At 45.2% G+C, this 963,931-nt stretch overlaps 5 protein-coding genes, 8 long non-coding RNA genes and 3 pseudogenes across 46 annotated transcripts, besides 103 other annotated features; 8 read left to right on the forward strand and 8 right to left on the reverse strand.

The window, feature by feature from the left end:
- The first annotated feature begins 12,615 nt into the window (after positions 1–12,615).
- Positions 12,616–116,224, forward strand: LINC01169 (long intergenic non-protein coding RNA 1169). Its single transcript, NR_110372.1, has 5 exons — positions 12,616–12,674; positions 94,788–94,878; positions 98,767–98,880; positions 114,425–114,468; positions 115,696–116,224. It is a non-coding gene; the product is annotated as a long intergenic non-protein coding RNA 1169 (long non-coding RNA).
- Positions 24,387–24,888: an enhancer, noted in NCBI's record as "H3K4me1 hESC enhancer chr15:66886299-66886800 (GRCh37/hg19 assembly coordinates)". NCBI's record gives its function as "activates a minimal SCP1, AML or CMV promoter by ChIP-STARR-seq in primed H9 embryonic stem cells {active_cell/tissue: H9 hESC(primed)}" and the evidence as "EXISTENCE:reporter gene assay evidence [ECO:0000049][PMID:30033119]".
- Positions 24,889–25,388: an enhancer, noted in NCBI's record as "H3K4me1 hESC enhancer chr15:66886801-66887300 (GRCh37/hg19 assembly coordinates)". NCBI's record gives its function as "activates a minimal SCP1, AML or CMV promoter by ChIP-STARR-seq in primed H9 embryonic stem cells {active_cell/tissue: H9 hESC(primed)}" and the evidence as "EXISTENCE:reporter gene assay evidence [ECO:0000049][PMID:30033119]".
- Positions 47,532–48,110: an enhancer, noted in NCBI's record as "H3K4me1 hESC enhancer chr15:66909444-66910022 (GRCh37/hg19 assembly coordinates)". NCBI's record gives its function as "activates a minimal SCP1, AML or CMV promoter by ChIP-STARR-seq in naive H9 embryonic stem cells {active_cell/tissue: H9 hESC(naive)}" and the evidence as "EXISTENCE:reporter gene assay evidence [ECO:0000049][PMID:30033119]".
- Positions 48,111–48,689: an enhancer, noted in NCBI's record as "H3K4me1 hESC enhancer chr15:66910023-66910601 (GRCh37/hg19 assembly coordinates)". NCBI's record gives its function as "activates a minimal SCP1, AML or CMV promoter by ChIP-STARR-seq in naive H9 embryonic stem cells {active_cell/tissue: H9 hESC(naive)}" and the evidence as "EXISTENCE:reporter gene assay evidence [ECO:0000049][PMID:30033119]".
- Positions 52,397–52,925: an enhancer, noted in NCBI's record as "H3K27ac-H3K4me1 hESC enhancer chr15:66914309-66914837 (GRCh37/hg19 assembly coordinates)". NCBI's record gives its function as "activates a minimal SCP1, AML or CMV promoter by ChIP-STARR-seq in naive H9 embryonic stem cells {active_cell/tissue: H9 hESC(naive)}" and the evidence as "EXISTENCE:reporter gene assay evidence [ECO:0000049][PMID:30033119]".
- Positions 52,926–53,453: an enhancer, noted in NCBI's record as "NANOG-H3K27ac-H3K4me1 hESC enhancer chr15:66914838-66915365 (GRCh37/hg19 assembly coordinates)". NCBI's record gives its function as "activates a minimal SCP1, AML or CMV promoter by ChIP-STARR-seq in naive H9 embryonic stem cells {active_cell/tissue: H9 hESC(naive)}" and the evidence as "EXISTENCE:reporter gene assay evidence [ECO:0000049][PMID:30033119]".
- Positions 78,197–78,491: a silencer, noted in NCBI's record as "tiled region #14643; HepG2 Repressive non-DNase unmatched - State 22:ReprW, and K562 Repressive non-DNase unmatched - State 14:Gen5'". NCBI's record gives its function as "represses a minimal TATA promoter and a strong SV40 promoter by Sharpr-MPRA in HepG2 and K562 cells {active_cell/tissue: HepG2 | K562}" and the evidence as "EXISTENCE:reporter gene assay evidence [ECO:0000049][PMID:27701403]".
- Positions 103,319–103,877: an enhancer, noted in NCBI's record as "H3K27ac-H3K4me1 hESC enhancer chr15:66965231-66965789 (GRCh37/hg19 assembly coordinates)". NCBI's record gives its function as "activates a minimal SCP1, AML or CMV promoter by ChIP-STARR-seq in naive H9 embryonic stem cells {active_cell/tissue: H9 hESC(naive)}" and the evidence as "EXISTENCE:reporter gene assay evidence [ECO:0000049][PMID:30033119]".
- Positions 103,878–104,435: an enhancer, noted in NCBI's record as "H3K27ac-H3K4me1 hESC enhancer chr15:66965790-66966347 (GRCh37/hg19 assembly coordinates)". NCBI's record gives its function as "activates a minimal SCP1, AML or CMV promoter by ChIP-STARR-seq in naive H9 embryonic stem cells {active_cell/tissue: H9 hESC(naive)}" and the evidence as "EXISTENCE:reporter gene assay evidence [ECO:0000049][PMID:30033119]".
- Positions 107,860–108,360: an enhancer, noted in NCBI's record as "H3K27ac hESC enhancer chr15:66969772-66970272 (GRCh37/hg19 assembly coordinates)". NCBI's record gives its function as "activates a minimal SCP1, AML or CMV promoter by ChIP-STARR-seq in primed H9 embryonic stem cells {active_cell/tissue: H9 hESC(primed)}" and the evidence as "EXISTENCE:reporter gene assay evidence [ECO:0000049][PMID:30033119]".
- Positions 110,157–110,451: an enhancer, noted in NCBI's record as "tiled region #4382; K562 Activating DNase matched - State 5:Enh". NCBI's record gives its function as "activates a minimal TATA promoter and a strong SV40 promoter by Sharpr-MPRA in K562 cells {active_cell/tissue: K562}" and the evidence as "EXISTENCE:reporter gene assay evidence [ECO:0000049][PMID:27701403]".
- Positions 130,796–131,296: an enhancer, noted in NCBI's record as "H3K27ac hESC enhancer chr15:66992708-66993208 (GRCh37/hg19 assembly coordinates)". NCBI's record gives its function as "activates a minimal SCP1, AML or CMV promoter by ChIP-STARR-seq in naive H9 embryonic stem cells {active_cell/tissue: H9 hESC(naive)}" and the evidence as "EXISTENCE:reporter gene assay evidence [ECO:0000049][PMID:30033119]".
- Positions 131,249–131,728: a silencer, noted in NCBI's record as "silent region_6566". NCBI's record gives its function as "represses an Ori minimal core promoter by ATAC-STARR-seq in GM12878 lymphoblastoid cells {active_cell/tissue: GM12878}" and the evidence as "EXISTENCE:reporter gene assay evidence [ECO:0000049][PMID:35858748]".
- Positions 131,341–131,527: a silencer, noted in NCBI's record as "fragment chr15:66993253-66993439 (GRCh37/hg19 assembly coordinates)". NCBI's record gives its function as "represses an EF-1alpha promoter that drives an FKBP-Casp9 reporter gene in an ReSE screen in K562 erythroleukemia cells {active_cell/tissue: K562}" and the evidence as "EXISTENCE:reporter gene assay evidence [ECO:0000049][PMID:32094911]".
- Positions 131,859–131,938: a silencer, noted in NCBI's record as "silent region_6567". NCBI's record gives its function as "represses an Ori minimal core promoter by ATAC-STARR-seq in GM12878 lymphoblastoid cells {active_cell/tissue: GM12878}" and the evidence as "EXISTENCE:reporter gene assay evidence [ECO:0000049][PMID:35858748]".
- Positions 132,389–132,568: a silencer, noted in NCBI's record as "silent region_6568". NCBI's record gives its function as "represses an Ori minimal core promoter by ATAC-STARR-seq in GM12878 lymphoblastoid cells {active_cell/tissue: GM12878}" and the evidence as "EXISTENCE:reporter gene assay evidence [ECO:0000049][PMID:35858748]".
- SMAD6 (SMAD family member 6) lies at positions 132,662–213,275 on the forward strand. 4 transcript variants are annotated; one of them, NR_027654.2, is made up of 5 exons: positions 132,662–134,501; positions 142,094–142,150; positions 146,847–146,924; positions 147,435–147,566; positions 211,423–213,275. NR_027654.2 is itself a non-coding variant. In NM_005585.5 (4 exons), the coding sequence occupies exons 1-4, from the start codon at positions 133,685–133,687 to the stop codon at positions 211,959–211,961; spliced, it is 1,491 nt and encodes a 496-aa protein (NP_005576.3). In that variant the 5' UTR covers positions 132,662–133,684; the 3' UTR covers positions 211,962–213,275. The 4 variants fall into 4 exon arrangements, 2 of the variants coding, with proteins under 2 accessions (NP_005576.3, XP_011519863.1); XR_931827.3 differs by lacking the exons at positions 147,435–147,566; positions 211,423–213,275 and adding an exon at positions 140,821–140,899 and having other exon boundaries at positions 146,847–146,882; NM_005585.5 differs by lacking the exon at positions 147,435–147,566.
- Positions 137,053–137,572: an enhancer, noted in NCBI's record as "H3K27ac-H3K4me1 hESC enhancer chr15:66998965-66999484 (GRCh37/hg19 assembly coordinates)". NCBI's record gives its function as "activates a minimal SCP1, AML or CMV promoter by ChIP-STARR-seq in naive H9 embryonic stem cells {active_cell/tissue: H9 hESC(naive)}" and the evidence as "EXISTENCE:reporter gene assay evidence [ECO:0000049][PMID:30033119]".
- Positions 142,197–142,696: an enhancer, noted in NCBI's record as "H3K4me1 hESC enhancer chr15:67004109-67004608 (GRCh37/hg19 assembly coordinates)". NCBI's record gives its function as "activates a minimal SCP1, AML or CMV promoter by ChIP-STARR-seq in naive H9 embryonic stem cells {active_cell/tissue: H9 hESC(naive)}" and the evidence as "EXISTENCE:reporter gene assay evidence [ECO:0000049][PMID:30033119]".
- Positions 152,744–153,244: an enhancer, noted in NCBI's record as "H3K4me1 hESC enhancer chr15:67014656-67015156 (GRCh37/hg19 assembly coordinates)". NCBI's record gives its function as "activates a minimal SCP1, AML or CMV promoter by ChIP-STARR-seq in primed H9 embryonic stem cells {active_cell/tissue: H9 hESC(primed)}" and the evidence as "EXISTENCE:reporter gene assay evidence [ECO:0000049][PMID:30033119]".
- Positions 164,519–165,019: an enhancer, noted in NCBI's record as "H3K4me1 hESC enhancer chr15:67026431-67026931 (GRCh37/hg19 assembly coordinates)". NCBI's record gives its function as "activates a minimal SCP1, AML or CMV promoter by ChIP-STARR-seq in primed H9 embryonic stem cells {active_cell/tissue: H9 hESC(primed)}" and the evidence as "EXISTENCE:reporter gene assay evidence [ECO:0000049][PMID:30033119]".
- Positions 172,987–173,487: an enhancer, noted in NCBI's record as "H3K27ac hESC enhancer chr15:67034899-67035399 (GRCh37/hg19 assembly coordinates)". NCBI's record gives its function as "activates a minimal SCP1, AML or CMV promoter by ChIP-STARR-seq in primed H9 embryonic stem cells {active_cell/tissue: H9 hESC(primed)}" and the evidence as "EXISTENCE:reporter gene assay evidence [ECO:0000049][PMID:30033119]".
- Positions 174,947–175,572: an enhancer, noted in NCBI's record as "H3K27ac-H3K4me1 hESC enhancer chr15:67036859-67037484 (GRCh37/hg19 assembly coordinates)". NCBI's record gives its function as "activates a minimal SCP1, AML or CMV promoter by ChIP-STARR-seq in naive H9 embryonic stem cells {active_cell/tissue: H9 hESC(naive)}" and the evidence as "EXISTENCE:reporter gene assay evidence [ECO:0000049][PMID:30033119]".
- Positions 176,657–176,951: a silencer, noted in NCBI's record as "tiled region #14210; K562 Repressive non-DNase unmatched - State 10:DNaseD". NCBI's record gives its function as "represses a minimal TATA promoter and a strong SV40 promoter by Sharpr-MPRA in K562 cells {active_cell/tissue: K562}" and the evidence as "EXISTENCE:reporter gene assay evidence [ECO:0000049][PMID:27701403]".
- Positions 188,109–188,667: an enhancer, noted in NCBI's record as "H3K4me1 hESC enhancer chr15:67050021-67050579 (GRCh37/hg19 assembly coordinates)". NCBI's record gives its function as "activates a minimal SCP1, AML or CMV promoter by ChIP-STARR-seq in naive H9 embryonic stem cells {active_cell/tissue: H9 hESC(naive)}" and the evidence as "EXISTENCE:reporter gene assay evidence [ECO:0000049][PMID:30033119]".
- Positions 193,379–194,108: an enhancer, noted in NCBI's record as "H3K4me1 hESC enhancer chr15:67055291-67056020 (GRCh37/hg19 assembly coordinates)". NCBI's record gives its function as "activates a minimal SCP1, AML or CMV promoter by ChIP-STARR-seq in primed H9 embryonic stem cells {active_cell/tissue: H9 hESC(primed)}" and the evidence as "EXISTENCE:reporter gene assay evidence [ECO:0000049][PMID:30033119]".
- Positions 195,995–196,564: an enhancer, noted in NCBI's record as "H3K27ac-H3K4me1 hESC enhancer chr15:67057907-67058476 (GRCh37/hg19 assembly coordinates)". NCBI's record gives its function as "activates a minimal SCP1, AML or CMV promoter by ChIP-STARR-seq in primed H9 embryonic stem cells {active_cell/tissue: H9 hESC(primed)}" and the evidence as "EXISTENCE:reporter gene assay evidence [ECO:0000049][PMID:30033119]".
- Positions 196,565–197,133: an enhancer, noted in NCBI's record as "H3K27ac-H3K4me1 hESC enhancer chr15:67058477-67059045 (GRCh37/hg19 assembly coordinates)". NCBI's record gives its function as "activates a minimal SCP1, AML or CMV promoter by ChIP-STARR-seq in primed H9 embryonic stem cells {active_cell/tissue: H9 hESC(primed)}" and the evidence as "EXISTENCE:reporter gene assay evidence [ECO:0000049][PMID:30033119]".
- Positions 200,195–200,756: an enhancer, noted in NCBI's record as "H3K4me1 hESC enhancer chr15:67062107-67062668 (GRCh37/hg19 assembly coordinates)". NCBI's record gives its function as "activates a minimal SCP1, AML or CMV promoter by ChIP-STARR-seq in primed H9 embryonic stem cells {active_cell/tissue: H9 hESC(primed)}" and the evidence as "EXISTENCE:reporter gene assay evidence [ECO:0000049][PMID:30033119]".
- Positions 201,000–201,144: an enhancer, noted in NCBI's record as "145 bp enhancer 143 fragment used in the MPRA reporter construct; PK_construct_1673". NCBI's record gives its function as "activates an SV40 promoter by MPRA in HepG2 cells {active_cell/tissue: HepG2}" and the evidence as "EXISTENCE:reporter gene assay evidence [ECO:0000049][PMID:23512712]".
- Positions 201,066–201,079: a transcriptional cis regulatory region, noted in NCBI's record as "HNF4 motif; enhancer activity is reduced when this motif is scrambled". NCBI's record gives its function as "necessary for full MPRA enhancer 143 activity {active_cell/tissue: HepG2}" and the evidence as "EXISTENCE:site-directed mutagenesis evidence [ECO:0005528][PMID:23512712]".
- Positions 204,841–204,890: an enhancer, noted in NCBI's record as "active region_9617". NCBI's record gives its function as "activates an Ori minimal core promoter by ATAC-STARR-seq in GM12878 lymphoblastoid cells {active_cell/tissue: GM12878}" and the evidence as "EXISTENCE:reporter gene assay evidence [ECO:0000049][PMID:35858748]".
- Positions 232,383–232,928: an enhancer, noted in NCBI's record as "H3K27ac-H3K4me1 hESC enhancer chr15:67094295-67094840 (GRCh37/hg19 assembly coordinates)". NCBI's record gives its function as "activates a minimal SCP1, AML or CMV promoter by ChIP-STARR-seq in primed H9 embryonic stem cells {active_cell/tissue: H9 hESC(primed)}" and the evidence as "EXISTENCE:reporter gene assay evidence [ECO:0000049][PMID:30033119]".
- Positions 238,993–241,095, forward strand: LETM1P1 (leucine zipper and EF-hand containing transmembrane protein 1 pseudogene 1; annotated as a pseudogene).
- Positions 258,151–258,927: an enhancer, noted in NCBI's record as "NANOG-H3K27ac-H3K4me1 hESC enhancer chr15:67120063-67120839 (GRCh37/hg19 assembly coordinates)". NCBI's record gives its function as "activates a minimal SCP1, AML or CMV promoter by ChIP-STARR-seq in naive H9 embryonic stem cells {active_cell/tissue: H9 hESC(naive)}" and the evidence as "EXISTENCE:reporter gene assay evidence [ECO:0000049][PMID:30033119]".
- Positions 264,973–265,715: an enhancer, noted in NCBI's record as "OCT4-NANOG-H3K27ac-H3K4me1 hESC enhancer chr15:67126885-67127627 (GRCh37/hg19 assembly coordinates)". NCBI's record gives its function as "activates a minimal SCP1, AML or CMV promoter by ChIP-STARR-seq in naive and primed H9 embryonic stem cells {active_cell/tissue: H9 hESC(naive and primed)}" and the evidence as "EXISTENCE:reporter gene assay evidence [ECO:0000049][PMID:30033119]".
- Positions 265,716–266,457: an enhancer, noted in NCBI's record as "OCT4-NANOG-H3K27ac-H3K4me1 hESC enhancer chr15:67127628-67128369 (GRCh37/hg19 assembly coordinates)". NCBI's record gives its function as "activates a minimal SCP1, AML or CMV promoter by ChIP-STARR-seq in primed H9 embryonic stem cells {active_cell/tissue: H9 hESC(primed)}" and the evidence as "EXISTENCE:reporter gene assay evidence [ECO:0000049][PMID:30033119]".
- Positions 266,009–266,058: a silencer, noted in NCBI's record as "silent region_6569". NCBI's record gives its function as "represses an Ori minimal core promoter by ATAC-STARR-seq in GM12878 lymphoblastoid cells {active_cell/tissue: GM12878}" and the evidence as "EXISTENCE:reporter gene assay evidence [ECO:0000049][PMID:35858748]".
- Positions 271,726–272,895, reverse strand: LOC105370869 (uncharacterized). Its single transcript, XR_932380.3, has 2 exons — positions 272,844–272,895; positions 271,726–272,658 (listed from the first exon to the last, which is right to left on the reverse strand). It is a non-coding gene; the product is annotated as an uncharacterized LOC105370869 (long non-coding RNA).
- A 400-nt stretch (positions 272,896–273,295) lies between these two features.
- Positions 273,296–302,678, forward strand: LOC105376718 (uncharacterized). The gene is made up of 2 exons (XR_932381.3): positions 273,296–289,097; positions 294,295–302,678. It is a non-coding gene; the product is annotated as an uncharacterized LOC105376718 (long non-coding RNA).
- Positions 281,789–281,868: a silencer, noted in NCBI's record as "silent region_6570". NCBI's record gives its function as "represses an Ori minimal core promoter by ATAC-STARR-seq in GM12878 lymphoblastoid cells {active_cell/tissue: GM12878}" and the evidence as "EXISTENCE:reporter gene assay evidence [ECO:0000049][PMID:35858748]".
- Positions 296,629–297,128: an enhancer, noted in NCBI's record as "H3K4me1 hESC enhancer chr15:67158541-67159040 (GRCh37/hg19 assembly coordinates)". NCBI's record gives its function as "activates a minimal SCP1, AML or CMV promoter by ChIP-STARR-seq in naive H9 embryonic stem cells {active_cell/tissue: H9 hESC(naive)}" and the evidence as "EXISTENCE:reporter gene assay evidence [ECO:0000049][PMID:30033119]".
- Positions 297,715–297,884: an enhancer, noted in NCBI's record as "experimental_40570 CRE fragment used in MPRA reporter constructs". NCBI's record gives its function as "activates a minimal promoter by MPRAs in K562 erythroleukemia cells, with activity observed for the non-introgressed 15:67159712 variant allele {active_cell/tissue: K562}" and the evidence as "EXISTENCE:reporter gene assay evidence [ECO:0000049][PMID:34662402]".
- Positions 307,955–308,927: an enhancer, noted in NCBI's record as "H3K4me1 hESC enhancer chr15:67169867-67170839 (GRCh37/hg19 assembly coordinates)". NCBI's record gives its function as "activates a minimal SCP1, AML or CMV promoter by ChIP-STARR-seq in primed H9 embryonic stem cells {active_cell/tissue: H9 hESC(primed)}" and the evidence as "EXISTENCE:reporter gene assay evidence [ECO:0000049][PMID:30033119]".
- Positions 313,677–314,192: an enhancer, noted in NCBI's record as "H3K27ac-H3K4me1 hESC enhancer chr15:67175589-67176104 (GRCh37/hg19 assembly coordinates)". NCBI's record gives its function as "activates a minimal SCP1, AML or CMV promoter by ChIP-STARR-seq in naive H9 embryonic stem cells {active_cell/tissue: H9 hESC(naive)}" and the evidence as "EXISTENCE:reporter gene assay evidence [ECO:0000049][PMID:30033119]".
- Positions 317,943–319,142: an enhancer, noted in NCBI's record as "CDK7 strongly-dependent group 2 enhancer chr15:67179855-67181054 (GRCh37/hg19 assembly coordinates)". NCBI's record gives its function as "activates an origin of replication core promoter dependent on BRD2, BRD4, P300/CBP, MED14 and CDK7 cofactors, with strong dependence on CDK7, by STARR-seq in HCT116 cells {active_cell/tissue: HCT116}" and the evidence as "EXISTENCE:reporter gene assay evidence [ECO:0000049][PMID:35650434]".
- Positions 330,900–332,099: an enhancer, noted in NCBI's record as "MED14-independent group 3 enhancer chr15:67192812-67194011 (GRCh37/hg19 assembly coordinates)". NCBI's record gives its function as "activates an origin of replication core promoter dependent on BRD2, BRD4, P300/CBP and CDK7 cofactors, and independent of MED14, by STARR-seq in HCT116 cells {active_cell/tissue: HCT116}" and the evidence as "EXISTENCE:reporter gene assay evidence [ECO:0000049][PMID:35650434]".
- Positions 334,342–334,391: a silencer, noted in NCBI's record as "silent region_6571". NCBI's record gives its function as "represses an Ori minimal core promoter by ATAC-STARR-seq in GM12878 lymphoblastoid cells {active_cell/tissue: GM12878}" and the evidence as "EXISTENCE:reporter gene assay evidence [ECO:0000049][PMID:35858748]".
- Positions 337,062–338,222: an enhancer, noted in NCBI's record as "VISTA enhancer hs660". NCBI's record gives its function as "enhancer in: neural tube[3/9] | forebrain[5/9]" and the evidence as "EXISTENCE:transgenic organism evidence [ECO:0001131][PMID:17130149]".
- Positions 338,657–338,726: a silencer, noted in NCBI's record as "silent region_6572". NCBI's record gives its function as "represses an Ori minimal core promoter by ATAC-STARR-seq in GM12878 lymphoblastoid cells {active_cell/tissue: GM12878}" and the evidence as "EXISTENCE:reporter gene assay evidence [ECO:0000049][PMID:35858748]".
- Positions 361,963–386,941, reverse strand: SMASR (SMAD3 associated long non-coding RNA). The gene is made up of 3 exons (NR_135687.1): positions 386,766–386,941; positions 372,326–372,577; positions 361,963–362,250 (listed from the first exon to the last, which is right to left on the reverse strand). It is a non-coding gene; the product is annotated as an SMAD3 associated long non-coding RNA (long non-coding RNA).
- Positions 378,577–378,871: a silencer, noted in NCBI's record as "tiled region #9309; K562 Repressive non-DNase unmatched - State 7:EnhWF". NCBI's record gives its function as "represses a minimal TATA promoter and a strong SV40 promoter by Sharpr-MPRA in K562 cells {active_cell/tissue: K562}" and the evidence as "EXISTENCE:reporter gene assay evidence [ECO:0000049][PMID:27701403]".
- Positions 386,372–387,571: an enhancer, noted in NCBI's record as "CDK7 strongly-dependent group 2 enhancer chr15:67248284-67249483 (GRCh37/hg19 assembly coordinates)". NCBI's record gives its function as "activates an origin of replication core promoter dependent on BRD2, BRD4, P300/CBP, MED14 and CDK7 cofactors, with strong dependence on CDK7, by STARR-seq in HCT116 cells {active_cell/tissue: HCT116}" and the evidence as "EXISTENCE:reporter gene assay evidence [ECO:0000049][PMID:35650434]".
- On the reverse strand, positions 414,633–494,608 carry SMAD3-DT (SMAD3 divergent transcript). The gene is made up of 6 exons (NR_135686.1): positions 493,542–494,608; positions 489,566–489,638; positions 417,584–418,073; positions 416,794–416,923; positions 415,868–415,909; positions 414,633–414,660 (listed from the first exon to the last, which is right to left on the reverse strand). It is a non-coding gene; the product is annotated as an SMAD3 divergent transcript (long non-coding RNA).
- Positions 425,737–425,955: a silencer, noted in NCBI's record as "fragment chr15:67287649-67287867 (GRCh37/hg19 assembly coordinates)". NCBI's record gives its function as "represses an EF-1alpha promoter that drives an FKBP-Casp9 reporter gene in an ReSE screen in HepG2 liver carcinoma cells {active_cell/tissue: HepG2}" and the evidence as "EXISTENCE:reporter gene assay evidence [ECO:0000049][PMID:32094911]".
- Positions 431,042–431,623, reverse strand: HMGN2P47 (high mobility group nucleosomal binding domain 2 pseudogene 47; annotated as a pseudogene).
- Positions 439,046–439,224: a silencer, noted in NCBI's record as "fragment chr15:67300958-67301136 (GRCh37/hg19 assembly coordinates)". NCBI's record gives its function as "represses an EF-1alpha promoter that drives an FKBP-Casp9 reporter gene in an ReSE screen in K562 erythroleukemia cells {active_cell/tissue: K562}" and the evidence as "EXISTENCE:reporter gene assay evidence [ECO:0000049][PMID:32094911]".
- Positions 449,622–449,791: an enhancer, noted in NCBI's record as "experimental_40591 CRE fragment used in MPRA reporter constructs". NCBI's record gives its function as "activates a minimal promoter by MPRAs in K562 erythroleukemia cells, with activity observed for the introgressed 15:67311619 variant allele {active_cell/tissue: K562}" and the evidence as "EXISTENCE:reporter gene assay evidence [ECO:0000049][PMID:34662402]".
- Positions 456,097–456,391: an enhancer, noted in NCBI's record as "tiled region #4683; HepG2 Activating non-DNase unmatched - State 19:H4K20". NCBI's record gives its function as "activates a minimal TATA promoter and a strong SV40 promoter by Sharpr-MPRA in HepG2 cells {active_cell/tissue: HepG2}" and the evidence as "EXISTENCE:reporter gene assay evidence [ECO:0000049][PMID:27701403]".
- Positions 460,601–461,257: an enhancer, noted in NCBI's record as "OCT4-NANOG-H3K27ac-H3K4me1 hESC enhancer chr15:67322513-67323169 (GRCh37/hg19 assembly coordinates)". NCBI's record gives its function as "activates a minimal SCP1, AML or CMV promoter by ChIP-STARR-seq in primed H9 embryonic stem cells {active_cell/tissue: H9 hESC(primed)}" and the evidence as "EXISTENCE:reporter gene assay evidence [ECO:0000049][PMID:30033119]".
- Positions 463,421–464,028: an enhancer, noted in NCBI's record as "H3K27ac-H3K4me1 hESC enhancer chr15:67325333-67325940 (GRCh37/hg19 assembly coordinates)". NCBI's record gives its function as "activates a minimal SCP1, AML or CMV promoter by ChIP-STARR-seq in naive H9 embryonic stem cells {active_cell/tissue: H9 hESC(naive)}" and the evidence as "EXISTENCE:reporter gene assay evidence [ECO:0000049][PMID:30033119]".
- Positions 464,029–464,636: an enhancer, noted in NCBI's record as "H3K27ac-H3K4me1 hESC enhancer chr15:67325941-67326548 (GRCh37/hg19 assembly coordinates)". NCBI's record gives its function as "activates a minimal SCP1, AML or CMV promoter by ChIP-STARR-seq in naive H9 embryonic stem cells {active_cell/tissue: H9 hESC(naive)}" and the evidence as "EXISTENCE:reporter gene assay evidence [ECO:0000049][PMID:30033119]".
- Positions 492,974–493,118: an enhancer, noted in NCBI's record as "145 bp enhancer 189 fragment used in the MPRA reporter construct; PK_construct_1843". NCBI's record gives its function as "activates an SV40 promoter by MPRA in HepG2 cells {active_cell/tissue: HepG2}" and the evidence as "EXISTENCE:reporter gene assay evidence [ECO:0000049][PMID:23512712]".
- Positions 493,039–493,052: a transcriptional cis regulatory region, noted in NCBI's record as "HNF4 motif; enhancer activity is reduced when this motif is scrambled". NCBI's record gives its function as "necessary for full MPRA enhancer 189 activity {active_cell/tissue: HepG2}" and the evidence as "EXISTENCE:site-directed mutagenesis evidence [ECO:0005528][PMID:23512712]".
- Positions 494,276–495,046: an enhancer, noted in NCBI's record as "NANOG-H3K27ac hESC enhancer chr15:67356188-67356958 (GRCh37/hg19 assembly coordinates)". NCBI's record gives its function as "activates a minimal SCP1, AML or CMV promoter by ChIP-STARR-seq in naive H9 embryonic stem cells {active_cell/tissue: H9 hESC(naive)}" and the evidence as "EXISTENCE:reporter gene assay evidence [ECO:0000049][PMID:30033119]".
- Positions 495,805–496,294: a silencer, noted in NCBI's record as "silent region_6573". NCBI's record gives its function as "represses an Ori minimal core promoter by ATAC-STARR-seq in GM12878 lymphoblastoid cells {active_cell/tissue: GM12878}" and the evidence as "EXISTENCE:reporter gene assay evidence [ECO:0000049][PMID:35858748]".
- SMAD3 (SMAD family member 3) lies at positions 496,028–625,595 on the forward strand. 11 transcript variants are annotated; one of them, NM_001407011.1, is made up of 10 exons: positions 496,028–496,786; positions 595,321–595,514; positions 595,679–595,810; positions 597,205–597,279; positions 600,980–601,030; positions 611,667–611,879; positions 615,153–615,290; positions 617,446–617,556; positions 617,791–617,935; positions 620,839–625,595. In NM_001407011.1, the coding sequence occupies exons 1-10, from the start codon at positions 496,581–496,583 to the stop codon at positions 620,960–620,962; spliced, it is 1,389 nt and encodes a 462-aa protein (NP_001393940.1). In that variant the 5' UTR covers positions 496,028–496,580; the 3' UTR covers positions 620,963–625,595. The 11 variants fall into 11 exon arrangements, with proteins under 11 accessions (NP_001393940.1, NP_005893.1, NP_001393942.1 ...); NM_005902.4 differs by lacking the exon at positions 617,446–617,556; NM_001407014.1 differs by lacking the exons at positions 496,028–496,786; positions 617,446–617,556 and adding an exon at positions 529,105–529,450.
- Positions 496,465–496,624: a silencer, noted in NCBI's record as "silent region_6574". NCBI's record gives its function as "represses an Ori minimal core promoter by ATAC-STARR-seq in GM12878 lymphoblastoid cells {active_cell/tissue: GM12878}" and the evidence as "EXISTENCE:reporter gene assay evidence [ECO:0000049][PMID:35858748]".
- Positions 496,586–497,354: an enhancer, noted in NCBI's record as "H3K27ac hESC enhancer chr15:67358498-67359266 (GRCh37/hg19 assembly coordinates)". NCBI's record gives its function as "activates a minimal SCP1, AML or CMV promoter by ChIP-STARR-seq in naive H9 embryonic stem cells {active_cell/tissue: H9 hESC(naive)}" and the evidence as "EXISTENCE:reporter gene assay evidence [ECO:0000049][PMID:30033119]".
- Positions 496,775–496,824: a silencer, noted in NCBI's record as "silent region_6575". NCBI's record gives its function as "represses an Ori minimal core promoter by ATAC-STARR-seq in GM12878 lymphoblastoid cells {active_cell/tissue: GM12878}" and the evidence as "EXISTENCE:reporter gene assay evidence [ECO:0000049][PMID:35858748]".
- Positions 497,075–497,134: a silencer, noted in NCBI's record as "silent region_6576". NCBI's record gives its function as "represses an Ori minimal core promoter by ATAC-STARR-seq in GM12878 lymphoblastoid cells {active_cell/tissue: GM12878}" and the evidence as "EXISTENCE:reporter gene assay evidence [ECO:0000049][PMID:35858748]".
- Positions 497,155–497,244: a silencer, noted in NCBI's record as "silent region_6577". NCBI's record gives its function as "represses an Ori minimal core promoter by ATAC-STARR-seq in GM12878 lymphoblastoid cells {active_cell/tissue: GM12878}" and the evidence as "EXISTENCE:reporter gene assay evidence [ECO:0000049][PMID:35858748]".
- Positions 512,629–512,768: an enhancer, noted in NCBI's record as "active region_9618". NCBI's record gives its function as "activates an Ori minimal core promoter by ATAC-STARR-seq in GM12878 lymphoblastoid cells {active_cell/tissue: GM12878}" and the evidence as "EXISTENCE:reporter gene assay evidence [ECO:0000049][PMID:35858748]".
- Positions 513,526–513,645: an enhancer, noted in NCBI's record as "active region_9619". NCBI's record gives its function as "activates an Ori minimal core promoter by ATAC-STARR-seq in GM12878 lymphoblastoid cells {active_cell/tissue: GM12878}" and the evidence as "EXISTENCE:reporter gene assay evidence [ECO:0000049][PMID:35858748]".
- Positions 514,116–514,195: an enhancer, noted in NCBI's record as "active region_9620". NCBI's record gives its function as "activates an Ori minimal core promoter by ATAC-STARR-seq in GM12878 lymphoblastoid cells {active_cell/tissue: GM12878}" and the evidence as "EXISTENCE:reporter gene assay evidence [ECO:0000049][PMID:35858748]".
- Positions 519,914–520,431: an enhancer, noted in NCBI's record as "H3K27ac-H3K4me1 hESC enhancer chr15:67381826-67382343 (GRCh37/hg19 assembly coordinates)". NCBI's record gives its function as "activates a minimal SCP1, AML or CMV promoter by ChIP-STARR-seq in primed H9 embryonic stem cells {active_cell/tissue: H9 hESC(primed)}" and the evidence as "EXISTENCE:reporter gene assay evidence [ECO:0000049][PMID:30033119]".
- Positions 520,432–520,948: an enhancer, noted in NCBI's record as "H3K27ac-H3K4me1 hESC enhancer chr15:67382344-67382860 (GRCh37/hg19 assembly coordinates)". NCBI's record gives its function as "activates a minimal SCP1, AML or CMV promoter by ChIP-STARR-seq in primed H9 embryonic stem cells {active_cell/tissue: H9 hESC(primed)}" and the evidence as "EXISTENCE:reporter gene assay evidence [ECO:0000049][PMID:30033119]".
- Positions 521,515–521,604: an enhancer, noted in NCBI's record as "active region_9621". NCBI's record gives its function as "activates an Ori minimal core promoter by ATAC-STARR-seq in GM12878 lymphoblastoid cells {active_cell/tissue: GM12878}" and the evidence as "EXISTENCE:reporter gene assay evidence [ECO:0000049][PMID:35858748]".
- Positions 524,310–525,080: an enhancer, noted in NCBI's record as "H3K27ac-H3K4me1 hESC enhancer chr15:67386222-67386992 (GRCh37/hg19 assembly coordinates)". NCBI's record gives its function as "activates a minimal SCP1, AML or CMV promoter by ChIP-STARR-seq in naive H9 embryonic stem cells {active_cell/tissue: H9 hESC(naive)}" and the evidence as "EXISTENCE:reporter gene assay evidence [ECO:0000049][PMID:30033119]".
- Positions 527,396–527,445: an enhancer, noted in NCBI's record as "active region_9622". NCBI's record gives its function as "activates an Ori minimal core promoter by ATAC-STARR-seq in GM12878 lymphoblastoid cells {active_cell/tissue: GM12878}" and the evidence as "EXISTENCE:reporter gene assay evidence [ECO:0000049][PMID:35858748]".
- Positions 528,659–529,160: an enhancer, noted in NCBI's record as "H3K4me1 hESC enhancer chr15:67390571-67391072 (GRCh37/hg19 assembly coordinates)". NCBI's record gives its function as "activates a minimal SCP1, AML or CMV promoter by ChIP-STARR-seq in primed H9 embryonic stem cells {active_cell/tissue: H9 hESC(primed)}" and the evidence as "EXISTENCE:reporter gene assay evidence [ECO:0000049][PMID:30033119]".
- Positions 531,392–531,541: an enhancer, noted in NCBI's record as "active region_9623". NCBI's record gives its function as "activates an Ori minimal core promoter by ATAC-STARR-seq in GM12878 lymphoblastoid cells {active_cell/tissue: GM12878}" and the evidence as "EXISTENCE:reporter gene assay evidence [ECO:0000049][PMID:35858748]".
- Positions 536,263–536,962: an enhancer, noted in NCBI's record as "H3K27ac-H3K4me1 hESC enhancer chr15:67398175-67398874 (GRCh37/hg19 assembly coordinates)". NCBI's record gives its function as "activates a minimal SCP1, AML or CMV promoter by ChIP-STARR-seq in naive H9 embryonic stem cells {active_cell/tissue: H9 hESC(naive)}" and the evidence as "EXISTENCE:reporter gene assay evidence [ECO:0000049][PMID:30033119]".
- Positions 537,215–538,414: an enhancer, noted in NCBI's record as "P300/CBP strongly-dependent group 1 enhancer chr15:67399127-67400326 (GRCh37/hg19 assembly coordinates)". NCBI's record gives its function as "activates an origin of replication core promoter dependent on BRD2, BRD4, P300/CBP, MED14 and CDK7 cofactors, with strong dependence on P300/CBP, by STARR-seq in HCT116 cells {active_cell/tissue: HCT116}" and the evidence as "EXISTENCE:reporter gene assay evidence [ECO:0000049][PMID:35650434]".
- Positions 537,317–537,611: a silencer, noted in NCBI's record as "tiled region #14539; HepG2 Repressive non-DNase unmatched - State 14:Gen5', and K562 Repressive non-DNase unmatched - State 8:EnhW". NCBI's record gives its function as "represses a minimal TATA promoter and a strong SV40 promoter by Sharpr-MPRA in HepG2 and K562 cells {active_cell/tissue: HepG2 | K562}" and the evidence as "EXISTENCE:reporter gene assay evidence [ECO:0000049][PMID:27701403]".
- Positions 550,525–551,382: an enhancer, noted in NCBI's record as "H3K27ac-H3K4me1 hESC enhancer chr15:67412437-67413294 (GRCh37/hg19 assembly coordinates)". NCBI's record gives its function as "activates a minimal SCP1, AML or CMV promoter by ChIP-STARR-seq in primed H9 embryonic stem cells {active_cell/tissue: H9 hESC(primed)}" and the evidence as "EXISTENCE:reporter gene assay evidence [ECO:0000049][PMID:30033119]".
- Positions 551,361–551,800: an enhancer, noted in NCBI's record as "active region_9624". NCBI's record gives its function as "activates an Ori minimal core promoter by ATAC-STARR-seq in GM12878 lymphoblastoid cells {active_cell/tissue: GM12878}" and the evidence as "EXISTENCE:reporter gene assay evidence [ECO:0000049][PMID:35858748]".
- Positions 566,007–566,151: an enhancer, noted in NCBI's record as "145 bp enhancer 105 fragment used in the MPRA reporter construct; PK_construct_853". NCBI's record gives its function as "activates an SV40 promoter by MPRA in HepG2 cells {active_cell/tissue: HepG2}" and the evidence as "EXISTENCE:reporter gene assay evidence [ECO:0000049][PMID:23512712]".
- Positions 566,074–566,085: a transcriptional cis regulatory region, noted in NCBI's record as "FOXA motif; enhancer activity is reduced when this motif is scrambled". NCBI's record gives its function as "necessary for full MPRA enhancer 105 activity {active_cell/tissue: HepG2}" and the evidence as "EXISTENCE:site-directed mutagenesis evidence [ECO:0005528][PMID:23512712]".
- Positions 573,160–577,365, reverse strand: SMAD3-AS1 (SMAD3 antisense RNA 1). The gene is made up of 3 exons (NR_186224.1): positions 577,338–577,365; positions 576,477–576,567; positions 573,160–573,512 (listed from the first exon to the last, which is right to left on the reverse strand). It is a non-coding gene; the product is annotated as an SMAD3 antisense RNA 1 (long non-coding RNA).
- Positions 576,509–577,444: an enhancer, noted in NCBI's record as "H3K27ac-H3K4me1 hESC enhancer chr15:67438421-67439356 (GRCh37/hg19 assembly coordinates)". NCBI's record gives its function as "activates a minimal SCP1, AML or CMV promoter by ChIP-STARR-seq in primed H9 embryonic stem cells {active_cell/tissue: H9 hESC(primed)}" and the evidence as "EXISTENCE:reporter gene assay evidence [ECO:0000049][PMID:30033119]".
- Positions 577,445–578,379: an enhancer, noted in NCBI's record as "H3K27ac-H3K4me1 hESC enhancer chr15:67439357-67440291 (GRCh37/hg19 assembly coordinates)". NCBI's record gives its function as "activates a minimal SCP1, AML or CMV promoter by ChIP-STARR-seq in primed H9 embryonic stem cells {active_cell/tissue: H9 hESC(primed)}" and the evidence as "EXISTENCE:reporter gene assay evidence [ECO:0000049][PMID:30033119]".
- Positions 577,457–577,751: an enhancer, noted in NCBI's record as "tiled region #2708; HepG2 Activating DNase matched - State 5:Enh". NCBI's record gives its function as "activates a minimal TATA promoter and a strong SV40 promoter by Sharpr-MPRA in HepG2 cells {active_cell/tissue: HepG2}" and the evidence as "EXISTENCE:reporter gene assay evidence [ECO:0000049][PMID:27701403]".
- Positions 578,758–579,565: an enhancer, noted in NCBI's record as "NANOG-H3K27ac-H3K4me1 hESC enhancer chr15:67440670-67441477 (GRCh37/hg19 assembly coordinates)". NCBI's record gives its function as "activates a minimal SCP1, AML or CMV promoter by ChIP-STARR-seq in naive H9 embryonic stem cells {active_cell/tissue: H9 hESC(naive)}" and the evidence as "EXISTENCE:reporter gene assay evidence [ECO:0000049][PMID:30033119]".
- Positions 580,373–581,180: an enhancer, noted in NCBI's record as "NANOG-H3K27ac hESC enhancer chr15:67442285-67443092 (GRCh37/hg19 assembly coordinates)". NCBI's record gives its function as "activates a minimal SCP1, AML or CMV promoter by ChIP-STARR-seq in primed H9 embryonic stem cells {active_cell/tissue: H9 hESC(primed)}" and the evidence as "EXISTENCE:reporter gene assay evidence [ECO:0000049][PMID:30033119]".
- Positions 583,704–583,873: an enhancer, noted in NCBI's record as "experimental_40599 CRE fragment used in MPRA reporter constructs". NCBI's record gives its function as "activates a minimal promoter by MPRAs in K562 erythroleukemia cells, with activity observed for the non-introgressed 15:67445701 variant allele {active_cell/tissue: K562}" and the evidence as "EXISTENCE:reporter gene assay evidence [ECO:0000049][PMID:34662402]".
- Positions 584,876–585,045: an enhancer, noted in NCBI's record as "experimental_40600 CRE fragment used in MPRA reporter constructs". NCBI's record gives its function as "activates a minimal promoter by MPRAs in K562 erythroleukemia cells, with activity observed for both the introgressed and non-introgressed 15:67446873 variant alleles {active_cell/tissue: K562}" and the evidence as "EXISTENCE:reporter gene assay evidence [ECO:0000049][PMID:34662402]".
- Positions 597,279–597,948: an enhancer, noted in NCBI's record as "H3K27ac-H3K4me1 hESC enhancer chr15:67459191-67459860 (GRCh37/hg19 assembly coordinates)". NCBI's record gives its function as "activates a minimal SCP1, AML or CMV promoter by ChIP-STARR-seq in naive H9 embryonic stem cells {active_cell/tissue: H9 hESC(naive)}" and the evidence as "EXISTENCE:reporter gene assay evidence [ECO:0000049][PMID:30033119]".
- Positions 597,949–598,620: an enhancer, noted in NCBI's record as "H3K27ac-H3K4me1 hESC enhancer chr15:67459861-67460532 (GRCh37/hg19 assembly coordinates)". NCBI's record gives its function as "activates a minimal SCP1, AML or CMV promoter by ChIP-STARR-seq in naive H9 embryonic stem cells {active_cell/tissue: H9 hESC(naive)}" and the evidence as "EXISTENCE:reporter gene assay evidence [ECO:0000049][PMID:30033119]".
- Positions 598,621–599,290: an enhancer, noted in NCBI's record as "H3K4me1 hESC enhancer chr15:67460533-67461202 (GRCh37/hg19 assembly coordinates)". NCBI's record gives its function as "activates a minimal SCP1, AML or CMV promoter by ChIP-STARR-seq in naive H9 embryonic stem cells {active_cell/tissue: H9 hESC(naive)}" and the evidence as "EXISTENCE:reporter gene assay evidence [ECO:0000049][PMID:30033119]".
- Positions 606,479–606,528: an enhancer, noted in NCBI's record as "active region_9625". NCBI's record gives its function as "activates an Ori minimal core promoter by ATAC-STARR-seq in GM12878 lymphoblastoid cells {active_cell/tissue: GM12878}" and the evidence as "EXISTENCE:reporter gene assay evidence [ECO:0000049][PMID:35858748]".
- Positions 629,112–629,241: an enhancer, noted in NCBI's record as "active region_9626". NCBI's record gives its function as "activates an Ori minimal core promoter by ATAC-STARR-seq in GM12878 lymphoblastoid cells {active_cell/tissue: GM12878}" and the evidence as "EXISTENCE:reporter gene assay evidence [ECO:0000049][PMID:35858748]".
- AAGAB (alpha and gamma adaptin binding protein) lies at positions 631,093–685,624 on the reverse strand. Of its 6 annotated transcripts, none has more exons than NM_001271885.2 (10): positions 685,563–685,624; positions 667,056–667,246; positions 666,834–666,930; positions 666,405–666,494; positions 662,240–662,323; positions 639,888–639,970; positions 638,988–639,084; positions 634,470–634,574; positions 633,974–634,023; positions 631,093–633,324 (listed from the first exon to the last, which is right to left on the reverse strand). In NM_001271885.2, the coding sequence occupies exons 3-10, from the start codon at positions 666,865–666,867 to the stop codon at positions 633,247–633,249; spliced, it is 621 nt and encodes a 206-aa protein (NP_001258814.1). In that variant the 5' UTR covers positions 666,868–666,930; positions 667,056–667,246; positions 685,563–685,624; the 3' UTR covers positions 631,093–633,246. The 6 variants fall into 6 exon arrangements, 5 of the variants coding, with proteins under 5 accessions (NP_001258814.1, NP_078942.3, NP_001258815.1 ...); NM_024666.5 differs by lacking the exon at positions 685,563–685,624 and adding an exon at positions 684,985–685,087; NM_001271886.2 differs by lacking the exon at positions 685,563–685,624 and adding an exon at positions 684,840–685,087.
- RPS24P16 (ribosomal protein S24 pseudogene 16) lies at positions 662,833–663,335 on the forward strand (annotated as a pseudogene).
- Positions 671,306–671,395: an enhancer, noted in NCBI's record as "active region_9627". NCBI's record gives its function as "activates an Ori minimal core promoter by ATAC-STARR-seq in GM12878 lymphoblastoid cells {active_cell/tissue: GM12878}" and the evidence as "EXISTENCE:reporter gene assay evidence [ECO:0000049][PMID:35858748]".
- Positions 684,828–685,147: an enhancer, noted in NCBI's record as "active region_9628". NCBI's record gives its function as "activates an Ori minimal core promoter by ATAC-STARR-seq in GM12878 lymphoblastoid cells {active_cell/tissue: GM12878}" and the evidence as "EXISTENCE:reporter gene assay evidence [ECO:0000049][PMID:35858748]".
- Positions 685,212–932,230, forward strand: IQCH (IQ motif containing H). Of its 12 annotated transcripts, NM_001031715.3 has the most exons (21): positions 685,212–685,373; positions 691,698–691,820; positions 693,548–693,642; positions 709,821–709,938; positions 767,401–767,521; positions 774,489–774,617; positions 787,771–787,847; positions 790,273–790,311; positions 802,537–803,088; positions 803,793–803,859; positions 815,362–815,445; positions 819,257–819,432; positions 825,717–825,989; positions 830,540–830,731; positions 847,357–847,477; positions 851,717–852,003; positions 895,553–895,723; positions 906,122–906,244; positions 920,429–920,490; positions 924,684–924,792; positions 931,059–932,230. In NM_001031715.3, the coding sequence occupies exons 1-21, from the start codon at positions 685,323–685,325 to the stop codon at positions 931,170–931,172; spliced, it is 3,084 nt and encodes a 1,027-aa protein (NP_001026885.2). In that variant the 5' UTR covers positions 685,212–685,322; the 3' UTR covers positions 931,173–932,230. The 12 variants fall into 12 exon arrangements, 11 of the variants coding, with proteins under 11 accessions (NP_001026885.2, NP_001309404.2, NP_001271277.2 ...); NR_147832.2 differs by lacking the exons at positions 693,548–693,642; positions 709,821–709,938; positions 767,401–767,521; positions 825,717–825,989 and adding an exon at positions 909,491–909,561; NM_001322475.2 differs by lacking the exons at positions 693,548–693,642; positions 767,401–767,521; positions 825,717–825,989.
- Positions 707,861–708,021: a silencer, noted in NCBI's record as "fragment chr15:67569773-67569933 (GRCh37/hg19 assembly coordinates)". NCBI's record gives its function as "represses an EF-1alpha promoter that drives an FKBP-Casp9 reporter gene in an ReSE screen in K562 erythroleukemia cells {active_cell/tissue: K562}" and the evidence as "EXISTENCE:reporter gene assay evidence [ECO:0000049][PMID:32094911]".
- Positions 803,252–803,773: an enhancer, noted in NCBI's record as "VISTA enhancer hs358". NCBI's record gives its function as "enhancer in: branchial arch[3/11]" and the evidence as "EXISTENCE:transgenic organism evidence [ECO:0001131][PMID:17130149]".
- On the reverse strand, positions 834,037–952,270 carry IQCH-AS1 (IQCH antisense RNA 1). 5 transcript variants are annotated; one of them, NR_040051.1, is made up of 6 exons: positions 951,972–952,270; positions 949,426–949,528; positions 896,920–897,164; positions 890,118–890,401; positions 851,761–851,924; positions 834,037–838,901 (listed from the first exon to the last, which is right to left on the reverse strand). It is a non-coding gene; the product is annotated as an IQCH antisense RNA 1 (long non-coding RNA). The 5 variants fall into 5 exon arrangements; NR_040052.1 differs by lacking the exon at positions 890,118–890,401 and adding an exon at positions 860,747–860,826 and having other exon boundaries at positions 896,920–897,137; positions 951,945–952,270; NR_040054.1 differs by lacking the exons at positions 834,037–838,901; positions 851,761–851,924; positions 890,118–890,401; positions 896,920–897,164 and adding an exon at positions 945,346–945,686 and having other exon boundaries at positions 951,920–952,270.
- Positions 844,557–844,851: an enhancer, noted in NCBI's record as "tiled region #12968; HepG2 Activating non-DNase unmatched - State 10:DNaseD". NCBI's record gives its function as "activates a minimal TATA promoter and a strong SV40 promoter by Sharpr-MPRA in HepG2 cells {active_cell/tissue: HepG2}" and the evidence as "EXISTENCE:reporter gene assay evidence [ECO:0000049][PMID:27701403]".
- Positions 887,377–887,671: an enhancer, noted in NCBI's record as "tiled region #13361; K562 Activating DNase matched - State 12:CtcfO". NCBI's record gives its function as "activates a minimal TATA promoter and a strong SV40 promoter by Sharpr-MPRA in K562 cells {active_cell/tissue: K562}" and the evidence as "EXISTENCE:reporter gene assay evidence [ECO:0000049][PMID:27701403]".
- Positions 924,471–925,853, reverse strand: LOC124903511 (uncharacterized). The gene is made up of 2 exons (XR_007064686.1): positions 925,319–925,853; positions 924,471–925,071 (listed from the first exon to the last, which is right to left on the reverse strand). It is a non-coding gene; the product is annotated as an uncharacterized LOC124903511 (long non-coding RNA).
- Positions 932,321–932,495: a silencer, noted in NCBI's record as "fragment chr15:67794233-67794407 (GRCh37/hg19 assembly coordinates)". NCBI's record gives its function as "represses an EF-1alpha promoter that drives an FKBP-Casp9 reporter gene in an ReSE screen in phorbol 12-myristate 13-acetate-treated (for megakaryocytic differentiation) K562 erythroleukemia cells {active_cell/tissue: K562(+PMA)}" and the evidence as "EXISTENCE:reporter gene assay evidence [ECO:0000049][PMID:32094911]".
- Positions 951,144–951,223: an enhancer, noted in NCBI's record as "active region_9629". NCBI's record gives its function as "activates an Ori minimal core promoter by ATAC-STARR-seq in GM12878 lymphoblastoid cells {active_cell/tissue: GM12878}" and the evidence as "EXISTENCE:reporter gene assay evidence [ECO:0000049][PMID:35858748]".
- Positions 951,404–951,753: a silencer, noted in NCBI's record as "silent region_6578". NCBI's record gives its function as "represses an Ori minimal core promoter by ATAC-STARR-seq in GM12878 lymphoblastoid cells {active_cell/tissue: GM12878}" and the evidence as "EXISTENCE:reporter gene assay evidence [ECO:0000049][PMID:35858748]".
- Positions 951,557–960,572, forward strand: C15orf61 (chromosome 15 open reading frame 61). Its single transcript, NM_001143936.2, has 2 exons — positions 951,557–952,020; positions 956,844–960,572. Exons 1-2 carry the CDS (start codon positions 951,675–951,677, stop codon positions 956,969–956,971), a joined length of 474 nt encoding a protein of 157 aa, NP_001137408.1. The 5' UTR covers positions 951,557–951,674; the 3' UTR covers positions 956,972–960,572.
- Positions 951,864–951,983: an enhancer, noted in NCBI's record as "active region_9630". NCBI's record gives its function as "activates an Ori minimal core promoter by ATAC-STARR-seq in GM12878 lymphoblastoid cells {active_cell/tissue: GM12878}" and the evidence as "EXISTENCE:reporter gene assay evidence [ECO:0000049][PMID:35858748]".
- Positions 960,573–963,931: the final 3,359 nt, after the last annotated feature.

A 963,931-nucleotide genomic window follows, 5' to 3' on the forward strand; every position in this document is an offset into this window, starting at 1 on the left:
CTGGAATGAGGATGGATAAGCCCCTGCGCTGCTCTGAATGTGTCCCCGAATTTCATATGTTGAAACTTAATCACCGATGTGATAGTATTAAGAGTTGGGGCCTTCATGGACAGGATTAGTGACCTCATAAAAGGGCTGGAGGGAACCTGCCGGGCCCCTTTCATCCTTCTGTCCCTTCCCCCATGTGAGGACACAGTGTTCGTCCACTCGGAGGGCTCAGCCACAGGGCACCACCTTGGAAGCAGAGAGCAGACCCTACCAGACGCAAACCTGCTGGTGTCCTCATCTTGGACTTCCAGACTCTGGAACTGTGAGAATTACGTTTCTGTTGGTTTGTAAATGACCCAGTCTGAGATATTTTGTTATAGCAGCACAAGTAGACTAAGCCATCCCCGCCTTCCCCTCCTCCATACATGCTCTGCAGAAGCTGCCTAGGCCCTGTCTGAGGCCTGGGCTCCCAGTGCTTGGCCAGGGTGAGACCTTTCCCTCAGCAGTGGGGCTGAAGTCCCTGAGGCCAGGCCTTAAGTGGCTCTTGGGCCTCTGTAACTTCCTTTTCTTCCCTCCCTGCAAGGGGCTGCAGAGGTGGGGGCCCAGGCCATAGCCAGAGCCCTGTGACTTTTAGAGACAGGCTTTGTAAAGGCAAAGGGTCTGGTCCTCAGTTCTGGGAGCACAGAGAGGGTGAATGCTGCAGAAGGTCCCAGCCTGCTCTGTGCCTCAGGATCATTAGGAGCAAATTGAGGGGTGGTAGTGAGAGGACACTGGAGAGTCAGAAAAACTGAGTCCCACCTCCATCTTGCCAGGAACTGGCTGTGGGATCAGTGCCAGGCACTTCCTCTCTATGGGCCTGAGGCTCCCATCGATAAAGTGAGAGCCTGTCTTTCGGGATCATCCCAGTAGACACTGTTGGGCCCAGCTTCAGCAATTCTCTCCTCTGGCCCTAGGAGCTGGTCCTTCTCCAGGGGGTCTCTCGGTCCCCCACCCCCAACCTCCCCAGTCTTCACACCACCAGCCCTGCAGCCCAATTCAGCCCTGCCCAGCCCTGAGCTAAGGGAGCAAGCCCCAGGGTCAGAATAAGGGGCAGGAGACAAGGTTCAGTTCTGCCTGCTGGGTGACATTGGACCTGCCATTGTCCCATGCTGGGTCTTCATTTCCTCCTCAGTAATGAAGAGGAGGCTGGCTACAGATGTCTGAAGTCTTTCTTAGCTCTGGGATTCTAGTAAAGAGGTGATAGGCTTTTTTCAGGGTTTTGATTTTGTGGTAGGCAGGGAATCTGGTAGGGGCAGCCCTGAAAATGCTGGGATGGATGAAGCGGGTTTGCAGGGATGAGAGTGGGGCTGGCTTGACCCAACAGGAGGTCATGGTGTGTGTGCATGCATGCTTGACTACATGTGTACCTGTGTGTGCATGTGTGTGGGTCCAGGGAGTGTTGGGGAAAGGACCCCCGCCCCCAGGGTGCAGAGCTGTCTTGAAGAGCCTAGAGTTGGGTGAGTCGAGGGGATTAGGGGTTTCTAGGAGTACTTTGGGCCTGATATGGTTATGCTTTGTGTCCCCACCCAAATCTCATTGTGAATTGTAATCCCCATAATCCCCATGTGTCGAGCAAGAGACCTGGTGGGAGGTGATTGGATCATCGGGGCAGTGTCTCCCATGCTGTTCTCATGATAGTGAGGGAGTTCCCACAAGATCTGATGGTTTTATACATGTCTGACTGTTCCTCTTGCTGCTGCCCATGTAAGACTTACCTTGCTTCCCCTTCCACTATGATTGTAAGTTTCCTGGGGACTCTCCAGCCATGTGGAATTGTGAGTCCAATAAACCTCTTTTCTTTATAAATTACCAAGTCTTGGGCAGTTCTTTTTTTTTTTTTTTTTTTTGAAATGGAGTCTGGCTCTGTCGCCCAGGCTGGAGTGTAGTGGCGCAGTCTCGGCTCACTGGCTCACTGCAAGCTCCGCCTCCCGGGTTCACGCCATTCTCCTGCCTCAGCCTCCCGAGTAGCTGGGACTACAGGCGCCCACCACTACGCCCGGCTAATTTTTTGTATTTTTAGTAGAGACGGGGTTTCACCATGTTAGCCAGGATGGTCTCGATCTCCTGACCTTGTGATCTGCCCGCCTCGGCTTCCCAAAGTGCTGGGATTACAGGCATGAGCCACTGCGCCCGGCCTAGTCTTGGGCAGTTCTTTATAGCAGTGTGAGAATGAGCTAATACAGGGCTTAAGCTTAGAATTTCTACTGAGCTTTCTTCTGAGGGTGGAGCAGAGACGAATTGTCTGGACAGGCCTCTGAAGGTGAGGGTGGTGAGGAGGAAAGGGGAAGGAACAAGAGAGGGCAGCAGGTGGAGTGGAAGAGAGCAGTGGTTAGGGTCAAGGACTCGAGCCAAATAAGACACTGAATCCCAGCTCAGCATTTGCCAGTTGAGTGGTTACAAACAAGTTACTGCCCTTCTTTGGGCCCTGTTTTTAATGTATAAAAGAGGATGATGATAGTATCTCCTACACAGGGTCATTTGAATGTTAAATGACATGACAGATGTAATACAGAGTGCCTGGCACAGAGGAAAGCCCCCATAAAGGATCCCTCATCCACACCATCACACTGTCCAGGCTGAAGTCTAGTGCTGCCACTTGCAAGGGCGTTATGTCTGGGGCGCAGAGCCTCAAGGGCAGACGCTCCCTGATGGCCTGGCACAGGACTTCTATGGTCTGAGAGCTTTGACTGGGCGACACCAAAACCCTGGGAGGCTGTGGCTCTGTGGGGAGCCAGGCCTCTCTGCTTCTGCTCTGCTAAAGCCACAGCTCTGCACCTCTGAGCCCATCACTGCCTGTGGGAAACATGCTGGGGTTCAGCCAGTTTTGAGGCCTGCTGCCAGCTCTGACTCTGTGGACAAAACTCACAACTTTTAGTCTTCTGGGTGTGGATGATAACTCCCAAAGCCCACTTAATTTCTCAGAGCCCTCAACTTTTTATTATGAAATATCCAAACATACAGAAACATTGAAAGAATTGTGGCTGGATGCGGTGGCTCATGCTTGTAATCCTAGCACTTTGGGAGGCTGAGGTGGGTGGATCACCTGAGGTCAGGAGTTCGAGACCAGCCTGGCCAACATGGTGAAACCCTGTCTCTACTTAAAAAATACAAAAATTAGCCGGGGGTGGTGGCACGCACCTGTAGTTCCAGCTACTTGGAAGGCCAAGGATGGAGGATTGCTTGAACCAGGGAGGCAGAGGTTGCAGTGAGCTGAGATCATGCCACTGCACTCCAGCCTGGATGACAAAGTGAGACCCTGTCTCAAAAAAAAAAAAAAAAAAAAAGTAAAAAAAAAGAGGCTGGGTGTGGTGGCTCACGCCTATAATCCCAGCACTTTGGGAGGCCGAGGCAGGCAGATCACAAGGTCAGGAGATCAAGACCATCCTGGCTAACACAGTGAAACCCTGTCTCTACTAAAAATACAAAAAATTAGCCGGGCCTGGTAGCAGGTGCCTGTAGTCCCAGCTACTTGGGAGGCTGAGGCAGGAGAATGGCGTGAACCTGGGAGGCGGAGCTCGCAGTGAACCGAGATCACCACTGCACTCCAGCCTGGGCAACAGAGTGAGACTCCGTCACACACACACACACACAACAAAAACAAAAACAAAAACAAAAAAAAATCACACAGACACTGGCCCTGGCTCCATGGGAAGGGGACATTTTTCAGAGATGACATCAGCTCTTTTTTTTTTATTTTTGAGATGGAGTTTTGCTCTGGTCGCCCAGGCTGCAGTGCGTTGGCATGATCTTGGCTCACTGTAACCTCTGCCCCCCGGGTTCAAGCAATTCTGCCTCAGCCTCCCAAGTAGCTGGGATTAGAGACGAGTGCCACCACGCTCAGCTAATTTTCTGTATTTTTAGTAGAGACAGGGTTTCACCATGTTGCCCAGGCTGTTGTCAAACTCCTGACCTCAGGTGATCCACCCGCCTCGCCTCCCAGAGTGCTGGGGTTACAGGCATGAGCCACCGCACCTGGCCGAGATTCTACCTGTTACTGTATTTGCTTCATAACATGCCACATGTCCCTTATCAGGTCACTTCAGCCCTAAACACTTCAGTAGCAGCATCATGAACTGTATTTGTTTATGGTTCTTTTCTTTTTGAGGTAACATTTGCTTACAGTGAAAGGCACAAGTCTTAAGTGTGCTATTCTGTGAGTTTTTTCAAACGCAGTCACTCATGTCACCAAACCACTGTTAAGATATGGAAAGTGAATCTGTTCCCCTCTAAACTTGCATTGCGCCACCTCTCCTTTCTGAGGACTTTTGGGGGAAATTCCCAAAGTTCTCAAGAACTGAAATCTGTATCATCTTATTTCCCTCTTAGCTCTGGATACTTGGAAATTCTGAGATGCATTTGTGGCCAGTCTCCAGCATGCACACAGGACTTGGATTATGCATTTGTGTGTGACGTCTTACTCTCCCTCCCAGCTGCTCCTTTTGTCTATTATTCTAAGACCTGTCTGAGGTATGCATACACTTCTGCAAGCTGGTTCTCAAATCCTTCTTTTTTTTGGAACAAAACTGAAGGAGTACTGCACAAAGAAATAATCATATTGGAATTTTCTGGACATTTTCATGGTTTGTGGTGTCCAACTATGTGGAATTGAGTTTGTTCCAGTAAATCTGGAATGAATTGACATCCTATCCACAGAGTATGGACTTACGTGTATAACACGCATGTGTACACACACACACACACACACACACACGTGCACACGAATTCCTGTCTTGGTGCAGACACTGGCATTGGCAGTAAAACATCAATTCCAAACTGAAAGATCTCACATGGCAGTGGCCTTGCTGCCTGGGACCCCTGCAGGGCGGAGGTGTGGGGAGGGACAGAGATTTGGATATGGGCCTTGGAGGGCTGGAGGCTGGTGCTGGGAACAAGCGATGATAATGATGGTGACAGGTCTGGAACTGGCCCAGCCAGCACCTCCCACCAGGGCTCTTTGGCCTGAGCTCATCTCCTAGAAATTTTCAGGATCGTGCCTTGCATTTTTCTCCCCCCATTTCCACCTGTGGGGAACCCCATGGCTGGCTGCTGAAGATGCCAGCCAAGTCCTCTGCTTCCAGTTTCTGAAGGGTGAAAGGAGGAGGCTGTGGGGTAGGGAGAGAGGAGAGTCTCTGTGAAGATGGGAAGAAGCGCCTCAGCTTGTCTCCCTCAGGACATTCTCTGGAGCCTGTCTTCTAGAGCATCCATCACAGGCCTCGTTTCACTTTTATTTAGGAGGCTGTTTGGTAAGAGTCCATCTCCTCATAGCTTCTAACCTTGTCTGTTTTTATTCTCCATTGAATCCCATGGTTTTGCCTATGGTACTGCTGTTTGCTTAAGGATGAATGAATGAATGAAGAGTTTTTCCCTTCATCCCTGCAGAGGCCGTGAGAACAAGCTCAAAGGATCACCCCTGGGCAGAAGCAGGCTGGGTTTTGGAGTGAGGGCTTCAGTGCACCTCCTCTGGGAAGAGGCGCCATCTTGGAAGGAGGGAGCCTGGGTCCTTCTTCAGAGAGGGATGATGGGGGTGGCTCCTTCCTAAGGAAGAAGTGCCCACGAGGGCCCAGCGATGACCATAGAAGTGTTCCGAAATACTAACCGGGGACCCAACATTTTAGAGACAATGAATGCTTCTAAGGCTCGTAGAGCTCCTTGTGTTTGCTATGGTTGTCTCTGAAGCTGGTTCTGTTGAGTGATGAGCAGTAAGGCCTTGTAACAGAGTTGACCTATGAGCTTGTGTTTGGGGCAGGAGGGGAAGATGAGTCCTGAGGAAACTGCCACTCACATCAGAGCCGAGCCTGGCCTGGGGTTGGTGCGGGTGGAGGGAGAGACAGAAGGAGAACCCAGAGGGTGGAGCTGTCACTCATCCGCCTGGGAGAGGACAGCTAGAGCAGTCCGTGTACCCAGTGGGGAAACTGAGGTCCAGAAAGGGCAAGGGTCACAGGCAGTCAGAACTAGAATCCATTTCTCAAGGTAAAGTGGTATTACTTCTTTACTTATTTTTGGAGACAGGGTCTTGCTCCACTGCCCAGGCTGGAGTGCAGTGGCAGGATCATAGCTCACTGCAGCCTCAAACTCCCGGGCTCGAGCAATCCCCCGACCTCAGCCTCTCAAGTAGCTCCACAAGCACCCTCCACCATGCTCAGCTTTTTTTAAATTTTATTTTTTACTTTTTGTAGTGATGAAGTCTCATGTATATTGTCTAGGCTGGTCTTGGACTCCTGGGCTCAAGCCATCCTCCCGCCTCGGCCTCCCAAAGTACTGGGATTCCAGGCGTGAGCCATTGCGCCCGGCCACCTCGCTCTTTTTAAGGGCTTCACAGCACTCCCTGGCCTGGATGTTCCATGACTGATCTAGCCAGCCCCCTGTGGATGGACACTTTTTTCTTGACAATGTTTTGTTCTCCCTGTATATCCCTGTGTCCTTATGTACACCTGTGAGTGTGTATTTATTCCTAAAAGTGAATTTGTGATTTTTGTTTTATTTTATTTTTGAGACAGAGTCTCACTCTGTTGCCCAGGCTGGAGTGCAGTGGCATGATCTCAGTTCACTGCATCTCTGCCTCCTGGGTTCAAATGATTCTCCTGCCTCAGCCTACCGAGTAGCTGGGATTACAGGTGTGCACTGCCACACCCAGCTAATCTTTGTGTTTTTAGTAGAGATGAAGTTTCACCTTGTTGGCCAGGCTTGTCTCAAACTCTTGGCCTCAAGCGATCTGCCTGCCTTGGGCTCCCAAAGTGCTGAGATTCCAGGCATGAGCCACCGTGCCTGGCTGAAATTGTGATTTTGGTGGATGTTGCCACGTTGTCTTTCATTAGAGGTAACCTCATCCTTTTGAACCAAAGCATGTTCAACTTAAACATTTAACCAACGTACCTAGTTAGAGGTGAGCATGGAACTATGGTTCAGGACGTGGGAGCCAGCAAGGCCTGCTGCCCAGTGGCTGGGGGAGGGCTGACTCCTGCTGAGAGCTCAGAGGCAATACTGAGGTATATTTGCTCCGGTTAACTCCTGAAGAAAACATCACCGGTCCAGAGCTTTACAGCGTACTGAGTATATTTCTACTTCTGTGCACAATCAATCCCATTTAACCCCATGTGATATTACTTATCTTTTTTTTTTTTTTTGAGACAGAATCTCGCTCTTGTTGCCCAGGCTGGAGTGCAGTGGTACAGTCTTGGCTCACTGTAACCTCCACCTCACAGGTTCAAGTGATTCTCCTGCCTCAGCCTCCTGAGTAGCTAGGCCTACAGTGTGCGCCACCACGCCTGGCTAATTTTGTATTTTTAGTAGAGATGGGGTTTCACATGTTGGCCAGGCTGGTCTCGAACTCCTGACCTCAAGTGATCTGCCCACCTCAGCCTCCCAAAGTGCTGAGATCACAGGTGTGAGCCACCACACCTGGCAATATTACTTATCTTTATCCCATTCTGTGGATAAGGAAACTGAGGTCTGAATGAGGCCCACGTTCATGTAACTGGCAGGCCCAAGGTCTGAGACTGCAACTTTGAGGTGCTTTCCACCATGCCAGCTACTTTCCCTTTCCTGGGCCACCTCGTCTACACCAAATCAACAGTGATTCTGAGGATCCAACTCTATTGGAGCCACCCACTCAGCTCCAACAAACCCAGGAATATGCAATAAGGTCAGAGGTGGTTAGGATGTGTCTCCCATGCATCCTCTGAGGCTGTCTCAACATGGGAACTTACAGGTTCTTACTGCTTAGACAGGCTCCAGCACGGAAAGCAGGGGCTGGATTCCTTCCTACCCAGCCCCTTGGCTCTATATAGAAAAGCAAGAAACCTAATTTACAAAGATGCTTTATCATCCAGACCCTGTTAGCGTTTTTTTGTTTGCTTGTTTTTTTGTTTGTTTGTTTGTTTGTTTTTTCTGAGACAGAGTCTTGCTCTGTCGCCCAGGCTGGAGTGCAGTGGCACGATCTTGGCTCACTGTAACCTCCGCCTCCTGGGTTCAAATGTTTCTCCTGCCTCAGCCTCCCAAGTAGCTGGGACTACAGGCGTGCGCCACCATGCCCAGCTAATTTTTGTATTTTTAGTAGAGACGGGGTTTCACCATCTTGACCAGGATGGTCTCGATCTATTGACCTCATGATCTGCCTGCCTCGGCCTCCCAAAGTGCTAGGATTATAGGCATGAGCCATCACACCCAGCCTCCTGTTTGCTTTTTAGATGTGGATAGGTGTTCTGTTTTGGTTTTTCCTCTTCAGGTATTTTAGTATTTGTTTATTTTAAGTTCCAGGGTATATGTGCAGGATGTGCAGGTTTGTTCCATAGGTAAATGTATGCTATGGTGATTTGCTGCAGCTATCAACCCGTCACCTAAGAATTCAGCCCAGCACGCGTTAGCTATTTTTCCTGATGCTTTCCCTGCCGCTGCTCCCCCACTCCACACAGGTGTTTCTAACAAATTTCTTCCCATCTTTTCCCCTATTGTATTGTTAAGTCAGATGTGATCACCCTGTGTTAGCAGTTTTGCATCCTGTTGTCTTCATTTAACTTAAGGTCATAGGCCAGACATGGTGGCTCATGCCTGTCATCCCAGCACTCTGGGAGGCTGAGGTAGGAGGATTGCTTGAGTCCAGGAGTTCGAGACCAGCCTGGGCAGCATAGGGAGACCTGGTCTCTACAAAAAATAATGATTAAAAAAATTAGCCGGCTGTGGTGGCATGCATCTGTGGTCCTAGCTACTTGGGAGACTGAGGTAGGAGGATCGCTTGAGCCCCGGTAGTCGAGGCTATAGTGAGCTGTAATCACACCATCGCACTCTAGATCCTGTCTCAAAAAAAAAAAAAAAAAAGGTCACATACATCACATGGTAGTTAGCCTCTAAGAAAGCCCCCACTTCCTGGTATTCATGCCCTGTGTAATCCTCTCCCTTTGAATGTGGCTAGACCTAGTGACTCACTTCCGAGGAACAGAAGTGAGCAAAAATGAAGGGTTGTCACTTCCAAGATCCGGTTACAAAGGACTGGGTGCCTTCCACGTTGCTTGCTCCCTCTTGCTGTCTTGCTCGTCCTGAAGAAAACCAGCTGCCACGTTGTGAGCTGCCCCGTGGAGGGGCCCACATACTGAGGAACTGATGTCTCCAGCCCAGAGCCAAGGACCTGGGCCACAGACTTGTGAGTGAGCTTGGAAGTGGACCTTCTTCTAGTCAAGCTTTGAGATGGTCACAGCCCCAGTAGAGACCTGGATTGCAGCCTTGTGACAGGCCCTGAGCCAGAGGCACCCAGTTAAGGCATGCTGGTGTTCCTGCCCTATGGGAACTATGAGATAGTAGGTGTTTGCTATTTAAGGCAGTAAGTTTGAGGGTAACTTGTTACTCAGCAGCAGGTAGCTAATACACATTCCATGGGTACCTTTTCCTATGGCTGGACATCAGGGCTGTTTACCTTTCCATTATTACAAAATTCAACTTTTTAAAAAATTTTTTTATTTTGAGACAGGGTCTCACTCTTGTCTCCCAGGCTGGAGTGCAGTGGTGTGATCATGGCTCACCACAGCCTCAACCTCCCAGGCTCAAGCCATCCTCCCACCTCAGCCTCTAGAGTTGATGGGACTACAGGTCTTACCATGTTGCCCAGGCTGGTCTTAAACTCCTGAACTCAAGCAGTCCTCCAGCCTCAGCCTCCCAAAGTGTTGGGATTACAGGCATGAGCCACCACACCCAGTTCAAAATTCACTTTAGAGTACATCTTCTTTGTCTAAAAAGCTTTTTCTGAATTTAGGATTATTATCCAAGGGTGACTTCAGCAGGGAGAAGATTGAAGCCAACACTCTAACATGTATGATTTTTAATAAATATCTCCAAATTGCTGTCCTCCAAGGAAGGGAACTTGACCAAGGTGGGCCACCAGAAGCATATGGGTCCCCATTTCTGGGCACTATTGGCCAGCACCTTTCTTTTCTTTCTTTTTCTTTTTTTTTTTTTTTGAGATGGAGTCTCACTCTTGTTGCCCAAGCTAGAGGTGCAATGGGGTGATCTGAGCTCACTGCAACCTCTGCCTCCCGGGTTCAAGCGATTCTCCTGCCTCGGCCTCCCGACTAGCTGGGATTACAGGCGTGCACCACCACGCCTAGTAAATTTTTTGTATTTTTAGTAGAGACGGGGTTTCACCATGTTGGCCAGGCTGGTCTCAAACTCCTCACCTCAGGTGATCCGCCCACCTCAGCCTCCCAAAGTGCTGGGATTACAGGCGTGAGCCACTGTGCCTGGCCTGGCCAGCACCTTTCTTAGGCTCTCTGTTCATTGATGTTTCCCATAGCAATCAGGTAATGATAGTGCTTTTCCTGCTCACCTCTCAGTGTTATTGTCAGACCCGGAATCAGAACTATGTAAATGAAGTCTCTTGGAGGCCTCACAGTGCTCTGTAGGACTGGGAGGGGTTAAGGGTTTTCTCACAGTCTCAGAGCTCAGCCTATGCCAGCCCCTTCCCATTTCATAGGACAGAAAGCAGAGGCTAAGAGATGCCAGGGGCTTACCCAGGGTAAGAGAGTCATTCATGGTAGGGCAGGCACAAAATACTCAGGGAGGCAAAGGACCTGGGCTAGAGTTCTTCCCCTTGACCCACACAGCCTCCCAGCTTATCTGCTTTGCCTGAACCAAAGCAGAACCTCAGGCCTCTTCTTCAACCCCTGAGGACTCAGAAAATCATGTGTTATATGTCAAGAAATCTCAGCTGGATGCGGTTGCTCACACCTGTAATCTCAGCACTTTGGGAGGCTGAGGCAGGAAGATCACTCGAGCTCAGGAGTTCAAGACCAGCCTGAGTAACATGGCAAAACTCTGTCTCTACAAAAAATTAGCCAGGTGTGTTGGCGAGCACCTGTGGTCCCAGCTACTTGGGAGGCTGAGGCAGGAGGATCACCTGAGCCTGGGAGTTTGAGGTTGCCGTGAGCCGAGATGTCACCACTGTACTCCAGCCTGGGTGAGTGAAAGAGACGCTGTCTCAAAAAGAGAAAAAGAAAAGAAAGAAAGCTAGCTTCAAATTCTTCCTCTCTTTTTCCCTTTGTTGTTGACCTGGCCACCAAACAAACCACACTTGTCTCCATTCTTTGAGGCCAGAAAACTGCCATCTGTGGCTCTACCCCGTTCATTCCTCCTGCCTCTCTCCAGGCCCCTCTGTTAGGCCATGAACCCCAGCCTGGGCTGTTTCCATCACCCTGCCACTGTGGCCAAGAAAACAGGAAGCATCTGAGTCACCCATTGTCCCCCTGGGCTTTGGCTGCCTGGGCTCAAGTTCTGGAGTCAGGGAAGGACAAGGAGAGAAGAGGTTGGCTCCGCAGAAGCCAGGACTGTCCTGTGGGGCTCTGTCTTCCCACAATGTGGGACTCCAGACACTCAGTGATCCAAGAACCTCTCCCCCATTCTTCACACTGCCTTAAGATTTGGAATTCTCGAGTAGACTCTGCTCCCCACTGGCTGTGGGCCTGGGATTGACTGGTGGGTCTTGATTTTGGCTGTAAATTAACATCACCTGGGGGTGCTTTAAAAACTACTGACACCTGGGTTCCACGCACGGTGCTTCAAATTAAATGTTTAAAGCTTCCCCAGGTGATTTCAAACTGCAGCCAAGCTTGAGAACGACTGGGCTGGTCGTTCTCCCTAAGTCCAAGTCTCTCCCTGCCAAAGGGGGCTAATGATGCCTACTTTCCACAGTTGCTGGAAACAATGGAGATCCTGGTGTGTTCAGGCACATCGAAACATGTAAATGGTAATGTAATAAATCTTATGTCCACCCATGGGAGGGCTTGAGCAGAAGTGGGGTACCCTCAGGCTTTCCTCAGCCAGTAGAGCCCAGGTCAAGATGCCAGCGGCAGACATTGAGCAGCGTGCTGATGGGCATGAGCAAGCCTGTATACTGCCCCCACTGTGGCCATCCTCCAAAGTGCCCCGCACTGAGCGGGAAATTCAAGGTGAGAACAGCAGATCACCCCAGGCTCAGCCCCCTTGGGCGGAGCTGCCCAAGACCATGGGAACCCACCTCTTGCATCACTGTGACCTGAATGTGAGACTTTGAGTCAAAGGAGATAATTTTGGAGCTTTAAAATTTGACTGCCCTGCTGGATCTCAGACTTGCCTGGGCCCTGTAACCGCTTTGTTTTGGCCAATTTCACCCATTTGGAATGGCTGTATTTACCCAATGCCTGTCCCGCCTCCATATCTAGGAAGTAACTAGCTTGCTTTCGATTTTACAGGCTCATAGATGGAAGGGACTTGCCTTGTCTCAGATGAGACTTTGAATTGTGGACTTCTGGGTTAATGCTGAAATGAATTCAGACTTTGGGGGACTGTTGGGAAGGCATGATTGGTTTTGAAATGTGAAGACATAGATTTGGAGGGGCCAGGGGGGAATGATATGGTTTGGCTGTGTCCCCATTCAAATCTCAACTTGAATTGTATCTCCCAGAATTCCCACGTGTTGTGGGAGGGACCCAGGAGGAGGTAATTGAATTATGGGAGCTGGTCTTTCCCGTGCTATTCTCGGGATAGTGAATAAGTCTCACAATATCTGATGGGTTTATCAGGGGTTTCCGCTTTTGCTGCTTCCTCATTCTGTCTTGCTGCCGCCATGTAAGAAGTGCGTTTCACCCTCTGCCATGATTATGAAACCTCCCCAGCCATGTGGAACTGTAAGTCCAATTAAGCCTCCTTTTCTTCTCAGTCTCGGGTATGCCTTTATCAGCAGCATGAAAACAGACTCATAGAGTGTGAGCTGTGAATGGAGGAGAGGGGTCAGGCAAGAGGCCAACGTCCAGGGGCCAGCACTCTCTTCCAGTGCCTTTCCCTTGAGTAAACATAACAGCACATACTGTATGATTCCATTTATGAAAAATAACAAGCATGTTTGTTTTATAGTGTAATATGAGTTTCTCATGGGTCTGTTTTTTATATCTATTGTGTCAGCTGGCCCTTCGTTATATTGTCTTGTCACCTTGTGTGCCTAGTTATCTTTTTTTTTTTTTTTTTTTTTTTTTCCTGAGATAGGATCTCACTCTGTTTCCCAGGCTGGAGTACAGTGGCATGATTATGGCTCACTGCAGCCTCGACCTCTAGGGCTCAAGCAATCCTTCCACCTCAGCTTTCTGAATAGCTGGGACTACAGGCACATGGGAACATGCCTGGCTAATTTTTGTATTTTTTGTAAAGATGGGGTTTCACCATGTTGCCCAGGCTGGTCTTGAACTCCTGAGCTCAGGTGATCTGCCTGCCTTGCCCTCCCTAAGTGCTGGAATTACAGGCATAAGGTGCCACACCTGGCCTGGTTATATTGATGTAGGATGGACATTTGTTTCAGACATTATCTTAGAAATTACTTTAGGCCTAAATGATGTCACGTTCCTTCATTTAGGACTTTAGTTAGCTTCTGCCAGGTATGTGGCGGCACTAGTAATCCAAGGTCACCTTAATCAGTTTTCAAGGATTAAGACTTTCTGACCTACCCTGGTAATTCAAAGCCAGAGCATAGTACTTGCAAGGGCCAGTTTGCTTCTGGTCACCCTTACTATTTTTTTTTTTTTTTTTTTTGAGACAGAGTCTTGCTCTGTCCCCCAGGCTGGAGTGCAGTGGCACAATCTCGGCTCACTGCAAGCTCTGCCTCCCAGGTTCACGCCATTCTCCTGCCTCAGCCTCCCGAGTAACTGGGACTACAGGTGCCTGCCACCACACCCGGCTAAGTTTTTGTATTTTTAGCAGAGATGGGATTTCACCGTGTTAGCCAGGATGGTCTCGATCTCCTGACCTCGTGATCCGCCCACCTCAGCCTCCCAAAGTGCTGGGATTACAGGTGTGAGCCACCGCGCCCGGCCCACCCTTACTCTTAAAATTTAAGTCCTTTGGGTTTCCCAGCCCCAAGTGTGGGGTAATTTCCCCACTGCAAGTTCTGTTCCTTCATGCCCCCAAGACTCTCATAGGCTCTGCTCAGCTTCTCAAGGTTGGCAAACTCTACCATGGCCAAAGTGGCTTCCAATGCTGGGCTCACTGGCCAGGCAATTTCTTCATATCTTCTTAGATCTTTGATGCTTTTAAGATGATTTTAAATATTTTGGCAAGTTTTAAAAGTTGCTTTCTGTAGGAAGATTGGTCTGAATAACCTAAACCTGCTTCTACTGAAAATGGAGTTTCTCTCCAACTTAGTTCTAACATTAAACTTAGGTTTTTTTTTTTTTTTTTTTTTCCTTGAGGTGGAGTCTCACTCTGCTGCCCAGGCTGCAGTGCAGTGGCACAATCTCAGCTCACTGCAACCTGTGCCTCCCAGGTTCAAGCAATTCTCCTGCCTCAGCCTCCTAAGTCCTGGGACTACAGGAGCCCACCACCACACCTGGCTCATTTTTGTATTTTTAAGTAGAGACAGGGCTTCACCACATTGGCCAGGCTAGTCTCGAATCCCTGGCCTCAAGTGATCCACCCGCCTTGGCCTCCCAAAGTGCTGACATCACAGGCACGAGCCACTGCACCTGGCCCTAACATTGAACTTAGTTCTAACATTACAGTGTTCCTACTTATTTTTTTGATCCTATAATTGTACATCTTTTTTTAAAACTGAAAATATTGCTATCTAACAAAATACACATATTTGCTTTTTCTAACAGTATGAAAGCAAAGTTTCCAAATAACACTGCTATGGTTTGAATGTGTCCCCCAAAGTTTGTGTGTTGGAAACTTAATCCCCAATACAGCAACGTGGAGAGGGGAGACCTTTAAAAGTTAATCAGGTCATGAAGACCGTGCCCTCATGAGTGGATTGATGATGTTATTTCAAGAGTAGGTTTGTTATAAAAGTGAATTCAGCTGCTTCTTGTTCTCTCTTGTGCGTGTGCTTGCTTTCTGTTGTGTGCACACATGGTCTTTCACTCTTCCGCCTTCCCCTATGTGATGAGGCAGCACAGAGGGCTAAGTCAAGGTCTCACTAGATGCCAGCCCCTTGATCTAGGACTTGCCAGCCTCCAGAACCATGTGAAATAAATTCATTTGTTATAAATTACCTATTCTCAGATATTCTGTTATAGCAACACACAGCAGACTAAGACATATACCAATATGAGCAAGAAAAAACACAGCAAGCGGTATCCACCCAGCATCAATCCTGATGTTATCTGTCCCGGGTCTATGCAGTTCCTTGGGATCTTACTGTGGTCTTTCCTCAGGCTGCTGTGGATACCCCAGGGCAAGACCCTTCCCCTCTAGGCTCAAGCTACCAGAGCAAATAAAAGTAAGGGTTGGCCAGGCACGTTGGCTCACACCTGTAATCCCAGCACTTTGGGAGGCCAAGGCGGGCAGATCACCTGAGGTCAGGAGTCCGAGACCAGCCTCACCAACATGGTGAAACCCTGTCTCTACTAAAAATACAAAAATTAGCTGGGTGTGGTGGGTGCACGCATGTAGTCCCAGCCACATGGGAGGCTGAGGCAGGAGAATTGCCTGAACCCTGGAGGTGGAGGTTGCAGTGAGCCAAGACTGCACTCCAGCCTGGGTGACAGAGTGAGATACTGTCTCAAAAAAAAAAAAGTAAGGGTTAGCTTCTAGATTTTCAAATTCAGCTTGCAAATCTTATTATTCTATTTATGTATGGCAATTTTTTTTTTTAGACGGAGTCTCACTCTGTTGCCCAGGCTGGGGTGCAGTGGCGCTGTCTCAGCTCACTGCAACCTCTATCTCCCGGGTTTAAGAAATTCTCTGCCTCAGCCTCCAGAATAGCTGGGATTACAGGCATGTGCCACCAAGCCCAGCTAATTTTTTTTGTATTTTTAGTAGAGACGAGGGTTCAGCATATTGGCCAGGCTGGTCTTGAACTCCTGACCTCATGATCCACCCGCCTCAGCCTCCCAAAGTGCTGGGATTATAAGCGTGAGCCACCGCGCCTGTCCGTATAGCAAATTTTAAGTCTCCTTTAAGAGGTCTTCAAATATCTTTGGTTCGGTTTATAAATTTAGATAATCAAACATCTTACAATATTTTAAACTGTATTTAAAAGTTAGACATATTTGAGTATTCCAGTTTTTAACTTGACTAACAAAACTTTCCTTCCTGAGTATTGAATAATCTCTATGAAATTTTTATAAGTTAAATTTATAAAAAGTAAAAATCTAAATATGGAAAATTAAAATAAGATGAATTTAAAGTTCTCTTAAGTCTTCTAATATTGCGCATAAACTTAGTAAGATTTCAACTTAAAACCCTCAGCTTATTCCATTTACTTTTGGTTTTTAGTGATAAGGTTATAACTTGAAAAGACCAATTGTCTTATACAACTATTACAGACTACCAAACACACACAGATTACCTAACACCCTCTTAACACCAAAATATGAGTGTCACAGCCAAGTAGCCCACCTGTAGCAGCTCAAGGGGTTCAACTTGCCCACTACCTAGACAGAGCTGATTTATCAAGATGGGGAATTGCAATAGAGAAAGAGTAATGCATGCAGAGCTGGCTGTGCGGGAGACCACAGCCTCCAAAGTAGCTGGGATTACAGGCATGTGCCACCTTGCCTGGCTTATTTTTATAGAGATGGAGTTTCACCATGTTGCCCAGGCTGGTCTTAAACTTCTGACCTCAAGTGATCCACCTGCCTCGGTCTCCCAAAGCGCTGGGATTACAGGTGTGAGCCACCGTGACTGTCCCCCTCATTCATTCTTCAAACAGCTCCTGTAACACCATGTCGAGGGCCATGGCGGTGAATGAGACTGAGTCTCCACCCTCACAGAGCTCCCACGCAGGGAGAGCCACAGATGGCAGCCATGCTGTGCTGCAGTAAAAGCAGTGACAGACAGCTGTGCAGAGTACGCCTCCAGCACCGAGGGGAGACGGTGGGACGGAGTGGGAGGTCAGGAAGGGGCTTGGAACACACAGACTGACAAGTCCTGGGATATTTGTGCGGACAGAACAACAGACTGTTTAAAACATGGCATGGCCAGCCTGGAAAACACAGAACGAATGGTTGCCATGCCTGAGGGCCCTTGGTGGGGCGGCAGAGAGACCCCAGGTGGGGCTGGTGGGGATCACATCGGAGCCTGGTCTGTCGGTCAGCGTGGACTCAGGCAGGCTGGGGTCCAGCCTCAACCATGTCTAGTGACCTCAGTTTCTTCATCTGAACAATATCATTCACACTAGAACCTTCCTCCCCATAGGGAGGCAGAGGAGTGCAGGGAGAGCAGGCTATGTCCAGGAAGCTGACCTCAGCAGGTCAGCTGGGCTCCAGCCAGTGCAGCCACTGTGCGGCTGAGCCCACTCACCTTCAAGGAAATCTCCTTCCCAATCCCCACTTTCCTTTTTTCTTCCTCTTCTTTCTTCTCCTCCTCCTCCTTTCTCCTTCTCCCCCACTCCTCCTTCTCCCCCACTCTTCCTCCTTCTCCTCCTCCTCCTCCCCCTCCCCACTTCCCTTCCCCCTTCTCCCCCTCCCCTTCCCCCCTTCTCCCCCTCCCCATTCTCCCCCTCCTCTTCCTCCTCCTCCTTCTCCCCTTCCTCTTCCTCCTTCTCCCCTTCCTCTTCCTTCTCCCCTTCCTCCTCCCCCTCCTCTTCCTCCTCCTCCTTCTCCTCCTCCTCTTTCTTCCTCTTCTTCTTCCCCTCCTCCTCCTGCTTCTCCTTCTCTTTCTTCCTCTTCTCCTCTTCCTTCTCCTCCTCCTTCTCTTCCTCCTTATCTTCCTCCCCCTCCTTCTCTTCCTCCCCCTCCTCCTCCTTCTCTTCTCTCTCTTCTTTTTTTTTTTTTAGACAGGGTCTTGTTCTGTCACCCAGGCTGGAGTGCAGAGGTGTGCACTGTAGCCTTGACCTTCTGAGCTCAAGTGATCTGCCCACTTTGGCATTCCAAAGTGCTGGGATTGCAGGTGTGAGCCACTGTGCCTGGCCACCTGCTTCCCTTCTTATATGAAGTATTGTCGGTGCCTCTTTACCATTCTGAAATGAATGGTATAACCATTCATTTCAGTATAACCAACCCACAGACGTAATTAAATATATATTTTCATAATTGTCATATGAAGGAGAAATAAAAAGAAAGCAATTGATAATGAATAAAATGAAATGTATTTCAGTCTGTAAATATTTTGAGCATCACTGCATTAGGAAAACTTTGTAATGTTTAATTACTCCCAGCTTTTAGCTATAAACAGAGGCACTGAGAAGGTGACAAGTGATATGCAGGTGAATACAAGGTGTTATTCTGGTAAGTCAACTACCTGAGATGGTTTTCTGAGAGAGGAATATTTCTTGATAAAATTCTACACTAAACAAAGTATAAACATGTAAACGACATTTACATAGTAGTTACATTCCCGGCAGCGCAGCTCCACCTCTTCCTCTGCCCATTCAAACTTGGCTCCCTTCCCTTCACAGGAGTTGATCCCAAGGGCTCTTTTTAAGAAAGCCCTACAGCCTAAACTGCATGGCAGAGCCTGCTTTCCAGAGAACTCCGTCCGTGACACATGGCATTGGACAGCATAGGTTACTCATGTGACTGAAGTCCTGGGAAGGGGAGCTCATTCCTGCTGGGGGCATTTGGGAGGAATGGGGCTGACTTGAAGGATAGGTAGGGCTTTAACAGTCTGAGACAGGAGGAGAAGGTCATTGTAGCTGGCCATTATCGTTGTCACTGTAAGGATGTGGCTTTGCAGTAGCACTTTATTCACACATTTCACAGGGGCCAGGGAATGGTGAGTCCTGGGGAATGGTGAGGTCCTGGGGCTGTGATGGAAGAGGAGGCTAGACTGGGGTAAAATGCACTTTATTTACAGGGCAATGGAGAGTCAGTGGGAAGAGATATGACAGGTAGGCATTTTCAGAAAAGTCTCTGGTACAAATCCATGCTGTATTAAGAGAGTTTGTACCATTGCTGACTTCTGGGTGAGATACCATGAGGCCTGTCCAGAGCGGGGACCATGGGAATGCAGATGTGAGAGATTCAGGAGTGGAAGGCGCTGAACAAGGTGATGGTTGGGTATGGGAGTGGGACACAGGGAAGGGCCAGAGATGGTCCCAAGCCAGCCCCAGCCCAGATCCAAGCATGCAGAGGGTAGCCACTGAGCAGGCATGGGTGGCTGCAGGGGCCATGGTTTTCCTCCTTCCTTGAGTGAGGAGGTAGTTTTGTCCAGGGTCCGCTTGGGGGCGCAGGTCAGCCTGTGGGGCACATCAGGCCTGGGGATTCCAGCCTCTCTCAGCGGTCTGTCTGAGGAGAGGGGCCCTGAGAGGAAGGGCTGATATATTAGGGTAACAGTAGCTAAGGTAACACGGAACTCCCCCCAGCACACACACCCATTTCAATGGCTTAATCCATTAACAGTCTGATTTTCACTCCTGAAACGGTCCCATGCAGGTGTTCCTGGCTGGCCGGCAGCTCTCTTCATGGTGATTCAGGGTTCTGGGCTCCTTCTAGCCTGTAGTTCTGTGAGCCTCTAAAGGCCTTGGTGTTCTGCACGTTCCATGGATAGATGGGGAAAGAGGGACACATTCCCTTCTTACCTGCCTTGACCAGGAAGTAACACCCATTACTTCTCACATCCCATTGCTGAGAACCAGTCATGGGGCCACACCCAGATGCAAGGCAGCCTGGGAAATGTGGTCCTTGGTCAGGCGGCCCATCCCAATGACAGTGCCACACCCGCGAAGGGAGCACAGTGTTTGGTAGACAGGTAGCCGTCTCTACCACAGCTGGTGCCAGCCAGCAGGAAATGCCCTTAGTCCCCGGCGGGCTTCCATAAACAGGTGGACACCTGGAAGTGTTGAGGGGACCTGGAGGTGCCTTGAGGCTGAGATCTGCCCGCAATAGACAAGGGGCTGTAGCGCGTGTGGAGCGTGAGCCATGCATGTACCTTCATATGTGATGTGGCACTTGTATGCTCTGTATTATACACAACCCTTTCGTTTCAAGAAAAGAAAACTGGCTCAAAGGAGTCTGAGTTCTGTGAGGCTTGCAGGCCCAAACAGCCATGAGTGTGGGACTTCAGTCATGGCCTCCTCCCTGTACCCATGCCTGGGGACAACTGTTTAAAGGCATTTTGTTCCTGAGAGCTGCCTCACCCATTATCTTCATTTTCCTAGAATTTGTCATACAAAGAACAATGTGGCTGGGCACGGTGGCTCGAGCCTGTCATCCCAGCACTTTGGGAGGCCGAGGTGGGCGGATCACCTGAGGTCAGGAGCTTGAGACCAGCCTGACCAACATGGAGAAACCTGGTCTCTACTAAAAATACAAAATTAGCCGGGCATGGTGGTGCCTGCCTGTAATCCCAGCTACTTGGGAGGCTGAGGGAGGAGAATCGCTTGAACCTGGGAGGCAGAGGTTGCAGTGAGCCAAGATCGCACCATTGCACTTCAGCCTGGACAACAAGAGTGAAACTCTGTCTCAAAAAAGAAAAAAAGAACAAGGTATAGACAATCAATAGCTTATGTCATTTTATGTAAATTACTGGTAAACAATTCAGGAACTACCTCTTCTTTTTTCCTTTAAAACCCACTTGTTTTGACCAGGCAGGGTGATGCATGCCTGTAATCCCAGCACATTGGGAAGCTGAAGTGGGAGGATTGCTTGAGCTTAGCAGTTTGAGGCCAGGGTGGGCAACATGGCAAAACCCCACCTCTACAAAAAATACAAAGATTAGCTGGGTGTGGTGGTGCAGCACCTGTAGTCCCAGCTACTCAAGAGGCTGAGGTGGGAGGATGGCTTGAGCCTGGGAGGTTGAGGCTGCAGTGAGCTTCGATCGCGCCATTGCACTCCAGCCTGGGTGACGGAGTGAGACCCCGTTTCAAAACAAAACAAAATACCCACTTGTAACCACTGCTAATTGGAGTGTATATTCAGGTCAACTTGAATCTATGCTTCCAGGTAGCCACTCTCAAATTTGGTCCAAATAAACTGTCTACTTACATTAATTCCGCCTCAGCTTCTTCCTTTTAGGTTGACAGTTTTCTGTTCCTTCTTTGTCTTTTTCTTTTTTATTGTTTGGCCCGTCCCCCTCAGTTTTCTTTTCCAGCATAACAAATTACCACATATTTAGCAGCCTAAAATAACATCCATTGATTAGCTCACAGTTCTGTGGGTCAGAGTCCAGGTGAGAATGACTGGATTCTCTGCTTAGGGTTTCAGAGGGCTGAAATCAAGATGTTGGCTGGGCTGGGCTCTTATCTGAAGGTTATCTGCTTCCAATCTCCTTCAGGTTGTTGGCAGAATTTAGCTCCTTCAATTGTAGGACTGAAGTCTCTGTTTTCTTGCTGGGTCAGCTAGGGCTTGCTCTCAGCAACTGGCAGCCACTCTGTATTATGTGTGGCCCCTCCATCTTCAAGGCCAGCAATGGTGCATTGAGTTCTTCAGATGCTTCGAATCTCTGACTTCTCCAGCTCTCGGTACCTGAAGTTCATGTTTATTTACTTCTTTTCTGTCTCTGTTTCCTGGAATATAAACTCTGCAAGAGCAGAAATCTTGTGTTTTGTTTAATACTGCACCCAGCAACTAGATTGCTGCCTAACACATAGTAGGCATTCAACACGTTTCTCGAATGAATAAAGGGATGGATATCGAATAAATGAATCACAGGATATGGCATGTGGCAGGAGTTTGGTAACCTTCCTCAAGGTGGCCGTAGTAAAAGATTTGGGCACTTTCCCAGGGCAAGGAGGTCAGCATATCTGGGTACCCCCTTTCCCCAAAGGGGAGGAGAACTCAGGAAGCAGCTGTTGAATGATGAAGGGGTAGGGCAGCACTGGATTGGGACTCCAAAGACCTAGGTTTGAGTCCTGTCTGTCCTATCACTAGCCATTGGACACAGATGCTTCTGGCTCCCATCCCTTCCTGGTTGCTCTCTGAGAGGTCTGGTACCTGGCTGGAACTGGGCCACTTAGGTCAAGGACCCATGGTAGGTTCTGCTCCTCACTGTCAGGGGCATTAGCCTTTTGATACTAATTTTCTTTTCTGCAAAGTAGGCATAATCATATTACAAAAGGATATTGTGAGAATTAAGTATGAATTAATATACTCAACAAATATTTGTCAGGCACCTACTCCATGCCAGCCACAGTTCTGGGCCCTGGGGATATCGCAGCAAAGATAACAGCAAAGATGACATGTGCTTGCAGGGTCCTAGCGGAACATCAGGCATATAGCCTGTGCTTGGGAGGTAGTCAGAGTCACTGGCTTTAGACAGACATTTAAGGCCCTCATGCTGAGGCCCTGTTTCTTCCTCTAAGTCTCTGTGCTTTCGCCATCCCTCTTCCTGCTGCTGCCTGGCGCAGGCAGCCTCCTGCACCTTCCCCCATGCCCAAGAGCAGACATCTCCCCTTTCTCACTGGGAGGATACTGCTGCCTCCCCTGAGCTCAGGTGGGCAAAGTGATGGCAGCATCGGTGTCTTCGCCATCAGCTCCATCCAAGTATTCAGGGAATTTGTCCTTAGATGTCTCCTGGGACATTTAAAGCAATTAAGGGATGAGGTGGATCATACCTGTAATCCCAGCACTTTGGGAGGCTGAAACAGGAGGATCTCTTGAGCCCAGGAATTCAAGACCAGCCTGGCCAACATGGCAAACCCTGTCTCTACAAAAAGTTAAAAAGTTAGATAGGTGTGAGCTGGGCGCGGTGGCTCACGCCTATAATCCCAGCACTTTGGGAGGCTGAGGCGGGTGGATCACAAGGTCAGGGGTTGGAGACCAGCCTGACCAACATGGTGAAACCCCGTCTCTACTAAAAATACAAAAAAATTAGCTGGGCGTGGTGGCAGGCACCTGTAATCTCATCTACTCAGGAGGCTGAGGCAGGAGAATTGCTTGAACCCGGGAGGTGGAGGTTGCAGTGAGCCGAGATCGCGCCACTGCACTCCAGCCTGGGCGACAGAGAAAGACTGTGTCTCAAAAAAAAAAAAAAAAAAAAAAAAAAAGTGTGATCCTGTCATCCCAGCTACTTGGGAGGCTGAGGTAGGAGGATCATGGGAGCCCAGGAGTCCAAGGAAGCAATGAGCCGTGATCGCGCCACTGAACTCCAGCCTGAGTGACACAGCAGACTGTGTCTCAAAGCAATTAAGACAAATATTTATTGATGTTCAGCAATGTGCTGTGTCCAATTCCTCCAGGTAGCCTTCCCAGACTGCCCACAGCAGGGCATGATCCGTCTGAGCAGCCAGTCTGGCCTGCCTTGTCTCCTGTAGCACTTTGCGCCCCACCCCACTGGGAGTCCTTATCTTATCTCCATTCCTGCTCCCTGGCTGGGAGGGCTGCTAGGGTAAGTTGCCTGAGGAAGCAATTGATTGAAGTCTTGCAAATTCCAGCTTTGACCCCTGCAACTCTTCACACTTGAGAAAATCGAGGCCAAAATAGAGTCTTCTGTTTTGCAGTTGCCATTCTAAGGCTCTAACCTCTTCCCTTTCTCTTCCTGCTACTCCAAATGACTCCTTTATCCACATCTTTAATTCCAGTCCTATTCCACTGCCTACTGCCACCCCAACTCACATATCCTCTCCAGTTCCCCAGTGTTAAGAAACCGTCCTTCCACCCTGCCCTACAGATGCCTGATGAGTGAATAGATGATGCTGGCAGGTGAGCATGGTGGGAAGAGGCGCGCTGGGATCCCGGCCTCTGCCGTGCCTCGCTGTGTGACTGAGGGGGAGACCTATAGTCACTCAGAGCCCAGGCTCCCTATGGGTTAAATTGGGATGGTTACCTCATTGTCGTGGGGGCCCTAGTATGATGCAGCCTGGTTGGAGTGCAGAGAGCTATAGAGGAGGACATGGGGAGGCCATCTGTCTGTGGGTCAGAAAAGGCTCTGGATAGGAGTCACTCTCAGGAAGAGAGGCAGGCCCAGGAGGTGGCCCAGGACAAAGTTGGCTCTCAGAGGGGAGGGGTCACCTGGGCACAACAGGGAGCCTTGGTTGTCAAGGGAGAGGGGACTTGATTCCAGCCAAGGGAGAAGAACATTTTTTAACAGTGGAATAAATTCATGTTTATGAGCTGTTCTTTCCTGTTACATAAGAGTCTTTATGAGATACGCTTTGGGAATCTCCAGACATACTTAGGGAAACTTGGCAGAGGACTGGCCAGGTGGCCTTGGCAGGAAGGGACCACAGCCTGGGAAACATGATGGTTCATACACACATCGAAGCTCTGAATGACACAGTGTCACCAGTGCCACTAACCAATGCCTCCTTCCCTCCTGAGAGTAGGGGCTGCTGCTTCTGCCTGTTTGTGGGTCCTGTAAGGTCCACCTAAGCAGCTACCCCATAGTAGACACTCATGGTTGCAGATTAAAGGGGATATCTGCACAGGCGTGCCACGCATGCGTGCTGATCCTCCCTCTGGGGACCATCTTGGCTGCCATTCCTTCAGCCCAGGTAGTAGAGAGCTGACCTGGTAGAAAGGATCATGGAGAACCTGGTGCCTGTCTACTGAGAGCAGGAGGCTGCAGACCTCAGGGAAGAGGAATTCAGGCCGTCTGAAAGCAGAGTGAGGATGGAAGAAGGGGAAAAGGCCGCATTCTATCTTAGCACAGAGTAACCAGGCATGAACACACGCATGTGTGAATGTACATGTGTGTGTGCTTGCTTTTGCACATATGTGTGAAGCAGGAACCCAGGAGACTGACATTTCAATGGCTGAGCACCAAGTCAACTTCCAAGAAATTTCTAAATCAAAAGACATTTTGTCTTGCCTCCTGCTGTATCCCTCGTATCCTCAGAAATGACTAGCAGGCCGGCTGGCTGGCTGGATTTCAGGTACTGAGGCAAGGTCACTGGTGCTCACAGCCAGGGGTCCTGTTTGGAGGGTCCCTGCCAGGCACCCCATCCCCCCAGCCCTGCCCCTTTGCCCAGAGGCCCCCTAAGCTCCTACTTTGCTGCTCTGCCATTGTCAACGCCCCGCCTCCGTCTTGAGGTCTGAGGTGGCTGTTTGTCAGGTCCCGGCCCGTGGGAAGGGTAGAAGCAGGAGCGGAGGTGTGCGCATCCCCTTTTAGGGCACAGCCCGGAAGTTGCCTCTGTCCCAAGTGCTCCTGCCCACGATGATGGAGCTCAGTCACATGGTGCCACCTAGCTGTGAAGCAGGCTGGAAAAGGTGAGCTTTAGCTAGTGGCCATGGACCCAGCCAAAACACAGGGTTCTGTGGCTAACGGAAGGAGAAAATGGGTATTGGAGGACAGTTAGCAGTTTTGTCCACAAAGTGAGAGAGAGTGAATGTGGAGGCCGGGACACCAGGCAAGAGGCCACTGCGATATTCCAGGTGAGAGATTATGGTGGTCCAGACTAGGAGGTGGCAGCCAGATGAAACAACTGGGAAGATTCTGGAAATACGGAGAAGGTAGGATCCACAGGATTTGGTATTAAATACTGAGGACGAAGGAGAAGGCGGAATCAGGGACAACATCTGTGTATCTGGCATGAACGTTTGGCACACTTATTTAGCACACATTTATCAAGTCCATCCCACTTAGCAGGCACCAGGCCCCAGTCCTACTGCAGACATGTGGCACCATCTCTGTCCTCGAGGGCATTGGAGGGGAAAGTGTAAGCCCAGGAAACATGGGGAGAGCTGCTAGATGGTTGGAAATCAGTTAGGACTGACTGTGGGTGGACAGGATTCCAGGGGAAGCAGAGATTGTCTCAAACATAGGGACCATTTGGTAGGGCTGCACACTCCTAGGGAAGAAGGCAGGCAGGTAAGCAGGAGGACTCAAGACTTGAAGGTGGCCTAAGTTATCAGAAAAACCTTTCTGGTGCCGGCAGTGATGGCCATGGTGCAGCAGCAGGAGATCTGGCTTTGCAACCAGATGGTTCTTAATTCAAATCCTGGCTCTGTTCTCATGCATTGCTGGTGAAATTGTAAATTGGATCAGCCTCTATGGTAGACTATTTGGCATTATTAATCAAAACTACAAACACACATACCTCTGTAGGAATTTATTCTACAGATATACTCACTTATGTGTGAAGCAACAAATACACAAGGCTATTCACTGCAGCATTAATTTTGTAAATGCAAAAGATTGGAAACAGCCCAAATGTCCACCAGTAGGGGACTAGGTAAATAGGATATACAGTTGATCCTTGGGTAACATGAGTTTGAACTGTGAAGTCCACCTATACATGGATTCTTTTCAATGAATATATTGAAACTTTTATTGGAGTTTTGCCACAATTTGAAAAAACTCACAGATGAATTGTATGTGTAGCCTAGAAATATTGAAAAAAAATTAAGAAAAAGGTATGTCATGAATGCCTAAAATATATGTAGATACTAGTGTATTTTATCATTTACTACCATAAAATGTACACATATCCATTATGAGAAGTTAAAATTTATCAAAACTTACACATATACTTAAGATCATATATGGCACCATTCACAGTTAAGAGAAATGTAAACAGATGTAAAGATGCAGTATTAAATCATAACTGCATAAAATTAACTCTGGTATGCACACTACTACTGTAATAATTTCATAGCGACCTCCTGTTGCTATTGCAGGGAGCTCAACTATTGCACGTATCTGCTTAGATCACTGAATGACGCTAATCATCTCTGCATGAGCAGTTGTGTCTCCAGTAAATTGCATGTGGCAGACAAAGCGATCTCTCACAGCTCTGGTGTGTTTTCAATTGCGTTTAGTGCAATACCATAAACCTTGAATCACATAATGGGACCCACATGAAGTGCCACTAGTGATGCTGGAGGTGCTCCCAAGAAGCAGAGAAAAGTCATGACATTACAAGGAAAAGCTGAATTGCTTGATATGTACTGCAGATTGAGGTCTGCAGCTGCAGTTGCTGCCATGATTCAAATAGATGATTCATCTTGTAAACAGACATCGCAAACTTATGGTATTCATATTGATAAATACAGTTCAGTACTGTCAATGCATTTTCTCTTTTCTTTCGTTTTTTTTTTTGTTTTTTTTTCTTTTTTTTTAGACAGTGTCTCATTCTGTTGCCCAGGCTGGAGTGCTATGGCACGATCTTGGCTCACTGCAGCCTCTGCCTCCCAGGCTCAAGTGATCCTTCCGCCTCAACCTCCCAAGTAGCTGGGACTACAGGCGTGCACCACCACATCCAGCTAATTTTTGTATTTTTAGTAGAGAGGGGGTCTTGTCACGTTGGCCAGGCTGGTCTCGAACTCCTGGCTTCAAATGATCCACCCGTCTTGGCTTCCCAAAGTGCTGGGATTACGGGTATGAGCCACTGCACCTGGCCTCCTTAGGATTTTCTTTTTTCTTTTCTTTTTCTTTTTTTTTTTTTTTCAGATGGAATTTCACTCTTCTTGCCCAGGCTGGAGTGCAATGGTGCAGTCTCGGCTCACCACAACCTCTGCCTCCCGGGTTCAAGTGATTCTCCTGCCTCAGCCTCCTAAGTAGCTGGAATTAAAGGCGTCTGCCACCAGGCCCGGCTCAGGGTTTCTCCATGTTGGTCAGGCTGGTCTTGAACTCCTGACCTCAGGTGATCTGCCCACCTCAGCCTCTCAAAGTGCTGGCATAACAGGTGTGAGCCACCACGCTCGGCCAGGATTTTCTTAATAATATTTTATTTTCTTTAGGTTACTTTATTGTGAGAAGACAGTATATAATACATATACTAAATATGTGTCAATTGGCTATGTTATTGCTAGGTTTCTAGTAGATTATTAGTAGTTAAGTTTTGGGGTAGTCAAAAGTTATACATGGATTTTTGACTGTGCAGGGGATCAGCACCCCAACCCCCAGGTTGTTCAAGAGTCATCTGTATTTATGCAATGGAATACTATGTGAAAAAGCATGAAGTGGCCAGGCGCGGTGGCTCACACCTATGATCCCAGCACTTTGGGAGGCCAAGGCAGGTGGATCACCTGAGGTCAGGAGTTCGAGACCAGCCTGGCTAACATGGTGAAACCCCGTTTTCTGGTTGTGGCCAGCCGGAGCTTTCAGCAGGATGTAATCAGGGCCAGGAGCTTGAAACCAGCCTGGCCAACATGGTAAAACCCTGTCTCTACTAAAAATACAAAAATTAGCCGGGCATGGTGCTGCATGCCTGTAATCCCAGCTACTCAGGAGGCTGAGACAGGAGAATCACTTGAACCCGGGAGATGGAGGTTGCAGTGAGCCGAGATCAGGTCACTGCACTCCAGACAGAGTCTCGCTCTGTCACAGGGGGAAAAAAAAAAGTGAAACTGTTCTTAGCTCACATTTGTTCTTAGTTGTACAAAAATAGGCAGTGTGGCCTTGTGGCCTTCGATCCATAGTTTGTGGACAAGTCCCCTATCCCCTCAAATTCTCTGATAGGCAGAAAAGGCACCTCTCGCACAAATGACTTCATCTGTCTGGATCTTTGCCTCCCGCAGGCCAGTGGCCATGATGCTAACACCTGTCCCCACTGCCTGGGTGCCTATTTCCAGAATAAAGGAGGAAGGGGTGGACCCCTGGGCTCTGTTCCCTGATAAGTCCAAGACCTTTGAAGATCCGGCTCCTTCTAAATTAGAAGCAGGTCTTCTCAAGAGCCTGACCCTCCTAAGTTGGGCCAGGAACTGGGGTCATCTTGGGGTAGGAAGAGGGGCAAAGTTTTGCCCCAAGGCTGCCGCTCTTCCTCTCTGTCCTCCACGCGTTTCAAGCCTGCCTCTGGGCCAGCCTCTGACACAGGCAGCTGAGGTGGCGTCAGGGGCGCTGGGCTCAGAGAGGGATGAGGAGGCTGACATATACCTGGGCCTGCCTTCCTGTGGTAGGAATGGGGTTGGGAGATTTTCTTGAAAGCCTGAGGGTGGAAGGCTCCGATGAGGTAGACTGTGCTGACCACTTCCTTCCAAGATAGCGTCTCTGATCTCCTCTCTGTTCTTTAGTTTTGGCTGATCTCCTCTTCCCTACCCTCTTTTCTTCCTCCACTCTCTGAACCTGTCTCTGTTTCCTTCCTCTCTAGTCCCCCAGCACGCCCACTCTGCTGCCTCTGAACTTTTGCTCAGATAGCTCTCTCTGCCTGCCATTCCTGTCTCCCTTTCCCACCGGAAGTTACCATCTTTCTGATCCCATCTCTTCGCTCCAGTGGGCCGGCCTGGGAGCTGTCTTCCAGATGATGAGCACATGGAGCTGGCCTGATGAGAACCACACCCCAGTTCTGTGGCCCCCAATCGCCCGGAGGGCACCTCCAGACCCCTCAGCCTGGCATTCAAGGCCTCTCATGGTCTGTCTCTGGCTGCCTTCCCATCCAACTGCCGCTTACTGCCCTCAGAGTGCTGGGAGGGGAGGGAATAGTGTAACCTAGGGCTGGCCAATAGAAATATAATGCGAGCCACATGTGGAATTTTTAGTAGCCATATTTATTTATTTTTTTTTGAGACAGAGTCTCACTCTGTCACCCAGGCTGGGGTGCAATGGCATGATCTCGGCTCACTGCAACCTCCTCCTCCCAGGTTTGAGTGATTCTCCTGCCTCAGCCTCCTGAGTAGCTGGGACTACAGGTGCCCACCACCATGCCTGGCTAATTTTTTATTTTTAGTAGAGATGGGGTTTCACCATGTTGGCCAGGCTGGTCTTGAACTCCTGACCTCAAGTGGATCTGCCCACCTAGGCCTCCCAGAGTGCTGGGATTACAGGCGTGAGCCACTGCGCCTGGCCTGCCACATTTAAAAAGTAAAAATAGGATTAATTTTAATAATATACATCGTGGAACCCATTATATTTCAAATGTTATTTCAACATGTAATTGATATAACATCATTAATGAGATATTTCATGCTTTTTTCTACCAAGTCTTTGAGATCTGGTGTGTGGTTTATGCTCACAGCACATTGCCATTTGCGGGAGCCAACCTCAGGTTCCCAGAAGCCACACATGGCAGGTGGCCCCTGTACTGCAACAGCTCAGGCCCTGCCTAACCCTAACCCCCAACCCTTCACCCCCAAAAAGGTAGGTGTAATAGAAGGTCCTGTGGGGATTAAACTTGCGAGGGTTTTCTTTTCTTTTTGCTTTCCCAGGGTAGACGTGAAGGGAGATTATACCTGTTAGAAGCTTGGTGTATGCTCACAGTCCTGGGCATACAGGACTCAACGAAGTCTTGTCCAGGAACCGGGGAATGGGCAGCTCTTTGTGTACAAGGGTTATAAAAGGAGAGGTTTTGACATGGGTCCTTAGAAGAGAACCAGGTGTCTGCATCAGGCATGTGTGTGTGTGTGTGTGTGTGCGTGCATGCACGTGCGTTGCAGGCAGCTCATTACCCTGGAGGACAGGGGAGTGGGCTCTTGTCAGCACAGCTTGGAACAGGAAAGCTATGCTCTGGAACCCTGTGGAGTCCTGGCTAGGGGCGGCCCCTTCCCGTTATGGGCAGCAGGAAAGTTTCTAGGAGGGGGACCTGGGAGTCCTATCTTTTCCTTTCAGCACCTCCTTCCATCCCTCCCTTTTTCATGCCCCCTTTCTCTCCTTGCCCCAGAACAAGGTGAGCGCCGCAGGTGCAAAGGCCCATATCTACCTGCTTCTCCTTGGAATGCCCGGGCTCTGAGTGGCTCTGAGGAGAGTCCTGGGAGAAGGGGCTGCAGAGGCCGGATTCCATCCACTTGGAGGCCTGACTTCCAGGCAGGGAGCCCCTCATACACTTGCACATTGCGACTGGGCAGGCAACCCGGTTAACCTGTGGCTTCAGACACTAGCACCCTCCCCTCAGTCACTTATAAAATGTGTGTGGGTGTGGGAAGGGGATCCCAGACTGAGGGAGGTGCAGGGGGCTGTCTGGGGCACTGGGCTGATGGCTGGGGTCTCTAGGAAAGGCCTGGTATAAAGGGTCATTCATTGTGACAGGTGTGCAGTGGGTACTGGCCTGGTCATGGCCAGCTGGAGCTTTCAGCAGGATGTAGTCAGGGCTGAGGTGCAGCCCTCCCTCCTGAGCTCGAGCTGTGCTCTTGGCAGAAGTCACTGTTTCAGACTGGAACACTGTGTTGGTAACAGAAGGGCAGCCTGGCCTGGCCAACTAACCATACAGCTAGAAGGTGACCTCGGTGACCAGCTGGTGCAGCCTCCCATGGTACAGATGGGCAAATGGAGGCCACTGGTGGAGGGAGAAACTGAAGACGGACTCAGGGTGAGGGAGTGCGCCACACTGTATCTGAACCAGCCCATTCACAGCTCTCCGAGGTGGGGCTCGTTCTTCCTATTTTACAGATGGGAAGAGCCAGGTTCAGAGGCGTTGTGAGCTTGGTAGACACTTGTGGCTGGCAAGTGGAAGAGCCATGTTCCAACCCCATGACAGTGATGCACCTGCACCTCCTGATGGGAGCTCATCTTTCCTTCAGTGTCTCTCCCCTTCCTCCAGAACCTTGTATCTCAGAGTTTGGGAACAGGGAGGGAGAATTTCAGGGAGTGAGCCTGGCAAAGTAGCAGGAGCATCAGCCCACTGACTTAGGTGAGTGAGAACTAGAACTTTATTTTTCTATCATTTTACTTAGTGTCAGTTCAAGCCCTCTTGGAGGATGGGAAGCAGAAGAGGGAAATGGCACAAACTCAATCTCAGGTGGTTTGAATTACTCCCCTTTGCCCCAAGAAGTGGTCTCAGTTAAACCAGGTGGCTCTCTCCTGACTATATATAGTGCCATTTCTAGGGACCCCAGAGTCATTCTGCTGCTTGGGCATTGGTGGCACCCAGACACTTCTGTGAAGTGTTCATAGCCCTGTCTAGACATGTGCCCACCCAACCCCATCCCCACCAATTCTCCCTCAAGATCTCCTGCTGTCCTAGGGGGTTCACTTTGGGTGCAGCTCTCCTTGGTTCCTGGACCCTTGGGTTCAGCAGCTTCCCAGGACATCTCAGATTTCATATTGATGGTTTCCATGATCTCCCCTCCCTGCAGCCTGAGGGATGATGGGTCAGCAAGGAAAGTGGGGAGGTTTTCCTCTGGACTTCTAGGGACAGACCACTGGCATGGGAAGAGCACCCACTCTGGTCCCTGGCTGCTCTGCTGATGGGGTGGGGGTGGGGGCACTGTTCTGAGGGTCTCTTAGCATGCAGGTGGTTTCCATTCTCTTTCTTGTGGACAGTTCACATATTGCTCTGACATCATTAGTCAGCCTCAATCTCCCAGGGCCATGGGGGTCTGTGCCCCACCAGGCTCTGGAAGCCTTCACTTTTTGTATAGAGCACCTTGGCATAAGTGACTCCATCTTAGAAAAGGACTCCACCTTACATTTCAAAAGGCATCAAACCAACAGGGTCCAGATATTTGCCTAATCAGTAGAGATAACACCCAAACAGATAAGGGCATCACCCTTTACTATCAATCCTCAACAGAGGACTCAAGGACCATAAAATGAGCAAGATTTCATCACCTAGACCCTGCCGTCTTGACAGACCCTGTCTTGCTGTCACTTGGGATCAGCACCCAGCATCTGCCGCTGAAGGCTCTGCCCAAATCAAAGACTCTTCCTTGCAAGATGTTAATGACTATCCGGATTAGACCAGGACTGATTCATTAACCCTTTTTCCTCTCTCCTTTTCTTTTCTTTTTTTTCTTTTTTTCTTTTTTTTTTTTTTTTTTTTTTGAGATGAAGTCTTGCTCTGTCACCCAGGCTGGAGTGCAGTGGTACCATCTCGGCTCACTGCAACCTCTGCCTCTTGGGTTCAAGCAATTCTTGTGCCTCAACTTCCCAAGTAGCTGGGATTACAGGCGCACCCACCACGCCCAGCTAATTTTTGCTTTTTTAGTAGAGACGGTGTTTCGCCATGTTGGCTAGGCTGGTCTCGAAATCCTGACCTCAGATCATCTGCCCGCCTCAGCCTCCCAAAGTGCTGGGATTACAGGTGTGAGACACCACGCCCGACATCTTTTTTTTTTTTTTTTTGAGATAGAGTCTCGCTCTGTCGCCCAGGCTGGAGTGCAGAGACATGATGTTGGCTCACTGCAGCATCTACCTCCCAGGTTCAAACGATTCTCGTGCCCCAGCCTCCCAAGTAGCTGGGATTACAGGCAACCGCCACCACACTAGGCTAATTTTTGTATTTTTAGCAAAGACAGGGTTTCACCGTGTTGGTCAGGGTGGTCTCAAACTCCTGACCTCATGATCTGCCTGCCTTGGCCTCCCAAAGTGCTGGGATTACAGGTGTAAGCTACCGTGCCTAGCCTCTCCCCTTTTCTTTTGATGTTCAATGTTACTGTTCGGTGTGAAATTTTAATCTATAACATTTATATGTGAAATATACTACAGTGTATAGTTTTCAGTATGGACTGACTTGTTGAATGGCTTGAGCCTGTGTGCACATGGCTCTACCAAGTGAACCGAGAGTGCTAAGAATTGCCTCCTTGGGAACTCCATGGTGCTCGTGGCTTTTATGATTGAAACAACATCAGTAAAAGTCTGACCTTGTGGAAAGACAATGTGTGTGGACCTGGTTATGTCTGAGCTTATGCCGCTCATGACACTTTCACCAGTCAACGCAGGGAGAAGGGGCAGGCTGGTTTGCCCAGGACTGGAGTGGGGTGGTTCCTGGGAAGATGAACTTTCAGTCCTAAAACAGACATAGCCCGGGCAAGGGGGCTCACCTCTATAATCCCAGCACTCTGGGAGGCCAAGGCAGAAGATTGCTTGAGCCCAGGAGATCAAGATCAGCCTGGGCAACATGAAAAAACCCATCTCTGTAAAAAATACAAAAATTAGCCAGGCTTGGTGGCATGCATCTTTGGTCCCAGCTACTTGGAAGGCTGAGGTGGGAGGTTTGCTTAAGCCAGGGAGGTCAAGGCTGCAGGGAGCCGAGATCATGCCACTGCACTGCAGCCTCAGTGACAAGCAAGACCCTGTCTCAACATAAAATAAAATAAAATAAAACAAAAAAAATAAAACTGGGACATCCTGGGTGAACTGGGATTCGCTGGTTTTCTTACCTCTCTCCTTCCTTCTCTCTCTCCCTCCCCCAGCCTGGTATGGCTGGCCTGTAAGGGGAGGACAGGGTCAACGGCCCTTCGTCTTTGTGCTTGGGACAGGGTGCTAGGCAGACCAGGCCTTGGGAGTTGGTTTTGGGGGATGAGACTCCTCCATGAGACCAGCTTCAACCCTCCACACTGTTCCCACCTCCAGGGTTTCTCCTAACGTTTGGGCCAGAGTTTGCATTGTAACAGCCATCTGTGGCCATTTTAACTTAATATTTTAAATGACATCTTTTCTTGTCCAAATGTTGGCCTCGAGTTTAACTCTGGGGGTGGGGTGGGGATGGGTTGGGTATAGTGTTTCCTGGGACATGTGGACAAGCCGCCCCCAGGGGGCGCTCACAGCCCGTCTGGGCAGCACCATGTTGCCAGCGATGCCTCCTGGGATGCAGTCTGCAGACCCCTCAATGAGTGGTTCCCAGGAGGGGCAGGAGAGACTCTCAGGGCAGGGTGGCGGTGGGGATTGGTGTGCTGACCTTTCAACTCCACAGTGTGATTCCTCCTCCCATTAGGAGACGGTCCCCCAGAAGGTCTAGTCCTGCCCAGAGTGGGGCAAGGATGGGCTTCAGGGAATTTGTATGCAAAGTGGTGTGAGGGAGACATGTAGAATATTTCTAGGGAAAGGGCTCATGGTTTTAATTAAGCATCACAAAAAGGGTTGGTACCCGCTTCACAGTTAGGGACCCTGCTCTGGGTACCAGAATCCCCAGACGGGAAATAGCTCGTGCACCATGGCTGACTGGTCATTCTGGCAGCCCCCAGGCAAGGTGGGCAGGTCAAACTTCTCTGAACACCCTGAGAAAAAGCCAACAGAGACCGCCATTCTCTTCTCCAAAAGGAGACAGAAAATGCCCCCTATTTCCTCTTGCCCCCGAGCTCTGCTCTGCCTGAGCAGGGCCCAGGACCCCCTGTCTGAGGAAGCAGAAGGCCTAGTCCTGCTACTTACTTGCCCAATGTTGCTGGGCCTTCATTTCCTTGCTTGTAAAGTGGGGATGTGAGTACCTGGTGTGTAGGGTGGTTCTGAGAATCAAAGGAGATGATCCTCATGGGCAGGGGTCTGTAATTCCCATAGAGCTGGGCACAGGGAGCCCTTGCTGCCTATTCTTGGCTGATGCCCCTCCTCCAGGGTCGAGGCCCTCTCTCCTGCAGGGCAGAGACATGGGCAGTGTCCATGTGCTGACCAGGGCTTCCTGGCTGCAGCGGGACAGCGTGTCTCCTTTAGAAAGGTAACAGGTAGGTCATGTAATTAAGTTAGAATGTGAGTTCCACAAGAGTAGGAGTTGTGTCTGTTTTGTTCATTCCTGTATCATCAGGGCCTAGAACAGAACCTGGCATGTAGTAGGTGCTCAAGAAATATCTGTCGAGGCCGGGCATGGTGGCTTATGCCTTTAATCCCAGCACTTTGGGAGGCCAAGGCAAGTGGATCACTTGAGGCCAGGACAGCCCTGGCCAATATGGCGAAATCCTGTCTCTACAAATTACAAAAATTAGCTGGGCGTGGTGGTGCACACCTGTAATCCCAGCTACTTGGGAGGCTGAGGCACGATAATTATTTGAACCTGGGAGGCAGATGTTGCAGTGAGCCGAGATCGCACCACTGCACTCTAGCCTGGGAGATGGAGTGAGACTCTGTCTCAAAAACAACAGCAACAAAAAAAGAACAAAAATATCTGTTGGATAACAAATGGGGCACTGGGGAAGGGGAGGCGCAGCCAGACATATCTAGTAAGGTGTAGGGAATGGGTGGGGAGGGGCTGTGTGACATTTTCCCAAAGACCCGGTTTTAGTTCTGCCATAAACTCTCTGGATGACCTTGGGTGAGTTCCTTCTCCTCTCTGGGCCTGTTTTCCCAACTATAAAATGAGAGGATTGGCTGAGGAGGTCTTTGTCTCAGCCCGGCTCCGACGCCCTGTGCCTCCATGGGAAGCATGCCCCACACTGTCTAGAGAAGAGTGTCTGATGGGGGAGGAGGGAGGGACACGAGAAGCCCAAGAGGTCTGACAGGGACCAAGAGGAGCTGCCGTGGCATGGGAGCATGGCAGGTGGGCACTCATCCTATAGTGAGACCCAGACCCATCCTCTGGCAGCTGGTGACTGCGGCAACTTTCTGCTGCCACCCACAGGAACAAGCATCTCTCCTCCCATCCCCAGCCCTTCTGCCTTCACCTGTAGAAGGAGGCGCTGCAGGTGTGTGCTCCTTCTCAGTTTGCAAACTGAGCAAATGATAAGACTTCTAGGATACAATGTCATCTGGGTCCAAGCAGAACCGCTGGTTGAAGCTTTGGGGAAAAGACATTCCATCTCTAGTTGAGGCTCTGCTGCACCCCTTGGACCTGGGTTGAAACCTTCACAGCCCCCTGAACCTCGGGGTGATAGCGAGGTGACATGGTGGGGCTTTCATGTAGCTCCATGATATTATAAGCCATTAAATACTAAACTTAACACCACTGCCCTTTCTTTGGTCTCTTGTCCTAATTTTCTTCTGAGAGTAAGCTGACAATTACTTTCATTCTATAGCCTGATATAAAGACATATTGGCCAGACACAGTGGCTCATGCTTGTAATCCCAGCACTTTGGGAGGCCAAGGCGGGAGAATCACTTGAACCCAGGAGTTCGAGACTAGCCTGGGTAATATAGTGAGACTGTGTCTCTACTGAAAATTAGAAAAAAAAATTTAGCCAGGTGTGATGATGCTATCTGTGGTCCCAGCTACTTGGCAGGCTGAGGTGGGAGGATCACTTGAGCTGGGGAGGTCAGGGCTGCAGTAAGTGGTGATTGCAGAACTGCACTTCTAGCCTGGGAGACAGAGTGAGACCCTGTCTCAAAAAAAAAAAAAAAAATCCAGGCATGGTGGCCCACACCTGTAACACTTTGGGAGGCTGAGGCAGGTACATGGCTTGAGCCCAGGAGTTTAAGACCAGCCTGGGCAATGTGGCAAAAACTCATCTCTACAAAAAATTAGCTGGGTGTGGTGGCGTGGGCCTGTAGTCCTAGCTACTCAGGAGATTGAGGTGGGAGAATCACCTGAGCCCAGGGAGGTCGAGGCTGCAGTGAGCCTTGTTTGTGCCACTGCACTCCAGCCTGAGCAATAGAGTAAGATAAATAAATAAAATAAAATAAATGAGACTCTTATGTGTTCTTCTGAGAAAGTTCTAGCATGTTGCCCACCACCCACAAAAAAACCTAGCACTGTCTCCAGCAACCAGTGAAACCATACTAACTAAAACCCAATTGGATTAAAAATGACTTACAACAAAAGTAGAATGTGCTTTTGTGTGAACATTGCAGAATTATATGAGGTTTTTTTTTTTTTTTTTTTTTGAGACAGAGTTTTGCTCTTGTTGCCCAGGCTAGAGTGCAATGGTGTGATCTCAGCTCACTGCAACTTCTGCCTCCTGGGTTCAAGCGATTCTCCTGCCTCAGCTTCCCGAGTAGCTGGGATTACAGGCGCCTGCCACCATGCCCAGCTAATTTTTTGTATTTTTACTAGAGACGGGGTTTCACCATGTTGACCCAGCTGGTCTCGAACTCCTGATCTCAGGTGATTCACCTGCCTTGGCCTCCCAAAGTGCTGGGATTACAGGTGTGAGCCACTGCGCCCAGCCAAGATTTTTTTAAGTGAAAACTCTCACTTCCCCTCCATCTCATTGTCTAATATGAATATTTTGGTGCATCATTCCAGACATTTCTATGCATATATGGACTCTGCACACACAAACATTTATATGCTTTTTTCTACAAATAAGATCAGAATCTACATACTATACTGCAGTATATATATTCTTCCAAGTCAGCACTGTGGTCACTCTTTGACCACATTAATGCACATTTGATTTATTTCCAGTTTTCTATTATTGCAAAGATTGTTGATATGGCCTTTTGTACCTAATTTTTGTGCAGTTGTGTGAGTTTATCTGCAAGGTAACTTTCTAGAAGTGGCATTACTGAATCAAAGCATATACATATTTAAAACGTTTATAGATATCATCAAACTACCAAGCTCAAATTTTTGTACATTTACATGTTCACCAACTGCAATTTGCTTATTTCCCCATACCATTACCTGACCATTTAAAAAATCTTTATCCTGTAGGTGAGGGTTGTATTACATTTCTTCAAATGTAAGTGAAGTTGAACACCTCTTGTATTTATGAACCTTTTATATTTTTTCCTACTCTTTAGTTGTCTGTTTCGTTTCTTTTCTTTTTTTTTTTTTTTTGAGACAGGATCTCTCCCTGTCACCCAGGTCGGAGTGCAATGGTGAGATCGCAGCTCACTGCAGCCTCAAACTCCTTGGCTCAAGCTATCCTCCCACCTCAGCCCCCTGTACTGAGTAGTTGGGACTACAGGTGTGCACCACCATGCTCAGCTTATTTTTTAATTTTTTGTAGAGATGAGGTCTCACTGTTTTGCCAAGGCTGGTCTTGAACTCCTGGCCTCAAGTGATCCTCCCGCCGCGGCCTCTCAAAGTGCTGGCACTATAGGTGTGAGCCACCATGCCCAGCTATTTTTTTTTTTTTCATTTTTAAAATCCACATGGTAACAATGATTACTATTCCCTTTATGGAGTCCTGGTTCCTTGCCTAGCTGCATTTTTAATACTACAGCCCTGGCAACTATGAAGGTCCTTAGTCCACATATTGAGATTCAAGGGAGAAAGGTTTTTTTTGCCAACTGCAGCTGAAGAGCAAGAGATACAGAGGGCCTGTCCTTTGCCAGGTCTAGAATCTGATCCCTGCAGGGAGAAAAGGTACAACTGAGAGAGGGAAGGTAAGCTGGAGAGAAGTCTTAGATTTTAGTGCCCCTGGTAGCTGTCCTATCTCCCCTTGACTCCAGTTTCTCTAAATGCAAAATATGATTGAATCAACTGAAGTAACGCCAAAGTGACATCCTGTTTTAACATTTGCTGATGCAGCCATAAAAAAAAAAAATCATGTCCTTTGCAGCAACATGAATGCAGCTGGAGGCCATTATCCTAAGCGAATTAATGCAGGAACAGAAAACCAAATACCGCATGTTCTCACTTATAAATGGGAGTTAAACATTGGATACTCATGGACATAAAGATGGGAACAAAAGAAACTGGAGACTACTAGAGTGGGGAGGGAGGAGGGAAGGCAAGGGTTAAAAACTAACTATTGGGTACTATGCTCAGTACCTGTGGGATGGGATCATTGGTAATCCAAACCTCAGCAGCATGCAATATAGCCAGGTAACAAACCTGCACGTGTACCCTGGAATCTAAAATAAAAGTTGAAAACATAATTAAATAAAACTCCCAGGCCAGCTGAGGTGGCTCACGCCTGTAATCCCAGCACTTCGGGAGGCGAGGCAGGTGGATCACCTGAGGTCAGGAGTTTGAGACCAGCCTGTCCAAGATGGTGAAACCCCATCTCTACTAAAAATATAAAAATTAGCTGGGTGTGGTGATACACGCCTGTAGTCCCAGCTACTTGGGAGGCTGAGACAGGAGAATCATTTGAACCCAGGAGGTGGAGGTTGCAGTGAGCCAAGATCACACTACTGTACTCTAGCCTGGGCAACAGAGCGAGACTGTATCTCAAAAGAAAAAAAAAGAAAAAAACCCCTCCCATTCATTGAACAAATGAATGATACTAGGCCCACAGCAGTTAAATGGCTTATCAAAAGATACACAGCTGGTTTGTGATGGGTGGAGAGGCCTGGGAACCAAAGAGAGAGCTGTGTTTGGAGTTTTCTACCCCATCACCTGGCCTGTGGCACCAGCCCGCAGGTGGCTATAGAAGTTTGTGTCAGTTTCTTGTACTATTTCTGCCATATGTGATGGGTGATTTAAATTAATAACACCCATTTTATTCAGAATAATTCCTAAAAATGCTTTTTTTGGTATAATTTTTTAAAATAAATAATTCACTCTTGGCCAGGCACAGACGCTCATGCCTGTAATCACAACATTTTGGGAGGCCAAGGCAGGGAGATCACTTGAGCCCAGGAGTTTGAGACCAGCCTGGGCAATATAGTGAGATTCCTGTCTCTATTTTTTAAAGGTAACAATAATAAAAATAAATAATAATTCCCTCTCATAGTTTACAATAAAAATTGTGAAAATACTCTATGCCACCCTGTCACTCACTCAGCCACCCAGTTCACTTCCCCACAGGCTACCTGTGTTATTAGATTCTTGTGTAGCTTTGTAAATGTATTTTATGAATGTGCAAGAAAATAAATTTTATATATTCCTTAAAAAAAAGTTTGATGAGTTTATTCCTACATGATGTGACCTCAGACCTATTTCTCTTCCTCTATAAAAGGAGGAGGTAAAATAGTGAAAAGTCAGTCCTTTCCAGCACTGCAGACTCGCGATGCCATAGCAGAACTTCCCAACCTTCGCTGTGCATCGGAGGTCAAGGAGCAGTCAAGAATGCTGATGCTCCGGCCATACTCTGGGACAATTAAATTAGGAGCTCTGGGGATGAGGCCTCAATCACTTTTAATGCTCCCAGCTATTCTGATGCTTGCTATGTCCGGAGTGCAGCCTGAGATTCTGCATTTCCAGCAAGCTGCAGGTGAGGCTGATGCTGCATGCTCGGGACCACACTCTGAGAAGCCAGGGTGGCCACATCGGCATCACTGGGAGCTCCTTAGATATGCAGACCCTCAGGCCCCACCCCAGTCCTCCTCGACCTACATGTCAGCAGTTCAGCAAGAGCCCTGTGAATCAATCTTGTTGACAAGACTCATTCGGGTGCCCAAATCTGGCAGGACAGTGATGCCCAGGGACCTCTTTCCCAGGCAGAGCAGCCCAGCCTGATCCCCCAGTCTGGCTTCCCCAAGTGCCTCTGTGCTGCTCAGGGGAACACATTCATTTTCAAAAGCAGCACCTTTGAAGCAGAGGTTACACCGTTGTATTCACTTTTTGAGAATTCATTGAGCTGAATACTTATGATCTTGCCAACGAAAAAGGGACAGGACCAGGTTATCCCATCCCAAACTCCAAAAAGGTTGAGTAGCCCTGACTCAGCTGTACTTTGCAGGACAGGTTAGACACACAGGGATAATATTTGCGAGTCAAAAGGGTAGTAGGCGTCTGCTTTCTTTCTAACATGGAAGGAAGGAAGGGGTGAAGGGGTCTGTGTCAGCTATTAAACAGTACCTGGGTCTGTTGACAATTGAAATGGATCTTGAGTGAACCTCAGTTTTCTCATCTGTATGAGGTGGCTAGTGATGCCTCTTTCTCTAGGTTTTTCTTTTCTTTCTTTTTTTTTTTTTAAGATGGAGTCTCACTCTGTTGCCCAGGCTGGAGTGCAGTGGTGCGATCTTGGCTCACTGCAACCTCTGCCTCCCGGGTTCAAGTGATTCTCCTGCCTCCGCCTCCCAAGCAGCTGGTATTACAGGCGGGCACCACCATGCCCAGGTAATTTTTTTGTATTTTTAATAGAAACGGGGTTTCACCATGTTGGCCAGGCTGGTCTCAAACTCCTGACCTCAAGTGATCCGCCTGCCTCGGCCTCCCAGAGTGCTGGGATTACAAGAGAGAACCACTGTGCCCGGCCAGGTTTTTCAGTTTAAGGTTAAACAATATTCAAGCAAAGTAGCTAGCCTGGCACATAGTAGGTGCTCAAATCTATCCAATGCAGCCTTGTTGGGGGCTTCCCATGAAATGGGTTATGGTCAGGTCTTGGTGCCATGGTTAGTGGCGTCAGACAGACCTGGCCTGCCCCTCACTAGTTGCAGGACCTTAGATTAGTCATCTTGTCTCCCTGCACCTCAGTTTACTTGTCTGTTGAATCACATGGTAGAACCACCTTGGCAGAGTTGTCATAAGGATTAAATGAGGTCGAGAGTGTGAGGCTTGGTGGCTGGTGCCAGGCCCAGAGCCGCGGCTCTGTCGGCCTGAGTTCAGGCTGTGGGTAGCCAGCTGTGGGAGACCTGGCTTCAGAGAACAGAGTCCCCTTTGACTCTGCCGGCCACTGTAGTCATTACTCCACAATCGCTGAGCCCTGGAGAGCAAATATCCCCACAGGCCAGCTTTTTTCTTGGCTGCAGCCCCTTCAGCCAGCCAGGTTTGGGTTGGCAGGCAGAGCGAGAGGTGTGGCTGTGACGTGAGCACGAGTCCCCATGTGTGCTGAAGCTACGCAGGTGGGGGTGGGGGCTCCCAGCCTGTCTCAGTGGCTCAGGGCAGCGCCTACTCTTAGCTTCCAGAGCCTGGCAGGGCCCTGCTGCTTTGGGCCAGTGGAGGGAGAGCACCTTGGCCTCAGTGGGGCTCAGGCCATCCCTAAGGCATGGGTGTGATTGTTATTCTCATTTTATAGTTGGGGAAACTGAGGTCCCCAACTCTGGTGACCACCAGAGTGTACAGGAAGGCAGAGGCCCTTTCTGATTTGGTCCTGCTGTGGGTCTGAAGGTCCAACCCATTCCCTGGGAAAGGCTTTGTCTCCAGAAGTCATTCATTCATTCATTCATTCATTCATTCATTTCACAGGGACTTGCTCTGTTGCCCAGGCTGGAATGCAGTGGTGCGATCTTGGCTCACTGCAGCCTTTGCCTCCCGGGTTCAAGCAATTCTCCTGCCTCAGCCTCCTGAGTAGCTAGGATTACAGGCACCCACCACCATGCCCAGCTAATTTTGTATTTTTAGTAGAGATGGGGTTTTACCATGTTGGCCAGGCTGGTCTGGAACTCCTGACCTCAAATGATCCACCTGCCTTGGCCTCCCAAAGTGCTGGGATTACAGGGGTGAGCCACTATGCCCGGGCTCAGAAGACCTCCATTTAAATGGCCTCATCAGGCCAAGTGTGGTGGCTCATGCCTGTAATCCCAGCACTTTGGGAGACTGAGGCAGGTGGATCACCTGAAGTCAGGAGTTTGAGACCAGCCTGGCCAAGATGGTGAAACCCCGTCTCTACTAAAAATACAAAAATTAGCTGGATGTGGTGGGGGTGTCTGTAATCCCAGCTACTTGGGAGGCTGCGGCAGGAGAATTGCTTGAACCCAGGAGGTGGAGGTTGCAGTGAGCTGAGATTGTGCCATCACACTCCAGCCTGGGCAACAGAGCAAAAACTCCATCTCAAATCAAAAAAAAGGCTAGGCGCAGTGGCTCAGGCCTGTAATCCCAGCACTTTGGGAGGCTGAGGCAGGCGGATCAGGAGGTCAGGAGTTTGAGACCAATCTGGCCAATATGGTGAAACCCTGTGTCTACTAAAAATACAAAAAAGTTAGCTGGGCATGGTGGCGCATGCCTGTAGTCTCAGCTACTTGAGAGACTGAGGCAGGAGAATTGCTTGAACCTGGGAGGTGGAGGTTGCAGTGAGCTGAGATCGCACCACTGCACTCCAGCTTGGGCCACAGAGCGAGACTTCATCTCAAACAAACAAACAAAAAATAATTAAAAAAGGCCTCATCAGACCTCAGAAGGGCTAACTCATGCCCACAAAGGCTTATTGGGCATCTGATTTGTGCCTGCCCCTGTGCCCATGCCAAGGAAGCAGGGAAAAGGGAGTCAGACACAGTCCTGCCAAGGCATGGGTTCAAATCCCAGCTCTGCCACTGGCTAGCTATGGGGGCAAGGCAAGTATCCACTCTGGGCATCACTTTCCTCATCTCTAAAATAGTTGTAGGGAATGAAATAAGAAATATTGTGTGTGGTTTTTAATGCAGTCCTGGTTAATGTGAGAGATTATTAATACTCCTGAGCTAAAACTCAAGTATCTGTCACCAAAGCAGAAAAAGCACAGGAGAGAAGGGTTGGGGGGCTGCAGGCAGTTGCACAAGTAGGTGTATGGGGTGGGTTTGTTGGGGGAGGAAGATGTACCTCTAGACAGAAGGCTGGAAGGGGCAGAAGGCTGGTCTAGCCTTTGCTGTTCATGTTTGAGAGAGAAAGAGACCCAGAGAGGGTTTTGCCTAAAGACTGTGGCTAAAACAGGAGCCACAGTCTAGACTTCTGGGAGGGAAAAATGCTTTAACCACTCTGAACCTCAGTCCCCCGCAATCCCCATTGGTCACACAGGGGCTGCTGGGAGTGCTCTGTCTCTGGAGCAGGTGTGTATCTTTTGTACAATGTGATCCCCATGTCTTATGGGTGACCAAGGGTCCGTGATGGTGTTCTGGCAGCCCTTGACGTGCCAGAGCATGGTCCACTGAGGAATGAGACTTCATCCTTTTCCAAGTGGGGTTGGTCTGACCTCGGGGCCAGGCTTAGGCCGAGCCAGACTGATGGGAAAGGGGTCAAATTGTGGAGAGCCCCGGTGGGGTTCCAGGGACCCTTAAGAGAGGAGGTAGACTTTGGAGAGAACAGCAGCTTTGTCTCCTCTGACTGTGCTGTGGACAAGATGGTCCTGGGTCCTGGGGAGGTGAGAATTCCCAGGCTGATCCACAGGCACTCTAATCCCAGGGTGGGACCTGAGGCAGGGAGAGAAGCCAGCCCAGGGTTCTGGGCCTGGGGGTCTGAGTGGAGGAGGAGGAGGGAGAAGAGGAGGCAGAAAACTGTTGTCAGCCAGGAAATGTCTGCCGGAAGCACTTGAGCTAGTGTGCTTCCGGTAGGCGGTGCATACAGGCCCAGTGAACTCACCCCTCAGCCATTCCAGGATAGCCCCTCATTCCATGTAGACCATCCCATTGTCCCCTAGAACAGCAACCTCTTTGCATCCAACCAACATCCATTCATTCAACAATGTTTACCAAGCACCCACTTTGTGTGGGTACTGCACCAGGCACTAGCATTCAGGGACAAACTTTGGGGCTCAGTGGCTAATGGGTCTACATTTTCCAGCCAGCTCCCTGCACCTGGAGCTGGTGCAAATCTCCTTGCCTGCTGCTTTGGTTGGGACACTGAGGTCATCACTGACGAAGAACAGTCCCTAGAATGGGAACACCCCAGGGGTGGGGATGGCCTACAAACATTGATTTGGGCCCACTCATGACAAGTGCTACATTGGGGGTCTCCATCTGTTGTCTCATGAAGTTTCCCAACAACCAGTGGAGTGTCTCCTCCTCACTTACAGAGATGTACACATGAGTCTCAGGGGAGCTGGTGCCACGTCACACAGTTCATAAGAGTCTGCGCCAGGATTCAGACCCAGGTCTTTCCTGGACACCAAGACTTCAGAACTTGTACAACTCAGAACTTGAAGCTAGTACAAGTGAGCCTCTGATCTTGATTTGAATCCTTGGCTTAAAACCGCGTCCTAGTCTAGTGGTTTGGGGAGGGTTACCTAGCTCCTCTGAGCCTCATTTTTCTCATCTGTAAAATGGGGCACATGGAGATAGTTCAGAGGAGGGCTATGAAGGTTAAGTGGGACAGTGATGTAAAAGTCCCTGCCCACTGGCTGAAGCAAGAAGCTTCAGGAGAACTCTTTCAGGGAATTTTATCTCCAGAATTCTCTGGCTAGAGAGGACCTGGAGGAGTCACTGAGTCCCCTCCCCTGCCCCTACGCCTAATCACTTTAGGTTATTGCAAGAACTGATAGACTGCACACCATTTTACTAGGCTTAATGAGCAGGGACAGATGGGGAGGAATGAGAGGGGAGGAAGGTACAGATGAATAACAGGAAGTAGCATCCCCTCTCACCCTTCCTCTCCTCTCTCAATACTTTAGAATATTGGGGATAAAGAAGAGCCATCCTGTGTGAAGCAATGAGACCAGTGTAGGCCACCACAATGATCATCTCTTTACTTACACTTCCCCTTATTAAGATAGCTCATGTCTTATTTCACCCCCGACACAGCTCTGTCAATTGCTAATATTATCCCCATTTTATAGAGGAGCAGATAAGGACACTGATTATTGGACAGATTTACCTAAGGCCCCCAGGCTAGTAAATGGGTGAGAGTTAAGCCTCTGTTGGTAACCCCAGTTCCTCTAGGGGAGGCTTCCGGAGCCAGGCAGAGGAGGGGGCAGGTTCCTATTAGAGAAAACGAGAAGGACTTTTCAGCTGTACAGAGCTTTTGCAAAAGGCTTGAGGCAGATAAAATATAAACTACTGGATTAAAAAAGCCCTTCAGATGTTTGTCCCTCTCCTGCCCCTCCTTTACAAGAGACTCCTGCATCACATCTGTCTTTCTGGCTGCAGATGCCATGCCTCTCCCCTGTCCAGCCCTCGATGGTCGGCACAGTGGCACCCCCTGGATGGACAGGCAGATGATGGAAGGCCTCCATAGCCTCCCCTGAGAGCAGCCAAACAGCTCTCCCAGATGCTGGAGCCGGAGTCTTCCAGCCCCATGGGTTCTGCTCATTTCTGTCCGACAGGTAGTTATTTATCCAGAGAGTGATTCTCTTTCGGAGACTGGGATTTTAAAACTTCTCTGAAGACACTCTGTTGAAAGCAAGGCATTTGTTCCCCAAGGGCAGCTCCACTGCATTTCTGGTGTGTACATGTATGCATGTGAGCACGTGTACGTGTGAACACTCACACAGGCATTCTGCCTGGCTGAGCCTGGGATGACAGTCTTGGGGCTTCTACCATTCTGCCCAGGTGTCCCTGGCTATCAGTCTGGCTTTTCCATGGAACTCCTGCATCAAACCTAGGGACCCCAAATCCAAGACTGTCCAGATACAGCTGGGGGCCTGGTGAGGGTCTTGGCTGCCATCACCAGCTCTGTGAGGCATTGCAATCTCTCGAGGCCTCAGTCTTGGCTTCTGTTAAATGGGAATAACAACAACAAAGTGATGGGAAAATTACACTGAGCATGGCCTGGAACAGCTGGTACTACAAGCTTCTGGGTTTGACTTCCATTCTGCCTTCCCCCAGGAAGCATAGCTTTCTCTCTTTTCCTTCTGCTTAAAGATGGCATCAGATAAGGGGAGGCAATTTTGCTACATGTGAAAATCCTGGACATCAACTACAGAGAGCTGAGCTCCAAACTGGACTCTCCCTTGTGCCAACTGTGTGGTCCTGATCAAGTGAGCCACTTCTTTTTTTTATTCTTTCTGAGACAGAGTCTCGCTCTGTTGCCCAGGCTGGAGTGCAGTGGCACGATCTCGGCTCACTGCAACCTCCACCTCCCAGATTCAAGCAAATCTCTGCTTCCTGAGTAACTAGGACTACAGGTGCCTGCCACCATGCCGGGCTAATTTTTGTATTTTTAGTAGAGACAGGGTTTCACCATGTTGGCCAGGCTGGTCTTGAACTCCTGATCTTGTGATCCACATGCCTCGGCCTCCCAAAGTGCTGGGATTACAGGTGTGAGCCACCGCGCCTGGCCTGTGAGTCACTTCTTTGAGCCAGTTTTCTCATTTGTAAAATGGGCGTATAATGCCATCCCCTCAGACTGAACTCCCTTCGTTCAGCTGGGTTACTTCCCACCAGAAAGGAGATTTCGTGATCAGATGGATGATTCTGTGGAGAGGGCAATGTGTGGCCAGAGGAATGCCTCAATGCTGGAGACATCTCGGAGCAGTGGGGAAGATGTTGCAGGGTGAAGTTGGGGGAGGGGTTCTAGTAGTTCCTAAAATCGAATTACCTACATTGTTAGTTACTCAGATGGAAACCTGGGTTGAGATATTCATAGAGGGAAACCATGTTGTTTCAAGAGAGGACATGACTTAGGCCACAGGGTGCCAAATTAGATTGGCCACAGAGCCCCAGAAAGGGAAATGGATTGGAAGCTGGGCTGCCCTAGTGTAACCAGGTCAATGCAACATAAACTTTTTGAGCTTCTGCTACATGCAGTCACCATACTAGGCACTTTGTATGATCAGGTAGATCTGGAATCAGACATTAATTCTGCCCTTAAGAAGCTCATAGTTGAATGAAAAAAATTAATTAGGTAATATGAATAAGATATCTACCTTCATGCCCCCCTGCTTCACAGTCACTTTGCACAGAGCCTGGTATGCAGTGGGTGCTCAGTACATGTTTACTGAATGTAACCAAACTATGAACTACAGTAGGGAGCAGACCCAGAGCAGTGGGATGGTGTCCCAGAGGAGGGGTCATTTATACTGGGCTTTGATGGCTGCTTAGGAGTCCTCTGCTCCTTCCATTTGTCCACTAATCCTCCACCAGGATTGATGAAGGCCACAGCAGGGCAAGGCCCTAGCTTCTCCCCTCCTGCCCACCCAGCCCTCATTCAAACTTTGAGGAGTCTCCGGATGTGAAGAGGAAGTGGCCGGGCTGCGGAAGGCAGGCTCATTTCCAGTGTGGGGCCTGGGCCGCCAGCCCCAGGTCCTGTTTACACAGCAAGGCGGACAGGCCGACAGAACTTGGCGGCAAATGAGCTTCTGCCTCTGAGAACAGAAGGGGCTGGCAAAGCCCAGCTAGGCCAGGCGTGGGGAGGCTTGTGCCAAGGGGAAAGTCGAATCTAAAGAGTGTTTCCTCCTGGCCAGGCGGCCCCAGACTTTTGTCTCCAGTCTGTGAGCAGTTCCTCCAGTGATTCATAGTCAGCGGGAACTTATAAATAAACCCCACCTCAGCCTCTCACCACAGCCTGGCCGGGACCTGGGCAGGGGTGTGGTAGGGGACTAGGAAATGGGAAGACTGAGGAGAGGCCCTGAGGAGCCATGGGGGACCCAGGTGACGCTGGCTGCAGGGCAGGAGCACCTCTGGCTTTCCATGGGGGATTGCAGGGCGGTTGCCAACTGTCACGGGGGCTGGGCCACCAGTCTAGAGCAAAGAACTCTCAGAGGCCTGGATTTCCACTGGCTCACCAGGAGTGTGGTAGAGGAAACTAGGTAGAATTTGGAAATGGCTGGGCTTTAAAACACTTTTGATATAATTTCAAAATAATAGAATAGAGACTTTGCATATACCCTGTAGCCAGAATCATCCATTGTTGACGTTTTGTTCAATTACGCTTCATTTTCTCTCCTCTTTATTTTTATTTTATTTATTTATTTATTTTTGAGATGGATTTTCACTCTTGTCGCCCAGGCTGGAGTGCAGTGGCACAATCTCGGCTCACTGCAACCTCTGCCTCCCAGGTTCAAGCGATTCTCCTGCCTCAGCCTCCCAAGTACCTGGGATTACAGGCACGCGCCACCCTGCCTGGCTAATTTTTTGTATTTTTAGTAGAGATGGGGTTTCACCATGTTGCCCAGGCTGGTCTTGAACTCCTGACCTCAGGTGATTCACCTGCCTCGGCCTCCCATAGTGCTGGGATTATAGGCATGAGCCACTGCGCCTGGCCTCCTTGTTATTTTCTCTGAACCATCTGAAAGTGGGCCTCCGGCATCGGACCTCTATGGCCCTTCAGTGTGCACCTCCTGAAACAGCTAGTGTTTGCATTTCTGAGTGACCATTTACTGAATGTATTCCAGGGCATGCTATTCAAGCTAAGTCCTCTGCGTGTCCCGTCTGTGAAATGGTACTAAGAAGGTCCCTCACCATGGTGAGCATGAGAGAAGTAACAATGAAAAGCATTTGCTGTAATCCTAATGATAAGTACAGCTCATTATCATGTCCAAGGCAACATGCACACATTGTTATTTGATCTTCACAACGGTCCTCCTTTTCTAATAAAGAAACTGAGGCTCAGAGACGGTGTGTAATTTGCACAGGGTCCCACAGCAGGTGAGCTGAGATGCCAGGCTTTGCTGCACACACCTGGGGCCTGTCCTCTTCCCTGTTTGTTGTGTGATCTCTGTTGAGGGCTGGCCTTCCTAAGGCCTCAGTCTCCCCATCACTGTGTGGGCAGAGGGATCTCTGGGGTGGGACGCGAGCTGCCTTCACAGCAGCTCAGCACTTGAGACCCCTAGAGACTGGACAGAAAGGAGCTCTTCTTGCATCAGCGCTGGAGTAGAAGTTGCTCCAGCAGCCAAACCCAGCTTCTTATGAATTATTCTGGCTGCCACAGGATCCGGGTTCAAAACTTGCAGATTGTTTCTGGAAACTCCAGGAAATCTGACCAGAAAACTCTGGGCCTCCTGGCCTTGGGAGCTCCTGTAGTGATGGGGCTCGGCCACCAGATGGCCCCACGCCGGCCACTGGACTCAAGGAAGCAGAGTCACAGTTTTTCAGGGCTGTGGCTCACCTCTGAGTGTATCCACACCACCATCCCTTTAGCCTCGGGTCACAGCCAGGGAAACCCAGCCCCGGAGGCGCAGCAACCTGCACCCGTTTCGAGGCCCGCACTTTGCGCTTCCCAGGGGTTGTTACCCTGGTCGAGCAAGGTCCCTGGTGAGATTCTGGCCTCGCCTCTGGGGCCAGTCACAGAGTTGCCAGAATCCTTAGGACCTGAGTTTCCACATTTACAGAAAGAGGAGAATCACTTCTGCCTGGCTTTCTTCATGGGGTCTGGGTGTCACGTCAAACACGGGGCCTCAGTTTCCCCATCTGTGAAACTGGTATAAAGGTAGGGGCTGACTGGTGATGTTGTGAGGATGAAAAGCAGCCAACATCCAAATGTGATTTGAGGCATGAAGCCTGCAGGCCAAAGTCTGGCCACCTACAGAGTCACCTTCTGCTTCCAGAACAGCCTCTGAACAGCAGCCTAGGACCTCAGGGTGGGAGGAGACGGCAGAGCGGATTCCACCTGCACCTTCCATTCCTCACATGGAGGAAAGTGAGGTCCAGACAGGACCAGGGACTTGCCCAAGGTCTCACAGCCCCGTCTGACTACACCAGAACCCAGAGGCATTCACTCTGAGGACAGTTGTCATTAGCTTTCCTCTAACTTCTGCAGGGAGGCCCAGCAAAGAAGCCCATGTCGGGAAGGGCTATGCAGCTGGGGCCGGAATGGGCACAGAGGGGCCACTGCGAGCTGGACCGCCACACTGCAGGGGGGCCCAGCTCGGAGCCTAAGGAACCTTCCTCCCTGAGGGACAACCAGTTCCCCCAACCAAGGTCTCCCCCTGGAAAAGCCCCTCGGGGCTCACCTGCCCAGACCCTGGGGGGAATATTTTTAAAAGTTTAAACACTCTCCAGGGAACATGCTGCATTTCTGTTCATACAGTGTATCTATGCTTTTATTTACGAAATAAAAAGGCTTCTGTTCTGTTAATTAGTGGGCTCATATAAACCCTCTCCCTCAGTTCAGGATGTGGGGGCAGGGGGAATAAACCAACAAAAATATAAAAATTTTGAATTCCAGATACGCTGAGCATGACCAGCCTTTCTGCCTGGGGAGGAGGAGGGGCATATAACCCCAAACCAGTAACTGCCCAGAATCTCCGGCTGATAACATGCATATTTTGAGAAGATCATGCTGGCAACTTGAATGTATTCATATTCATATTCGACTGGAATGGAGTGGCTTTTCTAAGAGTACATCTGAATGGGGGAGAAGGAGGGAGCAGATCCCTGAGAGCCTGGGGAGGGGGTATGTGCACAGAGAGGGGAAGCTGAGGACCCCAGAGGCTGAGGGTATTGCCCATGTGCCAGAAGGAAATGGGGGGGTTGCTATTGTTTCTAGGAGAGGCCTGGGGTGTAGGGGGCACAGAAAACTCAGTTTCCATGAGTCAGTGCTGGTAACCTGGAGAAGAAGGGGGCATTCTTATAACCCAGAATTTCCCCCAGGGGGATGGGCTGGCCTGTGGGCCTAGCTCCACATCCATCTCTCTGCAGACCCCACAGCTGCCCTGGGAAGGAGACACTGTCTTCATCCCCATTTCTCTCCCCGTAGACGGAGGCCCTGAGAGAGGGAGCAACTTACCCAAGAGCAGCCACACTGAGGCAGCGCCGGGATTCCTGGAACTAAGGTCTCTTGATGAGTTGCTTTGTACTCACATTCTGCCTGAATCTGGAGCTAGGCCTACCTGATTTCTGGCTTTGTGACCCTGAACAAGTTACTGAGCTCGGTTTGCCTCATCTGTACAATGGGTGTGATAGTGGCTGTCTCCTGAGGTTGCTGACAGGAAGGGTCTGGCACACAGCAGGCATGCAAGCAGTGGGAGCTGAATCACAGAGGAGTCAAATCTTACATAGAACACGGTTCTCAAAGCAGCTTAATGAAAAGAAAAACTTCCTGGAAAATCCTTTCTGGAAGGAGCCATAAAGAGTGAAGTCCTTGGGGACGGGTGGGGTGAAGGGAAGGCGTCTATGGGAGAAAGAGTACGGCTTTAGAATTGTCCAGAAGGTCAAAAAGTGAATGAGGCCTTGAGGCGGGCAAGCTGTGTGCAGTGGAAGAGGGGCTGGCCCCCTCATCCCCGTGCAGGTGCAGGAGGAGAACAGTGCCAGGACAGGCTTTGAATGCGAGCTGGAGAGGTCAGGCCCCGCGCCCTGTTGGAGATGCCTGGTCTTGGCAGTGGGGTGATCACAGGGGGCTCCCTCCGTGTGTGCCTGGATTTCCGGAACCCCACCCCAGAGCTGTTTCTCCGAGGAGAGCTGGGGCCGGTGGACGGCTCCTGGCTGCCCCTGTCAGGCCTCTCCCCCAGTCCTCCGCCTCCCTCCCTGTCTGGCAGCCAACTGAATTTTATGTGGGGAATTTGAAGAATTTGAAAAGGCAGAATGCAAATGCCAGTCTTAGAGATTTCCTTGTCAGCCGCTGAAGGGGAAAAGCCCCTCTTTGTGGGGCAGTGGAGAGAGAAGTGGAGTGTGGAGTTCTGCACTCGGGTCCCCACCGATGCTGGCGGCCAGGTGGCCAGGGACAGTCCCTTCGCCCCCCAGGGCGTCAACTCCCCGTCTGCGGAAAGGGCAGCTTTGTCCCCATCGCGCCCCTCGAGGCCTGGCTGAGAGGAACCGGGTGACCGAGAGGTCCGGGCGCAGGCCGTGTGCGAGGAAGGAGGTCACTGACGATTCTTCCAGGCCCTCGTTTCACAGAGGAGGGGACTGCAGCCAAAGAGACGGCTGCTGCGGGGGTCGCCGGGGCAGCCCCGCGTGGTCCCTGCGCCCTCCCGGCCGTGGGCTTCCCTCAGCCCTCGCCGCCCCCGGGCTGCCGGCTGGGCCAGGGCGCCTCTATCTCCCGCGGCCGCGGCGTCTCCGAGTCTCGGCCGCCCGAGCCCTGGGCGTTATCTGCGCTAGCCCGGCCGGGCCCCTTCCCGCCTTCCCGCCTTCCCGCCTTCCCGCCGGGCCAGGGCCGCCGTGGCGACGGGCCGCTCCCGCCTTATCGGCCGCCCCTGCGAGCCCGCGGCCGACCCCGCCTGGCCCTCCCCGGGCTGCCCCTCCCAGGTGCCCCCTCCCCCGGCAGCCCCCCGCCCTAAGATGCCCCCTCCCTGGGCTGCCCACGCCCCCTAGATGCCCCCGCGCCAGGGCGGCCCCCTCCCTGGCCAAGGGGCGCCACATCAGAAAAGGGTTTTCCTCAGATTTGTTCTTTCTTTAAAAGACAAGCCTAGCTATGCTTCGTTCCATTTCAGCCACATTTTAAACGATTTCACAAGAAAGGCAAACTTCTGCAAAATAACACAAAAAACAAAAGCACCCAACCCAGAAACCCACCAGGCATCAAGGCTGTCAGGGAAGCCAGAGCCCTTTATTCACCAGCTCTTTCTAAAATGCTCCTGCTGGGACTTAATGTGTTAGATGTGGCAGGCCTTGGAACTTCGGTTTCCCCACCTTAGTGTCTGAATCTGTAGGGCATGATACTCCCCGTGGTGCTGGTGGCAGAGAACATGGGTGCAGCCCTTTGTCATAACAATTTGGCAATATAGATGGAAAGCCATAAAATATTCATGCCCTTTGACTCAGTAATCTCACTCCGGGAATGCATCCCAAGGAAATAGTTCAGCAGCAGCAAAAGAAATAAAAAAGTATGGGTTCATCAATGTGTTATTTGTAAAGTTGGTGAGCATATCTTTCAGTGAAAAACTAGAATACATGAGTGGCATGGGACTGGGTTTGAAACCAGCACAGCCACCTATGGACCCTGGGAGAGGGGCTTAACATGGCTGATTTTCTGTTTCCCTATCTGGAAAGTAGCTGGCTCCAGCACTCAGAGGACATTGGTGAGAATGCCAGGAGACAACCCAGAAAGGCAGCTAGTACAGGGTCTGGGATAGAAGAGGAGCCTAGCAAATGTTTATTTGCCTGGTCTCCATCCTTACAGAAATGAAAGTATGGAATATTTCAAGTTACATTTGTAAATATCAGAGAAAGTATACATGGTGGTCAAGAGCTCGGAATTTTTGAGTCCTTGCACCTTGGACTGGGTCAGAATCCTAGCTGCACCATATGTGTGATCTTGACAAGGTGTACTTCCTCACTTACAAAAAAGGATAATAGAACCTGCTTGGTAGTATTGTGAGGGTTAAATGAGCTGATATGTGCAACGTGTTTAGGTCCGTGCCTGGTAGGTAAGAGACACTCAATAATCTGTTGGTGTTATTAAATAGTATTTAAAACTACACCAGCCTGGCCAACATAGTGAAACCTCGTCTCTACTAAAAATACAAAAAATTAGCCGGGCATGGTGACACGTGCCTGTAGTCCCAGCTACTTGGGAGGCTGAGGCAGGAGAATCCCTTGAACCCGGGAGGCAGAGGTTGTGGTGAGCTGAGATTGCGCCACTGCACTCCGGCCTGGGCAACAGAGTGAGACTTTGTCTAAAAAACAAAACAAAACAAAACAAAAACTACAAACAACTTCAATATCCCAAAATACTCCAAGTTAAATAGGTAACTTTCAGTGGAATATGATGCAATATTGAAAAAGAATGGGACAATCCATATAAGCTAATGAGGAAGGAAGTACATGAAGAGTTAAGAAGCAAGTTGCATCCATCTGGACAAATTTTCAGAGGCGTTTGAACCAGAGTGACTCCATCTTGAATATGGGGCTGTGTAAAATAAGGCTGAGACCTACTGGGCTGCATTCCCAGGAGGTTAGGCATTCTAAGTCACGGGGTAAGATAGAAGGTCAGCGTAAGATACAGGTCATAAAGACTTTACTGATGAAACAGTTTGCAGTAAAGAAGCTGGCCACAACCCACCAAAACCAAGATGGTGATGGGAGTGACCTCTGGTCGTCCTCATGGCTTCTTATACACTAATTATAATACATTAGTGTGCTAGAAGACACTCCCACTACCTCCATGGCAGTTTACAAATACCATGGCAACACCGAGAAGTGACCCTATGTTGTCTAAAAAGGGGAGGATCCCTCAGTTCTGGGAATTGCTCATCCCTTTTCCAGAACACTCATGAATAATCCATCCCTTGTTTAGCATATCATCAAGAAATAACCATAAAAAAGGGCAACCAGCAGCCCTTGGGGCTGCTCTGCCTACGGAGTAGCCATTTTTTTATTCCTTTACTTTCTTAGTAAACTTGCTTTCACTTTTACTCTATGGATTTCCTTCGAATTCTTACTTGTGCAAGATCCAAGAACCCTCTCTTGGGGTCTGTATGGGGACCGCTTTCCAGTAGCAAAATGACCTAAATATATAAAATTAGACAGTAAAAGTATAAGAAAAATATTCAGTAAAATTCTTGTATCAGTGTATAGTCTTGGATGTAGGAAGGATCTCCTCAAACAAACCAGGAACGCAGGACCATATAGGGAAAGATGGATAGATTATAAAATGTTTAAATGTCTACCTACATGGGTTTTTTTTGTTTGTTTTTTGTTTTTGAAACAAGGTCTCACTTTGTCGCCCAGCCTGGAGAGCAGTGGCGCGATAATGGCTCACTGCAGCCTTGATCTTCTGGCATGCACGACCATGCCTGGCTAATTTTTTGCATATATATATATATATATATTTTTTTTGTAGAGATGGGTTTCGCCATGTTGCCCAGGTTGGTCTTGAACTTCTGGGCTCAAGCAATCTGCCTGCCTCAGCCTCCCAAAGTGTTGGGATTACAGGCATGAGACACAACAGCCTGGGCTTACCTACATGTTAAGAGATTCCATGAGGCTGGGCACGGTGGGTCACGCCTGTAATCCCAACACTTTGGGAGGCCGAGGTGGGCGGATCACCTGAGGTTGGGGGTTCGAGACCAGCCTGACCAACATGGAGAAACCTTGTCTCTACTAAAAATACAAAATTTGCTAGGCATGGTGGCACGTGCCTGTAATCCCAGCTAGTTGGGGAGGCTGAGGCAGGAGAATCACTTAAACCCAGGAGGCGGAGATTGCGGTGAGCCTAGATCGTGCCATTGCACTTCAGCCTGGGCAACGAGAGCGAAAATCTGTCTCAAAAAAAAAAAAAAAAAAAAAATAGAAAGACTCCATAAACAAGTCCAGACACAATAGTAGATGGGAAAAAAATATTTGTTATAGAGATAGATAAAGCATTCATATCTTTTATATACAAAACCCCTACAAAATAATTGGGAAAAGTTAAACAATAGAAAAACAAGCAAAACCATGTCAAAGAAGAGGAAATGCAAATACAAGCATAAACATGAGAAAGGCATTCAACTTCCCCAGTTGTTGGAGAAATGCAAATTAAAAATATAAGCAAAATGCCATTGTTCTCCAAATACTAACTATTCAAATAGAAATGGACATGTTCTTTGCCCCAGCAAGCCCACATTGGAGACTCTGTTCATAAAATCTAGCCCCCCCTCTGCTTTTTTTTTAACCGCAGTGTCCATAGTGACAATCTCAGTGTCTACCTCTAACAGTATGAGGGGATAAATTTGGTTGTATCCATTCCAGGGAGGGAATATGTTGGAACTACTGAGAATGAGCTCATTGAATTTATATGCAGTGACTTGTGGGGTTGTCTGCGATATTCTATTAGGTTAAGAAAAGGCAGCTATGCAGGTGAGGTAAGGTGTGTGTAACGTATGATCCCTTTTTGTGCTTTAACAAAGTGTGTGTGTGTAAGACGTGGGAGGCAAGGCTTCACCAGGGTAAATACAATCATGTGTTATGCCATGACATTTTGGTCAATGACAAATTGCTTATACAGAGTGGTTCTATAAGATTATAATGGAGCTGAAAAATTCCTATCGCCCAGTGACATCATAGCCATAGTAAGGTAGTGCAATGCATTACTCACGTATTTATGGCAGACTGGTGTAAACAAACCTACTGTGCTGCCAGTCATATAAAAGTGTTTCACAGCACTTTGGGAGGCTGAGGCTGGAGGATTGCTTGAGCCCAAGAATTCAAGACCAGTCTGGGTAACACAGGGAGACCCCGTCTCTACAAATTAAAAATAAAAAATACAATAATTTGGGTGTAGTGGCGTGTGTCTATTGTCCCAGCTACTCAGGAGGCTGAGGTGGGAGGATCACTTCAGGCAGGAGGTCGAGGCTGCAGTGAGCCGTAATCACACCATTGCACACTAGTCTGGGCAACCGAGTGAGATTCTGTCACAAAAACAAAAATTTTTTTAAAGTATATTACATACAATTACTTATAATACATAATATTTGATAATAATAAATGACTATGTTACTGGTTTATGTATTTATTGTACTATAATTAATACATCAATATTTTAGTGTTACTCTTTCTACTTATAAAAAAAGGGTTTTTTTTTAAATTTGTTTTTTAATGAAACAGTCTCAGACAGGTCCTTCAGGAGGTGTTCTAGTAAAAGACTCTGTGGCTGGGCGTGACGGCTCACGCCTGTAATCCCAGCACTTTGGGAGGCCGAGGCGGGTGGATCATTTGAGGTCAGAAACCCCGTCTCTACTAAAAACACAAAAATTAGCAGGGCATGGTGGTAGGCGCCTGTAATCCCAGCTACTGGGAAGATTGAGGCAGGAGAACTGCTTGAGCCCGGGAGGCGGAGGTTGCAGTAAGCAGAGATCACGCCACTGCACTCCAGCCTGGCGACAGAGCAAGACTCCATCTCAGGAAAAGAAAAAAAGAAAAAGACACTGTTATCATAGGAGAGGACAGCTCTATGCCTGTTATTACTCCTGAAGACCTTCCAGTGGGACAAGACGTGGAGGTGGAAGACAGTGATGCTGATGATACTGACCCTGTGTAGGCCTAGGCTAATGTGTGTATCTGTGTCTTAGTTTTTAACAAAAAAATTTCAAAAGGAAAAAAGTTAAAAACGGAAAAAAGCTTATAGTATAAGGATATAAAGAAATAAAACTTTTTTACAGTTGTACAATGTTGTTTGTGTTTTACAAAAGTCAGAAAGTTAAAAAAATTAAAAAGTTTGTGAAGTAAGAGTTACGATAATACAGTAAGCTAAGGTTAATTTATTGAAGAAAGAAAAATATGTTTTCATAAATTACATTTTATAAATGTAGCCTATGGGTATAGTACTTAGTGAGCCTACAGTGTATAGTAATGTCCTAGGTCTTCACGTTCACTCACCACTTACTCACTGGCTCACCCAGAGCAACTTCCAGTCCTGAAAGCTCCATTTGTGGTAAGGGCCCTGTACAGGTATATTATTTTAGATCCCGGCTCACTGCAACCTCCGCCTCCTGGGTTCAAGCAATTCTCCTGCCTCAGCCTCCCAAGTAGCTGGGATTACAGGCATGCACCACCACGCCCAGTTAATTTTGTGTTTTTAGTAGAGACAGGGTTTCTCCATGTTGGTCAGGCTGGTCTCGAACTCTCGACCTCAGGTGATCCTCCTGCCTTGGCCTCCCAAAGTGCTGGAATTACAGGCATGGGCCACTGAGCTCGGCCTTTAAATCTTTTATACCATATTTTTACTGTATCTTTTCTATGTTGAGATACACACATACTTAGCATTGTGTTACAGTTGCCTACAGCATTCGGCACAGTACCATGCTGTACATGTTTGTAGCCTGGGAGCAGTAGGCCAGACCACACAGCCTAGGTGTGTAGTAGACTCTACTGTCTAGGTTCGTGTAAGTACACTCTGAAGTTTGCACAATGACAAAACTGTCTAATGACACATTTCTCAGAACATATCCTTGTCATTAAATGACACATGACTGTATGTTGGTTATGTTTGTATGAGCCTAAAGAAAGGTAGGTGCATATATATAATGAAAGAAAGCAGCAAGTGTTTTTGCTCATCTTTTAATTATTTGACTTTTTCTATGTAATTTGTAAGAGTTCTGGACCTGGCTAGGCGTGGTGGCTCACACCTGTAATCCCAGCACTTTGGGAAGCTGAGGCAGGTGGATCACTTGAGGCCAGGAGTTTGAGACCAGCCTGGCCAACGTGGTGAAACCCCATCGCTACAAAGAATACAAAAATTAGCCAGGCATGGTGGCGAGTGCCTGTAATCCCGGCTACTCAGGAGGCTGAAGCAGGAGAATTGCTGAAACCTACGAGATGTAGGTTGCAGTAAGCTGAGATCATGCCTCTGCACTTCAGTCCGGGCAACAGAGGGAGAGTCCGTCTCAAACAAACAAACAAACAAATAAAAAAAGAGTACTGCATATGAGGGATATACATCCTTCCCTGCCTGAGGAAAGATTCCTGCCAGCCTCTTCTTGATGGTTCCGTGGATCTCCAGGAGGTAGGAAAGACAGGCATGGCCTTTTTTGGTCCCCATTACCCTGTGACATCTGGCTTGTTGCAATAGCATGTATTGTTATGGTAGATTGAGAGAAAAAAATGCAGTTAAATAAATTTGAATACAAGAATGGAAAAGAAGAAGTTGCAAGGCAATATGTACCCTGGGTTTCAGATTTTGTGAAAAAGAACAGCCTGTGTTTATAAATATGCAGAAGGGCTGGGAGAGGACACAGCCAACTACGGGAGGTCACTTCTGAGCAGTGGGGTTTGCTGAAGGGGATTTTAACTTTTACACACCTCTATTGTTTGGATTTTTTACAATGGACATTTTTACTTTTGTAATAACAAAACAATAGAGTATTTTTTCCCTTGAAGTATAAGGTGCTGTTTGTGTATTGTGATTGCAAGGAGAGGGGGATGTGGACAAGAATGGAGATTGGGTTAGGATAGCGGACAGCTCCCCAGTATTTGAATGTGGTAGATTGCCATCAGGTAAATTCTGAACTGGTGTCTCTGCATGGCAGGATAAGCAGACCCAGGGGAAGGAGGAGGGAGCCCCACCTTGGGAAGCTCCAGTAGCACAGACTGCATGAATGACACTGTCGGCCCACCCAGCCCTCCGGAGGAGTGTGACAACTCTCTGTGAGTCTGAGGGGCAGGAAAGCCTCAAAGAGTGTTGGATTTCACCATGTTGTGAGGAAGGGCATCCTGGAAAGATGGAACAGCCAACAATTAGCATTTGCTGTGTGTCAGGATTGTTCTAAGCAGTTTATAGTGTGTGTGTGTGTGCGCACACACACACGACTATATATATAAATTCATTTAATCCAGCAACACGTCTATGAGATAGGTACTATTATTATTATTATTCCCACTTTACAGATGAGGAAAGTGAGACTCAGAGAAGTTAGATAACCTATCCAAGGATACACAGCTAGAATGAGGAGGGGCTGAGTCAGGAATGACGTTCATGACTCCAAGTTGGAGAGAAGGCTGTGTGTGCAGGCGAGTTTTGCTTTGTTTTTAGCAGGAGGGGGTTCTTTGGTGAAGGGGCAGCTACCCAGAGCTCTAGGCCTTCAGGAGCTAGGTCACTAATCCTCTCTAAGCTGTGCCTGTGAAATGAGGACAATGATTTTTGCTCCCCTAATTTCCCTTTCAGAGCTGGTCCCCTGTGCTGACAGCAGAGAGTATTCTCAACTGTGCAGCAAAGCACCGGGGCATGGGGGTGGTGGAGCTGCTCCGGGGTGGGGGACACTCCAGAGGCTCAGTGCTAAAGCTAGGTGTTTCCTCAGGCTCCAGTCAGCCCAGAGGGATGTGGGAGCCTCAGGGCTTCTTCCTGCACAGCTCTCCCTCTGCAGGAGCCAGTTCAGGTCAGCATGGAAGGCCCTGGAACAGCTGTGCCCCCTGAGGGTCCTGGGCAAAGCAGCTGGAATCCTGGCTGCACCCCTGCTGACTGTGTGACCTTGGGCAAGTGCCTTACCTCCCCAGAGCCTTTGTCTGCTTCATTGGGTTGTTGTGAAGATTAAATGAATTGATCTGTTTAGGGTGCTCAGAATGGTGCCTGGCCTGGAGTAATTGCTACATAAGCAGGACTGTTGTGTTTATGCTTCAGTAAATACTTATGAAGCCTCTAGGTGCCAGGCACCATGCTAGGTGCTGGGGACACTGGGATGGATGAGGCAGGCCTCTTCCCTGCCCTCTAGGATCTCTGTGTCTAGTCGGATGACCAACTATCCTGGTTTACCTGGGCCTGATGGCTTTCCTGGGACATGGGCCAATCACTGCCCAAACTGGGAAAGTCATTGGCAAAAGGACAAATTGGCTTCCCTACATCTAGTAGGGGCACAGATAATTGGACAGGTCTTCCCAAGAAGACACAGTAAAGAAGTTCGGGCTGTCATGGAAGCATTGGACAGGGCAAGACTGAAGCCTGGGCACCGGGGAGGGCTCCCAGGGAAGAAGCATTTGAACTGAGACCTAAGGATAAAAAGGGGGTTGAGCAAAGGAGGAAGGTGGGTGAGAGAAAGGGGCGTGGAGGAGAGTGTCCTGGGCAGAGGGATGGCATGTGGGCAGAGCTGGAGGCCAGTGAGAAGGTGGCACATGTGAACTCAGGTGTGCCCAGAGACCCGGGCCCGTGCACCGAGACATGCTTGTACAAGTGCTGAGAGGAGGATGCAAGGGGCAGTGTGGCAGGGAGATATATACACATGGATATGTACATGCTGGTATAGCCGCAGATCGCCTCTCACGACAGTGGTTGCCTCTGCGGAGGAGTACTGGGGAGGGGGTGCTGGAGAGGTGGGACAGAAGCCCTGTGGAGCATTGTTAAGTCGTGAGAATGTAATACCTACTCCAAAAGATAAAATAATCTAAAGCCACAGCCTCGCATGCCTGGGCTCACTCCCACGCCTAGCTCATTCCGGCAACGGGGCCTGGAGACAGTGGCTGGAGGGGCCCCTAGCAGGGGCTGGCCCAGCCTCAGGGGCACCAAGCTGGCCTAGGAAGGGGAAGAGGCCACAGCCACACTGTCTGCCGCCCCAGCCGAGCTCCGGCCTCCCCCAGGCCTGCGGCAGACAGAACTAAACAGGCTGGCTTATCAGCTGTCGCCACTGTGTCCCACCCGGCTGAGCTGGGCTCCGGCCGCCAGGAAGGTGGCCCCCAGCTTTTTGCCAGGGATAGTATTGGCCCAGGGTGGGGAACCTGTGGAGGTGTTTTCCCAGGGTCAGTCTGGGGTGGGTGGGGGTGTCTGGTAGGTGTGTAGCGGCAGTGGTCAGGGGGCAGGGGGACTGGGGCCCAGGGGATGCTCTGGGCCCCAGATTTGCTGTGGAGTTTTAAAGGATTAATTTTTGGTATTATTTTAAATAATTTGGAATTATTTTAAAATAATTCAATAATTCATTATCTTTTAAAAAAAATCAGGCTATTCTTTAGCGTGCGAGTTGTGAATTCTTCCTCTGGAAACAGGCCTGTGGGGTGCTGGGTCTGCTGTACTGTGTCATGTACATGTCCTCATTCAGTCCTCAGGGCTCCAGGAGGTGGGCACTGTCATACTTATTTTACAGATGAGCAAACCAAGGCTCAGCCCAGCGAAGGTTTGTTCCCCAGGCCCCAGGGCAGGGATGTGGCAGAGCTGGTTTCACGCCACCTTCCCATCCTCTTCCAGGGGCCCCCAGTACCTCCTCATTGAGAGGTGGGGGCACGGAGGTCAGAGGGGGAATGTGACTGGGCAGGCATCCTCTGGCCTCCCTGGTCCTCAGTGTCCTCCTCTGAGCAATGGGTCAGACATTCTGGCCCTGCTCCCTGTTCGGGGAAGTTGTGAGGATGGGCCAGGGACTGTGTGTCTCTGTGCAGAGGAAGGAAGGGATGGGGCACTCCTTGTGTGTTTACCTCTCTTCCTTGGATCCCAGGAGCCCCAGTGGGGGTGGGGGATTGCCCCTAACTACCGCATTTGTCATACAAGGCCTGTCAACCCCCAGGGGTTTAGTCCCCAGAAACAGCAGGCCTGGCCTCCCTCAGCTGCCCCCTGGCTTCCTGCCCAGGGAGACCAGACTGCGCCTGGCTGGGCCAAACCAGAGCTCTGAGGGTGGAGAGCGGCATGGGAAGGGGGAAGGAGAGAAGGAGGAGGGAACTTCAAAGCCCCCATAGCTGTGAGACAGTTTGGGCAGAGACTGCTGGAGGCTGGGGGTGGGAGACTGGGGGCTGAGGGACAGAGTGAAGGCAGAGGGTGGACCCACGACTGTGAGGGGTCCCACAGGCACCCCCACTCAGCTGGTCTGACATCAAACTCACTGCCTTTCTCCAGACCTGCCCCAGCTCTTGGGAGTACACCATCCACCTAGAAATCTGGGTGTCCTGCAGTCCCCTCCCTTCCCGGGGACAACCAGTCACCAAGTCCTGATTCTCCTGTTTCCCCAGTATGGCCCCAGCCTGGGCCAGCTCTCCATCCCCTGAGGAGTTCGGGCCTCTCCTCCTCTTATCAGGACCCTGACCACTGTTCCCCAACAGGCCTCTTCTGCCCCCAGTTTCTTCTTCACCACCCCCTACACACACACACACACACACACACACACACACACACACACACACACACATGCAAATGTGCACTTCTCCCCAGAATCCCCTAAGTTCTAGCTCCAACATACAATCGGACACCCTCTCACCCTGGTTTAAACCATTTAATAGCGCTGCACTGCTAGAGGGAGTGTCTGAGCTCCTAGCATGGCCTGTGAGGAACCCTCCCCCAACACCCCCATCTATTTTGTCAGCTCTGCCCCCTTGCCGCTCCCTGCCCCACCCCGGGAAAAGCCTCCCTATGCTGTAACTCAGGGTGTCTTTGCTAGCCCCAGACCTTCGCTCTGCCCTGGCTGTCTCCTCCCTAGAAGGCCCTCTTTGCCACCCACTCTTGACTCCTTCCCCAGGCACTACCCTCCTTCCCCCAACACCGCTCCTACATGGCTTAGAAGGGGGTCCACACGCGGGTGCATACATCGCAAGGCAGTGTGGGAAGGGTTCCGACAGATGAGTGCCTGTCTGTCTCCTTCTTGGGACTGAGTATTCCTTGAGGGCAGGGCTGGGCCTTTCATCTCCTTGGGAAATGGCCAGGAACTCAGTAAGAGTTTGTCAAATGGGTAATAAGAATAGGATGAGCCTGGTGCTGAGTGCAGGGACGTCAGGGACATCAGGGTTCCCCCTTCGGGAGCCCCTGCATGATGTGGGCCTGAGGCATTCCATTCTGGTGGCAGACACCCTCCTGGAGTGGCCTTGGCCGACCCCAGCCCAGAGCATCTCTCAAGGCAGGTCCAGCCTGGCAGAACTTCCTCTTAGTGGGGGCACCCCAGCCCACACAGCCGGTCCCTGCGGCATCATCATCTTCCCGAAGATGTTCCCCAATACTCCCACGGCGTCCCTCCCTGGCTCGTACCCCCCCAGCAGGAAGTCCCCACTCCTCGGCCGCCCTATGCCTCCCCAGGCTCTCCTCTCCACAGCCCAGGCTCCCGCCAACACCAACAAACAGAAAACAGCCTGCTGCTCCCTGTGTGCCCTCTTGTTCTCACCCCAGAGCCTTTGCCTTCGCTGTAAATGCTGCCTATAGCTTCTCCCCAGTCTTTTCCTTGGTCCAAAGCCTGCCCCTCCCTCAGGCCTGGCTGAAATGCAGCCTCCTAGGGGTCCCTCCCCAGATCCCCTTGTTGGCCAGCACTAAGCTTCCTCTGCCGTCTGCTGGAGTTATTTATTCTGGGCTGATGTCCCTGTGAGCCTGGAATGGAGCTTCCTGAGTCTCAGTCCTGTCACTGGAGGTGCTTTTTCTGTAGATTGGTGCATGGGGATTTGCCATGCCTCACAGACAGGCAGGCTCAGGCTCAGGTCTTTGAAGCCAGCCTCCCGCCTCCTGGCTATAAGGCCTTGAACAACTGACTTAGCCTCTCCGAGCCTCAGTTTTCCCTCCTGTGAAATGGAGATAATGATCGAATCCCCCTCTAGTAGTGCCTCAGATCTGACAAATGCTTCATCTGGACAAGCCCCTCATGGAGCAGGTAGCCTGCTGGGCCAAGGGGACATGCCACCCACAGCCTATACCCCCCTGGCTCCCAACCACACTCCAGCCCCAGGCACCCCACAATTCCCTCCCCATGGCCCTGAATAGCCCAGGGCCACCCATTTGTAGGCGGTGTGGGCAGAGCTGGAGGTAGAAAGGGAAGCGGGGAGGCTGGGAGGGTCCAGTTTTGCCCATGCCACCCATCCTGGTGAGGAACTCTGAGGTCTTCAAGAAATTTAAATTTGAGCCTGACCTTCCCAGTCATTCTGAAAGCACATTAGCTACATTTGTCAAGGCAGGAAGATGGTTTGGTTTACAGCTTTTAAATATTTAGACATGCAGTAGGTGGGCCCTGGGTCCTGCCAATGTTAGGGGAGGCTGGACACCTTGCAGGGGCTTTGTGTGGATTAAACAGGATGGCCCCTGTGCAGTGGTTAGGTTGCAGGTTGCCCAGAACACAGAAGCACAGGTGGTGCTAGTCACTATCACCAAGATACAAAAGGCTGAGGACAGGAATCGGGGTGAGTGTGGCTGCCCCGGGAGGAGTTGAGGAGCAGGAGGAGGAGGAGAGCTGCTTGAATTCCCTACCCGGTAGGGTGCACACCGGCACAGACTCTTCTGCCGCTGCTGGTGTGCAAATGCTGGTGGTATGGCCTCCCTTCTCCTCTATGGGCACTCATCCCCACAGGGTCATCAGGTAGGGCCTCACTGAGGAGGTGTTGCTGTGCTGGCCAGGGAGGGGTCTCACCATGTCACAGGGAGGCTGTTTATTAAAGGAAGAAAGCTGTTAGGCCCTGGGACAAGAATCAAAGCTAGTACTTCTGTTCGTTTTATAATTTTGGAAACTTACTATTATTGTTATTTTACTATATAACAATGTATAGTCAGACCATTGTCAAAATGTTAACACATAGAGATAAGCCAAGGGAAAAAAAGCCACTGGCATTCCCCTTGCTGGGGACAAAGCCATCACGAACATTATATTGGGGTTTCCTTACACTCCAAGGGCTGAACCTAGAATTCTTTTTGGATGAGGCTTTGGAAAAGAATTCTAGGTTCAGCCCTCGGGCTGTAAGGAAACCCCAATCTCTGTGGGTTTGAAACTCTAGGATGAAAAAATTTAATTCTAGAAATGTCTCCCTGGTCCTGTCGTCTCCCTGCCCATCCCGTATCTCCTCCCTTCTGGGTCTGCTCAGCCCTTCCTACCCAGCCTCCGCCTACCCCTGAATTGCCTGGCTCAGTCCAGCCCCCAAACCTTTGCTCAGGATACGAATCAAGACAAGCTACTGGCCAGGCCAAGAGCTCATCTGAGCTGACCGCTTTGTTTTACTTGGTGGGAAAGGGGGGACACAGAGCGATGTGGTGGCACTGCTGGGACAAAGGCTCAAGCCTTCTGACTCCCAGTCCGGTGCTCTTCCCTGTAACCTATAACTGCTTGCCCTCTGTCTGTCTGATTCCTCTCCATCCATCAAACCTCCTGCCTCCTCCAGGGAGCATTCCTGACTGCCATATGAGAAGCCTCTCCCTCCCGCAGCTCACTGATAATGATAAATAACATACTGAACACTCAGGCACAATTCTAAAAACCACAGAATAACCCTATTATCCCCATTTTATAGATAATGAATCTGAGGCTTTGAGACACAAAGTAAATTGCCGAAGATAACCCGGAGTTGACAGTGGCAGACCAAGCCCTTCACAGCCCCTGCCCTTCTTGACCCTGCCTTCTCCTGGGCGGTTAAGTCCTGACCTTGAGGTCCTTCCAGGCAGCTAGGGTACAGCAGAAAGAGCACTGGACTTGGAGTCCAATCACTTGGCTGCAAGAGCCAGCTGTGCTGCCACTGCCCAGCTGTGGGAGCTTGGGGGAGCCTCAGCACCTCTTTTGGCCTCTGTTTCCTCCTCTGTAAAATGGGATCACCCTGTCTGCCCTGCCCACTTCAGAGGCCTATTTGAGAATTACTGAGGAAGGGTACTGCTTGGACTCACAGCAGAGTGTGTTCTCCGAATGTAAGATACCCCAAACTCCTGACAGCTCTCAACAGTAAGTTTACACAGAAAATAATACAGGGGCAGGGGCTCTGTTTGCTGAGGCACTTGTTTGAGGACTGGGCTGGGGAAGAGCTGGGCGGCCCGCCTGGCTCCCTGAAGAGTACATGGGCCTCTGTCCCCTCCTGGCTTCCAGGGGAGGACTGTCTGGCCCTGACTAGCTCTGTCCCCTCTGGTCTAGGTTCTGAGTGCAGCCTGAGGCTGCTGAGGTCTGCTCCTTCCCATGGGCCCATTCCTCCCACATGTAGGTCTTAGACGTTGGCCCGGAACTCAGGGGCCTGTGGGTTTGAAACTCTGGGATGAAAAAATTTAATTCTAGAAATGTCTCCCTGGTCCTGTCCTCTCCCTGCCCATCCCGTATCTCCTCCCTTCTGGGTCTGCTCAGCCCTTCCTACCCAGCCTCCGCCTACCCCTGAATTGCCTGGCTCAGTCCAGCTCCCAAACCTTTGCTCAGGGTACGAATCAAGACAAGCAATTTGGGCCCTGCCCCCCAAAGAGGGTTTCTGTGTGGTTTGGGAAGGACAAAGAATGTCTTTTGCCAACAGGGCAGAAATGACATGGTGGGTATTCCTGGCAGGAGCATAGGAGTGGGACACTAGCCTTCAGTCTGACATGGGCGCCACCGAGCCATGGAAATGCACTTTTAATTACAGCGTGGATGTAGCCGGCTGGACCCGAGTGTTATATTTTATTTATTTATTTATTTGAGATGGAGTCTTACTCTGTCATCCAGGCTAGAGTGCAGTGGCGCCATCTCAGCTCACTGCAATCTCTATCTCCCAGGTTCAAGTGATTCTCCTGCCTCAGCCTCCCGAGTAGCTGGGATTACAGGTGTCCGCCACCACGCCTGGCTAATTTTTGTATTTCAGTAGAGATAGGGTTTCGCCATGTTGGTCAGGCTGGTCTCAAACTCCTGACCTCAGGTGATCCGCCCGCTTCGGCCTTCCAAAGTGCTGGGATTACAGGTGTGAGCCACCGCTCCCAGCTGACCTGAGTGTTTTATAGGATCCAAGTGGGACGAACATTAACCAATTCCTCCCACAGGGGTTGGGGGATGGACTCAGAGATGCTGAGGCCAGATTTGAGGGAAGGGCAGGGAGGAGGGCAAGGCTGTCTCCAGAAGAGTCAGGTGTGATGGGTGATGGGTGGAGGAGACAGGAGAGGTGGGAGGGAGCAGCCTTGGGAGAGAGAGGGTGCCCTGATGTGGCAGTCAGACCGGCCTGAGATGGAATCCAGGCTGGTGACTTCCTGGCTGGGCAGCCCTGGGCAAGTTGCTCAGCCTCACAGCCTCAGAGCCTCAGCTTCTGTTTCTCTAAAATGGACATAATAGTTGCTTTGTTGCCAGGATATTATGAAGACTATAGATAATGTGTATAACGTGCTGAGCATAGAGCCTTTACATAGAGGTGTAAAGAAAGAAAAACTTTATTTCCCCAGGGTAAGAGTCAAATCTTGGATTTCCATGAATTTTATAATTTTGAAAAATTATTTTTCTTACTGTAAAGCAATATATGGTCATTGACAAAATATTAGCCTACAGAGATTTTAAAAAGCCATAGATAGTCCCTTTGCCAATTATTATTTATGATTATTTATTTATTTGAGACAGAGTCATCTGTCGCCCAGGCTAGAGTGCTGTGGTGTGATCTTGGCTCACTGCAACCTCCGCCTCCCAGGTTCAAGCAATCCTCCTGCCTCAGCCTCCCAAGTAGCTGGGATTACAGGCACGCAGCACCACACCTGGCTAATTTTTATACTTGATGAGATAGGGTTTTGCCATGTTGTCCAGTCTGATCTTGAACCCCCTGGGGCTCAAGTGATCTCCCACTTTGGCCTCCCAAAGTGCTGGGATTACCAGCATGAGCCACAGCATCTGGCCATTGTTTATTAAGTGTTACTGGTGGGATGTAAGGCGTGAGAAATGTCTGATGGCCTAAATATTCTCAGAGTCCCTGAAATTATTCTGCTTTGACTGACCCTCATTTCGCCAATGTTTAAGCAGCCAAGTGAGGGTGAGGGCCTCATGGAGGTGGCAGGCCTTTGATTTGGTTACATTGGAAGCTGGTTCCACTCCTGGAGAACACCAGCCTCCCTGTGAAAGAGGGTCCTGCCCAGCCATCTCCCAGACCAGCAGGTTTTTCCATGAAATGCTACAGAAAAGGGCAAATAATTCAAGTTTTGGAGCCACATAGGCCTGGGTTCCAAGCTGACTCGGACCTTCAGATGCTTTGTCAGTTTTATTATTTTGGTAGAAATGATGCATGTGATTGTTTTAAGAAAGTGTAAAGAGGAAACCACAAACCCTACCACCGGAGGTTATGAAGCATCCTTCTAGTCATGTCTCTATGCAGAGAGGGGTGTGCACAGTGTGTCTTGGCACTCGCCTAATTTAGCTCTCGAAGCCTCACAGAGGTGAGCAAGGTGGAGCATCAAGGCCGGGGCGTGGTGGGGGTAACAATGGGATGCTGGTCCTTTATGAGATAGAGTTCATATTTATAATGTGTTGCCTGTATTCATAATGTGTGTCCCAGTCAGGGGTGGTGAAAAGCCCTGTGTGTGCAGGGAGAGAAGGAGCTATAAGAAAGCATGCCAGGCCAGGTGTGGTGACGTACGCCTGTAGTCTCAGCACTTTGGGAGGCTGAGGTGGGCGGATCACTTGAGGTCAAGAGTTTGAGAACAGCCTGGCCAACATGATGAAATCCTGTCTCTACTAAAAATAATTAGTTGGGCATGGTGGTGCACACCTGTAGTCCCAGCTACTCAGGAGCCTGAGGCAGAAGAATAGCTTGAATCCAGGAGGCAAAGGTTGCAGTGAGCTGAGATCAGGCTACTGCACCCCAGCCTGAGTGACAGAGTAAGACTCTGTCTCAAAAAAAAAAAAAAAAAAAAAAAAGAAGGCATGCCAATGCCACCTAGGACAGGGCCCTCCAAGGGTCTCTCATCTATCCTGCACCATTTTCCAGGAAGCCAGTATGACACTGTGGCTTAAGACAGTGAACATGGGGTGCCTGGCTGCCTGGATTCAAAGCCAAGCTCTGCCACTTGCTAGCTGCCTGACCTGGGGCATGTTTCTTGATTTCCTCATGCCTCAATTTCCTCATTTGAAAGTTGGGGGTCAATAATAGAACCTCTGTCATAGGGTTCCCTGAAGTTTAAATGAGTGAATTCAAATAAAGCACTTACCATTTCTGGCACAAGGTGAGTGATTCATAAGTGTTCGTTGTTATTAATGTTATTATTGTTATTCTATGGCCACATTGCTCACGCTATGGAACCAGCAGGACAGCTCCAGAGGATCGGGGGCCAAACGGGTCTGGAGTCGGCTGCTCTGGGCTTCCAGATGGCCCTGCCTCTCCCTCCCTGAAACTCTCTGTCTCTGGATCTTGCTCACCAATAGCACCCACCTTTTATCAAGGTTTGGGGAGGCAGCAATCACATTGGATATCTGGGAACACAGGGTGTAATTTGTAAAGCCCTGGCTTATATAAGCCCCCTGATATTCTTAGCTACTTCTGATCTTCCATCCCCCAGATCAGAAGAGCCAGAGAAACAGTTGTTATTGTGGTGGTTGTTTTTTAAAAACTGGCCTTTCAGGACTTCTGAATTGATCTCCCATTTTATATAGAGGAAACCCTAGGCCCAGGGAAGTGAAGTATTGTCACCCACCGTGAAGTGGCTCTGCTGGGCTTCCAAGTGCAAATTAGGAGCTCCTTTCCAGACCCTGGGCAGTGACCTGGCTCTGTGTCCACGCTGCAGGCTCTGAGAGCTGTGGTGCTGCTGATGTTTTGCTTGAGTCTTTCAGCGTAGCTCCATGCTCAATTAATGCTGTTCTGGAAGAACCACAGAAGCACATCTTTCACCCTCTTGTACACAGGAAGAAACAGAGGCTCAGAGAGGAGGACTGGCTGCTCTGAGTCACACGGTGACCAGGACAGGGAGCTAGAGCCCAAGGTTCCTGGTGTCTGGGCCAGTGCTGTGCCCACTCCTCTCCCCGCCTTTCTATTTAGTGCACTTGCTGAGCCCTCCACGAAGGAACAGAGCCACTGTGGGGAGTGCTGTTGGCACCAAGAAGATGGCGGGAGAAGGTGGAATCCTGGCTCTTGGGGCCAGGCCTGAGGCGTAGGACAGAATGGCATGTGGCTCGGCCCAAGACTATATTTCCATGAGGGGGTTTCTTTATCCATCTTAGATCCATCCTTTCATGAAGGTTGGAGAGGGAGGAGGCCAGGCTTGTTCTATCCTGCAGTTAGGGAAACTGAGGCAGAAAGCTTCAGAGCAACATAATGATTCATTTAGGGCCAAAAGAGGCCATGTCAGTGCCTTCTGCTCTCAGCTCTCCAACTTCCAAAGCTCTGGCCCAGATATCCCCAGCCCTTGAGGGTACCCTCAGACTGAAGGGATCTAGAGGCAGAGGGTAAGGCCCACTCAGCCTCTCACTTGCTGGATGACTTTGGGACAAGTCGTAGCTCTTCTCTTGCCTCAGTTTCCTCATATGTATAATACGTTGATGGTAATTCCTGGCCTCACTCATCCCCTGAGGACAGATACAGTCACAAATGGATGTGACTTTTCTTTGAAAATTATAAAATGGGCTGGGCATGGTGGCTCATACCTATTATCCTAGCATTTTGGTAGGCCCAGGAGGGCAGACTGCTTGAGCCCAGGAGACCAGCCTGGGCAACAGGGCGAAACCCTGTCTCTAGGAAAAAAAAAAAAAAAAATTAGCTGGGCATGGTGGTGCATGCTTGTGGTCCCAGCTACTCAGGAGGCTGAGGTAGGAGGATCACCTGAGCCCAGGAGGTTGAGGCTGCAATGAGCCATGCATTCCAGCCTGGGTGACAGAGCATGGCCCTGTCTCAAAAAAAGGAAAGAAAGAAAATATAAAGTGAAGAGCAAGTGTGTGAAGTAAAGAGAGCTCAGATAGCAGGCACAGCTGTTGGGGGAAGAGGCTACTATGGGAGGTATGCATACTCTGTGTGGACATTGTGTTTTCATTATTACTCCATTTTTCATGTTTTCTTATATAATTAATTTGTCTTTTTATTGTCCCTGAAATTAACTTTAATACAAGGGTAAGGAAATACAGAGAAGCAGAGAGAGAGAGAAAGAAGGAAAGAAAGAAAATCCATAGTCCCAACTCCCAGGACCCCACCTTGGACCCCGCCAGGGGAACCACTGTGAACGTTTTGGTGGAGTTCCTTCCAGGCCTTTTTCCATGCATTTGTATCAAAATAGCAGTATGTATATATGTATTGAATACCATAGAATAATATTTTATTGATTGTTTTGTGAAGTTTTCTTTTTTCCATTGGCAATATTTCAACAACATTTCACTCTGTCAACACATGTTCTTTGATGGTATTCTTTATTCATGGTGGGGAGCGTTCTGTGGAGGGCCTACGGTGGTTTGGTGCACCAGCCACTATAGATCCAAGCTGTTTAAGTGACACAGAAACTGTCTTCAGTTTCTGTGTCAGTTTCTGTCTTCAGTTTCTGCCCCAGGGGATGAGGCTGGGAGTGGAGTGGGGGCTTAGGAGGCCTTTGGGACATGAGGCCCACTGTCTGACAACTTAGGCTGGGGTGGGACTCAAGTGGGGTGGCTTGGAAGAGGGAGAAAGACCAGCTCCCCATGGGCAGGCACAGATCTGTCTGCACCCAAGCCCTCCTCCACTTGTTCTCAGGGCCTCCTGCAGGGCTTGGGATGGCTTTTCTCCTCTGCTGACCTCTGGCCAGGGCCACCCTGGTGTGGGCAAACCAGTGGTGGAGGACATCCAGAGACAATGTGGCCTGGAGTTTGCCTTGTTCCCTGCTCAGCCCTCCAGGCCCTAAGCCCTGAGGAGGGGACTTTGTTCCATGACATTGAGGCCAAAGGCTGCTCTTCTAGACTTGGGGAAGGCCTTGAGGAGCAAGGAAGAGGGAAGGCGGTGGTTCGTCTTGGGCTCAAGGGTCATCTGATCTTACCTGTCATATGACAGGTGGGAACACTGAAGCCCAGACATGGGAGGACTTTTGCCCAAGGTCCCACAGCAAGTGGTAGAAGTGTCAGGCCTGGTGACCCGCCTAGGGCTCCTTCTGTGACACCTCACTGTATGGGAAAGCATTGCCACTGAGGACACTGTCCCTACAGCCAGAATCCTGGTGCTGCTACATACACTCATTGTCAGATGTATGACAATGGCCAAGTTGCTTCACTTCTTGGTGCCTCAGTTTCCCCCTCTCCAAAATGGTTATAAGAATTGTCACATATGTATTTCATAGGGTTGTTGTGGAGCTTAAACAAGTTAATTCTTGTAAAGTGCTTTGAACAGTGCTTAGCACACAGTAGGCACTCCTAAATGTTACTGGTTGGAGTTTTCTCTCCAGCTGTCCAGAAAAAGTGAAGGCCAACTTGTGCCCCTGCCCTTCCCTCACCGAATCTGCAATCCCAAAACTTGCTGAGCTGGCAGAACACACAGAACATGAGGACATCACCTTTCAGATATGCTCAGCTGAGGGACTCAAGTTTGTCCTCTTTGGACTGTGTTTTCCCTGGATGTGCTAACAGGAGCCTGGACTTTCTGGATATTTTTATTTGCTGCATCACGTGGGATAAATTACTTCCCCTCTCTTGGAAACAAGGGTTGGACTTCAGGACGGTTATAGCTCCTTCCAGTGCCAAAGCAGGTTTGGGATGCAGCCTGGAATGGGGGGGACTTGACAGTTGGGGACTTAGCAGGTGTTATGGGCTGAACTGTGTCCCCCAAGAATTCATATGTTGAAGTCCTAACCCCCAGTGCCTCAAGATGTTATGGTATTTGGTGACAGGGCTTTTGAAGTAAAGAGATGAATAAGGTAAAATGAAGCCATCAGGGTGGGCCCTAATCCAAATCTGCCTAGTGTCCTTATCAGAAAAGGAAATCTGCACGAAGACATGTAGAGTTGGCCCTCCCTGTCTGTGGGCTCCTCATCCATGGATTCAACCAACTCTGGATTGAAAATATTTGAAGAAAAAAAAGGATGTTTGTATCTGTACTGAATATGTATGAACTTTTTTTCTCATCATGATTCCTGAAACAATACAGTATAACAATGATTTACATAGCATTTGCATTGTATTAGGTATTATAAATAATCTGGAGATGATTTAAAGTATAGTGGAGGATGTGCATAGTTTATATGCAAATACTGTGCTATTTTATATAAGGGACTTGAGCATCTGTGGATTTCAGTATCCGAGGTGGGGTCCTGGTACCAGTTCTCCATGGATACCGAGGGAGGCCTGTACAGAGGGAGACCTTGTAGAGACACAGGAAGAAGATGGCCATCAGTAAGCTAAGGAGAGGGGTCTCAGAAGAAATCAACCCTGCCTTTTTTATTTTTTTATTTTTATTTTTTTGGAGATGGAGTCTCGCTCTGTCGCCTAGGCTGGGAGTGAAATGGTGCGACCTCGGCTCACTGCAACCTCTGCCTCCCAGGTTCAGGCAATTCTCCTGCCTCAGCCTCCCGAGTAGCTGGGATTACAGGCCCGTGCCACCACTCCCAGCTAATTTTTGTATTTTTAGTAGAGATGGGGTTTCACCATGTTGGCCAGGCTGGTCTTGAACTCCTGACCTCAGGTGATCTGCCTGCCTTGGCCTCCCAAAGTGCTGGGATGACAGGCGTGAGCCACCGCGCCCAGCCATCCCTGCTGACACCTTGATCTCAGGCTTCTAACCTCCAGAACTATGAAAAAAATAACTTGCTGTCGTTTAAGCCACTCAGTCTGTGTGCCTTGTTATGGCAGCCCAAGCAGACGGATACAGTGGGGTATAGGTTGTTCATCTGGTTCCATAAGGACGGCTTTGGATTCACCAGGTTGCCAGGATCTGTTGAGGGCAAGGATGTGTGTTCCTGGTGCTTCTGAGAGTCCTTCAGCATTGGGTCTGTGGCCCCTGGGGTCTCTGGGATGACAGAAACCAGGGCTGAGCATGTAGAGAATGGTGGATCATTCTAGCCCCACTGTGTGCCAGCCCTGCGCGTTCTTTGTCTCCCTTAGTCCTCCCAACACTTCAGGGAAGATATTCTTAACGACATTTTTCGGAGGGGGAAACAGTGGCTTAGAGAGCCACCTGCCCAAGGATTCCAGCTGTTTTCTGCCTGACCCCAGACACATGCTCTTTCCTGCATACCCCGTGCCCCTCCAAAAAGGCCTCCCACATTGTCCTGGCTGGCCTGTGCCCCTGTCACTGTGTGGCGGTGTAGACCCTGGCACCCTGTACCCCAGAGGCAAGGGAGAGCCAGGAAGGGCCCAGGCTCCAAAGCAGGAATGTACCCCCCCGCCGACCCCCCACCCCCAGCTTTCCTCAGCTCTTTTTCTGTTGTTTCTTTGGTCAGCCGGGCCCTGTTATCTTCCTCTGAGCCTGACGCCTTGTTCTTCCTGTTTAAAATTCAGACTCTGGACTTTTCCTTTGGGGGCGGTTATATGTTTGTTTTGTGTTTTGGATTCTCCTCCAGCCCCTGTCTCTGGCCCTTTAGGTCACCCAGGCTTAGCACTAAACCCGTTTTGAATACCCCAGTGACTGAGTAGGGGGTCCTCTCTGCCCAATTCCCTGGCAGGGGAAGAGGGAGGATTCTGCCGCTCTTTCTCTGGCTGTCACATCCAGGCTCCACCAGCCCTGTTCCGCTGCCCCCTGTTCACCCCACGGCTCCCCTTCCAGTCCCATCCCACGCTGAGGGGCTCCAGGCTCCCTGCAGCACTCTGTTTTGAGCCCAGCACACCCCAGGAAGGAGATTCAGCCATAGAAGAAGAAAAAAGCTCAACTGTGAGTCACCCCGATGGGCTGCATTTTTGATAGTGGAGACAAGACCTTAAAATAGCTGGCATTGCTGCCTAAGGGGAGAGGGCACGGAACTGGGAGTGAGGAGACCTGGGCTCCCATCTTGGCTGTGCACTCTGTGCTGTGTGAGCTTGGGCATGTCATGTCCCTCTCTGGACCTCAGTTTTGCCACAGAAGGGTGGCTGGGAGTTGGGCCAGCCACCCCTGAGGTCCTCCCAACCTGATAAGCTGTGAGTTCAGGTCATCGTGAGATGCTCTTGAGGACTCCGGGTGGGGTAACTGTGGGGAGACCCAGGGGATAGAGCACAAGCACGGGGTGAAGTGTGGAAGTGTGCTCAGCTTTGCAGTGCAGACCCAGCCCCACCTCCTCCAGGCAGCCTTCTCTGGCCTCCTGGGCCATCCTCTGAGCCAGGATTCCACCCTCACCAGGAACACTGGGAAGGCCTTAGGCTTGGAATGAAATGTTGGGAAGATTTTTTTTTTTTTTTTTTTTTTTAAGACAGAGTCTTACTCTGTCGCCCACTCTGGAGTGCAGTGGCGCAATCTCGGCTCACCGCAATCTCCGCCTCCCAGGTTCAAGCAATTCTCCTGCCTCAGCCTCCCAAGTAGCTGGGATTACAGGCACCTGCCACCACACTTGGCTAATTTTTATATTTTTAGTAGAGATGGGATTTTGCTATGTTGACCAGGGTGGTCTCAAACTCCTGAACCTCATGTGATCTGCCTTGGCCTCCCAAAGTGCTGGGATTACAGGCGTGAGCCACCGCACCTGACGTTGATTTTTAACCTCTCTGAGCCTCAGTGTGTTTCTTCGTCAAATGGAAATAATATCTATCTTGCAGGCCTGTTGGGAAGACTGGAGATGGTGTGGGGCCTAGCACAGAATGGTGGGCCTGATGGTCATTATCTCCCAGTAGGAGAATGTATGTGAGGGCTTCTCCCTGGCTGTGAGCTCCTAGAGAGCAGGTGTCTGGTCACACCTATCCTTGGGTGCCCCTAGCCCAGGGACCATTGACTGAAAAGGGAGCTGCCTCAGTGAGATGTGGTGTCAGGCATCCCTTGACCCTCCCTCACATCCACTGCTTACCTTTGTACTCCAGCTCTTGCTAGGGCAGCTAGCTCTGTGCAGGTGTCAACTGATAGCACCTGGCCTTGCAGCCCAGCTTAGTGCTTGCTTCCTGCCCCAGGTGACAAGAACCAGTGGGTGATGTTTTCCTTCCAAATTGCAGGGGACCAATTCTGAGCCACATCCTACCCATTCCTCAGAGGGTCCCCAAAATTATGGGACCCCAGGACCCCACAGCAGTGCTAGCTCGCTAACGCCCCACAGGCTGGCTTTTATTCCTTGCCTGTTTCACTCATCCCAGGTCCTCATTGCTGACTCTGGAGGGCATCTGGGAGAGTCCCGAGACTTTGAGGAAGGTCCCCTGGGATAGTGGTCAGTGCGTGGGCTGCAGCCGGCATGCCTGGAAACCTCAGGCTGAAGCCAGCTGGGTGGGGCAGGAGCCTGGTGATGGGGCACAGCCCTATGCAAGGCCTTTGCCCAGATTCTCTCTGCTCTGCTCAGCGGCGCAGAGGTGGGGGGGCTCATTGTCCCATCTTGTGGGCGGAGCTGCAGATGAAAGTAGCAGAGCTGGATATGGAAGCCCCCCTGCAGATTGCTAGTCCACCCAGGCCTCATTCATCCCGCTGGCTCCCTGAGGAAGGGCCGGAGCCGAGTTCTGCTCCACTCCTTTCTCCTTTCATTTGCAGGTTTTGGAATATCTTTTCTGTTTACTAATTTTGGAAAAAGTCTAGCTGTTTTTTGCCATCTCTCAACTCTTCCCCTTTGAACCCTCAGGGAAGGCCCTGTAGCTCAGGGGCAAAGGTCTGAGGGGCTTCCTGCACCCACCCCAGGGCCCTGTAGCCTCCCCCAGACAGGGAAAGCTGGCTGCCCTAGAGCACCTTGCAAAGGTCCAGCTGTTAGGAGCCTTAGTTTCCACATCTGTAAAGTGGGCCCAATAACATAGCTGACCTTATAGGGCCCTTGTGAAGATTGGTTCAGATAACACAGAAGATGACCCATGGTGAGCTGGCTCTATTTTATTTCTTGTTCTGAGTGGTTTCCTGCCTCCTCAGGCAGCAGAATCAGGTTCTGGCAGACTTGGGTGAGGTATGGGATGGAAGAGCACCTAAAGTTTGGAACCAGAGAACCAGGTCCCAGCCTGGCTTTGCTGCTAACTGGCTGTGGAACTTTGGCCCCCTGCACAGTGCCGAAGACACCACCTGTACGTGGGTACATTGTGAGGAGGCTCCAGTGAGGGGTAGGGCTGGTATGCTGGGGCTTGTCCCTGCTGGCCTGTTCTCAGTCCCCACCCCAGCCAGCCTCGGCACAAGGACAGGCGGGCACAGTGATCCCCACGTAGCTGGCTCCCAGCATCCTGCCGCCAGCTCCCCAGGCTGCCCGTCTGCAAGCCCTGCCCAGCCCTGCCCGGCCCGCCAGAGTGGCTGAGGGCCTGGAGCCGATGGAATCAGCGTGCCCTTCCCTTCTTTGTCTGCTGGTGCTTCCTTCCCTTCACAGCGTGCTTTCTTTTTTCTGGTTTATCAGGTCCTGGGGAAAGCCTGGGCCAGCCAGGCTCCCAGCCGAGCACCCTTGGGAGGCCGCCAGCCGGGAGCAGACATCCCCATCTCAGTCTCCGGGCCGGCAGCTCAGCAGTCCCCTCCCTCCACCTGATCCCAGCAGTTCCAGCCTGGCGGCCAGGGCCCAGGGACCCAGGCCCAATCCTAGCATGGAGGTGGTGGGGGTCCCCAGTGTCCTGAGACCTGAGAACTTCTCTTTCATAGGGTGGAAGCCTGAGGAGTCCTTTGGATACATTGAGACCCACCCCCCTCCTCACTTTAGGAGGGAGGAAACCGAGGTCTACAGACAGGCAGTGCCTGGAGGAGCCGGACCCTGGCTCAGGGCTCCTTCTCAACCAGCTGCAGCTTCCTCTTCTCTTCCGCAACACAGCGGGCAAGTCCAGGGGTCTGTGGTCTGAAAATTCCAGCTATGTATCGTGACCCCATCACTCACTAGCTGGGCAAGTTAACAAACATCTATTCTTCAGTTTACAAATCTATACAATGAAGATAATGATGCCTGCCTCACTGGCTGTTCTGAAGGTTAGAGGAGCCAGTGTAGATGACTGCCCACCCCAGGATGGGCATTCTCAATGGGAGTGATATTGCCCTCAAGGGAGCAAAACTTGGTTCAGGAAGGGGGTTAGAAAAAGTCTTCAATTATGAATATACATAGAGTGCAGAGCAGATATTCAGTATCTCTGTACTGTTAGAATTTTGTAGTGGGGAACGATTAGAAAAAAACTTATAAAGATTCTTTGGGGGGTAGGAGTCCTTATGAACAAAAAGGTGAGAAACATCACTCTAGCGTTAGAGCTCAGTTACTTCATCCCTCTACATACCCCTTTCCTCTCTTCCCTGGCTGCCCCCACCCAGCACAGGCTGTGCAGTAAGGTCAGGAATCAGGTTATGCCCGTCTTCTCAAAAACTCCTGAGAGGGGGTGGTGGGATCACCCACGTTTTGACATCAGAAAAGCTCACTCATTTGTTCATTCATTCATTTGACATTGCCCAAAGTCACAAAGCTACCTTTCAGAATAGTGCGCAAGTTGGGCAGTGATGGCCCTGATCCCAGCTCTCAATGAATAACCAGGACAAACAGCCAGGAAATGTAATACACCTGTACTAGAGGTGCGACCAAAGCCGGGTGGGCAGGCTAGGTGGGATGGCAGGCTCATCAGAGAAAAAGGGACATATGAGGGGGGCTTTGATGGATGGGTAGGAGTTCTCAGAATAAGGCAGAAGGAAGTGCCAGGTTAGGGGCATAACCTGAGCAAAGATACACAGGTATGCCTGAGGCCTGATGTGGGATTGGAGCTCTGGCAAGGAGTGGGTGAACAGGAGACCATCACACCTAGGGAGTGACTTCACTGGGTAGCCTTGTTCATCATTTCTCTTTGGTCCAATTTCTCCCCTGTAATGTCATTTTTTTTTTTTATAGACAAAGTCCAGTGGTGCAATCTCAGCTCACTGCAGCCTCCGGCCTCCGCCTCCCAGGTGCAAGCAATTCTCCTGCCTTAGCCTCCCAAGTCGCTAGGACTACAGATGCGCACCACCATGCCCCGTTAATTTTTGTATTTTTAGTAGAGACAGGGTTTCACCATGTTGGCCAGGCTGGTCTCAAGCTCCTGACCTCAAGTCATCCACCCGCCTCAGCCTCCTAAATTGCTGGAATTACCAGCATGAGCCACTGCCCCGATCAAATGTCCTTTGATATCCAAGTCATGTGTGTTCTTTGTAGGAAGGTTGGGAAGCCTTAAGAAACAAACAGAAGCCCCAGTCTTCCACGTTGGAGGGAGTTTTTGCAGAGGTTTCTGTGCTTTGTGTCTCCTCCTCCTGTCTCTGATGAGCTGGCCCTTGCTTTCCGGGCTGCTCACAACTCTGCTCACAGGAGACAGCTCTGCCCCGACGGTGGGGCAGACGAGGGAGCTCCGAGCTGGGAGGAAGCTGGGTCCTGAAGGGGCTTTTTCTCTGGCCTTAGCTCCTGTGCCTGACCTGGTTCACTTTCAGGAGGTTCTTAGTCACATGTACCCTAACGCTCTCTTGCTGAAGAAGCATATTATTTCTTGCTTTCTGTGCTACCTGCAAGCAGTGGGTAGCAAAGAACTCTGGGTTCCTGCATGTTTATTAGATAACTAACCAATCAAATAAAACAAACACACCAACAATTCCTTGCAGGCCTGTTGGGCAGAGCTAGGCTTTGCTTGGGACACCTGTCTTCAGTTGCCCTTGAATCTGAAGGCTTTAGACAGAGTAAACCTGATGACTTACATTATCTGTGAGGAAACTGTCAGACTTCTCCTTCTGCAAGAGCAATGCCAGCCACACCTGGGCTCTGCCCAGGCCTCAGTCTCCCCATCTGTTACATGAGGGGACTGGACAAGTTGATCTCTTTAGCCTTTTCCAGTGCTCACCCTGTAGTTTCAATGATTACACTGTCATACCTCCTTGCTTTGGCTCCTGCAGTGCCCTCTGCCAGGGATACCCTGCCTCTTGTTTCTGCCTGGCCCACTCCTCCTCACCTTTCAAGACCTGCTTCAAAGGCCACTGCTTCTGGGAAATCTTCCCCAATCTTTTCAACTAGAAGAGTTCATGCCTTATTCTGGAATCTTACCTCATAGTGCTCGTATCTTGGCAGTGCACTGAGAAGTATGTCCTGGCCCACCCAGGAGCAACCTGAAATCAGGGGCTGTTTTGCTCAACACTGAATCCCAGCACTAGCACAATGCCTGACATTTAGAGGGTGCTCTGTGAATTTGTGGAATGAATGAGTAAATTAATGAGGGAGTCAATGGCTGGATGACCCTAAAGGTCAGTGGCTTGGGAGGCCTCCCCCACTAACCATGTCTCAGCATCTTGGTAAAACTGGCCGGTAGTTGGTATTTGATGCGGCTCAGCTGGGAGGGCTGGGTGAAGTGCATGTACCCATTTATTTGGTTTGGCTGGTCTGTTGCCTTGTACAATACAGCCTTAGTCTGGGGAAGCTCATGGGAGCCATGGGGAAGTGGGACAGGGAGGGCCCACAATGGTCTGAAGATTCTGGCTGCCTGGGTCACCAGCCATCTGGGCCAGCCTCCTGGCCGTCTGACTCATCTCCGGCGGCCAGGGCACAGAGATGACCCAGCCAGTGCCAGAGGTCACCAGGCCTGGCCAGCAGACAGAAATGACTCCTGAGAGCCACTGCTCCAGCCCTGGACCTAGAATACAGACAGGGAAACTGAGGCCTGGAGAAAGAAAGCCCCTGCCCCAGGACTCATCATCGATGTGTGGAATCATAAAAGCTGAGTGGGGTGGGAACTCAAAGGTTACTCTGGTCTAATTCTATATTTATCTTTTTTTTTTTTTTTTTGAGACGGAGTCTCACTCTGCCCCCAGGCTGGAGTGCAGTGGCATGATCTCGGCTCACTGAAACCTCCGCCTCTCGGGTTCAAGTGATTCTCCTGCCTCAGCCTCCCCAGTAGCTGGGACTACAGGTGCGCACTGCCACACCCGGCTAAGTTTTGTATTTTTAGTAGAAATGGGGTTTCACTATGTTGGCCAGGCTGGTCTCAAACTCCTGCCCTCAAGTGATCTGCCTGCCTTGGCCTCCCAAAATGCTAGGATTACAGGCATGAGCCACCACGCCTGGCCTCTACATTTATCTTGAAAAATGGGGGTGCCACACACCAAGTGAGTGTCACCATGACTGCCTTTTGTCTTGTGGTTGTTGCATGTCAGACATGAGGCTAAGCACTCCACTCTAGATTAGTGTTCATTTTATAAATGAGGAAACTGTTTCAGAGAAGTTAAGCAACGTGTTAAAGATCACACAGCTGCTAAGTGGTATAACTAGGACTGAACTCTGTGCTAGGCTGACGTTTGTGCTTATACTTCTGACTGCTTGGCAATACTGCCTCTTTGTTGCCAGATGTGGACTTGTGGATAAATTATATTCTTTGATTTTTTATCAAAATTTCTGCATTTTCTAATTTTTCTTCAATAACTATGGAATACTTGTAAAATAAAATCAGCTACAGCCTTGGCAATATGGCGAGACCCCATCTCTACAAAAAATACAAAAATTAGCTGGGCGTGGTAGTACTTGCCTATGGTCCCAGCTACTTGGGAGGCTGAGGCAGGAGGATTGCTTGAGCCTGGGAAATCGAGGTTGCAGTGAGCCATGATCATGCCACTGCACTCCAGAGTGAGACCTGGTCTCAAAAAAAAAAAAAAAATCAGCTAAATGAAAATAGCAGTTGTGTATGAGTTTGTATGCATGTGTTTTAGCGATTTTTTCCAGTAGTGATACATTTATGCAGCCCTAAGTATCTCTAGGCATCTCTTTATACCCTCTCCCAAACCAGCTGTCTTCAAAACCAACCCCCTTCAAAAATTATCAAAGAGAGACCCCTCAGCCTTCCCCACAACTTAACTGACTGCAAGGTCACCAGTACCTTTTGCAAACACAGACCCAGCATGGTCAGAATGTTTCTGCGCCCAGGTGCTGAGGCAGCAGGGAAAACATTGGCCTGGGAACCTGTGATCTGCGGTCTGGCCTGTTGCCTGCTCTGGAGCTCTGAGAAAGTCACTGCCCCTCTCTGGGCCTCAGTTTCCCCATCTGTCAATGAGTTAGACCAGGAGAGCTCTGAGGACCCCTCCTGACCTCGTGGTCCTGTTTGCAGAGTGTTCTGTAAACCTCAAGGTAAGATAAAGGCACCTCAGGTTATCTCACATCTCTATGGCAGTAGGAATTTCAAATAACTTTCCCCCCACCAAGTAACTGGCAGGCCAGCCACTCTGGGGAACAGCCCTGTAGGCAATCCTGCCAATGTGTGTTTGTGAACAGAGTTCATCGAGGTCTTGCTTTGTGTAAATAGTGTGGAAACACAGATACCCTCCCACGCTATAGCCCTGGCTGCCCACCAGGTGATTGGGTTTGGATGCTGTATCTTGGGGGTTGACCTTTAAGGAGGCAGGCAAGAAGTCACTGTTCAGCATGTGCATCTCTTCTTGGAGGATCTGTAGTTTATCAGGACTCTGGGGAGGACAATGCTTATGAGAAAGGAGTGGAGGTCTGAGGGGGTACTTCCAGGATAAAGGATGGGCAAAGAGTAGTGTTTTCCTGAGGCCTCCCAAAGCACTTCCATGTGGACCAGTCTGGTTGGCATGAAGAATCTGGGCCAATGGGGATGTCCTCATCTATAAGCAAGCTCCCCCTGTGATCATCCTGCTGTTCCAGCCTGGCACTGTGCTACTCTCTGTTTGTCCCTGATGTCCTGTTTCTGTGGCTATGACTCCCTGGAAACAGGTCTGTTAGGCCAGACGTTTTCCTCCACAGTGGCCCTGACCATATAGAAAGGGCACAATCTTGGCTCTCCCATCCACCACCAACACCAAGTTGGAGAAAGACAGGGAGCAAGTGGAGCCAGGAGTCTGGGGAGGCTTCCTGGAGGAGGTGGTCTCTGACTAGACAAAAGAAACAGGAGACCAGGACTTGGTTCTGAGGATGATGGGGAACCAGAGAACCAGGCCAGAGAGGAGGACGGAAGACAGATTTGTGTTTCAGAAAAGCAGTGTCTGTGGGGAGGGGGAGGAACTCACGAACTTGAGATATGAAGGCAGACTGGTGGGATCGGGTGTGGGTGAGAGAGGCAGTGGGAGGGGTCAGGGATGCTCCTAAGTTTCTGCCTGGGGGAAGGGGCAGGGGAATCTCAACATGTCCTTTTAGGGCAGGTTGCTTTCAAGGAGGCCAGGGAGAGCCAGGCGGAGTGTCCAGTGTGCAGCTAGATGAAGGCATTTGATGTTTTTGAGTCAGTTGTGTCCAGGTGGTAGTTGAATCTGTGAGCAAGGGTGAATCTTGAGACAGTGGGAAGAGGGAGCCTGAAGCTGGGGTGTCCCAGTGTTAGAGGCAGGGTGATCAGAGGGGGAGGGGGACCTGGCGATCACGAGCCCTAGGACACACAGACAAAGGCAGTTCAGAGAGGGAGCATCCCGCAGGGCCCAACTGCACACAAGGTTGTGTGGATTTGGCCACAGGGAGGCCACTGATGGGCCTGTCGAGGGCAGGTCAGTGGAGGGTGAAGCAGAGGCCAGATGGACCCACTGAGCCCGAGGCCCTGGCATCTCTCTCGGGGGGCCCTGCCACAGCCTCCCAGTTGGTGTCCCTGCTTCTGTCCTCACCCTCCAGTCCATTCACCACACAATGGCCAGAGGACTCTGAAAAACACACCCGGGTCATGGCACTCCCCGCCTCCGACCCTCTCTCTACCTCCTCGCCACCACCCCTGACGTGGACCACTGAGGCCCATGCCTTCTGGCTTCTGCCCTCTCCTTTCACGTCTTGGGCCCCTGCTCTGAACAAGGGGCCTGTTTTTCGCTCTCAGATCTGTGGGGGTCTCCTCTGGCTTCAGCACCTCCACCCAGAAGACCCTCACGGCCCACACTCTCACCCTTCACCTGGGTCAACCCGCCCTCAGATCTGAGCAATCAGTGTCTCCCAAGGGAAGCCTCCCCGAACACCCGCTCCCTGCGCCCACATAGTTCAGGTTCTCTAGTTTTATACGTGCTGTGCCACATACAAAACACTCCTCACAGGCCTACCTAAGTTTTTAATCACGTGCCTTATCTGCCTTTCTCATTCGAACGTGAACTATTGAGAGGGACCGGGGCCAGTTCTGCTGTGTCCTCCATAAACTGCAACCAGGCATGGCACCTGGCATGGAGTGGGTGCCCAGTACATGGGAATGAATTAGTGCTAATGAATGAGGACAAGGATACAAAGGGATTAAAGAGAGTATATAGGACAAATGTTGTCACTGAGACACTTGCATGAGAAGCTGGAAAAGGACAGTGTGATTCTTGGAGGGGGCAGGGGGTTTAACCACCTGGTGCCAGCCTCCGTCAGGCTTCCTGTCTATATTAAAAAGGTAACGATCATAATCGTTGGGCACACAGTGTGTGGTCAGTAGATGCTGGTAAACAGCCTCGCACCTGCTTCCGAGGTCTTACAGCGCAGTTCAGGCTGGGCTGAGGGTGCGGTCTCATCCACCATCCTGTCAGGACGGTGAATCTCCCCGACCCCCAGCAGGACCAGCTCAGGGCTGGGCTCTCCCACAGTCCAGGAGAGCCCACGGTGCTGCGGGGTCGTAGGACCTTGGCGTCAGGCCACTCCATTCCCAAGTTCCCAGGGACCCCTGCCCTCCCCAAACTGGAGCACCAGGCGCGGGACAAAGGAGGGGGCGCCCGGCATCCCTGGCCTGTCTGAGTAGGTCGACTACTGCCCCCAGCCTCTCTCTGGGGCGGGGCAGGGCCCTACCAGGGTGAACCCGGGGAGGGCATCCCGGCTCTGAGTGGGGCGCATCAGGGTCGCCCCCACCCCCTCCCGCGGCCCGCCCCTCCCGCGCCGCCGGATGTTTGAGTTTGGTTTTTGTGATCGAGCGGAGCTGGGAGGGGCCGCCCGGGAGCCGCCGCCTTATCGGGCTGTCCCCGCGCTGTCTCCCGCTGCCCCGGCCTCCCAGGCTGGCGGCCTCTCCCCCCACCCGGCTCCCGGCCCGGCTCCGCGCTGGCGGGCCGGTCCCTCTGGGCTCCTGGAGGGCAAAGCTGGGGGTGGTGGGGTCCTGCAGAGCGGGGCCGAGCCCGCCCGCAGCGCCTGGGGCCTGGGGAGTGGGTGGTAGGGTAGGACTGGTGTCACGAAGACGCCCCGAGGGCAGGAGGCCCTAACCACTCCCTTGGCAGTGGATGTGGGGAGTGGGAGGAACTGGAGGGCTTTTTTTTTTTTTTTTTTTTTTTGGAGATTGCCCCATCCCTTTTTTGTTTTGTTTTGTTTTTTTGTTTTTTTGAGAGACTGGTCTTACTATGTTGCTGAGGCTGTTTTCAAACTCCTGAGCTCAAGCGATCCTCCTGTCTGCCTTCCAAAGTGTTGGGATTACAGGTGGGAACCACCGCGACTGGCCCCCATCCCCATTTTATGGAAGAATACCCAGAGCTCAAAAAAGGACACCAACCGGCTAAAGCCACCCCCAGGCGCCATCAAGATCCTCCCCAGCCCCGGCCTGGAACGGCTTTCCTCTCCCGGGGCCCGTTGCCCGTGGCAAAGAGGCGAGGTCTGCTGAGCCCCGGAACATGCTAACCTCCAGTGAGGCCTGTGGGGGCCCAGGCCCCAACACAGTGAAAAATGATTGGGTTCCTCTCTCTGCTCCCAGCCACACTGGCCTCCTTTCGCTCTGGCTGGTCCCTCAGCCTAGAATGCTCTCTTCATCTCGGCTTACAGAAATCCTGTCTCTCCAGGGCACCACCCGAGACTACCTTCATTCAGCCCCTAGAGGATGGAGGACTAGAACCTCACCTATGAAAAAGAGCAAATACCACCAGAGGACAATCGAGTGAGGGTTCTGAAGCTTGGGGTTCCCTTCGTGAAGTGGGGAGCTGAGATGGCAGAAGACACCTCTCCGCCTCCTGAAGCAGCCCAGGAGGTTTCAGGTGAAGACACCTGAGATGGGAGGAGGTGGTGTAACCTGACATCCAGGATCTAAGGGTGTGGTCAGCCCTGCAGGGCCCATACCCAAAGGTGAATCTGAGCCCAGATTTCATGCAGCCACTCAGCAGTCCCCACAGTGGTATCCAGTGGCTGTGTGTCAGAGGGTGGGGCTGCTGAGCAGGGAGGGTAAGATTGGAGCAGGCATTGTGGAGTCCTGGGGGAGGAGGGAAGTCAGGGACCATCCAGGAGGGAAACTTTCAGCTGCTCTGGAGTGGTTAAAAAGAAGAAGGTAGGAACAGGAAGGTAGATTCTGGCACAGGCAAAGGTCTGGGGGCCCACGAGAGGAATTTGGGGGCAGGGCTTTAGAAAGATGGAGGGATGGCTGGTGTCGGTGGAGATGTCAGGGTAAGCTGGGGCCCACTGGGGAGACTCTTTGTCGTTGTTGTTGTTGTTGTTGTTGTTGAGACGGAGTCTCACTCTGTCGCCCCGGCTGGAGTGCAGGGGTGCGATCTCGGCTCACTGCAACCTCTGCTGCCTGGGCCCAAGCGATTCTCCTGCCTCAGCCTCCTGAGTAGCTGGGATTACAGGTGTGTGCCACCACGCCCAGATAATCTTTGTGGGTTTTAGTAGAGACGGGGTTTCACCATCTTGGCCAGGCTGGTTTTGAACTCGTGACCTCGTGATCCACCCGCCTCTGCCTCCCCAAGTGCCGGGATTATAGGCATGAGCCACCGTGCCTGGCCGGGGAGACTCTTAACCCCAAGGCAACGACAGAGGAACCTGTCTCACATTACTCAACTGACTCCCACATTCATGAAATGGTAAATCATAGGTGTTATGCCCATTTTATAGTCAAGCAAACTATGGCCCAGGGAAATGACTTGGCCAAGACTATGTCAGTAACTAGGAGAATTGGAATTTGAGCCCAGATCATCCTGTCACAAGGGCCCAGGCTGCTGCCTCCCTGCTACCGCCTCTGGGGAGTGGCCTGGGGAGAGGCCTTTGGGTTAATTTACTCCAACCTCCTCCACTCTGTTTTTGTGGATGAGGACACAGAGGGCCTGAGAGGAGCCAGGCTTAGCCCCACTGTCCTTCTTCCTAATGTGACACCATCTGACATCCTCCCAGGGTTCCCAGGCCAGGAGCTGGTTAATAACACAGATTTCCCTCCCCTCCGTGCAGCCTCCTGCTCTCCCATTTAGTGGGTCCTGGGTGGGGCCTGGGAATCTGTATTTTTGGCAAGCTTCTTGGTGGTTCTGTGTCAGCTGCTTGCCCTCAGGCATTTGGGGCCCATAAACTTTTCCCTCCAGCCTCTCACTGAGCCCCATCTCCGCTGGCTTCCTCCCTTCCCCCTCAGCTTACTCCCCAAGGGCACACATTCCCCCCATTCCCCTCCACTTCTGTGCACCCCAGGCCCTTCCTCTTCAGGCTCCCCCTCTCTCAGAAAAGTGAAAACACATGGTTTCCTAGGCAACCACATCCCTCCTCCTAGCTTGCCCTGAGACCTCCCAGCGTCTCTCCCCCGTTCAGAGGAATATTTCAAATACCAGCCTTGCCAGCCTCACTGTCAGCTGGGGCTGACAAAGGCTGAGTCCCCGCAAACTCTTCTCTCTGCAGGACAATAGCCCTGTTCCCCTCCAACCTAGAGTCCTGGGATCTCAGGAACAAGTTCCAGGCCATCACCTTAGTTACCCCTGAGGCCCACTCCGCTCACTGTCTCTCAGCAGAGAGGCCTGGTGCTATTTGGCCTTAGAGATTTGTTTGGATGGGGATACTAGAGCCCAGAGAGGGAAGGGACTCACCCAGGTCACACAGCAAAACTGTGGCGTGACCAAGGGACTCCAGGAAACAGAAGGGAGGATCGGTTGAGCACCTACTGCCTGCCAGGCACCGTGCTGAATGTTCTGGAAACAGAACTTGTTATCCCTCCCCATAACCCTGTTAGGTCAGTTTTTATTCTCATTTTATTGTTGAGAAAACCAAGGCTCAGAGAGGTGAAGTGCCTTGCCCTGGGCCACCCAACAAGTGAATGGCAGAGCCAAGTTTTAGAAAGTTGGGTTTGTCTCTCCACCAAGGCCACAGTCTTTCCAGTGGCCCCTGCTGTTCCCAAGGCTGGGCAGGGGTTGGGGGAATTACGGGGCTCTGCGGATTCCTTCCTGCCTATTATTTTTACATTTCCTCATTAGGAGATTTTGGCTGAAGTTCTTTGGGGGCCGGGCTCCAGATGAGTTCCTCTCTCCCGCGGCCTCTCCCCATCTCTCAGCCCCAGATTCCCTGGCCAGTATTTCCCATCCCAAGACATCTTGAACCAGATGGGTAAGGTTAGAGAGCTGCCTCTTTTTTTTTTTTTTTTTTTTTTTGGAGACTGAGTTTGGCTCTTGTCGCCCAGGCTGGAGTGCAATGGCGTGATCTCAGCTCGCTGTAACCTCTGCCTCCCAGGTTCAAGCAATTCTCCTGCCTCAGCCTCCCGAGTAGCTGGGATTACAGACACCCACCACCACACTCAGCTAATTTTTGTATTTTTAATAGAGACAGGGTTTCACTACGTTGCCCAGGATGGTCTTGAACTCCTGACCTCAAAGTGCTGGGATTATAGGCGTGAGCCACCACGCCCGGCCGAGAGCTGCCATTTTTGCAAGTCACGACTTCTCTCTGGGCCTCAGTTTCCCCACTGGTAATATAAGGAAGGTTGGAATAGAAGACTTTGAAGACCCATCCTAGCTCAGACATTCTTGAATTTTCACATCAAGTGTATGTGTGTGAATGTGTGTGATTGCGTGTGAAATTATAGAGGATTAGGGGTGTGTATGTGTGATTACTGAGCAACTGTAATTAGAAGTGTGTGACTGTATGTGGGGAATGGTGTGTAAGTGGGTGTAATTGTATGTGTTAGGGTGTGTGTGTGTGTGTGCATTATATGTGGATGACAGACTAGGTGTGGATGGTTGGGAATGTAGGTGTGATTGTGTGACTATATATGTGTATGGGAAGGGTGACTGAATGTCTATATGTGTGTATTGGGGGTGAGCATGAGTGTATGTACATGTGTGGGTGATTGTGGTATGTGGATCTGTGTGCAATTCGGACTGTCTAGGAGTATGTTATTGTGTATAATTGTGTGCACATGTGAGTGTGTGTGTGTGACTGCATGGGTGATTTGGAGTGACTGTGTCCGTGTGTGTTGTGTGTGTTGGAGGGCAATGAAGCTTCATCTCAGCCTGGACCTGATTCAGGACCTGGATGGGGACCGAACCCTCTTCCTTGACCTACTGATGGGTATGTCTGGGCTGGGGCAGAGCAGGGGACCCTGTGGGTACCCAGGATGCCAGCAGGCCAGCGGAGTGTGTTCCCCCTGGTAATTAGCTCCAGACATGGCAGCATGGCCTCTCCCTGACAGGGAGCCTGGAAGATGCTGGAAACGTGTTCAGGCCCCAGCCAGGTCTCTTTGGGGGAAAAAAAATTAAAGGAGGAGAAAAAAAAGAAACCCAAAAGACAAATCTTTATTGAAACATTTTGTGACACTCACACCAAGTAATTGATTTCCTTATTAGTAGCAGATTTTTCTCCCCGCCTCTTCTCTTGCCTGAACTTATAAAAGCAAAAGAGGTGGAAAACCAGTCTAGTACAGACCCTGGACTGAGTCCTGTCCCTCTGCCCTTCCTAGAGTAGGTCAGCAAGGGTGCAACATTTGCTTTTTCAGGTCTAACTATAGATAGAAGGGCAACGATCACCTGGGGGACCAGGTTTCAAAAGCCTGGGGAAAGCCCTCTGTCCATCCCTCAATTTCCTCTTCTTCACCTCCAGCTGCTATGAAATCTGACCATTAGTGAGTCATTCCATTTTCTTTCTTTTCTCTCTCTCTCTTCCTTCCTTCCTTCCTTTTCTCCCCTCCCCTCCCCTCCCCTCCCCTCCCCTTCCCTTCCCTCCCCTTCCCTTTCCTTTCTTCCCCACCCCGCTCTCTCTCTTTCTTTTTTCAGACAGGGTCTCACTCTGTTGCCCAGGCTGAAGTGCAGTAGCATGATCATGGCTCACTGCAGCTTCAAACTCCCTGGCTCAGGCGATCCTCCCACCTCAGCCCCTGGAGAAGCTGGGACTACAGGTGTGCACCATCATGCCTGGCTAATTTATATATATATATATGTATTTATATATATATTTTGAGACAGAGTCTTGCTCTGTCACCCAGGCTGGAGTGCAGTGGCGCGATCTCAGCTCACTGCAAGCTCTGCCTCCCAGGTGCAGGCCATTCTCCAGTCTCAGTCTCCCAAGTAGCTGGGACTACAGGTGCCCACCACCGCACCCAGCTAATTTTTTGTATTTTTTAGTAGAGACGAGGTTTCACCGTGTCAGCCAGGATGGTCTCGATCTCCTGACCTCGTGATCTGCCCACCTCTGCCTCCCAAAGTGCTGGGATTACAGGCGTGAGCCACCGCGCCCGGCCAATTTTTGTATTTTTTGTGGAGATGGGATTTCGCCATGTTGGCCAGGCTGTTCTTGAACTCCTGGGCCCAAGTAATCTGCCTGCCTCGGCCTCCCAAAGTGTTGGGATTACAGGCGTGAGCCACCACGCCCAGCCATTCCATTTACTTTGGGCTTTCCTTCACATCAGAATGCACGTGTGGGCAGCTCCCTAAGCACCCACCCCTTAGTCGTTTACACAGAGCTCATGCAGTGGACTCTGGGAGCCTCCTTTCCGCCTGTAAAATGGAGGGTTCCGTTGTCAATGTCACAGGGTGGCTGTGGAGACTAATTGAGATCATCTGTGTGACTCCCGAAGCCCGCTGTAAATGTAGCTGTTCCCATTATGTGACAGTGACCTTCTCACGTGTGGCACAGCCACCAATGGCACAGTTGAAGGCCTGGGAGTTCTCAAGGGGACTAGGCCTTGCACTGAGCAGAGCAAGCAGGGCATGCTTCAGGAGAGGTGGTTAAGGTCCCTCTTGGGAGACCATTCCCCTCCAACTAGAAAGCGAAAGCTACCTCTCAGTCTGGGCCTGTGGCAGGTTGTGGCTCACTCTAAGAGTTCGTGGAACAGGAGGGGAAGACACTTTACCCAAACATTCCAACAGATGCGTTAGGTGTGTTGTTATCCCCATTTGTCAGAGGAGGAAACTGAGGCACGAGGGGGTATACAAGTATACCAAAGAGCACCCAGCTATGAAAGGGGAGGCAGGGATTTGAACCTATATGCCATTTATTTAGGTAAAAGCAAGGGCAGCCCCTTCTGTGGAGATGCACAAACCTACGTGTGTGAATATCTGATCCAGTGCTCCCTCCTCCAGTGCCGTGGCTGCCTGGCTCCTTCCCCAGGCCCCAGCCCTCCCCACATCCAGAAATCATAAAGGCACAACAGGGGCATCCAGGACCCTGCTATGATGGTGGATGAAGGCCTAGACCAGGAGCCCAAGGCCGGGCTGGTGTCCCTTGCTGTGATCTTGTGACTGCCTTCTCACATGGGGTGGGGGACAGCGGCTGGGAGCCGGAGTCCAGGCTGGGGAGGCAGGCCTGCCGTTTGACACGTCCCCGTCCATTCCATGCGGACTTCCTGGGAATGACCAGAGGCCTCTATGCAGTTCCTGTTCCCAGCGGCTCACAGTCGCCAGGCCCAGGGAGACAAAACGTCCCTGAATGCGGTGGGGCAGGGAACAATATGGGGCGGGCGGAGGAGGGCCACAGGAAGTGTGTTAGGGACAGCCGGAGAGCTGGCGTGGGGCTGGGGGTGACTCAGGGACTTGTGACTTGATAAGGTACGATGACTCTGAAGGAAAACAGCCGGAGTCCAGGGAGGGCGCCGAAATGGTGGACAGGACGGGGTTTCTGGCGCCTGTGCGGACCTGAGTTCTTGAGTCCCCATAGGTCTCCCTGCAGCAAAGAACCTTAAACAATATCCAACCAACCACGTTACAGTCCCTGGCTCTCTCAGGTAGGGATGATGATCCTGACCTCACTAAAGAGGGGACTGAGGGTCAGAGAAGTGAGATGACATTCACCATTCCAAGATCACACAGGAATGTGCAATGGTGCCAGGATACACAGCAGGCCAGTCTCATTCCAGGGCATGTGTACCCAGCTAGGCTTCCTGGCACTCAACCCTGACCCTTGTGGTCCCCCAAAACTAGACACTCCTGTATTTGAGCCCAAAGCCTCTTACTGGGTCTTCACATCCTTGCTTGCAAAGCCAGAGCCCCCATCATACCCCACCAAAGACCCCCAACGAACAGGACCATTTTGCCATTAGAATTTAGAGTTTAAGAAAATGTTTGAAACTGGGGAAAAGAACACCTCTTAGCTCCCAAATATAACAAGAAAACTGCAAGTTAAATTAATCATCACAGTTAAATCACATTCACGATGGGATCTGTGGGTTTAATATGCCTGATATGGAGTGGGGATCTCAAAACTAAGAGCGCCAGGGTGGAGGAGAGACTCCCAACAGCCCTGGCCAGGCCTGGCCCTGCAGCCTGAGCGTTAACACCAGCAGTAGTGTGCTAGGACTGGGAGGCTCCACCAGCTATTATCCAATCAAGTCACTTCTCAGAGCCTCAGTTTCTTTATTAGTCAAATGGGACCATAGTTAGCTAATACTGGGTTAATGGGAGGGTTAAATACAATAATGTGTGCAGGGAGCCAGGCCCCATAGTCAGAGCTCAGCTATTGTTCTTGCCTCCTCAGGCGGCCCTGCCCAATTTCAGGAAGTCCTTTTTGGCTGGAAGCTTCTCAGGATGAAAGAATGTTGGAGAGAGAAGGCCGTTAGAAAGAAAGCAGAGCCCACCTCTCACATGGGAGGGTGACTTCTGAAACTCAGGAGGCCCCAGGCCTTCAGCTCTGTCCCCGCCACCATTCTCTGCCTACACTTTGCCTTTCCAGCTTCACTTTTCCAGCCTCAGGCTTTGATTGAGTGCACGGCCTTCCCACCACCCCCACCTCCGCACCCCGACCCCACCAGAGTGCTGGCAGCAGAGTCCAGGTCAGGTCTATCTCTGTATTTCTTTTTTTCATTAAAAACAAAAACAAAAACAAAAACCAGCTCTGTTGAGGTGTGGTTGGCATACAGTAAACTCCACATACTTAAAGTGCGCAATGTGATAAGTTCTGACACATGTTTACACTCATGAAACCATCGTTATAATCAAGAAAATGATCATGCCCATTGCTGCCAAAAGTCTCCTTGTGCCACTTTATAATCCTTGCCTCCCTTTCTGCAAACTCATCCCCACTCCAACCCAGTCTCCAGGTGACCACTGATCTGCGTTACATTACTATACATTCGCTGGTTTTTTAAAAATTATTTTTTTGAGACAGGGTCTTCTGTGTCCAGGCTGGAGTGCAGTGGAACAATCATGGCTCACTGCAGCTTTCACCTCCTAGGCTCAAGCAGTCCTCCCACATCAGCCTCCCAAGTAGCTGAAGCTGCTGGTGATTTTGTGTGTGTGTGTGTGTGTGTGTGTGTGTGTGTGTGTGTGTGTGTGTGTGTGTAGACAGTGTTTCACCATGTTGCCCAGCCTGGTCCCAAACTCCTGGGATCAAGTGATCTACCTGCCTCGGCCTCTCAAAATGTTGGGATTACAGGCATGAGCCATTGCACCTGGCCTGTGTATGAGTCTTTATATGAACATAAGCAGCTTTCATTTCTCCTGGGTAAATACCTAGGAACTGATGGCTGGATCATAGAGTTGATATGCTTTAACTTTCCAAAGAAACTGCTAAGCTGTTTGACAATTTTGTTGTACCATTTTCATTCCAACCAGCAGTGTGATAGAATCCCAGTTGCTCCATAGCCTCACCAGCACTTAGTATGATCAGTTCTTTTGGTTTTAGGCATTCTAATAGGTATGTAGTGATATCTCATTGTGGTTTTAATTTACATTTCCCTAATGATTAATGATATTGAGCATCTTTGTATTTGCTTACCTCGTACTTCTTTGGTGAAGTGTCTGTTCAAATTTTTTGCCTTTAAAAATAACCGGGGCCAGGCACGGTGGCTCACACCTGTAATCCCAGCACTTTGGGAGGCCGAGGCGGGTGGATCACCTAAGGTCAGGAGTTCAAGGCCAGCCTGGCCAACTTGGTGAAACCCTGTTGCTACTAAAAATACAAAAATCAGCCGGGTGCGGTGGCAGGTGCTTGTAATCTCAGCTACTTGGGAGGCTGAGGCAGGAGAATTGCTTGAATGGAGGCAGAGGTTGCAGTGAGCCGATACTGTGCCACTGCACTCTAGCCTGTGTGACAGAGCGAGACTCTGTCTCAAAAAAAAAATTATTTTTTAATTTTTATCTTATTTTTATTTTTTGTACAGGTGGGGTCTCCCTATGTTGCCCAGGCTGAACTCCAACTCCTGGGCTCAAGCAATGCTCCCATCTCAGTCTCCCAAAGTGCTGAGATTACAGGTATGAGCCACTGTGCCCGGCCTTATTTGTTTTATTATTATTGTGTTTTAAGAGTTCTTTATATGTTCTGGGTATAAGTTATCAAATATCTGATTTGCCAGCATTTTCTCCTAGTCTGTGGCTTGTCTTTTTATTTTCTTAACTATGTCTTTCAAAGAGCAGAAGTTCCACATTGCTAAAATCCAACTTATCATTTGTTGTCTTGTATTGACTGTGCTTGTGTTGTGTATCTGAGAAATCTTTGCCTAATCTGAAGTTACAAAGATTTTCTCTTATTTTTTCTTCTAAATTTTATGGTATTAGGTTTTACATTTGGGTGTATTATCTATTTTGAGTTAAATTTTATATATGGTGCAAGGTACTTCAGGTGGTGTTTTGTTTTTTTTTTTGCATATGGATATCCAATTATTCAGTACCCCACCACCCCCATTTTTTTGTGGGACAGGGTTTTGCTCTACTGCCCAGGCTGGAGTGCGGTGGTGCTATCATAGCTCATTGCAGCTTCCAACTCCTGGGCTCAAGTGTTCCTTCCACCTCTGCCTTCTGAATAGCTGGGACTACAGGTGCACACTACCGTACCTGGATAATTTTCTCCTTCTTCTCCTTCTTCTTCATTTTTTTCATTAAGAGGGAGTCTGACTATGTTGCCCAGGCTGGTCTCAAACTTGGGTTCAAGTGATCCTCTTGCCTTGGCCTCCCAAAGTCCTGGAATTACAGGTGTGAACCACCATGCCTGGCCAGCACTATTTATTGAAAAGACTATCCTTTCCCCATTGAATTATCTTGGAAACTTTGTTAAAAATCAATTGGCCATTTATGTGTAGATCAATTTCTGGACTCTGTGCTCTGCTTCATTGGTCTACTTGTCTATCTTGAGGGCAATGCCGCACTGTTTTGATTATTATAGCTTTATAATAAGTCAGACTTGTTTTGGCTATTTTAGACTATGCATTTCCATATGGATTATATAATTAGCTTGTCAATTTCAAGAAAAAAATGCCTGCTGAGATTTTGATTGGGATTGCATTGAATCTATGTGTCAATTTGAAAATAATTGGCATTTTAGTAATATTGAGTCTTCTGATACATGAAGACGGTATATCTCTCCATTTATTTATTTATGATTATATATGCTTTAATTTTCTATTCACAGAGTTTTTTAGATTTCACTATATAGGCCTTGCACACCTTTTGTCAGATTTATCTGTTTTTAACATTTTAAATGCTATTGTAAATAGTACTGTTTTTGTTATACATTTAGATTTCTGATTATTGACAGTTTCGGGTAACAGGAACTGGATTTACCCTGTCACCTGAAACAACTGAAAAAACAGACAAGGGCTGGGTGTGGTGGCTCACACCTGTAATCCCAGAACTTTGGGAGGCCAAGGCGGGCGGATCATGAGGTCAGGAGTTCGAGACTAGCCTGACCACCATGGTGAAACACCATCTCTACTAAAAATACAAAAATTAGCCAGGTGTGGTGGTGGGTGCCTGTAATCCCAGCTACTCAGGAGGCTGAGGCAGGAGAATTGCTTGAACCTGAGAGGCGGAGGTTGCAGTGAGCTGAGATTGCACCACTGCACTCCAGCCTGGGCAATAGAGTGAGACTCTGCCTCAAAAAAAAAAAAAAAAAAAACACCTGACAAAATAAAAGAAACAAGGATTCTAAAAACACTGTATGTCAGGCAATGGAGGATATGATACCTGAATGATAGAAAAAAGATGAGATGAGCTACCATTACCCCAGCTTACTGCCGGGAGAGCATTTGCAGGCCACAGCAAAGGGACGGTGAACCCAGGCAGAGCCCAGCGGTTGCTTTGAGTTGAGGAGATGGAACTGAAAGTCCAAGGAAGTCAAGGTAGCTAGGATTCACAGAGAAGGGTCCTGGAGAGAAGAGACGGAGAGCACTATATAGGAAGGGAAAGTCACAGTCTCTTCTAGTATTCAGCTGAGTAATGACCAGCAAATGCATGTGAGAAAACTACTTGAGGCCAGGAAAGAACTCTAAAAGATTAGAAGGAGCAGTGCTTGGAGCTCTCATAAGACTCAGAATAGTGCCTGTTCCCAACAGCCAGAATGTAAAATAGCATAACTCATGGGACATCAGTTACAGCCCCACAAAAGGTCTCATCTCAGTAGTAGGGAAACAACCCTAGACTAAATGCTACTCTTGTCCTGCCTAATAAAGCTTAAAATCAAGACCTAAAAGGATCAAACTCTTTCCAAGTGACTTAACCACATCTCATAATTAATCTTAAAATAATTTTAGGCCGGGTGTGGTGGCTCATGTCTGTAATCCCAGCACTTTGGGAGGCCGAGGCAGGTGGATCACGTGGTCAGGAGTTTGAGAGCAGCCTGGCCAACATGGTGAAACCTCGTCTCTGCTAAAAATACAAAAATTAGCTGAGCGTGGTGGCATGCACCTGTAATCCCAGCTACTTGGGAGGCTGAGGCAAGAGACTGGCTTGAACCCAGGAGGCAGAGGTTGCAGTGAGCTGAGATCGTGCCACTATACTCCAGCCTGGGTGACAAGCAAGACTCCGTCTCAAAAAATAAAATAAAATAAAAATTTAGAAAATAAAATAATTTCACTTAACAAGGTAATATCCATAATGCCTGGAATCTAATCAAAATTATCAGGCATTCAAAGGAGAAGGAAAATAAGGCACACAATGAAAAGAGGGTCATTAATACATAATAAATAAAAGGCATTAAAACAGCTTTTATAACTGGATCCCATAAATTCAGGAAGCTAAAGGAACGACTGAACATGTTAAAGTGGAGATATAGAAAACATTAAAAAATTCAAAGGAAACTTCTAGAGATGAAAACTACAATATCTGAGATTAAAAATATACTGAATAAATGACGGATAACCTATGCTTGAGGAAAAGTTACAGTGAGGAAGCTGGGTCATTTATCTGACGTCCAGGACCCTGCCCAGCTGGGTGGTGCAAATACCTCACTGTGAGAAGCAGGGTGGCAGGAGAATGAGTGTATAATTCAGAGCATGTGTATGTAGGCTACATGTGAGACATTGGGCAAGCAACCCCACCCATCCAAAACTCACTTTCCTGCATTTTAAAGTGGGGGTGAGAACCTCTCCATGACCTTGCGCTCAGGATGAGTGGGATGTTGGTAATGGGTGAAAATGCTCTGAGGGGTCACTTTCTTCTTGCCAAATGGTCAACTGCAAGTCCTTGGCCGGCCCCATGTGCTGTCCTCCTGGAGGGCTGAGAGGGACTTCTCTGACGGAGGCATGTTCCTCCTATCTGCCCCAACACTGGAGACTTTGAGGAAACTGAGGCCCAGGCTGTCCCACTGTGCAAGTTTGAGGCTGTTCCAGTGATTTCACAGACATTTAGGGATGCGGAGGTTTAAGTAACACTTGTGGGGTGGTCAGAATAATGCCCCTGCAACTGGTCCACATCCTAATCCCTGGAACCTATGGAACCATTCAGTTACATGGAAATAGAGAATTAAGGTTGTGGATGGAATTAAGGTTGCTAATCAGTAGACCTTAGATTGGAAAGATTATTCTGAATTATCTGGGTGGACCCAATGTAATCACACAGATCCTGAAAAATGGAAGAGGGGGGCAGAAGAAGAGTCAGAGAAAGGGATAGGATAAGGGAAGCAGAGTCTGGGTGAATGCCACGTGAGAGGGCTTGGTTCCCTATCACTGACTTTGAAGATGGAGGAAGGGCCCACGAGCCAAGGAAAGCAGGCAGTCTCTAGCAGCTGGAAAAGACAAGGAAATGGATTCTCCCCTACAGCGCCCAGAAGATATAGAAGCTTACTGACACCTTGGTGTTAGAGAATCATGTCAGACTTCTTCTTTTTTTTTTTTTTTTTTTTTTTTTTTTTTTTTTTTTTTGAGACAGTCTCGCTCTGTTGCCCAGTCTGGAGTACAGGTATGATCTTGGCTTACTGCAAGCTCCGCCTCCCAGGTTCAAGCAATTCTTCTGCCTCAGTCTCCCAAGCAGCTGGGATTATAGGTATGTACCACCACACCTGGCTAGTTTTTGTATTTTTAGTAGAGATGGGGTTTCACCATGTTGACCAGGCTGGCCTTGAACTCCTGACCTCAGATGATCCACCTGCCTTGGCCTCCCAAAGTGTTGGGATTACAGGCGTAAACCACAGCCCCCAGCCAGACTTCTGACCTATAGAACTGTAAGATGATACTTGCGTTATTTTAAGCCACTAAGTTTGGGGCAATTTGGTAGGGCAGCGATAGCAAACTAACATATTCCAGAAGTTACCGCCCTGCCAGCTCTCTCCCTGTGCTGGAAGCCCCAGAAGATTTGGGGATTTCATGGGCTTGGGTTCCATAGGCTTTCATCCAGTTGTCAGGCTTCAGGTCCACTGATGCTCCATCTGGGCATGCTGGCTGTGAGGCCCTGCAGGACTGTGTGTGATCAGAAAGAGTTGCTGGCCAGCCCATCAGGAGGCCAGACTTGTTCCAGGCCTCAATTCCACCCATGGGCCCATTTGGGAGCAGACCTGCCAGTGGCTGCATGGAGGAAAGAACACTGGCTTTGGAGTCTCAAGGGCCTGAATCTAAGTTTTGGATTTGCCCTCTACCACGTGTGTGACCAAGGGTGAGTTACGTAACTTCTCTGTGCCTCAGTGTCCTTGGCTGCAAAATGGGGATAATGGTACTCACCTCACAAAGTTGTTAGAAAGAGTAAATGAGTTCATACATGTAAAATGTTCAGAACAGGGCCTGAGACTTTTTTTTTTTTTTTTTTTTTTTGAGACGGAGTCTTGGTCTGTTGCTCAGGCTGGAGTGCAATGGCGTGATCTCGGCTCACTGCAACCTCTGCCTCCTGGGTTCAGGCGATTCTCCCGCCTCAGCCTCCCGAGTAGCTGGGACTATAGGCGTGCACCACTATGCCTGGCTAATTTTTTTTTGTATTTTTGGTAAAGAGGGGTTTCACCAGGTTGGTCAGGCTGGTGAGACTTAGTGAATGCCTAAAAAGTGTACATTGTAACTGGTATTATCTGTATTAAGATGACCACATCATAGTTGCTGTCTTTAGGTGGTGAACCATCTAGCCGGGAGTCATAGTTGTGTGGGGAAATAAGTGCAGAGGCGGGACGGGGAGCATACCGTGGGAGACAAGGATCATTCCTCTTGAAGTTGGGGATTCAGGAAAGGCTATAGATCCAGTGAGGCTTAAGCTGAGCCTTGGGAGGTGAGCACATCTCTGCTGGACAGGTTGCGGGGTGGTGTTGGGGGTGGTGTAGGAGCACTCCTGGCAGAGAATGCATCTTGGACTAAGCTCAGGGCAGGTGAGAAATCGCCTGGTCTGCTGGCAGCACGGTATTGCTGGAAGTTGCGGTGTGTAGGGGGGATGCAGAGGCTTGCAGGAGAAAAGTGAGAAGAAGGGCTGGAGCCGGCTCATCACGCGGCTAGTAGGCCCACTGAGGAGTGTGGACTTTATCATGGCAGTAGTGGGACCCTCTGAAAGTCCCCTCTGAATATGGAGTGGGCGGTGGGTTGGAGAGAATGTGCAGGCTGGAGGCAAGCGTGTCCGTGAGAAGGCCAAGGCTGTGCCCTGGGATTGGAGGATGGGCCCTGGGTCTGGGGATTGGGGATGGGGAATGGGACAGACTCAAGGCTACTTAGGAAGCAGTCTCAGTCGGCCTTGGTGGCTCCCTGAATGTGGGAGAGGAGGGGCAGGGAGGGCTCTGAGTGGCTCCTGGTAGCCAGTGGCCGGCTGATTGCCTGGCCTTCCTCTTGCCGTAGCAATGGAGGCCATATTTGGTTCTGTCAAAACCTCTCTAAGCTGAAATCATCTGATCTTCTTCCCAGCTTCCAGCCCCACACCCTCCCCACCACGTCTGGCTATGAAGCCAGCCTCCCCATCTCACGCCCACATTCCTATTCCTTTAGTCAGTCGCTCAACAAACCTTCACCGAGTCCCTACTATGTGCCAGGTGCTGTGCTGGAACCTAAGGGATACAGCTATGAACAAGACAGTCCTGCCTTTATGGAGCTCACAATCTGAAGAACAATCCGGATAACAGTGACCAACAAAGACGTGCAAAATGTCAGAGGGCCACAAACTGCAGAGGGTAAGGGGTGGTGGGAGGCAGGCGGGAGAGCATTGCATACATTTTACATGACATGGTCATCTTAATACAGACCCAGTCACAACTTACACTTTTTAGGCATTCATTAAGTCTCAGGCACTGTTCTAAGCATTTTACACGTGTGATCTCATTTTGCACTGCCACTGGAATGAGGGAAAAGTGGAATTCCAGAGTTTCATATCCCAGCTCTGCCACTACCATGAGGTCTTGTGCAAATTGCTTCTCTCTGTGCCTCCGTTTGCTCATCTGCACAGTAGGCATAGTGATTGTTTCTACCTGCAGGGTTGTGAAATGCGTGAGTGTATGTGAAGCGCTGAGACAGTGCCTGGCACATTAGTAAGTGCTGGACGTGTTTGCTCCTTCTAGGTCTACATTTTTAGCAGAGGGAATAGCAAGGGCAAAGGCCCTGAGGTGGGAAACACGTTCCAGGAATGGGAAGAAGGTTAGGACGACACAAGGGGAGTGTGGCGAGGGCCGAAGTTAGGGAGGCAGGGCCTGGGCAGGTTGTGGCTTCCCCTCCCCTGAGTCCTTTTCCTGACTCAGGTGTGTCTGCCCCTCCTCTGCCCCGCCCCCCTCTGCCCCACCCCTCCTCTACCCCGCCCCTCTCTGCCCCGCCCCTCCTCTATCCCACCCCTCCTCTACCCCGCCCTTCCTCTGCCCCGCCCCTCTCCTCTGCTCTGCTCCTCCCACAGCTTCCCGCTACCTGCCCCAGCCACTCCCGCCTCCTGGCTTGGTTTTCCAGGATGTCCACTGTGCAGCTGCTCCTCCTCTGTTCTCCAGCCTGAGGTGCCCGCCTCCCACCGCACCGCCTGCTGTGATCAGCCGGAGCCTTCCATCTTCCCCCAGAATTGCTTGGCGTCTGCTCATCCAGACCCTTCCTTTCACAAGGGAGCCTGGAGCCCAGAGAGGGTTGTGACTAAACCAGGGCCACACAGCGGTTCAGAGGCCAAGACTGGAGCCCGGATTTTCAGGACTCTGTGCACCATGGCTTCTAGTTTCCTAGGTCAGACACTTCCACCGATGTTGCTGTATCACAAATGTAACTTGAGTTGAGGAAGGCGGGAAGAGGCAGGGAACGAGGAAGGCACAATCCACCAACTAGAAATCACTTCTGTGAGCACATTGGTGTCCGAGCCTTTTTAATGCTAAGCACACTGTTCCTCAGAGAGAAACGGTGTGTGAGGCTGGGACACAGAGCGAGTAGGTGCTGTCCATTCGCCTTTGCTGTGTCCCTCCATTCCTACCCTGGGAGAGCCGGGGATCCCCATCCACTAAAGGCATGTCATGCAGGCCCCAGGGTCACACAAGGGAGTGATGGCACAGCCTGCCTCCGCGGCCCCAGGAGGAGTGAGACTGAGAAAGGGGAGGCAGAGAACTCAGGAGAAACATGATGAACTTCTAGGAAATCTGTATCTGGCCAAGCATGGTGGCTTACGCCTGTAATCCCAGCACTTTGGGAGGCCAAAGCAGGTGGATCACCTGAGGTCAGGGGTTCGAGACCAGCTTAGCCAACATGGTGAGACCCCCGTCTTTATAAAAATACAAAAAAATTTAGCCGGACATGATGGTGGGTGCCTGTAATTCCAGCTATTTGGGAGGCTGACGTGGGAGAATCGCTTGAATCCAGGAGGCGGAGGTTGCAGTGAGCCAGGATCACGCCACTGTACTCCAGCCTGGGCGACAGAGCAAGACTCCGTCTCAAAAAAAAAAAAAAAAAAGAAAAAAGAAAAAATCTGTATTCGTTTGCCAGGGCTGCCATAACAAAACCACAGACTGGGGGCTTAACCAGAGGTAATTTCCTCACAGTGCTGGAGGCTGGAAGTCCAAGATCAAGGCACCAGCAGGGGTGGTTTCCTCCGATGCGTTTCTCCCTGGCTCACAGATGGCCACTCTCTTGCTGCCTCTTCACAGGGTCACCCCTTTGTGGGTGCACAGCCCTGGTGTTTTCTGTGAATTCAAATTTCCCCTTCTTATGAGGGACACTAGCCAGATTGGCTAATGGCCTCACTTTAACTCATTTGAACCCCTTAAAAGCTCTACCTCCAAATATAGTCACACTCTGAGGTACTGGGGGTTGGGGCTTCAACGTATGAATTTTGGGAGGGTATAATTCAGCCCATAATGAAATCAAACACCAATCTATCAATGCTTATCCCTGGGCAGGAGTGCAAAGACTCAGGACTCCTAGCAGGGAGGCACCCTCAAGGGTAGAAACATTCTGGGAATATTTCCTGGAAGAGAGAAACTTGAAGCTTTGGTCAAAAGGGGATTAGAAGGAAGGACATTCCAGGCCAAGGGAACAGCATTAACAAGCGTCTAGAAACACATGCAGGGTGTGCTTTGGGGAACACAATGATGTAGTTGTCTAGAGGAGTCACTGGGGCTAATTCTTCTGGGGGTGGAGTAGAATGGGCGTTAAGTTGTGAAAGGCCTTGGATGTCAGGACAACTTGGGCTTGATTCCATGGCACTAGGGAGCCATTGATGGTATTTGAGCACAAGAAATATAAGAGTCTTGCTTTAGGCCAGAATTACGGAAATGACATGTTAGAGCAGTGGTTCTCCAGCTTGAGCATGCGTTGGAATCCTGGGGGTGGCTGGCTAAATCAGACGGCAGGACCTTATTTCCAGAGTTCCTGACTCAGTGGGTCTGAGGTAAGGCTGAGAGTTTTCATTTCTAACAAGTTCTCAGGGGCTGCTGTTGCTGCTGCTCTGTGTAATGTGAAAATCACCGGAAGTTTTGCTGGAAGGCAGGAGCAGGGGTGGGAGGTGAGAGGTATGGTTCCTCTCTGAGGCCTCTGAGGCACTAGCAGTGGAAAGGCCCCTCACTCCCATATTTTAGACAGCGAACTGAAGCTCGGAAGGCGACGTCCACAGTTGGGGTCGCTTCCAGGCCTTGAGCCTAGATTCTTGGGTCTAGGTTGCCATGGCACCAGGAGCCTGGAAAAGAAAGGCTCCTCAGGCACCCGCTCTGGGGTCCATCCGGCCCATGCTCTTGCAAGGGCACTGCGGTTTTTGCTTGGGAAACGGGTAGCAAACAGCTAAGACTCCCAGAACGTGGGAAGGAAAACGAGGCCCAGCAGAAGAGCAGGAGGGCGGCGCTTTCCGGTCGGGCCCCGGATTTAACTGTCTTCACCTACAGAGGCCCCACCCCACCCCCCCAACCCAGCCCCAACCCTGACCCAACCCTGCCCCAAGCCCGCCCCATCTCAGACTCAGCCCAATATAGCCACGCCCCCTGCGCCAGCCCCGCCTTCCCGGTTAAGAGTGCAGTGCCTGAATCCCAGCTCTCCATCCTACTGACTGGGTGACCTTGGGCCAGATACTCAACTTCTCTGTACTTCATTCTCTTCATCAGTAATTTGGGAACCGCCTATCTCATAGGGTTGTCATGAGGATTAAAAGAGTGTATATTTGTAAAGTCCTAGGAATACTGCCTATTAAGCACTGTTACTAAGTGCATAAGCTTCATCATTAGTGGTAATTGTTATCTTTGCCCTGTTGGAGCTTTGATTCACTTAGTAACAGTGCTATTAATTTTATTATTAAATTTTTAAATTTATTTTATTAATTTTTAAATTATGATCTATTTCAGACATTAAAAAAGAACATAAAAAATATAAAAACTGTGTCCCCATCACCCAGTTCAAGAACGAAAGCATATAAATGTTTTCTCGACCTGGCGCAGTGGCTCACGTCTATAATCCCAGCACTTTGGGAGGCCTAGGCAGGCGAATCACTTGAAGTCAGGAGTTCGAGACCAGCCTGGCCAACATAGTGAAACCCCACTTCTACTAAAAATACAAAAAATAGCCCGGCATGATGGTGTGTGCCTGTAATCCCAGCTACTCGGGTGTCTGAGGCAGGAGAATTGCTTGAACCCAAGAGGTGGAGGATGTAGTGAGCTGAGATGGTACCACTGCACTCCAGCTTAGGCGACAGAATGAATGAATGAATGAATAAATAAATAAATAAATGCTTTATCTCTACTCAACTTTAGTCAGAATCTTCTGCCTCCAACCCATCCCCTGCACTGCTCACCAGCTGTGAGAGATCCAGAGAAAATATAAGTAGAATCCTGCCACAACCCTGCTTGAAAATCCCCACCTATAAGATAAAGTCAGACATATCCCTTGACATCCAGGCCCTTCACACCTGACCTGTGCTGAACCTTCTGTTTGGTCTCTGCCACCCAAGACTAAAGTCCCCCTTAACATTTCTTAAGCATCCCCAGCTCTTTGCATATGTTGACCCCTCTGCCTGGGGTCTTGTATATCCTTTCTTCTCTCTCTTTTACTCACTTGAGGGGAGCACCCATTCTTTGGTCCCCCAAGGCTCCCTAGCCTGCCCACGGGGAATTTATTGTGTTTGCGTGCCCCTCCCCTAGACCGTAAGCACCTGGCAGCAGGCCCATGGCAACTCTTGATCTGCTCCTGGGGCAGGGAAGGCACTCATTACACCACACAGTTGTAGCTGAGTGTGTTTGGGGTACTGTTCTGGGATGTGGAGGGGGTGGTCATCTGCCAATTAATGCCCCATTCTTTTCATGGGGAACTTGCAGTCTGTCAGCTGTAAAAGTGCCGAGGAAGAAAATAAGAGTAGGCTGGGTGTGGTGGCTCACACCTGTAATCCCAGCACTTTGGGAGGCAGAGGCAGGTGGATCATGAGGTCAGGAGTTCGAGACTAGCCTGACCAACATGGTGAAACCCCGTCTCTACTAAAAATACAAAAATTAGCCAGGTGTGGTGGTGGGTGCCTGTAATCCCAGCTACTCGGGAGGCTGAGGCAGGAGAATTGCTTGAACCTGGGAGGCGGGGGTTGCAGTGAGCCGAGATCATGCCACTGCACTCCAGCCTGGGCGACAGAGCAGACTCTGTGTCAAAAAAAAAAAAAAAGAAAAAAAAGAAAAAAGAAAATAGAAGTAATTCAATAGGGTCCTCATTTTAAAGAAACTCCAGAAAGTGTGATTTCCTCTAAAGTGCCCGGTTTCCCCCTCTGAAACCACTTCCTGCTTCTTCCCCCTTCTTCCTTGGTCCCTATCTCCTCCCTCTGAGGACAGTGGGTTCCTCATGATCAGTGGATCTTCCCCAGGGACTTCTACATGGGACATGCAGCAGCCATGTCCTGGATCCAAAAGGCTTGTGGTTTTGGAGAAACCAAATGGATGCCAAGCCTGGCCCCAGACAGCCTGGGTACTAGGAGCAAAGAGGATGTGCTTCCAGACCAGAGGCTCCTGGCCTGTTTTCATTCTGTCAAATGTATTTGCAAAGCAGAATCTCTTTGAAGAGAGAAGAGAGCCTAGGTCTTCATTTAGGTAAAGGAGAAATAAATTGGTGAGTGCACTCAGACCCTCTGGTGGGAGCCGGGTGCTGGGGTGGAGTGGGGAGGGACACTTGCCTCTAAGGACATTTTGAAATTTGTTCTGTGTTCACATCTGACCTATTTTTAAAAAATGAACACAAATTGGAGCATAATCAGAAAAGCCAATTTCCAGTTTTGCACATACCAATGACCAGCCTGTTCACCTTGGTCTCTCAGAGACTCACTTTAATCACCACCCAGTTCTTAGGCTCCAAGAGTAGACACAAGAGGGACCTCTGTAAACTAGATGGAGCTGGGCACACTTAATTATTATTTACTCTTCATTCAGTCCCTCTCAGGAGACAATAGCTGAGGCCTTCACTATTGGCCACAGTGTGAGGGTCTCTTTGTGCGAGTCTGGGTGTGTATGTCTGGACATGAGTGTGTGAGTCCAGGATGTGTGTGTGTCTCTGTGTGTGTCTAGACATGTTTGGGTGGGGTGTGTGTTGGCTATGAAGTTGACCATTACAGGGTCTCTGCCCCAAGGAGCTCCTGGTGAAGCAGGATAGGAGGCCAAGTGAAAAACTTCCTTCAACCCTCTTGAACTCTGACAAGTGCCAAATAAAGGGCTGACAAATGTGAATGCACAGAGAAGGGAACACACCAACTCAAACAGGGGCCTTTGCACCGGCTCTTCCCTCTGCTTGAAATGCTCTTCCCCCAGGACCCTCAATGCCTACTCTTGCCTCCTCTAACTCTTTGAGCAAATGGCACCTTCTCACAAGGCCTACTTGGTCACCTCATTTAAATAGCAACTTTCAGGCTGGGTGCTGTGGCTCATGCTGTAATCCCAGCACTTTGGGAGGACGAGGCAGGAGAATCACTTGAGCCCAGGAGTTTGAGACCAGCCTGGGCAACATGGTGAAGCCCCATCTCTACAAAAAATATAAAAAGCAGCTGGGCATGGTGGTGCGTGCCTGTGGTCCCAGCTACTTGGGAGGCTGAGGTGGGAGGATCACTGGAGCCCAAGGAGGTCAAGGCTGCAGTGAGCAGTGATCGTGCCACTCTACTCCAGCCTGGGCAACAGAGTGAGACCCTGTCTCTAAATGAATAAATAAATAGCAACTTCATCCTGCACTCCCTGAGCCCACTCCTGCTTTATTTATATATTTATAGCCAATTATAGTCAATGCATTTCTTTTCCTTTTTTTTTTTTTTTTTTTTTTTTTTTTTGACAGTGTCTTGCTCTGTTGTTCAGGCTGGACTGCAGTGGCATGATCATGGCTCACTGTAGTCTTGACCTCCCAGGCTCAAGTGATCCTTCCACCTCAGCCTTCCTAGTAACTGGGACCACAGGCACATGCCACCATGCCCAGCTAAATTTTTAATTTTTTTTGTAGTGAAGAGGTCTCGCTGTGTTGCCCAGGCTGGTCTCAAACTCCTGAACTCAAGCAATTAGGATTACAAATGTGAGCCACTATACCCCACTGCATTTATTTTCAAAGAGAGCAAAGTTACCTATACTCAACTAACTTAAAATGCTATATGTTTTACTCACTTATTTTGTTTTATTATCTGTTTTCCTCATTTCCTACATTAGAATGAAAACTCCATGAGGGATGCTACAATGTTTGCTTTGTTCACAGCTGTGTCTCTAGTGCCTGCAACAGTACCTGGCACATAGTAGGCATGCAGGAGGTATTTGTGGCTATGGTGATAATAGGGTGGGTGTTTGGGGTAGATGGTAGCAAGGCCACAGACATACCTCTCTATTCTGGAGGGGTGGCTGGAGGTCTGAGGTGGCAGCCGTGGACTGAAGGGGCACCTGTGATGTGGGTCTGCTGTGGAATCTGATGCAGATGAAGTGGTGGAGGCAGAAAGAGTCCAACAGGCACAGGGAAGAAGATGTGGCCTGAGAAAACCTGAGACATTTTGGAGGCCATTCTGCATGCCCCAAATTCTAACTCAGTGCCCATCTCCTCCCTCTGCCAGAGCCTATTGATACCAGGGAGGGAATAGTCAGGGGACACATTTGGAGGTTGGGGGAGGTGCTGGTGGACCCATTTGTGAGAACCGAAGGCCACTTGAGGGTGTCTTGGCTAGGGGAAAGTACCTGGCTGGGTAGAGGGCATTTAGAAGGGAGGAGGCAAAGGAAAGCCTGCAGTGGTGGCTGGATTGTAGGGTTGGTGAGAACAGACATGTTTCTCTGAGCGTTGGAGAATGTGAGCAAGGCCCAGGACCAGAGAGTGCTCACTGGACCAGGGGCCACAGAAGAGGCCTGGCTGGAAAGGGCTTCAAAGGCCAGGCCAGGGAGTCAGGATAGAATCCCAGGGGCCCCCAGGAGCCCCTGACGATCTGGAGCCAAGCGTAGGAGGTGGCAATGAAAGGAAGTTGTATTCAGGAAGAACTGCCACTCAGGGGTCTTTCCCAATGCCAGCTGCCCAAAGAGGAGGAGGAGACATGCTCTCTAAGCCTTCTTATAGACAGAGAAGGGGGATAGAGAGGCTCTTTCCCTTTGGCAGTTCATTCATTCGCTCTGTCACTCATTCGCTTTATTAAGCACGTAATGTGTGCTGGATTCTATTCTGGAATCGGGGGATGCCACCAGAAATTAGCCCTGAATTTTGACCCCATGCAAGGCAGAGGGTGCCCCAGAAGAGGTGTGCCAGCTCTGAGGAGGCTGTGGTTGTGCCCAGCTGGAAGACCAGAGAGGGCTTCCTGGAAGGGGAAGCATCTGAGCTGGGCCCTCCATGATGGTCAGCGTTTGAAAGTCAGTTGTTCAGGAGGAGAGGATGGTTATACTCCAGAGCTCTTCACCAGGAGGTTTTACCATATATCGCTTCATTTAATTCACCTAGCAAACTCGGAGATGGCGAAGGCAGAGGAAGTGACTTATTTTACAACATGAGGAAATAAGGATCTTGGGACCAAGCCCAGACAGGGTAACTGTTCAGCCCCAGGTCACCAGACTGAGCAGCCGAGTTGGGACTAGAACCCAGAGCTGTTGGACTCCCGGCCAAGTGCTCATCCTGTGGGTTCACAGAAGTCACTGGTTGTTTTCCAAGGTGCTGTGGAGAAGCTGTCAGCAGATTTCTAACACGAAGGATCTTGTCTGTCCCCTCCCTGACTCCAGAGAGGGCCCAAGACAGGGACCAGTGACTTACTCCAGGCTCCTCACTGGTTGGTCAACAGTAGACAGTACCCAGAATAGGAGAAAAAAAAAAAAAAAAAAAAGGAAAGAAAGAAAGCATCAGACTTTGAGTTTGAGGACTTGGGGCTGATCCCAGCTGGTCCCATGTCCTGGCTGTACAGCCTTGGGCAAAGCACTTCATCTCTCTGGGCCCTTCAGTTTCCTGCTCTGTCAAATAGGGACAATGCTCACTCCAGTACTCCCCACCTCCAGGGAGTTGAGAAACTGAAGCCGTAATGGACATGACCCACATAAACATTAGCTACTATTATTTATAAGAAACTGGGGGTTGGCCATACCACTAGGATGATGACGAGGACACTAGGACACTGCTCCTACTGCAAGCTAACTTAAACTGAGCCCTGGCCAGGCCCAGTGGGAAGTGCTTTACATACATTAATTTATCCAGTAAAACGAGGACTTGAAAACATTGGCAGTAAAAGCATCATCAATATGTAAAGATAATGATGATGATAAAGGTATCTTGCAAAGCAATGTAATTAACAGATTCACAAGTTTTTAGGAGCAATTGGGGGCCATGAAGACTGTGTCCCCTGGCCCCTTGACACAACTCTGGGCCTTTGCTTCCTTCATCCTCGGGGTACAGGCAGCCAGCCCCTCACTCTCAGCCCCCTAGCCCCTGGAGGTTGTTCAGGCCTCAAGCCAGGCCAGCCTGAAGATTCCTATTCCCAGGCAGCTGGGCTGTGGCCCCAGGAGGGCGGCCAACAAGGGGCCTAGTGGCTTATCGCTCTGCAGCGACTCCCCAGCAGGCAGACTGGCTCCGCTGCTGCAGAGCAAAGCTGATAAAGAGGACAGAGCCTGGTGTTTACTGGAGCCGAGTCTGGGGAGAGTTGGGCCTCCCAGGGGCGGCCCTGTCTCCTCTGGGAACAGACTGTCTGTTTGCGGAGATACCATCACATTCCTGCAGCCTTGGCCACCCCAGGATGGATTGGGGGAGGGAGTGGCGGAGATTGGTGGGGAGGAGGCGATATGACAGCTGCGGTCCTCTGTTTCCCTGGGGCCAATGCTGAGGAGGCCTGAACTGGGTCCTCCAGGGGGATTCAGGTTTCCCAGCCTGATTACCAAGTACTTTAGATCATTAATAGCCAACATGGGTGCAGTACTCTACAAAGTATTTTCTCAACATTTACCTTTGTGGGTCTTCCAGATAGCCTTCCATTCACATAGTCTGGGGTAATGTTTCCCAGAAGGGAAATGCCCAGCAAGACTGGGGCAGGGGACCTGAGTGACCCACAGCTGACCAGGCCAACTCATATTCATAGCTAACACTTTTGAGTACTTACCATGTGGCATGACTGCAGAGGCACTTAAGGTATATTAACTCATTTAATCTTTGCAACAGCCCTTATGAGGTAGGTGCTATCATTACATTCATTTTCCAGACGAGGAAATTGAGTCAGACATAGGCTAAGTAGCTTGCCTAAAGTCACACAAACAGAAAATGGGAGTGCTGGGATTTGAACCCCAGCAGCATGGCTCCAGAATCCCCACTGTAACCAATGTGCTACACAACCATCTTGAAGCAAGCTTGTGATGTATTTCTATTCTGTGTGCAAAGGCTGTGGGCATTTGCAGCTGCAGGAGGTGGCCTAGCTGGCTTTGGAATTAGACCTGTGTGCTACTCCCAGCACTGACACTAATGAATGCTGCTGTGGCAGAATCAGAACTCTGTGAGTCTCAGTTTTCTCACCTGGAAAGTGAAAACAGCACCTGCCTTAGCAGAGAGTGTGAGATGTTGTATGTGAAAGATCTGGTACATAAGAGATTTTCATTAAAGAAGTACTATGACTACTTTGACAGAGGCACTGGGGAGGTGGCCTGTCAAAAATGGAAGCTTCAGAAGAGTATCTCTTAAAAGAGAGGCCCAGTTACTCAGTTATGGGAGCACAGAGGAGGGGTGACTTCTAATAGAAGGGATCAGGGTGTCCTCAAAGCAGGCAGCATGAGCAAGTGGTTGGGACTCTGGCCTTCAGAGTTGGGCAGACTCGAGTTCAAATTCCTATATCCAGCCCTTACTCACTGTGTGACCTTGGGGAGTTACTTCTTTGAATACATAAAATGAGAACGCTAAAAAAAACCCTCTCCATAGGGTTGTGAGGAATGGATGAGATCATTCAAAGGTCAAAGAGACCTTCTGGGAAGAAGCTCTGGGCACAATGGCAGGCACCTAGTAAGTGCTCAATAAATGCTTCTGCCATTATTGTTTACAGGGGGGTAAGGGGGTGGGAGTGAGGTAGGGTGGTGGGCAGAGTAACGGCCCCCTAGAGATGTCATGCCCTAATCCCTGGAACCTGTGGATGTGTTAGGTTACATGGCAAAGGGGAATTAAGGTTGCAGGCGGAATTAAGGTTGCTAATGAGCTGACTTTGAGATGGGGGAAATTGTCTTGGGTTATCTGATGGGACCCTGCCTAATTGCAAGAGTCCTTACAAGTGGCAAAGAGAGGCAGAAGAGGCAGTGTCAGAGTGATATGAGTTTTCAAGAAAGGCTCTACCAGCCATTCATATCTTTGAATTGGAGGAAGGGGCCACAAGCCAAGGAATGCAGGCTGCCCATGGAAGCTGGTCAAGGCAAGAAAACGGATTCTCTCCTAGAGCCTCCTGAAAGGCATGAAGCCCTGCCAATGCTCTGATTTTAACCTGATGACACCCATTTTGGACTTCAGACTCCCAGAACTGTAGGAAAGATAATAAATATGTGTTGTTTGAAACCACTAAGTTCATAGTAATTTGTTACAGGAGAAAAAGAAAAGTGATACAGAGTGTGAATTGGTCCTTGAAGACTGGCAGAATGGTCACAGGCCAAGGTGGGGCAGGACAGCACAGGAGGAGGAAACTGAGCCTTCAAAGGCCTGTGGATGGCCGGTTGCAGAGGCTTATGCCTGTAATCCCAGCATTTTGGGAGGCCAAGGCGGGTGGATCACCTGAGGTCAGGAGTTCGAGACCAGCCTGGGCAACATGGTGAAACCCCATCTCTACTAAAAATACAAAAATTAGTTGGGCATGGTGGCGGGTGCCTGTAATCCCAGCTACTCAGGAGGCTGAGGCAGGAGAATCTCTTGAACCCAGGAGGTGGAGGTTGCAGTGAGCCGAGATCACGCCATTGCACTCTAGCCTGGGTGACAGTGTGAGACTCAGTCTCAAAAGAAAAAAAAAAAAGGCCTGTGGGCTTGAAAGCACAGGCATTTCAGGGGAACACTTGGGAAAGCTCATGTGGTTCTTTGCAAAAATGGACATAATTCTCCATGCCTGCCAGTACCTATTTTGCAATGTAACTTGGTAACTGTTCCCATCAAGAGATAGAGTCTATTTCTCCACATCTTGAATCTGGGTTTGGCCCTATGACTTGCCTTGGCTAACTATATGCAAATTCCAAGCTTGGGCCTCAGGAGACTGTACACTTTTGCATTCACTCTTGCTGTTCTTAGGTGGAACATTGCCACCACCTAAGATCAAGCCCAGTGTGACCAGCAGCCTTGAAAATGGCTCCTGGCATGAACGCCCTGTGTGATCCTCTCCCATTGAGTATGGGCTGCACCTAGTGACTCGCTTCTCACCAACAGAATATTGCTAAAGCGATGGGTTGGCTCTTCTGATATTGGGTTTTAAAAGGCTGTGTGACATCCATCTTGTGGTCCCTTTTTTGTTCCCTTGCTGAGGGGGGTCACTGTTCCCTTGCCAAGGGGGTCCACTGCCATGTTGTGAGCTGCCCTATGGAGAAGCCCAAATGGCAAGGAAATGATGTCTGTCCCCAACAGCCAGTGAGGACCTGAGAGCAACCAAAGGCACATAAGTGAACTTGGAAACAGACCCTCCCCATCTGATACCTTGACTGTAGCCTTGTGAGAGAGGCTAAGCCATAGTATGCAACTCAGCAGCACTTGAATTCCTGACCCACAGAAACTGTGAGAAAATAAATGTGTATTGTTTTTAGCTGTCCAATTTGTTACACAGCAACAGATAACGAATACATCTCTAGGCTAGTCTGCTGGATGATGAGTGACATATGGCCTACTCACTTCCTTTCACCCAGCCAACACCCAGACAACCACCAGGCAAGTGAGTGAGACATCCTAGACCAGTCTGCTGTCAGCTGCTTGCAGACATGTAAGTGAGCCAAGCCTGGCCCTGATCAGCAGAACTGGGCAATAACAGAAGTTGTTGTTTTAAGCCACTGAGTTTTGGGGGTGATTATTTTACCCAGAAATAGCTGACCTTTATAGCCAGAGGGTTATGCGTGTAGCAGGAACTGAAACCAGGAAACTGGGTAGGGGGCTAAACATGGAGGGCTTTGATGATGGATTAAGGCATTTGGAATGGGGGCAGGTTTTTGAGCAGGAGAATAACATCAGGATCAGAGCTGTGGTTAAGGAAGTTTCTTGAGCAGCAGGGAGTGGCATGAATCGCAGGCAGGGGAATCATTTAGAAGGCTGCTGTCATGAGGCAGATGAGCAGTGTTGGAGGCCTGAAATTGAGTAGAGGGTTGAAGTGTGGAGAGAGTTAGAAGTGGAACCTATAGATCCTATTCTGTGTGGAATGGGGGACAGGGCAGTGGGAGAGTGGAAGTTGACACCCAGGTTTTGACCCTGGGATACTGAGTGGTTGGAGGTGCTATTGACAGAGATGGGGAAGTCAAGATGGGGGATAGGGAGATGCATGCTATTTGGTGGACTGAGGGTTAAGTGCCAAAGAGACCTTCTGGGAAGAGGCCCAAGAAACAGTGATTCAAGACTCCAAAGGGAGCTCTGTCCCAGCCCCGTGTATTGATCAGGTTTGAGGAAGGATAGAGGATAGCACCTTCTGGCTGGGTAACTGAGGGAGCTGGGCAAAGGATTATTTGCAAGAGTGTGGGAAGGGTTTGAGAATTGCATTAAGGGATGTTGAAGTATCCTGGGGCTGGCAATGATGGGGAGCTTGCTTCTTCTTCTAGGCCCGAGAAGGCAAGGGAGGGAGCAGGAACCAGAACCAGAGGAGGTAAGAGTATGGAGAGTGCTGCCTGATGGAAGCTGTGGCCTTTGGTCAAAGATACAGCAGACTTATGGCAACCCAGCAAGGAGGGCACCAGGAGAACAAACACTTTGACCTCTCCCTCTTCCCATTCTTTAAGGACTTCTTTGGTATTCCTCATTAGCTAAGTCCACCCTGAAGACAGACAGCAAGGTTGCCTGTAGATGTGGCCCACACATCAGCCTTGCAGGTCAGAATGGGTGGAGAAGGGGAGGGCCACACAGAAGATACCTAGCCACCTAACACATGAAATTCCTTTAGCCTGTGTCAGCTGATGACCCTATTCTGGGAAATGAGATTTGAGGAGAAAGCTGGTAGGGAGTTTCTGGGTAAAAGTTTTTTACTCTTAGGAAGAAGACAGCAGGAGAGATGTTCTTCAGGGTGTCTGATGTGATGCCTGGAACTGCAGCAGCCATTTTGCAACTGTGAGGGAAGCCAGTGGAGTCAAAACTGACCTACTGTGGATGGAAATACAAATAGACAGAAAGAATTAGGTTCTTGATAACTTCATGGAGCTTCTCTAAGAGCCTGTCCTACATCCAGGTTTTTTTTTTAATGAAATAATAAAGATTCTTGTTGTTTGAACCACTTTCAGTTGGATTTCCAGTTACTTGCAGCCCAAAGCCTTCTTTTTAAATTTTTTACCCAAAGGCACCAAAACATTCTAATGGACACAGCTGCCATCTACCATGTTCAAGCCCCTGTGCAAGCTCTCTTAGCTTCCACTGAGTGCAGGTCAAGCCTTCCTGTTTCTTCTGCTGACCACAGATTTGCACTAACTGCATCAGATTCAGTGAGAATTTCAAATCCTTTTTCAATCTATGAGAAAATAAACAGACAGAAATAGGTCATGGGGGTGTTCTTCCCTTAACTTAGGAGAAACTGAGGAGAAATCCAGCTAAAGGCAGTGGAGATAGTGGGGGCATTAATCTGAGTCTCTGGGATGGTCAGGAGAGAGAGCAAAGGTAAGAGACTGGTTCCCATTACCCACCTCCCTGAGAGGTGTGGTGCATTCACAGAGACCCAGGTTCTGAGCCTTCATTTCCCTGTCCATCAGCTAAAGGGTAAAGTGGGCCCCACCCAATCTGGACATGCATCATTAACACAGACTCCCCACGTGGGTCAGGTGAGTAGGCCCCTATTTTTCAGCATGGACTCCCCAGCTTCAGTACTGTTGTATCTTCCCCCATCCAGGTTTTGCAGGACTTGCCTATATCCAGGCGTCAGAGTGAGCCCAGGGAAGGTTGGCCATGATTTGGGGTCTTCAGAGAGAGCCAGATGGAAATAGGAGAGGAAGCTGCTGTCACAGGGGTCACACTTGGCTCACCAGAGAAAGTCGCTTGGCATCAGCAGCTGGTATGATGGATTTACCATGCCTGCCTTGCCCACAATGGAGTCCCAAAAGGTGGCCATCATCAAATGACTGCACCCATAGTCTTCTGTGCTTCACCCTCTTCTGTGGGCTTCCCTGGCCTAGCATGCTCCCTACACCGCTGGACTCTTCTCCATCTAAGTCATGTCATGGAAACCCCTCCAGAGCTGCAGACAGACAGATCTGGCTCTGAGTCTCTCTACTATCCCTTCTTAGATGTGGGGCAGGAAACTAGCCTCTGAGATTCTTTTTTTTTTTTTTTAACCTGTAAAGGAGGCTCTTACACTAATTACCTGAACAAATTTATTGTGAGTTTCACATGAGATAATGACTAATATTTTCAAAGCATAACCATATAGCGTCCCATTCTTTCAATATCCTTCTCTCCACTAGAGGTCAGCGGGGCAGGAAATCTGACAAAATCATCCATTTATGAGGCATAAAGATAATAATAGTGTTAATAGCTAAAATTCAGTGGACGTATACTGTGTGCCAGGTACCATTCTAAGCACCTTATTTATATTGGCTCAAAGAGACTCAAGTATTATCTCCATTTTACAGATGAGGAAACCGAGGTTAATTTGCCTACAGTAATACAGGTATGAGAGGGCAGAGCTGGGCTTTGACCCCAGGCAGTCTGGCTCCAGAGCCTGTGCATTTACCCGCTGTGCTGCCTCAGAGCTACCAATGGTGTTTGAGGATGGTACCGACCCCAGTCGAGAGGCTTCTGTAGAGGCAGGTAGTATAGGGTAGTCAGGGGGCAAAGGCCTGGCAAGTTGTCAGAACTGGCTTCAAGTCCAGGGCTACTTCTTCCTAACTGTGTAACATTGGGCAAGTTAGTTAACCTCTCTGAGCATTGGTTTACTCACTAGAAGTGGTAAGGTTTGAATTAAATTAAAAAACAAAAAAACCCAACCCTGACACAAATCCTGGTCCTAAGAGGCTGTCCTCAAAGGACTCCACTCCACCCCCTCTTCCCCCATTCATGGCTGGGTGGTTGAGGGGGGCTGGGAAGGGTCCACAAGGATCCATAAGGGAAGACCATCCAATCAGAGGAGGCATGTGAGCTCCCTGAGAGCAGGGGCTTGACTTGCCATCTAGAAGGCTCCTCGCATGCCTCTGACATATGAATGTGTGAAAGAGTGAAATAATACATGGAAAAAAGAATGAGTAGGAGGGCTAGAAAGAGAGGGAAATTTCACCCACAGAAAAAAACCCGAAGGAGGGTTTTGTACAATTCCAGTGATCAATACCCAGGATGCAAGATGACAGGTCAGTCAGGATAAGCTAGGTAATGCTGTGGTAACAAACTCCAGTCCCAGCGGATTTCCAACAAACATGTTTATTTCTTGTTTATGCACTATAAGGCAGGTTACCAGGGTGTTCTGTTCTTCCAAGTTACTCGAAGATCCAGCTGAAGGAAGCTCCACGTTGACATACTTTTATAATGGCAGCGGCAGAAAAAAGAGGATGTGACAAACCCCACACTGGTTCTGAAATTTCTGCCCAGAAATGTCTTACATCCCTTCTGCTCATCCTTTCTGCTCATATTTCATTGGTCAAAACAAGTTATATGGTCACACTTCAAGTGGATGGAGAAAAGTTCAAGTGGATGGAGAAGTACAGTCCTTACAGAAATGACAGGACTGGCTGTTTTCTTTATTATTATTATTATTTTTTGAGATGGAGTCTCACTCTGTTGCCAGGCTGGAGTACGGTGGTGCGATCTCGGCTCACTACAACCTCCACCTCCCGAGTTCAAGTGATTCTCCTGCCTCGGCCTCCCGAGTAGCTGGGAGTACAGGTGTGCACCACCATGCCCAGCTAGTTTTTGTATTTTTAGTAGAGACAGGGTTTCACCATGTTGGCCAGGATGGTCTCAATGTCTTGACTCGTGATCTGCCCACCTTGGCCTCCCAAAGTGCTGGGATTACAGGCGTGAGCCACCGCGCCCGGGGAAGGACTGGCTGTTTTTTGTTTGTTTGTTTGCTTTTTGTGTTTTGTTTGTTTGTTTGTTTCAGATGGACTCTCGCTCTGTCGCCCAGGCTGGAGCGCAGTGGTGCGGTCTCTGCTCACTGGAAGCTCCGCCTCCCGGGTTCACGCCATTCTCCTGCCTCTGCCTCCTGAGTAGCTGGGACTACAGGCGCCTGCCACCACGCCTGGCTAATTTTTGTATTATTAGTAGAGACGGGCTTTCAAGGGTGGTCTTGATCTCCTGACCTCGTGATCCACCTGCCTCGGCCTCCCAAAGTGCTGGGATTACAGGTGTGAGCCACCACGCCAGACCCAGGGCTGGCTGTTTATAACAGGCCTAATCACCACCATTCGTGGTATAGGCCAGAGGGCCACTTGGGCTGAATGCAGCTCACAGACATGGTTTGTTTGGCCTGGTCAGTATTTTAAATATTTTTATGTGGTTTCTAACATTTATGACATCATAGTATGTCACATTCAAATCTGTATACCTGACTAGGTTTGAAATTTGGACTATTAGGTGACAGTGAGTATCTTAGTCCATTCAGGTTGCTATAATAAAATACCATAGACGAGGTGGTTTATAAACAGCAGAAATTTATTTCTCACAGATCTGGGAAGTCCAAGATCAAGGCACTAGCAGATTCAGTGTCTGGTGAGGTCCTTCCTGGTTCACAGATGGCTGTCTTTTTGCTGTGTCCTTACTTGACAGAAGGTGGAGGGAGGTCTCTGGAGCTTCCTTTATAAGGTCACTAATCCCATTCAAGAGGGCTCTACCCTCGTGTCCTAATCACCTCCCAATGCCCCACCTCCTAATATCATCACATTGGTGATTAGGTTTCAGCATGTGAGTTTTGCAGGGACACAAACATTCAGTCCATTGCAGTGAGCCCAGTTACTTTGACATGGATTAAGTTGGGCCAATTATAACAGAAAAACTCAAAATAGCAATAGCTTAAATGAGATGGATGCTTCTTTCTCATATAAAAGAAGTCAGAAGATTTCAGAAGATTAATAGACAGCTCAGGCCTGGCATGGGAGACTCAAAAAGCCATCAGGGACTTATGCTCCTCTCTCTTTCTGTTCTTCCATCCTCAGCGTATGGCTTCCTTTTTTTTTTTTTTTTTTGAGATGGAGTCTCACTGTGTCACCCAGGCATGATCTCGGCTCACTGCAACCTCCACCTCCCGGGTTCAAGCAATTCTCCTGTCTCAGCCTCCTGAGTAGCTGGGATTACAGGCATGTGCCACCACACCCAGCTAATTTTTGCATTTTTAGTCGAGATGGGGTTTCGCCATGTTGCCTAGGATGGTCTCGAACTCCTGATCTCAGGTAATCCACCCGCCTTGGCCTCCCAAAGTGCTGGGATTACAGGCGTGAGCCACCGTGCCTGGTCCAGTGTATGACTTTTCTCTGCAAAGGTTGCTTCATGTTCCATGATGACTTCCAGGGCTCCAGCCATCACATCTATAACCTAGGCCAAAGAAGGAAAGGTTGAAGTCAAAAAAAAGGTGCTTCTCGGCTGACTCAGCAGCCTTTATGCAGTCTTTCCAGAAGTCTCACACGATGCTTCTATTTACATCTTATTGGCCAGAAATAGTCACATGGCTACACTGAGTGCAAGGGAGGGAGTAGGGGTAGTCATGTGACTGTGCTCAGGCCAGGGTAGTCTTTTTTTTCCAGGACAAAATTTGCCCAGTTAAAAATAATTTAAATAAGAATAATCATTCTGCTATTAAGAAGAAAGGGGAGAATTGAGGTTGTCAATTGAGGTTGTCTCTGCTTTGGGCCTGAAGTTCTGATTGTGGAGAAGCAGATGCTTCACTAACACTGGGTCTGAGCTCACCAAGTTGCCACAGACCCCACCATGGTTTAATACCTTTCTTTTTCTTTTTTTTTTTTTCTTTGAGACAGAGTCTCGCTGTGTCGGCCAGGCCGAAGTGCAGTGGCGCGATCTCGGCTCACTGCAAGCTCCGCCTCCCAGGTTCACGCCATTCTTCTGCCTCAGCCTCCTGAGTAACTGGGACTACAGGCGCCTGCCACCGCGCCCTGCTAATTTTTTGTATTTTTTTTAGTAGTGACGGTGTTTCACCATGCTAGCCAGGATGGTCTCGATCTCCTGACCTCGTGATCCGCCCACCTCAGTCTCCCAAAGTGCTGGGATTACAGGCGTGAGCCACTGCGCCCAGCTGGCTTAATACATTTCTAGTACTCAGTGTCAGTTACGATTCATCTTTGGGCTTATGTTGGCTTTTTTTTTTTTTTAAGTGAAACTAAGGAGAAAGAATTATTTCCTATTCTTATGTCTCTGTTAAAAATCAAAAGAGCAAAAGATATACCAAGAGAGTCATATATTTCAGGAAAAGCAAAAAAGGAAGCCTATTTCTTTGGGGAAGGGAAAAATATTCCTAGCTGTGTAACATACAAACAAGGTGCATTGAAAATATGCAACTTATCACATTATCATGAAACGGCTGACTTGCTTTACTGACCACTCTGGCCTGGCAGGCACTTTACTGGGTGGGTAGCTCCCTGGAAAGACAGGGGGCCTCAGCCTCCCTGGCTCTGCACAGTGCATCCCTCTTCCTGGGAGGAGGACAGCCCTGTTTTGTCTAACCCCTCTTACCCCTCATTTGGAATTATCTCACCCTTCTTTGTATTCAGGGCTTATTTTGAGCAAGTTCAAAACTGCCTTGCAAAGTTCAAGATCATTATGGCAGGCAAAAATGCAGTGAAATAGCACACCACTGTCAGTTAATTACTAAAAATCCTTTAATAGCTGACATTATTATAAATTATATACCCATGATGACAGGGACAATTGGGCTCTCTGTTTCTCTTGCCCTGCATTGGAACCCCAAACAATGCTGTCTTGTTGGGGAGAATGACCTGGATGCACTTGCAGGCAAGTTGGGAGTTTACATAGGCTACCTTTGCTGACCACACAGGCCCTGGTCCTCTGAGGACACCCTGCTCCTGGGTAGGGATGAGGCAGCTGCCTGACAAGGCCTTAGAACCAACTCTCCCTCCATTTCCACCCCCTTTCTCCACTGCTATTGCTACAAGAGTCTCTTCTTCTTGGACCTCCCAACTCCCTCTGTTCTGCTGCCTGCTTTTCTGCCCATCTAGGCCCAGCTCAAAGAGCCCCTCTTCCAGGCAGCCTCCCCTGATTCTCCTTCCCAAAGCTGCAGACTCATGGTAGGTAGATTCTCTTTTGTCTTTTGAGTCAGGTGTGTAAAGCATACATCTTAAGTGTAAACCTTGATGATTTTTTACGTATGTATATACCATTTAACCTTTTTCCAGATCGAAATGTACATCCTTTCCTAACTCAAAAATGTTACTGTGTGTAGAGGATGTGGAGAAATAGGAATACTTTTACACTGTTGGTGGGACTGTAAACTAGTTCAACCACCGTGGAAGACAGTGTGGCGATTCCTCAAGGATCCAGAACTAGAAATACCATTTGACCCAGCCATCCCATTACTGGGTATATACCCAAAGGATTATAAATCACGCTGCTATAAAGACACATGCACACGTATGTTTACTGCGGCACTATTCACAATAGCAAAGACTTGGAACCAACCCAAGTGTCCATCAGTGATAGACTGGATTAAGAAAATGTGGCACAAATACACCATGGAATACTATACAGCCATAAAAAAGGATGAGTTCATGTCTTTTGTAGGGACATGGGTGAAGCTGGAAACCATCATTCTCAGCAGCAAACTATCGCAGGACAAAAAACCAAACACTGCATGTTCTCCTAGGTGGGAATTGAACAATGAGAACACTTGGACACAGGAAAGGGAACATCACACACCGGGGCCTGTCGTGGGGTCAGGGGAGGAGGAGGGATAGCATTAGGAGATATACCTAACGTAAATGATGAGTTAATGGGTGCAGCACACCAACATGGCACATGTATACATATGTAACAAACCTGCATGTTGTGCACATGTACCCTAGAACTTAAAGTATAAACAACAACAAAAAAAAGTTTAAGAAAATACATAATAAAGGCCCAAGTAAGCAAATAGAAAAAAAAAAATGTTACTGTGTGTAAGAATCCCTTCAGGAGAGGGTAAAAAATGCAGCCTCTGGCCTAACCCAGAGATGCTGATTCGGTGGGCCTGGGATGGCCTAGGAGTCTACAGGTTAGCTACACCCAGGCCTTCAGGTAGAGGGGCCTGCGGTCCACCCTTGCAGAAACCACCCAGTGCTTCCTGGGATAAGTCCTGTGTCTTCTTAGTTACTCCCCTGTTGGTGGGGGGGTGGGGCATGCTCTGGTCCCTTTTATCTGGGGGCCCAGAAAGGTTTTGGGTTGAAAGCAGCACCTGCAGGGGTGGATCCAGGCTGGATGCAGCCTGAAGCTACAATTTGGGAAGCTGTCTTTGAGAAAAGAACACTTTGTTGGGTACAGGGTCCTGTAAGGGCCTCCTACAACTGATGTTTTCCCACTTTCAATCCACCCAGGCAGCCAGCAAGAATTCACAGTCTTAGAAGTTGTTGAGGTGAGAAGTTGTTTGCTAGACAAGACAGATCACTCCCCAGCTGACCCCTTCCATCCACAGGTATAGCCATGGAGATCTTGGGCCCTGCCCCATACTAGAATCACCTCAGGGAGCTAAAAAAGCAAAAATAACCAACACACTTGGGCCCCACACCAAATATTCTGATTAAATTGGTTTGGGGTGGGGATTGGGCTTTAGCGGTTTTTTAAAACTCCCAGGTGACTCTAATACACAGCCAAAGCTGAGACCCGCTGAGCAGAGACTTGATTCTGGATTTTAATCTTTCCTTATCTGCTCCAGACTTACACTAAGAGAATGTCAAGCGAATGCACCTCCCACCACTACCTTCCGCCTCTCCCTCTGAAGGGGCTGGGACTCCTGGCTGTGGTCAGTGTTCTCAATGCCAACCATGTACCTGGCCCACCTCCAGTGCACCCCTTCCATTTTGGGGACAAATCAACCAGTAGTAATGGGCGTTTATTAAGCATCATACATTATTTCCAATCCTCAGGGCAGCCCTGTGTTTTAGCAGGGAGGACACTGAGCTCAAGAAGCCTTAGTGATTGCTTTACAGTGGTCTAGTGGGTAAGTGCTGGAGCTGGGATCAAATCCAGGTCTTCACGGCTCCAAAGCCAATGTGTCTTTCCCTGAGCCAGGTTGCTCCTAGAAGCAGTGCCTGTTTACTGAATAGCAGTCATGCCCGAGGTACAGGCCCAGGGCTGACTTATCCATTAGGTACAGCAAGTCCAGGGCCTAGGGCCCATGATATTTCAGGGGGCCTACAAAATGTTTCAATTTCAATTTTCTTTAAAGCAATAATAATAATTGTAATAATAAATATATAACAACAAATCCAGCCTGGATTTCATTTGTCTTGATGCCAATACACTTGTAAAATATACTTTTAAAAAATGGTATGGGAGAAGGGGCCTGTGAAGGCAGTGTCTAAGGCCCATGAAAGTCATAATACCCTGGAGGGCACTGGTGACTGTGTCCTTCAGCCCCTTCCAGAGCATGGCTCAGGCTAGTAGGAATTAAGCAAGGAATGTTTATTACACACTTTCTGTACGCCTCACTCTGGGAAGTAAATAAGAGCATAAAGCCTGTCCTGGTCTGCCTAGGAAGAGGAGATGTACACACAGGAAACTAAAAGCAAGACAAGACAGGATGCACGCTCTGACTGTCGGCAGTTCTTACTTAGATCTCTTCTTGTTTTTGTCGTTTCATTTGTCATTTAGTCAGTGTTCTGCTTTGCAGGTTACTGAACTGTTTCATGTACTTAATGATTTAATCAACAATTCTTTTGTTGATTTCTTCCTTCCTTCAACAAATATTTACTATTTTAATAATATATTTATTATTTTAAAATACTTGAGTGTGTGTGCGTGTGTGTGTGTGAGACAGGATCTCACTATGTTGCCAGGCTGGAGTGCAGTGGTTATTCACAGGCATGATCAGAGCACATTTTGGCCTCAAACTCCTGGCTTTAAGCAATCCTCATGCCTCAGCCTCCCGAGTAGCAGGGATTACCACTGTACCTGGCCCTGATATAATAGTTTTTGAATGGATAATTCAGCTCATGGTGCAAAAATTCAGGAGGTACTGTAGGATATACACAAAGAAGGCTGAGGGCAGGAGAGAGAGAGAGAGGCCTCTTTTGTACTGAATCTTTGGTACTGCTTATATTTTGTACCAAGCTCAAGTATTACCTATTTATTAGAATAAAAATAACCAAGCAAACAAAAAACCAGATGGGTATGGGTTGAAGAGTTTATTCACCCAGCTTTCTAGCCTTCTGGTTTCCTTCCCCAGAAGCAACCATTTATACCAGCTTATCATGTATCTTTCCAACATTTACGTGTCTACAAGCATATAGGCTTTTAAAAATTTCATGCAAATTGTAGCACACTGTACACATTGTTGTTAGCTAATGCCTTGATTTTTTTTTTTTTTTTTTTTGAGATGGAGTTTCACTCTTGTCACCCAGGATGGAGTACAATGGTGTGATCTTGGCTCACTGCAACCTCCGCCTCCTGGGTTCAAGCGATTCTCCTGCCCCAGCCTCCCGAGTAGCTGGGATTACAGGCATGCGCCACCATGCCCAGCTAATTTTTGTATTTTTGGTAGAGATGGGGTTTCACCATGTTGGCCAGGCTGGTCTTGAACTCCTGACCTCAGGTGATCTGCCCACCTCAGCCTCCCACAGTGCTGGGATTACAGGCGTGAGCTACCACGCCCGGCCTGTGTTGAACTTTTTATACAGGAGGCCCCCTCCTTCATCTTCAACAGCTGGATGATATACCTTAATTTCTTTAACTACTGCTAATTTCTTTATCTTGTATCGATAAAGTTAAGGTTGTTTCCAATCTCTTTCTTTTTGCTATAAAGTAACCTTATGGAGCCTAACTCCCCCCTTTCAGTTATACAATACACGACCATATACATGTGTCGTTTCACTCATATGCAAGTACATCTGTATGGTGTATGTATAAACTGGAATTGCAGGGTCAACGTATGGGCATTGCTGCAGGGAGGGGAAATTGGCACAATTTCTCTGGGGTACCCAGTTTGGCTATATCTATCAAAAGTTAAGATCTGTCTCCTCTCCCTAAAAGAGAGCACCTCCTGGGTGCTGGGTTAGGGGTGCAGAGATGAGGAGGGCTCAGGCTTTGCTCTTGAGGGTCTCTCCAATGTGGACAAATCATCTCCAGCCCTAGGAAGTAGGAATGTAAAATGCCAGGGCAGTGCAAGGAAGATAGCCTTGGGGAGAAAGGGGGAAAAAATTTGCCCAGAGGAAAAGGAGTAAGGACATTCCAGGCAGATGGACCAGCAAGTGCAAAATTTGGGATATTAGAAAGCAGGTGGGGCACTTTGGGGTGTTCCAGAGAGCAGCCCTCTCTTGTTCAGGATTCATGTAGTGGAGCGGTGGGGAGATGAAGTGGGACCTGCTCCTAACAGGGCTGGGAGGTTACTCTTTAGCTTGTTAGCCACGGGGATCCACTAAAGTGTTCTCAATCAGGAAATCTGATAGTCAGAGAGGACTGCTAGAAGGCTCTCTCTGGCCATGTTATAAAAGAGTGATTGAATACAGACATTTCTTTAAATAAACTCCTAGTACCTGAAGGGCAGGGCTCCCTGCACTAAATGCCTTTGGCCCATAGTAAGTGCCCAGTAGAAATGCTCTGTTGAATTTTAGCCAGGCACCAAAATGTGACACATCTCTGGTTATCATTTCTCAACTGAGGGCTTCTACAATCCCCTAAAGGTTAGAAGAGTGAACCTCCTCCAGGAGGGCCGAGGTCAGGTCTGTGATCAGTCTGGGGTCAGGGTCTGATGCTGCTTACAGTGACCGTGACACGCTTTAGAAGTCTTCCATCTCTGTTCAGAACTCATGAGAATTGTGCATTCTATTCCCTGATATATCTGGGTTAGCTTGAATATTAAAGATCAAATATACTACAAATGTAATACAAAAATAAATTTTCAGGCGGGGCGTGGTGGCTCACGCCTGTAATCCCAGCACTTTGGAAGGCCAAGGCCAGTGGTTCACCTGACATCAGGAGTTCGAGACCAGCCTGGCCAACATGGTAAAACCCCGTCTCTAGTAAAAATACAAAAAATTAGCTGGGCATGGTGGGGGCACCTGTAATCCCAGCTACTCAAGAGGCTGAGGTGGGAGAATCACTTGAACCCAGGAGGTGGATGCTGCAGTGAGCTGAGATCATGCCATTGCACTCCAGCCTGGGCGACAAGAGCAAAACTCCGTCTCAAAAATAAAATAAAACAAAACAAAATAAAATAAATAAATAAATTCCCCCAACATCTGTGAATGAAATAAGCTCTGCAGAAAAATCCCTTGATTCCAAAAGTCCCCACATTAGCCCAGTTTGAGGAGGATGGATTTAGGTAATGCAGGCTCACAGTCCTCACCCTGGCCTCTGTACAACTGCCTCCATCCCTTTTAACAACCATGAAACTCACTGCACTTTGCTCACTCATGTTTCCATTCATTCATTCATTCATTCATCCATGCAATATTTTTGAAGGCTGATAATGTCCAGGGCATTGCCCTCCCCTATGGGTACACAAGGAGCAGAATAACAGTGGCAGCTCTAAATGCTTTGCACGTATTATCTCAGTCAACTCTCACAATGACCATATGAGATAGGTACCGAAGCTTAGTAACTTTATTAATCAGATTATTGAGCTGCTGAGTCCTATAGTGTGCCAGAACTTTATTCATTTAACTCCCACCTTGGTCCAGTTGGTCCACTTTACAGGCGAGGGAAGTGAGGGTCACAGAGGTTAAATAGTTTGCAGGGTTGCTGTTAGTTCAGTGGCTTAACTTGAAAATGACTGACTCCATGCTCATTTCACTAATAAAAACTACTTTTGATTGAGCCCTTACTAGATGCCAGACACTGCGCTAAGCATTTTGATCTTCAAAACAACCTCCTAATATTATTATTACTATTACCAGCAAAAGATTAAGCATCAATGACATGAGTATACTGTTCAGATGTTCTTTTATACTTTCAAAGATGTGACAGCAAATCATGCTGGCTCTATCTTTAGGATATATAAAATGTCCAGGATCCAACTTCTGCTCCCCCACGTCCACTGCTCTCACCCTGGTCCAAGCCACCATGGCCTCTGGCCTGGACCACTGCCACAGCCTCCTACCAGGTCCTGCTCCCACCCCACCATTGCAGTCAGTTCACAAGGCAGTTCAAGGGAGCCTCTTGAAACAGAAGGGAGATCCTGTTCCTTTTCTGCTCAGAACCTCCAGGGGCTCCCAAGTCACTCAGATGACTAGCCAAAGACCCAACAATAGCCTATACGAACTTACAATCTGCCCCCAATATTACTCCGATCTCATCACTTTTTTGATGGTCCTGGAACGTGCCAGGTCTGCTCCTATTTCAGGGCCCTTGCACTTGCTGTTCTCTGTGGCTGTGACATTCTTCCCCTAGATAGCATCATAGCTAATTTCCTCCCCACTCTATCCCCACCAGCAAGACCTAGCTCAAATGTCACCTTCTCAGGGAAGCCTTCCCTGATCACTTCCTTTAAACCACAACCTGCCGTCTCCCAACATTCCTTTCTCTTCTTCTCTGCTTTATTTTTGACCTTGGCACCTTTACCTTCAATACACTGGCTACCAGGTTATTTTGCTATGATTTCCCCCTTAGACTCCTTGAGCTAGGAATTTTTGTGTTTTGCTTACTGCAGGATGGCCAGCATCTATAGGAGGGCCTAGCACCTATAGGAGGGCCTGGCACCCAGTAGGAGCTCCGTAATTTGTGTTAAATGAATGAACACAAAGTTCCATTCATTCACATATGCATTTTCCAAGGTAGAGAGGGTCTAGAGCATTCATCAGAGCTTCAAAAGGGTTGTTTACCACTGCCCAAGGGTGCCCAACTCTCCCATTTGGGGCAATGTTGACCAAGCAGATTTACCCTCCAAAGGGGGAGACAATACCACTTAGCCACTTGGGCCTACAGATAGTCTAAAAAATTTGGGCCATAAGAGTTAATAAGTGGGACCCTGGTTTATCCATCAGTCTCTTATGAAGTGGGTCATGATGACTCAGTCTCCCTGCCAATCCACCTGCCTATAGCGAGAGGTGGCCCAGATCCCCTCTGTGATGTCTCTGTTCATAAGCGGTAGCCCGTAAATACTGCTCCTTTTCCACCACCCAGAAGCAACCTTTCCCTTGCATGATTTCTACTGTTTCATGCCTTGTGCCTTCCCAGTAGTGTGAGACATTTCCCAGGGGCAAGGGACTGGTTTTCTTTTCTAGGACTAGGTGTTAAGAAGATGCACACACATCTCACGCAGCTCTGGGTTCAACTCTCAACTCTGCTACCTACTTGGTGTGTGATCTGTAACAAATTACTTAACCTCTCTGTTTCCTCCTCTAAAAATATGGGTCTAGGAAGAATAAAACCTTCTTCACTGTGTTGTTGGGGGGATATGATGAAATACTGATGTGCTTGGCACAGGGATAAGTATGGAGTTCAGTTAAGTGGGGGATTTTATTTCAACCACTCTACAAATATTTATTGAGTGCCCACTATGTGACAGGCATTGAATTAGGGACCAGGAAGAAGAAATGGGGCAAGTGCTGTCTTATGTGATTTAGCTTTTCAATGGCACAGGCAGAATGGCATCAAATGGCCTGTTTCTGACTCCACTGCCTCCACGCTGCTGTGGGTGGCCTGGGCCTGCTACTTTCACCATCTCATCCCTTGTGGAGCTTACATCCCAAAGGTAGAGGGGAACAGATAAAAGATTGTACGGTTTTGAATTGGGACAAGCCCAGTAAAGAGGAAGCATAGAGTGCTTTGGGGAAAATACTGGAATAAGAGAGTGGGGACACATTTGAATCTGAGGGGGTCAGAGTTACTTGTGAGTTACTTTGTGAGTAACTCGGGTGCAGAGACCTGTGGATAAGCATCAGGGACCCCACCTTCTTCCTTTCCTCTCTTTTCTCTACATCCCTAGGGATTTGGAGCTTGCTCTCCAGTCTGGCAGCCTCGAGGGAGGGTGTACTTAGGTCATAGCATAGCCCTGCCCTGCTGGGCCCCGCCATACACACCCTCTAGTGGCCACAGCGCATGCCAGGCACTAGGCTGGATGGGCCCTAGGAATCCAAGGACAGCAGGACTGTCACTGCTCTTCCCATCCTGACATTATCTCCACTCAGATGCAGTGGCCCTGTAAGGAGGGCTGCTTCTAGGTCCTCTTGTCACTTAATTTTGTCAGCCACCTCCAGCATGATTCTTATTTCCACTGCACAGATGAGAATCCCAAGGCTCATAAAGTTGAGGGAGGTAAGTAGGGTCAGTACTGAATTTAGGCCCACTGGACTCTGGTTTCAGTGAGCTTCAGGTGGCATCGTTCCTGAGCACATCAGGAACGATGCCACATCTCCCAGTGAGCAAGAGATGATGCCAGATTTTGCCATTACTGCCCAGCAAAGAAGGCAGATCCCCCCAGAAAGGTCACTGCTTCAATCTCTCCTTGGTCTGAGGCTGTTGGGGCATCTCTCAGGGCACTTCCCCAGGAACTCTGCAGATTGGGATGCCATGGTACCTCAGAGAGGCATGGGGGTGGAAGTGGGAAGAAGGGAGCCCCTAGGGGTACGTGCTGAGCATCTGTAGAAGCACACACATCCCTGCCCTCAGGAGGTCCTGCAGGTTACCTGCTGGTAATCCTTCCTGCCCGGCCCATTTCCTTTGCTTCCCATTACACAAGCATACCCCTTCTTCAGCCAAACTGGCTGGGTTTTAATCCGGCATCGGCTACTAATTATAAGCTTGTGCAAGTTACTTTTGGCAAGCCTTTGTGCCTCAGTGTCTTTATCTATAAAATGGTGATAATAGGCCGGACGTGGTGGCTCACACCTATAATCCCAACACTTTGGGAGGCTAGGGCCGGCAGATCTCTTCAGGCAGGTCAGGAGTTCGAGACCAGCCTGGTCAACATGGTAAAGCCCCGTCTCTACTAAAAATACAAAAATTTGCTGGGCATGGTGGCGCATGCCTGTAGTTCCAGCTACTTGGCGGGGCTGAGGCAGGAGAATCACTTGAACCCGGGAGGTGGAGGTTGCAGTGAGCCAAGATCGCACCACTGCACTCCAGGCTGGGGATAGAGTGAGACTCCGTCTCAAAAAATAAGCAAAAAATGGTGGTAACAGGCCGGGCGTGGTGGCTCACGCTTATAATCCCAACACTTTGGGAGGCCGAGGCAGGCGGATCACTTCAGGCAGGTCAGGAGTTCGAGACCAGCCTGGCCAACATGGTGAAACCACGTCTCTACTAAAAATACAAAAATTAGCCGGGCATAGTGGTGCATGCCTATAGTTCCAGCTATTTGGGAGGCTGAGGCACGAGAATCACTTGAGTGCAGAGCTGAGATCCCACCACTGCACTCCAGTCTGGGGACAGAGCAAGGCTCTGTCTCAAAAAAATAAATACATTAAATAAAAAATAAAAATAAAATGGTGTTAACAACCACAGCTATCCCCAAAACGTTGTATTCTGGGGCCTCAACCCCTGACACTTTGATTCAGCAGGTGGACCTTTGAACCACATTTTGGAAATCCCTGCCTAAAGAGTATAGTCTGGCATCACAGACCTACACACCACTTCCAGCCAGAGGATGAGCAGGCGTGCTGGTTCATGCCTCTCTGGTTTTAGCATGTTAGCATTGTCAATGTCATCCTCGTTTTAGTGGCAAGTTACATGAGTGAGCTCCTGTGCCTCAGTTTTCCTCATCTGTAACTGGAGATAATAATAGTAACTATGTTAAGTCCTTATATATTAATAATAATAGTACCTATGTTAAGTGTTGTGAGCGTTAACTAAGTCCTGGAACATTGCCTTGCCCATAGTAACGACTCAATACGCACGAACTATTATTATTGTAATACACAGTCAAAGATAATCCACAAAGAGCATACACGGGGATAAAAGAAAATACACTGAGTTTCTGTTTGTATTTTAAGATGTATTAATTTCCCCATGGGCGAAAAGTGACTGAAAGGGGCCACAAGACAGGCTTCTGGGGTGCAGGTCAGGTTGCTTTTTGGGTGCTGGTGACATCATGTGTGTTTGTTCACGTGTGAAAATTCATCCTGCTGTTCGCTTGCGATTTGTGCATTTAACGTGCACTATCTCCAGGGACCTTCGTGGTTCTGTGAAGCACGAAGGGCAAGCATCCTCATCCGCGGTTTCAAACAAGAAACTGAGGCTAGGACCGCTACTTTAATTTGGCCAAAGTAGTAGGGGATGGGTGTGAGGAAGTGTCTCAGTCCGATCTTTCTTTCGGGGAGCAACGGCCACTCTCAGAGAGCGCAGCGCGAACAGTACCTGGTTCCAGGTAAAGCTCAGCAAAGGGTTCTGAATCCTCCTTGCAAATGCCACCCTTCCCCCAGCGCACACAGACTCTGGGCACGGCCGGGGGTTCGCACCGCCGCGCACTCCCCAGGCTAGCTCCACGCGTGGTCACTCTCCAGGGAGACCCGCCCGCCGGCGCCCCGCGGTCACCGCGGGGGAATGGCGCCCAGCCCCGGGCCAATGAGAGTAGCGGAATTTCTTTCATTCAGCGCGGGGCCAGGCTCCTGCCCGGAAAGGGGCGGGGCGCCGCGCCGGGGGTGGGGCCGCCGCGCGCGGGGGGAGAGGGCGGGGCCGGCCCCTCTGCCTGGCCAATCGGCGCCGCGCCCGGGGGGGGAGGGGGGCCCAGGCCTTTTTTCCCCTCCGCGCGGGACCAATCCCGACTTTACAAGCTTGAACTTTTGCCACCCTCGGACTAGCGAGCGCGCCCGAGGAGGTACCCCGCCGCGCCGGCTCCAGGGGCAGGAGCGGCCTTAACCCTTCCCGCGCCGGGCGTCAGGCTGCTGCCGCCGCGCCCCCGATCCCGCCCCCAACCCACCCCCATTTTCGCGTGGAAACCTCTCTAGGGAAAGCGTGATCCCTCACCTACAGCCCTCTCCGAGGTGCGGAGAGTAAACTTGAGAAGGGAGAGGAAGCACCCGGCCTGGAGGGGGCCCGGCCGGCCGGCGGCCCGCCTCGCTCCAAGGGAGGGCCGTGGCGACCGAGAGGAGCCAGCGAGTAGACACTCCCCGCCTCTACCCCACCCTCTCCATCTCCCCACTCCGGGCGAGCCTGGAGCCACCGTACGCAAAGCGTCCTGAGCTCCCTGTTTGGCCCGGCAGAGCGACCCCCGACTTTGTGCAAGGAGCGTAGAGCCCCTAGTGCAGTCACGGAAGATCCGCTACCCCAACATATCCGCCGCCCCCTGCTCCTCAGAGGCTCAACCCTGGAAGGCACACATGCACACCCATTTTTATTAGCCTACCCTAGGATGGGGGTTTGGAACAACTTTAAAGTGCAAAGTGTGTTTGTAAGTTTGTGCACAAGCCAGGGAGAGGCAAAGCGCCCCGTTTGCGTCCGAGTCTCAGTGGGTCCGCCGAGCCTTGCGCGCCTGCTCGTGGCTCGTGTAACCCTGTGTGTGTGTGTGTGTGTGTCCGCGCGCGCGTGTGTGCTCGCTCGCATCCGTGCTCTGGGCGCAACGCGAGGCAGAAAGCGGGCCGCGGGCGCTGTCAGGCCCTGGGCGGGGGTGCCGGGGTGGTGTGGGGCGGGGGCCCGAGCTCGGCCCGCCCCGGGAGCCGGCCCCTTGGAGCCTCCGGCCCTGCAATGGGACGTGTTCTCCTTTAAGAGTTAAGAAACTTGAAACCTTGTTTGCGCAACAATCAGCGCCGCGGAGCCGCCAAAGTGTCTAGACTGGCATATGATGGGAGGCAGCCAATGACTCCGCGGCGCTCCTCCGGGGGCCCTCAGTGTGCGTTTGAGGAGAACAAAAAAGAGAGAGAGAGCCGAGCGGGGGAGCGATCGAGGGAGCTGAGCCGAGAGAAAGAGCCGCCGGGCGCTGCCTCGCCAGACCTCGCTGGGACCCCGGGGCCACCGGGAGGCACTTTTGTGGAGGGGGGAGGGGGGGCGACCTCGGCAGCCTCGGCGCACGAAGCGTCCGAGGGCAGCGTGGGGCGGGCTGCGACCTCTGCATCGGTGGACTGCATTTTTAATTAAGGATTCCCAGCAGCTCTTTGGGATTTTTACAGCTTCCACTCATGTGTTGACACCCGCGTCCAGGAGAAACTCGCTCCAAGTGCATCTAGCGCCTGGGACCTGAGACGGCGTTGGCCTTTCGTGCATGCAAATCCAGGGATTTAGGTTTTGTTTGGGATTTCCTTTTCTTTCTTTCCTTTTTTTTTTCTTTTTGCAGGGAGTAAGAAGGGAGCTGGGGGTATCAACAAGCCTGCCTTTCGGATCCTGCGGGAAAAGCCCATGTAGTTAAGCGCTTTGGTTTAAAAAAAAGGCAAGGTAAAGGCAGGGCTTTCCAGACACATTTAGGGGTTCGCGCGAGCGCTTTGTGCTCATGGACCAGCCGCACAACTTTTGAAGGCTCGCCGGCCCATGTGGGGTCTTTCTGGCGGCGCGCCGCCTGCAGCCCCCCTAAAGCGCGGGGGCTGGAGTTGTTGAGCAGCCCCGCCGCTGTGGTCCATGTAGCCGCTGGCCGCGCGCGGACTGCGGCTCGGCGTGCGCGTGTTCCCGGCCGTCCCGCCTCGGCGAGCTCCCTCATGTTGTCGCCCTGCGGCGCCCCTTCGACGACAGGCTGTGCGCGGTCTGCACGGCGCTCCGCGGCGGAGCTTCATGTGGGGCTGCGACCCGCGCAGCCGGCGCCTCGCTGAGGGAACGGACCCCCGGTAACCGGAGACCGCCTCCCCCCCACCCCTGGCGCCAAAGGATATCGTATGTTCAGGTCCAAACGCTCGGGGCTGGTGCGGCGACTTTGGCGAAGTCGTGTGGTCCCCGACCGGGAGGAAGGCGGCAGCGGCGGCGGCGGTGGCGGCGACGAGGATGGGAGCTTGGGCAGCCGAGCTGAGCCGGCCCCGCGGGCAAGAGAGGGCGGAGGCTGCGGCCGCTCCGAAGTCCGCCCGGTAGCCCCGCGGCGGCCCCGGGACGCAGTGGGACAGCGAGGCGCCCAGGGCGCGGGGAGGCGCCGGCGCGCAGGGGGCCCCCCGAGGCCCATGTCGGAGCCAGGGGCCGGCGCTGGGAGCTCCCTGCTGGACGTGGCGGAGCCGGGAGGCCCGGGCTGGCTGCCCGAGAGTGACTGCGAGACGGTGACCTGCTGTCTCTTTTCGGAGCGGGACGCCGCCGGCGCGCCCCGGGACGCCAGCGACCCCCTGGCCGGGGCGGCCCTGGAGCCGGCGGGCGGCGGGCGGAGTCGCGAAGCGCGCTCGCGGCTGCTGCTGCTGGAGCAGGAACTCAAAACCGTCACGTACTCGCTGCTGAAGCGGCTCAAGGAGCGCTCGCTGGACACGCTGCTGGAGGCGGTGGAGTCCCGCGGCGGCGTGCCGGGCGGCTGCGTGCTGGTGCCGCGCGCCGACCTCCGCCTGGGCGGCCAGCCCGCGCCGCCGCAGCTGCTGCTCGGCCGCCTCTTTCGCTGGCCCGACCTGCAGCACGCCGTGGAGCTGAAGCCCCTGTGCGGCTGCCACAGCTTCGCCGCCGCCGCCGACGGCCCTACCGTGTGCTGCAACCCCTACCACTTCAGCCGGCTCTGCGGGCCCGGTGAGCGCGCTGCGCCGGCCGGGGGGGCCCCGGGTCCCCGTCCCCATCCCCTTCCGTGCCCTTCTCTCTGTGACACTGCGGGTCGGCGCAGCTGCGGGTGCTCCCCCGGGTGCCCTTGGAGCGTGGGAGCCACCAGGGGAGGCGCCTCAGACCGGCCGAGGGGAGTGGGTGTCCCAGCACACACATCAAGTGGCAACTTTATCTCAAGGCTCCGGTAAACTTAAAAGGGTACATGTCGTAGTTTTCTCTGTGCAGTTTCAGGGACATGATGTAGGCTCCAACTTCATAGGCAGTGAAAGGGGAGGGCAGGCCAAGGAGAGACCAAAGAAGTAGGTGCTATTTCCTCCTACCTCAATTCCGGAATCTACCCCAGTCTGTGCCCAGGCTTCTAGCATTTGTATGCACGTGCCCTTACCCACACTGTGCTTTTCTATGTCCAAGTAGCTGTAAGTTGTGAAATTGGGTGTACACAAATCATAGCTAGAATCAAAAGTGTTCGTCAAATGTCCAATTTGTGCCTTTGCATACTTTCGACAAAGCTTTGCAGGGTAACCCCTCTCTGGAGTAAAGAGCACCCTCTTTATTCCCCACATAATATCATTCCCCACATCCCTTGGGTGTCAAGTGCCAGGGTCTTCCATAGTCCTTCTCAAGTTTTGTGTTCAGCTTTTGTATAGAGTTTAGGGTCTTGGAGGCATCCGTGAGTAGATGAAGAAGCCAGATACTGGATTACCTCTGAGAACTGCCCCCCTTCTTTGTTCTCCTCTTGGGATTTCCTGCACACGCCCCACCCTCAGCCTTGCTTACCTGGCCAGGCCCTGGTGCTCAGGTGCAGACAGGCAGAGGCCCCAGCAGGTCAGGAGGCTCCAGCAGGCCAGGAGCTTGCAGCTGCCTTGCTCTGACCTCTGTCTTGTGGGGAACACACACTTTAGCCTGTAGCTAGCCTCTGAGGGATGTATGGGAATCCATTAGCTGGCACTGGGGTTTTGCAGGGGTGGGACTGGCAGGGAGTCACAGGCTCTTGAGCCTGGGAGGGCTCTGAATCCCTCCATTCTGGCTTCCCTGGGGAGAGTCAGCACCCAGGCTGGGAGCACAGAGAGGGTCAGGTTGTAGGTCTCCTGACTCTGTGTGGAAGGGGAAAGTGGGTCTAGGATGGTGCATTTGTCCTAGGTGTTTTGTTTGAGTGTGGAGTAGTGTCTGGAGAGGAAAGGAAGTTTCCCCTCAGTGATGATTCCTGCATAGAGGGCATTGATGGGGGCAGGTGGGGAGGGGAAGTGTTGATGAGGCACCCTACTCCCCTCATGGTCACTCCAGTCCCAATTTAGGAGCTATGAGCAGCCCCTGATCTGTGGCTCATGCCAGGCTTTCTATGTACTCTTTTCCCCTTACTGACAGCTTTCCCTGGAAGTGACTTTCTCCCCTCTGCCAACTGACTCCCCACTGCCTCTGGGGAAGGAGACCAGTATTTATGGTTGTCTTGTTCCTGGTGATTTTTTTTTTTTTAAAGTAGGTCCCTTCCACTCTCGTAGAAGCCCCTGGCAGGTGTATTCTCTTTCGCCACTTCAGTGTGCAGCAGATGTTTGTTGAGCAATTACTTTGGGCCAGGCACTGTGCTGGGTGCTGTGGCTAACAGAGTGGAAATATGAGTAGGATCTATGCCCTCAAGAAACATAATCCCACCAGGGATTTATGGGGGAGAGATGGGGGAAGAAGGGAAGTGTGCAGGGCCAGGTCATTGGGTGTGAACTACCAGAAGGCTGTGGGTGTGTATGTAATAGGATGGCATGCAGGAGCTCCACAGCTCCAACCTGGAGCCGGACCTTGGAGGATGGGTCAGAGGAGAGGGAGCCAGCCGGGTCAGAGGAGAGGGAGCCAGCCAGCTCAGAGTCAAGGTGCCAGGCACGTTCAGGTGGTTGGGCAGGGAGGGGAGGAGTGAAAAAGTTGGAGACGATGGACAGGACCACTCCTGCTACTACTCCTGGGACTAGGAGTTGGCTTGGGTGTTGGTTTGCATTTGGTAGGTTTGGAGAGGTACAGGTCAAGAGATACCTGGCAAGCTGCAGTAGAACAGTTCTTGACCATGGACCTGGTCCCAGGCTCTGCCCAGCTAGTAACGTGCAGCTTGACTTTGGATGAGTTACCTCCCTTCTCAGCCACCGTGCTGGTCAGTGGGGGTGGCTCTAGGAATATTCTCCCCATCTAAATCTGGACTAAGCCTTGGGACTTGATTCCCCTCCTTCTCCCAGAAGGAGGCGCTGTTGCCAGGGCTGCAGCACCCCAAGTCTCCTCCCTTTTCTTTGCTAGCTGCTAGCCTGTGGGGCCCCCATTCAGCCACCCTGGGGACAGCTGGGAGGACCGATGGTCCGGGAAGAGTTTCCAGTATGTGCCAGGTTGATCCTCTTGCCCCTGGCCTGAGAGCTGGGGGAGCCCTGGGCTGCCCACCCGCCTCCACCGCTTGGCCGCCAGCTTGGCTCCCGTAACTGGGCGGGCGCATAGCTGGGGCTCAGCGGTGCGCGTCCTGATAAGGAGACTGCGCCTTCCAGGGCTCTGGGAAGAGGGCCGGGGCACCGGGCAGACAGATGCGCGCACACACATAGCGCAGGCACACCGCTAGCGAGCAAAGTACACTGGAACACCGGCACTGAGGGACTCCCACCTGGCAGCAGTCACCTCCGCACCTTCACCGACCACTGCAGGGAGCCCCGGTGACAGAAGACCCCTTCCTGGGCAGTGTGGACCCCTGCTGTTCAGAGCCCACTCTCCATCAACTTGAGTTGTGGCCTTGGGGCTAGTTTCCTCTTTGGGCTTCTTTTCCTATATCTAAAGTAAAGGGTTGGAGGGAATCTGCACAATCTGAGGGCTGATGTGCAGATTCCAGGCCACACAGGCCTCCGTCCCCTCCCCCACTCTGCCCCAGGCTTGTCTCGGAAACTGGGGTCCTCAGGAGGGGACCCACCTCTTCTGGGCATGGGCTAGGGGCCTCCTGGCCTCCCAGCCCGTGGGAGTCAGGCCCAACTCTGCCTCCCCCTTGGGTGTCTTTCTGTCCCAGGAAAAGCCAGTTCGCTGAGCTCGGTGGGTGCCTATGTGGACGGAAATGTGGAGAAATACTTTAATCACAGCTCTAACCTGTGTTTATAGAGCTCCTTTCTCCTGAAAGTATCCATTAACTTCGGAATAAATCTCCTGCTCTTTGCTTCCCCACTTTTTTTTTTTCTGTAATTATATTCAGTAAATTACTATTATCCAAATTGCGCCCGGGGAAGAGAGACAGAGCGAGAGAGAGAGAACTTCTAAACGACTGGAGGAGGCCGCCTAGGAAAACACAGGGTTCCCAGGCCAGGACTATAGGAATTAGAATGGGCTAGAAAGTTTTCCTTTTATTTGGCCTGGCATTATCCCTTTGAAATGAGATCAATTTCAAGTTGGGCTTCCAAGCCCCCGCCCTGCCCGGCTCAGCGGCCCCTAGCCCTGCTTGTCTGCTCCTCCTAGCTCCTCCTGGAGGTGAGGAAGGGGTGATAATGTGCAGTTTGCCTCTTGCTGGCGCCAGCCGGCCGCGCTGTTTATCTGGCTGCCAGGGGAATCTGGGCAATTAGGCTCAGGCGGCCTTAAAGTGCCAGGAGCTCCTTTTCTGCGTCTCCCATCATGGGGCTTAGGGTTGAGTCTTCAGGTTCTGGGGGCAGGAAGGACGGGCACTCAGGAGGCCCCCTCCCCATCCACAGCCCCTCTTTGGGAGGGGGGAAACTTGGCAACCCGGGAGGCATGTGGATCTTTTCCTAAGCAAGATGCTGAGCTGGAAAGATGGGGGTGTAAGGTAATGTCCCAAACTGAAACTTTGCCAGGCACTGGGAGAGGCTGTGAACTCTTTTCTGGCTTTAGAATTTAGGTCTAGATCCCAAAAGGCTAAGTACCCCCTGGGGGCTAACCAGAGGCATGCCTGGGCTGAGCTGAACCTTCTGGTGCACTGGCCCCTGGCTGACTGCTCTTCTGCAGGAAGTTGGAGGAGATTCCTGAAGTTGATTCCTCAGGCTGGATGTCCAAGGGGGTTGGAGTTTCTGATGTCTTTCTGTCTCCCTCTCTTTTCTTTCTCTCCCTACCAGGTCCACTTCTTTCAGAGGGGCCTGCGGTGCTCTAAAAGTTCTCCTGTTAAAGTTTAGAGCAAATTGGTTATTATTTTAAAATCAATAAAACTTTTAAAAGTACTAAGACAACTTCTAAGAGGGGAGTGGACAGAGGGCCTGGTGGCAGCTCACAGTTTCTTTTCTGACCTTTGGTCTCACCCACCAAGTGTCCCACCTGAGTGCCCACCTTGCCCACCTGAGGTAATGCCCTGGGGCTCCACCAGTCCAGATCCACAGGGCGCAGCCATGTGGGAGTGGCGGCTGATTGTTACCCAGTAGTGTTGATAGCACATTATTCATAACAGCCAAAGAGAGGAAGCAACCCAAATGTCCATTAGCTGATAAATGGATAAATGAAATATGGTACGTCCGAAGAATGGAATATCATTCACCCATGAAAAAGAACGAAGTCCAGCACCAAAACGTGCTACAACATGGATGAACTTCGATGACTTTGTGCCACATGAAAGAAGAAGCCAGCCACAAAAGGCCATATATTGTATGAAATGAAATGTCCAGAATGGGCAAACCCATAGAGACACAAAGTAAGTTAGTGGTTGCCCAGGGTTTTGGGGTTGGGGTCTAGAAAGTGACTGCCAATGGGGATGGTGTTTCTTTTTGCGATAAAAAAAATGTCTTGTGTTTAGATGGTGGTTGATGGTTGCACAACACTGTGAATATACTCAAAAACCACTGAATGGTATATTTTTAAAAAGGATGAATCTTAGGGTATGTGAATTATATCTCAATTTTTGGAAAGGGTCACCTGATATTGGTCTGTAACTGGCCTCCCCTGTAACACCTGCAGCTACCTTCATGTGTGGCCTTGGGCAGGTCCTTCAGCAAGTGGGACCTTAGTTTCATATCAGTGAAAAGAAGGAATTGAGTTGGGTGAACCCCAAGGCCTCTTCTGTCTTTGACACTCTAAATCCTTGTGTTGTGGGGTGGAGTCTAAAGCCTTCATACTTTTTTAGTTGCCTACAATGGAATTTAGTGATTAGCTTTCAGTCCCTGCAGTTGTTAAACAGTTGTGTGCATACTATTTTGCCAGAGCTAATGGGAGCCTGGTGAGGTCCCTCCTGAACGGTTTGTAGTGCTCCACTAGCTGGCATGTCTCATGGTTCAGGTTCATAGATTTTCTTTCTATCTCACAACATTGGAACTCCCAACTCAGCTATGGCCATGGGTAGCAGGTGTCACAACTCAAGGCCCAGGTAGCTCTTCCAGGTGGGACTTCATGAGCCTTTCCTGCCTTCCACCTTTTGAGTCCCAGGTAAGCAGCCCCTGGAAGAGATGCTGGCATTGGTTACAGAGGCTTGACTCCAGCCACTACTGCCCATAGTTGTCAAGATTCACCTTTGGGGACAAATCTTGGGGGCAGATGTTCAGAGCTCCATGCCATGTGTGGCCTAGACCTCAGCCAGTCAGATTTTTGCAAAAGTAACCCTAAGGAATTGCAGGCTTTCTGATAAGTTCATGGGGGTGGTGGAAAGGGCATGGAGGTCAGAGACCTGGCTTTGGTTCTGGCTCGATACCTAGCTCCTGAGGGAGTCACTTCCACTCACCAGGCCACAGTCTCCTTCTCTGTACAGTGGAAACACTGGCCTCAATTCTCTTTTCCTGTGGAACTCCAGCCCTTCCTATGCCCTGCCTCTTATCCTGAGAGGCTGGTCCTCACTCAAGGCTGGCCTCTAGGCCTGAGAGCCCCCTAGATCCTCTTTCTGCACATCTTTGGCCACAGATGCATTCAACTTTACCATTATCCTCATCCCAGTTGTCTGTGTCCACATTTAGTGAGCGCGTTCTGTGCAGGTGGTGTCCCAGACCCAGCGGGGATGAAGGGGTGTAAGACAGGGCATCTCTTGATTCCACCTTATTGGGTGGCAGAGCAGAGTCAGGCCTGGACTGGAATCCCAGCTCCACCATGACTGGCTCGGGGAACATGCGCAAGTCAGTTTTCTCATCTGTAAAATGGGGATAATAATGTCATCTCATTTAATTTTTGTATTTTGAGAAAGGATTAAATAAAAATAGGTGCCTGATGAGCATAATTAACTACTCTGTACCTGAGGTCTAAAATAGTAAAATTGAAAGTGATTGGCATGGAGTGAGACACAACGTAGACACCGAGCAAATGTTCGCGTCTCTCTCAGTGGCTACTCTGTGATTCACTTTTCCTTCTCCCTAATTTCTGTCCACAGAAAGTCTCTGTTTCTAAACCTCAGAGCTTTGACTTTGTTGGAAGTAACTTTGAGCTGGAAAAGCCGGGGTGGGGAAGAGGTGAGGCCTCATTGGGTGTATGGAGCAAAACAAATGCTCCTGTAACTAATTGTGGCTTATTACAATTGTGAAAAACACTTATTACCCCTTGTGTCATTACTGATACCCGCTTAATAATAGTTATTACCACTGAGAGTTTGTTTTAGTTTGCGATTTGATTGTGTTTAGTTTCATTTACCGAAAATGAAGGGTCATTTCATTCATGCAAATTGTTACTTAGTTTAGCAAATTGTTACTTCCCATAAAGCAAGAAGCTAAGGAATTCTTCTGAAAGCAAAGTATATGTTTTTAAGGAGAAGTATTTTAGGCAAATGAAACCCAAAGAAAAATATCATAGACAATAAGGAATCATAGCATCTGAGCTGTAGAGAGCTTGTGTTCCACCCCTGTCCTTTACAAAAGGGGAGACTGAGGCCAACAGCTGGAAGTGACTGGCTTAAGGCCTATTGAGATAGCTGGGTTTGGCCTTTTGGGTCCTAACCCTTTCTACTGTCCTCCCCTGCACCTAGGAATGCTAGCTCTAATGCAGCTTGTTTGGACACGAGTTTCTGTGTCTGGGCCTTTGCACTCACACTAGGCTTGCCAAATTTAGCAAATAAAATGCAGGATGCCCAGTTAAATTCGAGTATCAGATAAACAACACACCATATTTTAGTATAAGTACACCCCCAATATTGAAAGGGACACACTTATACTACAAAATGATGCCATGTTTATCCAAAACTCAAATGTAACTGAGCATCCGGTATTTTATCCAGCAACCCTGGCTCTGACTTTCCCTGCACTCACGTTTCTCTTGTTAAAGTAGTAACAGTTACTGTTTATGGAGGTGTTTTTGGACAGGGCCAAGAGCTGCACTAAGCATTTTACATACATTATCCCAGCAAACCTGGGAGGTCTAGATGATTATTATCCTCATTTTAGAGCTGAGGAAACAGGCTCAGAGAGGTGAAGTAAGTTGCTTGAGGTCACACAGCCAAAGGTGGCAGAGCTGGGATTGAGCCCATATCTGTCTGTGCCCCAAGCCTGCGGCTTTAACTGTTGAGGGGATTTGGGCAGCAGAGGAGGTGGGACAAAGGGAGGGCTTCCTGGAGGCTGAGTTTATTATTTGGGAAACCAGTAATTAAAAGCATGTAGAACCTGAGGTGTGAGCTCCCCAACCCTGGCAGTGACATGCTGTCTCCTGTCTTCCAGAATCTCCGCCACCTCCCTACTCTCGGCTGTCTCCTCGCGACGAGTACAAGCCACTGGGTAAGTGTGCCCTCCTTCCTACCCTTGCAGAGGTGTGTCCCGAACTGGGTCCTCTTCAGCCCAGTGTCTGTCCAGCCTCAGGGCTGGAGGGCTGGAGGGCTGGAGGGGAGGGGTGAAAGCCGGACTGGTTGCTGTGAAATGGGGTGAAGTTGTACAAACACTCCCACAGTTGGGCCAAAGCAGACCCAGCTTCTGCAGCAGGCTATTTACATCTCGAAATTCCGCGGCTCATCATTAACCTCTCTGTGACCTTTTTAAACATGGGCCTGTCGAAGATGAATGGGTTTTGACTTATGCATCTCACCGGAGGTGGGTTGGCATTTCTGTGTCTCTTTCCTCTCTCTTGGGCCCCCCAGCCTTGGGTTATTCTCCTTTAGAGTGTATTAATTAGTAGTATGACAAATAGGTTGGGCATGAAGTCTTTGTTGAGAGGAGCTGTACATTTTCCCCCTTTTTAAGCCAAGATGTTCACTTGAGCAGAAACAACAATTGGAGTGTTAAAAAGGAATGTATATTGGTACACAAAGCCCCTGGCATGGACTGTCCCCTAGGTGAGCTTAGTGGAGTTGGTAATTTTAGACAACTCCCATTCAGAGGCAGAACATGTTTTCTGTAAAACCTTGAGCCTAGATGATCAGCCCATATTCTGGGGTAGATGTAAGTGGTTTCAAAAGTAGAGATTGTTGGCTCACGCCTGTAATCCCAGCACTTTGGGAGGCCAAGGAGGACAGATCACTTGAGGTTAGGAGGTTGAGATCAGCCTAGCCAACATGGTGAAACCCTGTCTCTACTAAAAATACAAAAATTAGCCGGGTGTTGTGGTACACATGCTCCCGAGTAGCTATAATTCCAGCTACTCAGGAGGCTGAGGCAGGAGAATTGCTTGAACCTGGGAGGTTGCAGTGAGCTGAGGTCACGCCACTGCACTCCAGCCTGGGCGACAGAGTGAGTGAAATTCTGTCTCAAAAAAAAAAAAAAAAAAAAAAAGAGTAGAGGTTGTGGTTGGGAACGATGGCTCATGCCTATAATCCCAGCATTTTAGGAGGCTAAGGTGGGAGGATTGCTTGAAGCCAGAAGTTCCAGACCAGCCTGGGCAACATAGCAAGACCCCATCTCTATAAAAAATATGAAAATTAGCTGGGTGTGGTGGCTCAGGCCTGTAATCCTAGCTACTTAGGAGGCTGAGGTGGGAGGATCCCTTAAGCCCAGGAGTTAGAGGCTGCAGTGAGGTATGATTGTGCCACTACACTCCAGTCTGGGGGACAGAACAAGACCCCATCTCTAAAACAAAATAAAAGTGGAGATTGCTTGGATCTCTGTTTCCTCTAGTGGGGTTTCAGAGCATGGGTTCTAAGGCAGAGAAGTGATGGAATCTGTGGGATCCTGATTGTGGCACAAGTTAGTTTGGCCCTGACAGTACCAGGAGAGCAACTTTGTGACCCAAGCAGTTCCCGTGGGACTCAAGCTTTAAAAGTCAGATGGCGTGGCAACGATGCTGCAACATTCCACCAAGTGACCACAAAAAGTGGGTTTTGTTTGGTTTTTGGTAAAGGCCTCCTCCCAGTAGTGTGTGTCAGCATCATCTGGGAGGTCACTTCTTTTTTTCTTTGTTTGAGATGGAGTCTCGCTCTGTCACCCAGGCTGGAGTGCAGTGGCGTGAATTCGGCCCACTGCAACCTCCGCATCCCGGGTTCAAGCGATTCTTCTGCCTCAGCCTCCCAAGTAGCTGGGACTGCAGGCACGCGCCACCACGCCTGGCTAATTTTTGTATTTTTAGTAGAGATGGAGTTTTACCATATTGGCCAGGCTGGTCTCGATCTCCTGACCTTGTGATCTGCCCTCCTTGGCCTCCCAAAGTGCTGGGATTACAGGCGTGAGCCACTGCGCCTGGCTGGGCAAGTCACTTCTTAGTGTCGTAGACACTCAGGCATATCCACCCCAGTTTTCTTTCCAGACCCCTCTCCTGCTGTGAAGTCAGAAGTGCCCACCAGGTCCCTTCAGGAGTGTGACCTTCTCAGGCTGGGTGGGCAGAGGCTGTTCCACGAGGGTGTGGGAGTCAGCCACCAAACCATGGTGGCCACCCTATTGTTGTTCCAGAAGTAGGATTGTCCCATGAATGGGGGAGCCTTAGTTCTCTCGGAAACTGGAGAGATCATGTGGTGGAAGCTTGTCACTTAAGAGATGAAGAATCAAACTGAGTGAGGGCGAGGAGCTTCCCAGCTAATGAGCTGCAGGGTTGAGGTACAAACTCAGAGCAGCCCCCACTCAGGTGGGTGGCTCACTGTCCTTCCCTCGGAGGCCTGTCTCAGCATTTCCTAAGTCAGCATAATTGCACTAGTTGCTTGTAGGACCCCTAGTTCCATTAGAGAAAAAAACCCTCAAAAGTTCTTAGTGAAAGTTCTTAGCACCTCAGTTTGAATGTCAAGGATCATCGCCCTGAGGTTTTGTCAGTTAGCCTGTGATAAAGCAGCAAAAATCAGGACACTGCCCAGCCCTGCAGAGTGACCATGTGGAAACCAACAGTTGTCCCCATGGTTTTACAAATGAGATGACTGAGGCCCAGAAAGAGGAAGTGACACTTGCCGGTGGTCAAATAGCTCAGCCCACCACCTGTTTTTATATGGTTTGCAAGCTACGAATGGCCTTTATTTTTGAAGTGGTTAAAAAAAAAATCCAAAGAAGCATAATATTTTGTGACACCTGAAAATTACGTGAAATTCAGATTTTGGTGTCCGGAAGTGGAGTTTTACTTGGAACACAGCCAGGCTTGTCCATTTCCATTTTGTCCATGGCTGAGGCAGAGTTGAGTAGTTGCAGCAGAGGCCGTATAGTTCACAAAGCTGAAAATATTAACCTCTGGCCCTTTATAGAAAAAGCTGGTGAGCCCTGATGTTGCTTGACTCATAGTGGAGGCGGGACCTGAACCTGGAGCTCCAACTTGCAGATGGAGTTCTTCCTCCTTGAGGCTTGAGCAGTGATGGAGGCTGGGAACATTCTTTTGCACAGCAGCCATTGAGACACTGTCCAGGGCCTCACTAGAAACACTAGATGTGAGGGTTTGGCAAGGGCGTGATAGGGACTTACTAGCTGTGAAAGGTGGAAACCGCTTGTCGTTTCCACTCTTCTGGAAACCTCACAATGCTGTCTGTGTTGGCTGTAAGGCAGTTCACTAAGAAATAGGACTCGGCTTGTGATGTTGCTACTTCAGATGAGAAGTGGCAGCAGGGCTCTGGGCACTGAGCACTTTGGGAACATTAGGTATTAAAAGCAAAACCCTTTTAAGAACTTCCCACTTGAGCACTGAGCTTTTTTTTTTTTTTTTTTTAAAGATTTTTCTGTGTGTACTTATTTTTCTCCTAACATATTTTTCCAGCAGATAACTTTTTCATTCCCTGATAAATAGTCCCGCGTTATTTTTTGGTATTATTTTCTCTTCCTTGCATTGTTGCTTTTTCATAAACAAAAAGCCAGTTCACTTCTAAGCCTCTGTGATCACATGAGACCAAAAAACAAAATAAAACCTAGAACACTCAGTCAGCATCTGGCAAGTGGAAAACGAGAGAGGAAAAAAAAAAAAAAGGCCAAATTGGTTAATGTTTTATCTTCCTGCTCCCCAAGCCATGTGGTAAAAGGATAAAAAGTTCCTGCAGGATCAAATGGAATTCTAGCTAGTGAGGGCCTGGGCAAACGGTTTTATCCCAGGAATCCTTTGCCTGGAGTAGCTGTGCTGGGCCGGCTGGGGCCAGGTGGAGCCACCCGAGCCAGTCCTGGATTGTGCCAGGTGAGAAGATGTGTGTGCTGCAGGCCTTCCAACTCCTGGACAGGCCTGTCCCTTAACGGGGACAACACCCATTGCTGGTAGCAGAGGCACAGGCCCAGGAAAAATTTTCCAAGTCGGCCTGTCCCAAAAGGCATCGGCTTGTCAAACTAGCAGCTCAGTGTTCTATAGAAAATGTGCAAAAGAATTTCTCTTTCTCATCTAACTGCTCGGCAGACAGAAGAAAACCAATAATGTACATATGAAGTACTTAAAACTACTTAAAAAAAAAAAAAAAAAGAACGCCTTAAAAAAAAACAGTCCAGGCATTAAAAGTTGCTCTTGTGAGCAGGTTTGGATGTTAGGGAGTGGGGGAGGGGAGAGAAAAAACAAAGTTAATCTGGGAGCAAATGCTTGAGCCCTTAATTAGAGGGGTGTAAGCGGGACAGAGTGAGGACGGCTGGTGACTTGTTAAAACAGTTTCCCCAGCCCTAGCGGGAGGGAGGAAGGAAGGAAGGAAGAAAGGAAGGAAGGAAGCAAGAAGGAACAACTTCAAGAATTTTAATGGTTGTAATTAAGTACAGCAACTATGAATTGTTTAGGGGCTTAATTTAACCTTACCCACGGAGGCTCCAAGTTGCTACTTGCTCGGTCCCCTGAACTTGGGTTATTTCTGTGGTCAGGGCAATGGCAGCGTTTTCAGGTACCAGCTTCACCACAGTCAGCACTTTCCAGAAGAGTTCCTGGGCTGGCTGGTCTGGTCTGGGGTGATCCTGAGATGGGGTTACAGGGTGACATCAGAAAGTTGGGAGGGACATGCTGCCCTTTGCAAGCACACACATCCACACACGTGCACATGTACAGAGATGCATGAGAAAGAAGAAAAAAGAGAGCGCTGCCCCACGGCCAACTAAGTTCTCTTTTTCTTTCCTCCCACAGATCTGTCCGATTCCACATTGTCTTACACTGAAACGGAGGCTACCAACTCCCTCATCACTGCTCCGGGTGAATTCTCAGGTCAGCATTTTTTCTTGTGCATTGCTGTTGTGTTGAAATTTATCGAAGGGGACAGCTGCGGAGGGGGCTTGGTGGAAGACTTTTTGACTTCCCCTCTTCTTTTTGTTTCCCTTTTCCTCCAATCCTTGGATGGGAAGGTTGCCAATGTTTCAGTCCCTGGTGTTTTTGGGGTTAAGAACAGTCTGTATGAGTGAAACCTGAAGATAACTTTTAAAGCACCTGTCTACCACGTTTTAACCAGTTGTCTCTCTCTTGTCTCACTTGGAAATGATAAAAGCTCAGCACAGCTCTCCCTTTCGTGTTTAGAAAGAGATCCTCTTCCCCCAGCTGCGAGAGGCAGCAAAGTGGATGTGGTATACATTTGTCTTCCTCCTGTCCTCACTCCAGGGGAGGGACCAATGTGAAGGGTCAGAAGATTGGGGGAATTGGAGCCGGTTGAATGAGCTTGCAGGGAGGATCTGGCAAGTGAGGAGTTTGGCAAAGCCAGTGGTTTCTGTGTCTCTCCCTGAGCAGCAGATGCTGGGATAGGAAGCCGAGGGAACCGTGGTTTGGAGTCCTCTGTCCCCTGCAGTTAGAAGCTGGTCATAGGGACCCCTACATCCGGAGGAATACCTGAATCAAACTTTCCTTGAGAAATGAGAGGTTGGTGTTGGACTGGGGACATCGAGGGCCAGGACCAAGGTCTGTGGGGCCCTTTGGGAGCATGGCTGGTGGCATGGTGGCCTGGTGGCATGCTGGCTGGGACTGACAGCCCCTCAGGCTGGGGCTGCATACCTTGTGGGCATGTCTGGATGGCTGTGTGTCTCCATCTGAGACATTCTTCCCTCACCCCACATCCATGCCATGGTAGCAGTCGCCAAAATCATAGCCATTTATTGAGTGTATGCTATGGCCGGCACTCCACTTGGCCGCTTTATATGCATTCTCTTGGGACAGCCATGGGCTGTTTGTCTCCAGGGTTTGTGCTCTTCATCACTGTTTTGTCCCCCACTTTTCTGCAAGGGCCAAATGTACCTTCAATAAATGTATTTCCCCTAAAGTCCTGTCGTTCTTGATGTAGTCTCTCTGCAACTCTAAGGATAATGCAGCACTGGCTGCTCATGGCTGCCTGGCCATTTCCCCAGCCCAGAGCCTTTGCCTATCCATTCCCTTCTCACCAAGGCATGGGAGCTTACAAGAGTATGACTGTTGCAGAGATGGGGAGGCTAGAAGCGGAAGCAGGAATGTGACTTGCCATACAGGGTCCCACAATGGGCAACCTGGTCCTGGGCTGCGGTGGTCCTGGGGTCCAGGTCTTCTGGGTCCTATTCCTGAGTGCCTTCTGGTCTTTGGTGGCTCCCTTCGTTAGGGTACTTCCTTCTCTAATAATTTATTTCCCTCAAAGGCCCAACCAGATGAACGCAAGTTAAAATTTCAATCCTTTCTTTTTTCCTCTGCACCTACATGAGTGAAAGCCACATATAATTTTGAAGCAAGGGGCTTAAAAGTATTTCTGAATTTGCGATTTTGTGTCACTGCCAGCCCTCAGATGGATTCCATTGGCGTTGGTTGTCTGGACAGATGGGTAATTTTTTGGCATCCTCTTTCTCCCTATTGTTAATGATGGAAAGTCCGTGTGTGTGTGTGTGTGTGTGTGTGTGTGTGTGTGTGTGTCTGTGCATGTGCATACCTTACAGTTTTAAGGTGTTTGCAGATGTAATCTCATTTGATCCCAGCCATTCCAGAGGGGGCCTGGTGTGGCTCAGGCTGAAAGGACCAGACCCCCAAGCACTGTCAGGAGGCCTCTCCCTCAATCCAGAGGCTGGGAAGTCTCAGGAGATCCCAAGGCCATTAGTTTTGTTGCCTTTGGGCCTCACTGGGCCTGTGTCTGAGATTTCCGACCGGATATCCCAGAGCAGTCTTTGGTACTGGGTGGTGAGAAGGTCCCTGCTACTCATGACTGTGCAAAAGGACTGTGTTGGAAAATGTGTCCAATGCTTTAGAATTCTAAGGAGCGGAAGGATTTGGGGAGGAAATTGGGGATTTCCTATGCCAAGGACATTGAGTGAGGTCTTGAAGGACTTTGGTGTGAGTTCTGGGTGGCCTCAGTAGGTGAATGGAGTGTTTCCCTTTGTGTCATCCTGGTCCCTTCCAGGGATGCCATGCGTGGAATGTTCCCCGCTGAGGGCCCACTGTTAGCTTTTCCAGCTTGCTCTGTGCTGTAGGGATCTGAGGTCCTGTGGGTTAAGCTGCCCGCCTGCCTACTGGGAGCCCAAAGACATGGGGCTGTGCTGGCTGTCACACTGGAGGACATATTCAGGGAGGGAAATGGCCTAGGGGGTGACAGGTCTTGGTGGATGGTGAAGGCACGAGTCATTCTGCAAGATGGAATGCAAGGTTGTGTGGGAGGGCAGGACTGGAGGTGAAGTCAGAAAGGTGAGGGGCAGAGGTGGGCACAATGTGTTGGGCCAGGCCGGGGCATTTGATGTCTAAGGACAAATAATGATGATGGTGCTGATGATGACAGCAGTTGACATTTATCGACACTCACTACATGTCAGGCACTTTGCTAAGCGCCAGCATTCTCCATTTCATTGACTCCTTACCACAACCCTGTGAGACAGGTGTGATTCTCCCCATTTCATAGAGGAGGAAACTGAGGCTCATTGCTGGGCCAACTGCCCATAATGTAAGTGGAAGGCTTGGAACATGAGCCTGGACAGTGTGACTGCCTAGCTCACACCCTGAGGGCCCTGCCCAGTGTTCTACAACAAGTATCCCTGTTCCCTTCCCCAAGCCAGACCCTGGCAGGAGCAAAGTAAAATGATCCAAAGGAGCCTGGTGGGCACCTGTCCTGATTTAAGTACCGGGGAAGGGGATGAGGGGCTAGCGAGGGTGCAGGGCGGCTCCGTGCCCTTCCAGGCCACTACTGGACAAACCTTGGGGACCACCCAGAGATCACACCACTCGCTGGCCTGGCCTTCCATCTCCCGGAGTTCTGGGGGTCTGCCGATCCCGAGAGCCTTGTTACCCTCAGTGTCCTGGGATGTACGTCATCCCCAAACAGGGTGTCTGCAGCCCCAGGATGGAGACTGCCCTAGTTTGTCTCGCACAATGACAATCCCAGCGCTGGGCCTGGGACTCTTATCTGTTTTATCCAGCTCCATGGTCTCTGCTTTACTTCCCTGTCCTGTTGTTGAGGCCACTTGGGGGAAGGATGGGCCTCTTGAGGCTTAGTCCCAGGCCCAGGCAGGCAAGGAGGCATGAGTGGGCAGGGCGAGGGGCCGCAGGAAAGGAGACGCAGTTGCTTCAGCTCTCTGCCGAGTAGTTGTTGGAAAACCTTCATTTGATCTCTACATCAGCTCCCAATTTGGATACGTGATTCCCACTAAACAGTGTAGAGGGGGCAAGTGGCTTCACCAAGGTCACTGGGGAGGGGGGTGGTGGAGGGAGGCTAGAATGCAGAGCTTTAAGCAGATCTGGAGACCTTACACCTGGAGTCTTTGATGGGATTTGGGAAGAATGGAAAGCCTAGAACTTTTGGGGTACCTTCAGAACTTTGGCACTCTGGTTTCCTCGCCTAATTCAGGGCGTGGGGTGCTGTCACCTGACTGTCCAAGGCCCCTGTCAGGCTGTCCTCTTCTCTGCTGTATTTCCTTTCCTCTTCCATTTGCTTGATTTCAGTTTAGTTTGGGGAGGAAAGGAAGAGAAGCTAGTTAAATAAATTCATACTAAGGTGTGAGTGGCTGGTAGGCAAACTTTTTTTTTTTTTTCAACTTTAAAGTAGAACATGCCATAATTCTCAGAATTGCAGGATGAAGAAATGGCAGTTCCGAGAAAGGCTGGTGGCAGAGGGCAGGGTTCTCTCAGCATCTCTGACTCCAGCCTAGAAAAACAATGAACATGTCATAAGGAGCTTTAAGCCCTGGGTGAGGGAAGGAGCCCTGGCCAGGCCGGGCTGGGTGAGCTCTGAGTCACTTAGCGGGAGCCTGAAGTGGCAGGGCTGCTTAAGCACCCGGGCCTGCCTGACTCCATGCTGTGGGGCTGGAGGCGGCACACTGGGCAAGCTTCTTTAGGACCAGTAGCTCCCCTCTGCTGTCTTATTCTAGTGCCTGTAAGATAACCATTCAAGTGCTTTATTAAGCATCCTGTCCCTCCATTTTCTCACTTGTAAAATGAGGATGATAATAACAACAAACATATCCTTAATGGTGAGGGTTAAATGAGATACTTTACCCCTGCCAGGGTCTAGCACGGGGAAGGGGATGGGGACGCTTGTTATGGAACACTGGGCAGGGCCCTCAGGGTGGGAGCTGGGCAGTCACTGTCCAGCTATGTGTAAGGCATGGTCTAAGCTGCCCATCACTGGGATCGCGCAGTCCTTGCTGGAACCTTGGCCCTCTGTGCCTGGTATCTCAGTCCTCACAGCATGTGGGTTTCTTTAGAGCTGTGTTAGTGAGAGCAGGCCCTTCAGTTTAGAAAGGAGGATGCCAGGGGAAGGAAGGGAGCAACAGTAGGCTACATGGAGAGTTGGGGGCTGAGCTGGATGTGGGTATCTTTCCTCCACCAACCAGACTGTAAGCTCCTTGAGGGCGCAGATCATTTTGTAGATTGTTGCATTGTGTAAGTTGGCAGAGTTTGGGAACAGAGGCTCAGGGAGGTTGGGAGACTGGCTCAGAGCCATACAGCAAGCAGAGCAGCGTGGACCCACCTAGGGTTGCAACCCAAGGTGGATCCACACTGCTTACCCACCTGCCACTCGGTAGCACCTGTGCCTGCCGTTTGCCCATTTCCGGGGTCCGTTGGGGTTGGTGCTGTCTGGTGTTATCGTCAGTGCCTACTGAAGCTGGGAGAGGAGTGTGTGTGTGTGGTGTCATTTCCTGCTGTTTTCTTGATTACAGGGACCAAGTGTGTTCTCGTCCAACAACACCCTCATCTAACAGACTCTGAGAGTTCCGTGTTCCAGGGTGTGTGGTTCAGTCCATTCAGTGTGTTCTGAGTCCCTGTAGCTGTGGTGGGCTGAAGAGCATGGGCTCTGCACCAGTGGGCCCTGCAATCAAGCCCTGAGTCGGCCATCTATTAGTTGTGTGACCTTGGGAGAGCCACTCAGCTGCTTTGTCCCTCAGTTTTCTCACTTGTAAAATGGGGTTGATAATAACAACATATCCCTAGTGGTGAGGGTTAAATGAGATGATGCCTGTGAGTCAGCCAAGGCCTGTCACACTGCATGTGGTGGGTGTGGCCATCACAGTGTTCCAGGCACTGTGCATAGGGCTAGGGGCACAGAGATAAAAGTTACATTGTTTCTGCCCTCAAGGTATTCACAGATAGGTAAAGACACAAACAATAACAAGAGGCGGTCCAGAGGAAGAAGGGATTAGTGATCAACTCTCAACTCTTGGCGTGGTAGGGAGGTAGCTGGGGAAGGCTTCCTGGAAGAGGCGATGTCTTTTAAAAAATGAATGGAAGTCAGAAAGACAGGATTTGGAGCATTCCAGGTATAGCAGATGCAAAGACCTGGAGGTGTGAAAAGAACTTGATGTTGAGAAACCAAAGGAGTTTCGAGGGACTGGGAAGCAAAGCTCCAGATGTTGGTGGGAGAAAAGATGGGCAGAGACCAGGACCTGGGAAAGATTTTTTTAAAAAACTTCTATCCAAACATGCCGAGTGGACATATAAGTGCCAGCTCCGTGAATTTTCACAGACTGATCACACCTGACCAATAGCAGGGCCTGCGGAAAGTTGCTATCACATGACGATGCTCAAGCCTGTCACGTGAGAGTGCTCATTGCCTGTGGGTCTGGGGTGCTGTATGCAGAGTGGTTTCAAAGGGAAAGCAGGAGGGCAGGGGATATGTTTTAGCTGAAAAGAACATTTCATTGAGTTTTGGAGAGCAGGAAGGGCATTTCATCTGGGTGAATGGTGCTCTGAAACAATCAGACTTGAACCTAGCCCGGTCCCTTTGGGTTTAAGAGGTGGCCCTCAGGCATGACCCATGCCCACTCTGCCTATCCCCAGGGGTCAGGCTCCAGCCTAGAGGCAGTGGACAGGTTGCCAGACTGATACCAATTGTGGCCAGCACCACCCTGCCATTTCCAACTCAGAAATGGGTGGGGGAGAAGGAGCATTCAGCTCCAGTTCCAAACGGATGGTATTTACTACTCACATCAATCCCTCGCCATGTGTCTTTTTAGCTTTGACCAACCAAAGGGAAAAGAAATGCCTTCCTTTCCTAACACCTCCTGAGTATCTTACAGAAGGACCCATTCTTCCTGGGCTGGGTAGAGGTGTGAGGGGGGGTCGGCAGGAGTGATGGGGGTGACTAGAGCAGTCCTGGGGGAACAGACAGCTGAAGGAGGGCCCAGCCAACCTGTGTCTGCCAAGAAGCAATGCGGGATGGTGGGCAGTGTGCCAGAGTGGTTTCTAGGCTCAGCTGTGCCCTTTTCCTGCCATGTGACCACAGGCAAATTCCTCACCTCTCTAGTCTCAGTTTGCTCAGCTGTATATTGGGTCCACTGGGTCACTGATCTCAGGGGCTCCTTGGTGCTAATGTGTTCCAGGCTGTAAGTACCAGCTCCCAGGCCTTGGGGTGGGGAGTAGTCAAAGAGCTAGGGCTTCTCTCCTGGGGCATCTTAGCTTCTCCCGTCGTTGGCCAAAAGCAAAACTGTGGCATGGAACAAAGTCATGAGGAGGGAGGGGATGGGTGTCTTGGACCTCCACCCCTCCATCCCAAGGCACTAAAGCTTGGGGGCTGCAGTGGGGATATACTTGCAAAGTCCAGAGAGGGCAACTGACTCATCAGAGGTAACAGAGCTTTTAGACTCCCCATGGCCTCAGACAAAGGACTTCAGGGCTATTGTGTTTCCTGAGTGTGGGCTTTTGAATGACAAGTCAATGTACTGAACATTTATTATTCAGAACTTACTGCAGCTGGGTGTGGTGGCTTGTGCCTGTAATCCCAGGCTGAGGCAGGAGGATTGCTTGAACCTGGGAGTTTGAGACCAGCCGGGGGCAACATAGCAAGACCCCTACCTCTTAAAAAAATTTAAAAATTGGCTGGCCATGGTGGCACACACCTGTAGTCCCAGCCACTGAGGTAGGAGGATCACTTGAGCTCAGGAGTTGGAGGCTATAGTGAGCTGTGATCGCACCACTGCACTCTGATCCAACCTGAGCAACAGAACAAGACCCTGTCTCTAAAAAAGTAAGAAACATAAAAATTAAAAACAAAGAAGAATTTATTATAAAAAGGGGGAAAAAAGAATCTACTACATGCCAGTGGCAGATGATAGAAAATGGAGAAAGACTGGACCTTCCCCTCTAGGAGCTGCTGGTCTAGAGGAGAGGCAGACAGCAAACAGACAGTGGTGACTGATCATGCTGAGTGCTGCCCTAGAGATGTGCTCAAAGCAGGGAACTCTGTTGGGGTGGGGATGGAGTATTCAGGGGGCATTCACCTTCACAGAGAAGGTGATTCTGAGTTGGGTTTTGTAGGATGACTAAGAGTTCACCAAGAGGACAACAGGCTATAGATAACCTTTCAAGTAGGAGGAACAGCTTGTGCAAAAGCAAGGAGGCATGCAGTTAATACCATATGTTCTAAGAGTTTGTGGCTAGAAAGTAAATAAGCGAGAGATGGAGGAATGGGGAAAGATGAATCCAGAGAGGCTGTCCTGAACACTAGAGGAATGAGCTGAAACAGCTGATCATGGTCATGGATACCAGGGAACCCTGGGATATACTTGGTCCTGAAGGACCTCATCTGGCTTCTAATACTGGGCCTAGCTCACAGCCAGGGAGTCATTGTGGAATGAATGAATGAATGAATGAATGAAAATGAATGAATGAATTTTTGCCTGGGGTAAAGAGATCCAGAGAGAGCCCTTAAAGACAGAAAGATCATCACACATATTTAATGATCACAGCTAACACAGAGTACCTGTGCCAGGTACTCTCTAAGTGCCATAAATATATTTATTCATGGGCTACTCCCAACCACTCTGAGGTAGCCACTTTTATTAGCCATATTAAAGGAAGAAGTAACAGGCTCAGAGAGGTTAAGTAACTTGCCCAAGGTCACCCAGCAAGAAAGCAATAGAGCTGAGATTGGAACCCAGGCAGTCTGTTGGGTTCCTCAGTGTCTGATAAGGCACCCTTGCTGGCCCTGGAAGATTCAGGACACAAACATGATTCTTGAGCTTCTGGGGCTTCTGTGTCCCTGGGTACCTGAGACTCAGCATGAACAATGATCACCCCAAGCCCCCCAGTGGCTCTGCTCATTGGGTGGTTGCTGAGTGGATAAATGAATGACGAGTGAGATGGCAGGTGGGTGGGTTTCTGAGGGGAGGCTGCTGGCGAGGCAGGGTGTCGGGTGCCTGTCCAGGGCTGGCTGCAGATGGCCCCTACCCCTCACTATACATTGGCGGCCTGCATCATCAGGGGAACCGGCAGGTTGTCTGAGGAGACCTTAAATTCCAGAAAATGTACTTGGTTGCGTCCAGCCTAATCACAACCATCTGCCTGCCGGGCTCTAGGGTCCCCCTCCTCCTATCCCCACTGGCATGCTTTCCCTGGGCGTCTGTAACAATCGGGAACTGCGCTCGAAAGTTTCCTTGTCAGGGTAGAGTGGCTGTTGCCAAGAGCTACTTCTTTGATGCAGAAAATATATCCTGAAGGCACTTTGTCAGATGTTTTTATATTAAACATTTTTCCTCCATGGCCCTTGGCTGCCAAGGGAAGCAGAGATGCATTGCTTTCCCAGTTGTCCTTTGTGGAAGGAATTCCTGATATTCATGGCCCGTTTCCCCATGCCCCCCAGTCAGGACCTGGCACCCCCTGCCAGAAAGGGTAAGACCTCGGGGCTGGCATCTCTGCAAAGCAGGAGCTGCTCTGGCCCCAGGGAGGGACCCTACCCTCACCATTTGGTAGCAGTTTCTAGATTTGGAAAAACAGAGGTCTCATGTCTGGAGCGGACATCAAAGCCACCATCCAGACTGCAAGGTGAATCATTGCCAAGACTTTAATTGATCTTTAAAAGGAGAGATGGGAGCTCACAGATAGGGATCTGGAAGTCATTTTGATCTCTTTGAGTTGTCCAGGGTAGTGCCAGTGCTGGACAGAGCAGGGAGAAGCTGGGCTGGGAGGCCTTCCATGCCAGGTGGGGAAGAAGGAGGGGAGGCCAGCTCTGTCACATGGGCTGAAATTGGGAGGGGCAGGGCACCATTTGGCTCCTCAGCAGCCATGGGAGACAGCTAAGGTGAGGGGCTTTGCTGGGCAGATGTCATCAGTGGGGAGCATTGGGAGAGGGGTTGGAGTGGGTACAGCTGTCTGACTCCAGCTTCCTTGGAGAAATGAGGTGAAATGGGGCACCCAGCAGGCACCGCTGCAGAACAGGTGGCCATGCTAGCCCCTCAGGGCCTGTGTCCTCCGAGTGTCCCAGGACTGGTTCTCCCCCACCTGCCACCCCTTCACTTACCTTCCTCAGTCCTCCTGCCCACTGCCTTATGTATGACATTCAGGGGAAATGTCCCTGGCCCTGCCACCCAGTGGCTGTGTGGTCTGCAAACCACACATCCACTCTGGACCTCAGGTTTGGCCCCTGAGGAGGCTACTGGGCCCGAGGGATGTGCAGGGTCACTCCCAGGCCCCTTCTCTGCACCTGCCCCCCACCCTGGGATCACTGGGGAGGAGGAGACACTGTTTCCAAAGTGAGGACTCTAGGCTGCTCCCTGAGGGCAGATGTTGGGAATGAGGCTTGGGGGACTTGGCTCTGAGGGCAGAGTCTGGTGTGTAGTAGGCGTTGGGGTTATGTTTGTGATTCACAGAGGGGTCCACTGCCCCTTCCCTCTGAGGGTTCAAAATAAAACAGGACAGACTGCACAGAGAGGCCAAGGCATCTCCACACCACCAGACTCTCTCAGCTGGGATTGTCTGTCTCAGGCCCAGGGAGACTCTGACTGGGGTTGGGGGGCTAGGTGATGAAATCTCTGGGGCTTCCTGTGCTGTTTGACTGAGAGGGAAGCCGAGGAGGGTGGAGAGAGGGCCCAGGCTCTTAAGTAGGCAGACCCTGTCTCCTGCTACCTGGCTGCCCAGCTGTCTTAGCTGCATTCTCCCTCACAGGGCGAAGGCCAGAGAGAGCTCAGAGGTTTCCTCTGAGTCTAAAGGTAGCACCACCCCTACCTGGGGGCCAGGAGGCCCAGCTCCTAGTCCTGACTCTGTTCCCTGTTTCTTGGTGGCCTCAAACTACTTCCACTTGGGCTTGTTCATGTATAAATGGGTCAGTTGGTCCAAATCATTGGTTCTCCACCCTCTTTGCACATCAATCCTGTGAAGAGTTTTGGAAAAGCTTAGACCCCATTCCAAAAATGGTTGGGGCTAGACTGGGCATTGGGATTTTTTTTTTTTTAAATTCCCCAGGTGACTCTAATGCGCAGCCTGGGCTAAGAACCCAAATCTAGATGGACCTGGAAGGATCGCAGAGCCCCCAGACTGTCTCCCACTCAAGGCAGGAGTCCTTTCTGTATCAGAGCCCCTGGCCGGTGCCTGATTACTTCTGGGCATAAGCATACATGGGATAAACAGCCTGTTCTTTTGTGAACTGTGCTGGCTCTTTTTTCTTCTTCTTCTTTTTTTTTTTTTTGAGACAGAGTCTCACTCACCATGTCACCCAGGCTGGAGTGCAGTGGCATGATCTCGGCTCACTGCAACCTCTGCCTGCCAGGTTCAAGTGATTCTCCTCTCTCAGCCTCCCGAGTAGCTGGGACTACAAGCGTGCGCCACCATGCCCGGCTAACTTTTGTATTTTTAGTAGAGATGGGGTTTCACCATGTTGGCCAGGCTGGTCTCGAACTCCTGGCCTCAAGTGATCCGCCTGGCTTGGCCTCCCAAAATGCTGAGATTACAGGTGTGAGCCACTGTGCCCAGCCATAAATGCTGTTTCTCCAATAAGTAGTGTGCCAGGGCGGCTGCCAGGGAGGCTGGGGTCAGAGCTGGGTTTGAAGGTGCAAGGTTTCACCAGGCTTAAGCAGGGAAAGGGCATCCCAGCTTAGGAAACTGTTGGGCAAAGGCAGGAAGATGTGAGGACACTTGTTCTGGGAATGGGGAGTGATTCTGGCAGGGCAGTAAGGAATGAGCCCCACAGGGAGAGGGCCTTGAATGCCACTTCAGGGAGGGCTGGACTTCTATCTGGTAGGTTAGGGATGGGCATCCCAGAAATCCTTTTAATTGATACACGGATGACTGTGGGCTTAGCGAATGGATTTATATGGCCCCAAAGTGTAGAGTTTTTTTGTTTGTTTAATGTAAACTTTTTACCAATACATAATACATGCAGAAAAGTGCAGATGTCACATGTGAACAATTTTCACAAAGTGAGCATTCTTTTTTTTTTTTAGAGATAGAGTGTTGCTCTTGTTGCCCAGGCTGGAGTGCAATGGCGCGATCTCCGCTCGCGGTAACCTCCGCCTCCTGGGTTCAAGCAATTCTCCTGCCTCAGCCTCCCCAAGTAGCTGGGATTACAGGCATGCACCACCACGCCCAGCTAATTTTGTATTTTTAGTAGAGATGGGGTTTCTCCATGTTGGTCAGGCTGGTCTTAAACTCCCGAACTCAGGTGATCCACCTGCCTTGGCCTCCCAAAGTGCTGGGATTACTGGCGTGAGCCACACCACGCCTGGCCAAAGTGAGCTTTCTTGTGTCACTATAGCCCAGATGAAGCAACAGACCATGACCTCAAAAGCCCCCTCTCATGTCCCCTTTCAGCCACTCCTCACTCCCCAAGTGTACCTCAGCTCTATCCTGACTTCTAACCCCATCGTGTAGTTTTCTGGTTTTTGAACCCGATGCACACAGAGGCATACCTTGTTGGCTTTTTGGAATATAGCTTCTTTAACTCAACAGAATATTCGTGGGATTCATCCTTTTGTTTTTTTTTTGTTTTTTGTTTTTTGAGGTGGAGTCTGGTTCTGTCGCCCAGGCTGGAATGCAGTGATGTGATCTCGGCTCACTGCAACCTCTGCCTCCCAGGTTCAAGCGATTCTCCTGCCTCAGCCTCCTGAGTAGCTGAGATTACAGGAGCATGCCACCACACCCAGCTAATTTTTGTATTTTTAGTAGAGATGGGGTTTCCCCATGTTGGTCAGGCTGGTCTCGAACTCCTGACCTCGTGATCTGCCCGCCTCGGCCTCGCAAAGCGCTGGGATTACAGGTGTGAGCCACTACACCTGGCCTCATCCATATTGTTGTTGTGTATTGCCGATTGCTCATTCTCACTGCCAGATAATATTCTGTGGGAATGGACTGTGATTCTACTAGTCTAACATATCCATTCTATTACTGATGGTTTCCAGTTATTGATAGTGCCCAGCTTTTGGTTTCTACCCATGATGTTACAATCAATACCTTATACCAGCCTTTTTGAGGACACAAGGTCATACTTCTCTTGGGTACATACCTGGGAGTGGAATTGCTGAGCTCTACATTATATGTGTGGTCAGCCTTATTAGATACTGTGCCAGACTGTTTTCCAAGACCACAGCGTTTTAGTCAGAAGCCCCTCTAGAGGGGATTTGGTTCATTTACCCTCTTACAGATGGGGCCCTGAGAGGGGCAGTGCCTGTGCTTGGTCCCCAGTTCCCAAGTGGCAGAGCTCGGCCTAGAGCAGGATCTCCCCTCTCTGCGTCCAGGACCTCTGCCCACACGGAGGTGGTGGCCATCCTGCTACTCAGACAAAACTGAGTCCTGTCCCCCTGCGTCTCCCTGCATCTCCCTGCATCCCCCGGCACCCCTGAGGCCGGATTTTAAGCTCCATAATGTCCTTTCCTAAGGCCCTGGGCAGTGCACTCTGGGAAAAACAAAAAGGAGAAAAGAGTGAAAGGAAACTAAACATTGGAAAAGAAGTGTGTTTCCAATAAACTGGGCCTTTCACCGGTAGCCAAAACATTACATTCCTGTACCCCGGGAGCAGCCGGCCGGGTCTGCCTCTCTGGGCTGTAAATCTTGCTGGGAGTTGGGTCAAGATTGTCCCCAGGACACACAGACGGGCAGTGTCCTTTGGGGCTTTGGATCCTTGGATTTCAGGGTGACAGCGTGGTGTTTTCAGCCGGTTGGCTGGGCCCCAGGCGAGGGGGCGCCGGGCCCCTCTGACAGCGTGGACTCCCAGGCCCTTCTGAGGGAGCACTGTGTGAGTTACCGTAAGGGATTTTCTTCCCTGGCCCGCCCCCTCCCTTTCTTGGGTGCTTTGATGGGTTTGAGGTGTTTATAGGCTTGATTCACGACCGAGTTACCAGGGTTTTCCACGGAAATAACTTATTAAAGGGGCCGTGCACACAGCGACATTGAAGTCTGGAGAGTGGTGTGCATCAAAGGCGGCACCGCGGCCGGGCCAGTCAGCATTTCGCTGAGCCCTCTGCTCCAGACGAGGGCCTGGGCCCGCAGAAGGGGCGGGGAGGGGGTGGGCCTGGGCTGCAGGAAAAACACTTGGGCTTAAGAAAACACTCGCCAGACAAACTCAAATTCAGGTCCATGGAAAAAGAAGGTGGGGAGGGAGTTAAAGCCCGAGATCCCAGACCAGCCCTCCGTCAGACCCTCTTGCCCAGATGCGGGGACACATGTGGGTGCCCCGCTGATGCATGGTGTGCGGATTCTCTGTTTTCACTCCTGCACCTCTCCTTGGTGCAGGGCTGTTCCTTGGAAGGAAATGCCAAGGATGCGGATTGCCCACTGTCTTTTGACAGGGATGGATGGAGGGATAGGCTGGGTCATTGGGGAGAAGTTGGGGTAGAGGGATTTGCTGGTTCCTCTCTTTCTGACAGCTTCTTTTCTTTGATTTTGTTACATCTGATTTGTCGGTAAGGTTCATGAAAAGCCTTCCTTCTCCAGGAAGCCTTCAGGGATTGCACAGCCCACAGTGGCCTCTCTCTTCTGAACCTTCAGTGGCTTTCATCTCTATACTGCTCCCTTGTAGTGCATTGAATTTGCATTGAGTTTATCTGCTGGCCCAGTCAGACTGTGAGTGACTTTTGGGCAGGACCTTGGTCTGCATTTGTGTCTTGAGGTTGTAACCAGGAAACTGGTGGCCCTGGCGCCTAGCATGGCCCACCTCATGCAGGAGGACATGGTGTGGAGTCATTACCCATGAGTCAGTCCTGGCTTTTTCATAGTAATAATGACAACAGCAGTAGGAGTAGTAATAACAGTGGCTAAAAGATGAGTACAAAACAGATGGCAGACACTGTGCTGTTTCTTGTTCCTTAAGCTTATTTAGTCCTACCAACAAGACGAGTTCTATTGTAACTTATCTCCACTTGATAGATGAAAAAACTGAGGCTCAGAGGGGAGAGGTAATTTGCCCAGTGGCACCAAGCTGGTAAATACAGAGCTGGGGTTTGAACCCAGGCCTGCCTGCCTCCAGAGCTTGTGTCCTTGGATGAGTCACTTTATTTTCTGGGCCAGAATGGTTGTCACATTCTATCAGTGAGCTCAGAGACTGGGTGGAGAAATGAGAAGCCCTCATGAGGCTGTGTAGAGCTTGTTGTTTTTGTTTTGGTTTATTAAGATAAAATCAACATACAGTAAAATTTTGTGGAAGTGTATTATTATATGAATTTTTATAATTATGTAACCATTATTGCACAATCAAGATAGAGAACATTTCTATTACCCTTAAAAGTTCCTTGGTGAGGCCGGGCGCGGTGGCTCATGCCTGTTATCCCAGCACTTTGGGAGGCCGAGGCGGGCGGATCACGAGGTCAGGAGATCGAGACCACCCCGGCTAAAACGGTGAAACCCCGTCTCTACTAAAAATACAAAAAATTAGCCGGGCGTAGTGGCGGGCGCCTGTAGTCCCAGCTACTTGGGAGGCTGAGGCAGGAGAATGGCGTGAACCCGGGAGGCGGAGCTTGCAGTGAGCCGAGATCCCGCCACTGCACTCCAGCCTGGGCAACAGAGCGAGACTCCGTCTCAAAAAAAAAAAAAAAAAGTTCCTTGGTGAGTCTTTGTAGTCAGCCCAACCCCAACCCTGAGCTGCTGGCATTCAGCCATCTGATTTCTGTCTCTATAGTTTTGCTTTTTCCAGACCATCTTCCAAATGTAATTATATAGCAAATAGCCCTTTGTACCTTTTTTAAAACTAGTATACTGCTTTGAGATTCATCCATGTTGTTTCTTGGATGGACATTTGGGTTATTTCCAGTTTTTTTGGCTACAAAGGTTTGTGTTCAGATTTTTGTGTGAACATGGATTTCAGTTCACTTGAGTAAACGCCTAGGAGTAGGATTGCTGGGTATATGGTTGAAAGTACATATAACTTTACAACAGGCACTGCTTTCCGAAGTGGTTGTACCATTTTGCAATCCCAACAGCAGTATATGAGAATTCTAGTTACTCCATATCCTCCCCAGCACTTGATATGATCAGTTTGTTTTTATTTGAGTTATTCTAATCATAAGCGGTAGTATCTCATTGTGACTTTTTTTTTTTTTTTTTTGAGACAGAGTCTCGTGCCATCACCCAGGCTAGAGTGCAGTGGTGTGATCTTGGCTCACTGTAACCTCTGCCTCCCGGGTTCAAGTGATTCTTGTGTCTCAGCCTCTCGAGTAGCTGGGACTGCAGGCATGCGCCACCACACCCAGCTAATTTTTTGTATTTTTTGTAGAGGTGGGGTTTTACCATGTTGGCCAGGCTGGTCTTGAACTCTTGGTTTCAAGCGATCTGCCCACCTCAGCCAAAGTGCTGGGATTACAGACATGAGCCACCATGCCTGGCCTTGTGGTTTTAAATCACCTTCCTAATGATGAATGATGTTGGACATGTTTTCATGTGCTAACTTGCCATCTGTATATCTTCTTTGGTGAAGTGTCTGTTCAAATCTTTGCACTTCCCCTCCTCCCCCAAAGAAACAGCGTCTCACTCTGTCACCCAGGCTGGAGTACAGTGGTACAGCCATGGCTCACTGTAACCCTGAACTCCTGGCTCAAGTGATCCTCATGTCTCAGCCTCCCAAGTAGATGTGACTACAGCTGTGTCCCACTGTATCTGGCCAAGTTTTATTTTATTTTATATATTTTTCTAGAGACAGAGTCTTGCTATGTTGCCGAGGCTGGTCTCGAACTCCTGGCCTCAGATGATCCTCCTGTCTTGGCCTCCCATGGTGCTGGGATTGCAGGTGTGAGCCATCTCACCTGGCCAATTTTTAAATATTGGGTTGTTTGTTTTCTTATTATTGAATTTTGAGGGTTCTTTACATATTCTAGTTAGCAGCCATTTAAAATATATGTGTTTTGCAAGTATTTCCTCTCAGTCTGTGTCTTGTCTTTTTTTAAATGAAGTCTTTTGAAGGTTTTAATTTTGCTGAAATTCAATTTATCAGTTGTTTCTTTTCATGCTTTTTATGTCAGTTATATGAATAATTCTGCCAAACCCAAGGACAGAAATTTTTTTTTTATGTTTTCTTCTAGAAGTTTTATAGTTTTAGGTTTTACATTTAGGTTTATAATCCATGTTGAGTTAATTTTTTATAAGGTATAAATATGAGTCTAGGTTCTTTTTTTTCATATAGAGGTTGTTCTATTATTGTATCATTTGTTGAAACGACTACTCTTTTCTTTTTGAATTAACTTTGTCTAAAATAGTTGATATATATGTGTGGTTCTCTTTCTGGATTCTTAACTTTGTCCCATGGTCTACGTGTCTATCCTTTTACCAATACTGCACTGTCTTGGTTGCTGTAGCTTATTATAGTAAGTTTTGAAATCAGGTCATGTGAGTCTTTTGTCTTTTTCAAAGTTGTTTTGGCTAGTCTAGGCATTTGCATATGTATATAAATTTTAGAATTAGCTGTTGATTTCTACAAAAAAGGCCTGCTAGGGTTTTGATTGGGATTGCATTGAATCTGTTGATGAATTTGAGCATCATTGTCATTTTGACAATATTGGTTCTTATAGTCAATGAACATAATATATCTCTCCATATATTTAGGTCTTTGATTTTTCTCATCAATGATTTGTAGTTTTCAACACACAGATCTTGCACATTATTGTTAAACTTGTACTTAGGTAATTCATGTTTCTTGGTGTTATTGTAAATGTTACTTTTAAACATTCTCCAGTTATTTATTGCTAGTGTATAGAAATATAATTGATTTTTATATACTGACCATATATGCATAGGACTTTCATGGCTTGGATGCTTGGTGTTGAGTGTGTTTTTTCAGGGGAAGAGTTGTAAAGTGAAGAATTTATTTATTTCTTCTGGATTCCCAGAAACAAATGTGACACTTTGGGCAAGTTGCCTCAGCCTTTGGGTGTGAGTTTCTTGTCTGTAAAATGGAAGGCAATGGAGAAAACTGGATTCAAAGACCTGGTGAGGTCCCATCCCGCTTGGGCACTGATGTTCACATAAACTGCAGGATGGGAGATTTGGAGGAGAGCCGAGTCCTTGTCATGGGGAATCCTTTCCTCATTTTACAGAACTGACAGGGCAGGGCACTTGGCCTGCAGTTGCACAGAGGCTGATGAAAGGACAGGTCTCCTGTGCCCGAGCTGGGGTCCTGCACCCTGATTTGGACTGGGAAAGGCAACCCAGCATGGTGACTGGGAGGCGACTCCACAGCCGGGAGGGAGGGAGAGGCCGGAGAGGCGGCCATCAGTGCTTGCAGCCAGGAGGCCCAAGGCTCTTCCGGGAGCTCTGACCCTCAGGAGTGGCCAGTTCACATTTGGCTGTTTTCAGAGTAGAAAAGCACTGTGCTTGGAAATTCGGGTTTTGGCTGACCTCACCCCGCGGTACTGAGTGTGGAGTTTAAAGGCCTTTGTAACTCTTTGGTTTGGAACTGGGTTCTGGGCATGGCAAGGGGAAAACACTGGAACGCATTAATGCTCATTCCATTCGCCCTGCCTCTGGGAGAGGGAAGCAACCTCCTCTCCCTTGGTCACTGCAGACAGCTCGGGAAACTGAAGGGGGAACAGAGCAGGGAGCGGAGGTCGAGGGAGGGGAAGAGCCTTTTTAGTCGGAGAGGCCCTAGCCTGGCATTTATTTAACAGTGCCAGGAGCTGCTCTAAGTACTTGGCACTACCCTTTAGCTTTGACTTTTATGACACCCTATAAGTTATTTCATTTTACAGATAAAGAAACTGAGGCTCAGAGAGGTTTCACTTACTTACCAGAGTCACACAGATAGCAAGTGAAAGAGCTGCGATGAGAACCCAATTTTTCCCCAAACTCAAAAGCTGGTGTGATGGGAAGTGACTGTTTATTAGGTAGACGGCTTCCATTTAGGATGATGAAAAAGCTCTGGAACTAGATAGGGTGGTGGTTGTACAACATTGTGAATGTACTTAATGCCACTGAACTATGCACATTAAAACTATGTATGTTAAGTTGGTAAGTTTTATGTTATGTGTATTTTACCATATTTTTAAATAAAAGCTGTTGTGCCTTCCATGCTGCCTCCTGCCGTAGCAGGTTCCATGGCATGGTAGAGTGTGGACCCTCATGGCTGTGTCTCCCAGCAGGTAGGACCGCCCAGGGTCCCAGCAGAAGGGTGTGCGGGGGCTGTGGCCAGCAGAATAGCCACGGCCAGCTCGGCCTTTTCATGCCATCCCCTGCTTTTAGGATACAGAGAAACTCAGGCCCTGGCAGCGTCATGATGAGGATGCCAGGACACCATCCCAGAGCTCTTGGTCCACACAAAAGAGGTGGGACCTGAGGTGACCATGGCCTGCTGGCCACCAAAGCCACACCATAGTCCAGGGCTGGGTGGGAGCCAGAGTGGATGGCCGGGTGCCTGCCTATTTGGCCTCTGGTCTCTGTCCCTTGGCACTGTTGGGAGTTATGACTCTTTCCCCAACAAGAGCCTTCTCCTTTGGGAGGGCAATCAGGGAAGGAAGTCAAAACTTAACTGCCTGTATTTTTTTAGAGATGCATCATGAAGGATGTAGGGGGAAATGATGTGAGGTCCTTCAGCCAAAACAAACAAGCCAAACACCAAATAAAAGGGGCTAGATGAAGCAAGTGTGGCAAAAATCTTGATAACTGTTGAATCTGGGTGAGAGGTAGTTTAGGTTGGGTTCTTAGAAGCACAGCCTGAGATGGGATTCAGATGCACAAAGTTTATTGGGGGGCGTGTTCTCAGAAGAAAGGAATGAGGGGAGCATGATGGGGCAGCAAGAATGTGGTCTCCACTGGAGTCCAGCTCAGCCTGATCCCTGGGGACGTGGAGAGGGAACTGCTCCTCTGAATGGTCACACTTTGAGGTGTGGGGCCCAGCCCTTTGTTCCATGTCAGTTGGTCATTGGCTGTAGGCAGACAAGCAGGCACGTGTGCATGCACACACACATACACACACCCCACATTGGAGGGAGGCATCATTGCCTGACCCAGGACAATTCTCCCGATAAAGGGACATCTGTGAGCCATTGCCCCAAAACTCCCAGTAGCTAGAGGCGAAGAGGACCTGGACAGGGTGTGTCACGGTATCCGCGACATGGGTGTATGGGGGTTTATTGTTACTATTCTTTCACTTTTGGTGATGCTTGAAATTTTTCCTAAAAAATAAAAAACCTCTACTAGAACAAAGTTCTGAGGAGGATGGAAGCAAAGCCACCCACGGAGTGCTGGCCGTATGCCAAGCATCTTGCTGCCTTCTTCCATCTCGGTGATTTCACCGATACCAATGGGGAAATTAAACTCAGGAAAGTTAAAGGACCAGCTCTAGGTGTAGGGTTGCCAGATTTAGCAAAAACAAACAAAAAACAGGATGCCCATTTATATTTGAATTTCAGAATACAATGAAAAAAGTTTCACATGAGTTGTAGCGTGATGTGTCCCATCCAATACTGGGGACATACGCATACTAAAAAGTGATTTGCTGTTTATCAGAAACTCAGATTTTAACTGGGCGTCCTATATTTTGTCTGATAACACTACCTAGGTTACACATCTTGTAAATGGTGGAGCTAAGATTCGTAGTGAGGTGGGGCTGACCCCGAAGCTTATGTTTTTCACCCCTGATGGGTACAGCACTAACAAAAGGTTTTTGGAGGCATTCTCTCACCAGGGCCTCATGAGGGTGCTGCCTGACAGCAGAGCCTATTAGGATCATTCGGACAGCTTTGAAAAAATATTGATGCCTGGGCTCCACCCCAGACCAGTTACATCAGAGTCCCTGTTAGACACTCTCCCCTTCCCCCTCAGTTCCTTCTCTTTTTTTTTTTTGAGATGGAATCTCGCTCTGGCACCAGAGCGGAGTGTAGTGGTGTGATCTTGGCTCACTGCAACCTCTGCCCCACCCTGGGTTCAAGTGATTCTCCTGCCTCAGCCTCCTGAGTAGTTGGGATTACAGGCATCCGCCACCACGCCCAGCTAATTTTTGTATTTTTAGTAGAGACGGGGTTTCACCATGTTGGCCAGGATGGTCTCAATCTCTCGACCTCATGATCCACCCACCTCGGCCTCCCAAAGTGCTGGGATTACAGGCATGAGCCGCTGCACCTGGCTCCCTCAGTTCCTTTTTAAAGCTCTGCAGGTGAATCTAACATGCACCCAGGGCCAAGGATCATCGGCCTGGGCCTCCAGCTCTCATTGTTCATGAATTTGGGAAGGAATAAACCAAGGGGGAAGGCAGAGAGCACAGGTCTCCGGAGGAGCTGGCATCACTTCTCTTTTCAGCATCCTCCCCGGGTCCCTGCCTCCAGCAGGCCCAGGGTCAGCCTGGCACACAGGCTCTGCCCCAAACTGCCTGCATGCTAGGCTTCTTCACAGCCTTTGCCAGTCCCTCTACTTGGAATGCCCTGCCAGGCTGGTTTTACCCATCTGGCTGGCTCCTCCTGTTCCTTCTGAAGGTCCCACACATATCACCTCTCTCTGGAGCCTGACCCCACAGCAGAGCTGGCCACCCCATCCTTCATTGACTCATGGCACAGGCTTCAGGAGTAGCACTCTGCTAGCAGAAGTGAGCGCGGGTCGGCTCACCCACTTTGCTGCTAGCTCAGTACTTCTCCACCTCCGACGGTAGTGCCTGGCATGGTGTAGGCACTTGGCACATGGGTGTTGAATTGGAGGAAGGAGGAAGGGTTTTGTTGGGTGAGTGGGGTCCCGTCTTTCCTCCTCACCCCATTGGCCCTGGAGAGATCCCCCTTTCCCACCACTTCCTCCTTGGCATATAAGTTCTGTTTGCCTGGAGCCTAGGCCCTTTGCAGCCCAAAGGTAAACAGGTTTATAACGACTTTAGAGAAAAAGGAAAAAAAAAAAAGCAAGTGAGCCAGGAAGTCATGCAATTCCAGCTTCAGGCCTGGGGAGGTGGAAAAAGGCCCGTGTGGCAAACCCAGAGCCTGGGACCCAAGCCCCAGTGACGCGGAGCTGAGCCTCCACTTCCCAGAACTTCACTCTGGATAAACATGGAAGTGAGGAGTGCCGCCTCCTCCCTTCTGAAATAGGGTTGGGAGGAGGAGAAGGGTGAGGACCCTGGTTAGGAGAGGGAACCCTGGGGTACCTGCTCTATGGTAATAATAAAAAGGCTGATACAATTGACTCTCTGGACTATTTTTGAGTGTTCAGTTCAGTGGCGTCAAGGACATTTACATTGCTATGCTACCATCACCACCATCTATCCACAGAACTCTTTGAATCTTGCAAAGGGAGAATGGCTTTGTAAAGCCTCATATTTTATCCTGTGGAAAATGTACACTGAGAGGCTATTTTTATACCAATAGCTGGGGACACAGATGAAGAAAACAGCCCCCTGCCCGTGGGAAGCTCCTACGCTTGTGGGCCAGGCAATCCCAGGACAGACAGGCCCATGGAGCCAGGGAAGGCTGCTCGAGGGAGGATGGTGAAGCACAGCTGGAGGTGTGCAGCGGGTGCATACTCCAGGCTTAGCTCCGAACAGGACACTGGGGCTGTGCACACGTGCCACTCTCATACACGAATCTGTTCGTGTCACTGTGGACATGGCAGGGGGTTGTGAGAGGAGTGTCAACGATCCTCCAGGAAGTTTGGAAAATAGAAAAATATTGCCTGTTCCACAACCGCCATGCCCAGTTTCCTTTCTGTCCTTCAATTTCTTGTCTCATGCACATATTTCCACTTGATCACAGCCCAGTGGCAGAGAAGATAACATTTTCCTCTCTGCCCTCCTCACCTTACGTCACATTAAACACTTTTCCATGTTGCACCCAGGCTTCCAAATGTCTACGAATAACCCTGCTTTGTCCAGGGAGCGTGTCTGCCATGAATTCCCCTCCAAGCGACAGGGTGGGTGTGGGAGTGGCTGTGTCGGGGGCCAGAGAGCGGGTTCTGATGGGTGGGCTGAAATGGAGGAGGGATGCTTTGGCAGTTTGAGGGCATCTATCTGGAGCAAGGTCATGGATGGTGGAGGCCGAGACTGTGTAGGTGGTATCTTTGAGTCACTGCAGTGCATTCACAGGCGTCCTTCTCTGGGTCCTGTATCACCTGAGAGTAGCTAAGGCCCTCATCTGGCTGCAAATGGGACCCGGGTGTGGATCGTGCTGTCCTGCAGCCTTTTGGACACTAGAGGTGACCAGTGAATGTTTAGCATTATGTGTCCATCTTCCCAGGGCTCTAAGAGAGGAACCTTACCCAGGCCTTCTTTTTCTTCTTCTTTTTTTTTTTTTTTTATTGAGACGGAGTCTTGCCCTGTCACCCAGGCTGGAGTGCAATAGTGCAGTCTCGGCTCACTGCAACCTCCGCCTCCCAGGTTCAAGTGATTCTCCTGCCTCAGCCTCCCAAGTAGCTAGGATTACAGGCACCTGCCATCACGCCTGGCTAATTTTTGTATTTTTAGTAGAGACGGGGTTTTACCATGTTGGCCAGGCTGATCTAGAACTCCTGACCTCGTGATCTGCCCACCTTGGCCTCCCAAAGTGCTGGGATTACAGATGTGAGCCACCGTGCCTGGCCTTACCCAGGCCTTCTAACTGCCAACACAGAGCCCCTTCTGTCCCACATGGAGCACGGGTGGGCAGGCAGGCCGTCAAGAGCCACTCAGGGACTGCAGGTGTGCATTGTTAAGAGCCCTTGGTGAGGGGTGCAGAAGGTGTTGGCGGAGGGGAGGGGGCACGGGGCTGGCAGTGGCATCTTTGTGGTTTGCTTTAAATATACCTATTTGCTCTTGTTTTGCAAAGAAGCATGTGGCATATTAGGGAAAACTTGTACCTATTTGCTCTTGTTTTGCAAAGAAGCATGTGGCATATTAGGGAAAACTTGGAAAGCTGAGAAAAGTGCAAAGAGATGCGGGGAGGGAAATCCCATAATCTGACTGTCCAGAGATAACCACTGTTAACATTTTGCTGTATTCTGTTTAAATTAAAAGAAAAATTTTAATTAGTTTTTTTAAGAGATGGGCCTCGCTTTGTTGCCCAGGGTAGCCTCGAACTATGAGGCTCCAGCGCTCCTCCCACCTCAGCCTTCCGAGTAGCTGGGACCACAGGAACGCACCACTGCACCTGGCTGTTATGTTAAAAAATACAGTTTTGCGTCCTGCCTTTTCTCCTCAGCATTACGTAAATATTTTCCTGTGTCATTAACATTCTTCATAAACATTGTTTTTGATGGCTGCGTTCTATTCTGGTCTATGGATCTACTAGGGCTGAGTTCTTAGCTTGTGAGTTGGACACCTGGTCTCCCAGGTGGGAGAAAGAGCCCCAGCTGGGAGGTGGGGTCTGCCCACATGGCAGGCCGTGGCACTCACCCTGGCAGTCCTCCCCTGTGCATTCCTGGCTATGCTACATCCTGCCCAGTCCTGTGGACATCCAGCATTATCCATTCCCCTCTTTGAGCTTCTGCAGCCCTGGGCATGAATTGAAGGCTCTTTCAGGAAGCCTTCTCTAGTCACCCAGCTTGGTGTGGCCAGTGGGTATTTGCCATCCTCTCTGAACTCCCGAGAAGGAGACACATCTGATCCTTAGTACATGCTGGCGAGATGGCATGGTGGGATCGATCCTGCCATGTTTGGCCTCTTTTTCTTGATTTCTTTGCAGAGCCTGGCTTTAGAGTAACACTTTGCCATTCACTAGCTGTGTGACCTTGGGCAAATTCTTCAACCTCTCTGAGTCTTGGTGTTTCTTCTGTAAAATAAGGGTTGTAAAATAGTGGACCGTTTGCCTGGTTCTTGTGAAAACCAAGAGATTATATGCCAGGTGCTGAGTACTGTGCTAGGGACATGTTGGGTGCTTGATAAGGGATGGGGGTTATTCTGAGTGTCAGCGGTGGGACTGTTTTATCCTGCCATCTCCCCTTTCACCCACAGGAATGAGCAGCCCAGTGGGTAAAGGTTGGCCAGAACTATAGTTGACTCAACTACAGTTGAGTGAATGATCTTTGCTTGCTTTTCTTCCTCCCACACTTTGGTTGGGGAAACTGAGGCCACCCTGAAGTTCCCACCTACACCTCATGACTTTCTGAGATCCCTGGAGGGTGGCTTAGGAAATGTCTTTGGAGATTTGGGAACACACTGGATACATCAGTTGGTGAGCCAGGGAAATTAGCAGGAACGAGCTCATTTCGATAGCAATGAGCTGAGTCTCCCTCCAGCTGCCAGACATTTACGAGGCTGGCTGGGTGCCGGCGGCCGGAGGCCTCCAATGGCCCTCATCCCTCTGCCTTCCGGCTGGAAATAATTCGTGTTTAAAAAATAACAATAATAAAAAAAAAATCTCCATCTTCTCTGGCCTTCTGGTTTCTTTGGGCCCAGGTGGGGAGATGGTGGATGCCTTTGCCCTGTAAGCAGCTCTCTGTTCAGGGCAACCAGACAAGAAAGGCCATCCCTGGCCCTCCCCAACCCTCCCTCATCTGCCAGAAGATTGGGCTACTATACCCCATTTGAGGTGGTTTGCCTCAAACCCCACCCTCAAATCCATCACGTTTGAGGTGGATTGCCGAGGGGCTTCGCCTCTGTAGCAGACCCTGCTCTTAGGTGGGGAAGGTTTGTGTTTCATTAGGCTCCTACAGGAACTTTGGGTCCTTTTCCTGCTCCTGGCCTCAGTTTCTCCATCTGTAAAATGAGGAGGAGGTGGGTGGGAGGACATATAACTTGTAGACCCAATGTTATATGGAAACTAGGGTCCTGGGATTGAGAGTTTTTAACCCTGACTGGGAACCATCATCCCTGCAGCATGTGTTAAATGCAGGTTCCTGGGCTCAGGCTCACTAATCAGAGAATCTCTAGGGTAGGGCCTCTGAGTGTACATTTTTGGGGCAATTTAGAAAAGGGAGATTAAATGCACAGAACTCCATTTTGAAGTACACAGTTCAGTGGTTTTTAGTATATTTGCAACATTCTGCAGCTGTCACCACTCCCTCACTCAAATGCCCCGAGAGATTCCAATTGCTGCCGGTCCCTCCGGGCAGCCCTACAGGTGCATGTCCTGAGGCATTGACTTGGACCCTTATGTACAGAGGCTACTGAGGCTGCAAGGCCGCTCTCCTGGTTGGGGTTCCCTGCTGACAGCATCAGGTTTTCAGGCCCTTTATGAGTGAAGATGAGAACTTTCTGAGAGGAGGAAGCCAGACTGGGGGAGAGATTGCCCTGTTTCCCTGCAACTTTCCAGGGCAGCGGAGGTCTTGCTGCCTTTCCCTGTCCCCAGTGCCCCACACACTGTGAGCAGGCGGGTAGTCACTTACTCAGAGCTAGTGACCTTTTAAGCCTCAGCATATGGAATTCTTGTGGCAATTTGAGCATCTTACAGCCACGACACAGGTACAGTGGTGGCTCCGCACCCTGGAGAAGCCCCTCTCCCCTTTCTCAGCCTACTTCTCATGGGAGTCAGCATCCCCTCACCGCCCTGAGCGCGTGCCCTCTGGTCCTTATAATCCCACCAATGTCTGGTTTCCCTCAGAGCAACTTGGGGTACCTGGAAGCTTCACCCCTAACAGACAGGCCTCTGTGAGGGTCACAGTCTTAGGGCGCGGGAACAAGTTACTTTCATTCCACCTTGTCAATGAAAGGGATGGGCTTCTTCCCAGTGCGCCTGCCCTGGCTGAGGGTGTGTCTGGTGGTCTTGGCCAGGACACTCACCCTTGGGTCTCCCTGGCAGTGAGACCCTGTACAAGATCCTCTGCAGCCTCAATGTTTGTGGTCTTGAGGCCCCATGAGGTCTAGCCAGCCCCTCTGGACCGTAATTGGTCGCTCTGAAAATGGGATTCAGCCACAATTGACCCCATTTTTGGGAAGGAGTAGCTGATTGGCTACGTACTCCCTCATAATGAAGCTCATGGCTCTCAGGGTCACCACCAGCATTTCTGACCCTGTCCACAATCAGCACCCATTCCCAGGCCCCGAGCTGTCCTTAAGGAAGCCAGGGAGGTTGGTGGACGTTGCCTTTGCTTAGACTGCCCGCTGCGCTCCCTGGCCTGAGGCCTGGCTTTGTTTCTGGGCTTGGGTGCTCTTACTGGGTTCTTCCCTTAATCTTCAGCCCCAAAATCTTCTCCCTAGAGTCCCCCACCTGGAGTCCAGCATTCCAGAACAGCTGCCCTTCCACAGTTAGCATGTGGTGGTGGTCCGTGCCCTGACCGTGTGACCGTTCCCTCTGTGGGCCTCAGTTTCCCCCTCTGTCAAATAACAGGTCCTTTATAGCCCCGCCCTGCCATGTGTCACCCTGCCCTTGATGTGGCAGCTGCCCAGGGAAGGTGTAGTGAATGGATGGATGCTCCCACCAGCCAGAGACCCCTCCGGTACCTTTTTCCTCGTGGGATCCTGAGAGCTCCCTGCAGTTTGCAGTGAGAGTGGCAGCTGAGTTTTCTTTCTAAGAAGAAGGGTGGCTCTGGGCTGGGTAGTTATCTCCCAGGGCACCCCCCAATAAGCCAGTCTCACAAGGCTGACTCGGACTGCATTCTCTTGGAGTAGCTGAGCTTGAATGGTGAGGAGGGCCCTCTGGGCTGGCATGGAGTCGGTTTCTGCATCTGTAAAATGGGTACATACCTGAAAAAGCTTTTGTGAGTGTAAAATGAGATCACGTATGCCCATACCTCGTCACTGATGCCCTCATTATATAGAAAAGAGGCTCTCAGAGATATTAAATGGCTTGTTCATCCAGCCAGTTAGTGAAGGAGCTGGGCCCAAGCCCTACCTCAATAGCATTTCCTCTTTCCTTTTTTTTTTTAAAAAGCAGTACGTGATTCATGTGGATCATTTAGAAAACAAGAAAAGCACAAAGGAAAAACAAATTACCCTTAATGCTACCACCCTAAAAGAAAATAATTATATTATTCTTCTTAAAATTATTTGGATGTTATTTTTCCTGTCATCCTTTTTCTTTGCAAAATATGGGAAGTAGAAATGGTCTCTATGCAGCCAAATGAAAAAGTTCATATAGCTGTTTTGTAGCTCTTTTCTCTTAGCAATACTGAAAACATTGTCTTCAATTCAACACATAGTCTGTGATTTTTGATGGCTGCTTAGTATTCCATGCCATATTTACTTAACCAATCCCCCAGGGCTGGATATTTAGGTTGTTGCAGTGACTTTTTTTTTTTAAAAGAAACTATCATAAAACATTGCCGCTTGGTGAGCATCTTATGTCTTTGTGCACATCATTGGTGACTTCCTTAGGATATGTTCCTAGAAGTGGGATTGCCAGGTCAAAGGCCACACACATTTAAGGTCAGAGTGCCCTCCGGAAAGGCTGTATCCGTTTTCTCTCTCAGCTGCCCTGGAGGAGAGGGCCGGGATCCTGTAACTCACAACCCTTTGCTATTTCCAAACCACGAGCCCAGAAAGAGTCGAAAAAACAAAAACCGCGGCTCTGGGAGCGACTTCCTGCCAGAGGAAGGGAGGCATTTGGTAAATAGTCCACTCCCAGTTTTTGAGTGAATGCTGTGTGGCCTGCCTCGGGCCAGGCCATCTGGGAATGCACTAAAGAGTAGAGACCAGGTCTGTGTCCTCAGGCGGCTTCCATGTGCCTCAAGGGGGAAGATAACACGTGTCAGGACACCTGGCAAACACCTGGAAGGCCACCGGATCCCAAGTCCAGGCTGAGGGTGGGGCCATGGCCACCACTTCCACTCCATCCACCTCCGTCTCTGGCACCTGCTCAGGGCCACGTGGACTAGACGTGCAGTGAATATTTGTTGAACAACAAAAAGCAGTGTGTTACCCACAGAAGCTGATTGTGAACTCCTTAAAGTAAGGTTTGAGTCTTGTTCATGGCTGGCTACACCCCCTAAGCCTAGAGCCGTGTTGTCATAAATACTTGGCCAAATGAACAAAGGCTCTGTGGGACCAATGAATCCAAGAACGTTGGTAGAGTGGTCTAGATCCCAGCAGGAAAGTGGGATAAGCCAGTGTGCTGCCCACAGCCCTCATCGCCAGTCCCTCTAGTGGGTGCTAGGAAGAACTGGGTGGGGAGTCTGGGCTGATTTCCTGTCCCCAGCTCCTATGGGACCTGGGCAATTGCCTGACTGAGCCTCAGTTTTCTTAAGGGACTAGACTTTGTTCTTGGGGGCTCCTTTCTGGTTCTTGCCAAGAATCTGGGTGCCTGTGGTCAAGATGGGGACTGGGAGAGGGTCAATTGCCAAGAATTTAGCCCTATGGGTCCAACAAGCCTGCCCCCCACCAGGTGACCTCTGGCCAGAGGGTGGCTGCTTTCCAGCCCAGGACCCTGCCCTCCCCAAAACCTCTTAGCAGGACCCTCCAAGGTGGCTGGTGGCACCCCCAGGGGGTATGGAAATAAGGTGATCCAACTCTTCCCTGGCTGCCCCTCTGTTTTGAATAAGGTTGTGGATTGTTTATTTGAAAGAAGAGAGGCCCCAGCCACACATCCTGCTTTTAAAATCCGGAGTTCTAGCTGAGCCCTCTAGGCCCTGAGCCCCCTACCCGCACTCCTACCCCAGGTCCCTCTTTCACAGCACCCCCACCCCAGCTGGCATGTCTTCTGCCTGGCAGCTCCAGATGCCCCTCCCCCAAGAGAGGACTCTCCTCACCCCGACCTGGCTTCCTGGGCCCCACTTTTAAACAGCTCTCAGTGGTCTTCTCGCTCCTGTTCTCTTCTACTCCTTTCCCTAAACTCCCCTTCCCCACGGGTCAAGGGGAAAAGGGCTTCCTACTCCAGGAGGACACTTTTACATTGGCACAAACACCCATCTTAGATGTTCTTTGTATTTTGGTGATCAGACTACTGAATCTATTTTGTTGATGAGGACACCAAGTGTTAGAAAAGTGATGCTGCTTGTGCAGGGTACGTGGCACAGCAGTGGCCTGGCATAAGACCCAGAGTCAGGCTCCCCCCCAAGCTCTGCCTCCGGCTTGCTGTGTGACCTTGGACAAGTCCCTTTCCCTCTCCGGGCCTCAGCTTGCTCACCCACAGAGTGAATGGGTGGGTGGTAGATGCTCTTTGAGTTCTTTCCACCTCTGTTTCTCTTTCTAGATAAGAACCACATGGTGTGAAGTGAGGAGGACCTTTCAATTCCTCTGTTTTCCCCTGAAGTCCTGTGGTACCCCCTCCCTCCCTTGTCCCCACTTCCCACAGCCAGTTCAGAGCCAGAGACAAAGGCCTGTTGCAGGCAGGTGTGGCCATTAGGGATGTGTACTAGTGCCTCGCTGGTGGGCCCGGATAAGAGGCCGAGGCTCCCCAAGCATCAGCCAGAGGGTGCTGGGGTTGGGGGAGATGGAGCAGGCTGGCACTGGGCTCACCAGCCTCTGCCCACCCCTTCTGGAGCTTCCCCAAGCCCTCCGATACAGGTGAGGGAAGGTTTCGTGATAAATGCTAGACTTGCTGAAAGGGACATGGCAGCTGTGCAACTTCGGTGACTCCTGTCCTATTAATCCTTTGTGAAGCGGGAGTTTTCTGGCCCCAGCAAAGCTGGAACCCTCAAAAGGCTGCATGACCCATAGGCTCTCCTCCTCCCTCCTGTGGGGCATGTGGGACGTGTGGGCTGGGACGTGTGGTTTAAAGGTCTGGAAGTTAAAGGTCTCCCTCCCTGGCGAGCCAGCTCTTTGTTCCACATCCTCAAGGACCCTGACTTCAGCCTATTGTTCCCCCTGCTGACACAGAGGCTCCAAGTTCCTCTCTGGATTTGCTCTAGGGGGGTGGGGGGTCCTGGTGTTGGCCGTGGAGGCTGGGGATTTGTGCATACCTGCTTATTAAAAGTCACTCACTCATTCAGAGAAAAATGCTGTTTTGAGACACCCTCTTGCATGTGGGAGGCTGAGACAGTGACTGCTGAGGTTTTTGTATCCTGAGTTTTGTCAAGCTGAGGCCTGGACACTTTTGGCTGTGGCTGATTTTGTGTCCCTGGTGGGCACGATAATCAAACTGCTCAGGTGACCAGGTAGGGTGAGGTTTGATTTGACAGCAGCTGGCAGAGGTAGTGCAGAGGGCTCGCTTCTGGACTTGAAGTTACAGTGACCCACAAGTGAATCCAGCAAGTCTCCCAGCTTCATGTGATTCACAGACCCTTCAAATCAGAGTTGACCATGGGGGAATAATTGAATCCCCCAGAGTTGGGGGCATGATCCAGGGCTCCAAAGGGTTAATCTTGTTTTGAAGTATTAATAAGGGAAGAGTATGTTTGAGTGACTTTCTGGGATATTGTGCTTTTGGACATTTAGTATGTCAGTTCTTGCTAGAATAGCACTAATACATAAATTTCTTCTGGCTTGATTTTCATTTTACAAAAATAATCCAACTAATCTAATTGATCCAGTTGATCTTCCCTGAGAGGATCCAGCCAGGAGGACAGAAATTCTTATCTCCACATGGCAAGTGGGGAAAATGAGGCTTGGCCAGAGGTTGCGTGGTTTGCTGTGTTTGCATGGCCAGGCCAGCGGGATATGGATGGGCCATGGGCCTCTGGCTGCCAAGGCCTGGCCTTCCCACCACACCTGCCCTTCCCCATGAGCGCCTTACCTGCCGGTGCTAAGGAGCCTGGCTTTGATTTGGACTGCCTCCGTCAGCAGGAGGCTCTGGCCAGACTCTGCTTCCCCGTGGGGAACTAAGCCTGCTCCTCCCGGCTGGTCTTTGTGGGCCCTGGCCCCCTTCTCTTCTGGGTGTTCCCTCAGGGCGTTCAGGGGCTTCATGGTCAGGAGGCTGGGAGATGCTGATTGCAGAGCCCGCCTGGCATTGGCACCACCCCATCTGCCTACTGGCATTGCTGCTTCTCACCTGAAGCTAATTCCCAGGTAGTTTTTAAGACTAGGTTAGCCTTCCTCGGACACTGACTCCACGGTTTCCCCCTTAGTCATACCTACCTAGGATAATTGGAAAATGAGGAGTGTAAATTTGATAGAGGTTGAACGAAACACCTGCCTTAGAATGCAGGGCCAATGCAAATGACTTGGGGATCACTGGACATCAGGGATTGTCTGTGGTGGTTACTTATGCTCTGGCCACCATTTCGTCAGGACTGACAGCAGCCATCTGTCCCTCGTAGGAACCCTTAATCCTTCCCATTCTCACCCCTGCAGAGATGGCCTAAAGTCTTCCCTGAGAGCCCTTTGCACCCCACTTCTCTTTCTCCGGCATGAGGCAGTGGCTGGGGGCGCACACAGCCACCCCCACGCCCTAACTTGCCCCATTGTAGCCAGACCACTCCTTCCAATCATGAGCCTCCCTGGGCTCCATAAATCATCCTAAGAGCACATTCCTTGGGGGATTTGTAAAATAATCAAAATATTTGGGGAAAAGACCTTAAGATTACTTATGGCTATTAGTGGGATCCATATATTTTGGCACCAAGCATGGCTTAATTGAAAAAATATGTGTGCTTGGTGATTTCTTCCCATTTTTTTTTTTTTTTAAATAAGGAGTAGCCCCAGAGAGAAGAGTGGTTAGGCAAAAAAATAGGGAGGAATTAAATATCAGAAGAGTTTGTGTGGAGGAGCTGTTTACAGAATTGTGGAAAATATAATGCTAAATGGAAAGTAAGCCGTGCCTGTATAGTCCGGGATTATTAATAGAGCCTAGTTACCACGCACATAATGAACCTTTTAAGAGACCTGGGACAACTTTCCCCTTTGCAAAACAAGTTTCCTTCAAATAGCACCATTCACGCAGCTAAGGGCATTGGGTTACAACAATAAATAAAAATGAACAGTGCCCTGAGAAATTCAAGGAATGCACAAACGTTTCAGTGATTTAGTATGAGAAAACACTATTTAAACATTTAATTGAATTGCATACTTTCATCTTTAAAACGTTAGCGTTTGAACTGCCACCTGAATCTCCCTCTCTTCACTTCATTAGATTGCAAGGCCCTTTCAGGGGAGGGAGTTCCTACTCTCCTGCCCTTCCCCAGGCTTTTCCCCTTCCCTGCTGTTCCCTAACTTGCTTTTGCCCAAGACTATCAGGAAAAGGAGACTCGACGGGAGTTTCCTTTTAAAGCTATAGGGAGAGACTTGGATGAGATGTGCTCTTCCAAATATTTTATTTGCCAGGACTTGATATGAGCTGTAGATTCCTGGATCAATCACCACCCCTGGGGACTCAGTTTCTCCTCAGTTAAATCAGGAATTCAGATTAGAGAACTTTGTCATAATACACATGCCCGGTGCCCAGTCTAATTCAATTGGTTCCCCAGGTGCTTCTGTTGTGCCTTCTTGGTTCAAAATTACCAGAGTGGGCTGGGTGTGGTGGTTCATGCCTGTAATCTCAGCACTTTGGGGAGACTGAGATGGGCAGATTGCTTGAGCACAGGAGTTCAAGACTAGCCTGGGCAACATGGCAAAACCCCGTCTCTACAAAAAATACAAAAACTGGCCAGGTGCAGTGGCTCAGGCCTGTAATCCTAGCACTTTTGGAGACCAAGGCAGGCGGATCATGAGGTCAGGAGTTTGAGACCAGCCTGGCCAACATGGTGAAACTCTGTCTCTACTAAAAATACAAAAATTAGCCAGGCATGGTGGTGGGTGCCTGTAATCCTAGCTACTTGGGAGGGTAAGGCAAGAGAATCGATTGAACCTTGCTGGCAGAGGTTGCAGTGAGCTGAGATCACGCCATTGCACTCCAGCCTGGACAACAAGAGCAAAACTCCATCTCAAAAGAAACAAACAAACAAAAATTAGGCAGGCGTCGTGGCATGCACCTACCCAGGAGGCTGAGATGGGAGCAAAGTTGAGCCCGGAAGGTTGGAGGCTGCAGTGAGACATGATAGCTCCACTGTACTCCAGCCTGGGTAACAGAGATCCTACCTCAAAAAAACAAAAAAATTTAATGGAGTGGAAGCTCCAGAGGGCCCTTGCAGGTCTAGGAAACTAGGGGGCAGAGACACAGCGATCATTGGGCACTTCCTGTGTCCAGTGAGCTCAATGCATGGTGGAAGGTGCCTGGTTGAATCCTCCTGGGTCCAGGGACTCTGTGATTCTAATCTCGGCTGATACCTACCCAAGGAGGACTGACCCCAGGTGGCACCCCCTTTTGTGTGCCAGAATCGAGTCTTTGGGCATGGACAGTTGTTCAGAGTTGCTGGGACAGTGGAGCCTGCTGCAGATTGGATTTGGCTCTGAAGAGAGAAAGGGAAAATCATGTGTCCTCAGCACGTTTTCCAGCCCTGGCGAGGTTTTGTCCTTCCAGATTAATGTGTACACATGGGAAGCACACACAGCCCTCACACACGTGTTCTTTCCTCAGAGATTAACCAGTGGCCCTGTATCGATTGCCAGCTTACCTTGTGGGCTGCTGTGGGGGACGCAGGGGGCCTTCTTTGCAACCCTGCCCTGGAATGGTTTGAAGTCTCTTTTTACAGATAGATAGCAGAGCAATGTGACCTTGGGCCAGTCACCACTGAGTAAGACAGAGACATCAAATCTAGACACCTAAGAAAACCCCCTTGGTACCAAACCCCTCTTTCTTTGTGGGTATCTTCATAAACTGTTGCATATCTTAGCTCCGAGTTAGACTGGGGGTGCCTTGAGGACAAGGACAAGTGTCCTTCTGTATGCTCAGAAGATTGGGACATTCCATGTGGCCAGTGAATGCTCATTGAATGACTCATCCGAATTTCATTTTGCTCCATTTAAGGGAACATCCTCTGAGCCCAGCCCTGTACCTGGTGTGGGGTACAAAGCAGACCCAAGCCTTGTTCTCACAGTGCTTCCCATCTTTTGAGGGACTTGGACTTGGCTATGGTATGATTTATTTGGTGCCAAGGGGCAGTTTTCCCAGGAGCAGACCTCGCACCAAAAATTCAAGTGCCCGGTTTATTGAGGCGGGGGGTTGACCAGGAAACAGCAGTTAGGAGAGTGCTGGGAAGGGAAGAGAAGGGGCCAGTGTAGGTGGCATTATCAAGCCAGCTACTTCTGTGGGCAGTCGGAGCCGAATCCCGCTGGGAACTTAGGGAAGCAATACAGAACTCACCCCTGCTATCCTCCTTATGGGGTGAGGGAGCTGGGATATTAATCCCCCACTCCTGGTGCATCTGTTCCTGGCACTTCCCAGCACTCAGGCAGAGCAAGCCCCTAGCAGGCAGGGCGAGTCCTAGGACAAAAGCAGGTGTTGGCATTTGCATGGAATTGGGGGCTGAGGGGATGTGAGCAGAGCGCCGGCAGAGGTGTTTGCTGGGCCTCCACGTGCTAGGCCATGAGTAACCCAGAGACACCCCCACCCCCTGCACTGGTCTCCTAGAGCAGTAGTTTGTTCTAAGGAAAGGAGAGCCCAGCAAGCCCCTGCCTTTTGGAGAACAAATACTGAGAACGCCCCGTGCCTGAGATTCTCTGAGTAAAAGCACTTTGCAAAATGTTGAGCCTTATTCTGCAGGAAGTCAGAGGGTGGTGGTGGTGGTGATCATCTTTGCTCTGCAGAGAGGGCTCAGACCTGCAGGCTTTACCTCCTACTCCAGAATCCGAAGGTGGGGCCAGTCCCAGCTCGGCCTCTTGGTAGCCCGTGGCTCTGGTGAAGCTGCTGAACCTACTCGCCCACCAATTGTGAGCCTTGAATGGTAGTCCATGAACAGTGCCTAGTGCTTAGTGCATAGTGGATGTTCAGGACTATTCATTCCCACTCCCTTCCCTTCCAGGCTGATAGTGCATGCCCTCCCATGGACCTCCCATCAGGCTGTGAGGTGGCACGCTGGGTGGGTCTATTGCTGCCTCTTCCACAATGGGAAACTGAGGCCCACAGGAACTAAGACCCAAAGCCCTGGCCTCCTGAGCCCCTAGTCTACACTGCTTTCCTGACGTGGCAGGCCTGTGTCAAGGTCAATGCAAAGTGTGAAGCCAGTGGTGGGGAGGAGGTGACTGGCCATGCTCTGGCTGTGGCCCTCACCCCGTCTTCAGTGGGTCATTGTGCCAGATGTTTGACTCACCAGAGCTTGGATGTCTGAGTTGTCCATTCTACCCCCCACACCTGCATGGTGCCAGGCACAGAGCAGGATGTCAGAGCTGGAGGGACTTTGGCGATCAGCCAGACCAAACCTTTGTTTTGTTGAGAAGAGGAAACAGTCTCAGAGACACCAGTGACTTCTCCGAGTCACACGGTGACTTAGTGACAGCCAGAATTGGAGTCGGGCCTTGGAGGGCCAGCCTGCCTTTCCTCCTACTCCTTCCGTAGGAAGCTGCTATGTAAGGTATGTTTTATTATAGTTGCTTATAAACATAATAAAACCCCCTTCATTTAATGGCACCTTTTTTTTTTTTTTTTTTTCAGGCAGTTAATAATCCAGCTTTTCAGTTGCTCCTCAGGGAAACCATTGAGGGAGGTGGAATGAGAATTGCCCACTTTCAAGCTGAAGTCATTGAGGCCTAGGAAGCTTTTCTGGGTCTCAGGATTCCCAGGACTCTGGGACTCTCATAGGTCAGGACGGCTGAGGCCAGTGCTGGCAGCTTTGCCTCTGTGGGGGGCCCTCCCCACTTTCTGACAGACCACAGATACAGGAGGAGATCCTCAGGGGAGAGCCCCGGGCTCATGCTCAGAAGATTCAGGTTCAAGGCCAGGTCTTGTGTTGGCTCTCTGTGTAACTTTGGGGGGTGTTTTGAGTTCTTCCACTAGGATAGATGGTCTTGTGTCACTCTACCAGCTCTTGCCTCTGTTTTCAAAATGCTCACAGTTGAATGGAAGCAGACTCACAATTTAAAAATACATACATAGGGCTGGGTGCAGTGGCTTGTACCTTTAATCCCAGCACTTTGGGAGGCTGAGGCAGGAGGATTACTGAGGCTGGGAGTTCGAGACCAGACTGGGCAACATAGTGAGGCCCTGTCTCTACAAAAAAAAAATAATAATTAAAAATTAGCTGGGCGTGGTGGCACATGCCTGTAGTCCCAGCTACTTAGGAGGCTGAGGTGGGAGGATTGCTTGAGCCCAGGAGTTTGAGGCTACAGTGAGCTATGACTGCATCATTCGCTCCAGCCTGGGCAGCAGAGTGAGTCCCCATCTCTTTAAAAAAATAATAATAAAAAAATACAGAAAGCTTTTATAAAAATCTGAATATTTTGCTGTGGGAACTCAGCAGAATTGCCTAGGTAAGTGTGGGAAGGCTTCGCTGAGGAGGTGATGTTTGGCACAGGAGACAGCAAGGGGCATCCATGGAGAAGGTACAGGGGGACAAGGGTAACATTTGCTAAAGGCATACATGTGCTGCATGCTTTCAGTGTGCTGTCTTACTGAATTCTCATGACATACAGCTCTTGGAAGGTTGTTTCATTATTGCCATTTTGCAGGTGAAGTTGAAGGGCCCCAGAGAGGGGAGGAGGCTTGTTTGGGGTCTTGCAGCCCAGGTTTTAAAGTCCCTTGTCTTCCTTCCTCTTCTCCACAGCCTCCCATGCATTTCCCACAAAGGTCCCTGAGGCCTGATGAGACCCTCCCAGTACTTTTAGGATCTGGGATGTGGGAAAGGTGATGGGTCCTGTAAGAGGGTGTGCCCAGGGAGGGGTGGGGACATCCCAGTGCCCATCCCAGCCTGCCCTCCTGTCACCCCAGTCGCAGGGATCTGGGCAGATGTGGGTCCTTGTGCGTTGGGCCATCTCCAAGGAGCCCCAGTGGCACCTCCTTGTTCCTGTAACGCTCAGCACTGCTGCTCTAGGCACCATCTGTTCTGTTCCCTCCTGCCTCGGCTCCCTTGGGTGGCCTTTTGTAAGGGTCTTATTTCTGGGCCTGAGTCCATTCCATAGATGGAGAAACCAAGGCTTTGAGAAGGGAAGCGACTTACTCAAAGTCGTACGTACCATACTAGGAACTAAGCAGAACTAGGAGTGAGCCTTGTGGCTCCTCTAGCCTTCTGCCATGGTAGGAGGGCCAACGGGATCTAATACTTGCTCCCCACCTTGCGCACCTCAGGCCTCCCTTCCTCAAAGATCCTCATTGAACTTGAAGAGGAAATTTACATTTTTTTTTCTTCCTCTTCTTGCCGGACTTCATCACTCTTTTGGAGATTTAGGTCTGAGGGAAACAGCCCCAGACAGGGAGCCAGGACTCCTCGGTCCTGGCTCAGGGGTGCCCCAGCTGGATGACTCGGGTTTCATTTCCTTGCCAGCTTCCTGGCATTGCCTGCCCTCGGAGGCCCCAAGGGGCAGTGTGCAGGGTGCCTGGGAGCTCAAGTTCAGATGTCACCTCTACAGGAGTGACATGTAGGTGGGTGGTCATGGGCTCATCTGCCCTGCTTTGTAAAAGTAAAAATCCCATCTCAGGATTGAGTTAAGAATATACATAGTAAGTGCTCCATGAATGGGTGCTATGGCTGCCTGGTCTTCAAAAACAGGGGCATATTTCTCATTCCTCCGGTCTCTCCACCTGACTCTGTTGTATTCTCTGGACTCCTTCAACCTCTGCCACTCTCAGTAAGTGGGCCAACCTCTTGCTTGTGCTCTCAAATTAAAGCCAGGGGTCAAGCTGAAACTTATCCTTGCAGAAAGGTCAGACCTTTGCCTGGCTCTGGGTGTCACTGCCTGGGGAATGGGCAGGCTCTTCCTGTGCTGCAGAAGACTGGACCGAGCTTTGCGGTATTCAGGGGTTCATACTTGCATCTTCTAAACAGCCTCCTCCGACCACCTTCCACTTGCACGTGGACATACACTGTTCACCCAGGTCCCTTGTGTGAATTACAGCCAGTGGTACCGGGCAGGAGCTCAGTGAATGCGTGTGCCCATTTTATTTTCTGTCCCTCAGCATTGATACTATGCGGTGGATAGGATTCATTTATTCTCATTTTCATACCATTTAGTGATTTCTCTGAGTGCCTTCTATGCTGGGCTTTGTAGGGTTATGCAGAATGAATGCCTACTAGCTGTTCAGCACAGAGTTGGGCATTTTACGTAGAGTGTCTCCCAGAATCCTTATAACCATCCTGAGGATGGGATATGATTAATTATAATCCCCATTTTACAGATGGATTCACTGCAGCTCAGAGGAAAGTTACCCCAACAGGGTGGGAGCTAAAAGTCCATTTAAGGCAACAGTGAAAAGGACAGAATGAGGCTTTGTGGCTCCTAGCAGAGGTAGCAGAGGGGTGCTAGGTAAGGGGAGGCTGTGTGGGCTGGGGGTGCTAATGTGTCTCAGCTCACCAAGCAGATAAGATTCCAGTAGGGGCTGAGGGATAGGCTGCTTTATTCTTATCTGTAATCCCCTCCTCTACTGCTTATTTGCTGTGTGACCTTAGGCAAACACCTTACCTTCTCTGGGCCTGTAAATTACTGCACACTCTCATACGGTCCATATTTGTTTTTTTTCTAGAAACTAGCAGCAGATCAGTTGTGTGCAGAAAAAAAGCTGTTTATTGGTTCCAGTGCTGTCTTTACCCTTCAAAGCCTTCCTAAGGGTATGGGGGTGATGGGGAGGAGTCATGGCCCACTACGAAGGGCCACTGCCGTGTTGAAGAATCACCACCAGTTTGAGGATCCAGCAGAAATTTCTGTTTGTTCACAGGACGGTGCCAGGCAGGTTCTCATGGACTCACAGGCCCAGCCAGCGTGGTAGGCTGGCTTTACATTGATCTTTTTTAGATGTGGGGGTTAACAGTAAGATTCTTTATGGGAAGAGAGAAGTGAGTGTGTGCACCATTGCCAAATAAGAAAACAGATTTTTTAACAGCCAAGTAGATGATTCCTTCTGCTCAAGTTTCTTTTATGAGAGGCACATTCCAGGTATTGAACCATCCTTGAATGACACCACAGGGACTGATGGAGGGAACCCTGGATTTTAGCTATGAAGGGAGAGGTTGCGGTGCTCAGGGTCAGGATCTTCAGTGTTGAAGGCTGTGTCTGCAATTGCTTACGGGTTCATGAAATCGCCACTGCAGCTATCTGCTTACCTGGGCTCCAGGTGGAAGAGCCCCTAGCTTGTCCCAGGAGTTTCAGGTTCTCTGGGTTTTACAAAGGGCTTTCCTGTCCTCCTCTCCACTGCTCTGCTGGTACTCCAGGGTCTGGGCAGTGGCTGCTGTTGTCACCTTATTCCAGGGCTGAGGACCTGAGGCTCAGGGAGCGAGGAGCCTGCCCGAGGTGAGCAGCAGGGTCATCCCAGCAAGTGAAGGGGCAATCTCCTCTTCTCTGGGCTGAGCTGGGTTTGGCCCCCACCACTGTATGGGGCTTCATGCCGGGGGAACCCACAGTGGGGTTAAACAGAAAGGCCTCCTGGAGGAAGGAAAAGATTCCCAGAGTTCTATGCTTCAAGTCATTTTGGTTAAAAAAAAAAAAAACTAATTAGAGGTGACAATGGTGACTTTGTCTGTGTGTTCACTTTTTCCTCCTTCTTCCCCACACCTCCCCCTTCTCCCTGTCCCTCATTTGTTGTATCCATGGGAAAACTAGGTAACATTATAATTACTGAAAATATTGTGGGTACGTGGAAGCTAGGAGTGGGGGGTGCCTGGGAGTGCAGGAGGCCCTTTAAAAAAATTTTTTTTTTTTAGGTTTTATTTTATTTTTTTCCTTTCGTTTGGAAACGGAGCCCTTTGCAGTCATGCTGTCACAGTTAAAATAAGGTTTAAATTACAGGCCAGCCCGTGGCTTTTCCCCTTTCTTTCAGAATTTTTGCCAACTTGCAATTTACTTAATGAAATCCTGCTATTCCGTTTAACAGGGATATTTTTTGCAGATGTTGATTTAACTTAGCTTTGCAAAATATGTGAACTGTACCGTTTCTTTTCCTATTTTTAACGGTTTCAGGATTCTAGTTCAGCAGCTCCACTGGCGCTGCCATGCCAACAGTGGTGTTTACTCCCATCCCTTGAAAATATTTGTTTTCCATCGTTCTGTCTGCCCTCCCCTCCATCCCACATACCCACAAAGGGGAGGGTCCCATACACATGGCAGAATCTGCCAGTGGAGATTGGGGCCAGAAGGGACACCAGAGTTTCCGATAGTCCATCCTCTTAGGTTTGAGGAAACCAAAGCCCAGGGCTTAACTTGCCTAAAATCACAAAGTGAATTCGGGCAGAGTGGTTTGCAGCATGAGCTGTGTCCTCTGGACAGAGGTGAGGGTGGAGGATGGGAGGGAGATGCTCCCCTTGTGTCTGTTTTGGCTGTTTCTTCTCCCTGGGAAGATTCCTTCCTCCTCCCCTACAGGGAGCTTTGGGCCCGATACTCATATGTTGGGAGGGAAGTTCTGCCTCATGTCTACCTGAGACGGTTGTGGTGTAGTGGAAAAAACCCTGACTGGGAGTCCTTAGACTTTGGGTTAGCGATGGGGGGCTTCTGCTGCTGACTAGCTCTGGTGTCCTGAGGACATGGCTTAATCTCCCTGAGCCTCAGTTTCCCCATCTGTAGTGTACGTGATAGTCCTCGTCTCCCGTTCATGCCATAAGGATCTAATAGAGCGGGCTGGTGTGAGACACGCAAAACACAGCAGACGTCCAGGGAACAAAACTTCCTCACCAACTGCCAACTCCAATACGCAGGGTACGGGAGGAGGCGTGGTGTGCAGCCCCGACGTCTCCCTCTGAAGGAGTGAACCTGGTGTCTAGGGGGTGTCAGACATAGCAAGAAATGCCGCTTTCCTTTCAGCTTGGGGATCCCCTCCAGCCACCCTTTCCTTAAGGAGGAGTCCCCCACAATGACAGAGGTTCATGTGGACTCAGGAGACAGCGGACACATTATTTAGCCCAGGGGAGTGAGCAGAGGCCCAGAGATGGTGTGGGGCTGGCTGGAGGCAGAGCTGAACCCAGGCTCACTCCTGAGGGGTGTCCAGCAGGACCCTCAGGCTGGGTCTCCCAGGCCGGGGGCTGGTCTGCCTTGATGCCGGCCCCTTCTGGCCCTTGTCCCACAGTCTCTTGGAGGTCCTGCTTAGCTCTGACACTCTGGGGAGGGATGAAGAGAATTCTGAAGGTGGGGCCCCCTGGCAGAGGCATGAGGGCAGTAGTTCAGTGCCTGGAGGGGGTCTGGCCAGGGCTGCCCTGAGCGCCGCATTCTGCTCACACAGCCTGGATGCCAGAATGTCCACCGAGCCGCGAAGGAAGTGCTGGCAGGACAACAGAGTGGCATGGAATGCGCTGGGCATCCTGGGCACCGGGGTAGGCTCTGCAGACGTGGTGGTGGTGGCCTGACTAGGGGCAGTAGGGACAGCTCTCAGGCACGTGTGCCTACCTCAGACAGCACTTTCCCGTGGCCACCAGCAGAGCCCAGAGGGGCCAGCTTCTTGTTAGTCTGATGGAGTGGGCGTGGGACCCTCCTTCAAGCGAATTCCACATTTACTCCATGGATAGAAAGTTGTTGTCATTGTGTGTCTGCGGGTGGACGCAGTGGCAGGAAAGTGTGACTGGAACTTTTGCTGACCTGAGAATTAACCACAGAGATCCCTGTATATTCACAACTCTTGGTTCTTGAAAACTCTTTTTTATTATTAATATGAAGTAATACATGATTAAGCAAGAAATATAGTGACATTCTCTCTATATAGAATTTAAACACTGCTAAAGCAGAATCCTCTCTTTCTTCCCCATCCCAGTCTTCTCTTGAGAGGGAATTCCAAAGCTTGGCAGGATGGAAACAACAACAAAACATGATAAATTTCAAAAAACAGAACAGCATGGCAGGTCCAAATACTCATAACAGTAAATACGAATGTGTTAAAATAATCTATTAAAAGATAAACACTCTCAGGGCCAGGTGTGGTGGCTTATGCCCGTAATCCCAGCACTTTGGGAGGCCGAGGTGGACGGATCATCTGAGGTCAGGAGTTTGAGACAAGCCTGACCAACATGGTGAAACCCCGTCTCTGCTAAAAATACAAAAATTAGCCTGGCACGGTTGCAGGCATGTATAGTCCCAGGTACTCGGGAGGCTGAGGCAGGAAAATCACTTGAACCTGGGAGGCAGAGTTTGTAGTGAGCTGAGATCGTGCCGTTGCATTCCAGCCTGGGTGACAGAGTGAGACTCTGTCTCCAGAAGAAAAAAAAAAAAGATAAATGCTCTCAGATTTTGTCTTTATGCATCCAGCTACATGCTAATCTAGAAGAGACACACCTTAACAAAATTATGGAGAAAGGTTGAATCTAAAGGGAATGGGAAAAGACATAGAAGTCAATGCTAAAGAAAAAGAAAGCAAGAGGAGCAATATTAATATGAAGTAATAATATTTCAGGCAAAAAAGCAGGAACCAAGAGGTTCAGAGCAAACTTTTTCTGTAAAATGGATAGTAAACACTTTAGGCTTTGCAGGGCACACAGTCTCTGTTGCAACAATTCAACTCTGCCACTGTAGCCCGAGGACATCTATAGATAATACATAAAACAATGAGTAAGCCTACGTTCCAACAAAACTCGGTAAAAACAGCTGGCAGGCCAAATTTCTCTTTTGCTGATTCCTTATTTATATCAAAGCCAAAATGATCTGTAAGGTATAATAATCAATAATCTTTGTACACCTGACAACATGTCTTTGAAATACCTAAATCAAAAATGGACAGAAATAAGAGAATTTGATAAATCCCCAGAAAAGTGGGGCTTTATAATCATGCTTTCAGAAGTGCACAGACCTACTGGACAGAGAGGAAGAGAGAGAGAGAGAGAGAGAGAAATATTCATGAACAACACAGCAAACTTTTTTTGTTTCAACAGCTTTTGGGGTACAAGTAGCTTTTGGTTACATGGATGAATTCTATAGCGATGAATTCTGAGATTTTAGTACACCTGTCACCTGAGCAGTGTACACTGTACCCAGTATGTATGGGCACTTAGGTCAGTTCCATATCTTTGTGACTATGGATTGCAGCACAGTAAACTTGATGATCTACATATGTATATCTTTATAGATGCTCATCCCACCGTGCTTTGTTGGATCTTCGTTTACTCCTTTTATTTTTTAAACTAGAGTGATCTGTCCTACCTCTAAATAGGCTTCACAAATAAAGACCAGGAACAAAAGCTCTGAATCTTCACTGCTTTGTACAGTCCTAGAGTTTGCACTTGTAGAATCCACTTGTCTTCTAGTATTATTCACATTCACTTGTCGGCACCAGGTTGGATCCTGAGATCCAGAGGTAGTGTGAGCAGGGTCCCTGCCCTCTGTTGGGGTGTGCATACCTGAGATTGGGAACTGTTTGGGTTCTGGCTCTCCTTGCCCAACACAGGTGCTTACTCCTGACCAGATAGTCAAGGCCCGGCATGGTCTGGTCCCCAGGCGGCCTCTGCAGACTTTTCACTAGCCCTTCTGCAATCTGGTCAAACGAGACCTTTCTGGCCTTGTCTCCTGCCCGTGTGCCTCTGCCCATGCCGTTCCCCAAACCTGGAATGCCGCTTTTCCTCCCCATCCCTCCCACCCTCCCCGCCACTGCACTCAGCCTTCAAATCCTTGATTGTTAACCTTCCTTTTCTAGATGGTTGTGATGTCTCTGTGTTCCTTGCCTCACTGCCCCTCATTTATAATGCTCTTTTGCGATCACACCCTTTCTTCCTGTTGGACTTGGAGCTTTGCAGGCAGAGATGTGTCTCGGTCTCCTGGTGCCCCATGCAGAGCAGTGCCCATCATGGGTGCTAGGCAGTGCCTGTGGAATCCAGAGAAGGGAAGGAAGGCAGCATGGGGGGAAGACTCCCTGCGTGCCAGAGCAGAACAGTCAGAAACCTGTACCGCCGGTGACTTTGAAAATTAAGAACATCTATGTTGTAGGGTTGTTGTGAGAACTAGGTGTGCCTGGCACATGGCGGGCTCGAAGGACTCGTCAGTGATTAGTACTTTAGTCCCTTTCCAGTGATTCATCCTCATGGCTGCTCCTGATCTCATGTCACAGTTGGGGAACCTGAGGCCCAGAGAGGCTGAGGCATTCATCCCAGACACACAGCTAGGAAGTGGCAGAGCTAGGATTTGAACTGAGGTCCTTGATTCCAAATCCCACAGGGAGGTGCACACTGTCCCAAGGGCCTGTCCTCAAACACACCCAGACACACTAGTCAGGGCCATCCGTGACGGCTCCAGAGTGTCGCCTTCCCAGCCAGTCTCCCAGGCCTGGCGCTGGGACCAACCACGTCCGTCTCATGCTAGGAAGTTGACTTGGTTTGGTCTCCTTCCTGCCCTTGTCATCCCTCCCTGGAGGAAGCTAACTCCCTCCCCACCATGCCAGGCTGTTGAACCCTCCTCTCGAGGGATCATGACATATCAGAGTCAGAAAAGGGGCCTCCTAAATCTTGTTAAAAACATAGATTCCCGGGCTCCACCCAGGACCCATGAATGAGAACCTCCAGGGGCGGGGCCTGGGAATCTGGACACGAGGGCAGGAGAAACACTGCCTCTTTAACCCTTTTATTTTTCAGTTGAGGAAGCTGGAACTCAGATGGGGCGTCTGGATTGCCACGAGGTCCAGTGAGCCTGAGAGCCGGGAAAACCCCTCTCTGGACTCTTACCTGGTCTGTGGCTTCTGTCACTTCCTAGCACTGTCCCTGTCCCTCCTGCCCCACCCCCAGCCTCAGAATCTCTAGCAGCCCCGTACAATGGAAGGGGTTGCGAACGGGTGTGCAGAGACTTTCTGGAAACCAAGCTCTGCTCTCAGACTTCCTGTGTCTTACAATGTTATCTTCAGAATAGGAAACTTTGCCCCATTTTTGCAACGCACATCCTTTGCCTGAGAGTTGGTGGTGGTGCTGGCCAGCCAGGGCGGGTCACTTTGCAGGCACAGGCAGGGAGTTGTTCCGACAGCGATGTGAGGAAGGACTCTCTCCCTTCTACCCACAAGAACAAATAAACAGACCATTTTGCAAAAATAATTCATGTTGGCTGGACTCACCAGGATTATTTGTCTCCGTTCCTTGGGCCTGGTGGTATCTAGGACGGGGGGCCCTTCCTCCGAGGCAGCAGCCCTAGCTATAAGGCCCTACCCTCCTGGATGACCTTGGATGAGTGATCTCTGCTCTCTGGGCCTTAGTTCCCTCTTCTGTAAAGGGAGGAGGTCAGGCTGAATAATCTCTAGCCCAGACATTCCCAAGGAATCCTTTAGATTCCCCTGGCTTCCTCCACGTTTCTTTGAAATACACACGCCCTTGCTGCTAGACGGTACATTCCACGGCACCCTGTACTTTTCAGAGCTTTTACCAACCCAAGAATGGCATGCCCACCTCACCCCATGACATTCACATGGCCCACTGGGGTGGTGTGTGGATTCCCCAGACACCAGAGTCCATTTTGAATTGGGAGCAAGGAAGTGACGCTCAGAACTCCCAGGCTGCGGCGTCTTCAGGCTTGCAGTCAGCTTAGCCCTAGGCGACTGCTCACCTCCTGCAGGCCAGCAGCAAAGAATGTTTGTGTTCTTCTTCCAGTCTGAGGGAGGGCTATTTTGATGTGAGAGAAAAAAATAATGCGTGTATAGCCCACTAAAGAACTTGGAACTGACCAGAAGGAAGGAATGATGTTTACAAAAACAAGAGTCTCCCTGATTTCCTTGGACTCCCCCGTTATTTTCTCCTCACTTCCACCTCCAGTGCCTCCCTTGCCGCACCATCAATCATTCCTCCAGTATGCCTGCGTGGGTGCATCCTTGCACACAGTAGGCGCTTAGCAAGCGGGTGAGAGGGGCCCTGTCTCAAGGAAACGCCTCTCTGGCATCTCAGTGGCACTTCTGCTGGCTGAAACCCAAACCCACAATGAGTGGTTCTTGAAAACATCCTACCCACTCTTTCCCCTCAGGGAATTTGCTTCCAGGGTTTCTGGGTGGAGCTCCCTGTGTTCAAGGCCTGGGCAGCCCTCCGTGGTGGGGTGGGAGCACTGTCGGGAGGGGGCACTTTGGGGGAGGCAGAGGTGGTCAGACTCCAGCAAGAAGGACCTGCTGGAAGTGGTTCTTGGTGGGTCTTCACAAATAAGTGAGTTGGTCTGCCTGTTTTAGAGTAAACGCCATGAGAGGAAAGAGGGCTGAACTCAGTGGATGCTCAGATTCCAGAGATATAGATAAAGAATCCCTTCCATCAACTGTACCGTTGATTAAGGGTCAGCTTCAGAACCCATGGTGTCTGTGGAAGAATGTCCATCTGGTGGTAGGATGCTTGCACAGTGCCAAGCCCCAACTGTGGTGTTTTTGTTGGTCTTACAATAGCAATTTTTGAAGCCCAAGGGGAAGATGCAGAGGAGTTGGTAGAGGGAGAGAGAAAAAGGAGTTCACCAATATACCTGGCTTCCCTGTCCCAAAGGAGGAGTTGTCCCCAAAGGACACAGCAGAGAGGTCCCTGCCAGTCTTGGGATCCCCTTCTGAGGCTGCTTCCTTCACGCAGTGGGTACAGTCAGGGTCTTGCTGAACCAGAAGATGTCCAAAGTGCCCTCAAGGCAAGCAGCAGCAGGGACCCCTTGCACAGTGGGCTCAGTGAGATCTGCTGAGCACCTCCAGAACTAGGAGATGGAAGGTGGAGGGGAAAAGAGCAATCTTCCAGTCTGGTGGCCAGGCCTGACTCCCTGCCCAAGGTCAGCATGCCACTTGGAGGTGCTCTGCACTCCTCAGGGTTCCTCAGGCTGGTGGGCTGCAGGGTAGCGCCAGGACAGGGGCACCCTGGGGAGACTGGCGGCTCTGGGTCTCCCTGGCATGGCTCCAGCCCCCACGTGCCCAGAGACACAGGCAGTTGCTCCTGACTTGGTGCCCTTGGGGACTGGCCCAGCCGGAACCTGCCATTCTCTCGTCAGTGCCGCCTCCCCGACTTGGCAGGGCCGTCTCCTTGAGCTGGAGCAGCCCTCGGTATTTCCAGCTTGGCCCCCTGCCCACCTCTCTGGGGCCTTGCAGTCTGTCCCTCTCGGGCCAGGACCGACGCACCCTCTCCACGCGATGGCTTCACAGCCTCGCCCAGGGCCTCTTCCTGCCACTCCACACTCCCCAGCTTATCTGGGGCCCCTCACCTCTGTCCTCTCCAGGGTTGAAAATGCTGCTTCCTCCCAGGGAGAGAACCTGGGGCCCAGCTAACATGTAAATCACCAAGGAAGCCACAAACAGGCTGTCCTTGGTTTACCTACTGCAGTTAACGCCTGAGGGGTTCCACACAGGGGTGGGGCCCCACCCTGCCCATTTGGAAAAGCCCGAGTTGGCAGAGCCCCCTGGCCAAACGCCCTAGGCAACGCTGCTTCTTGAAGATGGGCATGGAGATAACTGGGTGGCATGTTGGCATGCCAGAGCCAAGGGCTGCCACTCCTTCCTGGGCAGCCACTGACTACCAGAGCAGGGCTGAGGCGCCTCGGCCATCCACGGGACTTCCCTTCCAGATACACAGAGAAAGAACGCTGACAGCTCAGGGGCTCCTCACCAGTTCAGGCTGAGTGAGTGGTGGGTGATTGGAAAGGATACTGTCTAAGAAACCAGGTTTTGTGATTTCCAAATACTGTAGACTGTGATACTAACTGGATAATATTTCCCGTTAGAGGTCATGCAGAGATCTGCTTTCGAGAGCAGATAAGAGCGATTTGTAATTGGTATGCCAGTTGTTTATATAGTGCTAATAGGATAAACAGTTCTCCTGAACCTTATTTATATTTTGCATTTGTTTATCAAAACTTTTTTTTTTTTACTTCGACCCAGCTGCTTTCGGAATTATTACAAACTCTGGATTTATGAGTCCTAATTAATGGTACTTTATTGTATGTGCACAATAATTTATCTTGGTGGGATGCGTGCTTTATCCGAAAGCCTCAGTATTTAGGGAAGAGAAGCCAAGAGACAAAAGCGTCCCTTCCTCCCTAGAGTATATGAAGATATGGGGCCAAGTCATCTGTCTTGTCACATCAAAAGCAGATATAACATGGAATGCAGAAAGCATGAGATTTAAAGATCTTTCCTAGACTATATATCCTAAGGTGCTGAGTCCTTGGAACTCACAGTTGACAGCTCGGTGGATACTGTGGGTAAGGTTGACATACTGTAAGCTGTGTATGGGCCCAGAGGAGGGAAATGACCAAAAGGATACTAGGATACTCGATGGCATTTACCACGTAAGTGTTCGTCCTTGCTATGATAGGTTGCTGCCATCATTTTTGTCCTTCTTTGATCTCACGGCTTCATTTTGTCTTCCATCCAGCTAGCAGCAAAGGTTCAGCATTGTTGCTGACATCAAGTACCCATTCTAACTTGTAACTTAAAAGGAGGGAAAGACCTTTATTACTTTTAGGAATTAAAGACACTGCTCAGATTCCACCCCTGGGTTTCACCGCCATAGGGCTCCATTTCACGCCAAGGCTGGTCCCCTTGTTTCTCGGGGTGTTTGTCCATGCAAAGGCCTCCTGAAAACTTGACCCAGCAAAGAGGGATCACACTCCCATCCTCTCCCTCACCACCCCTGAAGATGCTTGAATGACTTTAATAAGGCTGAGTTGCAGCCCTCACCCCTGTTATCCCCACTACCCCAGTCACCTGGCACTTTCCTTCAGCCAGCGAGGAGAAAGCGAGTGGATGAGGTGAGAAGCAGCACCTGCTGTGGCTCAGGCTCAGGACTTCTTTTTTTTTTGAGACAGAGTCTGGCTCTGTCGCCCAGGCTGGAGTGCAGTGGCGCAATCTGGCTCACTGCAACCTCTGCCTCCTGGGTTCAAGTGATTCTCCTGCCTCAGCCTCCCGAGCAGCTGGGACTACAGGTGCCCGCCACCATGCCCGGCTACTTTTTTGTATTTTTAATAGAGACGGGGTTTCACCATGTTAGCCAGGATGGTCTCTATCTCCTGACCTCGTGATCTGCCTGCCTTGGCCTCCCAAAATGTTGGCATTACAGGCGTGAGCCACCATGCCTGGCCAGGATTGCTTCTTAACTTTAAGTCTTGGTGTATCCCTTTCCAGCTAGTAAGAATTACCAGAGGGGAGAGCTCATTGATTTCACTGATTACTCCCTTCCTACACAAACACACAGACCACTGCCTTACTTGATGGGGGAAGATCTCCCCATTTCACAGACAAGAGAAACCGAGTCACATTGTGGCTTTATGATGATGGGGGCATGCAGGTTGGGTTGGTGCTATGGGATAGAGTTGGGAAAAGCGACTTCTGGGTATTCGGGTTTTCTGCTGTTATTTTTAACTCTGGTGTTAGACGTCCTTTCTTGCAGCAGTAGCCACAACACAGGGCTGGGATGTTGTGCGACACTTGATGTAACTCAAAAGTCCCGGCCTGCAAGTTCCCCACTGAGGAGGAAGTGGTTAGGTGGCCAGGAATGCAACCTGCGCCTCCCAGATTAATTAATAATTGAGAGCTGGCCCCCAGCCAGACGGAGCTGAGAGAGATACAGTGAACAAAGAGTGGTTAACTACAGTGGGGGAAGGAAAAGTTTGACTTTGCCTGTGGCTAAAAGGGAAATTCACAATGGCCATGATTTATGGGCTGAATTACTCAGGATCCTCCTTAGTGGGCATGTGCTCTAGGAATGCAGACGCTGGCAGCCTGCAGGGCCATTTGTGCCCATAGGGAAGGGAGGTGGAAGGGATGGGGGGCAGGGGGCAGGCGCCAGCCTCGTAGAGGAGGTGCAAGTCACAACCGTGGGAGATGTCAGGGAGAGGGACTGTGCTGACTGCCTGTTGGAACTAGGTACAGGCTAGAAGTTGAGCACCGTCCAGGACGCACTCTGTGAAGAAAAATGGCAGGAAGAATGTCTGAGGGTCTGGCTGCCCTGGGTTTGGATTGGGGCTTGTCAGCTGTGTGACTTAGGCTGGGGGTTTAACCTCCCTGAGCCTTCATTTCCTCCTCTGTAAAATGATACCTGCTTCCTAGGATTGTTCTCAGCATTAAATGAGATGGGATACGTGGACATAGATGCTCAGTAGCCACTGGATTCCCACAGGAGACCCAGTGAGAACAGAGGGTGTCTGAAGCAACCTAAACAGGGTCCCTATTAGTGAATCTCTGCCAATGTTTGCTGGGCCCATGCATGTAAGTTGCCTGCTGGGTAGACCCCAGCAAGGCTTCTGTGTGATTCAGGAAAGGCACCCCCTCCTCTCACCTATCACACAGGTCCCTGTAGCTGCAAACAGCCCTCCGGAGGGGGAAACAGTTCTAGAAGGCACTTGGGCATTGCCATCATCGAGTTCAGCCCAGATGTCTCCCTGGGACTCTTGTCTTTTCTAGAAGAAATCCAGAATTATGAACTGGATCATGGAAAACATAGCATGCCCATCTTCACTGAAAAGTTAACCTTGGCAATAAAAGACCAAATAGAAGCCGGCTGACAGTTGTGATCACTGCCCTCATGTTATTGCTGTGTTGGTGTTAGTCACACAGTGTGTGCTCTTATCCAGACACAGGCTAAAGAATTACTCTGAGAAATATGAAACTCTTACTGAGATAATGATTCAACTTCTTCAAGATGCTGGGCGGGAGGCAGTGGCATTGGAAGGAGCATCTGATCCTGCTTTGTCATTAACCTTGTGGGCCATGGGGTAGTCACCAAACCTCTGTGAGCTTTATATTCCATAAGCTAAAACAAGGTCATTTATGAATGGGCTTGTAGAATTGGGAAACCTTCCACAGTTCAAAAGAACATCCCACCATCACCATCAATGAGGATAGAACTGCCTTCTTGGCATGGGCTGTGGGAACCAAGCTTGGCCTCCTTCTGCCTTGGAAACCAGTCTTGGACTTGGGATAGAGGTGTGGGTCCTGGGGTCTCTGTGGGGCTGTGTCTGCCTATTAGCCTGGTGGGATGGATATACTGGTTAGCTCCCTCCCTCCTTTGCACCCTTCACCCCTGATCATTGTAACAAGCCAGCTCTTTCCTGGCAGCTTGGGAGCTTGGGCATGGATGCGTCAAGCAGCTTCAACTTGCCTGCACAGTAGCACAGTCACAGAGAATAGACGGGTGGCCATGGCAGAGCCATGTACTTCTGCCAAGCCAGTAGGGCATTTTGCAACATTTTTGTTGGGAACGCTTAAGTCTCATGTTACTGCATTCTGTGCAGCAAATATTAGTATTTAATTGTGGATTAATAATCTCTCTAGTCAATATTAGCTTTTTGTTAATTATAAAGCATTCCGGTTTGTTCCAGAAACACACAAGAATGATCGAGGCAATCCTCACTTTAAGAAAATTCAGTATATAGGCCTCTGCATTCACCAGAGAGGTGTGGATCATGTATTTTTGTATAACAAAAGGCTATTTTAAAGGAAAGGATTTAATGCAGGAATTATTATCTAATGTCCCACCTTTGTACTTTTAATTTTGGAGTGATTATCCCAAGCTGCATCTTTTTTTTTTTTTTTTTTTTTTTTTTTGGAGACAGGGTCTTGTTCTGTTGGCCAGGCTGGAGTGCAGTGGTGCCACCACGGTTCACTGCAGCCTCGGCTTCCGAGGCTCAAGCAATCCTCCCACCTCAACCTCTAGAGTAGCTGGGGGACTACAGGTGCATGCCATCATGTCTGGATAATTTTTTATTTTTTTGTAGAGATGGGGACTTGCTATGTTGCCAGGGCACATCTTGAACTCCTGGGCGCAAGTGAACCTCTCACCTTGGCCTCCCAGAGTGCTGGGATTATAGGCATGAGCCACCATATCCAGCCTACATCTTTAGTGTAAATCGAGGCAGGTATATTTGATTTGCAAAGGTCACCTGATTCTGTCTAGTTGGTAAATTAACAACCAACTGGTGTTAGATATGAAGCTTACGTTTGAGAGCTTTGCAAATAAGAAAACCAGCTTCTCCACCCATTCTTTGGCTCTTCCATTCAAAGCTATGTTCCCTGTTCCATTTACTTTCATAGACTTAGCAAGCCAGAGAAATTAAATCCACCCCCATGGCCAGGTAAGATGACTTGTAGACTTTAGGTGATTTTATTTTATTTCATTTTATTTCGAGCCACTGAAACAAGGCTCACACATAGTAAGCTCATTTGCCATTCTGTTAACCAGGCTGCATCAGGAGGATCAGCAAATGGGGACAATGGTTCTCCTCACCTACCTAACATCCTGACCTCTGAGCATCAGTAGTACTCTCTGTTAAATGGCAACAATAATTGCCACAGTGCCTTTTTCAAACCTGGGGCTGGGTTTGAAAGGAGGCAGATGACTTTTCAAAAGCCCTTCCAGCCTTTGAGTTTTCATATTCAGCTCTGCATTGCCGAGAGCACCTCTGTTAGGCGACATAGTACCAGGTCCTTGGGGAGGAGAGGGGAGAGCAAGCCAGCTGAATCCCAGGCCAGCCTGCTGGTGGATGAATTGGATGGAGACACGTACCCTTCTGTTGACAGCATAAATTTGAGTGTCACAGAAGAGGGGTGTGTGATTCAGACCCAGGGGCTGAGGAAGGCTTTCCAAAGGAAGTGACAGTGGTGTCTGGATGGTTAAGCAAGTTTCTGACAAGTATTAGGGAATGGGGAAAGAAACTCCTGGTCATCGAGTGCCGGGTACTGTTGTCAAGCCCTTCTCGAAAACCCCTTAACCTGTGAGTTAGGTAATCACCTAGAGGAAACCAGCCCCTGGCAGGGCCGACTCCGCGGGTGTTGGATGTGTGGGGTAACTGAGGGCTGCTGCTCACAGAGGTCTCTGCTTAACGTAATGCTGTGCTTTCACCATCTTGAAAATCTTCCTAATTTTGGGACAAGGGGCCCTGCGTTTTCATTTTTCACTGGGCCCTCAAAAGTAGGTAGCTGGTCCTGGTTCTCAGAGATGTGGTCACCTGCCCACGGTAACATAGCTGTGAAGATTTGCACCAGTTCACCTCTCCATCATCTGTAGTCTCAGGAAGCATTCCAGATCAAGAGAGTGGATGGATGAAATTCACACTGGGTGGGGTGTTCAAAGCCCAGGGAGCTAAGCGGCCTGGTGGCAGGAGATGGTGAGGCCAAGGATTTGAGGGAGCTGGGCTGTGGGTACCTTACCTGGTTACCCCCTGGGACATTTCTACACCAGTGTGGGTGCCTGTTCCTGAGAGCTGAGACAGGCTAATTGAGGGCAATTTTTAGGTACTTTGCTTTTATGGCTTTATATTAGGTCCAAGAAGAAGTTTAAGGCAGGAGGTTTGCCAATAAAACACATTGTATTTGGGAAATAAAAGACAATTAGAGGTGCCTCAAGTTCTCTCAGCTCTGGGAACCTGCAAGATGAAGTATGTGCCCAAAGAAGGGCTTTTTTTCTTTTTTTGAGATGGAGTCTTGCTCTGTTGCCCAGTGTGCAGTGGCGCAATCTTGGCTCACTACAACCTCTACCTCCCGGGTTCAAGCGGTTCTCCTGCCTCAGCCTCCCAAGTAGCTGGGATTACAGGCATCCGCCACCACGCCCAGCTGATTTTTGTATTTTTAGTAGAGACAGGGTTTCACCATGTTGGCCAGGCTGGTTTCGAACTCCTGACCTCAGGCAATCCACCTGCCTTGGCCTCCCAAAGTGCCGGGATTGCAGCCGTGAGCCACTGCGCCCGGCCGAGAAGGGCTTTCTTGAAGCCTACCATCATCTGCTACAAACTAGCATCCCTGCACCTCTGATGCACACCCAGGCTGTCCCTATCTGAACCCCCAAAGGGCCAATTTTGTCTCTGTGGTCTCAGATTAACCAGGGACTTCAGGGTTGGGTTCAGTTGGTGAACTTGGGCATTTAATGCCTGAGATGAGAACTCAGGCCCAGCCTGATGTAAGAACCGGCGCGGCCTGATGTAAGGCCGGTGCGGGCACTGGTTTATATGTGATCCCAGCAGTTTGGCCATAAGCAGTGCAGACCCATGGAGCTGGGAGGATTTGGGGGCCCCTTCCCATTTCACAACTGCCACCTGGGGACCGAGGTACCCAGCTTCATTGTCTTGCACACTGTTATTTTAGAACCTTTCCAGGGGCAATAATGAAAGCAAGGCTTTCCCACCCCAGGTGGTCTCTGAGTAAGAAAACAAACAAACACACTCCAGAGTCCGACTTTATGATAAAACAAAAGAGGACTTGGAATGGGAGCAAAGTTCAGAGGCTTTGTTACAGAAACTGGTTCCTTCTCAAAACGTGGGCTGATTTTATAATCTGCTTATCTTGCCCTGGCTCTCCCTTTCCACCCTCCTTCCCTCTAGGACACAGGGAACCAGAGTTCCCTCACCTGGGCTCCTTTCCTCCCCAAGGGCCTGAGGGGGTTCCCTGCCTTGCTTGCCAGGTGGTCTTCTCCTTTTCAGGCTTAAGTAGTTGCAGTTTCTTTTAAGAGGGCAGCACCACTGTTTCTGGCACAGAGTCTGATGGATGAGTCCTCTGATGGAGGAGATAGCTCTACCACCAGCCTCCGCGTGGCTCTTCGAAGCTATAGCTGCCTGCGGAGAGTGTAGTGAAGGGAGCTTGTACCACAGAGCCCCGGGACCTGGAGAGAAAAGCCATGCTGTCTGGGCCCAGGGAACCTGGAACAGTCTTAGCGGGTGGGAGACGATCTCTTTGGCATGGCCAGACCGGTGAGCTGCAGGTGGAGGGCAGGTAGAGGCGTGCTGATGGGAGTGGGGCCTCCGGTTTCATCCTCTGGTGGGTCCCCTTGCCCGTTGGAGTGGTAAGGCCTAATATCTCCTGGGGAAACGGTCTATGGAGGAGACACTGAGCAGGCCTGTGTAGTAGGAGGACCTGGGTGAATAAAAAGCTTGTTTTGTGTCAGGGTTGCAAGATGAGTTCATCTGTTCAGGATTTGTTTGAATACTGCAAGAGATAAAAGAATGGAAACCTTACCCATCACAGCCCAGGCCGCCACTTTGTTCTGCCAGAGAGGTGGGGCCAAGCAGGCTGCAGTCAGGGCGCTGAGGCTGAAAGAAAGGCCTTTCTGCAGAGAAAAGCCGGCAGAAAACCCTTGGCCTCCAGAGGGCTGGGTACAGCCCAGCTAGGTGGCCACCGACAGGATACCCCAGATCACTCCTAAACCCCTCCTGCGACTGGGGGACTCTGAGGACCACCCAAGAGAGCTAAGGGAGCATATGAGGCAGCACCAAGGTGGGCTCAGGGTCGGGATTCCTGCGCTGCACTCTGACTTTGGGTCTGTCCTGAGGATGGGGATGATTCTGCCTCCTGGACTTGCACAGTTCAAAAAGGATCATGAATGAAGCGTGTAGAGCGCCTCCCACTTCCCTGGGACTAGCCGGGGCTAGCAGCCCTTTCCCAAGATCAATTATTATGATTGTAGCCCATCTACAAAATACTCATTTTTGTATTTTAGAAGGGTAGAATGCTTGAGTGTGGGGGAGAAACTACACTCAAAAGCCAAAAAGTGTGTTTCCAGGGCTGCATAGGGTACCAGAAACAGCTGTTAAGGTGTGATATTTGAAAAGCCCACCGCCCTCCTAGGAAGATGGGCAGCATGTCGTGGGGCAGTGTCGTTAGCACTGTCACCTTCGAGGATCCCTCTTCACGTCCAGTGTTTGCAGAACCCCCACGTGGCTTGGAGTGGATGTGGCTAGCTTCTTATAGCATGGTCTCTGTGCCATTGCCCTGAAGTCTTCTGGGATTTTGCAGCCCACAGGTTGCAGCCACAGGAGTAATGCAAAGAGTCCACATCTCTAAGCCTAGATAGATGGAAGCTCAAATCCCAATTCTGCAGCTTCCTGGCTGAGAGGTTGGGGTATGTTTCCGGACTTTCAGGCCTCAGCTCCCTCATCTTAAGATGGGAGAATTAACATATGTTCAGGTAGTGCATTTAAAGGGTTTCAGACACTGCCTGGTATTTGGTAAAGGTTTCTTAAATGTGAGCTAGTTTATTATATTATTATCGTGACTATTATTATTTCCCCTTGATTCTCAACTCCACTGGCACATATTATGTTTGCAGGTGTTACTACTGAATATGAATACCCTTATGAACTATACAGGCTGAGTCAATCTATCATATAATTTATATACACATGTAGATAAGGCTGCATGATAGTAATAATATTAGTAATCATAATAGCTGTTAACTTATGCAGTGCCTATTTTGAGCCAGGCATTATTTGACACACTTGAAATTAATCCCAGCACTCTGATGAAGTAACCACTGATTGCATCCCTGTGTTACAGGTTAGGAAACTGAGGCCTAAAAGGGTGAAGTCACTCGTCCAAGATTTCACAGCTGCTGAGTGGCAGAGCTGGGATTCACATGCAGGCACCTTTGCTCCCTAGTCCATTCTTTTAACCCTGTGCAGGAGACATCCTGGTCCCAGCTGTGTCGCTCATTTCCACTGTGATCTTGGCAAGTCACTTCACCTCTTTGAGCCTGTTTTTGCGCCTTGGCCATGTGGACGGCATGTTCCTCAGTCTCCCTCCTCCTGGTTCTGTCATGCTGCCCTCCTGTTCCCATCACACTCCCTGTCTTAGGGGCATCCCTCCACCCCCAGCCGACTAGCTGAGCAGCTGCCTGGAGGGTGGTGGCCAGTGTAGAGACCAGCCGCCAAAAGAGCCCCTGAGGTGGGCCCTGTGCAGGCAGGCTGCGGTGGTGGCCAGACCGCCCGTGATGTAATGACCGATTAGGAACTTCCCCTTGGAAGCCCGGCTTCCTCTAGGAGCCAAAGGTGCTGGAGCTGAGGTGGGGGGTGGGGAGGGGTGGGTGGGAGCGAGTAAGAGGAAACTCCTGTCAGCTGGGCCCAGCGTTTGGAAAGAGTTCAGCAGAGAGGCTCGTTCTAAGCTGTTGACCATTAACATGGCCCTGTACACATTCCTTCTCTGCTTTTACTGCCGGAGCCCGGTGGATAAAGAACTGGTCTTCCCCTCCCTTCACAAAGAAAAGAAAAAGAGCCTCTAATTAATGCTGCATCTCTAGACTTGCTGCAAAACCTGAAGCCATTTCTGCAGCTTAAAATGACAAAGGAGAGTTAAGTGGAAACTCCTTTTTCCCTCTAAGTTTGATAACAAAAACTACTTATCTAATGGGCAAACAAGGCTTTAAAAGGGGTGTTAGGTTAACCAGATGCAGGGCCACGTAATTACTCCCAGGCCTGGGAGCCACAGATGAAAAGCTGCCGGTTGGACTGGAACTTGAAGCCACAGGCATGACACGGGACAGAAGAAAGGAGTTTTCCAGGAGGGCAGGAGGCCTCAGTGCAGCCCTGTGCAAAGGGGATTGGAAAAGCCAGCCCTGGGCCCCTTTTCAGCTCTGCCACCAACTTGCTGGGTGACCCTGGGCAAGTCACTTAACTTCTCTGGGCTTCTGAGACTTTGAATATCTCTTCTTCGCTCTTGGTAGGGTCTGGGCCTGTCTGCCCTTGTTTCAGGCCCATCAATGAGGGGCTGAGCAGGCCCTTTTGGTCCAGCCCTGGGAGAGCCAGGGAGGTTGCTATGGCCCAGGTGGGTGTGAAGCAGCAGCAAAGACTTGGAAGGTGAAGGAGTAGGGACCGCCTGCTCCCCTGCTGACCTAGACCCCTGAAGACCCAGAGGACTCGGGCTGAGCCTCCCACGAATGCCCTGAACCTTTGAGTCTAAGCTGGGCACAACGCTGGTTCCTTCAGGGGTGGCTGAGTCCAAGGCAGTCTGGCCAAAAGGAAAGCGGGGAGCCGGAGGAAAGCAGGCTGCAGTTTATGCTCAGGCTCTTGGAGCATGCAGCCCACGGGGGAGCACACAGGAACGTTCCTGCCCTTTGTTTTGACAGAGAACTGCTGATTCGAAGAAGCGAAAAGGCTTTTCTTGGGATTTCAGCACTCCCCGCCTCCCTCAGACTGCAGTCAGCTCCCTTGGTGTCCCTGCACCCCCACAAAATTACATGTTGGGCTCGCAGCACCCTCCCTGGGCAGAGAGGCGTAGAGAAAAGAATGCCAGCCATCAGAGGGGCCGATTTCTGTGCAGGGGAGAAGGCCTATTGTTGGGACCAGTCACCACCTCCTCCTCGGCGCAGACAGCCACCACCCTCTGGTGGCAGGAATGTGGGTGCCACCGGGAGGGAACAGGGCTTGTCCCCTGGGCCACTGTGGAGCCCTGCTGGGGCCGCTCTAGGACAGCCACAGGACATTGCCACTTTCTTCTTTTTAATTTTTTCAAGGTATCATACCTAAAATGAAATCCACCGTTCTTTAAGTATCCAGGGTGTGGCTTTTTACAGCACAGATGCCCAAGTTCCCATGGTTCCAGTCAAGAAATAAGATATTTCCATCATGCTGGAAAGTTCTCTTGTGCCTCTTCCCAGCTGTCTCCCTCTCCCCAGGGGTAACCACTATTCTGATTTATTTTATTTTATTTTATTTTATTTTATTTTATTTTATTTTTTGAGACGGAGTTTCGCTCTTGTTGCCCAGGCTGGAGTGCAGTGGTGCAATCTTGGCTCACTGCAGCGTCCGCCTCCCGGGTTCTAGCGATTCTCTGCCTCAGCCTCCCGAATAGTTGGGATTAAGGCGCCCGCCACCACACCCGGGTGATTTTTTTGTATTTTTAATAGAGATGGGGTTCTGCCATGTTGGCCAGGCTGGTCTCGAACTCCTGACCTCAGGTGATCCACCCACCTCAGCCTCCCAAAGTGCTGAGATTACAGGCATGAGCCACCATGCCTGGCCACTGTTCTGATTTACGTCGCCGTAGATTAGTTTGCCTTTTCAAGAGTTTTGTCTTGGTGGAAACACACCGCGAACCCTGTGTCTGGCCTCTCGTGCTCAATGGGATGCCCTTCAGATTCATGCACCTTGTTGCAGGTTTCGGTAGCTTGTTCCTTTTTCTTGGTGAGTAGTGTTCCATTGGCTGGATGTGCCTAGTTTTTGTTTATTGGTTTTCTGTTGATAGATATCTGAGCTGGTTTCTGGGTTTGGGTGGTTAGGACTAGAGCTACTAGTCCTAGCAACATTAACTAAATCACGGAAATTTAGAGCTGGGGAGAGTAATGATCTCATTGTTCGGATGGGAAGACTGAGGCCAGAGGAGGGAGATGACCTGCTGGATCAGGGCCAGGAGGCAGGACTCCTCCCAGGCTAGTGCCACTCTGCCAGATCCACCCCAGACACAGCTCCTCTCCTCCTCCCCCTGGAACCCTCCCAGCAGGACCCAGAGTCTGGCTGGGAACTAGGCCAGGCCCTGAGCAGGGGGTAGTGAGCGGGAGTTTCGGTCAGAGCTCGGTCATCTTTGATGTTGTTCACTCGTGTCTGACTCCTTGGTATTTATTTGCAATTAAAGAGCTGGTTCCTAATTAGGCTGATGGCCGTGGGAGATGGCAGTACCACAGCCTAGGAACCACGAGGAGAAAAAGATCCTTCTGTAAGAGACTGTCCCCTCACCTGAGTGGCAGCCCAGGCTTGTGACTGAGAGGCACAGGGGGAGGGGGCTGTGCAGCTGTGGGAAGTACAGAGTGGGGACCATGGGTTAGGGGGTGCCCACCTTCTCACTCATAGTGTTGCAGAGCACGTCAGCTTGTGTTGGACACACCGCATGAAATCTGAATGCACGTATGTGTGTGAGAGAATGGAGCTAAAGCAGGGCTCATTCTAGACATTCAGACATTTGTTGCTTCATTCTTCCATTCCTTCACTCACTGGGCACCTCTTTCACCGCAGGTGCCAGGCTAGGGGCTAACCCCTAACATTTGTAAAGTGCTTTGCGGTTTGCAAAGGGCCTTGTCATCCACAGTCCTATTGAGACCTTCCATGGCAGTGACCCTGGGCCATGACCCCCAACCCCACTAAAGATCCCTGGCCTCTGAAGGGTAAGGCCAACACTGGAGCCCGTAAACAAGGCACCTCCTTCCTTCTGCACCCACTTGATTTTGCCAGAGTTTCCAGAAAATTCAGAGATGGACTGTGGTGAGTGGGGTACTTAATTATTGAATCAGTCCTTTTACAAATACAGAGACTGAGGCTTGGAGACGTTTAGCAGTTTATCGATGGCCACATATCCAGTCAGTGGTGGCAGCCTTAGGTCATTCTCACTGTGAAACCTTTTGGACCATGTGGCATGGATTAGAGTAGAATTCTGGGCTCTCAAGTTCTGGCCCTAGGTCTGCCACCTGCTGCTGTGTGTACTTGGGCAAGTCCCTTGACGCCCCCCAGGATGCTATCTTTGGGGCACCAGATTATTAGACTCCATTAGTGGTCCCAACAGGCCAGTCTCAGGACCAAGTTTTCATTGGTCCATGGTGACAGAAATAAAAATAAGTTAGAAAATAAGTCTGTACATGGCAAAATAAAGCGGTGGTAGTCTGGGTGAGCAGTGGCTCATGCCTGTAATTCCAACACTTTGGGAAACCAAGACAGGCAGATTGCTTGAGCCCAGGAGTTTGAGACCACCCTGGGTAACATGGCAAAACCCGGTGGTGTGTGCCTCTAATGCCAACTACTTGGGAAGCTGAGGAGGGAGAATCGCTTGAGCCTGGGAGGTCGAGGCCGCAGTGAGCCATGACTGCACCACAGTACTTCTGCCTGAGTGACAGAGTGAGACCATTGCTCAAACAAAAACAAAAACGAAGCAGTGGTCGCCCTGTGTCATTCCCAACTCCCCTGTTAAAAACATGTGTTGGTTTGTGGAAGCCTGAAGTGTTGGGTCTCACTGGATAAGATAATGTCAGCGGATACTCGAGCTCTGACGCCCTGGGACTGAGAGTTGAGTGGGGACAGGGAGGCTGAGTGGGTGGCTTACCCTCTGGATCAGACAAGAGACCCCAGTTTTTGCCCACCACGCTTCAGTGCCCTAGGGCCTGAGCCCAGCAGCCTACCTGCTGGGCAGGATTCCCCGTGGGGTGTGGGGTGGGGGCAATGTCTAGGCACTGGGACATATTTTATTTCCTGTCCCCTTCCCTTTTATTAGGTTGGTGCAAAAGTAATTGAGGCAGGAGGGTCACTTGAGCCCAGGAGTTTAAGCCCAGCCTGGGCAACAAAGCAAGACCTCATCTCTACAAAAAAGCTTTTGAAAATTAGCTGGGCATGATGATGTACATCGCAGTCCCAGCTATTCAGGAAGCTAAGACAGGAGGATTGCTTGAGCTCAAGGAATATATGCAGCCCTGGGATAGATGGAGACCCACCCCTCCCCTTACCAGTCAGAGAGTGTAGACCAACTGGGGGGCACTGACCAGGAGCGCAGACACCTGTTAAGGCCAAGGGAGGGGCTGCAGTTCAGGTGCCCCAGGAAGGAGAGGTCAGAGAGGGCTTCCCAGAGTGGCAGTCTGTCTCCCTGAATTTGGGAGACATGGCCAGGAGCGCAGGCCTGATGATGTGTAACCCAGTCTGTTCAACCAAGGAAGCCGCAGGGGATGGGGCCTGGCTCAAGCCCAGGGTGTCCCTTAGCTGGATGGCTGGGGCAGGCAAGGCCTGAAGGCGGCTCTATGGGTTCATCCCCAGTCATAGGGTACCATAAGGTGTGCTGGGGCTAGGCTGGGGACATGGGTTTTGATTGGGGGGATGGAAGGAGTTTGGCCTGGCTGGGGTGGAGGGAACTGAGAGGAGGGGGATAGGAAGTCCCACCTGTCCTTGAATTGAAAAACTTTCTTTTCTTTTCCTTTTTTTTTTTTTTTGAGACAAGGTCTCACTCTGTCATCCAGATTGGAATGCAGTAGCACAATGACTGTTCCCGGTAGCTTCAAACTTGGGCTCAAGCAATCCTCCTGTCTCAGCTTCCCAAGTAGCTGGGACTACAGATGTACACCATCATACCCACCTAATTTTTAAAAGTTTTTTTAGAGATGAGGTCTTGCTTTGTTGCCCATGCTGGGCTTAAACTCCTGAGCTCAAATGAGCCTCCTGCCTCAGCCTCCCAGAGTTCCCAGCCAGAAACCTTTTGGAAGCTGGGAAAGAGAAAGTCGCTTCCCCTGCCCCCTGTGCCCCTGTCCTTCCCCAGCTAGACTCTCCCTTTTTCCATGGGTGGGGCAGAGCTGTCACTCTGTGGCTGGGCAGCTGTCTCAGAGCCTTGTCTGTGAAGAGGTGCAGCAGTGACCCCTCCCTTAGTGAGACAGTAAAGTGAGTCCTCCAAGAGTGGGGATAGTGACACCTCAGCTTGTAAATAGTAACCTCTAGGGCTCATGGACCATGAGAGCAGTCATGCTTACATATAGGGAAACTGAGGCTTAGGGAGGTAGAGGGACTTGCTCAGTGTGCAGGTTTTAGGAAGGAGCCAGGACAGAACTCTATCTGGAGTGTGGAGAAGAGCTCCCCTCTAGAGTGTGGCCTAGCACCAAGGCGGCCCCAGCATTCACTGGTGTATACCCTGGGCCTCAGTTTCCTCACCTGTGGAATGGGCTGCTAGTAGAGGTGAGATGAGGCTGTTGTGAAGAACGGGCCCAGCTCGTAGAAGGCACTCATGGATGCCGTTGCCCGTCCTGTCTCCCAGCATACTCCAGGCATCGCTTCTTTGCATCCCCACCTTGCTGTGCCTGACACACTCGTGGAATTCTTGTTGGTTGGTGGGCAGTGTGGGTGCTGCAGTTTCGTGGCTAGGCTGGCATGGTGCTGCTTTTCTGGCCCTTGGGGACTCCCAGACCTGTGCCAGGTAGATGGCTGGGGAGAGGGGCACTGGAGTGGGGTGGCTGGGGAGAGGGGCACTGGAGTGGGGTGGCTGGAGCTCAGAGTCTGGCTGTTCCCAGCTGCCCACCTGCTGGGACTGGCCTGATGCTTGCAGCCTAGTGACCTCCCAAGGGCTTGAGCTGTCTCTGTCACTATTGCCCACTGGCTAAGGGGCAGTTCTGTCGAGGGCAGGATGCAGGACCTCTTCCTCCTCTCCTGACCATCAGCTGGAAGCATCAGAGGCCTCACTGGAGACTCTGAGGCAAAATGATCCAAGCTGCGGGCTGGTGTGAGGACTTGGATTACCCCCCAGCAGACTTGGGGACCTGTGTCTGGGACCTCAGTGCCAGGCCCAGGACAAGGGGCACACTCATGAAACCTGTATCCAGCCCAAAGCCACAGCAGAGCAGTCAGCCTCCAGGAGGCCCCTGAGGCAGACAGCCTCCTGCTGGGTGGCTGGGCGGGCCTCCCAGTGTGTAAGGGGATGTCAGGGGCCCTGCCACCCTGTTCTTCTGGGGCTTCTAGGCAGGGGCAAGACCAAGGCAAAGGCGTCCAGAGCTGGCCTCACTCAGGCTCCCAGGTGAAGCTGTTAGAAGTGTTGTCCTCTGGGATTTGGTTGGACTTTGATCAGTTTTCCTCAGAAAAAGAGCCATGAATTGCTTTGCTTTGCTCTGTCAAGCCTCCAGCAGAACGCCTCCCTCTGCACAGGCCCAGGCCAGAGACCTGTGTGGAAGCAGGCATGGCAGGCAAATCATGTCACCTCACTGGGCAGTTATAGGTGCCTGCCTGCTTCTCAGAGCTGTGAGCTCAAAGGAAAGGCCAGATGTCAGAATCTGAGAAGCTGGCCACATGAGAGCAGGGAGCACCCTGGCCTGTGTTGGTCTGAACTTTGGTCTCAGAAAATTGTTAAACTCCTCCAGACACACAGACGGCCCGAGTCAGTGACAAGGGATTTCAGTAACATCTTAGCTACCCCTTTGCTATACAGTGGGGAAACTGAGGCCCAGAGAGGAGCAGCACACACCTTCAATTGCTGGGCAGCTCCAGAGCCCTTAAGGAGCCATTTTCTTTGTCATTTAGGGACCCTCAGCTCCTCTGCCATGCAGAAGTAGCTGCAGTTCTGGTACAAACCTGCATTTCCTGCCAAGAAAGCCAACTCAGGTGGGCGGTACCAGGAGGCTAAGGCTGAGTCAGGGAGCAGTCAAGCAGTCATATTTATAACAAGGCCACCACAGGAATCCCACTGCTCCAGGCCGGAAGGGATCCTGGGGGCAACTCCTCCCACCCCCAGCCCGCCTCCCTGTGCTTGAGTCCTCTAATGTGATTTCAACCTCCCCCGCCATCCCCCAATAGCCTAACCCTACTCTGTCAGGTTGAGACTTGGACTAGTGGGTTCAAATTCTGGCGGGGTGCCCTCCTCTGTAGAACGAGGAGAAGGTGGCGTCCTTGCAGAGTGATCGTGAGGACCAAGTGAGTCCTGTGTGCTGTGAAGAGTAAGAAGTACAGTGCTCCACGCCGGGTCCGTGATGGTTGCTCCACAGTCAGCCCCTCCTTTGGGGGCGTGCAGGCAGTTGTCTGTCTCTCCTGCTAGCATGAAGAGGCAGGGGCAGGGTGTGCATGGTTCATGTCTGCGTCCGCAGCATCTAGCACACAACAGGTGCTCTCTGGCTTGCACTCTGTGGCTCATAACCTTTGTTTTCTCCTTTGTGTGAGCTTGTGTGTGTGAAAGAGATGTCCCGTTGTGCGCCATATTTCCTGAGGACAACCTGGCACACGGTGCCCACATGACTGCTGAATGCTGGAAACCTTACCCAGCTCCCACTGTGCAGACAGCAGTGCCCACCTCCGCTCCTCGGTGCCTCCCACCTCCCCACCCAGAATAACGCGGCGGTCCCTGTGCTTGTCCCGCAGACGCCAGCATGTCTCCGGACGCCACCAAGCCGAGCCACTGGTGCAGCGTGGCGTACTGGGAGCACCGGACGCGCGTGGGCCGCCTCTATGCGGTGTACGACCAGGCCGTCAGCATCTTCTACGACCTACCTCAGGGCAGCGGCTTCTGCCTGGGCCAGCTCAACCTGGAGCAGCGCAGCGAGTCGGTGCGGCGAACGCGCAGCAAGATCGGCTTCGGCATCCTGCTCAGCAAGGAGCCCGACGGCGTGTGGGCCTACAACCGCGGCGAGCACCCCATCTTCGTCAACTCCCCGACGCTGGACGCGCCCGGCGGCCGCGCCCTGGTCGTGCGCAAGGTGCCCCCCGGCTACTCCATCAAGGTGTTCGACTTCGAGCGCTCGGGCCTGCAGCACGCGCCCGAGCCCGACGCCGCCGACGGCCCCTACGACCCCAACAGCGTCCGCATCAGCTTCGCCAAGGGCTGGGGGCCCTGCTACTCCCGGCAGTTCATCACCTCCTGCCCCTGCTGGCTGGAGATCCTCCTCAACAACCCCAGATAGTGGCGGCCCCGGCGGGAGGGGCGGGTGGGAGGCCGCGGCCACCGCCACCTGCCGGCCTCGAGAGGGGCCGATGCCCAGAGACACAGCCCCCACGGACAAAACCCCCCAGATATCATCTACCTAGATTTAATATAAAGTTTTATATATTATATGGAAATATATATTATACTTGTAATTATGGAGTCATTTTTACAATGTAATTATTTATGTATGGTGCAATGTGTGTATATGGACAAAACAAGAAAGACGCACTTTGGCTTATAATTCTTTCAATACAGATATATTTTCTTTCTCTTCCTCCTTCCTCTTCCTTACTTTTTATATATATATATAAAGAAAATGATACAGCAGAGCTAGGTGGAAAAGCCTGGGTTTGGTGTATGGTTTTTGAGATATTAATGCCCAGACAAAAAGCTAATACCAGTCACTCGATAATAAAGTATTCGCATTATAGTTTTTTTTAAACTGTCTTCTTTTTACAAAGAGGGGCAGGTAGGGCTTCAGCGGATTTCTGACCCATCATGTACCTTGAAACTTGACCTCAGTTTTCAAGTTTTACTTTTATTGGATAAAGACAGAACAAATTGAAAAGGGAGGAAAGTCACATTTACTCTTAAGTAAACCAGAGAAAGTTCTGTTGTTCCTTCCTGCCCATGGCTATGGGGTGTCCAGTGGATAGGGATGGCGGTGGGGAAAAGAATACACTGGCCATTTATCCTGGACAAGCTCTTCCAGTCTGATGGAGGAGGTTCATGCCCTAGCCTAGAAAGGCCCAGGTCCATGCCCCCCATCTTTGAGTTATGAGCAAGCTAAAAGAAGACACTATTTCTCACCATTTTGTGGAAATGGCCTGGGGAACAAAGACTGAAATGGGCCTTGAGCCCACCTGCTACCTTGCAGAGAACCATCTCGAGCCCCGTAGATCTTTTTAGGACCTCCACAGGCTATTTCCCACCCCCCAGCCAAAAATAGCTCAGAATCTGCCCATCCAGGGCTGTATTAATGATTTATGTAAAGGCAGATGGTTTATTTCTACTTTGTGAAAGGGAAAAGTTGAGGTTCTGGAAGGTTAAATGATTTGCTCATGAGACAAAATCAAGGTTAGAAGTTACATGGAATTGTAGGACCAGAGCCATATCATTAGATCAGCTTTCTGAAGAATATTCTCAAAAAAAGAAAGTCTCCTTGGCCAGATAACTAAGAGGAATGTTTCATTGTATATCTTTTTTCTTGGAGATTTATATTAACATATTAAGTGCTCTGAGAAGTCCTGTGTATTATCTCTTGCTGCATAATAAATTATCCCCAAACTTAGCAGCTTAAAATAACTAACATTTATTATCTCCCACAGTTTCTGCAGGTCAGGAATCTGGGAGCAGCTTAGCCAAGTGGTTCTGGCTCGGGGTCTCTGGTGAGGTTGCCATCAAGCTGTCGGCCAGGGCTGCAGTCATCTGAGTCTTGACTGGGTCTGGGGGACCTGCTCCAAGCTCGCTCATGTAGCTGCTGGCAGGAGCCCTCAGTTCCCTGCCATGTGGGCATCTCCACTGGACTACTTATAACATGGCTTCCCCAGAACAAATGATCCAAAAGAGCAAGGGTGAAGTTGCTGGGGTTTTTTTCTTTCTTTCTTTCTTTCTTTTTTTTTTTTGAGACGGGGTCTTACTGTGTCACCCAGGCTGGAATGCAGTGGCCCCATCATGACTCACTGCAGCCTCAAACTCCCTGGGCTCAGGTGATCCTCCTGCATCAGCCCCTGAGTAGCTGGGACTACAGGTGCACACCATCATGTCTGGCTAAGTTTTGTATTTTTGGTAGAGATGGGATTTCACCATGTTGCCTAGGCTGGTCTTGAAATCCTGAGCTCAAATGATCCTCCCACTTCGGCCCCACAAAGTGTTGTGATTATAGACATGAGCCACCATGCCCAACCTAAGCTGCTGTCTTCTGTAACTAGATCTCAGTAGTGACATACCATCGCTTCTGCCATACTTATTGGTCATACAAACCATCTCTGTTACAAAGTGGGAGAGACTACACAAGGACATGAATACCAGGAGACAGGATTCATGGCCACCACATCCTCCAAGAAGAAAAACCATTTAACTTTGTTTCCCAAAGTTATTTATGAATAGACTGTCCCCACTCCTGTAATTCTGTCCTCATACCGAGGCACGCCGGTGCTTCTGGGCTGACCACAGCTGGCCATGCCAGGGTGCTGTGCACTGAGACCCTGGCCTGAAGACACTCAGCAGAGATGGCTGTCTCACTGGAATAGTCAGAGAGCTCTTGTTGTAGGGGCAGGACGGGAGGCACCTCAGGCTCACAGGCAGTTTGTGGGTGCACAGCCAAAAGGAATAAGCAACCACTCCATGGGAGTGCCGAGGAGGAGTAATCGGGAGGCCTCCTAGGAGGCTCAGTGCCTTGACCTCCGGTCCTCACAGGACAAATGAGCGGGAAGCTGGCAGGCTAAGGGTGGCAGAGGGTGCAGGAGCAAAGAGTTTGGGGGTGGCAGAGACCATGAAGCAGGAGGGGAGTTTCCAGACACTCGTGCTCTGGAGCCAGGCTACCCGAGTTCAAATCCCAGTTCTGCCACTCAGAGTGACTTCAGTGACTTAATAACTTCTTTACGTGCTTTGGTGTTCCCATCTGTAAGATGGGAATAAGATTGTCCCCACCTCAGAAGTAGGTACGAATCGGGAGAGTGAAGCACGCCACGCACTACCTGGTCTGTCACCAGGACACAGCTGCCATTATTCACACAGGGCCAGAGCTGGAAAGGGCTGGGCAGCCCTCAAACACCAAGTTGAGGAGCTGGGGTGATCTTCAGGGGGCAGTGGGGAAGGTGGGCTGCTTCTCAGTGGGCCAGGGAGACAAGCAGACCTGGGCAGCTTAAGGATCATTGCTGGGTCCCCTGAGCCCTGAACCCATCCTGGCTCCCCTTGAGCCTGGTACCTACCAATGCCAGTCTCCTAAGAGGGGCTTCTTGCCATTAGAGGAAGCAGCCAGTCACCCTGCAATGCCTGGATGTGGAAGTGATCATTATAATCTGCCATCATCATGGGTTCACAGCCCCATTTTATTGGTGAGGAAACAGGCCCGGAGCAGAGAGGTGCTCATCTCAAGCCTGTAGTCAAGGAATGCTGGAGTGTGACCCAGGTTTCCTGCCTCCTACCCTAGAGACTATTGCATGCAGATTGAAAGTTGACATCTTCTCCCTGTCTCCCAGATTCTCAGAGGGCGACCAGCCAGGCAGATGACATTGCTATTTATTTATTTATTTTTTGAGACGGAGTCACGCTCTGTCGCCCAGGCTGGAGTGCAATGGTATGATCTCAGCTCTCTGCAACCTCTGCCTCCCAGGTTCAAGAATTCTCCCGCCTCAGACTACCGAGTAGCTGGGATTACAGGTGCTCACCACCACACCTGGCTAATTTTTGTATTTTTAGTAGAGACAGGGTTTCACCATGTTATCCAGGCTGGTCTCGAACTCCTGACCTCAGGTGATCCGCCCACCTCGGCCTCCCAAAGTGCTGGGATTACAGGCATGAGCCACTGTGCCTGGCCGACATTTGCTTCTTAGAGCTAAGCCTCACTGGCCCCACCCTGGCCTTCAAGGAAAACTCTCCTAGTTCTGCTGCCAACCCAAACTCCTACACCCCTTCCCATTGCAACCCCCAGGCCCGAACTGAGCGTGGGAGTCCCCATGCCTCCCTACCCAGTCTGTTGCCCTGCACTGCTCAGGCCTTGGCCCTTCTGTCTGAACTCTGCAGGCTCATAGCAGGCTGCTCTGTGAGGATGTGCTTGGAGCAATGACTAGTGACACTAACTCACTGCCTGTGAGTCCTTACAGGTAAAGAAGCCGATGCTTACATTAATGGTCATTTGTCCAACCTCTCTGGAGGAAGGAACAAGCCCCCGTCTCAAATGCCAGTCTGGAGCTCTCCCCATGCCCTGGTTGTGATGGGCTTTGCTGGAGTGGGCTTGTCCCTTGGGGGACAATATGCATGCCTGAAAGACTGAATTCTGGGGACCCAGGGATCTCAACCTTGAAACTATCTCCTGTTCCGAAGCTGAGGACTTTCCTGAGGTCCTCGGGTGGCCTCAAGTGTCAGGGAGAGGCCCTGTGGCTGCCTTCTCGGGGGTCTGAGAGTCCAGTTCCAACTCCTCAATTTACAAATGGGGAAACCAAGTTCTGGGAGTTGGCCTAGCTGCTGAGTTCAGCGGTGGCAGGACCTGCCGTCCTGCCTCCTCTCCTAGTCTTGTTGCTTCGCAGTAACTTTGTGGTTTCCCCTAGACCACCCAGGGATCTGGTGACTCAGGCTCCAATGGAGACACTTTCTAAACAAGTCCTGGGTCTCTGCAGACTGCTGAGGGGAGCCTGGTCCCAGCAGGCCCTGGGAGGCAAGATTGGTAGGACTTACTGCCCCCCAAATCCAAGGGATGCCCCAGGGGGATTTCTGCAATTGACTAGGTTTTTGGGGAAGGGTTAGTCCCCACGTTCTCCTCTCCCCTCTATTCCATACCCCACTCCGATCTCCAGCACCTCCCCTGCCTTAGTCTCTGGGTGTGTATGTTGAGGGTAGGAATGGAAGGGTTGACCTAAGGAATGAGAGGAACAGATGGGAAGAGAGAAGGGAACCTGGAGATTTTGGGTTCTTGTCTCAGATGAGAAAACCTGAGGCCTTGAGAGGGGTTGTGAGTGGCCCAAGGTCACACAGCATGCACACACATTATTCATCTCTGGGGACTTCCTGGTGCTCCAAACTTCCATAGTCCACTTCCTGCCCATCTGTCCCCTCCGGCAAACTCCCATCCCACACATTGCAAGAGGCATAAAAGCCCTAACTGCCTATGGCTGCAGCTGCCTTGTTCTAATCCCGACCCTGCCACTTAGCAGCTGTGTGACCTTGGGCAAGTTACTTGAGTTCTCTGTCTCAGTTTCCTCATCCGTAAAAGTGAGGAATAATAATATAAGAGTATCTACCTCCTAGGGTTGTTGGGAGGATTAGATGAACTCGTGCCTGTCAGGCACTCAGACCTGGCCTGTATTAAGCACTCATCAGGTGTTCACAGGTATGACTTGGGGGCCTGGAAGGCAGCTCAGGGAGGTAAGTAAAGGTTTGGTGTGGGGACTCCTCAAGTGTGAGGACTCAGATCCAGATCCCTGAACTTACTGGTGGCCTTAGGCAGTCACCTGACCTGTGTGAACCCGTTTCCTCAGCTGGGGAGTAGAATCAATGATCCATGGTCACGTCCCTCCCCTAACAGCTGCTGCCCCTCTCCTGCCACCTCCAATCCATCCTCCACCTGCAGGGATGATCTGCACCCAAATCTGACCCGCTTCTCCTCCAAGTGCCAGGATGACTCCCTGTACCCTCAGGATGTACACCTGCCTCTGAGAGTGGCCTGTGAGGCCCTGATGGAATGTGGTTCTGCCCCATCTCAAACCCAGACAACCCCCTTCAAACACCGCACTCCAGACTTCTCTCTCTGTCTGTCTGTGTCTTCCAGGCCTTTGCCCACGTTGTCCCCTCCTCTCAATCATCTCCCAGCCTACCCCATCCAGGCTCTGACCACACTGCTGTCTACTCTTTCTTCCCCTGGAGACTCCTGAGAGCCAGAGATATCTCATATCCCACTGGCCCCCGTGGCCATGGGCCAGCCCAGTGGCAGATACAAAGGATGGACTCCCTGGATGTTTGTGGAATGAAAAGACCATGGAGGTAGTGGATGTGGGCGAGTTATATAAACTCTAAAGGACCAAACATGCATGTAGAGGGGGTTATGTTTATTAGCATCATGTGTCTCCACGACAACCCCCAGCTGGCTTCTCCCTACAGGCCCCTAAGATCACTCACCCCTCCCCCACCTTCAGGCCCAGGCTCTGGGGGCTCATGGCCTGCAGCCTTATTCTACCCTCTTGAGAGTGTGGTGGCAAGAATTGCTGTTTGCATCTGTTAAAGTACAGGAGAAAAAAAAGAATTCCTGGTTTGTGGTGGGAGGTGGGCGGGGTGGGGGGACAGTCCATTGGATGAATTAGAACCACAGACTCAGGGAACATCTGAACTGGGAAAGGCCTCAGAGTGTGTCTAGTGCCATGGCTATCCCTGAACTGAGGCCCAGAGAGGGCAGGGTGCTAACTAGGGTCACACAGCAAGGCAGTAGCAAAGGGAGGCCAATACATGACTTGAAGCTCCTTCCAGAGCCAGCCTCAGCAATGCAGCAAAGGCTTCTGGGAAGCCAGCATTGGCCTGAGCAAAGCAGTTGAGAGGCAAGAAGAGTTGGGGTGCAGATCATGTGTTTCATTTTGTTTTAATTGTGGTGAAATAGAGATAGATATATATATATCATAAAATTTCCCATTTTAACCATTTTTAAGTGAACAGTTCAGCAGCATTAAATACATTCATACTGTTGTGGAGTCATCACCTCCATCCATCTCCAGAACTTTTTCTATCTTCCCCATGTTTTTTACATTTTACTGTGGTAAAATATATATACCATAAAATTTGCCGTTTTAACCATTTTTAAGTGCACAGTCCTGTGGCATGAAGCATATTCTCATTGTTGCATTCCCTATGCTTTTTAATGAAGGGCAAATGAAGACAAGGTTTTTAAATCCTTTACCCTGGGATTTTGAGCCCTTGAGGACTTCCAGCAGCCCTGAGAACCTAGAGGAGGGTGCATGTCACTCTGGCCCATTTGGAGGTTTGGAGGAGGCTGTTGGGGGGTTGGGGAGGGGGTGTTCAGGCTAGGCTGATCACCACTAGCGACATAGACTGAAACAGCCTTGTAGCCTCTCTAACCTATTTATTTATTTATTTTGAGATGGAGTTTCACTCTTGTTGCCCAGGCTGGAGTGCAATGGCATGATCTCGGCTCACCGCAACCTCTGCCTCCCGGGTTCAAGCGATTCTCCTGCCTCAGCCTCCCGAGTAGCTGGGACTACAGGCATGCATCACCATGCCCAGCTAATTTTGTATTTTTAGTAGAGACGGGGTTTCTCCATGTTGGTCAAGCTGGTCTCGAACTCCTGATCTCAGGCGATCTGCCTGCCTTGGCCTCCCAAAGTGCTGGGTTTACATGCATGAACCATCGCGCCCAGCCCTCTCTAACCATTTTTAAAACAACTATCAATCGGGCTAGTGGAGTGTAGATAAAGTGCCCAGGATTTCTGAGCCTGAGACTGGAAGTCCATGATCTGAGCAAAGGAGAGATGGTTTTCAACTTGACCTCCTTGGACTCTCTGGGGTACTATGTGAGACCTGGGTAAGTGATGCTGGGAGAGTTCCCCCTCTTCCCAGGCCTCAATTGCCCTTCAAATGAAAAGTCTGAGCCAGATGGCTTCTGGGGGAATTCAGGGGCTCAAGAGAACCCCCGCCCTCACCCAAAAGTCTTATGTTCCAAGAGAGGCAGATAAGGTGGACTTTCACGTTGAAACTGCCGAGAGGAGCTGGGACCATTGCTAGTAACAGAACTCTTACTTTGCTTAGTGATAATAATAGCAGTTATCATTTACTGAGGGGCTTGTTATGTACTTGTTATGTTTATATTATGTCATGTAATCCTTATCCCATTTTATAGATGAGTCTCAGAGAAGTTAAACAAGTTTGCCAAGGTCACACAGCTGGTAAGTATCAGAGCTGGGTCTCACACTCAGATCTCTCTTTCCAGAGCTGGTGTTCCTACCCCCACACCCCTGCTGGTGGCAGCACTTCTGAACTTGACTTTCCACAGCTGCTGAGCACACAGGCTTTGCAGCCAACTTCTGGGGCTGCAGGCCCAGCTTTTCCTCGAGCTAAGAGATGTTACTTGTAGTCTCTGAGCCTCAGTTTTCTCACCTGTTAAAATGGGCATAGTTAGTAGTTAGGGAAATTACATTAAATGAGTTAATATTTGTGAAGTAGTTAAGCAGGGCCTGGCCCATCGTGAGTGACATTTAGTATTTGTTGAATTTTTTTAAATAATCATGTTTGAGCCAGGCATGATGATGTGCGCCTGTAGTCCCAGCTACTTAGCAGGCTGAGGTGGGAGGATCACTTGGGCCTAGGAGTTTGAGTCCAGCCTGGGACACATAGTGAGACTATGTCTCTATAATTTAAAAAAATTAAAAATTAAATACATAAAATATTATGTCTGTTGCCAGTTTTTTGGGTCAGTTCTGCTTGAACCAGCAAATTGGAAATGTTTATTTTTAAAATAGTTTTGCTTTCTATTTCTCATCATTGAGCAATGAACAAAATGGAGTTTTTGGAATGCCTAGGAAAACATGCACATAAACACCACTGCATATATGCGTTCAGTCCAAAATGCATTTTCGTTAACATTTTAACAGAAACACAACTATTCATGAGTCTTTGTAGAGCAGAAAAAAAAAATATCTTCCAAAATAGGCCATTCAGTGTTGGCCAAGTTCCTTAAGTTGCCTAAAATGGGCAGCATTTTGGTGTTTTCCAAGTACAGTGTGTGTATTAGAAGCTGATCTTTTGAAAGTGGTGACTCCCCACTGGCCCCTTATTTCCTTTCCTTCTCTACCAATGGGGCAAAGATGTTTGCCATTCCTGGCCCTGATGACAGCTATTTTGACCCTTTAAAAATTCTCTGCTTTGTGCTGCCCCAAATATAACATCAATGAATGTCAAAAGCCACATCAGGTCCCCAGAAAGCTGAGTGGCACTGGGTCTGTCCTGGTGGCTCCTGAACCCTCTTCACTCTAGGGCCCAGGGGCTCTGAGGTCTAGCTCCTAGGACCCCTTGGCACCATCTGAGCCCACACCTAGGATCCCTGCTCTGCCCTGGCCATGATGAGAGGTGTCCTTGTCACAGCTTGCAGAAAAGAACCAGACTTGAGCTACGCAGATTTTTAAATTGAGAAATTGTCAGTCCATATGTCTAGGAAGCTTTGTTCTGTCTGAGTCTGAGCCTGAGTGCTCTGCTAGGTGAGGGCTGGCCCGGGCCTAGAGGAAGCAGGAGATGTCATCAAACATCTTCTGTGACAGTTTCTAAGCCTTGGGGGTGGACTCCCAAATGACCAGGAGAAACCAAAGACCTCTGAAGTAAGTTTGTTCTTGAATTTTCCATGGTTGGGGAAAGAGGAGGCACTAGGTACCTGAAGTCCAAAAAGCCAATGAAAACCATCCTTGAACAGAGAGATTTCTCTACCTTCTTCATCAAGCCTTATGCCTGAGCTACTGATGATGATGGAGGGGCCAGCTTCAGAGAGAAGTGAAAGCGGACACAGGTTTGAATCCCGGCTCCATCATTTTCCAGTTTGTGTGAATTTAGGCATTTCATGTTTCCCCTGAGCCTTGGTTTTCTCATAAGTAAAATGGGGATGATGTCCTCTACCATGTAGGAATCAAATGAGAAAGCATATCACATTCAGAGACAATTCTCCATAGGTCTCTCTGAAAATATTGCAAGCAGAAGCACTGATGGCCTTTGTTCTGGACTATATTTTCAAGGATATATGATAGCTACAAGCATTAGAAAATACAGTATCTCCCTTTGGTGCACGGGCAGGCATGTTTACTGCTCATTATAAAAGATTTGGGTTCCCTAAGTCCAGGGTTCATCTCCTGTAAGGCACCTCCACTGAGTGTGCAGGTATCACCTGTCTCTCTTGGCATCACAAGGGAAGCTATGATGATGCTCATTCTGTGTCATGATGAACAGAAAGAAGTCCTTTGTCTCTGACCCAGGAGTCTTGTGTCTTCTCATGTCTTTCATGAAACAGTGACAAGCTAACTTCTTACCTTATTGAAAAAATGGATAAAATCTCAGATTATTCACAGTTCTTGACAGTTTTGGTGATCAGGATGGGGTGCTGACAGAGAAATAGCTTTCTTGAAGAGGAAAGATGAGGGCCTCACAAGCCAATTCATGCAATTTGAGGGAAACCCCATCTCTACAAAAATACAAAAATTAACTGTGTGTAGTGGTATGTGTGTGTGGTCCCAGCTACTCAGGAGGGTGGAGGCAGGAGGATCGCTTGAGCCTGGGAGGTCAAGGCTGCAGTGAACCTCTTGGCCAAACTATCAACTGTAGGTTGTACCAACTAGGCTGGCCATTCAGGAGAAGTAAGAAGTACAAGGCCCAGGAATTGTTAGAGCAGAATCTCAAATTTTCAAAATTGATTTTTTTTTCTTTTTTTTTTGAAGCCAAGGTCCTCACCTTGGTGCCCAGGCTAGAATGCAGTGGAAATCAGCACCAAACATATTGATCAAATTGTATGGTCACATGGGCAATAAGTGGCCTTCTATTTTATTTTAATGCTTGTTAATGAGAAGGATTGGAGAGGTGGTTGCAGGCTGAGTACTGGGAAGTAGATTCAAAGACAGCTGCCAAAACAGTGCCTTGGTGGTTGTTAACTCTTCTCTGGGCTTCCTCACCAATCTAATGGCCAGCCTCAATCCCTCCCCACTGAAACAAAGAAGCACTAAGCTTTGTTCTAGGTGGGCAGGAGGTGGCACTGCCTTTCAGATAGCAATTACAGACATGGCCACATGCACAGAGTGAAGGGAGGGAAACTCACTCTTGCTGTGGGCAGAGACCAGAAGGGTTGTTACAACTTAGGCAGGTTCACTCGAGAGATAAGGGAGTGGGCACATGATGCTTGTGAAGGAAGAAGGACAACACTCAGCCCCTCCTGCCCTCTACCATGCCAACTGGAGATGCCATCCATTTGGAGATGAGAGCAATAGGTCTCAGCTTTTTTGCTGTTTATTTGTTGTTGTTGTTTTTACAATGGACCCTGGCTGCTCTAAGGGAATATATGGGAGTTTTGGTCTGCTTGGGGGGATTTCTCTGAGATAGACAAACACCTGGAGGAAACCACAGATGAAGAATTGGTTGGTATTAGTTTTGTTTTTTTTTTTTTTTTTTTTGACAGAGTCTCGCTCTGTTGCCTAGGCTGGAGGGCAGTGGCGCGATCTCGGCTCACTGCAACCTCTGCCTCCTGGGTTCAAGCAATTCCTCAGCCTCCTGAGTAGCTGGAATTACAGGCATGTGCCACCGCATCCAGCTAATTTCTGAATTTTTAGTAGAGACGAGGTTTCACCATGTTGGCCAGGCTGGTCTCAAACTCCTGACCTCAGATGATCTGCCCACCTCAGCCTCCCAAAATGCTAAGATTACGGGCATGAGCCATTGTGCCTGACTGGTATTAGGGCTCTTAATCCTTCATGTTGGGTTTGCAATACCAATGGTGACCCACTAGAGAACGAGAAATTGACCTAAATAAATCTAGATAAATTTTTGCTCTCAACCCTACCACCCTGGAAAACTCCCCTAGTCCTTATTTTGAAACCACATAAGAAGTTGAAAGATCTTATATTCGGGGCGGCAGAGGCCCTGGGTTCAGGCGATCTCCTTTAACAGGTTGCTGCACTGTCTGCAGGTGCAGGTCAGGCCCAACTTAGTCTTTGGGCATAAATCCCATGGCCCCAGCCAGAAAATAATGTGGCTGCAGCTGCTGAGTCAAGGTATCACTAAAATTAAGCTAGAGGTGTCAACAATGATGACTGTATAATATAGTTTGGATATTTGCCCCCGCCCAAATCTCATGTTGAATTGTAATCTCCAGTCCTGGAGATGCAGCCTGGTGGGAGGCGTTTGGATTGTGGCGGCGGATCCCTCATGGCTTGGTGCTGTCTTTGTGAGAGTGGGTGAGACCTAGTTGTTTAAAAGTGTGTGGCACCTCTCTCTTACTCTTTCCTCCTGCTTTCACCATGTGACAGGCTTGCTCCCCCTTTGCCTTCTGCCATGAGTAGAAGCTTCCTGAGGACTCCCCAGAGGCAGATGCAGGCCCCATGTTTTGCTGTCCAGCCCGCAGAACCATGAGCCAGTTAAACATCTTTTCTCATAAATTACCTGGTCTTACATATTCAGGTATTTCTTTAAAGCAATGCAAGAATGTCCTAACATATTAACATTAGAATGTCCCAATATAGGGCTTTGAGTGGACTGTTTAGCTGGGCCATAAGCAACCACCATGCTGGTTGAAGCCAAAAGTGAATGCACCTTGCTTCCTGGCACTGAAGCACTCTCTCCCTTCATACCTCTGATTGCTCCCTCCTCTGCTACCCCAACCTCAACTGATCTAAGGAGTAAGATGATTGGGGTGGGGCCGGGCGTGGTGGCTCACATCTAATCCTAGCACTTTGGGAGGCTGAGGCAGGCAGATCACGAGGCCAAGAGATCAAGACCATCCTGGCCAACATGGTGAAACCCTGTCTCTACTAAAAATACAAAAATTAGCTGGGTGTGGTGGTGTGTGCCTGTAGTCCCAGCTACTCAGGAGGCTGAGGCAGGAGAATTGCTTGAACCTGGGAGGTGGAGGTTGCAGTGAGCCGAGATCACACCACTGCACTCCAGCCTGGCAACAGAGCGAGACTCCGTCTCAAAAAAAAAAAAAAAGATTGGGGTGGGGCTAAAGTCTTCTTGTTCCCAAGGGGGCTAAAGTTGCTCTCATTCAAGCACACCAAGGAACTTTAGAGAGGAGAAGAACTCAAACCTTTATGGGTTTGCGGGAGACAGGCAGCCAAATCAACATCCTACCCATGGCGGGAGGGTAGCCTGGGTTCAGCTAATGTACTTGAGTAGGGTTCATTGAGGGAAAGGGAAACTAACATGATACTTTGGGCCATGTCAATATACTGCTACTGTGGCTTCTACATCTAAATGGCTGGCAGGAATTGGTGATTCGATGCTTGTGCTTCCCTGTCCCATAAGGGCCATTGAGATTATCTCAATGGGGAAAGTTCATACACAGAGAAGTGCTGATACCTTCTGGGCCCCACAATCCTAACGACCCCTTTGAGCTATAAGAGCAAAGAGTGACAGGTGATTTTGCTGATTGAAGCTTCCGGCTAAAGGGAGAAGCTTTGTATGATTTATACTCCTTTATAAATTGTCTGTTAGCTTGCTACTGGGCTTAGCGAAATTGAACACCTAACCAAACAGGAGCCTTGTGACTGCATGGTCTGATATTCCCAGTTGGGGTGGGTCAACTCAGATTCAATGACTAACAAGGTGGGAAGGGCCCAACAAGTTCTATTCATCCAATGGGAATGGTAGACTCAACAACATAGTTCACCTGGCCCCAGTAGTATCTCAGCTTTACATCCCTGTGTCCATCTCAAAAAAAAAAAAGTGTATGTTTGATTGCGGAAAGCACCCAACAATGGGCAGACCACCAAGGTATTTGATGGCCTTCCGTGCTTCCTGCCATCCACTGGCATCCGATACTGCTGAGTGATGGGACAACCTCCTCAAAACTCGGGTCGAGGTTTCCAACTCTGTCTCACCATCTCCTAGCCTACACACCTGAGTAAGGCAGTTTGGTCATTGATTCTGGCTGTCCAGAAAGGGATCATTTACTCTTGGCCACTTTCTGGGTAATGACCAGGATGAAAGAGGTGGGGGGTTTATAAAGACCAATTTTGAGACTGGGCATGGTGGCTCATGCCTGCAATCCCAGCATTTTGGGAGGCCAAGGTGGGTGGATCGCTTGAGCACAGGAGTTCAAGACCAGCCTGGGCAACATAGCAAAACTCCATCTCTACAAAAATACAAGAATTAGCCAGGCGCGATGGTACTTGCCTATGTTCCCTGCTACTCGGGAGAGCCTGGGAGGTTGAGGCTGCAGTGAGCTAAGATTGCACCACTGCATTCTAGCCTGGGCACCAAGGTGAGGACCTTGGCTTCAAAAAAAAAAAAGAAAAAAAAATCAATTTTGAAAATTTGAGATTCTGCTCTAACAATTCCTGGGCCTTGTACTTCTTACTTCTCCTGAATGGCCAGCCTAGTTGGTACAACCTACAGTTGATAGTTTGGCCAAGAGGTTCACTGCAGCCTTGACCTCCCAGGCTCAAGCGATCCTCCTGCCTCCACCCTCCTGAGTAGCTGGGACCACACACACATACCACTACACACAGTTAATTTTTGTATTTTTGTAGAGATGGGGTTTTGCCATGTTGCCCATGCTGGTCTCTTGGGGATTCAAACTGAATTCTGGTTAAATTTTATAAAATATCCTGTTGCTCTTGTACCTGACCCTTCTGGAAGAAAAATCTGGATACAAGTAAGGCACAATTGGAAAAAAGGTGAAGTTACAGCTACTGCAATGGAACACACTGCTTTTGGGTTAGTGGCAGGAAAGCAACACCCCAGCACCTGGGAAGGGGTGGACACTTTAGATCTCAGGAGCCTTTCTCACAATGGAAGATGCCCTGGTGCAGCTCTCCCAAACTGTTGCAAGGGCCTTAAATTTAATAGACTGCTGGGTTGATCATCCTCCACCAGACGGCTCTAACCATTATCTGATTGCCATTTCCCTTAACCTTACTGAAAAACTAAGAAGTTTTAGGACATAGCATGAGATAGCCCAGCTCCTGCACCTCCCATGCAAAACACCTGTCAGCACTTACGGATGTCTGCCCGCCCCACACGCATTGTTCGTTGGACGCCTTAGAAGGCGGGGCGGGGTGGGGCATGCATCATTCCGTGGAGTGCTGAATGGTACCCAACTGGTGGTGTAGACAAACAGGACAGATTGGACCGACTGCCCTTAGGCAGTCTCTTCAAAGACACATAATTTGTTACACAGGTAAGAGATAACTCTTGCACCATCAGGCCTCTTGTTTTATGCTCACAGTAATGCTTCAGTTTCTGTGGGATAGTGCCTGCTTTGCAGGGGAGAAGCGAAAGATCAGAGAAGTCAAGCCATTGCTTAAGGTCACACGGCCAAATGTTGGCACTGGGTTGTGACCAGGTCTGCCTGACTTCAGTTCCAGTGCTCCCTAAATTCAGCCTCAGCAGTTTTTTCCCTCATACAAAGGGCTGGGATTCTTTCATGTGCCCCACAGACCCTGGCCTGTGGCATTTCATGTCTCTTGGTTCTTGATACCACCAGATCTAAGCCCTGAGAGGCTTAGAAGGCTGGGGGCATGGAGCAGCCAGTGGGCTCCCTAGTGCCCCCTACTCACAGGGGAATCTCCATTGCCTCATCTGTGAAATGGGTCTAAGACATGGTTAGGTCTTGTGGTGAGGACAAAATGAGCTCAGGAGCAGGAAAGTGCTTTGGAAAATGGGAGGTACCGATGTGGACAGTGATGTGGTCTGAGACATGGCCCAGGAGAGAATGAAAGGCTTGCCAGAGGGCCTGGGATGGACAGAGCAGAGTGGAAAGGGCTAATCAGAGTATGGGCTGGGGTTTTCTCATGAGCTGCCTTCTTGTGCCTGAAATCCCAGATATGGCTTTGAGTTAAGCAGTGCGTCTTCTAGATTCTCCTTTTTTTTTTTTTTTTTTTTTTGAGATGGAGTCTCGCTCTGTCGCCCAGGCTGGAGTGCAGTGGCGCGATCTTGGCTCACTGCAAGCTCCGCCTGCCGGGTTCACACCATTCTCCTGCCTCAGCCTCCCGAGTAGCTGGGACTACAGGTGCCCACCACCACGCCTGGCTAATTTTTTTTTTGTGCTTTTAGTAGAGACAGGGTTTCACCGTGTTAGCCAGGATGGTCTCGATCTCCTGACCTCGTGATCCACCTGCCTCAGCCTCCCAAAGTGCTGGGATTACAGGCGTGAGCCACCGCGCCCAGCTTTTTTTTTTTTTTAAGACGACGTTTCCCTCTTGTTTTCCAGGCTGGAGTGCAGTGATGCGACCTTGGCTTACTGCAACCTCCGCCTCCCGGGCTCAAGCCATTCTCGTGCCTCAGCCTCCCGAGTAGCTGGGATTACAGGCGTGTGTCACCACAACCAGCTAATTTTTTTGTATTTTTAGTAGAGACAGGGTTTCGCCACGTTGGCCAAGCTAGTCTCAAACTCCTGACCAAAGGTGATCCACCCACCTTGGCCTCCCAAAGTGCTGGGATCACAGGCATAAGCCACCACGCCTGGCCTAGACTCCCCTTTTAAAGTACTCCCCCTCTTTAGAACAGTGGTATTATACTTTACATATAACATAACAGGAGCCCATGCACATGGAACCTTATATACATTCTCTAATGGGATACTTACCACTGGGTACTCACACTAACCCCTTTGTCCTATTGTGCAGATATAGAAAAATGAGGATGGCAGGATCTCAGTAATTTAAGTTCTCATGAGAAATAAGAGACAGAGTCAGGGTTTGGACTGAGATCTTTCTTGCTACAGAGACTAGTTGTTTTGGGGCTCCTCAGCTTTTCTAGCCCCCTAACTCTCACCCCGAGAGAAGCCAAGCACACTGAGGCTGGGGCCGGGGCAGAGCAGACCCAGAATCCTCCCCCATGGTAGGATCCCAAAGTGACTAAATGCCAGGTGTCCACATGTTCACCTTCTTCCAGGCTGGAAGAGGCAGCCCCAGACCACCATGGCTCTGAGTACATGATCATCTCTCTGTGACATCACCATAGCTGTCTCATCCTGCGTCCCTCCGCTTATCCCAGGAGTGGCTTTTGTTCTTCTTTCTGTGATGCAGCCAGATGGATCTTTCTAAAATGCAGCCTTGGCCAAGTCAATGCTCGTGCAAAGCCTTCCATGGCTGCCCGTCCAAGCCCGAGCTCTTCCCGGGGAATAGAAGGCCCTTCCTAGTCTGCAGCTTCTCACCCTCCCTAGGCTGAGCTGTCATGCCTTCCTGGCTGGTGACTCCAAGCCCTTGCTTATGCTCTTCCTAGAAGGCCCTTCACCAACTCCACTGCTGAATTGCGGAACAGAAATTCTTTTCTGTTCATTTAAAATGGTGATTCTTGTGAACATTTAATGTTTTTATTAGGAGATACATGCATGTGGACCAAATGGCATATAGTGACAATTGTCTCCTCCCACCCAAGTCCAGCCACTGTGATCCCCTGGAGCTGCCTGTTGGTTGTGTGCCTTGGAGTCTTTTACTATTTTGGCTTCTCAATGCTCTTGCTTACCTGTCCCTTCCTCAGGGACGCATCCCCTTACGGCTCTCCCTGCACTTGGCACAGGTAAACCCTGAGTCCTCTCCGAGAGCTCGCACAGCCCCCAGACACCCATCGTTATTCCAGACTTTGGCACATGCTATTGTGACTGTCTGTTTACAGGCCTACTGTCTCCCTAGCCTAGGAGCTGCCTGAGAGTGGCAACTGTGTTGTGTTGGGGTCTGTGTCCCCAGGAGGAGGCGAGGGCCGTGGCACATGGTGGGCAAATGTAGGTGATGCTGGAGGACTGAGGGGTCTTCAGATGGTGACGGCACAGTGCCTGGAGCTGCTGCATTGCACAGAACTCCCCTGGAAAGGGAGCTTTGCTTAAGAAGTGGAGCTGGGGAAACCCAGGAGATGGTGGAGGGAGGTGGGGAGGGGAGCAAATAGCTCCATGTTCACCTCACACTACAGAGCAGAATAAATTCCAGATGGATGAGACTGCAAAATGTGAAAACAATGAAATCATAAAATAACTAACATAAAATGTTCGTGATTTTGATCTCTGGATGGGAAGGGCTTCTCTAAGCACAGCAGTAATGGAAGGAATTATAAAGGAAAAGATGCGTATATTTGAATACTTAAAATTGGAAACTTCTGTACATCAAAACACACCATAAATAGAATTAAAATAAAAAGAAATATGTAAAGAGCACTTACAAATCAAAAAGAAAAAATGTCTAAAACCCAGAATGAGAAAAAATGGGCAATGGATATAAAAACAAAATCAAAAGGGAAAATTTCAGTGGCTAAGTATTTGGAAAAATGCTTAATCTCAGTAGAAAACAAGATTCCATTAAAATAGGGAGATGTTGTTTTTCACTGATCACTTTGGCCAAAGTATTTTTTTTTTTAAAGTCACGCTCAGTGGGACTGAGATAAAATGAGATGGGCAAAAGGCATGGTCTCCTTCCATGCGGATGAGGCTATAATGGCAGCTGCTTTCAGGAAATCAGTTTCTCAATCTGGATCAAAAGCCTTAAAAATGTTTGTGCCCTTTGTTCCAGCAATGCTGCCTCGGGGGATCTTTGCTGAGAAATATTCATTTTTCTACAACAGAAAAAATTCTGAAGCAGTCTAAATGTCCCATAATAGGAAATTACAGAAATGATGGCACATCTATGTGTCAAAATATTATACGGCTTTTAAAAATTATGCTTAATTGTTAATGGCACTTGCATTTGGGGAATGGTAGGGGGGAGACGCAGATACAACTGGCTTTTTTTCTTTCTACTTTCTGTTTTTCTGGACTAGTTACCTTACCATACACCCATACACATGTATTATTGTTCTAAAGAAAAGTATCATGTTTTAGAATATTTTTTATTATATAGAAAAATTATCATTAAATAATGCTGAATGGAAAAAAAGCAGGTGATAAACATACATATATATAATGTGATACTTCATTTATACATATATACATAGATAATGTAGTAAGCAATGAATTCAGTCCCCAGCAGAATAAAATGGTATATATATGCATACAAATTTACAATAATGATATTAATGATATAAATGCATGCATATATGAATATAAAATAATAACCAGTGACTATATCTGGGTTCTGGAGTTAGGAATGATTTTGGTTTCCTTTTTCTTTTATAGTTTCCCACATTTTTGAAATTTCCTACACAGATCATATATCATTTTCATCCTATTAAACTTCATTATGAATTATAATTATAAAAAGTTTCTCCACAATAAATGTTGAACAGAAATAATTTGCCATTAAATCTCAATTAAACTTCTCTGGCTGCCAGTGCTCTGCTTAATTGAAGTTTGACTCTATTAAAAGACAATAAATAAATCCTCAGGCCAGGTGAGGTGACTCATGCCTGTAATCCCAGCACTTTGGGAGGCAGAGGCAGGCAGATCACGAGGTCAGGAGATCTAGACCATCCTGGCTAACGCGGTGAAGCCCTGTCTCTACTAAAAATACAAAAAATTAGCCGGGCGTGGTGGCAGGTGCCTGTAGTCCCAGCTACTTGGGAGGCTGAGGCAGGAGAATCGCTTGAACCCGGAAGGCGGAGCTTGCAGCGAGCCGAGACTGCATCACTGCACTCCAGCCTGGGCGACAGAGCGAGACTCCGTCTAAAAAATAAATAAATAAATAAGTAAATAAATCCTCACATTTGTATCATTTAATAGTGGACTTCCACACATGACCGCCTCCCTTGATCTCTGTAGCACCCCTGTGAGGTACTGAGATGAAGGGAGATCACACGACATATGGAAATAGCAGACACACACACACACACACACACACACACACACGTGCTGTGGCCTTGCGTGAATCACGGTCTTCAAGGGCTTCAGTCTCATACAAGCCCCATGGTGCAGCTTTTGATGAACAAGCCGTTGCACAGCTTTCTAACTGGGCCTCCTGGCCTCCCTGTGGTCCAGTGGGCACTGGTGGGATTTGGCAAGGCAGCAGGGGGGGAGAGGAGCACCCCAGGGTCCTTGTGAGGGGATGGGGGGCATCTCCTCTCTCATTTGGCTTTCAGAGAAGGCTTCCTGCTGCTGTCCCTGACTAATTTCTCCCCCTCTCTTGCCCCACAAACACGCCCTTCTCAGCCCAACAGTGGGTTTGGCAGTGCGGCAGCATTTCCTTGGAAGAACAAAAGAGAAGACTGTGTCCTGCAAATGCTTCCAGGGTAGCTGCCTTCGGTTCCTTCAGTCATTGAATTCATGTGTGATTTGTTTCCGGGGGAGAGAGGACACAGAGCGTTCTCTCAGCCTCAGGGCAGAAACCCCAGCTCACAGACAGACTGAAAAATTCTCGCTAAAGGAGCCAACACGACCAAGATTAAGGGGGAAGCATCACACTAGACGTGTTGGTCATATACACTGGAGGCCAGCCCACCGAAAAGCATTTAGGAAGCAATAATAATGATGAAATAACAACTATTGTTTATTGAACACCTTTTATGTGACATCCATTATCTCATTTAATTGTGCCATCATCCCTGTGTTGGGTAATGTTATGCCCATTTTACAGATGATGAAACTGAGACTCAGAAAGGTAAGATGAGAACCTGTTCCAATACTATGTGAGTATATGGCAGAGTTGGAATTCAAATCCCGGTTATTCTCCCTCCCAAATTAATGTCCAGAACTTAACCTAGCATATGGTATTCTCAATGGGGGTTGTTAGAAATAGATGGATTTAATGAGTACCTGTGAGTACCTACTGAATGCCAAGCCCTGGCTAAGGTGCTTTTCATGTGGCATCTCATTTAATCTTTAGAATAGCCCTTGTGAGATGCATGCAGTTCTCATTTTACAAATCAGAAAACCGAGGCTCAGAAGTTTGTCCAAGGTTACACAGAGCCAAATAACGGCCTTTTAAAGAAAAGCACCCAACAGGAAGAATGAATGAGGAATAACTTGGATGTAGGGATCAGAGTTCCAGAACTCAGAAGGATGGGAGGATGGGGTAGATACTGTCTCCACTCACAAGAGGCAGCAGAGGGTTGAGGGGTAACTGATTTTTGGACAAGCCACCGCCCTGGCCTCAATTTCCTCAGCAGAAAAATGGGGCCACCAATACCTACCATACTGGGTTGTCATGAGGATTAATGAGATGATGCACACGACATGCTTAGAGCAATACCTGCTTTCCCTTGCCCTGCTGCTCTCTGTCAGTTGCTCAGCACTCTCGGGGGTGGGTCCCGTAAAACCAGCCTGGCATCCCACCCTACCCCCATCCTGATCTAGCACCAGTGTGTACTAAGAATCTATGGAATGAGGACCAGCGGAGCTTGTGCAACTCACTTATCCTCTCTGGGCCTCAGTCTGGACCACCAGTGTGGCGGGGGGCAGGGGGATGCTGGATGGGACCATCTCTGGGAGCCTCACCAGACCCAACTAAGCCCCATTCCTGACTTTCTCCTACCCCTGGCTTCTATTACCTTTGCTCTGAGTCCGAGCACGGGCGGCACACACAGGCTCTGGGGGCTGAAGCAGCTGCCCACTGCCCCAGGAACTGTCCCTGAAGCCTTCTTCAAAGGGATCCCCTCAACATACTCTAAGTGACAGATTCAGCCTTCTTTCTCCCACAGCCCCTAGCAGAGGCCCTCCCATTCCAGCAGTGGACAGGAAAGTGACTCAGCCCCCACGGCCCCCTCCTCAGACTCACACACCCGCAGCCTTGCTTTGGAAAAAGGGTGGTTTTCATTTCTTTCCTTTTTTTCCCCTTCAAGCACTCTTACTTGTTCTGTCCCTGAGCTGTCTCTCCCACGAGCCTCTGTGGTCTGGGCCAGAGGTCTATGGCCAGCCCTTCTCCGTCCTCTCCTAGTGGAGGGTCCCAACATTGGAGCGGGCTGTGTGGCCCTACTGTGAGTAGGGGAAGAGGTGGGCCTCTGGAGGCCCCCACTGGCCCCCTATTATATTGGCTTCTATTAAATTGAAACACATAGCACATCTATTACACAATAAACCACAGCTATTTCATGGATCAAATTAAGTTTTATTTGGGCAAATTACAACCTTTCCTACAGTTGTGCCTTTGTGAGGCCATTCCTTTTTAATAAAAGCAAGCATTTCTGGGGCTGGCCCTCCTGGACCAAAGCACCATGGTGGGTTGGGGGCTCAGGCCGGGGCTGGCAATAGGGTGGGGGTGTGTGTGCGTGTGTGAGAGAGATGGGAATTCTTGGGGCCCCTCTTGGGAATAGATTTGGCCCCCTCCTCCCCCTGCCTCCCCATCCTGAGTTTGCCATGGAAGTCTGCAGAGAACTTCTCATTAAACAAGAAAAAAGCAGCAGCAGCAGGAAGGCATTTCCCGGAATCTGGGAGGAAGCATGAGTCACCGGCCTGCTAAGTGAGCCCTGAGTGGCCACTGCGGCCCCAGCCCAGGAGGCCTGGAGTGCGGGGCCAGCGATCAGAGCTGCACCAGGCCAGCCCGCATGGACACGCCCGCTGCCCAGGCTGACGCAGCCTCCAGGAATGCAAACAAAGCTGGGCGGAGGGGCCTTGAGAGGGCCAGGGCACTGGGCCAGGAAGGAGGCAGAAGCCTGCAGGAGAGGCCTGTGGAGGGGCTTCGGGCCTCAGACAAGCCCCTCTCTGGTGTCCTTGGAGCCCAGGATACCTGGCTGGTAAGGCTTCTAACTCTGGGTATGACCTGGCCTAGCGCTGCCAGCTCTGGCCTTCAGGCTCCTTGTGGGGCAGGGACAGGAGTTGCTCCTAGATCAGAGGTTCACAAAGTTGGTCCCTGAACCAGCAGCATCAGCAGCACCTGGGAACTTGAGAGAAGTGCAGATCCTTGGCTCCCCACTACAGATCTACTACGTCGGAAACCTTGGGGTGCAGCCCAGTGATCTGTGTTTAACAAGCCCTCCAGGCAATTCTGATGCATGCTCAAGTTTGAGGACCACTGCATGCAATAATCTGTGGGCCAATATCAAACCCATATCTTCTATAAAGAGTCATTCAACAAAGTGAGATCTAAGGCTTAAGTAGTGCTCACTGTGTGCCAGGTACTCAGCTGACTGCTTTGTGTATGCTAACTCATTTAATCCTCAAGCCAACCCATTGAGGTCAGGTTCTATGATCATTTCTCCATTTTACAGGTGATATAAATGCTGTTTTCACCAGAAGCCACAGTTCTGGGATCTCAGAAGTGATGGATGATCCTAGGCCCAACTCAGAGATTGGCCCATGCTGGCTAACTAGTATGGTAGCTGGCTGGACATTCCCTGGGTAATTTTCTTAAAATGCCCTTCAGAAGCTGTCCTGCCACCTAAAAGGTGGAGCAGTGGGGAGAACCCTCACTCCAGAACTAGAGAATCAGGCAAGTGGAGTGAGAGAAGCAAGAAGAGGCCTGAAGGAAGTGAGGCCTGAGAGGGATGCAGGGTCCCATAAAGAACTGTTTCTCCAAATGTGGTGCCTGGACCAGCAGCATCAACAATGCCTGGGAGCCTATTAGAAATGCAGAATCGTGGACCCTACTCAAGACTTACTGAATCTGAATCTGCATGTTAATAAGATCCCCAGGGATTTGTGAGCACATTCAAGTTCAAGAAGTCCTGGATGAGGCACACGGGTAGATCCCTGACCCCTTCCCACTACAGGATAATGGGGATCTGGGATCTGCACCATGCTCAGTCCAGCTCTGTGGGGGCTCTGGCTCTCTCATTGGCACAAGCATCCCCTCAGTTAACCCTGGAACTTGAGGTCACTGGAGGAGGCCTCCAGTCCTTAAAACCCCACAGCCAAACTAGTACAATGAGTGAGATGCTCTCACCCTGCTGAGTCGCCACTTCCCAAGGTGGAGGATCTTCACTTCCTTTGTTTCTTTTCCTAGAATGTGGGCTCTGCGTTCTAACCCAGGCTCCGCCACTTACTGACTGTGATCCTGGAAGTTGCTAAACTTCTCTGCACCTTGGTTTTCCTTTTCTGTAATATAGAGGTGACACATTTTCTAGATCATAGCTTTTTTTGGTGCATATATCTAAGCAAATATATACATCATGCTTAGAAGAGTGGTTGGCACACACCGCCATTAACATTCGTCACTTGCTATGAGCCTTCCATCTTTCCCTCTTCTGGGTGGCCCTTGGGCTGGGGTGGGATGAAGGGAAGGTGGTGCTTACCTGTGAGGAGTCAAGGAAAGCAGTGCAAAGGCAGGGATACTGGACTGGAGGTGACTCCTGTAGGGGGAAGAAGGAAATGTGTTTGTATGACACTGGGGTATGCCAGGCTCAGTGCCAGGCACTTTCTTCCCTTCCACAGTTACACCAGAATAGTGCTGTTATTTTATAATCCTACAGATGGGGACTGAAGTCCCAGAAGGGCAGTGACCAGGCCAAGGTATTGCAGTTAGTGAGGGGTGGAGCTAGTGCTTGATGGGTCTGCCTGGCCAGCTTAACCTCAGCCACCCTCATGTGCCCCATGCTTCCTCCTCCACTGCAACCCAACTCAAGCCCTAGAGGGGGATCCAGAAGGCCAGGGCTGGCAGAGGAACAGGGAGTCTGAGAGCTCTTGGGCATGAAGCTTGTGGCTCCTTCCCTAGGTCCTCGGTTTCCCCTGGTTGGGCCTCCTTTTTGCAGGACAGCGGGACAGGTCTACTGAATGGACCTATCATGGGTTTGGCTTCTCCTGGCTTTGCTTCCCCTGCACAGTTTTCTGTCCCCCTGTCCCATGACTGGGAGGCAGGCCTTTGGCAGATATGTTAAAACGCCAGCATGGGGTACTTCTGGTTTCAGCTCTGATGTATAAAGAGTTTGGAAGTTGTCACACCCATCCTCACACCATGAAATAAGTTGAACAAACTGAAAGTCAACAATGTTTCTTAATTCTCTTCAGAGAATTAAGGTCACAGGGCAAACTGCCACTCTGAAATCTGGGGAGATGAGTGAATACAGCCAAGATCAGCTTACTTGAAGCAGAAACCACTGGAGTCAGGAACTGTTGGGAACACTTGAATAGTAATTTTGATGAATTTCTGGAAATTAAGAATGAACTTGCTTGAAAATTAAAAACTTCTGGGGGCCTAGTTGTAGGTCTCCCTTCAATACGTAAGTGGGTTTTACCTCCAGGAACCCCTCCAGACTGACATTGGGAAGATCAGAGAAAAAAAACCCTTGTTCCAGACAAAAAGAGTGGAAAAATAACCATTTGAAATACCCCTAGAGCTTTCTCAGTAACAAAGACCAACCCTCCCGAGAAACTACTTTATCAGAGCCTCGTCTGACTTGAGCAATTAGACAACTCAACCCCCTCCATCCTTCCTGTCTCTCTTACTTAAGGAGAAGGGAAAAAAATAATGGGGCCAAAAAATGCTTCTGAGGGTCACAGCCCAGGGGCTCAGGCCAACTGAAAAAACTAAGATTTAATAATAAAAGTATAGAGTGCCTCCTCTCCCCAACATTTTATTTCCACCACCACAACAGGTCTTCAGTATAATAACAATGAATTACAAATGTAACAGCTGTAAGACACAGACTCTTTAAGAAGGAGTTCTTAGGGAAACCCAAAGTTAACCACGGAGAAAAAACAAACCAAGGAAATTAGAGGAAACCAAAGCCTTTGGCACCTATAACTATAGCAAACCTTAAACACAGCTCAGCTCTAGTAAGATTAAAATAAAAACTCAGGCTAAACATGGTGGCTCATGCCTGTAATCCCGCACTTTGGGAGGCCTAGGTGGGCGAATCACTTGAGGTCAGGAGTTCGAGACCAGCCTGGCCAACACAGCAAAACCTCATCTCTACTAAAAATACAAAAATTAGCCAGCTATAGTGGTGGGTGCCTGTAATCCCAGCTATCCAGGAGGCTGAGGCAGGAGGATCACTGGAACCCAGGAGGCAGAGGTTGCAGTGAGATGAGATTGCACCCCTGCACTCCAGCCTAGGTGACAAGAGTGAGACTCTGTCTAAAAAAAAACCAAAAACCAAAAAACGAACAAACAAAAAACACCAACACACACACACACACACACACACACACACAAAAAAAAAAAAAAAAAAAAAAAACAGAATTAGCTGGGCATGGTGCGTGCCTGTAATCCCAGCTACTTGGGAGGCTGAGGCAGAAGAATTGCTTGAACCTGGGAGACGGAGTTTGCAGTGAGCCGAGATTGCACCATGGCACACCAGCCTAGGCAACAAGAGTGAAACTCCATCTCAAAATAAATAAACAAATAAGAAACAAGTGCAGTGAATAGAAAACAATTATAAACACGATACATAATAATCCAACTATATCAATAATCACTTTAAATACGAATGCTTTAAATGTACCAATTAAAAATAGGCTGTCAGAGGAATAAAAAAAGCTCTCTGTTGTCTACAAGAAGCCACTTTAACTATAAAGGTGAAAAGTAAAGAGACAAAATCTAACACTTTTTCATGACAAAACTCCCAAGAAAGTAGGAACAAAGGAGAATTTCCTCAATTTGGTAAAGAATATTTGCAAAACCTTAGAGCTAACATCACGCTTAATAGTGAGAAATTAGATACTTTCCAGCAAAGGTCAGAAACAAGCCAAAGATGTCCCCTCTCACCAGTCCTATTCAACATCGTACTGAAATTTCTAGCTAATGCAATAAGGTAAGAAAAGGAAAGAAAAGGTCTATAGATTAGGAAGGAAGAAATAAAGCTGTCTTTGTTCACAGATAACATGATAGTTTATGGAGAAAATCCCAAATAACTTCAAAAAAATGACTAGAACAAATAGCAAAGTTGCAAGATGCAAAGTTAATGTACAGGGCTGGGCGTGGTGGCTCATGCCAGTAATCCCAGCACTTTGGGAGGCTGAGGTGGGTGAATCACCTGAGGCCAGGAGTTTAAGACCAGCCTGACCAATATGGTGAAACCCCATATCTACTAAAAATACAAAAATTAGCCAGGCGTGATGGCGGATGCCTGTAGACCCAGCTACTCAGGAGGCTGAGACAGGATAATTGCTTGAACCCTTTTGGCAGAGGTTGCAGTGAACCAAGATTGAGCCACTGCACTCCAGCCTGGGCAACAGAGCAAGACTCTGTCTCAAAAAAAAAAAAAGTTAATATACAGAAGTCCATTGCTTTCATAGATACCAGCAACGAACAACTACAATTTGACATTTAAAATGCAGTAACACTTAGCAAAAAAAAGGAAAAAAAGAAAAGAATTATTTAGGTATAAACATAACAAAATTGTGTACAGGATCTACACAAGGAAATGATAAAACTAATGAAAGAGATCAACCATCTAAAGAAACGGAGTGTGCAGGAGCGGAAGTGCCCATTGGTGAAGGCAACCCCGCCTCCCCTCCCTGTCCCTGCTCTGCTCACCTGGTCCCCGGAAGTCTGTGAGTGGCTTGGCCGCCTTTGATGCTGGGTCCTGGACCTGTTTTTTGGTCCACAGCCTTTGTCAGTTGTCCTTGCGGGCCAGGTTGAGGCGCAACATAGGCCCAGGAGCCTCAGAGGAGGAAGAGGAGGAGGAGGAAGCTGCTGCAGGAGGCCCATGTCATCCATCTTACTGAGGAGCTGTCAGGGCTGGATGGCCTCCCGCCTCCCACCATCCCACGTCGCTGCCCTGAGGGGTGACCTGGGGGATCGTGCTGATCTCCATTGGACAAACATTGCAGGGCTGACAAGCCACGTGAATGTTCCATTTAGCTGCTGCACCCCCGCCTACCCGGTGTACCTTCCTTCAGATGCCATCACCTCAGCGGTTGGCCTGTGAGGCCGGAGCGCTGGCACACAGTGGCTACGGTGGCACCATGTTTGGTGGTCATGGGACCTCAGGACCTTCCTGCACGCTGCTGGCACTCATCTCCCCACCTTGGCGACTACTCCATAGTCAAGTCCCACAACGACAAGAACAAGAAGCTGGAGGAAGGCAGCCCCGGGTACAACCCCCCTGAAGAGGCGCCAGTGAAGTCTGTGGGGCGGAGGGTCCTGGACGGGCTGAAGCACTGTTACCACAGCTTCAGCCTTCTCTGGATGGACACCAGGACAGCCACACACTCGCTCTGGGGGATTCTCAGTGGCCATATGCTGAACCACCGGGAGCACAGGCAGTTTGTCCGTGTCCGTGCTGACCTCTTTTGCCTGGTCCCGCTCCTCATCTTTGCAGTGGTGCTTTTCATGGAGTTGCTGTTGCCCATCATAGTGAAAATCTTTCCCAACATGTTGCTGTCCACATTTGAGACCCAGTCCATCAAGGAGGAGAGACCGAAGAAGCAGCTATGGGGGAGCTGGAACTGGCTACATTTCTCCAGGACACCATCGAGGAGAAAAGAAACCAAGGGGAGGACTGCCAAAGCCTTCTCCATGTTTTTCCAGAAGATCCGAGAGACAGGAAAGACCTAACAATGAAGAAATCATGCGCTTTCCCAAATTATTTGAGGATGAGCTGACCTTGGATAACCTCACCTGCCAGCAGCTGGTGGCATTTGTGTGAGCTGCTGGGTCTCCAGGCCATAGGCACCAACAACTTCCTATGCTTCCAGCTCACCATGAGGTTGAGGTCCATAAAGGCCAACAATGAGTTGATTGCTGAGGAAGGGGTGGACAGCCTGAATATCAAGGAATTGCTGTCGACATGTAGAACTCGAGGGATGTGGGCCCTCGGGGTCCCAGAAAACCATGTGAGGAGCCTGCTGAAGCGGTGGCTGGACCTGCATTTGCATCAAGAGATCCCCATATCACTGCTCTTATTGTCCTGAGCTATGTACCTCCCAGACACCCTCTCTCCTACTGACCAGCTCAAATCCACCTTGCAGACTCTTCCAGAGACAGTGGTGAAGGGAGCCCAGGTGAAAGTGGACAAGGTTAAGGGTGAGCAGGTGGACAACAAAGTAAAATTGGAGGCCATATTACAGGAGGAGACGGCCATCCAGCTGGAGCACAGGGATAATGAGCTGCAGAAGCTATCCCAAGAAACGAAGTGGAAGAAGCCACCCCTGAGAGGCCAGTGGCTGACCAGCAGCCAGAAGTGCCTGATGTTATCCTGCCCTCAGAGGCCCTGAAGGACACTGCCCCTGTGCTGGAGATCTTGAAGGAGGAGAAAATAACTAAAGAAGAAATGGGTGTACTTAGCGATGCGTGTTCTAAACTGAAGGAGCAAAATAAGTCCCTAACCAAGGAGAAGGAGGAGCTGGAGCTGCTGAAGGAGGATGTCCAGGACGATAGTGATGACTTGCAAGAGATCAAGAAGGAAGTTTCAAAGACCAGCAAAGAAAAATATGTGGAAAAATCTAAAGCCAGCAAGACACTGACAAAGAGAGTTCAGCAGATGATCTGGTGGATAGACAGCTTGATCGCACAGCTGGAGATGGATCAGAGGCCTGGCAAGCTGGGCCAGGCAGAGGACTCAGGGGGAGCGGGAGAGAAAGTCATCGGTATCACTGAGCTCATCAGTACCATGAAGCAAATCAAGAACATTCCAGAAAACAAGCTGATCAGCTTGGCCTCAACACTGGATAAAAGTAAGAATGGCAAGGTCAACATTGACAAGCTCATTAAGGTGATTGAGCTTGTGGACAAAGATGTTCACGTCTCTACCAGTCAGGTGGCTGAGATTGTAGCAATGCTGGAGAAGGAGGAGAGGTGGAGGAGAAGAAGAAGGCTAAGGGAAAGGCTGAGGAGGAGGCTGCAGAAGTGAAGAATTAGGGCTGGTTTTGGCTCTCAGGCATGTTGGTGGCCCGACAGGTGTCTGCCTCCATCCTGCTTCACTAGCTGTTGTGGTAATGACCATAATAATAATCGCTTTGAGGTGATTCTTTTTTTTTTTTTTTTCAGTACTAGAAGAAATAAATTTTATTTTATTTTATTTTTTTATTATTATACTGTAAGTTCTAGGGTACATGTGCACAACATGCAGGTTTGTTACATATGTATACATGTGCCGTGTTGGTTTGCTGCACCCATTAACTTGTCATTTACATTAAGTATTTCTCCTAATACTATCCCTCCCCCATCCCCCCACCCCATGACGGGCCCTGGTGTGTGATGTTCCCTGCCCTATGTCCAAGTGTTCTCATTGTTCAATTCCCACCTGTAAGTGAGAACATGCAGTGTTTGGTTTTCTGTCCTTGCAATAGTTTGCTCAGAATGATGGTTTCCAGCTTCATCCATGTTGCTACAAAGGACACGAACCCATCCTTTTTATGGCTGCATAGTATTCCATGGTGTATATGTGCCACATTTTCTTAATCCAGTCTATCACTTATGGACATTTGGGTTGGTTCCAAGTCTTTGCTATTGTGAATAGTGCCACAATAAACATACGTGTGCATGTGTCTTTATAGTAGCATGATTTATAATCCTTTGGATATATACCCAGTAATGGGATTGCTGGGTCAAATGGTATTTCTAGTTCTAGATCCTTGAGGAATCGCCACACTGTCTTCCACAATGGTTGAACTAGTTTACACTCCCACCAACAGCATAAAAGTGTTCCTATTTCTCCACATCCTCTCCAGCACCTTTTGTTTCCTGACTTTTTAATGCTTTACTTCCAACTATGTGGTCAATTTTGGAATAAATGTGATGAGAAGCTGAGAAGAATGTATATTCTGTTGATTTGGGGTGGAGAGTTCTGTAGATGTCCATTAGGTCTGCTTGGTGCTGAGTTCAAGTCCTGGATATCCTTGTTAACTTTCTGTCTCGTTGATCTGTCTAATGTTGACAGTGGGGTGTTAAAGTCTCCCATTATTATTATATGGGAGTCTAAGTCTCTTTTTTAGGTCTCTCAGGACTTGCTTTATGAATCTGGGTGCTCCTGTATTAGGTGCATATATATTTAGGATAGTTAGCTCTTCTTGTTGAATTGATCCCTTTACCATTATGTAATGGCCTTCTTTGTCTCTTTTGATCTTTGTTGGTTTAAAGTTTGTTTTATCAGAGACTAGGATTGCAATGCCTGCTTTTTTTTTGCTTTCCATCTGCTTGGTAGATCTTCCTCCATCCCTTTATTTTGAGCCTATCTGTGTCTCTGCATGTGAGATGGGTCTCCTGAATACAGCACACTGATGGGTCTTGACTCTATCCAATTTGCCAGTCTGTGTCTTTTAACTGGGACATTTAGCCCGTTTACATTTAAGGTTAATATTGTTATGTGTGAATTTGATCATGTCATTATGATGTTAGCTGGTTATTTTGCCCGTTAGTTGATGCAGTTTCTTCCTAGCATTGATGGTCTTTACAATTTGGCATGTTTTTGCAGTGGCTGGGACCAGTTGTTCCTTTCCATGTTTAGTGCTTCCTTCAGGAGCTCTTATAAGGCAGGCCTGGTGGTGACAAAATCTCTCAGCATTTGCCTGTCTGTAAAGGATTTTATTTCTCCTTCACTTATGAAGCTTAGTTTGGCTGGATATGAAATTCTGGGTTGAAAATTCTTTTCTTTAAGAATGTTGAATATTGGCCCCCACTCTCTTCTGGCTTGTAGAGTTTCTACTGAGAGATCCGCTGTTAGTCTGATGGGCTTCCCTTTGTGGGTAACCTGACCTTTCTCTCTGGCTGCCCTTAGCACTTTTTCCTTCATTTCAACCTTGGTGAATCTGACAATTATGTGTCTTGGGGTTGCTCTTCTCGAGGAGTATCTTTGTGGTGTTCTCTGTATTTCCTGAATTTGAATGTTGGCCTGCTTTGCTAGGTTGGGGAAGTTCTCCTGGATAATATCCTGAAGAGTGTTTTCCAGCTTGATTCCATTCTCCCTGTCACTTTCAGGTACACCAACCAAATGTAGATTTGGTCTTTTCACATAGTCCTATATTTCTTGGAGGCTTTGTTCGTTTCTTTTTACTTTTTTTTCTCTAAACTTCTCTTCTCTCTTCATTTCATTTATTTGATCTTCAATCACTGATACCCTTTCTTCCACTTGATCGAGTTGGCTACTGAAGCTTGTGCATGAGTCATGTAGTTCTTGTGCCATGGTTTTCAGCTCCATCAGGTCATTTAAGGTCTTCTTTACACTGTTTTTTCTAGTTAGCCGTTTGTCTAATCTTTTTTCAAGGTTTTTAGCTTCCTTGCGATGGGTTCGAACATCCTCCTTCAGCTTGGAGAAGTTTGTTATTACCGACTTTCTGAAGCCTACTTCTGTCAACTCGTCAAAGTCATTCTCCATCCTGCTTTGTTCCATTGCTGGCAAGGAGCTGCGATCCTTTGGAGGAGAAGGGGTGCTCTAGTTTTTATAATGTTCAGCTTTTCTGCTCTGGTTTCTCCCCATTGTGGTTTTATCTACCTTTGGTCTTGGATGATGGTGACCTACAGATGGGGTTTTGGTGTGGATGTCCTTTTTGTTGATGTTGGTGCTATTCCTTCCTGTTTGTTAGTTTTGCTTCTAACAGGTCCCTCAGCTGCAGGTCTGTTGGAGTTTGCTGGAGGTCCACTCCAGACCCTGTTTGCCTGGGTATCACCAGAGGAGGCTGTAGAACAGCAAATATTGCAGAACAGCAAATATTGCTGCCTGATCCTTCCTCTGGAAGCTTTGTCCCAGAGCGGCATCTGGCTGTATGAGGTGTCAGTCGGCCCCTACTGGGAGGTGTCTCCAAGTTAGGCTACATGGGGGTCAGGGACCCACTTGAGGAGGCAGTCTGTCTGTTCTCAGAGCTCAAACACTGTGCTGGGAGAACCACTGCTCTCTTCAGAGCTGTCAGACAGGGACGTTTAAGTCTGCAGAAGTTTCTGCTGCCTTTTGCTCAGCTATGCCCTACCCCCAGAGATGGAGTCTACAGAGGCAGGTGGGCCTCGTTGAGCTGTGGTGGGCTCCACCCAGTTGGAGCTTCCGGGCCACTTTGTTTACCTACTCAAGCCTCAGCAATGGTGGACGCCCCTCCCCCAGCCAGGGTTGCTGCCTCGCAGTTCGATCTTGGACTAGCAGTAAGCAAAGCTCTGTGGGCATGGGACCCACTGAGCCAGGCGCAGCATATAATCTCCTGGTGTGCCGTTTGCTAAGAGTGTTAGAAAAGTGCCGTGTTTAGGTGGCAGTGTCCCAGTTTTCCCAGTACAGTCTGTCATGGCTTCCCTTGGGTAGGAAAGGGAAATCCCCCAACCCCTTGCGCTTCCCGGGTGAGGCAATGCCCCGCCCTGCTTCAGCTTGCCCTCTGTGGGCTGCACCCACTTTCCGACCAGTCCCAATGAGATGAACCAGATACCTCAGTTAGAAATGCAGAAATCACCCGTCTTCTGTGTCAATCACGCTGGGAGCTGCAGACCAGAGCTGTTCTTATTTGGCCATCTTGGAATGCCCCTTGAGGTGATTCTTAATGGCAAGTCTAATACTTTGTCTGAAATAAGTCAGAAGCTTCCATTTAAAAAAAAAAAAAAGAAAGAAAGTGGAGAGTTATCCCATGCTCATGGATAGGAAAATTCACTATCATTAAGATGACTCTTCCCAACTTGTTCTATAGATTCAATGCAACCCCAATTAAAATCTCAGTGAATTATTTTTTGATATTAACAGAACAGTCAACATAATTACTGAAAAAGAAGTCAGATGACTGACACTACTTGGCTTCAAAGCTTACTATAAACCTATAGTAATGAAGACAGTGTGATATTCACGAAAGAATAGACAAACAGGTCAATGGAACAGAATAGAGGGCCCAGAAATAGAGCCATGTAAATATAGTCAACTGATCTTTGACAAGGGACCAAAGGTAATTCAATGGAGAAAAGATAGTCTTTTCAACAAATGGTGCTAGAACAACTGGGCATCCATATGCAAAACAAACAAACAAACAAACAAACAAACAAAAAGAGTTTAGACACAGACCTTTAAACCTTTCATAAAAGTTAACTCAAAATAGATCATAGAACTAAACGTAAAACATAAAACTATAAAATTTCCGTAAGATAAGAGAAAATCTAGGTAACTCTGGGTTGGCAATGAGTTTTCAGGAAAAAATGCCAAAACCATGAACCATGAAAGAAAAAATATTTAAATCGGACTTCATTAAAATTAAAAACTTTTGTTATGCAAAAGACACTGTTAAGAGAATGAAAAGACAAGCCACAGACTGGGAGAAAATATTTGCAAGACACATAGCTGATAAAAGACTTGTATTCAAAATATATGAAGCTAACCTCGGCAGCATGGTGAAACCCCGTCTCTACAAAAAAATACAAAAATTAGCTGGGCATGGTGGTGCATGCCTGTAGTCTCAGCTACTCTAGAAGGCTAAGGCAGGAGGATTGCTTGAGCCCAGGAGGTGGAGGCTGCATTGAGCTGTGATCACTGCCACTGCACTCCAGCCCGGGTGACAGAGTGAGACCCTGTCTCAAAATATATATATGAAGAACTCTTAAAATGTAACAATAAGCAGACAGTCCAATTTTTAAATGGCAGAAGATCTGAATAGGCACCTCGCCAAAGAAGATATACAGATGACAAACATACATATAAAAAGATGATCAACCTAAGTTATCAGTAAGGAATTGCTAATTGAAATAACAATGAGATACCACTGCAGATTTATTAGAATGGCCAAAATCCAAACTGAAAATACCACATGCTAGCCAGGATGTGGAGCAACAGGAACTCTCTTCATTGCTGGTGGTAATGCAAAATGATTCAGCCACTCTGGAAGTCAATTTGGCAGTGTCTCACAAAGCTAAACATGCTCTTACTACACAATCCAGCAATCACACTCCTGGGTACTTATCTGGTTGAGTTGAAAACGTATGTCCACATAAAAACCTTCACACATGAGTGTTTATAGAGCAGCTTTGTCCATAATTACCAAAAAGTGGAAGCAATCAAGATGTCCTTCAATAAGGGAGTGGATAAACTGTGGTACACCTCTGCAATGGAACGTTATTCAGCGGTAAACAGAAATGAAGTATTAAGCCATGAACAGACATGGGGGAAGCACAAATGCATGTTATTGCACTTCATCTCAGCCAGAGGCCAAGAAGCCGTTCACATGCCTGTTACTAAGTGAAAGAAGCCAGTCTGAAAAGGCTACATACTGTATGTTTCCAATTGTTCCAGAAAAGACAAAACTATAGGCTAAAAAATTTAATGATGTCCAGAGGTTTAGGGGTAGGGATGAATAGGTGAAGCAAAAGGATTTTGGGGGCAGTGAAACTATTCTGTTTCTAACAATATTCCATAGAACTGAACCACACACAAAGGGAACCCTAATGTAAACTATGGACTTCAGTTAATATGTATCAATATTGGTTCATTAGTTGCAAAAAATGTACCACACGCATGCAATATTTTAATATTGGAACTTTGTATTCTCTGCTTAATTATTCTCTAAAATTGTTACTAAAGAATAAAACCTATTAATTAAAAAAAAACACAGCAAGGCAGCTCTTCAGAGTTCCATGGCCTTAGACAGTGACCACTGGCTACGTGTACTTGGCATCCAGGCAACATCTGGAGGCTTTAGTATGTGACAGAGATCAAGTCATTGTTTAGGGAACAGGGCCTCTGGAGCCTGACAGACATGGGATATAATCCTGACTCTATCACTCACCTGCTGTGTGACCTTGGTTCAGTCACGTAACCTCTCTGAGCCTCAAGTCTAGGTCTCTCATCTGTAAAGTAGGGACAATAATCGTAACTATTTTGTGGGTAGGGTGTTACAAAGATGAAATAAGACATTCTATGGAAAGTGCTTCAAATACTCCCTGGCTAGGTAAGGCCTCAATAAATATTACCTACTCACATTATTAGTAAGAAAAAATGAACACAATACTGAGCTCTTGCAGTATATCACTTCCTGCTGGTCACTGGAGACTCAGAAGTTCAAACACTGGTCCCCCCCAGGGCTCACTGTCTATGAGACTTACACTTACCAACCTCCTAGGGCAGAAACAACTGACTCCCTGCAGGAGGAGTGCAATGTGAAGCAGGCTTAGCTGAGGGGTAAGGCTGGGAAGAGACTCTGAGATGGGATGTTTGAGATAAGCCCCAAAAGATGAGGCTTATTCCAAGGTGACAACTGAGCAACTTGCTCAGATGGCCTGAGCAAGCCTTGGAGGATGGCTAAAGCATGGTGTATTCCAGGACTGGCAAGCAGTTTGGTGCACATCATGGACCCTAGAGAGAATCAGGACTGGAAAGGGCAGGATGGAGAGGTCACCTGGCCCAACTATCTCACTTTAGAGATGAGGAAACTGACAGGCAGAGGGAGGGGAAAAGACCTCCTAATTGTCACATTGCTACATTTGTTTTCATCTTCGGACTTAATGAACTTAGAGAATGAGAGTTTTGATAAGGGAGAAGGGTAGTGTAATGATGGTGATAATGATGATAACATATTTAATAATGGATTAATATGTGCTAAGCACTATTCTCGGGGCTTTACAAAAGTTATTTTATCCACAACATAACCCTCTGAGGTGGGTACTATTTATTCCCATTTTGTAGATGGGGAAATGGAGGCACAGAGAAGTTAAGTAATGACTCCCCATTGCTTTCAGGATATTAGCAGACACTGCTCACTGCCCCTTCCTCATGCACTCCCAAATTTCTGCCTTACTGGCAGAGCAGTAGTATTGTTCCTTTATCCCCCTTATCCCACAACTGGAGCTTTAGGAGGGGCCAGCTCCAGGGTAGATGCTTTGTTGGTTTCAATCAATCATGTCAGTTCACTCTTCTTGCCAGAGATTGGTTCAAGTACAGGTTTTCCTGGCCTGTTAGAAGTGGAGGGAATTGGGAGGCCAAGGCGAGCGGATCACGAGGTCAGGAGATCGAGACCACGGTGAAACCTCGTCTCTACTGAAAATACAAAAAAATTAGCCGGGCGTGGTGGTGGCTGCCTGAAGTCCCAGCTACTCGGAGAGGCTGAGGCAGGAGAATAGCGTGAACCCAGGAGGCGGAGCTTGCAGTGAGCAGAGATCGCGCCAATGCACTCCAGCCTGGGCGACAGAGCGAGACTCCATCTCAAAAAAAAAAAAAAAAAGAAGCTGGGAGAATTATGGAAGTAGGTTGGTTTGTTTGTTTGTTTTTGAGGTAGGGTCTCGCTCTGTCACCCAGGCTGGAGTGCAGTGGCCTATCTTGACTCATTCCAGCCCCTACCTCCTAGGCTTGAGTGAGCCTCCTGAGCCTCCTGAGTAGCTGGGACTATAAGTGCATGCCACAACACCTGGTTAATTTTTGTATTTTTAGTAGAGATGGGGTTTTGCCATGTTGCCCAGGCTGGTCTTGAACTCCTGAGCTCAGGTGATCCGCCTACCTGGGCCTCCCAAAATGCTGGGATTACAGGTGTGTGCCACTATGCCTGGCTGGAAGTAGTTTTTTTTTTGAGACAGAGCCTGGCTCTGTCACCCATGCTAGAGTGCAGTGGTGCAATCTTGGCTCACTGCCAGCTCCACCTCCCAGGTTCATGCCATTCTCCTGCCTCAGCCTCCTGAGTAGCTGGGACTACAGGCACCTGCCACCATGCCCAGTTCATTTTTTGTGTTTTTAGTAGAGATGGGGTTTCACTGTGTTAGCCAGGATGGTCTCGATCTCCTGACCTCATGATCCGCCCGCCTCGGCCTCCCAAAGTGCTGGGATTACAGGTGTGTGCCACCACGCCCAGCCTGGAAATAGTTTTTTTAATTGTAAAAGAGAGCTGGAGGAGGAAGGGAAAGCCCCCAGGAACAGGCTATAGCCCTTCCTCCATCACTGGACATTGCATGTGTCTGCATGTGATGTCAGAGCTGTGACAGCCACCTTAGGTCCATGAGGGGACAAGTCTGAGCATAGTCTGACACACTGAAGATGGTGGGGTGGAGGCAGGGAATTAACTGAGTCCTTGAAGATGTGGTTGAATTTTGAATTAACCTGCTGAATTAACCAATTCTGGATGCCTCCTCTCATCTTGACATATGAGATCTTGTATCACTTACTTGCTATGCCAGTTGTATCAGAGTTTTCTGTTCCTTGCAGCTGAAAGCATTCTTGTTGGTGTGAAGATGAACCCCAAAGCCACATATCATTCAAGCCTAAACCCTGCAGCCCTGTTTCTTCTCAACATCGTTTGCTGTAGCCAGAGTCGAGGACTTGCTCTTCCCAGGAAGGGCCTCTGGGTCTCTGGGCATTGCCATTTGCTCTTCCATCTATTCAAAGTATCCTTCCATGTAGTTGTTTTACACATCTCCTCCTCCTCCTCTTTTCTGAGCTGGTTGCTCCATCACCTTCTCTGCAGAGTCTGCGTGGATTCCTAACTAAGGAGTCCCACAATACCCACCTATGTGACCACCATCACTCTTGTCACCCAAGATTGTCAGATTGTCACTTATTTGTTTATGTAACTGCCTTATTTCCTGCACTGAGGGCAAGGCCTGGTCATGCTCATCTCTGTGCCCTTGCCACCCAGTGCAGGGCTTGGCCCAGAGCACACACCCTCTGAGTGGCTATGGAATGAATGAGTGTAGAGGTCATCTTAGTCCCCTGGGGCTCACAAGTGGTACTAGAGAGGCAGCGTCTAGGATGACAGCATTAATAACTGCAATCATTAATGAACCACTTCCTCACTACGGGCCAGGCACTTCCCACACATTATCTCACATGCTCTTTATGGCATGATTGTTATCCCCATTTTATAGATGAGGAAACAGGCACAGAGGCACAAAGCAACTTGCCTGAAGTTGGGGTTTAAACAGAAGTCTGTTGGTCTGTCGCTAAGTGAAAAAAGAAATATACTAAATGTATATGTGTGTGTATGTGTGTTTGATTGCAATAATGGTAGGAATATTGGCAATTTACATTTCCAATGTTCTCAGTATTTCCAATTTTGTTTCAGAAGTATAATGGGGAAAAATAAAAAATCATATAGCCAAAGGTTTAGAGAATTAATGTCGGGCTGAGCCATGTGCCCTGAGGATGTCATTTTTTTTTTCCTTAAGAGACGGAGTCTCGCTCTGTCCCCGGGCTGGAGTGCAGTGGCACGATCTTGGTTCACTGCAAGCTCCGCCTCCTGGGTTCACGCCATTCTCCTGCCTCAGCCTCCAGAGTAGCTGGGACCACAGGCGCCCGCCACCATGTCCAGCTAATTTTTTGTATTTTTAGTAGAGACGGGGTTTCACCGTATTAGCCAGGATGGTCTCGATCTCCTGACCTCATGATCCGCCCGCCTTGGCCTCCCAAAGTGCTGGGATTACAGGCATGAGCCACCGCGCCTGGCCAGGATGTGACATTTTTAAAGGATCCTATAGTAGAGCAGGGGGCCCAAATAATTCTGCACTCCCAAGACGCAATCTGAACAGGGCAATATCAGCATTGCCTGATGTTCTTATTCTGTATTCTGTGCTCCCATGAGTTTTGGGAGGTTTTCATTTGGTTTTTATTTCCTTTCTTCCTTTTTCTTCCTCTCTCTCTTTCTTTTTTCTTTCTTCCTTTCTTTCTCTCTATTTCTTTGCCAGACATTGAGGATAATGAATGAGCACTGATTAAATTTTTCCAGCACTGCTTAAAGTTTTTGTACTTAAAAAGGTTAAATCATTAGGTTGTTGGGTGTGGATAGGGAGGTAGAAAACTCATCTCCAAAAATATACCCTCTTTCTTTCTTGTTTATATAAAATGTTGTCCTGAAGGCTTCGCAGGACTGGAGAGCAAGCACACAAACAAAATCAGGTCATAACCATTCTGCTGTCTGCTCCTCTCCCCACTGGGCCCTGGGTGGAGCCCCAGGACAAAGGTCTGGGGGGCACCAGGAAGCAAGGCCAGAAAACCCCAGGAGGGGACTTTTGCATGCCTTGGCTCAGGCTCAGAAGTGCAGGGAAGAAACTGAAATAAGTGGCTAGATCCTCACAGCCCAGGCCAGTGATGCTGGCTCCCCAGCCCAGCACAGGGTCCCTGCTCAGAGAGAGGCGGCCTCAGTTCTCTCATCTGTGAAATGGAGCTGTTGTGAAAACCCACCAGGATGACCCATGGGACTGGCGGGAGGGAAGACCAGGCTTGGGGCAGGAGCTCAGGAAGTGTGGGTTGAGCCCCATCTGTGAAGATGGGCTTGGGGTAAGGAGGAGCTTCTGCAGGTCAAAAAGCATGAGTTTTTAAGAAACTCTTTCTGTTCCTAGCTTGGGAAGCACATGTCTTCTGTGAATCATTTCTTCTTCCTGCAGCATGGGGGTGTTTTTTTCCCCACTTCATCTTGAAGTCATGTAAACCTCTAATGCCAATTTCTGCTTCCGCACAGGCTGGTTGCCAGCAGCCGCCTGCCTGTGCCATCTTGAGGCAGCGTGACTGGTGAGGAGGCTGCAGGGCAGTGTCCCCCTCCAGAGAGAAGGCCCTGCCCTGCACTTGCCATGTTTTAAGCATCTGGCATGGGGCAGTGGAAAGAACTCTTGATTAGCATCAGAAGCCCTGAGTGCCTCATGGTCCTGCCACAAAGCTGCTTCTGCCACCTCAGACTTCAGCTTCCACCCTGGGAAATGGGGCATCTGGTCGAAATATGCACAAAGGGCCTCCTCAGCTTTGTGGTCCCATGGAAAGGGCTGGGACAGCTGGAGGAAGGCTAGCAGGGAGCTGAGACCTCTCCTTCCAGGTCCTCCCTCCAGGTCCCCACTTGATCTGGGCCTCCATTCCCTGACAGGGTTCAAGGCAGCAGCAGCTACTGGATAACGCAGACCAGATGCAGCCCTTTCCCCAGACATGCTCAGGGGCCTTCCTCCTCGGAGGCCTTGGGGATATTTGAAACTCCTCGGAGTTTGGCTTCAGAGGCTGGAGTGGAAACCACAGCTCCATTATGTGAGCACACATGATCTCCCTGGGAGGAAAGGAATGGGCTGGCCTCAGAAAATGAGAGACAAGTTCGAGGCCACTGGGTCTATGGAGAACATGTTTTCATCTCTGAGTATGCCAGTGTCTGGGAACCTCAAGGAGGGCAGGTCCTACGTGCTCTGCCAGAACGGAGGGCCTGACCCCTGAAGGGGTGGGCTCTCTATGACCAGAGAATAGGAGCAAAGGCCAGGGGCTTTTACAGGGGAGACTTGAGCCTGGTATAAAGGCTGGACATCCACCAAGGAACCATTTCACTTCACCCCCAATGCCATCTCATATTTTGAAAGCTTTACATTTGCCAGACAAGTCCTTGAGGAAGAAAAATTCCATTAAAGGGGAATGACTCCCTCCCCTCCCCTATGGCAACCCAAGCAACTACATTTGCCCAAATAAGTGGAAGATGGTTCCAAAGCCACTGACAGTTAAGACACCCCAACTTCCATCACTGCCTAGTTGGGTAACTTTGGGCCAATAATTCAATATCTCCAGCCTCAGATTTCCCATTTGCCTAATGGAAATACTGAGCCTCACCTGACAGTGCTCTAAGGTGTGCAGGAAGGAGCCTAGCCGAGCCTCAGTAACGACAAGTCAGCGCACTCCCGAATAACAGGGATGAAACACTCATTCCCATTCCTAGGGATCCAAGACCCTCATAAGTTCCCAGCAGCACTTGTGGTTGGCAAAAATAACCAAGACATCCCCAGGGGTGGCTGTGGTCCAGGCTGAGGCAGTCAGCCTGCTCGGTGAGCGTATAGGCCTGAGTGATGGTGGGGGTGGAGGACTTTGAAAGCTGCAGAAAATGAGTCTCCATCACGTATACCCTTAAGGGCAGGAATCAGGGCTGAACCCATCTCTGCTGACGCTTCCAGCCTTAGATTCTTTCTCCCAAACACTCTCAGGGGTGAAGGCTCAGGCAGGCAATGGATCCCCAAGCTTGGTACTGCCCAACATCCATTCACCTGGGGTGCTCTGGGCTAGTTTCTTGGATATTTCTGTGAAGTGTGGGACAGACTTGTTTGGTAACTTAGGAACCTCAGTTTCCTCCTGTATGAAATGGAAGCAGTAGCCGTTTTAGCCCCCTGGCAGGTTGTTGTGAGGGTTAGGGAGAGTGGACAGTAAGCCCGATTGTGTGATCCTCCCCACGCGGTAGGGAGAGACCTCAGGCTTTAGGGCACCAAAGACTGGGGTTGCAGCCAGGGTGATCAACTCCTAGGAGAAGGGTCCATCCCCTGTACAGGGTCTGGGAGTGGGTGGGGCAGGTTCCTGTAAAATTTAAGATTTGTGGATAGAAAGAGATTAGACTTAGTGATGAACCTTGTAATAGTCAGGCCATGCTGGCCAAAGATAATGAAGGCTTTTCTACTCCTGCCAGACCCCTGACTGGGTCTCTGTCTGTGCCCTCCCTGGCCACAGTCCATCCTTCCTCTCATCCACCATTCATTCATGCCATCACTCATTCCACAAACACTTTTCAAGCCCCTTCTCTGTTCCCAGCACCGGGGATACAGCTGCAGATGAGGGTGAGTCTTGCCCTCCTAGGGCTTACAGGCCACACGGGGGAGAAAGGCCTTAAACAAATGGCGACACACATCAATACAAATAAATACAAAATTACAATTTTTTTAAAAGGTGGGGTCTTGTTCTGTCTTCCAGGCTGGAATGCAGTGGTGCGATCATAGCTCACTATAACCTTGAAATCCTGGGCTCAAGCAATTCTCCGGCCCAACTTGGGAGGCTCCTACTTGGGCAGCCTCCCAGGTAGCTAGGAGGACTACAGTCATGCATGCACCACCACACCTAGCTAAGTTTTTTATTTTTATTTTTGTAGAGACAGGGGTCTCACTATGTTGCCCTGGCTGGTCTTGAACTCCTGGCCTCAAGCAGTCCTCCCACCTCAGCTTCCCAAAGTGTTGGGATTCCAGGCATGAGCCACCATGCCTGACCAAAATTACAAAATTTAGCAAGTGAGTGGAAGGAAAAGAATGAGATGTTACAAGAGTGGATAATGAGAGCTGACTCTTCCTAAAGGCCAGGGCTTACTGTGAGGCTGCAGCATCCGAAACACTCGATATTTGATAACTGGATCCTCACCATGTTCCTGCAGGGTGGGTGCTGCTGCTCTCGCCATTTTCCAGGTAAGAAAACTGAGTCTCAATAGGTGGAAAGTCTTGTTCAAGATCCACGACTAGGAGAGTGGAGCCGTGGTGTGGCCCGGCTCTGGCCCAGAAGCTGCACTACCCCAGGAAGTGGGAGACCAAGAGCGGCTGCTCCAGGACCGGCCTTCTGCTGAGATGGGACAGGTGAGCCGAGTTGGCTTGAGAAAGAATAGGAAGGAGGACTTCTAGGAACAGCTTAGGCCTGTGTCCTATGGGCAGGAAAGAAAGGCAAGCAAGAGGGGATGAATGAAGAGAGAGAAGGAGAATGGAGGAATGGGGCATTCAGGGCCTTGAGGGCCATGGGGTATCTGCCACATCCTGAGCGAATGGAAGGCTGATTTGGGGTGGGAGCCTGGAACCATGATGAATCGCTAACTTGATGCAAAAACACACTTCCCAGGGCCAGGGCTGATCCCAGATCTCCGTCATTCCCTGTCATCCTGTGACATTGGAGGGCAGGCTTCCATCTTTCTTTTTTTTTACAAATGAGGAAACCAAGACTTGGAGCAAAAGTCAGATGTTTTTGCTTAAGGTCACAGAGATTGACATGGCGAGTTCCCTGCCTTTTATCCCCACACCCAAATCCAACCAACCTGAGCAGAAGTTTTAGTCCACTGAAGATCAGTCAGCCCTTCAGGAACAACTGCCTTGTCTAGTGGAGAAGATGGACATTGTGGCAGATCAGTTGCATGCAGGGCCCTGCAATTCTTCCCCACTGCCTGTAACCACGTCCTTTGCCAAGTAACTCTGCAATACCCTCCTGCCCTGGGTAAAAAGTTCTGCCAAACCTGGGCTCTGGGCTCACCTCTGCACTTTGCTTGGACTGATAGGATGGTAGCTGACTTGGCACAGCAGAGGCCTGACAAAGCACCCGCACATTTCCCCTTTTGCCTCTTCTCTTCTGCCATTGTCATGAGACCATGCTGGGCTAGCTTGCTGAAGGACCAGATGCGGCCTCAAGCCAAGTCCCCTCTGTCATCCCAGCTGAGCCATCACAGATCAACAAGCTGACCTACATGTGAGAGACCCCAACCCAGATCAGCCAAACCCCACAAACTCTGTGCTAAATAAATGTTCAAATCTGCAATTTTGGGTTGTTACGCAGCATTATTATGGTGATTGAGGACAGGTACAGACATGCATGTAACCAATTTAACTACAGATTGCAGATGATAGGGGCTCTGCCGGTCACCTGCATGGAGCAGGGGAGGAACAATTAATTCTGAACCCAGAGGTCAGGGAACGCATCATAGCGCAATGAACACAAGAGCTGAATCTTGAACAAGAAGGAAGAAGGCATCCCAGCCAGATGAGACAGACATAGGCCCTGATCCCTGGTTCCCATGGTTCCCAGTCAATTTGCAAGAGCTTGCCTTCTATTTTGTTCTTTCCAGCAAAGCCCTGGGTAGCTGTGTGCTTCCTCCACATCCCATTTGGTGGAACTCCTATGACTTGTTAACGGAGTTCCTATGACGAGAATGACAAGCTTGGACTCTGGGCTCGCACTACTGGGATTTCAGCCCCAGCTCTGCCCATTTCTAGCTGTGTGACCTTGGGCCAGTTACTTAAGCTCTCTGTTCTTCAGTTTCCTCATCAGTAAAATGAGGTTAATGCTCAGGCCTCAGGGGATCTTAGAGTGGGTAATGGAAAGCACAGCCCCCTCTCTCAGACCCCACTCTGGGCTTGGAGGCAGAAGAGTAGGAGAGGCACCTGGTGCAAGGCCTTGGCACAGAACTCCAGCTCTGCTTCCAACATGCTGGGTGACTTGAAGCTCCAGTTTTCCCATCTGTAAAGTGGCAATCTGCTTCTTCAGGACATAGTGAGGTTTCAAGATCTCAATGGGAAAGGCCTTTGTAAGAGCTCAGGTGCTGCACACATGTCTGTTACTGCAGAGACTTCTCTGAAAGAGAGCAGTGGAACAGGCCAACATCTCTTCAGCTCCTCATGGGCCTGGGCTCTCAACAAAGGTGCTCTTGCCTAGCCTACGAGGCCCAGCTGGGGCTCAGCTTCTCAGGGAGCCATCCTCGACACCCGTGCTTTCCCTCCTACACCTCCCAGCCTTTGATATCCCCTACTCTGGAAGGTGGCCCCAGTAGGCCCAGCACTCCCAGAGCCAACTCTAGCCAGCAGGAGGGCTGGGCCTGCCGGGGCCCACCTTGCAGGCAGATCTGACACTGCCCCTGCTACCAGGCCAGCACGCCATGAGCCTGGAAACGGGCTGAGGGGACCTGCATGGTTAGCAAGCCCAAGTGCCACCATGAATACTCACTCAGGCAGCTCCCACGGGGACCACACAGGGAATCAATGCATGATGTGGCCCAGGGAATGGAACCTCCCAGGGTGGGCAGCCTGTGCCAGACTAGAAAGTGTGTATCCCCCCATTCCAACAGAGTGTTTTAATACAGTGCACTCAAAGCACCGGAACAAAGAGCAGAACTACAGGACAGAGGCATCTTCGTTTCCCAGTCACAAATGTCTGCTCTGTATGTTTTTGGGGTGTCATGGGGTGGGGGAAAAGATGTGTTTTTCGTTTCTTTTCTTTTTTTTTTTTTTACAAACAGATAAAATCAGCCAACCTGGAAGGGAAGAGAAGTACCTGTCGTCTGCTCTGCTTCTGTGAAGGAGGGTGGGGTGGGGGTTCAGGGTCTAATTGGGTGGAGAACCTACTGTGCGCAAGAGCACAGGCCTTTGCTGGAGAGAACAAAACAGAAGGCAAGCTCTTGCCTATTGACTGGGAACCACGGGAACCAGGGATCAGGGCCTGTGTCTGTCTCATCTGGCTGGGATGCCTTCTTCCTTCTCATTCAAGATTCAGCTCTTGTGTTCACTGCTCTTATTTTGTCTGCCCAGCATTGCCCTTTGCAAGAACTGCTCCGCACTGTCATCAGCCACCAGTTTCCAGCAGGATTTGCCACGTTTGTTCAAAGTGACCCTCCTCCCCAGGTGGCAAGCACCTGACTCAGGCTGAGCCAATCAGTGCCTTCTGCAGAGAATTCGGAATTGGAAGCAGAGGACCTCAGTTGCCTCATGTCTGGAGGCCACATCAACCCAAGTGCTGTTGACAGCCATGCTTACTCCTGCTGACCAGAGGAGAGGGCAGAGCCAGGGGCTGGGAGAGGAGAGGGCAGAGACAGCAGGGAGAAGCCAGGTGAAAGAAGGAGAGGGATCCCAGCTGGGCCTTTGGTCAGGTATTCCAGGAGTTACCCCTGGCTCCTTTCTGTAATTTCCATATCCCTCCCCCTAACATTTTTCTTTTTCTTGCTATAGCAAGTTTAGGTGAGTTTTTGTTGCATACAAATAAAACAATCCCACGTGAGATAAAGAAAAGCATGGTGAGATCTCGCCTCATATGGCTACCTCTCTTTGAACCAGCTGCTTTGTTCACATTATTTCATTAGATTCTTTTGATGACTTCATAAGGTAGGGATTGTTACTGTCTCCATTTGACAGATGAGAAAATTTAGGCCCAGAGAGGTTAAACAGCTTGAGAAGAGTCACACAGCTGAAAGGAACTTGAGTCTGGGCTGGCTGCTTCTAGTCGCCGTGTGGTGCACTCTTCTTATGCACTTACCTGGCCTTGTGGAGAGGTTTGCATTTGAAAGGCTGAGGGATCTGTTGGGCCTCCTGTGGAGCCTGTGATTCTCTGGAGTATTTGACTGTGTTCTACTAAATAAATTTGTACATGTCGAGAAGGAGCCAAGCTGGCTGGCCTTTAAGTTTTCAGTGCTGAGCTGGAGGTGGCCCCCTTGGGGAACCCAGCCAAGGTCTGGCCAAGACCCCAGACCAGGCCGGTTGGCCAAGGAGGCCGACATCATGTCCTGCCACAGCAATGAGACCTGCTAGTGAGTCGTGGGCTCAGATGGGCCTGGGACAGATATGGCCCTCTCCCTGACCCTGAGCCTAAGCCACCCACTCAAGGAAGCATTTCAGGGCCCAGGTGGCTGTGACCTTCTTTCCTCTGTTCTCCTTGACACCCATTTTGCCATGGTCACCTCTCAGGGCTCTGGAACCCTTGGCTGAGTTCTGCTGAAGAGCCATGCAAGACAAGACTGAGACCAAAGGAGGCTTGGCCCTCGTCCCCTTCAGGCGCGGACGATTGTCCTTGGAAGGGCAGATGGAGAGAAGACGCAATACTGGCTGGGCCATGGGAAGCCACGGGACCCCAGAGGAAATAGCAGGGGACCCAGTAGCTCAGGGAAGATGCTCAGAGCCACAGCCATGTACAGACAGGTGACTTCTCCAGAGACAGAGGCCAGCCCACTCCTGTTCTTTAAAAGATTTAACATTTGCTCATTTGAATTCTATGAACATATAGTTTCAAAAGAAATGGAATGAGAAAAGAAAAGACCTTTTATGTGAGGAATGTGAGCCCTTTATCAGGCCCAGAGAGACATTAAAATGAGACAGCAATCACATCCTAGTTCCCCCTTGAGCCATGTCTTCAACTCTTGAAACTGCTGCAATTGCCGCAAGTGGTTATAAATTAACGTAACAATGTGGCACAGGACACTATCACCCATACCCTACAGGTTAACAATGTATACCAATCACTAATCAATGTTATTTCTGTAAACCAACACGAATTCCTGACAAACAACTTTGTATCAGGCAACTACCTGTCCCCCCTTTTTTGCCTTTAAAAATCCACTTGTAACTGCTGCTAATTGGAGTGTATATTCTGGGCAACTTAAATCTATGCTCCTGAGGTTGCAACCTCAAGCTTATTCCAGATAAACTCTCTATTTATATCTATTGTGCCTACCTTCTTCCTTTTAGGTCCTCAGGGACCATGCTATATGACATATATATATAATTTATGTATACTTATACATAAGTATAAATTATAGGCCAGGCGCGGTGGCTCACACCTGTAATCCTAGCACTTTGGGAGGCCGAGGCAGGCAGATCACAAGGTCAAGAGATCGAGACCATCCTGGCCAACATGGTGAAACTTTGTGTCTACTAAAAATACAAAAATTTGCTGGGTGTGGTGGCACATGCCTGTAATCCCAGCTACTCGGGAGGCTGAGGCAGGAGAATTGCTTGAACCAGGGAGTCGGAGTTTGCGTTGAGCAGAGATTGCGCCACTGCACTCCAGCCTGGCAACAAAGCAAGACTCTGTACCCCCTCCCTCGAAAAAAATTATATATGTATGCACATACAGTGCATACATTATTTTTTCCATGAATTAGATTATGGACCTCCTTCCAAACTGTCAGAGGTGTTCAAACCAGAGCGACTCCATCTTGAATAGGGACTGGGTAAAATAAGGCTGAGACCTACTGGGCTGCATTCCCAGGAGGTTAGGCATTCTAAGTCACAGGATGAGATAGGAGATTGGCACAAGGGACGGGTCACAAAGACCTTGCTGATAAAACAGAGTGTGGAAAAGAAGCCGGCCAAAACCCACCCAAACCAAGATGGTGACGAAAGTGACCTTTGGTCATCCTCACTGTTCATTATATACTAATTATAATGCATTGGCATGCTAAAAGACACCCAGCAGCGCCATGACAGTTCACAAATGCCATGGCAATGTCAGGAAGTTACCCTATATGGTCTAAAAGGGGGAGGAACCCTCAGTTCCAATAATTACCCACCCCTTTCCTGGAAAACTCATGAATAATCCACCCCTTGTTTAGCATATAATCAAGAAATAACTATTAAATATTCTTAGCCTAGCAGCCCAAGCCGCTGCTCTGCCTATGGAGTAGCCATTCTTTTATTCCTTTACTTACCTAATAAACTTGCTTTCGCTTTATGGATTTGCCTCAAATTCTTTCTTGTGCAAAATCCAAGAATCCTCTCTTGGAGGCTGGATTGGGACCACTTTCCGGCAACAAAATGAACGCACAGAGATCTATGTCATTCTTGTTCATAGTTGCCTAATAGTCCATAAAATGGACAGCCCAAAGAAAACTCAGGACAGGTTTCATTTTGAATCCAGACGCAAGAATACTAAGAAAAATATTAACAAAAGAAATCTACCACTGCACTAAATTAAAAGAATATTACCTCACAACCCAATAGGAGTTTATTTTAGGAATGTGAGGATGGTCAATATCAGGAACTCTGCCAACAGAGCCCATTAAATTGACAGATGGTGGAGGGAAACCATGCCATTCTCTCAATAGATAGTAAGAAGATTTATGTGCAGACTGGCAACCCTGCCTGATAAAGCAGTAGAAAGGAATCCCAAACATGGTCAGAAGTATTTACTAATACCCAACAGCAAACAGGGGGGAGATATACTAACCATATTCTCATTAAAGTCTGGAGGCAGACAAGGCTCCAGGGTCCAGCACCACTATTATTATTTCATGTTGTCCCAACTCAACGCCCAGGTAGAGTGAAGGTGAGTGGGGCCCAAGGACACAGTGGCGTCATGGGAGGAGCTGGCACCCAGTGGTCTGTGGGGAAAATTCCCCTGCTCTATGGGGGTCCCTCCTGCCAGAGGTAAATTTACCCTGAAGCTAAAGACATTTAAGCCTCAGAGTCTCTCATTTGCACCCACCCCTTTCCAAGACCCTGTAACCAATTCTGCATTCACAATTTGGTATCCTTTTCTGTACAAATAGCCTTCCAATGGTATAGACTTCAGACCCATACACCCTGCACCCTCCCCTGACTCCAGCTCTGCACTTTCCCCTGGATTTTAGTCACTGGGTTATTTGAATCCCCAGTGCCCTGCCACGGCCTGACTGTGGAGGGAATGAATGAGGAAGACAGGAACCTGACTCATTCAACATTTCTTCCCTGCCTTGGCAGAGCCTTACCCACCTCGCCAGGCAACAGCTTAGCCTGGTTTTTGCTCTCATGACACCCAGGAGGTGCTGAAAGCCCGAGGAGAGTTAATCGAGTTGTGACCTTGGGTAACAGGACAGAGTCCCAAATGAGAGGAAACCACCAGGTCAAAGTGCCTGGGGTTGTGTGGCTGCGGAGAGATAGAGGCTGCAGGGAGCTGGCACTGGTGTTTGTGACTCTCTATCCGCCTGCAGCCATGATATCTGCAACCAACTCTCCAATGGTTCAGAGAAAAACTAAATGTAGCAAAAATTAAATTAGATAGAATGCCCAGCATGGGATGGGTCTCAGTAACCACGAGTTACTCCTCCATCTGCCTGGAGCCTCCTCTGCCCCGCCTCCTTCCTAGAGGGCCCCTTTTCCTTCCAACTCCTTTTGCTGAGCCCCTTTCCTCATCTTGGAAGGGAAGACCTCTGGGTGAAGAGGAGGAATCAGGCCACACCCATCTCCTTGGAATTCAAAGCCTCCCTAGACTCAGCTCCACACATTCTCCTCCCCATCCCTCCCCGACCTGGATCCTCACATAGTACCTGAACTTGCCATTGGCTTTCCACCACTCCAATTTGCTCACATGGCTCCCTTGGGCTGGAATGCCATCCTTCCCTTTTCCTTACCTTTCTCCCAAACCAAGGACCCTTTCCTGGCATGACTGTTGTGCTGTTAGCCCACTCTGCCATCTACTAGTCACTCTGTTGCCTCCATGAGCCTGGGAGCTCCAATTCCCACGGACCAGGTTGCAATCCCTTCTGTATCTTGGGGATCTCCCAAGTGCCTAAGCCATAGTAGACACTCTACCCCTGTTTACTGTCGACATTTTAGCTGCCAGTATGAATCTGCTGCCATTTTGGGGACTAGTTAAGCACATGTTGGGACACTCATCCAATAGAATACTATGCAGCTGTCAAGAATGGCATGGATTGGTATGGAGTAATCCAAGATCTGATAATACGTGAAAGAAGCAAGGTACATGCCTGTAAATGCAGCAAGCTATTATTTGTGTAAAGAAAAAAACCATACATACTTGCACTAGCAAAGGTTACCTTGAGAGAGGGGAACTGGGGATCTGGAGGAATGCGGAAGAAAGGAGGGGTTTTGAGTTTGAGTATGTGCCATGTGTATGTGAACTTAGCAAATTACCTCAAGAGTTGGGTGCTGAGGAATGTGAGCAGAAGCAAGCAGGCATCAGGCCTGAGTGGAGGAGAAGCCTGGATTGCCCGTGTGGCTCTTCCTGGAGGACCCCGACACAGCCGCTGGCAGCGGAAGGGTGCAGCATCCCCCCAGAATCCTCAGCGCCGTGGGCATCTCCCACCTAGTCAATGTCCCAGCCTCTGGGTCCTGCCATGCCTCATGCCACCTGCTGCCCCACCTTTGCCGGGCTTGTGCCTTCAGCGAAGTGCCCTGCCTTTTTATTTCCACCAGCTCTGGTTTAGTTTTCAAGTCCTGACACAATTCCTGCCTCTTCCCTGGAGTACCCCTGGCCCCCGTCAGAGGCCTCCCTTCTGCCATCTCGCTCCCTCGGCCTGCGGTCCTCCCCTCTTCTGCCCTGCGGCAGAGGGCCATACACCTGCCTGCTGGGACACTGACATGCCTGAGTGTGTGTGTGTGTGTGTGTGTGTGCGTGTCTGTGTGTGTGTGTGAGGCCAGGTGGGATGTGTGTGTGAATGGGGTATGTATGTGTGTGAGTGTGTGGGTGGGTACAGGGTGTGTGTGTGTTAATGTATAGTGTGAGCGTGTGGGTGTGTACAGGGAGTGTGTGTGTTAAGGTATTTTGTGTGTGTGTGTGTGTGTGTGTGTGTGTGGTGAGAGGCAGGGCTCAGGGGGTCAACAAGGGCCCCAGGGAACTATTTTTTCTTTTTAGATTTCCTATATTTAAAACAAGGAAGAAATGTCAAAACAATATGCAAAATATCAATATACGTATTTAAAAATTTTTCATTTTAGAATCATTTCAAACCTATAGAAAATGTACCACGATCGTAGAGAGCTCCTGTATAGCCTTCACTCAAATAGTTTCTTACCCCACATTTTATCATATTCCCTACCTCTCTCTCTTCATAATACATCTTTGCATGCATACTACATCCACATTTCTTTCTGCACAAGAGTACAGTAAGTTGAAGATGACATGTCCCTTTAACCCTAAATGCTTCAGCGGGCATTTCCTAACAGTAGGATTTTTTTTTTTTACATAACAACAGTATAGTTACCAGAATCAGGAAATTTCACAATGATACATTGCTATTATCTCATCAAGGAGTCAGCAAACATTTTCTATAAAGAGCCGGATATTTTCAGTTTTGTGGGCCATATGGTCTCAATTGCAACTACTCAACTCCGCCCCACTGTGCAAAAGCAGCCATAGATAAGGTGAAACGGACCAGGCATGGATGTGTTCCAATAAAACTTTATTTATGAAAACAGGCAGCAGTTCAGGCCAGATTTGTCCTGAGGGCTGTAGCTTGCCAACTCCTGATGGTTCATATTCAAATTTGGCCAACTGTCCCAATAATAAAATCTTTTAGAGTGATATTGTTTCCTGATCTCTGTATAGATTTTAAATGTTTATCTTGAACAAATTAATGCTCTTAATCCTCCAAAATAGAACTGAAAATAACTGTGATATTCACATGGCGATCACAGGGTTTAAAAATGTCTGAATTCATGCTGCGGCCCTGACAGGCAGTGCAGTCCTGTGATGGGTGTGGGTTTCATCTGTGTCTTCTCCTTTGTCCGATCCTAAATGCAGCTCTGTGAAGTTCTGAATAACTTCATTTAAGGTTGCTCCACAAGTCTATGTTAGGGTTCTTTGTGGGGGTGACCCCTATACCAAATGACTCTGCTGGCCTCCCAGTGACCTTAGATCCTCCTTAAGGACAGCAACCAGGTTCTGTTCCTCACAGAGCATGGCCCTAGAGCCTGGCCCAGCAAGACCCATAGACCTGGGTCACGGTGAGGTGTGGCCTGGTGCAAGTCGTCTCTCCTCTGGGAGTTGCCATTTCCTGTTGCTTGTGAGGCTCACTCAAGCTCAGAATGAGAAGCACCTGGCTTAGCCCTGGGGCATAGTAGTGAAGGTTTAAATAAAAATGTCTCTAGCCGGGTGCGGTGGCTCACGTCTGTAATCCCAGCACTTTGGGAAGCTGAGGCGGGTGGATCACCTGAGGTCGCTAGTTCGAGACCAGACTGACCAACATGGAGAAACCCTGTTTCTACTAAAAATGCAAAATTAGCCGGGCGTGGTGGCAGGTGCCTGTAATCCCTTCCCTATGGGGGAGGCTGAGACAGGAGAATCGCTTGAACCCTGGAGGTGGAGGTTGCGGTGAGCCAAGATAGCACCACTGAACTCCAGCTTGGGCAACAAGAGTGAAACTCCATCTGAAAAAAAAAAAAAGTCTCCAAAAAACCAGTTGGGTAGCCAGATGAATCAAGGGCTGCTGAGTGTTTGCTCCAAAGGCCACAGAGGCTGAGTAGTAGGCGCAACTATGACAGCCAGAGAAGACAAGAAGGGCATCCGGAGACTTCTGGCCCCACTGGCCTTTCTCTCTCTCTCACTTTTTTTTTTCTTTAAACAAGAGACAGGGTCTTGCTCTGTTGCCTAAGCTGGAGTGCAGTGGTAAGATCACAGCTCGCTCCAGCCTTGAAATGCTGGGCTTAAGTGATCCTCCTACCTCAGCCTCCCAAGTAGCTGGGACTACAGGCACACACCACCATGCCTGGCTAATTACAAAATTTTTTTTTCTTAGGGAGATGAGGGTGTTGCTATGTTGCCTCAGCTGGTCTTGAACTCCTGGCCTCAAGTGGTCTTCCCACATTGGCCTCCTAAAATGCTGGTATTCCAGGTGTGAGCCAGCACATCCCCTCCAGGACCCTCACTGGTTTTCCCTTAAGGAAGACTTTATTTAGGACTATTGTGGTAGGTGTCAAGACTATCACAACAGGGGGAGACCTCATTCAACCCCAAATAACAGCACAGACAGCTGAGAGTTTACAGCCAACTAGCAGAATGAGGGGTGGGAGCATGCTGTCAGTGGATGGAAGTTACTAAGAGGAGACATCAAAGGTAGGGGGATTCTTTCTAAATCAATGCAACAGGATTCTTGCTAAAACTGGGCTAGGCAGGCTGAAGACAGGATCCAAGGATGAAGCCTAGTCAAAAAGAGGGCTCAGAGGAGCTGGTCTAAAGTTTGCTCAAGGACAGTCTTTGTCACATGCTATGTGATCTTAGAACCACGCCCCCTCCACTTTTACAGGTGAGGAAATAGAGGCTCAGAGAAACAGTCATTTGCCTGAGGTCTGCTTTAGTCCATCTCACCCCCAGGGGGCCCGGCCCCAAGGTTCTGACCACAGCTGCCCCCTGCCCACAAGCTAGAAGTAAAAGGACCTGAGCCCCAGCCCTGACTTTGCTAGTGGACTTATTGCTGTGTGACCCTGCTTAAGTCCAGTCCATCTCTGGGCCTCTCAGTGTCACCCAAAGCCACGAGGGAGTCCTCTGGCCGAGCCATGGGAACACAGGGGAGCCGGGTAGTCCAGGCCTGGGATGGGCAGGGTACTAATTAGCGAGAGCTCCTCTGGAATGTTAAGTACCCAGCCCTGGAATGCAGCTCCTGCTGGCTGCAAACCCGCCTGCCATCAAACAGGCCCTGCCATGGCGATAAAGATCAGGGTGGGCAGGCCCTGGGGGCCCTGTCTTGGGAAGCCCACCAGGCAACACATTTCTCTGGCCTCTCCCCACGATCTCCCTCCATTGAGCGCTCACTCTATCTTAGAGCTTGAGCTTGGCTCAGAGCAAGGCTTGGTGAGTGTCGTAGGGGCTTTCTAAGGTGGCCCCCAATGATCCCCACCTCCTGGTGTTAATGCCTTTGTGGAATGCCTTCTCCTTCAGTGTGGGCTGGGCCTAGTGAGTGGCTCCTGACAAAGAGAATACAGCAAAAGTGATGGCACATTCCCTCTGATAGTAGGTTACAAAAAGACCATGGCTTTTTTCTTGGGCACTCTTTTGCTGTCTCTGAGTGAAGCCAGCTGTCATGAGCTGCCCAGTGGAGAGGGCCATGTGGCAAGGATATGAGAACAGTCTCCAGCCAACAGCCAGTGAGGCCAGCCAGGCCAGAGAGGAACTGAGACTCACAGGCCTACAACTCACAGAAACAGAATCTTGCCAACAACCACATGAGTAGGCTTAAAGAGGATCCATCCCCACATGAGCCGTCAGATGACTGTTGACCTGACTGCAGCTTGATTGCAGCCTGAGAGAGACTATGAGGCAGAGGACCCAGCTAGGAACCTATGCCCAGATTCTTGACCCAGGAAACTGTGACATCATAAATACCTGTTGTTTTAAGTTGCTAACTTTTGGGGCAATTGTTATGTAGCAATGGATAACTAGTACAACACATATCAATCAAGCACTTACAGTGTGCCTAGCCCCCTTCCCATCACTCTTTCCCCTGCCACCCTTAGGAGGTCAGCCCATTTGATAGCCATGGAAAGTGAAGCAAGTGTGGAAGCCCAAGGCCAGGCTCTTTAATTTCAGCACCCATGGAAAACTCAAGATGTCCTACCTGAGTTTTGTTTTGTTTCATTTTGTTTTGAGACAGAGTCTCCCTCTGTCGCCCAGGCTGAAGTGCAGTAGTGTGATCTCAGCTCTCTGAAATCTCTGCCTCCTGGGTTCAAGCAATTCTCCTGCCTCAGCCTCCCAAGTAGCTGAGATTATAGGTATGTGCCACCACACCTGGCTAATTGTTGTATTTTTAGTAGAAATGGGATTTCGCCATATTGGCCAGCCTGGTCTCGAACTCCTGACCTCAAGTGATTCACCCACCTCGGCCTCCTGAAGTGCTAGGATTATAGGCATGAGCCCGGCCCTACCTTAGTTTTAACAAGGCATTTTCACCTGTCTGATTTCCTTGAGCTTCATAGTCAAGAATATATTCTGATTCCATTGGCCAGTTGAGGAAACTGAAGCCCAGAGGGGAGATGGATTTGTTCAAAGTCATACAGAGTGTTAGCTGCAAAGTCATGAGCCCTGACCCCAGGGTCCTGAGTTCTGAGCTCAGGATCTTTACTGCATACCAGGCTGCCTCCCCTGCCCAGCCTGGCTCACACAGAATCCCGTGGAACAGGGCTCAGAAGAAGGCAGATATTGGTGATTCTGAGGTCTACTGCCTGGTTTCCTTGGGGCTCAGAACTATGCATGTGTCCTTAAGGAGTGTCCCTTTGCCATCTAAGGCCTGTTTTTTGAGGTCTAAGACCTTAAGCCTGAACCCAGCCCCTAAAGGAGCCTAACGGTCTTGTGCTCAAGGGAGGGAGCTCCTGGCTCCTGCTGTTCAGGGTCAGCTCCGAGGTCCTTCATCCTCAGGACACAGCCTCACTGTTCTCAGACATCCCACGTGGAAGAGCTGTAAGTCCCCGCCTGGACAAGATGGGCAGAAGGTTTCCCCTGTATGGGGGGCCAGGGCAGATTTGGTGCCCTGCAGTCTCTGCCTCCACTTGGGACCTGGGACTGAAAGATATTTGAGGCTTGGGCCCAAGCAAAAAGTGGGCAACATAAACAACCTCCTGGAGCACTCACCAGACACAAACACAAACAAATCCAGGTCTGTACCAAGACTCCGCCGTCCTTCTCAGACTACAGAGAGCCCAGGGAAAGGCAGGAGGCACGGCATCTGCTAGGACCTCCGCCTAGACCGGGACACTCAAGGGAGTCCGACAGGACCCAAATTTCTACAGTCCTGCCACCAGAATGCTGCAGAATTAGAGAATCTCCCTCTAAAGGAGGGCGCATCCCTTGCTTCAAGGCCAAGGCCCTACTCCCAACAGTCAGGTGGAGAGATCATGGGCTGTCTGAGCTGAGAAAGATCTTAGGGACCATGGCCCACCCTCAGTCTCAGTCAGGACTGAACTTACCAGTTTACACCTAAGGACTCAGGCCAGTGGAAAGGGCCAGATTTGCCCAACATCACAGAGCCTGGAGTGCCAAGTCCAGTATGAGAATGAGGGTTTCTGACTCTCAGCCCAGTGCCCAGGGCTCTAGGTCAGCGGTCCTCAAACTTTGGCTTTCACTGGCATCAACTGAAGGGCTTGTTAAAACCCAGGGAGCTAGGCCCTGTGCCTGGAGTTTCTGATTCTGTAGGTCTGAGTGGGGCCTGAGAAGCTGCATTTCTGACAAGGTCCAGGTGGTGCTGATGCTGCCAGTCTAGGAACACACTTGCAGAACCAGCGCCCTGGGCATGCTGTCTTCCAGATCACTCTCCTGATGGTTCCCTAAAGCAGCGGTCCCCATCGTTTTTGGCACCAGGGACTGGTTTTGTGGAAGGCAATTCTTCAACATATCATGGTGGGGAGAGGGAGTATGGTTTGAGATGAAACTGTTCCACCTCAGATCATCAGGTATTAGTTAGATTCTCATAAAAAGCACGAAACCTAAATCCCTAGCACACGCAATTCACAAGAGGGTTCACGTTCCTATGAAAATCTAATGTGTTGTCTGGGCGTGGTAGCTCACGTCTGTAATCCCAGCACTTTCAGAGGCTGAGGCTGGTGTATCACCTGAGATCAGGAGTTTCAGACCAGCATGGCTAACATGGCGAAACCTCGTCTGTACTAAAAATACAAAAATTAGCCAGACGTGTTGGCATGTGCCTGTAATCCCAGCTACTAGGGAGACTGAGGCAGGAGAATTGCTTGAACCCAGGAGGCAGAGGTTGCAGTGAGCCAAGATTGCACCACCGCACTCCAGCCTGGTCGACAGACTTCATCTCCTCCCCTAAAAAAAGAGTCGAATGTGGCAGCTGATATGACAGGAGGCAGCACTCAGGCGGTAATGCTTGCTGGGCCGCTGCTCACCTCCTGCAGTGGAGCCCAGTTCCTAACAGGCTGTGGACCAGTATCAGTTTACAACCCAGAGGTTGGGGACCTCTGGCCTGCACAGACCGAGGGCAATTTGCAGAGTCCCTGAGTGCCTGTCTAGGTACAAACTCCTTTGAGGGAGTGGGATGTGTTGAAGAATCGTGAAGGGCAGCACCCTGTCTTGTTCATCTTTGCATCTATTGACCAAGCAGCTCCCCTATTAGCTGACCTATAAAACCCACAGATATACATGAAACACCCCAATTTTATAAGAAAACATATTTAGGAAAATTAATTTTTTTGTCATAACTACACTGAAAGTATTTTGTTGTTGTTGTTCAGGTAAATCAAGTATTATACGTGGGAATATTTTTATTAAGGAAACTTCCAGTAGGATGTCGACGGGAAGTGAAAGGATGGTCTCTGCTGTGAAGTTTTCTGTTTCCATGCTTTGCCACTAGGGGCTGGTTTCAGCCTTCACTTTACCATCAGTTCTCCCTATCTATGGGTTGAAAATATGTGAAAAAAAAAAAAAAAAAAAAAAGAATGGTTATGTCTGTACTACACATGTAAAAACTATTTTCTTGTCATTGTTCCATAAATAACACAGTATAACAACTATATACATAACATTTACATTGTATTAGGTATTGTAAGTAATCTAGAGATAATTTAAAGTATATGGGAGGATGTGTGTAGGTTACATGCAAATAATATACCATTTTATATAAGGACCTGAGCATCTGTGGATTTTCGTATGCATGGGGGTCCTGGAACCAATCCCCCATGGATACTGAGGGACTACTCTATTTTACCTTTTCGGCACTAAAGCTTCTATTCTTAAACTGATGTTTTGGATACTGGGTAAGTGGTGGCTCTATGGATGTAGATATAGATTCATATATGGATGTGGCCTTGGATACAAATACAGCTGCAGATGCAGAGACAAATGAGGATCTAGACAGAGATACATATACAGATACAGATAGAGATATAGTGTGTGTGTGTGTTTTGAGAAAAAGTGAAAGCATGTCTAACATGCTGGCCTGTATGGTATATTCCTCCTCTAGGACTTCATGTTGCTTATTGTGAGGGACACAGCTTTGTCTGTCTTCCCACCAAGAACTCATGTCCTCCTACACAGACAGTAAGGAGAGGCTACGTGATCCAAGGCCCATGGGGATTGCCACTAAAGGGCCCAGGCTAGAAAGAGATGGGTTTTAAGGAGATCAGAGCCAGCTTCTTGGAGGAACAGAGCCATATGAAATGACTCAAAATTAAGTTCATGGAGCACAGCTGTGATCACATGACTCCCCACCTCCCCAGTGCCCATAGGAAACAAAAAGCCTGCAGCCTGGCAGATGTGGATAAGGCTCATCATCATTCAGCTGGGCCCTCCCTCTCTATCCCTCAAACTGTGGGGTGGTCCAGCCATGCCTGACTTCTGTGCACCCAGCCTTTTCTCATCACTGTGCCCTCAGCCCAGATCACCTTTCTCCAACTTCTCTGTTATCAAAGTCCTACACATCCTCCACGCAGCCTCATTCTTTCTTCAAGTTCTCAGAGCCCAGGACTTATTTCTGGGGTGCTGGGAGCCCATATAGCCTCGTCTTATGCCTGATTACTGCGGCACAAGCTGCTGGTGGTCTGCTAATCTCCATCCTTCCCTTCTTCTATGGCAGGGGCCAGCAAGTTATAACTCGTAGGCCAAATCTGGCCTGCCACCTATTTTTGTGCTGCCTGCAAGCACAAAAGTATTCTTTTTTACTTTTTTTTTTTTTTTTTGAGACAGAGTCTCCCTTTGTCACTCACGCTGAGTGGAGTTGCACGGTCTCGGCTCACTGCAGCCTCGACCTCCTGGGCTCAAGCAATCCTCCCTCCTCAGCCTCCAGAGTAGCTGGGACTACAGGAGCAAGTCACCATGCTGGGCTTTTTTTTAATTATTATTTTTTTAATTTTAGTTTTTTGTAGAGACAGGGTCTTCCTATGTTGCCCAGGCTGGTCTCAAACTCCTAGACTCAAGCAATCTGCCTGCCTCAGCCTCCCACAGTGCCGGAATTACAGGTCTGAACCACTGGGCCTGGCCTTTTTTTACATTTTTAAGTGACTGAAAATAAAATATTTTGTGAATCATAGAAACTATATCATATTTAGATTTAATTGTCCATAAATAAAATATTATTGCAAGTGCAGACAGGCTGATTTGTTTCTATATCTATGACTGCTTTCACTCTTTTCTAGTAGGGTAGGCAATGCCACAGAGAATGTATGGCTTGCAAAGCCTGAAATATTTACTGTCTGGCCCTTTAAGAAAATGTTCACCAACCCCTGTTCTACAGTGTGAAAAGTTTGTTTGTTTCTGTTGGGCACTTGGGCTGCCTTATTAAAGACTGCATTGCCCAACTTCCCTTGCACCACCTAAGTGTGACATGGGACTAAGTTGTGCCAGTGGGTTGTAAGTAGAAGTGATGTTATCTAAGGAGAGAGGACATGTCCCTCTATCCCTTTCCTCTGCCCAGAATGTAGATGGGAGCCCACAGTGGATATCCCAAGAGGGCAGAACGGCAAGAGGGAAGGAGCCTGGGTTCCCGGATGACCCTGGAGTAGGATCGCCATCCCAGTCTTGGACAATCTACCCCTGGAGGGCCACACCAGAGAGCAGTCAACTCCACTCTGACATGACCCTGACTAAGGCACCTCACATTCATCTCCCCCAGCAGAAAACAGGTTCCTTGAGGGTAAGGGCAGAGCCTGTCTGTTTCACCAGAGCTCCCAGAACATGGCCCAGCACATTGGAGATCTGGGTGTGCCCCTTATTGGCAAGAGACGTGTGGCAAATGACCTCCCTGGCCTGTTTTCTCTTCTATGAAATGAGACTTAGCACCATACTCACAGGATTATTGTCAAGTTTACTAAAATGTATGTAAAATATCAGACCTGTCCTGTGCCAGCATGTAATAGGAGCCAAATAAATCGTGGCTATTGTGAGCTATTAAGTTTTCCGAAATCAGATCCTGTCCCCCACCTCCCTGCTGTAAACCATGGCTCCCTGGTTCTCTTAAGTCTGAAGTCGGTACCATAACCCGCAAGATCCTTTATACCCCGATGCTGTCCACCTTCCCAGTCTCACGGCTCATCCTCCAAATGACTCAGGCAGGTGCCCCTGTCCTGGCATCCTGTCCTTCACAGTGGGGGTTGTCTTAAGGTCGGAGTGAAGGAGATAAATGTGCTAAGTCCAGACGACCCCTTGAAAATGTCTTCAGTCACTCATAGGTACAGTACCCGGACTTAGTACCTCTCAGTAAGTCCAAAACAGTCTTCCTCCAATGTGGGAAAATGTGGCTATATCTTCAGTTGAGCACCAGATAAAGTCGCTGGCTTGCGTTTAGGGTCCTCATGGGATCAAAAATATGCGTCTTTAATCGTCAGAGTCACCCTGAGGATTGAAAGTTCATGCGATGCTTCTCTGCTGTGCTTTCAGTCCTTGCCGTGTGCCCTGTCTTCTCACCGCCAAGCCTTTGCACCTGCCGCTCCTTCTACCTGGAGTACCCAACCTGCCTCTCCCCACAACAAGGCCCATTCCTCTTTCAGGCCTCTGAGCAGGTGCCACTTCCTCCAGGAAGCCTTCCATAACTACCTGGCTCCCGTCCATATACCCTGAAACGCCTCTGCCTGTGCAGTGGCCTCCCACCGTGTGGTCACCGCCTGACTGCCTCTCTGTCTTTTTATCTTTTTCACCAGGTCCTTCCTTCTCTTTTGCTCACTGCTGAATTCCCAGCGCCTAGCATCGAATTTGGTGCACAAGAGGTGCACAGCAAACGCCTGTGGAATGAGTGAACGGTGGGGACGGTCAGGGCTGCCCCTGCTTGCACCCGCGGGAGGCTGGGGAGGGCAGGAAGGAGAGCGCTGCGGGGCCCTCCCCTCCCCGCCGTCCTCCCAAACCCTTTCCCTGCCCAACAGGGCGCCACTGGCCTGTCCCACACCCTCTCTGCCGCCTGCCCAGTGACCTAATTATTGTTTTTTCTTCCAGCCCCGCGGAGGGGAAAACAGAAATTCCTGGTGGATGACACAGGCCCGGCGGCCGCCTGCGAGCCGAGCACGGGACCGGCTGGGCCGGCTTCGCCCGCCCTGAACCCGCCACCCGCCCCGCCGAGGGCCGCGGAACCCGTCATCAGCTAAGTACAGAGCGGGCGGCGGGCGGGGCGGCGGCCGGGGAAATTGCCGGTTCCCGTGCCCCGCGGGGCCTGCGGGCGCCCCGAGTCTGGGGGCCCGGGGCGGGCGGGCCGGGGTCCGGGGGATCCCGGGGGGTCACGGGCGGCCCGGGTCCGAGTGCGCCGGTACTGAGCTCGAGAACGGCCCCCGCTGGGGAAGGAGCCGCTGGCAGCGCGGGGGCCGCGCGCAGGGCAGGGGGCGGCGGCGGCGCCGGCGCGGGCGGGGAGGGAGGGCGCGGCTCCGGGCGCGGGGCCAGGTCGGGCGGCCCGGGGCTCCGCGGGGGACGCGCGGCGAGGACGCGGGGCTCTCGGCACCCCTCTCCCGTAGCGGGGCCCTGCCCCGGCTCTTAGAAAGAGCATTGGGCTCCGGGCCAGAGCGCCGTGGGGCCAGCGCCCCAGCCCTTAGTGAATTGCTTCATCTGCCACTCATGTCCTGCGCCCTGGAAGCTGCAGAGAGAGCCTCGGCTCCCCGTGCAAGCGCTGGGCTGACAACTGACAGCGGCGACGCTTGGAATGAGACGTCCAAGGGTTCAAGGGTCAACTCTTTCCTCCAGGCCTAGCAGATCATAGATACTCCTTCTTCTTAAACTTATTAAGGAAAAAGGCAGTCACTCATGCCTTCCGCCAACAAATATTGACTGAGCACCTACTATGCGCTAGACATGCTGCTAGGCCTTGAGGATGGAGGGGTGAATGAGACAGGCAAAGCCTCATGTTCTTTTGGTGGAGACAAGCAATAAACACTTGAATACACATCTCAGACAAGATAGTGCTGCAGATGGTGATGGGTGTCAGGGAGACTCCTCATCACCTGAGGCAAGGGGAAAAGGCATTGTGGGAGACGGGGGAGCTGTTCTATTTGAGACTCAGTGGCCCCAGAGGAAGGGCTTCCTGGGACAGTGCCCTTTAAGCTGAGACCTGAGCAAAGCGTGAGATTTAGCAAGGCAATTTTCTAAGGGAAGGTTTTTTAGATAAAGCAGACTGCAGGTGCAAAGTTCCCAGCCCTTGCTGGTAGAATGATCTCTCAGGCTCCTGAGCCCCCAAAGCACAAGATTGCACCCCTTCCTCTGACAAGAGAGGAAGCGTGAAGCCCAGATCTGGAGTCAGGCAGACCTGGCTTTACATTCTGGCCCTGGTACTCACTAGCTGTGTGACCTTGCACACATCACTTAGCCTCTCTGAGTGGTAGTTCCTGCGTCTGTCACATGGGGAGAATAATGCTCTGTTCTTTACAGGTTTGTGTGAGGATTCAATGAAGTAACACCAAAATGTTGCAAGCCCAGACTTGGGCATCCTTATGTGCTCAAACAAATGATCTCTGGGTTCCCTAAGAAGACCTCACCTTCTGCATCTGAAAACTAGGTCTCTCTGACTCGGAGTGAAAAGCGAATTTACCTTTCCCCATCCTGGTGGCAACGAGGGGGCCCATGGTAGAACTGTGCGCAGCTTGGACAAACTCTGGGAGAGGGGTCCCAGCTGGGGTTTCCTGTTGGACGCCCTTTGGAACTCAGAGCCCCGTTGACAGGAGGAGAGAGGAGCAGTTGATTGGACAGCTCCCCACCCAGCCAGCCACACTATCCGAGTCTCAGGCATTTGGTGGAGTTCAGAGAGGAGGCCTCCAGCAAGCCCAGGTCAGGGCCAAGCTGTCACACTGGTGAGGTTCATACTTCACATTCTCACCCTCTTCCCCAGGCTTCCCCTCCCTGCCTCCTTTGCTAAACTTGCCCTTCCTTGAGAAAGGACGGGAGCTCAGTCGCTTTACAGCGACTAAGAGAGGATGTCAGTCTTTGGAGATACTCCTTCATTTGACATGTGGGGAATCTGAAGCCCAGAGATGGCAGGGCTTTGCCAGAGGCTACACAGCAGTCCTGAGGATGAGAATTCATGTCAGAGACCCTTGATCTAGGGCTGTTTCTCTATGGTACTTCATAGCCTAGTTCTGCCCATTTTACAGATGGAACAAACTGGGGCCCAAAACTGTGACATAAGCCAGCAAAGGCTTCCCAGGCCAACATTAGCAATGAGGAATGAGGAATGTACTTTAGGCAGGGGTTGGGGGGAATGGGATCCTTCCAGGACCCCTCCAATTATTCGTAGACCCACCTGCTTTGAAGATGATCTCTGCCTCCCCTCTCCGCCCAGGGAAAAGACATCTGGAGAGATCTGTAGCTATCAGCTCCCCTTTGTCACCCAGGAATCCTAAATCTCCCTATCCTGACAGATCAGCCCAGCTGGGGCCCAGATCCACATTGGTGCCCTTGTCTGTCTGGCTCCCGTGAGAGCTGGCTATGATGGTTGTGCACCTGGAGGCCACTAAGGTCAGGGTGGGCACCGCCTCACTCTGCTCCAGGGCTCTAGACCAATGCCTAGGTAGGAGCTTTTTCTCAAGACTCGGACATCAACAGCCAGGCCTGGCATCAAAAGCCTCTCCTCACCTGCATGTTTGCTGCCAGCTGCTCTGAGGGGTTGCGTTTCATTTGTTCATTAGCTCATTCATTCATTCTTTCTTGCATTCAATATCTCTAGAGAACCTGCAAGGTGCCAGGCACTGCCCCACACATTGAAGGTAGAGCAGCAAACAAGATGGTGGGGCCCTGCCTCCTGGAGCTCACTTTCTGGGGTGGGGAGACAGGCAGTAAATCAATATACACAAGACAGAAGGTCAGATGGAGGTATCAAGGTGAGGCGGTGGTGCATGATGGGGGTGTTCTTTTAGACCAGGTAGTTGAGCAGCGGCCATGAAAAAGTGGGGGTAGCGGGTCGGGGGTTCCTTGCTGATGTCTGGGGGAGAAATTTAGAAAGAGGGGCCTGTAAGTGTCAAGGCCATGAGGGAGAAACATGCCTGGTGTTTTGGGGGATAGCAAGGAACGCAGTGTGGCTGGAGTGAGGGGGACAGATGAGCGCGTGGGCAGGGATGAGACTGGAGAAGGGAGGGGCCGCACAGTGGGGGGGTGGGCGGATGGGGGACCCTCAAGGCACCGAGCTGCCCCACTTATTCCGTGTCAGCCTCTGTCCAGCCCCTGCCTTGGGTGGCACCGTGCTGTCCCAGGCAGCGTGGACATCAGGAGCTCATTACAGAGCAGGCTGTCTGAGGGGCTTCTCTGCTTCTGCCACATCCTCACACCCCTTTCACCTGTCCTAAAAGGCAGGATGAAAAGGATGAGAGAGGAAGCTGGCCTCCTGTGAGAAGATGCTGGACTCAGAAATCTTTGAATTCTAGGCTTCACCTCTGAGTGACTGCATGAACTTGGAAGAGCTACTTAAACGCTCTGAACTTCCGTTTCCATATCTGGCTAAATATACTGGCAGCACAAATAGCTATGAAAGCTAAGGGTCCACCACCCCCTGACCCAGCAGGTACACTCCTAGCTACAGACCCAAGAGAAATGAGCACACGTGTCCAAAAGGCACGGACAAGGTGTTCGTGGGGGTTGTTCACAATGGCCCCAAATGAGTCAACCCTGAGGCTCATCATCAGAAGAATGGCTGAAGCCGTGTGGGATAGTTGTAGAGTGGAATATTTCATAGCAACAACATAATGAAACTGCTGATAGATGCAGCAACGTGGAAGAATCTGACATTTTGTTGAGTGAAAGAAGCCAGACACACAAGAATAGGAGCTGTGTGATTCCATTAAGCCGAATTCAATAACAGGTGAGGCTAGTCTGTGGTGAGAAAGGTCAGGATAGTGGTTACCCTTGGGGGTGCTGACTGGGAGGGGGACTGAGGGAAGCTTCTGGCATGTTGGAAGTGGTTTATAGCCTTTTTTTTTTTTTTTTTTTGAAATGGAGTCTGGCTCTGTTGCCCAGGCTGGAGGGCAGTGACACCATCTCGGCTCACTGCAACCTCCGCCTCCCAGGTTCACGCAATTCTCCTGTCTCAGCCTCCCGAGTAGCTGGGACTACAGGCGCCCAGCACCATGCCCAGATAATATTTGTATTTTTAGTAGAGATGGGGTTTCACCATATTGGTGAGGCTGGTCTCGAACTCCTGATCTCAGGTGATCTGCCTGCCTCAGCCACCAAAAATTCTGGGATTACAGGTGTGAGCCACCACGCCTGGCTGGAAGTGGTTTATATCTTGATTCTAGTTGGTATCACATGGGTTTATACCTATGTGAAAATTCATTAAGCTTGAGCTCATCAAATAATTTGAGATTCATGCAAGTTGTACCAGACGTATGTTATATTTCAATAAAAAGGTGTTTCAAAATGCCTAGCGAGCTGGTGAAGGATAAATGGGATTGAGAATGTAGCTATGCCTGCCTCAAAATAGGGCCTTGTGAATGTTCCTGCCTCCCTAGTGCCACTCTGAGGGACAAGGGGTGCCCTCCAGCAGCCAGGCTTTGTCTAGACTGTTTTGACATCAACTGCCATCGACTGCTGTGACCACCGTGACAGAGCACCAGCCAGGGTCAGGTGATATTGTGCTGTGCTGTTGGGTTTTGTTTTGTTTTGTTTTGTATTTTTTTGTTTTTGCTTTATTTTTTCTGTTGCTTTGCTTTGTGATGAGAAAATTATTGTGCTTATCATCATTAATTTTATTTATTTATTTTTGAGACTACAGTCTCGCTCTGTCACCCAGGCTGGAGTGCCGTGGCGCAATCTCAGCTCACTGCAACCTCCGCCTCCCAGGTTCAAGCAATCTTCCTGTCTCAGTCTCCCAAGTAGCTGGGATTACAGGCACGCACCACCCATGCCCAGCTAATTTGTGTGTGTGTGTGTGTGTGTGTGTGTGTGTGTGTGTGTGTGTATTTTTAGTAGAGACAGGGTTTTGCCATGTTGACCAGTCTGGTCTCGAACTCCTGACCTCAGGTGATCCACCTGCCTTGGCCTCCCAAAATGCTGAGATTACAGGCATGAGCCACTATGCCCAGCTGCTGATTATCATCATTCAATGACGCAGCTTGCTAGCGTTCAGGTCCCCAGGCCTGGTGTGTGCAGCAGAGACCCTGGAGTGGGGAGCCATCCCCTCCCTTTACAGAGGGGCAAGGTCCACCAGAGATGAGCTTGGGAGCCTTGGGTTCACCCAACAATGGAGTGGCAATCCCCACCCCCAGCCTCCCTTGGCCCACATCCCCAGTGCCCCCAGGATCAACTGGCTGCACCACTTATGCCCTTCCACCCTGCCCCAAAGTCACTGCCCCAGGCCCAGAGTGGGGAGTGATGTCCCCAAGGCAATATGGGAAGTCTGCAGCAGAGCCAGGCTAGGCCAGGGGAGGCAGGGAGATGAGAGGCTGAAGGCCTGGGCCACCTAGGCCACCTTGGCACCAGCCAAGCTTCCCCCTCGAGCCCAGGTGGGGAGGCCCTTCCTGAGCAAAGGCTAGGGGTCTGTGTCCTCTCTCAGCTCTGAAGAAGTGGTACAGTTATAAGATTAACGAGAGGAGTACTTTTATCATCAGCTCAGCATCGGGTGGGCATCCATTGTACCCCTGTCTGCCAGGTACCATGTAGGGTAAACCCTGCCGCCTAAGCCTAAGCCCCTCCTATCTCAGGGTTACAATCTGGGGTCCCCACTCTTCTTTTGGCCACTCCTTCTCACTTACCATGGAAATACCCCAGACCCATGAGACGGGTGGCCCAAGGGAAAGATTCCAGAGGTGAACGTGACCCAGCCCAGGAACTGATCTTCCCTCCCTTCTCGCCAGCCTTCAGGTGTCATTTTCAATGTCACCTCCTCAGGAAGACCTCCCCTGGCTGGCCTCCCCTCCGACCCCTGCCTGATCCAGCCTGTGGCTCCTTCCTTCTTCACCGCCTTGATCACTCCCTGTGGTCTTCTAGTCATTGGCCTGATTCTTGGGCTAGAGTCTGCTCCCCTGCTTGAGTCTGGAAACTCCTTGGAGGCAGGAGCTGTGTCTATTTTATTCCCCACTGGGTGTCCAATGGCTGTATGAGGGATGAAGGCATGATGCTGAAGAACCGCTCTGAAAGGGATGCAGACACTGAGGGGAGCCACAGCCAGAGAAGGGAAGGAAGGGTTAGTTTTGGGGTGCGTGGTGTTTGGGGCTGAGCCTGTATGGTTGCAGAGGGTTCAGGGAAAGCTGGCTGGGATGGGGTTTACAGGAGAGGGCTGGAGGCCCTGCGAGAGTGTAACCTGGACACCTGGAGATGCCAGGCCCTTCCTCTATGAGCTGAAGGTCCCTGATCTTGGTGAGAGGCCCGGCTGAAACCTCTGGCCAGGGGCCCTGTGTAGGGGAAGGCAGTTCCTGGGTCCACAGGACCCAGCCTGGGTGCCTACTCTCTGCTGTCCATAGGACTCCCAGTCCAGCCGGGAGAGGCGCTTCTCCTCCCTGGGGAGGGTAGGCGGCCCAGGCCTTTTCCATCAGTCACACTGGCCCTCCCATTAGGGCTCTCCCTTGGTGCTTCTATTTCTAGGAGTTCCCTGTGAGCCTCCAGCCCTCTCCCTGGCTGTGTGACCCAGAGAAGCCCTCCAGCCCTTAGAGAGGGTCACACAGAGAGGGAGAGGCAGAGTTGGGACTAACTCTAGGCCAGGACCTCCAGCTCCACCTCCACCAGGTGCAAGGTCCTTATTCAGGCTGGCTGCCACAGGGTGGCCCCAGCAGCAGGTCCCACGTTCTCACTGTGGTTCAGCCAGGAGCCCAGCATTCCCACACTGCCCAGGGGGGACTGCCGTTGTCAGGGGCATCTTCCCTGGCAGTGCCCACGGCCCCACACCTGAACCTGAGTTCAGGGCGCTGAGAGTGCTGGCTTCAGGAAAGCCTATTCTCTGGGTGTCTGCAAGGGTCTCTTCTGACACCCCCATGAGACTGGGTCTTCCCCAGAGCAGGGCCTGTGCCTCCTCCATCAGACTGGAGACTCCTTATTCACAGGCCCCTCAAGCTTCAACTCTCCAGTCCTGTGGCACTGAATCTCACTCCAGGATCCCCCAACACCCTCAAGGCTGGCAAGATACATCCTCATGCACCTCCTACTCCAGGCCAGGCCTCTCCGCAGGCTGGGGGTGGAGGCCTGGCCTGGGTCAGGTCGGGGTGCGGGGGACAGATCTTCCAGCCCCCTCTCCCTGGAAGGTCCTTGTGATCATGGACCATATCTTATTTGTTCCTGCATCCCCTGTGCCTATTGCAGAGACTGGCATAGAGTGGGCTCTGGTGACATGAACAAGGAGGATGTATAGAAGGTGACTTGGGATGTTCTCTGAGGGGATCCAGAAAGAAGTTCCAGGCCTCCATATCCCCATCTCCGACAGCTCCCCAGGAGCCACAGTCTGGAATTCCACTGAGGGAGATATGTCTTTGACATTCTCTTCCTGGGAATAATTCAGAGGGTTCATTTACTGCACTCAGGCCCGGAGGCTTTAGGGACTTTTGAGTCAGGAAACCGGGGTGGAAACCTGGGTGCTGGGAGATCTGGGCAGGGACGGGTGTGCCAGCCTGCTCCTCAGCCTCCAGTGGGGAAGGGGTGAGCCCCCAGGGTGGGACTGATCTCCAGACAGGCTTGCGCTGCAGGAGCCCTTGGGGCCTGTGGGAATAGCGGGGCCTCTGACAGACGCTTTATCAGGCCCTGTCGCCAGCGTTATCTGCGGCTTCTCAGCAAAGAAGGAGCTACAGTCACTCAGACCACTCCAGGCCGGGAACAAAGCAGCCGAGTCAGCTGGCGTCCCATGGCTCTACTGCCAGACCCGTGGGCTCGGCAGCCTGTGCCCCAAGCTGGGTGTTCAAGGAGGTGGCTGGCCCAGCCAGGCGACAGCCCGTCTGCTGGGACTCCCCCGCCAAGAGCCCGCCGTCACTGGGACCACCTCCCTTGAGCCTATCTTCAGAAGGGGGATGGGGCATGGGGTCACTCCAGTCCTTCCAGGGCCCTGCTGAAATGTCAGCCACAAAGGATGGGACACAGAGGGGCCTGTCCAGGAACAAGGGCCAAGTGTCGGCGTGGGATGAGGGCTGGGGCAGGGCTGGTCAAATGTTTACTTGGAATGATTTGAGTGGGCACCCTCAGGCCACGGGGGCAGCTGGCGCCTGGCACGGAGCCCCTGTACCCACTCCCATGGGGCACTGCAAGGATTCAGGCCCACCCCAGATGGGGCCTGAATGAGAAAGCACCCAGAGAGGGCAGCCAGCCAAGTCCTGGGCATGGTCCTTCTCTGCCAGTCTTTGCCCTCTGTTGGGGAGAAGCAGGAGCTGGGAAGGCCAGCTCCTCTCATTCAGGAAGCACCTGCTTCTCTGGTCTGCAGGGCTGCCAGGAATGGTTGGGCAGGTCACGCACTGCAAAAGGGCACCTTGTCGCTGAAATAAGTGGATCTGAAATTTGTGCAATGCAGTAAGGGGCTGATTTAGCCCAGAGGCTGCTTTTTGGCAATTTTCTGCTAGGAGAGGGCGCCATTGCATACCGGGCACTGGGGATGACAACATGGTTCTTTTGGTAGGAGCTCACAGGGTTTTCGGGGGAGGGTTGCCAGATGTAATACAGGATGCCCAGTTGGATTTGGGTTTCAGATAAACAACGAATATACATATATAAAATATGGGATATTATAAACACTATATATGTAATGCTTTTAGTATAAGTCCCATGCATTATTGCAATGTCTGAAGTGTCATGAGGGACACCTCCCCCCAGTACGTAGGGTTAGGGCCCTGGGGCCATGCGGGAGGCTGAGCAGCCGGGCAGTGTGGCTGCAGAGGAGCCTGAGAGGCAACAGGGACAAGATGGAGTGTGGCCTTGAAGTGCCGGGAGTGAGCGGGGCCAGGCGGGGTTGTGAATGGGACGCGCACCGTGGCAGGCTCCCTCTGGCGGCCGTGTGGAGAACAGGCTGCAGGGCGCCGCGGAAGAGGCCACCCCGTGAGGAGCCCAGAGCGCTGGGCCCCGGGCAGGGAGCGTGGAGCTGGAGAGAAACGGCTGACTCTAGACATCTAAACTTTTTATGATGGAGAACGGTAAACGTATACAAATGTAGTGAGACGAGGCACGCCCATGTCCTCATGACCCGCGTCAACCATCATCAGCTCATGGCCAATTATGTTTCATATAAACCTCTCACCCCTCCCAGCAACGGGATTATTTTGAAGCAAATCCCAGACTTCATATTATTTCATCCATAAAAATGTCAGTATATATCACTAAAAGATAAGGCCTGGATGTATTTTGAAGCTGGAGCCACCAGGAATTTGCCCGGAGCCTTCAAGCAGCTATTAAGAGGGAGGGGCCCCCACCCCAGGAAGCTCCACACTGTGCAGTTAGTTCCCTGCTCTTCTGACCACCTCTCCTAAAGCTTTCTAGTTTTTTTCTCCCTGGGACAAGTCTTCCTAGGCCTGAGCCTCTTCTCTCCCTGCTCCTGACTGTGCACCCTCCTTAAGGATGCCCCTTGGGCTGTGGTCTTGGACTCTCCAGAGCCTCCTTCCCCGAGTTCAGAGCGCCCACAGCCCTTTCCACTTCGTAGTCCCTTGAAAACAGGATTGCCTCATGTCTAGGCCTTCAAAGATGACCCGTCCTGGGAACTCAGGACAGGCAGGCACCCTGGTGAATGAGAGGAGAGCTCACAGGAAGTCACAGAACGAGGGACAGGGACACAGATTCAAACGTGAAGATACTACTAAGTGCAGAGGAGGCTCTTTGCTCTCCAGAAGGCCACCTCCTCCAGGAAGCCGTCTGGCTCTGCCTCCCTGGGAGATTTTGAGTAGGTCACTTGCCCTCTCCCGGCCTGAGACAGGAACCGGTTCCTCACACAGAGCTTCTCCCTTCTCTCCCTCCTCTCAGATTCTGCACCTGTAAAGTCCCTGGGACGGGAGGAGCTGAGGGGCAAACTGGACTCGGAGAGAAACTGCCAGGCCTCTAACTTCCGACAGGCATAGTAACCCCACTTTACAGGAGAGGAAGGTGAGGTGGGAGAGGTAAAGTGACTTGAAGGGTCCGCCAGTGTGCAGGGCGCACAACCAGGATTTGAGGGCAAAGCCAAACCCTCAGCCCTGGGCCCCAGGTGCCAGCCAGCTTTCAAGGGCCCACATCTCTGGGCAGAATCCGGCTCCGCGGTCCAAATCCCGCAACCCCGCTACCTCCCAGCCTCCCCCAGCAGCTCTGGGAGGCCAGCGCCTCCCTCCTCATTTCATTTTACTCTGGCCCCCTTCTGTGGGCTGGGCACAGTGGGCACCAGACACACCACGCTTTTCTCTCATTCAATCCTCGCGGCAGCTCAGTGAGGGACCGTCCCCATTTCACAGAAGGGGAAACGGACACTCCGACAGGCTCCAGGAGCTGCCCAGGGCCACACAGCTCTGCAGTATAGGAGTCAGGATGGAGACCGGGTCCTTTGACGGCAGGTGCTCCTTCCACTGTGTCGCAAGAACCTGCTTAGAACAGTCACCCAGTCTGAGGACCCGAGACTGCGTGCTCGTCCTGGCTTCAGCCAGCATTTCTTGTTTTTTCTTTTCTTTTCTTTTCTTTTCCTTTTTTTTTTTTTTTTTTTTTTTAGATTGAGTCTCTCTCTGTTGACCAGGCTGGAGTGTAGTGGCGCGATCTCGGCTCACCGCAACCTCCCCCTCCCGGGTTCAAGCGATTCTCCTGCCTCAGCCTCTCGAGTAGCTCCGGGACTACAGGCACCCGCCACTACGCCCAGCTAATTTTTGTATTTTTAGTAGAGACGGGTTTCACCGCGTTAGCCAGGATGGTCTCGATCTCCTGACCTCTTGATCCGCCCGCCTTGGCCTCCCAAAGTGCTGGGATTACAGGCGTGAGCCACCGCGCCTGGCCTTCTTGTTTTTTCTTACAAATAACTCCTTTATCGTGTTTCACCCACGTGCTCACACTTGATCTTCCTAAAACCCACGCGAGGCAGGTCTGATGATAGTTCGACTTTTATGGGCGAAGTGCCACAAGAGACCAGCCAGGGTCGGGGACCTTGTTCTTAAACTTTCCAGATTGTCCCCAGGCTCGCGTCGCTCCCGGGAACGGCCAATGGACGCTTGTGTTCTTCCAGCGCCCCCTACAGCCTTGCAATGGCATTAAATCACCCTGCCGGACCAGTTACTTTTGCTTGAAAAGTTTTCTTTCTTCTCAATACTTCGCTGCTGACTCTGGGCTTTTCCCTTACAAGTTTGGTTTATTTATTTATTTATTTATTTTTGAGACGGAGTCTCGCTCTGTCGCCAGTCTGGAGTGCAGTGGCGCCATCTCATCTCACTGCAACCTCCGCCTCTCGGGTTCAAGCGATTCTTCCGCCTCAGCCTACAGAGTAGCTGGGACTACAGGCGCGCGCCACCACGCCCAGCTAATTTTTGTATTTTTAGCAGAGACGGGGTTCCACCATGTTGGCCAGGGTGGTCTCTATATCTTGACCTCGTGATCCGCCCACCTTGGCCTCCGAAAGTGCTGGGATTACAGGCGTGAGTCACCGCGCCCAGTCTTTTTTTTTTTTTTTTTTTAGAGACAGGGTCTTGCTCTGTCTCCAGGCTGGAGTGCAGTGGCACGATCATAGCTCGCTGCAGCTCAACCTCCCGGGCTCAGGCGATCCTCTTGTCCCAGCCTCCCAAGTAGCTGGGACTGCAGCCCCGTGCCACCATGCCCGGCTTCCCCTCACAAGTTTGGACCCACCTCGTCCCTCCTTGCTCAACATATTTAGCAATAGTTAAAGCATGTTTATTTTCTGTAACTTCGTCTTCAGGAAAGTAAGATATAATAAAGGCTTAACCAACTGGGGAGGTCGTCAGGCTTGAGAATCACAAGGCGTGTGGATCGCCACCAGCCTGGGAACTTTAAGGGGTGAGGTCTGTGTTCCCCCATCGTCCTAGACCAAGGCTGTCCCAGGAAAGGGACTGTGTCTCCCTCAGGCTCCCCTGCCCCCCACATCTCGATGAGGCTCTTCAGAGCAATGACAGGGGCAGTGAGTGGGGAAGAGGTGTCTTCTGGCCTCTGCTTACACCTTGCGGTGGGTGACACCCTGTGCCTGCAACAGAGGAGGGGAGTCCTGTGTTCCCTGAGGCTCGGGCGGAGATTAGAAAGAGCCAGAAAGACCTGGCAGGTGCAGCCTGGGGCTCTCTCTGCACATACAGGCCTTTCTCAGAGCCCAGAGGAACTTGAACCTGGGCAGCCGTGTGAGTGAATCTTTCTGAGGGGGGCATATTTGAGTGGAAGACTGCCGTTCCAGGAGGCAGGAGCCTGGGACGGCATTCACTGGGGAAGGGGGAGGGGCCAGGAGAGGAGAGCGGGAAAGGCCAGCCCATGTCAAAGGTCCCATGGTACCCAGGTCTCCACTCTGAATGTCCTGCCGCCCACTGGTCACCCCAACCCTGAGGTCCTGCAGGTTCCTCAACCCCCATCTCCAACATTCCCGCCCACACCTCCCCCTCCTTCTGGGTTACTCCTCTTGGTTCATTCATTCATCAGGCATTCGACTAACACCTAGCTGATCATTTATCAAGTGCCAGGTGTATTTTGTTTGTTTGTTTGGTGGGAGTTTATTGAAGTATAATTTACATATTGTAAAATTAACCCTTTTTTAACGTACAGTTATATGGGATCTGACAAATTTTTAACAGATGTGTAAACACTGCCACAATCAAGATATAGAATATTTCCATCAACCCAGAAAATTCTTTCCTGCTCCTTGTAGTCAACCCCTCCTCCCACCTCCAGCCTCAGACAACCTCTGATCTGTTTTCTGTCTCTATAGTTTTGCCTTTTCCAGAATGCCATGTACATGAAATCATACAGCACATAATCTTTTTAATCTGACTTCTTTTGCTGGGCATCAATGCTTTTGAGAGTCATCTATGTGGTTGCATGTATTCATAGTTGTTCCTTTTCATTGGTGAGATGGACTGCAGTGTATAGGTATATACTACAATATATTTTTCTATTCACCAGATGATGAGCATTGAGTTGTTTCTAGTTTTTGGCAATTAATAATGCTACAGTAAACATTCATGTGTAGGTTTTTGTGCAAACATAAATGTTCATTTTTCTGGGATAGACGCCTAGAAGTGGAATTGTGGGGTCTTATGTAAATGTATGTTTCACTTGATAGAAATCTGCCAAATTCTGGCCGGGCGCGGTGGCTCACGCATGTAATCCTAGCACTTTGGGAGGCTGAGGCAGGCAGATCACTTGAGGTCAGGAGTTCGAGACCAGCATTGCCAACATGGTGAAACCCTGTGTCTACCAAAAATAAAAAAATTAGCTGGGTGGTAGTGGCGCGCACCTGTAATCCCAGCTACTTGGGAGGCTGAGGCAGGAGAGTCTCTTGAACACAGTGGGGTTGGAGGTGGAGGTTGCAGTGAGCCGAGACTGCGCCACTGCACTCCAGCCTGGGTGACAGAGTAAGACTCTGCCAAAGGAAAAAAAAAAAAAAAGAAAGAAAGAAAGAAAAAAAGAAAAAGAAATATGCCAAATTCTTATTCAGAATGGCTGTACCATCTCCAAAGCCATAATAACCTCTGAAGTTTAAATTTTAATTTGAGTGTCTTGAAAAATACCAGGAAGAATCTTATTCCTAACTGGAAGCATCACTGTTTTGGGCAAATGAAAGTTTTCCCTTCACTAGGGTAGCTGCTGGGTGTGGAAGTGATGGCTTGTACATTAAGCATATTCTATAAAAACTGCCAAACCATTTTCCAAAGTGAAAGGAGGATTGCTTGAATTTAGGATTTCAAGTCCAGCCTAGGCAACATAGTGAGAGCCTCATCTCAAACAAAAAAAAAATGCAAAAGTAGGAATGCAAAAGTACTAGAGCTTTTGCATTCCTCTAGTAATGTTTGCATTTTGATTTTTCCACATCTTTATCAGGTGCTAGTCTTTAAAAATGTTTTATTATGAAAATTGGTAATATCTGCAAAAGTAGAAAGAATAGTATTAATATAATGGGTCTCCGTGTGCTCATCACCAGTTTCGTCAATTACCCTTTCATGGCTTATCTTTTTTTTTTTTTTTTTTTTTTTTTGAGGTGGAGTTTCACTCTTGTTGCCCTGGCTGGAGTGCAATGGTGCAATCCCGGCTCACAGCAACCTCCACCTCCCGGATTCAAGCGATTCTTCTGCCTCAGCCTCCTGAGTAGCTGGGATTACAGGCATGCGCCACCATGCCTGGCTAATTTTATATTTTTAGTAGAGACAGGGTTTTTCCATGTTGGTCAGGCTGGTGTCTAACTCTGGACCTCAGGTAATCTGCCCACCTCAGCCTCCCAAAGTGCTGAGTGCTGAGATTACAAGAGATTACAAGCATGAGCCACCGCACCCAGACTTTTTTTTTTTTTTTTTTTGACAGGGCCTCACTCTGTCACCCAGGCTGGAGTGCAGTGGCATGATATCAGCTCACTGCGGCCTCAACCTCCCAGGCTGAAAGGATCCTTCTGCCTCAGCCTCCGGAGTAGCTGGGACTACAGGTGCCACCACACCTGGCTTTTCATGGCTTATCTTGTTTCATCCCCTGCTCTCCCACAATGACCAAGTTACTTCTGAAGCGAATCCTAGATGTCGTATCATTTCATTCCTATTCAATATTATGTCTAAAAGACATGGATTCCTTTTCTTTGTTTGTTTTGCTTTTGAGATGGAGTTTCACTCTTGTTGCCCAGGCTGGAGTGCAATGGTGCGATCTTGATTCACCGCAAGCTCCACCTCCCGGGTTCAAGCCATTCTCCTGCCTCAGTCTCCCGAGTAGCTGGGATTACAGGCATGTGACACCACACCTGGGTAATTTTGTATTTTTAGTAGAGACAGGGTTTCTCCATGTTGGTCAGGCTGGTCTCGAACTCCCGACCTCAGGTGATCCACCTGCCTCGGCCTCCCAAAGTGCTGGGATTACAGGCGTGATCCACCATGCCCGGCCATGGATTCCTTTTTTAAAAAGCCACAATACCCTTATCACATATAAAATGTGTGCCATTATCACTCTTCCTATCATGAACTCTCCAGTCAGTGCTCACATTTCCCAGTGTCTCATGAATGTCATCATTTCTCTTTTTTCAACTTGTTTGTTTGAATCAGGATACAAATAAGGTCACTGTGTTCCAATTGGTTTATGTGTCTTTAAGTTACTTTGTTTGAAAGTCATTTGGAATAGTTTTTCTCTTTGTGGTATTAAAGTAAATTAAAATGAAGACCAGGCCTAAAGAATCCCTGAGCAAACAAAACCAGTTAGGCTCAGAAGTAGCCAACAAACTTATAATTATATAATGAGGGACTTTCCTATGGGATAGATTAAATAAGGCAACTGTATAACTGTAACCAATCAAATATTTTCTTTGCTTTACTTCTGTGTTCCTTGTATAAAAACCCATCCCTTGTGTTCCCTCACTTCTGGTTTGGAACTGCCCAATTCATGAATTGTTGTTTGCTCCTATAAATTCTTTAAAATTTTATTGTGCCTCAGTTTACTTTTTTCTTATTTTTAGAGACAGGGTCCAGATCTGTTACCCAGGCTGAAGTGCAGTAGCATGATCTTAGCTCACTGCAGCCTCAAATTCCTCAATCCTCCTGCATCAGCCTCCTGAGAAGCCAGGACTACAGGTGCACAGCAGCACACCTGGCTAATATATATATTAGAAACAGGGTCTTGCTATGTTCCCCAGGCTGGGCTAGAGCTCCCAGCCTCAAGTGATCCTCCTGCCTCAGCCTCCTAAAGTGCTGGCAGAGGTGAGCCACTGGGCCTGGCCTCAGTTTAATTTGAATGGTGGTTAAATAATTAATTCAATGTGTAGATTTATTTGCTTTATTTTACTTTAGGTTTTTAGAATTTTTAAAGCTTTTTATTTAGAAATTTATTTAAAGATTTTAAATTTTATTTCTGGTTCCAAAATCTATCATACAAATATATCCAGAAAGGTCTAGCTTTTATGCCCCTTTCAATCCTTTCCCTTCCCCATAACTATTAATTTTTAAACATTATTCTTTATTATTACATTAATTTAATATGTATCACATACATAATGCATATGTATTCGTATCCCTCCCTCCTTTTTTTTTTTTTTTGTTTGAGATGAGGATCTCACTATGTTGCCCAGGCTGGACTTGAAATCCTAAATTCAAGCAATCCTCCTGCCTCAACCTCGAGTAGCTGGGACTACAGGTATACGCCTCCACGTTTGGCTCTTCCTTCCTTTTAGGTAAGGATTAGCATGCAATGACACTTCTCTGCCTCTTGCTGTATTCACTGTCCATCCCACTCCAGCTGTCTCTCCCTAGTAGTTGGTCAAGATTGTCCTCAGTCCCCTTTACAGCCACAGAGTCCTCCATTGTGCTGATAACCACAGGCCTCTGCTGATGGACATTTTCCTTGCTCCCATTCTTTAGCGATTACAAATTGAATTGCAATAAAAAGCCTGTGCTTACACCTTTTGGTATTTTTGCTAGTGTCTCTCTACGGTAGATTCCCAGCAATGGGATTCTTGAGTCAAAGGTTGAACATACATGCAATTTTGCTATAGCTATTGCCAAATTCCCCTGCAGAAGGCCTGCATCATTTTGCATTCCCGTCAGCTCTGGCTAGGAGTGCCAGCAGAATGCATTGCCAAACTTTTGGATTTTTGACAATCTGATAGGTAGGAAATGGTATCTCTGAGTAGTTTTAATTTGCATTTCTTTTGTTTGAGCAATGTTGATCATATTTTCACAGGGTTATGAGCCATTTGCATTTCTTTGTCTGTGAATTGTGTGTTAATATTTTTGTTTTGTTTTTGAGACTGAGTCTTGCTCTGTCACCCAGGCTGGAGTGCAGTGGTGCGATCTCGACTCACTGCAAGCTCTGCCTCCCAGGTTCATGCTGTTCTGCTGCCTCAGCCTCCCCAGCAGCTGGGACTAGAGGTGCAGGCCACCACGCCCAGCTAATTTTTTTTTTTTTTTTTGTATTTTTAGTAGAGACGGGGTTTCACCGTGTTAGCCAGGATGGTCTCAATCTCCTGACCTCGTGATCTACCCGCCTCAGCCTCCCAAAGTGCTGGGATTACAGGCGTGAGCCACTGCGCCCGGCCATTGTCTGTTAATATTTTTAGCCCATTTGTCTAGGAAGTTGTTCGTTTTTCCCTTCTCTACTTTTAGAAGCCATTCACTAGAGACATTCATGCTTTGCCTGTGATACAGGTTGCAAGTGTTTTCTGCCGTTTGTCATTTGTCTTCTTTCTTTCTCTGTTTGTTTGTTCGCTTATTTATTCATTTATTCTGGGGATGTAGCCATGAACAGGGTGACCCTGAGGGGCTCCACTGACATGCACAGCCCAAGTCAGAACCTTGGATGGTCCTGTATGCGCCTCGTCCCAACCCTTCCCTGTGCTGTCCTTTCTGCCTCTGACCCCTCTCCTGCTGCCCAGTGACCACCCTGCCCCTGTCCTTCCCTGCCTGGGCCCTCAGCATCACCCAGTCTGAGCTCACAGAGGACTGGAAACAAGCCTGTTTGTCTCTGTATCCCCCCCACGACGTGCAGGGCAACTGATCAGTGAATGAGTGAATGAATGAATGAATGAATGAATGAATCCTGTGTGGCTAAAACAGCCTCTCCGCCCAGGAAGCCAAGTCAGAGAGGAGCTTGGAAGAGCACTTTCGAGATCAAGGTTTCTTCACCCCTTGCATTCTCTTCAGACCTAACTCAGGTCTGAGTTTCTACTCCCAAATGCCTCACAGGCAATATATGATGCCTGCTTCTTTTCATGATTTAAAAGAACACTCGCTTATTGTAGAAAATGTGGAAAATACAGCAGTACAAAAAAAGAATTAGAAATTCTCCATTAACTCATTGCCCAGAGGAAACGGCCGTGGGCATTTTGGTGTATTTTTATTCAACTTTGAAAGACATATTTTATTTTTACACATTTTATTTTATACAGTATAGACATACATATGCATACACGCCTCCTCTCATGACATTAAACTTTTGCACAACTTCACAATTGTAAATGATCACAGAAAAATGCCTCAAAATGAATGTATCATATCCTAGCCCCACCACTTAACCTCTCTGTGCCTCAGTTTTCTCCTCTGTAAAACGGGGATAATAATAGTATCTACTTTATAAGTTGCTTGTAAGGGTTCAATGTGATTATGGTGTGAATGTGGGAAGCGCTCAGAAAGTATCATTTTCATTATTATTAGAACTATTATTCCTTAATTGCAAACATTTAAATTCTAATTTTATTCTATTGCAAATGACACTGTAATGAATCTCTCTGCTCGGGAGGGTTGTGTGGGAACCTCAGGGAGCTTGCTTCACCCACCCCCGCCCCCCAAATTAAGCACAACAGGGACAGAGAGAGCGAGGTGTGCTGGGAGGCCCCGTGGCTAAAAGTTAGGAGACCAGATCTTGGCACTGGCAGCCTGGGGAAGGAGGGCAAAGGGGTGGGGGTGCAGGGAATGGCATCTGTGAAAGCTCAGAAGCTTCTAGAAGAGCATGGGAAGTTCTGATGTGGTTGCTGGGATGGCAGTTCTTGTCCCTATTTGACCTATGGGTAATTGAGGGCCAGGAAAGGGGTGACTTGTCTGATGACGTGGATGGGCACCAAGTCTGAGCTTCCTGGCTCTCCACATGCCTGAAAAACATCTGTGTTTGTTGGGAGAAGGAGATGAAGAAGAGGAGGAGGAGGAAGAATTTGGGGCTTTCGAAGCATGCATGCCTGTGTGCCCCTGCCCAATCAAGGTTCAGCTGTCCTGCAAAGCAACCCAGCGGGTCCTGTGAGCTGGAGGCCAGTTTGCCCTGTTTGTCTCCATGGGTCTTTTCCCTGATGTCTCCCAAACAGAGACCGTTGGGCTGGCAGCTGGCAGGTCTCCTGAGCTCCACCCTCACCTCCCATCCCTTCAACCCAGTAGCCTTGCAGACAAAGGCTGGAAAGCCAGGTCCCATTTCCAGTCATCATCCACAGTGCATAATTAGGCAGTGCTTGCCTTGTGTTTATTTAAAGAAGGAGTGTGAACTTGGCATCAGTGCTTCTGCCAAGAGGGAAGAGCCCCGGAAGGCCCAGAGAAAGCTGGGGGCTTGGGCAGCAGGGGTTTGAGGCCTGAGAGGCCAGGCCGGCCTGTGGTATAGACATCGACAAGCAAAGTTTGAGGACTCCTGAAAGTTCTCCAAAATCTTACCTGCTACCTGTCACCATTCTCAGTCCGTTATTAGAACTGTAGCTTCTCAACAGCTTTCTAAGTTCCAAAGAAAATGCAAATTAATACTTCTTGGGGCGCCTCTATCCTTTATGGTCTGAATTTGAGAACATTGCAATAGCAGCCTCATTGCTGCACTAGTCCAAACACTTCTGTGTAACCCTCTTCCACATGCAGTACTGAGGAGTTCTTGCTGCCTACTGTTTACAGAGGGTAGTCCAAGAAATAAGAAATGTCAGTCCCACATGGTGAAAACTCTGCACTCTAGGGCTTGGGAATTATCTGCTAATAAGACCTGACATTTCTGAAGGCCATTATGAGTTAAACCTCAGGCTCAGAATGTATAATGGGGAGAGATTCTAGATACTTCTAGACCACTCTTCTCATGGAGTAGAAAAAAATGTAGAGAAACCTCAGAGAGGGGAAGGGACTTACCTACACCAGTTAACGGTAGAGCTAGGACTAGAACACAGGTCTCCTGATTTCAGTCTCAACTCTCAGGCACCATGTTGCTTCCCTCCATTCAAAGATCAGTGAGGGGGCAGTCAGCACCAGCTGGAGTGTGGCAGTGAAGAGCTCACAGTCCCTGCCCAAGAGGAGCTCCCAGAGGCTGACAAGGGTATGGGAACAGGGACTCATCTGAATCAGAGTGGGTGGAGTTTAGACAGGGGTGGGTCTGAAGAACTGTGGGGAACAGGGTGGTGAGACAGACATCAGCAAATTTCCCAAGGGGGTTAGCACAGGAGGTTGAAGGATGAATGGGGCTTCTTTACCAGGAGACATAGGGAAAGGTGTTCCGGGAAAAGGGAAGGGCAAACTCATGGGAAAAGGAGGCTGATTTCTCCTGTTCCCAGGTTACAGTGGATTCCCTGCGGGCTTAACCAGGATCCCTAGCGCTCAGTGCAGACCCTCCCACGGCAGGGCCCGAGGCTGTAATCTGTAACCTTATTGTGACATATATAGTTACAAAGAGATTGGTTGGACAGGATGGATTTTAATCGAAAAGAGTTAGCCTCTACTGGTGGAAATGCGGACATTGTGGCAGGTGATGAGAAGAATCCTTTTTGGGGTAGCAGTGGTGAAAACGCTTGCATGGGTGCGCTGGCATGCGTGCAGGGACACCTCTTCCTTGTTCTCAATTCTGTTGACTTTCAAATTGCAGTTTAAGAGCCATCTTCCCATGTCCAACTGTTAAGGTGGCCACTACCCCCTCCCTCTTCTGGACCATGCCATCCCCTGCTCTGAGTCTCAGTTTCTCCACATGTAAAATGAGGCAGGTGGACTTGCTTGTCTTAAAGGCCCCTTCTGCCTGGGGCTGGTTCTTTAGCCCAGTCTCTGCTTCTCCCTCTGCGGGGATGTCAGAGGCGCCCTCTCGTGGTCAATATTGGCCATGCATCCTTGGACTTGGCGCAGGTTTTTGCTTGGCCTCTGAGGGTGTGTGCTTGTGTGTGCATGTGCGTGTGAGCGTGCCTGTGTACTGGGAGTGGTTACACAGCGGGTGCGTGACAGGCTCATGACACATAGAATGCAGAGCTTCGCTAACTCTCAGACCCTGATGAAAACACAGATAAGGAGGTGGGGGTCATTTAAAATAAGGGCAAAACCTGCTAAAAGCTTCCTGGGGCCCTTGCCTGGGACACCTAGAGTTCCAAAATGCCCTAGGCCACCCATCTTGCTAATATACTTTGAGAGCATCACTCCTCTGCTCAGAATCTCATCCTGCCACCCCTCTGCTGAACAGAGTAAACATCAAACTCCTGGCCCTCCAGAATACCTGTGGCCTCACTTCTCACTCTTCTTTCCTATACCACTCCAGGTGAACCACTCCATCCTTCCCATCCCCTATCCTCAGCTTATGCTGGGATTTTTTTTCCCAGAGTGTCCTACCCTCTCCTTTAGTCCCCCATAGCACCTTTCAAGATGTGGCTAAAATGCCACCTCCTCCAGGAAGACTCCCTGAATTTTCCCACTTGGATCTGTGCTCTCTTTCCTCTGAACCTCCTGGCAACTTTGTCTATAACTGTCTCCTGGGATGTAGACAGTTTTAGAGTTTACCCAGGTAATTTAGGTCGAAGATGTCCTGTTTTGTTCCCCCTACTCAAAAACTGGCTCCATGACTGCTTTATATCTGGGTCCTTCTAAATACTGAGCCTTCCCCATGGCATCCAGGCATCCCTCTGCAAGGCCCTGATTCCCACTCCTTCCCTCTGCCTCCTCCTTCAGTAGGGGCTGCTGTCATGCAAGGAGGTCTGGCAGTGGAGGAAGAAGACATGAGCCTTGGGCCAGACTCTTACTGGATTCCCACCCCACCTGCCCCGTCTTCAGCAGACAAGCTGGTACCCAGCACAAAGGCTCCAGCTGCTGAGCTGTGTGTGGGAGCCTGGTCTCTGGGTGCCCAGAATGAAGGGTCAGACCCAGGTCACTGCCTGACTCTTTCTTTCAAGGACCGAAGTAAGAACTACAGGCCTAACAGTAACATCCCTGGCTATTTGTAGAAGTCCGCTTGGTCGGTCCATGCTCTATAACATGAATTTCTCATACAACCCATTTTTAGATGGGGAAACAAGAGCTCAGAGAGGCTAGGTAACTTGTTCAAGATCACACAGCTCTGAGTGCAAGTGTTCAAACATAGTCCCCACTTTCCATCCGTCTCCAAATCCTGTGCAGTTTCTGGAATATTCTGCTGTCACTGTGCCTTGCACAAATCCAGGTTTTGATAAATTCCTGGATAATAAAAGGCAGACATGAGTCAACATATAACCAGCTCTTTCTCTTTGACTTCCATATTGCCCCAGGCCCACACGCGGACCTCTGCATGAGGGAAGAGTGACAGAACTGGGTTTGTCTGAGAGGGTGATGGCTCGGGGGGCCAAAGGGAGAGGTGAACCCTGCATCCCAGGAGGGGTGAATTCTCTGATGTGAATCATCTGGGTGGTAGGGAGTAATGGGTCCTGGGCATGGTGGGGACTGTCACACCCTGATGCGCTGTCCCAGTTAGGTTGGAGGAGGCTGGGAGGGCCATCTGACCACAATGCAGGTCTGTTGCGGACCTCAAGGAGCCTGCAGGGAGTGCAGCCACCTCAGGCACACACCTTGGTGATAGATTTTACTGCTCAGCTGCTGAAGCCATTGGTCAATGATGCTCCTCACAGTCAGAGATCTGAGAGGGGCATTTTCACAGCCACCACAGACCTTCTGCCTCCCAGGGCCTCCTCACTGGCCTGGCCTGGAGGACTGCCACTGGCACCCACAGTTAGAGGGAAGGAAGTTTCAGGCCTCTGTAACCCAGGAGAGAAGTCCACTAGTCCAGTCCAGGCCAGGTGTCCAGCTCTGGTGGGTGGAACCATTTGCCCAGCTGTCCTTTGGCTGAGGGTTGGGGCCTGACCTCTGAAGTGAAGGCACCCACAGAGCTGGCCATTGAGGCAAATGTCCAGAATCCTGGGGCATGGGCACCGGCAGGGGAGATGAGGTCATGTGAGATGTAGGTGCCACTCTCTTGCAGAACCCACCCTCGCACCTTGGCACACAGTGGCTCCACGAGGCCAAGAGCTGGTCTCTTGTTTATCTGGGTGTAGGGCGTGCACACTGCCTGGAACTGACAGTGTCAGGGACTTCTGCTGGCCAGGACAGACCCCATGCCTACTCAATGGCCATCAGCCCTAGGGCAGCAACATCAGGATCTGTCTTCCCCATTGGTCAGGGGGCTTGTGGTAGGTTCAAACCACTGATGGCAAGCAGTCCAGGCTCTAGTGTTGGTTTGGGGTCTGGCTCTCTCACTAACCTGAGCAAGTCCCTTACATCCCCAGGGCTCAGTTTCCTTATCTGTTGAGTAGAGATCATCACACTGATGGCGAAGAGGCCTTGTGGTATGGAGGGTTTGGGTTCAACTTTTTTTTTTTTGAGCTGATTTGAATCCCATTTCCCTGGTTATTTGCTATATGGCCTTAGGCAAGTTACTCAATCTCTTGAAGACTCAATTTCCCATCTACAAAATGGGAGTGAAGAAGAATCTCTTCTTCTTTCCAAGAAATGTACATGTGAGGATTCAATAAGGGAACGCTCAGGCAGCTCTGAGCACAGCATCTGGAGCGTCACTGCGATGTGGCAGCACGCTCTGCAGCATGCAGGACAGACACACTCCTTCCTCTCTCCTCCTTCACCTCTTCCCCAGCCCCACCCCTCACATCTCCTTGGCTAATGGGTCAAGCAGTGGTCAGTGTCTGGCCAACAGTGGAGACTCAACCATGCACAGAGAGTGAAAATGCAGTGCGCACCTCCTGTCCAGGTAGCCCCAACCTCATTCATTCACTTCCAGAATGGCAGGTGCTGTGCTGAATGCCTGGGAAGATGGCCCCAATGTTCCTCCCCAAGGGATTGCCAGTCACATCAGCACAGCACGGGATGGATCCTGCTGTGCCAACACTCTCTGCAGGCTTGTGGGGACCCTGGCTGAGATGTCTGGACACCTGGATTTCAATCCGGTCTTTGCCATCCACTCCCTGTGTGGCCCTCCCCCGCAAACTAAATAAAAATTTCATGAGTTGGGGAAGGAGACTCAAGGGGAAGTGAGACGAGAGGACGGAAGTGAGTTGAAGAGCAGGGAGGAGCCTGGAGCCTGGAGCCTGGGCCTCCCTGTGCTGTGATGTGTGCCAGAGTGGAAGCGGAAGTGGAAGCAGAAGCAGAAGTGGTCCTGCCGGTAGGTGTGACTGGCCTCACAGAGCTGCCAGGATGCACCTGAGTGCTCAAGAGGGTTTCCCACAGCCCCAGGTGGATTGGACTCAGAAGCATGTTTCTGATGTGCTCAAGAGTGTGGCCCAGACAAGGCACAGAGGACAGGAGTGTCAGAGGCATTCAAACAAGAGCGACTCCATCCTGAACGGGGGCTGGGTAAAATGACGCTGAGGCCTGCCAGGTTGCATTCCCAGGAGGTTAGGCATTCTTAAGTCACTGGATGAGATAGGAGAGGGGCACAAGATACTGGTTACAAAGACCCTGCTGATAAAACAGGTTGCAGTAAAGAAGCTCGCCCAAACCAAAATGGCAATGAAAGTAACCTCTGGTCATCCTCACTGCTCATTACACGCTAATTATAATGCATTAGGATGCTGAAAGACACTCCCACCAGCCCCATGACAGTTTACAAACGCCATAGCAACATCTGGAAGTTACTCTATATGACTTAAAAGGAAAAGGAACTCTCAGTTCTGGGAAATTCCCACCCCTTTCCTGGAAAATTCATGAATAAACCACTCCTTGTTTAGCATATGATCAAGAAATAACCATAAAAGTAGCCAACCAGCAGCCCTTCGTGCTGCTCTGCCTGTAGAGTAGCCGTTGTTTTATTCCTTTACTTTCTTCATAAACTTGCTTCTGCTTTACTCTGTTGACTCGCTGATTTTTCTTTCTTGAGACAGAGTCTGGCTCTATCGCCCGGGCTGGAGTGCAGTGGCGCAATCTCTGCTTATTGCAACCTTCACCTCCCAGGTTCAAGCGATTCTCCTGCCTCAGCCTCCCAAGTAGCTGGGATTACAGGCATGCACCACCACACCCGGCTAATTTTTGTATTTTTAGTAGAGACGGGGCTCTGCCATGTTGGCCAGGCTGGTCTCGAACTCCCCACCTCAGGTGATCTGCCCGCCTCAGCCTCCCAAAGTGCTGGGATTACAGGCGTGAGCCACCACGCCCGCCTGGAAGATACTCATTTTATGGGAAATAATTCCTGGGTCCAAGCAAAGTGGGAGGTAGGTTAGAAGACCCCTGCATAAAGCTGGGATCCCAAAGGGCTGCATCCTCAATAAAGTAGGGAAAAAATGTCCACAGAGACTTGTCTGCTTCTGTCTCAACTGCAGTTGGAGCACAGGAAAGATGGGTTTTCCCTGGAATCTCTGGGACAAGCCCAGTTTCGTTTCTTTTCTTTTTCTTTTCTTTCTTTCTTTCTTTCTTTCTTTCTTTCTTTCTTTCTTTCTTTCTTTTTCTTTCTTTTCTTTCTCTCTCTCTCTCTCTCTTTCTTTCTTTCTTTCTTTCCTTTCTTCCTTTCTTTTCTTTTCTTTCTTTTTTTTTTTTTTTGATGGAGTCTCACACTGTCGCCTAGGCTGGAGTGCAATGGCGTGATCTTGGCTCACTGCAACCTCTGCCTCCCAGGTTCAAGCGATTCTCCTGTGTCAGCCTCCCGAGTAGCTGGGATTACAGGCGACTGCCACCACACCCGGCTAATTTTTTTGTATTTTTAGTAGAGATGGGGTTTCACTATGTTGGCCAGGCTGGTCTTGAACTCCTGACCTCGTGATCCACCTGCCTTGGCCTCCCAAAGTGCTGGGATTACAGGCATGAGCCACCACGCTCGGCCTCGACAAGCTCAGTTTCAAGTGGATGTGGCATCGGAATTCACACTGCCTATATTGCTTCCCTCTCTGACGCCAGAAAAAAACTAACTGAAAATATAGTTTCAAGTGTTCCCCAGATGCCTGATGAAGCAATTGTGAAGACTCCCTAGAGGAACGCATTTTAAATCTAGGCTTCAAAGTATTCTCACAAATAAACTTCCAGGAACAGGAGGTTACACTAAAACATATATATTTTAATGCACATATATGTATATTAAACAGAAGAGAAAATAAGCTACATGACATGAGATTCAGCAGAAACAACATTGCTGAATCAGACCAACAACAACCAAAGATATCGGAATGATCTGTTGTATGTATAACATAAAATAATTATGTGTGGTTTGCATAAAGAAATTAAAGATGTGATCAAATGTATGACAAAAGAATGAGAGACTATCAAAAGTGATCAGGTGAAGTTGAAGCAGACCAAATAGAATTTCTAGAAATGACAAATAAGTTAAAATTTAAAACTTAAATTGAAATGAAAGCCCAACACATGAAGGGTCAATTCTGGAAAAGATGGAGTAAACACACTCTACATTATACCTACTGACTGTGATTCTAAACTACGGACAGGATGCATGGGCCAGCTAGCTGAGAACTTGGAAACTGCATAGTAGCCAATATATTGGAGAAGGAAACAAGAATTTGAAGTATGATTGAACTGGGGTTGAGTTTCCCATTTATTTTCCCCCCAGTTTTGCCTGACCTTGACTCACATGTAGCCCAAAACCTGGAAGAGTGCACCAGGTAGGGGCAGATAGAGCTCCAAGAGAATAGAAAGAACTCCTTTTCTGGTTTGAGGAGCAGGAAGGTGGCTCCTAAAGATCAGATGTGGGAAGTTTTCCTGTTTATGTGTTTTTTTCTCCATCGTCTCCCACTCAAGCTGCCAGGTAGTATTGCAATGGAGGCAGTGGCAATGGTGATAGCAGCATTAGCCAAGTAGATGCCTAAAATTCTTAGACAGAAAAAACTTCTCCTACCAGAAAAGCCGTGAGCCCAAGAGCATGGGGAAATTCCTGTTACTTCTGTCTCCACCCTCACACCCCAATCCCTCTGCCTTCTGTTCTCCTGCTGCTTGGCCCCAGACACAGATGCAGTTATAAGTACATAGCAGAGCTGGGAAATTAAAGTCCTAGATTTCTGGCTGAGGGACTGGAAAAGGAGGCCCCAAAGAGCCAAAAACTGATGAGGGAGATTGTAGAGAGGAGAGAGCATAAAAGAGTGATCCCATACTTTTGTGTATAAACTCCCAGAATCACCTCCAAACTGTGCAGCATGGATCTGATCCCAAACAAAACATCAAAGACCTTGAGAACTAGTCTACATATGAAACCCATCTGAAGAGTACTGCAAATGGCTTTGAAAACTGAATTGATATTGGTACCAGAACCCAGAGAAGGTAGGTGGAACTGGCAGCCTGGACCTAGCCTGGTCACTTGTCTGCTAAAATTAAAAAAAAAAAAAAATCAGCATTCTCTTTAGGATTTAAACAAGACCACTCACTGGTTCTGTGAGTTAAAAAAATAAAAATCGAGATCCAGAGTCTCATAACATACTATTCAAAATGTCCAGGATACAATCTAAAATTACTTTGGATATGAAAAACTAGAAAAAACTCAACTCACAATAAAAAGACAATCAAATAGATGCCAACCCTGAGACAACACAGATGTTGAAATTATCAAAGACTTTAAAGCAGCTATTATTACCTTACTCCAAGAAGTAAGGGTGAATACTCTGGAATGAATGAAAAATAGCAAGTCCCAACAAAGAAATAGAAGATATAAAAAATAACCAAACTGAAATTACAAAACTGAAAAATGCAATTTTAAAATAAAAAAACAATAACTGGAAAAACTAGCAGAATGGAGATGAGAGAACAAAGAGTCAGGGAACTTGAATATAGATCAATAGAAATTATCCAATCTGAACAACAAAGAGAAAAAAGATTGAAAAAATTGAACAGGGTCTCAGGGACGAGAGGGACAATACCAAAATGTCAACTGGTCATGTAATCAGAGTCCTGGAAGGAATGGAGCAACAGTGCAGTTCAGGAAATAATAATTGAAAAAAAATAACAGCTGGAAACTTCCCAGAATTACAGCTTCAAGAAATTCAGCAAACTTCAAACAGGGTAAACTCAAAGAAATGCACTCTCAGGGATATGGTGGTTGAACTTCTTTAAACTAAGGAGAAAGAAATCTTGAAAGTAATTAGAGAAAAATATAGCATTACTATCAGTATCTCATGAGCAACCATGGAGGCTAAAAGGAAATGAAACATTTTCAAAGTGCTAAAAGAAAAGAAACATCAACTCAGAGTTCTATATCCAGTGAAAATATCCTTTAGGAATGATGGTGAAATAAAGATATCCTCAGATAAAGGAAAACTAAGAGACTTTGTTGCTAACATACCTGTTCTAAAGTAAATGCTAAAGGAAGTTTTTCAGATGGAAGGGAGATAATACCATAGTGAAACTTGGAAACACAGGAATGAATGATGAACAACAGAAATGGTAGATTTCTGGGTAAATAGTCTATTCCCCTTCTCTTGAGTTATCTAAAATATGATTAATAGTTGAAAGCAAAAATTATAACATTGTTTGATGAGGTTTTCAAGGTAGACCTAATATATAATATATAAGATAGCCATAATGGAAAGGAAGGAGAGTAAAGGAACCTATTTGATGGGAAGGTTTCTATATTCCATTTAAAGTAGTAAAGTATTTCTTCTAAGTAGACATTTCTATTTAATCTGAAAAGTTAAATATGCATATAGTAATACCTAGAAAATCCACCAAATTTTTTTTACAAAAAATATAGTAAAAAATGCAATTTATAAAGTAGAATAGAATACTAAAAAATGTTTAAATAACCCAAATAAAAACAGGAAAGGGGAAACAGAGGAACAAAAACCAGAAGGAGCAAACAGAAATAATAAAATGACAGACCTAAATACAAACATAGCAATAATTACATTAAATATAAATGGTCTAAACACACCAATTAAAAGACAAAAATTGTCAGAATGGATTTAAAAAACAAGATATAACTATATGCTGCCTATAATTATATTGATATAAAGATATAGATACATTAAAAGACTAAGATACATACACAAAAAACCACTGAACAGCACTCTTCAAATAGGCAAATTTATGCTATGTGAATTATATCTCAATAAAATCATTTAAAAAAAGACTAAGATAAACCATTCAAACACCAATCAAAAGAAAGCTGGAGTGGCTATGTTAATATAAGATAAAGTAAAATTTAAACCAAAGAAAATTACTAGGGATAAAAGGAGACATTACATAATGATAACAGGACCAGTTCACCAAGACAACATAAAAATCCTAACTGTGTATACATTTAATAACAGGACTTCAAAATGCATGAAGCAAAAACTGAACTGAAAGGAGAAATGGAAAAATTCAATTACAGTTGTAAACTTTAATATTCTTCTTTCAATAATTAATAGAACAAGTAGATAGAAAACAGCGATGATACGGAAGATATGAACCATCACTGACCTGGATGTAATTGACATTTTATAGAACACTCCATCCAACAACAGCAGAAAATAAATTCTGCACAGTGTAAAAGAACCTTTGGCTAGGCACAGTGGCTCATGCCTGTAATCCCAGACTTTGGGAGGCCGAAGCAAGTGGATCACCTGAGGTCAGGAGTTCGAGGCCAGCCTGACCAACGTGGTGAAACCCCATGTCTACTAAAAATGCAAAAATTAGCCAGGGATGGTGGCCACATGCTTGTAGTCCTAGCTACTCCAGAGGCTGAGGCAGGAGAATTGCTAGAACCCGGGAGGCAGAGGTTGCAGTGAGCCGAGCTTACGCCTTTGCACTCCAGCCTGGGCAACAAGAGTGAAACTCCATCTCAAAAAAAAAAAAAAAGAATCTTCACCAAGAAAGACCCTATCTTGGGTTATAAAAGTAGTCTTCCAAATTTAAAATAACTGAAATCACACAAAGTATGTTATCTGATCACAATGAAATCAAACTAGAAACTGAAAACAGAGCAATAACTGGAAAGTCTCTAAACACTTTTAACACAATTTAAAATAATGGGTCAAAAAGAAAGTTCGTGGGAAATTAGAAAATATTTTGAACTGAATGAAAATGAAAAAACTTCGAAATTTGTGGGATGCAGCTCAAGCAATGCTTACAGGAAACCGACAGCATTAAATGCTTATATTAGAAAAGAAGAAAGACTTGAAATCAACAATCTAAGCTCTCATTTTTAGAAACTAAAAAAAAAAAAAAAGAGAGAGAGAGAGAGAGAAATATAAACCCAAAGCAAGCAGAAATAACAAAGTCAAGAGCAAAAATCAATGAAATTGAAAACAGAAAACAATAAAGAAAAATCAATGAAACAAAAGCTGGTTCTTTGAAAAGATAAATTAAAGTGATAAACCTCTAAAAAGACTAAGGAAAGAGCAAAGACACAAATTACCAAAATCAGGAATGAGAGATGACTTACTACATCAGACCTCACACACATTAAAAGGCTAATAAGGAACTACTATAAACAACTCCACAAAATGTGTTGACAACTTAGATAAATGGACCAATTCCTTTAAAGCCACAAACCACTAAAAACTCACCCAAGATAGATAACCTTAACAGTTCTGTATTTGTTAAAGAAATTAAATTTATGGTTAAATACCTTCTGAAAAAGACACTTCTAGGCTAGATAATTTCACTGGCAATTTCTACCAAATGTTTAAATAATAGATTAGACCAATTTTTTTCATGCATAATTTCTTCCAGAAAATATAAGAGAAGGAAACACTTTCCCATTTATTTTATGAAGTCAATTTTATCCTGATACCAAAACCAGGCAAGACAGTACAAGGAAAAAAACCCCTGCAAATCAACATTTTTCATGAATATAGATACAAAAATATTCAACAAAATAGTAACAAATTAAATCCAGTAATATATATTAAAAATAATAAGTGAAGCTTATCTCAGGAATTCAAGGCATTGAAAAACCAATCAGTGTAGTTCATTCTGTTAACAGACTAAAGAATAACAACCACAAAATCATACCATTTCATGCAGAAAAAGTATTTGACTAAATTCAATATGCAATAATGAATATCAATAAAACACTCCCAGAGCATCTATGAAAACTCTTCTAAACCAAGAGTAGGAGACTTCCCCTTAATCTGATAAAGGGACATAAAAAACATCTACATCGTACCTAACTGTAAAGACTGAACGCTTTCTCCCTAAGATTAGGAACAAGATAAATATGTTCATTCCCACCACTCCCATTGGACCTTATGCTGAAAGTTCTAGTCAGTGCGTTAAGACAATAAAAGGCATAGACATTGGAAAGGAAGAACTACAACTATCACTATTTGCAGATGACTTGATTCTATATAGGAAATCTGCCATGGTTTGAATGTTTGTTCCCTCCAAAACTTATGTTGAAACTTAATCCCCAATGTGACAGTATTGGGAGATGGCATCTTTAAGAGGAGACTGGGTCAGCTGGGCACGGCGGTGACTAATGCCTGTAATTCCAGCACTTTGGGAGGCCAAAGCAGGCAGATCACCTGAGGTCAGGAGCTCAAGACCAGCCTGACCAACATGGTGAAACCCTGTCTCTACTAAAAATACAAAAATGAGCCAGATGTGGTGGTGGGTGCCTGTAGTCCCAGCTACTTGGCAGGCTGAGGCAGGAGAATCGCTTGAACCCAGGAGGCGGAGGTTGCAGGGAGGCGGAGTTTGCAATGAGCCGGGATCGCGCCACTGCACTCCAGTCTGGATGACACAGCAAGACTCTGTCTCTAAAAACAAAACAAAACAAAACAAAACAAAACAAAACAAAACAACAACAAACTTATACTGAACCTGAAAGATGCACAGCCGCAAACCTAGGCCACTTTTCTCTCTGCTTTCCTCCTTTCCCAGGGCAAGGAGAGCTTTAGAGGCAAACTCCCCATGAGCACAGGCCTAAGCAAAGGAACGGATCTCTGGTCATGGTCACCCAGGCATTCTCTTCCCAGGCATGTACCCGGGAAGCAGTATGGGTTACCTGTAGGAGGCTTCTGGAGCCACACAGGCCTGCACTCAAATGCTGGCTTCCTATCCACTTGCTACAGGACGGTGGGCAAGTCACTTCACCTCTCTCTGAGCTTCAGACTCCTCATTCTAAAATTCAGATCCAATAATACCCCCGTTGGGGGCCAGCGTGAGGATTGAAGGATATACTGTGTGTAGGTATATCCTACAATATAGGATCATTTGAGGTCAGGAGTTCAAGACCAGCCTGGCCAACATGGTGAAATCCCATCTCTACTAAAAACACAAAAACTAGCCAGGTGGTAGTGACACACGCCTATAATCCCAGCTACTCAGAAGGCTAAGGCAGGAGAATCGCTTGAGCCTGGGAGGCAGAGGTTGCGGTGAGCCAAGATCATGCCACTGTACTCCAGGCTGGGTGACAGAGCGAGACCCTGTCTCAAAAAAAAAAAAAAAAATACTACAATGAAAACTAAACTGTTACTAGGTCCCAGCTAGACACACCAACCTGCTGGAGGCTCTGAGTCTGGGGGCTGAGCTTTCTTTACTAAAAGTGGAATTAGCAGGGGGAGTTTGAGAGGCATTAAAGACCTATGGGCACCAAGCCCAGGGTTTCACTTGCATTCTCTCACCAGGATTGAAAGACAGATGAAAAAGAAAGAACTTCAGATAATGCTATTCAATGCCAAGTCTGTGTACCTCGTCCCCTACACTTGTGTCCCAGGCCACCAGCATTTATCTCATTTCTCATGAAGGTGTGTGTCTGTGTGTGTGTTGAGGGGGTTGATTCCTTTCCTAAGAGAACCTGCAACTCACTAGCTGTGCAAGCCCAGGTGGGTGACTTAACCCCTCTGTGCCATAGTTTCTTCAGTGGCAAAGGAGGAAAATCGATTCTCTCTCTCTCTCTCTCTCTTTTTTTTTTTTTTCTGAGACGGAGTCTCGCTCTGTTGCTCAGGCTGGAGTGCAGTGGCGCGATCTCGGCTCACTGCAACCTCTGCCTCCTGGGTTCAAGCGATTCTCCTGCCTCAGCCTCCTGAGTAGCTGGGATTGCAGGCGCGTGCCACCATGCGTGGCTAATTTTTGTATTTTTAGTAGAGACGGGGTTTCACCATGTTGGTCAGTATGGTCTACAATTGATTCTTATTTGCAGTAAGTATGTTCTATAAAGTCACCAAGAACGCTGAATTAGCAATACTGAACCTTTGCTCCTAGAGGAAAAATACAGAGTTAGATTTCTGTGAACCCCTGGTCACATTTTCATCAACTGATCAGTACATCACCTTGTTTCATGTGTGTTTCTGTTTAAAGACACCTTATTTAATACTGTTGATTCATTAACGCTGAACCTGCAGCCACAGCGCTGTAACTCATGGCTGAATGAAGCTGACATAACACACCATTTTCTCTGTAAGGCATATTACAGCCTTCTTGTATTTAAGAATGCCAGACAGCACCTTGCACTCCGCATGGGGGCAGTTTGAAATAGTGAAATCACCAACAAAGTGCGCAAATATGTGAAGAGCGGGACACTAAATAGACCACACAAAGGACACCTGTTTGCCAAATGAGAGCTGGGACAAGAAGGCAGAGTGTCATCTTGTTCTCCTTCAGCTGGTATCAGGTTATATCAGGTGACTCAAAATTTTTGCCACTTTGTATATGTCCACGAGTCACCCTGAAAGCAGTGTGAGTACTGATTGGAGGATGAAAGTGAATTTTTGTGAGTAGGCGAACTCACAAATAGGGAGTCCATGAATCATGAGGGTCTAATGTAGGCTCATCCCTCGGGTTGTCACACAGGTGACGGTGACAGCCAGAGCCCTTTAGCACAGTGGGTCGTAGCAGATCCTCACTCCATGTGGGTCATTACTGTGGTCGTTTCCCTCCTTGCAGGTTCTCTGACTTCAGGCGATTAGACTTGGGGCGTTGAGGCACCTGCTTTCAAAACCACTCTGTGAGGCCAAGCGGCAGGTTGTGCGAAGAATGGCCCAGCATCAAGCTGGCACTCAGAGCCTTTGTTGATTCTGAGTTAAACTTCCTGCAGCACCTTCAAGTTCAATTCTCAGGACGATATGCCCACTCCTCTGCCAGTGGAGGCGGGGATGCCGAGGTGGGGAGACCGAGGCTGGACCCTGAGAGTGAGGGCCTTCAGAAGCTTTGCAGTCTAGGCTTCTCTCCCCACAACCTGGTCTCTGCCCTGGCACCTACCTTGAAGGGTGTCTGGGCGGCAGATTGGGGCCAGGTGGTGGAGGATAGCTGGGCACAGAAGTTGGGTTGTGTGTTTAGGGTAGAAGGGAACCATGGAAGTTTGTGGGGCAGGACTGTGATCAGGATGGCGTGGGCTTTCAGAAGGCAACTTGGGCGGGAGCAAGGAGGGGTGGGGCTAGAAATAGGGTTGGGAGGAGCCTATGGCCCTGCCCCTGGGATGGGGAAGGCTGAGAGAAGCCAGCCAAGGAGGCCTCCCGAGGTCTCCTGGGTCTTGAGAAGCCTCATATTTCCCCCTGTGTGGTGGCTGCGGTTCACCCCGAGAGAGTGCTGGGGGGCTGCTCCTCTTCCTGGGGCTTCATCTGCCTAAGCTACTCAATGTAAAGGACTCCCCAGTGCTCAGCCACCATTCCTCTTCTCGTTAAATTTTTCATTAAGAAAAATGGTCACCAAAGAGTGGCGAGGTAGTTTCACCAGCGCTTTTGTGGGAGATGAACGAGCCAGAAGCAAGTGTGCCAGCACCTCCCTCAGTCTTCCACAGCAAGCAGTGTGCTACCCTGCCTACACGCATGCGCGCATAACACCCCTGGGGACACACGTGTGTCCACAGACATGCATGCATGTGCACACCTACATCAACACCATCAGGTGGACACAGTGCGTAACACACACAGTACACTGTGCACCACACTCACAGGCACACACATGACACGGCACAACCCGGGGCTAGGAGCAGGGGCGTGGGAGTCAGGCGACCTGGGTTTGTATCCCAGCTCTGCAACTTGCTAGGTAAATTACTTAACCTTCCCAGCCCTGATTTCTCATCTGCAAAATGAGGGTTGATAAGAGATCCTCCTCCGGATGGTATTGGGGGGTTGAGGGAGTTCACAATGCATAATGCCTGGCACGAGGGCTGGCACACATAGCCTCCTTCAGTGTTGGGTATCACCGTTTCTCATCATTCATAGAAAGGACATACATCACACAGCACAGCTCCAGAGGCTCCTCCTCCACCAATTCTTCCATCTCTAACTCCCAACACCTTCGTAACCGCCTGAGGGGTAGGGGCCTTAAGGCTATCCGAGCGATGCTGACCGCTTGCTTATATGTTGTACACTGTGGGCTGTTCACTTGTCACTTTGCTAATGGCCTATCTATCATTTTAGGGGCTCAGCAAAAACTTCCACTTTAAAATCCTGCAGAGACAGGAGAAAGAAGCAGGGATGAGAGATGAAGGGGAAGTGTGGAGTGCGTCCCCTTTCTGGCTCCAGCCCTTCCTGAGGCCAGCTGCATCTTCTTGGCTCCTCTTAAACCACATTCATGGCCTTCCAGCAAACTCCTCTTTTTGATTAAGGAGTATTAGTTGGTTTGTGTTCCTTGCAGCCAAAACCAATCCAGAGCCAGGTGAATGAGGCACAGCTCCTCCCTTCCTGGAGCCCAGTCCAGCACAGGACAGGCAGGTGGGCAGCCCATGGCAGTCCCCTGCGAGCTGTGCTGGGACAGGGAGGGTGGGCAGCATGGAGCACAGAGCAGGGGCTGACCCAAGCCCAGGTGGAAGGAAAGGGGCTTTTTCCAAGGTCAAACGGGATGGGAAGGAAGATGGCAGCCAGGGCAGGGAAGCAGCCTGCCAGACCCCACCAAGCCAAGAGCCTGGCATATTTACACATCAGCACTGATTATGTTACACCCATCACAAGCGTTAACGATCCCTGCTGCTGGACGAGCTCACAGCCCCCATGCCTTTCCCCTCACATGGTCTTGGTGCACACAGTATTATTCCTCCATTCCCAGGGGAGGAAGCTGAGGCTCAGACAGCCCTACCTTTTCCTTCCAGCAGATTCCAGGAAGTAACCCCAGGCTGAGGTCGCGCTGGAACATCCATCTGAGGCCACAGAGAGAAGAGGAGAAGGAGGGGCCTGAGGCCTCCACAGAGCCAATGAGGGCCAAAGGGACCCCCCGTTCTGGAAGCAGCAAATGCTTCCCAGGGGAGGGTGCTGAGGGGAGGACTGGGGGCTGACAGGGGGGAGCAGGCCGTGGGCACCCAAGCAGAGGACAGCAGGGACTGCCCACAGGCCAGGCAAAGTCTAGGGGGTCTGGGTGGAGCCCTTCTGGGCACTCTGGGTCTCAGAGAGGATATATTAAACTGGGGATGCAAGGAAGGCACTGGGAGCTAGGGGAACTTTGATGGCTGACTGCATTTATCCCACATCTGTGCACCTTACCCTAATTTAAAAATATTTATATTTAGATCTATTTATATATAGAGAGAGGCAGAGACAAAGCAGAAGGCGGGTGATTACTTTTTGCAAGGCAGGTGTGTAGCACCATCTAATTTCATTGTTTCAGCCATCCTGTGAGATAAGCATCCTTATTCTCCTTTTTCAGATGAGGAGATCAAAGCCAGGCAAGGTGGCTCAAGCCTGTAATTCCAGCACTTTGGAAGGCCGAGGCAGGTGGATTGCTTGAGCCCAGGAGTTCGAGACTAGTCTGGGCGACAGAGTGAGACCCTGTCTCACACAAACACAACAAGAATAAGAGATCAAGGCTCTGAGAATAGTGCTGCTGCCCAAGGTCACACAGCTAGTAAGTGACTACAGAGCTGCCAGGCTACAGTAAACCACTCTAGGCCAGTGCAGGTCTTGCCAGCTGACCCACTGCCTGCAGCTGCACCTGTGAGCAGCCAGGAGAGGCGTCATGGGGCCCACTCAGCACAGCTCAAGGGCTTCACTCATGTGCGTGCCATCCTTGCAACAACTCTGTATGTCATGAACCTCACTCTTCCCCACCTCCCTTCTGAGTCCTGCTTTTCTCTCTCTCAGAACTTATTCACTCTTGGTTTACACACACTTCTAACAAGTGATAGGGAGTAAAGAGCACTGATCCGTTAGAGTCCCAGGGCAAGTGTGTTAGTATTTGTTTCTCTTCCCCTATCTGGAAAATTGAGATAAAAATAAGTGCTTAGGGCTGAGGGTCTCTCCCAGGGTAGAGAATCTCAAAGTCACAGTATCCTTCATAGAACGCTATGACATTTTACAAAATTAATACCATAGTTTAAAAAAGAACAAATTTGTGGAAGAAAATATGACTACATATCATATCTGTGGGGTATCTTATTTAAAAATTACACACAGAAATCAAGAAAATGCTTCCCTTTCACTTTAATTTTTTCTCTATAAACTGGGTGAAATCTCACCAAATGATGCTCCAGGCAGGACACCCAGGGGCAATGTGTTCCACGGGTGCCCAGTTTGAGAACTCCTGGGCCGGAGATAGGAAACTAGGGTTCCAGCCCCTGCTTGGCCATTACCCTGCTGTGTGACTTTGGACAAGTCACTCACCTGCTCTGGGCTTCTGTTTCTCCCTAGACACAGTGAGGGGTGGGAGTGGCTAGAGATCATCTGAGGTCCTTTTCAGTTCCAGCCTTCAAGGATGGACTTGACGCCTGCACCTCCGTGTCACATCCAGGATCCCCATGGGCTAGGGTCAGGTTGGAACTCATCCTTCCCTCAGGTTGCCACTGTGCCTCCACCCCCACCCATGGGGAACCATAAAAGGGATCTCTTGGGCCAAGGAAATGCTGCGCCCCTCCCTCAGCGGAGACCCCCATCTCCCTCTGGCTCCCCAGTCTCAGGCCTCAAGCCCCTAAACAATTGTCTGAGGGGGATCCAGGCTATTAAAATAATTTACATAGTAATTAACAAGGTTCCATTAGCTGATTCCTGGAGCCAGAATACTCTGCCTCCATTTCCCTTTAGGGGTCCACCGTCCCAGGATGGGACTGGGGTTTGGCTGGGGTTTGACTGCAAAGCAGGGAAAGAAGGAATTTTCCATGCTGGCATGTGGCAGCTCCACACCCAGGGAAGAGGAACAATGACTGTATGAGGGCCCAGCTGGCTGGGTAATGAGGTCTGGGGCAAGGAGGTGCCTCATGAGCACTCAGGGCCTGAAACCCTGAGAAGAAAGACAGTCAAGAGGCAGCAGCATGTGTTCCGCAGCCCCGAGCCTGGTGCCTCCAAGAAGTCCTGGTTCAAGAGGACATAAAATGTCTCATGTCCTTCTGGGCCTCCTGATGATAAAATCTATGTTTGACCATAAAAAGGTACAACCTTGGTCATCACCTTTGAGCCTGGGAGGGAGAGCCTGTCTTCTCCACTGTGAGGATGAGGAAACTGAGGCCCAGACAAGTGAGGTTTCCAAGGTTACACAGCCTGGAAGTAGCAGAGGGAAACTAGAACCTGGATCCCCAGACAGAATCCAGCTTCTCCCCACTTGGCCAGGGGTTTCTAAACAGCTCCGTGGAACCCCAGGGGACTCCCAGTGTGGTTTGAATAAGGGGTTGTTGAGAAAGCCTGAAAGCTTTCCCCCATAGTTCCTCACATCAACTACGACAATATTTCCATATCGAACTTTTAAGAAGGATTTCATTTGCATCCCATTGGCTAGAAAAGCTTTTAAAAGGACTGTACTCCTACAAAGCTGTCCCAAGAAGGTCTCTGTCACGGGGCCACTTCATCGCATGCCTCTACTCATGAATGGAGGCCCCTGAGACTACACAACCCAGCAGAATAGAGACCCCATCCGCACTGGGGTCCCATATTTCTGGCCTTGGTCTCCCTGCAGACTCCCTGCCGGTTAAGTCTGTGCTCTCCTGTCCGCTGGGCACCTGCCCTGGTGGTGGGACCGCTGCTTCTCCCACTGGGCCTGGCTGGGTGGGCCCTTCTCTTGTTCACTGTATTGTCTCTGTGGAGACTGGCGAAGGAAAAGGAGACAACAAGGGTGGGGAATGACAGTGATGCTGGGGTCTCAATAAGAGTTGAGTCATTTTCCTGCACGTCTTCATTGAACAAACATTTCCAGGGCTATATAAGCTAGGATCTGAGGATAAAAAGATAAATGAGGCTGAGTACTGCCCTCGGAGAGCTTTGGGTCACCTGTGGGAGACAGACTCCTCGACAATGGTCCCCCATAGACTATGTCCTGGGGGCAGTGCTGGGGGTCTTCTGGAGCTCAGGAAGGGACAGGAGGAGGTGAGTTGGTCCTGATGGGGACGGCAGGGGAGATGTCGGGGTAGGCCATGCAGAACGGAAGAAGCCAGAGCTCCTTTTTGAAGGAGTTTGTGAGGGGAGGGGCGGGAGCACACCCCAGCTAGAGGGAATGGCATGAGCAGGAGAGCAGAAGGCAGTTGATGGCTTAGCCCTAGTATGTGATGCGCATGGCAGGAGTGGGGCAGGGGAAGGCGGGTGGCAGCCAGGCCAAGTGAAGGCTCTTTGGCCCTCAGGCCCCACTGGCTTCCTGCTCTCCTCTGCGGTTCCCCTCCAAAGCCCCTCACCTTGGGGCATCTGAGAGGCCAGTTAAGCTTTGGGTAGGGGTCAACAGGGCATTCAGAGCCCAGAGCACCCCATGTTGGTGCTCCACAATCTATGCTTTCCTGTCCCCTGGGCACCTGCCCTGAGCCTTGCCCCTGGCTGGAGGTGGGGGCAGTGGGGCTCTGCGCTGCTCTCCTGGAGGCCTGGGGACAGGGTGGAGAGAGTCACAATAAGGGAGTCAGCAGTTTCTCCTTTCTGGGCCTCCGTCGTGCTTTCTAGACAATAATGGGGTGGTAGCTGGAGATGGCTGAAGCCCCTTCCAGACTGGACTCCCCATTACAGACAAATAAATAACTTGGCTCCCCAAATGAGTGTGGCTCCCCAAGAAGCAGAGCCTGAAACAAGGATCTGAGTGCAAGGAGTTCATTTGGGAGGGGTCCCAGGAAGCCCCAGTAGGGATGTGAGCGAGGGATGGCAAGGAGAGAATGCAGGGTGCCCCAGGAGCAGGTGCCACCATGAGCAGCTGGGGCTCGTGCCTCCAGGGAGCCCCGGGACGCGTGGAACACATGTCTTCAGAGTCATCCTGTCCCAGGGAGAGGAGGCCGGGGTCTTCAGCCCCCAATTCTTATCTGTCTTTTGTTGAGGGTTGCTCTGGGGAGCTTGAACTTTCCAGCATTTCTGGCCAGCCCCACCTTGGGGGCAGCCTCCTCCTGCAGCCAGGAAAGGTGCTCAGGCAGAGTGGCAGGGGCTTGCCATTGGCATGAGGGCAGCTGTGCATAGGAAACAGCGCTTCCAAAGGGAGGCCGGCCTGGCATGGAGAGTGTATTCCCCACACACTAAGACCCGAAGGGGCACCAGTGGCATTTCCTGGGTTGCACTACCAGTTAGCAACAGGCCACACTGAGAAGCCAGGTCCCCTGACTCATCAGCCAGGGCTCCTCCTGCCACCATGTTTCTCTTCTTGTCTCCTTTCCCCTGGGAGAGTCCAGGCTCTGCATCCTCCTTGCCTGTCCTCCCTCACATGGCTTAGTAATAGCACTTTGGCAGCAGATACGAATGTCTTGAGAATAAAAAAAAAACACCAAATGGTTCAAATCTGTGAAACTTTCAGCTCTTCACAGAAAAAGGCCTTGTCATCTCCATGTTTCCACCCCAGTCCTTGACCCAGTGCCCAGCACAAGGTAGGCCCTCAACACGCAGATGAACTGACATCTTGGCCAGTTGCTGTGTGGCATGGGGCAATTCCTACACCTTCTTAACCGTTCCCTCATTTGAAAAATGGGTGCAGGGTCAGCCTCGGTGGCTCACACCTGTAATTCCAGCAGTTTGAGAGGCCGAGGCAGGCAGATCACTTGAAGTCAGGAGTTCGAGATCAGCCTGGCCAACATGGCGAAACCCCGTCTCTACCAAAAATACAAAAATTAGCCGGGCGTGGTGACATGTGCCTGTAATCCCAGCAACTGGGGAGGCTGAGGCAGGAGAATCGCTTGAACCCAGGAGGCGGAGGTTGCAGTGAGCTGAGATTGCACCACTGCACTCCAGCCTGGGCGACTGAGCCAGACTCTGTCTCAAAAAAAAAGAAAAAAGAAAAGAAAAGAAAAAGAAAAATGGGTACAAATGTCCACTCTGCCAAGTTCTTTGGGTTGTTGTCTCAGATATTCAGCAGGACGCATGGAAGGCACTTAGTAGGTGCTCAGCAAGTGTTTGCACCTATGAAGAACATTTGGGAAACTGCACAGGGCTTTCACTCCAGAGGGAGTGGGGGCAGTCGCTGAGATTAGCAGCAAGAATGCATTCTGAGTCAAAAGATCCACCTCTTTCCTGGCTGGTCGCCTCTCGCCCTCCTCCCATCTCCCCCACAACCCACATTCCCAAGTCCCCAAAGATCATGAGTCAGGTTTTCCACCTCCTGCAATTTCAAAGCTCCCTGCCAGCCAAGCTGTTTTGCAGACTCAAGTCGATAATGACAAATTCTTCCCTCCTCGCCCGCCACTGGCAAAACCACGGAAAGTATTTGAAACACGCAGCCTGGGAATGTGCAAACTTCCATTCGCCCGGCTTGGCAGGGGCCAGCAATTTCTCAGCCAGCATTTTTGACTAAGACTTCTGCAGCTCAGGTTTCCAATGAGCTCATCAGCCCAGTCCTCCAACAGTGTTTATACCTTTTTTTTTCCTTCAGAAAATTAACCCTACAACAGATTCTGAATCATACACTCCTTAGGAGCACAGCTCCCTTGTTGAGATGGAGGCAGGGTTTCAGACCCACCTCAGGAGGGCTGGCCTTGGCTTGCCCAACAGAGCTCCTCTGAGCACCCATCAGGGGCCTATGTGGCCTGAATCAGAGGATTCTCTGCTGAAAAAGACATCCAGAGGTCTTCCCATCCATCTTTTGCCTCCATAAAGATCTAGTTAACCCATTTCAGGTCTCTGCAACTCTGTTTTAAAAATATCCTCCCAGGGGATGAAGGAAGGGAGAAAGGATGAAAAGACTGGAGACTCTGAACCTAGGTACACCTGGATGTCAATTGCACTTCTGTCTCCACTCAGTTTCTTCATCTGCAAATGGCAATAGTAATCCCCACCTCCAGGTTATTTGGCGGTTTAAGTGGCCCCCTATGAACGCATCTAATATGATTTCTGCCTACAGTAGATGCACGCTAGTTTTCTCTCTTCCTTATTTCTTGGTCACAAATTCTACTCTCTCATCACAACGTTATTTGGTGAATGAATGAAGGAAGGTCTTTACATACCCAAATCCTCCCTGCTCTTGATGATCCCCTACTTCTCTCAAGTCGACAGTTCAAGTGCCTGCATCGAATAGCCACTGAGCATCACTCTGGGCAGAGAGCAGAGCTAGGCCTCACAGACTCCCTGATGACCACAGTCCCTGTTGCAAAGGATTTTCTGGTCTAATGAGGGAACAGGCACCGTGAGAGAAACAAGAGGATGGATAAAATGTTGTCAGCTGGAGAGATGTTCAGAATTATTTTGCTCACCCACTTACACATTTTCCTTCATTTCCGAAGTAAGCATTTACTGCAGGAAGAGGACATGGCCACCCCTCACCCCTGGTGATGGGTCTGGGGACTTCTAAAGGAAGCCCTTTTTGTTTGACATCCTTGTTTCTATTTGCTGTGAAGTGATCTATAAAAGCGCTTTGGAAATTAAAAGACATGATTTTCCCTCTTCCTCGAACACTCTTCCCACCTCATCCACCTTGAGCACGCAGGGCCCAGCAGAGAGAAGATGGGCTATGGGGGATTCCAAAGAAGGTGGTTTACTGAGGATGGCTTCTCGGGGTAACGGAGTGAGGGGAGCTAGATGGGGAGTGAGGATGTGCTCTCAGCTGGAGTCCAGCTCAGCCTGACCCCACGGGATGCTGGGACAGGAACTACCCCTCCGAGCTTGAACCCCAGGTCCCTTCAGTCAAGGGGGCTGGCCTCTGTACCCCTGTGTCACTGAGTCAGAGAGGGCAGGGAGGGGTACCTTTCCAGGTGAGGTGGCTTCTCTTTGGCCAAAGGCAGTTTTCTGCAGAAAAGCATGGCTGTGAACTTTAGCAACCAACACTCGCAGCAGTGGAGAGATGGGTGTCCTGGCCATGTCATGTATAGGGGGCCTGGGTGGGGCACTCACAGCATCCACTACGGGAAGGGGGCAAGGAAAGATTAGGAAGGAGCATCAAGAACTCCACCAATTTTTTCCCAAGCTGTATACAAGGTTCTGTGAATTTGTCCCCATCTTTCTGTCTTTTGCTGAGCATACTGAGAAGGACCAAGGAACATAGCAGAAGCCACATACCTGTGGGTGGGGCAGGGCCACTGTCCAGGGAAGATGGACTGAGTGGGCTTTAGGGAGATGGGTGCAGGTCTGAGGGGGCAGCATGGAGGGGGCCTGGCCCTTCCCCATTCAGCACCTAGAGTGTCTTGCTGTCATTTACCCTCCGGGTGAAACTGACCTCCCTGCCCCTCCCAGGCCCAGCACATCTTTCCCTCTGTCTTAGTTGGTTCAGGCTGTGGTAACAAAATACCACAGGCAGTGCAGCTAATAAATGGCAGAAGTTCATTTCTCACAGTTCTGGAGGCTGGGAAGTCCAAATCTGCACTGGCAGATTTGGCGTCTGGTGAGGACCCGCATCCTTGTAGACAGCTGTCTTCTCACTGTAACCTCAAATGAAGGAAGGGGCAAGGGGTCTCCCTTGGGCCTGTTTTATGAGGCACTAAATCCCATTAATGAGGGCTCCATCTTCATGACCTAATCACCTCCTGATGCCTTCACCTTGAAGCTTCGGATTTCAATATATAAATTTGGGGAACACACGTGCACACCACAGCACCCTCCTCTGAGTGCCTTCTGCATTTGGAAGGCACAGACCCACCTGGCTGCAAGGATGTGCTCTGCCTCCCTGAGCTGACTGGGAACTATTAAAACAAGAACTTCATTTTTTTTTTTGGTAGAGTGGTTTCGAAGTTGTAGCTCAGTGCCTTGGCTTACAATAGATGTCCGATATATATTATTGAGGAAGTAAAATAATAGATTCCTTAGTTTTTCTATGGAATGGGGAAAGACCCTCTCTGATGTCCCCCATTCATCAAGGGCTGCACTCATATTCTTGTAGGGCCTGGGCTGTCCTTGCCCTCTGTGCCAACACCACCAGCCTCAGCCCAGCCAGGGCTGAAGCCTCCCCTGGCCCCACAGAATCCTGCATGGAAGCCTCAGGCTAGGGTGGCCAGTGGGATGTAGCAGGACAAAGGGCTCCCGCTGGTGTACTGACTCCACAGCCTTCATTTATATGAAATGTGACTACATCACTCAAAACCTAGTGCCTGGCCTTGGTTGGTGCAGGTAATGATGATATAGGCTCATTTATGCAAGATTATCCTTTTATCACATTTCCAGACTCATTTATGAGGCTCATGTTTCTCCCCGAGGGCGTCATCAAGCAAGTTAAGTTGTACTATTTCCCTCCCGCAGCGAACTGGCGGGAGCCTCCCTCATTGACGGATGAGGCCCACTGCCTTTGCCAAATAGGGTCGGCGTGATGGATCTTTTACTTGTGAATATTATAGCTGGAAATTAGCATGTTTATTGAGGTAGAATGTGTTTGTTTACATTCCACTACCCATGGCATTACCTCTTATGACCTGACTTATTTAGTTGAGGATAAGCACAAATGATCTGCATTTTGGCACCCACAAAAAATTAATGAACTTCCAGATATAGAATTCAGCCTTAAGTAAACACACTAGCGAGGTGAGTGGGGGCAGAAGGGCTGGGAAGGGGGCTGGGGAGCTGAGTGCTAAGCAGGTTAGCCCTCCTGGTGCTCTGCTCTGACTTGGAAGGGGCAGGAGGTTGGGGGTGGATGAAGGTGGGACTGTGTGATCTAGCATCCCCGAGCAGTGCCCAGGGCCAGCGCCCCACATGTCAGTTGAGTTGAGGTGGCTTCTGGGTGATGGAGGAGGGAGGTGAGAGAGGACCCGGGTTGTGAACTCCTTTCCTGGGGATTCTCCTCGGCTACCTGTGTCTTTGATCAGGAATGAGAAGCCTGGTCCAGGCTACAGACCTAGGGTGGGGAGGGAGGACGTGTGGACAAGGACGATGAAGATTCAGGTGAGGGATCACAGCACTTGAGAGTCCAAGCTGCCACCTGAGCCTGCTCCTCTCCTAAGCCTTCCATCTGCTGTGTCTGTGAAACCCAGCTTTTCTCCCCACCCCATTTGCTTATAGGCACCATGATCTGGGGTGAAAACACTCACTAACTCAACATTTTCTTGTTTAATTTATTTTTTTTATTTTATTTAAAAAAATTTTTTTTTGAGATGGAATCTCGCTGTGTTGCCCAGGCTGGGGTGCAGTGGCACAATCTCGGCTCACTGCAATCTCTGCCTCCTGGATTCCAGAGATTCTCCTGCCTCAGCCTCCTGAGTAGCTGGGACTACAGGCATGTGCCACCACGCCCAGCTAATTTTTTTGTATTTTTAGTAGAGACGGGGTTTCACCGTGTTCACAGGATGGTCTCCATCTCCTGACCTCGTGATCCACCCGCCTTGGCCTCCCAAAGTGCAGGATCACAGGTGTGAGCCACCGCGCCCAGCCAACATTTTCTTATTTTAGAAGAGGAAACTGAGGTTCAGAGAAGTAGAAGGATTTGGCCAAGGTCTTGGAGGTGGAGGCAAACCAGAAGCCTGGCTCCCGAGTCTCCTGCTGCCCACCTGATGTAACCACCCAAGGGGTTCACCTTGCCACTGCCTAGACAGAGCCGATTCATCAAGACAGGGGAATTGCAATAGAGAAAGAGTAATTCATGCAGAGCCTGCTGTGTGAGAGACTGGAGTTTTATTATTACTCAAATCAGTCTCCCTGAGCATTTGGGGAGCAGAGTTTTCAAGGATAACTTGGTGGGTGGGGTGAGCCAGTGAGCCAGGAGTGGTGACTGGTCAGGGATGAAATCATAGGGAGTTGATGCTGTCTTCTTGTGCTGACTCAGTTCCTGGGTGGAGGCCACAAGATCAGAAGAGCCAGTTTATTGATCTGGGCAGTGCCAGCTGATCCATCAAGTGCAGGGTCTGCAAAATATCTCAAGCGCTGATCTTAGGAGTAGTTTAGGGAGGGTCAGAATCTTGAGGCCTCCAGCTGCATGACTCCTAAATCATAATTTCGAATCTTGTGGCTGTTAGTCCTACAAAGGCAATCTAGTCCCCAGGCAAGAAGGAGATCTGCTTTGGGAAAGGGTTGTGACTGTTTTTGTTTAAACTATAAACTAAGTTTCTCCCAAAGTTAGTTCTGTCTATGCCCAGGAATGAACAAGGACAGCTTGGAGGTTAGAAGCAAGATGGAGTCGATTTTGCAAAGGTGGTTTCAATCCTTCCCTTTGGGGTTTATAACACCTTAATCTTAAGGTGTAGGCTATAAGGATGAGAAAAGGCCGTCGATCACTCTGGCTTCTTCCTGCTGATAGGGGACGTAGTGGGAATGGGAGTGAATGCCAAGGTGAGAAAAGTGGAACCGCTTTCTAACTGTCTGAGTGTACTCATGCAGGCCTGGCTGGGCTTCCAAGGCTTGTGTGGGAAAAACATTAGTGCTCTCATCTATAGTTTTACTACAATGTTTAAGTGAACAGCCTACTATAAGGTAATAATGAGTCCTAGGATTAGAAGTACAATTCCCAATTTTAAAAGCAAAGATTTGAAAGCATTAGTTTGGGGACTTCTAAACCACAAAGAATTTAGAATTTAGTCTATACTGCAGAAAAAACCTCAAGAACAGTTAACGACAATGCACTATAGTTTTCTTTTGAAGCATAATTTTTCTCTCTCCAGTCTCCATTTTTATTAAAGACAAATCATGATAGAACTGATTTGTTTACAAAATAATACTGTACTTGGCTTGACTATTTGCATAAAGTACAGCAAGAATAATTATTTTTCACTTAGGCTTTTTAAGTTGGCTTTGATAGAACTCTGTTCCATGAAGAATCTCAGATAAGACTTTTTAAAAGCTGAGCCTAGCCATGGGTTTGTACCCTCAAATACCTATGAGTTTGGCAAATTCCTCTCCTTTTGAGGTTCCAAGGTAACTTGGGATTTCTGGGCCTGTTAGAAAGTGACATTCTTTACTTACCACAGGTCAGAAATCTTGTACAGGTACTCTGTGTGGACAAGGTATGAGGCCAGATGCCCCAATGGGCTTTAATTGGTGCTATAAGTCAACTTTGATTCTTTAAAGGAAGCATGCCATTCCAGTCAAAGCCTTGGTAAAACAACCAATTTCTCCAATTGTGTCCTGTTACAAAAGAAAACTGATTCTTATTGCACTTATGCAATTAACTATACTGCCATAAATTGAGAATACTCACAAATAGTTTCCAAATTCTGGAGAAATCAGGTAGAGAGGAACAAATATGCTTCAAATTTTGTTCATAGGAGTGTATTTTACTCACTTGTTAAAAGTTGCAAATAGCTCTAAAGAAATAAGTTCTCTTGACTCCAAAAACAAAAGGTTTAGCAGTGTTTAACACATTAGCTCTCCATGAGAATCCTAGAAGTTTGGTTTTTTTCCTCTATTCCAACAGCACAATTTTTAAAGTTATCTGAGAGCTGCACTCAGAGTCTTATATCTGATTATAAATTGCCTTTTGAAAAGGACCAAAGCAAGGCAAAATGTCTGTGGGTGACAAAAGTCTATAGGCACTATTAAAGCTACAATTGACTAGGAAATTTGGTTACTTCTGTGGAATACAACAATTTTACATAACAATTATAATTATTGATAATGTACACTAAATTATATCAACATTATAGAAGTTTCCTATAGTTGTGGACCACATACCAATAACATATTTATACAAATACAGTCCAAGAAAACCAAACACCATTCACTCTTCTATTTGAAAGTTTTTTTTCTATCCTAATGTCACAAACTCCCAGAGTTATTTATCAGAAACCCGTATTTAAGAGCACCTGGGCCAGGTGCAGTGGCTCATGCTTGTAATCCCAGCACTTTGGGAGGCCGAGGCAGGCAGATCACCTGAGGTTAGGAGTTTGAAACCAGCCTGGCCAACATGGTGAAACCCTGTCTCTACTAAAACTACAAAATTAGCCAGATGTGGTGGTGCATGCCTGTAATCCCAGTTACTTGGGAGGCTGAGGAAGGAGAATCACTTGAACCTGAGAGGTGGAGATTGCAGTGAGCTGAGATCGTGCCATTGCACTCCAGCCTGGGCAACAAGAGAGAAACTCCATCTCAAAGAGCACCTGTTAAATTTTATAGCTGATTATAAAATGATCCTTTAAAGAGGAGCAAAGTGAGACAACAATTGTCTGTGGATGACAAAAACATTTTAGGGTAGCCACAGTTAAAGGCACAATTGACAAGGAAATTTACCTCTGTGGCACACAGTCATTTAACATAATAATTATAATTATTACAGATAACATATACTAAGTCATATTAGAATTATAGCAATTTCACATAATTTTGGAACATATACCAATAACACATTTACACAAATATAGACCAAAGAAAGCCAAACACCTTTTCATACTTGACAATGCTTCCTGCATGATTTTTGTACCAAATAAGCCAAATGTCATTTTTGGACTTTAGAGGACCTAATATTTCAAATATTAGGTTAGAAAGAGACAAAATTTATAATTTGATTTGGGAAAGTTTGTCATATATCAAAGGTTTAAAACACTGGATATCACAAAATAGAATCCCAAGTCTCCATAAGTCATTCATCTGGCCAAAATGATAACTCCAAAAAAATTAAAAAAAAAAAACCTTTACTCTGATAGAGGAGACTTAGCTTTCCAAACAAGACCCAGTAATGATAGCATGAGGCTAACTGCATTTGTCTCTTCTCTCTCCTCCCTTTTTTCCCTGCCATTTACCCAAAGGAGAAAACAAAGCCCTTTCATTATCTTTTAACATTACATAAAAATCATCTTCAAAAGATAAAACCAAATTTCATTTTTGCATTAGTACATCTTTAATGTTAAAGGTAGTTTTTTAAATAAAATTTTATATCTTTATCGAGTATTTTTTTTTTTGAGACGGAATCTCTCTCTGTTGCCCAGGCTGGAGTGCAGTTGTGCGATCTTGGCTCACTGCAACCTCCGCCTTCTGGGTTCACGCCATTCTCCTGCCTCAGCCTCCCGAGTAGCTGGGACTATGGGTGCCCACCACCACACGTGGCTAATTTTTTGTATTTTTAGTAGAGATGGGGTTTCACCTTGTTAGCCAGGTTGGTCTTGATCTCCTGACCTCATGATCTACCCGCCTTGGCCTCCCGAAGTGCTGGGATTACAGGCGTGAGCCACCACACCCCACCAAGAAGTTCATAAACTTTTTAGAACCCTTTACAATTTTCCATCAAACAGCAGATCAGTTTTCTAAGAACACCCTGTCATTAGGACAGATGGGCCCAGATTCTGGCCCCACAACAGTATCATTTTAATGTTTTAACCTACAGAAAAAAGCTAAATAATTTCTTTTAAATCTTAGCCAACTTGTGTATACTCACAGAATTTTTTAATAAGATTAACCCTTTACAAACCCTTTTCCCTTTGCTTAAACCTTCAGTTTTGTTCCATTACTCTTTTAGGTTAAGACAATCTTGAAAACCCCCTAAACTACACAAAATTACATTCCCTTTAACAAAAGCCATATTCCCATGCCTTCTTATCATCTTTTACCAAAAACACACTCCCCACAAACCTTGTATGTAAAACTGTTTCTCCAGTGGTCTCAACTACATGTTACAATGTTAAATCTTAGCAACTTTTATTTTTAGTGAAAAACCTGGTAAGTGATTTTAATTATGTACTGGGGTGGAGCCTATGACATCTGACGGAAGTGAAGATAAGGTCTGGCTGTTAGCATAGCTGGAGGGCCTGGCTCTCCATATGTCCCCAGGCCTTATCTATCACCTAATGCTCCAAAGTAGTAAATCAAACAATTTTCAAAAGTCAAAGAAACAGTTGGACCTTAAAGCATTTAGCAAATCTGATATCTGACCTTAATTTAGACCAAATGTCTACGTTTTCAAGACATTTTATTTTACTGGTAATTTTTAAAACTGTCTTTATTTCTGAAAGATTACTAAAGTCACATGAACCAAAAGGCATTAGTTTCTATTTTTCTGACAAAATATTTAAGTGCTTATTTTTCTAAGCCAATTAACCAGAGCTCTTTTATACAAACATCTCACACACACACACACACACACACACACACACACACAACACATATGAATACAAACAGACAGAAGATTCAGCACTTGTAAGATTTTTCCTCTGCCAGTTTCTTAATTGGGTGACTGGCTTTAGGGTGGAGCCCTTGGAGGAACAGGGCCGGGAAAGCATGCATTTCTAGAGCCAAATAAGCAGCAAATAAGCAGTTGAAGGCAAAGACAGATCTCCAAAATTAAGGGTGCCATTTTATACTGGATCCTGGATCCCCAGCAGGAGGGCAATACTGCGGGAGAAGACCGTGCAGTGCTTCTACCCTGCATTCCATTCAAGGCAACCCAAAGCCAATCAGCCCATTTTGTAAACGGCCCATCTCTCACAGGAGTCTCATCTCCCAGTAGGGGGTGGGGATGCCTCCTTATCTTCCAGGTGGCCGAGAGCGTGCGTCTCTGATCCAGGTGTGCAGAGTCAAGTATCCCTCCACAACTACTATTAGCCACCCCCTAAGGTATATTTCCTACCTAGTTATCATAATGTGAAATAATTTCTGATACCTCCAAAACTCAAAACCATCGGATAACACAATGCAAAACAGAACAGAGCCTTTGATTTTGAGAGGTATCTATCCACTTTTAATTCCTGGGGTTTCGTGAGGAAAACAGAGGGTGTTTTTTCCTCCAAAATGGGGTCTGTGGCACCTCCTCTGTTTTTCCCAAGGAGTCCCAGGCTACCAGAAGTTATCGTAGGGCCTCTCATGTGTGCATTAAGAGAGGCAAGACAAAAAAAAATAGAGAAAAATAATACAGTCGACTGAGAAGGAAAAATCTTGTTCCAGAAAAACAAATTCCAAGAAGAGAAATACATAAGGGCCTTTTAAAGATACCTATAGCTTGTTTATCCGCTTTAAATTCAGCTGATTTTTAACCATAGCACTCTTAAAAAATATCCTTTACAATTTTTTTATTACCAGAATTTAGCCACACTAAGCGATCAATTTTTGGCTTTTGAATTCTACCACAGGTAACTTCCCACATGAAATTAATCAGTTTTAACTAAGGTTATAAATTAACCATGGACACATAGATGTCTCAAGGAGATGGTAAGCAGTTTCTTTTTTTTACAAGATTTAGAATCTCCCCCAAGGTAGTTTAGAGAAAGGAAAATTCAAGACAGGAAATCAGAAGCTATCCATGGTGGGGCGGCGGAGGGCGGGGGAACCTCAATAAATGGCAAAGTTATATAAATAAAAAACCAGAAAGGAATTATTCCGGAAGCCAAGAATAGAACTCAGGCTGCCATTGTCAAAAAGCAAAGCCTCAGCTACTGAGTTACAGCATTGAGCAGTTTCTATTGCTCTTCTCAGAAGGAGCCTAGAGAAGCCAATTTCAAGCTTGCAAAGGCTTTTAACTGCTCAAGATAATTTTTAGGGCTAACATGAATCTCAAAATTCCTGTCCTCTGGATGGTGGAAACCAAGAGAAAGTATCCACACATGGTCATAAGGTTAAACTCTTAAGGACACAAAACAAGACAAAGAAATTTCATCCGGTATGGGTTTCAGAGACCTGCAGCAAAGTTTGTAACTGAGCAGCCTGCCAGGCTGGCTTGAAAAGTGGGCTTATAGGGGTCCTAAACCCACATTCTATCCTGTGATACCCCTCTCTCCATTACAGTACCAGAAAGACAAATTCTTAGCACAAAGTACACCAGATTTGCTACTGCCTAAGACTAGTCTCACAAATCCTTTTTCTATTAATCAAATCCTTGCAGAGAGACAAATAGTGACATTTACTGTTTACCCAGACACAGAAAGAGATAGAGAGACTAGAAACTTGGCTGGTAAGAATTTCTTACCCTTTTTGGTGGCATATTAGGTTTCCGGGTTCCCTTTCTCTGCAACTTCTAGAAGAACGGAGTGGCTTCTGATGACCCTGCTTGCTCGTGCTATAGCTGTGGGGTTCAAGCCACTTTACAAGAGAAAATCACCCTTTACCATTTTATGGAACCATAGGCAAGATTCTTAATTTGCAAGATGCTGCCCAACGGGCTGCATGGGGACCAAATTAACATTTTCCATCCCAGCAAAACACACATAACAAAACAAACATTAGTCACCTCATTCAGCACCCAATATCAGCCTGGGAAAGCTCAAATTTTTTCCCTTTGGTCCCTGTTGTCTTTGATCTACTCCAGGTGGGGGGAGGTGACTTCTGAAAAGTAATTCACAATGGGGTCTCTGGGCAAGGCGAAAAGCAGATAGTCACCCCAAGAGACAGGCCTTTAGGGCTTATCGAATGTGAGCAGACAAATAAGGAGCGTTCTCTGAGTTAGACCTGCTGGACTTCCATCAGCAACCCCTCTGAGATCCCTTCCACATACACAAACACACACAAAGATGAGACAGACAGAAGGCCTTCCAAATCAGATCCCTAACCAAGAACTCCAAGAGTATCCCTTCCAAACTATCGTCCTATTCTCCGTCTGAGAAAGCGCCTTGAAATCTTCCTGTTGAGAAGTCTCCCAAACCAAGACTCTACCAGTTAGAACCAACCAAGACACCCCCAGGAGTCAAACAAATACCCCACAATGGGGCTACAGACACAGACACCCCATGGTGGAGCTACAAACAGACAACCCTCAATGGGGCTACAGACACCACACCACAGGGCTATAGAACCAGTTGGGGAAGAAAGGAGGCATTGGCAGCACCTAGGATACTCACCAATCTAGACATCCCATAATGGGGCTACAGACAGACACCCCACCATGGGGCTACAGACAGACATCCTGTGATAGGGCTACAGTTAAGGGACATCTCCCCAGGACTATTCCTCCTCTGCAATTAAATCCATGAACATTGGGTCAGCAGTGCCCTGCCAGTAGAGCGAGTATCAGAGTCAGCCCCTAGTCCAAGAGAACTAGGTGGCCACTTGGGCTGGCTTCTGGATCCATTGCTGAAGAGGGGCCACTGAACCAGGGGCAGGTAGCCACAAGGGCAATCCTGGAAGAGCCCCAAAATTTGCAACTGCCCAAGGGGTTCACCTTGCCAGCTGCCTAGACAGAGCCAATTCATCAAGACAGGGAAATTGCAATGGAGAAAGAGTTATTCACACAGAGCTGGCTGTGCAGGAGACTGGAGTTTTATTATTACTCAAATCAGTCTTCCCAAGCATTTGGGAAGCAGAGTTTTTAAGGATAACTTGGTGGGTGGGGGGAAGCCAGCGAGCCAGGAGTGTTGATTGGTCAGGGATGAAATCATAGGGAGTTGATGCTGTCTTCTTGTGCTGAGTCAGTTCCTGGGTGGGGCCCACAAGATTAAAGGAGCCAGTTGATTGATCTGGGCGGTGCCAGCTGATCCATCAAGTGCAGGGTCTGCAAAATATTCCAAGCACTGATCTTAGAGCAGTTCGGGGAGGGGGTCAGAATCTTGTAGCCACCAGCTGCATGGCTCCTAAACCATAATTTCTAATCTTGTGGCTAATGTTAGTCCTATAAAGGCAAACTAGTCCCCAGGAAAGAAGGAGGTCTGCTTTGGGAAAGGGTTGTTACCATCTTTGTTTAAACTATAAACTAAGTTTCTCCCAAAGTTAGTTCTGTCTATGCCCAGGAATGATCAAGGACAGCTTGGAGGTTAGAAGCAAGATGGAGTCAGTTAGATCTCTTTCACTGTCTCAGCCATAATTTTGCAAAAGTGGTTTCACTGACAGCTTTAAGCCTGAGGCCTATCTTATAAGAAGGTACGGGGGTGGACCTTCTGGGATACTGCTTCAGGGACCCATAAAGGCCTTGTCGCCTGTGTCTGGCAGGCAGATGCCTTTAGAGGCAATTAACTGCAAATGTATCTCACTACAGGTGAGGAAACCAAGGCCCAGAGAGATCTGGAGATTTTCCACAATGTTCCACAGTCACACAATGAAACGAAGGGACAGATATTTCAGGAGCGCATTCTTGCGTTTCCGACACACCAGAGCTTTCATATACAAATCTCCTCCCCAGTCTGTCGGCACTGCTGTGGGCATCAGAAAATGGACTGGCTGTGCAGACACTGGAGAAGCAGGCAGATCTAGGGCCTAATATCTGTGAGAAGGGGCTAGGAACATGGGGTCTTGGATCTTAGTGAAGACCCTGAGCTGAGGGGGTAGATCGGGGCCGGAGACAGATAGGAGTGGGAGAACATTGCTGCAGGCTGAGGGATCCCTCCTGGTGCAGAAAGGAGATGAGCAGGTAGCTCTGACCAGCTCAGAGATCAAGTTTTTAATACTCTGATAGAGCAGGCAAGCCAGTACTATCAGTTATGGATAGTATTCAGCAGCAGGTAACCAAGACTCAAAAAGCTAAGACTTAACAAAAACAAAACACAAAAGATGAGGCATATCTTTCTGTCTTGCACTGTGAAATCCAGGGGTGATCAGAACTGGGGCCACAACTCCAAGGTACCGCCAAAGACTCTAGCGTCTCCTAGCTTTCTTCTCTGCCAAGTGCCTCTGCTAGTGGCTTTCACCCTCAAGGTCACCTTCTAATCACAAGGTGGCCATTGGCTCTCCAAACATCAGGGCCACATTCTAGGTAGGAGAAAGGAGGAGGGGGAAGGGTGCCTGGCAGCGGAGTCAGCTTCCTTTCGAAGGAGGCTTCTTGGAACCCCACCCAAGAAGGGAACAACTTTGGCTTTTGCCTCATTGATCAGAATTGGTCATGCGGCCAGCCATAGCTATAAGGGAGGTTGGGAAATGCAGATTTTGTAGCTAGTTCATGGCTCCCCCAATCAGGGCTGTGTGAGTAAGGAAGAAGGAAATCACAGATATGGGGTGAACAGACCACAGTCTCTGCTTCCTTCCCATAATTTGCAGGTGAATAAACAGGCTCAGGGAAGGAAGCAATTTGTCAAAGATTGCAGATAGTCAAGGGCGTACCTGAGACCAGACTCCAAAATTGCTGCCTCTGAGACTGGTGCTTCTTCCACTGTCTATACCTCTTCACTCTGTAGCCACACATCTGGCCCCAAGCAATAAAGTTATTCTTTATTAAGCATTAACTGTGCACCAGGTACTATGATAAAGGCTTTTGAAGCTTGTTTTCATTTAATCTCATCACACCATTTAAGGTGAGCATTATACAATTCCCATTTAAAGAGGAAGCAACTGAGGCTCAGCTAAATTAGGTGACTGCTGCAGGTCACAGAACTGGTAAGAGCAGAAGCAAACTTCAAACCCAGGTTCCCGACCCAGGCTGTGAGCAGTTAGTGCTTGTGATTAAAATGATCCAGGGACACCCCCAGTAAGCTGCTGAGTGGAGGTGGGTCTCTCTCAGTGACTCTGTAGTGTCAGGAGTGCCTTTAGTCGGCCCCGAATAGTTGGGCAACAAGCCTGGCATCAACTGAGGGAGCTTCCAGCCCCCGCCCACCTGACCAGCCTCCCTCTCCACAGTTCCCCATTCCAGCCAATTACTCCTAATGGAGTGATATGAAATGTAACTAACTCAGGGAAATATCTGTATACTTTAATTAAATCAGTTTGCAATTAGCCATCTGAGTAATGAGGCTAAGGTATTTTATCTCCCTGTGAGCCAGCGGGCTAGAGGAACCATAGGCAGAGGTACTTTGTGTGAATAGCGTGGTCCTGGGGGCTGAACTCCTCAGGGATATAGACGCAGGTGTTGGAAGCCCCAGGAGAGGGTTTGGCCCAAATCTACTATGATTAAATAAATATGGCACTTTAGAGAGGCGCTACTAATTTGTGGGACTAAATTTTTAATGGCTACAGCATGTTGTCTTATTAAAGAAATAGCGGGGACTTTCATCCGAACACTTCATGGCAAAGGGCTAAAAATTGCACATGTCCACTGGGTGTCCCTGATATCCCCAGACATGGCAAATGCCTGGCTGGGCAGGTTGACCAGTGTGCAGCAAGGGGCTTTCCCAGGAGGCCTGCAGCTGGGATGGAGGCCAGGACTAGTGCAAGGTGGGTGAGGCGACTGAGAGCAAATGGGATGGAGGCCAGAACTAGGGCAAGGTGGGTGAAACGACTGCATTGAGAGCAAAATTTAAGGAGGCCTCCAAATACTCAGTAATCAAACAATACTTTAATTTGATATGTATTTTAATGATAATAAGCAAAATTTTAGAATTTTAAATAAAGACAAGGTCAGCAACATTGCCACACATCACAACCGTATTGGAGCCTCAGGCCAAAGGAAAAGTTGGTAAGTAATACTAATCTTGTCGTTACTTAAAGTTTTAATATTTTGTTCATCATGGATTTTGTGCATTAATTTTGATTTTAAAAAAGACTGCATTAAAATACAGTGTATCTTGATTAATGAGCCTTAGCTGTGTTTCTGGGGGGTGAGGCCTCACTCACTCCACCCCCGCCCCACACCTGCCACTGGGCTGCCCCTCAGTATTTGTGTCTTTTTCGGGAAAGTGCTCATTCTGTGTGCCCCTCCAAGACCCAGCTGGGTTCTTAGGGCTCTAAATGTTAAAACTTCATGGTGGCTGAAAGGGAGGTGGCACTTGGAACTCGAGACCCTTCAAGCAGACAGCAGTCTCATGATGGCTCCAGCATGGCCCAGAGACCAGAGGCATCTGGCCTGAGGTCACACAGTGGGTTTGCAGCACAGCTCAAGCTGGAGCTGGAGTTTCCTGTTTCCCTACAGGGCTCTTTCTCATGGGAGGAGGGGCAGGCCTTTCAGGTGATCCAGGGTGAGCGTCCCCACAGAGCCACCCTGCATACTGGAAGGCTCTAATAAGATGACCCAGGGCACAGAGTGTTGATTGGCTGTCCTGCCTACCCCCAGCGAAACCCTCTTCTCCCTTCCAGTGACTGGGCAGAGGCTGCCAAGTGACCCAGCTCTGGCCATTAAGACATAAGCAGAAGTTGCTGAGTGTGGCTAATGGAGACAGACTCAGCTTATGTCTCTCTGGCCCTTTGTTTACTCTCTGCTTCATTCAGGTCTTTGCTCTCTGTCACCTCCTCAGAGAAACCTTCCCTGACCGTCTTATCTGAAATAGCAACTCCATCACTCTCCACCCCTTTTTCTTTTTTCTTTTTCTTTCTTTCTTTTTTTTCTTTTTGAGATGGAGTCTTACTCTTTCACCCAAGCTGGAGTGAAGTGATGTGATCTCAGCTCACTGCAACCTCCGCTCCCCCAGATCAAGCAATTCTCCTGCCTCAGCCTCCTAAGTAGCTGGGATTACAGGCACCCGCCACGACACCCAGCTAATTTTTGTATTTTTAGTAGAGATGGGGTTTCGCCATCTTGCCCAGGCTGGTCTCCAACTCCTGACTTCAGGTCATCCACCTGCCTTGGCCTCCCAAAGTGCTGGGATTACAGATGTGAGCCACCATGCCTGGCCTCCATTTCTTTTTCTTGCCTTATATTTTATGGCCCTTATCAATTCCTCCCTGCCATTATGTTACGTAATTAATTGTACTTGCCTCCTCCACAAGAATGAGCTCCACGTGGGCAGGGCTCTCCTGTCTGGTTTCAGGCCATATCCCCAGGGTCTAGAATGGTGCTTGGCACATTGTAGGTCTTTAATAAATATTTCTTGAATGAATGGACATACTCTGAGCCACTGGGTGCCTGAACCTTTACTCCTGCCTCTGACATCTGCCAGCTCTCTGTGGTGGCCGGTTAACTTTGTCCCTGGAATTAGAATTTCTGCCTCCTCTGGCACAAGCTCTCAGTACCTAAATGTGAATTCCCATTGTTGGCCCCTGTGCTCCCCTGCAAGGGACGTCTGGACACCTCAGATCCCAGCCAGTTTGCCCTCGGGCTCTGCCGCCACCAGCTCTGTCTCACCAGACACCCAGCCATCTCTATCCCCAGTTATGGCTGGGGACCCTCCGCCAGGGGCATCCTTTCCCATCCTTCTTCATTCTTATCCTCAGTGTCATCATCCTTGTGGGATCCCAGGCAGTGATGACACTGCATGAGGACTTTCCTCCTCCCTCGTTGGCAATACTTCAAAAGCCATTACCTCCTCATTCTGATTTCCAAAATGGAGCCTGCCTCTAAGAAAACAAAATGAATGGGTTTGGTGTGCCAGCCTCCATTAACTGGCTACCCGAACAAATCAACAGCAGAAATTCAAGGAAGTTGCTGGAGCAAATTGAGAAGCCAGATTATTTGGGTTTCTTGATTGAGATTGGAAGAATAATTATTTGAGGGTTCCATTTAATAAGCTTTGTTTACTAACCCCAGGTCCTGTTTTGATACTTCCACCTCGATTATTGGGGGTGGGGCCCCCTAAGATAAATAATTTTGACATTATTGCTGATAGGGGCCTCAGAACTCATTTAACTCAATCCTTTCATTGTATACATGGAGAAAATGAGGCTCAGAGAGGAAAAGGAGCTGCTCAAGGTTCCCAGGGATTAGAGACTCCAAGCCAGGGTGCTTCTACTTGTAAGAAAACCAGCAAGAGGGTCAAGGAGCCCACGGGCGTCCTTCTGAGATGAGACATCGGTGCATCCTGAAGAAGGCTACAGACCCCAGTGTTCTCACCAGGCAAGGAAACACTGAGACAATTACCCTGGCAGGGAGAGCGTGCCATCATCTCCAGGGACCTGAGTCTTCCTAGGAAGGTAAAAATGGCTGCCACATAGGTGCCCCCTTCTGCTTGGGATCCCCGTCTTTACCTCGTAATCACTGACAATGCCGCAAGTCCCAGTACTTCAGAGAATTACTGAGTGCGAGCGGTAGTCTGGGGAAGCTACCATGAGGCCCGGGGAGGGGACTGGAATTGCCCAGTTCCGGAGCAGCCAGGGCTACAGTCCAGGTCTCCAGAGTCCGCAAAAAGGGTACCGCTCCCCACTCCACACTGCCCCAGTCCAGTTCACAGCACTGAGATGTTGACCTGGGAGGCAGTGAGGCCAGACCTGGATGGCCAGCCCTGGCAGATGTCCTCTGTTCCTTCACGTGAGCTGGGAAACAGGGTGAGAATGGATAGTAAGTGATCTGGGGAACCAGAAGAGGCAGGGTGTGGCCAGGGAGGCTTCCTGATGGGAGAGTGGAGTCTCTGTGCCTGAAGGAGGAAAAGATTTTGGTGGGCCAAGGGATGTTTGTCAACAGTAATACTGAGTGGGGAATCAGGGTGCATTAGAGGGGTCAGAGGAAACTCATTCCTTCTACACATTTTCTGATCCTTTATTAGGTGCTGGGTTCCTGCATCTGCCATTTATTTTAATCCTCACAGCAACCCTCTAAGGAGGCAGTTGTTGTATTTTCACTTGGCAGTTAAGGGAAGTGGCCCAGAGAAGTGACATCATTGCCTGTTCACACAGGAAATGGTAGAGAAGGAATTTGAACCAGGAATAGATGTCTCTTTCCACTCTAAGATGTACAAACTGCTCATAGTGGATTCCTAGGAATAGGCTTTCAGGGAAGGCTCATAGGTGGGCCCATAGGAAAGGGGGTTCAGAGGGCCAATTATATTCTGGGCCACTGCCACTGTTGGGCCTGGCTCCCTCTTTGAAATATTCACAGAAAGTCACCTGACCCCTCTAATTATTCATATGTTTGTTCTTCCCACAAACGCAGCCAGCACCTTCTCTGCGTCAGGAGCTACAGTGACTATTGGGGGTGTAGAGGTGCCTGCTTCCTTCTGCAGCTCAAGCGTCATTCATATGAAATGACTGCAGGATCCCTGACCAGCTCAGCACAGCAACCCAGCTTCCCTGGGTGGCAGGGCTGCTTCCCCAGAGGTGCCATGTGTCTGATGGGCACCATGACAGTGGGTCTGGCACCAACACCATCTTTACCCCGCACTTGCATCAATACGATCCAAGCTGACGTTAATTCTCTTAACAGCTATATGACATCTTTATTTTTTAAATTTCTGTTTTAGTTCTCTTCCTTGCAAGATATACCACATCTTTAGTTAGAAATTCATTTATGGATTACTAAAACCTTAGGGATTTTTTTTTTTTTTTTTTTTTGAGATGGAGTCTCGCTCTGTCACCCAGGCTGGAGTGCAGTGGCGCCATCCTGGCTCACTGCAAGCTCTGCCTCCTGGGTTCATGCCATTCTCCTGCCTCAGCCTCCCGAGTAGCTGGGACTACAGGCGCCCACCACCACGACTGGCTAATTTTTTGTATTTTTAGTAGGGACAGGGTTTCACCACGTTAGCCAGGATGGTCTCGATCTCCTGACCTCATGATATAAGAACCTGCTATATCACATCAAGTGTCCGCCATCCCATGCTCATGCTCCGGCAATTGATTGTTTGAACCTAAATGGGAAATGTCACATTTTTTGTCGTTCGATTTCACTTTATTGCATTCAGCCCATTTTTTGTAGCCTATTAAACACTTTTCTAATCCAGATTTTGTCACTCAAGTGCTTCTGCCCCATGCCTGGAGATGCAGAAAGTCTGCCTTTAGAGTCTTCATAAAAGGGAGTAAAAAGCGGAATAGAACAGAGATAAGGATGGGCCTACACAGTTTCACCAGAGACCTCCCTCTAATCAATTGCTCCATATTCTGTGTGCAGGGTTGATTAACCAGCTGTGTATCTGCATGTTTAAACTCTCTTCTTGCCTCACCTCTCCACTTTGTTCACCAGTCTAACAAGAGAGACTTACAAAATGCTTGGCAAAAATAAAAATGCATTAGGCCTAAAGCGTCTCATCAGAAGGGAAGCCAGGTGAGTTTGGGGTAACTTTTCTTAGTGAATCCCCACTGACTTTTAGCAGTCACCATTTCTTTTCTAACGACTTGTAAACTAGGAGAACACTATCAATTGCAAAAGAAATTTCTCCAAAGGGCAGCAACCCCTTTGCAGGTCAAGGATGACATGATTCCATTGCAGCTGGAGACCCAGCTTCCTCCAGATGCAGGAGGTGCAGATCTGGAAGAAACTCGCAAAGAAGGCTGCACCGGGGAGGGTGTGCCAGGAACAAAGCCACAATAACATTCTGGGAGAGGACAATTAAAAACCCAAATCTGGGAAAGATGGTAGAAACAGAATGAGCTGGGACCTTTGGTCCCACCTCAAGATTGAAGCCATGGAAGAGAATGGTCCATTGAGTACAGCTATGGCTGAAGCCTAAAAGCCCTGGACCAGAAGCAGGTTAGACACAAGACATGGGCGCACTGGGAGCTAAAGGCACCAAAGGGTGTGACAGCAGCTGGAGCTGGGTGGTCATTTTCAGAGCCATTAGACTTGCAATCACGCAAAGAGGCTGGCTTTCTTTTTTTTTTCTTTTTTTGAGATGGAGTCTTGCTCTGTCACCCAGGCACCTCCTGGGTTCAAGCAGTTCTCTGCCTCAGCCTCCCGAGTAGCTGAGGTTACAGGCGCCCACCACCATGCCCAGCTAATTTTTGTATTTTTAGTAGAGACAGGGTTTCACCATCTTGGCCAAGCTGGTCTTGAACTCTTGACCTCATGATCCACCCGCCTTGGCCTCCCAAAGTGCTGGGATTACAGGCGTGAGCCACCACGCCCGGCCAAGGCTGGCTTTTTAATACAGATATGTGCCGTCAAATCCTGGTTAATTGCCCCCTAGGCATCGTGCCTGCAAATCTCAATACGACCACCAGAGGCGGCATTTGCCATATTTGATATAGGTAGAGTTTTCCAAAACTTGCCACCTGGTGGCTGCTATTGGAACCACAGGACCGATGCTTACAGGAGACACATCTGTTAGTATGACGCACAGGATAATGCTTAGGATAAATCATTCAATTTGCATAAGAGTGTGCCAACTTATTTAATGTTTGTAAATTCACAGTAGCCATAACAATTCTGAGTGGTGAGAAAACCACTTATGGAGGAGAAACAAAGAAAAAATACCAATGGAAAGAAATTAAATAGGAGTATTTATGTGTTGGGGATAGATGGAAGGGGCTGTTCAGACAAGACAGATGACAAAAGGCAGAAATTTAGAAGGAAAAGAAAATGGGTCAGCTTAACGAGATTAGAGGAGTTTCTGATCCATGCATCAGACCCAGCTAATCCCGTCACTCCTAGGGGCCTCCCTCACTTTGCCACTTAATTTAGTTCAACAAGCTTGTATTGAATACAGAAGTGTTTCTCAAGAGGTGGCCAGGCCTGAGCAATCCAAGAGTCTGTTCTTCATCAAGCCTCTCAGAGAGTTTGTCTCCTGACTTCTGTGACATGCTTTGGGTAGGAAAGATGTCTTTCTACCTCATGCATTTTAAAAACATTATTTTTAATTGTAGTAAAATATACAGAACATAAAAGGTACCATTTTAGCCATTTTTAAGAGTACAGATCAATAGTAGTTTTTTTTCTGTTTTGTTTTTTGTATTTTGTTTTTGTTTTTTGTTTTTTTGAGACAGAGTCTCACTCTGTCACCCAGGCTGGAGTGCAGTGGCATGATCTCGGCTCACTGCAACCTCCACCTCTTGAGTTCAAGCAATTCTCTGCCTCAGCCTTCTGAGTAGCTGGGATTACAGGCATGTGCCACCATGCCCGGCTAATTTTTGTATTTTTAGTAGAGAAGGGGTTTCACCATGTTGGCCAGGACGGTCTCGAACTCCTGACCTCATGATCCACCCGCTTCAGCCTCCTAAAAAGCTGGGATTACAGGCATGAGTCACTGCACCTGGCCCAGATCAGCAGCATTAAATACATTTACATTATTGTACAGCTGCACCACTATCCACCTTCAGAACTTTTCATCTTCCCAGACAGAAACTTTGAACTCATTAAACCTTAACTCCACACCCCCTTTCTCTGCAGCCCCTAGTAATGACCATTCTACTTTGTCTCTATGAATTTGACTCCCAGGTACATTGTATAATTGGAACCATACAGCATTTGTCATTTTTTTTTAAGAGACATGGTCTCACTCTGTCGCCCAGGCTAGAGTACAGTGGCGTGATCATGGCTCACTGCAGCCTTGAACTCCTGGGCTCAAGAGATCCTTTCACCACAGCCTCCCAAGTAGATAGGACTACAGGCACAGGCCACCACACCTGGATTTTTTTTTTTTTTTTTTCTTGTAGAGGCAGAGTCTTGCTATGTTGCTCAGGCTGGAGTATTTATCTTTTTGTGACTGGCTTATTTCACTTAGCGTATTGTCCTCAAAGTTCATCCATGTTGTGGCATGTGACAGAATTTTCTTCCTTTTCCAGGCTGAATAATATTCCATTGTATGGCTAGACCACATTCTGTTTACACATTCATCTGTTGGTAGACATGTGGGTTGCTTCTACCTTTTGGCCCCTGTGAGTATGGCGGCTACAAACATTGCTGTGCAAATATCTCTTTGAGACCCAGCTTTCATCTCTTTTGGGTATATACCCAGGAGTAGAATTGTTGAACCACATGGTAATTCTATTTTTAATTTTTGAGGAACTGCCACACTGTTTTCCAAGGCTACCTTATGCCTCCTTGTGAGGAAATGCCACCCCCACTTAAGCCAAACACAAAGTCCTCCAAGGAATAAGAGGCAGAGCATTCCCGAGGTGGAATTCCATCTCCAGCTGGAAAGGAAGGGCTTGTATTTTCCAGTTGTACCTTTTGCTTCTCCCCCTCATAGCCCCCACCCTGAACACAAGTAGAACCCATATATTTAAGCCAAATTTTAAATACTCCAAGGCTGGAGTGAATAGCCTCCGTTTCCTAGTGGGATTGGAGGAGGCTGAGGCCAGATAGTGAGTTGGGGGGCCACTGTTCTCCGTCCACGGGAAGCCTAGTCCTCTTGACCCTGGAGGAACCTGGGATCCAATTGAAGACTGATCAGATATGGAAGGAGAATACAAGCCAAGAGGTAATGGAAAGACACAAAACCAGTCTCTCCTTCTAAACATTTGGCCTTGCCTCACTGCAGACAGGACAGCTAGCTCCTCTCAGAGCAAAAAGGACAATGGAACCCAGTCCTGCCATTACTTTATGCCACCTGCAGGGGACAGCCTGGTACAGAGGAAAGTGCAGCTTTGGAATCAGAGAGAGCTGGGTTTAAATCCTTCCTCTGCTACTTACTGGTCCTGTGATCTCAAGTGTTCCTCCACTTCGAGACCCATTTCATAGTCCTCAAGGCCAGTGATGATCATGTCGAGTTCTTCACTTTGTTGTAAAGAAAGGTGACATGACATAGCAGATGGACAGCGTCAAGCACAGTGCTGAGAACATAGGTATTCCATGGACATTCCCTTTCTTCCTTCCTCTCCAATCCTTCCTCAGTTATTGACTTAGATCATCTTCTCCAAGTTTTCTTCTCTCCAGGCTGCCAGGTGCAGACTTGGGCACTGATCTTAGCAACAGTGGCTCCACTTTTGATTATTTCATGTCGGTTTCTGGGTCCCCATGTATAGCTCAGACTCATCCTTCTCACTCCTCCCTATCCAAAGTGTGACTGGGGATGGGGGGCTGAAACCACCCCACCCCTCCCAGAGCCAATTCCAAGGCCAGGCAAGCCAAGTGCTCTCTACTCTACTCTTTCTTCTGGGTGCAGACCCTGTGAGGGGAGTTTTGGTTTTGCCAGCCACGACCAGGCCAGCCCCTCCCTTGTCTGGCTTTTGTTAGATTGTGTTACAACCTTACTGTTACTTAACTGTAGAGGACTTGGGGATGTGCGTGCTGTGTGTGTGAGAGAGAGAGTCTGTGTGTTAATAGTAACTTGTGATAGATGCCTTTGGCGCCCACACATTCAATAACACCCACACTCACAAAAAAAGAAGTGGGGAGGGGAGTCGTTTTATGGGAGATAACATAACTGCTTGCAATTTGGCTATTCATTGTATCTTTGGCATTTTATGTACTGCATTAGCGGAGGCAATTTCATGCATATGGATATAATGCATTAAGTGGAGGCATTTAAATATAGTGAAACTAATTTTATGATGATTAGTTGAAGGAAAACATTGCATTCGTATCATCTATATAGAAGCCAATTTGCATGAAAATGCCCAAAGTTGCTATGCCAACATTTTCTGTGCTGCTGGTCGGGGTCGCCTCCGAGTCAAGACTTTGTATTAAAAATCGGTCTCCAGTGCCCATGTCTTTTAATTCATTGCAAGCTGTAGGCCATTTGCTCACAAAGCGCTCGCAGTAAAACAAATGAATAGCTAAAATACTCATTTGCATGATTCCCATTTGAAAACGATTCCCCTGAAATTAAAAAAGCGTGTTACTCGGTTGTGAAGATGGATGGGCCAGTGAGGCGGGCAATTAATATTTTCAGCGTTCTCTTTAAAGCCCTCCCAAGACTGAGAACAGCACATGCTAGACAAATTGGGCCCCACAACAGTTTCAGGGCCTCAGCGGCAGCAGCTTGCTTCCACTGTCTCTCCTTTATTGTCTCACTTACATTATGCAGTAATTAAAACTATTTACCATTCCTACTTATCTGCCATCTGCCACCACGGAAGGTTCCTCTTCTTTAGAAAGCCTTCTTAAAGAGCGGCAAGAACAGGAGAAGAGTTGGCACTGACTCTGGAAGGGGCCTCGGGGGTCTTTTCCTGCCCCTGCCATGCCCACCCATCCCTCCATGAAGCGAAGGTGTCAGGAGGTCATGGTATGTGAAGCTGAGTTTCTGAGTGAGCTGGTTGTATGTGGGGTGGGGGTGTTAGAGCACAGCTTCCTCCACCTTTGGGAAGGAATCTCAACTTAGATCTGGGGTTATCTTTATGTCAAGGGAGAGCCTAGGCCTGGATCCTCCCACAGGTGACAGCTGAAAGGGGTCTGGGAGCTTTGGCCATGCAGCTGGCCATCAAAGCCACCAATTACAGTTGTACAGGTTGTTCACTGCACAAGCATAGCCAACCCAGGGCACTGTGAAGGCTGAAGTCTATCCTGTGATCTGTTCATCCATCTGAGGTCCTTGTGGCGTATGTCTGCCCCAAGGGGCCACCTTCAAATGCACACAGAAGGCATTCTATGACCTAGCTGGAGCCTTGTTTGAGGGAAGCCATTTTGAAAGCAAACAAGTCTCTGCCCCCTTTTCTGTGGCAAATGATACCTCCCAGAGTGGTCATTCTACAATGGGACCTAGCTTTGCACAGGCTTAGCATTTGCTTGCAGAGGCTGAGCTAGGCTGTCCAAAGAGCAGCCTCCTCTGTGGGCGTTTCTACTACCTCCTGCACCCAGCCCCCAAAGCCAGCACAGACCGTGTAAGGAGAAGCCAAACGCAGTCAGAAACGGGAACTAGCTCTCTCACCAGGACACAGTTGCCAGCCTGGAGCCTGCAGACTTGTAGCAGCTGGCAGGCTCTGGGAGGACAGGGCCTGTTTCGAGAGTGGTTTCTGCTTCCTCTTCTTTTCAGAGCCCACCCCAGTCCTGGGCACACAGCACGTTTCTCAAAGTAATTGTTGAATGAAGTGGTCAGCAAAGTTTGCAGCCTTCCCTTCACTGCCTAGCTTTGAAGCCTCCTCTGAAACTTTATCGAGTAGACACTCTCAGCTCACATCTTCCCGTTTTAGTGATCCTTTCCTGGTACACAGCCAAAGGATTTGTATTTGCCTAGAACTGATCCTTTTAGCTGTGAGCTTTCTGGCTGCATTCCTCAGCCCATGCCTAAAAGACATGCACAGCAATAGGTGCTGTGTCTGCCCAAGGCCTGGAACGCCCCTTCCCTGTCTTCTCATCTCTGACACTTCATATCTGTTTCTCCATCCTCCTAGGAAATGGGACCTTGCTTGCCCAGGCCCACAGACTCAGCTCTCTTGGCCTCAGCTAACTTATGTGGGTTTGAGTTGGTGCTTGGTATGACTGTCACAGCCTCCATCACCAGGGGGCTCTGGAACATCCTGGCCTTGGGCAGATCAGGGAGGATGTCTGGCCATTCATAATGAAGTGATAATGCTTTATTGAAGATACTGGCTTGGGTTCCACACCGGGAAAGGTGAATTTCAAACAAGAGCTTTGTCCATCAATGGTGAGGACTCCATCTCTGGAATGAGTTAGTGAGTTCCATGTTGTTGTCACTAAGGATGTGGTAGCATCTGAGAGTCACACAGAAGATTCTCCATCCCTAACTAACACAAAGGCCCCTGCTGAGCACTGAGGGCTCTCCTGCTGCCTAGGCGAACCAGAAACTCATTCTCACTAATGGGACAGAGAAGGAACATTCGTGGAGCATGCGGGTCATAGAATTAAAATAGATAAGTATATACGTGGGGAAAAGGCAAGACTTAACTTAGAGAACAGTCCTCTCTAAGGCCTGGCTATAGGCACGGAGGGATCAGGGGTACCCGTGTAGCATTTCAAATGCTGTCACATCAGCAGCTGCTTATACCACCATCAGGAAACACGCTTCCCACACAAACCTCACCACCGTCCACCCAGGCTCCTGCAGACTGGCCAGGGCACCAGATGCTACCAGTTCACTGGAAAGTACACTGACCTTGGAGTCCATAGCCCTGGGTTGGAGTCTCCCCTCTGCCATCGACTATCTGTCTGATTCTAGGTCAGTCATTGAAACTCTATGCTACTCTCAGTTTTCTCATCCATGAAATGGGCTTCCATGCCTGCCCATCTTGAGACAGGTTGTCATGTGTCCATGAGTTAATAAATATATAGAATTCCAGAGTCCACCCTGTATCCCCAGAGCAGGTGTATGTCCCCCCGGAGCAGATGGAAACACGTTTGTATGCTGAGAGAGTCTGCAGATTTAAGATGACAGTTGCTCTTAGCCTGCACCTGAGTATATTCCAGCTCTGCAATTCGGAGTTGGGCACTTGAAAAGCTAGGCCTGCCCTTGCTGAGGAAGGGCAAGACAATGAAAGCCATATCCAACATTGCTTAACAGCCACTGTATACCGAGCCCTGTGCTAAACTCCCAGCAGCAACTCTTAAGGTCCTTGTTCTACTGATGAGAAAATTGGGTCTCAGAGGATCCCAGAGGAGGAAAACTGGGGCTTAGAGAATCCCAGAGGATCTCAGAGGAGTCCTGGAGTCCAGTGTACTTCCTAACTCACTGTGTGACCTCAGGCAAGTCGCTTGCCCTCTCTGAGCCTCCATCTCCTCATTTCCACCCATCTGTTGCAATTCCCCAAACCACACTGCCTTCCAAATCCTCTACTGGCTGTTAAGCTTGCCTCTCCTGGCAAAGCGTTATAATAATTATTATGAAGCTTTGTTATTAAGACATGAGCGAGAGAGAAACATTCCTAGTTGCTGAGGAAGACATTAGTAAAAATAAACCAGGAAGCAGAAATCTGAAATGGAAGGGAAAGAATGAGCAGAAAATTCAAAATCACCCCCACGAAAACCTGCACCTGCTTTGTATTGGGAAGGAATTGGCTACAGGAAAAGAAGGGTGAAAAAGCCAACAACCCACTTAGCAACTACCACTAAAGATCAATACTGGACCAAAATAGAATCCCATGTAGGAAGCGATCTTGCTTCACAGCCCCAGAAAGAAAAAAAAAAAGTTAACATAGAGAAGCCATTTAAAGCAGAAAAAATATTTGTATGTAAAAGGAAATATTTTAGGTAGGAGTTGAATACCAAATGATTTTGGGTCTCTGTGGGGAGTAATGAGGCATGGCAAACACACAATTCTATATGCATGTAATATTATCATCTCACGCCTCGGAAAGCTTTTAAATCACAGAAATGCAGTTAGGGACCATTGTACAAAATAAACATCCCACTTGGTGTCTTGCTTGCCCTAAGTTCCTTGATCTAGAGCGGCACTGCCAGATTTTTACAGCCCCGTAAATTAACGTGGTGCTGATTTGATTGAGCTAAATTAATAAGACTTGTGCTTTGTTGCAAAATAACTATTACAGTATGTTGTGGGGACGCACTGCCGATAAGGAAATTGGTGCCTTTAACAATCCCACTGAAGTTTCATGGAGGATTTCAAAACCAATTTTAATTAAAACAAAAGCCAATGTGTGGCAATAATGTGGGTGTTAAGGAGAGAAAATGCAAAATGTCTTTTTAAATCCATTTTAATATGTCTTAAGGACTGGATGATCGATGTGGTGAGAGCCAGCGGCTGACACTGAGCTGGGAGGCTGCCTGTGCGCCTCTCTCCAGTGACAATGGCACCGCAGGCTCACCCGGTGGGCCTCTGCGCTGGCTCTCGATTTCCAGACCTGGGGTCATCTCCCAGGTTGAAGCTCCGGGGAAGGACCCCTTTTCTGGTGCTTTCTCAGTCCAGGGGACTGTGGCAGAAGCTGAGCTTCGTCCTCCTGGCCACACAGGCTGGAGCAGAGGTAGACAGAGCCTCAGCCTCCAGGCCTGGCTCCAGCCTCAAAGACAGGTTCTCCCCAGCTCCCCACCCACTTGGCTCCCTGGCCGCTGCCAACACTTAAGGCACCTTCTGGGAAGCCTGGGGATGGGGAGGATATTGAATAAGAAACATCTGGAGTGCACTAGCAAGAGGAAGGGCTGGTGCCCTGAGGAAAGCGAGGCAGAGCAGTGAGGATGGAAAACCTGCAGACCAGGCAGAGGAGACCCTAGACCTGCAGTGAGTGAGGGCCCCGGAGGCTCGAAGCTGGAGCCGCTGGGGGCCTGGGGGCCAGAGAAGTCCCCAGAGCTGGGCAGGGAGTGCTGCTGGGTGCCGGGGCAGGAGTGTGAGTTTGGTTGAGACTTAAGAAACTCACTCTTAAGTCTCAACCTCCCTCACCTCGGTTTCCTCAGCTGTAAAATGGAAACAGTGATAGAATTTACATCACATAGCTGCTGTGAGGATTAAATGAGGTTGGTACCTGACACACAAATGCCTAAAAACGATAGTTATTGATATAAAAAGAACAACCATAATATGACCTTCTTTTTACCTGTCATGTTTTCAATCAGGGACAGCTCTTATTTGAGGTCTTGCCATGTGATATGGACAACGATAACATGAACAGGTACCAATATTTAGAGGTCCTAGGATGTCTCAGGTGCTGTTCTGCGCATCTTGTTCACAAGCACTGTCTCATCAGTCCTCACAGCAGCCTGTGAGGGGAAGGAAGTGTTGCACGATGTAGGAAGTGGTGGAGCTGGGATTCAAACCAAACATGCGTGACTTCAAATGCTTGCTCTTGACCACGTGGAACGTCAGCAGCCTTCAAAATTCTTTGAACTGAACCCACAGTAAAAAAAAAAACAACTTTTCCACAAGACCTGGCATCATACACACACACACACACACACACACACACACGAGTTATTAGTAGGTTCCACAAAATGATACTCTTGTTACATATGATGCATATAATATTTTTATTCTGTTCTATTTCCTTTTACAAAGAAATTATTCATGACCCACTCCATTGTAACCGAGCTTTGAGACTCCCGTTTTGGAAAACGCTGTCTGTACCCACTGCCATGTGAGAAAGTCTCTGTCTGCCTTCTCATTTGACCATCCCCCCGGCCCCAGAAGGCAGTTAGTGGTGTGCCATTGTACAGATGAGGAACTGAGATTCTGGATGGATTAGCGATTTGGCCCTGGCCCCTGCACATCCCCATGCCAGCACTGACCATGCAGCTTGTGAATGCTCAGGTCTCAGCTGTCCCTCTGCCCCGATAAGCTCCATGAGGGGAAGCCCCATGTTGGCCTCGGCTCTTCATGACAGGGTGACCTTAGGCAAGTTATTTCAGTGCTCTGAGCCTTAGTTTACCTGTCTATAAAATGTGATAATTCAGGTTGTCCCCTTCTTCTTGCTGCAGCCCAGAGGGGTCCAGAGGGCGGAGAGTGGGAGTGCCCTCACCAGGGGCTCTCAGTCCTTGCAGGAGCCCTTGGGAGTCTTCTTTGTGGCCTGATATTGACTGCATTTTTCCTCTTTGTTCCCTAATGTTGTCTTAAAATCACCTCTCTCCTTCTCTCCTCCTCTCTCTCTCTCTCTTTTTTTTTTTTTTTTAAGATGGAGTCTCGCACTGTCCCCGGGCTGGAGTTCAGTGGCACGATCTCAGCCCACTGCAACCTCCGCCTCCCTGGTTCAAGTGATTCTCCTGCCTCAGCCTCCCAAGTAGCTGGGGTTACAGGCACGTGCCACCACACCCAGCTAATTTTTTGTATTTTTAGTAGGGACGGGGTTTCACTATGTTGGCCAGGCTGGTCTCAAACTCCTGACCTCGTGGTCCACCCACCTTGGCCTCCCAAAGTGCTGGGATTACAGGCATGAGCCACTGTACCTGGCCTCTTCCTCTTATTTTTAGGTTTTTATTATCTACCTATTTTTTTTTAATCTCACATTCCTATTTGGATCCCTTTTAATCAATCCTCCCATTTTTATACTTTAAAAAATTATTTTATTATCATTTTAACATTTTGAATGGGAGAAACCCTTTTAGTTACTTCAAGTGACTCCTTCTCACTTTACATATTTTTATGTAAAACTAGCTTGGGGATGTTTGGGGGCTGAGGCCAAATCACTACTTCAATTCCTCATCTGTACAATGGCTTCCTCATCTGTACAATGGCACTATCCACCTTCTGGGGCAGGTGGGATGGTCAAATGAGAAGGCACACAGAGACTTTCTCACATGGTGGTGTGAACAGGCAGTGTTTTCCAAAACAGAGATTGAGTCTCAAAAATGGGTTACAATTTAGTGGGTCATGAATAATTTCTTTTAAAAAGGAAATAGAACAGAATAAAAATATTATAGGCCGGGCACAGTGGCTCACGCCTGTAATCCTGGCACTTTGGGAGGCTGAAGCAGGTGGATCACTTGAGTCCAGGAGGTCGAGACCAGCCTGGGCAACATGGTGAAACCCCATCTCTACTAAAAATACAAAAATTAGCCAGGCATGCTGGTGCACGCCTGTTAATTCCAGCTACTTGGGAGCCTGAGGCATGAGAATCACTTAAACCCGGGAGGCAGAGGTTGCAGTGAGCTGAGATCGCACCACTGTACTCCAGCCTGGGTGACAGAGTGAGACTCTGTCTCAGAAAAAAAAAAGAATAAAAATATATGCATCATATATAAGGGTGTTATTTTGTAAAACCTAATAATAACTGTGTATTTTTATTTCACAGTTTCTTTTTTTAGATTAAATTGATTTTATTATTTATAAACTCACTATTTTCTACTCTTGAATTCTTTGTAATGTGTTTTTTGAACAATGTTTCATCTTATTCTCATTCTTTATTTTGACCTTTTACAATTATCTTATCCTACCTTTGTCATCTGACCCTGCTCTCTTTTTTTAAGAGATGTTGTCTTGCTGTGTTGCCCAGGCTGAAGGGTCTTGGCACAATCATGGCTCACTGCAGCCTTGAACCCCTGGGCTCAAATGTTCCTGTGCCTCAGCCTCCTGAACAGCTGGGACTACAGGTGCATGCCACTATGCCCAGCCATCTGACTCTGTTCTTTATTTTCCCTTTCTCTTATTCCCTTTTTGTGATTCTTTCCACCTGGGAGTGGGCATTTACCACAAGAAAAAGGATGAAAGGATGCAAAGGAAGTCATAAGAAGGGCCCCATTCATACCTCGGGATAATGGGGCACCTTGGCCCCCTATATTTGTAGTTGTCAATCTGGCATGCCCATTTAAGGAAGGGGCTTCAAATCCCTTGCCCAGGCAGTCTCACAGTGAGCTCTTCCCAAGCCACAGTTCTCAGTGTGGCCACAGGACTGATCCATTGGACTGGAGTTACCTCCCGGCCATTTATGTCAACTGAGCCTCAAGAAGACCTGACCTCTTAAACCTGCAATCTTCACTGTATCAAGCTCATGGATCTGGAGTGACCATGTCAACAAGGTGATGCTTGTTGGTGTCACTTCCTAACGTCATTCAATTTGCCCACTTCTTTCCCCCTCCCAGTTTCCAGTTCAAGTTCACCTTGACTGAGATTCAGGATGGAGTGGTGATTTGGCCCCAGCCCCGAGACATTGCAATGCTAGCACTGACTACGCCACTTGTGAAGGCTTGTGTCGCAGCTGACCTGAGCAACAGCTTCTGAACTTTTCCACCCAAGTCCACTGTCTTCAATTTCTCTTCATTCAGCAGCCGGAGCCATTTTTTTTGGAGTACCATCTGATTTCATTTGCCTGCTTAAAGCCTCCAATGACTTTGGCCTTAAGCCCTTCTCCGCTCCTCCCTCCAACTTCATGCTGTTTCCTCCCATGATGTCTCCTGCTGTGTCCCTCTCAGGACCCTCTGAGTGCCTGGCACTGAGCTGAGCATTGGAAATGCAATGAACACTCAAGGAGACTGCTCAGAGCCAAGCCCAGAGTTGGGCACTGCAAGGCCAGAGAGGAATCAGACTGAAGCCACACCTTCAAGGGGCCCCACAGTCCCAGGGAAAGATGTACCCTCCTCCATAGCCTCCAGGGACAAGGAGAAGAGATGAGGAGCACCCTGCTGCCAACTGGCAGCTCCATGGTGCTAAGGACTCCCAAGGTGCTAAGGGCTCAGGGCCATGCACACAGCAGAATAACTCTAACTAGAGATGGAGACCTGAGGCCAGACATGTGCTGGAAGCTGACATCAGAGTACAGGGTAGGAACAGGGGCCAGGAAGAGGAATGAGGATGGAGAAAAGTGAGGCAAGTGGCCACTAAGCCAAGATGAGTGAGGCCAGGCAAAACAACTGGAGGTCAGGACAGTCAGGACCATCCTCCCTGGAGAACGCGGACCAATTACATAGGTGTATGGGCAAGGCTCATGTGCACTGGGTAAGGCCCCACCATCCTCAGCAGGAGGTTTTGCCCAACAACCACCTCTCCATTACTCACTGTATCCAAGAGACTGGACTGTACCACCTCCTGTTTTAGTTTCTCCAACAGAGGAACACTCTAACCTCGGGTTATGGAAAAAGCATTCAGCAGACTGCCATTTCCAGTAATATGGCAAATTGGGTTACTTAGACCAACCTTCATGGTAGAGACAACAGACATGGTAAATAAAAGTTAAAATATCTTCTTAAAAGCATTCAGGGGCTACAAGATAGTAAGAAGTTACCAGTCCAAAAGCTAAGTGAAAGTAGGGACTCTGAGAGCACTGAAGTGAAAGTAGGGACTTGTGCCCTGTGGGCATTTGCTCAACCAGCAAACTTGAGCTTCAGTTTTGATACCATGGAGGGCTTTGGGGAAGAGAAGATGAAGCTCAGTGCTCAGCAAAGATGAGGAATCTAATAGGACATCCTCCTTCATAAAGGTGAGACTTGCAAAGGTACATCCTCAGGTAAGTGTGAACCAGAAGGAAGACTACCTCACCCCTCCCACACCCAGGGGCTTCAAGAAAAGTTATGAGAAGAGCAGGAAGGAAAACAGCCATTCATGAAAATTAGATTTATAGCCCAAATTTACATCACCTCAATGGTCAGAATAACCATTATGATAAATTTAATTTAAAGTAGTCTTGAACTGTCTTTAGGGTACCTGGCAGAAGCTACTCAGATCTTTTCCTCCCAAACCTCAAAGAAGTACCAAAAATAATTTTCCTGAGGAAAATGAACAAATAACTCAGGCCAAAAATAACCAAGAACTTGAGTACACAAGGAAAGAAGGCTCCAAGCGAGAATAGCAGAAACAGATCTGCAAGATTTCAGATATTGGAATTATCAGGTGCAGAATATAAAGCAATGATGCTTACTATTCAGAAGGAGGAAAAAGGCAAGATTGATAATATCTACAGGGAACAGGAAAACCTTTAAAAGAGAGAGAGAGACTTAGCAGATTCTAAAAAGAAGGAAACATCACATCTAGAAATGATAAATAATCAAAGGAAACACTCAATGGATAAGTAAAACAGCGTATTAGATATAGCTGAAGAGAGAGTCAGTGGACTAGATGAATCCAACAAAGAAAGAAAAGGAGATAGGGAATATGAAAAAACGTTAAGAGATATGGGAGATAAAAATGAAAAGATATAAAATACATCAAATTAGAACTCCAGAAGGAGAAGAGTGAGAGAACTGGACAGAGCCAATAATTCAGAAAATAATGGCTAAGAATTTCCAGATCTGAAAAAAGAAACCAATTTATAATTTTAAGATCAATAAATCCTATAAAGGTTAAATAAATGAAATACACAGGTAGATTTGTCAGAGTGAAACTGGAGAACACCAAACACAAACAGAAATTTTGTTTTCTACAAGAAAGTGATTTGTTTCTACAGGATATATAACAGTGTATATAGGACTCACATTTTTTTCTTAATATATAAGACTAAGAAGATTCAAATATTTTTAAAGCTGTCAGTGAAGGGGAAAAACTAGATTACAACATATTCAAAAGATAAAAGCTAGATTAGAAGGTTACTTTCAAAAGCAACAGTTGGGAGCCAGAAGACAAAATTTTAGCATGTGTTGAGCAAAAATAACCACTGACCTAGAATTCTGTAGCCAGTGATAGTGTCTCTCAAGAACAAAGTAAAATTAAGGTTCTCAGATAAGAAGGAAGAAGAAAATTCCCACTGGAAGTGCCTCACTAAAGGCAATGCCAAAGTTTGGACTAAGGGGAAAAGGAAAATGATTCCAGGATGAGGAGCTGAAGTATAAAAGCAAACAAACAGCAGAACTGGGAACTATGTAGAAAAGACTAAGTAACCATTAACTGCTTTAAGCACTAATAACGTTATGTGGAATTAAAAGAAAAGACAGAATCTAAAGTATGAAAACATCAACACATAAGTCAGGGGTTAAATGGATTTAAAGTGTTCTAAGTCCTTTTTATAGTTTAGGAGAAAGACAAGGGTATGGATTTATATTAGCTATTGGTAAGTTTTGAATACATGTGTTGTAATTTCTAGGTGAACTATTAAAATAATAGAAATAGAAAATATATCTTTCAAATTGAGGACGACATTTTGAATTGTCAAAAATATTTCATTAATATAAAAAAGGCAAGAAAGGAGAGTAAAAGAAACATAGGCAAGGTGAGGCATGTAGAAAGCACAAAATAATGTAGAAGAAATAAATGCAAATATACCAGGAATTACATTAAATGTAAGTGGATTAAATGTTCCTGTTTAAAAGACTCCAGATTGTTGAACTGGGGGCGGAGGATCTTTTTCCAGGGAAATTCACCCTCTTAGCTGTTGGCTGGAGGCCTAAGTTCCTCATCCCATGAGCCTCTCCATTGGCTAATTGAGTGTCCTAAGACATGGCTTCCCTCAGAGCAAGAGATCAAGAGAAAAGAATGAGGAAGTCACAGTGCCTTTTATAGATGTTGGCATTTCCTCTCTGAGTCTCAGTTTTCTCACCTGCATAGTGGATAAGTTGGACAAATTATGAATGGCAAATGGGCTTCACCTTACCATAGAAATGCATTGGTGCAGTGAGAAGGGTTCTTAGACTGAACCTAAAGTCAGGGCTATATAGTGCCGCAATTGATTAGCGGGGGAGCAGGAGCCTGGCAGCTTACTTCCCATGTGTATTTTACCCAGACTGAAGGAAGGATCATGAAACCCAGGGGAAAGCATCTCAGTTTCCCTCCTTGACTGGATAGAATTCTTCTGTCAACTCAAGCTCCTTACCTTATCAGTGACAAAAGCAGCCACTCTCCTAATACAGAGGCCTTGTCGTCCCAAGCCCTCATGTTTGGCATCACTTAATTAAGAAGCATTGGCCAGGGCTCTAGGGATAAACCTGGGTTCAGATCTTGTTTGTCACTTCACATCTGTGTGACCTCCAGCAATGTACTCCTCTTTAAGCCTCAGCTTTCTCAGCTATAACATGGAGATTTCTCCAGTTGAATGAAACATGGCAACTAGCCAACCAGTGCATCAAGAGTCATTGGCTCACACACCATGAGCCCGTCCTTGAGCTAATGGTGTTTTGGAGGATACAAAGAAATGGCCTAGAGTCCCTGCCCTTGAGGAACTTGCTGTCTATTTGCGGAGACAAGCTACATGACACTATCAGAGAACATTTCAAGCAAGTACAAGTAACAAGCACAGTGCCTAATGATCTGAGGTGACTGGATATGCTCTAGGGGTTCTGAAAGTGGGGTCCTCAGATCAGCATCACCTGGGAACCGGTGAGATATGCAAATTTTCAGCCCCCACACAAGACCTCTGAATCTACCACTCTAGGACTGTGTCATAACATGCCCTCTCAGAGACTTGATGCATGTTCAAGTTTGGGAAGCACTACTTTGGGAATTCAGGACACAGAGGGACCAGGAGAGGCCTACTGGAGGATCTGGAATTTGATTCATAAAGAATGCCTGGTTGGATGGACAGAAGAAAGAGCAAAGGCAATTTCAGGGAAAGGCAACAGCCTGAGCAGGGGCAAGGAGGCAGGACAACTCGGCGTGTGCCGGACGCAGCTAGGGAACCAGCTGGATGGAACAGAGCACAAATGTCAGGAAAAGTAGCAGCTCACACTGAATAGGGAGGCCCTCAAATGCCCAGTAAGGAGCTTGGCCTTGGCAGGGCAAGCCACGAGGAGTCACTGCAGGTTTTTCAGGAGGAGAGTGACAACACAATCTAGTACCTCTTCGAGAGCCAGCAGCCACAGTCCTTTCCCAGCTCTCACTGCATTCCTAACTCAGACAAACACCTCTATTCACTGGCATCCTCCCAAGAGATCCCAGCCACGAGGCAAGGAGACTGCCAGTCAGGAAGGTAGGGAGGAAGGCTAAACCGGCCTCTCTCTCCCGCAGAAAACCTCTGAAGCCCCAGCCCAGCACGGGCCTGAGCTGCTCCAGCAACCACGGGCCGTGAGCAGGTATTGAATTATGAATGGATGTTGCCCAGAAATAATTGCAAACATTATTGCCCCCCATACATGTGTGTCCTCCGCGGGGCTACAGCAATAGATTTTGTTGCTTTAACACTCCAGGTTCATTATAAATTAGAGCTAACACATTAACAGTGGGTCAGGGTACATGGGGAGAGGGAATCCCGTTTGCAAGCTCTAAAAGGGACAGATCCCTCAACGGCACACGTTGGTTACTCTCAACTGTTCCTTTCTTTTGATCTATTCCACCCATCCCTATTAAATAACTAATTATTTAACATCTTTTAAAGCTTTGTTATATATTAGAACAGGCAGGACACAAATGAGTGCTTTTAATAATATAAAAGCCCATTAGCTTCATTTACTGTTAATGTTAAAATAAACATGAGGCAATTTAGATATACTATTCCAATTTCACGGAAACTTTGATGTTTTTCTTCTCTAGTCACATAATTAAGGGAAAAACTACTAATGATATTAAGTTTGTACAGTGTTAATGACAGAAACAGGCACAAGCTGAAATTGCAGCCATTAATATGAAAAAATAAAATATTTAACAGGGGAGATAGATGAGTGCAATTTTAATAAACCAAAATGAAGAAAATTAATTTTAGAGAGTTCCACAGTCTTTCACATGCTACCATTACACCAGCTGTCTAATGTATTATTTTTGTGGTCTGGATTATTTATTGATGGTCTGGAGGAATGCCCTGGTTTTTGCATATTGTTCTGTGGATGGTGAAGATTTTGCCTTTGTTTGTTTAATTCTCTTCCTATTTCCTTCACTCTACCACCAGTCCCCAAACTGCAATGGCTTTCTTACAGTGTGTGCTTTGACAGAGGGCCCTTGCCAACAACACGTAGCTGAGACGCAAGGGGTGGGGCACAGTAACCTCCTGAGGGGGCCCAACAGGGACCCCTGGCCACCAGGGGCTGAAATGTTGGGGTTGCCTCAGAGGTGACAGTGGCTCCCCTGAGTCCGAATGGGGACAGCCACTGCTTTGTCTTCAGCTTGTCTTTATGGATCATCAAGGACTCTCTTGAGAGGCAGGGTCCTGTTCTCCAGCTTGCCACGTGTTATGTGTTAACAGTGTTTGCTGAAAATGTATGTCCACCGAGGACCTCAGAATGTGATCTTATTTGGACACAAGGTCTTTGCAGGTACAATGCAGGTAAGAATTGAGATGTGATCATATTGGATGAGGGTGGGCCCTAAGTCCAATGAGAGCGTCCTCATCAGAGATAGAAAAGACACCCAGAGACGCAGAGGGAAGATGGACGCAGAGACTGAAGTGATGCTGCCACAAGCCAAGGAGATTTCCCGAGGCCGCCAGACGCTGGCACAGGCAAGGAAACATTCTTCCCTAGAGCCTTCAGAGGGAGCATGGCCCTACTGACACCTCGATGCCAGACTTCTGGCCTCCAGAACTGTGAGAGAGTACATTTGTATTGTTTTAAGCCATCAAGTTACAGCAGCCACAGGAAAAGAATGTCTGCTGCAGAGTAGCCCCACAGAAATGAGCGTCCTTGGCTATCTCATGAAGGCCATGGAAGGGCTCAAGGAGCAGGCAGAGGGACAAGACTGTTGAAAAGGGAGAGAATGCAGAAGCAGAACTCGAGCCAGCTGCAAGAAAAGGAAGTCCAGCTGGCAGCAGGACATGGCACCCGTAGCAGGCATAGCATGAGGCTACAAAGCCGTAGCAACAGGAAATTATTCAGGCAATCCAAAGACATCATGAACGACCAACCCAGAGAAACAGGGAGGAGCTGTGGGGCCTGGGAGTAGGTACTAAGCAGGTTATCGAGCTGTTGGCTTGAGCCCAGGGAGGTAAGGTGCAGAGCCTGGCTCTCTCTGTGAGGCACAGAGCACAGCTGGGTTTTTTTGGGTGGAGCATTCAAAGCCTGTTTGTCAGAAAAGCAGCATGCAAGTTGATGGCCAATAACAGTAGCTAAAAGAATGCTTACTGTGTGTGAAGCAGGCCTAGCATCAGCACAACCCAATGAGACAACTGGTTTTTGTTTGTTTTTGTTTGTTTGTTTTTTTGTCAAGACAGGATCTCACTCTATCACCCAGGCTGGAGTGCAGTGGCATGATCTTGGCTCACTGCAGCCTCAAACTCCTGAGCTCAAGGGATTCTCCTGACTTGGCCTCCTGAGAAGCTGGAAATACAGGCACATGCCACCATGCCCAACTAATTTTTTTATTTTTATTTTTTATAGAGACGAGGTCTCCCTGTTTTGCCCAGGATGATCTTGAAATCCTGTACTCAAGCTATCCTTCTGCCTCAGCCCCCCAACGTGCTGGGATTACAGGCATGAGCCACCATGTCTGGCCCAGATAACTGGTTTTGATACCCTCATTTTGTAGATGAGGAAACGGAGGATAGGAGAGGTGAAAACTGGCCTGAATTAGCATGCTGAGGGAGGGAGCAGATACTTACGCCCAGGAATCTGAGCCGCGGTCCCAGTCCCTCAAGACCACACTAGCTGTGAGGGGGGCTTCAGTTCAATCTGATTAATGTTGACCAATGTAGCAGCCCTGTGCAAGGCACTGTGGAGGACAAGAGCTGAATAAGACAAGGCTGTGTCAGTACAGAGGCTGGTTCATAGCAGAAAAGCAGACCAGGAACAAGCAGCTCACACAGGGAGATATCTACTTTCTCCCATGCCAAGAAACCAAAGTCAGGCAGCTCCATGCGTTTTTAGTTCAATGCTTAGTGATGACTTCCATGATTCAGGCGCTCTCTGTCTGTGTCGGTTACTGGGCTGTTATCTCAGTTCCAAACTCACCCTTCTACCCTGCTTTGTGACACAAGGACTGGGACTCCACAAACCACATTTCTGCTTTGACAAATGCTCCATGTTAAACCCTGGCAATACGGGGAGCTGGATCCCTCCAGCTGGGCTGGAGGAGGGAGAGGGACTTCCTGTGCCTTCCCAAGGGCTTTACTCTTCCTGTCAGCATTGCTCTAGCAATGCTTCTTCACCTCGGCAGAAGCAGTTCCTCCTGATAGAAGGCTGAATCTAATTTGCTGCTTTTTCAACACACAGCCTCATTGCACACTGCCTCAGAGTCTGGTCTGCCCTGCTGGGCTCATCCTCTAAGCTCAGGGACACCCACACCAACCATGCTGCACCTCCTTCTCAGAGGTCTCCTTCTCTAAGTACGTGTTAGTGACTCCCACCCCTTTCCTGTTTCTCCCAGCCCTGCAAGTAGCATCTGCTTCTTGCAGTTGCTACCTCCCTTTTCACCCATCCAGTTACCCAGTTGACGTGATTCATAACAAATTCTCCTTGTTAACATAACTGGTATGGCTTCTGACCCCTGCCTGGTTCTGCCCTCCCCAATATGCTGGTGACATCACACCTCATGGTCACATGGTGGCTGCAGCAATCCCAATGGACAAATGTTGAACAGGTCCAGAGGCAGAAAATTACCTCTTTCCTCTTGCCCCATGTCTTTTTAAGCACAAAAGAAACACTCCTGCAAGTTCTCCTAGCAAATTTCCCCTCTCATTTCACCAGACAGAGTCAGATCTCATGCCCTCTCCTCAGTCAATCCCTAGCAAGGGGAATGAGAAACTGTGATCAGCTTAGACAAATCAGGATCCATCTCTGGGGCTGGGGCTGTGGTCACTCCCATGGCCAGGCAGAAGGGGACCAGCTGAACAAAAGTCAGGCTTTGCAAGAAAGGAAGAAAGATCGAGGATGGGGACGGGTCTTATCTGCTGTGACTGCTCCACCATCCCGCCCTCTAGTGGGAGACGTTGGCACATACAGATCCTGGTGTTAGGTGCTAGGATGGGCTAGGCGCAGAGGATGGGGCGTGATCTCTGCAGGAGATCAGGGGAGGTCTCACAGAGCAGGTGGGGTGTGAACTGACACTCCAAGCCTGGGTGGACTTTCTCAGGCAACAGGTGAAGTAAGACTTTCCAGATAAAAGATAAGGCCTGTGTGAAGTCACAGGTAGGTGGTGAGAATGTGACACAACTGGGAACAGAAAGTGGTTGAGTGTGATTTGAGCACGGTGGGACACAGGGGATGTGGCCTTCCAGGTCAGCAGGGATGGAACAAGGAAGGCCCCGTAGGGCATGTGGAGGCCTCGGTGGGTGGCTACAGTGCCTGCTTCAGGTCTGTAGAGGATGGAGCCAGGGCAGCAGGTCTGGAAGAAGGGCCTATGGGAGGTGAGCACCTTGGGGGCAGAGAACATAAGGACCCTACAGCCCCCATCTCTGATCCTATCCCTTCCTTCCTCCTTCCCTCCCCTTCTCTTCACAAAGGCATTGCCTTTGTTGATATCACCGAACAGAAACTAAAGATGTAGGAAGTATAGGCTCTGCCCACAAGGAGCTTAACGCCTTTTTTCCCCTTCTTTTTTTTTCATTATGGTAAAAAATACATATGACACTTCATCATAATCATTTTTAGGTGTTCATTTCATTGATATTAAGCATGTTCACGTTATTGTTCAACCGTCACCACCGTACATCTCCAAAACTTTTTCATCATCCCAAACTGAAACTCAGTACCCATTAAGCACAAACTCCCCATCCCCTCTTCCCCATCCTCTGGCAACAACCACCATCCTACGTCCTGCTCTCTGAGTTTGACTACTTTATGGACCTAATATGAATGGAACCATACTGTATTTATCCTCTTGCGTTTGGCTCGTTTCACTTAGCGTAATGCCCTCAAGGTTCACCCATGTTGCAGCCTGTGTCAGAATTTCCTCCTTTTTAAGGCTGAATAATATTCCACTGTACGGATATGCCACATCTCGTTCACTAATCCATCTGTGGACACTAGGGTTTCTTCCACCTTTTGACTGTTGTGAATAACGCTGCTATGAACATGGGTGTACATATACCTGTTTGAGTCCCTGCTATCCATTCTTTTGTGTACATACTAAGAAGTGGAATTGCTGGATTGTATGGAAATTCCATGTTTAATTTCTTGAGGAACCGACATCCTGTTCTCCACAGCAGCCACAGCATTTCACAAGGGTTCCAATTTCTCCACATCCTCAACATTTATCTTCCGTTATTTTGACAATAGCCATCTTAATGGGCATGTGCGGTACAGCCTAGCTTTTGAGCCAAGGCAAACCCATGGGAAAATGAACCAATAATAAAGCAGTTGAAATATCAACAACCATGACAGGGAGACAAGGACTGAGCAGATAATGGAAAAGAGGCGTGTGGGAGGGGTGAAGGATGCCTCAGATCCTGGAGGACATGGTATCCCATGGCAACCTTGGGGGAAAGCCCAGCTTTGGTCACTGCCTGGTAGAAGGGGACATGTGGCCAAGAAAGGGGAGGGCAGGTCATGGGTGTTGCGTGCCAGTAGGGAAGGCCATGAATTCACAGATGGAGCCTGGCCCCAGGGCTTGTCAAAATGGAACAATATTCCCAACCAACTCTTGCCCAACCTGCAGACCCTCTCCAATGTCTTGCTTTCCAGGGCCTCTTCCACATCCTTCCTTCTCTCTCTTCCTCAGTTACAGTCCCAGGGCCTCCATCAGAGTCTGGCACACATCAGGACCTTAGGGAATCGTTATTAATGGAAGGAAGAAAGATACATGAAAGATGGTGTTAGCCCCCATTTCACAGACAGGGAAACTGAGGGTGGAGCTGATCTCATTCCATGGAATTGCCGCCCAGCCTGGGTTTCCATGATGCTCCCCGAGCTCTGAGCTCGCTGCTGGCTACACAGGAGGAGGCATCCCCTTCAGATGTCTGCTGCACAAATGCTGCTCACAGGTAGTGCCCCAAACCATTCTACTCCCCCCTCTGCCCACTCTCTCCCTGGGCCATGCCAACTGGTTGCAATCTTTCAAAGGAAACTCCCCATGCAGAGAGGATGCTATGATTTTCCACCTACTCACCCATTACAGAATATACTTAATTACAGAATTAATTAAATAGTTACAGGAATTAATTGAATAAATTCCTTTCACTTGCATGGAACCACTTGTTTTGGGGGCTCCACATATGCATACATGTGTGAGAGTGTGAGAGAGAGCCCCCAGCAGGTCAAATGGTGGACACAGTCATCTGTTGGCTTCCTCGGCTCTGCTGGCCAGGAATCAAGTCCTTACCTGGAGAGCAGGATTCCACTGGCCTCACCCAGGTATTTAGGCTGTAATGTATAACAGGGCATGCATGATGTCCCCGACTGCCACTGAAATGGATCCACAGGCCAAAGGGAAATGCATGAACTACTTTAGCTGTCCGGGAATCCAGCGTAATGAACATCCAAAGGTGTTTTATTCCTAGCTCACTAATTCTTTATTCCTAGCTCACTAATTTTTTTCTTACATTAATTCTTGGGTGGGAATGTTTCCATAATTTCAGGTCCGAGGAAAGGGCTAAGTCTGTCTGTCAGCAAAGGGCTCAAAGTTTCGTAGATCTGAGCCAGGCACAGTGGCTCACACCTGTAATCCTAGTGCTTTGGGAGTCTGAGACTGGAGGATCACTTGAGCCCAGAAGTTTGAGGCTGCAATGAAGTATGATCATGCCACAGCACTCCAGCCTGGGATAACAAAGCAAGACTCTATCAGCAAAAAAAAAAAAAAAAAAGATTGGAACCATTTGGTATTTTCATGACATGTTCACTTCTGCTTATTAAACCATGTCAAGGCAGATGGGCAAGGATAATTTTGAGACTTGACAACATGGGTGGTGAGATATGAGGGGCATGGTGGCAGAAAGAGCCCTAGTTGATGAGTCCAAAAATCCAGCTTCCCTTTTCCAGCTGTTGCTAGCTCTTGGTGTGACCCAGACAGAGTCACTTCACCCACTGATATGGTTTGGCTGTGTCCCCACCCAAATCTCATCTTGAATTGTAGCTCCCATAATTCCTACATGTTGTGGGAGGGACCCCGTGGGAGATAATTGAATCACGGGGACAGTTTCCCCCATACTGTTCTTGTGGTAGCGAATAAGTCACATGAGATCTGATGGCTTTATAAGGGGAAACACCTTTCACTTTGCTCTCATCTTCTCTCATCTGCCGCCATGTAAGACATGCCTTTACCTTCCACTATGATTGTGAGGCCTCCCCAGCCACGTGGAACTGTGAGTCTATTAAACCCCTTTTTCTTTATAAATTACCCAGTCTCAGGTATGTCTTTATCAGCAGTGTGAAAACATTAATACACCCACTTTGGGTCCTGGTTTTTGTAGCAGACGTTATCAGTGCCCCATGAATATCCCCTGTGTTTCTCAACCCAGGCACTATTGACACCAGGGGCTGGATAATCCTTTGTTGTGGCCCTTTCTTGTAAACTGGAGGATATTTAGCAGCATCTGTGGCCTCCAGATGCCAGCCAGACCCCTGTCCTTGCCATGTCCTCAACTTAGCTCCATGGCAAGGCTAAAACTACTTGAGTGCAATTGAGTGCTATCACCCTCTCAATGCATGGCCAGAGCCAAGCTCAGCAAGGGTTTGTTCACTCACCAATTGCCTGACCAGGGACAGCAAAGCAACAGGGGCAGGGAGTATCTGACCCAGTGACCCAGGGGAGCACCCAGTGGGTATAGCAAAGTGGAGAATGGAAACCAACACTTACTGAGAATTAAACTTACATTAGGCACATAACATATATTATCCAACTTCATCCTCAGGATAACTTTTTGGGACCTCTGTTTATAATCTCATCTGACAGACAGGGAGTAGTGACTCAGAGATATTAAGCAATTACCCAAGGTCACACAGATAGTAAGGCACTGAGCTGGGATTTGAACATTCATCTGTCTGGCTTCAAGATCCATGTTTGTTCAACTATGCCACCAATCGGTCTCAGAAAATCTGTACTTGTGATTGTGTGATATAAGTCAATGTGAGGTTAAGATTTATCAAGCTAAAGATAATTTCAAAGTCATCTAATCCAGCTACTCATTTTTACTGTTAGTAAACTGAAGCCCACAGCAGAAAAATGACTTGCCCAAGGTTGCGGCAGAGCCAAGACAAGCCCCTGGCTCTGGGTGACAGCATGGCCCAACCCCTTTCCTCTGTACCATTCTCCAGGGACAAGAAAGCTCCTGGGCTTGGGAAATCAGGGAAGCTCATCCAGAAGGGAAGAACTCTGGCCTAGTTAGAGAAGGGAAGGGAAGGGAATTTTCCAGGATATAAACTTTGTTGGGGCACAGAGAACAATACGACAACGCATGACTTTTTGGCATGCTGAGCACTTTGAAGTAAGAAAAATTGGAAGGCCTTAATAGCTGCTTAACTTTCTAACCTTCTCTTGTTTCTCTTCCCACAACCCCAGTGCAGAGGGAGGCTGTTTCTGAAATTTTCTTATCTGACTAAGGAAACTTATTTCCAAAAGAAATGCAATTGTCTTAAGACCCCCTCCTCAGGAATCTCATCAAATAACCAGGAAAGGTTAACCACTGGAGAAGAAACTAAAAGTCATCACCATGCCCAAACAGGATTTTTATCTATTCTTCTGAGGGCACCTCCAAAAGTCTACCTGGGAGCCTTTATCTGCATGATAAGATAATCTTTGCTGACAGTGAAGACCTGCCCCCCACCTTCCTGTCACCTCCCTCAGAGCTCAGATGAACTTTGCCTTAGGCCATTGTCCTTTGGGCTCATCCATTTTCCTCTGAAAATCATTCACCATCCCTCACAATCTCCTATGTTCCCCCCATTTCTTTCTACCCTATCAAGAGGGTATTGAAGCCTCAAGCATCTGGGCCTTCTTTGAATCTCACATTTTCAGGACTGTCATGTTTACATATACGTAAATAAATTTTTAAGCCTTTTTCTCCTATTAATCTGTCTACTGTCAGTCATTTCAGCAAAACATCAGAGAAGACAGAAAGAAGCTTTCCTTCTGTCCCATGACTTCATGCCAGGTAATAAGCATATGCTATCTCATTTAACCTTCTCACAGGCTCTTTGGATTGCCCCTATTGTACAATTGGTACAATTGTAGGAAAAGATGTGAAGGTTTTTGAAATGGGAAAGAAGAAAGAGAGAAAGAAAGAAAGAGAGAGAGAGAGAAAGAAAGAAAGAAAAAGAAAGAAAGAAAGAAAAGAATAAAGAAAGAGGAAAGAAGAGGGGCGGGAGGGAGGGAGGGAAGGAAGGAAGGAAAGAAGGAAGGAAGGAAGGAAGGAAAAGGCAGGAAGGAAAGAAAGAAGAGAGAGAAAAAGAAAGAAAAGAGAGAAAGAGAAAGAAAGAAGAGAGAAAGAGAAAGAAAGAAGAGAGAAAGAAAGGAAGGAAGGAAGGAAGGAAAGGACTTTTCTGGGTTATCTGTGCCTTTTTGTCTTTGAGCCATTTTACAACTCTATACATTGTAGAAAACTAATGATAATACAAATGATCTTGTCCACAGAGAAGAAAATAAATGTTGTTTGTTGTAATGCAATTGATTATCATCCTAAGGATACTGGCCAATTTTGCAATTATTTATGGATTCATTTCAAATTTCCTATATGTGTGTATGTGTGCTCTTTTGAATTCTCCTTTGGACTAGTTTTTAACATGTTACTGGTTCCTGCATTAATTAGTGAGTTAAATAAAATCTTTTTAACACTTATTCATCTTTGTATTAAAGTGACTTCTTTACCATATTAGACTATTCTCACGCTGCTGTAAAGGACTGCCTGAAACTATAAAGGTAATTTACAAAGGAAAGAAGTTTGATTGACTCACAGTTCTACATGGCTGGGGAGGCCTCAGGAAACTTACAATCATGGTGGAAGGGGAAGCAAGCACATCTTTCTTCACATGGCAGCAGCAAGGAGAAGTGCTGAGCAAAGGGGAGAAAAGTTCCTTATAAAACCATCAGATCTCATGAGAACTAACTCATTATCATGAGAAGAGGATGGGAGAAACCGCCCCCATGATTCAATTATCTCCACGTGGTCCCTCCCACAACATGTGGGGATTATGGGAACTATAATCAAGATGGGGTTTGGGTGCAGACACAATTATCCTTTAACATAGATGTCAAAACTTAAAATTTAAGCCAGGTGCAGTGGCTCATGCCTATACTCCAAGCTACTCAAGAAGCTGAGGCAAAAGGATTCCTTGAGCTCCAGAGTTTGAGGTCAACCTGGACAACATAGCGAGACTCCCTTAAAAAAAAAAAAAAAACCTTAGTATTTAAGTACCTTGCCCAGAGTCATAGCTTGTAAAAGCTACAGACTAAGTCCAAACCTCCTGTTCTTTCTGCTATCTGCTCCCATACCCAGCTTTACAGCTTTCCTTCTTATAGCCTCTGATTTGCAAGAGTTATGGCTGTGTGGTCATAACTCACTAATTAGGGAAGGAACCAGTAAGGTGTTAAAAGCTAGTTCAAAGGAGAATTTAAAACAGTCTTGGTTTCCTCAGTTTTCAACTGAGGACTCAAAGCTTAACCCTGCTTAGCTCAGTTATTCATGTAGAGTCCTGTATATGGACATATTTTGAGAAGAGTGAAAACCCCATGCATGAATAAGTGTATTATGATAAGGGAGGCCCACGGGGCTGTGGACTTGGAATTAGAAGATCTGAGGCCAAATTCTGGCTCCACCACTTAGCAGCCCTGTGACCTTCATGAAATCACTCAATCCTGTCTTGGACCCTCAGTCTCCTTTTGCTGTCAAACAGGGACCCCATCTGACAGTTATGCTGCCAATATCCCAGAGATATTTTAAGGACGGAGCAAGATAATGGATGTGCAAGTGCATTATAGACTGTAGAGCGCAATAGTGAGGTTAAGCATTAGTGTGATTTTTACTGTTGTTAATGTCCTCGCTCCAACTGCTGCAGAGGGGAGGGGTGAGGAAGTTTGAATGCAGGAGCACCTGGACCCTCTCCCTGTGGCCTACGTCTCTGGGGACAAACCAGGGCTGCTAAGAACAGGGGCTCCCACCTTGAGCTCCCTGCCCCTCACCCTTCTCTCCACAGCCCTCAGCCAAGCCAGCCGCAGTGGTCAAGTCCACCTTCATCTGGAGGTGTTTTCCCAATGAAACCTGGGCCAGGGATACATTTTCGCAGGTCCCGCAGACACTGCTAAGCCAGTACAGATGTTCCATGAGAAGACCATTCACAAAACCCTCACATCAGCTCATCCGTGCTTCCCAGTTACTCATAGCTGCATGATTTCCAAGCCCTGTCCACCTGGATATTTTCCTAAGATGACTTTTCCAGGTGTGAGCTCACTCAAGCCCAGCCAGCTGGGCAAGTGTGGAGTTCCTACCCAGTGCTGGTAAGAACAGTGGGAGGAGGCCTGGCCTCCCACCCTCACCCTCCATCAGGAGACAGCATCACAGAACTTCAGGGGCAAAGACAGGCAGAGGTGATCAAGGCCAAAGGACTCCAGCTCCAGCTGCTAGGTATCAAAATTACCTGCGGGAGCTTTCAAAAATTCAGATTAGGTCAGGCACGGTGACTCATGTCTGTAACCCAGCTCTCTGAGAGGCCAAGGTGGACGGATCACTTGAGGTCAGGAGTTCATGATCAGCCTGGCTAACATGGTGAAACCCCGTCTCTACTAAAAATACAAAAATTAGTTAGGTGTGGTGGTGCATGCCTGTAATTCCAGCTACTCGGGAGGCTGAGGCAGGAGAATCGCTTGAAACTGGGAGGTGGAGGTTGCAGTGAGCCGAGATCGCGCCACTGCACTCCAGCCTGGGCAAAAGAGTAAGACTCTGTCTCAAAAACAAAAACAAAAACAGAAAAAAACACAATCAGATTAGAGAGCCCACACCCTCTAAGTCAGAATGTGAAATGGTGAGGCCAATAAGATTTATTTTTCAAATCTTCCCAAGGCTTCTAGTGCCCAGCAGACTGGTTTGCAAACCAGTCTTCTAAAGCAATCTTCTTTCTATCATTAAGGAGCCCATGACACAGAGGTGTTAAGTTCAAGGTCTCTTGGGTCAGCTTTTGGATCCACTGTTCCAAAGGGACAGGTTCTTAGGGGGCTGGCATTTTCTTGGAGTGAAGCAGGAGCTGCTGCAGGGGCTGAGAAAGCAGGAAGGAGCTCTTTGCTGCATTCCAGAGCAGATCTGGCTGTGAATAAACGAGAAAGAGCTTTAGTGTAAGCTGGGCTGAATGGATAATTAAACAGATAGCAAAATGGAATGCAGTTGCACACACCTCCCGGGAGCTGGCTGGGGGGAGATAATATGCCTTCCTGTCGTCAGAAGGCACAGGAGGAAAAACAACTGGGCCTGGCCGTTGGCCATTTAACAATATTGCTTTTGTAAACAAGTTGAAAAATCCAATAACTGTAAAACTTATGGCATGTCCTTAAAAGCCTGTTGCTGTTTTCCCTATAAATGGATGAGCGTTTCCGACTGAAGGTGTTCTAATTAAACAGTCCGCATCCCCAAGGACTGCGAGGTCATCCTAGGGAAGGAGGGTCTGATCCCTCCTCTTGGCGTCAGGACCACAGGTGGGGGTGGCGAGCTCGGGGTGCAGCCAGGCAGTGTTTTGTTTGTTTTGTTAGTCACTGTGCTGGATTGTAGCTGAACAGCTCTCTTCCTTCCTGTTGTCTACAAGGACTCCAAAGAGCAATCCAGCACAAACTCAAAGAAACAAACTCTTAGGATAGAAGCACGGCAGTGAGTGCCCACCAAAGAGGCAGCCCTTCAGGCTGGGAAGAGAGAGAAGTCTGGATCCGTTCATCAGGAAACACTTTGGTGGTGCAAGCAACAGAAAGGTAGAAAGTCTAGTTCTAGGCCTAGAGGAGCTCACAGTCCTGATGGGAAGAGAATGCACTCACACATGCACACTCACGCACACTCTCACACATACACACTCATGCACATGCTCACATGCTCACACTCACACATGCACTCATGCACATGCTCGCACATGCTCACACACACATGCACAGGCTCACAAACTCACATGCACACTCATGCACTCGCTCACACATGCTCACACTTGCACACATGCACAGGCTCACATACACATGCACACTCATGCGCATGCTCACACATGCATATGCTCACATACTCACACATGCACACTCATGCACACGCTCACACACGCTCACACACATGCATATGCTCACACATGCTCACACACATGCATTCACACACATGGTCACACACACCCACATGCATTCACACACACGGTCACACACACCCACATGCACACTCATGTACATGGTCACACACACTCATGCAGGCACACACACGCTCACATACAGTCACACACATGCACAGGATCACACATGCTCCCACTCACACACACTCATGTTCTCTCACACACTCACATGTTCACTCACACACACTCATGCTCACACACACACTCACACTCATACACACACACATCCTAAAAAAGGAATCAAAGGGAAGGAGCCCAGCACTGGTAAGTGGAACCGATAGGTGGTGGTGGGCAGGGGGCAGTGCTCCGGAGCTGGGGGTCTTTGTAAAGGAATCACAGAAAGGGCTGGGTGGGATTCCAAAAGCCACTTGGTGCAAAAGTCAGCTCTCACTTTCTTCCTCCCCTTTTCTCATCTACGTGGAGTGCGGCCACACTTCACAGGTAATGGGCACAGTCCTCTGCAAGACTGTCCTCACTCCAGACATCAGCTGCAAGCTCACGGGTTCCCCAGGCCACCCGCCCTCTAACCAGTTGGCTACAAATTTAGGAGTTCCCATGATCACCCTCAGGTTTGATAATTTGCTAGAAAGACTCACAGGACTCAGAAAGGCACTATATTTAAGATTATAATTTTTTAAACTGTAGTAACATACACATAGCATAAAATTTACCATCTTAGCCATTTTTCGGTGTCCAGTTCAGCAGTGCTAAGCACACTGGCATTGCTGTGCAGCTAATCGTGGGAATGCTTGTCACCTTCCAAAATCGAAACTCTGTACCCATCAAACAACCATTCCCCATCCCTCCTTCCAGCTCCTGGCAACCACCCTGGAACTGTTTCAGTGTCCATAAATTTGACCCCCTAGGTGCCTTGTATAAGTGGAATCCTACAGCATTTGTCTTTTTGGCCATTATAGTTTTATTATAGCAGAAGGTTACAAATCAGAGCCAACCAGAGAGAGAGAGACATGTATGCAAGGTATGGGTGGATTTCAAATGCAAAGCCCCCACTACCCTCAGGGACACATCACCCTCTCAGCTTTGAATGTGGCCAACTCAGAGGACTGCCAACCAGGGCAGCTCACCCAAGCTTCAGTGTCCAGAGTTTTTATTGGAGTTTCATATAGCCATAATTGATGCAATTATTGCCCACATGATGGAATTCAATCTCCAACCCACCTCCCCTCCCCAGAGGTCAGGCTGATGTACTATGACTCAAAGCCCCAGCTCTCTAATGCCATGACTGCTTTTCCTGACATAGACAGTCCTTATCCTGAATTATCTTGTTAGTGTAAATGATGGAGGGGCCCACCTTGAGTCACCTCATCAGCAGAAGCTACTAAGTGTAGTCTAAGAGGCTCACAGTGAATAGAAACAATGGGGCCCTATAACCCTCAAGGGGGGATCAGGGATGTTTTTCTAACAGCTCATAGGCCCTACTGCCTTGGTCGAAGGGTGACCCCCAAATATATTCCCACATCCAGGAACCTGTGAATGTGAGTTTATTTGGAACAAAAGGTCTTTTCAGATGTAATTAAGTTGAGGATCATGCACACACTCACACATACTCACACTAGCACACATGCACAGGCTGACATGCTCACACACACACATGCACTCATGTACATGCTCGCACATGCTCACACTCACACATGCACAGGCTCACACACTCTCACATGCACACTCATGCACACGCTCACACATGCTCTCACACACACACGCACAGACTCACATGCTCACACCATGGGAAGACAGAGGCAGAGACAGGAGTGATGCTGCCAAAAGCCAAGATGCCCGGGGCCACCAGAAGCTGGCGGAGTGAAGGAAGGATTCTCCCCTAGAGCCTTCAGAGGGATCCCAGCCCTGCTGGCCTTGATTTGGGTCTTCTGGCCTCCGGAACTGTGAGGGAATTGATTTCTGTTGCTTTCAGCCACCCAGTTTGTGGCGATTTGTTACAGCAGCCACAGGAAATGAACACAGAGAGCCTAAATGATACCCCTCACAGGCCATGGCCTCCCCTCAAGACAGACCGAAAGAGGGACTAAAGGGACACTGAGGCAGGCACCCAGGCAGAAGGGATATGAGAGGCTGGGGCAGATGGTGGCAGTGGGGCCCACAGGCTTCTCCATCTTCTCCTTGGCAAGAGAAGCCCCCGGCCTCTGTTGCCCACTCTCCTCTGCACAGCCATCTGCTGTGGGAAGAGCTCCATTCTGGTTAGTGAAAGCCATTCATGGTAAACCTGCCTCCTTTGCCAGTGACAAGTTAAGGGGTGGGCATGTGTCCTGGCCAGTAAAATGTGAGAGGAAAGATTTCCTGGTTTTTACAAAGGGGTGTCAGGGAGGAGACAGTTCCTACTCTCTTGGACCTGTCAGGGTGGATGGAGCCACAGCACCCACCTTGTGACCATGAGGGCAGAAAGCTGGCTCACTGAGGAGGGCCAAGGGCAAAACAGGAAAGAACCTGACTCCCTGATGATATTGTCCAGCCCCTGATTCACCAGCCCCGCCCCCTGGGCTTCTTATAGTGGTGATAATTAATTCCTTCTTTTGGGGCCTTTTGGGTCAGACTTTTCTGCTACTTGTGGCCAAAGCACTTTTACTCAATGGTTTTCAAACATTTTTAAATCAAATCTCATTGTGAAAATATTTTACATTGGAATCCAGATCCATACAGAGAACTGAAACAAATAATTCACAAAATAGTGTGTACAACACATTCGGATATTTTCTATCCTTTTTTTTTTTCCTTTTTTAAGTTACTGGTCACAACCTAGCATTTATTGATTGATTTCATGATCCATCAGTGGTCATGACACACAACTGGAAAAGCACTATCTGAAAAAAAAAAAAAAAAAAGAAAGAAAGAAAAAAGAAATATTCACCAAGGAGAGAGAAAAGTAAGTTGCCCCAGTGGAGGCAAAATCATACGGATCCTGCCCCAGACACCAAGATGGTGTCTTGGGGCACCGGTTGGGCACAAAGAAAGACAGGTGTGGAGAGGGACACAGCGGGTGAGTCAGAGAAACAGTGAGACAGAGATGGAGGAAGAGCCCCGCTCAGCCGCAGCTGCACACCCACAGATGCTGGCATGGTCCCCCGAGAAGGGCAGAGTGGGAGGCAGGCAGAATCAAGTGGAAAACACAGAAGACCCGGGTTGGGAAGGAAGAGACAAACAGATACAGGAAATTAAAAGTGAGATGCAGAGACAGAAGTGCAAGCAAGCTGGAAAGTGGAGATTCTAAGGCTGAGACCCAAAGGAGACACACCCCAGACTAAGCCAGAGCATGAGGGGCCTGTGCACCGGCCAGAGTCTTAGTGACCAGAGTCCAGCTGCAGGGCTGGGCTCAGCCACTGATGAGCCTGTGGCCTTGGTCAAGTCACTTCACCTTTCAGCCTCTGCTTCCTTCTCTGGGAAACCCAGCTAGCAGTCCTTCCTTCACACGAGTGTGGAGAAAGTCAGCCTGCAAGGCGAGCACCAGGACTTGACAGTCTCTAAAGGATGGACGGATGTCCGTCCGGAAGGGCAGTCCACGCAGACCCCCGCCCTTGGCCGGACAGAGAGTCTTTCGCTGCCACCCACCCACGGCGTCCCCAGTGTCCCTCTCCCGACAGTCCCCTCCCCCACTTCTCTGCCCATAGGAGGGAAACCCATTTCCCTGGGAACAGCTGTGTTTCCTCAACAAACAAATGTTCTCTTAAAACGTTTTTGAGGAAGAGCGGATGGTAATGAGCAGACATCTGGCCGAGCGGCACACTTTCGTTTTTGGCAGCTCCGGAGCCCGCCAAGTGACTATTCCCTAATGTTCACCACATCCCAGCCCCTGCTATTCCCAATCAGGCTTGTACCACTACGCCTCAATTAAGAGCAGATGTGGGGCTGAGCGAACAAGGAGGAAAAAACACCCTTCCCCAGCGTCCCTCTGCACTGCTCAAAATCCAAGGAAGTGGTCTGAGAACTCGCAGCGGCTCCAGCTTCTGCCTTTCTAATTCATCCATCCATCCATCTGTCCATCTGTCCGTCCGTCTATCCATCCGGCTGCCCCTGCCATGGCCTTTGGGGATACAGATCTGAACGACAGATCCTTTCCCCCTGTCTCCTCGACAGACATTCTTCTTCCCTATAATACAGGCATTGGCAAACAGGCTCTAGGAAGGGCCAGATAAAAAATATCTGGCTTGGCAGCCCACATGGTCTTTGTCACGTCTTCAACTCCACTGTTGCAGTGTGAAAGCAGCCACGGACAATACATAAACAGATGAGCATAGCTGTGTTCCAATAAAACCTTACTTGCCAAAATGGTGGCAGGCTGGATTTAGCCCATGGGTCATCATCTGCTGACCCCTGCTATATGACAACATCTGAAGTTGAGGTAGTCACATCTTGGTGTATCTGCTTTAACTGTCCCTCACCTGCTGCACTGCATGAGCCCTACTACCTCCTCCCCACCCCACTCTCGTGGACTCAATTGATTGGCCCACCCTGGGAAGACACAGGTGGTGATACCTGACCCAAGTTGGGCTACTCAGAGTCTTTCCCCAGGCTAAGGAATTGGACCAAGTGGGTCAGTTGGGTCTGGAGCTAATTTACACTGGGAACCCAGGGACCACCATCTTCTTCCTGCCTCCTAGACAGAGATGCAGAGAAAAATGGGCTGTAGACAGTGCAAAACTGCTTTGGTCTGAATATTTGCCTGTCCCCTAAATTCATGTGTTGAAACCCTCACCCGCAAAGTGATGGTTTCAGGAGGTGGGGCCCGTGGCTAGATCATGAGGGTGGAGCCTTTATAAATGGGATTAGTGCCCTTATAAAGAGACCCCAGAAAGACCCTTGCGCCTTTCATCATGTGAAAATACAGTGAGAAGGTGCCATCTCTGAACCAGAAAGCAGGCCATCATCACCAGATACATAATCTGCCAGCAGCTTGGTCTTGGACTTCCCAGCCTCCAGAACCATGAGAAATAGATCTCTGTTGCTTATAAGCCACCCAGTTTATGGCATTTTGTTATAGCAGCCCCAAGGTTCTAAGACAGGAATGAAATAACCCATGTGGAGAGAGGCTGCCTGGCATCCTAATGCCCTTTCAGACTGTCCCCATCCTGTCCTGAGCCCTGCCTACATTCTGGCCCTGTGTTCCCCAAAGCCCTCTGGATCCTTCTTAAAGAGTCTGCTTTTCTGTTTATACTGGCTTAAGTTGGTGCTTGCTTCAATTAACCAAGCAAGGCTTTCTGAACCACTTTCTGCCTATTCATTCCATTCATACAATTAATTGGCTTTTGTGCCAGGGCTTGCCCTGCAGTAGATACCAATGCAAGTAAGATATGTCCTTGCCCTCCAGCAGCAGATAGGTAACAAAATAGGGGAGCTGGACTTCCGTATTCCTCACTCCTACACAACCCACAATGTACTGATAAGGAGTGCACCAACTGCCAAGGAGGAAGGGGTATGAAGTAGGAGGTAGGGGAAATCTGAGAGCCTTGGCAGAGGAGGGACCATTTGTAGGCCTTGGAAAGTGAGTTGACTTCAGGCAGAAAAATAAAGGGGAGGGGGTGGTGCTTGAGTATAGAGCAACATATTCCAAATTAGGTTCACAGAACACTAATCCCAGAAGGGGTTTTGTGGTATCCATCCTCCCCTTCTTTCTTACGCATAGACCTCAGATTCCATTCAACTGATAATGTACTCCTTAGAAATACTCACTCTCCCAGGCTCCTTTGCAGCTAGAGTGATCAAGTGACATACTTCTGGCCAATGAGATGTAAGCAGAAGTCAGCTGGAGGATGCTTCCAGGATATAAAGGTTCAAACTCACCTTTGCACCTTGCCTTCTCCTTCTTCCTGCCTGGAATGTAGCTGTGGTGCCTGAAAGGGCTGTGGTCGTTTTGCAACCATCAGGATGAAAGCTACATGTTAAGGAGGGCAGAGCAGGAAGCTGGAAGAGTCTGGTTTCCCAGTACCATGACTGAGCCACCACATCAGCCCTGGACTGCTTATTTCTGTACTGGTTCCTGGCCACTACTGAGGGAGGTGGTTCTCTTATTTGCAACTCAACACATTTCTAACCAATGCAATGTTTAATGATAAAAGAGTTCTAAGGACCAAATCAGTTTGTGTATACCAATTTCCACTGCCAGAGATTCATGAAATAGATTATTACAGGTTCTGAGAAACCTTAACATGAAGATCACTGTCTAACCCAATGTTTCCCAAAATGTTTGTTCACCAACACCTCCACTGCCAGGATGCCAATGGGCATGACATGGAACACACTTCAGGAAACAAGCTATAGAGAAAGGAGTATGGGCTTCTGAGTCAAGAAAGATCTGGGTTATAATGCTGTGTGGCTTCAGGCATCTCACATAACCTCTCTGAGCCTGAGGTTCCTACTCCATAAAATGAGGGAGGGACATTACAGGTTACAGGTAATCCAGGTAAAGTGCTCGGCACTGTCTGTGGCTCCTAGTCAGTCGTCAACGATTCTTATTAGCTGCTAGGATCATGTTTTGGAAGGAAGATAGCATCAGAGACAGAAGACCCTGGTTTGAGTGATGGTTTGCCACTTCCTTTCTCTGTGACCCTGGGCCAGTGACTGCACTTCTCCGAACCTCCGTGTTCTGAATGGCAGAGGAGGAATTATAATGTCTACTTGGGCAAGAGGAGATATGTGGAAAAGCCTGGCCCTGGGAGGACATTCCCCTAGTGCAGGAGCCCAGAGCTCTGCCACCAGACCCTGCCTCCAGTCCCTGCAGGCCACCCCTCTGCCCCAAAAAAGGCTACAACATTTGGCTTCTGCCTTTTCATTTGTAAGGCGTCTGCCTCGCCTCCCTGCCCACTTGTCTATCTTCCCTCAGGGATCGCCACTGAACCCTCCTGGTTGCTCCCCAGTGCAGAGCCTCCACTTCAGCCAGCTCTGTCTCCTCAACAGTCACACCTGCAGTGCCCAGTGCAGCCTCCCAGCCTTGGCTCAGGCCAGGGTCCCCTCCAGCCCTCCCAGGCAGCCACATTAAGAGGCTCAAACAAAAGCACAGGTGCGTGGCCTGAAGACCCAGACTGCATCTTCACGCTGTGTGCGAGGCCTTGGGGAAATGGCTTCCCCTCTGAGCCTCAGTTTCCTCCTCTATAAAAAGAAGGGGTTGCAACAAATAGAATTGAAAATGAAGATGATGAGACTTGCTTCACAGAGTTATGAGGAAGATTAAATGAGGAAAAAAAGCATATCTATACGTGCATTGATGATAACATATAATATTCATTGGTTACTATTATTTACATTTTATTTTATCAGCCTTACTTTTGAGGCCTTTCACTCTCCTTAGTTATCCTCTCCCCTCTTCAGAGTGAGCTTGACTTTTTATTTGACATGTGCTGAGTGTTCACTGTGTGCTGGGTACACTGTTTGTATTATCTTATTTCATCTTCCCCCAAATTCTATGAGGTAAATCTTCTGTTTATTCCTATGTTCCAGTTAAGGAAACAAGCTCGGAGAGGCTAAGTCATTGGCTTGGGTCAGATGGCATATATATAGCAGATCTGAGGCTCGAATCCAGGTATTCTGGTGTTAAAGCTTATGCTTCTAACTACAGCACTATCCTGCTTCCCTACTGGCTGTCAAAACCTGTCTATCAATCCTGACTCCAGGCAAATGAGGCAGATATTAACTTGCTCTTCTGTCTCAGGAACAGATCTCATGCCATGTTAGTCATTGACATGTTAGTGTGAACTGAAACCTACTTTCTGAAGTTCTTTTCTGACTCATCACAGGCAGAGGTCCCTGCTGCCTCCTTTGTGCCCCCAAATGTCATGTAATTCCCCAGCATAGCCTTGCCGTGCTGCATGGGACTGGTACCTGTCTGTCCCTCTGAACTGAATTTGTGGATTGGTCAAGGATTATATGTATTCATCTCAGTGTCCCCAGTGACCAACACAGCACCTGCCACTAAGCAGACACCCAATTAAATCTGAAGAATGAACAAATGAAGTGAGTTAATCATACCTCCTAATGAAAGCCATATGCATACGTGAATCTTGAGGCAGTTTTCATTTTAGTGAAATGACAGTGATATGTACTTAGAGTCAGGGCTGGTCCTACCAGGAAGGGGCTATAAATTAGGGAGCCCCCAAAGTTCCCTTCTATTCCCAGAAACGCTCCCTCACCTCATTGCTGCTCACTGTTCTAGCTTTCCTTTCACTGTGGGCAGACTTTCCTTCCCCTGGAAAGCCCTCTCCCTTCCTTTAAACTTCTGTTCAAGTCCCACCTCCTTCCAGAAGTCCTCCACCCAAATCCTGATCCATCCCCCTTGTCTCTGAACTCCCGGATTCGACTGCAGCTCATTTTGTAGCCAGACACTAACAGAAACTAACCATGTATTAAACAGGGAACACATCGGAAGGCTCTTGAGCAGCACTCAGAGCTGACGCGAAGGCGGGAGACCCAGGCATAGGAAGTGCACAGGGGTGAGGGAAGCCAGGCGTTCCGTCCCCAGCTGGATCCACACTGCAGGGATTACCTGGTGAGGTTGCCAGCACTGGCCCTGGGCCTTGCTGCGAGGATGAGTACAGAACTGCCCTTACTTCTTCTCATCACTCACTTATAATCCGCCTCCAGCTTGGAAGAAGCAAAGGGGCCAAGCTTAGATCAGATGTCCACGTCCTCGGCGCAGCAAGGTGGGGCTATGTTCTGTACTGGGCCACACGCCAGGGTGTGTTGCACGAATGCAGCAAGGGCTTGGGACCACTGCTGTCCAACCCTCTGGCTGCCCAGCCTTCATGCCCATCCCTCTGCTGTTCTCATGGTTTGCCGGGGCATGAGAAGTGAGCACATGCAAGAGCTTTTTAGGAGGCAAACTCAGCAAGGCTTGCAGATGAATTGGATATGGGATGAGGGGAAGTACGAAAGCTGCCCGCTGGGTTTCTGGCCTGCAGAGCTAAGGGGATGGAGATGTCATCAGAGGTGGGACCACTCAAAGAGGACTTAGTGTTGGAAACAGGTCAATAGCTCACTCTCCGTACACCCCCTCCAAAGCTCCCAGACTCACCTCTTCACCCAGAACAGTTTCTCCTGGCTGTGCTCCATGCTGTCCTCTGGCCACACCTCTTTACCAGGCCGCTATTTCCCATTTTTGGTTCCCTTTTCCTCAGCAAGGTCTCTCTAGCTTCAGCCATTGGTGCTTTTTCTTTCTTTAGCAATATATAGCCTGTAATCCCAGCACTTTGGGAGGCCAGGGCAGGTGGATCACTTGAGTCCAGGAGTTCAAGACCAGCATGGGCAACCTGGCGAAATCCCACCTCTACAACAACAACAACAAAAAATTAGCCAGGCATGGTGGTGTGAGCCTGTAATCCCAGCTGTTTGGTGAGGCTGAGGTAGGAGGATCGCTTGAGCCTGGGAGGTCAAGGCTGCAGTGAGCCAAGATCGCACCACTGCATTCCAGCCTGGGTAACAGAGCGAGACCACGTCCCAAACAAACAAGCAAACAAAAAACAATACATATAGGCCGGGCACAGTGGCTCACACCTGTAATTCCAGAGCTTTGGGAGGCTGAGGTGGGAGGATTGCTTGAAGCCAGGGGTTGGAGGTTGCAGTGAGTTGCAATCGTGCCACTGCACTCCAGCCTGGGCAACAGAGTGATACTGTCTCAAAAAAAAAAAAAAAAAAAAAAGTCCAGGCATGGTGGTGCAAGCCTGTAATCCCAGCACTTTGGGAGGCCCAGGCAGGTGGATCATGCGGTCAGGAGTTCGAGAGCAGCCTGGACAACATGGTGAAACCCTGTCTCTACTAAAAATACAAAAAGCTGGGCACAGTGGTGCGTGCCTGTAATCCCAGCTACTTGGGAGGCTGAGGGAGGAGAATCACTTGAACCCGGGAGGTAGAGGTTGCAGTGAGCCGAGATTGTGCCACTGCACTCCAGCCTGGGCAACAGAGCAAGACTCCATCTCTGGGAAAAAAAAAAATCCCACATTGTACTTTATTGCGTGTCTACCATGCGCCTGGCACTGTGCTGGGGGCTGAACTCACCTCCCACCCATCCTGCTTATGGGCTGGTGAGGCAGGCGCGAGCTTGCTCATCACAGGCAGAAACTCAGGTCCAAAGCTTAGAAAGAAACTCACCCAAAGGTTCACAGCCAGCCCACAGCAGGGGCCGGACTCAGCCTCACATCTTTGTCCCTTGTCCCAACACAGCCCATCCCACTTGGGGCTGCCTCTCTACAGGCCCTGGGAAGAGAAGCTTTTTCTAATTGGCTAATTCTGTGGAGAAAGTTGAAGGGGTGTTTGGCAGGTAGGGATTGGCGTGAGAGAGGGGTGATGGAGTTTGGCTTCATTCTGGGACCCCCAGGCCAGGCTTCCTTCTGGTGGTGCTTCCCCCGCAGGAAGAGAAAGCATGAGGTCACTTGCACAAAGCCCTCTCTGAAAGCAGCTGCCCAGGCTACCAGAGCCTGCTCTAGAGACAGGCGCCTGAACCCCCAGCAGGGCCAGCTCTGGGGGGCAGGGAAAGGGCCCTGCTCTCCCTCTCTCATCCCCACATCTTAATGCCAGAGCAGGGGCCATAGGGAGAAAGGGGGACTCTGTAACCTGTACAGCATTGAGGGCCCCTTAGGATGGTCAGAGAGGAGAGGGGAGGATGGGGAGAGGAAACCAGAGAGGGATGGAAGTGGCTCCCCACCTCCCTGTCCTGTCTCCCTCCCTCCCTCCCTCTTCTTTCCCTTCAGAATGTAGGAGCCCAGGGCCCCCTGCGGGGTCACAGTGCTAAGCCACGCTACCTGGCTCCAGGCTGCGGCAGGGGGCCTGGTGGGGCTGGTTTGTGTCCATGTCCAGTGTGTGTCAGGGGCAGGGGCAGGGGCAGGGGCAGCTGCCAAGCTGTCTTCCCAACTGCAGCTTCCCCCAGAGCCCGCACCTGCCCTGAGAGACCTGACAGTTCCCTCGGGACACTGAAGAGCCTGAAGATGCAGCTGCTACCTTGATACGAAGCTCTCCCAGCCCACAGCGTCACCATGTGTTCTCTGTAAGTTATGTTTTAAGGTAAGACCTTCTATTTGGACTCAGTGATGTGTGTTAAGCACAAAGCAGCTGCCAGGCTCCCTGCACACACCCATTTGTGGAGTCTGCCAAGGAGGCCAGGGCTGGCGAAGGATTTTCCCTTGCAAAGGAGGACTCTGCACCCGGAGCAACAAGGCCAGGCCCCAGAGGCACTGTGCTGGGCCGGGTGTCACTTGGCACCTTTGCTCTCCCCTGAGGTTCAGAACTGCTTTTCCCAGAACCCCCCTCTCTGTAGGGTTCAAGTTGGCAAGATCTGCAAGGTGGAAGTGAAGTGCAGGGCTTGGGGCCAGGCCAGGGACATGCACAGAGCAGTCCCGGGGCCCTGGCTTGTCCCCGCCCCGGCAGCAAACAGCTCCTGTTTCTGACTGCTGACCCTACCACCCATCAACAACCCCCCGGCTACCACCAGGTGCCTCCACAGGGTCGCGGTCTTCCAGGACTCCTCACGAGCTCTCCCACCACAGCTCCAAAGGCCAGGGCCTGAAACCCAAAGAGGCCCAGGGAATGAGCAGCCGAGCTGGAGTACGGCGCAGGCAGGTCGTGGGGTGTAGTGGCCACAACACAGACAGACAAATCCCAGCCCCGTCACTTACCTGCCTGTAAGAGCTCAGCGGGGTCACGGCTCCCCATGGAGCCTCAGTTTCCCCATCTGAAAAATGCGGGTAATAGTCTCTGTCTACAGAGTGGATGTGAGGGTCTGAGATCCTGTCCCAAAGCACCTGGCCATGGAAGGTACCCCACTCAATGGCACACTTCACAATGACCTCCTGTCATAGAAACACTCATATTTCCTGTTTTCTAGAACATATGCCCTTTGCACATGAATGTACATTTAAAAAATAATAATGAAGAAAAATGAAACTTGAACTCCAAGTCTCTGCTGCGCCCCAAGCCCAGCTTCCTGAAAGCCTGCTCCCTCTCAGAGGAACTCATTGAGTTCCTACAGTTGGTCTGAAGCCTTCTTTACACTTGGGTCTAAGAAATGTCCCAGTCCTTCAGTTTTCTAAATCAAGCTCACCTGTATCCCCATGCCTTCCATCATACCCTCTTTACAAGGGCCAATTTCTTTCTTCTTCTTGGTTTTTTTTTTTTTTTTTTTTTTTTTGGAGACAAGTCTCACTCTGTCGCCCAGGCTGGAGTACAGTGGCATGATCTTGGCTCACTGCAACCTCCACCTCCCAGTTTCAAGTGATTCTCCTGCCTCAGCCTCCCAAGTAGCTGGGATTACAGGCGTCCACCACCATACCTGGCTAATTTTTGTGTTTTTAGTAGAGACGGGGTTTCACCATGTTGGCCAGGCTGATCTCGAACTCCTGACCTCAAGTGATCTGCCCGCCTCAGCCTCCCAAAGTGCTAGGGTTACAGGCGTGAGCCACCGCGCCCGGCCCACAAGGGCCAATTTCTAGAGCATTTCTGCAGCACTCTATATCCCCACCCCTTCTTCAGTCCTATAAGAAGTTGCTCATGGACATGGTGTCCCCGGACATGGGGCAGGGCCGAGCCCATAGCCCAGGCTGTGACATTGACGTTGATGCTGCCCCTTCCTCTGCAAATGTCTGCTACAGGACCTCTGGCCCCTGCAGCATGGAGCCAGCTACTGATATGCTCCAGTCTGCTGGCTATGCCCAGAGCCACCAAAGACCCCTGTCCAGTCCCCTGACCCCCACCACCAGCCCAACAAAGCCCTGCCAGCACTGGGAAGCAGGCACAGGACCCCATCTCTGGAACTCACAACCTCCTCATCTCCTCTCCCAGCAGAGCATCCAGAGCCACCATCTTCTTCCAGGTACTTTTTCACCCTCTCCCTGATCCTGAGGGCACCCTATCCCCCCAGGCCTGCCCGCACCCCAGGAAAAGCCAGATCCACCCTAAGATGACCAAATCTGGTGGCAGCCCCCAAAACACAAACGCTGTCACTCTTGCTCACCCCTCACCCACCTCTGCCCCACCCTAGCACTCAAAGGCTTGGATTTCCCTTTCCAAAAAGAGGGACTGAGATGCTGCTTTCATTTTCCTCCATCACAAAACTAAACTATGATCTTAAATATCTTTTTCAACAATTCACTTTGTAACCTACACGCTCAGGCCCCTGGGGCCCAGCTGCCTGCCCAAGATCCTGGAGTTTCAGAGAAAGAGCTGCTGCCCTGCTAGCTGGCCACCAAGTGCCCAGCCCCCAAAGGTGGACTTAGCTCCCCTCTCAGATCGGACTCACTCTCTGTGATTTGTTAACGGTGACACTAACATGAGTTTGCATTCATTGCTCTGACAAGGGTCATGTCCAAAGTGGAATGGGTGGGAATAAACGATTCAAAAATCCATTAGGAAGTGAGCCCACAGGTGGCAGAGTGACTGTGTGATTTCTCATTCACCCGGGATATCGTCTATACTTGGTAGGGTGACCGGATGATGTATTTTCTGAACAGAGACAGTTGTGAGCAAGAACGAGGGGTCATTAGTAATTACGCCGGGCAGCAGGTGTAAATCAGGCTTTCCCCAGGTGCCTCGGACATGTGGTCACCCATTAATTGGAAACTGGGACCCATTTTTTTCCTCTCATTAGCTCCCGTGAAAGTCTGGGCAAGTCTCATGGTTTCCAATGCAGAAATGAAGAAACGGAAGTTACAAGCAGGGAGGTGATGTGCCCAAGGCTGGGCAGAGGTTAGGGCCCTTCCCGCTGGGCTCCGTCCTCTGCAGCCCTTGTGGCTGGCCCAGCCCCTCATCACCGTGGCTCACAGCTTACTTCATGTCCAGAGAACCTACAAGGGGTATACCCCTCAGGGCAGTTCCCAGCGGCAGGGCCAGAAAGGGATTCTGGAACTCTGGAGGCTGAAGACACAGGTATCTTTATGATCTAGGTGAGGAGAAACCCTGGCCAGAGACAAGGGGTTGGATGAGATGACCTCTGAGGACATCTACAGCTGTAGAAGAGGAACCAGGTGTCAGACCCCACTTGGACCTTCGTGCTGCATTGTGCCTGAATAACCACACGAGGGCGCCCTCGCACCAACAAAGAAACATGCCTTCAAACGTTCTCCCAAAGCTAGAGCGAAGGCCCTTTCACTTTTTGTTACCTGTTAAGTTTTAATTATTTTTCATTTTGAAATAATGTCATACATGCAGAAAAGTTGTAAGTACAGTACAAGTAATTCTCCCCCTCTCCCCGAACCATTAAGAGTAACTTGCTGAAATCACTCCCCAGGTTCACCAAATTCTTTTTTTTTTTAGATGGAGTCTCGCTCTGTCGCCCAGGCTAGAGTGCAATGCCACAATCTTGGCTCACTGCAACCTCTGCCTCCTAGGTTCAAGTAATTCTCCTGCCTCAGCCTCCCAAGTAGCTGGGATTACAGGTGCCCACCACCACGCCCTGCTAATTTTTGTATTTTTAGTAGAGACAGGGTTTCACCATGTTGGACAGGCTGGTCTCAAACTCCTGACCCCAGGTGATCCACCCGCCTCGGTGTCCCAAAGTGCTGGGATTACAGACGTGAGCCACCACGCCTGGCCACCAAATTCTTTAGTGCCTGTTTCCTGTAAATAAAGTTATCTTCTAACTAACCTCTCTATAGCCACCAAAATCAGCAAATAAACAGTGAAGCATCACTGCCACGTAATCTCCAGGTGCCGCACTGTTTTGCCATTTTCCCCATGATGTTCTTTGTAGCAAAGAATGCAGGTCAGAATCATGCTTCTCGTAGTTGTCAAGTCCCCAGTCGGCTTCTGTTTACAACAGCTCCTTGGCATTTCCTTGACGTTCCCACCACCGCGCTATTGTGGGATGTCCCTCAGTCTGGGGTTGTCTGATGTTTCTCATGACTAGATTCAGGTCCTGCATCTCTGGCGGGAATTCCGCAGGGCTGTTCTGTGATGCTGTCTCTTTGCTGCAACCCACAGGCGGGGCAGGGTTTCCATGTGTTCCATTCCTGTTGATGTCCATCCCGATCACTCGATGAGGGTGGCATCTGCCAGACTTCTCCCTGAGACTTATTCTTTCGCTCTTTGTAATTGGTATGTATTTTCGTGGGAGGCCCTTTGATACTATGTAACTATCCTGTTCAATTTATTCCTTTATTTATTCATGCGAATATGGACTCATGGTTTCTTATTTTACTCAATGGATTAAAACCTGTTACCGACATTACATATTTTGGTGCTACCAATGGGAGCCCCTTTGGGGTGGTGCCTGTGCCCTTTTGACATGTCCCCATCATTCTGTGAGCACTTCCTTGCTTTCTGGCCCCACAAGATGCTCCAAACTCATCTTGCACTTTCTCTGCCCCAGTTCTGAATCAGTCGTTTCTCCAGGGAGTCCTGGTCTACAAGGCATTTCAGAGATCTTCAAGGGAAGCTCAGACCTAGACGCCGAAGTATCCAGAGAGGCGCCTGTGGGACCTCTGCACTTGCTGCCCAGGGCTGCCTCAGGACTCCGCTCCTTGTATTCTGGTGCAGTGCCCCTTGGCTGTCCCAGCAATGACTCAACCAGGCCCAGTGGCAGCTCGTGCTGCAGCTCTGAAAGGCACAGTAACCCTTGGAAGCAACCACATCATGCTGACTCTGCAGATGCATGGAGTGCATGAGCTGTGGGGCCCTGGAGGCCTCCATCTAGATTTCAGAAGATGTCATGTGATAGCCTGAGGGCCTAGATAGAAACCTGCCACAGGGGCAGAGCTGCCACAGCCACCACAGAAAGTCCCACTAGTGCAATGCCTACTGGAGCCATGAGGGTGGAGCCACTCCTGAGACCCAGAATGACAGAGCTACCAGTGTGCATCACATTCCCAGGAGGGCTGCAGGCACAAAACTCCAATCCATAGAGCCGCATTGTAGGCTGAGCCCAGCAAAGCATAAGAGTGGGGCTGCCCAAGGCCTTGGGGGCCCAACCCTACTCCAGTATGCTCAGAAGTTGGGACATGGAGTCAAAGATTATTTTCCACTTTAAGATTTAACATGCCCCTTGTTGGGTAGTGGACTTACCTGGGACCAGTTACCTCTCTTTTCTTGCCTATTTCTCCCTCTTGGAATGGCAATGTCTACCCTATGTCTGTCCTACCATTGTATTTTCGAAGCACATAACTTGTCTAATCTCATAGGCTCACAGCTGGAGAAGAACTTGTTTCAGAATTCATCATGCCTTTAGTTTTACCCATATCTGATTTAGATGAGACTCTGGACTTTTGGGGCTATTGTGATGGAATGAAATTTGTATGTGAGGACATGAATTTTGGAAGCCAGGGGCAGAATTCCGTGGTTTGAATGTGTCTCCCAAATTTCACGTGTTGGAAAGTTAATCCTCAGTGCAACAGTGTTAAGAGGTGAGACCTTTAAGAGGTGATTAGGCTGTGAGGGCTCTGTTGTCATGAATGGATTAATGTTGTTATCATGGGATTGGGTTTATTATCGTAGGAGTGGTATCCTTATTAAAAAATCAGCTCAGCCCCCTTCCTTCTCTTTCTCAAGCGCTCTCTCACCCGTGTGCTGCCTCCCACCATGTTATATCAAGGCAAGAAGCCCCTTACTAGATGCATACCCTTGATTTTAGATCTCCCAGCTTCCAGAACCATGAGCCTTTTTTTCTTTTTTGGGGACGGAGTCTTGCTCTGTCACCCAGGCTGGAGTGCAGTGGCGCAATCTCGGCTCACTGCAAGTTCCGCCTCCCAGGTTCATGCCATTCTTCTGCCTCACACTCCAGAGTAGCTGGGACTACAAGCGCCCGCCACCACGCCCGGCTAAATTTTTTTTTGTATTTTTTAGTAGAGATGGGGTTTCACCGTGTTAGCCAGGATGGTCTCTATCTCCTGACCTTGTGATCTGCCCGCCTCGGCCTCCCAAAGTGGTGGGATTACAGGCGTGAGCCACCGCGCCCGGCCAATAAATTTTTATTCATTATAAATTGCCCAGTCTCAGGTATTCTGTTAAAGCAACAAAACATAGACTCAGACACTGGACCACCCCAGACCCCCAGCTCTAAGAACACACCTACCTACGTTATGCTGCTCCACCTAATGGCTTTTGAACCATTGAGAGGAAGAAAGGAAGTGAAAAGAAAGAGCTATTTTTATAATTTTTTCATAGGATCCTGTTCTTATTTCATGATTATAATCTCATCTGTTAAATTAAGTGTATCCTAAAGGCATCTTCTTACATATTTTAAGTTTGACCTACAGGTTTCTCTGTACATAGTAAACTGCAGCCTAATTGGATGTGTAAACAGACTGTAACCTACTCTTGTGCCAATCACCAAGTTTTGGCCAATTAAAGATGGCCAACTGTTCAAACCATGTTTATATAAGGCAAATGCCAAGCTGTAACCAATCCAGCTGTTTCTGTACCTCACTTCCATTTTCTGTACATCTCTTTCCTTTTTCTGTCCATAAATCTTCTTTGACCAAAAGATGATGCTGGAGCCTCTCTAAACCTATTCTGGTTCCAGGGCTGCCTGATTCATGAATTGTTCCTTGCTTGATTGAACTCTGTTAAGTTTAATTTGTTGAAGGTTTTTCTCATAGCACATCTCATCTATTTCTGGAGTAATAACAAGTTTTCCTTGTTTATTTTGTAATTTCTTCCCTTGCAGAGCCTTATTCCTCCAAATTGCTCTATGTGTCTACATAGAGATCTTTCATGTTAGAGGCTGTCTTCAGCTGCCTGTGAATCTCTGGCTGTGGGCTCATGTGTGACGATGAGGAACGAGCCAGCTAGCTGGAAGTGGGTTGTCAACTGCCGGTGCCCCTGTAAGGAGGTCTGCCGGGTCACCTAGTTGGGGAGCTCCTAAGTCAGCATCCCTTTCTTTTTGAGGTGCTCAAATTCTTCAGGAAGGACTATTCCAGTCTCCTGCCTGAAAGGAGAAGCCTGGCTGCCAGGGCTTGGGTGGAGAATAGGGGTGGAGGGCTAGGAGGGAGGTGGTGTCAGCACCAACACGATACACTCACTCAATTCTCCAGCAGGTGATATGGGACCTCTGCCCTCAACTTTTGCTGGTACCCATCTGTCAAGAGACCCTCCTATATTACCCCTTCAAGAAAATAACCCTCCAATCTTTGAGGGGAGTGAGAGATCTAGCTGTAGACATCAATTTATTTAGAGGTAGAGAATCTGAGATCTGTCTTTTTCTTAAACAGACTTTCAGTCAGTTCCCTTATTTAGCCCCTCTTCATTTCCACTTCCAGAGGCATCTGGAGCCTCCAGTTTCTGAGCCTTCTAAAAATTCTGAATGTAAGCCTGGTTGACTCTTGCTTTTCCCACTACTGGGTAAGTATTCAATTTTCTTGGGTTTCATTTACAGTGGCCCATCTGCTTTCCATCTTCCAATATTTTGTTGCTGTTGTTTCTTCTGCTTCCCAATCTTTACAGATATATAGATATATTTTAAGCCACTATTTACTGTTTTTCTAGTGAGTTCTGAGAGGCAGCAAAAGTAGATGTGGTTGTTCAGTCATCTACTTTTCTAGTCCTAAGGACAGACTGACTCTTTAAAAAAATTTTTTTCCTTTTATTTTTACTTGACACATAATAACTGCACGTATCTATGGGACACAGAATGATATTTCAATACATACATACAATGTGTAATGATCAAATCAGAGTAATTAGCATATGCATCACTTTAAACATTTAGTCTTTCTTTGTGTTGTGAACATTCAAAATCCTCTCTTCTAGTTTTTTGAAAATATACACTAAATTATTGTTAACTGTGTTCACCCTACAGTGCTACAGAACCTTAGAAGGTATTCCTCTCTAGTAGTTGTAACTTTGTATCCATTAACCAACCTCTCCTCTACTCTTCCCAGCCTCTAGTAACCACAGTTCTACTCTCGACTTCTACCAGCTCATTTTTAAACTCCCACATATGAATGAGAACTTGCAGTATTTATTTTTCCATGCATGACTTATTTCACGTAATGTAATGTCCTCCAGGTTAATCCATGTTGCTGCAACAGAAAGGATTCTATTCTTTCGTAGTTCAATATATTCCATTGTGTGTGCCACATTTATCCATTTATCTGTCCATGGACATTTAGGTTGATCCCATATCTTTGCTATTGCGAAAAGTGCTTCAATCCAGTAAACATGAGGGTGCAGATATCTCTTCAATATAGTGATTTATTTTCCTTTGGATAAATGCCCACTAGTGAGATTGCTGGATCATATGGTAGTTCTATTTGTAGGTTTTTGAGGAAGCTCCATACTGTTCTCCATTGTGGCTTTACTAATTTATATTCCCACGAACAGTGTGTAAGAGTTCCCTTTTCTCCACATCCTTGCCAGTATTCATTATTTTTTGTCTTTTGTTAGCATGATAGCCATTCTAACTTGGTGAAGTAATATCTCATTGTGGTTTTGATTTGCATTTCCCTGAGGATTAGTGATGCTGAGCATATTTTCATATACTTCTTGGCCATTTGCGTATCTTCTTTTGAGAAATATCTATGCAGGTTCTCTGATCATTTTAAAATCAGATTTTTTTTTGCTGTTGTGTTGTTTGAGTGCCTTGTATATTTGGTATATGAGTCCCTTACTGGATGAATAGTTTGCAAATGTTTTCTCCCATTCTACAGGTTGTCTCTTCACTGTGGATTATTTCCTTTGCTATACAGAAGCTTTTTTGTCTGATATATTCCCTCTTGTCAATTTTTGTTTTGGTTGCCTGTGCTTTTGAAATCTTACTCATAAAATCTTTGCCTGGACCAATGTCCTAAAGCATTTCTTCTATGTTTTATTCTAGTAGTTTTGTAGTTGTGGGTCTTACATATAAGTCTTTAATCCATTTTGATTTGATTTTTGTATATGGTGAGATAGGAGTCTAGTTTCCTTCCCTTACATGTGGCTATCCAGTTTTCCCAGCACCATTTATTGAAGAGGGTGTTCTTTCCCCAATGTGTGTTCTTTGTGCCTTTCAGACTGACTTTTTGATTGCCATTTGTGTTCATCCCAGCTCCTCAGCTGGACTGTAAGGCTTTGGCTAGACATCTGGGAGAAACTTGGTACCTGTTTGTTGAACAGAAGTGTCCTTTCCACAAAGGATTTGGCCAGGAAGGGTCCTCCCAGCTCAGTGCCACCTCCTCCAGGAAGGCTTCCCTGACCACACCACCTGGAAACACTTTGTCATTTAATCATTCCTTTAACATGCCACAAATTAAAGTGGCCCTAGCCAGGACATCCATCCCAAAGGCCTGCTGACGTCATCCTGTCCCTGGAGACCCTATAACCATCCCCAGGCTGCTTCTGAGCCCCGGGCAGCCTTCTTCAGGGTCATGATGTTGCCAAAGAATGGGCTGAGCTTTGGGGCAACCATGACTGCATTAGCTCCCAGCGTGACTACTCCCTTGTGTGCCCATGGGCAGGCTTCCAACTGCCATGCCCACAAATGTAAGATGGGAATAATAAGTGCTGTTCTTCCCCTGCTCCTGTTTCCAAGTGTTTCTCAGCACCTGAGTGATTGCACGGGGGTCACGTGACTCATTCTGGCCAATGGCTTCTGAGCAAAAATGATGTATGTCATTTCTGGGCTGGCTCATGTAATCACTGATGCAAGGCCCTCCAAGCCTTTTCTCTGCCATGGGGACCAGCCGTGTCTCTGATGGCAGCTGCTCTGCCAGTCTGGGTTGCAGAGTAAGAACAAAGAGGACATGGAACAGAAGTCCCCGCCAGCCTTCAAAAGTCATAAGTGAGAGACAAACCTGGTAGAGGCCATGGAAATGAGAGGTTGCTGGAGCATAACTTAGCTTCCTTCACTGACACACCTGGTGGAGCTGTAAGGAGTCAGTGGTGACCTACGTGAACCCGCACAGGGCTCTGCCTGGCACTACGCAGGTATTCAAGAAATGTTATCTTGTTGGTGGCTCCAGGAGACCTGAGAGGCAGAGACTGTGTGACTCAGGCAGATGTTCCACATCCAGACACAAGAGTCAAAGGTCACTGAGGGGATCGACAGTGGCTCCTCAGGGACAAATAAATACACACTTATTCTGCTCCCAACTCTGGGCTGGGCTTAACCAATGGGTACTGTGCAACCGCCTCTCCGAGGAAGGGAGACTCTCACTGAGTTGATTGATGGGCAGGGGAAAGGCGTGTGATGGGAAGAGAGGGCACGTGATGGCACAGGGGAGACTATGGGGATTGCAGGCTTGCCCCATCCCCACAGCAGAAGGGCAGTGGCGGAGACCTGGGTGAGTGGCAGTGCCCTTTCTGGCTTTTTAACACCTGACTGGAGCTCTCAGATGGGGTGTCCCCACCACTCCCTCACCCAACAGGCTGAGCACAGGCACCTGAAATTAGCCCCATCATCACCGTTAACTGGCAGTTTGACCCTGGGCCTCAATTTTCTCATCTGTAAAATGAGGATCATATACACGCTTGCCCTGTATACCCCACAGGAGCCCTGTGAGACTCAAATATGAAAATGGGTATGACAGGCCTTTTAAAACATGGCAGTTCTTTGAGAATGCAAGTTTATCTCAGAGAGTTAAATCTTACCCTTCCCACGGAGCTGAGCAGAGCAGATCATTTTATCCCCATTTCAGAGACAAGGAAACAGAGGCACAGAGGTTAAGTGACTTGCTCAAGGTCCCACAACCGGTGGGTGGCAGAGCTGGGGTCACGATCTGGGTCCTGTGAGTCTGAATCTAGTCTCTGCTTCCCCAAGTCATCTCCCTACAAAAACCCCCATGGAAAGAAAATCTCTGTGGATCTGAGCCCACTGGAAACGACTTCCCCAGACCTCAGGATCCATTCTTCTGGAAGCAGGTGAGGAGACACGACCCACAGGTACAGATAGGAGTCCTGCCTGTGGCTAACCTGACGCCATGGTGTTCAGGGGACAGAGTGAAGCCCATCATGGCCCGAGGCTGGAGTTGAACAATATGGAGCAGAAACAGCTCACTGGCTGCACCTTCTCACAGTGTCAGGCTCTTTCTGATCATGAAAGTGGCCTTGCCCTCAATTCCAGATGCCGAGGAGCTGGGCGACTCACGGAGCCCTCAATCTACAGTTGTTAAACATGTCAGACCTCCATCTGCTTCCCAGTCTCAGCCTCTGTGCAGCCACCTGTGACTACACCTTCCTTAGTCAAAAAGCAAGTCAATATACTGGGGACATTTGGTGGGTAAAAGCTGTTGAAGATGTTGGGGGGCTGTGTGCTTTTTCTGGCATCAGGATCAAGGTGACTAACGCAGGCATGCATAATCATGGGAACAACCCCTCCTACTTAGGCAGCCTTGATAGTCTTCAAACATTTTTGCACACATGATCTTGTTGATCTCTGCAAGTATTTTATAAGGTGGGGAAGACAGAAATATTCACCCTGGGGCACAGAGAGGCTTATGGGGGCAGAGACAACAAACAGGTGGAGCTCAAGCCATTCCTCAATTCCTTTGCTAGTGGCAGACATCATTAATCAATCATGCCATTCTTTCCAGTTCATCTGGGATGAGGCCTCAGAACGACTCAATACAACCCTTCAGGCAGCCACTACCAATCGATTAAGGATTGCTATCCTAGGTGTAGTAGATGTCAACTACGTGATCAGCTGGGTGACCTTGGGCAATTCTTACTGGTCTTCCCAATGGAAAAACAGGAAGATGGACTAGAAGTCCTGTGTTTCTGTGGAATGGCCTGTTGATAAGTCCTGTTTCATCCTTCTTTGCTTCTTTCCACACAGTGGTAGCTCAGTATCTTGCTACCTCTTGCATGGAATCCCTTGGTGGCCTCCTTTCTGGGCTCTAGTGCATTGTGGAAACTGTTGCCCGTTTACCCTTCTTAACATTGTCTGCTCAAGAACTTCCACAGGGAGGGGAACATCACATGCCGGGGCCTCTCAGGGGGTGGGGGGTAAGGGGAGGTAAAGCATTAGGACAAATACCTAATGCATGAGGGGCTTAAAACCTAGATGACGGGTTGATGGGTGCAGCAAACCACCACGGCACATGCATGCCTATATAACAAACCTGCAAGTTCTGCACACGTATCCCAGAATTTAAAGTAAAATAATAATAATAAAAAAGAACTTCCAAAGGCTCTCCATGCCCTTCCCAAGAGAGTCCCACTGCAGAGTGGCCATGCTCTGGCCCTTCTCCTCATCTCCAAGGAGATGCCAACTTGGCAACTCAATACCAAGACTCCTCTTTACCCATCTCAGCTTTCAGCCAAAGGGCACATCCATTTGTTCCTGTGTGTGGCCCACACTATCCCCATCCCACCCCCGGGCCTTTGCCCATGCTGTTCCCTGTGCCTGGGGGGGCCTGCCCTCACCACCATTCCTCATGTCTGCTTCTCAAAGCCTCCTCCATCTTAAAGGCTGTCTTAGCCAATGCTACCACCTGCTTGACAACTTCAATGAATTTTCCACAACAGGGGGTACCCACTCCCTCCTCTAAAATATTAGTGCATTTTTTTTCTCTTTCCACATGCCTGTTCCTGCCCCTCCCTCAACCTTCTGACTTACTCACCTAGGAAACTCCAGGTGACTCACAGCCAGCACTCTGGGCAACAAACAGGAGATTGGCCTTCCTTTCCAATAGCAGTCATGATGGAGGCATTTCCCGAGATCTACTATGCACAAGATGCCAGGGTGGTGGGGAGGAGCATCTGGCAGGGGCTCTTGGCAGCCACTGGAGTTCTTTCTCCCTAGGAGGGATGCAGCTATCAGAGGGGTGGCTTTAGTTCTGAAGGGAGATGGGCTTTGCAATGTCTGCACTTCTGAGGGGTATGAGGAGAGGGAAGAGAAAGACTGAGGCCAATGAGGGAACACAGCTCCTTTCTTCTCTCTAGAAAGCCCACGTCTTCCTCCTCTCCAGGAGCCGTCACTAACCATGCACTCTTACAGAGAACTTGCTGGAGAGAGTGAGGACCCAGACCCTGCCTTAACCATAGGAACAAAAGTGACAGACACTCACAGGCCTTAGTGCCCGTGCTCAGGCTATTCCTACTATCAGGGCTGTACTTCCACTCCCTCTCCTCAACCCCTTCTAGGTCCTCCCAGCTCAGTGCCACCTCCTCCAGGAAGGCTTCCCTGACCACCCCACCTGGAAATGGCCTGTGCGCGTGCACTTCCTTAGCCCTTTCACTAAGCCTCTGGTAGAGTATTCAGCCAGTCCCACCTCCCTGTCGTCACTTATGTTCAAGTGACACTGCCATCACCTAGTTCCATAAGGCCTTTGAGGCTAAGGTCTGTTTCTGAGCCTCCCTGACTCCCCTGGGCCTAGACATGCTGACACATTGGGCACCCAGAAAAGTCTGCCGTGCAGAATGAACAGTGAGCACCAGGCGTGAGGCAGAGGCTCTGGAGGATGTCTCACGGTGTCCTTTCTGGGAATTTGCCTAACCCTTGCCCTACCTTCCAGGGGAAATGGCCTGGAAAAGCCAGCTGGGCCTCAGAGAGCAGGAGAAAAAGATTTTGGCATCCTCCGCTGCCCCTCCTGGCTGAATACCTTCATGCTGAATCCAAGGGAGTGATCATAAAAACTGGAGCCTCCTTGACTTATTTCTAGGCCAAATCCAGGTGTCTGGGCTTCCCTTCATACCTGCTCTCACACCTGTGACACCAGTGGGCCTCAGGCTATTTCACCTGGAGTAGGGAGGGACCCAAGAAGATGCCAGCTGTGTGGCAGCCCTGGGTTAAATCCTAGCTGTCACTAACCAGCTGGTGACTGTGGGCAAGGGGCTTAGTCTTTCTGAGCCTCCATTTCCTTCCTTTATTTTTTACTTTCATTTTTTGAGACAGGGTTTGGCTCTGTCACCCAGGCTGGAGTGCAGTGGCACAGTCACGGCTCATTGCAGCCTCCACCTGCTGGGCTCAAGCAATCCTCCCACCTCAGCCTCCCAAGTAGCTGGGACTACAGGTGTGCACCAGCACACCTGTCTAAATGTTGTATTTTTTGTAGATATGGGGTCTCACTATGTTGTCTAGGCTGGTCTTGAAATCCTGAGCTGAAACGATCCACCCACTTCAGCCTCCCAAAGTGCTGGGATTACAGGCATGAGCCACCGCGCCAGGCCCCATTTCCTTCCTTCCTTCCTTTATATTTTTATTATTTATTTATTTATTTTATTTTTGAGACAGTCTTACACTGTCACCCAGGCTGGAGTGCAGTGGCGCCGTCTCTGCTCACTGCAACTTCCGCCCTCCCAGGTTCAAGTGATTTTCCTGCCTCAGCCTCCTGAGTAGCTGGAATTACAGGCACCTGCCACCACGCCTGGCTAATTTCTTGTAGTTTTAGTAGAGACGGGGTTTCACCATGTTGGCCAGGCTGATCTTGAACTCCTGACCTCATGATCTGCCTGCTTCGGCCTCCCAAAGTGCTGGGACTACAGGCATGAGCCACCATGCCCAGCCTCCTTCTTTTAAAATGGAGCTAATAATCACAAGAAGACAAACACTGTAGGATTCTACCCACGTGAGGTTCCAAGAGTAATAAATTCATAGAGACAGAAAATAGGATAGTTACTAGGAGCTGGCGGAAGAGAGGATGGGGAGTTGGTGTTTAGTGGGCCCTGAGTTTCAGTTTTTGCGATGATGGAAAGTTCTGCAGATGGAGGGTGGTGATGGTTGTATGGCAATGTGAATGCTCTTTCTACTGAACTGTACGCTTAGAAATGGTTATGAGGGGCTGGGCGCGGTGGCTCATGCATGTAATCCCCAGCACTTCGGAGGCTGAGGTGGGCGGATCACGAGTTCAGGAGATCGAGACCTTCCTGGCCAACACAGTGAAACCCCGTCTCTACTAAAAATACAAAGAATTAGCCGGGCGTGGTGGCATGCACCTATAATCCCAGCTACTCAGGAGGCTGAGGCAGGAGAATCGCTTGAACCGCAGAGGTGGAGGTTGCAATGAGCTGAAATTGCGCCATTGCACTCCAGGCTGGGCGAAAGAGCGAGACTTTGTCTCAAAAAAAAAAAAAAAAAAGAAAAGAAATGGTTATGAAGATAAATTCTTGGTTACATGTATTTTATCCCAATTAAACATTTTCAAAAATCTTTTAAAAAGAGGAGCCAGTGAGAGCGCTTATCTTTACCTCATGGGGTTGTGGTGGGAATCAATGAGCAGATCCCACCATCACTGGGTCCAGTGTCTGGAATGGAAAGGACACTTAATAAGTCCTGTTCCCTGCCTCCCAGTCCCTTCTCTCGGGAGGGGAGGCCAGGGTCCCTGTGGCTGAGGCTGCAGCGTGTGTCACAAGGCAGTGGCAGTGGCCCAGCTGCTCGCAGTGGAAGTAGTGAGCTCCCCGACAGAGGCAGTGTGCGAGTGGTAGAGGCCAGGCAACTACACGCGGTGGTGGATGTGGGCTCTGAGCTCCCTTCTCACCTGAGAGTTCAGACAGTTTCTCAGCTCGACCTGTCTTGCCCTACCCCGCCACCATCTTCAGTGGCTGCACTAGGGTGTCCTGGTCATTCTGTCCTCTGCCAACCAGACCACGTCCGGGAGAACTCACAACACACCTCCCTGGGCCAGGCAGGCTGTAGGGACTACAACCAGCCTCCAGGAGCCTATGGTCAGGTGGAGGTGAGCGAGGGAAGGAACAGGGGCAGAAGCAATCAAGACAGGTGGCACCTCCTAGGTCCTGGGTTGGGGACAGAGCAGGGACAGGAGGAGCAAGGTGAAAAGAATGGCTAAAACCACAGGGCAGACAGGCATGGGCTCCATCCAGCCCTCTAGTCTCTGAGCTGGTCTCTTCCTCTGGAAAGGGACCTGATCATAGCACCTCTTCCATAGGGCTGTGACAATAGACGACACAATGCAGAAAGCGCTCAGAGAACAGCAGACCCTCAACAAATGGTGATGGATGTCGATTGTTAGTTTTTGAGTGTTGAGTGATGTGTGTGTGTGTGTGTGTGTGTGTGTGTGTGTGATTTGTTTTTGACAGACAGAGTCAGAGAGAAGAGCCCAGTCCTCACCTCAGGAAGCTGGCATCCCTCTTGGGGCAAGATGTCTTCCAAACTGCCCTCCCCACAGCTCAGCCACCACCACTGTCCCCTCCCTTCTTCGGAGCAGGATAAGAAGCCCAGAGACCCAGATCCCCAGAACTTCTGTGAGCCCCTAAAGAAGTCCCCACTTCAACAGTCCTCCTTCCCTGCACAGTCCTCCTTCCCTCTTCTCAGCCCAAGAAGAGCCCCCTCCCTGCCCATTCACCACAGAGGGTCTTTGGCTCTGCTGGCCTGCCAGATGTAAATGGAAAGCTCGCTCCATTTTCTTTGTCCCAGGGGAATTTACTCAATCATAGAAAGCTCTCAGTCAAGAGGAAACCTCTGCTCGTTGTCAGAAAGCAATTCAGAAGTGACAAATTCCCAGGAGTAGTATTGGAAACCCACCCCAGGACAGCCCCTGGCAGGTGACAGTGGAGAGTACAGTGGTAATCAATTCTCTATTTAACTTTCTGTGAACACCCCCCAGTTCCCAGTCAGAAGCCAGGAGGGTATGGTTTAGGTGAGGTTAGGGTTCAAATGAGACTGGCCCCTACAGTTTCCCACTGGCATGGTGACAATCATCGCAATGATTGTACAGTAACACCGACAATAAGAAAGTTTATATCTTTCACCCACTTTTTGATTAGCTGGTTTGTCTTCTTGTTACTGAGTTGTAAGAGTTCATTGTAAATTCTGAATATAAGTACTTTCCTGGGCATATGTTTCACAAAAAAAAACAAAAAAACAAAAAAACAAAAAAACAAACCTAACACATATTGTGTACTTGCTGTGGGTTGCAACAGTGTTCTTAGTGCTTTGGCCTCAGTTAGCTCCCTCAATCTTTACCATGATGAATGAAATAGACACTATTATTACTCCCATTTTACAGAGGAGGAAACTGAGGCTCAGAGGAGGGAAACCCAAGCTACATAGCTGGCACATGGAGCGTGAGATTCCAGAGCCCACCTCACAGCCCCCCAGGTACAGTGGATAAAGGAGACAATCCCCTGCCTCAGACACCTGTGGGGGTCAAATGAACCAGTGTGTACAATGGTACTTAGTAAACTGTGAGTGTGAGTTCGGAATAAAATAACGGGTTCCTGGACAGGCGTGGTGGCTCATGCCTGTAATCCCAGCACTTTGGGAGGCCAAGGCAGGTGGATCACGAGGTCAGGAGTTCGAGACCAGCCTGACCAATATGGTGAACCCCCCTACTAAAATTACAAAAAGTAGCCAGGCATGGTGGCACATGCCTGTAATCCCAACTATTTGGGAGGCTGAAGCGGGAAAATCACTTGAACCTGGGATGCGGAGGTTGCAGTAAGCCAAGATCATGCCACTGCACTCCAGCCTGGGTGACAGAGCAAGACTCTGTCTCAAAAATAAATAAATAACAACAAAAAAATAACGGGATCCCTCTCTAGAGGGCTCCCCCAAACCAAACACATAACCCACCTTTTCCTTCATGAACAGTCAGCAAGGTCAAAGGAGGCCAAGAAAGGAGTGGGCTGAGTTGGAACCGGGCTGGACTTATTAAAACCAGTCAGCATTGCTTTGATCTGAACAGAACTGGTTTGATCCAGTTAGATTTAGCCAGAACCCCTTAGAACCAGTCAGAATTTGTTTTAAAAGGTCCAAATTGGTGTGATCCAGTCATATCATGTTAGAACCAGTTTACATCCTGAGATGATTGATGTTGGAACTGGCTTGGACTCGTTAGAAGCAGATTGAGCTGCTTTTGTGACTGGCTAGAAGCAGCCACTGGCTCTGGTTTTACACCAGCATGCTTCAGTAATGTATTTATTCAAAGCTGGGTTGCAGTGGGATGAGATGTGAGTAGGAAGAGGGAAGCGGCTGTGGAAGGTTAGGGAGTTACAGCCAAGCTTGGCTCTGCCTGGGGAGGGCCTTGAATGCCGAGCTGAAGTGCATATGATGTCACGTCCATATTCAAGCCATACATAACCCTGTGGGGTGCTGCACGGGCCACATGCTGTAAATCAATTCAACTCTCACCCAGTGATTAATGGGAAGGAAGCTTTCATCACTTGTTCTGGGTAAGTTATTGCATATGGAAGCACATCTTTGATTTTATGAGTTCTTGCTGGAGCATGAAGTTTCTTGGAGGCGGTTCCCTGAGGAACGTGGAGCCCCGACAGTCCCTGTTCTCCATCCCCTCCCCCCTCACAGATCCCACTCCCCACTTTCTCCTTGCCCACTCCTCCTCCTGCCCGGCTTTGTCTCTCCAGGAGCCTCTGCCGCACCTCTCCAGGCCAAAGGGCTCACCAGGGCTTGGAGGAAGGGCTGGGGGAGGCGGTGCTTGCTGCCACCTTCCGCTTAGGAGAACAAGGACTGATGGTGCTTTGTAGACAACAGGTGCGAGGAAGGAGGGAGGAATGGCACAGGGCAGAGACCAACTTGCTATCCTGGACAAGATAGAATCCAGATAGTCCAAGCCAACCTACTGAGGGCAGGGACCCGAGGAGTGGAGCGGGGCCAGGACACCCAAGGGGCTTCCTGCAGTAGCTGCTCTACAATGCCATGGTGGCTCCAGATGTGAGTCCAGTTAGAAATCCAGACAGTTAGAAATTCTAGAGAAGATCCTTTGAAATGCACATAGGTCAGACCCTCATTTTTCCCAGAGTCCCTGAGTGGGAGGGACTTGCCAGGCTACACGACCCAGACGAGAAGCTGCTCCAACCCCCAGTCCAGAGGGCTGCCTCCCTGAGGAAGTGATGTCTGTCTTTTGGGCTGTTTCATCCACCCTGCCTGCACCTGCAGGACTAGGCTGACACTTCTCAGAGTCCCTTGGAGACCTTGTGAGCTCAGATCACCATGACATTGAAGCACACGGGGCCTACAGGCTCTGGAGCCAGACAGACCTGAGTCTATGACCCTGCTTTACTAGCTGTGTGACCTTGGACAAGAGTCTTTGCCTCTCTGAGTCTTAGCTTACTTGGCCACAAAATGGGATCATACTAGAAGTCAGCTCATGGCATGGTTGAGAAGTTTAAATGAACTCATATGCACAGTTGATGATATTGCATGTTCACCTAATGGTGGAATCAATAATATGTATTGTTAGCATTTATGATAATAATTATAACTATCATTGAGCCTTTGCCCTTGGTCATGGAGGCACTAGATGAGGACTCTGAAGACTTGTGTTAGAGTCCCTGCTCAGGCACTATCTCACTCGCTGTGTACCCTCAGTTTCCCCATCTTGAAAGTGGGGGTAAGTCCTTCTGCTCTGACTGCCAAAGTAGCTATGAGAATCCAGAGATGTGAATGGACTTTGAAAGCTGAAGAGTGTCAAATACACAGTCTGTTCTGCTGGACACAGAGAATGACTGCCCACCCCCCTCCAGGATGCTGCCGGCAGTGTGATCGGTGGGCACAGACGGCCCCAGCTGTCAGACCTTTCAGGGTCTGCCTGAGCTGCAGAGACCCACCTTGCCTGAGGTCATGCCTTTCCTGGGGCAGCCTACAGCTGGGGATTGAGCAAGGCCGAGGATAAAGACTCAGCCATTTGGGTCCTCCATGGGACATTCTGATGGGCACTCGCTGAGGCTTTGCCAGGCCTGCCTTGAGGTTCAGCTTGTCCCTGTGCCCATCCTCCCCCACCCTTCCTCATGTGTAATGAACTCCTGTGTGTTCATCCCTCATATACATCTTCCACCCCAAATGTCACCTCAGTGTCTGCTTTGGGGGAACCCAATCTGCAAAAGCTATATAATAAAAAGGCTGCCTCTTGCTGACACAGCTATGCTTACCACACAGAGAAGGCAGCCCCAGGGCCTGAACGCCCCTCCTCTAAAATGGGCTCTTTAACACCTGGCTCAGAATCCTACAAATCTGGAAATACAGTTTGCCAGCGCTTAGACAGTTTAGATGGAGACTCTCCAAGTGAGTTTTGTTAGAGTTGCAGGGAAAGCTCAAAGGCAGAGTGGAAGGTGAGGAGAGCTGCAGTCTTAACGCACCCCTCTTACTAGAAGCCCCTACAGAGGGACCCTCAGCAGTGAGTGTTTTTTGCACAGCAATGACCTGATACTCATTGGTCTACCAAGGCCACTGGTCAAACCACTGACCTCTGTGGGTGGAAATAGAGTTTGCCAATTCACCATGAAATGAGGGAAGTTGTGATGATGTCATGAATTTCAGGGAATTAACTATACTCATCATAATTTTTTGCTGTTAAGAGAACTGTGTAATGCTGATTATAGATTGCAGGGAGTTTCATTTTGTTTTGTTTTTAAGGTCCTCATTTGGCAAAAGAATGAAGAAAAGGAGCACTGTGTCTTAGAAATCCAGGTCTGGGATGCACCGAATAGTTCCGAATCACCTGGACGAGGCTCCTCACGGTGCTGAGGTGGAGAGCAGGGCTCTTTAGCCATGGACATTTCTGGGGCAGCCAATGGTTTGCAACTGCCCTTCTTGGGGCCTCACCCTGTTCATAGCTTGGACTGTAGGCAGGGAGACCTCAGTGCCCTTCCAACTCCAAGATGTCTGCGGGGAGACTCAGTGCTCTGCATAAGGTGGTGTGCTGTGACACTAAGCAGGCCTTAGGCACCTGCCCCTCTGCCCCCTTCACACAGGTCCTCCACACCTGGAAGGGGTCATGAGGGCCAGGATGGTTCAACAGCACCCCTCAGTGAACTGTGGGCCTTCCCACCATCACTCCTGAGCTAATTGCCACCTGCTCGCCTGCCAGGTGCCTACCCGTGTGTCCCCAGCTCTGGGCCGCTATTAATGACATGTTGCAGCAGTTTTACGAAGCATGGCTCAGCACAATTTTACACCTCATTTGATTTATGTTCTGGGATTTCTTCCTCTCTCAGAGGTTCCCTCCTTCTGGAGAGACAGCATGTGTCACCCACCCTAGTTCCCCTGTGCTCCCACAGAGCAGACAGACCCCAGGTCCTGAGCAAATAGCACCATGACCTCCCTCCCAGGCTTTCTCTCCAGGTGACATCCTTGAGCCAGGACATCTGTGACTGAGGCCTTCTCAAGTGGCTCAGTAATGACCAAGAGAATCCCAGAGCAAGGAACAACCTCAGAGATGGGTAACCAAACCCCAATCTACAAGCGAGGAAACCGAGGGTTGGAGAGAGGCCTCGGGTCCCTTGGGACACTTCTGAAGGTCACAGAGCCAGTCTATGTCTGGCACGTGCCTCCTCTCTCTGCGGCAGAGGACAGGGTCTGCACTGGGAGTTGAGGCCAGCCACGAGCCGACCTTCCAGGCAGCAGAACCACTAGACTAGACTCTCCACGGGGCAGTGATCTTGCTGAGGCAGAGGAATGGGCAAGCTAAAGGATCGCTTGTCTACCTCCCTCATTGCAGAGGAGGGAAGGGAGGCATAGAGAGGGAGAGTGACTTGCCTCAAGACACACAGCCAGTAAGGTGCAGAGTCAGGGTTAGAACACTGGCTTCTAGAGCTCCAGGATTTCATCACCTTCTCCCTAAGAGGCAAGATCATTTCCACGGCTGGATCCTCTCCTTCACTCATTTTTGGTGGCCTCCCAGGAGCCAGGCATGGTGTCAGGCTGGGAGGATATGGTGAGGACATGGCAGGCCCAGTGGCTGCCCTCACAGCCTGCAGCTCCGCGGTGGAGGTCAATAAGCACTTGGGCTATGACGGTGCAGGGTGGTGAGGCTGTGAAGGCAGAGTGTGGATCCCAGAAGCAGATCTTTTCCCCTCTGCATTTCGGGAACTCACCTCACAATGACTCCTGGTTGAAGGCCAAGCCCATCTCCCACTATAGAAGTTGTCACGGCCAGAAACTCACCATCCCAGCCTTCCTGAGGTATGTGACCAAGGTTCATCCAACTAGAAGTACCTGTCCCAGTTTAGACTCAGGAGCTGATGACATGAGGAAAGAGAGGGCAAGGGTGTTCTCTGTGGCCAAGGGGCAGTTATGGTGAGGTCGAGGGCCCAGGGACGGAGGCAATGCAGATGGCATTGGTGGTGCAGACCACAGTGTCCTGGGTTCAGCACCATTCTGGAGGTGACCAGTCGTGGAGCTTGACATGGATGATGTTCCTGCTGTGTAGCTCTAGGATAATGATGCCCCAGACCACCTAGAGGACACATGAGGCTCCGATATCTTTAAGAACTTTACCTTTTGGTCTGGAAACTATCAAACATGCACCAAGATAGAATAGTACAAAGACGGTTACCCTCAGGTAGCCACCACAGAGCTTCAACAATCATCATCCGCCATTATTGTTCATTTTCCGTCTATGCCTCTCTACACACAATTTTTTCTCAAAATAATTTTAGTTAATAGACTTCATTTTTTCAGAGCAGTTTTACAAAAAATGGAGCAGACTGAACCAAAACTTCCCATATACCATATCTCCCACCCCACACATAATTGCCCCTATCATTAACATCTTGCATCGGTAGGGTACATGTGTTACAGGTGATGAACCAATAGCAATGCATTTATTGTTATTATTAATTATTATCAACAAAAGTCTATGCTTTATTCAGATTTCCTTAGCTTTTATTTAATGTCCCTTTGCTCTTCCAAGATTCCATCCAGGATCCCATATTGCGCTTAGCCTCTATGTCACCATAGGCTCCTCTTGGCTGTGACAGTTTCACAGACTTCCCTTGTTTTTAATGACCTTGACAGTTTTGAGGTGTATTGCTCAGGTATATTGTGGGATGCCCTCTACTGGACATTATTTTTCCTCAAGATTAAACTGGGGTGATGAGTTTTTGGAAGGAAGATCACAGAGGTAAAGTGCTATTTTCATCACATCGTATTCAAGGTACATACTATCAATCATGATTAATTGCTGTTGATGTTGACCTTGATCCCCTGGATGAAGTAGTGCTTGTTAGCTTTCTTCACTGTAAAGTTTCTCTTTTTTCCCTGCTTTCCCATACGACTCTTTGGAAGGACGTCACTATGCATAGCACACACCTAAAGAGTGGGGAGTTGTGCTCCCCTCCTTTAAGAGTGGAATATCTACATTTTTATTTTATTTTATTTTATTTTGAGACAAGTTCTCACTCTGTTGCCCAGGCTAGAGTGCAGTGGCATGATCTCAGCTCACTGCAACCTCCGCCTCCCAGGCTCAAGCAAGTCTCCTCCCTCAGCCTCTCAAGTAGCTGGGATTACAGGAATACACCACCATGCCCAGCTAATTTTTATATTTTTTGTAGAGATGGGGTTTCACCACGTTGCCCAGGTTGCTTTCGAACTCCTGGGCTCAAGCGATCCGCCCATCTTGGCCTCCCAAAGTGCTGGGATTACAGGTGTGAGCCACCAAACCTGGTCATAATTTATTTTAAAGCAACTTCCAGACAACCCATCATTTCATTCATAAATACTTCGGTATATATCTGTAACAGATACAGACTTAACCCACACACACAACTATGTTAGTATATTCACCCAACACCATCAGCAATAATTCTTTAATATCATTTACTATCCATGTTCAGTTTTCCCTAATTGTCTCCAACATGTATTTCTATGGTTGGTTGTTTCATGTCAGGGTTTTCATTTTGATTAGAGTCATTTCTCCTAGAGAACTTCAAACATTCTGGTCTTGGCTGGTTGCTGTATTATGGTTTTATTTAACATCTCCTCTATCCTCTGTATTTCCTGGAAACTGGTAGTTATGTCAGAGGCATGATCAAATTCAGGTTCATTATTCTGGTAAGAATCTATCGTAGTGATGCATTCAATGTCAGATGTCCCTCTTTTCGTGTTGCTACGATTGATCAGGGGTTGAGACTTATCAACATTTCTCCTCATGGATTTAGCAGCTGCTGATAATTGATGCCTAGACTCATGGCCTCTTAATAAATTCCTTTCCTTCTTAAAGTAAGAAGTCGGCCAGGCGTGGCTCATGCCTGTAATCCCAGCACTTTGGGAGGCTGAGGTGGGCGGATCACTTGAGGTCAGGAGTTTGAGACCAGCCTGGCCAACATGGTGAAATCTCGTCTCTACTAATAATACAAAAATTGGCCAGGCATGGTGGCGCATGCCTGTAACCCCAGCCACTTGGGAGGCTGAGGTAGGAGAATTGCTGGAACCTGGGAGGTGAAGGTTGCAGTGAGCCTAGATTGCACCACTGCACTCCAGCCTGGGCGACAGAGTGAGACTCCAAAGCAAAGGAAAAGAAGAGAAGAGAAGACAAGAGAGGAGAGGAGAGGAGAGGAGAGAGGAGGAGAGGAGAGAAGAGAGAAGAGAAAATAAGAGAAAAGAAAAGATCTATTTCTTGTGACAAAAAATATGACGGGTAAATCCTGGATGCCCAGTCTGGTGCTTTTCATACTCCACCTGGCAGATGTCTGCCTAAGTGCTTGCTCCTGAAACAGGTATAGCATGGAGGTTTAGAGTGAGGATGGTGGAGCCAGAACTGCCTGAATTGAGGTCCCACCTCTACCACTTATTAAATGTATGCTCTGGACAGCTTTCCTCGGTTTCCTCATCTGTAAAATGGAGATGCTGCTGATAATATCAATGCCTAGCTCATAAGATTATAATCAGAATTAAAGTACTTAATATATACAAAGCCCTTAGGCCACTGTCTAGCACACAATTAAGCACCAATAATTGTTAACTGATAGGATAATAACACTAATAACTTTTTTTTGAGACAGAGTCACACCTGTCACCCAGGCTGGAGTGCAATGGCACGATCTCAGCTCACTGCAACCTCCGCCCCCAGGGTTCAAATGATTCTCCTGCCTCAGCCTCCCTCGTAGCTAGGATTACAGGCACCCACCACCAGCCCAGCTAATTTTTGTATTTTTAGTAGAGACAGTGTTTTACCATGTTGGGCAGGCTGGTATCAAACTCCTGATCTCGTGATCCACCCGCCTCAGCCTCTCAAAGTGCTGGGATTAAGGCGTGAGCCACCATGCCCAGCCAACAATAGTAATTTTAAATTTTATTTTGATTTCCTCATTCTCCTCTGACTCCACATCTTCTCCTTGGGTAATTCCACCCATTCCTGTGACGTTGACTATCATCGTCCCTGATACCTCAATGCCAAGAACTGACTTGACTGAAAGATACCCCGTCGATATAGTAAATTTATTATGAGGGGTGGGGACAATCTAGCAGACTTTTGGTTGTGGCCCTTCCTAGTCATACGGTTTGATTTGCATACATGCCCTAGGGAAAAGGACATGTGAAGAAAAACTTGGGCCTTGGCCCAAGGCTCTGGGTGGTGGAAACTCTATTACCAGGACAATTAGATAGATTTGTCTCTGCTACACTTTGGGGGTGGCCCTGGGCAGAGGGAGAAGAACTCACTCTTAGATAAAAGGTGTCAGTAGCCATGGTGACCCACCAGGACGAGCCTGAGAAAGTGGTCCAGTGTCTGGGTTATTGAGTGGCTATTCCCAGACACAAAGTTAAGAGATCTGGACATTCTTTTTCTTTCTTTTTTTTTTTTTTTTTTTTTGCCGTTACAAGATTTAAGAGAGTGAAAACAGATCTCCCATACAAAGGGAGGGGACCCAAAGAGGGTAGCCGTTGCCGGCTTGAATGCCTGGGTTTATATCCCGATCATTGTCCCTCCCCCATGCCCTCAGACGATAGATGATTGGCTATTTCTTAACCTCCTGTTTTTGCCTAATTAGCATTTTAGTGAGCTCTCTTTACTACCTGATTGGTTGGATGTGAGCTAAGTTACAAGCCCCATGTTTAAAGGTGGATACGGTCACCTTCCCAGCTAGGCTTAGGGATACTTAGTCAGCCTAGGAAATCCAGCTAGTCCTGTCTGTCAGTCCCCCCTCTCAACAGGAAAACCCAAGTGCTGTTGGGGAGGTTGGCCGATATCCACTCTAACTGCTTCCTGCTGAATTGGGGCATAGTAGGGGTTATGCAGTTGAGATTTCCTCGGGAGGGATGCCTTTGATGTCATTAACACCAGAGCATGGGCTCCAGGCTGGTCCAGGGGTCCGCAGTAGATCTTAGTCATGGACTGCTTCTGGGGCTCCAATTGAAGAACCATTTGTAGTTTTACAGCTTTGATTCTGGAAGAAGCAAACTTAACAAGGAGGTTAAAGATACAGGCATTGAAATGTATGGCCTGCAGTGTAGGGGATTATTTCTTTGGCACACTTCACAGGCCCTGACTATCTGCTTGACAGTTTTGAAAAGACCTAGTCCAGTAAATAATGATTTGGCCATCTGATGGGTGCTATCAATGCCTAAGTGAAAGGTTTGGTGAAGGGTTTTAAGTAAGGTTCCATTGGTTAGCTGCAGGCAAAAGTATTTTTCCTTCTTCGGTGGCTAGCCATCCTGAGGGGAGGAAACTACGTCCTCATGAGGTTCCCCATTCTATTTATTCTGCTGAGTACTGGGGCTTGGTTTCCCAGAGGGGATTACCCCATACTAGGGGTCCTTCTATAAACATTTCTAATGGAGGGTCCCACTTTGTGGCTCTTTTGGCAGTTCCCTTCTATTTCCCTTTCCTTTCCTTTCTGATGACCCCAGCAGTGTAAGACTGCCTCCTCTTTAGGTTTCTATACAGCCAATAATAATAACCTCCTAATGGCTTCCTGATGTTTGATAGGTGTTCCCTCGGAAGTTAGGAGTTCCCTTTCTCTCCATATTGCTGCGTGGACGTGGAGGACTAGGTAAGCATACTCAGAGTCTGTATATATACTTACCTTTTTTCCTTCTAATTCTAGTGCCCGAGTGAGGGCTATTAGTTCTGCCAGCTGAGCGCTAGTTCCTGGAGTGAGAGGATTACTTTCAAGTATTCCATTATTACTGACCACTGCATACCCCACTTTTCCAAGTCCTTTTTCTACAAAGGAACTCCCATCAGTATACAAGTTGAGGTCAGGATCAGTCAAGGGAACCTCTAGAAGTTCCCCTCGAGTGGTGTAGGTTTGAGCAATCACCTGTTGACAGTTATGTTCTATCTTTTCTTCATTGTCTGGAAGAAATGTTCCTGGGTTAAGAGTTGCACAAGTGCAGGCCACGCACAGTCGCTTATGCCTGTAATCCCAGCACTTTGGGAGGCAAAGGCAGGCAGATCACAAGGTCAGGAGATCTAGACCATCCTGGCTAACACGGTGAAATCCCGTCTCTACTAAAAATACGAAAAATTAGCCAGGCATGGTGGCGGGCGCGTGTAGTCCCGGCTACTTGGGAGGCTGAGGCAGGAGAATGGCGTGAACCTGGGAGGCGGAGCTTGCAGTGAGCCAAGATCGTGTCACTGCGCTCCAGCCTGGGTGACAGAGCTAGATTCTGTCTCAAAAAAAAAAAAAAAAGAGTTGCACAAGTGCACAGTCGCAGCACTGGCCCTTCAAGTAATAGAGCCTGATATTTAAGCAAATGGTTGTCTGACAGCCACAAGTCTCCTTTAGCAGTGAGTATATCATTTACATCATGCGATGTCCACACAGTAAGATCTCTTCCCTGTATTATTTTAACTGCTTCGGATACTAAGATTGCTACTGCTGCCACTACCCAAAAACAGTGAGGCCAACTCTTTGCCACTCCATCAATTTCCTTACTCAGGTGTGCCATGGGTTGCAAGCTGGTCCCTCGGACCTGTGTAAGGACTCCTAGAGCTATTCCTGTTTTTTCTGTGACATATAAAGAAAAGTCTTGCCCCATTGGCAAGCTTAATGCTAGGGCTTGGGTTAGGGCCTGGAAAGCCGCTTCTGCTTCAGGTGTCCATCTTACTAAATGGGTATAGGTTGTCTGAGTTTCCATAATTAGTGTATATAATGGCCTGGCTATTTCACTGTGCCTGGGAATCCATATTCGGCAGAAGCCTGTTATGCCAAGGAACCCTCTTAGTTGCTTTAGGGTTTTGGGATGAGGATAAGCCAGTATAGGCTGGAAACGTTCCTCACTGAGGGCCCTGGTGCCTTTGGATAATTTTAGCCCTAAGTATTTAACCTGCTGTGAGCAGAGCTGAGCCTTTGGTTTGGAAACCTTGTGGCCACAGGTAGCGAGGAAATTTAAGAGCGCTTGGGTGGCTTGATGGCACAAGGTTTTTGAACGGGCAGCTAAAAATAAATCATCCATGTACCGAAGGACAAGAGTGTCCAGGTATGAGAACTGGCTCAAGTCTTGGGCTAGTGCCTGGCCAAATAGATGGGGGCTATCCCTGAACCCTTGGGGTAAAACAGTCCAGGTGAGTTGAGACATTAGGTTCGAAGGATCTTCAAAGGCAAACAAGAATTGAGAGTCAGGATGTACAGGGATGCAGAAAAAGGTATCCTTAAGGTCCAGGACTGTAAACCACTCTGCTTCCTCTGGTATTTAGGAAAGCAGAGTATAAGGGTTAGGTACAACTGGGTATAGAGGGACAATGGCCTCATTGATAATCCTGAGATCTTGCACTAACCTCCACTGTCCATTGGGTTTCTGTACTCCTAAAACTGGAGTATTGCAGGAGGTATTCCATGGTTTTACTAGGCCTTGGGCTTTTAGGTCCTTAACAATCTTTTGGAGTCCTTGTTGGGCCTCGGGTCTAAGGGGGTACTGCCTTTGGTAGGGAAAGGAGGTGGAATTATTTAACTTGAACAGGATGGGCATTCTTTGCTCATCCACATTGCCCTTCTGTTGCCCAGACTTCAGGATTAATTCCTTCCTCAAGCAGGGGACAACAAATGGGTGTTCCTTCTCCTATATTCAGGTGTATAATGGCCCCTGCTTTTGCTAGAATGTCTCTCCCTAACAAGGGAGTGGGGCTTTCAGGCATAATTAGAAAAGCATGTGAAAAGAATAAAGTTTCCCCAGTCACAACTTAGTGGCTGGGAGAAGTATCTAGTGACTGGCTGTCCTAGGACCCCTTGGATAGTGACAGATCTGGAGGACAGTTGTCCGGGACAGGAGAGTAAGACTGAGAAGGCCGGTTCAGTGTCCAGGAGACAGTTAACCTCCTGGCCCTCAATGATCAAGCATACCCAGGGCTCTGTGAGGGTGATGGCATGGGCTGGTGCTTGCCCCGGGCACCCTCTGTCCTGCTGCTGGATCATCTGGTTAGTGGCTTCTGACTCAGAGGACCTTCGTCCCCTGGGACAGTGGGCCTTCCAGTGATTCCCTTGACATAAGGGGCATGGACGAGGGGGCAGATTATTTCTATTCGGACAATCTTTTTTAAAGTGTCCTTGTAGACCACACTGGAAGCAAGCCCTATTAGGCATTTGATTTGCCCAGCTTTTCCCTTTCCCAGAGCCTCCAAAGTCCGCTTGCCTGAGGGTCATGACTAAAGTGGTGGCCTTTTGTTTTAATCCTGTTTGTCCCATTCCGCCTGCTCCTCCTGATCTCTATTATAAAAAACCAAGGTTGCCAAGTGCAATAGGGTTTCTAAGTTTTGCTCCGGGCCTAAGGCGGACTTTTGAAGTTTTTTTCTAATGTCTGTAGCTGACTGAGTGATACACTTATCCTTTAGGATTAGTTGGCCTTCAGTAGAGTCAGGTGACAGAGAGGTATGCTTCCTCAGTGCCTCCCTTAGTCTCTCCAGAAAGGCAGTAGGATTTTCTTCCTTTCTCTGTGTTATAATGGACATCATTGAATAATTCATAGGCTTCTTCCTAGTTTTCCTTAGTCCTTCTAGCACGCAAGTTAGCAAATGTCTGAGGCACCAATCTCCATGTTCTGATTTTGCATCCCAGTGAGGGTCTACACTGAGAACTGCCTGCTGGCCTGTGGGGAATTTTTCTCTTTCTTCTGTTGTCATCCTATCATTGACCTGGCTGAGATACCAGAGATCGCCAAACTCTCAGGCTGCAGTTATGGCGGCACTTCTCTCATTTGGAGCTAGTGTCTGATTTAGCAGTAACATTATATCTCTCCATGTCAGATCAAAGGACTGTCTTAACCCTCGTAAAATATCAATATAGCCATCAGGGTTATCAGAGAATTTACCTAGGTCTATTTTAATTTGCTTCAAGTCTGAGAAGGAAAAAGGTACATGCATTCTGGCTGGGCTGAATTCTCCTCCTTCCACTGCTTGGAGGGGGCATAATTGGGGAATATTGGTACTCTTTGGTTTGTTGTTTACCCCTTTGTCTATCTCCTTTTGGACCGTTTGGGTTGAAGGGGGATTCTTATTAGTTGGGAAAGGAGTCGGGGTGGGGGGCCACTGGGGTAGGGAGGTAGACTCTGAGGGCTTCCTGTAGGGCATAAATCACACTTTTTACATAATTGCGAGTTGTCTCTTAATGAAAAGAAAGTTTGTACATACAGCACTTCACTCCATTTGCCTTCTTTTCTACAAAACAGGTCTAGCTGTAAGATGGTGTTGTAATTTATACTTCCCTCAGGAGGCCAGGCTTCCCCCCTTGAAGCGGATATCTGACCAGGCGGTACTGCAGAAGAATATAAGTCGTTTCTTAGCATCTGAGGGTCAAATTGGTCCCAATTCTCCAGAATACATCTTAGGGGCGTTTTTGCCTTAGGGGGAATGTTTCCCATCTGAAAAAAGAACATAGGAATGCCAGCAGCCCTAGTCATTTTCTGATGAGCATTAGTCCTAGAGCGTCCTCTGTGGTCCTAATGTTTATTCCTTTCCAGGGTGCGTAACCACCCGTGGACTTCTGCTTGTCGGATTAGTTACGCTCACCGATGTAGCAGTCCTGCACCTGTTTTCCCGCCTTTCTTGACCACAAAGAAAGGGGTGCGGGCTGCTGGATTCTAGTGGTCCTTTACCAGCATACCCGACATTGCCTTTGTGCTCAGAGGTGAGTTCTAGAGCTGGGCTGGGTTCTTGAATATTTCATAGCAACCCAGTTGCCCCATCAAGATGCATTCCCATAAACAACAGTTGTTATGCAAATTCACTTCAGAGAGGGTGTAGGTAACCTTTTGAGTCAGGATTGAGATAGAGTTTTTTGATTCTGTAAGTACTTTAAGGCTTGGCTGAGTCCAAACAACTCTCACGTTTGAGCAGAAAAATTATTAGGCAATTCTCCTAACTCTGCTTCCACAAGAGTCTCCCTATCAGTTACTGAATACCCATTGTGAGTTTTTTTTCAATCACCTGGGAGGAACCATCTATCATCCTGTCCTGAAGGGAGTTCCTCCTAGGTCTGGTCGGATCTTTGTATGGTAATTAAGATTTAAATCCCCTGTTAGGAAATTTGCTGGGTTAAGGGAATTTTCAGTGGTTAACGTTAAATCAACTTTTTCTAACAGAAGAGCCCGATACTTTAAGCTTTTAGTTAGTAAGCTACCTTTTTGCTTTTTTGACTTAGGATAATTCTGAACTGGTGAGGTGTGCTCACAATGAGGTTTCCTCTAAAGGTTATTTTTCTACTTTCTTCTGTTAGCAAAGCAGTTGCTGCTACAGATTGAACGCATTTGGGCCATCCATTGGTTACTGAGTTAAGGATTTTTGATAGGAAGGCTACAGGTGGTCAGTGGTCTCAGTGTTTTCAGGCTACACCCTTGTTTACACTGACAACAAGGTAGTATTGGAGTATTATAGGGTCACGGAGAAGACCTTCAATTATCAATTATAGGTTTTAAATTTACCCTGGCTTTTAAAGGATTAGGGCACACTGTTTTTTCTTTACTACTTCTATCTTTCTCTTTCTCTCTTTGACTCCCTCTTTGTCTCTCTCTCTCTTTCTCTCCCCTCTGTCTCTCCCCTCTGTCTCTCTCTGTTTCTCTGTCTTTTCTCCTAGCCCTTTACAAACTTGGGGCCCTGGCAAGGGTAGAAGGGAATGGGTCCCACATAACTGCCCATGTCGAGAGCTGTATGCCTAAATTGGGAGAGACACCAGAGACAAGATTCTCTGGGTCCATAGCCTAGGGGCCTAAGGACTCAGCGTAGAGCTTCCTTAGATCCCTTTGGAGATACAACTTGCTAGAGGAAATGAAAGTCTGAACCATTAGTACCCAGGAGGCAGGGATCGGAGGAAGTAGATTCAGAGGTAAGGAGAATTTTGGGGCTACACTTTCAAGAACGTCATGGTCGGATCCAGGAATTATGGGTCAGAAGGAAAGGTAGGGGTGAACGCATGGGCGACTGTTGAGTAGAGACTTCTGGCTGCACCATGATCTCAACCAGCTAACATCGGGAGTTTGGGACGACAGCTTTTTACCTCTAGTCGGCCCTCTGCTTCCCCGGGAGAATTGAAAGCGGAAGCTGCTTCAAGGCAGACCAACATACCCAACCCAGAAGGGTTGGGGGGTTGTTAGAAAGCCCTTTCCCAGACAGCCTCACACCTGAGTCTTAATTCTGGCGGCCACGCTAATCATTTTTAACCGGCCAACAGGTGCCCAGTATTTTCCTCCAATTCTAAGGAAGGATAAGACAGAATAGCAAGCAAAAGTGGTCCAATATTACTCAGTGCTTTGGAGATCCCTTCGTGGTTGCCAAAATGTTACGGGGAGGTCCTTGCTCCCAGAGGTCCCAAGATGGTGGCGGGCCGCTTCCAAGATGGCGGCAAGCCTCTTGTTCCCTGACCCGGGGTTCTTGGCCTCATGGATTCCAAGGAATGGAACCTTGGGCCATGCAGTGAGTGTTATAGCTCTATTAGAAGCCGTGGGTCATGGAAGAGAACCGTGGAACCCAGCGACTAGTGTTCGGCTCGATTAGGATGAACCCAGGTACTTAGCCGTGCAGGAACAATGGCAAGCTTTTAGCCCAATCAGGAGCGGCAATGGGCGCCTTGCTGGATCAGGAGCACAGCGGACGCCCTGCTGGATCCGGAGGGGTGGAAGTCAGTGGTGGGTCTGCAACAGTGGCAAACAGCAGTGGTGGATGGTGAGAAAAGCTCAGCTTGAGCAGTAACAAACATGGACCAGAAGAGTGTGCAGTTGCAAGATTTAATAGATTGAAAACAGAGCTCCCATACAAAGGGAGGGGACCCAAAGAGGGTAGCCCGACATTTTCTTTTAACAGAGTTCTGCAGCAGTATAACTGCTCTTAGGGAGCTCACTAGGAATCCCACTATAAGTGCATGTGGAGAGAGACCTGTGGACAAGGGATGTGAGTTGTGCTGACAGGTAGGCATGTCAACACTATTGCTGGAGGCAGCTCTTCAGCACTGTAGTTCCACTCAGGATGCCCCCTGAAGGGCAGGGGGTGAAGGGAAACCCTCCCAGGGACAGAACTTTGAGCAGGGCACCTGGTGTTTATCTTGCCTGGAAGAAAAGATAACTAAAGGATTGGATTAGGTCTATGTTGATTTATGGACAGAGGCTAATAATTGTTTGGTCAGGGACTTGGAGGAAATGCAACTGGAAATTTGATGACAGGGAGGTATGGAAAGGAGATATTTAGACGGACCTCTCCAAATGGACTCAAAGGTGAAGATATTTGTATTCCAAGTGAATGCTTAGCAAAGAGCAATCTCAGCAAGCATGATCTTAATAATCAAGTGGGCAAGATGACCCATTCTGTAAATGTCGGTGGACTCATAAACAGCATTCAAAACCTCAATTCATGCTATTGTGCCTACAGCTCATATCCAGCATGGAATGAGGTTTTGCATGGGCCCAGCAACATGGACTTCCATTTATCAAAAGCAATCTGGTTACAATCACTGCCGAATACCCAACCTACCTACGAATAGCAGAGACCAACATGGAGCCCCCAACATAGCACTACTCTCTAAAGGGACCAGCCAACACCTGGTGGCAGGTTGACTAGGTTGGACCACTTCTAGTGGAGGCAGTAGCCCTTTTTATCACTGGACTAGATATGTTTTATGGATGTGAGTTTGCCTTCCCTGCCCACAATGCCCCTGCCCCCATCACCATCCATGGACAGAATATCTTATTTACTGTCATGGTATTCCACACAGCATTGCTTCTGACCAGGGAACTCATTTCACAGCTAATGAGGTGCATCCATGGGCTTGTGCTCATGTAAGTCACTGGCCTTAAGCATCCACCTAATAGAACAGAGGAACGGCCATTTGAAGACTTCGTTATGGTGCCAGTTGCGGGGAGCTTTTTGCAGGACTTGGGTAATGTCTTTTGAGGTGCAATACGTTTACTGAATCTCAGTATATGGTGCAGTTTCCTCTGTGGTCAAAACTCAGAGGGTGCAGACAGACTTCAAGAGGTAGAAATGGCAGTGGCTCCCCTCACTGCTATTCCTAATGACCCACATTTTTTTCCTGCCCCTGCAACTTTGGGATTCTCTGGTTTGGAGGTCTTAGTTCTCATGGAATTTACAGAAAGAGAAATACAAATGGGTAAGACACATGTGCAAAAATGATCAACTCACAAGTAATCAAATAAATGCAAGTTAAAACAATAAATATCACTTTACCTCTTACATTCGTAATGATAAATGGTAATATCTAATGTTGATATTGGTGAGGATAAACAGATTTTCTTGTATGCTCTTTCTAGAGAAAAATATATTCCAAAGGTCTTAAAATGTGCATCTCTTTGATCAAGTGATTCTACCTTTGGGAATTTAGTTTAGTGGCTCCAGTCTGGTTTAAAGCCCAGTTTTTGGAACCAGACCAACCTGGGTATGAGTTCTGTCTCTGACAAATACAGCTGTGTTCATTGGGTAAGCTGGATCTCTTCCAGATAAAGTAGAATACACACCAAATATATGGTAGCTATTATCATCACCTTTAGCAAAAAATTATCGGTGTTCCCAAAGAATTAGCCACATGGATGTTCATCATAGTATTGTTTTTAATAGTAAAAACTTGGAAACCAGCTGGGCATGGTGGCTCACGCCTGTAATCTCAGCACTTTGGGAAGCTAAGGCAGGTAGATCACTTGAGGTCAGGTGTTTGAGACCAGCCTGGCCAATATAGTGAAACCCTGTCTTTACTAAAAATACAAAAATTAACCAGGCTACTACAAAAATCAGTCCCTGTAGTCCCAGCTACTTAGGAGGCTGAGGCATGAGAATCACTTGAACCTAAGAGGCGAAGGCTGCAGTGAGCTGAAATCATACCACTGCTTTCTAGCCTGGGTGACAGAGCAAGACTCTGTCTCAAAAAAAAATAAAAAAAATTGGAAGCCACCTAAATATTCATTAATTGAAGATCACCTAAAAAATTACAATGCATTGGTTGAATAAAATACTATATATCAGCCAGGTGCAGTGGCTCATGCTTGTAATCCCAGCACTTTGGGAGGCCGAGGCGGGTGGATCATCTGAGGTCAGGAGTTCGAGACCAGCCTGGCCAACATGGCGAAACCGCATCTCCACTAAAAATACGAAACATTAGCCAGGTGTGGTGGCAGGCACCTGTAATCCCACCTACTTGGGAGGTTGAGGCAGGAGAATTGCTTGAACCCAGGAGGCGGAGGTTGCAGTGAGCTGAGATCATGCCATTGTACTCCAGCCTGGGTGACAGAGCGAGATTCTGTCTCAAGGAAAAAAAAAAAAAAACCTATATATTGATTAAAAATATTTATAGGAGTATTTAATGAAATGAAATGGAAAGATATTAACAATACACTATTAGATGAAAAAGCAAGTTTTAAAATATATACTATATAATGTCATTTTAATGTTTTTTAAAAGTTATATGTTATGCATAAAACTAATGCTTGCATGATGTAAAATATAGTGGACATAGTTATTATTCTGTTTGAGAGACAGGAAATTAGATGATTTTCATTTTCTCCTTCGACTACTCCATATTCTCCACATTTATTTTGGAAATAACTACGTATTGCATTTGTAATGTTAAAAAAAAAAACTCCCCCCTCAAACCAGTGTGGGTTTAAAGATGTCAACGTTTATTTTAGATTCAGTGGGTACATGTGCAGGATTGTTACAAGCATATATTGCATGGTGCTGAGATTTGGGGTATGACCAAACCATCACCCAGCCTTCCCCTTCCTCCCTCCCCTTTCTCATAGCCCCCAGTGTCTATTGCTCCCATTTTTTTTTTTTTTTGAGATGGAGTCTCACTGTGTTGCCCAGGCTGGAGTGCAGTGGCACAGTCTCAGCTCACTGCAACCTCTGCCTCCCGGGTTCCAGTGATTCTCCTGCCTCAGCCTCCCAAGTACAGGCACGCGCAACCACGTCCGGCTAATTTTTGTATTTTTAGTAGAGATGGGGTTTCAACATATTGGCCAGGCTGGTCTCGAACTCCTGATCTCGTGATCCACCCGCCTCGGCCTCCCAAAGTGCTGGGATTACAGACGTGAGCCACTGTGCCCAGCCTATTGCTCCCATCTTTATGTCCATGTGTACCTAATGTTTAGCTCCCACTTACAAGTGAGAACATGCAGTATTGGGTTTTCTGTTTCTGCGTTAATTTCCTTAGGATAATGGCCTCCAGCTATACCCATGTTGTAGCAAAAGACATGATTTCATTCATTCTTTTTTTTTTTTCCCCCGAGACAGAGTCTCGCTCTGTCACCCAGGCTGGAGTACAATGGCATGATCTCAGCTCACTGCAACCTCCGCCTCTTGGGTTCAAGAATAGTATTCCACGGTGTATATGCACCATATTTTCTTTATCCAATCCACTGTTGATGGACACCTAGGTTGATTCTATGTCTTTGCTATTGTGAATAGTGCTGTGATAAACATACAAGTGCATGTATCTTTTTGGTAGAATAATTTATTTTCCTTTGGCTATATACCCGGTAATGGGATTGCTGGGTTGAATGGTAATTCTATTTTTAGTTCTTTGAGAAATCTCCAAACTGCTTTCCACAGTGGCTGAACTAATTTACACTCCCACCAACAGTGTATAAACATTTTCTTTTCTCCACAGCCTCGTCAACATTTATTTTTTGACTGTTTAATAGTAGCCATCCTGTCTGGTGTGAGATGGTATCTCGTTGTGGTTTTGATTTGCATTTTTCTGATGATTAGCGGTGTTGAGCCTTTTTCCACATGTTTGTTGATCACTTGTATGTCTCCTTTTATGAGGTATCTGTTCATATCCTTTGCCCACTTTTTAATGGCATTGTTTTTTGCTTGTTGATTTAAGTTCCTTATAGGTTCTATATATTAGACCTTTGTCAGATGCATAGTTTGTGAATATTTTCTCCCATTCTGTAGGTTGTCTGTTTACTCTGTTGACAGTTTCTTTTACTGAGCAGAAGCTCTTTGGTTTAATTAGCTCTTACTTGTCAATTTTTGGTTTTGTTGCAATTGCTTTTGAGGACGTAGTCATAAATTCTTTGCCAAGGCCAGTGTCAGAAGAGTATTTCCTAGGTCTCATCTAGGATTTTTTAGTTTTAGGTATTTCATTAAAATATTTAATCCATCTTGAGTTAATTTTTGAATATGGTGATAGGTATGGGTCCAGCTTCAATCTTCTGCATATGGTTAACAAGTTAACCCAGTGCTGTTTATTGAATAGTGAGTCCTTTCCCTATTGCTTATTTTTGTTAACTTTGTCAAAGATCAGATGGCTGTAGGTGTGCAGCTTGATTTCTTGGTTCTCTGTTCTGTTCCATTGGACTATATGTCTGTTTTTGTACCATGCTGTTGTGATTACTATAACCTTGTAGGACAGTTTGAAGTTGGGTAATGTGTCTCCAGCTTTGTTCTTTTTGCTTAGGATTGCTTTGGCTATTCAGGCATTGTTTTGGTTCCATATGAATTTTATAATAGTTTTCTCTAATTCTCCAAAAAATGACATTGGTAGTTTGATAATAATGGCATTGAATTTATAGATTGCTTTTGGCAGTATGGCCATTTAAACAATATTGATTATTCCAATCTATGAGCATAAAATGTTTTTCCATTTGTTTGTGTCATCTATGATTTCTTTCAGCAGTGTCTTGCAGTTCTCCTTTTATTGATCTTTCACCTCCTTGAATAAATGTATTCCTTGGTATTTTTTGGTATGGCTATCGTAAATGAGATTGAATTCTTGATTCAGCTCTCAGCTTGAACATTATTGGTATATAGAAATGCTACCAAGTTTTGTACATTGATTTTGTATCTTGAAACTTTACTGAAGTTACCCAGTCTAGGCAAACCAATGTTTTAAATTCAGGCAGATAGAGAGGGGAACAGGTGAACTCTGCATACCTGATCCCAGGCAGGATGCATTCTCCTGCATCTGGGAGGAGGCTGGCTGGCCAGAAAGGGGATTTAACTACATTAATTCTGTGACTTTCAGTTCACAGCCCCTCCTTGGCATGATCCCATCCCTATTCCAGCTGTCCCCAGGATGCTGGGTCTGTAATGGCAGGGAGAGAATTCCCTGGCTCTGCTCACTCACGGGATGGGAGAATGTCCCAGCAGCTGCCTCCATACCCGAGACCAGACATGCCATATTCAGGGCATCTGACAGGAATGTGGCTGCCTGGGAGAAACAGGCCCTGACCCAACACCCCGGGCCTGTGTGTATTGGCTGAGGTTCACAAAGACGCTGGCCTTCAGTCCGGCAGATTGAAAATATTTTTCAATGAAGCCCCAGTATTTGACTGGAGAAACAATAATATTCCTTCTCTGGATGTCAAACATCCGGATAAACAGAAGCCCTTTTTTTCCGCCTCCTCTCTTCCCCAAGTGTTACAAAGGATGCTCTGACATAGGGTTTTGGAAGAGAATTCACCCAGCCAGGGTGAGGGCCAACCTGAGCCACAAAGAGTGCTTATTTTTTTAAAAAAGGGGGAAATATGTGGCCCATTGCAGGTTTGCTCAAATGGCCTGGTTTCTTCAGGAGCAAGAGTGCGAGACCTGCCTCTTGAGATCGGATGACTCAGAGTGGTGTGGTGGCTGCCACTGCCACTTGTGGCCTGGGGGTCCAAGCCCTATCCCCAGCAGAAGGCTGGGACGTGGGAGAGGTTATCTTACCCAGAGGTAGGGTTGTGGTGCAGCCAGAGGCAGGGTGCGTATGGGGTCAGGAGTAGAGAGGGAGGTGGAAGGCAGACATTAATTGAAGAACTCCTATTATTTGCATTGAGCTGGAACCCAAGGATTACCAAGCCACAGAAAGTCAATCTCACCCAACAGATGGACAAATCCAGTGGATGCGGCTAAGCCCAGAGGTTAAATGAAGGCATTCCTAACAAGTCCTTTACGAAATAGAACACATTCAGGAGATCCATTGGAGAATTTCTGGGAAAGAAAGGAGAGGGGATAATGACCCCAACCCTTCTCAAGTCTCACAAGGGATCATGAAAACTTTCCCAATTTCTTGGGTTCCTTTGAGCACCATCTTAGCCCAGTTTAGCCAGTGACCCCTCAACTGGGCTTTTTTTCCCATAACTCATTGGCTAGCTCCATATCACTGGCACATTCTGCTTCCTGACACATGGGCCCTGGAGCCCTTCCCAGAGCCAGGGCCAAAACACCTCCTTCCAATGCTTCATCCTGGTGTCTCATCCTGAGACAGCTGAAAGCCCTTGGGGCCAGACCCACTGACCTGTCTTCCCTTTGGTGAGACATGTTGGCTTTCCCATCTTTGTGTCAAACCTTAACTCTGTAATAATCACATTCTCACAGGCAGAACTAGTATTCACTCAAGTATCCTTCCATCAAAGATGCTCAAATGGAAGACTTAAGTGCTCTCATGTGATGGGATAAACTTGAACCTCTTCATCAGAACTTCTTGGAAAACCTAGTACAGAGTCCTCCATGTTTATACGGACTGGATTTAGCCCAACCCCTGGCAATGTGTAGAAATCCTGACTCCTTTGCAGACTTCATCACTGAGCCCTGTTGATTCCACTATGAAACACCATCGCCAATCTGTCCCTTACTCTCTACCTTCATTGCCTCTCCTCTGGTTCAAGCCACCTTTATCTCTTTGCCTGAGTTATTGCCATAACCTCCTGCCTGCTTCCACTCTGGTACACATCAAATCCCTTTGCTGCACAAGCAGTTCCCCTGCTTAAACTCTTCCCTGGTCTGCCATTGCCCTGAGAATATGATGCAGGATCCTCATCCAGTGGCCCTACCATCTGTTCATTGCTTGCAGCTCACCTCCATTCATGGTTCTCTTCCCACCAGCCCCAGCCACAATGGCTTTCTCTCTGCCTTTCTATATGCCCACCATGTTCTTGCTCTAGTACTGTTCTTACTCCAGTACTGTTACCACTGCCTGGAACAGCCTCCATCCCCAGGCTGGCTCTTTGTTACACTTTATCCTATAAGTTCAAGCTTCAGAAAGGCTTTCTCTGACCATTCAAGACAAGAAAATTCCTCACGGTGTTCTCCTCTTTCCCCTGTGGCACTTACCAGACATTAAGTTGTGCATCTAACCAGACTTTCACTTGTTCAATATCTATCTTGACTGCTGGCCCATGAGCTCTTTTACAGCAAAGATGATGTCTGCATTGTTCATCCTTTTGTGGTGTAATCCACATAATAGATGCTCAAAAATATTTCCTGAGTTAGTAAGTAAGTAGGTAAACTGTCTTTGTCTGTTTTGTTTTGCTATAACAGAATACTTGAGGCTGGGTAATTCATAAAGAAAAGAGGTTTATTTGGCTCATGATTCTGGTCACTGGAAAGTCCAAGACTGGGCAGTTGCATCTGGTGAGGGACTCACATTGCTTTGACTCATGGTGGACAGGGGACGGGGAGCCAGCATCTGCAAAGAGATCACATGATGAGAGAGAAACAGAGAAAGCAACCGAGGAAGCCAAACTCTTTGTAACAACCTGTTCTCAGGGTAACTAATCCATTCCTGTAAGACTGAGAACATGCTCACCCTCACAAGATGGCATTAATCTATTCATGAGGGATCTGCCCCGATGACACAAACACCTCCCACCCAACCCCACCTCCCAACACTGCTACATGGGGGATCAAATTTCAACATGAGTTTTGGTGGGGGACAAACCACATCCAAACCATAGTATAAACAAAAGAGAGAGAGTAGGCTACAGTAAGGCAAAGGACACCAGGAGGCAGCTGATTTAACCAGCTGAGCTCTGAGCGTCCTTGATTGGCATCTGAGATCAACCACATTCTAGCTGCGTGACATTGGGCCAATAACTTAACCTCACTAAGCCTCAGTTTCCTCATCTATAAAATAGTAATTATAAGACTTTCCTCACTAGGTGATTTTGAAAATTAAAGGTAATGTATATTGACAGTCAGACCCAATGCCTGGCACTAAATAGATCTCTTCATTTATGCTAAAAACACATATTGAAAGCATCCATGGGCTGGACCTGAGCTGGGGTCTAGGGGCCACACAGGACCTGCACTCAAGGAGGATACCAGTTAGAGGCTCTGTAAATTGCAGCTATTCATAGTAATGGAACTACTAGTAGTATTAATAAACAAAATGTTAGGAAATTCTCTAGCCAGAGTGAATGAGCCAAGCCCTGTGGAAGCCCGCCTGGGAAAACCAAGGACATGAGAAAAGGGAACACAGTGTGAAGCAAAATACAGGAGCAAGGGTGTGTTTTACTATAAATTGTCCTTTGATCTTTTTTTCATGGGTGGCTTCGATTTTCCATTTAACCGAATTCAAGAATCCTCTGACGAAAGTTTTCATTCATAGAATGGATATTTACGTGTAGGTTGCTTTCAGCAGAAGGAGGTTCAGAGGTGACTGCAACATGCTCTCTGCCCTCAAGAAACTTATAGGGGAACAAGACACACACAAAAATCCAATCACAAGTCAAACCTAAAAGACACACAGGTGAAGGGGATGGAGATTCAGAGGTGGGAGCCACAGGCTTCATGGCATGTGGCATTTGAGTAGACTGTAGGACACACAGGAAGAGAGAGTGTGGCAATGGGAGAGGTTTGGGATATGGAATCGGATGACCTAGCTTAAAATTTACCCTTAGAAAATCCACAGTTTCTCTGAGCCTTGGTTTTCTCACCTGTAAAATGTGAATAATAATAGTAATAAAACTTCTCTGCATTGTTATGATTATTTTATGTCATCATCATCATACACACACACACACACACACACACACACACTCACACACTAAGATTTCCTGAGAAATGTCAGAGCCATGGGACTGAGAAACATCTCTTGAGATTCTGGTGAGCTCCCTAGCATCTCGTCCTCACTCATTTCGTCCCCTAGCAGTGGCAAGGTAGACTTTTTAGGCCTGGAGGGCATGTGCTTAGTGACGGGTGACAATGGTTGATGACAGTTGTGCCGCCTCGTGCCTGGTTCACTGCTCCACATCCTTCTACTTAATCCATCTGAGATAGAAATAACACTTCTCAAACTCTCAAACCACTCCCATCCAGTCGGAGGACTTTCAGGAACACTTGGGTGGGTCCAGCATCTGAGCCCGGGTGGGCCATCAGCCCAGGCTGCCAGAGATGCCAGTGGGCTAAAGTGGGGCAGGGCAGACACTGGCCAGCTGTCCACCCAACCCATTTCCAGTTCATCCTGAGCACACGGCTAGACTGCATTCTTGCAGCTGAGTGTGGCCAAGCAACCTAATTCTGATCAATGAAAAGTGATAGACGTGTGCTCTTCTCAGGCCTGATGGATAAAACCCTTCCACACTCCTTCTCCTTCTGGTTAACTCCTTCTGGTTAACGGTGCTCTCCAGCATGACTTTGGAGGCCAATTTAAAGTTGGCATGCCTGCCATCAGCCAAAATCTCTGAACCACTGCATGGAGAAGGATGCCCTCACGCTCACCATGTCTGACCCCAAACTAGAACAGCCCTGCAGTGTTAAATGAGGCATGACATAAACTTGCATTATGTTTGGGTCTGTTTGTTACAACAGCAATACTCACTAATATAGAAGAGCAGGGATCCCCTGCCTGAGGAGGACCAATGCAGGAAAGGCCAAAGAGCAGTTAGAAATCAGCATCCCGAGAGAATGCAAGATGTTGTGACCAAGGTGTCTAAATATCAAACGCAAGTCTGTTGGGAGTATAAATGGAGTTGAGGGTTAGCGTCTAGGCAAGGCAAGGTCAGAAATACAAGGAGATGGGTTACAGGTGGCTGTTGAAAGCAGCGCTGTTGTGCCCAGCTTGTTCTCCTGGGTTAAGCAGATTTGAAGGTTGAGGTCAATACTCTTGTTGTTGGGCCTGTCCCACATCTCAGCTTTTACCTTCTGTACTCAATCTGTTGCCTGAAACCCTAGGGCCTGGTAACTAGGACCCCGTGACCCTCCCCTGGGCCCTGGGACAAGATTGATAGCTGATATTTTGTCTGATGGTCCAACACTATTTTACAGATGAGGAAAAGCAGACCCAGAATAAATGAAGGGGCTAATTCATAAAGCCCAAATTGATCTTTCCACCTGGTCTTGGCCAGGGCACACTGTTTCCAGCAAAATCCTGCCTTTTTAATGCCCTGGCCAGAGCCTCCCCAAAAGGACCGCTTCTCTCCTCCCTCCCATTCTTCTGGCAAGCTAGGTTTCCAAGCCTGGCCATTGAGATTTAAAAGAGCTGGTTTCTTCTGGTCCCAAAGAAAAACAAGCTGGCCAATTTTCTGTTAGTCCCAAGGCAGCTCCTCACTGCCCTGGAGCCAAGCAGACACTGGCCAGTCTGTGTAGAGGGCTGAGGCTGCAGTACCCACCAGGCGGTAATGACTTCTCGGAGGGAGCTGGCTTCGGCTCAGGCCATTCCGGGTGGGGGGAGAGGAAACTGAAGACAAAACTGTGCTTCTCGTAAAGGTCTAATTCTAAAAATAAAGACAGAGTTAGCCTAGTGAGTGTCTGCAGGGATGCTTGTCTGAGTAGAGAAGTAACAGAGCCATGCCGAGGTTCTTGAGTTAGGCAACCAGACTAAGAAAAGCGTGCAAAGTAAGCCTTCTCCTGACACGATCCGCATCCCAACAAGATCAGAGCTTTCAGCTTCTGATAAATCTGTTAGGAAGAGGAAGAGTCTGAGAAACTTAAAGCTTGTCTCAAATCTAGTAAAACAATAAAGAGGAAGTATTTGTTCTTGTATCTGGAAATTTCAGAAATGTGAGCTTCAGGCAAGGTTTGATCCAGTGAGTCAAAGATGTCACCAAGTATCCGTTTCTTTATGTCCTTCTTTCTGCTTTCCATGGAATCACTGGGTTGCTAGAAAAAGGAAGAAAAAAATACAGGATGTCTATTTAAATTTCACTTTCATATAGACAATTTTTTTTAGTATGAGTATGTCCCATGCAGTATTTGGGACATAATTATACTAAAAAATTACTTGCTATTTATATGAAATTCAAGTTTCATAGAGTGTCTAGTATTTTATCTGACAGTCTTATCCTAAGATGAGCACATATTCTCTCTCTCTCTCTTTCTCTCTCTCTCTCTTTCTCTCTCTCTCTCATAGTTCCTTCTGGTTGGAGATGAGAGAAGACAGTTCTCTTTCAAAACCTCAAGCAGACACCTCCTTGTATCTTCTTGGACTGAAATGGCTATTTCTGAACAAGTGTCTATAGCTGGAGAATAAGATAAACTGATTGGATTAAGGAAAGGAGACAGACTGAAATGGCCAAATAGAAGCCTCCACTGATCATCCTCCTTGCAGGAACACCAAATTGAACAACTACTATCCACACAAAAACACCTTCTTAAGAACCAAAAATCAGCGTAGGTACTAGCTTGGTCACAGTGGGGTAGAGCACCAACTATGCTGTTGGGGTCCCAAATTCCAGGCCTCAGCTCTTGGATGGCATTTCTGGACCTGCCCTGGGCCAGAGGGGAGCCCACTGCCTTGAAGGGAGAGTCCCAGGTTTGGCAGCATTCACCACAAGCTGGCTGAAGAGCCCTTGGGCCTTGAATGAGCATTAGCAGTAACCAGGCAGTACTTGCTGAGGCCTAGGGTGGTGATGGACATGGGGAAAGGCTCCTCTGCTTGTAGAAGAAGAAGGGAAGAGTAGAAAGGACTTTGTCTTGCCTGGGTGCCAATTCAGCTGTAGTAGAAATAAAGTACCAGGTGGTTTCCTAAGGTTTCCGACTCTAGGCCCTGGCTCCTGGATGGCATCTCTGGACCCATCAGAACCAGGGGAAACTCACCACCCTGAAAAGAAGGATCCAAGTCTGGCTGGCTTTGCCACCTGCCGATTGTAAAGCCCTAGAGACTTGAGTGAACGTAGGTGGTAGCCAGGCAGTGGTTATGGCAGGCCTTGGATAAGACATAGTGCTGTGCTGGCTTCATGTCTGACCCAGTGCAGTCCTAGTGGTGGTGGTCAAAGAGATGCTTGTGTTACCCCTCCTGCAGCTCTAGGAAGCTCAACACAGAGAGACTCTGTTTGGGAGAAAATAAGGAAAAAGAACAAGAGCTCTGCCTGGTAATCTATATAATGCTTCTGGATCTTATCCATGACCACCAAGGCAGTACCTCTATGAGTCTGCAAGAGCCACAGCATTACTGGGTTTGGAGTATCCCTAATGCAGATATAGCTGCAGTGACCAAAAACTTAGATCACAGCACCCAAGCCCTTTTGAATACTTGGAAATCCTTCCCAAGAAGGATGAGTACAAACAAGCCCAGATTGCCAGACTTTGAAGACTACAATAAATACCTAACTCTTCAATATCCAGACCTCAATGAACATCCGCAAGCATCAAGACCATCCAGGAAAACATGAGCTCCCCAAACAAACTACATAAGACATCAGTGACCAATCCTGGAGAGATAGAGATAAGTGACCTTTCAGACAGAAAATTCAAAATAGCTATTTTGAGGAAAATTAAATTCAAGATAACGCAGAGGAGGAATTCAGAATCCTATCAGATAAATTTAACAAAGAAATTGAAATAATTAAAAAGACTCAAGCAGAAATTCCGGAGCTGAAAAGTACAACTGGCAAACTGAAGAATGTATCAGAGTCTCTTAACAGCAGAATTGATCAAGCAGAAGAAAGAATTAGTGAGCCTGAAAACAGGCTATTTGAAAATATACAATCAGAGGAGACCAGAGAAAAAAGAATGAAGCATGCCTACAAGATCTAGAAAATAGCCTCAAAGGAACAAATATAAGAGTTATTGGCCTTAAAGAGGAGGCAGAGAGGGAGATAGGGGTAGAAAGTTTATTCAAAGGGATAGTAACAGAGAACTTCCCAAACCTAGAGAAGGATATCAACATTCAAGTACAAGAAGGTTATAGAAGAACATCAAGCAGATTTAACCCAAATAAGATGACCTCAAGACATGTAATAATCAAACTCCCAAAGGTCAAGGATGAAGAAATGACCCTGAAAGCAGCAAGAGAAAAAAAACAAATAACATACAACAGAGCTCCAATGTGTCCAGCAGCAGATTTCTAGGTGGAAACTTTATAGGCTAGGAGAGAATGTCATTACATATTTAATGTGCTGAAGGGAAAAAAAAAAACCTTTTACCTTAGAGTAGTATATCCAGCTAAAATATCCTTTAAACATGAAGGAGACACACTTTTCCAGACAAACAAAAGCTGAGGGATTTCATTAACACCAGACCTGTCCTACGAGAAATGCTAAAGGGAGTTCTTTAACCTGAAAGAAAAGGATGTTAATGAGCAGTAAGAAATCATATGAAGGTACAAAATTCACTGGTAATTGTATGTACACTGAAAAACACAGAATATAACACTGTAATTGGTGTGGAAATCTCTCATATCTTGAGTAGAAAGCCTAAAAGGTGAAACTGATAAAAAATAATAACTACAGTAACTTTTCAAGACATGGACAGTACAATAAGATATTAATATAAATAGAAACGACAAAAAGTTAAAAAGCAGAGGGATGAAGTTAAAGTATAGAGTTTTTATTAGTTTTCCCTTTGCTTGTTTGTGAGTTTGTCTATGCAGTCAGTGTTAACTTGTCATCTATTTAAAATAATAGATTATAAAATATTATTTGCAAGCCTAATGGTAACCTGAAATCAAAAAACATACAACAGATACACAAAAAATAAAACACAAAAATTAAAACATACCACCAGAGAAAATAACCCTTACTAAAAGGAAGACAGGAAGGAGGGAAAGAAGGAAGAAAAGACCACAAAACAACCAGAAAGCAACAAAATGCAGGAGTCAGTTCTTACTTCTTAATAATAACATTGAGTGTAAATGGAGAAACTCTCCAATCAAAAGACATAGAGTGGCTGAATGGAAACAAGAACAGGACCCAGTGACCTGTTACCTATAAAAAACACATTTCATCTATAAAAACACACATAGACTGAAAATAAAGGGATGGAAAAAGACAGCCCATGCAAATGGAAACCAAAAGAGATCAGGGGTAGCTATATTCATATGAGACAAAATAGATTTCAAGATGAAAACTATAAAAATAGACAAAGAAAGTCATTATATAATGATAAAGGGATTAATTCAGCAAGAGGATATAACAATTGTAAATATATATGCACCCAACACTGGAGCACACAGATATTTAAAGCAAATATTAGAACTAAAGAGAGAGGCAGACGCCAATACAAAAAGAGCTGAAGACTTTAACACCTCACTTTCAGCATTGGGCAGATCATCCAGACAGAAAATCAACAAAGAAACATTAGACTTGATCTGGACTATGGACCAAATGGACATAATGGTTATTTACAGAACATTTCATCCAATGGCTGCAGAATACATATTATTCTTGTCCGGGCACAGTGGCTCAAGCCTATAATCCCACCACTTTGGGAGGCCGAGGCTGGCGGATCACGAGGTCAGGAGATCGAGACCATCCTGGCTAACACGGTGAAACCCCGACTCTACTAAAAATACAAAAAAATTGGTTAGGCATGGTGGCGGGCACCTGTAGTCCCAGATACTCAGGAGGCTGAGGCAGGAGAATGGCGTGAACCCGGGAGGCAGAGCTTGCAGTGAGCTGAGATCACGCCACTGCACTCCAGCATGGGCGACAGAGCAAGATTCCATCTCAAAAAAAAAAAAAAAAAAAAAAAGACATATTATTCTCCTCAGCATGTGGATCATTCTCAAGAATAGACCATATGTTAGGCCACAAAACAAGTCTTTAAAAATTCAAAAAAATTGAAATTGTATTGAGTATCTTCTCTAACCACAAAGGAATAAAACTAGAAATCAATAACAAGAGGAAATTTGGAAACTATACAAACACATGGAAATTAAACAGTATGCTCCTGAATAACCAGTGGGCCAATAAAGAAATTAAGAAGATATTGAAAAATTTCTTGAAACAAAAGATAATGGAAACACAACATACCAAAACCTATGGGATACAGCGAAGACAGTACTAAGAGGAACATTTGTAGCTATGAGCATCTACATCAAAAAAGCAGAAAAACTTCAAATAAGCAACCTAACTATGCATCTTAAAGAACTAGAAAAATAAGAGCAAACCAAACCCAAAATTAGTAGAAAAAAAAAGAAATCATGAAGATCAGAACAGAAATAAATGAAATTGAAATGAAGAAAACAATAAAAAAGATTATTAAAACGAAAAGTTGGGTTTTTTGTTTGTTTGTTTGTTTGTTTTGTGACAGAATCTCACTCTGTCGCCAGGTTGGAATACAGTGGCGTGATCTCTGCTCACTGCAACCTCCGCCTCCCAGGTTCAAGCGATTATCCTGCATCAGCCTCCAAAGTAGCTGGGATTACAGGCACGTGCCACCACGCCCAGCTAATTTTTGTATTTTTAATAGAGACGGGATTTCACCATGTTGGCCAGGATGGTCTCGATCTCTTGACCTTGTGATCTGCCCACCTCAGCCTCCCAAAGTGCCGGGATTACAGGTGTGAGCCACTGCACCCAGCCGAAAAGTTGGTTTTTTGAAAAGATAAACTGATTGGCTTGGTAAGAAGAAAGAGGAAAGACAATGGATGTTTGAAAGTGCCCAACATATATATACTACGGTGGACTTCCCAGTATCAGTCACAGAATCCAAGTTCCCCAAGGTTAGATGGGGCCCTAAAGATCACTAGAGGATTAGTTCAAACTGCCATATGAATGACAATTTGAACTACAATATAGTTCAAATTTATAATATCTATATAGTTATAGTTCAAGTTTATAATATCTCAGCCTTTATGTTCATCTCTCTACTATCAGGGATGTTCCTTCCAAAAAGCTCATTCCATCTTTGGTTGTCCCTGGCTGTTGGACATCTAGTTGAAATCTTCTTTTCTTGTATCTTCCACTCATTGGTTCCAATGCTAACAAGAGGGATCTCTCTATAGGGCAGTTTCTAAACCAACTCCAGATGAATAATCACCTACTAGGCACAAGGTCCTAGGCTATCTGCTTTAACATTGTCCACCTTATTTAATCTTCCCAACACCTTTGAATTAAGCAAGCCCCTTTTTATGGAAACACAAACTTGGGAGTTAAGCCACTCATCCCCAGAATACACAACTAGTGGCAGAGCTGGATTTGAACACACATCAGACTAGATCCAAAGCCAACCCTCTTACCCCTTCATCACGATGAGGAATCAACAGCTTTCAAATATCGGATGGCAGGGTCCCAGCTCCCTTCCTCTCCAGACTGAGCATTCCAGAGACTCTAGTCCCTTAAGTTTGTGCCCCAGATAGAGCATGCTGCTCAGATGTGCTCAGAAAAACAGAACGTAGCCAGGGATAAAAGAACTATGGGGATGGAGAAGAAAGCAGCCCTGAGAGCTTCACATACAAGTTACTCATCACTTGATTTCATCCACTTGTTGACATCAAGTTGAGTGCCTGTTATGTGCAGACACCATGTGAGGCAATGAGGATGAAGAGAGAAAGAGGGAGAGTGAACAAATGAGTGAAGAACAGAGAGAGGAAGGGAAAGAGAGAGAAAGAGAAGGGAGGGAAGGAGGGAGGAAGGAAGGAGGGAAGGAAGGAAGGAAGGAAAGAAGGAAGGAAGGAAAGAAGGAAGGAAGGGGAAGGGAAGAAAGGGAGGGAGGAAGGGGGCCCAGTGTGGTGGCTCATGCCTGTAATCCCGTGTAATTCCAGCAGCACTTTGGGAGGCTGAGGCGGGAGGATCGCTTGAGCCCAGGAGTCTGAAGCTGCAGTGAGCTATGATTGCACCACTGCACTCCAGCCTGGGTGACAGAGAGACCCTGTCTCTATTAGAAAAATAAAATAAAATAACAATTTTAAAAAGGAAAAGAAAGAAAGGAAGAGCCTAAAGCATGAGGGAGCTCGTGGCCCAGAAAAGAAAACAGATGTAAAATCAATAATTACTGTAAAATGTTATATATGTGTGTATTTATATCTATATATCAATATAGATATATGTTGATATATGTTTACTTATATATATCAATATAGATATATGTTGATATGTTTACTTATATATACATCTATATTTATATTGATGTATATATAAATACACATATGTAGAAACATATACAGAAACATTTGAATATTTAAATAACAGCATAACTAGGGTGCCGTGAGTCTGGTCATGGGGCAGTCCATGGGGAGATGGCAGGCAGGCCAGGCAGGAGGAAAAGCCTAGGCATGGCACAGAGGGGCAGACATAGCTTTCAGACAGCTGAGGATTCAAGAAGAACCTAGATGGAAAAGTATTCCATTCAAAGACTGCCGTACACCAACGGGACTATTCTTACCTTAGTGTTGGAATGACAGGACCTTTGCTCCCAAGGCACCCCTGAACTGGGCCTGCCTTCCTGAAACCCCAGGCTGTTTCTGCAGAAAACATTCTCTCCATACATTTAAAAAATTGATGATTCATTCCCACAGAGAGGAAACTTATTTTGGCATTTGAAAACATAAATGGGCAAAGGACACAGGCGGCTCACATAAAAGGAAGCATGGTTAGTAAACAGACTGTGAGGAAACACAGTCAACCTGGCCAGTAATCAAAGAAATGCAAATTAAAACAACTGAGGCGCACATTTCCACCTATTAAATTAACAGCCATAACAAAAAGGTTGAGATGATTATATTCCATTCTGGTGAGGTCTGGGGGAAAGCAGTAGCTCTGACGTTGTTGGAGGTAGGACCAGCCCCGTGATCTGCAGAGTCCAGTGCAAACTGAAAATGTAGCGCCTCTTTTTCAAAAATCATTAAGAATTTCAAACGGCCAGGCTCAGTGGCTCATGCCTGTAGTCCCAGCACTTTGGGAGGCCAAGGCGGGCAGATCGCTTGAGCTCAGGAGTTCAAGACCGGCCTGGGCAACATGGCAAAACCCCATCTCTACAAAAAATACAAAAATTAGCTGGGTGTGGTGGCATACATGTGCCTGGAGTCCCAGCTACTCAGGAGGCTGAGGCAGGAGGATCATTTCAGCCCAGGGAGGTTGAAGCTGCAGTGAGCCGTGATCGTGCTATTGCACTCCAGCCTAGGCAATAGAGCCCTGTATCAAAAAAAAAAAAAAAAAAAAAAAAAAAGAAAGAAAGAAAAAGAAAAGAAAAGAAAATTCAAGATGGCAACAACATAGAATTAAACCAAATGCTCTTCTAAGTCCTCACTGGAAGTCCTATAAATGAGTGCAAGCCTGTTATGGGAAAGGCATCCCTTCCCCTAACAAAGTGGTCTCTTCGCCTGAAAGAAGATGTCATCCTCTCCCACCTCTGTGGAGACTTTATCATCAACTGTCACTTCTCCCTTTACATTTACCCTGCTGCTCTCGACTCAGATTTTCCCATCAGCATTCAACATACACACAAGTCCTCCTTTCTGAAAAAATATATGAAACCAAAACTCCTTCCTCAAGCCCTCACTCTGCCTTCTATCCTCCCACTCTGCCGTCTCAGTCACATTCTGGAAAGGTTGCATAAACACACTACTCCCATCCCCCTATTTCTCATTCATTTTCCCACCCTGTTTGTTCATCATTATGTCTTGCCAAGGTCACCATGGATTGACTTCCATTTGCTGAGGCCTCTCAGCAGCATTTGACACTAGCAACCACTCTCTCCTTCCTGTCACACTCTTCTCTTGGCTTCTGTGACATCATGTCCTCCTGATTTTCCTCCCACATCTCCTGCAGGCTCTTTGGCCAGCTGTCTGTATACTGACGACTCATAAGTTCACGGCTCTTACCTAAACTCTGCTCTGAGTTTCAGACACACAGTCCAGTTGCCCACTTGCTGGTTCATCCTGTCTATTTCAAAGACACTTGAATTCCTTATGTACAAAACTACCCCAATCGCGTCCTCTTCCATTGATCCTTATGTCTGCGGATGGTGCTATCATTCCTCTTTCTTACACCAGGAATCATCCTTCAGATTCCCTTCTCTCCTCTCCTTCCCACTACATCTTAAGTCAAAGCCACTACCAAGTTTTGCCAATTTTACCTCCTCAGTACTTCCTAAATGCATCCCCTTATCCCCATCTCTATCCCCATGCTCATCGTCTAAGCAACTAGCATCCTTCATCTGGACAACTGCAAAGCTCTCCATTGGTACCCCCATCCTTTCTCAAGCTCCCTCCCACTACACAACAGCCAGAGTGTTTTGAAGCACACGTCCTGTTCAGTAGGATCCCGTTGCTCCCAGGATAAAGACCAAAGCTCTTCACATGGCCCACAGCCCATGCATGGTCTTGCCCCATGCTCCCCCACCCATTTGGCTCCAGCTATTGCGGTCTTCTTCCGGTTCCATGTGCTTTACCAAAAGGCATATGCACATGCTACTCCCTGTGTCTAGAATTTTGTTCCTTTCCACCTTTGGTCTAGTTAGCTCCTAGTCATCCTTAAGCCCCAAGCACAATCACTTTTTCCTTAGGAAATCCTTCCATTAACCAACAGGCAAAGGAGAGTTCCACCATCAAATACTCTTACAGCTCCATGCCTCTCTCCTTACTAATACTTAGCATGGTTATAATTGCATCCATCTGTGCGATGACCTGATGGAGTCTCTCTCTGCAACTAGACAGCGGGATCTATGAGAATGGGCTGTATGTTTTTCCTCACCATTGTAACCCTAACACTTATTCAGTGTCTGGCAAGAAGAAAGTGTTCAATAAATATTTGGTGAATGAATGAATGGAAATCCCTTTGACAATATATTTTGAGAGTTATAGAAATTACAGCTATAGTTATGTTTTGATTCAATAATACAACTCCTAGAAATTTATCCCAAGGAAGTAATCCAAAAGAAAGAAAATATTAAATATATTTATATATATGGAAATATTAAGTACGAACTTTTTCTAATAGCAACATTTTAAAAAACACGTGGATATGTTGAAGTGTGGTAAATCCACAGAATAAATAACGTGGTCATTAAAAATAATTGTGAAGACTAAGTAGCAATGTGAAAAACAGATTACAATATTACAATTGTTTTTCAAAAGCTGAATGCAAAATTGGATTTCTACAACTACGTAACAATGTTTTATGCATGCAGACAAGTACCAGATGGGAACAAGGAAAAATAAATGAGTTGAATTGTCCAAAGAGTACATTATGGTTGAATTTTCCATTTCATTTTGATTTCTCTTTGTGTAGTTATAATATTGTTTTTATATAAATAGTACTTTAGTGTAATCTATACATTTTATCTAGCAATAGGTTGAATAAAACAGCAATGTTAAACTAAGAAGCCATCAAAACATAGCTAATTACAATTGATTCACTGCTCAGCGGAGTCACAAATGCCTAATAAATAATGTTATTTGCGAACAACCTTATTAGCCACTTTTAAAATAGATCTCATAACCATATATATATATACATATATATAAACCCTATGTTTATAATGTTTTATGAACATTCATGTACATGTCTTTGTGTGGACATATGTTTTTGTTTCCCTCGGGTAAATACCTAAGAATAGAATGGGTGAACTATATGGTAGGTATGTGTTTAACTTTTTAAATAACTATCAAACGGTTTTCCAAAGTGATTGTGCCATTTTACAACCCTACTAGCAGTGCATGAATGCTAGTGGAATGCAAATGTTCCACATTCTTACCAACATGTGGTATGATGGTCGGCCTTTTTAATTTTAGCCAGTCTAGTGGGTGTGTATTGTGGTTTGGATTTGTATTTTTCTAATGATTCATAATGTCAAAAATATTTTATATTCTTATTTGATATCTGTATCTAATGTTTGGGGAAGTATTCATTCAAATCTTTTGCCCATTTTTAAATTGAGTTATTTTTCTTTTAACTGTTGAGTTATAAGATATATTTATATATTCCAAATACAAGTTCTTTATTAGATATATTTTGCAAATATTTTCTCCAGTCTATAGTTTGCCTTTTCACTTTCTTAACATAACCTGGTCTTTCGGAGAGAAAATTTCAAAATATTTATGAAGCATAACTCAGCAACTTTTACTTTTATAGCCTGTGCTTAGCCCATGATCACTAGATTTTTTTCCTTCTGTTTACAGAAACTTTATAGTTTTAGGTCTTACATTTAGGTTGGGGGCCCATTTAGAGCCAGGTTTTGTACTTGGTGTGAAGTAAGCATCAAGGCTCACATTTTTGCATATGGATATCCAATTGTTCCAACACTATTTGGTGGAAATATTAACCTTTCCTCATTGAACTGCCTTAACATCTTTGTCAAAAATCAATTAACCTGGGGAAAGAATACTTTTTTCAACAAATGATGCTGGAACAACTAGATATCCAGGTGCCAAAGAATGAAGTTTAAACCCTACCTCATACCATGTACAATAATAAACTCAAAATGGATCAGAAACCTCTAAGTAAGTGCTAAAACTATAAAACTCTTAGAAGACAACATAGCAGTAAATTATTACCTTGAGCTAGACCATAGTTTCTTAAATATAAAAATTAAAGTGCAAGCAACAAAAGGAAAAGTAGATAAGTTGAAACACATCAAAATTTAATTGTTTTGCAAATATTAATAATAGCATCAAAAAAGTGAAAAGCAATAGCAAAGACATGGAATCAACCTAAATGTTCATCAATGGCAGATTGGATAAAGAAAATGTGGTACATATACACCGTGAAATACTATGCAGCCATAAAAAAGAATGAGATCATGTCCTTTGCAGGAACATGGATAGAGATGAAGTCCATTCCCCTTAGCAAACTAACCTAGGAACAGAAAATCAAATTCTGCACATTCTCACTTATAAGTGGAGCTAAATGATGAGAACACATAGAACATGGATAGAGATGAAGTCCATTCCCCTTAGCAAACTAACCTGGGAACAGAAAATCAAATTTTGCACATTCTGACTTATAAGTGGAGTTAAATGATGAGAACACATAGACACAAAGAGGAGAACAATGGACACTGGAGCCTATTTGAGGGTGGAGGGTGGAAGAAGGGAAAAGATCAGAAAAAATAACTATTGGATACTAGGCCTAGTACCTGGGTGATGAAATAATCTGTAAAACAAACCCCCATGACACGAATTTACCTATATAACAAACCTACACATGTACCCCTGAACCTAAAATAAAAGTTTAAAATATTTTTAAAATAGTAAAAATTATATTTTTTAAAAAGTGAAAAGACTATCCACAGAATGAGAGGAAACATTTGATCACATATCTGATAAGGAACTCGTGTCCAGAATACATTTTTTTAAAAACCAATCTCTTACAACCTAATAATAAACAGACAAATAACCCAATTTAAAAATAGGCAAAGGCTTTGTAGACATTTCTCCAAAGAAGGTCTACAAATAGCCATGAATAACATGAAAAAGTGCTCAGCATCATTACTCATTAGGGAAATGCAAACCAAAGCCACAATTAGGTACCACTCCACACTCAGTAAGATGACTACAATAAAAAAAAAAAAAAGGATAATAACAAGTGTTGGTGAGGATGTGGAGAGAGTGGAACTCTCATCCATTGCTGGTGGGACTGTAAAATGGTGCAGCTGCTTTGGGAAACAGTTGGGTAGTTCTTCAAAAGTTAAATATACAGTTACCATATGACTCAGCAATTCTACTCCTATCTACCCGAGAGAAATAAAAACATATGTCCACACAAAAATCTGTACATGAATAGTCACAGATGTATTATTCATAATAGCCAAAAAGGGGAAACAACCCAAATGCCCATCAATGATGAATGAATAAACATGATGTGATATATTCATGCAATGGGACATTATTTATCAATAAAATGGAATAAAATATGGATATGTATACAATATGGTTGATCCTTAATACATTATGCTAAGTGAAAGAAGTCTACATATTGTATGATTCTATTTTTTTAAATGTCCATTTATATCAAAAATATGAGGCAGAATGGGCAAATATATGAGACAGAAAGTAGACTAGTGATTGCTTAGGGCTAAGGGTTGAGAGTTGGTGGAGGAAAATGGGGAATGACAGCTAATGAATATGGGTTTTGTTCTTAGAGTAGATGAAAATATTCTATAATTAGATTTGTTGATGATTGCACAACACTGTGAATATATTAAAACCATTGAGTTGTGACTTAAATGGGTGAATTATGTGATGTAAATTATCTATCAATAAGATTGTTAAAAAACCAATTGATCATATATGTGTGGATCTATTTCTGGATTCTATTCTGTTCCATTGAGTGATTTGTCTATCTTTTTTTTTCCCCAAGCCAAACTGTATCCAGCTTTATGAAAGATATTTTCCATAAACAATCATGGTATTTCAGGCAGGACATGGGCAGACAATTGTTAACAGTGCATGACAACTTTCAAATTCCCTTCTTCAATGGACTACCAAAAATCAGAAAGCCACTATAAAACCCAAGAAGTCTTCATCTGATGCTCTGAACAGGGAAAGTTCAGAGGGAATGTTGACATTTCACATTTAGCATGTTGTTTAACAGCTTTTCACAAGCTGACCCTGACTTTCAGGAAGTGAAATAAAAATGGCAGAATTTATCTGAAGATCCACAATCTAGAAATGGAACCACTGCTTTTTTGAGGGGTTCCATTTCAGTGGCATCACTGGAAAGTCCAGAGTGCCTGACACACCAGTAACCAATAATTGAGGGTCATTCTCCAACAGGTGTCTGGGCTTAAGGGAGTTAAGTCTATGCTGAAAGGTGGAAAGGGAGAAGAGGACATAAAAACGAATTTGTTTTTCCGTCCCACGAGGCTTTTGTGCCAAGGGACCTTGTGTGTCAAAGTCAGGGAATCCCTCCTCCTGGGAGCCAAGAGCAAGTCTCTCAAAACTAGAAGGGAAAGGGGTTTTCACCACGTCAACCTAGCTTCGGAGACATTCTGTTAGTGACATATGCCCCTTCCCCAAAAAAACACAATGAAGTGTTCTGTGTGCTAACAACATAGCTTAAAAAAAAGGTAAAACAAAATTCTGCATTTTTATAAAACTTGATAAAAAATAGCATTTCTAACTGTACAGTCACCAGAAGTACACAGTTATCAAAAATGCACACACTTCACTTGGCATCTGCAGCACCTTCAGCTTTCTGTGTCTGGTCTGTTTGGGCATCTCCATTTTCTGCAGGGTTATTCCCCTCCTGGCCAGCCTCAGCTTTTCCCTTTTCCCTTTTGGTACCTTCTCTCCCTTCTTTGCAGGGGCCTTTTTAGGTTTGGGCTCCGGCTTTGGAGGAGCAGGTTTAGTAGAAAACCTCGTGGATCTTCTCTGTGGTTTGTCCTTCATCTTGGCTCTATCTGCTTTAGCATCACCTTCAGCCTTTCTCTTGGGCACTGTGGTGGCGGCAACGGCGGGGGGACATAGGCGCTGGGTGCGGGATGCAGCGCGGCACGCAGGTGTTGGTCTGTCCAGGGGTCGTTCTCGCCTCTTGTTCTTCACCCTGCTCCGATTTGTCTATCTTGACACCAATACCACGCTATCTTGATCATTGGAGCTTTTTAGATGTGGAAATTTGTGCAATTTCAACAACTTTCTTCTTCTTTTACAAAATTGTTTGGGCTGTCATACGTTGTTTTTAGAATCAATTTGTTATTTTTACGAAAAACAGCATGCTGGGTTTTTTATTGGGATAGTACTGAGTCTGTAGATCAACTTTAACAGAATTAACAGCTTAATATTACTGAGTCATCTGATCCATGAGGATATATATCTCTTCACTTATTTAGGTCATCTTTGATTTCTCTCAGCAATATTTTCAGTGCATGGGTCTTACACATCTTTTGCCACATTTGTCCCTAAGGATTTCATATTTTTGATGACCCACAGAGTTTTAAAAGAAATATATTGGCAGAAATACTGCTAGATTAGACTGAAAGGGACAGAGACAGTACAAAATGAACAGAGGCTCTTTGAACCCCTCAAATTCTACTGGCAGGGAGCAGACTGAGAAAGCTGCTCAGTTGTGAACATGTGCAACTTTTCCTTTAAAAATATTTTTGGTTTTTTAAAATTTTAATTTCCAATTCTTTGTTGCTTGTGTATAAGAATACAATTGATCATCCAAAAAAAATTGATCTGTATCCTATACATTTCTTTTCTTTTTTTTTTTTTTTTTTTTTTTGAGAGGGAGTCTCACTCTGTTGCTCAGGCTGGAGTGCAGTGGCGTGATCTAGGCTCACTGCAACCTCCACCTCTTGGGTTCAAGTGATTCTCCTGCCTCAAGCTCCCAAGTAACTGAGATTAGCCATGCCTGGCTAATTTTTATATTTTAGTAGAGACTGGGTTTCACCACGTTTGTCAGGCTGGATTACAGGTGTGGCCACCACGCCCGGCCTGTATCCCATAAATTTCTTAAATTCACTTATTAGTTCTAGCGGCTTTTTTGTAGACTCCTTATAATTTTCTACCTAGACAATTGTGTCATCTGCAAATTAAGAGTTTTATTTCTTCCTTTCTAATTTGAATGCATTTTATTTTTTGCTTTATTGCACTGGCTAGAACTCCCACTAGAATGTTGGGTTAAAGTGGTGAGAGTACACATCACTGTCTTATTCTAGGTGTTAGGTGAAAGCATTCAGTGTCTTACTGTTGTGGTAGCCAGCCTCCAAGATGGTACTGATGATCTTCATCTGCTGGTGTTCATATCCTTGTTAGTCCCTGTGTGTCTGGATTGGTTTGTATGACCAATAGAATAAAGAAGAAGTGATCATGTGTGAATACAGAGACTAGATCATAAAAGGCATTGTTACTTCCCTCTTGGTCACTCTCTTTAGAATAGTTTCTTTTGAGGGAAGCCAGCTGTTATGCCAAGTAGCCTTCTGGAGTCTCTTGTGACAAGGAACTGTGGCCTCCTGACAATAGTCAGTGAGGAACTGAGCCTCTAGCCAACAGCCACATGAAAGATGCCATGTTAGAGGTGAATCCTCCATCCCCAGTCAAATCATAACTGCAGCCCTGGCCAGCAACTTGGCTACAACCTATGGAAGGCCCTAAGCCAGAACCACCCAGGTTCCTGGCCCTCAGAAACTGCACGGAGGAAAAAAAAAAAAGTTTAAGCTGCTAAGCGTTGGGTAATTCTTTATAAAGCAATAGATAACTAATAAAGACTTCGGTATTTAGAAGTGGGAGGCTGCCATAATAAAAACTTAAAATTTAGGAATGGTTTTGGAACTGAGCAATTGGTAGGAGCTGGAAGGACATTGAAGAGACTGCTGGTGAGGACTTAAAAGTAAATGAGGAGCATGTTATTGGAAACTGGAGGAAGGAAGATTCTTACTATGTAGTTACTATGTAATTCTTATTATATATTCTTATTATGTAGTTAGCAACACTGTCAGCTGTGGTTTTGTGGAAACTAGAGAATGTCACTAGTGAACTAGGTAATTGGGCTAAGGACTGTTAGCCAAGACTGTTGAGGGTACTGCCTCATAGCTTGCTGCTTATAGTAAAATGCTAGAGGAAAGATTGTTTGTTTGTTTGTTTGTTTTTAAAAAGGAGCCGGGCACAGTGCCTCACACCTGTAATCCCAGCATTTTGGGAGGCTGAGGTGAACAGATCACTAGGGCCCAGGAGTTTGAGACCAGCCTGGGCAATGTGGCAAAACCTCATCTCTACAAAAAATTCAAAATTTAGCTAGGTGTAGTGTTGCATGTCTGTAGTCCCAACTACTCAGGAGGCTTAGGTGGGAGGATCGCTTGAGCCCAGGAGATCGAGGTTGCAGTGAGCCATGTTCACGCCACTGCACTCCAACCTGAGTGACAGAGCAAGACCTTGTCTCAAAAAAAAAAAAAAGGAGACAGGGCTTGCTATTTATGAAGATTCCCACCTCTCTAGATAGCAAGCAATGCTAACATTAAGAAATAGCTTCTGGGGCAAATATTAAACCCAGGGGCCTCTCAGGAAATTGTGTTCTTAGGATGAAGCTGAGGGAAGAGTGTGACTGTGAAGTCCTTTGTTAAAACCTAAGGAAGATTCAAAAGGCAGTGTTTCACAGTACCATTCAGTCACACTGCAATTCTGAAGATTTCACGGCGTGACTCACTAGAAGTGAATCGCTAACTGGGACAAGATTCCAGAGCCAAATAACTGGATGAGCAAGAGGACACCGAGAGGGATATGTGGAACAGGTAATCCTTTCCAGGAACTGCTAAGAGAGTAGAGGTTGTGGCCATGAACATGGCTCAGGTTCGAATCCCAGTTCTGCCGCTTATTGGCTACGTGATCTTGGGTAAGACAGAAGGTTTCCTTAGCAGTAAAATGGGCATTAAATTACATACTTTCTAGAGTTGTTGTGAAGGTTAAATGGCTTAATATACATAAGCACCCAGAACAATGCCTGACATCTAGGTTATGGTAAAGAAGTAATAGTTGTCATCATTATTTAGGAAGGTGAAGTGAAAAAAACCTATATTTCTTATAGCGAAGCTGGATGTGGCCCAGCTGTTAGAATTCGAGCAACAAAAGGAATTATGGTCTCATGTGTTGTCACAGGCTATGGAGGCTCTCAGAAGCTATCAAAATAGAGCAGTCAACCAAGGGACAAATGTGAGACCAGGTCCCAGAGGTTTAATTTGCATCTGGCAATTGAGTGACACAAAGAGCTGGGAAGTGAAAAGGAGAAATTGCTGTGGTCTGAGAATACTTAGAGTCAACTAGAGCTGGAAGGGGTTTTTTCTTTGTTTGTTTGTTTCGGAGTTGGAGTCTTGCTCTGTCACCCAGGCTGGAGTGCAGTGGAGTGATCTCAGCTCACTGCAACATCTGCCTCCTGGGTTCAAGCCATTCTCCTGCCTTAGCCTCCTGAGTAGCTGGGATTACGGGCACCCACGACCACTCCCGACTAATTTTTGTGCTTTTAGTGGAGACAGGGGTTTCACCATGTTGACCAGGCTGATCTCGAACTCCTGACCTCAGTTGATTCACCCACCTCAGCCTCCTAAAGTGCTGGGATTACAGGCTTGAGCCACCGTGCCTAGCCCGGGAGGGGTTTTTATATAAGCATGTCCAATATGATCATTTCTGTCAGAGAAAGGAGCTTAGAGGGGAAGTGACTCTGCTAGTGGTGGCGTAGCTGGGCCTGGCGCTGAGGAGTCCATGGTCTCCTGGTGCCTGCAGCACTGAAGCGGACATCAGCACCCCCTTTCCTCTGTGATAACCAGCCTTGGCAAGGCCTGCTCAAAAATGGCTGGTACTTACTGTCAGAGAAGAGCTGAGACAATAACAAATGCTAATATAATTTTCTATGCCTTTAGCTTGCATTTGTTAAGCACTTACTATGTACTAGTCACAATCGTATTAGAATAAACCATTTGGGGCCTATAAAAATGACAGTTTCACCGGGCGTGGTGGCTCATGCCTGTAATCCCAGCACTTTGGGAGGCTGAGGTGGGAGGATCACAAAGTCAGGAGTTCGAGACCAGCCTGGCCAATATGGTGAAACCCCGTCTCTACTAAAAATACAAAAATTAGCTGGGCGTGGTGGCGGGCGCCTATAATCCCAGCTACTTGGGAGGCTGAGGCAGGAGAATCGCTTGAACCCAGGAGGTGGAGGTTGCAGTGAGCCAAGATGGCGCCATTGCACTCTAGACTGGACGACAAAGTGAGACTCTATCTCAAAAAAAAAAAAAAAGACAATTTCATATAGGTCAACCTAATATTTTACTTCATTTAATCCTGATAAAACTCTATGTGGTATATACTATAATTATCTCCATTTTACAGATGGAGAGACTGAGGCACAGAGAGGTTAAGTGTCTTACCCAAGGTCACACAGCTGGTAAGTAGTGGAGATAGTTTACCAATCCAGGAGGTCTGACTGTAGAGCCTATACTTGCAAACCCCTTCTTTATACACTAAGGTGGCTCTGCCCACAGTCTTAAGGGGCTGGCCCTGACACCTGTCCCCTACCCCAGCCCTCAAAGCCTGGTAACCAGCTTTCCTCAGGGAGTTAGACCAGCCCTAACCCTCCTGGAGCCTTATCAGAAAGAACTGGTGCTAGATCAGCCCTGTGATCTCTTGCTGGCTGGGCTGCAAGACAATGGAACGACTCGTGCACATCATGCGTTGCGGTGGAGACAATGCATTTCTCCAAACACAAGCCACCAGAATAACAAACACTGCTGACTTCCATAGCACCAAAGTCTAAATATTGAAGTGGAGCATCCGTGCCTCGCCACGTGTGGTAATATTCCAGTGGAAAAAAGCCGGCAGTTGCTATTGTCTGGATTCCCCAGAGGGAAGATCTGAGGCTGTTTCTCTGGTCTTGTGAGACTTCTGCTGCCTCTCCCAAGGCCCCAGCCTGAAAGAGGGATTGTTTGATGTCAGACAAACTTGGGGACCCCAAACATCCCCCTGCAATCTGCACTGGTCTATAGCAAAACAAGCAAATAATGACAATGTGGAGAGGTTTTCCTAAAACAAAATGTATTCCATTTAAAGAGTCCTATTCATGATGCACAGCTTCCTTCTCACAGTGGCCCCTGCACTCTGTGTCAGCTCCATTCCCCTCTCTGTACTTAGCAGTTTCCTCCTCTGACACATACCCTCTGCATTGCACAAGGGCCGTCGCCAGCCCTAACTATACTTCTTGACTTGTCAGTCTCAATTTCCATTGCTCACAGCCTCAGTCTCTACATATTGCTTTGCTCATATTCTCTTGAGAGAATCTGACTGGCCTATGTGCCTCTTTTTAAAATTTTTTCAAATTTTGTAGAGTTAGGATCTTGCTATGTTGCCCAGGCTGGTCTCAAACTCCTCACCTCAAGCAATCCTCCCAGCTAGGCCTCCCAAAGTGCTGGGGTTACAGGTGTGAGCCACCACACCCAGCCCTAGCATGCCTCTTTAACACCAGACCACGTTATATGTTGTCGGCCAGCCAATCAACCACCTGCCTTGGGGCCAGGTGGCCACGATGGGTCCAATAAGCTGGCAGGGTTATATGGCCCTAAACAGGGTTCCCTTTTGCAGCAGGTAGTGGCAGCAGGCCAGCTCCCCTCAGAAGGGATGTAAAAGGCAAGTGCTATGATTGACATGGCTGGTACAAAAGTCCGGTTCTAAGGTTTCATGCCAACACTGTATTGGTATTTCTCAGCCCAGGAAGGTCAGAGTCGTGGCTCAGGAAGATCCACCCGAGACACACAAGGGATACCAGAGCACTGGGCTTGTGGGGAGAGGCAGCCAAGGGTCAGACACATGCTAAATGGACAGGATTCAGCCCAGGGGGGTGGTTGCAGAGTCAGAGAAGAAGACACAGATTTAGACCTGTCTAGGAAGAAATCAGGAAGCCTTGGTGAATAATAGATCGATGGTGGCATCGTTCACAGAGAAAAAGGACAGGAGAAGAGCAGATTTGGGAGATGAAGGAGACATGGGCGTTCCCTTCTGGCATGAGATATGAGACATTCTACTACATTTACCATCAGAAAGTAGGCTGTTCAAGTGCCAACTTTAGGAAAGAAGTCAGGGTTGGAAGGACAGATGTGACAGATGTGGGTGGACGAAACCATGGAGTGGGTGATGTCGCCCTGGGAGAAGTGGAGCATGTGACCGACAGCGAGTGAATGAATGACCTGGTCAAGACTTGGGACTTGCTCATGTTTCATTCTTCCCCAAGTGACAAGCACTCACTGAGACCCTGCTCTCAGATAAGGCAGAGTGGTGAATGGAAAGAATAAGGATATGGGCTCTGAACACAATGCCAAGTTCAATGGTGGGCTCTGAAATGTACTAGCAATTGGTCTTTGGGCTTTGACCTTAACCTCTTGCAGCCTTAGTTTCCACATCTCAAAACGGGTGTAATGATATGTACCTCGTCAGGCTGTAGTGAGGATTTAAAAAGGTAGCAATGGTAGAGTTCCAAGCAGAGGATTTGGTGTGTGTAGTAGGCATTTAACAGAACTTACAGGGCCAGGCACAGTGGCTCACCCTGTGATTCTAGCACTTTGGGAGGCCGAGGCGGGCAGATCACCTTAGGTTGGGAGTTTGAGATCAGCCTGACCAACATGGAGAAACCCCATCTCTACTAAAAATACAAAATTAGCTGGGTGTGCTGGTGCATCCCTGTAATCCCAGCTACTCGGGAGGCTAAGGCAGGAGAATAGCTTGAATCCAGGAGGCAGAGGTTGAGGTGAGCTGAGATCATGCCATTGCACTCCAGCCTTGGCAACAAGAGCAAAACTCCATCTCAAAAAAAAACAAAAACAAAAACAAAAAACAGAACTTACAGACTCCTGCCTCCTGCTGAACGCAGTTGTGAAATACTCACAGCATATTCTGGTAAAGAGCAGAACAGAGATTCTGAGGATGCCATACCCCTATAGCCAATGGCCTCTCCGAGGGACCCACTGACTGTCAATAATCTCATCTGGAGATGTCAGTAGTCTACATTTGAGGCCTGGGCCAAATAGTACTCCTGCTCCCCACCCACATGCCTGGCACATGCCCTCTGTGCCAGGCCGTGCCCAATCATGTGGGCTCACTCCCCAGTGGGGGCTTCCCTCTTGCAGAACTCCCTCAGGCCCCCAAATCTGCATACCCCTGGCCCCATCCTCCCCCTGCCTGCAGCTACCCAGGTACTGGCCACTCTCCAAGGGTAGTAACCAGTTTCCAAGTCTTCCAAACTTCCCATGAGCCAAGAGCTTCCATTCTGATGTGTATACTAGTGTCATGCAGATAGAAGTCACACAGGAAAAAGTATTCCCTTTAGTTAATGTCAAACATTCAACACTTGAACATTAGTTTACTTCATGTCATAAGATTTCTTCAAAGAAGTTCATAGAACTCTCTTGGGAGAAATAAATGAAGATGAAAATAAGAGGAAGGTATGCCCATTCCAGCATAGAAGACTAGAAATAGCAAAGGCAACAATTTACCTTAAGTTTCTGTATAGATTTATTTATTTATTTATTCATTTATTCATTAATCTTGTTAGTATTGTTTTTGGAAACGGAGTTTCATTCTTGTTGCCCAGGCTGGAGTGCAATGGCACAATTTCAGCTCACTGCAACCTCTGCCTCCCCAGTTCAAGTGATTCTCCTGCCTCAGCCTCCCAAGTAGCTAGGATTACAGGCATGCGCCACCACACCTGGCTAATTATGTATTTTTAGTAGAGACAGGGTTTCATCATGTTGGTCACTCTGGTCTCGAACTCCTGACCTCAGGTGATCTGCCCACCTCAGCCCCCCGAAGTGCTGGGATTACAGACATGAGCCACTGCTCCCAGCCAGATTTAATGTACTACCTATCAAAGCCCCTAAAGGATACTTTATAAGACCTTGATTAAATGAATAGTGATGTCGTTACCAGATTAAATGGTTAAAAAGACTAAAGCTTCTCTTGAAAGGGTATGATAGTATATTTAGCCTACCAGATTTCATAACATATTACAAAGTGACAATTATCCAAACTATATGGTAACAATGGGGAAAAAATGATCAATGGAAAAGATTAAACTATCCCAAATTAATCCAATATATAGTAAAACTAAAAATAGTTCAACAATCCAGTGAAGAAAATAATTATCATATAATAAATGATTTGGAGAGAATTGTAATGTGGAGAAGAGTTACTCACACTTTGTACCATTTTCTGCAATAAATTGCATGAGATTATGTTCCTGTCTGAAAAACAAACCATAAAAAAGACTTGAACATGCAATCCCACATTGATCGTATTGGAAGAAAATCCATAATCAGAGACAAAAAAAATCAATTAAAAAATAGGAAACTTTTATTGAATAAAATATAGGACAGTCACAAGAGGAAAATAACAGCCTGGAAGAAATAACCAACCAGCGATACATCTAAAATTTATTAATTTTTGCTTTTTTACAAAAAGCTAAAATCAGTGCCCAGATTCCACTCCGTAAGCAACAAAGGAGGTGAACAGACAGTTTACACAGGAAGCACAGATGGTAAATCAAAACATGAAAAAGTACATAGTTCTACCAGAAACAAGAGGAATGCAAACACACAAGCTCTGGGTATCAGTGCATGCTTACCAAACTAGTGAAAAGAAAATGAAATCATCAAACCCTGAATGGGTGGGGCTGTGGGAAACAGGCAGGATGGTATAGAGAGGCTCAGGGCTGACCTGCAGCCAGACAGCTGGATTAAACATGGGCTACACCGTGTGCCACTTCTGAGACCTTGGGCGACTTATCTCTCTATGCCTTGGCTTCCTCACCTGTCAAATGAGGTGTAAATGAGTTGACATATATAAAGTGCTTGGAACAGTGCTTAGCATTTAGTCAGTACTCTATAAGTGCCAGCTATTATTAATATTTGTGTGGGGTGGTGGTTTTCTCTCAACTGTAGTAACAGGGCATGGACTTTGGAGCCAGAAAGATCATTCTTTCAACAAATATTTACCAAATGCCAGATCCAGGTGCAAATCCCAATTCCATTAATTACTAGTAATGTCGCCTTGTGAAAACTGCTTAGAAATCCTGAATCTCAGTTTCCTCCATCAGTAAAATGGAATCATAAAATCTACTACCTAGTGCTGTTTGAAGTGTAATGAGATACTACATATAAATTCCTAGGATGGGACAGGCACGTAGACATCCTTAACACATATTGGATTCTTCACTCCTCCTCCTAGAACGTCAGCTCAGCCCAGGTGTCCAGCCCAGATCTGTGATCATGCAATTTGCCCTCCACTGCCTGCCAGCTCAACCCAGCTAAGATCTTTAGAGCCCCAACCCCTGAAGGCCCATTATGCCATCTACCTCCAACATATGTAAATCAAAAGAATAACATCACCAATTCATAAAATAAATGTTGGTGCTTTTTCTTGTTGTCGTTTGTTTGTTTGTTTTTGAGACAGAGTCTCACTCCATCACCCAGGCTAGAGTGCAGTGGTGCAATCTCGGCGCACTGCAACCTCTTCCTCCTAGGCTCAAGCAATTCTCCTGTCTCAGCCTCCCCAGTAGTTGGGATTATAGGCGGCTGCCACCACACCTGGCTAACTTTTTGTATTTTTAGTAGAGACAGGGTTTCACCATGTTGGCTAGACTGGTCTCGAACACCTGACCTCAAGTGATCCGCGCCTGCCTTGGCCTCCCAAAGTGCTGGGATTATAGGTGTAAACCACCGTGCCTGGCCTAAATGTTGGTGTTTTGATGTGCCATGCAACTTACACATGTGCTGAAATACAGTTGTTTATTTCTGTATTATCTTTCTCCCTCTCGATTACTTCTTTTGGTCTGCCTGTTTGTTGCTGACCTTTTGCAGGTGGCTAAGCCAGCCCAGTGGGTCATCCCTGCCACTACCAAATCACCCCCATGGCATGCAGGCCATACCAACTTCAGATTCCTCCCTCCCCAGGGGAATTTACATTTTAGGTGGTGGGGAACAAGAGCTCCTGGGGGCCAAAAGCCTGTCACAGAATCGGCACCCAGTAAATATTTGTGGAATGAAGGGGTGAGTGGATACATGAAATGTTTCTGAACAGTAGAATTTGAGCTGCCATGGGAGGCAGAGGGGAAGGATAGCAATGCTATTTTTGCTATATTTTAAAATCCCCACTTCTCTTTAATGGAGAGACAAAGTAACCAGAACTCTTCAAATCACACTAGGTAAATTCAAGGCTGATATTTAACAGGTCGAGTGGCACAGATACTGACCAATCAGAATAGACCTGGAGAGCCGTGCTGGACTCAGCACAACCCCTTTGCTTGTGGATAATGGAAGCCCGGGGGTTCTGAAGGCTGGGGCTACAGAGGAGGGGACACTAAGGGCTTGAGGCAGCTGCTAGTCATCAACTGGTATGAAAACATTTCAGTACTCAAACAGCAAGCACAGCAGTGTCACACACATGATAATTAAACGTCAGCTCGGGTTAGGTAGCTGCATGAGAATCAAGAAACTTCTGCCATTTCCCCTCCCTAGGCCCCAATTTCTCGTCTACAAAACAATAAAACTTACTAGTCTTCAGGTTCACTCTAGTTCTGACTACCTGTGATTTTAATATAATAATAAGGAGAACAATTTATAAAAGCCAGCCTGGTATGGCAGAAAAGGCACATGCTCTGAAGCCGGTAGACCCAGTTCAAAGTCCAGCTGTTACTTACTGTGAGGCTCGGGTCCAAATCAATTAACTTCTCGGAACCTCCACTTTTTATTAATTCAACTAACATTTATGGAGCCCTTTTTATGTACCAGGTCCTAAGGACACTTTAGTGAACAAGACCCAGTCCCTTGCCATCATGGAACTCGCTGTTCTACCGAGGACTCTTTGGATGCAAGTGACAGAAACTGGCTCAAGCTAGCTTAGGCAAAACCAGAATGCATCATAAGAATGTAGCAAGCCTGGAGGGGCCCAGGAGGGAAAGCAACCAGACTTTGCTTAGAACCTGGACAGGAAGGCCACCAGCCTCTCTACCACCCTCAGCTACCTGCTGCATTACTCTCTTCTCCCCCTCAACCCCTCAGTTCTGATAAGCCTCAGTTAATATGACATCTCAATTCTAAACTCTCCACAAAGAATCCCAGCACTTGGCTGGGCGCAGTGGCTCATGTCTGTAAGCCCAGCACTTTGGGAGGCTGAGGTGGGTGGATCACCCGAAGTCAGGAGTTTGAGACGAGCCTGACCGACATGGCAAAACCCCATCTCTACTAAAAATACAAAAAGTAGCTGAGTGTGGTGGCTACTCCGCACCCGAGATCCTCCACACACACACTCTGCCTCCCGGGAATCTCTTGAACCCAGGAGGCAGAGGTTGCAGTGAGCCCAGATCGCACCACTGCACTCCAGCCTGGGTGACAGACTGAGACTTCATCTCAAAAAAAAAAAAAAAAAAAAAAAAGAATCCCAGCACTTTGGGAAACCAAGGCGGGTGGATCACTTGAGGTCAGGAGTTCAAGACTGGTCTGGCCAACATGGCAAAACCCTGTCTCTACTAAAAATATAAAAATTAGCAGGGCGTGGTGAGGCACTCCTGTAGGCCCAGCTACTAGGGAGGCTGAGGCCGAAGAATTGCTTGAACCCGGGAGGCAGGGGTTGCAGTGAGCCGAGATCACGCCACTGCACTCCAGCCTGGGTGACAGAGTGAGATTCCATCTCCATAAATAAATAAATTCTCCACAAAGAGAACCTGATTGGCCCAGCTTGAGCCACATGCCCACTCCTAATCTAATCACCTATGACCATAAGGCGGGACCACTAGGTACAAACGTGGCCTCAGGGACTCACCCATGTGATGGGGGAGGGGTCCAAATTCCCAAAAAAGGGAGCTTGTAGATCCTGGTGTCCACTTCACCACCTCATAGGGTGGATGTAAAGATGAAATGAAATTCCATGTAAAGTGACTGGCACATAGCCTGGCAGACATAGCTGGAGCACTGTGCCTCTGTGCCTTGCTAATAATTGGTGCTTGACTAAAACATGTGCTGAACAGGGGAACAATATTATTAACAATGATACCTTTCATGTATCCACCAACTTTATGTCCATTCCATTCGTTACTTCCTCTGTTGCCTGGATCTCGAGCCCCACCTTGCTGAATGGACTTAAAACAAGTTAGTTGGGCACATGTGGCTCCCAGGCTGGATGGCATCCACATGGTGGGTGCCTGATGTGCTGAATGGATGAATGAGTGAATGTTCTTCCACCCAGCCCTCAGTGCTCTGCTGAGGCAGGATGGGTGGCTGGAAAAATGGGGTCTTTGGAATTTGTCTCCTTTTCACCTAGATCTTTGTTAGATCTTTTTCCTCCTTTGTTTAGTAACCAAAGAACCGAGAACTCAGGAAGAGATCAAGGACTGGGTTCAAGTCCTCCCACTCCCCCCACCCCCCATCTAATTTGATGACTATCATTGAGATACTGACCACCCCTCTCTGGACTTGGTTTCTTTACTGGCAAATGGATATGGGCGCACTGATGATGGCTGCTTGGCTCTACGCGTTTGGGAGGATTGGCCAAAGTCAGAGGTGGGAAAGGACTTTGACAAGGCCTGGCCTCAGCCCTTCCCCACCACCATCCACAGGGGAATCTTGGGTCTCTCTGATCAGACCCCTGCAGCCTGGCGGGAAGAGATCTCCAGGCCTTCCGCCCAGCTGCTCCGTGCCCTTGGGAGCCCCTGCGTCGCCAGCCCACGACCAGCCGATGACTTTACCAGCTGTGTGGTTGAAACCCGAGCTCTCTTGCCAGGACTTGAACAGGAAGTTTTTTCCTGTGGTGGAAGCTTTTGTTCTCCAAGTCGAATTTCCCTCAGCTGACGTCAGCCCCAACTTAGGCCCAAGCCCATTGAACCTGCAGTGGGGCTGAGGGAGGGCTGCCTTGCAGGACAGAAGGTGCAGGTTTCAGGCACCGATGGCTGTCTCCACCTTCCTCTTCTTCCTGCATTAGCCCACCATGGCCTGGGGTCAGCTCCCTGTCCATTGGCTCCGAAGGAAAGTTGCAGGAAGCTCATTCATTCTGAGAGGGGTTAGAAAGGTGGGTGGAACGTGTTTTCTAATTTTGGTCCAGTCACTTACTGTTAGCTGAGTGACTTGGGCTGGACACGTAACCTCACTGGGACACGTAACCTCAGTGGGACTCAGTTTCCTCATCTGTAAAATAGGAATAATAGTCCCTCATACCTCCTAGTAGTGGGTATCAAATGTAAATCATTAAAAACTGCCTGGTACATAGTAAATGCTCAGTGAATATGAGCATTAATTTTTGTCCTTATTATGTATCCCTCTGGTGAAGAGGAAATTAGATGTTGTGTGTGAGTTACCTACAGAGGGTCCAGCTCAAAGACAGAGGCAGAAATAATCCCTTTACTAAGGGAAGATCATGCTTTTCTGCTGTAGGAATCTGGCTGTGCTTTCCTTCCCAGAAGCACAAGGCTTCACAAAGATGACTCTGTTTGTTTGTTAAGACTGCCATAACAAAGTACCACAAACTGAGTAGTTTAAATAACAGAAATGCATCCTTTCATAGTTCTGGAGGCTAAAAGTGTGAAATTAAGTTATCCAGCAGGGTTAGTTCCTTTCGAGGGTTGTGAGGGAAGGATCTGTCCAGGTCTCTCTTTTTGGCTTGTAGATGGCCGTCTTTTCCCTCACACCATCTTTCTTCCTTCTATGTGTATCTCTGTGTCCAAATCTCCTCTTCTTTTTTTTTTTGCGGGAGGCCAGTGGGGAAGGGCAGGGTCTCGCTTCATCACCCAGGCTGGAGTGCAGAGGTGCGATAATGGCTCACTGCAACCTCAAACTCCAGGGCTCAGGTGATCCTCCTGTCTCAGACTCCTGAGTAGCTGGGACCACAAGCACATGCCACCACACCTGGCTAATTTTTTTTTTTTTATTTGTAGAGATGGGGTCTTACTATGTTGCCCAGGCTGGTCTCAAATTCCTGGGCTCAACCAATCCTCCCACCTCCCAAAGTGCTAGGATTACAGATGTGAGCCGCTGTGCCCGGCCCAAATCTCCACTTTTTTTTTTTTTTTTTGAGATGGAGTTTAGCTCTTGTTGCCCAGGCTGGAGTGCAATGGCGTGATCTCAGCTCACCACAACCTCCGCCTCCCGGGTTCAAGCGATTCTCCTGCCTCAGCCTCCCGAGTAGCTGGGATTACAGGCATGTGCCACCATGCCCAGCTAATTTTGTATTTTTAGTAGAGACTGGGTTTCTCCATGTTGGTCAGGTTGGTCTGGAACTCCTGACCTCAGGTGATCTGCCTGCCTTGGCCTCCCAAAATGCTGGGATTACAGGTGTAAGCCACCGCGCCCGGCCTCCACTTCTTATAAGGACACCAGTGTTTTTGGATTAGGGCCCACCCAAATGACCTCATTTTGATTTGGTTACCTCTGTGAAGGCCCTGTCTCCAAATGATGTGACATACTGAGGGTTAAGACTTCAACATATGAATTTCAGAGGGACTAACTCAACCCATAGCAATGACCTGGGGGAAAGGACAATGCTTAACTTGAAGGTGGATTTCAAGTCTTAACACCAGAATAGAGAAGATAATTTGGAGGAGAAAGGCCTCCTTGAGGCCTGTCAAATCCTCCCTCGAGCATGGCTATTTACATAAATACAATAGTGTCATGTTTTCAAAGCATCAGAACCTAGTTATGGGACCCAAATAATTAAATTACTTGTTTTCCACTCTAAACCTCTGTTCCCCATTCCTAATTTCATCTGCCAATATCAAACAGGAAATCTGAGATTCCCCAGTAAAAACTATGCCATCCTCAATTCCTTGGCAATGGAGTTGCAAAGAAGGAGCAATGGATAGGGAGTTAATGGAGCTAGACCCACGCGCTTGCTGTGTGATCTTGGCCATGTGACCACCTCTCTGGACCTCAGTCTCAATTGTAGTTTGTGTGATTGTGTATGTGTGTATGCACAGGTGTAAGAAAGGTGGAGGGATGGGCCGGGTGTGGTGGCTCACGCCTGTAATCTGAGCATTTTGGGAGGCCAAGGCAGGCAGATCACGAGGTCAGGAGTTTGAGACCAGCCTGGCCAATATTTTGAAACCCCATTTCCACTAAAAATACTAAAATTAGCCAGGCATGGTGGCGCACCTCTGTAGTCCCAGCTACTCAGGAGGCTGAGGCAGGAGAATTGCTTGAACCTGGGAGGTGGAAGTTGCAGTGAGCTGAGATTGCACCACTGCACTCCAGCCTAAGCAACACAGCAAGACTCCTTCAAAAAAAAAAAAAAAGAAAGAAAGAAAAGAAAAGAAAGAAAGAGAGAGAGAGGGAGGGAGCGAGGGAAGGAAAGAAAGAAAGGTGGAGGGAGACGATCTGACTTCTGACTGCTGCTCTAACGGGAGGGTCATGGGACAAAGCTGGTGCACCTTCTTTGAGTGTCAATTTCATATGAAGGTAAGCAATTCCAAATATAATTTTAAAACCCCAAAGCACCCAAGTATGTCAGAGTAGGATGCAACACTGCATGCGCTTTTATGCTAAAACATGAGGTTTTAGAGAAATTAGAGATACACTAGGCTTTTAGTGGCTGCCGCATACTTCATTTCATAACCCTGATCCCTGGTGTCTGAGCTGTTTCCTGTGTGCCAGTAGGGGCTCTTCATTGGAAAAATCTGAAATGCTTTGGACTAGATAATGGCAAAGACATTCCAGTTCAGAAACCAGAAAGCTTGGACCTGAACTCACTTCTGACACTGACAATCGCCTCCCTTTGTTCAGCCACATTTTCACTATGCATGCAACAGCCAGGCCAATTGGGAGGTCTGCACCAATCAGAAAAGATGCAGCTGCACTTTGGGAGGACAAGGTGGGCGGATCACCTGAGGTCAGGAGTTCGAGACCAGCCTGGCCAACATAGTGAAACCCTGTCTCTACTAAAAATACAAAAAATTAGCCAGCCATGGTGGTGGGCGCCTGTAAACCCAGCTACTCGGGAGGCTGAGGCAGGAGAATCGCTTGAACCCAGGAGGCGGAGGTTGCAGTGAGCTGAGATCCTGCCATTGTACTTCAGCCTGGGCAACAGTGTGAGACTCCATCTCAAATAATAATAATGATAATAATAAATACAAAAATTAGCCGGGCATGGTGGTGTGCACCTGTAATCCCAGCTACTTGGGAGGCTGAGGCAGGAGAATTGCTTGAACCCCGGAGGCAGAAGCTGCGGTGAGCCAAGACTGTGCCATTGCACTCCAGCCTGGGCAACAATAGCAAAACTCCATCTCCAAAAAAAAGAAAAAAGAAAAGATGCAGCTGGGAGAAGAGGTGCACAGATGGTGGGCGTGGAAGCAGAGGAAGTGGAATCAACCACTGGAGGAAGCAGGCTTTGGCAGTTTTGTGGGGAAATGTCTCGGGGCTTCCCCAATCTTCCAGTTCCTCTGATGGTCAAAATGATAGGAATTTGAAAGTGAGAGCTGGCTGGGCGTGGTGGCTCATGCCTATAATCCCAGCACTTTGTGAGGCCAAGGTGGGAGGATTGGTTGAGCACAAGAGTTCAAGACCCCCCTGGGAAACACAGAAGGACCTTGTCTCTATAGAAAATAAAAATAAATTTAAAAATTAGCCAGGCATGATTGTGCATGCTTGTAATCCCAGCACTTTGGGAGGCTGAGGCAGGAGGATCACTTGAGCCCAGGAATTCGAGGCTGCACTGAGCTAAGATCACACCATTGCACTCCAGTCTGGGTGACAGAGTGAGGCCCTGTCTAAAAAAAAAAACAAAAAAAAAAAAGAAAGAAGAAAAGAAAAAGATAAAAGAAAGTCAGAGCCCACCTTTCTCTCAAGCTCCAGCCCTCTCTTCTCTCCTTCACAGCCAAGCTTCTTGAAGGTGATGTGTATCCTTCTCCACTTGCTGTACTCTGGCTTCTGTCCCCCAGCACCCACTTAAACTTGATCTCCATAATGTCCTGAGCACCCACCTCCTTGCTGCTAATGACAGTGAGTCCTCTTCAGTCCTCATCTCACTGGCCCTCTGGCAGACTCTCTGGCTTAACAGTTACTGCCTGCCCTTGGATTTCCTCCTTACTCTCCAGCTGCTCCTTCTCAGCCACACAGAAGCTTCTCCTTCCCCTGGCAGCTCTTCCTTCTGCACATCCTCACCTGCTCTCCCAGATCAACCTGTCTCTTTACAGTGATGGTCCCCAGTGTCCATCCCAGGCCTAGAGCTCTGCTGGACCTTCCAGCCTGGCCACCTGACTTTCCCCTGGACATCCCACAGTCCTTTCAAACTCAGCAAGGATCAAGGGGCGTCAAGGCCTTCCCCTGGACCCCATCCTTCTTCCATCTGTGTTCCCAGGCACTGAAACCAACTGCAGAGCTACCCATGGTGCCTCCCTCCCCTTTGCCCTCCTCTCGTTTTGTCTATAGATTAATTGGTTAGCTTCAGTCTCATTCTGTGAATTGCACCTCTTAGCATTCTTAATTTTCATGTTTCAGCTGTTCTTGACCACATTTGGGCTCCCTCCAGCTGCTCCAAATCCCGCAGCTGCCACTTAGCAATGCTCGTTCTCTTTCCTGCAGTGCCTGCCTCGGTCAGGCCTAGGTGCATCTCTAGGTGCTGATTTCAAGACAGCTGAGTTCCCTTTAGCCGGGCACGGTGGCTCACGCCTGTAATCCTAACACTTTGGGAGGCCGAGGCGGGCGGATTGCCTGACCTCAGGAGTTCAAGACCAGCCTGGGTAACATGGTGAAACCCTGTCTCTACTAAAAATACAAAAAATTAGCCAGGTGTGGTGGCACGAGCCTGTAATCCCAGCTACACGGGAGGCTGAGGCAGGAGAATAGCTTGAACCTGGGAGGTGGAAGTTGCAGCGAGCTGAGATCATGCCACTGCACTCTAGCCTGGGCGACAGAGTAAGACTCTGTCTCAAAAAAAAAAAAAAAAAGACAGCTGACACAGGGTCCCTGAGCCCATGAGACGGGCACAACAGCACACAGAGCAAGGCAGGAACAAGGCAAGCCCCTGACAGATCTCATGAATAAAAACCAGGAACCAGCCCAGGACTCAGGACTAGACATAGCAAAGAAATCTCGCTCCTCATCCAAGCTCTCCCACTGCAATAGATTTTGGTCACCTGCCCATGAATGTCCTGTGTGGTCAGCCGGTCAATAAACCTATCTCCACCTCTCCTCTGTAACACATAAGCAAGAATTGGATTTAAGGAACTGGCCGGCAAGCTGAGCTGGGATGAATTTGTTTGCCCAGGCCAGATTGATTCTAGATGACTGATACATAGGATTTTTAAATCTAAAGGCCAAGGACCCTAATGAAGATCTCCTTGGGAGAGCTGGTATGAGCAGCACTCTCGAGTCTCCCTTCCAGATGTCTTGAAAATATCCTGTCTGAGGCCATCAAGTCCAGCTCTGCTTGGCAGGGCTTAGCGGTGAACAACCATGGTGGTTCTCAACAGTGGTTCTCCACAGGGGCATATTTGGCAACTTCTGAAGACACCTATGGCTGTCACATCTTGAGTCAGGGAGAGGTGCCACTGGCATCTAGTGGGTAGAGGCCAGGACTGCTGCTAAACATCCTACAATGCACAGGAGAGTCCTCAACAAAGGATGACCTGTCCCAACAGGTGATCAGCGCCAAGGTTAAGAAACCCTACTATGAAGTCAGACAGCTTGGCTTCATACCCCAGATCCACCTGGAGCAACTCACCTACTTTCCACTGGCTTTGGTTTTCTCCACTTTTAAAGGGCTGGATATTTATATCTACCCATAGGGTTGTTGTAAAGAAAAAAATGAGATAACTTGTGAAAGGTACTTGGAAACATTCTTGTTATACAATAAAGCACTCAAGAAAGTATCCTTTTTGCTGCTAACTGCAGCACAGCGAAGACACGGATCTTCACTGCCAATGCATTCAGATATACATGAAGATTTCCATCTTGTCATCACATTTGGCAGAATCAGGAAGTCCCCATCTCACTGTGGAGGCTTCACTTCACTCTAGATTGAGCTGTGCCTCTGAGACCCACAGGGACAAGGCACACAAGCCTCCACCTGGATGGAGTTAGCAGCTCCCCTCCTCGCTCCCTGGGCTTGCTTCCTTGTCAGTCTCTGCAGACTCTGACCCAGACTCAACCCCAGACTCCATGGCTGGGCTCTTCCCCACCAGCAGCTGAGTCCCAAGCTGCTCCAACTCAGCTGTTCTTGACCACGTTTGGGCTCCCTGACCACCCTCTGGCTGGTGCTGTGGCCTCAGCTCACCCCATTATTGATGCTGACCGCCTGAGTGGCCTCAGCTGGCTTCCCATCCAGCTAGGGCACTAACAAACACTGGAGAGTGGTACATTTCTGTTTTTCTAGCTTTTAGTTATACCTGATCTGTACTTGGAATTCTTTTTTTTTTATTATTATACTTTAAGTTCTAGGGTACATGTGCACAACGTGCAGGTTTGTTACATATGTATACATGTGCCATGTTGCTGTGCTGCACCCATTAACTCGTCATTTAACATTAGGTATATCTCCTAATGCTGTCCCTCCCCCCTCCCCCCACCCCACAACAGGTCCCAGTGTGTGATGTTCCCCTTCCTGTGTCCATGTGTTCTCATTGTTCAATTCCCACCTATGAGTGAGAACATGCGGTGTTTGGTGTTTTGTCCTTGCAATAGTTTGCTGAGAATGATGGTTTCCAGCTTCATCCATGTCCCTACAAAGGACATGAACTCATCATTTTTTATGGCTGCATAGTATTCCATGGTGTATATGTGCCACATTTCCTTAATCCAGTCTATCATTGTTGGACATTTGGGTTGGTTCCAAGTCTTTGCTATTGTGAATAGTGCTGCAATAAACATACGTGTACATGTGTCTTTATAGCAGCATGATTTATAATCCTTTGGGTATGTATATACCCAGTAATGGGATGGCTGGGTCAAATGGTATTTCTAGTTCTAGATCCTTGAAGAATCGCCACACTGACTTCCACAATGGTTGAACTAATTTACAGTCCACTTGGAATTCTTTAAAACACTCAACAAAAGAAAAAAAGATAACAGTAGTGGAAAGTTTGTAAGAAGGAAAAAAGAGGTGAAAAGCATTTTAAAACATTTTTGAATTACAAATATACCTACCTTACTTTTCACATGTACTGTATATAAAAAAGCATTGTGGCTAAGTGTATTGGTTTCCAAAACACACCCCGCCCGCTGCCAAACATGCTTTAATTATTTAGGTAGTAGAGTTGGGAGGGGAGGCAGAGGGAGAGAGAAGGAGAATATTAAAAATCCTAGAATTTGTATAAAAGGAGAACCAACACTTTCATGGGTTAAGTAATGAAAAAAAAAATAGCTAACCTTTTATTTTAAGGAAAAGTCAGTCTCCCAAAGGCAGAGATTGAAATGCACTATCACTTAGGGAACAATCAGCTTGACCAAGCCTCCCCAGCAACTCCCTCCTAGGACTCTTGCAGTCTGAGGGGTCAGGCTGCATTCTCCTAGTGGCAGCACAGCAGGCTCTGAAGTGCCTGACAGTGAAGTTGAAGGAGCAGAGTGAGGCAAATTCCTGCTCCAAACCTGCTCTTCCATTCTACAGACAGACAGGAAGAGGAGTGACACAGCTTGCCAACTCAGCCAGTCATAAAAGATTGATCCATTTCTTCCAAACTGATGGTTCCTCCCTTTAGGAAACTGGGCACTTGAAGAAGCTTCTCCCATCCCAGTTGATTCTTCTGTGCCCATTTTGTCAGTAGCAAGCCATTAGCATGATGTTCAAGGAACAATCATCTACCACATGATGTACTGACGCTCTGTTTGATCAAACTGGGGCTTAAGAATAGCTGTGAAGGGCCAGGTGCGGTGGCTCATGCCTGTAATCCCAGCACTTTGGGAGGCCGAGGTGGGTGGATCACCTGAGGTCAGGAGTTCGAGTCCCAGCCTGGCCAACATGGTGAAACCCTGTCTGTACAAAAATTAGCCAGGCCTGGTGGCAGGCGCCTGTAATCCCAGCTACTTGGGAGGCTAAGGCAGGAGAACCACTTGAACGTGGGAGGCAAAGGTTGCATGCAGTGAGCCGAGATCGCGCCACTGCACTGCAGCCTGGGCGACAGAGAGAGACTCCATCTCTAAATAAATAAATAAATAAAATAAAAAGAATAGCTGTGAGATGGAAGAGGTTGCAAGTTTCCCTGGGAGCTTGTGGCACACAGAAGACCCCAGGACCTTGGCCTTAATGGGGTTAGGTTGCTGGGACGGGGGCTGGCTACTTCCACTCTAGAATAATAGTACTGAAGACCCCTTTGTTCATTTACTACTTCATTCATTCAGAGAATATTTATTGAGCATCTACTATGTGTTTCCAGGCACTATTCTAGGCACTGGAGTTACAGTAGAGAACAAAACAGAAAAAGTCCTGCCCTCATGGAGCTAATATTTTAGTGGAGTGAGACAGATAATAAATAAAGTAAGTAAGATATATACTCTGTGAGGGTGTTAAGAGCCATAGAGAAAAATTAAGTAGTGGAGGGGGCAGGGTGTGTGGGGAAGAGGTGTTGCCATTTCAGAGAGTTCTTGGAAAGCCTCACTCAAAGCTGATGTTTCAGTGAAGACCTGGGAGGTGAGAGGTGCTGTACTGACACCTGGGAAAAGAGTGCCCAAGGCAAAGCAAACAGTCAGTGCAAAGGCCCTGAGGTGGGCATGATGCTGGTGTATTTGGAAGACCAGGGATGACATCAGATCAGAGGAGAAGTGGGGGTAGAGGTAGATCATGCAGGACTTCACAGGCTGCTGCAAGCCCTTTGGGTTTTTCTCCAACTGAAATGGAAAGTCACTGGAGGGTTTTATGTGGAAGAGTGACACCAAATGTTTTATGAATCACTGTTAGCTCATTTCTCAATTATATTATTACCACCATTTTAAAGGCAGGGAAACTGAGGTTCAGAAGGGTTAGGAGAGTTTCCCATAGGCACACAGCATGAGCTGCCAGAACTTCTCTCCTTTACTTATTTATTTATTTTGAGATGGAGCCTCGCTCTGCAGAGTGCAGTGGCGTGATCTCGGCTTACTGCAACCTCCGCTTCCCGGGTTCAAGCGATTCTCCTGCCTCAGCCTTCTGAGTAGCTGGGACTACAGGCGTGCGCCACCACGCCTGGCTAATATTTGCATTTTTAGTAGAGACGGGGTTTCACCATGTTGGCCAGGATAGTCTCGATCTCTTGATCTCATGATCCGCCCGCCTCGGACTCCGAAAGTGCTGGGATTACAGGGGTGAGCCACCACGCCTGGCCAACTCCTCTCCCTTCTAATCCAGGACTCTCGGTGCTCCTGCATGTGGTTTCCAAATGTTCTCAACTCTTCTCCTGCTTGCGAAGGGGAGACCAGAGCCTTGGAGCTGGGAAAGGAGCAGGCAGGGCTGACTCTTCTCGAACCTGGATTGCTGGGCACCTGTTGTCCAGCATCATTTGAGGGCATGTATGGAAAGTGCTCTGGAAATTTATCAAGTATGGCACACATGGTGAGTGTTATGAGAGACTATCAAGATGCTCTCAATGATTCCTGCTGAACTCAGGTCCCGAGTGCCCAACAGGCCTCCATTTGAGCAATGGGTTGGCCATTGCTTGTAGCTGCTATTCATCTAGGAAGGTCCCAGCACCGGCCCCTGTTTCCACCTCCCGCAGCCCTCACATGTGGATCCACTGGTTTCACCTACAGCTCCAACCTTGGCCTGGTTCACTGATCGATCAGCCTGAGGCTAGAAGCACTTACACAGCTGGAGAGCAAGTCACTCTTTCTACTGGCACCCAGCACTATGCCTGCAGCACACACGTTGTCACACACCTGTCATCCCCTTGGGCACTGGGCCTTTCCCTCCTGTGTAGCCCTCAGCTGGGTCAGCCTGGCTCCTCCTGTGGGGGCGGGGGGCTGGCCCCAGAGCTGCCCTGGCTAAGGCCACAGGGTCATACTGGAAGTGAAGAGACCAGCCTCAACAAATCCAGGAAACAGACCCAGGTAGGAGTGTGAAGGGCATGGCTGTAGTGTGGGGTGTGGAAGCCCAATTCTGGGCTTCCCAGAATTTCCCAGCAGGCTTGGGGGAGGGGTGGTGGCAGCTGGCCCAGTGGAAGGGAACCTCCATCCACCCTAGAAAGATTGTCCCACTTTCCTTATGGGTCAGCACCTCACAATGTCATCACCAGAAGGGCTTTCTTCCCCACGTGGATTACATAGCAGGTAGATGGATTTGTGCTTGCAGACACAGAGGGGCCAGAGTTTTAAAGGCCGTCAGTACCCTATGGCCCATCTCAAAGAAAAAGACAAGGATAAGCAAAATTAGAAGGAAAGAAAGAAAGACTGTAAAAGTTAAACAAAACCACCCACAAATAGCTTGAGGCAGAAAAAAGATTGTACCATATCATGGCAATCGTGGACAGTTTGGCAGCTGAGGGAAAGATGACTCATTCCCAGGCTCCGCTTGCATAATCCTCCCCAGCCCAGGCAGGAGAATGAAACTAGGAAAGTAATGCAATGACATTTAGTAGCAAAAAGGAAGCCCACACAACATTTGTGCAAGGCCATCCAAAAATAGCAGGCTCCTCCATGCTTGGGTTTTGAAACTATGCATTTTGCTTGAAATGCCTGAGTCGTGGCACATTTTTCTTGGGCCACCCACACCCTAATTCAGTTCATTTCAATTTAGCAGACATTTAATGCAGGCCTACTGTGCTCCAGGCTCTGTGCTAAGGATTTGGGAGTGGCAAATACAAGGATAGGGGAGACACTAAAAGGAAAGTGTGAAGGGAAGAATGAATGGAGTCAAACCCCACCACGAACCCTTACCAGGTCTGAACCTCAGTTTTTCTGTCTATAAAGTGGGAACAATGCCCACCTCATGAAATTGGGTGAGAGTTAAATGAGAAGAGCAAAGCCACAGGGGCTCATGAAAGGAGTCCTCAAATCTGCTCAGGGTGATCAGGAGGGCCAGCATGGAAGAAGAGGTCTTTGAAATGAGCCTTGACTCGTTTTAACTGAACCGAACTGCCAGACTGAATAGTGGCAAGTATTTCTTCTGTGCCTGCTGGGTGTCAGGCCTGGTGCCAGGTCCTGAGAATGTAAGGACAAAGGAGAGAAACCCATCATCAAGCAGTAATAATCCTAACAGTAGAAACAGTAAAAATAACACAGGGAAGCAGCTAGGCATAACGGTTGTGGGTGCTAGTTCTGAAAACAGACTCTCTGTGTACAAATCCTAGTTCTTTTACTCTCAGCTGTGTGGCTTGAGCAAGTTCTTTAACCACTCATTCTATGCTCCTGTTTCCTTTTCTATAAAATTAGTATACAAATAGCAATTCCTTATAGGATTGCTGTAAAAATTAATTGGAACAGTGCTTGCAAAGCACTTACCCTAGTGCCTGGTAAGTGGTCTGTCAGGGTAAGCTGCCACTATTTTCATTGCTACCATCACCATTATCTTCATCACCATTATCACCATCACACATCACAGAAGAGAGGGAGGTACAGAGTCCTCCAAGCAGAGGAGAACTTGGAGAGTCTGGGAATGCCAGAGGAAGGAATGGTTATTCTTGAAGTGAGTTTTGAAAGACAAGGAGAAGTTTGCCAGTAGGATTCTGGAAGAAAGAGGTATTCCAGGCCGGGGGACAATATGAGAAAAAAGCATGAATGTGCAGAAGATAAATGTTCAGGAAACAGGAAATGGCTCAGGCCGACAGCCAGGCTGAAAGGATGGCCTGACCAGGGAGAGAGAGGGCAAGCGGGAAGGGAGTGAAAGTCCTTCCTTTCCTGGCCTTTTGCACACACCCTCCTGGCACATGCCAGGCAGTTAGGAAGCCCTGGGCCTGGACATGAGCACTAGCTCTCTCACAGAGCCCCTTTCTGACCTTGGCTTCCTTCCAGGAGACGTTAAGACACAGCCTTACTGAGAATGCAGCCACGGTTACTATCACATTTATTGAGAAAACTATCCCTTATGTTACTCAGAGCTCTTTGCATACAGATGCTCAAGATAAATTCAACTTAGAATTCAGCCAGGAAAAAACATTGATAAAAATAATTTATAACTTTCATTCAGAGTTTACAACATGCCAGTCTCTAAGTGCTTTACATTATTAGCTCATTTAATTCTCACAACAACCCTATGAAGTAGGCACTATGATTGTTCCTGTTTTACAAATAGAGGAACTGAATGATAAAGAGGTTAACTCATTTGCCAAAGCAACATAGCTAGTAACTGGCAGAGCAAGGGCTCACGTTCTGGGAGTCAGGCTTTAGAGCATGTATTTTTTTTTTTTTTTTGAGACAGGGTCTTACTCTGTTGCCCAGGCTGGAGTGTAGTGGCACAATCTCAGCTCACTGTAATCTCCACCTCTCGGGTTCAAACAATCCTCCCCCTCAGCCTCCCCAGTAGCTGGGACTACAGGCACACGTCACCACGCCCAGCTAATTTTTGTATATTTTGGTAGAGGTGGTGTTTCCCCATGTTGGCAAGGCTGGTCTTGAACTCCTGACCTCAGGTGATCTGCCCACCTCAGCCTCCCAAAGTGTTGGGATTAATGTGTGATCCACCGCGCCTGGCCAACATGTGCTCTTTCTTAACTCCTTTGTAATAAACAGAACTCTTGTCCTTTCTGTGTTTCCCTTTTTGTTTTGGCCACTGTCAGGGTTGACACTTCCCACTACATTCTTCCTTGCAATTTGTGCTCCAGCTGCTCTGGGCGCCTCACTTTTTCCAGAATTCCTTTGCATTATCGTACCTCTATGCCTTTGCTCATGCCAGTCCTCCTACCTGATATGACTTGCCCTTTTTTTTTTCTTTTTTTAAACTTAATGACATGGAAAATTTATCATTTTGTAAGTGGAAGAAGTAAGTTACAAAACTGCATATATACAAATACAGGCTGGGCACAGTGGCTCACGTCTGTAATCCCAGCAGTTTGGGAGGCCGAGGCAGGCAGATTGCTTGCGGCCAGGAGTTCGAGACCAGCCTGGCCAACACGGCGAAACCCTGTCTCTACTAAAAATATAAAAATTAGCTGGGCATGATGGTAGGCACCTGTAATCCCAGCTACTCGAGAGACTAAGGCAGGAAAATTGCTTGAACCTGGGAGGCAGAGGTTGCAGTGAGCAGAGATCACGCCATTGCACTCCAGCCTGGGCCACAGAGTGAGACTATGTCTCAAAAAAAACAAACAAACATAAATAAATAAATAAACTTCCATTGTTGGTAAATAATATTTGAAGTGAATATATGAAAAAACCTCTGAAGATTTAAGCACCAAAATAACATTGTTTAGATCTGAATGGCAGAATAACAAATTATTTTATTTATTTTTTTCTTGGTGATTTCTATTTCTTGAATGTTCACAGAAAATACATATCATTAAATTGTTACTTTTAAGAAAAATGTAAGTTAATTTTTTTTTCATTAAACAATTTTTTTAAAAATGACTTATTACCCAACCAGGCGCAGGAGCACTTTGGGAGGCTGAGGCGGGCAGATCACGAGGTCAGGAGATTGAGACCATCCTGGCTAACATGGTGAAACCCTGTATCTACTACAAATATGAAAATTAGCCGGGCATGGTGGTGGGTGCCTGTAGTCCCAGTCACTCAGGAGGCTGAGGCAGGAGAATGGTGTGAACCCGGGAGGTGGAGCTTGCAGTGAGCTGAGATTGCACCACTGCACTCCAGCCTGGGCGACAGAGCGAAACTCCATCTCAAAATAAATAAATAAATAAATAAATAATGACTTTTACCATTTTGACCCTTTTTAAGTATGCAGTTTTATGACATTAACTACATGTGCATTGTTATGCAACCATCTAGGATGACGTTCTAACCTCATTTCAAGCTTAGCCGCATTCACTATCTTTCCAGGACTAGGGTAGTTTTCACCTTCTGTTTAAAACTTTCTCTGTCTCCTCCCACACCCCCAGCAGAAATGATGGCTCATCTCTCTCCACTCTCCTGTTTTGGGGAGTGTGTCATTATGTGTCACTCATATCATTCTGCAATAGTGGTCAAGTGAGCAGCCCCTAGAGCCTTCATTTCCTGTATTTGATACCTACCATTTGTGTCCTAGCATAGCTGGGGCAAGTCACTTAATCTATCCGTGCCTCAGTTTCTTCAACTTTAAAAATAGACATTTTCAGAATGGCTATTACTACAACATCAAAAAATAGCAGATGCTGGCAAGATTGCAGAGAAAAGTGAACTCTTATGCACTGAAAGTGGGAATGTAAATTAGTTTAGCTGCTTTCAGTGGAAAGCAGTCTGGAGATTTCTCAAATAACTAAAAATAGAACTACCATTTGACCCAGCAATCCCATTTCTAGGTATATTCCCAAAGGAATATAAATCGTTCTATTATAAAGACACATGCACACATATGTTTATCTCGGCAGTATTCACAACAGCAAAGACATGGAATCAACCTAGAGGCCCATCAGTGGTGGACTGAATAAAGAAAATGTGGTACATACACACCATGGAATACTATGCAGCCATAAAAAAGAATGAAATCATGTCGATTATCCTAAGTGAATTAATGCAGGAACAGTAAACCAAATACCACATATTCTCACTTATAAGTAGGAGCTAAACATTGAGTACACAGGGACACAAAGAAGAGAATGATAGACACCAGGGCCTACTTGAGAGTAAAGGGTGGGAGGAGGGTGAGGACTGAAAAACTACCTATCAGGTACCATGCTGATTACTTGGGTGATAAAATTACACCAAACCCCTATGACATGCAATTTACCTATGTAACAAACCTGCACATATATCCCTTGAACCTAAAAGTTGGAAAGGAAAAAATAGACATTATTAGTTTTATTTCACAGATAAGGACACCAAGGCTTACAAAGGTTAAGTTTGCCCAAGATCCCAAAGAGGGTAAGTAATGAAACACTTTTAAAGCAAGTTATCTGTTCCTAGAATGCACATGTTTAATCTGTGCCCCTCTAAATAATAACAACGCTGCCATTTATTGATCACTTATTATGTGGCAGGCTGTCAGCAAGGTATGTGGTGCAATAACCTATTTAATCCTCATAAGTAGCCCCATAAAAATGGTTATTCGTAGCCTTTCTTTTTTTGTTTTTTTTTTTTTTTTTTTTGAGATGGAGTCTCGCTCTGTCGCCTAGGCTGGAGTGTAGTGGCGCGATCTTGGCTCACTGCAACCTTCTCCTCCCAGGTTCAAGTGATTCTCCTGCCTCAGCCTCCTGAGTAGCTGGGATTACAGGCATCCACCACCATGCCGGGCTAATTTTTTTGTATTTTTAGTAGAGACATAGTTTCACCATCCTGGCCAGGCTGGTCTTGAACTCCTGAACTTGTGATCCACCCGCCTCAGCCTCCCAAAGTGCTGGGATTACAGGCATGAGCCACCGCGCCCTGCCCCGTAGCCCATTTTACAGATGCAGAAACTGAGGCCCAGAGAGGTGAAGTCATTTGCCCTAAATTCCTCAGCAGAATCAGAATTTGGTGACTATAAAGAATGCCTTCTTATTCACTACACTATGCAAAAACGGTTTGATTTCTCAAGTCTGTAACTGAGGACTCAATTGATGACTACAGATCGTTCTTATGACAGAGAAGGGCAAGGCTTTAGAGTTCAAAGACAGGGATTCAGCAAGGACTCAAAAGTATGGAGAAGCCTTCACAGAAGAGGCTGCACTGAGCCCTGCAGACTGGCGGTGGCAGACCCATCCTACCTGGGGCTGGCAGTGAAGGTGGGACTCCTCAGAAGCTGTCAGTTCTCAGTTAAGATTAATGAGACAGAAGTGGGATCTGGGCCAGGGCTATTGCCCAGGAGATACCACTGGAAGCCAAAGCCCCGCTAGAGATGACCAGTGTTAAAGATGAGCTCAATTCGGGAGATGCCCAATTAGAGCAGGGAGAACACTAGAGTTCACAGGTGCACTCAGCAGGTGTCTGAGCAGATGGCTGGGTGTGGGAAGGGGAGAGTGTGGGAAGACTCCAAATGGGCCTCTCATGGGGCCTCCTTTCCACAGTTACAGGCTTCTCTCCTGGAAGCCAAAGCCCTCCCCGCCATGGGTGCCCCTCTGTCAGCCTTAATGACAACTCAGGCCTCCAACAGGGCAAGATAACAGGAAGCATTCCAGGGAGCCAAAGGATAAGACATGCGCAGGGTGTGATGTGGAAGAGTGAAAGGTGGAGATAGAGGGGAGGAGACAGGCAGAGCACAGAAAGTGGGAGGGAAAGGGCACTTTGGAAGCAGCTGTTTATTTACAGTTGAGGCCTTCCTGGGAAATCAAGGTCACCTCTTCCTAAAGCCAGTTCTCCAAGCTCTGCTTGTCAAAGCTTTGCTAGTTGTGTTCAGGCTGTGTGCTTGAAAGTAACATTGCTGCCCTTTGGAGGAAATGCTAGTTAACTCAGGCCTTCTGCAGACAAAGCCTGGCCTTCCCACCTGCTGACCCCTTTCTTTTCTGGTGATCACCTGCTGGGTTCCCCCATTATGTCCACTCTACAATGTGCACGTGATGTGTGTGTGTGTGTGTGTGTGTCTGTGCGTGTGTGTGTTTCCAAAGGAAAGAGGGCTGAGCACGAATAACAGCAATACATCTATCATCCTTTAAGCTTTACCCTGATCCAAGATTGCTCTCAACAAATTCTCACAATGATCCCTCAAAGTAGATCTTTTTATTAACTCTTTTTACAGGTACAGAATCGTGGGTCACACAGCTAAGAACTAGCTGAGCTGGAACTTGAGCCCAGGCCTGCCTGATTCCAAGACAATTAGTCAAAAAGTCCTCTCTGGGGGTGCGCTGAGGTGGGAGCTTCATCTTTTCTGGTTTCATCCTGAAACACTACCACGTGTGGTTTACTTCATCATCCCCTTTGAACCATTAACTCTACCCTCTACCCAGCCCTGGAGATGTACAAAAGCTAAAAAAAATAGACAAAACATGGTAACAGGGTATCAACAGAGACTCTGAGGAGCAGTACTTGGTCCAGATTGAGGGGAGGCTTTTAGGGACTATTTCTTGAAGGATGAAACATCTAAGCTGAAACTTGAAGGGTGAGTAGGAACAGACAGGGATAGTGGAAAGGTATTTAGGCAGAGATGAGAGTCTGTGCGAAGGTCTGGAGGCGTGGAATACCAGGGCTTCTTCAGGAAACTCACTGGTCATTTGGTATGGGCGGATCCCTGGGAGTAGCAGAAATGCAGTTGGTGAAGGTAGCAAGTACGTACCTATCCTCCTAAGGAACTTGGACTTCATCACAAGGAGATGACAGGGAGGCACTGAAGGATTTCAGACAGGAGAACAATGAGTTCAGACCCCTGTTTGAGTTGAGCACTGCTCTTTTTACTTTCAGAAAGGCAGCTGTGACATTGTGGACAGCACCTGGAGCCCTGATGTTTAATTCCAAATTGGACCTTAAGCAAGTCACTTCCTCTCTTGGAACTCAGTTTCCTTATTTGTAAAAACTGAAGAGGTTGACCAGATGGCCACTTGGATCATTTCCAGCTCTTATATTCTAAGACAAAAAACTATGACCTCTCCAGGGGAAACAATGAGGATACCAGATCTCTTTCTGGTTTTTTGATTCCTCTAGAGTATACTATAGAACTGAAGAAGGCAGTTGGATGTAAGAGTTTAGAGTTCAAGACAGAGGTCTAGTGGGAGAGAAGCATTTAGGAGCCCTCGGTATACACAACATTTGAAACCCTAGGTCATCTCACCCAGTCCCAAGGCTTCGAACATCATCTATACCAAGAGATCTCAAATTTCTCTCTCCAATCATACCTCTCTTCCAAACTCCAAATCACACATCCCACTGCCTTCGAGGCACATCCACTTGGATGTCCAATAGGCACCACCAACAAAACATGTCCAAAATGGAACTCCTGATCTTCCCGCTCTACTACCCTAACCTGCGTCACCCTCACCTTTCCCTATGTCAGCTCATGGCAACTCTATCCTTCCAGTTGTTCAGGTAAAAAATGTACACATCAGCCAGGAGCGGTGGCTCATGCCTGTAATCCCAGCACTTTGGGAGGCCGATGGGGGTGGATCACGAGGTCAGGAGATCGAGACTACCCTGGCTAAAACGGTGTAACCCTGTCTCTACTAAAAAATACAAAAAAAATTAGCCGGGCATAGTGGCAGACGCCTGTAGTCCCAGCTACTTGGGAGGCTGAGGCAGGAGAATGGCGTGAACCCAGGTGGCAGAGCTTGCAGTGAGCCGAGATTGTGCCACTGCACTCCAGCCTGGGTGACAGAGCGAGACTCTGTCTCAACAACAACAACAACAACAACAACAACAAAGTACACAATATTCTCAGTTCCTCTATAGCTCTTATACTCCCTATTCAATCCAACCTGAAATATATCCAGAATCTACCTCCATCACTACCACCAGGTTCCAGCCAACATTATTGTTTACCTGGATTAGTGAAACCATCTCCTTATTCCCCTCATGGTCTACCCTTAATGCTGCTTTTTAGAATATCAGCTAGGTCATGTTAGGACTCCCCAATGACTTTCTTTCTCATCAGAACAAAATTCAAAACCCTTACCCTGACCTACACGGCCCCACGAAATATGCACCCTTCACTTCCTCTCTGACCTCATCCCCTACCACTGTCCCCTTCACTCTGCACCCTCCAGTTCTTTGAACTCCTGCCTCAGGGCCTTTGCACTTGCTGTTCCCTCTGCCTGGAAAGCTCTCACTTGGAGCACTACAGCTCCATCACTTGCTTTGGGTCTCTGCCCAATGTCAGCTTGTGAGAGAGGCCTTCCCTGATTACTCTCACTAAAATAGCACGCCTCTGCCACACTTTGTCCCTTCACTCTGCTACAGTCTTCATTTTAACACTTATCACCATCTAATGAAGATATTTATGTATTGTCTGCCTCCCCACCTACAATGGAAGTTCCGTCACCACCTGGACCTTTTGTTCACTGCTTTGTCTGCGATGCCAAGAAAGCTGTCTGGTAAGTTCTCAGTAGGCTTTTCATACGAATATGAATAAAACAACGTGACAAGGTCACATGTCTAGAAAGCATAGGGCAGAGATTTGAATCCAGACACAACCTGCTTGAGGGCTTCAAGCCCAACCACTGTGCGGTTCTTCCTGTTGATGACGGGGCGGGCTGGGGAAATCTGAGGTCCCTCAGCAATTCAGTCCTATACTTAGGGGAAGAGCCGCGGGGCTGGGGGGTGGGTAGGTAAGGACAAGAACACAGTGTGGCTTTTCCCAGCCCTTCCTCTACTCGCTGCGGGGTGTGCTTGGTTTTAACAGCACTGGCCATGGGGTCGTGTGGGCGCAGGGGCAGTCTTCAGGGAAGACAGGATGGGGGTACATACGGAGGGACACTTCTGTCCCCTCAGGGCAGCAGAAAGCACGGACTCTCCGAAGGAGAAAGGCCAGGTGGGAAGGAGGCGCCAGACCTTCGCCGAATTACCTCCCCGGAGAAAATCCACGCGGGGACCTTGGGCAGCAGAACCCTAATGAAGGGACCCTGGCAGGAGGCAGGACCACAGAAATTCAGAAGAAAGAGCGAGACGGCACGGTGGGGCCTCCCGGGACGTTCTTCGCGAAGGACGCGCACATTGCAGGGCGCAAGCGTGCCCGGGACGCTGCTGGAGGCGCCGTCGCTCCGCGGCGGAGGCGACCCAGTTTCCCAGCTCTCGTCCTCGCCACTTCCTCTGCATGGGCTTCCAGGAGACTCGGCCTCCGTCGGCGACGCTGGCCCACGCGCCCACCGTCCCCCGCCGCGGCCGCGCTCTCCCCTTGCACGCGCGCCGCCCGCCCACCCCGTGCGCCGCCGCTCACCCACCCACCTGTGCACACCCTGGCTGGTCGTGGAACGCATCTCCCAGGAGTCCCCAGCAGACTCCAAGACTCTGGGGTCTCGCTCTTGGCTGCAGCGTCAAGACTGGCTGCACAGATGGCCTTGCTGCACATGAAAAAAAGCCATCGGCAGGCTGGGGACCCTGAGCCCTCTGATCTCTTGGCGAAACGGGATTCTCTGTCCACGAGAATCTAAAGGGCCTGGTTTCTTTGCCCTCTACCTCCTCCTCCGTGCATGTGGAGCTGGGGAAAGGCTGAAGTCTGGAAGTTGGGTCACCCGGCTTCCTGTCTCACTGCTGTCTCTCGCTTGCTGTAAGACCTTAGACCAGTGACTCCCGGCTCAGATTCCCTAACTTTAAAGCCAGCAGTGTAGATAAGATGGTCTCTCCCGTTCCTCCAGGACAGGGATTGGGTCCTATTTTTTCTCATGATCCCCGTATTGAAAAGTGGGAGAGTACATTCGGTTTAAGAATGATTGTTCCTATTGTAATGTATTCCTGTTGGGATGTGTGTGTGTGTGTGTGTGTGTGTGTGTGTGTGTGTGTGTGTGTGTGTTATTTGAACCAGATGTTTTCATCCCATGTGCAAAGTCCTAAATGGCCCCCATTGTCCTGCAGCTGGGGACACAGAGCAGAGATTTCACACACATGCCAAATTCATCTTAAGGTTCAGTTAAACCCCGAGCTCAAGGGACCAAACCACAACCCACCTGGCCAAAGTTTTCTGTTTCCCGAAAACTCCCCTGCACCTTTGAAGAGGGATGATGTCCCAGAGTTGTGGCTCTGTCCCAACCCCCTCCTGAGAACAGATGAGCCTCAAGGTGGAAGCCTGGGGGAGTGGAGAGCAAGCTGTGTGGGAATCAGGGTGAACCTAAAGTGAGGCCCCAGTTGGAAAGACCGGGTCTGCTCAGTGGCAGGTACTCAGGAGGGGACAGGTTTTTAGAGCTTCAGATGGAAGCCATCTAGAAAATTATACCTTACAACTGCAGCCATACCTGGCACTTTTGTAAGCACCTCTCCAGTGCCAGCATCGTCCAAAATAAGGGTGTAATGTTGAGGTCATTACTGTGGGCAAAAGGGGGCTCACCTCAGCTGGAACCTCCTGAGAAGCGTACAGAAGTCCTCCCTGACAAGTATGAAACTGGGGTTCAGAGAATTTAAATCGCCTGCCCAAGGTCACACCGCTGGGGAGTAAGGCATTGGCCAGCAGGGATTAGAACCTTCTGTTGTCAGAGCTCGTGATTTTCCCATAATACTACAGACCAGGGTCTAGTTAGGCTCTGACTCGTGGGGGACTTTGGGCCCATCACCTGACCTCCCTCTGGAGGTGGCTCAGTTTCTCACCTGGGCGGGGGATGATGAAGGACCTAGGGAGAGAAATCACAGAAACAGGGGAGGTGCTCACAGCATAGCAGAGCATGAGCAGGGCACAGGGTTGGGGCTGTCATCCTAGGCATGGGGTGTGGGTGGGGGTGTCATCCTGGGCATGGGGTGGGGGTGGGGTGTCCTCCTGGGTGTGGGGTGGGGAGGGGTATCATCCCAAGCACCGGATTGTGGTGGGGTGTCATCCTAGGCATGGGGTGTGGGTGGGGGTGTCATCCTGGGCATGGGGTGGGGGTGAGTGTCATCATGGGCATGGGGTGGGGATGGGGGTGTCATCATGGCACGGGGTGGGGGTGGGGTGTCCTCCTGGGTGTGAGGTGGTGAGGGGTATCATCCTGGGCACAGGGTGGTGGTGGGGTGTCATCCTGGGCATGGGGTGGGGGTGGGGCTGTCATCCTGGGCACCGAATGGGGTGGAGGTGTCATCCTGGCCACGGGGTGGGGGTGGGGCTGTTATCCTGGGCACAGGGTGGGGGTGGGGGTGCCATCTTGGGCATGGGATGGGGTGGAGGTGTCATCCTGGGCTTGGAGTGGGGGTTTCATCCTGGGCACAGGGTGGGAGTGGAGGTGTCACCCTGGGCAGCGAGTAGGGGTGTGGGTGGGGGTGTCATCCTGCTGTGTACGGGCACCAAGGAAGAATGAGGAGCCATGTATGAAGGGAGACTCTGGGAAGCCAGGCTGCCCACCTCACTTCCCTTCTCCTCGCCCTCCCCCAGCCACAGTCTCCCCAGGCTGGGAGACCTCAAGTCTGATTGCACCAACACCTGGTTTGCATTAAGAAGTTCCTGACTGCTGAAGGAAGCCTCCCATAGAGACTTACTCTTCCCGATTACATAGGGCTTTACAACTTACCAAGTATTTCCAATCATTTTTAATTTTTATCTTCCCACACCTCTTTGAGGTGAGCAGAGAAGGCGTTGTTATTATCCCAATTTTACAGCTCCATGGAAGGGAACTTGCAGACCCCAGCCCAGCCCCCTCCCTTTATAGACACATTAATGTGGCCCAGAGAGGAGAGGCTACTTGTCCAAGGCCACACAGGTAATGCATGGCAGAGTCAGGACAAGAAATGAACTCTCTTGGCTGACAGGCCGATGTTCTTGCTAATGCACTCACCCAGGACGTCCAGACTCCCGGGATTTCCCTGGGAAGTTGCTTAGGCTGGGCGCAGTGGCTCATGCCTGTAATCCCAGCACTTTGGGAGGCCAAGACAAGTGGATTGCTTGAGGCCAGGAATTCGAGACCAGCCTGGCCAATATGGTGAAACCTTGTCTCTACTAAAAATATAAAAATTAGCCGGGCGCGCCTGTAATCCCAGCTACTCAGGTGGCTGAGGCAGGAGAAGTGCTTGAACCTGGGAGGTGGAGGTTGCAGTGAGCCGAGACTGTGCCACTACATTCCAGCCTGGGCAACAGAGCAAGACTATTTCAAAAAAAAAAAAAAAAATCCCCTCGACTGGGCATGGTGGCTCATGTCTGTAATCCCAACACTTGGAGAGACCGAGTCGGGAGGATCACTTGAGCCTAGGAGTCAAGAGCAGTCTGGGCAACATAGGAAGCCCCCATCTCTAAAAGAAAAATAAACAAATTTAAGCTGGGCATGGTGGTGCATGCCTGTGGTCCCAGCTACTTGGCAGGGCTGAGGTGGGAGGATCGCTTGAGCCCAGGAGGTTGAGGTTGCAATGAGCTAAGATCACGCCATAGCACTCCAGCCTGGGCAACAGAGCAAGACACTGTCTCAAAAACAAAACAAAACAAAACAAAAAACAAGTCCCCTTAACAGCATTTTCCCCAATGTCTGCCTTTTCTTCATGAAAGTTGGGTGAAGATTAGGGAAGAAAAAAGATTGTGTCTTGACTTTGGCCCTGCCTTCCTGTTCTGGGTTAGGTGAGGGGAGGGGGCTGGTGAAGGGTGAGTGAAGGGTGTGGTGGCAGCCAGCCGGGGTTCCCATGGTGCCCTGCAGCCACACAGTCAGTGGTGGCTAACCCCTACCCTTCTCCTTTTCCATCCTATTTTCCAACCCTGGCCTGTGGTTATTGATGACCACACCGCTCCTCTGTGGCCTACAAGAACCCTCTTCAGCAAGGATTCACTTAATCACAACCAGAGGGCAGAAAAAGTGGACTCGGGCATTTTTTTAATAACCAGCAGCTACAAAGAGGACTGAAACAAATTGAGTTTTATTAAAAGAATCCTCCATTAGACAGAAAATGTTATTACCTTGCATCCTCTCCTCCCTGAGCTTTCTGCTTAATAGAGTATTGATTGAAACATACATTTCCAAAGTCTGGTCTCAGAGGAGTGGAAGGGGAAAAACCCAAATAATTCAGAAATGAAGAGACCTCTTGCAGAAATGCAAGAGACCTAGCTGAAGTATTATTCTCTGATAGATTTTGGAGGGATGCTGGAAAGAAAAACAATTAATTAAGCAAGTAACAGGCTGAGGTCTGGCCTGAAGCAAAAGTTTTGTGGCTGAGCTATAAAAAGGTTAAGTGTCTAAGGGAAAACCCAGAAGCATTCTAACCAGCTGCTCAAATGGGTGCTGCTATAATTCCATAGTTTGCACCTGACCTGGGCAACAGCTGGCTCTTGGCTCCCAGCAGGGAGAGTGTGTCCCTACTGATTGATCCAATTGAGAAATTCCTCTTCCACTTTGTACTTTGAAATCCAATAACTTACCTCCTTTCTTCCTCCCCCAACCCCAAAGACAGAAAATTAGCCAGTTGGGTGAATGGACTTCATAAGTGATTCATCATATCAATATCATATCAGGGATGCTAAAGACTGCCCTTTGAGGGTAAGTAGGCAACCATCTTGAGCTCAATTTTCCTCCCCCAATATGATCCTGAACATCCAATGGCTCCCTGCTACCTTTAGGATAAAGCCTAGGCTTCTTTGCATGCATCTCAAGTCCTCCAAACTGAAACTCACATTATCTTTCCAACTTAATCTAACAATTCTACATCATATGCCATCTGCCCCAGCCAAGCTACTAAGTCTTTCTTACCTATTCATTCGGATTCTTCCCAAAAAATGTGAGGGCCAGAGAAAAAAGATAATCTCAATGAAATCTTCCCTTTCCTTCCCCAGGATAGACTACAGACTTTCTGACCTTCCTCTCCCATTGCTTCCAGGATATGCCCCACCCTCCCCAGCCTGACTTCCCAAGCTTTTTTCAGCTTTGCTTCCCTGCCCTGCCTTCAGCATGGATGCTCTGGGTCCTGTTTTTGACCTTACACAATTACAAGTGTGACCAATTTAGTCCATTATCTGCATGTATTGTATTTGTCCAACCACACAGTAAAAATACCGAACTTCTGAATGACGGAACAAATGAATTTGCAATTAGCCCTTCACAAATACTTCATGGCAAGGCAAGGATAGAATGATTTGCTCAAGGGATCTTCAGTCTAGGGATTTGCTCAAGGGAACTTCATACACAGAGAGGTGAACTATGATAATAATCCATTAGTAGCCTAAAGGTTAGTTCATTTAAGTGACCAGTTTAGTTAGGGGTTGTTGGCACATCAAAGCAATGTTTATTAAACCTGGCAAAGTGTCACTTTGTGCTTGGGTACCTCAAACTTTTCTAGAGCTAGATGATAACATCTGCTTTCTTTTCAAGAGAAAAATAGTTTCCTTTCCCTGAGCATACAACATCTTTGTTTCCTCTGTTAACTAAGATGTCAGGCTGCCTTGAGTTATTTAAAGAGACAGAAAATGCCTTTGTTTCTCAGCAATATTCCCCTTGGATTCCTTTCACTGACAGCAAACAGCTACCTTGTTATAAGATGTATTTGCTTGCTTTAAAAAGGATATCACTCTATCTATCTAAACTCCACTTGCTGGTTTCCATCTTTACTTAGGATTTCTCTGGTCCCCTAAAGTCATTTCTGTGTATATTGCACTTCTTCGACATTGATATGGAAAGACCCCAAGCTTCATCTTCCTTTTCCTGAGAAAAAAACCCTCCTCCTCCTTTTTAAGGGCTAATAACTCCATTTTGCAAACATACCATTTCAACCCCAGCAGTTGAAACCAAAGGATGCGGCTGCTTTGCTAAAACCAGATAAATGGGGCGGCTGCCCTGGTTACCGCAGAGACAAAAGCCCACTTTCCAGGAGAATGAGGGCCACATCTGGGAGCCTCAGGCCTCGCCCCTTCCCCCTTGCTGAGGCCCCTTGCTTTCTGCTCAAATAGGAGTGGAGGAAGAATAGTTTCTGCTGCTGACTTGTGACTTTGTGGCGCCTCAGCGGGGGAGCAGAGGGGAGGGAGCACTAATCTAAGACTTGTCTGGTCTAGCGGGAGGGCCCTGGGCTGGGGGCCTGGAGGCCCAGGCTCTCGCCTAAGCCAGCTGTTTGGTGACCTTAAGCAAATCATCTTCTCCTCTCTGGGCCTCAGTTTCCCCAGCCATATAATGAGGGACATTTATGAATTATTTTGGTTTCAGTTTCCCCAGAAGCTTGAGTCAAGGATTCAAGTGTGAGTAATAGGTCATTTAGAAGGTGATCCCTAGAAACTCAGGTGAAGGGTGTGGAAGTGAGACAGAGAACGGAAGGAAGCCAGTGTGAGGCATGCTGCTGAGCAGGTTGTCACCACAGGCAACTGGTGTTGGAAACACTCTGGGAGACAGAGTTGGAAAACACACCTCAGAGTTCATCTGCCCAAGGGGTAAGGAAACTGGGGATTTATCCACCAAATGCTCGTCCCTCATTCATAGAGGGCTGTTCGCCAGGGATATCAATTCTTGGGCACTTTGGGCTTTGCCCCACGCTGGCCACAGTGCTCATGGGTATTAGATGTGAGCGACCTGAATTCAGTGTGGAGGTGAGTGCTGAGGAGATGGGTCAGGGCACCGACAGCATCCGCTCTAATAATTGACCTTTACAGCCCTGAAAAGCTGTGAATTTGCACTTGGGCAAAGTAAGCAAACCTAGGGCTTTGGTATGATAGGCAGGGCAAAAGAACTGTATTCTGTGCAATCAATGACAGTCCCCTACTTCCTTCCCCATGGTTCTAGACCTCTAGGCTGTTCCCAGGGAGAACAGAACAGAAATAAAGTTCATCTCTAACTATTTAGAATGGTGAATTTACCCACTGGCCAGAGAAGATGATGAAACTATAGAGACTCCATCCCACCTTCCTTTCCCATTGCTTCCAGGATATGCCCCACCCTCCCCAGCCTGGCTTCCAAAGCATTTCTCAGTCTGATTCCAAGATATCTTTTCTTTTTTTTTTTTTTTTCGTTTTTTGCTTCCCAACACAAACCACCCACCACTGTTAGGTTTTCTCTCTCCTCACTTCTACGTAGGCCATTCCTACAGATACCCCTACAGTATCTTTCATCTTATTGACTGGTCAGAATTCTAAATGTCTTTCAAGGACCAGTGCTATTTCACCTTCTCCAGGAAGTGCTTCATGACCGTTCTCGGGTTAGAAATATCCCTCTTGGCCAAGCACAGCGGCTCACTCCTGTAATCCCAGCATTTTGGGAGGCTGAGATGGGAGGATCACTTGAGTCCAGGAGTTCAAAACCAGCCTGGGCAACATAGTGAGACCCCCATGTCTCTACAAAAAATTTAAAAATCTGCCTAAAAGCAGCCACCAATTAAGAAAGCGTTTATGCTCAACATCTGACTATCTTTAATTCCAACCAGTAGTCCCAGCTACTCAGAAGGCTGAACAGAGAGGATCACTTGAGACCACGGCTGCGGTAAGCCAAGATCATGCCACTGCACTCCAGCATGGGCAACAGAGAGAGATCCTGTCTCAGAAAAAAACAAAAACAAAACAAAAAGAAAGAAAGAAAGAAAGAAAAAGGGAGAAGGAAGGAAGGAAGGAAAAGGGGAGAGAAGGTAGAGAAGGAAGGAAGGAAAAGGGAAGGGAAGGTAGAGAAGGAAGGAAAAGGGAAGGGAAGGTAGAGAAGGAAGGAAAAGGGAAGGGAAGGTAGAGAAGGAAGGAAAAGGGAAGGGAAGGTAGAGAAGGAAGGAAAAGGGAAGGGAAGGTAGAGAAGGAAGGGAAAGAAGGGAAGAAGGAAAGAAGGGAAGAAAGAAAGATCCTTCTTCTCTGAGTATCTATTGCCTCCAGCACGCATCCAGCCTATGCACACTAGACTCTGTCATTTCTCAGAGGCATGCCTGGCCTCCCTCAAATGGGAGACAACTTCTTTATACTACTTGGGTGCCTATCTCCCAGTCCCTAGCAAGTATCCTAGAGACAGGAAATGTTGAAATAAAGAACAGTTTGGCAAGTATTTATTGAGCACCTGAGTATACAGACACTGTACAAGGAGCAATGGGGTAACTCAAAGGTAAGTAAGATCCCACCATGGCCATAAAGAATTTCAGAGTCAAAGTTGTCCTAGGTAATAGAAAGTCAGGATTTGCAAGAATGGCTCTTGGGGATCATCAGCTCTAAGTGCCTCCCTTCATAGATGCGGAATCACAGAAGAAAATGACTCACCTAAGGTCACATAGCTAGTGAGTAGTTCTACATTAATTTGTTGCTAACAGAGGGCCCCAGGCTGTCCTTTTTTTTTTTTTTTTTGATCATTTGTGCAAGTTCAGAAACAATCTTCTTTCTTTTCCTTTGTCTTTTTTTCCACTTTAAAGGAAAATGAAATTTACTGGCTTCTCTTTCTAAAGAGAAGGGGCAAGGAATAAAAATACCAGTTATGTAATAGTCATTTGCCTTAGTCATGCAGCCCTGCCGGAGTGCTGTTCGAACAGAAAGATGATTAAGTTAAACACTGCATATTTATTCCCCTGCGGTCACCCTAATTGGTTCTGCCGCTGTAATTGATTTGACAGGTTATTTTTACTCAGAATGAGCTGGGTTCCTCTGCTGGCTTGCAGATTTGCTCTTGCTCTTCGAGTCCAGGCCGGCAATTGTCCAGATGGCCAGATGTGGCTGATTTCTACCTGAGGAGGGGGAGGGGGGTCCTCAACCTAGCCTGGGGAGAACTGAGCTTGCAGTGTGAATGTGTGAAGGTATGAGTGCTTGTGTGTGCGTGTGTGTGTGTGTGTGTGTGTGTGTGTGTGTGTGTAGGGGTTGATGGGGGAAGAAGGATAGAGAAGCTCAATGTCATGCTTCAAGGGATCAAACTGGGAAGGAGCTAGGAAAAAATTCAACATGACATGAAACTATGTTAAGGATTTTATTCTGAGGGCAGAGAAAGTCTTATATGGTTTGGAACAGAGGAATGGAAGACCATGTGGGGGAGAGCTTTTTGCCTACAGAGGCTTCTGTACTTTTTGTCTATTCCAAGCAGCCACCTCTTCCCACCACTGCAAACTGCTCCCCAGAGTACAAAGTACATAGAACCAGTGTTCTCGGGTAGCCTGCAGCACCAGCCACCTACACATCCTTCCTCATCTTTGCACGCAGCTCAGTGCCTCCCGCTTTGCCTGCTATGAGGGGAGAGTGTGCTGGCAAATGCTCAGAAACCCATGGGAGACCTCTAGAAGTTGGCAGGGACCCCTTGAGGGAGCTGGCCCCCTGCAGAGAGCCAGGCCATGGGTTATTAGAACCATCTCAGTGATAATGTGTGACTTCGAATATCAACTAACCTTTGAACTTCAGAGTCTTAATCATGTATCAATGTGGGATAACCATAGGCTCTGTCCCATCCCCTCACTAGGTTATGACAACAGTAACCACAAGTAATAATCACAGTATGTCAAGGTCTGAATCAAATGCTTCCTGCCGTGCACGATCACATGCTATCTTCACAGTGTGATCGAGAAGGAGTTATTATTATCCTTCCTTACAGATAAGGAAGCTGAGGTTCAGAGAGTTGAAAAACTCTACTATGGGAATACAGCTCATGAGTGTTAGAATTCAGGCAGGCTGGCCCCAGCCCTTGTCTCTCTCTCTCTCTCTCTCTCTCTTTTTCCTTTAAGTCAGGGTCTCGCTCTGTCACTCAGGCTGGAGTGCAGTGGTGTGACCTCAGCTCATTGCAGCCTCTATCTCCCAGGCTCAAGTGATCCTCCCACTTCAGCCTCTCAAGTAGCTGGGACTACAGGTGCATACCACCATGCCCAGCTAATTTTTGTATTTTTTGTGGCGATGGGGTTTCACCATGTAGCCCAGGCTAGTCCCAAATCTCTGAGCTCAAGTGATCCATCCACCTGAGGCTCCCAAAGTGCTGGGATTACAGGTGTGAGGCGCCACGCCCTGCCCAGCTACTGTCTCTTAACACTACAGTACTTCATTCAATATATGCCAGAAAAAAAAAATTGAAACTTGCTGAATGGTCAACTGCTATGAAGCATGTTAACATGAAATTGTTACCATATCCAGAGTACTAGAATGCTGTGGAGACAATGTGTGGGAAGAGCAGCCCCAGTATCTGCTAGTTTTCTAACTTCTCAGACATTATCCTTCTCATGTGTAAAATGGGAAAAATAATATCCATCTCACATAGTCATTCTTTTTTTTTTTTTTTTTTTTTTTTAAGACAGAGTTTCGCTCTTGTTGCCCAGGCTGGAGAGCAATGGCGCGATCTCTGCTCACCACAACCTCCACCTCCCAGGTTCAAGGGATTCTCCTTCCTCACCCTCCTGAGTAGCTGGGATTACAGGCATGCACCACCACACCCGGCTAATTTTTGTATTTTTAGTAGAGATGGGGTTTCTCCATGTTGGTCAGGCTGGTCTCGAACTCCCAACCTCAGGTGATCTGCCCACCTCAGCCTCCCAAAGAGCTGGGATTACAGGCGTGAGTCACTGCATCTGGCCTCACACAGTCATTCTGAAGAGTGTAAGCCTAGCACAGGGCCTGGTATAGAGTAAGCACTCAAGAAACACAACTCCTTTCCTCCCTTCGACTCATCAAGAAAGCTGAGCCGAGGGAGCATCCACTTCCCCCAAGCCTCCCAGAACAGGGAATTTCCTCTGCGCATTTAACTTTGAGCAAGGGTATTGGGGTTTGACTCTCCAAAATGGGAAATGATCCACGGCAGTAACCTGGCCAAGCCCTGCTCAGTGGCCTGCCATGATCTGGTCCAGGCCCACGCTGTTGCCCTCCTGCCCACCGAACATTCAGGACTGGAGAGGAGGCTCACCCTGGAGCGGGCTAAGGAAGTGAGGTCATAGCCTGTGACAGCAATTTGGGAGTTGGGAGAGGCCTGCCAGCCCCTGCCAGTTCCTGGACCTTCACAGAGCAGTTGTTTCCTATGGTTCGGCTGGAATTTCAGGCAGGAATGTTGAGCAGACGGCAGTGGGGTAAGTGTAAATTCCAGAGGCTGAGGCAACATTTTGCAGAGGAGTTTTTTTTCCCTGCCAGCCTCTGGCCTCAAGCAAGCCCTTCCTGGGAGTGGGAGGAATTCGTTGGGCTTGGATCGCCTGGGATGCAGCTTCTCCTATGGTGAAGGGGAAATGATGGGTGCACTACTATGAGCCAGGCACTTTACATGGATGTAACCCTTATATGGTCAATGGGATTTAACCTGCAAACTGAAGTCAACATTATTTTCTTTTTCTGTCCTTTTCAGCTTGCTTGCTTTCTTCTTATCCCTAAATAAAATCTCAGGCAGGTCTTGTAGGTTTTCTGGGCCCCTTCAGTTTCCAAGACAGTCTTAACCTTGTTTTTGTTTTTTGTTTTTTTTGTTTTTGAGACAGGGTCTCACTCTGTTCCCCAGGCTGGAGTGCAGTGGTGCAGTCAGAGCTCACTGCAGCCTCCACCTTCTAAGCTCAAGTGATCCCCTGATGTCAGCCTCCCACTACAGGTGCATGCCACCATGCCTGACTATTTATTTATTTATTTATTTATTTATTTATGAGACAGAGTCTCATTCTGTCACCAGGCTGGAGTGCAGTGGCATGACCTCAGCTCACTACAACCTCCACCTCCCGAGTTCAAGCGATTCTCCTGCCTCAGCCTTCCGAGTAGCTGGGACTACAGGCACGCACCACCATGCCCAGCTAATTTTTGTATTTTTAGTAGAGACAGGGTTTCACCACATTGGCCAAGATAGTCTCGATCTCTTGACCTCATGATCCACCTGCCTCGGCCTCCCAAAGTGCTGGGATTACAGGCATGAGCCACCACGCCCGGCCAATTTTTTGTATTTTTTATAGAGACAAAGTCTCACCATGTTGCCCAGGCTGGTCTTGAACTTAAGTGATCCACCTGCCTCAGCCTCCCAAAGTATTGGGATTACAGGTGCGGGCCATGGCACCAGGCACAGTCTCACTTTGGTAAACGGGAACATCTGGGTTGTTTTATATCACAACTCACAACTCCAAGGTGATTTCTCCCTCCCCACATAAGGAACGGTGCTGAATGTAGTGTTTGCCCTGAACTTTGTAATTTTCATTCCCATACATATCTTTTCATTTTGTAAGTTTTTAATCAAAGTATCACTTGCATTAGGTGCACAAATCTTAAATGTACAACTTGATGGATTTTACCAATGAATATGTCTGTCTGTGCAACCACCACTTGGATCAAGCTAGGAAACATGTCCAGAACTCCAGAAAGCTTCCTCAGGAAGTACCAGTTCAGTGTACCACTGGTCTGACCTCTACCACACGGATGAGTTTCGCCAGCTTTTGGCCTTCCTAAGTGTGAAATCATACACATGATTCTCTTTTGTGTCTGGCTTATTTCACCTGTAAGAGTCACCCTGTTGTTTTGCACAGCAGTAGTTCATTTGTTGTTACTGCTGTGTAGAATTCTTGTGTGACTATACCATAATTTATCCATCCTACTAATGATGGACATTTGTGTTATTTCCAGTTTAAGGTTATTATGAATATATAAGCATTCTTATACATGTCTTTTGATGGACTTAATGGCTTATTTCTCCTGGGTATGTAACTAGGAGTAGAATTTGGGAGGATGTTTACATGTGTTCAATAGTGAATGCTGTCAAACCGTTGTCCAAAGTGGTTGCACCAATTTACTTTCCCACCAGCAATGGATGAGAGCTCTGATTAATCCGCATCCTTGACAGTACTGGTGTTGTTAATCTTTTAAATTTTAGCCATCCTAATGGGTATGTGGTGTATGGCATTATGTTTTAATTTGCATTTTCCAGGTAATTAGTAAGGATGAACACCCTTTTATATGCTTAGCAGCCTTTGAATATTCTCTTTTATAAAGAGCTGTTCAAGTTTCATTTTTAAAAAATTGACCTCCTTTCCTTTTCATATTGATCTACAGTTCATTGTGTAACTTGGAGGAGTTCCTTCAATATATATTGCAAATCTCGTTTCCTATTTTTTGTATTCCTTTTCAGTATTTCTTCAATGTCTCTTTTCATGAACAGTTCTTAATTTTTTTTTTTTTTTTTTTTTTTGAGACAGAGTCTCACTGCCTCCCAGGCTGGAGTGCAGTGGCGCAATCTCGGCTCATTGCAACCTCCACCTCCTGGGTTCAAGCGATTCTCCTGTCTCAGCCTTCTGAGTTGCTGGGCCTACAGGTGCACCCCACCACGGCCAGCTAATTTTTGTATTTTTAGTAGAGACTAGAGACTGAGTTTCACCATACTGGTCAGGCTAGTCTCAAACTCCTGACCTCAGGTGATCCCCCCCGCCTTGGCCCCCCAAAGTGCTGGGATTACAGGCGTGAGCCACTGCACCCGGCCACAGTTCTTAATTTTAATGAAAATCGAATGTATCAGTTCTTTATGGTTAATGCTTTGTGCCCTATTTAAGAAATCTTTGCCTATCCCAAAGTCATAAAGATATTCTCCTATGTTTTCTTCTAGAAGCTTTATTTCCCATGCACATCTTCATACTCTAACTATGTGTATATGTATCACTAAGTATATATAATTTTTTTAGTTTTAGATTCGATACAATGTAGCACATATTCTGCAACTTATTCTTTGCACTCAGTAGTGTATTTGAGAGCTTAATCTTTGTTGATACATGTAGCTCACATTCATTCACTTTCACTGTAGCAAAGTTAATTACACTGTGTACATAGATCATGATGTATTTACCCTTTTTCTTGCTGATGGACATTTAGGTTGTTTCCAATGATCATCACCATAAGTAATGCTTCTATGAACATGCATGCACGTGCCTCCTGGTGTGAGAGTGTCTCTGGGATACATGCTTCACAGACCAGGAGGCTGTGATTTGGAAGCTGTAGAAACTCTGCACTTGGAGGGGGTGCCTCTGGGGCTGTTGAGGAGTAGGACTGGTGAGATAGACCAGTGAGTGGGTGGAGTGGGGGTGCTACATAGTCCTGGCTCTGGGCCCAGACCCCTGTTTCATCCAGAGCAGATTTGCTTTCATGCTTTATAACCTGGGGTTCTGTTTAACTCTTTGTTTGAAAAATCAGTTCTGCTTTAAAAAAAATAGATTTCTTTTAAACAAGTGACTGTGTTAAGACATTGTTCCCAAAGGGTTATAGGTTAAAAAAAAAAAAAAAAAGGAGTCTAGGTTTGGTGGCTCATACCTGTAATCCCAGCACTTTGGGAGGCCGAGGCAGGCAGATTGCTTGAGCTCAGGAGTTCAAGACCAGCTTGGTCAACATGACGAAACCCCACCTCTACAAAAAATACAAAAAATTAGCTGGGCATGGTGGTGCGCACCTGTAGTCCCAGTTACTTGGGAGGCTGAGATGGGAGGATTGCTTGAGCCTGGGAGGTGGAGACTACAATGAGCCATGATTGTGCCACTGTACTCAGCCTGGGTGACTGGGTGACAATGCAGGACCTTGTTTCAAAATTTAAAAAGGATGAGCCCTTCAGCCTTCAGCCTAAAAGTCTGCTCACCACTATCACTCTACATTGTGAATTAACCCTTCACGTGCAGCCCTCCCTCTTCTCATCCCCAGCTAGACGGCTTATTGGTGTATCCTCAACTGTCCAGCTAATAGGCTTGTTGATACGTTGATTCACTGATGAATGACCCTTTGAATAACTTGGCAGCATCATCTCATATTTGTACATTGTACAGTTCACAAAACAGGTTCATAGCTATCCTTTGCTTCAAAACTGCCAACACAGAGCCTCAAGGATTATGTGGTGGAAGAATCACTATCCTCACTTCACAGAGGTGATCCTAGGTCTCGGGGAGATGAGGAGGCTTGAGGTCTTGTGACTGGGTGCTGGCAGATTGGAACTTGGACCCAGGCCTTTGAATCCCGGCATTGTGCCAACTCCACTGTTGAGTGTGGCCTGAAAACACGGCCTTAATCCAGCCGTTAATTAATAACTAACTTGTGTGTTGGCCTCTGCAGTTTACAAAGTCTCTCCCTTAGGTCATTTCTTTTAATCTCCACAATCCTTTGGTGGCTGGATGTTGTTATTATTTTCCCCCAACCTGTCCCTTTGCAAAGAGGGGAAACTAGTGCTCAGAGGGTTGAAGTGTCTTACCCAAGGGCACACAACTATGGCTACAGAGCTACACTCAATACCCAGCTTCCAGCTTCCCTGTCCTCTGTTCCCCATCCTCTGTTCCATCCCTCACTTTTCTTCCCATGGGCAGGCCCTGGAGATGTCTGAGCATGTGGGCTTTTCAGCCACCCTCCAGCAGCCTGAAGGCCTGGCTCTCCTGGGCAGGCCCAGGAAACGCCTGGCTCAGTGGTGCTGAGCAGCCCCTCCCATGAGGCCTCGAGTTGTTTTTCTTATCTAAATAAACTCTACACAAACATGGGCACATTACTCATGTGTGAGTTATTTGCGATAGCATAGCCCAGAGATGGGGAAATCAGTTCACACTGGAACTATGTCTCAACCTGGTCAAAAAACAAATGGGGAAATGGAGTTCTAGGCCCAGGGCAGCAAAACTCAAACCCACACCCCATCTCAAGCCCAGGGAAAACTTCTGCCCCTGGTCACATGCTCTGTGGACCCCACTGGAGGGAAGACAGAACCCACCTGTGCCTAGGGAAGGACATGAGGGAGCTCCAAGGGGTGGGCTCTCGCTTCCAAGGCCAGCCTCTCTTCCCACAGGCCATCTTGAGGAAAGACAGAGACACACCCGCAGAGCAGGAGATCTCTGCTTTATCCTCTAAGCATTTTGCAAAATGAGTGCTGGAATCCATACCTGGTCCTTCTCCCCACATGTAATTAGATTCCTTCAACTTTTGGACTTGGATCTTTCACCAGAAGGCCTTGAGATCAGGGGAGGGGCTTAAGGAGCTGCTATATAAATGAAGACGTGTAACTTAGCTCAGTGCCTGGCAGGGACCGGCTGCTTTCATTACGGTTGAGGGGCAGTTGTTTGTGTGTGTGATGGGAAAGAGAGATGATGCTAAAAGCTGTTTATCTTGGCCCACCATCACATACCTTCCCAAAGGCTTACACACCCACTCTCTCAGGCATGTTTATTACCTCATCATTTAGGTGAGGGCCTCTCAGAGAAGTTCTATGATGTGCTGGAGGTACCCACGGGATGTCAGTCATAAACCATGGAATGTGGGTTTTGTGTTTGCAAAGGGCTCTTGGACACAGGATCTCAAAGGAATTCTTGACAGAGCTAGAAAAAGAGCCTTAGCCCCCTGACCCCTAGATCAGCAGATTTTGCTTCCAGAAAATGTTTCTAGGATGCCCAGCTCTCTGGATATGACTCATATTGGTCCCAAGGAATGACAGCCCTGCACATGGCTTCTGCCCCAGGGCTCTGGAACTGTGCTGCCTGGCCCCTGTGGTCACAGGGATTCCTTGCTCCTCTTTACCAGCTTCAGACCAAGGGACTCGAGCTTGGAGAGGCTGTGGTTACTGTGCTGCGTGGGTCTTGTCCTGGAGACCTTGTGTGATTCATCTTCGTGTTCCCACAGGGACTGTCACTAAGACAGGGCTGGGTTAAGACCCTTAGATATCCTGAAAGATCAGTCCTCCCTCATATGAAATTCAAAGAAAAACAATTCTAAATCTGAAAAAAATGCCACCCATCCATGTGGGCTGAGCTCAAAATAGCTTCCTTCTAGAGATTTTGATTGCAAAATCCTGGATGAATGCAATAAAGCTGAACTTTTTTCCTTGGCCTAGGAGTGGGGCAAGGAAGGGAGGGGTTTTGCCATTGGTCTAAGCACCTACTTGCTCTGCTTCCTGAGTCACCCAGATTGCCAAGGGGGTCTTGTACGTGGTAGATGTCAGCCCACGTCTTCTAAATTGAATGACGTGTGCCTGTTTCCCAGAAGAGGAATAAATCCAAGCAATAATGTGTCAAAGTATGGGCACAGAGTCTGAGCCAGCAAACACACACACACACACCCATGTGCACCCGTGCACACACAAACACAAGCCCATGCAGGTACACAGAGGGGAAGGGGAGCGGGGGGAGGGGGGAGGAGGGAGGAGGAAGATAATGTGTGGGGACCCAGCAACCTTTCTCAGTTCCAGTTTAAATGAACAGCAAAATAAAAACATGTTGTTCTCTCTCATAATTAATAGATGTGCTTGGAGTTTCACCTCTTGCCAGGCCCCTCCCCTGGTGCTAACTGACCCTTTATGGACAAGGTTTCCACAGAAGTATCAGCTACTAACCCTGAACCACGTGGCTGGAAGGCTGGGCCTGGAACCTTTAACTTCACGGAAGATGCACCTCCACAAAGGGTTTTTAGAATTTCCTGTTGCAGCCCCAAGAAGAGGAATGCATTTCTACCTAAAACGGGCTTAGATCTGCTTAAAAAAATAACAACAACGGTAAAAATACACTTAATGAATGTGTAACAAACCACAAAAACCACAGAAAGTGGGGTTTGAGTTTGAGGGGGAGTGCATAATTGTGTGTATTTTAGACATTAAATTAAGGTAACATGGCCTCATTTGGAAAAATCTGAGGGGAGGAAGGAAAGCACCATGAAAATGTGAGTTCCATGCTGGCTGGGAGTTCAACTCTACGGTACCCAGTGAAGCGTCAAGGGTGGAGAGTGTTCCTTTGTCAGTGTGTGTGTACATTTGTTTTTCATTCATTCATTCAAATATTTACTGAGAGACTACTTTGTGCCAGGCACTGTCCTGGACACTTGACAACAGAGCCATTAATTAGATATACAAGTTCCCACTCTGGCTACTCACGTCATTGGGAACAGAAATGATATTTTCTGGCTCTTGTATTAAACTAACTGCATGCTACTCAAGGGCAGCAGGCCAGGCTCTTCTCTTGTGGCATTTCTTCTACAAAGCACCCTGAAGTGTGTGCCCACAATGGATGCTCAGGCAATAGGCCCAATGTGTGCCCTGATGCCCTGGTAGGCACTAGACTTCCTTTTCTTCTATCACCTCCTCTCCTGCTCTTATCTCCTAGGCCTCCTGGGTGGCCTTGGCAGAATAAGGCCCTGAGAGTTTAGCAGTTGATTAAAGCTGGCAAGAACTTGAGGTGTTACTCTCTCATGGTCATTTGCATCTAGTTATGGGAATTAGGTCAGAGCTAGGAGAGTCTCAAAGGCAAAAAGCTTTCAGCTAGAAGAATGACAGCTCCATGGCAGGGTGGAAAGAAGAATTCCAAGGCAGAGAAGAACCCAGAGAAGAACTAAGTAGCAGTGTCTGCAGTGGGTAATGAAAGGAGGGCACTGAGTCATGTATTTGCAGCTTGCAATGCCAGTCGGCTCCCTTCATCTTACAGATGAGGAAGCCAAAACTAGGAGTGTAAACAGCTTGCAAGCTGGGAGCAGGTCCATTGCTAGGACCAGGCCCTCCAGACCCCTGGGCACTCCAGTTGGTCCATTAATCAGGTCCTTAACTAGGCTTCAAGAACTTCAGATAGGGCCAGGTGCAGTGGCTCACGCCTGTAATCCCAGCACTTTGGGAAGCCGAGGCAGGTGGATCACCTGAGGTCAGGAGCTCGAGACCAGCCTGGCCAACATGGTGAAACCCCATCTCTACTAAAAATAAAAAAATTGGCCAGGCTCGGTGGCTCACACCTGCAATCCCAGCACTTTGAAAGGCTGAGGCGGGTGGATCACAAGGTCGGGAGTTTGAGACCAGCCTGGCCGGCATGATGAAACCCCGTCTCTACTAAAAACACAAAAAAATTAGCTGGGCATGGTGGTGCGTGCCTGTAGTCCCAGCTACTCGGGAGGCTAAGGCAGGCGAATTGCTTGAACCTGGGAGGTGGTGGTTGCAGTGCGCTAAGATTGCACTAAAAAAGAACTTCAGATAGTTTTCAGGCAAAGAGACTCTTTCCCCAGGTTGCAGCCATCCTCTTCATCTGTAAGTGAAGTCAGCTCTGATAAAGGGCTGTGTATCATCCTGTACTATGTGCCTATGTTTCTTCTGGTCCCTGTCATTTCCTAGTAATTATTTGAAGGCAGTGAAATATAGTGCAACTAAAACTGAAAAGAAACCATACAAGAAACAGCAGGATTGTGATCCAAGTCACCTAAATTTTAGCAGTTGGCACCTCAAACCAATCTTCACTTATATCTTTCCATGTGTACACTACAGATTAGACCTAGGACATCACCTAACCTAGTGGCAGGATGAACACGGGACTGAGAGTCTGCAATGTAAGTCCAGAGGCTGTGTGTCAGTTATGAGACCTTTGGGCAAGTCACTTCATCTTTCTAGGCCTCAGTTTCTTTTTCTCTTTCTTTCTTTCTTTCTTTCTTTGTTTCTTTCTCTTTTTCTTTCTTTTTTTTTTTTTTTGAGACGGAGTCTCTCTGTCTCCCAGGCTGGAGTGCAGTGGCACAATCTCGGCTCACTGCAAGCTCTGCCTCCCGGGTTCACGCCATTCTCCTGCCTCAGCCTCCCCAGTAGCTGGGACTACAGGCGCCCGCCACCAAGCCTGGCTAATTTTTTGTATTTTTAGTGGAGATGGGGTTTCACCATGTTAGCCAGGATGGTCTCGATCTCCTGACCTCGTGATCCGCCCGCTTCGGCCTCCCAAAGTGCTGGGATTACAGGCATGAGCCACCACGCCCAGCCGTCTTTCTTTCTTTCTTTTTTGGAGTCTGGCTCTGTTGCTCAGGCTGGAGTGCAGTGGCATGATCTCAGCCCACCTCCCGGGTTCAAGTGATTCTGCTGCCTCATCCTCAGTAGCTGGGATTACAGGTGCCCACCACCACACTCGGCTAATTTTTGTATTTTTACTAAAGACAGAGTTTCACCATGTTGGCCAGGCTGGTCTTGAACTCCTGACCTCAAGCGATCTGCCCTCCTGGGCCTCCCAAAGTCCTGGGATTACAGGTGTGAGCCACCATGCCTGGCCCTCAGTTTCTTGATGATTAGTCAATTCATCTGCCAAACATTGGTTCATCATCTTTGATGTACTTAGGTACAGGCGCTGAGGGGAAAAAAAAGGCAAGACAAGGTCCTTGACCTTAAGGGGCTTAAAATCTAGTGTGATGGATCAGTTCAGTAAACAAATAAATGCACTGACGGGTATAGGTATTAGTTGGAATAGAAGTCTGAACAGGGCAGAGTGGGGCTCAGTCCCTCCCTGGGAGTCAGAGAGGAAAAGGCTTCAGGAAGTGGGTGATGCTCAAACTAGTCTTGAGCAGAGGAGGAAGTGTTCATCTGGCTGAAGAGGTGGGATGTGAGGACTGAAGGGATGGACAGACCCCAGAAGGCAAGATAGGAGGGGCCTAAGCAAAGGTACAATGGATGAAAGACTCGGGAGTATTTGTGATTTGCCTGGAGAGAAGATGTGATGTGGGGCATAACAAGAGGGATGAGGCCAGAGGTAGGGCAGGTCGCATCACCCAGTGCCTTCTATTCCATATGAAGGACTAGGGCTCTAGTCTCTGAATCTGTGCTGTCCACCAAGGTAGCCATTAGCCACATGTGGCTACAGAGCACCTAAAACGTGGTCAGGCCAGTTTGAGATGTACACGTGAAATACACAATGGATTGCAAAGACTTCATATGAAAAATAATATAAAACAGAGATAATTTTATATTGATTACATGTGGAAATGATAACGTACTAGATAAACTGAGTTAAATAAATATATTATTGCCGGGCACAGTGTCTCACGCCTGTAATCCCAGCACTTTGGGAGGCTGAGGTGGGTGGATCATGAGGTCAGGAGTTTGAGACCAGCCTGACCAAGATGGTGAAACCCCGTCTCTACTAAAAATACAAAAATTAGCCAGGCGCAGTGGCAGGCGCCTGTAATCCCAGCTACTCTGGAGGCTGAGGCAGGAGAACTGCTTGAACCCGGGAGGTGGAGGTTGCCTTGAGCCGAGATCACGCCACTGCACTGTAGCCTGGGCAACAGAGCAAGACTTCGTCTCAAAAAAAAAAAAAAAAAAATATATATATATATATATATATATATATATATATATATATATATATATACATGTAATTAAAATTAACTTCACCTTGTTTTTTCTTTTTTAAATGTGGTCTCAAAAAATTTTTAAATTACATACATCACCCCTATTATATTTCTATTAGACAGCACTGCTGTAAATAATGGCAAATCGCTAAAAGCATACTTTATTTTAAAGCAAGAGAGATGCAAATTCGACTTGTGCTTTAGAATGCTCACTCTGGCAGCAAGTAGAGAATGGAGACAATTAGAAAATTATTGTAACAATTGGTAGCAAGCAGTGATGGGGGCCTGAATTAAGATGAAGGCTGGGTGTTGGGGCGGTGGATTCCATGGTGCTTGAGGTGTGAGAAAGGTGGAGTCCCCAGGCTGCTGGCTTCTGTGACTGTAAATTATGGTGGAGTCCCTAGAGGAGGGAAGGTGGAGGAGGAGGTTCATGGAGAAAGATGACAAACTCAGTTCCGAACCAACTTTGAGTTGACTGTGGGCCACCAAACGGGAGGTCCAGGTGATTTGGTCTGATGTCTGAGCCTGTGGCTCTTGAGAGGAGTCTGGGCCGGATACTTGGATATGGGAGTCAGTTTATAAGGTTAGGTGAGACTCAAGGATGAGTGAGATCACTCAGGGAGAGGACAGAAAAGAAAAGAGGCAAGTACTTGGCTCTGAGGAACACCAATACCTACAGGAGGGCAGGTGAAGAGGTCTGAAAAATAGAGCCTTCTACTTCCTGACAACAATGACATCCTATGATCCCTCACCTTAGGGCAGGTAACTCTCTGCTTCGTGCTGGGAGGTCCTTCAGTGGAGCCTGGTTTTCATTTGTTGATTTCAGAAAAACGACAAAAAAGTCACAGCTAAAGCTGAAGCTTTCCGGTCCCCTTGAATGCAGCTATTGATGATGAAGTGAGGCAGTGAGAAAATAATCTGCCCCAGGTGCAATGTCACTTTTTAAAGCTGATGTGGCAAGACTAAGCTGGGGCAATCACTTTTCAGAGGGCCATTTGGTAATGGCATAAAAAGTAGAATTCTCCTTCTAGGGAATTATTCTTAAAAAAGTAATCAGGGATGTACACAAACGTGTATACACAAGAATGTTTAAAACAGCACTTTTAATAATACCAAATAAAATTGGAAAAAACCTCACTGTCCAAGTGTGGGAAACTGATTTAATAAGTTATGGTAGGCTGGATGCAGTGGCTCATGCCTCTAATCTTAGCACTTTGGGAGGCCAAGGTAGGCAGATTGCTTGAGCCCAGGAGTTGGAGACCAGACTGGGCAACAGGGCAAAACCCTGTCATAAGTTAAAAATATAAAAGATTAGCTGGGTGTGGTGGTGCATGCCTGTAGTCCCAGTTACTTGGGAGGCTGAAATGGGAGGATCACCTGAGCCCAGGGAATTCAAGGCTGCAGTGAGCTGAGATTGCACTACTGCACTTCAGCCTGGGCAACAGGAGTGAGACTCTGTCTCAAAAAAAAAAAAAAAATTATGGGAGATCCATGTGACAAAAAGCTCTACAGACTTTCAAAACAATGTAGGAAATACGTATGTATTGACATAGAAAGATATTCACAATATGTTAAAAGAAAATGCAGGTGAGTGCAATATGATTATTTCTAGTTAGTGGCTGTTTTTTGTCTTCATTGTGGTTAAGAGCAAGGACTTAGGTGTAGCAGGCTGCCTGGATTGACTGGGCACAGCCACTCCCTGGTCTGACCTTACCATGCTCAGTGCCCTCTTCTGAAAAGGGCATGATAATAACAAGAACCACAAGCAGTCGTGAAAACCAAACAAGTGAATCTAATCCATAGAAGTGTTGAAAATAGGGCCTAGCACTTGTAAGACTTCAATAGGTGCTAACCTTCATTATTTTTTAAAATGTCATTAGTGAGATATAATTTACATACCATGCACTTCAACCATGTCAATCAGTGGCAGGAAGTTCTCATGGGCTGCAGATGCTGGGCTGTAAGTAAGGTGCAGACTATTCCAGATGCGATGTTATTTTACGAGGTCAGGATTCCACTCTTTCTCCTGTCACACACCCAGGGCCTGACTACACTGAAGCACTAACAGGCCCTCTCTGAAGGCCAGTAACACGTTCACGCCTGACCCGAAAGTGCAAATCACCATTGTCTCCTTCTGTGCCACTCTACAACCCATGTTTCACACACTGGAGACACCTGACACTGCTTTTGCCCTACACATTTTTTTCTTCTCTCTCTTTTTTTTTTTTTTTCAGATGAAGTCTTGCTCTGTCACCAGGCTGGAGTGCAGTGGTGTGATCTCATCTCAATGCAACCTCTGCCTCCCGGGTTCAAGGGATTCTCCTGCCTCAGCCTCCCAAGTAGCTGGGACTACAGGCACCCACCACCACACCCAGCAAATTTTTGTATTTTTAGTAGAGACAGGGTTTCACCATGTTGGCCAGGGTGGTCTCGATCTCCTGACTTTGTGATCTGCCTGCCTCAGCCTCCCAAAGTGCTGGGATTACAGGTGTGAGCCATCGTGCCTGACCTCCTTCTCTTTTTAAAATCTGTTTTTTCACTGAGTTATAACTTTTATACAGTATACCCTATTTCCTTTTAAAATTTATTTTTTTTAAAGTGTGGCCCAATATACATAATAAAATTTACCATGTTAACCATTATGAAGTATACAGTACAGTGACATTATGTATATTCATCCTTGTTCTGCTCTCATCACACCATCCACCTCTGGAACTCTTTTCGTCTTGCAGAAGTTCTGTACGCATTAAATACTAACTCTCATCGCCTCTTACCCAACCCTCTGGAAACCACCATTCTACTTTTTGTCTCTATGAATTTGTTTATTTATTCATTTATTTTGAGATGGAGTCTCGCTCTGTCTCCCAGGCTGGAGTGCAGTGGTGTGATCTCCACTCACTGCAGCCTCCACCTCCAGGGTTCAAGCTATCCTTCCGAGTAGTAGCTGGGATTACAGGCATGCACTACTACACCCGGCTAATTTTTGTATTGTTAATAGAGACGGGGTTTCTCCATGTTGGCCAGGTTGATCTCAAACTCCCAACCTCAGGTGATCCTCCCGCCTTGGCCTCCCAAAGTGCTATAATCCAAAGGGATTATAGGCATGAGCCAGCACGCCTAGCCTGTATTTGACTACTCTACATATCTCATATAAGTGGATTCATAGAACATTTGCTCTTTTGTGACTGATTTATTTCACTTAACATGGTCTCAAAGTTCATTCACACTGTAGTATGTGTAAGAATTTCAACCCTTTTGCTGGGCGCGGTGGCTCACGCCTGTAATCCCAGCATTTTGGGAGGCCGAGGCGGGTGGATCACGAGGTCAGGAGATCGAGACCACGGTGAAACCCCGTCTCTACTAAAAATATAAAAAATTAGCCGGGCGCAGTGGCGGGTGCCTGTAGTCCCAGCTACTCCGTGGGCTGAGGCAGGAGAATGGCGTGAACCCGGGAGGCGGCGCTTGCAGTGAGCCGAGATTGCGCCACTGCACTCCAGCCTGGGCGACACAGCAAGACTCCGTCACAAAAAAAAAAAAAAGAATTTCAACCCTTTTGAAGGCTGAACAATCCTCTATTGTATGTCTATATCATATTTTGCTTCTCCATCTGTTGACAGATGCTTGGGTTGCTCCCGCCTTGTGGCTACTATGAATAATGCTGCTATGAACAGGGGCATACAAATATCTGTTTAAGCCCCTGCTTTTAGTTCCTTTGGGTATATGCCTCTGTTGATTTTATTTATTTAATTTTTTGAGATGGAGTTTCGTTCTTGTTGCCCAGGCTGGAGTACAGTGGTGCTATCTCAGCTTACTGAAACCTCTGCCTCCCGGGTTCAAGCAATTCTCCTGCCTCAGCCTCCTGAGTAGCTGGTATTACAGACATGCACCACCACGCCCGGCTAATTTTGTATTTTTAGTAGAGGCAGGGGTTTCACCATGTTGGTCAGGCTGGTCTCAAACTCCTGACATCAGGTGATCCACCTGCCTTGGCCTCCCAAAGTGCTGGAATTACAGGAGTAAGCCACTGTGCCGGACCTCTATACCTCTGTTGTTTTTAATGTAAAAATAACATGCCTCTATTATTTTTAATGTAAAAAAATAAAAATAATTTAAGGTCATACACTCTCACTGCATTTGTAGAACTCTATTTTCATTTCAATGCATCCTCTCTGGTGGCTGTTCATATGCAGGTATTTTTAAAAGTAAATGCTACTATAATGGACCAACAATTTTCCAACTACTCTTTTTTATGTCCACATTGCTAACAGAACCATAGACCATGGGCCTGAGCCAAGACTGATTTGTGACTTTATTATCTTGGAAAATAGGAAACGGAAAACACAGTGACCTCTATAAACATATATACGTACATACAAGATGTACGCAAGGACAAAAACATATGAATTCAGAGAGGAAACTCACACAACATGTACCCGTTTCACTTAAATAACTGGGGCTGGACTTTGAAAGAATGAGATGTGAACAAGACCTCAGAGGCACAGGCAGAGACATCTTACATGCACACACATGTGAATCTCCACAACACCCCTGTATGCATAGAGAGTGCAACACACCAGGACACACATAAATGGTAAAAAATAAACTCATACACACACAACCTCACACTTACCAGGATCTTCTCCTTGCCCCCAACTCCCAGACCGGCAATTTCTGAAGGCTGGGAAGGAGATCCTGCAAGAGAACTGAAAATAGCTCTGTGAACCCTGCCCTGGGCTCCAAGTGCCCGCCCACAGCCCTGTCCCATGCTCCCAGCTCAGCCTTGGCCCCATGCCTCGGTCTGCACACAGCCCCAAGTCCAACCCCCTGCCCCAAATCTTTCTGAGTCAGACCTGCTCTCTCTCAATACTTTCCTTGGACAGTACCTGTATCCAGCTCCTTCTGTCATAGTCATTCTCCCAAGGACACTCTGTAATCCACGCCAGAAATTCTGCTGTGGGCTTTGGGGACATAGGGACCCACGCTGGGCTAGCAGTAAGGGGCTGGTATTCCACGGCCAGTCAAGCTTGGGCCAACAACAGCTGAACTGCCTGCCTCTCTGGTCCCTCCTCCATAAAGCAGCAATGCAACAATCATCTTGTAGACACTGAGAACTTTAAACATGACCACATCCTTGAAGTCCCAAGCCCAGTCCTGGCATAGGGCAGCCCCACAAATGGTGTTAATCTCCTGCCCTCTGTTCCCTAAGCTGTCAGATAGGGCAACGCCTAAGCCTGCATGTTTTAGGGGTTGCTGTGAGACAGGAATTTTTAATAATTTTGACTAAGTTCTCCACATGTAAGATATCATGACCACCGAACTGAACAGTGCTGGAAGCCAAAGGTTCTATCTTTCGAACAAACTAGAGAGCAATTGGTCTATTGACTAATGTATGTTGAACACTACGTTAGAGCAGTAGGGTAAAGTTAGCCACACTCCTCAGTTACACACATCAGTCATACACACCTGAATGCACTTATTTATTTTCCCTCTTTAGCCTTATCCTCTATTCTCCCATACACCCACACTCAAACATCTATTCTACTCTGTTCAATATTTACCATTTTATTCCCACTTTATTTATTTATTTAGAGATGGAGTCTCGCTCTGTCACCAGGTTGGAGTGCAGCGGCGTGATCTCTGCTCACTGCAACCTCTGCCTCCTGGGTTCAAGTGACCCTCCTGCCTCAGACTCCCAAGTAGCTGGTATTACAGGCTCCTGCCATCGTGCCTGGCTAATTTTTGTATTTTTAGTAGAGACAAGGTTTCACCATGTTGGCCAGGATGGTTTCGAACTTCTGACCTCAGGTGATCTACCCGCCTTGGCCTCCCAAAGTGCTAGGATTACAGGCATGAGCTACCGCACCTGGCCTATTCCTACTCTTTTATTATGGTAAAATGTACATAACAAAATTGACTATTTTAACCATTTTAAGTGTACAGTTCCATGGCACTGACTGCATTCACATTGTTGTACAACCAACTCCACCATCCATCTCCAGAGTTTTTTCATCTTCTTCACCTGAAACTCCATATCCAGTAAACAATAATTCTCCATTCCCTCTCCCTTTGGCCCTTGGCAACCACTATCTCCTTCCTGTCTCTAAGAATTTAACTATGCTAGGTACTTCTGTAAGTGGAATCACACAATTTTTGTTCCTCTGTGGCTGGTTTATTTCACTTAGCATAATATTCTCAAGGTTCATCCACAATGTATCATGTGTCAGCATTTCCTTCCTTTTAAAGCTAAATAATATTCCATTGTATGGGCCAGGAACAGCGGCTCATGCCTGTAATCCCAGCACTTTGGGAGGCCGAGGCGGGCAGATCACCTGAGGTCAGGAGTTCAAGACCACCCTGGCCAACATGGTGAAACCCCATCTCTACTAAAAATACAAAATTAGCTGGGTGTGGTGGCACATACCTGTAATCCCAGCTACGAGGGAGGATGAGGCAGGAGAATCACTTGAACCTGGGAGGTGGAGGTTGCAGTGAGCCAAGATCGCGCCACTGCACTCCAGCCAGGGCAATAAGAGCGAAACTCTGTCTCTAAATAAATAAATAAATAAAATTTAAAAATTCCATTGTGTGACTACAATACATCTTGTTTTTCCACCCATCCATTGATGGACACTTGAGTTACTTCTACCTTTTGACTGTTGTGAATAAGGCTGCTACGGACATGGGTGTGGAAATACTCGTAGTCCCTGCTTTCAATTCTTTTGGGTATATCCCCAGAAACAGAATGACCGGATCATATGGTAATTCTGCTCAGTTTTTTGAGGAACTGCCATACATACACCACAGCATTTTCCTCAGAGGCAGCACTACTTCACATCTTCACCAGCAATGTGCAAGGATTCTAATTTCTTCACATCCTTTCCAACATGTTATTTTCTGTTTTTTAAAAGCGAATAGCTGGCCAGGCGCGGTGGCTCACGCCTGTAATCCCAGCACTTTGGGATGCCAAGGTGGGAGGAATCAGCTGAGATCAGGAGTTTGAGACCAGCCTGACCAACATGGATAAATCCCGTCTCTACTAAAAATACAAAATTAGCCAGGCGTGGGTGGCACATGCCTGTAATCTCAGCTACTCAGGCGGTTGAGGCAGGAGAATTGCTTGAACCCGGGAGGCGGAGGTTGCAGTGAGCCAAGATGGCACCATTGCACTCCAGCCTGGGCAACAAGAGCGAAACTCCATCTCAAAAACAAAGAAAAAAAGATAATAGCCATCCTAATGGATGTGAAGTGGTTCAATGTATATCTTTTTATTTGTATAACTTCTTTCAAAATGTATATAATTATTTTGTGTATATGTAATTTGTTTTACATAGTAGCATTATGCTATTCCTTTCCCTCTGTGTCTTACTATTTTCTGTTGGAACTGTGTTTAAAATCTATACATTTGTTTTATGTACATGGAATTCATTGCTTCTCACTTTTGCATAGCACTTTATAGTATGCATGAATCACATCCATGTATATTGAGAACCTACTATGTGCTTGTACCAAGCTTTCTATATGATTTAATCTGATTCCATACAGCAATCCTAAGAAGGTGTTGTAATTATCACATTTTATGGATGAGAAAACTGACACACACAGAGTTAAGGAACGTGCCCAGAGTCACACAGCCGGAAGTGGAAGAGGTAGAAGTTTAACCCAGGTCATTCTGGTGCCACAGAAGAGCTCACACGTGTAAGGTGTTACAAAGAGCTATAGGTAGAGATCTGACTGTAGACAGAGGCTCTCTCTTAGGTGAGGGCACTCTGATAAAAGTTCTAGTCCTGATTTGGCTACTTATCTTCACAGTGCAAATCACCTTCCCTTACAGACATCACTTTCTGTCTGTGTAAGATGAAGATGATTTTAATGCTTTTTCTAGATTCACTACTTGTTGATTAAATACCCTTAAGCTAATGGGAAAATAATCAGAATTGAAGTCAGGTGTTTGTTTCTTTCGTGTATTTGGAGTGGCTGGCCTACCTGGGAGCCACTCCAAATACACGAAAACCCTCTGATGTGTCTATTCACGAGGTGAACTGTTCATAGGATGGACTATTCCCAGGGAAACAGTTGCTGTCTCCACTTCCATCCCACCTCTCCTGAACTTTGCACTTACCATGGTGAAAAATTAACTGGGCTAATGTTTCCCTCCCAAGGACAACCTCTGCAAAAGCAGGTATGGCTGGGCCCCAAAAGACCAGGTGCCAGAACAGAGTTGTACCCATCCAGAGCAGCCCACCCATTCACTGCCCAAAGTCAAGATCAAGAGAACATGCAGGGTCTTCTCAGCACTGGAAGAATCAGTTCCTCAGCCCTCCTCAGAGCTTTCTGAAACTGGACTTAGTCCCCCAGTGGAGGGACTTCTCTTGGAGAAACAGGCCTGAGGAGAAAGAACTAGCCCAGAAATGGCACTTATTAGACTTGTAGGTGGGTCCAGCACTATTTTTCTGCATGCACAGCTGTTCTTGTCACACGGATGCCAGCAGGGAAGCATGGTTCTGCCACACTAACTAGCTGGCTGCCTAGTTATTTCCTCCCCTCAGGAAAATGAGAGGGCTGAATGAGGGCCCCTTCCCATACCATGATTTTACAGGGTGAAGTACCTGTCAGGTCCTTCTACTACATGTAATCCTCAAATCTCTCTGACGCTCTTCCTCTACAGTGCAAATCACTCTCCTTCAGCAGACATTGCTCTCTCTGTAACATAAAGGACTTGAACTACAGGAGGACAGTTACAATGCTCTTTCTGGATCCACCACTCTGCACAGTGAGAACCGCTTGCTCCATTCTTACAGCGGAGAGAACGGACGCTGCCCAAGGGGAAGAAGAGAAAGAGCCGGGATTGGAAGCCAGGCCAGTCACTGATGGATCCTGAGCCCCTCTTACTTTCTTTGGCTACCTCTCAATGGTTGGACTTGTTCAGGTTAAGATTAACACTTTACTGGACGATGATGACTGCAAGGCCCCTGCCCATCTTTGCCCACTCAGTCACATCATCCTCATCCCCACCCTTTGATGCTTCTCTAGGCTGTGAACGCCTTGAAAACCTTAGTCTTTTATTTTGGAAGTTCAGGAACTGAATAGGAGGGCTGCAACTCAGAGCTGCTCCGTCAATGTGTGTTAAACTTATTTGACCTCCCTCCACCACTTTTCATGGCATTAGCAATGCAAACCTTTTCACATGAGCTTCCCACAGCCACCCTAGGAGATCGCGAGGGAAGCTACCTCTAGCCCCATTTTACAGGTGAGCAAATAATCCTTGCAGTGTTACAACAGTGTGCCCGTGTAGAGAACTGTTTTGCAAAGAGCTCGATCAATGATGTCATCTTTGCCTTCCGTGACCCAGGCAGCTGGGTGCAGTCTCAAGATCGGAGACTGAGGCTTCAACAAAGTATTGGGTTCAAATTCCAGCTCTGCCACTTGGAACCCTGAGTAAGTAATGTAATCTCTCTGTGCCTCCGTAAACGTGAGGCACAGGAACATCTACCTCACCAACCACTGTTAAGACTGAATCAAAGGGCAGCAGGCGGACTACCCGGAATGAAGAAAGCAATCAATAAATGTGGATTGTGTCATCCTTGTCTCTCTTGACGGACGGGAAGAGGAGAGTGAAACCTAAGACCACAGCGGCAGCGCGTTAACAGGAGGACCAGCAAGGAACGGAAGCCAGGTTGTCAAGCCTCAGTTGGCTTTCACGTATTCTCCTTTTCAGGCGGGTATTTAGGAAGAGAGGAGGGTGAGGAGCACAGCGCACTTCTGCAGCAGCAGCTGCGGATTGGCTTGTGGGAGGCGGTTCTCCGGAGCAAGGCAAGGGCCCCTGCCGCTTCTGGGCTGACTGTGGATTCCGCCACACCTCACAGGGCTTTGTAACTCCCCACCCACTTGAGGGTTCCAGATAACTTTTTTTTTTTAACAAAGCAGGGGTGGGGGTGGGAGATTCCTGCTGTTAAAAACAAACAAAGGGCTTAGACACCGGCTAGTCGGCTGCGGGAGGCAGCAAGAGAAAGGCCGAGGGGCCTGGAGTAGCTCCTGAAAACCGCCGAGGGCCCTGCGGGCAGACGCCCCTGAATTCTTTTGGTGGGGAGAAAAGCCGCGGAGCTCCCCAATGTGCCAATTGGTTTGTTGTTGTTTTGCTTTTTTTGAATACACAAACTCTCCGAAAACTCCTGTCTTGCCCCACTTTTTTGTGAGTTCATTGCTTTGGAAACAAAACTCTCTTCCATTTATTGGCAATTATCAAATTTCCGATCCTTCTCTATCAGGAGATCCAGCAACAAACACCCTGTTATGTAAATTTCTTTCAAAGATAAATTCGAAAGCCCCTCCATTCATTCCTTCAAGAACTCAACAGATGTCCTTGAGGCTCATTTTCTGCCGGGCACTCGGTTCACAAGGCTCAAGAGACCCCTGGCTCCAGCCATTGTCCAGGTTGTCACTGGTGTCCCCAGCTCTCCACTTCTGAGGACCCACTTCTCACCCCCTCCTCCTCCGCACACGTTCCCGAGGCTCTCGGCCGGTGTGATCTCACCGACTAGAGAATAAAAACAGCCCAGGGGCGCCGGCGCCGGCCAAGGGCCTTGACGGGGATCAGCAAGCGCGAGGCCAAGTGCGGGCCCCAACTTCCTGGGCCCGGGCCTTCCGCGCGCCCCCTCTCGGGCTCGGGTCCTCTCCAGGGTGCACTCGCGTCCGGACGACGCTTACTTGCTGCGAGTCCAACCCTCTCCGGCCCGCAACTCCAACCGAGCCGCCCGAGTGTGGACTCCGAGAGCGGACGCCACGGGCCGCGCTCAGCCCTCCCGCCCGAGGCCCCTCTCGCCGTGTTTCCCAGGACTTCCTCCCCGCGCCCGCCCGACTTCAGGTCGGGGCCGCGCAGGGTCCCGCGCGCTCCAGCCAGGACTGCCGCCGCCCGGGTCGCCCACGTGGGCGTGCTGGGCGCGGGGTGGTGGCCGGCCGGGCGCCCTCCCCGGAGCAGGGGGCGGGCAGGGCGCCCGCGGGAGGAGGTGGCGGGGCGCGGGGGAGGAGGCGGGGAGCCCCGGCGGCGAGGGGGCGGTGACAGCACTTGGAAAGGAGGCTGCACGCGGATTTGCATGAAACACAGACTGGGAGCGGGCGGGAGCGGGAGCGCGGCGCACGCCCCGGGCCGGCCCAGCCAGCGAGCGAGCGAGCGGCGAGCCGGGAGGAGGAGGGTGGCGGGGCGGTGAGGCCGCAGAGGCGGAGGGATCTGCGCATCAAAGCTAGCGAGGCGAGCGAAGTTTGGCCGGGGGTTGGACTTTCCTTCCCGGAGGCGGCACCCAAACAGCTACCCCGTGCGGAAACCCAAACTTCTGCTGCCACTTGGAGTCTCGCGGCCGCCGCCTCCGCCCCGCGTTCGGGGCCTTCCCGACCCTGCACTGCTGCCGTCCGCCCGCCCGGCCGCTCTTCTCTTCGCCGTGGGAGCCGCTCCGGGCGCAGGGCCGCGCGCCGAGCCCCGCAGGCTGCAGCGCCGCGGCCCGGCCCGGCGCCCCGGCAACTTCGCCGAGAGTTGAGGCGAAGTTTGGGCGACCGCGGCAGGCCCCGGCCGAGCTCCCCTCTGCGCCCCCGGCGTCCCGTCGAGCCCAGCCCCGCCGGGGGCGCTCCTCGCCGCCCGCGCGCCCTCCCCAGCCATGTCGTCCATCCTGCCTTTCACTCCCCCGATCGTGAAGCGCCTGCTGGGCTGGAAGAAGGGCGAGCAGAACGGGCAGGAGGAGAAATGGTGCGAGAAGGCGGTCAAGAGCCTGGTCAAGAAACTCAAGAAGACGGGGCAGCTGGACGAGCTGGAGAAGGCCATCACCACGCAGAACGTCAACACCAAGTGCATCACCATCCCCAGGTGGGGGCCCGCCCGGGGGGGACCCGGGGTCACGCCGGCCCAGCCCCCTGGCACTGCGGGGCCGACCCAGTGGGGCTGGAGATGGGAAGAGGGAGAGAGAGGGAGGGAGTGAGACTGTGTGGGTGCGTGTGTGTGAGAGTGGGAGAGCGCGGGCAGGAAGGGGGTGGGGGGACCCCAAACAAAACCATCTCTGATTTGCAAAGATCAGAGCCCGAGGCTTCCACGCGGCACTCTGGCTTCCACACCTCACATTCCCTTTCCACCTCCGGGAGGGGAGAGCGGGTTGCTGCGGGACTCGGCCGCCCCCACTCCGGGGAGCTGGGGCTGGAAGTTGAGGCCCGCTTTGTTCGGCTCCGCGGGCCGGAGCCCCTCCTCCGCCGCCGCCTCCCGCCCCCGCGGCCCGCGCTCGTGGAGGTGGTGGTGTCTTTGCGTTTCTTTTCTTCAGTCGGGTCTCCCCACTTTCCTCTACAGGAATGCGGTCCGTACAGCTGGGGCTGTGGGTGAGGAGCGGGAGCCTAGTGATTGACAGATTCCTTCTTCGTTCTTTCTTTGCCTTCGGGATTAGCATTTTTATCGAGTATTTTTAGACTCGGTTGTGCCAGTCTCCCGCCCCCTGAGCATGCACGCACTTTGGTTGCAGTGCAATGCTCTGACTTCCAAATGGGAGAGACAAGTGGCGGAAAATAGGGTCTTCTCCCACCTCCCACCCCCCCATCCCGACTCTTTTGCCCTTCTTTTGGTCCAAGAGATTTTGAAACCGTGCAGAACGAGGGAGAGGGGCAGGCTGCAGCCGGGCAGATAACAAAACACACCCCAAAGTGGGCCTCGCATCGGCCCTCGCATTCCTGTAGAGCCTTCCTTCCCAAAGCGCGCTGCCATCTGTCTGGATCTCCTTTATCCTTCCCGTTGCGCGCTAGCTAGGTCGGGCGGGAGCCCACAGATGGCTGATAGAAGGGGTCAGTGACTTCACTCCCCCAGGGCCTTCCTTAGCTTAGATGTGCCTGGCTGGGAACTGGGGGTGCGGGTACCTTGGCTTCCTGTCTCTACCTCTCAGCCTCCTTTGATGCTGAACCAAGGGAGAGAGCGTGTGTGTTGGGGGCTGGCTCTTTTGGGGGTCCCAGGCTGCCGAGGAATGAGTAGAAAGCACCAGGGACTGTCAGCCGCAAAGGGATTGTCATCCCTGCTCCTGGGCCAGGGTGGACTCCATCCTTGGCCACCTGCTTGGGGCAGTTGTACAGGGGCTGCCAGGCGAGTCAGGCAGGCACAAAGCAACATCTGTCCACGGGAACCGAGGGCAGGCCTCCCCTGGAAATAAATGCCACATATGGTGGGAGTGCGGACTTAAATTTTTTTTAACTGGGTGGATCCAGTCAATAAAGGGGGAGGGAAGGCGGTGTGCTGTCTGGGGAAGTCTCTGGGCGTGTGATCGGGAGCCAGAATTGACTTCAGAGGAGGTGGTGTGATGTGATGGTCAGAGAGACCTGGGATTTGGTTCCAGCTCTGGTTGTTAATTCTTCTGTATTCCTTCCGTGGGGGTGGCTAGGGTAGAGTGGGTGAGTATGCTACTTCTCTTTCTGGGGAGGGGTCTGCCAAACCTACCTTCTCCTTATCTGCCTGGGTGCATTGAAGACAAGTGCTTTATGTATTGAAACAGAAGAAAAAAAGTGGTATCAATTGTAAAACAGGCAGCTGTGAAAAGTGTTTCACAGTTTACAAAGCACTTTCACATGGTTTTCTGAGGTCCTCAAAAAAAGACAGAAAGCAAGCAAGCAACCAGCCATGGAAAGTAGATAAGGTTGTTAGGCTTAAGATTATCACATTTTTAAAGCAGAGGAAACCTTAAAAGAGAGAGGTGAAAAGGCTTGAGTCATAGACATGGGGTTCTGCCTGAATGTGCTCTTTCTGCTGCCCCATGCTGCTTTATACTTTGAAGATCCTGAATACATTCTTTGCTGAATGCTAAAGCTGTGTTAGCTTGGGGAGGGCCCTGTGGATCTTTGTATGTGCGGTTGCTTCTTTAATCTTTGGGCTGGTGATAGCTTGGCAGAGAGGCCTTGCTTTCCCTTGCCTTGGTAGGAGTTTGTCCTCTGTGGGGCCATACCTTTGGCCTGCCTTTTCCTCTTCCAAAGTCCTGCTGAGACTTTGGAAGCCTAAGACGTGTGAACGCTTTGGATGATTCTGAGAGTTCAAGCCAACCTGCCCTGTGGCCTTCTCGTGACTTTGTTAGGACTGAGGCATCTTCTGCCTGCCTGGATAGGACTGAATACAAAAGTAGATTTTTTTTTTCATCTTTTTTTTCAGTTAGGGAAACCCAGTTGCTTGGGTGGATCCAGACAAAATGGATTTTCATCCTTGGATTTTGTGCCCACGCCTCTGGGTCACCTTGTGTCCCTTGGCAACAGCTGCTGCTGTTTTGGTCGTGGGCAGAAAACTAAAGGCCACGTCTTGGGGAGGTGGCTGGTTTGGCCCTGTGCTGGTGATATCAATGTGTCTGCTAAGCCCCATAGATTGCAGTGTTGCTTGTCAAATTGTCTGCTTTCACCACAACTGCCTTTTAGTTTGGAAAGTAGAGAAAGGAAAATGTTTAACTTAGTCATTCCCCCTGTGTGTGGGGGGTTGGTCACTGGGTGCTTAAAAACACTCTGCAAGATCTGGACTCCGGGGTTTAAGGAGCCCTCAGTCTAAGGAGATTAAGCCAAGTGTGTTTTGGCTAATATATAATCATGAGCAGCAACAGCAACATTTGGCAATTAGAGCTGTATACTAGGGACTTCCAGACCACAGGCTTGCTTCTCTGTGACACCAGCTCTGACTTGTTTCAATTATCAGGGGAGCTGGCGTGATACACACTTATCGACATAAAGAAGGTGAAAGAGATTGGTGCCAAGGAAGTGGTAAGAGCTTCATTTAGATACACCAACAAAGGGGCTGTCAGGATACTCTGAGGTCTGGCAGGATTGGCAGAATTTACACAAGTTTTATAACAGCCTCTCATGCCTCACCTGCTTGAGTACCTGAGTAAAGCTGCAGGTATCTTCCTTGCCAGTTTATAAGAATGGAATCAAAGCATTTGCCGCTGAATGAGAGTTGGTGTGTGAGCGTTATATGAGGAATAAGGAGCTCGGCACACTTAAAACTTAGTTTTCTGGTAGACACTGGTAGCTTGTACTTCCACCAGGGAATCCATGCCTTGGCCTCGTTGTTGGGAGCTAGACCAAGCTTAAAGCATTGCTTGTTTGGAAGGGAATTTGGGCTTTCTTGTGTCAGAGCACCCAGTCCAGTGGAAAATTGGAGAATTGAAGCAAACACTAGGTCTGACACACAGCATCTACTCCCTCCCTGTGAATCTGATGTTTTTTTTTTGGAGACAGAGTCTTGCCTTGTTGCCCAGGCTGGAGCGCAGTGGCATGATCTTAGCTCACTGCAACCTCTGCCTCCCGGTTCAAGCGATTCTTGTGCCTCAGCCTCCCGAGTAGCTGGGATTACAGGCGCCCGCCACCACGCCCAGCTAATTTTTGTATTTTTAGTAGAGACGGGGTTTCACCATGTTGGTCAGGCTGGTGTTGAACTCCTGACCTTGTGATCTGCCCGCCTTGGCCTGCCAAAGTGCTGGGATTACAGGCGTGAGCCACCGCGCCTCACCGAATCTGATCTTTTACTGTAGCCTCCTCTTATTATCTCCTTGACTTTTGCCAGGGTACTCTCACTTTGAGAAAGGAAAAAGATCCTAGTCTTTAACATGCCTTTTCCAGATTTCTGGGGATAGACCTATTACTAAGGCTGTAGAGGCCTCCCTTTTCTCTTGGCTGCACTTCAGAGCACCATGCCCGTGTGGCCCATTGGAAGCAAGCCCCCTTCCAGCTGCTAGGGAGGTGGTCCATTATCTCTTTGCTCTTGTTAAGTTTGATTAGGGGAGTTCCACGTAGGGCCTGAGAAGAGGAGGTGCCTGCAGGACAATAGGTAGCTGATGAGGGATCTGACTCAGCTGCAGCTGAACCTAGGCGCCACTTGACGTTCCCTGGGAACATTTAGAACCTTGGAACATGCTGCTTGCACCTGGGAGTGGAATGTTTGCAGACAGCCCCTCTGTTGTTACAGGGCTGGATTTTGTTGATTTATTGATATTTATTGGACCCTCCCATGTCTGAGTCAATTTTTTAGGTACCAGAGGAGGATGCAGAGACACGTTTGAGAAGCTCCCAGCCTGTGAGAAGCTTACACATCAGTAAGGGAAACATGAATAGGGCATTATTTGAGTATCTAACTGCTATCTCTTTCTCATTCCCAGCTACCAGTAGAAATATGAGATCTAGTATGGATGATTTTTGATGGGGGCGGGCGTTGATGTGCCTTTTAAATATTGTAGAATTCACTATGTTAGGAAATAAAATAATGACAGGCATCTGTTTTTTTCTGAAAAAAACACAAAATTCAGGTCCTGTACCTGCCATTTTACCACCTGCAAGGATTTGGGAATCCATTTAAGTTTCACAGCTTTTATATCTGCACCTGTCAAGTCAGGATGAGATAAGTTCTGTGGAAGTGTTTTGTGAACCAGAGAATTTGACAGGTATGTTACGTTTATACTTCATTCTGCATCATTCATTCATTATTGAATTATTCAGTCCTTCGTTGAGAACATACTACAATGACCACAGCAGGGTCCCTGTACTCAAAGAGCTCCCTGTCTAGAGCGGGAGACAGACTTGCCCAAAGGTATGAGGCATGAGCTGCAGCTGAGGAATGTGCTAAGTGCCCAGCAATGTGGAAACACAGTTAATTCTGTGGGAGGAGGTGTAGAGAGGAGGAGAACCCATGAGAGGTGGAAAACTAAGAAGGGGACAAGGGTTATCCAAAGGAAGCTTTTTGGACTGCAGTATGATGTTGGGAACTTTTTGGTACATGGGGATAGTTCCCTATAAGAATGAGGACGTCTTTATCCTCTTTTACTAAACTGAGTGCTGCTATAAATATGTTACCTTGTAACTGGCACTGAACAGCTAGTGACTTGGGTGCTATATTTTACTCCACTGTAAAGCATTTTCTCTTTGAAGTAAAAAGTAAGTTAGTACTGCAAACTGAAATTCAGGTTTCCTTGGTGGGAACAGGGACTTTAGATGTATCAGCTCAGAATATGACAGGGAGTGTTAATAAAAAGTGGACAACTTGGCTGGGCACGGTGGCTCACACCTGTAATCCCAAGCACTTTGGGAGGCCGAGGCAGGCGGATCACGAGGTCAGGAGATCACAACCATTCTGGCTAACACGGTGAAACCCTGTCTCTACTAAAAATACAAAAAAATTAGCCGAGCTTGGTGGCAGGCGCCTGTAGTCCCAGCTACTCGGGAGGCTGAGGCAAGAGAATGGCGTGAACCCAGGAGGCGGAGCTTGCAGTGAGCCGAGATCGCGCCACTGCACTCCAGCCTGGGCGACAGAGCGAGACTCTGTCTCAAAATAAATAAATAAATAAATGAAAAGTGGACAACTTGCAGATGGTTGTTTTGAAATTCAAAGCTTCGGTGTGACCTAGCTTCTCATTTCTCTAGTTAACACTTGCTGAGAATAAATCCTAGACGCCTGAGTTTCTGAATGAACATAGGTGCTTTTAGTGGTATATTTTTTAAAAAGTCTTTGCAAGGGTGAAGTTTTAAATGACAATTTTAATAACAGAAAAATATGAATACAGTCGCATTTAATTCTGATGAGAAATGCAAGAAGTTGATGAAATTGAAAGAATTTGTTTCAAGCTTATCACATCAGGAATCCAACTAAATGAGTTAAAAAATAAATATTGGTTTAATAATGTAAACATGTGATTGCTGTATTATTATAATGGAATAAAATTAACACGATTTAATGAACTGAGCGACCATTAATTTTTACTTGTTAATTTATTAGGAGATTTTAATGCCATTTGATGCACAGTACAGCCATTATTCTGCGTGAGCTCCTTAATGAAATAAATAAGACCAAGCAGGGCTTGCTTCAAATTGGAATCAGCTTTCATTCCTGTTAACCTTATTCTCCCACCTTTATTCACCTCTCCTTCAGCTTCCTGTAATTGCAATTAAGTTCTCTAAGATTGGAATGCAGTTTTCTTAATCAGCAAGTCTCATCAATAGTCCTAATTGACTTTTGCCCTTTTCTCCTTTGCCATATTGACTGATTAAAACAAAAGCAAAACTTAAAGACTCCATTCCCTCCCCCAAATCCCCATCTCATAGTGTTGGTTGGCTGGCAAGAGAACTGCCCAAGAAGGCTGCTCATGATGGCAGCCTGCTGAATGTGCAGGGGGTGGAAGTTCACCAGCCATGTGCAGACGTGAATGGCTGGTGCAGTGTTGGATGGGACTAACTCCTCCCTAAGGAGGGGTATGACCTTCTGTTGGCCTCTGACAAGTCCCTGAGCCATGGAGCCTTCAGTCTTCCCATCTTCAAGCACAATGGTTCCTGGAAACAGTGGGAAGTTGCCATCCTAAGCCCACCCTACAGAAGTTTGGTTTCTAATTTTACTGTGTTCTAAGCTTTAGAACCGAGACAATTCCAAGAGAACTTGTCCAGTTCATTTTTATGCCTTCCTTTAATGCCGTACCAGGTGCTAATTTCTGTGCCAGATAATGCGGACAAAATAGTGAATAAGGCAGATACTGTCCCTGGTGCCTTCTGTAGCTTCTAGTCCACTGGCTGTGAAACACAGGTTCTTTGGAGTTGTAAGAATGCTGTATGTGTTCACTCTTTAGCTAATTTGTAAATACTGTTTTTTTGGTGCCAAACCACATCCCCCAAGCTCTGCAGTTTATTGACTTGACAAGGATCTCTCTCTCTCTTTCTCTTTCTCTCTGTATAACATAATCCTTTGTTTCGACTTAACAGTTTGAGAAATAAACAAATCTATAGCATACTATCCACTGTTGGTTATCTAAGACCCTTCCTATAAACAGCAGCCTGCCACAGTGGCAACTGCTGTAGAATGTTTTGGCAGAGACTCAGTTTAAAATGAAAACACAGTAGAAGCCTATTAATTAAGAAGTTTGGCTAATTCTGGACTAGGCAAAAGTTTGTTTAGCAGGCCTTTTTGCCCCATAAATGCTGTCAAAGAAAAATTAATAAACAAGAGTTTGGGGATTATTTTGGAGGTAGGAGTCAGCAGACCTTGGTAGGTTCTAGACGTGGCTCTGTTTCTGATTAGCTGTGTGACCTGGGACAAGTCACCTTCTTTGGGCCTCGAATGTTCTCAACTGGAAAATAGGCTAGATAAACTCTATTGGAGGGCCTTTCTAACTTGGAATTGGTATTCATACAAGCATTTTATTTTATTTTATTTTATTTTTTGAGATGGAGTTTCGCTCTTGTTGCCCAGGCTAAAGTGCAATGGCGCGGTCTTGCCTCACTGCAACCTCCGCTTCCCAGGTTCAAGTGATTGTCCTGCCTCAGCCTTCTGAGTAGCTGGGATTACAGGCATGTGCCACCACACCCGGCTAATTTTGTATTTTTATCAGAGACCAGTTTCGCCATGTTGGCCAGGCTGGTCTCCAACTCCTGGCCTCAAGTGATCTGCCCGCCTCGGCCTCCCAAAGTGCTGGGATTCCAGGCCTGAGCCACCGCGCCCGGCCACATACAAACATTTTAAAAGCTCCCAGTTGCACGCATCTAGTTGATCAGTGAATGACAGATCTTTCTTAATTATTGATGTTCCAAGACTCTATCAGCCTGGTGTCAATTAATTTACATAAGTAAAAATAATAAAATTGTAATTCAGCCTTTAATTTTGGTGATTTCCCTCCCTCTTCCTTGCCTCTTCCTTACTCTGTGAGTCTAAATCAGTGAAATTTAACTACAAAGGAATATGAAAATAATGCTAGGATGAAGATGTGGAGGCTGTGCCTCTTGAGATGCAGTGAACAGTTTTTCTTCTTTTGTTGCTATTTTTGACTATTCTAAGAACAGGAAGTTTACTTAAACTAATGACCACAGATGCCTAAAAATGGTTAAATGTAAGAGGTAGGCATTATAGAGGATACCTGTGGAAAATGTTTGCTCATATGTCAAAGTTTACCCAGGAAGCTTCCTTTATTTATTTCCAAGCATCTATATAAAGAAAGGCTGCACTTGATTGCGTAAGCATGAGCCTTTTGTTAGGCAGCGTGGATGTTGCAAGTTTAAACCCCAACTAGGAAATGAAAAGTGAGTTTCCTCCTAAATAGTTCTTTTTCAGTATCACATGGCTCTCCCAGCTTACATCTGGCAAGTTTTTCTCTTGAGTGCTTTGCCGGTAGTTTAGGACTCCAGTATTGTATTGTATTGTTTGTTTGTTTCTTTATCTCTGTCTCTCTCTTTTTTTGTTTTTTGAGACGGAGTCTTGCTGTGTCGCCCAGGCTGGAGTGCAGTGGCGTGATCTCAGCTCACTGCAACCTCCGCCTCCCAGGTTCAAGCAGTTCTCCTGCCTCAGCCTCCCATGTAGCTGGGACTACAGGCGCCCGCCACCATGCCCAGCTAATTTTTGTATTTTTAGTAGAGATGGGGTAGGACTCCAGTATTAAGAAACACTGTGTATGGCTTTGCCTTTGAAACCTACAGAGTTATGAATCTGGTCCCTTTTGCTGCTAAGTGTTGCATCACAAACTGCCAAGCCAAGTTGTAACTCTGAGGTGTCACCATTTTTTTTTTCTTTTCAACTGGACATTTGAAAATAGTAATGCTTTTTGGGTGTGTGTTTTTTAAAGGTCTGTTTTTACGCTGTCACTGCTCAAAAATGCCAAAAGGCATTTTTTCCTTAAAAAATCACCTCTGGGCTAAGCCCAAATGTGGAGTAATGAATCCAGAAAGGACTTTTTGAGTAGTTACAAGTGGCTGAAAGCAGGCACTGGTGATGGAAATTGGGTTTTTCCTTTTGCTTCAAATCTTCCTGGTTGTAAACTTTTTCTTACCCTTATTGAAGTCAGACTCAAGGTGGGTCTAATTTCTCCCAGCCCATGGGAAGGCAGAGTGAATTACTGCTTGTTGTGCCAACCCTTTACATTTTGTGTGTGGCTGTTTGTCTCTACCCAGACAGGTTCTTCACATATTACCTGGGGAGCAGGAGAGGGGGAGGACAGGAAGAGCACAGTTGGGCAGAAAGAGCAAAGCCTCTCAAGTCTGATGGGTTTGGGTTTGAGTCTGACAGTTATTAGCTATGTGGTGACCTTGGGTACTTTGCTTCAACTTATTGAGCCCCAGTTTCTGCATCTGTAAAATGAGGATGAAACTACCTACTTCATAGAAATCAACCCAAGTGGCCGGGCACGGTGGCTCATGCCTATAATCCCAGCACTTTGGGAGGCCAAGGTGGATGGATCACCTGAGGTCAAGAGTTTGAGACCAGCCTGACCAATATGGTGAAACCTCGGCTCTACTAAAAATATAAAAATTAGCCGGGCATGGTAGCGGGCGCCTGTAATTTCAGCTACTCAGGAGGCTGAGACAGGAGAATTGCTTGAACCTGGGAGCCAGAGCTTGCCGTGAGCCAAGATCGCACCATTGTACTCCAGCCTGGGCAACAGAGTGAGACTCTGTCTCAAAAAAAAAAAAAATCAACGCAAGTGAGATAAGATGTATCAAGTACTTTGCCAGTATCGATCATAATACATAGTAGATGCTTAGTAAACGCTCATTTTTCCTTTCCAAGGGGAAATTTGGCAGATGATGTCCGTCGACTCCAATAGGTGATCCCCTTCCCATCCCGACACACTTGCTCACAGAGCATTCTCCTTTGGAGAGTCTCAGTTGATATAGGAAAAGGATCTACTTCAACACACACAGAGAACATACAGACATGCCACTTGTTGATGTAAGGCTTGGCAGGCTATTGAAAGAGAAACAATTCATATTCTTAGGCGGTTCTGCCCTCCCCCATCACCTTCTCTATCATTATTCTTAAAAATTTGTTTGGTCGACTAAAAATAATAGTACTAAAAACAAACTTCGATGAATCAGGTCTCCTGGGGCGGGGGATGGGTAAGATCCTGAAGCAGAAACGCAGTGACTCACGCGCCTGTCACTGATAGCTGCCCGTAAGTGCATGGAAGTGCATGATGTTTATTGTTGCTGGTGTTTTTTTGAGGCCCAAGTTGGAATGCACTTCCGGCTCCCCCTCAAGTACTAGCTTACTGGTTAGGTGGGCTGTTGAGTGAGAATGGTCAGGTCCAGAAACTCATGGCTCTGAAATGACCCAGACGTGGTGGCTATACCCTTGACTGCCCTCAGATACGTGCAAGAGGGAGCTCACGCTTCAAGAGTCATGCTTTGGCCCTCCACCTGGCTGTGCTCCTCTTACTGGGGCAAGGAGACTGTAGGGCCAAGGGACAGGCCCATCTAGAGCAAGCACTTCCTTTTTCCAGATCATGCTCAGAGGCCTGACCCTTCCAGTTCCCTGCATCAGTGTCTTGAGCCTGTTTCCAAGTCCTGCGTGGGCCTCTTCCCCAGGTCTGTTTTACTTGAGGGCAGACTGTGTTGGCCATGGACAGCATGTGTACCTGTGGGACCAATGGCTGGGCAAGGGGTGCAGGGGCATGAAGGAATTGGCTAGAGCTTGGACTTGTGGCCTGGGGACTCTACTTGGGTGTGCACAAGGCCTCTGAAAGTTATGGGTGGTGCTAGGGGTGGGCTGAGATCTTGGGCTGGGTCTCTCTGAGCTTCCACATTCCATTGTGAAACCAAGAGGTCAGGGAATCCTAAACTCAAACCTGGACTTATTAAAGTATTGGTCAAGGCAGGATGATAGAACGCATTCTGTGTAACCGTTTGTTACCTTGATTTGTCTTTAAATACTACATATGGTGTGTAGGCCTTCCTCTGTATTTTTGCTCTTAGGGCAGGCATTTCTGTATGTATGTATGTATGTACGTATGTATGTATGTATGTATTTATTTTTGTAGCATCCGCTCAGTTGCGTGGCCACAACTGAATCCCAGTCCAGGTGGCACCATTATATGGGTAGCATTTTGGAGATGTTCACAGGAATTGATTTCCCTCACCCTCAACCCAGGCCAGAGTGAATTTAATGCAGATGAGGGAGAAGGTGCTACATATTATAGCTGCTCATTCAAAAAGTGGAGCAGAGAGCTGGACCACTGAATGTGCCTTTGTTTGCTGGAAATCTTTATTAAGTACCAGAGATATAGAGATGAAGTTGTGTCTCTGAACTGCTCAGAGGCAAAAAAGGGACACCAGTAACCACAGTTATGGTGGGCCTGTGGAAGAGACACTATAGTGAAGGTCAAACAAAATATTTGGGAGCCTAGAGGAAGAACAGGTCTATTTCTGGAGGTATCAGAAGGCTTCACAGAGGAGGCAATACTCAATTGGGGCCTTGAAGGATGGATAGGAGTGTAGGAGTGGAGTGGGAGGCAGCACAGAGCACAGACCAGACTGCGGAAGGGCCTGACATCTAGGGAAGGCAAGACAGTTTAGGGTGGCCAGAGTGTGGATGAGGGAGTGGCCAGAGAGGAGTTGGAGAAGGATGTTGTCAAGGGCTTTGGCTTGCCAAACTTCGTACTTTGTGTTTGGACCTTGCTCTGTAAGTGTCCAGGAGATTTTAAAGCAGGGGAGTGGCACGGTGAAAGCCACCACTCTATCGTTTCTTGTTTCATTTCCTCCTCTTACCCAGTGGCTGTTAACAGCAGGTTTTCTGCCCGAGTTATCCAGGTCAGAGTCATAATCCCTTACAGTACCATGTGGACAGCTTTAGGCTATGTCTGGAGCAGGTTGAAGATAGTGTTTTGTTCACTGTCAGGAGAGAAGACATGTTGTTCAGCCAGGAGGGCTCAGGGACCCCAGGCGTTCAGGTAATTAGCCAGTGAGTCATGTCAGGCTTTTGATATGGATACCTTGGGAAACTAAGTGGGGTGTTGCTGGCCTCCATGCAGATGCCTGGTCTACCCAAGCACAGGCCCCCAAATTAGATCTCGGCCTCTGCTGGGTCTTCCCTGTGCCTGACACAGTGCCTTCATATGGACCGTCTCTGGTCAGTGTTTTCAATTTCTTTGTTGATGATCATCAATCAAGGCCAGGCTTTCCAATTCCAGACCACACTGCAATCAGTGGAAACTACCTAAATTCAGTACTGCAGACCCATAGCAGGATGTATGTTTATTGAAAACAGATTATATTCCTTAATGAGAGACTAAAACAGCATGTTTAAATCAGTATTCTTCATTCCTTTTATCATTGAGAGATTGGTTATTATTTACCTCGCCTTTAGAGGGTCAGCTTGGTGGTGGTGGTGGTGGTTTAAGTTGCTGGGTTTTTAAAAGATTGAGTTTCATGTCCAAGGACTGATTCTACTTCATGGGCTGTTTTTGAAAACATTGCTAGAAACCTCTTAACTGAAGGCAAGACCAGGGGCAGCCTATTGCTGCGGAGTGCCCTGGGTTCAAATCCCTGCTCCCCAACTTACTGCGGTGGTGACTGTGGACATGTTGTTTAACTTATTTGAGCTTCCTTTTCCTCATCAGTAAAATGGGAAAAACAATGACCTCCCTCAAGGAGGGATGTTATTGAAGTTATTTACTTAAATCAGATTAGATTTATTTTAGATTAAAAGCTTCTTGCAAGCTGTGAAATGTTTTGCAATGTCACATATTATTATTTTTTTTTTTTGAGACGGAGTTTCGCTCTTGTTGCCCAGGCTGGAGTGCAAAGGCGTGATCTTGGCTCACGGCAACCTCTGCTTCCCGGATTCAGGCTATTCTCCTGCCTCAGCCTCCCGAGTAGCTGGGATTACAGGCATGCACCACCATGCCTGGCTAATTTTGTATTTTTAGTAAAGACGGGGTTTTTCTATGTTGGTCAGGCTGGTCTCGAACTCCCGACCTCAGGTGATCTGCCCGCGTCAGCCTCCCAAATTGCTGGGATTGCAGGTGTAAGCCACCGCACCTCGCCCCCCGCATATTATTTCTTTATGGTGTAGAACTCACTAATACTGCTAAAAACCCTTTCTGACAGAGATGGGAGTTAAGGCTTCTAAGTTCACACCCAGATTTCCACAGAGACCTTAGAGACAATCATAAATATTGCACAAAATTATATTGGAATATGAGCTCGGGGCACATAGGCTCTGGTGCCTTGTACTAGAAGCTTAGGTGAGCTGTTACTCTTGGCCATGTCCAAGCATTTGACTCAGAAGATGGTCGAGTCAGCAGTGTTGACTGTTAGCAAATCACCTAAGCCCACTCACATGGGGTGATCCTGGTACGTGTTGCATGGACTGAGTGTCAACTGCATGCTGAGTGTATGCCAGAGGGGGTGATCTCCTTGATCTTATTTACTTACCTACAGTACTCTGGGTACTTATGTATTTATGTTTACAGAGGAGGAGGCTGAAGCATTGAGGGGTCAGTGGCAGAACAGGAATCTTAACTCTGGTCTCTGGTTCCTAGTTCTCTGAGCTCTACCCCATAGCCCCTCAAGAAAGGATGGCCATTGTTGTCCTCATACAAAAAGCTATGACACTGCTATCATTATTCTCATTTGGTAAATGACAGAAACAAGGTTCAGATTACTTAGGTAAGTTGCTTTAAGTCTCAGGCTAAGGGCTGGAGCTGGATTTGCCACTGAAGCTCTACACCTTCTAGAATCTAGGGTGACTACATAATTTATCAAACAAACCAGGATGTTTCCAAGAGTGAAAAGGGGCAGCATTATTAATTATGGCCACTATTAATTACGGTCCTTGGCCATAAATCAGGACCGTCCAGGCAAACCTGGGTAATAGTCACCCTGCCTCTGGTCTTGATACCTGACCAAGGTAATGGAGAATTGGATCCGCCAGCTCATGTGCTGTTGCTTAAGTGGAAGGGAATGTGCAAATTATGTCCTGCTATTCTAAGTGAAAGGACTTGCCCAAGGTCATGCAACAAGTTGGCAATGTAATATTTTAAAACTGGACGAGATGTTGAAAACATGGTAAAGTTAGCACTAGAGCTTAATTAACTGGAGTATGAGTTAGGGAACATTTGGCTATGCTGATGTCTACTACTGAAGGGAAAGGAGGTGGAGGTCAAGGTCAGGTGTGTATGGAGCAGGTGGGGGTGGCAGTGGCAGGGCATTCACGTGGCTCTACTATGTCGGCACCATCATCAGGCCCTGTCCCTTTGAAGTCCGGGAGATGCCACTAGGCCCAGTGCAACTTGGATGATATTTAATGGCCAAGAGCAGAGACTTCTGGGACCTGACTTTTCCTGCTCTCCACTTTACTTTAGCTCTGGGCTTCAAAGGGACTATTGGCTGGGAGTGGTGAAAGTTTAGTGGATAATCCTGCTGAAGAATTTTGGAAGGCCTTGAGGAAGGAATTAAAAATAACAGTAAGCATGCCTTTTCTTTCTCTTTGATTGTGGTCAGTGCATGGAATGTGCCAGGGCCGCTGCGGAGCAAGCACGTGGCCCCGAATAACCCCTCCCTGCCAACGGAATTCTGCAGAGAACATGTAAGGGCTGTGCTGTTTCACTCCTGCTTTGGGCTCTCAGGGTTTGTTTCCGCGATCATCCAAACCTCATCCTCCTTCTCTTGCCCCAGATAATTTATTGGAAGTCTGGAGAGGGACTTGAGTTCTCTCAACTCTCCAACCAGACTGTTGCTGTGGGCGAGGCCATGTCGGGTGAGCTCCAAGGAGAGCAGTTGGAATGACAGAGAGGAACGGTTTCAGCCTGAGAAATGTGAAATATAAATTCAAACCAAACTTGGCACCTGTTTGGAGAGCTTCAGCTGATACTACAGTGCCCCTGTCGTTAGCCTTTGTGGCTCAGCTGGGTCTTATAAATAGAACACGATGCATTTCCCCTTTTGCTACCCCACAGACACGCGGAGGCATGTGTGGGGGTGGCATGGACAGAGAGTATTCATTACTTATGCTCCAGTGCATCAGATAGTCATCGTGGGAACTGAGCCCTGGTGTCATGGGGATGACTAGGCCATCTTGTGGGTAAGGCTGGAAGCGGCTTTTGAGTCTCCTGAGTTACAGCTCTTCTTACCCTTGCCAGCCTCCCTTCCCCAGCTGAGGCCCTCAGTCCTTCATGCCTGTGTGCCGCAGTAAGCCAGTTGGCCCCTTCCGTCGTGAGTCCATCCCACATTCTGTATCGGAGCCCAGCATTGCTGTATCAGGATGCTTTTGGCCAAAAGTGACTTGAAACCCAACAAATAGCTTCAATCATAAGAGGGCTTATTACTTCCACTAAGAAGGCTAGAAGCAGGAAAGTCAGGCATCAGAAGGTCTCAGGAGCCTTACATCTTTCCTCCTGGCCATATTCTCTTCAAGCTTGTCTCCTGTTGGTCCAAGGGTGGCCACAACTGTTGCAGATATTACCGTCTATAAACGTTGCATCCAAGGGCAGAAAAGGGCTCCTATTCCTTGGGGGTCTCTTTAGGAAGAAAACCTTCCCCGGGAGCCTCCTGGTATCTTGTTGGTCAGTATTGTATCACATGCAGTCAATGACAGAAATAATGGACCCTCAGAAGCCTCTCGAGGTCAAGGGCCCAGGCTATTCCTTTGACTCATCAGGGTGATTAGTATGGAGGTAGGTGCTTAGTAAATTTTATTTGGGTTAGTGCAAAAGTAATGGCAGTTTTTGCCATTGAAAATAATGGCAAAAACTGCCATTACTTAGGCACCAACTTACTGATTAATGTTTGTTGGTTGCTGGTTTCCTTCGCTAAGTGAGACTCCTGAACACTTACTGATGATGTCTTGCTGACTTCTGAGGACATGATGGTAAGTCTGCCCTCATGGAGCTTGCAGTCAGGTGGAGAGATAGTGCTATAATTGTGTTTGGAGTATCTCCTGAGTAGATTGTGGCAGTCTGGTAGCTTTGGAAGAGGTGTTAAATTGAGGCCCAAGGAGACAAAAGGACCTGAGAAACAGAGCAGGGGGACTGTCTGGGCCTCTGAATGCCATGCCCAGGGCCACACATTTTGTGATGCAAGCCAGGTTGTTTCAGGTTTCAAGCAGTTGCGATTTCTGTCTCCACCCCTCCACCAGTCTTATTTTCCTGTTGACAAAATGATAACAACTTGCCCTAGGGTTTGAAGTGGGGGCAGGGCACAGCGCTGAGAGCCTCCTCCCTCAGGGGAAATTTTCTAAAGTTTCTCACTGTGTTCTAGCTTCAAAACCATATGCAGTTTAATTGCATGTTTAGTATCTTTGTGCATCTCTCTTGTTTTGAATCTGCTGGAAACTTTCTCTGAAAGCATATATATAGGAAGACATAAAAATTCTATAAATGTTTAGTGGTTAAAAACAAAGTCCTGTCCAAATTATATAAAGTTTTGCCGTCGTCGGACGGAACTTTCTGCAGATAGGGAATACCCTTGAGTCTTCAGTCGCAAAGAGCTAATCACTAACTTCAAGTGTGCAAGTGCCCTTTCATTCCAATTCAGAGAAAACAGAGCCTGTCCCAAGGCCTCGTGTTTTGTTTTCCTATTGATCTAGGAGCTGGGATAACTTGGAACCCCAGGGAACATCTCAGAGTTAATTAGTTTTTTGAGGTCTTCTTGTTTTTCTTGCTTGATTAAAAGAGTTACAGTTTTTGCTCTGATTGTTTAAAAAAAGAATCTATCACTGCTACTGATCCAAGAGGTGAGGGTTGGCATGGGGTGGGCACTCCAGTAAATACGTAAGTTGTCTTCCTGCCGTCTTGTCCTGGTGGAGCAGAGAGAGGTGCCTTTGAGCATGGGCCTGGAACCAACAGCTACTTTCCTGGAAAATTCTTCAGTTTCCAGAAGCAGTGGCCAGGTGAGCCGGGGCATGAAACCAGACGAAGTTGCCGCAGTGCGAGGCTGGTTCTGTTTGCCTCAGTTCTGAAGTTAATGGTCCAAGTTCACCACTCATAGAGCGTCAGCCTGTTGGGGAGACGGAGGCCCTGACGGCCATGCCAGGGTGCCCCCAACCCTTTGTTTAACCACGGCTGTGGACCAGTGGTCTCAGATGTTTACCATCGCCTGTTTATAAGAGGGAAGTGTGGTCATATTTCTATCTCTCTTGTGGGCTGCACGGTTGCCTTACTGGGGTTCATGTGGGAAGTGGTTACCGTTAGGAGGAGGATGAAATAACAGTACTCACAAAAAGGCTTTGATCCAGGGATCTTTTTAAATGTCATCTTTTGGCCACTGTGTTTTTTTATTTTTATTTTTTGCTATCTGCTTTAACTTCAACGATGAGAAAATCAAACCATATGCTGGACATCATTCTGCCCAGCTGGGCTGAGTCAGAATTGCAGTTCAAACTACTTCTGCTCTCCCTGGGTTTCGTGTGCTTTCAATGTGGGGATATCTTCCAGATCTGCAGTTCTCCAGAGCTAGGGACCCCTCAGCTCCAGCTGCTCTCTGGACAATACCTGAACATCCCTACAATATCTGAAATTGAATGTTTGCCATTTCTTCTTCTTTCTCCTCACACAACCTACTCTGATGTTCATGATTACTGGAGCCCCCAGGTTCTAAAAAGTGTTGAATTAGCAAGTGAACAAATAAAATGAGACCCAAAGAAACTGTGATCTTAGCATCCTGTTTTCTGGGTGAGGTTGAGGGTCCTTGGCCTCTCTTGCTGGTGGAGATGGGCTTTATGACTTTGGGGAAGTCAACTTGACTTCCTGGGTGTTGGTCTTCTCTTCTACAAAATGACAAGCTTGAAGGGAGAATCTGAAAGAATCTGTGTATCCGTTCTCAGATTTTCTTTTTTTTTCTTTTTTTTTTTTTTTTTTTTTTTGAGATGGAGTCTCGCTCTGTCGCCCAGGCTGGAGTGCAGTGATGCGATCTCGGCTCACTGCAAGCTCTGCCTCCGGGGTTCATGCTATTCTCCTGCCTCAGCCTCCCGAGTAGCTGGCACTACAGGCGTCTGCCACCACACCTGGCTAATTTTTTTTTTTTGTATTTTTAGTAGAGACGGGGTTTCTTTGTGTTAGCCAGGATGGTCTCCATCTCCTGACCTCGTGATCTGCCTGCCTCGGCCTCCCAAAGTGCTGGGATTACAGGCATGAGCCACCGTGCCTGGCCAGTCTCAGATTTTCATGATAGCCCTCTGAACTCTCCTTGGCTTCTTGCCTTTGGCTGTTTTCTCAATGCATATATTTTCCTGGGGGACAAATCTAAGTTTTCATCTGATGCTCTGCCTTCAGAGGGGAACCATTCCTTAATGACCTATTTAATTGTATTATCATTGTTGTTTAATTCATCACATATTTACTGAGCTTCTTTTGTTGGTGGTGGTGCCATCAGACACAGTGGTCCAGGAGCTGCAATGCGTTGCTGATGAGGATGGTCACACATAGCTCTGCCCTCATGGAGCGTCCCAGGGTGAAATGAGACCTCCCCTGAGAACCGACTCCCAGGGTAGGGGAAATCAGTCTGCAGGCAAAGAGGAATTCAAATTTAGCCTGAAGCACAGGTTTTCTGTGCTTCTAGGCACCGGCTGCATTCCAACCGTAGTGCCATAAAAATACAGGAAGGAAGGGAAACGTGTTCACAGGTTGGTTAGAGATGTGGAAACCAACAATCAGCTCTCTCTTATCCGTAAGAAACTAGAATCTACTGCTGGCTTCAGTCCCTCAGACCTGCTGCTCAACAGAGTGCCCTTTCAAACCTGGGTTAGACTCTGTGCTAATGGCTTTTTTCATGAACCTCAGACAGCCGGAAAGTATATTCTTTGAGGATTATGATCGACTAGGATGCTCGGGAATCTTTAAAGAGAAGCACTATCTTGGCTATATTTGCCCTCAGTTGTTTTAAGGCCAGTGAGGAGACTGAGCATTTCAGAGGTGAAGCATTTAGAGGATGGCCTCTGAAAGCATACGGCTCAGTAAACAACTGACCCATCCTTTGTCACCGTTTTTGTCCAGCGGCTGTCACCATAGGGGCTCCTCTGGTGTGGAGGAGAGAGAATTAGAGGCAGCAGGCCTGGGTTCTAGGTCTGCCTCATTGTGAACCAGCTTCAGGACCTTGGGTGAGTCACTTTTCTGCCCTGGCCCCTGGCTTCCTCTTCTATAAACTGAAGGTGTTGGCTTAGCAGGATTTTAAAGTTTCTTCCACCTTAAAAACTCTGATTCCTGCACTTGCATTCAAAGAAATGACTCTATTACTCATTTGAATAGTTTCAGAATCACTGTATAGTCAACTCTGGACTAGAAATGGGGGCCTGCAGTTGAGGACAGGATGGAAAGAGGTTTGGGGTTCAGGGTGGGCTGTGAGGGCTAGGATTCTTGATTCCTCATGATTTGCAATTGGTTGTTGGTGTTACCATGGAAGGTTCTCAACCATGGCTGCTTTTAAAAATTTTGATGCTCAGACCACCCCTGGAGACCAGTGAATTTCAAATTTCTACAGGCCGGCCTGGGGAAATCCATGTTTTTTAACTTTCCTAGGTGATTCCGGTATGTGGCCGGGATTGAGAATCACAGCCATAGATGCTTATGTAAAGCTGTGTTCAGTGTTACAGGCATCTGTTCTGGGTGGAAAGTGATAGTGGTTGGTCAAAAAAAAAGCGTGCACACACACACACACACACACACACACACACATACACAGAGAACAGCTCTAGGTTCTGGAAGTGTGTTGATTTGGTCACCACAAGTGCTGGTGGTGAGTAGTTGCCCTGAGGTTTGGAGTTCCAGTTCCCTCCTATCTCTGGGTCAGTGGTTTCTCAACATCTTTGAAGTAGTGAAACCATCTGTAGTTGGTTATTTCTGCTCAGAAACTCACAGTACAAAGTGGGGGGTGGTGCAGGGGGGTGGAGCTGGAATGGATTAAACAGGCCCTTACAAATGCCCACACTTTTTTCATGAAACTAAGTTAGAGGCCTTAGCCAACTCCAGCATACCTTAGTGTCAGTTCTTTGGCATTGCCCCGGTGGATTCTAGGGGCTGTGAAGGCTGTAGGGGTGTGTGTTACTCCCTGCTGCTTTGGTGAGAGAGTGTCCCTGTCTTTGGCTGAGAGCATCCTGTCCTGCCACTTCATCAGCAGTAGCATCTAAACAGCCCTTGAAGGGAATCAGTATCTACAGCCTAAGAAATCTGATGGGACACATCTCTCTGCATTAAAATATTAACAGAAAAGGTCAAACTGGGAAGGGGCAGCTAAGTTGGAATATCTCATTCAGGTAAAGGGATGGGCTTGTGGATCCTTAATTGGTGTGAAATGCGCCCTAGGAGGGGAGACTATATCAGTGCTGAAAGCCCTTGAGGGCTTTCACAGATGAAGGGGGATGGTATGAGAAGCTTTACAAATAACAAGGTTTGAGATGCAGTTGTAGACACATGCCAGATGTAGGTTGCTATTTTCTCAGCTCAATGAGGAATCTGTCAAGGCACTCTTAGAAATGGAAAATATAGTTCCTGCCCTCAGGAACTATAGTGTCACGTGATAGCAGTGAAGACCTTCTATGTCCTGGCCACACAGTGAGGATCAGAAGACAGAGCATGGAGAGTGGAATGGGACACATGGATCAAGGAACGTGGACCTGAGCAAGCAAAAGCAAGTCACTCGGGTCCCACTATCACATTGCATATCTTCTCCTTTTTTTTTTTTTTTTCTGAGACGGAGTTTCGCTCTTGTTGCCCAGGCTGGAGTGCAGTGGTGCGATCTCAGCTCACTACAACCTCCACCTCCCAGGTTCAAGCGATTCTCGTGCCTCAGACTCCCAAGTAGCTGGTATTACAGGCGCCTGCCACCACACCTGGCTAATTTTTAGTAGAGATGGGGTTTCACTATGTTGGCCAGATTGGTCTTGAACTCCTGACTTCAGGTGATCTGCCCACCTCAGCCTCCCAGAGTGCTGGGGTTACAGGCATGAGCCACAGCACCAGCCTCTTCTCCTTTCTAACGTGATGTCAGTGTCTCTGGGAAGCAGCCTTAGTTGGCACCTCACTGGCAGCAAGAATGACTTCATGTTCTTGCTCCCATGAAAATTCTCTGCTTTCAGGAATACACTTTCCTCTAGGTTTTTTCTTTGTCTGCAAGTGGGGGGGTGTTCTTTGCCAGATCCCTGCTTTGATGATTACCATCTGCCCACCTGAGTTTCCTGCATAGTTTCAGTTGGAAACTCTTTTCTCTTTGGACCCTAAGATACCGTGTAATAGGATTGTTCTTGGTTTCAGTAGGCACCTGGCACCCTCTCAGCTGTGGCTGCATTTCAGGTATGGATGGGAGTGATTATCTGTGCATCAGAAAACTCAAGATTGTCATGTGAGCAAGTTGTGTGATCATCAGTAAATGCAGAGCTGGCTTTGTTAGGCCCTGGTTGTGGCCAAGGCTTTCCTTTCCCGGCGGGTGATTATTCCAGATTTCATGGTCACTAGCTGAGTGTAATCAGGAGCAGATAAGAAAGCCCTGTATAGAGCAAAGTATGCATTTCTTAAGGTGGTGGGGGAGGTGGCAGAGGCATTATATAGACGTGTGTGTTTGTGCATGTGTTTAAAAAAAGACTTATATTTTCTGGGCAGCAGAACTTAAGTTTCCAGTAAACATCTCCTCCCTTTTTACTTTACCTTTTAATTTTGTGTTTATGGTCTCTGTGCTTTGAAATTGTTTTTGCTGTGATGCCAGCCCTGCCTGAAATGGGTGGAGCAAGCCAAGCCCTTTGGAAGCCATGGTTTAGATCAGAGTTCTTGTACTGACATGGCCCAGCTGATTGACAGCTCAGATGTGATCACTCCGTCTCAACTAGAAGAATAAAAATAAAAACCTTGAGCTGGAGCGGAGAGGGGTCACACATTTGTTAGTTTATCCCCTACTCTCACCTTTATCGCAGGAGGAGTGATAAAGTGCTGCTGTGTGTAATTCTGGTCTGGGGTTGGTTTTCTGTAGTCCCAAACCTGGGACTAATTCTCCCTGGAGCCCGTGGCCCAGAAGATGGGTGCACAGTAGGGTTACTTGATGCTAAACGGCTTTCCCGATAGACTTGGGATCTCACTGTTCTTGTCTTAGCTTTACTTGTTGGGTTGGAGGAGGTGAGGTGGGTGGGCAGGGGCCTAGGGAAGCCCACTATAGAAACACTGGGACAGAGAATCCAGCCCAGGCTAGGTGAGAGCATCTGCCAGTGTGAAAACACGTGGAAGCGGGGGAGGCAGGCGAGAAAAGCTGTGGGAGAAAACCTCACAAATGCAGCAAAGCTGCCCAGGGCCCAAGCGGTGGGGCGGTAGCGAGGGAAACACAGTGGTGTTTGGCTGCTGCTTCACACCACTTTTAATTCAGCGCTGCTAGGAAGGCTATTTCAGAATGCTCCCGAGTGGGAGGGGGCAGCTGCTCTAGGGTGGGAAGGGGATGCTAAGGCCGGGTGCGGTGGCTCACGCCTGTAATCCCAGCACTTTGGGAGCCGAGGTGGGCGAATCACGAGGTCAGGAGTTCGAGACCAGCCCGACCAATATGGTGAAACCCTGCCTCTACTAAAAATACAAAAATGAGCCAGGTGTGGTGGCGGGTGCCTGTAGTCCCAGCTACTCAGGAGGCTGAGGCAGGAGAATCACTTGAACCCAGGAGGCAGAGGTTGCAGTGAGCTGAGATCACGCCACTGCACTTGAGCCTGGGCAACAGAGCCAGACTCTGTCTTAAAAAAAAGGGGGTGCTGGAGAGCATGTGGGGTGGATAGGGCTGACTAGAGACCTTTGTCAGGGTGACCTTTCTCCAGAGAGCCCAGTAGGCTCAGAAGGAAGGTCCCTCAGCACCCTGGCCCACACAGTTCCAGGGAGACCCCAAATAAAGCATTTGCACAAACAGTCCTGAGTGGAGCACACCTAGCCGCCTTCTCTTGCAAAGTGGGCCTTTAAAAAAGGGGTGTATGGCTGCTTAGTTCTGAAGAGGCCAGGCTAGGAGACCCCAGAGGGACACCCAGAAATCCCAGATATACCTCCTCCATCTGCTCTGCCTGCCAGATGACCCTTGCTACTTTACTGTTTTTTCTTTGAGCCTCTTGGTGATCTTGAATAGCAGAAAAATGAGCCAAATTTCCTTCAATCTATGCCAGTCTTCGTCCTCAGCCTCCCGGTGGGGTGATGAGTCACACCAGTGGGAAAGTGCACTGTATACTTGGTCATGTGCAGAGCACCTTCCCATTGGTTTATCTTTACAACTGCCCTGGGTGGAGACATGGCAAGGTGGTCCTATCCCTATTTTGCAGGTGATCAGGCACAACTTACAGTTAGCGCAGGAACAGGGACTGAGGCCAGCCCTCAGTTCTTTGACAGAGTTCTTTGTCTACACTGTGTTGCCTCAGAAAAAAATGCCCATGGGGAGTGTGTGTGCGTGGGCATGTGTGCTCTCCTCGTGTCCCTCAGAAAAGAATGAATTCTTTTCCAACTGATGTCACTGGGAAAGGGGGACACCACTACTTTCCTGCGTACTGCACTTTACAGTTTACAAAGCACTTTCCCACACGTCATTTCGTTTCATCTCCCTGACAGTCCCTGGAAGTGGGTGCTAGTCTGGATGAGCAGGCGCAGACTTGGAGAGGCTGAGGGACTTGGCCCAGGGCATATAGCTAGGAAGCGGCCAGGCAGTAAGTGGGTAGCACCACTGCATGTTGGGGGTGGGGAAGCATGAGCTGGATGGAGCATTCGGTGGTCTAACCAGTGGCCAGCAGTAGTGTTGGGGTTTGCTGCCCTCACCTCTGAAGCCACACAGGCTCCTGCTTCCTGAGGTCACCCTCTCCTGGAGGGCTGCCCCCGCATGGGAGTGTGGACAAGTGTGCACGAGGGGGAGGCACACCCAGGCCGAGTGGAACACCACCCTAAGGGGGTGGTGACAGGTGGCACTGGGAGTGGCTGGAGTCGGGGTTCACCTTACTCAGGGTCAGGGCTTCCCATTTTGCAGGACTGAGAGGTGGACTCTGAAGGAATGCAGTGCTTAGAATCTTGGTGCCTCTCCTGGGGTGGTGGGAAGAGCAGGGAGTCTCGAGTCCGATTTTGCCAAAAATCCCAACTTTCCTGCTGAGTAGCTCATGAGACAGGCATTTCACCTCTCTGAACTTCAACTTGGGGGTACTCAGATTTCCTTCAGAGGCTGTGAAAGAGTCCCCTGCCACAAGTTACTCCTCTGTTCAGAAGTGACTTGACTGATCATCTAGCCCAACCCCATCATTGACAGCTGGGGGAAACTGAGCTCCTGAGCGGGGCAGTGACTTGCGCAAGTCATTTGTTGGGAAGAATGGGGCAGGATGATGATGATGTCCACTTCTTGGGGACGATGGGGCAGGGTGGTAAACACTTCTCAATGCTTGCTTATGGGCTCTGATGTGAACCACTCACTATAGGCTGAATCCTGGTTTTCCAAGTGTTTAGAGGCTGAGCTGTTGTCCCCTGGGATTTTGGAAGGTAGACTCACATTTCACTGAAAGCCCTAGATGCTTCTCCTTACTGCAGTTCCCCTCCCCAGCACTCCCATCTCCCTGTTTTCTGGGGATTTAAATCAGCTTTGACTTGGGTCTGAAAGTAACCCGTGACAGCAGTAAGCCTCTCGATCTGTTGTTTGCAGTGTTTCAGCTAAAATATTATAAACAGACCACCAAACTGTGTTTGGTCCAAGGCCAAGCCCCTCCCTCCCTACTTGAACACTTGATTACCTGCTGCAGGGTTGCGTCTTGAGCTCCGAGGAGGAAACTGTTTATTTCAGGGCTGTTAGAGTGCAGTGCAGGAATCCAGGAGAATTTATTGTATTGTTACCATCTGGTTTCATGGAGTCTGTTTCTTTTGATTTTAATTGTGCCCTCTGGAGAGAAAGATCCTCGAAATGGTGGAAAAAGAAGATACCACCTTCCTCCCTGCCCTGCCCATGCCCTGGCACACACATTGCTATGGTGCATGGTGGGCATGGCTGAACCAAGTCCCCTTATTCTTTGAACATCTTTGCGTATTATTCCTGCTCCCCCAGCCGTCTCCAGGCCCCAGTCTCCTCTGGAGGGATTTCCCAGATGGCTTCCAGGCCAGAGCCTGACAGGAGAGATAGGACCTGCCTCCACGGTAACAAATGGCTGAAGGCGGTTTGGGGTGTTGCCAGTAGCCTGCCCTTCCGCAGTGGCTAAGGATCCGGTGTTGCGGTGATACATGATGTGACCTCTTCAACCAGTGAGTCACTCACCCCCAGATAACCACCCGGTACTTTCAGGGGAAACCGTTGTATCATTGTGGCTGTGGCCATGGTTTCTCCAAAATAAGGTGTTTTTAGAAATGAAAGTACAGGGATTGGTTTCCTTAGATTCATTGTCATGGATTCATAGTTCCCCAACCTTTTTCACGTAAAGACTCACCTCTGTTTCCTCTTAAATTGTACATTTGGTGTCTGTTTTATATATTAATAATAACTGACACTCTTCTAAAGTTTTTTGGGGAAAGAAAACATAAGTTTACCAAGCTCTCAATTCTAGAAGGTAATAGCCTTCTAGAATTGTCCATTTGCATAAGCATTTTTATGCTTATTGCTGTAATCAGTGTGTCAGTCAAACGGGAAGGAGGAACTACATCAGGTATTTAGCACAAAGGGAATTTAATACGGGACCTTGGTTACACAGGTGATAAAGCAGCTGAGAAGCCACAATGGGAAGGTGAGGTGACCCAGAACTTGGAGGAAGCCGCTGCCTTTAGGCTGGAGGGACAAAGGGAACAGGTGGTGTTCCCAGAGCCCAGGGTTGGGGTCACCAGTGGGCCTGTCTAGAGCAGTTGCAGCTGCTTCTAAAATTGCCGACCCAAGGTAGAAAAGGAGAGAGGGGAGAAACACTGTGGCCTCTCCCTCCCTCCTACCCACTACTTGCTGTGAGAGCCTCCTATTATTTAAACCCTGCTGGAGGCCTCCTGATCTGGAGCCTGGAAAGTCAGGGCTCAGCCCCAGGGAGGACACAGCAGAGCACAGGAAGATGAGGGATGGATCAGAGGGCAAACTGGACTTGGACCAGCACAGGGTGCAAGCCTGATGCTCTAATTTTATATTTTATCAGCATTTTCTTATATGTGGCTTTCATAATTACACATATTTTATCAAGTAGATGAACCGCATTTAACCATTCCCCAGCTGTTAGGTGAACACTTTAAATTACTATAAATCAGCAGTTCTCAAAGTGTGGCCCTGGGCCAGCAGCGTCAGCATCACCAGGGAACTTACTAGGAATGCAGAGTCTCAGGCCCCGCCCCCAGGCCTCTTGGATCAGAAACCCTGAGGGCGGTCCCAGCAGTCTGAATTTTGTACACTCTCCGAGGGCTGCTGATGTGCATTTGAGCTTGACAATCATGATTATAGGCAATGATGCACCGTGTGGAAGCTGGGGGCAGGATACTGAGGAGGGTGCTGGGGGTAGGAGTGGTGGAGGGAGTTTGTCCAGGGGAATGTGGTGTAGCGGAAAAGGCACAGGACTGGTAGGGCTGTGCCCCTTTAGGCCCAAGCCTGCCCTTGCTCTTAACCTCTTAATGGGTTTCTTCTTTCTTCTGTTAAACAGCTAAAAATATCAAATCATGGGGTTGCTGTGACGGTTAAATGTAATAACAGGCACGATGTTCCATATATGTTGGGTCTTCTGGAGCTTTGGGGAAGGAGGTGTGGCAATAACAGCCAGCTTCTGCATCATGGAAAATGGCCCCCATGCCCATCCCTGAGTTGTGTGGTCTGAAAATCAATGATGAACACTTAGGAGGCTTGTAGCCTGCTTTGAGTCAACAGGAAGACTGGACTTGAGAGTTTGGAATCTATAGTCTAACTTCCCTTCCTCACCCTGTCTTTGTAAATGGTGCTCATCTAACCCTACAGTTACTATCTTTTCACTCATGTCTAGCCACTTGTTAGAGGGGAAGGAACCCTGGTGTCAGGACAGGACTCCTGGCTCCCTGAGCTTGCTGTGTATTCCGGGGCATATCCTTAACCTCTCTGAGATGTACTTTTCTTATCTGTAAAACCTCTATGTTGATGCAAATCAGGTGCGATGATGGACGCAAAAACTGCCTTGAACACCTTAGCGGGCCTGTGAATATAAAGCCTTCAGGATCCACACCTCTGCCAGGGCCCACACCAGCCTCGCCACCTCGGTGAGCCTCTCATTCCACTGCCAGTGCAGGGGTGCATAATCAGGATTTGCCAGTGGAGGTAGGAAGGGTGGCTGGATTGTGACTGTCACGCTCCTGGCATCAGATGATACTGGTAGCAAGCTAGGGTCGTCTGTGCACTTTGCTCTCTCTCAGTCTTCCCAGCAGCCCTGTCAAGCGGGGAGTCTAGCAAGAAGTGGCCAAGGCGCAGATCATTTAAGAGGAAGGATGTGAGCAAACTGGATCCCAAGGGGACAGACAGAGGCCCACTTTGCCTCAGAGTCCAGAGAGCTGCTGCTGCTAAGAAGGGAAAGAGGAACTGGGTCGGGGTGCCTGCTGACTTGCAGCGCTGTGTTGGCATGCGAGGTAGCACTGGTTGGGAGGCGGTTACCTGAAGGAAGCAAAGGCAGCTGGTGGTTCCTATCTTCTTGCCTCTGGCAGCACCTAAAAGAAGCCTCTTGGGCCAATGAGAGGATGGACTGTCCCCCACCTGCAGAGTTCTGTGAAGTGGTGCGGACGTCTTTGTTGATCTCATTTGGTGCCTCCCCCTGTTGATGGCTGAGGAAGCCAAGGCTCTGAGAAGGCACATGGTTTACCCGAGGGGACACAGGCAAGGAATCTGAACCCGGATTGCATTTTCTGTTTTAGGGCTCTTTGTGTGACCACGGTGCTTCCCAGGCCCACACTTCCAGTGTTCCAGGCCCTTGACCACCAATCCTGTGGAGGGGTCCTCAGGGCAGGCAGTGGGACCACCTGAGGCCTGCGTGGGGTGGCCTGTGGTGTGAGGGACCCAGGAAGTCAGCCTGCACCTCGGCGAGTCAGAAGATGTGGCCATCCACCAACCATCAGATGTTCCCCTACGCTTAGGGCTGTGACCAGAAGTGGCATCAAGATGGGAGGCGAAGCTTCTGGGACCAGAGAACCAGCTGCTCCTGTTCATCCTGCTTTTGGGTGAATAGCTGATGCTCTGGGCCCCTCATCCCACCATCCCACCCCGTGGCTCCTCCTGAGCAGGGCTGAGGGCATTTACCTGGCTGCCTTCTAAAGCAGACTTGGCACGAGACAATCTTATTCAAACTCTGCTCAAAATTGCTACCCTGAGGAGAGGGCTGTGACCAGGCAGGACGGGGTGTGATAACATGGAACGCAGGGCCTGCTGGAGCAGGCCCTGATGAGTGTAAATAACTGTGTTAGAGGCAGGACCTGAGCTTTTCACTCCATAAATATATATTACTTCTAATGTGGCCAGGGCCGAGCTGAAGATCATAATTATGTGAGATCTGCTTTACAGGCATTTAGGGAAATGCGTGGGGCTGCACTGATGTAGGCAAAGATGTGGCCACATACATTTAACGTGTCTCAGAGGAGCCTTTGCTTTAACCCTTTAATCAGACCCTTCCAGGGTGCTCCTGACTTGATGTTCCAGAGCGTTTGGAGTCAAGAGTTGCACTCTTTTTTCTTGCATTAAATGCACTTGAGTTTTAACCCAGTCTCTGGGCGGATGGCAGGGCTGCATGAGGGGGTCTCCGTGGATGTGGATAAGTCCAGAGAAGTCAGCTGAGCTGACTGGGCAGGTCTTGGGTAAGTCACGCCACTTCCCTGAGCCTCAGTTTCTCCAGCAGTAAAATGTTACCTGTCTGTTAGGGTTGTAAGATTGAGTCAACATATGTACAAGGCATTGCTTAGTGTTTACCACCTTGCTGTGAGCTGGTAAATGGTTGGTTGGTCCCTTCCTCTCCCCTTGGTGTTAAGCATATCAAAAGATGGCTGCGTGCTCACCTCCCCTGCTTTACTGGGTGGACAAAGGAGCTGTCACACAGTGTGGCAGCCTTAGAAAGGTTAAAGAAGGCCAGTGAAGTCTTCTGGCTCATCTGGTCCTGAGGTGGGTGAGCATTAAACCCAGATCCTTTTTGTGTTTCAGTATTGGATCCTTTGGCCGTCATATCTGAGACCCAGGGCCTCAGAGTGTGGGGTCCTAACCTAATTTGGCTTTGGGTGAACTGGCCAGCAAATGGAAGGATGGCTGTGGAAGTGTGTCTTGAGCCTGTCCTTACACAGGTGTGGCTGTCATCAAGGCCATCTTCATGGGCACGTGACGAGTACAGTCACATAGAGTTCATGCTCAGGAGGGCCCTATGCTTGGTTTAATGCTCTGCTGTCACCAGCTTGAAATCCTTTTTTTTTTTGTTATTGTTGCCCAAGCTGGAGTGCAATGGCTCAATATCGGCTCTCTGTAACCTCTGCCTGCGGGTTCAAGTGATTCTCCTGCTTCAGCCTCCCGAGTAGCTGGGATTACAGGCACCTGCCACCACACCCAGCTAATTTTTGTATTTCTTTTAGTAGACGTGGGGTTTCACCATGTTGGCGAGGCTGGTCTCGAACTCCTGACCTCAGGTGATCCAGCCTTGGGCTCCCAAAGTGCTGGGATTACAGGTGTAAACCACTGCATCCGGCCCATCTTGAAATTCTTAATAATTTTCTCTTTGACCTAGTGTTTTGGAGCATGAGCATGGATAGAGGAGATGTGGGCAGCATGTGCCCATTGAGCCTTCTGCCCCATTCACATGTAGCATTTGAGCACAGACTTCTGCCGGACCTACAATGTGGGGGAGTTGAGTGAGAGTCAAAGTGAGTGTGAGATGTCACATCTGCGACTGAGTAGCAGGGGCCCTGACAGTCCTGATGCTTTCCATCTAACTGGAACTTGTCTTGGTTGTAGAAAGAAGGCGATGACATTCTAAGAAACATCAACGACCAAAGAACCCCATCATATCCTTTATTACTCACGTCACTTCCCTGACACCAACCACTTATATTGAAAATGATGACGGAAGAAGGGAAAGGAAAGATAGGGCACCCATATTGCCTTTTCCTTTCAGATCTTCCTTACTCCTCAGGCAGCATAAAGAGTGAGGTAGAATGGACACATAGCGAGAAGTGAAGTAAAAACGATTGAGTTAGCTTTATGGATGTTTCTCTGGTTCTGGTACATCACAAAATGCACATCCAAGTCCTAAAATACAATTCATGTAATGTTGGTGATTCCACATACTAGTTAAAGGCTTTTTATATTTGCAGTTAAAACTGGCATCACACAATATAAATAGGAGTGGTAAAATTCATGCTAATTCATGTAATTTAAAATTTTAATGTTGCTTTACTTAGAATAATATTAAATAGCAAATTAAAAATACCATGACACATCAAGAGAGAGACTGTGGAGGAAAGAGAAAAAGCTTTCTATTTTAGTACCATGATTGATACTTTTTTTTTTTTTGCCTTTTGCACAAAGGGTTCCATATTTTCATTTTGCACTGGGCCCCACAAATTATGCAGCCAACCCTGACTGGCATCCTGGGGCTGGAGGTCTCAGGCTGGTCTTGCACGTGCAGCCTCTAGATCCCTGGTCTGCTCACATTGTCTCCTGGGTTGCGGAGCTAAGAAGCATCATATAGGCAAGTGAGCATGTGTGCTTGCTCTGAAGATTCCAAGCTTCCAGGTGGTGGTGGCTCTGTTGATAGAGATAAAAAGTTGAGGAATTTCAGAGGCTACAAACATACTCTTGTTGAAGGTGCTTTGGGGGTCTCCTGAGCATTTACTTTTGTGAATTTTTGGGCAGCCTAGTATAGAGGTGATCCAGCAGTAAGCTGAGAGAGAGGCCCTAGTTTGACTCTTAACTCAGGCATGGTCTCCTTGGGTGAGTCATTTCTTCATCAGGCAGTCCTCAGTCTTTTGGTTGCAGTGTAGTTGTTAAAAATGTGGGTACTTGGAGGCTGAATTCTTGGGTCAAATCTTATCTCCATCTCTCTGTCCTTTTTTTGTGGTTTTTTTTGTTTGTTTGTTTTTTGTTTTTGTAGGGGACAGGTTCTTCCTCCACCACTCAGGCTGGAAGGCAGTGGTATGATATTGGCACACTGCAGCCTTGACCTCCCAGCTCAAGCGATCTTCCCACCTCAGCCTCCTGAGTAGCTTGGGACTACAGGCACACATCTCTATGCTGGGCTAATTTTCATGTTTTTTTTGTTGTTGTTTTTTGTTGTTGTTTTTTGTAGAAACAGAGTTTCACTATGTTGCCCCAGGCTAGTCTCAAACTTGTGAGCTCAGGCTATCTGCCTGCCTCAGCCTCCCAAAGTGCCGGGATTACAGGTGTGAGCCACTGCGCCCGGCCTTATCTCCATCTCTTAACTAGTTGTTTGATGTTGGGCAGGTTGTTCAAGCCTCCTGGAGCCTTGGTTTACCCATCTATAAAATGGGTATAATGGTAATTATCTTATAGCATGGTCATGAGCGTGAAATGAGAGCAGGGGGAGGAGTAATCATTGTGTCTGGTCCATGGGACTGAATCAATGCTAGCAATGGTCATGATGGTGAAGAATGAGGGGAGGAGGAAGAAACAATTCCTGTGGGTGCTAGGACCAAAAGTAGTATCCTCTAGGAATCCTGGCCTTCAAGGTCTAACTTCCAAGATTCTGTGAGTACGATTCTAGGGAGCCTCTGCCTCAGACTTCTAAGTAGTTCTTCAGGCTGTGCTCTAGAAGTTACTGGAATGAAAGAAAAATTGTAGTGTTTGAAGGTCTTCAAGGATCCTGGTCCTCTCACACTGTCACTCTTAGTCACATGACCTTTGACTGTCCATTCCCTACTAAGCCTTGGTTTACGCATCTGTCAAATGGAGCATTCGTGGGTGTGCCTGCCTTAGAGGATGAGACCCAGCTGAGATGACATATGGAGAAATCGTTTATAAACTTAAGTACTGGTGTTAGGAAGAGCTAACACGGTGAGTCTTCAGTGTTTCTTTAAGTGCTGCTCACTACTGTCCTGAGAGACTCCAAGAAGCAGTTACTTTGTTTGGGCCTCAGTTCATCATCTGTGAGATGAGAGGATTGGGCTTTGTGCCTAAACTGCCCCCCCACCCCACCACCCAAGACAGATTAAAAAAGAAGGAAGGAGGGAGGGAGGGAGGGAGGGAGGGAGAGAGCGAGCGAGCAAGCAAGCAAGCAAGCCAGCAGGATTTGGAATCGTCCCCTAATTGGAACCACAATCGCAGGTTTCAGGGACTCAGGAAAGGGTGCAGCCCAGCTTGTGGTTGAGAAATGAATGTCAGATGTTAGGAAGAAAAAGGCCTATCTCAACATAGCAGGGGTTTCTTACTGCCCCTGCCTCCTCAGCCCCGGTAGCCTGTCACTCCCTGGCGAACAGCTTGGCAGCACAGAGGCAAACCACAGAGTACATTTGAGGCCCAGATCTGCTTATTTCGAGGGTGGGGCCGCGTTTTTCTCCTGCCACAGTGAGCTAATTAAAGAAAACAAGCTTCGGGAGTTGGGAGAGAACTGTCCACAGGACACTTGGGGAGGCTTGCTTTGGTTGTGGAGGCCTCCACAGCCCCCGGAAGGCAGGTGGAAGTGGGCATGGAGGGTCCTACGCATCCCCAGCGGGGGTCTGAGGGCCCACTGTTGCTCAGCTGGGGGATTTGGGGACGGTGGGAGGGCATACATGGATGGGAGGGTGGACTCCGTTCCTGAGGGGGCCAGTGTGGAGGAGGGTCAGGCAGCCCATGGAGATGGGACAGTGTTCTGAAATGCTTCACAAATGTGGACTTTTGCCCCAAACTGTGGACAGAGCGTATGTCCTGAGCGAGGATCAACTCTGTGAGTACCCATGATAATTCTCCTTTCTGTGGTTGCCGCCCTGTTGATTCATGTGTCAGCCTTAGAGAAAGTGGCTGTGACTTCTGCATTCCTGGGAATACACTGACATGAGAAGAAGTAGCCGCTCTTGTTCACAGTCACAGGGCTGGAAAGTGGGATAAGGACTAAGGACTTCTGTCTCTGGATTCAGCATGCTGATTATGGGGAAAAGCAGACATCAATTCCTCATGTCTTGTAAGCATCACTGTCCTCCAAAGTTGGAGCCCAGCTCAGACAGCTGCATAGTATTTTATAGAGAAGGTGTGTTGTTGAAATGTTGATTATGCAAATTGAATTGTGTTTTAAGACTACTGGGAAAACCATTTAAAGGAATCCTGTTGTAAGTCATTTTGAAAAATGGAGAATTACACCACCTCCCCAAGGATTTTCTGTTTTGGTAAATTTCATGTGGCAAGATTACTTGAAGAAGGGTTCCAGTGTTTTGCTAGCTTATAATGGTTACTGCATAAGGAAGGTTTACTCGCCAGAGGTCCGCATACATTGGAGAACTGGGGGAATATGTAATACTTGTGCAGAAATGTTTTGATTCATGTACTCAGAAGATGGGATCTGGATGACACCTCCAGCCTATTGATTCCCAAGTAAGGTGTGATGACACCACCACCAGCGAGGTGTGCTATGAGGAATTTTTGTTGATGATGAAAAGTGAATGCTAACTGATTGCACACCACGTGCCCCATACCTTACATAGATTATCTTATTTAATTGTTGCTAATAATAGTACTACAGTCTGTGAATGATTTACTTAGCAATTAATTCAAAAGCATATTCCACTCTACAATGGAATATTTTTTGAGCCAAGAAATGAAGTACGTGGCCGGGCGCAGTGGCTTGCGCCTGTAATCCCAGCACTTTGGGAGACCAAGGTGGGTGGGTCATTTGAGGTCAGGAGTTCAAGACCATCCTGACCAACATGGTGAAACCCCATCTCTACTAAAAATACAAAATTAGCCGGGCATGGTGCCACATGCCTGTAATCCCAGCTACTTGGGAGGCTGAGGCAGGAGAATTGCTTGAACCCAGGAGGCAGAGGTTGCAGTGAGCCGAGATCGCACCCTTGCACTCCAGCCTGGGCAACAAGAGCGAAACTCCATCTAAAAAAAAAAAAAAAAAAAAGGAATGAAGTATGTGCCACAACATGGGTGAATCTTGAAAACATTGTGCTGAGTTGAAGAATTCAGACATCAAAAGCCACATATCACATGATTCCATTCCCATGCAGTATCCCCATAGGCAAATTCACAGAGACAGAAAGCAGATTAGTAGTTGCCAGGGATGGAGGAGAGGGGAATGGGGAGTGACTGCTTCATGGATACAGGGTTTCCTTGAGGGATGTTCTGGAACAAAATAGTTGCGGTGGTTGTACAATATTGTGAATGAACTCAATGCCACCAAATTATACACATTAAAATGGCTAACATGGTAGATTTTTGCTGCATGTATTAATATATTAATGTATTAATAAATGTATTAATTACAATATTAATATATTGTGATATACTGTGATATATTGTGATAAATATATCAATATATTGTGATAAACATATAAATTGATTTTAATATATATTAAAATCAAATGTATTCCTCTAATGGTGTCCATGTCACTGACTTAGTTTCTGATAGGTTTGTATTGGGTAGGAAAGAAAGGAATGGGACATTTACGTGTACACTGAGGCAGAAGAAAGAATGGGACTTTCCAATCCAGGCTCTACCTTTATGAGGAACCAGAGACCCAGAGAGTGCTAGTGACTTGCTCAAGGGCACAGAGCAGCGTACCAGAGTTGAGCTTTGGCTTCTAGCCTCCTCACTTTCTATTGGGGAAGTCACAGTGGAAAAGGGGGTTTTGGCTCCTTTATGTCTTTGGGTATGTTCTGGGTCACTGAGGATCAGCTCTATTCCACCTGGCATTTTGTGCTTTCCATGGGTGCTCAGGAAACTGTCTGTCTCACCCTGAGGTGAGGCTCAGGAGGCTCTGGGGCTTTGTAGTAGAAATAGAAATATCCCAAGTCCTGGGTTGTGTCCTTGTGGATGTGTCTAGAACAATTCCTGTTGTGCTACTCGCTTTGGGCAGTTAGCGAAAGGGACTAATTGTGTGCAAATACATACGTTTGGTGTTTGTTGGGAGACTTGCCATGTGACACTGCTTCTTCTTTTCTTCTCTTTTTGACTATGAACACCTGACACTACAGGAAATAAGAAACTTTCCAGTACCTAATTTATGCTTACTCTACTTTCAAACCCTGTTGGCCCCAGCACAGGGTAAATGAAACTGTAGCTTATAGTAATATTTACGTATGGGAGTCAATGAGCTGTTTAAATACTTGGATGTCAGAAAAAGGTTTCAAATTTAGCAAGCCCCCTGACTCTCCCACCCTCTGGCATGTACTGGGTAGGCCTGCCTGCTCTCTGAGGTCGAGCTCTTGTATCCTGTCCTGGTCGGTGCCAGTATAGCAATGATGATGACAGTGATGATGATGCCACTGGAACAGGCTGAGCTGTAATTGAATTAAATATCTGTGTAATCCCTAGGAGAAGCTGAATAAGGTTTGAGGATCTTGGAAGTTCAGTTATACTCTCAGTAACTGAGGTGAGATCCGTAGGCAAGGAATGACAAGATCGAGATTGATTAGCTACATGACCTTAGGAAAGTGACCTAAAGGTTGTTCACATTCAGAGTCCTCATCTTTGAATGTGAATGATATTTCTGGCCTCTCCTATCTTATGGAGTTGGTGTAAGCATCTGCATGAGATGATGGACGTTAAAGTGCTTTGTTAGCTGTTGAGACTCTTACTGAAATGAAACCCAAGGATGGGTGCCACTGAAAGAAACAAGAATGAATGCAAACTAGTTTGTGTTGGGAGTTGTACTTGACACAGCTGAATTTGCCTTTGTCTTTAGGAGAGCCTTAGCTGTGGGAAGCAGGGCTTGGAATGCGCTGATATTTATTTCTTCCATCAAATCGGATTATGAGGCACCTGATCTGTTTAAGGCTGTGTGAGTAGAACCAGGTCCTGCCTTCCGGAAGTTCATGGTTAAATTGTGTTTTCATGGGTCACCTGGAAGGCGAGCTTGTTCAGAATGAGGATAATTGACCCAGTGAATCCTTCCTGCCTCGAGGCCCACCATGTTATTCAGATCAGTCTTGGGGGAAATGCTGTGAAAGTGTGTGTGTGTGTGTGTGTGCGGTGTGTGTGTGCATGCTCGCGTGCATGAGTTTGTGTTGAGAGAAAGAAAAAAGCCAGGAGAGTAGGATGAGTCAGATTTAACCACTGTTTTTTCCCTTTTGAAACTTGTTATGTTCATACACATACAGCAGTCATGCACTTGCTCAGAAATGTGTGAAAACCACTTAAAATGTGTGAAATGCAGCCCTTTAGAAAGTGTGCCTTCCACCACATTCTTTTGAGCAGTGGAGTGGATTTGTGAGTGTTCATATCTGTCCTCATCTGTGGGAATTGTATGTCCAAGGTGCTAATTCAGGGCCATACTGGGATGACCTGTGTGTATAGACTTGTCCTGGGTGAGATGGGAGCAAGACCATCCAATGTATGATGGGGAATTCTGTTAAACAGGTAGAATTCTGAACCTCTTGGTGGTCCTGGCTGGTCAGTTGCAGGGAGTGACGTTGAATGGACTGGGAAGATCTGGATATACCATGTTTCTGTAGGCATGATACGTGGTCCCTTAGCTTGGTATTTAAAGTTCTTTGGAAGTGACCGCTTTCTGGATTTACCTCTGTGCAGCCCCTCTGCTCCTCCCAGGTGAGGCTCATCATAGCTCCTCTTCAATGTGCTTTGTCCACAACTGCTGCCATGTTTTAGCTCCCCATTACGTTTCCTGGGATGCTCTCCTAGACTCCTCTGTACCTTTCTTCTTTCAAACCCAAAACAGGTCCCATCTCCTTAGTCTTAACTGTCTATGAATGGTCTGTTGCCTCACTTCCCAGCTCTGGTATGTAGTACGTGCTCAGTACACATTTTTGAATGCATTAATTTGGCTCTTTTCTGTGAAGGCAGCTTGTCTGTGTGTCATTCATCTGCCCAAATTTGATTGTCAACTTCCTTTGTATGGAGCTGTACTGTTCTTTTTGTTGTTTTTCTTAACTCCTTGCCCCTGCCTCCCATCACCCCAGTGGAAGAGTTATAGTCAAGGTAGTGTAGTCAAGGTCGTGCAAAAGCTACACACTTGAACCTGTTCCGTGTGGTTTCACACAAGGCACATGGCCTCCTTGGGACTCACTTCACATCACTCGACAAGGGGATAGCAGGACCCACCTTGACTGTATTGAAGACTGCATGATGATCAGGAGAGAGTGAGGGATGAGAAAGAGTTTGGAAAACAGCAGAACACGATGCAAACATGAGTTATTCATGGTTTTGTGTCCAGGCTAACTGTGCCCTGACATTAAGGCTGGGTGGGTCTGGCCCAGGGCTTCTGGGGTAGGCGCTGTGCTGGTGTGTGCTACTGACCTGGAGTCCAGGATCCCTGAGTCCCACTCACCCTCCCTGGGCTGCAGTTTCCTCAGCCCAGCTACCCTTTCCAGCTGTGACTGCTGGTTGTGGAGCTGAATGTGTGTGGGGTGTGGGCCTGTGTGTGGACTCCCCACCCCTGTGCGGTTTTCCTAAGCACATAGCACAACAAGGAGCTGGAACAGAGCTGCAACAATGAGGAGGGTTTCCTCCAACTGTCAGTGCTTCTGGATCCACCGTTTCGGCTTTGACATTACCGTGAGTGACCACCCTGGACCTCTTTCTTTGTGCCAAACTCGTTGCTGGATTGCCATAAACACTTACTTGGATTGATTAGAGAGGCTATTTGCCGTATTGAAGGTGGCAGAATTATTTCACCTTTTCCAGAGGTGTTGACGTTCAAGGGTAGTTGGTGGTGACTGTACAGAAGGGAGACAGGAAGCCTGGAGGAAGGAAAGGGGTGCGTAGCCGAGAAAGTGCACAACGGGCCCTATTTTTAAAAGTGCCTGCCTCTGCTGGTTTTGTTGTGGCAGCGCTCAAAGGCAGGAAGACAGATAAGATCGGATTTCAGGATTTTCGTCTGCCCCCCATCTCCGCCCCCAACTTTTGACAACCAAGAACTTTTCCCCACCAGGAGTGGGTATATTTCAACTTCTGTAATCCCTGCGTCTCGCACAATGCTTGGTATTACAAGGTGCTCACTGAGTGTTTGAATGAATGAATGCCTTCCCAGTTCTCATCACAGCTATAGGGTGTCACTGTATACATCAAGTCATGGTTAGCCGCAGGTTTGATCGGGGAAGAGACACTAATCAATGTATCTGATTCTAGAAGAAGATGGAGCTTCTAGGAAGGGCCTGCCCTCAGGCTGTCCTCTGTGTTCCCCGGCATTCTGCATTTTGCAGTCACCCCTCATTATCCCTGAGTCCAGGAACACCTGAGATTGGAAAGGATTCCAGCCCCATAGGGCCTTTATCGTGGCCCCCAGTAAGTGATAAATATTCGTACTAATTTGGGGCAGTGTCCTTTTTCCAGCTGTTTTCCCATGAGTGCCCTCTGTTCCGTCAGGTGGCCGAAGACGGATAACTTTGGCAAAGGGCTTGGCACAAATGGCCAAGTTTACACTGGATCACTATACTCCGTGTTATCTTGTTTCCCCGATGGTCATTGCCACACAAGAAAGTACTTCCTCTGTGGGCTTTGCCCACCCTCTTCTCTTGACAGAGACCTCTGGGCCTAGATAAATGTATAAACTGCATTGCAGGAATGAAGCCGTTTCCATTAAGAACTGGGGTCTATGTCCTGGGATCCAGTTCTTCTCCCCCTTTTAGTACTGAAAGCTGCTTCCCATCTGAAAGCTGTCTGGGGACAGACACCGTGCAGCTGCGTGCAGACTTCTTTCAGAGTTTGATCTTGCAGGCTTCCCAGTGGCTCTGCTCTTCCTTGTCTGCTTCCTGGGGGTCTCTCAGTATCAAAGCCACCTGTGGCTCCATCTCACCTCCCTGAACAGGAGGCACTGTTTGTCAGGAGGCCTTGCCACCTTTGGCCCTTTCTTTCCAAAGAAAGATCCCTGGCCTGGAGTTTTTGTCTCAGCTCTGTTGTGTGACCTTAGGCAAGTCAGTTGACTTCTCTGAGCCTCAGTTTACTCCTTAGTAAACAAAAAGGTTGGATGAGGCGCTCTCCAAAGTTCTTGCCCTCTGTGTCCTTCCTCTGCGTTCTACAGGGAGGGAGTAGCTGCCTCTGTTTGGTGGTGGGGACTCAGGCAGGATGGGTAGGGAGGGGTAGGGGAACAAGATCATGGCGCACCTCCACGGCCACAGTGGAAACCTTGAACCTTGAGCTGTATGCGGTGAGTCCAGGATGCTGAGAAGATGCCGGGCTGTTGGGTAAGCAGAGCCCCTACGGGAAGCAAAGAGTATTATTCAGCCCTGTGGAATGCTGAGGCAGGGCTGAGCTTGGGCAGGGTGGCTGAGAGAATTGTGGCTCTAGCTGTGGGCAGAAATTCATGGCCTTGAAGAATGGCTACTGTATATACCAGTGATAAATATTAGTCACTCTGGCAGCAGAATGAGTTTCCTGTGCTGCATTTTTGGCACTTCCAGAAAAGGGAAAGCCTTTCTCTCTGACAGGGCACAGGAGGGAGAAACAGGAATGTGTCTCTTACCCTGATGCCCTGGCTGGAGATCCCGTGGGGTTTTCAACCTGCCTGAAGCAACGCAGGGCCTGCTAATGCCTCCTGTTGCCCTAGGTCAGGCCAGGGCCCATTGTTGACATCTGTGCTGTGCTGCCTCTGAAGGTCTTGCTTGAGCATGTCCTGAATGGAAGGCTTCATCTGCATTCATTCCCCGGCCCTCCCTGCCGTCTGCACAGCCTCCTCCAGGCCTCCCCTTCCCAGTGAAAAGCACCACCATCCAGACCTCAGGAAGCAATCATTTTAGCCTCTTCTCCTTCTCCCTCACCATCCAGGACATCACTGAGCCCTGTCAGTTCTGCCCCCAGAATATCTAAGTTCATCCAATGCCCCATTTCCACTGCTGCTTCCTCACCCAAATCAGGATGTTTCTGGCCCCGTCTCCCTCCTACCTGGTCTCCCTGCCTGTACCCTCCTCTCCACTGGGCCCATTCTCCACCGGCAGCCAGCATGATCTCTAAGAAATGTACATCTGTCATCTGTCATATCTGCTGAAAATTGTTCAGGGCTTCCTGCTGCCTTGAGAATGAGGGTCTGAATCCCAAACAAGGGTTCAAATCTCAACCTCTCAGGCCTACCCTGACCTTACGTATCTTTCCTCAGGGCCTGTGCACATGCTGTTCCTTCTTCCTGGAATGCTTGTCCCCATAGTTTTCAGCTGGCGAATGTGAGTCAGGTCTCCCCTTAAATGTCATCTAAGAGAGCCCTTTCTAATTCCTCCCCTTCATCTTAACTCTATCCCCAATACACTCTCTCACAGAGACTGTTCTTTTCCTTCTGAGACCCTACTCCAGCTTGTAGTTCTAAATCTGTGATTATGCACTGTCTGTCTTCCTCTTGAGGTCAGGGGCCATTTCTTTTGTTCTCTGCTATGCTCAGGACCCAGATCAAAGGAGCTCAGTAACTATTTACAGGCGTACATCATATGTGGAGGACACTTATGCTGTGATGGCCCCACACACAGCTTCCTTTGGGGTCTGTCCCCTGCTCTCCGTTACCCGCGTGGTAGCCACTGAGCACTGGCTCTTCCTGGCTTCACTCTCTGGCATCAAAACTTATCAGTCCTACATCTCAGTCTTTTGCAAGGTGACACTTATCTGATTACCTAATTCACACGAAGGTGTTAATGGTGGTAATGGCATAGTATTTATTACCCCAGGGGACCCAGAACGGTGGTATCAAAACATATCATTCCCCAGTGGTTTAAAACTCTGGTAGCTTTCCAGGGAGTCCAAGTGGAGTCCAGTCTCCTTAGCTGAGTTCACAGGGCCCCGTCTGCACGACTTGGCTTCTGTCGGCTTCCCTAGCCCTGACTTCCCAAGCCTTAGTCATCACCCTCTCTCCCACCCAGGGCTCAGCACAGTACCTGGAACAGTCAAGCCCTCAATAAATGTTTACTGAGTGCATTAAAAAAAAAAAAAAGATTTTAATGAGTCATGCTTTAACTGAAGATTTTAGTGTAGTCAGTCATTGGGCCTTGGATGCCAAAGGAATGACAAATGGTGGGAATTTCAGGCACAGTGACTGTGATAGCCCCAAGGAAACCAAGAGAGAAGTAGCTTTATCTGGGTGGAGGGGAGTGGGCCTTTCAGAGCCTCGAAATCTTCCCACCTGCTGCGCCACTCCCACCACATAAGCACCCCACCCTTCTTCCCAGGGTGAGATTTCTCAGCTCTGCTTTCTGGGGTGCCAGACAAGGGGAGAGCCTTGTTGCCATGCCCTCCTGCCCTCCTGCCCTCCTGATGCAGTCTGTGGTCACCTGCAGGCAGAGACAGATGAAGTCCGTCATTCGGCTGCGAGTAATTTCTGATGGGAGAGGGGCTTCCCCCGGCCCTTCCCGCCTCTCTGAGCCTTGCCACGGTCACTTGGTTTGCCCAGCCTAAGTCACTGCCTGTCGCTGTGGTTATTGCATGGACAGGGCCTCCCTCTGTCCCTCCACTTCCCTTCCCTGCCCCATACTGTTGCCCTCACCCACCCCAAAGCCTCACCCTTCCCTTCCATAGGGATATGGCCTGATAGAGGAGGAGCCATTTGATTTTGACTATTGTTGAAATTGAGTGGGGAATTTTGGGTTTGTTTTAGGTTTTGGAAGGGAGGATTATCTGAGGCTTGAGGCTTCTGTGATACTGACATCTGGTGTGGAAAGTCATCCTCCCTCACCTAGGTGACTGGGCCTCCAGGTCATCTCCCCGAGCAGCCTCCCTGGATCTGCTCTCCTCTCCCCCCCACCCCCCCACCACCTCCCGCGCTGTGCCCAGGGTGATCTTTCTAAAGGACAGATCTTGCTTCAGCACCTCCCTGGTTAGAACCCTTCCGTCCAGTGGTTCCTAGTGCTTCGGGGATAACTCGCCTTGTCCCTTGGGGTCTGCACAGCGTCCTCCATCTCCTCTCACTTGGCCTTGCCCTCGGGGGCTCCGGTAAGAAGCTTTCCAACCTGGCAGCTGCAGACTCTGTGCGGTTGTATTATTGCTGTAAATGGGCAGGGATTACGCATTTGTGGAGTGACTGATTTCAAGTACAACTGCCACCATGGGAGAGGTCTGTGAAAATCACTGGAATTGAAAATGACCATGCTTTGCCCAAAAAGGTTGAGAATCCCCACTCTGATGATACTAGAAGCCTGCTTGCCTCCCCACCCTGTGCCAAGCCATTTCTTGCCTCCTTGCTTTGCCCATACCAGCCTGGAATGTCCCAAGCCTATTCAACTTACTTCCTCCAAAACGTAGTCCCATCTTGATCTCCAGGAAGCAGCCTTCAGATGCCCCCTCCTCCTGGCCACTGCAAATGTGTCCCCCCAGCTGCTGAGCATGCCTAGGTCTGACACACACCACGATATGTTGAAATCATTGGTTTCTGGGTTATTCTTCTCACAGTCCCAGGCAGTGAGCCCTCAAGGACAGGGGCTCCATGGGACTGGTCTCTGGGTCGGAGGCCAGGACCCAGGTCACTAAGGGCATGTCACTCATCTGGACCACAGCTCCCTGCCTTGTGGTGTGGACTCTGTTCTCTGCACTGGGCTCGTTCTAAAACGGAGCATTTGGTCCTTGCAGCCTGCCTTGTGGTTTATGACTTAGTAGATTGAAAATGACAGTTGTGCTCTATTTTCATTTGGAAAGAAAAAAAAAAGTGGAAAACCAGAGATTGCACTGATCTGGAGGTAGAGAGAAAACTGTGGAGATCAAAGAAGATATTATGTATTATGAATGTTACACAGATCAAGGCATGTTTGAAATAGGCTTAATTTTCCTCAAGTTGGCTTTTGTCTCACAATTGAGTTCTTGTTGACGAAGACCAGTTATTATTCGTCTTCGTGTCTCTGGAGTCTAGCACCTAGCACGGTGCCTGATAAAGCATGGTCACTTCACAAATACTTGTCGAAGAATGCATGGGATGAATATGCATTTGGGTATTTTTAATGCTTGATGATTAGAACATTCTCATGGCTTGTTAACTTGTAAGACATAATTTTCATTGTAAGTTCTTTGTGTGTGCAAATGCTTTTTGTGTGGAATGCTTGCCATGCACTGAAAAATGCTTTGTGATAGCAGTTTTGAAAAATTGAGTCATTTTGCCCTGATTGAAGCTGGGTGACCTTGTGCAAGTCACTTTAACCCTCTGGGACTTGTGGCCCTCATCTGTAAAATGGGTAGAAGGTCAGAGTGGACCTCGTGGCCTGAGAGGCTAGTACCCCATGCTGCATGTAAGTCTTACATCCTCCTCTTTGGTGATTGGATACTGACCCTCTCCCCAGGGGTTCCTGCACAGAGCTGGAATTCTCTCTGGTGTCTTTGCATTCTAGTGGGTGGAATGCCTTGTTTCTCAGTAGCAATGAGAAATGTTAATGTGAGGTTATGAAAGCAAGCCAAGAGCCATGGAATAATTAAAACACACACGCACACAAAGAAGGAAAAGCGAGAGGGGGAAACACACTTAATGGACAAGGGATGAGTAAAACCCAATGGACTGAGAAAACCCCAGAGCTGAACTTCACATGACCCCGCGTGCTGCCTGCAGTTGCGACACCCGCGTGCCCCTTACGCTCCGCCGGCCTCTCAGTGATGTCAGTGGGCCATGGGCCCCACAGGAAGCAGGGGCTGCCATCAGCCTGGTGGAGCGTGCCAGCCCGCTCCTCCTCCACGGCCCACTTCCCACCCACCCGGGTCTCCAGATAACATGAAGCCATAGCTCCCAGGCTCGTCAGCGGGGGAAACCAACTCAGTGCTTCTCAGAAAATAGAACCCCAGCCCATTAGTGATGTCCACGCAGGCAAGAGATGACCAAGAAGAATGTTTGCCTTTTAGGAGTTCTCTGCCTGAAACCAGCAGGTTTCCTTTAGGGATAGGGTGACTGTGCTTGCTGAACACCTCTAGGTCGTCAGTGAATGAAATAATTCATTCTGTGCTTGAGTGTCTAAGACCCAGGGGGTTTAGGAATAATTAGGATACTGGCTGTACCCTTGGAGTTCTGTGCTGCTTGGGGGATACGACTCAAACTCACAGACATCTGTGGCTCAAATCAAGGCATATAGATGCAGTGACTCTTGGAACATTCGAGGGAGAATCACCACCTCTGCTGGTGGAGGAAAGGCCAGGAACTGCCCACCTAGTTTTCCCATGACCCCAGCCTGTAGCGGGATATGTCAGAAGATTTGGATTTAGAGGAACTTGGGTTTGACAAAATAGAAGTGTATGTATATAAACAGAGTTGGGAGTGATGGGGGATAGGATGCTGACAGCACCTTGGTAGTCCCTCCCCCTACGTGACAGTATTGACTTCATAGTGTTGTTGTGAGGCTTGAAGAAGATACAAGAGGGAAGAGGAGCGTTCCTTGCCGTGCAGATGCAAATGCTCATTGTTACTTGTTCTGCCTCTCTGTGTCTGTGACATCCAGCCCTGTGTGGGCTACCCTGGTTGCAAAGTGGGCCTCCTGCCGTTGAGCAGCTATGGTCCAGTGGGCAGGTACACCACAGTCATGGAAGCCTAGTTAAATCATTACATAATAGTTAGCTCTGTATGACCAATCTTTTCTTTAAAGAAATTCTTCCTTTTGGAATAATCGTAGATACACAGAAAAACTGTACACAGATAATACAGAAAGTTCCAGTGTACCCCTGACCCAGATGTCCGTAATGTTAACATCTTGTATTACCATGGTACACATGTCAAAACTCAGAAACAACATTGGTACATTACTAGTAACACAAGTCCAGACTTTATTCAGTAAACCTTTTGAAAAATAATAGCTTTATTGGCATATAATTCATACACCATAAATCTGCTCTTTTAAGGGATATGATTTAGTGGTTTTTAGTGTATTAATGGAGTTGTACAACCATCATCACTATCTAATTTTAGAACATTTTCAACACCACAAAAAGAAACCTCATACCCATTAACAGTCACTTCCTGCCCATCCCCCTTAGCCCTGGCAACTTAGTCTACTTTCTGGTTCTCTGGATTTGCCTCTTTTGGACATTTCATGTAGATGAAATCATACAATTTGTGGACTTTTGTGTTTGACTTCTTTCACTTAACATATTTTCAGGGTTCATCCATTTGTAGCATGTGTCAGTACTTCATTCCTTTTTATGGCCAAATAGTATTCCAGTGTATGGATATACCACATTTTGTTTGTCCTTTCTTCAGTTGATAGACATTTGGGTTGTTTTCACTTCTTGGCTATTGTAAATAATGCTGCTACGAATATTTGTGTACAAGCTTTTTTTGTGGAAATGTGTTTTCATTTATCTTGAGTAGATACCTAGAAGTAGAATTATGGGGTCATTTGGTAGCTTTGTTTACCTTTTTGAGAAACTGCCAAATTGTTTTCCAAAGTGGTTGTGTGGTTGTACCATTTTACAGTCTCACCACCAATGTATGAGGGTTCCAGTTCTCCCCATCCTTGTCAACACTTGTTATTGTCTGTTTTATTTTAGCCATTCTAGTGGATGTGAGGTGGTATCTCATTATAGTTTTGATTTGCATTTCCCTATTGGCTAATGATATTGATCATCTCTCCTTGTGCTTTTTGGCATTTGTGTTTTTTGTTTGTTTGTTTTTGAGATTGAGTCTTGCTGGGATGTCCAGGCTGGAGTGCAATGGTGCCATCTCGGCTCACTGCAGCCTCTGCTTCCTGGGTTCAAGTGATTCTCCTGCCTCAGCCTCCTGAGTCACTGGGATTACGGGTGTGTGCCACCACACCTGGCTAATTTTTGTATTTTTAGTAGAGACAGGGTTTCACCATGATGGCCAGGTTGGTCTTGAACTCCTGACCTCAGATGATCCACCTGCCTCAGCCTCCCAAAGTGTTGGGATTACGGGCATAGCCACCGCACCTGGCCTTCCATTTGTATATCTTGTTTGGAGGAACATCTACAAATCCTTTAGCCATTTCTTTTTTTTTCTTTCCTTTTTTTTTTTTGAGACAGAGTTTTGCTCTTGTTGCCCAGGCTGGAGTGCAATGGCGCCATCTCAGCTCACTGCAACCTCCGCCACCTAGGTTCAAGCAATTCTCCTGCCTTAGCCTCCCAAGTAGCTGGGATTACAGGCGCCCGCCACCACTCCTGGCTAATTTTTTGTATTTTTTTTTTTTTTTAGTAGAGATGAGGTTTCACCGTGTTGGTCAAGCTGGTCTTGAACTCCTGACCTCAGGTGATCCACACGCCTTGGCCTCCCAAAGTGCTGGGATGATAGGCGTGAGCCACCACACCCGGCTAGCCATTTCTAATTGGGTTGTCTTTCTACTGTTGAATTATAAGAGTTCCTTATATATTCTGGATATAAATTCCTTTATCAGATACATGGTTTGCAAATATTTTCTTCCATTTTATTTCTTTCAATTCTGTGGGTTGTTTTTTCACTCTCTTGATGGTGTTTTTTGAAGCACAAAAGTTTTTAATTCTGATGAAGCTAAATTTGTTTTACTTTCGTCACTTTTGCTTTTTGTGTTGTATCTAAGAAACTGTTGCTTAATCCAGGGTCACAAAAATTTACTCCCTTGCATTCTTCTAAGAGTTTTATAATTTTAGCTCTTATATTTAGGTCTTTGATCCATCTTGACCTGATTTTTGTATAAGATGTGAGGTAGGGGTTCAACTTCATTCTTTTGCATGTGAATATCCAGATGTCCATGCACTGTTTGTTGAGAAGAATGTGCTTTCCCCAGTGAATTGTCTTGGCACCCTTGTAGAAAATCATTTGACTGTAAATGTAAAGGTTTCTTTTTGGACTCTTAAGATTCTCTTTTATTGATCCATACATCTATCCTCATGACAGTCTTGACTACTATAGCTTTGTAGTATTAATCAACTTTTAAAATATATATATATGTGTATATATATATATATATATTTTTTTGAGACAGAGTCTTGCTCTGTCACCCAGGCTGGAGTGCAGTAGTGCGATCTTGGCTCACTGCAAACTCTGCCTCCCGGGTTCACGTCATTCTCCTGCCTCAGCAGCCTCCCGAGTAGCTGGGACTACAGGCGCCTGCCACCACGCCCGGCCAATTTTTTTTTTGTATTTTTAGTAGAGACGAGGTTTCACCGTGTTAGCCAGGATGGTCTCGATCTCTTGACCTCGTGATCCACCCATGTGGGCCTCCCAAAGTGCTGGGATTACAGGCATAAGCCACTGCGCCCGGCCTTAAAATATATTTTTCAAAATCTACATTGTTCAAAAAAAGAATCTGTGGTAACTCTCAGAAATCCAATAATTACAATAGTAAATACAAGTAAAGATAGACAAGGAAATTAGGGGAGAAGACAAGAAAATAGGAAAATAAGATGACATAAGAGTTAATGTTAGTACAACAACTAATATGTTGTAAGGTTTGTGAGATTGTTGGAAGTAGCCTGCACATTTGGCCTTGAGCTTTCTAGCAGCCAAGGGTAAAATGGAAATGTGACTAATGACAAGATTAACACAGATGTCTGAAAGATTGTTTAAAAAAATGTCCCCACCTCCAATATTTTCAGGGACTGAAATATAAGCATATTTCTCCCATAGATCCTAGGAACCTGAGCTTCTCACGCACAGGATCATTTCATTTGTGTTAGTTCTTTCCCTTTAGACGAATAGCTCTTTGAGGACAGTAACTGTGTCTTATTTCCCTCACATCTCCCTGTAGTGCTTAGGACAAAGCATGGGAGATGCTTACAAAATCTTGATTGAATTCTTTTTCAAATTGGGAATGTTTATTACATTCTTTGGCAGCATTTCTGCCACCAGGTTGAGGTTAGTTGGGACCAATTTGGCGGTGGAGAAGTGGCAGGGGCTGCCCTCCTGGATGCATTTTAGAAGTGTTTTCTTGCATCATGCTTCCTGAGTGCTGGCTAAGCAGTGGAAACATTGGGCAGGTGGGGTTGTGTGCCCTTGCCCTGAGAGATGGCCGTCACTTTGGAGTGAAGGTAAGCAGCATTGCTTCACTCATGTGGAACCCACCCGCCTTCCCACCTCCTCAGCGCTGGAGGGTCCTCTCTCTCGCCCACTCCCTCTGACATGCCTCTGAGACTGCCTGCCCGATGGAAATATCCAGCATGTATGAGGGAGGTCCTGGCCAAAACTGAACAGCTTCTCATGGAATTGGGCCCCTCATCACCTACGGTTATGTGTGGCGCACAGATGGCCACTCTGCAAAGAGGCCCACCCAGATAGCTCCCTCACCGGGGGCAAGGAACAAGCCACCTTCAACTGATTACATGTCATATTGGGTGGACCTCTTCGTCCCACACCCAATAAAGGGCTTTACCATTTTTCAGTAGCATCCTTTCTTAAGAGAAACAAAAAATAGATTTGAATACCAGTCTTTAAAGGGGTAGTTGTCATTACTTCGCAGTTGACAGATGGGGAAATGGAGGTTCAGGGTGCGTTACCTGCCTGCTCTAAGTCATATGGTGAGTGGGTTGCGAAGACCTGACTCCAACCCAGAGAATCTTGACTTTGACTTCATCCTCCCCTCCTTCCACCTGCCAGTACCCAGTCTTTATCTAAATTTAGGGGGCTTGAGAGGCCATTCTTTCTATTTTGGGTACCTTCAAACAGGTAAGCACAGTTTTCTTTGAAGTTACCTCTGCCTCCATGTGGGAGAGTATCAACAAACAGTTCCCCCTTCCCCCTCCAAAAGCACTCTCTGCACAGTCACCCCTAGGCCAGGAGCAGCCTTGTAATATGCCACACATGTTGTTACTGCCTGTGGCTTTTCACACCTCCTGTCTCAAATATTGGAGCTTTTTTGGCTACAGCCCTGTGATGAAGGCAGTGTGGGTGCTGTTGACCCTATCTTACCCATATGGACACTACATCATCTAGGGTCACCCTGTTGGTTGGGATCTGGAGTAAGCCCAGAGGCCAGGATTCTGACTTCTGGTCCAGTGCTCTGCCCTAGGCCTTGAGCAAATGTGTATCAAGTTGCACTGACAATCTTTGAATTCCTGGAACTCATGCCATGAGCACTTCCAGGAGCACCTTAGTGCTTCATTACAAAGATGATGAGACGTAGGAAAGTCTTTTTTTTTTTCCCACGGAAGCAGAATCTCACCCACACCCGCAGATTTTGTTGTGTCCCTTCAGCACTGAGCTGTGTTCTCAGAACAGAACAGGTAGAATAGAGTCAAAATGCAAACAGAATGGCCTCCCTCCACAGTCTGCTTTGATGGAAATGTGATGCCAAGCAAACAGAAAAGTTGTTTTGGCTCCATCTCTGAGGTCATTTAGTTGCTATTTCCATCTACTTTGAATCCACATCTGCTGTGTGCTCAGAGCCGTGCTGGTTGCCAAAGAATCCAACAAGAAAAAGGCATGGCCCCCTTTGGGGCGCTTGGGTCCTCTCGCAGTGCCCCAAGCCCAGGTGAGAGACATGCCCTCTGGGCCGTGATTCCCTCATCAGTAAAGCAAGGAAGATAATGTCTGGTTAACCACCCTCCTGGAGTCATGGCAAGGCTGATACAGATTCAGTGGCATTAACTCATTTGTTCATTCAGCACATTTTACTGGCAACTTATGCTGTGCTGGGCTCTGGATATAGTAGTGAGCAAAGAGGAAGCACTCACAAGGGTAACACTGCAAATGCTAGGAGTCATGCATGAGAAGTCCAGGGAGCCTGATTCCATTTGAGCAAGGGGTGGTGGTCTGGGAAGGTTCCCCCAAGGAAAAGACATAGGAGCCAAGACCAAAGGGTGGGTAGGAGTAATCAGAAGAGCATGTCTCTCATCTCTGGACTTCTGTAGAGAGACTTCTGTAACCACTGTACCCTCTGGAAGTGGGTACAGAAGTCCAGAGATGAGAGAGATGTTTAACAACAGAGAGAAATCCACCCGAAGGACTTTTTACATCTCTCTAACATCTCCTGTTCAGTTTATCTCAGCTGGCCTTTGCTGAGCACCAGTTAGTTGCCTTGTGCATCCTTGGGTGATGGATTATGGAGATGGCAGTGGTTGACACTGTCTGAGAGCAGCTCCCAGATAAACCAGCGCACTGTGGTTGATGGGCTGCCTCCAGGTAGAGAGTGAGGCCCTCCAAGCACATCCTGGCCATCCACATCTTCACATTTGCAGTGCCTAGCACACAGTGGACAAAAGGGATATACTGGACACGTTGTCCTAGGATGCAGATTCCTACCAGGCCTTCAAGGCTTGTAGAAATCTTCCCTAAAACTGATCATGTGGCCTCCGGTAAGGAATCTAAGCTTTTGAATCTTGGATCCATCTCGGGCACAGGGATAACGGTGGCGCCCATCTCACGGGGTGTGTGGACGTTGTCTCAATAATGACTGACGTGCTGAGCAAGTACCTGGCTGGAGAAGCGTGTGGTAAAGGGGAGCAGCTGTGATTATTATGGGTATCATTCCTAGTGGTTCTGCAATTAGTCTTGACAGTAAGTGCTGCAGGACTTCAGACAAGGAGAGGCTACAGGTGTGGAAGTGCTCCTCAAAGCCTGTGGGACCTAAATGGGCACAGTGAAGGAGAGTCTTAGGTGGAAGCAAGAAAACTGAGCATCAGGAAGGGAGCAAGACCCTTGGTGATGGGGGTATCTGTTCTGCATGGAGGATAGATGACTTCTCAGCCATTGGGAAACCAGCTAACCAGCTTTCTGCTTGATGGTTGTAGTAAAATCCCATGATTAGTGACAATGGCATGCCAGGTTTGAAGAGCAAAGGTCAGGAGGTGAGAAAGCAGATAAATGCAATGTTTATCTTGAAAGAAGTTGTCAACTACTTGGAAATCCCCAAGCTTACTTCCTCCAGGAAGCCATTCTGGACTACTTCACCCAGTTCTCATAGCTCCCGGGCCCTCCATCTTCCCAGCACTGAAACACACACTGAAAAGGGCATTTTTCTAAATATGTCTCTGCCTCCCCTTGTGGAGGGATGTGGCTCCTTGAGATCTGGGGTCACGGCTGGCGTGTTTCGTGGAGTAGCTAGAAAGAGTAATAATCCTTTTTGAATGCACAGCATTTACAGAGGCCTCACAGGCTGAAAATGGTAATTAGGATACACAATTGGGTCTTTTGACCTCAAATCCAGGCATTTTCCCACCTTGTGGGCCTCACTCAAATGATGACCCCAGGTTCTGCCTGTGATGAATGAGCAGGCATGGTTTTGTTCTGTTAGGATATGACGGTAGAAGAGAGCTGTTTGTCAGAACCAGCAGTGGCTTCAGATCTTGAAAGTCCAACTCCTTCATTTTACAGAGGAGGAAACCTGTGCCCCAAAGCAGGTCCCCCCAAGTTCCAGCCCAGTGCCACCCCACTGCACAGAGCAGCTGTCTCCTTTTGATCATGAGGAAGCCACCAGGTCCCTGGTGGAGTTCAGCAGATGTGCCGGGTGGGCGACTCTGGTGGGTGTGAGGATGTTTCCTTTCCTGCTGGGAAGTCCTCCAAGCTCTTGTGAAAGAGATGTGGTTTGTCGAGCATGGATTTTCAAACTTTCTTTATAGAGAGCTGTTGTTAGCTTAAAAATGCCTGGAAACATGATCAAGTGTAATGTTTTAATGATAACATAGAAGCACATAGTACTAAGCACATGTAATGAGAATGTACAGAACTCTCTAGTAAGAGTCTGAAATTTGGCCGGGTGCAGTGGCTCATGCCTGTAATCCCAGCACTTTGGGAGGCCGAGGCGGGTGGATCACCTGAGGTCAGGAGTTCAAGACCAGCCTGGCCAACGTGGCAAAACCCCGTCTCTGCCCAAAATACAAAAATTAGCCGGGCGTGGTGACGGGTGCCTGTAATCCCAGCTACTCAGGAGGCTAAGACAGGAGAATTGCTTGAACCTTGGAGGTGGAGGTTGCAGTGGGCTGAGATCGCACCGTTGCATTCCAGCCTGGGCAACAGAGTGAGACAATGTCTCAAAAAATAAAAAAGAGAGAGTCTGAAATTCATTCTTTCAACATGCTTGTGTTGGGTGCTGCCTGGCACAGCAATTGGTGCCCACTAACTCACAGCGTCGGGGAAGATAGGCACGGAACAAGTCATCTGGTGTGGTCCCTGCAGTGGGGGAGCCCAGTGAGGGCCTGTCCAGCCCAGCTGAGAGGAGACTGAGAGAAGGCTAGGTGGCATAAGTAAAGATATGGATAGCGCTTTCCTCTTCAGAGTGTTTATTACCAGGGTTAGATAAAGCAGATCTCATGTATTTTCTGCTACTAAGTAGAAGTTCTTGTTTTGTTTGATTTCTGGTGGGCTTTGATATTTTCCAAAAAGATAATAACTCATTGTAGAGTAAGATCAGGACTGGGGCCAGCAGACTTGGGTCCAAAGGTGTGTCATTTTTATACCAGACTAGAATCGGGTGAGGGGAGATGTAAAGAGATCACTATTGTCACGGAAGGCGCTGGAAGGAGCTCTGCTTAGAAAAAATGCCTTTCTCTAGGAGGTTTTCATCCAGCATGGGAACACAAAACACCAGTTTAAAATAGCTAGGTAAGGCTTCACAGTCTCTCAATGTGATGTGGGTGTCCTGAGTCGTGAACATCCCATTGTGCAGGATAAAATGCTGGTTTCTGAGCTGTCTTTCAAGACACAACCCAAATGCTGTCTTTGCCATGGTGCCTTCCTTGGGAACCCAAGCCAGGTGAGGTCTGCCTTTTCTCTGATGTTGCCTAACTTTTCCTCTTTGTGTCCCTTGAGCTCAGGGACATGCATCCCCTGTTGTACCTAGCACAGAATCATGCACAAGCAGGTGCTTGTTAACTGTTGGTGTGTACCAACAAACATTTACGGAGCACCTATTAGCAGGAGCACAGGCCAAGGAGCTGGATAGATGAGCGTGGAGTTTGGGGGAGAGGTCTGAGCTGAGATATACATTTGTGAGTCATCATTGTATGGATGAGGCCGGGCTGGGGAGGATATGAGCGTAGAATGAGAAGGTCCAGACCTGCACCTGAAGAACAGCCCCATTTAGGGAATGCAGGGAGAGACAGAGGAAAAGCAAGATGGTGCACAGTGACATTGAAGGTGAGTGACGAGACCCTGCAGCAAGAGGAAAGGAGCAGCAGTGCTAGATGTTGCAGAGAACCCAGAATGGTAAGGCCTGAAAACCATGTGTTTTAGATTCTGTAACCTGGAGGCCACTAGGTGACCTTAGCAAGGGCAGTCATGATGGAGTGTTGGGGCTGAAGCCCATTGCAGGGAGGCCCATAGTCAATGGGAGGTGGGCAGTAGACACAGAGAGCTGGGTTATTCTTGCCACACAGCTGTGCTGGGGCCATGGCGGGGGTGGGGGTGCCACAGAGTGGGAGCCAGAGAGGGACCTGGGTAAGGGCTGACCGTGGGTGGGGAGCGCATGGAGTGCTTTCAGAGGCCAAGTGAGTGGAACTGTCTATGAAGCAGATGGATGGAACCCTGGCTGAATTATCTCAGACTTGCCAAAGACATTCATAAAATTCAGACCCGCACACACTCGGGAATGGGAAAAATGAATTATTTTGTAAGAAGCTTATAGTCCAAAGGTAGAATTGCCCAAGAGAGCTTCTGAAAGGAAAAAGTCATAGCAAGTTGATATTTTTAAAGTGAAATAACATAGGTTGGATTTTTCTAGTAACTTCAAGGGGTAAAGACTTTGAATTTTTTTTTTGGAGACAGAGTCTCGCTTTGTCACCCAAGCTGGAGTGCAGTGGTGCGATCACAGCTCACTGCAGCCTTGACCTCCCAGGCTCAAGCAATCCTCCTGCCTCAGCCCCTCAGGTAGCTGGGATTATAGGCACACGCTACCACGCCTGGCTATTTTTTGTATATTTTGTGGAGGTGGGGTTTCACCGTGTTGCCCAGGCTGGTCTCAAACTCCTGAGCTCAAGCGATCTGCCCACCTTGGCCTCCCAAAGTGCTGGGATTAAAGGCGTGAGCCACTGTCCCTGGCCAAGACTCTGGGTTTAGTAAGCCTCTTGCAACTCACTAGGAGTGGATTTCTAGGACCTCCCCACTTTCTTGCTTGTTGTTTCTTTTGCTAGCCGTAAGTCCCTGGAGTACACTGGGTACTTTATGGGAAAAAGAGGAACAGTGTGGGACAGACTTTGCCCTGGGCTGCTTAACGTGATGTGGGGAACAGAGGTGATAAGAGCCTGTGGCAGCTCAGGCAGCCCTGCCATGACCTGGAGTTGGGGAGGGGTATCAAGGATAACAAGTCTTATACACATGCCATGCTGTTTCTTTGGATCAATAGATGGATAATTTTTAAAACCCCCTGTATGTATCAAACTCACTTTGGAGATGTAAGGCATGGCCTCTGTCCTGGTGACAGTATCTGAGTGGGAGGCCTGGTAAAATGTCTGTGTTTAGGATGATGAACGCCATAATCTAAGACTGCTAAGTGCTGTGGGGTGGTCTAGAAGGGCAGATGGGCTAGCTGCGAGGAGGGCAGAGGCACTGTGCAATGGTGTTGCCTGGGAACACTCCGTGGAGAGTGTGGGAATCTCACCCTGGCCCTACCAGGTAAGAAATTGGGCCTGGGAAATTGGGAAGGGAATTTTTCAAGCTTCATGGCTGCTCCAGGACTTGAACTAAGACTTTCCTTTAGAGCAAGCTTGTCCACCCTCTGGCCCGTGGGCCGCATGTAGCCCAGGAGAGCTTTGAATGCAGCCCAACACAAATTCATAAACTTTCTGAAAACATTGTAAGATTTTTTTTTTGCGATTATTTTTTAGCTCATCAGCTATCGTTAGTTAGCGTATTTTATGTGTGGCCCAAGATGACGACTCTTCCATCGTGGCCCAGGGAAGCCAAAACACCGGACACCCCTGCTTAGAGAAAGTGCGTTTTCTGTTATAAAAGGACCTTGAATCCCCATCTCATATGTTGGGACTTTGTCTTGCATGTTTTCAGGCAGGGCATGATTGTATCTGTAACATAATAATATGTAAGAATGTGTACTTCTTAGCCTTTGCAGAGAGGCGGGAGGCCTGTTTCCTGCAGCCCCCGCCCTGTCCTGGCTGAGGGGTGGGAGGCAGCTTGCTGGCCAGCCCCGCTGAGTCACCCTCCGGCGTGGAGCCCAGTGGGGATTTCCACGCGGCCCCAGTGTTCTCTTCTCCTCGTTTCCTGTTGGGCTGTGACGCAGGCTGGCTGCCAGCGGGTGCCGGTGGGCACTCCTGACACAGGCCACTGCCAGCCGGCCTTGTGGGTCCTGAGGGCATCGTGGGTGGCTCTCCCCCCACGAGTGACTGTGCCTGGCAGGGTGTGCCCCACATGTCAGTTGCACTCCGTTCTGGGTGGGCAGCTCCCAGAGGCCCCGGGGAGGGCTGCAGATGGGCGGGGGGTGGCTGCCTGGGAGGACGGGAGGTTTTGTTGAAGAGAGAGCTTGCTCTTGGGGCAGTTTGTACTGGGCGTTTAGGGTTATAAAAACCTAGATTTGCTGAAAACGGCTCTCTTTTATCTTCTGACAAGAACATTTGTGAAGAAAACAAAACAGACCTTCAGCCATTTAGTCTATACACCGAGAGAATGGTTTCTACAGTATGCCTGATTTCTCTGGGTCTTTCTAACACATCCATGTATGTGCTTGTCAGCTTCTAGTGCCTCCATTTCTTGATATGAGGAAATTTTGCTTAAAAAAAAATCTCTACTGATAGGACCTCTGCATATTCATGCATGTTTTTCCTCCAGAACTTTGTGTCCCACCACTGTGCTAGGCAGTTTACAAATGCCATCTGATTTCATTCCTGCCACTACAGTCTAAGGCTATATTGTCCGATACCTATCCACCACCCTCATGTGGCTATTTAAATGTTGGGTCATTAAAATTAAATACAATTACAAATGCTGTCCCTCAGTCACACCAGCCGCATTTCAAGTGCACGGGTAGGCTAGTGGCCATCAGATCAGCTCATATAGAGCAGCACGTTTTCATCACCACCAAAAATTCTATTGGGTAGCACTGGTCTAAGGTCCGGACATATGTCCCCATTTTGTAGATGAGGAAGCTGAGTCCTACAGAGGTTAAGTTGACCACTTAGAAGAATGAACAGATGAAACCTTTTCATTTTACACATGAGGAAACTGAAGGTTATACTCCCCTTTCCTTCTTAGAAAAGAGAAATTGATCTGTAGGCTTCAGGGACTCTTCAGTTAGCCTGGGGGTACTGTGCGGGTCAGCTCTTTTGCTGTTCCCCCCAGACCCTGTCAGCTGTGGGTGGTGGCTGGTTTCTCTTGGTTTCCTCACCAGAGTTTGGGAATGAGCAAGTCAGGACTGCTTTCCGTACGGTAATCCTTTGGCCCATTTCCTATCGGGGGATTTATGGAGCTGGTGATCTCTTGGGTTTTTTGGCCATTTGTTAGAGCCAAAAGAGGTCACAGGAAATGATATACTAGTTTCATTGCCCAAAATACTGAGGTCCAGAGAGGTGAGGGGATGCTGAGGGTCTTGCATCTAGCTAAGAGCTGAGCTGGCTCTTAAACTTGTTTTCAAGCCAGGACTTACCTGACTTTCTTAGGAAAGTAATCACTCCATAGACAAGGATAGGTTTTTTTCACAGAGCAATGATGTTCCCTGTGGTCCCTATGTAGGGTGGTAAGGAATAGGGCTTTGGGATCCTACAGACCAGGGTTCAAATCCTGGCCCCACCACTTGTAAGTTATGGGACTTCAGACAAGGACTTAAACATTCTAAGTCCTCAGTTTCTTCATCTGTAAAACAGGGATAAAATATCTCAGTGAATTTGTTTTAAATACTTGCGTCCGGGCATGGTGGCTCATGCCTGTAATCCCAGTACTTTGGGAGGCTGAGGTGGGAGGATCGCTTGAGGCCAGAAGTTTGAGACCAGACTGGCCAGCATAACAAGAACATAACAAGATCTCATCTCTACAAAAAATTAAAAATATTAGCTGGGCATGGTGGTGTGAGCCTGTGGTCTCAGCTACTCGGGAGGCTGCAGTGTAAGGTTGCTTGAGCCAGGAGTTAAAGTCTGCAGTGAACTCGCCACTGTACTCTAGCCTGGGCAACAGAGTGAGACCCTGTCTCAAAAAAAAAAAAAAAAAAAAAAATCAGCCAGGCGCAGTGGCTCACACCTGTAATCCCAGCACTTTGGGAGGCCGAGGCGGGTGGATCACCTGAGGTCAGGAGTTTGAGACCAGCCTAGCTAAAACATGGTGAAATTCCGTTTCTACTGAAAATACAAAAAATTAGTCAGGTGTGGTGGCACACGCCCGTAATCCCAGCTACTCGGGAGGCTAAGGCAGGAGAATCGCTTGAACCCAGGAGGAGGAGTTTGCAGTGAGCCAAGATTGTGCCATCGCACTCCAGCTTGGGCAACAAGAGCAAAACTCCGTCTCAAAAAAAAGGAAAAAAGAATTCTAACATGTTTGAGATTGACTGCAATTCCTAGCATATTACAAGTGTTAGTAAATAGTAGCCATTAATATTATGAGCTTATCATCACCTTCAGCCAGCATTCTAATTTTACAGTATAGAATCCAGTACATAGGAGGCACTCAGATAGACGGGATGCCCCAAAATTGGGAGACGGACAAACTTATTTTGAAATAGTCTTTTTTTGACATTTCCAAAGAATATACTCAATGTTTTTCTGCAACCCTTTGCCTTCTTTTTAGGTGAAGGACCTCTACATTTAAAGCAGTGGGTTCAACTGCTAACCTGAAAAGCTATAATAAAACATCCCAGAGTATCCAAAAAGCCTGGAAACAAAGGGAAAATAGTGTGTCCTGCTTTCCAACTTTCGGATATGCTGTAGAATAGACTGAAACAAATCACTGGAAAATAGGTTGTTGTCGATTTTATTTAGAAGCTTTTGTTCCTTTGGATTTTCGTCTCTTATTTTTAGACAGAGTCTCCCTCTGTCACCCAGGCTGGAGTGCCGTGGTGCAATGATAGCTTACTGCAGCCTCAAACTCCTGGGCTCAAATGATCCTCTAGCCTTGACCTCCTGATTAGCTGGGACTACAGAAGCAGGCCACCACGTCTGGCTAATTTTTGTATTTTTCTGTTGAGAAGAGGTCTTGCTATCATGGGCAGGCTGGTCTTGAACTCCTGGCCTCAAGTGATCCTCCCGCCTCAGCTTCCTGAAGTGGTAAGATTACAGGCATATGCCACCACACCCAGCTTTTTTGTTCCTTTGAAAGAAGGCATTGCTAATGATTGCCCTGAGGTGTCTAGATGACCCGGCCAGCCATCCACCTCTGCAGTTTACACAGCTTGTTGATCTCCACAGTGAGAATTAACTTCACAACCTGGGTCCAAGAGGCTGGAGGATTGTCAGTCTTTAGAAAAAAAAAAATCTATTATCTTTAGAGAAGATGGACTTGTTGAGGAAGAAGAGTAGACAAATACTTTCTGGAAATATTTTCAAAGGGAATTAGAAAAAGAAAAAGATTTTGGTTGTCCTTTGGTGAATGAGAATATTCATCAGCAGAATGCCTCATTACCACGTCACACAGCTGACCAAGGCCTCATCTGAGACTGTGTTTGAATAGAAATTAAACAGGGCTGACAGTGAAGTTTCTGCTTTTAATTAGCTTTCAAAGGTACACCTCTACCTGTGATGTTGAAACATCTTGAAAAACCTCTCTGCTCTGTGCCTGAATGAGGGGCATCTAGAGGGCTTGGAAGAGAAGATGTGGCACAGGGCAGCCGGGGAGAGGCTGGTGGCCAGAAGATGGACCTGAGCTTGGTGAATTTACCTGGCATCTGAGCCTGGCCTGAACAATTCAGAAACCTCATTTCATCAGTCTTGGAGTCAGGGCTCCTGTCTCTTAGCAAAAAGCTAAAGCATACATCAAGCATATTTATTGACAAGCGTAACCACTGTGAGGTTATAACCAGGGTGCTCTGTCTGCTTATGGGCACCCCACCCGACCAGCCAAATGGTCAGAGAGCTGGGTGGGTCGGGGAAAGGGAGGGAGGGAGTCATGGGAAGCAGTTGTGTTGAATGGCTACAGGCCCTGGTGGCTGGGTGCATCCCCGTATGCCATCCAGGCCCACCCACTGCTGGGCCGGACCTTCCCCTCTGGACAGTTCTTGCTTGGGCACTGACTGGGTTTGCTGCTGAACCTCCTGGCCTGGCAGCTCTGGTTGCTGATCCACCCGCTTCTTTCTTTATAGAGATTAAGAGCGGCTCCAGTGTGTGTACGGAGAGCCTCTTTGAAGCGCTGTTGCCTTTCTGTGGCTAGATCCACGATCTTCTCTCTGGGATCACCCCATAGGACATTTGCTTTCCACCTTCTCCAGTCCCAGTGAATGCATGGACCTCTGTCCTCATTGTTACTGGCTGAGCCAGATGTCAGTCCTGTGACCTGGCCTCAGGACCACTCTTGTAGCCCACCGTGGGTGGATGAAGCCGGTGGGAACAGAATGATAGGAGTTAACCACTTTTTAGGCGTTATTGGGCCTTTTCACTTTAATAGCTTAACAGAGACATCTGTGATGGCTTGCATCCAGAGTGCGTGGTGTTTATTTTTGATTTGAAATATGAAAAGCATTTTTTTAAGACAACTGACTCCTCTGAGTCATGCCCAGGGGAGCAAACGGCCTGAAATATGAGCTTGTGCTTGCTGGAGGAGGATGACAGAGGAGCCTGCTGCTGAGTTCACTGGTGCTGGGGTTAGGTCACTGCTGGGCTGAAGCGCACTGACCATAAGAGCAACATGTGGGCAAGAGCCGCGGCACTGGGGTAATTTATTGCCGCCGCTCGCTTCACCAGGAACCCCACACGCTGGGTTCCCACAGGATGCGACATTCCCACAGGATGGGACAACTGCATGGAAACCCACACTCGGGCCTGTGTTGAGCAACCACGTTTGAGTAAGAGTTATCTTATTTGGCAGGGTGGGTTAGGTGTGGGGTATTTGTCACTGAGAAGCAGAAACTGTATGCTCGACACACACTCCCTGAGTCCTTAGGGAATTGCGTAGTTTTTTTCTTTTCTTTTCTGGGTTCATCTTACCAGCAGTCGTGTTTGAGAATGTGCACAGCTCACCTTCGTTCAGCCCTTTACAGTTTACCTCCATAGCCTTCTTTGCGTCTTGGCACCATCTTGCGAGGTGTCAGGCCAGGTGTTAGGATGCTCTGTTTACAGATGAGGAGATTGAGGCATGAGTTGTGATTGCTCACAATTGCCTCCTGAGTGGTGGGGCCATGCTGGGGCACTGTGCCCAGACTCTAGACTTCCAGGGGTCCGGGACCTCCTGCTGCCAGTCTCCTAGCCCGTTACCACAGCTGTCTGTTTCTTGGCCTCTCCCTAGATTTCTAATGGAACTCTTGGGGTACAGTCTGGAAATAGGTATTTTAAACATGCTTTGCAGTGATTGTTACAGATCTTCATGTTCAGGTGGCCCAGGGGCTGACCCTGCTCCAACTTCCCCCTCAGACATTAAACCTGTACCACCCACTGAGATGGTTTTGATTTTCTATTCTGCGTTTAAGGCCCATCTTCACCCCATAAATGCCAGCTCCCCAAGGACAGAGCCCTTTCCTGTCTTGTCCACACCATGTTCCAGGGCCCTGGACGGTGGTTGGCACACAGTAGGCCCTTGGTAAATGTTTGTCGGATGAGTATGTCTCTTCCTCAGCTCTGTGGTTAGCTGGGAGAGCTCCGACAGTAGAGTCTGGCAGGTCTGGTTCAAGCATCCCTTTGGTGTAACATGGTGTGAATGGTGGGGCCTCACTGAATTGTGGAGTGGGGGGCAGTGTGTCTCCCTACGACCTCCTGGTGAGGAGAAGATAGTCACCACCCACACAGGCACACTCTTGAATATTCCAGGACGAGGTGGGCACTCATTAGAGGGCAGCTCTTACGGCCACTGCCTGGTATGTTTTGGCGTGAGCAGTAGGGTCATCGTGGTGGTCAGTTTTTCCACTGCCATCAAATGGGATCCATTTAGCTCTCAGACAGACAAGGTATAGGGCTGGACTCTGTGCCGTGGGCTAAATACCGGCCACCTCGAGCCTCAAATCAAGCCCAGACACCGGCATAAACCCAGGTGGCCCAAGCCGAGGTCGCTCCCCAGGGCCAGGCTCATGAATGGATAAGTAAATATTTACCCTGTCTGAGGTCGAATGTGAACTGTCTACCAGGTGTTTTGTTTTTCTGTCTCCTCCCTCTGTTTCTGCAGTGCCTCCCCCTGTAAAAAAGGAAACCAAGAGGCTGACAGGTTAAGTGACAGGCTTGACACAGCTAGCCATCAGAACGTCCTCCAGTCCCATCTGAGTCCTGTTCCTCCTCAGGCACCTCCTCCAGGAAGCATTCCCAGATGACTGGCCCATCCTGCCCTTTCCCTCCTCTGAGCCGCACCCTGCAGACGGCCCTCTACCTGTGAATCCATACAGGATGTAGGCAAAGGGGAAGAGGTTTGCTCATCCTCTCTCCTTCACCCTTGTGCATATTAATACTCACCTGGCAATTAGTCATATGCAACTCTTATATTGACCTTACATGTTCCGTGTCTTCTGTGCCCGTCTCTGGAGTTCCTGAAGATGAAGGGCTGTGTCTGCTGCACCTTCAGACTTTTTGAAATTGATTGGTTGGTTTGTACATCCATTTATTCACCCCACCCCTCATCCTACTGTACACGCTTATGGTCAGTCTATTCTGTGTCGGGCTCAGGGCCTTTCTCCCCAAAGTGCGTTCATGTCCAAGGCTAGAGTGGATGGCTAGAGGCCAGAGGACAGCTTAGGCTGAAAGTGGTAGGGAGACTATCAATGAAGCTGGGGGGAGCTGAGCTTCTGAAACTTGGGAATAAATTTTCAGCCTTGCTAATGTGTTCCTCTGAAAAAATATCTTATCAGGCCCTCAGATATCCACCAGTTCTCCCTTTCCAACTTGCAGCCTGCACCCTTGGCCAGGAAGTTCATAGGCAACAAAATAGAATCCACCTTCCCTATCACTCACCCCTTTTAAAATGTGACTAACTCTGAGCTAACCAAGCCTTGGCCAGACGTGGATATGGTTATGCACGGACTCCGTTTTGTGGTTTGTCATTTCTGACTTGCTGGGAAATCCTTTGTTGGGGGTGGGGATGGGAAGTAGAGCATCTCTGGGGCTGGAGTTTTTCTAAGATGTGTAAGATTTAGAGGCTGTCATACTGCAAACAGGGAGAGCGGGCTGTCTGCTTGGCTTCATGGTCAGTGGAGAACAGCCTGGACTTGGAGTAAGAACAGCTAGGTTCAGATCCCTGCTTTTACTCCTGACCACTTAGTAACCTTGGCCGAGTCCCTCAACCTTTTTGCCTCAGCTTCCTTATCTGTAAAACATGGGGTTCTTGAAGGATTAAAAGAGCTGGTGTGTGTAAAACCCAGGAACATAGTTCCTGGTGTATAGTGACTTATAATTTCGAAAACCTTAAGATTTTATTCATAAGATTTTTTTTTTCAAGGCCAACTTAAGATTTCTAAGAGTTTGTTTTTCAAAGAGCTGGGGTCTTGCTTTGTCGCCCAGGCTGGAGTGCAGTGGTATGATCATAGCTCACTGCAGCCTCAAACCTCTGGGCTCAAGAGATCGTCCCACCTCAGACTCCTAAGTAGCTGGGACTGCAGGTGCACGCCACCACACCCAGCTAGTTTTTAAATATATTTTTTAGTAGAGTGAACCTCGCCATTTTGCCAAGCCTGGTCTGGAACTCCTGGCCTCAAGCGATCCTCCCACCTCTGCCTCCAAAAGTGCCAGGATTACAGGCCTGAGCCACCACGCTCAGCCTTCTAAAAGTATTTTGGTGTGCACCATTAGCACTGTGTCTTAAAGGCGATGTGCACCTTGAGCACAGAGTGTTGAGTGCGTGGTGGATGGATGTCATTTGCGTTTTACAGATGCGGCAACAGAAACTCAGGCCCAGCCACTTACCCGAGGCCACATAGTCCCAGGTAGAGTTGGAATTTGGAATAAAGCCTGCTGACTCCAATCCTAGATGCCTTCCACACTCCTGTCCCCCTACCTCTACACCAGGCGTCCCCAACCCCTGGGACCCCTGGGAAGTGATGTGCACTTAGCACCTCACTATGGGAAACATAAAGCAGGAACTAACAGGACTCCTCTCTCAAGAAGGAATTTCAGTCTACTTGGGGAAAGAATAATAGCCAAGCAGTAACTCAGGTTTGTTTAGCCTTCTAGAGCAGTGTTGCCGGATATCACTGTAGTGTGAGCTACAGTGTATGGTAGCCCCCACTTGTTCTTGGTTTTGCCTTATGAGGTTTCAGTCAGCTACAGTCTGGAAATAGGTGAATATAGTACAGTCAGATGTGTTGAGAGAAAGAGACCACATTTATATAACTTTTATGATAGTATATTGTTATAATTGTTAATTTCATTATTAGTTATTGTTGTTAATCTCTTACTGTGCCTAATTTATAAATTAAACTTTGTCTTGGGTGTACATGCACAGGAAAAAACACAGTGTCTATAGAGTTTGGTACTGTCTCTGGTTTCAGGCATCCACTGGTGGTCTTGGAACGTATTCCCCTCGGATAATTGCAATTACTTCTAAAATCTAAAATCTTCTGGCCATGTTAAAATGTAAAGAGAGGGTGAAATTAATTTTAAATACTATATCTTGTTTAATACAGTGTATCCCAAACCATCATCACTTTAGCATATACTCAAATATAAAGATTGTTAACGAGCTATATTACATTCTTCTTTATCATACTGAGTCTGAAGTTGATGTGTCCTTTATACTTGTGGCACATCTCAGTTTGCACTGTCCACATTTCAAGTGCTGCCATGTGGCTGGTGGCCACCATATTGGACACCACAGCTACAGGATTTCTTCGTTAGGTCAGTTGATGTCACCTGCATTTTGGAGTGGAGTCATTGAGCTCACTGGCTGAGTTACACAGCTAGTGAGGAGCCGGGTGGGACCAGAGCTTGGTCTTCTTCCCATTAAGGAAGAAGGGAAACTTGCATTTGCTGAATGTCTACTATGTCCCAAGTGCTGTGCTAGATACTCTACCTTTGTCATTCCATTTAGTTCTCACAGCAGCCTTGCATGGTGGATGAATATCATGTGCATTTTACAGATGAGGCAACAGAAACTCAGAGAGGCCCAGCAACTTACCCAAGGCCACGTAGTCCCAGGTAGAGTTAGAATTTGGAATAGGGCCTGCTGACTCCGGTACTAGGTGCCTTCCACTCACCTGACCTCCTTCTCTTACACCAGGGGTCCCCAACCCCGGGGCCGTGGACTGATACCCGTGTGCGGCCTGTTAGGAACCGGGTCTCGTAGTAGTAGGTGAGTGGTGGGCAAGTGAGCATTACGGCCAGAGCTCCGCCTCCTGTCAGATAAGCGGCTGCATTAGATTCTCATAGGAGCGTGAACCCTATTGTGAACTGCATATTGGAGGGATCTAGGTTGCACACTCCATATCAGAATCTAATGCCTGATGATCTGAGGTGGAACAGTTTCGTCCTGAAACATCCCCCCCAACCCTCATCTCTGGTGCCAAAAAGATTGGGGACCACTGCCCTACACAGAGAAAGAGAATTTGCACGTAGCAACTTAGGCAAAGTATTCAAGGAAAGTGCCAGGGGACAGGAAGGACACCATGGGCTGGTGGCCTGTTCAGTAACAGCTTCAGGGTATCAGTTCAGAAGGCCTAGGCCTGCTTTGGTTGGGGTGGTGTATGTGTAAAAGCAGCATTCTGTCTAATCACAGGTTCTGCCTGAAAGGCAGACACTTTTAACCCTTCGGTGGACAGGGTTGGTGATAGCTAGTGGGGGGTATGAGGTGGGGGTGAGGAGGTGGTGGTGGGCAGCAATTGCAGAGGCCAGAGATCTTGGCTGTGTTCTACCTGCCACGCTGGGAATGCTAAGTACTTCTCAAGCCTTCAAGCAACTGAGACTTTCTGCTCGGGGAATCCCCAAGGATTTGGGGAGGCTGGAATTGAGCAAGCTCTTGAATGCATGCATGGATTCATGCAGTCACTCACTCCACAAATATTCACGTGCTTTGGGCCAGAATGATTTCGGCAGGAATATCTTGTCCTACATGCTATTGCCATGTTCTCTGAGGACCCGCGGCTTCGCATGTGTAAATCTCCCTCCAGAGTACTCGGCAGATTCCCGAAGCTGACTGAGGCTCAGGGAGTGTCAGTCCCTTGCCACAGGTCACATAGTACTGAATGGAAGATATGGGACCTCAGAACCAAGAGGCTTTGACTCATTTGTCCCTCTTTCTGTCTGTTTTGCCATCAGCCAGGAGATAGTCGTTGAGTTGTTTCTATTTGCCAGGCATCGAGCTGTGTTCTCGGGTTTCATTGTTGTTGTTTTCATTTTGAGTGTGTTTGTTTTGTTTTACTTTTAGGAGCAATCACAGTGCTCCTGTTGCTGAATGGTGGCTGATGTCTGTTGCATGCCAAGCACTGCGCAGGGTGCTGGTCACAGTTTGCTCCAGGGATTCCTCCCAGTCCCGCTGTAAAGAGGAGGAAACTGATGCTCAGAGACTTGGACCTTTCTGAACATCATGAAGCTAGGGATTTCAGTCCCAGCCTCTCTCTCGAGAGCCCTAACTTAGCCACTATACCTCACTGCCTCTCTGTGACCAGGGTTGAGTCCTGGTCCTCAAATGAAGCCCGATTTGCCAGAACCTTCTTTTGAGGCCTTACCTGGTCTTCAGTTTTACCACGTGTTAATTGGGGGCAGGGCAGCCAGTCCATCCTCTTCTGCAGAAATCACCCTGTCCAGGAGATGGGTGCTTCTTCAGGACACTACCTGGCTAAGAACACTGCATTAACAGGAGATAGAGATCCAGTGTGTGTGAACCTTGTGAAAACATCTCTGTCTGTTCCTCCAATCTCCCCCTTCTGTCTTATCATGCAGGGCAAGCTCAGGTTGTTGTCCTGTCTCTGTTGGGAGGACCCTTGAGTGGTATCTCCTATGCCCAAGCAGACCTGCAGAGAACCCTGTCCAAACTGATGGTCATCTGAGACATGGAACTTCATGATAGGAAGGTGTCTTGGAGGATAACTAGCAAGTCTTTCACTTTATAGAGGGGGAAACTGAGTCCTCAGCGATCAGCCACATAGATTCTGTGTTGTAGAGACCTGAGGATGTGTCTCATCTCCTTATCTGAACAGCAAGTTCCCATGCTGCGAACGTCTCACCCTGACCCTCACCGTATTTTTTAGGAAGTGAATGGGGCTTTGAGAAGGACAACCTCACTGTTTTGCCCATTTCTGAGATGGAAAATCAAGGAACATTGCCCCATCTCCACCCCGGGAATCTATATGCCCCTCCCATAGGCAAGATGGAAGCTAGACCAGAATGTGCAGCTTGTGCTTCTTGCGGGAATGGTGAGGACAGATGAGGGCAGGGAGACAGCATTCCTAAACCCAGCCTTTTGACCCAAGAGGCAGGGACTCCAAGGCTGTAGAATGGGAGGAATTGTGGGAGGAAAAGCACTGGGCAGAAGGTCTCAGTCAAATGCACCTGCAGTTATTAGCTATGTGACTTGGGCATAATGCCACCTGTGAGCCCCCATTTTCCTCACTAGGACAGTGAACTCACCAATAGGTTTGAGTTGTTGCCCTCCCAGAACTGTTGCATGAATTGAATGAGGTGCCTTGCTTAACTGTACTGAATACTGGGGAAGCCTGCTTAAATGGATGACAGGCTTTTTATCATTAGCAAGCTGCCGCACTCCCCACTCATCACTCCAAGGCAGACCATTGCATTTTCTTTCATTCTGATAAACTCCTTGAGTTGAACAGAAATCAGACTCCCCGTAACTTCTGCTCCACAGTTTAAAACAGCCCACCATGAAGCCTTATGTCCTTCAGGACATTCTGCCCTGTTCACTTGGATTTCTCTCCTCCCTGCAAAGCATCATCAGCTTCCTCCTCTGACCCATGTTTTGCACTTCCTTGCTTGTCACTCCTCTTTAAACACTTGTCCAAACTGTTTGTGGCCCGTCCTGTATTACGCCCAGGGCAGATGCAGTAGCCCAGCCCAAGCAGCAGAGACCATGGCCTCCCTGATGTGGGGTCTGTGCCTCTTCTCCAGGCAAGTGGCTGTGACAGTCTAACTTTATGGAAGGGTGAACTCAATGACATTGGCTGAACTGCTGGTGAACACGGGAAAAGCCCTTCTGGACCTCTTATCTCTCTCTCCTGGCCAGAGGAAAACCATGTCCCATTTGTCCTGTTTGAGCACTATCAGGCCTATAGCCATAATCTTTTACACCGTAACATAACTTTGCCAATGCCAATATTATATGCCCTTTTTTTTTTTCTAGAAAAACTTAATTGGGATTTTAAATGCATTTGGGGGATGGGCTGCGTTTCTGTTTGCCTCTAAAAACAATGAGAAGGCAAACAAAGTATGATCCTATCGCCAGAAAAATGGAGCCAAATCTGAAATTAATTTACAAAGTCATTAGTATTTTCCATTTGTGACCCCCAAAATGAATGTAGGTGTAGTTCCTTGCAATTAACTGCAAATTAGGAAAGGGTTGGGAGGATGTTTCAGGGACCAACACACAGAACTGTAGCAGAAGCAGATGGGGGAATGGAACCAAGAATTGCCTTGGTTTTCACTCAAGGCCGTGGTTTGGGAGAGTAGTGCCGACTCAAATATTCCCCAGAAGAGAGCACTTTTTCAACAGTCTGAAAAGTGGCAGGGACCTTTGGAATGATCTGTTTTAACCTTTTCATTTTCTGAATGAGGCAACTGAGAGATTCAGGAAGGGTAAGCGACTTGCCTAAAGTCACATAGCCAGGAAGGTCAGAACCAGGACCAGAGCTCTGCTTCTGACTCCCTGGCCAGTGCTCCAGCTGCCACTGCCCCCCTCTCTCCTGGGTGCTTGTCTGCTTGTGCCTTTAATGTTCAGCACTTGAGATATTTTCACGTTTAGCACCTTCACGTTTAGCAGTACTCCTCATTAGAGGAAAATGGGATGATGTGGGCAGAGTCACCCACAGAGTCACTCCAGGTTTCAGATGTGCTGGTGCTTACCGAGTGCCACAGGGAGAAAGTGGTGGTTTCTCCCTTCCCTTAAGAAACCTGGTTATTTCCAAGGCTCAACCCCTGCAACGCCCCACCAAGCCAGTCACCCACCACTGCACATTGAGAATCTGCTGCTCTGTGAATGAAATTGGCCTGGGGTTAATGAGTGGTGAATGTGTGTCAGTGTTTGGTATTTGCAGCAGGAGCTCTTCTGCGATTCCCTAAGCTCAGATGAACGGGGCCTTTAAGATGCCATCCAGCCATCGGAGAGATGCAGGAAAGGCCTTTTGAAATGCTGTTTCCCCTGACCTATTTGAGGTGAGGCCCTGTGATGTCATTTCCCCAGTGGTGTGTGTGAGAGAGCAAGCAGCACTAAGAAAAGCCACTGCTGAGAGTTCACAGTCCTTGCTTCAGTGTTGTCTTACGCTCGGGGTGCCTTAAAGGGCTTACAGCGACCCTACCTCCAGCTTCTCCAGCTCCCTTTCCTTGGCAAACACTTGACCCATCCCAGCCCCTTGGGCTTTCTTTCCTCCTCCTCTGCTACCACATACTGTGGGTGTTGGGAAATTACTAAAGGCGCGACTCTGGCTCTCAAAGACTCTGAAGTCCAGGATCGAGAAGAACTGTGTTTACACGGAGTTGTCAAGGATCATTCTGCCAATGATAACCTATTATCGTGCAACTCTGTGCCAGGTCCTGCTCTGGGAGCTTTATGTGTGCTGTTGCCCCTCACACTCACGGCAGAGGTGAGACAGAATGCTGAGAGATTTCTGCAGACAAGGAATCTGAGGTTTAAAGAGGCAATGTTTGATGAGCCACTGAGGGGTGGGGCTGGGATTGGAACCGAAGCTGGCTGCCCTTCAGCCCCCAGGGTCCTGCTGGGGAGATGTACCCAGGGGGTCCTGTGCTGGGAGAGTGGAAGCAGGGGTGTCACTGGGGGCTTTGTCCTGGGAGCTGGGCAGGTGCTAGGGACAGAGCTGGCCTGGTTTTGGAGCCACAGGAGAGAAGATGGCCGGGAAGAGCTGTGTTTGGAAGGTTCCTTTCTGTGCCAGGGGTCAGCAATCTGGGTTCTAGCACTGAGAGGGGCAAAACGTGGGTTTGTAGGGGAGAGAGGGTGACCCCCAGTGAGGGTAAGAAAGATAAGCTCCAGTGAGCTCTTCTCACCCTGGGTCCCAGCCTGTACCAAAAATCCAGGGGCAGCCCCCGGGCCCAGCCTGCCCCCTTCACAGTCCCCTGACTGCTTGAGGCTGTGGGCCAGTGGCTTTGCCCCTTGGAAGCTTGGTTTCCTCATCTGGGACAGAAAGGGGTCAAAACACCCTTTTTCATTGTTAAGATTAGATAATTTGAGAGCCAAAACTTCTTGCAGGGTGCCTGGTACCAAGTAGGCCCTCTCTAAATAAATAAATGATAGTTTTCATTTTCCCTTCCACTTAATTGTTTTTTTTTAAAAAAAACTTTTCTTCCCTGTAATAACAAATTTCAGAAGACAAGTTAATACATTGCTGTGTATACTCTCAGGCCAAGAATTTCCTCAGTGTTTACATACCAGAGCAGTACTTTGAACTTTGATTTTCTCCTCTGCCTCTGTGCTGGTTCAGACACCCTCTCTAAGATGCCAGAAGCATTGCCCTGCCTTGGCCTGTTGGTGGTGGGGTATGTGTGTGTGTTTTCATCGTATTATAAAAACGTGAAACATTTGAATTACGGGCAAGTGGTATTCTACCAGATTTAATAAACGTTAATATTTTCCATATTCACATCAGGTATTTGTAACATCTCTTTCTTTACTAAAAATAAAAACCTTCTGCTGAAGACCTCCTGTTACTCCAACCCCTTCCCCCTTCTTCTCGCTCCCGTTTCACAGGTGTTTACTCTCTTTTAAATTGGTGTGTGTCCTTCCCAGCTAGAATTTTGTAGTGTATTATTTGTAAAGCCAAATAACCCCACTGCAATGTGTTTGAACCACCAAAGCAAATGATCACCTTTTGGGAAAAGAAGGCTGAATATCCAAGGCCAGATCAGTGATTCAAGATCACAGAACAAACCTAACTGCTCTCAAATTGAAATCTCAAAATTATAAATTCATTGCCTTTGACTTAAAACTTGGAACTTTCAACCCTGCATAATTGCAGATACATTAAAGATTGTGCCATCTTGAGCTCCCAGGGTCATCTGAACCTTTCATGTGAGGAAACACATCCCAGAGTCAGTCATTCTTTTTTTTTTTTTTTTCTTTTCGAGTTGGAGTCTTGCTCTGTCACCCAGGCTGGAGTGCAGTGGTGCAATCTCGGCTCACTGCAACCTCCGCCTTCCGGATTCAAGCAATTCTGCTTCAGCCTCCTGAGTAGCTGGTATTACAGGCGTGCACCACCACACCTGGCTAATTTTTGTATTTTTTAGTAGAGACAGGGTTTCGCCATGTTGGCCAGGCTGGTCTCGAACTCCTGACCTCAGGTGATCTGCCCACCTCAGCCTCCCAAAGTACTGGGATTATAGGCATGAGCCACTGCACCCGGCCCAGAGTCAGTTATTCTTAGAGCAGGTGTTTTGGCTTTTGTCTTTAATGCTTCCCTCCCCACTTTAACATAACTGTAATATATAATTATTGTGGAAAATTTAGAACACATGGAGAAGTAAAGAGTGAAATTGCTGACTGCCCTATTACCCCAACCTCCACCCTATAGAGATATTTTCTCCCCATCCCCCCAAGGGCAGAGGATGGAGATCCCTGGGCTTCTCCAGGTGGGGAGTGGTACCATGGTCTCTTCAGGTTTCGTAGCAGACAGGCCCCATTGACCATAGGATATGTGTCCCCAAGGTGGTTAGAGGCCATCACCTGCCTGAGGTCAGCTCAATGGGCAGGGCTGGGCATCTCCTGGTGGTCTACCCACCATGCCAGTTCATCAGGCTGGGGTCTGACCTCTTTCTGGTGTCTGGTGCTGATCTAGGCAAGGTGACAAGTGCTCAACAGAGGAGTCCTGGTTCCTTCAAGGAAGCTGGGAAGTGTAAGACGGAGCAGGCTGCGTTTGTGGTTTTTGCCAAGGCTTGACTTTTGACCACTTTTCTGAAAAAGGACAAGGGTGTTTTTTTGTTTTGTCATTTTTTTTCCCAGTAGATGTTCCTATTTGGTTCACAGATATAAACACTTGAACCAGGTGATATCAGCACTGCAAGTTGATTTAGTACCACAGCCATTTTCTGTGTACCAATATGAAGCTGTTCCTTCATAAGTTCTTCCTTTTCGCTTTTTTAAACTGAAATTATTTTCATTAGGATCACTACCTTCCCATGTGCATTTTACCACAAAATTTGGTTCTGATTCTGTTGGCTTGCTTGCTGTTAGTACTCATGTTAGCTTCTGCCATTCTTTCCACCATTGTCCTGGGTAAAATTTTGCATATCTGAGTTGTTGGATTCTTTCATCAGTTTTTGGTTAGTGACTTTCATGGTCTGCAGTTTTAGTTGCTTTCAGTTTTATTTTGTGTTGAAGTTTTTTCTATGAGGTTTGATTTTTTCAGGGTCAGTTTTTAAATGTAGCAAGGAGTGTGCTTTTTCAGTTTGCTTATTATTTTCAACAAATGTTTTTGGTGGGTAATTTTACCTTTGTTGATCACCAGCTTTGTTTGGGGTGCATCATTTCTCTCAAGCCGAATTTTCTCTGGTAATCTGGCCAGAAGGCCCATAGGGTCAGAATGGCAGGTCAAAATGTCTTGGTGCTTTCTTGAAGAGTTTGAAACAAGCTTGCAAAGTACTGTCCTCCCTTTGGATTTCTTCTGTCTGGGTGTTGCCAGGGCTCTTCTGTTAGCGACAGAGAAAATAGGAGGTACTAGAATTCGGACTTCTAGGAAGGGCTGTATTGTCCTTATCATCAGAATCCCTCCCTCCCGTCCCTGTGACCTCCCAACTTCACAAACATGTCTTGCCTGCACCCTAGGCAAACGTGGAAAGGCGCAGCTCTGGTACACCGGAAAGCATGGTGGATGGGGAGGTAGGAGCCCCGTGCCGGGACATGTCTTTTCTCTTTCTTGAACTCGTCTCCCCACCCGTCCACAGGGTTGCTGGCCAGAGATCTGTCAGAGTTTCTCCGGGCTTCTCTTTCTCTGGGTGGGGATGTGGACTCTTAGGATGTCAGGAAGCAACTGTAGGAAACCCCCTGTGTGGGTGAAGCAGAGGCGTCGCTCAGGGCCCTCTGCCTGGTTCTGGGCTCTGGGACCCTGCTCCCCTCCCCTGAACCCCCCCTCCCCCGGCCCCAGGATGGAGCTTGCTTGCCATCGCAGTGGATTTGCGGAAGAGGGTTCCAGAGTGTGGGGAGAGCGTGCTGGGGAGGGGAGCTATTTGTTCCTTTCCAGTCATCGCTGTACTGAGCGGTTCCCTGGGACAGTTGAACCCAGGGGAACTGAATTCATCTGTGTAAGTAAACATCCATCTCCCCTTAAAGGAAAAGCCCCTGCTCAGCCTCTCTGGGCAGCTGGAATGCTGCTCTGTGGGTCTGGGCATTTGTTCCTTCTTTCTTTCTTCCTTTGATTTCTTGCTGTCTCCTTCAATTAGGCCTGTGACTGTTTTCACATGGCTATTTGTATATACAAGCCATGCCAGGCATCATAATTTGTGTTTGTCTAGATCAATAAGAGCAGCTTTAACCAAAAAGTCCAGCTGAGAATTTATAAATACCCCTCACCTCCTCCCCTCCCTGGAAGATGTGAAAACACCATCCCATTAACCCTCCAAAGCAGTTGGTTGACTTGATCAGGGAAGATATGAAATATAATTTCTTTGAATGTGCTTTCTCTTTACTCTTTTAGTGGAATTTGATCAGTGTTTAAGGAACTGTAGCCGATTCCCAGCCCACTTCAAAGCAAAAGCCCTTCACTGTGCCTATTTGCAAAATTACCTTTGAGAGACTGAAGTGTCGGAAATGCATTTAGACACAGATTGTGCCTTATATTAGCTCTCCGTTGCCCCATAAAATGGGCTTGGGCATATCTGAGGCAGCTACCAAAGGAAACTTAAAAACAGATTCTGGCGGCAGCGATTCTTGTGTTCTGTGCTCACTGTGGAAAAGAAGGGGGCTAGAGGGATTTAAGTTTACGTGGATCTTGAGGATTTTAAGAACCAGATTTCTTCTCTTTGCTCACATTAGGGGAAAAAAAATAAACCTCAGATGCCCCGTGATATCTCGTTGCGTCAGGTTTTCCTATAAAATGTCAAGACGGCAATATTAGGTTTCCTGGCTTGCTTTTCCCCACTGTGTCTGCTCTTGCCAGAATTTTTATTAGGGGGAGGGGAGCATTCTCTACCCCTCCTCCCTCAATGAAATCATTTCTTCCCTAGCCTTTAACCCTTTAAAGTTTGGGAAGGGAATACTTTGATTTTAGGGTTAAATAGAAAACTTCCTTAATGACTGTGGCTGGAATTAAGGTGTACTTAAAGCTGTAGCAGCCCTGGTGGGTCCTGGGCTGACTGGGTGCTAGGGTTTGGTATGGAAAGCAGCTTGCATCACCTGCTTTTCTTCCCATGCCTGTGCCTTCCCCAAGCTCCCCCTCCTAAGCCAGGTACGATTCCAGCTATGTTAAAAGGCCCTGGGAAATGTTAACTGATCAAAAATGCTGGGTAAGTAGAATTATTATTTCACCCTGACCAACTTCAGTCAGATTAGCATATCTGCTGTCACCAGGTATGGCACAGGCATGGGTGGAAGCTGTGCTTGGAAAGTGAATGTGTTTAGGCCAGGTGTGGTGGTTCATGCCTGTAATCCCAGCACTTTGGGAGGCCGAGGTGGGTGGATTACTTGAGGTCAGGAGTTCAAGACCAGCCTGACCAACATGACGAAACCCCGTCTCTACTAAAAAAAAATACAGAATTAGCCAGGTGTGGTGGCACATGCCTGTAATCCTAGCTACTTGGGAGGCTGAGGCAGGAGAGTCACTTGAATCTGGGAGGCAGAGGTTGCAGTAAACCGAGATGGCACCATTGCATCCTAGCCTGGGCAACAAGAGTGAAACTCTGTCTCAAAAAAAAAAAGAGAAAGAAAAGTGAATGTGTTTGCTGGAAGCTGTGCTTGATTAAGTGAATGTGTTTGATCCAAGAGGGCAGGGGATTCTGGAAGAGACATTAAGTACAGATTGATGAGTGTCTTGTCTCACCGCAAAAACCTCCTTTCTCTCTTCCTTCCTAGTCCCCACTGAAAATGGAGTGGTGATAGCTTAGTTCTCACTTTGGTTTCAGGCAAGAGAAATGGTACCCAGGAGGTAGAGTTGAGTAGAGACTCCTTTAGCTCTCTTCTTTTTTCTAACTTCTCTTTATTCCACCGTTCTCTCTTTACTTCTGCCTACCTTAGCAGCATGCTGCAGAATAAACTCTGCTAGGAGGAAGTTTGAAATCTCCAGGCTGAGAAACTATGCAGAGAGCAAATGACCTTCTGAGGGCTCTGGGTACAGAATCCTTGGTATGACAGGTGGGTCTAGAGCCGGCAGAGACTCAAGGCAGCCTGACAGGACAGTGAGAGTGAAAGGGAACGCTATTAATAATGACACCAGGTCAACACATGCGAACCCAACTGTCCTGAACAAACGGGGGTTTGTGGTTGCGCTACAAAACCCAGGCTTCAGTCTCTTCGAGTTCTGTTTTGATTTGGAAGGAGTGACGCCTTCCCCTTTGGAAGCTTAGGCTAGGGTTGCAAGCTGAGGTGTTCACAGGGACAGACAGAGTGTGGGAAATGGGGCCAGGTGTAAGGAAACGGAGCAGAACTTGGGGTTCATTCATAGTCTAAAGGGGGCATTGGCAAGTCGGCATCAGACAGTAGCAACTTGTTGCCAGATCTTCTGAGTTTTTTTCAAGAGAAGCCAAAAATCAAGATTTACACACAAAATCTCCCAGTTTGTAAAAGTTGGCAACCATTTAAAAATTTTAAAAACGCTCTGCAGGCCAAGCACAACATCTGTGGGCAGTGGGCAGCTGCCTGTTTTTGACCTCCAGCCCAGACCGATCAATTGATGGCTGTCTTCTGGGTCTCCCAATTCCGGCAACGGGAAGTTTCTTAAGGAAGTTGCCTGGGCTGACCGCAAGTGAGGTGGGGAAGTGGAAAGGGAGCTTGACTTGGCTTCGATTGATCATTTGCACAATAAATATTTATTGAGCACCTGTTATGTTCAACGTACTATCTGTGTTGTGCCATGTTTCCTAGTCTACATTTTGGGATGAGCTGTGTCTTCCTCATGCAGGTGGACTCTTTATGCCCTGCACAGGGATGGTTCCATGCTTCTCCCTGAGATTATGGCCAAGATGGATGCAGTGGGAGGAACTTCAGTGGGGGAATGTTGGGGAAAGACCTGGGTCCGATTCTCAGACCCTGTAAAGTTCATTGTATTTCAGCTTAACCCAGCAGTAGTCCCCAGGATGAGACAGTCTTCAGCTGAGGAAAGCCCTGGGGATTTGGAAGCTAGAGCAGAGAGAGTCCAGCCAGGGACCCTTGTCTGGCAGTCCCTGAAGGCTGTACCAGGACCAGGCGGCAAAAATCACAGAACAGCCTCCATTCAGCTCCATACATGGCAGAACTTTCTAACAGAGCTCTGTACCTTGTGGTTGTTGGACTAGATGATCTGTGAGCTGTTTTTCATTACCTGGAAAGTCCGATACCTTGAGTCCACCCCCCATACACCCATTAGACTCCTGAGTCTTAAATCTGCTCTGGTTCATGGCTTACCTCCTGCAGCTGAACTTGGGGTTGAGTGCCCCAGAAAAGCCGATACAAACTCTAAGTTGAGGCCAACTCAGTTTGCCTGGGGATGAGGTGGGGTGGTATGGGGGAATAAAGGCTTCTCTAATGCTGTGAGGTGTCATTCATGTTTTCCATTCTCCTGCTCTCCGAATTTAAATTAGGGTCAATCATACAAACCTCACAGGCTTGTTCAGTCAACAAAGGCACAGAGAGCTTAAGTCACTTGCTCAAGGCCACGTAGCGAGGCAGTGAAGAGCTGGGGCCTGGACCAGCTCATCTGTCATCCCCCGCTCTTTTACCCCCTTTCCTAAACTGTTAGATTTTAATTTCCTTTTGGTATATTCATTCTTTTGTGTGTCTCCTCCCCACACCCCCCCCACCATTGTTTCTAGAACTGTCAGTGTTCAAATGTTTAATAGCTAGGTTTTTTTTTTCCCCCGTACACTTGGCCAGAAGTAGGAATTCATCACCATGTGTGAACATTTACTGTACCTCCATGGTTTGCGTGGAATTGTACTAGAAACACTCAACCCCGGGGCTTTGTTGGCAATAAACTAGGTCTTTCTGCAGAACTTTTGAGGACAAATCACCAATGGGTTGGAAAGCATTTCCTTCAGGAATGGCGAAACTCTATTTTTCACCTTGTTAATGCTGCTCCCACCTTTGTTTCTCCCCTAGTGTCAGTCTTAAGTGTGTTAAGTGCTTTTTTCTGCTCAGTGTCCTAGATAAGAGGTTTCCAAATGATGTCCCCTGATCTGTACCCCACCCCCAATTCTCAGGCTTCTGGATAGACAGAGAATGGACATCTGGTTTGTTTTGGAATGACAGGCTAGACTAGAGGCGTCCAGAGGCCTGGTAACGGCAGAGGCTGCTGGCATCTTAAGACATTCAAAAACCACTGTGCTAAGTAACAGTGGAGATATATTGATCTCAACATTTCAAGGAGAAAAGAGCTTGTGAAATAGGCTTGTGATGTTTGTGATAAGGGCCCTGTGGGGCAGCTGGTGGGCACCCCATGTAGAGCTGGAACACAGGGACATGATCCCATGTGCAGGAGACAGCTCCAGCCTCTGCATACCCGTCGGCTCACTCCTGGGTTGGAACATCCTCCTCATTTTCTCTGGCATGTCCTTTTGCTCAATGAATCATTCCCGGCCAGGCCAGACGTCCTTGCTGGAGAGCCAGCTCTCCGTGCACCAGCCCTGTGATTCTCTAATGCCAGCTTGAAATTCGGTGACCCACCTTGGGATGCTTTGCCTGTCAAGGTTTTTCAATGATGAATAGTTGTTATGAGCATGTCAGCCAGAATGGTACTTTTCAAGTCATTCAGTAATGGATCTGTATGATTATTTTTTGCACAAAGAACTAAATAGCTAAGATACTATTGTGGCAGATATGCCATAAGTACCTTTTCAGTGAAATCTTTAGTGTACATATTTGTCACACTGTATTAGAACATATTAAGGCAGCTCATTAATGTTTTAGTATTTAGAGTTTGTCATACAGTGAGCAAAGGCAGACACCTTTGACACAGTCTATTGGAGCAAAATATGTCTAGGCTTTTGCTTGCTTTTTTCATTTTCAAATCCATATTTCCATCAGAATTTTAGAGTTGTTTGTTTGGAGGCAGAGTCTCACCCTGTAGCCCAGGCTGGAGTACAGTGGCCTGATCTCAGCTCACTGGAACCTCCGCCTCCCAGGTTCAAGTGATTCTCATGCCTCAGCCTCCCAAGTAGCTGGGACTACAGGCATACACCACTACGCCTGGCTCATTTTTGTCTTTTTAGTAGAAACCATTTTCACCATGTTGACCAGGCTGGTCTTGAACTCCTGGCCTCAAGTGATCCACCCACCTCGACCTCCCAAAGTGGTGGGATTACAGGCATTAGCCACTGTGCCCAGCCTAGGGAGTTTTTTTGTTTTTGTTTTTTGAGATGGAGTCTCGCACTGTCGCCTGGGCTAGAGTGCATAGTGTGATCTCGGCTCCTGCCGCCACACACAGATCATAATGTGATCTGCAACCTCCGCCTCCTGGGTTCACATGATTCTCCTGCCTCAGCCTCCTGAGTAGCTGGGAGTACAGCCTGCTTTGGCCTCCCAGAGTGCTGGGATTACTGGTATGAGCCACTGTGCCCTGCCTTTTTTTTTTTTCTTTAATGTTTGTATTGAGGTGTAATATGCAATAAAAGGCACATATTTAATGTGTACAATTTGATGAGTTTGATATTTGTATATGCCCATGAAACCATCACCAGTCAAGATAATGAACATGTCCATCACTCCTCTAAAACTTTCCTCCTGCCTCTTTGCAATTTCACCATCTTGTTTGCCTGCTGCCCCCATCCCTAGGCATCCACTGATCTGCTGTTATTATACATTAGTTTGCATTTCCTAAAATTTTATATAAATGGAATCATACTATATGTATGACTTTTGTCTGATTTTTTTTAATGCAGCATAATTATTTTCAGATTCATCCATCTTTTTGCATGTTTTAGTAGTGACTTTTTGTGGTTGGGTGATATTTCTTTTTGTGGATATAAAGGGAGGGTTGTTGATCTTCAGGGATTATTTATTTTCATTTTAAAAGTTTCTCCTGAAGTAGTATTTTGTTTTTGAAAATGTGCTTTGAAAGAAATTTGTTTAGAATTCATTTGGCCCTAAAATCCACGTAATTAATGATTTAATGAGTTAAATAGTGATTTAACTATATAAATATAGTTTGCTACCATGTTTGCTATGTGCCAGGCTTGATGGTGCTTGTAGGGCACAGAAGAGGTTCCTGTCCTAGCCAGTGGTTGATGTGTTCAGGAGGGCCTATCAGTAGTGCACTAGTGCACCATATCCTACATGTGATAGAGCTGCCGTGTTCTTAGACACAAAGACAGCTGTTATGCTGTCTTTGCAAAAATGTTGAGGTCTTGCTTTCCACAGGCTTGTGGCCTGATGCACGTTTCCAGTTTTGCACAATGTCACAGCAGATATGCCTTCCACGCCCTTGGTTTTTCACAGCCAGGCATGGGGCTGGAATCTCAGAGCTGCGGTTGCTGTGGTTCTCTGATTCCTGCTCAGAGGATTGCGTGATGGGGGCTGGAGTGCAGGCAGGAAGTTAGCCTTGTGGATTCCCTCATCCTCACAAAGCCAGGCGCACAGGGAGGGGTTGGGGGTAGGGGGTTGCCATGGGAATTTCTTCCCCAGCCAGAGAGCCAGGGTGGAGTGTGTTGCTGGGGAGTTGGAAATGTACCCTCTTTTCCATATCCATTGTTCAGTCACGTTCTCCTGAAAGAAGTCTTCTTACTGTGTGTAAGAAAAATCAGTAAGCCTCTGATAAATAGTCAAAGACTGTCAGAAAAGGGACCTTGGAAATATCTGGTCCAGCCTGCCCATTTTATAGGTGAGGAAGCTGAGGCTCAGCAAGCAGGAGTGACTCAGGAATAAGCACTCATAGCACAGCTGGGACTTGGGAAACCCAGGCACTGCTTTAGACCTTCATTTTCACAATCCACGAAGGGGGGAGTTTGAAGAAGGCTTGGCAAAATTTGATAGACCTGGGAAAGAGATTGTTAATCTCTCATTCTGTGCTCAAGGATGCTGTGCCATTTAAAAAACAAAAACAAAAAACAGAAAAGAAAGACAAAATAATTCTCCCAGATGATGTTTCTAGAATGTTCTGACATCTTACAGTGTCCTGACCTTGCACAAGCTTGTTCCAGTAATAACGTTAAAATTCAGGAGTGGATGTTCGGCAACATCATTGGGCAGGATTTTCTGGTTCGTGAATGAAAGGTTATGGGTGACACTGTATGTCAGTGTGGCGCTTACCGGTTTATGAAGGGCCTACATGTGCAATCTCTACAGGAACCACTTCCCACATGGCCCCTTTATACCAATGAGGAAATGGGCCCCCGGAGATGAGGCACTTGACCTGAGGTGGCCCAGGTGGTAAGGAGAGGAGCCAGCTTTCCAATGCAAGTCCCAATTTCCAGTCTCCTGTTGTTTCCACCGTGTCTCCCTGCAAGGCGGCTGGGGCACGCAGAACAACAGCTTGACACAGTGGGAAGAAGCTGGGCTTTAATGTTTAGAGTTCAGAGTTCAGCTCTGCTCCCCTGCCTGCTGGGTGACCTTGTGGAATACTCCTAACCTCTCTGAGCTTCATTGTCATCTTTTGGAAGATGAGGCCCTGTCCTACAGGATTAAAGTATTTAAATATAGAGTGCTTACCATAAAACTTGCTTCTAGGAAGCAACTGGTCAGTGTTAACTCCTTAATGAGGCTGAAGTAGACATGGTAAAACTAGTTGTGGAAAGAGATCCTATAAAGCAAAACTGAGGACACATTTACATATACCAAGGGGTGCCCAGCCCTGTTCTTCCTGCACATAGAATCTTAAATGTTTCCTAGATTGAGCCATTAATCTTCGATTTTTTGCAAAGGAAGTTAAGACAGAGATACCAAGTGCCTTGCACATAGTAGGCCTGTAGTAAACACAGACTGGATGATCAACTGCTCTTTGGAGGAGCAGAGAGTATGCCTACACATCATTTGAATAAAATGTGACAGCCTGCCAGAGACCAGACTTTGAAGGTTATAGACCCAGGGCACGTGGCCAGAGCAGCTGTCAGTGGAGGTGCGGCCTAGAGCGGGTAGTGTGGAGGCTGGAGGGGGCTGTTCCATGGCACCAGGGTTGAGTGGGAGTCAGTGCAGACTTAGGAGAGGGAATGTGTGTTCGGGGATGGGGAGCGGGGAGGGACTTCTCTCAGACACTTATATGGAATCTCAGGTCATACAGAGACATTGTCTCTGTGTTTTATATTTTCCTTTGAGGACATCTCCATTTAAGTAGCTGATGCCTGAGCGGGGAGAGAAGAATGAGCCTTTTCCTTCTGTTAGAGCCTGTAGCTGCCTCTTCAGGGTCAGACTTTAAGGTGTATGGGGACAAAGTTGGGTCAGTGTTTGTAGAAAAAAGGCTCTTTCTCCATTTCTCCCTCCTGCTTAATCCAAGGAGCAGAGAACACCAGGGAAACTCGGAAGTAGCGGGGTTGATTTGGGAGCTAGATGGGGCCTGACATATGAAGCTGCTACCTGGTTACAGCCAGGCAGAGTTGAAAGGGTGTCCTTTGGCGGGGTGAGAAGAGAGCAGCCTCCAAAGATTCCCCTGCACCCCGCCAGGCCCTGCCAGGGGCCCCTCCCACAGTTCTTTGCTCCTTCCACGGAGCCTGTTTGAGAATTCAGTGATTCACTTCCCGTCGTCAACTCTTGTTTAACGTTCCCCTCCATTGTTACCAAACAATCCAGGCCCCAGTGATGTGTGGTGTTCTGAGAGTAGAGGAGGGAAGAGAGAGAGAGAGCCAGAACTGTTTACAGAGCCCGGGAGATGGGCCCAGGCTTGACAGCCGGGCCGACTTGAAAGACAGGCTGCAGTGGACTGTGGCCCCAACAGCTGGGTGTGTGCAGGGTGGGAAATGCCAGGCACAGCCGCTCCTCCACAGAAACCACTCTGTTCTTTCTGCTCTTGATGGAAGCTCCTGCCCTTTATTGTGGTGTTAGCTTCTTTGTTCAGTTACACCGACAGCTGAGTTTTCTATTTGGGGCCATAGTTTTGGGGTCATGATTCCTGGAGTAGAAAAAAAACAACATAGGAGCTCACTCAGAAGGATCCCTGGGTAAATGCCATCCTTTCCTGGGCCCCAGTTTCCTCACGTGTTCAGGGGGAAAAGAAGGTGGTGGTGAAATGCCCCCCACCAGCTCCAAAGTCCTGTGGTTCTGAGGCTGGAATATTCTGCAAAAGGACATTTGCACACCACCCTTCCACTGCCCCCGCCCCAGTGTCGTGTCCAGGTCCAGTTCTACCAGCCACAGATGTGAGCATGTCTGGAACCTGTCTACCTGTCTCATTCATTCCATGACCTCTGATTTTTGAGGTCAGTAATTCTGCAGCCTCCCTCACCTTTCTGGTTTAAAGCAACCTCCTCTCTCAGGAAGTTGTTTGAAATCAATTTAATTCCTTTATATCCCACATGACAGCTACGACTGCCACTGTTTAGTTGATGTTGGCGTCGGGTTTGGGGCTTACTTGGCTTTTGTGTTTGCTTCTAACCTGCAGAAAGAGTCAAAGTTCTGAAGTTTTCTCTCTCATCCTTTCTGTTTGTTGCTCCATGTACAGTAGGGAAGAGGAATTTTTGTTGGTAGTCCACATTTTTGATTACTTATTTGCTCTGCTGCTATATTATGATTCAGGTTTTCTCCAAGGCCCTAGGTGCCTAAAAGCATTGAAGGAATGAGAAGTGTAGACACAGAACACCTTTAAGCCACTTCCCCCTGCAAATTAGTGTATTTCACAGGTATTTGGAATGCTAGAAGGTACTAGAAGGTGAGAAGACACTAGAGATCCGTTGAACCCATCATTTTTTAAATGAGATAATCCATACCTAAAGACTCCTCCATGAGTCGGTAGCACAGCCAGAGGGAGGGCCACACACACCCCTGTCATCTAATGAGCAGCCAGGGCTCCAGTCCATCCCCAGTGTGGGCCATATATCTGTGTGCTTTCTCCTCTATTAAATCCAACACTTGATAAAAATCTCCAGTTAACAAATATTTGTTGAGCAAGTTTATTGCAAATCGCTGTATTTAATGTCTGCCTACAACCTTAGCCACAGATGACTCTCTCTCCCTGGTATGGCAAGTGGGCAGAGCTTCCTCATTCAAAAACATTTTAGCTTCCTGCACTTCCCCGCTGGTTGCTTTCGCCTAACTGGCACCTGTGGCTGTCATTCCCCTGCTGTTTTTAATTGCACCTCTCAAGACCAGCTGATTGCTTAAAGAACATTTCTGGTATTGGGCCCATGGCAGTAATGTGCGTCTGTGGATCCCTTTGCTATGAGGCTTGACTTCTTGATCGGGTTCACAAGGCTGGTGGGCAGCCTGAGATCTTTGCTTATTTCCTACGTCTTCTGAAAGGTACTATGAAGCTTACCAGTTGCTGATGCACGCTATCAGCTAATAATTCCATTACCATTACTATTTTCTGAGCAAATGTGACCTGCAAGCCCCTCGCTCCATCCAGGATGCAGGCAAAGTTAAGCTAGGTTTCCTTTCCCTCAAGGAGCTCCTGGCACAGTTGGGAAGGGAAGTCAGAAACACACAGAAGTCACTTCATCATACCAGGCCTTTGGTGCTAAATGATGATGAATTTGAAGAGTGTGGGACAGTGGGGATGGTGGACTGTAAGAGTTCGAGGAGGGGAGGATGGAGAGAGGTCATTCTTAGCAGAGAGCCACAGAGTGGGTTACTGTTTGAGCTGGAAGATAATTGGACCTCCAAGGGCTCTGTCCCCACCTGCACCTCAGCGCACTATGCTGGTGGCCAAGAGTGCAGGAGCCTCACATTCAGATACTGTGGCTGCAACATTTTACCTCCACTACTTGGGCCTGTTCAGCATTTTGAGTTTCTATGCCTGTAAATTAGGCCTGTCTAGGAAGTGGGGGTGAGGTGGTGGGTGGGCAGGTGCTCTGAATCTCAGCTGGGACTGGGTGGGCTGATACCGGGGAGAGTTGTAAGTATCTAGGACCCAGCGGGAGGACGCCTCACCTGGAACCCTTTGCTTGTTCCTGATTGTAGCTGTTTTAGGGATGCAGCTTTCAGACAAGGGCCACTTAGTTGATGAGGCCGGCTTAATCGAGGAGGGCTGTTGCCACCCTGACATTGTTAAGTGTGGGCCTGGCTTCTCTGAAGTCCTCCTTTCTTGCTTGTGTGGAATTCCTGTTTTCCTGCCCATAGGGGTTCTTTGCTGTCTTAGGTGAATTGCCCCAATGAACCAGAACCTTTTTTTTTTTAGGTACAATAGGAGGTCTGTACCCTTAGACAGAAAGGAATGCTAATTGGCCACTTAACTGTCCTCAGGGTACAGATGCCAGAATATACAGGGCACCCATTCTTTGTTACCATTTGGGATGGAAACTGCTTATATAAGCTTGTAAAGCTTTGGTTCAGAAAGCAAGAGAATGTGTATGGAACGTTAGCAATTGCTGTCATGCAAATGCTGCATTTTTTGCATGTAAAGGTACCTCTTTACCTCCATGGTCCTTAAACTAACTTTTTCAAGAAACATGGTCATTTCCCACCCTTCCTTTACTTCCAGCTCCCCATTCATACCCAACAGTGGCTAACTGAAAGGTTTGCAAATCCTGAAGGCTTTGGGGCTTCTTTTAAAAAGAAGAGACTGAGTTGTAAATGTCATAAGACTGAGATGGTTGTAAATGTCCCAACCATACTGTGTGACATTTGCTAGGAATTGTTGTAAAATCACTGGAGTGAGCGCTTGTCCTGAGGCACTGCCTCTCCGCGTGAATGTCACTGAGTCGCCCGGTTGACCCGTTGCATGTTATGCAGCACTTGTGACATTGTTTTATCTCTCTAGCCGGTGACTCATAATTAAGGAAGTCAAAACTGTGCAATTAACACAAAACCTCCTCATTTGCCCTCTTCACCTCTCCCCAACCCCCGCCCCCAGTCAGGAATGCCCGCCTGACATTTTCTCTAAGTCTTTGGAAACTTTAAGATTTGTTTTGATAGAACAAGGCCGCCAGTTATCATCGCCTGGTTCCACTTGTTTTACCCCAAAAGTCTGTGAGAATCTTTTCCAGGAAAAAAAAGAAAGAAAGAAAGAAAGTAAATCCCACCCCCAAGCGTGCAGTCTGCCCACAGGAAGTGATTCATGGTGCTCCGATTCGGGCAGACCTGACTGCAGGAGGCGGGAGGCTGGGAACCAGGTCTGGGAAAAGAGGGCAGAGAGAGGATACCCAGACCTAATGGCTTCTGCTCTGTGGAAGAAAGTGAAAAACAGAATGACTAAGAGTCCTGTAATAAGAATTGTTTGTTTTGTGAAGTTGAACTAATAGTGAGGTTTGCCGGCAGATAAGACTTGAGAAATTGCAGTTGTCAGGGGAGGGGACTTTTCCATGTCCTGCTTTTTTTTTTTTTTTTTTTTTATTAAGAGAGCAAAGCTATTTCTCAGTCTTTTTTTTTTTTTTTTTTTTTTTTTTGAGATGGAGTCTCTCTCTGTCGCCCAGGCTAGAGTGCAGTGGCACAATCTCGGCTCACTGCAACCTCCACCTCCCAGGTTCAAGTGATTCTCTTGCCTCAGCCTCCCCAGTAGCTGGGATTACAGGTGCCCACCACCATGCCTGGCTAATTTTTTTGTATTTTTAGTAGAGACGGGGTTTCACCATGTTGGCCAGGTTGGTCTTGGAACTCCTGACCTCAGGTGATCTGCCCACCTTGGCTACCCAGAGTGCTGGGATTACAGACGTGAGCCACCACGCCAGGCCTTATATCTCAGTCTTAAGACATTCATATATTAGTGGAAGGCCCAGATTTGTGTTTCAGTTCTACCTTGCCACCTCTAAGCCTGTTTTCTTTTCTTTGGAGAAGAGGGTCTAAGATGAGACCATTATCTCACAGTCTCCAATAGCTCTTTCTCCCCATTTTCCCTTTTATTTATTTATTTATTTATTTATTTTGAGACGGAGTCTCTCTCTGTTGCCCAGGCTGGAGTGCAGTGGCACAATCTCGGCTCACTGCAACCTCCACCTCCTGGGTTCAAGCGATTCTCCTGCCTCAGCCTCCTGAGTAGCTGGGACTACAGGCTTGCGCCACCATGCCCGGCTAATTTTTGTATTTTTAGTAGAGACAGGGTTTCACTATGTTGGCCAGGCTGGTCTCGAACTCCTGACCTTGTAATCCACCCACCTCAGCCTCGCAAAGTGCTGGGATTACAAGCATGAGCCATTGCACCCAGGCTATTTTCCCTTTTTCCTTTCCCTCTAAAGTTAGAGTTTTTGAAAAATATTTGATTTTTTTAAATTGACAAATAATTGTCCATATTCATGGGATACATAGTGATGTTTTGATACATATTAATGTCATTATGGTGATCACATCAGGTTAATTAGCATCTCCATCCTGTCAAGCATTTATCATTTCTTTGGGTTGGAAGCATTCAATATCCTCCTTCTATTTGAAACTATGTAATATATGAATGTTACTATGTATGTTACTATATAAGCATTCAATATTCTCCTATTTGAAACTATGTAATATATGATTATACATAGTAACAATCATATATTACATAATAATTGTAAACTATGTAATAATAATATTGTAATATATGATTGCTAGATATTTGAAGCTATATAATATATTATTGTTAAGTATAATCATCTTACAGTGGTTTAGGACACTAGAACTGATTTTTCCTCTTTAGCTGTAATTTTGAGACCTTTAACAAATTTCTCCCCATCCCTCTGTTCCCTTTACACTTTTCAGCCTCTAGTATCTTCTATTCTGTTTTTACAAAGTTAGAGTTTTGGGGCTGATAAATGTTTTTACCTAAATACTCATTTTTGTTTCCACCAAATGGAACATCATGTTGTCGTAGAATGAAGGAATCCTTTCTGTCCTATGGGTTATTTTCTTCTCCCTCAAACTGACAATGCAAATTAATTTGATTCCCCAAAGTAGTTTGGAAACAGAGAAGACTCTAAGTGTTGGCTACATGAACAGGCCTGCTGCCGAGCGAGAGGCCCAGATCACCCAGAATGAGAAGATGGGTCTAAACACACCTGGCTTTGTGACTTACTCCATTTCAAGCTTCCTGTATTGTTGGAGGTCAGCTTTTGGGGGTGAGGGATTTTAATGAAAGCTGAGGTGAAGTCCACTGTTGCCTTAAGCCCATCAGAACGTTGCCAAGGGCTGTGAGTATGCTGAATGGGTCCATGAGTGATCTCTTAAAAAAACATAAACCATTGTCAGGCCTAATTTTCAGCAGAGTGAAATGGCCACCCAGAAGATTCTGTGAAGCCTGGCAACTTTTCCCTTTCTTCCAGTAGTCACAGACCAACCCAGATCTTTGTAGCATCTTTTATTTGTGACTTGAAAGTTCTATGATCCTGCTGACACTCAAGAAAAAGCAATCCCCATCAACTTGGTGCTTGGAGAAAAAAGTTTGTGAAGACCAAAGCTATTAAATAGAAAAGCCCTAAACACTCTCCTCCTCCTCCTCCTTCAATATTTAACCGTCTTCTTTGCATGGGGGAAGGGAGGGGCTCTCACCACAGCCAAAAGAGAATCTCTGCTGATTTAAACCCAGTGTGCTTTGTAGTCATAGAGAACTGAGTTTGGAGTGTAACATCTAGGTTCAAGCCCAGGCACTGTTCCTTGCTGGGTGACTTTGGGCAAGTCACTCAGCATCAAAAATTTTTCATCTGTAAAATGGGAGTGATGAGATACTCAGCCTGCAGGATCCCTTTATCCAGTGAGTTACTGAGTGAGAAGTGCTGGGTAAACGCTTGCTCTGAGGTGTAAATTGCTTCTGTTTGGCCAGGTGCAGTGGCTCACGCCTGTAATCCAAGCACTTTGGGAGGCTGGGGCAGGTGGATCACCTGAGGTCAGGCGTTTGAGACCAGCCTGGCCAATATTGTGAAACCCCGTCTCTACTAAACATGCAAAAATTAGCCAGGCGTGGTGGTGCATGCCTGTAATCCCAGCTACGCAGAAGGCTGAGGCAGGAGAATCACCTGAACTGGAGGTTGCAGTGAGCCAAGATCACTCCGCTGTACTCCAGCCTGGGCAACAAGAGCAAAACTCCGTCTTGGGGGGCGGGCGGGGGGGATTCCTTCTGTTTTCCCGCATCTTGCTCATCTCAGAGCATTTCCTTAGCCCAGGGGGATCTCAAGGGGAGGGAAGAGAGCAGATTTGCCCCCCAGGGGACATTTGGCAATGTTTAGAGGTATTTTTTTTCAGTTGTCACAGCTGCAGGTGGGTCACAGCTACCGGCATCCAGTGTGAGGGAGCCAGACATGCTGTTAAGCATTCTATATCTGTCTCTACACAGGACAGCCCCCTAGCCCCAACAAAGATTAGCCCAAAACATCAGTAGTGCCAACGTTGAGAAACTCTGGGCCTCGCCAAATCCATAGCCTGATGTTGAAAAGTTCTTGGTGTCTGCGTGCTTTACAGATAATTATCATCAGGCTGAACTTTCTCCAGTAACCAACCTTCTTCTTTTCCAGAAAGTACAAATTCTGTGCCCACCCATGGCCCTTGGGAGGTGGGATAGCCCAAGGTCTAGGCGATCTTTGTGTGTTTCCAGTGGAGTCCAGCCCTCCCAAGGATAAGGCAAGGTGTTTCTTGGCTTCCCCCTCCAAGGATCTGCCCAGGAGCCTTCTGCAACCTCTGTGGCTCCTGCCCAGGTTGCCCCATCTGCCTGGGGCACTTGTCATGGACCTGAGCCGGCTGCTCTGGAGAACTAGCAGAGGGAAAGAGAGGACTAAATATAATGGGAAGAAGTGAAGAAGAGGCCAGCTGCTGGTCTGGAGGATGGCATAGGGGGCTGCAGCCTGGCATTTTATTTGGTTTCCCCCTAGACTGGCAGCATTCATGCCCAAAGCACTAGATATTGTCCATTTATAAGTTCAGATGAAAATTGAGTTGTTCTTGGTGGAAATGTTTTAGTGACTGGTATCAAGGGTTATGAAATCCTGTTTTCAGCTCTTCATGTCCAATCTAAACTGGAACATTCAAAAACATGCTTAGCACACTTACAGAACTTGTTGGGAACACTCAGGAAACTCAGCTACAGGCAGAGCACATGGTCACTGTGGTAGAACTTGCAGTGAGACCTCAATTATCTAGAACCTGGCCAACCACATACTTGACCTCACTAGATGTCTTTGTGGCACCAAATGAAAAGAACAGGCTAATGTTGGAAATGGAGTTTAAATAAACAACAACAGTTTTAAAAATCTTTGAAAATGCCAGGGTGTAGTATATTCAGTGTACATCCTGAGTTCTGTTTGTAACTCTTTGATTCCAAGCTTCAGAAAATTACAATTATAGGCTAATTTTTTATACTACTACTAATCGTAATATAATCAAATTATATGTCTTTCAACCAGAGTCAACAACTGCTCAGTCCCTTTTTTTAAAAAAAAATTAAAAACACTTGTCATCTTAAAGACCTTCAGACAACTTAAGATTCAATACAACAAAGAAAAAATTGTCTTGCTGTTCTTAACCTACCAAAGCAGGCAAGTAGACGCACATGTGTTTTACACACGTCATTGGAAGAAGGCTGGCAATACCAGCTTGGTTGCAAGGAAAGAGGCAATTGTGAGGACTCCTTCTCACACTGCAGTAATTTGCTGAGTGACCTTGAACAAGGATCTTAATGCATCAGAGTCTGTTTCCTCAACCCCAAAATGAAGGGATTGGACCAGATGCCCTCAAGGTTCCTCAAGGGTCAGCTGTCACAGTTCTCCAAAGTGAGTTTTCAGGCAGACATAGAGTTAGCCAGTGTCGCCTCACCAGGACATTTTGTTTTCTGAACATTGGGCCTCTGTGGTTTGTCACATACACCCAGGGGACTGGGCTCATAACTCCCTGAAGAACCTCTGCCCAGAACAAAGGATGCTTTGGATTTGACTGTGTGTACCAAAGGGAATAAGTGAACCCCCAAATCAAACATCCCTCTTGGCAGATGGTGTTTTCAGGGCTTTCTTATTTGTTCCTTTATTAAGCAGTTGTCCTGGGGCGGTCCATTGCATGGAAGAAATAAAGGCATGTTCTAATACTTGCGTATTAAAGAGCAGCAGAAAGAGAGCTCTCAGGGTGAGCTTATAGTTCAAAGGCCAAATGGAACCGATGCAAGGAGACTTTCAAGCCACAAGCAGAATTTTTTTCTGCCTTCCCAGAAGGTCCGATGGAATGAGCACTTCACCCAAACTTGAAGTCACTCAAGTCTTGCTTTTATTTTGAACCAGAAAAAAAGAAAAGGAAAACCCACGTAGAATGCAAAATTTAAGTAAAGATTTTTGGGCCAGTCGCGGTGGCTCACGCCTGTAATCCCAGCACTTTGGGAGGCTGAGTTGGGTTGATCACAGGTCAGGAGTTCAAGACCAGCCTGGCCAACACGGTGAAACCCCATCTCTACTAAAAATACAAAAATTTAGCCGGGTGTGGTGGTGCGCACCTATAATCCCAGCTACTCAGGAGGCTGAGGCAGGAGAATCGCTTGAACCCGGGGGCAGAGGTTGCAGTGAGCCAAGATCGTGCCATTGCACTCCAGCTTGGGTGACAAGAGCGAAACTCCATCTCAAAAAAAAAAAAAAATGTAATTGCAGGTGAGTGAACACGGGGATAGTAGGGTAGCTTGATTGCTGTTCAAAGGGAAAGAGATGGGGAGGATATGAAACTCTGAGGGCAGATGGGCATATATCTGCTGCAGCATGTATGTTCTGGGAACATGTGTGTATGTACCAGTGTGGGTTCAGGGCATTCATTGGCAACCCCAAGATCTAAAACAGCTCCTTTTTGTCCATTAAACATAGCAGATGGGAAATGTAAAGATACAGAATAAATGGAGGTGAAATGTATGCCGTAGGTTTGGTTTTTGAGTTATTAATGTGCTACTTGGGGCTACTTCAAAAAATGAATATTAGAGGAGTATTTGGGGGTAAGTTCACATTTTATGCAAATTGACTCTAAGGCCTCTAGGTAGGTTGTCCTTCTGAAATGGTTAAGTCTTATCCAGCTTCAAGATCTGGGCATAGGGGTATGCCCCATTTAGAATTAGGGAAAAGAATCTGAGTCATGCAGCCTAGCTTCACTTTATATTAACTCTGGGAAAAGTTAGGAAAGTTGGGTAACCTCTCAGGTGCTCTGTTTCTCAATCCATGTATGGAGATAATGATACCTGCAAGTTAATTGGGAAAACTGGTGGTGGAGTCAGTGCATCAGTCAGCTAGTGTTGCGTAACAAAGCACTCTAAAAACCCAGCAGCTTAAATCCATTGTTTATGCTCACTCATGCTTCTGTGGTGGCTTACCTGGGCTTGGTTCCTTGCTACAGATTTGGTTTAGGTCTGCTCCACATGTTTTCATTTCTGGGCCCAGCCTATGGGGCAGTAGCTGCCTGGGGGTGGGCGGGTGGGAGAGGGAAGTCCCATGATGATGGCAGAGGTACGAGAGGACAGGCAGAGACATACAATGGCAGTCTGTCCCTTCTGCTCACATTCCACTGGCCAATGCAAGTCAATAGTCTACCCCAAAGTCACGGGACAAGAAAATACATGCCACTCATGGTAGGAGGAGTGGCAGAGCCACAGAGCAAAAAGTGTGGCTGCAGAGAGGGGTGACTAATTCACTCTGTCACAGTCATCAAGTGGCCAACACAGTACCTGGCACATAGCAGCAGTCACTTCCACCTCTGTTGTTACTATTACTACTCAATGGGCAAGTTGAAAAAGAAAGTTTGTCTGAAAGTGACTAGAAAGTTCGGTATTAAGAGCATGTGTGTGTATTCAATAAAATAGGTTTCAACTGAAGTGTGATAATGTTAACAAATTTACTCTTTGTTCACTTCTATGGCCCAGTTAACTGGCACAGTTCTTGGGATATGGTAGGTATTCAATAACTATGCTGTGATTGATGAATGGTCACTTTTAATAATGGTGATGCAGCATGGGATGACAGAAAAAGCGCTGTTCATCCAACCTGCCCCTATCTCCCATGTATCAGCCCTGGTCTGGGTTTGAATCCTGGCTCTGCCATTTACAAGTTATATGACCTTGGGCAAGCCTCCTGAGTTCTCTGAGCTGGGCGAGGGTCCTGGGGGTGTTGCCGTTTCTGCGTGCTCACATAGCAGTCGTGTGCCTGGCACGTAGTTCATGCTGAATGGATCTTGGCATGTTTCTGGAACTTATGTGCTGTGCTCCTCACCTTCTCCCCAGCCTCTGTGTTGTCCCACAGATGGCTGTGAGTGGCTGATCGGTGGAAGTGCAGACGTGAGTAGCACTTGGCATGAGGTGGGCCCCAGCCCCACCCTCTCTCCTTGGGGTACACTCTGGCAGGCTTCACCTTCACCATCGGCTTTGGGCTCTGCCATGGCCACATCCTTGGCTGTGGCTCTCACCACCATTTTGGGACACTTTACGGGTCCCGCTTGAAGCCAATGGGAGGAAACCTAATTTCCTGCCACAGGAAATTGTTCTGCTAGGGAAGAATATATTTAAGGATTAAAACCTTCTGTCAGAGGAACTTGAGGGAGTTGCTAGAGAAAGACCTTTGGGGGTCTCTCATCAGGAAGCCAGTGGGTGTGGGAGAGATCTCAGTCATAAATGGGGAGGAGGCCCAACGGCAGGTTCCTGAGACTGTACTCCTAATGCTAGCAGCTGGTCTTGGGCTGGGAGGAAGGGCTGGGCCAGGGAGAAGAGTGGGTCATAAATAGACCATTTTCTGCAACCAAGTATATTTATGGTAACATCAGCTCAGAATTAAGACTTATTTATTGGATTTACTTAATGGGCCCAGTGCCCTATAAGGCCTGGGAGAGTGTGTTCTGGACACATCAGCTATATTAAATCCAGCAGCTGAAACTCCCAATTCACTCTTATTACTTTGGTAAGGATTGCTACATATTTTGAGTGGGGCAGAGGGAGAAAGAAAGAACAATGCCAGGGCTCTGGGCAGCCCAGACTCCGAACCAAGAGGTGTTGTTGCTGATGCGTAAGAAGTGAATGAGATGTCTTCCCTGTCGTGAGTTTGGGAATTGCATGGCACAGAGAAGCAGGGGCATGGTCCAGATGACTTTTAGAAAATACTGCCAAGCCAGACTGGCGGTCGTGTGCTCACAAGCTGGAGAGTGAGAGGTGCCTGTCTCCTTGCTATCAGAACCCAGCCTGACAGCCAGGAGTCCTGGCCACTTGGCATGGCCCTGATACAGACTGCTGTGTGATCCTGCGACATGCACTTTGCCTCTCCAAGGTATGGGTGTATGGTGAGGTGGGACCATTGTAAGATGTGCCTTATTATCCACACGGCATTGTGGTGAGAATGATCTGAGATAAGGAACACAGAAGCCTTGTGAACATTCAAAGCACCAGACAGACATGAGGACTCACTGTGACCCTCCTGACTGTGCACCCAGATGGCCAAGGCAGGGAAAGAGATGTGTTGTTGAGGACCTACCGTGTTCCTTACTTTGCCGGCCACTATCATAGTAAGCAGGCAGTAATAGTTACATGACAATACTGACAATAGATTCCTGCCACTTTCTGGAATATCTTTCTGGGTAGTGTCTGTTCAAATCATATATCTCTTTTTTTAAAAAAATTGGATTGTTAATACTGAGTGTTCTTACTAATATTTCATTAAAAAAATTTTTTTAATCCCTCTGGGGGAAAAGAATTTTTTTTTTTTTGAGACAGATTCTCACTCTGTCACCCAGGCTGGAGTGCTCTGGTGCAATCACAGCTCACTGCAGCCTCAACCTGCTGGGTTCAAGCAATCCTCCCATCTCAGCCTCCCGAGTTGCTGGGACTATAGGCATGGGTCACCACGCCCAGCTAATTTTTATATTTTTTGTAGAGATGGGGTTTCACCATGTTGGCCAGGCTGGTCTTGAATTCCTGGGATCAAGTGATCCACCTGCCTTGGCTTCTCAAAATGCTGGGATTACAAGTGTGAGCCACCACGTCCAGTCAGTGTTTTAGATGAAAAATATTAAGACCAAGACACTAAGTGATTTTTTTCAACTTTGTACAGTTAGCAAGTACTGAACCATTATTTAAACTGAGGCTTATTAAGTCCATTGCCTTTTTTTGGAATGGTGGTATAATTTATAAATAATAAGCCTTGCATATTTAAAGTGTGCAGTATGACAAATGATGATATATGTATATACCTATGAAACCACCATAGCAGTAAGAGAATATACATAACCTTTACCCCCAAAAAAGTTTCCAAGTGCACCTTGGTAATTGCTCCCTCCAATCCCTACTCCCTCCCTGTAACTCCCTCTGTCCCCAGGCAATGACTGATCCCTGCTTTCTGTCACTAGATTAAGATTAGTGTGCCTTTTACTTTAGTTTAAATTACCTTATAATTTTACACGAACAGAATCATGCCTGGCTTCTTTCACGCAGCATCATTAATTTAGATTCATTCATAGCGTTGCATGTATCAGTAGTTGATCCTTTTTTGTTACTGAGTTGTATTTCTTTGTATGGATATGTTATGGCTCATTCATCTGTTAATACATGTGGAGTAGTTTTCAATTTGGGGCTATTACATTCATGCACAAGTCTTTGGACATAGGCTTTTATTTCTCTTGGGTAAATACTTTGAAGTGGAATGGTGGATCATATGGTAGGCTTATGGTTTTTTAGCTTTTTAAGAAACTTCCAAATGTTTGAGGGATGAATATCCCAATTACCCAGATTTGATCATTACACATTGTATGCTTGTATCAAAATATCGCAAGTACCCTATAAATATGTATAGCTACTGTGTATCCCCCAAAATAAAATATTTTAGAAAGGAACTTCCAAGCTGTTTTCCAAAATAGTTGTACCATTTTACATTTGCACCAGCAGTGGAAGGGAGTTCCAGTTGTTCCACATCCTTGCCAATACATGGCATGATCAGGCTTTTTAATTGTAGCCATTCTAATAAGTATGTAGTCCTATCTCATTGTAGTTTTAATTTGTGCTTCTCTAATGATCAACATTGTCAAGCATCTTTTCATATGCTTGTTGTCTTCATATCTTTCTGGGTAGTGTCTGTTCAAATCATGTATCTCTTTTTTAAAAGATTGAATTGTTGGCTGGGCGCAGTGGCTCACGCCTGTAATCCCAGTACTTTGGGAGGCCGAGGCAGGCGGATCACGAGGTCAGGAGTTCGAGACCATCCTGGTTAACACATGAAACCCCGTCTCTACTAAAAATACGAAAAATTAGCCGGGCGCGGTGCCAGGCGCCTGTAGTCCCAGTTGCTCGGGAGGCTGAGGCAGGAGAATGGCGTGACCCCAGGAGGTGGAGCTTGCAGTAAGCCAAGGTTGTGCCACTGCACTCCAGCCTGGGCGACAGAGCGAGACTCCATCTCAAAAAAAAAAAAAAAAAAAAAAAAAAAAAAAAAAAAAAAAAAGAAGATTGAATTGTTAATATTGAGTTTTCAGAGTTCTAGAAACAGGTCTATTATCAAATATACGCTTTGCAAATATTTTCTCTTAGTTAGTGCTTGCCTTTTTATTCCTTTAACAGTGTCTTTCAAAGACCAGAGGCTTAAATCTTGATGCGGTCTGATTTTTTTTTTATTATTATTAAGTGCTTTTTGGTGTGGTATCTGAGAAATCATTGTCTATCCCAAAAAGTCACAAAGATTTTCTCCTGTTTTCTTCTAGACATTTTAGAGTTTAAGTTTCACTTCAGTTTGTTTTTGTATAGGGTTACAATGTGTAGTTTGAAGATTATCTTTTTTACATATCCAGTTGTTACATCACCATTTGTTGAAGACTGTCCTTGCTCCACTAAATTGTCTTTGGACCTTTGTTGAAGCCAGTCGTCCATATATATGTAACTATTTCTGGACTCTGTTAGGTTCCATTGATCCGTTTGTCAGTCCTTGTGCCATTACCATACTGCCTTGATTATTGTAGCTCCCTTGTTTTTAAAAGTTTAATTAATATCCAAGTGATTCATGTATGATTAATATTACTACTAAGGCAAGAGGGCCACCCACTTCTATCACCTAGATGGAGCTTACCTCCACAGCCCCATTCTCCCCCGCTGCTGGCATGAGCTTTTCTCCAAGGCCTTCTCTTGCAGAGGAGGCTATGATGTCCAGCTGGCCCTTTTTTGGGAGTTTTGTCAAACACCGAAGAGCAAATACGGCCACTTCCCTAATCTGTGGGCACCCAGTGGCTTTGCAGGAGAAGGAGAACAGCTGAATAATTCTCTATTCCCACTCACCACTTCCCACTCTCCCTTTTACTCCTGTTCAACCTCCAGCTCACCCTACTTATCCAGGGCTGGGTTTGGGGAGTATCTGCTGTGATAGAGAATAATAACGCTAATTTGTGGGTGTTTATGAAGCACTTTCAAATGGAAACCAAGCTTCAGGAGGTCGGGGGGCAGAATACCCCATTTTATAGATGAGAAAACTGAGTGTCCTAGGAAGCTCATGAGCTGCCCAGTGTCTCCCAGCTAGGAGAGTAGAACCCTCCTTTACCCCAGGTCTTATGGCTCCACATCCGCCAGTCCTCCTTTTATACCTCAGGGACGAGTCCCAGGCTGTCTTCTCGATCTGCCTGGTAATTACTGTTTTTCAGCTGTAGGGCTTCCTTGTTCTGGGGCCCCAAGGGAGGAAGGTAATTACATCCTTCAAGATGCCCTTAGTCAGCAGCTCCAGGTCAGTTCCTGTGACCAAGCCCAGCTATGACCTTTGTCTGTCCTTTCCCCTTCCCAGGCCAGTGGCTTGGAGAGTGTGATTGGATCCCTCTGTTTCTCTCTTTGGTTGGTGCTGTTGGTGGCATCTGGCCAGCCCTTCCTTCACAGAGTGCCCATGAATTCTCTGTATTCAGGCAAATGGGTGCCCTCGGTCATAAGAAGGCACAGAGGGAAAGCTTGCAAATGTCTCACTGCCAGCCCTGCCAGCTATTAGAAAAATTATGGCACTGACTGGCAGGGTCCTAGGATGGGCCTCCTTGAAGAAAAAGCAGTCCTGCCTCTTAATAGGGTACCTGTGACTCATGAGCATCCATCTCATCTGCTCCCCACTTCTATCCCTGCTACCCGCAATCTGTTGGTCACACGTAGCCAGAGTTCCACAGGGCCTGTCTCTTTCACACGTATGCACAGCCCACTTACACATCTCAGAGGCTACATACTGCTTTTAGAAAACAGGAGAAGCCTTTATCATGGCCTTTGGGGCCCTGCAGAGTACCCCTGCCTGCCTCCCCGGCCTCGTCTCAAGCCAGCTCTCTCTCATGATCCCCTCTCCAGTCCTTCTGGCCTTCATTCTGTTCTTCCGACCTCACCATGTTTTCCACTTTCCACAGGGCCTTTGTGTGTGCCTTTCCCTCTGCTTGTACTGCCCTTCTCCCGCACCCCTTTGCCTGGTTAGTTCTTACTTACCCTTTAGGCCTTCAGGTCAACCATCACCTCCTCTGAGATGCCCTGTCCAGTCCTTCAGCAAAGTGGGGTGCCATGGTCATACACTCTTGGGGTTCCTTGTTATTTTCGTTCAGGACACTTTCATTGTGTGTAATTGTAGGTTTCTGTGATGATGATGATGATGATGATGATGATGATGATGATGATGATTTGAAACGGAGTCTTGCTCTGTCGCCCAGGCTGGAGTGCAGTGGCACAATCTTGGCTCACTGCAACCTCCCCCTCCCAGGTTCAAGTGATTCTCCTGCCTCAGCCTCCTGAGTAGCTGGGATTACAGGCGCCCGCCACCATGCCTGGCTGATTTTTGTACTTTTAGTAGAGACAGGGTTTCACCATGTTGGCCAGGCTGGTTTTGAACTCCTGGCCTCAAGCGATCCACCCGCCTCGGCCTCCCAAAGTGGTTTTGGTGATTATTTGATTAATGCCGGTCTTGCCCAGTGGAATGGAGGGTCCCTGCAGACAGGGACCACTTTGCTGGCCTTTTCTCATAGTGAAGTCTCTTTCCTTACCACTGTATCCTTAGTGTCACACATAATAGGTGCTCATTAAATATGTGTTAAATAAGGGACTCCATTTTAGTGGCACCTCCTCACCTGTCTAATACCAGACACTATCTGAAGTTTTACGTCCCTCCAGAAGCCTTCTGCCTCCCAGCCTTGCCTGTAGCTGACAATGCTTTTGCCGCCCCAAGCTCCCCAGTCCTTTCCTGTAAGCCACCCAGACTCTCATCATCCAGATCACCTGGGGATTTCACAAAGGGAAAGATTCTGATTTAGTAGGTTGGGGTAGGCGCTGAGAATGTACATTTTTAACAAACTTCCCTGAACCTCTGCTGCTGGTCAGGGACCACACTTTGGCCTGGCTTGAGAGGTAAGGGCACCGGGTCATAGCTGCTTGGCCAAATCACCATAGAAGACATGGTTCACACAGGGTCATGGCACTGGCCAATTGTAAGTAGGCACAGTAGTGTGCCCCTGCAGTCCCAGCTACTTGGGAAGCTGAGCTGGGAGGATCACTTGAGCCTGGGAGGCGGAGGTTGCAGTGAGCCGAGATCATGCCACTGCACTCCAGCCTGAGTGACAGAGCAACACCCTGTATCAAAAGTAAAAAAAAAAAAAAAAAAAAAAAAATCCCTTTAATTTCCGTCTTTCACTCCCTGCTCACCACAAATAACTAAAAAAGAAAGGAGGGGCCAGGCACGGTGGTTCACGCCTGAAATCCCAGCACTTTGGGAGGCTGAGGCGGGCAGATCACGAGGTTAGGAGATCGAGACCATCCTGGCTCACACAGTGAAACCACGTCTCTACTAAAAATACAAAAACAAAATTAGCTGGGCGTAGTGGCGGGTGCCTGTGGTCCCAGCTACTCAGGAGGCTGAGGCGGGAGAATGGCATGAACCCGGGAGGCAGAGCTTGCAGTGAGCCGAGATGGCGCCACTACACTCCAGCCTGGGCAACAGAGCGAGACTCCGTCTCAGAAAAAAAAAAAAAAAAAAAAAAAAAAAAAGAGGAGGAAAGGCAAGTTTTCTTTTTTTCCCCTGACTTTCTAATGTGCAAGGGAAGACCTGAGTGAATGAGGGGAGACAGCCTTTGTACTTTGTCACTCTTCTTTGGATCACTGTAGTCCTCATATCTGTGCCTAAAGAACTCTCATTGTCTTCCCCAGCCCTGTCCCCTCTCCACACCTCTGGGCTGAGTAGGAAGCCGATGAGTGGCTCCTGGACCTTTTCCAAGCACAACTGAAGTGACTGAAGTGCGGGCCCTTCCCATGGAATGCCACTCCCTGAAGAGCAGTACAAAGTTGGGGAACCCACCGGGGACTGGTGGGTGAGGCCCGCTCTGCCAGCTGGGAGTCCTCACGGGGCCTTTGTTGTCTTCTCCTGAGATCCCTCCCAGCACTCTCAGCTAGCAGTGCTCTGATCTCCTGGACCTCTGGATCTGGGAGAAATGAGGGGAGAGAGAGCTTTCCAAGTGTCTGAAAGTAGGAGGCCGGACTCTGCAGAAAGCAAGCACAATCCACATTTCCCTCTCTTTCTGCCCCTCCCCGTCCTGGCAGGTCCCTGGATGGCCGGTTGCAGGTGTCCCATCGGAAGGGGCTCCCTCATGTCATCTACTGCCGCCTGTGGCGATGGCCAGACCTGCACAGCCACCACGAGCTACGGGCCATGGAGCTGTGTGAGTTCGCCTTCAATATGAAGAAGGACGAGGTCTGCGTGAATCCCTACCACTACCAGAGAGTAGAGACACCAGGTATGCTGCCTGGCCTGCCTGTGGGGACAGCAGGTGCCAGGGGTCATCACCTCTCCCCGGCTCCCCATCCCCCCGAGGGTCTGCGGTGCACTTGGGGGTGCGGGGACTTTGGTGCTGGTCTGGCATCGACACTGAGCCACCTCTGCTCTGTCTCCCCCGGACAGTTCTACCTCCTGTGTTGGTGCCACGCCACACAGAGATCCCGGCCGAGTTCCCCCCACTGGACGACTACAGCCATTCCATCCCCGAAAACACTAACTTCCCCGCAGGCATCGAGCCCCAGAGCAATATTCCAGGTAGGCACGTGGGCGGCACAGGCTGGCCTGGGAGGCAGGGGCAGCGGTCAGCCCCGACATCAGTCCTGTGGCCCCAATCTCTGCCCCCTGGCCGTCCCCCGCTCACCCCCTCTTTGCGCACAGCTCTGGCCTGAGGGCCCCTGACTCAGAACCGCATCCCTGTTGGGAGAGGACCCATGACCTCAGCTCCCCCCTCACTAGTGATGCTTTTCTTGGCATAGAGGAGCAGCGTGACCCTTCCGCCCGGCCTTGGTGCAGTCATTTATTTTGGAAGCGGAAATAGCAACACTGTTTCTCTCACCGCCCTTGAGGCCCGGACTGGTGTTCAGTCCCAATAGACTGGGGGTCTGCAGAGGCGGGGAGTGAGCTGAGGGCCAGGCAGCAAGTGCGGAGAGCTGGCTCTGTAAATTCGCCTGGGCATCAGGCCTCGGTGAGGGGCTCCAACCTGGGTGGGAATTGAAGTGACTTTGAGTTTTCACTCTGCAGGGAGAAATGGGCTTTGCCGTCAAAGACTGCAAATGTTTTTAGAAGCCCCTCATTTACATGCAAATAACGTGTGAATCACCAGCACTTTCAGACTCCAGGAAAGCTGTGCTTGGCAGCACTTGGGCTAGTCACTTTTGCTTGCTGGGGCAGTAATCCTGCTGCGTTCCTCTTAGAGCATTCTAATTTGGACGTGACGTTCATCCTGGGTTAGTTTACTGGGCTGAGATTGGCTACAGGCCTGTGTGCTTGGGTCAGAGTGTTAAGGAGGAGACCCACTGTCCAACCTTCTCAGATCCTTTGCGGGTAGCCCTGGCGTCCCGCGGGTAAGTCAACTACTCCCTGTTCAAAGAGCAAATCTTGGAGGGCTTCAGTCAGGGTCTGGGGGAGGTTTCAGAGAAATAGATCACACTGTCTTTGCCGTCATTGAACTTGCAACCTAACTGCTGAGTGAGGACACGTCCCTTAGAGACAACAAATAATAACACCTGGTCTGCACAGAAGAAGATAGTAGGGACCAAAGGGTGGGTCTGAGCCTGCAGATCTTCAGAGGACAGAAAGGGGTGAGGCGGAGGCAAGTCTGGACGCCTCCCTGGAGGGGGTGGGGCTTAACCCTCACCTTGAAGGACCAGGATAAGTTAGCCTGGCAGAGGCTCTAGGAGTACACATTTCAGACTTGGGAGTTGATCCGGTCCTGCGTGAGCAAAGGCAGTTATGATCCAAGCGGGAGTCAGAGGTGGACAGGGGCGAGGACAACAGAACCAAGAGCTGGAACCTCTACTCCAAGACCTGGAGCTCCTACAGCCACGGATGCTAGCATCATGGTGTGCATGTGTGATGTCTTTGCAAAAGGTGTCTCAGAGCCAAGCTGTGAAGGCCTTTTAACAGACCACCTTCCTTCTGATTCCCAGAGACCCCACCCCCTGGCTACCTGAGTGAAGATGGAGAAACCAGTGACCACCAGATGAACCACAGCATGGACGCAGGTCAGTCATGCAGGGTCATGCTCTTATTCTTAACTGATTAGCAGCTGGTGGGTTCATCCCTTCCATCCCTTCCTCTTCGCCCTCTCCCTCCCTCCCTTCTATCTCTCTCTCCAGTATTTGTAGAGCAACCGCGATGTGCAAGGGGCAGGGCATAGAAGAGGGTCCGAGCTGCTCACAGATGATGGGGGAGATTGACAGGACAGTCAGTAGTCACTGGGCCATCTCGTGTATGCCCTGATGGAAGATGCCGCATGGCACCAGGCACACAGCAGGGCCACTTCACCCGGTCTGGGGAGGAGCAGCACCTTGCAGTCCAGGTTTTTCCCCAGGTTGAGTCTTGGTGATGTGTAAGTGTTAGCCAAGCTGTTAGAGTGGGCAAGGGGTGTGCCAGGCAGAGTCATGGGGGTTGGGCAGGACAGCCTGGTGCATTCTGGGGACAGTAAGAGCTCAGTGTGTCTGGAGTCCAGAGAGTGTCTAGCCCAGGGAGCTCAGCGTGGCTGGAGGATACACTCTCTCCAGTGGGGAGAAGATGGGAGGGCCTGCCACACAGGGGTCCCAGTGTGGTGGACCTTCAAGCTAGCCAGACCACTTGGCATTTAGTCAGGGCTGATGGGAACCGCTGCAGGCTGTAAGCAGGGCCTGTGCCTTAGTGAGATGTCACCAGCAGCAGGGTAGAGAGTGGCCTTGATCACCTCAAGCAGTCACATGGGAGGCAAGGAGAGGCTGAATGGAACTAATGCCTCTTCTGATGACCAGTGGAGACCCCTGAAGCCAGTATTTTTGTGTGACAACCACATGTGATGTGTGTGCTCCTGCCGTGAGGGGCAGGGCTTATTTCTCTCCTGCTACATCTCCAGATGTTTCCCATATCATTTGTTATAGGACCAAATTGGCTCCAGACCAGCAGCTTCTTGAATTGAACCCCAGCTGCCACATAGAATGTGTACTGAGTTGTGTGTGGTTGGGAGAGGAGGAGAAGGGGAGAGGGAACCACGCAGATGTTCCATTCCGATGGTGGTGGGCATGCCTCGTACACACAGAGCCGCTAGACACAGCAGAGCCACCTGCCCTCGCACACAGCCCAGAAGAGATTGTGCAATTCCTTCCCCCACCTTTCCCAGACAGAGTCTCCCTCTGTTGCCCAGGCTGGCGTGTAGTAGCGCGATCTCAGCTTACTGCAACCTCTGCCTCCTGGGTTCAAGCTATTATCCTGCCTCAGCCTCCCAAGTAGCTGGGATTACAGGCAATGCAGCACCACGCCCGGCTCATTTGTGTATTTTTAGTAGAGACAGGGTTTCGCCATGTTGGCTAGGCTGGTCTCAAACTCCTGACCTCAGGTGATCTGCCCGCTTCGACCTCCCAAAGTGCTGGGATTACACCGCACCTGGCTGAGGTTGTGCAATTCCTGAGAGACCGAAAGAGACTCGCATGTACATTGTAGTTGCTGAAATCCAGCCTGGACATCGTGGCACTTTTGGGTTGAGCACACCCGGTGAAACACACCCACCCGGCGGAGTGACTAGTAGCGCGAACCAGCTGGAATGCATCGAAGACCTTCCTGTATCCGATGCCAAGTGACCGCTGCAAGCTTGCAGCTATTCAGTGCAGGCGTGGGAAGCAGGCCAGCGGAGCAGCATGTCTCCAGCTGCTGTGTTTCTTCCCACTCTGCGCTCCCTCTTCCCTTTCTGCTGCTCTCCATATTTGCACAATGATTATTGTTACAAACAAACATGGACCAGAGGGGCTGGAGATTGGAAAGAGCAGCCCAGATTTCACCCTGTCAGCTCTTGTTTCTTCTCCCTCCTCTTCCTCCTTGTGCCTCCCTTTACTCTGTCCCCTCTCCCTTCTTCCTTTCTTCTCATTAAGTGTGCCTGCAGGGTCCTGTTGTGAACATGAGTGATTTATCTACAGTAGAGACAGACCAGACTTGCGGACCCCAGCCAGTGTGTGGGTGGGGGCTCTCCTGTTTTAGTCTCTGTTCTTCAGAGTTGCCTGCTTGGATAGTCCAGTTGCTCACGGGCTTGGCTTCCCTGCCCCCCAGGGTGTGGTAGTGTCTCGGGCCAGAGGGTCACGTTGTTCCCCATGTCCCTTCACCTACATATGCGCCCTTTTAGACTTGTGAGAAGGCCCCTTGGACTTCCTAGGTCTTTGTGGTTCAGGCCAGCACAAAACAGGGGACAAGCATTTATCCAGTGCCTACCATGTAGCGGTCATGGTGTAAGCATTTTTATATGCACAGTCTTACTTAATTTTTACATGTCACACAGTAGATGATATTATCCTCATTTTATACCTGAGGAAAAAATTAAGGCTCATAGAAGTTAAACGGCTTAGCCAAACTCACGTAGCTGATTCGTGGGGTTGTCTAGACCCTGTGACTGATTCTGTAACTTAGTTCTCTCGGTGAATATTCCACATCCCCCTTTGCATTTGGGGTTACAGGGGAGAAGGAGAAATCCGTGGTTCTTCCCTTGCCCTCAAGGAGGTTACAGCTGAGTTGGGGCAAAAGAAGAGATTCCCACAAACAGCGCAAGGCAGCATTCACTTGAGGCCAGATGCTGGACCCAGTCTCAGGACTGATAGATTTCATGGGGTGGAATTAGACCCCATAGGGTGGTTAACAAATAGTCTCCTTTTTTATTTTTATTTTTTGAAACAGTCTCACTGCTGCCCAGGCTGGTGTGCAGTGGTGCAAACACAGCTCGCTGCAGCCTCCATCTCCTAGGCTCAAGTAATTGTCCAGCCTCAGCCTTCACCACTTACGGCTTATTTTTTTTTTTTTTTTTTTCTGTAGAGACAGGGTCTCCCTATATCACCCAGGCTGGTCTCAAACTCCTGGGCTCAAGTGATCCCCCAGTCTCAGCCTCTCAAAGTGCTGGGATTACAGATGTGAGCCATTGCACCCGGCCTCCGCAGCCTTCTTGATAGAGGAACAGAGGAGCGGGGACGAGCAGGATGCTGCTCTGGAAAAGTGTCCACTGTTTTATTTTTGAAGGCTGATACCATGTGAGTTCTTTTTTTCTGGAGGTGAGAGGTGTAGAGAACATAATAGAGTAAGAATTGGGTAGATTGAGACTTTTTCCCACGTGCATCATCATCTTTTGCATAAAGTGTTTGTCTGGTTGCTGAGTTGCAGGGTTTCTGAGGCAGGTTTGTGAGTTTCCTGAAATTGATCTTTCCAGCACCTGAGCTGCTGCAGCCTCTGACCAAGGTCGGTGGCTGGTGATGCTGGGGAGGCCTCAAGCCCTGCCTGTGTGGGAGGGCTGGCCTCCTGCTTCCTGGGTCTTTGCAGCTTGGGAGAAGGGCTTCCCTGCTCCTCTCATTTTCCTGAGGGCATAGTTAATAGGGCAGGTGGTGTAAGCTAAAGAAAAAATGTGTCACTTATTCTAGTTGAGAATTTAGCAGCCCTGAGCTGGGAGTCTTGGTTAGGATCATAAAACTATCTGAGACCTCTGAGATCATAATCATAAGAGACCTCTGAGATCATCCACTCAATGCATTCATTCCAGACAAGAAATTGGGGCCCAGGGAGGGAAAGTAGAGGCAAGGGTATGGGCTAGGCCTTCTCCTGGGACCCCTCAGTCCAGGGTTTTCTTTCTGCTGTGTTGGGCTACCCCTCCTTGATATGTAAGTGTTTAGTAACTTGGCTCTCCAGGCCAAGAATCTTTTGTGAAGTCTCACAACTTGTCTCACCTCGCAGGTTCTCCAAACCTATCCCCGAATCCGATGTCCCCAGCACATAATAACTTGGGTGAGTATCTCCTTGTGCACACAACTGGAACCCCCTCTAGCTGCAGCCCTGGCGAGTCGCCAGTGTGGGGAGGGGGCCCTGAAGGTAAGGCTCTCCCCCGACCCCTACCATCAGCCCAGCTCAGCCCATCAGGTTTCTGGTTACGGTGATGTTGAGGTCACCACGGAATGGGGAAACTTGAGAACAGTGGTGGCAGGAAAGACAACCATATGCCAGGTTTGTATTTCCCCTGGGGGGCGGGTAGACGTGAGTGAATGAAAATTCCCCCAAACTTTATGCCCAGGAGAACGAGGGTCTGTGGTCAGCTAAGCATACGTGTGCAGTTTGGTGCAAAGCCACGGACAGCCATGCAGACTCCAGCCCCCTGACATTTATAGACCTGTTTCAGATATACTTATTTGAGTGTTTCATCTTATAATTGTGTAATTTTTCTTAAAATAGCAACATATACGGAATTTGAAAATAAAGTCAAAGTGCCCATAATCCCACCACCCTAACATAACTGTCTATGTGTGATTACAGTCCTGATGTTTGTGCATCAGGCATATATATCTCTGTGCCTTGCCACTGAGATCATAGTGCATATCTGGTGTTTTCATTCTCTTTTCTCCTTATGTTATTTTGTAAACACGTTTCCGTATTTAGGTGTCTTGTTTATCGTTGTGTGTTATCTCATGATGTTTTGGAGTGGAGGGTCCATTGTTTCCGCAACATCCCTCCATGGTTAGACTGCTGGGTCAGTTTTTCCAAGACTCAATTTTCTAACCCAGTAGGGTCCTTCAGTTCTCCAGCTTGGGATAGGCTTTGGCATGGAACCTGCCAAAGGGCTTCAAACAAATGAAATATCCATTTAGTTTTTATTGAGGGGAGATTTTTATATTCTGGTCTGGTAGTTTTAGAAAATGTAAGTTGGATTTTGTTTGGAACTTTATTGCTGAGGCTTAATTTGTGGCTCAGGAAAAGAAATAGTTAATATTTCTTGGCGAATCAAAGTGGATTGGACTGGTTTTTGTGCCCATTTGCTTCCAGACCTTGACTGACAGCGTCAGATGAAGAAACTCATCATTTGGAATATTAGGAGATGCTTGAAACCCTTTAGAACAGGCTGACCTGGGCAGTGTGGGATGTGACTTTGGGAGATCTGTTTTAACATTTTTGTAAAATAATATCACCATGAGTGCCGGGCTTTGCAGAGGGAAGGTCAGATTCCTGATATGAAAGGACTGAGTTATTAAAAACAAACTGAAGGCTAGAAGCGAAGTTAACACTTGAGAAATTAAAGGCCATGATGGTGAACTTGACTCCGGGCTTTCAGCTTTTGAGATTGGCTGCTTTAGATTTATTTTCTATGGCATTTAAAAACCCTCCTGGGGCCAAGGTAGCACTTTTAGTCAACAGCCTTCCAAGCAGACACTTGCCTTTGAAACCATAGCAGTCCCAGGGCAGGTTGGAGGTGGCTGATGCCGGACACGGTGCTCCAGACTGAAAGGTGGTCATTTGCTGTGAACTTCCCTCTAGATTGTGTAGACTAGGATGAGGATGATGGGATGTTTCTTGAGCTCTGACCCAAGGCAGCATCCTCTGTTGACATAATTCTCCCTCCCTACTGCCCCTTCCTCGGGCAGCTTGCCTGAAAGTTGAGAATTCTTAGGTTATTTCTTCCAAAGGGAGGACCCTCCCCGAGCCTGGCCAGCAGAGAATGAGTGCCACTTTGCACTGGCCTAGTTGCACCTCTGCTGGGAAGATGTGAATCGGGGGCGAGTCGCCCAGTGAGTCAGGGTTAGGCTTCTGGGTAAGACACCGTGCTGACAGGCCTGGCTTCCCCTCTGCTTCATGAGCCCCTGTGCTCCCCTTCACCCATTCAAACCATTGACTTCATCCCTACCCAGAAGGTCACCTGGACTCCCAGTGTCATAGCTGGAAGGGGGTGAGATGGTGATGATGATGGGAAACATTTCTTGAGAGTTTGCTGTTTACTGTTATTCGGAGTGCTTCCTGCATGTTAACCTGATCTTTATAACTTTATAAGGCAGAAGCGTTGTGATTTTTCATTTTACAGATTAGGAAACCGGGGAACACATTGGTGAACTCATGTGTCCCAGATTCACAGCTAGTGAATGGAGAAGGTGGCTTTGAACTCAGGCCCTCTCACTCCAGAGCGTGCACTCCCATTGTGGCATGACACTGCCTTGCTGGGCCGTTTAGACCACCTGTCCCCACCTTCCTCACTTGGAGGAACAAGGCTCAGACAAGGCATTTGCTGACTTTTACGTTGGAGACGTAAAAGTCTGTGGCTGTGGCTCCCGGGGGGAAGCCCTGCCTGCTTGTATGCCTCTTCCTCACTCCCTCATTCCCAGATACTTCTTGTCTGCCTGCCGTTCAGGTGGGGGATTGGAAGAGGGACCACAGACATAGCCATCGAGGGGCTACGGCCTTGTTGGGATCAATAAGGCAGGACCAAAAATGATTCTAAAACAAGAAGGAGGTGCAGATGAAGTACTCTGAGGGTTCGAGGGATGGAGCGATGGGATTCCAGGCTGGCCAGGCGTCTCCTCTGTATCCATGCGCTCAGTCAACATTGGCTGAGTTCCCACTATGTACTGATGCTGGGGGCCAGAGCTGGGAGAGCACTACACATTTGCAGCCTGGGGGCGGGGAGGGGGGCAGCTGGAGGTGTCCATGTCCACCTGTAATGCGTTGTGCCAGGTGCCCAGGGAGAAAGTCCAGAAGAGGGAGGAATAGTATATGCCAAGGAGGAAAGTGTGGATGGAGTGGGGAGACATGGGAGAGGTTGTGCCATGTGTGAGCGGGCCCTTGAAGGACAGATGGGACCCTGTGAGGCAGAGAAGGATGGAAGGACATTGCAGGTCCAAGGGCATTATGTGGTCTGAGGACAGCTGGCATGGTGGTTGGTTGTTGTCTCAAGAGGGACAAGGTGGGAAAAGGAGGCTGAAATGGCAGGTGGGGCACTGGGAAAAGACCCCTGAGTGTCTGCTTAGCGCCCTCTTGCCTATAGAATAAAGTTGTTTGTGGGTTTTGATTGGGGAGGTTTTCTGATGACAGCTTCATAAAGATTAATCTGGCCACTGTGTGGAATCTAAATTCTAGGGGAAATTACTGGAGGCAAAACAAAACAAAACAAAACAAAAACCCACTTAGACAGCTCTTCCTCTGGAGGAGGCTGAGATAAATGCTTTCGAGAAATGGTAGCAGAGCTGGGAGAATGCATTTGAGAGGGAATCATGGGCCTGAATGAGCAGGGTTTGTTGACCAGCGTTAAGTGGGATGATGGTGATGCCCCCATCGAGGCTGGACACCCAGGAAGTGGAATGGGTTGGGGGTGAAAGATGGTGGTGGGTTGCCTGTGCTTAACTATGTCCAGGAAGCAGTTGGAAAGTCAGGAAAGCGGCTGGCGCTGGAGGCGCAGATTTGGAAACCATGAACACATGTGGCAGCCTTTCCCATAGCGGGGCCTGAGAGAAGGGGTTTGGTGGTTGAATGAGTGTGGAAAGCCTGTATTGTGGCCTCTCCTCCAGCCCCCACTCAGGAGGGACTCACATGGCCACGCTCTGAGGAGCCTGCAGAAGGAGGCCTGTCTGACCCAGCCTTCCTCCCATGCACTGATCACTGTTCCTGTACTTCTGTCTTACCGCCCCATTACCCATCCATAGATCTGACTCTGGAAACACCGATGAAGTTTGGCTGAAGTCATGCCAGTGGATGGATTTAGTGGAGAGGCCGACCCAGCTCAAGATGGAAAGACAGCCAGAGATGCGCTCGGGTGGTGGGGGTTCCTTGGAGAAGGCTGAGGTCAGGGGGATGATGGGGTCACAGCAGCTCAGAGGGGAGGCAAGCCCTGAAGGACAGTGGCTACAAGCGGGCCCTGCAGAGATGCAAAATGAGATTTAAGAAGAGGCCTTGGATTTGGCATCAGGGTTTCAAGGGGGAGCTTTTAGGGAGCAGTGTGTAGGAGGGGAGGGGCTGCAGTCAGTCAGCAGTGCACTGAAGGGCAAGTACCAGGTGGGGAGGTGGAGGCACCCAGCAGCGCAGCCTTTGTGCTGACTCACAGTCAGTGCGTCCCAAACCCTAGGATGGAGGCAAGCACACAGGGAGCTCTTCCTAGGAAAAAATGGGGACATCTCAGGACATCTGATTATTTCCTTTAAAGAGATTATTATGAAATTACTGTACAAAAAGAAAGAAAGCAGAGGACATCTGGTTTCTCCTTTCATTTCCTCCCCACTCCAGGTGTTAGCCCCAGGGCTCAGGTCTGGGGAAGGTTGAGCCTCCTTGCCCCAGCAAAGCCACTTCTGGTAAGGGGCAGGGACTCCTGGTTGAGACCTGGCTCAGCATCCTGCCCCAGGCAGGCTCTCGGAGACCCTGGGACCTGGGACCGTTGTTTGCAGGGCAGGAGATATGAGCAGGTGATGTTCCTGTTATTACACAGCGTGCTGGGTGAGTCACCGGGAATTTCCTAGGCATTTAAGGCGGAAGGATTGGGGTAAATGGAGGGGAAGGAGGAGGCAGGTGGAGAGAGGAAAAAGGTAGTGAGCTGGCTTCTGCCTGGTGAGTAAGTTGTTCCCTGCTTTAAAGTGAGATGATTAGGGCGGAGCCATGACTGAGGAAAATAATGTACCAGGGAGAGCCCTGAGGGAGCAGTTGAGCTGGAGTTAAAGGAGGTGATGGCTTCCAGAGTGCCAGTGGCAGGAGTGAGAGGCAGGGATGGGGCAGCTTGGAGTGAGAGGGATAGGGCAGCTTGGAGGTGGCTGATGCCGGATGCAGTGCTTCAGACTGAAAGGTGGTCGTTTGCTGTGAATTGCCCTCTAGATTGTGTAGACTAGGATGATGGGATGTTTCTTGAGCTTGGACCCAAGGCAGCATCTCCTGTTGACATAGTTCTCCCTCCCTACTGACGCTTCCTCAGGCACCTTGCCTGAGAGTTGAGAATTCTTAGGTTATTTCTTCCAAAGGGAGGACCCTCCCCCCAGGGTGCCACTTTGCACTGGCCTAGTTGCACCTCTGCTGGGAAGGTGTGAATCGGGGGCAAGTTGCCCCGTGAGTCAGGGTTAGGATTCTGGGTGAGACTCCACGCTGACAGGCCCGGCTTCCCCTCTGCTTCATGAGCCCCTGTGCCCATGTGTGAGCACAGGTGTGGTGGCAGGGCGGCCCGAAGACCACCAGCCCTGAGTGTGGACGGCGGCCCAGGGCAGAGGCCCAACCCAGTTCCAGGCATCTTCATGCTGCTGCCCAAGGCTCTTTTACAATGCAGCCTCTGGCTCCGGTCTTCCCCACACTTGTGAAATCACAGGCAGGGTCTTCCCCACACTTGTGAAATCACAGGCAGGCAACATAATGACAGGAAGTCAGCTGTCGGCTCTGTCTTCATACTCCTGAGGGCCCGGTTTTTAGACTTTGCCACTGTTCCTGGTTGCAGTATGCTGGTCATAAGCTAAAAGGGCATGGGGGTCTCTGTGCAGCTTGGTTTGGTATTTTAGTCCGCAGATACATAGGTTGGAATTAGTACCCTGGGTGCTGGGACACAGCTGGCGTGGGCTCACAGAGACCTCATCCTCTAGCATAGGAGACTCAGGTACACAGTTTCTGGGACACAAGGTTAATTCTGCACTGAGGCAGTGAGGGAGTGTTTCACAGCCGTGTGAGCTGGGCCTTAAAGATCGAGTCCCTGCAGAGGAGGGGGATGGGCAGTCCAGGCAGAGGACCCAGGCAGGACTGAGAAGTGGTGGATGAGGAACATGGGAACTGGAGTGTGGAATCTCCTAGATTGAGGAAGAGCTGCCTTCCGCAGGTGAGGTGGGCCCAGCAGAAACCAGCCCATTTCTGTTTTGACCTTTCGTCTTGCAGCAGCAGTGCTCCTGGCCTTTGCCCGTTCCTTGCTTTCGATTTATAGGAGAAAGTTAATTTCCCCCCTTGCCTCCCCACCTCTTCCTTTACGGGATTTGAATCTCTTGCACATGTTTTTAATAGGCATCCCTTAATCCAAGTGTTGCCTTCTGGGTTTTATTCTGTTTTCTTTTTCTTAAACATAATGGAACGTCTGTGCCAGCTTGGAACAGGACTGAAAACTGAGGCCAGCCAATGCGTTAGGCTGGCAGGGGGCCAGCCATGGATTAAGTGCCCTATGGCACTTGAGAAGTCTGGCCGACACCACACTGGTGGGGGAGGGGGATCCACAAAGGCTGGAGCTGGAGGTTCCTGCGTCTCCAACACCTCTGCACTGGGAGGAGAGATTAGCACAGACTCAGAAATCTGGCCAGGAGCAGGGCTGTTTGAAGGGAAGGCCGTGGGCACGTGCCATCGTCTACCACCCCAGCTGTGCAAAATGCTCAGCCTAGAGGTGAAACTGCTCTTCAATGGGGTGTGTCACCTTACCCCCCGTAGTCATTCTCCTAGAGGAGCCTTCTATAGAACTGCTTCTGCATTTGTTGGTAAATCCTTGAAACCAGATCTTAATTTGCTTGCTTGCTTGATCAGTTGATTGATTGGTCAGGGGAGGGGTTGCCACCTCCCCCTGAGAGATTTCTTTTAAGATTTAATGCCAGGACAAACTTTGTTTTCCCTGAGGAACTAGTAAGCATTGCCCATCCACCAACCAGAGCCATAGACCATGTCATGTTCCCTTTTTGTCTTGTCTACTAGGAAGCTCAGAGCCAAACTGGATGCTTTTGCAGTAACTATAACCTCATGGTTATCCCATTTATAGCCGCCTTCTTTCCAGAGTCCTTTTTGTTTCTCTGGTACTAACCAGGGTAAGGATAAGTACTTTGGGAAAGAAATGAGGGCATATTTAGTGTTTTGGGTTTTTTTTTTTTTGGTGTGTGGCAGAGTCTTGCTCTATCCCCCAGGCTGGAGTGCAGTGGCGTGATCTTGGCTCACTGCAACCTCTGCCTCCTGGGTTCAAGTGATTCTCCTGCCTCAGCCTCCAGAGTAGCTGGGATTACAGGCACCCGTCACCACACCCAGCTAATTTTTGTATTTTTAGTAGAGACGGGGTTTCGCCAGGTTGGCCAGGCTGGTCTCGAAATCCTGACCTCAAGTGATCTGCCTGCCTTGGCCTCCCAAAGTGCTTGGGATTACAGGTATGAACCACTGCATATGGTCTGTTTTTTTGTTTTTTTTTTTGTTAAGGAAAAATGTGCCATTGAAGGCAGAACCCACAGGTGGTGACCATACTTTCTGGTCTGCCACTCCTCTTGCACAAGTTCTGGGAGGAAGCAGCTGAGGCATGGTGGGCGGGAGGGACCTAGAAAGGAGGGAAATCACGGCTGGCTTTTAGTTGTTTGCAGAGAATAGAAAGCGCATGGCTGGGGTGCTGCTCTGGCTCAGTCCCGCTTCTGAACACAGGGCAGCTTGTCCAAACAGCACTCTCTGAAATGGCAGCCTGCAGACTTTGCCACTGGCCTGATTTCACTGCTCCCTCAAACAAGCATCTTCTTAATGATGTGTCAGGTTCCTAGTGTCCGGGGTTTTCCACAACACTGTCCGGTGTGTGTCTGTGAGTTGCAGGGCTGTTTGGATAAGGGCTCAGATCTGCTTGGGAGGGCCTCTCGGCCTATGACCCCAGGCCTGTCTTTGATTCTGAGGGTCCTTGAAGCCCACCCTTCCCCAGAGCATGGTTCTAGCACCATGCGACACAATGGGTGGCCTGCCAGCTTTTTCTTTTTTTGAATGGTGGGCTGGGTTGCCGTTCCTGGGAGCCTAGCTCTTTCTCTTCTGCCTGGACTAAACCCAGAGAATGCTGGGCAGGGCTTTATGATTTTGGGGTGAGGACCCTGTTCTGTTCTACACATTGCTGAGTAAGTCAGGGCCAGTCAAAGCTATATGTTCAAGCTGACCCGTGCCAGAGAATGATCTAGGTGGTCAGCTTTATTGTAGCTTTATTGTCTTCTAGTGTACCACAGTGATTGTACGGACTACAAAACTGAGGTTACAGAAGGAGGTCATGTCCCCAAGGTCACACAGCAGGATCAGCAGAGCCTGCGCTTGGGCAGTGGTGGCCAGCAGCACTGATACATTGCTTGACCACTCTGAATGCTTGGGTTGCACTTGGATTTTTTTTTTTTAAGTTTCCAAATCAACATAGCTCACATTTTAGTGACCACATTGTTTAGAATATAGCTTATCTCATTGGAATGTTGAAGCATCAAGCAAAGCCAGAGCCAGACGTGGCTGACGTGGCTCAGCCTCACCTCAGGGGCCAGGGCACAAGCCGCAGCTGCTCCTGGCCCTGTCATTCCTCCCTTCCCCATTAAGTACTTTTGATGCCTTCATCCTTATCTTCCTTTGCTCCACCCCAGGAAGAGAGAAAACGACAAGAATGCTTTGCCTCTCCATCTTGATGGTGATCAAGATAGGACCAGGCTATTTTCAAGTTCACAGAATCGGGCTATTATCATTGTTGTTAACACCATGTGCTGAGTGTTTGATGCGCGCCCTGCACCTCACATGAGTTATCTCTGTCTGTCCAGAAACAGCGCCGAGAGTAAAGAGGATGAGGCCCACAGAGTGTAGCTGGTTTGCTCGCAGTTGCATGTCTAGTCTGTGCCTGAGCCAAGATTGACCTCCAGTCTGTCTGGAGGATGGCTTTATAGCTTGTGCCCCATGATCCAGTTAAATATCTAGGGCAATGGTTTTCAACTGGAGGCCGTTTTGCCCCCTAGAAGACATCTGGCAATATCCGCAGCCTTTTTTTATTGCCACAACTTGAGAGGGTGTTATGGATGTATACTACTAGCACCTAGTGGGTAGGGGCCAGGATGCTGCTAAACATCCTGCAATCTGCAGATCCTCCCTCCCACCCATCCACCCACCCAACAAAGAATTATCTGGCCCCAGATGTCAGTAGTGCTGAAGTTGAAAAACCTGACCTAGGGTGTCCTAATCCTCCAGCTGACACTTCCTGGGTGTGTGTGGAGTGCAGGGGTGTTACTGGCCTGCCCCTTCGCCATTCGTGATAGTGTTCTCCTTGCTCTTAGAAAGGATCATGCACCTAGACTCCAAAAGGGGATTGGGACACTCTGTCCTGCAGGGGCAACCAGACCCCTTCCAGTGGGCAGAACAGCTTCTGACTTTTCTCTCTTGGGCTTTACACACCTTCAGAAGGTCTGATGAGCAGGGATCCTCCCAGTGGGTTCCCCCTCCTAGACGTTGCCTGGCATCCAGTGAGCAGGGTTCTCAGGCCAGGGCTGAGACGTGGGCATGGGGAGCGTCTCCTGTTCCTCCCTGAGGAGGAACCCTCAGCCCCATGCTGAGGGTTAAAGCGAGGGAGGAGAGATGTCAGCCTGGGCCCTGGGACCTCATGGTCAAGTTGGACAGTCAGGATGCTCACAGAGAGGCACACCCTTAGTAACTGCGTCGCTTCGGGTATATTTAAGAGCCAGAGGGACTTCAGAGGCAGGCTGAAGCTTTGAGATGGAAGAGCGAGAATGAGCAGGGGACTCCCTAATTCTTCAGCAGATGGATGGAATTCAGGTAGGCATCAAGCAGAGTGTCGTAGGCTAAGGGCTCGCGCCCAGCAGTCAGTGCAGTGCAGAGAAGCAGTTGGAAGAGGTTGGCCCAGGGCGCAGGGCAGTCCTGGTCCAGAGGCTGTGGCATCGGTGTGAGTGGGAATTCCGAGGGCCCGGCCAAGGGCTGAGAGAATGGGCCTGGAGATGCTGCAGAGGCGTGCAGTAGGAGGGCACAGTGCCAGGGCCACTGGGCCGGGGCAAGAGGAGGGCGAGGAGGCCCCAGGAAATGGAAGGCTGGGATCCATTTCTAGTGTGAGGAGAAGCTGCCATTTACTCTTCTGAGAAAGAGAACCAGCCCCTTGTAGAATGGCAGTTTTGCTTTGAGGAGCCCCTAATGGAGACTGTACAGACAACTGGGACAAATACAGATTTTCTTTCAGAAGGGTTTGTGTCCGAGCCACCCCAACAGCCGGCATCTAGATAAGTGTGGAAAATAGTTTCTGTGATAGGAGGCATGGCCCCAGGCTCAGTCTGCAGATGATGCCTGGTGTGTCCACTGCGCCAACATGGGGCGCTGTTGGGAACCCACTCGGCTGCTGCAGGCTTGGAAGCTGCTGCTCCACAGGCTGGGAGTTTTTGCCCCCAAGGCTGTGCAGAGCCAAAATCTGAAAGCCCTTTTAGGGGCAGGGATTAATGTGGGTTACTCTGGGGACCTTGCAACAGAGGCTGAGAGGTGACTGTGCAGGAGGTGTGGCCTGCCCCACAGTGAGTACACGCAGTGGCTGTCCCAGGTTCATCCAGGTACTGGGTGGCCCCTGGTCCTCTTCAGGTTTGGCCCAGCCCCTCCTTGAAGACTCCTTCCATCCAGTCAAGGCCAAGCAGGCGGGGCAGGGCCTTTATGAGCTAAATAAATAAATAAATAAATAAATAAATAAATAAAAAGAGAAATCAATGGCCCTTTACACACAAGGCTGATGGAATCTCCTCCAGACACCTGAGCATCTTGTTCTGGTGGCTCTTGCCAGTTTTATACGATAAAAGGCATGGGGTAGGGAGATTATAATCCCTCTGAAATGCGGGGAAATGGTTTTCCAGAGTGTCCATGGGACCCCATCGAGGGAGCATGGGGCTTGGGACACCCAATGACCCAGTAGCCCACCCTGTGTCCACAGACCTGCAGCCAGTTACCTACTGCGAGCCGGCCTTCTGGTGCTCCATCTCCTACTACGAGCTGAACCAGCGCGTCGGGGAGACATTCCACGCCTCGCAGCCATCCATGACTGTGGATGGCTTCACCGACCCCTCCAATTCGGAGCGCTTCTGCCTAGGGCTGCTCTCCAATGTCAACAGGAATGCAGCAGTGGAGCTGACACGGAGACACATCGGTATGGGGTGGCTCCATTCCCCGCCCCCCCACCCTGCCCCTGCCACTCTATCCCACCCCCAGCCCCAGGCCTGAACACACAGCCTCTGAAGGGAACCTTGCGTCCATCCTTAGCTGTGCTCTGCCTCCTGCTGGGCATGGGGGAAGACTCACTGCCCCAGCAAGTCCCCTACACTCTCTGTTGCCCTGTTTAGGGGCCAGACAGGTAGTGTTCAGGCCACTTGATCATTCCCACTCAAAGATATAATCTCAGAAAATCTGGAAGCCACAGAGGAAAATAGTTCATCTAAGGGATCAAGAAGGGAACGTCTATGAGAAAGGCAACATATGAAATCTATTTTTTTTTTTTTTTTGGAGACAGAGTCTTGCTTTATCCAGGCTGGAGTGCAATGGCACAATCTTGCCTCACTGCAACCTCTGCCTCCTGGGTTCAAGCGATTCTCCTGCCTCAGCTTCCCAAGTAGCTGGGATTACAGGCACCCAACCACCACGCCCAGCTAATTTTTGTGTTTTTAGTAGAGACGGGGTTTCTCCATGTTGGCCAGGCTGGTCTCGAACTCCTGACCTCAGGTGATCCACCTGCCTTGGCCTCCCAAAGTGCTGGGATTACAGGCGTGAGCCACCGTGCCTGGCTGAAATCCTCTAAATAAAAATACTCTGAAAGTACAGATGGATAGGTTGATAAGTAGGCAGTCATTGTTGGAAGAGTGATCTTCTCTTATTTTCATGTATCATTATTCTAAACAATTTAGAAAAGGTAGAAAAGAATTGTCCACTATCCAAACACCACTACTGTGAACCTTCTGCCTTCTAGCCCCCAGAACATAAGTAAAAGATGACTTTGTGAGTTTAAGGAAGATGAAGCTGTGTTACGCATCACTTGGTTTGCTTATGAAGTTATCAAGCTTAGAGGATTTTACGATCCAGAATCACAACTGTCAGAACTTAGAAGGGCTGTAGAGAGATGGCAGAGTGAGGTTTTCTCAGACCTTGTCCTGGAGCCCCAAGGGTTGGCAAAGGGTTCCTGCGGCAAACTCAGGAGGTGGGCAGGTTAGCAAAGGGAAGCCTGGTCCCACGTGAACCAGGGCACCTCTGCACTCGCTTGCTTTATATCTCGGGCTCTCACAGAAGACTTCATTTGAAGAGAGGATTGATTCTGTAGTGAAGAGAAGAAAAGTTTGGAGGCCATGGGCCTAGGTCTGTGCTCTCATTTTCTAGGAAAGGGACCTGATGTCTAGGGGGTTGGGGAGGGTAGGGAACGGCTCTGCAGAGACCTCATTGTCAGTGACAGACAGCCACCACTACCAGACCTGTTGTTCCCATTTCGCTTTTTGTTTTTTACTTCAAAAAAGATACTTATTCTGGGTGGCATACCACTGTTTGATTGATTGATTGATTTAGAGATAGGGTCTTGCTATGTTGCCCAGGCCCAGTCGCAAACTCTTGGGCTCAAGCTATCCTCCCATCTCAGCCTCCTGATTAGCTGGGACAATAGGCATATACCACTGCAACTGGCTTTTTTCTATATTTTATTAAAAAAAAAAAAAAATATATATATATATATATATATATATATATATTTTTTTTTTTTTTTTTTTTGGAGCGGGGAGACCAAGTCTCGCTCTTGTCTCCCAGGCTGGAGTGCGATGGCACAATCTTGGCTCACTGCAACCTCCACCTCCCAGGTTCAAGTGATTCTCCTGCTTCAGCCTCCTGAGTAGCTGGGATTACAGGCATGTGCCACCACACCTGGCTAATTTTTTGTATTTTTAGTAGATATGGGGATTCACCACGTTGGCCAGGCTAGTCTCGAACTCCTGACCTCAGGTGATCTGCCCGCCTCAGCCTCCCAAGGTACTGGGATTACAGGTGTGAGCCACCATGCCCGGCCTATTTTTTTAAGTTACTGAAACGAAACAAACATTTTTGGTCTGGGTCTTCGCATCCCCACCTCTGCCTTCTGCTCTTACTGACATGATACAGTTGTGGACAGCCAGGAAGTCATCCCTCCTGTGGACTCTGAGCCACCAGCACCCTGCAGAACTAAAGCCAGAAAAAATGGGGAGTGGTTGGAGGAAGGGGACAGTAGTGGGAATAGGAGGCAGGACAGGGGACATCCAGTGATGCATGGGTCGGTCACCTCGTGTTCATCCTACCGGATGCTGGGCCTGTAATATCTGGCTCCGTGTTCTGACCTCTGAGCTTCTTCCCCAGGAATGGAGCAGAGACTTTGCCATGCAGGAGAAGGGACCATCCCCTGGCCGAGCAAAGAGCTCATTGTCAGAGTTTACGCAACTGTTTGAGTTGCAGAGCCAATTTAAAAATAATTTCTGTCCATCTGGAGTGGATTTAAGAGATGAAAGAAAAGTAAATGATATAAACCTCTGGAATGTTTTAGAAAAATGCATTGAGGGAAGAAAAAAATAAGGGCATAGCGTTAAACCATCCCTGCAATAAAGGGCTCCTTGGGGTGTCTGCTGCATCAGAAGGAGCCCTGCAGGTTTACTGAATGAATCTCTGAATCTTGGAGTGTGAAGAGACCAAATAATAGTGGGGTAGTAGTAGCAGTAGCAGCAAGAAAAGCTGACACCAGGCACTTACTGTGTGTCTCACAGTAATCCTGCAAGGGTAGAGGTTATCATCATTCCCTTTTTTTTTTTTTTTTTGGAGTTAGGGTCTCACTCTGTCTCCCAGGCTGGAGTGCAGTGGTGTGATGGGAGCTCACGGCAGTCTTGAACCCCTGGGCTCAAGCAATCCACTCACCTCAGCCTCCCAAGCAGCTAGGACTACAAGGATATGCCACTATGCCCAGTTAATTAAAAAAAAAATGTTTTTGTAGAGATGAAGTCTCATTACATTGCCCAGGCTGGCCTTGAACTCCTGGCCTCAAGTGATCCTCCCACCTTGCCCTCCTAAAGCTCTGGGATTATTGGTGTGAGCCACCGCGCCTGGCCCCCATCCCTATCGTAGAGACAAACGAAGACTCAGAGGGTGAATAACTTGACTGAGGCCCATGCCTACTCAGTGGCAAAGGCTGTCACTGAGACCTATCCTGTGTGCCCATCTCTTGTCATCTGCCTCCCTTGGCTTTAGGAATCCGGCAGTGCCCATTTCCCCTACTTTAGGCTTGGGCTTTGGGGCCCGTTTGCCTGGGGAAGCTGGCAGTCACTGGGAGCAGCTCTGCTGTTCTGCCTCCTTTGCGAGCCTCAGGTGGCCCCAGGGCCATTGTGTGTGAGCAAAGGCACCCTGTCCAGTCTAACCTGAATCTCTGTAGGAAGAGGCGTGCGGCTCTACTACATCGGAGGGGAGGTCTTCGCAGAGTGCCTCAGTGACAGCGCTATTTTTGTCCAGTCTCCCAACTGTAACCAGCGCTATGGCTGGCACCCGGCCACCGTCTGCAAGATCCCACCAGGTAAACGAGCCGCACAGGCACCCCTGCCTTGAGGTCCCTCTCCGAGTGCATGCCTAGGATGCTGGAGAGAGTCCACCTTTCTCACCTTTTCTGCTCACTCATGATTGCGTTGTCAATCTGGAGGTGATTGGATTAGGTTTTCTCTATGCCCACAGATCTAACTGTGCTTTCCCTGAACTTCCAGGGAGCAGATGTAGCATCTGATAGGTCTGCCTTTAACCTGTGGGTACCTGCCTGTTGCCCTGTGCGTAGATGCTCAGGCAGTATGGCTTCCTTTCTTCACTCATTCATTGCACAAACAGCATGCAGGGCTCTGTGCCAGGTGCTGTAGGGGATGAAGAGGTAGATGCGGCCCTGCTCTGCCCCCGCAGACCTTACAGGCCTGCAGAGCACAGAAGACAAAGACACGGATGAGTTCAATATAAGGGACGGGTGCCAAGCACCAAGCCAGCAGCCCAGGTAGAGAGAAGGCCCATTTAGCTGTTGGGATGGATCAGGGAAGTCTTCATGGAGGAGAAACATCCGGATCCTGAAGGATAGGTAGGCACTAGGCACAGGGAGGGCATTCTAGACAGGGGGAGCAGCCCAGGCAAAGGGCCTGAGGTAATGGAGGGCAGGACATGGATGGGTAGCTCTCTGGCTGGAGGAGGGTCATGTATGAGACCGTCAGGGGAAATGTTTCAAAAGCACAACAGCATGAGGCCGTGGAAGGACACCAGAGAGTTTGACTCTAGGGAACTGCTGAGGGTTTTCTGAGTGAGCCTGAAAAATCCCACCTGTACCCCAAGAAGAGGTGTCAGGCTGCACCCCCGAGAGTGGTTTGGACAGGGCCACGCCTGGACAGCAAGATCAGGCAGGTGGCTGATCCCATCTAAGGCCTCTTTCCTCAGGAAACCAAGGCAGAAAGCCCCAGCCAAAGTCCACTTTTCACAGGACGTGCAGCCACTGTGTAGGCAGCCCACAGAACATGGCCTGTGACAGACTAGTGGAGCAGGTAACCTGGCCAGGCCATTGCCTGTGGCACGTGTGTGGCATGCCCCTTCCTGCCCACTGAGTAGCAGATGGTAGTGGAGAAGTGGTAGACCACAGGCAGGGGAAACTTTAGAATGCAGAAAGTCTGAAATGATAATAGCACACCAGGTTTCCAGAGCATTTTGTGGTTGCATTTATAGAGTACATTCCGATCGTTGACCTCATTTAGTCCTCACCAGTTATTCTCTGGCTCTATAAGTAAGGAGACGCTTTGAGAGACAAGTTCAGAGAGTTTCAGCCACCTGCCCAAGCGCACACAGCTAGTAAGTGGCCAAGCCGGGATGGGGCCTAGGGCTGATGGACTCTCAAGTTTGGTGCTCTTCTGCTTCTTGGCTCTGCTGGGGGTCAGGGCCCAGGTTCAGCCCTGTTCCACCACCCTTGTCCTTGGAGAGAATGAAGAAGAGGAAGCTCAGTGACGCTCTTGGCCTTCTGCCTCTTCCATTCCCCGGCCCCACCCCCATCTTTTGGGTGAGGGCTGAGTTGGCTGTGGTGTTGTTTGTCAGCTCATAGAATGTCAGAGCTGGAAGGACCTCTGAGGCCAGCCCTTCATTATACAGAGACACAGGGTCCCCAAGAGAAAGCGACCAGCTCAGAGTCACACAGCAAGAACAGGAGCCTGCTGTTGGCTCATTCATAAGCGTCACCCCGGCTCACCTTTTGGCTATTTCCAGCATGTGCTTTTGTCTTTATTTTTCTGGTTGACACATTCCTGGCACTCAGGCAGTAAGACTTCAAACGACATTTATTTTAAACTTTATTTGTGACTGTCTTTAGTTTTACTGTCTGGAGAATCAGATGCACACCTTCACTTAGCTGTGAATGTCACCTCCACCCAGCCCAGTGCCCAGAGGCCAAAATTTGGCCCAGATCTCTCCTTACCTCCTAGCCCCAGCACCAGGTGTATTCATCAGAGGAGCCCAGGTGGAGGGTGCACTGGGCCCTCTGCCAAGCTTCCTGTGGGGACGGCAGGCCCAGTAGCCTTTCGGCCAGCCCGTCTCTGGGGGCACTGCCTGCTGTGGAACGGCCAGAGCTCCTGTTCCTAGGTGGGTGACCAGACCCCACACAGCATGGGCAACCTGGCCCAGGTCCCTTATCTCTCTGTCCCCTGGTCCCTTTGCCCAAGGAAAGGCCCCCCTCTCCACACCATCTCCCTATTTTTGGAAGCCCTCTTTGCAGACTTCTCCCTGCTCTGGGAGTCGGAGCTTGTGGGCCAGCCTTCCATCTCCCCTTGCAGGTATGTCAGTGGCACCTCCCAGTGAGGAGATGGGTTCAAGGGGAGGGACTGGGTTGGCCTTCCCTTTGCATGGTACTGAGTGTGGAGTGTGTGGCAAATGCATCACACACCATGTGTCCCTGGAGCTGTATAAATGAGGCTGGTCTAGGGGGTCCAGGACTTGCTTTATCCAGGAGGGGAGCAACGGACCTGGCCACTTCCATCCCCACAGCCCTGTTTCTGTGTTTTTGGCAGGATGCAACCTGAAGATCTTCAACAACCAGGAGTTCGCTGCCCTCCTGGCCCAGTCGGTCAACCAGGGCTTTGAGGCTGTCTACCAGTTGACCCGAATGTGCACCATCCGCATGAGCTTCGTCAAAGGCTGGGGAGCGGAGTACAGGTCAGTTATGGGTGCTGCCTACATCAGGGGACCCAACTCCAGGTGACTCTGGACAGCAGAGCAGGCAGGGCTCCTCAGAGATGAGCTAGGCCAGCCCTAGCGTCAAGAGCAGAAAGACCAAAGATCAGAGAGAGGCCAAGGCCTGGCAGGCAGGAGGGGCCGGGCCAACAGCAGATGATGAGGAATTGCAGAACGATGTTTGCTGGCACCGAACAGCTGTAGGCACTGTAAACACACGCTCCATCTTATCCTCATCCCAGCCCTGGGTGGGGATGCCAGCATCATCCGTACAGATGAGAGAACTAAGGCCCAGGGAGGGAGAGTGACTTGCCTGCAGTCACACTGGTAGAAGAGCTGTGTCTAGAACTCTGCCCTCTTGGCTTCTTCCTTAGTCTCATTTTAGGCAGATGGCTTTAGGATGACCCTCTTCAGGAAGTTAGGTCTTCAGCTCATTGTTCCTCTCCTCCTCTGTTGCTCCATTTCTGACTCAGGGACCCTGGTGATGCTGAGGAGCCCAGGATATTAAAACTGAGAGTCCGGGAAGGGAGGAGGAGATTTGGGTAGTTATAAAGGAACAAAATTTTCTCGCTGAGAAATGACTTTTTTAGAGTCCTACATACTGGTTTCTTTTTCTTTTTCTTTTTTTTTTTTTTTTTTTTTGAGATGGAGTCTCACTCTGTCATCCAAGCTGAAGTGAGTGGCACCATCTTGGCTTACTGCAATCTCTGCCTCCAGGACGTGCCTCAGCCTCCCAAGTAGCTGGGACTACAGGTGCGTGCTACCACGCCTGGCTAATTTTTTGTATTTTAGTAGAGAGGGGGTTTCACCATGTTGCCCAGGGTGGTCTCGAACTCCTGAGCTCAGGTGACCCACCTGCCTCAGCCTCCCAAAGTGCTGGGATTACAGGCGTGAACCACCATGCCCGGCCCTAGATACTGGTTTAAACATGGCCCTGATATAGTCAGGTCTACCTGGTCTGCTTGGTTGAATCTCTCAGGCCATCCTGCTTTGGGTTTAGAGAATCCAGTCCCTTTTCTTTCCACTCACGGACCAAAGTTTGCGGAGAGGCAGGGCTGTGTGCCCCCGCCTTCTGCTCCACACTCCCCCCTGCCAGCCGCCAGCTCCTGCGGCAGATGCAGAGGTGCCCACATGTCAGCTAGAGCCAGCGCCTTGCAAGCTACTCTCCCTTTCTCTTCATTTTTCCAGATGTTTGGAATCCATTTTGTTTTGCAGTCATGCTGCACTCAGGCCAAACCCATTTCAATATTGGCCTTGGGCCACCGTTTGTAATGAAATCCAGATGAGCATGACTTATGGAAAGTCAGATTCTCATTAGAGGATTTCATCCTGTAAAATCCTCCTCTTCCACTTACCGTATTTTAGCTGCTGTTCTTCTGTGTCTGCCCCAGGGTGTCAGGGAACACAGCCCCTTGGTTTCTTGGGTGTCTCTGAAATCCAGGAGTGACCAGTGGAGCAATCAAAGTGGTCAGACCTCAAAAGAACTTACAACTATGTTATGGCCTGAAGAGATCAGCCCAGGCCCAAAGGTCTAGCCAGAGAAATGTTTTAAGCAATCTTTTAGCCCTGGCTTAGCTCATTTAGGGAACAGGAGTGAAAGGTTAGAAAATTAATCTTTTTTTAGTGAAGAAGGGAAATATTTAAAGATGGACTGCAGTGGAAAAGAGTAAGGGGATGTCCATTTGCTCTTCTTATACCAGACTGTAGTCTGGAGGGCCACACTCAGGTACCCTCGCTCGTGCAGACACCCCAGGGTCTGTCTGCAGGCCCATTTCTCAACCTCCCTGCTACACAAGCAAAGTAGAGGCCAAGCAAGGAGGGTGGTGCCTTCAAGACAGCAACACTGTTCCTGGTGTGGCATTGCAGCTCTCCCGCTCCAAGTGCTAGGAAGAGGCTCTTTGGTGGCAGAGCCTTTCCCTGGGGACACTATCACCACGCGGGATGTCCTGCCAGCACACCCAGTCCTCTGTGGCCCACCGCGTCACCGCTGCCTGGCAGCACTGCACAGCAGCCTGACGGGCGGGCGCGGCCCCTTCCCAGAACAGCCTTGTCGTCCTCCTGCCTCTTGGGCCAAGGAGAGTAAGGTTTCAGCTCTTCTCTCTGTGAGGTGGCTGAAAGCAGGGCCCAGGGCCCACACCTCTCACCTCCAGCTGGCACCAGCGACTCCAGCCTCAGCAGATAGCCTTTGCTCAGTGGAGGCCTTTGGGAGCCTGCCTGCAAGCTGCGTCATCAACCAGCCTGAATTTAGACAAAGTGCTTTGGGGAAAAGAAACGTGTGGTGTGCCTTGTTTTTTTCCAGTAATTGTTCCATGGCTCGTTCTGCTTGTAAGATTTTCCAAAATAAGGCCGTAGATGAGAATTATATCAGCACATTGGGAACCGAAGGCATGCGGACACTGTTGGCGCTTTGTAAAAAACACCCCTCAATCAGACAGACACACGTCATCGTCGCCTGCTGGGGCTGGGCCCAGATTTCGAGATAGGGGAGCGGCACGTGCCCGTTTGGTACAGATGGGAGCCAGGAAGCCCTTTGCTCAGGATGGAGGTCTCCTCTATTAGGGGGCCTGTTACAGTAACTGGTGGGCCTCTGGGGTACCCTGCAATTGACTTTACATATTTAACTCTTTGCCATTGACTTTACATGTTTAACTCTTTAAAGTCGACTTCCTTCCCCCTCAAGAGAACTTAATTTACTCAAAGTCCTCCCTGGGTAGAGGAGTTTGGCCGGGTAGTTTCAGCAAGTTACTGGTACCGCTTCTAGGACAGCGTCTAACAGCATCTTTGGGAAGATGACTGTCACCAAAGCAGAAAAAGCTTTCTGACTTGTGTAACCCCCTGGAGATTTTTTAAGTCCCCCACCCCACCCCTTTCCCTATTTCTTACAGGAGACAGACTGTGACCAGTACCCCCTGCTGGATTGAGCTGCACCTGAATGGGCCTTTGCAGTGGCTTGACAAGGTCCTCACCCAGATGGGCTCCCCAAGCATCCGCTGTTCCAGTGTGTCTTAGAGACATCAAGTATGGTAGGGGAGGGCAGGCTTGGGGAAAATGGCCATGCAGGAGGTGGAGAAAATTGGAACTCTACTCAACCCATTGTTGTCAAGGAAGAAGAAATCTTTCTCCCTCAACTGAAGGGGTGCACCCACCTGTTTTCTGAAACACACGAGCAAACCCAGAGGTGGATGTTATGAACAGCTGTGTCTGCCAAACACATTTACCCTTTGGCCCCACTTTGAAGGGCAAGAAATGGCGTCTGCTCTGGTGGCTTAAGTGAGCAGAACAGGTAGTATTACACCACCGGCCCCCTCCCCCCAGACTCTTTTTTTGAGTGACAGCTTTCTGGGATGTCACAGTCCAACCAGAAACACCCCTCTGTCTAGGACTGCAGTGTGGAGTTCACCTTGGAAGGGCGTTCTAGGTAGGAAGAGCCCGCAGGGCCATGCAGACCTCATGCCCAGCTCTCTGACGCTTGTGACAGTGCCTCTTCCAGTGAACATTCCCAGCCCAGCCCCGCCCCGCCCCGCCCCACCACTCCAGCAGACCTTGCCCCTTGTGAGCTGGATAGACTTGGGATGGGGAGGGAGGGAGTTTTGTCTGTCTCCCTCCCCTCTCAGAACATACTGATTGGGAGGTGCGTGTTCAGCAGAACCTGCACACAGGACAGCGGGAAAAATCGATGAGCGCCACCTCTTTAAAAACTCACTTACGTTTGTCCTTTTTCACTTTGAAAAGTTGGAAGGATCTGCTGAGGCCCAGTGCATATGCAATGTATAGTGTCTATTATCACATTAATCTCAAAGAGATTCGAATGACGGTAAGTGTTCTCATGAAGCAGGAGGCCCTTGTCGTGGGATGGCATTTGGTCTCAGGCAGCACCACACTGGGTGCGTCTCCAGTCATCTGTAAGAGCTTGCTCCAGATTCTGATGCATACGGCTATATTGGTTTATGTAGTCAGTTGCATTCATTAAATCAACTTTATCATATGCTCTTTTAAATGTTTGGTTTATATATTTTCTTTAAAAATCCTGGGCTGGCACATTGACTGGGAAACCTGAGTGAGACCCAGCAACTGCTTCTCTCCCTTCTCTCTCCTGAGGTGAAGCTTTTCCAGGTTTTGTTGAAGAGATACCTGCCAGCACTTCTGCAAGCTGAAATTTACAGAAGCAAATTCACCAGAAGGGAAACATCTCAGGCCAACATAGGCAAATGAAAAGGGCTATTAAAATATTTTTACACCTTTGAAAATTGCAGGCTTGGTACAAAGAGGTCTGTCATCTTCCCCCTGGGATATAAGATGATCTAGCTCCCGGTAGAGGATCACCGGTGACAACTATAGCAGTTGTATTGTGTAACAAGTACTGCTCCCAGCAGCAATTAGGGAGAAAACTAGTCTAAATTATTTCAACTGGAAAAAAGAAAAAAGAGTCCTCTTCTTTTCCCAGCCTTTTGCAGAACACAGTAGACAGAACTGCCACCTTCAATTGGTACTTTATTCTTTGCTGCTGTTTTTGTATAAAATGACCTATCCCACGTTTTTGCATGAATTTATAGCAGGAAAAATCAAGGGATTTCCTATGGAAGTCCTGCTTTATTCCAGGTGAAGGGAAGGAAGTGTATATACTTTTGGCAAGTCATACAGCTCAAATGTGATGAGATTTCTGATGTTAGAGGGAGATGGAGAGGCTTCCTGATGCCTCATCTGCAGGGTCCTGTGCCTCTGAAGTTCTAGCCATGAGGTTTCCAGGTAGGACAGCTGCTCCCCAAGCCTCCTGAGGACACAGGAAGAGACGGAAGGAGCACCTTGACAGACTTGTGTGAGTCTTCTCGAAGGAGGGTTGACTCAGAACCCAGAGACAATACAAAACCCCTCACTTCCTCTGAGAGGGCCAAATGCTGTGAGTCTGAAGTATGTGCCTGGTGTGAAATGATCTATGGCCTGTTTCTTACACAGGAAGCCCCCTGAACCTCCTGTACATGTGTTCATGTTCCCAGCCAGCTCTGAGACCCAGGAACCAAATATTCCATTTTGGCTTCTGCTAGAGCAGTCATGGTTCCTCTCCTAAAAGCCATGGGCAGCAGTTTCCGAGGGCCTGCATGATCCACCTGCTGCACGATCCTATGAGGGCTTCCTGTGGCACACAGCCCTCTGGGTGCTTGGGAACTAGCTTCAGGCACAGCCTGATTCTGGTGATCCAGTGATCTATGGAAGTCGTGTCTTACTCCAGGTGAAGGGGGAAAAAAAAAGCCTATACTTTGGCAGGTTATGAACTTTGAATGTGATGAAATGACACGTTTGGCTGCATTTGGATGGTGTCTTAGAACCCTCATTGCTCAGACCTGAAGGCTACTTCTAGGAGCATGAAGTTTGAGTTTTGTGTTTTTCCAAAGGATACTTCCTTGGCCCTTTTTCTTTATTGACTAGACCACCAGAGGAGGATGTGTGGGATTGTAGGCAAACCCACCTGTGGCATCACTGAAAATAAATTTGATCATACCTAAGAGGTTAGGAAATGGTGCCATTCCCACCTTAGAGTGCTACATAGGTGCTTTGGGCGTATGTAACATTAGTGTCCTTCCTTGAAGCCACAAGCTAGTTTTCTTAGTTTTAAAATCCTGTTGTATGAATGGCATTTGTATATTAAAACACTTTTTTAAAGGACAGTTGAAAAGGGCAAGAGGAAACCAGGGCAGTTCTAGAGGAGTGCTGGTGACTGGATAGCAGTTTTAAGTGGCGTTCACCTAGTCAACACGACCGCGTGTGTTGCCCCTGCCCTGGGCTCCCCGCCATGACATCTTCACCTTGCAGCTTGTGCTGAGACTGACCCAAGTGCAGCTAGCACTGGGACACAGATCCTTGTCTTCAGCACCTTCCAAGGAGCCAACTTTTATTCCCTTTCCTCTCTCCCCTCCCCACCTCGCTTCTTCCCAATTTAGTAACTTAGATGCTTCCAGCACATACGTAGGTAGCTACCCCAGCCGGTTTGGATTACAGGCCTGTGCTGGAACATCATCTCAGTTGGCCACCTTCCTGGCAGGCTGTAGACCTGACATTTTGAGACAAGCCTAGAGGAGTCAGGAGCAGGGACTTTGACTCTTAGGAAGAGCACACATGAGGGCAAGGCTGCTGGCAGACGTCTCCATTGTCCTTATGTTGTCTGTGTTGTATTTTTTTTTTTTTATTGACCATGGTGATTATTTTTTTAAACCATCGTTAATATACTGAAGTGAGCTATAGCACATATCATGTGCTTAGTTTGTTTATTTTTCTCCATCTCCCCTTGGCTTCCTAGAGTTTGGACATATTCCAGGCTAAATGCTTTTACTCAAGACTACAGAAAGGTTTGAAGTAGTGTGTGCATGGCATGCACGTATGTAAGTAATCTGGGGAAGAAGCAAAGATCTGTTTCATTCTTAGCCTCAGGCCTCATGAGGGTCTCCACAGGGCCGGAGCTCAGGTTACACCACTCCTTCGTCCTTACAGGAGATGTAGGGAGAAGAATCTGCAGGCTGCTTGTAGGACTGTTCACCAAGGGGGATACCAGCAGCAAGAGAGTGCACCCGTTTAGCCCTGGACCCTGTTTCTTACTGTGTGACTTGGCTAGAGTTGGGAGTTCCCCCAAAATAAACGTGTCCCCATTTTACCAGAACCAAACCTCAACACAGCGAAGCTGTACTGTCTTTGTGTGGCAAAGATGTTCCCTTGTAGGCCCCTTTCAGGTAACCGTCTTCACAATGTATTTTCATCACAGTTTAAGGAGCATCAGCCGCTTCTCAAGTGGGTAGGGAAAGCAGAAAAACGTACGCAAGAGGACATGGATCCAAAATGATGATGAAGCATCTCCCATGGGGAGGTGATGGTGGGGAGATGATGGGCTAAACAGGCAACTTTTCAAAAACACAGCTATCATAGAAAAGAAACTTGCCTCATGTAAACTGGATTGAGAAATTCTCAGTGATTCTGCAATGGATTTTTTTTTAATGCAGAAGTAATGTATACTCTAGTATTCTGGTGTTTTTATATTTATGTAATAATTTCTTAAAACCATTCAGACAGATAACTATTTAATTTTTTTTAAGAAAGTTGGAAAGGTCTCTCCTCCCAAGGACAGTGGCTGGAAGAGTTGGGGCACAGCCAGTTCTGAATGTTGGTGGAGGGTGTAGTGGCTTTTTGGCTCAGCATCCAGAAACACCAAACCAGGCTGGCTAAACAAGTGGCCGCGTGTAAAAACAGACAGCTCTGAGTCAAATCTGGGCCCTTCCACAAGGGTCCTCTGAACCAAGCCCCACTCCCTTGCTAGGGGTGAAAGCATTACAGAGAGATGGAGCCATCTATCCAAGAAGCCTTCACTCACCTTCACTGCTGCTGTTGCAACTCGGCTGTTCTGGACTCTGATGTGTGTGGAGGGATGGGGAATAGAACATTGACTGTGTTGATTACCTTCACTATTCGGCCAGCCTGACCTTTTAATAACTTTGTAAAAAGCATGTATGTATTTATAGTGTTTTAGATTTTTCTAACTTTTATATCTTAAAAGCAGAGCACCTGTTTAAGCATTGTACCCCTATTGTTAAAGATTTGTGTCCTCTCATTCCCTCTCTTCCTCTTGTAAGTGCCCTTCTAATAAACTTTTCATGGAAAAGCTCCTGTGCCAGGAGCTCAGTCTGATTCTTGCTGCTGTCTCTGGGTGGAGAGAAGATTTAAAAGGGAGCCGAGGCGGGGGTCCCAGGGACTTCAGGGCTCAGGAGGACCAGAGGAAAATGTCTGTAAGCCCAGATATACCTTGACCAATGATGTACCAGGCCACATTCTGCTGTGGTCCTCATGTAATACCCAGCTGCCCTCATTCACTCACCAAGGGCAACATGCAGTGCCAGCAGAAGCCCCTGGGCCATCTGCACAAAGGTCAAAAGTTTCTCAATGGGTGTATCTCGCTATTCCGCAAACCTAAACACCATGTGTCCCACTGATGCTATCTCTGCAGTGCCATTTTATATTTTACTTCCTCTGTACCCCGAGGCCTTTGGCAAATGAATGACACCAACCCAACCTCAAGCCCTGCCACCTCTTGCCTCTGCTAGTCCCTCCTAGCCTGATTCCTCCATATTGTCAGGGTGTCTTAAATGCCACCAGATTTGTCTTCCCACAGGCATGGAGGTTCACAAGTAACTAACTTGGTTTCCACATCTGCCAGCTCAGATGACTGTTAGCACCTGTGAAAATTCATTTTGAATTCAAAACACCCAAGGAGAAAGGGACTTCAAAGTTGTTTCCTTGGCTAGATCTTACACTGACCCCAGAAGATGTGGATAAAGAATGGATAAAGAAAAACGCTGATTAAAATGTAAACTGTTGGCCAGGCGTGGTGGCTCAACACCTGTAATTCCAGCACTTTGGGAGGCAGAGACAGGCAGATCACTCGAGGTCAGGAGTTTGAGACCAGCCTAGCCAACATGGCGAAACCCCGTCTCTACCAAAAAATACAAAAATTAGCTGGGTGTGGTGGTGCACGCCTGTAGTCCCAGCTACTTGGGAGGCTGAGATGGGAGAATCGCTTGAACCCAGGAGGTGGAGGTTGCAGTGCTCATACCACTGCACTCCAGCCTGGGCAACAGAGTGAGACACTGTCTGTCTCAAAAAAAAAAAAAAAAAAAAAAAAAAAAAGAAGTAAAATGCCTTTTGGTTTTTAAGAGTCTGAATAAGCAGAGTTCGGGGGAGAAGGATGAAATGGGTTGGAGTAATCATCTGGTGTGACCACATCTGCAGCAGTCCTCCTAAGGACCTCCCCAGCATCATCTAAACACCTCCCTTACCAAGAGGAGGCAGGTTGCACCGTAAGGGCCTATAGATTTGGCCTCTGAGAACTGCAACAAATTCCTGCCTTTATGATGATTTGGTTGGTTCTTCCACCTTCCTACCCCCTTAACAGCTTTCCTCAAGGGTTTATGTAGCTGTTTGGGTCAACAGCTGACCCAAACCCGTCCTTTTAACCCAACCTGTTCCTTGAGATGCACGATTTTAAAATTCCAGCTATTTGTTAGACGTGATCCAAAACACAGCGCCCCCAAACTGAATCATCTTCCCACCTCACTTGAGCCAGCTCCCTTTTATGCTTCCCCAGATTTTATCAGTAGCCTCTTCACTCCCATTTTCCAAGCCCAGAGCAGCTTGACGCATTTCTTTTCCTTGCCCTCCATCACCTCTCTGCTGCTGCCATCTCCCTTTTGGAAAGGTCCTACTCCCTGAACTTCCCGGTTCTCCCTGGCCCTCTCGTACAATCTGCTCTTTTTCTTGGGCCTACACCTCTTCTGCCTGCTTCCTTGTTGGTATTCCCAGACCACTGTTCTGCTGACTCCTCCCTAAGTGATCTCATCTACCCTGATGATTTCAAGCCACATAAACGCTAATGACTCCCAAATCAGTACTTACAGCCCAGACTTTAATCCCGAGCTTCAGACTCATGTCCAGCTGACTGCTGGCTGCTGGCACACGGAGGGGCCACAAGTACCTCAAACTCACAATCAAATAAACAGAATTCATGGTTTCTCTTAAAACCATCCTCTGGCCTTCAGCCCTGTTTTAGACATGACCATTGACCCAACCTACATCCACAGAAGCCACAGCAGTCCACCAGTCCTCTGCTCCCCACCTCCACACAGTCCCGCTTCTCCAATCTCTCTGCTCTAGTCCCACTTGCACCGCCCTAAACTGCAGGTCTTCTAGTGCCTGGACAACTGCACCAGCATCATAACAGGTCTCCTAGCCTCCAGATGGCTTTCCTATAAAGGCACCCTTCATACTGCCCCCAGTAACCAATCTGACCATAGATGCTTCCCCTAGTCCACTGCACACATTCTAAGGTCTTTGCCCTGGAGCATTTGGCCCTCCTTTGCCCTTACCTAGCATTCACTGCTCCCTGCCTTAACCTCTACAATCCGGCAACTTGCAGTCCTCATGGATCATCCTTGTCTTCATGGCTGCTTGTGCTTAGAACATCAACTTCTCCCTGGCCCAGCCCCTGCTCCCCAGCACACCACCAGTTCGCCTGGCTAACTTTTACTAATGCTTTGTGCCTCCATTCAGACATCTCCTCCAGGAAGCCTCTCATAAACATCTATCTCTGTTGCCACAGTCCCCTCTCTAGGCTGTGAGTTCCTTGAGAGCAGAGTTTACATTTTATTCTCTTATCCCTGGCTTCTTTTTGGCCACCACATATTTTTGCCGAGTAAATGAATCAGTGTCCATATCTAGTAAATTCTATCTTAGCAGTATATTTTATATACATTTCCACAGTGCTTACAGCAAGTCCTTATATATGACTGAAGGAATATAGTTCCTGATTACCTGCTATCACAGCTATTCCAAAATTCTAATCTGTGTCTCTGCAGTCCAGGGATAGCAAATATATGGCAAAATTCCCCTCTTCTCTATTTCTATCCATGGCAAAAACCACTCGTCACCGGGTTGGGTCCATCCTCAGCCTCAGACTCTTTCTCAACACAGCTAATTGGTTAGACAGAAAAACTGCTAATACTGCTGCCACGTTTTCCTGGAATGTAATTATGGTTAGATGCCTTTTCTGCTCAAAACCTTTGGCTCCTCACTTACCTCCAGAGTAGGCACAGACTCTACAAGGTCCCCTCCAGCATCACCCCATCCTCATCTGCCACCATTTCTCTATGTGGACTCCTTGCATTTTCCCAGCACATCCCCTCACTCTTCTTTCCGTACCTTTGTTCAAGCCATAACTCCAACAACTTTGCTGCCTCCACTCACCTATCTGTCCCAATCCTTTATCCTTCTAGCTCGACCCAAGCAGCATTATTTCCCCTAAGTCAGCGGTTCTCAAAGTGGGTCCCAGGACCGAACCAGCAGCATCGGTTATCACACAGATGTTAAAGATGCAAATTCTCAGGCCCCACGCCAGGCCTACTGAAGCCGCAACTCTGGAGTGGGGCCCTCCAGGTGACTGTGACATAGCTCACTTCTGAGAACCATTGCTCTAAGATACACTTCCTGTTCTCCCCAACCCACTGTGTTCTCTCCTTCCCACAGCCATTAGGGCTGGTCACAGCACTCTTCACATGCTGTCTTGGCATTGTCTTTTGTGACCTTGTCTGGTTTGCCCCCTGCTCCCACCTGAGTTGGACTCTGAGCTCATGGAAAGGAGAAACTACATCCTGACTCAAGTCTGTGTCCTCTGCCACACCTAGCTCAGATTCTGGCACCAACGACGTTCACAGTCAGTGTTGGCTGGACCCTGGGTTCTTGTTTCTGCTCTCACCAGGGTAGAAGGAACAAATTTAAGGCCGTCTAACTTCACCATTAATGACTTCCTGAGAATTTCCTGGGGAAGCATGATTGTTGCAGGCCATGTCCTTGGAATTCAGATTAAAAGAATCTTTTCTCTCCTAAACTATGCTGTTGTTTCCATAAAGTTCCTACCCTAGGCCTTAGTCCACATTTTTGTGTAATAGCATTAAAGCCACCTGGCTGATAATAGCAAGGGCAGGAGCAATGATTGGACACTTCATTAGAGAGAACCCAAGAGGCTTCCTAGTCAGTAAACTGGGCATAAGCAAGCAGCTTGGGGTGCCTGGTTATGCCTCCCAGATCTGTAGTTGTGCGGAGGAAGTGTTTGGGCATAACAATGGATACACAGAAAGGGGTTTTAAAAGTTTTTTTTTTTCTTTTCACCCCCAGGCCTGTGTTCCAAAGATGCAGTAATAACCATTAGGGCCAGGTTTTGAATCACAATGTTTTCAAAAGGAAACAAAGTAGAACTGTAAATCCCTAAGAGTGGGAATACGCTATTGCTGTTACCTTTTTTGTTAATTCTTCTGCAAACCAGAGGAACAACTTAGGATAGAGCAAGATACTTCCTATGCTAGAACCTAATTCTGAGTAAGGATACCTACATTAAGAGCAAGCTTTGTGATGTTAACAACAGGCATATGTAATGCCAAAGTATGAACTTTACAGGATCTCTAAGACGTTTTCTGTAAGAGCTTACATGCCAAAGATGCCAGGATGGATCACTAAACCCTGAGTGGAATCGAAAATACTAGAATTATGCCGCACAGTCAGCATTCTACTTTCATGAGACATACAAATTATGGGAAAGTTAACGGGGTTGTTTTCAAACTAACCTTGTACTAACATAGTACTGGGTTCAGTACACATGACCAGATTTTTTTACACTTACTCCACCTATAGTCCTCTAATAAGATTTGGTACTTAATGACATAATGCTGTAGCTAAATTGTCTATTGTAAAATTAACAGGGGCAGCAGAGAGTGAAGAGCAAATCTAATGCATTAGAACATTCACTGAAACTCTTGTCTCCATCAATCAGAACGTTCAATGAATCAGAACCCCTAATGAATCAGAACCTCTGACCACACTGGACACGTTTGCTAAATTTAGCTTTGTATCGGCAAACGCTGAAGCTCAGAATAGTTTACAGAGCTCTCATCTTACCCTTAGACAGTGATTCTTCTAAGACTGCTTTTCCATGGCAGGCCAAGGCAAGGCAAGGGGCATTCCACATGCTCTCTCAACGCCCATTGTTAAGAGACTGGCCCAAGGTTAAATGAATCTGACAAGCCATGGCAAAAATGTTGATCCCGACCTCTCCACAGTGGGACCAGGAAATTAGCCATATATCACATTTCACGTGTTAGAAGTAGTTTGCAGGAATGGCCTAACATGCTCTATGGTCCTTGAACCACATCCCATATTACTCAACCATCTAAGTCTAGCTTCCCTGAATCTCTAGCTTCTCTGAATTAGACGTGGCCAAGTTCTATAAATAGAGAGCAAGCAAACTGGTTCTGTCAATCTTCTCATACTCTGGCAAGATGGCATATTTTAAAATTATAAAAATATCTATGTCTTCATCACTCTAAAATTATTACATAACACATGATTTTCTCAGGGGAAAAATGTTTATTCTTGTCTTCCCTTACCTTCCAGCACTTATGTATGGACCTTCAAACTTTGTGATCATATTCATCAAACACAAACCATACTTTACAACCAAAACTAAGGGCCTACTATGTGCCAAACACTATGTGCCAAACACTATGTTATGCAAATCAAGAAATGTTTAAGGAAAAAACAACCAAAAACCAAGTCTCTTATTTTAAATTCCAGCTGGCAATTCTGTAACAACTTGTGGTAGCATGAACATAGGTCACTTTAGATAGACTGCAGCTATTACTGTAGTGTTAGCTCATGATCACTATTCTAACATGGGCTTTTAGTAGATTTCACTAGAGACCTTCATCCCATATGTCCCTAGAAGAGGCCAATATCCCTGCATAGCTGAGGTCTTAAAAACATGACATTACATATGCAGGGTAAATTCTAAAATAGTGAGCTTGACAGACTCTTCCACTATTCACTATATATGTCTAATCCAATGAAGGATATAGGGCTTCCCTCACTCATACCCCCTAATAAAAAACCACAAAATCATAATAATAGACATTAGCACAGTTTATAAATAAATCACATTTTAATCATCTGGCTTTGTTTAATCTACAAAATCAAATTCACAGCTTTTTCTAGTCTGGTCTGTTTTTTCTAACCAGATGGCCTAGTATATTTTCTAAAACCTTCCATCTTTTAAGGAAAACATGTTCCACCTTTTTTTTTTTTTTGCAATCCCAGAGCCAACTTCCCTAATGCAATCACCTCAAAGAAACACTGATGGGCTGGTGGTGAACCACAGACTCAAAGTCTTTCAGAACAGTAAAAGAAAAAAAAAAAAAAAGGAACAAAAGGTCACTAAGCAATGTCCAGTGTTCCCTGGAAAGCCTCTTCCTGAATGCTCCAGTCACTGAGCTGTCCCCTCCCTGTGGTCACTCCTGCTGGCCCCTGTAGCATTCCATTCCTTCTGCCATCTGTTTCAGGTTCTGCAGTGCTTATAAGGTAGTGTCTGGAGGGGTGTGAGCCTTATTTCTTTCTGCTCCTAACCCAACCTGTTTCTTTCATGCTGTGTAAATGGTTCTAGAGCCCACCTAGGCCAGAACCAGTTCTCAGCTGGTGTGCGGGCACCTTCCATCCACTGTACTATGTGCCAGTTCAGAGCCACAGCAGTAATGATCACAGTGAGGGCTAATGATATGCATTACAAAGTCTACAAAAACAAATAAGGATTTTTATTTGCAGTACTTTCCACTCTTCCTTTAAAAACTTGCCATTTGCTTATCAGTTCCTCTGGGGCTGACCCACTCAAACAAGACAAAGGATAAAGAACAAAAGATAGTCCTCCGAGGTTACAGGCTTGGAAGGGCAGAGAGGAGCTACGAACCTTGGAAGAAAAACAAGGTGCTCAGGAATTCATCGCCTAACATTTCACTTCCCCACCCACCCCTTAGTGCTCCCACTTTGGCAGTGATCTCTCTTTGGCTTTAAAGAGAAAGGGGGAAATGTGCCTTGTTTTGCAGGTGTGCAACAACACAGCTCTGGCATCTCAAGCAGCAGGGGAGAACTCTAAGACAGAAGAATTTCTTCATGAAAATCACGGTATGTTATCACATACTGTCTCCATGGCCCATACAAGGACTCCTTAAGGTTCTCTCTAACATACAACATATCCCCCACAACTCAGTAGAGAGGTTTTCTTCCCACTGGAATAGAAATCCTTTGCCTCATTTATTACAGTCTAAAAATCCACACTGGCTTTTTGATTCTTTCTAGCATGAGCTCAGACACTATACTTCAAAAGAATGCCCAGAGGCATTTTCTTAGGTAGAGACTTAGCTGCGGGCTGAGACTTCGGCCCCACATAGCTCACATCAATTCTGCAGCTGCCTCCTTTCCTCCCAATAAAAGCATCATAGCTCAGAGCTACAAGCTCCTTGAATGGAGAAAACCCAAATCACCCAGGAAAGGTGACACAACTCCTGATGTGCAGTATCAAGTGTGAATGCTGGAAATGCTACTTAAAAGGTTGACCAGGAATGGCCTGGAGGTTGTCTTCAACTTGAGTAAATCACACAGACCTCTGAGATTTATCCTACCCTCATTCCTAGAACAAAAAAAAAGTATATTTAAGAAATCCTCACTCATTACTATCACTGTATTCCTCACTCTCTTACAATATACTGAGGAAAAAAAAGATTTCTCCTTAACCTCCTACTAAAAACTAAAATTAAGGGGACCCTATAAACAAGTCAGGCAGCCAACATGATAAGGGCAATTTTGGCAAAATATGACTGGGCTGAGTAGAGAGGTATCTCAGAGACAGCTAGCATCTTTGTTGGTCAAACCCTAGTATGAATAATTCAGTGCTCTTCATCAGATGAAAGGCCTTCAATTTCATCTCTGTCTCCCCCGATTGCCATCCAGAATGCTTTGGCCACCTGTGGAGAGAAGCATGCAACAAATTTTAGGCAACAGCTACATTTCAGCTTGTTTCATATGTCATACCTTAAACTGACTGAGACCTAAAATTCTGCACTTTGCCCTCCAGTCCTCTGGCAACACATATCAGAACCCTTGAATACCATTTGACCCATGATCGCCACATCTAGAAATTTATACCAAGGATATATTTAGAGTTGTATACAAAGATGATGTGTAAAGACATGCACAGCTTTGTTATTTATAGAAGCAAAAAATGCACATGACCTAAATGTCCAAAAGGGAACAGGATAAATTATGACACATATCAGGGAACACCATCAACCATACAAGTTTCCTGCCAATAGCATGTGTTGTGTTGGTAATAATAAAACAAAACAACTAAGAGTTTTCTGGCCCAATAGTTAGAAAGGCAAACATCCTGAGTCTCAATAAAGGTTCCACATCACTCACCATCCAGGTGAAAAATCTTGGTTTGACTGCAGCAACTATACTATTACTGTATAAATATTTAATTAGTTAGAAGTTAATATTCAATGAAAAGCTCACACTAAGACCCTTCAGAAATACACAAGTGTGATATATAATTATAATAATAGCACTGGACCTTTTATAGGTATTCAATAAATACCTGGCTGATTGTCTCACCTTTTCTGCATGCACTTTTCTTTGCTCATGAGGAAGCGTCGCAGCCTTGTCTAGGGGGAAAATATATCTTAAGAAATTTGTCTAATAGCACAGGATAACCTGGAGTATATGAATAACACTAGAAGATGGGAGACGGGTTTCAAAGACATGTTTATGATGTAGTCATTACATGTATTAGGAAGTTTTTAAGTCTTCCAAATTTTCCAGATGGGAATGATGTGAGTAAATTGGTAGGGATCTTACAGTTTCCACCTTATGTAACACATTGAAAGAAACAAGGCAAAAGCAGGAAAAGTAAAAAGAAAGAGAACGAAGATGGAAAAATTTTCCCCAGGGAATTTTTTTTTTTTACCAAGTCCCAGGAGTAGCTAAGTTTCTCAAGACAGCTGAGACCAGAACAAGGAATCCAATCCAGCAGTTAACAAAATAAAATGCTACTACGTAAAACAGACAAGCATCAACATGGGAACATATTAGACACAATGGATCTGATTACCTTTCATTTCCTTTAACTTTGAAAAGAGTCTTTCAAAATTCTCCACATCTCCTCCTCCAGTGGTAAGACTGGCTAATTCTTGAATATCCAGATCTAACATGGGATCTGAAATAGGGATTTGTCACATTATCTGTCACGTTATTTGCATATGTGCTACACTCAGAGAATCCTAAGGCAAATGCTAACCTTGATGAAGTCACCAATGATCGAAGGCCCAGTGTATACCAGCTTTACAGCTCATGGCTCACCCTGCTTGGCTGCTAGTGGGCCCTCACAAATGAAGAGTAACTATTTTATCCTCACAACATCGTCATGAGGTAAGGAGTACTATTTCCATTTTAAAGATGAGAAAACCACATCTCAGAGTTGAAGTGACTTGCCGAGGTGACAGCTAGTAAGTTGATTCAGACGCAGGTGTTTCCAACTCGGAAAGCATACTCACTCCACTAAGGTACACTGATTCACCAATAATGACTAAAGTTTATGCCATATTTTACTGTACAACAAATATTTTCACATCTATTACCGACAACCACTATAAAAGGTGATTAGAACAGATAACATTATCTGAGAATAACAGAAATGATATGAAAAAAAAACCTGTATCTAAAAATGAACTCATCTAAAATTACAGCTATTCAGAGGTAGAGCTGATTTAAATTCATATTTTCTTACTACAAATCTTTTACTGTTTCTACCTTGGCACACTGCTTCTTTATTAAAGTTTGTTTTTAATCAGAATTTTAACTCCTTCTCCACTCCAGGCCCACTATGTTTAGAATGTCTTCCCTGCCCATCCCACTTTCACAGGTCTCCTTCCTTAGAATTCTTTCTACACTTATTGTTTCCAGAACTGTCTTAGCACTTGCATATATTACCTTGTATTCTAACATTTCTCCACCACTACTTTAATAAGTACTACTACCATAAGAGAGAATTTGCTTTGGATCTGCACCACTGAATGCTTTAACTTACATGGTTCCACTGCATCTTTGCAACAGCCCTATGAGGAAAGATTTATCACCGTTATTTTACAGAAGAGGAAACTAATGCCAACAGAGGTTAATTTATTCAAGGTAAGGCCATTACTAGCGATAAAGCCATGATTTGAACCCAGCTGTACAGGACTCCAATGACTATGACCTTAACCATTACATTATAGGTCCTATCTCTATATTTTTAGACTAAGCTCCATGAAGATAGGATGATGACTTATAATTATTTGCATCTATCACAATGCCATATAGACAATTTGGTGTTAAAAACGCATCTTGGTTAATATATTTGCTTTCGTTCAATGGACATGTCATGTAGGAAGTTGGTATATAGGGCTGAAGATAAAAGTTTGTGATTTATCTGTGTATACATAGTAATTGAGCTGTTAATGTAGACAGAATCACTCCATGCCTAAATATAGATTTGGAAGAGTTTAAATGCAGCAATGAAGAATGACAATATTTAAAGGCTGGGTAAAGAAGGGTATCTACCAAAGAAAGAGAAGGAATAATCAGAGAAGTAGGAAGAAAACCAGGCGACACCGTGTTGGGTGAGGCATGGGAAGAAAATGTTTCAAAGAGGAATTGATCTGTAACACTGAATGCTGCCACGAGGTCAAGATGAGGACTGGAAAATATCTACCCGATTTAGCGGCATGGAGGTCATTGCTGGCCTTTGCACAGAGCTGTTGTAGTGGCATACCAGGGGCAAAAGACAGACATGAGTGAGGTGAGGAGCAAATGGGAGGTGAGGAATGGAAACAAGTTTAGTAAAGAGATAAGGAGGAAGATGTGGAAATGTTTGGTTTTTGTTGATTTGGTTTTGCCTTAAATCTTTTTCTTAATTTACTCTTAAAAAAAAACTTGCAAAAATAGTACACAGAGTTTCTATATGCTCTTCACCCACTTTCCCCTAGTGTTAACATCGTTTATGACCATGGTACAATTATAAAAATCAAGAAGTTAATATTGGTATAATGCCATTAACCATGCCATAGACTTCATCGGTTTTTCCACTAATATCCTTTTTCTGTTCCAAGATCCTACATGGAATTTAGTTGTCAAATCTCCTTAGTCTTCTCCAATTTGTGACAGTTCCTCAGTCTTTCACGACTTTAACACTTGTATGTCAGTTATTTTGTATAATGTCCCTTAATTGGGTTTGTCAGATTGTTTTCTTATTATTAGATTGCAGTTATGCATTTTTGGTGAGATTACCTTCTCACTGCATCCTATCAGGAGGGCTATTATGTCAATATGTCTTATTACCAGTGATGTTAACCTTCATTACATAATTAAAGTGGCTGGCATCTGATGAGTTTCTCCAGTGTAAAGTTACTATTTTCCCCTTTGTAATAAATAAACATCTTGAGAGAGATACTTTTAGACTATGCAGATATACTACTTCTCCTCAAACTTTCACCTATGCTACCAAGAACTATTACTGTGTTTTGTGCCTAATGATGGCTTTCTATTTTCCTCATTCCTTCTATATTTATTACTTGGGATTCTTCTGGAAGGAGATGCTGTCCTTTCTTTCTCATTTGTTTATTCAATTATTTATTTATATTAGTATGAACTCATGGATACTTAGCTTACTCTATGGGTTATAACCCAATACTATATTAATCTACTTTGCTGGTCAAATTGTTCCAGATTTAGCCACTGGAAGCTCTTTCAGGTTGGTCCCTATGCCCTTTCAACATGTCCCCATTCTTTTTTGAGAATTTTCTTAATTTCTGGTACCAAGAGATGCTCCAGGGTCATCCTGTATTTTTCTTGCCCAAGTCCTGGAATCAACCACTTCTCCAAGGAGCCCTAGTTCCTTTTATTGGAGAATGGTATTTAGAAAGCAAGATCTGGCCAGGCGCAGTGGCTCACGCCTGTAATCCAAGCACTTTGGGAGGTCGAGGCAGGTGGATCACCTGAGGTCGGGAGTTTGAGACCAGCCTGACCAACACGCAGAAACCCCGTCTCTACTAAAAAACAACACAAAACAAAATTAGCTGGGCGTGGTGGCACATGCCTGTAATCCCAGCCACTCAGGAGGCTGAGGCAGGAGAATCGCTTGAACCCAGGAAGCGAGATTGCGGTGAGCCGAGATCGTGCCACTGCACTCCACCCTGGGCAACAAGAGCGAAACTCCATCTCAAACAAAAACAAAAACAAAAACACAACAACACACACACACAAAAAGAAAGCAAGATCTGAGTGCTAAGTGTGTCCACTGCTATGGTGGTATTGTTGCTTCTAGGCCTCTCAGTGGACAGAACTAGGAAATATATGTGTGTATACTAATACACGCATATACACACACATCTGTATTTATTTTCTTAACTGTAAGTATATTTTTAAAGCCATGAGTTCATACTGATACATTAGATTCCAATCCAGTACCAAAGGGTACATCTTGGCCTTCCCTTTTCCTTATTTGTAACCTTTTTCCTCTGGCAGTGAGAAACCTAACTCTCACTATCTATATTTTTTATTTTCTATATGTCAGTATATGTGTGGTGTATAAAATATCTATATATAAAATTTCAGAATTGCTGAGCCATGCTCCTATAAGAAACAAATTTACTAAGTAGAGTTCAGTATCTGTGTTCAGTTATTTTTGTTTTTAGCCTTACGGTATCTAGTCCAATTACTGTTTTCTAAAGTTACTTAGGTTAGTGCTTCAAGTCCCCACCCACTTCAGTGTGATTACTAGTTTGTTTTAATGGCAGAGACTCTGGCAGGTTTAAAAGCCAATGGGAAGGATTCAATTGAGAGGCTAAGGATGAATAAACTGGAAAGAAAAAAAATTATACATAATTTTTTCTTCTTCTTCATATGTTTCTATAACCAATCACTTGAGTTTTCTACATGAATTATCTCATAAGAAAAAAGAGTTTTAAAAATTTATTACTGCACATGAGCCGTCTGTAGCATAAAGATAAAGTAGGAATATCAGTAGTTCCCCAGCGAAAGAAGATTTATAGTTATTGTCAAGTAAGCTCCTTGGTTTTCTGGCTTTTGGACAGCATACTGGATTCCAGCTTCAGCTCCAGGCCCTTCTTGCTAGATGTCCTTGGACAAGTTATTAAACTTCTCTGCAAAACTTCATTACCAAATGAGAAAGGGGATATAAAATAACTTTAAAAGCATATGGAAGGGCTTATAAATATAAAGTTGTATTATTCTTGTCACCATCGATTCTGACTTCTGTTAAATATTATGAAAAAACTACGTGATACAGAGCTAGCTGTTTCGCCACCTGGTTCGGTCTGCCTTGGCTAAGATTATCTGAATCAAGATCCTGCTAGGAGAATTAAAGAGAAAATGGTACCCACATATTTGTTATATATTTATTCTTCTTCCTTTTTCTGATAGCCACTGGCAAGGCTCACATTCATGTGTGGTATACTACCAATTTTTTTCCCTTCTCTGTGTTTAAAGTCAATTTCCCCCTCAACAATTTCTGCCCAGATACCTATTCCAAGTTGCACAAAGCTCTCTCTTGGCAGCCAAAGGAGGAACTTACCCACAATGCTATCAACCTGGGCATCTGTTGTGTTAGATGCACCACCCCGATGATCAGAGAGGGATTCAGTACTATCTGCTGCTGGCAAATGGGGTTGCTGTTGAGGAAAATACACATAAGCAACAATTTAATCGTAGTCTATTTCAGAACTAAATCCAAAAAAGCTCACACTTTCAGTCCTTGGTTGGCTTGAGAAAAGAGTAATAGGAACTGGAGGCAAAGAAAGAAGAGCAAGATCACATTAAAAAAATAAAAGGCTAAAACTTAACTAACCCAGAAGTACTTTCCCCCAAGGAAGAACTAGAAAGCGTTGATTTTGCTTTAGACTACTAAAACATGTTTTTTGTTTGTCTCATTTAAGATCCATGTTATATTCAAAATGTGAAAATGTAACACAATCGTAACACAAATAGCTCAGAGGCTGTTGAAAAAGATCCCTGGAAAGACAATGTGGCACTGTATAATTTGCTCTTGGCTCCAGCTGCTGACCAAGGTAAACCTGGAACAAAGTTCTTAAGGATGCAGGGTTGAAACTGGACTACAAGCTCATTGAGGACAGGGACCTTGCCTCAGATTTGCCAAGGTCTTTTACACAGGAAGTACTAAAAAAGCACCATGAATTTTATTTTCTATTTAAAGATCTGAAGGCAAATTAATGCCTCAGGGAAATCCTAGCATATTTTAGAAAGCACCCTAGTAAAAATAAAACCAAAGCTGTAAACATCTTGAAAGGGCTTACTGCTTTAGCAAGGGCTGTTTTAGACCTTCCTTTCATCTATTTTTAACATTCTCTGTCACCTTTTAAATGGAAAGGAAAACAATGGTGAATGTGTCAAGATTCATAATGACAAGGAGAAATTAAAGCCAAAGAGGGAAAAAAGATCCAAGAAAAACCTTTACCTCTGGGTGACAGGGATCTGCTGACCCAATGCTATGGTTTGTTCCAGTCAATGAGTTGAGAAGGCTAAAGCCTTGGTTCCTATCTGAAAAGGAAAAATACACTTAGTGAAATTTGTCATTTACATTTTAAACTGTTCAAATGGCTATGATGATGAAACAAAGGCTACTTATTTGTTACCAAAGTTCTAACTACATATATATATATTTTTGAGACAGGGTCTCACTCTGTAGCCCAGGCTAGAGTGCAGTGGCACAATCACAGCTCAGTGCAACCTTGAAGTCCTGGGCTCAAGTGATCCTCCTTCCTCAGCCTCCTGAGTAGGTGGGAATACAGGTGCCTGCCACTGTGCCTGGCTATTTTTTTTTAAAATTATTTCTTGTTTTTTGTAGAGACAGGGTCTCACTATGTTGCCCAGGCTGGTCTTGAACTCCTGGCCTCAAGCCATCTCCTGAATCAGCCCCCGAAACTGCCAGGATTACAGGCCTGAGCCACACCCCTGGCCCTGAATACATTTTTTTTAAGTACATTTTTTAAAAAAATCACAGACTATTAGTCCAGGTGGAAAATAATAGCAGGGCCATTATGACAAACAAAAGGCCAGTGGTTCTATTTGCAAAGATTAACAGCACTAATGCTTTCATAGCCACTATGAACTAATATTCCATTGTTTTAAATAATCAAAAACATTTAAAAAATCAACACCAAGGCATTCATATCAGGTGAAGGCACTCAGGTGAAAAGGAATATGAATGCTTTTTGAAAAAAGTTCTAGGGCTGGGAGCGGTGGCTCACGCCTGTAATCCCAGCACTTTGGGAGGCCGAGGCCGGCGGATCACAAGGTCAGGAGTTCAAGACCAGCCTGATCAACATGGTGAAGCCTTGTCTCTACTAAAATTACAAAAAATTAGCCAGGCATGGTGGTGGGCACCTGTAATCTCAGCTACTCGGGAGGCTGAGGCAGGAGAATCGCTTGAACCCAGGAGGCAGAGGTTGCAGTGATCTGAGATCGCACCACTGCACTCCAGGCTAGGCAACAGTGTGAGGCTCCGTCTCAAAAAAAAAAAAAAGAAAAGAAAAAAACTCTAATTCAGATATGAATGAAGCATCTACAGTTAAGACTCCCAGTATGCTGTTTGTATTTACAACGGAGGACAAATCTGGAGCAAAACATCTAGCACTGTTCAAAGTATAAGGGCCAGCCTTGATCCAGCAGTGTTCCCCAGAATGACCTGGAACACTTTATTAAAACTATCCTAGTATTCAAGGACGCTATCTGAGATTCACTGAGTCAGCATCTTTAGGACAGAGATCATGGAATCTCAACTTTTAGCAAGTGCTCCAGGAGGGTCTTATGAACACAGTAGTTCGAAAAACACTGCCTTAGAGTAGAACATGAGACTGTAACCCAAGAGTAACAGTACAGAAGTCAAAGACTTTCTCTCTCAAAAAGACAACTTTCTCCCACCTTGCCTTTCCTCTCTATCTCTTCCCTGACCTACTCGCATCTCTCTTTCTCTAAACTACCTATAAATTCCCTATACCCTTTCCCCTGCCAGATACCTGGTCATACAGAGATATCAAAAGAGAGAAACTTCGCAGTGTCCTTCCTTCTTCCTTTCACTTGGGAAGATCTGCCTTTTAAACTGGGATGAAGCCTCAAATGTGGCCTGCTAGGCTGTAGCCTGCAGATTTCTGGAGCCTGACTCTCGCCACGGAGGCAGTCATATGTAGCTATCAACCCAGTACCTCTGCATTAAAGGCTACCTTGGTCTGGGCAAAACTAAGAGGCTGCTGCTGCCCTACTGCTTTTCATTCTGTACAACCTCAACAGTGGCAGCATGGTCAGAGGTTCATGTGTACTCCTGGAGCCCCCCTTATCTCCTCATCCAAAGGCCTAGGTGCCCAATCCAAAGACAGGGGACCAAAGTTTCAGCAGGGTAGGACATGGAGGCTCAGAGGCCCGAGAGAAGCAGATCCATGCAGTGTCCTACGATGACAGTTTCAGAGGCTAAGTATGTTTATTCAAACATCAGCATGGTTCTTTCTTTTGGCCAATGTGTTATTGATTTTAAAGTAGCTGTATGTAGTTATGTAATACTCAGACACGGATTTTACCTGTCATTAAGATACATGAGTGCTCTTATAATATACTTTAAGCTATTTGTACAAAAGGCAATATCTGAGTAATAAACTACTTCTGCAAGAGAGCCCTCACTTCTATTACTGGAAATAACTTGGACCTTGGGTAATTTTCAAATTCAGTTCATAAATCTCTCCATATTCTAATTCCACAGCTTATATTTTTCCTCTGTTAGGCGTCCCCTAAACTTGGCAGGCCAGAGTGCAACTCAAAGAATAATGCAATACAATGTCAGTTTATGCATGTTATGAAACCAAAGCAGTCTATTTGAAATGCCTAATTCTTTTTTTTTTTTGAGACAGAGTCTCACTCTTTCGCCCAGGCTGGAGTGCAGTGGTGCGATCTCGGCTCACTGCAAGCTCCGCCTCCTGGGTTCACACCATTCTCCTGCCTCAGCCTCCCGAGTAGCCGGGACTACAGGCGCCCGCCACCACGCCCGACTAATTTTTTTTGTATTTTTATTGGAGACGGGGTTTCACCGTGTTAGCCAGGATGGTCTCGATCTCCTGACCTCGTGATGCGCCCGCCTTGGCCTTCCAAAGTGCTGGGATTATAGGCGTGAGCTACGGCACCCGGCCGAAATGCTTAATTCTTTACAGTGGCTGCCTGCAAAGAGAACTGGGAGGGACGGGAGTTAGGAGTAGGAGCTAGACTCATCACTGTATACTGTAAACCTTTAATTTTTGTTACATGTTCATGTATTATTTACCTATTCGAAGAGATTTTTTGAAATTTAATAATTTTATGCTGTGTATCGCAATTAAAACTTTGAAAAAAAAATTAATGCCCCAATTAGAATGGATAAAATTATGAAAAAGTCAAAATAGTAGGAAGAAAACTGAACTAGTGGTCAGAAAACTTGTCTTTCATTCCTGGCTCTGCCTACCTGTATGACCTTAGACAAATTAATCAGGTTCACAATTGACTAAGAGTTTACAATCAGGTTTCAGGCTAATTATAATAAGCCAGAAGGACTTTTGCTCATATTATAAACAATGAAGAATTTAGTCAACTAACAAGAGAGTTCATTATGTTCCGCTGCTTATATTTTAAGGAACTTAGAAACATACAAATTGACACAACGAGAAAAACAATTCATTTTTGTTTACCCAAAGTAGACTGCTCGCATATTAACATTGCTCAAAAAACTTAGATGATATTTTATATACCTATGGCTTTTAAAAAAATTCTGTTCTGCCTGGTTCAATGTTTATTAAAATTCCATCCACATGCACTCACTGTACAACTATTCTTCTCATAGAAAAGAATTACATAAATCTTTTCGTGCTTGCTAGATTTTTCTCCCCAGGATTCAGGGCATGGAAATGTCATCCCTATTAAGAAGGATTTATGCCTTTAGCAGGTAGTTGCTGAAACTGGCTCTAGCATCTATGGTTTTATTGATGCCACAAAACTCTAGACTAGGAAAGAATAAATAAAATTCACCTCCTCAGCTGATTCTTATGGAACTTCAGGGATGCAGAAAGGGGCAGCTGTTAAGTGATGTAAAATAAATTATTCTGGAAGGCACAATTAGTATGTTAAACTGTGGTCCTAAAAACATCTGATTCAGTTTTAGTACTCTAGTAAGTTGACACCAGTGGATGCATGGATAAAAATGAAAATATCATGAAAAAATCTGGCGGTGCTGGTCATTAGCATAGATTCTTCCAGAAAGTGTCAGAAACAAAACTATAGCCTCTAGAATAAAGATTTTAAATTGGAAATTCTTAAGCCTTGGGATGATTTTTTTTAACAATAAGAAGTTAAAAAAACTTGAAATATATGAAATTATTTGCCACCTCTTTACAAATCTGAGGGCACACTTAACTTTAGAAGCATAAAATGCATCTCTCATAGCAATTTTGACTTACATGAAACATTTAGAGAATTCAAAACCTAGGCAAAGAGGGAAATTTCAGTATGGGGGAAGGGGAAAAGTTGCTTTTTAAAAAGTATTTTTTTCCTTTTTTCTGATTTTTTCCCTTCTCCATTATTTACCAGGCAATATGACAAGCATATGAATTTGGAAATAAGGCATGGATATGAATCCTACTTCTACTATTTACTGTGTGGTTTTATACAAGCTATGCCTTCTCTGTACCTCAGTTTCTACATTTACGCAGTAGGTATAACAATATTTACCTTGCAAAATTTTCCTAAGGGTTAGTAATAGATAACATTTACTAAGTGCTAAATATGTGCAAGGTAATATTTTAGGTACTTACAATGTTTCTTTAATCCTCACAACAATCAAAGTATGCCTTCTACACACAATAGAAATAAACATATATCTTCTTTATTGTATTATCCTCTTTTACAGAAGATTTATTTTATTATTCTCTTTTACAGAACAAACTATAACTGAGAGAGATTAGGTAACTTATCCAAAGTCACATAGCTGGAACCAGAACTTGAAATCTAGGACTCTCTGATTCTAAAGTCTATACTCTTTCCATTAAGGCCAGAGGTCTTGATAACATGTAAAGAGTTGAGACATGGACAATGTTTTGATGCACAACTACTGGCTTACTGGATATGACACAAACTTGGGTCAAGTACAAAAAGATGATGTTTCATTCATATATAGTTCTCTTTTGTCAGTAATCCTTTATTAAGTCCCTGGTTTAGACTGTGATTTTCACTGAAGTACGCTGAATAACTCAGGACTGAATAATTAATCATATGCCACTTACTAACTGTTCACAGCCCAGCCCTATAACTCCTTGAGGCATTGGTCACATAAAACAAATGGTAGACAGGTGGCTAGGCTCCATTATCTCTTCACTGTTCCTCAAGCACATGTAGACCAGGGGTTTTGAATCTCAGTATTATTGACATTTCCAGCTGGAGAATTCTTTGGTGTGTGGGTAGGTGGGAAAGAGGGGTGTCCTGTGCATCCCCTGCCTCTATCCACCAGATGCCTATAAGACTGCCAAATGTCCCCTGGGGGGCAAAATCACTTCCAATTGAGAACCACTGACATAGGTCTAATTAGAACAGGAAAATTCTGGCTAAAATCCTCAGGTTTTTAAGTCCTTACTTTTTTTTTTTTTGAGACGGAGTCTCGCTCTGTCACCCAGGCTGGAGTGCAGTGGCGCGATCTCGGCTCACTGCAAGCTCCGCCTCCCGGGTTCAGGCCGTTCTCCTGCCTCAGCCTCCTGAGTAGCTGGGACTCCAGGCGTCCGCCACCGCGCCTGGCTAATTTTGTGTATTTTTAGTGGAGATGGGGTTTCACCGTGTTAGCCAGGATGGTCTCAATCTCCTGACCTCGTGATCTGCCCGCCTTGGCCTCCCAAAGTGCTGGGATTACAGGTGTGAGCCACGGCACCCGGCAGTCCTTACTTTTAAGTAAGGACTATAACAAAGATTTTCAATGAAAAAAAAAAGGAAAAAAAGCATTAAAAAGACTCAATCATTCTCTCTTGTCGGCAGTGAAAATATCCTCCCTCATATTCTGAGAAACTTCTCTAGATGATTTCAGCCCCTAATTACCTCTGCCTGTGTGCCATTTGTCCTTGTTGTCCTTACTATTCAAGTGGCCCTTCAGAGAACATGCTAGTATTAATACTCATCTCGAGTCAAAATGCCATCCTCAACTATACTATAAACTCCTTGCAGACATGGACAATCGCTAATGGTTCTTCTACACCGCACAGCCTCCAGCATAGTGCTAAGTATACAGGAGAGATGCTGAAATATCCGCTGAATGTCTAATAGAACTGTCAGGCAGAGGCTGCAAGCATTAGCTATGTAAATAAGTTTTTATTTTACATTTTTATATACGACTCAAATATTAAGAATTTCCATGACCACACCCCCCAACACGCCTAACAGACCTCCTAGATATTTTCTGTGTTCATATTTCAGTTTTTATTTCCTTAATGTAGCAATTATTTGGCATCATCTTAAGAAGTTTTTTCCATATTTAAAGTTTTCTTTACATCCCCTTCCCTGCACAAAATGTTTTTCCTGTATTATAAACATGTTCTTTTCCATCTGAGTAATAAGCATGACCAAACTTACTAAAACTAAGATACTTCAATTTGCATAGAGAAGTTGTACCTATTTTTGAATGATATTCTTAAATCAAACCACACTGTTTGAATAAAAAATTCTTTTAAGAAAGAAATGATTTCACTAGCATCAGAGAAATAAACTTACACTTTGATATTACAATCCACTTCTTGGCAAACTGAAATAAAATGTTTTTTGAAATCACAAAATAATTACGAGAATCAATTTATTCTTTTTCACTAAACTGCTTGAAAAGGGCAAACTTTGAAATCCATTATTAAAAATAGTACTTATTAAAGAAACAGGCCTAAGCACCGTACCTGGTTCTACCACCTGGCTTTAGATTCAGGAAAGTGAATCTGCTCTCCCTTGACACCTGGGACACCTGCTCACATATCAAGAATGGTTTCTACTAATATTTGAACATATAATGAACATGACCAGAAAATAATAATACTATTTTTTCTCTTTTTCTTGATTATAAATAATATATTCATTGTAGAAAATTTGGAAAAAAGAGAAAAGTATAAAGAAGAAAATTAGGCCAGGCACGGTGGCTCACACCTGTAATCCCAGCACTTTGGGAGGCCGAGGCAGGAGGATCACGAGGCCAAGAGCTCGAAACCAGCGTGGCCAACGTGGTAAAACCCCGTCTCTACTAAAAATACAAAAATTAGCTGGGCGTGGTGGCGTGTGCCTGTAGTCCCAGCTACTGGGGAGGCTGACGCAGGAGAACTGCTTGAACCCGGGAGGTGGAGGTTGCAGTGAGCCAAGATCATGCCACTGTACTCCAGCCTGGGTGACAGAGCAAGACTCACTCTTGAAAAAAAAAAAAAAAAAAAAAAAAAACAAGAAGAAAATTAAATCACCAAAGATACGAATCAATACTCTGGTATTTTGTCTTCCTAGTTGTTGTTTTTTTTTTTCCCTATGCACACATACACACAAATTCTTAATAAACTGAACTAAACATCAGAGTGAGTGCTATCCTCTCCAATGTTGTAAAGGAAAGCTTTATTCTAATTCCAATAATAGTTCCATTGTAAAGTCCTATCTCCAGAACCTTAAGCACACTCTTGAAAATCCTAAAAGGAATGTTCAGAATCAAATCAAAAATCGTTCAGAACCAGTACAAGACTTTACCATGAAAAAAAAAAATAAAGATGACTTAAGTGGTTCATACCCAGGTCTAAAAATAATTCCAAAGAAAGTACTAAAAAAGTTTTTTCAAGATGGCAAGATGGCAGAAGAGCAGTGCCTCCAGGGTAACTAATTTGAAGAGATTTCCCATGATTCATTTGCTTACAGTTAATTTTAAGGGTGAACTTTTAAAACAAAGTCTCATCATTTTTCTCATACTCTTATTCCTTATTTTTTTCCTCTTCCCCTTTTTCTCTTACAAGACAATCTCCTCCATCAAATTATGCCTTCTATACACACATACACCCACACACACAGATAGAGATCAACACATATTTATTTAATTTTTGACCACAACATTCACATTTAGACAACTGTCAGAGTATCCATTTTTTTGGCTCTACAATATTAGGTCCTGGGTTAAAAAGAGAAGCAAGTAAGTCTGACTCAAGGAACTCAATTTCATAGAAAGTAATGTTAATATAATTCTACATTATCCTAGAGTTCTACCCATCCTAGAGGTTAGGAAACTGGGGTCCAGAAACATGAAGCCATTTTCCAAGAGAACACGGGTAAAGACAGACCTGATTAGAACTGTCTTCATTAACGATTCTCCTCTAACAAATTTGATATTGTTTTATTTTCTGTAACATTAGAGTCAAATTTGTATTTAATCATCATTTAGTTTAGAAAAACAATTTTATTTAAGGCATTAGCCATCTGCTTTCTCAGGAGAGCAGCCCAAGTATCACAGATAGACCTTGTGTTTAGGTACACATTTCTTTTTTTATTTTTTTGAAATGGAGTCTCGCTCTATCACCAGGCTGGAGTGCAGTGCTGTGATCTTGGCTCACTGCAACCTCCGCCTCCCGGGTTCAAGCAATTCTCTTGCCTCAGCCTCCTGAGTAGCTGGGACTACAGGTGCCCACCACCACGCCCAGCTAATTTTTGTATTTTTAGTAGAGATGGGGTTTCACCATGTTGGCCAGGCTGGTCTCGAACTCCTGACCTCGTGATCCACCCGCCTTGGCCTCCCAACATGCTGGAATCACAGGTGTGAGCCACCACACCCAGCAGGTACACATTTCTTAGCCACTGCTCTGTACAGCAGGTGCAAATGATTCCTTGAATTGGAATCTGAGATTTCTGCCATGGAATCCTGTTACAAGTAACAAGGGGGATACATGTTAATAAATGATCAATTCTTTACATTTATAATGGGAAAACAGAAAACTACAACAGAAAGAATTATTGTTTCTACTATTAAGATTCCACTAATCCTCCTCCATCTGCATTACTGGGGATTGAACTATAATAGATAGATTGAAAATAAACTCTCAGGGCTTTTGAAATCCAGTCTCTACAATTATTGCTTACCACTGGGGGATCAAAGTCACAACTCTGTAACATTTGTTTAATCTAATCCCTCTTTCACTAATTAAAAACAGTAAAAGATCACAGCATTTCTCTTCCTTGCTCTCTCCTCCACGGTGGTAATTGTTAAAAGACCCACTGAATACTCAAGAGTTACCAGCATGGACTGAACTCCACACAGCACTTGTTAGTGCTCAGGTGATAAAGCTGGGGCAGGGCCTTAGTGGTAACATTAAACTGACACTTTAAACAAGGTCACTGTACATAATACTACCTTCTCATGTGAAACAGTGACAACCTAGCCTGAAACAAACAAACAAACAAACAAACAAAAAACAACTCATCAGGCTTCTACTTACCATCTTCTTTTCCTTGCCCTTAAAACCAACTCTTACTTACCCAGTGCCTCTCAATTTAAGGCACAGTCCTGAGTATGATGCCTAGATCATCTAGGCTTGCAATTAGGTTATTTGATGTACCAGACAAATTGAAAGAGAAGACAATCTCACTGGAGACCAAAGAGGAGGTGTGGCAGGAGCAATCAACTTTCAAAATTTGTCACATTTGGCAAAAAGCATTGACCCAGTTTCTCCTTTCATGATGACAATAAAGGGACATTATCAAATTATAAATGACACATCCAAATGGATGATTTCCACAGCCACAAACCAGACTCTGATAGGACTGTGGGTAACTCAACTAAGCAGCTGAGGTTTTATCTACATCCCTTTCCTTGAGCTACAGCCAAACTTTGAGGTTAAGGAAATTTAAGAAAAGACGGTATAGACAAGGAAAATTTCTATGACTGGAGATATCTAAAAAGCGCCACCCAAATGTAAAGGCAGTCCTAACCACTTCATTTCCTGGCCCATGAGAAGTCGTACCTTTAATGCATAGCGGAAACTGTGACTTCCCTAGAAGTTTGACCATCACAATGAATCCAATGGTATCTGGGAATTTCCTCTAGGGTAGAGCTTAGCACATGCAACCAGATCCTTCAGCTCAGTGTTTCTCAACCATTTTCAGTACAGCCGCCCCACCAGGAACCTTTTAAGACATTTTCCCCCTAATTTTGACACACCATCCCACTGAAATATTAATACTACAGATACACTGTATATGTGTTTATGTATTGCACATTTATTTGTGCCTTATAGATAAAAAGAGTAAAGATTTTTTGCCCCTCAAGAATTAATGTTCACCCCTTTGGAGCAATAATGTCCCTGTTTCTTCTGCATGCTTTGCACCATTCACAATAGCAAAGATGGGGAATCAACCCAGGTGCCTATCAACGGTGGATTAGACAAAGAAAACATGGTACATGTACACCATGGAATACTACACAGCCATAAAAAAGAACAAAATCATGTCCTTTACAGCAGCATGGGTGCAGCTGGAGGCCATTATCCTAAGTGAATTAAGGCAGGAACAGAAAACCAAACACGATATGTTCTCACAAGTGGGAGCTAAACACTGAGTGCACATGGACAAAAAGATTGGAACAGTAGACACTGAGACTTCAAAGTGGGAGGGAGGGGGGCAAGGATTGAAAAACGATCTATGGGGCAATGGAATAATTAGACTTCCTGTACATGTACCCCCAATTCTAAAATAAAAATAAAAATTTTTTTAAATGCACACTTTGGCTTAATGAAACAAGACACTGGTGGAGCCAAGGATATAAAACTAAGTTCTAAGTTAATATAGAAGTTATATCTATCAGGAAAATTTAAAAATCTCTTTCTAGAATAATAATTTGCCTATACTATAGTTATAGTACTGTAATTTAACCTGTTTGCCTTAAATCTGATATTAAGTAACAAAAAGACATTAACAGCACCTACTATTCTTACAAATAAGAATTAAAATTCAAACCGAAGAGAATAATAACCTGTTGTGACTCCAAGGAAAATAATTAAAAATAAATATAAATTATCTTTCATTTATAAGGAATGCACGAGTTTTAAATTAACTATCTATCCTTAGCTGTACTTTGTTAAGTGCAAAGACCGTGGGATAAAGCATCTCCATCATTCCAGATGATCTAAATTATTTAAAAAGATCTATTTAAAAGAAATAAGCCAGAAAGCCCAAAATCTCAGCTATCATCATCATTTCCACACAGTCTCATTAAAATCTTACTCACGTCAGAGAGCACCTAGGCTAAGGGAGTTCTGTAGCCAATGAACTCATCTGGCTTGGCCAGTGATTTCCCATGCAACTTAGGTAAATTAACACTCTGTGCTCATTTCTCCAACTGCCCAGTAATATAAACCAACACACTGTCATGGAAAAACATATAACAGTCTTAATCAGGAGACCTATCATGTGGTCTCACGTTGGCTACAAACTCACTGTGTGAATATGAGCATGTTACTCTTCCTCTTTGGGTCCTGTTTTTCCCCACCTGTAAAAGGAAGAAGCCAAACCAGATGCATGCATGGAGATTCTATGTTCTAAATGCTTTCATCAGGCTAATCACATACACTATCATGCCAAACAAAATAATGCTCCTTATTAAGTTTCATAAAACACAAGAACATGTAATCTGGGTGAACCTAACTAGTAGAGGACCTAGTAAAAATATTATATAGATAAATACTGGGAAGAAAAACATGATTGCTTTTCAAAATAACAGACTCAAAAGTTTAGGCCAAGTACTTCTCAACTTGAATTAGGTACAACTGTCATTAATGAGAATTCACTGTAGGCTTTTTGAATCATATCTACTTTTTGCCTAGATCATCTCTTAATATAAAGTACTCCATAGATTACTGCCTGCTCTGTTCAGTAAGGCCTTCATTTTATTTGTAAATGGTAAAACCATTTTAAGATTTAGGGAATGTCTCTGAGTTATAGCAATCTGGAATTTGGGAAATCAGGTCCATATCTGCCTTATACATACCCTGTAATACAGATTCCAGCTAAATCTCTTCTCAGCTCTGGTTTGTCCACACTTATTTATTATATTAGACAATTCCCATTCTTCCCATCCCCTTGGTCATTTCAGTCTCCCTGAGGTAAACCTTTCCCAATTCTGTTGGAACTTTCTTCACCTCCTAGGGAGACTAGGAAAAAGAGTCATCAAAATGAAAGCTAGTAACAAGGTAGAAGCAAGGGAAAATACATCATTGACAGATAAAATTTTCACCACTGTTCTCAGCATTATGACACAAAGTAAAATACATATCCTTTCCTTGTTTAAGTGCTTAAGCTACCAGCATAAAAATATATTCTATCTGCTAAGAATGAACAAAACAGTTCTTGGATTTCTCTATGCAATTAATTGCTTCTAGGACTGCTTCACAAGGTGCTGTTATTTAAAGCATTCCGCCAAAAAGGGTGGATGATCCTGGCAAGGATGCTATAGAAGCCATTCCTGTACTGGATGAATAGACTAGCTCAAAAGTTCCTAACAGTTTCTACCCAGTGCAGTTGAGGGCACATCTACCAACCACTTAGCAATAGCACTTAATAGTTAAGTGATTCTCAATGGGAGCCAGGCAATCAACGTCTTCAGAGGGCTTGTATAGCATGTGATATGTATTTCCATACCCCCCTGGGTCTCAGTTGAGAATCACTAGATTAAATCATTCCTAAAATCTCTGAATATAGGAGCCTACTGATATTCTCACACAAACTATTTGAAGGCAAGTGTCTTAATTTTTAGCAAGTTCAATATATAGACAACCATTCCAGCAATCTGAGTCTCAGTTTATTGAATTCCTCCATTTTATGGATGTTGTCCTCTACATTGCTGCAGCCATGTACTCCCAGGGTCATACCCAGACCTTATTATTACCAATAACCACAACCCCTCCATCATCTCAACTTCATGCATCACCTATTTTTCCAAGTCCCTCTCAGTTCCTATAGTACCTTAACCCAATTATCCTTCAACTGCACCAGGACTCAAAACTACCATCTTTTTACTGACCCACTCCAATTGACTTCCACTCTCCTCTTTTTAGCTTAAATTCCATGGTCAATCATTATAATTAATCTCTTATATATACTACTGAATCCCTTGCCTCTCTCTTGCTGTGATACATTTGCTTAGCAAAAGCAGAACTGATTACTACATGCATGCACGCGCACGCGCGCGCGCGCACACACACACACACACACACACACACACACACACACACACCCTCCACCCATGCTGCCTGACTTTAGTTTTATAATACCAAATTTCAAGTTGGGTCCCTTAATGCTGCCTGGCAAATCATACTTCACATCTCTAGGTTCATTTACTCTTTCTCTCTCCCCTAAATGACTGTTTCACATTTTCTCCTCTCTCCTCAAATCCTAACGCTACCTCCTCCCTTCTGCCCTCTCAACTGACATCCTGGCCTCCTACTTCACTGAGAAAATTTATGCAATCAGAAGAAACTTCCACAGATTCTCATGACACATCTCCCCACTGAGCCACATTTGCATCCACAAACCCCCTTTCCCATGTCTTTCTAGGTTTATTTTCCTCCTCCTGTGCAAAGCCAGTCCCTCCACTTGTACACTGGAGCCCATCCCTTCTACCTACTCAAGGAAGTCACTCTGGCAAGTTTCCCTTCTCTCTCCTACTTCATCCATTTTTCACCCTCTATTGGAACTTTTCCAACAGCTTATGAACGCGCTGCTCTTGTTCTCATCTCAAACAATAAAAATCTCCACCACATTTTTCTCTCCAGCTCTCACCTATTTCTTTGCTCCCCTTTCCTGCAAAATTTTCAAGAGTGTTTTATAATCACTATCTTCAATTTTTCTCTTTCAACCTATTTCACTGAAACTGCTCTTCAAGGTCACTAATGCTAAATCCAAGGGTCAACTCTCTGTTCTCATCCTACTTGACCTATGAGCAGCATTGGCATAGCTGACCACTCCTTCCACCTTGAAACACTCTTCACTTTTGCTTCCCGAATAAGACTCCACTATCTTGGTTTTCCTACCTCATTGACCTTTCTTCCTCAGTCTCCTTTACTGGTTCCTTCTCTTCTCTCTGTCTCTTGATGTTGCAATGTCCCTGGGCTGAGTCCTTGGTCTTCTTTAAGTACTGCATTCACTCCCTTGGTGATCTCATCAAGGCTCAAGGTTTTAAATGCCTTTCTCCCCAAACTCCAAAATCTCTCCAACTGGCTACCTGCTATCTCCACTTGGAAGACTAACAGCCACTTGGAGGTCTCAGTAGCCATGTCAAACTCAACATGTCCAAAAATGAACTACTGATAGGTGACCCTGTTAGCTTCATCTTGTAGCTGCCTCATTTCAGTTGATGGCAACTAATCTTTCAAGTGTTCAGGCCCAAATCCTGTTGTCTTCCTTGACTGATCTCTTTTTCTCATATCTCATATCTAAACTATCAGGAAACCATGCTGGCTCTACCTCACAATATACCTAGAATTCGACCTTTTCTTACCCCTTTCATTGCCCCAGCCCCAATCTGAGCCATCACTCTCTTTCATTTGGAATATTGTAATAGGCCCCTAAGAGATCTTGGTTGCTCTTCACCCTCATCATCTACTCTCCACAGAGCAGCCAGAGTGATCTTTTTAGACTTTGTCAGATCATGTCACTTTCCCATTCAACAACCTGCAACAGTCCCCTAGTTTACTCTGAGTAAATGTCAAAGTTATTATGATGGCCTTCAAAGCCCCAAATAATCTAGCCCTTCGTTACCTCTCTGACCTCTCCTGCTCAGCCAGCAAGCGTCCTGATATCCTTCAAATGCACCAGGCGTGCTCTCACCTTAGGGCCTTTGCTATAGCTGTTCCCTGTCCCTGGTATGTTCTTCTCCCAGATATCCACATGGTGAAACACCTCATCTCCTTGCTCAAATCTCAAGAAGACCTACCTTGAACCACCTTATTTAACATTGCAATCTACAAAGCAATCTCAATGTCCCTAACTCTGCTTTATTATTTTCCCAAATCACTTATCATCTCCTAATACACTATATAACATACTAATTGCTTGTATTGTTTATTGACTATAGTCTCCCACCAGAATGAAAGCTCCTAAGGACAGACATTTTTGTTTAATTTGTTCACTGATATATCCCAAACACACAGACCAATACTTTGCACAGAGCAAGTACTTAAGAAATATTTTTTGTATGAATGAATCAACACTTGAAACCGGAGCCTAAATTATGGACTAGAGAGATCTGAGGCCAGCAGAAGAAAACTCAAATGGCCCAGATACACTCAGCACCTAAATTATGCTCCCAGATAATCAGGTACTTATAAAAGCTGTATTATTTCTTTCAGATCTTAAGAAGGACTGTCACAGCACTGCTGACCTTTGCGAGATACTAGACCATACTAGAAACAAGTACAGAGGAGTTATGAGAAGGAACGTCCACTATTTTCACCTTTCCCTATAGATGACTCCATATTAAACATAGTCCTTCCTGTCTTCTTTCTCTGACTTGAAAAGTCACTTTTCTTTTTCTTTTCTTTTTTTTTTTTTTTTGAGCAGTCTCACTCTGTTGCCCAGGCTGGAGTGCAGTGGCGCGATCTCAGCTCACTGCAGCCTCTGCCTTCTGAATTAAAGTGATTCTTGTGCCTCAGCCTCCCAAGTAGCTGGGATTACAGTCATGCACCACCACGCCTAGCTAACTTTTGTATTTTTTGTAGAGATGAGGTTTCACCATGTTGGCCAGACTGGTCTCAAACTCCTGGCCTCTACTGATCTGCCCAACTTGGCCTCCGAAAGTGCTGGGATTACAGGCATGAGCCACCGCACCTGGCCAAAAGTCACTTTTCAATACTACATAATTTAGGAATTAGAGAAAGCAAGGTCAGGCAAGGGGCTAATGTGGCTTTCAAAATGCTGAATTTATTCCCATGGATTAAACACAGACTCTTACAAGTTAGAACTAGAAGACTATCATTTATGTCAGTGGTTGTCAACCATGGCTGTATATTTGAATCCCGGAGGCACTTAAAAAATACTGTAGCTGACACTCCCTTGGGTGAGGCTCAGGTAGCATAGGTTTTAAAAGCTTCCCAGGTGACTAAAGTTCCCAGGTGATTCCAATGTGCAAACACGTTTGAGAACTGATGAGCTATATGACCTTGGGCAAATTACTTGGCTCCACTGAGCCTAACTCATATGGCTTTTGTGAGGATTAAATAAGATTTTGCACGTATACTATCAGCTGCTATTAGTATCACTGCCACTTCTCCCTTTTCTATCATCACCACCACCTTTTCTACTATTACCATTATTATCATCATTGGTGGTATCATTTCCTTCTTTTCTTTCTTTTTATTGAGATTTAATTTACATATCATAAAATCCAGCCTTTTAAAAATGTATGATTCAGTGGTTTTTAGTATATTCACAAAGTTGTGCAACCATCATCACCATTTAATTCCAGAACATTTTCACCACCCCAGAAAGAAATACCATACCCATGAGCAACCTCTCCTCCCATACCCTGGGAACCACTAATCTACTTTCTATCTTTATGAATTTAACTATTCTGGATATTTCATATGAATGAAATCCTATAATATGTAGCCTCTCGTGTCGGGCTTTTTTCACTTAGCATAATGTTTTTGAAGTTGATCCACATTGTAGCATATATTCATGCTTCATTTTTATGATTGAATAACAGTCCATTGTATGGATATACCACATTTTGTTTTCAGCAGTTTTTCTCACTTTTTGGCATTTATGAATAATACTGCTATGAACACTTATACACACTATTTTGTGTGCCCATGTTTCCAGTTCTCTTCGGTATATAGCTAGGAGTGGAACTGCTGGGTCATATGGTAATTCTATGTTTAACTTTTTGAGCAACTACTAAACTCTCTAAAGTGGCTGCAGCACCATTTTATATTCCCACCATCAGTGCACAAGGTTTCTAATTTCTCCATATCCTCACCAACATTTGTTATTATCTTTCTGACCCTAGCCATCCTAGTAAGTGTGAAGTGGTATTTCATTGTTGTGATTTGCATTTTCCTGGTGACTAATGATGACAAGCATCTTTTCTTTTTTTTTTTAATACGAATTGGGGTCTCACTCTGTTGCCCAGGCTGGAGTACAGTGGCACAATCTTAGATCATCACAGCACTGAACTCTAGGCTCAAGTGATCCTTCCTGCTTCAGCCTCCCCAATAGCTGGGACTACAGGTCCGGTTGATTTTTAGAATTTTTTTGTAGAGACAGAGTTCTCACTATGTTGCCCAGGTTGGTTTTGAATGCCTGACCTCAAACAATCCTCCTGCCTCAACCTCCCAAAGTGCTGGGATTTCGGGCGTGAGACACCATGCCTGGCCAACGTTAAGCATCTATTCATGTTCTTACTGGCCATTTGTGTATTTTCTTGCCTATCCAAATTCTTTACCATTTTTATACTGGATTAGTTGTCTTTTTATTATTAAGTTGTAAGAGTTCTTTATATATTCTAGATATATTCTGCTGATCCTCATAAGATACATGTTTTACAAATATTTTCCCTCATTTTGAGGGTTATCTTTTATCCTTCACTTTCCTGACAGTGTCCTTTGAAGTATGAACATTTTTAATTTTGATGAAGTCCAATTTATCTATTTTTTTCCTTTGGTTGCTTGTGTATTACTAACTTTTAAGAAGACACTAAAGGAAAAAAGTTATGAAGATATCCTATAACCAAGTAAGTTGTTCAGACTTATAATAATCACATATTAAATCATGAATTCCCATATAGATAACACATCCAATTTATCTGGGTGGAGGGCAGGAAGGAATGCAATTCATCTCTTACGTTTTTAATTACCTAGATTTTCAGATTAAATATTTGACCTTTGAATATCAATGTCCAAGAAACTGCAAAGAAATAAAACCTGAGTTAGATTTGTGTGTTTTCAGGGCCATTTGTTGCAACAGCTAGATGTTCATAATCCTTACAAGAGCTGGAATTGTTTTTTCAAATTGAGCATATTTAAATATTTTTAAAAGAGTTTCAAACAAATATTTTTCTGCAACTGTACAAAATTAGTGGCATGACATAACGTAAATGTTCTATTACTGCTCAATAAATACTAACTAGACAATACATAATCCCAAATAATCAACTGGCATTATATAATTTCCCAATATAATAATCCCAAAGAATCAATTGTGATTACAGTAATTTTTCGAACCAAAACAACAACAAAAATTGGTCATTATTAATGTCTTGAAAAAGGTAACCAATACCTCTATTTTTTTTTTTACTTTGTCAACCAACTTTTTAATTAAAAAAACTTTTTGGTTTAAAAATTTTTATTAGTGGCAACAGTTGTACAACAATGTGAATGCACTTACTGCCACTGAAATGCATATTTTAAATGGTAAATCTTATGTATATTTAACCACATCTTATGTATATTTAACCACAATTTTAAAAAGAGAAAAGGGGAGAAAATAAAAAAGAAAAAAGAGTAGGAAAAACACAGACCCCTAAAACAAATAAACCAGTCTGAGCACCTGCTGGCAGACAACACTTGGACATTCAAGAAAAGCAGGCTGAGGAAGGCACAGTTCACTGGGCACACAGACGGATCACCAGCAAAGCAGGCTCTAAAAACAGCATAGGAGGTAGGTTACCCTGGAAGAGTAGTATGACCCACCATATATCCATAGAAAGCTTTGTCTCTAAAATAAGATGCAGGGCTCTAAAAGGATATCCTTCACACTTCCTAAGACCTGGGTTGCATCAAAATGTCATTCATTGTATCTTCATACCACATACACCAGGATCCTCTTAAACATGAAATTAAGCTAATTAATGGCAGTATTTTGTTTTTTGGTTAACAGCAAACTAATGCACCAGTACTGTCAAGAAAAAAAAAGAAAGCGAGGAAACCTCAGGGCAAAGAACCATGAAAAAATCCACAATGTACCTCCTTGCTTTGCAGTTCTTTTAAGAATATTGTTTAGTGTCTAAAACAAGTAAAATGGCATTTTTTCAGGAAACACATTTGACCACACTTCCAAAGTAATAAAGCATGTTTAGTCCAGCTTCTCAATTTACAACCATAAGTGTATATTACAAGGCAATAGTTCTTTAATATATGAACTTGGGACACAGATTTTTCAAAAAGTGAATAAAGCCAAAGAAAATTTTGTGAAAATAGTTCTCATAAATATAACAAGCACCATTGAATATAATTTTATTCTAAATTGATCCAGTTTATGTTCCAAATCTTATTTTTATAGCCTTCCTATGGTAAATGCTCAACAAGGATTTGCTAAATAGATGAATGAGAAGGACCAAGCCTTAATTTGAATTTGTTCTGGTAACAGAGAGATAACCACATAAATGAAAATCTCCTTATTGTGGCTATGATTAAAAAGTCAGAAAATAACGGATGTTGGTGAGGTTGCAGAGGAAAGGGAAGTACTTATACACTGCTGGTGGGACTGTAAATTAGTTCAGCCACTGTGGAAAGCAGTTTGGAGACTTCTCAAAGAACTTAAAATAGAATTACTATTCAACCCAGCAATCCCATTACTCAGTATACACCCAAAGGAATGTAAATCATTCCACCAAAAAGACACATGAATGTGTATGTTCATCACAGCACTATTCACAATAGCAAAGACACAGAATCAACCTACATGCCCATCAACAGTGGACTGGATTAAAAAAATGTGGTACACATACACCACGGAATACTACATAGGCATAAAAACGAACAAAGTCATCTCCTTTGCAGCAACATGGACACAGCTGGAGGCCATAATCCTAAGTGAATTAAAAGCAGCAACAACAAAAAACAAATTAACACATGCTCCCACTTATAAGTGGGAGCTAAACACTGAATACACATGGAGATAAAAAGAGGCCCAACAGACACTGGGGCCTTACTTGAGGGGAGACAGTAGGAGGAGGGTGAGGGTTGAAAAACTACCTATCAGGTACTATGCTCACTACCTGTGAGCTGGGTGACAAAATCATTTGCACACCAAACCCCAGCAACACACAATTTACCCATGTAACAAACCTGCACGTGTGCTCCTTGAACCTAAAATAAAGGTTGGAGGGCCAGGCGGGGTGGCTCACGCCTGTAATCCCAGCACTTTGGGAGGCCAAGGTGGGCAGATCACGAGGTCAAGAGTTCAAGACCAGCCTGGCCAACATGGTGAAACCCCCGTCTCTACTAAAAATACAAAAATTAGCTGGGAGTGGTGGTGCGCGCCTGTAATCCTGGCTACTCAGGAGGCTGAGGCAGGAGAATTGCTTGAACCCGGGAGGCAGAGGTTGCAGTGAGCCAAGATCGTGCCACTGCACTCCAGCCTGGGCAACAGAGCGAGAGTCCGTCTTAAAAAAAAAAAAAAAAGAGTTGGAGAAGGAAAAAAAAAACCCAAAAAAACTCCTTGTTCTTTCTAGATCTATCTAGATTGCTACATCAATAAAATAGAATCTAGCACCCTTGCAATTCAATTTAACAGACACAATAAGATTCCTCCTAGAAAGAAAAAAGGAGGAAGGAGGATGGAGAGAGGGGAAGAAAAGGAGAGGAAGGAGTACCTTATTATGCCAGAAGGAGCTTCTCTAATGACGACAAGGGTTAGATCAGACCTCAGGAAAGCTAAAGGGTGCCAATCTCACTTAACACTCAAGGGTCTACCAAAAATTGAAGTGAAATATTCTATTTTTATAAAACCGGTCTTCTACTTGACCTTTATCACGGAAGATGGGGTAAGCTCACTGTAAAACATGATTTTTCATTTTGTGTGGTTTTGTTTGTTTGTTTGAAATGGAGTCTTGCTCTGTCGCCAGACTGGAGTGCAGTGGCGCGATCTCGGCTCACTGCAACCTCTGACTCCCTGGTTCAAGTGATTCTCCTGCCTCAGCCTCCTGAGTAGCTGGGATTACAGGCACGTGCCATCACACCCAGCTAATTTTTGTATTTTTTTTTTTTAGCAGAGACGGGGTAGCACAATGTTGGCCAGGATGGTCTTGATCTCCTGACCTTGTGATCTGCCCACCTCAGGCTCCCAAAGTGCTGGGATTACAGGTGTGAGCCACCTCACCTGGCTGTAAAATATGATTTTTCTCATTCCCTTCTGTAGTGTCTCACTCAGCATACTTGTTGAGGCAGCCAAGAGATGTAAGACAGAAAAACCCTATACAGGAAGCAATTCCTAAAAGACTGTGTTAATGGACTGAATTGTATCCCCCACCAAATTCGTATGCTGAAGTCCTAACCTCCAGTATCTTAGAATGTGACCCTATTTGGAGACAGGTTGACTGCAGATATATTAAGATGAGGTCATACTGCAGTAGGTAGATCCCTACTTCAATGTGACTGTTGTGCTTATAAAAAGGGGAAAATGTGGACACAGACAGGCACCCAGGGAAAACTTCATGTGAAGGATGGAGTTATGCTGCCACAAGCTAAGGAACTACCAGAAGCTAGAAGAGAGGCCTGAAACAGATCCTTCCCCGGCACCTTCAGAGGGACCATGGCCCTGCCAACACCCTGATTTTGGACTTCTGGCTTTCAGAACTATGAGACAATGCATTCATGCTGTTCTATGTCATATGGTTTGTGGTACTTTGTTACCATAGCCCTAGGGAACCAATACAGACAGTAAGAGGCCAGTGTGCACTACCCTCTTCAGATTGCACTCCAGATCCAGCCTTTTGTCTCATGGCCACTGCCACTACATTACCCCGGGCCCCAGCACCTCACTCTTGAACTGCTGCAAAAGCTCTGGTCTCCCTTAACTTCAGACTCTATGTTGACTTTCTTCAATTGCCAAACCTCCCTGCACACCACCTTCTTTGCATCAACCCCTTATTTAAAAATCTCCAGTGACTCACCAATTTTTACAGGAAAAAGCCAAAACTCTCCTGACTGGCATTCAGGCCTCTCTCTAAGCTAGCTCCAAATGCTAGGTGATATTCTCTTAGTGACCCTAGAATACACAACTTTTTTTTTTGAGACAGGGTCTTTCTCTGTTGCCCAGGCTGGTGTGCAGTGGCATGACCACAGCTCACTGCAGCCTTGACTTCTTGGGCTCAAGCAATTCTCCCTCCTCAGTTTCCCAAGTAGCAGGGACCACAGGCACATACCACCATGCCCAGCTAATTTTTATGGAGATGGGCTCTTACCATGTTGTCCAGGCTGGTCAGAACATAGAACTGTTATTCTCTATGTCATGCTTCCTTCTCCACTTGCCGTTCTCCCCTTTCATTAGTCCAAATCTTGAGCTTCCTGTGAAAACTACTGTCAGGACACACTTTCTCCTTGAAGCTCTCTCTCTATACTTAAGCCTAACACAACAGCCATGTTTCTGATTTTATGCACTTTACTGCCTGCATCAGTCATCTGTACTCATCACAGATTGCCTTGCATAGTTCCCTGGCATTTGAAAAGTACAGGCTTGAATTTCACAGCTGGACTAGGAGCTCCTTAATAATAGGGTCTACGTCTTATAATTTTGGAGGTACTTCTCAAAGCCAAAGACAATGCTGGGTGTATTACAAGCAACCTCTAAATTCTTACTGAATTAACTATTAAACGTATATGAAAAATTCCTAGAAATGCTACTTTTGGCGCTTCCTTCAATCAGCGAACTGAAATTGGAACAAATCTACAGATTTCATATAGCACTAATGGTTCCACATATATCTCAATAATTTAAAACTTACAAGGAACAAGAGGAAAAAAATGACTTGAGTCCCAAGTTACTTACCATTCTTCATCACTACATTGGACCACACATTGGCATTCAGGGCTTGGACAATTCGCTTTACTCCTGTAGATTCTGGGAAGTCATCTAATCAGGGAGGGGAAATATATATATTTATATGCAACACTCACACAGATATACATATACATTCACAAAAATGTGGCCAGGCACGGTGGCTCATGCCTGTAATCCCAGCACTTTGGGAGGCCAAGGAGGGCAGATTACCTGAGGTCGGGAGTTCAAGACCAGCCTGACCAACATAGAGAAACCCCATCTCTACTAAAAAATACAAAATTAGCCAGGCGTGGTGGCGCATGCATGTAATTCCAGCTACTCGGGAGGCTGAGGCAGGAGAACTGCTTGAACCCAGGAGGTAGAGGTTGTGGTGAGCCGAGATGGCACCATTCCAGCCTGGGCAACAGGAGCAAAACTCCATCTCAAAAAAAAAAAAAAAAAGTTACGTATATATCCTCCAAGCCATATTTTCAAATGACTGTGGTTTTGTTATCTTGTTTATTTAGTTGTTAGTTCACATCATACAAGGAAAAAAATCAAATACAGAGCTTGGAGCTCTCAATAAGAATATTCTAGAGAAACTCTTTTCTTCCTCGGCTGTCTGAGGATTGACCACCATCATGAATGACATGGTAACTATCCAAACTGGAAAGTTCATGACCAACCAACTACTTCAGTGAAAACAAATGGTCATTGATGTCCTTCACCCCGGGAAGGCAACACTACCTAAGAGAGAAATTCGGGAAAAAGTAGCCAAAATGTACAAGACCACACCAGATGTCATCTTTGAGTTCAGAACTCATTTTGGTGGTGGCAAGACTACTGGCTTTGGCATAATTTACGATTCCTTGGATTATGCAAACAAAAATGAACACAAACATAGACTTACAAGACATGGCCTGTGTGAGAAGAAAAAGACCTTGAGAAAGCAATGAAAGGAATGTAAGAACGGCATGAAGAAGGTAGGCAGACAGCAAAGGCCAGTGTTAGTGCTGGCAAAAAGCCAAAGGAGCAAAGGTGCTGCAAGGATGTTATCAGTGGCCACTGTGGCTTTTTCATGAGAAGATTAATAAACTAAAAACTTTCATGCGGAAAAAAAAGAATATTCTAGAAACTAAAGCAATTAAACACACAATATAAGGCAGTTATATAATAAAGTTATCCTCACCAATGGAATCTATTTATATTCTGAAAATGTTAGATTCCACTTATTACACACATTCCTGGCACAGTACTAGAGATACCAATCTACACAGAATGAGTTTCCTGAAGGCAGGAACAGTCCTCTTATTAACAGTATGTTATAAAATCATGTAAATGCTCTATCCTGTGCTGGAAACCATAGAATAATAAGTGTTATTTTTGATCGATACCTATAGAAGAACTTCTTGATCAGAGAAAGATAGTTTGAGTGAGAAGTGAAATGACTAGAAGTGTAAGAGACAGGCAAAGGGTCATTACGACAACTTAGTTTAGTTTATTATTAGTACTATCCTGCTTCTGGAATTTGACTGATACTACTCAAAATAATGGGATTGTAATCCCATAGTGTACCAAAAAAGGTGGTATTCTTAACTACAACACAGGAATGATCGTGTACAAAGGAAATGGGGATCCTGCAGATGTTGAGGATTGTAAGGCTGCGTCTGGAAAATAATGACAGAAATAGTTTTCATGTGGTTAAAAAAGGAAAGTTTCCCGAGTTTACAGAACATAATCCACACAGACCCTGTCTCTAGTGGCCAGCCTAGCCCTGGGTGGTTTAACAAGAAGAGCACAGAGTTACATGTCAGAATATCTGAATTTGAACCCAGGCTCTGCCACTTACTAGCTATTTGATCAAGGGCAAATCACTTACACCATTCTCACAGAAAGTGGAAACAATACCACTCTATGCACATCTCTCCTAGAGGAAAGATGCACTGCAATTGATGATTTACTAATGTAACCTTCCCCCTACACTGAAAACTCCTTGACGGCAGGAATCTTGTCTTACTGAGTTCATATGCCCATTGCCTACCACAGTGCCTGAAAAACAGCAGGCACTCAGCAACTGTTTAATGGATCAATGAATCATTTAAAGAATACCAACCTGCCAACCTAACAGAAATATAGTGATTAAATTGAAAATACTCTGCTGGGCGCGGTGGCTCATGCCTGTAATCCCAGCACTTTGGGAGGCCGAGGCAGGTGGATCACGAGGTCAGGAGATTGAGACCATCCTGGCTAACATGGTGAAACACCGTCTCTACTAAAAATACAAAAAAAAAAAAAAAAATTACCCAGGCGTGGTGGCGGGCGCCTGCAGTCCCAGCTACTTGGGAGGCTGAGGCAGGAGAATGGCGTGAATCTAGGAGGTGGAGCTTGCAGTGAGCAGAGATCGTGCCACTGCACTCCAGCCTGGGCAACAGAGAGAGACTCTGTCTCAAATAAATAAATAAATAAATAAAAATAAAGAAAGAAAATACTCTACCAAGATAAGTTTATCACCACCAATGTCTGGATGAAGACCTAAAAGTCATGTTTATCTTAATTGTGAATGACTTAATTCTCAAAAGAATAACTAATACTTTAGATGATATAACCAGGAACCAAAAATGTGGTCTGAAATGAAGAGCTAGTACCAGTAAGAGGAAAATTAATACAAACTAGCATAAAGTCCTATATTCATGTTTGAATAATACATGCAAGTAAAAGATGAGGAAATATGGCTTAGGAATAATTTGTATTTTAAAAGTCTAGGAAGGTTTTCATTACCTTACCTAAAGATGACATATCAAAAAACCCATTTTAAGATTAAGCTGAATGAATACAAGAACATTATTCAGACAAAGGGCTACGAGAAATAAAGTAGTATAAAGGAGCAGAGATTCCAAAATGATAACAGTCAAATACTGACTCCCAAGGACAAGAGAAAGAGAAAATTCTAGTGCCAGAAATCACACAGGCTCACATACACAAAACAGGGCACAAGTTTCAGGGACCTAGAAAAACACAGAAAAAGATGTACATGCTAATTTTCAACACTCTTTAAAATGAGCAAGGAGAAAAACCAGAGTTTTTATTTCAGTTTTGTTCTCTTCTTCTCCAGCAGGTTTTATTCTCAAAGGTAACAGCATTTTGGAAAAATTATAAATAAAACCAGAATATAGAAAAATATTTCTTAATTCCTTGAAGAAAAATACAAGTTTCTTGAAATGACTGCTTATGTCTTATCTATGTACTTTAATTCACGTTGGTTGCCCCTGCCCAGAATGTCTTTTGGAACAACTGGCATATTCACAATGCCACCTCTCCAGCAGTCCTCTCACTACAAGCCCAGGACCTTTTCTAACTTCTTCCCCATGGAGCAGCTGACATGTGAGAGGTCACAATGCCAACACGTTCTCTGCACTTTTAAACAAAAATAAGCTCTCCGGTCTCTAAAATACCACAGCACTACTATTTCTTCTATAATACTTATGACATTCCACTTGGTAATTCAATTATCTGTAAGTTTCATCTCTTGTACCAGATTATAAGGTTTTGGTGAACCAAAAACCCTCTTATCCTGGTAGATACCAAAACAGGTGTACTTCAAAGGAGAAAAGATGAGAAAAGAAATGGGGAAGGGGAGTAGAAGAGGGGAAGAAATAGAAGGTCCAGCAATAGCGGAGGACAGCGATTGCAGAGCTACCTGGGGTGGAGGTGGGGGATTAAATTTGGGGTCTATCTTTTGGCTTCAAATGTCCAAAAGACATTCAAATGGATTTGAAATGTCCCCTGCGATTCTTGGGAATTCAGCCTTAGGTTACTATGAATTCAAAATAAGAAACATCAACTTTAACTACTACGAAGGTCTAACTCTCCTTCTTCAGCAGTAGGGAAAGGAAAAAGGATTATGGAAATGACAAAGATTTTAGAAAGCAGCCCTATACCTTTATCCATAAGAAAAACACACATTTTCAAAAGTTCTAAAACAGGTGGTAAAACCAAAAAAATGAATTATTACACTAAGTGTAAGATTATAAGATTACATCAATGGATTTTGCTTAAATCCTTGAAACAGCTGGGGAAAAAAGTTTCTTGAATTTTGCTGTGATTCTTCTTCCCTGAATTAAAATAATCTCTCATATCTAAGTGCCATATTTTCTCCTAACACATAAACACTTACCATCCTCCTCAGGCAACTCCTCTGGACTAAGTTCTACCAATTCAAAGCCATGTTTGATGCACCATTCTTGAGCTTTTTGTCGGTTTATACCTAAAATAATATGCAAAAGAATCTTCATAAGTAAAAAGAAAATAAAACATGACTATTCCTGCAATATTCTTCACAAATCTCAATGTGTTTCCCTTAATGTCAATGTTATTCTAAAGGCATCTAAAATAATAAAAAGAAAATGACTTCTCAGCCCCGAAGTATCCATTCTTAAAAAAAAAGTAAGTATTACAAGATTCCAAAGAAAAATAGCTGAAAATATTTTCATAAAGCCATAAAGTCACATGGGATGTATGTCCTAAGTTAAAGAAACAGATGTACTCTGTTTATCAAGGAATGGCAAATGCATGTACCAACTACTGTCCCATCCACAGGCCTTACCATCTTCAGACACTCTATCGCAGACCAAGATCATCACCTCAGGTAACCATGCTTTTGCCAGTGGAAGCCATGAGGAGACACTATCAAGGCCCGATTTCTAGAGGGAACAAAAAATATAAACAAACAAAAACAGAAAAGAGATAGTCAGACAAAATGTAATGGGAAAAAAAGAAGGCATGCAATAATTTCTTATTCAAGCCTTCATAGAAAACAAAGTCTTACTTGTGTGCTGTCAAAGTAAACCACAAATGCTTGGACAGATTCTGCAATCTCTGCAGTAACAAGAAATTTGTTTGGCACCACACATAGATTGATGTCTGCTGAATAGTATTTATTATCAATGGTCCAGGGATAAAATCTCACAGCATCATTGGAAGTCACTTCCACAATAAGATCTTCTGTTCCAAGGATATCTAAAAATAAATGACAACATTACCATGTAAAGTGCAAAACCAATATACATTGGTTGATTTTCTCAGTCAGATACCAGATAAAGCTGGTACTTTTGCTGTTTCCTTTTATGTGAGGATTTCAAAGGACCCTGCATTTATTAGCTTTAATCCTATATTCTCTGATCATCTGATTATAAAAGTTATGGTGATATAATTTAAGTCATTGACATTTTCTCTTTAAGAACACAAAAATCATTGTGAACTAGATTAGACAGTAGTAAAGGAAAAAACAGTCATATAACCAAATATCCAGAAAAGAGCAAGTAGAAGACAAAGAATGACAGCTCTATTTATTGTATTGCTTAAGTACTTCATAGGAGGTAGACAATAACAATCTTCTAGAATTTGTAACTATTTTGTACTTATTGCAAACTAAAAGGAAGATAGGATTAAGGCTAAACCATTAATAAAATAGAAGAGCTACATATATTTCTTGGACTGAATGCTTAGACATTAATTCAGCTAATGAAATAAAAGAATGGATACTGATAAATGACCCCAATCCTATTTATATTCAGCCTTGTTCACATTCTTTGAAAGCCAACCTAAATTCTTGTTTGATCAAGACACTTCCGATAAATTTTAAATGTGTAATAGCCAAGCAAATTACTATAAATGTTTTAGATTATAACTGAATCTTTTGGAAATCTATGTGCAGCATGTATATAACAGGAAATCCCCACAGTAAGAGACAAGTCAATGGTGAACAAATGAATATAGACATGGTTATGGAGCCATGGAAGCATTTTGCTTCCATTATGTTATACAGTATTTACAACTGGAAGAGAAGTTAGAAGTTGTTCCAACCTAAACTCCCGTCTCTCACACCCATACCCATAACCTCCACTTTATACAAATGTGGAAAATCAGCTTATAGAAGTAAAATGACATGCCATTAATTGACTTATCAGAAGAATATAATGAAAAACAGTCACAAACTCCTCGTCAATGCATACTAAGATGAACACGTATTAATGAAATGTGCCTCAAACTCATAATTAGCAAGACACTGAAAACTAGAAATTAAATTTTAACTCCCAGAGCTAACATTATATATTTGAAAAGTTGCCATCATTTTTGCTCAACATAAAGTTATGGGGAAATTATTTAGTCCAAAAGACTGCTAGGCATTATGTATAAAGTGTGTGTGTATGAATATATACATGCATGAATTCTTTTTATTAGTAAAGTTTCATCATGCAGTTAAGAGGAACGAATCTTCTGAAGAATAAAAGGTCGGCCCTTTTTTTAGCAAAAAAATTAAATTTAAAATAAATTTAAGGTTTTATTTTTGATATAAAGCATATCATGAAATTAACTTTTAAAATTTTTTCACCAAAACCAGAATTGTTACTCTTAAATTAACAGAAGGTCTATGTCAATATTTGACAATCTGAGTGCATCCCATCTCTTTAAGAAATCAGCAGTTCTTTCTACTTAATTTCTACCCGAAGTCATAATCTTTTACTTAGTGTCAGTCAATTCCATCGCAACCAGCTGCTATGTCCCTTATGGAGCATTAAGACAATTTCAGGGGAAATAAACAGGAGAAACAGGTAAGTTATTAAAATCAAAGATGTTGTTTTCATGTAAATGTCTCACAGAAAAACAAAAACTAGATCAAAGTCTACACTGTTACACTCCAAACTTCAAGAAGGTGGCATAGTAACACGTGGCTGTGTTTCTAAGAGCTGAATACTGGCACAGCTAACACACATACCACAATATGCTGATAAATACACATATAAAAGAAAGAAACTAAAACAAGGAGCAAAGCAAAAAAATGTATAAACTAACTTTTTAATGGTGAAAGGAGCCACCACATAAAATCAGTCTTAATTTTTTTTTTTTTTTGAGACGGAGTCTCGCTCTGTTGCGCAGGCTGGAGTGCAGTGGCGTGATCTCGGCTGACTGCAACCTCCACCTCCCGGGTTCACACCATTCTCCTGCCTCAGCCTCCCCAGTAGCTGGGACTACAGGCACCCGCCACCATGCCCAGCTAATGTTCTGTATTTTTAGTACAGACAGGGTTTCACCATGTTAGCCAGGATGGTCTCGATCTCCTGACCTCGTGATCCGCCCGCCTCGGCCTTCCAAAGTGCTGGGATTACAGGCATGAGCCACCATGCCCACCCATTCTTGGGTAATTTTTAAAAATAGCAAACTGAGTATTTTTTAAAGGAGAGAAGCACAAATAAGAAAATACAGTAATGAATTCACTTGTTGCTAAGGGGCAAAGTACAAAGGCAGGGGGACTAATATTCCTGTCATTGCTATAATCAGTTCTTGATATTTCCTAAATTGGTTGTATTGTTAAAAACTGATATCAAAAAATTGGGGTTATGCTTTCTTTGCTCCTCGACATGAGAAATATAAAATCACTTAAAATGGCATTACTAACTGCAATTTAAAATTACTAACTGCAATTTAAAATATTTAGATCCATTAATGATGGCTAATTTTATTAATGTTTAGAACACAAAAGAACAAAACAATGTTTGTTACTCAGAGTGCTTACAATTTCAATTTTATACTTTCATTTTCAAATGATTAAGACATTTACTTAACATGGAGAAAGAAGCTGTTTCTTTCTCTTTTCTCCAAACCTAGACAGGAATGGAACCAATAAGTTGGGAAAATGAATTTCACATTTCAGTGTTTCAGTAGCTAGTGGGCTTTGGTTTTTGTTTTATTCTCTGTGCTGCCTAAAACAAGTTGATAGCTCAATTTACTTATCAGATTTTTTTTTAACATTTTATGTCTAATCAAACACTTTCTTCAAGGCTGCATATGGACTTTATTATCACATCTGTGCCATATTAGAGCTAGGGAGAGAATAGTAAAGACTGTCTCATTCTAATTCTTATTACCAATATCATAATGTAGAGTTTAATTTAAAAAATGTAAATGTCTACACTAAATATAGCTTTCTTCCCTCATGTTTTCTATTTGATTTTCAAATGCTTAACAAGTTTATTCTTTTCCAAATTAAAATGAAATTATTCAAACTGTGCACATGGCTAAAGGTTTCTGGAGAGCAGCTAATATAATTCACTCATTTTACAGATGAGGAAACTGAGGCCCAGGAAAAAAGAAGCCACTTGCCTAATAGGAGCAGAGCCTAAAACTGGATTCAATTCGCCAACATTCTTTCCTACTACACCGTGATGTTACAATACTTAGCACCTGAGCTGGATCACACTTGAGTCTCTAATAATCACAAGCCAAAACTAGTCTATAGACCTAAAGGATCCTCTGCCCTTTTAGGAACACCAAAAATAATAGCCAGAATAGGGGCACAATTATATACGGATCTGCAGCACAATTAACCCATCAGAAAACTGTCTATGACATTCAGGTATTTATATGTCAAAGATGAGTCACAGTGATCTTGAGGTTTTTTTGTTGTTGTTTTTTTGTTTTTTGCCAGACTTCCTAGAAAAACCTGCAGTGGGCTCCCTTCTTTGTCCTTCACTAAATTATTATGTTGTAGACTCCGATATGCACAAAGAAAATCAAGAGCAGCTTTCCCCTCCTCCTGGTCGATGCCAGCCTGTCTCATTCACACTGTTGGCAGCCACCTGGTGGAGCTGTAATACATCATTTTTTAAGAGACAAACACTAGGTGTTTACTTGCCAGGTCTGTTACTACAAACTCCATTTCACAGCTTACAATAGTTAATTTGTAGTGCTTTTACAAAGGAAGTTAGATGCCAACCCAGTTCTAGTAGCAAACATAAACCTTTCCTTCAGTATTAAGTGCAAGTATAAACCTCTATCCCGATTTGAGAAACTTTTTACAAAGCCATCAATTCTCCAGTAACTCCCATTTACTTTCTCACATCCTTGGTCAACTTCTTTTCCCTATAATCTCATATGGTAAGTTACAGGAAATAAGATTCAAGAGCTTTGAAGGAAGCCATGTGCCAAGGCAACATTTCAGTTCAGTAATCCAACATCTTCCTCTTTTTAATCAGCTTTCTACTGTTCCCTGCATATCCTAATAATGATCCTTCCCTCAGAGAAAGTACAAATGTGGTAACCAATCAAATGAAAGAAAAGAGGCAGCTGGCTTTCTATGGTTCAGAATCAATAACAGGTGATACTCTCTTTAGCATGAATTAGAAGGCAACATGAAGTTCAAGGTGAATTCCCCAAACACCACAAATATCTGTTCTCCTACACACACACACACACACACACACACACACATTTTATCTATATATAAACATGCACACACACAACCCTTACCTTATGTCCTCACCTATCCACCTCAGCCAAAAAAGACAAATGCATTCTAAACTAGGCATGTTGATACTGTTATGGATTTTTTGTGTCTCCTTCAGTAGTAGGGTAATTAAGTACACTTTTAATATCAGTAGTAGTGCACTTAACCAATCATGACATTCTTTGTGAAGCAAAGTTGTCCAGTGGTTAAATCATATTTTCTATGCCCTGAGGGAAGTGACAGCTGCCACCTCAAATCAAGATGATCCTTCCGGAAACCAGCACTCTTCTCAGAATGCAAAGTTGGTTTTATTCTTTCTCATAAACTGAAACTGCCTTGACAGCCAAGCATCATAACCTCTCACCCCAGATATGAGTGTCTTTCATGGGATCCACTCTTCTGGAGACCCAACATTCTTCTTTCTTCCCTTTGTGAAGCCAGTACTAACGAGAAGGGAGAAGAGCATGGAAAATAGACAGCACAGACCTGGGGTCGGACAGGCCTGCATTTGCATGCTGGCTCTCTGCAAAGCCTTGGGCAGATTAACCTCTCGGTGTCTCATTTCCTTACCTGCAAATGGGGATGAGAACACTCCTCAAAAGGCTTAAATGAATTCAATGAAACTATGTCTAAGAAAGTGCAGGCACTGGGCACAGTAAATATTCATTTCCTTCTTCCCATCTCACTTTTTTTCACATTTGTGACAGCACTCCTGACTAGAGGTAGGTTACAGATGCACTGAGGAGTTAGTAAGATACATTACAATCAGGAAATAACCATCTCCTTTAAGCTGCTCTAGCCTTGCCCTTCCACCCCAGACCACCCCCTAAAATAAAGTTGAAATTTTTCTTTTCCACTGCTAAGGCATATGCTGAGACAGAAGAGAAGGCAATTAGGAAAATTATAGGAGGCAGCAGAGTCTGACGTCAGCTGAAAGGAAAAGTAGCTATTATGAAAGAAAAGAACTGAGCAAAATATGACTTAGGAAAAATTCAAAACCTAGAGTTTTCATTAACCAGCAAGCGAAAAGACAGACTTTTAAAAATCATATCGGGGCCGGGCGCGGTGGCTCACGCCTGTAATCCCAGCACTTTGGGAGGCCGAGGCGGGTGGATCATGAGGTCAGGAGATCGAGACCATCCTGGCTAACAAGGTGAAACCCCGTCTCTACTAAAAATACAAAAAATTAGCCGGGCGCGGTGGCGGGCGCCTGTAGTCCCAGCTACTCGGGAGGCTGAGGCAGGAGAATGGCGTGAACCCGGGAAGTGGAGCTTGCAGTGAGCCGAGATTGCGCCACTGCAGTCCGCAGTCCGGCCTGGGCGACAGAGCGAGACTCCGTCTCAAAAAAAAAAAAAAAAAAAAAAAAAAAAAAAAAAAAATCATATCGGATTCATACTGTTGCAAGCAATTACAATTTCTTACCCACAACTTCATGAGAATGTCATACAAGGTGGGTGCTGCTCTGTCAAATATTTTGCAGTAGTTGTGAAAAGGTTAGTCCCTAAATACTGAAAGTAGATTATACTGCTCCAGTGGAAAGGGACTTTGTAGCATGGTAGTATTTAAAGGTTAAAACTGTGCAACATTAGAGTTGACTTTACAGACAAATGTCAGGAAACTCATATCTGAGATTCCCTGTGTAATCATACCCCAGTCTTCTGGTGCAAGTTTATGCAGTATTTGTTGCAGTTTATATGACAGGTCGATCACTGGAGTAGTATGGACTTGCTGAGGTAAGAGTCACTGGAGTAGCATAGACTTGCTGAGGGAAGAGTAACTGGATTGACTTAAAGCAACATACTGCTTTAACAATAGTACAGAGATTCTGGGTTGCTTACAACATTTAATTACCTCTTCCTGACACACCCCTTTTCTCTGGTTACACTCTAAATTCGCATTTCCACATGCTCGTAAGCTTTTTATATCACAGTGGAAACATTTTAAAGCTGAAGCAGAGGAAATCCAACCCAGTCTTCCTCTTTTTCCTCAAGTTTACTTTCTCCCAATAGTCATCTGGAATTGGTCACCACAGCTTCATCTTAAAATAATTGGGGAAAGTCAGTGGGCAGGGGGGTTGTGGGGGGGTCTCTGCTTGCTTTTAGAAGACCTTACAATGCAGTCAGACACACACACAAGAACATAAAGAAGCCATCAGGAAAGGGAGAGAGAATATGGAGAAGGGTTTTATAAAGATTAAGCAGGAAACATCAGCCTCTAAGTTTTATGGGCTGCATGCAAAGACCACTTTGTCAATCCTAGTGTCACATCTGATGGACAATTCCTACCTATATTTTAGAGGGGTAGGGCACTTCTCTGAATTCCATTGCTAGTTCTAAATATACCCCTAAAGCAGTGGTTCTCTATGGGGATGTGATTCTCCCCAATCCTGCCAAGGGGACAAAGGTCAACACCTTTAGACATTTTTGGTCATCACAATAGGGGGATGCCACTAGCATCTAGTGAGTAGAGGTCAAAAATACTGCTAAACATCCATCCTACAACGCACAAGACAGCCCCACAAGACAAGGAATTGTCTGGGCCAAAAGATCAACAGTGCCGAAGCTGAGATACCCTGATCTACAGCAAAGAAACCTTATGGAATTTACTTAGCTGTATTCATGAAACAAAATAAAAGTTCTGGAATGCAAAATTGGTTTTATTCTTTCTTGAAGAGCTGAAACTAGTCATTACAGTCAGGCATCACAACCTCCTACCCCAGATAAAAATATCTTCCATTTATATCTAATAAAATCTATCTCTGATAAAGTCTATCTCAAGTGTCTTCTTTGATTATTAACCATAAAAATTATTGACAATTAACCTTAGAAACTTTGAAAATAATCTATGAATGGTAGATTTCTAGAAGAATTCATAAGCCTAAACAGGACAATTACGAGATAAAAATAATTTTCATATTCAAATGGTAATTTTTCATAAACAAATTAGCATGAAGTAATAAAACCTTACAAGAAATGTCAATGCTCAGGATGACAACATCTGCAGTAGATGCTAATTTACTCTAAAAAAAGACAAACATGTTTGAGATGAATTTCCCAAAACAGAATAAGTTTGATGAATAATGAAGAACATTCATTCTGTAGCCCCTGTACTCAAGTATTGAAAATAAGCTTGATCTGTTAGAAAATATCAGAAAGCTAACAGATCCAACGTCCCAGCATCCAAAGGAGGGTAAAATCATTATTGGGCAACAGATGGTCAACGAATCATGGAAAACAAAAACACTAATAAGTAAGACATTATTGAAAGTAAACATTGTGTTTCAAGACACCATCAAGAAAAACAAAACCCAAGCCACAGAATAGGAGAAAATGTTTGCAAATTATATATCAATAAGGGACTTGTAACCAGAATATATAAGAACTTTTTCATTAATAAGAAGACCAGAAAACCAATTTAAAAGCGGGCAAAAAAGAGCCAGGCACGGTGGCTCATACCTGTAATCCCAGCACTTTGAGAGGCCAAAGTGGGCAGATTGCTTGAATCCAGGAATGTGAGACAAGGCTGCCCAGCATGGTGAAACCCTGTCTCTACCAAAAATACAAAAAATTAGCTGGGTGTGGTGGCACACACCTGTAATGCCAGCTTCTTGGGAGGCTGAGGCACAAGAATTGCTTGAACCCCAGAGGCGGAGGCTGCAGTGAGCCGAGATCACACCACTGCACTCCAGCCTGGGCAAGAGAGTGAGACTCCGTCTTAAAAAAATAAAATAGTTAAAAAAAAAAAGTGGGCAAAAAAGATTTGAATAGACATTTCACCAAAGAAGATATTAAAATGGACTATATGAACATGAAAAGATACTCAACATCATGAGTTATTAAGGAAATGCAAATCAAAACCACAATGAGATACTACTTCACATCCACTAGAATGGCTATAACAAAAAATACTGACAATAACAAGTATTGTTATTGTCCAAAGATACGGAGAAATTAGAATCCTCACTTATGGGAATATAAAATGGTGCAGCCACTCTGGAAGAAAACAGTTTGGCAGTTTCTTAAAATACCAAATATAAATTTACCATATGACCCAGCAATTCCACTCCCAGGCATCCACCCAAGAGAAATGAAAACAGATGTCCCATGAAAACTTGCACAAGAATGTTCATAACAGCATTATTCACAATAGCCAAAAAGTGGAAACAATCCAAATGTCCATCAACTGATGAATGGATAAACAAAATGTGGTATATCCATACAATGGAATATGAAGTACATGCTACAATATAGATGAACTTCAAAAACATTATGCTACGTGAAAGAAGCCAGACACAAAAGACCACATATTATGATTCCATTTATATAAAATGTGTAGAAAAGGCAAATCTATAATGACAAAAAGTACATTAGTGGTTTCACGGAGCTGAGGAGTGACTGCAAATAGTCACAAAGTTCCTTCTGGGATGACGGAAATGTTCTACAATCAGATTGTAATGATGGTTGCACAAATCCGTAAATGTATTAAAAAACACTGAATTATACAATTAAAACAGGCAGATTGTATACTACTTATATTCCAAAAAGCTGCTAAAAACCACAGAAACTGGGAGATACTGACCCCATTACTAATAAGGTAGGTGAGTGAGACACATAATATTTTAGGTACTTAGAACAATGGATGGCACATGTGAACAAATCTGGTCAATATTCATGGAATGAAGTTAACTTGTTTAAAGTCAGATCGCTTAAAAAAGGATAGAATTCAGTACTCAATCCACAGATTTTTTTTCCCCCACAGAAATCCTATACAACCCCAGGAAAATTCAGACAGAACAGCCACCCTGTTACATCAAGATCACAGTGTTGTTTATTACCAAATGATCAAACATTTTCCTGATCTCAGCAGGCTGGAGTTTGATCCAAATACAGTGACACTTTTTTCCACTTCTGTGTCAAACCAGCCATCAGGTCTGTATGGAAAATTAAACTCTAAATAGGTTTTTGTTACTGAACCTAAAATATCATAAAGCCTCTTTAATAGTTTCACAACAGGCCAGGTGCGCTGGCTCACACCTGTAACCCCAGCACTTTGGGAGGCCAAGGTGAGCGGATCAGCTGAGCTCAGGAGTTCAAGACCAGCCTGAGCAACACGGCAAAACCCCTTCTCTACAAAAAATACAAATATTAGCCAGATGTGGTGGCATGAGCCTGTAGTCCCAGCTACTTGCGGTGGGGTCGGGGGGCTGAGGCAGGAGAATCACTTGAGCCCGGGAGGCGAAGGCTGCAGTGAGCCGAGATTGCACCACTGCACTCCAGCCTGCGTGACAGAGGAAGATCCTGTCTCAAAAAAAAAAAAAAAAATGAAAAAACAGTTTCACAACTGTCCTGGTCCATCTTAATCTATATCAATATTGACTCCTGAATAAGAATTATTAGAAACGTATTTGTGGTATCTGTGTGTACTGGCTCCAACATAAATACAATGTTATGTCCAAATTTAAAACAATTTTCATACCTTTGAGAGATGAAGCCTGCTAGACTTCCTGGGTCGAGTGGGGACTAGCTAAAGGATTGTAAACACACCAATCAGCACTCTGTAAAAACACACCAATCAGCACTCTGTGTCTAGCTAAAGGATTGTAAATGTACCAATCAGCACTCTGTAAAAACACACCAATCAGCACTCTGTGTCTAGCTAAAGGATTGTAAATGCACCAATCAGCACTCTGCAAAAACGCACCAATCAGCACTCTGTGTCTAGCTAAAGGATTGTAAATGCACCAATCAGCATTCTGTAAAATGGACCAATCAGCAGGATGTGGGCGGGGCCAAATAAGGGAATAAAAGCTGGCCACCCAAGCCAGCAGCAGCAACCCGTTCGGGTCCCCTTCCACGCTGTGGAAGCTTTGTTCTTTTGCTCTTTACAATAAATCTTGCTGCTGCTCACTCTTTGGGTCCGTACTACCTTTATGAGTTGTAACACTCACCGTGAGGGTCTGCAGCTTCATTCCTGAAGTCAGCAAGACCAAGAACCCACTGGGAGGAACAAACAACTCCGGACACACCACCTTTAAGAGCTGTAACACTCACGGCGAAGGTCTGCAGCTTCACTCCTGAAGTCAGCGAGACCACGAACCCACCAGAAGGAAGAAACTCCGGACACTCACAACGAGGGTTCACGGCTTCATTCTTGAAGTCAATGAGACCAAGAACCCACTGGAAGGAACCAATTCCAGACACACCTTGACCTTACAAAAAATGATTTTATATCAGATTGCATTATTTGTTGAGTATCATTATTTGTTGAGGAATTACTGGGGCATATTCCTAAAGAGAAAAGGCAGTAAGTTGTTTAAACCAAATGACCACTGCATACTTTCTAGATTTTTACCTTTTGCCATACAAAAACAAAGCAGTTAAATGGTCCAGAAATAAAAGTCTGATTCTAAACATGCTCAGAACCCTCCAGGATGATAAAATATTTTCTGTATCATAAGTGGTTTTGTACAATATGGGCTGATGTGTAATACTTTTCCACTGGTATTTCTCCTCCTACTCTCCGCCACCCCCTCATTTACGGTATGCCATTTAATGAAAGGACACCTTATAATCATTTCACACATCAACAATATCTAAAAGACTAGTCTAAAACTTCGCACGAAAAGTCAAATTCTCTACTCTACAAGTAAGGAAACAAACTGTATACCAATAGAGTCATTTTCATTTATTATTTAACTTATCACACTTTATCTACTAAGGCTTCAACTACCATCAAAAAATAAACTAATTGTAAACTGATTTTGAGAGCCATAGTTTTCATTTTAATAGTAAAATCACCTACTGCAATTTCTCCTACTGCTTGCTACCTGCACTCTGAATCCACACAGTCTAGTTGCTAAGTTGACCATATTTTACATGTATAGAACTGGAATTGAATCTTAGCTCCCCAGCTTTTGGGAACTGAACAACTTTGGGAAACCACAGCTTTACTGAACTTTAACTTCACATACACACATACTGGAATGTAATGTGGACATGTTTTTTTTAAGTCCCTTTGGGTCTGGAGAAAGTATGAACATTTATGCTTCTCCTCCTCTTTAGATTGATGACAACCTCCCTCTTTTAATAAACATAAAAATCAATCCTTCTTTTAATGTTGGTTGAAAAAATGTAAATATATTAAGTATCATAGCTAAAAACAATCAGTTCCCTCACCCCAGTCATCAGTTGAAATCACTGCCCTCATCTGACCATCTACTGAATCACTCTGTGATGACAACTCTAGGCCCTTGTGGTACATCTTGCTGGCCCAATCTTCCATTCTTTGAAGAAAATAAAGACATGGAAATATACAATCCAATCAAAGGCAGAATCCTCTTACCACAACAAAATAAGTAACTTTGCTTAAGTAAAAATTACTTATTCCCAGAGTAAACCAAAGAGTGCACTCAAAATACTTAAAGAAGCTACAGAAAAACACACATTTGAAGACTCAAGCTTTTATCCCCATTCTGTTGCTAGACAATGGTGTCAAAGCAGCACAATAGCCTCTACCTTTGAAATAACAATGTTCTCTTTAGTAAATTACTTCAAGATACTTTTGCAAGTATAGGAGTCTGACAGACCTAGAAACAAATTCCCAATCTTGCAGAAGAATGCATGTTTTCCAAAGAAGCAATGTCATGAATATGGCTGGCTTTCCTGTGTAACTCTCCAAGGCCTAGTTTACCCATTATATAATTGTGCTTTCTGGTTTTGCAGTTTCAGAAACCTGAGGACCGGAGGGTTATTTCTATGGGTAAATGCATGTGAATTTCAAACACAAAAGGTTAAATTTTCTACTCCATAACTAAATTTTCTACTCCATCTACTGCAACCTTAAAATAAGGCTTGATTCCTAAGTTTTCAAAAACTAAAAGAGAAAAAACATTAAGTCAAGTTAAGAAGCATTATATAAATCTTGCATAAAAATAAGTAACATAATAACCCAGAAATTTTTTTTTTTAAGACCGGGTCTCACTCTGTCACCCATGCTGGAGTGCAGTGGCGTGATCTGAGCTTACTAGAACCTCCACCTCCCGGGTTCAAGGAATCCTCCTGCCTCAGCCTCCCGAGTAGCTCAGATTACAGGTGTGCACCACCACACCCGGCTAATTTCTGCATTTTTAGTAGAGATGGGGTTTCACTATGTTGGCCAGGCTGCTCTCGAACTCCTGACCTCAGGTGATCAGCCCCCCTCGGACTCCCAAAGTGCTGGGATTACAGGCGTGAGCCACCATGCCTGGCCAATAACACAGAATTTTACATCTAGAAGAGATGTTAGAAATGATCTCAAATAACCCTTTATTTTTAATGTTAATCCTGTACGGTAAGAATCACCAATACATAGCATCTCTGAGTTCACTCAATTGAGAAAATAAAAATCCAGACACTGTTAGACTACCTATCAGGTATGCATAATGCTCTTTTTTAATATGTATTTAATTTAATACACATATTAAATAATGCTCCATTTATTGGTTTCGATGGCAACAATTTTTTTCCCCTCCATTCAGAATTAAGACTTTAATCATCCGAAGTGGCAATGTGAGCATATTTTAAAACCGTTTAGGGGTTAATCGTCTCTCTCATTGCTTACACCAGTGCCACCACCTTAAATTAAAATAGTTCTGACTGCTAAGGAATCTCAACACATTACATTCACACATTCCTATGCATATAAATCCTGAATTTGAACATATGCTCCAGCACCTGGGCAAGTCATTTAGTATTTCCAAAGCACAGTTTCTTCATCTGCAAAATGGACACAACCTACCTTCACAGGGATACAAAGACCAAACTAAATGTGAAAACATGTTTGGGAAGAGTACAGATATACATATAAATGCTTGCTATGATTATAAGAGCTCTAAATTTCTACATTTCACTAAAAGGAAGAATTTTGTTCAGATGTAGAAACTGAATGAACTACAGTTGCTGAGTTGGCATTACACACTTTAAAACCAAACAAGTTTCCAGGGACTTTTCTATCTAAAGTTCCTTCTAGGGAAGTAGAGTAAGATGTTAAAACTTACATATCTTCATTTTAATATTTTCACAGGTGGACCATACACTTTCTTTCTTTCTTTTTTTTCTTTACTGGAGACTTTGAGGCAGGGTCCCACTGTCACCCAGGGTGGTGTGCAGTGGCATGATCTCGGCTCACTGCAACCTCTGCCTGCTGGGTTCAAGTGACCCTCCTGCCTCAGCCACCTGAGTAGCTAGGATTATAGGCACGCACCACCGTGCCCAGCTAATTTTTGAATTTTTAGTAGAGACGGGGTTTCTCCATGTTGGCCAGGCTGGTTTTGAACTCCTGACCTCAAGTGATTTGCCTGCCTTAACCTCCCAAAGTGCTGGGATTACAGGCGTGAGCCACCATGCCTGGCACATGGAGGATACACTTTCTACATTCCTCTCAAGGGCAGGAACAGTATCTTAGGCATTATTTTAGCTGCAGTAACTGGAACAGAGACTGTCTCTGTGTTTAATAAATATTCATCAGAATATACTTTTCCAGAATAAAGTAAAACTTTTGTAAAATATATGTGAGGTGGAAAGAGCTCTGGCCATGGAGTAGATATTTGCTCTCATATCGTGTATTACAAGTCCCTCAAGCATCCTGAGGCTTCATTTCCCTTTAAAAAATCTACCCTGTCGCCGGGTGCGGTGGCTCATGCTTGTAATCCCAGCACTTTGGGAGGCTGAGGCGGGCAGATCACGAGGTCAAGAGATGGAGACCATCCTGGCTAACACAGTGAAACCCCGTCTCTACTAAAAAATACAAAAAATTACCCGAGCTTGGTGGTGGGCGCCTGTAGTCCCAGCTACTCAGGAGGCTGAGGCAGGAGAATGGCGCGAGCCCAGGAGGCGGAGCTTGCAGTGAGCCGAGATCGTGCCACTGCACTCCAGCCCAGGCAACAGAGTGAGACTCCGTCTCAATAATTAAAATAAAATAAAATAAAATAAAAAATCTACCCCGTCAGTAATGCCCCTTTTATCCGATGTCAGACATCCACCCAGAATACTGCAAATAAGGCCTTTGAGTGACAAAAAGAAAAAGTTTCTAATGAAGTCCATGCATGCACTTTATGCATAGTAGAGGCCTACTGATTCTTATTTTAAGTGCGTGTGTGTGTGTGTGTGTGTCTGTGTGTGTGTGTGTGTGTGTATTTGAGACAGGGTCTCACTCTGTCACCTAGGCTGGAGGGCAGTAGCACCATCACAACTCACTACAGCCTCGATCTCCCAGGCTCAAGCAATCCTCCCACCTCAGCCTCCCAAGGAGCTAGGACGAAAGGCACATACCACTATGCCCGGCTAATTTGTTAACATTTTTATTTTTATTTTGTAGAGACTAGGTCTCCCTATGTTGCCCAGGCTGGTCTTGAACTCCTGTGCTCAAGTGATCCTCCCGTCCTGGCCTCCCACAGTGTTGGAATTCCAAGCATGCACCACTGCATTTGGACTGTTTTAAGAATAATTCTAATAAGCTGTTACTTGGTTATATTTCCCACTGGTGGTTAAAAGCACTAAGATAGATCAGATGTCCAAAGAAAGAGAAATTGGAGAACCCTAAAGGTTTCTCTCGCTGATACATGAAGTAGAACCAAACTTTCCCAAAAAGGTAGATCCAATTCAATCCAAAACTATTCCACGGCCTAATATCACCGAACACTTGACAAAATATTATGCGGGCTCCATCTCTTACCTCAAAATTAGAGTCAACCTGTGATTAATTTAATCCCAGCTTTAATTATAGTCAAAGAATGAATGCTCAGCAAATACTTCATTTTAACGCTATCCACTGCTACCCTATTCACAACCTTGGAAGAAATTATAAGCCCTCTTTTATGGTTCACTTTTCCTTATTCAAGTAATCTGCTCACTAGCTGTTCTTCTTTTATTTTTTACTACACGACAGTAACGAGTTGCAATGGAAAGGTCATCTGATCTTAACCCGAACTGGAATTATCTAAGAGCATTTTATATACAGAGATAAAATGGATTATTTTACAGAATTAATTTTACCCCCAATAATGCTAATACACTTTACAGAAGTACAATGTTACTATTTGCTAACTACAGGTAATCAGCTACTTCAAGGCAGGGACCATGTTTGCCGATTGGGATCATTAAAGCACACAACAGAGCACCATAGCATTTAGAATAATTAATATTCCTGAGATTGTCTTGAAAAGACTTCCATGTATCGCTAATAGGATTCCTAATGCATGTAAGTCTTTTGGAAAGTTAGTTACATCTTTAAGAATCTTGAGCAAATTCTGGTTTATTCACTAGATGGATATATGTGAGAAACTAATTTTTGATAAATCTGAGGATAAGAACTGTGTATTTAAAAAATTTTTAAAAACAGAAAAAATTGTGTATTAAATGTAATTACAATTATTTCTTTTTAAGAAACTGCAATGGAAAAAAAGACTGGAAAGAAATGTTAGCAGTATTTGTAGTTGGGTAATGAGACTATGGCTATTTTCTTTTCTCTGTATGCTAAATTTTACTTAGTATGCACTAGTTTTACAATGAAACAATTAAAGAAAAAAGAGGAAGGAAGGAAGAAAAGAAGGAAGAAAGGAGGGAAGGGAGAAAATAGGAAGGAGCACTGCTTAAAGGTAAGAAAATGGCCTAATTAGACCAGTTAGTAACCACTTAGTTAAATGCTATAATTAAGCTTTTACCCTAGCAAGGAACTTTCTAAGTGATCACAAATGATAACTAAGTCATATAATATCTGCACTGAAGGGACATCTTACCTAATTCTGTCATTTGACAGGTGTAGCAAAGAAATTATAATTATACAATGCTTTACAGTTTACAAAGTGTGTTCAAAATGTCACATCATCTGTCCTTCAAATACTCCTGAAATAGGCTCATATGCCCCATTTTAAGGATCAGGAAATTGAGGGTTACAGAGATAGTAATGTGCCTTAATAATAATGTCTATGATTTATCAAATGTTTACTATGTGCCAGACTCGGGGATAAGCACAATCTTGCGAAAATTATCCCTATTTTATAGATAGAAGGTGAAGGGGCCGGGCGCGGTGGTGACTCACACCTGTAATCCCAGCACTTTGGGTGGCAAAGGCAGGCAGATCACTTGAGCCCGGGAGTTCCAGACCAGCCTGGGCAACATGGCCAAACCCCGTATGACGGGGGGGGGGGGGGGCAATTAGCCGGGCGTGGTGGCACACACCTGTAGTCCCAGATACTTGGGAGGCTGAGGTAGGGGGATGGCTTGAGCCCAGGAGGCAGAGGTTGCAGTGAGCCGAGATAACGCCACTGCACTACAGCCTGGGCAGCAGAGTGAGACCCTATCTCAAAACAAAAATAAAAAAAAGGAGAGAAAAGAGAAAGTGAAGGGTAGCCAGGCACAGTGGCTCACGCCTGTAATCTCAGCACTTAGGGCGGCCAAGACAGGAGGATCACTTGAAACCACGAGTTGGAGACCAGCCTGAGCAACATAGCAAGACTCTGGCTCTACAAAAAATAAAAAAATTAGCCAGGGTTCGTGGTGTGAGCCTGCAGTCCCAGTTGCTCGGGAGACTGAGGCAGGAGGATCGCTTGAGCCCAGGAGTTCGAGGCTGAAGTGAGCTATGATCGCATCACTGCACTCCAGCCCGGGCGACAGAGCAAGTTCCCGTCTCTTTAAAAAAAAAAAAAGAAAAGAAGGAAGGAATGTAGGTAGGTTAGGTGACTTGCTCGAGATCATACAGCTAAGTCACTGCTCTGATTCTAAGCCATACACTTAAAACAGAAGTCTTGAGTTACCTATAATTCAACTTCACAGAGCCCTTTAGTAGAGTTGGCTTATTATCCAGTCCCATGTTCTCTCTTTTAAGAGTTAGTAAGTCTGACAGCCATTATGAGGGTCTACAAGCAAAAGCACTAGCCCAATCATACCCAAAAACTCATGTTGGCGGAGAGCCCATGCCTCAGATGAAAGGCGTGAATAACTAGAGTGGAGCGGACAAAGCTAACAAGTCTTATAATGTACACATTAAGAAGCAGAATAAACTTCAGAGTAAATACGCAGAATAAACTTCAGAATTCAGAGTAAACACTCTCTCCCGGAGCAGCAAGGATAACAACATCACGATATCAACAATTCCAGCACCTTACACTCCTGTAACCTAGCGCAATTTCCGGAGAGCCTTCAGGTTCATCTCAACGGATCCTCGCAAAAACCTGTGGCCTGGGCTGAGCAGAGCGGGAAATCAGTCTCACTTTACACAGGAAGCCGAAAGGAACGCCGAAGAAGGCCGAGTGGGCAGAAAAGCACGAGATTAAGAGATAGGGGCAGCCACCTGGGGAGACTGGGCGCCTCCACTGACTGGAGGAAGAACGCAGGGCCCGCTGCGGGGACAAGGCCCAGAGAGGCCGTGGTGCTGGGTCCGTCGCCCGCTGAGGCTCAGGGGCCTTGGAGGTCGGCCCAGGCGCCTATCTACTCACGTTGGACCAGCTGGTCTCCTGAGAAGACGGAGGAGCAGCTGGTGACTAACGCACAGGGTACGCCAGCAGCCATAGCTGCGCTCGCGAGCCGGTTCCGTCAGGCAGCCGCTTCCGCCTTGGGCTGCACCACGGCCGCCGGCGCGAGGGGGAGACAGGCCGGAGAGGGCGTTCTCGGAATGACCAGGCTGGCCTGACCCCGCCCCTAGACCCCCTTCCGCTCCCAGCGTGGAACAGGCCAGGTCGCGCGCGGTGTTGCCATGGGGACGAGCGGCTCCGGCTGAAGGTTTCCGTGCTTGGAAACCGCGCCTCCGCGGAGGTAGCCGTTCCCTGACCTAGCCATGGCACAGAACACTGAAAACCACGACCCTGTCGGATCCATCTTAATCCAGGTGGGAAACGGGCTTCCCCCGGCCCTGCCCTGCCCAGCCGCGCCACTTCCGAGCGAGGTCCCGCGCGCCGATTCACCGACGCTCACCCATTTGGTGCGCCGCCCCTAGACTCCCTCCAACTCGCGAGAGGCTCCCAAAAATGCCCACCCAGACCTTCCCCCACGGCCCAGCACACTCCCGGTGACTTACCCTGTAGGTTACGCCCCAGAAGCAGGACTTTCTGCCTCTGGGAAAACTCTAAAACCGTTCACCCGGAACCTTTACTTCAGAAAAATTAACCTCACGCTGAGGCATCATTTTTAAATGTTATATTCTGAAAAATTTGAACCCATGACGTCGGGAGTGGAGGAGAGACAAATCGGACACTCTAGGAGGTGATAAGAAATTTGGAGACAAATTGAAATATGTGAATTGCTTTTCTTAAACACCCCAGTTTTTTAGATCTAAATGTTCCTCATTGGAGAACACACAGAAAAATCAAGATAACTTGGAATGAAAAAATGTGACATTTAAAAACTTAGTGAAAGACCTTTTTAATTTGAGAGGGGAAATGTCAAGAAAGTCTTGTCCAATACAGCTCAATTTGTAATAGTTGCACTCAGATGTTTCTGAAATGATCATGGCATTTTGTTTTCACATTTATGTGAGGTAACTTTAAGATATTTCCACATATATCATCGGTTTTAACTATCACATATATAATAGCTGCATTTGACTAAGTCTTGAAGTCATTTGTCTAAGGTCACTCTGTCAGGACTGTCACTCAGTTGGTCTGAAGTGGGTCTTACTCGTCAAAGGGATCTAATTTTTCTGGCAGAATTTTGATCTCTTACCTCCCATCTAGGAGAGACTTCCCTAAATGTACCTTTTCCCAAATACAAGCCCCTGAACTCACCAATTTCATAGACTTCCCCATTAAGAATCATACCTAATCTTACCTGATCTTTTCTCACCCTCACTTTCACCATCACGCAGCAATGAGTTTAGCCAAACTGCGAAGTCTGAGGGAACGGTCCACAAAAAACTGCCCTAACTTCAACACTCACTACCTGCAAGTTCAGGGGTCCCCAGAACCACCTCACTTCAGACCAGCTGGGTACAAACTTAGGGGCCCCATCACCACCCTCACATTCAATGATTCACTAGAACTATTCGCAGAGCTCAGGGAAGTGCTGTGCTCACATCTCCAATTTTATTATAGTGAAGGCATACAAATTAATCAGCCAAGGAAAGAGATGAATAGGACAGAGTCCAGGAGGGGTACAAACATAGAGCTTTTGGTCATCTTATCCCTGTGGAGTCATTGACGTCATTACCTGCATTACTTCCTCCCAGCCATGATATGTGACAATATGCATAGAATATTGCAACTAGAGAAGCTTATCTGAGGCTTTGATGTCCAGAGTTTTTACTGGGGCTCAATCTCACACTGCCCTTGTGGTTGACCATTAATCTCCAGCCCCTCCTGAATACTTTTAGTTTCCCGCTGCTCCAGAGGTCTGAGCTGATACAGCGTGGATCAAAACACCCATTATAAATCATGTTGATAGACTGTCTGGTGGCCAAAGCCCACAGACAAAGACACTTCTATCAGGCAGGACATCCCAGGCGCCTAGAGATCACCTCCCAGTAGCCAGGAGCGAAGACTGGACCCCTCTTTGGGTAAGGTTAATTCTTTGCTGCACATACCCACTCTTTTTATAGATTCCAAATAATTAGAACAATAATGGAGACTCTTACCTAGGATACAACATTATAGTAATAGATAACTGTTGACACTGACTTGTGAGATGGGTCAGAAGAGCTAATAGTCATATCCATGTTGATCTGCACCCCTACTTATTTAAAAGGATTCCTGTGGACATATCAAGTAAAGGGCTGTGTAGAGGAAGAGAGCCTACCTGTTAACCAGATTATTAAGACTGATTCCTGTATAGTATAAAATTCTATTCTCTACATGTAGAATATGTATAGTGAGGAAATTTGGAAGACTTTCCCTACTTTCTCAGTGAATCCTGAGAATGTGTGAGTATGTAGCACCACCCAACTGTGCCAACGTGGATTCCACTTCTATTTGGGGCTATGATTTATTTCCCTCAGACAGGCTACCAATAATTAGTGTGTCTAGTGGAAAGCACTTGATAGGGAGTCAGAATACTGAGATCTGACCATGACTTTGACAGTCTCACAAGTAGTGACTTTGAGTTAGGCACTCATCTCTCTGGACCTCACTTTCCTCTTCCATAGGACATATAGTTTGGATTAGGTTCACTTCTGACTTTAAATTGTCCCAATTTCCCCAGGCTACATCATTTACTGTAAAAGTAGACTTCCTTTGTTGTTAGCCTAGGCAATCAAATTGTTTCTGGCAAGTCAGTGACTGAGTGAGTGTGTGTGTGCAATAGACTGTAAAGCAGAGGTACTTTAAATTTCTACTTGCTTCACCCTAATATGGTCAGTTACGTCTGTGTATCAGTCAGATATATTAAACAGCTTTTTAGACCAGTGGTTCTCAAAGGTGTTGTAAGTATTATTTTTTAGCTCCAGTTTACAGAAGACACTTAGGTACAAAGAAGTAAAGCATCTTGCCCATTGTAATACATCCAGTATGTATTGATCCTTAAATAGGCTATGGCATGTTCATGAAGTAATCTTGAAGAAGTGTGATAGTGACTCTGGGAAGTTTCCAATCATGCTTTGTAAATCTTAGAAGCTTTGTTTTTATGCTTCATTAAAATGTGGTATATTCTTAATATATCTTTATAAATACTTGCTTGACCCAAATATTAAATGTTTGTGTAACAAATATTACCTGATCTTATGATTCAAAATTAGCTTTTTAATTAAAATCCAACAATTGTGTGTTAACACAAAAATCCAACAATTGTATGTTAACAATGATCTTGGAAATATGGGAGCTCAATTGACAGTTTGCTATTTTCATTCTTTCTGATTGTGTCTGATTTGTCAGGTGCATACAATATAAAAATGAATGAAGTTGGCCAGGCGTGGTGGCTCATGCCTGTAATCCCAGCATTTTGGGAGGCTGAGGCGGATGAATCACTTGAGGTCAGGAATTCAAGACCAGCCTGGCCAACATGGCAAAACCCCGTCTCTACTAAAAAATACAAAAATTAGCTAGGTGTGGTGGCAGGCACCTGTAATCCCAGCTACTTGGGAGGCTGAGGCAAGGAGAATTACTTGAACCTGGGAGGTGGAGGGTGCAGTGAGCCGAGATTGCACCAGTACACTCCAACACAGCAAGCAGCACAGCGAGACTCTGTGTCAAAAAAAAAAAAAGGCCAAGCGCGGTGGCTCATGCCTGTAATCCCAGCACTTTAGGAGGCCGAGGCGGGAGAATCACCTGAGGTCAGAAGTTCGTACACCAGCCTGGACAACCTGGTGAAACCCCGTCTCTACTAAAAATACAAAAATTAGCCGAGCGTGGTGGCATGCTCTTATAATCCCAGCTACTCAGGAGACTGAGGCAGGAGAATCACTTGAACCCGGGAGGTGGAGGTTGCAGTGAGCCAAGATCGCGCCATTGCACTCCAGCCTGGGGGACAAGAGTGAGACTTCATCTCAAAAAAAAAAAAAAGAATGAAGTTAAAGATAATTGAGGTGATGAGAATGACTCAGCCAAACTCTAGCAGAGATGAAGAAAATGGAATTTTATATTGCTTTTGACAATATAGAGTCTGGTTTCATGGCTCTTGTAAAGTCTAGAGCAAATCTTTGCTGCATTAAATCTTTCAAGGGCTTCTTATTAAGTAGCTCTGTCTCCAAATTGTCAAAATAATAATCTTTCTCCAAGTAGAAAATTTATGGAAAACAAGGTGTTTGATGATCACAGAGATGATGGATGATATGTAAAATTTCAATATGGTAGATTGGATCTATCTGAAGAAAGAGATTTAGAACTCAAATCTCTTTTTCTACCCAAGTCTGGTTAACTTTTTCTATAGTATTTGTCTCTATTGCAATTATACAAACAGATGAGTGGTTGTTAAGAGGGGAGGAGAAAATATCTAGCAAGAAAAGGAAAAACTCTTGAGAAAGATTAGGGAGCAAGTTATTCAATTAACATTTACGTAAATTCAATTAACATTTACAGGGTATTACTTATAGTGTAAGGAGTTTCACTAGGTTTTATAATTCAGAAGAGAATTAACATTTGTTCAGTGCCCTCCTATGTGCTTAACACTATACAAAGTACTTATATTTTTACTCATTTTATTCTTGCCACTGTTCTGAGATAGCTATTATTATTCCCATTTTACAGATGAGAACACTAAGCCTCTAAGAGGCTACATAACTTTCCCAAGTTCAGTTTAGTAAAGAAGGAAGAAGGATTCCAGTTCATATCTGTCAGCACCAAAGCCTATATTGATTCATTTTCATACATATTACCTCATTTTCATTCAACAGTTTTAAGTAGGGTAATTCTTTTTTATCCTGGACAAAGAAATTAGAAATTCAGAAAATTTAGATGTATATGGAAATTGTGTGACTAATAAGTGATAGAGCTAGACATTATATTCAGCTGCCTTTTATTGAGTTCTTGCTATGTACCAAGCCTATTACATACTATCTCACAACACTATGATGAAATATCATTGTCCACACAAGGCAGGTGAAAAGAAAACAAACCTTTGGTACAGTTTTTACTCCCTCCAGTAGTTGATAGACATAATTACAGAAAGATACATGGAGCTACAGATACTAGAAGAGGGAAAGTCAGTACATTCAAAGGAGGAACCAAAAAATGCAGGCCTAGAGAGGGCCTTGCCCTTGAACTGCCTCTCTGTACTTTCCAAATGTCTTCAGACAATAGATGGCAAATCAGCTTGCAGCAGTAATTTGGACAAAACAATAGAAAGAAGTATATCTTTATCTTTAGTGCTTACAAGCAAGCAGTAGGTGTATTCAGATTTCAATCTGTGAGCTCTGAAGGCCTTACATGACAATTTGTGAAGAGTACAAATGACCAGATGTGTCTGCCAGACTGTGATGCCCATCAGTGAAAAGGTGTAAATTCTGATCTTTTGAATAATTGGCTCCATGTGAACATTTGAGATTAATCAGTAATGCAGGCTGGATCAGTGTTCAGTCCAGTTATACTAACAGAGAAAAAGTAACTTCTTCAAAATGCCTTTAGCAACCCAATTTGCAGATTGTTATTGGTGTGACTATTGCTGAAACAGGTGTTGGGTTCATAAATTTGCATAACAAAATGTTTTTCTTGTGGCAGCAGCCCATACAATAATTGGTGCCATCTGTATTTATCTGAAGTTTGGTTTCTAATATGAATGCAGAGAATCTTGTGCTTTCAAATTTCATAGGGCCCATTTTATTCTGAGGGTGCCTGATGTTGGAGAGAAATCCATCATTTCCAAGGAAAATACAAATTGAAGGAAAAATGTTAAAGTAATAATATATGTTCCTTTTTCTTCAGGGATTATTTTCATTTCTCACTACATAAAACAAAATCAAGGTCAAACACCTACCAAACTCCTTCTTCAGAGCAGTAAGTGGGGAAGACCCAGCCTGGAATGGAAAACCAACAGGCACTGACAACACATTTACAATAGTCTTTTCAAAGACATTGCTTCTGCTACAACTTCTTTGCTGGAAGTTTTTTGTTTTCTTTCCTCTTAACCAATCTGTAGAAATTGGAGTCTGGCACAAACCTCTTATCATCTCTGACTGAACTCTTACCACTTAAGAAAGTAGAAACTATTTGAGTTGCAGTGTTATCTTAAATCTATTTCTCATGGGAGAAGGAAAAACAAATAATATGAAAGAATAATTTTTCACAATCTGAGAGACAATAATAGAGCATTCTCAATAAAGAATGCCTTAGAACCAGGCCAGGCATGGTGGCTCATGCCTGTAATCCCAGCACTTTGGGAGGCCGAGGTGGGAAGATCATGAGGACAGTAGTTTGAGACCAGCCTGACCAACATGGTGAAAGCCCGTCTCTACTAAAAATACAAAAATTAGCCGGGTGTGGTGGCAGGCACCTGTAATCCCAGCTACTCAGGAGGCTGAGGCAGGAGAATCGCTTGAACCTGGGAGGCAGAGGTTGCAGTGAGCCTAGATCACACCATTGCATTCCAGTCTGAGCAAGAGTGAAATTCCATCTCAAAAAAAAAAAAAAAAGAATGCCTTACAACCGTAAAAGTGGTCCTTTTCAATGAATACCATAAAATCAGCTTTGTGTCTCTACCAATTCAAGTACATTGCAAACCTTTAAGATAAATAACTGCTATAGGTGGACTATGTGTGGATTATTTCAATATTTTTCATTTTTTATACCTATAGATCCATGAAGACCTTTATCAGTTAAAGGAGAAATTAACAAAATTCTCACCTGAGGAAAAAGGAGAGACTCTAGACATTCAGAGTCTTGAAACAGCAATCAAAAGGACTGAAGTGGGGTTAAGAGTAAGTAGAGCTTTAGATATTAAAATACTGGAAGGAGACAAAGCATCCTCTAGAAGAAAGGAATTGCAGTTCTCATAGAGTCCTGCATAATTCTGTAACAAAGCTGAATTTAGGGCAGTCGTCAGCATTCTTGTTTTGTTATTTGTTCTCATAATTATTAACTGATTGATTTATATTCTGTCATATTTCACAAAGAATTTAAGTAGGTTAAATATAAGATTATGCAGTGACAACTCCTAAAATGTGGTTTTATAAAAATAACTTGGAGTATGAAAAATAATTACTATTACTTGATCTTAGCCAAAAGGCCAAGAAGCGATGAAAAATAATTACTGTCAATCCAACAATATGCCTGACCAATATATTGCAGATTTTCTGGAATTTACTGAGATTCTAAAAGAGAAGAGTTGGCTGGGCACAGTAGTGCAGGCCTGTAATCCAAGCACTTTGGGAGGCCAAGGCAGGCAGGTCACTTGAGCCCAGGAGTTTGAGATCAGCCTGGGCAACATGGCGAAACCCTGTCTCTACAAAAATTTTTTAAAAAATTAGCCAGGCATGGTGGCACACGCCTGTAGTCCCAGCTACTCAGGAGGCTGAGGTGGGAGGATTGCTTGAGCCCAGGAAGTTGAGGCTGCAGTAAGCCTTGATTTCCCCACTGCATTTCAGCCTGGGCTACAGAGTGAGACTCTGTCTCAAAAAAAAAAAGTATATAAAAAATAAGAGTTGACTTTCCCCTAATAGCCTAAATATTTTGAGCTATTCGTTTTTGTAACGTTATAATCAAATGGGTAAAACTAAAGAAATATACCAATATTGGGCCAGAGAAATAAAGTAAATAGGAACTTCATCATTACAAAGAGATCTAAGGTCGGGGAGAATCCAGTCTTTGGACCAGGATAATATTCATTTATGAAACAAGCTAATGGGGTCCATCTTCCATCAATCTCCACCTTCTATACCTCTTATTTTCAGTGTCTCTGCTCTTGATTCAGACTTTTAATCTACTATGTTATCTGCTTCATCTCTCAGCTCCCAAGGCTGTGAGAAATGTGGTATATTTTGTAGCACATCATTGTCATATTACCTAATGGTGAGAGGGATGGACCCAGCTGGAGTCTTTGGGTTGGCTCATTTAAATAATGTTTCCTAAAGACCAAATGCTTTCTTTGGATGCTTGCTTGAAGTCCCTGTAAAAAAAAGACATTACTCAATGTCTGTATTGCCTAGTAGATTTACCTGGCTAAAAATGCATTGACTATTGTGCACAATTTTATTTGTAAAGAGTGCCATACAGGCTGGGCAATATAGGGAAACCCTGTCTTTTTACAAAAAATAAAAAAATTAGCCAGGTGTGGTGGCATGTGCCTGTGGTCCCAGCTGCTCAGGAGGCTGAGGTGGAAGGATTGCTTAAGCCTTGGAGGCTGAGGCTGCAGTGAGACATCACTCCACTGCCCTTCAGCCTGGGCAACAGAGCAAGACCCTACTAAAAAAAAAACAAAAAAGAGTGTACCACAGGTCACTCAAGCTTTGAGTCTCAGTTTATTATGCTGGGATGGTTGAAGTAATTTGGCCTTGAGATGCCTAATGATACCTTAGGCACGTAATAATACATAGCATGTTGTGGTTTTGGCTTAATTACAGGATTCAGAGTATTAACCTAATGAAGTAAATTAGCTGAGTATCTTAAGTCCACAATAATTGCCTAAACTTTGACATTTCTGTAACAGATTCACATTGAGAAGTATTTAAATGTTGTAAACCAGAATGTATTAACGACTTCTGTTAATGATGAGAGCTTATATACTCCCCAGGCTTCCAAATGGTAAGTAAAATAGCCATTTAGAGCCCAAAGTAAATAAAATTGAGAAATAACTTTTCTCACTCAAGTGAGATGACTATAAAATATAGGCAACATTTTCTTGGCTTTCTTAACATCCTTTCTATTAATTCTAGTAGAGATTTTGCATAAGAAGTTAATGGTAGATCAAGTACAGTGAACATTGTTCAGGTGAGGGATACATTAAAACCAAGACTACACCATCAACAGTAGATACATGGAACAGAATTGTACTTGTACCCCTCAAGTTTATGCAGATTAAAAAAAAATAAGTTAATGGTAGAATTTGGACTTCAATGAAGTGATTATAGATTATTTCTATTGAGTTCTAATGCTTGACACCATAATAATTATTTCAATGTCCTGGGCTTTGCTGTTACTCTTTGTTGTTGTTATTTTATAGTGAAAGGTATCTAAAATTTAACTTTTAAAGGAAACATTTTAATGCAAATCAGTTTTCACACTTTTAGATCACCTGGTACTTTATGGTTTTTAGAATGTCTTATGTGCTTGATTATACAGATAATTTTGGTATCCAGGGTAAACAAAACAAAAATAAAACTTGCTTGAAATATCTATTATGTGCATCCTAAGAGATGATTTATTAAAATTAGAATTGAGTTAAAAATAAGTGACCTTGCCTTATCTTTGGACTTTTTACACACAGGCCTCCTGAATTTGAATGAGTGTAGATTAAGCTTTTGTACTAAACTTAAAAATCCTGTAGCCCTTATTTGTGTTTTATATATGCACCCAGCATAAATGAAAAATATTAGGCAGTGAAGTAAAGTTTCATAAACAGTGCACAAGTCAAGGAAAGCTGTAGACATAGCCAAGTCAGTACTAGGGAGCAGAGCTTTGGGTGTACATTGGACCTGTCTCCCTTTCCCTACATGAAGGCAGTGCCACAGGCATCCATCATCCTTTGGTAGAGGCAGCCCTTTCCTGGTCTTCCTATTGTTACCTGGACCTCCTTGCAGACATAAACATCTGTCATCTTTGTATTCAACACAGTTTCATCCCTACTGCCTGCAAGGCACTTGTATTAGTTATCTGTTGTTTAAGAAATCACTCATGTAGTAGTTTAGAACAACAAATACTTACAGTTTTTATGGGTCAGGAATCTGGGCACAGGTGAGCTAAGTGCATCTGCCTCAGGGTCTCTCACAGGCTGCAATATAAGTATTGACTGGGGCAATCTCATCTGAAAACTTGACAATGGGTGGAAGGACAGGGAAAGATCTGCTTCCAAGCTCACTCATATAGTTACTGGCAGGCCTTTGTTCCTCACTATGTGGGTCTCTCTTAAGCTGCCTGAGTATTTCTACAGCATGGCAGCTGGTGACCCAAAAGAGATCCAGAGAGTGGAAAAGAGTGCCCTAGATGGAAGCCACAGTCATTTTGTAACCTAATCTCAGAACTGGTATCACATCTACTCTGTTCTGTTGTTAGAAGTGAGCCAGTAGGTTTAGCCCACATTCAAAGAGAAGGGATTATACAAGGGCATGAATACCAGGGGGTGGGGATCATTGGGGGCCATCTAGGAGGCCAAATACCACTGTACTCCTCTATTTATCTTCATGATCCAGCTATGTTAGCTCACTCGCTCTCTCTCTCTCTCCCTCCTCCTTCTCTCCCTTTCTCTCTCCCTCCCCTACCATATGTATATATATATACAAGAGAGCCTACCAAGGCAAAGTTCAGTGCCTATATAGTTGGCAGCCAAGAGGCCTATAGCAGATAGAGAAGGTGTGTCATCAAAGGATCAAGCATACAAGCAGCAAGTAAGAAAGCCTCAGAATGGAAGGGGTGGGGAAAAGCAAACAGGAGAAGAGCTGTCACCAATTCTAATGAAAGAATCCAATACTCAAGTTCTACTGTCTCTGTCTTCCTCTTTATCCTTTCATCTTGACAGAGAACCAGGAGTCTGGACTGTAGATTTTCAGGTTATGATAGCTGAAAAGAGCTACCTAGGTAGCAATTGCAGCTACAGAGAACAAAACAGAAAGTATCTGGCAGAAATCTTTTCTTACACAGTTCTCTTTTGCCAAGGAGTGCCTTTGCTCCTTACTAAGGTCTGGAAGAGTGAAGGAAGACATTGACTGGGGCACGGAGTTAGTTCCCAGAAGTGGTACTTGGATCATATCTTTCCTATTCAGTACAGTAGTATAATCATTGGCCTTCTTACCAGGAAGATGGGGAGCCTGTCAAGTTTGTATGGGCCCTATAAACCTGGAGGAGTGGCATGAGCATCTCTCAGTCCTAGCTGTGAATGTGTAGGGCTAAAGTGGCATGCCATCAGAAATGAAATGAGATGGGACAAGGTTAAACGAAAAAACTGGAGAAAAATCCAAACTGGGTCTTCAAAGTAAACAAGCAGGTCCTGAGAGTCAAAATGAAAGTCACAGCGTGTGACTCAGTAGATGGGAATATATAGAAACAAGAGAATCCCAGAGATGGGAGACTATGGCCCGTGACTGACATTTTCTCTGCTCCCAATCATACCTGGTTCTGCACTTGCCCCAAGACGCTGTCATGAATAGACTTGGCTTCAGAGTCTGGCATGGACTGCTAGGAGATTATATCCAAAGCAGGTTACAGAGCCCAGAATTTCTTCAAGTTCTCATGCCTAGAAGGAGGAGATGGGACAATTCATTGCATTTTTCTTCTAAGGTTCCTTAACAAAGTCCTTAGAATATCCAAGTAGGAAGGTGTTTTTCATTTACCAATGGCACAACTCACTGAAGAGTGGGCTGCTTAATCACAATCTTGATCAGGGGGTCAAAGAGGAGACTTAACTTTCCTTAAGTTTTGAATTGGGACAGAAGCAGGACCTGGCCTTTTATTGACATAGCCATTGGTCAAAGGATTTGGGCATATATTCATAATATGTGTATAATTATTTATAAATTATATATTTTTATTATATATAGTGAATACATTATAAAATGTACCAACATATAAATTTTTAGTAAGATAAAGATAAAATAAGTATTTTTAAAAATTTTTAAAATTGTATGAATAGCACAAACCTTTTAGTTCTTGCTAACAGTGTTCATTAACTATAATGTTCTGGTTGCTTAATCTTGTTAATTATGATGGCTTTATACTGGCTGTAATTAATATCTCAAGACATCATACTCCGCTGGGTGCGGTGACTCACACCTGTAATCCCAGCATTTTGGGAGGCCAAGGCGGGCGGATCACGAGGTCAGGAGATCAAGACCATCCTGGGTAACACAGTGAAACCCCGTCTCTATTAAAATACAAAAAAAATTAGCCAGGCGTGGTGGCAGGCGCCTGTAGTCCCAGCTACTCAGGAGGCTGAGGCAGGAGAATGGCGTGAACCCGGGAGGCAGAGCTTGCAGTGAGCCGAGATTGTGCCACTGCACTCCAGCCTGGGCGACAGAGCGAGACTCCGTCTAAAAAAATAAATAAATAAAAAAGACATCATACTCTATACTTAGGTGAGGTTCAGCATTGATGATAGGTATAAGTCCATAATTTCAGTTAGTCTTCTAGATAATTTTTAAGTTTTGGGATTTTTTTGGCTGACTTTTCTTAAGTTGGATTGGATCATCATCATTTTTACTTTCTAATATGGGTGAAAAAAAAGCTCATGCTAAGAGTAAAAATGTCAACTCTCATTTTCTTGTTCATGGATGCTTATTATCTTGAAAATACAGTGTGCTTTTTGCAGAAAGCCTTAAGACACGTACGTTTTTTCAGTCTTAGCACACTTGAAATTAAATGACACAATTCATAAACCCACTGCATGAGTAAACTGCAGTCCATTCTAATGCGCTGAGAGCAGACGCACCAGTGCTGTTCCACTGTTTTGTGGTTTGGAGCCTCCACTCTCAGGTTGCCTCCAAAGCTGCAAGGGACGTTACCACATGAGGGATCGAGTGACAGGCTGAATATTGAATGGTAGTACAGAGTAATTTCTTATTTATTTCTTTTTTAATATAAACAGAAGTTCTTATACTTTCCTCACATGACCAATGGCATCATCTTATGTGTCACCTGGGATGTGGGTACTCTATTTGAGAGACAACAGGTCTAGAGTGATGGTTCTCAAACTTTTATTTGCAGTTTTCTTTCACTGGCTCTCAGGGGGGCATCCTAGCATCTGCATTTTAGCAAACATTCTTGGTATTTCTAATGCAGATGATTTGTCCTTGGAATCTCTGGGATGAGCATGACTGCCTGGAACCAATATATTTTTGGACATGTAGAGGGCCTTTCTCTGTATGATTGAGAGCTTGGTCCTGGAAATTCTACTACCCGGTTGCTATGAACGATTGGAGTGCCTCTTGCACTGGGATTGAGCCAGGACTGGAACCCGGCAGTCAGGCTAGCAGGAACTGCCAATGCCTGCTCAAACTGTGAGGCTGATTGAGTATCAGAGGCCAAAAGTCCCAGGGCAGCAACTCCTTCTGAGAGGGGAGGCATATAATGACTGCAGATCTCTGTTTGTTCCTTTGACAGCAGAGCACAGTTCCTATGAGTAACTGAGAATCAACATTGTTTAGATATGGGGCTTCACTTTATCTATGGAAACCCAGGAAATAGAGTTAATTCCAAATGAATACTATCCCTGGTCACACCTTTAAAAAAGATTTTAGAACAGATATGCAATAATGATCATTTTCATTGTCATCCTTATCAAGATCTTCATCATCATCATTAATATTTTCATAACACCCTTGACAGTTTGCAAAGGACTTTCTTTAAACTTACGAGGTAAATGTTTACTCTTTCCCTTTAAAGATGAGGAAACTGAGGCTCAGAGAGGTTATGTAAACCAGTCCTAGATCACATGCATAATCACTGATGAGGCTCAAGTCCTAATCAGATATCTACAACCTAGCACTCTTTTGCTCCATAACTGCCTGAAAATCAGAAAGCCTAATTGTCACAAAAGATAATTTTCCTTTTTAGCCAGCATTGCTTAAGGGAAAATCTGGTCGTTTTGTCTGGTAGAGACAAACCAGTAGGTACACAAAGTGGTGATAACGAATGCCAGCAAATGCAAGATTCTCCTAGCAGTAATCTTAAAACAACGATAAGGACGTTGTCAAAAGAGCTCAAAGTGCTTTTGTATTGTTTTCAAAATAGGTTTCACTGTTATCCACACTTTGGCAATGATTTTTCTTTTATGTCAAAGGATAGTTCCTCCTCTTACCATTGCTGGCTTTCACAAATTTTATTGCTTGTGATATCTGCTCACACTGTTCTTAATGACCATGATTTGCTTATTGACACTGGGAGGGTGACTGCCATCTGTACCAGCACTATCAGAACTGCACAGAAATCTTCATTTTATGTTCGCTCTGTTGTGCTACTATTTAGGAAAAGAAAAGAAAAGAAACAAGAACAAAGCAAGTAATAGTGAGAAAAAGTGAGGGGAAGAGGTTTTTTGTTCAATGGTGAGTGTAGATTAGAAGGTGCATTGTCATTCAATTATTGAAACACCATGGATCCTATCTATTCTGGGCTGTTCCAGTGCAGTTATATACGATATGACTACATTCTAGTCACAGAGAGAGAGGAGAGAGGAGAGAGGGAGAAAGCATGCATAACAAGATGTTAACACGTGGTAATCTATGTGAGGGGCATTCGCATGCTCACTGTTCTTTCCATTTTTCTTTGGGTTTGAAACTTTTTAAAACAAAAAAACAAACTTTTAAAACAGAATTATAAAATAAAACATAACAAACTGGAAAAACATTTGCAACAGATATGACACAAAAATTGCTAAGATTCTTAAATACAAAGTACACTTGCTAAAAAAAAAAAAACCAACACTTGATATAGACAGAAGGGCATCAACAGACCACTCACAGAGATGGAAATGCAAGTAACCAGTAAGCATGTGGAAAGTGTTTAATGCCACTGGTAACTGATGAAACACAAATGAAACAAAAATATCTCATCTTACAGATAAACCAGAGAAATGCAAATCAAACAATATATTACTATTTTTTCTTTAAAAATAAGGAAAACAAATTAAACCACTATAATACTCAGTGCTAATGAAGGTACAGCAAAATGGGCATACTTTTATCCTGCTGGTAGAAGTGTAAATTAGCACAAAGTTTTCTTCATTCAGCTTATTATTTCATTGATACATAATACTTGTATATATTTTCAAGGTACATGGGATAATTTGATACCTTCTTCTAATGTGTAAAGATCAAATCAAGGTAATTGGATTTTCCATTACCTTAAATACTTATTTTTTCTTTAAGCTAGAAACATGCAAATTATCTTCTAGCTATTTTGAAATGTACAGTAGAGTAGTGTTAACTATAGTCACCCTATTGATCTGTAAAACCTAGGTTTTATTTCTTCTCTCTAACTGTATATTAAACCCATTAATCAACCTCTCTTCAACCACCCCTCATCCCTCTCCTCCTTGCCTCTGGTAACCACCAATCTACTCTCCATATTCATGAGATCCACTTTTTTTTTTTTAGCTCCCACATGTGAGAACGTGAGATATATTTGTCTTTCTGTACTTATTTCACTCAACATAATAACCTCTAGTTCCATCCATGTTGCTGTGAATGACAGGATTCCTTTGTTTTTTATGGTTAAATAATATTCCATTGTGTATATATACCACATTTTCTTTATCCATTCATCCATTGATGGGCACTTAGGTTGATTCCAAGTTTTGTTCATTGTGTATAATGTTGCAGTAAACATGGGACTGGAAATCTCTCTTCAATATACTGGTTTCCTTTCTTTTGGATATATACCCAGTAGTGGGATGGCTGGGTCTTATGGTAGTTCTATTTTTAGTTTTTTGAGGCACCTCCATACTGTTTTCCATAGTGGGTATACTTTGCTGAATTCATTAATCAGTTCTAACAGTTTTTGGTGGTGTCTTTAGGTTTTTCTGAATATAAGATCATGTTGTCTATGAACAAAGCTAATTTGACTTCTTCCTTTCCAATTTGGATGCCTTTATTTCTTTCTCTTGCCTAATTGCTCTGGCCAGGATTTCCAGTATTATACGGAATAAACGTTGTGAAAGTGGGCATCCTTGTCTTATTCCAGATCCTAGAGGAAAGGCATCCAGTTTCTCCCTGTTTAGTATGATGTTGGCTATGGGTTTGTCATATATGGCATTTATTATTTTCAGGTATGTTCCTTCTATATCCAGTTTGCTGAAGGTTTTTTATCATGAAGGGATACTGTGGTTTGTATGGCTCCACCAAGTCCCATGTTGAAAGTTGATCCCCAATGTTAGAGGTGGAACCTGATGGAAGGTGTTTGGGTTGTGGGGGTGGATCTCTCATGAATGGATTGGTGCCATTCTCATGGGAGTGAGTGAATTCTACTCTTAGTCTCCATGGGAACTGGTTGAAAAGAGACAGGCACCTCTTCCTCTCTCTTGCTGCTTCTCTCACCATGTGATCTCTATGTCCTGGCTCCCCTTACCTTCTACCATGAATGGAAGTAGCTTGAAGCCCTGACCAGAAGCAGATGCTAGCACTATGTTTCTTTTACAGTCTGCAGAACCATGAGCCAAATAAATCTGTTTTTAAAAAAATTACCCAGCTTCAGGCATTCCTTTATAGCAACACAAACAGAATAAGACAAGGGATGCTGAATTTTATCAGATGCCTTTTAGCATCTATTGGAATGATCATATGGTTTTTTGTTCTTGATTCTGTTAAAGTGATGTATCACATTGATTGATTTGACTGTGTTATATCATCCTTGTATCCCTGAGATGAATCTCACTTGAAGTCTCGCTCTGTTGCCCAGGCTGGAGTGCAGTCGTGCAATCTTGGCTCCCTGCAACCTCCACCTTCTGGATTCAAGCAATTCTCCTGCCTCAGCCTCCCAAGTAGCTGGGACTACAGGCACACACCACCGTGCCCGGCTAATTTTTTGTATTTTTAGTAGAGACAGGGTTTCACCATGCTGGGCAGGCTGGTCTCGAACTCCTGACGTTGTGATCCGCCCAGCTTGGCCTCCCAAAGTGCTGAGATTACAGGTGTGAGCCACCACGCCCAGCCTATGGTGAATGATCTTTTAAATGTATTGTTGAATTTGGTTTGCTAGGATTTCGTTGAAGATTTTTGCATCTATATTTATGAGTGGTATTGGCCTATAGTTTTCTTTTTTGTTGTTGTTGTATCCTCATCTGGTTTTGGTATCAGCATAATGCTGGCCTCATACAATGAGTTTGAAATTTCCTTCTCTTCATTTTTTTTGAAGAGTTTGAGTAGAATTGGTGTTAGTTATTCTTTAAATGGTTGATAGGTAGAAATTAGCAGTGAAGCCATCAAATCATTGGTTTTTCTTAGATAGGAAACTTTTTGTCATGGCTTTGATCTCTTTACTCCTTATTGGTTTGTTGAGGCTTTCTATTTCTTTATGGTTCAATCTTGGTAGGTTGTAAGTGTCCAGGAATTTATCTGTTCCTTCTAGATTTTCCAAATTGTAAATTGTTGGGATATAGTTGTTCATAATAGTCTGTGATAATTCTTTGTATTTCTGTGGTCTCAATTGTTATGTCTCCTTTTTTGTTTCTGATTTTATTTATTTGGGTTTTATCTCTTTTTTTCTTAGTCTAGCTAAAGGTTTGTTGATTGTCTTTATCTTTTCAAAAAACCACCTTTTAATTTTGTTGATCTTCTGTATGTTTTTGTCTCAATTTCATTTATTTCTGCTCTAGTCTTTATTATTTTTTACCTTTTATTAATTTGGGGTTTGGTGTGTTCTTGCTTTTCTAATTCCTGGAGGTGCATCATTAGGTTGTGTATTTGAAGTTTTTATACTTTTTGATATAGGCATTTATTGTTGTAAACTTTCCTCTTAGGACTGCTTTTTCACTGCCCCATAATTTTGGTATGTTGTATTTCCATTTTCATTTGTTTCAAGAAATTTAAATTTCCTTTTTAATTTCTTTATTGACTGTCATTCAGAAGCATATTGTTTAGTTTCCATGTGTTTCTGTAGTTTCCAAGGTTCCTCTTGTTATTGATTTCTAGTTTTATCTCATTGTAGTTAGAAAAAAATACTTAATATGGTTTCTACTTTTTAAAATTTGTTGAGATGTGTTTTGTGGCCTAAGACATGATTTCTAAGAATGTTCTCTATTCTGGAGAACGTTCCATGTGCTGATAAAAAAGAATGTGTATTCTATAGCAGTTGGGTGAAATGTCCTTTAAATGTCAGTTAGACCTGTCTGGTCTAGTATGTAGTTTAACCTGAAAGTTATTGCTGATTTTCTGACTGGATGATCTGTCCCTTACTGAAAGTGGGGTGCTAAAGTCCCTTACTATTATTGTGTTGCAATCTATCTCTCTCTTTTGGCTCTGTTACAATGTTTGCCTTATATACTTGGGTGCTCCAATGTTGCGTGCATAGACACTTACACTTGTTCTATCTACTTGCTGAATTGACTCCTTTAATGATATAATGACCTTCTTTGACTCTTTTTACAGTCTTTGACTTGTAGTCCATTTTATCTATGTATAATTACTCCTCTTTTTGAGTTTCCAGTTGCATAGAATATCAACTCCATGTCTTTACTTTCAGTCTGTGTCTTTATAGCTGAGGTGGGTTTCTTGCAGGCAGCATATAGTTGGGTCTTGTTTCTTTTATCCATTCAGCCACACTGTGTTTTTTAATTGGAGAACTAAATCCATTTACATTCAGTCTTATTATTGCTGAGTAAAGACTTACCATTTTTATTGCTTGTTTTCTGGTTGTTTTGTAAATTCTCTCTTCCTTTCTTACTGTCTTTCATTGTGGTTAAATTATTTTTCTCTGGTAGTATGTTTTAATTCATTGCTTTTTTATTTATTTTTAATTAATTAATTTATTTTTTGGAGACAGGGTCTCTCTCTGTCGCCCAGGCTGGAGTGCAGTGTTGCAATCTCGGCTCACTGCAACCTCTGCCTCCCAGGTTCAGGCAATTCTCCTACCTCAGCCTGCTGAGTGGCTGGGATTACAGGCGCCTGCCACCATGCCTGGCTAATTTTTGTATTTTTAGTAGAGACAGGGTTTCACCATGTTGCCAGGCTGGTCTCAAACTCCTGACCTCAAGTGATTTGCCTGCCTCAGCCTCCCAAAGTGCTGAGATTATAGGCACGAGCCACCATGCCTGGCCTGAGCCACCATGCCCAGCCCATTGCTTTTTATTTCTAATGTATCTGTTATAGTTTTTTGCATTGTGGTTCCCATGAAGCTTATAAAAACATCTTCTAGATATAATAAGTTATTTTAAAGAGATAATGTTATCTTAGATCACTAAAAAATAATAGAAACAAAGAAAAAACTTTAAAAAAACTCTACACTTTAAGTCCATTCCCCATACATTTTGACTTTTTTTGGTCTCACCTTACATAGTTTTATATTGCCTATCTTTTAACAGGTTGCTGTAGCTATTACTGTTTTTAATAGATTTATATTATAGGCTTCATACTTGAGTTTGAGTAGGTGTTACACCACAGAGTATTAGTGTATTCTGAGGTTGTTTATGTACTTAATTTTACCAGTGAGTTTTTTTACCTTCCAATGTTTTCTCTTTGCACATTAGTGACTTTTTTCTTTCAGACTGAATAACTCCCATTAGCATTTGATGTAACATGGGTCTGGTGGTGGTGAATTCACTCAGCTTTTGTCCGTCTGGGAAAGACTTTATCTTAGCATATTTGAAGGATACCTCTGATGGATACAGTATTCTTCGAAGGCAGCTTTTTTCTTTTAGCACTTTGAAAATGTTTTCACATTCTCTCTTGGCTTATATCGTTTCCATTGAGAAGTCGTTTGCCAGATTAATTAGAGCTCCTTTATGTGCTATTTGCTTCTTCTCTCTTGCTGTTTTCAGGATCTTCTCTTTGTCCTTGACCTTTGAGAGTTTGATTAGTATATGTTGGGATGGTCTTATTTGGGTTGAATCTATTTGGTGTTCTCTGCCCTTCCTGTACCTGGATATTTCTGTCTTTCTAAAGTTTTCAAAAGTTTTCTGTTATTGTTTCTTTAAATAAGCTTTCTACCCCTTACTCTTCTTCAACTCTCTCTTGAACATCAATAATTTTTAGATTTGGTCTTCTGAGAGAATTTTCTATATCTTGTAGGTGATCTTCATTCCTTTTTATATTTTTCTTCTCTGACTGTGTGTTCTCAAATAGCCTGTCCTGAAGCTCACTGATTCTTTCTTCTGCTTTAACCATTCTGCTGTTGAGAGCCTCTAGTGAATTTTTTAGTTCAGCAAATGTATTTCAACATTTCTGTTTGGTTTTATTTTTATTATTTCAATCTCTTTGTTAAATTTCTTTGATAAATTTCTTAATTGATTTTCTGTGTTATCTTGGTGATCACTGAGTTTCCTTATAATTGCTATTTTGTTCTTGGTCAGAGATCTCGCATATCAACATCTCACTAAGGTCAGTCACTGGTTCCTTGCTTTGTTCATTTTGGGGAAGTCATGGTTCCTTGTTTGCTGTTGATGTGCCTGTATGTCTGTTTCTTTGCATTAAAGGATTAGTTATTTATTCCAGTCTTCTCTCTCTGGCTTGTTTTGGTTTTTAATGGATATGCTTGCTTTTTTCTTTGTAATTTTTGAATATCTTTTTTTCCCCCACTAGGTTGCTGTCTCCTTTTTGGCACTAGATGGCAACTTAAGCCCGGATTTGTGTCAAATCTAATAAAGGATCAGAATGCTGCCTGTCCCAAATGGAAGAGGTCCCAAAGGGGATATTCTGGCAATGTGGGTCAGCTGGCCAAGGGTTTGTGCCAAGGGGACCTGTGGAACATACTTTCTACAGCATGGTACTGCCACTCTGATTTGGTGTCTCCTTTGGCCTAGTTACAGAGCAGAATATCTAGGGTTGGGATGGTTGTCTCACCTCCCTACTTTGTCTCTGGCTGTCCTCAGGGATATTTGTCCCTTCAAGTACTCCTGATACTTTCCATGGGTTGAGGTAGGGACAGGTCTTTTGTCAGGAACCCAAGGTGATAGGGAAGCTGGTTGTCAACCTTGATCTCACTTTAGAATTCTAGTGAAGAAACCATGAGTTGGGAGAAATATTTTCACATGCTTGGTGCAAGGCAGATTGTGGAGAGAGGAGTCACGGATATAGAAATCTGATTTCCTTTCCATCTGCTTGGAGTTTTTTCCCTTCTCCATGACCTGGGAACTGTCTCATCCTCATCTTTGGGTTCTGGGTTATTGCTGGTAATAATCTCAGTAATGTATGTTTGTTTTTAGTTTTCTGTTATGGGAGCATGAAGCCAGCTTGCTTCTATGCTGGCATTTTGGAACTGGAAGACAGCATGAAGTTCTTAAAAGCAATTTTTCAACATATATGAAAAAATTTAAATTATTATTTTTGGCCAAATGTGGTGGCTCATGCCTGTAATCTCAGCACTTTGGGAGGCTGAGATGGGAGGCTCACTTGAGTCCAGGTGTTTGAGACCAGCCTGGGCAACATAGTGAAACCCTGTCTCTACAAAAAAAATTTTTAAATTTGCTGAGTGTGGTGGCATGTGCCTGTAGTCCCAGCTACTCTGGAGGCTGAGGCAGGAGAATCACCTAAGCCTAGGATATTGAGGCTGCAGTGAGCCGTGATTGTGCCACTGCACTCCAGCCTGAGTGACAGAGTGAGATCTTGTTTCAAATAAATAAATATGTTTAAATTTAGTAATTGTAGCTCTAAGAATTATCTTAGGAACTAAAGAGAGATATACATTAATGTCTGTATAAGTATGTTCATTTTAGCATTGTATTTAATAGCAATAACTTTGGATATACCTTAAGTATCAACAGTAAAAGAATTATTAAATTCATTTTAACACATCTATATGTATGTTATATAGCTATTAAAACTGATATTGAAGAAATTTTACTGACATGGAAAATTTCTCAAGCATATGCTGAGGGGGAGAAAAGCAGTGTACAAAATTATATCTCAATTCAATTATCAATATCTAAATTCACTTCTAAACACACCATCCATAGAAGTAAAAGGATTTAAGAAATACACCAAGATACTTTCACTTCTGGGAAGGTGGTGACATACTGTCTTTTATGCCTCCTGCTAAGTACAACTAAAAACTTTGGACATTATATTTAAAACAAACTTTAAAAGACTCTGAAAGACGGAGAGAAGAAGGCAGACCAGCTGAGGGCCTTGAGACACAAGGAACAGCATGGTGGTGAGTTTCCTGGGTTTTCTTTTTGCCTCATATATCCCATAGCAAACATATATAATTTTCCTTCCCTCCAAAGAATTTCCTTTAATGGTTCTTGCAAGACAGATCTCAGGCAACAAATTCTCTTAGTTGTTATTTGTCTCAAAACATCTTTATTTCCTCTTCACTTTTGAAGGATAATTTTTGCAGGTTAGTGGGTTTTTTCTTTCCACATTTTAAATATTTCAATTCATTGTCTTCTTACTTGCATAGTTTCTGAAAAAAAAAGTTCAATATAATTATTATCAATAGGTAAGGTAATTTTTTTTCTCCCTGGCTTCTTGCAAGATTTTCTCTGTCTTTTGTTTTTCATAGTTTAAATATGATATGTATAGGTGTAGGGTTTTGTTTTGTTTTTTGCATTTATTCTGGTCAGTGTTCTCTGAAATTCCTGAATCTGTAGCTTGGTGTCTGTCATTAATTTTGGGAAATTCTCAGCCATTATTACTCAAATATTTCTTTGGTTCCTTTGTCCCTTCTCTTGTATTCCTATAAGTATGTCACACTGTTTATAACTGAATATTCTGTACTGTTTTGTTCATTCTCTTTTCATCTTTGCGTTTCACTTTGAGGAGTTTATATTGACATTTCTTCAAGATCACTGATTTTGTTTCATTGGCCATATTCAATATATTGATAAGCCTATCAAAGACATTCTTCACTTCTTAAAACAATGCTTTTTATTTCTAGCATTTTCTCTTGATTCTTTCTTAAAGTTTAAATCTCTCTGCTTACATTACCCATCTTGTCTTGCATGTTGTCCACTTTTTTCATTAGTGCCCTTAGCCTATTAATCAGAGTTACTTTAAATTTCTGGTCTGATAATTCCAAAATCTCTGGCATAGCTGAATCTGGTTCTGATATTCGCTTTGTCTCTTCAGACTGTTTTTTTTCTTGCCTTTTAGCATGCCTCATCATTTTTTATCGAAGCCTAGATACCATCATTATATCATTGGGTAATAGCATTTAAGATAAATAGGCCTTCAGTGTGAGGGTTTATGTTTATCTGACTAGGAGTTACACTGTGTTTACTGTTTGCTATTAATGTTGGCATCTGAGAGTTTCCTCCAGTATCTTTTTTTTTTTTTTTTTTTTTTAGACGGAGTCTCGCTCTGTCACCCAGGCTGGAGTGCAGTGGCGCAATCTCGGCTCACTGCAAGCTCCGCCTTCCGGGTTCATGCCACTCTCCTGCTTCAGCCTCCTGAGTAGCTGGAACAACAGGCACATGCCACCACGCCTGGCTAATTTTTTGTATTTTTAGTACAGACGGGGTTTCACCGTGTTAGCCAGGATGGTCTCGATCTCCTGACCTCATGATCCACCCGCCTCAGCCTCCCAAAGTGCTGGGATTACAGGCTTGAGCCACCGCGCCTGGCCCAGTATCTTTGTTTTTATCACCCCTTTTGTCTCTTGTTTTGTCTTTGGGTTTCCTTAGAAACCCCTTCTTAAAAAGAGTCTGAGCTTTGCAGTCTTTCATCTATAATCTTCTGTTATTCAGGGGCTCTGTAAATGTGGTGGTAAAGTGTGTGTAGAAGGAAGCATTCTATACTCTATAATTAGGTGTCAGTCTTTTGGTGGGTCTTTGCCCTGGGCTATTACCTTGACAAGTTTTTCTCAGCATTTCCTCCCCTTAAGTGAGAGAGGAAGGTTAGAGTGGGCTGAAGTTGTCTAATTGCCCTTCTCCAGCTCAGATAAGGCTTTGGTTAGACATTTTCTTGAGAGCTTACCTTCATTACAGAGAACGGAACGAAGAACAGAACGAAGAACAGAACTCTCTGGGAATATTCCAAAATAGCTATTTCCTTCTCTCCCTGCTGGAAGCAGAAGCGGATTCTCTGATCTTCACAGTGAGAACATGTTGGGGCTCTTGGAGGCAAAACTCACAAAAGTGTGGGACCCTCTAAGATTCTCCTCCCTGCCCCCAAGAATTTTTAACTCTCAAGCTAGTCCACACTGAGCCTCGAGAAATTTGTCAATTAGAGCTGAAGCGTTCTTGTCAGTGTAGGTTCCAACAGCTGACTTCTGCTCTCAGGCTTCTGCTCCCTGCAAGCTGTGATGCTTTATAATACTCCTCTCTCCAGTTTTCAGGACAGCAGTTTACCCTGTGATCTCAATTCTCTGATAGATATAAGAAGAGTTGTTTTCATTTAGCTTTTTTCTTGTTGTGAGAATAGGAATGACAACTTCCAAGCTCATTACATGTTGGAGTGAAACTAGAACTCCGTAAGTTGCTTTTTAATGATAATTTTGCAAAAGTGGGTATCACAATAGAATCAAGTTATTGAGTTGTATTGAGTTATTGGTGGGTGAGTTTTGTTAGTCCTAATTATATTGATAATCTTAAAGATCTTGAACTTGCTTTCAAATTAAAAATTTTAAGACATAACATGACACACAAGTACTCATTCTTACAATTTTATTTTTTTTACATTGCTCTCCCATGGAACTATCCACTGCTTAATAAGGAAAATGTTTAACCACCTTTGATATTTAAATCTTTACAACTATATAAAATAGCAGAGATTTCAAGAATATAAGTATTAATCACTTAGGGACCATCATTTTGTATATATTTAACGTTGGTTATACTGTAATTTGATTTTATTAAACAAAATACAACATTATGTATTTTCTTTTACCAAGAATGTTTTATAGTGCAATAATTCTGTCAGTTGTTAATCATATAAACTCAGCCAGAAATAGAGCTTTTTATTCATGCTATAATGGTCTTTATCAGACTTGGAAATTCTTATGCTTAATAAAACAACTGCAGTTTTACAGTGGCAAAAATAATAAAGATTGGTTTAATTTATTGTAATTACCAATAGAATATTTCCTATAAAATATAAGCTTAATTAGGAAGCATTGTTTTAAAATTACAATTTGAAAAGCTTTTAAAATAGCAAATTTGATTTTAAATTCCATTTCTTCTTACTTAGGTTACTTCCAACTGTAATTGATCAGAAATCATTTATTTTCCCTCAGGAATCTGAGGGTACATTTTGGCAACCCCAAAGACAGCACAGTTCATCTCTGCCTGTCTTTCCAAGAGCAAAGGTAGGTATAGAGAAATTCATAGAGACAGAAAGTAGTTTAGTGATTGCCAGGGGCTGGGAGGAGCAGAGACTAGGAGTGACTTTTAATGGGTATGAAGTTTCTTTGGGGGACAATGAACATGTTCTAGAATTATATAGTGGTGATGATTGCACTACTCTGTGAATATAGTAAACACCATTGAATTATATACTTTAAAAATGTGAATTTTGGCTGGGTGCAGTGGCTCACGCCTGTAATTCCAGCACTTTGGGAGGCCGAGGTGGGTGGATCACAAGGTCAGGAGATCAAGACCATCCTGGCTAACATGGTAAAACCCCGTCTCTACTAAAAATACAAAAAATTATCCGGGCGTGGTGGTGGGCGCCTGGTACTCGCCTGGTACTGGTGGTGGTACTCGGGAGGCTGAGGCAGGAGAATGGCGTGAACCCGGGAGGCGGAACTTTCAGTGAGCCGAGATTGTGCCACTGCACTCCAGCCAGGGCGACAGAGCGAGACTCCGTCTAAAAAAAAAAAATGTGAATTTTATGGTATATTAATTACATCTCAATGAAGCTGTTAAAAACTTTTTAAAAGAGTAAAGTAAGAAATTTGCTTTGTGTTCTAAGTTAGAAAACATAATGTATAGGTCTGTTTCTAGAATTTCATTTTATAGTTGTTTCAGATATGTTCATGGCATGGTCAATTTCTACAACAAAAGAGCTTTCTTCAGAAGAAAATAAATCAAGACATAATACCTTCACATTTTTTAACAGAGCCAGGTGGCAAAGAATAGAGCTCAAGAAGTTTCTGACTTTGCCTCCATTGAGTGTTCTCTCAATTCTGTTTTGTCCCTGTCTTAGCTCAGGCTGCTGTAACAGAATACCATAAACTGAGTGGCTTAAACAACAGAATTCTATTTCTTACAGCTCTAGAGGCTGGAATTCAAAGGTCAAGGTGCCGGCAGATCCGGTGTCTGGTGAGGTCTTTCTTCCTAGTTTGCAGACAGTTTTCTTCATTTGTTTCTTCACATGGCAGAGAGAGACAGAGAGAAAACCAGCAAGCTCTTGTGTGTCTTTTTATAAGGACATTGATCTCATTCATTAGGGTTCTACCCTCATGAGCTAATTATCTCCCAAAAACCTCACCTGCTAATACCATTACATTGGGTTAGGATTTCAACATATGGGTTTTGGTGGGCGGGGGGAGGCGGGGCACAAACATTCAGTCCATAGCATGCCCTGACTTAAAAGTAATACTAGCTCACCTCTTTTGGGTAGCAGGAACTGTTAGCAGTACTTTGAAAATACTAACTTGTTTGAACTTCAGAACAATCCTAGAAGGAGGTGTTATTATTATTATTATTATTATTATTAAGATGGAGTTTCACTCTTGTCACCCAGGCTGGAGTGCAGTGGCACAATCTCGGCTCACTGCAACCTCTGCCCCTCAGGTTCAAGCAATTCTTTGCCTCAGCCTCCCAAGTAGTTGGGATTATAGGCACCCACCACCACGCCCGGCTAATTTTTATATTTTTAGTAGAGATGGGGTTTCACCATCTTGGCCGGGCTGGTCTTGAACTCCCGACCTCTTGATCCACCCGCCTTGGCCTCCCAAAGTGCTGGGATTACAGGCATGAGCCACCGCGCGTGGCCAGTTGTATGACTTTTTAAATGTCTGTCTTCCCACTAGATTATAAGCTTAATGAGGGCAGTAACTGTATTAGTTTGTTCATTACTATATTATGCCTAGGGTGTGGGCCATAGGCTCTTGACCTCCTAAAAGTTTGCTCAAAATCACTAACATGAGGCAGATTGATTAATTAGGAGAAAAGGCATACAAGTTTATTTAACATGTATACACAGGAGCCTTCAGTATGAAGACCCAACATCCTAATAAGTTACAGAAGCTTATATATCATCTTGAGGTTACAGAAATAATGGGGGTCAGGGCATGGCCAAAACCAGGTTATGTTTATAAATCAGGTTCAGTGGCAAAACAGGTTATAAGAGGGAGAAAGGAAGAAGCTTGGCTAGCAAAGATGGCCTTGTGTGTAGATGCAGCCTCCTTCAGAGAGAATAGATGGCAAATGTTTCTTTTCAGTCGTTTAAAGGTATCAGACTCAATCTCTCCCAGATCCAGGAAATGACTGGAAAGGGGAGGCCTTGGCAGCATTGGTGGAGATTCTCTACAGAAGCAAAATTTCCCCACAAAAGACAGCTTTGCAAGACCACTTCTGTTTGCTGGCCCTGTGGCAACTATTTCAAAATATGTCAAAGTACATATTTTGGGGTAAAATATTTTTATTTCCTTCACAGAGGATTCTGCATAAATGTTTGTTGAATGGATAAACAAAACCACCACAGTGATCTCTAAGAGTGTGCTCATCTGCATGTAAAATATCAGTTCAGGCTCCTGTGAACTCCCAAAGCAGCCCTCTCCTATCTCTGTCCTTGCACTTGTTACATTGGGTCTGTCAGCCACTCTCTGAGGAGTGCTTACTGTGTGCCCAGGATTATTAGAGGCACGCTGGGCTGAATAAGACAGATCAGATCCCTGACATCAGAGAGCTTATATTCTAGTGGGGAAAGACAGACCATCAATAAGATACCACCAGATAATGATAAAAGCTCTGATAAAAATAAAACAGAATGCTGTGATAAAGGGAGCTTAAACTTCTCATCTTCCTTACTGTTAAATCACTTCTTCAGTCATTTTTTTACCTGTTTGCCAAGAATCTCAGAAGGTCCATAGTTGGTCCCCCAGACCAGAGATTAGATGGAGGTATCTGATTTATAAGAGCAATGAAATAAAATATATGAAATTAGGCTATTTTAGAATGTATAATTGCTATTATTGTTCTGGGAAAAAAAAAAACAACTATGGCCAGAAATTTATTTGCCCCAAAGAGCTCTGAATCCTGGCTAATGTTCATGAAGATGCACTGTGTTCTTTTAAATGCTATGAGGATGGGTGAGCTTCACTTAAAAAGTGGCATGGACTATTTCCTACCCTGACTTTGCCTCCAGAGCCTGGATTACTATTGTTGTTGTATATCTAATATGTGTGACGTCTGCTTAAAAATGCATATCCTCTGACACAAAAGATAGCCCTAATTTTGCACTGTAAAGTCAAAGACAGACAATGCTGTCTTACCAGCTGTTACACATGCCTACTACACCAACATAAAAGCTTATATTATTAAGTAGTTATGAAATCCAACTGGGATATTACTACCTTTAATTGCCCACTTCCAACCTTTTAAACCAGGTAAACCCCAGTCACTTCTTTAAGCTCTCTCTCACCAAAAGTGGATAGCTGTTTTTGAAATTCACATCAAAAAGCTTAAATGACAAACAGTTAGGAGTTGCTCAATTGTAATTAAGAATCGTAATTTAGAATTGTTTATTAAGCCTCTTTTAATTTGAAAAAGCATACTCAGAAACATTTACAATTTAAAAAAGAAAGGTTACACTAACCTTTCACTTTCTGAGGTTTTCTCTTGAAAAAAATAGAATCAGTGATGAAATATCAGTAAGTAGTATTGGAATATAAAGTCTAATTTTCAGAATTTGCTGATAACTGGCGAAATCAATATGGACTCCATTTTTGCTTATTAAAATACTAATTTTTAATTTTTTCCTCCAAATTTATCAGTAATACATGCTTGTTGTTGTGACAAACATAATATGAAGATGTAAAGGCAAAGCCAGTTGTTGAACCCCCACTCTCTACCAAACTACCCAATCCCATGAGGCAACCAGTGTTAACAGCGGGTTGTATTTGTCCACTCATTCCCCTTTGTAATAATGTATATACAGTACAAGTACGTATGCAGATATGTAGGGTTTGTGTTGGTTATGAATTTTTTTGCTTTTACTGAAACAGATAACATTTTGAGTCATACAAATAAAGACCATTTTTGTTCACAAATGCTATATATGAAGTTATGTTCATACAATTATTCACATAAAATATATGCTATTTTATGTTTATCAAATGGGATAAAAATGTAACATGGTGTGATATTTCTGAGTTTTTTTTTTCTATTGACTATCCGTGACAGCAAAAGAGGGAAAGTGGGACCATGTACGTTCTGGGGTTGAGTCTAAAGAGTCCAAAGTAAGTGGGAAATATCTTTGATAGCTCATGCTTTGGCATATAAATTATAGCAATTTTTCACTCCATTTCATTATATATCCATTTTTGTTTCGATATAAAAGTAATGGATTTTACTTCAAAATATTTAGATAAAACTCATGCCCCAAATAATATATCTCTTGTTTATTATGTTCCTATCATACTACCACATACTCCCAGTAGTGCCCCAATTTGAGATGCAGAGGATTGTACAGCATCAGTTTATTCATTTACCAAACATTTTCAAATTTTTATTTATTTCATTTATTTTATTTTTTATTTTTGTGAGTACATAGTGGGTGTACATATGTATGGGGTACATGAGCTATTCTGGTATAGGCATGCAATGCATGATAATCACATCAGGGTAAATGGGGTAGCCATCACCTCAAGATTGCATTTATCCTTTGTGTTACAAACAATCCAATTATACTCTTTAGTTATTTTTAATGTACAGTAAATTATTACTGACTATAGTTGCTCTGTTTTACTATCAAATACTAGTTCTTATTCATTCTTTCTATTTTTTGTACCCATTAACCATCCCCACTTCCCCCTAACCCACACTACCCTTCCCAGACTCTAGTAACTATCCTTCTACTTTCCATCTTCATGAGTTCAACTATTTTAATTTTTAGCTCCCACAAATAAATAAAAACACGTGAATCATGTCCTTGTTTGCCTGGCTTATTTCACTTAACATAATGAAGTCCAGTTCCATCCCTGTTGTAGTAAATGACAAGATCTCATTCTCTTTTGTGGCTGAATAGTACTTCACTGTGTATATGTACCACTTTTTCTTTATCCATTCATCTGGGTTTTTTGTTTGCTTGTTTGTTTTAAACTTTTAAGTTCAGGGGTACATGTGCAGATTTGTTACATAGGTAAACTTGTGTCATGGGGATTTGTTGTGCAGATTATTTCATCACCCAGGTATTAAGCCTAGTACCCATTAGTTATTTTTCCTGATCCTCTCCCTTCTTCCACCCTCCTCCCTCCAATAGGACCCAGTGTGTGTTGTTCCTCTCTATGTGTCCATGTGTTCTTATCACTTAGCTCCCATTTATAAATGAGAACATGTGGTATTTTCTGTTCCTGCATTAGCTTGCTAAGGATAATGGCCTCCAGCTCCATTCATGTCCCTGCAAAATACATGGTCTCATTCCTTTTATGGCTGCATAGTATTCCATGGTGTATATCTACCACATTTTCTTTATCCAGTCTATTATTGATGGATATTTGGGTTGATTCCATGTCTTTGCTACTGTGAATAGTGCTACAGTGAACATATGTGTGCATGTATCTTTGTAATAGAATGATTTATATTCCTTTGGGCGTATACCCAGTAGTGGGATTGCTGGGTCAAATGCTATTTCTGGTTCTAGATCTTTGAGGAATTGCCACACTGTCTTCCACAATGGTTGAACTATTTTACATTCCCACCAACAGTGTAAAAGCATTCCTATTTCTCTGCAACCTCGCCAGCATCTGTTGTTTCTTCACTTTTAAATAATCACCATTCTGACTGGTGTGAGATGGTATCTCATTGTGGTTTTGATTTGCATTTCTCTAATAATCAGTGATGTTGACCTTTTTTTCACATGATCATTGGCCGCATGTATGTCATCTTTTGAAAAGTATCCATTCATGTCCTTTGCCCACTTTTTAATGTTTTTTTTTTCTCAGAAATTTGTTTAAGTTCCTTACAGATGCATCCTTTGTCGGTTACATAGTTTGCGAAAATTTTCTCCCATTCTGTAGGTTGTCTGTTTATTTTGTTGATAGTTTCTTTTGCTGTTCTGGAGCTCTTTAGTTTAATTAGATCCCATTTGTCAATTTTTGTTGACAAAAATTTTGTTACAGTTGCTTTTGGCATCTTTGTCATGAAATCTGTGCCCATGCCTATGTCCTGAGTGGTATTGCCTGGGTATTCTTCTAGGGTTTTTATAGTTTGGGGTTTTACATTTAAGTCTTTAATCCATCTTGAGTTAATGTTTGTGTGTGGTGTAAGGAAGGGGTCCAGTTTCAGTCTTCTGCATATGGCTAACCAGTTATCCCAGCATCATTTATTGAATAGGGAATCCTTTCCCTGTTGCCTTTTTTTGTCAGGTTTGTCAAAGATCAGAGAGTTGTAGGTGTGCAGTCTTATTTCTGGGTTCTCTATTCTGTTCTGTTGGTCTACCAGTACCATGCTGTTTTGGTTACTATAGCTTTGTAGTATAATTTGAAATCAGGTAATGTGATTCTTCCAGTTTTATCCTCTTTGCTCAGGATAGCTTTGGCTATTCTGGCTCTTTTGTGGCTCCATATAAATTTTAAGATTGTTTTTTCTAATTTTATGAAGAATGTCATTGGTACTTTGATAGGGATTGCATTGAATCTGTAGATTGCTTTGGGTACTATGGATATTTTGACAATATTGATTCTTCCAATCCATGAACATGGAATATCTTTCCCTTTTTTGATATCCTTTTCAATTTCTTCCATTAATGTTTTGTAGTATTCATTGTAGAGATTTTTTACATCTTTTATTAATTCCTGGATATTTAATTTTACTTGTAGCTATTGTAAATGGGATTACTGTCTTGATTTCTTTTTCACATTGTTCGCTGTGGGCTTATAGAAATGCTACTGATGTTTGTATGCTTATTTTGAATGCTGCAACTTTACTGAACATGTTTATTAGTTCTAATAGTTTTTTGGTGGAGTCTTTAGGTTTTTCCAAATATAAGATCATATCATCTGCAAACAAGGATAATTTGACTTCTTCATTTCCAATTTGGATGCCCTTTATTTCTTTCTCTTTTCTGATTGCTCTAGCCAGGACTTCCCATTCTGTGTTGAATAACAGTGGTGAAAGTGGGCGTCCTTGTCATGTTCCCAAACTTAGGAGAAAGGCTTTCAGTTTTTCCCCATTCAGTATGATACTAGCTGTGGGTCTGTCATATATGGCTTTTATTTATTTATTTATTTATTTATTTATTTATGTATTTATTTATTGAGTAGAGTCTCGTTCTGTCGCCCAGGCTGGAGTGCCATGGTGCAGTTCGGGCTTACTGTCACCTCTGCTTCCCAGGTTCAAATGGGAACCTGCCTCAGCCTCCCAAGTATCTGGGATTACAGGCGCAGGCCACCACACCCGGCTAATTTTTTTTTGTATTTTTAGTAGAGATGGGGTTTCACCATGTTGGTCAGGCTGGTCTCAAACTCCTGACCTCAAATGATCCACCCACCTTGGCCTCCCAAAGTGCTGGGATTACAGGTGTGAGCCACCACGCCCGGCCTATATATGGCTTTTATTATGTTGAAATATGTTCCTTCTATACCCAGTTTCCTGAAGGTTTTTCTTGTGAAACGTTGTTGAATTTTATCAAATACTTTTTCAGCACCAATTGAAATGATCATATGGTTTTGTCCTCTATTCTGTTGATATGATGTATCACATTGATTGATTTGCATATGTTGAACCCTCCTTCCATTTCTGGGATAAATCCCACTGGTCATGATGAATTATCTTCTTAATGTGTTGTTGAATTCAGTTTGCTAATTTTTTTGAGATTTTTGCATTAATATTCATCAGGGATATTGGCCCATAGTTTTTTCTCTTTTTAATGTGTTTGGTCTGGCTTTGGTATCAGGGTAATACTGGCCTTGTAGAATGAGTTTGGAAGTATTTCCTCTTCTTCTGTTTATTGGAATAGTTTGAGTAGGATTGGTATTAGTTCTTTTTTAAATATTTGGTAGAATTCAACAGTGAGGTCATCGGGTACTGGGCTTTTCTTTGCTGGAAGATGTTTTATTATGGCTTCAGTCTCGCTACTTGTTATTGGTTTGTTCAGATTTTGGATTTCTTCATGGTTTAGACATAGTAGGGTGTATATGTCTAGAAATTTATACATTTCTTCTAGATTTTCCAATTTATTGGCATATAATTCCTCATAGAAGCCACTAATGATCTTTTGAATTTCTGCATTGTATTATCTCCTTTGTCATCTCTGATTTTATTTATTTGGGACTTCTTTTTTTCTTAGTCTGGTTAAAGGTTTATCAGTTTGTTTATCTTTTCAAAACAATTTTTGTTTCATTGATATTTTGTACTTTATTTCATTTATTTCTGCTCTGATCTTTATTATTTCTTTTCTTCTGCTAATTTTGGGTTTGGTTTTCTCTTGATTTTCTAGTTCTTTAAGATGTATTGTTAGGTTATTTATTTGAAGCTTTCCTTTTTTTGGATGTAGTTGCTTATAGCTAGCTATAAACTTCCCTCTTAGCATTGCCTTCACTATATCCCACAGGTTTTGGTATGTTGTTGTGTTTCTATTATCTTTTGTTTCAAGAAATTTTTCAGTTTTCTTAATTTCTTCATTGACCCACTGGTCATTCAGGAGCATATTGTTTACTTTCCATGTATTTATGTAGTTTCCAAAATTATTTTTGTTATTGATCTCTAGTTTTATTCCATTGTGGTCAGAGAAAAAGCTTGATGTTATTTCAATTTATTTTGAATGTTTTAAGACCTCTTTTTTGACCTAACATTTGGTCTGTCCTTGAGAATGATCCATGTGCTGATCTGCACATAGAGCCTTCTGCAGCCATGGGATGAAATGTTCTGTAAATATCTATTAAGTCCATTTGATCTGTAGTGCAGATCAAGTCTGATGTTCCTTTGCTGATTTTTCTGTCTGGAAGATCTGTTTAATGCTGAAAGTGGGGTGTTGAAGTCTCCAGCTCTTACTGTATTTGGGTCTATCTTTCTCTTTAGCTCTAATAATATTTGCTTTATATATTTCGATGATCCAGTATTGGGTGCATATATATATTTATTTGCAATTGTTACACGTTTTTGCTGAATTAACCCATTTATCATTATATAGTGACATTTGTCTCTTCTTATAGTTTTTGTCTTGAAATCTATTTTGTCTGGTATAGCTACTCCTGCTCTTTTTTGGTTTCCATTTACATGGAATATCTTTTTCCATTCTTTTATTTTTAGTCTATGTGTGTCTTTATAGGTAAAATGCATTTCTTGTAGGCAACATATCATTGGGTCTTGTTTTTGCATCCATCCAGCCACTCTGTGTCTTTTGATTGGAGAGTTTAGTCCATTTACATTCAAAGTTATTACTGATAACTACGTTAGGTACTCTTCTAAGCACTGGAGGACTTGTCTTTGAGAATATGTTGAGGGAGATAGACAAATAAACATCATCTGAGACAGAAAGAAGCACTGTGGGCTACAGAATCAAAGAGAAAGGGTGGGCTTATGCAAACTTGGTCAGGGATGCGAGAGGCTTTACAAAGGCAATGATGCCTGGGCTGAGTCTCAGCCAGCTAAGATGAGAGAGGAGAGGTGCTCACAGTGGAGGAAATATGCAAATACATGGCCATAAACAAGAGCATGGCTTATCTGGGGGGAACCCAATGAGTTCCTCATGGTTAAAATGTAGACAGTATTGTTTGAAGACAATCAAGAGATGAGGTTGAAGAAGAGATAAAGGAAGGCTAGATAATGATGCAGCTTGCTAAGATTCTATAATGTGAAAGAGTTTGAATTTACATTAGTGACAAAGAGAACTATTTATAATTTTTAAATAGTGAATTAGAGAATGACATGATCATAATAGTGATTTGAAAAGATTGTTTTGTCAGCAGTATGGAAAAAGAGATTGGAGTAGGAGGTAGACTCTGGGAACTTCATCAACCAATTTGTGGTAATCCAGGTAAGAGATGATGAAGGTCTGAATTATTGCAGTGATCATGGGCCTAAAGAAAAAAAGACAGTGATTAGTAGTAGAACTAACACGACTTGATCATGGGGGATTAAAAAGAGAATGAGAGAGTAAGTGATAACCCACAAGTATCCAGCTTGGAGACTGGGTGCTAGTTACACCATTCATTGAGATGGGAGACATAGGAGAAGGAGCAGATATGTTGAGGTGATGATTGGAGTAGGCAAATAAGATTAATTCAGTTTCATACAGTGTTGAATCTGAGATGCTTGTGGACCCTTCCAAGAGGAAATGCCTAACAGGCAGCTGAATGTACCTACACGTAGTATGGAGGTCAGAAGAAATATCTGAGAATAAGCTATAGATTTGCTCTTATCAACATTTAGGGGTGGTACAAGTCAGAGAAGATGGGATCTCTCAAAGAGAACATCAAGTGAAAATGATGAGTAATGTAGTTGAAGTTTCTGTATCACAAATCAGTAAGAGATTTTCAGGTTTAAAAACATAATTTTTAAAACCAAACAATATATATTACACAAACTTTCATGTAACAAAGTTTGAGTCTAAGCCTTTTTATTCACAGTCTAGATTCTTCCAAATCACTTTTGGCCATTTGACATCACGTGCAGCATCATGATGACAGACTGTTTTTTAACAACTCTGACTTGTGAAGTTGAATCTTTTGTCTTCATTCGACTGGTAATATAATTCTGGGGCATAGTGAAAAATAATAGGGTTTCTTTTCATTGTCTTATTTGGTCCACGTCATAATTTCATATTTTCCGTAACTTAATTCCCAGCCCTGAAAGTTAAACACCTTCTCCTGAAAATCAGTGGAAGGCTTCTGTCAGAGCTTTTCAGTACCTGAATGATTATATAAATTGGTGACACCAGCTCTCCATAGCTTTGAAAATCCTAGAGTCTATTCCATGAGATTTACTATGCTGGTTTATATCATAATTTCTGCATCTGTAATAACTTTTTTATTTTAATGCTGCATCAAAATGTAATCTTTTAAAAGGTGTTTTAAGCAAAAATCTCTGCTTAAATTTTAAGCACCTCTGGTACTTCTAGGACACAAAATTCAATTGTGGTGATGATGTTATGAACATATTCTTATTCATGGCTAGTCTGAGTTGCACAATTGCATCACAGCTTACTCCTGTGGGTAGTGACTGGCAAGATTCTTGGCAAGATTCTTTTGACATCACATGTAAGAAAGGCTGATTTCAGAAATGTTAAAACTTGAAAACATTTTTTTGAATAGAAGAAATACAGCACATATCATACAAGGCTTTACGCTTAACCTAATAATTTCAGTGTTGAAAGAATTCTTGGAGATTTTATTTTGTAATTTTGAAGGCAATTAAATTGTGAAGGCAGTTTGTGAGACAGTTCAGATTATTCAACAAACTTTGAGTGTCAAATTTGTGCCATTCACTGTGCCCAGCTCTGGAATGCAGAGATATATAATACAGCATGATCCCTTTCCACGTGGAATTTAATATAGTGGCCTTCCTTGGGAGCCTTGGGGAATGCAGAGAGACTTCTGGGTTTGTTACAATGTTTTTGGAGCACTGCTGGCCTTTATGGGCCAGGAACACTAAACTTTCTATAGTCCATAGGATTTTCTGCACAAGAAGAGCTATATCTCTCGCAGTGTTCATAGAATCCACTCTGGAAAACACTGCAGAAGACAGAAACACAATCATTATTCATGCAAGTCCAACCACTAGGGAAGGGACATACTATCACTGTGTTGTAACTGTCTCATTCTAGACAATACCTATTGTTCAGCTTGGATACCTACCTTGTTTGCCAGATGTAACTCAGAATAATTTTTGGCAAAAGCAAAAAGGTGAAGCCATTCTAAAGAATGTGATGTAGGCAGTCTAAAAAACGAGTTCCAAAAATTGGAATAAATGCATAGTTTCCCAAATAGCACAATACCTGGCACATGGTAAAGTGCTCAATTATGGGTATTATTATGATTATTAACCTAATTCTAGAATTTCCTGGAATCTCACATTTTGAAGGGACTTCAACAGTCATCTAATTCTAGCCAGGATAAACACCAGCTCACCCCAAGTTCCTTAAAATTGATGCCTTAACAATCAAACATAAAAAAAATACTGTGCTCTAGTATGATACAGCAATGTACATTTGTATCTAACCTGGAAAGAATCTTTAATTTTGTGAATTTTGATCTAATTAAGAAAGGTGATTTTCAAAATTTCACCCAAACGAAAGTTTTGAGGATTTTTGACATTATGTGGCATAATATGGTAAAAGATCAAAAATGGAAAATATCAGAGCAGGCAAAGGTTCCTTCAGAAATTTTCACTGTAAGTTATACCTCTATCAGGGTAAAAATTTTACTGATGAGATGGCAAGTTGGATTTTATAGAATAGATTGGAGAGAAGAGAATGCCTACAAGGATCCACTGTGAGTTCTGCCCTCTCATTAGAATGTAAGCTCCATGAGAGCAGCGACTTTTTGAAAATATTTGTTTCCTTTTCCATGGCTTCTAAAAACCCTTTTTGTATGAAAATATTCAAATATACTTTCTATAGACTGAATGTGTGTGTATGTCCCCAAAATTCATGTTATTAAATAAAACCTAATGCACAGTGTGATGACATTTTGACGTATGGACTTTGGGGAGTGCTTAGCTCATGAGAGTGAAGCCCTCATGAGGGGGATTAGTGCTCTTATAAAAGAGGCCCTAGGGAGCTTCCTTGGCCCCTCTTCCATGTGCAGACACAGTGAAAAGATGGCCATCTATGAACTGGGAAGCAGGCCCTCACCAAACACTGAATCTACCAGTGTCTTGATCTTGAACTTCCCAGGCTCCAGAACTGTAAGAAATAAATGTTGTTGTTGTTTATAAGCCATCCAGACTCTTTTTTTGAGACAGGGTATTGCTCTGTTGCCCTGGCTAGAATGCAGTATACAATCATGGCTCATCATGCAGCCGCAATCTCCTGGGCTCAAGCAGTCCTCCTGCCTCAGCCTCCCGAGTAGCTGAGACTGGGACTAGAGCTGCATGCCACCATACCTGGCTAATTTTTAAATTTTTAGTAGTAGCAAGGTTTTGTTGCCCAGGCTGGTCTCAAACTTCTGAGCTCAAGTGATCCTCCTGCCTTGGCCTCCCAAAATGCTGGGATTACAGGGGTAAGCCAGCTCCCAGGCTTCATTATAGCAGCCCAAAAAGACTAAAACAGTATGAAAAAATAACATAAATAACCACTTCTCCATCACTTAGATTGAACAATTGTTAACCTTTACCATTTTTGCTTCATCTATTTTTATTGAAGTGTTTTAAAATAAAATAAAAACCTAATGACATTTCACCCCTTAATGCTTTTAACATGAATCTTCAAAAATGAACTGTTTCTCTTTCACTCACAATATCTTTATCTCACCTAATAAAATCAACAGTAATTCTTGAATATAATAAATTTCCAGTTCATATTTAGATTGCCCCAGTTATTCCCCAAATGACTTTTACTCCTCTCTTTCCAGTCCTGGATCTGTTATCCATTGCATCTGATTATTTTATTTCTAAAGCAGAGGGACTCTGCTTAGTTCATTGCTGTAACTAGGGCCTAGACAGTGCCTAGCCTGGAGTAGGCTCTCAGTAGATGACAGCATAGTGGTTAGAACTATGGGTTAACATCCTGGCTCTATCACTTACTAGCTATACTTGGGCAAGTCACTTAACCTCTCCATGCCTCAATTCCTCATCTGCAAAATGGGTTTAACAGTAGTATCTGTTGTACAGTGAGTGTTGTATAAGTATTATTGTTCTTATTTGTTGATAAGTACTAATCAACCTCTATTATGTACCTAATACATGTTGGGCCCTATTTTAGGCATCAGCCACATTTCTCTGCTCTCATGGAGCTTACATTCTAATTGAGGCTGAGTAGTCATTAGGAAAACAAAAAACAATTTGAAAAGTAAACATCCAGTTGTCCCTCACTATTCGTGGGGGATTGGTCCCATGATCTCCCTTGGATACTAAAATCTGTGTATGCTCAAAACCCTGATATAAAATAGTGTAATATTTGCATATAACCTATGTACATCCTCCTGTACACTTTAAATAATCGCTAGATTATTTGTAATACTTAATACCATGTAAATGTTCTGTAAATAGTTTTTATACTGCATTGTTTAGAAAATAATGACAAGAAAAAGAGTCTGTATATGTTTGGTACAGATACATTTTTTAAAAAATATTTCGAATTCACCGTTGATTGAATTCATGAATGCAGAACCCATGGATATGGAGGGCCAGAGTGAATAGCATGTTAGTTGGTGAGAGAAAAGCTGGGAAAGGAACATAGGGACTATTGGGATGGTCTAACTTGTAAGGTGACATGTGAGCACAAATTTGATGGCTCTGAAGGAGCAAGTCATGTGCCTCCTTGGAGGAAATGCATCCTAGACAGAAGAAAGACCCTAAATTATGAGTGTGAATAGCAAAGAAGGGGAGGGTGCAAGGAAGAGTGAAGTGGGAAAAGTAGGAGGGGCCAGATCTTGTAGACCATTGTGAGACTTTGGATATTACCGAGGGAGATCGAAAGTTATTGGAGGCTTTCACCAGAGAATATGACTTGCAATTTGAAAGGTCCCCTATAGATACAGTAGTGAATGGTATAATAGAGTTTTGGAAAACATGCTCTTGTAGAGCCAGAGGGTATGCCTAATGCCTGGGCTTTGATGTAACCATTAAGGGCATCATCTTGAAAATCTTTTTCAAGCACAGCAGTGTGACCTCTGCATCCTAGACTGCCAGCTCACATATAGTATGTTCTTCCAACAATTTTTCAACACTATGAGGACCTTCAACCCATTGACCTCTCATTATTTCACTATTTATCACTTTTGTCTTATTGTCTTTTCCTTCTCAGCTAGATTAGATGCCATGGTTGTGGCAGAAATTGTTAGTTCTCTGCCCAATATCTATTTCCTTGCCTATATTACTAACAACTGATTTTGCTCAGGATGGCGTTATATCATAAGGAATAAGATTCCTCATTTCTGAGCCTTCCTCAAAGCAAAATATTTCCACGTGTCCCAGTTCTGTCCAGTTAGTACCAAGCAGCAGTCTACTGGGGGTTAGTTCCAGGGAATATTTTGCTTTTCTAATAAAGGGGATAGTCACAGCTGGCATGTTCCTTTGCCCCTATTTCCCTTTCTCCTTTCTTCCTCCCTTAAACACAGATATGACATCTGGAGCTGCAGCAATCATCTTGCAACCATGGGATGACAAGCATGGACAAAAGGCAACACCCTGATGATTGTAGAGCAGAAAGAGAGAAAGGAACTGGGCCCCCAGTGGCTTCTCTGAGCAGCTGAACTAATGCTAGCAATTGACTACCTCTGCCATGTGAGAATAGACCCCAGTAGGGTTTTCTGTTATAGAATGTCAGATCTAACTGATTCAGTGGTTCAGCACCATGGTCTCTTTCTTGCAAACATCCTTATCCATCTTCCCCTCCATCATGCCTGGGAGACAAAACACAAGTCTGGTTAAACCTAACCAACTGCTCTGTGTTTGCATCTGAGTAGCTAAATATAGCTGCAGTACATCTCACAATGGTGCTTAGGGGTCTGACTTTAATTTTATGACCCCAAATTTCAGGTGGGCACTAAACTCAGCTGATAAGTGCTATCACTTTTCTGTAGCAAAATCACTTTCTTATCCCTTGAGACGGCTATTTTAAACTTTCTCCTCTTTCTTCATACCTCCAGCACCCTTGTCTCCCCTTACTTTCAGCTGATGATCTCTCTTCATACTCGCTGAAAAAAATAAATGAAATCAGATGAGTGCCACCTCATTTTTTGTGTCAGAGTCTGCTAGTATCCCCAGTATTCCTCTCCCTCTTTCTTTGTAATAACACCTTTGATCTTTTTAGCTAGAAATATGGCTGTCTCATGTAAAGACCATATTTTCCAGCTTCCTTTGCAGTTGATTATAGCTATATGGCCAAGTACTGGCTAATGAAATGTAAGGGGGAGTATTATGAGTAGCTTTCAGGAAATGTTCTAAAAACATAGAACTGGCTTGTGCCCTTTGATCGTTTTCTTCTCCCTCCTCTCTTTTGCTATGTGGGATGAGTCTATGATGCTGGAACTCTATCTAGCAGCCATCTTAGACCAGGAAGGGTAGGTCCACATATTGGGATAGAAGAGTACTGAGCTAGGAGGCGTCTGCTCCTTAAGAATTTTATGACTTCCAAATCAACCCTGAACAACCTACCTCTGGACTTCAGGTACATGAGAGGACTAAATTCTGTCTTATTTAAACAATATTCTTCTAGTTTTTGGTCACATATAGACAAATGAATCCTAACTAAATGCATCAGTCTTTCTAGGTCAAGATGTATATTCTGTGCCTTCTCTCTAATCATAATGGAAGTGTCCCTTTCCTATTAAGGCCAGCCTCTTATTAAGGCCTTAGTTTCTACAGTTATTTCCTCTCATGAATCGTCAGTTTCTCACTCCTCAGTCATTTAGAGATCTTTGCATAACTAGCTCAGTTTCATCACTCTGGTCTTAGTCTAATTGTTGTCTCCTCAGAGAGGCTGTTCTTGACCACCATATCTAAGGTAGTTTCCTCTTATTCTCTATCCCATTATCCTAGTGTATTTTATTTAGAGCATTTAGGGCAATCTGAAATTAATTTTATATCTGTTTATGTGCTTATTGTCTGATTCCTCACATACCTTCAAGAAAGTAAGATCCACATGGGCAGGGACTTCGTCTGTCCTGTTTCTAAAACCTACTAGGCTCTCAAGAAATGTTTGAATGAATGAATGAATTCTGTTAAAGAAAGAGAGATAGAGGTTGGAGGAGACCTCCCAGAGTAATTTGGGCCTGACTGAAGTTCAAGTTTGAATAAAAGTGTGACCAGAAGACACTGAAGAGGGAAGAGGAAGACATTCGCAGAAGAGGGAACAGCATGCTCACTTGCAGAGGTGGAGAGAGCGTGTTGTATGTGGTCATTGGTCATTCAGCATGAAAAGTCCTCAGAGCTGTTAGGAAGGAATGGCAGGAGGCGGAGCTGGAAGGAATGGGTCAGATTACGCCACCCTAAGGGAAACTGGTGGAGGATTTTAAAGGTGAGAGACGTATTGGATTCAGTGATTAGAGGCAGGCCATCATGCAGAAGATGGATTGGAAGCAAAGAGACCCATCTGAGGGACCATTAAGGAGGTCTGTGTAATAATCAGTGAAGCATGGACCAAGCAGTGCCTGTGGGGACTAGAGAGGGTAAAGAATCTGATAGGATGATAGGAAGTTGAATCAAGAGTCCATCACCTAACATTTCTTTATAATGTGGCAGTATGTTGTGATGAAATGAGGCTTTGGATTCAGAGATGTAAATCAAATCCTGTCTCCTCAATTCCAGATTGTGTGACCTTGAGAAGTCACTTAACCAATTATCCTCACTGGCAAAGTAGTGACAATATCATATACTTCCTCTTGTTATTTTTAGGACTCAAATCAGTTGACTGTGACCACACTCACCTGTTCTGGTGCTTGGCACAAAATGGGACCTGAATAAATGTTAGCTCTCTCCCCTAACCCTTCTCTTATTCTCCAATTCAACTCCTGTAGGAATGAGAAAACGGATTGGCCACATCTGAATAGAAGTAGGTAAGCCTTTAGGTTTTGTGAACCTGAGGCAGTTAGGCAGCAGCTGGGCTGTTTAGGAGCAGCATGGAGTTAAGTGATGCTGTGATTGTGGAGGGCTTCTACTTTGTTGATCCTTCTAGCCCTAACAGGGAGATAAGAGGGGAGGTAATAGAGCATAGAATGTTAGAGCTGAATTAATAATAAAATAATGAACAATTACATTTTAATTACCTCTTAATTTTAGTTGACATTTTATTAAGAAAATGTATTTTTGAATAGACGCAAAAATCCATATAGCCATCTCCCAGCTTTAGCAGTTAACATAATTTTTCCATTCTAATTTCATCTATTCCCTCTACTATTTTTGGCAAAGTCTTTGAAAGCAAATCCCAGACATCATATCATTTCACTTTATCGTATATTATTTGGTAAAGATTTTTTAAAATAACCATTATCACCTGTAACTAGTGAGAATAGACCCCAGTAGCATTTTCTGTTATATAATCTCAAATCTCTTCTGATTCAATGGTTCAGCACCATAGTCTTTCTCTTGCAAACATCCTTGTCCATCTTTCCCTCCATCATGCCGAAAACTTAACAACAATTCACTAATATTGTATAATTCCCAGTCCATGCGCAATTTTCCCCAATTGTCTTTAAATTGTCATTCTACTATTGTTTGCATGAAACAGGATGCAAACAAGGTCCACACATTATAATTGTATTTCATTTTACCTAAACAGTTTCCCTCGTTTAAAAAATGTCATTTAAAGATTTCTTGAGTAATACCCTACAAGCACAGGCAAACAAAGCAAAAATGGACAAATGGGATCACATCAAGTTAAAAAGCTTCTGCACAGCAAAAAGAAACCATCAACAAAGAGACAACCCACAGAATGGGAGAAAATATTTGCAAACTACCCATCTGACAAGGGATTAATAACCAGAATATATTAGGAGCTCAAGCTACTCTAGGAAAAAAAAATTCTAATAATCTGTTTTTAAAATGGGCAAAAGAGGCTGGGCACAGTGGCTCACACCTGTTATCCCAGCACTTTGGGAGGCCGAGGCGGGTGGATCTTCTGAGGTCAGGAGTTCCAGACCAGCCTGGCTAATATGGTGAAACCCCGTCTCTACTAAAAATACAAAAATTAGCCAGGTGTGGTGTCGTAGCCTGTAATCCCAGCTACTTGGGAGGCTGAGGCAGGAGAATTGCTTGAACCCAGGAGGCGGAGGTTGCAGTAAGCCGATATCACATCACTTGCACTCTCAGCCTGGGTGACAGAGCAAGACTCGGTCTAAAAAAAAAAAAAGATCTGAATTGGCATTTCTCAAAATAAGACATACAAATGACAAACAGGTGGCTTAACATCACTGATCATCAGAGAAAGGCAAATCAAAACTACAATGAGATATCATCTGACCCACTAAAATGACTTTTATCTAAAGACAGGCAATAACAAATGCTGGCAAGTATGTGGAGAAAACAGAAACCTCCTACACAGTTGGTAGGAATGTAAATTAATACAACCACTATGGAGAACGGTTTGGAAGTTCCTCAGAAAACTAAAAATAGGCCAGGTGTGGTGTCTTACTCCTGTAATTCCAGCACGTTGGGAGGCCGAGGTGGGCAGATCATTTGAGGCCAGGAGTTCAAGACCAGCCTGGCCAACATGATGAAACCCGTTTCTACTAAAAATTACAAAAATTAGCTGGGTGTGTTGGTGCATGCCTGTAATCTCAGCTACTTGGGAGGCTGAGGCACAAGAATCACATGAACCCGGGAGGCAGAGGTTGCAGTGAGCAGAGATTGTGCCACTGTGCTCCAGCCTGGGTGACAGAGCAATAATCTGTCTGAACAACAACAACAACAACTAAAAATAAAGCTACCATATGATCCAGCAATCCCATTTCCGAAAGAAAGGAAATCAGTGTATCAAAGAGGTAGCTGCACTCCCATGTTTATTGTAGCACTATTCCCAATAGCCAAGATTTAGAAGCAACCTAAGTGTCCATCAACAGATGAATAAAGAAAATGTGGCACTTACACACAATGGAATATATTCAGCCAAAAAAAAAAAAAAACAATGAGATCCTGTCATTTGCAACAACATGGATAGAACTGGAGATCATTATGTTAAGTGAAATAAGCCAGGCATAGAAGGGCAGGATTCACATGTTCTCACTTATTTGTGGAAGCTAAAAATTAAAACAATTGAATTCACTGAGATAGAGAGTAGAAGGATGGTTACCAGAGGCTGGGAAGGGTAGTGCGGGGCTTGGGGAGAAGGGGGGATAGTTAATGAGCACAAAAATATAGTTAAATAGAATGAATAAGATCTAGTATATCACAACAAGGTGACGCTGGCTGGTCACTCTGTTATACTCAACAATAATTTATTGTACATTTAAAAATAAAAGTGTATAACTGGATTGTTTGTAATACAAAGAAAGGATAAATGCTTGAGGTGATGGATATCCCATTTCCCCTGATGTGATGTAATTATTACTCATTATATGCTTGTATGAAAATAGCTCATATACCTCATAAATATATATACCTACTAGGTATCCACAAAAATTAAAAATAAAAAAATTTTAATGTCAATTATTTGTTGAAGAAACCAGGTCATTTGTCATATAGGTTCTTCCCACAGTCTGGATTTATCTGATTGCAATCCCATGATGCCATTTTACATGTTCCTGTCTCCCTAGTAGCTCTTCTAAACTGTTAGTTTTATCTGGAAGCTTGATTGTATTCAGATTCTGTCTTTTTGGCAGGACTACTTCATATTTTACAATGGTGCTGTACCCAGTGCCTGTGTACTTTCTTTTATAGCATATCAAGACGCAATTTCTTTTTTTGTCTTTTAATAATATTAAGACTGATAAATGACTCCAAGGATTTTCAGCTGAATTTGTCTTTTATAAAATTCTCTACAACCTTTCACTTAATGATATTAGCAACCATTGATGTTTACTTTAATACGTTATTTCATTAGGAATTACAAAGTAGTGATTTTTATATTTCTATCATTCCTTTGCATTTTTTTAGCCTCTATGAGGAAGTTTTCCTTAGCAACTCTTTGGTGACTCTGAAAACCAGTTTTAATTACTTACTTTTGCTTAATTCTTTTATTTATCAATTTTTAGGTTAATTTATCAATTTTATCAACTAGGTTTTTGAGGGGAAGGGAGTATTATTAAGAACTCATGGATTTTTATATGTTTGAAGTGTTTCAATCCACAGTAATCATTATTTTGGGGCCAGTGGGAGCCTCTTTCACATTGGCTCCAGAATAGTACTTTATAATTTACAAGATACTTACCATACATTAGTCATTTGAACTTCACAAACAACCCTATGAAGCTAAGGGTTACTACCCAGTTTTACAAATGAGAAATCTAGATCATACAGCTCAAATCAGGACTTGACGTCTATTGTTCTTCATATTACCTAAGACAGTGGTTGAGAGAATGAGTGTTAAAAGTGACTAAATTCTTTGTATTTTTCTTTTCTCTGCATTTGAGACTAAACAGCAGCTGTCTTTAACCAGTGGGAATATGATATTAAGCAATATCCACTTTAGAAGACACTACTTGCAGGAAACACTGTCGATAATACTGTAACTTAGTAAATAGCCTCTCTCAACTTTGTTTGTGAAGCATTTCAATTTTGATTACTCTGTGTGGGATCTACTGCTCAGATGTGTGTCATTTTATGGTCTACCCATGTCTGGGGAGCTGGCATTACACACTGCCTAGTGTTTTTAATTCAGAAGTTGTTCTAAAAGAAACCTTAGCCTCCTATATTCCAACCCTAGTTTTAATAGCATAAGCTATTTCCTTCTTATATAGCTTTGTGGGCATAATAATGAAATAAATACCACAGAATCACTGATGAGATGAAAATTGAGCTCCCTGCTTCTGTGCAGCCATGTAGGTAAAACAGTAATTGGCTCTGATAATAACTTTTGTTCTTACAAACCAGAGTCTAAATGAGAGTCACATTTGATATATCTGCTTGTAATTACCATCAAAAGGAAAGAATACAAAGTTTAGATTGTCTAGTGACTCAAGATGGATTACATAAATTGGTATCTTTTCTTGACCAATTTACTAAAAATTTCTGAAGTTATTTCTGATATTTATCTTACTGTTGGTAAAAAATGATCATCTTCCAGAGCATACTTTCCTGCTTAATGGAATGATTAATTTTATTTTTGTTTTTGAAGTCTGTAATTCATTTTCTTGAAAACCTTATTATTGAGTCTCATAATACAGCTATGCTTATAAGTATTTTCCCATACATCACTATAGATGGTTCGTAAGACAAATTTAGGTTTTGAATGTACTTGGTAGTGAATTTCAGTGAAACATTTGTTATGTTAAGTTTTTTTTTTTTTTTTTTTTTTTTTTGAAACCGAGTCTCATTCTGTTGCCCAGGCTAGAGTGCAGTGGCATGATCTCACCTCACTGCAACCTCCACCTCCTGGGTTCAAGCAATTCTCATGCCTCAGCCTCTCAAGTAGCTGGGACCACAGGCGCACGCTACTACACCTGGCTAATTTTTGTATTTTTAGTAGAGACGGGGTTTCACCATGTTGGCCAGGCTGGTCTCGAACTCCTGACCTCAAATGATCCACCCACCTCGGCCTCCCAAAGTGCTGGGATTACAGGAGTGAGCCACCATGCCTGTATGATTATGTGAATATTCTTTAAACATAGATTCCTTTTAAGTGTTTTTGAAAAGAGCAATTAAATCATGTGTGCTACATATTACTATTTTGGTATACACATGCATTGGGACCAAAATAGTAAATATGAGAATATTAATATTTTAAAATTATCTTTTAACCTCAAATGATTGCTTTCGAACCCAACAATAAAGAATTGATAGTACACCTATCATTTCTGTTGGATTTCTATTTACATACTGATTTCTTTTCAGAAATAACTATGTGTAGTGCTACAGAATTTAACAATAGGCAGAACACTACAGGATTTTAAGGCCAGTTTTAACAGTGATTCTGTATTTGGCCATTTCCTCCCTACACCAGACCTATAACCACACAAACTTGATGGAGCATGATAAAACTAAGAAAACTGCTATGAGCCAATAATCCCATAATTAAAATGTTCTAACAAAGCTTAGACGTGATAGATGAAGCTATTACCATCAATTCTGTATCCAGAATACACACATTTTAAAAACACCCTAATTACAGAAACCCACATCCAGTCAATACAATACATATTAGCAATTTCCCAATCCTTGGTAGAATAGAAATTATTCTGAAAGTTTAAGAAGGAAAAAATTATGTTCAGGTATTAATTTCAATAGAAGAGGCAATCTGCTTCCATGCAAAAACCCTGGAGTAGTGCTGTGAGTGTTACCCACAGAAGAAAAGCCATTTATAATTAGGTACGACATTACTTTTGTGACCACGTGTACCTCAAGGAGAAGGAAATAGACATGCCTTGTTTGCATCCTGTATCCTTGCCCAGATTAAATAAAGTGGACAGTTGAGGGCAGTTATTTGGAGATTTGGTTTAAGAAATGCTATTGGTCGACTACAGTGGCTCATGCCTGTAATCCCAGCACTTTGGGAGGCTAAGGCAGGTGGATCACGAGGTCAGGAGTTCGAGACCAGCCTGACCAACATGGTGAAACCCTGTCTCTACTAAAAATACAAAAATTAGCCGGGTGTGGTAGTGCACACCTGTAATCCCAGCTACTCAGGAGGCTGAGGCAGGAGAATCACTTGAACCTGGGAGGCGGAGGTTTCAGTGAACCGAGATTGTGTCACTGCACTCCAGCCTGGGTGACAGAGCGAGACTCCGTCTCAAAACAACAACAACAACAACAACAAAAAACCATGCTATTAAAAAGTAAAAGGAAGATTTGGGATATCTGTTAAAGACCTTACCTAAACGTATCTATGCTTATCTAGCATACATTCTGTAGATATTTTTGTAGCCTTCTTCACTTTGACCTTAGGCACAGACCCTTTATAAATGCTTATGTCAAAGAAATAGATGGATCATGAACAAATCTGTCCAATTCCTACAACATTTTAACAACTGCATCAGATCACCCTCAAAACTAAGACACTTAATTGAAAGGAAAACAGTTAGGTTGCTCACAATACTTCTAACCTCCTTTTTAAAAAGTTGCGAAGCCTACATATTTTGACTCCATTTTTATGAAATGTCCAGAATAGATACATCAGGAGAGACAGAAAGTAGATTACTGGTTGCCTGGAACTAGTGGGAAGAGGGAATGGGGAGCAATTGCTAATGGGTATGAGGTCTCATTTTCGGGGGATGCACATGTTCTGGAATTAGATAGTGGTGATGGTTGTGAATATACTGAAAACCACTGAATTGTACACTTTAAAGGGGTGAATTTTATGGTATATGCATTATATTACAATTTTTAAAATCACAAAAGACTAGAAATTATTAGTAATACCATATTCCCTACGTGCCAAATTATTTTTTAGCCTCAAATCATAGAATCCCAAAGCTTGGGCATGGTTCCTCAAGAGACCATTAAGTCTAACATGCATTTTGTGAATAGAGAAACTGACTTCCATAGAGGTGAAGTGACTTACCCAAGGTCACACACAGCAGTCGAGAGGAGAGCTGGCACCTAGGTGTCCTGACAACTATCTAGTGCCCCTTGCCACCACCACTATGTGGCCCACTCTCATGGTTTATCAAGCATGTCAACAATAACTAATTTGAATTATTTAAAATGAGGAATAAGTGGTTCAGACAAGAGGCTTTTATTTTTTTCTAATGAAAGCATAAATTATTCTTACAGATAAGAGAATCTCTGTGAAGGAGTAGATAAATTTGTTGTGGTAAATTTACCAGGCCCAAACTGAGATTTACCTGTAAATGTCCCTAGAGGAAAGTGGCCACATTAACAGACCAAGGGAGCCCTCTACCTGTGTATTTGTAGTATAGATTTCATTGACAAAATCCTTGACCTGGAAAGCTAAAAAGAAATTAAGACCAGGTATTCTATCTAGTCCTTTGCCCACCTTGGTTGGCTTCCAGCATTATTTTTAAGAAAATGTGTCTGAGGATGTATTTGTGGGAGCAATGGGATACACGGAGGAAAATCTACACAAAGTTCCTTTTCTGTGAATAAAAGGGACTGATTAGCAGCCTAAATAAAAGATCCAAATATATTTTTTTCCAGTGAGAATTTCATTAAAATAATTATTTCCAAAGAACTTTAAACTCCTTTGAGGATATAAAATGTTAGTAAGCATTTTTGTTCATCCAGCATGAAAGTTTCATTGTTTCTTTGTTTCAGCGAAAGATAGGGTTGAATGTAAAAATCTTGCAGGATCCTGAAAACATCCACCACAGAGCTGCTGTAAATGCGAACTATGGAATCAGTTTGCCATATATTAATCAGAGAAAAGCATGTGTAAGTAATGAGTTGTTTTAATGAGCTCTTATTTTTTTAAGAAATAAAAGTCATTTATTAGTAGTGTAAGATGTAATGTAGATGTTAAGTAAAGATTGTGATCCTTTTGTCTTTGGAATTTTTTGGAGATGAAATGGCTCTCATTCTGTTTATAATTAGCAATGATTAAGAAAATGTAAGCCTGTTTTTGAAGACTTATTTGTAGCTCATTCAGATTTCTCTATTTTATTTGATATTCCTAAATAATCTAGTACCATAATTTTAACGAGGAAATAATTTACCAGCAAAAAGAATTAATAGAGAAATTTTAAATATTGTATTTCTTTGATAGTAGGCTTACCACTAGAAAAATCCAAATAAAACAACAGCACAGAATCCTCTTCCATTGTGTATACTGTCATAATATGCAAATATTTGAGAATATTATTCTAAATCTGAGGCAAGCAGGGACTAAGCCTTTATGTCAGCAAAATAGTGAGAGGGAAAAATAGTCAAATGTAGATCTGCAGTAAGAGATCTCAGAGTCAATGCCATTTTTGCCATTGACTAGATGCTACCTTGTCCTAAAGCAAGGATTGTACTCTATGTTGTGGAGTTTTCTTAGGAGAATTAAGAGTAGTGCTTCATTTTAGCTGGGAAATTATTTAATTTGAGATCATTTCTAACACTGAAAACAATTACTGAGGTAACATCTCTATTTTTTTAAATACATTTTTAACCTTTGGCTTCTTTCAAAAGCTCTTAAATGTATGCCTTGGTGAAATCAAAACTAAAAACAAGATTAATGTTAGGATTAAATTGCAAAGCCATTTCTAACTAGCATAATAGTCTCTTAGGTTAATCTTCCAAATTTCCTACACAGACATTTTCAACTGCCTACTTCATTCGTGTAACCCTGAAATATATTTTCAGTTTCTTTATATGTGCTTTATGTTATTCTAACAGGTTTGGTTTAAGAGCACTTTATCTTACAAATACTTCTATAGCCTAAGAAATAACCAGAAAGTTAGATATTTTTATTCCTGCTGAAACTTTATTTAAAATGTCACTGTGAATAATGTGAAAGGGTTTTTATCTGCTTCCCATGAGCCCAAAGCCCCTGAAATACAAATATTATTTCTCTGGCAACACAGACAGAAGCAGATTTCTCTTTTGTTGTTGGTTTTCCTCTTCCATCTAGAATTAATATTGGCTTAGCTGGAGGAGTACTGAGGCTTTGTAGCCCGAGGCAACTGCTGTGTTTCATGTGAACTTTTTCTGATGAGTACTGGAGTTTTAAAAGGCATACCTCTAGATTTAAAAAGGATTATGCTTTGCTTTATGAATCTGAATGAAGATTCAGACTTAAGCAAATAGAGATTTCAAAATTATATCCAAAACTTGGGGCAGATTCTTAGTCATTAATTGTGTATTTTTCCAATTTCCAAATAGAATGAGTGCCTTGGATGTTGTATCTACATACTTTGAGCAAAGAGAATTTGGGAAAGCACTTCCCTTTTATGACATATAGCTAATAGATATTCATTTACTGTATTAAATCTCCTTTTTCCATCAAACTTGATGCCATAAAAATCTACACCAGAGCAATTTAAAATTGGATATACATTGTGTATATTTTTTTCAAACTGTTGGCCTTTTGATCAAATAGTTAGTTGACCCTATCATTTTATGTTGATATAGTTGTATGGTAATACTAACTGAAAAACAGTATTTTCATTTTGGATTTATAAAACAGAAGCATTGTGCAAAAAGTACTGTGAGAGAAGTGTGTTCAGGTATTTGGTTTTAAACAGTCATATAAAGCATTTGGGGATAAATGCAGTTGTGATTTACCACTTATAAAAATCATTTCAAAAGCACTTACCCAAACTAGAGTAATGTGTCTAGCATTGGGATGTATAGTTAATTAGAAAGGCATCATCAAAGCTAATCATTTTAGAACTAAACACTCAAACGGGATTATTATTTGGCTGCCGAGGGCCATGTGTTTCGTTACTTCTTATGAAACTTGATCAGCTTGTCAAAAGCTTGTAAATAACCTTAGACATTTTTGACAGAGCAAATGTGAATATGTAGCCAATTTCCATTATTTGTTCCTAGAAGCTGGTATCTTCTCCATCTTATGAAGTGGTGTATTCCTCCTGATAATAAGAGGCTGATGCCAGGATTTTAGTGCATTGAAAACACATATACCCCCTGCCACACACACATACTCATATTGCAAAACTATCTTCAGAATTTTATATCCTGTGACTCTGTTATGTAAAATCAATTTACCAAAAACATATTAAAAGTGAGACTCACTGGTGATTTTTTCAATATCTTCAATCTGCCAAATAGTAACAAACAACCTTCTAACATTTTTTCTAGTAGGTCCTCAAAGGTATGTGGAAACAAGAAGAAATCCCTGGTACTGTTCATGTTCCCTCACTGACATCCAGTTCCAGTTAGACTTTATAATACAACACATTAAGAAATCTACAGAAAATTTGACTTTGATTTATTCCTTTTAAATAAAAAGTGTTTCTTAAAAGGCTTGAAACATGTATCTGTTAACATGAATTTTAAAAGAACAATTATGAATGCATAACAAAATAGCCAAACCAAACATTGCTTTGAATTGCTGCACAAATAACTGATTATAACTGTTATGACCTAGAAAAAAATCATAAAAACATTTTTCTTTTTGGCAAGATGTGAGTTGCTGTAGAATTATACCAGTTCTTTGGTTCTACTTTCCAAATAAATATATATATAATGCAATGTAAACTTAGAATCTTTTATTTATTCATGAGGTTGAATTTAATACTATTATGATTTCTAGATTTTATGAGTCATATGTTATGCAGTGTTTTCCACTAACTTAGTTGGGTAGCAACCACACTTCACAAATCATAGTTTCATTCTTTACTGTTTCACTTGGGGTGTACATAGTAATCTCTCTCTCACTGAAAGCATATTCATTTCTGAAATGATAAAGTAATAGAAAGTGAGGCAATTGTGTTAATGTCAAATGATTAGAAGAAGCACTAGAAGTAAGGGGTGGGGTGGGGGTGGGGGTAGGGAGTGGGAGTGGAGAAAGAAGGGCGATTTCAAAACATGATTGTGTTTTAAGCCCATGCATATGGCCACAATTACAGTCACAACATAATTTGGCAACGGTAGCAGAATTAGATTTAAACAAATTGATGTTACACTGCAGTAATTCAGAATGAGCTTGTTGCATTTATAAACCATAACAAGAAGCAGAGTGAATTAATAAACCTTTCTTGTCACTAAAAATAAAAAAAGGGAATAATTGCTGAGATGGAGTTAACTTAACAGATGACTGTAGTCAGCATCCTTTCAGGCTAGATATGGGAAAGTGAAGGTCACCCCCATCTCAGATGACAAAGAGGGAACATTTTGTTGGTAAACAAATTAATCTTTTGAAAGGTCGCCATTTGTTTTAAGTTTTTATCCAGTTCTTGTCATCTGGAATCAGAGATTGACTGTCATTTCACCAGGTAGGGGTGCAGTTGAGGCAGACAAAGCTGCTTCTGTACGTATCAGCATTCCTTGACAAAACTCAGTGCCTGATTGTGATGCTATGGGCTGCTGGTTTACAGCTGTCTCCGGACAAGAATGGAGGCCCACCCTTGAATTCCAATAAGATGGGCCTGCATATTCCGCCTGCTGTAAGCTGGCCCTCTGCCCACAAGTAAAATGTATTGTAGTTCAAGCCAGCAATTATCTCTTTTACTTCCTTCTGTGCTGCTTCTGTTCTCTTTTTCCAAAAACAGATGTGGGTATTCACTCAAGTTCTGCATCTATTCTTTCTCACACCTGCTGGGGCAGAATTTTGACAGAGGTAGAGTTTGAGGGAGCCAGCAGACAACAATCAGATGCAATTTCTTTGAGAGCAGTTTAAAAAGAAAATGTTGATTTTTCAGGAAATGTGGAGTCAGCATCTTGGTCCCCCTCCCTTTTCCCAGGAGCATTTGGTAAATTAAATTAGTTGAACAAAAGGAAATAGCTTTAAAGACATTCTGAAATGCCATATCCTATTTATGACACAAAGTCATCACCCAAGGACTGTGGTGGCATGCACAACATCCCACTCCTATCATTTAAAGTGAGCTTTCTCTTCAGGTTGCTTAGAAAGAGTTTTTGACAAAGGAGTGACTTTTCATGTCCTTCCTGATTCACAGCCTATAAAATATATTCCACTAATATGGCAGTGAAGGTGGTGGTGGTGGTGGTGGAGGTGGTAGTGTATTGCCTTTGTATGTTGTTGCTATTCAGAATGTCAATTCTGCATTGGTTTGGAATAATGGGAAAGCTGAGGAAAGTGATGGAATGTTGGCTGGTGGATGGCTGTCTCACTAAAGCCCATTGCTCTGGGAGCAGGGAGAGGCAATGAGAGGCTATAGCCTTGTCAGATAACATTCATAAAAAAAAATCTAGCTGTAGTGAGTTCTTTTAATTTATTTATAGTGGTATGTTTCTTGAGCTTCTCTGCCATGATCCTGTATGCATTCCCAAACCAACCCTATGCTGAACTGAAACCACTTTTTAGCTCTTAGAATAGTGATTCTGGGTCAGACTGCCTGGTGTGAATCCTTACTAGACCGGGATCTCCCAGAAACAGTCTCCCTTTCCTCATGTAAAATGTCCACAATAAAAGTATCTATCTCATAGGATTGTATTGAGTTTTTAATGAGATAATTCAAAGCACTTAACAAAGGTCCTGGTACAAAGAAGTGTTCTGAAAAATATTAGTTATTACTATTGGCAAGTCTCATATATTGTATTGTGCCATTGTTTTATACTGTCATTTAAAACATATTATTGTAGGGGTCCAGGGAGGGAACCAGAATATTGCTGAGGTCTCCTCCAGGGATGCTATTTAATATTTTACATGATTATGCTTTCTTTCCCACACAGATATGAGGACAGGGACCTTGTTGTCTGTTCTGTTTGTCTGTTTTTCAAATCCTCCCCTGCACCAAGCAGTGTTTTACACATATTAGGTATTAAGGACAGGACTGATTTGTCCCCTCCTCTGTCTAGTCTCTGCTCTGAAGCTATATAGACTGATGTTGAGTTTTGAAGTGAAGTAATGATTTTGCTGGCTCCTAGTAGGCCTAGTTGCACAGGATACCCTCTCCATGGGCCATCTGATAGGATTTACCTAGTGAAATGCTGGTACTACTGGATTCCTGTTGCAGCCTTGCCACTAACTAACTAGTGTTTCCAAGAGCAGGTTACTCTGTCTCACTCATTCTCATTTTTCTGTTTTATGAATGGGGGAAGCAAGATGGAGAGGCAATCTGGTGTGCTGGGAGGGGCTTGGAGCTGAGTAGATCAAAGTTTGGGTCCTATCTGCTATTTTGCAGTTACTGAACCCTAGGTAAGCAAATTACATTTCAGATCCGGTGTTCCCTCTTTTGTCAAGTCAAGATAATGATGCCTACTAGATAAGGGTGCTATGGAGAATACAGATAATATATTAACATTGCTGGCACATAATGGGTACCTAATAAGGTTCTTACCTTCCTGAAAAATGAATTAGTGTTAAAAATCTCTCATTTCCTTCTTCACACTTATGCTTTTAGAAAAGAATCTGATTTGGCTCCTTTTACATCCTAGTGTAAGTGAGTAATAGGATTTAATGTTCATTTTCAAATTGGAGAACTCCAGTGAGTTTCAGAGGGGTTCTAAGCATTTAATTTGCATTTGATTTTTAATGATAAATATTTAAGCATTTTAAGTATAATAAAGAAGAATACCTACATATTTCAATTGATGCCAAATTTTAATGCATTTGATCATTTGATCGTCAGTGGGTTAATTTGTGCTTTCAGGCTTACTCTGAGTGTGTGTGTGTACATTTGAATTTCCCATAAAGGTGTTTTTTATTAGATAGGGTGTAGCTTTGTACTAGTCATATTTTGAAATTCAGATCTGCTCATATACACTCCTGTAATAATCATACAAATAAATAAGCAAAGATTAAATAAGCTAATATGTGTGAAGGTCATAAAGCAGTGCCTGACTCCTCGTAATCATTCAAGAAACATTAATTGGTATTAGTATTAGAACACATGTGTGCTACTATCAATTAAAAGCCAGGAAAGTTCTCTGGTGCATACTTTTGGCACAGCATAATAGTCAAGTATACAATTACAATAATATAGCCATATCATGATAGTGTAGCATCACAGATTGTTTCACTGCTTGATTTAAGTTTGGGTTGGTTCTTACATGATTTGAAATGAGCTATACAATCTTTGACAGTGCAAGGTTGCAATGTTATTCTGTTTACAACTGCAGATAAAAGTCAACAATGAAGCATAATGTCAAAATTTGGACTCAACATGCAAAACAAAATTAGATTTTTTTGAAACTCAGTGACTGTCTGAAAGAGAAGGGTGGCGAGATATCTGAAAAGAAATTTAAATGGGATGTGATAGAACATCCTAAAATGTTACATGACACATTTGAAAAATATTTTTGGTAATTTAGCTCTTCAATTGTAGTAGCATTTATTAAGTTTGCCAGACACAGTGTTTTATGTACACTATCTTATTTAACCCTTACACCTCTAAGTAGGTGCCATTTTTATAATCATTTTATAGATAAGGAAACTGAGACTAAGATTAAGCTACTTGCCTGAGGTTGTGTGGTAAGCAAGGGGAGTCAGGATTCAAATTAATTATGAAATCTATTTGTCAAATATCCCCCAATTGACTACTTACCAACTAATCCTTAATTATTAAGGAATGTAAGCAGTTGGTAGATATTGTTAGTCATTCTATTTTGAAACAAAAAATTTCTACTATTTTAAAGTTTCTGGATCATTTTAATTGAACTAAATTCTGAGATTATAACTACCATAACAAATTGTTAGCTATTTGAAATTACTTATTTGTTAACATCTGGATTTTCTACATCTTGTGCAGGCAAAATAAAATATATAAACAAATTGTATTCTGTGATAGATGTAAGACTGCAGTTATTTATAACTCTTGATTTCATAATTTGTCTTCATCAAAACAGCCTTATTGTTTCCAGTGTTGGTTTATATTGCTATAACCAGAAATATATAATATAAATACATATATAGTAAATATATAATATAAATATTTATATAATATATAATGTAAGCACATACTATATTTAAGTAACAATTATATACATATAGGTACATAATACTATATGCAATTGTTACTTATATATGTTTTGACATACACAATTATACTAAATTCTTATAAAATTTGCATTTACTTATTTATCAGCATCTATTTAAGGTTGCATTTGAAAAACTTGTTCTACTGCTGAAAATAAATTTGCAAATCTTTGGCATCAAGTATTACCTCTCCCATGGGTATTTATTTTTTAACAAGAGCAAATCCGCTACTTAATTAAAACAAAGGAGTTAGGCTCTATTAAGGGATTTCAAGCATGAGTGGACAGAGAGAAGAGGGATTTGGGGGAATCCAGGAAGAGAGCCTTTGCACTGCTCTGAAATCATTCCAGGTCAGCAGCCACCTGCTAACAGGACTAGGCCTGCTCCCCTATGATATACTTTTACTTTGTGCCTTTTCACTTTATGACTTGGGCCTTGAACTTGAGTATTTGTTTGATTACATACTGAGAGATAGTGTTTCTAACCTCAAAATTAATTCCACTTTGAAAAGCCAAATTTAGGTAGGCACAGAGACCTGTGTCACATCTATGGTAGGTTTAGGGTACAGGGGTCCATGGGTAGAACTGTATTTCAATAGACAGAGGGAACTGTGTCACACCTATGATAGGTTTAGGGTACAGGGGTCTATGGGTAGAACTGTATTTCAGTATAATAGGTTCCCATGTATTTTATTTAATCCATTTATAAAACATTATTCTGAGAAGGGGTCTGTAGGCTTCACCAGATTGCCAAAGGGGTTCACGACGTCCCAAAAGTTAGAGCCGTGATAGATCTTTTCTTTCACGCAAAAATCCAGTGTGGGACAAAGTATGCATCAGAACAGAGAAATATCCTAAAAACCCTGTATTCTTTATGGGTGAAATATCCACTTCTCTTAGTTGATGGTGCCAAAAATCTATGGAAAAGTGGATACGTCTAGACTACCAGCCCAGATTTTTATAAGAATTACATCTTCTTGAGTTAAAATATAAAATTTATGCTTTTGCCTAATTACTGTTGCTTTTCTGTTGCAAGGAGGAAAATAGAGCAGCTACGAAAGTGGTAATGCTTGCAATAATATAGTAAGTGTTCTGTTTAAAATGAAGCAAAGGAAAAATACTTCAGCAAGTAGTGTGATAGCATTAGCCACAAGAGAAATGGGACTAATAGGATTGTTTTTATCATGGTCCAGGTTAATTATCTACTGAGAGGTTCTTGAGATGAATAAATACTATTGCTGTGTTCTCCAGTATTCTAACCCATTGTACCTTAAACTGTACTTGAATTCAAGTATACATTCCTAGACTTTTAAAACCTCCTTGGTAGAATAGAAGTAAGTACCCATAGACTAGAGTGATTCGCCCTACATTTTCTTTAAAAGCATTGCCTCTGAATTATACTACAGAATGTGTAAAGTAAACCCAGAAGATACTTACTTAGAGGAGATTCCTCTCATTAGGCCATAAAGTTTGGGCAATATGACCTGAAAATACCAGATTTATATAATTGATTATTTATATTAAAAGATTATATAATCTTCACAATAGCCTGAAAAATAAATCAGTTTATGGTTGGCAACTAAGAGGTCTGAAAACAGCCATGCATGCTTTAGTAGAAAGAGCCGTAGATGGAGAATCAGAGGACTTGGGTTTTCAATCCTGCTCTCAATTCTGGTGCTGTAAACCAAGTTAACATAGGTATACCACTTAGTCTCTAAAGACAAATTCTTTATCTACATACTGAAAAGATAAATTGGCTACTTCAGAATCATCGTCAGGGCCACAGTCCTGGTTATGTGACTCCCAGATTAATGCTCATTTGGTTCCTTGTGGAACCACTAGTCTCTCAAGGATCAATGTAATTGATGGATGGAGGCAAGCCTTAAGATAGGCCTTAGAGGAACTGATGGGCAAGACTAAAGGAGAGGTGTTGTGCATTTTAAGTACCAGAAGCAATACAAGCAAAGGCAGAGGTAGAGAATAGTGAGAGTAACAGAGGATGGCTTAGAGCTTTGCCTAATCAAGTTGTAGAAACCAAAAGATGTGGTTGGCTGTGGAGGCCAGTTGATGGATGGCCTTGAATGGGCCACTGAAATCCAACTGTGTGATTTTCAGTCAGGATCATAGAAGGCAGGGCTTAATGCAGACAGCTTCTGAAATTAGATCACTTCTCCAGCTGCTTTAACTGAAGGGCAACTTTAGAATTCTTTAGAATGATCTCTATCCCTTGATGTCCTCATTAGTTATTAAACTTTATTTCCTCTCCCTTTGGCTATAAAGCAATAGTACTTTTTTGAATAACATTATCTCCTGAACTTGTTAGATGATCATAAAACTGCCTAAGTAGAGTTCTGCAGGCAGCACCTTCCCCTGACCATTTACATACAACTCTCTGTCCCTTTCATATAAATGGCCACTCAGAACTGGCCAATCTAACTGGATGGCTGGGATTTCCTCTCAGTCGCTCTTACTTTCTGTCCTAATGCTGTATGCCCCACTACTACTTACAATTCTGCCTGTAACCTCATCCCTGATCCCTACTTCTCACCCCTCTCTCCAACATTAGATAAAAGCAGGACTTGTTGGGCAAGAGAAGTGGTGGCAAGAGAAAAGGATAGAGAGTAGGAATGGTTGATTCCTCACACTTTCTGACCCCCATCCCCCACCCAACTCTCCTATTGCCACTTCCCAGCCTCAGCACTGGACAGTATGAGCCTCCTCTCCCACTCTCACCCTCTCCCCAACTCCCTTGTCTTCCCAATCTAATAATGCACAGAAATGCCCAAGAGACTATCTTAATCCAAATGTTTTCTGAAAGATGGGTGTGTTTCCAAACTTATCATCTCTTTGTGCTAAATGAAAAAAAAAAAAAAAAAGGAAAAGTGGTGTTCATGGAACAGGCTTTTTACTTCCTGACATTTTTTTCTTTTATATAAGCAGTAAAAACCCTTAGAAAATGTCCAAATTGTTCTTATTTAAAATAGGAGTCACAACATAGTTGTATTGGGTCAGGCAGATAATAAGTTACTGAAATGACTGAGTGTAAAGGCTAGGTCCACATTACTGGAGTGCTGAACTGAGGACACAGGCCTTCCCTCCAGGAGGTAGCCACCTTAGCTCTAGCCTTTTGTGGCTGGGTTTCCAAAAGAAGCTGGAAAGTCATGCTTATATTTTTTGTGAAATCTAATTTTTAAATGTGTGATCAGATAATTTTCTTAAACCCTGTGTAGTTCGAAGAAAATATTCTTTAGGCTATTCCTGTCTTGCAAGTCAACAATTTAAATCCTCTGGTTCAGAAACAGGAAGAGGTATGGTTTTAGGTATGATAATATTGATGTCTTATAGGCAGCTGGCTGGCAACTTAGAGCCCATTAGTCTGCTAATACCTTAGTGAAGCCCAAGATCTAACCCTTGACTTTATAGGATTAGAGATTTGATTTTGTTAGAGTCAGTCAATCTCTTGGGTACAGCTGAACTCATAAGAGACTGATGTACAAACTGAAATGCCACTTTATGTATTCTGAGGAGAGCTATCATGGTCAAACAGACCTGAATGTTCAAATCAGCCTGATCTGATGAGCATATTTTCTCCTTATTAGAAAGCTACACAGAATCCAGTTAGAAGGCTGCTTAGTGAACAGGGAAACCGACTAAGGTAATTAGTTGGACAGTCTTCTTGGTGAGCAGCAGAATCACACTTTTATAGTCTGATGCACCCATATGTGAAGCTACATTTGCCAAAAGGATATGAATACATCCCTGTAAAGTGAGTGTTTTATGGATACTGAGAAATTCTGACTCTCCAATTCAACTTTTTATAATAAATATTAATAGCTACTATCTGCTTGGGGTTGACTATGTGCATTATGTTATATCACATTAATCCCCGTGGAATGAGTGATATTATCTCCATCTTACTGGTAACGAAACTTCAGTATAGAGAAATTAAGTTACTTTCTCCAGTCATTCAATTAGTAAGTGATAGAACTCAGAATCAGGCTCTATCTGATATTAGAGCCTGTGTTCTTAATCATTGCCTTCCTTTTTACTACTTTCCTGCTATGAAATACCACTCGCCTTCAGCTGATGTCTTATGTCTTTGATAACACCAATTAGACTACATTCCCTTTTTGAATCTTTTAAGTCAGCTTCTGCATGGATCTGTCCACATTGATCATGTATCTGTTTTTCTAGTTTAACACTCCCATTTGGGGTAAGGGGTGGCACATCTCCTTGTCACTAGTTTATACGTCCTATCTGAGTAATTATACTATCCAGAGGATGAGAGAAACCCTGCCTGGAACAAACAGAATGTATCAGGAGGAGAAAGAGAAAAATAAGGAGATTCCTTATCTCCTCATCTTCCCAAAGCCACCAGGAGTTACTTTTAGAGAAAAATAATTCTCCTTTCTCCTTGTGTAGCTGGTGAGAGGCCCAGATACGTCTAATGGTTGGGCTCAGATGTACTAATACGTTATATGAGCTTGCCTGGGGACCTAACCACTTTAAGATTGTTCCTAAGAAAACTCAATTTTCTGAGTTCCAAAATGCCCTTTTCCATTTCTCACTTAAGATGGGGCTGACCCTTATAGAAGATTATCAGGAGGAGTTGTATAGTGAAAACAGTGACCCAAGAGAGCAGTAGCATTGTCTTCTCCACTCATTTAAAAGTTTACTCCATATCTAATACTGGGTTAGTTTAACATAACCATAATTTTGGGCAGGAGGTTTTACTTTTTAAGATAAGGATTTTCAAACTGTAACCATTTTACTTGTGGAATTATGTCATCTAATTTATGGAATTAGCATTTAATCTAAACATTTACATCCCAGGGAAAGTACCTATCACCAACTTTCTACCATCTTGGGTTTAGTATTCCATTTATCCATAGTTTAAAGTGTAGATACTGGACTTTAATAGAAGGGAATATAAATTAAAATTTAGCTATAAAGCAATAGCTAACATTTCTGAGGGCTTCTCTGAGTTGGGCATGGTGTTAAGTACACTTTACATGGATCATCTCATGTAATCTTCACAGTAACCCTAAGAGGTAAGTACTATTCCTACTTTCATTTTACATTTGGGGAAACTGAGGCAAAAAAGCAGTTAAATAAAATTCACCCAAAGTCATACAAGCTAAAAGTCAAAGGATCATAATTCAAACTCAACCAGTCGGACTTTCAACGTAGCATTCTTTATCCTTTTCTATACTACCTTCCAGGTAGCTTTGAGGGTGGTGATTTTGACCTGCATTTGAGGGACAGATCTGGGCCCAGTCAAAGATTGCTTTCTTAATGACCAAGGAATTCAATGAGGAAATTTCTCTGCCCCAATCTGAGGCAGAAGTAAAAGATCAGAGTATTTAATAAAAGGCTGTGTTAACTCAAGGACTAGAACAAGAAGATGAGCTAGTACTTTTAAGATGAAAACTTCCCCAACTACGTTCATATCTCTAACTTCAGATGTAATGTCCAACCTTGTCAGAATGCCATATAAATTTGCATTTATTTGTGTGTGACTTTGAATAATACCTTGTTAAAGACCTGTATAATTGAGTGAGAACTATGTTAAGTTTTTCTTTTTCTTTTTTATTTTTATTTTTTTGAGATGGAGTCTCACTCTGTAGCCCAGGCTGGCGTGATCTCAGCTTGCTGCAACCTCCACCTCCTAGGTTCAAGTGATTCTCCTGCCTCAGCCTCCCGGGTAGCTGGGATTACAGGTGCACACCACCATGCCCAGCTAATTTCTGTATTTTTTAAGTAGAGATAGGGTTTCACCATGTTGGCCAGGCTGGTCTCGAACTCCTGACCTCAAATGATCTGCCTGCCTCAGCCTCCCAAAGTGCTGGTATTACAAGTGTGACCATCACACCTGGCCAGCCCTCTTTTTGTCCATGATAATGTCTATCCAGCTCTTTTAAGGTAGAATTAATTTTCTCTTGCCTAGGCCATCATAGCATGCTTTTAAAGCATTCATATGGTATACCTTGAATTGAAAAGGGACTTCGTATCTTTTCCTCTTGTTAGATCTCCTGGAAGGCAAGAGCCATATTTTTTTCACTTAAATATCTTCTAGGGTACCTTACAAAATGCATTATGCATAGAAGGTACTCAATAAATGATTAATTTAATTCAATAAAATGTAATTGAATGAAGAGGAAGGATTCTGTAGAGAAGTGACAGGGCAGGGAGGGTCTGTCTAGTTTCATGGGCATGGTTTTGAGCCATATTTCTCTCATCTCTCCATCTCCTTCTTCCCACCCCCAAGCCCTACACACGGCTTCCCTTAGGTGATTGTAGCACAATCCTAGGACTTATGTTTTGGAAGTGAACCCAAGGCCCAGGTAGTCAACATAGCAGCTGGCTTTAGGAAGCAAACATGAAGCTTTGTTCACCCCCATGCCCAATTTTCTGATTGTAACACTTTTTTCACATTCTCATTGAAGAAAACTTGGAAAATACAAGGGTTGAAAGATAAAAAATTATGTAACCTCAGTCCCTCCACCTAGAGATAATTATTATGAACTTTTAAATGGATTTGTTTTCCATGTTTGGATGTATGATCTTTCTCCCTTCGTCCTTCTTGCCTTCCTTTCCTTCCTTCTCCCTTCCCTCCTTTTTGTTTCTCTCTTTCTCTTTCTTTCTCTTCTCCCTCTCCACAGTCCCCTCTCTAATGAGGAACACATGTACCTAGTAATAATCTTCACATAAAAAATGGGGGACCTATGTGAAGAAAACTCCAAAACTTTAATGAACAACATCAGAGAACACTTGAATAAATGGAAAGACATATCATATTCCTGAGAAGGAAAATGTTTATAAGTATGCCAGTTCTTCCCACATTAATCTTTATGTCCAATGTAATTCCAATCAAAATTCCTATGGGTTTTATTTGGTTTGCATGGAATATTAATTTTTTCAACTTGCTAGTATTCATCATCTTGAAGAATAGGCAAAAGGCCTCTTTTTTTCCCCCTAAAGAAGATTAATGAAGGTGAACTTTTCATACCACTTATTAAAACATATAATAAAATTACAATAATTATTTCCATGGGTAGAAAAATTGATAGATCAATGGAATAAAAAACTCAGCGTAGATATTGCCCTTAGTGTAAGAAATAACTTGGAATGTAATAAAGGTGACACTGTAAGTCAATGGGAAAGGGAGGACTTGTTAGATGAATGGTGCCAAGTCACTTGGCTAATGATTTAGGGGAAGAAAATTAGATTAAATCCTATCCTTGCACTCTATACGAAGAAAACTCCGGATGGGTTAGGCTGAAGTAAGATGTTTGAAAAAGAAGAAATAAAGAAATTAGGGCCGGGTGTGGAGGCTCACGCCTGTAATCCCAGCACTTTGGGAGGCCGAGGCAGGCAGTATCACGAGGTCAGGAGCTCGAGACCATCCTGGCGAACATGGTGAAACCCCATCTCTACTAAAAATACAAAAAATTAACCAGGCGTGGTGGCGGGTGCCTGTAGTCCCAGTTACTAGGGAGGCTGAGGCAGGAGAATGGCATGAATCCGGGAGGCGGAGCTTGCAGTGAGCCGAGATGGGGCCACTGCACTCCAGCCTGGTGACAGAGTGAGACTCTGTTGAAAGAAAGAAAGAGAAAGAGAGAAAGAAATCCTTAACATCATAACCTCATATAATATTGACAATCCTCATTACAAGAAAAGTCCATGTTTATATTACGCTCCAATCCTAGATCTGGCACTAATTCCTAGGTGATATTCTTGGGGCAAATCACTTATATTTCATGGGCTTTAGTGTGTTTATTTGCCAATTTGAGATACTGGATCAAATCATCTCTAAGATCTCTTCTAGTTCTCACCATCCATAATTCTGATCGAAGTCTGTTTCCTTTGGTTTCCTTCCTTCCTCATTTATGAACACCAACACGTGACATGTGAGACTGAAAAGTAGACCAGGTGAAACTGTTTTCTGTACTGATTGTGGAAATAAAGTTCACAGAAGGTATTGTTTTTTCAATTTATGCATTCAACAGAGCATTTGTTGAGTGCTTTCTATATATGCAACAAAATATGCAACCTGTCCTCATCACTTTTACTTGTTACTACTTTTAATACTCAGAGCATATTAGAGACATTGTCACTCCCAATTTCCGAGTCATATAATTTACATATGGCTCTTTCAGAATTTGAAGATATATTTTATTTTGACAATCTGATTCAGAATCTAGACAAATTATTTGAAGAGAAATTGTGAAAAAGGATAAACTCTTACACACATACATACACATACAATATTTAAATGATCGAATGAATATTCCTTAAAAATTGGCTTCATTACTAAATGAGTTAAATTTTTTTAATGGACCGTATTTGAGGTTAATCTCTTCATTGACTTCGGCAAAAATACCTGAACTGTAAGCGCTCCTAGCCTCCTTTCAGGTTTGCTTAGGCATCTCTTCCACAGACTTTACTGATACAGCATAGAAATTATGGCAAAGCCCAGTGGAGTCATTGAAGTAAAAGTCTCAATACTGCTCAGGAAGGGATGCCAAATTAAATAAAAAGAGCCCCAGCAGTTCTGCAGCTGCCTGCCAACCCAACTGCTGGGATGAGGTAAATGAGGACCAAACTTTATTTCACTTATGACCCCAGCCAGTATTTAAACAAAAATGCCTAGAGACTGGCACACTGCTCTGTAATAAGGAATAAAAAGCAATAGCAAAAATAATTATAATAAATGATAAACTCATTCCCAAAGTCTTTCTTAGATCTTAACTGAAACGACTACCATTTAAACTCATTTCTTCTCATGTGGTATCAAGTATACACATTTTTTCTTATGAAATGTAATAGTCATGTAAGTGAAATGGACAGTACTTTATTCTCTAGTAATTACTTTTCCAGATTAAAATTTCTGTTGGAATGCCACAAATAAATATTATTAAATATAGTGAGAAAAAATAGCAACAAAGAATCATTACATTTTTGTCAACCTGAATTCCTCAGAAAATTCTGGGTCCAGTGTGTCTCAAGCTCCTTCGAAGAAAAGTTTTATGTAAAATCAAGTTATCATTTGTCTTTTATTAATAGCTTTACAGAATGGGCTCCTATTAACAAATTATAGCTATATCATTGTTAGCTATGTGTTAATCCTTGGATCATTTTTTTCCCTAAAATGTAGCCCAAAGAATGCTGGTTCTTTGGAATGTTAATAGGTATTCCATGCAAAAAGAGTATTGTGGTCCCATAAAATTGGGAAACATGAGGTTAAAGATAGTCAGACTGATTTTTATACCATTAAGCCACCTGGAGTCACTAACACGCTGATGTGCCTTATGAATCTTTAAGAAGGGGGAATGCAGTTAGCAATGTTTCCCAAACTTCCTCAGAACCCCTTTCTGCAGAATAGCTCACAGAACTATATTCGGAGGAACACACTTTAGGAAATTTTGCTTAAGTGCTGGATTTCATAACAATTTTAATGGAAAATTTTCTAGACTATATTACATACTTTCCTTCATTAGTCACATTTTACCATAAGTTACTGTTTTTTGTGGGGGATTGGGACATCATAATAGCTCTACTTTATGTGATGCGCTGTATGGGGTCTGTGAGACATGCAGATGCCCACGCTTCAGATAGCTGCTATGTGTTCAAAATAGTATTTCTGCTGCAGTTTCCTCCAGTCATTTCTATTCACCACATTCTTTAAGTCTGTGTTCACAATCCCCCTTGTCACTGCTGCTGCTAGAACTACCCTTTTATCATCCTAAAACCCCTTCCAGCTCTGCAAATTATGATCCCATGTATGCCTTTTCTTCCTTCCTTCCTTCTTTTCTTTTCTTTCTTTCCTTCCTTTCCTTCCTTCCTTCCTTTCTTTCTTTCTTTTTCTTTCTTTTTTCTTTCTTTCTTTTTCTTTCTTTCTTTCTTTCCTTCCTTCCTTCCTTTCTTTCCTTTCTTTCTCTCCCTTTCTTCCTCTCCCTTTCTTCCCCTCTCTCTCTTTCCTTTCCCTCTCTTCTCTTTCTTTTTCTTCTGTGTTCTCTCTTTTTCCTTAGGCCCTGCCTGTCCTGAGCTTTGGCAGCAGGGTGCCTTGGCTTTTATCAGAAGCCAAATGGCTACACTGTTTTCTCCAGGTTATTGAATCAACCAATCTCAGCTTTGCTTCCACTCACACTTGGAAACTTTTCATTTAGTTCCCTTTCCATATTCATATCTGTCCTGTACAATATACTCTGTACAGTTTCAATCTTTTGAAATTGATTGAAACTTATTTTATGGCCTAGGACATCATTTATGTTGGTGAATGTTACATGTGCATTTGAAAAGAATGTATATCCTACAATTGTTGGTTTGTGGTGTTCTATAAATGTTAGGCCCAGGTAGCGGATGATGATTTTCAGCACATACTGATTTTTTAAAAATTAATTGTTCTACCAATTACTGAGAAGAGGCTTTTAAAATCATCAACTCTAATTGAAGATTTGTCTATTTTTTCCTTTAGTTCTGACAATTTTTGTTTTACATATTTTGTGTTAATATTATTAGAGACATTCACATTTATTATTGTTGTGTTTTCCTGGTTATAAGAAACTTTCATCTGTTTAAGACTCTTTCATCAGTTTCATCTGTTTAAGAAAAATCTCTTTTCCTCTCTCATAGTTCTTTTTGTCTTAAAGTCTACTTTGATATTAATATAATTACTTCATCTCTATTTTGCTTACTGTTTGCATGGTATATCAGTCTTTTCTGTTGTTACTTTCAACCTGTGTCTTTAAAATTAAAATGCATTTCTTAGAGTAGCATTTAGTCATGTCCTGTTTTTTAAGTTCAGTCTGATAATCTCCGCTTTTTGAGTGTTTAGTTCATTTCCATTTAATGAAATTTAGATATGGTTTGATTTAGAACAACTGACACAGGACTTTCCTTGTCTACTTTGCCAACTGGGGACCTCCACAACTGGCGACATACACCCTGGGCCTTGCTCAGCCCTGGGCCCTGACGCTGGAGGTGCCCTGCCCACTCAGCCCGCCTAGGTTACATACAGCTTTTGCCTGTGTTCAGTTGTTCCTGAGCTCTTGTCCTGCGTCCAAGAAGAATGAGATCATGCTAACAATTTGAAGGTTGAGGAGGGCAGAGAAGAATTTTATTGAGCAACAGAACAGCTCTCAGTGGACAGGGGATGTGGGGGGTGGTTCCCCACCACCAGTTGGGTGGTTTATCTTCCAGTCTTGCTGGGTCTAGGGCTTTTTATGGACTCAGAATGGGGAGTGTGTGCTGATTGGTTTGTGATTATGCAAAAGAGGTTAAAGGGAAAACACCACTCAAAGGTGGGCATGACAATGTAAAAAACCAATTAGGAAAGGGTAGGTGTATGTAAAATAGGTGAACAGTGGGTTCAATCAGAGGAAAGCACACCAAATGGGAAGAAAGGTTCTCAATCTGGTCCAAGGATTTACCTGAGACTTGTAGCTAGGCTTTAAATTGTCTCAGCCTTCGTCAGTTTTCACTGGGGACCTGCCCCTATCTGCCTAATTATTTATCTGCCTCCTGCCACTATCACAACTATCTTTCTATTTGTTTTCTATTTATCCCATCCATTTTTTGTTCCTTATTCTTTGTTTTCTGACTTAGGGTTACATTTTTTTTTTTTTTTTTTTTTGAGACGGAGTCTTGCTCTGTCGTCCAGGCTGGAGTGCAGTGGTGCGATCTCGGCTCACTGCAAGCTCTGCCTCCCAGGTTCACGCCATTCTCCTGCCCCAGCCTCCCGAGTAGCTGGGACTACAGGAACCCACCACCATGCCTGGCTAATTTTTTGTATTTTTAGTGAAGACGGGGTTTCACCGTGTTAGCCAGGATGGTCTCAATCTCCTGACCTCGTGATCTGCCTGCCTCAGCCTCCCAAAGTGCTGGGATTACAGGTGTGAGCCACCGTGCCCAGCCAGGGTTACATATTTTAAAATAATTTTTAACATTCCATTTTAAATCTTTTATGGCTTTTAAACTATACCTCTTCATATTATTTTTAGTGGTTGCTCTAGGAATTACAATATTCATCCTTAAGTTACCAGAGTTTCTTTGGAGTTAATATTGCACCAGTTCACATAAAATGTAAGGAATTTGCAACTATTGACCTCCCAATTTTTTGTGCTATCGTTATCATCTACTTTACATATATTATAAAATGCACACTGTATAATAATTTTTGTTTTAAATAGCCAATTGTCTTTGAGAGAAATTAAGAGAAGAAAAAGATATTATCTTTTATATTTGCCATATATATCTGAGTTGTCATCTGAAGTCATTTTCTGTCAGCTCGAAGAATGTTTTTTAAGCATTTCTTTTTTTTTTTTTTTTTTTTTTGAGATGGAGTCTTGCTCTGTTACCCCGGCTGGAATGCAATGGCGTGATCTCGGCTCACTGCAACCTCCACCTCCCGGGCTCAAGTGGTTCTCCTGTCTCAGCCTCCCAAGCAGCTGGGATTACAGGTACCCACCACCAGGCCTGGCTAATTTTTGTATTTTTAGTAGAGATGGGGTTTCACCATGTTGGCCAGGCTGCTGGTCTCGAACTCCTCACCTTGTGATCCATCCACCTCAGCCTCCCAAAGTGCTGGGATTACAGGCGTGAGCTACCACGCCCAGCCTCAAGCATTTCTTAAAAGAAAGCTCATGCCTGCTGGTAACACTTGCCTGTCTTTTGTCCAAAAAAAAAAAAAAAGTCTTTAGATTGGCCAAGCACAGTGGCTCACACTTATAATCCCAGCACTTTGGGAGGCCAAGGCGGGCGATCATTGAGGTCCAGAGTTCGAGACCAACCTGGCCAACATGACAAAACCCCGCCTCTACTGAAAATATAAAAATTAGCCAGGCGTGGTGGCACATGCCTGTTATCTCAGCTACTCAGGAGGCTGAGACAGGAGAATTGCTTGAACCCAGGAGGCGGAGGTTGCAGTGAGCAAAGATAGCTCCATTGCACTCCAGCCTGGGCAACAGCAGTGAGACTCTGTCTAAAAAAAAAAAAAAAAAAAGAAGTCAAAAAAATATTTAGATCACCTTTATTTTGAAAGATTTTTCACTGGGTATAGAATTTGGGGTAGCCATGTTTTTTGTTTTTTGTTTTTTCCTTATTCAGTGCTTTAAAGTTCCATTGTTTCTGATGAGAAGTCAACCATTATTCACATAATTGATCCTCTGTGGGTATAATGGATCTTTTTTTCTTTTCTGGCTGCTTTCAAGATTTTCTTGCCTTTGACTTCCAGGGGTTTGATTATCATATGCTTGAATGTAGTTTTCTTTGTGTTTATTCTGCTTGGGGTTCATCGTATGAGTTTCTAGGATCTGTAAGCTTCTGTTTTTTTAACAAATTGAGCAAGATTTTGGCCATTGTTTCTTTAAATATTTTTCTCTATGATTCTCTCCCTCCTCTCCTTCTGGGGCTTCAATTACATGCAGATTATACCACATGACTTTGTCCTACAGGTCACTGAAGAACCATTATGTAAAATTTTTTTTCTTGTTATTCGGATTAGGTAATAGCTATTGATTGCTCTTCAAGTTCCCTACCCTTTCTTCTGCCTACTCAAATTTGCTGTCAAACCTATTTGATTAATTTTTTATTTGAAATATTTTACTTTCAGTTTTAGAATTTCCATTTAGTCCTCTTTTATATACATTTAATTTCTCTGCCAAGATTTTCCACGTGTTCATTTAGTATTATTATTTTTTAAGGTCCTTAAAATATGTATAACACATATATCTAAACATCATCTTGTATGCTTTAAATATATGCAATTTTCATTTGTCAATTATGCCTTAATAAAGTTGGGGAAAAAGCTACCTTTGTCAATTGTTTATGTATAGCATTAATAATACAGAGGTTAAAAGAATAGTACAATGGATAACAATATAACTATTATCTAAAATGAAAATACACTCACTTTTGAAGTATGTACATATAATTATTTATAATCATATATGTATTGTTTGCTAAGTGTCTGCAAGTACATTATACTTACGATACTTTATCCTAAATAGTGCATCATGAGTCTCTTCAAAACAAGAAATATTCTGCATAACCAAAATGCCATTATAACACCTAAGAAAATAAACAATAACTTACTAATATAATCAAATAGCAACTTAATATTTAATATGTTTATATTTTATTTTTGATTTAAAATTATAATTTTCATTTGATGCTTTATTACAGAATGTCCTTTGATAATCTGGGTTTTATAAATTCTAAGTATGTGCCATAGACTTTTATCATTTTTGGCATAAAATCTCTTCAAAATTTCTTTCCTCAAAATATTTAATATTAATTAGAGATTTAGAATATTTTAGAAATAGGAGGTTGTTTACATTAATCTTTTTTTTATTATTACACTTTAAGTTCTAGGGTACATGTGCACAACGTGCAGGTTTGTTGCATGTGTGTGCGTGTGCCATGTTGGTGTGCTGCACCCATTAACTCGTCATTTACATTGGGTGTATCTCCTAATGCTGTCCCTCCCCACTACCCCCACCCCACAACAGGCCCTGGTGTGTGATGTTCCCCTTCCTGTGTCCAAGTGTTCTCATTGTTCAATTCCCACCTGTGAGTGAGAACATGTGGTGTTTGGTTTTTTTGTCCTTGCGATAGTTTGCTCAGAATCATGGTTTCCAGCTTCATCCATGTCCCTACAAAGGACATGAGCTCATCCTTTTTATGGATGCATAGTATTCCATGGTATATATGTGCCTCATTTTCTTAATCCAGTCTATCATTGATGGACATTTGGGTTGGTTCCAAGTCTTTGCTATTGTGAATAGTGCTGCAATAAACATATGTGTGCATGTGTCTTTATAGCAGCATGATTTATAATCCTTTGGGTATACACCCAGTAATGGGATGGCTGGGTCAAATGGTATTTCTAGTTCTGGATCCTTCAGGAGTCGCCACACTGTCTTCCACAATGGTTGAACTAGTTTGCTGTCCCACCAGCGGTGTAAGGGTGTTCCTATTTCTCCACATCCTCTCCAGCCCCTGTTGTTTCCTGACTTTTTAATGATCGTCATTCTAACTGGTGTGAAGTTTTCAATTAAAAAAATCCCCTGAAATCCACAGGGAAACATTTTTTATTAATTCTACAAGCAGCTTATAGAAAACAACAATTTTCAGATGAATATATAAACATATTTCAATATCAAATCAGCCTATTATTTTAATTAACCTAAATTGTTAATATGCACTGAGTTTCACTACAATATTTTAATGCTTTCTATATTTCAGTAAATTGATTTCAGATTTTAGTTTACCTTGCAAGCATTGTTTTTGAACATCGTTGTCAAAATGTGAAGATTTACTAAAGGTTTCTGTTAATTTTAAGGACTGATCAATATGAATATATTTACTTAAAGCATTGAAAATTTTACTTAAAATATAAACAGAAATTCTTAATCTAGAATATCCTATGTATTTTTCAGATTTCTATTTACATTTGTTAAATGGAGGCTCGCTGTAGGAAAGAGAAGTATAATTCAATTTATAATTTAGGTATATTGTATTAGCAGAGAGTATATTAGAAGTGGTTATATTAGAAGTGAGTACAAGTCATAAGGAAATTCAGAGACAAAATCAAGTAAATATGATTTCTTTTTTCAATTACAAGCTTTCTGAGTTTGTGAATCACCATAGCTTAAGTGTTACCCATTATGCAAAATTATTGGTATTTCTTTTGGTCATCTATTTAAAAACCTAAAATATTTAGAAGCATGGACATGCAATGTCTGAATATTTTGATACTCCATGATTTGATGATACATTGCTGCATAATAAATCACATCAAATCTTAAAAAAAAATGTATAACAGCAGCTCTAGAGTCCTTATCTGCTCATTCTGATATCAGAGTCATCTTAGGATCTGTTTTTATTGCCTACTTTTTCTTTTTACTGTGGACTACATCTTCCTATTTCTTTGTATGTACAAGAACTTTTATTGTTATGAACATTATAAATGATACGTTCTAGAGACTTGGAATTGTTATCTTGCTTCCTAAAGTGCTGATTCTTATTCAAGTAGGCAGTTAATTTGGCTAGATTCAAACTCCAGACTCTATGCTTGCTGTGGTTGGTAGCAGCTGAAATCTCTGCTCAGCTTTTAAAAATCTTTAACAGTTCCATCCTGGCTGGGCTCCTTTAAAACCTCTTTCAGATACATGGAGCTCAGAGGTCAGCCAAGGATTTATATGTCATTTATTTGCAAATTTTGGAATCTCCTGTCCTTCTTGCAATTTCCTCATTTCTATTATTTCCCCCTATTTTCAGCTTTTATGACAGCACTAAACTCCATCCTCTGACTTTCAAGCCAGTAAGACTGTGTTTTTCTTCTTGAATTATAGCCACTCTGCCTCTCATAGTCTGAGAAGTACTTCCAGGCCAGAAATTACACACACATAAATCTCAACTGTTGAAGTTCCCTTCTTTCAAGATCAGCTACCCTCTAGCTTCTGCCTGCTTTCATTCTCAGTGCCTTCAAATAGTTGGAGTTTTGTGGGGGTTTTTTGTTTGTTTGTTTTTAGTTTTTTTTTTACATTTTGTCCAGAGTTTGTTATTATTGTCTTCAGGAGAGAGAGTCTTTTATAAGCTGCTCCACCATTACCATAAAAGTAATACTTGCTATTATATTACCTTTATCAAAATAGAAAATATTTGCTACTAATATGTTCATTTTAATTGCTCCTTCCCGGAAAGTCTTAAGTGATTATTTTTTAAAACATTCTTTGCTCTTTTTCTTCTTCAGTTGAGATAATAAGACAGAATTAAATGAGTTTTGAATTGCATAATGCCTTCAGAATAGTATACAAATAATTACAATATATGTTATAAATGTAACAAGATAAGTAAAAAGAAAAACTATAGAAAATCAGAGGAAGAAGAGATCAGAAGTGATTTCCTACAGGAGATTACGTTTTAGCTAGTTGTTAAAGGGTGACAAGAATTTAATAGCAGAGCCTAGAGGAGGAGAATATTCTAGAAGGAACATTGTAAGAAATGCAAAAAAGTGCTAGGTGAGGCTCAGGTCTTACTGATAATATGTATAATTTATGACTTAAAATCAATACTTAAAAGTTCATGGCATGAACATACTGCTGTACACAATAACATGGTGAATCTCACAACCAGTTTTGAAAGAAAAAAGCCAGATACAAAAGAATACATACTGTAATAATCTATATAAAGTTTGAAAACAAAAACAATAGGTGGCAATAGAATTCAGAATGCTGGCTGCCTTTGAGTTGTGGTAGTGACTGGGAGGGAGCACACAAGGGGCTTCTGGTGTCTGTAATGCTCTACTCCTTCCTCTGGATACTAGTTACCCACAGTGGTCACATGATAACAATTGATCACTTGTGCCTTTTAAAAAATGAATATTGTGGCTGGGCATGGTGGCTCACACTTGTAATCCCAGCACTTTGGAAGGCTGAGATGGGAGGATCACTTGAGCCTAGGAGTTTAAGACTAGCCTGGACACCATGGTGAAACCTAATCTCTACACAAAATACAAAAATTACCCAGGCCTGGTGGTGTGCACCTGTAGTTCCAGCTGCTCAAGAGGCTGAGGTAGGAGGATTGCTTGAGCCCAGGAGGTCGAGGCTGTAGTGAGCTGTGATTACACCACTGCACCCCAGCCTGGGCAACAGAGCAAGACCTTGTCTCAAAAAAAAAAAAAAATGTTGTACTTCAATAAAATGTTTACATGGAAAAAAACCCATTCCTGGTGTGAAAAATAATTTATGGAGTGCATCTCCATATATTAATTCATTAATTCCTCACAATAGCCTTATGGAAGAACAGTGATGGTGAATTTTATGTAAAATAGGATTTTATAAATTCAAAGTATCATGATATAGAAACCAGGTCTGTCTGTCACTCAGGCTGGAATGTAGTGGCATAATCATAGCTCACTGTAGCCTTAAACTCCTGGGCTCAAGCAATCCTCTCACCTCACTCAGCCTCCCAAGTAGCTGAGATTACAGGTGCATGCCCAGATAATTTTTTTTATTTTTTGTGGAGCCTGGATCTCACTATGTGGCTTAGTCTGGTCTCGAACTCCTGGCCTTAAGCAATCCTCCCACATCACCCTCCCAAAGCACTGGGATTGCAGGCATGAGCCGCTGCACCTAGCCAAATTCTGGCTTTATACATAAAGTTTGAAATAATTCAAATTTGAGTGAATTATACACACACACACACACACACACACATATACACATATATAGTGAATTATATATGTGTGTGTGTGTGTCCTGTATTATTTAGGATATGAGCTCTGAAAATGTAGAAAATAACAATAGATTAAATACAACCATAATTAACAGTTTGAGCATAGAAGTTTGTGGCTCGTCTGGCAGTTCCACAATGTCAGGTCCATACACACTTTCCATCTGACTGCTCTGACCTCCTGGACAGGCATCTTGTGATCTCCGGTGGCTACTCGGCTCCCACCATCATGTCTTTATTTCAGTCAGTAGAGTCAGTAGGTTCCTATACCACTGGCCAGAACCTTGTCTGAAAGCCACAGAAAGCTGCAAGGCAGTCTGGGAGATGTAATTTCTGGATGTCAGCCAGCAGTCTTTGCCATACCTGCCATTCTTTGCCTGTCTTGAATTATGTGAGTTCAGAATTATGAAATGCTTCCAGAAGCAGATCCTTTACATAAAAATTACTTGCCCTGTGGATAAGAGGATTCCTATTTTACAGAAGATAAAACTGAGACTCAGAGAAGTTAAATAACATACACTCTGCACATTGCTAATTAAGTGACAGAGCTAGGAATCCAGTCCAGTGCTCCAAGCCCAAGATTCTTGCCTTTATTATAGATGCCTCCCCAGGGAATTTTCTTCTGTCTCCAAGAATGCTGGTAAACCTGACCAAGAGGAAGTGAGACTCCTACTGTATTTAAGTGGCACCAAGAAAGACCTGAGAAAGCTGGCAGAGTGGTAGGACATAGGGTAGAGCCGGTGACCTAAGCTGTGCTTGGTGAAAGCATCAGAAACTAAGAAAGTGCAGTAAAAAAACAACAAAAAACAAACAAAAAAGCCCCACTGGGCCATGAAGCAGTGACATGCATTTTTCATTCTGCCTCTGAAATTGATAAACTGTATGCTTTGGCTATTTTTCCTTTCTGCTTCTTAGTTTTCCTCTTCCATAACATGGGGTTGAAGGTAGGGAGGGATGGCCTTATCTTCAACTAAGTAAGCAAGCCCTGATGGAGGATATTTCTCAAGATCTCAAGACAGGCAGGAGAGCCTAAAAACTTTAACAAGGACTGCATACCTCAACAGAGGCTTACCCCCATCCAAGCCCTCAGGTAACAGAAAGGTAGAAAAAAACCCAGAATGCCCAGTTCTCACATGTTGCTGGGAGAGATCACACACTGGTACCAGATAATGGGAGAGGAGATTCTACATCACAGCAAGTAGAATGTCTGGACAGAGCTACCCAAGTATGCACAAGAGAAAAAGAAATGATATGGTCACTATATGGATTTCCTGTGGTCTTTGTATTTTCTCCAAGTCAGTATTTCACCCACAGCTAACGAAAGCAAGGGAGGGGAAATGGAAGGGAGAATTAGGGGCTGCAAAAGACAAAGCCTAACCTAGAAAAAACATAAATGAAGGAGCAGAAGGAATTTTCTCACAATTACTTCACATTATACTACAACTTAAAGAGAACATAAATTAATTTAAACTAGAGCTCAAACATGAGATGATAAAATAGAAGAATAAAAAAGGGATATAAGGGATATATATCCTTGCAGATATAAGGAAACAAATTGAATACCAGAATACTTTATGGAACTCATAAATAAACTATAAATACAATGAACATAACAAACACTGCTGAATATTAAAATACTGACATAGAGAAAAGACTTTAAGTACAGTAAATGCAGAAGAAAAAGACAAAGGAGGTTAATTAGAAGCTAATAGATATACCTATTAGTTTGGTACAAACTATAAGAAAGAAATCCAAAAATATAATGACTTAAATAAATTAGTGTATTTCTCATTCTCAAAACAGTCCACAAGTGAGAAGTCCAAGGCTGGCAGGACAGCTCTGCTCTACACAGTCATTCAAGATACGATTTCTTTCATCTTGATCTCCATCAGCTCCTCATTACAGTAGTTACAGGACATTCTAATCCCAGTGGTGGAAGCTGGCTCCTCTCCACACCCACATTTCAGCCCTTAGGAAGGATGATGATAGTACTGCCAAGCACTCTGAGGACATGACCCAGAGGTTACACAGATCACTTCTGCTTACAACTTATTGGCTGGAATTTGGTCACTGGTCCACATTTAGCCACAGGGGATGCTGGGAAATGTATTCTGTAAGTGGACAGACATGTACTCAGCTAAAACTCAGGATGTCCTATTCTAAAAGGAACCAAGTACCACAATATGAAAGATAAGGATGAGCCAACATTTAAGGATATTTGGTGTCCCTAAACCAGAGAACCCAGAAAATGAAAGAGAAAGGGTATTCGATAATATAATGTAAGAAAATTTTCTCAAAGTCAAGGAAGAACTGAGTCTACAGGTAAAAAGAAAACATCAAATCCCAGGAAAATTTGATTTTGAATATTTAACATACAAATATATTTTAGTTAAATATTTGGATTTCAAAGACAAAGAATGCTTCAGACATCCAGATGAGAAGAAAGTAAATCACCAACCAGGGGTGGAAAAGCAGATGGCTGTCAGACTTCACAATAATTATCATTGTGGAAGAAAATGGTGCAATGTCTACAAAATTTGGAGAAAAGAAAGGATGACCCCAGATGTAATTCAAGTATGACTTGCTTTAATTCTAGTAAAGTACACATGAACACTTGTTGGGAAAAACTACTTGATAACCAAAGCTAGCCAATTAAGAGATCAATAAAAGAGCTCAAGCAGAGAAGCCATGACAAATGAACTATATGTGAGCACTGGACCCATTTATATGTAGAGCTAATACTAAACAATTATAGAATCATGGTACCAAAACAGAATGTGAACATTATAAATCTGGATGGTGCAAAAATTAAGATACAATCAAGATTGGGGAGGTGAGGGAGTGGAGATCAGGACATCAAGAGAGTTCTAATTTTCTCACCATTTGAAGCTAAGATATAGTATTCAAAATAAAATCGTGGTAAATAGATCTAAACATTTTTCAGAGTCAACTTTAACTCTAGAGCAGGGGTACACAAACTACTGCTTGAGGGCAGGCCACCTGTTTTTGTAAATAAAGTTTTTGTCCATTTGGGCTGCTATAACAAAAATACGATAAACTGGGTGGTTTATAAATAACAGAAATTTATTTCTCACAGTTTTGGAAGCTGAGAAGTCCAAAATCAAGCTGCTGGCAGATTTGGTGTCTGGTGAGGACCTGTTTCCTGGTTCATAGATGGCGCCTTTTCTCTGTGTCCTCACATGGTGGAGGGGACATAGCAGCTCTCTGGGGTCTCTTTTTATAATCCCATTCATGACGATTCCATCCTCATGATCAAACCACCTTCCAAAGGCCCCATCTCTTAAAAGTATCACATTGGTGATTAAGTTTCAACATGTGAATTTAGGAGGGACACTAACTTTCAGACCACAGCTTCACTCATTTATTTACAAATTGTCTGCCTGCTGCTTTTAACTACAAAACAACAAATCTGAACAGAGCCTTCATGCCTAAAATGTTTGTTATTTGGCCCTTTAAGGAAAAATTTGCCAGCCCTTGCAGAGGAATCATTTTTAATTCAGAGAAATCTTGTGGTAAAGAAATATTTATTTGAAGTTTAATAATGTGTTAGGTTTAATTCAGCCTTTTTTCCTCATGTAAAATTAATAACATAAGTCCTATTTTTTATACAAGGATATATCATTCTAAAGATGTCAGGGACGATGGATCACCTGATGATATTTGGCATGATCTCTTAAACTTTTGTCTTTTGTATTTCTACACTGCTTGAAATCTTTATAATGGGCATACATCATTTTTACCAAAATAATAAAATAGAATGGTTTTTCTATTTGAAAACACTGGAAGCAAATATGCCAAAATATTAACAATAGTTAATTCTGGCTGATGGGAATATGATTGCTGTTTTCTTCTTTAAGCTTTTCTATATTTTTTACATTTTCAAAAATTTTTGGCAGGGTGCAGTGGTTCACACCTGTAATCCCAACACTTTGGGAGGCCAAGGCAGTAGGATGGCTTGAGCTCAGGAGTTCAAGACTAGCCTGGGCAACATAGCGAAACCCTGTCTCTACAAAAAATACAAAAAATTAACCAGGTGTGTTGGTGCACACCTGTGGTCCCAGCTACCTGGGAGGCTGAGGTGGGAGGATCATCTGAGCTCAGGAGGTGAAGGCTGCAATGAGCTGTGATCGTGCCACTGAACTCCAGCCTGGGTGACAGAGTAAGGCCCTGTCTGAAAAAAAAATTTTAAGCTATTATAGAAGATTTAGCATCAAGTGATAAAGTTCTGAATTCCAGTTGAGGAAATAATAATGAGAAACTAGCTAGAAGGGACATTGTTCTATTTATAATATGATTTATATTATATCATATTATACAAACTACAAAGTGTGGTTGCAGAATAAAATATAATAAAAAACATGACAAAAAGAAGAAGCCACAGCAGATGATACTTGAATCCTTTCAGGCGATCAGCACATTCATAAAGCTGGTTTCTTTAATTTGCATCAGTCTCAATCTACCTTTCCAGTCTCATTCCCCCATCCTACCCTCCTTCTCATACCCATACCCTATACTCCAGTCACATAGAGCTCCTTCTCGTCAGTGAAATCTTCATGCATGAAATATGCTGTTTTGCACCATTGCTACCACTTTTACTACCTATAACTGCATCCTCTTCTCCACCTGATATAATTTAGTGCTTTATTTAAGATGCAATTTAAATGTCACTTACTGCAGTACATCTTAACTTTGGCTACGCATCAGAATCACCTGGGGAGCTTTCTAGAAATACTGAGGCCCAGGCCCCAGCCTACCTATTCTGAGTTAATTGCCCAGGGTTGGGTCCCAGGGTTGGGGCCCAGGCGGCAGTATTTTTAAAAAGCTCCCTGAGCGATTCTAATATACAGCCAGGGCTGAGAGTCGCTGCAAAGCCTTCTGCAATACAAGCAGGCAGAGTTAATTACTCCCTCTTCTATACTCCTACAGCCCTTAGCTTTTCCATTGCTCATGAAATTTAATGCTCAGCGTGTTAAAGTTAGTGTTATATAGTAAGTGCTCAGTAAATGCTGAAGGTTGTTTCATTCCTTCACCCTCCAACCAAGCATACGCAGAAGTGATTATCCTTACCATGGAAGAGGACAGCAGAGTGGACAGATGTTTCCTATCCAGTGACACTATCTGAGGGATTTATTTCTGTCAACGAAAACACCACCTTCCATTCTCCAACACATACACACACACACACGTGCACACACACACACTACACACACAGTCACCTCACTGCCTTTTCAGCATAGTTCTTCGGTCTGGTTTTTACATTGTTTAGATTGATGCAATTGAAAGAATTAAAGCAGTGTGATGAATGTGCTGATTGCCTGACAGAGTCTGAACATCACTTGCCTACTGTCCTCTCCTTTGTGTCATCCTTTATGTTGTGTTTTATGTTCGATCCTGCTACTTTAGCTTGTCAGAGCAGGTTGTCAGGTGTTCTTTGTCAAAGGCTTTGAGAAAATCCGGATAAATTATCCTCTTTGTCCTGAAACTGCCAAACCTATATTTTACATCATCACAGTGCTTGACAGTTTTATTTAAGTTGAATCTTTCTCTCTTCCTCCGATTTACCTTTGTCTCACTGACCTTTATATCAATCAGACAAGTGGAGACCCTGCCGCTTTTGATATTGAATATTCTCAGCTATGTACATGCCTGCTAGAGCACAGTGCATTGGATATCTCAGCCTTACTGATTAGGAGGAGATCCTGGAAGCTACTCATGTCTGGAGATGAGGTGGGGAGAGGAGAGCTGAGGATAAGGGCAAGAAACCAATGTGGATCAGGAAGACCAGAGTCTCATAATAAATAAATCTTCTTATGAGTCCTGCACTCTCATTAAGGCGAGGCTGGTAGCACCTCCCTTTCCCCTTCTGACTCACCTGGGGAGAAACAGATTGCACTAACAGTCTACTCTTTCCTATTCAAAATACTATTTTTATTTATTTACCAAACATCATCAAAGTGTTTGATGTTCATGGTGTTACCACATCCTGGCAGTGGGGGCCCTAACCCTTTGTCCAGACATTTCTCAGCTAATAGATACTTATTTTGTAAAGTGATTTTCTCCCTCTGGTCTTGATGAAGCTTTCCCTTTCTTTTTCCTTAAAGTCACTATGACCTTAATGGCAATAAGGTATTGTGCAACCGAGTCCAATGGCAAATTTTACCAATGTAAAATCAGATTAATTTCAGAATTGAATAATCTGTGCATATCTAGTATACTGCATGGCCTGAAACAAATTTCTAATCTTTCTGTCTTGAGTTCTTTATTAGTTAAATAGCAAACTGTTACCTAGTTCCCTTGGAAGTTATGTAAATTAATTAATGTTTGGAAAATGACTTGAAAATTCAGTCTATAAATACCAAACTATAAATACCAAAGTTGCATTTTCCCTGCTGAGAGAACCCAGGTAATTCATAAACTCCTACGATAAAGGTAAAAATAGTATAGTTGGACTATACAATCAAATGTGATTTATATGCAATATATGTAATCTTTAAAATCTAGAAACCATTTAATAGAAACAATTCATATTTTGTAACTGTAATAAAAGCATTTTATGACTTTAGGAAAAGTAATTATCTTCTCTAACTGATCTAGATATTGTGTCTTTGTAACCATCTCTGAGATCTGCAAAAGAATCTACCCAGAATTAATATTGATTGACATGTTTATCTTTTAAGTCTTCCAGGTTTTTTGTTTTAACATTAACACTCTAACATTTATTTCCTGGGAAATTTTTTGGTACAAAACTTTGCTGTATTCAAAACCTCCTCTGTCAAGATTTAGCATTTGTATATTGTAGTCATTAAAATTGAACAAAATCTTAATAGTTCTTTTATTAACTACTATGTTGACTTTATATAGTGGAAATCACAACTTGTTAATTGGATTTAATTAACTATTTTAAATTACACAAACTCCTGATGGTAGTAGACAATAGCACAGGGTATTCATGAGCAATAAAATTGGAGCTGATATTGCTACTTTATTAAAACTTAATGCAACTATTCATAACTTTATTTATTGTTTACAAGAAGAAAACTGTTCACTGTGAAGGCAAAAATGTTTGCTGAAACAAATTTTTTATTATCTAGATAAAGGTTTCGAAGTTAATCAAAGGGTCTAACATATCCAGCCTCACGGTTCTGCCATCTTCTCATTGCACAGATCCCTATTTCACTCCTATACCAGTCTTACAAGCAGATGCCCACAAAGGTTAGTGATTCAATAGCCATTTTACGTGTTTAGGAACGGAAAAGAAAGAGCATTGAGGTAGGATCGGAGGCCTGAATTTGGACTCTGGCTCAGCCACTAATTCTCCTGGGTGGCCTCAGACAAGTCAGGTCCTCACTCTGGTCTGAGTTTCCTGCTCTGTAAATTAAAAGGTTGGACAAGACGATCACTAGAGTCCCTTCCACCTGTAAAATTCATCATTCTATGGATTTAATATTGATTTAGATGGTGTTATTACCTATTAAAATGATCATTGTGTTTATGTGATAGCATTAGAATTTATTAAGTTTCTGAGCAGATCATTTTTGATATATTATTCTGGTAGCATTTTAAAAATTTATTTCAATACCCTATTATAAGGAAATATGAAGCCAGAATTAATGTAATTAGTGTTTAAACTATGCATGTTTTAGTCTAAACTCTAGTCTTGTGAAACCAGTGGATTTTGTTTTTAAGCAAAGGATTTCATCTTTATCTCAGTATCTCTAGCACCTAGAACCATATCCAGCATTTTGTAGATACTAAGTGTAGATTGAGTGAATAAGAAAATGAAAGAATAAGCAAGCGAGTGACCAAATACTGAATGTCCTAAGTGTAACCATCTCTACTGTTCCCTGCTATTTAATTTAATTGACCAAAGTGTTAAAAAATGCCTAAGTGGATCCCTTTCCTATCTCAAATATAACTTAGTGAGACGGTCTTTAATTATTCCTTATCTCGCCTTCTATCTGTTGTCTGGAATTTTTAGGACCCAAAGCTGGTTCCCAAAGGTTCTTCTGCCACCTGGAAATTCAAAGTCCTCCAGCTTCTAGCTACTGCATCTTCTGTCTGCTGGTGGTAGATAACCTGAGATCATTATAAATCTCTGGATTTGTTAAGCTTCTCACAACTTTCCTGGTTATAAACCATTGTTCAGCAATCTTTGTGACATATGCTTTCTAGTTAGCTTATGTAATATTTACTTCCTGGGAATACTGAATAACACCAGCAGAGTGTTCCCATTTCTTGCTTTAATACCATCTTATATTCTTCCTGAACCAAATTAGGATGAATGAAATAGTGAATGAATGAATGAATCGATATATCTGTCTGTCTATCTATCTATCTATCTATCTATCTATCTATCTATCTATCTGTCTGCTCTGCTTTAGCAATAGAGACAATAAAAAAATGCCACAAAATAAAAGTAAATGTAGAATTTTGGCAACTTCATCCAGAAAAAAAATCACATTTTCATTTCTAAATTATCTTCATGAGAACACATGGCCTACTGTCATATTAGGGATTAATAAATTAATCGGCATATATTTATTGAGTACTTGCAATATGTCTGGTATTGTGCAAGATACTATGAATGTCAGGAAGCCACAAGCCACAGAAATATAAATACAGTGTCTATATTTTTTTAGGTGTTTCTGATGCCCTTAAATGTTGTTTTAGCCTCACCCCAGATCTACACAGGTCCAGAATGAGGTGAAAGACTAATAACATGCAGAAGAGAGAATCATTTTGAAAAATGAACTTCAAACTTTCCTACTTTTTCTTGAATACCTGGCTAAATCCAAAAAAGAAAGCTTTGCCCCACCCCTCCAAATGGTTAAGAATACAAGTTTTACATTACATAGACCAAATTTCAGTTTGGCTCTGTGACTTGAGGCAAATTGCTCTCTGATCTTAGAAGAAACTCTGAACTCTATGAACAAGGTGTGCTTGATCTGGCCCTCACCTACATCTCCATTTCTCATCTCACTCAGCTCTCTCTATACTTAGCCACCTAGGCCTTCGCTCTCATCTCTCATCTTTATCAGGCCAAGCACATTTGCAGATCAGGCTTTCACAAGTGCCTTTTCCTCTGCCAGTAAAGGTCACTTCCTCAAGCACCTGCCCTTTTCCTTCAGAGATTATCACAATTTATCATAATATATTTATTTTAAATCTATTTAATATCTTCTTTACCAGTTGAGGCTCCATGAGGTCTTTTTGGTTCACCACTGCATCCCCAGCCCCCAGAATAGTTGTTGACACATAATAGGCACTTTATTAGTTAAACGAATGACAGAATGAATGAACTTCCAATTCTTAATCTATTCAACAGGAAAGTAAGGGTGGATTTAATAAAACATGGTGTTTTATTAAACATGGATGAGGATTTAATAAAACAATGGTGTTAAAGGATAACTTTCAAAAACAGCTAAAATCATGACTCTCATACAAACATAAAATGAACACAGGTCAAAGATTTTTATTTAATTCATCAGTTAACAACCAGTTCAAAAGAAAATCCAAAGAATGGACACATTTGTAGATCAAGAATACTGAAGTAAATTTGCAAATAAATGCAAAATTGGATTTCCCATGAGGAGAATTCCCCTTCACCAGACAGAATTTATTTTCATGTCTATAGATAAGAATTATTTGCATTATGATCAGTTATTTACAAAGTAACCTCAATATCTACAGAGTTGTAAGTAGCCTAATCAAAGGCTAGGCTCAGATATTCACTGGAGACTTCAGGACTCTATTAAAAGGATATCCAGTGATCCCATTTGCTTATTCTAAAACTTAAAAAAATTCTTACAATCTTCTCCCCTTTTGACGAAAACAATCTCAAAAACCAAAAATTCACAGAATAAGGCTGGTCTCAGTAGGTTTGGCCTGATAATTTACATAGGTGGGGCAAGAATGTTCATTTACCATATAAGCCACCTTACATTTGCTTTGTTGGAAGTTTTTGTAGAGAATCTCAGCCTGAATAAAATCCCCTATTATTTGCTATCCCAAGACTAGAAAATCAAGCCCAAGAAACTCTGTTCATCAGATTTCAACTGCAGGACCTATAAATTTGGGTAAATTTCTCTCTTCTAGAAGTCCTCCAAATATCCTAAAGTTCTTAGGGCTATAGCATGTGACCTTCCTTACCACCTATAAGGCTGAAAATCATGTAAGCCATATACCAGGCTAGTTTTTCTGGGAGGACCTTGTAAGCATTGGCTCTATAACGCATCAACCTTGATTCTTTAAAAGTGACTCGTCGGCCAGCACATTGGTTCACACCTGTAATCCCAGCACTTTGGGAGGCCAAGGCGAGCAGATCACCTGAGGTGAGGAGTTCAAAACCAGCCTGGCCAACATGGCAAAACCTCATCTCTACTAAAAATACAAAAATTAGCCAGGTGTGATGGCGGGCACCTGTAATCCCAGCTACTCTGGAGGCTGAGGCATGAGAATTGCTTGAACCCGGGAGGCAGAGGTACAGTGAATCAAGATCGTGACACTGCACTCCAGCCTGGGCAACAGAGAGATACTCCATCTCAAAAAAAAAAAAAAAAAAAAAAAAAAAAAAAAAAAAAACAGTAACTTGTCATACCTGATTAAATAAACATTATTCTCAAATATAAAATTCTAGGCAAGGCCTTGGTTGAATAGTGATTTTTCTAGTTATGTCTTAGTACAAAGAGAGCAGCACTGAAACTATGTAAATTACTATATTGCCATGAAAAGTAGAGACTCAATCAGAGTTTCTGAATTTGGGAGGTCCAGGGAGCACATTCAAAGTATTACAAGTTTGATTTCTTTATTTTCTGGTAATTTTATGAATATTCAATTTATATAAACACTTATTTATCTCTACAAGCCAATCAGAACAGAATTCCTTTATGATCTAATTTATTAATGCCATCTGGAGACAGGAAAACATTCTGCACTCACAATGGGAGATAAGGAACTTCCTGAATTACAGATACAAAGACATACAGATAGAGTGTATATCCTCAATTCTACCATTTCAGCCACAGATAGAGAATAAACACAAGTGGCCAGGCGCAGCGGCTCATGCCTCTAATCCCAGCACTTTGGGAGGCTGTGAAGGTAGACGGATTGCTGGAGTCCGGGAGTTTGAGACCAGCCTGGGCAAAATGGCAAAACCGCAACCCCGACAAAAAAATACAAAAATGAGCCGGGTATGGTGGTGAACCTGTAGTCCCAGCTACTCAGAAGGCTGAGGCGAGAGGATGGCTTGAGCCCTAGAGGCGGAGGTTGCAGTGAACTGAGATCATGCCACTATACTCTAGCCTGGGCTACAGAGTGTCTAAAAAAAATAAAAATAAAGAAAGAAAGAAAAAGAGAGAGAAAATAAACACAGAAACACAAAAAAGCTTACCAGTCCAGATATCAAAGAGTTGTTCTCCTTCCTTGTGAACAAGAAATTCCTAATTTGAGCTCAAAATAGACAGATGGACAAAAACTAACAAACTGTATTCTCTATAAGACATTAGATCATTTCCAGAGATCACCAAATTCCCAATCATGGCAGCTGCCAACAGGGAATAACTTGCCATCCATAAATGAACTAAAAAGAAAAACAAATTAATAGAGAGTAAAATTAAAATTAGAAAAACAAGAAACTTTAAATTAACCTGTGGGGGCCAAGAAAAATCATGCCTGGGCTTGGCTTCCTGTGAGATACATCATTTCTGATTACTTCAGGTGACCGTTTTGCTCATCTCAGTGGGATCTCCAAAATGTTAAAGGATGATTTTTTTTAAAAGTAAAGTTATGACTCTTATATAAATATAAAATGAACACATGTCAAAGATTTTATTAGCTTATTAATTAAGTGAGGGAGCTAGTAAGATGTTACAGTAAATTCAAAGGACAATCCAAATAGACACATTTATAAATCGAGAATATTTAAATAAATTTGCAAATGGATGCAAAACTGGCTTTTCAGGGAGTGGTCCTTCCATGTGTAAGAATTTAAATTTGCATGTGTATAAACAATAATTAGTGACATTCTTATCAGATTTCTACAAATGAACCTTAATCTTTACAGAATTATAAAATGGACAATTAAAAACAAAGATGCAGAGTGGCTCACACCTGGCACAGTGGCTCACACCTATAATCTCAGCACCTTGGGAGGCCAAGGCAGGAAGATTGCTTGAAACCGGGAGTTCAAGACTAGCCTGGACAATATAGCAAGACCTAGTCTCTACATTAAAAAAAAAAAAGCCAGACATGATGGTGCTATTCCAATAGTTTAAGCTACCAAGGATAAGGCAGGAGGATCACTTTAGCCCAGGTATTCAAGGGTGCAGTGAGCTATGATGGTGCCACTGCACTCCAACCTGATCAACAGAATGAGACCCTGTCTCTAAAAAAGCAAAACAAAACAAAGATGCATACAGAGTCCTGTAGGACTGTAGGTCAGATAATCTTCAGAGATTCCAGCATTTCAATGAAAAGATACTCAGTAATCTCTTCTGCTTGTTCGAAAATCTTAATTTTTTCCTTCCAATAGTAGATGGGCACACATATGTGTTTGTCTGAAATTAGGATAATTGCTTCAACCAGCACTAAAGCAAGGGTTGAAATCGTGCTTATAGTCTTCAGAATTCTCAGAAAATGAAACTGACTCTTGAAATGAAAAATATATTAAATTATAAGGAGACCTGTTTTTCACATCTGCAAAACAGAGTTCTTGGAAATGAAATTTGATATTTATAGGTGGAAAATATTTGTGAGGACAAAGAATTAGTCTTACAAGATTTTTAAAGTAGTTCAATCTAGTGTTATAAAAATTAAAACCTGAAGTACTAATTTCAAAAAGGTCCTAAAGTGTTATACTCTGGATCAGTAATTCTTAAGTGTTAAGAGTACAAAAGATTAACCTGGAGTGCTTATTTAACATGTATGTTACTGGGCCCCAATTCTAGTGGTTCTCTAACTTCAGCGCACATGAATATCTCCTGGAGCCTTCAATAATGCAGATTCCCAGGCCCTGTCCTCAGAAGTTTGGACAGGTTGAGTTGGGGCCCAGGCATCTCCGCTTTTAATAACAAATTCTTCTCCTAAATGATTCTTCAGTAAGTAAACTGAAGATTTCTCTTTGAAATCAGTGTTTTACAAGTGAACTATTTTTCAGCTCTCCAACCCTTCAGTGATCATTCTACTGAATTCCTATAACACTAGACTAACATTCTTAATAGTAATATAGTATAGAGGTCATAAGGTAAATAGAAATAGCATTGGTCCCTCTTAGAAGGGACCAAGTTGTGTGCCAAATTCTTCAACTTAGGCCAACTTGAATACACAGTTTGTATTCTAGGATTTTGTTGAGACCCAGAGCTCTTTACTTACTTTCTATTATGTAAAAGAGCAACAAGAAACTGAAGCCCTACCACAAATTTATTGCAAGTAGTCCCCAAGTTTTAGGTTTCTGGCTTCAACACAGTAGATCCACCTTAACAAAAGTTTTCCCTCTAACAGCAGGCTTGGGTCAATCATTCATTGACTTATTCATTTGTTTATTTATTTAATGATGTCTCTTATCCTTCAAAAGATTTGGCACCAGCCATGCTAACACAGTATGAATGCTAGGAATTGTAAATTAGTTACATTAATACTAACCATTTTGCCCAGTTGTATTAAAATAACCTATCTGAGCATTAATGTTTCTGGTGATATGAGAAATGTCTAAAAATAACTCCTTATTTGATAAAGCATGACTGATTATACAACAGGGGCATGGTTTCAAGTACACAGATTTCCTTCTTTTGGAACAAAGGATCTCCTTAGTTATTAAGAATCTGTGCCTGATTTCTCTGAATTTTAAAAAGAGTAATAATATTACCAATGATTGAAAATATCATAAGTATAAAGAAGTTTTAGTTTGCCTTGAAATTATATTTCCACCTTAAAATGAAATTACTTTAGTGCAATTTTATTTCATATTACTGCCATTGGAAATGACATTTTTCCTTGGGTTAGAATATTACATTTAAATGAATGTGTACTGTAGCTATTTTTTTATGCAAAGGATTAAGGCACTAGATGTACCCTCACAAATAAGATGATGAATGGAGTAAGTTACACTTGTGAAATTTATAGAGCTCAGACTTTGTGGAATTGCTTGGAATTAAACTCACATTTTATTAATGTTTCTTTTTAGGGATTTTAAGTATGATAGAACGAGGGCTGATTCCACCAACAGCAAGGATTACCTTTCAGAATCCACCCATTACACCCAGAGCAGCTCCTCTGCATAGTTTTGATGAAGCACGTAAGATTCCAACTGTAGGTAAGATACTCATGCATCTCAGTTCAGTTGGGGACACACAGAAATTATCTCTGCCCCAGATCTAGCCTTCTAGTAGCCAACTTTTGTCCTCAATAATAGGACAAGATGAAAGTTGTAATCATCCTGAGTTTCACTACATTCCCACAGTCAGCTATTTCTTCTATAATTCTATTTACAATATATTTCCATTTCACTTTGAGCACTATCAGTTTTCATTCTTCTGGCGTACTTTTAACCTCCTTAACCAACTCTGTCTTTCATTTGTACATTTTTTGTGAAAAAAAGATGATGTGGATTTATCACTGGGAGTCAAAGAGGCAATACTACTACATTCTTTAGTCTGTATGCAAACTCAAAAACAGATGCACAGTGACCAATGACTGACAGACTTTGAATGGAATGACTTGAATGGTCACTGACCTTGATATGCATCTGTCACTTATGTAGTGATTTGTGGAATAGAGTTCTAGCAGCAAATTTATATTTTATGCAATTACAATTTTATGGTAACTGGAATTTGAACTATGTTGGGGTACTGATGTTATTTAACTAAACTGTAATACTAGAATTTGTACATACTGGAACAGTCCAAAGTGAAGGCTATCTTTACATTAAGTGTGAATGTTCTAAATACACCAATTAAAAGACAGAGATTGTCAGATTGGATAAATAAGCAAGACCCAACTGTATGTGGTCTCTAAGAATTGCAATTTAAATGTCAAGACAGATAGGTTAAAATAGGAGTAGGGTGAGAAGTGACAAATCTTTCTATAGAAGAATTCCAAATAATGTATTTATTTTTATTTATTTGTTTTGAGATGGAGTTTCACTCTTGTTGCCCAGACTAGAGTGCAATGGCGCAATCTTGGCTCACTGCAACCTCTGCCTCCTGGATTCAAGCGATTCTCCTGCCTCAGCCTCCCAAGTACCTGTGATTACAGGCACCCATCACCACGCCTGATTAATTTTTTGTATTTTTAGTAGAGATGAGGTTTCACCGTGTTGGCCAGGCTGGTCTCAAACTCCTGACCTCAGGTGATCCACCCGCCTTGGCCTACCAAAGTGCTGGGATTACAGCCATGAGCCAGCGCGCCCAGCCCCAAATAATTTAAACAGTTACCTCCTCCTCCAGGAAATGAAGCTTATTTATCCACCCCTCCCTTCTCTTTGAATGTGAGTTGGATTTAGTGATTCACATCCAAAATAGAGTACGGAAAGAAGAAAAACAGAAAATTCGCAATGGAGAAACCTGCAAACCCTGCCTTAACCAAATGACCAAGGATAATATCATTAGTCATAATTCATGTTGATATCATGTGCCCCCTAATATGACACGATGAGGAAGGACTTCACCTTTATGTTATTCTGCCCCAACAACCTATAACTACAGAAAAACTATGAGAAAAACATCAGACAAACCCAAATTTCAGGCATTCTACAAAATACCTGACCATACTCCTCAATACTGTCACGGTCATGAAAACAGGGAAAGACTGACAAACTGTCACAGACCAGAGGAGCCTAAGGAGACATGATGACTAAATACAATGAGATATCCTGGAAAAGATCCTGGAACAGTAAGAAGACAAGAGTGTAAAAACTAGTAAAATCTGAATGAAGTCTTGAGTTTAGTTAATAATAATGTATCAATGATGGTTTCTTGCTTTTGACAAATGGACCGTGGTAATGGAATATGTTAACATTAAGGGAAACTGAATGAAGGTATACAGGACCGTTCTAGATCATCTTTGCAACTTTTCTGTATCTAAAATTATTCCAAAATAAGAAGTTTATATATTTTTAATTCAAAAATAAATTATAGGACTAGACACAAATTAAATGTAAATTAAAAATTAATAAAAAGGAGAAAGATGGAAAAAGATACCATACAAACAATAATGAAAAGAAAGCTGGAATGGCTCTATTACTATCAGATGAAGACACATTAACAGGAATAAAGAGGCACATTAATGATAAAAGGATCAATCCAGCAAGAAGACATACATTCCTAAATGTGTATTTACTTAAAAACAGAAATATAAAATACATGAAGCAAAAATTAATAAAACAGAAATAATAAATCCAGAATTATATCTCACAATAATCAATAGAACTAGTAACCCCCCCCCAAAAAAATACTATAGAACAGTGGTCCCCAACCTTTTTGACACCAGGGACCAGTTTTCTGGGAAATAATTTTTCCACAGACAAGAGGTGGGGAGGAATAGTTTCAGGATGGAACTGTTCCACCTCAGATAATCAGGCATTCGATTCTCATAAGGAGCATGCAGCCTAGATCCCTCATATGTGCAGTTCACAATAGGGTTCTTGCTCCTATGAAAATCTAATGCTGCTGCTGATCTGACAGGAGGCATGAACTCAGATGGTAATGCTTGCTCACCTGCCACTTGCCTCCTGTTGTGTAGCTCAGTTCCTAATGGGCCACAGTACCCAGTCTGTGGCTTGTGGGTTAGGGACCCCTGCTATAGAAGACTATGATAGAACGGTATTATAGGCCATGTAGACCATTATAGAGCATTAAAACACAACAGAACATGCATTTACTTCAAATGCACATGGAACATTCACCAAAATAGACCATATTCTGGACCATAAAACAAATATTAACCAATTTAAAATAGTTAAAATCTTACACATTATGTTCTCTGACCTTAACAGAATTAAACTAAAAAGTAGAAAATCCCCCAAATGCAAAAACACACTTCTAAATAACCCGTGGATCAAAGAGGAAGTCACAAGGATATTAAAAAAATATTTTGAATTAAATGGGAATGACCACACAACATATTGAAGTTTGTAAGATGCAGCTAAAGTAGTGCTTAAGAAAAATTTTTAGCATTAAATACTTTTATTAGAAAAGAAGAAATATCTCAGATTAATGATCTAAGCTCCCACTCTAAAAAACCAGAAAAAGAAAAGCAAATTATACCCAAGCAAGCAGCAGATGGAAATAATAGAGACAAAAGTAGAAGTCAGTGAAATGGAAAATAGAAAAAAAAAAAAAAGGAATTCAGTGAAACCAAACTGTGTTTCATGGAACATTTTTATAAAATTGGTAAGCCTCTAGGCAGACTAACCAAGATTAAAAGAGAGAAGGCACAAATGACCAGTATCAGGAACAAAAGAAGAGACATCATTACAGATCCTATAGACATTTAAAAGATGATAAGAGAACATTATAAACAACTTTATGCCTATAATGTTGACAGTTTATATTGATGGACAAATTCTTTGAAAGACAGATACTACCTAAGCTCACTCCAGAAGAAATAGATAACCTGATTAGTCCTACATTTATTAAAGAAATTGACTTAGTACTTAAAAACATTGTAAGAAAAAAAATGATACCATATGGCATCACTGGTGAATTCTACCAAACAATTAAGAAAGAAATATTATCAATGTTGCAGAAATTCTTCCTGAAAAATAGAATAGAAAGAAACACTTCCCAGATAATTTTATGAAGCTATCATCACCCTGACACCACAACCAAAGACTTTAGAAAAAAACTACAGCCCAGTATTCTTTATGAAAATAGATACAAAAGTCCTTCACAAAATATAGCAAATTGAATCTAGTGCTCTGTCTATATATATATATAGATATATATTTATATATAGATATATAGATATTTTTATATATTTATATATCTATATATTTATATATAGATATATATGTTTATATATATAGAGAGAGATTATGTATTTTATATATATTACATCATGACCATGTGGGGTTTATCCTAGGAATGCAAGGCTGTTTCAACATTTAAATATCAATCATTGTAAGTCACCATATGAATAGACTGAAGAAGAAAAACTATATAACCATCTCAATTTAAAAAAAATCAACATCCATTTGTATCAAAAGCTCTAAGAAAATTAAGAATCAAGGGAACTTCCTCAAACGGATAAAAGATGTCTACAACTAATATCACAATAGTGTTTGAATGAATGCTTTTCACCTAAGATCAGGAACAAGACATGGTTGTGCACTCTCACCACTTCTATTCAACATTGTACTGAAGTTCCTAGCCAATGCAGTGAGGTAAGAAAAAGAAACAAAAGACATGCAGATTGGAAAGGAAGAAATAAAACTCTCTTTGCAAACAGCACAATTACTGCATAGAAATTCGCAAGCCATCACACACACACACACACACACACACGCACACACAAAAGCTACTAGAACTAACAAGGAAGTTCAGCAAGGTTTGAGGACACAAGATTAACATACAAAAATAAATTGAATTTCAATTTGTTAGAAATGAACAATTGGAAATCGAATATTAAAAAAATACCATTAACATAACAACAAATATTAAATACTTAGGTATAAAGCTAACAAATATTTGCAAACCTATGGATGCTGGATGCTATAAAACACTAATGAAAAAATTAAAAGAAGACCTAAGTAAATTAGAAAGATTAGCCATGTTCATAGATTAGAAGACTAAATATTTTTGTAATTAATTTTCCCCAAATTGATCTATAAATTCAATGCAGTCCCAATCAGGATCTCAGTAAGATTTTTTGTAGAGATTGAAAAGCTGATTCTAAAGTTTGTGGAAAGGGCAAGGAGCTACAATAGCTAGTACAATTGTGAAAAAGGAAAACAGCATTGGAGGACTCTTGTTATCTGAGTTAATATAAAGCTACAGTAATCAGGACCGTGTGGTATTGGCAAAAGGATAAACACAGAGATCAATGGAACAGAATAAAGAGTACAGAAATAGAACCACACATACTTGGTCAATTCATTTTTGACAAAGATGCAAAGGCAATTCAATGGAGAAGGCATAATTTTTTCAACAAATTGTGCTGGAAGAACTGGACATGTATATAAAAGGGAAAAAAAGAACCTTAACCCATTCCTTGCACCATGTACAAAAATTAACCCAAAATGGTTTATAAAATTAAATATACAGCCTAAGCTATAAAACTTTTGGAAGAAAACAAAGGGGAAAATTTTTTGTGTTCTTGAGTTAGGCAAAGGTTTCTTACGTACCACACCAAAGGCAAAATCCATAAAATGAAAAACTGGATACATTGGACTTCATCAAAATTAAACATTTATACTCTTTGGAACACAGTGTTAAGAAAATGAAAAGAAAAGCTATAGATTGGCCAGGCACAGTGGCTTATGCCTGTAATCCCACCACTTTGGGAGGCCAAGTTGGGTGGATCACTTGAGGTCAGGAGTTTGAGACCAACCTGGCCAACATGGTGAAACCCCGTCTCTACTAAAAATACAAAAATTAGCCAGGCGTGGTGGTGGGTACCTATAATCCCAGCTACTTGGGAGACTGAGGCTTGAGTCCAGGAGGCAGAGGTTGCAGTGAGCCGAGATTGCGCCATTGCTCCAGCCTGGGCAACAAGAGCAAGACTCCATCTCAAAAAAAAAAAAAAAAGGAAAGAAAGAAAAGCTATAGATTGAGAGTTAATATTTTAAAACAATAACTGATCATGTATTTTTATCCAGAACATATAAAGACTCTTAAAACTCAGTGATAAGAAACAAACAACCCAATAACATAACAGACAAAAGACATGAGCAGACACTTTACCAAAGGAGATATATGGATAGTAAATAGATACATGAAAGCATGCTTAACATCATTAGTCATTAGAGAAATGCAAATTAAAACCACAGTGGGATACCACTACATGAGGATATGGAACAATTGCAACTCTCATTCCTTGTTGGTAGGGATGCAAAATGGTACAAACACTTTGGAAAACAGTTTGGCAGTTATTTATAAAGTTAAACATGCATTTACTGTATGACCCAACAATCTCACTCCTAGTTATCTATTTACCCAAGATAAATGAAAACATATTTACACAAAAACCTGTATATGAAGGTTTGTAATATATGAATGTTGCTTTATTCATAATCACCAAAAACTGGAAACCACTCAGATGTCTCAGCTGATGAATTGAGGTACATCCATACAATGGAGTACAGCTTGCTCTAAAAAGGAACTAATTGCTGATACATGCACAATACAGATGAATCCCAAATGCATTATGCGAAGTGAAAGAAGCCAAACTCAACAGGCTACACACCATATGATTCTATTTACATGACATTTTTAGAAAATGAAACAATGAAGACAGAAAACAGATCAAGAGTTGCCTGGGGATGGGGAGAGTAGTTGACTGTAAAAGGGGCATGCAGGAATTTTGGCAGGTATTGGAATTGTTTTTGTTTTTTTGTTTTTGTTTTTTTGAGAATGGAGTCTCGCTCTGTTGCCCAGGTTGGAGTGCAGTGGTGTGATCTCGGTTCACTACAACCTCCGCCTCCCAGGTTCAAGCAATTCTCCTGCCTCAGCCTCCCAAGTAGCTGGGACTACAGGCGCCCGCAACCACACCCAGCCAATTTTTCGTATTTTCAGTAGAGATGGGGTTTCGCCATGTTGGCCAGGATGGTCTCAATCTCCTGACCTCGTGATCCACTCGCCTAGGCCTCCCACAGTGCTGGGATTACAGGTGTGAGCCACCGTGCCTAGCCTGGAATTATTTTATATCTTGATTGTGGTGATGGTTATATGACTTACACATTTGCCAAAACTTATAAAAGTATACACTAAAAAAGGGTGAATTTTACTGTATGTAAGTAGTAACTCAGTAAGTCTGACTTTTAGAAAGAATAATGGGGGAGGGACACCTGCTTGACATGAAAGGAAAGCATAGGGAGCTGTACGCAAAGCTGGAGAAGTGGAATTCTAAGGAGATGGCCTGTATGCATCAAACTAGAGATGCCAGGGCCCTCCCTGAAATACTGAATTAGAGTCTTGAAGTAGATATGCTGCACATCACTGAATTCATTTCTTTTGGCTGCTGTAGAATATTCCATTTTGTTTGTTTGTTTATTTTACTTTAAGTTCTGAGATACATGTGCTGAACGTGCAGGTTTGTTACATAGGTATTTATGTGCCATGGTGGTTTGCTGCACCTATCAACCCATCATTTAGGTTTTAAGATCTGCACGCATTAGGTATTTGTCCTAATGCTCTCCCTCCTGCTTCCCCCCACCCCCCAACAGTCCCTGGTGTGTAATGTTCCCCTCCCTAAGTCTGTGTGTTCTCATTGTTCAGCTCCCATTTATGAGTGAGAACATACAGTGTTTGGTTTTCTGTTCCTGTGTTAGTTTGCTGAAGGTGATGGTTTGAATAGACCATAGTTAATTTATCCAGTCTTCTGTTGATGGACTTTTGGGTTGATTTCATCCTTTGGTATTGTGAACAGTGCTGCCGTGCATTCCTTCACGTTTCCTACTGAGTATGCACAAGCGTTTTTCTTGGTCAATATGAGTGGAAATGTTGGTCATGGGGTAGGCGAACATTCAACTTTAGAAAGTAATGCCAAACTGTCTTTTAAAGTCATTGCATCAATTTACATTTCTACCTTCAGTGTGTAAGATACTCTGTGGATTCACATCCTTGCCAACTCTTACTATAGTTATTATATCTTACTAGTAAATGGGAACTTTTATCATTGCACACTGTCCTTCATTATCTCTATAATTGCTTTTTAGCATAAATAGCATTTTGTCTGTTAATATAGCCACATCAGCTTCCTTTTGGTTATTGTTTGCCTGGCATATCTTTTCTCATTTTTTTACTTTTAATCTTTCTGTAGCAATATGTTTTAAGTCTGTCTTTTATAAATAGTATATAGCTGAATTTAAAAAAAAATCATTCTGACCATCGTTATCCATTTAGCATTTACTGTATTTACAGTTATTCTAATTACTAATATATTTTGATAATATTTCTTCCATCTAGACTGTTTCTGTTTGTGCCTTGCCCTGTTTTGTTGCTATTTCATTTTCTTTCCTTTATTGTCTTCTTTTGAATAGATTATTTTTCCTCATTATACTTTTATTCCTCTATTATTTTGGAATTGATACATTCCTTTTATATTCTTATTGTGATTAGCTTCTTATTTTCACATGCATATATTACTTATCAAAGTCTAAAGTTAATAAATATCTGTACTTTTCCCTTTAACAGTATAAAAACCTCAGAACATTTTAACTCCATCTCCCTCCTGATGTAACATCTATTTTTCTTATGTATTTTAGTTGTATCTTTTTAAAAAAACCCACAAGACATTATTGTTAATGTTTTTTATGTAATCAGAATTTGTTATATTAGCCAACAGATTTGTCACTGTCTTTGCTCTTCATTCCTTGTTGCATCTCTGACTTTCAATACTGCATTCACTTCCATCTCCCTAAATTATATTCTTTCAATTTCCACTAGTACAAGCCTGTTTCTGCTGGTGGTAAACTCTTTCAACTTTTATTTGCCTCAAAATGTGTTTATGTCCTGACTTTTGAAAGTTATCTTGTCAGCACATTCAATATATTATTTCATTGTTTTCTAGCAATTATATCTGCTATTGAGGAGCCTGTGGACTATTGAGGAGTCAGTGGTAGATAGTGGCTAAAATTGTGGATGAAAACAATTTGTCTTTTGTTTCCTCTCTAGTTGAAATAAGTTCTTTTTGTCTTTTGTGTTCTACAGGTTCATTGTGATGCATCTAGGCATATAGGTCTTTTTATTTATCCTGCTTTGTATTTATTGGGATTCTTGAATCTGTAGACCAATGTCTTTCATCACTTCTGAGCAACCTCATCCATTGTTTATATGCATTTAGTAGAAAACAGGAACATTCCAGTACTTTGGGAGGCTAAGGTGGGTGGATCACGAGGTCAAGTGTTCAAGACCAGCCTGACTAAAATGGTGAAACCCCGTCTTTACTAAAAATACAAAAATTAGCCAGGCGTGGTGGTGCGCACCTGTAATCTCAGCTACTCAGGAGGCTGAGGCAGGAGAATTGCTTGAACCCAGGAGGCAGAGGTTTCAGTGAGCCAAGATTGCTCCACTGCAATCCAGCCTGAGTGACAGAGCGAGACTCAGTCTCAAAAAAAAAAATAAAGAAAAAAGAAAACAAGAACAATTGATAATAAGTGACGTAAGCCTAATTAAACACAAGAAGACAGAAAAAGAAAAGCAGTAAACTGGGAAAAAAAATGAAAGGAAATAATGAAAATAAAAGCAGACATTAAGAAAGTAAAAACAAAAATGACCCAAAATAATTAAAAATTGGCTTCTTTATTTTTTTATTTTATATTTATTTATTTTTTTTTTTTTTTGAGACAGAGTCTCACTCTGTAGCACAAGCTGGAGTGCAATGGCGTGATCTCAGCTCACTGCAACCTCTGCCTCCAGGGCTCAAGCAGTTCTCATGCCTCAGCCTCCCGAGTAGCTGGGACTACAGGTGCGCGCCACCACGCCCGGCTAATTTTTTGTATTTTAGTAGAGAGAGGGTTTCACCATGTTGCCCAGGGTGGTCTCAAACTCCTGAGCTCAGGCAATCCGCCCACCTTGCCCTCCCAAAATGTGGGATTACAGGCCTGAGCCACTGCGCCGTCAAAAATTGGCTTCTTTAAAAGAACATAAAACAGGCAGATCTCTGACAATAATGATAAAGAAAGGAAAATAGAAGGCACACGTAAACACTACTAAAATGAAAAAAGGTCACTTAACTATAGATACAGTAGAATTTTTAAAAAATCATAGTATGGTAACTTTGTGCCAATATATTTTAAAATATGAAATGAAAAATTTCCTAGAAAAATGTGAACTACCAAAAATAACTTGAGAAAAAATAACAAACTTAAAACAATATTATTAGATAATTTGAAATGGTAGTCAAAAATATCTCTCTGTCTTTTAAACACACACACACAGACACACACTCACATACTCTAATATGCCAGAGGGGAGAAGGCCTCAGGCCTTTTATAGGCAAGTTTTACCAACCTTAACAGGTCAGTTAATTCTTTTTATACTATTCCATAGGGGAAAAAAAGAGGAAAAGCTTATCAACTGATTTTATGGAGCTATTGTAACTTTGCTACCAAAATTGAAAAAGCACAGTACAAGAAAAAATATACATAGATCAATCTTATTTAGGAACATAGAGGCAAAGATTCTAAAAAACATTAACATTTTTTAAATGTTCATCATAATCAAGGAAAAATGTAAGGAAAGTTCAACATCAGAAAAATTTAGCAATATAATTCACCATATTAACATATTTAAAAAGAAAAAACCTCATGGTCTCAATATATACCAAAAGAAAAAAAAATCATTCAATACTATTCAACATTAATGATAAGGGAAAATCCTCTGGATGGAGCAGAATAGAAGAGAATTTTCTGAACCTGATTGTTGTTATCAACCAAAGCCCTAGAGCAAAAAATACTCTTAGTAGGGGAAATTTTGAAGCATTCCTTTTCTACTTCTCGATTAAAAGCAGAGACAAGTCAAGGATGATCATTGTTGCCACCATTTTTGTACTGAGGTCCTAGCACATGCAATAAGACAAAGTATGGAAGGAAGAGAAGAGGGAAGGAGGGAGAGACGGGAACAGGTAGTACCACTCAGGAATGCATGTGACTATAAATATCAGAAAAATACCAGTGGCCTAAACAATGAAGAATTTGTCTCGTACACAAGAAATTGGGAAGTGAGGAGCCTAGGGATGGTGGCATTGATCAGCAGGTTGTCATGGTGTTCTTTCTACTTTACCCTCTTTGGTATGTTTGATTTAATCTTCATGCTTGCCACCTCTTGGTCATAAGATGGCTTCTGCAGCCCTGGGCCTTACATACACATTCCAGGCCAGATGAAGGGGAAAATAGTGGTGTCAGTCTCTTCCCAGAAGCCTTGGGGTGGACTTTCCCTTACATCTCACTGCTCACTGCTAGCTATGAGAAAGGCTGGGAAAGTGGATGTCCAGGGATAGGGTTAGAGCTAACATTAGGATTATAGACATACTTATACTAAATAAATTCTTAGAATGATGTTATGCTTATTCTAATCCATTCATGGAAATTCTGTTATTCTTTGTTGGATAAGTATATTTAATATTTGAGACATACTAAAAACTTATTTATTGTTTATCTTAAGTTAAAATTTAACTGCATGTTCTTAAAAAAATTTTTTTTCTAATTTGCTAGGAGTTGGGCATATTGTCACTCTGAAAAAACTGGGGCTCTAAAATTAGTAATAACTGGCCGGGCGCGGTGGCTCACGCCTGTAATGCCAGCACTTTGGGAGGCTGAGGTGGGTGGATCACGAGATCAGGAGATTGAGACCAGCCTGTCGAACACAGTGAAACCCCGTCTCTACCAAAAAATACAAAAAAAAATTAGCTGGGCGTGGTGGTGGGCACCTGTAGTCTCAGCTATTCTGGAGGCCGAAGCAGGAGAATGGTGTGAACCTGGGAGGTGGAGCTTGCAGTGAGCCGAGATTGTGCCACTGCACTCCAGCCCGGGCGACAGAGCAAGTCTCCATCTCAAAAAAAAAAAAAAATTAGTAATAACTACCACAAAAGCATACAAGTTTGTCCAGAAAGACAAGGATTTTTTCCTCTCCATTAACTCTGGCAAAATTTACCAAACAGATTTTTCCAGCAGGGAAATTGAGTAGCAAAATAGGCAGTGCATTAGGATACGGTTTTGTAAAAATGCAGACACATTCCTCAAATGCATGTGTCTCATAAAATCCAAGGCCACATGAAATAATAATTTAGTGATAGCATTTCTGCAGACAGCTAAGAAAATTCTTATTGATATCATTAACTGTGGATTAGCCATGTGAAATTACTTATCCTTGAGATCTTTGTCCTACCAAATTGTATTACAATTTTACTAAAATCCTTTAAAAGTTATGCCCACTTGAAAATTTCTCAGCTGCTATTTTGTTTGAACATGGGAATTTAGCCATAAATCTCACTTTTCTGCAAGAACCTGAAAGTTAAACAAAAATTGTACTGAGTCTGCAGACAATAGGAATAACAAATTTTACTGGTGAATCTGTGGATTCAAAGCAGGCTGAACACAGAATGTGGACTTACCTTCAGAAGTGGGAGAGCAAACTCCAAAGTGGACACCAGGGAAGGAGAGCATAGAACTGAAGGCAAAAACTATACCCTTAAAATGGGGTCTTCATACACTACTGGCCAGGGGATAGTGAGGACTACAAGTCACAGGGAAGCTTGCCGGAAGCCAGGGAAACCAGAGGGTTGTAAAAATGGGTTGATCAAATGCAACAAAGAAATCCCTTTTGTGAAGGTGAGTTTCACTGAAAAGGCTCTGCTATTTTTCCTACTCTTTAAAAAAGAGCTGAAGATATTCCTTGCAGCTCAGTTGAGGCAATCTAAGAGAACCAAGTCCTCAAAGTGAGATTCTAAATTATATATTGATATCCTTTACTAGCATGCTGTTTTTGATCAATATCTGTCAATTCCTTCTAAGATTGTTGTTATAGAAAACTAACAGAAAAGGGGGTTGAGCTGAAGGAATTGAGCTGAAAGAAGCCTCACTTCTTTTATTCAATTAACCATTTAAATAAATTTTTTGTTCTCTTTCTTGGGCTGAGTAGTATAAGGATTTTTCTCCCCTGAGAATGTCAGACTTGGGCTTTTGGTAAAGGGCAGTCAGGTTTGCTGCTAGGCAGTAGGAGAGATGTGATTGAGAGCATTATCTAGCATGTGGGCCCATTCTTCCTCGACCATGGGCTAGGTGTGTTCTCTAAAAGTTGTTGCTTATAGACTTAACTAATTTCAAAAATAATCTTTATGGTGCTTTTCACTTGTGTCACTTCCCTCAGTCATTTAAATTTTTTAGAATCTTTTTTTTTACACAATAGAATAGTCCATATGTAGCTATGTTAAATCACATTTTACATGAACCTGGGAATCTGGCTATTTAAAGAAATCTTCTAACAAAGCATTTTATAAGACAGATATTACTCTCTAATTTGCCTGCTTTTAAAATGTGCCTGCTTTTAAAATTTGCCTTTTTATCTAGGCAGTTTGCATAAGGCGGGCTGACTTTGTATTCTAATAGAACTGTTGCCCTCTCATGCTCTTGGCTTCCTTTTGAAGTCAGTGATCATAGCTGTTTCATTGAATGAATACAGAAAGAAAGGTAGTGAGCGCACAGTGGGTGACAGAGCCATTTGACTTTCAAGGTGCAAACCCAATAGCATCCAACCAGTGACTCAGCCTCTTCTTCTGGAAAAGGTAACATGTACTATCTTCATCCACAGCCACTTTCACTATACCTCGGGAACCACCTCCATCTCCAGCAGAAGTGAAGTTCTTTCCCAAGAAACAAAGATCAAAGGTATTTATATTCCTCACTATAGAAAGAAAATTATTCTTATTTACAGCACTTTCTGTGAGATATTTGGTGATTTACACGTTATTGAGTTGTACCTTCAACATAGAAATAAGTGCTATTTCAGCTGCTGCTGGTATGCATTTGACTTTCAAAAGGGGAATTGTACAAGTCAACTCTAGCATAATGTTATTGGTGGGGTCTAAAAAATTCAATCATGTTGCATCATTGCAAGATTAACTAAATGACTGGCTCAGCCTCTAATACTAACTGGTCAGGAGTCCAGTAGCTATTGCTTTGTATCCAAATTTGTATGGTATAGGATGTCTTATTGTGAGGTTCTACTGTATTTCATTTGTCTTTAAATACAGGCTAAAAAGGCAAGATCTCCAAACATAGAATACCTTAATGAAGCAGGGGAAAGAATTCTGTATTATCATTATTATTATTATTATTTCAAGACAGAGTCTCACTTACTCTGTTGCCCAGGCTGGAGTGCAGTGCACTATGTCGACTCACTGCAACCTCTGCCTCCTGGGTTCAAGCGATTCTCACGTCTCAGCCTCCCAGGTAGCTGGGATTACAGGTGCCTACCACCATGCCCGGCTAATTTTTGTATTTTTAGTAGAGACGGGGTTTCACCATTTTGGCCAGGCTGGTCTCGAACTCCTGACCTCAAGTGACCCACCTGCCTCGGCCTCCCAAAGCGCTGGGATTATAGGCATGAGCCACCACGCCTGGCCTTTTTTTTTTTTTTTTTCTTTTTTAACCATCATGAGGCACTTTCTTTTCTTTTTTTTTTTTTTTGAGATGGAGTCTTGCTCTGTCACCCAGGCTGGCACAGTCTCGGCTCACTGCAACCTCTGGCTCCGAGATTCAAGTGATTCTCATGCCTTAGCCTCCCGAGTAGCTGAGATTACAGGGATGTACCACCACTCCTGGCTAATTTTTTGTATTTTTAGTAAAAACAAGGTTTCGCTATGTTGGCCAGGCTGGTCTCGAACTGCTGGCCTCAAGTGGTCCACCTGCCTCGGCCTCCCAAAATGCTGGGATTGTAGGCATAAGCCACCACACCGGGCCAAATTCTGTATTCTTTAACATTAACTCCTCACAGTACAATGTAATTCATTCTTATGGAGATTCCCCCAGTTTAAATGTGCTGGACTTTTGTACCTTGCTTTCTTAGGTTTATGGACTGCAGACAGACTTGTGATTTTTGAAACTTTTCACCACAGAAAGGAGACAGCTGGCACTGTCTTTTTCTGGCTTACCTTATGTGGAAAGTGGTCATGTTTACAGCTGCTCTCATAAGAAAAGAAAGAAAGAGAAATTGAAGAGCGGAACAAGAGAAATTAATCCTACTGCCTCTCCATAGTAGACTGCTACCTGCTCTTCCCAGACTTTTATCTTTCAATATTGAAATCATCAAGAGGTTTCACTGTAATATCAGCACTGGTGGGCTGTGTCCCCTTAAGAGATTTCCAAGCTATTTATGTAGCAGCATGTCATGTGACACCCCAGTTGCCATGGCAAATATTTGTGTTTCATGAAAAATGTGGGTAAAGAAAATCAATGTAAATGGCCAAATCCCAAGACAGACAGGCCTTCAGGCGAGTGTTTGGCCTGCACCATTATTGTTTCAAATTCAGCTGTTTAACAGGCTGTGAGAAGGCCATGGGCTAATATGCATAATAGGAACAGGCGGAGGCACCTGTTTTGATTCTCACCCTGTTGGAGCGCTCAGGTCCCACAGTTTTATAGATAACAGATCTACAGGTAATACAAATATTATGACTAGGTTTTAGCCAGTAAATGGTTTACCACGAAAAAAATAGTTTTAAATAATGACATATTTTCTGAATGCTAATGAGCCCTGGCTTTAATTTTCTCTGTTGACTTCACAAAGCTCTCCCCAACTGCTGGAAACAGTAATATTTAATGACTTTTTCCTGTGGTCCCAGATTGGTACAGCATTTCTAAATTGACTCTTCAATGGTAAATGTAATTTTTCACATATTTTGTGGGAAGTGTCCTGGGCATGGAAGTTAAAAGGCTAAGAGAAGGACTTCAGTATGCCAAGCCTCGTGATAGAGCCAGTACAGACCTTTGATCAGACACCACCACAAAGCAGTGTGGTGCCACGCTAGTGTCCCCTAGAAGTGGGACTTGGCATCTGATTATAGTTGTTTTTGTAAATATTTACTTAATCAAACTCTTTCTTCAAAGCAAACGGGGCTTGGCAAACAGAGCATCGTTGTCAGTGTGGGAAAGGTCTTTCTAATTATTAGCTCCTGCCTGCGTGGAAAGAGAGAACAGGCTGGCCCAGCGGGTAAAATGGGGAAGGGGGTGAGGCTCTGAGCCTTCTATTTGTTTTGTAAAATTGCCCATGAGAGTCGTTTTGATTTAAACTGTGTCTCATTCTTCATTGTAGGGGAAAAGCAGAAGGTCAAGAGGACATCATGATAGGAAGGTCTGTAATTTGTGTGACTAGTTGAAATTTAGGGTCTGTCACCTGATGTCCCTTCCTTTTGCTGCAGGGCAAGAGTATGGGTGACTGCTTGACAGCTGGAGATGGCAACAAAAGTTCGTGCTTCCTTTGTAAAAGAAATTAGATCATGGTTTCAGGAAAAAAAAAAAAACATGGTTCATTTAAAGTGAAAACCCTTTTTTGCCTCCTTTTGGGACTGAATTACTTCTCAGGCTTCAGTCCAAACAAATGACTTAGCGTCCTTAAAATTTGGCTGAATCACATCAATCTTCAAATTCAATCAAAGATTTTCATCTTTTAAAAGTACACTTAAAAAGAAATAAAATGTGAAAAATAAATGCGGTTGTCCCCCAGCACGTGCTTATATGTGTGCATGCATATAGGATGCACACACACATGCAACATACTGCATGTATGCTGTAGTACAGATGGGATTTAGAGTTAAGCTAATCCTAACAACTAAGGTTATAAAAACATTGGAAAAATGAAATAGCCCCCACAATATGGCAAGTACATGCCAGCAAGGAACATTCCACAAGGCCATGCATGGGTAATAAAAGTCCTGAACTTGAAGTAGGAATGCACCTGATTCTCCTTTGAGCAAGTCACTTGACTTCTCTGCTCTTCACTTTCCTCCTCTGACAAATGAGGATAAAGCTTCCTTCACGTAGAGTTGCTGCAAGGATCAGATGCATTAATGTGTGTGAAAGTGTTTTGGAAAAGTACTTGTTATCATAACTCATTGGTCCATTATTAAGAGCATCTTCTAGGCCTCCCTTTCTTGGGGATCTCTTATCAGTAAGAATTTTACAGGGATCTTAGCCATCTGCTTTCAAGGAAAAAGAGCCCGCCTTTGGGGTCACATTTTATTCCTGCAGAGCTGTGCCTAGATAGAGCTGTATTTACATCAATGATTACATACAGTCCCTCTGTACCTAGACAGATTGCTCCTTGGTAAACTAATCCGTGCAATTAGATCCTTCCTCTTACGTCCCTTGACGTCTTACTGTGAGAAAAGTGTGAGCTTGATTCTGCAGGTTAAAAATAGGATGTGTTTACGAACAGTAAGGCATTATTTATCTGGAATATTTGTAACTGCTAATGTTGACTGAGCATGTCCTGCATGCATGGCACTAAGCATCTTTCGTACCCACTGAACCGTCATAGCAGGCAGAACCTATGTGCTGCAGTTGTCCCCAGGCCCACTCAGTTGGTAAAAGGGTGCAAAGGATCCAGCTGACAGAGTGAAGCTCCGGAGTTTGTGCTCTCTGCCTGTTCCAGGTTATGAATGCTTCCACATGGGTCAGCTTTTCAAATAGTACTACTACTGCTCCTGTTACTACTGCTGCTGTTGCTGCTGCGACTGCTACTTGCAGCTAACATATACTGAGTGCTTACTCTTTGCCAGGCTCTGTTCCTAATGTCTTAAGTGGATTATCTCACTTCATTTTCACAGGATTTCTGTGCAATAGGCACTATTATCATTCAGTTAGTCATCCAATTAGTAAATGACAGAGCCAACATACAAAACTGGACTATGTAACTACCAGAGCCCCAAAGCATTAGAAATTTTTATAAATATCAATCATTTTTATGGAAACATATTACATTTATTGCATTTCTAAAATATATTACACTTCTGCCTAACTAATATAATTTAATCTTTTCTCTATTCAATATCATGTATACAGGTAATCAGTTTCTGTGTCTTTTACTGTTTTCTTCAATAACAGACAGCAGTTACCACCCTTGCTGTTGTGTCTGCTTTCATCGGCTCCGACTTTAACAGCCTTTTCTATCTTATAGCTCAGTTAACCAAACCCAATTTAAGAAGTTGAATAAGTTTAAGTCAGTCAGGCTTTGCACAGGATCCGAAGAATAAAAAATGATAGTAGAGTTTGTAATAGTTATTTCAATAAATCTGAGGCATCCTTATTTTCAAGAATCTAGTTCAAAGGTTTGAGGTTGTTAAAATTGCCTGTCAGGAAATAAATCTTTTTATTATCTTAAGGCAAGCATAAAAACTATGTTAAGATTCACTCAATTTTAATTAATATTTTGATAATAAAAATCTATTTTATGGATAAAACAAGCAAACAAACAAATATTTATTCTACTATAGGAGTACAGACCAACTTCATGAGTGTGTTTGCTTCTGGGAACAGGAAGAAAGAGGAAGGAGAATGAAAAGAAATACAGAGAGGATGTTAACTTTATATATATATAACATACATATACGCACACACCACACACACACACACACACACATACACACGTATATTTACAGCAAAGACGACAAAAAATTAAACAAAAATGTGTCCGTGGTAGTTTTTTATATTATTCTCTATACTTCTCTGTGTGTTTAAAACTTTTCCAAAACATCTCCAAATTTAAAAAAAAAATCCAAATTGAAGAAAAATATAAAAGAAAATCCTGTTTCCTAAGCCATCCTTGTGTTGTAAAATTTATATTGGTGTAGAAAGAATGGGTTTGGGTGATAACATTGTAATCTCAAATTTGGGGTCTCACTTCTCTTAGTCATTCTTTTCAATTGTTACTTTCTTTAGTATTTTCCCACCATATACTTCTGATCCTGTCATTTAGAAAACTGTAATTATTTTATGGGTGAGTCAGCTGAACTGTTTTAATCAGGCAATATGTGTGACATTAAACATATCACTGCCCCTATCTGCTCTCATTTCCTTCTATCTGTATAAAAAGGAGATTGGATCAAATCAGTGTTTTTAAGGGGCTTCCATATCCTCACCCTACAGCCCCAGGAAATCCTCACCCCATAGCCCCAGGGAAAGAAGAGAAGCAAAAGCTCCTAGCAATAGGGGGCTGTAGGCCCCTATATCCACAACACTTGGGTTTTCTATTTTACCTCTTTGCTATCAAACTATATGGTATTTGAACAAAGTGTTCGAGGCTTTAAAATGTATACTTTCAAAACCACTAGATGATATCTAGCAGCAGTTTTGGCTTTAACATGTCAAATCTGGTGGGGGAATAAGCCTACTTCTTAAAAGGCACAGGGTGCCTCCCTGGCTGACTTTGCTCCCAGCACAATTTAGTCTCCTTTCTTGTCTTGCCCTAAAGGGCTGGAGAGAGGGCAGTTCTTAAGAGAATCAGAGCTCTGCAACCTGGAGATACAAAACAAGATTCAAAAGCAAGTCCAAAGCTATTTTTTTCTCTTTTAGACTCATTCTCTCTCATAAAACTTCATTTAACTTACCATCTTAAAGGAAGAAGAGAAAAGAAAAATCCAGACACGGAAAAAAAAACAAACAAACAACCCCTGTGGAATCTTTTTTAAAAAACACAAATCTTGATTTTTTTTTTTTTTTTTTTAGATGGAGTCTTGCTCTCTCACCCAGGTGGGAGTGCAGTGGCATGATCTCGGCTCACTGCCACCTCTGCCTCCCTAGTTCAAGCGATTCTCCTGCCTCAGCCTCCCAAGTAAGTGGGACTAGAGGCGTGCACCACCACACCCAGCTAAATTTTTTTTTTTTTTGTATTTTTAGTAGAGATGGGGTTTCACCATGTTGGTCAGGCTGGTCTCAAACTCCTGACCTCAAATGATCTGCCCACCTCAACCTCCCAAAGTGCTGGGATTACAGGCGTGAGCCACCATTCCCAGCCTAATTTTTATTTTTTCAACTTTTAGGTTCAGAAATACATTTGCAGATTTGTTACATAGGTATTAATAAGCTGTGTGTCATGGGGATTTGGTGTACAGATTATTTCATCACCCAGGTAATAAGCATAGTACCCAATAGCTCATTTTTGGATCCTCACCCTCTTCCTACCCTCCACCCTCAAGTAGGCCCCTGTGTCATTCCCTTCTTTGTGTCCATGTGTACTCAATGTTTAGCTCCTACTTATAAGTGAGAACATGCAGTATTTGGTTTTCTGTTCCTGTGTTATTTTGCTTAGGATAATAGCCTCCAGCTCTATCCATGTTGCTTCAAATAACATGACCTCTTTCTTTTCCATGGCTGCATAGTATTCCATGGTATATATGTACCACATTGTCTTTATCCAGTCTACTATTGATGGTAATTTAGGTTGATTCCATGTCTTTGCTATTGTGAATAGTGCTGCAGTGAACATAACACATGCATGTGTCTTTATGGTAGAATGATTTATAGTCCTTTGGGTATATACCCAATAAGGGGATTGCTGGGTCGAGTGGTAATTCTGTTTTAAGTTCTTTGAGAAGTCACTAAACTGCTTTCTATAATGGCTGAACTAATTTACATTCCCACTGGCAGTGTATAAGCATTCCCTTTTCTCTGCAACCTCACCAGCATCTGTTATTTTTTGACCTTTTTATAATAGTCATTCTGACTGGTATGAGATGGTATCTCATTGTGGTTTTGATTTGCATGTAGAATCTTTTAAAAAGAGTTACCATTTTCTCTAATTCATTAGAAATTGCCATCCTCACCTATGCGTTTTCATCATTAAACTTTCCAAATGAATTGAAATTATATAGTTTTATTTGCCAAACAATTTTTTTGAAATTCTTGTGGAACAATTTTTCTTGTAATTACCGAGAAAAACTACAAGGACTGTTTTTACTACTTTTCATAGCATTGTCTAACTGAACATTTTTATTACATGTGATTAATAATTTTGCTTATATACAACAGAAAAAAGGTTAAATTATCAGCCAACAAGATAATCTGTATTTTTTCACTTTATCTCTTTCATTGATCAATTGTGACCTGATCATTCATAGAAAATTTGGAAAATTCAGAAAAGAGAAAAAAAGTATAGAAGGATTTTTTTCCCCATATCACAATCCTTTGGTACTATTTAAACTTTGGCATATTCTTTTATTGGTATTATACTGTATATTCAACTCTGGTTTTACTCTTTTCATCTAATAGTTTATCATAAACCTTTACATATATGATTTAAAATTCATAAAACATTTTTAGTGGCTTTATAATATCTTTATTAAAGATATACCATAATTTTCATCCTATTGCTTGACATTAAATTATAAATGTTACATTATTAATAAATAATTGTTTTTGTTCTTGTTTTGAGATGCGGTCTCTCTCTGTCACCTAGTCTGCAGTGCAGTGGCACGATTGTGGCTCACTGCAGCCTTGACCTGCCGGGGCTCAAGCAGTCCTCCCACCTCACAGTCCTGAGTAGCTGGGACTACAGGCATATGCCACCACGCCCAGCTAATTTTTCTGGCATTTCTTTGTCGAGATGGGGTTTTACCATGTTGCCCAGGCTGGTCTGGAACTCGTGGACTCAAGTGATCTGCCTGCCTTGACCTCCCAAAGTGCTGGGATTATAGGCATGAGCCACCACACCTAGCCTGTGGAACTTCTTGATCAAAGGGTATGGACATTTTTGTATCTCAGTAGCCAAACTTTGCATTAGTGCTCCAAAACTCAAGCTATAAGTTTGCAAATAACTTGTATGATCATAGAACAGCTTTGTGCTGTGAACCCAGTCCAACTGGCTATAAGCTTAAATTTTAGTATTCACACTTTCATACATTCATTCATTCAACTAATCCTTTTTGACCTTTACCGTGTGCCAGGCAGTGTACTAGATAGGCACTGGGGACACAACAATGAATGAAGCAAACCTAGTCCTTGTCCTCTTGGGGTTTATATTTTAGTGAGAGAGGCAATAATCAGATATTTAATATAATATCAAAGAGTGAGATAAGTGCTATGAAGAAAAATAAACCAGAATACATATGTAGGTATAGAAGCCACGCACGGTGGCTCACGCCTGTAATCCCAGCACTTTGGGAGGTCATGGCATGCAGATCACTTGAGGTCAGGAGTTCAAGACCAGCCTGGACAACATGGTGAAACCCTATCTCTACTAAAAATATAAAAGTTAGCCGGGTGTGGTGGCGCGTGCCTGTAATCCTGGCTGCTCAGGAAGCTGAGGCAGGAGAATCACTTGAACCTGGGAGGTGGAGGTTGCAGTGAGCTGAGATTGCACCACTGCACACTAGCCTGGGCAGCAGAGGAAGACTCTGTCTCAAAAACAAAAAAAGAATACATATGTAGGTATAGAGAATATGACAAGGTGGAGCTCTGTAGGAATTTTGCAAGTGTTCTTTAGTGATTTGGATCAAGGAACGTACTAGATCCACATTTTTCTCAGGAAACATGGAATGTCAAGCTTTACTTTGGTGATAATAGCAGTCCTTTTTGAGGCTTGCTCTTTTTCCCATACGTGTAGAGAAAATTATGATGTGTCTTTGCTCAGAGATCTGGGAATCCAGGCTGCTTTTGATTCCCATCCTGTCAGGCTTCCTGTCCACATCCCCAGCAGGTTCAACCCATCCATCATAATTGTCCCCAGTGGTCCTTAACTATGTCACATTTTCTCAGAGAATATTAGAGGTATAACAGAAAAGATGAAATCAATGCAGCAGTAAAATGAAATGTGTCTCTAGAAGGAAATTTCACATTTGACTGAAAATAGACCATCTATTTACAAAATCTTCTTGATTCTATTCTGTTTGATCTTCAACCAGATTTTGATCCATCGTGTGTTTTTGTTCCATGAGAATGCATCAAAGGATGGGGATTTTTCTCCTCAGGAAGTGTTTCAGAGTTCAGGAAGACTCATTTGAATAAAGATACCTTTCAAAGCAATTGCAGAAATTATTCCTAGAAAATTGCTGCTGATCTGAGTGGCCTTTACGCTCAAGTCTCTTCTTTTATATATCTCTGCTCGATGAGTTCTGTTTTTGCCTTTTATTCTCTTTGTAAAGGTTAAGGACTCTGACTTCCACTTTTAATTGGCACTTAAGGATTACTTAGACAGTTTCTAGATATTATGAACTGAGAGCCATTGACTTGCAGGCCCCAGAATACTGGAACACTACTCTTTGGGGTTCTCTCCCCATGACCACCTTTACCATTAGGTGGTGTGGGCAGTCGTTCATCTATTTTGATTTCAGAGTTACTAGAAAGAGTTTTCTATCTGAAAAATAGAATACGAAAAAAATCCCCCAGGTTTTTTTCATGGTGCATAAAGTGATGCCATTGGAGATAGTTGCCTTTGATTTGATGGCTTTACTGGCTCCAGAAGTTTATTAAAAAGCCAATACCCCTGCAGGGGTGACACATTAAGTCAGAGAGGCGTAGGGTATCAAAATTAGAAGTGCCCTGAGTGATCTCTTAATGGAAACTGAAACCCACAGAAGTGGCTTCCCAAGGCCACAGAGGAAGGTGGTAACAGACTAGATTCTGGGTCTTGTTGCTTCTGATACACCACACTATGTTATGTTCATTAGCACAGTGATAGGAATTAGTTTGACAAATTGCTTTCCAGCCTGTCAAATAAGAAAAAATGAGCTGAGTGCAGTGGGTCATGCCTGTAACCCCAACACTTTGGGAGGCTGGGGTGGGTGGATCGCTTGAGGCCAGGAGTTCAAGACCAGCTTGGGCAAGATAGTGAGACCCTTATCTCTACAAAAAAATTACAAAAATTAGATGGGCGTCATGACATGTGCCAGTAGTTCCACCTACTCGGGAAGCTGAGGTGAGAGGATCACTTGTGCCCAGGAGTTTGAGGCTGCAGCAAGCTATGATCACGCAACTGCACTCCAGCCTGGATGACAGAGGGAGACCCTGTCTCTAAAAATAATAATTATCGTTCAGTTTTTTTAAAAGAAAAAGAAAAAAACAGCAGATCAAGGCCAGGTTGGCTCTGATGTACAAGGTGGTAGAAGGAAGACTAAGAAGAGCAAAGCTTAGTAAGGAGCCATATGGAGAGTTCTAGACAGTTTAGGCTGTGGGCACTGGTGGTACGGGGGTAGGGGTCAGCATGAGGTAGGGTGGGGAAGAGAAAACACCCGATGGGAAGGAAGAGGGGCTGATGAAAGGAAATGGAAGAGTAGCAAAGACACACTTCTTATAGTACTTATTCTCCTTCCTTTGGTTATATATGGATTTGGGTTGTTTAGGAACAGAATTTTGTCTTATAGTAACAAAAATACTGTCTTAGAAATTAAGAAGATCTGCCAACTAGCTTTGTGATCTTGGGCAAGTCATTTAACCTCTCTGAGCCTCAGTTTCCTTCTCTATAGTAAAAACCACATTGACTAGGGCTAAGGCACTGTTAAAGGTTCTTGACACATACTGTAATCATCATAGCAACTCTGCAGGGACCTCTCATTTTTACAGATAAGGAAATTTAGGTTCAGAGGGTGTAGTAACTTGCCCAAGAGTATGTAGCAGATATTGGCAAAGCTTGGATTTGAACCCAGGTTAGCTGGACTTAAGGCCAAGGCTAATTTCTCTGGGCCCGTAATAGCCTATTGAGCAAAAGGCAAGGGCAGTGACCTTCAAGTTCCCTTGTCCTCTAAAATTCAGGCCTGTGACTATGCTGAATTCCGGACCGCTGATTAGGTCAGCTAGTCTCTCTGAATATCATGTACATCTTTTGAACAATTCTAGCCAGCTGAGGTCCTGATGTTTATTCTATAGAAAGCTCAACACATTGTGGACCCTTAACACAATTTAAAAGCAGAGTCAGACAAATAGCATCCCTGGTCTTTGAGAAAGAATAAGGACTCCATCTCTGAGGGACATTCCATTCATATTCTAAATGCAAACTCTCATTTAGAGCCATAAGGTGCAGAAAGAACTTACTCTTTTTCACACAGTGCAATTGCCTGGGCTAATTACTAATGGATATGTTTGGGTATTTGAGAAACTGAACATTGGCTTTTAGTTTCAGAAGGAATTTAGTCTATCCTTCTAGGCAATGGAATGATTATCATTCTCTAAAGATGATATCCATGTGGTATTATCCCAAATACTTGGCCATTTGCCACTATGAGATCCTGCTTGTATCTGATTATGGATCCAGTTTAATGCCACACCCACATACTGTCCACATACATGAAAAGAACATTTTTCATAAAGACATTTGTCTTAGAAATGTGATTTTCTTTGTGGTAGTTATTTCTAAATTTTATTTATTTATTTATTTATTTGAGAGACAGGGTTTCACTCTGTCACCCAGGCTGGAGTGCAGTGGTGTGATTATAGCTCACTGCAGCCTCGAACTCCTGGGCTCAAGCAATCCTCTCACCTCAGCCTACTGGGTAGCTAGGACTACAGCTGCACACCACCACACCCAGCTAGTATTTCTAAATTTTAGAATGCAACACTGGGTCTATCTTTTTTGCTTAACATCTGTGACTTACTAACATATGTAATCATCATCCTGCTTTCCTGTTTTTTGTTTTGGATTTAGAATTTTGCCTAAATAACTGCTCCAGAAACTCTCAAAGTTATCTAATTAGCGATTACACTTTGCAAACAAAGAACATTTCCCAGCTAATTAGTTAGAGCAAGATGCTAATAATTAGGCCACAGGTTTGGGCTTCATGTGGGCCAATTAGTGAATACAGGCATCTCGCAAAGGTATGATTGTGACCCAAGAAGCACCAGGTGAGAATACAATGTTTTGACAGAAATCCTTCTTGGCTAGAAGGAAAAAAAAATTGCCGTCAAGTCAGTAATATCATATTGGGAGTACAGCACATCTTAAAAAAGGAGGGAAAGAGAGAGGAAGGAAGAGAAAAAGAAAAAAGAGAAAGAAGAGAGGGAAGGGGAAAGAAGGGAAGGAGGGAGGGAGGAAGGAAGAAAAGGAAGGAGGGAGGAAAGAAGGCAGAGGAAAAGAAAAAGAAGGAAAGAAAGAAGAAAGAAAGCCAACAAATAATAGTAGATAAGTTCACAGAGATAATAAAGAATAACAGAATGAGCCAGAACCTGAAGCATGGCATGACCTTTAATCAGGGCTCTTATTCCTAGCAGGCTGTGAAGCAGCTTTGTCTTTACCTGCTCAATGGATCTCACAATGCTGATGCACTGCTTTAATTTGGGAAGCCTTTCTCTTGAGAGGCATGTCTTTTCTTGCTCCAAGTCTAAAGTGCTCCCAAGTGTGGCATTCTCTGTGACAGATGTACTACAGTTATGCTTTAGCTGACTCCAAACCGATAGCTTCCCAGTGCCTGAGTGGTCTGTTTGATGTCCAGGAGTATGTTTCCTTTGAGAGCAGGTCTTTGCTGGAATATCATCCAAGAAGGTAGAAAGGTGTAATCCCTTTGTTCTAAAACAGCCACTGATAAATTTTGCTCCCACTGCCACCCAAGGCTGTTCTTTCAGAAGGTCTAAAATACATTTGCTGATGTACGTAAAAACCCTAGACCCACCCCATGGAAAGGCACTGTCTGAGAGAGACGTGAGTTCTCTCCTTTCTCAACTTCTGCCAAGGTTGTCCCATTTTCATAGATGGTCCTAATTCCACATGTCTCGCTGTGAAGATAAGAAGTTTCAGAATATTGCCAAGAAGACAAGATTCTCTGGCAAATCTCCCATCGATAGCTTTGCTTCTTATAGGTCTCAGAGTCCTGTTGACTGAATCACACGTGACTGGCAGGACCAGCCAGCTCCATACATGTCCATCTGTGATTATTTTGCATGTCTGTTTCTCACTGATGAAGCACTGTCATTCTTCTCTGAATTCTAATTCCTAGTATCAGAGACCGTTCCTGAAGGGAGGGAGCAATGTGGCCATAGAGGCCATTTCTGTTGGAACATGTGCCACTTGTCTTCTACCAGGAGTGGCAGCCTCTCCTGCCAGCACTGGTGGCTGCTGAAGGGGGCATTACTTCTCCAACTTTCTCTTGCCCATCCAAGAAGAAGGAATTTATTTTCATCTACCAAGTAGCTTGCATTCTCTTCTGGCACCCTGATTAGATCAGAAAGGGATAGAAGCTTGGAAGGAAGATTTTTTCCCTCATTTTTATGCCTTATAACAACTCAAGTTAAAAGTACACAAAAAGCTCACTGCTGTTTAAAGTCTGCTTCTAAAGTGAAAGGAAATTTGCACTTTTGGACTTAACACTTGTTTTTCAGCATTTTTACTTGAGATGGCAGTCTAATTAATTATTGTGCGGCCCAGGACCGGAGAAAAGAAAACGCGTGAATAATCTGATATAGTAATACTCAACACAGTGCTGTGGCGTAATCATTATGGATAAATTGCTGGGGGGGGTTTTCTTTGAGTTTTTTGAAAACTCTTCAAAATGCGAAGAGTAATAATAACCCCACAGTTTGGTAAAGATGGGCTTATACATCTGAGAACGCTGACATGTTGAAAACAATCTATTCCTCACATACCTAAGCAAGAAGAAACAATTATTACAGTAAGTTAATACCGGGTTTACTGACGAGAACTCAGGGCCTGAAAATCTGTACCCTCCCTCTCCCCCAGCCCCTCCAAGCCATCAGGAACATTTAGATCTTGGGCAGAGTGTCTGTTTTCAGTAGAATAGGTTCTGAGAATTGAAATGTAGTGGTTTAACATAGAAAGTGTAAAGAACAAAAAAAATTGCTCAGCATCCGAGTCTTAGAAATTTACCAATTATAAATAAAAGTATTTTCATAGCTTAAAATGTCAATACAGGTGGGAACAAAATGAAAAGCAAATGCTCCCTTGGTTTTGTTATCAGATTTGTGATCCTAATCCACCTGGGACAGCCCCAGATATGTTCCTAAGAAGAAACCAGACTTAAGAATAAAAGAACACGTGTCAAGAGAAACCTAAGAATGACAAAGGTGATAACATATAACATAATGTTCCTTGTAAAAATGACCTCTGGATATTAAGAGAAGATGGCAGAAGAACTATAAAATGCTAAAAAGTGATGATCTTTTATGAAGTCAGAAACAATTTTTAACGGGCACATTTGAAGTTATCCTAAGGAATGCGAAGAAAGGCTTCGCCCTGTTTTTCAGACTGGTGGATAAGTTGTGATCAAGGAATCAGCAACATGCTTCTCAGACCATGCGTGCATGTGTAAAAACTAAATCACAGAGATTGGGGGTCAGGTGATTGTATCAAAGTAAACTAAATGCATAATTTTTTATGACTGGTTTCCTTGAACAATTTTATAACACTTTTATAAAAATGTTAATAGATTTGAGTGATCTCTAAGATATCCATCTGGTAATGAGTTTTAATGATATATACTAGCTAGACTTTCGTATTATGACGTGTGTGTTAAATCAGTGCTAGGATTCATATCTTCCCACCATTGAATGCTAAATGATAATGTAGTGTGTGTCTTGACCACTCATTTAAAGGAGATCATAATATCTTTCACTTCTAAAATATATTTCTTTTTTTCCACAGGCCATGAAAGTCAAAACACCTTTGAGAGCCCTGAAATCACTGTGGGATTATGACTTTTTAATTTATGATGGTGTCATAGACAATACAGCCCCAGACTTCTTAGCATTCAAGGAACATTTTAGCTTAGCTTGGGGAGGTATTTTTTCTCTCTTGGAACACGTCGAGAAGTTTCTCAGGAACTATGCTATACCAGAAGTCAAAATAAAAGGGAATAATTTGGTGGCCCTCCTTCCAGAGTTTGAGCTGACGAATAAACTTACCAGATATGACCTTCTCTCAGTGTTAGAGGACCCAGCTCATGTCCAAATGCTGATAAATCTTCCAGGGCAAAGGTACAAGGGCCAAGATGGAAATTCGGAGGCCGCCATGAAGATCCAAGCCACATGGAAATGCTACAAAGCAAGAAAATTCTTCCTCTTTTATCGCCAGCAGAAGTGGGCATCAGGTGTGATTGCCATTGCTTGGCTGTTATATTGCCATAAGACTCGACTAAAGAAGATACTAAAGGAATCACGTCAGAGACACCTGGAGAATTTTCGCATTCGAGCCAAGGTGCACAAGGCTGCCAGCTGTTAAGGCAGACCTCTTTTTCTAAACATTTCGTGCTTGAGCGGTTGTAATAAGTTGTCTCTATCTTCCCTTTCTCTTTCCAACTACTCTCCTTGCCTCAGACTCCCACGCCTTTCACTCCCCTCAATGTATGATGCACAAACCCCACATTTGTTTGTGCATCATAGTTTAGCCCTAATCAAGAATCTGGCTTTCGTGCCTGCAAAATCTGTTGCAATTTTTCTATAGAAAAAAAAAAAGTCCCTTCACTTTGACTATGGTAGTTCTGTCAGAAAATCAATGTTTTAACTGCATTACTTTTTCTCCCTATATATACCTTCTGGCACTTTAATTTGCTCAGAAAAAAAAAATCCTCTCTTGTCTACATTGCTGTCACCACTTTGTCAGAAAGTATTTAAGTTTGCAGACAGCCTTTTAATTAGTGCTCACAATTTCATTTATGTTTGCTTTCTCTTTTTTTCATTCATATTCTGTTAATTAAGTGAGCTGCCTCTAATCTTCCCCTGCCAGTAGCATCATGTAGCCACCTAATTAAATTAATTGGGGAAGATGTTTTAAGTATGTAATTAAATCAATTAATATAATTTATGCCTGGCTTAACTGTACAGTGGAAAAACAGCTGAAGTTTGACTAGATGAATCCACTACAGCTTCCTGTCACTGATCAATGCTCTTCTTGATTTTTAGCATCTGGCAGCCAACTGGAATCGCATCAGGACCTCCAGGAGGACTATTATCCATATCCCATCATTAGGTATAACACTTTTGCCTGCAAATCTATCAGCAACCTCTATTACCCACCACATTATGGCTCCTTGATTGAGTTCAAGGAAGGCCCCTTGTTTTATTCAAATTGGTCTCGGCAGGAAAATGTTCTCGACATGATGAGAGTAATAACACAGGACCCTCGCTTGAAACGGCGTTTAATTTGGGGATTAAGCAAATAAAGTCATTATGTGGGGGCTGCTATTCAGTGGAGAGGTGATTTGCTGTAATTCGCTTTCATCTGTATGAAATGAACTAAAAAGTTGTATTTTTCCCCGAAATAACAGATAATGTTTTCGATCTTCTTTAATGATAGAAGAACACAGGCTTGTATGTGTTGTTGCTGTTACGCCAATAAGCCAGGATATTGCTTGTACACTGTTTTTAATCAAATGTGCAGTCAAAATGATAAGCTACATTCTCTGAAATTATTTAGTTCTAATTACGAGCAGATGGGATGCTTTATTTGCACCTAGGGCGCCTGAGCAAAAGGAAATGCTGTGTGAACAAGAATAATTAAGAAGTTGAATAGTGTTTTTTGCACTTAAATAATCTGCAGTTTCATGTTAATTAGCACTAATGTAATTATTTAATTACATTTATGAATTGGGGAACTTAAAAGCTGTTGTCTGAAACACACTGGTAAAAAAGGTATGCCAAAATGACATTGGGAATTTCAGAAATTTGCATTGGAGTTTCTTTTAAGACATGAGCTACTGTCAACATGTTTGGGATTTGTTTGCTTCCTTATTTTGTTTTGTTTTGTTTTGCATCTCACTAGTGTGTTAAATTTCCTTGGTGAGGTCAGATTTCCTAAGCTGACTTGGTAGAGTTTTGACAAGCAGCACAACCCATTGAATCTCTTTGTTACATACATATTAGCTCTTTGTTAAAGTCTTTTAAGTAGAGCAATGCATTAAGTGATCTGTTGTAACAGAATGCTGGATTGCAGTTTATTCATATTCATATGTGAGCATAACCAGTTTGTGTACTTACATGTAGTGTAGAAACATAACACATTTAAACAGTAATATGAAAAGAAAAAACATTTAAATCATTATACAATATAATTATTTTTAAATTAGTAAAATATCAATAATAAAATAAGGCAATCTTTTCTAGACTCTGGAGTACTTAGATCTAAGTACTTACAGAAGGTTAAGAAAATACTTGCATTGCACAGAGCCTTTTAGTTTTGGTCTACCTCATGGCTCATGAAAGAAATTTGTTTCTTCTTAGGATCTAAGTGAGGTATAGGATCTGAATTTCATTCTAAGTTAGGCTTTTGTTTTGATGAGACTACTTTTACACACAAAATTAGTTCACACACAGAAATTGCACTTGTAGTTGATTGCAACCAAAGAGGCTAATTGCAGACCTCATTAGTTGACTTGAGTCCTTCGAATAAGGTGCAGGAGGCTTTGCTTCTGCAACTAATTGTGGACCAGACCTGATATTATATGGGAAATTTTGTTTTGCTTTCTCTATACAGGGCCCCCCACTTTGCAAAGTTGCTTAGCACAAAGGTGTGATAGACACAAACTTCTTTACTCCTATACTCCCACCTCTGACCCTCCTAAAAACTTCCATGCAGTCTGCTCTGCAGAGAAGCTTGATACAAAGGAGTTTCCAAAGAAGTAAAAATTTGAAAGTAATCGTTATGTAAACTAGGTAATAAAAAAATTTGAGTGAAAGTGTCTTAAAATTTCAAAAGGGCTTACTGAATAAAAATTATGTGGGAGTTCCCAGCACTTTGGGAGGATTGCTTGAGGCCAGGAGTTCAAGACTAGGCTGAACAACATAGTGAGACCCTGTTTTAGAAAGTTTCAAAAATTAGCGAGGCATGGTGGCGCAGGCCTGTAGTCCTTCTACTGGGAAGGCTAAGGAGGGAAGATCACTTGAGCCCAGGAGTTTGAGATTACAGTGAGCTATGATCATCCCACTGCATTCCAGCCTGGATGACAGAGACACTGTGTCTAAAAAAATTAATAAAATAAAATAAATTAAGTGGGAGAATAATCTGGTCAAAGAAGCTAGAAATAGAAAACGTTATTTTAAATATGATATTAAAACTAGTTTTCTTCTGGATTACACATATTCAGTTTAAATAAATACATAATAAATATGAAAGTCTTCCCTAATGTAGCAATTTTTGTTTGTTAACAACATGATACCCATTTTAAAGAAAAACTGCTAATTATGTAATTTCTAAGAGATAAGAACAAGCTCAGATTTCTTCTCAATTGAGCATTTTAAAAGATTAATTGCACACTTTCAAAAGAGAATAATACCTGGGCTTTGATCATATAGTATTTGTTTCTACAATCTTTGTTTTGGATTTTTTTTTTTTTTTTTTTTTTGAGACAGAGTCTCACTCTGTCACCCAGGCTGGAGTGCAGTGGTGCGATCTCGGCTCAGTGCATTCTCCGCCTCCCGGGTTCAAGCAATTCTCCTGCCTCAGCCTCCTAAGTAGCTGGGATTATAGGCATGTACCACCATGCCTGGCTAATTTTTGTATTTTCAGTAGAGACGGGGTTTCACCATGTTGGCCAGGCTGGTCTGGAACCCCTGACCTCAAGTGATCCACCAGCCTCGGCCTCCCAAAGTGCTGGGATTATAGGTGTGAGCCACCGCATCCGGCCGTGCTTTGGATTTTATACAAATGACTTGTGAACATTAAATTAAGTAACAACAAGCTGTCATCTCCTACCTATTCCACAGATAGAATTCTCAAACGATGTATATATTTTTAAGGATATAGGGTACCCTTTTTTTGTGTACCACATCCCTGGGAGTCCTTAAAGAAGATTTCAGCTAGATGCCACAAACTTCTTTGTCTCATGCACCAGGGACTTACCTATACAATTCATAAAAATAGAAGTGGATGAAAGTGAAGCAAATTTTTTCTCTAAATGTACTGGAAGAAAACTAATCTATTCAATCTAGTAATTTCATTTCCAAAGTTGAGACAGATTCACTAGTCAAAATCAGTTGGTAGGATTGTCTGGTTCAGGTAGGCATTTAACACAAGTTGCAGCCTTGTCCTCTTTTTCTCTTGCCATAGGAAATTTGCTGTAGAATTAGCTCTACAAATAATTACACCATGCTGCTAGCCAATTGGGGCTGCACTAACTTGTTTGAACCCTTCAAATGAAAGCTAAGTAGTTGATAACTGCATAATATATTGTAGTTGTAAGCATTTGGTTATTTATGCAGTTTTGCACACATGGGAATAATTGCATTTTCCAAACTGGTGATCACAGAAAGGATGGCCTTTCAGTAATGTTTTTGACCACAAAATATTTATAAAGTATTTTAAAATCTGTGGCTTGGTAATATGAACAGTAAGACAATTAAACATTGTGGAGTAACCTCTTTGAAAGGAGGACTTAGGCCAGGTGTGATGGCTCACGCCTGTAATCCCAATCCTTCAAGAGGCCAAGGTGGGCAGATCACGAGGTCAAGAGATCGAGACCATCCTGGCCAACATGGTGAAACCCCGTCTCTACTAAAAATACAAAAATTAGCTGGGTGTGGTGGCACGCACCTGTAGTCCCAGCTACTCAGGAGGCTGAAGCAGGAGAATCGCTTGAACCTGGGAGGCGGAGGTTGCAGTGAGCCGAGATCACGCCACTGCACTCTAGCCTGGGGACACAGCGAGACTCCATCTCAAAAAAAAAAAAAAAAGAAAAAAAGAAAAAAAGAAAGGAGGACTTATGAAACTTGATTGATTGTTATATATTTCAGATAGTATTCCTAGATATAACAAAAATTTTAGCTATTTTTAACCCACAAGAGAAGTGGAATGCTGCTGTCAAAAAAACCTGATTTGCCTTGTAATTTTATAAGATGATAAAGAAACATTTTTCAGAGTTTATAGGCTGATCTCTTAATTGGATATTACATATTTTATCATTTTTATTAATATAATTATAACAAAATAATCTACAGTGGTTCATAACAGGAATAAAATATTAGGGTCTATTTTAAGCAAAATCTATCAATCAAATGAGAAAGAACCTGAAGAATCCTAATTCCTCTAGAAAAACCAGATGTCTAAATAAAACCTACAGACTAATTTTGCTCCCAGTTTCTTTGGCCAAGTATTTCCTCCACTTTTAATTTAACCCCTGTGCTTCTTTACTGCAGCACATCACTTGGTGCTACGTATAAACTCAGTTGCTTTTTAAAATATATTGACATTAAATGAGACGTGCCAAATATGGGGCTCTGCTGCTGTGAGCAGTATATGAAGCCACTGCCAGCCAATTAAACCCCCAGGGATGAGTTTTCACTCTCACTTCTCCTCCTCCTTTAAAGTAAAAATAGAGGTGGGATTTTTTTTTCTTTTCTCCATGTAATCTTTTATTTCACTGCCAATTGACTTGATGACTAAAAAGAATGTATATAGTTCAGTTCCATATTTTCCCTCTGTGCCCTATTTTAGCAAGTTATTCTTGGGGTTAAAACAAGTAGTGGTCTTCAAATTCTTCTTTCCATAAAAATTATGGATCCTGTTATTATGAAGTTCATGAAATACAGCATTTTCCAGCTCATGTGTACTTTCACAGAAGCCTACGAGAAAGGATAGGGAAACTTACTTTTGTGTGCAACCGATCATATGCTGAACTGAGAAAGTCCCAAATGCTTATGAGACTCTTGCTTCCTAACTCTGTGCTCTTCTGCCAAGAGATAAAAGCTTGAACTCACCTACATTTGTGAACAGGGGCAGAGTGGAGGATGGCAGCCAACGGCGTTAGATCTGCAATCACTTTTTACTATGCCTCCACGCACACTGGCACCTTTCTGCTTTCTCTACTATGAGCTGGAGTCACCTGATACCCAGTTCAATGCTGCTTTTTACTTTTGAGTTGACAGCTCAAAGACAAGATGGATGTTGTTCCTTCCACCTCAGGCTAGGAAATCTGGACTTTCAATAAAATCTTTGCAGTCTTCAACATATATTTTGGCAAGTAGTATAGAATCCATAGTTTAGCTATGGTGTTGCCATACTAGATCCTTGGGATAGGTGTACTGCCAAGACTTCCCAGACAGCATTTCCCAGAAATATCCAGATCTTTCAGGATCAGGAACAAAGTACACTTAAACTTTAAAAATGCTTTATAGCCCAAACACACACATATTTGTATTCACCCATGTAATCGAAATCAACACTCATTTATACTGGTTAGATCAGAGTTGGTCCCGTGATCTTATAATATGAAATTATCCAATTGGTCTTGAGCTATATGATGTTGTACCATGAAATACAGAAACAGCATTGAACTGGGTGTCAGGTGACTCCAGCTCATAGGCTTTTCATGAGATCTATTAATATTAGGATATGCTGTAGAAGGAATTTTTCACTATAAAAGATAACATCCTTTACACTCATAAAAAATATTAAAAGGCTCGTTCAGTGGTTCTCAGGACCCCTTTACACTCATCATGATTATTGAAGACCGTAAAGAACATTGGTTTAAGTGGATTATATCTGTCATTATTAACTGTATTTGAAATTAAAACAGTAATTTTTAAAATGTTTATTAACTTCTTTTAAAATAACAATAATAAGCCCACTACCAACACTAATCTAAATAACATATTTTTGAAACATAATTGTTTTCTAAAACAAAAAAAAATTTAGTGAGAAGGGTAGGATTGTCTGACAGGTCTGAAAAATTAATGGAACATGGTTGGATTCTCATATCTGCTTCTGTATTCAATCTGTTGCAATATGTTGTTTTGGTTGACACACATGAAGAAAATCTAGCCCTACACAGATAAGTATTTGGAAAATGAAAGAATAATTTGTATGTTTTATAGCCTTTTCAGATAGTTGTGTATATTCTTCTTTGACTTTATACTAAACTCCACAATGGTAATTCTAAGTGTTAGTTGCAATGTGGAATCTACAATCATATTAATAAACTTTTTGTCTTTTGTAACTTGTAAGAGAACAAGATTGAAAAAGGCAAAGAACATCTTAGTATAATTTTGAAAATAGTTTTTACCTTGCAGACTCCCTGAAAGGTTCTCAGTATCCCCTTGGGTTCCCAGATCACAATTTGAGAATCATTGGTAATATGGTTTGGTTCTGTGTCCCCACCCAAATCTTATTTTGAATTGTAATCCCCACATGTTGGAGGAGGGGCCTGGTGGGAGACGATTGGATTACAGGGGCAGGTTTCCCCCTTGCTTTTCTTGTGGTAGGGAGTGAGTTCTCACAAGAGCCGACAGTTTTAAAGTGTGGCACTTCCCCCCTCATTCACTGTCTCTCTCCTGCCACCATGTGAAGAAGGTCTTTGTTTCCCCTTCACCTTCCGCCATGATTGTAAGTCTTCTGAAGCCTCCCCAGTCATGTGGAACTGTGAGTCAAATAAACCTTTTTTCTTCATAAATTACTCAGTTCTTTCTTTTTTTTTGAGATGGAATTTCACTCTTGTTGCCCAGGCTGGAGTGCAATGGTGCAATCTCAGCTCACCGCAACCTCCGCCTCCTGGGTTCAAGCAATTCTCCTGCCTCAGCCTCCCAAGTAGCTGAAATTACAGGCATGTGCCACCACGCCCAGCTAATTTTGTATTTTTAGTAGAGATGGGGTTTCTCCATGTTGGTCAGGCTGGTCTCGAACTCCCAACCTCAGTTAATCTGCCCACCTCGGCCTCCCAAAGTGTTGGGATTACAGGTGTGAGCCACTGTGCCCAGCCAGGTAGTTCTTTATAGCAGTGTGAAAATGTACTAATACAACTGGCTTTAGTTGCATGCAATGCTGTGCTAACCACTGAGAAAAGTTTAAACAAGAGAACTTCCTTAATTTTTTGAAGGTGAATCCATTTGGCCCATTTGGTTTGAGGATGTTTTCAAAACTCAACAAATGTATTTCCATGTTTTCTACATCTTTATACCAAAATTCCCTAATCCCCTTCAATAGCCCCCCAAAAAACCAACTATTAGTTTTATTTTAATCTAACTGGCAATTGATATACTATATAAATAACCCAGATAGAGCTGTTTCTTGCCATCTTTTGGGAACCCACCTTCTTGCTTTCTAGTATCTTGTGCTTTCACACTTGCATAAGTAATTAAAGCCTGGTTACAACCACAGTGTCTAGATCATAGTTCTCTATTATTATAAGATGCTGATATGCAATCATTTGTGAGTATATCATGTGTCTTCTTATTTTTCTACCATTAGAATACCAAAGTTTTCTTATGAATTGGAGCAATTCCAGATTATCTCTGTATCAATGTCACTCTTCTTCACCTTTCTTCCAGTGTGCTCTCTTGATTAGGAGAGAAAGGGATGGAGTAAGCTTGAGTATGCTGCTGGGAGGATGTGATGCATTGAACATCACTGATCATGAGTTTCAAAATGAGGAAAAGGTTGAGAACTATTCCTCCAGATCACCAAACTGAGGCATGAATGACTACCATCCCAGGCTAGAGCGATGAGATAAACAACTACTACTTGGTAATCAGGAGTCTGTTGTTAACCTCTTCTCTGCCTTGAATACCATTATAAGAAATAGGACTTGGGAGACAAAAGAAACTAGGAGTCACCCACTGGGTAAGAAGCTGAGTTTTCAAGAACGTGTGATCTGCTGCAACAACAGGGGCCTGTCACAGAGACATGCACCAGTGCCAAGGGGGCTCAGTCACTCAGTGTGGCCTTGCTCATGTTCTTGGGTTTCTGTGGTTACTGTGAAAGAAAAGCCAATCCTAGCAGAGCTAGTTTGCTGGATGCAAAGAGGCAATTAGTGTCATCTGATAGATGTTTATGCAGAAAGGGACTGGGAAAGGCTGTGAAGGTAGAAGTGAAGATGGAGAAATGATTGCCAGTAACCCTTGATGAGCAACCTTGGTTCAGTGGGGGACCAGAAGTAGTAGATGAGTAACTTCAGAGAGGCAGCTCTCAGGTAAGCTTCTTTGATGTAGAGACAATAATATTTCACAACTGCTTATTTGAGAAAAGACGGAACTCTCTATCAAACTAGGAATATTTTGCGGGAAATGAGAATGGCCATAAGAAAAGAGGCTGTGATCCTTTCTATAGTGATGAGGAAGAGAGAGTGCCTCTTTCTGCTAGTGTTGTATTGTTCTGTGCTAATGAGGACCTGGAAAAAGCTACAAATCCCACTTACCATTCTTTGAATTCTCCAGAAGTTCTCCAGCTTAGAGACCCAATTTTAGAAGAGTTGAAAGAAGGGGGAGTGATCAGAACACACAGGAGAAAGGGCTAAGAATTTAAAAGACAGGCCGGACATGGTGGCTCATGCCTATAATACCAGCACTTTGGGAGGCTGAGGTGGGTGGATCACTTTAGCCCAGGAATTTGAGATCAGCCTGGGCAACATGGCGAAACCCTGGCTCTACAAAAATTACAAAAATTAGCCAGGTGTGGTAGTGTGCACCAGTAGTCTCACCTAATTGAGAGGCTGAGGTGGGAGGATCACTTGAGCCCAGGAGGTTGAGGCTGCAGTGAGTCGAGATTGCACCACTGCATTGCCAGCCTGGGCAACAGAGTGATACCCTGTCAAAAAAAAAAAAAGAATTAAAAGATTTTTTGAGTACGGGCTTCACACGTGTTTCATTCGTTTATTTGACTGGAGATTTCACAAGTGCCTGCTCTAACATAGCTAAGAGTCTGGTTACAGGAGCTAGAGTGATGCAGGGGAAAGAAGAAATGGACAACAAAGTAAACAACCAAGCAAAGAAATATGTAACGACAAAATGAGAAAAGGGTGGTGAAGAACAGGTGCAAGAGAATGACAGTGAAGGGAGACTAAGAACTTTAGAAAAGGGTGGTCAGGCATACCCCATGATGATGAGGACCTTATTGCCTCAAGAGAGACCTAGCAACTCTTCTCTTCTGCTTCCCTCTCCCACTTCTAAGGACTCTGACAATTACACCTGGCCCAGCCAGATAATCCAGGATAATCTCTTGATTTTAAGGTCAGTTGATAGCAACCTTAATTCCATTAGCAACTTTATTTCTCCTTTGTCATGTAACCCAATATATTCACTGGTTGTGGGTATTGGAACTTGGACGTTTTTGAAGGGCCATTATTCTGCCTACTACAACAACTGAAAATAAAAGTGAGAAAAGAGGCCAAAGCTCTTTGTCCCTTCTGGACTTCTTCTCTGCTCACACTTGGAGAGTCTTTTATTTTATATAACTAAATTTCTCACAAGAGCTAATATGTAGTATCTAAACCGTATAATAATTGGTAGGTTTATGTGACCTTGGACAAGAGACAAGACACTTACCTTGAGTTTCCTTACCTATAATATGACAGGATTGAGGTTGATAGTCTCTCAGAACTCCCCCAGTGTTCCTAATTGATACCCTTGAAGAAATCATATCATTGTAGATTATATCCCAAAGTGCAATGTCTCATCGCCACTGGGCCTGTCTACTGAACTCCCACAAACCATGACATCCTTGTTGATAGTTTCGTGGTTAAGTCACTGTTATATTTAGCATGTACTACCAGCATAGATGAAATCTTTTCACCTGTCAACACATATACTTTATGGATGTATAAAACAAAACAAGTCTGACTTAAAAAAATATATTGACTCCCAACTTCTGCTCTGCTGATGTCATTGTACATTGCGTTGTATCTTGTCCATGTAGAATGGTCTGTTGCTTGTCACAGAGTTTGTTGTTGTTGTTGTTGTTATATGTTTTGGAAACATCCATACCTTGTAACATTAAAATACCTTGTGTTTATAAAGCACTTTGCAGCTTACAAGGTGTTTTCATGTCTGTAACTGCATGTGATTTTCTACAACAATGTTCCAAGATTAGCATACACTTCTTTAAAATGGGTGTATTCTATGTAGACATTTTATATGCATTCTTGATCAGTGGTAACAGAGGTCCCAAGTAATTTGTTGGAAAACTGACTTCAAACACTGGAATGGAACACAGACTTATTCACTCACATGCTGCGTATGTGGCAACAAAGTGATCAGACATCTTTTATATTTTAAATTGGACATCATCTTAATGAGACATATTATACTGCTTTTATCTTTACTTTTGAAAGGCAATGCAGTCATGGAATGCTCTCAGGCACTTTTCTTAATCACACTTTATTCTTTAGGCATTTTCCTGCCTTTTTATACTCTTGCTATATGTTATCCACAATACATCTTTCTAAACATTTATTTGAATATAGATAAAATTATACATATGCAAAATCCCAAGTTACAATATTGCAGTCACACATAAAGACATTGGAGTTGTAACTGCCTATATTAGCTTTTATATGTGGAATGGTTCTCTAAATTATTTGAAAGATTAGTAATTTTTCAAAAATGATTCGAACAGCTCATTTGTCCTTCTGCCTCTCTCTTTAATTCTTAAGTCCAGATGCAAAGCAAAGAGAGACTTTTAGATGATTGTAAAGTCATTTAATTTCCAGACATTGTCTAGTGTTTAAACACTGACATCAAAGCAAAGAGCCAATTATCAGAGTTCATTTGGTCTGAAGCCCCATTGCCTGAATTGCTATAGTTTTCCTTAGGCTGAAAAGGAAATGTGTGTCACATCTTGAAGATGTAGTATATAAAATCACTTTATCTAGAGCAGTTTAACTTGAAATGTGTGTTTGGGCTCACTAACCACAAGGAGGCATTGAAGCATCTCTTCAAAATGTGAAAAGCAATTTTAATGAAGAAAAAAAAAGTTACACCTACAGTTGTTGAATTTCATATAAGCAGTTATACCTGCTTGTGAGTATGCATGCTTTTTAAGTTTATGTTTTGATTCACTTTTTTTAATGACCTGAAATATCAGCAGAAAGTATTTCCGCTGTTGTTTCTTTTGTGAGAGATTTTTGGACAATAGTAATTCATATGTGTTTTCCCTTCTGCTACGTTTCCAGTGGAAATGAAGGCAAACTGCAGGACTTTTATTAGTACTGACAAAGTAACTGCATTAGCTCTTCTTGCCCTTTGAAAGTTAAAAGTTCTTGTGACCGTGAGCAGAAGCTGATTTCTTTAGTATTTGAATTATTTAAATACATATTCCTGACAGCAAGGGATTTATCTGAAATCTATGTGTCACTTTAGAATGATTCTGGAACACATCTTCAAAATACCACATAAGAAGCTCACATTAAGAAGCCAAAACGATATTTTTTTTAACCTGAGCATAATTTTCTTACACATCCTTGTAAACATTCATATTGCATGTCAGAAATTTTCTCCATGTTTTGTCATCTTGATTCTTAGCAGCCTTGTTGGTACTGAAAAATGTGAACCCCTCTGTTACAGAGTATGTTGCTTAGCACATCTTCCAGAATAATGTTTAATTCCCCCGAGAAACAAGCACCTCATTCTTCGGGATTGGGTTGTTTCTGTAAGATGCTTCAGAGAAAATTTTTTCCTGGAAATATGGACTGTGACATTTTGAAATTCTCTTGTGCCATTTTGCTATATCGACTTGCTCTTTCTGTGTTTTGACACCTTGTTTGCCTTTTAGGGTATTCCCAGCCTGTGAGAGAACATATTGCCGATTTCAACACACAGCAGAACATGCAGCTGGGGAGGCTGTGTGACATCTTAGGTACAGTAAATAGTTTTACACAAATGACTCTTTGGAATGTTTATCAGTGGATGTTGATAGAATGTGTTGTTTTGTTTGTTTGTTTTTTGCTTATTTTTTTCCTCTACAAGGAAAAAGCTCAGATGTTTAATCTACTTACAGGGCAATTAAATGTTTTATTTTAAAAAACATATTTGTAGTAAAATCAACTTGAATAAAAAATGACATTTTAACCAATTTACTTGGGCAGTTTTCTAGATTATCTTTGCTGCAGGTTTGGATCAGAATTTCTCTCCTATAAACCGAAATCTTTATTTACTGAATCTTACAGTGAGTGAAGTCAAAGTTTTACATTTGTGTCAGTCTTGTCTCTTATAGTATCTGGGGAATGTGTGAAAGGTGGTATCAGAAATGAAGCATTGTGTTTTCATAAGAAGAAAAAGGGGAAAATTAAGATAGATTTTTAAAAGAAGCTTTTATTTAAATATAGAGCATCTTATTATTAGAAAACGTGAAGTGCTTAATGGAGGGAATTTTTAGAAATACAGACCTTGATTCAGTGATGTATACATCTTTGTAAAAGTCAGGTTCTGATACTGGTTTGGTCAGTTCTTAATCAGACACCCATCTGGAGCCAGGAGAGAAGGATGCCTGAATGTGATAGCTTTGGTTGACACTGTTCAAGGCCCGGGTTCCGATTAGGCTCTAAGAATATAGGTTGCAAAAGCTAAGCAATAACATTGAATCTGTTTGTGAGATACTTGCCAAAAATTCAAGGTTACACAAAAATTAGATTTGTATTAGTTACCAAATAAGAACTTCTTTGCTTTGTTAAAATACAATTTCTTTGGCCCTTATTTAAGAAAAACAAGGAAGAATTTTAAATGATCAAGGACCAACTTAACTGGCTCCCTGGAATGACATGCTTTACATGATTCATATATATTTCAGCATCATTATTATTTTATAAATGCTATTTGGTATCAAAAAATACATCAGTACTAGAAATTTACAGTGTCCTAAAATAATAATCATAATTGCTTTAATCTATTATCTAGGCACTCAGATTGTTTTTCAGCATTACAAAAAAAATTTTTAATGACTTAAGATTGATTTGTTAGTGCTAAGCTATTTCAACTAAAAACCTGACTGGATGGAAACCACTGAAGTGCAGCAGAGGGCAGACTTTCCTCTAATTTATTTGAATTAATTTTTTTCTTCAGCTTTTTATATCTCTTTCTATATATAGTATAAGCCATCACGAAATAATTTCTTTATAAAAGATTCTCATTATTGGAAAAGACTTGAAAGTATTAGGCTTCTATTTTAAACAACTCAATAATTCAGTCTGTCTCTACCTGCAATGGAATATTTTGCTTATATGAACATTTCTGAGAGATTATGAACCAAATGCTTTTTTCTTGGTATATAGTCTTCATGATATAGCAAGGCAATCATAAAAAGTCTTCAAGAGGAGTAATGAAAGTTTAGAAATAGTAGTTAGATGAAGAAAAAGTACTTTTTTGTGAAATAAAAATGTGAAGAAAATAGAAAAATAAGTAATAATTTTATGGAAGAATACATTATTATCCCCTATGGTTTTTCTTCTTATTCGGGGGAAACAAAGATAATCCAGTCACACTGGTAAGGCTTGTCACTAGATATTGGCTGTGAATTCATGGTTCTCAGGTGCAGACCCCAATGGCTAGTATTTTCAGTTCCTAGATGAGTTCAGCAAGGAAGTGACTGATTACTGACCAGCAATCAAAGAAAGTTTCATCTTCGTATCAATTCCTTTCCAAAATTACCTGTCAGTTAATTTTGAACATGTGTAAAATTAACACATGATAAAACCCACTAATACTGAATCTTAGAGTTAGTGATACGTATTCCTTTGCCAGAAATTAACAGGAAAGGTGAAATTGGCAACATGATTCCTTTTATCATTTGTAACCTAGAAATTTTCTTCCCAAGAAAAAAATTATTTTTCATCTGTTACAGTCTGTAAGCTATTTTTGTTGTTTTTCTGCCCTATTCTTTCATACTTAAAAAAAACTCATTAGTTTGATTTTTAAAACCTCTACTGTAATTTGGTTAGACGCTAGTCTCTTCTTCAAAATACAAGACTTAAGATGACTAATTTGATGATTCAGCAATTGGATGCAAGTTATTTACTTACTGCCTCCTCAGTTAATTTATTTTGAGGTTTATGCTTCAAAATTAAATGGGAGCCACTTAAATATTCACATGTATGGAGCACCTGCTCTGGGCCTAGCTAGGTCACTTCAGAAAACACCCCCTCTAGGTCTCTAGAGAGATTTCTCTATGTATGTATGCCCTGCGTCTAGGTGTAAAAGACCTTCCCAACTTTGCGAATCTCTCCATCATCCCTTCAGTCAGTCCAGAAGTGTTTATTGAGTGACTCCTACATACTCCACACTGTGCCAGGGCTTAGGGGAATATAAGAAATAGTACAAACATTGCCTTTAAGGAGCTTGGAAAGACAAGATTAATAGATTGGAAACAATAGGATAGAACCACAGAGAACACTACTTCATGTTAAATCTTGCACTGATCAAAAGGAATGTAGGTGTGGGGGCAGCTGGGGAATCACTGTTGGCCAGCCTAGTCAGGGTGGGCCAGGAGCACATTCACACACCTGTGCTGTTTCTTGAGCACTTACTATGTGCCAGATGCTGCACCAGATACTTTCTATATCTTCACTCATTTAATAGTGTCTAAAACTCTATGCCCCAGGTGGTTTTGTTCCCCTTTTTACAGATGAAGAAATGAATGCTTAGAAAGGTTAAATAACTAGAATTTAATTCAGTCTATGCTCTGTATATATACTCTGCCAAACTGATCAGAGGAGTCTGAAGATCCTCTCTTTGCCCTGCTTGCCTAAGAAAACGTTTACAGTGCTCCCTCCTCTGAACTTCTCTAAGTACCTGGTCTGCATGCTTCATCGTGCCCACAATGATTACTGTATTTCCCTCCACATTTAGCCAAGGGCTTTGCCCCTACAGATCAGTCAGCTATTTTGTGAATGAATGGATGAACAAATGAATGACTTCATTGACTGCTGATTTCCTATTCATACTCCCTGAAATATTCTGCAGCATGGAGTGGATACTCTCATTTCACTATTCCATTTGGATGGGATATTTAATTAGGGTTTCTTGCTATGTTACATGTAAGAAGCACATCTTAAGAAGGAGAAAAGTTAAATTAAGATGGTGTTTCCTTTAAACCAAGAATCACTAGACCTGCTATTTAAGTAATGTACTCCTCTTTGGGAATCAAGCAAGGGAAAGGCTGGTTTCCTGAAATAATTATTGCTGTGGTTATAATCAGACCATTTATTTCAACAGGACATTCCCTGAATTGACCCTGTCAAGTCCATACAGAATAAGAAATTGCAATTTCATCAGCTTTGTAAAGTTAGTAGCTCTGTTTTATAATTTACTGAAGTTAATGGAATAAATTTTTAAAGCAGTATGTGATTCCCATTGATGTTAATGGGAGTTGTGTGGCTAAATCCCTATGTATTATTTGAAAGTACATTTCCAAGGTATCTCACAGCCCTCCTTCTGAAGGAATCATTGCATCTATTTCGTTGGTGGTGGTGTTATTTATATTTTCTTTAGAGAAATGCCGAACTGTAAAAAAGCCAGTTAGATTGCTCAGATAGTACAAAACCAAACTAAATTAACCTTAACCTGGGTTTTGGATATGCTCTTTATTTTAAACTGCACAACACCAATCGGATGCCAGAGTTCATAATGTCATTTACCTTCACACCAGTAATTAACATTGTGCCTGTTGTTTTTAGATGCCAATGTGAATGTCATCTACATCTGCTCCCATCATATGAATGACGAGTTAGTGCTGTATTACAAAAAAATCCTAAGTCTACATGCAGCCGTCAAATCTGGGAACCTTGAGGACAGAAGTGACCTGCAGGACAGGTTCAAAATTATCACACCTGAAGCTGTAAACATCTTCCCTGTGAGTTTGTGTTCTAATTACTATGGTTTCAGGGATGCAGTAAAATTAAATTGGAAATTTTAATAACTTGCAACGCTCTGGTACACATCAGTGAAATATTATTGCAAGTTTAACAGCTTTACTGATTAGACTACTAGTTGGTCTGTAGGAAATAAATATTCCAGTTTAACTTTCAGACTTAGTGGAGCTACCCCTGCCCAGTTTCTCTGTAGTTGTAGCCTAATTCCAGTTACTAGGTGGTACCATCAAGTAGGTGGATTTATAACATGTACCATTCCTTTTTCTTAATTTTGTGTGGAGGACACTAAGGCAGAGAAAGGCTGGGCCTGTCCACAGTCACAAAACTAGTTAGGAGCAGAACTAGACCAGGCCCTCTCTTTGCTGATCCACACAGGTACTCCGTGTTTTTTCCCCTGAGGGGAATTTGGCTCGATTTACCATATCAGATGGTTCCTAATGAACAATGTTCAGGTTTTTTTTTTTTAATTGGGCTGATTTTTTAGTGAATGGAATGAATTCTGAGTGGAATCCTATTCCTAGACAAGAACCATTGGGAAATTCATGGAATGATAAAGGCAGCATTCTAGAATAAGGCAGTACAAAAGATGGCTTAAAACGAATTTCCCTACACTTTAACAAGAATTTAAACCTTCCATGTTAACCAGCCAACAGTTTAATACCTAATGGACTATGCATTTTTGAGGAGACTTTTTTTGGTATAATTAAAGATAGCTGTGTTCATTTACAATTGAAATGCACCAAAGTCAACTGTCTCTCTATCGCCAACGTGATTGCATGCTATACATAGGGAACATCTATGTGTTGGGTGACTACCCATTAACACTTCAGATGTACCATGATTTGACCAAAAAAAAAAAAAAATGGGGGTGGGGGAGGGACCTAAGGAAAGGCCTGCCAGGACTGGGGGAGTTTCTATAGCATTTCTACTTTGCTGGTATACTCAGTCAATTGTTGTCAGGGTTTATTCTTTTCTACCAAAATGAAGATTTTATTTTTTCATAACTGGATGCCTCAGTATTCCCCTAAAAACCCTCTGCTCAGTTTTGTTTCATTGGCACTTCTGACTGTGAAAGAGGAAGGTAAGGACAGGGGCTGGGGAAGCAAAAGAAAGGACAAGTGACAAATCACTGCCGTTTATGTACATTCTTGGGAACCTTCCAATATCCTCCACCAATGTAAGAATTTCTTTGGTGCTTCCTAGTTATTGCTTGGCCTCAATGACATAGTTACTATGGACATTAGGGTGCAAGGAAGAAAAAGAACTACCATTAGTGTTTAGTTAAATTCCTGATTTTCTCCAGCCAGAAAATTGATCTAATGGCTGCTAACTGCTAGTAAGGAGTTTCTGCACATCTGAAATGCCCATATACATTAAAGAGGCATAGAATGGGGAAGGGGCACTAGATTGGGGAGAAAAAAAGTGAGAAAACTAACATTTTTCAAATTCTTAGCATACAGTTTCTTTTTTTCTTTTTTTTTGAGACAGAGTCTCACTCTGTTGCCCAGGCTGGAATGCAGTGGTGTGATCTCAGCTGACTGCAACCTCTGCCTCCCAGGTTCAAGCGATTCTCCTGCCTCAGCCTCCTGAGTAGCTGGGATTACAGGTGTGTGCCACCACACCCAGCTAATTTTTGTATTTTTAGTAGAGACAGGGTTTCATTATGTTGGCCAGGCTGGTCTCGAACTCCTGACCTCAAGTGATCCGCCTGCCTTGGCCTCCCAAAGTGCTGGGGTTACAGGTGTGAGCCACCGCGCCCAGCCCAGTTTCTCATTTGATTCTCAGAAGAATGCATCAAGATGGAAAGATAGCTCTTTTTACCTATCTCCGTTTATGGCTGAGGAAACCAAGACTCATTTTCTAGTCCAAGGTTACTAGTAAGGCCAGAGTGTGAACCAAAATCTCTCTACCGCAGAGCAGTATCATGAGTTGGAATGACTGCCTTGCTCCTGGATGACCTGTGGCCTTGGGCAAGCCCCCTTACTTCTCTGGTCCTCTGGTCCTCATCTATAAAATGAGATCCTGGATTAGATCATTTCAGAGTCATCTTCAACTCTATCATCCTATTACCTGAGAACCATACCCTTGCTAGTCCACTCTGGCTTCTAGTGGACTAGAAGCCAGGAGACAGGCACTCACAGATGCACATAGTATAGGTTTACATCTTTGTGAGTAGAAACAAGTAGGCAAGGTTTTAAGTACTTAATAGTTCTCATAGCTCAAGTTTAAATTATTTGAGTAATTACTCATAAGCAATCAACTTTTTAAAAATACAAAAATTAAATTCTCACTTTCAAATCAGTTCTTGTTCATGTTTGGTAGTTGCTTTATTTGTTGTTAATGGGTTTGAGAGATTGTATCAGTGCTGATTTTCATTTAAATGGATGGCTATGAGATTTTTTAAAGCATGCCAAAAATCTGTTTGTACATCTCTCCAAGTTACTATATGATTCTTGAATTTGTAATGGTAAAATGTGCTCTTTATAAAAGTCATTATGTCTATTTTTAGACATTTCAGTGTTTATGAAGACATCCTAAACAACTACCTTTTATCTCAGGTCAAAAAAAAAATCAGTGGTGATAAATTAAATGTAGCCATAATTCAATGGAACTAGACACATTTTAGATTTTGTCATCTGTGTTAATCCACTGCCTGGATCTGATGATACTGATGTTCTCCAAATGGTCATACAAGACCTGTGATTAGTGATACATCCTTTGCCATCACTTATTCACATTTAAATCTTTATTAAACACATATTGAACACAATACTGTGGCAGCATCTTGCCTGGAGTCTAGGGCATGCCCGCAGATGACTATAATACAGAGTTGGGTAGAGTACTTGCCAATAGAAACACGCAAACCTAGAGGAGACAGAACTCCATCCTGGCTGGAAATATGCTCAGAATGTTAACATTAGGTTCTATTGCTGCATCTGCCATCCCCCTTCACATCTCAAAAACCCACCAGATCTTTACTACTCACTCGATAAAATGGGGAACTTGTGGCAGCAGTGGCATGCCAACTGTGTTAACGGGGTTTGAATCCTGCCTCTGCTGTTTACTAGCTGTGTGACTTTGAGCAAATCACTTGAGGCTCAATTTCCCCATCTCCAAAATAGGGATAGTTAATTGATTCAGTGACATGTGGATCAAATGAGAGATCACATGTCAAAGGCTTTGATCTTGTGAACTTACCATGATTGCTGCCTTGGAATCCTCTTCTGGGTGCCCTGAAAGGCTCACCAAGGACATCGTAACTCAAGTCACCCATTCAGTTCGTTTTCTTTTACATGTCTTCATTGGAATAATTTATGGGAAAAAGAAAAGAGTGAAACAAGGAAGAAAGACAGTGACTAACCAGATGGGAAAGACAAACCTGCCAGGTGTTATCACTGGCCATTGTCAAATGGAACATTGAGTTTCCTAGAACTGCATCCTCAGAAGTATGTTTTTTAAATGGATTTAAGGCCAGGTGCAGTGGCTCACACCTGTAATCTCAGCATTTTGGGAGGCCAAGGCAGGTGGATCGCTTGAGCTCAGGAGTTTGCGACCAGCCTGGGCAACATGACAGAACTCGGTCTCTACAAAAAATACAAAAATTAGCTGGGCATGGTGGCATGCACCTATAGTCCCAGCTGCTTGAGGGGCTAAGATGGGAGGATCGCTTGAGCTTGGGAGGTCAAGGCTGCAGGGAGCTGTGTTTGCACCACTGCACTCCAGCCTGGGTGACAGAGTGAGACTCTGTCCCTGCTTCCACAAAAAAAAAAAAAAAAAAGGATTTCAAATTATGGTAGAAAAGGCATATCGCATAGATCTAAGGAACTTGGAATAGAACACCTAATCTGGAGGAAGGGCCCAATAGGGGAAATCATGTAAATCCTCTTCTCAGAGGAGCTCTGTTTTTTGCCTTTTAAAATTGTGGTAAAATATATATAACACAAAATTTACCATTTTAACCATTTTTAAGTGTACAGTTTAGTGGCATTAAGTACATTCACATTGTTGTACAACCATTACCACTATCAATTTCAGAACTTTTTATCATCCCAAGAAGAAACTCTGTACCCATTAAGCAATAAGTCCAAAAGAGCTCTTGTTTTAAAGGGAAAGTTATTTCAGAGCTGAAAGGACCCTAGAGACTTCTAATCCAACCCCTCATTTGAATATGAGAAATTGAGACTCAGAAAGGTTGAGTTTTCTAAATCACCTAGCAAATTACAAATTCAGGACTGAAATGCAGGTGTTCTCCCCAGTCTAGTTCTCTTTCTCCCATACTCAGGAGTTATACTCTCCGACAATTTGCAAACTGGTGCATCTGATATTCCTTGAAACAATCACTTAGCATTTCTCCATATTTTTATGCTGCAGTGAGTAGATAATTTTTCACTAGAATTGGGGTAGTAGATGCTAGTCTATAAAAATCCTTTCAACTCCCTTGAGACCCTGGCACTTTTACATTATATTATTTGCATAACATTTTAATGACTTTATTTTTATTTTTTATTTTTTTGAGACAGGGTCTTATTGTGTCACCCAGGCTGGAGTGCAGTGGCATGATCTCGGTTCACTGCAGCCTTGACCTCCCTGGCTCAAGCAATTCTCCTGCCTCAGGCTTTTAGTAGCTGGGACCACAGGTGTGTACCACCACATACCTGGCTAATTTTTTTGTAGATAGGGGGTTTTGCCACGTTGCCCAGGCTGGTCTGAAAGTCCTGGGCTCAAGTGATCTGCCTGCCATGGCCTCCCCTAAAGTACTGGGATTACAGGTATGAGCCACGGTGCCTAGCCTGACTTTATTTTTAAGAGGGTTTTCTCTGTAATAATAACTATTACCATTTGTTGAGTATCAATGCTGTGTATTATACTAGGTATTTTACATTTGTGATCTTATTTTAAAAGCCTTAGAGCAACCCCAGCAAATGGGTAATTTTTATTCTTATCTAACAGGTGAAGAAATAGGCTCAGGGGGTCTAAGTTACTTGCCTACATTAATGGAGCCTTATAAGTGATAGAGCTGAATTCAAAGCCAGACCTGTTTCACTCCAAAGCCCCATCACTTTCCTGTGTGCCATGCTGCCCTCTTCTCTAGAGGGAGGAAAACAATCTTGGATTATTTTATTCTATCCTTAGGTAATGTCTTTCCCATGCCCATCTTCACCTGATAAAATCCCACCCATCCTTCAGAATTCACCTCAACCCCAACCTCTTTCATAATAATAGTACTAGCTAACATTCATTAAGTCTTTATTGTATCCAAGGCACTATTATAAGTGCTTTACATACATTATCTCATTTAATCCTTACAGCATCCTTATGAGGTAGATACTGTTATTACACTCATTTTACAGATGAGGAAACAGGCACAAGGAGAATGTGTATTTGCCTTTTCAGCATTCCCCACCAGCAGGCCTCTTGAGTACTCGGCAGATCCTTATGGCCCTTCTCTGCCCCATCTCAGTTATGTGTTAACTGTTATTTGTGTCCCCACCCCTCAAAAACAGAAACATGGTTGTGTTAGTTTTGGTGTATGCTGTTTTCTCTGCCCCCATTAGACTAGCTAGAATTATTTATTTAATTGAATGAGACAGTCACATGTATTGCTGAGCTGGGACTAACTAGTCAAAAATAAAACAAAAAGAGTTTTTCACTGAAAAATGAATTTGAGTCTTGCTGAAATTTTCAATTATTTTCTATTTGTGAATCCTTTCCAGAGTTGTTGCCTAGAACCATGATAATCATTATAAAAGTGCATATTATCTGAAGCAGATTTAGTGGTAGAATTTTGGAAGGAGGGTGTCGGGTCAAGTGCCTTTTTCCTACTCAAGCATTTAAAGAGTTGCCGTGGTAGGAATTTATAAAGTAAAGAATGTTATGAGGCTTTTTTCTTCATTTTTTGTATTGATTTTCCAGACACTTTAATGTTAAACCATGCCAGAAGTGTTGCAGAGATGACTTGCTATTACCCAAAGGCCGCCAGCCTCTTTTCCTTCTGACAGAAGGATAATTCCACGTGGATCAAATAAATACAGACGTGTAGTAATTAGTTCTATTCCCAGTGAGCCTATTTCCAACACACTAAAGATGTGAGCGATTATGGAACCTCACCCCAACAGCTTTTATCAATTTAAACTGCTAAACAACAGGATAGGTCATAACCCAGCCTGCTATTAATAATGTATTTATTATGTGCAACATTATAAATTAGGTGTATGGACTAGAAAAAAGGACACCTTTTAACAAGAATAATATGATCTTCCCCCAGAAGCATCATATGTGCCTGGCCACTCACCTGATGTACAGTCCCAAGGCAATCAAAAGAATAAAAAATCTCATCCGAGGAACAGAGGCCTACATCGTCAGCGGGCTCCTCCACAGAGATGATTTAGCTGTGGCCGATATGTTAGACATACCCATCCTGGGCTCTGAGCCTGAACTAGCTCATCTTTATAGTACCAAATCTGGAGGCAAACGTGTCTTTGACAGTGCCAATGTGGCAGTTCCTCCTGGAATATATGATATTTATAGTCAGCAACAGGTATGTGGGGTGGACAAGTGAAGCTCTGTTCAAATATTTGAAACATCCTCTTGATCTTGGACAATTTCCAAGTCTTCTGGAGCCAGACCTACCCAATGAAGAATAGGTGGAATATTTGAGTTGATTTGAGGGAATCTACTTTATTTATTTATTTATTTATTTATTTATTTATTTTTGAGATGGAGTCTCACTCTGTCATCCAGGCTGGAGGGCAGTGGTGTGATCTTGGCTCACTGCAACCTCCACCTCCCAGTTTCTGTGACTTCCAGCTAATTTTTGTATTTTTAGTAGAGATGGGGTTTCACCATGTTGGCCAGGCTGGTCTCGAACTCCTGACCTCTAGTGATCTGCCCACCTCAGCCTCCCAAAGTGCTGGGATTACCAGCGTGAGCCACTACGCCCAGCCTGAGGGAATCTACTTTAGAACTTTGTGTTTTAAAGTATTTTCCTGTTAGTCTTGCAGAAATTGCTGGAATTTCCAAACTATTTACTCATTTGGAATAAGCACTGTTAAAATGTATATATCATTTGGACTAATCTGCTATCAATATTTAATGCTTTAACATGGATTAATTCATCATCATATCAGCTTGCCAGTCATTAAATAGGATCCTAAGAAATAGGAGAGTCAGTTTTCGCTAAAAGCAGTGGGTTTGGAAAACTCCAGTGAGTGAGCCTCCCCACTGGGTCAGATTGCAGAGGGCCTGTGAACAGAGGGCTGCAGACTTCCTTCGCTCTTCAGGAAGCGATCGAAATGGAGGAGGGGAAAGATCTCAGAAGGGGGAAGTAAGACAGCTCCAGGAATAAAACTGGGGAAGTAAGACAGCTCCAGGAATAAAACTGTCTGTTTTCGTTTTGCCTTGGACCAAGTGTGTGGCTATGCATTCTTCCAGCAGATAGTCAGGGTCTAAAACATGGGGAGAAATGTATTAGCCACTAGAAATGTTTTCTCTTTGAGTTAGCCCTGGCAGATGTTCTCCCATTTAACTGCCATCTGTTTTCATAATAGAGAAAATTAAAAGACAAATGGCTGTTAACATTTCCTAACCTCTGTTTCAGTACACCTCTTGACCATTACTCTGAGCCAATCACAAATTATCCCCCCTACCCACTTGTTGGGAAACCAGAGAACAGTGCACAGTGAGTCAGTTTGTGAGGGACAATATTTAGGGATCCCCTCCTACTCTCAGTTGCCTGATCATGATGCTCTGCACCTCACAGCCACTGAGCTCAAAAATCTAGCCTTTCAACAAATCATACTTTGCAGAGATTAGTTTGAAGATACTATTAGCTTATTAAATTGCCAGCAAGTATTTCACTCTTGTTAGAGTATTCTTGGGCAATGTTCATGGGCTTATGAAGGAGGTTTCTCTTAACGGTATCACAACCTAGGACAGTCGCAGGCAATTTTAGTAGGAGTGGAATAGAGAGGCTCCTCCTGAGCTGTTATGTCACTTCCATTGTCATTAGCCACCACTGGAATTTGAAGATAACAAGGTAGATTGCTTGACTCTGCTTCACAGCAGAATATCTGGCTGTTATACTTATTACAAGCAAAATAAAATTTTAAATTATATTATTACACACATGTACTATACATTAAACAACCTTCAAAGCTTTAACATGTATGTGCAATGTTTATATTGAGTCTTGCCTTCATCTTCACTGAGGAAATCTCAGGCAATCTTTGCTATGAAATATTTCAGAACCGCATATGTTGATTGTAGTTAAAGATGCAGGCACATTTAATGCAGTAAAATCTCCCTCTAGTGCTAGTATTCAGAAGTATGACTAAAAACCTCCTTAGAGACACATCAGATTTGAGAGATGTCATTTGACCTATGGTATGTGCAAATTGTATAACAATAAACCAATATTTCACTGAGTTCTACTCTACTTGTTTGGAAAACATACATCTGAGGTCATCAAGAATTAAAATACTCCACTGAGATTTTTCCAGATAGTGACTACCCTATCTATTCTATCTGAGCATGTCAGCATTTTGAATCTGCAGATGGGGATGAATCAATAACACTGACTTTTTACCGATGTGCATCATAAACTTAAAGCTGGTGAAAGAAAGCTGCGATTATTTTAACTTAGGTTATTATTTCTGACTTTCAGTTGGACTTTAGCAGTATTTTTCTGCTCTTTACCAGGATAAAACAAATCACAGCTAAAAAAATTTATTACATCTTTTGAACAGATAGACTCAAACAAAAATGATAAACATTTGGAAATAGCATAAAGTCATTTTGTTTAGGATTAATTTGTTTAAATCTAGCATGAACACAGTGAGCATTTCCTGTTTTGATCCATAAAGTAACTGTGAAAGTTCTCTTTCTGGAACATGCTCCATGGGAAATATTGACAGCTTTGGTTAAATAATCAAAAATGGAGATGCTATTTTAAAGCACTGTTCAATTTTCACTTAAAGATAGCACATAATTCTTTCCAGTGGTGCAATCTTTACAATACTATTGATCCTTTTCATTACTGTAGGGGATCCATCAACAGATGCCCATTTATAGGATTCTCAGAAGCAACAAATAATAGGATTTGGAAGAAATAGATAATAATTCTGTTAGTAGTCGAAACCTGCAAATATATAATATATCTAAATATGTAATTTTTAAAAAATCTATGCCAGAACACCTTTCCTTACACTAGCAAAAGAATTTTATCTGATGTTAACAGGCCAAAGACCATTTCTACTTCTGCAAAGTGTGATCATAATACAGCAAAATATTATTAAATATAAAATCTATATTCTCAACACATTAGAGAAATAAGGAAACAACTTTGGAAGGCATATTTAAAAAACCTTCCTAGGCTGTGTTCATCACCATATGGTTTGTAGACCAGAGTTCTGTCATTTAAACACCCAAATCATCAATAAACACTACTTGATAATTAGGGAGCTAAGACAATTTTAATTTTCACCCTCACTGAATACCCCATAGTTGTATGAGGTTTCCAGAGAACCCAAGTATGGCCATTTTGCTGTCTCTTCCACACTGCCATGTAGTATAGTATCCCCAGGAAGATTTGCTGGACAGATACAACCCAGAAGAACAGATCAGGCCTTTAATCAAAATAACTTTAATCTGGTAGCTCCAAACCTCAACAGAACTGTAAATCATGAGTCCTTTCACACTCTTTAGTTAAAAAAAAAAAAAATTGTGGGCAAAGAGATCTGATCAAAAAAGAGGATAAGAGTGTCACAGAATCCTTCCGTACAGAAAACCATAGCCAAGAACAGCATGGGAAGGCTCTGGAGACAAAAAGCTTAGTGTTATTTTGTTGCTTTCTGGGAAGTATAGACTGGAAAGTCTGATAAGAAGACAAGACAGAAAAATCGTTTTGTGAGTTAATGAGGTATTTTTCTCCCAGGCTCTGCCAGGTGAGTATTACTTATAATTAAGTCATCTTGCTATAGACTTTTATCTGATTCAAACTCACCCCAAATGGCTTATTGAGTGTAAGGAAAGTGGCTTCTCTTGCTCCTCTTCTGACTTCTTTCTCTACTTCACCCTTCTCCACCTCTCTGTGGGTTGGGATAGGCAGCACAGTAAAGAGGGAATGAGCATAGGTTTTGGAGTCAAAGCAACTTGAATGGAATTCCTACTCTGCTACTCAATGCTGTGTGATTGTGGGAAAGTTATTTAAATTAGCAGAACCTCAGTTTATTTACATATAAAAGAAAACTAGTAATTGTGTCCACCTCATAGATTATGGTATTAAATGAGAAAATTCATGCAAAGAACTGACATGAGCCAAGGCCTGTCTCCTACTGAGAGTTCAGTTATCTTAGAGACCATTATCATCATTATTATGATACTAGAGCTTGGAGTACTGTTCTATCCCTTAAGCTCCCATGTGTTTGAGCCCAGTTCTTGAGGAAATGTTTCAAATAAAATGTCAAGTAGGTGTGTATTCCAGGAAGTTTGCTTTCACAAATGTTTTATCTCCTTTATCTGTCTTGTTCTAAAATATATGTGTTTATATCACACATATACTAAACTTGGCCAATTGGCCAGCCAAACAAATGTATTTCATGTACATTAATGAGGAAAAAATTAAATGTTTTATAGTTTATAGCAGTAAAAAGCTCAACAAAGCCCCAAACAGTTAAAGTTTTCAAGACTGTAACTCTTTCTAGTCTTGAAACAATTAAAACATCATTTGAGGAATCAATAAGTAAATGCATAATTCTCTGAAAAAGAAAGAAAACAATATCAAGATTCAATTACAGGCATTCAAGGATTCTTTCTTTTGCCTTCAGAAGCCAGCAAAATGATAATTTCAGAATTTCTCAAATAAGACTGTGCTTTTAAACATGTCTTTGGTCTCATTGGTTAATGGTTTCTTCGCATCATATTTATATCACTTTAAACTTCTTTAATCTGTCTTAATAACTAGAAGATAACCAAATGAACAGACCATTAGAAGTAAAGACACATGAGAAGTACAGCAACTAAGTTGTTACGATAAAAAGGAATCCCAGGAAATGAACTGTATTAAATGCAGCTGTGTCTTTGGCCTCACAGATGATAGAGCAGCTGAGTCAGCTGATAACTGATCACCTGCAAATACAGCGTTGGCTCTTTAAAATGGACTCTGAGTTCCGAGGAAATGGGACTGCATTTTGTGATATTCCTTCCTACCTAAAGTGCTACAAATGGGTGCTAAAGGAGAGTAGCAGATATGGCCTTGAAGACTGGAGAAAGAAATGGGCACAAGTGAGTATTCAATGGTGACTTAAACCCGCAGGGTCTGTGAACAGTTAGGGGACGAAGCAAAAAGTTCAGCTAAGAGATGAAAGTACTTTCCTCTCTACTTAGCTCTGTCACCTGCCAGCAGTGCCTTTCTTGGGACCTTTTTCCTTATATACACAATGAATGGGATTGACTGAGTTCTTTTTTTTCTTTTTTTTTTTGAGATGGGGCCTCACTCTGTTGCCCAGGCTGGAGTGCAGTGGTACAATCAGGGCTCACTGTAACCTCTGCCTCCCTGGCTCAAGGGATCCTTCCACCTCAGCCTTCTGAGTAGTGGGGACTACAGGCATGCGCCACCATGCCTGGCTAAATTTTTCTTTTTTCTTTTTTTTTTATTGGGACGGGGAGGGTCTCCTTATGTTGCTCAGGCTGGTCTCGAACTCCTGAGCTCAAACGATACACCCATCTTAGCCTCCCAAAGTGCTGGGATTACAAGTATGAGCCACAATTTGGGTTATTTTCAGTGTTTCTTCTCTGGGCCCTAAAAGTCCTTATTCACATCTTGAAATTGATTATGATAATTAGGAAGTAATTTTTTTTATCACATTCAGGTAACATTACAAATCTTATAATTTGCCCTAAGTGGTTCTTGATCATGTGCTTCTAACAACTGTTGTTGTTAAGCTAGCTGTATTTTATTATGAGATAGAAATTCTATTAGTGAATTGTTGTCACCTGGAAGCTAATGTATAATAGCATTCTGTCAGCAGTCATGTGTTTTTGAAGACAATTCAAGGAAATTTATGTAAGTGCTGGTCCCTGTGAGATGCTGAGAAAATAGTACATTCCAGCCAGAAAATCTCCCAGCAAAAGCTGAGCTGTAGGTAAGAAGTCTTAGCATGAATGGACGTGTATAGATTTTTTCCATGCACATTTGTGAAGGGATGAATCGTACAACCTTTTAGTCCCTTCCAAATTTGCTTAATTAAAGTAATTTTATATGGTTTAATATATAAATTAAACCTGCCATTCTAAAACTATCTTGCTTTTCATCCAGAAATCCCCAGTCTTGCCTGGCTTCTCTTAATCCCAAATATCTGTTTTGGCTGACCTGCTGGTTAAAGCATAACCGATTAGGAAAATCACAATGCAAATTCCCTTAACTGGTTCCTTCCCTACCAGCATACATAGCAGTGGGCTATGCAAAGTGATTTGCGTCTGCTTTGAGCATCCCGCTACGGAAGTATATGAATCAAGACACAAGTGATAGAGAGGGAGGGGCACACTTGAGGGAACCACATTATTCTTGGAAAGTGGAGTGATGAATAAATCTATTGAACAGTCAGGAGAGAGAGTTCCCTTTGACAAATGTGACTGGTTTCCCCATGATCTATTCTGGGCTTCGTTTCTCCCCTCCATCAGTAAATGGACTAAATGCAGTACCTGTCATGGCCAGCTTTTTACATATTATTTAAAAGACACCAAAATGAATTACTCTTCTAGATAAAGATAAAAACAAAGAAAATGTATTTAATTTTGAGGCCCATAGAGATTTCCCTTATATTCTCTTTGAACTGGATTTTATTTCGTATTGTATAGATTTTTTTTAAAGCAACACTGTTAAGATTAAACCATAAAAATATGGTTTTTTAATTTAAAACATTGAAGTGTTAATGTGCAAAGTATTTGTTGGCTTCAGTATTTCAAACCAATAATTTTTAAAGAATTCTCTTGACATTACACTATGATAAATTTGAAATGTTTGACTTTAAAAAATATTTAAAATACTGACATTTGGCTGAATTGTATTTAGAAGCCTCATTGTGCATTATTTAAATTTCAGTTATTTTAAACCGTAGCATTTTTAATTGGCACCAAATACATTTGGCACTGTTGTTAATGTTATTAAATGCAAAGCTCTTGAATAATTAATAATCTAACTAAATCATTTTTTAAAACTTAACAAGGAAAATATAATTATTCAGAAATCTCCTTACAGTCTGAGGCCAGTGCTTAGCCATGATCTGAAGCCAAAAATAAAAATAAAGTAGTTCTGAAAAGGTGCCTCTTTTTTTGTAGGAGCCTATTGACATTCTTTTGCCTTCAAAGTGAAATCATATTCGGAGTGGAGGTGAGCTGCAGTCTCCATTGAGTGTAGCTATTGAGAATTTAGGATTAGAATTCTCCTTTGTTCCAGAAGACCATCGTAATGGTGCACATTTAGACATCAAAGCATTACTTTACGAGCACAGGCATGTTTTAATGTCCTATTACAGTTTGTAGACCTGTTTCTTTTGATAATGAAGATGTTGTGTCATCAAGCCTAGCCTGGCACATACAAAACATATGCTGGCAGGTTATTAAAAATTTCAGCTTCTTGATGAAAGACTATCCTGCAGGCTAAGAGTCCAGAGAAAGACTCCATTCTGGGAGAATTATTAGAAAGGAGAATATGACTGTAAGCACTAAATTATGTTAATACTTACAAATAGCATCACTTGCATAGCAGTTTATGATACGATACCGTGATTTTTCTCATTGGTATGTTGTAGGCAACAGATTAAAAACAGTGCTGTTTATGGGAGCTTGAACTCTTGAGATTCTCTTGCATCTTATGCAGATATTGGTTTTAGATGTAGACAAGATTCAGTGCAGACTCAAGTATCTAATATAAAGATCATCTGGGCCGGGCATGGTGGCTCATGCCTGTAATCCTAGCACTCTGGGAGGCCAAGGCGGGTGAATCACCTGAGGTCAGGAGTTCCAGGCCAGCCTGGCCAACATAGTGAAACCTCGTCTCTACTAAAAATACAAAAAAATTAGTCGGGGCTGGTGGTGCATGCCTGTAGTACCAGCTACTTGGGAGGCTGAGGCAGGAGAATTGCTTGAACCCAGGAGACAGAGGTTGCAGTGAGCCGAGATCACACCACTGCACTCCAGCCTGGGCGACAGAGTGAGACACTGTCTCAAAAAAAAAAAAAAGTCATCTCTTTTTTCACCTATGTAATTTGGAACCAGAGTTATCTGGCTGGTTATAGTTGAGAATTAAAATAGTCCTGAAGTCAGCAGATGCTGAAAAGTTGTAGTCACGGTTAAAAAAAAATCAGTAGAGACATGTAGGTGATTTTTAGGAAAAGCAGAATGTTACATGATGGCCAAAATGAAAACAGAACACACTCTATCATTTTTTTCTTGGTGACTTGGTACCAAGCCTATTCTCTTCATCCTACCAGCTAACAAAACCTACTTCCCCCAACAAGTTCCAGTAAACTCATTCACTTAAGTACTCTGCTCGTTAAGTTTTAATGAATCCACACTCTTGCACACACTCCAAACTCCACGTTCCCCAGTCGGGGGTATTTATTTTCATTTAGGAGGAATAAAGGCTTAAACAAAGGAAGGCAAACATGTAGGGGAGAAACATTCCTGGGTAAGCTCACCTAAGACAGTTTAGGGAGACCCAGGCAGACATTTACTGTGGTACCAGTCCTTGTGGCTTTTTTCCATTTTTTTCTTTAAGGGTGTCTTCCTTTCCTCAATTCCTGGGACATTGGCTTAGTGGCAGTGATGCTACTGGTGACACTGCTTTGCAAGAGATCTTTGTAGAACAATTTCTGTGTGTAAAGAACTAAGCCAGTTTACTTTCAAGTTTCTCTGCAGCCCTTCGTTGGGCCTCTGTTACCCTGGAGATTCTGGGATGTGGTCTTGGCATTACTATTTTACCACTTAATGAGAAATAGGAAATTGAACTGGCTCTTGAATGCTTCTAGTAAACATTGCTATTTTAGCCCTTTGCAAGAGCAGTTTTACCTTTATTTGTACTTTGATTTACTTTGTCTGACATTTGATATTAATTTGGGGATCACCAATGGAGAAAAAAACTAATTAGACATTTGATATTAATTTGGGGATCACAAAGGTAGGAGAAGAACTATGCCTGGAAAAGGTAGAATAAACCACAGTTGTTTTGCCTCCTTTTAGAACTAAGGCAGCAAACAGAAAACACAATTACAAAAGAGAATCATTAACCATTTCATGCCATAGAGCTCCCTGCATCTCCACCTCCATTGTGAAGACCTCTGTCCATTCAGAATGGCCCTGGAACTAGGTCACAGGAGCCATTGCAGGATGGCAGAGCTCGTTGTCCCGTCTAGAATTTAGTAGGTATTTATTAGGTGATCCCAAAGAGCCATTGCTTGTAATCACATCATTTTTAGAAAAGTTTAAAGATAACAAGATTAAAAAAAATTTAAAAGTACATAATCACTGTCCCCAAACATAGTTGTTTTCATTTTTGTATATTAATTTCTAAATATGCAGTATTTCTTTCTCATAGCTACAATAATAGTGTATATGCTAGTTAAACATCAGATCTTAAATATTTTCCATGTTTATACATAGTCGTCACAATTATTAGATGCATAATATTCTCTCATATTGATGAACTCTAATATATTGAACAATTCAACTAAGTTGGAAATTTAGGCTATTCCCAGCTTTCATTTTTTGGCAGTGGGAGGAAAGAGGGAGGAAAGATTTGTTTGTTTTTATATTTGGTTTTTGTATACACCTCTTTTTGCTTCTGTTGAGTTACTTCCCGAGGAGAAAGACCCAGGAGTAGAATATTTTATGGCTTTTGTTACATATTGCCATATTCCTAAAAAGATAGTACCAATTTCCAAAGCAACTGGCAGAGAATAAGAATACTAGTTTTACCACAACCTTACCACCAATGGATATTATGAACTATTTGCACTTTTATTTTAGATATAAGAATCCAGCTTCTCATTGCTATTATTTGATTACTAGCAAGGGATATTCTTTTTTCATGTCCTTATTATTTGTGTTTTATATCAAAAATGCAAGATCTTTATTTTTTAATCTAGATTTTCTAGGTTAAGAAAAAATCTAGGTTATTATTTTTTCCAGTCATGAAACTACATATAAATGATTATTGTTCACTTGTTTTTATATTTATTTTTATATGTTGAAATCTTGATGTCTTAGATTATCTTTATGTATTTAGTGGTTGCCAGAACACTGAGATTAAGCATTTTGTAGATCTATGAATGCACTGTTAAGGTGTTGACATTTCCTTGTATTTCTTTGTCATCATCATCATCATCATCATCATCATCATCATCATCAATAAATACTGCAGAGTACCTACTGGGTACCAGGTATTGTGCTAAGCACGTTACATGAATTGTCTCATTTAAACTCAGAAAAACCCTGAGGTTTTTACTCATTTACTTCCACACCAATTTAAGATATAAGGAAGGTATTACTTCTGTTTACAGATGAAGAAACTTATTCTCAAGAAGTGACTTGCCCAAATTTATAGCTAATAAATGATTGTGCCTTGCTTTGAACCCACATCTGACTGCTGCTAGCCCAGTGCTTTTGCCACACTGAGCCAAGTACATTTAGGAAAGACCTTATTTGAAAGTCCTGGGAAGTGTTCTCCCTCAGGTCCTTGCCTTTGTGACTCATACCGTGTGCTGCCCTTGTGGCAAGCTTTCTGCTTTCCAGAGATTTGTGGGAAACGCAAATATTCCTGGAACACAGAGGCCACTGCTCTCAAATTTCTTCCCTTTCCTAGATAACAGAAGAGCTGGTCTCCTTTTCCCACAAGGCAGCAAACTGGGAGGTGTAGGGGGCCATCAATACACACACCTCAGAGCTGGAGAGGAGGAGCCCTGCCTAGGAGTTTCTAGGATTCAGCTCTTGCAACCCAACTGCCTCATATACCTGGTTATGTGCATGGGTGATGAGAGAGAATTTTAGACATCACCCTTTGGTTGTTCATGGGAATGACAGATTTTCAATGCCTTTCTCAATTTAATACACTATCGTGATCATTTTAGTGAGCCTGTAAATTCCCAAAAAGCTTTGAGTAGCCCACCTTCACAATCAGATGTAGCATTAAAAATATGGTAAGCATTTAAAACCCTTGTTTTTAGCCCAGTGCAGTCGATCACTCCTGTAATATTTTGTAATCCCAACACTTTGGAAGGCTGAGGTGGGAGTTGGCTTGAGGCCAGGAGTTCAAGACCAGCCTGGGCAATATAGTGAGACCCTATCTCTACAAAAAATTTAAAAATTAGGTGTGTGCCTGTAGTTCCAGCTACTTAGGAGCCTGAAGAAAGAGGATCACTCGAGCCCAGGAGTTTGAGGCTGCAATGAGTCATGACTGCACCACCACTCTCCAGCCTGGGTGACAGAACAAGACTCCTATCTCTAAAAGCAGAAACACCCTGTTTTTTAAAAAAATAAGCAACCAAATATTTTGTTTTTGTTTTAATTTTTTTAGTCTCCTATTCCAGGTTGACATAGTAAACTGCCTTTTAAGCAGAATGAGTGTTGGAACAGGCTAGTCATTCAGGGTAACTAAGAGGTAGTTTGGCTTCCTGGGGTTCCATAGCCAGGGACACCTAGGTTAGACTCCCATGCTCCCTGGGGGATAACTATAGGCAAATTACTTCAGCTCTCCAAGTCTCCCTTTCTCTATCTGTAAAGAGAGATTAGTACCTGTCTCATGGGGAAGTGGTGACAAGTAAATGAGATAATTCTATGAATTGGCTAGCAGTGTGCTTAGCACATAATAAGACTTTAAGAAATGCTACCTATTATTATTGTTGTTATTATTACCATAAAATTGTATTATAACAAAATACAGGTAACATTGAACAAGTACATACAACTTAATCTTTCTTTGGTGATTCAGAAGGTTCTTTAGGCTCTGGTAGGCTTCCAGGATATTGCTGTCTATGTCCATCAGCCATCATTATATGGGGTTGTGGCTGTTGAAGATACAGAATGTTGGTTGATCCAGTTGTTCCCAGCCTATGCTTTACCCAGACAGTGCCTTGGAAAGAATAAGTCTTCATAGCAGCCTGCTTTCTTATCATTTAGAAATATAAAACAGTTCCATTTATTTGAACTTTCTATGAGTTGAATAAAGAGGCTTGACAAAGTAGAGATTATTCTGACCGGAAGATTGCAACCCAGTGGCTTTATTTTCTGGTTCCAGTTGGTGTATTTTCTAATTAGTGTAGCAGCACGTCACCACAATCATTGGAAAGTCTTAATCATTTACATATTTGTCTTCATCTCTGAGAATGACTTAGAATGTTTTCTTCCAGTTCAGTGGTTATTTTCATGAAGCTGCCAGGGTTGAGTTTGAGGTGTTTCTCTGTGCCTGAGGAAGATGACAGGAGAAGGAAAATTGCCTCCCCAAGTGAAATGAAAGCCAGGGTACCCCTTCTGAGGACCTATAATAATCAGCTACCCAAGCTGTTGGTTTGTGTGTCCTATTGATTTAATATGCTTCTAATCAGTACATAAAGCTATGGGCCTGCAGTGTTAATTTTTAATATGCTTACAAAGTACCCTTTGATTTTCTGTCACACGTTAATTACAGCGTTTTGCCATTAAATAGGAAGCTTTGTGTAAACTAATTACTAGGTAATCATTGTCTACTGCAAGCGTGCTGTTTGTACCTTTTATTTTATTCTAAAAATGCACAGATCCCACAGTCTGGAAACACTCTACCTTCCAGCCATTAGCTCTCACTAATTCATAGCATTATTGTGGTGAGAGTGTAGGAGTTGTAATTGTTGTGGTATCAGAGCTGTTAATTACCGGAGTAAACAGTTGAAATGGTGCCAAGGTCTATTGTACAAGGCAGAGAAAAGGAGGTTTAAATGTTACTCCCACCATCTGGGGACTGGAGGAGAGGCAAATGCTTGAAAACAGCAGTGAGGCGCTATCGCCGCTTCAGCTCCAGGGTTGGCGGCCATATGGATCCCGAATATTTTGAATCAATTGAATTTAACTACCAGTTTTTCGCAATAACAGCATGGAAGGAAGGAATAAAGCAAAAGATGAGAGGAACGAGAATTGGTTAGTGTTCTCACATCCAGGAAGTCCCTGTTGGAGGTCTTTTGGAAAGGTCCGCTTTGCTGAAAACCACAGAGCAGGCATGGGCATTTGGAACCGTTTCAGAATGAGTTTTACTCTCCTCTGACGGTGACTGCGCCATTTGCTTCTGGTCGTCTGTCCTTGGTGCCCCTCGGTGAGACAGGGATGCCCTTGAGAAAACTCAGACTTTCCTGTGACTGTGCCAGATCCAACAAAAATCCTGACTTTGGAATTCACTAATTTACCGTCCTGGTATTTTCACAAGCATGGTCTGTGGAAAGAAAACAATCAATATATAATGCTACTACATCTGCCTCAAGTGTATGCATCTGTATGTGTGGAAATATCAAACAAGGCACAGCTCTTCACTCTGATTAACTAAAGTCACTGCTTGCCCATTCCTTTTGCATAAAATTAAAATATAAATTCTCCTGATAGTCTCTCATTTCATTCCACAAACTTACTCCTCTCCCCCACTACTTGAATGAAAAATCAAGTTCAAAGGGCACATGTGTTTCCTTTTGTTTTTAATTTTCAATTAAAGAGCTTTCATCAGCATATGCAATTTTCTCAACCAGCGATATTTCTCTAACTGGAAAGAAAGACCCTATTACCAGTAATGATAATTATGGCTACTTCTACTTATGGCTGATTTTAAAACCACATGGTTTCTGCTTTAAAATATTGCATGATCTTAGAACAGTCATATGTATTTACTTGATATCACTCTTATATTTTAATATAATTTCCTTAAAACCATTTTCCAATGTTAAAAACGTTTCTAAAACACCAGTCACTTGCTGCTGTAACTACTTTTTAATATCATTCCCCAAACATGAACATATTCTTCTTTTTTTAAACCACCCTGGATTATTTATCTTTAATTGTTCCTTTAGCAGATGTTGAAGTAATTCTGGGAGTAGTGTAAACAACTCCCTGAAAGAAAAGGATCGCAGGCCCTCACATACACCATGAACCAAGGACAGGGCTTGTCGGGGCTTTGATGATGGCAATTTTGTCCCAGGGAAAAATTTTCCTGCCTTTGTGTATGTGCAAATTTCAATTAAGAATTTCAAGAAGCATTTAATCTTTATCTATTGAAACCCCCAGCATGCAGCGCGCACAGGGTGAGCCTAGAAAGAAAACCACAGCCCCCTGTGGTGAGAGGAAAAAAGATACAGCAATTTAAGTGCTGGAAAGTTGAAAGGGAATGAACCTCTCTAGTGTTTGTGGTCGGGGGCAAAGCAGTTGTGCTGAGCTTTGGAATGGAGGCACAACATATGTGCCTCAGTTGGACAAAACGCTTCTCGAGTCAAATCAACTGCTAGGCCTGCATGTTGGTGCAAGGTGGAGGCCTAGATAATGAGGGACAGACTCCTCGAGAAGCAGCGAGTGGATAATGCTACATAAGTATGGAATTATATACCGCATTTTCACCATTCTGTTTAATGAGAGCCGCCACCACAGCGAATCACTTGCCACACAGCCGAAATGGGCCATTAGCTATCGAGGGAAAATTGTCTTTGCCGCTTTCAGCAGATGGAGCAAATATTTTACAAAGCAATTTTACATACCAAAAACATTTGTGTGCCTTGGTAATGTTGGCTGTTTTACATTATGTTACCTTCTACAGCAGCATAATTTTCCATCTCATCGAAGGCAAAGTTGGCATTTTTGATTTTTAAATTCTCAATTAACAATTAAACATGGAGTATTAAAGCAGTCCTTAAACTTTAAGTAGGTGTGGGAAGTAGTTTATGACTTGCCAAAGACATTTTCATTTTTTCTTCATCCTCTCAGCATATTTTTGCACTCTAAAGAGGGACTATTTCTAATAATCTTGATGGAAAGGAATGAGTGGAAACTCCACTGCTGATTGCAGAATGAGAGTTACCAGTGCACACAGTGATCAGAGCATTTGCTGGCTTAAAACACCCATCATGGGTTGTGGATACACAGGTTGATTCCCCCATTTGCATCAGTTTAAAATGTTTTAAGTTTCAAGTAACAGAAAACCCAACTCAAAATGGCTTTTTAAATGATGAGAATGTATTATCTCAAAATGGCTTTAAAAATAAAGAGAATTTATTATGTCAGCTAACTAAAAATTCAAACATTGGTCTGGCTTCAGACAAGGCTCAATGATGTCACCAAGGACCCAGTTACTTTCCACTTCTGTATACTACACTCCATTCTAAGGCTGGCCATCCTTACGGTTACAAGATGGCTGCCAGTAGCTCCTGCAGTTTGTCCCTGCTCAAGGCAATAGGAAGAGAGAACATCTCATCTGGTAGCATTCTCAGAAGAGCATAAAGCTGCTTTCTCAGAAGCCCCAGGAAGTGCTTCCTAATATTTGATTGGTCTAATTGGGTCATTTGCCCATCCTGAACCAATCACTGTAGCCAGGATGTGGCTTTGCTCATCAGGGCCAATCCTTGCAGCTGAGTTGGGGGGCAACAATCTCAATCAACTCACATAGTTAGGCATGGGGAAAGTATTGGTCCTGAAAGAAGTTTGGAATATTATTACCCTGAAAGAGGGGACATAGATGCTGGGCAGCCAGTGACAAAGGCCCATGCTACCATATTTTCATACATTTGACAGCACTGACTTAGCATCACCTGTGGATGATATAATCCAGCCCAGACTGAGCACTTGTGCCTTGATGGCAGTTACCAGCACAGATTCCACTGCATCATGGCACACTGGTAGCAATTGGGTTTGAATCCCTGTTTTGCTACTTTATGGCAGTGTGACATGAAAAGGGGATGACACTGTCTACCTCAGAGAGTGGCTGAGATAATAAATGTAAACCACCCCCACCCCACCCCTGCACATGCCTACCATATGGTGAGCTTTTAATTATTAAAAGCTTTTAGGATTTTAATAAAGCCTAAAAAGTGACTAAAATGTATCCTGTGCACACGGAGGCAGCCCTTCTAAATTCACCCTCAAATTTGGAACCCCTCCCTTCTCTCAATCTGTACCACTAGCTGATTCAAATCCGGAGCACCTTTCATGGTGCTCCCCACTTTACACTCTGAAGAGGCAGCAGGGCCGGTGGGGAGCACTTACCCAGGAGTCAGAGGCAGCCAGAGAGCACCTGCGGCCTCCCAGTGTGACTGGAGAAGCCCTCGTTCCCTCTTTTGTGACATGAGGCATTTGTCCTAGATAGTCCACATGGCTCCTTTCAACACTGACAGTCTTGCTTACTTTTTCAGGTCATTGTCTTGCCCTTTTCACTCTCCAGTCCTTCATGTAGGGATGTCAGAAAGCATCTAGAAATCAGAACCATGTAGGCAGGTCCCTTGATTTTCTTTTGAACACCATCAGTGTCTGATATGGGAGATTTGAGGTGATTAACCAAAAAGTTATTAATTCACCACTGCAGATTGGCACATGACCCAATTACACCAATGTGTGTCTGTATGTGTGTATGTGTGTGTAATACACACACACAGAGGCACTCTTGGAATTTACTTGGTTGGGGAAGCTAACTCTGTAGAGTTTGAAGTAGCTTTAGTCATTGAGTGCAGTATTAAGCTTTAGTCACTAGCTTTAGTCATTGAGTGCAATGGAGAGTCTACTGGCTTCCCCTAAGATATCCTGAATTTCATTCATTCAGACATCTCTTCCTTCAAATTTACACTTTCTTGATAGAAAAAGAGAGAGCAAGAGGCAAGTTACATACTTGGTAGACAAGAATCTCTGGGGTGCATCGGCCAGGCTGGTGGAGCCCCATGCTTTCTGCAGATGTCTTGGAACCTTCCAACGTCCTGACGATTGTTGATGCACTCTGAGAGGTAAATGTGGGCACTGGAAAAAGTGGAGGCAAGCCTGTGCAGTGGCAAAGATGGGGCTGAAGTTTCTTCTGATGGGAATTGCCCTAGAGCTATCAGCCCCACAAAGCTAGCCGCTAATTGCATTCCCAGAGCCAGTGCAATCATGATGGAATGAAAATCTGGAATTCTGACTTTTTTCAAAAGTCAAGTGTATTTTTTCTAGCACTTGTTTATTATCAACAAGGTATATATTTTTATTTCCACACTTCCCAAGTCATTAGCTCTAAATGATCTGTTCAAAATGGATAATAGCCTCTCTGAAACACTGATGTGGTCGCCCATCGTCCATCACCTTGTTGTTACTCAATGCAAAGCAAAAAAAACTTCCTAACTACTCATTTCACAAGTTGTTGTTGTCTTTTTTTTTGTTTGTTTCTTAAGAGACAGAGTTTTGGTTTTGTTGCCCAGGCTGGAGTGCAATGACGCTATCTCAATTTACTCTAACCCCTGCCTCCTGGATTCAAGCCTCAGCCTCCCAAGTACCTGGGATTACAGGTGCCCACCACCACGCCCGGCTAATTTTTGTATTTTTAGTATAGACAGGGTTTCACCATGTTGGTCAAGCTGGTCATGAACTCCTGACCTCAAGTGATCCACCCACCTCGGCCTCCCAAAGTGTTGGGATTACAGGCATGAGCCACCGCGCCCGGCCTCATTTCACAAGTTTTTGAGATAAAGAAGATGTGCCCCTGTTGCTGGCTTATAACAGATATTCAATATATATACACTTTGGGAAGATAGAAAAGGGAGGAAGAAAGCAAGCTAGCAATGGTTCCCCTAACTCTGTTATTTTCTGTCTTTCATCATTTGTTGAAGCTCACTGAGTGATCTTACACAAGCCTCTTCATTCTAAGTGCCTCAGCTCCCATTTTAAAGCAAGAGAAATAACATGGTAGTGGCCACTGCAGAGTGTTGCTGAAAGTACTGAATGAGATCATGAATGTGAACCTGTGATGAGACAAAGTATTTTACAAATAGTATTCTAATGATTCACATGAATTGGAGTGTTTGTCTGTTATGGAAGGTGTGTGTGTGTGTGTGTGTGTGTGTGTGTCTGTGTGTACATAAGTTTGTTTTGAACAAAATAAACTTGAATAGCTACAGATCTTCCCTTACCAGCATCTGCCCTTAAAGTTGTGGCAATTATGTTTGAACTATGCAAAATGACAAAAACCAGAGAACAGAAAGCCCCCCAAAAACTGAGAGCTTGCATCTGACGTCGATAGACCCATTGTGGCTGTTGGGACCTTGTTGCTTCTTGGGAAAACAGTGTTCTTAGCTTGTTAAACCACTGCTGCGATGGAGTCCTTTGCTCCTGGATTTGAGCTCTGGCCTAACCCACCAGTTCACAAGCAGCTTCTGAGTACCAGCAGAAACCAGACTGTAAAGGGTTGTTTTGTTGGGGGGATAAAATAAAATGAAGCTTTTACCAAGAATGTCATTTTTCTGACCTTACTTGAATATATGAGCTGCAGGTCCTGCTGTATTTTTTTGGTTTGTTTTGTAGGGATAGGAAGACAATTTTCATTGGTGCTGAGGCCATTCTTAGTATAATCCTTGTTTTTCCCATCAGACACTTTCAAAATAAAGAAATAAATTAAACAGTTAATACCCCTCTCCTCTTACCTCGCATTATTCCTCTCCATGCCTTTTTTCTTAGAGAATGAATCATGGCCCCAAGCTGCCTCTGTGTGCCCCAGCATCCCTACTGAATGTCACCCCGCCAGTGCCTTCAGCTGTGTACCTCTCATGGTAGGACACGATTACTCCTCCAGATTCCAGCAGCCGACTTTCCTCTAGGAAATTTACCTCCTTACTGGGGCTTTGTGCACAGTGAAAACTCCAAGCGTCAAAGCAGAATGGCTGGCTTTGTGATCAGAGGCGGTGGCAGAAGCCTGGCACAGTGTCCAGATGCCACACACAAGCAGCAGGCTGATGAGTTACTTATTGGCCCTCACATAGTATGTTGCATCTGAGGTGACACTTCATAAATGTGACCTCGTTTATCTTCCCGATGCCCTTCAGAGGCAGGGAATCCCATAAAGTCCGCCCAGGAAGAATTTGTGGTTCTTTAGCAGCCTTCCCTCCAGCTGCTTCCTGAGCAGCAAGGAGGAACCCATTGAGAGGTTTCACGTTTTATCTTATTCTGTAACTTCAGCTTTAAGGACTACGTCCTATGTTTACCACCATCGTGACTCATTCTGCAGACATTTAGTGTTCCCTGTGCTGGGCACTGGGAGACTGACCTCAAAGCCAGTGGCCATGCCATTAAGCAGCCCCAAGAGAGCTGGAGAGCACGGAGAAAGCTTTCTCTCCCAATTGAAGAGAAGGCTTCCTGGAGGAGCTGTGGCTGGAACGACCTCAGGAAGGATGAGGAGGAGTCAGCAAGGGGAGGCAGAGGAGGGCAGGTTAGGGGGAGGCTGGGAGCTGAGCAGGAAAGTGAGGCCACATTAGGAGCCAGAGGCCATATCACAGAGGACCTTCCTCATCTGTCATGTTGAGGAGTTTGGACTTGATCCTCAAGTTGAAGGAGATCTCCTTTCAAGATTTACGTGGCAAGGGTTTTACCTGCTCCTTCACTGCCTTTTCTCCCTCTCTCCCCAACACCAAAAAAAAAATATATATATATATAATATAATATATATATGTGTATATATATCACTTTTTTACTAGTTCAGTTGCTTAAAAGGCCTGACATTCTGTAATTTTTGCTATATAGATGAATGAATGAATGATTTATCTTTGGACTGTCTTGGTATGAATGACCACATGTGTATAACTGAGTAGATGATTTCACATTCCCCAGCAGTGGGGCAGAAAAGGCCATTTAATCAAGGCAGAACAAAGCAATTCCCACTTGTCTGAGAGAGGGCCCAGGCTGTGAGACTTCCTTTCCTTGCCATTCCATTTTCCAGAGAAGAGTGGGATTCTAACGCCGTGTTTCATTGTCCCAGCTTTGGGGCACTTCATAAATCAGAGACAGTTGGTCTTCCTTGATAAAATGGAATGGTTTTAACTGAAACAAGTGTAAAACAAAAGAAAGATGGATTTGGGGGACTGTTCAGAGAAGGAACAAAGAAGGGGTCCGGGTTGCTGGAGCTGTGCATTTCACATGCTTGTTTATAATTTAGATGCAGGGCTTTGGGGCGATCAGGTAATTCACAGTAAAGATCAGAGAAAATGTGCACAGCGTATAGGATATGAAGGGAGGGAAAAGGCCCATTGCTTTGACAGCAGTTTCCTTGTCTCTGCATCACAAGACAGAGCTCTCTGCATGAACGCTTCCCCAGCCCTTCTTAACAGACCTCCTCCCACTGTGCAGGGAGTCGTCCTGAGCTGAGTGTGAGCCAGGGCACTCTCCGCTTCTCAGGGCAGTTCTGTTTTGTATGTCAAGCACTTACTAAGATAACTAATGAAACTCTCCCACCAAGATTTTCTGGATATTTCGGAAGTTATTCAGATTTTTTGAACCCGCTGAGGGCATAGTGTCAGATGTTTGTCTTCTACTGTGGGTTGTCAGTGGGCACTGGACCTAGAATCAACCAGCTGTTCCAAGGAGTTGGGGTGAGCAGTGCATAGAGGACAATCACTTTTTAATGGTAGGGAAATTGGAAATAAGTGTGTGTGATTTCTAATATTCCAATCCCACCCCCAAAGCTGATCCCTTCAAATTACTGCACCATCACTCAGATTCAGAAGTTCCCCTGCAACCTAAAGTAAATCTGAGTTTTTCTTGTCAGTGCTCCATATTTTGAATATGAATATTGTCTATCATATGAGTTTCGATCCAGTACCCTGTCTCACTTCTGGCAGAAATAAAATCTGAAGAATAAAATCAAATCTAAAAAAAATAAAATTTTTTTAGAATTAGCCATGCATGGTGGTGTGTACATGTAGTCCCAGCCATTTGGGAGGCTAAGGCAGGAGGATCATTTGAACCCAGGAGACTGAGGCTGCAGTGAGCTATGATCACACCACTGTACTCTAGCCTAGGTGACACAGCAAGACCCTGTCTCAAAAAATTTTTTTTAAAAATTAAAAAATATATGGAGGTGTCCAGGTGCGGTGGCTCACACCTGTAATCCCAACACTTTGGGAGGCCAAGGCGGGTGGATCACCTGAGGTCAGGAGTTCGAGATCAGTATGACCAACATGGTGAAACCCTATCTCTACTAAAAATACAAAATTAGGCTGGGCACAGTGGCTCATGCCTGTAATCCCAGCACTTTGGGAGGCCGAGGCGGGCGGATCACCTGAGGTCGGGAGTTTGAGACCAGCCTGACCAACATGGAGAAACCCCGTCACTACTAAAAATACAAAATTAGCCAGGTGTGGTGACGCATGCCTGTAGTCCCAGCTACTCGGGAGGCTGAGGCAGGAGAATCACTTGAACCCGGGAGGCAGAGGTTGCAGTGAGCCAAGATCACGCCATTGCACTCCAGCCTGGGCAACAAGAGCAAAACTGCGTCTCAAAAAAAAAAAGAAAAAACAAAAAACAAAAACAAAAAAAACAGTTAACCCCACATTTTATATAAAGGGAAACTGAGGCCCAGAATGAGAAAAGATATTGCCCAAGGACACTCTGCTGGTCAGGCTGCCAGCTGCAGTGGGTCTGAAACCTCGTTTCCTGATGCCCAGAGAGAAGGGTGCCTTTCAGAGACAACAGGAACAATTAAGAATTTTTAGGGCGCCAAATCACTTTTGAAATATGAAAACTGAAATGGCTGAAAAAAGAGAGAACATTTTCAAAATGGCTTTCTGACTCTGGGTAAACAGTAACCACATTTTTTTTGCCTGTTGGAGGCCTGGTTTTTAATCACTCCACAAGCAGTTTTCATTTCTGTAGTAAAATTGCTTGTGGTTCTATTTAATTTGTTTCTGCAGGAGCCAGCTTTGGTGAAGATCTCTGAGGAGCTGGCGGGCATTTTAGCACAGCACGCACAGCCAGTCAATGAGAAACGGTTCCCGACGTGGAGGAAATTCCTCCAAACATTTCTCAGTCAAGGTAAATAAGACTGTAAAGTTTCTATTGAGGATTAGTCTACACAACCTTGGATTCTAGTTTTGGGTCAACTGGGGCCAATTTAAATACTTTGCATCTCCTGTGTTGGTTTAGAAAAGTGCTCCTACGGTTTTCTTTTTCAAATGTTGCCTAAATATTTATCTTACACCCAGCCTCTTAAGTAAATAAGAACCTAGCATGCCAAGCATGGCATGGGAAGCTCAAGATTCTGGGCCTTTTTTTACACTACAAACTTCTCCTGAGAGGTGGGCTTTGGAATCAGATTACCTGGGTCTGGACCCCATCCATGACCTTGAGCAAGGTTCTTAAACCCACCAAGGCTCGTTTCCTCACTTACCTACCTTACAGGGTCATTGGGTGGATTCAATGAAATACAGATATGAAAGTTTCTACCACAGAACCTTACACAAAATCATCTTTAATAAGTGTTAGTTTCTCCTTCTGTTTTCTAGGAGAGCAAAAATGGTCTCGCTTCCAGTTCTGAATATAGCATTTCCAAACAAGGGTTTTCTACAATCCAGGAACAAAGCGAGCCTCCATTCCTTTCATCCTCCTCCTCCTACTTCATCCTCATTTCCTAACAACATTGGGTGGTCTATGAATGAGGGAATGAATGGAGTGAATGATGCCTGTCTACCGTCTCAGAGGTCCCTGTCAGATGTTACACAGAGGCACACCTATGCAACGGCCCTCAGTCTCTAGGAGGTTACAGTGCAAGACATCTTACATGCTTACCCACATGCACAAGAAGAAAGGGTTAGTATAACAGGCCAGAGAAGGTATCTTTCCACTGCTGTCAAGTGATAATAATAATCTCAGCAATAATCAATAATGATAAGATAATGTCATGTCAGATGATAACAGCAGCAGCAATAGCACAGTGATGATAATAATAGTGAGCTTAGATAGTGCTTATTATGGGCCAGGCACTCTTCTAAGTATATCTATGTTAACTTTTCAAAGCTTCCTACCCATCCTATGAGGTGGGCACCATTATCACCCTCATTTTATAGAGGTGGAAAACTGAAGTACAAAAGATTAACCCCAAATCACTCTGCTAACACGTAGAAGAGCCCATGAAAAGCTACCTCCGTGCTGCTCCAGGAGTCTTGGGCAGAGCCAGTAGTTACATTTATCAGGGCTTATTGTAGCTCAATGTATGAGAGTGTATGAAAGGACAGATCTGTTGGTTATTGGAATATACTGGCTGGGCAGGGTGTATTGGATACCCTGATAATGAATTATTTAAGCAAGGGGTTGAATGGCAGCCATCTAACAAGATTGCTGGAAAGAGATTCTTTGCAGGGGACAGTTGTGCTAGACAAGTTCCAATGTCCTTTCAACTCTAAAATTTTGTGATTCTGTAAATTTCCACATGTACCCACTGATAGACAAGTAAGGAAAGTCAACCCCATGCATAAATGGAAGAAAATCAAGTGGCTACCACACACACACACACACACACACACACACACACACACACAAGATCAATAATAGGGTGTTTTTACTTTTTTTTTTTTTTTTTTGAGATGGAGTTTCACTCTTGTTGCCCAGGCTGGAGTGCAATGGTGCGATCTCGGCTCACTGCAACCTCCGCCTCCTAGGTTCAAGTGATTCTCCTGCCTCAGCCTCCTGATAGCTGGGATTACAGGTGCATGCCACCATGCCCAGCTAATTTTTGTATTTTTAGTAGAGACAGGGTTTCACCATGTTGGCCAGGCTGGTCTCAAACTCCTGACCTAAGGTGATCCGCCCGCCTCGGCCTCCCGAAGTGCTGGGATTACAGGCGTGAGCCACTACGCCCAGCCTAATAAGGTTTTTTTTTTTTTTAAGTTATCGGGGGAAGACCATGATGATCTCCAGGCCCGTCCAGGTCATTAGGAAATTTCCAGATCTTCCAGCATCTGCCTGCAAAAGCCTCCCTCTAAACTATTTCTTTTCATGTGAGTTTTGTAGATGAGAAAGGCTTTCCCAGCGACTGTCTCATCTGAGCTGTATAACCACAAGCTAAGGCTTCACCTCTACCTCCTGTTCATCTTTATCCTGCTTTCTCAGCCATGCTTATTTATGGAGAGCAGTACAAGCCTTGTTAACTTAATTTTCTTCATGAAGACACTGAAGCTCAGAGATTGGAGGGGACTTGGGGAAAATCACACCACAAATAAGTGGTAAATGGAACACAAAGTTAGATCCTACAATTTTAGTACATTTAAAAAACCTGGTTCTTGAAAGTCATGTGTTTTCAAAGCTTCTGCCTTTCTCTCGACCCAGTGCATACAGCAGGCCCTGCATCAATGGTCCCTAACTGAGCCAGGGTGTCTCCCAGGTTTCCCAACTCTAAGGTCACCATCTCCCTCCCTCCAGCTTCCACCATTGCCTGTTTCATTCCATTTATGTTCTCTCCAGTGTGCTTATGGCCACAAAATGTGCTAGGGTTTGATTTCTAAATTGTCATAGGATTATATCAGAAGCAATACTTTTTCATTTTAATTTTTATTTTTTGAGATAGGGTCTCGCTCTATCACCCAGACTGGAGTGCAGTGGCACAATTATAGCTCACTGCAGCCTTGGCCTCCCAGGCTCAAGCAATACTCCCATCTCAGCCTTCTGAGTAGCTGGTACTACAGGCGCACACCCCCACGCCCAGCTAATTTATTGTTTACAATTCACAATTTTTTTGTAGAGACAGGGTCTAACTTTGTGGCAATACCTTTTTCAGAGGAGGAATTAATTGCTTTGAGTGGAAAAAAAGTAACAGTGAAAAGGTTGTGGTCATGATGCTGAGAAGATAGTGCAAGTAAGCTACTTTGAAATAAAATACCCAAGTAATCTTGTAAGTTATGAATGATAGTGTGTTTCCACTGAAGCACTATCTTTCAAAACATAGGTGACGGCTAAAGGCACAAAGTTAACCAAAGCATAGAGACTCACTAGGTTTTTTACTTCTGTAGATTTTTGTCATTGTTGTTTTGTTGCATTTACCTTGCTAAATCCCCAGCAACTGGTATTTAGGTGTAGCACACACGAGTAGGCCTCATTTGAAGAAAAGCATGTCTCAAACAAACCAAATAGAAAAATTAGGATTTGAATATGTACACTCCAAAATCGGTTTTCCTTTTGAAACTTGGTGTTTGTTAGGACTACCTCTGACCAAATTTATAGACATTTAAGGAAAGTGCTTTTTAGATGAAGTAACAGATGACTGCATTTGAAAACTGCTCATTTTTTTCTTTGTATGCTATTCAAAGTCTGTGGCTTACACCTGTAGGCAGAGGTCACACTTCTCCCAGCCCCCAGCAAATTTGTGAAATACAGGCCAAGTTTCTCTTAGTGCTGTCAGGTTCTAGACGGCACCCTATCTATGGAACACTTTGTTGTTTTTACTTTTAAATTATTTAACTCTTTACAAATAATATCTTAAAGTTTTTCTCTACAAAGAGGACATATACAGTAAGATTTGTAAGTTGGGCCTAAAAACAGAAGATTGGGGCTATGTAATTTTTGTGGACACCACTGAGATAGCCCACAAATTAGCCAGAAAGATGTTATTGCTGTGCTTGAACACCAGACTTGCCTCTATGATTTTTGGCATTCAAAGCAAAGGGTAAAATGTAATAAATTATAAAGCTCTCATTATCAGCAGAGAGAGCATATGTGTTCTTCAAACACGGCAATATCTCTTGGTTCTATATTTTTAAAAATGTTTTATAACTGGCTTTATATAGAAGTCCTTTGGCTGACATGATGGTCAATGTTCTCTCTGCCCACAAAAAGCCCAAACCTGTCAAACCTTCAAAAAGCAGTGAAGTTTACCAAAAAGAGCACACTGGTAATCAAGATGTCAACTGTGGACTATGGGCCGTTAATTCCCCATGAGGGATTTGACCATAATTCTTGGGTTCCCTGTTTAATAAGTGGGCATAGACCCAGTGATCCTCACAGTGTCTTCAAATTATAATCAGAATCAAAATTACCATTCATTGAGCCCTACAATATACCAAGCGCTGGGCTGAATACTATAGATAGATACAGTATCTCCAAGATGCACAACAATCTAATGAGGTAGGCTTTATTATGCCCATATTACGGATAAAGAAAAATAAGTTCAGAGAATGTAAGCTACTTGCCCAAAGTCTTTCAAGACATGGCAGATGCAGAATCTGAGCCCAAGTCAAACAAAATGCATGTGTCCTTTCACCTACTCCATGTTTTTCCCACCAGGGGGTGTGATCGAAGCATTCCCACCTGCAGACAATGTCACCAACCTCACAGTGGACATGCTGATAGAGCCCAACGGGAAAATCAGCGTGCTGTCGACAGGGGACCAGCTTCATGCTGAAAGCCCCTTCATCTCCTCTGGTACCACCGTGCCTCAGACCTCAGTGGATCCCCAAGTTCTCACTTATTTGTGCCTCCAAATTGGAAAAGCCTGCAGAATGAGAGATGTGGTTGGTTACTTTTCGATAGATCTGGTGACTTTTATAGATCCAAGCACCTTGGAACAACAGGTAAGTTGAATGGATGCCATACGAAATGCTAAAATATGTAATGACTCCGCACCCTACACACCTACAGTACAACAGGGCATATGAGGGCTCTTCTAAAATGCACTGATTCTCTGATGAACTTGCTCTAAATTCAACACCTATATGGCCCATGCGAATCCAAGTGGGACCAGGCTTTATGTCTGGAAATACAGGGCCAGGGTTGTCTCGTTCAGGTACAGTTGGAGTTAAAGAGTGACTGAGGCCAGGCACAGTGGCTTACACCTGTAATCCCAGCACTTTGGGAGGCCGAGGTGGGCAGATGCCTTGAGCTCAGAAGTTCAAGAGCAGCGTAGGCAACATGGAGAAACCCTGTCTCTACTAAAAATACAAAAATTAGCTGGGCCTGGTGGCATGCACCTGTAATTCCAGCTACTTGGGAGGCTGAGGCAGGAGAATCACTTGAACCCGGGAGGCAGAGGTTGCAATGAGCCGAGATCATGCTACTACACTCCAGCCTGGGTGACAGAGTGAAACTCCATCTCAAAAAAAAAAAAAAATAGTGACTGAATCTCACCCCTCACAGTTCACAGCTCTTTTGATTAGGCCCTCAATTCTGTCCATTAGTGTTATCCCTATGTATCATGAAACTATTTTATGCCATCCAGGGAGTGGAACCGGTCTAGAGCCTGTTTTATATAGAAAATCAATCACTAGAAAGGAGTTAAGAGTTCACATTTCTGTTCCTTTTCTTATCAGACAACTTAGATTGTCTCATTTTTTTCTTTAAAAAACGTACTGAGAGATACCTCATAAATATAAAAAGGTCTAAATAATAATATAATCAATATCATGTGCCCCTGCCCAGCTTAAGAAACAAAGTGGTGTCAGTGCCACCTGCAGTCCTGTGTACTCCTTGCCAAGCACATGGCTCTTCCTCCTCCTAGAGGCCAGGAGGAAGCTACTGTCTCATACCTGGGGTTTTAATTCCCTTTCATCTCTATGCTTTCATCACACATGGATACACCCAAAAATAATGTAGAGTTTTATTTTGCATGTTTTTAAGAATTTTGTAGATCATAACATTCTATCTATTATTATTTTACTGTATGCTTTTGTTTAATATTCCATTTGTGAGATTCTTCATGTGCATAGGTATGGTGCTGAGATATACTATTCAGGATAAATCATCTTTAACCTTTTTCACTTTGCTTTTCCCACCTAAAAGTATAATGTTAAAGTTCACTACTATTTCACAGGACTCGTGTTTTAAAATGTCCGGTTGCTCCTCTCTTAGTGCTGCATGTCCAGACCTCTGTCTAAAGGGCGAAATGACCTCCTGGCCTTCCTCTCTCGATATCGCGATATCCTCTGGTCATCCGCATTGTACATATACTTTGGTTGTTTTAGGATCATTATTCTCAGTTTTACAGTTCTCCATTTCAGTCAGATGATGGTTTCAAAGTGAGAGTTTATGTTTTTTGGCAGTTTTCAGCTTGTTCAATAATCATTTTCCATTTGCCTTCCTGGGCCCTCCATTGGTTTTACATTCTGTTCTCAGGCCTGTACATTGAGAGGGAAAAGAACAAACTGAAGGTCATTCAGAACTCTCCCTGTGGTGGAGGCAGGACAGAAACAATGCTCCCTGGGGAAATCTGGATGGCAGGGATGCAGGGGGAGGAGGAGCCAGGGGAGGCTGCCCTCCCCAAGTATTTGTTGTAAGAAAGATTGGCTGGGTGTGGTGGCTCATGCCTGTAATCCCAGCACTTTGGGAGGCCGAAGCAGGCAGATCACTTGACCCCAGGAGTTCAGGACCAGCCTGGGCAACATAATGGGACCCCATGTCTACAAAAAAATACAAAAAAATTAGCCGGGCATAGTGGCATGTACCTGTAGTCCCAGCTACTCAGGAGGCTGAAGTGGGAGGATCACTTGATCCCAGCTCACTGTAGCCTCAACCTCCCACCTCCTCTGCAGTGAGCCAGGATCGCATCACTGCACTCCAGTCTGGGTGACAGAGTGAGAACCTGTCTCAAAAAAAAAAAAAAAAGAAAGAAAAGAAAAAAAGGCTGGGCACGGTAGCTCACGCCTGTAATACCAGCATTTTGGGAGGCGCAGGCGGGTGGATTGCTTGAGGTCAGGAGTTCGAGATCAGCCAGGCGTGATGGTGGATGCCTATAATCCCAGCTGCTCGGGAGGCTGAGGCAATAGAATTGCTTGAACCCAGGAGGCAGAGGTTGCAGTGAACCGAGATGATGCCACTGCACTCCAGCCTGGGTGACAGAGCCAGATTTCATCTAAAAAAAAAAAAAAAGAAAAGAAAAAAGGAAGAAGGAGAGTGAGAAAGAGAAAGGTAAAACTGTGGTCCCTGGGACAATAGGAAGGATGGAACTATGGAGACAGTTGACTTGTGGCTTTTATTTATTTGAGTTTGGTATAAGGAAACTTGCACACAGCAGTCAAAAGGATCTTCTCCAAACACGATGCCAGTCCTTCCTTGGGCTTACCACCCTTCTGGGCTTCTGGCTGAAAGGTCCCACCCTTCACTTGGCTGGTTCCATGTACCTGGCCAGTCTTGTCTCACCCTAACTTGCCCTCTGTTTTGTTCTGGTCCATCCACACACCCTGTCTCATTCCCTCTTACTCATCATATTCCCTCTACCACAGGGCCTAAACATGCTGTTCCTCCACCTTAAATGCTCTTGCCTTTTCTTTTGACCTAGTTAGCCCCTTTTCCAGCCATCACATTTCAGCTCAAGCCACATTGACTGAAGCGCTTCCTGACCTTCCTGACAAAGTCAAATTCTCCTTTTTTAGGTTTTCATATCATTGTGTAGCTGTGTGTGAGCATTCCTCGTACCACTTATCTCAGTTACAAATTTAAACTTATTTACATGACTATCTGATTAATATTTTTCTCCTCCTATTAATTGTAAGCTCTTTTAAGCGATGTGCTGTGTTTCTTTTTGCTCCCCCACTGTATTCTCAGCACTTACTTCTGTCCTGGCACAAAGTAGGTATTCAGTAAATATTTGTTGACTGAATGAATGAACAATGGAGGAGTTCTAGCAGATGCTGGATGGTATTGCAAGGCTTTTGAAGAAGGAGCTCAAACATTCATTGGATGAATGGGATAGATAGATATTAGATTCTCTGATTTTATCATACTATGAATTTTCCTTGTCCCTTCCCATAAATACTTCAGTATATGATCATTTGTGTTATAGTTATCAACAGAATATTGGAAGAAGTTCTCAGTGACCACACCAAAGGGTGTTTCTGCATTAGCAAGAGAAGTATGTTTGTTCTCTGTATATAATAAATTATTTACAAATCACTGGCATATTTTCTAGCCATTTTGCAAGTGGTATCACTTCAGAAAACATCTTAATTTTTTTTCTAATTGACATGCCTTGTGATGCCATTGAAGCGACTGGCAGGCATATTATCAACCTCTCATTTTTTGTCAGTCTAACAGGTTAAAAATTTTTTGTTTTATTCAGCATTTCTTTGATTATTAGTGAAGATCCACACCTCTTCATATGTTTGTTTGCCCATTTATATATCTTTTCTTAATTGCCTAATCATATCTTTTGCCCCAGTTAAATTGGACTATAACACAAATGTTGATTTGCTGGAGCTCTTTGTATATTGGAAACTGTCATTCTTTGACTATTATACATCTTGTAAATACCTTCTCTCAGATTGTCATTTGTGGCTTTCCTCTCTCTCTTTTTATTTTTGGCCATGTTTCTCCACCATAAAAATTACTATTTCTGGCCAGGTGCGGTGGCTCACGCCTGTAATCCCAGCACTTTGGGTGGCCGAGGTGGGTGGATCACGAGGTCAGGAGTTCAAGACCAGCTTGGCCAATATGGTGAAACCCCATCTCTACTAAAAATACAAAAATTAGCTGGGCGTGGTGGCATGTGCCTGTAGTCCCAGCTGCCCGGGAGGCTAAGGCAGGAGAATCACTTGAACCCAGGAGGTGGAGGTTGCAGTGAGCCAAGATCGCGCCACTGCACTCCAGCCTGGGCGACAGAGCAAGACTCTGTCTCAAAAAACAAATTACTATTTCCTCCCTTGTAATTGATTAGTAATATTTTGTAGAAATGTGTTCCAAGAGTACCACAATAGTGTATTGCTTATCAAATTCCACCCAGAAAACTTAGCATCCATTGGCAACTTTTTCCACTACCACTACGATAGTGGTAATTTTGTATTTCTGTGGAAAATTTTCTGGTAAAATTTTGTGTAGAAATTTCTGGCAATCTACTGCAAGAAACAATTTTCCTTCTCCACCTCTCATTTATGCCTGTAGGTCTGTATGTATTTATGTCAGTATGAAGTCATGGGTTTCTATTTTATTTAATGGGTTGTATTTTGATACTTTCATTGTTTTGATGCTCAGTTGTTCCAGATTTGGCCAGTGAGAGACCCTTCAGGGTGTGTCTTGTGTCCTTTTGACATGTCCTCATCATTCTTTGAGCATGTCTTACTTTCTGACACAATAAGATGTTCCAGGCTCATTTTCTATTTTCCTTGCCCTGGACCTAGGATCGACTCAGAAGCCCTGTAAGATCTGGGCTCTTAGTGCTGCCATTGCTACTGGAGTGTCACCCCTTCTGAGACCTCTCAGTGGACAGAGCTAGCAAGTACATGTATTACGTAGGTACAATACATACACACAGTTATACACACATATATGCATATAAACACACATATGTACATATACATACATCTGTGCATCTATAACTATTTCTATATCTATCAAGTGTTTATATTATAAAACCATGAGTTCCTGCCAGCATCTCCAATTTCAATCCAGCACCTCAAGGTTCTTTCTAGAATTCCCCTTTTCCACACTTAAAAGTAAATATCTTGATGGATATCCTGCTTACTCTGATTTGGGGTACAATTACAATGTATCCACATTGTATGCATGTATCAAAATAGCACATGTATGGCCAAAATATATATAACTATTACATATCAATAAAAAATACCAAAAAAAAACCCAACCTCATACTCATTATTTAAACTTACAAACTAAAAAAAAATAAAAATAAAAATAAAAATGAAAAGCTAAATAGAACTTGGAACATAGTAACTGTGTATATTTACAAAATAAAATCCCAGGCCAGATGTGGTGGCTCATGCCTGTAATCCCAGCACTTTGGGAGGCTGAGGCAGGAGAATTGCTTGAGCTCAGGAGTTCAATACCAGCCTGGGCAACATAGAAAGGTCCAGTCTCTACCAAAAAAATTTTTAAAATAAACAAAATTAGCCAAGCATAATGGCACTCATCTGTGATTCCAGCTATTTGAGAGGCTGAGGTAGGAGGATTGCTTGGGCCCGGGAGGTCAATGCTGCAATAAGCTGTGATTGTACCACTGTACTCCAGCCTGGGCAACAGAGACCCAGTATCCAAAAAAAAAAAAGAAGAAGAAAATCCCAGAAACAGGAGGATCAAGATAGTCTAGAGCAGGAGTTGGTAAACAATGGCCTACAGGCTAAATCTGACCCAGCATTCATTTTATGTAAATAAAGTTTTATTGGAACACTAAAAAATAAATAACTTCTCCAACAATGAGAAACTTGAGTCTTTATCCCTCAATATAGTTACTTCTTTGCTTAGTCAGTTTACTTATTTGTTTAATGTAACTAATCTCCCAACCACTCCTGCCATCTTCTTTGCCTACTCTATCTGTGCCCTACCCCTCCATGCCTCATGTGCTTGGATCCCAATCCTGTCATTTGTGTTTTATTTGTAATACTCTTCATCATACTAAAGTTTCATATAGTCAAATCCAGCTGTTTTTCTTTTTTCTTTTCTTTTTTTTGTAGAGATAGGGTCTCACTATGTTGCCCAGGCTGGTTTTGAACTCCTGGCCTTGAGCCATCCTCCTGCCTTGGCCTCCCAAAGTGCTTGGATTACAGGTGTGAACCACTGTGCCTGGCCTCCAGCTCTTCTTCTAAATTGCTATATTACCTTGAACTTATCACTTTCCCTCATTTTCAGTTTTCTCAGCTATAAAATGAGGAGGTTAGCTTATTTTGCATCTGAGGTAACCTACAGTTCAAAACAGTCTTTATTTCAATAACATTTTAAAGCACTTATTTTCTGTATCAGCAAATTCAAATGTTAATAATAATCATCCACTTTAAAAAAATTATCACCAGGAAATAATCACAAAGATTTAAATACACATATATTAATCACATCATTATTAAGAATAGCAAAATATTTCAAGTAGTCTAAATTCCAATAATAGATTTTTTTTTTTTTTTTTGAAGCAGAATCTCCCTGTGTTGCCCAGGCTGGAGTGCAGTGGCATGATCTTGCTTCACTGTAATCTTTGCCTCCCAGGCTCAAGTGATTCTTGTGCCTTAGCCTCCTGAGTAGCTGGGATTACAGGCACACACCACACCTGACTAACTTTTGTATTTTTAGTAGAGACGGGGTTTCGCCATGTTGGCCAGGCTGGTCTTGAACTCCTGGCCTCAAGTGATCCACCTGCCTTGGCCTCCCAAAGTGCTGGGATTACAGGCGTGAGCCACTGCACCTGATCTCCAACTATAGAGAATATTTAGAGCAAATTATGATAGTTCAATGAAATTGCATACTATGAAGACATTAAAACTAATGTTTTTAAAGAATATTTAACAGGAAACTTTATAGAATAGATAAAGGTAAAAAGCAGATCACAAGCAATATATGCAATATGATAATTTTATAAAAAGAAAAAAATATATAAATGCAGAGTTAAAAGAACCTAAAGATATATACTAAGATGTTACAAGTCATTATTTCTGGACAGCAAGATTGAAGGTGGCAGAGTAATGGTCCGCTAAAGATATCCACACCCTAATTCCCCAAATCTGTGAACATTATGTTGCATGGCAAAAGGACTTTGCATATGTGATTAAGTTAAGGATCTTGAGTTGGGAAGAGTAGCTTGCATTATCCAGGTGGCCCCAATATAATCACCAGGGTCCTTTTAAAAGAGAGGCAGGCCGGGTGCGGTGACTCACACCTGTAATCCCAACACTTTGGGAGACCGAGGCGGGTGGATCACGAGGTCAGGAGTTTGAGACAAGCCTGACCAATATGGTGAAACCCCATCTCTACTAAAAATACAAAAATTAGCTGGGCATGGTGGCACGTGCCTGTAATCCCAGCTACTCAGGAGGCTGAGGCAGGAGAATCGCTTGAACCCGGGTGGTGGAGGTTGCAGTGAACTGAGACCATGCCACTGCACTCCAGCCTGGTGACAGAGTGAGACTCTGTCTCAAAAAAAAAAAAAAAAGAGAGAGAGAGAGGCAGGGGGATCATAGAAAGAGAAGGATTTGAAGATGCTGTGCTGCTGGCCTTGAACAAGGAGGAAGGGACCATGAGCCAATGGCATGAGCCAATGAAGGCACATGGCCTCTAGAAGCCAGAAAAGGCAAGGAAACAGATTCTCCTCTAGAGTCTCCAGGAGGAACAAAGCCCTGCCCACATCTTAATTTTTAGCCCAGTAAGACTTCTGACCCACAGAGCTGAAAAATAATAAATCTGTGTTGTTTTAAGCCAGGAAGTTTGTGGCAATTTGTTGCAGCAGCAATAGGATACTAATATAGAGGGTGGTTGCTATTTTGTTCTTTGTGTTTTCTGCAAAAGTAAACATGTATTATAGTCTAGGCTCAGTGGCTCATGTGTATAAACCCAGCACTTTGGAAAGCTGAGATGGGAGGATCACTTGAGTTCAGGAGTTTGAGATCAGCATAGGCAACATAGCAAAACCCTTGTCTCTACAAAAAATTTTTTAAAAATTAGCTGGACATGATGATGTGCACCTATAGTCCCAGCTACTCAGGAGACTGAGGTAGGAGGATAATTTGAGCCTGGAAGATTGAGGCTGCAGTGAGCCATGATCGTGCCACTGCACTCCAGCTTGAGCAACAGAACGAGACCCTGTCTCAAAAAAATAAAAAGCAAACATGTATTATATTTCTAATCAGAAAAAAATACATGAATAACGATAACAAAAATTTGTATAGAATGTTATTGTTTGCAAAGCACTTTCACATACATGATCTTACTCACATACACACAGGTCTTACAATAAGACATGGGAAACAGAAAACTGAGGTGACTGCATCCATTTCAAATTCATGCCCATTGGCCCCAGCTGGGCCCCATAATTTACCATGCTGACGCAGGAGGGGCAAAGGGGACTGGGGGCCAAGGCAAAATAGATAAAATGACAGCAATGCCTCAAGGACAGTCCCACAATTGTGAATCAACTCCAGAAAAGAAAGTGGAGAATTCTTTCTAGACCTAAGGAGATGAGAATGAGGTTCTAGCAGAATAGAAGAAGTTGTGGAAATGTAAGACTTAAATATTGGAAGCATCAAGTAGAACACACGGTCATTTTGTAATCAAGGAAGAAGGGGCTGGTCCCTGGGAAATGGAGATGGTGGAGCATGGTCTAAGATTACTCCTGCCAGTGGATTTAGGTCCAGGATTTTGGTACCCTAGAAATGGGGAAATTCTAGGCCTTCAGAGATGGCACGCAGAGTACATGGCACTCCAGAATACACAGAGCTACAAGGCAGCCATGTTGGAGATCTGGCCTTCCCACATAAGGATAATATTATGTAAGGGGATCCAAGCAGTAAACAAATAGCAGCAAAAGCTATTTCCAAATCCTGATGGGTCCTGGAGCCAGGATCAATGATAAACAGTATCTAGTAGGTTCTAGGAGGGATATGAAGTACTTACTAAAGGCTTTAAGTTGAGGAGGATGACAAGTTCATTGAACAAACACCTTCAGAGGACCTACTCTGGCTTCCTGTTAGGTGCTGTGGAAATAAACAAGACATCTTCTGTATCATGACAAAGCTTATTTCATATCCATCGTCCCATTTTATTTGCTATACATGCACACAATTGTTTTATACTTGTATTGATTCATAGGTATAAATATTGCCTCCATGAGATTTTTTTAATCCTTTAGAAAATGTACTAGGCCTTGAATTTTTTTTACCTCTTCATAATGTCTAACACAATGATGGTCATATTTGGCCAGCCACCTGATTATTATTTGTTGATTTATGGACTTTTGGAACTTCTAGATGATCCAGATCTTTTGTAGTTAATTACTCACTTTGGGGAAACTCTAAAAAAAACAAGTGTTTATTGAGCATCTATTATGTATAAGCCATAATGCTAGGTGCTAGAGAAGCTACAAAGATGCAAAAGACATGGAAGTGCCTGCCCTTAGGGAGTTCACATTCTAGTTGGGAAGATAGGCTTGAAAAATGAGTAGCAAGGAAAGGCTTAAGTGACAACTACGTAGAACAATAAAAGAGACATCAAAAAGGTAATATCAGTTTAACGGCCAAATGATTTTTCTACATGCATTCAGACAAGAGAAAGATCCCTTCTGTTGGGAGCAATCAAGAAAGGTTTTGCAGAGAAGGTGGGATTTGAGCCGAAAGAAAATTAGGATATGAGGAGGGTAAGAAAGAGTGTATTCCAAGTGAGAAACAGGCTCACTTGGTGGGAAAGAGTGGTGGGAAAAAGCACAGAACACATATGGATAAAAATGATGATCTAAGTCTTACAAATATCATGTTGGATTCACCTCAAGTAAATATACATTTATATAGCAATTCTCCCATTCCTGTTCCTCATATAAAAGTCTCTAAACAAATAGATTGGCAAAGATGCTCTATATGAAAATTCCCAAATTAAAAAATTCTTTCAGAACAAGATCATGTCCTGCATTTGCAGGGACATGGATGTAGCTGGAGGTCATTATCCTTAGTAAACTAACACAGGAACAGAAAACCAAATACTGCATGTTCCCACTTATAAGTGGGAGCTAAATGATGAGAATACAGGGACACATAGAGGGGAACACCACGCACTGAGGCCTATCAAAGGGTGGAGGGTGGGAGGAGGGAGAGAATCAGGAAAAATAACTCCTGGGTACTAGGCTTAATACCTGGGTGATGAAATAATGTGTACAACAAACCCCCATGGCACAAGTTTACCTGTGTAGCAAACCTGCACACGTACCCCGAACTTAAAAGTTAAAAAAAAACACACATTGTTCTTTATATTTCACAGGAAATTGAATAGATATAAGGTTCATTAATTATCATAGAATTTAGTTGAACATTTCCTACCAATATCAATAGTTTTTTAGATTGTAGCCTCTTGTTTCTTGAGGAGCATGGTGATCTGGCTTTTACCAAATAAAAGCTTCAGGTGATGGAAAAAGGAAAAAAAGTTCTTTTAGCCTGGGCATCAAGACTCATCTCTAAAATTAAAAATAAAAAATTAGTTGGGCATGGTGGCACACATCTGTAATCCTACCTACATGGGAGGCTGAGGCAGGAGGATCACTTAAGCCCAGGAGTTGGAGGCTGGCTGCAATAAGCTAGGATCTCGCCACTGCACTCCAGCCTGGATGACAGAGCAAGACCCTGTCTCAAAAATAAATAAATAAATTAACTCTTATTTTAGATAATTGTGAACTTTGAAACAACAATCTGTATTATAAGCATTGATAGTTAATACTTTTTTTGAAAAAGGAAATTAAAGAAAATCCAAGCTTTAAGAAGAATTGATATGAAAACTAGCTATTGGAGAGTAGTAATGGCCCTTCCAAAACATAAAGTTAGCTACAGAAAGGAAATAAGACTTGTCACAAAGTACAGATTGTGAGGAAAGATGAAAATGGAGGCCCTGATATATACCGCAGTATATCCCATAAAGTCTGAAAACGATTTTTAAGAGTTTCTAAATACAGAATATCAGCCTAGAATAAAAAAAAATCTGAAAATATTTTCATTGCAATGGCAATGGGTTCTGGCCCCAGTCTTTCCACTAACTAGTGTGATACTGTAGACAATTCACTTGACCAATCTGAGCCTTGTTTTTTTGTTATCAACTGGTAAATTCCTGCCCTCTTCCTCACAGTATGTTCTGAGAGGCTAAGCAGATATAAGGTGATGTTCTTATTAAATCAAATGGCATAACCACATGTAAAACTGTCACAGGAGCCCTCAGCAGGTGCTCAAACTGTGAGTTGAATCAGAATTGAATTAGCATTATTTTTAAAAGTCACTGAGCATTATCATCATCTCAAAGTGATATATAAGCATCAAAAATGAATACATTTATTTCAGAGAATGGAAAAACCAAAGTCTACAGAAATATCATAATTCCTTCTTGTTCACTGCTGTATACCCAGCACCTAGCACCCTGTCTAGCATATAATAGATGTTCAATAAATATTTATTTAATGAATGAATGAATACTTCTCTAAATCCCCCTCTAGTACTCTCATTTGCAAGATCTCCCCTATCTCTGTTTTCAAGATATACAAGGTATTCACCAAGGAAGCTCAATGAGATTTACTTTTTCTCTTTAGGGAAAGTATTTTATTTATATGGAAGAAGGCTAACAGAGTATATCTAAATTAAAATGTAATACGCCTTTGGTATTAACAGAAGTACCTATTATTCAGTGTTTTAAAGTGCTATAGTGGGCAGATTGTTAATCACAAGTTAATGCCTAGTGAAGGGAAAATACATCCCAAAGGACTTGGAAGCATTAAAGTAAAAGACCTTCTCCCTTTAAAAGGGCTGTATCTTTGTGTCAATGAAAGAGACCTATAATATGCAAGTAATAGTAATGATGATGGCAATGATGATGACTTCTACAATAAGCACATGGGCAATGATGACAAATTTTTCCAGTGAAAATTACAATTCTGTTTCTTAACACTGATAGTGCAGGTAAACTAGTGGCCAACTTTGCTATGTATATATTACCATTTGTGACTGTCCTTAAATGTTTGGTTAACCCCCCTTACACTGTAAACCTTCACACTGAGAAATATTGAACCCAAGCCTAAATATCAGCTCTTGGGTAGGATTTTGGTTGATCTGCATATAACGGACCTAATTCCTCTGTTTACATCAGCTGTTCCCCCAGGACTTCCTCAAAAGATGCCCATTCTCATCATGGAGCTCTTTGCTTCCTTTCAAATGAAACCAAGACACCTCTCTGCACTTAGGGATCTTTAACTTGAATCACCAGAAACATGGCCAGGGCGAGGAAAATCTGGACACTCACACTGCACCCTGCTGTCTCCAGCAGGTACTACATTTCTGCAGGACTCAGGAGGGCAGGAGGTAGGAAAAAAGGAAAAGGCTCCCTACTAATGCCAAGAAAGACCATAAGATTCTTCACCTATGAGCATTTATAGCTTGCCCCAGCATCCCAAAACAAAGCTGAAAGTTGTTTCTAGTTCCAGCTGTCACCTGTGGTCAAGACTTTTTATGTGATAAATTTTCTCTTACAAAATTGTCCTTCTCCGATCCCAGCTTTATTGAGGTATAACTAACCCAAAAAAAGTATTTTTATTTAAGGTGTACAACATGATATTTCAATATAATATACCTTGTGAAATGATTACCACAATCAAGCTAATTAACATATCCATCATCTCACTTGGATGTGTGTGTGTGTGTGGTCAGAAGTTAAGATCTACTCTCTTAGCAAATTTCAGGTATATAATATGTGGTTATTAACTATAGTCACCATGCTATACGTTAGGTCTCCAGAATTCATTCATCTTATAACTGAAGGTTTGTACACTTTAACCAGCATCTCCCCATTTCCCCCACCTTCCGACCCCTGGTAATCACTCATCTACTTTCTGTTGCTATAAGTTTGACTTTTTTGGATTCCACATGTAAGTGAGATCATGCAGTATTTGTCTTTCTGTGTCTGGCTTATTTCACTTAGCATATTATCCTCCAGGTTCATTCATATTGTCATGAATGACAGAATTTCCTTCTTTTTTAAGGCTAAATAATATTCCAATGTGTATATACATGCATACATATATACACACACACCACAATTTCTTCATCCTTTCATCTGTCATCAACTGACACTTAGGTTGTTTCCACGTCTTGGCTATTATGAATAATGCTGCAATGGACACGGCAGTGCAGATATCTCTTCAAGATTTTATTTTCTTTGGCTACGCACTCAGAAGTGGGATTGGTGGATCATATGGTAGTTCTGTGTTTAAGTTTTTGAGGAACCTCCATACAGTTTTCCACAGTGGCTGTACTAATTTACATTCCCACTAACAGTGTATAAGGGTTCCCTTTCTCCACATTCTCACCAATACTTATCTTTTGTCTTTTCTTTTCTTTTCTTTTTTTTTTTTTTTTGAGACGGAGTCTGACTCTGTTGCCCAGGCCAGAGTGCAGTGGCGTGGCTCACTGCAACCTCTGCCTCTAGGGTTTAGCGATTCTCCTGCCTCACCTACTGAGTAGCTGGGACTACAAGCGCGTCACCACGCCTGTATTTTTGTATTTTTTTTTAATTTTTTTGTATTTTTGTATTTTGTATCTTTGTTTTTTTTTTAATTTTTTTTAATTTTTTTAAGCTAATTTTTGTATTTTTAGTAGAGATGGGGTTTCACCATGTTAGCCAGGGTGGTCTCGAACTCCTGACCTCGTGATCCACCCGCCTCTGCCTCCCAAAGTGCTGGCATTACAGATGTGAGCCACTGCACCCAGCCTTCTTTTGTCTTTTTGATAATAGCCATCTGAAGAGGTGTGAAGTGATATCTCACTGTGGGTTTGATTTGCATTTCCCTGATAATCAGTGATGCTGAGCACCTTTTATATACCTGTTGGCCATTCGTATGTCTTTAAAAAAAAGTCTATATGTAGGCAGGGTGTGTAATGCCTGTAATCTTAGCACCTCAGGAGGCTGAGGTGGGCAGATCACTTTAGGCCAGGAGTTTGAGACCAGCCTGGCCAACACGGTGAAACCCTGTCTCTATTAAAAATAGAAAAATTGTCGGGTGTGGTGGTTCAAACCTGTAATCCCAGCTACTGGGGAGGCTAAGGCACGAGAATTGCTTGAACCAGGGAGGCAGAGGTTGCAGTGAGCCAAGACTGCACCACTGCACTCCAGCCTTAGTGAGATTCTGTCTCAAAAAAATAAAAGTTGGCTGGGTGTGGTGGCTCACACCTGTAATCCCAGCACTTTGGGAGGCTGAGGCAGGTGGATCACTTGAGGTCAGGAGTTCGGGATCAGCCTGGCCAACATGGTGAAACCCCATCTCTACTAAAAATATAAAAATTAGCCAGGCATAGTGGTGCACGCCTGTAATCCCAGCTACTTGGAGGCTGAGGCACGAGAATCTCTTGAACCCAGGAGGCAGAGGTTGTAGTGAGCCAAGATGGCATCACTGCACTCAACCTGGGTGACAGAGCAAGACCCTGTCTAAAAAAAAAAAAAAGTCTATTCAGATCCTTTGCCCATGTTTTAATCAGGTTATCTGGGGGTCTTTGCTATTGAGTTGTAAGAGTTCTGCAAAATTATCCTTAATATTCAGTTTAACTTAATTTTACCTGTAATGTAAATGTTGCGGTGGAAAAGTACATTTGCTTTAGGCTTTACCTATTTCTTAAGACAATACTCAATCACCCCCTCCCAGCATATGGCACCACTGGTTGCTTCTCTCATTGATCATGTCCACAAGACTCTCCAGAACACACAAGCTTGATGGCTCCATATTCAATAAATGTATTATCGAGACCCACTGAAGGAAGCCGACTGCTCCTGCAGGACCCAGGAGACACCCCAAATACTGTGAGTGCCCCAACTGCGGAAGTAGGAAAGGGAGACCCTCCTCTCTCAAACACACACCCCCGCACTGGAGAAGCTGAAGGTCTGTTTGCTGGAGAAGTTTCTCACTTTACCCGGAGCTGAGTCAATTTAGAGAGCCAAGGGAAATACAGGGGTAGAGGAAGAAGCAGAAAGGCCCTAGGAGCTCACTGCATCCCCTAGCAGCCCATTTCTGCCTGGCACCACAGGGATCCATCAGGACGGTGGCCAGAGAAGCAGGCGGTAAATCTCCACAGGGAGAAGGAATTCTCTAGCTAAAGTTTGTAACAACTTGAACAGGGTGAGAAGCCTCCTGGCGAGAACTCAGGGGAGGGCACAAATCCGGTGTGCAGACTCCATAGGCAGGGGAAGAACCAAGCCCTTTTCTTTCTAGCCTGCAACAAGTTTTCAAGCCCGTCTTGCCCTCTGCCTGGAAAGAGACTCGGGGCTGTTGTGGAGAGGCATGGTGGGAGTGAGACCGGCCCTTTGGTTTGCATGGGAGCTGGGTGAGGCCTGTGACTGCTGGCTTTCCCCCACTTCCCTGACAACCTGCATGACTCAGCAGAGGCAGCCATAATCCTCCTAGGTACACAACTCCAGTGACCTGGGAACCTCACCCTCATCCCCCACAACAGCTGCAGCAAGATCTGCCCAAGGGGAGTCTGAGCTCAGACACGCGTAGCCCCACCCCCACCTGATGGTCCTTCCCTATCCACCCTGGTAGCAGAAGACAAAGGGCATATAATCTTGGGAGTTCTAGGGCCCCACCCACTGCCAGTCCCTCTCCACACTACTATAGCTGATGCTTTCTGGAAAGCGCCACGTCCTGGCAGGCGGCCAACCAGCACAAAAATAGAGCATTAAACTACCAAAGCTAAGAACCCTTATGGAATCCATTGCATCCCCCGCCACCTCCATCAGAACAGGCACTGGTATCCACTGCTGAGAAACCCATATAATATATGGTTCACATCACAGGACTCTATGCAGACAACACTCAGTGCCAATCCAGAGCCAGGTAGACTTGATGGGTGGCTAGACCCAGAAGAGAGACAACAATCACTGCATTTCAGCTCACAGGAAGCTGCATCCATAGGAAAAGGGGGAGAGTACTACATCAAGGGAACAACCCGTGGGACAAAAGAATCTGAACAACAGGCTGCAGCCCTAGACCTTCCCTCTGACAGAGCCTACCCAAATGAGAAGGAACCAGAAAACCAACCCTGGTAATATGACAAAACAAGGCTCTTCAACACCCCTAAAAAATCACACTAGTTCACCAGCAATGGATCTAAACCAAGAAATCCCTGATTTACATGAAAAAGAATTCAGGAGGTTATTAAGCTAATCAGGGAGAGACCAGAGAAAGGTGAAGCCCAATGCAAGGAAATCCAAAAAATGATACAAGAAATGAAGGGATACATATTCAAGGAAATAGCTTAAAGAAAAAACAATCAAGAATACAGGAAACATTGGACACACTTTTAGAAATGCAAAATGCTCTGGAAAGTCTCAGCAATAGAATTGAACAAGTAGAAGAAAGAAATTCAGAGCTTGAAGACAGGTCTTCGAATTAATGCAATCTGACAAAGACAAAGAAAAAAGAATAAGAAAATATGAACAAAGCCTCCAAGAAGTCTGGGATTATGTTAAATGACCAAACCGGAGAATAATCAGTGTTACTGAGGAAGAAGAGAATTCTAAAAGCTTGGAAAACATATTTGGGGGAATAATCGAGGAAAACTTCCCCGGCCTTGTGAGAGACCTAGACATTCAAATACAAGAAGCACAAAGAACAACTGGAAATTTTATTGCAAAAAGATCTTTACCTAGGCACATTGTCATCAGGTTATCCAAATTTAAGACGAAGGAAAGAATCTTTAAGAGCTGTGAGAGAGAAGCACCAGGTAACCTATAAAGGAAAACCTATCAGGTTAACAGCAGATTTCTCAGCAGAAACCCTACAAGCTAGAAGGGATTGGGGACCTATCTTCAGCCTCCTCAAACAAAACAATTATCAGCCAAGAATTTTGTATCCAGTGAAACTAAGCATCATATATGAAGGAAAGATACAGTCATTTTCAGACAAACAAATGCTGAGAGAATTCGCCATTACCACGCCACCACTACAAGAACTGCTAAAAGGAGCTCTAAATCTTGAATCAAATCCTGGAAAAACATCAAAACAGAACCTCTTTAAAGCATAAATCACACAGGACCTATAAAACAAAAATACAAGTTAAAAAGCAAAAACAAAATCAAAGTACACAGGCAACGAAGAGCAGGATGAATGAAACAGTACCTCATATTTCAATACTAACATTGAATGTAAATAGCCTAAATGCTCCACTTAAAAGATACAGAACTGTAGAATGGATAAGAACTCACCAACCAACTATCTGCTCCTTCAGGAGACTCATCTAACACATAAGGACTCACATAAACTTAAAGGGGTGAAAAAAGGCATTTCATGCAACCGGACACCAAAAGCGAGCAGGGGTAGCTATTCTTATATCACACAAAACAAACTTTAAAGCAACAGCAGTTAAGAGACAAAGAGGGATGTTATATAATGGTAAAGGACCTTGTCCAACAGGAAAATATCACAATCCTAAACATATATGCATGTAACACTGGAGCTCCCAAATTTCTAAAACAATTACTAATAGACCAAAGAAATAAGATAGACAGCAAAGCAATAATAGTTGGGGACTTCAATACTCCACTGACACCACTGGACAGGTCATCAAGACAGAAAGTCAACAAATAAATAATGGATTTAAACTATACCTTGGAACAAATGGACTTAACAGATATATACAGAACATTTCATCCAACAACTGCAGAATACACATTCTATTCAACAGCGCATGGAACTTTCTCCAAGATAGACCTTATGATAGGCCATAAAACGAGCCTCAATCAGTTTAAGAAAATTGAAATTATATCAAGCACTCTCTCAGACCACAGTACAATAAAACTGGAAATCAACTTGAAAAGGAATCTGCAAAACCATGCAAATACATGGAAATTAAATAACCTGCTCCTGAATGAGCACTGGGTCAAAACAAAATCAAGATGGAAATCAAACAATTATTTGAACTGAATGACAATAATGACACAACCTGTCAAAACCTCTGGGATACAGCAAAGGCAGTGCTAAGAGGAAAATTTATAGCCGTAAATGCCTACCTTAACAAGACTGCAAGAGCACAAACTGACATTCTAAGGTCACACCTCAAGGAGCTAGAGACACAAGAAAGGAAATTACCCAGCAGAAGAAAGGAAATTACCAAGATCAGAGCAGAACTACATGAAATTTGAAACAAACAAACAAAAAATACAAACAATAGGCCAGGCGCAGTGGCTCATGCCTGTAATCCCAGCACTTTGGAAGGCCGAGGTGGGCGGATCACCTGAGGTCAAGAGTTTGAGACCAGCGTGACCAACATGGAGAAACCCCATCTCTACTAAAAATACAAAAAAAATAGCTGGGCGTGATGATGCATGCCTGTAGTCCCAGCTACTTGGGAGGCTGAGGCAGGAGAATCACTTGAACCCGGGAGGCAGAGGTTGTGGTGAGCCGAGATCACGCCATTGCACTCCATCCTGGGCAACAAGAGCAAAACTCCGTCTCAAAAAAAAAAAAAAAAAATACAAACGATAAATGAAACTAAAACTGGTTCTTTGAAAAGATAAATAAAATTGATAGACCATTAGCAAGATTAACCAAGAAAAGAAAAGAGAAAATCCAAATAACCTCACTAAGAAACGAAACAGGAGATATTACAACTGACACCGCAGAAAGACAAAAGATCATTGAAGGCTACTATGACCACCTTTACACACATAAACTAGAAAACCTAGAAGAAATGGATAAATTCCTGGAAAAATACAACCCTCCTAGCTTAAATCAGGAAGAATTAGATACCCTGAACAGAACTATAACAAGCAAAGAGATTGAAGTGGTAATTTAAAAGTTACCAACCAAAAAAGTCCAAGACCAGACGTATTCACAGCAGAGTTGTACCAGACATTCAGAGAAGAATTGGTACCAATCCTTTTGACACTATTCCACAAGATAGAGAAAGAAGAAACCTTCCCTAATTCATTTTATGAAGTCAGCATCGCCCTAATACCAAAACCAGGAAAGGACACAACCAAAAAAGAAAACTACAAACCAATATCCTTGATGAACATTGATGCTAAAATCTTTAACAAAATACTAGCTAACCAGATCCAACAACATATCAAAAAGATAATCCACCATGATCATGTGGGTTTTATACCAGGGATGCAGGGATGGTTTAACATACGCAAGTCAATAAATGTGATACACTACATAAACAATTAAAAACAAAAGTCACATGATCATCTCAATAGATGCAGAAAAAGCATTCGACAAAATCCAGCATTCCTTTATGATTAAAACTGTCAGCAAAATCGGCATACAAGGGACATAACTTAATGTAGTACAAGCCATCTATGACAAACCCACAGCCAACATAATACTGAATGGGGAAAAGTTGAAAGCATTCCCTCTGAGGACTGGAACAAGACAAAGATGCCCACTCTCACCACTCCTCTTTAACAGTACTGGAAGTCCTAGCCAGAGCAATCAGACAAGAGAAAGAAATAAAGGGCATCCAAATCGGTAAAGAGGAAGTCAAACTGTCACTGTTTGCTGACGATATAATCATTTACCTTGAAAACCCTAAGGACTCCTCCAGAAAGCTCCTAGAACTGATAAAAGAATTCAGCAAAGTTTCCAGATACAAGATTAATGTACACAAATCAGTAGCTCTTCTATATACCAACAGCGACCAAGTGGAGAATCAAATCAAGAACTCAACTCCTTTTGCAATAGCTGCAAAAAAAAAAAAAAAAAAAAAAAAAAAAAAAGAGTACTTAGGAATATACCTAACCAAGGAGTCAAAAGACCTCTGCAAGGAAAACTACAAAATACTGCTGAAAGAAATCACAGACGACACAAACAAATGGAAACACATCCCATACTCATGGATGGGTAGAATCAATATTGTGAAAATGACCATACTGCCAAAAGCAATCTACAAATTCAATGCAATCCCCATCAAAATACCACCATCCTTCATCACAGAATTAGAAAAAACAATTCTAAAATTCATATGGAACCAAAAAAGAGCCCAGATGGCCAAAGCAAGGCTAAGCAAAAAGAACAAATCTGGAGGCATCACACTACCTGATTTCAAACTATACTGTAAGTCCATAGTCACCAAAACAGCATGGTACTGGTATAAAAATAGGCACATAGACCAATGGAACTAAATAGAGAACCCAGAAATAAACCCAAATACTTACAGCCAACTAATCTTTGACAAAGCAAACAAAAACATAAAGTTGGGAAATGACACCCTTTTCAACAAATGGTGCTGGGATAATTGACTAGCCACATTTAGGAGAGTGAAACTGGATTGTCATCTCTCACCTTATACAAAAATCAACTCAAGATAGATTAAGGACTTAAACCTTAGAACTAAAACTGTAAAAATTCTAGAAGATAACATTGGAAAACCCCTTCTAGACATTGGCTTAGGCAAGGAGTTCATGATCAAGAACCCAAAAGAAAATATAATAAAAACAAAGATAAATAGCTGGGACCTAATTAAATGAAAGGGCTTTTTTGCACAGCAACAGTCAGCAGAGTAAACAGACAACCCACAGAGTGGGAGAAAGTCTTTGCCATCTATACATCTGACAAAGGACTAATATCCAGAATCTACAACGAACTCAAACAAATTAGTAAGAAAAAAACAATCCCATCAAAAAATGGGCTACGGACATGAATAGACAGTTCTCAAAAGAAGATATACAAGTGGCCAATAAACATATGAAAAAGGCCAGGCATGGTGGCTCATGCCTGTAATCCCAGCACTTCGGGAGGCCAAGGTGGTCAGGTCACCTGAGGTCAGGAGTTGGAGACCAGCCTGACCGACATGGAGAAACCCCATGTCTACTAAATATACACAATTAGCCAGGCATGGTGGTGCGTGCCTGTAATCCCAGCTACTCGGGAGGCTGAGGCAGGAGAATCACTTGAATCCAGGAGGCGGAGGTTGTGGTGAGCCAAGATCACGCCATTGCACTCCAGCGTGGGCAACAGGAGCGAAACTCCATCTAAAAAAAAAAAAGAAAAAATGCTCAACATCACTAATGTTCAGGGAAATGCAAATCAAAACCACAATGCAATACCACCTTACTCCTGCAAGAATGGCCATAATCAAAAAATCAAAAAACAGTGGATGTTGGCTTGGATGCAGGTTACAGGGAACGCTTCTACACTGCTGGTGGGAATGTAAACTAGTACAGCCACTATGGAAGACAGTGTGGAGATTCCTTAAAGAACTAAAAGTAGAACTACCATTTGATCCAGCAGTCCCATTACTGGATATCTACCCAGAGGAAAAGAAGTCATTATTCAAAAGAGATACTTGCACATGCATATTTATAGCAGCACAATTCACAATTGCAAAATCATGGAACCAACCCAAATGCCCATCAATCAACAAGTGGATAAAGAAACTGTGAGATAGATAGATAGATAGATAGATAGATAGATAGATAGATAGATAGATATACATATATATATATATAAAATACATATAGATATACATACACACATATATATGATGGAATACTATGCAGCCATAAAAAGGAATGAATTAACAGCATTTGTAGTCACCTGGATGAGACTGGAGACTGTTATTCTTTTTTTTTTTTGAGATGGAGTCTTGCTGTTTCGCCCAGTCCAGAGTGCAGTGGTGCGATCTCGGCTCACTGCAAGCTCCGCCTCCCGGGTTCACACCATTTTCCTGCCTCAGCCTCCTGAGTAGCTGGGACTACAGGCGCCCGCCACAGCGCCCGGCTAATTTTTTGTATTTTTAGTAGAGACGGGGTTTCACCGTGTTAACCAGGATGGTCTCGATCTCCTGAACTCGTCATCCACCCGCCTCGGCCTCCCAAAGTGCTGGGATTACAGGCGTGAGCCACTGCGCCCAGCCTGGAGACTGTTATTCTAAGTGAAGTAACTCAGGAATGGAAAACCGGACATCGTATGTTCTCACTGATATGTGGGAGCTAAGCTATGAGGATTCAAAGGCATAAGAATGATACAATCGACTTTGGGGACTTGGGGGAAAGAGTGGGAGGGGGTGAGGGACAAAAGACCACAAATATGGTGGAGTGTATACTGCTTGGGTGATGGGTGCAGCAAATTTTCACAAATCACCACAAAAGAACTTACTCATGTAACCAAATACCACCTGTACCCCAGTAACTTATGGACTAAAATAAAATAAATAAATGCATTATCGTCCTACCTCCCACATATTACCTTCAGTCCTACAATTTGCTTTTCCTTTTTTCTCTGCTGATATACAACTTCGCTTCCTTTGAAACATATTTCAAAGTCCAGCTCATCATGGATTCCCCCTTAAAGTGCCACTTCATCCTCTAGCCCTAGCTCAGATCTGAAGTATAGCACTGATGGCCAGAGTAATTACGAATGATAATATTAACTACTTACTGTATTTGTATCATGTGCCAAGCACTCTGTTATGTATTTTACATGTAGTAACCCTAATCTTCACATCCTGAGAAGTATTATTATCCCTAATTTACAAATGAGGAAACTGAGGCTGGAGTGACATGTTCAAGGCCACATGAACAGCTATTATGTGGCAAATCCAGGGTTCAGACTGTGACTTATTTGGCTGCCAAGCCTGTGTTCTTTCTCTCACAACAAATACTGTGGCACTGCACTGGATTGATAGTGACTTGCTTTGTAAGTATCTCCCCCCACAACCACTATCACCAAAGAAAACGTATGTTTCTCTTATATGTCCTCAATATGCTTGTTGAATTGAGTTGAACAGCTTAAAGCCAGAAAACACATCTCCTATTTTTTTAATATATTCCATCCTTGTGCTCAGCACATAAGGTAATCATTAAATGTTAATGACTAAGTGAAATGGAATAAAATCAGTGTTGTGGTAGCCATTTTTAAACTTTAAGAGTTTAAATGTGCAGCCCATAGACAGCACCACAGCTGGGAGTGCCATATTGCCATTAAGCCAGAAGGTGGATTCACGGGATGGAAACATTGAAAACAGACACCACAAGAATGGTTAAGTCAGTTTTCCAAACCACTTTCTACAAGTAGCTACTCCTTTCTCCCCCATAATAATTTCACAATGATTAGCCTGCTAGGTGAGAAATACCAGGCAAAAACCTGCATCTCAGCAGAGTTTAGGGCAACCACTTAAGTATTGGGTCAAGGTGGGAGGTGATGGGGACAACAGGTAGAGTCATTCCCATCTAGCTGGTCAAAAGTGCAAGATAAATGCCATCTAGATATCTATTATGGGTTTTATCTTTCTAGATAAATGCCTTTATTCTTATAATTAGCTTGATAAAATGCCATCTCACATTCCAACACATATGGATATCAAAATGCATATTTGGGGAGGAATGGTGTCTTATGTTACCAATTTCTGCTTCCTTTGCTTTCTTTGCTCATAGCACAAAATTTCAAACTTTTTTGCCAAAACCTTACTATGTAGCTTTTTAACTTAATTAAATATATAGGCAATTACTGACACCATCTGTCTTCATAGAAAAAGAACAAGAAGTGACACAAAAGCCTGGGATTCTGAAGGGGATGTTTAGCAAACAAAATCTTCTAGTTCCACTATAGTAATATTTATTTTTAAGAGCCCTTCTGTCATTTTAAATTATTTATGTTTCTTAGAAATAATGAATTTGAATTATACTTGGAAAGTGGTGGCTTTGGTATGATTTTTTTTAAAGGAAATATCAGATAATCCATTGCTTTTTCAGTAAAACAAAAACTTAAACACGTCGTTGAACATCTGTTACTAGTACAGTCTAACACAGCACTTAAAATCCTTTAAAATCCCTGAAAACCTTTATCAAGTTACATGAATCTTTTGCATAAATGGAACTGTTTTAGCAATATGTATATTCCTTTAAACATATATTTTGCTTTCTTAAACATAAGATTCATTGTGTCCCCTATTGTTCTGAGCCCTTATAAATAAATAAATGAAATTGCTTCTTTTCTTAAAGACTTTATCTTCCCCTGTCATGTTACATTCCTATCCCACCCCAGAGTACCTACCTCATGTCTGGTTTTTTTGTTTGTTTTTGAGATGGAGTCTTGCTCTGTCGCCAGGCTGGATTGCAGTGGTGCAATCTCAGCTCACTGCAACCTCTGCCTCCTGGGTTCAAGCAATTCTTCTGCCTCAGCCTCCCAAGTAGCTGGGGTTGCAGGTGTGTGCCACCACACCAGGCTAATTTTTATATTTTTAGTAGAGACAGGGTTTCACCATGTTGGCCAGGCTGGTCTCGAACTCCTGACCTGGTGATCCATCTGCCGTGGCCTCCCAAAGTGCTGGGATAACAGGCGTGAGCCACCGCACCTGGCCTGTTTTTTAATCTTTGTAGATGTCTCCACAAATGTCTTAATATGTAAATGCTATTAAACCAACCCACTGGAGCTTGATCAGGTAGTCAGGAACCAATAGAAGTCCAAATAATGCAACAAAATTCACCTCCCATACAGAGGACACAGGTAGGAAATATAAAGAAGAACATGGAGTTTCCCTATCATTGGCAGTTACCACCAAGGAGGACAACTGTGTTCCCCTGCAGCTTTTCCCCAGAATTGGAGGGACCGTGTTTCAAATGCCACGTGGCAGCAACTAAGTTCCGAAGTCAAATAGAAGTGTGCAGGACACAAGGACATTTCTAAAGAGGCTCAATAGAAAGACATTTCTCAAAGAAATGGCACTGTGAAACTTCTATTCATATGAAAGACTTATGGCATACCAAAGAATATGTTATCCCAGATTTTGAGGGAAAGCACCAATGTATATATTTTATATTTTTTATTCACTTGTTAAAGAAAGAAATTTGAAGAAAGTAATTTCATGATGATTTTCTACAAATTGCCTCAAAGATCCTGTATTTAATGCTTAGCAGATAACAGGTAGAGCTAAAACTAAGAATTTACACTTATCTGCCATGACTCAATAGCATTCTAGTGTATTCTCCTGAGAGGAAGCTATACATTAAGAAATAGTGCATTGAATTTTAGAAGAGGTAAAGGAGAAAGAGGGGGAAAAGAGGAAGAGAGGAAGAAAATACCACCCTTAATGCCATTTCTTTCATTTGCTAGAAAATGAACCCAGGGACAAATGGCATCAAAGGGGGCCTGTTTGTTAAAAGCAGCCTCTGGGGTGGAGCTCAGCAGAGCAGAGGCCTACCATAGCAGCAGAGCCTGGACAGGTCAGCCGGGATGTAGAACATTTACTCAGGTGGAACTCCAGGGTGCCTTTCAGCCAGCAGCTACTCAATTGAAATTTTTCCCAGGGCCCTAAAGCTCCACCCACGTTTCTGGAAAGTGCCATAGGACTTTGATTGATCACAGGTGGGAACCTTGCCTTTTTGCCTATACTGAAGGACTGTATTTCTTTGTCCTTATACAGCTCCTATACATAGGCTCTCAAAGTGCTTTAGAGACAAATAATGGGAAAGGTGAGACAGAAAGGTGTTAAGTGACTTGCCCGAAGTCCCACGGTAAATCACAAGCCTTCCCTGGCTTCACAGCTCTCTGGCAATTGGGGGAGCTTCTTGCTGTGGCTGCCAGCATCACAGTGCCCTCTCACATTCTGCCAAGCATTTGTTTCCCTCGCCAGGCTGAGAGCAATCAACAGGGTCAAGCACAGTAGAGAAAACCTGGCCTTTTGGGTTAGGCAAACCTGGATCTTTGTCCTCGCCCTGCCGCTGAGCTGTGGAACTTGGCACGTTCTTGGGTTCTTTGAGCCTCAATTTTCCCTTCATAAAATGGGAGTATGAATACCAAACCCATAAAGTTGTTCGGAGGATGATATGAGCAAATACCACAGTGCCTTGCACTTAATAGGCCCTTAATCTACATCAGTGTCCCTTCCTCTTTCCTTTCCCAAGTCTCCCTCCTTGAGTCTGTCCTACATGGTAGCTGCAAGGCAGCTTTCTAAAGATTGCTGCCATCCAAAAGGATGTCCTATTAGCCTGACAGGGTGCTGAATCTTTCCTACAAACACGAGTCTGTAGGAAACAGTGGCAAAGTCATGGAATCCAGATTCATCTCTCAGATAACTGAATCCAAAAGGTTCCCTTATGATAAGCATGTAGTACCTGGGACTCAACCCTCTACCATCACCAAATTAGTCAGGATGTATTGGATTACTGGGTTAACTTGATGGGGTTGAGGGAGTGTCCCCGTGGAGGGCATAGAGCTTGCAGGGAGCCCCACACCACAGAAGGAGGCTAGAGTGCTTGGAGTCCCCTGGGGTGAGCAACTGGAGGACAGGAGAAGGTGGAAACATCTGGGACAAAGCTTTTCTGAGCCACCGGCCCACTACCTGAGCAGCCCCTTCTCTTCTGGGTTTGACCATGTCCAGTCCCTCTCAGTCCAGGAGCTGATACAAAGTAAAAGCCTGCTGTGGTGAGTCCAAGCAACAGCTTGCGTTTTAGAAAGTGGCACTGTCCTCAGAGCTGAGTCTTTATGCTGATGGAGCCAGATTTATGCTAATATATATTCTTTCTTCCAGATCATGACTGCTTATGGTGGCCCATATATTAACCCTCACTGGGCATTAATTTGCTTTCGTGTCTGTAGCAGGTATTTTCTACCCATACATGGCAAAGCTTTTTAAGGTTTAGACTAATACCTATAATAAACTCAGAAGGCGGTTTGGGAGGTGGCTTATCACAGGCTCCCACACTTAGTCATCATTCACACACTCAACTAGATTCAAACAAGTGACCATATACATTGTACAGGTATCCATCCTAAGTGACTCTGTGTGTGTGTGTGTGTGTGTGTAACAGCTTTAGTGAGATACCATATACCATAAAATTCACACTTTTTAAAATTTTATTATTATACTTTAAGTTTTAGGGTACATGTGCACAACATGCAGGTTTGTTACATATGTATACATGTGCCATGTTGGTGTGCTGCACCCATTAACTCATCATTTAGCATTAAGTATATCTCCTAATGCTATCCCTCCCCCCGCCCCCCACCCCACAATAGTCCCCGATGTGTAATGTTCCCCTTCCTGTGTCCATGTGTTCTCATTGTTCAATTCCCACCTATGAGTGAGAACATGCAGTGTTTGGTTTTTTGTCCTTGCGATAGTTTGATGAGAATGATGGTTTCCAGTTTCATCCATGTCCCTACAAAGGACATGAACTCATCATTTTTTATGGCTGCATAGTATTCCATGGTGTATATGTGCCACATTTTCTTAATCCAGTCTATCGTTGTTGGACATTTAGGTTGGTTCCAAGTCTTTGCTATTGTGAGTAGTGCCGCAATAAACATATGTGTGCATGTGTCTTTATAGCAGCATGATTTATAATCCTTTGGGTATGATATACCCAATAATGGGATGGCTGGGTCAAATGGTATTTCTAGTTGTAGATCCCTGAGGAATCGCCACACTGACTTCCACAATGGTTGAACTAGTTTACAGTCCCACCAACAGTGTAAAAGTGTTCCTATTTCTCCACATCCTCTCCAGCACCTGTTGTTTCCTGACTAATGATCGCCATTCTAACTGGTGTGAGATGGTATCTCATTGTGGTTTTCATTTGCATTTCTCTGATGGCCAGTGATGATGAGCATTTTTTCATGTGTGTTTTGGCTGCATAAATGTCTTCTTTTGAGAAGTGTCTGTTCATATCCTTCGCCCACTTTTTGATGGGGTTGTTTGTTTTTTTCTTGTAAATTTGTTTGAGTTCATTGTAGATTCTGGATATTAGCCCTTTGTCAGATGAGTAGGTTGCAAAAATTTTCTCCCATTCTGTAGGTTGCCTGTTCACTCTGATGGTAGTTTCTTTTGCTGTGCAGAAGCTCCTGAGTTTAATTAGATCCCATTTGTCAATTTTGGCTTTTGTTGCCATTGCTTTTGGGGTTTTAGACATGAGGTCCTTGCTCATGCCTATGTCCTGAATGGTATTGCCTAGGTTTTCTTCTAGGGTTTTTATGGTTTTAGGTCTAACATTTAAGTCTTTAATCCATCTTGAATTAATTTTTGTATAAGGTATAAGGAAGGGATCCAGTTTCAGCTTTCTACATATGGCTAGCCAGTTTTCCCAGCACCATTTATTAAATAGGGAATCCTTTCCCCATTGCTTGTTTTTGTCAGGTTTGTCATAGATCAGATAGTTGTAGATATGCGGCATTATTTCTGAGGGTTCTGTTCTGTTCCATTGGTCTATATCTCTGTTTTGGTAGCAGTACCATGCTGTTTTGGTTACTGTAGCCTTGTAGTATAGTTTGAAGTCAGGTAGCGTGATGCCTCCAGCTTCGTTCTTTTGGCTTAGGATTGACTTGGCCATGTGGGCTCTTTTTGGGTTCTATATGAACTTTAAAGTAGTTTTTTCCAATTCTGTGAAGAAAGTCATTGGTAGCTTGATGGGGATGGCATTGACTCTATAAATTACCTTGGGCAGTATGGCCATTTTCATGATATTGATTCTTCCTACCCATGAGCATGGAATGTTCTTCCATTTGTTTGTATCCTCTTTTATTTCATTGAACAGTGGTTTGTAGTTCTCCTTGAAGAGGTCCTTCACATCCCTTGTAAGTTGGATTCCTAGGTATTTTATTCTCTTTGAAGCAATTGTGAATGGGAGTTTACTCATGATTTGCCTCTCTGTTTGTCTGTTATTGGTGTATAAGAATGCTTCTGATTTTTGCACATTGATTTTGTAACCTGAGACTTTGCTGAAGTTGCTTATCAGCTTGAGATTTTGGGCTGAGATGAAGGGGTTTTCTAGATATACAATCATGTCATCTACAAACAGGGACAATTTGACTTCCTCTTTTCCTAATTGAATACCCTTTATTTCCTTCTCCTGCCTGATTGCCCTGGCCAGAACTTCCAACACTATGTTGAATAGGAGTGGTGAGAGGGGGCATCCCTGTCTTGTGCCTGTTTTCAAAGGGAATGCTTCCAGTTTTTGCCCATTCAGTATGATATTGGCTGTGGGTTTGTCACAGATAGCTCTTATTATTTTGAGATACGACCCATCAATACCTAATTTATTGAGAATTTTTAGCATGAAAGGTTGTTGAATTTTGTCAAAGGCCTTTTCTGCATCTATTGAGATAATCATGTGGTTTTTGTCTTTGGTTCTGTTTATATGCTGGATTGCATTTATTGATTTGCGTATGTTGAACCAGCCTTGCATCCCAGGGATGAAGCCCACTTGATCATGGTGGATAAGCTTTTTGATGTGCTACTGGATTCGGTTTGCCAGTATTTTATTGAGGATTTTTGCATCAATGTTCATCAAGGATATTGGTCTAAAATTCTCTTTTTTGGTTGTGTCTCTGCCAGGCTTTGGTATCAGGATGATGCTGGCCTCATAAAATGAGTTAGGGAGGATTCCCTCTTTTTCTATTGATTGGAATAGTTTCAGAAGGAATGGTACCAGCTCCTCTTTGTACCGCTGGTAGAATTCGGCTGTGAATCCATCTGGTCCTGGACTTTTTTTGGTTGGTAAGCTATTGATTATTGCCTCAATTTCAGAGCCTGTTATTGGTCTATTCAGAGATTCAGCTTCTTCCTGGTTTAGTCTTGGGAGGATGTATGTGTCGAGGAATTTGTCCATTTCTTCTAGATTTTCTAGTTTATTTGTGTAGAGGTGTTTATAGTATTCTCTGATGGTAGTTTGTATTTCTGTGGGATCGGTGGTGATATCCCCTTTATCATTTTTTATTGCGTCCATTTGATTCTTCTCTCTCTTCTTCTTTATTAGTCTTGCTAGCAGTCTATCAATTTTGTTGATCTTTTCAAAAAACCAGCTCCTGGACTCATTGATTTTTTGAAGGGTTTCTTGTGTCTCTATTTCCTTCAGTTCTGCTCTGCTCTTAGTTATTTCTTGCCTTCTGCTAGCTTTTGAATGTGTTTGCTCTTGCTTTTCTAGTTCTTTTAATTGTGATGTTAGGGTGTCAATTTTAGATCTTTCCTGCTTTCTCTTGTGGGCATTTAGTGCTATAAATTTCCCTCTACACACTGCTTTGAATGTGTCCCAGAGATTCTGGTATGTTGTGTCTTTGTTCTCGTTGGTTTCAAAGAACATCTTTATTTCTGCCTTCATTTCATTATTTACCCAGTAGTCATTCAGGAGCAGGTTGTTCAGTTTCCATGTAGTTGAGTGGTTTTGAGTGAGTTTCTTAATCCTGAGTTCTAGTTTGATTGCACTGTGGTCTGAGAGACAGTTTGTTATAATTTCTGTTATTTTACATTTGCTGAGGAGTGCTTTACTTCCAACTGTGTGGTCAATTTTGGAGTAGGTGTGGTGTGGTGCTGAAAAGAATGTATATTCTGTTGATTTGGGGTGGAGAGTTCTGTAGATGTCTATTAGGTCTGCTTGGTGCAGAGCTGAGTTCAATTCCTGGGTGTCCTTGTTAACTTTCTGTCTCGTCGATCTGTCTAATGTTGACAGTGGGGTGTTAAAGTCTCCCATTATTATTGTGTGGGAGTCTAAGTCTCTTTGTAGGTCACTAAGGACTTGCTTTATGCATCTGGGTGCTCCTGTATTGGGTGCATATATATTTAGGATAGTTAGCTCTTCTTGTTGAATTGATCCCTTTACCATTATGTAATGGCCTTCTTTGTCTCTTTAGATCTTTGTTGGTTTAAAGTCTGTTTTTTCAGAGACTAGGATTGCAACCCCTGCCTTTTTTTGTTTTCCATCTGCTTGGTAGATCTTCCTCCATCCTTTTATTTTGAGCCTATGTGTGTGCCTGCACGTGAGATGGGTTTCCTGAATACAGCACACTGATGGGTCTTGACTCTTTATCCAATTTGCCAGTCTGTGTCTTTTAATTGGAGCATTTAGCCCATTTACATTTAAAGTTAATATTGTTAGGTGTGAATTCAATCCTGTCATTATGATGTTAGCTGGTTATTTTGCTCGTTAGTTGATGCAGTTTCTTCCTGGCCTTGATGGTCTTTACGATTTGGCATGTTTTTGCAGTGGCTGGTACTGGTTGTTCCTTTCCATGTTTAGTGCTTCCTTCAGGAGCTCTTTTAGGGCTGGCCTGGTGGTGACAGAATCTCTCAGCATTTGCTTGTCTGTAAAGGATTTTATTTCTCTTTCACTTATGAAGCTTAGTTTGGCTGGATATGAAATTCTGGGTTGAAAATTCTTTTCTTTAAGAATGTTGAATATTGGTCCCCACTCTCTTCTGGCTTGTAGAGTTTCTGCCGAGAGATCAGCTGTTAGTCTGATGGGCTTCCCTTTGTGGGTAACCCGACCTTTCTCTCTGGCTGCCCTTAACATTTTTTCCTTCATTTCAACTTTGGTGAATCTGACAATTATGTGTCTTGGAGTTGCTCTTCTCGAGGAGTATCTTTGTGGCATTCTCTGTATTTCCTGAATTTGAATGTTGGCCTGCCTTGCTAGATTGGGGAAGTTCTCCTGGATAATATCCTGAAGAGTGTTTTCCAACTTGGTTCCATTCTCCCCATCACTTTCAGGTACACCAATCAGACGTAGATTTGGTCTTTTCACATAGTCCCATATTTTTTGGAGGCTTTGTTCATTTCTTTTTATTCTTTTTTCTCTAAACTCCTCTTCTCGCTTCATTTCATTCATTTCATCTTCTATCACTGATACCCTTTCTTCCAGTTGATCACGTCGGCTAATAAGGCTTCTGCATTCGTCACGTAGCTCTCGTGCCTTGGTTTTCAGCTCCATCAGGTCCTTTAAGGACTTCTCTGCATTGGTTATTCTAGTTATCCATTCGTCTAATTTTTTTTCAAAGCTTTTAACTTCTTTGCCATTGGTTCGAATTTCCTCCTGTAGCTCAGAGTAGTTTGATCATCTGAAGCCTTCTTCTCTCAACTCGTCAAAGTCATTCTCCATCCAGCTTTGTTCCGTTGCTGGTGAGGAGCTGCGTTCCTTTGGAGGAGGAGAGGCGCTCTGCTTTTTAGAGTTTCCAGTTTTTCTGCTCTGTTTTTTTCCCATCTTTGTGGTTTTATCTACCTTTGGTCTTTGATGATGGTGACGTACAGATGGGTTTTTGGTGTAGATGTCCTTTCTGTTTGTTAGTTTTCCTTCTAACAGACAGGAACCTCAGCTGCAAGTCTGTTGGAGTTTGCTAGAAGTCCACTCCAGACACTGTTTGCCTGGGTATCAGCAGCGGTGGCTGCAGAACAGTGGATTTTGGTGAACCGCAAATGCTGCTGCCTGATCATTCCTCTGCAAGTTTTGTCTCAGAGGAGTACCCGGCCATGTAAGGTGTCAGTCCGCCCCTACTGGGGGGTGCCTCCCAGTTAGGCTACTCAGGGGTCAGGGACCCACTTGAGGAGGCAGTCTGCCCGTTCTCAGATCTCAAGCTGCATGCTGGGAGAACCACTACTCTTCAAAGCTGTCAGAGAGGGACATTTAAGTCTGCAGAGGTTACTGCTGTCTTTTTGTTTGTCTGTGCCCTGCCCCCAGAGGTGGCGCCTACAGAGGCAGGCAGGCCTCCTTGAGCTGTGATGGGCTCCACCCAGTTCAAGCTTCCCGGCCGCTTTGTTTACGTAATCAAACAACTAACTCGGCAATGGCGGGCACCCCTCCCCCAGCCTCGCTGCCGCCTTGCAGTTCGATCTGGGACTGCTGTGCTAGCAATGAGCAAGACTCCTTGGGTGTAGGACCCTCTGAGCCATGTGAGGGATATAATCTCCTGGTGTGCTGTTTTTTAAGCCCGTTGGAAAAGCGCAGTATTAGGGTGGGAGTGACCCGATTTTCCAGGTGCCATCTGTCACTCCTTTCTTTGACTAGGAAAGGGAATTCCCTGACCCCTTGCGCTTCCCAGGTGGGGCGATGCCTTGCCCTGCTTTGGCTCATGCATGGTGTGCTGCACCCACCATCCTGCGCCTACTGTCTGGCACTCCCCAGTGAGATGAACCCGGTACCTCAGTTGGAAATGCAGAAATCACCCGTCTTCTGCGTCGCTCACGCTGGGAGCTGTAGACCGGAGCTGTTCGTATTCGGCCATCTTGGCTCTGGTCTTGATCTCTTGACCTTGTGATCCGCCCGCCTCGGCCTCCCAAAGTATTCAAAATTCACACTTTTAAAATATACATTACAATGGTTTTTAGTATATTCACAGAGTTGTGCAACCATCACCATTATCTAATTTTACAACATTTTCCTCAACCCCAAAAAAGAATGCTGTACACATTAGAAGTCACTCCCCATACCTCCTTCCTCACAGCCACTGGAAAACATTTTCCATCTCCATGGATTTCCCTATTCTAGGCATTTTATATAAATGAGATCATACAATAGGTGGGCTTTTGTGACTGGTTTCTTTCAGTTTCTATAATGTTTTCAAGGTTCCATCATGTTGTAGCATATATCAATGCTTTGTTCCTTTTCATGGCTTAATAATATCCCATTGTACGGCTATACCACATTTTGTTAATTTATTCATCAGTGAATGGGTATTTGGGTTGTGTCCACTTTTTGACTGTTATGAATAATGTTGCAATGGACATTCATATAAAAGTGTTCGCATAAACATGTGTTTTCATTTGTCTTGGTTATATACCTAAGAGCAGAACTGATGGGTCAAATGGTAACTCAAAGTTTAACTTTTTTAGGAACTGTCAAAGTGTTTTCCAAAGCAGCTGTACCATTTTGCCACCTCACTAGCAGTATATAAGGGTCCCAATTTCTCCATATCTTTGCCAACACTTGTTATTGGTTTTTTATTTCAACCATCCTTGTGGGTGTGAAGGAGCATCTCTTATCTGTGTTTTCAAGGAAGATTTTTTTCCCCTTGTGTTATTTTATTGAATCACCCAGCAAAGATTGATTGGGCACTACTAATATCAGGAGTGCTGTGCTGAGTGTTGTACAGGATGTAGGTATGAAAAAGAGAGGTTCTTGCTCTCAGTCTCATTCTCCTCTCTAGGAATTTCCCAAAAGTAAACAAACTTGCCTTGAATTTGAAATCAAGGGCTCTGAACTCTGGTCTGAACTCTACTCCTGACCAAGTCTCTTCCCCTTGTGAGCCGCATGCCTGGGGTTTGAGGGGACTGGACTAGACCAACTCTAAGGCCATAGCTCAGACAGTCCATATTTCTTGCCTATATATTCTGCAACCAAGGTTGTTCTTTATTTAAAAATTCTGGTTTCCTGGAAATGTCAAAGAAACTGGGAAGGAAAGGGGAACTCTGCAGCCAACTCACTGCACTGATTAGGGCCAATGCCACATGCTCATCCTTACCGAGAGAGGATTTTGCTTTGCACGATGGTCATCGAAGGCTGTTCATAGGAATCTTCCCCAATGGGATCCACAGAACAAGAGCTCTTCTGCTTTGAAAATCCTCACAGAAGACTTTTGGAGATCATTTGAAGTGACAGTAAAGGAGCACTTCTCAACTAAGAGAATCCTTCACCAGCCCTGCCATTTATAGCATGGAAATTAAAGAGGGAGAATAACTATCTACAGTATGGGATTACTATATTGAATTGCCGTGGAAGGCGCATATACAATTACTAGTCCTAGAAACCTGAAATAGCTTATAAAAATTGTGTTTTCATGTTTATTATAAATTAGTGCTTAATGTCAAAATAAAAAAGTAGCATTCCAAAAATTCATAAGAAAAAAGCAAAGAAATGCTTAAAAAGAAATGAGTATATTCTGTATCTTTATAAATAATAGTTGGGCCATTGGTCTTGAAAGTAATAGAGGGAGGGTCATAAATGCATGGAGGCTGCAGAAGAAACTCAGAAAAGGAAGCAGAGAAAGCAAGAGTATATTAAAAGATTTGTGATTTTTTTTTACAAAGGTGAAAAGTATAAATACAGCTGCCGATGATGAAAGTTTAAGTTTCAAGATTTTCCATTTTTGATCCTCAAATTAATTTTAGATATAGTTTCTGCATATCATGAACGAATTTCCAAAGTCACAGAGAAACTTGGCACTCTGAAGAAATTGATCTACTAATGCTGGCAATGAAGTGTCATAGAAAGAACTAGCCTGGAAGTCAGGAACTTGGGCTTTGATTCTAGTTCCTCCCCTAAATGTGGGACCTGAGAAGTCATTTCACCCTCAGAGTCCTCACCCATAAAATGAAGAGATGAGAAGGATGGAGGTCATTCTCAGTCAGCCAGGACAGTGCTGGTTAAGACCTCCCTAAGCCCTGAGTATTTTTAGTTTTAGAGATTCCATCCTACATCGTATCAAATGTATTAAAAATCCATTTCATCTATTCCATGAGGATAATCATGGAATATGATTTAGACATAACTGTATTAGTATTGTGTTGTATCTGACCGACATGTTCTATTTGGTTGATATTTTTAAAACATTGTTATTTTGCTGTTTTCTTTTCATATTTGGGAGCCAGGAACTCCCAAATATGGATTTTGGATTTTTTTCAGAATCCAAAAGTTTTGAAGGCCTTTGAAAATCACGGAAGTCTTAGGTACGCCTGGCCCTGAGTGCTAAGTGGTGGGGCACAGATGGTTTGCAGCCTCTTACCCCACCCACTCCAAACACCCCATAGAAGGCAGTGTCCAAGGGGATTGGTACAGAGATGGAAGCTCTAGTTGCTCAAAGATAGCTTCGTGGAGCTGTGATTTAAGTCATGCCCAAAAAGATGAGTAGGATTAACAGAGACAGAGGGGAAGGCCTCTAAGCTGAAAACCAAGAGGCTCAATTGCTGACCGGGGTGACTGCCCTGTACAGCGACAACTGCCGTTCTTCACTTCTCCAAGAGACTGGGCTATCCCAACAGCTGCCACCAGGTGGCAACAAGCCAAGCGGCTGCTCTCCCCTCTGCCTATTGATTTAGGCAGAGGGCCTATTGCATTTTAATGTTATGCAAACAACTCTTACCAAATACCATAATCACATTAGTATTTTACTAATTGAAAATTCTTACAGTGGGGTGTACCAACTCCTTTAAAATTAAGCATGAGGTGTGTTGTTTACCACAATGGAGAGCTCCATGCTGTCTGGAGATTCAGTGATCCAAGTGGGGAAAAAATATGTCATTTAGTAACTGCCTAAGAAAACGTGTTCTGTTTATAATAGCTGGGATTCTGAGGCCTGTATTTAAATAGCATCTGCAAAGAGTTAAATGTGCTCCCTGTCTCTGAGAAGCAGGCAAGAACACAGAAGTCAAGAACCAAGTGAATTCTTACACCTGCTCAAACTCTGCTCCCAACAGTCAGATGGGGAAGAAGTGGTCAGGACCCAAAACAGATTTATGTCTGCCAGGCCTCTGTAGTAATAGTCTCACACACTATCTCATTTAGCCACTGAATCCACACATATCCCTCAGGGATAGATCCCATCAGGCCTATATTAATAGACAAGGAAATAGGCCCAGAGAGGGGAAAGAAGTTGCTTAAGACCACAAGGCCAGCACTCCCAGCGAGGTCCTGTGACTCTGGTCCAGGGCACTCTCTGTCCTGAGAAAGCCATCCACCTCTCCCAAGCCACGGTCCCCTCCAATCCCATTACTCTCAAGCTGTTGTCACTTTTCCCCTACCAAGCTGCCCCTGTCCTTCTCCACCTTACTGCATCTTAGCCTAAACGTGATGAGAAGTGGACTGAGCTGCCTCTGCCTTGTCCCCTGGGGAAGGCCTCAGGTCCTATAGACCTCACTTCTCACCAATCCAGGAGAATCTTGAGCCCCAGGCCCAGAAGTGAGAGCAGAGAAAAAGCTTCTTCCCTCCCAGGAACTGATTCTGTTTTATCCCTAGAGCCTAGCCATGCACATCCTCCTGATTTTACAGCTGCAAAAGGAGAAAAAGTGCCTGAGATTTCAACCCACCCTCTATAACATGCTGTAACAAAGGCATCTCAAACTTAACTGATCTGAAATCTTGATTTTACCCTCCAAGGTATTTCTCTGGCATTCTGCCCCAGTGGGAAATGGTAATGCTATTCTTCCATTTTCTTCAGGGTGGAAGTTTTGGAGACACCTTTGGCTCCTTTTTCTCATACTGCACATCCAATCCATCAATAAGTCCTTTTAGTTCTACTTTTGAAAAATATCTATAATACAACCACTTCTCCCACCTTCCAGTTACCAGTGTGGTCCAGCCACCATCATCTCTCACCTCAATTACTGCAAGTCTTCCTAACTGGACTCCCTGTTTCCATCCTTGCCCCCTCAGGGCCTCTTGTCAATGCAATTAGAGTCACATTAGTTAGCTCACATCACTCCTCCACTCAACACTCTCCAGTGCATTCCCAGCCTCCACAGCTGTAAAAAGGAAATAAGCCCTTGGCTCTGTACCTAGCCAAACCAGTAAAACAGAGGGAACCATGGCCTACCCATGGCTGTATTCTCTACCAACCAGAGGAGCTGGGCAGGTGACCGAGCACTTGGTCTTACTCTAGAAAAAATCAAGTGGTCCAATGCTGGATTTTCTGTCGAACTGGGGCTGTGAATGCTGTGAACATGGGCAGAGAGGTGACTCACACATCCCTTTGGCCAACCAGCTACTGAGCATGATGGGCCGTGTATCACAGTTCACCCTGAAGGCTGGATGCCATTTCTGGCGTGGGTGAATTCTCAGTACTGCATGTCTCAGAGTTGGCTTATTTGGAGTGCCTGTCTTTTTAAAAATTTTCGGCAATATGATAAATATACACAATTCCCTGTTAGCCTCATAGATACATCTGGAGGCAACAGAGGGAGGATTCACCCAGACTACTATCCCCAGTGAGTGATTAGTTAAGGAAAGTGTGGCCCGGAGAGGCAACTTCTTTTGGGTCACAGATATTTGTCTCAGACCCTGATACCAAAAGCTGGGGCCTTTAGTGGGTCATTTATCCTGTCTGAAATCTCTGGTTCTTCTTACAAAAAGAAAAAGAGGAAGAAGACGATAAGAAAACTTAGAGATGAGTCTGCAGAGCATCTTTGGATTCATAAAGCTCTGAAATCCTGATTCTTCAGTGAGTGTTATTTGATCTATAAATTAGTCTCTGAGTCCCATACGTGCCCTGATGCCCATAGGAGAAGGGTGGCAAGAGGCAACACTAAACCCTTTGCTGAGAACTTTATTTGCACAGAATGTAGGGCCTGAGCACATCTGCCCACATCTGCGTGCTCTGCCACCCATTCATCCCGCCTGTCACCAGAAAGAGGCAGAAGCAGCAGGGGTGAGCAGGCAGCCTCCATCTGCTGAGAACACCTCAGGCAAAAAGGGCTCAAGACCAGGCTTCTCTCCCACCCCTCCCCACACAGAAGCATGTTGCTACATTGTCATCTCAAAGCTTGCGGTCCAGATCCTTGGACCAGAACAATCTGGGCAAGCTGACCTTTGCCTGACTCCTGCCCTGTCTGCTGGCTCTCACCTGCCCAAGGCCTCCAGATGCAGCTGTGGTTCACACGGCATCCAGCACAGTAGCAGTCAGGGCAGTGGAGAGCAGGGGCCTCTGTAGCACTTCTGCCCTCTCCACCCCACTGGCCCTGCTCCTTTGCAGGCTACAATGCACTTCTTTACAACCAATCCAATAGAAATAGAATTCAGCCAGGCATAGTAGCTCAGGTCTGCAATCCCAACACTTTTGGAGGCCAAGGCGAGAGTATCATTTGAACGCAGGAGTTTGAGACCAGCCTGGGCAACAAGATCTTGTCTCTACAAAAAAGGAAAGAAAAAAAAATTAGCAGGGTTTGGTGGTGCAAACCTATTAGTCCTAGCTACTCAGGAGGCTGAGGCAGGAGGATCGCTTGAGCCCAGGAAGTCAAGGCAGCAGTGGTTTTATTATTATCTTATTATTAATACTTTCTTATTAATGAGATACTTTGCATTCTTTTTTACATCCTCAGTCCTCAAAATCTGGTGTGCATTTGTACCATTTCAAGTGCTCAATAGCCACATGAGGCTAGTGGCTACCATATTTGATAGTGCAGATCTAGAATATACATGGAAGTCTATATACAGTTGCAGTTATCGTGATTCTGCTAATGTTAACACTGGCTGGTAACATTTTGTTATATTCTCATCTAGTCTTTTCTACATATATTAGTTTTGCAAAGCTGAAGTCATGTTGCTTGTGTAACTTTCTATCCTCCTTTTGCTGTTTTGTGCATCTTCCTAAATCATCAAAAGTTCCTCACAACCACTGTCTCTAATTATATCAGACTATCCCATCACTTGGATGTGTCATAGTCTTTTTAGCCACTGCCAAAACGTTGGACAGCAAGTGTTTCAGTAATATAGGTAATACTGAGATAATTATTTTTTGTATTCCTTGTGCTCTTAAGACCTTAATATAAATCTCTCTAGCATTCTAACCATTTTTAACAAAGTGACCTTTAATCAGTCAAACAACTGGCAACAAGTGATTTCTGACTGACAGCTGAGACACCTTATGTTCTCATTACTCACCTCTGACACCTGGTTCTGCAACCTAGGGCAACCACTTCACTTTTCACACCACAGTCGCTCCATTTATAAACTGACTGTATTAGGTGATTTTTAAGGGTCTTTCCAGCCCTAACCTTCAGTGATATTTTTCCCCCACCCTCACATCTAATCAATTAACCTGTCAAGCCAGTTATTATAAGTCATCATAAGTCATGTCAAAGCCACCACATAAACATTTTAAATTCATCCAAGTCTCCCATGCCCACTCATAGTACTTTGTTCAGGCCCCCATCATTGCTCACCTAAAGTGGGACAAGAGTACCTAGTGCTGAGAGATTAGATTCTAAAGTTACCATCAGAGTCCCAAATCAAGAATAGGATTAAATGGGCTGGGCTCAGTGCTCATGCCTGTAATCCCAGCACTTTGGGAGGTCGAGGTGGGTGGATCACTTGAGGTCAGGAGTTGGAGACCAGTCTGGCCAACATGTTGAAACCCCGTCCCTACTAAAAATACAAGAATAGGATTAAATGAGAGGTGTGAGAACACATGGGCCTGGCACGGAGGAGGTGCTCAGTGAATATTTGCTGCATTTGAATCTGAAACCAGCCTCAAGTGACCCACCTGGATCTCATTTCCTAAAAGTTACGGAAGAGGAGTTCACAGTGAAACACTGGAATTGCGAATGCACCCTGCTGCGTGCCCTGCCCCAGACACGAGGTGCTGCAGGAAGACAAAGACTTGGCAGCATCCCCTAAAGGGCTGACAGTCTAGAAGGGGAGATAGGAACCCCTGTGCACAAAACAAGCATGCCTCAGGCGGTGTCTTCAATGGAAAGACCAGATGGAGAACAGAACAATTATCTGAGCAAATCAGGCAAGCCTGCTGTTGAGGAAAAGGCTGAAGAAAATTTGTCCTCCTGTTTCCTTTGAGAACCAAGGGGTTAGGGCAGCCAGAGGAAGCAAAAGCATTTCAGCTCTAGAAACAGAGTTCTGGTTTGTACTATATGATCTTAGGCAAACTATGAGGCTGCTTTTTTATCTCAGTGTCTTCATCTGTAAAATGGAGACAGAGTAATACCAACCTTGCACAAACCTACCTGCCTACTGGATTGAGTTGTGAGGTTGAATAGAACAATTACGTATGGGGACAACAGTTATTAAATGGGTGACCTAATAGCTAACATAGACAACGGACAATGTGCCTTCTAAGAATCTGCTCTGAAAGGAAATGTTTAGTCATCATAAAAAGCATCTGTAATGAACTTTATTTGTTTAATTTTATTTATTTCCCTATTTTTATTAAATAGAGTTGGGGTCTCGTTATGTTGCCCAGGATCGTCTTGAACTCCTGGCCTCAAGTGGCTTCCTGCCTTGGCCTCCCAAAGTGCTGAAGTTACAGGCATGAGCCACTGCGCCCGGCCTACCTTATAAAGTTCAGTAAAGGTTGGGCGCGGTGGCTCATGTCTGTAATTTCAGCACTTTGGGAGGCCGAGAGTGGATCACAAGGTCAGGAGTTCCAGACCAGCCTGGCCAAGACGGTGAAACCCCGTCTCTACTAAAAATACAAAAAAATTAGCTGGGCGTGGTGGCAGGCACCTATAATCCCAGCTACTCCGGAGGCTGAGGCAGAGAATTGCTTGAACCCGGGAGGCAGAGGTTGCAGTGAGCCAAGTTCGCACCACTGCACTCCAGCCTGGGCGACAGAGTGAGACTCCATCTCAAAAAAAAAAAAAAGAAAGAAATTATAAGGCAATTTCACGTGCATTTATTTTGTTTCTAAAACCCTGTCAGTATTATCATTTGCTCCTTTTACACTTAAGGATACTGAGATTTTGCTCCTTTTACACTTAAGGATACTGAGATTGAGAAAGCTTAACCAACCCATTGCAGTTCCCACTGTGAGGTCCAGATTTAAGCTCTCTGACTCCGTGGTTCTCACTCTTTCCCCTACACTGTGCTGCCTCCTATTAAAATCCTTATTACCAAAGCATTAATATTATTAACATAAATATTAATAATGTTTGTTATGTATGTTTCCCTTTGATCAAGGACACTAAAACCTCAAAATAGAAACTCTGAAAAAAAAAAGTCTGACCTGCTAGAATAGCAAGCTCACTTTCTCATATTAAGGGAAAGTAGCTGTCCCCATCTGATTTACATTTCATGCCATACAGCAGGAAATATTTAAGTTGACAAATAGGATATTTACAACTGCAACAGATACTTGGCAGTTAGTTTTTAACAATTGTTGCAATGTGATTTATTTGCTATTATAAAAGGGCATTACTGTGCGAATATGACTCCTGAAATTAGCTTTAGTTTAGCAAGGGGCCTTGACAGCTTGACCTCTTAATATCCTTATAATGACGCCATTTACATTCAATGCTTACTCAAGTCACTCACTGCTAGATTTGTTTGACAGGAGTCCACTCTAGGGCAGATGTATTATGTATTTTAACACACAGAGTTGGTGAGCGGGGTAAATACAGGCCTTCTAGGAGGAAAAACTGTTTAATCAAGTCTTCATGAAAATGTGTTAGTTTCCAACTTCCTACAGTGAAAATGCATTATGCTAATTACAGCATACTCCAGAAATACTTCATGTTTTCTCCACAAGACATTTTCATGGCATGTCTTATATTAAACACAAACATGTTCTGATCCTCTGCAACTTTAGTTTTTAATTTCACTGGAGAACTGTTACATAGGATAAGGATTGGCTGGGCCAGAATCAGGGAATGGGAAGAAGGTAGACTTGGAGCCAGGTAGAATTGGATTCAGATCCCAACACCACCACTTCCTAACTCAGTGGATTTGGGTACCTCCCTGAACCTCAGTTTCTTCATCTGTGACATGGGGTTGTTATTTTTTAGGCTACCACAGAGATCTGAGATATTTATGATTCACCCAGCTTCATAAAAACTGCAGGTACTTGATACATGGGACCAGTTGTGTTTTTGTTGCTTGTTTAAAGCTCAAAGGTCACCTTCATGATGCAGCCCTGATTTCATTAGACAAACCCAGTCTGTCCTTTCTTTCTGCTTCAGTAGTACTTTGTTCCACCCCATTATTTTATCACATATAAAATTCTATTGTTTAATTGGATATGTATGTATCTGTCTTCACCTTCTTATTTTTATTTTTTATTTTTTTGAGACAGAGTCTCACTCTGCCACCCAGGCTGGACTGTAGTGGTCTGATCTCGGCTCACTGAAACCTCTGCCTCCTGGGTTCAAGCGATTCTCGTGCCTCAGCCTCCCAAGTATCTGAGATTACAGGCGCACGCCACCTTGCCCAGCTAACTTTTGTATTTTTAGTAGAGATGACATTTCGCCATGTTGGCCAGGCTGGTCTCAGGTGATCCTCCCACCTCGGCCTCCCAAAGTGCTGGGATTACAGGTATAAGCCACCGTGCCCAGCCTGTCTTCACCTTCTTGATGGCAGGGCCTATGCCTATTTACCTTTGACTCTCCAGTGACTAGGACGATGATATGCCTTGAACATTGAACTGAGGAGGATGCCAGGGATGCTTCTGGATTCAGTGTGGGGATGGGGGATGACAAGGGCAATTAAGGTTGATCTGCCACAGGAGAGGGAAGAAGTAACACATGACCTACTTTTATCATTGCCAGTTTAGCACATAGTAGATGCTCAGTAAATATTTGTCAAACGAATTAGTGGACATTACTCAGTTACCTAGCAGTTGACATTAACTTATAACCAATGTCTATTTTTTAAAGCATTTTTATTTTTATTTTTATTGCATCATAATATTCTTCTAATAACACTGTGATACAGCTAGGATAAGGTGTTATCACCAATTGACAATTGAGAATACTGTGACATTGTAGGACTGGTAAAATAAGATTACCCTTCACTCTCATGAGAAAATGGGGGTAGACCTAAGACTTAGAGGCCAACCATTAGTTTCCCTTAAATATCATATTGAGGCTCCCAGAGGGGCTGTCACTGCTTTTTCCAAAATCAGGGCAAACTGCCCTTTCTCATATTCATCACTCTTTTCCCGTCTTTCTGCTCTACTGTAGTTCCCCACCCTCCAAAGCTTCAGTCTCATTTTCTCAGTAGAAAACCTGGCACTGACCACCTGCACTGACCTGCAGGCCATAGGCAGAAAAATCAAAGTCAACATGAGCTTTGCAAGACTCGGCATCTCTGTCAGATTGTCTTGGCCAAGTATTTCTGTAACTTCCCACAAGAACCTTGAATCTTCTGATTAGAATCAGACTCCATCTCTCAGTTGAACAATGTACAAACAGAAGGAAAAACATCTACTCCATTAAGACACATGGTCACTGGTTTCACTTAGTCTGATGTAGTTTGGTCTGGTTAGGCAGAGGTGGGGCCTTCGCTGCTGTTTGCTGATTTCACCCTCACTTCTACGGCTCCTGTTTTAATCAGGTGTGGGCAACCGGCCTTAACCTCGCATATAGTGACCAGCTGGCCCTGACTCAACTCACCTTATACCTGACAAACGGCCATCTGGATTGCAGTTTGAGCACCCTGGAAGTGCCCCGCTTTGTTCCAAAGGAAAGGAAGAAAACCAAATGCATGAGTGCGCTGTCAATGCCGGTAAGCAAGAGGTGCTTCCTGAAGGTTCTCGGTGTTCAGCAACACCCACTGCCACTGCCTGAGCTCTGTCTAGGAGCCAGGATCTTTGAGTACAGGAAGAAGAAAGAGCCTAAGGCAAGTCATTGGACTTGTCTGAGCAGGGTCTGGAAATGCGAATGTGTTGGTCAGAGGAAAGGGAGAAGCCATTCCCGAATGAACCTGCCATCTGTGGAAATGCGAAAGAGCATGGGGCTCTCCTCCCCTTTTTCTAGGCAGGTACACCTACACCCATTGCCTCAACTACAAGCTGTTTCACACAAAACCCATATTTTTCTAGCCCCACTCTCTTTTGTGAGCTTCAGATTCATGGGTCCAAAATTCTATAGAACATCTCTGCTTCGAATCCTCAGAGTCAAGCTATCCAAAACTGCATCACATTTGTCTTTCTTCCTCCTGTACTTCCTGTTAGTGGATCAGGCCAGAGGCTGATAAGATAACCCCCAGCCCCACATCCAGTCAGCAAGCAGGGCGTGTTGAGTCTAGCTACGAAAATGCCACTAACCTGACCCCTCCTCTCTCTCCACAAAGATAGTGTCTTAGTGTCGGCTTCCACCATCTCACACCTGTATTCCTCCTAAGATTCCCTGTCCCTGCCTGTGCCCTCAGCCTAAACAGACACGGCAGCCAAGGTGGCAAGGTGAAAAGCCAGTCTGAGCATGTTGTTCCCCTGTGTGTGATTTTGAATGGACTCCTGTGATCTTCAGGAAAATCCCATTTCCCAGCTTGGTTAAGGAGCCCCATCATGTTCCACCTCTTCCCACAGCTGCCGCCTCCTCCCTTCTTATTGCTAGCTCCATCAGTGAGGGGGCTGGGGCCAGAGTCCTGGGGCTGGCTGCGGGTTACCAACCTCAGCACCCTGAGTAACAAAGGGCATAGCCCCATGGGGACAGTGGGTGCTTGATTGAGTAGGCTAGGTTGGTCATGGAGAGAGAGAACAAAGGCCAAGGGGACCAGATGCCCTTTGTGCAAGAGTGTATTGGGGACTCTCTGGCCACGGTGCTCTCACAGCTGCCAGAGGGTTTCTTTGGCCTTTCCTTACAACAGTGGGCTTCATACTTTTTTGCAAATGAAGCTCTACTTGAAATCCAAATATATCAAACAGATAAAAGAGGAACTCTAGTGATTAATGGGACCCAACATGAGTGTCCCAGAGATACCTTTTCCAAGCGGTCTCCTGCCTCTCTGTGAACCCCTTTGGGTCCAGTCTGGATTTGAATAACCTTTGACTCTTCCCAGGATCTCTGCAGTCACCATAAGGAGGGCACCTGATGTCTTGGGGGGCTCAGGCAGCTTTTTCCTTTCCCTCTTCTTCATCCAGTTGCCCAATCAGGTACCAGGAAGAACCTTGCTCACAAGAATCCCCTTGATCTCTTTCCTTAGTAAGAAGAGAAGCAGAGTTGAGCTGGAGAGGAGAAACAGACCTCTTTTAATTATGACCCAGGACCTTGCTAAGAGGCTTTCAGGTCCATCTCCACCTGTGGCCTCCATCCTCACCAAAGAGACCTGAGAGACCCTATGTTCAGTGCTAGAGGGAGAAACAGCAGTGACACTTGAGCCCTTCTGGCCAGTGAACCTAAGTCTATGCCATTTCTGCAAGAAGCTGGGGGTCAGGTGTGGTGGCTCACGCCTGTAATCCCAGCACTTTGGGAGGCCGAGGCGGGCAGATCATTTGAGCCTAGGAGTTCTAGACCAGCCTAGGCAACATGGCAAAACCCTGTCTCTACAAAAATACAAAAATTAGCCGGGCATGGTGGTGCATGCCTATAATCCTAGCTACTGGGAAGGCTGAGGCAGGAGGATCACTTGAGCCCTGGAGGTCGAGGCTGCAGTGAGTCATGATCGCGCCATTGTACTCCAGCCTAGTTGACAGAGTGAGACTCTGTCTCAAAAAATAAAAATAAAAATAAAGCTGGAAGCAGAGTGGTATTCAGCACAAGACTTCCAAAGACAATTGCAGCTTTGAAGTATGTTGCTTCAGAAGGCTATCAGCAGAAGTTGTGCTTTGAGTGAGAAGCACTCTTCCATTTTCCCCATGTTGCCTATAGGTTTCATTCCTAGCTATAGGCAACATTCTCCTGTGATCAAGTCTTAAACATTTTTAGGAAGTGCATGCACACAAAAGGGAGGCATTATGATCTTCAATAAGGCCAATACCTCTTAAATCACTAGAGAAAAGCTATGCAGGTTTTCTGGTGTAGGAATAAATTGAAAGGGCTTTTCATTTTAGAAAGATACAGATGTTCCCACCCTTGTGCCACTATGCTTGGGTTGTGCACACACCCTCCTGTGCATGTGTACACATATGATCAGCGATTTTTTTAAAAAGAAGCATGTGCACATGCACACGCGGTACAACTCACAAGCAAATCGAAGCTTCCTGAACAAGTGTGAACAGACTATGATGCCGTCAAGTTTATGATCAGGCAGTTGACAGCCCCCTTTGAAGACTGAAGGAGAAGAAAATGCACAGATGAAACCACAATGATAATGAGAGCGCATTCAAAACTAATGCCTATAAAATGCTTCCAGTGTGGGCCCTTTTCTTTAATAATATGCTATATAGAAGGAAAGCAAACACCTTCCTGGGCTCTCAGAAGAGCTGTTGTCTCATCTCAGAAACAGGTGGGAGAACTGTCACTCAGACCCATTTAGACCAGGTGAATGGGTTTCTGATTCACTGACCTCCACAAAGAACCACTTGAAGGTGTAAACAAGGCCTGATAAATCCCAGACGTGCGTGTTTTAGAAATGAAAAGGAATCGCCTAACAGTGTTTTAACTTTCAATTAATGTTCTGTCCAAACCGGCATCAATCATTACCCTTTTCTGTCAGTTTTTCACTCTTCCTCGCTCTTTCTGGACCCTCCATACCATGGTTGGTGAGTGTCCAAAAGGGAACATCTTTGCAAACATCTTAACACAACCCAAGTCATTTATACACATTTTAGCAGCACATGATCTGTAATGAATGATTAAGTAAAACCTTTTGTGTTAAATTATGATGTTAATAATGATTCTGTCTCCTGTAATTTATTATAAATTCTCAAATGCTTCGGGTTTGATTTTGATAGAATGCAACAACAGCAGAGTTTATGTGATGACTTTATTTTTAGAACTCCTTCTTTGAAGGCACACATTTCCCTGCTACTGCTGCTACTGTAATTATGTACAAAACCAATCACTCATTAGAGTTAGGATACATTATCTTCTAGACAGATGAGGCTAAATAAGCAACACATTAATAATTCAGAGAGCAGTTCATTATGCATGTGGATGCCTGCTTCGTAACTGAAATAAGAACCTCATCAGCCTCTGCCAACCCTTAAACAATAGTTCTGTGTTATTGCAGCCACATTCAAGTTTACGCTTGTTAAACTGCTACTTGGATTATTTTATCAAACATTCATTTATTTGTGGTCCCTTACTGCCGAGAACAGATTTTGGAAGCTCCTTTTTTAAGTTAATGATTTGAGCAATGGGTGTTATTAATTCTCAGAATATTATAAACATGATTAATTTTCAGGCAGAGATTTATTACATAAGGATTTCAACTATGTCAACTGAAATGCATCACTGTCAAAACAAGTATCATGGCGAAAATACAATATGTTCCACACTTCAAGTGCTGGAGCTCAGAACTAAATCAATTTAAATTGTGGCTGAAGCAAAATTATATTATCCAGTGAAAAGGAGTATTTTGAGCTTCCTTTATTTAGCTTGAAGCATTCTTGTTAAATTGTGATTTAGAAAGGTAGTTTAATAAGACTAGACTTCTACCAAGAATATTTTGTCTTTTTTTTTCTCCTGTTTTACTAGAAAAGGCTAACCTCTGAAATTCCCACCTATTCCAAATGTGGTCACTGGACATTTGGAGTGAAGAGTACTGGTCTGGGAGTTAGGGATCATGAGTTCTGATCTTCTCTTCTGGCCTCAGTTTCCTCATTTCTAAAATAAAGGAGGGCTACATGATCCCCAGGGTCACTTGGGGGATTTGATCTTACGGGGCCTACAGAAAGGGACTCTGCACCAAGCCTGGCCCAGGCAGCCTCATGTGTTGCGGATGGCTGAAGGAAGGGACATCTCCTGTACGGGGACACAGGAAGGGCCCATCCCTCTATACTACAGCCTTCGCTTAAAAGGTCTTTTTCTTGCAGGATCTTTTAGAAAGGAGTAATATTGTGACAGGTCATATCCTAAGTTCTCATCAGCCTTTACCTTAACCATCAGTTACTACTTTCAGCAAGAATCAACTAGAAGTAAATTCTGCAGATACTTACCCAATGCCTATTTTGTGCCAGGCACTCTACTAAGCACAGAGGATATAAGGGTGAGTAGCAAAGCCCTCCAGTTTACCAAAGGACACAGAGCCTTTACTCCACCCCGAGTACTTTACTAAGTGCTTTCCATGAATCTTTTTGCAGTCCAATATATTAGGCAGGTGCTGTTATTATGCCCATTTTTAGATAGGAAGACAAGGTTAAGAGATGTTAAGCAATTTGTTAAAGGTCAGTAGGCAAGCAAGTAGGGAAGCCAAGATTTAACCTCGGCCTGTGTTTAACTGTGACACATTCCAACCTGCCTTGCATCAGCTGAGAATCAGTGATCCAGCCCCAGAGTGGAGCTTGTGCTCATCCCTAAAGAAGTCCCTTGTTGAGGCCATAGAGAAAGCTCTTCTTTGAAAAGAGGATGTACTTCCCTGTGTGACGAGGTTGTCTCCAGGAATATTGCCATTATCCATTGGCTTCTCGTCTGCTCTGAGCTCAGCCTCAGCTTCTGAGTCTCACACAGAAGCACTAAATGGACCGGATGTTCATAGAGGAGTCTTAGGGTTTTTTTGTTTGTTTGTTTGTTTTGAGACGGAGTCTCGCTCTGTCGCCCAGGCTGGAGTGCAGTGGCACGATCTTGGCTCACTGCAAGTTCCGCCTCACAGGTTCACGCCCAGGTTCATACTCCTGCCTCAGCCTCCCGAGTAGCTGGGACTACAGGCGCCCGCGACCATGCCTGGCTAATTTTTTTGTATTTTTAGTAGAGACGGGGTTTCACCATGTTGACCAGGATGGTCTCGATCTCCTGACCTCATGATCCGCCCCCATCAGCCTCCCAAAGTGCTGGGATTACAGGCGTGAGCCACTGCGCCTGGCTGGAGTCTTAGATTTTAAAAAGAACATGTAACTGGACATGGTTTCCTATACATAGCACAGATTTCCAAGCAAATAACACGGCATGGAAAAGAGCATGTCACTTATACTATGAACCATCTAGAAAAGCTTGACTATGTTTTTTAAAAAATAAACAGTTCACACACTAAAAATATGCATGAAATATACATCTTCAACTCTTGTCTTCAAAATCAAGTTTAATGGGGTTCTCATTTAATTCTTTGAAATACATAATATATTCACATGGTTCAAAAGGCAAAAGGTGGAAACAGTCACACATGGACAAACCTCCTTTCCATTGATCAGTTCCCACCTCATCCTACAAAGGTAACCACCATTCTGTGTCTATATATCCTTTCAGAGCATCTTTTTACATATACAAGTAAATACACATACAGGTGATCCTTTTCCCCCTTTTATACCCAAAATGTAGCCTATAATACATATTGTTCTGAATCTCACTTTTTTCTTTGGAGAGCTTTCTCTAACACTTCATTAAAAATGTTCTCATTTCTTTTTTTTCAGATTCAGACACCTGAGCAGTATCATTTCTTTTTTACAGCAACATGTTATTTCATTGCATGGATGTGCCATAATTTATGTACCCTTCCCCCATCGGTAGATTTTTGGGTTGTTTTCAGTTTTTTCATATTACAGTGCTGCAATGAATAACTTTGTGTATATATCATTTGGCACATTTAAGGTATATCTTAGAATACATACCATAAAGTGGAATTTTGGCTCAAAGGACATAACCCATAAAAATTAAAATTTTTAATTTCAATAGATATTTCCAAATCATTATTTCTTTTTTGATCCTTATCAAACCTACATAAATTGTACAGCATCAGAAGAGACTAGTTTTTACAAGTCAACCTTTTAATAGAAAATAATGTTTTCTATTTGTATAATGCTTTATACTTTAACTATACATGAGCTTATTTGATCCCCATGATAACCCCAAGAAATCGATGTTAAGGATTATTATATACATTTTACAGAATAGGAAACTGAGGCTAAGCAAAGTTAAGTGAGCTGCCCAAGTCATAAAGGTGGTACATAGCAAAGCCCAGGTCTTCTGATTCAAGTCACCTTCTGATGAAAAGGTTTATTGGTTAGTTGGTCAGTTTTAATTTGAAATAATTGACCTTATCTTTGAAACTATTTAGTTTAATATGTGAAAATAATTGCTAACATTTATTGAGAGCTTACTGTGTGCCAGACACTATTCCAAGGTCTTTACATTCTCATCTAATCCTCCTCTCAATACTCCTATGCTATTCACTTGTGCTATCAGGCTGGACATAAGACAATCCTAGGTGATTGATAGTTTCTTCCTGTAGAAACTGTGCAGTTGGCTAGGTCTTCTAAAAAGTAGTTGTATCTTGTAAGTATTATTCTAATGCATTTATTTAGCACTTAATATGTGCCAGGACTTTCACCAAGCATCAGGAGACAAAGATAATTGACAAAGTCCCTATCCTTGAGGAGCTGAAAAGAAAGGCCATAGAGAGAGAGAGATGTTGCTATTAAAATAGATAACATACACATGGATAAATGCCATTTGAGTGACAGACCCTCAGCTTGCTGCCAGAGTTCTCAGGGGAAATGACCATGGACTGACAGGGACAGGGAACACTTTAATGAAAACACAGAACTTTATCCTGCCTTAAAGACTAGAACAGTCACTAACTGGCGAGGAGGGGAGGACGTCCCCTAGCAGATGGGACAGAGTCCAAAGAAACCTGTGGTCTGCTAGGAAAAGGCAGTGAACCAGTCAGACTGGAGCACAGAACTGGGGAAGTGGGAAGCAGGAGAAGTAGTTGGAAGGGTGCACTGAGCAAGTTTGGGGAGGTCTACCCACCACACCAGGGTCTAGATTTCACCGTGAAGGCAAAAAGGCCTGAATATTTCTGAATAGGAGGATGACACAGACCAACCTGTGTTAGGGGGAAATGATTAATCCGGTGATACTGTTCAGAATCCCAGGAGATGGGGGAAGAGTAGGGGAAAAAACAGCCTGGGAAGTTACATTTATTGTAGATCCAAAATCCTTTCAAAGGAATGACAACAAAAATAGTAGCTACCATTTATCAGGTTCCAGGCACTGCAGTAGGTGCTTATTTAATCATCAGAAGACAGAATTTCAATGATCTGTTCAAGATCACATACACAGTAAGTGGCCTTGTCAGGTTCTGAACTTCTTTCTCACTCCATATAACCTTTCCACTGCAGAATTCTGCTTGTATCCTCACCTCTGACTCTCCAGGCAATAAAGGTCTGGACTAGGATGGTGATGGTTATGGAAAAGAAGGTTGGGAGACATGTACCAAATATCCTGGCTCTTCCTTCAGATTCTTTATGCATCACAAACCCCAGTCTGGGAGGAAGGGGAGTTGCACTCTGCATCTGTAGTGAAGAAGAAACCTCAGGGTAGCCTGCCCTTACATGTTGTCTAGTAATCATGTACTACTGGACAGTAAGCTCTTCTGCTGTGCTTTGGAGCCAAGATACATAGTATTGCTAGATTGTGCTACCACATGCCTGCCTGCCTACCTCTCTTGCTGGCTGGGGTCTGGTCTTGGTTTTTCTTGTTTATATACTATGGCAGCATCAGACAAGTTTAGAAGACAAAAATAACCTTGGAATTATCTTGTGAATTCATGGCAATTACCATGCAATTACATGCTCAGTAACCACAATGGAATTTGAGAGTGTTTACAGTTCACTTCCATGTGCAAAAGCCCATGCTTCTGGGCTTTTCAGTGTGAAGGTGAGAGCATGGCCAGCCCAGTATGGCAGGGCGAGCAGGCCTTGTGGCCATGCCCTTCCAGACAGACTAGCTAGCTGGGCCAGAACTTCTCCAAGCCAGTTCTTTTTACCCCACCAATTATTCCTGCTTAGTCCACCAGAGCCATGCTGTCCTCCAGCAGGCAAGGCCCGGAGCAACTGCCCTGAGTTGTCCTTCTCTAAGGATGGTGTGACTGTCCCCTGTGCCATGTAATAATCACCTGCTTTTGCTCCAAAGCATTTATCAATGGGCAGTGTCTTTCTTAAATTACATACTTTGAAGAGTCTCTTAAGTCAGAGGGAAGAGCTATCCACCTAATCTATTTCATGTATTCATTCTCTTTTATTTAATAAACACCAAGTGCCTGTTCTGTGCTGGTATCATGCCCAAACTGGAGATTCAGAAACCAAACAGCGCCTGCCCTCAGAAAACTCCCAGTCATGGAGGGCAGATGACCAAGGGAACAACTCATGATAGGTCAGGGTGACAGAGTACAGTAGTGAGGCATATGAGGATCAAATCAATTTTCTGTTGTTAGAAAAATCCCAATGGCTACAAATGGGACGCTACAAGTGGGGTAAACAACTCAAGATGTATTAGCCTGTGGGGGCCTAACTCGTCTGTAGATGTGGACTCCACTTGCATTTAGGATGAGCAGCCTTAACTGGTGGCACTGATGATGTGACCTTCGGACACAGGACTTGATGTAAATGTTGAAGAAAAACATGCTCCCCCCATCATGTGTGAGGGGAGCATGTCACCAAAAGTGCCACGAAATCTGAGTGTGTGTGTGTGTGTGTGTGTGTGTGTGTGTGTGTGGAGAGGGAGAGAGGGATGCAGGAGAGGAAAGGAGGTCTATTCTCTGCAGAGCACTCAGTCAGCCCCAGTTCCCTTGCGTTATCTCAGAGACAGGAGGCGAGCCAGAGGCCTGATTATAATGCATGTCAGGTCACTACGATTCCTTACGGCCAGCTCCAGACCAGCAGCACCTCCTTTGCCTACTCCTTTTCCAGGTCACTGCATAAGTCTGGGTACCTAGTTGCCCAGCACCTGTGCGTCACCACAGTTCAAGAGCCAAGCCAGGCACCTTTATCTTCTATGCCCTAAGGTTGGCCATGGCCCTATATGCAGTTCTCCAAATTTCCAGCTATCTAGAGAAAAACAGCTGATTGACTAAGGCAAATATCACATCTCAAAAAGAACATGCTATAAAACTGCCAGGATCCAGTTCTTTATCTGGTACATATTAAATTTTAAATGTTTTCAGGAAATACATAATGACAGCACTTTGGGCCTACTATCACCAATCTCTTTGGCATGGCTTTCACTGATAGACAAGCAAGATAAAGAAGAGCCGTTTCCCCAAAGAAAGCAGCATCAAATTTCTAATGTTGGCCACCTCAAGGAGGTGGTCCATGCCCAGTGACTTGCTGCCAAAGGTTAAAGTATGGGAAGAGTGGGAAAATATCTTTACAGCAGAGAAATCTGTAAAGTTTTTTCACAAGCTTCAAAAGCCACTGTAGCCAGGTGATAAAGGTTAACATCATCAGTGATAAGTCACACTGATACCATCTATCTACCCTTGATATGAAGTGAGGAAAATGGCAGTTTGCCCACGTGGTCTTCCTCTCAAAAACACATTACTACAGTCTAATCAGGAGAAAAACATCAGACAAACTGAAATTGAGAGAGATTTCACAAAATGCTTGCCCATTACTCCTCGGAACTGTTAAGATCATCAAACCACAGGGAAAGTCTGTGAAGCCGTCACAGGCCAGAGAAGCCTAAGGAGATATGACAGCTAGTTACGGTGCAGTGTCTCAGATGGGGTCCTGAAACAGAAAAAAGGAATTAGGGAAAAACTAATGAAATAGAAATAAAGTATGGATTTATGTTAATAGTAATGTAGGGCCAGGTGTGGTGGCTCACGCCGGTAATTCCAGCATTTTGGGAGGCCGAGGCTGGCAGATCGCTTGAGCTAGGAGTTCAAGACCAGCCTGGGCAACATAGTGAGACCCCTGTCTCTACAAAAAAATAATAAAGTTAACCAGGTGTGGTGGCATGCACCTGTAGTCCCAGCTACTTGGGAGGCTGAAGCAGGAGGATCACTTAAGCCCAGGAGGCAGAGGTTGCAGTGAGCCCAGATTGTGCCACTGCACTCCAGCCTGGGTGACAAAGTGAGACCCTGTCTCAAAAAATAAAATAAAAATAAAAAGTAATGTAGCAATTTGTTCCCTTAGTTGTGACAAATGTACCACAGCAATGTAAGATGTTAACAATAGGAGAACTGGGTGTGGGGGATATAGGAACTCTCAGAATTATCTTCGCAATTTTCCTGTTAATCTCAAGTATTCCAAAATTACAAGTTTATTTAAATATCTGTTTAATATTCAGTTGTGCTCCTTTCCAGATGCTGGCAACCAGTCGCTATGCAGTGATGACCACCCAGCTAAGACACAGCAATCTCTCACTGGTTTTCCACTATGTTTTTCTCCAGATCTGTAGGGCCCATGGCATTGGCTATGATGTTGAGGTATGAAGGGTTACAGTTGGCCAGGGGCGGCCAAAGACATGCCTGTGGGTGATCTAGGTAGCTAATAATTTGGTGCCCCTTCAGATAGATATTCTTTAAATACCGGTTTGACGTGTCTGTAGAGGAAGGCTGATTGCTGCTTGGGGAAGAGCAGATACGCAACTCCACAGAAAGTAGCACATAGTCCTGGAAAGTTCTACTTCGTCTCCAATCTTACACACCCACTTTGCTAAAGCAGAAGCCATGCAAGCTCTCCAGACTTAGGAGGCATTTTGGGGACCACCTCATGATCCTGAAGCAGGCCCTGAGCTTCCTGATCCCACCCAAAGCTGCTTATCAATGAATAGCTTCTGTCTTAGTCTGCTGGGGCTGCCATAACAATATAGCACAAGCTAAATGGCTTGAGCCACAGAAGCGTATTTTCTCACTGTCTGGCAGCTGGTACATCCAAGGACAAGGCACTAGCAGATTTGGTTCCTGGTGAGGGCCTGCTTCCTGGCTTGTAAATGGCTGCCTCCTTGCGGTGTCCTCACATATGGAAGGAGAGAGAGAGAGATCTCTGTTGTCTCTTTTACAAGGTACCAGTTCCGTCAATCAAAGCATCACACCTACAGCCTCATTTAACCTTAATCACTTCCTTAGAGGCCCTAGCTCCAATACAGTCACTTGGAAGGTCAGGACACAATTCAGTCCATAGCATCCTCCTACTGATATTTGATAATTTATTTCTGAAGGGAGTTCTGATAAAAACCATTTTCTCTACTTTTGGTCTATTTCCAATGATACCGGGGGCCCCTGCATAGCTGCTTTATCCTGATGTAGCTGACTAGAGGCAAGTGCAATGCAACGTCTCCTGCCAAAAATAGAACCTCTGTTTTATGCCTAGAGACTCATGTTACTCCAGAAAAATAGTTTCATGTTTTTCTACTTTGATTCAGATTTTCAAGTCTCTCACACGCAGGGCCATTCTAAGACCCTGAGTAACCCTGTACACTCTTACTTATGGAAGACCCACTTTACAGCACCTCAAACATCTTAAAATATATTCATCTCCCACATTAAATATAAGGTATATATAATGACATAAGAATTGAGTAGTAACCAGTTGATCAGATGTTTTGATTTGTAGATATTCAGTTCTACATTTATTAACTTATATTCTTTATACTTGAGACCAGTACAATTTTCAAGGATCAAATTTTATACATTCTATTTTCTTTTTCTTCTTTTTTTTTTTTTTTTTTTTTTTTTGAGACAGAGTCTCATTCTGTCACCAGGCTGGAGTGCAGTGGTGCAATCTTGGCTCATTGCAACCTCCGCCTCCTGGGTTCAAGTGATTCTCCTGCCTCAGCCTCCCGAGTAGCTGCGATTACGGGCACGTGCAACCATGCCTGGCTAATTTTTGTATTTTTAGTAGAGACAGGGTTTCACCATGTTGGCCAGGATGGTCTTGATCTCGACCTCATGATCCGCCCGCCTCGGCTTCCCAAAGTATTGGGATTACAGGCATGAGCCACCGCGCCCAGCCCCAAATTTTATACGTTCTTAAAAAGCATGCAGACCTTCAGCACGAGGCCAAATGAATAGAATGGTCTGGCTGACACTTGGCAATCCCCAGCAGGCTGCCAGGCACTGTCAGGGCACATGAGACTCTTTGGTTAGATGAATTCGTGCTGTTTGCAGACACATAAAGTGGAGCTTGGATCCCCTTGCAAATTACATTAAAATTGATAAAGAGAGAATGAAGAAGCCAGATTGAACTGATTTACCTGAAATTAATTGTTGCATCTGCTACACACAATCCCTTTGGAATTAAATAGATTTTAACCCCAAACTGATGAGATAAAACACTTCCACATTCCAGAAAGTGGCTAAATCTAACTCTAGGTTTATCTGAATTTATTTATTTTATTTTATTCTAAAATATCAAAGTAGAACAACTCTGTAAAAAGGCATATTTGGCAGGGACAGTCTCCTGCCCTTCCCCCCACACAAAAGTGCTTCATTACTTTCTATTGCCTGAAATTATTATTAGAGATTTATTTCTTGGGCTTAAGACTTTGTATTTGACTGAAGTTCAAGTACCCTTGGGGTAAGTAAAGCACCAAACTTTATAAGTTATTTACTCCTTTGTCTCTGAGTTGATCGGATCTATTTCCAAGAGCAGATTTTATAGGGGAAACAGATGGCTAACGCCGAGGGAAGCAGGTGGATGGCGCAGAGGAGAAGGTTCTACTGAGGGTCAGGGAGCTCACTGAAGACAGCTACAGAAAAGGCAGACAGAGGCTGGGCACGGTGGCTCATGCCTGTAATCCCAGCACTTTGGGAGGCCGAGGTGGGTGGATCACCTGAGGTCAGGAGTTCGAGTCCAGCCTGGCCAACATGGTGAAACTCCGTCTCTACTGAAAATACAAAAATTAGCTGGGCGTGGTGGCATGCACCTATAATCCCAGCTACTCAGGAGGCTGAGGCAGAAGAATCGCTTGAACCTAGGAGGCAGAGGTTGCAGTGAGTCAAGATCGTGCCACTGCACTCCAGCCTGGGCCACAGAGCGAGACTCTGTCTCAAAAAAAGAAAAGGCAGACAGAGGGGCACCGAAGACACTTCCAGCAGAGTTCCATAGACTCACCTCCAGGCCATCCATGCACAACTTAAAAAAAGATGAAAGATAAAATGAGAGAGAAGAAGAAATATAGATTGGGGCAACAGATGATGAAACAATGCAAAGAAGAAAAAGATAAGAGAAGAGAGAGGAGAAAATCCAGAGACTGAGAGAATCCACTAAAAGAGGAGGAGGGGATAATCAGAAAGAAAAGGAACAGATAGGCTGGGCACGGTGGCTCATGCCTGTAATCCCAGCACTTTGGGAGGCCAGGGCGGGCAGATCACGAGGTCAGGAGATCGAGACCATCCTGGCCAACATGGTGAAACCCCGTCTGTACTAAAAATACAAAAATTAGCTGGGTGTGTTGGCAGGCGCCTGTAATCCTAGCTACTCGGGAGGCTGAGGCAGGAGAATGGCTTGAACCCAAGAGGCAGAGGTTGCAGTGAGCCGAGATTGCGCCACTGCACTCCAGCCTGGTGACAGAGCAAGACTCTGTCTCAAAAAAAAAAGAAAGAAATGAAAAAAGAAAAGGCGCAGATAATAAACAGAAGTACAAGAAAAGAGGGAAGAAGTTGAGTCACAAAAATTCTCCAGCAGTATCCTTGCTTTATTTTTCCTGAGATGAGTTTTCATCTTTTCAGACCCTGGTGTCCATCCCTGGTCAGGACTCTTCACTTGCTGTCTTAATTGCCTTTTCTTGGATGGGAGGTTGGTAAGTGGTGAACCAGCATTTATGGAGTGCCTACTGCGTACTGGCCTCTGAGCTGAGCACTTTACTTCATTATCTCATTTATTCTTCATGCCTGTCCTATAAGAAGGTGTTATTTCTACCATATTACAGTGAGGACTTTAGGCTTAAAGATTTTAAGCATTTTCCCAGGGTCATACAGCCAGGAATTTTGTGGAACTGACATTTGAACCCGTAATTGTCTACAAAGTCAAGCATGATTCTTCGTCTTACACAAGGTGTCCCCTATATAAGCCCTTTTCCCCCTAAGGACTGTTTCCCACCAACTGTCTCTATTTCTAAAATATTACCAACCCAGTCAAGAAGAATTCTGGAATCCATTTCCAATATATCCCCTCTAGGTACCTCTTATGTATTCTTCAGCTGGAGAAACACAGACTTCTTTTCATAGCCCCTATGACTATCTCTACATTAAAAAGGAGAAAAAAAAGTTTAACAATTAATTTCCCTAAAATTTTATTGCCTGTTTGGGTTATGCTGAGTCTAAAAACAAGATCATTTACCTAAATTCCAGAGTAACCTGCTCCCACTCTTGGTTGAATTTAACATGGGTGCTCGTTCCAGAAAAAGAAAGCAACATTAATAACACATCATTGTCAGTGCTACCAAAAGAAGAATCCTCAAAAGTCCTTATTCTCAGCACTGTTTTCCCATTATGATCACAGACTTTTCAAATGATGTTCTTGTCCAAAGTCCCAGGGGGAAAAAAGGGAAATGAGATCACTCTATGAGTTTATTTTTCCTTGACACATATGGGAAGGGAGCATTGCTGAGTTTGTAAGCAACTTGGTGGGTCTCATTCCGGGTATTTCTCTAATGCTACAGAATACCCCCACTGACTTCCTAATGAAATGAAGTTGTAATGAAAGCCATATGGAGAAAGGCGTCATGTTTACTGCCTGCACCAGTGTGGGGCAGGGCTAGTGTCACACATACATAGGCAATGTGCCACCATCCTAAATAGCTCCACAGTCACCAGCAATCATTTCCTCTGGCCAGGGTATTGCCATGGTGGGAATCATCTGAGCTGCTCACAAATATTCTGATTCTCCTCCTTCCAGGCACATAACGAAACTGTATTTCCTCAGCCCTCCTCCTGAAGTTGGGCATGGCCACATAACTTGCTTTGGCCAGTGAAATATAAGCAGAGGTAATACGTGTCCTTGTTATGCAGAAGCCTGTAGGAGCCACTTCCTGAGTTGCCATATCCTTTTTCCTGCCTTAGAAATCATGGAAACACATTGAGACAGAGCCTCCTTCAGCCTGGGTCCCTGCGTGTACTCACAGTGATCAAAGACCCATACCAACTCATGTGGGAAATGGAGCAGGACCAAGAACTGCAACTTTCATTGTTAGAAACAACCAGTAATTTTGTTGAATTACTGCAACATAACCCAGCCTAATCAGGTTATACTGAAATTAGTATCAAAAGAAGATGCTCCTAAAACAGAAACCTAAAATTTTGGTACTGGCTTGGTAGTCAGGCAATGAGTGGCTGGGAAACTATTAACGGAAAGCAGAAGGATGACAATTCATGAAGTGAATTTATGAAATTATGAAGTGAAATTATGAAGTGGTGAAATATTTGGCAAAACTAATACCTGCAATTACTTGGAAGGCAAATAATATACCTAATGTACCTACAGCTCTAGGAGAAACAGTTGGAAATTTTAGTGTTAATGGTGTATATTAGGCATTGCCGACTGCATTTGGCAAGGTATTATACAAAAAATATGAGCTTCTGAATGAATCAGACATCTTGCAAGCAGAAAGGAAAGGGAATAGAGAGATCTCAGAAATTTGGCACTTTGCAAAATGGGAAAAGCTGAACTGATTTTAAACCTCAAAAATGAGACTTTTAAAAATTGAAGAGGCATTTATTTACACAACCAAAGCCAATTAAAACTCAGCCTTGCAATATGAGTCAAATTAAATGTATGACTATAACCTACTATTAAAACCTCTGAATTAAAGTATCTCAGAGTATGAATCCAACAAAGATTATGGCATCCAGTACTGTATTAGTCTGTTCTCATGCTGCTATAAAGAAATACCCAAGACTGGGTAATTTATAAAAGAAAGAGGTTTAATTGACTCCCAGTTCTGCATGCCTGGGGAGGTCTCAGGAAACTTACAATCATGGCGAAAGGGGAAGCAAACACATTCTTCTTCACAAAATGGCAGGAGAGAGAAGTGCCGAGCAAAGGGGGAACATCCCCTTATAAAATCATCAGATTGAGTGAGAACTCACTCACTATCATGAGAACAGTGTAAGGGTAACCACCCCCATGGTTCAGTTACCTCCCACTGCGTTCCTCCCATGACACGTGGGGATTATGAGAACTACATTAAAAATAAAATTTGGGTGGGGACACAGCCAAACCATATCAAGTACATATTTGCATTCAGAGAGACTCTCTCAGGAAAAAGAGAACAGAACAAAAGGGTAAAAAGAAAAAGGGTATAGCTCTCCTACTGAAGCCTCATAGGCTTAAGATAACTGAAATTAAGAGAGAGGCATAGAAGCAAGAAAGCAAAGAAATATAGAAAATTTAAGAAGTATCTAGAAAAGAACTCCATGTTGTAGCTATTGCTACTTGTAGCTGATTGAAATCAAACAGATTAGAAACCAACTAAGTTCTTGAAAGAACTCAACATCAAGAGAAATCTCAGTCTGGATTAAAAGAGACTGTTGCTGCTTAAGACTTAAAACAACCCTTGGGCCCTCAACTATCTACAGGCAGGAAGTGGGTGAGAAAGTTTTAAAATTGCTAAGGATGGCTTGTGCCTGTAATCCTAGCTGCTCACGAGGTTGAGGCAGGAGGACCGCTCACTTGAGGCCAGGAGTTCAAGACCAGCCTGGGCAACATGGCAAGATCCCATCTCTTAAAAAATTGCTGAGGAAAATATAATCTCTAATATCCACTTCAGATGTGGCCCAAGGACAATTATGGAAAAGAAATAAAATCTCAGAAGGCAGAGTCAAGGACCACAAAGAATAGCGTCTATGCTCATGAAGCAATTGGGATCAGAACTAATCAAGGAACATTTCCCACCAAAGGATAGGGGCCCTGGAAATGTCTGCCCAGTGGGATTTCAGAATTACTACAAAGCCCTGTCTTCTGTTTCTCTCTCATTGTTTCTCTTTCCAAATGGAAGTATTTATTGCAGTTACCCAGTCCTGTTCCACCAGTTTTTGAATAGTGAGGACTGAATAGATAATTTTGTTTTTTTTCTTTATAGTTCATGGCTTTTCAGATCAAGAGAGCCAGACCTGATCTAGAAGATATCATGGATCACCCATAGTTATTTCTATTTGATAGCATTTTATACCTTGTTAAATATTTTCACACATTTTGTTTCATTCTTGCAATAACTTTGAAAGGTAGACATTTTCATTCTGATATTGTAAATGAGGAAGCTGAGACTTAAAATGTTAAATCACTTTGCAAGTTTACTAGCAAAAAAGTTATTTATTATGGTGCTTTCTAATAACTAGCTTGAAAAGAATTTTACACAGAAGTAAAATTTTAAATATCGTCGAGTGGGGAGAAAGATGGATAAACACGAACAAAAAGATCTATAACCTAAGATGCTACGTGGGAAACGGGCCTGAGTAGGGCAGTAATGGGGAATCTGATAGCCAGGGAGTAACACATGAGCATATTGTCAAGGGAGATTCTGGGGTACATAAGTAGACTGCAGTTGCCTGGGGAAAATGTTGTTAACATTGAGGTTTACTTTGGTGAGCTGCCTAAGGGTAGACTCTTACATCTCTCACATATAAAATAAAATACGGAATTGTTTTATGGGATAAGAAAAAACAGCTTTGTGTAAGCCTTTCATTTCTGTTGTTTCCTCTGGATAAGGGCTAAGAACACTCCTGGTCACCTTTCTTAGAAAGTTATAAATGTCCTGCCAAACCTAGACATTCTGACCATGACAAGGTAGCTTGTAACCAACTAACTGTCACTAAAAATGATTATAAAGGCTGGTTTGAGATATATATAAAACAACTGCTTGAAGGCATTGAAGGGCAACTAAAACAGTCCTTAAAAGAACAGAAGGGCCAGGCACAGTGGCTCACGCCTGTAATCCCAACACTTTGGGAGGTTGAGGTGGATCACTTGAGGCCAGGAGTTTGAGACCACCCTAACCAACATAGCGAAACCCCATCTCTACTAAAAATACAAAAATTATCTGGGCGTGATGGCCCATCCCTGTAATCCCAGATACTCTGGTGGCTGAGGCACAAGAATCATTTGAACCCAGAAGTTGGAGGTTGCAGTGAGCCAAGATCGCGCTACTGCGCTCCAGCCTGGGTGAGAAAGCAAGACTCCATCTCTAAAAAAATTAAAGAAAGAAAGAACAGAAGCATCTAAGGTGAGTGTCATATTCCCCCAAGTTTTAAAGGACATTTACAAATGTGTTAGGAAATAAATCTAAACAGATTTTTTTCTTGACCTCATGACCTTGATCTCTTGACCTCGTGATCCGCCCGCCTCGGCCTCCCAAAGTGCTGGGAGGCAACAAAGCCTGGAGTTCAAAACTGTCAAACTGTTTGAGACTTGAGATCCAAAATCCTAGAACAAGGGTGATCAAAGGGAAGTGAGCCCCAAAAATTTGTGTGTGGATGCCGTTTAAATCCCTAATTGACTCATACCTGGTGGAATGAACAGCTTAAGACTCCAAGAAATCCAGAGGAAAAATATAACAGTAGCTGGGAGGCTAAAGATCTGGCAGATATTTCAAAAGTCACATAATCTTAGGAGTTCATGTCCTGCTAAATTGAAAGGGTACTAATAAACACCTCAAGCTTCCAGTGGAGACTTCAAAAGGACCAAACTCTAGGAGTAAGGACACTTCCCTAGGAGAAAAAACTAAACACAAAGCATGAAGGAAAACCTTTAAATAGACCAGGTCCAGCAACAGCTAAAATCAACTCTTAGTCCAGGCATAGTGGTTTATGCCTGTAATCCCAGGCATGGGATTGGGAGGCTGAGGTAGGTAGATTACTTGAGCCCAGGAGTTCGAGACCAGCCCGGGCAACATGGCAAAACCCTGTCTCCACAAAAAATACAAAAATTAGCAGGGCACGGTGGCACACACCTGTAGTCTTGACTACTTGGAAGGCTGAGGTGGGAGAATCTCTTAGGCCTGGGAAGTCGAGGCTACAGTGAGCTGTGATCATGCCACTGCATCCCAGCCTGGGCAACAGAGTGAGACCCAGTCTCAAAAAAAAAAAACTTTTAAATACAAAAATAAAATAAAATCAGGGGCTGGGCGCTGTGGCTCATCCCTGTAATCCCAGCACTTTGGGAGGCCAAGGCAGGTGAATCACAAGGTCAGGAGTTTGAGACCAGCCTGGTTAGCATGGTGAAACCCTGTCTCTACTAAAAATACAAAAAAAAAAAAAAAAAATAGCTAGGGATGGTGGTGCGCACCTGTAGTCCCAGCTACTTGGGAGGCTGAGGTAGGAGAATTGCTTGAACTCAGCAGGCGGAGGTTGCAGTGAGCCGAGATCATGCCATTGCACTCCAGCCTGGGTGACAGAGTGAGACTCCATCTCAAAAAAAAAAATTAATAAAATAAAATAAAATCAACCCTTGATATATCAAGATGAGCTGTCAGTACTCTACTGGTCTGCCAAAAACAAAAATTTAACCCTCTTTGAAGGAAGATATTATCTAGAGCTGCTACAATTTTCCATCTTTAATGACCATCATCCAATTAAAAAAAGGTATACTAAAAGAAGGACCAAATCATTGAAAACAAAGGGGAAAAAAAGAAAAAGATCCACAGGTGATTCATATATTGGAGTTATGAGACAGGGACTCATAACTCCACCGATCCCAGCCACTCTTCAACATAATCTATGAAAGCTAGAAGACAATGGGAACATAATTTTAAAGTATTGAAAGAAAAGTCTCTGCCTACCAAGCATTCTATTTCCAGCAGGAATAGAGTTTAAAGACAGGGACTTTAAAATAGCTAGGACTAATATGTTCAAGAAAACATATATGTTTGTAATATGTTCATGTCACCAAAGACCTAGAATCAGTTTTTTAACCCAAATGGAAATTCTGGAACCAAAAATTAGTGTGACAAAATAAATAATTTAATATATGAATTTAATAGGTTATCAGAACAAATGACTAGCGAACTAGAAAACAAGCCAGTAGAAAAAAATTCCAACTTACACACAGAGGGAGAAAATGATGAAAATGTAGAAAAAGTCTTCAGAGATACATGCAACATGGAGGAAACAATCTAACTTTCCTGCAATTAGTGTCCCACAAGGAGAAGAGGGAGTGATTTTAAATAAATACTGGCTGAGAATTTCCTACAACTAGTGAAAGACATCACAAACACATATCCAACCTCATTCAAAAGCACTAAAAACCTCAGGCAAGATAAATATAAGGAAAATCACACCTGGGAACATCATGATTTTGCTCCTGAAAATTGAAGAGCAATAGAAAATCTTTTTTTTTATTTTTATTTTTGAGATGGAGTCTCACTCTGTCACCAGGCTGGAGTTCAGTGGCGTGATCTTGGCTCACTGCAACCTCCGCCTTCCGGGTTCAAGCAGTTCTCCTGCCTCAGCTTCCTGAGTAGCTGGGACTACAGGCACGCGCCACCATGCCCAGCTAGTTTTTGTATTTTTGGTAGAATTGGGGTTTCACCGTGTTGGTCAGGATGGTCTCGATCTCTTTACCTCATGATCGGCCCGCCTCAGCCTCCCAAAGTGCTGGGATTACAGGCATGAGCCACTGCGCCCGACCAAGAAACAGAAAATCTTAAAAGTAGCTAGAAAAAAAATTACTTTACCTTCAAATGAGCAATAAGACTGCTAGCTAAGTTTTCTTTTTTTTTTTTTTTTTTTTGAGATAGAGTCTTGCACTATCTCCCGGGCTGGCGTGATCTCGGCTCACTGCAACCTCCATCTGCCAAGTTCAAGCAATTCTCCTACCTCAGCCTCCTGAGTAGCTGGGACTACAGGTGCGTGCCACCATGCCTGGCTAATTTTTTTTCTTTTTGTATTTTTAATAGAGACAGCATTTCACCATGCTGGCCAGGCTGGTCTCAAACTCCTGACCTCATGATCCGCCCGCCTCGGCCTCCCAAAGTGCTGGGATTACAGGCGTGAGCCACCTATCCTGGCCACTTTTCAACATAATCTATGAAAGCTAGAAGACAATGGGAACATAATTTTAAAGTATTGAAAGGAAAGTCTCTGCCAACCAAGCATTCTATTCCTAGCAGGAAAAAAAAAATCCAATAAATATCCCACATATCCCTGGATATGAAACCTCTGTGAACTTGTTCTGCATATGGGGAGTTGATGCCCGATCATTACTAATGCTCCTTCTCAATATGGAACTATTTTTAAAAGGGGGATATAAAATTATGAAATGGGAACCACTTACTAGAAAGGATTTGTTATATTTGTGTTAACCATAGGTCCCTAGAATAGCACTGTCCAATAGAAATATAATGAAAACCACTAATGTAAACCACAGAGATAATTCAAAATTTTCTTGGAGCAACGTTTTTTAAAAGTAAAAGAAATAGGTGAGGTTAATTTTTAAAATATATTTTATTTAATCCAGTATATTGAAAATATTGTCATTTCAGCATGTAATCAGTATGAAAATTATTGAGATAGTCCTACTTTTTTTGTACTAAGTCTTTGAAAGCTATGACACATCTCAATTTGTACCACTAGCATTTCAACTTCTCAGTTGCCCCATGTGGCTATTGGCTACCATATTGGACAGCACAGTAAGGGATGCAAGAGATGTACTAGGCAGTGGTTCTCAACCCTAGATGCCCATGAGAGTGACCTCAGTGAGGAGCTTTAAAGAATGCAGATGATGGCCAGGCACAGTGGCTCACGCCTGTAATCCCAGCACTTTGGGAGGCCAAGGCGGGTGGATCACCTGAGGTCAGGAGTTTGAGACTAGCCTGACCAACATGGTGAAACCTCATCTCTACTAAAAATACAAAAATTAGCCAGACGTGGTGCCATGCGCCTGTAGTCCCAGCTACTTGGGAGGCTGAGAAAGGAGAATTGCTTGAACCCAGGAGGTAGAGGTTGCAGTGAGCCAAGATCGTGCCACTGCACTCCAGCCTGGGTGACCGAGTGAGACTCTGTCTCAAAAACAACAACAAAAAAAGAATGTAGATGCCCATGCAGGGCTGCGATTAGGGTAAGGCAAGTGAGGCACTCTTCCTGAGCACAAAACTTAAGGAAAACACACACACACACACACACACACACACAACCCTCATTAATATAAGTAATATTTTAGTGCAATATTTTAACAATCAAAATTACTGCAAAAAATTCATTAGGAATAAAATATCAAAATTTTTAATGAAAACAGGACCAGATTACTGATTTTTTCCTTTGCCTTGGGCTCCAATATGACTCAGCATGGCCCTACGCCCATGGCCCACCCGAGACCAAGTAAATCAGCATTTCTGGAAGTAGAGCCCAGGTATTAGACGACTCTAATGTGCAGCCAGCGTTGGCAGCCACTGTTTAGCCACTGTCTGTACTAAAGCTCAGATTTCTTGATAAAGTGGGAAGTTGATGAGTGGTCCTAATTCTGGCATGTGATTTCTTTTACCAAAGCCCCAAAATATAGTTTCCTTTTTTGAGCTTCCAGTGATGGGAAGTTCACAACTTCACAGGGCAGGCATTTCCACTGTTGGACAACTCCAGGGTTACCTCTTATTTATTTGGAGAAAACGGTTACAAGATAATTTTCAAAGGAAAAAAAAAAGGTAAAGCCATGCCTCTCCTACAGATGTAAAAATAAACACATGATAAAGATTTTATTTAACAGAACTGCCAGGCACAGTGGCTCATGCCTGTAATCCCAGCACTTTGGGAGGCTGAGGCTGGGAGGATCACTTGAGCCCAGCAGTTCGAGACCAGCCTAAGCAACAAGGCAAAACCCTATCTCTACCAAAAAACATATACAAAACTTAGCTGGGTGTGGTGGCACATGCCTGTGGTCCCAACTACTCAGGAAGCTGAGGTGGGAGGATCACCTGAACTTGGGGACATCGAGGCTGCAGTGAGCTGTGATTGAGCCACTGAACTCCAACCTGGGTGACAGAGTGAGACCCTGTCTCCAAAACACAAAACAAACAAAAAGAGGGAACTAGGCAGATATTATAACGGGTTCAAAAGAGAATCCCAAAACAGACATCTTTATAGATCAGGAATATTGAAATTTGCACATGGAGGCAAAATAGGTTTTTCCACAAGGGGAACAGGAAAGGGAAATCAACTGAGCCTTTATCAGACTAGACAGAATTTGCTTGTCTATCAGTTACCTATACTTTACAAAATTGTAAAATATCTCCCATAGAATCAATCTGATAAGGCAGCAGGGAGTGCTATAGACCAGCAATCCCCAACCTTTTTGGCACCAGGGACTGGTTTCATGGAAGACAATTTTTCCATGGACGTGGAGGTGGGTAGAGGGAGTATGGTTTCAGAATGAAACTGTTCCACCTCAGATCATCAGGCATCAGTTAGATTCTCATAAGGAGCATGCAACCTAGATCCCTTGTTTGTACAGTTAACAATAGGTTTCCCGCTCCTAGGAGAATCTAATGCCACCGCTGATCTGACAGGAGACGGAGCTCTGGTGGTAATGCTTGCTTGCCTGCTGCTTACCTCCTGCTGTGTGGCCCGGTTCCTAACAGGCCACAGACCTGTCTGAGACAGATCTGGTACCAGTCCACAGCCCAGGGATTCAAGACCCCTGCTATAGACAACACAGTTTCCCACTGAAGTACAAATTATTTTCCACATAACAAATTGCTACCATATATACATATATAATTTTTTTTTTTTTTTTAGACGGAGTCTCGCTCTGTTGCCCAGGCTGGAATGCAGTGGCGTGATCTCGGCTCACTGCAAGCTCCGCCTCCCAGGTTCACGCCATTTTCCTGCCTCAGCCTCCCCAGTAGCTGGGACTACAGGCGCCCGCCACCACACCCGGCTAATTTTTTGTATTTTTAGTAGAGATGGGGTTTCACTGTGTTAGCCAGGATGGTCTCGATCTCCTGACCTCGTGATCCGCCTGCCTCGGCCTCCTGAAGTGCTGGGATTACAGGTGTGAGCCACCGCGCCCGGCCAATTTTTTTTGAGATGGAATTTTGCTCTTGTTGCCCAGGCTGGAGTGCAATGGCGTGACCTCGGCTCACTGAAACCTCTGCCTCCCAGGTTCAAGCGATTCTCCTGCCTCAGCCTCTGAAGTAGCTGGACCACCATGCTACTTTTCACCATACAACATTTCACCATGTTGGCCAGGCTGGCCTCCTGGGCTCACTGCAACCTCCGCCTTCCGGGTTCAAGCGATTCTCCCGCCTCAGTCTCCCAAAGTGCTGGAATTACAGGCGTGAGTCACCGTGCCCAGCCTCCCCTATATTTTTTTAACCCATCACTCTTAGAACAGTGGTTTTCATATTTTGATGTACACAAGAATCATCCAAGAAGTAAGGTAAAAGACAGAGTGCCTGCCAAGTCTTCTGAGCTTGCATGATGCCCATGAAAATGCCTTTTTAACAAGCACACTAGATGATTCTGATGCAGGTGTTGAGGATCATACTCAAAAAGCACAGTTCTAGAACATATTTACTCCAAATTCTAGAGGCAGCCTTTCCAAATGTGTTCTCATAATATCTGAAGGTAGCTCTAGATTTCAAATCAAATCAATCTTAGTAGTCTTTCTGTGCCAGTAACATTTTCTGTACTTTGTTTCTGAGATAATATACTATTTCTTTTCTCCCCATTCAAATTTTACAGGAAAGGCAAGGAACTGTTTTTATATTATATGAGCACCTGAAGAGACACAAGTTGGGAATGTTGTGAGTATGAAGTGTATCTGTGAGTTGCAATAAGCTAAGGAAATAGACAATCACAACTAACAAGAATGATGCTTCTCATGCATTTTAATCAGCATGCTGATTTATTAGAAGTCTATCTTTATTTAGATCTTCAGGTATTTTATTTTATTCTATTTTTTTGAGACGGAGCCTCACTCTGTCACCCAGGCTGGAGTGCAGTGGCGCGATCTCAGCTCACTGCAACCTCCACCTCCCGGGTTCAAGCGATTCTCCTGCCTCAGCCTCCCAAGTAGCTGGGATTACAGGTGCGTGCCACCATGCCCAGCTAATTTTTGTATTTTTAGTAGAGACGGGGTTTCATCATGTTGGCCAGGATGGTCTCGATCTCTTGACCTCGTGATGCACCCACCTGGGCCTCTCAAAGTGCTGGGATTACAGGCCTGAGCCACTGCGCCCAGCCTAGGTATTTTATAAAATGACTTTAGATGTGTCAATGGGGGTTTATAAATATAATTGATTAATTACCTAAAATTAATGGGTAAGATTTAGATTTAACAACATATTATACCCAAATGCATACACAGATAAGGCACATCAGATCTCACTGATGGGGACCCAGCTCAGTTGTCCTGCCTGTGGAAGGCAGTTGTCATTCTGGCATACTTAGAAAAGTGCTCTGTGCTCTGGTGACTTCACACGATGTCCCCCTAACAGGCAGGATCTGTAGCTCCTCCTCAGATCCAGTTTCAACCCGGGCGCAGTCTTCTCAAGGTACGCATGCACTGAGCACAGGCTGCTGGCAACACTCGGAGGCTTCCGCACTTCTCCCAGATTTCCCTCTGGGATATTTTGGAGCCTAGCAAAGCCTCCTATCTAGGACTCAGAATTTTAGAGCTACAACCTTGAGTCATCTCTTATTTCATATCTTGGCACATGGTTACTTGGTACCTTTAAGTCATCCTACCTAATTGGGAAACTGTCTCTGCCCTCTATTTCTCTTCCTTGTAACCTCTACAGCAGTGTAGACATTGTGGCCTCACACTGAAACACACAGAAACATATACACAAAGATCTGGTCTCATAAAAACTAACCAAATAAGAGCCAATTCCTCTACGAAGCACTGATGTTCCTATGTGGCCTCAGTCCCTCCCTCCCCAACCTCCCCTACACCCTACTATGGTCAGTCTCCCGGAAACTGATCCAAAGAGGTGCACACTACAAGCAAATGGCTGCATAGGACAGGCCTCAACTTCCCTATCCAAAGCATAGTCCTTTGTTCTACCAAAGCATTATCAGTTAGACCATTATCAATACAGTGATATTCACCCTCATCGATCCTTTTGAACTTAGGCAAATGTTCTGGTTTCTTCTCCCTTGCAACTAGAATGTGGCTACAATTTAATCTGGCACTTACAGTCTCAGATGCTTCCCATCACCTGGGAAGGGAAGCTGGCTGTTTTGAGTCCTCCCCTCCAGTTTCAGTCTTCCCCCAAGATCCCATAAACATGCAAAACTTATTGGGTCTTGTTAAGAAAGTCACTTCCCTAGGGACTCTTCACCCATTTGTCACACTGCCCTGATAGCAACAGAAATGAGACCTCAATCCATAACATCCCAACAAGCTTGCCTTCATCTTCTCCACCTAGGCCTTCACATCCAGAATGATAACAGAGCCAGGGACACCTCTGGGCATGTGCAGGGAAGGATCAGCCCCTTGCTTCCCAGTAACATTCTGCCCCTCAGCTCCCTCCCTGCCCCACCCTTCCTTACCAGAAAATTTGAAAGCATTTTATCAACTGTGCCAGGCACAGTTCTAGGTGCTGGGGAAACAACAATGAGCCCTGCCCTCAGGAAGCTGCCACTCTAGAGGGGTGGGCATACAGTAAACAAGTAAACAGGTAAACGTGGTCTAGTATGTCAACTGCTGACAAGCCATGAAAGGGGAGCAGCAGTTCACTAGTAGCCAGAAGATCAGAGATTAAATACTTCCCATTTCACTCTCCCCAAACTTGACACGGTGATGTCAGGGCTGGGCAGAACATAGGCCACCGGGAATTACCGGGACTAGGAGAACCAAGCAGTCATCTGGATTTGAAGTTGGCATGCATGGGAATAAGAAATTTGTATTTTCCCAACTTATGAATCGAGTTAAGCAGGCAACATTCAAGGTCCAAGTATATTTCTAAGCCCAGGAATTCAGACAGATGGGTTAGTTAGGTACAAAGAACTAGAAATCAGAACCTAGAGATATGAACTGTGTCTTACTGGGCACCAGCTGGCATGAAAGATTAACTACAAAGGAGAAGCTGGGACACGACTGGAACCAGACAAACCCTTTTGTACATAGGATGAGGCTGGGAGAGGTGAGCTCCCTTCGGGTGATGGGAGAAGAGCAATCAGACAGGCCAAACACTGGACCCAGGATTCAGATGCGTGGAGGTCATCCTGAGAAGCAACCAGCTCATACCATCAGGAAAAGTTCCAACCGCAAAGAGTAAAGGGACAACCTGAGAGCTAGGTCGTGGGGAGCTTGACCAGAGGCACTCAGAGAGGAGGCCACTTTTGGAGACCCAGGCTGGTAGGGGGTGGCATGAGGAAAGCCTTTCAGCAGGCAGCAGAGCCCAGCAGAGGCTGACACTCAGGAGCAGGACGTGTGTCCTGGAATTGATGGGATGAGACAGGGGTAGTATCACCCAGGCAGAGGCAGGGTTCCTGAAGTGTGGGCCACAGGAAGAGCAGTGCAGGTGGGTACTCGGGCATAGAGGAACCAGGCAAGAGGAAAACCATCACAGAAAGTAGGAGATAGAGGAAGAGCCTGTTTCATGAACAGAGAAACTCCCAGTCATCAAACTGACCTAGCAGCAAGGTGGATCTGATGCTGAAGCCTACAGAATTAATAATTAGACTGGTAACCAAGAGGAACTTGCCCAGCTGTCCCTACACCTGTACCTGAGATTTCAGGCAAGGATGCCTTGACCTGCAGGCTAGTTTCAATGGCAGAAATAGTCCTATTGGTGTACCTTCTAGATGGTTATTGCTATTCACACATCCTTCAGGGAGGGCACAGTTGACATGGACCTCTCGAAAGCCTTTAGTCCTTTTCTACTGTTTTCTGCCCATCTTAATCTCATCCCTAACTGCAGTCATAGAACCACAGAATGTTAGAACAGGGAAGGGCCTCAGAATTAACTGATCCTCATAGATGGGAAACTGAGGCTTAGAGAGGGGCAATGATTTGCCTGGGTCACACAGTAGGTGGTCTGTCTCCTGATCCTGAACTTGGTGTTCCTTTCACTATACCACAAAGCCTACACTGAGTGACCACCTTATATAGGGAGCCCTATAATGCTACAGGATAGTTTGCAAGCTATCTCCGAAATCTTAAAGTGGATGTTCAGGTTTATAAAGACGGCTGTTCATGAACAGGGCACATTCTCCTCTGAACATAGGCAGGACACTCTCATTAAGTGATAGGAATCACTTGTACCTGTGAAATAGAAAATAAACCCTAGACAAAAGACTCCAGAATACTGAGATGCAAATGTCTCCATAGACAAGGAAATCATTCGGCAAGGATCACACTTAGCGACAGTTCTCCTAAAGTAACTTAAACCATTTTTTTTAATTATTATACTTTAAGTTATAGGGTACATGTGCACAACGTGCAGGTTTGTTACATATGTATCCATGTGCCATGTTAGTGTCCTGCACCCATTAACTCGTCATTTACATTAGGTATATCTCCTAATGCTATTCCTCTCCCCTCCCCTCACCCCACGACAGGCCCCGGTGTGTGATGTTCCCTACCCTGTGTCCAAGTGTTCTCACTGTTCAGTTCCCACCTATGAGTGAGAACATGCGGTGTTTGGTTTTCTGTCCTTGCGATAGTTTGCTGAGAATGATGGGCTTAAACCATTTTTAAAATGAACTCGTACAACATCCTAGCTCAGTGGTAGACTTTCGCTAGAAATGACCTACCCTATTGGTATATTCTGCTAAGTTGATTAATAAAAAATATTTATTACGCAAATCCTTTTTGTTGACAAGTTAAAATGGAGTCTCATCTTTCATATCTCCCTGAAGATTGCCACCTTGTGAGATTGAAAATACTCATTAAATTCCATCACCAGACAGGCACAAATGAGAGGGCGATTGTTTTTAAGCATGTGAAGGGAATCGTTGGTAAACTCATTTGTTTGGATATCATTAACAGAACAATCGGCGAGGATCTCCAGGGGGTCCTCATGACCTTTGCTCGCCATCTCTTCATCATCCATCAAGAAATATCAGCACCTAATATGCAAGGCGAGACCAATTTTAAGGTGAGGTGTTAATTAACTAACGATTCTGGTTAATTTCTATACAAGGGCTGAAAATACCTCATGCTGTATTGTAAACAAGTGCTAAACCATCTTTTTTTTATTGTAAGCAGTACATATTTTACAGTGTGCAGGGTCAATACTGTAAGGTTCCCACTGAGGCTGTTAGTTAAATTTAATAGTTTGAAACTTTTTCTTTGAAATAGAGTTGACTTTTAACTTGCTGCCATTTTCAAACTCCAGCTCCTAAGATAGCAGATCTTTCTGATGTTGGACGTGAGTCTGAAATGTCACAATGGAACCAAAACAGAGATCGTCACAACCAAAAATTGCGAATGTTATCTATCTATATTCCAGATAATACAAGGTCTGACTAGTGATTCCTGGGAAGCCCTAGTTTCTAGAGCCAGAGAAGTTCTAAGACCCGAGAAAGCAATGTGTGTTAGGGAGAAGCAGAAAATATAGCATGTATGTGGGCCATCTACCCCACCCGTTTCTCCACCGTGGGTTGGATTATTTCACTACTAACCTTTAGAAGCCTTCTTATGACCTTTAAAGATGTTGGTCTATCAAATCCAGTTGTGTATAATTGACTAGAAGTCTCCAAACTGTAAACTACAGGAACAAGGTCTGTACGGGAGTTTCTGAAATACTGTCTGAACAGAGATGATCACGTGGTATTGAACAGCAAGGTATGAATCTGATTCCCAGCCTAGGCCTTCATTAATTCAAAGGACACAATCAGAAACCACATGTAGTTTTTCTCCTAAATGGAAAGTCCAACAAAAGCTTAATAGAAATGTAATTTTAATTACATTTTTGATTCAAGCTAGGGCCTAACTCCTTTAGTAACAGTAACAATAACAATGTGATTTTATGAGCTGGAAGAATGACCACTGCTTTCCCTACAACATGATTGAGAAGATTCAAGAAAAGACAGACCAAATGTTACATCAGTGTTCACTGGTCCTAAAGGATCTATGCTCATTATTTACTGGTTTTTGTTTTGTTTTGTTTTAAAGAGACAGGATATCTCACTGTCTTGCCTAGGCTGGTCTCAAGCTCCTGAGCTCAAGGGATCTTGTCTTGGCCTCTCAAAGTGCTGGGATTACAGGCATGAGCCACCTTGCCCAGCCTATCATTTACATTTTAAGTTCCTGCTAGCTAGTAGCATCATCTTATCTGTTAGTGCCATGTGCAAAACTTTGAGCCTCTCTGCATTTCATCCATTCAGCCTGTCCAAATATAGCTAATAATCAGAATCAGATGCTTTAACCTCAAATGCATTCAGACTAAGTTGATTCTGGGCTTGTCTCGCTGTGGGCAGAGTCAACCACCTTTGACAAAATGAAAGCTATTTCTCTGCCCTTTCTCTGACTTTCAAAATCATAAAAAGTCAGATATTCTTAGGTAGCTTTTAATTATGTCATGGTTTCTAGCCTTCTGATATGAATGTTTGTTTTCTTGATTTTTACTCATGTTAGGTCTAAAGGCAAAAACTTTCAATCTCAGTAATATAGGTACAATAACAAAAACTTGAAGCAGTGGAATAGATTCATCTTTGCTAGTATTTTCTGTCTCCTACTTAGTGGCATTGTGGTAGGTATTTTCAGTTTTTAAACAAGGATTTACCAGCAAAGTAAAGGCTAAATAAAAATGGAAGGTGATTGAGGCTGGGCACAATGGCTCATGCCTGTAATTCCAGCACTTTGAAAAGCTGAGGTGGGCAGATTGCTTGATCCCAGGAGTTCAAGACCAGCCTGGGCAACATGGTGAAACCCCATCTCTACAAAAATTACAAAAATTAGCCAGGTGTGGTGGCTCATGCCTGTAGTCCCAGCTACTTGGGGGGCTGAGGTGGGAGAATCATTTGAGCCTGGGAGGTTGAGGCTGCAGTGAGTCTGGGTGATGGGAGTAAGAATAAAAAAAAGGAAGATAATGCAGAAAATGCATTTAACAAAATGTAACATTCTTTTCTGATAAAAACATTCAACAAAGTAAAAATAGAAGGTAACTTCCTCAACCTTATAAGGACATCTACCAAAAAACCCACAGCTGACATCATAGTTAACATTGCAAGACCAAAAGCCTTCTCGCCAAGATTAGGAACAAGACAAGGGTGTCTGCTCTTGCCACCTCTATTCATCATTGTACTGGAGTTCTGGACAGAGAAATTAGGCAAGAAAAGGAAATAAAAGGCGCTGGGTGCAGTGGCCCCCACCTGTAATCCCAGCACTTTGGGAGGCCAAGGTGGGAGGATTACTTGCACTCAGGAGTTTGAGACCAGCCTGGGCAACATAGCAAGACCTCATCTCTACTAAGAAGAAGAAGAAGGAGAAGGAGAAAAGAAGAAGAAATAAAAGTAAAAGTATCGGCCGGGCACGGTGGCTCACGCCTGTAATCCCAGCACTTTGGGAGGCCGAGGCTGGTGGATCATGAGGTCAGGAGATCGAGACCATCCTGGCTAACAAGGTGAAACCCCGTCTCTACTAAAAATACAAAAAATTAGCCGGGCACGGTGGCGGGCGCCTGTAGTCCCAGCTACTCGGGAGGCTGAGGCAGGAGAATGGCGTGAACCCGGGAAGCGGAGCTTGCAGTGAGCCGAGATTGCGCCACTGCAGTCCGCAGTCCGGCCTGGGCGACAGAGCGAGACTCCGTCTCAAAAAAAAAAAAAAAAAAAAAAAAGTAAAAGTATCTCTGTTTGCAAGTGGCAAATTCTTGTAAATAGAAAATCCTATGAAGCAAGAGGACTGCTTGAACCCAGGAGTTTGAAACCAGCCTAGGCAACATAGGCAGACCCTATCTAAAAATTAAAAAATTAGCCAGGTGTGGTGGCACACACCTGTGGTTCCAGCTACTCAGGAGGCTGAGATGGGCGGATGGCCTGAGTCAGGTAGGTTGAGGCTGCAGTGAGCCATGATCTGCACTCCAGCCTGGGTGACAGAGTAAGACCTAGTCTCAAAAAAAAAGAAAGAAAGAAAAGAAAATCCTAAAGAACCCATCAACAAGTTTATAAGACATAAAATCAGTATACAAAAGACAATTATATTTGTGTAATGAATAATGCAAAAATAAGTTTTCAAAAAATTCAAGTTACAATAGCATCAAAAAGAATAAAACACTTAAGAATAATTTTTTTTTCTTTTTTGAGACAGAGTCTCACTCTGTCGCCCAGGTTGGAGTGCATTGATGCAATCTCGGCTCACTGCAACCTCTGCCTTCTGGGTTCAAGCAATTCGGCTGCCTCAGCCTCCTGAGTAGCTGGGATTACAAGCACGCACCACCATGCCTGGCTAATTTTTTATATTTTTAGTACAGATGGAGTTTCATGTTGGTCAGGCTGACCTCGAACTCCTGACCTCGTGATCCGCCCGCCTCGGCCTCCCAAAGTGCTGGGATTACAGCCGTGAACCACCGCGCCTGGCCAGGAATAAATTTAACAGAAGTGCAAGATTTTTGCAGTGAAAACTATAAGACATGGGTGAAAGAAATTAAAGAAGACCTAAATAAACAGAAAGACAGTCTGTATTCATCCAATAGAAGACAATAAGGCTAAGATGCTGACATTCCCAAATTGATCTATAGATTCAATGTAATTCTTATCAGAATCCCAGCTGGCTTTTTTGCAGAAATTGACAAGATGATCCTAAAATTCATGTGGAAACATAGGAGACCCAGAATAACCAAAATAATCTCAAAAAGAACGAAGTTGGAGAAGTCACACTTCTCAATTTAAAAACTTACTACAAAGCTACAGTAATCAAGACAGTGTGGTACTGGCATAAGAATAGAGATATAGATCAATGGCATAAAATTGAGTCTGAAATAAACCCATACATAATGGCCAATAATTTTTGGCAAGGGTGCTGAAACAATTCAATGGAGAAAAAATATTTTTTAAATAAATGGCACATGCAAATATTAAGTTGGACCTCTGCCTCACATCATATATAAAAATTAAGTTAAAATGGGCCGGGCGCGGTGGCTCACACCTGTAATCCCAGCACTTTGGGAGGCCGAGGCAGGTGGATCACCTGAGGTCAGGAGTTCGAGACCAGCCTGGCCAACATGGTGAAAACCCCGTCTTTACTAAAAATATAAAAATTACCCAGGCATGTGGCATGCACCTGTAATCCCAGCTACTCAGGAGGCTGAGGCAGGAGAATCACTTGAACTCAGGAGGCAAAGGTTGCAGTGAGCCGAGATTGCACCACTGCACTCCAGCCTGGGCGACAGAGCGAGATTCCGTCTCAAAAAAAAAAAAATAAGTTAAAATGGATCAAATATTTAAATGTAAGAGCTAATACTGTAAAACTCTCAGGAAAAAACATACGTATAAACCTTCATGACCTTGGGTTAGCAATAGTTTCTTAGACATGGTGCCTAAAGCACAAGCAACCAAAATAAAAATAGATAAATCAGACCTCATCAAAATTTAAAACTTCGTGCATCAAAGAACACTATCAAGAAAGTAAAAAGTCAGACCACAGAAAGGGAAATAATATTTGCAAATCATATATCTGGTAAGGCATAGTATTCACAATATACAAAGTACTCTTGTACTCTTACAACTCAACTACAGAAGGACAAATAACCCAATTTTAAAAGGGAGCAAAGGATTTGAATAGACATTTCTTCAGAGGAGATATGCAGGCCAACTGCAGTGCTCACACCTGTAATCCCAGCACTTTGGGAGGCTGAAGCGAAAGGATCACTTGAGGCCAGGAGTTTGAGACTAGCCCAGGAAACAGAGTGAGACCTCATCTCCACGAAAACTTATTTTTAGCTAGCCAGGCATGGTGGCACACACCTGTAGTTCTAGCTGCTCAGGAGGCTGAGTGGGGAGAATTGCTTGAGCCCAGAAGGTCAAAGCTGAAGTGAGTCATAATCACACCACTGCACTCCAGCTTTGGTGATAGAGCAAGACCTGTCCCAAAAAAAAAAAAAAAAAAAAAAAAAGATGTACAAATGGCCAATAAGTATATGAAAGAATGCTCAACATCATAAGTTATTAGGGAAATACAAATCAAAGCTACAATGAAACATTTCATACCTAATAAGATGGCTACAGTTAAATAAAAAGGCAATAACAAGTGTTGGTGAGGATACGGAGAAACCAGAACCCTCATATATTGCTGGTAAGAATTTAAAATGGTATCACAGATATGTAAAGCTTAGCAGTTTATAAAAAAAATTAAGTATAAAATTACCATATGACCCGGCAATTCCATTTCTAGGTATATGTCTAAGTATATTGAAAACATGTTCACACAAAAATGTGTACATTAATGTTAATAGAAGGAATATTCATAATAGCCAAAAATTAGAAACAACCCAAGTGTCCATCGACTAAGAAATAACTGAATTTTATTATATTCTATGGATAATATTTTATATAATGGGATATTATTCACCTCTATAAAAGGAATAATAAAGTACTGATCCATGCTGCAACATGGACGAACCTTGAAAACATTATGCTAGGTAAAAAGCCATTCACAAAAGGTCACATATTGTATGGTTTCATTTATATGAAATGTGCAGAAGAGGTAGATCCATAGAGACAGAAATAGATTAGTGGTTGCCAGGGGCTGAGGGAGTGGGATGAAATGGGGAGTGACAGCTAATGGGGACAGAGTTTCTATTTGGGGTGATGAAAATGTTCTGGAATTATATAGTAGCGATGGTTACTTGCAAATATACTAAAAACCACTGAATTGTATACTTTATAAGGGTGAATTTTATGGTATGGGAATTGTACTTCAATAAAATATAAACAAAGTAAATGGGAATGTGTCATTTTTTTCTTCCCAGCAACCAATGGAAAGAAACCTTCCCATCAGCCTATTAGCCCTCATTTTAGGGTGACTAGACCAATGCTTCTCAAATTATCCATAATAAGGAAACTATTTGTTTTGTTTTGATTTTATCTGACTATCATGGATCAACATTTTTAACAAAATAGAAGAAAATTTAATTACTAGAAAAATACGATTAAAAAAATTAAAGATGTACAATTTAGAAGCCCAATGTTATTATTAGACATAATAGGCATAAAAATTCTAAAAAGTTTTCCAAATTCTTACTCTCAATTTTTTTACTCATTTCAGCAAGACTGGTAAGCCATAATCTGTAGACAAATGCCAGTTGGTAGAATACATTCTGAATAGAACTGGTCTAAACCATGGTGAACTCCCAAAAGGACCAGATGCTTGGGGGAGAGGGATTGTAAGAGGTCTTTAAGTAATAAATATTGTCTTTATTTACAGACCACCATTGCTGATATTGAAACTATTCTAAGAGTAACAAAGGAAAACAAAATGAGATTTGAAGAGGAGCAACAGTCCAAAGATGATAAAAACCTCTCTAAACCCAAGAAATGATCCTGGAATACAGTACATAACAATTTGGATCCCAGTCTGGAATAAAAAGGGCAATTTTTTTTTCTGTTAGAAATAAAAGCCAGGGGAAATTGGTTTGCTTTGTGTGCTAGGAGGTGAATCAGAACAGATTATAATGAAATGCTCTTTTTAAAACATTGTTTATTAAGTGATCTTATTTTATTTATTAAACCAAAACTTATTTGTGTTTTCATTTGAGAGTGTTGAACAATCCCTTCTTCTTCTCAAACTCAGAAAAAAGTAATCTGATAAAAGAAGAAAGTTAAAAGTCTTACTGATATCACCTCCGCATTTACTTCCTCATAGGCCTCAGGATTATGTAGCTTTTATTTTTTATGTTTTATAAAGTTTTCTCCTATTTCTAATAGTCCATCGATCTTCTGCATTTATAGGTTTGAATAAAGGCTTAAGAATTGCTATTTGTCAAAACACAAATGCCTTTTTTTCAAAGCTTCAAATTATATTGAAATTATATTTATATGAATTTTTAAGTGACTATCATTCATCGTGTTTTTGTTATACCAAGCCACTATTGTCTGCTATTGTTGCCATTTTTCAAAAAGTAGGATAAGCCAGCATCTAGTTAACCAAAGCATCAGAATGTATCTAGGTGGCAGTATCTGCTCTTAGTTTAAGATGGAGTGTAGCTCGAGCTCTGTAGCTTGAATAAACATTTGTATTCTCTAGTTCTCCATTTAATACAGCAGTAGGATTTTTTCAAGTTTAGTTCAACATTATACTACCTTTAAAAAGGCAGACTGTTAAGATTGTAGTAGTGCTGACTCTAACTTTCAGCATTCACTTCATAATTGTCCAAAAATATTTCCACATCAGTGAGCTTTACTGAAGGGTGAAATAAAAGCAAATTACAACACCAAAACCATTATTGTTTTAAAGAATGACCTTTATGTCTATAAAAATATTTTAGTGTATTGGGGAAAGGAATAGGATTTTTACCTGTGGAATTTCAATAATTTGTTAACTGTGATTCAGCCACAGGCTAAGAGTTTCTGTAATAAAATTAACATTTGTGTGTGTCAGCTTTTGTTTTGCTATAGTTGGAAATACATTAATTAGCCAGGTTTCCTGCCTGTGCTAGGTACAACACTGACCTCTTTTTCTTGCCAGATCTCTCTAATCCATTCGAGGGGCCCATTGTTCAGACACTTGACAGATAGGAAGTCCTACATGCCCATTAGAGCCGCGCCTCGACTGAAGCCAGAGCAACATAAGGTCCAAGAGACTCATTAGTTCACTGGCACAATCGTGTCCTGAGAGTAAATGAAACCCTCTGTCTCCTTATGGCTCTCATCTGCTCTGGACTTTAAAAGAAAACTGTCTCCGTTTTGTTCGGCACAGTAGTGGATCATTCACATGGTGAGAGCCCCTGCTTAACAGTACAAAACTGTTAAATCTATCGGAAAGTTTTGCATGTGAATTTTGATTAGCACTCCCGAAGCTCAAGCTGCTGGCAATAGCGAAACGATTTCGCCATCCTACACCATTGTTTTACCCACTTGATTGGTTTCTCAAACAATGCCACTTTCCTCCTTTGCAGCTATCATTTGCATATACCACAGAATTCAGACCTGTGAAAGTGATTGGGAGCAGGGTTCTCTACGTAAACATCTACAGCTTCAAAATTAAAGGAGAAAAATTGGTATAATAAAACAATCACTTCAAGTAATTAAGTGGAAGAAGCCAGAGGACCAGATTAAATTAGTGACATGTTTTAATTACAGAACATTTGAAAAGAAGCAATAGTCCATTATCTTTTAACACATATATGTTACATAGATACTGTGCTCTTGGTAAACTAAGGCACGTTTCAAAAAAGAATCATTTATATGTGTACAATATCTAAAGTATCCTAAATATAATTTAGTCACGATGAATTAATTACTGAGCTTTTGCTCTTCTAAATAGGAAACCGAAATATTTGGTGGCAAGAGGATTTTGGGGAAATGATATACCGTTTTCCAGGAAGTTTTTGGGAGAAGCACACATTAAACAATAGAGGTGTCTTTGTATGAGAAATGACCCATTATTTAATGTTGAATGTTTGCAGTGGTTGGAGAGCATTATTGGATATAAGTATCTCCCTTAATATATTACCTATTTTATATGGACTTTAAAGAAACCAATGAGATTATAATATTAAATGTGCTACTGCCCACCTGTGCTGCCTACCTATTTAGTGACCTTTCCGTAAGCTACTTACAGTTACCTATAGAACAAACTGGGGGCTGGGGATGTACTGTGCTGGAAGCTTCATATACATTATTTGATTGCATCTTTCCAAAAACTCCACGCATGTAGGTACAACAACTGTTCTCATTTTATATATGAGGAAATTGAGACAGAGTGTCTCACCCTATGTCTCAGGCTAAATGAAATTTGGGATTTGCTGTCTTTTACCACAAATTCCAGCATGTTGTACAAAGTAGAGGGTTTAGTTTCACTTGTCCCAGATCATCCAAGGGATTTGCACATTTTTAGAATAACAAATTCTGGTGTGTTGCTTAAAACATAGAAAAAAACAGATTAACTTATGCATACTTCCTGCTAATGAAATGAGCTTGTACAACTGACAGCATGGCAAGGCACTGCAATTATGTGATCAAAGTCAGAAGAAAAAAATGGTGTCAGTGGAATTCTCCTATGGTGATGGATCTGTAAGACTGGTGGAGAATGATGTTGGAAAGGCGTAGAATTTGGAAGCTGGGAAGTCATGCCCTGAAGTTTCGAGAGATGGGTATAAGGTTAAGAAATCGTAGAAGCATTGGGAAAGGCTTCCAACAAAATGTAGAATAGCCTGGAAGGAGTTTGGGGAGAATTATTTCAGCTATGTCATCCTAAGAATTGTAAGCGTCCTATTTTTTAAGTATAAAAATACGTATTTTATCACAAGTAATATGTTAGTAACCATCTGATAGCTTTAACAATTAATAATCATTTGTATTCATTTGGCACCTTTCTTCCAAAGAGCTCAAAGCACTTTACATTTGTTATCTCATTAATTCCCAACACTGTCCCTGTGGGAAGGTAATAAGTATTTTAACATTTAAATGTTTATCTTTCAGAATTTCTCAAGCATACATTAATTATATTTCCAAAAATGTAAATGTTCATTAGTTTTATTTTACTGTTCCTCTGGCTTTAATGTGCATAACAAATTTGTGCAACTCTTTAAATGTACTAATCATGGTAAATCCCATCTGGAAAACCGTAAATGAAGTTGCCAAGATAATGTGAGGGTGGCAGCTGGGGGACGGGGGAAGCATTCGACTACACTTTTCTCGCTGGAAGAAGTTTGGATCAACCCATCGCAATGGGCTCTTCTGAATCTTCTCCACATATCATTCCTTCCAAGAGGTGTGCCACAGGAAGCTCAGGACTGCATCTAAGAGCTTGAAGCCGATAGAGCTACTATTTATACCATTGTTTTATTAATGACTTCATCAGTGGGGAACAGAAACTTGAGGCATGCTGTTAGGAATTACATCCCAAAGAGTCACAGAATAATAAGGGCCAGGAACTGGTCTCCCCAGCCCTCTCTGTCTCGGGCCTGGTCATACTTTCCTCAATTTTCTAAGTAGAAAAATGGCAGAGCATATAGTACCTGCTCCTCAGGGAAGCAGTCGAGATGAATTGGCCAATGTTGGGAGAGTGTTTCAAAGATGAAGCGTTCTATATAAATGTTTAAGTATTATTATTACATGGCTACTTCAAATGGAAGTTCTAACTTTGAAATGTGATTATACACTTTCCAAAAAAAAACCCTTCATAACTACATATATAGGTTTATTTTTCACTCTAACAGTCTAACTCATGGTTGTGAAACTTTATTGCAGTTGATGGAGGGCCTTGGCTTTTATTAGTTTTAAACTGCTGGTTTCTGGGGTATTTATGTAAATGAGGGAAAGACAACAAAACAGTAAATAATAAGCATGTCCCTGCTGTTTAAAAATCTGTTGGTGAAAACAACTTTTGTTATAAGAAGACCCTAAATATAGCACAGAAAAATATAGCTTTGCCATTAACATTTTGTTTCACTTTTACAATTGTCACCATATACATGTGCATCACCACACATGCACACACATACACACACACACACAGGCAGAAAGGAGAGAGAGAAGTGAGCAAAATGCTACATTTTAAGATTTTTTTATTTAACAAACTGTTATAAAGTATACCAGATGGCTAATTATAGCTCCCAGAAACAAAAGGCCACACCCAAGTTTACTGCAATCGCCTCATAAGGAATGTTAGGATGAAATCATGGTCCCATAAACTCGACAGCAAAACCGCAGACCCTCCATTGGTTGCGAAATAAACTCCAAATCAAAATTAAAATTTTGATTCATTTAAAGATTCATGCCACTTTGTTTCCCAGGAGAGGACACAAAATACTTTGCGATCATTGAAAAACTCAAAATGATTTAGGAACATGCTCTTTGTTTCCAGATTCCCTTTCCACGCTTTTCATTTTCTTGGGCTTTATTTTTCCAAGTTGAATATCTATAAACACATTGCTAAGCCAAAAAATTAGATCGTTTGCAACAATAGTGAAGAATCTAAAGGTCTAAATGTTCAATAATAGGGTATTGTTTTAAAAATATGAAATATCTACATTAAAGACTTCTATACAGCCATTCAAAAATCATGTTTCTACACCAACCATACAACCCAGCCATTCCACTCCTAGGTATTTGCCCAAGAGAAAAGAAAGCATATGTCCATACAAAGACTTGTACAGGAATGACCAAAGCAACTTGGTTTACAATACCCCAAGGCTGGAAACAACCCAAATGTCCATCAGCAGATGAGTGAATTAAAAAATACTGGGATATCCATAAAATGGAACACCATTGAGCAATGAAAAGAAATAAACTATTAATAAATCAACAGCATAGAAGAATCTCTATGTTGAATGAAAAAAATCAGACAAAAAACGTACATACCTATTTAACATTCTAGAACATAAAAACTATAGTTAAGTAGTAACCTGAGGATGGGAGATGGGGTGGGAATAGGGTGAGGAGGAGGAGGAGGAAGAAGATTACAAAGAGGCAGAAGGAAAATGCTGGGTGATGGGTATTTTCACTATACTGACATACAAATGATTTATTGGATATATATAGATGTCAAAACTTATCTTGTACACGTTAAATACTGTCAAAGATAAATAAGACTGGACACTAGTAAAAGTGGTAAGGACAGATTTTAATCAGTAATACACTATTGCAATAGGGAAAAGGGTCCAGTGTAAACTGAATTCAACTTCAATTTCTAGAGAGGTGACTGGGCATTGTAAGGGGAGAATGAGGGAATAGAAGAGGGGACAGTGGCTGCTCGGTAGAGTAGGGAAGTGAGAAATAAAAACCAGGAAGCAGGGTTGGTTCATGTGAAACTCATCTGGTTTTGCTAACTGACACAGAAGTTAGGCTCCTATCCTCCCACAGAGACTGGGAGACGGGGGCCCTAATTTAGGATTGGCTACAAGAAAGTATTCTTTTTGCAGCCTGGAGTTTTCTCAGGCAGGTATTTTAAGAGGGTGCTAGGGTCATCTTAGGCTTGCAGCCTTGAGCTATTAGAAACTATGTTAATGTTTGTTCAAGTCTTCATAGGCCAAGGTTAAGGCCTGGTCAAGAAGAGGGCTGGGAGGAGCCTGGCTGGAGTTTAGTCAAGGAGAGAATCTTTGTCAATATGTGCAGTTTATGAATGTCAATAATACCTCAAAAAGCTGTTTTTTAAAAATCGTGTATTAGGAGAATATGTTATAAGTGAAATTATATTCATTAAAATAAAATGTTATTACTAAATAAACATATTTTAAAATGTTTTCAATAGCATGAAAACTATTGTTTTTATTCTAAGCGTAATGCCCTTTGTCTAAATACTCTAGAATTCACATCCAGACCATGTCTTTGTTGCCATACCTAATCAACTCTGTGCCATACCACAGAGAATGCATAAAAGGGCAAATGCCTCCACTCACCTGCAAATATTTGGAAGGACAGAGTAGTGATTATGTGGCATCTGTAGGTATTCTAAATGGGTATGGAATATGTATGACATCTATTTCAGATTTAAATGTCTTAATGGGTTTTAGTTTCAGCTCTTTCCTTAATAAACAAATAATTTCTCTTCCTTAGTTCTCAGGTTTCTGATACATAAAATAGGAAAGAGGAACTGATATTTAAGCTTCCTTCCAGCTCTGATGTTCTACAATTCTATGCCACCGTCATCGATGTATATAAAAGAGACAGAATTGCTGTTGTTGTTGCTGTTGTTTAATTTCTTATTTTTTTAAGATGGAGTCTCACTCTATCACCCAGGCTGGAGTGCAGTGGCGTGAGCTCAGCTCACTGCAACCTCTGACTCCTGGGTTCATGTGATTCTTCTGCCTCAGCTTCCTGAGTAGCTGGGACTACAGGCGCCCACCACCACACCCAGCTAATTTTTCTATTTTTAGTAGAGATGGGGTTTCACCATGTTGGCCAGGCTGGTCTCAAACTCCTGAACTCAGGCGATCCACCCGCCTCGGCCTCCCAAAGTGCTGGGATCACAGGCAGGAGCCACCGCGCCCAGCCAAAATTTTATATATCATGCAAGGAGGTGGTTTCTTCTTCCAGCTTTCTTCCATTTATTGGAAACAATGGATGAAAATATTTTGAAAATACTTTGCCCCTTAAACGCCCCCATCTACTATCCAAAAGGCCTATGATTTTAAATGGTTGCAAAATATTGCATCATTTTAGAATAGTTCATTGCAACACATTTTTCTTATGGAAGGGAGCCATATGAAGCCAAGTATAACACGTCCTTTACACTGGGATCATGTCCTTCATTTTTTGGGTTTCATTCTTGGCACTGAGCTCTCAGTTATTGTTAATCAACAAAACTGATGGAAACACCTTATTTTGAAAGCATTTTTATTTGAACTGATGTCATGTATACCTTCTGCACTAGAAGATCTTGATGGAAAAAGATGAAATAGAAATGAGAATAAGAGGCTGGGCACAGTGGCTCACGCCTGCAATCCCAGCACCTTGGGAGGCCAAGGCGGGTGGATCACAAAGTCAGGAGTTCAAGACCAGCCTGGCCAACATGGTGAAACCCCGTCTCTACTAAAAATTCAAAAATTAGCTGGGCGTGGTGGCGGTCACCTGTAGCCCCAGCTACTCGGGAGGCTGTGGCAAGAGAATCGCTTGAACCCAGGAGGCAGAGGTTGCAGTGAGCCGAGACTGTGCCACTGCACTCCAGTCTGGGTGATAGAGCAAGACTCCATCTCAAAAAAAAAAAAAAAATTAAAAAAAGAAATGAGAATAAGAAACTTTAACTGGGCATTTTTGTCCCTGTACAAACCAGAGCATCTCTGGGTAGCTGCAGTGCTGTCTCTGAGCTTTAATATTTGCCTGTACCCAAAAAAAGATGGAAGATGCATTTCCTAATATTCCATCTTGCAATATAATCCCTGGTGAACTGCATACATTAGATATAATAAAATGGTGAAACTATTTCTACCTGACACCTTTAATCCCATCTTCTAAAGACATCCTAAAATGCCACCATGTTTCCTGGGCACCATCAACCAGCCGGCAGGCACAGCCTTTTTAGGAAGTATTCTGACATTCATGCAGCAAGGTCTGGACAAGGAGCTGAAAGCAAGATGATTCTATATCCCTCTACAAAGACCACACTTGTTATTATGACCAAAACTTATGTGTAAACACTTCTTTGAACTTCATCGCCAAGGCAGAAACCTCTCTGCTGCTTTTATTCTCACTACGGCTCATAAGATCTTGGCACTAACACATGAAAACAAAAACTTATAGATGACATAAGCTTTCAAAAATACTCATAAACATTCTTCTTAAGATGACTTTGTCTTTCAGGATGCCTGTAGAGTTTTTTATTTTTCTAATTATGGAAACGTACCCTCATTCCAGAAAACAAATAGTGTAACATAGCTTCTTCAAAAACATATAAAAAATAAAAAATTTAAAAAAAACTTTGTAAAACAGGAAAGCATAAGAAAAAAAAATTAAATCAATTTTTATTCCACCACCTGGAGATAACCACTGTCAAGGTTTTGGAGTGTATCTGCCATGATTCCTGCCTAGGTCCTCTGTGTTTGCCATTCCCTCTCCCTGGGACACTCTTCCCTCCGCAGCTTGCCTGGCTCACTCACTTGCTGCATTCTGGTCTCTGCCCAGCTCTCACCAGACCAGAGGGGCCTCCCTGACCACCCTCATAAAGTAGTAGCACCATTACTCTCTATTCTCTTACTCTGCTTTATTTTTCTTCAAAGCCAATTAACAATGTGTGGTATTATGTAATATCACATAATAGATATGTTACTTAATTATCTGTCTCACTCAACGGATTGTAAATGTAAAGATATATGTATGTTGGCCAGGTACAGTGGCTCACGCCTGTAATCCCGGCACTTTGGGAGGCCGAGGCAGGTGGATCACCTGAGGTCAGGAGTTCCAGACCAGCCTGGCCAACATGGAGAAACCCCATCTCTGCTAAAAATACAAAATTAGCTGGGTGTGGTGGTGCATGCCTGTAATCCCAGTTACTAGGGAGGCTGAGGCAGGAGGATCACTTGAATCTGGGAGGCAGAGGTTGCAGTGAGCCAAGATCACGCCACTGCACTCCAGCCTGGGAGACAGTGAGACTCCATCTCAAAAGAAAAAAACAAGTATGTATATAAACAAATGTACATATATAAACACACATATATACACGTACATATCTCCTAGAACATTCTCTCTCAGTAGTAACAGTTGCTTGCTTAATATATATTGCATTTATTCTTTTATCATTTTGAGTTTCTATTATATAGATTCTTTTTTCTTTGCATATATAAACTTAGAAATAGGATCATCCCAGACATATTGTACAGACTGTGTTTTTTACTTAGCAGTAAATTATCAAGATACACTGGAAATTCTTACCCAGTGAGATTTTAATAATGGCATAAAGGATGTTAAAAATTCCCTATTGTTAGACCGGTACATGGGCATTTTGATACATCCACCAGATATATATCATGTTAGCATCAACCAGTTAAGAAAGTTAATATTAATAACACATATTCATATGGTACTTTATAAAGTATTTTCATATCTTGTTTGATCCTACAATAAACTCAAGTAAACAGAGCAGAAACTCAGGTTAAATAATTTCCTTGAAATAATATAACTAGTGGTAGGGAGTCCAGACTCAAAGGTAGGTCTACCTGTCTCTTCACCATACCTCATAGTCCCTGGTTGAAGCCTTCATTTTATAGATAAGTGATCCATGCTTAGAGAAGGGGGAAGTGATGTGACCACAGTCACATGGCTTCTTCAAGAAAGAACAGAGATAAGAACCCAAGACTCCTGACTCCCTGTCCATAGCTCTTGCAACTACTCCGTCTCTCCACTGCATGCTGGCTCAATAAATTAGAATGAAATTCGTAACTTGCTGCACAGTTAAAATGGCGACCGATGCATGCTGTTATCCTTCTCTGAAGATTACTCAGTATATTTGCTTGGTGCTGCAAAGTGCCAACCTGATGACACTTGCAATCCTGAGCTTATTTGATGTGGTTGGGAAGCAAATGAGATTCCAGTGCCCCTGTTGCACATAGGTGCTCAATGAGCATTTCCTGCATGGTGGGGAAGTGCCCTATATTTGCAGTATTTGATCCAGTTTAACAGCAAGATCCCGTGATAAAATTAGCCTTGTAAAAGTTTTCACCCTAGTTCACACAAAAATAAGATTCTGTGATTATGACTAGCAATTTTTCATGAGTTGATTTATCTGAAGAAAACCTAAAAGGTTTTGAACCATTAAGCATTCGATTTAGGAAAAAACAAAAACAAAAAAAACTTCGTGTACAGAAGAATAAACTGAGAAATGAAACAGACTTGTTTCTTGTAATAATTATGAGCAATATCTGAAACTCAGCATCCTTAGACCATTGAGCTGTGTAGGATGAATGTGCTAATTAATCAATTACTACCCAACAATGTACCCTGTTTATTTACTGAAATGCACCAGAAACGTGCACAGAACTGGTAATTATTAATCATCTTCAGTAACAAATATGACTCAAGTTCACCTTCATATAATTAATAGAGCACGTAGTTAGCTTTAACATCTTGCTTTATTAGGAATAACGATGAGAAATAAAAAAAGAAGCTGAACCCCAAGTTGTGGTTCACGGAGATGCTGGCTTGGACTAATGTGCATATTATCCATAGCAGCAGCATTACTCATACCCACCCCAATTGCAGCCAGATGCTCTCTAAGTTAAAACCTAACTTTTAAAAACTAAACATTTTTGTTTGAATAAAATTTTAGGCTTATAGAAAAGTTGTAAAAACAGTCCAAAGAATCCACATATACGCTTTCCTCAGGTTCCCCAAATCAAACCCAAGTTTTAGAGTGTGATAATTTACTTACATTTGGGACCTTTGTTGGGGGTGTCCAAACTTATTAGCACATGGCTTTCCATTTTAAAGATAATCTAAAAGTACTTTTCAATATACATAGAAATAGTTGTTTTACATCAATTTTTAAAAGTAATCTAGTTTTGAAAGTCACTCTTTTGACCGGGTGCAGTGCCTCACGCCTGTAATCTCAGCACTTTGGGAGCCCCAGGCGGGTGGATTACCTCAGGTAAGGAGTTTGAGACCAGCCTGACCAACATGGTGAAACCCCATCTCTACTAAAAATATGTAAAAATACATAAATTAGCTGAGTGTGGTGGCACATGCCTGTAATCATCTACTCCAGAGGCTGACACAGGAGAACTGCTTGAACCTGGGAGGTGGAGGTTACAGTGAGCCGAAATTGTGCCATTGCACTCCAGCCTGGACAAGAGCGAAACTCCATCTCAAAAAAAAAAAAAAAAAAAAAAAAAAAAAAAGTCATTCTTTTTGAGTCATCATGCATGCCCCCAAATTTCCTTTCAGCCAGACAGATTTCTGGTTAAGAGGGTTGTATTTTGGGTCTAGAATGCTATTTCCTGAGTCTTTGTGTTCAAAGCATGGGTTTTTGAGTCCAGCTCTTACAGGTTCAAATCCCAGCTCCACCACCTGCCTGCTTTGTGACTGTGAATAACCACATCACCCTCTCCGACCTCTGACATTTCATTTCCTCAGCCTGAAAATGAAGAAAATGAAACTTTGCTTTGAGTGTTGTTTAAATGAGACAGTAGCTATAAAGCACCTAGAATAACATAAACACCCAGAAACTGGTAGATATCATTACATGGAGATTAATACCCTCTGTAGCTACTTTTTGCTTAAGAAACTGAAATGTGCACACACAAAGTGGTATTTCACACAATGGAAGCTGCAAAGGCAGGTTAACGTTTTTGAAAGTTTTCTCCTGAAAGAAAAAATTAGAGAAAGTCTAGTGTTATTGTGCAGTAAATTAAAAACCTCCACCATCTGAAAATACCAGTGGAACTTCACTTCAAAAACCTAAACTGACAAATCATAAATCAGCTGGTGGACTACTGTATTTCCATTATCACATGATTCAACGACTGTTTAAATGGAGGGCCCCCTTAGGGCATTTCAGTATTTGTTTATAGATCATTAACTACTTGACAGTGAGATGGGGTATGGGAGGGGGCAGAGACACTTAAACCTAAAGGGCTAAGAGCCACTGTCATTGAAGATCAGCAATGAAGCCAAAACGTTTTTAGGATTAGATGTGAAAATATTATTCATGTTACCAAAATGTCACATGCTTTTCATGAATGTATCTGTTGATAAAACAAGGCTCACTTTATGAAGATGGAATCATAACTACGACCCATGTGATAAGGTGAATTTATTTGGCTATGTTTTCAAATACTTCCACAATACTTCCCCCAACATATGAGGATTTGTGATATTGGAAACATGCCCATAAAATGGACTGTTACTATCAGCATATGTCATTATCAGGTTTTAAAAGTCACAAATATAGGCTGGGCAGGGTGGCCCACGCCCAAAATCTCAGCATCTTGGGAGGCAGGAGGATCGCTTGAGCCCAGGAGTTCAAGACTAGCATGGGCAACATATGGAAATTCCATCTCTATAAAAAATAAAAAACTTAGCTGGGTGTGGTGGCATGTGCCTGTAGTCCCATCTACTCAGGAGGCTGAGGTGGGAGGATCATCTGAGTCTAGGAGATTGAGGCTGCAGTGAGTTGAGATCGCGCCACTGAACTCCAGCCTGGGTGACAGAGCAAGACCCTAACTCGAAAAAGAAAAAAAAAAGTCATGAATATGTTTCCTTGCCTCCAGATTCCAGAGCATCAGCACTCACAGCAGGAGATGGGAGTATAACCATAATTGTTTCACTGCCTGATGTGCACAGCAAGGTAATACACCAAGACACCAGGGTGTAGCAGAGAAAGAATGAGATGGGAGGAAATCTCAAATTTGTCTCACCTAGGAGGTCGTGGCTGGGCTGGGTTTTTAAGGGTTTTAGGGCAGACCAAAGTGTGGAGAACATTGATTGGTCAAAGAGTGCAGGGCGAAGCCATGAGACAGAAAGATGAAGAAAGTGGATTCTCATGGTGATTCCGTTCCTCTGTGGAGGTTCAAACTGGTTGGTGTCAGCTGTTTCACTGGAATTTGAGATCTGAAAAACATCTTAAGCAATTCTTAAAGAAAAGCCTTACGATTCTGAAGTCAGAAATCCCATCTATGGGAACAGTGGGGATGCAAGTGGTCAGTACGTAGTGCTGTGTGACTTTCAGTCACAAGGAAGTGGGCCAAAGAGCAGCCTGATTAATGCTTAATTGTAGCTCTATTTCTGTCCAGAACTCTTGCTAAACCTAAGAGGACAGCTTCAGGAGTAGAACTGTTTCCTAACAAAAAGCACACTGAAAGCCAGGAGGACAGGATTTTTAGTCTTGATTCTGATATATGACCTTGGATACGTTTTTTACCTATTCTGTAGTTTAATTTCTCCAACGATCAAAATTAAAATTTTAGTTAAAACCACTGACCCTACATATTGTAATTTCCCTTCTCTGACATCTTTCAAATGTACTAATTGTATTCACTTTACCCACTTTCCCCCATACCCCTCATTTATTCAACAAGTAGAGTGCCTTCCATATGCCAAGTACTGTTTTAGGCGCTGGGATCACAAAAGTTAATAAAACAGACATAAATCCCTAGCCTTAGGAAGTCTACATTCCAGTGAAGACAGACACCGACAGTAGTTGAGATACAAGATGCTTTTGGATGAAGTCTGTACCCACTATGTTAACAGTGAAGTGCTTTACTAGAGTAATTCTTCTTGCCACTCTGTAACAGCAGCCCGAGCTGCCAGCCTGCTCCTTGGGGGTTTTCAGAACATCAATCAGTTCCACAGAAGGACTCAAGAAGATCTAGAAAAGAATACAGCAGCTCCTTCCTTTCCTAATGACTTCTGCCATAACTCAGTACTTCCATGAGGATAATTCTGCATAAAGCCAATGTATATTGTCTTTGCCAGGGCAACACAAGGATACAGGAGCGGAGCAGTGAGTGGCATTTGCCACTGGTGGGAGGGGGGAGAATTAATGAACATTCATCCAGCTGCAAGGGTCTCTCAAGCCATCTCTTCTGGTGCTGAGCATGGCTTAGAGGGCACTGAGCCATTAAGCAGATTTGGGTTTCTCGAAAACCCATGTCTGTGGCTCCTGTGAGTATCTGTTTTTAAGTTCTAAAGCATTCTGGAATATGAATGGGACAGCATCCTCTCCATGGTCCTTCTTTCCTGGAACCAAAGGTCCTTAGGCCTCAAAGTAGAAATTTAAAATAAAATCCTAAATGTAAACATTTCTATCTCTTTTTCATAGTTCCTTTATCTTTTACCAACATGCTGACATAGGCACCCAGTAACTGTCCTATACTTCTCCCTCTGGGAAAAGCAGTGAGTTGAATACTACATCCCCACTCTACTCTGTTTTAAATCACACTTAGAAATATATGAGTAAATCAGGATCTCACAGTAAGATCAGAAAAGCAACATGAGAATAACTATTCGGTACATGTACAGGATCAGATCTGGGTCAAGTCCACAGTGACATGTTCTCTGCACATACTTAATGAACGCTAACAATAGGATGTGTTAATATACAGTACTACCTGTAGAACTCATTTTCTGTTTCAAACTTTTTATTGAAGTGTAATATACCTATAGAAAAGTATACATATCAGCTGGGCGCCGCAACTCACGCCTGTAATCCCAACACATTGGGAGGCCGAGGTGGGAGGATCGCTTGAGCCCAGGAGTTCAAGATCAGCCTGCAAAACAAAGTGAGACCATGTCTCTACAAAAAATACAAAATACAAAAAATTAGCTGGGCATAGTGGTATGCGTCTGTAGTCCCAGCTACTTGGGAGGCTGAGCTGGGAGGAGCTCTTGAGCCTGGGAGGTAGAGGCTGCAGTGAGCCATGATCATGCCATGGCACTCCAGCCTGGGTGACACAGCAAAATCCTGCCTCAAAAGAGAAAAAGAGAAAAGAAGAGAAAAGAAAAGAAAAAGAAAGGAGGAAAGAAAGAGAAAGATACACATATCAAATGTGCACAGTTAAAATAATTTTCACAAAGTGAATACACTCATTCAACCAGGATCCAGATCAAGAAAGGATCAAGTCCTCATGTTCCTTCTAATCACGGGCTTCCCCCTAGCCCCACTCCGCTAAGGGTAACTAATCACTGTCTTGCCTTCTAACACTAACAGCATAGATGAGTTTTTGCCTGCTTTTACACCATATATAAATGAAACATAGTGAGACCCCCATCTCTACAAAAAAAATAAAAAAATAAAAATAGCTGAGCATGGTGGTGTGTGCCTGTAGTCCCAGCTACTCAGGAGTGTGAGGTAGGAGAATCTTAGAAGTTCCAGGCTGCAGTGAGCTATGATGGTGCCACTGCACGCCAGGGCGAACAGAATGAGACTCTGTCTCAAAACCATAAATAAATAAATAAATAAATAAATAAATAAATAAATAGGAAGAGACAGCAGAGCTCTCTCTCCACCATGCAAGGACAGACACAGTGAGAAAGCAGCCATGTACAAGCCAGGAAGAGAACCCTCATTAGGAACCCAATTGGCCAGCACCTTGATCTTGGACCTCCTAGCCTCCAGAACTGTGAGAAATAAATTTCTGTTAAGCTACCCAATCTGTGGTATTTTGTTATGGCAGCCCAAGCAGACAAATACCAATACAGACCTAGGTGTGTTATGCCTGGGTCATAAGGCACGCCTATATTCAGCTATTATATATATAGTACTACACTGTCAAAAATTTTTCCTAAATGGGGGCCAGCAATGTATAAGAGTTCCAATTATTCCAAACCCTAACCAACACTTAGTATTTTGTCTCTTCTACTTTAGCCATTCTAGTAGGTGTGTAATGGTATTGCATTGAGGTTTTTAATTTCTATTTCTCAGATAATTATTGAAATCAAGCACTTTTCACCTGTTTATTGGACCACTGATTATTCTCCTTTATAAAATGTCCATTAAAATATTTGTTCATTTTTCTATTGAATCGTCTTTTTCTTAATGATTTGTATGAGTGTGTTCTAGATACCCAAATGCTTTCTCAGATATATGTATTGCAAATACTTCTTCCACTCTAACAATTACCTTTTGATTCTCTTAATATGCCTTTTGATGAATAAAAAATTTTAATTTTAATATATCCCAATTTATCAATTTTATAAAATTCTTTTCTTTTTTTTTTTGAGATGGAGTTTCGCTCTTGCTGCCCAGACTGGAGTGCAATGGTGCAATCTCGGCTCACCGCAACCTCTGCCTCCTGGGTTCAAGCGATTCTCCTGCCTAAGCCTCCCGAGTAGCTGGGATTATGGGCATGTGCCACCACACCTGGCTAATCTTGTATTTTTAGTAGAGATGGGGTTTTTCCATGTTTGTCAGGCTGGTCTCAAATTCCCAACCTCAGGTGATCTGTCTGCCTCGGCCTCCCAAAGTGCTGGGATTACAGGCAAGAGCCACCACGCCCGGCCTAAAATTCATTTTTAATATGTTCTAAGCACCTACAATGTTCTACATGCCTTTAAAACAAAAACAGGAGTGCAAAGTCCCTTCTAGGAGCAGCATGAAGTATTTGTGCACATGCTAAATGCTGTACACAGTATCGGTCTTTATAATCATTTTAAGGGGTTCCTTCTAAGAGATATGCCATTTCTCTATGCTATGTGGAAAAACGTATTTAATGCTTTCTTAATTATAGGATACAATTTTTTTAAAAACATAGACTTAGTCTTTTGAGTGTCAACCTTCGCACACATCCCTAGGCCTCTTTGTTTCACAGCCATGAAGAATTGGAACTGAAAAGAAAATCAAGCATATGATCTGAGTTGCGGGTTGGTTTTTGTTGTTGTTTTGAGAAATTATCTTATTTCAATTATGGAAGTGGCACCATATAATCTTAAAGTCAGAAGAGATGTTATTTTCTCCATCTCTGTATCTTTAGGTAGGGGAATGTTTCATTCAAACACTCTTAAATATGGGGTGTGGCCCACCATTTTCGTCTCTCTTTGGGGGAACTTTCTACCTTAGAATAGAAAAGAAAGGGAGATAGTGAAAGAGCCTCAGGTTAAGAGAAACCCTCACTGCTGACGAGGTCTAGCCAAGAGAGCTGCTCCCAACAGAAGTCCTTCAGTTTGCTAGCCCTTTTCCCAAGCCTTCTTGATGTGAAAATGCAGTGAACATATGTAATATCTGGTTCTCTTTGTCAGTGGTTTTCATCTCATATGCCACAGAACCTAGGGTTTCTCAGACATACTTCAGGGGTTCTGCACATGTTCAATTCAAATGTCATGTTTTTTAAAAAAAGATTTTTATATTGCCAAAAGAGAGATAATGCCAAAATTTAACATATTGCAAACTGCCCACACATTAATTTTAGGTTAAGTCATTTCAGTGTAGATCTCATAATTAATCTCCTGCTGCCATTTTTGTAATTGAAGCACATGGCCAGATTTCAAGGTGCATAATTTAAAAATCACTCTTATTTGTATCTAATTCTCTGAAGAAATCGGAATTTTCTTGATAGTATACAACCAAAACAGAAGATGCAGAAATAAACTGGATACTGAGTCTGCTGTAACTGCAACTATGTTGAAGTTAAAATAAAGATATAGAGATTAATCTCTAAATTTAACAGCTTTCTGCGGAAAAAAATTGCAATTTGGTATATACACACAGACCAGGTGGTCTTCAATATGTCTGAAGAGCAAAGAGAAGGTTGGAGCTTTTATAAAACAGAAAAATGTTACATAGTGCTCTTTGAGAAAGTTCATTGGCACTAGTAAGGTTCTGAGGGGCTGGCAAGCTCCAATAGGTGAGGGATGGCAGTGGGAAGAATTAGTCCTAGAGTTGCAGCAAGTTATCTCAGCAGTTACAGATAAAACTGGTCTCAGGTCACAACAGGCAGTTTCAGCAGGGGGACTTGCAAAGAATCACATTTCTTTTTTTTTTTTTCTTTTTTTTTTTTGAGACGGAGTCTCGCTCTGTCGCCCAGGCTGGAGTGCAGTGGCGCGATCTCGGCTCACTGCAAGCTCCGCCTCCCGGGTTCACGCCATTCTCCTGCCTCAGCCTCCCGAGTAGCTGGGGCTACAGGCGCCCGCTACCACGCCCGGCTAATTTTTTGTATTTTTAGTAGAGACAGGGTTTCACCGTGTTAGCCAGGATGGTCTTGATCTCCTGACCTCGTGATCCGCCCGCCTCAGCCTCCCAAAGTGCTAGGATTACAGGCGTGAGTCACTGGACCCGGCCGAGAACTACATTTCTAAAGTAATGTCATATGTCCTGAGTGCTTTCTCCCCCTGGCTTTTCCACTGTTTTAGCTGGGGATAAGAACAACTCAATTCAAAGGATCCACTTTCACAACCACAACCCCCAGCTTCAACATTTTGCAAGCAACAGGATCAAGAGTCCTGTGGCAGTGGGGCCAGCAATGGCATGCTCGCCAGACTAGTTCCTGTTGGTCTTATCTATGTCTTTGCTGTTCGGACTCTCCTCGTTCCTTCCCATTTTCTGAGCCTGGTTCTCTAGACTTCTTGTTTACTATTTGGGCTACCTAATTTTCCTCCAATGAATCCCCTTTCTGCTCAAAACAAAAGAAAATCCAAGACAACAACACACTGAAGTTTCATTGTTTTGTTTTTTATCTATAAAGTTAATATAAAAAATTTGAACTTACAGTTGGACATGGTGGCTTCTGTAATCCCAACGACTCAAGAGGCTGAAGTGAGAGACTGGCTTGAGTTCTGGACCAGCTTAAGCAACATAGTGAGAACCCACGCCTAAAAAATAAGTAAAATAAAAAGTTAAAAAAAGTTTGAACTTATGCTTAGTAATAAAGCATAAGTTATTTTTGTTTTTTTTGTTTTTTTTTGAGACGGAGTCTCGCTCTGTCGCTCAGGCTGGAGTGCAGTGGCACGATCTCAGCTCACTGCAACCTCTGCCTCCTGGGTTTAAGTGATTCTCCTGCCTCAGCCTCCCGAGTAGCTGGGACTACAGGCATGTGCCACCACGCCCGGCTAATTTTTCTATTTTTAGCAGACACAGGGTTTCGCCATGTTGGCCAGGCTGGTCTCGGACTCCTGACCTCAGATGATCCACTGGCCTCGGCCTCCCAAAGTGCTGGGATTACAGGCGTGAGCCACCGTGCCCGGCCTAAAGCATAAGTTTTAACCAACTTTATATGTTGGGGACCTTCAACAGATTTCGTTTGAAAAAGGACTCCACTCTTTTTCAAAATTTAATTTGGTCAGGTGCAGAAGCTCACACCTGTAATCCCACCACTTTGGGAGGCCGAGGCGGGCGGATCACTTGAGCCCAAGTGTTCAAGACCAGCCTGGGCAACATGGCAAAATTCCACCTCTACAAAAAATACCAAAAAAAGCAGCCGAGTGTAGGTGGCACACACCTGCAGTCCCAGCTACTTGGGAGGCTGAGGGTGGGAGGATCTCTTGAGCCCAGGAGGCAGAAGTTGCAGTGAGCCGAGATCGAGCAGCTGCACTCCAGCCTAGACAACAGTGAGATCCTTTCTAAAAAAAAGAAAAGAAAAAGAAATTCTATAAAGTTCAAGTTCTATAAGGTAAAGTTCAACTTCAAATTCTGTAAGGTAAAGTTCAAGATTCGGCATATGTTGGTGGGTGCTCAATGTTCAATAAAAACTGGGGAATAGGCCTGGTGCAGTGGCTCACGCCTGTAATCCCAGCACTTTGGGAGGCCGAGGCAGGTGGATCACGAGGTCATGAGTTTGAGACCAGCCTGGCCAACATGGTGAAACCCCGTCTCTATTAAAAATACAAAAATTAGCCAGGCGTGGTGGTGCACGCCTGTAATCCCAGCCACTCGGGAGGCTGAGGCAGGAAAATCACTTGAACCTGGGAGGCAGAGGTTGCAGTGAGCTGAGATTGCACCACTGCACTCCAGCCTGGGCAACAGAGTGAGACTCCGTCTCAAAAAAACAAAACAAAACAAAACAAAAAACTGGGGAATATAAAATTTCGCCATACTATCCTACATCCCCCTTGAGTTTTTAGCAACGATAGTAATTGTTATATGATGCTTAACGCGTAATTACTGTACCTCATTTACATAAGGTGGTTTCAGACACATCATCTTGTTTATGTATGGCCTCTCCAAACAAAATGAGTTTAGGACAAAAGAGGAAATCCTTTTCTAAAAGCAGTTTTGTCCGTAAGTTACTGCCTCAAGAGGCCGCAAAGTTTGAGCAAAGCTTTTCCGAAAGTAATGGATTGGTAATGGGTGACTGAGGTCCACAAAGCTCGATAAGAGGCTCCTGGTCCGTCTACCAGGTTCTTAGAGGGAGGTGCCTTTGTGTGTTCGGACGCTGCACTGAGACACGTGAGGTTTTTAAATAAACTTTTGATTTTGAAATCTCTGGGACTAATTTTAAACAGTGAACCCGACAGCGAGGACCTACACACAAAAGTGCTCCCGGCCTTACCAAACAACGCAGACCCGGGGTCACGCCTCGTCCTGTTTCAACAACAACACCCAAGGGCTTCCCTGGAGCCCAGGGCGTGGGAGGGAGACTTGGGTTTGAGTTCTGCACCTTGCGGAGGTGGTTAGTTATTTAATTGTCTTCCACCTGAATTTTCCTCAGGCCCAAATTGATGAGACCTCCCCGAATCCCTCCCCTGCCCGAGTTACTAATGACGGCGTGAGGTCACACCTGGCCACTCAAAACCAGCTCCTTGACGCAGGTGACCCTCCGCCTCGCGCAGCTCACGCTTCCCATCCCCCGGACTCCACCCCCAGCGGGAGGCCACGGGGCCGCTGTGCGCACGCGCCGCCGCACACCGGGGGCTCTCGGGCACCCGCGCGGCGCCGGTTGGCCTTCCCGGCGCTCGCCCGGGGGCGCGCTTGCGCGCCAGCGGCTGCGGACACCAGCCTGCGTCCCCGGCGCGGCGGGCCATGGAGGCCCTGAGGAGGGCCCACGAGGTCGCGCTCCGCCTGCTGCTGTGTAGGCCGTGGGCCTCGCGCGCCGCCGCCCGCCCCAAGCCCAGCGCCTCGGAGGTGCTGACGCGGCATCTGCTGCAGCGGCGCCTGCCGCACTGGACCTCCTTCTGCGTGCCCTACAGCGCCGTCCGCAACGACCAGTTCGGCCTCTCGCACTTCAACTGGCCGGTGCAGGGCGCCAACTACCACGTCCTGCGCACCGGCTGCTTCCCCTTCATCAAGTACCACTGCTCCAAGGCTCCCTGGCAGGACCTGGCCCGGCAGAACCGCTTCTTCACGGCGCTCAAGGTCGTCAACCTCGGTGAGTGGCGACTGCCGCGCCCACGCGGTGAAGCCCGCCCGGCCGGGACGGCCCCTCAGCCACCGAGCACGTGACGAACGCTCGCAGGCCGGTAGAGTCCCGCGGGAGTCAGCTCTGCCTCCCGGCGCCGGCTTCGCCTGGGGTCCTTTGTACTCCTCGCCCAGGGGGTCCCCAGCTTGCTGAGCTCCTGGCACCCGAAGCCGTTCGCCTGCTGCGGGCGCGTCCTCGGGCCTAGGGAGGGGCGGGTCGCCCTCCTGTCCTGCCCATGTTAACCAGAGTAGACCCCTGGCCTGGGCAGTAAGCCAGGGGGCGTCAGGAAACGCCCCCTAGAAAGTGGCTCTGAAGTTGACATCCGTCCTACTGCATGGCAGGACTCATTCCCGTGAACATCACTTTGCAGCTGCGTTTATGTTGCAATAACTGGAACTACTCTTTTAAGTTTCTTTTGTTTTCTTTGTATGAATTCCCGGCAAGTTCGTTTTACTAAAAGCACCAAAGGTTTTCACCAGACATAACAGCTTCCTGAGGTGCTAGGCCTAAAAGATTTTTAAAGATCTTTAATATTTGTATATTTTCATGGAGACGCCCTGAGGATGTTTACTGTCACTAGGTGTTTATTTTCTTTTGGTTTAATGACAGAAGAGGGAGGTACGAACATGGACATGGGTGTATCTTTTATAGGTCAGGGGAAAACAGAAGGCCTCAAGATGTTTTGAACTTACTAATAGCTGGCATAAAATCAATCTAGATTTCAGTGATTCAAAATCTAGCCATGGAGCTGAATGAACCATGTTACCCAGCCAGGTTTTTAAAGCCAGGATTAAAACTAAACCCTGCGCAGCCGTACTACTAATACTATTACATAATCTGATCGTCCATTAAGGTTAAAAATAGTCTGTGTATTTGTGCTTATAATAACACATATGTCAGTCGTGGGCTTTTTGAGCCGTTACTCCACTGGACTGTCCTGTAAGGAGATAATTGTTTAGCAACGTGTTATCCTTTAAAAATGCCTCTTATTATTTGGCTGATGGACTGTATAGAGCATGCCCACTACTTTGGAGGTTGGTTGAAGTTGAAGGGTGAGGTGACTTAGGAAATTCAATTCGAAATTATTTGGAAAGACTGGAGTGTTAACTAGATTCGAGAAGTATAAGTTTATTTTAGCATTTTTCATAAGTAAGAAATCATTCTTCCCTAAAGAATAATAGGTTAGGAAAAGCATAACGGGAGAGTTATAGGTAAACCATGAGCCAAATGCCTTTTTTTCCTTTAAAGTCACATTTTTAGTGTTGACATTTTGTTTAAGAGCACCTTAATGATTAGGGGCCTCTCTTTTAGATTTAGAGATTAAGACATCCAAAAAAAGTGGATACTCAGAACATTCCACACATAGAAAAGTAAAACCTTTTAAAGTTGAAAGAAACAACAGTTGTAGTGTTTTTTGTTTTGTTTTGTTTATTAATGTGGGAGAGTGATTTAATGGTCTGTATGGTCTTTTGGACATTCTAAAAATCCTGCTAAAATGGGAGTAAGAGTTCTAAGTTAAGCAAAAAGGACAACTTTTTGCTCATGCATGCTTTAATACAAATTGGGATATACTGATAAAGGGAATTAAAAAATATTTTAAAGTGGTGAACACATCTGGTAACGTTTATTTTTAATTTTTGTCTGAAGGTAGAGGGGATGTGAATTAGATAATAGGTCCTTTCCTATTCTGTGAGGTACAATCGTCTCTCTGGGTGATAAAGTACATATCCTATTAATATTATACTTAGGATTTTGTTCCTCTTCTTCCCTTCCAAATTCATTTTTCCATTTTGTAAATAATAAAGATTTCTGTTTACCCATTTGCTCCTTTTCTCCTCCGTCTTCCCTTCAATGGAAGCTGACATTTTACTGATGGTTTACCAGTCTAGGTATCCTGCTGAGAAGTAGATTGAGATTTAAGAAAAGCAACTTACCATTGGAATGAATGAGATTTACTGAGGAATTCTAATTTTTTAAAGTGCTTAATTTGACAGTGGTTTACCTACTGTTCAGCTGACTCAAAGTGAATTATTATGCAAAGAACTGATTTGGAGGTTCTTTTGATGTTACATGTTTCAGATATAAATTTAATTTTTCAGAAAAAATTGAATTTTTCATAGAATCTTATAGACTTCAAAGCATGTGTGCTACAAAGATTTTGTAATATATAAGTTATATAGGTGGCAAACCTTCCCATTTTGAGTATTAGTCTGACTGCATTAAATAAACAGACAGCAAGGGGAAAAAAATACAGAATTTCTGACTCAGATCATAACTCCATCTCCTGTCAAACAGCATCACTGCTAATGGTTGCTGGTTATTTTTTAATAAGACATAATATAGTTATTAAGCTAGTAATCTTTGATCAGCCCTTGATTTTAGCTGAAAATATATTGACCGTTTATTTCTGTATTTGTGATTTTTCAAAAGTATGAATTTTTTAAATCAATATGTTAACTGAAAACTATGATAAATACTATAAAAGAAAATTGTCAGTGTCACCAGGTATTCCTTAAATTTATATACTTAGCCTTGGTTTAAGAGGCCTATTTTATGTATTTTAGTCTCAGTATGCTTAGAAAATTAGTAATTGCTTCTAGAGCCTATTTTTTTTCTTCCTCACTCCATTGATTTTCAGCTTTGAAGTTGTGATATTGCATTTTAAATTTATTTTTTATTTCAACTACTCCCTATACTTCACTCTCATTTCTGCCTAGCTTGTTCATATTCTTCTTTTTCTACCTCCCACCCCTGAGCCACTTGCCTTTTTTTTTCTTTGTGGTTAAATGATTTATAAGTAGCTTTATTATTCTAGTTTTTGTGGATTTTTTTATGACATTCCCTTGAGGTATTCAGAGATTCTTTTGGACATTATCAGGGCAAAGAAGGTGATACACTATAAAAGGTTTCATGGGAGTTCCAGGGAACCCTGTGATGGTGACAAACTGTGACCCAGTATATTCCTAAAAATAGAGAGATGCCAGCCTGAATGGGCATTTTTTTCCCCTTCTCATTACCAGCTAGTGATGTGATGCTTCTCCTGATTAATCTCTGGCATCACAGTGGCTGGAATGAAGCTTCAGGGAGTAAGCACAAAGTGGTTCAGCAAACACACTCAAAAAGAGCTTAACACAGCAAATATATTCTTGCAGAAAAATAAGACCAAAATTTAGCAATATGATTAGTCCAGAGCATGTGTTGCTTTTTTGTTTGTTTTTTTTTTTTTTTTTTGAGATGGAGTCTCCCTCTGTCGCCAGGCTGGAGTGCAGTGGTGTGATCTCGGCTCAGTGCAACCTCTGCCTCCTGGGCTCAAGCAATTCTCCTGCCTCAGCCTCCTGAGTGGCTGGGATTATAGGCATGCGCCATCACGCCCAGCTAATTTTGTATTTTTTGTAGAGACGGGGTTTCTCCATGTTGGTCAGGCTGGTCTCGAACTCCCAACCTCAGGTGATCCGCCTGCTTCGGCCTCCCAAAGTGCTGGGATTACAGGCGTGAGCCACAGTGCCCAGCCGCGTTCTTTATTACTAGAAAGAAAGTGATTTTCCAAATGTACAGCTATCCTTTTAAAGTGTCACTTTCTGCCCATTTCCCACATAAGAGCATAAAATTAATGCTTGTCCAGAGCATACAGTATTTGTTATTGATTCATGTGCCTATGGTTTTATTACATATGTTTTTAATATGTTAGTAGTCATTAATTTTAAATAAGTACCTTTAAAAAGATAGGAATTGTGAAAGTTTGTTTTGTGCCAACAGTCTTATATGCATGTGAGTGCTTAATACATATCTCTGGATAGTGTGTTTAGTTTCATGTATCACAAATGGCAACTAATCTCAAAGCAGCAAAATCTTATCAATTCCAAAGAAGAAACACATGTTGGAGTCTACTATATATCTATTTCAAATTGGTTGAAATGAGGTTGTTTTCAGATCAATTGAAAAAATGCTAATAATAGTTTTTTTTCTCATGCCTGTTGTACTGAAATCTTACTTGGAGTTAGGTTTTGCTTTAGATTTTAAAGACAGCTCTTTGACCGAGCTTCTTTTAAGTTGTACAAAAATTACTTCAACCATTAGTGTTACTACTAACTTAAAGAACAGTAATGTTGGCCGGGCGCGGTGGCTCACACCTGTAATCCCAGCACTTTCGGAGGCCTAGGCCCAGGATCACAAGGTCAAGAGATCGAGACCATCCTGGCCAACATGGTGAAACCCCATCTCTACTAAAAAAGTACAAAAATTATCTGAGCGTGGTGGCGCGCGCCTGTAGTCCCAGCTACTCAGGAGGCTGAGGCAGGAGAATCGCTTGAACCCAGGAGGCGGAGGTGGCAGCGAGCCGAGATCGCGCCACTGCACTCCAACCTGCCAACAGAGTGAGACTCCATCTCACAAACAAACAAACAAACAGTAGTGTTAACTTAGTAATTTTAGCTCAAGGCTAATAATCAGGAGCGTCTACAACTAAATTAATGAGTATTCTTCTCCATTTTCTTATTTATGAAAAGAATATAGCATTACTTCATGATTATTTGAGGGTAATGAATTTATGAAGTACTCGAATTAACATTTATACCCGCCTTGTCTATAGTATGAAAACCTCTGGACTCACGTGATTGCCATCATGTGCCACGTTGATGAAATTGAGCTCTTAGATAATCAGAGTCAATGTTGATTAATATTTTTATATTTTATCACATTGTAATTTGTTAACATTGCTGAAGAGTGTTATACGTGATCAGTAACTTGCATGATTAATAAGCATTGATGTTTATACATATTCGTTTGTTTTCTAGGTATTCCAACTTTATTATATGGACTTGGCTCCTGGTTATTTGCCAGAGTCACAGAGACTGTGCATACCAGTTATGGACCCATAACAGTTTATTTTCTCAATAAAGAAGATGAAGGTGCCATGTATTGAAAGTGTGCGTCAAAGAACATAAATATCAGTGGATTTTCTCTGTGTATATGTGCAGTATTTATTTTTGATCCTTTAAAATAAAACTTTTGCAAATACTTTTTTCTTTCTACAGTATCTGCTTCTTTAAGATGAATCATTGCCCTCAAGAGGTGAAGCTTTTTATACATCGTTATATATTACATACTCTGTTTAGCTGATGTGAACTACAAACACATGAAGCTTCACACCATTTTTTCCCTAGAACTAGGTTAACCTACAGATAAAAAATGATTACAATGTAATAGATTCTATAGTTAATTAACAATTTAAATCAACTCTGAAGAGAAAATATAGATGCCCACACAAAAGAGAAGGGGGGAAAATCTTTTATGTAACAATGGAAAAAGAAGTAGAAGACATTAGGATGTATGATGGAAATATTACATCATTGGCAAATCCAAAATTGATGAGAATCTAATTGTAATCTCAAGTCTAAACCATTCAGCTGCCAGGATTGTAAATAGAAACGTTTTAAAGGCCTTGTGCCATTTACCTGGAGGAGGGGTTGGAGTGTAATGTTGAAACTTCTTGTTGCTTAAAGAGTCCAAAACCATATCGTTTGTAAAATGTAATAATAACTGGTTAATATAAGTGTAGCAAGGTGAATGAAACTCAGACTTATTAAAAGTTAAAACAGCTTTCCTATAAAGCTGTAAGAACAATTAAGATCTTCTAGAAAGATGCAGAAAAATAAATTTGGTAACTGTTTATAAAAGCAATTAACTGAAATGGTACATATCCATAGACTTATTGGCAATAAGGAGTGGGCTGAAATTTTAAAGACCTAATGGCACTTTTGCATTTGAATTTTATTAACTTAATTGCATTTTTGAAAGCCAAGTCATTTAAAAAAATGTATCCTTGGGGTAGTCACAAAATACCCAGATGAATGGTAAATTTCAGACATTTGGAGTAATTTAGGGAGAACTAAGTAGAACTATTTAATTTCTAAACCAATGGGTGTTTAAGATTTATGATCTCTCCCATAATTACAAACATACATTATATATCATTTTATGTTAATGTGTTGCTGATACTCTGCAACACTTACACATTTTTGTAGCAAAACATTTTATAAAATTCAACATTTGGATGCTTATGTCAAGTCAGTAGAGAAAGTGAGTGGAAGTGACTGAGGTGAAGGCACCAGAATAATGAAGTAATACAAACTAGCTTCGTTAAAGGTAGTCATTTTAAATGATCTACAGAGTGAACTGTTCTTCAAATATATGTGGTGTTCACTTGTCTAAAAGCAATTCTAAGTAACACTTTAATCAAAGAAGTACTTATGCCAATATATTTAGTCCAGAAGAATATACTTGACACTAGTTAAATGAATGGCTTACACAAAGGAGATAGTGTTACATTAAGCTTCATTAATAATAAAACAACTGGCTATTAGCATTTTGCAGGGAAGGCTAGAACTGATTTCCTCTGTAATGGGCAAAGTTAAATAACTATAGCTCATAAGTTTTAAGTCAAATACTGCTCATTCATTGCTGCTGGTCTTGTCAATAGTGGCTGTAAAGGTTTGGTCCCAACACAAGGCTGATAAAATGGTCTTTAATTACCAGACTATAAATACAGCTTTTCAGTAGAGTTGCACCTCTTTTCACACTGGCCTGTTTGATTTCTGATAATTTGTACTGCTGACTCTGCTTACCTGTTTTTCAATAGCTATAGTCAGTGTGACTTCTTGCCCATATGTGATAGGTAAGTGTCCTTGGAGAACATCTTTGACAAACTACCCTATTGATCTCTGTAATTCTCTGCTGCTTGCAGCATTAAACAGGGCCTTGATTTCTTGTCTGATGTGCTCACTGTATAACAAGTAAATGTAATATTTTCTTGTATTACATGAAAATCAATAGACCTCTTGCTCTTACGGAGTTGATCATGGTGAAGGATGAACTAACTCAACAATGGGTAAAGGCGTGGTTTAAAAATTTAAATATCATTCATTGGATTTATTAAGTCTTGTAAACTTGTAGTCTGAAAACAATACTTCCCATTGAACAGCAATGGTTTAAGTTTTTTCTTTAAAGCTGCATATTACACCAAAGTATTATGGCCTGAAAGGGAGAAAGTATAAATGTGTAAGTCAGGAGACTGAGTCTATTTTTAGTATTGGTGCTGTCTTACTTTTTGACCTCAGGCTAATAACTCTCCTCCTTTGTGTCTTGGTTTTTCCACCTGTAATCTGAGAAGAACGAAACAAGAGACATTTCTACCCGAAAATGTACATCAATTTTACTTTTGTCTCTGCAAAAGCTCTGTTTTTATAATCCACATTCTTCTGCTCCATTATACTTAAAGGACTTCATTAATTAAAAAATTTCAAAAATAAGGTGATGGAGAAAGAAGGAGAGATGCATTGATAGCACATGCCCACTAACCCTGAAGTGGCATGTGGGGAGCTGAAGAGGCCCTTCTCTTCTGCATATCAGTAGTTTTCTTAATTGGTGAAACCACTGATTAGCTTTTCTGTCATATTTCTTTGACAGGATTTTTATCTTTAATCCAACCAAAACTGTTTTAATAAAGGTGTACTTTTAGTACAAAACCTTGCATCTCTTCTATTGTTATTTCTATACAAATGAATTATCACGTATTGGAATAAATTTCTAGGCAAATTCCTAGGCAAAATTCTTAGTTCCTGTGTAAGTTGTGAGCCACTATAAAGATGCAGTAACCTATTTGGGAGCGTGAGAGAGGCTGCTAATACAAAAATCTCTATTTTCTTAGTGTTGATGTCCTAAAATGCCAAATTGTAGAAACAGTTATAGTTTACCACACATTTTGGGGCATTAATATTTTTCTAACGTTGACTTCCGTAAAAATTCAAACTTTTCTTTTTGAGAAGGAGTTTCAGTCTTGTTGTCTAGGCTGGAGTGCAATGGTGCGACCTTGGCTCACTGCAACCTCCACCTCCCAGGTCCAAGCGATTCTCCTGTCTCAGCCTCCTGAGTAGCTGGGATTACAGGTATGCACCACCACGCCGGCTAATTTTGTATTTTCTGTACAGACGGTTTCACCATGTTGGTCAGGCTGGTCTTGAACTCCTGATCTCAGGTGATCTGCCGGCCTCGGCCTCCCAAAGTGCTGGGATTACAGGCATGAGCCACCAGGCCTAGCTGAAACATTTGTAATTATTAAAACCGTGTATCTTTTAAAGTACATTTTACTTCATGTCATTTATATTCACCCAAAACTGTAAGCATAGAACATCTATAGTTCTTCATGAAATATCTTTTAACTCTGTTAAAGAATGATGTTTGAATAAGTGGGATGACATAAAAGGCAAAGATCTTGGTTTCACTGCACTGAAAAGCTAATGCAGATAACAGAAACCTTATCCTAAAGCTAGTGGATTAAGTATCTACTGTTACTCAAACAATAATGACATTTGGGGGCATCTTAACCTAAACAAGTACTTAGCATTACATCTCACCTGGGTCAACAGTCTAGAGTATCAGAGTTAAACTCTGTTACTGTAAATTAATGGAAAATGTAACTGCACTTTGCTGAAAGATCAATGTCCAATAAAGGCTGCACGATCAAATCTTGTTGCAATGATTGAGGTCTTTAATCGCCTTTCAAAGATAAGGTGGTAATCAACACAGCTTTAACTGATCTTTTTTACTAGTTCAATTACATGCTAATGACTAGTGCCAAGTCAGAATCTTTAACTACGTATTAAATCTTATGTTAGTAATGAAAAATTACTTAAGCTACACAATCAATAGAACACAAATCTTAATTACTATATTTCACTTTCATATCATTTTCTGTACTTGACAAATGTTTCACCAGGGCTTTCCCAACAATAAGAAGTGTTATTAGTAGTGACCACAGTCCACAGAGTAGTTTTCTAATACAAATTGGAGATCAGATGTGGAATTTTTTTCTCTTTTAATGAAAATGTGGCTAAAACAGTTTCCACAAACACAAGCTTGGCCATTAAAAAAAAAAAAAAAAGGTGGCCGGTCGTGGTGGCTCATGCCTGTAATCCCAGCACTTTCGGAGGCCAAGGTGGGCAGATCATGAGGTTAGGAGATTGAGACCATCCTGGCTAACACGGTGAAACCCCGTCTCTACTAAAAATAAAAAATAAAAAAATTAGCCGGGCATGGTGGCAGGCACCTGTAGTCCCAGCTACTCAGGAGGCTGAGGCAGGAGAATGGCGTGAACTTGGAAGGCGGAGCTTGCAGTGAGCTGCGATCGCGCCACTGCACTCCAGCCTGGGCAATAGAGCGAGACTCTGTCTCAAAAAAAAAAAAAAAAGGCAAAACCACAATTACTTTTGCACCAACCTACAATATTTCAGAAAAGGATAAAGGCAGATGACAAAAGAAAAAATAGACAAATACAACTTCATCAAAATGTAAAATGTTTGTTCTTCAAAGGTCTCTATTAAGAAAATGAAAGACAACCCACAGAATGGGAGAAAATATGTACAAATCATGTATCTGATAAGGGACTTATATCCAGAATATATAAATAACTCTTAAAGCTCAACAACCCAATTGAAAATTTGATTTGAACACATATTTCTCCAAGAAGATATATAAATGGCTAACAAGCACATGAAAAGATGTTCAACTAATCATTAGGAAAATGCAAAGCAAACCCACAACGAGATACCACTTCATATCCACTAGGATGACTGTGATCAAAAAGACAATAGTAAGTGTGGATGAGAATGTGGAGAAAGTGAAAAACTCCTGCATGGCTGGAGGAAATGTAAATTGGTGCAGCTGCTTTGGAAAAGTTTGGCAGCTGCTCAAAATATTAAATACGGAATTACTATATGACCCAGCAATTCTGCTCCTAGGTATAGACCCTAGGGAACTGAAAACATATGTCCACACAAAAACTTGTACATGATTGTTCATATCAGCATTATTCATACTAGCAAAAAGTGGAAACAAAAATATTCATCAGTTGATGAACAGATAACGTAGCACAGTGACACAATGGAATATTACTCATTCAAAAAAGGGATGAAATACTGATACAAGCTATAGCAATGATGAAGCTTAAAAATATTACACTAAGTGAAATAAGCCAGTCATAAAAGATCTCATAAAATTCCATTTATATGAAGTGTTCAGAATAGGCAAATCTACAGAGACAGAAAGTAGATTAGTGGTTGCCTAGGGCTGAAGAGGTTGGGGAGAAATGGGGAGTCACCACTAAGGGGCATGGAGTTTCTTTTGCTGCTGATGAAACTGTTCTAAAATTGATTGTGATATGGTTGCCCAATTCTGATTGTGATATGGTTGCCCAATTCTGATATCGTTGCCCAATTCTGACTATATGCAAACCACTGAATTGTACACTTTAAATGAAAGAAGTGTATGGCATGGGAATTATATCTTAATAAGGCTGTTAAGATTATTAAAGAGAAGAGGACAGGCTGGGCACAGTTGCTCACACCTGTAATCCCAACACTTTGGGAGGCTGAGGGGGGTGGATCGCCTGAGGTTAGGAGTTTGAGACCAGCCTGGCTAACATGGTGAAACCCTATTTCTACTAAAAATACAAAAAATTAGCCGGGCGTGGTGGCACATGCCTGTAATCCCAGCTACTCTGGAGGCTGAGGCAGGAGAATCACTTGAACCTGGGAGCCAGAGGTTTCAGTGAGCCGAGATCATGCCATTGCACTCCAGCTTGGGCAACAACAGTGAAACTCCATCTCAAAAAAAAAAAAAAAAAAGAAAGAAAGAAGAGGACAATGCACAATTAGTGTTTAATTGGTACAGAGTTTGGGTTCTGCAATATGCAAAACGTTCTGTAGATGGATGGTATTGACGGTTGTAGAATAACATCAATGTACATACAACCACTGAATGGTACAGTTAATGGGAGGTTGAGGCAGGAGTATCACTTGTGCCCAAGAGTTCAAAGGCTGCAATGTGGCATGATTGTGCCTGTTAACAGCCACTGCACTCCAGCCTGGGCAACACAGCAAGACCTTGTCTCTAAAAAGAAGAAAAAAAAAAGGTTAAGATAGTAAATATTAGTATTTTACCACAATTAAAAACAATTTTTAAAAATTAGTAAAGGATTCGATGTGAGTATGATAAAATATGACTGCAGGAGGTTAAAAAATATTAGAGATTAAAATAGTTAAAGCAATGTTGACATTTTGTATGTTGCAGTCTTAGAATTTAAAAAATTTTAATTTTGAAACCTAGTTTTATGAAATTTCATTTGGGATCATTTTTAGTAGCATTATGAAAAGGATACATTTGGTTCAAGATTATTTCAGATAAGACCAACGTAAGGCACGTAAAGTGTTAGTAAATGAAAATATCCTTTCTTAGATCCTAGTTGCTGGATAAAGAATATCAGCTACTACTAGTAAGTGGTTTTATGTAGTATTGCTTATGGCTATTTTAGTTGCACTTATATCATTTTAAATACAGTTTATGAACATTGTACTACTCCATTATATTATTAATTTATCTTCGATGATATTTATAGTATCAATTTAAAAGCTGTAAAACTTCATGAAAAGTAGCTTAAACAAGGATTTTGATAAACAAAAGCTTTCAGTTTTAAAAGCAAATCATGGAAACAACTTCTTAAAGAAGATTTGAAGTTTTTGTTGTTGCTGTTGATAGAATTATGAACCTTATAAACTCAGTATTTTTTAGTTAACCTAAATACATAAATCTATTTGAATTCATCTTATGAAAAGAGATATGTCACTAGATATATGATCATTATATGCTTTAGTGATTCATGGACCTTGTTACATCCATGCTTTGTAATGTATGAATTATTTAGCAAGAAAAATCACAATAATTTTGTTGTTACTCAAAAATTTATGGGTTAGCAGAAACAATTACGCAGCCCCTGAAGCTGGTATGTTAAGGTAACATCATTAACACTACGTAGTATAATTTTTTTAGT

The sequence above is a fragment of the Homo sapiens genome, chromosome 15, assembly GCF_000001405.40.
Source record: "Homo sapiens chromosome 15, GRCh38.p14 Primary Assembly".
NCBI lineage: Eukaryota > Metazoa > Chordata > Mammalia > Primates > Hominidae > Homo > Homo sapiens.

Excerpts from the sequence above, each read along its gene's own strand:
- SMAD6 (NM_005585.5), top strand. The coding sequence starts at position 133,685 with ATGTTCAGGTCCAAACGCTCGGGGCTGGTGCGGCGACTTTGGCGAAGT. Across the intron at positions 134,502-142,093 it reads CAGCCGGCTCTGCGGGCCCG|AATCTCCGCCACCTCCCTAC; the intron begins GTGAGCGCGCTG and ends CCTGTCTTCCAG. Across the intron at positions 142,151-146,846 it reads CGACGAGTACAAGCCACTGG|ATCTGTCCGATTCCACATTG; the intron begins GTAAGTGTGCCC and ends TTCCTCCCACAG.
- SMAD3 (NM_001407011.1), top strand. The coding sequence starts at position 496,581 with ATGTCGTCCATCCTGCCTTTCACTCCCCCGATCGTGAAGCGCCTGCTG. Across the intron at positions 496,787-595,320 it reads AAGTGCATCACCATCCCCAG|GTCCCTGGATGGCCGGTTGC; the intron begins GTGGGGGCCCGC and ends CCGTCCTGGCAG. Across the intron at positions 601,031-611,666 it reads CCCAGCACATAATAACTTGG|ACCTGCAGCCAGTTACCTAC; the intron begins GTGAGTATCTCC and ends CTGTGTCCACAG.
- AAGAB (NM_024666.5), bottom strand. The coding sequence starts at position 685,057 with ATGGCTGCTGGCGTACCCTGTGCGTTAGTCACCAGCTGCTCCTCCGTC. Across the intron at positions 662,324-666,404 it reads GGAGTTGCCTGAGGAGGATG|ATGACTTCCCAGAATCTACA; the intron begins GTAAGTGTTTAT and ends CTCCCTGATTAG. Across the intron at positions 639,971-662,239 it reads CAATGTAGTGATGAAGAATG|ATAGGAACCAAGGCTTTAGC; the intron begins GTAAGTAACTTG and ends TTTCCTTTTCAG.
- IQCH (NM_001031715.3), top strand. The coding sequence starts at position 685,323 with ATGGCACAGAACACTGAAAACCACGACCCTGTCGGATCCATCTTAATC. Across the intron at positions 691,821-693,547 it reads GGACTGAAGTGGGGTTAAGA|ATTCACATTGAGAAGTATTT; the intron begins GTAAGTAGAGCT and ends TTTCTGTAACAG. Across the intron at positions 774,618-787,770 it reads ACGTAAGATTCCAACTGTAG|CCACTTTCACTATACCTCGG; the intron begins GTAAGATACTCA and ends CTTCATCCACAG.
- C15orf61 (NM_001143936.2), top strand. The coding sequence starts at position 951,675 with ATGGAGGCCCTGAGGAGGGCCCACGAGGTCGCGCTCCGCCTGCTGCTG. Across the intron at positions 952,021-956,843 it reads GCTCAAGGTCGTCAACCTCG|GTATTCCAACTTTATTATAT; the intron begins GTGAGTGGCGAC and ends TTTGTTTTCTAG.